At 42.3% G+C, this 963541-nt stretch overlaps 4 protein-coding genes and 2 non-coding genes across 10 annotated transcripts; 3 read left to right on the plus strand and 3 right to left on the minus strand.

Annotated features, from left to right (window-relative positions):
• Window positions 1-60142: 60142 nt before the first annotated feature.
• Window positions 60143-478506, plus strand: KCNH1 (potassium voltage-gated channel subfamily H member 1). 2 transcript variants are annotated; one of them, XM_036874642.1, is made up of 11 exons: window positions 60143-60410; window positions 90617-90740; window positions 94496-94602; window positions 109015-109143; window positions 117697-117815; window positions 154502-154975; window positions 240300-240729; window positions 355810-356009; window positions 361617-361869; window positions 385945-386141; window positions 472564-478506. In XM_036874642.1, exons 1-11 carry the CDS (start codon window positions 60332-60334, stop codon window positions 473416-473418), a joined length of 2967 nt encoding a protein of 988 aa, XP_036730537.1. In that variant the 5' UTR covers window positions 60143-60331; the 3' UTR covers window positions 473419-478506. The 2 variants fall into 2 exon arrangements, with proteins under 2 accessions (XP_036730537.1, XP_036730543.1); XM_036874648.1 differs by having other exon boundaries at window positions 154502-154894.
• On the minus strand, window positions 325431-325535 carry LOC118887729. Its single transcript, XR_005018134.1, has one exon. It is a non-coding gene; the product is annotated as a U6 spliceosomal RNA (small nuclear RNA).
• A 944-nt stretch (window positions 478507-479450) lies between the features above and the next one.
• Window positions 479451-837514, minus strand: HHAT (hedgehog acyltransferase). 4 transcript variants are annotated; one of them, XM_036874671.1, is made up of 13 exons: window positions 837187-837236; window positions 835063-835144; window positions 823956-824089; window positions 810108-810175; window positions 772728-772841; window positions 757596-757790; window positions 754524-754739; window positions 745578-745749; window positions 690685-690835; window positions 643412-643447; window positions 574016-574217; window positions 533842-533986; window positions 479451-482499 (listed from the first exon to the last, which is right to left on the minus strand). In XM_036874671.1, exons 3-13 carry the CDS (start codon window positions 824044-824046, stop codon window positions 482408-482410), a joined length of 1482 nt encoding a protein of 493 aa, XP_036730566.1. In that variant the 5' UTR covers window positions 824047-824089; window positions 835063-835144; window positions 837187-837236; the 3' UTR covers window positions 479451-482407. The 4 variants fall into 4 exon arrangements, with proteins under 4 accessions (XP_036730566.1, XP_036730584.1, XP_036730556.1 ...); XM_036874689.1 differs by lacking the exons at window positions 835063-835144; window positions 837187-837236 and adding an exon at window positions 837471-837514; XM_036874661.1 differs by lacking the exon at window positions 835063-835144 and having other exon boundaries at window positions 837187-837279.
• LOC118887529 lies at window positions 799597-799712 on the plus strand. Its single transcript, XR_005018020.1, has one exon. It is a non-coding gene; the product is annotated as a U5 spliceosomal RNA (small nuclear RNA).
• A 73949-nt stretch (window positions 837515-911463) lies between the features above and the next one.
• On the minus strand, window positions 911464-922374 carry SERTAD4 (SERTA domain containing 4). The gene is made up of 4 exons (XM_036834652.1): window positions 922275-922374; window positions 917135-917326; window positions 915783-915898; window positions 911464-913966 (listed from the first exon to the last, which is right to left on the minus strand). Exons 2-4 carry the CDS (start codon window positions 917307-917309, stop codon window positions 913196-913198), a joined length of 1062 nt encoding a protein of 353 aa, XP_036690547.1. The 5' UTR covers window positions 917310-917326; window positions 922275-922374; the 3' UTR covers window positions 911464-913195.
• Window positions 921299-922265, plus strand: LOC118880996 (translation initiation factor IF-2-like). Its single transcript, XM_036825290.1, has 2 exons — window positions 921299-921654; window positions 921830-922265. The coding sequence occupies exons 1-2, from the start codon at window positions 921299-921301 to the stop codon at window positions 922137-922139; spliced, it is 666 nt and encodes a 221-aa protein (XP_036681185.1). The 3' UTR covers window positions 922140-922265.
• Window positions 922375-963541: the final 41167 nt, after the last annotated feature.

Below are 963541 nucleotides of genomic sequence, written 5' to 3' on the forward strand. Positions count from 1 at the left end.
TGTATTAATTTTGTATCTGCAACTTTACTAAATTCGTTGATTAGCTCTAGTAGTTATCTGGTAGCATCTTTAGGATTTTCTATGTATAGTATCATGTCATCTACATACCATGACGACTTTACATCTTCTTTTCCAATTTGTATTCCTTTTATTTCTTTTTCTTCTCTGATTGCCATGGCTAGGACTTCCAAAACTATGTTGAATAATAGTGGTGAGAGTGGACACCCTTGTCTTGTTCCTGATCCTAGAGGAAATGCTTTCAGTTTTTCACCATTGAAAACAATGTTTGCTGTGGGTTTGTCATATATGGCCTTTATTATGTTGAGGTGAGTTCCCTCTATGCCTACTTTCTGGAGGGTTTTTAATCATAAATGGGTGTTGAATTTTGTCAAAAGCTTTTTCTGCATCTATTGAGATTATCATATGGTTTTTCTCCTTCAATGTGTTAATATGGTGTATCACATTGATTGATTTTTGTATATTGAAGAATCTTTCCATCCCTGGGATAAACCCCACTTGATCATGGTGTATGATCCTTTTAATGTGCTGTTGGATTCTGTTTCCTAGTATTTTGTTGAGGATTTTTTGCATTTATGTTCATTAGTGATTTTGGCCTGTAGTTTTCTTTTTTTATTATTATTTATTTATTTATTTATGGCTGTATTGGGTCTTCATTGTTGTACACGGGCTTTCTCTAGTTGTGACGAGTGGGGGCTACTCTTCGTTATGGTGCATGGCTTCTCATTGCAGTGGCTTCTCTTGTTGTGGAGCACAGGCTGTAGGCACGCAGGCTTCAGTAGTTGTAGCACATGGGCTCAGTAGTTGTGGCTCATGGACTTAGTTGCTCCGTGGCCTGTGGGATCTTCCCCGACCTGGGCTCAAACCCATGTCCCCTGCATTGGCAGGTGGATTCTTAACCACTGTGCCACCAGGGAAGCCCTGGGTTTTTTGTTGTTGTTCCTTCTTCTTTCTCTAATTGCATTAGTTGTAAGGTTAAGTTGTTTATTTGAGATTTTTCTTGTTTCTTGAGGCAGGATTTTATAGCTATAAACTTCCTTCTTAGAACTGCTTTTGCTGCCTCCCATAGGTTTTGGGTCATTGTGTTTTCATTGTCATTTGTTTCTAGGTATCTTTTGATTTCCTCAGTGATCTCTTGGTTATTTAGTAGCATATTGTTTAGCGTCCATGTGTTTGTATTTTTTACAGTTTTTTCCTGTAATTGATATCTAGTCTATAGTGTTGTGGTCAGAAAAGGTACTTGATACAATTTCAATTTTTTTTTTAATGTACCAAAGCTTGATTTGTGACCCAAGATATGATCTATCCTGGAAATGTTCCATGAGCATTCTGAGAAGAAAGTGTATTCTGTTGTTTTTGGATGGAATGTCCTATAAATATCAATTAAATCCATCTTGTTTAATGTGTCATTTAAAGCTTGTGTTTCCTTATTTATTTTTATTTTGGATGGTCTGTCTATTGGTGAAAGTGGGACGTTAAAGTCCCCTACTATTATTGTGTTACTGTTGATTTCCCCTTTTATGGTTGTTAGCATTTGCCTTATGTATTGAGGTGCTCCTATGTTGGGTGCATAAATATTTACAATTGTTATATCTTCTTCTTGAATTGATTCCTTGATCATTATGTAGTGTCCTTCTTTGTCTCTTGTAATAGTCTTTATTTTAAAGTCTATTTTGTCTGAGAGTTGCTACTGCAGCTTTCTTTTGATTTCCATTTGCATGGAATATTTTTTTCCATCCCCTCACTTTCAGTCTGTATGTGTCCCTAGGTCTGAAGTGGGTTGCTTGTAGACAGCATATATACTGGTCTTGTTTTTGTGTCCATACAGCCAGTCTATATCTTTTGGTTGGAGCATTTAATCCATTTACATTTAAGGTAATTATTGATATGTATGTTCCTATTACCATTTTCTTAACTGTTTTGGATTTGTTATTGTAGGTCTTTTCCTTCTCTTGTGTTTCCTGCTTAGAGAAGTCCCTTTAGCATTTGTTGTAAGGCTGGTTTGGTGGTGCTGAATTCTCTTAGCTTTTGCTTGTCTGTAAAGGTTTTAATTTCTCCATTGAATCTGAATGAGATCCTTGCTGGGTAGAGTAATCTTCTTTGTAGGTTTTCGCCTTTCATCACTTTAAATATTTCCTGCCACTCCCTTCTGGCTTGCAGAGTTTCTGCTGAAAGGTCAGCTGTTAACCTTATGGGGATTCCCTTGTATGTTATTTGTTGCTTTTCCCTTGCTGCTTTTAATATTTTTCCTTTGTATTTAATTTGTGATAGTTTGATTAATATGTGTCTTGGCATGTTTCTCCTTGGATTTATCTTGTATGGGACTCTCTGCACTTCGTGTACTTGGTTGACTATTTCCTTTCCCATATTAGGGAAGTTTTCAACTATAATCTCTTCAAATATTTTCTCAGAGCCTTTCATTTTCTCTTCCTCTTCTGGGACCCCTATAATTCGAATGTTGCTGTGTTTAATGTTGTCCCAGAGGTCTCTGAGACTGTCCTCAGTTCTTTTCATTCTTTTTTCTTCATTCTGCTTTGCAGTAGTTATTGCCACTATTTTATCTTCCAGGTCACTTATCCATTCTTCTGCCTCAGTTATTCTGCTATTGATTCCTTCTAGAGAATTTTTAATTTCATTTATTGTGTTGTTTGTCATTGTTTGCACTTTAGTTCTTCTAGGTCCTTGTTAAATGTTTCTTGTATTTTTTCCATTCTATTTCCAAGATTTTGGATCATCTTTACTATCATTACTCCGAATTCTTTTTCAGGTAGGCTGCCTATTTCCTCTTCATTTGTTTGGTCTGGTGGGTTTTTACTTTGCTCCTTCATCTGCTGCTTATTTCTCTGTCTTCTCATTTTGCTTAACTTACTGTGTTTGGGGTCTCCTTTTCTCAGGCTGCAGGTTCGTAGCTCCTGTGGTTTTTGGTGTCTACCCCCAGTGGGTGAAGTTGTTCAGTGGGTTGTGTAGGCTTCCTGGTGGAGGGGACTGACTGGTGCCTGTGTTCTGGTGGATGAGACTGGATCTTGTCTTTCTGGGTGGCAGGACCATGTCCGGTGGTGTGTTTTGGGGTGTCTGTGAACTTATTATGATTTTGTGCAGCCTCTCTGCTAATGCATGGGGTTGTGTTCATGTCTTGTTAGTTGTTTGGCATGGGGTGTCCAGCACTGGAGCTTGCTTGTCGTTGAGTGAAGCTGGGTCTTAGCATTGAGATGGAGATCTCTGGGAGAGCTCTCAACAATTGATATTACGTGGGGCCAGAAGGTCTTTGGTGGACCAATCTCTTGAACACGGCTCTCCCACCTCAGAGGCTCAGGTCTGACACCCGGCCGGAGCACCACAGCCACATGGTTCAGAAGAAAAGGGAGAAAAGAAAGAAAGAAAAATTAAATAAAATAAAGTTATTAAAATAAAAAAAATTATTAAAATAAAAAAATTTAAAAAGTAATAAAAAAAAAAAAGAGGAGAGCAACCAAACCAATAAACAAATCCACCAATGACAACAAGCGCTACAAACTAAACTAAGATAAACATATAACTCAGAAACCAGTCAGTTGCATACAGCAAACCCCAATTCTACAGTTGCTCCCAAAGTCTACCTCCTCAATTTTGGGATGATTCATTGTCTATTCAGGTATTCCACAGATGCAGTGTACATCAAGTTGATTGTGGAGATTTAATCCACTGCTCCTGGGGTTCAGCTTTGGATTTGGCCCCACCTCTGCGTGTAGGTCACCCTCTGGCATCTGTTCTTCGCCCAGAGAGGAGGGGGTTAATGGAGTGGCTGATTAGGGGGCTCTGGCTCACTCAGGCCAGGGGGAGGGAGGGTACAGAATGTGGGGCGAGCCTGTGGCGGCAGTGGCTGGCATGACATTGCAACAGCCTGAGGTGAACCGTGTGTTCTCCTGGGGGAGTTGTCCCTGCATCACGGGACCCTGGCAGTGGCAGGCTGCACAGGCTCCTGGGAGGGGTGGTGTGGAGAGTGACCTGTGCTTGCACACAGGCTTCTTGTTGGCTGCAGTAGCAGCCTTAGTGTTTCATGCCTGTCTCTGGTGTCCACACTCATAGCTGCAGCTCGTGCCCATCTCTGGAGCTCATTTAGGTGGTGTTCTGAATATCCTGTCATTGCACACCCCAAAACAATGGTCTCTTGCCTCTTTGGCATGTCCAGACTTTTTCCCAGACTCCGTCCTGGCTAGCTGTGGCGCACTAGCCCCCTTCAGGCTGTGTTCACGCAGCCAACTCCAGTCCTCTCCCTGGGATCCAACCTCTGAAGCCTGAACCTCAGCTCACAGCCTGCACCTGCCCCAGCGGGTGAGCAGACAAGCCTCTCAGGCTGGTGAGTGCTGGTCAGCACTGATCCTCTGTGTGGGAATCTCTCCACTTTGCCCTCTGCACCCCTGTTGCTGCACTCTCCTCCATGGCTCCTAAGCTTCCCCCCCATCCACTCCCCGACTCCACCAGTGAAGGGGCTTCCTAGTGTGTGGAAACTTTTCCTCCTTCACAGCTCCTTCCCAGAGGTGCTGGTCCCATCCCTATTCTTTTGTCTCTGTTTTTTCTTTTTTCTTTTGCCCTACCCAGGTACGTGGGGAGTTTCTTGCCTTTTGTGAAGTCTGAGGTCTTCTGCCAGCATTCAGTAGGTGTTCTGTAGGAGTTGTTCCACATGTAGATGTATTTTTGATGTATTTGTGGAGAGGAAGGTGATCTCCACGTCTTACTCCTCCACCATCTTGAAGGTCCTCTGAACACAATTTAATTCTTTATAAAATTTGCTTTGATATCTTTGATTTCTATATATAACATCTGGGCCCACTTGGGATCATTGCCTATTGACTTCTTTTTCTCCTGAGTGGGTCATGCTTTCCTGTTTTTTTGTACAGCTAGTAATGTTTGGTTGAAAACTGAATATTGTAGATAATACATTGTAGCAACACTGGATACTCTTATAGTTTTCTAAGGATTGTTGGGTTTTTATTTTAATAAGCAGTTAACTTGACTGAGCTAAAACAGTTTTTGTCCCATTGGTATCTCCCAGGCACTCATAAGTTAGTCGTTGGCCAGTAATATGGGCAGATTTATATTCATATTTTGACACTTTTGCACTTCTAGAATTGTGTTCCTAAACTTCTAGCTATTCTTTCATCCTTGAGCTCTGTCCTCTGTCACATTGAATGACTAAGGCTTCAGTTTTCTGCTTCTGGAAATATGGAGTTTAGGGGAATATTTTAAGACAAAACACCAGAAACTCATATTCTTACTCATTTCACTTGTGGATTTTCAAGCATAAATTCTCATCTGGTTTCTTCTGAAAGCCTTTAAATAATGGCTTTTAAAAAATATTTCATCCAGATTTCATAATTATGATATGTGGAAGGATTTGCTTGAACACGTCACCCCACAAATATGGGAAACCAGACTTTCTCTCTTATTTTTGAAAAGTATTTTTACTACATTTAGAATTCTCTTCTGCCAGCATTTTCTTGTTTTTTTTTCAGCACTTTTAGATCTGTTCACTGACTTCTGGCTTCCACCGTTTCTAGTGACAATTTAGCTGATTTGATGTTTCTTATCATTGTTCCCCTGTATGTAATGTATCTCTTTTTCTCCAGCTTCGGGTATGTGTCTGTGTGTGTGTGTGTCTGTGTTTGTGTTTTGAATTTGTCTAACTTGGGGTTCACTAAGCTTCTTAGATAAATATGTGTCTAAATACATCTTTTTTTCACAAAATTTGTGGACATTTTAGTCATTATTCCTTCAAATGTATTTTCTGCTTCATTCACTGTCTTCTTTCCTTCTGGGATTCCAATTACACACACTAGATTGCTTACTGTATTTTAAAAAGCATATTATTTAAAGCAAAAATAGTAACATTGCATACTGGGATTTATAATATATATAGAAATAAAATACATCACAAAATGGCACAAAATATGGAGGGATAGGAAAGGAATCATACTGTATACTCTTCTTACATTGTATAATATTAACCTTAACTAAGCCATAGTAAGTTAAAAGTGTACAGTGTAATTCCTAGAACAACCACTGAAAATAACTCAAAAACAAACAAAAACAAAGGAAGAATTGAAATGTATTATTAAAAATATTTGAGTAAGCCAAAAGGGAAAGGAGGAAGACATGAAATAATAGATGGGGCACACAGAAAACTAAAAGCAAGATGGTAAACTCAATTCCAACTATTATATCAATGATTAGACTCACTGTAATTGGATTAAATACTTCAATTAAAAGGAAAAGATTGTCACAATGGATTAAAAAAAAAAAAGACCCAACTGTCTACAAGAGAATGTACTTTGAATATAAATACACAGATAAGTTCAAAGTAAAAGGATGAGAAAAAATACACCATGAAATAATAAGCATAAGAAAAGAGTCATGATTATATTGATATCAAATTAGACTTAAAGAAATATCACCATAGATAAAGAGGAACATTTTTAAAAATTGAAGTATAGTTCATTTACAATGTTGTATTAGTTTTTGATGTACAACAAAGTGATTCAGTTTTATATATATATAACTTTTTCGGATTCTTTTCCATTATAGGTTATTATAATGCAAGATATTGAATATAGTTCCCTGTGCTGTACAATAAATCTGTCATTTATCTATTTTATATATAGAAGTGTGTATGTTAATCCCAAGCTCCTAATTTGTCTCTCCTCCCCCTTCTCCTTTGTTTTCTATGTCTGTGAGTCTATTTCTGTTTTATAAACAGAAATTTCATTTGTACCATTTTTTTAGATAACACATATAAGTGATATCATATGATATTTATCTTTTCTGTCTGACTCACTTCACTAAGTATGATAGTCTCTAGGTCCATCCATGTTTCTGCAAATGGCATTATTTCATTCTTTTTTATGGCTGAGTAATATTCCTTTGTATATATATACCACATCTTCTTTATCCACATCTGTCGATGGATGCTTAGGTTTCTTCTATGTCTTGGCTATTGTAAATAGTGCTGCTATGAACTTTGGGGTACATATATCTTTTTGAATTAGAGTTTTCTTCTTTTCCAGATATATGCCCAGGAGTGGGATTGCTGGATCATATGGTAAAGGAGGAACGTTTTATAATGATAAAAGCATTAATTCATTAGTAAGACATAACAATCCTAAGTATCTATAAACCTAATAACAGAACTTCAAAATATGAGAAACAAAACTGGCAGAACAAAAGGGAGAAATAAATGAATCCACATTTTTTTGGCCACACCACGTGGCACGTGGGATCTTAGTTCCCCAACTAGGAGTCGAACCCATGTCCCCTACATTGGAAGTGCGGAGTCTTAACCACTGGACCGCCAGGGAAGTCCCCACAATTTTTAACATCCCTCTCTTGGTAATAAGTAGATAAAACAAACAGACAAGAAACTATAAGGACGTAGAAGACAGATCAACCAACTTGACTTGTTTAAAATTTATAGACTATTTCACCCAACAACTGCAGAATATGAATTCTTTCAAAGTGAATATGGAATGGTTGCTAAGCTGGACCATATGCTGGGTCATAAAATAATTAGTATATTTCAAAAGGTTGAAATCTTACAGAGTATATTGTCAGAACATGATGGAATTAAATTAAAAATTAATTACAAATAAAATATCTAAAGAAACTCCAGATATTTGGAAGTTAACACATTTTTTCTCTAAACCATAAAAAGAATCATAGAGGGAACTAGAAAATATTTCCAACTGAGTGATAATAAAAAATAAAACATTAAAGTTTTGAAAAATGTTTAGAGGGTAATTTATTTTTTAAATGCTTTTGTTAGAAAATTGCAAAGTTCTCAAGTCAATGATCTCAGTTTCTACCTTAGGAAGCTAGAAAATCAGGAGCAAATTAAAACCAAATAAAGTACAAGAAAAAAAAATAATAAAGAATAGAAATCAATAAAATAGAAAAAGTACAAGCAATAGAGAATAATTAACAGCTGAAAGTTAGTTTGTTTTTTGTTTTTTGTTTTGTTTGTTTGTTTTTGTTTTTTAATTACAGTGTTCCGTAGATCTCCCTTGCTATATGTTCGGTCTTTTTGATACATGTATATAATATGTATTTGTATACGTTTAGTAACACTAATCTTCATTTATCAATTTCCCCCCTCCTTTCCTTTTAATTTATTTATTTATTTATTTTTGGGTGTGTTGGGTCTTCGTTTCTGTGCGAGGGCTTTCTCCAGTTCCAGCGAGCGGGGTCCACTCTTCATCGCGGTGCGCGGGCCTCTCACTGTCGCGGCCTCTCTTGTTGTGGAGCACGGGCTCCAGACGCGCAGGCTCAGTAGTCGTGGCTTACGGGCCTAGCCGCTCTGCGGCATGTGGGATCTTCCCAGACCAGGGCTCGAACCCGTGTCCCCTGCATTGGCAGGCAGACTCTCAACCACTGCGCCACGAGGGAAGCCCTGAAAGTTAGTTTTTTGAAAGAAGTAATAAAATTGACTGACAAAAAGAAAAGGAGAAAACACAAATTTCTAAAATCAGGAATGAAAGAGGGGATATCACTATATAGATTCTACAATGTTATCTAGGGTGATGGAAATATTATATATCATAATTGTTATTTTGTTACACGGTGTGTACATTTTTTAGAACTCATTGAATTGTACACGTAAGACCTATGCATTTCACTGTATGTTGTACCTTAAGTTAAAAAAATTAAATTGAGTATATCATGCTCTTAGTTGGCTTCTTTCTTTCCTTCTCTGTATACTTTTGTGCAAACCCAGGTTTAGGTAAGACTTGAATTTATTCAACCCATTCTCTAACTTGCAAATGCAATCTTTGACCTATTCATTTTGTAGTTACTATAATTGTATATTCTTATTTCCTTTCTTCCTAGATTATAAGGTCTTTAAGAAAAGGACTGCCTTTTCTGTATGCCATGTTCCGAGGACCTCATATGGTACCATGAATTTTGTGGGTGCTTGACAAATATCTGGATTATTTCTTGACTCTCAGCTTTTGATCATAATTAAAGCAAGCAGAGCTAAACCAAGATAGGGTCAAATATCAGGCATTTAAGAGAGCGAATTAGAGCATAGCTGCAAGTGGTTATATGAGTGTTTGTGCACATATAGCTCTTTGTTCCAAAACAGATGAACAACGATTTGGTTTCATTTCACATTAGCTATTTCTTTTCTCATCCATACCAGGCATGATTAACACTTCCCGTTTTCAATGAGTCTACAAAGTCATCTCAAGAATGTTACTTTGTTATAAAAACGTTTAACAAAGTTAAAGATTACTATGACTCACTTCCTTGTCAGAAACTTCATGAACAGAAATGAAATCACAAATAGAAATCACACAGGATGCAGAGGAAAAAATTCCCTAATGTCAGTGAAATAGTTTAATATGTATACAAGTATATACAACACGCTCATGGTAAATATTAATTAAAAGAACATCAAATAGGGGGAAAATATCAAATACGCATTGGAGTCAAACTTGAAGGTGGATAAGTTTAACTTCTAAGAATATGCCTTTGTGGGGGACAAGATGAATTAAGAGGGCAGATGAGAGAAAGAGAAAGAAGTGGAGGAAAAATTGGGGTGAGAAGGACTTATTTTTAAGGCATCAGAAAATTGATCTCATTATTTCAGGAGCTGTATGCTCCTTTCTTTCATCCTCAGCGATTCCTGTGTATTGATTTTGTACCAGGTGTTCCGCAAGGCTCCATGACTATTGCGACAGCCCCTGCCCTTGAGGTAGCCTGGGACTCATGGGGATACTGCAGGTGTAGAGGTACAAAGTGCGTCATCTTTCTGGACATTTGGGCAACTTCTGTCTTACCATGTTTGTTCACTTGTGGGTCCTAGTACTCTCCCCCTCCACAGTTAGATTTCACACTCTTATGAAGAAACATGCCATGTCTTATAATTTCATCTTTTATTTTACACAGCACTTAAGGCACTGTAGGCAGTATAGCATTACTGTCCTTAGACTCCAACAAAGGGGACTTTGTCTTGGACCATATGCCTCAGAGGGCTCCATTTATCGTACACACAAAATATAAATGTGTTAAGTAACCCATGGGCAGTATGTCACTTGTGATTTGTTGAGCTGTGGCAGAGCAGAACCTGTAATCCTAAACAGCCTCCCTCAAGACTAACCTGCTCAATGTCCTCAAAATAAAAGTGGACCATATCTGAGTGCAGTGAAGGTGACAGGTTGTGCCACTGCCAACATCAGAATCAAACAGCATTTCTGAGGGAAGGATTTGAGCAGTAAAATTTCCTAAGTAAGAGAAAAAAAACAAATTAACTCTCAGATTATAGGAATAATAATATAGCGATATTATACAATATTTGTTTTTCTCTTTCTGACTTACTTCACTCTGTATGACAGTCTCTAGGTCCATCCATGTCTCTGCAAATGGCACAATTTCCTTTTTGACTGTAAACTGATACAGCTTCTATGGAGAACAGTATGGAGGTTCCTTAAAAAACTAAAAATAGAACTACCATATGACCCAGCAATCCCACTACTGGGCATATACCCTGAGAAAACCATAATTCAAAAAGATACATGCACCCCAGTGTTCATTGCAGCACTGTTTACAATAGCCAGGTCATGGAAGCAACCTAAATGCCCATCAACAGAGGAATGGATAAAGAAGATGTGGTACATATATACAATGGAATATTACTCAGCATCCACTTTCTTGCTCACAACAATTGAACATGGCATCTGAGAAACATTTTGTAATATTAAATGATTCATGTTACTCTTAGATTGATATATATGTAGGTCTAGATATAACATGGGTGAAGTGTGATACTGATCCTTTACATAAAAACTTGGATATAAATATTGATTTAAGAGATGGTAAAATATTTTATATGATAATTTATGTGATGAAATTAAAGTACTTTGTAATATTTAACAATTACAATAATTTGTCATTATACATTTATTACAATAAGTTTATTTATATTTTATTTATATTTATGTTAACAAATTTATCATGTTTGAACATGATACATAAAGTTCATGATTTGTTTCTGAATCTAAGTAATGCTTTAGAGATTTTACTTCAGGTGCTGTTACCTCAGCAAAGTTTCTCTAAATTGAAATTGGTAAAAAACAAACAAAAAAAAAATCCAAAACTTATATAAGAACTTCTGTTGTTCAAGAAAGGTCATCTAATTTGGGATAACTTAGAGTAAAAGAAATTATGTGAAAATCTTGATTATGACCACGTAATCAGTGATTTTGCTAGAATGAAAACTAGAAAAGTAAATTTCATACAAAAAATGTAATTAATGAATTGTGTATGCCTTTGTTCTGTTTCGTTGGTAATCACTGGCTCATCAAAAGAACAACACCCAGACACATCCAGTAGTAATTAACTTCAGTTGCTTTTGATATTTAGCTGACTTTTGGTCATATGAAAACATAGTTTTAGATATTAAAATTTTTTTGTTGATATGAAAGGTAATTTGTCAAGGTAAGAGAATAGAACATATTTTAGTTGAAAGCTTATTCACGTGTTGTATAACTTTCAAGTATTTTCTCTATTGGTATGTGAGTCTCCATTAGTACTCTTGCCAGGGGCCGTGCAAATATTAGGGAAGGTTCTACAAAGTCATATATGATGAATACATTTTTGTTTATTGGTTGACATAAGATCTTCATGGGAAATAAACATTTTCTTCATGGTTATAACTGTTTTCATTAAAAAAAAAACACAAATCTTGCTTTGAATATCTTTTTCAAGCAGTTTTAAACCAACATCTCCAGTGATTTCCTTTTCTTCTGAACAACTTCCATGTATTTAAATAGCATTTGAAAATGTATCAATTTGTTTCCCTTCTGGTCTCTGAAGAGTTTGGATGTAAAGTCATGAGATGCAGAGCAAAGTGGGCCTGGCCTGGGGAGAGGGTGGGAGGGTAGAACCAAAGCCCACGCAGCAGTGAAGAGCATCCAACTGGACTTGATCCCATTCCCATCCAGTGTGAGGAGTGTAGAGCCCCAGTGGGAGGGAGCCCTTTATGTTTGGGGGCAGCGCAGTGTGGGATTTACAGCTGATCTGGGTGAGGAGGGCATTCACGTGGAGAGCATCCCAGAGGGGAGTGTTGGAGCCAAGCAGGGTGAGAAGGGCGCCAGCATAGGGCAGCCTGGCAAGAGGTTCCAGAGCCTGAACAGAACAAAGAGGGCGTTAGGCAGGGGAGACGTGGCAATGCTAATGGGAGATGGATTACAAACAGGGGGATTGATCAAAAAAGTAAAGATATCCAGAAAAAATAGGAGTCAGGATTTTCATTGTTTAATGGAAAGGGAGAAAACTAGAATGAACACTGTGGTTGTATATGTGTGGACTCATGGATTTCAATACATATAATAAATTAAATTAATTAAATAAATATAGAATTAAATATAGATGTGAAGGTGTGTGTGTGTGCCATCGCCTTGCAGTATCACCTGCTCCCTCCCTTCCCAATAGCATTGAACAACCTTTTCACCCAGGTTTCTAAGTATCCTTTTCTACTCAAAAGAATCAGAACTTCTTGGAGATGACTGATTTCAGGGCTCTGTCAAAACTTTTGGCACATCTTATTGAGCCAGAGAGTACAAGTATTCTGGGAATGACAGGACCATGTCCAAAGGACAAAGAAGCCAGCTTAAAGGAGATCCCACTGATTAATTTGAGCATCAGAAAGATAATGACAGCTGTTATCTAAGTGGTGGTAACCCCTTGAATATAAGACGAAGTCATGAGTCCATGCTAATGTAAATTCCTAAATGGAAAGTTGATGAAGAATGGGATATTTGCAAATGTCCATTGACAGATGAATGGTTAAAGAAGATGTGGTACATATATACAATGGAATATTACTCAGCCATTAAAAAGAACAAAATAATGCCATTTACAGCAACATGGATGGACCTGGAGATTATCATACTAAGTGAAGTAAGTCAGACAAAGACAAATATCATATGATATCGCTTATATGAGGAATCTAAAAGAATGATAAAAACAAACTTATTTGCAAAACAGAAACAGACTCACAGGCTTAGAGAATGAACTTACAGTTACCAGGGGGGAAGAGTGGGTGGGAGGGACAGATCGGGAGTTTGGAATTGACATGCACGCACTGCTATATTTAAATTTTAAAATAGATAACCAACAAGGACCTACTGTACAGCACAGGGAACTCTGCTCAATACTCTGCAATAACCTAAATGGGAAAAGAATTTGAAAAAGAATAGATGTATGTGTATAACTGAACCACTCTACTGTACACCTGAAACTAAAACAACATTGTTAACTATACTCCAATATAAAGTAAAAATATTTTTAAATACTAAATTATTTCATGTCTTTAAAACAATGTTTAAATGTGATCTATAGAACATTGTAAATGATTTTTTTTTAAGTAATGTGAAAATATTACAACCTAAATGAATTCTTAATGTCACAAGTGTTTTACTTTGATGATATACCTTTGATTTAATTTGGTGCACTTCTAAAAGGATACTTTATTTGTGTTTGTTATAATATTTGGAGAGCTTGGAAATAAAATTTCTGCTTAATTTTTTTAAAGTGGATTTACTTAAATAAAAACTTTTGATAAAGTTTGGAAAAAAAAGTGCCTCTACAGGAACTATTTATTTATTAGAAAGAGAAGAGTACATTTACAGTGGAGAAGTTGGCAGACATCACCTTAATCAAATGATTAAAGCTGACTTTCTCAGTAAAGGAATAAATCAAAATCTTGCACCCCTGATAGAATGCAATCAGAAGATCACATCATTGTTTCATAATATTGCTGCCAAGCATGCATCAGCTGAATTTCATCATGAGAAAACACCAGACATTGGGAGACATTCTGTAAAATAACTGGCCTGTAATCTTCAAATGTGTCAAGGCCGTGAAAGTCAAGGAAAGACTGAAGCATTGTTCTAGGCTGAAGAAGACTAGAGAAGGGACAACTAAATGCAGTACGTGACTGTGAACTATACCTATAAAGGACATTATTGGGACAGTTGGGGTCTGGAGATTAAATGGGAGTGTAGTGTCTGTTAACTTTCTGACTGTGATGGTTGTATTGTGGATCTGTAGGAGGCTGTTCTTGTTTGTAGGAAATACACACTGAAGTATTTGGGGGGTGATGTAGCATCAGGTTGGCAACTTATTCTCAAACGGTTCAGGAAGAAAAGGACTTTGAATTCTGCTTACAACTTTTCTGTAAGTTTGAGATTGTTCCAAGACAGAAAATTTATACTAAATATAAAAAATAAAAATAATCCTTCAAGTTGACTAATATAATTCAGAAAATGAACAGAATATAACAAATCAATTTTAGCCAACTAACCTAATGACATTTTCAGAGCACAGTTTAAGTAGGACTGCTCAGGTTGTTCTAATGAAATGGGAGATAAAAATGCAAGAAACTGTGTGCCTTCTAAGTGATAAATAATCACAAAGTACCACAGAGCAAGGAGAGATGCCTACATTCTGTAGGAACACTGAGTACTCAGTACCGGGGGCTAAAGTGGACAGCTGAGTGTAGAGCATATTTCTACATTATTAGAGTAGAAAATAGCATGTGCGTCTGTCTGCTAAGACAGAGCATCACAAGTGGCTTCACTGTTAATTAATTGATTGATTGATTCATCCTGGCTCTGCCATTTACTAGCGGAAGATCTGGACGAGTCACTTAAACTCTCTGTGCCTCAGTTTCCTCATAGGTAAAATAAGTATAATAGTGCCTATCTCGTAGGCACTCACAGAATGAACCTTAAACGAATTAGTATGTGTACAATGCTTAGAACACTGCCTGGTACAAAACAAGCGTGACATAAAAGTATTAGCTGTTGTTGTTGTTATTGTTATTAACTCATTCATCAAAAGTACAGTTTGCATTCTTCAATATTAATAACACTGACTCCATGGTGCATCTCCCTACGAGGAGTTGAGAGAAACTTTCCCTGCTGTGGAAATTGCTTATTCCATCCCCCAGCCTGTGTCCCTCTGGTCCCTCCTTAATGGCAGAGTGTCAGTACCCAACATGGCTTGACACCAGCTTTTCATCCTGATCCTAGAATCCCACTGGCTGAGCTCAGAGCCCTCAGCCAGCATATCCAGGACATATCTTTTATTTTCTGGCAAATGGTTCATTGTTTTCCTTCATTCGACTCTGTCTTTAAGATGTTGGGCTCTTCTTTACCTCCTTTTATTTATTTATTTTTTAATTAATTAATTTTTTAACATCTTTATTGGAGTATAATTGTTTTACAATGGTGTGTTAGTTTCTGCTTTATAACAAAGTGAATCAGCTATACATATACATATATCCCCATAGCTCCTCCTTCTTGCATCTCCCTCCAACCCTCCCTATCCCACCCCTCTAGGTACTCACAAAGCACCGAGCTGATCTCCCTGTGCTATGCAGCTACTTCCGACTAGCTATCTATTTTACATTTGCTAATATATATAAGTCCATGCCACTCTCTCACTTCGTCCCAGCTTACCCTTCCCACTCCCCATGTCCTCAAGTCCATTCTCTACATCTGTGTCTTTATTCCTGTCTGGCCCCTAGGTTCTTCATAACCTTACTTTTTTAGATTCCATATATATGTGTTAGCATATGGATTTATTTTTCTCTTTCTGACTTACTTCACTCTGTATGACAGTCTCTAGGTCCATCCACCTCACAAAAAATAACTCAATTTCATTTCTTTTTATGGCTGACTAATATTCCATTGTATATATGTGCCACATCTTCTTTATCCATTCATCTGTCGATGGACACTTAGGTTGCTTCCATGTCCTGGCTATTGTAAATAGAGCTGCAATGAACATTGTGGTACATGACACTTTTTGAATTATGGTTTTCGCAGGGTATATGCCCAGTAGTGGGATTGGTGGGTCATATGGTAGTTCTATTTTTAGTTTTTTAAGGAACCTCCATACTGTTCTCAATAGTGGCTGTATCAATTTACATTCTCACCAACAGTGCAAGAGGGTTCCCTTTTCTCCACACCCTCTCCAGCATTTATTGTTTGCAGACTTTTTGATGATGGCCATTCTGACCTGTGTGAGGTGATACCTCATTGTAGTTTTGATTTGCATTTCACTAATGATTAGTGATGTTGAGCATCCTTTCATGTGTTTGTTGGCAATCTGTATATCTTCTTTGGAGAAATGTCTGTTAAGGTCTTCTGCCCATTTTTGGATTGGGTTGTTTGTTTTTTTGATATTGAGCTGCATGAGCTGCTTGTACGTTTTGGAGATTAATCCCTTGTCATTGTTTCATTTACAAATATTTTCTCCCATTCTGAGGGTTGTCTTTTGGTCTTGTTTATGGTTTCCTTTGCTGTGCAAAAGCTTTTAAGTTTCATTAGGTCCCATTTGTTTATCTCTGTTTTTATTTCCGTTTCTCTAGGAGGTGGGTCAAAAAGGAACTTGCTTTGATGTATGTCAAAAAGTGTTCTGCCTATGTTTTCCTGTAAGAGTTTTATAGTTTCTGGACTTACATTTAGGTCTCTAATCCATTTTGAGTTTATTTTTGTGTATGGTGTTAAGGAGTGTTCTAATTTCATTCTTTTACATGTAGCTGTCCAGTTTTCCCTGCACCAATTATTCAAGAGGCTGTCTTTTCTCCATTGTATATTCTTGCCTCCTTTATCAAAAATAAGGTGACCATATGTGCATGGGTTTATCTCTGGGCTTTCTATCCTGTTCCATTGATCTATATTTCTGTTTTTGTGCCAGTACCATACTGTCTTGATTACTGTAGCTTTGTAGAATAGTCTGAAGTCAGGGAGCCTAATTCCTCCAACTCCATTTTTCTTTCTCAAGATTGCTTTGGCTATTGGGGTCTTTTGTGTTTCCATATAAATTGTAAAATTTTTTCTTCTAGTTCTGTGAAAAATGCCATTGGTAGTTTGATAGGGATTGCATTGAATCTGTAGATTGCTTTGGGTAGTATAGTCATTTTCACAATGTTGATTCTTCCAGTCCAAGAACATGGTATATCTCTCCATCTGTTTGTATCATCTTTAATTTCTTTCATCAGTGTCTTATAGTTTTCTGCATACAGGTCTTTTGTCTCCTTAGGTAGGTTTTTCCCAGGTATTTTATTCTTTTTGTTTCAATGGTAAATGGGAGTGTTTCCTTAATTTTTCTCTCAGATTTTTCATCATTAGTGTATAGGAATGCAAGAGATTTCTGTGCATTAATTTTGTATCCTGCAACTTTACCAAATTCATTGATTAGCTCTAGTAGTTTTCTGGTAGGGTCTTTAGGATTCTCTATGTATACTATCATGTCATCTGCAAACAGTGACAGCTTTACTTCTTCTTTTCCGATTTGGATTCCTTTTATTTCTTTTTCTTCTCTGATTGCTGTGGCTAAAACTTCCAAAACTATGTTGAATAATTGTGGTGAGAGTGGGCAACCTTGTCTTGTTCCTGATCTTAGTGGAAATGGTTTCAGTTTTTCACCATTGAGAATGATGTTGGCTGTGGGTTTGTCATATATGGTCTTTATTATGTTGAGGTAAGTTCCCTCTAGACCTATTTTCTGGAGGGATTTTTTCATAAATTGGTGTTGAATTTTGTCAAAAGTTTTTTCTGCATCTATTGAGATGATCATATGGTATTTCTCCTTCAATTTGTTAATATGGTGTATCACATCGATTGATTTGCGTATATTGAAGAATCCTTGCATACCTGGGATAAAACCAATTGATCATGGTGTATGATCCTTTTAATATGCTGTTGGATTCTGTTTGCTAGTATTTTGTTGAGGATTTTTGCATCTATGTTCATTGGTGATATTGGCCTGTAGTTTTCTTTCTTTGTGACATCTTTGTCCGGTTTTGGTATCAGGGTGATGGTGGTCTCGTAGAATGAGTTTGGGAGTGTTCCTCCCTCTGCTATATTTTGGAAGAGTTTGAGAAGGATAGTTGTTAGCTCTTCTCTAAATGTTTAATAGAATTCGCCTGTGAAGCCATCTGGTCCTGGGCATTTGTTTTTTGGAAGATTTTTAATCACAGTCTCAATTTCAGTACGTGTGATTGGTCTCTTTATATTTTCTATTTCTTCCTGATTCAGTCTTGAAAGGTTGTGCTTTTCAAAGAATTTGTCCAATTCTTCCAGGTTGTCCATTTTATTGGCATATAGTTGCTTGTAGTAATCTCTCATGATCCTTTGTATTTCTGCAGTGTCAATTGTTACTTCTCCTTTTTCATTTCTGATTCTGTTGATTTGAGTCTTCTCCCTTTTTTTCCTGATGAGTCTGGCTAATGGTTTATCAATTTTGTTTATCTTCTCAAAGAACCAGCTTTTAGTTTTCTTGATCTTTACTATTGTTTCCTTCATTTCTTTTTCATTTATTTCTGATCTGATCTTTATGATTTCTTTCCTTCTGCTAACTTTGGGTTTTCTTGTTCTCCTTTCTCTAATTGCTTTAGGTGTAAGGTTAGGTTGTTTATTTGAGACGTTTCTTGCTTCTTGAGGTAGGATTGTATTACTATAAGCTTCCCTCTTAGGACTGCTTTTGCTTCCTCCCATAGGTTTTGGGTCATCATGTTTTCATTGTCATTTGTTTCTAGGTATTTTTTAATTTCCTCTCTGATTTCTTCAGTGATCTCTTGGTTATTAAGTAGTGTACTGTTTAGCCTCCATGTGTTTGTATTTTTTACAGATTTTTTCCTGTAATTGATATCTAGTCTCATAGCGTTGTGGTCGGAAAAGACACCTGATACAATTTCAATTTTCTTAAATTTACTAAGGCTTGATTTGTGAACCAAGATATGATCTATCCTGGAGAATGTTCCATGAGCACTTGAGAAGAAAGTGTATTCTGTTGTTTTTGGATGCAGTGTCCTATAAATATCAATTAAGTCCATCTTGTTTAATGTATCATTTAAAGTTTGTGTTTCCTTATTTATTTTCATTTTGGATGATCTGTCTATTGGTGAAAGTGGGGTGTTAAAGTCCCCTACTATGATTGTATTACTGTCAATTTCCCCTTTTATGGCTGTTAGCGTTTGCCTTATGTATTGAGGTGGTCCTATGTTCGGTGCATAAATATTTACAATTGTTATAACTTCTTCTTGGATTGATCCCTTTATCATTATGTAGTGTCCTTCTTTGTCTCTTGTAATAGTCTTTATTTTAAAGTCTATTTTGTCTGATATGAGAATTGCTACTCTAGCTTTCTTTTGATTTCCATTTGCATAGAATATCTTTTTCCATCCCCTCACTTTCAGTCTGTATGTGTCCCTAGGTCTGAAGTGGGTCTCTTGTAGACAGCATATATATGGGTCTTGTTTTTGTATCCATTCAGCCAGTCTATGTCTTTTGGTTGGAGCATTTAATCCATTTACATTTAAGGTAATTATTGATATGTATGTTCCTATTACCTTTTTCATAATTGTTTTGGGGTTTGTTATTGTAGGTCTTTTCTTTCTCTTGTGTTTCCTGCCTAGAGAAGTTCCTTTAGCATTTGTTGTAAAGCTGGTTTGGTGGTGCTGAATTCTCTTAGCTTTTGCTTCTCTGAAAAGTTTTAAATTTCTCTGTTGAGTCTGAATGAGATCTTTGCTGGGTAATCTTCATTGTAGGTTTTTCTCTTTCATCACTTTAAATATTTCCTGCCACTCCCTTATGGCTTGCAGAGTTTCTGCTGAAAGATCAGCTGTTAACCTTATGGGGATTCCCTTGTATGTAATTTGTTGCTTTTCCCTTGCTGCTTTTAATATTTTTTCTTTGCATTTAACTTTTGATAGTTTGATTAATATGTGTCTTGGCACGTTTCTCCTTGGATTTATCCTGTATAGGACTCCCTGCGCTTCCTGGACTTGATTAACTATTTCCTTTTCCATGTTTGGGAAGTTTTCAAGTATAATCTCTTGAAATATTTCCAGAGCCTTTCTTTCTCTCTTCTGAGACCCCTATATTTAGAATGTTGGTGACTTTAATGTTGTCCTAGAGGTGTCTGAGACTGTCTTCCAGTCTTTTCATTCTTTTTTCTTTATTCTGCTCTTCAGTAGTTATTTCCTCTATTTTATCTTCCAGGTCACTTATCTGTTCTTCTGCCTCAGTTATTCTGCTATTGATTCCTCCTAGAGAATTTTTAATATCATTTATTGTGTTGTTCATCATTGTTTGTTTGCTCTTTAATTCTTCTAGGTCCTTGTTAAACATTTCTTGTATTTTCTCCATTCTATTTCCAATATTTTGGGTCATCTTTACTATCATTACTGTGAATTCTTTTTCAAGTATGCTGCGTATTTCCTCTTCACTTCTTTGGTCTGGTGGGTTTTTACCTTGTTCCTTCATCTGCTGTGTGTTTCTCTGTCTCTCATTTTGCTTAACTTACTGTGTTTGGGGTCTCCTTTTTGCAGGCTGCAGTTTTGTAGTTCCCGTTGTTTTTGGTGTCTGCCCCCAGTGGGTGAGGTTGGTTCAGTGGGTTATGTAGGCTTCCTGGCGGAGGGGACTAGTGCCTGTGTTCTGGTGGATGAGGCTGGATCTTGTCTTTCTGGTGGGCAGGTCCATGTCTGGTGGTGTGTTTTGGTGTGTCTGTGACCTTATTATGATTTTAGGTAACCTCTCTGCTAATGGGTAAGGTTGTGTTCCTGTCTTGCTAGTTGTTTGGCATAGGGTGTTTAGCACTGGAACTTGCTGGTCGTTGAGTGGAGCTGGGTCTTAGTGTTGAGATGGAGATCTCTGGGAGAGCTTTTGCCATTTGATATTACATGGAGCTGGGAGGTCTCTGGTGGATCAATGTCCTGAACCTGGCTCTCCCACCTCAGAGGCTCAGGCCTGACACCCAGCCAGAGCACCAAGACCCTGTCAGCCACATGGCTCCGAAAGCAGAAAAAATGAAAGAAAGAAAGAAAAAATAAAATAAAATAAAGTTATTAAAATAGAGAATAAAAAATAATTATTAAAAATTTAAAAATTAAAAAGAAAAAAAAAGAAAGAAAGAAAGAAGAGAGCAACCAAACCAAAAAACAAATCCACCAATGATAACAAGTGCTAAAAACTATACTAAAAAAAAAAAGGACAGACAATACCCTAGGACAAATGGTAAAAGCAAAGCTATACAGACAAAATCACACAAAGAAGCATACACATACACACTCACAAAAAGAGAAAAAGGAAAAAATATATATATATATCGTTGCTCCCAAAGTCCACTACCTCAATTTTGGGATGATTTGTTGTCTATTCAGGTATTCCAGTGATGCAGGGTACATCAAGTTGATTGTGGAGCTTTAATCCACTGCTCCTGAGGCTGCTGGGAGAGATTTCCCTTTCTCTTCTTTGTTCTCACAGCTCCTGGGGTTCAGCTTTGGATTTGGCCTTGCCTCTGTGTGTAGGTCACCCTCTGGCATCTGTTCTTCACTCAGACAGGATGGGGTTAAAGGAGCAGCTGATTCGGGGGCTCTGGCTCACTCAGGCCGGGGGAGGGAGGGGTATGGAGGCGGGGCGAGCCTGCGGCAGCAGAAGCCAGCATGACGTTGCACCAGCCTGAGGTGCGCCATGCGTTCTTCCGCGGAAGTTGTCCCTGGATCACAGGACCCTGGCAGTGGTGGGCTGCACAGGCTCTCGGAGGGGGCGGTGTGGATAGTGACCTGTGCTCGCACACAGGCTTCTTGGTGGCGGCAGCAGCAGCCTTAGCGTCTCATGCCCGTCTCTGGGGTCCGCGCTGATAGCCGCGGCTCGCACCCGTCTCTGGAGCTCCTTTAAGCAGCGCTCTTAATCCCCTCTCCTCGCGCACCAGGAAACAAAGAGGGAAGAAAAAGTCTCTTGCCTCTTCAGCAGCTCCAGACTTTTTTCCCGGACTCCCTCCCGGCTAGCCGTGGCGCACTAACCCCTTCAGACTGTGTTCACGCTGCCAACCCCAGTCCTCTCCCTGGGATCCGACCAAAGCCCGAGCCTCAGCTCCCAGCCCCGCCTGCCCCGGCGGCTGAGCAGACAAGCCTCTCGGGCTGGTGAGCGCCGCTCGGCCCCGATCCTCTGTGCGGGAATCTCTCCTCTTTGCCCTCCGCACCCCTGTGGCTGTGCTCTCCTCCGTGGCTCCGAAGCTTCCCCACCGCCACCCCCCATCTCTGACAGTGAAGGGCCTTCCTAGTGTGTGGAAACTTTTCCTCCTTCACAGCTCCCTCCCAGAGGTGCAGGTACCATTCCTATACTTTGTCTCTGTTTTTTCTTTTTTCTTTTTTCCCTACCCACGTACGTGGGGAGTTTCTTGCCTTTTGGGAGGTCTGAGGTCTTCTGCCAGCGTTCAGTAGGTGTTCTGTAGGAGTTGTTCCACATGTAGATGTATTTCTGGTGTATTTGTGGGGAGGAAGGTGATCTCCCCGTCTTACTCTTCCGCCATCTTGAAGGTCTCTTTACCTCCTTTTAGAGCTAATCAAACTGGGACTACTGCCCAAACTCCTTCTCCTCTGTCCCACAAAACTTGTTGGCTCACCATATTCCATTTTGAAGTCAACACAGTGTCTTCAATGCATTTGAAACTTAAATACTTTTGCATTTTTATTTGATGTTTTATATTTCCAATACCCATTCAAAAACTTAGGCCTCAAAAAGTCTAAGATTATGAACACATGGAACACTGAGAGAGGAGGGCTTATGTCATTTTCTTAGGATCGTGTACAAAATTCTGAGCTTTAATTATTGTTACCAATCAATAGTTAGGTTTCAGTTCTTGTTTGTTTGCTTCTGTTTATGGGACTCATTTAGGCAATTCTTTTAAGGTCTGTGAGTCACTTATTTATACATCTATTGCTGTGTCACCGTGAAGAGCAGATGGCAGTAAGTACATTTTGACTTGATTTAAGGACTTGAATTTCCCTTGCATTTATGGATTGCCAAATTTAATGCTGCCTTCTCTTTTGAAGTTGCTTGCTTGTAAACATCTGAGAATCTACAGTAAAAATCTGTGTGTCCTTTATCTCATCTAGCACTTATGGCTAAATGTACACATCTGTGGACAGAATATGAACTTCAGAGTCAGTCACAGCTGTGTTTACCACCTGGTTCTTCAAGAAAGTAGTTCATAATAGCTGCATGAATTTGAGCAAATGTCTTCATCAAAGAACAGTGATATTGACTGTGACTCCCCAAAAAATCACCAGAAAAAACAAACAACTATTGATCAAACAAATCTAAGTGTATTGGATTTACTGTGGTAAGGGTGAACATCACCTTGATAGACTTAGGAATATCTCAGAAGAGAGAGGTCCAGGGAGGATATTTATAGGATTTAGAGTTAGGCAGCAAATTTTTTAAGGTGGAGAACTAGTTGAGATTGGGCAGAAATGATGACATAATAGCTTTGAATTGGTGGGCCCAGTGGGACAAGCATGTTGTTAATCTTGGAATGAACCTATTTTAGTTGGCTCATACTCTTATTTTCCTGGAGCGAGTAGTTAGGTCGTTTTTGCTTCTTTTCAGCACTGACTAACATGGGGATAGGAAGGTATGTCCATTTCCAGGACTGTTTAACATAGGTTTAGGAAGTGTGTTAGTTTCTGTTCTCAGTGATCAAATTAGGTCATAAGATTGTTGTGTTAAATAGAATACAGTATGTAAATGAGACTGGCACTAAGTGCTCATTAAAATGTTAGTTTTTCTCTCTCCCACACCAACTGCTCCCCAACCCTTCCACCTTTGCTTATATGGGGATCTCATCTTCATATTAATAACATCTAAATCAGTGATATACCATAGTATTAGTACTCAAAAAAGTTTGTTGAATGAGTAAATGAAAATCAAAAGGTAAAATTTTAAAAAATCAAAAGCAACGTACTTTGTAGAGTTTTAATACTAGTTGAAGTCCATGAAACTTGATTTTTTCCAAACATAATTAATTTATTACCTTACCAAATGCAGTTTTCTCATTAACTTATTAAAGTTCTAGAAACTTGAAAACCTAAGGGAAAGCACTTAGATTTTGATCCCAAATATTCAGGTAAATTATTTATCTTTGTTAACTCTTGTGGGGAAAAAAATATCCAAATTAGTGGAGTCGTTATTTAAGATGTTCTAAAGATTCTATAGCATCAGAATAAAGTGGGAGGTCTGAAGATCAGGTTCCTTCTTTAGCATTTTTTTGTCTTTGAACTGATAGCCTTAGTTTTTAAATCACTCTTATTAGAAAACAGTTTCAGTAAATGCTCATTCTGTTTGCGTCTACTTTTATCGATAGGGGCTCATATCTCATAATGCTCTATTTTCCCACAGCACTCACCTGTTTTCTCCTCTACCCCCAGGCCCTCCCACACACAAAAGGAGGATCCTAGCCTCAGATGGAAATGACGTTAGTCAGCAGTTCCCTGATCATTAGAGGCTCTCAGATCTTTTAAAGGCACACATATCAGAATCCCATTCTCTCCTCGCCAACCCCTAGGAGATTCTGATGCAGTTAAGTCTGAACCAAGCATTTAGGAATCTGTTCTTTTTCAAAGCTCCTCAGGAGATCCTGGTGATCAACCAGGTTTGGGAACCACTTTCTGAAGATTAAGGTCTTAAGGGCACTCACAACCCAGGACGCCCTTGGTTTCAGAGGAGACCGGCATCCTCTGAGAGTCATTTACACACATCAGGTGCAAGTGCTTGGATGTTTTTCTTTTCTACCAGCATCCCAGTTTCAGTGGAAGCAAGCAGGGTACATCTGGTTACAGGCATGCTTCATTAGTTGCAAGGATAATACAATGTGACTTTTTCTTTTTTGCAGGGACAGCAGGAGGGTAAGATGAACAGGTAAAGGAAAATGAATACAGTAAAGTTCTATTCTTCTTTTAAGAATTGTAACCCCCTTTATTCATTCGTGTGCACTATATATAAGGATTTGAGGTGTCACTTGACAACTGATTATGAAAACCTCATCAAGAAATGTCTGAGTTTCTATAGAATTTAAAGCCCCAGACTGATCTATTTTCGTTTCAAAGCAGGTGCTAATTCTTATGGTTACTGCAGGCCTCTCTCACTCTCTCCTGTGGCATTGGACTAATAATAGTTACCATTTATTGGCAGCTGCTATGTTCTGAGAACAAGTTAAGCAGTTTCTCTACTCTGTCTCATTTAAGCTTCACGACAACACTGAGATCAGTTATCCTTATATTACATAAGAAGAAACTGAGGCTTGGAGAGATTAAATAACTTACCCAAGGTTAGACATCACGTAAATTGCATAACTAGAATTGAGACCCAGGGTTTTTTTAGCTCTAAGACCTGTATGCTGAAGGATTCACCGATTAGTAGTTAGGACTGTGGGCTTTGAGCCCACCTGCCTGGGCTCAGCCCCAGCTTTATAACCTTGGGCAATTTGTTGAACCCCTCTGTGCCTCAGTTCCCTATCTGAAAATGGGTTTGTTTTTTTTTTTTTAATGAAAGCTTCTTTCTTTCTTTCTTTCTTTTTATTTTTGGCTGTGTTGGGTCTTCGTTTCTGTGCTAGGGCTTTCTCCAGTTGTGGCAAGCGGGGGCCACTCTTCATCGCGGTGCGCGGGCCTCTCACTATCGCGGCCTCTCTTGTTGCGGAGCACAGGCTCCAGACGCGCAGGCTCAGTAGTTGTGGCTCACGGGCCCAGTTGCTCCGCGGCATGTGGGATCCTCCCAGACCAGGGCCCGAACCCATGTCCCCTGCACCGGCAGGCAGACTCCCAACCACTGTGCCACCAGGGAAGCCCTGAAAATGGGGTTCTTAACTCAGTTAATACATGGGCAAAATATTTGGACAGATAGCAAATAAGTGTGTAAAAAGATGCTCAAGGTCATATGTCATTAGGGAATTGCAAATCAAAACAACAATGAGCTACTACTACACACCTGTTAGAATGGCCAAAATCTGGGACACTGACCATACCAAACGCTGGGGAGGAGGCAAAGAAACAGGGACTCTCATCATTGCTGGGGAAGTGCCAACTGGTGCGGCCACTTTGGAAGACAGTTTGGCAATGTCTTACCTAGCTACACATACTCTTACCATCTGATCTAGCAGTCATACTTTTTGACATTTACTCAAATGAGTTGAAAACTTATACCTACACATAAACTTGCACATGAATGTTTATAGCTGTTTTATTCATAATTGACAAAACTTGGAAGCAACCAAGATGCCCTTCAGTAGCTAAATGGACAAACAAACTGGGACATCCATACAATGGAATATTATTCAGCATCAAGCCATGAAAGACATGGAAGAACCTTAAATGCATACTGTTGGATGAAAGAAAGAAGCCACTGTGAAAAGGCTACACATTGTACGGTATTGACCATATGACGTTCTGAAAAAGACAAACTATGAAGAAGGCAGAAATTGCAGTGATTGCCAGAGGGTCAGGGTTAGGAAGAGAGGGATGAATAGGTGGAGTACAGGGGAATTTTAAGGCAGTGAAACTCTTCTGTATGATACTGAAATGATGGATACATGTCATTACACATCTGTTAAAACCCACAGATTTTAACAACACAAAGAGTCAACCCTAATGTAAACTACGGACTTTAGTTAATAATAATGTATCAATATTGGCTCATCAATGTAATAAAAGTACTACACTAATGCAAGATGTTAGTAATAGAGAAGACTGTGTTTATGGTGGGGTGGAAGGGGGAGGAGGAAAAGGAGGGTATAAGGGAACTCTGTACTTTCTACACAGTTTTCCTGTGACCCTCAAACTGCTCTAAAAAAGAAAGTCTACTTAAAAAAAAAAGAGGGTTATTGGGAGGGTTTGATGAGTTATTATAAATAAAGCAGAACAAGTGCCTAGCACATAGCAAGTACTGAATAAAAGTTTATAAATAATAATAATAATATTGTTATTATTACTATTATCTCCACTGCTTTCTTAAAAATGACCCAAGCATTTTTCTGGAAGAAACCTGAACTTTTGGTGGGAAACTTAGTGTGACCTTGGGCAGATAACATAAACTCTGTGAACCTCTGTTTCCTTCTCTATAAAATGTGGATTTCTTAGGTTGTTGTGAAGATTTAATGAATTGATGCACATAAAAGGTTTACAACAGCGCCTGGCATGTAAGTGTACACTAAACATAGCTACTTTTTTTGGTCTTCTATACTATCTTCCAACTCTTAGTACTCTGTGGAACTCTGCTCAAGCATACTACCTAATTGTTTCTTTTTCCTTTGCTTGCTCCTATTTCAGCCCAAGAGCCCTTAAGCACCTTTTAACTCATTATCTCTGGCCTTGGTATAGGGCATAGCACACCGAGATGCTCAGTATCTGCTGAACAAACAAATGTTCAGAGCTACAGAACTGAAACCTGGACAGTTCACCTGCAAGGAGCTGTTTAGCATTCAATGTTGTGAGAGCACCTAAGTTATAGGTCTTATTTGCAGTATGAATGAGAAATAGTACACTTGCTTTCCTGGGGGGGGTCCCCCTCTTTTACTCTCTACTGTGGTTTGGGCTCTTCTTGACTTATTCTAACATTTGGGCACTTTTCCTATAATACCTATCTCCCACCTCTCTGTAGTCAGGTTTACTACTTGGACAATATTGCCATGAATTTCAGCTGTTTGATCATAGGTTCATGGTCCTATGGTTGACTTTGAATTTGAAAAGTATCCTTTCTGGTATGTTAACCTCTTTTCATCAGAGAGTTTATCAACAGCTAAACTTCACAGTCTGATACGGATGCTAGGTTTCAAATAAACTTTAATGTTTAAGGGGGCAGAATTACAAATATTCCACCATAGTTAATTACTTTTTCTAGAATGGTGTATGTATATGTGTGTGTGTGCATGTACACGTGTATGTATATGAAAGATTTGTATTGTTTTCTGTTTCTTTATGAATTTTACAGATATTTAATTAAAATATATAGACACTGAATGTTCTCAAAACAGAACCACTTCTTTATGAGTGCATAAAAGATTGAAGTGTTTACGTATAGCTCTTCTAGAGAAAGGTAGAACTAACAAAGACACAGTTTTAACAACAGCTAGACAATCTATTGCCTTACACTTTTAGATGTGTTAATTATGATTAAATTAATGCATGAAAATTGAGATCAAGTTATTCCAAACTAAAAATATCTAGGGAAAGTGTATATACAAGATGTGATATCATTAGTGGTTATTCTAATAATAGGTCGGAACACATATATACCTTTTATAAGTGAACTCTAAATTATAGTTGTTCACTGGTCCTCTTAAATCTTAATCTTTTGAGGTGGCCTGGAGAACGCATTTGGTTTATCAATGTTGATGATGTAGAAAACCCTCAAAGCAGAGAACCCCTTCTTTCTCTGGAAAGTTTATCAATATGTCAGTGAATGCTCAACCCTGTTACTAAGCCAATCAACTGTGCTTACTGATTATTCCAGCTTCACTGGGAACCCTTAGTCTGAGAAGACAAAGTTAGTAAAGTGCTTTTGGTTCCTTAGAAAAGAGGCATTTCACAAAAATGGAAGGGATATATCTTTAATAATTTAAATTCTTTTTGGAATGCTAGAAGTCTACTCTGTCCTGAGGACCTTGCACATAATAGGCTCTGTATCATTGTGATAAGGGAGGGAGGACTCTGCAAGACCAGGTATGATGCCATTCTCTAAGTTAAGAAAACTAAGCTCCCAGGTAGTCAAGTGACTTTTCAATGCCTACATGAAACTTGTCTTTCTGCCTGATTTACCTGCTCCCACTCCCCTTCCTGCAAAGGTGTAAACTTCCCATAACTTCCTTAATTTTTCATTACCATCAGATTACTGTCAACTGGTCTCACTGCCTCCAGGCCTAGCCCATATTAGCAATATAGTTTCTACATTGCAGCCGAAATGATCTTTGGAAAATGCAAATCTAATCCTATGACTCCTCTCTTCAAAATCCTTCAGTTGTTCTTTGAGAGAGCAAACCTCTAACAGGGCTAACAAGGTCTGACACAAGCACCCCATCAGCCTCCCTAAACACATCTCTACCCACGTGTCCTCTCATCCTCTTAGTTAAGCTGCACCACCTCTTGACCTTCTATTTCCTCAGCCTGTAATGCTTCCCCTACCAACTGATCCTTAGAATGGGTAATTCCTGCAGGTCTCAATTTATTTTCTTATTTTTACTTGTAAAATATTTTAATGTCTTTTCATTTACCACGTAATAAAATCATTATTATTCCTGAAGAACTCCTAATCCTGGTTAATGTTCTCATTTGAAATGTTAACTGATTCACACTCTGGCATGCTGTAAATCTATCATTTCCTTGTAAAGAGCACTTGATTTGAATGTTCAAGTTACTATCAACTACACTATCGTAAGCTACAATATTTGACCTATGCCATAAAAATCTTTGTTGTGTTAATACTACTGATTTTAAATTTCATTATAATTGGTTATATTTCAGTGTACATTTGTATTGTTACATGATTTTTTCAATTTCAATTGTTTTGGAAAAGTTTCCTCTGAACCGCCATAGTTCTGTAGTGCGTGAATGAACCCAGCATGAAATGTTGCTGGATGACAGACCCTAAGATAGAGTTTGAAACAGATATTATTTTACTCTCCATATACCTAGAACATGAGTCCACATATTATCACATGAATTAGCAATGTACATCATGCATAAATTAAAAAACATTTATTTTTCCATTATGCAGGTTCTCTAAAAAACAAGCTATAATACAATTCTAAACTCAAGTTTTAATACATATTTTAGACATGATAATTCAGATTTAATAGTGACAATAACAAAAGAGCTTCATGTTCCTGTACTATGCTGAAAGGATCATTCAATAGCATTTAGTAATTACTCATATCTTTCCTTATTTTTCTTTTCCTTAATCAAATTAAAAAGCTAGAGAAGTAAGTTTGGGAAATAGCAAGAAAGTTTGCCTTCCTGGAGGAGAAAATTATCATTAGTCCCCAAAAAGCAGGAGTATAAGTAGTTCCTGAGATAAACTGTAAACTCCTGAGACCATTTTTCTCTAGGAGATTCAGCCCACTGAGCTCAGACGAGAGCCACTCACATGTCACCTCAGCACCTTAGGGTGTGTGAAATGAACCGGCCTCCCACGTAGCTGCTCCCAAGCTCCTGTTGGATCCAATGTGCAGTGTTGTTTCATTGTTATATCACATAGAGTTTACACATTAATTTTCGGAGTAACAGCCAAAGGTTTACTTTGTTTTGGTTTTGTTTCAACTAGTTTTTCACTGTCATGAGTGCTCTATACGAAATGATTTTCACAGGAGAAATTTCTATTTTGTATCAATTCACTTACTATTTGGAATGTTCTCAAAAGAGACATAAGGTAGCCACTGTGGCACATGAATGCGGGTCACTGATCAACCTTTGTACTTCTCATCTTCTCCAACTTGGCATCTGGCAGTGAGGGAGACTCAGCACTTATCAGCCCTAAATCCTATAGGGCTGGCATTTAAGCAGCTTCTAGGACTGAGTTGGGTGCATGGGTATGGGAGTGGGTAGAGCAGAGCTAGGGGCTAGGAGGCAAACTGACATTTCTTCCTGATGCAAGGGAAGGTGATGGACTCATTTTGGGAGAGACCTAAAGAGAATGAACCAGGGCTCACTGGCTGGCTGGACATTGGTTCATCCCTTTGCTGAAGGTCATTGTTACCACCAGCCCAGTTCCCTTCTTCCTCCAGTCAGGTTCACTGTGGCTCCATTATTTTCTGTCAGGTTTTTACTCCACTTCTGTTTTTTTTCTTCAGGTCTCAGTTAGACCTCACTTTCTCTCCCCGTGCCCTACATATCTGTTCTTACTCTTCTTACCCATTTTCCTAATTTTACATCACCAAAGATCTGGGAACTTTGATGGTAAAGCACATCCACTCTTTTGATCTTTCTGGGGATGCAGGGAAGTGGAGAGGCTGGAAGGCACAGGGAAGGAAGAGTCCTGAATTGGTAAGTTTTGCCTCCATCACATAAATGACTAGGATCTCTGTTCCCATTAAAAACAAAGCTGTTTGCTTCTCTTTCGCAAGATCTTGTGTAGTTTCATGGTTCCTGCATTGGGTAAAAAACTGGATTATATGGCATGCAAGAATCTCTGGGTCTAAGAATCTAGCTTTTCTCCTGGGTGAGCTATCTTTCTGTACTTGGTTTCAGTTATCATGCTCTTCCCATGTTTCAAAATGTTTGATCCAAGGTAGCTATAAGAATTAATGAGAAATATCAATGTAATTGAAGAGGTAACTGAATTATTGCCCTCTGTAAATTTCTTATCATTCTTAAGGCAATACCATCAGACATGTACTGGTAAATGTGTAACAACCAGCCCTCTAAGGGAGAGGGGAAAGCCCATATTTGTCATATTTGCTTCTTTCTGTGGTGGACATATTCCCACCATGGCCTATTTCAAGGTCCCAACCTGCAGTAGCATACCACTATGTAGCATTTCCCCTGGACAGATAAAATAGATGTGAATAACTTCAAGGAGGCAGATAATAGTAAAGTAGCAAAATAGAATAGTAATAAAGTAATGAAATAATTAGGAACTGATGAGTTTTGAGTATTTGTTATCTTTATTTTTAATATAATTTATTTAATTATAATTTAATTGTATTCTAATTTAATTTAATGTTGAATAATGGCTGTATTTAACAACTGGCTTGCAAAATTTTTGAAAATCTGTCAATCAGTTCTCATAAACTGATGTGAGCCAGTTCAAGCACATCACTGAATACAATTTTCTCCCCTTAGCATGAAAGTTCTGTTCACATTGAGATTCAACAAACATGAAATTTCCCCCCTCAATTCCCTTTAGGAAGTTAAGTTGTATGTAAAGTTAGAGTTGTCAGTTAGGCACTAAGACTTTTGCAAGTAAGAAAGGTTAAGAGATGTTACAATGATCTTTTCTCACTCTCAGGCTATTTTTTTGTTTGTTTCAGTATGCTTTTTCCACATGAAAGGAACACACACCAATGTAACAACATATGGAAGCTTATATCTAATCGTTTACCATAAATGGTCACTTCAAAGGTAAATATATAAGATTTTAAATGATTTAAATCTTCTTAAAAGATAATTGACTCTTTAGACAAAAATAATAAGAATGCATTGTGGTGTTTATAACATGTATAGTAAAATATATGACAGTAGGAAGAATTCATCCAGAAAATTGCAGAGGAGGGAATATTCCCCAACTCATTTTATGAGGCCAGCATTACTCTGATACCAGAATCAGACAAACACATTACAAGAAAAGTACAGACCATTATCCCTTGTATACAGCAAAATTTCTAAAATCTCTCATGGGGCTCTTAATCCTATTCTACTGTCATATCTCTTGTCTACAGTAATGTTAGGGTTTCCTAGCTGGGTTTTCTGCCTCTCCTCTCCTCTTTCTTATTCATTTTATATACTTTCACTAGATCAATTTTCCTTGCATATGCTTTGATCATGCCATTGCTCTACGGAAACATCTCCAATAGCTCCTTACTGCATACTAAATAAATATAAAGTAGAGTTATTGCAGGAGGTGTTGAGGAAAATCTCTCTCCTATTAGACCATTAGGCAGAGTGTTCAAGGGTGATTGATAGATCATTGCTATGCACTTCTCTGACATAGAAAAGGTCATGAAGTGACCGCTGGCCCTAACTATCCAAATTGTACACTCTGACATCAAGCTCACCTGTAATAACATGAAAATGATGATAGCTAACATTAATTTATCAAGCACTATGTGCCAGTCATCGTGTAAGTACTTTACATGCATTATTTCATCTGTATAATGGGAATAATAATAAGGCCTGCCTCATAGAGTTTTATGGGGATCTAAAAGAGCATACAAGGTGCTTTACACAGTGTGGCAAATATTAAGTGCTAAGCTATTGTTGTTGTTGTTGTTTAATCTTTATACTCTTAAGAAAGTTACCATTATTAACCCTTACTTATAGATGAGAAAATAGGCACAGAGAGCTTACATAACTTGGCCAAGATCACATAGACAGTAAGAGGTAGAATCATGTCTCAAACTGGTTCTGTTTGACTCTAAAACTTGTATTTTCAACCATAATGCTGACCTGACTCCAATAGGAGATTATTTCTACTCTTTGCTCTTCAGTATTGAGCTAGCTCTAAATCAGCTGGATCTGTCAGAGTGTCTTAGTATGAGTTGATCCTCAAAAAATGTGGTTGATAAGAAAGACAGTCTTTCCATGAACCATTTCTGGAAAATGTCGATACTCCCTGGGAAACAATTCACACATCATTTCCCACTTCCCCCTGCCCTAATGCTAATATGGTTTCTTAAATGCTGACAATATGTGAGAAGCTAAATTTAGACTTTCTCTCTCTGTTAGGAACTAGAAATATGAAACAATGAATTGATGATTTGAGCAGCTATCTTATCTTTTCCAATTACTTTGACAATCAGAGCATTGCTCTCTGTCCTGGGTTTTATGAGTTTATTTTTAATGGCCCCATTCACAAACTAAGATGCTCTGTAATTTGCAACTCTTCTGTGTGCCTTCCCTACCCCAACTGAGCATTTGATCGTCTATTTTCATGTCATTTTCTAACCTCTAGGCATGACTACCTCTCCATGTCAGCAACCTCAGTGTCTCTCTATCATCTCCAAGATCAAATAGAAACTCTTTATCCTTGGTTTATGTAACCCACATGTCAATTGTAGATCTGTTACCCACTGATGCCTAAATAAGGTTATGTCAAACCGCAGGAAATCCAAGTTCCTCTTCAAGAGTCTCTGAGCCTTTTGCATGAACACTCCTACTTCTGGACTTGAGTTTTAGTGGGCAGTGCCTCTGCAGCAACTCAGATATTTAATTCTGCTTCTTTTCAAGTTCTACAAACAGTTAAGGAATCCCATAGAACTTGGCTATAAAATTAGCTGACACAAAGCTAATCTTGGAATGGTTTACACTGCATTAATGCAAATGACTTCAAATTGAATATTAAGCATGCTTCTTTTTGAAATGTCTTTTAGTTACTCAAACACAAAGAATTTTTACTGGCTCTTCACCCTTCCTGGTCTCCAACTGCACACCATATTCCTGATTCTCCTCTTCCCCTCCATTTTCAGGAGCTAAAACACATTTCTTTCTTTGCTTTAGGAAGATCACGCTAGCTACCTCCTAAAATGTTTACCTTGGTCTCTGCTGATATTCATGTGGTCTATCACCAAGCAGCAGTCCAAGTACTGGCTCAAAAAATTATAGTAACCTTCTTAAGAAGAATTCTGGTACCAGCTCTTAAGATAATACATTTTTCACTTTCACTATATCACAAAGCCCTTTTGACCTCATTTTGCTTACCCTTCCAAGCCTCATCTCCCCACTACTCCATGTACCTTTTCTGCTATCAACACACTACATTCTTCCCCCTTCCCATATTTTAAAAACATGTTGCTACTTCTTCTGGAAGTATATATGTTTATATTTATTTAAAATATATATTTTAAAGGAAAATCATGCCTTTTATACAAATATAAAATAAAAACACATCAAAGATTTTATTTAACTCAATTAATGAGGGAGCTAGTAAGATGCTACAACTGGTTCAAAGGAGAATCCAAAGAGTAGCAATGTACATAGGCCATCAGAAATATTTAAATGAATATTCTTCAAAAGTGCAAAACTGGCTTATTCCACATTGGGGGAGGAGAATCAACTGAACTTCCATCAGAAACTATTCATTTGTACATCTCTGGACAAGAATCATTTGCATTGTTATAAGTTGTCTACAAATTACAGAGTTGTAAATAGCTCAAAGATCATGAAATACACAAAGACCCCCTAAACCAGACACCTTGGAAAGATATGCTAGACACTGCCTGGTTTTCACTGAAGGCATCCCACAATCTTTTTGGTCCATTTCTAAGGCTTTAACATTTTTTTTTATACTCTCTTTCTACCATGTTCTGCTCCTCTTTTTCCCCATTTGGTTTACCCATACTGGTTCCCAGTGGTTAACTCTTTTCTTTCTAGACACTCCCAACCCATCTGTTTAATAACCTATCAGCAATTTGTTCAGAATCAATATCAAGCTAACCAGTGGTTTGCAAAATAATTAATTTCTTTCTGCTTTTGAACAAAATCAGGAAAATATTTTCTTGTGCTTAGGCTTCTGGTGCCTCTAATATTTCATTCAGCTGGGCTTGGAGACTTGAACTAACTTTAACTAGCTCTACAGTTTCTCAGTATATGTTCCCATATCTTAGACTTCAATTTCTTCTTTATGACTTTGGAAAGTTGAGTACAGTTTAAATAGCATTCTCTTTAACAAAGAAGGTAACAGCAAAAGGGACCTTTAGTAATCCCATTTTCTCTGTCATTTGTTATATTTATATGCATGCATATTCTCCAAATGGTGTTCCTCTGCCTTGTGTATTCATTTACTTGCTCTAAGAATAAGATTTTGGCAGCCTACAGCATTTTCCACAATTCTCAGAATATTGAAGGAGTCAGTCTCTGGCATTTGGTTCACAGGTTGATACAACTCTCTGTCATTTATCTTTTGTCATTTCTGTATTTATGTCCTTCTAAATTTGAACTACTTGGAGAGCCATAGATGCTCTGGTTTCTTTATGCTCTTTCTTCCTTATTGGGGTGATTTATAATAGTACTTTTAGAACTGTGTTGTAATAGTCAATAGTTGCTTTAAAGAGGTAAATTGAATTAAGCCTCCTGATAATTCATTCTATGTAGTTCTGAAACTGAGCAGGACCCTGTGGGGAGCCTGGGCATGAAAGCCTTTCTGTGTCCCCCGTTTCTTGTTTGTAGGGAACAGACGCCAGTCTGCATGACCTTCCCTGAGTTCCAAAGGGCAGATTCAAACAGCTGCTAATCAGGGAAGGGAGAGGATGCAGAGACAAGGGAGGAGACCACCTGAAGTCAGATTAAAGGAGTGCAAACCCTGCACACACCCTGATCCTTATTAGCAACTCCACCCTTGAACCACTGTTATAAATCTCCTCACCAAATCCTCCCTGGTTGGGACACCCAGATTTTGAGGCCCCAGCCCACTGTGTCCCCCTTTGTGTTCCCCCCTGGCAAAACAATAAAGCTGTTCTTTTCTACTTCACCCAAAACTCTGTCTCCGAGATTTGATTCAGCACCTGTGCATAGAGGCTGAGTTTTTGGCATCAGTTCTTACTAAAAGATACTTTACTAAGTGACTTACTAAGTAGCCACAGAGTGGGTCTGTTAATGCTGAGACAGTATTTTCAGAGAAGGAGGGCCACAGTGAGTAATCAAAGTGGCATTTGAAGAGCAGAGGTAAGTAGACCCCATGCTGGTGAGAGTGAAATCTTGTGAGAGCAAGAACTTGTATTATGTAAACAAACCAAAGCTATCTAAAGAGAATCACAATCATTCCGCAGTGACTTAAAAGCACAAACAGAAATTACTACTCAGTTGGATTTTTATTTCTGAATTGTGTCCTGTGTTAGGCACAGAGAGGGAGGTCTTATGCTGCTCTCCAGGATGCTCTGGGTGCTGTTAGACAATCATTTTTGTGATTCAGCCTATAAAAACTGCTGCTCACAAGGCTGAGGGGATTGAGGATCCCTGGCCTGGGGTGGGGGAGGAAGGCACTACCTGAGGCAGACACCAGAGTGGGTGGAAATCCAGGCTGAGGTGGGTAGCTCTCACCTTAAGCATGTTGTCATCAGTAGGCACCCTCAAGGCTTCTGCCCACTGCTTCTCTTAGGTGACCTCTGCTACAACTTCTGGAAAGATGCGGGGGGAGACTTTAGCTTCAAAGATAAACTCCTAGAATTCATGGTTTTCCTTCTTTCTCTTCTCATGCAGTGTCCCTCTTCCATTCCCTGAATTATAGGCAGTTTAGTTGCATAAACTATTTTTAGAAAACTAAAAGGGAAAGGCAGGGCATAAAGTGTATGACCAAAAACAAATCAACAAACAAGTGGACAATGGTGTGCCAGACATTGCTCTCAGTGTTTTACATTTATTAATGTGTTTAATCCTCATCACAACCAAGTGAAGCAGATAATACGTATGTCCATTTTGTAGATGTGCAGGGTATATAATATTACATGTATTATCCTATATTACTCAGCTATTTAGCCTTGCAATGTAGTGATCCATTTAAAAAGGGACTCTTCTTGTTTTACACGATTTACAGTCATGTGTAATCCCAAACCTTGGTGGGTTTAGGGGGAGTTAGTGGGGGCGTCCTTGTTTCTGAGTAACTGAGTTAATTTCTGCCCTCTAGTCCAAAGCAGCCCTCCCACCGCCCTTTCCTATTTTTAATTCCTGAAGGAATAAATTCCACATGTGAAGACTGGTCACATTTTTCTGCAGTTGGCCACACCCAGAAATGTTGATTTAGCATTTCATACCACTATTGAAATCACACTGAATCTTCCAGCTCCCTATAGATCATGTCAAACTTCTTGACCTGTTTCTTTATTTGTTGATCTATCCATGATCTTCACCAGCAATAGAGCCATAATAGCAGATCCTCAGATGGCTTTGTGCATATTATATTTGATGAAGATATTTCACTGATATAAGTTGATATTAGGACTCTTATTGTTAAAAACATTTTTTGCATTATTTGAAACTGCATACAGTAGGGTAATGAGCTCTAACTCTTTTTTTTTAAGGATAGCTAAGAAAGTTTACTATACCCCCAAAGACTGTCAGAAGCTACCATTGTTCCCTTAAGAATAATAATAGCTAACACTTCCACAGTGCTTGTACTGTGCCAGGCACTGTTCTAATTGCTCTCTATATATTATCAAATTTAATCCTCACAACAACCTACACAAGCAAAATGAGTTTGACTTGCTTTCCTGTCATTTTCTTCTAATTCCAAGTCTCATGTGAATGCAGTAAGTAGTGGGACTTATGTCACATGCTTACACTTGGTTGCAAGGGAGGCTGGTAAGGCAAGCCGCTGTCTTTGCTTTGGGAGTTAGGACTCATAATGAAGGAAATGAACACAATATAGAATGTGTTTGAAAGATGCTAGGAAACCCTAAATATGAATAATACCACTGCAGAGACACAGGAGGAAAATCAGTCATACGGCGTCACAGAAGCCAAGGAAAAAGTGCCACCAAGAGGCCTAGTACTATGAAGATTGAGAATTGTTCATTGGCTGTAGTGACATGGAAGTCACTAGTGACTTCAGTGAGGATCATTTCAGCAGAGTGATGGGAGGGAAGGGAGATGGATTGGATGGAGAAAAGAATAGGAGGAAATGGAAATAGTGAGTTTAGGCAATTCTTTACAGATCAGCAGTGAAGAAGAGGAGAGATGCACTTAGATTAGGTCACAAAAAGGCTGTGGCTTCCATCTTGGGCATCCACTTGTGCTCTCTCACTCAGCCATTCTGAGGGAAGCCAGCTGCCATGCTGTGAGCCACCTTACGGAGAGGCTCACATGTCAAAGACTGACTAAAGCTTCTGGCTAACACCTGTGAAGAATTAAATCTTGCCAGAAAGTCTTGACGGGGCTTGGAAAGAGATCCTCTGCCAGCTGAAACTTCAGATGAGACCACAGGCCTAGCCAACAGCACAACTGCAGTCTCATGAGAAACCTTGTACCAAGACACCCAGGCTAAGCTGCATCTGGATTCCTGACTCAAGTAAACAGTGAGATAATAAATATTGGTTGTTTTGATGCTTCTGCCTGAGATGGGAATCCACCAGTGCTGGTGGGGGCTGAGTGCTAAAGCGTGGGGTTAGGAGAACAGATCTGGGGAGAAGACCACTGTTGACTGTGCGGATACAACAGAGGGGATAGGAGTGAGGAACTCTGTGGCCAGGAATGCCCCTAGAGGAAGTGTGGTCTGCCTAGGAAATGAGGTGCCGTGGTCAAGTGGTGTGCAAGGGGCAGGGCCGCCAGTACCCCCACATGCCAACCTCTGCCTCCATGGGAACTGGGAGGGACTCCCACCAGAGCGAGTGTGCCCCAGTCTCTGGTCCCCTGTCCATCAGAGGGAAAAGACTCAGCTCTACCCACCAGAGTGTGCAGGCACCAGTCCCTCCCACCAGGAAGCCGACACAAGCCCCTGGACCAACTTCAACCACCAGGGGCCAGACAACAGAGCAAGAGGAACTACAACCCTGCAGCCTGTGTAAAGGGACCATAAACACAGTAAGTTAGACAAAATGAGACAACAGACAAATATGTTGCAGGTGAAGGAGTAAGGTAAAAACCCACAAGACCAAATAAATGAAGAGGAAATAGGCAATTTACCTGAAAAAGATTTCAGGGTAATGATAGTAAAGATGATCTAAGATCTTGGAAATAGAATGGAAGCATGGATCGCAAAGATACAAGAAATGTTTCACAAGGACCTATAAGAACTAAAGAACAATCAGCGAAGAACAACACAGTAACTGAAATGAAACATACACTAGAAGGAATCAATAGCAGAATAACTGAGGCAGAAAAAGGATAAGTGAGCTGGAAGATAAGATGGTGGAAATAACGGCCATGGAACAGAATAAAGAAAAAAGAATGAAAAGAAATGAGGAGAGTCTCAGAGACCTCCGGGACAACATTAACTGCACCAACATTCGAATTATAGGGGTCCCAGAAGAAGAAGAGAAAAAGAAAGTGTCTGAGAAAACATTAGAAGAGATGATAGTTGAAAACTTCCCTGACGTGGGAAAGGAAATAATCAAATCCAGGAAGCATAGAGAGTCCCATACAGGATAAACCCAAGGAGAAACATGCCAAGACACACATTAATCAAACTAACAAAAATTAAATACAAAGAAAAAAAAATAAAAGCAGTAAGGGAACAGCAACAAATAACACACGAGGGAATCCCTACAAGGTTATCAGATAATTTTTCAGCAGAAACTCTGCAGGCCAGAAGGGAGTGTCAGGACATGTTTAAAGTGATGAAAGGGAAAAAAACTACAACCAAGATTATTCTACCTAGCAAGGCTCTCATTCAGATTCGACAGAGAAATCAAAAGCTTAACAGACAAGCAAAAGCTAAGAAAATTCAGCACCACCAAACCAGCTCTACAATAAATGCTAAAGGAACTTCTCTAGGTGGGAAACACAAGAGATGAAAAAGACCCACAAAAACAAATCCAAAACAATTGAGAAAATGGTGATAGGAACATACATATCGATAATCACCTTAAATGTAAATGGATTAAGTGCTCCAACCAGAAGACACAGACTGGCTGAACAGATACAAAAACAAGACCCATATATATGCTGTCTACAAGAGACCCACTTCAGACCTAGGGACACATACAGACTGAAAGTGAGGGGATGGAAAAAGATATTCCATACAAATGGAAATCAAAAGAAAGCTGGAGTAGCAATTCTCATATAAGACAAAATAGACTTTAAAATAAAGACTATTACAAGAGACAGGAAGGAAGGTACATAATGATCAAGGGATCAATTCAAAAAGAAGATATAACAATTGTAAATATTTATGCACCCAACATAGGACCATCTCAATACATAAGGCAAATGCTAACAGCCATAAAAGGGGAAATCGACAGTAACACAGTAATAGTGGAGAAGTATAACACTCCACTTATACCAGTGGATAGATCATCCTGACAGAAAATTAATAAGGAAACACAAGCTTTAAATGACACAATAGACCAGATAGACTTGATATTTATAGGACATTCCATCCGAAATCAGCAGAATACTCCTTCTTCTCAAGTACACACAGAACATTCTCCAAGATAGATCACATCTTGGGTCACAAATCAAGCCTTGGTACTTTTAAGAAAATTGAAATCATATCAAGAATCTTTTCCAACCACAACACTATGAGATTAGAAATCAATTACAGGAAAAGAAAAACTGTAAAAAACAGAAACACATGGAGGCTAAACAATGTGCTACCAAATAAACAAGAGATCACTGCAGAAATCAAAGAAGAAATAAAAAATACCTAGAAACAGATGACAACAAAAACACAGTAACCCAAAACCTATGGGATGCAACAAAATCAGTTCTAAGAGGGAAGTTTATAGCAATACAATCCTACCCCTAGAAACAAGAAAAATCTCAAATAAACAACCTAACCTTACACCTAAAGCAACTAGAGAAAGAAGAATAAACAAAACCCAAAGTTAGTAGAAGGAAAGAAATCATAAAGATCAGAGCAGAAATAAATAAATAGAAATGAAGAAAAAAATAGTAAAGATCAATAAAACTAAAAGCTGGTTCTTTGAGAAGATAAAATTGATAAAACTTTACCCTTTCATCAAGAAAAAATGGGAGAGGACTCAAATCAATAAAATGAGAAATGAAAAAGAAGTTACAACCAACACCACGGAAATACAAAGGATCATGAGACAAGCACCTATATGCCAATAAAATGGACAACCTGGAAGAAGTGGAGAAATTCTTAGAAAAGTACAACCTTCCAAGACTGAACCAGGAATAAATAGAAAATATAAATAGACCAATCACAAGTAATGAAATTGAAACTGTGATTAAAAATCTTCCAACAAACAAAAGCCCAGGACCAGATGGCTTCACAGGCGAATTCTATCAAACATTTAGAGAAGAGCTAACACCTATCCTTCTCAAACTCTTCCAAAAATGCAGAGGGACAAACACTCCCAAGCTCATTCTACCTGGCCCCCATAACCCTGATACCAAAACCGACAAACATATCACAAAAAAAGAAAATTACAAGCTAATATCACTGATGAACATAGACACAAAAATCCTCAACAAAATACTGGCAAACAGAATCCAACAGCACATTAAAAGGATCATACACCATGATCAAGTGGGATTTAACCCAGGGATACAAGGATTCTTCAATATATGCAAATCAATCAATGTAATACATCATATTAACAAATTGAAGAATAAAAACCACATGACCATCTCAATAGATGCCAAAAAAGCATTCAACAAAGTTCAACACCAATTTATGATAAAAACTCTCCAGAAAGTGGGCATAGAGGGAACTTACCTCAACATAATAAAGGTTATATATGACAAACACACAGCAAACATTATTTTCAATGGTGAAAAACTGAAAGCATTTCCTCTAAGATCAGGAACAAGACAAGGGTGTCCAGTCTCGCTACTATTATTCAACATAGTCTTGGAAGGCCTAGCCATGGCAATCAGATAAGAAAAAGAAGTAAAAGGAATCCAAATTGGAAAAGAAGAAGTAAAGCCATCACTGTTTGCAGATGACATGATATTATTACATAGAAAATCCTAAAGATGCTACAAGATAACTACTAGAGCTAATCAATATATTTAATAAAGTTGCAGATACAAAATTAATGCACAGAAATCTCTTGCATTCCTAAAAGGGAACCCTCTTGCACTGTTGGTGGGAATGTAAATTGATATAGCCACTATGGAGAACAGTATGGAGGTTCCTTAAAAAACTAAAAATAAAACTAACATATGACCCAGCAATCCCATTACTGGGCACATACTCTGAGAAAAACATAATTCAAAAAGAGTTATGTATCACAATGTTCATTACAGCTCTATTTACAATAGCCAGGACATAGAAGTAACCTAAGTGTCCATCGACAGATGAATGGATAAAGAAGATGTGGCACATATATACAATGGAGTATTACTCAGCCATAAAAAGAAATGAAATCGAGTTATTTGTAGTGAGGTGGATGGACCTAGAGACCGTCATACAGAGTGAAGTAAGTCAGAAAGAGAAAATCAAATACCGTATGCTAACACATATATATGGAATCTAAAAAAAAAAAAAAAAGGTTCTGCAGAACCAAGAGCAGGACAGGAATAAAGATGCAGACATAGAGAATGGACTTGAGGACACAGGGAGAGGGAAGGGTAAGCTGGGAAGAAGTGAGAGGGTGGCATGGACATATAAACACTATCAAATGTAAAATAGATAGCTAGTGGGAAACAGCCACATAGCACAGGGAGATCAGCTCGGTGCTTTGTGACCACCTAGAGGGGTGGGATAGGGAGGGTGGGAGGGAGATGCAAGAGGGAGGGCATATGGGGATATATGTATACGTATAGCTGATACACTTTGCTATACAGCAGAAAGTAACACACCATTGTAAAGCAATTATACTCCAATAAAGATGTTAAAAAAAAAAGAAGTCTCTTGCATTCCTATACACTAACAATGAAAGAGCAGAAAGAGAAATTAAGGAAACAATCCCATTTACTATTGCAACAAGAAGAATAAAATACCTAGGAATAAACCTACCTAAGGAGACAAAAGATTTGTATGTAGAAAACTATAAGATACTGATGAAAGAAATCAAAGATTACAGAAACAGATGGAGAGATATACCATGTTCTTGGATTGGAAGAATCAATATTGTGAAAATAACTATACTACCCAAAGCAATCTACAGATTCAATGCAATCCCTATCAACTTACCAATGGCGTTTTTCAAAGAACTAGAACAGAAAATTTTACAATTTGTATGGAAACATAAAAGATCCCAAATAGCCAAAGCAATCTTGAGAAAGAAAAACAGAGCTGGAGGAATCAGGCTCCCTGACTTCAGACTATACTACAAAGCTACAATAATCAAGACAGTATGGTACTGGCACAAAAACAGAAATATAGATCAATGGAACAGGATAGAAAGCCCAGAGATAAACCCATGCACCTATGGTCAACTAATCTCTGACAAAGGAGGCAAGGATATACAATGGAGATAAGTGGTGCTGGGAAAACTGGACAGCTACATGTAAAAGAATGAAATTAGAACACTTCCCAACACCATACACAAAAATAAAATCAGAATGGATTAAAGACCTGAATGTAAGGCCAGACACTATAAAACCCTTAGAGGAAAACAGGCAGAACACTCTTTGACATAAATCGCAGCAAGATCTTTTTTGACCCACCTCCTAGAGTAATGAAAATAAAAACAAAAATAAACAAATAGGACCTAATTAAACTTAAAAGCTTTTGCACAGTAAAGGAAACCATGAACAAGATGAAAAGACAACCCTCAGAATGAGAGAAAATATTTACAAATAAAGCAACTGATAAAGGATTAATCTCCAAAATATACAAACAGCTCATACAGCTCAACATCAAAAAACAAACAACCCAATCAAAAAATGGCTGGAAGACCTAAACAGACATTTCTCCAGATAAGGCATACAGATGGCTAACAAACACATGAAAAGATGCTCAACATCACTAATTATTAGAGAAAAGCAAATCAAAACTACAATGAGGTCTCACCTAACATCAAAAAGTCTACAAACAGTAAATGCTGGAGAGGGTGCGGAGAAAAGGAGACCCTCTTACACTGTTGGTGAGAATGTAAATTAATACAGCCACTATGGAGAACAGTATGGAGGCTCCTTAAAAAACTAAAAATAGAACTACCCCATGACCCAGGAATCGCACTCCTATGCATATACCCAGAGAAAAGCATAATTCAAAAAGACACATGCACCTCAATGTTCATTGCAGTACTATTTACAATAGCCAGGACATGGAAGCAACCTAAATGTCCATCAACAGAGGAATGGATAAAGAAGATGTGGTACATATATACAATGGAATATTACTCAGCCATAAAAAGGAACACAATTGTGTCATTTGTAAAGATGTGGATGGACCTAGAGACTGTCATACAGAGTGAAGTAAGTCAGAAAGAGAAAACAAATATCGTATATTAACGCATATATGCGGAATCTAGAAAAATGGTATAGATGATCTTATTTGTAGAGCAGAGATAGAGACACAGATGTAGAGAATAAACTTGGATACCAAGGGGGAATGGGGGTGTGTGGGATGAATTGGGAGATTAGGATTGACATATATATATACACTACTATGCATAAAATAGGTAACTAATGAGAACCTCCTGTATAGCAGAGGGAACTCTACTCCATGCTCTGTGGTGACCTAAATGGGAAGGTAATCCAAAGAAAGAGGGCATATATGTATACATATGGCTGATTCTCTTTGTTGTACAACAGAAACTGACACAGCTGTGTAAAGCAACTATACTCCAATAAAAAAAATTTGTTGTTTTAGGCTACTAAATTGGGAGATAGTTTGTTATGCAGCAGTAAGTAACTAAGACAGCAGGGTAATCAAAGTACTAATTAGATACTACAGGGTTTTATTTAAAGACAAAATAAGGTCTTTTCACAAAAGTCATGTTAAAATTGAATTAGAGTAACATTTTATAGGTTCCAGTTCCACCAATGAACTGAGGAAGTCAATTGGGAACGAAGTGTCAAAGGATCTTTTGGGAAGGCTGAGAACAACTGAGATAGCCCCTTGACTTAGCGTAATAGTGCCCGTCTCCAAGGTCCCATGGGGTAAAATAATACTGATAGTTCATATTTTGTATAATATGAACCTACTCTAAATCATTCCATTTTAGCTCCAAAGTAAAATAATTAAAGCAATTGAAAATTATCTGTGTTTTAACATATAAAATAATGTATTTATTATTTTTGCCAGTCTCACCCAACTAATATTTAGCTCCTTAAGGGCAGAATATTTATTTTCTTCACTGTTGTATCCCCAGAACCTTGAGCTATTCATGCACCTGCTTAAACTTTTATTCCTCCAGATTGTTCCCAGAGTAAAGTGAACATTAAATTAAAGGGCTAAATGCTAAACTCAGTTTGACAACAAAACTATTCCTGACTTGGCCTTGGTCTGGTTTTCTATCCTTCCCTCCCCACCTTGTTTGGGCAGCAGTACTGTTGATCTTTGTGCTCATTGCTTTGGTTTTAGTTCTGGTTTTGTTTTTTGGTCCTTGGGGAACTCTTTTCATTTCATTTGACAGCTATTCAATTAAAAGCATATATATACATATATACATATCACTGAATCACTTTGCTGTACACCTGAAACTAACACATTGTTAATCAACTATGCTCCAACATAAAATAAAAAATTTAAAAAAGCATATATATATATATGTGTGTGTGTGTTTGTGTGTGTGTGTGTGTGTGTATTGGGTTGGCCAAAATGTTCATTTGGGTTTTCTGTAACATCTTATGGAAAAACCCAAATGAATTTTTGGCCAACCCAATATCTGTGTATATATAGTATAAGTTGCATACATATATAATATATACACAATTTATTTATTATTTATTAATTTTATCCAGAATTTTTTGATATTTCTGATAGGAGGGTTTTAATGTTTTCAAACTTGAAATGTTGCCCAAATCCAAAGTCCTACTATGTCCTTTTCCATCTCTCTCTATTTTAAACATTTCTGTGTAATTATGTTCCAAGTGAGATTTTTTTAAACTATCATAAAATTGATTCTGCTTTGTTTTTAATCTGATTTGTGTTTATTTTAATAAACAAATTTAATCCATGTATACTTACTGTGATTATTGATATATTTCAGTGTATTTCTATGACTTTTAATGTATTCTTTAATCTACCATATTAATTCTTTACATCTTTTTTCTCTTTTCATGGCATATTTTGGTTTGATTATATTTTCTTTATACCCATTCCCATTTCCCCTCACTGGTCTGGAAGTTACAAATTTTCTAACAGGGTCTAAAATTTAGCAGTCTTCTTGCTGTTACAAGGTAAGGACTTTACAACATTTCAGTTTCCACCATTCATTCTACTGTTGTCAAGTATTTTAGTGTCATCATATTTTTAAGACTCCTCCAATTTATCTGTTATTGTCCTGACTATTTCTAGGAGTCAATATTTATTTATGTCTAATACCATGTTTTTACAAGTTTCTCTGTTCACTATTGCATCATGTAATCCACTTCTTTAAGTTTACTTTTTTCCTACTCTAGTATATTCTTAATTACTTCTTTCAGCAAATGTCTGTAAGTTTTAGCCTTTCTGTCTCTGTTAATGCCTTTACTTCATCCTCCTTTTAAAATAATAGTTCAGATAGATATGAAAAAAATTCAAACATAGAGAAAATTGGAAAGACTTGTACAGTAAACACTTACATACCAACCACCCAGATTCTACAATCATTAACATTGTCATGTTTTTGTTTTATCATATGTCTATTTATCCACCTTATTTTTTGATGCATTTCATAATAAGTTGTAGACATCCATATACTTTACTCCTAAACAATTAGCCTGAATATAATTAGCTAAGGTTCAATATGTGGTTAGTGTTACTTTTTTGAAATAAAATATGTGCTATGCATAAAACTCAAATGTATCATTTTATGAGTTGTGACAAATTATACACTTGTGTAACCCACACTTTCATCAAGATATAGAATGTTGCTATCACTCCAGAAAGTTTCATCATGCCCCTTCCCAGGCAATCCCCAGTATCCCCCTTGAGAGACAAATACTGTTCTGATTTATTTTTCCCCATAACTTTGTGTGCTTGTTCTAGAACTCTGTATGAATGAAATAATACACCATATACTCTTTTGTCTAAAGCTTTTTCACTCAACATAGTGTTTTGAGATTCATCTGTGTTGCTTGCATTTATCTGTAGTTTGTTTCATTTTGTTACTGTGCAGTATTCTGTTGTATGAGTATAGCACAGTTTGTTTATTTATTCTCCTGGGGATGGACACACACTGCTTTTATTGATAGTTTTTGACTGTTATGAATGAAGCTGATATGAACAAATCTTTTTTTGGACACATGCAGAATTTCTGGGTGGGATGGGTGAATGTTTAGTTTTGTAACCTGCCAGGCTATTTTCCAAAATGGTTTTTATCATTTTACATTCTCACAGCAATGTTTGAGAGTTCTGATGGCTCCACATCCTTGTCAACATTTTGTCCTGTCAGCCTTTTGAATTTTAGCCATTGTGCTGGGAACTCACTGGCGTATTCCATTGTTTTTTGTTATTATGTTGAGATCTCTCATGTCTGTATCATCTTCACATTTTTGTAGCTAATCTATTTTCTTCCTGTGATAGCTTTTAGGATTTCATCTTTTCCTTTTATGCTCTGGTTTTCACTGCAATATGTCTAGGTTTGGATTTGTTTGTTTTCTTTTTGAATTTTTGAATTTTATTTTATTTATTTTTTACACAGCCGGTTCTTATTAGTAATCCGTTTTATACATATTAGTGTATATATGTCAATCCCAATCTCCCAATTCATCACACCACCATCCCACCCCACCACTTTCCCCCCTTGGTGTCCATAGGTTTGTTCTCTACATCTGTGTCTCAATTTCTGCCCTGGAAACTGGTTCATCTGTACCATTTTTCTAGGTTCCACACATATGCGTTAATATACAATATTTCTTTTTCTCTTTCTGACTTACTTCACTCTGTATGACAGTCTCTAGATCCATCCACATCTCTACAAATGACCCAATTTCATTCCTTTTTATGGCTGAGTAATATTCCATTGTATATATGTACCACATCTTCTTTATCCATTCCTCTGTTGATGGACATTTAGGTTGCTTCCATGTCCTGGCTATTGTAAATAGTGCTGCAATGAACACTGGGGTGCACGCGTCTTCTTGAATGATGCTTTTCTCTGGGTATATGCGTAGGAGTGGGATTCCTGGGTCATGGGGTAGTTCTATTTTTATTTTTTTAAGGAACCTCCATACTGTTCTCCATGGTGGCTGTATCAATTTACATTCCCACCAACAGTGCAAGAGGGTTCCCTTTTCTCCACACTCTCTCCAGCATTTGTTGTTTGTAGATTTTCTGATGATGCCCATTCTAACTGGTGTGAGGTGATACCTCACTGTAGTTTTTATTTGCATTTCCCTAATAATTAGTGATGTTGAGCAGCTTTTCATGTGCTTCTTGGCCATCTGTATGTCTTCTCTGGAGAAATGTCTATTTAGGTCTTCTGCTCATTTTTTGACTGGGTTCCTTGTTTTTTTAATATTGAGCTGCATGAACTGTTTATGTATTTTGGAGATTAATCCTTTGTCCATTGATTCATTTGCAAGTATTTTCTCCCATTCTGAGGATTGTCTTTTCATCTTGTTTGTAGTTTCCTTTGCTGTGCAAAAGCTTTTAAGTTTCATTAGCTCCCATTTGTTTATTTTTTTATTTCCATTACTATAGGAGGTGGATCAGAAAAGATCTTGCTATGGTTTATGTCAAAGAGTGTTCTTCCTATGTTTTCCTCTAAGAGTTTCACAGTGTCCGGTCTTACATTTAGGTCTGTAATCCATTTTGAGTTTATTTTTGTGTATGGTGTTAGGTAGTGTTCTAATTTCATTCTTTTCCATGTAGCTGTCCAATTTTCTCAGCACCACTTATTGAAGAGACTATCTTTTCTCTGTTGTATATCCTTGTCTCCTTTGTCACAGATTAGTTGACCATAGGTGCGTGGGTTTATCTCTGGGCTTTCTATCTTGTTCCATTGATTTATATTTCTGTTTTTGTGCCAGTACCATATTGTCTTGATTACTGTAGCTTTGTAGTATAGTCTGAAGTCAGGGAGTCTGATTCCTCCAGCTCTGTTTTTTTCCCTCAAGACTGCTTTGGCTATTCGGGGTCTTTTGTGTCTCCATACAAATTTTAAGATTTTTGTTCTAGTTCTTTTAAAAATGCCATTGGTAATTAGAGGGATTGCATTGAATCTGTAGATTGCTTTGGGTAGTATAGTCATTTTCACAATATTGATTCATCCAATCCAAGAACATGGTATATCTCTCCATATATTTGTATCATCTTTAATTTCTTTCATCAGTGTCTTATAGTTTTCTGCACACAGGTCTTTTGTCTCCTTAGGTAGGTTTATTCCTAGGTATGTTATTCTTTTTGTTGCAATGGTAAATGGGAGTGTTTCCTTGATTTCTCTTTCAGATTTTTCATCATTAGTGTATAGGAATGCAAGAGATTTCTGTGCATTAATTTTGTATCCTGCAACCTTACCAGATTCATTGGCTAGCTCTAGTAGTTTTCTGGTGGCATCTTTAGGATTCTCTATGTATAGTATCATGTCATCTGCAGTGACAGTTTTACTTCTTCTTTTCCAATTTGTATTCCTTTTATTTCTTTTTCTTCTCTGATTGCCGTGGCTAGGACTTCCAAAACTATGTTGAATAATAGTGGTGAGAGTGGACATCCTTGTCTTGTTCCTGATCTTAGAGGAAATGCTTTCAGTTTTTCACTGTTGAGAATGATGTTTACTGTGGGTTTGTCATATATGGCCTTTATTATGTTGAGGTAGGTTCCCACTATGCCCACTTTCTGGAGAGTTTTTATCAGGAATGGGTGTTGAATTTTGTCAAAAGCTTTTTCTGCATCCATTGAGATGATCATATGGTTTTTATTCTTCAATTTGTTAATATGGTGTATCACATTGATTGATTTGCATATATTGAAGAATCCTTGCATCCCTGGGATAAATCCCACTTGATCATGGTGTATGATCCTTTTGATCTGCTGTTGGATTCTGTTTGCTAGTATTTTGTTGAGGATTTTTACATCTATATTCATCAGTGATATTGGTCTGTAATTTTCTTTTTTTTGTAGTATCTTTGTCTGGTTTTGATATCAGTGTGATGGTGGCCTCGTAGAATGAGTTCGGGAGTGTTCCTTCCTCTGCAATTTTTTGGAAAAGTTTGAGAAGGATGGGTGTTAGCTCTTCTCTAAATGTTTGATAGAATTCACCTGTGAAGCCATCGGGTCCTGGACTTTTGTTTGTTGGAAGATTTTTAATCACAGTTTCAATTACATTACTTGTGATTGGTCTGTTCACATTTTCTATTTCTTCCTGGTTCAGTCTTGGAAGGTTATACCTTTCTAAGAATTTGCCCATTTCTTCCAGGTTGTCCATTTTATTGGCATAGAGTTGCTTGTAGTAGTCTTACGATGCTTTGTATTTCTGCAGTGTCTGTTGTAACTTCTCCTTTTTCATTTCTGATTTTATTGATTTGAGTCCTCTCCCTCTTTTTCTTGATGAGTCTGGCTAATGGTTTATCAATTTTGTTTATCTTCTCAAAGAACCAGCTTTTAGTTTTATTGATATTTACTATTGTTTTCTTTGCTTCTATTTCATTTATTTCTGCTCTGATCTTTATGATTTCTTTCCTTCTACTAACTTTGGGTTTTGTTTGTTCTTCTTTCTCTAGTTCTGTTAGGTGTAAGGTTAGATTGTTTACTTGAGTTTTTTTTTTTTTTTTTTTGAGGTAGACTTGTATAGCTATAATCTTCCCTCTTAGAACTGCTTTTGCTGCATCCCATAGGTTTTGGATAGTTGTGTTTTCATTGTCATTTGTCTCCAGGTGTCTTTTGATTTCCTCTTTGATTTCTTCAGTGATGTCTTGGTTATTTAGTAACGTATTGTTTAGCCTCCATGTGTTTGTGTTTTTTACGTTTTTTTCCCTGTAATTCATTTCTAATCTCATATTGTTGTGGTCAGAAAAGATACTTGATATGATTTCAATTTTCTTAAATTTACTGAGGCTTGATTTGTGCCCCGAGATGTGATCTATTGTGGAGAATGTTCCGTGTGCACTTGAGAAGAAAGTATAATCTGCTGTTTTTGGATGGAATGTCCTGTAAATATCAATTAAATCCATCTGGTCTATTGTGTCATTTAAAGCTTGTGTTTCCTTATTGATTTTCTGTTTGGATGATCTGTCCATTGGTGTAAGTGAGGTGTTAATGTCCCCTACTATTATTGTGTTACTGTCGATTTCCTCTTTTGTAGCTGTTAGCAGTTGCCTTATGTATTGAGGTACTCCTCTGTTGGATGCATATATATTTATAATTGTTATATCTTCTTCTTGAATTGATCCCTTGATCATTATGTAGTGTCCTTCCTTGTCTCTTGTAACATTCTTTATTTTGAAGTCTATTTTATCTGATATGAGTATTGCTACTCCAGCTTTCTTTTGATTTCCATTTGCATAGAATATCTTTTTCCATCCCCTCACTTTCAGTCTGTATGTGTCCCTAGATCTGAAGTGGGTCTCTTGTAGACAGCATATATATGGGTCTTGTTTTTGTCCATTCAACAAGCCTGTGTCTTTTGGTTGGAGCATTTAATCCATTCACGTTTATGGTAATTATCTATATGTATGTTCCTATTACCATTTTGTCAATTGTTTTGGGTTTGTTTTTATAGGTCCTTTTCTTCTCTTGTGTTTCTCACTTAGAGAAGTTCCTTTAGCGTTTGTTTTTTTTTTTTTTTTTTTTTTTTTAAAGATTTATTTATTGATTGATTGATTACTATGTTGGGTCTTTGTTTCTGTGCTAGGGCTTCCTGTAGTTGCGGCAAGCAGGGGCTACTCTTCATCGCGGTGCGCGGGCCTCTCACTATTGTGGCCTCTTTTGTTGTGGAGCACAGGCTCCAGATGCGCAGGCTCAGTCGTTGTGGCTCACGGGCCTAGTTGCTCCGTGGCATGTGGGATCTTCCCAGACCAGGGCGCGAACCCGTGTCCCCTACATTAGCAGGCAGATTCTCAACCACTGCGCCACCAGGGAAGCCCCTAGCGTTTGTTGTAGAGCTGGCTTGGTAGTGCTGAATTCTCTTAGCTTTTGCTTGTCTGTAAAGCTTTTGATTTCTCCATTGAATCTGAATGAGATCCTTGCCAGGTAGAGTAATCTTGGTTGTTGGTTCTTCCCTTTCATCACTTTAAATATATCATGCCACTCCTTTCTGGCTTGTAGGGTTTCTGCTGAGAGATCAGCTGTTAACATTATGGGAATTCCCTTGTATGTTATTTGTTGTTGTTCCCTTGCTGCTTCCAATAATTTTTCTTTGTCTTTAATTTTTGCCACTTTGATTACTATGTGTCTTCGTGTGTTTCTCCTTGGGTTTATCCTGTATGGGATCTCTGTGCTTCCTGGACTTAGGTGGCTATTTCCTTTCCCATGTTAGGGAAGTTGTTGACTATAATCTCTTCAAATATTTTCTCGGGTCCTTTCTCTCTCTCTTCTCCTTCTGGGACCCCTATAATGTGCATGTTGTTGCATTTAATGTTGTCCCAGAGGTCTCTTGGGCTGTCTTCATTTCTTTTCATTCTTTTTTCCTTATTCTCTTCCACAGCAGTGACTTCCACCATTCTGTCTTCCATGTCACTTATCTGTTCTTCTGCCTCAGTTATTCTGCCATTGATTCCTTCTGGTGTAGTTTTCATTTCAATTATTGCATTGTTCACCTCTGTTTGTTTGTTCTTTAATTCTTCTAGGTCTTTGTTAAACGTTTCTTGCATCTTCTCGATCTTTGCCTCCATTCTTTTTCCGAGGTCCTGGATCATCTTTACTATCATTATTCTGAATTCTTTTTCTGGAAGGTTGTGTATCTCCACTTCATTTAGTTGTTTTTCTGAGGTTTTATCTTGTTCCTTCATCTGGTACATAGCCCTCTGCCTTTTCATCTTGTCTATCTTTTTGTGAATGTGGTTTTTGTTCCACAGGCTGCAGGATTGTAGTTCTTCTTGCTTCTGCTGTCTGTTCTCTTGTGGATATCTTGAGGCTATCTAAGAGGCTTGTGCAAGTTTCCTGATGGGAGGGACTGGTGGTGGGTAGAGCTGGCTGTTGCTCTGGTGGGCAGAGCTCAGTAAAACTTTAATCTGCTTGACTGTTGATGGGTGGGGCTGGGTTCCCTCCCTTTAGGTTGTTTGGCCAGAGACGACCCAACACTGAAGCCTACCTGGGCTCTTTGGTGGGGCTAATGGCAGACTCTGTGAGGGTCACACCAAGGAGTACTTCCCAGAACTTCTGCTGTCAGTGTCCTTGTCCTCACGGTGAGACACAGCCACCCCCTGACTCTGCAAGAGAAGCTCCAACACTAGCAGGTAGGTCTGGTTCAGTCTCCTATGGGGTCACTGCTCCTTCCCCTGGGTCCCCATGTGCACACTACTTTGTGTGCCCTCCAAGAGTGGAGTCTTTGTTTCCCCCATTCCTGTCGAAGTCCTGCAATCAAATCCCGCTAGCCTTCAAAGTCTGATTCTCTAGGAATTCCTCCTGCCATTGCCAGACCCCCAGGTTGGGAAGCCTGACGTGGGGCTCAGAACCTTCACTCCAGTGGGTGGACTTCTGTGGTATAAGTGTTCTCCAGTTTGTGAGTCACACACCCAGCAGTTATGGGATTAGATTTTATCAAATTTGATTGCACCCCTCCTACCATCTCATTGTGGCTTCTCCTTTGTCTTTGGATGTGGGGTATATTTTTTGTTGAGTTCCAGTGTCTTCCTGTCGATGATTGTTCAGCAGTTAGTTGTGATTCTGGTGCTCTCGCAAGAGGGAGTGAGAGCACGTCCTTCTACTCTGCCATCTTGAACGAATCCAGTTCGTTGTTTGTTTTCATTTATCCTGCCTTTTCAATTTGAGAATTTCTTTAATTGTGAGATATTTGATTTCTTTAATTCTGGAAAATTTATTCTGATTATCCCTTTGAATATTGCTTCTTCCCTATCTATGTTTTTATTCCTTAGGGAGTTCTTTACAGACATATGTTTGAGCCTTTCACTCCATCCACTTATCATTTACATTTCCCATCTATTTATTCTCTAGGCTATGTTCTGTGTAATTTCCTTTCCAGTTAGTTGGGTCTAGACTACTGTTTAAAATACCCAGGGGATTTTTTATTTCTGTGAATATTTTAAATTTTCTTTATTTTTTTCAAAATCTGCCTGTTTTTTATTTTTTGTCATAGTGTCTTGTTTTCACCTTAAGGATTACATTTCTTTCTTATTCTCTGAATATTTAAAATATGCATCTTAAAGTCTCTTTCAACTTGCTCCAGTCTGCATTGTTCCTCAGTTGTCGTTTTCTCCAATTTTTAATTTGACTTCATTTATGGTGTAGAATTATTCTTGGTATAATTTGTAATTACGTCTGTATGCTTACTATTGGGGGTAATTTTTATCAGTTGCACCTTAAAGTGTACTGGTTGGTATAAGTTTTTCCTATCAGGGCAGTTTCTTACTGGTTTCTGACAGGGTCATGTGACATTTCTGTATAAATTTCTTGGCACAAAATTCCCACACTGTGAGGGTAGCTGGGACAATTCTATCCCACATATGTGGAAAACTTGGTCAAGGGGTTCTGATTTGTGAAGGTTAACTGTTTCCACCCATGTTCTGGACCAGCTGAGAGCTTGGGCTTGTAGGTTCTATTTTTCCAGGTTCCTGAGTCCATCAGGGATTCATTTCCAGTTTCCCCACCATGAATGGGGCCTGTGTCCTCAGCTGACATCATCGCACAAATACTAAAACTGCAGACGCTAAGGAGCATTTCTTTGGGGTTACACTCCCCTGCTCCACCCCCTGTATTCCCACCAACTGCTATGGATTCCTTCCTATTTTTGACCTCTAAAATTTCCCCCTATTTGCTTTTGATCTTGGCTATATATTAAAGATAAGCTTAAAAACAATTTATTTGGCATTTCTATATGTTTGGGGTAGAAAGGCAATACTTACTAGCTCAGTCCCTATCTGGATTGTAACTTTCTAATTATCCTTTAAACCCATTGTAATGTGGCCTTGTCCCCACTATTCCATTGAAAATGTTCCTACTAAGGTCTCAAATGACCAACTAACCATTCTATTTAGTGGACATTTTCCAGTTTTTATAGCACACAGCATATGATTCTGTTCTTTATGCTTCCCATTTAAAGATCCTCGCCCTCTGACCTTCTAGGAAATGGCTTCTCCTAATTCTTCCCACTTCCAGGTTGTTCCTTTTCACTCTCTTTTGAAGGCTATAAGCTGGTGATTTTCAATCTCTGGCTCCATCCAGATGTTTCTCTTGGGCTCTGCACCTGTGCATCCAACTGCCTACTTGATATTTCTCTGCCATGTCCCTCAGGCACCTCAACCTTTTCAAAATGGAATACAATTTTCCTTAAATCTATTTAAAGAAGTGAAGAGGAATAGAGTTATTTTTATTGATCATGAACTTCAAAGGAGAAATTTTATATGAATGTAGAAGAATAGTGGTTTGGATATGGTAGTGAGGAACTGGATGAATTCTCATCTCAACTTCTGGCTTCTAGGTACACGGGCTATGGCAGATGAATATCTTGCAAAGGAGTAGGGTCCGTGGGACTCGAAGGCCTTAGGGGAGAGCCAAGTCTCAGTGAAGAGAAGGCAGGAAAGTCTTTAGCGAAGAGATCAAGCTGAAATGTAGTTTGTGGACAAGGACAGCAAGATTTGGAGGACACATCTGAGAGAGGAAAGTAGCTGAAAGGAGAGAAATCATAAAGAAGCTAAGAGCTCACCAAGTGTTTACTGAGCTTTGTGAGGGCAGGTGCCACTCATAACCATCTTTTCTTCCTTAGAACCTAGTCCAGTGTCTGGTGTACGCTAGACTCCAAGCGGATGTTTGTTATAATAAAATGAGACTGTTGTAAATGGCTTTTCATTATTCTTCATGAGAAGGATGAAGTAAAAGATCGTGTTCTCTTTTGATAAGAGGAAATGAGAAAGAAGGATAATAGCTTTGGGCATTTAGAAGGATATAACCCAGTTTGACAAACATTTAAAAATGCCTATTGGGTTAGCCGCAGTTGAGTGTCACACACACATTAGTGCATCTTTTCCCTGCGGTCAATTACATTCAGGGACTATGATTCTTATTGAGGCAGATTCTCATCTTTTCCCCAGCACTTGGTGGGAACAGGGCGGCGAGGAGATATCTATAATACAGAATAGATCTTTCCAATGGATATGGCCTGCCCAACACTTCCTATATGTCTATTAGAAAATACATTTTGTGAACAGAAATTACATATAATAAATAATAAGTCAGCCATTGGGTTATAGAAGCTGAAATTTCCCATATTGCATAATCCTGCCCCTTTAGACATTTCACTCATGGTGGCTGGGTAGGCAAAATCATCTCTAGGTTCAGTTTCTCCTAATAATGCTACTAGTTTTCTGATGAGGAAGCACCGCTGCTTGCCCATTCTGGCTCCCAGGACTTCCAGGACTCATAGGCAACTCTCCTATGTCTGAGGGGTTCTTGGCTTTCTGAAATATGTCACCTATATCTCATGGTCTTAATAAAAGAAAAAGAAATGTAATTCCTGTCTTTGTATGGTGCCATCTGCCCCCTCTGGTGTGTGGCATTGCCTTCCTCTTCATTTGATAAATTTTGTTGTTGTGCTTTGAGATTTTTCTGTCCTCTCCTGGACTCTTTTCCCAGCCAGTCTGTAGAGCTCTATCTCCATGCTCTCTCTGTAGCGTTATGCCTTCATCATTATGAATTCATTTTGTGAAGTCACAAATTACACCATGGTTTAATTATATTTATGAGAACAAAGATTGATAAAGTTCATCTGTGTTTCAGGGAGCTTGCCATCTATTGTATGATACAGACATAACCATGTGTTATAATCCAGGGGTAACCACAATACTGAGGGTGTAGGAGAGGAGGACCACTGAGACACTGGCTACAGACATTGGTGTAAAATTTTAGAAGTTTTCATTTCATACTCTGTATTGTTCTTGGTAGAAGTTCTAGACAGATATAACCCAATTTCTGCAGGGAGGGACAGAGGCAGTTTAATTGGCACTCTGGTCCCAGGTATTTAAAGTTGTCCCTTTGAATGAAAAGTGGCTTTGCCTGTTATGTGAAAATACAGAAGCTCTTTGCCAAGGCAAAATGGTGTATTGTGAATCTATTACAAAGGTGTTACCAATTTTGACCAGTTTGTAAGATTAAAGTTTGTTCTAGCTGAGTTTCCTACATTATAGTGCTAGATCTCAGACAGAACTTTGGAATTGAATACAGAGTAGGGACCAGAAGGTGGGAAGTAAGAGGTAAGAAGCATAGTATATGGTACTGTCAAGCCAGCCCCAACAAAGATGGTATGTTTACCCAACAAGGAGCTACTGTATAGCACAGGGAACTCTGCTCAATGTTATGTGGCAGCCTGGATGGGAGGGGAGTCTGGGAGAAAATGGATATATGTATATGTATGGCTGAGTGGCTTTGCTGTGCACCTGAAACTATCACAACAATGTTAATTGGCTATACTCCAATATAAAATAAAAAGTTGAAAAAAAAAGATGTTGTGTTTACTGAACACGTGCAACCTAGGCCTACAAATATCAAAGAGAACCTGGACAGGGCAGAACACGGCTTTATTCCCACAGTCAGATAGTGTTGAGGGTAGGCCAAGGGAATGGGGGAACAGAGGATGTGCTTTTGTAGATGCTGTGAGGTATCCTCACACCGAATAGTGATGGTGGTTAAAGATTGCTGACTTTTTAAGTGTTAAGTCTTTTAATCTCTTTGAGTGTGCCACTAAAAATTATAGCATTCAAAACGGTGCCAATACACACACACACACACAGAGCATGCGGAGAGCCACTGGAGTAGCACATCTGAAATTAAAATGGAAGATATCTCCCTGTTTCTTTTTCTTATCAGGTAGCATACCAAGGCTTTAACATCTCTCACCTCAAATGAATATAATCTGTTTCCTTTATACTCGAGCCCTGAAACATGAGAGCTCATTAAAATCTGAGAAATTTTATTAACTATCTCTGATAGCTCCCCCCCCATTCTTTTCTTTATCTTCATTTCACAAGCAGGATTATGAAGTTGCTTGATAGGTTTTTAATATCGTCATGAAAAGTCTTCCCTTGGGCATGTTTGTGCAGTAGATAACATAATCTTAAGAACCTTATTCAAATGAATGTATTCAAATGAAGTGGGCAGACACCACTGAACCAACTCAGCATCAATACATTTCAAAGGTCTCATCAACACAGTTATCTCATTTGTAATAGAACAAAGAACCACTAGACGGAGCTAGGGTTTAAGAAATCACAGCTCTGAGTTGGTGACAGCTGTGCCGGGTAGAATGTTATCTTGTGGAAGAAGTGTATCATTACTGATTTCAAAGCCCATGCAAGCCTTCCTAACTCTGCAAACAGCCGTCATTTGTTTATTTTGTGTCTCCACAAGATGAGACACAGGGTGATGTCCCAATTTATTTAGTCACTCTAATGATGACGTCTGACCTTGGTGTAGTACTTCACAATTTAGAGTGTTGTCCCCTACATAATTATGTTTGATCTTCACAGCAACTCTGAGAGATTGCTGGGCAAGAATTAGTTCCTCTGTTTTGGAGATGAATAAACTGAGATGGTATCTGCAATACATTAGGATGCGTCAGGATGGTAAACCCAGACAAGTGAGGTTGCACAGTTTTTTTCCTCTTACATTCTTGTGTAGACTGTAGGTTGCCCCAGCCTGGAACTAACTAGAATACTATCAACTCATTCTTTTTGTGGGGCATTTCTTTAGTCTCTGATCGTACACCCTCTGGGGACACATAGTGAAAAGACAGATAAAGCCTATGTGCAGGTAGAAATCTCCCAAAACTGGTGAACAAACTTGTCTGAGCTCCTACCCAGAAACCTTGGGTTGATGTGATTCTTATAACAGGAGGCAGATGTGAAGACCAGCACATCATCCTCAGCAGGGTGGCCCATCCATCAAGCCAAGGCTGCACTTTTTAATTGATGTCAAATGTCCGGGGAAGCTGCCCCCCCCAATGCCCGCCCCCCCCCGCCCCAGCATTTGCCCTCAGAGAGAAGCCCCCCTGTTTATGTTTGTCAGACACATCGTTTTGTGTCCTAATGTCACACACTGATCATAACAGGTTGTGCTTCAGCTAAAAACAAAAACAAAAACAAAAAACTTTCTGTATATATGCATGTATTTTCTTGGTCTTTTAGTAAAATATTCTCTGGATAAGAGTGGAAATCAAGTCAGTCAGCAAGCAAACTTGTCAAACGTCTGGAGCCTGCATTTTTGCCTTTGGTTATCTTTAAAAACAAACCAAGACCGCTCTTCTGGAGCTCAGCCAGTCACTCTTTAGGTCTGACAGCTTACAGTGCTTCATTAATTAGTGGTCAAACACTGGCTTCAGAATCCAGGTGGGGCAACTTTCACAACTGAGGCTAGGAAATCCTAGGGGCCAGCAGGAAGGTGTTCTAGGAGCCTCAGAGGCCCCAAGGGCTCCGGCCTGAAACGGAGCAAAGGAGGAGAGGTACAGCACCATGCTCCCCCTCGACTCCGTGCGACCTCGTCGGGAATGAACCCACTAAGACAGCTGTTCCTCTATCCTCCTCTCCATCCAGCCCAAGACGCGTCCTGAACACGTTTCCCGGCTGTGCCCAGAGGGTGGCGCTGCCCGCCCAGCCTTGGCCCACCGCCGCGTTCGGCTTCCCAGCCGCTGCGGGAGCGCCCCGCTAGGTCTCCCGCAGGCCGGCGGGGGGGCACGCGCCCGGTAGGGGGCGCCGCGGGCCCGGGCGCGGTGGCTCCCTCCGCCCACCCGGAGGCGGCTGCGGCGAGGCGAGCCCCGCGCGAGTGCAGTGCGAGGCGGGCCGCGGGGAGGGAGGCGCGAAGAGGGCGCGAGGGCGGCAGCCGGTGGGAGCCGCCGCCCCTGCCCGGCCGGGTCCCCGTGGGGCGCATGGGGCGCTTCGAGCCGGGATCGCTCGCGGGCCCCGCGCCCAGCTTGCTGCTGTCCTGAGAAGCCGCGCCGGGACGCCCCCAGACCCCGAGCTGCCGGGAGGATGACCATGGCCGGTGGCAGGAAGGGACTGGTGGCCCCGCAAAACACGTTTCTGGAGAATATTGTCCGGCGGTCCAATGGTAAGAGATGCATTCGGATTTGTTACCCCTGCTTTTTATCTGTGCCTTTATTGCAGACGCCTCCCGCCGCTCGGCGCCAGCAGATGCAGCAGAACCCCGGGGCTCTGCTGGGAGCCGCGGCGCGGGCGCTGGGGGCTGCCTCCCGGAGGCTAGGAGAGGTGGGCAGGGCGGGGCGGGGTCTGATGGGCCCCCATCCCAAGAGGAGAGCTCTCCTGGGGTCGCTTTTTGGGCCTTTCTCGCGCCTTCTCGGTCTCATCTTCAGGGAGTGTGACAGTTGATGAGCAAAGTACTGGGAAAAGTGATGGGAAGCTGGTCTCAGCAGGAACGGCAGCGCGTTCCCCCATCGGTACTGCCCGCCCCTCCACTTAGGCTCTCTGGGTTCTCTGGTCGTTCCCCACGGCGCCGCCTCTACCGGGAGAGAGCCCCAGTAGAGACCCGCAACTCCGAGTCCCGGCCCCCGAGGGATGGGAGGATGCGGCTGCTTCCACCTTCCATCCAGGCAGCTGAAAAGTACGAATGTAGGGACCTAGGGACGGGCTGCAGGCTGCCCGATTCCACCTCCTCAGCCACCCAACCCTTCGAGGTTAAGTGAAGTCTCCTGAGGGGCAGAGTTTCCTGGATTCAGGTGGAAAGTGGAGGGGCACAAGTGCAGAGCTGGCCAAGAGGTCACAGGTACAAACCTGTCGTCGTTCCTCTCTTCCAAAGCACAGCAGTGTTTTATGTCTATAATTCTTGCTCCCCTATACATTCCCAAACTCACCAAACCTGTAAATGTATCTATTACTCAATAAAACAGAGCTCCCGGATCCTCTCTTTCCCAGCGGCATTAAGACGGCGTGAAGCGGTGGGAGGCGAGAGTCCTAGGAGCAGGGATGGAATGGAAACATTTCAAAAGCCTTTAGTACCCACAGCAAAGCTTCCCGGCTATAAAGCACTTACAGAGCAAACAGGAACCCAGCAGTTGGAAGGTGCAGTGCACACCCGTTCATCAAAGGGCTAAAATGAAAGAGGACAAGCCTAGAGACGCTCTTTCCAGGCTCCTGGACCACTCTTGTTCCAGAGACAGATGACATTCTATTAGGAGGAGGTGAGGCGCCAACTCAGGAAGTGGACTTTAAAAATGTGTAAATATCACCATTACGGAGCCTTAAGGAGCTTGTGTTAAAACTGTGCGCTTCTATTGGGATTTAGTGAGGGATTCAGGGGAAGGGCATGAAAGTGACTTATGCTACTAGGAAATACTCTTTAATTTAAAAAGTGATTTAAGTTTATCTTATAATAAAAAACTTTATCACTAGGATAGCAAATCGTCGTGTATTATTCAAGTACTTTAAAAAAAAAAGATCATTTATTGTGTGACTCTTGAAGAATTTTGGGTCAATCACCTTTCCTTTCAAGGACTTCCTCACTCAAACTAAGGTGGCTTTCAGAACAAGGTCACAGCCATTACCTGGGGAGGGAAGGGGATTATAATTACTACATGAACAGACACAATGAACCCTTCAGCCATGAAAAAGCTGGAGGTGTTTGTGGCTTTTTAAGTAAAATCACCATCCAAGAGTTAATTTGCTGTGATTGCTTTGTTGTTGGCCTGTTGAGGGGGGATGAAGAGAGTCTTGCTATTTGGGGATCCCACTGCCAGTGACATAAACTTTCTCAGAAATATCAATGACAATTCCATTTTTTGGTGAAGAGGCAGTGTTCTTTAAGTTAGAGGTGAAACTGCATCTAACATTTACCGTATTCTGTTTTTGAGTGGAGAGAGCAGAAAGAGAATCTTAAACGTAGCAATCACAGGGTTCCTTAGGCTTGTTGGAGGAATTTAAGAATCCTGGAGCTGATACCACAATAAAATAATAAAAACCATGAATTCTGGAGCTGACACAACTACAAAAAATCCTGGTGCTGAGAAGGCAGAATACCTTCTAGGACCACCCCCCCCTCCCCCCCACGGTAAGCAGGTGTAGAATGTCAATAGAATAAGTGCCTGGTAGCATTGTTAGCACTGGCCTTTTAATTTCAGCACCAGTTCCAACAGCTTGACTCTGATTAACCAACCAACCAAACAACATCAACAGCAAAACCAAAACATCTTGGGAGGAGAGGTGGATGAACATTTAAAATGATCTATTATTTCAGAAAGATTGTGATCTTGAAATGTGAGATTTAAGTTTTTAGTGACCCCCTTTCATTGGATTTCCTGAACCCAAAGAGAAAAAACAATTTGGACTCTTGGAAATATCACAGTATCTATAAGCATTATGTTATTTTACTGTGATGGAAAAAAATCTATTTAAAAATATTGTCTCCTAAAATCCACCAGCCCCTTTTTTAGGGGGGGTCATTAAAGTATTTAAATAGCATTTTACCTTAAAATAGCAATACTTTATTTATTTATTATCTTTATTGGAGTATAATTGCTTTACAGTGGTGTGTTAGTTTCTGCTTTATAACAAAGTGAATCAGCTATACATATACATTTATCCCCATATCTCCTCCCTCTTGTGTTACCCTCCCACCCTCCCTATCCCACCTCTCTAGGTGGTCACAAAGCACCGAGCTGATCTCCCTGTGCTATGCGGATGCTTCCCACTAGCTACCTATTTTACGTTTGGTAGTGTATATATGTCCATGCCACTCTCTCACTTCATCCCAGTTTACCCTTCCCCCTTCTCATGTCCTCAAACCCATTCTCTACGTCTGCGTCTTTATTCCTGTCCCGCCCCTAAGTTCTTCAGACCATTTTTTTTTTTTTTAGATTCCATATATATGTGTTAGCATACAGTATTTGTTTTTCTCTTTCTGACTTACTTCACTCTGTATGACAGACTCTAGGTCCATCCACCTCACTACAAATAACTCAATTTCGTTTCTTTTTATGGCTGAGTAATATTCCATTGTATGTATGTGCCACATCTTCTTTATCCATTCATCTGTCGATGGACATTTAGGTTGCTTCCATGTCCTGGCTATTGTAAATCGAGCAAAATAGCAATACTTTCTGATCATTTTATTAGGTATTTTCTCCTAGTGGCCCTATGCAGTATTATTGTTCCTCTTTTACAGATCAAAAAACTGAGTCCCAGGAATATTAAGTGACTTATTGAAAGTGGCAGGCAGACAGTGCCTGAGGCAGTTCTTTAGAGGGGATCATTCATCCTTCTTGTAGCATCATTGTTTCTCCAGCCACTATGACTTAGCCTGTGGAACTGTTTTTATCATCCTTAAAAAAATCTCTCATTATATGCTAATGGATAATAGAACTGGCTTTGTTCTGGGGCATTTGAATATCTGGTGTCTGGGAAATCATCAAACTGTCGGCTGAGACAGATCTTAGGTGCTCTGTCGTCTGCCTTTCCTTCCCTATCATTGTGTAAATGAAGAAATGAAAGCAAGTACACTTTCTCAAATACTTAAGGGCAGAACTGATGAGACCCTAAGCCCCTTGACCCCAGCGTCGTGTTCCTTATGGTACACCATGAAACGACCTTCCTTGTATTACCATTATTTTCTCTAGAGGAGCACAATTTCCCAGTGGAGATTAAATAAAATGTTGTAACAACAGGAACAGCATCCATTTTGGCTAACAGCCATGCCACCGCATCCAAACAGAATAATAGGGCAAAGGAGAAGCTAGTTCTGTTTCAAGGAAGGGCAGTATTTTCACCTTTGTCAATGGTTTAGTTGGAGCCATAGGGAGGATAACGGCACTTATCTGTGTGCCCGTTGTAAAGTATTAAGTTACTTTGCATGGAATATCCCTTTGATCCTCATAAGCCAGCAAAGGAGATGCAGTGTCTCCATTTTGGATTTCAGGAACTAAGAATCCTCAGGTTAAGTAATTTACCTGCAGCTGGCTAGTAAGAGGCAGAGTTAGAAAAAGGCAGTTAGAGGCAGCTCAGGGAGTAGTCAGCAGTTGTTATTGGTTTGTTCATTCAACAAAGATTTATTGAGCATATTTATTGGACACTGGGGATATAGTGGAAAACAAGAAATCCTCCTTACCCTTAGTGACTTACATTCTATTGAATCTTGGTCCAAGGATCCTTCCCCTATTCCACAATGTTTCCTGGCTGCAACTCTTATTTAAACCTGACATTGTATTTTAAAAAAAGTTTAAAAGATTACTGGTCTTGGTGGGACTAAAATCTAGTTTAACTTTCTTTGATATATTCTGAAACCATTTGAAGGTGAGATTTGATAATTATCTGTTTTTTTTGTTGTTGTTGTTGCATAGTTGTAAGTAATCGGCAGGAATAATTAGCACCCTAGATGGGGTTTGATTTTGCTTATGATCATTTCAGATCCTTCTATTGACTTCATGGCCACATAGGCAAAGCCAGCCTGTTTCTCTTTATATTCATGGTTGGAAAGTGTTATTCCAGAATATTTTTTGATAGTTGCTTAAATCTGTAGGCACTTACTGTCAGAATGCTCACTGAAGCAAATAGATCTGTCTTAGGAAGGCTGGCAGGCCTCAGTGCCAGGAAACTACAAAAATATTACCCTAAATGGTCCCATTCTAGGCAGAACATATGTTTTAGTGTTCGGAAACCTATATCAAACAATTGTAGGTGCCAGTTAAGAACCCATGCATGTTAGCAGGAGTGAAGCGCAACACATTTTGGCACAGATTTATGTACATGTATAATTTACAGATTGCTAAATCAGCTGTGTTTTTGTAACAGTTAAGTTGGTTCAGGTTGTTGATGTAAGTAGTTAGCAAACAGGGTGAGAGCCATGGGTAATGTTGTGTCTCAGAGAGGGGCTGAGCCGTGGGACTATTTATAAAACAGAACATTTGTTAAAATCCATTGTTACTCTGAATGGGCAGTGGGTGATAATCTGGATTACTACCAGTTCAACAGAACTTGTTTTTTTCTTGTAATGTGTTCTAAGATAACCTTCAACCCTGGCTCAGCTGTCTTTCTCCGAAAGAGTCACAAGTTTAATCTATTGACTGACATTGGCTGGGGGATTGAGAGGATGAAGCCTTGTGATATAACGTAAGGCAGCAAGGTTTCTAAACTCCATGATTTTTATAAAATCCATATATTTTAATAATCTATCATAAAAGAATAGATGCATTTGAGGCACACTGTGGTAAATGGAATCTTTGGCTTCGTTCTTTCCAACACCATCTCTTCATTTATGATTGGGCTTCCTTTGGCAGTGGTTTCTTCAGCATTACCTTGAAGCTCCTCAATTCGTCCCTTCCTCTTTATTTTTTGTTAGATAGTTAATGGCTTGCAAATGAACATTTAAAACATACTTTAGTTATTTATTCAAAGAAGCCCTTTTTGTAAAGTGAGTATCTGCTTAATACATTCAGGGTATTTGGACCATGGTTGTAGTTGTTTTTTTCTCTTTAAGTGGTTACAGCTGTAACTGGTGAGAACGAGAAATAGAATCACAGAAGCTCAGGTCTGAAGGGACACACTTTGCAATTCCTTCTCCAGTGTTTGAATCTTCTGCAGAGCATCCCTCCCAGTGGTTATCCAGCCCATGCTTGGAGAGCTTCAGTGATGGGACATTCACTTTTCTTTCTTAAGCAACTGTAATTGTGAACCGGTTTCTTCCCCTCCCTTCCCTCCTTCCCTTCCTCCTTCTTTCTTTTTATCGTCATTGTCTGGTCTCACCAAAATCTGCCCTCTTACAGAAACCGCTCATTCCAAGTCTGCCCTGTGGAACAAAACCTAGCCCACTCCTCTTTCCACCTGAAAACCATCTTTTCGGTAGTTTAATAACAGTTATCTTGTCTCCATTCCTCTCCCTTGTTTTTTCAAAACATTTTTTATTGTTTAATACCATAATAAAAAAGCACATAAAATAATTTTGTGCAGCTTAACACATTTGTATAAAGTAAATACTGTGCTGTCGCCACGTTAAGTGACATCTTGCCAGCTCTCCAGAATCCCCGGGACCCTTCCTGTTCCCAACTCCGTTACTCCCCAAAGGGAGACATCTCCTGAGTTTATGGTGATCATAACTTCCTCATAATTTTTCCCCATAATTTTACCACCTTGTGTTGCATTCCTGGACACTACAGTTTATTGTTGTCTGCTTTTGAGCTTCATATGTGTGGGGCCATACAGCATGGATCCTTTGTTAGTTGGAGATTCATCCCTTTCGTTGCATGTACTGTCGTCGGCTCATTTTCACTGTATAGTACTTTATGGTATGACCATACCACACATTGTATTTATCCATTCTGCTGTTGATGGTCACGTGTTGCTTTGTAAACTGGCCCCCTTACAGGGATGGCAAGGAGAGACGGAAGAAAGAGGCAGACCACTCCAGATTGGTAGGTGGCAGGTTTAATAAGCAAGGGAACTTACTTACCAGGCATGCCGTGGGCACTGCAAGACGAGTAGATCTCTGCACCCACCTGCCAAAACTTAAAGTTTAAATAGAGGCCTTAACTGGGTTAAGTCACGTATTCAGTCTAGATGGTCTCAACAACACCTTCCTCTCTCCTTGGAACCGCTCCTACTGTGGGAATGGGGGGCAGAGTGTACATTCCAAGGACAGGGGAGGGGGTGAGGAGTCTCTGATTGCCTGGGTCCGGTTCAAGGGTCAACTAGCGGTCACGTCCTCTCGCTGACCTCCTCCAACAACGTGTGAGTTGTTACCAGATTTTTGCTATTACTGATGCTACAAATATTCTTGCACGTGTCTTTTGGGCATATATTGGGTGTGTACTCCCACTAGCAGTGTACGAGAGTTTTCATCACTCCACAACATACCCTTGCCAACACTTGCTATTTTCTTCTTAATAATGGCATTGCCCAAACAATCTAGTAACCAGTAAAACAGGATCACTTAGGGTGATGTTAGTAGTGAGCACATGATCAAAATGAAATGGAAACAGAACTTGCCCTTGTCCTTTGGGAGGCTTCACTATCTACTGTGTGTTTAAATGTTCTTACAGTGTGAATTCCCTCACCGTAATGGTAAATGATATGAAAGACTCGCACAGTTAGAACTGTGTGCAAAGGACACATGCAAGTGTGTGTGTGTGTGTGCGTGCGTGTCTGGGAGACTCACTTTCTTAAATTGAGAAGCCTTGCGGACATATTATGTAAGAATTGTGAGCTGGAAGTGAGAAGGGACTAGGAGGTGAATGACATGTTTATTTTAGTGAAAGAAATAGAACAAAATGACTGAAGGAGGGGGTGCCGATTTCATGGAGGAATCAAAAAATCAAAGACAAATTAAAATGAAAAGCCAAGACTAGCTTACGGTTCAGTTTCATAGACATGGCAGACCTCCTTTGTGCCACATACTGTGCTAGAGACTGGGACTCGCAGAAGTGAGCGAGATGTTTGTGAAGCTGGGGCTCATTGAGGAGTGCATGATGAAGACCAACGTGTGTTGCAAACTTGCCAAAAATTTACGAGATGCTATGCCAATTCAATACTCACCACACATTTTTTTTCCGTTGTAAACATCTCACCCCAAATTATTCTGAGATTTTTTTTTTTTTTAAACTTTGGGTTTATTTATTTATTTATGGCTGTGTTGGGTCTTCGTTTCTGTGCGAGGGCTTTCTCTAGTTGCGGCAAGTGGGGGCCATTCTTCATCGCGGTGCGCAGGCCTCTCATTATCGCGGCCTTGTTGCGGAGTACAGGCTCCAGACGCGCAGGCTTAGCAATTGTGACTCACGGGCCTAGTTGCTCCTCGGCATGTGGGATCTTCCCAGACCAGGGCCCGAACCTGTATCCCCTGCATTGGCAGGCAGACTCTCAACCACTGCGCCACCAGGGAAGCCCGTTCTGAGATTTTATATCTATTTATTTTTTTGTGAGACTGAATGTGGGATAACCAGATCCCTTATGTTAACTTAAAGGGGGAGATTGCAGGATGTGTGAAGCTTTGTTCTGATGTGGTGGAAGTTTTCTTAACATCCTCTCACTCCTCTGGGATGTCCCATTGCCCTGTCTTCTTTGGCATGAGGTTTTGGGTTGCTTACCCATTGCTGTGCGTTTCCAGCCTATCTTAGATGCTGGAATTTGTTTGATGCTCCGGCTGTTCTCTGTGCAAGTGCAGTCTTGCTGAACAGATTGCAGTTTGGCCAACTTCCGCGTCTCCCTCAGTTCTCCTGGTCTCGGCTCTAACAGTCATGTGTGGCTGTTAAGGACAAAACTACTTAGCTCTTCTGATTGGATATTAGAGAATTATGCCAATTATCAGAATTGGTTTGCTTACTCATCCTAAGATTGTTCATTCTGTCAATTAAAATGACAACTCTTCTGATTAGTCCTATGTTGCATAAAACTGATGTTCTGAAATTAATGGAGTCAATCCTGTAATTATTAATGTTAACAATTAACCGTGAGTGCCTCAAGCCTCTCATTTCTCATAGCTTCTTAAAGGGTCTATGATGACATCAGGTGCTTCTATGAAGAAGAGGGATGGCCTCTTGTTACTTCCTTCTTCCCTTAAAGCAATGATGTAGGCACCCGCCACCAGCATTCTGAGAGTGCTGGAGTCAGCATTTGAAAGATGATACTATTTGGCAAATTTTACCATATTTATCTCCTGCTTAACTTAGGTTTCTATTAAGAGTGAATTTGGAAAGCATATTTTAGAGTAGAGCTTTATAACTATGGCAAAGAAAATGGAGTTGAGTGATAAAACTATATTTCATCTACATGGGTTTCTAAGTTTACATTTTCTTTAGTTTTGTTTCCTCCCAGCATTATTGGGACCGAATTGATTAGAGTTCCATGCTGAAATCTTTAAGGTTGTTCTTTGAGTGTCTACAAGGGCCAGTGCACTGCTTATCTTCTCTGTGCCTCCCTCGGGCCATTCTCTCCTCTTCTGTAACCTGTTCTGCATCCTGGGAGGCTGACCTACACGGCTTATGTCAATAGGCTCCCTTGCTTCCTGGCTGGCTTCACACCACCATGAGATGGGGAAGGAGGGGTGGGAGTTTGTAGTATTTATTCTCCTCGTTTCCCCTCTGCAAGGTCATCGTTGTAGCCTATCTGTTTTACCTTGATTAAAGGTTACATCTGCAGCTTGCTCTCTTTGGGTTTGGGTAAACCTCAAAATTTGCAACTGTTACTAACCCTGGGGGTCCTGTTGTCCCTGAAGTTTTCCTCCATGGTGTGCTGGGGCAGGTGCAGCCGGCTGGTCCTACCTCTCAAGATCTGGTTATGCCCATCTTTTCCCTATTCCTGGTTCAGGGACTTCATCTTGATAGATTGAACGCTGCCATGTGGGAGTATTTACACCTCAGAAATTGGCAAATGGTATAAATCAGGGCTTTTTCTCCCCCAGAGAGTTATACTAGTTGTAAGCACCAATTATAATTATTGGTTAAAACCATGACCTTGCACAGATTAAACAGCCTTTCTCACATGTGCGCCTGGCAGTGAGCCAAAGGTTTTACATGTGTCATCTCCTCTAATCTCACTATGACACTATGCTGTGGGCACTCTCACTATTCCCACTGCAGAAACTCAGGTTTAATAAAGAGATTAAGTAAATTGCCTTTGGTTAATTTCTAGTGGTAGAATCTCTAGGAACTTGTTAGGAATGCTAATTCTTGGGCCGTACCTTATATCTAGTGAATCAGAAACTTGGGGGATGGGGCCCAGTTACCTGGGTTTTACTCAGTCCTCCAGGCAATTCTGGTAGATGTCACAGTTGCAGGACCACTGCTTCCGAACCAACCCCATGCGTCTCTTTACTTGAGAGGTAACTACGTGGCTGCCAGGGTGTATGGATGGAGGAGGGCGTGTGTTCGAGGGTGAGTGCACTTTTTCTCTATAGACTTTCAGTTGGTTTCCCAGTTTTTGCTCAGATCCCATTCCTGCCTCAGGTAGTAGCTACTAGCATTTCAAGGTCCTGAGTCTCATTAGCCCCCTCCTCGTCCAGATCCCTTTGGAATTGTAAAATCGTGGCTTCTTCTGCTGCACATCACTACTTTTCATCTTCCAGAAACTGAGCTCGTGCCTGCTGGTGACTCTTCTCTTGTTGTTGTGTGTATATCTCTTGAATTTTTCAGCTATCACTCAAGAATGAGGGAGTAAATGCATGTGCTCAATCTGCCATTTTGAAACAATAATTGGTAGTGTTAAAAGACGAAGGAGGTCCTAAATTCTAGTCATTCTCGTTCTGTCAGGTAAAATTCCCCTTGATACTTTTCCCACCTGGCTAGACCATCCAGGGATTTTGCTCCTGCCCAACTTCATTCACTGCGCCACCTTTCTCTGTTATTCTTGTCAAATGATAAAACTAAAGCAATTTAGTAACGACTTCGATGTCCTTTATTTAAGGGAGAACAATCCATGGACTGGGGGAGTGCAGGGCCTTACCAGCCGTGGAACACCCTTCCCGAGGGATCTGGGGCAGGAGCGGGTTTTATAGAGCATTAGGAGAGGCATCTCAGACCCAGGGCACGTTCGCCTGGGCGGTTGGGGATTTCCTTAGAAGGCTAGCTGGTCCTGTTTTCTAGGGTAAGGTGAGCCAGCTCAAGCTGCGTTGGAGGACTGTGACCGGTGTTAGGTTTCCTTGACAGTGAGTTGTTTCCCGTTAGTGCAGGCTGACTTAGGTTGAGATCTGTGGTGTGGGCCACTGGGGTGGCCTCTGTTTCGTGGGTCCTGATACAGGAATTAACTTTGTCATTCTCTCCCCCAGCTTCACAGTCCCTGCCTCTCACTTGTCTCTAGCAGTGCCCTCTCTTGGAATGTTCTGGTTTTCGTCTCTCTCTGTATCTCCCTCTCGGTCTCCTGTACCGTCTCCGAGGGTCTTGAGCTCTCTCCTCACTCACTCTCTGGGTCTTGCTGTGGGTCTCTTGCTCTGCAGTGCCGTCTTCAGCTCTGCCTCATGCTCTGTTGCCCCCCTCCCCGCCTCCTGGCTCCATGCCCCTCCATCCCCTTTTCTCTCCTTTCCTCATCTCTGTGTCTTCCTGTTCGTCTCTGCCCATTGCTGCTTGCCCTGCTGCTGATTGCCTCTGTTGCTGCCATCTGTCTTTATCAGTCTTTGTCTGTCATCTCTCTCCATCTGTCTCTGTTGCTGTCTATCTTTGTCTGTAGTCTCTGCCTCCATCTCTCCATCTCTGCCCCTCTCTTGTCTGTCCAGTTTTCCTCTCACGTTGCCTCAGTCTCTGCTCTTTTGTGTATCTGTCCGAGGTTCCCATTTCTCTTCCAAGATGGCCTTTCTCCACCTACTCACCAGCATTGCGCCTGGTCAGCTCTGCCGACCTCTCAGGTTCAGGGTTTAGTGTTTGTTCTGGAGAGAGAATCTGATTGGCCCAGCACTGACTGTGGGTTGTTTGGCCAGTTTTCCACTCCTGGTCTACTCTGCTGTGTGTGGGTCCTGGATGGGGGAGCAAGAGGTGGAGTTATGTGATATACAGATAAAGCTAGGCAGGGAAGTTGGGTAGAGCTTTCCAGTGGACAGAAGTGTCCCCTGCACTCCTGTAATGCCTGGGACAAAGTAGATACTCAAATATTTGTTGCATTAAACTAAGCTGCTCTGAGATTCCTTCCATCCACCCTGATGCTATACCCTGTCCTCACTGAGCCATTTGCCATGAAAGTGTTAAAATAACACAGGAGGTAAATGTAAAACTAATTAAAAAAAATCTTTTTCTAGTACCATTCAATTTTTTTAAAATTTATTTATTTATTTATTTATTTGGCTGTGTTGGGTCTTCGTTTCTGTGCGAGGGCTTTCTCTAGTTGCGGCGAGCGGGGGCCACTCTTCATCGCGGTGCGCGGGCCTCTCACTGTTGCGGCCTCTCTTGTTGCGGAGCACAGGCTCCAGACGCGCAGGCTCAGTAGTTGTGGGTCACGGGCCTAGTTGCTCCGCGGCACGCGGGATCCTCCCAGACCAGGGCTCGAACCCGTGTCCCCTGCATTGGCAGGCAGATTCTCAACCACTGCGCCACCAGGGAAGCCCCATTCAATATTTTTATATTGCTTACTTTAAGCCACTTTTTTTTTAGTTCTGGAAATGAAATTTTTGTGTTATTCAGTGATGGTCTAGGAGTTTTGTCTAAAGTGCATATAATATGTACAGATGTGTGTTAAGAAATTATTATGACTATAAAAATGAGAATAAAACACCTGGTTGACTAATCTCTTGCACCACTTTTTAGCACTTGATCATACAAATAAATGTTTCTTAGCAGTAATTCAACATATCATTGACCTCTTACTTATTAAGTAAAATATCACTGAGTAATGAAAAAGTCTGTGTTTCTAACACTATTTCATGTATATTCTCATTCCCTTCCATTCTGCTTGTGAAATGAATTCATCTGTTTTTATTGTTTTAAAATCCTTTAATTTGATGCTGAATGAAGATGGAAGTCAGGCTTTTGAAACCAGGTACTTAGGGGTAACTACCCAGTCAATGAAGTGTTTGAATTTGCTTTTGAAATTGAAATGTCTCTCCCCATTGCAATTTACTGACTTAATCAAAATGTATTTCTGTAGGATATTAAAATCAGAGACAAAGCAAACAACTATTAAATCTCTTGGGAGTTCAGTTTGTCTAGTGCAAAGATTGGGCCCTTGACAATTTGGAAGAGTCATTTTCATGGAATTTTATTGTTGAAAAGCCACAGTAGAGCCACAAAATGACTTTTGCTGATATTAAGATTTTAGATATGCCATACTGACTTTGCTTCTTCTCATCCCATCCTCTCCATTCTCCCAAATATTACCAAATCTTTTGATCTGTCTTTTATGTTTTAAAATTTTATTGATTCATTCATTTAGCAACCACATTCCATGCGTGTGTGACTGAGGCCCTTGGCAGTGAAATATTAGTGCTTCTTAATTAGAGGCAGGGCCAGGACTTCTAACCCGCAATCCCATTCTCTTTTCACTGCATGCGTTTTACATGAAAGAATGAAAGCATTAATTGGAAAGCACTTTGGTGTCACTGGGGTCCATTGTCATCCTCTGCCCTCTCATACTTATGTTGTTTAGAAGGAGTGAGCCTGTAAGTGAAGGGTGAGGTGATCTAAGCCACTAATTACCACGGGCCAAAGTCCCCGCCATAATGTCACTTCAGGTGCGATGGAAAGACCCATCCCCATCTGCCCCCCTCACCCAACCATATGTCAACACCTTCAGCATTAGGGATTCTGGGCATCAGGTTAAGCATTATTATGTTCCTAGTGTCCTGTCTTAAAAGTCAAACCTTCTGAGAGAGATGATACTTTTAATCACTAACAGCTAACTCTGAATTTGTTTATAAGACAATGTTTTTCCATGATGGGAGAAATAAGTTGATCTAAGTGACAGAAAGCTCAGAAAAGAGAGAAAAGTACAGAAAAAGGAGATGAAATATCCCAAATTTAATCTGCTTCACAATCTTGCTTAAGCCAGATCTTCACTGTATTGTAAACATTGTTGACATATAACATACAAGTAGCAAAATCCTCTAGTAACTGTAGATAAAAGATAACTAGTGCCCAAAGAGAATCTAAAGACCAGTTGTCATTTCTAATTGAGTCCAGAATTTTTTTGGCTACTAATATTTCAGAAACAATCCAGGGGAGATTGCAATTCGTGTGAGTTAATAATAAAGATAATGATGATGATGATGTCAATGACAATGGTAACATCAGGTATGCCTGGTACTGTTCTAAGTGCATTCATTCATTCATTCATTCCACAAACACTCATTCAGTACTACTTCCTATGTGTAAGGCACTGTTCTAGATGTTGGGCATTCAGTGGTGAAAGGAAGAAAAAAAGGCACTCTCCCTCATGAAGCTTGCATTCTACTAGGGAGGCAGATAATAAGCAAACAAGTAGATGTATAACATGTCAGATGGTGTAAAGTGCTTGGAGAAAGTAAGGGGAAAGGAAACAGGTGTTGTCAGGTGGAGTTTTTTTTTTTTTAATTAGTTGATTCATTGGATAGCTATAGGAAAGGGACAAACAATTGGCAAATATGCTAAGAGTCCTACATTTGGTTAGGTGTTTTTTGGTTTTATAAAAATTAACTTCTGGTATGGATTTTATTTAGGTTCAGGTAAATAAAATTATTGTTTCCTAGTCTTTGTCTAGTGCTTATATACATACCTCTTGTCCTCATCATTTATCTCAATCAGTCTTCTATTGTTCTAAAAGAAGAAAATATATATTTTTACTCAAACCTGCTTTTTGTAAGAGCGCTGATATCCTTAGTAAATCTATAACATTGAAAGTGTCATGAAGACGTGTTCTCTTCTAAGAAAAATATCCCGAGTTATGAGAAGCATATTGTGAAATATTTACTGTAGCCCTTTAAATAATCGGTGTTGGCAGGGAACAATAAAGTTGTGTGAATGGCTCGCTGAATGTAGCTTTTATCTGTGTAATTGCCCAAACTGAGTCACTTTTCTAAGTCATTGCTTTAGTTAGTTTCTCCTTTGTTACTTGTGGTAATTATGATGAAAAGCAATGTTCTAATAATTTCTTTTTGGAATATCTCTGTGTTATGCTTTATGGGCAAATGGTAGGTTTGGGATGATTTTGACACATCTGACTACCGCAAGTGTGGTTTGGCTCATACCCCATCCTCCAAAGAAACTTTACGTGCTTGGGGGAGGGGAATCTTTCAAATGTTTAGAGAATGTTTGTTTTATTCTACCAACTGGAGGAAAACTGGTGTGTGGGCTGAGAACGGTTGAATTTAGGAAGCCTTACATTTAATTGCGTGCAGTCTGACAGCTAAAGACCCTCAGGGAGTAAAAAGGCATCAGAGGGAGACTGTAGAATCTGGTTAATTTGCATCAAAGACCTGGAGCCAACGGGAACTTTCAGATGAGAGCCAATGAATAAATTATGTCTCCTTCCTCAAGCAAGGGCAGCCAGGTTGAACCCCCATGTTTTACTGAACAATGTGGAAGAGACTTGATCAATTCAGAAAATACGAATTTGGAGGCAGGCTTAGTGCTTCAGATGGGCCACTGGCTGATTGGAAGTTACACATTCTACCTGAAAAACCTGTATATGTGTGTACACACACACACACACGATATGTATGTATATGTCAAGAGCATATATCTTACCTGAATTTTATTGATTCCAAAGACACATTTAGGCATTTTTTGTATACATAAATGGACACACCAATATGTGATTTATCGCTACTGTAGAATCCCTTGACAATACAGTACATTTTTACATTAATACTGTACATCACATCCTGTCTCCAAATCCAAACAATTCCACTGAGCAAAAGCCAGATACAACACGGTTCACCTGAAATGTGAGTATCACGTCCCACTGAGTCGAGTTTAGAAGGTGTTTCTGCTATTTTTAAAGTGACCCAGGCCCTACAGAGTCCAGCGTTTGGAGAAGTGATATTTCAAGGTGAGGGCTGGTTGATTACTCCACATGGGTGTGAAGCTTGCCAGGTTGCAGAGGTGTCTTCTTACTCGTTCTTTGTTATGAACCCAGTTACTTAGAGCATCAGATTTTATTACTGCCAGAAGCATGGAGATCTTCTAGTTTGCCCGCATCGAGACCCACAGAGCTGAAGTGACTAAGTTACACAGCTCACCAGGGACAACACTGCCACTAGAACCCAACTTGTCATTGTCCCCATTGTTACTCTTTCACATGGTGCTCTGGCAACCTAGGGAATAGCTGGGGAATGGTGGATTAATAAGGTGGCTCTTACCCCTCATTCTTCCACTGACTTTCTTTGTTGACTCGGTTCCTTGGTGCTTCTCCATGTCACCTCAGGGCCTTTTTCTCACTAGGTGGCCTCTGCCTGTAGAGTCTCCATATAGCCTCTCCACTAGCTGGACTTCTCACATGGCAGCTCAGGGCTCCCAAGAGTACAGAAGCAGAAGCTGCTGGACCTTAATGCTTATGGGATTGGAGTGACATCCATTCTACTGCAGTCTGTTGATTGGAGCATATTCACAGACCCACCTAGATTTAAGGGGACAAAAGAAAAGCATGAATGCAGGGAGGCACAGTTTATCGGGGGCTACCAGTATAATCTCAACTGTTTATAGTGATGCTTTCTTTTAAAAAAAAATTAATTTTATTTATTTATTTTTGGCTGCGTTGGGTCTTCCTTGCTGAACGCGGGCTCTCTCTAGTTGCGGCGAGCGGGGGCTACTCTTCGTTGCAGTGCGTGGGCTTCTCATTTTGGTGGCTTCTCTTGCTGCAGAGCATGGGCTCTAGGTGCGGGCTTCAGTAGTTGTGGCACACGGGCTCAGTAGTTGTGGCTTGCGGGGTCTAGAGAGCAGGCTCAGTAGTTGTGGCACACGGGTTTAGTTGCTCTGCAGCATGTGGGATCTTCCCAGACCAGGGCTCGAACCTGTGTCCCCTGCATTGGCAGGTGGATTCTTAACCACTGCGCCACCAGGGAAGTCCTATAGTGATGCTTTGACTGTACCAGCTACCATTGAGTCAAGGGCCTGAGACATGTAAGGGGCTGGTCTTTCTAAAAAATGTTTTTTAAAAAAAGAAGAGAGAAAGTGAAAAGGTCTGACAAAGCACCAGTAGTGTTCTAGAAGGGATTGTATTGTCTCTTTTTCTGTAGGTATTTTGTGAAGACTCTCACCAGTGTGATTCAGTAATGCCAGGAGGCAGGAGAGCAGATGCTCTCTCAGTACCCTTTGGGGTATTAGAGGTTTGCTCCTTGTTCGTGTGTTAGAGCCCATTTTATCCTCATTGGAGACTGGCTGAAGGAGCCAGATGCAGGTCAAAATACAGCATCAGCTTTTTTACTGTTAAACTAGATTAGAGAACATAGCAGTGCTATCTGTCTGTTTCCTCAAGCCTAGGCGTTGGTTTCTAGGCTGTGAGTTACTGACCTACTCCTAGGCCAAGAATCTGACAGCAGAGGGCTGGCAGGGCCTGTCACAAGGAGGTTCTGAGTGTCTTAAGGAGACAAGTAGCTCAAGCCCTCCCTCTCTTCTCCCACCACACTGGGGCTCAGGCTAGTTTGAGAGGCCAAGACACACAGAGTGGACACCTCTTGCTCTTGATATGCCTACTGATAGCTTGATGACTCTACTTAGGGAGGTATAAGTGAGGGGGAGGGAGAAAGGGGTCGAAAGTATTCATTACAACATTTCTTTCTAGTGAAATGCCCAGGTGTGGAAGGATAAGTGTTGCCTTCATAAAAGCCCTTTATTAAAGTAGAGCTTTATAGAGTTACTGTATTCTGCCTAACCTAGAGTCCCAGAGTACTACCAAGGACTCTGAAGGAGTCTCAGAATTTGTGAGCTCTGGTTCTGCTGATTCTGTTAAAGATTATTGCAGAACGTCATACAGTTAAGAACATTGGCTTTGGTGATTGTGATGGTTAATTTTATGCATCAGCTTAACTGGGCCACGGGATGCCCAGATATTTGGTTAAACGTTATTGTGGGTGTTTCTGTGAGGGTGTTTTTAGATGAGTTTAGCATTTAAATGAGTAGACTGAGGAAAGCAGATTGCTCTCCCTAATGTGGGTGGGCCTCATCCAATCAGTTGAAGGCCCGAATAGAACAGAAGTCTGACCCACTCCTGAATAAGAGGGAATTCCTCCTGCCTTACTGCTTTTGAGCTGGGACATTGATTTTTTTTTTCTTGCCTTTGGGTTTGAACTGAAACATTGGCTCTTCCTTGGTCTTGAGCCTGCCAGCTTTCAGACTGGAACATATACCATCAGTTCTCTGGGTTCTCAGGCCTTCGGACTCGAACTGGAACTATACCACTGGCTCTCTAGGGTCTCCAGCTTGAGACTTTGGGACTTGTCAGCCTCCACATGAACCAATTCCTTATAATAAATATCTATCTGCCTTTCTGTCTCTGTCTCTCTCTCTCTATATGTCTATATATATCTCCTATTGGTTCTGTTTCTCTGAGTAGCCTTGACTGATACAGTGTTAGATGTGAGACAGTATATGCTCCGTTAGATGTATGACGTAGGAAAAGTTCCTTTGATTTTCTAAGCCCTCTTACAAGATCTATAAAAATGTGTTAGTACTAGTGCCTGCCCACCTGATAGATGAGTATTAATACACGTGGTCTTGATGGTGATGATGCTGTCTTCATAGATGAAGAATGTTAGATATCCTAACATTTCTCAGTTTAAAATCTCCAAATCTCAGAGATCCAGATCTGGCCAATTCTTTTTGTTTGTTTTTGAGGTTTTTTTTTTTTTTTTGGCCACAGCCTGTGGCTTGTGGGATTTTAGTTCCCTGACCAGGGATTGAACCTGGGCCCTCAGCAGTGAAAGCATGGAGTCCTAACCACTGGACCGCCAGGGAATTCCCCAGATCTGGCCAATTCTGATGCAGTCTTAGGAGATTACATTTTTTTTTTTTGATATTTTGTCCATGCAGTGGGTTACTTTCCCAATTGTTTTGCTTGGCTTCAAAATAAGTTTTCATTTACTGAGTTTGGAAATAGTAAATAATCTGAGTCATTTATGGTTGGATGTGGAATGCACATCTCTCCATTTGGCTAGAAGATCTGTGTCACTTCACTAGAGCCCTCTTAGTTGGCATTCTTAACCAGCGAGAATATAGCCAGCTGCCTGGAGGAATTAAGGAGCCTTGGCTCAACAAAGTTGCTGTCGTGGAGTCCTTGCACCAGAATTTATGCACTTTTTTCAGGAGATTCCCATTTTCTGAGCCTGTCTATTCTTATGACAGATACACTTCTGGAGGAATGATGGCAAATTGACTCAGACCCACCTAGGTCCACTTCTTTATTTTATTTAACAGATCTTATCTCTCCCTCACAAGCTCCCACCCCACTGACCAGCAAGGGGAAATTAGTTAGTGGGGGGACTCTGAACCTCTCAGTTAGTATCTCAAGCTCTTCCAGTTTAGGTAGTCTCTTGGGGCAACTCGGTTTGTGTTCAGATGCCGATTCTACCCACCCCATATTCTTCTCTCTACATGGTATGTGTGGTGGAGGCAGGCACTTGCGTCACCTTGGGGACCTCAGATCCCCAGATGCAAGGCCTTATTTTCCCCCACTATTTCTTTGGGTCTCTGGCAATGGCCCCTGGTCTGCTGGTCGCTGGGTGACCAGTTGATCTGTGGGGCTCAAGTCTGCAGTTGGTGAACTTATGTTCTGTTCTTTGGATTGAACAGAACTTGGTGCTCTGCCCCAACTCAGCATATATTCTCTTTCTCTGTGTGTGTGTGTGTGTGTATGTGTGTATGTAACTTGATCTAATCGAGGCTCTCACTGGCCCTGATAGTTTCCTGAACCCTCAAGTTGATCTTAGGCTTGGGCAGTTTGACATGCAGCATTTGTCTACATGGTCACCCCACTCCACTGTGATAACCATCTGCTTAGGCAACTACAGCAGCAGTGGGACAGTTGGAACCTTCTGGATCCTTTCCAGACCCCATGGGAGCTGAGGGAGGCTCAGGAGTGCTGACAGGACCAGCACCTTTGAGTCACCAGTGTGGTGGTCTCTCCCACCCCTGAGTCTCAAATGGAGATCCAGACACAACATCTCCCCTCTCCTCCTCCTCTCCTGTCCTTCCTCCTCTTCTATCATTGTGTGGAAGGAGGACTGCTCTAGAAATAGGTTGGCACACTAAATTTTAAGAAGTAAGAGGTGATAGTTCACGAGAGAGAAGAGACGAAACATTGGAAAGATAGACAGGAGAACCCAAGCATTTAGAGGAGGAACAATTCATTCCACCCACGTCAGTATTTCCTGGGAGCATCATTGTATATTACAAGGAAGAATCATAATATATGATGACAATAATGGTAATGGTAACTCATCAATTAAAGGTCTCATTATACTTAGCATTTTTTAGGAAAGCACATAAATCTAATGTGTTGTAAAGATTTTCATAGAAATGGTCTGATCTTAGTACTTAGTGGAATAAGAAGGAGACTATGTAATATAATGATTAAAAGTATGGATTTTGAAGTCAGATAGACCAGGTTCAAGTCCCAACTGTACCCTGCTGTAACTATGTCCTTAGACAGTTTTTTCATGAGTAAAATGATGAAGTCCATGACACTTCATTCAATAAAGTAATACCACCTCACAAAGATTGTTGTAAAGGTTAAAAAAACCCCACTTTGGTATATGATAAAGTACAGAGCCTGGCACAGAGTAAATTTCAGTGAATGGTACCCATTCTCATCAATACCTGGAATATCACCTATGTAGAATCCCTTAGTTCTTGATGATATGTGATGTTATGGTATTTGTATGGGTAGCCCCCAATTTACAAATCCAGAGATTGTGCTCTGGAACGTAATTTATAGGTTACTTATTTATATCTTATAAATTGAAGAGAATCCAGAATATGCCCTTTTCCAGCCAACCAGAGCAGGGTACACATGCGTGTGCTAGGGATGGGGTGGGGAATGGGGAAGAATTTCTAAATGCTTGGGTTCTCTGGTATTAGAAGGAAATGGGTTTGTGACTGGAACTAGAATTCTTTCCTTCATTCACTCCAAGTCCTTGGATAAAGAGGGAATTCTTTTGTTTTCTCCCAAGGCATATTGTTTATTTGTTTGTTTGTTCAATTGAAGAATAGTTAATTTACAATATTGTGTTAGTTTCTGGTGTACAGCAAAGTGATTCAGTTATACATACATATATAAATATAATTTTTCATATTCTTTTCCATTATAGTTTATTACAGGATAATTGGAATACAGTTCCCTGTGCTATACAGTAGGACATTGTTTATGTACTTTATATATAGTAGTTTGTATCTGCTAATCCCAAACTCCTAATTTATCCCTCCCTCCCATCTTTTCCCTTTGGTTCCCATAAGTTCGTTTCCTATGTCTATGAGTCTGTTTCTGTTTTGTAAATAAGTTCATTTGTATCATATTTGAGATTCTACATATAAGTGATATCATATGATATTTGTCTTTTTCTGTCTGACTTATTTCACTTAGTATGATAATCTTTAGGTCCATCCATGTTGCTGCAATGGCATTATTTCATTCTTTTTTTTATAACTGAGTAGTATTCCTGTGTGTGTGTGTGTGTGTGTGTGTGTGTGTGTATATATATATATATACCACATCTTCTTTATCCATTCATCTGTCAGTGGACACTTAGGTTGCTTCCGTGTCTTGGCTATTGTAAATAGTGCTGCTGTGAACATTGAGGTGCATGTATATATCCAGAGAAAACTCTAATTCAAAAGAGGGAATTCTTAGCCCTCTATCACATAGTGAGAAAGGAGTCTTGCTATTTGGAAGCTATAATTTCTTGCTTGGGTTAGCAATGAAAGGAAACTCTTTTGGAATTTTATTCTATGATGAGAAATCCTCTAAGTGGATGATCAATAGGCTGATGATTCTATTTCTACTGCACTTCCTGTTCTTTGTTTCCTTTCTAAAGTCAAAGAAGATGCTAGTGGACTTGGTTTTTCCCAGATAAGGCTGTAATATGCACCCAGGAACAGTGGCAATGCTTGAGGAACAATCAATACCTTTAAAAGATGACCAGAATACTTTTATGAGAAATTACAGTGATATCTGGAGCTTGAAATATATCCTGTTCTAATATTTTTAGTAACTGAAAAATTTAATCAATAAGTTAATCTTTTCTGATTAAATTAATTAAAAATTAAGAATATACTTATTTTTATCAAAGTAGTATATGTTCATGGTTAAAAATATCAAACTGAAAAGCTCATAAAGAAAAACAGTCATCCTATGCCTTGTCATTTCACCCATCCTGCTCACCAGAGGCCACATTTTCTAATTTTAGCTGTTTCTTCTTATAGTTTCTGCCAGGTCTCTAAATAACATGCATTATAGCTATTTCCAGATTTATCAATTTTAGGTATTATCTGTTGACTTCTGTTAATTTATTTGAGCTTTTAGCTTACTTTATCTACTTCCTACCCCTCCTCCTAATATAGTTATATTACTCCCTTATTGGTTATCTTTGCGGCTTTAAGTGAAATATTTATACCTTTCTTTTTACTGTATCAGCTCTAAATACCATCTCATGATTGTTTTCTCTTCTCTCTCTAAGCTTATCATTTGTATTTTTGCAGTGTTAGAATTGATGTGGTTATTCAGATACTTATAGTTAAATATTCCATGCTTTGACATTTTTTTTGACATCTTTATTAGAGTATAATTGCTTTACAATGTTGTGTTAGTTTCTGCTGTATAACAAAGTGAATCAGCTATACGTATACATATATCACCATATCCCCTCCCTCTTGCATCTCCCTCCCACCCTCCCTATCCCACCCCCCCTATCCCACCCCTCTAAGTGGTCACAAAGCACCGAGCTGATCTCCCTGTGCTATGCAGCTGCTTCCCACTAGCTATCTGTTTTACATTTGGTAGTGTATATATGTCCATGCCACTCTCTCACTTCAACCCATCTTACCCCTCCCCCTCCCTGTGTCCTCAAGTCCATTCTCTACGTCTGCGTCTTTATTCCTGTCTTGCCCCAGGTTCTTCAGAACCATTTTTTTTTTTAGATTCCATATATATGTGTTAGCATACAGTATTTATTTTTCTCTTTCTGACTTACTTCACTCTGCATGACAGACTCTAGGTCCATCTACCTCACGACAAATAACTCCATTTCGTTTCTTTTTATGGCTGAGTAATATTCCATTGTATATATGTGCTTCAGCTTCTTTATCCATTCATCTGTCAATGGACACTTAGGTTGCGTCCATGTCCTGGCTATTGTAAATAGAGCTGCAATGAACATTGTAGTACATGACTCTTTTTTTTTTTTTACATCTTTATTGGAGTATAATTGCTTTACAATGGTGTGTTAGTTTCTGCTTTATAACAAAGTGAATCAGTTATACATATACATATGTTCCCATATCTTTTCCCTCTTGCATCTCCCTCCCTCCAACCCTCCCTATCCCACCCAACTAGGTGGTCACAAAGCACCGAGCTGATCTCCCTACGCTATGAGGTTGCTTCCCACTAGCTATCTATTTTACATTTGGTAGTGTATATATGTCCATGCCACTCTCTCACTTTGTCACAGCTTACCCTTCCCCCTCCCCATATCCTCAAGTCCATTCTCTAGTAGGTCTGTGTCTTTATTCCTGTCTTACCACTAGGTTCTTCATGACCTTTTTTTTTTTTTCCTTAGATTCCATATATATGTGTTAGCATACTGTATTTGTTTTTCTCTTTCTGACTTACTTCACTCTGTATGACAGACTAACTCCATCCACCTCACTACAAATAACTCAATTTCGTTTCTTTTTATGGCTGAGTAATATTCCATTGTATATATGTGCCACATCTTCTTTATCCATTCATCTGTCGATGGACACTTAGGTTGCTTCCATGTCCTGGCTATTATAAATAGAGCTGCAATGAACATTGTGATACATGACACTTTTTGAATTACGGTTTTCTCAGGGTATATGCCCAGTAGTGGGATTGCTGGGTCGTATGGTAGTTCTATTTTTAGTTTTTTAAGGAACCTCCATACTGTTCTCCATAGTGGCTGTATCAATTTACATTCCCACCAACAGTACAAGAGTGTTCCCTTTCCTCCACACCCTCTCCAGCATTTATTGTTTGTACATTTTTGATGATGGCCATTCTGACTGATGTGAGGTAATACCTCATTGCAGTTTTGATTTGCACTTCTCTAATGATTAGTGATGTTGAGCATTCTTTCATGTGTTTGTTGGCTATCTGTATATCTTCTTTGGAGAAATGTCCATTTAGGTCTTCTGCCCATTTTTGGATTGGGTTGTTTTTTGTTTTGATACTGAGCTGCATGAGCTGCTTGTAAATTTTGGAGATTAATCCTGTGTCAGTTGCTTCATTTGGAAATACTTCCTCCCATTCTGAGGGTTGTCTTTTCGTCTTGTTTATAGTTTCCTTTGCTATGCAAAAGCTTTTAAGTTTCATTAGGTCCCACTTGTTTTTTTTTTGTTTTTATTTCCATTTTCTAGGAGGTAGGTCAAAAAGGATCTTGCTGTGATTTATGTCATAGAGTGTTCTGCCTATGTTTTCCTCTGAGTTTCATAGTGTCTGACCTTACATTTAGGTCTTTAATCCATTTTGAGTTTATTTTTGTGTATGGTGTTAGGGAGTGTTCTACTTTCATTCTTTTACACGTAGCTGTCCAGTTTTCCCAGCACCACTTATTGAAGAGACTGTCTTTTCTCCATTGTATATTCGTGCCTCCTTTATCAAAAATAAGGTGACCATATGTGCGTGGGTTTAACTCTGGGCTTTCTATCCTGTTCCATTGATCTATGTTTCTGTTTTGTATCAGTACCATACTGTCTTGATTACTGTAGGTTTGTAGGTCTGAAGTTAGGGAGCCTGATTCCTCCAGCTCCGTTATTCTTTCTCAAGATTGCTTTGGTTATTCAGGGTCTTTTGTGTTTCCATACAAATTGTGAAATTTTTTGTTCTAGTTCTGTGAAAAATGCCATTGGTAATTTGATAGGGATTGCATTGAATCTGTAGATTGCTTTGGGTAGTATAGTCATTTTCACAATGTTGATTCTTCCAATCCAAGAACATGGTATATCTCTCCGGCAGTTTATATCATCTTTACTTTTTTTCATCAGTGTCTTACAGTTTTCTGCATACAGATGTTTTGCCTCCTTAGGTAGGTTTATTCCTAGGTATTTTAATCTTTTTATTGCAATGGTAAATGGGAGTGTTTCCTTAATTTTTCTCTCAGATTTTTCATCATTAGTGTATAGAAATGCAAGAGATTTCTGTGCATTAATTTTGTATCCTGCTACTTTACCATATTCATTGATTAGCTCTAGTAGTTTTCTGGTAGTGTCTTTAGGAGTCTCTATGTATAGTATCATATCATCTGCAAACAGTGACAGCTTTACTTCTTCTTTTAGGATTTGGGTTCCTTTTATTTCTTTTTCTTCTTTGATTGCTGTGGCTAAAACTTCCAAAACTATGTTGATTAATAGTGGTGAGAGTGAGCAACCTTGTCTTGTTCCGGATCTTAGTGGAAATGGTTTCAGTTTTTCACCATTGAGAATGATGTTGGCTGTGGGTTTGTCATATATGGCCTCTATTATGTTGAGGTAAGTTCCCTCTGTGCCTACTTTCTGCAGGGTTTTTATCATAAATGGGTGTTGAATTTTGTCGAAAGCTTTTTCTGCATCTATTGAGATGATCACATGGTTTTTCTCCTTCAGTTTATTAATATGGTGTATCACATTGATTGATTTGCATATATTGAAGAATCCTTTCATTCCTGGGATAAACCTCACTTGATCATGGTGTGTGACCCTTTTAATGTGCTGTTGGATTCTGTTTGCTAGTATTTTGTTGAGGATTTTTGCATCTACGTTCATTAGTGACATTGGCCTGTAGTTTTCTTTCTTTGTGACATCTTTGTCTGGTTTTGGTATCAGGGTGATGCTGGCCTCGTGGAATGAGTTTGGGAGTGTTCCTCCCTCTGCTATATTTTGGAAGAGTTTGAGAAGGATAGGTGTTAACTGTTCTCTAAATGTTTGATAGAATTTGCCTGTGAAGCCATCTGTTCCTGGCCTTTTGTTTGCTGGAAGATTTTTGATCACAGTCTCAATTTCAGTGCTTGTGATTGGTCTGTTTATATTTTCTATTTCTTCCTGGTTCAGCCTCGGAAGGTTGTGCTTTTCTAAGAATTTGTCCATTTCTTCCATGTTGTCCATTTTATTGGCATAGAGTTGCTTGTAGTAATCTCTCATGATCCTTTGCATTTCTGCAGTGTCAGTTGTTACTTCTCCTTTTTCATTTCTAATTCTATTGATTTGAGTGTTCTCCCTTTTTTCTTGATGAGTCTGGCTAATGGTTTATCAATTTTGTTTATCTTCTCCAAGAACCAGCTTTTAGTTTTCTTGATCTTTGCTATTGTTTCCTTCATTTCTTTTTCATTTATTCCTGATCTGATCTTTATGATTTCTTTTCTTCTGCTAACTTGGGGTTTGTTTGTTCTTCTTTCTCTAATTGCTTTAGGTGTGAGGTTAGGTTGTTTATTTGAGATGTTCTTGTTTCTGGAGGTAGGATTGTATTGCTATAAACTTCCCTTTTAGAACTGCTTTTGCTGCATCCCATAGGTTTTGGGTTGTCGTGTTTTCATTGTCATTTGTTTCTAGGTATTTTTTGATTTCTTCAGTGATCTCTTGGTTATTAAGTAGTGTCTTGGTTAACCTCCATGTATTTGTATTTTTTCCAGATCTTTTTCCTCTAATTGATATCTAGTCTCATAGCATTGTGGTCAGAAAAGATACTTGATACAATTTCAATTTTCTTAATTTTACCAAGGCTTGATTTGTGGTCCAAGGTATGATCTATCCTGGAGAATGTTCCTTGAACACTTGAGAAGAAAGTGTATTCTGTTGTTTTTGGATGCAGTGTCCTATAAATATCAATTAAGTCCATCTTGTTTAATGTATCATTTAAAGCTTGTGTTTTCTTATTTATTTTCATTTTGGATGATCTGTCCATTTTGACTTGGTTGTAGAAATTGAAATTTAATAACATGTTTACATGACAATGATGTGATATAGTATGATTTGGTTTCCCTTCCTGCACAGATTTTGTTTTCTTTGATGTTTCTAGTTTTCTTTCCTGCCCCCCAAATTATATACGTTTACTAAACTTTTTATGTTATTCCAGATTATCAAGAATATCATTAACTCCTGACCTCCTTTATCTCTAAATAAGTTCTCTTCTGGAACTTCTGTTCTCTGAAGCATTCCGTATTGAATGTTTTCTATTAGCTTCCTTCCCTGCTTTCTATACTTGGAGCCACTTTTTTTTCCTAGTTCCCATGTTGTCTTCTTTCTTGTATTACTCCCTCATTTTGCTGATACACATCCTCAAGTAACTTCCTAAGAAAGAATATATGGGAAATAAATTTCCCAGATCTTATCTGAAGATCACATCTGAAAATATTGTTATTCTACCCTCAGATTTGATTGTTTAATTTAAAAAAAATGTCTTCTGTCCTATTCTTGTGTTGTTCTTTCTGCTGTTCTTATTAGGATGCATGCTGTTTTTCTTGATTGATCTTCTGTGTCTTATTTTTTTATGTCTCTTTCTGTACTATACTCTGTGAGACTTTATTTTGCCTTCTAACATTTATGTTGAATTTTTAATTGTTACTCACCTTCAATTTACAGGAGCTCTTATTTACTTGTTCATTTGTTCTCCTATGGGTCTTCCCCACCCCCACCTCCACCCCCACCCAGCATCTTGTTTTTGTTTTATGGGTATATTATCACTTGAGTCTTTCTGAGGATACTAACTAGGTTTTTTGTTTTGTTTTCTTTTTGTTTTTTAAGTTCTTCTTAAGAACTTAAGAGAGAGAGTTAAACTGACTAGACTTCATATGAACTCAGGGATAATTCGTGAATTTTGTACTTCTTTTAAGGCTTAGTTACTCAGTTCAAGAAATGTGAGTTTTTTCAGGGAGAGAAGACCAGCATGAAGGGTTAGCCTGTCTGCAGAATAAAGTCAGAGCTCCCTGATATTCTAGACCTTTTGCAGTCTGGTCTGCAGGCTCACCTCCTGCTCATTCGTCTTCCTGGCTGCCCTGTGTGTACACCAGTCTGCTCTGTGTCCTGTGCTGCCCGACCTTTGCTCATGCTGGGTCCTCTACCTGAAATTTTCTGTTCTTCCCACAGCCTCTTACGTTTACCAGAGGCAGGTGTCGTATTTTCAGTTCTCTATCTATTTTTGTGTCATCTGTGGCAGGTACATTTTAGGCATTCAAAATGTTTAAGTGAATTTTACTCATCCTTCCAGACGAGAGCAACTTCCACTGTGACCACTCTGAGACACAGTCCTTTACCTCCCTCGAACAGAGTTAAGCATTTCATGCCCTGTTTAGTTAGTTGTATGCAGGCCTATTTGTTCTGGTAAGTTCCCGAAGGGCATGGACCATACCTTGTCAAGCTGGATATCCCAGGGTTTTGCATTGTGCTTGATATCCAATGGTAACTTGAAGTATTTGTGCATATATGGGGAGAGACAGAGGGAAGGACTGGTTGTGTATTTTTACTAAAGGCATATTTATAAGATTAGCAGGTTTGCAGTTTCACTTCATGACGGTGCTGTTTTCTGTTCCTTTTCAGTATATCAAAGCATTCCCAAGAGTACATTAAGAGTAACTTACTGTATTACTCATCACAATAGATATGTACACAGATGTGTATCTTCAGCAAAGAGAAAGAAATTGAACAAATAAGAAGTGATAGGCACTCTGTAAATTTAGCCAGGGGTTAGAACTTTGAAGCTGTGCGTATTCGTAAAATGAATCCCTCTAGTTGAAGTCCCTGCTCAGACTGACAGTAAGCGTAGCTTCCATTGTTAATAAATAAGTAAGTAAGCTCTTCTTTCATTTTAATTCTGCTACTTCCGACTGTGGAACCAATATTGTTGTTTTATCTGATGCTGAATCTCTGACCCTATGAGGCTCAGGTTGGCTGCAAGTGCCGTAGCCCATGGGGTCAGCAGTGCCCACATTACCACACCCAGGGGTTCTCAGTGAGGAGTCTTACTTCCACTACACAGCTAAGCTCTGACTACTTGGAGTAAAAGGGAATTCTGAGTAGGAAATGAAGGAGCCACAGCACCCACCTTAGATTGGGGAGCCAGGCGTAGGATCCCAGGTGGCCCTGAAGGCATCTGCAGGCTGGGTGAGGGATGCAGCCGTGCTCTCCCAGCAGGAAGGGGTGGATGAGCACCCCACCACCTGGTGACCATCTGCTAGTTCCCTCTCGTGTCCACTGTCAGAGGCTCAGGTGCGTGGGGTCCATCTGGCTGAGGTAAGGTCTCTCTTGGCGGGGTGGGGAGCCACTGCTACAGCCCCTTTAGCTGTGAGCTTTCCTGGTGGTAGAAACCACCAAGCAGAGACATCACTGTTCACCAAGATTGCTCACACTGGAAGGGGCTGCAGCAGATTGTGAGGGCACAGTGAGGTAGGGACCGTCCTTTTGGACCACCAGAAAGGAACAGGTATCCAGGTACGCTGTGTAGCTGGAGCACTGCAGAGAGTCTTCTTAAAGCTGGTGGCAGCTAAGCTGCCCACTCGAATCTAAAAGCTTTCGAATGTTTGCAAGTGTTAATAAACAAACCAAATGTCGGAAAAAAGAGTAGATTATGGTATTTAGCTATTCTTCCTGCCTCTCCTTCCTCTATTCCTTCCCACGTAGACAGGAGAGGATGGTTACCCATATTGTGCATAAACTGTAAATGCTGTACTAGAACAAAACTAACCTCCCAATTAAATGAGGACATTACACGTTACCATTATTCCACTCCACATAGTGTACATATATAAACAAGACCCCCTCCGGTTTACAACAAAAGAAGGGTCTGTATGTGCGTTTCTTCATTCCTTTTTTTGGTGGGGGGAAGGTGTGGAAGCAGTGATTATTCTGTGGAGAGGAGAGAGCCAAGCCAAAATAATGATTATATTTAAGTTCTGGATATTATTTGCTTAAGGTCTTGAAAAGAAAAGAGGGACACTTGATTTCCTGAGCACAAAAGGTATCGAAGACTTTTGATCTTTAAAAATGGGAAAGTGGTGAGAACACGCTAAGCAGCCCAACATATCTGGCTTACTTAATCCCTGCATCACAAGTGAATGGTGGGCTCGTGCTCCATGAAAGAGCTCTGAAATGTGCTTTCTGTGGCTCCATGATTTCAAAATTAGTAAGAAAGTTTTTGTCCTTGCCAGCATCTTGATCAGGTTCTATGGAGCCCTAGCATTAGGAGGGTCTAGTCACTTCTTTACGGAGAGGAAGGCTCTCTGGTGTGTGTATTCCAGGAGGCAACCTGCTGTCCCCTTGCCTTTCTAAGAAGGCCTTCTCCTCCAAGGATCAGCAAATATTAATCAGGGTGAATTAGGTCAGTTTGTAGCTTCTGTCCCAAAGACTTACAGGGCCAAGATGCTGTATGGAGTGCAGAAGAAATTACTTTTGGATTCTCTCTGGCTCCACATTACCAGCATAATCTCACAGAGATGAAAAATTAGGACTTGAGTATGTCTTATAGAAATCACTGGATTTCTGCCGAAAACGTTGGTTGGTTGGTTAAGCATGCTTCCTTTGGAGTACAGAAACCTCAGCATTTGCATTCCAGATATTCAGTTCTAAAGCTCTGTTCTTCTTTATTCCTCAGAGGGCCTTTTTGGAGGGAAACAAAAATACCTGGATTGGTTATTATTTATGTCCTCATTGAATCTCAACTAATGTCTTGCCTCATGCGCCCTTTTCTTTTCTCCTTCCCCTTCTTCTTCTTCTTTTTTTTTTTTTTTAACAGATACTAATTTTGTGTTGGGGAATGCCCAGATAGTGGACTGGCCCATCGTGTACAGCAATGATGGATTTTGCAAGCTGTCTGGCTATCACAGGGCGGAAGTGATGCAAAAAAGCAGTACCTGCAGGTATTTATGTTTGGGGTTCTGTTCAACACTCTTTCATGGTATCTTTTTGGAAAAAGAAAATGGCTTACTCAGCTTGGGAATTTCCTTTCATGCAGCGTTCATTCAGGAATATTTATTGCACTATCATCTCTAGTTCACGCACTGTACTGGGAAAATCAAAGAAGATCTAAAACATAGTCCCTACAACTAATGAATTTACAGTCAGTGAGATGGGAGAAAACCTAGAAAAACTCAGGAAAATCATTTTATCAATAAAATGTGAACTCAAAATTTTATGAGGTTTTAGATGGAAATTATGTGAAAGTTAGAAGATTAAATAAAATCAATGAAAATGAAATGGATGATTTTAGATGATTAAATTAATTTTAAAACATGTATGGCTGTTTTTTTAAGAATAAACACCATGTTGGAGACAAGGGCCTTGTTCATAGGCCTTTTCATCAGAAAACGAGAAGAGAACCATGTCTTGCTGCCTTGCTGCTGTCACATCTCTCTCTGATCACTGACTCAAAGGCAGAAGCAAAGGGTGCTGTGCAGCTTGTGCATTTGACAGGGTTACTAACCAAGCAGCGCCCTTGGGCCGTGGCACTAGAAAAGCTCTTTTAGAGCATCTTCAAGGTGTCGTGTGGAGCATGTGACCCAGACCCTGCGCTGCCCCAACAGGGTCTTGGCTCCACAGCCTTTGTCTCCTCTCACTCCTTGCCTTCCTCAGAGTCTTCTGTCTTCAGTGGTGTTCGCATGCAGTGGAATCATTTTCCTAAACCTGCTACACCCAAAAGTGAACTCATCTCCAAAGGGTGGAAAAACCCATCTGACCCAGTCATAGTCTTTGGTTCTCAGAAGTTGCATTTTCTTGGTATTAAATCAGCCAAGTAACTCATTTGGTGAAAAGTATTAAATGTTTTGAAAATATTATCATTTTTCTTAACTTTTAGGTTTTTGGGACTGGGAAATGGAAAATTTAAGATTCCCTCAAAGGAGAGGGGTGGGATAGGGAGGGTGGGAGGGAGACACAAGAGGGAGGAGATATGGGGATATATGTATATGTAGAGCTGATTCACTTTGTTATAAAGCAGAAACTAACACACCATTGTAAAGCAATTATACTCCAATAAAGATGTTAAAAAAAAAAGATTCCCTCAAAGGTTTAAAAATTATGACTCAAGTATTATGATAGAATTCTCTTATATTCTTGGTGTGCTGTTATCCTCTTAAGTATCTGTGTATCTGCATCTATGTCTCCATCTGTACGTGCACGTACACAATCAGCACACTGGGAGAGTGAGCTTTGCTTTTTCGTGTGACTTGAGCAGCCTTTCCTTACCTTTCTTGCTTCTTATTGGCTATAATCAGACACTTTAAGAAAATCAGATAAGAGAACTGGATAATTTAGCCAACTTTCTTTTACACACAACTCTAAGAAACTTATTTAATTCCCTGAAGGTGTCCCTTCTCCAGAAGGAAAGTAAACATGCCTTTGTGTTAGCCACATCCCTAATTGCTCAGGAGCCTTTTGGCTTATTTCTTGCATTGCAGGCATCTGAAATCTAATGTCCAGACAAAGGAAATTTACACCTACCACTAAAAACTACAACTTGAAAAAGTACATAAGAGTAAGGAAAGCTGGGCATAATTATGGCACTTCATTTATTTGAAGACTCCACTTTGCAGGGATTGGTTTTACCTTGTGAAGGAAATTGCCAGCCTATACACCATCACATAAATTGAGGTCACTTATCTAGCAAATCCATTCAGAAAGGGAAAGTGGGAGGAAGCTAAAAAGGCCTTAGAGCAAAACCGGCTAAGTAAAATGGTTATAGAGCTTAAGTTTTTACCTCCTAGGAGAAAGAAATCTTCTTGTTCTCAGGCACGGCTAATTTAGTCTTGATCTATCCTTCTTTTTAAAGGTAATTCACCAAGCTCGGTTATCTGTTTTCCTGGTTTATAGACGAAGAACACAGCCCCAAAGCAGAGTACTACATGAGATGGGCACACAGGGAACCACAGATAATAGCATCTCTCGGTGGGCTGGGAAGGGACGTGATAACAAAAGTGACACAGAATTCATAAAGTCAATAGCTAGGGCACTTTTCTTGCAGGGTGATGGAAATTGGAAGCTCACAGTAAGCCCACGCCTGTTCCAGTATCAAGCTGAGCATGGCGCTTGATTTGGTGGTTCAGGAATTGTGCTTGATAACTTCTGAGGTTCTTGTTAGTTCTGAAATTCTGTGATTCTATGATTCAAGTCATCAAGAAAAAGCTAAATTGCACAGTTAGGTATGAGCAGTTTTAGAAGATGGGTTGTGTATTGTTTGGGAACCCACGCCACTGCTTCTACACATTACATAAGCCTTGAGGGCTGAGCATGGCTGTCCTTCCTTGTTGGTGTCGTCTGAAGGCCTGGGGTGGGCAGGGGACATGCTTGGGGGGTCCATGGGCAGCCTTTGTTGGAGGACTGGCTTTTCCAGCCCCACTGAGGGATGGTTTCTCTCCTCTCACGCTTTGTTAGTGTCGCTCAGCCTAGTTGTTGGGAATGTTATCCCATTCCTAGAGGGAAAAACCTCGGTCTTCAGACCATATTCAGTGTGTGGACCCAAGAAAATGGACAGTCCTGGCAGTTTTCCTGCCTCTGCTGAGAACCGGTGTTAGTAGGCAGAAGCTTCTGCTATCCAGAGGTTTTCTCTAATTTTGTTTTCAGGCTGCTTATTTACCCTGTTAGTTTACTTTTCTCCAAATGTGAGGAGTGTGGAGATGTATTAGAAAGAATTTGTAGAATTTTGTCATCTTGATTTATTCAACCCAGAGCTCTTTTTTCTTTCTTAGTGGTGGGGTAGGAAAAAGAGCTGCACAGACAGTGGCTGAGTCTTCTGTTTGCTGAATCTTCTTTTCTTTCCTTAGCTACAGTATGTCTTGATGTTTAGAGCATCAAATTGCGCCCTTTTTCTTGTTTGGTTGGTGACCTTTTGTAGGTTTTTTTTTTCCTGTTCTTTTGTTTAATTTGTTAGGAATTAGTAGAGGAAAAATCTGTGGTCCAAATTTATTCTGCCATCCTTCTCAGGACGTCTCTCAGAGTTGTATTTCTAAAATGCAGATCTCATTATGTAACTCTTTTGCCTGAAACCCTCCAGTGGCCCTCCCTGCGTTGCTTTCGGGATAAAGTTTAAATGACTTCACCTGACCTGTAATGCCATGGTCTCCTCCATGATTTGGCCCCTGCTTACCTCTCCATATTACCTGTTGCTAATTTTCCCCTTACTGTCTACATTCCAGACATACTGAACTGAACCGTATTCAGGTTCCAGAATTAACCTTCCTCTCACCTCTGTGCCTTTGCACATGCTTATCTTTTACCTAGAATGTTCCTTTCCCTCCTTTTCTCAGCAGATTTCCACCTGCTCTTTAGATCTCTTTTGTACTTGCCTCTGGGAAGCCTTTTCTGACTACTCAGACAGTGCTCTGTGCCTATTCTTTGTGCTGTAATTCCTTATGTGTTGGTCATACTGTTCTCTAATCTACTGTTTTCTAGTGTGTCTCATTAGACTGTCAGTTTTGGGGGGACAGGGATGGAGTCTTGATTCCAGCTCAATCAATAAATTGTTTTTGATTGAACAAATGTTTTCATTGTGTGTGTGTGTGTGTGTGTGTGTGTTCCACAGTGCATAGCACAGTGCTGGGTATAGAGCAGGTATGTAACAGATGCTTGTAGAATAATAAATACTTGTTCATCTAACTTGGACTGTTTGGTTGCTTTGCAGTTTTATGTACGGGGAGCTGACTGATAAAGACACCATTGAAAAGGTGCGGCAAACATTTGAGAACTATGAGATGAATTCCTTTGAAATTTTGATGTACAAGAAGAACAGTGAGTATTCAGACCATTCTGAACCATACCTTGATGTGCTTGGAAGAGTGAAGTATCTCTTCTTTCTCTGTTGCTGTCTTAGGTTTTCTTTTCTCCCATCAGCTAAATGTTGTTCCTTGCAGCCAGTGTGTATGTTGGGGTAAATGGTATGGATTGATGAGTTACTGTTCTGCACAGGAGCATTTGTACTTGTCACTAACCAATTAAGACTTCTTGATCTCTTTTCTGCCCAGAGTTAGTGTTTTTCCTATTGATTTCCTTATGTTGAGTTGTTGGCCTAAGGCACTTGTAGACTTTAAGGCTTCTTAGGTGGGGAGGGAGGAGGTGGGTTAGAATCTCTGCCCAGTTCACCTTTGTATATATCTCCCTTTAGCACTTAACACAGCGGGTAACACCAGTAGATGCCCAGTTAAGAGTTTCTAAATAAAATTTTGTTTCCCTGGTGACCCCAGTTTTCTGTCAGAGACAGTATTAATCAAATTAATACTGTAATCACTGTTAGTCAAAATGTATTGTTAATTTGTATTTGTTTTGTGTATAATAACTTCTACAAGTATATTAATGAAGAATCTAGGTCAATAGTTATACACAAGTGTAGAACTTGCTTTCTCTTAGCAGTTTCCTGTTGAATGGAGATTAATTGTATTGGAAGTATGGAAAGTGGGCTGTATGGAAACACAGCCATAGCAGGGCTGCAGAGGTGTTGAAGAGTGCTTTGTTTTTTTAATTTAATTTAATTTTTATTTATTTATCTATTTCTGGCTGTGTTGGGTCTTCGTTGCTGTGCGCAGGCTTTCTCTAGTTGCATCGAGTGGGGGCTATTCTTTGTTGCGGTGAGCGGGCTTCTCATTGCAGTGGCTTCTCTTGTTGCAGAGCACGGGCTCTAGGCACACGGGCTTCAGTAGTTGTGGCTTGTGGGCTCTAGAGCGCAGGCTCAGTAGTTGTGGCGCACGGGCTTAATTGCTCCGCGGCATGTGGGATCTTCCCGAACCATGGATCGAACCCATGTCCCTTGCATTGGCAGGCAGATTCTTATCCACTGTGCCACCAGGGAAGCCCGAGTGCTTTGTTTTTAAAAACACTATTTGATTGTAAGGAATCCTGTTCTTTATATGTAGGATTGAACTAAGTAGGTCATTGGTTCACTAGAACATTTCCAGAGTGGCCCAGGTGGCGCGTTAGGATAAGTGTTTATTTTGGTGGTGTTCAGGATGATATGTTTTGCTCTGGAAAGCAGTGGGCACATGTGGCTTTTATCTGGAAGCAGCTGGGACTTTTTTTCAGTCTGGAGTGTTGGTGCAGGCAACTGAGAGGACTCTTTGCTTGGTGGCCAGTGCAGACGCTGAGCTGAGAGATTAGCTTTGGGCATCAGCAACTCTGAGAGGGTTGGTCCTGTGCTTTCACACTAGAGTTGCTGCCTTGCTCCATTTCACCTCCTCAGCTAGTAGGTCTAGTTCCTACCTTGAGACCTACCCTAGTTCCTACCCTGAGACATTTTGCCAAATAGGCCTGAGAGGAATGAGGTGAAAGACTGTGACTGGCTCTGTGCCAGCCCTTCCTCTGTGGGGGACACAACTCAAAGCAACAGCTGTTCCCAGGAGCACGCCAGCAGTGCCTTCTCATGGGAGGAGGGGCTCTGCCCGTGTGCCCAGAACTAAGGGAGTGAGTTAAATGTTTCCCACACTGGTAGCTTTGTGTCCTGAACAGTGTGGATTTCCCTACGTCACAGAATACTAATCAGGTAGGCGTATCGCAAAGATAATGCCTTGCGTTTATATTTTGCTTCAGAGTTTTCAAGCTTCATTAGACTATGCATTTAACTTGCTCAAAGTCAACTATACATGTTGAGCATAAAAGGGAGAGAGAGGGAAACATAATTAAAACTGAATTAGTGATTCTACTTGCTATTCTCTTCAGTGGGCATGTACCCCAGAGTGAGTATGAGATGGCAGGGGGGGATCTGCTGTTCCCTCAGCTGCCTCGGGGGCTGAAGGCCTCATATTGTGAGTATCTCATCGCACTGTGGGTGATTCTGGTATTTCCGGTTCTGTACATTAGGTAGATATGGCCTAGGCATGGAAGCCAGTCAGTTCAACTGATGTTTTTACCAAAGAATCAGCATCTCGTCCCTCCCTGGAGGTTGTAGTGGGCTTATTGAGAGAGATGCATGCAGTCTCCAGAGTGCCACGTCAGCCTGGGCATGGACTCTACTTCATGGGTGATGTGAAGGCATTCTCAAGAGCAATTGTGGTCATATGCAACTTCTACCTTACCCTCTGATTTTAGAAAATACACTCTGTGGAGGGTATGACGCCACTCTATTTAAAAATGTTGAGGGAGCCCTGTGAAGTAGTCATGGCTGACGTTACGTATCTCCATTGTATAACAAGGTAAATTCCTCACCCGAGGTCATGCAGAGCCAGGACCTGGTTTCCAGTGCTTGCTCCATGGCTGTTCTTTCCAGACCGGGTTGGTTTTAGTCGGGGCACAAGGCAGGGCCACCACATATGGTGGTGCAGGCTATACCCTGCATGGGGGCAACCAGAAACCAGTTTGCTTGCTAGGTCCTCAGTGCACCCTGGCCTAGAATTGCATCTGTGCTGAGGGAGGAACTTCTCTTTCTAATTTGCACAAGGATGTCCAGTGGGCTGGCAGGGGTTTCGTCCAAGGCTAAGCCTGTACATAAAACATGAAGCAGAAATAGATGCAGATAGTGTTGGTTTCTTCCTAGGAACCGGTTCACTGTCCCCAACTCCTCCAAATCCACCCTCACCTGAGGAATTTAGAAACTTTAAGTTATTTTTTAAGCCTGGGTATTTTACAGTTGCACCAAATTCTATGTTTTTGTTAATGGCTTTTTATTGACCAACCACAGGCATACCTCAGAGATATTGTAAGTTCGGTTCCACAAATTTTTTGGTTTTCCAGTGCATGTAAAAGTTGTTAGAGTGGTATACTGTAAACATAACTGTCTATTAAGTGTGCAGTAGCATTATGTCTATAAAAAACCAATGTGTATGCCTCAATTAAAATTAATTAATTAATTTTTTGCTAAAAAATGCTAATCATCATATGAGCCTTCAGTGAGTTGTAATCTTTTTGCTGTAGAGGGTTTGAAATATTGTGAGAATTACCAAAATGTGACGCAGAGACATGAAGTGAACAAATGCTGTTGGAAAAATGGCGCCAATAGACTTACTCAATGCAGGGTTGCTACAGACCTTCAACTTGTTAAAAAAAAAATGTGGTGTCTGTGAAGCGCAATAAAGCGAGGTCTGACTATACTCTGTCAGACACTAGGCTTGCTCCTAGGAATGTGGTTACAAAAAGACAGACCCAGCCTCTGCTCCCACAGCGTTTGCAGGGGTCGGGGGCGGCATCATAGTATAGAGCTGTAAGTGTTTTGATGGTGACACCACATGGGGGGTGTCCCTTCACCCTAACTTAGGAGGTCAGGGAAGGAAGTCTTCCTAGGAGGCAGGAAATTCATGCAGAAACTGGAGGATAGCGGGGAGTTAGGCAGAGAGAAGGGCAAAGAGTATCCCAGGCTGATGAAAGGCATGTGGAGAGGGCAATAGGGGAGAGCAGCACTGACATTTGAAGAGACCCAAAGCAGGACTCCTCAGACTTTGACAGGATATATAACATCACCTGCAAATCAAACAAAATATATATTTGTATTCAGTAGGTCTGCAGAAGGGCCCGAGATTCTGCTCCAGGTGATGCTAATGCCGCTGGTCCAAGAATCACACTCTGAGTAGCAAGGACAGAAAGCAGCTGCAGAGAAGGCTGACTTCCACGCCTACAGGGTGCATCTATAACCAGCTGGATCCCCTGCACCCAGCATAGTGCCTGACCCAGAAGGTGTTCCACCTGAACTCATGGAGTAATTAAATAAATCTGTAAATCAATGGGTCACCAGTGTAGCTGGAGAGGTTGAGAAGGGCCCATCACGCAGCCACGTTAAAGAGTTTAGAATTTGTCTTAAGAGCAGAGGTGGTGGGGACAGAGGGTGGGGTGAGAGGCGTTGAGCGGTTTTAAGCAGGGTTAAGTGTGTAATAATAAGATTTTCATTTCAGAAAGATGACTCCCTTAGAGAGTGGAGATGGAATGCATCACAGGAGACCAGAGGTGGGAGACCTGTTAGGAATCACCGCGGTGGCAAGATGATTGTGGCCTGCTGGGGGAGGGGTGGGGAAGAGGCAGCTGAGAAGGAGAGGTGTCCGGGGAAGTGGGAGGAGGCTGAGCCTAGGGATTTGCCAGTGGAGCCCACTGACTGGCAAGTGTCTAGCACACAGCCCAGCCCAGAGGAGGCGCTCGGCACATGTTTGCTGAGTGACTTTGAAAGGAACTTGACAATTACCAAGAAACAGACGAGTGACCCAGGGGTATGTGATTCAGAGTGAGGGCTTCGGAGCCAAGGAGCAAGCCTTGTGGGGCTGAACTGACCAGCTGGCCCGGGAGGAGCAGACTGAACAGAGATGGATGGGAGGAGAGAAAGGAGGAGGCAGGTTTGCTGCTACTTTCACAATTTGTAGTTCAATAGATTGAAACTTTCAGCATTTTAAAGCAGTATGGAGTCCCGTGGGGGAAATGCCACCCCATTTGAGATTTTAAAATGTGAAATGTCATCATTTAAAGGAATGTTTTTTTTCTTTTTTCTCTGATTTTTAAATTAATGCATTTTTACTATGGAGAACACATATGAAGGCTTAAAGAAGAAAATCAATCACCCTAAAGACTCAAAGACTTGGAGAAATACTACCAGCCTATTAACATTTTGGTGTTTTTGTCTTGCACGTGTTACATAGTTGAGACTTTGACATGTATGCAATTTGAAATTGTACATTTATTTAATTTTTTTATCATAAAAATATCCTTATCATTAAAATTCCCCATAAATATAATTTAGAAGGAATTTTATTAACAGTTCCTTTATTGTTGGATATTTATGAGGCTCTAAATTTTCTTGATTAAATATAATGTTGAGGTGAAGATCTTCGTGCAAAGATATTAGTCGACATTGTGAAATATTTCCTAGAAGTTGAAAATTACTGTGTTAAAGAATGTGAACCAAGGTTCCTGAGACATTTTGCCAAATTGTGTTCCAGAAGTGAACGCATTTCCAAGTTCATTTGCAGACTGTGAGTGTCTGACTCATTGAATTGCTCTAGCACCGAATAGTATTATTTTTAAATGATCAGACTGCCTATAATTACATTTTTTTGTTTAATGAGTATTTTTAATGCTAATGAGACTGAAGTATTTTTCCTATTTAGTATCCATTTAAAATTACTTTTTTATGTTAATTGTTCAGATTCTTTGCCCATATGTTCTATTTAATTCTTGTGATTTTCTTATTGATTTTTTTATAAACTCTTAATAAATTGTTTTGATTCCTCCCCCTCCCATTCTTTAGTATTTACACGGATAACTTTATAGAAAGGATCCGCTAGTGATAGGCATTCATGTTTATTTTACCTTTTGGGGAGTTGGAAGTAATTAGCAGAAGGCTTCATGGTGTGTTTTGGAATGAGTGTGTGTAATACTATTACCTATCTTGGAGACTGGCTTATTTGAAAGGTTTCTTTCTATCTATTGGCCAGTCTGACCAGTAAACCTGGGCATTTTAGAATTGCTGTATGTTTTGTATTGTGACTTAACTCATTCTCAGTATGCTGGATAATTTTCTTATATCAATGACAGTCATCATTCATGAACTCATTCAGCAAATATTTAGGTGGCCACTTTTGGGCTGGCCAATTAGCTTTTCCATTTTTTGAACAAGAAAGTTAAGAAGTATCAGCCCTGAGTGAAAGCAGTCCACCCTCTGGATAACACCCCCCAGCATTTGACTGATTCCACAATTCATGGTGTGGCTGGGGGCCCCGGTTTGGGAGCTGTGGATCAGAGAAGCCCAGGGAAAGGCAGCTTAGAGCAAGAGAAGCTGCCGGCTAAGTCCTCATTGATTACCTACTGCAGGCCTGTGGGTTTGAGCCAAAGAGATCCACATATAAGAAACCGACTCTGCCTTTGAGGAGGTGACAATCTGTTGTGAAGACAAATCTAATAGGAAACAGTCGTCTTTTGCCTATTTTACCAATAGATTGTCTTTTACTTATTCAGTACAAGAAGCTGCTTATATGTGAGGGATATTGATCCTAAATCACACACATATTGAAAACAATTTTGCCTATTAAAATTTTTTCTCTTTAATTAAAGACTTTTTAAATACCATATAGAAGTAAAAAATGTTTGTCAGTCTTTTCCTTTATGGTTCTGACCTTTATATAATACTTAGAAAGCTCTTCTCCTTACCTAAATAATAAAAATATTCTTCCATTTTTCCTTCTGTTACTTTTATAGCACTATTTATTATCATCCAGCTCTTTCTTTCCAATTTGAAATGCTCTTTTTAAATATGCTAAGTTCTGACAAAGATGTCACAAAGAAAGAAAACTACAGGCCAATATCACTGATGAACATAGATGCAAAAATCCTCAACAAAATACTAGCAAACAGAATCCAACAGCACATTAAAAGGATCATACACCATGATCAAGTGGGGTTTATCCCAGGAATGCAAGGATTCTTCAATATACGTAAATCAATCAATGTGATACACCATATTAACAAATTGAAGGAGAAAAACCATATGATCATCTCAATAGATGCAGAGAAAGCTTTCGACAAAATTCAACACCCATTTATGATAAAAGCCCTGCAGAAAGTAGGCATAGAGGGAACTTTCCTCAACATAATAAAGGCCATATATGACAAACCCACAGCCAACATTGTCCTCAATGGTGAAAAACTGAAACCATTTCCACTAAGATCAGGAACAAGACAAGGTTGCCCACTCTCACCACTATTATTCAACATAGTTTTGGAAGTGTTAGCCACAGCAATCAGAGAAGACAAAGAAATAAAAGGAATCCAAATCGGAAAAGAAGAAGTAAAGCTGTCACTGTTTGCAGACGACATGATACTATACATAGAGAATCCTAAAGATGCTACCAGAAAACTCCTAGAGCTAATCAATGAATTTGGTAAAGTAGCAGGATACAAAATTAATGCACAGAAATCTCTGGCATTTCTATACACTAATGACGAAAAATCTGAAAGTGAAATTAAGAAAACACTCCCGTTTACCATTGCAACAAAAAGAATAAAATATCTAGGAATAAACCTACCTAAGGAGACAAAAGACCTGTATGCAGAAAATTATAAGACACTGATGAAAGAAATTAAAGATGATACAAATAGATGGAAAGATATACCATGTTCCTGGATTGGAAGAATCAACATTGTGAAAATGACTCTACTACCCAAAGCAATCTACAGATTCAATGCAATCCCTATCAAACTACCACTGGCATTTTTCACAGAACTAGAACAAAAAATTTCACAATTTGTATGGAAACACAAAAGACCCCGAATAGCCAAAGCAATCTTGAGAACGAAAAATGGAGCTGGGGGAATCAGGCTCCCTGACTTCAGACTATATTACAAAGCTACAGTAATCAAGACAGTTTGGTACTGGCACAAAAACAGAAATATAGATCAATGGAACAGGATAGAAAGCCCAGAGATAAACCCACGCACATATGGTCACCTTATCTTTGATAAAGGAGGCAAGCATATACAGTGGAGAAAAGACAGCCTCTTCAATAAGTGGTGCTGGGAAAATTGGACAGATACATGTAAAAGTATGAAATTAGAACACTCCCTGACACCATGCACAAAAATAAACTCAAAATGGATTAAAGACCTAAGTGTAAGACCAGACACTATCAAACTCTTAGAGGAAAACATAGGCAGAACACTCTATGACATACATCACAGCAAGATTCTTTTTGACCCAGCTCCCAGAGAAATGGAAATAAGAACACAAATAAACAAATGGGACCTAATGAAACTTAAAAGCTTTTGCACAGCAAAGGAAACCATAAACAAGACCAAAAGACAACCATCAGAATGGGAGAAAATATTTGCAAATGAAGCAACTGACAAAGGATTAATCTCCAAGATTTACAAGCAGCTCATGCTGCTCAATAACAAAAAAACGAACAACCCAATCCAAAAATGGGCAGAAGACCTAAATAGACATTTCTCCAAAGAAGATATACAGATGGCCTACAGACACATGAAAGAATGCTCAACATCATTAATCATTAGAGAAATGCAAATCAAAACTACAATGAGATATCATCTCACACCGGTCAGAATGTCCATCATCAAAAAATCTAGAAACAATAAATGCTGGAGAGGGTGTGGAGGAAAGGGAACTCTCTTGCACTGTTGGTGGGAATGTAAATTGATACAGCCACTATGGAGAACAGTATGGAGGTTCCTTAAAAAACTACAAATAGAACTACCATACGATCCAGCAATCCCACTACTGGGCATATACCCTGAGAAAACCATAGTTCAAAAAGAGTCATGTACCAAAATGTTCATTGCAGCTCTATTTACAATAGCCAGGACATGGAAGCAACCTAAATGTCCATCAACAGATGAATGGATAAAGAAGATGTGGCACATATATACAATGGAATATTACTCAGCCATAAAAAGAAATGAAATGGAGGTATTTGTAATGAGGTGGATGGAGTTAGAGTCTGTCATACAGAGTGAAGTAAGTCAGAAAGAGAAAAACAAATACAGTATGCTAACACATATATACGGAATCTAAGGAAAAAAAAAAAAAGCCATGAAGAACCTAGTGGCAAGATGGGAATAAAGACACAGACCTACTAGAGAATGGACTTGAGGATATGGGGAGGGGGTGGGGTGAGATGTGACAGGGTGAGAGAGTGTCGTGGACGTATATACACTACCAAATGTAAAATAGATAGCTAGTGGGAAGCAGCCGCATAGCACAGGGAGATCAGCTCGGTGCTTTGTGACCACCTAGAGGGGTGGGATGGGGAGGGTGGGAGGGAGGGAGATGCAAGAGGGAAGAGATATGGGAACATATTGTATATGTATAACTGATTAACTTTGTTATAAAGCAGAAGCTAACACACCATTGTAAGGCAATTATACTGCAATAAAGATGTTAAAAAAAAAATGCTAAGTTCTCACACATTCATGGGTTTGTGTCTCTCCTCTTTTTCCTTGTGTAACTTATTAGCTACGTGAGTTTGGTTAAAATGCTTTCCCACTTGGGTTGTCCATATTTAAATTGGGGAAAATGTCACAGTAGCAATTCCACTTCACAGAGTTGTTGTGAAAGGTAAACCATGATGTGTCAGGGTTTGGCCCCATTGGAAGCACTCAGTAAATGATATTATCGTCTTCATTATTGCTTGTTTTAGGGTCATTGCCAATGGCTCCTAGTTACTATAGTAGGTAGTCCCTGTCATACGTTTTTTCTTCAAAGATTTCTTGGCTGTTCTTCTACCTTTAATTTTCTGTTTGAATTGAATGTCAATTCATCAAGCTCTGAGAAAAACAAATGAAAAAAGGAACAATTGAGATTCTGATTGAAATTGCATTAAATTTATATATTAAAAAGGGAGGTTTGACATCTTACAGAATTGATTCTTTTAATCTACAAACAGTGTAACTCTCTCCATTTATTGAGGTTTTGCTTTTTGCCCTTCAATCAAATTTAAATTACATGGAGGCTTAAGCATTGAATTTTCTAGCTTTTCCCTTGTTATGGTTGAGATTGGCCCTTTTCCTTCTGAACAGGTGCAGGCAGCTTTGGAGTTTCATTAAACACCTTAAGATACATTCTCTTTTAAAGTCATACGAACACCCCTGTGAGGTGAGATTGAACATTTTAACCTTATAGGTAAAGAATTTATAAGGAAGGAAGAAAGGAAAGTAATAGTTTTAAATATCTGTGTATCATCATACATTTTAACTTAGTCTAAAGTAGGTCTATTATTCCCATTTTACAAATAAGGAAACTGATTCTGAGAGAAGTTAAAGTAGTGTGGCCAAGACATAAAATACATGAAGAGATAGAGCTCAAACGCACGGCTTGGGATTCTGAATCAGATGTTCTAATGGCCAGTGGTCACTACTTCCCCCCTCATGCTCTCTCATCCTCTCTACACTTGTCATTTGTCTCAATAAAGTTGACTCAAATCCTATTGGTCTGTTTCCTGGGGCTAACTGCCATTCTCTAGTCTAGTTTCTGGACCCATCTGAATGGCCCAGCACATGCAACCCTTCTCAAGAGCCAATCACAGTGGCTTGGTCAGTTCTGTTGCTGTCAAATGTGGCCTGGATGCCTGGCTCTAGAGAGTACCTGGGAGGAGGTCCAGGGTAGGAGGCCAAAAATTCTCTCATACACCTGAGCCTTGCTGTTTTGTTATCTGACTGTTGTGGTTGAGAAACCCTATAGCCAGGTTAGGTTGTCAGGTTAATTACTGCATAACCCGAGGGAGCTACATAAGGGATGACCATCGCAGAGTGACCAGAAGGAGGAGCCTGACCTGGAACTCCCCTTCTACTGGGCATCCTCATCCAGGAGAGAGCTGCAGCCTTTGCCATCAGTAGGATGTGTTTCTCCTGGATTTGTGTATTGATCTGCCTTTAATAGAAAATTTATCATTGACCCTTTGTTCTTTTTTGCAGAAACAGGGCATTAAGTACTTGCTTTTCTTGTTTTTTCCCAGAATTTCAACCTCTTCCTGATTGTGTGTGTGTGTGTGTGTGTGTGTGTGTGTGAATATTTGTGCATTCATTGTCTCTCTTGTATCCTGATGGAATGGATGCTGCTGTAGAATCTGGGCTGTAGGAGAGGTCCCCGGAGGCCAACTGCTCAGGCGTCTGCCCCCAGGCAGGTCTTCATTTGAATGGAGCCAAAGGGTTCCTGAATATCCCTGGGTGCATCCAGAGGTGTGTAAGGGAAACTGGGTGGGTGGCGCTCTGGGCTCTGAATGGTTCGTGTTTGCTTGAAGGAACTGTTTCATGTACTGAGACTTTGAGTAATGTTTCATTAGTTAAAAACCCTTCGCTCTTAAAAAGTGAAAGGTTGAAATGACTGGTCTGTGCTATCTAAGAGGCACTCAGTCTTTTTTGGAAGAATTTCAGAAATGAAAATTTAAACCCATTCTTCATTCCTAGATTGTTTGGGTGTGACAATTTGGGAGAGAGGCAGGTCTGAGTAACTGTGAAGACACTGGAAGTAGGATTTATTTCTTTGAAACTCAGCAAGCATTCCTAGAGCTTGTTGAGTTTCACTGCTGCAGGCTGGTGCCTCCTGGGGTCGAGCATCGTAATGGCCTATGTGACGCCCCATGGGTAGCACTGCATTGGATGCCATTAGAATAAGGGTGCAGGACCATCAGACAGAGGAAGTAGATCAGTTCTCCTGCCCTTGGAGTGCATTATGAATTATTTACAGAAATAGTCTTCAACTGTTAAGCTTTGAGGGGGCCCAATACATAGCACTTTCTTTTCCTGCCTGCGGTCAGAAACAATTGGGAGAGATACAGGAATCAGGCAAATGGAGGTTAAAATACCACCTTTATGGCTAGTAAAGCAGATCCTAGAAAATGTAGTTTATATCTGTGGGCAGGTGAGTTTCTAAAAGTGAATCCTAGAATCAGACTTACCCACCCAACCCAGGTAACACCGGAGAACCACAGGCTTCTCCTCCTACCAGCCATCCCCCCTGCCCTTTGACTTCTCCCCTAACATTTATAGAATGGGGAAGTAGAGCAGAATGCACACTAATCTCTAAGCAGAGGAGGAGAAGTGGCCAGGCTACACATGTCCAATTCTTGTCCCCCAAACTGCCAACCCAGGGAAAAGGCCTGGAGTGTTACACTGAAAGATGTGCCTCCACGAGGAAACACCAGCAGGAGAAAAGAGGTTCCTACCCTCAACAAGCCCGAGTGATCAGCGGGCGAGGAACTCTTAAAGTAATACATACTGACTCTATGAATTTTTGGCACGAGAAACATATTTAGATATTGAAATGGGATGATCAGAGTAGCATGCATTTAGTCAGGGAACATTTCTGGAAGGAAGCAATGGGCACAGTGTGGTGGAGAGAGGCACGTAGCTTTAAACAGATTGACCTGTTGAAATGGAGGAAAGTTCATGGGGAGCTTGAGCTATGGTAAAATGAAAAAGACCTCCCAATATGACAAATACAGTAGCTCTTGTGATCTGGGAGATGTGGGTTAGTGTCATCAGTCCTAGTAGTCATAAAGATTAGATGGCACAGTCCCAAGTGGAACAAGTTCATAGATATCCGGCCCAGCTGGTATAGCACAGGGGATGGCCCATAGGCGGCAGCTGTGAAGGGGATGGTCCTGGGGATTGCAGCAAGACGAGGCTTCTGGTGTTAGACAACATGAGTGGGGGGCCTCTCTTCTGATTTATTACTAGTTTGGTAAATTTGGAGTGCTTTCTCGTTTACCCAGCTGAGAGAATATTGTTTAGTTTTCTTTAGAGCAAAAAGAAAAGATTTTTTTTTCCTCTTTTTGTCTTACCAGCTAGGATACAACTGAGAGCTGTGGGTTTGTGGGCTCGACTGGTGTGATGCTTTCTTTTGAGTTTTCTGTTGCTTAATTGAAAGTGGTTTAAAACCCACTGCAGGTTCTGAGGAGGATACTGGGAGGAATAGTAACACAGACCTTCCAAAAACAGTGGATAACTCAGAGACCATATTCTTTTTGATTTTGGAACACTATGTGTGATTTTTTTTTTTTTTTGGCCGCGCCAGTCAGCTTGTGGGATCTTAGTTCCCCGACCAGGGATCAAACCCAGGGCCTCGGCAGTGAAAGTGCAGAGTCCTAACCACTGGACCACCAGGGAATTCCCCTGATTTTTGTAAGGTGGATTTTCCTTTCAAAACACATTTTTCTTAGGGTGACACTATAATGTATTTGTCTTCTAAGAGTACCCAGAAACCAGCAGCTAAAAAGGGAAGGGGAAGTGGATAGAGATTTAAAGTTAACTGTGGATGAATATATAAATAATCAAGATTTAAGGAGAATGTATTCCTATCTGATCCATTTGCTGCCTGTTTGACTGTACATTGTGGGGTTATTCATACTTACATATGAATAAGTGGTATAGTCAGATATATAATCTTATAATTGTTAAGTAAAATTGGTTAATCCTAATGTTAATCAGAGATGTCTCTCTGTCCTTGTTGTATAGTATAGAGTTTGATGTGATTGCAGGCAGAGAGACCCAGGTGACCTTTTGGGGATCTATTTCCATCTCCAGTATTCAGTGAGTTGTTTGCTTGCTATCTCCTAAAATAAAATATGTAAAATGCTGAGCACAGCACCTGGTGCATAGGAAGCTTCTCTAATACTTAACAACATGGGGAAATATTTACTGTATTTTAATTTGAAAATGGTTATAAAATAGTATGTAAAGCATTATCCCGGTTATGCAAAATTCAACAAATAGTTATTAAGTTCTTATATGCCAGATGCTGTTTTAGGAACGGGGATACAAGAACAAGATGGGGTGAACATACCATTGCTTTGTGCCCCATTTAATTTTGTATCACAGAAGAGATTGATAGATCTTGCTGTGATGTCCTCAATAGATAGAAAACATCTGTTTCTTTTCTTTCTTTTTTTTTTTGTTTTTGGAAGCCAGAGACTGACTTTGTGCAGGTATTTCTCCACAGATACCTGAGTGAGTGACCTCTCTGAGAAGTCAGTCAGATGAGCCCTGCCCACCTTCTCCTTCTGTGGTTTAGGGCAGTGCTTTGGAAGAGCTCATTTATCCCCCAGTTTAGCTCAGGAGCAAGGATTGGAAGTTGAAACATTCATTGAGCTTCCTAAAGTACTAAGTAATCACAGCTGAAACCCACCTGGAAACTCCCTTTCTGGGGGAGCCTTTGCCAGGAGAATCATTGTGGTGATTCTTTTCCTTCCTCAGTGTGTCCTTATTTGCCATTGTATAGGACCTCTGGGATTTTTATTCTGGGGAGAGAGATTTAGAAACATAGTTTCTAGCCCATGGTCCATTGAGCCAAATTGATGGATTCCCAAGCTGAATTTTGGCACTGGGAGCTTTTAGCAATGGAAATTTGAGTTTCATGGTTGGCCGGCCATGGCTGGCAATACCCAAACTGGCCCCTGTTTACTTGTTCACTACATGGTCTAAGGTAAGTCTTAAGGTCTCTGTACCTTAGATCAGGAGGGATTTTCAACTCATTTTCTAATCATTTTACAAAGGTTAAGAAATCTGCACTTACAAAATTATTTGAACAGGAGAAAACTCCCCACTGAGTAGTTACTATGGAAGCTTTTATTCCAGCAAGAGGAAAAATTAATGGTGTAAAACCCAGTCCCTGAAGGAATGAAACGATTCTAAAAACGAACTAATATTTGTACCTATTCATTCCCAAGTCTTTACTTCCATAGCCCCTCAAGTGAGAATGCAAATTACTGACCAACCTTTTGGTATTTCTTTCAGGGACACCTGTGTGGTTCTTTGTGAAAATTGCTCCAATTCGAAATGAACAGGATAAAGTGGTTTTATTTCTTTGCACTTTCAGTGACATAACAGCTTTCAAACAGCCGATTGAGGATGATTCATGTAAAGGTCTGTAATTCTGATTTGTACAAATAATTTTATGCCTTTTTTTATTTTTTTGCCTATAGTGTGTCTCTCGTTACAGAGAATTGGAGGTTGCCAAGGCAATCTCTGCACGAGGATCAAGATTTAAACTTTAATTTGTGTTGGGTAAAGCATTGTATCGTTCTGGAATGTATTGAGGGAAAAGAAAGTGAGAAAAAAAAAGCTTTGGTTAGGAAGGCATTTGAATCAATTTCATACCTTTGTAGATTAACCCTTTCCAAGTAGACAGAAGAAGGTAACTGGGCACCTCTGGTATTGTCAGAATCTTTGCAGGTTTTCACATGACAGATGTCAGTCACCCAAATGTGGCAATTCATGGTCACATTCATCTTATTTCTATATAAACTTCTTTAGATTTGACTGAGTTCTAGCATTTTAAGAGTGTTAAAGTAGATTTTAGTACATCTCTGCCTCTGTGGTTGGTTAAGTCTGTGACTGGTTAATTCATTGGAAACATGGCATTAATGAGGCCAGTAACATTCCCATACGGGTCATTTAATCAGCTCTGGGACCACATATTTTAGCACTCACCTCAGCCATATCACATGCATGTATGGTTTAAATAACACTGGGGACCTAGGAGAGGAGATGGCTCGGGATTTCTAGAACAACTATACTCCCGAAGAGGTCCAGCTCATCAGGAAATACAGAAGATGTCATTCCCAGAGGCTTGGGATTAGGAGGTATCACAGCAGTCTTTTCCATCCCCCTGAAGATAACCAGGAGGCCAGGAGCTCTTTCATGTCGCAGTGTTTCCTGGCTCTGCGGCTGATTTTCCGGCTCTACCAGAGAACCTTACTCCTTGCAGTTTTCTGAGACGCAGCAGAGAGATAAGAGTTGAGTTCATGAGAGAGTCAAACTGGGGCATGTTATCCTCGATGTGACAAAATTGTGATTGTTAAATGGCAAGAAATAAAAAATATTCTGTGGCTGCTCCCTTGGGGGCTGTGTCCTCTGAGGATATTTAAAATCCTACCACATTTGGATGCTAATATTTATAGAGTTCAGAGCACAATGCTGTGTATACCAGTGCATCCTATTTTTTTTTTTTAACTATCTATAGCTCAGTAAATCAATCACAGCCTGCCTTTGGGGTTCAAGACCAGAGCAGATGTAAATAAAGTCTCTTAACTTGTCTCACCCTCCGGCAGTCTCCTTTTCTCCTGCAGATTTGTGATTCCCTGATTTCTAGTTTCTGACTTGAAGATTTCTCAGTGCGGTAGCTCTTACACAGCGATAGGCTCACTCATGATGAGTGTCATCTTGCTACCATCTAGAAAGGCCGTTTACTTTTTTAACTGAGTAAACTCATAAATAGTGTTTTAAAGGTAATCTGATATTTTCACAATTATTTTTGCAAGTTTTCTCTGAAAAAGGTGAACTAGGGGATGTAGTTGAGTCAGAATATTTCCTTATCATCCCCACTGGAACATTTTCAGGTGACGTGAGGGATTGTTTAGTAGGATAGGCAGAGTCAACCGAGAATGCTCCCTGCATGCCACCTAGGAGTCTGCCTGGCATTCTCATGAAACCTGAAAGAAGAGATAAATCAGATTGATGCAGTGGGACTCACTGAGGTTTATTTTCCAGGAGTAAAATGCTCTACTTCATTTTTCCTGCCTCGCTGATGTATTTCCCTTGCTGATAAGGGTTTTGGTGGGTGTGTGCGCACACACACACACACACACACACACACCCCCTATTCCCTGTTAGCCAAGGGAACCAGATATTAATTCTCTTTGTCAGTGAAATAAATTGGAGTAATACATGACTTGATTTCTAAAAATTAAAACACACATGCACACACACACACACACACGTACATACTCTTTAGCCCTCAATATAGGAATGCTGATAGTGGATCATGCTTAATATTTCTTCCAGGACATGACTTTATAAGCCTGTTCACTCCAAATGCTGTGGCAGATACGTTTCGACCCTCCCACTTGTCGTGTCACTGTGCCCCTGACCCACTTCTATTTGGTGGTCTGTTTAGGACAAGGTCAAATTTTATATTAGTCTGTTGTTAATGGAAGAGCATGATAATTCTCCAGGCCTTTATCGTTGTAAGTCTATAAACTGCAGTTCTGGCTGTAAGGGTCCAATCTAGATGGAAAATACACTGCCATGTGGCTGGATTATTCTCCTGACTTGACATTTCTTCTCGGAAGTTGTTCTCACATTGTGAGATTCCAGCAGGTCTAGCGGGGCTTTCAGTACAGTGCCTCGATTAGCATAAAGAGCCTTAAGAGTCTTGCTGGCCCAGGCTTGTGTAGAATTCACTTTTGAGATGGAATGGAAGGGTGGATAATGGAAAACCCCAGAAAATCCCCAGATAATTGCTTTTTGGCATAGCAATACAAGATGTTTTCCCACCATTAGATTAGACTTTTTAAAGTCAACTGTGCTCAGATTGTCTTTAAAATGACTTTGTTTTCTCTCATCATGTTGTGCCTAACTTTGGGGCTTGGGAGTCGGGTGAGTGCATCCTAATGGTGACTCAGGAAGCCAGTTGGTGCCTAACATGTTCCCATAAACGACACACAAAGGGGAGAACACATGGGATCATTGGCGATAGACTATTTTAGCATCTGATACAAAGTAACTCCCCTTTGGCCCTGAGCGCATGTGATGGGCCCTGGGGATGCTCCCTGAACCCCCTCTTTTATTTAGTGTATCATTTCTTGTGACCCTTTTCGTGAATTATCCAGACCCCTGACTTCCTCATCTCCTCTTTCCTGTTCATCTTTTGGCTACTTCCCTTTCTCTCTGATAAAAAGTGCCCACAGGTGGCATGGAGCAAGGGATGAAGGCAAGCTAGGTTTGCTGTTTGGTAACGGCTCTGGGGTGTGCGCGCGCGCGCACGTGTGTGTGTGTGTGTGTGTGTGTGTGTGTGTGTGTGTGTGTAAAGGCTGAATGAGAGAGTAGGTGGGAATTCTTGGTTGAAATGAGACTCAGTGAGGCTCCAGGGGTTTCACTTCTTCCTTATCTCTTGCTTTTCTGGTACTTTGGATAATTGGGAGTAGGTTGCAGGGGTGTTTTTCTCTGTCCCATCCGCCCTTCTAAGCCAGGAGCCTTGGGCAAGTGGGTAGAGAAGAATTAGAGTGTAGGGCTCAGAGTTTTCTCTCTACATTGTTCACCCAAGGATGAGTCACCCCTCTTCTTTTCTCTCTTACCTCACTGAATCATCTCACATTAAAGGAGCAGATTCATTTTCAAAGATCCACTAAAGTAAATTTAGTATTTACTTGTAAATACAGAGTTAAAATTGAGCCAAGAGTGGACAATAAACGGAATGTAAAACTCCAGAGAAGATTTTTAAAGGCCAAAGATTTAGAATATTCAGGGCTGAAGGCTCCGGCAAGCTGTTGTAACTGCCAACCCTTCTCCAGGCGTCTTCATGCGGGATATATGTGAGGTGCTCTTGGGGAAGAAAGAGTGTAATGGATACAAGCCACAGGCCCCCTCTCCACCACCAATATTAACATCTTCTCTCTCGGCCCTTAGGATGACTGAAAGGTGATGAGTTAGTGACTTCTGCTTGAGGAAGCCCTCCTAGGTTTTTGGTTATTTGCACATCAATAGGGAAAAGGTCTGGGGCGGAAGACTTGAGGACACCTAGTCATTGTCGACATTGACCTGGTGGTCTCCTGTGTCCATTGATTGTTCTCTGCTGGATGTTGGGTTATGGCACCAGCTCCTCTAAGAGAATCTGTGACTCTTCAGATTAGGACAAGCCCGGCCTCATCGCCTCCTCACCAGGGCGAGGATACTTTAAGGAGTCCTGTGCAACTTCTGTTCCAAGTGGCTCAGCGTGGTTTCCCAGGGAGGGGCCTGTAGGTCTGTCTTTCCTAGTATCTCTGGACTTACCCTGGGAGGAACTGGAATTCCAGCTCGTCCCAGAACCATCTCTTTTGGCCTAGGGAGGATACAGGGATGTGTGGGCTAAAGCAGCCTAGCGGGGGACTCACCCCAGTTGAAACCAGTAGCCAATGAGGGCTCAAGCAAGGGAGATAGTGGTTGTGCTTACTGAGAATGGGAACCCAGTAAATCCTTTTTAGCTGCTTGCTAGATTGCAAACTGCATTCCCATCCTTCTGTCCTTTTTTCCCTTTCATGCTTCCTCTTCCCCTCCTGCTCGCCCCCTCTCATTTTTCCTGATCATGTGATGCTTTTGATCTTCCCATGGCACCCCCAGCCCTGCCTCTGCCTGCCCTGTGGTGACGTTTATGACAGAGCTGGAAGAACCCTGAGCTAGGGGTTTCTTCATTTGAGCTCAGTTCACTGTTAAACTCCCAAATGGGATATAATTGGAAGGGTGGGTGCAGAAATACTTCCTAAAGCTTAACAGAGTTTGTAAAATGGGCTACTTATATTTTGGGACTTTATGTCTACTGGAAACCCAGGTAGAAGTAGGACAATGAGAGAACACAATTTGTTCTTCATGCACATTTATTCAGCACACGCACTTACTGGGTGTCTTTGGGGTGTTTAGCCTTATGCTGGGTGCTGACCTTAAGGAAATGTGTAAGAGCCCCTGCTCATTACAGTCTGTTTGGAAGATAGGCAGACAGGTGAGCAAATAAGAACAATAAAGCCTAATCAGTGATCTAATAGAAGTCTGCCTAAGGCAAATGGGGCTACACAGGTCGGAGCAGGCAATTCTGCTAGGGTAGGGTGGTACCAGGGAAAGGCTTCCTTGAAGGCAGCTGCCTTATTTTCCTTGTGGAAAATGACCATGTGGCTTCCCTTAAGCAAGATCATCTTGAGCCGGATTCTCATTGGCTTATTCTCACCCAGTTGACCCTTTGGACAATAGGAAATTGATTTTTCCAGGAGTGTTTTTCCTGATGGCTCTGCTATGAGGGACATTGTTGGTCCAAATTGTACGTTCATATTCCACCAAACCCATTTGCTTCTCTTCTGTGTTTTCTTAAAATTTTTATTAAAGTATAGTTGATTTATAGTTAGTTTCAGGTATACAGCATAGTAATTCAGATATATATATCAATATATATATATTCTTTTTCAGATTCTTTTCCATTATAGGTTCTTACAAGATATTGAATATAGTTCCCTGTGCTATGCAGTAGGTCCTTGTTGTTTATCTATTTTATATATAGTAGTATGTATCTGTTAATCCCATACTCCTAATTTATTCCTCTCCTCCTCTCCCCTTTGGTAACCATAAGTTTGTTTTCTATGTCTGTGAGTCTGTTTCTGTTTTGTAAATAAGTTCATCTGTATTATTTTTTTAGATTCCACATATAAGTGATATCATATACTTGTCTTTTTCAGTTTGACTGACTTTCTTCTGTGTTTTTAATCTCATTTCATGGCTGTCATTCCAGTCACCCAAACCAGGGACCCAGAGGCCACCTGGCTTGCCTCTTCTCTCCCTCTACAGCCATTGATTCTACCTCTGCAGCTGTTCTCAAGTCTCCCCTTGTCACCTGGCTCAGGCCATAGCACTGGTCCAGGCCCTCATGGTGTCTTGCCTGGGATTCTGACTGGTCTTCTATCTGTTAAACCCCCTCCGCCCTCTTTATAGTCCACTATCCACACTGCCATTTTGTCCTAAAATTCCCCTACTATATTTAAACTCTTTCATTGGATTCCCTTCGGGTTTCAGGTTGAAGTTCAAATTTCTTAACTTGCCATCTAGGTTGTTACCACCTAAGTTCTTCTCAGCCTGGCCCTTGACAACCTCTTTAGCATTACTTCAGGCCACTGCCTGCATCCTCCTCCCCTCTATGGGCCATGCCCCATTCATCTAGCTATTAAGAAGGTCTTACTCTTCACTGACATATTACGCTGTTTTAGGATTTTTCTGCCTTCATAGGTGCTGTTCCTTCTGTGTGGAATGTCTATCTTTTCCTTCCTGACTTCAACTAGCTCCTACTCATCTTTTAAAAGTTTGCTCTAGTGTCACCTCCTGTGGGAAGCCCTCCCTGACTGCCCAGCCTGGATTAGATATGCCTTCTCTGGACAGTCTTGGCCATAGCGTCCTCTACTCACCTGTTACAGAATTTAGCTTACTATATCATACTTTTTTATTTACTTATCAGTCTTCCCTACTAGAGTACAAGCTCTTTGAGGCCAGAGTCTGTGCCATTTTTCATTTTAGTATCCCCAGGATTTAGCACTGTGATGGTATTTACATAGTAGTTATGTTTAGAATTAATATGTGAATGAATGATGTTCTTTCATCTGGCTCAGCATGAGTCCTGTTATAAAGTGTCTATAGAGTCCAGAAAGGACAACATGGGGGTGGAGCTTGGGAAAGAACTTTCTTCCTTCCTTCAGAATAGGCAGAGTCTGCCCATCCTGGTAGATTTCACACTGCCTGTCCATTTCCCAATCCAACACCTACTCGCCTTCCTGTGCCCTTCACTCAGCCACCTGAGAGCCAACTCTTTTAAGAGCCACATTCTTGAAAATAGAATCAGGCCTAGAGTGAGGGGCTAGCCTGGGCCTGGGGAAGTGCCCTGAAGTCCAGGGATCTTTCTTTTCATTTTTTGTGCCATGTCATCTGATGGACCAGGGCCCTGAGCCCTGCCAAGCAGGGTCTGGGATATCTGCCCTGCTAGCTCCCTCTTATCATTGGTACCAGAGTGTAGGTTGTGGTGGTGGTGGATGCGTAGGATTGAATGGAGGGGGGGTGGTGTTTCAGAGCCCTTGCTGATGTTTGAGTGCACAACTGTTTTCTCGCCAGTTGAAAAATATACTTTCTGCTCCTCTTGAAAAACTTTGCAGAATTCAATTCCAGCTTTATTTTCAGCTGAAGGAGAGCCTGACTCTGAAAGAGACTTTAAAAAATTCTAGTCCACAGTTCACACAAGCAAATTCCAGTGAACACTTTCATGAATGGCCCATTTGGGGAAGACGTCAAATAGCCCTGGAGAGTCTGGGCTGTCCCCTCCTGTCAACATCAGTGGGAGTCCCCGCAGCCCGACCACCGTGAGCCTCTTTTCAAGGTGACCCATATCTCTGCTTAATGGCATCGGGATGGATGAAAATTCCACTATCTTTTATTAAAGCCTAGAACTTCTGGAATGAGATAAAAAGGAACTTGATTTGCTATTCTTTTACGTTGACAAAATTTATACAGATCTTGATTCTTAAAGGTTGGGCAGAAAAAGGGCCATCACTCTGCTTGACCTCATTGTCCTCTGGATTCTGAGTCTGTCTTATAAATGTGCTCCAGGGTAAAATTTGGTAAATGAGATTTCTGCTGCAAGGCGCTGGCTACTTCTAAACTCTAAAGGACAAAAATCAAATCGCCTCGTCTTGCTTTTAGCTGTCATGTAAAAATAGTTGCAGGCTCTGTTTATTTGCTGTACCCCACATCCAGGTCTTTGGAGCTCCCTCGCCCCAAGCTTGGTTTTGAGAACCCCTACAGACTTTCAGGGGTCTCATGAGGCAATTGCCATGGTCATAACCTTGATGCAGATGGCTTATTGGACATTGGAATGGACGGTTGTCTTTGGGCATCTTTAAACGATTCCTCAAACATATTTAAATCTTAGTAAAGATCACTGGTACATCTTAGATTTTGGAGTATAGAGTGGTCTGGATTAGAAAAAGACCAGTGTTTTACTTTTCTTGTAAAAGGAACTAGTCCAGAGGGCCAAGGAGGCCTCAAGACAGTCTTTGTTTTAGCCCACTAAACTTAGCCACTTTGTTTTACCAGGAAAATGCATCCTGCATTTAAGGCATGTAGATAGAGTATTTTAATTTCCACTTTACAGATGAGATCATTGAGGCCCAGATCATTTAAGCAGTTTGTTGGTGACCTCAAGCAGGCCAGAGGCAGAGATGGGATTTGTATCCAGACTTCTTTACTCTAAGTTCAGTACTCGGCTCTTTGCGTTTCTAGTTTTAAGGGGACCTACCTGCCATCAGCTGTCCTTCCCCTATCCTAGAGCAGACTAAAATCGACTAGTATTGTTTCCCCACCTGCCCACGGATTAAATTCATTTCTTATTCCCCTGGCTTTGGAGAAGGTAGTACATGGAACGACCATTTGACTAGCTTGTCTAGTCATTTAAAACCCGAACCAGCTTAGTCTCTGCTAGGATCAAACGACAGGGGGCTTGGGAACAGCCTGAGCCATAAAGTCAGGGAAACATCTTGATTGCCTGGTGTTATCTGGCAGAAAAGCCTTGGGCCAGAGTGGGGAGATCTGGGTTCTAGACTCTTAGCTGCCTAGGCACTCTGTGCCTCAATCTCCCTAGTTGTAAAGCAGTGCTAAGACCTGCTGTACCTGCTTCACCAAGCTATGATTAGGGTCAAGTGAAAGGACAAGGGAAAAGTGCATCACTGCACAGATTTGAGCATGTCGAGGTGCTTTTTTGATCAGCGAATCTTGATTGCGAGGATGGCCGAGTGACTTGCGGATGTGCAGGAGGACATGGAGGGTGGGCGTCTGCTTCTGACAGGGTAACTCGTGGTATGAATGTCCGAGCACCTTCAGGACCTGGTTGAACCTGTCTCTCCTGTCTTCCACATGCTCCAGGCTGGGGGAAGTTTGCTCGGCTGACCAGAGCACTGACAAGCAGCAGGGGTGTCCTGCAGCAGCTGGCTCCCAGCGTGCAAAAAGGCGAGAACGTCCACAAGCACTCCCGCCTGGCCGAGGTAAGGGCAAAGGTTTAGCTCAGCTTAACCCTCACTTCCATGGGGTCCCTGGGCTGAGAAAATGGTCCACAGTGAGTGTGATTGCTTGGAAGGGACCTTCAGAACCCCAGACTCTTGTCTTGGCTGGTCTATACACCACCATGTGTGACTTTGGGTAAGTGATCTAACTCCTGTTAGTTGTGTACTCTCAGATATGTAAAAGGAACTGCAAACAACTCCATTCAAAATTGGTTGAGATTACAGCTGTCAGCTGACTCTTTTGAAGGAGTAGGGAAGGAGCTAGAAGTGCTATATACATGAAGGGGTTTTTACTTATAAACCATAAACAATTTTGTTATTTGAGCAATACATACTATTATAGGAAAAGAAGATACAGGAAGCAAAGAGGAAGAAAATAAAGATCACCTAGAATCCCACTAACCAGATAACATTGTTATAATTTTTGTGGGCATGCCTTAACTCTTTTTTGCATTTAAGAAATATTCTATTCCTAAAGCCTAAGAAATACATTTTTTCACATTAATGAAGTTGAGATGTATCTAAGAATCAATGTGTATATTTAAGGTGGGTTGTACTGCCTTTTCTTCATTTTATAAAGTTATGAACATCTTTCCAGGTTAATAAATATACTTAAAATTATTGCTGTTTCCATAACCTTTGTAGTAAGGAAAACTCATGGTGGTGGTATTCTCCCTTTTGCTGGCACAAGTGAGAGGCTGGGAAGCCTGGACAAGATGTTTGATCAGGCTTAATGCACCCAAATTATTATTATCTGTCTTTGGTGGTCCTGCATCCAAATCACTGTTATCTCCCTTTGGTGGTGCCTGGCCTTTTTTTTTTTCCAACTAGACCAGGGTAGGACCAATTAAGAGCATTATACATTCCATGTAGCAAATTTCCATCTTACCCAAAGATGACAGCGTTAGCTGTCTCTCTGCCTGGTGGTGGCCAGTCAGTTCCTGATCTGTGCTGAGATGACAGGGCACTTTCTGACCTGCCTCTTGGCTTTCATATCCCTGAGGGAGAAACTCCCAGCACGGTGCAGCTGACAGTGGGTGCTCTGCATATGTGCACGGAATGTTGAGTGGGTTGAGTACAGAAGATGTCCTTCTAGCAGCCAAAAGCTTCTGCCAGCAGTGGGAATGGGGGCATTCATTTGTGTCGTGTTAGAGAAGGTGAGATACTTGGATGATGGCAGCATCGTTTTTGTCATGATGTGGGCTCACCTTGTGGTAGAAAGAATAATAAAGGAGGCCCTTCAGCTCACAGCCTGCACTTTCTCTGCTCCGCTGCTTCTTTTGGTTAATGATGTTCCCTCCTCTCCTACTGCTCTCCACCTTGCTCACTCTTATCCAGCCACATTCCTTGCTGTTCCTCTTATACACCAGGCTTGCTCTTCCCCCAGACTTTTGTGTTCTACTCCTTCACCAGCTGCAAGTCTTTGCTCAGATGTCATTTTCTCTATGTGGCTACCTCTGTCAGAGATACAAGAACCAGTAGGATATTTGTATGTTAAGAGATTGACTGTAAGGAGGTGGTCGTGGGGACTGGGGAAGTCCAGAATTCGTGGGGCAGCTTGGCCAACTGGAAACTCTTGGGAGGAGCTGGTGCTGAAGTCCCAGATGGAATTTCTTCTCAGGGAAACCTCAGTTTTGCTCTTAAAGCCTTTCAACTGATTAGATGAGGACCACCCAGATTATGGCGTATAATCTCCCTTCCTGCAAGTCAGCTGTTGTAGATGTTAATCACATCTACAGAATACCTTCACAGAAGCACTTAGTGTTTGATTGAACAACTGGGTACCATGGCCTAGCCAAGTTGACACATGAAACTAACCATTACAGTTTAATCCTTGTCAGTTCGGCACCTGTATACATTTCCTTAAACCATACTTAATCTCCAAATAAAGATAATAACAAAGTCATACTTCCACCTAACATGATCCAGTTATGTTGCATATTACCAAAACGTACCAACCCTTTCCCCAGAAGAGGATGCAAAGTCCTCGGGTGAGATCTCCACGACTTGATATCCTGTAACTTAAACAGTGTGATGTAAACTTAACTCTTAACATCTTATGTTAGATAATAAGGGGATAAAAGAGGAAAGAAAATAAAAGTATTTGCCTTATATATACACTATATACTATATATATACACACAATATATAGTGTATATATATATACAAACATTAATAACAAAATAAGAAATACTCATTAACTTTTTTTTTTAATTTTTATTTATTTATTTATTTTATTTTTGGCTGTGTTGGGTCTTCGTTTCTGTGCGAGGGCTTTCTCTAGTTGCGGCAAGAGGGGGCCACTCTTCATCGCGGTGCGTGGGCCTCTCACTGTCGTGGCCTCTCTTGTTGCGGAGCACAGGCTCCAGACGTGCAGGCTCAGTAATTGTGGCTCACGGGCCTAGTTGCTCTGCGGCATGTGGGATCTTCCCAGACCAGGGCTCGAGCCCGTGTCCCCTGCATTGGCAGGCAGATTCTCAACCACTGCGCCACCAGGGAAGCCCACTCATTAACTCGTAATCCTCTCCTTAACCTGCTCTACGTTATGCTCCACTTAACGGCTTCCAATATACTATACAGTTTACTTATTTATTGTGTTTATTGTTCACTGGTATATCCCAAGCCTTTAAAACAGTGTCCAGCACATAGTAGATGCTCATCAGTAGTAAGTGTTTTTTTTTTTCCTTAATTGATCGAATAGATGAAAGAATGGAAATGATGTTAGTGTTTTTGTCTAACTGTCTGGCATGAGTAGTTGCTCATTGATTGGCAATATGAGGCAAACATCTGGGTCCCATCCCAGGGGCTACTAAATTTTAATTAACCTGGCTAGAGGCTTATGGATTTTATTGATCTTTTCAAAGAACCAAACTTTTGGTTTGTGGATTTTCTCTAATGGTTTTCTGTTTCCAATTTCACTGATTTCTGCTCTAATTTTAAGTTTTTTCTTCTGTTTAGTTTGGAATGAATTTGCTCTTCTTTTTCTAGCTTCGTAAGGTGGAAGCTTAGTTTATTGATTTTTGATCGTTCTTTACTAATGTATGCGTTCAATCCTATAAATTTCCCTTTAAGCACTGCTTTCACTGCATCCCACAAGTTTTGATAGGTTGTGTTTTCATTTTCATTTTGTTCAAAATATTTAAAAATAGAAGTGTGTTGTTTAATCTCCAAGTATTTGGGGATTTTACAACTGTCTTTCTGTTATTGATTTCTGGTTTAATTCCGTTGTGATCTGAGAGCAGACATTGTATGATTTCTATACTTTTAAATTTGTTAAGGTGTGTTTTATGGCCCAGTATGTGGTCTATCTTGGTGAATGTTCCATGTGAGCTTGAGAAGAATGTATATTCTGCTACCGTTGGATGAAGTAGTTCATAGATGTCCATTATATCCAGTTGATTGATGGTGTTGTTGAGTTCCACAACATCCTTACTGACTTTTTGCCTGCTGGATCTGCACATTTCCATTAGGGGGTGTTAATGTCTCCAGCTATAATAGTGGATTCATCTATTCTCCTTGTAGTTCTATCACTTTTTGCCTCATGTATTTTAATGCTCTGTTGTTTGCTGCATACTCATTAAGGACTGTTATGTCTTCTTGAAAAATTGACTCCTTTATCATTACATAATGCCATTCTTTATCCCTGATAACTTTTCTTGCTGTGAAGTCTGGTCTGTCAGGAATGAATATTGCAACTTCCACTTTCTTTTGCTTAGCATGAGTATGTTAAATCTTTCTTCATCCTTTTATTTTAATCTACATGTGTGTTTATATTTAAAGTGGGTTTCTTATCGACAACGTATAATTGGATCTTGTTTCTTGATCCACTTTGACAATCTGTGTCTTAATTGGCCTATTTACACCACTGACATTTAAAGTGATTATTGATATAGTTGGATTAATATTTACCGTATTTGTTGCTGGTTTTTATTTGTTGCCCTTGTTCTGTGTTCCTATTTTGTCTTCCACTTTTTTTCTGCCTTTTGTGGTTTTAACTGAGCATTTTATATGATTCTATATTTTCCCCTTCCTTAGCATATTATACTTTTTTTTACATTTTTTTAGTGGTTGCCCTAGAGTTTGCAGTATACATTTACAAGTAATCCAAGTCCACTTTCAAATACAGTGGTCCCTAGGTATCCACAGGGGAATATGTTCCAGGACCCCCACAGGTACCAAAATCCATGGATGCCCAAGTCTTTTATATAAAATGGCATGGTGTTTGCATATAAATTATTCACATCCTCTCATATACTTTAAATTATCTCTAGATTGCTTATAATACCTAATACAATGTAAACGCTATGTGAATAGTCGTAAATATAATGTAAATGTTATGTAAATAGTTGCTGGTGTGCAACAAATTCAAGTTTTGCTTTTTGGCACTTTCTGGAATTCTTTTTCTGAATATTTTGATCTGCACTTGGTTGAATCCACAGATGCAGAACCCACGGATTTAGAGGGCTGACTGTAATACTGTACGTAGTGCTTCATGGGTAGTGCAAGTACCTTGTAATAAAATACTACTAATTCCTCTGTCCTGTCCATTGTGTCATTGCTGTGATTCATTTCACTTATTCATAAGCATACATAAGCGTATATATGTATACAGTATCAAATACATTGTTGCTGTTATTTTGAACAAACTGTTTGTTATCTGTTAGATCAATTAAGAATAAGAAAAACTGGGACTTCCCTGGTGGCGCAGTGATTAAGAATCTGCCTGCCAATGTAGGGGACACGGGTTCAAGCCCTTGTCCGGGAAGATCCCACATGCCACGGAGCAACTAAGCCCGTGCGCCACAACTACTGAGCCTGAGCTCTAGAGCCCGCGAGCCACAACTACTGAGCCCGTGTGCCACAACTACTGAAGCCTGTGCGCCTAGAGCTCATGCTCCACAACAAGAGAAGCCACCTCAATGAGAAGCCTATGCACCACAGTGAAGGGTGGCCCCCTTGCTCACCGCAACTAGAGAAAGCCCGCACGCAGCAACGAAGACCCAGTGCAGCCAAAAATAAACAAAATTAAAAAAAAATTTTTAAGAATAAGAAAAATAAAAGTTTTTCTTTTACCTTCCCTTATTCCTTCTCCAGTGTTCCTCTTTTTCATTAAGTAGATCCAGTTTCTGACCTATATTATTTTCTTTCTCTCTGAAGAACTTCTTTATAAATTTCTTGCAAGGCATTTCTGCTGGCGACAAATTCCCTCAATTTTTATCTGAGACATCTTTATTTATCCTTCACTTTTGGAAGATAATTTTGCAGGGTACAGAATTCTAGGTTGGTGTTTGTTTTCTCAACACTTTAAATATTTCACTCTACTCTCTTCTTGTTTGTGTGGTTTCTGAGGAGACTTAGGATGTAATTCTTATCTTTGTTCCTAATAGGTTAGGTTTTTGGGGTTTTTTTCCCCCTCCAGATTCTTTCAGGAATTTTTGTTTGATTTTCTGCAGTTTGAATATGCTGTGCCTAAGTGTTTTTTCTTTTCTTTTCACTTATACTGCTTGGTGTTTTCTGAGCTTCCTGTATCTGTGGTTTGGTGTTTGACATGAATTTGGGGAAGTTATCCGTCATTATTGCTTCAAATATTTCTTCCATTTCTTTCTTTCCTCTCCTTCTGGTATTCCTATTCCACATGTGTTATACCTTTTATAGTTGTCCCACAGCCCTTGGATATTCTGTTTTATTTTTTGGTCCTTTTCTCTTTGCTTTTCAGTTTTGGAGGTCTCTATTGACATGTCCTCAAGCTCAGAAATTCATTCCTCTGCCATGTCCTGTCCACTAAGGAGCCCATCAAAGGCATTCTTTGTTTCTGTTATAGTATTTTTGATCTCTGGCATTTCTTTTTGGTTCTTTCTTAGAATTTCCATCTCTGCTTACATTGTCTGTCTGTTCTTGCATGCTGTCTATTTTACCCATTAGAGCCCTTAGCATATGAATCATAGTTTTTAAAATTTCTGGTCTGATAATTCCAGCATCCCTGCCATATCTGGTCTGGCTCTGTCTCTTCAAACTGTGTTTTTTGCCTTTTACTATGCCTTGCAACTTTTTGTTGAAATCTGGACATGATGTACTGGGTAAAAGGAACTAGGGTAAATAGGCCGTTAGTGTGGTATAAGATGTCAGGGGAGAGGAATCATTCTGTAGTCCCATGATTAGCTCACAGTATTTTAGTGAGCCTATGCCCCTGGGCTATGGACTTCACAAGTGCTTCTCAGTTCTTTCCCCATTTAGACCAAACAAGATGAGGCAGCATGGCCTGCAGTGGTGTATTTCTCTTTCTCTATGCCAGAAGCTAGAGCAATTGGGTATTTTTCTATCCTCACATGAGTTAGGCTCTGATAAAACCCCCCAAATTAGGCTCTGGTTAACTAGTTTCTCCGGAGAGCAGGCCTTTTTAAGAGGAACAGAGTGCTGTGGTGTTTTTAAAAATGGTTACTTTTCTATTCCTCTTTCCAGGAGCATGGGGGTACTTTTCTCTGATTTTTACTGTGAGAATCTGGTGGAGCTCCTGGAAGTAAAACTCACAAATGTGCGAGGCCCCTGCCCATGACTGGGTCCCCCTAGAATTTTTAACTCTCAGATTTGTCCATGCTGAGCCTCTAGCAATTTGCTAGTTACAGTTTATGCTTTCCTGTCCGGTACTAGTTCTTGTGGAGGTTTCTGCTTCTGGGTTTTTCTGGCAAGTTGTGATTCTCTGTATTCACCTGTCTGTCTCTCCAATTTTTGGTGCAATAGTTTGCCCTCTGACCTCACCTCTTGTGTGGAACTAAGAAGAGTTGTTGATTTTTCAGTTTGTACAGCTTTTTACTTGTTAGGATGGAATGACAATTTCCAGGCTTCTTACAACCTGCACCAGAAATTGGAAGTTGGCTAGTAAGTTTTCAACAGAGAAAAATCTTTTCCCTGTCTAAAGCTTACAGCCAGTGTCCTGCTGAGTTTTCTCACTGGTAAATGCCATTGATCAAATGGAGATTGAGTAAGAGTATGGATACCTCATTGAAACCTCTCCCACCTCCAGGAAAAAAATTGACGCACTGCACAAGTGGCTGGGAATAGCAGTTTTGCCTTTCAGTGGGTTGCACATGTGATTTTCAAGGCCAACTTATATCCCTGTTTGAACTCAGGCAATCTGGCTTTCGTCCTCACATTAGTCCTCTTGTCTCCCTCCTGGACTGATTCTAGAAAAGAAGGAAGCACGTACTGTGTGCCAGGATCTGTGCTGCTCATCTTCTCATTTAATCCCCTAGACATCTTGGAGCAGTTTTATAGAGGGGGAAACTGGGGCACAGGGAAGTTCATTAACTTGTTTGTGGTTCACCTGGCAGTAAGTGGTGGACTCTGGATTGAGAACCAGGTTTATGTGACTCCAAACGCAACCTGTTTCCCATCTGGGGCACTTCCTTCTGAGCACTGTCTCTTCTTCCCAGCCCTCTGCTACTGCTTATACTAGGGTTACCATACCTTCCAGCTTTAGACCTGATAGGGGACCATGGTCTCCCTCATCTCAGGATGGGACACCAAGTCCACTTCATCTGGCTATTCTTCAGCACTCCATCCTCTTCCCTCAGGCTAGTGTGAGCACTTGTTCTTTTGGAGGGCCAGTTTATTTTCAGATCTTAAATATATCTTATGTCATACATGCACCCTAATGTTCATGGCAGCACCATTTGCAATAGCCAAGACATGGAAGCAAACTAAATGTCCATCAACAGATGAATGGATAAAGAAGATGTGGTATACATATTTATAATGGAATACTATTCAGCCATAAAAAGAATGAAATAATGCCATTTGCAACAACATGGATGGACCTAGAGATTATCGTGCTAAGTGAAGTAAGTCAGACAGAGAAAGACAAATATCATATGATATCACTTATATGTGGAATCTCAAATACACAAATGAACTTATTTACAAACAGAAATAGACTCACAGACATAGAAAACAAACTTAGGGTTACCGAAGGGGAAGGAGGGGGAGGGATAAATTAGGAGGTTGGGATTAGCAGATACAAACTACTATATGTAAAATAGATAAACAACAAGGTCCTACTGTATAGCACATGGAAGTATATTCAATATCCTGTAATAAACCATAATGGAAAATAACATGAAAGCATATATATATATATATATATATATATATATATATATATATATATATGTGAAATGAATCACTTTGCTATACACCAGAAACTAACACAACATTGTAAAGTAACTATACTTCAATTAAAAAAAAATCTTATGTCAGTACATAGATCAGGCTAGAGGACCCTTTTCACAGGTTGAGTTCTCTGGGATGCAGATACTGAGTAACATCTGTGAAAGAAAAGGGGGAGGAAACAGCATTGGGCAGGGGGAGCATCAGACACAGTGCAGATCCGACTGAGGCTCTGCCAGCCCGACAGGGAGCTCTGCAGCAGAGACGGCAGTAGAGCAGCCCCGCACAGAGCGGGAAGGGCTGGGCTCCTCAACCACCTTCTTGCTCAGTTATTGGCGGGTGCCTCCCTGGGAAGCTCAGGTTTCTGTCCCTTAGGAAGCCAACAGGAGGCTGTCACCTAACTGCACACTCCACAGCGGGGCAGGGAATCCTTTCTTGAAGCAGGATCCACAGTCTGCCACCAGCTTGCTTCTCTAACTCTTTCTGCCTTTATAGGAAGGAAAGTCATGGTTGGTGTATGAGAGAGCATCCCTCCTGCTCAGCAGGATTCACTCTGTGGTCTTCATGCGGGAGCGATCCTGCTGGGCTGTGGTCTGGCTGGGACAACTCTTTGCTGCCCGCTTCTCTCTTCATGGAAAGGCTCGGGGGAAGATATGGACGAGAAACCATCTTTTCCTGTCACATCTTCTCACTCTTTCCTATGAGGGACTCAGGTCCAGATAAAATCTGAGCTGTGCGTTTGTGACGGCTGGAGTGCAAGCACACGCGTTCAGCCACATCACAGCTCACAGCTCACGGCACTCAGCATCTCACTGTAAGGAGATCAGGCAAATGCCGTATGTGCTGCTGTTTTTCATGTAGGTGACAGGCGTAGGGGGCTGAAACAGCATCAAATGTTACAGCCCACTTGACAACTTGCCGTGTGATTTCAGGCAAGTCATTTCACCTCTAAGAACTTCCATTTCTTTCTCTTTCTTCTCTTCAAATGGAGGAATTGTGTTCAATTGAGAATAATATGTACTTATAGATTTGTGAAGACTAAGGGAGGCTCTGAATGTGAACAAACAGTTTGGTATATAGTAAATGCTCAATAATGTTAGTTTAATATTACATTTTAATTTTTGGTTCCTTATATTGCTTTTAAAATTTTTCTCAAGAGAAGGAAATCTTGCTACTTGCAGTGACATGGATGGACCTCGAGGGCATTACACTAAATGAAATATGTCAGACAGAGAAAGACAAATACTGTATGATCTTATTTTTATGTGGAACTAAAACAAAGCAAAACAAAATAAACTCCTGATCTCATGGATTAGAGAACAGTTTGGTGGATGCCAGAGGCAGGGGGTGAGGGCAAGTGAAATTGGTGAAGGGGGTCAAAGGGTACAAACTACCAGTTATAAAGTAAGTAAGTTCTGGTGAAGTAATGTAAAGAATGGTGCCTATAGTTAGTAATACTGTATTGTTTATTCAAAAGTTGCTAAGAGAGTAGTTAAAAGTTCTTATTACAGGAAAAAAAATTAGTAGCTACATGTGGTGATGGATGTTAAGTAGCCTTACGGTGGAGATCATTTTGCAATGTACACAAATAATGAGTCATTATGTTGTACACCTGAAACTAATAGGATGTTACCTGTCAATTATATCTCAGTAAGAAAAATTTCTCAGTTTTCAGAAATAAAACAGGTTCTTTATTGGATTTTAAAACATAGAGGTATATAAAATAAAAGGTGAAACGTCCACTGTTTCTTGGAAGTAACCATTTTTAAACAGTGTATGTGTTTAGTAAACTATATATGAACAAGTGTTCATATATATTTATGTTGATATTTTTTTAACAAAAATGTTGTCATACTATTATATATATTACTTTCCAATCTGCTTTTTTTCCCACTTACTAGTATATTTGGGATATTTTCCTAAAAGCATATATCCCCTTCATTTTTTTTTAATGGTTGCGATGTATTCATTTCATGACTATATCCGAAGCTATTTAGCTGTCCCCTTGTTGATACATAATTAGATTGTTACCAGTCTTTGGTTATTAAAGATAATGCTTCAGTGAACCTCCTTGTATGTGTATTTTTGGTTTTAATTTAGAAACCTTTCAAATATTCAGAGTAGTAGATAGTAATTTAACAAGCATTCATTTACTTATTCTGTTTATATAGTACATGCTGACAATTTCTCACTTCAAATTCTTTTTTAATTTATTTTTTGTTTATTTATTTTTGGCTGTGTTGGGTCTTCATTGCTGCGCATGGGCTTTCTCTAGTTGTGGTGAGCGGGGGCCACTCTTCGTTGCGGTGCACGGGCTTCTCATTGCAGTGGCCTCTCCTGTGCGGAGACGGGCTCTAAGTGCATGAGCTTCAGTAGTTGTGGCACGCAGGCTCAGTAGTTGTGGCACGCGGGTTCAGTAGTTGTGGCTTATGGGCTCCAGAGGGCAGGCTCAGTCGTTGTGGCTCATGGGCTTAGTTGCTCCGCAGCATGTGGGATCTTCCCAGACCAGGGCTCGAACCTGTGTCCCCTGCATTGGCAGGGGGATTCTTAACTACTGCACCACCAGAGAAGCCCCAAATTCTTTTTTAAAAATTAGAATATTACAGGGGAATCCCCTGGTGGTCCAGTGGACTTGGCGATTTCCCTGCCATGGGCCCGGGTTCAATCCCTGGTCGGAGAACTAAGACCCTGCAAGCCACGCAGTGTGGCCAAAAAAATAAAAATAAAGGGCTTCCCTGGTGGCACAGTGGTTGAGAATCTGCCTGCTAATGCAGGGGACACGGGTTCGAGCCCTGGTCTGGGAAGATTCCACATGTCGCGGAGCAACTAGGCCCATGAGCCACAACTACTGAGCCTGCGTGTCTGGAGCCTGTGCTCCGCAACAAGAGAGGCCGCGATAGTGAAGAGGCCCACGCACCGCGATGAAGAGTGGCCCCCGCTTGCCACAACTAGAGAAAGCCCTCACACAGAGACGAAGACCCAACACAGCCAAAAATAAATAAATAAATAAATAAAAGATTACTATTAATTAAAGAAAACCAGGCATCTCAAGTTAATGAATTTAGTACTTTTAAAAATAAATAAATAAATGAATAAATAAAATAAAATATTACACGTAAAGTTGAGGTCCTCTTAGAACTTATTCCCAGAGGTAATCACTGCCCTGCAGTTGTGTGTCTCCTTGCTATTGATGTTTTGATATTTTTATTACTTATATATTTATCCCTAAAACACATATACTATGATTGTGTGGTTTTAAAAATGTATTTGCACAAATGATATCATACTGTGATATTTTATGACTTGTGTTTTACACTCAACATTGATTTTTGAAAGCTTTTTATTTTGAAATTATTATAGACTCACGGGAAGTTGCAAAACTAGTACAGAGGGTGTTCTCTACCCTCCACTCAGCTTCCCTCAATGGTAACATCTTATATAACTACAGTATAATAGTATACAGTAAAACTAACTACAGGAAATCAACATGTGTAGAATATTGTTAAACTAAAGATCATATTCAGATTTCACCAGTCTTTACATGCACTCATTTGTGCGTGTGTGTGCCTTTGTATATACATGTAAGTGTATATTTAGTTTCATAAGAAGCTGCCAAACTATTTGCCAGTTGCAGTTGGTTGTATCATTTTGCATTCCCTCCAGTAATGTATGAAACAGCCAGTTTATCTATATCCTTGCCAGCATTTGGCATTACCACTCTCTTTTATTTTAACCATTTTTATAAGTATGTAGTGATAGCTCATTGTGGTCTTAATTTGCATTTTAGTAATGGCTAAAGATGTTGAACATCTTTTCATGAGCTTGTTTTATAACCACATTTCCAGCTGGTGAAATGCCAGTTCATGTCTCTTGCCCATTTTCTAATTGAGTTCTGTTAACACCTCTTCCTTTTTTATTGCTTTAGAAATGGCAGCTTACTTTAAATCCTCTCTTTTGGTGTTTACTTTCCTCTTGTAGTGAGCTTATGTACAATCTGAGTTTTTTGGTGGGAGTCCAATGGGTCCCCAATTGACGAGGCATCTGGATGTGGTGGTTGAGTTTGCCTGTGCCATATTCATAAATTTTCACCTGGTTCAGACCAACTTTCCTGTAAATGTTTTTAGCCCTGGGGCTCCCAACTATGTCAACAACGTGAGTTTGGCTCCACACTCGTATATGGCACATACCTGGGGATCTGATCTCTTACAGATAATCCTTTTTCTACCCAAAAGCCTGGACAGATGACCAGTTTCTTTTTTATGTCTCTGAGATACGGGTAGAGACTTCCTGTTCCATGTCTCTTTGTTAGGGCAGCCCTTTGTCACCCCAGCAAGAGTATGTGGGTTCCCTTCCTGTCCCCTCCAGTGCACACCCAGCTCTAACAACCCCTGCTTCTGAAAAACTCCTGGGCTGTTTGGTTTCAGTTCCTACTGGCTGCTTTGGTTTTGCATTCCTGTTACGGTTCTGGCACCTAAGATTTTGAACTTTATTATTTCATTTTAAATGTTTGTTTAAATTTTTAAACAGCATCTCAATGTGTTTAGTGTGAATGGACAGCTTACCATATTTACTTAGTCTACTCTATTGATTGTTAGTTCTCTAAATACTTGTGCTGGTATGAATATAATAGATTACTAGAAGTGGAATTAAGGAGACAGAGGGTACAAACGTTTCAAACTGGGTAGAAACTGCCAACGTTCACACAACAAGGTTGTACTAGTTTACACTGCCAGTTTCTTTCTTCTCTCACCATTACCAATATTAATTGCTATCAATTGTTTTACTTAATCTTAAGTTTTAACATTTCAATTAATTTTTAAGGGAAGATCATCTTTTTTTTTAATGAACTGTGCAAGGATTTGGTCTGATAAATATAGAGACTGCCTTCCTTACATGCATGAAAGTGCTGCCGCCCATCAGTAGGGGAGGCACGAGGAGCACGAGACGGCCCAGCACCAGCCACCTCCGCAGGCAGCTGGACAGAGATGCAGAGAGCTCAGGTTTACTTACCGAACATGTGTACAGCTGGGCTTACTGTCCACATTCCCAGGTGACAAGCAGGTGTGCTGTCCTCTGCTGAGGGAGAGCAGAAGGTGGGTATGTCCAGTCTGAACTAGTGTCAGGGTCCCTAGTCTTTTTTGTCCCACAGACCAGAATCACCAGTAGAAGCTGCCAGGATGTATGTGAGCAAAGGTGTTTTTTCTGAGAAACAGGCTCTCTGTGACTTGAGATTTCCTGCCCCGCTTTTTTTTTTTTTTTTTTTTTTTTTTGCTTTTTGGTTGTTGACTTCATTTGACTCTTCAGACTCAGGGAAAGGTAACAACACTCAGTGGCATCTCACCAGCAACATCGCATTCTATTGCTCTGCACAGGAAAGTAACTTGGCAACAGGAGCTTCTGCCACAAGTACCTGGGTTTGGAGCTCATTTTGCCTCTTGCAAAGAGTCTTTTTAAACACTCTCAACTATCTCAATATGCCATAGGCTGTGCCTGGTAGTAAGTGTCATTTCTGGAGGTGTTTTGGGAGACCACGTGATGGCACGTGGAAGGTGAGCTTTGAAGTGTGGCTGGACTAATGGCCTTCCCATTGGCGTCCAGCTTTGAAGGGCAGCCTGGGCTTGGTGGCTCTGTGTGCACTCAGGGCCATGAGGTTCCTTCTGGTCAGCGCTCTCTTGTCTAAGGGCTGAAGTCTTATGGGCGGATTCTTTGCTTTTTTCCTAGGAGGGCCATTTTGTTTATTCAAGCAGGCAGGGGAAAACTCAAATGTTCCGCGATGCCAGGGATCAACTCTACACTTGATTTTGGTTAAAAAAAAGTTGTAAATGAACAACTGAAATAACGTTTAAGGATTTTCTGCAGGGTTTATTTTTTTTCCCCCCCTTAGAGACAGGATGATGTAGTGGAAAGAGAAGGGGATTTGGAGTCAGACTGACCCGAGTCCTGTCCAAAACTCCATTACATTCCAGCTGTGTGACTTTATAAAAGTTACTTAACCTCACTCATCTTTCCTCATCCTCATTAAATAAAGATACTACCTACCCTGAAAGACTGTCGTGAGGATTTGTGATGCTTTAAAAGACAAGCCCCATCTTATTTCTCCCTGCTTAAAATTCCTTTAACATTGTCTTGTTATTTCTTTGGATAAATTTAAAATTTACATTGTGACTTACAAGACCTAACTCACCTCTCCAGACTGATCTGCTAGCTCTCCGCTCACTCTCTGTGTCAGTCAGGTGGCATTCACACTTGTCAAGCTCTCCCCTGGGCCTTGGAAATGCCCTTCCTCTGCCTGCAACTCTTGCTGTGTCTCTTGGCTGGCGTAGTTCCTACCCATCCTTCCTTCAAGTCCCAGTGTAGACATCAGACCTCCCCTGTGAGGCCTTCCCAACTGCCCCTGCCCCACCTCAGGCCAGGTAGACCTCCCTTTCGGAAGCCCTCCTTGGCCTGGGCAGTTTCCTCTTTGACCACTCAGGCCCCTGGGAAGGCTGTTGTTTAATATTTGCTTCCTCCAACAGATGAAAGGTCCATGAAGGCAGGGGCGGTATCTCTCTTGTTTATTCCACATGCCTACCACTGAACAGTACCAACACGTAGTAAGTGCTTGATAAATGTTCGTTAAATGAATGAAGGAAGAAGGATGCAAGCCCTTAGTTCAGTAAATATTGATTCCCTTCCACATTTAACCTCTTCCTCCCCTCCTGAAAGTTGACTGCCTTGATCATGGATAATGGACAACTATTTGTAGCTGATTTGATGATGAAAGCCACGTTTCCATGACTCCACCTCATCACCTCATCATAATTCTCAAAAACGTGAGTTTTAAAAATGTAGCTGAAGATTTCAAAATAAAAAGTTAAAAGAATACCACTGGAGTACTCCTCAGCAAAATAGGAAGAAAACAAAGATTGTTGTGCAATTGCATTTCACTATGGGCTGATATTTGTGGAGGTATCATGGGTTGGAATGCTACTGTGACATAAAGTATATGGGTTAATACTTTTAATTGCTTCCCACTGCCTTTATCTCTTCCATTAAAGAGCAAGTGCATCATGGAAAAAAGTTCTAAAAATAGAGCCTGCCTGGTTTATGGAGAAGGGTGTTTATGACAGGAATTATGCAGTTGTTTAGCTCAGATGTCTGAAGCCCCAAATCAGGTTTTATTCTGTGGCTAGGGCCTCGTTAACATCCAGCTCTCCCTTTTTATTTGAATATACTTTTTCTGGTGGGAACACACTCTGTCCTCACTCTGTGGTCATAAAAACCCATGTTGTTTCTAAACAGGGGAGGTTTTTGGAGCTGTACTTGGGGAAAGGGAAAGAGACACACATATAAGAGGGAGAGGTTATGCCTGGAGTGAGGGGTTTAGGGGAGCGAGGTTTCTCTTCACTCACAGGGCAGGATGTTTGAGGCAGTCGTGGGGGATGATGGTGATGGTGATGGTGCTGTTGGTGGAGGTGCTCTATCTGTGGCCTTAAGTGATGAATGAAGCCAGTTTGGTGGGCAAAGTGGTGAGTACCCCCTCCGGGCTTCCCTGAAAGAGGAAGTTCTCTGCGTTCGACTCTGGTTTCTTCTGCCATCATCCAGGGTGATGATGCTGATATTCCCGATGAGATGGTGGTCTTGAGATGGCTGGCTCCTCTGACTCTTGTTGGGGGCCCTCCTGGCCATGGGGGACTGGCCAGCTTTTCAGGCTCCCAGGGAGACCTTAGAGTTGGCACGTCAACTCTGTCCGGTGCTGCTCCCTGGTTCAAGTCCACATCCTCGCTTTCCTGGTGTTGTGCAGCATCACGTAGCCAGTCTCCCTGTGCTTCCAGGCTTGTCTCTTCTGGTCCTTCTTCCACACTGATGCTCAGGTACCCTCTCACAGAGCAATTTGATTATGCACCCCCCTTACTTACAATTCTTACCTTGGTGTAAAGGGCACATCAAGGCTTGCCCTTCCCTCCCTTATATTCAGCTTCGTTTCTCAATATTGGCCTCTCTAGATCCCGCCCCCCCCCACCCCTCCCAAGTGCAAACAACAGCCACAACAAAAGGCAAAAAATTCCGCTGCCTCAGCACACCAGGCTCCTTCCACACTGAGCTCTTATACCACCTCCTTCACCCATCCCAGCTTGTACATACTGCCTGCTGGAAACGCCCCGAGTTTTGTCTGTCTGCGGCCCATCCTTCAAGGGATACGGGACAGTCACCTCACACCCAAGCCTTTCCTGATGGCCTAAGTCAGTTTGCTGTCTCTTTTCCTCTGCTCTTTTTTTTTAAATTTATTTATTTATTTTTGGCTGTGTTGGGTCTTCGTTGCTGCGCAGGCTTTCTCTAGTTGCAGGGAGCAGGGCCTACTCTTCGCTGCAGTGCGTGGATTTCTCATTGCAGTGGCTTCCCTTGTTGCGGAGCACAGGCTCTAGACGCACAGCTTCAGTAGTTGTGGCACACGGACTCAGTAGTTGTGGCTCGCGGGCTCAGTAGTTGTGGCTCGTGGGCTCTAGAGCACAGGCTCAGCAGTTGTGGTGCACGGGCTTAGTTGCTCCGCAGCATGTGGGATCTTCCCGGACCAGGGCTGGAACCCACGTCCCCTGCATTGGCAGGCGGATTCTTAACCACTGCGCCACCAGGGAAGCCCTCCCTCTGCTCTTAAAGTACTTTTATCCACGGGTCTCTTACCACTTGTTGCATTATATTTTCATAGTTTGTTTGCACATCTCTCTTCTCTTCTAAACTGTGGGATCTTTGGATCCTTGTGGGTAACTTTTGGTGTCCAAGTGTCCATAGATCTTTTCATTAGGAGATCATAAGGGTCCATAGCATTGATGGGGTCTGTGAAGCCATTTTGTCCTTTTTTCCCCCAAACAAATCTATTTTATCAGTCTCCCTTTCTTCCCAGGCCATTTTAGTTCTGTCATTCTTGGTCCCTGATCCTTGAGAAAGCCAAAACATTCAGGTAAAAAGGATGTACTGCATGAGTTGGAGCCTTCCTGATTCTCACTGAGAATTTCCTGAACCAGTCTTTTTTTTTATTTGTACAAAAATCTTCATTTTTCAGGTGAGGAAACTGAGGCATGGAGGCCTTGCCTTGCTTAAGATTGATCAGCTGTATCACTTCTATGTGGAATCTAAAATATGACACAAATGAACTTATCTACGAAACAGAAACAGATTCACAGACACAGAGAACAGACTTTTGGTTGCCAGGGGGGATGCGGGGTGGGGGAGGGATGGACTGGGAGTTTGGAATTAGCAGATGCAAACTATTATATATAGAATGGACAAACAACAAGGTCCTCCTGTGTAGCACAGGGAACTATATTCAATATCCCGTGATAAACCATAATGGGAAAGAATATGAAAAAGAATGTATGTCTATGTATAACTGAATCACTTTGCTGTACAGCAGAAATTAACACAACATTGTAAATCAACTATACTTCAATAAAATAAATTTTTAAAAAAAGGTTGATCAGCTGTGAAATCAAGACTAGGGATTCCAGGCTTGGGCTTGGCCAGGTTCAGCCTGCAAGAGCTGTATCTTGATTGACTTGCTGTATTTGCCACCCTGTCTCTGATGCTCTCCCCAGCCACCTCTTTGTTATCTGATGTCTTCCCTTCTCACCACCCCCCCCACCCCAACTCGCACACAGTTAACGTGTACACATGTTTGTGAGTCACGTTTTTTAATCTATTTTTTTGGTTGTCTGGTGTGTGCTTAGTTTATCCATTCCAAATCTGCTTTTGAGAGCCATGCCTACATTTGTTTAAGTTAGTTCGGGACATTCTTACAGTGCAGTGTAATGTCATGGTTTAGACTTGTGTTGTCCAGTGTGGTGACCGTATGTGGCTATATGGAGCGGCTTGGGTGTGGTTCATCTGAATTGAGAGGGGTAGTAAGTTACACTATACTTACTGGATTTAAATCACTATGATAAAAGGAATGTAAAATATCTCACTAATAATTTCCTATATTGATTACGTGTTGAAGTGATAATATTTTGGATATATTGGGTTCAATTATTGGGTTGAATATTATAGTTCATTTGATCTGTTTTCTTTTACTTTTTTTAATGTGGTTATTAAAAAGTTTAAAATTACTTATGAGACCCACATCTGTGGTTTGCATTATATTTCCTTTGGTTAATGACTATGGGCTTTCAAATCAGATTTGGGTTTGAATCTCAGCTTCACCACTTAATTCGCTTTGTGGTTTGGGGCAACATAGCCTCCTTGGGATCATTTTTCTTACCTATAAAATAAAGACTAATATCTACCTCACGTGGTTATTGTAAGGATTAAATTGTATTTTGTACATAAAGTGCTCAGCCAAGAACCTGGCATGAGAGCATAGCAGTTAAAAGCATGGAACTTGGAGTTAAACTTGACAAAGTTTTCAACACTGGCTGCACTGTTTAAAACTTTTGTGGCCTTGGACAAGTTACTTTACTTCCCCAAGCTTCAGTTTCTTCATTGTAAAATAGGGATGATAATAATATGTACCTCATAGAATTGTGAGGATTAAATGCAAGACTATGTAAAGGGCTTACTAGCTCAGGGTAGAGCATACAGTAAGCACTCAATAAATGATAACCAATGCCATAATACTTCTGGGGAAGGGCACCTGTTGGAAACTTTCGTGATGTTAAATGGTATATGTGGACTCTGGTTTTTATTTTTATTTCTTCATGACAGTACATATAATAGGAATATGGCCCTAAGATATAACACATTCTCTCTTTTCTATATCACGGTTATTATTGTGTTTGTAGAACATTCTTGATACTACATTTTTGTCAAGAATTATACTTTTATTTGAGTCTTCTTTTCTAGCCTTTTCTTTGGCTTTACTTGTTCAGTCAGTCATTCATTTCTGCAGGTGGTTTTGTTAAGCACTTACTACGTGCCAGACACTGCGCTAAGGACAGAGTATGTGGTGGTAAGAAGACAGACAAGCTCGTGCCCTCATGGAGCCTACAATCTAGTGGGAGAGACATCTGTGAACAACTGAATAAACAGATACATGTATCACTGTAATTCCTGATGAGTGCTGTAAGAGGAACAAACCTGGTGATGTGATAGAAATCAACAGAGGAAGGGAGGTGGTAGAGAGTCTGTTTCAGAAGGTGGTCAGGGACGGCCTCTATGAAGAGATGACACTGAGACCCAAAGGTTGGGAAGAACCATCCATGTGGAGAGTAGAGGAGGGACATTTTGAGCTGCCCTCGGGTGGGTAAAGAGCTTTGGTATTTTTTTCAGAAAGCAATGGGGTCGAGTGGTTGGTGTGGGGATGAAGGGCTTAGATGGGGTTGGAAATTGCCAGGGGCAGGTAAATTACAGCAAGTCTGTTGATGTTGTTTGAAGTTCAATGTAAGGAGAGGGAGCGTTTTTTTTTTTAAAGGAATTCCTTTATTTTTATTATTTATTTATTTATTTATTTATGGCTGTGCTGGGTCTTCGTTTCTGTGTGAGGGCTTTCTCCAGTTGCGGCAAGCGGGGGCCACTCTTCATTGCGGTGCGCGGACCTCTCACTATCGCGGCCTCTCTTGTTGCAGAGCACAGGCTCTAGACGCGCAGGCTCAGTAGTTGTGGCTCACGGGCCCAGTTGCTCCGCAGCATGTGGGATCTTCCCAGACCAGGGCTCGAACCCATGTCCCCTGAATTGGCAGGCGGATTCTCAACCACTGCGCCACCAGGGAAGCCCGGAGCAAGAGGGTTTTGATCAGGGAAGTGATATGATCAAATCTGAGTTGCTGTATGGTGTATGAACGTGACGGGGGGCCAGAATGGAAGTGGGGAGAGGTTAGGAAGTTACTGCTGTGCTGCAGTGAGAGGGGTGGTGCACTGGATAGAGTTGTAGAAGTAAGTTGGAAAATGGTGACTGGATCCTGAGTCACATGTATTTGTTGGTAGAAGCAGCAGAACTCCCTGGTGGGTTAGTTCCGGAGGTTTTCTCAAAGGGAGATATCAGCTGCACACTTTGTGGTACCATAGCAGGAGAGAGTGGCATTAAGAAAGCCAAGCAAGGAGAGTGTTTCAAGAAGGAAGAAGTGTGAAAATCTGTAAACAGCTCCTGAGAGCATGAGTTAGATCAGGATGGAAACGTCCATTGGATTTAGCAACACTGAGATTGTTGGTGACCTTGACAATCGCTGTTTGATTAGAGAGTGGAGGCAGTAGTCAGGTTGGGGTGTGTTGAAGGTGATTGGAAGGGAGAATGTGGAGCCATCGTGTTTAGATTACTCTTTCAAAAAATCTGGCCATAAAGGGGGAAGAGCAAAAGGAACTGAGCAAGAAAGGGCAGTTGGTTGATGTCTAAAGATGCTGATGGAATGATCCTGTATCCAAGGAGAGGTTGATGGGAAGAAAAGAGGGGGAATCATGGGGGATGTAAAGCACTTGAGGAGGGGGAGGAGGATGAGATTCAAAACACATGAGAGGAATTGGCCTTTGATAGGAAGAAGGCACTTCCTCTGTAGAAACAGGAAGGAGGCAGGTGGATGAGGGTGGAGACTGATTTATAGATACGTGACCATTGGAAGACTGGTTCTATTTTTTCAGCAATTCATTAGGTAAAAACTTGAGCTAAGAGTGAGGTGTAGCAGAGGAGCACATAAGAGCTTCGAGTGAGATATTATGATCTCTAATCCACTTCAGCAAAAATCACTTTGCATGGTGACGTTCATTTGACACAGAAAGGTTTCAGGGTAAGTGTAGTTTGATCCTGCTTCTTTCTTAATCTAGCTCAGTGTGGCTTGGGGACTAAGGTAGTTACTCTTCAGGGAGACAGGCTCTGGCTAATGTGTCTGGTTCAGGACTTTAATTGGGAAGTCCTGGAGAAGGTCTGTAATGGGAGATGGTACCTTTGACAACAGGTGGCATGTTGCCATCATTCAGAAGTCCTATGGAGAATCAGTAGTTTATGAAGAGTCAGTATACAACAGAAGAAAAGCACTGAATCAGGAAACTGAACTTGAGCTTATAGTCCTGTTTTGTCATCTGCTATGTGACTATGAGCAAATCATTTACTCTCTGCGTTTATTTTCCCAGTCTATAAAATAAGAAAAATACCAGCCTTCCCATCTCATGAGGTTGCGTGAGATGTGATGACGTATGTCAGTGTTCTGTGAAAGGCATTTCAGGCTGTACAAATAGATTCATGAAAAGACTCGGGGGCTTGGAGCTGGCGGCCTGGCTTGTACTCACAGCTCTCTGCTTACTCACCCCTGGTATGACTCAGGATGAGTCACTTTGCCGCACTGAACCTACATTTTCCCATCTGTAGAACACCCTCACAGGGTGAACATAAGGATTCAGAAGTACAGTAGAGGACTTTGGAAGTAAAAGTGCTAGAGAAATGTGATAACCAGCCTGATTTCCCTGTTCTTCATTTAGGGAAAAGCCCTAACTCTATTTTCCTTCCAGAATCACTTTTCAAGATGAGCATTCTTTGACTCCATCAATAATGGCTTATAATGAGCCCTTTCTCTGGGCAGAGCCTGGGTGTTGTAGGGGGAGGGATGGGGAAAGTGTGAACTAACATTACACTAGGAGAAGTGGTACCTGCGTTTGGGGGAACTCCTGTCTGATTGGACGTGTAGGACAGACGCAAGCCCACTCTTAGGAAATGCGTTCTGGAAGGGCTGTGAGCTGTCTGCCTTGGGAAGATTCCATTGTACAAGACTTATCAGATGGAAGAATCTAGAAGCACATGCTCATGCTGATAAGCATAGAAAATTGGTGGGGGAGAGAACTGACCCTGCAGTGGTCACCAGGACCACTGCACCAGGTCGTTCTCCTGTCTCCACTTCTGCTGAAGCTGTTTCTCTGCAAAGTTTTGAAGCGTCACTGAGCATCTAACATTGAGCAAACTTGTTATGGCTGGACATAAGGTCGGTATCCCATCTCTTTTGACTCTGCACCCAGAGACTTCTCCCTTTGGAGGACACTAACCCTTTGCCAGATGAGAATATTCTGAATGATCCTGAGAAAGCTTTTCCTCCTGAGGGTGGCAGTCATGGAGCTCATCAGAGCCGTGCTGTTACCTGTTGTTCTGGTCTGAATCCATTCCTGTACACATTTCTGTGGAGGAAGGTGGGTGAGTCTCACAGGAATCAGGAACCTGATGTTTATCAGAAAGTCATTTGTCATTACACTCTGAAAAGACTATTGGTGTCAGATAGTTAACTGGATGCAAAATACTCTTTTGGTCTGGGAAGTTTTCTTAAGAATCTTGATTTTCTGTAATGAAGAACTCACTCCTTGGAATTTCCATCTCCTGTTTTCCATATAATTGCTAAAGAGTTCATATCAGAGTGAAATACATAGGATCTCAAGTCAGACTATAAAAGCTTGGCCTTAGGGGAAAAATTCATAGCTTTTAACATAAAGATTTGGAAAGAGAATGTGTCACATTTATCCTCATCAAATGTCCTAGCTTCCAAGCCTCCTTGCAGAATGTAGATATCCTGTGATTGCAGTGTGAAAGGCTGCATCTCAGAGATGGGAAGAGGAAACTGAATACAAGTCCTAACATCCCTCCCTGTCTATCCCTCCCTGTCTATCCTAGCACCTCTGTCTATACCCATCGAACACATGTTGTTGGAATAGCAACAGAGGGAGAGTCTCTGGGTCAGCCTGGCATTGTTGGGAGGTATGAAGACGCTATTGACTCAGGCCTTACTCAAGCGGGCCTAATAGTGTCCTGGAAAGCATCAGAATGGGAAATCCACCTGGGAATAATTATGGAAAGGACATTTCCTTCTTGGAGTTCCAAGTGACTCTGGTGTGCAGTCAGCAGGCGGCTGCTTACTTGTGGATTATTTTGACTTCTTGCTGAATGGTCTTATCACCCAGACTGTATTTTGCAAACATACAATAAACCCCTAAGTAACTCACCTCCCTTTCCCCTGCCTTTCCCTTAGCTCAATGCCCAGGACTCCTTTCTTACAATGCTTGTGATTCATCTATATTCAGTTGATTTTTAAAAAAATCAGATTTCTTATTTTGAGGTAACTGTAGGTTCACGTGCAGTTTTAAGAAATAATACAAAGAGATCCCATGTGCTCTTTACTCAGTTTCTACTGATGGTAACTTCATGCAAAACTGTAGTACGGTATCACAACCAGGATATTGACATGGGTGCAGTCAAGATACAGAACATTTCCATCACCATGAGAATACTTCATGTTGCCTTTTTATGGCTACATGCTTCCTACCTTTTAAGGAGTTAAACCCCTGGCAACCACTGATTTGTTCTCTATTTCTATAATTTTGTCATTTCAAGGATGTTATATAAATGGAATCACGTAGTGTGTTGTCTCTGGGGACTGGTTTTATAAACCTCTGGAGATTCATCCAGGTTGTTGGATGTATCAGTAGTTGGCACCTTTTTCTTGCTGAGTAGTAGTCTATGGCAGTGGTCCCCAACCTTTTTGGCACCAGGGACCGGTTTCATGGAAGACAATTTTTCCACAGACCTGGGGAGAGGGGATGGTTCACGCGGTAATGCGAGCGATGGGGAGCGGCATACGAAGTTTCCCTAACTCGCCCACCGCTCACCTCCTGCTGTGTGGCCTGGGGGTTGTGGACCCCTGGTCTGTGGTATGGATGTGCCACAGATTGTTTAACCATTCATCTGTTTAAGGACATCTGTGCCAATTCTGATTTTTAATATTACAAATAAACTTTCTGTGAGCATTCATGTACAAGTTTTTGCATGAATATAAATTTTCATTTTTCTGGGATAAATGCCCAGGAGTGTAATTGCTGTTGCGTATTTAGTTGTTTAATAAACTGCCAAACTCTTTTCTGGAGTGGCTGTAATTTTGCATTTGCATTAGCAATATATGAGAAGTCTAGTTTATGTGCAGTCTCATCAGCATTTGATGCTGTCACTATTTTTTATTTTAGCTATTCTGATAGGTGCATAGTGATATCTCATTGCATTTCCCTCATGGCTAATGATGTGAACATCTTTTCACGTACTTATTTGCCATCTGTGTATCCTCTTGGGTGAAATGTCCATTCATACCTTTTCCTCATTTCTGATTGTTTTTTATTGTTGAGTTTTGAGATTATATATTGTAAATTATATATCCTAGATCCTATTTCTTTGTTGGATATGTGGTTTGCAAATATTTCCTCCAAGTCATAGCTTGCCTTTCCATCCTTCTAATAGTCTTTTGCAGACTGAAAGTTTTAAAGTTTGATAATGTTCAGTTTATCAGTTTTTTTCTTTCATGGATTGTGCTTTGGTTTCAAGTCTGAGAACACTTTGCCTAGCCCTAGGTCCTGAAGATTTTCTTCTATGTTTTTTCTGAAAGTTTTATAGTTTTATGTTTTACATTTAAGCCTGCAATCCATTTTGAGATAATTTTTATATAAGGTATAAGCCTTATGTTGAGGTTCATTTTTTTTGCCTGTGAATGTCCTTTGATCCAGCATCATTTGTTGAAAAGGCTGTCTTTCCTCCACTGAATTGCTTTTTGCACCACTGTCAAAAATCAGTTGGGCATTTATGTGGGTCTATTTCTGGGTTCTCTATTCTGTTCCATTAATCTGTGAGTCTATTTTTCTATCAGTATCACACTGTCTTAATTACTGTACTGTATACCAAGTCTTGAAATTGGCTAGACTGATTCATCCCACTTTATTCTTCTTTTCCAAAATCGTTTTAGCTATTCCTGTTTCTTTGCCTTTACGTATAAATTTTAGAATCATCTCATATATATCTACAAAAACTCTTGCTGGCATTTAGGTAGGAATTATGCTAAACCTATATCAATTTGGAGAGAATGGAAATCTTTAGTACGTTGAGTCTTCTAATTTACGTGTCTCCATTTATTTATATCCTCTTTGATCTCTTTTATCAGCATTTTTTTTGTTTTTGGCATACAAGTTCTGTGCATGTTTTATTATACCTATACTTAAGTATTTTTTTTTAGTGATTATAAATGGTACTGTATAACTTTGGTCTTCATTTCTAGTATACAGAAATACAATGATTTTTGTATGTTTATCTTGTGTGACCTTGCTGAACTCACTTATTCTAGGAGTTAGTATGTAGATTCCTTGGAATAGTCTATGTACCCCATTATGTCATTTGCAAATAGGGATATTTTTATTTCTTCCTTCCTGATCTGAATGCCTTTTATTCCTTTTCTTTTTCTCTGTTCTCTCTTTCTCTCTCTCTTTTTTTCTTTTTGCCTATTACAGTGGCAGTACTATATTGAATAAGAGTAGTGAAAGGTGATATTTTGCCTTGTTCTTGATGTTAAGGGGAAAACTTTCAGTCTTTGACCATTAAATATGATGTTAGCTGTAGGTTTTTTATAGATGCTCTTTATCAAGTTGAAGAAGCTTCCCTCTATTTCCATTTATTTCTGAGTTTTTATCATGAATAGATGTTGAATTTTGTCAAATGCTTTTTCTATTACATTGATTCATTTTTCAATATTGAATTAGCTTTCCACCCTTGGAATATACCCCACTTGGTCATTCTTTGTATATATTGCTGAATTCTATTTGTTACTATTTGTTAAGGATTTTTGCACCTATATTTATGAGAGGTACTGTTCTGTAGTTGTCTTTTTTTTTTTTGTACTGTCTTTGTCTGGATTTGGAATCAGGGTAATACTAGCTTCACAAAATGAATTGAGAAGTGTTCCTTCTACTTTTATTTTTTGGAAGAAATTGTGTAGAATTGTTATAAATTCTTTGTTAAATTTTGATACCATTATCTATTAAAACCATCTGGGCCTGGAGATTTCTTTTGGGAGTTTTAAAATTATGAATTCACTTTTCTTACAGTTTATGGGGCTATGAATTGTGGTAGCTTGTGTTTTTCCAGGACCATTTCATCTAAGTAGTAAAATTTATATGTGTAGCATTGTTTGTAGCATTCCCTATTATCTTTTGGGTGTCTACAGTTTATAGTTGTATCTCCTGTTTCAATCCTGATATTAGTAATTTGTGGCTTTTCTGTCTTTTTTTTTTAAGATTTATTATTTATTTATTTATTTAATTTATTTATTTCTGGCTGCATCAGGTCCCGGTTGCTGGCACGCGGGATCTTTTGTTGCGGCACGTGGGATCTTTCGTTGCAGCACGCAGGCTCTTCGTTGTTGTGCGTGGGCTTCTCTCTAGTTGTGGCGTGCGGGTTTTCTCTTCTCTAGTTGTGGCGTGCAGGCTCCAGGGCGCATGGGCTGTGTAGCTGTGGTGCATGGGCTCCAGAGCGCAGGCTCTGTAGTTTGCAACAGGCAGGCTCTCTAGCTGAGGCACGTGAGCTCAGTAGTTGTGGCGCCTGAGCTTATTTGCCCTGCAGCATGTGGGATCTTAATTCCCTGACCAGGGATTGAACCCGCGTCCCCTGCATTGTAAGTTGGATTCTTTACCACTGGAGCACCAGGGAAGTCCCTTTCTGTCTTTTTTTTTCTTTTTCAGTCTTGCTATAGGATTTCAATTTTATTTTTATTTTATTTTATTGATTTTTTAAAACCACTGATTTTCTCTATTGTTTTCCTGTTTTCAACTTCACTGATTTCTGCTCTTATTATTTCCTTCCTTCTGCTTGCTAATTTAGTTTTATTTTGCTTTTTTATAGGTTCTTGATTTGAGACTGCACATTACTGATTTGAGACTTTCTTTTTCCTTATGCAAATATTTAGTGCTATAAATTTCTGTTTCAGTACTGCTTTAGCAGCATCTCACAAATTTTGATATGTTGTATTCTCACTTTCACTGAGTTCAATGTATTTTCAAATTTTCCTTGTGTCTTCTTCTTTAGCTCATGGATTATTTAGAATTATACTGTTTCTAAGTGTTTGGATATTTTGTTTCTAAGTGTTTGGATATTTTGTTTCAAAGTATTTGTATATTTTCCTGTTATCTTGCTGTTGTTGATTTCTAGTTTGATTCCATTATAGTCAGAGAATATACCTTGTGTGATTTAAATTCTGTTAAATTTGTCAAGGTTTGTTTTATGGACTAGTATATCGTCTAGCCTGGGTAATGTTCCAGTGCACTTGAAAAGAATGTGCATTCTGCTCTTGTTGGGTGGAGTATTTTATAAATGTCGATTAAATCCTGTTAGTTAATGTTGTCATTGAGTTCTTCTATATCCTTGCTTACTTTCTTTCTAGTTGTTCTATCAAAGGTTGAGAGAGGAGTGTTTAGGGTTTGTCTATTTCACCTTTCAATCAGTTTTTGCTTCATGTATACTTGGAGCTCTTTTGTTTGGTGCATATACATTAGGATTTCTATATCTTCTTGGAGAATTGACCTTTTTGTCATTATGCAATGTACCTTTCTGTGTCTGTTGTTTAGTTTGGGTAATTTCTATTGTTTTGTCTTTAAGTTCACTGATTCTTTCCTCTGAAAAATTGATTTTCTGTTCTTCAGGCAGTTTGATGTTTTCTTGGTTCTTGGTATAATGACTGATTTTTTGTTGAAATGGGCATTTTGGATATTATGTTATGAGCCTCTGGATCTTATTTAAATCTTTTGCTTTAAGTGGCTACTTTTGACACAGATGTGGCAGAGGAAGAAGTAGGTATCCCCTCATTTCTGCCAGGTTGGGGTAGAAGTCCAGGCTTCCAGCTCAGCCTCCATTGAAACTTGATGGGGGCTCCTAGTTACTGATGGGTAAGAACAAGAGTTATAGCTCCCCACTAAGGTTACATTGATACCTCTCTGCATTGTGGGGTGGGGAGCCTCATTACTGCTGGGGGGAGGTGAAAGGAAGTCCAGGCTCCCTACTGGGACTTCTCTGGTAATACTCCAGTAGGAAGGAGGTGGAGGCTGAGTGCATCATTACAGCTTCAAGAAGGGGGAAATCTAGGCTTTCTAGTAGGCTTTGCTGACCTGGATGGGAATGGGTTCACAGCTTTTTCTGTAGTGTTTGGACAGGGTAGAGTGGTTATTATCTAAAGTTTTCTATCTTTTGAGGCTGTCCCCTTCCCAGTTCTTCTGCTAGAGAGAGTGGGCTTTTGTTGGGACTCTTTTTGTCTGCACTCATTGGTGTTTCCAGGTTGCTCCAAGTCTAGGAATATATGAGGCAAAAAGAAAACCCAGAGAATTCACCACTGTATTATTCCTAGCCAGTTTGCTTTCCTTTCTTCACCTTTCAGAGTCTTCCTATGTTTATTTCATATATAATGTCCAGGGCTTTCAGAGGTACTTAGAGGGAGGAACAGGGAAAAGTATGTCTATTCCATCCTTCTGGAAGCAGAAGTCTCATTCAGTTTACTTTTATTTGTTTTATTCTTACAGGTCAATCACTTTTCCTACCTGAGATCTCAGGGCCCAAGTGTCCTTAATCATACTTGTATAAATTCCTTTTCATGGGGGGAGAAATTTAAATCCCAATTCTTGAAGAGCTCTGAGCATTGGTGGGAAGGGTGGAAACAGTTCCCATACCCAAACTGCACACTGGGCCCTCTGTGAATTTATAGCTTTCTTTTGCTCACCTTTAAGGCCTGGGGCCAACCATAGGGGGACCAGGGATATTCAGATTATTTCATATTCACTAAGGGGTCTTTACCTCTAGAGGAAAAAGAGAAGTTCCCATGACACTAGAGGAAGTTTCACCTAGGGGTTTATAAAAACCTATAAGTGCCACAGAGGAGCAGCTGGGGTGGGATTGGGTGGGGAGGGTCCCTTCCAGCTTGGCCTGGCCTCTAAAAGCAGGGCTTTTTGCCTTTGACTGTAGAGGGTGAAAACCATCCATGATACTTTCTTGGATCCAAGCTTCTCTGCACTTCATCGTTCGCTAAGTCTGCTTCCTTAAAAGTCTGTTATTTAGAGAAATATAACCTTGATGTGGAACAGCATGTGTTTTTAATTCAGCTAGACCTAGTTTGGGATCCTTGTTCCATCTTTTGCTAGCTGTGTGACCTTGAAGTTCAGTCATTCACTTAAACATCATCCTGTAGTGACTGCTCTGGGCCAGCCATCATGCTGTGTTTGGGGAATAAAGTAATGAGTACCGTTCACTGCTCCCTTTTCTTCACTTTCTAGCCAATAGCAAGTCCAGTTGGTTTTACTTCAAAAATCTATCCAAAATTGGACTACTTTTCTCCATCACCCTTTTTCCCAGGCTTTTATAATAAGTTCCCTGATGCTGTTCTTCCCCCTAATCCTTTCCCTCAATTCATTATCTACATAGCAGCCAGGGTGATCTTTCAAAAACATGCATCAGATTATTATTCTCATACTTAAGACCCTCCAGTTATACTGAGAATAAAATCTGACACCTCCCCGTGGCCCACTAGGGCCTGTGTGGTCTGGTTTCTGCTTCCCCTCTGAGTTCATCTAGCATCCTTTCCCCCCTCATGGCTTTAGTCACACCTGACTTTTTTCTCTTCCTGAAAATATCAAACTTGTCCTACCTTGGGGTCATTACACCAGTTATCCTCTCTACCTTGAATAATTTTTTCATCAAAGTTTGAATGGCTGGTGTCTTGCTTTCATTGAGGTTTTAGTTCAAACACTCTCCTTCTCTTACTTCTCAAGTCACATTCTGTCAAAACACTGTGTGCCCCTCCCCCAACATCTTATTTAGCTCTTCTTACAATTTGAAATTCTTTTGATTTGCCTACTAGACTGAGCTCCATGATTCCTGAGAGCAGGAATCATGCTGTTTCCTTCATTGCTGTTTGCCCAGTATCTAGAACATTCCTGGTACTGAGCAATCAATATTTGTTAAGTCAAGTTGCCTTTTTTTTTTTTAGTATAGTGAATTATTTTATTTTATTTTATTTTATTTTACTTTATTTTATTTTATTTTATTTTACTGGAGTAAAATTGCTTTCTAATGTTGTGTTAGTTTCTGCTATACAATGAAGTGAATCAGCTATATGTATATCCTATATTCCCTCTCTCTTGGACCTGCCTCCCACCAACCCCCATCCCACCCATCTAGGTCATCACAGAGCACCGAGCTGAGCTCCTTGTGCTATACAGCAGGTTCCCACGAGCTATCTATTTTACATATGGTAGTGTATTTATGTCGAACCTAATCTCCCAATTTGTCCCACCCTCCCCTTCCCCACACCCTGTCCACATGTTGGTTCTCTACATCTACATCTGTATTCCTGCCCTACAAATAGGTTCATCTGTATATGTACCATTTTTCGAAATTCCACATATATGCGTTAATATACGATCTTTGTTTTTCTCTTTCTGGCTTACTTCACTCTGTATGACAGACTGTAGGTCCATCCACATCTCTACAAATGACCCAATTTCATTCCTTTTTATGGCTGAGTAATATTCCTTTGTTTATATGTACCACATCTTCTTTATCCATTCATCTATCATTGGACATTTAGGTCATTTCCATGTCCTGGCTATTGTAAATAGTGCTGCAATGAACACTGGGGTACATGTGTCCTTTTGAATTATGGTTTCTCAGGGTATACACCCAGTAGTGGGATTGCTGGGTTATATGGTAGTTCTATTTTTAGTTCTTTTAAGGAACCTCCATACTTTTCTCCAAAGTGGCTGTATCAATTTACATTCCCACCAACAATGTAAGAGGGTCCCCTTTTCTCTGCACCCTCTCCAGCATTTATTGTTTGTAGGCTTTTTGATATGAGGTGATACCTCATCATAGCTTTGATTTGAATTTCTCTAATCATTAGTGATGTTGAGCATCTTTTCATGTGTTTGTTGGCCATCTGTATGTCTTCTTTGGAGAAATGTCTATTTAGGTCTTCCACCCATTTTTTGATTGGGTTGTTTCTTTTTTTGATGTTGAGCTGCATGAGCTGTATGTATATTTTGGAGATTAATCCTTTGTCAGTTGCTTCATTTGCAAATATTTTCTCTCATTATGAGGGTTGTCTTTTTGTCTTGTTTATGGTTTCCTTTGCTGTGCAAAAGCTTTTAAGTCTCATTAGGTCCCATTTTTTTATTTTTGTTTTTATTTTCATTACTGTAGGGAGTGGGTCAAAAAAGATCTTGCTGTGGTTTATGTCAAAGAGTGTTCTTCCTATGTTTTCCTCTAAGAGTTTTATAGTGTCCGGTCTTGCATTTAGGTCGTTAATCCATTTTGAGTTTATTTTTTTATATGGTGTTAGGTAGTGTTCTAATTTCATTCTTTTACATGTAGCTGTCCAGTTTTCCCAGCACCACTTATTGAAGAGGCTGTCCTTTTTCCATTGTATGTTCTTGCCTCCTTTGTCATAAATTAGGTGACCATATGTGCGTGGGTTTATCTCTGGGCTTTCTGTCCTGTTCCATTGACCTGTATTTCTGTTTTTGTGCCACTACCATACTGTCTTGGTTACTGTGGCTTTGTAGTATAGTTTGAAGATGGGGAGCCTGATTCCTCCAGCTCCATTTTTCTTTCTCAAGATTGCTTTGGCTATTCGGGATCTTTTGTGTTTCCATACAAATTGTACAATTTTTTGTTCTAATTCTGTGAAGAATGCCATTGGTAGTTTGATAGGAATTGCATTGAATCTGTAGATTGCTTTGGGTAGTATAGTCATTTTCACAATGTTGATTTTTCCAATCCAAGAACATGGTATATTTCTTCATCTGTTTATTTCATCTTTGATTTCTTTCATCAGTGTTTTATAGTTTTCTGAGTACAAGTCTTTTGCCTCCTTAGGTAGGTTTATTCCTAGGTATTTTATTCTTTTCATTGCAATGGTAAATGGGATTGTTTCCTTAATTTCTCTTTCTTAGTTTTTGTTGTTAGTGTATAGGAATGCCAGAGATTTCTGTGCATTAATTTTGTATCCTGCAACTTACCAAATTCATTGATTAGTTCTAGTAGTTTTCTGGTGGCATCTTTAGGATTTTCTATGTATAGTATCCTGTCATCTGCAAACAGTGACAGTTTTACTCCTTCTTTTCAAATTTGTATTCCTTTTATTTCTTTTTCTTCTCTGATTGCTATGGCTAGGACTTCCAAAACTATGTTGAATAAGAGTGGTGAGAGTGGACATTCTTGTCTTGTTCCTGATCTTAGTGGAAATGCTTTCAGTCTTTCACCATTGAGAATGATGTTTGCTGTGGGTTTGTCATATATGACTTTTATTATGTTGAGGTAGGATCCCTCTATGCCCACTTTCTGGAGAGTTTTTATCATAAATGCGTGTTGAATTTTGTCAAAAGCTTTTTCTGCATCTATTGAGATGATCATATGTTTTTTATTCCTTAATTTGTTAATATGGTGCATCACATTGATTGATTTGTGTATTTTGAAGAATCCTTGCCTCCCTAGGATAAATCCCACTTGATCATGGTGTATGATCCTTTTAATATGTTGTTGTATTCTATTTGCTAGTATTTTGTTGAGGATTTTTGCATCTATATTCATCAGTGATATTAGTCTGTAATTTTCTTTCTTTGTGATATCTGTGTTAGGTTTTGGTGTCAGGGTGATGGTGGCCTTGTAGAACGAATTTGGGAGTGTTCTTCCTTCTGCAATTGTTTTGGTAGAGTTTGAGAAGGATTGGTGTTAGCTCTTCTCCAAATGTTTGATAGAATTCGCCTGTGAAGCTGTCTGGTCCTGGACTATTGTTTGTTGGAAGATTTTAATTACAGTTTCAATTTCATTACTTGTGATAGGTCTGTTTATATTTTCTAATTCTTCCTGGTTCTGTCTTGGAAAATTGTACCTTTCCAAGAATTTGTCCAATTCTTTGTGGTTGTCCATTTTATTTGCATATAATTGTTTGTAGTAGTCTCTTATACTCCTTTGTATTTCTGTGGTGTCAGTTGTGATTTCTCCTTTTTCATTTCTAATTTTATTGATTTGTGTCCTCTCCCTTTTTTTCTTGATGAGTCTGGCTAAAGGTTTATCAATTTTGTTTATCTTCTCAAAGAACCAACTTTTAGTTTTATTGATCTTTGCTATTGTTTTCTTCATCTCTATTTCATTTATTTCTGCCCTGATCTTTATGATTTCGTTCCTTCTACTGACTTTGGGTTTTCTTTGTTCTTTCTCTAGTTGCTTTAGTTGTAAGGTTAGATTGTTTATTTGAGGTTTTTCTTGTTTCTTGAGGTGAGATTTCATTACTATAAACTTCCCTCTTAGAACTGCTTTTGCTGTGTCCATAGGTTTTGGGTCATTGTGTTTTCATTGTCATTTATTTCTGTGTATTTTTTTACTTCTTCTTTGATTTCTTCAGTGATCTCTTAGTTATTTAGTAGCGCACTGTTTAACTGTCAAGTATTTGCGTTTTTTACAGTTTTTTTTTCCTGTAATTGATTCCCAATCTCATAGCATTGTAGTCGGAAAAGCTGCTTGATATGATTTCAATTTTTAAAAATTTGCCGAAGCTTGATTTGTGACCCAAGATGTATCTGTCATGAAGAGTGTTCCGTGTGCTCTTGAGAAGAAAGTGTATTCTGCCACTTTAGGGTAGAATGTCCTATAAATATCAATTAAATCTATCTGGTCTGTTGTGTCATTTAAATCTTCTGTTTCCTTATTTATTTTCTGTTTGGATGATCTGTTCATTGGTGTAAGTGGGATGTTAAAGTCCTCTACTATTATTGTGTTACTGTTGATTTCCGCTTTTATGGTTGTTAGCATTTGCCTTATGTATTGAGGTGCTCCTATGTTGGGTGCAAAAATATTTATAATTGTTATGTCTTCTTCTTGGATTGATCCCTCTATCATTATGTAGTGTCCTTCCTTATCTCTTGTAACAGTCTTTATTTCAAAGTCTATTTTATCTGATATGAGTATTGCTACTCCAGCTTTCTTTTGATTTCCATTTGCATGGAATATCTTTTTCCATCCCTTCACTTTCAGTCTGTATGTCTCTAGGTCTGAAGTGGGTCGCTTGTAGACAGCATATATATGGGTCTTATTTTTTATCCATTCAGCCAGTCTATGTCTTTTTGTTGGGGCATTTAATCCATTTACATTTAAGGTTATTATGGATATGTATGTTCCTATTACCGTTTTCTTAATTGTTTTGGGTTTGTTTTGTGGGTCTTTTCTTCTCTTGTGTTTGTTGCCTAGAGAAGTTCCTTTAGCATTTGTTGTAAAGCTGGTTTGGTAGTGCTGAATTCTCTTTGCTTTTGCTTTGTCTATAAAGATTTTGATTTCTCCATTGAATCTGAATGAGACCCTTGCTGGGTAGAGTAATATTGGTTGTAGCTTTTTCTCTTTTGTCACTTTAAGTATATCCTGCGACTCCCTTCTGGCCTGCAGTTTCTGCTGAAAAGTCAGCTGATAACCTTATGGGGATTCCTTATATGTTATTTTTTGCTTTTCCCTTGTTGTTTTTAATATTTTTTCTTTGAATTTAATTTTTGTTATTTTGATTAATATGTGTCTTGGTGTGTTTCTCCTAGGGTTTATCCTGTATGGGACTCTCTGCACTTCCTGGAGTTGGGTGACTGTTTCCTTTCCCATGTTAGGGAAGTTTTCCACTATAGTCTCTTTTAATGTTTTCTCAGACCCTTTCTTTTCCTCTTCCTCTTCTGGGACCCCTATAATTTGAATGTTGGTGCGTTTAATGTTGTCCCAGAGGTCTCTGAGATTGTCTTCAATTCTTTTCATTCTTTTTTCTCTATTCTGCTCCTAGGCAGTTATTTCCACCATTCTGTCTTCCAGCTCACTTACTTGTTCTTTTGCCTCAGTTATTCTGCTATTGATTCCTTCTAGTGTATTTTTCATTTTAGTTATTGTGTTGTTCATCTCTGTTTGTTCTTTAGTTCTTCTAGATCTTTGGTAAACATTTCTTGTATTTTCTCAATCTGTGCCTCCATTCTATTTCTAAGATTCTGGATCATCTTTGCTATCATTACTCTGCATTCTTTTTCAAGTAGGTTGCCTATTTCCTCTTCATTTATTTGGTCTTTTAGGTTTTTATCTTGCTCCTTCATCTGTGACAGTTTTTTGTCATCTTATTTGTTTTTTGATGGGTGGGATTGTGTTCCTGTCATAGTGGTTGTTTGGCCTGAGGCTTCCAGCACTAGAGTTTGTAGGCTGCTGGGTAGAGCTGGGTCTTTGTGCGGAGATGAGGACGTCCAGGAGGCCTCCCTCCGATGAATATTCCCTGGGATCTGAGGTTCTCTGTTAGTCCAGTGGTTCGGACTCAGAGTTCCCACCACAGGAGCTCAGGCCTGACCTCCCGCTCGTGAAGCAAGATCCTGCAAGCTGCGCAGAGCAGCAAAAAAAGGAAAAAAAGAAAACAGGAGCAGAAGAATAACAAAGGGTCAAAAATAAAATAAGATTAGAAAACTAACAGATATGTTAGAAATAATAAAAAAGTAAAAATACAGGTGAAACAACAGCTGGAAGGTAAAACAGAAGTATAATAGTAAAAAAGAGGAGGGAAAAAAAAAGCTGGAAAAGTCCCTGGCTGTGGGGGGCGGTGCTTAGGCAGGGGCAGGGTTTAGGTGGTGGGTGGGGCCTATGCTTAGGACCCACAGGGCTGGAAAAGGCCCTGGCGGGGGGTGGGGGGGGCTGGGGGGTGGGGCTTAGGCTCAGTGCAGCAGGAGGGGCCCAGGAGTGCCTCTGGCCTTGAAAGGCAGAGGACCAGATCTAGGACCCCGGAAGGCTAGGCGCATTCCCCCCCATCCTCCGATCCTGGAGGGCCCCTCCCCATTGGCCTCTCTTCTTCTTCCCCTGCCTCCCTCCCTCCTATGCCCCTAGGACTCACGAGGCCAGAGGGGGCCCTGGAAGGCAGAGGACCAGACCTAAAAACCCAACAGGCTTCCTGGGCCGAGTCAGTGAGGGAAACACCCGTGGTACTTCCCCTGATTCCCTGGTCCTAGAGCGCCCCTCCCGCCCACCTCTCCTCTTCTTCCTCCCTACCACCCCCCTGCTACGCCCCTAGGATGAACGTGGCCCGGAGGGGGACTCGGAGGGCAGAGAACCTGGCCCAGGAGTCCAGCAGGTTTCCCGGGCCTGATTGGACAGGTGAAATGCTAGGTGTGCCCCACCCCTCATCCTCTGAGCCCCTGAGGGTCCCTCCAAGTGTGGGAATCCCTCCCCTTTCCCAGCCACCCCTCAGGGGCGCCTGTCCTGCCCAGCCTCCACTTCTCCCCTCTCGCTCCCTTCCACATCCTACTGTGTCACTTGGGGGTTCCTCCTATCCCCTTGGGCATTGAGGTCCCCCACCAGCGTCTGGCAGGCGCCCTAGCTGTGGGCAGACGTGAACTCCGCGTCCTCCCCCACCACCATCTTGACTTCAGGAACCAAGTTGCTTAATTCTCTTGTGCCTCAGTTTCTCACTTGTCACACAGAATAATAATTGGCTAATAAAACAAGGTTGTGTTTAGAACTAAGTGAAATAACACTTGTATGTGGAGTACTTAGTACAATGATTGGCTCACAATAAGCCAAATAACAGTGTTTTATTGTTTCATTATGATTGATTATATTACAATGTTCAATTCCATTCTGCCATAGCCCTTTGGTACCTGTTCTTGCATCTAATGATCTGTCTGGAGTGTTACGAGTATTCGTCTGTGACAGATACTGACTGGTTTGATGCTGACAGTGAAATCCTAACTTAGTTCTCTCTTGGCCATGTTTTTCTGTACAGGTTCTGCAGCTGGGCTCAGACATCCTTCCCCAATACAAGCAAGAGGCACCAAAGACTCCCCCTCACATCATCTTACATTATTGTGTTTTCAAGACCACGTGGGATTGGATCATCTTGATCTTAACCTTCTACACAGCCATCCTGGTCCCTTATAATGTCTCCTTTAAAACCAGGCAGAACAACGTGGCCTGGCTGGTTGTGGATAGCATCGTGGATGTTATCTTTTTGGTGGACATTGTGCTGAATTTTCATACCACTTTTGTTGGACCAGCTGGGGAGGTGATTTCTGACCCCAAACTCATCCGCATGAACTATCTGAAGACGTGGTTTGTGATTGACCTTCTGTCCTGTTTGCCATATGATGTCATCAACGCTTTTGAGAACGTGGATGAGGTTAGTGCCTTTATGGGTGATCCAGGGAAGATTGGTTTTGCTGATCAGATTCCACCACTCCTGGAGGGGAGAGAGAGTCAGGTACATCCCTCAAATCTCAGACCTTGTTGTCATGTCTTTAAATTAATTGTGGGTGGTCAACAGAAGAGTAATTAAATGGGTGGGAACTAGCATGACTGATGTCTGGAACATAGGGAGCATGATGCTTGATCAATATCCTCGCCTGGTGTTTTTGTCCTTTGGAGGTTTGGAGGCCCTGCATGTCAGTGGATGGATGTGGAGGAGACCAGAGGCTTCCTTCTTATTCCATGTGGAATGCAAGCCACTGGTGTGGGTGGTGGGGCTGCAGAAGTAGGCATGCATTGCCACTGCATTGGTGAATCTTTCACTTGGTATACAGTTGCTGAATGCCTACCTACTGATTACTCTCATTATGGGGACTTTTCTATTATCTGCTGCTGACCTTTGGCTGTTTGAAAGCTAATTAACTCTTGGCAACAGGGATGCTACTCTCCTCCAAGTTTGCTTGCGTTTGTTTTCTTTTTCTTTCTTTCTTTTTTTTTTTGGTAAATGTTGGGAAAGAATGAGTTGTTTCTTTGCTGAAATGAGTTTTGGAGGTGACCAATGGCATTCAATTGTCCATGCTCTCCATTGCCTAAATATGCTGAGGTAGTCAGTCTGTGGTTAAGCCTGGCTCTTGTGGCTAAGAGGAGTACTGCTACTGGATTACCCTGCTGTGGGTTGTTAGTCCTACAGGCCATGGAAGGAATTAAAAGAAGATAAATGCTCTGTAAATGTGCTGGAATCAAGACATGCTTAAACAGTCACTGAATGGGTGCTTAGGACATGTTGCAGCAGAAAGGGGCCACTGGGCTGGTTAAAGTGATTTTCTCCTTTGAAAAAGCAAGGATGTCACGTCATGGCAAAGGAAAATGTCAGGTTCTTAATCTAGTTTAAGTGTTCTATGGAAATTGTTCTTCCTTTTTCCTACTCTTCAGTTGACACTTTAGATGGCAGTACACCTGGTAAGTCTTCAGCCTCAGATAGCAGCGGCCCTCATTGCCTCAGATTACAGAGGGTCCCAGAGGTCTCCGTCCAGCTGGACTGCTAACTGGGTGGGTCATCAGGAAGCCATCGGGAGGCTGATACACTCTCAGGACTAAATGGCTAGTGGGACTCAGCCTTGAGATAGTTGGAGGGAACAGCCAGCTTCCTGCCAGGATAACAAGACCTGCCAGTGACTAGATGTCTTGCTGGTGGCATAATGATGCCTCTCTGCCTTCAGATCAGTACCAGCAGTGGGCAAGGACTCCAGCCCCTTCCTCTGTGAGGACCCAACTACCTACTACTTTTCTCTCCAGTGAAGAGGAGCTGATGTTCAGATGCTCCAGACTCAGAACAACCCCTGCTTTCATCTGTGTGGTGTGTTTTAATAGACTTTAAAATCCCAAGGAATAACTCTGAGTGGCTTGTGTGGATTTTTTAGGGGGATTAAATGAGTTGAGACTGATCATTTACAAGAGAAAAATCGTCCCTAAAGTGAATGTTGGGATTCTTAAATGTGAATTTTAGTACATGTTGGGAATGATATTTTTCACTGGGAGCACATTTCCAGAAAATTTTATGTTAGTTAGTGAGGAAAATATGATCATTTTGGCTTAGATAATTCAACTGATGATTTCAACCTAAAAGAGCTTCTTATACACATATGGGAAATGAAATTTAACTTTAAAAAAACTGATTGAGTTTTTAAAATAAGCCATTTGCTATTTATAGCAATGGCATTAAAATTTTGCAGATAAATAGAACAGTTCTTCGGCTTCCACAGTTTCTTATTAAACACTGGCAGAGCTGTAAACACATATGTGAATGTGTCAAGATTACCTTGTAGGTTAGCAGATCAGAGAGCTTCTTCCCAGGCTCTGTGTATGTTGGGCTGGAATTCCTTCGCCATTAACTGTGAATACCCCTGACATGGTTTCTGATTTCCAGATTCATGAAATAGGTTGTAGGTAGGAAAATCATAATTTCTCCATAGCTTTCTAGTTGGCAAAGGGTTTAGCATCAAAGCTCTTACTACCATTTCTTGATGATAAATAATAATATGAATATTAAGGGATTCTAGCTATGATTTGCTTCTGTAAAGTCTTGTTTTTATATTTAGTAGCTCCTTTTAAAGCTTTGGCTCACACCTGAAATAATGCCTTTCCATGACAACTGTGGTGGAGTTGGGGAAACACGAGGAAACTGAAGATTTGGCTTCTGGTCCTCTTGTTCTCACCTCTTAAGACAGCTGGGAACCTTGTGCATGTCATTTAGCCTTTCTGGGTTACAGTTTTCCTAGCTACATCTTAGGGTTGATACTACCTTACCTGCCTGAAGGCGTGGCATTTGGGTGGTGGATTTTGAGTTCCCTGCCAGCTGCAAAATCTGGTGAGTTCTAAAATCTCTTTTTTGTTAGTCTCACCTCCAGACTGACTATAAAAATGAGAGGCCCAGCACCCTGACCTCCTACCTTTTGTGGGAGTTGGGGGAAAGTGGGGACATTTAGCAGGTTATGATGAGTAGACCTATTGGAGATCAGAGCCCAGTTGAACTATCATGTAGTTTAACCCTCTTAACTCACAAATAGGGAAACAGACCCAGGGGATATGACTCACTCAAGATGGTGTAGCAAATCATATGGTGACAGTAATGAGTCCCCTTCTGACTCTTCTCTGTTCTAATAGTGACAGATTTGATAAAATAGGGACAAAACACTGAAGGATACTGTTGAGTCAAAACTGACCAAGAAGCTCCTGATGTCTGTGGCTCACCTATTAGCTTGGTTGTCATGATTGGGAGGTTGGGTATTAGGTACGGGGAAGTGGGCAGCTGCATTTTCCCCAAGGCAGCTGGGTTGGTGATGAGATGGGCAGGTTAAGATGCTCACCAAGGGACAGACCCAGCACCATTTTCCAGGTACAGGCCTTTTTGTTAAAAGGCACCATTAAATCAGTGGGCATGAAGGGCTGGTGGGGCTTAGAGGAGGTGGGGGGGCCTCTGAAGGGCACCTATCTGTTGTCCACATTCACCATATGCTGTCTTCTTATCCACACTCTGCTGTGAGGTTGCTCATCTAATATTGCAGCTCCCTCGGCTCTAGGCCCTTCCTCTAAGAGAGTATGGGGAGAAATAGGGAATTATTGACTCATTTCTCATAAAAAGTACATGGAGCTGCCCTCTCTCTGGTGTCTTCCTAATTATGCCCATGGAATTGTGTCGCAGTGGAGACCACCAGGGAAGAGGGGAATGAGCAGCGGGGGCTTTGCCATCTGTGTTTGGGGGGGTTTAGGGTGTGGGCATGGGTGTTGGGGTAGAGGCTCTTAGAGTGAAAGTATTGGACCCTCCCAAGCCTTGGGTCAAGAAATTAGGTTAGATTGCGAAAGCCAGCAATTGTGAATTCAGCCCTGTGGATGTAGCCCATCTCCATGATTTAAGCCACACAGATGATCCCTTTTGGCCAGCTTGGTTCACTTATGTAGATGGCCTACATTTTCATCATTCTCCAGTCTGTTGGTAATCATCTGTTTTGGAGGCAGTTTGTGAAAATGTTTGCGTATTAGTTAAGCTGGTGAGAGGACAAAAGGTCTGAAAATGGAGTGAACGAAAGCTAGGAAGGGGTATGCCAAAGCAAAATCAAATGAGTCTCCTTCAAGCACTTAGCGGATTATTGGCCTGGTATGCTTCATGCATTAAGTATGGAATTATTAGTCACAAAACATATTCCCTCCCCTAAGGAGACCTTATTGTTTATGGCCATTGGAGTATGGAAGTGCAAAGAGGAGAATGGAGCCAATTGTGCCGCCTCCCAGGTCACAATTCTGGTGCCTTGGGGCCAAGAGCTTCCTTCTTTTCCTGGCTCTGTAACCTCAGACAGCAACACCACTGGCTAGTGGTGGTCACAGCTGACACTTGCCAAGAGCACACAGAAGATGCTCAGCCAGAGCAGAACAGGACTAGATGTGCTGATGGAAAGATCAGCAGCTTCCCTTTATCTAGTGCATCTAACTTTCCAAAATACTTTCACACAGATTATCCTTTTTATTATTGAAATGTGGTTGATGTACAATATCATGTTAGTTTCAGGTGTATTCCATAGTGACTTGACATTTGCAAACATGACAGAACGTTCACCATGCTAAGTCTAGTAACCGTCTGTCCCCGTACAAAGGTATTAAAATATTATTGACCGTATTCTTTGTTGCACAGATTATCTCTGTTTTAGATCCGTGGTGGTAAAAAAACCACACTGAACTGGGAGGAAGGTGGTTTGTCAGCTAGGTGTGACCGCCACCCAGCTGTGCAAACTTACGGAAGTCATTTCATCTCCTTGGACTTTGCTTACCTCACCTATAAGATGGTCCATTTCAGCTGTAACCTTCAGTGGCTCTAGGGCAGGTATTATGCCTGCTTTGCAGATGAGGGGAAAGGGCCAGGTTGTCCAGGGAGTTGAAACTGGACTCTGGTCTCCTGACTGCTAGATCTGTGCTTTACCCTGCCAGTCATGCTGCCTTATCAGAAATCTGGAGACAGAGTGAGCCAAGCTGTGTGTTTCATTCCTCAAGTCCCTCTCTCTCAATCCTTCCCTGGCCTGGCCCCTTCTGCACAGCGCCTCCCCCCCACCGCCGACCTAAGCAGCTGAGGGGTGAGAGGTTTGGGTGGTCAGCCTGGGTGACCCTAAGCTGAGGTCGCTGGTGCATGTGTGTAGGGCCGGACAATGAGCATGGGGTCGGAAGTGACTCCACAGGCTGGTTGCCCGCCCTGCTTCTCTCTCCTTGGCAGATGAGCACCCCTCTGGGTTCTTCTAGGATCACTATTACCTATGATTTCCTTATTACTGATGCTGAAAGCAAATTGGACCCATGTACCTTGCTCATCCTATTGATTTGTAGTTTTCAGGCCTTACCTGTGGTTTCTATTTAGGTACATGGGTACCGTTTGAGTTCTCACACAGGTGACACCTCTGCTGTCCAGCCGAAAGTCATGAGATGACCAGGACTTTTCTTTCCTAGACTTTCAGCAATACAGGCAGTCCCCGTGGCTTGTCATAGCAGTTATTTTTATTAATAGACTATTTTTCAGAGCAGTTTTAGGTTTATAGAGAAATAGAGTAGAGTAGAAAGACCACCTTTGCCACCCGCAGTTTCCCTATTATCAACATCTTGCATGAGGGCGGTATGCTTATTATGGCCAATATTGATGCATTACTATCAGCTAAAGTCTGTAGTTTCCATTAGGGGTCACTCTTTGCAGTATACATTCTATGGGTTTTTGACAAATGGATAATGACATGTGTCTACCATTGTGTATCACACAGAGTAGTTTCACCGCCCTGAAGATCCTCTGTGCTCCGCCTATTCATCCCTCCCTCCCCGCTAACTCTTGGCAACTACTGATCTATTTACTGTCTCCACCATTTTGCCTTTTCCAGAATGTCATAATGTTGGACTCATATAGTATGTAGCCTTTTCAGATTGGCTTCTTTCACTTAGAAATAAGTACTTAAGATTCTTCTGTATATTTTGGGGGCTATCAGATAGCATATTTCTTTTTATTTTTGAATAATATTCCATTGTATGTATGTACCATAGTTTATTATTTCATAATAGAAATTTTAAAACCCCATTGCTGATAGCATTGGCTATTTAAGCTTGATCAGCACAGGCCTGGTCCTGGGATTTCCTCCTTCCGTGATCCCTTGGACATGAAGAGTGGGGAGGAGCTGAGACACTGGCATGCAGACCAGCCCATGTCAGCAGCCTGTGGTATCTCCTGGGTAAAAACCGAAAACGTTTAACTCAAGTTATTATGTCTAGTAATACAACAGACAGAAATGAAATTGTATTATAGTATCCTTACATTTCATACTGTTTTCCTTGGCATTTCTATCTTTTCTGTTTGTGCTGAGTATTTCTACCATACATTTATTTTGGCAAAAAGAAGACAAAACCAGACACCCTGTAATTTTCATCTAAGTGTCTCGTTCGTGGGAGGAAGTGTTGTTCTTGGGTGTGTTTCTCTTCTGATGATTGGGACTTGTCAGCAGTGCCCAGTGGCTGAGGTCTGACTTCAGTGATGTTATCAATGTCACTACTGTCCCCATGCTGGCAATACTGTCATCTCTCCCCTCTCACCTGTGAGGGCAAGTGGGCATAGAAATTTTCCTCTTAGTTTAATTAAAAAAAATCAGTCTTCTTCCTGACTTGAGCTTACAGGAGCTGTGCGTGAGCTCAACGATTGTGTCAAGGATTGTGGAGGTTCCATGCCTCTTGTTCAAGCAGAGGCTTCAAACAGAAGAGCAGGCTGTAGGCGCTGTACCCTACACAGTCACTTGAATCATGATCACCCTAGGTGCGTGTGTGGGGACCAGGGGAGTGGCTGGGGGGCATTTTTAATGGGAGGAAGTTGATCCTGGGTGGCTTCCTGGAAGCAGTGATTTACTATGAGACTGTGATTCCAGAGTTTAAAAAAAAATGTAAAAACTCAATGATGCTCCAAAAGCATTGCACTTTGGAGCAAAATAGACTCAGCTGATGTGCCTGATTCCCCTCTGCTCTCACATTGTCTGTTTTCTCCCAGGCTCCTTTTGGCTAACCCAAGTTCTACTCTTAATTCTCCACCAACTTTTCTTGGAATCTTGTTTAGGGTGTTCCTTCTTTAAAGAAAACTTATTGACTTAGGTGGTAGGGGATGGGGATACAACACTTCAATTTTCTCCCAGTCTAGTGGGAACCACTGATGATAAACACCAATAGAGGATGTGAGAGGGTCAGCTCAGGGTGTTATGTCTTACTATTGAGGAGCATTTAGCCTATCGAGAGAATCTAGGAAGTCTTCCTGGGAGGAGATGACTGGGGTTAGTCTGGTGAGGAGTAAGGAGGGCAGTCTTGTAAGAGGAGAGATCGTGTGCAGAGGGAAGCGCTCTTGGGGACTAGCAAGGCATTCATTATGTCCAAAGCAGAGAGTCAGCATTGGAGGACAGAAGAAAGTTGAGAGTAGGAGGCAAGATCCAGTGATATAGAATCCCAGGGTCTTGCCAAGGAGTTTACATTTTGTCATGTGGGCAAAAAGAAACCATTGAGGGTTTTCATTAGATGATCTTATGATTGATTTTGATTTTTGGAAGTGCACCCAGACAATGGTGGTGTGAATGAGAGGGAAATGACAAGTGTCTCCACTTCCCCTCCTCTTGTTCTGTTGATTCTCCTGCAATCAGGCTGTCACCTCCACCATGGCACTGAGTCTTGGTCCTAAATCAAGTGATTGTGCATGTTTAGGGTTATTTTTGGACCCTATGATGTTCCACTGGTTTGTCTGTTCTTAACATTGTTACTACACTGTGTTAATTGGCATAGCATAATAGTAAATATTAATCAGTTACTGCCTTTGTTCTTTTTCTTCAAGACTGCTATGTCTCTTCTAGGATCTTTGTACATACATTAAAACTTAGAGTTAATTTCCACCCAAACCAAAAAATAAAAATAAAAAAAAAAAAAAGGCCTGTAGGGATTTTGAGTGGGATTATATTGAATCTAAAAACCAATTTGGAGAGAATGAAAATCTTAATATTGAGTTTTCCAGTTCGTGACCATTGACCAGCCATATGTTTAGGTCTTCTTTAATTTCTCTTAGCAATATCTTATAGTTTTCAGTGTCAAGGTCTTACACACTTTTTTTATTGTTGTTGTTAAACTTATTCCTAGATACCTGATGTTCTTGGTGCTTTGTCAGTGGGATTTAAACATTTTTTGTTTTTAATTGTTTATTGTTAGTATAAACCATTTTATTTGCCGACTTTGCAGCAAAGTTGCCAAATTTGCTTATTAATGTGAATATTTTGTAGGTTCTTTTGGATTTTTATATACACAATTATGTCTTTGTGAATAAAAACTATTTTATTTATTTATTTTCCAAAATCTATACCTTTTATTTCTTTTTCTTGAATTAGTGCTGGCTAGGATATCCAATGAAATGAATGGAAGTGGAGATAATAGACATCCTTGTCTTCAGGAGAATATGTTCAGTATTTCACCATTAAGTATTTTGTTGACTAATTGTTTTTAGTTTGCAAATATTCCTTATTAGGTTAAGAAAGGTCTCTTATATTCCTAGTTTTATGAGAATTTTTATCATTAACAGGTTTTAAATTATACCAAATACCTTTTATGCATTTATTGAAATGGTATGTTTTTTTCTCCTTACTTTTGTTCATGTGGTGAGTTATGTTGATTGACTTTTGAATGTTGTATTAGCCATGCATTCCTGGAATAACTCCTACTTGGTCATGAGAGATTGTCTTCTTTTATATAATTGTATATGATTTTCTAATATTTACCAATTTTGTATCTATGTTCATGAGAGATATTGGCCTTTCATTTTTTTCTTTGTGATGTCCTTGTCAGGGATGATACACAGGGACATGTACCCTCTTCCACTGTCTCTGAAAGAATTTTTGTAACATTGGTAGTATTTATTCCTTAAATAATTCATCAGTGAAGCTGTGTGGCTCTGAAATTTTCTTTGTGAGAAGATTTTAAATTATGATTTCAATTTCTTTAGCAGATATAGGACTATTCAGATGTTCTTATTTTTTTTCTTTCTTGTGTCGGTTTTGCATTGTTGAAGATTTAACCATTTCATCTAGTGTGCCAAATTTTTTGGCAAGAAGGTATATATGATATACAATTATTCTTTTTTAAATGTTTGTTGGATCTACAGTGATTTTCTCCATTTATTCTTCATTGGTCATTTGAATCTTATCTCATTTGGTCAGTTCATTTTGGTCAGTTGTGGTAGTGTTTTGTCACTTTTATTAATCTTTTAAAAGAACCAACTTTTGACTTAGCTAATTGTCTGTTTTCTGTTTCATTGATTTTTGTTCTCATTCTTATTTTCCTTTTTTTACATTTTGTTTGGATTTAGTCTATTTTTCCTCCTAGCTTACTGGGATGAAATCTTTGATCATTCAAGCAAAGATTTAATATATGAATTTAAAGCTATTTTATCCTCTAAAGACTTTTTAAAGGCATCCCAGAAATTTTAATGTCATAACCCATAATTTAAGTTCAATATACTTTCTTATTTCCACTGTGATTTCTTTTATTTAAAAGTGTGTTGCCTAATTTCTAAATATTTGATAATTTTCTAGTTATCATTTTATTATTGACTTCTAGATTAATTCCTTAGTGGTAAGAAAATATATGATTTTAATTCTTTGAATTTTGTTAAGACTCGCTTTATGGCTCAGTATCTGGTCTATTTTGGTAAATATTTTATATGAATTTACAAACGTGTATTTTGCAGTTGTTGAGTGTTGTATTCTCTATATGCTAATTAGGTCAAGTAGATTAATAGTTTTAAAAATTGTCTATATTATTACTAAATTTTGTCTGCTTGTTCTATCACTTATGGAGAGGTTTGTAAAATCTTCAACTGTGATTGTGAAATTGTTTATTTCTCCTCTCAGTTCCATTGATTTTTGCTTCATATATTTTTAGAGCTATGCTGCTATATACATACACATGTAGGATTGTTGTGTCTTCCTGTGAATGGGTCCTCTTGTTATTATGAAATATTCCCATTTTTATTTAATAATGCATTATATGCATTATGCATTTTTATTATAATGCATTTTAAAATGCATTATAGTGCATTTACGTTTGTCTGATATTAATATAGACATCAACTGTTTTTTAGATAGTGTTTGCATTGCATGCCTTTTTCCATCCCTTTAAGTTTCTTGTGTCCTTATTTTAAAGGATTTTTTTTGTAAATAAATAGCAAAGGATTGGGTCTATTTATTTTTTGAAAATCTGGTCCATCAATATTTGCCTTATATTGATAGTTGGAATATTTAGTCTGCTTATTTTTTTATCATAAGTGTTGCTGTCATTGGGTTTCAGTTTACCATCTTGCTATTTGTTTTCTATTTCTCTTACCTGTTTTTAGGTTCCTTTATTCCTCCCTTTCTACCTTCTTTGGATTAACCAAGTATTTATTATTCCATTTGATTTTCTTTTAGTATTTTTTTTAAAGGTGCGTGTACCATTCTTTTATATATATATATTAATTAATTAATTAATTAATTATATTTTGGCTGTGTTGGGTCTTTGTTGCTGCGCGCAGGCTTTCTCTAGTTGCAGCGAGTGGGGGCTACTCTTCATTGCAGTGTGCAGGCTTCTCCTTGCGGTGGCCTCTCCTGTGGAGCATGAGCTCTAGGCACGTGGGCTTCAGTAGTTGTGGCTCGCGGGCCCTAGAGCACAGACTCAGCAGTTGTGGCACACGGGCCTAGTTGCCCCATGGCATGTGGGATCCTCCTGGACCAGGGATCGAACGCATGTCCCCTGCATTGGCAGGTGGATTCTTAACCACTGCACCACCAGGGAAGCCCTTAAAGACCTTTTAAAAATTTTTTTATTTATTTTTGGCTGCGTTGGTCTTTGTTGCTGCACTCGGGCTTTCTCTGGTTGCGGCGAGTGGGGGCTACTCTTCGTTGTGGTGCGTGGACTTCTCATTGCGGTTGGCTTCTCTAGTTGCAGAGCATGGGCTCTAGGCACGTGGGCTTCAGTAGTTGCAGCACGCGGGCTCAGTAGTTGCAGCATGCGGGCTCTAGAGTGCAGGCTCAGTAGTTGTGGTGCACGGGCTTAGTTGCTGCGCGGCATGTGGGATCTTCCCGGACCAGGGATCAAAGCCGTGTCCCCTGCATTAGCAGGCAGATTCTTAACCACTGTGCAACCAGGGAAGTCCCCTTTCAGTTTTTTAGTTGTATCTTTTTGTATTGTTCTTTTTGTGCTTACTGTAGAGATTACAGTTGCCTTCAACACATATTAAAAGCTATTTAAATTAGTACTTTTACCACTTTTCAGACAACATAAGATCTTTAAAACAGTTTAATTTTATTTCGCCTCCTTCTTGCCCTTTGTGTTATTTTTGCTATAAACCTACAAGTCTTTGTTATCATTATTGCTTTAAATAGTCAATATCTTTTGTATTTATATTCATGCATTTTTTTACTCTTCCCTTATTTCATGTTTACTTCTGGGATCATTTTTCTTTCAGCCTAAAGATCTCCCAGTTTTTTTCCATAGTGCACTTTTTTTGGTGATGAACTTTTTAATCATTTATTTGAAATATCTTTATTCTGCCTTATTTTTCCTGGGCATAAAATTATTAAACATAAAAGGTTTACTTTTTATTTTTAACTTTGAGCAGTTTAAATATGTTATTGCTTCTGATGAGAATTCAGATGCCATTCTATTATTATTCTCCTGAATGTAATTTTTTCCCCCCCCTGAGGCTTCTTTTAAAAATTTCTCTTTATTTTTTGTTTTCAACATTTTGAGTATTAAGTTCCTAGGTGGGCTGTTTTTTCTTTCTTTCTTTTTTTTTTTTTGTATTTATCTTGCTTCATATTTGCTGAGCTTCATGAATTTGTGGATTGATGACTGTGATAATTTTTGGATAAATCTTAGCTCTTCTATCTTCGTATAATACTTCTGCTCTATCCTCTCTCTTCTTTCCTTTTAGGACTCCAATTATATCAATTTTAGGATTATTTGACTATATTCTACATGTCTCTTATGTTCTGTTCTGTTCTTTATTCTTTTTTCTATCTGTTGATTCGATCTGACTAATTTCTGTTGACTTATTTTCTAATTCATGTATTCTATCTTCTGTTTTGACCAGTCTGCTGTTAAACCCATCCAAATAGTTCTTAATGTCAAATATAATTTTCAATTCTAGAATTCCTATTTGATTCCTTTCTTCCTTTTGTAACAGGTTGAGGTATAATTCATATACCATAGAATTCAACCTTTAATGTGTACAATTCAGTGGTTTTTAGTATATTCACGGAGTTGTGCAACCATGACCAAAATAATTAATTGTGGTAAAATATACACAACATAAAATTCACCATCTTAACCATTTTTAAGTGTACAGTTCAGTAGCATTAGTCCATTCACATTGTTGTGCTACCTTCACTACCATTCATCCACAGGACTCTTTGCACCTTGCAGCATTGAAACTCTGTACCTATTAAACAATAACTCCCTATTCCCACTCCCCGTAGCCTCTGGTAACCACCATTCTTCTTTCTGTCTCTATGAGTTTGACTACTCTAGGTGCCTCATATTGGAATCATGCAGTAGCTGTCTCTTTGTGATTGGCTTTTTTCACTTAATGTTTCCAAGGTTAATCCATGTCATAGCATGTGTCAGAATTTCCTTTTTAATTGCTGAATAATATTTCATTGTACAGATATACCACATTTTAATGCATTCATCTGTCAATGGAACTTGGGTTGCTTTCACTTTTTGGCTATTTTGAATAATGTTACTGTGAACATGGGGGTACAAATATCTACTCAATTCCCTGCTTTCAGTTCTTTTGCTATATACCCAGAAGTAGAATTGCTGGATCATATGGTACTTCTGTGTTTAATTTTTTGGGAAACTGCTATAGTTTTCCACAGAGGCTGCACCATTTTACATTCCCACCACCAATACATAGGGTTCCAATTTCTTCTCATCCTTGCCAACAGTTGTTATTTTCTGTATATAGCCATCTTAACAGATGTGAGTAGACATCCTAATGGGTGAGAGGTGGCAGTTGATTCCTTTTATAAAAAACAGATGTTCTTTACTAGTTTTTCTTCTTCCTCGTACATTTAAATACAGGCAGAGGAAAGTATTCAGAGAGGTAGGAAGTGAGAATATTGAAAGTTATAGAAGCCACTGGAAGATGAAGTTGTAGCACAGGAGGAATTACCTGCTGAAAGGCCCTACTGGACTCCTACGTGCTGAGAGAACTTCTGAGCAGATTTGGGTTACATGGATTGCAGAAGGCTTCCTAGGGTGTGGGGGGACTATTTGGGAAGCGATTGGAAGAGGGGTGGAACTCTGATGGTGGGGAAAGGAAAAGGACCACATGAGAGTGGGAAAAACTAAGCACGAGGCATTGCATGTGGGGCTGAAAGAAACAGGAGGTTTTTTTTTATTTTTTGGTTTGGTCTCTGTTCGTGAAGTAAGACAAATGTTAGTGAAAAATTAGCTGGACTAGTCACTTATTAGTAACTTTCTTAACTTAAGTGAAACTGTAAAAAGCAATAGGAAGTCCATGATCTGGCTCTAACTGATTAGAACACTGGTGGTCTGAGGTAGAGCTGTGCAGACAGCTTATGATTTCTTCCTATGTTATATTGTGATGTTTAACTCTGGAGTCCACATATGTTAGCTTATAAGAAAGAGTGCTTCAGGCTTCAGAGGAGAAATATTCTGTTTCAAGGATGTGCTTCCATGGGAAGCCAGACTATTAGCTAAATTTGAAAGCCTCTGGACAATTTTCAGAAAAAGAATTTTTTTATTTCAATTTTTTTACATGTTACCTGTAAAAATTTAGAAAATATAGATGAAGAAATAAAGATCACCTATAATTTTCTCTCATTGTTAACATTTTGGTATATATTGTTTCAAGTCTTTTTTTTCCCTTGGAATATATGCATATATATGTTTACATATATTTTATTAAAATGGAATTAAACTGTGTGTAGTGAGTTGTAACCCATTTTATTGTCTAAACAATAGGTTTTATCTTTCTATGACATTAAATATTCTTTTACAACATGAATTTAAATGATTAAATGATAGTCTGTTGTATGGACATATAATTTAATTAGTATTTGATATCTAGGTAATCCCTCCTCCTTTTTTTTTTTTTTTACTTTTTTAATCATAATAAACAAGCCACAGAGAATATCTTTGTAAATAAATCTGTATAACATTCCTGATTATTCACTTTCTTATTCTTTTTTTATTGTGCAGTACAACAAACATAGGAAAGTACTCAAAGTAGAAATATGCTTCTCGATGAATTCTTACAAAGTAGGCATCTATGTGGCCATCATCAAGGTCAAGAAATAGATCATTACCAACACCTCAGACATCCCTCATATACCCTAATCACTTCTTCCTCCCCACCACCCCAAAGTAGCCACTATTTTAACCCTAATTTACTCTTGCCTATTTCTGAACTTTACAGAAATGAAATAAGACAATAATGTATTCTTTTATGTTATCTTATGTATTTTGTTTAGTACCACTGTTGGGAGAGTCAGGCGCGTTTTGAGCGTATCAATAGTTAGTTCATTGTCATTGTTGCATGTAATGGATTGTATGACTATACTTCAGTTTATTAATATAATGTACTGTTGACATGCATTTAGGTTATTTATGTTTTCATTTGATGAATATTCTTATTCACACTCTAGTACGTGCATTTCTATTGGAAAGAGTGAAATTGTTGGGTCATAGGTATTATGTGTATTGTTAGTAAATACTGCCAAACAGTTGTTGTCCAAAGTGGTTGTACTAAGTGGTTATAATGTTTGAGAATTCCACTACTTTGCTTTCTTGCTTTTCAGTTTGTTTACTTCTAGTTAATCAAGTGAGCTTGTAGTGGTTTCTCATTGTAGTTTTGATATGTATTTTCCTAATGCCTGAAAAGGTTTAGCATCTTTTTATAAATTTTAGTTGGGTGTTTTCATTTTTGGTTATCCTCTTTTGTGAAGTGCCTGTGTGTCTCTTTCCATATGTAATAGATTTTCTTTCAACAGAAGTGATTTGTAGAAGTTCTTTATATAGTCTGGATATGTGCAGTTTATGTGCTGTAAATATTTTTCCCCACTGTATGGCTTTCCTGTTTCCTCTCTTACTGGTGTCTTTTCATGAGCAGAAGTTCTTAATTTTATTAGAAAAATTTATCAGTCTTTTTATGTGCCTTTGTGGCTTGTTTAAATGTCATACTCCCAAGTTCATGAAGATATTTTCTTATTATCTTCCAAAAGTTTTATTGTTTTCCATTCAAAATTAGAACTGCAATCCACTTGGAACTGATTATTATGGATGGTGTAAGATAGAGATCAAGTTCATTCTTAATCTCCCTATGGATATGGATATTTGGTTGACCTAGGACCATTCATTTGAAAATACTGTTCTTTCTTCATTTGTCTGTAGTCCAGTCTTTAGCATATCAAGCATCTATATAGGCATGGAACTTTTTCTGACCTCAGTTCTTTTCTCTTGATTTGTCTATATATTCCTGCACCAATACTGTGTAAATTAATGTAGTTTTGTAATGAATTTTAACATTGGTTTTATTTCTTCCTGAAATATTTAGTAGAATTTACCAATGAGGCAATCTGGGCCTGGATTTCTTTTTTAGAGCAGCTTTTCAATTATAGATTTAATAATCAAAGACTCATTCAAATTTTCTGTTACTTCTGGAGTCAGTTTTGTAAACTATATTTTTCTAGAAAATTTTCTAATAAGTTTCAATTTGCAAAAGTTATTAGCATACAGTTGTTCATAAATAATATCCTTTTATCTTTTAATGTCTATAGGACATGCAGTGATGTCTCTTTTTCATTCTTGATTCCTGCTTTTGGTTAATTGGATAATTGGTTAATTCCTGATATTGGATAATCAGTATTGCCAGGGGTTATTAGCTTTATTATTAAATATTTTCAAATAAACAACTTTGTTTTAAAAATTTGGAATTTTTAAAAATATTTCTGGTGCTTTGAGCCTTTTAACATTATGAAATGTGTATGTCTAATAATAATTTTCCTTTGAAGTCTACTTTGTGCAATATTAATAGAGCTATACCAGCTTTTTCAGTTGTTTTTAGTGTTTACATGGTATATTTTTTCCGTTGTTTAACAGAAACCCTGCTATATTTTTATTTTTAGACATATATCTTCTAAGCAGCTTACTTTTAATCCAGTCTGGTACATTTGCCTTTAATTTGAAGGATTTAATTAATTGCCTTTAATTAATGTGATATTTTGGTTTATATATTCTGTCTTATTTTGCTCTTTTTTGTCCCATCTTTCTTTGTTTCTTTTTTTATCTCATTTATTACCTTCGTTTGGGATTGATAATTTTGTGTTATTCCAACCCTCTATTAATCTTTTATTTTCTTTAACTATTCTTTTAGTGGGTACCCTGAAAAATACAAAATGATTTTTCTAATTATGATAAATTAATATTTATGCCTCTTCCCAGATGTTGCAAGGATTTTAAAACACTTTAGATTCTTTTACCATCTTTTTATCTTATGAGCCGTTGTTAAGTGTATATATATTCTATATGTATTTTCACTGTTGTTTTATGCAGCCAGTACTCATTTATATCTGTTATCCCTTTCATTGTTCCTTATCGCTTCCACCATCTCCTAGCTTCCATCTGGTAAATTTTTCCTTCTAGCCAGAGAATACCCTTTAGTATTTAATTTAGTCTGCTGGTGACGAATTTTCTTGAGCTTTGTTTGTCTGAAAATATCTTTATGTTGCTTTAATTCTTGAAAGATGTTTGCATTGGATATTGAATTCTAGATTGTAAATTACTTTCTTTTGGTTATTTGGATATGTTTTTCCATAATCATTTGACTTCTATTATTTTTTCAGAATTCAGCTCTTGGGCTAATTGTTGTTTCATTGTAGGAATTCTGTCTTTTTTCATGTGGTTGCTTTTAAGATACTTTCTTTTTGTTTCCTTTTTTTCTTCTTCTCCCTCTCCTTTTCCCTTTCCTTCTCCCCACCCCCTTTTCCTTCTTCTTCTAGCAGTTTTATTATGATATACCTAGGTATGGCCAGCATCTGTTGGGGACCTTGTGGGTAAGAGATAATTAATGAAGGGGCGATTGACAAAGGCATTGGACAGCATATAGCAAAACAGTGGGAGATAGCGTAGACCTGGAGCTAGTAATAGCAGGAGGCTGGATTAGGATTAGAGTTCGGAGTCTTTACCACCCCAAGTATGAAGGAGTAAGAGGAACTTTTACTAAAAGCTGGAAACAGAGAGACAATATGGAGAAAGCCACTTTACAGGAACTGTCACTTTTGGTCAAGGGATGCAAGCAACCTATGTGACCTAGGAGACAGCTGGGGGAATAAATACCCCAATCTCACTTTCCTTTCTTCTCCCTCCAGTCTCCTTCTCATGACAACCTGGGCTACTGAGCCTGAGAGTGGATTTGGAGGAGCATATGGGGTTCATAGGGATTCTTGAATCTGTGGTTCAGATGTCACAAACATTTTCCGTAAAGAAACAGATACACATTTTAGGCTGTGTGGGCCACATATGGTCTCTCCTCCTTCTCTTCTTCTTTTACGACCCTTTAAAAATGTAAAAACCATTCTTAACTCACAGGCCATATCAAAATAGGCAACTGGCCAAACTTGGCTTATCCCTATTATGGATTGAGCGTTTTTTTCTCTTTTTTTTGGATCAATTTTAAGGAATTTTCAGCCACTACCTCTTTATAACTTTATTTCTAGTTTCTCTTTCCTCCGCTCTGGAATTCCCAGGACACATATGTTAACCCTTCTCACTGAATCCCCATCTCTTCTACTTGCTTTTGTATTTTCTAACGTTTTGTCTTTCCATGTTTTATTCTGCATATTTTTTTTCTGATTTATTTCCCAGTTTCCTAATTCACTCTTTAGCCTTGCCTAATTACTTTTAAAACCTTCTATTGCATTCTTAATTTTGGTTATTGTATTTTTTAATGTTAGAATTGCCATTACCTTATTTTACAGTTTCTAGTTTTCTGCTGAAATTCTTGATCTTGCCTTTTATCTTGCTAAATACATTAAGGATAATTATCTTAATGTTTCTGTATTCAGTAACTCTATAATCTGGAGTCTGTGTGGGTTTTGTCCTGTTGTATTCTATTGTTTCTCTTAATTTTCTTACATATTGTTTCATCTCTTCCTGTGCCTGGTTATTTTTGACTGTGTAGTGGACATTCTATGTGAAAAATTGTAAAATATTGTGGGTCCTAGGATGGTGTTATTTTCCTCCAGAGAATATTAAAATTTGCTTCTTGCAGGTAACTGTAAGACCACTAGCATCCAGACTCGCCTGAATATAAATCCAAGTATTGAGGCGATTTGAAGCTGTATTTCAAAACTTTCTCTGGCTTACTTTGTTCTGAAGAATAGCCACTGTGGTTCCACCCCAAAGCAGGATTACCAGGGCCCCTTTCTTTGGTAGCCTCCAGACTTTTACTTTTGTTCTCTTAAATCCAAGAAGCTGTCAAAAGCAATGCTCAGATCTTTAGCCTCTTAGCTGACTCTACAGAACTGGCAAATACTCTAGGGGAAAACCGTTTCAAATGGTGGACTCACTCTTTGCATTTCCATAATCTTCTGGATTTGCCTCCATAATTCTTCACTGCCTTGCTAGCTTACTGATGCATTCAAGCTGATTTTTTTTAAAAAAGTTTGTCCAGGGTTTGTAGTTGTTTTCAGTGGGAGAGTTTGTCTAAATTTCTTATTCCACTATTACCAGAGCCCCTGATTATTTCTTTGGGAAAATTATTAAAAGTAGAATTATTAAGACAGTGGGAATGCACATTTTAAAGGCTTTTGATATATGCCACCAGCTTGCCTATCAGTAAGATTGTACAAGTTGACAAAGGTTAGTGCTAATTTTCTCACGCCTCACCAACACCAGATATTAATTGTTTAAATTGCTAAATAGATAGGTCAGAATTGGAATTCCACTGAGTTTTTATTATGACTATCATTCAGACTGTCTGGGTTTGAATCCAGCTTCTGCCTTTTACTAGTCATATGACCTGGAGCAGTTATATTTAACTTCTCTGTGCACAGTTTCTCATCTGAAGTATTGCAATAAAGATTATACCAACCTCATGGGATTGAGGTGAGGATTAAATGAGTTAATCCAAGTGAAGTGAGTAGAGCAGTGCCCGGTATACTAAAATCTCTGAGTGAATGTTAGTTTTACTGTTATTTTAGTTATTAATATTTATCTGTTCTTGATCAGTGGCCAGAGGACAATGCTATTGAGGTCTTTTTTAAAATTAATTTTTATTGGAGTATTGTTGCCTTACAATGTTGTGTTAGTTGTTGTACAGCAAAGTGAATCAGCTACACATATACATATATCCCCTCTCTTTTGGATTTCCTTCCCATTTAGGTCACCACAGAGCAATGAATGGAGTTCCCTGTGCTATACAGCATGTTCTCATTAGTTATCTATTTTATACAGAGTATCAATAGTATATATCTGTCAATCCCAGTCTCCCAATTCATCCTACACCCCCTCCCACCTTGGTCTCCATATGTTTGTTCTCTACATCTGTGTCTCTATTTCTGTTTTGCAAATAAGATCATCTATACCATTTTTCCAGATTCCACATATATGTGTTAAAATACAATATTGTTTTTCTCTTTCTGACTTACTTCACTCTGTATGACAGTCTCTAGGTCAATCAAGGTCCCTGCAAATGACCCAATTTCGTTCATTTTTATGGCTGAGTAATATTCCATTGCATATATATACCACATCTTCTTTATCCATTCCTCTGTTGATGGACATTTAAATTGCTTCCATGTCCTGGCTATTGTAAATAATGCTGCAGTGAACATTGGGGTGCATGTGTCTTTTTGAATTATGGTTTTCTCTGGGTATATGCCCACTAGTGGGATTGCTGGGTCATGTGGTAGTTCTGTTTTTAATTTTTTAAGGAACTTCCATACTGTTCTCCATAGTGACTGTACCAATTTACATTCCCACCAACAGTGCAAGAAGGTTCCCTTTTCTCCACACCCTCTCCAGCATTTATTGTTTGTAGATTTTTTGATGATGGCCATTCTGACTGGTGTGAGGTGATACCTCATTGTAGCTTTGATTTGCATTTCTCTAGTCATTAGTGATGTTGAGCATCTTTTCATGTGTTTGTTGGCCAACTGTATGTCTTCTTTGGAGAAATGTCTATTTAGGTCCTTCACCCATTTTTTGATTGGGTTGTTTGTTTTTTTGATGTTGAGCTGCATGAGCTGTTTGTATATTTTAGAGATTAATCCTTTGTCAGTTGCTTCATTTGCAAATATTTTCTCTCATTATAAGCGCTGTCTTTTCATCTTGTTCATGGTTTCCTTTGCTGTGCAAAAGCTTTTAAGTTTCATTAGGTCCCATTTGTTCATTTTTGTTTTTTATTATCATTACTGTAGGGAGTGGGTCAAAAAAGATTTTGCTGCGATTTATGTCAAAGAGTGTTCTGCCTATGTTTTCCTGTAAGAGTTTTATAGTTTCTGGACTTACATTTAGGTCTCTAATCCATTTTGAGTTTATTTTTGTGTATGGTGTTAGGGAGTATTCTAATTTCATTCTTTTACATGTAGCTGTCCAGTTTTCCCAGCACCACTTATTGAAGAGACTGTCTTTTCTCCATTGTATATTCTTGCCTCCTTTGTCATAGATTAGGTGACCATAAGTGCGTGGGTTTATCTCTGGGCTTTCTATCCTGTTCCATTGATCTATATTTCTGTTTTTGTGCCAGTACCATGCTCTCTTGATTACTGTAGCTTTGTAGTATAGCCTTAAGTCAGGGAGCCTGATTCCTCCATCTCCATTTTTCTTTCTCAAGATTCCTTTGGCTATTCTGGGTCTTTTGTGTCTCCATACAAATTGTACAATTTTTTTGTTCTAATTCTGTGAAAAATGCCATTGGTAATTTGATACAGATTGCACTGAATCTGTAGATTGCTTTGGGTAGTATAGTCATTTTCACAATGTTGATTCATCCAATCCAAGATCATGGTATATCTCTCCATCTGTTTGTGTTGTCTTTGATTTCTTTCATCAGTATCTTATAGTTTTCTGTATACAGGTGTTTTGCCTCCTTAGGTAGGTTTATTCCTAGGTATTTTATTCTTTTTGTTGCAATGGTAAATGGGACTGTTTCCTTAATTTCTCTTTCTGATCTTTTGTTGGTAATATATAAGAATGCAAGAGATTTCTGTGTATTAATTTCATGTCCTACAACTTTACTGAATTCATTGATTAGCTCTAGTAGTTTTCTGGTAGCATCTTTAGGATTTTCTATATATAGGTTCATGTCCTCTGCAAACAGTGACAGTTTTACTTCTTCTTTTCCAATATGGATTCCTTTGATTTCTTTTTTTCTCTGATTGCCATGGCTAGGACTTCCAAAACTATGTTGAATAATACTGGTGAGAGTGGACACTGTTGTCTTGATCTTAGAGGAAATGCTTTCAGTTTTTCACCATTGAGAATGATGTTTGCTGTCAGTTTGTCATATATGGCCTTTATTATGTTGAGGAAGGTTCCCTCTATGCCAACTTTCTGGAGAATTTTTATCATAAGTTGGTGTCGAATTTTGTCAAAAGCTTTTTCTGCAACTATTGAGATGATCATATGGTTTTTATTCTTCAGTTTGTTAATATGGTGTATCACATTGGTTGATTTGTGTATATTGAAGAATCCTTACATCCCTGGGATAAATTCAACTTGGTCATGGTATATGATCCTTTTAATGTGTTGTTGGATTTGGTTTGCTAGTATTTTTTTGAGGATTTTTGCATCTATGTATCAATGATATTGGCCTGTAATTTTCTTTTTTTGTAATATCTTTTGGTATCAGGGTGATGGTGGCCTTGTAGAATGAATTTGGGAGTATTCCTCCCTCTGTAATTTTTTGGAAGACTTTGAGAAGGATAGGTGTTAGCGCTTCTTTAAATGTTTGATAGAATTTGATTGTGAAGCTGTCTGGCCCTGGACTTCTTTTTGTTGGAAGATTTTAAATCACCATTTCAATTTCATTACTTGTGATTGGTCTGTTCATATTTTCTGTTTCTTCCTGGTTCAGTCTTGGAAGGTTGTACTTTTCTAAGAATTTGTCCATTTCTTCCAGGTTGTCCATTTTATTGGTACATATTTACTTGTAGTAGTCTCTTATGATCCCTTGTATTTCTGTGGTGTCAATTGTAACCTTAACCTCCTTTTTCATTTCTAATTTTATTAAGTCTTCTCCCTTTTTTTATTGATGAGTCTGGCTAATGGTTTATCAATTTTGTTTATCTTCTCAAAGAAACAGCTTCTAGTTTCATTGATCTTTGCTATTGTTTTCTTCACTTCTATTTCATTTATTTCTGCTCTGATATTTATGATTTTCCTTCGACTAACTTTGGGTTTTGTTTGTTATTCTTTCTCTAGTTGCTTTAGGTGTAAGGTTAAGTTGTTTATTTGAGATTTTTCTTATTTCTTGAGATAGTATTGTACTGCTATAAACTTCCCTCTTAGAACTACTTCTGCTGCATCCCATAGGTTTTGGGTCGTCGTGTTTTCATCGTCATTTGTTTGTAGATATTTTTTGATTTCTTCAGTGATCTCTTGGTTATTTAATAGCATATTGTTTTGCCTCCATGTGTTTCTGTTTCTTTACAGTTTTTTTCCTGTAATTGATTTCTAATTTCATAGTGTTGTGGTCAGAAAAGATGATTGATATGATTTCAATTTTCTTAAATTTACCAAGGCTTGATTTGTGAACCAAGATGTGATCTATCCTGAAGAATGTTCCATGTGCACTTGAGAAGAAGGTGTATTCTGTTGCTTTCAGATGGAATGTCCTATAAATATCAATTAAGGCTATCTGGTCTAACATGTCTTTTAAGGCTTGCGTTTCTTTAATAATTTTCTGTCTGGATGACCTGTCCATTGGTGTAAGTGAAGTGTTAAAGTACCCCACTATTGTGTTACTGTCGATTTCCCCTTTTACGTCTTTACCATTTGCCTTATGTATTGAGTTGCTCCTATGTTGGGTGGATAAATATTTACAACTGTTATATCTTCTTGGATTGATCCCTTGATCATTATATAGTGTCCTTCCTTGTCTCCTGTAACAGTCTTTATTTTAAAGTCTGTTTTGTCTGATATGAGCATTGCTACTCCAGCTTTCTTTTGATTTCCATTTGCAAAGAATATCTTTTTCCATCCCCTCACTTTCAGTTGTATGTGTCCCTAGGTCTGAAGTAGGTGTCTTGTAGACAGCATATATATAGGTCTTGTTTTTGTATCTATTTAGCCGGTCTGTGTTTTTTGGTTGGGGCATTTAATCCTTTTACATTTAAGATAGTTATTGATATGTATGTTCCTATTACCATTTTCTTAATTGTTTTGGGTTTGTTTTTGTAAGTCTTTTGCTTATCTTGTGTTTCCCGCCTAGAGAAGTTCCTTTAGCATTTGCTGTAAAGCTGGTTTGATGGTGCTGAGTTCTCTTAGCTTTTGCTTGTCTGTAAATCTTTTGATTTCTCTGTCAAATCTGAATGAGATCCTTGCTGGGTAGAGTAATCTTGGTTGTACTTTTTTCCCTTTCATCATTTAAAATATATCCTGCCACTCCCTTCTGACCTGTAGAGTTTCTGCTGAAAGATCAGCTGATAACCTTACAGGGATTCCTTTGTATGTTATTTGTTGCTTTTCCCTTGCTGCTTTTAATATTTTTTCTTTGTATTTAATTTTTGATAGTTTTATTAATATGTGTCTCAGCATGTTTCTCCTTGGGTTTATCCTGTATGGGACTCTCTGTGCTTTCTGCACTTGATTGACTATTTCCTTTTCCATGTCAGGGAATTTTTCCACTATAATCTCTTCAAATATTTTCTCAGACACTTTCTCTTTCTCTTCTTCTTCTGGGACCCCTATAATTCGAATATTGGTGCATTTAATGTTGTCCCAGAGGTCTCTGAGACCATCCTCATTTCTTTCCATTCTTTTCTTTATTCTGCTCCATGGAAGTTATTTCCACCATCCTATATTCCAGCTCACTTATCTGTTTTCTGCCTCAGTTATTCTGCTATTGGTTCCTTCTGGTGTGTTTTTCAGTTCAGTTATTGTGTTGTTCATCACTGATTGTTCTTTAGTTCTTGTAGGTCCTTGTTAAACATTTCTTGTATCTTCTTGACCTGTGCCTCCATTCTGTTTCTGAGATCTTGGATCATCTTTACTATCATTACTCTGAATTCTTTTTCAGGTAGATTGCCTATTTCCTCTTCCTTTGTTTGGTCTTGTGGGCTTTTACCTTACTCCTTCATCTGCAGCATATTTCTCTGTCTTTTAAGTTTGTCTAATTTACTGTGTTTATGGTCTCCTTTCCACAGGCTGTAGGGTAGTAGTTCCTTTTGCTTCTGTTGTCTGCCCCCTCATGGATGAGATTGGTTCAGGGGCTTGTGTAGGCTTCCTGGTGGGAGGGACTGATGCCTACACACTCTGGTGGGTGGAGCTGAGTCTTTTCCCTGTGATGAACAGGGCTGCATCAGATGGTGTTTGGGGGTGTCTTTGGGCTTCGTATGACTTTAGGCAGCCTGTCTGCTGATAGGTGGGGCTGTGTTCCTGTCTTGCTGGTTGTTTGATGTGAGGTGTCTAGCACTGGAGCCTGCAGGCAGTTGTGTGGGCCTGGGTCTTGGTGTTGATCTGGATACTTCTGGGAACGTGCACACCAATTAATATTCCCTGGGCCTGGGAATTCTCTGGTGGGCCAGTGTCCTGAACTCAGTACTCCCACCCCAGAGACTCAGGCCTGACCCCTGGCCAGGGAACAAAGAGCCCGCAAGCTGCGCAGCTTGGCTAGAGAAAAAAGAAAGAAAAAAGAAATGAAAGAAAAGAAAACAAACACACAAATGAAACCCAAGACAAATAGCAAAAACAAAAACAAACAAATAGCAACAACAACACAACACACACAGAAAAAAAAAAGAAGAAAGAAAACAAACAGATACACCAGATCCAAGACAAATGATAACAACAAAAGCAAAACCAAACTAAGAGAAACAAAGGAGCAGACAGAGAAGAAAAACAAAACAAAGCAAAACAAGAGAAGAAACAAACAAAAGAACTCAAAAATGAGAACAATCAATAAGCACTAAACTAACAAAAAGAAAAAATGAAAAATAAATCAAAACAGAAGGCAAACTAAAAAGAAAAGGCAAAGAAAACATAAAACAGCCTCATAAAAATGATCAAAAAATTAAAAACTTTAAAAAAATTAAAAAATTGAAGACAAAGAACAAAAACAAGAAAAAACCACAGAACAACAACAAAGTAAAGTAAAAATAGAAAAAATTTAAAAAGATGTATTTAAAAAATTTTTAAAAATAAATATAAAAATAACACATAATGAAAACAACACCAGCAACAACTGAACAAAATGAAACAAAGAAAAAAAGAATAACAGTGCTAAGAATCTTTTCCTGGTGCCTCCTCTCGCAGTGTTCTTGCTTCCACAGTGAGACACAGCCAACCCCCACCTCCCCAGCAGGCCCTCCTGTGCCTCCAGGTGGATCTTGGACCTGCTGTGGGCACTGTGGGAGCAGCTCAGACTCTGACCTGGCCCAACTCCCACGTGTGCTTGCCCCCAAAGTCCACTGCTGCTAATGTAGACTGTTTTCAGTTGTGGGAACACTCACCTCTTCAGATATTCAACAGATGTAGGATTTACCAAGCCGATCGTGGGGATTTAATCTGTGGTTTGTGCAGCTGCAAGGAAAGATATCCATTCCTCTTCCTTAGTCAACCGCCCCTGGGGCTCCACTTTGGTTTTGGCCCCCCCTCTTTGTGTGTGCCACCCTTAGGCGTCTGTTCCTCACCCAGGCAAGAGGGAGCGAAAGCAGCAGCTGATTGGTGCACACTTACTCTGGCTGGGGAGGGGTATGGCGGCCACAGCTGGGGTGTGTGCGAATTGCCTGTGGCGAGTAGACCAGCAGGCAGTTACAACAGACTGGGACACACTCACTCTGGTGGGAGTCCCTCCCAGTGCCCGCCGAGGCAGGGACTGGTGTGTGGGGGTACCAGTGGCCCTGCCTCTTGCGCGCCACTCAGCTATGGTGCCTCGTTTCCTCGGTAGACCACGCTTCCTCTGGGGCATTCCCAGCCGTGGAACCCCTCACTCTCATCCCCTCTTTTGTATCTGTGCAGCCAACAGCAGTCCTCTCCCTGGATCTGCTCTGTTAACCCCACACTTTGGGACTCAGCCCTTGCCAGCACTGTCAGATTCCTGTCTCAGGCAGAGGCACCCAGGGCTGATTCTCAAGGTGGCTTTGGGATGGGCAGTGCTCAGGGCCCTGGAGCCCACAGGGGTGGAGGAGGCCTTGGCTTGAGGGGCGGGCAGTCCTGCTCAGATGGGTACCCCTTCCAGTGCCCCTAGAGGCCGAAGAAGCTGGCGGGCGGGGAAAGGGGTTGCAGTGGCATCCCCACCCCTTGCACGCCACTCAACAATGGCGCCTTGTTTTTATGGTGTCCCTGGCTTTTTCCGCAGACTTTACCGGTTGTGGAGCTCCTAACTCCTGTCTCTTCAGGCTGTTTTTTCACAGCCAACAGCTGTCCCCTCCCTGGTTGCACACTCCAAACCCTACTGGGCTGGGTACTGTCTAGCACCCAGCCATCCTCTGCAACAGGAGACACACGACTCAGGCTGGGGTGTGCAGGGCTGTGGCACAGACCATGTGCGCAGTTCTTATTTTATCCTGCCTTCCACAGACGTCTGCTGTGTTATCCTTTGATCCCCTGAAGGTCCCTTTCTGCCCCAGCTGATTTCCCCACCATGAGGGGGTTTTTCTGAGTGCAGGGACCTCTGCTCACCTTCAGCTTCCTGCCAGGGTTGCTGATCCCTTTTCTGATTCCTCTTTTCTTTCTCTTGTCCTGCCTGGTTGTGAGGGGATTTTTTTTTTTTTGTCCTTTTAGGTGTCCAAGTCTTCCACTAATGTTCAGCGGGTGCTCCGTGAGAATTGTTCCATTTGTAGATGTATTTTTGATGTACTTGTGAGGAGAGACGAATTCTGCCATCTTCCTATTCCGCCATCTTCCTATTCCTCCCCCAGTGCTATTGAGGTCTTGCCCATGTATTTCTTTCTAATTCCCATGTCTGTCTCTCAAAATCTTAATCACTTTTCATGGCTTAGCTCAGATATTCTTCACTTTAGATACCTTTTCTGCTTTCTCTGAGCCAGGTGTGATATACTTTTATATTTTCAATGGATTGACTTTTTGTGTCCCCTTCCCCAAATTCATATGTTGATGTGATGGTATTTGGAGGTGGGACCTTTGGGAGGTAATTAGATCATGAGGGTGGAGCCCTCATGAGTGAGATTAGTATCTTTATATAAGAAGAGGCTCTAGAGAGCTAGCTAGTTCTCTTTGCATTATGCAAGGATGCAATGAGAAATCAGTTATCTGCAACCTGGAAGAGAGTCCTCACTAGAATTCCACCATGCTGGCCACCTGATCTTGGACTTCCATCCTCCAGAACTTTGGGAAATAAATTTCTGTTGTTGATAAGCCACCCAGTCTCTGGTACTTTGTTAGAGTAGTCCAAATTGTTACTATACAATCCTCATAGAATATTATTTAGACGTGGATTATAGCTAAATTCTGTCTTGTACTACAGATTCACTGTGCATTATCCATAATTCCAAAACCCAAAAGGCTGTGAAAATTGAGTTTTCATAACCTTATTCACTGCAGAATCTCCACTGACCTGAATGTACTTGGAGAAACCTGACCTGAACTGATAGGTACTACTTATGGTCTTCATGTATCCCACTTAGTCTAAATGCTCAGATGTCTCTCTGCAGAAATGTTAATGTGCTTGAGGATAGGGTGCTGCCCAACTCTACTCAGGGGTATTTGGTCATACACAGTATATGGACTCTATTACCTATCTGAATTCTGAAGCCATCTGGGTATAAGGGGTTTGGGTAAGGTATTTTGGACCTGTTTAGGTAGTTGTGTGTATTTTAAGTTCAGGAAACATGTCTTAATCCTGATAGAACTAAGTTCAGTTTCTTAGAAGGTGTGTGTGTGTGTGTGTGTGTGTGTGTATTTTTAAAATTTGGCTAACAGTGACAGAAAACCTAAACAACAGGCCTGGAGATAAGGGTTTACTTTTTCTCCCACCATTACAAATCTATTGGTAGACAATTGGTAATATTGATTCAGTGACCTAAGTTTGTCTGGGCTGAGATTTCTGTGATTCTCTTGCTCTTCCCATGTGGGCACAGGATGGCTGCTCTAGCTCTAGCCATCAAGGTCATGTTCCAAGTAGGAAAAAGGAATAATGGCAAAAGGCAAAAGAGCACGTGTGGCCTGAACCTGTTCTCCTTTTAAGGGGTTTTTTGGAAGTCTATCCAATGACTTCTGCTTATATCTCATTGGTCAGAATCATGTCATATTGTTATTCCTCTCTGTAAGGGAAGGAAGTATAATTTTTAGCTTGGTACATTGTGCCTCAACAATATACTTCCTAGTATAGTAGGAAGGGGAAATGTGTATTGGAGAGACAATTAGCAGTCTTGGCTACAATAATAAATATCTTTTGAGAACTTAATAAATGTTTAATAAATGACACACTTTATCTCTTGAACCCCTCACAAGAATCTTATGAACCTGACATGTCATCATCCCATTTTACATATGAGGAAAGTGAGGCTTGGAGAGGTTAGTCATTTGCTTAAGGTAGCACTACTAGTGGAATTTGAATACAGTCTTGTTTGAGTCTAGAGTACACTTTCAACCAGTCTGCTATACATCAGCTAGGGTAAAACATGGAAAAGTTAGGTAGAAGCCAGATTGTGAAGGGTCTTGATTGTAAAAAAATAAGAGTTTAGGCTATCCCCAGGCCTGCCTCATTGTTTCAAAGTGGTTTGGATTACCTATCTGGCTAGTCAGATCCGTGGCTTCATGCTATGGGTTTCTTCTCCCTTTTGTTGAACCTTGTGCTTTTCCTTAGCAAGACCTTGGAAAGGAGCCCATTCTTTAAGACCCTGCAGAGATGGCACCTTCTGCATGAAGACCTTTCCAGGCTGACATGGTCCCTTCCTTTTGTACATTCCCACACTATTCCATGCACACAGAAACCAAAATATCTTTATCTTATCGTCGTATCATTTTGTTACATGATTAATTATGGTCAGACACAATTTGACAGGAGAAAAAGGATTGTGTCTTGTTCTTTTGTGATTTGTAGCACTTAACACAGTTTCTGGCACATAACAGGCACTCAAATATTGACAGAACAAAGGAAACAATGAAAGAGTGAATCAAGATCGCACAGTTCAGGATAGTAAGGGAAAAAAGTCTGCAGAAAGTATGTTTTTTTTTTTTAAATGAAAGCTTATTTATTTATTTATTTTTGGCTGTGTTGGGTCTTCATTTCTGTGCGAGGGCTTTCTAGTTGCGGCGAGCGGGGGCCACTATTCATCGCGGTGCGCGGGCCTCTCACTGTCGCGGCCTCTCTTGTTGTGGAGCACAGGCTCCAGACGCGCAGGCTCAGTAGTTGTGGCTCACGGACCCAGTTGCTCCGCAGCATGTGGGATCTTCCCAGACCAGGGCTCGAACCCATGTCCGCTGCATTGGCAGGCAAATTCTCAACCACTGCACCACCAGGGAAGCCCAGAAAGTATGTTTTTATTTTAACTAGAATGCTTAACAATTGGTGGTATCATCATTTGAATGTGATTGATATCAGCTGCTCATGAACGGGTATACTATGTTTATAGGAGAATGTTGACAGTTCTGTGTTTTGAGTTAATTAAAATTTGCATTTAATTCTTTTATTGCCTTTTAAAGTTTAGAAGAGACTTTCCCCCCTAATACTCTATAGAAGAGACTTTCTTTCCTAACACTAATGTAGTTACTTAATATTTCTATAGTGTTCTGTATTGTTTATTTTTACATCTTTGCTTTGAATCTCACAAAACCTTTATAAGTACAGGTTTTGTATATGTATTACCTTCTGACTATTGATGGAGTCCAAGACACAGAGAGGTTGGTGCCATTGCTGGGAAGCACATAGCCAGTAAGGGACAGAACAAATCTTGTTTTCTCAGTTGAGGTTCCAGAATTACTACATGTTTGGATGATGACTTAACCTCAAGTTCACTGCAGACTAGGGACCCTATTTGGCTTAGATGATTGTGACTTCTATTGGATTATCCAGCCTGTACCAACAACAACATGCCATAGCCACAATATATAGAAAAAGGAGTCCAAAAAATGTGGAAACTCTACTAAAAGTTTATGAGAATGCAAACTTCTTGGGGAGTTAGTGTCAAACATATTCCTTCAAGCACAGGAAAGCTCTGTGGATAAGACATAAGGTTTGGGGATTAGCTGAGGTGTGTCTCAGGGTGCTGGTTAGGAGACAAGTGAGCATTGACTATTTGATAGCAGAGGCTTTTGTAAGAACTAAAGACTAAACTTTCCTTTAAGAAGCAGTAGTTTGTGTGTGTGTGTGTGTGTGTGTGTGTGTGTGTGTGTGTGCTGTTACCTTCTTAATGTGTTGAAAACTTTTGAAGGCAGACATGGTACTCAGTGCTTATTAATTGACTACATGAATGTCACCGTACGCATATTGGAAATTAGAGCGTATGAGAAGCACTCCTTCTAGGTTGAATAAGATACTCCCTAGTAGAGTGGTATGAGATGATCAAGAAAAGTCCCTTAAAAAATCATCTCTCTTATCATACTAAGTGGAGTAAGTCAGAAGGAGAAAGACAAATACCATATGCTATCACTTCTATGTGGAATTTAAAATATGACACAAATGAACTTATCTACAAAACAGAAACAGACTCACAGACATAGAAAATAGACTTGTGGTTGCCAAGGGGGAGGGGGGTGGGGGGGATGGAGTGGGAGTTTGGGGTTAGCAGCTGCAAACTATTATATATAGAATGGATAAATAACAAGGTTCTACTGTATAGCACAGGGAACTATAATCAATATCCTGTGATAAACCATAATGGACAAGAATATGAAAAAAAGTGTATGTATATAACTGAATCACTTTGCTGTACAGCAGAAATTAACACAACATTGTAAGTCAACTATAACTCAATTTAAAAAAAAAAAACTTAAAGAAAACATCTCTCCCACTAGGGTACTTAACAGTTCTTTGACTTTTTTTGTTGTTGTTGCTCCTTGTTACTTATATGTTTTGATATTAAGCCAAGTAACTTAAATCAAAATAGTGCATGAGTTTTCAATCATTATAATTGTGAGGGTAGAGATGGGGGCCTGATCTCTCATAAACTTCGGTGAGTAAGAGAGAAGAATGTGTACTCCATGGTCAGACCCCAGCCATGGGCGGCGAGGGCCCAGCCTAGAGTTTTTCAAAGCATAGCCTGCCTCAGAGACATGGATGGCGGTGCTGGAGATGGTCCCAATGGTCCAAAGATGGACCCATGAAAGCAGTGCCAATAGTGAGTGTAGATTTAGGTGTGTTATAAACAGATTGGCAGATCATTTGGGGCTATTTAGGAAAGAGAGATGAAACCACATTAAAGTGACGCATAATGAAAAAAATAGAAGATAAAGAGTGCTAGGCAATAGAGGAGAATTCCTTTTTTTAGTTACATTTTTGTATAACCAGACTTCTTTGAAACGGATGTATAAAAATGAAAAGATTCTATCTGAATAGAGACAGCGACAAACAGCATGGTAACACTTAGAGGAAAGAATGGGACCTTGTAAAAGATGTCATTTCAGATGTTTTACAGAACCCCTTATTTATGTCTCAATCCAATAAAAGTGTGTGTGTGTGTGTTTTTTTAAAGCAACCACTAGAACAGATGACGTAGTAAATATGAATGTGTTTTGTGCTCTTTGGCAAAAGGTATGACAGAAACGTACTACCTCACTTCTGTTTATTCACTGGTTATTGATTGAATAGCACCAGAAATGGAGCTCTGTGTTTAGTGCTTTGGGAATTTTAGAAAAAATATAATTTCTTCAGGTGGATGGTTTCAAGCCAGGTCTGCAAAAAAGGGGTAGCCTGAGATTGGCAGAGAGAATTGTCATTCGGTCAAACAGCAGCACCTTTTATCACGGACTAACAAAATGCCTGCTTGATTCTGTCTGTTACTAGCTATGTGGCCTTGGGCACATTAGGTATCCTCTTTGAACCTTGGTTTTCTTACCTTTAATGAGGGTATTGTCTATCTTGCAGGAGGTTGAGGAGGTTAAATTAGACAACATGTAGATTAGTGCAGTGCCTGGCACATTGCTGGCACTTGGTAACTAGTACTACTATTATTTTTGTTGTTGTTGTTAGCCTTGGAAATGATCTAAAACCAATTACTAACCCCACAAGGATGCTTGGCTTCAGGAAGTATTGCTATTATGAAGCTCATCTTTATTCTTGAGGTTACAGACTTGAACCACCTGATGATCATTCACACTCAGCCCCTTATGGAGCCTTGGCTAAAAACGAGAGGCTCCAATCGCAGGAGAGATTTTGCACAGAGCCAGCTCTAAAGGCCACACCAGAACGGCAGTGCTGAGGGCTCATTCTGCTTTTTGGTTCTGGGTATAACGTGACTGCACATTAAAATCACCTAGGTTGCTTGTTCTAAATGTCCATCCACAGATGAATGGATAAAGAACATGTGGTGTATATATATATATAACAGAATATTACTCAGCTGTAAAAAGAATGAAATAATGCCATTTGCAGCAACATGGATGGACCTAGAGATTATCATACTAAGTGAAGTGAGTCAGACAAAGACAAATATCATATGATACCACTTATATGTGGAATCTAAAAAAATGATACAAATGAACTTATTTCCAAAACAGAAAGAGAGTCACAGTCATAGAAAACAAATTTATGGTTACCAAAGGGGAAAGGGGGGGAGGGATAAATGAGGAGTTTGGGATTCACATATACACACTCCTATATATAAAATAGGTAACAAGAAGTCCTACTGTATAGCACAGGGAACTAGACTGAATATCTTGTAATAACCTATAATGGAAAAGAATCTAAAAAAGAATAGCTACACATAGCTGAATCACTTTGCTGTATACCCGAAACTAACACAGCATTGTAAATCAACTATATTCTAATAAAAAATTTTTAAAAATCACCTAGGTTGCCTGTTGAAATACATATTCTCAGGCTCTACCCCAGTCTATTGAATCTGAGTTCTGAAACTCATTTTAACACCCTCCGCAGCTGGTTTGTCTGTAGCCAGCCCAGCTCCTGACTAGCATTTGGAGTCGCCTCAGACCACTTGGAAACTTTCCTGTCAGGCTGGTAGTGGCCTCACTAATCTTCCAGGCCTTATCTGCTTCTTCCCTGTTTTCCTCCATCTTGGAATGTCTTTGAACATTGACCTACTGGCTACCTTGGCTCCCCTTCTCTCTCTCAGCCTTGCCTTCCCTGAGTTCTTCACCACCCCTCCAAATTTGAATCAAGGAACACTTACTGAGCTTCAGAGAGGTAAGGTGAGCAAACAAAGCAGAGTGAGTCCTTGCTGCCTTTGCTCTTTGTGCCTTGCTCCATTGCACACATCTCTTTGTCTTGTAGTGGTGATAAGAACAATTATACCATAAAATAGCTACTACTTCTTGGGCACTTACCATGTGCCAGGCACGTGCTGGGCTAACTGATTATGCTCGTCATCTGGTTCATTTTATCTTCACAACTCAATGAAGGAGTCTTACTCCCATTTTAGAGGAGAGGAGATTGATGCTTAGAGTGACAGTTTGTTCAAGAGTGGAGCTGACATTCTCACTGTTGGATTTCAAGTACCTGCTCTTCACCAATTTGTTGATCCAGTGGTTGGTATTTGCGTCAACCTCTGCTGATAGGTCAGGGGGGACTTGAATCTTTAGTTGCCCAAGAGCCCCTTACATAAGCTAAATGCACCCTCAGATGTTGGGAAAGTGAACAAATGGATGCAGAGGTCCTTGCAAAGTGCTCTGAGAGTGCAGAGGAAGGCATTGTTAGATGGACACTGGGGGGGATTTCATGGAGCAGGTGGCAGATGGCCTGTGCCTTAAGGGAGAAGTCTGGTTTTGACAGATGACACTGTAACCAAGTAGATTTTCCTCCACTGCTGCAGCGAGGATGATTCTGAATTGTGATGCCAACAATCCACTGAGGACTTGAATGTCATCACATATCGGGGTGGGGCTTAGCCTACCTTTGACATCTGTTGATATGATTTAGCTAATATTGATAATAGAGTTCCTTGAGCCATAGTTTACTAAGTAGAGTTTCAAATGTGGAAAGCATATAGAATATGTTTAGATTTTTAAGCTTTTCAGAGGAAGCAGAGGTGTCCCAGAATAAAAGATGGCCTGTGTTGGTTGAGGACCGTCTGAGGAAGCATGTCTTGAGGCTGGTCCCTCTTAGAGAGGGGTCAGGAATGCTGAAGATGAGGAAGTTTAACCAGGGGAAAAGTAGTATCAGGAGGTAGGAGTAAAGACAGACCCTCTAGGACAGCCACAGTCTGGAGATGAGCAACATGGTGTGTTCAGGGCCCGGGGAGCTGCCCTGTAGAGGACAAGAGCATAGTGTGTGAGGAAGGAATTGGGAGATGAGGTTTGAAAGGTGGGGTGGGGCTGGATCGTGGAGGGCTCTGAGTTTAGGGTACCCTTTTGGTGGCGGTACACACAACGTTCGTCCTAGACTTTAACTCCAGCAATGGGAATAGATTTTATATCATCTTGTCCAGTAGTGTTACTGAGTCAGGTCCTGCTGCTTGCCACTCAAAAATCGATACTCAAGAGAGGCAAATGTTGGTAGAAAGGAAAGTTGCTTTCTTTTTTTAATTGAAGTAGAGTTGATTTACAACATTGTGCCAATCTCTGCTGTACAGCAAACTGACTCAGTTATACACATACAGACATTCTTTTTTTATATTCTTTTCCATTATGGTTCATCACAGGACACTGAATGCAGTTCCCTGTGCTATGCACGAGGACCTTGTTGTTTATCCATTCTAAATATAGCAGTTTGCATCTACCAACCCCAAACTCTCAGTCCATCCCTCTCCTGCCCCCTCTTCCCCTTGACAACCACAAGTCTGTTCTCTGTCTATGAGTCTATTTCTGTTTTGTAGATAGGTTCATTTGTGCCATATTTTAGATTCCACATATAAGGGATATCATATGGTATTTCTCTTTCTCTTCCTGACTTACTTCACTTAGTATGATAATCTCTAGTTCATCCATGTTGCTGCAAATGGCATTATTTCGTTCTTTTTCATGGCTCAGTAGTACTCCATTGTATATATGTACCACATCTTCTTTATCCATTCATCTGTCGATGGACATTTAGGTTGTTTCCATGTTTTGGCTATTGTGAATAGTGCTGCTATGAACATAGGGGTACATGTATCTTTTTGAATTACAGTTTTGTCCAGGTATATTCCCAGGAGTGGAATTGCTGGATCATATGGTAAGTCTATTTTTAGTTTTCAGAGGAACCTCCATACTGTTTTCCATAGTGGCTGCACGGACTTACATTCCCACCAACAGTGTAGGAGAGTTGAAAGGAAAGTTGCTTTTAATCAGAACGCTGGCACTCTGGGGAGATGGTGGACTCAGTGTTCCCCAAAAACCACCTCCGAAGATTCTGCTTAGCCATGAAAATTTTTAAAGGGAAAAAGGGAATTAATCTCAGTTAATCATTGATATAGGGGGTCAGAGTCATCGCCATCCCCCACTGTGTGCAGGCTTGTCATGCAGGCTCGTAGATGCTGTCTTGTTCACACAGTTTGTTCACAAGATTACTGAACTGGAAGCTAGGGAAGAGATCTGGTCATCTGTTAATTACTTAGTCTTCATTTCTACTTCTATGATCTACAGAAAGAACCAACCAGTTAGGCAAGGTATTGTGTGATTGAAAGATCTGAATGGTGTGCTAGGACCAGAGATGAGTAGAGCATGGGGGTACCTGCTTTAAGGTTAGTGACAAGACAAAAGGGTGCCTCCTGCAGAGAGCTCTTTCCTACCCAAAGCTGCTTGCAGTAGGGGCCAAAGCAAGGGCTTTTGGGGGGCATCCCACATAGTTATCTTGCCTGTTTTCCTATAATCTATGTTGGTATAACAAAATATAGGTTGTCTAGGTTATTGTAGAATTCTAACTAAACTCCATATTATAATGCTTTAAGCACTTAAAGTTTTTACCATACCATAGCTTTTTTCCACATGAAATCTCATTTTTGTTTCTCATAATCAAAATGGATGGAATATGGATCTTGGAACCAATAATAGTTATCACTTATTGAGTTCCTAATATGTGTTGGGCACTGTGCCAATGCTTCATAAACATTGTCACTCTGAATCCTCCCAGTTGTGCAGGGTAGTTGTGATTATTTCTGTTTTGCTGATGAGGAGACCAAGGCTTAGAAAGGCTAAGTAGCTTACTCTCTCATAGAGCCCCCAGGGGTGGAGCCAGGTTTGGAAGCCACATTTGTCTGACTACTGAGTCAGTGTTCTTTCCACCAAACTTTGCTGCCACCCCATCTTCCAATGGGGTACCTAATGTCCAGAGAGGGTACCTTGCCCAGGATCACACTTGGAATGGTGAAACAGTAGCTTGTCCACGTCACTGTGAGTCTTTCTTGACGTGTGAGCAGCCTGCTGGCTGCCAGATTTCCCTCGCATAACACTTAGTATGACATGAGTAAATGGCCAGCTGGCCCCTCTGGAATGTTGCAATATTCATTCTTCTTCATTTACTCCAAGGATCCACAGTCCTCCTTCCCTTAATAGTTAGGGCTCAAAGCTCCTAGTGTTGGCTGCTTAGTCATTATACCCTCTTCTCATATTTACGATTGAATTCACCTGTGCTTGCTGTGTAAATCCCCAGAAACAGGCTGTTTATAAAGGACACTTTGACAAGGCTGTAACTCCAGGCTGCTTTGAGGATGCTGCTGTAATTAGTTATAGGCTGGCATTAGCTAAACTGAATATAATCCATCATGCTTATTAGATGTGGTGGGGGGGATTTGCACCCTGAAGGATCAGCAGGAAAGACACATTAAATATAGATGAGCTGAGTATTTTCCCAGGCAGCTGGATATACAGAGCAGGGCCATGTGTTCATAACACAGCAGCTTTTCCACAGTGGCACAGAAGAAATAGTAGGGACTGGGGAAGAGAAAGTACTTAGAAGCTTTAAAAATAAATTGGGCTAGTTACAGAGTGCCCCTTATAAAAGCCAAACAGCAAAACGTGAGAGTAGAAAACAGAGTAAGTGACTCTTCAGGTAATTACCAAAGATATTTCAGGTAGGATGAGTTATGTCCAGCCATAGGTATCTGACATCTACAGATTATCCTAGTAGCCCCATGGTTTTCACAGCATTTGAGAAGTTTGACTGTTTTCAGTCTCCTGAAGTGTGATATATAAGATGCTCTAGATCACAATTTCTTTACAGTTTTTTTTTTTTCATTTTTGTTCCTCAACATCAAATCAAACCTTTATTAATAGCCTGATTTTAGGAGGCACTGGGGCATATGAGGTATATGGCTCTGTTCACTCGATATTTTGGAGGACATGCCCCTGTTGTGGCTGGCTAGGTAGATGTCACAGTCAACCCAATATTTAAGTATCTAAATGGATAGACTATAATATTGGGTTTGTTGTATATATGCCAGCTGGGGAGCAAATCTCAGCTCATGGCTATAATAAAATTCACAGACTGGTTTTGGTGTCTGTATCTGTTTACAAAATTAGTATTTGGTGTAGTTTACCTTTGTTTTTGCTTCATAAACACATTGGAAGTTTGTCAAAGATTTCACTCACAGCACAAGTTCACATCTCTAGGAATCCTGAACTTAGAGTGTGGCCCTCATATGGGGAGGATGCATTGAAAAACCACAAAGCCTGGCCTCACTGTGTTTTCTTTTACCGCTGGTGAGCTGGCCCAGGATCCCAGGAGCACTTACAGAGGAAAATGCCACTGTTTGGCCCAGTTCATTCCTGGAAAAGCAATCTAAAATGCATGACAGTAGCACCTCTCTTGTGAAAAAAAAGGAAAAGGAAAAAGAAACGGAGCTCCCTAGTTTTCATTTCCTGTTGGACACCTTGCTACACTTATTCTGCATCTCCCCTGGTTGTTGCTAAAACCTAAGGAGATACGTTGACCATCTCTTATGTTCATCCTACTAGGCATGTCCGTCTCCAAGGCATGATAGAGACACACACAGCTAGTGGGAGAGCACTGCCATTTGGCAAATGAAATTTACTTGCTTTATTGAATGTTGTCAAGTCTAATTTCAAGCAGGCAGCACAACATAAAGCATAGCTCCTATTTTATTTTGTTTTTATCCTAGAGTAAGAATCTGATTTTTTCACTCTACTAGAACATGGGCATTGCTTCCTTGCTGAGCCTCATACATTAAACAGAAATATTTGTATAAAGTGCTTATAGGTCCTCTGTTCTCACAGAATCCAATTCTAAGTTCTCATTTCCCAAATTAATCATTATGACCATTTATTATGTCTTGGGGCAACACTTTCAAATGTGTTACTTCTAAATATTTATTCCACTATCAGGAGATGACTTTCCCAGGTGATGGCTTATTGCAATGGCGCTGGCTTGAGTTACTGTGCTTAGTTTATTTTAGGTTCATCTGAATTTTTAAACAGTTCTTGGCCTGTCTCGCAATAATAAAGCTTTTATTACTTTTCACATCCTTTTCCTATCTGTTATTTAATTTTATTTTCAACATCCCTGTGTGGATATTGAAAACTTTATGAAAAAGGAAGGCAGAGGTCAGGAGCAATTGACTTGTTCAAAGCCTTTGCGGGTGGGACTAAGGATCAGATTTCTTGACTTCTAGACCAATTTTCTAATTCTTGCCTGATTGGTTCCTGAGCTTTTCCTTGTAACTGATATGGTCTTTATTTTTGACATCTTCTTTCAGACTACAACTCCTCCCCAACCTACACACCAGACTTACACATGCATGTTCATACATGCATGTGTTCACACATATGGATTTCCCTTCCCCCTCGCTCCCCATCATACCTTGAAAATTTCAACTCCTTGCTCTGTCCCCAAACAGTTTTCCCTTCTAGAACAAAGTGGGAAATGAAGGCAGTTGGAACAAAGGAAACGACTCTGATGTGGAGGAAAAAATGTCTCAGGAAATTTTGCCTGAGTCACTGAAATTTTGGCCCCATTTCTGCTTCACTTTGACAGTGTAGATGGACTTTGGGCAATTTGAACATATTTGTAGAGAAGGAGAATCTGGTTTCAGATTACATCACTCCTAGTTGAGATAGTATTTATAGCTAGCCAGCCAAGAGATTTTTATATTGAAAAAGTTTCCCCCATATTAATGACCCAAGTCACTTGGAATAGCCACACAGTCACTCCTACTCAATCATTAAGAAAGCCAAACACTGGCTCTTCTTTTTCAGGCTGGTGATTTTCTTCGTACAGCTGTGGCGTGATAAGGGATGATTCATTTTTGTTTGTTTGTTTCTCTTATGACTCATTCACGGGCTAAGGAGTCCCTTGGACTAGACGTAGTTCCTACAGCAATCATATCTCTAACGCTCAGCTTTCTTTTTGGCAGTCAGTTCCCTGGCATGTAGTCCAACATGGTTGATGTGTAGAATAAGACCTGGGTTAGATTCCTTGCCTGTTTCCATCTGGCCTAAATATGCTATAAACACTATCTGCCTTGACTGGGAAAAATCTTACCTGAATGACTTTAGCACATGTTACCCCATTCATGAAAAATTTGTTCCTGAAAGCCAAAGGATTATTTAGAAAGAGGGATATAAAAGTTCCAGCAATGGGATGTTAATGAAATCTTCTTCACAGTTTTAAGACGCCTAATGAAGACTTAGAAAAATTGTCATAGTGGAAACACATAGGCCTTGGAGCTAGAGGACAAGAGTAACAGTTATAACTAAGCTTCCTTACCTTTATATGTAAAATACAGTTGGCAATATCTGCCATGTCATATATATATACGTATACGTATACATGCCTATACACACACACACACACATTGCCTAATATTGGGTTGGCCAAAAAGTTTGTTCGGATTTTTCTGTAAGATGTTACAAAAACCCGAACGAACTTTTTGGCCAACCCAATACATCGTGATGCCTGTTCTCATAGCTTCTTATGTTGTCGCTTCTCAATGTATATCAGGTGCCGTCTCCCTATGGAGAGCCTACGATTAGAGTAGAGAGCTGGATGGACTGTCTCTGCCTATTACTGCTAATACCTTTTTCATGACCAGATAATTCAGCTGCAACAGTCAGAATCTCTTTCAGCCAAGATTGTATCATAAAGCTGTACATTATTCCTTTCTTTTCTTTTCTTTTCTCTGGGGTTCCTGCTGACCCATCTGTTTCTTTGCACATGCCATTTCTGTATCATCTTTCTTCAATATGCATTTGTAATGTTATAGTTTCTTAGCTCACAAGACATTTATCCCAACAGCCTCCTAGGTGGATTGCTTCCTGGTAGTGCACTGGAGGATAGGAATATCAGGCTGTCAACAGCATGCTGCCTGGAAATCCAATGATAGGGTAAGTTAGCTATAGGATAGTTACCTCAGGCAGCAAGCCCTGTTATCAGCGTGAAGATCCTTGTGGGGCTCCACCTAGTCCTCTCCATTATGGCTGCCTTGACCTGCATCTGGGGATCAGGTTTCCATTTGAGCTCATATCCCCTGTCCTGCTACCAATTTCATGTGGTACTCATTCAGCAAGTGTTTCAGATGAAGCCTGGACTAAAGCTTGCCAACCATGAAGGAAGCCATTTCAAGGGAAAATGAGATGGAAGAGGTGGACAGAGCATATTTAATCCAAATTTCTGAAATAATTTAACATTTTGGGATATGTTAATTATATTGCCAAATTACAAATGTCTTCATTTATTATTCTGCTAGAACCTCCTGGTGTTACTTTGTCAAATGCGAAGGATAGTGCAATAAATATAATAAATAAGACTGCATTATATTCTTTAATTTGGATTTCACTAATTAATCTTGCCTTTTATTTCAATGTCCTATTACAAATAATTTAATTCATTAAACACTTAATGAATATCTTGTCTGTATAAAAAAAGTACTGTATAAAGTTGGCTGGAGGTGAGAGATTGGGGGATTAGTTGAGAAGCCACTAAAACTGGTTTTAGTAAAGTGTAACTAGGGAGCATTCTCAGGTTTAAAGCACCAGAAAACATGCTAAAGCTTGAAATAAAAAGCCTCTGAGGAAAAATTATAAAGATAATATAAGGACTTCCCTGGTGGTCCAGTGGTTAAGAATCCGCCTTCTAATGCAGGGGACACGGGTTCAATCCCTAGTTGGGGAGCATGCTGTGGGACAACTAAGCCTGTGCTCTAGAGCCCGCGCACCACAACTAGAGATCCTACACACTACGACTAGAGAGCCTGCGCACCACAACTAGACATGCCACATGCCACAACTACAGAGCCCATGTGCTGCAACTACTGAGCCCATGTGCCACAGCTAGAGAGAAGCCTGCATGACACAACTAACACCAAGGCAGCCAAATAAATAAATAAATAAATATTATTTTTAAAAAAGAAAGATGAGTGAAATAAACAAAGAATATTTAACAAGAAAAGATAATATAAGAAAAATAATTGATTAATACCTCAAATATATAGGCAAAGATTTAATATCTATAATAATAGTTCACAGAGATGAGAAAGATGAATAGGAGCAAAATTGGAGAGTAGAAAATTCACTCAATGGGAAACACAAATAAATAAAAAAGTTCAACCTTTATAGTAATTAAAAATGCTAAATGAAACAATAATGAGAAATTAAAAATATGGGCTACCTATGGCTGAATGAGGAGGTTGGCAAATTCTCTCCCTAAAAGGTAGCTCTAAAACTTGACAAAATCGGCAAAAATAACAATTTCAGTGCTCTAGAAATTGGCCCAAGTTATACAATAATCTGAGAAGCATTTATACTTAAAAACCTGCAGAACTTCAGGTAAGAATAGTGGCAGTTTGTGACCTTTTCACTTGGGGGTCTTCTAATATCCTCTCCTTCCCCCACAGCTCTGTTCGCATGGTGCTTTTGCCAGGGCAAGGCAGGCTCTTGAGGACCCACAGCTGTACTGCTACAGTCAAAGGGGATTCATTTGATTTGGATTAGCTGGTGATGCCCACACCTACCAGCATTGTCATACAAGTGACAATCTCAGTGGTAGGGTGAATGGGGAAGGTCACCATCTCTAGTAGCTTGAGGTTAGAGCTGTGATTAGTGCAAGCATATTTCTGACTGGGATATAGCAAAGACCAGAGAGGCCCCAAACTATCCACATACTCCTGGACAGTCGAGGTTGTTTGCACATGCAGAGGAGACGGTAAAGGCCTAACAGCAAGCAAAATACTATGCAGATTTAAACAACTTGAACTTTGAATGGACTCTCCTACCTACATATATATTCACTGGCAGAGGAAGGAAGCCTTGTTGGCTTGAGGTGTTTGATCACATCCTTTGTCCTATCATTGACTGACATCCAAGCTATGTAGACAGTAGACACAGGAGTGACTCCTAAGAATCCAGTCTTAAAAATAAAAATAAGAATAATAAAAGTTAAAAGAAATACAACTCAGCAGAGGCAACATGACCACACACAGTGAGGGAGACAGAATTCACAGATTTCCCTCAGGCAAGGTATAAACAAACAAACAACAATAACCTTCAAGGGTGGAAAATCAGTATCCAGAGTTACTATGATTCTATGATTCTATTTTCTATAATATCCAATTTTCAACAAAATATGTTGAAGCATACAAAGAAACAGTAAAGTGTGACCCACACTTAGGAAAAAAAAAGCAGTCAATGGAAACTGCCTCTCAGTGTCCTCAGATATTGGGTTTAGCAGACCAAGACTTCAAAGAAGCTATATGCATGTTCAAAGAACTGAATGAAACTATTTAAAAAATTAAAGGAGAGTATGAAAATAATGACTCAACAAATAAGGAGCCAGAAATTATAACACAGAATTAAACAAGAATTCTGGAACTGAAAAGTATAGTAACTGAAATATAAAAAATTCACTAGAGGGACTAAATAACAGATTTAAGATGGAAGAAGAAACATAAGTGAATCTGAAGATAGATCAATAGAAAGGATCTAATCTGAACAGAGAACAGAGAGAAGAGTGAAGAAACATTTATGTAGTAAAAGAGAAAGTGAAAATCGTGAAGTCTGAAAGAAAAAATTGCTAATAGGCTTATTGATACAATTAAAGGCCTACTTCTCATCTGAAACAATGGAGGCCAGAAAACAATGAAATGACATATTCAAAGTGATAAAAATAAAAGCAAAATTCTATTGAACCAAATTCAACCAAGAATCCTATATATATCAAAACTATCCTTCACAAATGAAAATAAAATAAAAACATTCCCAATAAACAAAGAATGGAAGAATTGGTTGCTAGCAGACATGCTTTATAAGATATATTAAATGAAGTCCTTCAGAATGAAAGGAAATGGCATTAGATTTAACTTGAATCCCCAGGAAGAAAAGAAGGACATAAGAATGGTAAATACATGTATTCAAAGACTATTAAATGTATCTCTTTATCATTTCTTCTCCTAACTTCCTTAAAAGACATAAGATTGAATGAAGGAAGAATTATAATCATGTATTGTTGAGTGTATAACGTATATAGATGTGATATGTATGACAATAATAGCACAAAACTCTTTAAAAATGGAAAAAGAGGGAACACATCAAACAGACAGAGAACACTCTATGAGACTAATAATACTTTAATAACAAAGACAATGTAAGATATAAGAAAACAACAGACCAATATGTCTTATGAACTTAAACACAAACCTCCTCAACAAAATATTAACAAGCCAAATCTGGCAACATATAAAAATAGTTATTCACCATGACCAAAAGGAATTTATCCCAGGAATGTATGGTTTTAACATCCAAAAACTAATTAATGTAATTAATGTAATATACCATGTTAATAGAATAATGTACAGAGGCCACATGATCATCTTAATAGATGCAGAGAAGGCATTAAAGAAATCCAACACCCACCCATGATAAAGAATCTCAGTACACCAGGAGTAGAAAGGTACTCCCTCAACCTGATAAAGAGCATCTATGAAATACCCACAGCTAACATCACAGTGGTGAAAAACTAGATGCTTTATCCCTAAGATTTGGAAGAAAGAAACAAAGGAAGGAAGGAAGGAGGGTAGGAAGGAATGAAGAAAGGAAGGAAGGAAGGAAGAAATAGAGGAAAGAAAAGGAAGGATAGATGGAAGGAAGGGAGGAAGTTAGAGGTATTCAGATTGGAGAGGAAGAAGTAAAGCTATCTATATCTGCAGATGAAATGATTCTGTGTGTAGAATAGCAAGGAATCTACAAATTACCAAAACTAATAAACAAATTTAACAAGGTAATAGGATGCAAGATCAATATACAAAAATCAATGCTATTCTTATATACTAGTAACAAAAAATCCAAAAAATGAAATTAAGAAACCAGTTTTATTTATAATAATATCAAAAAGAATAAAAGTTGGATGACTTACACTAATTGAATTCAAAACTTACTATAATGCCATAGACACCAAGAAAGTATGGCATTAGCACAAGGATAGACATATAGATCAATAGAATAGAATTTGGAATCTAGAAATAAACTTTACATTTATGATCACCTGTTTTTCAACAAAGGTGCTAAAAGAGTTCACTGGGAAAAGGGATAATCTTTCCCCAGATAGTGCTGAGGCAATCAGGTATCCTTATCCCTTCCTCAAACCATATACCAAAATTAACTCAAAATGAATCATAGCTCCAAATGCAAAAGCTAAAGCTATAAAAGTTCTAGAAGAAAACATAGGAGAAAATCTTTGCCACCTTGCGTTAGGCAAAGAATTCTTAGATACAATACCAAAAGTGCAATACATAGAAAAAATGGATAAATTTAACCTTATCAAAATTAAAAACATTTGTGTTTCAAAAGACACCATTAAAAAAGTGAAAATACAAGTTACATACTGGAAGAAATATTTGCAGATCATATAACCAATAAAGTACTTGTACCTAGGATATATAAAGAACTCTTACAATTCAATTAAACAATCCACTTAAAAACTGGCAAAAGATTTGAAAAGACTTTTCACCAAAGAAGGTATACAATGGCTAATAAGCATGACTAAAGATCCTTAAAATCATTAACCACTAGGGAAATACAAATTAAAACAAAAATAAGATATGTCTACTCATCCATCATAATAAAAAAGACAGTATCAAGTGTTGATGAAAATGTTATGAAACTGGAATTCTTATACACTGCTGGTAGGAATGTAAAATGATGTAGCCACTTTAAAAAGTATTTGGGCAATTTCTAAAACATTAAAAATAAATTCACCACACACCTGAGAAATTCCACTCCTAGTTGTCTACCTATGGTATGTAAAAGCATATGCTCACACAAAAACATGTATGTAAACGTTCATAACAGAATTTTTAATAGTAACTGAAAACCTGGAAACAACCCAAATGTTCAACTGGTGAATGAACCAAAATTTGGAGGATACTAGAAATGTAGTAAAGCTGCATTGTGGTGTTGGTTGCACAACCTTGTACATTTACTAGTCATCATGAACTTCACACTTAACCCAACATAGTGCTCATTCTTGAAAGGTTGTGGTGAAATGGACAAACTCATACTTTGAAAATGGTTATGAACCTTTGGGAAAATCATGTAGTAATAGATGGTTAGAAAAAATATATTAATATATTAATGTAAACTTTTGGACCTAACTCACTCTTTAAAATATTCATTGGAAGTAATTCAAAGGAAGAAAAAAATCCCATGTGTGTGAAATATTCCTGCAGCATTATCTCTAAACATGTAACACTGGAAACAACCTAAGAGTCTCATAATAGTAAAATGTTTAATACATCATTTGGATGAAATATGATATTTTCATTTAAAGATAGCTACAAAGACTGACATGGATAAATATGAATGTGATTCTTATAATCAAGACAGGCTTTAAAATTAAATGTTTGCTAAAGTTAAATTGTATAAAATTATGTATACTGGGCCTACACTGGAAGGGAATGTTAACTGTATAGTTGACTATCTTTTTTTTTTACCTTTAAAAATTTTCATTACTCTTGCTATAGAATAGTTAAAATAAAACAAACATGGCACTATGAGGAAAAAATAATGACTTGACAGTATTGGAGACATTTAAATTTGAATAGAGAAGAAGGGATAAATGAATGGATGGATGGATGGATAGGAGTTTTGCTTCATAGGTTCAATTGACATGATTTGGTGGTTGATTAGGATATGGGGTTGAGAGAGAGAAAAGAGTGTCTGTCTCAGAAGATGGTGACTCCATTAGTGGAAAAGGAATACAGATACAAGGAGAATAAGTCTAGGAGCCACAGGCAAAGAGAGTGATTCCATTTTTGGTTATGTTATTTAGCATGCACCTGAAATAAATGTATTCAATTAATGTTATTTCTCTTTTGGATATATTGAGTTTGAAGTGCCCCTGTGATTTCCTCATTGAGATGTCCAAAAGTCAGAATGAAATAGAAGTTTGGAGAGAAGTTGGACTGAAAGGATTGATATGGAAACCATATGCCTGTGGGTGCTAGAAAATGAGGAAGAGTCATTAAAGTTGATGATTAGGCATCGTTGTGACATGTAAGAGGGAAGATAAGGTAGGTGATGGATGTCAGATGTCAAAGGGTAGAGGACTAAGTAGATGGGAGGCAGGCAGCCTGTTTAAATGTTATTTTGAGAGAGATGAGACAAAAGTCAGTAGCAAGACAAGGTTTGCTATAGAGATTTTCCTTAAGATTTTAGGCTAAAATTTATTGTTGCTTGAAGAACACCTGCATTTATTACTGCTGTGAATGCACTCAGCCCTCTGACTTTAATGGACCCTTGCCGGGCAGATATAGACCTTTCCAGATGAAGCAAACACAATTTCATTGTGTTCTGTAGCTGAAATGATTGTTACCCTAATGATAATTTTCTACTGCAGTGAAGAAAGAATTTTAAAAATCAATTTCTCATTTTACTGCCTCTTACAATGACCGTCTTCAAAAAGCAAACTAGCTTGCCAATTTTGACAGCTTCTTTGTTAAAAGCAGGGTTTTATCTTTTCTTTTCTCCCACAGTATAAATAGGCCTTTTAAAAAGTAACTTTAGGGCAACCGAAAATCATTAAAGAGATGGAGAGGTTTCCAGATGAGGACCAACAAAAAGATTAAAACTCCTTAGTCTGAAATTACAGAGGTGGAGTGGGTTGGAATTGGAGTCTAAATTAACAAAAGCTATAAGGAAACAATCTGGTCTGCAAGTCTCAGACACAAAATGGGAGACAGTCTTCTAGCTGATAATACCTACCTCATGGGGTCTTTGCTAATATTGAGAGATACCGTGTATAAAAATGCTTTGTAATCCATCAAGCACTATTCAAATGTATGACGTTATTATTAGAACTTGGTGGGTGGTATTTTGGGAAAAATAGGAAAAAACTGCTTTATGATTGGGTAGGGAGCATGAGCCAATAGTGCATAAAGAGAACTTAGAGAACCTACATAAGATCATCTGCATTTGCACCTGAGTGGATTTTTAAGGTCTTGTCTGTACCTTCCCTTGACCTTGAATGTGAACTACCACATGCTTGTGATCACAACTATTTGTTGAACCCAATAATAGGTTGGATGGACACTAAACCTACCATTTCTCTTAGTATATAGCATTTTTAAAAAGTTTATTTCACACTTAAGGATCAGTTTTTATTAAGATTTTTTTACTGAGGTATAGTTTATTTATAATATTATATTAGTTTCAGGTGTACAACATAGTGATTCAAAATTTTAATAGATTATACTCCATTTAAAGTTATACAATATTGGCTATATTCCCTGTGCTGTATGCTATATCCTTGTAGCTTGTTTATTGTATACATAGTCATTTGTACCTCTAAATCGCCTATCCACATCCGTGCTCCTCCCCATTCCCCCTCCCCACTGGTAATCACTAGTTTGTTCTTTGTATCTGTGAGTCTGTTTCTGTTTTGTTATATTTGTTCATTTGTTTTATTTTTTAAATTCCACATATAAGTGATAACTTAGAGTATTTGTCTTTCTCTGGCTTATTTCACTAAGCGTAACACCCTCCATGTTGTTGCAAATGGCAACATTGCATTCTTTTTTATGGCTGAGTAATATTCCATTATATATATACGTATATATGTATATATATACATATATATATATGACATCTTTATCCTACTCATCTGTTGATGGACACTTAGGTTACTTTCATATCTTGTCTATTGTAAATAATGCTGCTATGAACATTGAGGTATATGTATCTTTTTGAATTAGTGTTTTCATTTTCTTTGGTTGTATACCCAGGGGTGGAATTGCTGGATCCATATGGTAGTTCTATTTTTAATTTTTTTTTTGCGGAAGCTCTGTACTGTTTTCCACAGTGGCTGCACCAATTTACATTCCCACCAACAGGGTATGTGGGTTCCCTTTTCTTCACATCCTTGCCAACATTTGTTATTTATGGTCTTTTTAATGATAGCCATTCTGACAGGTGTGAGGTTGGTATCTCATTGTGGTTTTGATTTACATTTATCTGATGATTAGGGATGTTGAGCACATTTTCATGTGCCTGTTGGCCATCTGTATGACTTCTTTGAAAAAGTGTCTATCCAAGTCTTCTGCCCATTTTTAAATTGGGTTGTTTGTTTTTGTTTTGTTGTTGTTATTGAGTTGTATCAGCTATTTATATACTTTGGATGTTAACTACTTATTGGTCATATCATTTGCAAATATTTTCTCCTATTCAGTAGGTTGCCTTTTCATTTTGTCAGTGGTGTCCTTTGCTGTGCAAAAACTTTTAAGTTTAATTAGGTCTCATTTATTTATTTTTGTTTTTGTTTCCTTGTCCTTAGGAGACAGATCCCCCAAAATACTGATATAATTTATATCAATCAGCCTATATCTATCTGCTTATATTCCCTTCTAGCAGTTTTATTATTTTAGGTCTTTAATCCATTTTGAGTTTATTTTTGCATAGGATGTGAGGAAATGTTCTAGTCTCATTCTTTTACATGTAGCTGTGCAGTTTCCCCAGAACCACTTATTGAAGAGACTGTCTTTTCTCCATTGTGTAATCTTGCCTCCTTTTTTGTGGATTAATTGACCATAGGTGTGTGGGTTTATTTCTGGACTCTATTCTGTTCCATTGATCTATGTGTCTGTTTTTGTGCCAGCACCATACTGTTTCGATTACTGTAGCTTTATAGTATAAAGCTTTATAGTATAAAAGTGTAGCTTTATAGTATAATAATAATAGTAGCTTTATAGTATAAAAGTGTAAAGTCAGGGAGCATGATACCTCCAGCTCTGTTAGTTTTTCAAAGTTGTTTTGGCTATTCATGGTCATTTGTGTTTGCACAGAAATTTTAAAATTATTAGTTCTAGTTCTGTGAAAAATGTCCTTGGTATTTTAATAGGGATTACATTGAATCTGTAGATTGCTTTGGGTAGTATAGTCATTTTCACAATAATGATTCTTCCAATCCAAGAACATGGTATATCTTTCCATCTGTTTGTGTCGTCTTCCATTTCTTTCATCAGTGTCTTATAGTTTCCTGAGCACAGGTCATTTGCCTCCTTAGGCAGGTTTATTCCTAGGTATTTAATTCTTTTTTCTGCAATGTTAAATGGGATTATTTGCTTAATTTCTCTTTCTGATAGTTCATTGTTAGTGTTTAGAAATGCAAAATATTTCTATATATTAATTTTGTATCCTGAAACTTTACCAGATTCATTGATGAGCTCTAGTAGTTTGTTGGTGACGTCTTTAGGCTTTTTTATATATAGTATCATGTCATCTGAAACAGCGACAGTTTTACTTCTTTCTTTTCAATTTGTATTCCTTTTATTTCTTTTTCTTGTCTGATTGCTGTGGCTAGCACTTCCAAGACTATGTTGAGTAAAACTGGTGGGCTTCCCTGGTGGCACAGTGGTTAAGAATCCACCTACCAATGCAGGGGGCATGGGTTTGAGCCCTGGTCCGGGAAGATCCCACATGCCGTGGAGCAACTAAGCCAGTGCACTACAACTACTGAGCCTGTGCTCTAGAGCCCACGTGCCACAACTGCTGAACCTGCACGCCACAACTACCAAGCCTGCATGCCCAGAGCCTGTGCTCTGCAACAAGAGAAAGCCACCACAATGAGAAGCCTGTGCACCGCAATGAAGAGTAGCCCCTGCTCGCCGCAACTAGAGAAAGCCTGCGCGCAGCAACAAAGACCCAATGCAGCCAAAAAAAAAAAAAAAAAAAAAAAGTGGTGAGAGAGGGCATCTTTGTCTTGCTCCTGATCTTAAAGGAAATGCTTTCAGCTTTTCACCATTGAGTATGATGTTAGCCATAGGTTTGTCATATGTGGCATTTATTATGTTGAGGTATGTTCCCTCTATATCCCCTTTGTGGAGGTTACATCCCTGGGATAAATTCTACTTGATTGTGGTGTTTGATCCTTTTAATGTATTGTTGGATCCAGTTTGCTAATATTTTGTTGAAGATTTTTGTATCTATGTTCATCATTGATATTGTCCTGTAATTTTCTTTTTTTGTGGTATCTTTGCCTGGTTTTGGTATCAGGGTGATGCTGGCCTCGTAGAATGAGTTCAGAAGCATTCGTTCCTCTGCAATTTTTTGGAATAGTTTGAAAAGGGTAAATGTTAACTCTTCTCTAAATGTTTTATAGAATTCACCTGTGAAGCCATCCAGCCCTGGACTTTTGTTTGTTGGGAGTTTTTAAATCACAGTTTCAAGTTCAGTACTAGTGATCAGTCTATTTATATTTTCTATTTCTTCCTGGTTCAGTCTTGGGAGATTGTACCTTCTAGGAATTTGTCCATTTCTTCTAGGTTGTCCATTTTATTGGCATATGGTTGTTTGTAGTAATCTCTTGTGATCCTTTGTATTTCTGTGGTATCAGTTGTAACTTCTCCTTTTTCACTTCTGATTTCATTGATTTATGCCCTCTCTCTTTTTTTCTTTATGAGTCTGGCTAAAAGTTTATCAATTTTTCTTTGTAAAAGAACGAGCTCTTAGTTTTGTTGATCTTTTCTATTTTTTTTTTAGTCTCTATATAATTTATTTCTGCTTTGATTTTTATGATTTCTTTCCTTCTTGTAAATTTGGATTTTGTTTGTTCTTCCTTTTCTAATTCCTTTAGGTGTAAGGTTAGGTTGTTTATTTGAGATTTTCCTTATTTCCTTAGGTAAGCTTGTATTGCTTTTGCTCTTAAAATTGCTTTTGCTACATCCCATAGATTTTTGGATCATCATGTTTTTGTTTTCATTTGTCTCCAGGAATTTTCTTGATTTCTTTTGTTTCTTCAGTGATCCATTGGTTGTTCTGTAGCATATTGTTTTGCCTCAATGTGGTTGTTTTTTGCAGTTTTTTTTTCTCTTAGTTGATTTCTAGTCTTATAATGTGGTTGGAAAAGATGCTTTATATGATTTCAGTTTTCTTAAATTTACCAAGGCTTATTTTGTGGCCTATCACATGATCTATCCTGGAGAATGTTCCATGTGCAGTTGAAAAGAATGTGTATTCTGCTGCTTTTGGATGGAATGTTATATATATACACATACACACACACATATATAGTCCATTTGGTCTAACGTGTCATTTAAGGCCAGTGCTTCCTTATTGATTTTCTGTCTGGAGGATCTGTCCGTTGATGTAAGTGGGATGTAAAAGTTCCCTACTATTATTGCATTACTGTCAACTTCTCCTTTTATGTTCATTAATATTTGCTTTATGCATTGAGGTGCTTCTATGTTGGGTACATATATATTTACAATTGTTATATCTTCTTGTTGGATTGATCTCTTGATCATTATGTAATGTTTTTCTTTGTCTCTTGTAACAGTCTTTGTTTTAAAGTCTATTTTGTCTGATATAAGTATTGCTACCCCGGCTTTCTTTTCATTTTCTTTTACATGGAATACCCTTTTCCATCCCTTCACTTTCAGTCTGTGTGTGTCTTTAGATCTGAAGTGAGTGCCTTGTAGATAGCATACATATGGGTCTTGCTTTTGTATCCATTCAGCTACTCTATGTCTTTTGATCAGAGCATTTATTCCATTTACATTTAAAATAATTATTGATAGATATTTACTTATTGCCATTTTGTTCATTGTTTTGGGGTTGTTTTTATATTTCTTTTTTGTTCCTTCTTTTGTTCTCTTCCCTTTTGATTTGATGACTATCTTTAGTGTTATGTTTGGATTTCTTTCTCTTTTTTGTGTGTTTGTCTATTTTAGAGTTTTGGTTTGTGGTTTTGAGGTTCATATATCTATATGTTTATATATGATTATTTTAAGTTTTGGATATCTTCATTTCAAATGCATTTTTTTTTAAATTACTTATTTATTTATGGCTGAGTTGGGTCTTCATTTCTGTGCGAGGGCTTTCTCCAGTTGCGGCAAGTGGGGGCCACTCTTCGTCACGGTGCGCGGGCCTCTCACTATCGCGGCCTCTCTTGTTGTGGAGCACAGGCTCCAGACGCGCAGGCTCAGCAATTGTGGCTCACGGAACTAGTCGCTCCGCGGCATGTGGGATCTTCCCAGACCAGGGCTCGAACCCGTGTCCCCTGCATTGGCAGGCAGATTCTCAACCACTGCGCCACTAGGGAAGCCCCTCAAATGCATTTTAATAAGCTAATTTTTACTCACCTCCCCTCATCATTATTGTTTTTGATATCATGTCATATTTTACATCTTTTTGTTTTGTGTATCCTTTAACTGCTTATTGTGGATAGAGATAATTTACTACTTTTTTCTTTTAAGCTTCCTACTAACTTTGTATATGGTTGATTTACTACCTTTACCATATATTTGTCTTTACTGATGAGCTTTTTCCTTCATAATGTTCACGTTTCTAGTTGTGGCTATCCTTTTATGCTTAGAGAAGTCCCTTTATCGTTTCTTATGAAGCTGGTTTGATGGTGCTGAACTCTTAGTTTTTGCTTGTCTGTAACACTTTTGATTTCTCCATCAAATCTGAATGAAAGCTTTGCCGGGTAGAGTATTCTTGGTTGTAGGTTTTTTCTCTTTCATCACTTTAAATGTATCAAGCCACTCCCTTCTGACCTGCAGAGTTTTTACTAAAAAGTCAGCTTATAGCCTTATGGAAGTCCTCTTATACATAATTTGTTGCTTTTCCCTTGCTCCGTATTATTCTCTCTTTATTTTTAATTTTCCCCATTTTAATTACAATGTGTCTTGGTGTGGTCCTTTTTTGGTTGGTCCTGTTTGGGAGTTTCTGTGCTTCCTGGTCCTGGATGTCTATTTCCTTTCTCAGGTTAGTGAAGTTTTTGGCTATTATTGTCTTCAAATATGCTATCTGCCCCTTTCTCTCTTTCTTGTCCTACTGGGACCCCAATAATGTGAATGTTAGTATGTTTGATGTTGTCCCAGAGGTCTCTTAAACTGTCCCCATTTCTTTTTATTCTCTTTTCTGTTTAGCTTAGTGATTTCCATTACTCCAGCAGTCCCCAACCTTTTTGGCACCAGGGACTGGTTTCGTGGAAGATAATTTTTCCACAGACAGGGGCTGGGGGGAGGGATGGTTCAGGCGGTAATGCAAGCAATGTGGGGGATGGTTCAGGCGGTAGTGCAAGCGTTGGTTCAGGCGGTAATGTGAGCAATGGTTCAGGCAGTAATACGAGTGATGGGGAGCGGCAGATGAAGCTTTGCTCACTCGCCTGCGGCTCACCTCCTACTGTGTGGCCCGGTTCCTAACAGGCCGCAGACTGGTTCTGATCCACAGCCCGGGGGTTGGGGACCCCTGCACTACTCTGTCTTCCAGCTTGCTGATCAATTCCTCTGTATCATTTAATTTACTGTTGATTCCTTCTTGTGTATTTTTCATTTCATTTATTGTATTCTTCAGCTCTGTTTGGTTCTTCCTTATCTTTTCTAACTCTTTGTTAAACTTCTCACTGTTTTCACCCATTCTTCTCCCAAGTTCTTTGATAATTTTTCGATTATTACCTTGAACTCTTTCTCAGGTAGATTGCCTATCTCCATTTCACTTATTTCTTCTTTTGGGGTTTTATCTTGTTCCTTCTTTTGGTACATGCTCCTCTGTCACCTCATTTTGCCTAATTTGCTGTTTTTATTTCTATGTACCTAACAGTTTTGTTAAGTTTCCCCACCTTGGAGGAGTGGCCTTTAGTAGGAGACAGTATGTAGCATATTTAAAGCTCCCTTAAACTATAAAATAATATATATTAGAAAACAAATATAAAAATGAATAATTATTTAATATCTCACTAGCCAAAGGAAAAAATATCCTGATTTGTTGAGTTTACTAATATCCATGGTATAAATATTTCCTCCATAGCTGATTTACAGCTACCAACACAAGAGCACTGAATGTCATTTGGGAAGAAATGCAGAGTAGTACATCATTATATAATATTTTCACTATCCTGACACAGTAAAAGTAAGAATTTTGAGAGCATGGACAATAGTAAAGTGGAGTAAAATCAAAAGCAATATCCTTTGAGTATTTATTACATTTGCTTTTAATATAATTTAATTTTATTTATATAATTTTATTTTTAATAGTGGCTGTGTTTTAACAACTAGCTCTCAGACTTCCTGAAAAATTAACAATTGCTCACTTGAGCATGTGTGAGCTCAAGTACACAATGTACACAATGCTCTGAATAACTTATTGGTTACAGACGAACTAATATGGAGATCAGAAAATATTTAGGCCTATAAAATGATAAAACTACTATGTATCCAAACTTGTAGGATGAAGCTAAGATATTACTTACATGGCAATTTAAAATATAAAATGCTTCTATTAGTAAAGAAGGAAGATTAAAAAATAATGAAATAAGCACTCAAGATAGTGAAAAACAAATGAATGAATCTTTAAAAAGTAGAAGAAAGATAATAAAGATGAAAACAGAAATACAAAGGTAAGATCACCAATGTGAAAAGTTGGTTTTTTGAAGAGACACAAAATTAACAAAACTTTGCTGAGATTAATCCAGAAAATAAGAGAAGACCCAAACAAAAAAGTAAAAATAAGTCATGTCTACAGATGTAACAGAAATGTAGAGAAGAGTAAGGGGAATTTGGGGACTTATAACAATATGTTTGAAAACTTGGATAAAATAATACAAGTCTGGGGGAGGGGATTTAAAATTGACTAAATAAAAAATATAGAAAACCTGAATTGTCTTATAACAATTAATACTTTGAGTGTTATTTAATCAACTTCTAATAGAGAAAACACCAATACCAGGTGATTTTATAGATTTTATAGATACCGGATTTTCAAGATACATATCATGGTAGTCTTATTATAAAGTTTTTCAGAGAATAGAGAAAGGATAATCCTCCTAATTTATTCTGTAAGGCCAGTTAAATCACAATAGTAAAACACACAAGGGTGGTGTGGGAAAGTAAAATTACAGGCCAAACTCATTCATGAATGTGAATGCAAAATGCATAACCAAAAAAGAGTAAATATAATGCTGTACTGTACAGAAAAGGTAGTATTTCACAAGTCAGTTTTGTTCCAAGAATGCATAGGTGGTTTAATACTAGAAAATTTATAAGTCTAATTCATTGCATTAATGGATAAATGGAGGTAAGCAATACAGTACATATTAAAGATGCAGAAAAGGCAGTTTATTAAAAGTCAACACCCATTCATGATCAAAACTCTTAGCGTATTAGAAATACGCTAAGAAGAGAACATTCTTAATCTGGTAGAGAATATGTACTAAAAACCTCTGAAAACACCATTCTAATAGGGACATTTACAAAGCATTTTTTTAAAAATCAGGGCAAAGCTGCTGACCAACACAGCTTCAAATCAACATTGTAGTGGAAATCCTTACTAGTACAGTAAGAGGAAAAGAAGAAATAGTGTAAGGGTTGGGAAGAAACAAAAGAAGAAAAATTTAGTGGGAGGATATTCTCTAACAGATATCCAGACTCTCTCATAACAACGGGACAATTGGGACAATGTAATATTGATGCAAGATAGACACATTGGCTGATGGAACTTAGGCCAACACAAAGGGAAATCTGATAATGAAACAAGGTGGCACTGCAAGTCACTGGGGAAATAAGTAGTTCTTGGACATTTGATTATTTGTGTGTACAAAATGATACTGGTTCTTTTTCTCATACCACACATAAAAATAAATGCTGGATAAATTGTTGACTTAAATGTAAAAGGCAAAACTTTACAACTTTTAGAACAAAATATGGAAACCCCTATCCCCTTTGGATAACAAAGAATTTCTTTAAAAAAGTTAACGATAAAAGTTTTATAAAAGAGGTAACCATAGAAGTTTGGTATGTTCAACCACATTAAAATTGAGAATTTCTATTCAGCAAAGGCAGCATGAGGAAAATAAAAGACAAGTTACCAGTTGAGAGATCCATGCAAAACTTATAATTCTTAAAGTACAAGTATTCAGAATATATATTTTTAAAAGTTCAACAAAGCAATAAGAAAAAGGCAAAATGCATGAATAGGTGTTAGAAGAGGAAACACAAATGGTCAACAGTATAGGAAGTGATGCTTTACCTCTTATGTAACTAGAAAAATAGAAATAAGTATGCAGTGAGATACTCTTACATACTCCATAGCTCACGAAATTTAAGAAGTTTTACAACATCAAGTGGCAAGAATGTGATGGCACCGTATAAAATTCAGCAGTACTACTATAGAATCCTAAAATCCCTAGAATCTCATGCAAAGGTGCATCAAGTGACATGTTCAAGGATGTTCTTAGCAGCTTTGCTTCGAAGAGTAAAATCCTGAAAACAACCCAAATCTCCATCAATGGGAAAGTAGACACATATATTGGATATTCACCCAATGGAAAGTTACTCAGTGGTAAAAATGAATAAATTTCAGTTATTTGCAATAACATGACTGAATGTTAAAACTATAATGTTTACTAAAATCAAAGCAAAACTCAGGAGAATGCGTACGGTCTAATTATGTTTATAAAGCTGAAGAACAAGCAAAGCTAAGTAACTTAGTATTTAGGGATCCCTATACTTGTTAGATGTATGTGTCTGTGGGAGAGAGAGAGAGATAGAGAGGGAGAGAGAGAGGGAGAGGGAAGGAAGGAAGGAAGGAAGGAAGGGGGAAAATAGAGAAAGAGAAAATATTAGCCACAGCGTAAGCACTGCTCTGGCCATGCCTAACAAATCTTAAAAAAGCAAGACCTGAAGAGACCAAAGTATATCCAAATAACTTAATGGTGTCCCAGAACAAAGCTCAGTAATATTTATAGGAATACAAAAATCCAGCATCAAATGAGGTAAATTTACAATGTCTGGCATCAAATAAAAAATTACCAGTCATGCAAAGAAATAGAAAAATATGATGTATGGTGAAGAGAAAATTCAGTTAATCAAAACCGACCCAGAAATGATACAGATGATAAAATTAGCAGATAAGGCATTAAAGCAATTATTATAATTGTATTCCATAAGTTTACAAAAGGAGAAAAGACCGAGCATGTTAAGTGGAGTCATGAAAAATATAAAAAGACCCACATTAAATTTCTAGAGATGACACAGACTTTGAGAATGAACTTACAGTTACGGGGGGGGAAGGGTGGTGGGGGAGGGATAGATTGGGAGTTTGGGATTGACCTATACACACTGCTGTATTTAAAATAGATAACCAACAAGGACGTACTGTAAAAAATAAAAATAAAATTTCTAGAGATGAAAACTACTATATCTGAAATAAAAAAATGTTGGATGGACTTAACAGTAGGATAGAAAATATAGAAGAAAAGATTAGTAATCTTAAGGATATTCTGGTAGAAACAATCCATAATAAAACACAGAGGGGAAAAAAGCATGTGAAAAAAAATTGCTTTTTGAAAGATGCTGTTAAGAGAATGAAAAGATGAGCCACATTCTGGGAAGAAACATTTGCAAGTCACATATCTAATAAAGGATTTGTATCAAAATATAGAGAGATCTCTTAAAACTCAATAATAATAAAACAAACACCAAATAAATACAGGCAAAGACTTTTAACATACATTTGATCAAAGTAGCTATAAAGATGGCAAATTAGCATTTGAAAAGTTGCTCAGCATCATTAGTTATCAGGAAATGAAACTAAAACTATAATATCATTACACACCTATAAAATAGCTAAAACTAAGGACTGATCATACCAAGTGTTGATGAGGATGTGGAGGACCTGGAATTCTCACACACTGCTGGTAGAAATTTATGTAAACTAGAACAATCATTTTGGAAAACAGTTTGGAAGTTTCTTAAAAAGTCAAATAATACACCTATTATATGACCCAGCTATTCAACTTTCATTTGCCAAAGAGAAAAGACAGCATATGACCATATAAAGTTTGTACACAAATCTTTTTGGTAGCTTTATTTGTGTTTTGTTTAATTGGACAGTCCAAAAGTCCATCAATAGGTAATGCATAAGCAAACTGTGGCACATTCATGCAATAGAATACTACTTAGCAACATAAAGGAATGAACTATTGATGTATGCAACAACACATATGAATTTCAAAATATTTTTGCTGAGTGAAAGAAGCCAGAATATATACTGTATGATTTCATTTATATAAAAATTCTAGAAAATGCGAGCTATTTTATATTGGGAGAAAGCAGATTAGGCTGTAGAGTGGGAGGTTACAAAAGGAAACTTTTGGGGTGATGAATATGTTCATTATCTTGACTGTGGTGATGGTTTGATGAACATGCAAAAATTAATTATGCCTCAGTAAATTTTTGCATAAAGCAAGAGAATAAATAATCTAAAATTTATGATAGTAGTTACTTCCAAAGAAGGTTGGGAAGAAGCACATAGGTAGTTGCAATGGAATTGGTAATGTTCTAGTTCTTAGAATGGGTAGTGGTTTGTTGTTTTTATGTAGCATGTATATTTAAATAATTCTTTTATCTATATAAAAATTAAATAATAAATTTAACACAGTGTTGCTGGTGGTGAAGAACATTTCTGGCAGAGAAAGCATTTTATGTTAAGTTATGAAGACAAGAGAAAGCATGGCCCATAAGGAAAACTGCAAGTAGTCCAATATATCTGGAGCTGGGAGCAGAAGAGGTCAATTATGAAGAGAGAAGATGTAGGAGGTTGACTGGTACCAGGTTAGAGAGGGCCTTGAATACCACACTGAGTTCCACCCTAACTTGAACTTTGCTTGTAGGTACTGGAAAGCCACTGAAGGATTTCATGCATGGAGGAGATAGAAGTAGGTTAGAATTTTAAAAGAATGGAAAATTTCTCCTTATGGAGGCCAGATTGAAGGGGGTTACACCAGAGCCAGGGGACCAGCTGAAATGCTGTTGGAGAAACCCATGCAAGAGAAGATGAGTGGTGTAGAAATGGAGAAAAAGGGACAGATGCAAGACATTTCCAGAAAAATATTGAGAAAAACTAAGAGAGAGTTGTCATAGAAGCCAGGGAAGTTAGAATTTTAAGAAAGACATGATTGTCAACAATGGTACACATTACAGGGAGATCAGATACACAGGACTAAAAAAGCTATAGTAGATCTGATAGAAGTCATACGGTGAGTCCAAGTGGGGTCCTGAAGGTGGATGCCAGCTTGCCCCAGATTCAACTTGAGTGGTGAGAAAGTGGAGACCTGGGGTGAGAACTTCTATTTCTGGAAACTAGTCTGTGCCTGGAGGGAAGGAAAGAATTTCTCTAAACCTCTAAAAAAGAGACAAAGGTGGCTACAGATATAGATATAATTATAGGTGTAGGAGACGGAATTTGAGGGAGTTGGTATTTGATAAATTTGATTATCTGGGTCAAATTAGAGCTGAGTTAACTTTTGAAATTGGGTATGGAAGTTCAGAATAGCTGTAATAACAGAGAAGGAGCTGACCAATGAACAAACAAACAAACAAAAAATCACGTAAAATTACTGCTATGATTAGGGCCAGCGCATATAGTTGTCTGGCTTACATACAGCACAAGACTAGAGACACCAATATTCTCATAATAGTCTATGTGAATGGTACCCTGGAGGGTTGTGAAGTATGCAACCTGAACAACTGTACCTGGTAGTCTTAGCTACAGGCTAGACTGAGATTAGAAACCTTAAGTTTGCAGTAAGAACAATCAGCATGTTTGTGTGATTTTTCTCTAAGAGTGAATTTTTGGATTGATCCCAAATATCCAAGGTTAGTGGACTTTTGGGAGCATGGAGTAGAAAGACAAAGGGCTGGATATTAAAGATGACTGTTTGAGGGCAATGGGAATGCTGAACTTTAATCTCTGTTCTAGTTTAGATGTCCCTATGGTCTCATCTCCTCCTTGTACTATGAGTCTGATTAGTCTCCTCCCCGAAGCTGTAAGCTCCAGAGAGAAGTGGCCAGTCCTTACTATGTGCATGTGTGACCCCATATTCCCATGGCCATGTCACACATAGTAAGGACCCCATAAATATCTGTTGGATGGACTGATGGATAAATAAGGTCAAGGTACATGGGGAAGGAAGTTACATCATTAAAGAGTTATGGACCGCAGTAAAAAGAAAGAGTTAGTGTGCATTTGATGTGTTTCAAGGACTGGTGAAGTAGGAATAAAGGTATGAAGCAGCTGGAAGGGGTTTGTGGCCAGAGGTGAGTATGGCAATGTTTGAGATTTTAGAAATTAGTATAACCTGGTGAAGTGGAAAAGCCTCAGATACGGCCCTGGGAGTGGGTGCTGGGGGAGAGGGGAGGTGATGAGAGGAGGAGGAAGACCGACCAAGGCCTATAGTGTGTGTGTGTGTGTGTGTGTCTGTATATATATATAGAGAGAGAGTGTGTGTGTATGTATAGTGTATATATATATATATAGTGTATATATAGCATATACAGTGTATGGCATATAGCTGATTTCATTCAAGAGAGTGCAGGGGAGGGCGCCTGAATCCGTTGGGGAGCTATTCTGCTTGTACCAAGGTAGCTATTGTTGCTTTTGCCCTTTCCCTGAACGACCTATATAATAGCTAGTCAATAGTTACAGTAATGCTTTGATATTTTAATAAAATAACACCATTACAGAAAAAGCATAATCTACTGGTCTTTTTATCCCATTTCTATGCCTGAGGAAAGCTTATCCCGTTAACCCCAAGGACCGTGACCAGCAGAATGCCTGGAAAGGAACTGCTTCTGCCAGACAGCTTAATCCAACAAGTTACGAGCAGATGTCACGGCATCTAGTAGCATCATCACAGCAGTCCTGCCCTGGTGCATAAATTACATGTACCAGGTTCGGATGGTACATTAAAGCATCAAGAACGTCCTCTTTGATGTATGTTAATGTAAGGGTTTCCATTTCACTTTTTCCACTGGATCCCGTGCTTTACAAACCCTATCTGTACTTTCCTTTGTATGTTTTTCCAGATTTTCTGGATTTACACAGGCATATGTTTCTCCCTCTTTTTACATTGCACAAGGGGTCTTCTCGTGGGGTTTCTGTAATAGTCCTGAGATCAGAGTGGCCTCGTTCCCAGCCCTCTGGAGTCTGGAGTGTGCTGTTTGAGTCTGCAGAGATTCTCACTTTGTGTTTAGGCTGAGGCTATCTGGGGAAACTCCCCTTTCCCTTTCATTAGAAATGGTCCTTTCCCCATGTAACCAACTTATGTCCTTTATAGAACTTTACATATTTAGATATTATTTTGTTAAACCTTTTTTTTTTTTTTTGCCTCTCCCACTAGAAGGTAAGCTCCATGAAGGCAGAGCTTGTCTGATTTGTCTGATTTGCTTAACGTTGGGTCCCCAGTGCACAGTTCCTGGTACGTTGGGGCCACTGAATAAGTAGACCTCTTAAACTAGTGTCAGCTGTTCCTGCATCTTTATTGAAATGAGGATAAATGTACCAATTTCATGGAGTTACTGTGAAGATAAAATGAGATGATGCATGTAAAGCATTTAGCACAGTATTTGGCACACTAGTTATTAGTCCCAGTATGTAGCAGCTAGTACAAGGAACTGGAGACATTTTGGGTACTTGTTTAGGGCCTGCCCTTGAGATATCTCAACTCCTGAGAAGTGAGAAATGGCAGCTGTCAGCTTCCCACTTACACTCCCCATGCTGACCAGTAGGTGGCGCTCTGTAGGGGTTCTATTACCTGGAGGTAGCGGTACCTACACAAGGGAAGAAACTCACCTCCTGCTTATACATCTGTTGACAAAAAAATTAATCAGTGATCAACATAAGAAAGAAATGAAACATTTTATTTGAGCCAACCTGAGGATTTTAACCTCTCTCAGAGAGCTCTGAGAACTGTTCCTAAGAGATAATGGGGGAGGCCAGTATATATGTGATTTTCACTAAGGGGTACATGCAGTCAAGCACACACCTTGGCAGAAGGTTCCTACTATTCATGAGGAACAGACATCTTGGTTAATGGTTTTAGTGCTTTTCTGAGTATGGGAAGATGCAAGAAACGGGGTTCATAAAATTTTCTCCTGCAGATGTCTAACTATCTGAGGACCAGTTTTGCCAGTTTTCCCATGCCTCATTCTGATCTTCACCCTTAATTCCTTTCAGGGTGTGTTGTAGGTCAGTGACTGTAGTGGCTAATGACTTGATTCTTGTAGAACTGGCTGGTGGGCAACATTCATTATTTTATAATCCCCTCCCTTTGGGCCTTAATTTGGACCAAGGTTTGGGAGGTATTTCATGACCAGTTTGCCCCTTGGCACTAGGAATGCTCTTTCCCAGGTCAGATGAGGATTTCATTGATAGCCATTCAATGCGCTGTTACTGGACGAGGCCCTTTTGGCTTTTTACTAGCCAAAAGCCTCTGGACTGTCTGTCTTACTAGTCTGTTATGGTCCAGGAAATGGTTCCCTCTTGTTACTTCCTCCCTTATCCAGAGTTAAACTATTACAATCCTTGATCTTATAGAACTATATATTTGGTTGATCATTTCAAGTCGCTTAGTCATCCTTACTTTTATTGAAGGCTCAGTTACACATCTGGTAATGCAGGAAACAATAATCTTGTAAAATAGGCAGAATAGAAGTAATGATATAGCTAGTAACATTAATAAGGTCATAAGTACGTATTTAAGCTAAGAACTTCTGTTAGATGCAGCCCTGTATCTCCCCAGTGTCTCACCCAGTATGTTCTGCACCAATCGCTATTTTTAAGGGAAATGATATATTGGCATTGTACATAAAGTTCACCAAAGATGTCTGCACATACAAGGTGAGTGGTGGGTCATCATGACCCCTTATAAGATTAAGAAAAGAATGTTATCTTCTAAAGAATTACACGGTTGGCACCAGAAGAAGAAAAATTGATCTTTATGGTTGAGCAGGTATTTCTGCTGTTGCATAGGTCTGTTCAATGCATAATGCAGATGCACAATGTACAGTAGCAGGAAAGGAGGAGGTCCAAAGGGGCAGAGAAAAATTTTATGTTTAAATTTTTCTCATCTTGCCTTAAAATACAAACTTTTATTTCATCACATCTGTTTTTGTTCTTGTTCTGTGTCTGTGTAGCTTGATAATCTTTTCCTCACTGACTTCTGATTTCAGAAGAATACTGTATTTGATTAAAGCAGGCTTCACAGGCTTCACCATTCTTTCTTTTAAAAATCCTCCCTATACCCAGCATCTTTATATAATGTTATCTCATAATGTTGATGCTAAGGCCTATAATTGAGATGAGTGGTTCTGTGAACAGAATATAATTACTTTTGCAGCAGCTTGGAATGTGCCAATATAATGACCAGATGAACAATTACAATGGGCGATATGGCTCGTTGTGGAAGATCTGCAGAGAGTGCTAATCATATCGTTACTAAAATCAACAGCAGAAACCTGGACCATTTGCTGATGCACCCCATTCATTGGCTGGGTTCTCTTCTCACCACTTATTCAACTAACATTTGTGAAGTCCTCTAGGAAGCGCTGTGGGAGGTGGAAAAGTGGCAGAAGGCATGGGTCCTGCCCTTGATCTTAGTATCTTGTTGGGAGAGAAAACACACTGGGATGTAACAATTGGGAACAGTGTAAAAAAAAAAATCTATAGTCAAATTACATAATAATGCAAAGGAGTGACCTATTTGGATTGTGGTGACTCAGGGAAGACTCCTTGGAGAAGGTGAGCCTAGAGTTTGGTCTTGAAGAAATTGGTCATGATGTTGAAAACTCGGCCTCTGTGCACCGGTGCTGAATCGAATCTCGGAGACAGAGTTTTGGGTGAAGTAGAAAAGAAGAGCTTTATTGCTTTGCCAGGCAAAGGGGGACACAGTGGGCTTGTGCCCTCAAAAACTGTATGTCCCAACCCAGGGGGATTTGGTGAGGAGTTTTATAGCAGTGGTTCAAGGGCAGGGTTGCTGATAAGGATCAGAGTATGTGCAGGGCCTGCGTTTCTTTAATCTGGCCTCAGGTGGTCTTCTCTGGAATGAAGAATGCTAACAACTTCCATTTGTTGGGGGTTTTAGTTCTGTAGAAGAGCTCAAAGATATTGTTATGTGTATCCCTTGAGGGAGAACCAGGACCCTGCCCCAAGGCTGCACTATTGTTTCTTGGCTTTTCCTCCCTTGTCTCTGCATCCCCTCCCTTCCCTGATTAGCAACTGTTCAAATCTGCCCTTTGGAACTCAGGGAAGGTCATGGATGCTGGAGTCTACCCCTACAAACAGGAAATGAGGGACACAGAAAGGCTTCTGTGCCCCACAGGGTCCTGCTTGGTTTCAGTCAGATTTGGGTTAAGACTTTAGACGGGAACTTGAAATGCCAAAGCTAAGGAATCAGCAAGTCTTGTATGAGAGTCTCCAAGGAGAGATGAGGCTAGACTTCTGGGGCTGTGATGGCTTGTTATGGGACATGGGTTCACAGAGGAAATGAGGTCCAGCTGACTCATGTTTGAATTTGAGGGTGGTCAGTTTTTAATGGCTCTGGAAGACCCCAGGGAATTCATGGTATCGGTTTTTTTTTCCCTTTAAATATAAAAATCATGTAACAATATTGAAGAAAATTATATTAAAAGAAAATAGTTCACTATATATCACCCTAACCTAGGGATCAGCAAATTGTCACCATCTGGCCAAGTCCTGCCCACCACCTGTTTTTGTATTGCCCGTGAGCTAAGAATAGTTTTTACATTTTTAAATGGCTGAAAAAAGCTAGTAGAGAAGAATGATATTTTGTGATATGGAAATGACATGAAATTCACATTTCAGTGTTGATAAATAAAGTTTTATTGGAACACAGGCATGCTCATTCGTTAATGTATTATTTTTGGCTGCTTTGGGCTAACATGGGCAGAGCTGAGTAGTTATGACAGACTGTATGGCTTCCAAAGCCTGAAATACTTACTGTGTGGCCCTTTACAGAAAATGTTTGCTGACTCCTGCCCTAATCCACTACTTTTTCATTTCTGCTCATTTCCTTCCAGTCTTTATCTAAATGTACATGTAATTTACATGGTTGTACACATGTTTGTACACAGCTTTTCTCACTTTGTGTCATAAATATTTTTCTGTAATAGTCATTGTAATTATAATTTGAACGAGCTTGTATTTGTATAGTGTTTTAAAAATGTAAAAATGCCCTTATATCCATTGTCTTGTTTTATTATCACAACAACCCATGTGTTAAGAGGGAGACTTGGTGATTAAGTGATAAACTCAAGGTCACACAGATAGCAAGCAAGTAAAGTCAGGACTTCTGACCCCAAATCCCTTATTTATTTTATTTTACAGTATGTTCTTCTGATAATTATATAATTTTTCCAAAGTTAATGTAAATTTATTTTTATTCTTTTATTTTTTCTATTGTTGGATATGTAGGTTGTCCCCGTTTCTTCACTTTGACCAGTAGTGTCTCAGTGAACATAACATATATGACTTATTTTGTCTTTCATTTATTTTAAGGAGCATTTAGATTTGTTTTAAATTTGCTTTTCAGCATTCCAGTGCTGTGAATGGGGGTAGGGATTGAGCTATGGATATGGGGGGTAACAGCTGGTCTTACCCTTGTTCAGAAGCTGCCTCCTCAGAGGCTGATCTAATTTCCAACGTCATTTCATAGTTATTTGTGGAGTTCCTGTTAGCACCAGGCACAGGGCCAAGTAAGTTCTGGGGATTTGGTGTTGAAATTGACAGGGCCCCTGCCGTCAAGAAGCTAAGTCATGTATGGGAGGCAAGGGGAGGGACAGGTAAGCTGGCTGTGATGGCACACGGTGTGAGTACACGGGGATGCCGTCTGGATGCTTGGCAGCAGCCTGCCTTGGCTGGGAGCTCAGGGAAGAGTCTTCAAATGAAGGATAAGTAGGGAGTTGACCGGGTGAAAAGGGAGAAGGGGACGGTGGGAGGAGACATCGTTTCAGGCGGGGGGACCAGTCTATGTGAAGGGAAGGCGGTAAGACAGAGCTGGTGTGTCTGAGGAATTCAGGCTGTTCAGTGTGGCTGGAGTGTAGGTGTGTGAGGAGGGGAGAGAGAAGGCAGGAGGGGCAGATAGGGGCCAGATCACCAGGGACTTGTGTGCCCCACTGGGGAGCACGGACTGTATATCATGAGGGCGTTAAAGAGACTGAGAAGGAGAGGAGTGTGACCAGAATTGCCTTTTAGAGAGAATAATGGGGCTGCAGCGTGGAGGATGAATTAGATAGGGGTGGGCTTGGAGGCAAGGGGCCAGTTAGGGCAGCTGGGGCAGCAATCCGGGTGACAGACGACCATGTCGATGAGGATGGAGAAAGTTGGACTGGTTCTGGAAATAGGTAGAGGCACAAGTAATAGAACTGCACGATTGCCTGTATGTGGGGAATGAGAGACAAGGAGGAACCAAGCCAAAGATAACATCCAGCGTTCTGGAATGGATGTTTTTTGTCTTTTAGATTTTTTTTCATCTATTAATGTCTAGTAAAAGGATTATTGGGAAATAACCTTTGAGGGTTCTTGATATGATTTGAGGGTAGTACATTCTCAAAGAAGCAATCAGTTTATAATACCAACAAATGGCTTTTTGTGCGGGAGAGTCATTTGATAAAACTAGTGTAAGATGGTAGAAACAGGTAGGTCAGATTCAGTCAGAGAGCCCTGGATGGATGCAGGCCTGAGGATGAGTGTAGGGTTTTAGCTATAACTTGTCATGTTTCTCCCAATAGCTGATCATGTGTTCATGATCATTCAGGAATCAATTACTGTACGCCCGCCATGTGCTGGGTCTGTGCTGGATGCCTTAGGGACATATCTAGGTGAAAGGAACATGTTCTGTTGCTAAGAAAGGGTTTATATATGTAATAGGAGGTCAAGATAGAAAAACCTTTGGTAAAAGGTAGGACATGATGAATGTTGTAATAATGGTACCAAATGCTGTGGGAATTCCGTGAGAAGAGATTGATTACAGAGAGGGGCGGAGGGGCAGGGGAAGGGGAGATTCAGACCAGGCTTCCTTGAAGAGGTATTGTTTGAGCTGGTTTTTATTGAAAAACGGTGGAAGTTTTAGACACATGGCTGAGAATAATCCAGGTGGAGAATAAAACACAAATCTGGAGACATGATACTCCCTTGTTTATTGTGAGATCTGTCTTTTGGGCTGATGTGGATGCCCCAGAGAAGGCAGTGCCGTGTACTCTGCATCTAAAGCTGGAGGAGTATTACGGGAGTTTCTAAAGCCAGGAGTGTCCCAGTGATTGTCCGCTTCACAAACTAGTGTCCTAGTTTTGGTCCTGAGTCAAGCAAATGGAAAAGGATTTACAATTCTAAAACATGGTTTTGCCTCCAGGCTTTCACCAGTGAGGGGCAGGGCATCTTGCCTCCCTCAGGAAGGCTGGTCTGCTCCCTGGCTTCCAGGACGGCCAGGTATGCTGGGGCTGCTTTCCGGCCCAGTGCTCCCTAATTCCCCCAGGAAAGTACAAGCCCTGCCTCAGGCCACTAGGACCTGCTCCAACACCAAGGGGAGATATTAAGTCTGACCTTCATGTTGTGATTCCTCTAAGACATTTTCAGTTATTTAATGAAAACCAAGGGATAATGTTCATGGTAATACTTTGTAAACTCTTAAGTGCTAGGTGGATGCAAGGTATCCATCATTCAACCGATCATTACTGAGAGCTTGTTGCAGTGTTCTAGGTGCTGAGGTTACAGCAGTGCTCCTCAGCATGGTGTTTACCTTCTAGTACGAGGGGCAGTCAATAAACAAGCGTAAAGCCTATAATATATAAAATGCAAAGCCTATACAGTAGTCCCTACCCCTTATCTGTGGTTTTGCTTTCCACGGTTTCAAATACCCTCGGTCAACTGTGGTCCAAAAATAGTAAATGGAAAATTCCAGAAAGAAACAATGGTTTTTAAGTTCTAAATTGTGCACTGTTCTGAGTGGTGTGATGAAATCTCCAGCCATCCTGCTCTGTCTCACCCTGGATCATCCCTTTGTCTGTTACTCACTTGGTAGCCACCTCAGTTACAAGATTGGCTGTCGTAGCATCATGGTATCCCAGTGCTTGTGTTTAAGTAACCCTTATTTTACTTAATAATGGCCCCCAAATACAAGAGTCATTATGCTGGCAATTTGGATATTCTTACTGTGCCTAATTTATAAATTAAACTTTATCACAGGCATGCATGTATAGGAAAAAATATAGTATATAGAGTTCACCCTTGATCAACACGGGTTTGAACTGTGTGGGTCTACTTATATGCAGATTTTAAAAAATAAATACTATGGTTCTACCCAATCCACAATTGGTTGAATCCACCAATGCGGAACAGTGGATATGGAAGGCTAACCATAAAGATATACACAGATTTTCCACTGCTCGGGGGATTGACACCCCTAACCCCTGCATTGTTCAAGGATCAACTGGATAGGGTTTGGTTCTATCTGCAGTTTCTGGCATTCACTAGGGGTCTTGGAATGTACCCCCGCAGGTAAGGAGGAACTACTATAAATGCTCTGGAGAAAAATGAAACAGGGAAGGGGATAGGTATATTAGAGAGAGAAGTAAATCTGAGATTTCTGGGGGCTGCGGAGGGGAGAATGGGGAATCCTTGTTTCATGGGTACAGTGAGCTCTCCCTGCACCTTTGTTTTTTTATCTGTAATATGGTGGATGTGGGCTCTGTGATCCCTGGGGTCCCCTCCTGATTCAAACTTCTGTCACCCCAGGACTCCTGAGTGAGGCTTATGTCCTGCATTTAGGTCTGGGCCATTTAGTGGTCCCACCCTTTGGCAGCTTCCTTTGGTCGTCTGCTTTCTGGGCTGGAGAACCGTGGCTCCGTTCGCTTGCCTGGAGGCCTTTGCAGCTGAGAGCTCTTTTCTGTATAAATATGGGACTGTGTCCTACTATCACCAGGAAGGGACTTAAATGACTGTCTATAAATGCATCATGACTTTAAAAACCATTTATAAATAATATCAACAGTGCCACCAGCACTCACTTGTAGAGCTTTAGATTTTAATTTTCCGAAAGATGTCCCTATGAATTTTTTTTGCTATACCCTCACTGTAGCTCTGTGAACCAGCTGAGAGTTGGAATACCTGCAAAATGGCCCCAGCTTGGCCACTGGCCTTTGGGTTAGTCTCTTCCCCTCTCTGGGCATCAGTGGCTTTGGTGAAGTGATTTGAATAATAAACAGCACTTAAAGAACTGGAGCCAGTTTCCTGTCACTGGGACTGTTATGTGTGGGGAACCCATATTTACTGGGTCTCCAAGGAACATGCATGAGGTGCTGCCCTGGGTAGTGCTGGGATGCCATCCTGCCTGTCTGCAGGTTGGTCACCTTTTAAGAGCCCAGAGTCCTCAGTCTGTACAAATACAGCACAGTTCAAATCTAAGCTTTTTTGTGTCATTGGTGGTTTTTTTTGTTTTTGTTTTTTTTTATGGCTGTGTAAAAATATTCTCTGTATCGTTCCAATTTTAGTATATGTGCTGCCGAAGCGAGCACGTGTCATTGATTTTTAGGTGACGGAAGGAGCATCATCTTTTCCTTCTACCACTGCTTTTGTTTTTTACTTTTTCATTCTGCTACTTGCTGTATATACACACAGCCTACTCGCCGCTAGAAGAGGAGGTGGCAATCATCAGTCTCTCCTACCATAGCCAGGTTGGCTTTGGGGGAGGACTTCCTGAATGAATGGAGGAAAAGAGCAGGCCCGTTGTGTCTTTGGAACAGCCGCGGAAGGGTTTGATTTTATTGCTTGTTTTTAAAATCGGATTGCAACTCATCATCCCCCATGGTTGCTTGTCCATCAGTTAATTCATAAAAAGTCCATACGTTTATAGAAAATGGAGAGAATTATACTATTTATCCTATAGGATAGTTATAAGAATCAAGTGAGTTAATGCATGTAAGAGTTAGGACTGCTTGGCATATTGCAAGTGCTTAATGAATTATTGTGGTTATCATTTGTTATGACTTAGCAGCATGGGGTTGACAGGTCAGGGTCTATACACTACTTTTCCATCACAATAAACTTCTAGGTGGCATGTTTGTTATTTTAATAATTTTTATTATTTATATTTATTTAATAATTTGTAATCATTGTAATCATTGTAATCAAATTGCTAGATCTTTAGATCTTTAGATCTAGCTAAACTTCCATTTAGAAGTACAAATACCTAGGTGTAAGTTGTGTTCTATTCGTTTTCCAGATATCCTCGGGCTTTCATATCCTTATCAGGTGTATGGCCAGGCCACCCAACATGGCTGATCTCTTGCTCTTTGTATGCCCTCTGAACCAGTCCCCGCTTCACCTGCACCCTACTCCCACGAGCGTGCTTGTCCCCACCCCAGCTAGCGATTGTTCTAATCCTTAGGCCAGAACAGGTCCACCTGCTAGCTTATTAAAGGAAGACATCTGCCCTTGTGTTGGTCGTTAACCTGAGGGGCTGTGAGGGGCGTGCCCCAGCCGCTGGTTTCCCTGGTAACTGATGAGCCAACCTGACCGTCACTTCCCCTATAAATGCTAGCCTGCGATGCTGCCATGTTCTGCCTGCTGCCTGCTGCGTATGATGTGGTGTTGCTCAGGACCTTCTGCCTCAGCCTGCGTAAGAGTCCCTTGTCCAGTAATCCATTGATGTCTCTGTTGCTGTCTCTGGGCTCTTTCTTTGGTCTTGAGGCTGGGCAGTTACAAAGCTTGCGGGTTGCAGCCCAGCATCAGGTGAGACTGACTTTCACTTACCCCTGGGGCTCTGCGTGTCCAGAAGCACAAGGCCAGGACCCCTGCCTGCTTTCCTAAGCGTACACCCTTGACTGTTGAATACCCTTGACTGCTTGTTTGCACCTTTTCAGAGAAGGGGTATTATTTTCCCTCTTTATTAATCACCACCTAGAGGTGACTTCTTTCTGACATTTCAGATCCTTTCTCTCCTTTTTGCTGAGGGCAAATAGTTTCTCCCCTTTGTGACTTTTTTTTTTTTTGGCTGAATTTTCACAGCTGAAGGAAAGCAAGCCTACCACTTCTTGAGTAACGACAACAACAGCTAATACTTCTGTGAGCATTAACCCTGTGTAAATGCATTTCCTCCGCTTTACAGGTGAAGAAATGAGGCTTAGAGAGGTTGAGTAACCTACTAGGGTCACAGAGTTAGTAAGAGCATGCCAGAGGCAGGGCCTGGTCCCAAGCCTGAGTCCTACATGTGGCTTTGTGTGTACATGGGACCTCCTCATGGTGGCCTTTTTTTTTTTTTCTAATGAGGAAATAATTTCTTTTCTCTGTGTCTTCTCTTATTCCCCAAAGTTGTAGTTGCTGATTAGTTTAACCACAAAGAAAGGTGATTATCTTTACTTACTTCCATCTGCTTCCAGAAAGTTTGGAACTCTACTTATCAGAAGCCTCTTAAAGGAGCCATAACTTTTCCTTACAATATTCCTACAGAGACTTACTCTCAGAGGGCCAGATGTTAGTAGAGTGAAGCTCTGTGTCTGTCAGTTGCTTCATGGAATGGAAGAGTCTAGAATGATCCCATCACCACTCACTGCTGAGGATGCATGGAGGACTAGCCCTTGAGGGCTTTCAATCTATTGTGAAGATGGGACAGAGTTAAAACCATGAACAATACTAAAGGCGAAGCACAGACCCTCCTCCTAGCCAAAAGGGAGTTCTTATTACCTTAAACCTAGGAATCCCTGAAGTTAGGACCATGCTGTCATCTGAGAGTCTTCTGTTTCTCCCCATCCCTTTCTCAGTGCCCTGTGTGTCAGTAACATCAAGAAGGGTCCTGGGTCTAAGCCGACCCCATAGCCTACTCCAGGGACCCTTCTTTGAGTTCCCTGTGGTCCCTCAGAAGTGTGCCCAGCAGCTTGTGTAGCTCTTGTCCTGGAATGCTCTGTCCCCCGGGGCTTTTGCTTGCCCAATGCAGGTGAGCTAGTTCCTGAGCTCTGGGAATACTTCACACCTGCCCCAGTTCTCACAGATACAACCTGGGTGTGTGGGCTACTGGCCTGCTGTTTGCTCTCCCAGGCTCCCCAAACCTCAGGAACATTTCCCACATCTAAACCAGCTGCATGAGTCATCCCTCCTCGCCACCCTGGTGGAGGCCTCAAGGCCATACCCCACGTTCCTAGTGCTTGTCATGAGGCTATACATTTGGGGGCTACTTTACAGCTTTTGGGGTCTTCTGGGGTCTTTTTGAAGCTTGGTTTTGGGTGAAGATGAGAATGAAGTGGATCATGTTTGGGGAAGGAGGGTGTCTTTTAAGCCAAATTAGGTTGCACAGGGAATGATCTGCACCTCTCCTCTCCATGAATTAGTGTTATCACCTGTGGTCTGGAGGCCCAACCGAGTCTTCACATGTTACTAGTTAAGATGATGCTTTCATAATATCAGTGTTGTTTCCTGTCAAGAGCTCTGGCCAGGCCATAATTTGTGAACCAATGCCCTACTTGGGCCCCAGTGCTGAAAACTCCTACAGACATGACCCACCTGGAAGTCACTGGGATTTTTCACCTGCGCCATTGATTTGACTTAAATTCTCTGATAATTTAAGTCAGCCTAAAACAGATTGAGGGCATGGCTGATTCTGCAGCAATATCAGACTTGCAGACACAACATAATTTTATTTCTTCCTTCATAGGAGAGAAAGTACAGTCTAGGCTACTTGGATTCATTTCACTTCCCTGGAAGAAGAAAACCTGAGATTACTATTCTGAGAAAGACAGAGACAGGGCTTGATAAAACCAGCTTCTGTATACTATATCCTTTGGATTTTATTTGGCCAGTGATAAAGATTTCCATTTTTGGAGCCTCTAGAAAGAAAAAGAGCCTGATGGTATAATATCACCACTAAATACACAGTTTATTTTATGGTTTGAATTGTAAACAGAAAGAAAGTGGATGGTTTTAAGCAAAATTTCTAAACTTCCTTCAATGATTGTTTTCTAAGAAGACTGCCGATGTGCCTTTTGGATACATTATTGGATTAAACCAATGGAAGGTTGCAAGCTATCCCATTTCTGGCTAAAAGCTCCCTTACACTTCCTAACCACATCCTTCCCCTGAATATGGTCCACAGACCTGTTAAGTGAACTAGAAACAAATTCCCTTTATGCACCGCCACCAGACTTGTGCTCTTTCAGTCTTTATAGTGGCAGCTAACTTGTGTTTGCTGCCACATTGCAGTCTGTGTTTTCAGGCTGTGTCATTTGCAGGCTGTATTCTTCTCTGTGGTCTGATCGTAGGCACTGTGAGGGCAGGGGATTGCGTCTGCCTTGGTTTTGTATCACTGGTAGCTCTGGGCTATGTCTTCCTGTACTAAGTTTTCAGGAAATGACTGAATCAAATTAAATGAGACTAAAGTAAAATGTTGAAGCAATGAATGGGAAGCAAGTTATATTTAAGCTTCAGGGAGTAACCTCCAATAACATCTGGTAAGCCAATTTATTCCATTATGCAGTTAAAATGGATCTGCAGTTCTCAGAGTGGTGGGATCGTCATGGAACATTTATTCTTGAAGTCATCTCTGTTTTTAAGATAACAAACAAACCAAGCTCTGTTAATAAACTAGTAAATCCTTATAACAGACCGCTAGACTTACTACTGTCACTTCTCCTTGGAGGAAGTCTCTGTGAGTTTCCATTCAACAAACGCTTATTGAACATCTGCAAGGAGCTAGAACTCAAAAGACGGGAAATTAAAGGTGGAGTGTTTAGAGCAGAGGGTTAAAAGCATACTCTTGGGAGTCAGTTGGTCAGCGTTCAGATTGCAACTCTGCTACTTTCTACCTGTGTGATTCTGGACAAACGATTCTATCGGTTTCTTCATCTGTAAATTGGGTATATAATATACCTACCTCACAAGATTAAGAGGATTAAATGAGATAATGCTTGTAAAGCCCTTACTGTGTCTGGCACTTAGTAAGTACTCAATAGATTGCTATTTTCATTAAATTAAAATAATTAAGTATTACTCTCATGGAAGGTGTGTTTCCTGATCTCAAGGGCCTGCCAGCCTAATATAAAGACCGTGTGACCTTCCTACCCTGGGACATTTGGTACTTGCTGCTCCCTCTGTCTGGAGCATGCTTCCCTTAGATGCTCTGGTGGCTCAAATTCTCATCTCCACTAACTGTTACTTAAATGCCAAGATCTCAGTGAAGTTTTCCTTCACAGCCCTATTTAACGCTGAGTGTCACCCCCTCTTCCTGGCACTCCTTATTTTCATTTCCTGCTAGTTTTTCATCTTATTGTCATAACAGATAACATACCATTTATTTTACTTATTTTGCTTATTGTCTGTCTTTCCCAATTGAATGAAAGTGCCAGAAGGGTGAGGATATTGGTCCAGTTCATCACTGATCTATTATCAGTGTTTGAAACCATGTTTGCTTCATATTATAGGTGCTCAGTAAGTATTTGTTGGAAGAATGAATCAAGGACCAGTCACAGGAGTCTAGCGCAGGGCATGTTGAGCTCTGCCTGTGGGTATCAGGAAAGGCATCATGGGAGAGATGCCTGCGTTATGTCTTAGACTAGCAGTTCTCAACCTTTCTCCCACTAAGACCCTGTATTAGTCAGGGACCTACAGAGAAACAGAACCAGTAGGATGTATATATATTATAAATATATAAAAATAAATATTATCACTATCTATGATCAGGATTATTGGATTATGGTGATTATGGAGGCTGAGAAGCCCCATAATCCACCATTTGCAAGCTGGAGACCCAGGAGAGGTGGTTAAGTTCTAGTCTTGACAGCAGTCAGAGAGCATGAATTCTCCCTTATTCGACTTTTAGTTCAATTCAGGCCTCCAGGGATTGGACGAGGCCTGCCCACACTAGGGAGAGTGATCTGCTTTACTCAGTCTGTTGATTCATCTCACTCCAGAATCACCCTCACAGACAAACCCAGAATAATGTTTAACCAAATATCTGGGCACCCTGTGTCCCAATCAAGTGGACACATAAAATTAACCATCACAGACACTCAGTGGATTATGTTCCTGAATATGATATCAGATCCACAGTTTCTAGGGTGCCACCGTGCCTATACTCCTTTCTCTACGGGTCAAGAAAGCAAATTAGAATTCAAACAAGAGAGTAATACTATTATTGGGATAAATTTGAGTTCACTCTAATATTTATTTTAAAAGGTGAACTACTTTTAAACTTGATACAGTCACAATTTTAGTAATAAATATGTGACTCATCCTACCACTGGGGTATTGAGAAATGTCCTTAAGGATGGGTAAGAGTTTGCCAGGCAGACAACCAGGGGAATAGTGCTTGAGTCTGAAGGAACAGCATGTGTGAAGGCATAAGGGCATAGTGTGATTGTGGAATCACAAATAATTTGATATGATTAAAGCAGAGGATGCCTGGGAGGGAAGCAGTGAATGATGAAGCTGTCCAAGACCAAATTACAGAGGCCTTTTTTTTTTTTGGCTAAACTAATGGAATTTTATTCAGAAGACAATGAAAGCCATTGAATGGTTGGGTCATATTTTAAAACTTGTATTTAATTATTTTTATAATTTAATTTTTAAAATTTTTGGATAAACAAAAATTCACATGGTATAACATTCAAAAGGATATTACAATGAAGAATCTCCCTTCCTGGGACCATCAGTGTTTCTAGTATCTTATGTATAGTTCCATAGATATTATGTGTATAGACAAGAAAATATTTTTCTATTTTTATCCAAATGGCAGCAAATTATGCATTGGAATACTGATATACCTTAACATCACCCTTGTAAAAAGAACATTCAATTAAAAATTTGCATAGCTAAGATGAAGACATCTAGTTTTTCACTTGGGAGACTGTATACCTTGGGCACATTCTCCAAGCTGGGGAATAGGAGCTGGGCTGAGGGTTAGACATGTCAGACTGAGGAAGCCATGGGGTATCCCAGTGACATGCCCATAGGGGTGTTAAGGTCAGGAGAAATGTCTGGTTTTAGAAGATGGATTACAGGTAATTAGTATATAGATGGTGGTTAAAACCACATTAATGGATGCAGCTGCCCAGGGAAAGGGGTATATTGCGAAGAGAAAAAGGCCAAGAGCAATTGCTTTGGGGAATTATTTTATAAAGCAGAAACTAACACACCATTGTAAAGAAATTATACTCCAATAAAGATGTTAAAAAAAAAAAGAGAGAGATGTGTTGTGGGAACTAAGGGAGGAGAGTCCATCCCACATTGTTGTAGTAGTCAGGGTTCAAGTCTGGCTAATGTAAGGAGGAAAAAGGTTATTAAGTTATGACACAGGATAACCACTTTTGGATTGGGCTTTTTTATTCCTTATGTTGTTTGTGAATATACCTATATGGTTGCCTGTTGTTGTGATCATGCATTGCCACTGTTGCATAGGATTCCATAGTGTAAACATTTAACTATTAATTTATTCCAATGTGTATTACAATATCAGTGATTTTCAGTTTGTGTCTATTGAGAATAGCACTGGTATATAAATTCTAGAACTTGAGAGAAAAAAAAAAGTATGTTAGGTACAGAAAACATTTGTTTTGGTGATAGAGATATGAGATAGAGATAGATGGTGATAGAGATATGAAAGAGAAGCCCAAGAGCAGGTTGGATGGGATAAAGGAGAAAGTGGGAGGAATGGAAGTGTGTAGTCATTGTGTTGAATGCTGGTGTGTAAGATTTCAGAGATGGAGCGGTTCCCAGTGATGACCAGGCCCAGGATGTGGAGGGGGGGTGAAGGTCAATGGGAGTAGAGAGACTGGAGTGTTGAATGATTTTTCCCCATGAACATTAAAGTTTCCCATGCTGATAGCAGGAGATGGGCTGGCAGCCAGGTGATGAAAGGGAGGGACAGAGAAGTTGATAAATAGGATAATTAATAAAAGATGAAGCCCAAGTTCTGGCATATTTGTAAGCATTCAATAGATGTTAACTATCAATAATCAGATGACAATAATGAGGAGGTGGTATTGCTGGATGGCATGAATCTTAAAGAAGGTGAATTTCTTTTCTTTTTTTTTTTTTTTTTTTTTGGAAGTGTGGAGTTTGAAACTCCCTACTCCTAACTCCAGGATGGGGAAAAGCAAGGTGCTTGGGAGAGCCAGTTTCAACTAAAGCAGGAAGGTGGTGGGAACAATCCATGAAAATCCTGAGGCTGGGAATTTCTCTATGCATGAGGATAGGTTCTAGAGGACTCTGAGGAAGCATATGAAGGAGACCTTTAGCTGGAGGAGGATGTGGGAGAAGAGTAATTTTGAGTAATGTGAGGTTGAAAGCAATAAAAAAAAAATAGAGTGTACCTGCAGAATTTGCTATGGTTGCTATGTGTCACCACACAGACTTGGAAGCCTCGGGAGACTTTTCAAGAACCCGAAAGATTGAGTTGTTCTTTTCAATAACACTTTGTCATCAGTCTGTGACAGTGTTGTTTTCATGTGTACGACAGGAAAAAAAAAAAGAGCAGAAGATTGGTGAATATGGCTAGTTGAGGCAAGGTATAGCCCAAGTTAACGAAATAATTTGGTCCGGGTAAGTAGGCAAAACTTGATAGTTCACACACAAATGAATCTGATAATTACCAAATGTCCATTTCAATCTGAATAACATCAAGATCACTACAGCTGAGGTTATTGAGATTTCAGAAGGCTTCCTTCCATTTGTACTTGTTGGCCTTCAATGATGAGGCTCACCAGCCCAGATTCTCACTGTCCTCCAGCCATGTGGACTCAACTTGAAATCCTTGGTTCTTCTTAACTTTAAGGTTTTGATAAAGAACTCTCTGGAACTATTTAAATGTGAGGCAGGACTTCTGATATAAGAAGTCCCTGGGGAAATGTGATTCTCTACCATATGGTGCTGTCATATTTTTAGCGTACTAAAATTTTTAAAAAGTTTGGAATATTCTATTTATCTAATCCACTGAACTTCAGGCAAATAAGAAACAAAACCAAATTAATAGCTTGAAATGCTTTTCAACAGCTAGAATTCCAACTGTTAGTGCAATAAGAGGGAACTGATGCAAAACCGTGTAATAGAGCATCTGTGTATACACAGATAACACAATGAGGAAGTACTTATTTTATATTGTTCCAGAAGCTCGTTAAAATGAGAAAGAATTCTCTCATAAGCCAAACTCTTCAATTTAGTTTAGAAAACATTTGAGACCTTCTCTGAGAAGGTGCTGGCTTTAATCCTTGTATAGATATATTAGTTTCCTAGGGCTGCTGTGACAAATTACCACGAACTGGGTGGCTTAATATAGCAGAAATTTATTTTCTCACCGTTCTGGAGGCTAGACATCTAAAATCAAGGTGTCAGCTGGGCCATCCTCTCTTTGAAGGCTCTAGAAGAGAATCTGTTCCATGCCTTTCTCTTAGCTTCTGGTGTTGCTGGTAATCCTTGGCATTCCTTGGCTTGAAGACATATCACTCCAACCTCTGCATTCATAGTCACACGTGTCTTTCTGTGTTTGTCTTATAAGGACACCTGTCACACTGGATTCTGGGTCCACCATATTCCAATATGACATCATCTTAACTAACTATACCTGCACTTGTGGCCCTATTTCCACATAAGGTTACATTCTGGGGTTCTGGGAAAGACTTGAATTTGGGGAGGAACACTATTCAACCCAGTATAAGAAGCTTCTAAAATGAATAACAAATGGCTTCTACCTTCAGGAAGATGTAGTTCTGATGTAGTTGGGGAACTGAGTATAGGAAACTTTAATGCAAAGTGATGGATACAGAATACCGTGGACACATGGAGGGGTGAGGGATCGGTTGTGACTCCGGGGTGGTCATGGAAGTCTGTAGGGTGGAGGTAGTGGCAGACCTGAAGGATAACTACTGTACCAGCTGGCAGAAATTGGGGACCTGGGCATTCTGGGCTGAGGGAGCAGGCACAGAGATGCCAGTATGCATCCACTGTCTGGGATGCTTGTGTTGTCTGGAGTATATGGCCAGAGGATAGCATAGCCTTTGGGTAGTAGTTGCAGAGGCATCCACTGTCTGGGATGCTTGTGTTGTCTGGAGTATATGGCCAGAGGATAGCATAGCCTTTGGGTAGTAGTTGCATGTGATATGGTGGCCACTCGGAAGGGATGGAGAAGGGAAGAAGGATGAAGTGCAGATGGAGCATAAGGGAGATGTGAAAGGTGATGGGACCCAGTTGTTCATCTCTGTGAATGCCTGCCACAGAATGGGATCTTCAAGAGGTACGGGAGAGTTCAAGGAGAGGCTGAATGACCATTCCTTAAGGGAGCTCTAGAAGGCTTTGCTGGGCTCAGAGGAGCTGGACTAGATGATTTTTATGCTCCCTCTCAGCTCTCAAGTTCTGTGACTATTATGTAGAAGTATCTCTTCACTAATCATATTAGTTATTAGGCTTCTGCTAATAACTAGTTATTTATTATCTCTCATTAGTTATTAGGCTTTTGCTTCCTCTCTCCTTTCTTTCTATCAAGCATCCTCCACATGCCAGGCACTGAAGATGCAATAGTGAGCAAGAAGACAAACACAGCACCATTTTAATATCTTCCCTGTAGCATTAGCACACGGAGTACATAGTCGGTTCTCCATAAATGTTGCTTTGGGTTGAATATGAGTGAGGAAAAAATGACGAGGCAGTCATTTTGCCCTGGGTGATAAGTTCTGCTTCAGAGTAGAACTGCTTTGAAAGATGATTTCAGGAACCTCCTTATGAGGAGGTGGCGAATAAGTGGCTGCTTATATGTGTTTGATTTCTGAGTCATCAAAAGGGCTCCTTTGCCTCCCAAAATATCTCCTTCATCCAGGCTGTGGGTGCTTTTAATTTCACTATTGGAAGCTGGTTTCCCTCTGATAAAATGCAAATACTCTGTGGAGAGGGGATACACATTTACCCTCATCAGTCTTTTACACCTTAATATGAGGATTTTCTCATGGCAGATTTTTGAGAAAAGCACATGGAGGGAAAAGGGGATCCAGGGGATGAATACTAGACATGCCAACGGTAAACTTCGTCATAGTTAGCAGTTTGGATGAACCGACCCTGGGGATGTAGTCCCTTGGCCTAGAAAAACCCATTATTATCTGTTTGCTGGTGTATGTTGGGCCAGAAATGATTATTTCTCTTATGAGTTTTATGGCTACAAAACTGTTGTGTTTTTTTAAAAATTTTTGTTTTATTTTTGGCTGAGTTAGGTCTTTGTTGCTGCGTGCGGGCTTTCTCTAGTTGTGGCGAGCGGGGGGCTACTCTTTGTTGCAGTGCGCGGGCTTCTCATTACGGTGGCTTCTCTTGTTGCAGAGCATGGGATCTAGGTGCGTGGGCTTCAGTAGTTGTGGCACGTGGACTCTAGGGTGCAGGCTCAGTAGTTGTGGCACGTGGCCCCAGCAGTTGCGGCTCGCATGCTCTAGAGCGCAGGCTCAGTAATTGTGGCGCATGGGCTTGGTTGCTCCACGGCATGTGGGATCTTTCCGGACCAGGGATCGAACCCATGTCCCCTGCATTGGCAGGCGGATTCTTAATCACTGCGCCACTAGGGAAGTCCTTGTTTTTTGTTTTTGTTTTTTAAAGGGCAATAAATCCCACCTCCTTCACCCCTACCTCAGTGAAATAATTTGTGGTAACCTGATCTGTGGTTTTTATTGCCAAGGCTATGCTCCATATGGTTTGTGTGTTCATTTGTCAGAGGCAGCTAATGATAGCTGCTGTAACAAATATTCCCAAAAGTTTCAGTGGCTTACTTCAGAGGTTCCTTTTTTTATTGACATCACAATAAGTTTCAAGATGATTTGGGGGGGAGGGGGTGCTCCACATAGTCTTCCAGGTACCCAGGCCCCTTCCATGCTGTACATCCACCATCGTCAGTACTTGGCCTCAAGGAACGCATGCCAGGGGAAAGAAAAAGCTTGTAGAGAAAGCACACTTACTTTTAGCTGTCTTGGCTTGGAAGTGACACTCATTTCACCTCACATTCCACTGGCCAGAACTAGTTCCAGAGACCCACCCAGATGGAAAGAGGCCGGGAAATGTGGTTAGCTATGTGCCCAGGAGAAGAAAGCAGCCTTGGTGAGCCTCTGACACAGACTCACTAGAAAGCATTTACATGTTTTCCTTCTGTCTGTGATGTATCCTAACCCTTGGGGGTTGTCATTAAGGGTATGGAGGACAAAAGAGAATAGCAGTGACCTGGAAACTGTCCAGTCCTTAGGATAGTGAAAAGTCATTCATTCTACCTGGTGAAGGGCATCATTCTGCTGCTGGATTTTTGCTACGTAAGGGAGACCGAAGTCTTAGTTCAAAGAAATGTCTTTATGCCGTTTGCTTGTTTGTTTGCTTTTTAATAGAAGTAGGAAAAGTTTAATGGAAATCTCCTTTCCTACACCTTGGAATCACTTTGGAATAGGAGTTTTGAGGTTTTGAATGTACAACTTCTTTAATATGTTTCAGTTCCCTTTGGAGATAAAAGGTCATGAGCATTTGGAGAAGATGCAGAGCTCCTCCAGTCCACCTCCCACATTGTCTAGACAAGGGAACTAAGAGGTAGCTGCATTGTCCACATTCACGTAGGAAGTTAGCGGCTTACCTGGGCGTCAGACCCCATTTGACAGATTTCTACACTGGTATTCCTGCCCCTACCACAGTGCTATTCCCTAGAGAACTACTATTCAGAGAATAGGCCTGTCCCGGTGGGACTGGAAGGAGGAGGCTTGACCAGGTGAAATCAGGCTTCTTCTGGCTCTGAGATTCCTTGATTGACTGTGATTAAGTAGATTGTGTCTGATTGTATCCCTGGCCTGAGGGAAGTGATGTAGCCTTCCAAGAATTTGTAACTTTCCTGAGAAAACAGAATCTCAATTCTTTATTCTTCTCAGCTGTTTCTTTATTTTTATCTTAAAAACTATTTTTTTGTAATTGTAAAGTAAATATATATAAGCGTAACAAAAATATATCCAAATATAAAAAAAATTGCCTGTAATTCCATAACTTGACAGTGCAGCAATAACCACTGCTAATGTTTTATATGTTTTTCCATGTGTGTTTCCTGGTTTTCAACACATAAATATTTGTATATGTATGCACAATATAATTAGAGTGAAATATACAATATGAAATAAATATGCAACTCTTAAAATATTTCATTACTTAATATGAAATTTTACACAACCCTTAATATTATTTTATTTATTTATTTATTTATTTTTAGCATCTTTATTGGAGTATAATTGCTCTACAATGTTGTGTTAGTTTCTGCTTTATAACAAAGTGAATCAGTTATACATATACATATGTCCCCATACCTCTTCCCTCTTGCATCTCCCTCCCTCCCACCCTCCCTATCCCACCCCTCTAGGTGGTCACAAAGCACCGAGCTGATCTCCCTGTGCTATGTGGCTGCTTCCCACTAGGTATCTATTTTATGTTTAGTAGTGTATATATGTCCATGCCACTCTCTCACTTTCTCCCAGCTTACCCTTCCCCCTCCCTGTATCCTCAAGTACATTCTCTAGTAGGTCTGCATCTTTATTCCCGTCTTGCCCCTAGGTTCTTCATGACCATTTTTTTTTTTTTTTAGATTCCATATATATGTGTTAGCATACTGTATTTGTTTTTCTCTTTCTGACTTACTTCACTCTGTATGACAGTCTCTAGGTCCTTCCACCTCACTACAAATACCTCAGTTTCGTTCCTTTTTATGGCTGAGTAATATTCCATTGTATATATGTGCCACATCTTCTTTATCCATTCATCTGTCGATGGACATTTAGGTTGCTTCCATGTCCTGGCTATTGTAAATAGAGCTGCAGTGAACATTTTGGTACATGACTCTTTTTGAATTATGGTTTTCTCAGGGTATATGCCCAGTAGTGGGATTGCTGGGTCATATGGTAGTTCTATTTTTAGTTTTTTAAGGAACGTCCATACTGTTCTCCATAGTGGCTGTGTCAATTTACATTCCCACCAACAGTGTAAGAGGGTTCCCTTTTCTCCACACCCTCTCCAGCATTTATTGTTTGTAGATTTTTTGATGATGGACATTCTGACCGGTGTGAGGGGATATCTCATTGTAGTTTTGATTTGCATTTCTCTAATGATTAATGATGTTGAGCATTCTTTCATGTGTCTGTTGGCAATCTGTATATCTTCTTTGGAGAAATGTCTATTTAGGTCTTCTGCCCATTTTTGGATTGGGTTGTTTGTTTTTCTGATATTGAGCTGCATGAGCTGCTTGTAAGTTTTGGAGATTAATCCTTTGTCAGTTGCTTCATTTGCAAATATTTTCTCCCATTCTGAGGGTTGTATTTTCATCTTGTTTATGGTTTCCTTTGCTGTGCAAAAGCTTTTAAGTTTCATTAGGTCCCATTTGTTTATTTTTGTTTTTATTTCCATTTCTCTAGGAGGTGGGTCAAAAAGGATCTTGCTGTGATTTATGTCATAGAGTGTTCTTCCTATGTTTTCCTCTAAGAGTTTGATAGTGTCTGGCCTTACATTTAGGTCTTTAATCCATTTTGAGTTTATTTTTGTGTATGGTGTTAGGGAGTATTCTAATTTCATTCTTTCACATGTAGCTGTCCAGTTTTCCCAGCACCACTTATTGAAGGGGCTGTCTTTTCTCCATTGTATAGTCTTGCCTCCTTTATCAAAGATAAGGTGACCATAGGTGTGTGGGTTTATCTCTGGACTTTCTATCCTGTTCCACTGATCTATATTTCTGTTTCTGTGCCAGTACCATACTGTCTTGATTATTGTAGATTTGTAGTATAGTCTGAAGTCAGGGAGTCTGATTCCTCCAGCTCCGTTTTTCTTTCTCAAGATTGCTTTGGCTATTTGGGGTCTTTTGTGTTTCCATACAGATTGTGAAATTTTTTGTTCTAGTTCTGTGAAAAATGCCAGTGGTAGTTTGATAGGGATTGCATTGAATCTGTAGATTGCTTTGGGTAGTAGAGTCATTTTCACAATGTTGATTCTTCCAATCCAAAAACATGGTATATCTCTCCATCTGTTTGTATCATCTTTAATTTCTTTCATCAGTGTCTTATAATTTTCTGCATACTGGTCTTTTGTCTCCTTAGGTAGGTTTATTCCTAGATATTTTATTCTTTTTGTTGCAATGGTAAATGGGAGTGTTTTCTTAATTTCTGTTTCAGATTTTTCATCATTAGTGTATAGGAATGCAAGAGATTTCTGTGCATTAATTTTGTATCCTGCTACTTTACCAAATTCATTGATTAGCTCTAGTAGTTTTCTGGTAGCATCTTTAGGATTCTCTATTTATAGTATCATGTCATCTGCAAACAGTGACAGCTTTACTTCTTCTTTTCCAGTTTGGATTCCTTTTATTTCTTTTTCTTCTCTGATTGCTGTGGCTAAAACTTCCAAAACTATGTTGAATAATAGTGGTGAGAGTGGACATCCTTGTCTTGTTCCTGATCTTAGTGGAAATGGTTTCAGTTTTTCACCATTGAGGACGATGTTGGCTGTGGGTTTGTCATATATGGCCTTTGTTATGTTGAGGAAAGTTCCCTCTATGCCTACTTTCTGGAGGGCTTAATATTATTTTAAAATGAGTAATGATATGGAAAAATGCTCATATGTATTTGTATACTTATACAGAATATAATTAGAATAAAATTCCAATTTTATTTGTCTTTTTTTTTTTTTTTTTTTTATATTTATTTTTGGCTGTGTTTGGTCTTTGTTTCTGTGCCAGGGCCCTCTCCAGTTGCGGCAAGTGGGGGCCACTCTTAATCGCGGTGCGCGGGCCTCTCACTGTTGCGGCCTCTCTTGTTGCGGAGCACAGGCTCCACTTGCGCAGGCTCAGTAGTTGTGGCTCACGGGCCTAGTTGCTCCACGGCATGTGGGATCTTCCCAGACCAGGGCCCGAACCCGTGTCCCCTGCACTGGTAGGCAGACTCCCAACCACTGTGCCACCAGGGAAGCCCCTGTCTTATTTTTTTATTTGCTTTTTAAAGGAAGTAAAAAACAAAAAAAGCTAATGGAAATCTCCTTTCCATATACCTTGGAAAAACTTCTAATTATATTGTGCATAAGTATACAAATATATACAATAAGTGTACAGTATATATGGAGCATTTCTCCATATTATGACTTACTTTGAAACAATGTTTTAAAGGTTACCTTATATTGCATCTCAGGGAATACACTGTGCTGAAGGACCAGCCCTGGTGAGTGGAGGGAAGGAGTTGTTAGTATCTTTGTTTCTTGGTCTTGACCCTGTGCTCCTCTTCTTCCAGGGCATCAGCAGCCTGTTCAGCTCTCTGAAGGTTGTCCGGCTGCTCCGTCTGGGGCGAGTGGCCCGGAAGCTGGACCACTACATTGAATATGGGGCAGCCGTGCTGGTCCTGCTGGTGTGTGTGTTCGGGCTGGCTGCTCACTGGATGGCCTGCATTTGGTACAGCATCGGGGACTATGAGATCTTTGACGAGGACACCAAGACCATCCGCAACAACAGCTGGCTCTACCAGCTGGCGATGGACATTGGCACCCCTTACCAGTTTAATGGGTCCGGCTCAGGGAAATGGGAAGGGGGTCCCAGCAAGAATTCCGTGTACATCTCCTCGTTGTATTTCACCATGACCAGCCTCACCAGTGTGGGCTTTGGGAACATCGCCCCATCCACAGACATCGAGAAGATCTTTGCAGTGGCCATCATGATGATTGGCTGTAAGTATGACAGTGGCTGGCGCAAGGGGCAGGGGGTGTTATGTTTGTCCATCCTTTCTGTTAGCTGGAAATAGGACAGTGGCTACAGTGCCAGCAGGATCAGGGTGGTATAGCTTAAAATAAGGGAGAGATTTTTTTTTCAAAGGCTAGCTTTATAGTTTTCCTGATAATTTAAGCAGTGCATGTTTACTGCAAAGAAATTTAGAAAGTACAAAAGAGCACAAAGTAGAAAATAATGACCAACCATACATAATTCTACTTCTTAGAGAAAACTGCTATCACCTTTTGGTGTTGCAGATTATTGTCTATCCATATCTGAACACACAGAAACAGATTTTTATAGTTAAAATGAGATCATGCTATACATCTTGGTAAACTCCTTGTTCATAGAGCAGTGAATTGTGGAAGTCTTTCCATGTCAATTTAAAGATAGCTCTAGATCTGCACAGTCCAATATGGTATTAGAAAAAGAAAGTATGAGAACAAAATCTGAAATATCTCATTAATAATCTTTTGTATTGATTATACAGTAATATTTTTGTTAGAGTGTGTTAAATAAAATATTCTAATACAATAGTTTCATATATCTTTTTGCTTTTTTTAATGTGGCTCCTAGGAAAATTTTAAATCTTATTTCTGTTGGACAGTGCTTATCTAGATCAGCATTTTTGATGTCTGCTTGATGATTGAGAAATTTTCTAAATCCGAAAGAAAAAAAAAAACCTATGGGAAAGAAAAATGTCTCTTGTTCAGTTGAGAAGTAATGGGTTTTTGGATTAACTTGACTGGACTGAAAAACAGAAACAACCCTAGTTCTTGAGGAAGGTACAGTTGGTCCTCTGTATGCATGGATTCTGCATCCTCAGATGTAACCAACCAGGGATTGAAAATATTAAAAAGAAAATTCCAGAAAGTTCCAAAAACTTGAATTTGTGGCATGCCAGCAAATGTTTGCATAGCATTTACATTGTATTTACAACTATTTACATAGCATTTACATTGCATTAGGTATTAAAAGTAATCTAGAGATCATTTAAAGTCTATGGGACGATGTGTATAGGTTATATGCAAATACTATGCCATTTTATATAAGGGACTTAACTATCCGTGGGTTTTGGTATCTGCAAACCTATTCGTCCTGGAACCAATTGCCTGTGGACAGAGGGATGGCTGTACTTAATTTTCAAACACTCAACCATTGACCATTGTGTCGCTGTTGCTATTGCCAAGTCTGGAAACAGCCTTGGGCTGGAAACAACAATGAACTTCCCTCACTAAAGGGAGACTTAGGGAGTACTGACTAGACCTAACTGGACTGGGGAAAGCACATGAACTTGAGTGGGTTGGACTCACTGTGAACCTGCCAGATGCACCCTGTCGGTGCTTCCATGACACGCTGTGATGTGGGAGAGGACAGTCCTGTGCAGCATCAGTTTGGACGGTAGTCAGCTCACACGCAGGCAGGAACCCCTCTGCTTGATGTACTCCTTCAGGGTGGGGTTGATGCCTTGTTACACCAACCACGGAATTCTAAGGCCAGGGAAACTGAGGCTTCAGTTGGTCTTGCTTTGTCCAACCCATCTGCGATCCAGTGTCCCCTTCTGCAAGTGGATTTTGTTACCACCGAGTGTCCCATTTGCTGCCTTGCCGCCTCCTTTTTTGCAATTACCTCGTCAGGTCTGATGCCATCTTTTCCTAAAAGCACCCTCTGCCAGGCCCAGAGCTTGCCTCAATGTGTCTAAGGCATAATTGATTTGTGGGAAGTGTGTGCCGTGGAGCTTTTGGATCTGCTCCTTTCTTTAAAATGGGTTTTAATAGAGATGATTGCCTGGCCATGGGAAGCAGCATTAAGTATCTGTGGGTGGCTAATTGCTTTAGCTTAATTAGAACTTGAGGTGCTTTCTCATGTCATGTAAAAGGATTTAAGACCTTTGCTTTTCTAGAACTATTTCAGCCTTAACATCTCCAGTTTTCTAGGCTGTGCTTGCAGCATTTTGTGAGCCTTGGGGCAGCAGTAAACAACCAGATGCACCGTGCTCGGGGCACAATTTCTGTCTCTTAGAGGGCAAGATGAGATGCTCTGTCAATCGAAATACTTCATTATATGCATTACAGAAAATTTACTGTGGGTGGTCAGTTAGGAAATGGGCTCCATTTCATGAGCTCCCCAAAGGCTTTCAAATATGAGGAGACTTCCTTGCAGCTTTTTACCTGGAAGAAAAGAAAAGAAAGAAAACAGCTCTGGTGGCATATGAGGATAAGCTGTTTTTCCAAAACCATTCTCCTCTGGAGAGCATAATTTCCTGGCTATAGTCTCTAAGGAAAACCCAAACAATTATTATCACCTCTTTTCTCTCCCCACCTTCTCAGAGCTTTGTGATGTTTCCATTTCTTTTTTTTAAAAAAGTGTAATACGCAGGCAGTCACCTCTGCATTATGCAGCAAACTATGATATTTAGGTAGGCAAGTCAGCTTAATAGTCGCCCCATTTCCTGATCACTTGCTATTTGCCAGGTGCTGTGATAAGTACTCTACATACAACTACTGTTGGCAACAACTCTATGCCTTAGAGATTATTAAGTCCATCTTACAAGGTAATGGAAGCTCAGAGAAGTTAACTGCTTTCCCCAGAATACAGGGCTGGTAAGCAGGGCAGACAGGATTCACGTCCAGAACTCCCTGAATTACAAGCCCGGCTCTCCCCACGGTGCCCACCTGTGGTGGCATGGGCTGAGAACACAGACTCCAGCAGCCTGCCTTCACTGGCACACTCACACTTTGAAAATTCTCTCCATAAATTTGAACAAACTGGCAGTTTCTGCAGTGGAAAGTGTTTGTACTCTTGCCTGTTGTTGTTGTTTTAAGAACAAGATTACGGTACAGACTCAGGGGACCAGGTGCTTCAGAAACCAACCATTTTTTCAGCAACCTGTCACTTACAGTTACAGCTCTTCCCCTTTCCGTGTGACATCTGACAAATTCTGGTGCTAACAACAGAGTTATTACACTCTGTGTAATGTGGTGGTAATTATCCTTGTAAACTCACATTCCGAACAACCTTTGTTCAGGACAGCTGCTGATGTCTTATTAGACTTACGGGGCTCTCTTTTATCTTGCTTTGCCTGTATGCACATGTGCACGCTTGCATCCTTACTGCATGGTTCACGGGATTGGATAACCCCAGAAGCAGGATCTCGGGCAACAGAGAGCACTGACCGCAGCCTGCATTTGTGCCAAGGGGTCAGTGCCTCTCCCTCCCCGTCCCCCCGGCAGTCAGGCCAGCATTCCTCAAGGAGAGTAGAGAGACACAAAGCCAATGGATTTTGAAGTACTGGAAACATTGTGATTTTCTCCTCTTTGCATTGAATTTTACATGCATTGGTAATAGTATTTCTTGACTATTCTGTTGCCCTGTATTAACCATATTATAGATTATCCAGAAGCCTCTGTTGCTTCTCCTCTCTGTGCTCTGTTACTGAATATCTTATTATAACTTGGCTAATTCCTCAGAGGATGCCAGGAAGCTGGAAAACTAAATATTTTCAAGCTTGCCCACCTTTCTCAGTTCTGATTTAAAAAAAAGAAAACTGCAATAGGAAGAGGTGAAGACTTGGCTAAAATGAGCATTTGTGATCATCTCTGGGTGTGGATGATCTATGGTGTCTCCAAATGCCTGGTTGTATGTCTGACTTCTACTCTGGGGTCTTGACCTGGGTCGGGGGCAAGCCAGCCCTGCCCTGATCCTCCTTCCGTCCTCGCGCAGGTCTTTGGTGATCTCCAGCAAGGGCTCACCCTGAGGTGTGATGGGTGGGTTCCCTCTTTTGCACAGCTGGTCCTCCTGTGTGTTGGTGATGCTGAGAGAAACACAGGGCCACTCTGGCCCTCAGTGTGTCACCTGGGAGAGGATGCCCCCACTCAGCAGGCACGTACTGAGTGCCTCCCTTGATGGGCTCTGAGGATCGGAGACTGTACCTGTGGGTGTCACTGCCGGGAGTCAGTGGTCTAGTGGTGGTAGGGGCTGTGAGTATGACAGAGATGGTGGGCCTGCTGCCCACCAGCCAGTGACTAAGGCCTGGAGGCGGATCCTCCCCTGTGGGCTGAGCCTTGCCGGGGCCTTTGAGGGACCCCCTCCAAGGGGGAGGGATTGCTGGGGGTGGGTGAGAGTCCCTTTAGCTAGGGGTATCCGTCTCAGGTTAGGGACATGACCCTGTCTGGGGGATACTCTCCAGGGAGAATTTGATGGTGAAGTGACAGTTCCCATTTTCTTAATATGGGCTTTGTGCTTTTCCTGTTCTCTCCTCATAATGTCATTGCTGTCATCCTGTCATTATAATTAAGCCACATTTGTTTCCTTTCTCTCTGATAATGGCAGGGGGTCTAGACATCGTACTCCTATTCCAGATACTCTCCACCCCCCAGCACTGCACGACACCTGTCTCTTTGAATTTTTTTTTTCCTCCCCCATCTCAGCTCCTTAAATCCAGAGCAGAATGTCAGTGCTGAAGGGACCCTTGTGAGTATCTATTTAGTCCACAGCAGCCCCTCCTAGTTCTTCTGCTGGGCCAGATCTCATCCTGATCTGCGCTTCAGTCAACTCCCCCTACTCCCTCCCCCGGGTGGGGGGCTGGGAGCTCTAAGCCCTAGGGTTTCCTTATATCACCTCCTTTCTTGGAGGGAAGGGACACTAGTAACCTGCACCCTGCACCTTTGACCCTACCACCTCACCCCCATGCAGTATGCTTTGTGGCCCCCTTTCAGCTTAGATTATTATTTGCAAGCTTTTCCCTGGCTCCTTCAGGATTTTGTTTAAACATTCTTATTTCTTTTCATTCACCTTTGCTGAATATGCCTTTTTGCATTCTATGCCAATATACTGGTTTTTCCAAAATGACTGGGCACATCTCCCTGGAGGCTGTAAAGATACTCTTAGGAGACTTCAAACACATCACAGACTCTTAATAACTATGTATGGTCTTGTTGAATCCAAACAATTGAGAAGGTTCTGGAGTTTTAGAAGTGGTATTCAGTGATACTGGCAAAACATCTTTATTAGTTAGGATGCAGGTTCTGTTACTGGACAGAGACACAGTAATCGTAGCATCAACAGAGTTTATGTTTCCTAAAAGCTTAGGGCTGGTCTGGCTGCTCTGCAGTCACCAGAGGCCAGGTTTCTCTGCTGTCTTAAATACATGACTTCCATATTGGGATCCCATATGGCCGTTCCAGCTTTGGCCGTATGTTCTTTTTCCAGAAAACAGAAAGAAGGGGAAGGGGAAGGCTGGCTGAACTCTCTCCTTTTGAGAGCAAGACTAGGAAGTTGTGCATATTGCCTTTGTTCATATCACATTGGCTGGCACTTGGTAACCTGGCCACACACCTAGCTGCAAAGGAGGCTGGGAAATGTAGTCTTCTTCTGGGTGGTCATGTATCCAGGTAGGAATACAGTAATATAGACAAGGAGAACAGTTAGTGAGGGATGACCAGCAGTGTGTGTCTACCCCAGCTTTTCTCCCTCTCCTCATCTCCCCTCAGTTGATACCAGCAAACATTAGGCCTCCATGACAGGCAGGCCCTGTTGGAGCTTCATCCCTGAATTGTTATTTGAGAGATTTGGGTTCAAGTCCTAGATCTGCTCTCTGCTTTAGGTTGTACCCTCTCATTTCATGTGGATTAGGGGTAAGAAGCTCTCCTGACCATCTCACCTAGTTGAAGTGAGAACTAAATGAGATAATGACGTAGCATAGCTCTTTGAAAAGTTGAAAATCTACATTCAGGTGTTGTGATTTTATTGTTGTTAATAGCGATTATTTCTTGCTCATCTCAGTTAATTTTTTTCTTTCCTGTTCTTAGAAAAAAAATAATGATTGCTTCTCCCTTCTCAGGAGCATGGGAATGCTGTTTAATTTCATTTTGGGTTTATGTTTATTTTGGGAAATGGGGCAGTGTCCAGAATACTATGGCAGAAATAACTATTCATTCCTCATTTATTCTTAGAGTTTTTTTCCTAGCCAGCAAATCAGCTTATTTTTCTTTAGAACATGATTTTTTAAAAAGTTCTGTTTGCCATTCTGCATTTCAGGTGGGTCTCCCCATCTTTAACACAACCTCAGGCTACTTTCTGTCCTCTGCATCCCTGCCACCTCTCCTCCAGAAGACCGTCTCTGGTTACTCCCTCCTGGTTCTTCATTTTCTCCATACTTTTAAGGCTGAAGGACCCTGCTTTGGGTTTACTTACTTGCACTTAGAGTCACACTGCTCTGTAAATATTCTTATGACTTCATAGTTATCTTTCTTGTCTCAAGTGTATTTCTGACTGGCTCCTGTGAAACTCTAGGCTCCCAGAGGGCAGGACCTGTGGGTCTCCCTGCCCTTCCACTTCTCCTTTGTGCCTGGACACATACTGTTGGAATGTGGGGAAGAGCACAGGCTTTAGAACTGGCCAGTTCTTTAGAACTCTACTTTGTAAAAAAAAAAATTTTTTTTTAATTGAAGTATAGTTGATTTACAATGTACCAGTCTCCGTTGTATAGCAAAGTGACTCAGTTTTACACATATATACATTCTTTTTCTGTTTTCTCTTCCATTATGGTTTAGTCACAGGATATTCAGTATAGTTCCCTGGGCTAAACATTAGGACCTTGTTGTTTATCCACTCTATATGTAATAGTTTGCATCTACCAACCCTAAACTTCCAGTCCATCCCTCTCCCTCCCCCTCTTCCCCCTTGGCAACCACAAGTCTGTTCTCTATGTCTGAATTTGTTTCTGTTTTGTAGATAGGTTCATTTGTGTCATATTTTAGATTCCACGCATAAGTGATAGCATATGATATTTGTCTTTCTCTTTCTGACTTACTTCACTTAGTATGATAATCTCTAGTTGCATAGAACTCTACTCTTGATTAATGCTTTGAACCTTGGCAGTTTCCTCCACTGAAAATGGAGATGCCAGCCCCTCCCTGATCACATTTTCAGGCTGAAAAAATGAAATGATGCCATGTACCTAGCACAGTGCTTCACACATGGGGTGTTCAAACAATGGTAGTTCTCTCCCTGGCCGCCCCCCCCCCCTTCCCTCTCTTGTACTACATTTCTAGGACTCATCAAAGTATGATGCTTCTCAGTCATTTGTTAGCCCTTTGGGTGTGCTCTACTTTACACAGATTTGAACTTGCATAAAATATCAGGTGCATTGCAGTGTTTAATGTACAGGCCATTAAAGTGTGTATATCTGGATGTGAGGTTCCCTAGATACAAAGCGTCTCTAAAAAAAAAAAAAAAAAAAAAAATTGGCCTGACCACAGAGCACATTAGGGGAAGCTCTTAAAGGAGGAGAAAGTCATTTGTGTGGTCGGGAAGCATCACTTCCCAGACCTGACTGGCAGGATTTTCACTGGGTGGGAAATGGTACCAAATGGAGTGATAGTGCTCTCCCTGGAGGAGAGAAGGGACTAGAAACACTCATGCGCTGAGCACCAAGATATGCCGATGTCATGCTGGGAACTCTACTCAACAACCTCATACGTGGGCTTTATCATTCCTGTTTTGCAGGTAAGAAAACTGAGGTTCAGAAACGCAAAGTAACTTATATGAGGTCACAGCGTAAGAGGTGGCTGAACTGGGTTTTGAACCCAGTTTTATCTGACATCAGAGTTTCACTTTATTGCTTCCCTTGCTGATTTATGTTGGAATGTTGGGTAGGGGAAAGTGTTCTCTTTAGTGTGTGTGTTGTTGGGGGCAGGGAAAAGAGTTAGAGAAGGGGGCTGTGGAAGGATTGCAGAGAGGGCATGCTTTCCCTGGAAGCCTTGTCTGTTATTTTAAATGATAATTATGATGACAAAAATATCTGACTGTGTGTTGTGGGAAGACACTGGATTACTTGTTCGTAGGCAGCTGGATTACTGCACTGGGCAGAAGCGTTTACAACAATAGTCTTAGATGTTAGGTAATTCTGACAGTGGGAAGCCAACTGGATGAGGGGTATTGTCTCTGACTTTGTGGATACCCATGTCACTTGCAAAATCCTCTTTCTCTTTTCAAATGTAATTTTCATCCAAGTGGGAGCTATCCTGTGGAGATGTTGCTGTAGTCAAGTCTTTTGTTTCTATGTCTGTTGTCTCCTTTGAAATTCTCAATACTCCATGGGACAGGTAGTATTCTCTGGTTTTTTTGGATAAGGAAATTGTGGAGTAACTTGCCAAAGGTCACACAGCTGGTTAGAAGCAAAGCTGGGCTCCAGCCCGTGTCATCACTCCCAGCTCAGTGCTTTCCCTGCACTTCCAGATCACCATGGTAGCAGTTGGTGCTGGTAGCCATGGATCACAGGTTATGCCAGTGGACTGTGGCACCTGGTTCCTTTGTGGGATGTCCTCAGAGCTTGATGAGAAGAGGTGAAGGTGGATGAAGGGTGGTTCACCTCCATTCTATTTTCAGCAAGGAACTTGACTAATCAAGTTGCACACCTCTTCAGCTGGATAAGCCTTTACTGTGGCTATCAAATGCAAGGCTGACAACTACAGACAGCTAGGGCGAAAACATACAGGAGAAAATCATGTTCCTTTCCTTCTTTAAAATTGGTGATGGGAGGAAAGCCCACCAGGGAAGTGTTTTCTAAAAAATACATGAATAAGTATGGTCCCTAAGAAGACAAACATTAGATTTACCTGCCAATTCCCCAGAACCTCAATCAATCAAGTCTGAGTACCTCTTTATTTGGTTAACAAACATTTTTTTGAGTGTCTGCCACGTGCCAGGCATCATGAGTACTGAGGATGGAGCACTGAATGAGAGAGATGTAAGCTCTGCCCTCATGGTGCTTATGGTCTCCTGCTGGGGACCAGATCAGTAAATAAGAAATGGCTGTGACGTGAGATGAGTCTCTACTAAGGAAAGGACAGGTTGTTATGGAAACATGTGCAGGGGCCCCTCACACAGTCAGGGGTCAAGGAGCGGGCTCAGGGAGTATAGACCCCATTTATTTGGGAAGAGCTCTGGGCCCGGCCCTTCCCAAGATCTTTCTCATTGCATCTTTTTTGCAGATGTCTCCCCAGTCAGACTTCAGCTGCCTGGGGTCGGGGGCCGTGTGGGCCATTAGCTGGTCCACAGTGGGCTCAGTAAATATTGAATGAATGCAGTAAAGGAGTTAAAATAAGACATCATCCCTTCCTCGATTTGCTTGCAATCTAGTTTGGGAAATACTAATGCGAACAGGAGAAACCATGTGAAGCTGGAAAGCAGTGAATGTTCGTTGAATAAGTGGAGCCAATTTGTGCTTTCAGACTTCTGGGAGACCGTGATCATTTCTATAAAGTGGAGGTAAGAGTGGCATTGAGGAGATTTTACTTAGCCAGTGAATAATGGGTAGGATCTGTGTGACGTACAGGTGGAGAGGCAAGCATAGCACTAATAATGACGTTAGTGAGCATATGCTATGTGTAGGACGCTTTATACCTATTCTTCATTAAGTCTCCTGACACTGCTATGTCACAGGTGTTATCATTCCAGTATTACAGGTGAGGGAACTGAGGCTCGAAGCGTTCAATTATCTTCCCCTGGGTCAACCTTATTATGACTGGTAGAGTCAGAATTGAAACCTATGTTTCCAATCCCAAGCTCGTTGTCTGTCCACCAGTCTGCACTGCCACCCATGACCATGGCCATGCAGCAGAAGGCTGCAGGGTAAGCAGCGCCATCCCTTCCTGCCAAGTAGGACAGTGGGAAGAGAGGAAGGTAGGAAGGAAGGAAAGAAGGAAGGACGTGCTGATCTGAGAGGGGCTGAGTGCCCGCCGTGTGCCTCCTGGCTTGTCAGCCTCTTAGAGTCCCTCCTGCAGGAAGCTAGTGCTTGGTGACCACCTCCGACAGCCCATCACATGCCAAGAGACAGGGATTGCAACAAGTAGCAGTAAGGCTAAGCTGCTGGAGTATTTGAACACCAGATCTCAATCTTTTAGTCTGTCATTTAGAAAAAAAATCACTGGCTTGCAGATTTTATTTTTTTACTTGGAGGATACCACCAGTGATTTCTGCATTCTATCACTCTGTTAGACTGAAGGTGCCGCAGCCACGGTATTGGTCAGCTTGTCTCCATCAAAGACCGCCCCCTTTTCCTGGACAGCTCCCTTTTGAATTGATGCTACCAGAGAGGAGACTAGATAAGGAGGATGGTTTCTGAAAACTAATCTTCCCTGCCATCAAAACCTGTCAAGCTGCACGTGCAAAAGACATTAGGTCAGGAGCATAATTTTAATTTCTGAAATCATTATGACAGAGGCAGTCCATGGGACCAAAAGAGATCAGCATGGGTACGAATCCTTGGTTTCACAACTTAATAGTCAAGTGAACAAGGTACTTAATTCCTGAGCCCATTTCTTCATTTGTAAAATGGGGATGATGCACGTTCACTGGCATAAATGAAAGTAAAGGGTCTTCCCTCTCAGAATGTTTCCGTCTGGTGCTCAGCCTGGAGGCGTAGATGGCAGGTTGGTTGATGGTGATGCCATTCTCCCAACACCTTTAGTCTGCATGTTTTGCTTAACAGTTCAGCCAGGGACATTGGCTGGGGTTTTAGAGGAGGAGGAGGAGTTGTGTTCAAAGGTGGTAATGGAATTAGGGTAGCACAATGCTTTGCATATGGAAGAGCTTGACAGTGGTTTGTTGGTGGAACTAGACGTCAAGACAGAAATCTTCTGGTGAGGATGCTGCAAAACGAGGGGCTGTCAGGGCCGACTCCATAAATCCTCACCTGAGAGTGACTTTGCAAACTTGAAAAATGTTTCCACTTTCACTTTTCCCCATTGTGGTCCTCTGTGCATATGTGAGAGAGAATAATTTTAGTTCTTGTCAGCTAGAGGTCTGGCTCTGAATCATAGCTACATGGTGATAAAAACCCACTGTCTCCGCAAGAAAGCTTGGCAAGGAGAGAGGTCTTGGTAGGAAGAGCAAAATCAGAGCAGGAGGCTGAGAAAGAAAATCAAGTCTGTGAAAAACTGCCAGTGAGTTCTGTAGAGCTGCAGTGCCCTACTTGTAGCACTAACCCCGTGCAGCAGGGTGACCCTTGTTCCTCCTTAGGGAGGGGAAGAAGGGCTGGGCTGGGCTGGAATGGGGGTGGCAAAGCCAGAGCAGGGGGGAGGTGGGGGGGTCCCTCTTCCTGATCATAACTGCAGAACTGAGGGCCAGGCCCCCTTCTCCGAGCTCCCCGGGTTAGGGATGAGGGAAACAGAATGCACCCATTGGAGAAACAACAAAAACTCTAAAGGGTCCCTGCAAAGCAAGGCACAAATGCACAGCTTAACTGAGAACAGCAGGCTGACTGCAGTTCTGCAGAGACAGCACAAAGCAAGGGGAGCTCTCGGGCCACGGGACTACCTGTCAGGCCTGGCCTTGCCACAAAGCAAGCGGAAAGGCAGGGAAGAAGCAGAAGCCACAGGTTCTCCTCTGGCAGTCTTTTTGATTCCATCCCTCCTGGGAAACTCAGGTGTTTAATTACACTGGCTGAGCTCACAGGCAGACACTGGAGGCCTTGGCTGGAACCCAGCATCTTAACACGTAGACAGGAGGCAGATTTCTGAGCACACAGTGGAATGTGTGATCTGGGCCTTTGGTCTTTGCTTCTCTCCCTCCCTCCCTCCCTCCCTCCCTCCCTCCCTCACTTCCACAGATATTTATTAACCCCCTACTGTGTGCCAACCACTTAGAAATGGTGAAGACATATGGATAATCAACCATCCTTTTTCTGTGATAATTAACCAGATCTCCAGTTATCTCGTGGGTACTTAAAGAATTTTGGAATTGAGAAGGACCTCAGGTGTCATCAAGGTCACCTACCGGTTAGATCCTTGAATCTCTTGCCTAAAGTTTGAATGCCCCCAGGATGGGGCCATTCCACTTCCAGATAAGCTCAAGGGTGAGAATTTCCCTCTTATATAAAGCTAAAATTCCCTCCCTGTGGATTTCACCCCTTGTTCTTGGCTCTTTACTCCTGGGACTTTGCGGGAGAAATCTAGCTTTTCTTTTACACAACAGTGCTTCAGACGTTGGAGAACTATTATGTCTGCCTTGAGGCTTCACCTCTTCAAGATGGATAAAACCAACTTCTTCTCTGTGGTTCTGAGAACTTTCTCCATCTAGATAATAATGATTTTTTGTGTCTCTCTTATGAGGACTAAACTCGGTTGTCTGCCTATAATGTGACTAGAGCAGAACTGAGCGGGACCATTGCTTTCCTCATGTGAAACCACATTTATAGATTGGAAGAGCATCAGAACTAGAAGGGGTCTTAGAGACCATCTGTTCTAACAGCGTCATCATGTAGCTGAAAAGGTGAGGCCCAGAGAGAGGAGGTGACTCAACTAGTTAGTGGCAGAGCGAGAAAAGGACTTAAGTCTCCAAAACCCCCAATCCTCCAAGGTTTGAGCATTTTCCATCACGCCTCACCGCATCTCAACATCTCTTTAGCCTGCTCTTATTTCAGATTTGTATTTTTGACTACTACATGATACTGTTAATTAAAATTCACTGGCACCAGCTAGAAGTCCTAAGTTATTCCATAGGTTCTACTGTGAACTATGTTTCTACCATCTTCTGCTTTTCTAGTTGGCTTTTTGGGGCCAAGTCCATGATCTGACATTTATGCAGATGTGTCTCCCCATTTTCCTTGGCTGCACAAATCTGGGGATATAGTCGTGGGACAACGTCACTGTAGTAGGAACAAAACAACGATTTCTTTTTCTATCCCTTTTCAGCAAGATCATTAGAACCTAGCTTATGGTTTAAGAGGTATGAATGATGTCTCATGATCACTCAGGAGTGACTGTAGATGCTTTCTGCTTCCACCTGGTACGTAGTATCCATTTTCCTTCCTTGGTCCCTCCTGTCACTTACGACATGGTTCCCCAGTTGCGACCTCCACCCCGCTGAGCTGTGGATCTTTTTCTCTGCCAAAGCACTGATGTTACTCATTCCATGTCACCAGCAATGACATGCAGGAGCTCTGGACTTTGCTCCAGTGCGAGTGAAATGCCCTCCTCCCACCTGTGCTAAACTCTGGCACCAAGACAGAACAGGATCACATTATGTTGCCAGTAGTAGAACCCTTTCATTTGTCTTGCTTTAAAAAATTTTTTTCTTTTAATTCTGGATTCTTTTCTTAAACCCTGACTTGGATGCTCTTAGTTTGGGATAGAAGACACCGTGTATGCTGTCCTCTCTCTCTCTCCTGTTTTCTCGCAGAATCTCACCTTATCCCAAGTTCCTAGACAAAGCTTGTGCTTGGCAAGCATCTCTATATGGAGAAACCACATTTCTACCATTCTTTGCTTTTACAATTGGCTTTTTGGACCCAACTCCATGACTACCAGTAGGGTGAACCCTTCCCCACTGGGGTACAACTTCTTTTTTTTTTTTTTTTTAAACTCTGTCTCCAAGATTTTTTTTTTTTAAATTACACTATACTAGGTGTGCTTTTATTTATTTTATTTATTTATTAATGGCTGTGTTGGATCTTCATTTCTGTATGAGGGCTTTCTCTAGTTGCGGCAAGCGGGGGCCTCTCACTATCGCGGCCTCTCTTGTTGCGGAGCACAGGCTCCAGACGCGCAGGCTCAGTAATTGTGGCTCACGGGCCCATTTGCTCCGTGGCATGTGGGATCCTCCCAGACCAGGGCTCGAACCCGCGTCTCCTGCACTGGCAGGCAGACCCTCAACCACTGCGCCACCAGGGAAGCCCTGGGGTACAACTTCTTGACACTATAGGAGGGCCTTTGTTCCCTGACTACTTGGAGGTCTTAACCCTGGAAAGCACCATTAGTTCCCACACCGCTCTCATCTGAGCGGCTCCTGGAGCCTTGCATGTAAATTCCAGCCTTTATGCCCCCGTGTGCTTGGATGCAGCTTTGACCAAATTACAGTTTTAGATTTATTTTTGATTATTTGATTGTCAGATATATGATTTGCAAATATTTTCTTTCATTCTGTGGGTTGCCTTTGCATCTTCTTGTTGGTGTCCTTTGCACAAAGTTTTTCATTTTATGAAGTCCAGTTTTTCTGATTTTTTTCTTTTGCTGCTTGTGCTTTTGCTATGTTTAAGGATGGTGATCTTTAATCTACCCATTATTGGTAGATTATGGTTACTATGGTTATTACCTCCTTTGCCTCAAGTCATCCATGAATTTGATCGACATGTCATCAATTTGAGGGTGTTCTGAGCCAATTAATTATTCCTTCACGTTCTATTGTGTAATAGCACTACATACTCTGGTAACACTCCCTCCTCCCACTACTTCTGAAACTTACAGGGAAGCTTCCTAAATCTATCAGAGAATCAGAGTGAATGTGCCAAAAGTGCTGAATTGATAGCAAGACGCAGCTCATAAATTCACAACTTTATTATGGATAGGATACTTGGAAACACTGCTTTGTGAATTTCACCCACTGAATGTCTCTTTTTCCCACTGGTAAAAGGAGACCTGGGAAATGGTTATGAAAATATCTTAATTTTTCTGGGATACTGCTGAAAGCTGGAACCGAGATGGTCACTGGGTGGAATGACAATCAGCATTGCTCTCCAGGGGAGGCTCCCGAGTGTTACCTGAGTCTGGGAGGGGGCACGTGGTGTTGAACAGGGCTATCTGACCCAGCAGCATCTTGTCATCGGGTCCCCTGGCACCAGGTCTGCCACGATGCTCTGGCAGCCAAAGCTGGCGGCTGCTCGCCCCGCCCCGTATTCAATCACAGACCCCCCTCCTCACCATCAGCTTGGCCCTGGAGACTTGGCTGTTTCTAATCCCCAGGCTTAGAAGCTGAGCACGGGGCCTGGGGCAGGGAGGGGACTAGCATGAGGTCACATGCTGACCTTTCCACAGCCGGCCCAGCTGAAAATAGCACCTGGGAAGGACTTCTGTCTCCAGGAGTTCAGACCTGACTGTGCCTCTCTCGCCCACATTGCCCCTTTAGCCAGCTGCACCCCTGGGACGCTGAAACCAGCTGAGACAGAGAAATTGAGAGGAGTGTGCAGGTGAGACTTGATTTGAGGGAAGTAAATGCTTACACTGGAGTTAGTGGATTTGATTCAGGGAGAATGAAAATAGGAATTCTAGTTCCCCACATTGATACACTGCTTTGCAGTAAACAGAGTGTATTGTATACATTATGCCACTTAATCCTCGTAGTAACACAGTTGAGAAAGTGAGGCTCGGAGTGGCTTACCGACTTTCTCCCATGACACAGCTACCGAGTGGAAGAACCAGAGCTTACATCGAAGTGTTCCAAGCTGTCCCCTGGGCACCCCACAGCTGCCCCTTTGGGAACCCCACTGAGACCAAGGAGCGGCTGGGCCAGTTCCACCTTGTTCTTTTTTCACTGAGATGAAAGACGTGAGCCTCACAAAGAGCTCTCTTGCTCGAAACTCTCAGTGTGAACTGTTTATTATTAGCAATAGTCTGAGTTCACTGGCCTCAGGGCCACATGTCAGGAACTGAAGGCCGATTGACCGTAGAGGAGGACCAGTGCTCTGCTTTGGGGAGGGGTCTGTGTTGGCTACTTGCACCGTGGTCAATATAAGGGAGGACAATTGACCACAAGCCTCCAGTGCTCTGTGTCTGGAAGCTCAGTACCGGGATGTCTTGCTTTTCTATGTTTGGATCAGTCAGGATAATGACATTGCTGACGATGATACTAAGAGCTGTTCAGCTTTACTGAACACTTACTGTAGACCAGGGTTTCTTAACTCCTAATGACTCATTTAAACCTCACAGTGCTATGAGATGGGACTATTATCATCATTCCCATTTTACAGATATGAAAATAGAGGCACAGAAAGGTGGTAAGTCGTTTGCCTCAAATCAGCTGGGAAGTGGAGGAGCTGGGATTCACAGACTCCAACTGCAGGTACTCAGACCTACCCTGTGCCAGATCCCGGCGGTACAGGCAGCTCTCAGGGTGTGGCTCTTTCTTCCCTCTGTGCTGACTCTTTGCCCCTGCTTCTGCCTCTCTAAGGGGCTGAAGGTGTGGGGAGTCATGAGGGAGGGCAAAGTGATGGAGGCCCTCTGATGAAAATAAGCAGTAGAGATGTTCTTCTCTTCTCCTTGCGTTCCCTTAGCTGCTCACTCTCCGTGTGGCTTTGGGAAGTTCCCAAAGCCAAGGGTTATCTTCTGAGCTTCAGTTTCCTCATCTGCAAAATGGAGATGATAATGTCTACTTGGCAGGGTGGTTGTGAGGTGTAGATGTAATGTCTGCGAAATCCCTGAGAGGGGGCTTGACACAGAGTCAGTACCAAATAAATAGGGCTGGAGTTATTAATCACTGTTATTATTCCTCTTCCTCCTCCTCTGTGTCCCCAACCCAGGTAGAGATGTGGGTATTGCCTAGTGAGCAAAAAGTTGTCTGACCCCAGGTCACTTTCAAAAAGGGTACAGAGGCCCATGAACTGAGAGAAGGTGTCCTGCCCCCATGCACCCTGGCTCCAGAGCCTTCTCCTCGTGTTGTGAAATGGCAGGCATTATTCACTTATTCATACCATTGGCCTTTGAGATAAATAACAGTGCCCCAAAGAGAATTTCTCCATATTTTCCACTGAGTTTATCAACCCTCCCTCCCCAGCTATGAGTCCGGTAAAGATGGAGCCCTTGCATGGTGGGGATGGGGAGAGGGGAGGCCTGGGGAGAGAGGGTCGTGGGACCAGCGGGGACAGAGCCTGAGAAGGATGCTGTCTTGCACTGCGTGGGGGCTTCTGCGAGGTCCCCACTTTGCGGGGCTTATGACTCAGCTGCTGCTTTCCCCCTTTAATCAGGCTTCTTGCAAAGCAGTTATCTCATTATTTAAATAACCTCCAGTTGAATGTTCTCACGTTCATAACTTAATGACCTTAATTATGCATATGAGTGAGAAAAGTACTTGACATGGCTTTGCCGTTGCCTGCTACATTCCCAGGTTCCTTAGAGGCAGCGAGTTGGGCTTATAGGTGCATGTTTCCAGGTACGTAAAGCGATCACAGAACAAGAAACCTACTGGAGGGCTCCAGGCCTTTCCATGCTGACAGCAGCTCACTATCCTCAGGCTGGGCATCTTGGCTGGCTGTCTCCCTCTTAGGGGTGGAGATGAGGAGAGACAAACGTTGGTGATGGGCCCACTTCAATGTCTGCCCCCAAGGAGCAGTTCTCCTTTTCCGTGCCTCTATGATTTACCACCTGGAGACAGGAAAGTAAGCCCCATCTCCCCTTCATGAGAGAGGCAGATACTTGGGGTAAATTTGAGATTTACTCTGTAATTTAGTTCAGAACTTTCCAGAGAGAACTTCAGTGGGAAAAACCTTAAGGGTTGACTTGCGTATGTTACTCTAAACAGGAGGTAAACAGGGCCTTAATCTCTTGGTTATGGCATTCCATTTTTTTCTAAACTACTATTGAATGCCTACTGTGTGCAGACACAAATACCTAGGTATTTCCAGGTAACCACATAGACCTTTCTTTACTCTCAGCCTGCATATCAATGACAATTTTTGCTATTTGCTGCTGTAATGACATATATACTGCAGCTACCGTCTGTGCTTAGAGTGGGTGGTGGGAATATTGCTGAGCTATTCAAGGAAAGACAAATCCTTTTGCCTAATTGTGCTCTGGAGGCTTGACATCGTCCTGGGGCGCTATCAGCCCTTCCTGAATCTTCCCAGAGAGATTGCCGATTTTACTGCCTGTGATTGACAAGGATATTTTATTCATTTGATTGCTCAATCAAAAGATTGAGCAGCTAGAGGCTGAGAATAAATAAAACAATAAATAAAGTTGCAAAGAGATGACAGTAGAAGGGGAACAATTTAAATGCAGGCGAGAAGTCCTATGATTAGAGTTCTAAGGGAAGACATGGGTAGAGATTACCTAAACCAGTCTTAGGGCCGAAGGAACAATGGATGTTTACTGTGGCCTGAAGGCCAACTAGACTCAGCTGGGTGAAAAAAAAAAAAAGAGAGATGGGAGGGCGTGGAGGCCATCCAAAGAAGAGAGAGCATTTGAAGAGAATGAAATGAGTTCACATAGCTGAAATGTAGTGGGAAGGAGAGCAGCTAGCAAGCATCAAGGCTCCAGCAGAAAGTAGGGGTTAATTTTAAAGGGCCTTAAGTGCTAAAGAACTTGCACTTTAGACTGAGGGCAGGAGGGACTATCCAAAGATGTTCACCGGGGAATTTTACCACCGGAGAATGGATTGGAGGGCAACAAGACCAGAGGCAGAAATGACAGGATGTTTTTGTATTATTTCAGTGGAGAAATGTGGGTGATGTGAGCTAAGGCAGTGGTAATGTGGAAGGAGGGAGATGGAGGGATTCTAAAACTATTAAGGAGCTGGGCAGTCCTTGGCCATGTCCCTGCCTGGGGCTGGGGACAGAGCGTGCCTCTGCACTGCTACTTGCTGTGGGCTTCCTTCCCAGCCAGGCAGGTAGATGCGACATTTTCACAATGCCCAAAAGCCACTTGCAGCCATATGGAGGGTCTGTGGGCGGCCAGGCAGGGACAGCGGGGAACAGCCGGCTGGCTGGCAGCGATGATGGCTGAGCACGGCTCCTGAAGCCAAAACTTCCCTCTCGGCATCCCTCCCCCCACCGCCACCGTGTGCAAAGGCCCGGGGGTCACCCGGGGGCGGAGAGACACCGTGGTCAACAGCACAGCAGCATCTTTATTTGTCCTTTTTCCGGCAGTGCCCTTTGCTTGAGCTCCTCTGGGGCAAAACTGAAGAAATGCTCTGTCTTTACGGGATTATTTTACTAAAGGAACAATCGGTCCGATCCTAAGACTCACTCCTCAGCCCCTCACCACGTGTGGATCTTGCCCCGCCTGGTGAGGCCCAAACTGGTTCCTGTGCTCGTGGTTGATGTTTCCAAAGGGTCTGTTCGTCACAGTCTCCCCGGGGCCCCCCACCCCTCTGGGCCACCCACGTGTGCACCTTGGAAGGTGCCCAGCACACTTGGGGAGGCCAGCCCTCAGCACTGGCTGAGAGGTGGCAGTGGTTGGAAAAGGGAAGGCTCGCCTCTGTCCTCCAGATGCCTGAGGTTGGGAGGTCTAAGTGCTTAGATCTACGCTCTTCTGAAATCACTACCCATTTGCTTTTCTTATTTGGGGCCCTAGGACTTTGCTGCAAGGTCGCAGGTCCTGGGGTCCAGGCTTATCCACACTTGTATTCCTCACCCACCGTGGCCCCCTCCTCCTCTGTGGGAACGACCACACGCATAACCTGTTGTGTCCCCAGGTGTTGCATTCCTTCCTTCTGGCTTTTTGCCTTTCTTTCTCACTGCTCTCTCGCATTCTCTTCCTAAATGAGTCTGGGCCTTGGGTGTTTCGCCGGCAGCTTCGCTGGGTTGTGAAGGAGAGATTCTCGCTCCCTCCTCAGCCAGGTTTTGGGCCTGTGCTTTGCTCAGAGCTGAAGGCGGTGCCGGGGTAGTTGGCTGCGAGCTCAAAGGCCCTCGGGGGTCGTAGCCTCTCACCTGGGGCCTGTCCCGGCGGCATCCAGATCCCAGCCTCTGAAACCAGGCAGGGCCCTGACCCTTTGTTAGTTGTGGAAGAAACTGCTTCGGGGAAGAAGACCCCTCCTTCCTGATCTCCTACTTCCAATGCAGGGCTGGCTTCTGCCCATGTGGATAGAAGCACGGGGGAAGCAGTCTTTCTAAAACTCCACATCTGCCCCTCCCACCCTACCCCACGCCAGCCCTGATTACCCAAACTGGCTTCCTTGAAGTTACCAGGAATAGAAGGGATTGTCTCTTCTAGGGTGAAGAGAAGGGGCGATGGAGTGGGGCCTGTGTGTCGCTACGCCTGTTAAGCTCAGCAGCTGTGGTGACAGGCCTTTGCAGCACTTCAAGGCCCAGGAACCCACAGTGAGACGGGCCAGTTAGAGCTGTTACTCTGGCTTCGGCTGTGTCCACGCTGCAGCAGGCGCCCTCTGGCCTGACCGTGAACTCCTAGACGGTGGAAACAGCAGCTCCGGAAGGCCTGGTGTGGCTCCCTGACCCTCCGGCTGCAAACAATCTACTCTCTGCCTTCCTCTGTGTTTCTTCTTTGCAGGACCTCGTTGGTGTTTGTCTTGGAGTTGGTTCTACCCCAATGCATAGGAAGTCACATGGCTCCCTTCTCTCCGTGGATCGGGCTGCGGGGAGAAGACCCTGGCCCCGGGGACTTTGTTGCCTTCTCTGTGTGTACACCGAGCCATTGGTGCCGTCAGTAGGGGCGACACAGGAACCTTGCGTAATCGCCCGGTGATGTGCTCCTCTGAGCTATAGTTGTATTGTAGTATCATTTTGTCTTTACCTGGCAACATTGTTTCCAAGCCTCTAAGCATCACTCCGGTTTTAAAAGCCGCACGGAGAGCTGTCTGTGTGGACGGTACTTTCCTTTATTCCTCACTGATCACATGAATGTGCGGAGTTCTGAGTTCCAGGGCTGGGCCAGGCTGTGGGGATCCCGGTGATGAGTCACTCTGAGGCCACCCTCAAGGAGCTTATCAGCTGGTGGTTATTATTGAGAGTTGTTTAACTCTCAGTCAAAGTGGGTGTGATAAATGCTGTAAAAAGGTCTCTGGAGAAAGGGCTACAAGAGTTTGGAGAATGAGAAATGACTTTCCGGAAGAAATAGCTCTTGTGGCTACGAGAGCAGGCCTGTGAGGACACCGCGTTAATGGCAGGGAGCTTCTCAGAGGTTTGGCATTATCGTTACCGGGGAAGCAGGGATTTAGTTGTGCACCATGCCGCGTTGGATGTGGGTGCTGAAGAAGGCTCTGTATAATTTGGGTGTGGGGACGTCTATCCATCTGGATGTACCCTGGGTCTTAAGCAGCCAGAAGGGCTAGAGTCAGGGGTCCTGCCTGCTTGGGAAGACCTCATTTAGCGGGCTTAGAAGACATTTAAACAAAACAACCAGCAAATATGGGTAGCTCACAGCCAAGGAATGCCAGTTTGTAGGACAAGTGGGTCCAGGAGGCCTGGGCTGCAGTGATACAATGTGTGAAGCTGGGTAGAAGAGGCAGGGAAAGGCCTCTTATTTTCTCATTTTGAGAAGAAGAAGTGACATTCAGAGGTCAGGGATTCCAAGTCATAGGAGATGGGGTCCTGGCCCCAAGTAGCTCATCATCCAAGTGACTGTTATCCCCTCACATAAGACACACGCATGGGGCAACAGGCACTGTATGAAACTGTTCCTCACCATCTCGGGGTCAGCAGGGTTGACCCGAACCTGCAAAGCCACTCTTCCTCCTGATTTTCTTAATTCTCTTAATAGCACCACCGTACCCCCAGATACCAAGCCCCTACCTCAGTCCCTGGCCTTCCCCCTCCCTTCCTGTGTCACTCCTCCCTGGAAAGCCTGTAGAGTCACCTCCACAAGAACTCAGCGTCCACCCACTCTGCTGGCTCTCATTACCACACCCCAATCCTGACCCCATCGTGGAAATACTGCAAGAGCCTCCTGATTTGATCCCCACTTCTTGCTTTCCCCTCTTCCACCCATCCTGCACGTGGTCACCCAACTCAACCACCCTCTGCCATGTGGAGGTTGAACCAGAGGATGTGGGTGGAATGAGGCAGAGTCCTGAAAGGAGGGTAGTGTAGTTGTCTGGGTGAGAGCCTGGTGGGCTCTGACGATGGCAGTGGAGACGGAGGGAAGTGAGAAGGGCCTGGATAGATTTTCAAGGTGGAACGAATAGGACTGGGTGATGGATTGTCTGAGAAAGGGTTGGGGCTCGGGTTTTGAGACTAGTGGTTGGCTGGTTTGATGGAGGTGGGCTGGGTGTGGAAGTCGGGGTGGGAGCCCTGCTAAGAGGTAGATCGTGAGTTTGGGTTAAATATGTTGAGTTTGAGCTCTCCAAGAGATGTGAGTAGAGAATTGACTTACGGGGCTGGGGCTAAGGAGAGAGGTTTGGCCCAGAGATAGAGATCTGGGAGCCGCTGGCACATAGGTTCCCAGTTAGATCAAGCCATTAATAGCGTACGTACTGTTATATGCAACTTCCCTACTAAAAGCCTTGAAGGCAGTGTGCATGTTTTATTTTTGCTCAGGTAGCATGAGCTGTGCATGACTGTAACAGGGTATGAAGCTGGCCTCTTTCTATCTGGCTAGGTTGAGGAGGAGGGTGGGAATAATGGAGAACAAAGAACCATCTGCAGTTAAAAAAAAAAAAAAAGAGCCCATCAGTGAGGGAATTCTGCTGTTCCTTTAATCAACGGCTATGACAATGACCATGGCCCTTCTATTAGCCCCATGGAGAGGTGACTTGTGTGAGCCATCCACACCATCTCCTCTCTCCATCGTGACCTTGGCCCAGTGTTTGCACACCACAGCGAGGAGTGTAGCTAATTGCATCAACCCACCTTGGTACCACCCACCGGCCTGGTTATGGTTCCTGCTTCCTCCCAGAGTCCTATTACAGAAACCCTCTATGCAGAGCAAACATGCCCAAGTGCTTCACACCTCCCACGGCCTTCCCTAGCCCACCAGGCCTCACAAAACATATTTGTCCTTTCAAACGAAACGGTAATCTTGGCTTCTGTAGAGTTAGTCCAGTGATGGCTCTGGCTGAAAAATAAAGAAACGAAGGAATTTTAAAGTGCGTTTCTGCTCAGACTAACTGTCTAAACAGCCCCAGCTAGGATCTGACAGGAGCCCAGGGAGGGCTTGTGCCACATGAGCTCTTGTCCTCCCATCATTGGTACATCAATGGGGACTGTTCTGAGCAAACTCGATTCCCATCCAGATGTCGCTGTATTTTTGAACTGCTTTATATTTGTGTAATTATCTGTTTAAGGTCTGTCCTTCCCTCTGTAAGCTCCTTAAAGGGAAGGAAAAAAGTCTGTCTTGTTTACTGCTGAATTCCCTGGGCACAGGGCAGTGCCTGGCAGGCAACAGGTGCTTAGGGTTAAAGAATTATACTTATTTACTACCCTTTTATCCTGAAGTTTCCTCCTTCATGGTGGATCTTATCTATTTCTACTATTATGGGTTTGTTTTTTTTTTAAAAATCGAACTTTAACATGTATGACTTTGCAGTATTGATTTTTTTAATAGCAGGATAGTGGTTAACAGCCTGGGCCTTAGCATTTGGCAGACCTGGGCTTGAATCCTGTTCCACTCACCTAATACCTGTGTGACTGTGGGCAAGTTCCTCAACCTCTCTGTACCTCATTTTCCTCATCTGCAAAATGGGGACAAGTTTCTTACCTTAAAGTCTTGTTGCAAAGATCAGATGAGATTACAAGTATAAACCACCTAGTACAGGACCTGGCCCACCAGTTAGTGGTAGTGGTATGTTACAAATCTGTTCTCTATGGTTATGAGTCTGTTTCTGTTTCGTAGATAAGTTCATTTGTGTCATATTTTAGATTCTACATATAAGTGATATGGTATTTGCCTTTCTCTTTCTGACTTACTTCATTTAGCATGGTAATCTCTAGGTCTGTCCATGTTGCTGCAAATGGCATTATTTCATTCTTTTTTTACAGCTGAGTAGTATTCCATTGTATATAGGTACCACGTCTTCTTTATTCATCTGTTGATGGACATTTAGGTTGTTTCCATGTCTTGGCTATTGTAACTAGTGCTGCAATGAACATATTTATTTATTTATTTTATTGGACTATAGTTGCTTTACACTGCTGTGTCAGTTTCTGCTGTACAGCAAAGTGAATCAGCTATATGTATACACATATCCCCTCTTTTTTGGATTTCCTTCCCATTTAGGTCACCACAGAGCACCAGGTAGAGTTCCCTGTGCTATACAGTAGGCTCTCATTAGTAATCTGTTTTATACATAGTAGTGTATATATGTCAATCCCCATCTCCCAGTTCATCCCGCCCCCCTTCCCCCTTGGTAACCATACGTTTGTTCTTTATGTCTGTGTCCCTATTTCTGCTTTGCAAATAAGATCATCCATACCATTTTTCTAGATTCAACATACATGCGTTAATATCCAATATTTGTTTTTCTCTTTCTGACTTACTTCACTCTGTATGACAGTCTCTAGGTCCATCCACATCTCTGCAAATGACACAGTTTTGTTCCTTTGTATGGCTGAGTGATATTCCATTGTATATTGTACCACATCTTCTTTATCCATTTTTCCATTGATAGACATTTAGGTTGCTTCCATGTCCTGTCTATTGTAAATAGTGCTGCAGTGAATATAGTGGTGCATGTATCTTTTTGAATTACAGTTTTATCCAGATAAATGTCCAGGAGTGGGATTGCTGGATCATATGGCAACTCTATTTTTAGGGTTTTGAGGAACCTTCATACTGTTTTTCATAGTGGCTGCACTAATTTACATTCCCACCAAGAGTGTAGGAGGGTTCCCTTTTCTCCACACCCTCTCCAGCATTTGTTATTTGTAGATTTTTAAATGATGGCCATTTTGCCTGGTCACATTTTGAGAATGGCTGTTCTAGGTATTGGGTTCCCCAAATTAGGATCATAGTCAGATATTTGGGGCTAATCTGGGCAAGGAAATCAATGAGACTGATTGAAAACCCTGTAAGTTGCTGCACACATCCCGAAGTCTGAGCATCTTCAACTCCATCTTTCTTCCTCCTCTTGCATCCAGTCAGGTAGACAGCTCTCTGCAGAGACTTCTGGCACCTTTATCTTCTCCATACTTTCTGCCTCCACCCGAGTCCAGGTTCTAATTACCTACCACCTGAATGTCCCCTCCAGGAGTCTCTCTGGGGTATGACACTGTGATGTAGGAGAAAGAGTGTGAATTCTGGAGTCATCTAGAACTGGCTACGCATTTCATTTTTCATGAGGCATTGGTTGCCCCAACTGTAAAAGGGGGTAGCCAGGACTCTCCTCAGGGGTCTTATAGTTCTAATGAGATCCAAGTCACACACCTGGCACATGGCCTGTTTCACAATAGGTACTGTACCCACTGAATCCTGCCAGCTCACTTCTGGGCATCACCAAATCCTCCTCCTCTGAACCCCCATGGTACCTAAAGTCAATTCTATTTGCATCTACTGCTCACCTGCAGGCTGTGTTGTTTCTTAACAAGTTTCTCAAGATGGTAAGACGGGAGGCAAAACCATGCCTCTTAATGTTTCTGTACCTTCCATGGGGCTGAGGTTTATAAATATGTATTGTTTTGTATAAAAGAAGTAGAGGGTGCATTTTCTGCCCTTGCCAGATGCACAGTTCAGTGGATGACACATTGCATTTGTGCAAAGAAATATTGTCCTCCTTAGAAAGTGGTATTATTAACAGGTGACAATCAGCAGGCACGTCAGATCCATGGACAAGAGATGGCTCCTACAAACATATCTGTTTAACAGAGGAGATTTCCAAGCCTTTGCCAATGGTGGACATATTTTGAGTATTTTCCAAAAAATAACATAGTCTGCAGGGAGGAAAAAAAGGGTAGTGGCTTAGAGTTATTTAGAAAGATGTTAGACTCATCCAGGTGTTACTGGAAGAGCCATCTGAGAGGTGGGCCTGACCAGTCACTAAGCAGCCACTCCCACCAGCCCCATCATCATGCCAGGTCCTGAGGAAACCCTCTCTTCTTAGAGCCTGCAGACTGGAGCAGGCTCTAAGAAGAGAGAGCTCTTCTGGTTTTGGAGCAGTGGCTCTCCCTCTCTGTTTTCTGCCTCTTGGCTCCCTCTGTGACCTGACCCCCTGAAAGTCCTCAGAATGGCAGGAAACAAAAGCCCAGGAAAAGGTATTTAAAGGCAGGATTTGCTTTTTGCTCTCCTAAATACACCGCCCCTCCCCCCTCATACCTGCCAAGGCAGGTGTGCACGCAAGGCCTGTACCTACTTGGAGCAAGGAAGAGAAAACCATAGCCAGAGCAATGTAAAATCCAAATGAATATCTCAGTAAATGCTCTTGTCTCATTAGAAGATCATAGAAGGGCTCTTGTCTGATTTCCTACTCCACTGGAGCCTGCAGGAGCCCCAGATGGAGGACTGGGGTGTCATCATCACATGTCTGGGAGAGAACAATTGATCTCCTTGGCTCCCCGTGCAGGGCACCACAGAGTGTTTGAGATGGAAGGCAGTCCCTAAAGCGGATCCCTAATCGCTAATGTCCTGATGAGATTATAACCAACCGAGATAGAATGGGTAATTATTTGTCTTGGGTTTCAAGATTTTTAAGCCAGACCTTCAACAGTCTCCTTGCCTGCCCAGTTTTGTGTTCAGTTCATGTAGCTTCATCTGCTCCCAGATAAGAGGATTTCCACTTCTCTTTTCTGCTGAAGGAAGCACGACTGGCTTCCTCTTATTGGCCCTTAGCTGGCTTAAGGACCAACCCCTGTCTGTGCTCTCCATCACTGTGGTCACGCTGCCTTTGAGTCATCTAGGTGTTAGTCACCATGGTGCTGGCTTAGCCAGAGCTCATTTCTGATCCGACTGTGATTGTACAAACCCCAGGGCCATGGAATACTCCTTCTTGAAGAAGATCATTGCATTGAAACATGTGGACTGGTTACGGGCAAGGGTTTGTTTGCCAACACCAAATAAGCTTGTTTAAAAATGTTGTGCGGACATGGTCTGAGGGGGGATCCTATTCTATTGCTTAGAAAAATAGGATCTTCTTTGCTAGAAGAACCCAGAAAAAGATGGGATTTTGTTATTGTACCATTATCCAAAACCATGGAGTTGTTATCCCCTCCATGGAGTAATAAGAATAGGAAAGCAAAGTCTGCCTTCTTCCTTTTTCTTATTTTCCCTTCTTTTCCTCTTTTGTTCCTGTTCTTTCCTCCTCCCTATTTCCCTGCTTCGTCATCCCCTTCTGTTCTTCCTTCTTATCTTCTTTCTTTGTGTATCAGATCAGCGTGAGTTCTCCTAGAGAAAGCTGAACTTGACCCTGGGATGGCAGATGCAGGAACCTGGACTGTCTCCATATCAGATTGCTTGGCAGGTTCAACTGAGCTTTCTGGAAGAGGCCTTCATTTTTAACCATAGATCTTTGGTTCATATGTAGAATAAACTACATTCTTCAGAGATTTAGCTGAGGTTCTAGGACCTAGGACCCTATTCTTTCCTTATTCTATCTGCTTGCTCGCCAAATTCTGCTCCTCAGCCAGTCTGTCCAAGGTGGAGACAGGAAAAATGAAAGAAGAAAAATCTCCAGTCTTTATGGGGGCAGTCTTTGAACTTATGTTTATCACAGCTTTACCCCTGAACTGCTTAGGAGTTTGAAGGCAACCGCCCACAGCTTGGTTACTGGTTAGGTTTTCTCTAGGGTTTCTGTTTTTGATGGCAGGGATTTGTCAGGTAACATTTCAGAAAGATCCTGTATATTGATGACACCAACTTCATCAGTTACCTCTCATCTGGGGTAGTTGAGACTAAGATCTTAGAATTAAGGACTGGGAAAACTAGTTCTAGACTTTGTCATTTAATCACTTTGGATTGTGGTTCCTGTATGTAAAATGAGGGAGCATGGTCCTGTCTTAACTAAGGTCCAGGGATGGGAAGGGTTTATGGAGATTGTTGGTATAAAAGCTCCTTGTCGTAGCTCACGTTAAGTTTCTTCTCACACACCCTAACTCATGATAAGCAGTACCAGTAACAGTTGTTGACAACCTACATTACCCAGGATCTCTGGTGGCTGTCTGCAGTATTTACAGCCACCAGAGATCCTGGGTAATATAGGTTGTCATTAGGATTGCTTGTCTGATGATCTGTCTATTTTAATCTCAGTTGCACGATGACGTTTAGGGGGTGTGTGTGCCCATGAGTGAGCCTGCGTGTGATTTAGCTCTCTTGGAGAAATGAAGGCAAAGAGATGGTCCTGCTAAGTTGGAACAATGTGAGAACCAAGGAGGAATATGAAGCCAGGAAATGAGGAGCCCCTGCCTTCTTCCTTTTCAACAGCCTCCTCCAAAGAGCCTTTTTCTTTGGTTTGGGCCATATCTCTTCTCTGATAACTATCTCTACCCTGTCTTCTGCTCTCAACTTTTATCCCTGCCCTACATTTGCTGGTCCTGATGTCTTTGACTCCAGATCTCTGTTGATAATAGGTGTGTGGGGAGATAATTATGAGCCAGAGGGGCCTTCTATTGCATCCTGCAAGCAGATGAGATATGGTACCTCATCTCTCATCTTCCTTCCCCACCTAACCAACATATCAGCTTCTGATGCCTTGTTAGGGATGTATTAGAGGACTTCCTGTTTCATAAAGGGATAAAACAGAGGACCTATGTAGTCTCTTTCAACCCTGAGATGCTATTAGTGTCCTATGGATCACCCATACCATTCCCCATTGTGTTCGAAACAATGGCAAAAGTCAGCATACCTCTGTGATACTGCATTAACCTTTGTCAATTACTGTGCCAGGCATGTGTTAAGATATGAAGATGAATAAAGCACAGACCCTATCTTTAAGGAGCTCAACGTCCAGTGGAATGGTAGACACATAAACTGAGTGTTAATATACAGTGTGATTGATTAGGTCAAGATTGAGTAAGAAGGTTGGATTTACCCTCTTTCCTGAAAAAAAATAAAACAAAACAAAAGACCAGACAAAACAGATGAAACAATGCTTTTATAAATTTATTTTATTTATTTATTTTTGGCTGCGTTAGGTCTTCATTGCCGCGCGCAGGCTTTCTCTAGTTGCGGCGAGCAGGGGCCACTCTTTGTTGTGGTGCGTGGGCTTCTCATTGCAGTGGCCTCTCTTGTTGTAGAGCACAGGCTCCGGGCACACAGGCTTCAGTAGTTGCGGCACACGGGCCCAGCAGTTGCAGCTCGCGTGCTCTAGAGTGCAGGCTCAGTAGTTGTGGCTCACGGGCTTAGTTGCTCCGCAGCATGTGGGATCTTCCCGGACCAGGGCTCAAACCCATATCCCTTGCATTGGCAGGCGGACTCCTAACCACTGTGCCACAAGAGAAGCCCTGAAACAGTACTTTTAAAGATACTGGGCATCAAGCAATGAAGGATGGTGATCCTTGAGACACAGGAAGTAAATGAGGTTAACCATGTGATTCCCCCAGCTTACTGCCTTCGGAGAATTTCCAGGCCATGGGTGCAGGAAGGGGAAACCCAGGTAGAGGCAGAGCCTGAGGAGATGGAGCTGAGAGTCTGGGGCAGACCAAGGTAGCGAGATTTCACAAAATAGAGTGTCAAACAGAAGATGGCTGCACAGAGGAGAACTCTGGAGATATGCCGAGTGTCTCCCTCAAGTCTTCAGGAGACCACTAATTAGTGCATGTCAAGGAAGAAACTACCCAAGACTAGGAAAAGGACTAGCCAAAAGGATAAAATAGTGCTTGGTGCTCACACAGGGCTGAGAAGAGTGACTATTCCCACCAGCCAGCCTGAATTCGTAGGCATTGGGTCGAGTTTTCAGGAGATTCTTTCCTCGGTAGTGGGGAATAATTAGCTTTAGACTAAACATTGCCTTTGTCCAACCTAGCAAATCTCAAAGGCAAGACCTGCAAGGATCAAACTGTTTCCAAGTGACTAAACTGTGTCCCAGAACAAGTCTCAAGAATATATTATAGGAATACAGAAATACCAGCACCCAGAAAGCTCAAATTCACAAAGTCTGGCATTCAGTAAAAAATTACCAGTTAGACAAAGAAGGAAGAAAATACAATGCATGATGAGAAGAAAAATCAGTTAATCAAAACTGACTCAGAACTGATGCAGATGTTAGCATTGGTAGACAAAGACACTAAATTAGTAATTCTAACTGTATTCCTTAAGTTACAAAAGTTGAGACATGGAAGATTTTTTTTTTTTTGGATCCAGATCAGGCTTCTAGAGTTGAAAAGTACAATGTCTGAGGTTAAAAAAAAATACACTGGATGGGATTAATGGCAGAAGTAGACACTAGACACTGCAGAAGAAAAGATTAATAAACTTTAAGACATAGCAATAAAAGCTATCCACAATGAAACTCAGAGAGAAAAGAACTTAAAAAAATGAACAGAGCATCAGTGAGCTATGGCAGAACTTCAAGGGGCTAATATACACATAATTGGAGTCCTTGAAAAGGATGAGAGGACAAAAGCAATATTTGAAGAAATAATGGCTGAAAAATTTCCAAACTCGGTGAAAACTATGAATTCACAGATCCAAGAACCCAGTAAATCCCATGCACCAGAAATATGGGGGGAAACAACCTACACCAAGGCACAGCATAATCAAATTGTTCAAGATTAGTGATAAAAAGAAACTCTTAAGAGCAACCAGAGAGAAAAACGTGTTGTATACTAAGGAACAAAGATATCAGATTTCTCACTGGAAACAATGCAAGTAGAAGACAATGGAGCACCATCTTTAAAGTAGTGAAAGGAAACGAGGAGGGAAGGAAGGAGGGAAGCCCTACCAGCCTAGAATTCTATATCCAGCAAAAATATCTTTCAAAAATAATGGTGAAATGAAGACATTTAAGACATACAAAATCTGAAAAAATTTATTACCAATAGACAAGCACTATAAAAAATGTAAACAGAAGTCCTTCAGACTAAAAAGAAAATGATACTGGATGGAAATACGGGTCCATATAAAAATGAAGAGCACCAGAAATGATTGCCTCTCTGCCTGAATAGGTATCTCCTCAAGCAGAAAGTGGAGAAAGGCTGTACCTGGCAGAGGGTACTGCATTTGCAAAAACAATGAGCCTGGTTTGCAGTTGAGTTCCAGGCATCAGGGAATGATAAGTATGACTGCGGGAAGGGGACAGGAGCTAATGGTGAGAGTTTATTCTTGACTTCAGTCTTGGTTTGTGCTCAGTAATGCTGCCTGAAGGCAAATTGGAAATGGTGTTGGCTTCAGATACTCAATTAAACTGAGAAATTGCCCTTCAGAGGTTTGAGTAACTGTCTGGGGCCAAGTAGGGGAACTTTCGTCCTGAGCTTGTCTTGGAAGAGTGAAGTACACTCACAGTAGGCCAGTGACAGACCTTTTCCCCTCTGCCTGGGGTCTCCTCTAGAAGGGATGAAAGACACTCATCCGAAGATGTCATTCAGCCTCATCTCAGGAATTGTGGTACAAACTGGCGTGAACACCTGGCAGAGAGCAGGACAGTTTGTGAACAGACATCTGCAGCTCTGCCCAGCACAGCCTTGCTCGGGAAGTGACTACCTCCCTGATGCAAACATGGCTCCAGGCCAGGCCTGAGGAGTGAGGGGAGGGATGGAGGGTGGCGAGCAGGCTTCCTGGCTGCTGCTACTCTTCCCCCACCAACAGTGGGAGTGACCCTGAGGTTGAGGAGAGATCAGTCCGGGGTCTGAATGCGGGCCTGGACTTGAGGGCCCACCTCCATGACTTACAAGTTGTGTGCCCTTGGGCAAAGACACTTAATCTCCCTGAACTTTAGGTTCTTCATCTATGTAATAGAGCTGGGAAGAACTTTTCTACCTGCCTCAGGATTCTTGAGGCTCATAAGGTGATAGGTGCAAGAGTGCTTTGTGAACCCTCAGGTGCTCTACAGGTACTGATGTTCTTGGGGGGAAGGGGAGCCCTGTCAAGTAGCTCTTGAGAAGGAGGCTGCCTTTGCTGTAGATACCATGTTGTTGGACTTGATACTGTTGAAGCTGAAGATGGCCAGGCATGGTCCTTGCCTGGCATTAGAGTGAGGCTTGTTGAAGGCTCTGTCCTTTTCAAAGAGTAATGGCCCTTTAAAGGGTAATGGCCTTGGCTCTATGCATGCACGTGCTTGTGGGTGCAACAATTTCTCTGTCTTCTCTTTGCTGCTCCCCACTTTCTTTTTCTGTCCGTAACTCTCCCTAGATCTGACGTAGGCATCCAAGGGCACGGCTTAGAGCTGTTAGTGGCTGCAGAACTGATAGAGGCTGATAGATCATTGTCCAGAGCCTGGGCTGGGATGAAGAGTTTTGCATCAGACCAGATCTAACTCAGGCCCTTGGTCTAACCATCTATATTTAATCCTTTGATGAACCTTGTCCAGTAGTCATTCATCAGTGCAATGAATATCGCTTGAATCTCTTTATTTCAGACTCTGTACTAGGTTTTGTTTCCTTTTCCTGAATAGTCCAAATTCAATCAAACTTGCTTGGAACTGATGAAACTGGGCTGGCCAAGACAGAATATCATAAGCCTATGAATTTGTATAGCTCTTTCTTTATACCCTACAACGCTGTTCTCATGGCTGCCTTGAATACTCTCAATGACACTATGAGGTATGCAATGTAATTTTTGTGCACTCGAAGACAGCCTGGCTGGAATGAAAATAGATTAAGCAGCTTGCTCAAGGTTGCACAGCTAGTAAGTGCTGGGCTCAGGATTCAATCCTAGCTTCTGATTCTAGAATCCCAGTGTCATTCATAACAGGACACAGTGTGCCACATCCGTGAGGAAGGCCTACAACTGCTAGGAGGTGTGCTTTGTGTTGTTCTAGGGCCAAGAGAGGGTTTGTAGAGAAACTCCTTCATCCCCAGATCCGGTCTGGTCTCTGGTGATCAAGCACCAATATGCAGGAGACAGGCTGACTTGGTTAGGCTCCCATGTATCAGCCAGGAAAGAAGAGCTTTTCTCTATTGGAAGCAAATCCCTGATGGCATCCTTTGTCTTCATTAGCACACATTCACTGCTCTAAGGCACTGAGCTTACCACCTATGACTGAATTCGTTTACATTCATTTCTCTGAAAAGGCCTAGACTCCAATTGAAAGTTTTGCTAAATGCTCCCTCCCCACCGCAACTTCATACCTAGCGCTTGTTTCTGGTCTATTGGATTTGTAATTTAGGGAGAAGATTAGGTGACTTTATTTTTTAGGGCAGGATTTATTCATTTTAACCCCCAGCACTTCTACCAGAATTTATTACTCATTCCTGCTAAATGTTGGTGGCTGCGTGCTTCACAGTCTTTTTCACAGTTTCTGTGTTTTACTGGGTATTAATGACTCCATTTTGCAGAGTGATAATGTGGTTATGCTTTTTCTTTTCAGGGCTGAAAAGCTTTAGAGATTCTGCCTGATGTGGCTTCTAATTAGGATGGAAATTAGATACAAGCATTGACTTCTTCCTTCTAAACAAAGAGAAACACCTCAGCAATTTTCCGGCAAGCACGTGCAGCCTGAAATGGGAATGATTTCCCCTCCTACTCCTCATCCTCCTTATGTTTGTGTTTTCTTCCCCATCTTGGCTGCTCACAATCATACCAAAAGCTTCTCTGACTCACAGCAAAGGAGTCAGCAAGTTCCCCTTCTAACCTTGAACCTTTCATGCTTTGGAGTAATGGAGGTGCCACTGGGTTTGCCATGTGAGCCTGCTCTGGTCTCTGCAAGCCCAGGTCTCAGCACTCAAGAATCTTGAGGGTGAATTTTGATCTTGAGGAATCAAAAATCTGAGGAATGAGGTCAGATGTGTTCTTGGGTGGTGGCATAAGATAATTCCTTCCAGAACTAACTCTCTGAATCTATCCTGAGGTCTTCCTCAATAGGAATTTAACTTCTTTCTCTTGTCTTCACATGGGGATGGGCTTTGCCCAATCACTGTTTTGTAAGCATATTGCTTACTTGCTTGATATGTGCATCCGTAAGTACACATGGCTAGGAAAACCACCCTTTGGGGCACTGCTTGTTTTAACAATATCTAAAGGAGTTCTTTCAGCTAGAGATTCCATAAAGCCCAAAGATGCCAGCATACAGAAATAACTAAGTACAATATTGAATTCATTTACCAGATTTATAATTCAGAAACAGAATTAAGTGACTTCATTATTTATGCATTTAATTTATTTCTGTGCATTTGTATGTTTGGCTTATATTGTCAATGACAGGAGGAAAGGGACTATTCATTCACTCATTCATTTGGTACCACCTATATTCCAGGCAGTCTCTTATTGGGAATACTGTGATGAGCAAGATAGACAAGGTCCCTGCCATCCTGATGGAGAAACAGAAAAATAATTAGTAACTAGAGGGAGGAGATCAAGATGGCAGAGTAGGAGGATGTGGAACTCACCTCCCTCCATAAACACATCAAAAATACATCTATATGTGGAAAAGTTCTCTCTGAAAATTAACTGGAAACTGACAAAAACACCCCTGTACAACTAAGGCTGTAAAAAAGATCCACACAGAATTGGATAGGAAGGGAAGAGAAGGGATCATGTTGGGACCTGTGCCCCATGGAGGAGACTCGGAGGAAAAGGAGGTTACATGGAGGGAGATCTTCCCTGGGGAGTGAGTGGTTTGAGCCACATATTGCATGCCCAGCCTGCCCTGCAGCACAGCTCCAAACCAGGACGATGGTGGCAGAGGCCAAGGAGAGAGCTCAGCTGTGAGGGACAAAGATGCAGACCTGAGTTACTCGGGCTTAAACCAGCAGTGTATCAGAAGCAGACCCAATATCTGTCTCTGGCCAGGCCACCACAGCCCATGCTCAGAGCCATGCCAAAAGCCCACACAGGCCCCTCTCACTCCAGCACTGCTCTGGGGTGAGGGTGCCAGTGCTGGAAGTGGGGAGAGCACACACTTAAAGGGAATGGAACCAGCTTGGACTCAACCCTCAGGGCTTCTGCTCCAGCATCTTGAGACCTGCCCCCACCTCTGGTAGGGCAGTGATGGCCACTAAGCAGAGAAGCCCCGCCTCACACCTGGCACTGTATCTAGCCCCTCCATTTCCAGGTCCACCTCCTACCAAGGTGATAGCTTCCAGCACTCCCTGAGGAAAGATGTGACCTGTGTTCACATCAAATCCAGCTGTCCCACCAAAACCACTGGGCATGTGCAGACTGTGTCAGAATGCTCTCACATAAGGACACTCCTTCAAAACCACAATATAGAACTGTTTCACCTAATTTCATAGAGACAGAGAAAGTTAAGCAAAATGAAAAGGCAGAAGAATTAGTTTCAATTGAGAGAGCAAGAGAAAATCCCTGAAAAAGAATGAAAAAGAAGTAAACAATTTACCAGATAAAAAATTCAAAGCGTTAGTAATAGGAATGCTAGCTGAATTAGGGAAGAGAATGGATGAACACAGTGAGAATTTTAACAAGGAACTAGAAAATATAAAAAAAAGACCCAATCAAAAATGAAGAATTCAATAACTGAAATGAAAAATACACTAGAGGGGATTAACAGCAGATTAGGTGTTACAGAAGAAGGCATAAGGTGGTCCAGAAGATAGAATAATGGAAATCACCCAATCAGAAGAGCAAAAAGAAAATTTTTTTAAAAGTTAAAGCAGTTTAAGGCATCTCTGGATACCATCAAGTGTACCAATATTCACATTATAGGGGTCTCAGAAGGAGAAAAGAGAAGAGAGTCAAATATATTTGATGAAATTATGGCTGAACAGTTCCCAATGCTGAAGAAGGAAACAGATATCCAGGTAGAGGAAGCACAGAGGATCCCAAACAAGATGAACCCAAACAGACCCACACCAAGACACATAACTAAAATGGCAAAAGTTAAAGAGAATTATAAAGGCAACAAGAGAAAAGCAAAGCGTCATATACAAGGGAACCCCCTTAAAGCTCTTAGCTGATTTCCCTGCAGAAACTTTACAGGCCAGAAGGGAATGGCATTATATATTCAAAGTGCTGGAAGAGAAAAACCAGCAACCTAGGATACTCTGCCCAGCAATATTATCATTTAAGATTGAAAGAGAGATAAAGAATTTCTCAGACAAACTAAAAGAGTTCATCAATACTAAACCTACCCTAAAAGAAATGTTAAAGAGTCTTCTCTAAGTGGAAAAGAAAAGGTATAACACGTAGTATGAATCTATAGGAAAGGAAAAATTCCACTAGTAAAGGCAAATATATAGTAAAGGCTGAGGATCAACCACTTAAATAATATAGTATGAAGATTAAAGGACAAAAAAAATAAAATCAATTATGACTACAGTAATCAGTAAAGGGATAAACATGAAGATATGAAATATGACATCACAAAATATGGGGAAGAGAGTAAAAAAATGTAGATCTTTTAGAACATGTTTGAACTTAAATGACTACCAGTTTAAAACAAGCAGATATGCTTATAGGTCAATGTATATGAACTGCATGGTAATCACAAATGAAAACCTACAATAGATACACAAAAACTAGAGAGAAAGGAACACAACCATACCACTGAAGAATATCACCAAATCATAAGGGAAGAAACAAAAATAAGAAAAAAAAAGAATAACTAAAAACAACTGGAAAACAAATAATATAATGGCAGTAAGTATATACTTATCAATAATTACTTTGAATATCAATGGACTGAATGCTCCAGTCAAAAGATGTAAGGTTGCTGAGTGGATAAAAAAACAAGACTCATCTATTTGCTGCTTATGAGAGACTCACCTCAGAGCTAAAGATACACAGACTGAAAGTGAGGGGATGGAAAGAGATGTTTCATGCAAACAGAAATGGTAATAAATCAGGGGTAGCAATACTCGTATAAGACAAAATAGACTTTAAAACAAAATCTATAACAAAACACAAAGAAGGGCATTATATAATGATAAAAGGATCAATAGAAGAGGATATTGTACTCGTTAACCTATGTACCCAATACTGGAGCAACTAAATATGTAAATAAAAGATTAACAGACATAAAGGGAGAAATTGACAATAATTCTATAACAGTAGGGGACTTTTAATATCCCACTTACATCAATGGACAGATCATCCAGATAGAAAATCAATTAAAAAAAACTGTGGTGTTAAATGACACAATAGACCAGTTAGACTTAACAGGTATCTATGGGACATTCCATCCAGAACAGCAGAATACACATTCTTTTCAAGTGCACATGGAATGTTCTCCAGGATAGATCACATGCTAGGCCACAAATCAAGTCACAACAAATTTAAGAGTATAGAAATTATATCAAGCATTTTTTTCTGGCCACAAAAGTATGAAACTAGAAATCAATTGCGATAAGACAAATGTGAAAAGCACGAGCACATTGTTATGGATAATAAACAACATGCTACTAAAAAACCAATGGGTCAATGAAGAAGTCAAAGAGGAAATCAGAAAATACTGATAAAAATGACAATGGAAACACAACTTTCCAAAAATCTATGGGATGCAGTAAAAGCAATTCTAAGAGCGAAGTTTATAGCGATACAAGCTTACCTCAAAAAAAACAAGAAAAATTTCAGACAACTTAACCTACCATCTAAAGGAATTAGAAAAAGAACAAACAAAGCCCAAAGTCAGCAGAATGAAGGAAATAATAAAGATCAAAGAGGAAATAAATAAAATAGAGGTCAAAAAAGAAAATATTAATAGAAAAGATTAATTAAACCAAGAGCTGGTTTTTTGAAAACGTCAAGAAAATTGATAAACCTTTAACTAGGTTCATGAAGAAAAGAGGGAGGACCCAAATAAACAAAATAAGAAATGAAAGAGGAGAAATAACAACCAATACCACAGAAATACAAACAATCATGAGTGAATACTACAAATAGTTATATGCCAACAAATAGGACTAGAAGAAATAGACAAATTTCTAGAAACATACAACCTTTCAAGACTGAATCAGGAAGAAATAGATAATCTGAACAGGTGGATCACTAGTAGTGAAATTGAATTTGTAATACAAAAACTCCCAGCAAACAAAAGTCGAAGACTGGATGGCATCACAGGTGAATTCCATCAAACATATGAAGAAGATATAATACCTGTCCTTCTCAAACTATTCCAAAAAAATTGAAGAGGCAGGAACACTCCCAAATTCATTCTGTGAGGCAACCATTATCCTGATACCAAAACCAGACAAAGACACTACAAAAAGAGAAAATTACAGGCCAATATCTCTGATAAATATAGATGCAAAAATCCTCATCAAAATATTAGCTAACTGAATTCAACAATACGTAAAAAGGACCATACACCAAGATCAAGTGGGATTTATTGTAGGGATGCAAGGATGCTTCAGTATTCACAAATCAATCAGTATGATATACCACTTAACAAAAGGAAGGATAAAAATCACATGATCATCTCAATAGACACAGAAAAAGCATTTGACAAAATTCAACATCCATTCAGGATAAAAACTCATCAAGTTGGTATAGAAGGAATAAATCTCAAAATAGTCAAGGCCATTTATGACAAACTGACAGCTAAAATCATATGCAATTGTGAGAAGCTAGAAGCCTTTCCTCTAAAATCAGGAACAGGTCAAGGATGCCCACTTTCACCACTTCTACTTAACATAGTATTGGATGTCCTAACCACAGCAGTGAGACAAGAAAAAGAAATAAAAGGCATCCAAATTTGAAAGGAAGAAGTAAAACTGTCACTATTTGCAGATGACATGATGCTATATATAGAAAACCCTAAAGTCTCCACCAAAAAACTATTAGAGCTGATAAATGAATTCAGAAAAGTTGCAGGATACAGGATTAATATACAGAAATCCATTGCTTTTCTATACATTAATAATGAACTATCAGAAAGAGAAAGCAAGATAACAGTCCCATTTAAAATCACATTAAATTAATAAAATACCCAGGAATAAACTTAACCAAGGAGGTGAAAGACCTATACTCTGAAAACCATAAAACACTGATGAAGGAATTTGAAAATAATACAAAGAAATGGAAAGATATCCTATGATCTTGGATTGGAGGAATTAATATTGTTAAAATGTCTATACTACTCAAAACAGTCTACTGATTTAGTGCAATCCCTATAAAATACCCATGACATTTTTTGCAGAGCTAGGACAAATAATCCTAAAATCTACGTGGAACCACAAATGACCTCAAATTGCCAAAGCAATCTTGAGAAAAAAGAACACAGCTGGAGGTATCATGCTCCCAGACTTCAGACTACACTACAAAGCTACAGTAATCAAAACAGCATGGTACCGGCACAAAAACAGACATATAGTTCAATGGGATAGAATAGAGAACCCAGAAATAAGCCCACATACCTATGGTCAATTAATCTACAACAAAGTAGGCAAGATTATACAATGGAGATAAAACAGTCTCTCCAATAAGTGGTGCTGGGCATAAAAAGGAACGAAATGGGTCATTTGTAGAGATGTGGATGGATCTAGAGACTGTCATACAGAGTGAAGTAAGTCAGGAAGAGAAAAACAAATATCATATATTAATGCATATATGTGGAACCTAGAAAAATGGTACAGATGAACCGGTTTGCAGGACAGAAATAGAGACACAGATGTAGAGAACAAACATATGGACACCAAGGGGGGAAAGCGTGGGGGGTGGGGTGGTGGGATGAGTTGGGAGATTGGGATTGACATGTATACACTAATATGTATAAAATACATAACTAATAAGAACCTGCTGTATAAAAAAATAAAATAAAATTCAAAAATTCAAAAAAAAATAAGTGGTGCTGGGAAAACTGGACAGCTACATGTAAAAGAATGAGATTAGAACATTCTCTAACACCACACACAAAAATAAACTCAAAGTGGATTAAACACCTAAATGTAAGACCAGAAATCATAAAACTCCTAGAAGAGAACATAGGCATAATGCTCTTTGACATAAATTGGAGCAAAAAATTTTTTGAATCTGTCTCCTAAGGCAAATCAAATAAAAGCAAAAAACAAATAAAACAAATTAGACCTAATTACTTAAAAGGTTTTGCACAGCAAAGGAAACCATCAACAAAATGAAAGATAACCTACTGAATGGGAGAAAATATTTGCAAATGATATGACCAATAAGGGGTTAATATCCAAAGTGTATAAGTAACTCATACAATTCAATACCAAAAAAAAAAAAAAAAAGCCTGATTAAAAAAGGGGGCAGAAGATCCAAATAGACATTTTTCCAAAGAAGACGTACAGATGGCCAACAGGCACGTGAAAAGATGCTCGGAATGGCTATCATCAAAAGACCACAAATAACAAATGTTGGCAAGGATGTGGAGAAGGGGAATCTTTGTACACTGTGGGAATGGAAATTGGTTCAGTCAGTATGGAAGTTCCTAAAAAACTAGAGAGAGAACTATCATATGATCTAGGAGTTCCACTTCTGGGTATATATCTGAAGAAAATGAAAACATTAATTTGAAAAGATATATGCACCCCAATGTTAATAGCAGCATTATTTATAGTTGCCAAGATATGGAAGCAGCCTAAGTATCTATCAACAGATGAATGGATAAAGAAGCAGCCTAAGTATCTATCAACAGATGAATGGATAAAGAAGCTGTAGTACATACAATGGGATATTACTCAGGCATAAAAAAGAATGAACTGTTGCCATTTGCAACAACATGGATGAACCTATAGAGTGTTATGCTAAGTGAAATAAGTCAGACAGAGAAAGACAAATACCATTTGTTATCACTCATATGTGGAATCTAAAAAATAAAACGAATGTATGTAAAACAAAACAGAAACAAATTTAACAGTTATAGAGAACAAAGTACTGGTTACCAGTGGGGAGAGGGAAGCGGGGAAGGGCAAGATAGGGGTATGGGATTGAGAGGTACAAACTACTATGTATAAGATAGATAAGCAACAAGGATATTTTGTATAGCATAGGGAAATAGTCACTGTTCATAATAACTTTATGTGGAGTATAATCTATAAAAATATTGAATCACTATGTTATACACCTGGAACTAAGTAATACTTAAATCATCTATGCTTCAGTGAAAATAAAGTAAGTAGTAACTATTCCCATTGGTGGGTGTGCTATGAGTACTTAGGCTATAGATATCTTGTATACGTTCCTCAGAAGGTTAATATAGCAATAAGCACGTAGAAGTTGTTCAGTTATTTGCAGAACACATGAATTGAATAATTTGTATGCAATAGTGCAGTGAGAAAATGGGCACAAATTTGGGGAGGAAGTTTTGGGTGGTAATGGGGTCCCCTCACGGTCAGTACTGTTGCCAGTGAAGCTGGTGTGTGTTGATGCAGGTGTGGAAATGGGGCATCTCGCGTCCTGCTAGCTAGAGACTTTGATGGCCTGTTCACTTCCTGAGGTTGCAGTTTCCTTCATGCCCCCATGGAATCTGGGCCTCAGAACCACTTTTCTATTTGATTTAGGTACTGATGAGACTCCCTGTGTCACTACAGTCAGTGTCCTGCTTCAGATTCTGCAGCCCATCTTCTGCCCTCCTGCTAAGCCCCTGCCCTTGCTCCCTTCTCTCTTCTTTTCCACACAAATGAGCAGATCAATTACACCTCTAATTAGGGATGGCATAGCTGAACATCTAGAAAGCATCCTTCTGCCTCCCGTGACAAATAGCACATCCTGAAAGCAAGTTATTTATCCTGACTGGTGAGCTGTGGAAGTCAGGCTTGGTGGTATTCACTTTTTTTTTTTTTTTTATAGTTCGGGGGAAAGCTGCACCCTAAATTGACTTAGAATTTCCTTTGGGAAAGAGGAATCACCAAATTATTTGGGAAGTGGTTAACTCAAGCTGAGAGCTAGGGTTAAGTGCTGGGGAAGGAGGGGTGGAGAGGGCAAGCTGGTATACTTAATCCATTTTGAGTTGATTTTTATAGTGACCCGCTGGAGGTAGAGCAAATTATGCCTATGTTTGGCCATGGACTTAGAGGGGTGTAATGGTGCTAAGTTACAATAAGGGCACTAAAGGATTCCATGAGAAAACTAGATGTCCTTTGCAGCCCACACAGAGCCCAGTAGTTTGTGTTCCTTGCTGCTTTAGTGCTCCTTGAAAGAATACAGATCCCATTGATTTCTTTTGTTTGTGGACATTAAATGCTGCTGCATTTTCATAGTTCTCAAGAGAAGCCCATAAAATCAAAGGGCCTACAGAGATGGGGCGGGGCTCAGGGGACCTCTGTAGTTGTAGGGAGAAAGAAGAGCAATGAAGAGATTTCAGTTTTCCTCATAGGTCCATTTACCCCTGGTTATTTTAGTATATTTCAGGGAATTTCAGGGAATAAGTCTTGCTCTGTCCCCATCTATGGAGGAGGGAAGAATTGAATCTTAGGGAAATGGGCAAAACCACTTTTCCTCCCGTGGTAAGCAATCAGATTCCAAAGAGTGTTTGTCAGTGGAAAAGGGGAAGATGGGGGAAGAATAGGTTTAGGATTGGGGGCAGGGAAGGATAGATGAGGGGTTCAGTTTTGTGCTTGTTAAATTTGAGATGCCAAAGAGAGTTGTTTCCAGGGTTCTTTAATCTGATCTACCAATCTATTTGTCTATCATGGCATAAACATCTACTTTAATGTAGATGTTGAATATGTTTTGACCAGTAGTTCAGTTTTCTTCTTTGCTGTTCTTTTTTTTTTTTTACTTATTTATTTTTGGCTGCATTGGGTCTTCGTTGCTGCACGCGGGCTTTCTCTAGTTGTGGCTTGCAGGGGCTACTCTTCTTTGGGGTGCGCGGGCTTCTCATTGCAGTGGCTTCTCTTGTTGCAGAGCACGGGCTCTAGGCACACAGGCTCTAGGCACACGGGCTCAGTAGTTGTGGTGCACAGGCTTAGTTGCTCTGCAGCATGTGGGATCTTCCTGGACCAGGGCTCGAACCCATGTCCCCTGCACTGGCAGGCAGATTCTTAACCACTGCACCACCAGAGAAGTCCCTTCTTTGCTGTTCTTTAAAAAATTATCTTAATTATTCATATACTGTTATTCTTGTATTGAAATTTTAAGATAAGTTAAAGTGCCCTAAAAACTCTTGGGAATTTGCTTAATGTTTTAATAATATTGAATCTTACCATAATGTATTATTTCCCCATTTATTCAAGAATTTAAACAGATTTCTTATGATATAGATTTGATAATTTTCTCCATAAATGTTCTACACATTTTTATTAGGTTTATTCCTAGATGTTTTACACTGTTTATTTCTATCGTGAATGTTCTCTCTTTTCTTATTAAATGTTCTAATTGATATTGCTTCTCAAAATAATGCTATTAATTTTTGCATGTATATTTTATATCCAGCATCCTCCTATTCTAATATTTTCTGATGATGTTCTTGTGTTTTCTATGTAGATAAATATATAATCTACATGTACAATTTTAACTCATGTTCTAATCATCATCGCTCTTTGTTTTTATTGAATTTTGGGGACATTCCATATAATATTCAACAGTAGTAGTCATATTAGGCTTTCTTCTTTTGTTCTTGACTTTAAAGGCAAAGCTTTTAAGGTTTTACGATCAAGAATAACGTTGATTCTAGGTTTTGGATAGATGCCCTTTTCAGGTTAAAGCAGTGCTTTCCTAACCTTGGCTTTTTAAGAGTAATTCTTGGTAAGTTTTATTGAATGCTGCTTCTGTATCTCTTGAGAAGAATCTATGTTTTATTTCGGTCTATTAATGTGAATTACATTGACAAGTGTTTGTTCCCCTTCCTTCCTTCATTCCCCTTCTTCCTCCCTCTTCCCTCTCCTCCTCTCTCCTTCCCCTTATCTCAGGTAGAGAAAATTGAGTTACTCATACTCCCCAGAATATGGGACACTCCCACCCTTGGTCTGTCAAGGTCCTCTTTTTTTTTTTTTTTTAATTTTATTTATTTATTTATTTTAACATCTTTATTGGAGTATAATTGCTTTACAATGGTGTGTTAGTTTCTGCTTTATAACAGAGTGAGTTGGCTATACATATACATACATCCCCATATCTCCTCCTTCTTGCGTCTCCTTCCCACCCCTCTAGGTCGTCACAAAGCACCGAGCTGATCTCCTTGTGCTATGCGGCTGCTTCCCACTAGCTATCAGTTTTACATTTGGTAGTATATATAAGTCCATGCCACTCTCTCACTTCGTCCCAGCTTACCCTTCCCCCTCCCCGTGTACTCAAGTCCATTCTCTATGTCTGTATCTTTATTCCTGTCCTGCCCCTAGGTTCTTCAGAACCATTTTTTTGTTGTTTTTAGATTCCATATATATGTGTTAGCATACGGTATTTGTTTTTCTCCTTCTGACTTACTTCACTCTGTATGACAGACTCTAGGTCCATCCACCTCACTACGAATAACTCAATTTCATTTCTTTTTATGGCTGAGTGATATCCCATTGTATATATGTGCCACATCTTCTTTATCCATTCATCTGTTGGTGGACACTTGGGTTGCTTCCCAAAGTCCTCTTTTTGATTATTATTACTCTTTTCACTTTAACTCCCATTTTACCTTTTATTTGTATATCTAGAGATATGCGCATCCTTGAGAAACATAGCAGATATTGTGTGTATGTTGGGGTGTGTGTATGTGTTTAATTTACATAAAAGTTATTGTGCTATGATGGGTTTTTTTTTGTTTCATTCAACACTGTGGTCTTTGGCATTATATCTATACTGCTACATATAAATATACATAATTTTTAAAAATTAATTGGAAAACGTTTAATGATATGATAGAAATCTATTACTTCTGATGTGATTCTGCAGAGAATGCAAATGTTATACAAAACTACATTTTACTTATCCAGTCCCCTAGTGATGGACTTAGGTTACTTCCCATGGTTTGCTACCACAGACAGTGCTGTGATGAATATCCTTGTTCGTGTTTCCATAGGACCTTTGGGAGAGTTGTTTTGGAGTATATATAGATGAAAGTGTATCATGTTTGCTAGGTTTTCTAATACTGACCAATTCTTACATTTCTATGATAAATCCTACTTGGTCATCAGTTAGGATGCTTTTAGCTATAGATAGAAATTTCTAACTCCAATTGACTTAAACATTGGGAAAATTTATTATCTCACATTATTAGATACCTTAACGTAGATCTCCTGCACACATGCTGGCTCAATGGCAGCATCAGGTTCCTTCCATCTTTCAGCTCTGGCATCTTCCACGTTGGCATTTCCCTCTGCCAGAGTTCCAGGGTTCACATGCAGGTACTACAGTGCCCAGCAGAAGTAGAAGACAACTTTTTTCTTTGACTCCTTTTAAAAGTGAGGAAACTTTTCCCAAAAGCTTCCACCTCCATGCTCAGCAGACTTTCTTTTGTGCCTCATTGGGCAGAATTAGATTACATGCTGAGGTGTAACCCACTCCCCAGCCAGGGAAATAAAACCCTCACAAGTGGTTTATATGAGTGACACTTAAACATGGCTGTACATTAGAATCTCCTGGAAGCTTAAAAAAATGAATCAGAGGCTATCAATTCTGCTTATCTGAACTGTATTTACTAATGTTTTATCTAAACTTTTTACTACTGTCTCAATGTCTTTTGTGGTTGTTGGTCTATCTGAATTTTTTAATTCTTTGATTTGAATCTTTTATGATCACCAGTCTTTTTATGATTATTTGCTGTCAGCTGTATCTGGAGTAATTTCTCCATAACCATTTCATATATTATTTTTGTCTTTTCTTTTTATGACTTTGAACCAATGGCATGTTCTTCTCATGGCAAAAGGCAGGGGCACAAGAGGGAAATCCCAATTATGCAAGTACATTTCAAGCCTTCGTTCATGGTAAACTGTCTAATACCTCATTTTTCAAATAAGTCACATGGTCAAGTCCAAATACAAGGAGTAGGCAATCTCATTACATCCACCATAAGACCATTGTAGGGGCGTAGATAATAAAATTGCTCAGGAGAATGAAGATGTAAGACCAATGATTCAACCTACCTCAGGTAGGAAGTGAAAAGGGCAATTCAGTGGTTCTGGTAGCCAAAGAAGAGAATGGGCAATTCTGTCAAAAGCTGTAGAAAGGCCACAGACTAGTAGGCCTTTTAAAAGGCTGCTTGATGTGGCTCAGAGGTTGCTGGTGATTTTTAGAAGAGATTAAAAGTGTTGGGGGATAAAAGCTGGATTAAAGGGAGTTAAGAATGAGGTGGCAGAAAACTGAGAGAATTGATAAGCCATGTTTATGAAGAGCTGGGAAGGGGAAGAAAAGAACATACTCCTTTTTTTTTGTAAAATAGGGGAAATCTGGGAATGTTTAGAAGCAGAAGTGAAGGGAGATTGAAGCCTCTTAACTGGTAGTTAAAGAATAATTGTAATAGGTCGGGCAGAGGGATGGTGTATAGAGTAGATGGAAAAGCTAACTTTAATCATCACCATCATAACTAACATTTATTAAGCATTTGCTGTGGCCCAGGCACAGTACTTTACGTGGATTTTCTTGCTTAACCCTTAAAATAACCATAAAAGGTACACAGAATGTATTATCCGTATACCAAAGTATGAACACAAGCTCAAAGGGAGTAAGTAAATTGCCTAGGGCTACCTAGCTAATAAGTGGCAGAGCTGGTACCAGAATCCAAAGGCAGTGTTACTCATTCTAAGGAAGGATGGTGTGGAGGAATGATGAGTTGAAGTGAAGATGGTTATGTACCCTCAAGCCTAAGGATCTCACAACTATGTAGCATGTTGGTGCTGAGTAGGGGGAGAAACAGGCAACTACCGTAGGAAGAATGTATAAATATCATTGAGGACCACGGTGATATTAGGGTCACTCTGTAATGGGCCAGTTCTCATCCCCCTGTCAGAGAGCTTCACCTTGACAATGGATACTAAGAAAGGAAAGGAACTAAGATTTGAGACACAGCATATCCACTAATGAGTTGTGACTAGTAAGATGCTGGGACCAGGATAAGAACATTGGGGAAAAGCTAGCTGACTAATAGAGGCTGCAACTGTTAGCAGAGATGTGAGTATATTTAAAATAGGGCTTTGAGGAGGGCTTTCGATGACATTGCTTACAATGGGAAAAGGGAGCTGAAAATCTTGCCTGGGAGAGTACCGTGTGCTTTTTCATCCCAACCCTGGTGCTGGGGAAGCCCACAGTGTTCTGGGTTCAGAGGAAACCATCAGACCTAAATCACATCTTGGATGTTGAATACCACAGAGACAGTTTTAGGGGTGGGGTGGGAAGGAGGGACAACACTAGGTCTTTTCTTTTCTTTTTAACATCTTTTTTGGAGTATAATTGCTTTACAATGTTGTGTTAGTTTCTGCTGTGTAACAACCTGAATCAGCTATACATATACATATATCCCCATATCCCCTCCCTCTTGCGTCTCCCTCCCACCCTCCCTATCCCACCCCTCTAGGTGGTCACAAAGCACCGAGCTGATCTCCTTGTGCTATGTAGCTGCTTCCCACTAGCTTTCTATTCATGGCATCAGTTACTTCTACTTCCATATGTGAGAGAGTAACTGGGACTGGATTTGTTCTCCTACTGAAAAAACTAGAAAAACCGGACAAAATCTATATAACGACTCTTTTCAGATACCAGACAATAGCAGTGCAGTTCTCTGACCCCTCAGAGAAGAGAAACAGATGAGGTGAGCCCTATGATAGTATTAGTTTTCTGTCTGGAGGCACTTTCTGGACCACAGTACCGACTCAAGCATAGCATGGTTGTATCACAGAGTTTAGGAGATAGAAATTAGATTTTGGAGAGGCTGAGGTGGCTGGAATGTGCTATATAGAAAATTGTCAGGATCTGCCTAGAGGTCCTCTTGTAGCTACCTCTGAGTACTAACTGTAGGGTGAAACTGCATGAGGCCAGCAAAGAATGACTGAGTACCTGTAAGTTGAATAATTCCTAGAGGTAATACAGGGTTAGTAGAAGTGTGAGTTCTAATCGGCCAGGGTGGAGGATCCTTGATGGACATTGAGGGCATTCCAAAAGAGACCCCGAAGAGTCACAGCTTACTAATAGGATTAAATGAGTCCTAAAGTAAACTCTGCTTAATAAAGTTTTAATAAAACTTAAAGGGTCAAGCTGATATGCGAGTAAATTAACTACCTACGAGAACATAGCCCAACACTCATTAAAGAAGACAATAAAATCCAACATTCAATAGCATAAAAGACACAATTTTCCGTATCCAATCCAAAATTATTAGACATGCATTATAGCAAAAAAAGTCCATAATTAAGAGAAAGATCATTTAATATCAATAGAAAGAGGGTCAAAATGGCAGAGAAGATAGAATTAGCAGGCAATTCCTTCACAAGAGCTATTATAAATATGCATGTAATTGGAGTCCCAGAAAGGGAGGAGAGTAAAAAAAAATCAGAGGAACAATGTCTAAAAATTTTCTAAATTTTTTGAAAATTATAAGCTCACATATCCAAGGAGCTCAACAATCCCCAATCAGCATAAACACAAAAGAAAATGACACCAAAGGAATTACTGACCAAATTACTGAAAACAGTTTATAAATACAAAATTTTAAGAACAGATAGAAAAATATTACATACAGACTTAAAAACGTTGCTTACAGAGGAACAAAGATAACAACGTCCATATACTTCTTGCCAGAAACTTTGTCAGCAGAAGAAAAAGAAATGTCATCTTTAAAGTGCTGAAACAAAAACAACCACCAAATAAGCTATTAACCTAGACCTCTATATACAGTAAAAATATCCTTCGGGAATAAACATGAAATGAAAACTTTTTCAGGAAAACAATGCAGACAAAATTCTTCACCAGCAGACCTGAAATGCAAGTTCTTAAGATGCAAGGTGACTAATATCAGTGAAACTTAGATCCCCACAAGTGGGGGAAGAGCATCGTATGTGGGTAAATACAAAAGAGTAAAAAGCCAACCTCAAAAGGTGATATACTTTATGATTCTGTTTATATAACATTCTTGAAACAACAGAATGATAGAAATGGAGAACAGATTAGTGGTTGCCAGAGGTTAAGGAAGGGAGAATGGGAGGAGAGTGGGAGGGAAGTGTGTGTGGTTATACAAGGGAAACATGAAGAATCCCTGTGGTTTTGAAAAGGTGCTAAGAAAGTATTTCAATTGGGGAAATAGTCTTTTCAAAAAATGGTGCTAAAACCTTGTTAATCATATTCAGAAATGCACCTCAACCCTCGATTCACACTAGACACAAAAATTAACTTGAAATAAATATAAACATTAAAACTATGAAACTTAAAGAAATCATAGGAAATCTTTGCAGCTGTGGGGTAGGCAAAGATTTCTTAGTGCACATAAAAGAAAAAAGTGAATGCATTGGACTTCATCAGAAACGCTATTAAGAAAGACACCATTAAGAAAATGAAATTTCTAGCCACAGAGTAAGATAACATAGCTGATAAAGGATTTGAATCCAGAATATATGAAGAACTCATACAACTCAGTAATAAAAAATCAATTCAATTTTTTAAATAGGCAAAAGACTTGGACAGACACTTCACAAGAGAAATATGAATGGCCAAAAAGCACATGAAAAGATGCTCCATTTAGTCATCAAGGAAATGCAATTTAAAATCAATGAGATACCCACTAGGATGACTAAAATTAAAAAGACTTCAACCCTCATTTATTGCTGGTGGGTGTGCAAAATGGTATGAACATTTTAGGCATCAGTTTGGCAGTTTCTTATGAAGTTAAACATATACTTACCATAATGCCCAGTGTTTCCACTTCTATGCATTTACCAAAGAGCATTGAAAACTATGTCCACACAAAACTTGTACATTAATGTTCATAAAAACCCAAATCAGAAAATCCCAAATGTTCATGAACAGGTGAATGGATAAACAAATTGTAGTATATTCATATGAGGTAATACTATCAGCAGTAAAAAAATCAATGAACTAGAGATACATATGTTGAATATCACATACATTAAGCTGAGTTTGTTTAAAAGCCAGATCCAAAGTAGTACACACTGTATGATTTAATTTATGTGAAATTATAGAAAAGGCAAAGCTATCTTACGATGACCTAAAGCAGATCAACAGTTGCCTGGGGCTGGGCATTAGGGCATAGATAAAGATGCACAAGGGAACTTTGGGGGGGTAATAAAAATGTTCTCTATCTTGATTGTGTTGGTGGTTACATTTGTCAAAACTCATCAAACTGTAAACTTCAAATGGGGACATTTTGTCACATATAAATTATACCTCAATAAAGTTGTTTTTTTAGAAAGCAGCATCTAGTTGCTTTTCAGTCTACCTCTGGCACACAGCCCCATATGCCAGGCTGAAGCAGAGCACCTGTAGGTGTTTCATTCCATTCTTGATATTGCCCAGGTTTTACATGACATGTTATGCATATAAAGGTATGTATATGTATTATGCATATATATATGCACATATGTACATATGCTTTATTGAAATAAAACTCACATACCATACAATTCACACATTTAAAGTGTACAACAGTTTGTTTTTGTTTTTGTTTTTGTTTTTATGGCTGTGTTGGGTCTTCGTTTCTGTGCGAGGGCTTTCTCTAGTTGCGGCAAGCGGGGGCCGCTCTTCATCGCGGTGCGCGGGCCTCTCACTATCGCGGCCTCTCTTGTTGCGGAGCACAGGCTCCAGACGCGCAGGCTCAGTAATTGTGGCTCACGGGCCCAGCTGCTCCGTGGCATGTGGGATCTTCCCAGACCAGGGCTCGAACCCGTGTCCCCTGCATTGGCAGGCAGATTCTCAACCACTGTGCCACCAGGGAAGCCCCTAAAGTGTACAACAGTTTTTACAATATTCACTGAGTGATGAAACCATCTGCACTATTAATTTTAAAACATTTTCATAACCTTCAAAAGAAACCCCATACCCATTTGCGGTCACTTCCTATTTCTCCCCATATCATCTAGCCCTAATTAGATTAATAGGGCCATTACTAATCTCCTCTCTCCCTTCTACCCCCATATATATGTGTGTATATGTGTATGTGTGTGTGTGTGTGTGTGTGTGTGTGTGTGTGTGTGTGTGTGTATATTATACATACACATATATATATATTTGCCTATTCTGGTCATTTTATATGAATTAAACCATACAATATGTGGCTTTTCTGACTGGCTTTTTTTCACTTAGAATAATGTTTTCAAAGTTCATTCATGTTGTAGCATGTATCAGGACTTCATTTCCTTTTGTTGCTGAATAATATTCTATTGTGTGGATATACCACATCTTATTTACCCTTTCATCAGTTGATGGACATACAAGCTGTTTACACTTTATTTGGCTGTTATGAGAAATGCTGCTATGCACATTCATGGACAAGTTTTGGAGTAGACATATGTTTCCAATTCTTTGGGGTATATACCTAGGAGTGGAATTGACGGGTCATATGGTATCTCTATGTGTAACATTTCGAGGACTGCCACACTGTTTCCCAAAGCATTTGCACCATTTTTCATTCCTACCAGCAGTTTCCTAGGGTCCACTGTCTCTGCATCATCACCACCACTTGCCTTTTTGAGTATCACCATTCCAGCGGTGTCAAGTGGTATCTCATTGTGATTTTGATTTGCATTTCCTTGATGATTAATGAAGTTGAGCAACTTTTCATGTGTTTATTGACCATTGGTATATCTTTTTTTGGAGAAAAATCTACTCAGTTCCTTTGCCTATTTTGCAATTAAGTTGCCTTTTAAATTATTGAGTTGTAAGAGTTCTATGTTCTGGATACAAATCCCTTATCAGATACATGATTCGCAGATATCTTCTTCTCTTCTGTGGGTTATGTTTTCACTTGCTTGATGGTATTTTCTGCAGCACAAAGGTTTTTAGTTTTCATATAATCCAATATATTTTTTCTTGTGCATTAGGTGTCATAATTAAGAAGGCTTTGCCTAACTGAAGGTCATAAATATATACACCTATATTTTTTTTCTAAGAGTTTAATAGTTTTAGCTCTTATTGTTTGGTCTATGATCCATTTTGAGTAATTTTTCTGTATGGTATGAGAAAGGGATCCAACTTCATTCTTTTGTATGTGAATATCCAATGGTCCCAGCACCATTTGTTCAAAAAACTGTTCTCTCCCCGTTGAATTTTATTGGTACATATGCATTTTAAAAAAACTAAATATGGCCTTTAACATGCTTTTTGGACTCATATTTAGCATGTGCATCTATCAGCTGCCTGAGAAGAAGGATAACAATAAGGATAAAATGGGAATTCCCCCATCTTATTTGACTGTGGTTTGCCCCACAGGCTAAATTTCAAAATAAAAAGTATCTGTTTTAAGGGGTTGGGGAAAAGCACGAGCGGGGCCTTGTTCCACTTTGAAGAACAGAGATTCTGAGCTGTGCCCTTCTCCTCCCCACTCTGGGAAACGTGACTAGGGGGGAGGAAGCTGGGGAGGGACCAGCAGGGCAACCCACACACCTAGCTTCCATCCCATCTGGAAGGAATGGGACTGCTTTCCAGAGTCTTTCTTTATTACATAAAATGCATTTATTAGCAAGAGAAATAGCATTTATGAGTTACAAGGCTTAACTGTGGCCTTGTGTGTACACTGTGAACCTTTAGGCATCAAATGAACAATTTCTGATGAATAAGAGGCTGCCTTTTTTTAAACCCTTGTTCCCACTACCCTAGAACCTAAGATCATTTTGTTTGCAGCACAATGTTCTGGAAAGATTATCAGATTTGAGTTTGAGTAAGTTGTTAACAGATTTAGATCTGGATTTGATACTGTTTCTGTGCTTAAAAACTACGTGACCTAGGGCAAGTTATCTAAACTCTTTGAGTTCCGTTTCAGGTACAAAATGGGTTAATGATAAACTACCTTGCAGTGTTATTGTGAGGACTAAATTAATGAGCTGTGATATGAAAACGTGGTCCAGACCTGGCACACACAGCTCTGCAGTGGGAGAGTATGTGCCCAGGACTCTGCTAGGTAAAGGGCGTGAGCTCGGTGGATGCACTGATAGGGTCACCAGGTAAATCAGATCAGGCCTCTCTATCCCTTGGCAGATCTGAGCTTAGAATTTCCTTTTTTTGGAAGCTCTCCATGGATTCAGGGAAGTTCTCTTGGCCATTCCTTACTTTTGTGGGAAATAGGTATTGCTGACTGCTCCCTTTGTGAACCTTCCAGCCTAAGTCACCACAACCTAACTCATCACGCATGCCCTGAAAGTTCCTTCTCCCACCTTCCAGGACAGGACAGATTCCATTAGTATTTGGTTTCTTGACAGCACATTGGCTCCAGGGAATATGAGTGGAGGAAGGGGACACTCCTATCATCTTATACATTTTATCAGCTCAGCCAATCAGCTGTGAGCTGAGGCTTCCCCAGGTTGGGATAAGGCCCTCTCCTCTGTGTTCCTGAGTGTTTCTTTAATGTTGCATTTCCCACAAGAGCAGGGACTGGGTCTTCTTTCTGTTTTTATGCCCAATGCCTAGCATAGTGTACCTATCACATAAGTGGATGCTCATGGGTGTTTTAGGTAAAGCATGAAGAAACACTTTCCAGTCCTGTCCCTAACTATTGAAAATATCCAGGCAAATCTTCTTGATCTTAGGCTCACACCCCTGGGTGATACGACTTGGTTTCATCCAAAGGTCTGGCCTCATGCGTAAACAAAATAAGCATCCGTTCTCATGGTATGATTTCTGGAGTGCTGGTAAGGACTTAGAACCCTCATTTATTCCTTTTCGAAAAACTGAAGTATAGTTGATTTACAATGTTATATTAGTTTCAGGTGTACATAATGATCTAATAGTTTTATAGATTATACTCCATTTAAAGTTATTATAAACTATTGGTTATATTCCCTGTGCTGTACATTACATCCTTGTATCTTATGTATTTTACACCTAGTAGTTTGTACCTCTTCATCCCCTTCCCCTATGTCTCTCCTCTCTGAACCCTTCTCCCTGCTGGTAACTACTAGTTTGTTCTCTGTAAATATGAGTCTGTTTCTCTGTTATATTCATTTGTCATTTTATTTTTTAGATTCCACATGTAATTGAAAACATACAGTATTTGCCTTTCTCTGTCTGACTTCACTAAACATAATACTCTCCAGGGTCATCCATGTTGTTGCAAATGGTGAAATTTCATTTTTTATGGCCGAGTAATATTCCAATATATATGTCTCACATCATCTTTTTCCATTCATCTGTTGATGAATACTTAGGTTGCTTCCATATTTTGTCTACTATAAATCTGCTGTGAACATTGGGGTGCATATATCTTTTCAAACTGATGTTTTAGTTTTCTTCAGGTGTATTCCTTTTTTCTGCTCCTACATGCTGGAAATTCTTTTACCAGAGTAAAACCTTTCATTATAAAAAATATTAAATGTAGTTATTGGTGTGCACAGTAACTTACTGACCCAATGTGCTCTAAGCCAGTGCTTCTTGGTCGTAAATGTATATACAGATCACCTGGCATGAAGTTCATAGCTCTGCCTTTCTCCAGTGCTCTCAGGTGACGTTGCTGCTCCTGGCCTGTGGACCATACTTCGAATGGAAGACTCTGTTATGGGCTGAGTTATGTCCCCACAAGATTCATATGTTGAATCCTAATCCCCAGTATCTTAGAGTGTGACTGTATTTGGAGATAGGATCTTTAAGGAGGTAATTAAATTAAAATAAGGTCATTAGGGTGGGCCCTAATCTAATATGACAGGTTCCTTATAAGAAGAGGAAATGAGGACACAGACTCACACAGAGGGATAACAGCACAGATTGATCCATCTACAAACCAAGGAAAGGTGCCTCAGAAGAACCAACTCTTCTGACACCTTGATGTCAGACTTCTTACCTCCAGAACTGTGAAGAAATAAATGTCTGTATTTAAGCCACTCAGTCTGTGGTGCTTTGTTGTGGCTGCCCTAGCAAACTAATGCAGGCTCGAAGCTGGGGCTTCTCAATTGAGAGTGTATCTATGATGCTGTTACAGAATTTAGATTTAAAACTTTCATTATTAGACCTACTAGGTGAGCATCCCCAGAGTAAACACCAGGCCTGAGTATAAACCACCCCAGAGAGCAATTTTTCTTGCTGGAAGTTCTAGCAGGGGGGTTTGGGTGAGGGGTGACTGTCTGGTGATCACTGCAAAAGCTTAAACAAAGAGAAATTAGAATTCTACAGTGAGAATGTGCCCGAGTGGGTGATTTGTCCACATGGCTGACAGAGCCAGAGAAGGAGGAAGAGGCCAGGCAAAGATCCTTGCATCCATCTGTGTTCAGGGGCTTCAGTGTTTCATCCTGCTCAGCTTTCTCACTGCCCCCCACCCCTACCCAGGTAGGCTGCCTCAGAGGTCAGTGGGGAAAACAGGTCTGGGTTGGAGGATGGGCAGCAGAAATCTTCCCTGAACACCCATTCAAAGAGCAAAGAAGCAGCAGACATTCAGTTCCTTCGAGGGGGTGTTTCTGGCTCTCCTGGAGGAATAGGAATGGGGATTACTATAGCCAGGATCTGGTTTGTGAAAGCTACACAAAACACCCCTCACAGCAAGTCTCTCTAAAGAGTAGTCGATACTCATGCTAAGAATGAGTTTAATGAAAAATTTTGACTCTAGCTAAATATGAAAAATAGGGTTTTTAGATGGCAGCTGCCCATAGAGTTTGGAACTCTTGCTCTATAACAAACTCAGTTGAGAACTCAAGATTCAGTAAGGAGGAACATTTGAAAGTGTCTTGATGTTGAGGGTGAAGTGACATATAGGGGAAGAGGCAAGGATGACTCCAGAATATCAGTACCATTGCCTGGGGCATGAGGTCACCTGCCAGCCAAGAGGCATATTAGATTAAGAGCAAGATAATTGCCTGATTTTTTTAAGCTCGTGAAATCATTTTTTGAAAATAAATGAGCTATCTAACTATAGTTCGAGTACTGGCAGGTAGATGACTCACTGAGGGAGAAAATACTAAGGGGAAAAGTAGATTACTGCAGAACTCAACCCAATAGACCATGTGTGAAAGCCTCATCAGCATTCCCAGCTGAGCCATGAGGCTCTGTCATAGAAAAACAGCAGGTAGGTGAGGAGGGCAGGGGACCCTGAACATCCCATGAGGTTTACTGAGGCTGGGCTTGCTCTCCGTGTTGCCAATGGAGCAGATTCCTTTTTTTTTTTTTTTTTTTTGGCTGTGCCGCACAGCATGTGGGATCTTAGTTCCCCAACCAGGGATCAAACCTGCACCCCTTGCATTGGAAATGTGGAGTCTTAACCACTGGACCTCCACAGAAGTCCCTAAACAATATTCTTGGTACCATCATCTGCTCTATGTCTCGTGTTTCGTTCCCAGCCTAAAAAGGGAGAACACAGTCAAGCTCACATCCTTAAAAATCAACAGACATCTAGAGCCTGGATCTCCCTCTTCTTCCCGGGTGCTGCCTGCAGCCTCAGCCACTGTGCTCACACCTTTGGTGGAGCCACTGGCCAGCACAGGGGAGGTATTATTTGGGGGGGTGGGGAGGAGAATCAACTCTGCTTAGAAGCTCACACAGATAAGGAGAGGTTTGAGGAAGTGTGGGTTCGCATCTCTTTTCTTTTAAAATCTTTGTTTAAAACATTGACTGAGAGACTCAAAGTCTTGGTCACCTTGCTGCAGTTTCTACCCCTCCTTATTGTGGTTCCTTCCTCTCGCTCTCAGTGGGTGCCTTTGCCCAGGGCTGATGATATCACTGGCCTGGGCTGTGGACCAGTATGGAGGTGGATAATTCTTTGGGTGATGCTCTTGAGAAGAGACTTCCCAAACTTCCCCACATTTGTTACCTTTGCTCTTTTTCTCCTTCATCACTAAACATTTGTATCCAGGTGTAGTTAGGTCAAAATGAGTAAGGAGGGCAGCCTTTTCAAGAGAAAGAAATTGCAAAGGGTAGGCTGGGGGTGGTCCCCAGGCATTTCTAGCATTAGCTAAAAATCTGTTGTTTGAGTTACTACTTCCTCTCCATGAGGTTGTCATAATACGAAAGCCAGGGCTATGGATAATTGCTCGATTCCCTGTACTCACACATGTATAGGCTGATATGAGGTGCAACTTGCACCTGAATGGGCTGGTGCCAGGTCGGTGATACACTCAGTTGTCACTGGTTGTGACTGGTGGACACCCACCAGTTGCCAGTCTGGTCTCCAGGCCTCCCAGACATAAGCTCTGCCGTCATCCCATTCATTCTGCAATGGTTGTGGATTGTCGAAGTCCCTTTCCTTTTCCTCGTTGTTGATCATACTGGAATCCAGCCCTGATTATTCTCCCCTCCTCCTAGACTAGGTGAATTAGCTGAGCCTCGATTTCCTCATTTGTAAATTAACGGGCTCCCCCCTCAATTTTTGTTATTCTGTGAAATGAAGTAAAAGCTTTCTCATTATGGCTTGATAATAAATAGTGGTTGGAAGGACACTCCATTATTGTGTTATATAAAATCAGGTTTGCGGATTTCAAGTTAATGCATGGATTCCAAATATAAAGGCTCCTTTTTTCTGATAATGGATCATTTGCTGAATTTTTCCTACTTAACATAGAGTCATATAAATGAGAGTAGCACATTTCTGGAATAATGTGATTTTCGATCCTTGGTTATTTTATCAAGAATATCAAATGCATTACACCACTAGATAAGACTTTGGTCTCATTTTTAACTGGATAAATCCCTTTATTGCTAGGGAAATTAAAATGTTATGGATTCAGACTCATCACTGTCCTAGAAGAAGAATTGAAATGCTAGACAAAGAATTCACAAGTGGCAAAGCAGAATTGGGCTGATTTTAACCAGGATGGTTTGAGTCTGTAGGCAGAATTTAACAAGGGTATTGATCAGAAAAACCGGAATAACAAACAATGGATCCATCTAGCAAAAAAGATGTGAGTGAGGGTGATGGCAAAAGCTGAGAAATCTCCCCCAAATTGTATTTCTCTGACTCAGGACTGGGGACAGTTGTAGCTTTGTGAGCTGTTGAAGGTGAATGCTTTTCTGGTTAGTTCTACCCAGTGAGGCTGAGTCTGGGCTCTGTGGGGTTCCCTGGTCTGTGGTGCCCTTGCCCACCCAGGAGCCCTTGGTCCTCTTGTTCTCCTGTAGGACAGAGTCCCTGGGGGATTTGAGGTCCATTGGAAGATTTCGGACACTGGTGAGCTCAGTGGAGTTGGTCTCTCATGGCGAGCTCTAGCTCTATTTGTCATCTGTGTTGGTGGCCAGGCCTTTGGGGAGCAGCCCTGGCAGGAAGGGCTTTGCTACATCCCAAACGTGGGCCACCTTCCAAACTTGGCCTTTTGTTATTTTGTGCCTATTGTGCTCCATACACAGGACTAGGGCATTTTCCATGTGATCTTTTTTAAAGCCACAAAGGCCCTGCCAGCTACGTGTTATCTCTATTTACCAGAAAAGGAAACTGAGACTCAGAAAGGAACAGAAGTTCACGTGGCAAGTGGCAGAGCTGTGGCTTGGATCTAGGTCCGTCTCACTGCAGATCCCTTGCTCTTTTCTATCAAAACTGACAAATGTTACCTTGGCAAAATGAATGTTTTAGTGGCTTTTTTTTCTCAGCAAATTGTGGACTAGAATCATTGAAATAGAAGGGTTCTTAGAAATCACTTAGATTATAAATTAAAATGTACTGTACCAGCCAAACAAAGCATTTATATGGAGCCCATGTTATTTTTTATTGAGGTAATAGTTAATTGACAATGTTGTGTTAAGTTTCAAGTGTACAACGAAGTGATTCAGTTATATAAATATATATTCAGTTATATGTTCAGTTATATATGATTCAGTTATATATGTCTGTGTGTATATATATATATATATACAACACATGAATATTCTTTTTCAGATTCTTTTCCATTATAGGTTATTAAAAGATATTGAGTATACTTCCCTATGCTATACAGTAGGTCCTTGTTGTTTACCTATTTTATGTATAGTAGTGTGTATATGTTAATCCCAAACTCCTAATTTATCTCCCTCCCCGTTACTATCCCCTCTGAAGTTTGTTTTCTAAGTCTGTTAGTCTATTTCTGTTTTATAAATAAGTTCATTTTTATCATTTTTTTAGATTCCATGAATAAGTGATATCATATGATACTTGTGTTTCTCTTTCTGACTTACTTCACTTAGTATGATAATTTCTAAGTCCATCCATGTTTCTGCAAGTGGCATTATTTCATTCTTTTTTATGTCTGAGTAATCTTCCATTGTGTATACGTACCACATCTTCTTTATCCATTCATCTGTCGATGGACATTTAGGTTGCTTCCATGTCTTGGCTATTGTAAATAGTGCTGTAGTGAACACTGTAGCCCATATTAATTGAGAGCCTACTCTGTGCTCAGTGCAACATTGGGTCTTCCAGGAGTTACCTCGCTCAGCCAGCCACCTCCCCAGCCTTCTGCCTCACAGTCTTTCCTTGTTCCCAAGCTCCCAGCTCCAAACACCTGAGCTTTTCTGAGCTCTTGAACATGCCAAGCCCTTCCTTCCCTCTGAGCCATTGCCAGTGACGTTCCTTTGGCCTGGAACTCCCCTTCTCCACTGTTGCTTAGCTGGCTTTTCCTCATCCCTCATCCCTCATCCCTCCCCTCAGAGATGCTTTTTTTCCCACTCTCTGGCTGGAAGAAAGTCCATCCCCTACCCCATCTTGCTTTCTAACACACTGTTTTTTTTAACCCTTCTGAACACATCTAATTGTAATTACATATTTGTTTGTTTACTGATTGTTTCTTTCTCCCCCACTAGACTTTAAGCTATGTGAGGGCAAAGGCCAAGGCTGATTTGTTCACCAGAACATCCTTAGCATTTAGCACAACTTCTGACACACAGTAGCGGGCACTCAGTAAATAGTTATTGATTTTGGAGTGGGTCTTGTAATCCCTGGTTGATGCCACTGAAGGTCAGAGAGGTAATGTGACTTCTCAAAGTCACCCACCTAGTAAATGGAAAAGCTAGGATGCTAATCTAGTTCCTGACTCTCAAAATCCAGTGCTCACTTCACTTTACAGTGCCGGTGACTTTTATTTAGAGAGCGTAGCTTTCTTGCCTCATTGATGGACTGATGGAAACAGATTCTTTTAGCTGTTGTAGTTATGTCTTAGCTCAGGATTAGAGAAAGTACCAAATGAGATACCTGGACACATCAGACTGTGAACACTTAGAAGGAAGAAACAACATAGCCTCTGGTAACAGGGAGCTCCTTGGGCTCAAGAGTCACAGATGCCCAAAGGCCGGCAGCGCCGTGACCGGAGAGAGGCCTGCGTTGACTCCCTTCTCTGTGTCCTAGAGCAGGCAGCACATGGCTTTGTCTTATGAGAATCCACGAACCAGGAAGACTGACTTTGAATAGCCCTGTAGGTGAGCAAGAAGGCCGACTTGGTAGGCATTAGAAGGCGGAGAGCTGCCTCTCACTCCCTGGATCTGAAATGACCTCTTTGGGCGTGAAAGGAGACACTGAACGTGGCTATTGGAGGCCAGTGGGCTCTCAAGAGATGGAAGGGGCATCTGGAACAAGCTTTAGAAAGTGGGCTTTTGCTCTGCTCCTGGATGCTGACAAGCAGAGCCCATTTTCCCTTTCCTCCCATGAAAGGCTGTTATTGTGGTTTTGACTCATTGCAAGTCACTGATATTAGAGTGGCCTTGTTCTGCCTCTTGGTTTGCTGTTGGGGCTGCTGCGTCAGACCTGAGCTGGTGCCCCGAAGTCCCTCCGGAGTCCCTGCTTTGCCCAGGCCGAGCCTGCAGAGCTGTACGAGGGGTGATATGCCTGCCCATCTTTGGAGCGCACTTTCAATTCAGCAGTTCATCTCTTTTCTGCATTCAATCCTGCTGCAAATGCTTTTAGGTAAAAAATACATGGCTTGCTTTACCCCTTTGCTGCTGATGTCTTCCTTGACTTTTTGTCTTCTTCCTTTTCTGAAAGCCCTTCTTCCTTGGATGGGCCCGTGCATGAATGCTTTGCTTTCCTCCTTCTCACGTGTGTTCAGCTTCCTTCCCCAGTACAGAGAATACTCCCAGGGAGGATTTATTATTATTATTATTGGAAACTGGAGGAAAGGCATTCCTTGTCATAAAATGGCAAAAACTTAACTGTGTTCTAGTGTTTTGTGGAAGATAGAAATTGCAGGCAATGAAACTGGATATTTGGCTGAGGAGATTTCCAAGCAAAATATTGAAGTGTTTTATTCTTCCTGACTGCTTATAGTAAAATGCAAAAGCAGAGAGATGAATTTAGGAAGGAATTGTTAAGAATAAAGGAGCCGTAAGTTGAAGATTTAGAAAATTCTCAGCCTATCCACATTGCAAAACACGAGAAAGAATTTGAAGAGAAAATAAAGAGTATGGCTGGACTGTTACTCAGTAAAGAGTTTTGGGGATTATACGAGCAGAAACACCACCAGTTTGAACCAAAGGGGACAGATATGGGGCAAAATGAAGGAAGGCTGTTGGATTTCTTGAATTTGAAGACAGGATGATAGAGCTGACAGGATGATAGAGCTATTTGGCTGTGAATGTGTGCTGTCCTTCAAGAAGAAGAAAAATGACCCTGAAGGCAATTCAGAGGTCACCAGGGCCACCACCTCAGTTTCACCAGGCCAGATGGCTTCTGCCTAAAGCATTGGGGGTGGGATATTCTGCAGAACCATGGGGGCAGGGCCTCCCAGAAACTTGGGGGCAGGACCTGGCTTAGCAGATCCTCAGGAGTCGAACCCCCATCTAGAGCTGCGAGGCTGATTCTGCCACCCCAGTGGGCCTGAAGGGCAGAGTATCAAACCAAAGACGATTATTTTTGGGCCTCAACAGCTCATGGAATTTGCCTTACTAGGTTTTGGACTTGCTTGGGACCCATCACCCCTTTCTTTTTTCTGATTTCTTCCTTTTGGAATGGGAATGTCTGTCCTATGCCCATCCCACAACTGTGTTTGGGAAGCACATACCTTGTCTGGTTGCATAGGTTCAGAGCTGGAGAGAAATTTTTCCTCAGGATGAATTGTATCTCAGCTCCCACTCATATCTGATTTAGATGATATTTTGATGAGACTTTGGACTTTTAGACTTTAGAGTTGATGCTGGAATGAGTTAAGACTTTTGGGGCTGTTGGGATGGAATTAATGTATTTTGCACGCAGGAAGAACATGAATTTTGCAGGACCAGAGGTGGAATGATATGGACTGAATTGTGTACCCCCAAAATTCATATGCTGAAACCTTATCCCCCAATGTGACCATATTTGTAGATAGGACTCTTAGGAGATAGAGTTATATGAGGTCATAAGGATGGGGTCCTAATCTGATAGAATTGGTGGTTTTATAAAAAGAGGACAAGAGATCATTATCTTTCTTCACATGTATGCACTGAGGAAACGCCACGTGAGCACACAGCAAGAAGGTGGCCATCTGCAAGCCAGAAAGAGAGCCCTCACCAGAAACTGAACTTCGCTGGACCTTGATCTTGGACTATCCAACCTCCAGAACTATGAGAAAATAAATTTCTGTTCTTTAAGCCACCCAGTCTTTGGCATTTGTTTTGGCGGCCAGAGCTGATTAATACATTGGGATGCTGAAGATCACTCTCAGCACTAACGATCACTCACTCTTGCACTAACGGGTGGTTAATATGGACTGTTGAATCTTGACAGAACCCAACTTAAATGCTTATCGTGTTGAATTGAATTCATTAAGACAAGGGTCAGGAGAAAGCAGGCGTGTGACCAACCAGCCAATGAGACTTGAGCCTTAGAAGATTTGTATTGTTCATGTCCCAAGTTCTTTATGTCATATCATCTTCTAGGTGTAAAATGATAGGCAGGAGAAATCATGTATTGAGTAATGAAATTCAACAAATATTTATGGAATGTCTACTATCTGTAAGGTACCTTGCTAAGCCTGATTAGAAGGTATTAAGAGTCATAAGATATGGCCTCTACCTTCCAAGAACCTATAACTGTGGCATTCCTGACTCAACAGTTCTTAACCACATAGGTGGACATTATCAACTTTTAACGTCCTTCAGGTTATTACCCAGAGATTAGAACTCTTGTTCATCTTCAAGGATAGTTGCCTTCCATGCCTTCAACCATGACCTGTAACCTAGAGTTTGGGGACTGGCTATGTTCTACCTACCTTTGTTCCTGGTCATCTTGACCACCGGGAAGATGGCAGAAATTTTCTAAAAAATGGAAAAAGGAGTGGTAGGTTCATGTATTACAAGAACTATTGCATGAACACTTGACCTAAGTTAGGTCCCTGTAGGAGATGTTAGAAGAAGAAATTTAAATTTAAGTATAGTATAATTTCCTAATAGGCACTAGTGATCATAATGAAACTTCTAACCAGTGATTATGATTTGCAGTGAGAGTAACTGAGTAACTTGACCCTAATGAATGGAGGCATTCATTGTGCTTCTTCACTGTTGCCCGAATTTTGCTCTTTAGCCATGACATTGAACAACAGGCCATTTTAACTTTTGGATTGGGTGTTACTCTGCACATAAATGATGAGTTTTTGTCACCTTGCTTTGAAATCTAGTACCTGTCTCATAGGCAGATTTCAAGGGGCCAGGGATGTCTTTTGATGTCCCACAAAAAATATGGAAAGAACTTGCCTTTCTTGTTGACACTGCCTTTGCCTTCCTGCAATTGTGGAAAAGGCTGTAATTTTTAAAATTGTGGGAATATTGGAGATTTGTGGGTTAACTGGCAATATTTGCATGCTACAATTAGTCTCATTATGCTTTGATTATATTAATTAAACTCTTGTCCCAGAGAGTAGGCATTCACTCATTTTTGTTCCCTTCATCTCTCCGAATGTGCATGTGGAAGTTGCCTTCCTGTGGTTTTGTCAGCACATGGGGCAGGGGCCATGCTTGTTCATCCTTATACCCCCAGCACAGTTCTGGCATGTATAAGTGCTTATAGATGTTTGCTGAATTGAATCAAACAGGTAGGGATGTAGTTTGGAAAAGCCATGATGGTAACTCCAATGACTGCTAAACTTGTTCTCCATGTAACAAATGCCTATATTTGCTAGCCCACACAAATGCTTTGGAAGTCTTCTCATTCCCATCCATTTTCCTGCATTAGCAAAATAAATAAAACAACAATCTACCTGCAAGGTGAGAGATGGAAGAAAGGAGGAAACATATATTTCAATGTCGATTTTACGCCAGACACAGTGTTAGGAACTTTCACATACAGTATCACTTAATTATCAAAGTGTTATTTTCCCTGGCCCCAGCAGGTTAATTTGAACAAAAGCCAGCTAAAGCCAAAAGGAAATTGCAACTTGGTTTGATAGAAATCCCTAAAGGCATCTGATGCTGCTGATGGGGATTGATAAAAACAGGTTTAGCAGAAGTCCTTCTTTGTGATCTCATCATTAAATCATCTCCTGTTGGGAAAACAATTATCTAGATGATATACTGACAGTAAGCCAAATGGATCATATTACTTCTTACTTACTCAGAGTCGGTTGCTATTCACCTGGACAAGGCAGCTGACGGTTTCTGAAGGAGAAATGTATGAGAGGTAGAGATGCGAAGCAAGTTACCTCCTTAGTATGTCTGCGCTTTCAAAGGGGATGAAATAGCTACACTGTGGTAGATATGCTTCTAGAACAAAATATGATTACAGACAGTAAACAGCTGCCTTTCATCCCTGACAATAAATGTGAATATTAATAGAGTAAATGTTAATATTAATATATATTAATTATATAATATAGTAATAATATATAACACTTTAACAATATATTATATATTAATATAATTATAAATAATTATTAATGGTATATGATATAATATATTAGTAATATTAATATATGTTAATGGATATTAATGTTTCATACACAAACATGCATTAAATGAACGTGATCTGTGACTCTCTGGTAAATACTGTCAGTCATTTGGTTATTTATTTCTTTGTTCCCTTTTTTTCTTTTTTTAACATCTTTATTGGAGTATAATTGCTTTACAATGTTGTATTTATTTCTGCTGTATAACAAAGTGAATCAGCTATACGTATACATATATCCCCATATCCCCTCCCTCTTGCATCTGCCTCCCACCCCTTCTAGATGGTCACAAAGCATGGAGCTGATCTCTCTGTGCTATGCAGCTGCTTACTACTACCTATCTGCTTTACATCTGGTAGTGTATATATGTCAATGCCACTCTCTCACTTCGTCCCAGCTTACCCTTCCCCCTCCCCATGTCCTCAAGTCCATTCTCTACATCTGCGTCTTTATTCCTGTCCTGCCCCTAGGTTCTTCAGAACCTTTTTTTATTTTTAGATTCCATATATATGTGTTAGCATATGGTATTTGTTTTTCTCTCTCTGACTTACTTCACTCTGTATGACAGACTCTAACTCCATCCACCTCACTACAAATAACTCAATTTCGTTTCTTTTTATGGCTGAGTAATATTCCATTGTGTATATGTGCCACATCTTCTTTATCCATTCATCCGATGATGGACACTTAGGTTGCTTCCATGTCCTGGCTATTGTAAATAGAGCTGCAATGAACATTTTGGTACATGACTCTTTTTGAATTATGGTTTTCTCAGGGTATATGCCCAGTAGTGGGATTGCTGGGTCATATGGTAGTTCTATTTTTAGTTTTTTAAGGAACGTCCATACTGTTCTCCATAGTGGCTGTGTCAATTTACATTCCCACCAACAGTGTAAGAGGGTTCCCTTTTCTCCACACCCTCTCCAGCATTTATTGTTTGTAGATTTTTTGATGATGGACATTCTGAGTGGTGTGAGGGGATATCTCATTGTAGTTTTGATTTGCATTTCTCTAATGATTAATGATGTTGAGCATTCTTTCATGTGTCTGTTGGCAATCTGTATATCTTCTTTGGAGAAATGTCTATTTAGGTCTTCTGCCCATTTTTGGATTGGGTTGTTTGTTTTTCTGATATTGAGGTGCATGAGCTGCTTGTAAATTTTGGAGATTAATCCTTTGTCAGTTGCATCATTTGCCAATATTTTCTCCCATTCTGATGGTTGTCTTTTCGTCTTGTTTATGGTTACCTTTGCTGTGCAAAAGCTTTGAAGTTTCATTAGGTCCCATTTGTTTATTTTTGTTTTTATTTTCATTACTCTAGGAGGTGGGTCAAAAAGGATCTTGCTGTAATTTATGTCACAGAGTGTTCTGCCTATGTTTTCCTCTAAGAGTTTGATAGTGTCTCGTCTTACATTTAGGTCTTTAATGCATTTTGAGTTTATTTTTGTGTATGTTGTTAGGGAGTGTTCTAATTTCGTTCTTTTACATGTAGCTGTCCAGTTTTCCCAGCACCACTTATTGAAGAGGCTGTCTTTTCTCCACTGTATATTCTTGCCTCCTTTATCAAAGATAAGGTGACCATATGTGCATGGGTTTATCTCTGGGTGCTCGATCCTGTTCCATTGATCTCTATTTCTGTTTTTGTGCCACTACCATACTGTCTTGATAATTGTAGCTTTGTAGTATAGTCTGAAGTCACAGAACCTGATTCCTCCAGCTCCATTTTTCTTTCTCAAGATTGCTTTGGCTATTCAGGGTCTTTTCTGTTTCCATACAAATTGTGCGATTTTTTGTTCTAGTTCTGTGAAAAATGCCATTGGTAGTTTGATAGGGATTGCATTGAATCTGTAGATTACTTTGGGTAGTAGAGTCATTTTCACAATGTTGATTCTTCCAATCCAAGAACATGGTATATCTCTCCATCTGTTTGTATCATCTTTAATTTCTTTCATCAGTGTCTTATAGTTTTCTGCACACGGGTTTTTTGTCTCCCTAGGTTTTTGCCTAGATATTTTATTCTTTTTCTTGCAGTGGTAAATGGAACTGTTTCCTTAATTTCTCTTTCAGATTTTTCATCATTAGTGTATAGGAATGCAAGAGATTTCTGTGCATTAATTTTGTATCCTGCTACTTTACGAAATTCATTGATTAGCTCTAGTAGTTTTTTGGTAGCCTCTTTAGGATTCTCTATGTTGAGTATCATGTCATCTGCAAACCGTGACAGTTTTACTTCTTCTTTTCTGATTTGGATTCCTTTTATTTCTTTTTCTTCTCTGATTGCTGTGGCTAAAACTTACAAAACTATGTTGAATAGTAGTGGTGAGAATGGGCAACCTTGTCTTATTCCTGATCTTAGTGGAAGTGGTTTCAGCTTTTCACCATTGAGAATGATGTTGGCTGTGGGTTTGTCATATATGGCCTTTATTATGTTGAGGTAAGTTCCCTCTAGGCCTACTTTCTGGAGGGTTTTTATCATAAATGGATGTTGAATTTTGTCAAAAGCTTTTTCTGCATCTATTGAGATTATCATATTTTTTATCCTTCTATTTGTTAATATGGTTTATCACATTGATTGATTTGCATATATTGAAGAATCCTTGCATTCCTGGGTTAAACCCTGCTTGATCATGGTGTGTGATCCTTTTAATGTGCTGTTGGATTCTGCTGCCTAGTATTTTGTTGAGGATTTTTGCATCTATGTTCATCAGTGATATTGGCCTGTAGTTTTCTTTTTTTGTGACATCTTTGTCTGGTTTTGTTATCAGGGTGATGGTGACCTCATAGAATGCGTTTGGAATTGTTCCTCCCTCTGCTATATTTTGGAAGAGTTTAAGAAGGATAGGTGTTAGATCTTCTCTAAGTGTTTCATAGAATTCACCTGTGAAGCCATCTGGTCCTGGACTTTTGTTTGTTGGAAGATTTTTAATCACAGTCTCAATTTCAATGCTTGTGATTGGTCTGTTTATATTTTCTATTTTTTCCTGGTTTAGTCTCGGAAGGTTGTACTTTTCTAAGAATTTGTCCATTTCTTCCAGCTTGTCCATTTTATTGGCATATAGTTGCTTGTAGTAATCTCCCATGATCCTTTGTATTTCTGCAGGGTCAGTTGTTACTTCTCCTTTTTCATTTCTAATTCTGTTGACTTGAGTCTTTTCCCTTTTTTTCATGATGAGTCTGGCTAATGGTTTATCAATTTTGTTTATCTTCTCAAAGAACCAGCTTTTAGTCTTATTGATCTTTGCTATCATTTCCTTCATTTCTTTTTCATTTATTTCTGATCTGATCTTTATGATTTCTTTTCTTCTGCTAACTTTGGGGTTTTTTGTTCTTCTTTCTCTAATTGCTTTAGGTGTATGGTTAGGTTGTTTATTTGAGATTTTTCTTGTTTCTTGAGGTAGGATTGTATTGGTATAAACTTCCCTCCTAGAACTGCTCTTGCTGCATCCCATAGGTTTTGGGCTGTCATGTTTTCATTGTCTTTTGTTTCTAGGTATTTTTTGATTTCCTCTTTGATTTCTTAAGTGATCTCTTGGTTTTTAAGTAGTGTATTGTTTAGCCTCCATGTATTTGTATTTTTTACAGTTTTTTCTGGTAATTGATATCTAGTCTCATAGCGTTGTGGTCAGAAAAGATACTTGATACTATTTCAGTTTTCTTAAATTTACCAAGACTTGATTTGTGAACCAAATATGATCTATCCTGGAGAATGTTCCATGAGCACTTGAGAAGAAAGTGTATTCTGTTGTTTTTGTATGCAATGTCCTATAAATATCAATTAAGTCCATCTTGTTGAATGTGTCATTTAAAGCTTGTGTTTCCTTATTTATTTATTTTTGGACGGTCTGTCCATTGGTGAAAGTGGGGCGTTAAAGTCCCCTATTATTGTGTTACTGTTGATTTCCCCTTTTATGGCTGTTAGCATTTGCCTTATGTATTGAGGTGGTCCTATGTTGGGTGCATAAATATTTACAATTGTTATATCTTCTTCTTGGATTGATCCCTTGATCATTATGTAGTGTCCTTCTTTGTCGCTTGTAATAGTCTTTATTTTAAAGTCTATTTTGTCTGATATGAGAATTGCTACTCCAGCTTTCTTTTGATATCCATTTTCATGGAATATCTTTTTCCAACCCCTCACTTTCAGTCTGTATGTGTGCCTAGGTCTGAAGTGGGTCTCTTGTAGACAGCATATATATGGGTCTTGTTTTTGTATCCATTCAGCCAGTCTGTGTCTTTTGGTTGGAGCATTTAATCCATTTACATTTAAGGTAGTTATCAATATGTATGTTCCTATTACCATTTTTTAAATTGATTTGGGTTTGTTATTGTAGGTCTTTTCCTTATCTTGTGTTTCCTGCCTAGAGAAGTTCCGTTAGTATTTGTTGTAAAGCTGGTTGGGTGGTGCTGAATCTCTTAGCTTTTGTTTGTCTGTAAAGGATTTAATTTCCCCGTCGAATCTGAATGAGATCCTTGCTGGGTAGAGTAATCTTGGTTGTAGATTTTTCCCTTTCATCACTTTAAATATGTCCTGCCACTCGCTTCTGGGTGGCAGAGTTTCTGCTGAAAGATCAGCTGTTAACCTTATGGGGATTCCCTTGTATGTTATTTGTTGCTCTTCCCTTGCTGCTTTTAATATTTTTTCTTTGTATTTAATTTTTGCTAGTTTGATTAATATGTGTCTTGGTGTGTTTCTCCTTGGATTTATGCTTTATGGGACTCTGTGCTTCCTGGACTTGATTGACTATTTCCTTTCCCATATTAGGGAAGTTTTCAACTATAATCTCTTCAAATATTTTCTCAGTCCCTTTCTTTTTTTCTTCTTCTTCTTGGACCCCTATAATTCGAATTTTGGTTTTGTCCCAGAGGTCTCTGAGACTGTCCTCAATTCTTTTCATTCTTTTTTGTTTATTCTGCTCTGTGGTAGTTATTTCCACTATTTTATTTTCCAGGTCACTTATCGGTTCTTCTTCCTCAGTTATTTTGCTATTGATTCCTTCTAGAGAATTTTTAATTTCATTTATTGCGTTGTTCATCATTGTTTGTTTACACTTTAATTCTTCTAGGTCCTTTTTAAATGTTTCTTGTATTTTCTCCATTCTATTTCCAAGATTTTGGATCATCTTTACTATCATTACTCTGAATTCTTTTTCAGGTAGACTGCCTATTTCCTCTTCATTTGTTTTGTCTGGTGGATTTTTACTTTGATCCTTCATCTGCTGCGTATTTCTCTGCCTTCTCATTTTGCTTAACTTGCTGCATTTGGGGTCTCCTTTTTGCAGGCTGCATGTTCATAGTTCCTGTTGTTTTTGGTGTCTGACCCCAGTGGCTAAGGTTGGTTCAGTGGGTTGTGTGGGCTTCCTTGTGGAGGGGACTGTTGCCTGTTTTCTGATGGATGAGGCTGGCTCTTGTCTTTCTGGTGGGTAGGACTGTGTCCACTGGTGTGTTTTGGGGTGTCTGTGAACTTATTATGATTTTAGGCAGCCTCTCTGCTCCTGGGTGGGGTTGTGTTCCTGTCTTGCTAGTTGTTTGGCATAGTGTGTCCAGCACTGGCGCTTACTGGTCGTTGAGTGGAGCTGGGTCTTAGCATTGAGACGGAGATCTCTGGGAGAGCTCTTGCCAATTGATATTACATGGGCCTAGGAGGTCTCTGCTGGTCCAATGTCCTGAACTCAGCTCTCCCACCTCAGAGGCTCAGGCCTGACACCCGGCTGGAGCACCAAGACCCTGTCAGCCACATGGCTCAGAAGAAAAGGGAGACGAAAAAAGAAATATATAAAATAAAATAAAATAATTAAAATAAAAAATGTTTAAAATATTATTAAAATAAAAAATAAGAAAGTAATTTAAAAAAAGGAGAGCAACCAAACCAATAAACAAATCCACCAATGATAACAAGCACTAAAAACTGTACTAAGATAAACATAAAAATCAGAAACTAATCAGTCACATACAGCAATCCCCAAGTCTACAGTTGCTCTCAAAGTCCACCGCCTCAATTTTGGCATGATTTGCTGTCTATTCAGGTATTCCACAGATGCAGGGTACATCAAGTGGATTGTGGGGATTTAATCCACTGCTCCTGAGGCTACACAGAGAAATTTCCCTTTCTCTTCTTTGTTCGCACAGCTCCCAGGGTTCAGCTTTGGATTTGGCCCCGCCGTTGCATGTAGGTCACCCTTTGGCATCTGTTCCCTGCCCAGACAGGACGGGGTCAAAGGAGCAGCTGATTATGGGGCTCTGGCTCACTCAGTCCAGGGGGAGGGAGGGGTACGGAATGCTGGGCGAGCCTGTGGCGGCAGAGGCTGGCGTGACGCTGCACCAGCCTGAGGCGCACCGTGCGTTCTCCCGGGGAAGTTGTCCCTGGATCACGGGACCCTGGCAGTGGTGGGCTGCACAGGCTCCCTGCAGGGGAGGTATGGAGAGTGACCTGTGCTTGCACACAGGCTTCTTGGTGCTGCAGCAGCAGCCTTAGTGTCTCACGCCCGTCTCTGGGGTCCGCGTTGATAGCCGCGGCTCGTGCCTGTCTCTGGAGCTCGTTTAGGCGGTGCTCTGAATCCCTTCTCCTCACGCACCCTGAAACAATGGTCTCTTGCCTCTGAGGCAGGTCCAGGCTTTTCCCCGGACTCCCTCCCGGCTAGCTGTGGCGCCCTAGCCCACTTCAGGCTGTGTTCACGCAGCCAAACCCAGTCCTCTCCCTGGGATCCGACCCCCAAAGCCTGAGCCTCAGCTCCCAGCCCCCACCCGCCCCGGCGGGTGAGCAGACAAGCCTCTCGGGCTGGTGAGTGCTGGTCGGCACTGATCCTCTGTGCGGGAATCTCTCCGCTTTGTCCTCTGCATCCCGTTGCTGTACTCTCCTCCGTGGCTCCGAAGCTTCCCCCCTGCCACCCCTCATCTCCGCCAGCGAAGGGGCTTCCTAGTGTGTGGAAACTTTTCCTCCTTCACAGCTCCCTTCCAGAGGTGCAGGTCCCATCCCTATTCTTTTGTCTCTGTTTTTTCTTTTTTCCTTTTCCCTATCCAGGTACATGGGGAGTTTCTTGTCTTTTGGGAAGTCTGAGGTCTTCTGCCAGCGTTCAGTAGGTGTTCTGTAGGAGTTGTTCCACACGTAGTTGTATTTTTGACGTATTTGTGGGGAGGAGGGTGATCTCCACGTCTTACTCTTCTGCCATCTTGAAGGTCCTCCATTTGGTTATTTTTAATTAGCCTTGGCCTCCCCAGGCCTATATTAGTGTGGACCAAGATATAAGAACACATAGGGGCCAAATAATGTTCATTTAAGGGCAGTTCATTCCCAGTATTTCAGGTGCTGGGAGATTTTATTGTGGAGACAAAAGAATTCTAACCCAAAAACCTGCTGAGAACAGATACCAGAGTAGAGTTACAAAATGGAAAGATCGGCATTCGGCAAGACTAGGGGGAGCGTAAACGTTTGTCACATGGTCTGCTTGATCCTTCCACCTTCTAAAGAGGTAAGCGTATTAGTGGTTGGTTTGCTAATGAATTATACAGCGGATTGCTCCAGGGGGTCCATTTGCTGAAGGTGGGTGCTCTGCCTCATGGAGCCCTGAGCACTGTTAACACCATTAATGGTCCATTGTAATTGTCCAGTGGTCTAGAAATGCCACTCCTGCATTTCTTGAAAGCTCATTAATTTAACCTGAGAAGGAGCAGAGCTATACAGCACACAGTCAATGTAATAACATCCCTTTTTCTCACTTCTTTGCAGAGTGCTCTCCCAACCTTCTGCAGGTCTGGTGATGGGTCCATGTTGGATGATTTTGAATATTTTGTAGGCACATTCTGTATTTGTTTCACTTAAGACGTTTCAGAGGAAAAACTACTTTCCCCTTAACTCTGGCTTGTTGGCTTGTTAATAGATGTATGAGGGAATGTGGGTGGCGGGGCACCCATCCCCAGGTGGAAAACAGCAACTCCTTAGAGTTCTTGCAGTCTATCAGGGTTGTCAACCCCATCATCACTGAGGCGTTTTTCAGCCTGCCTTACTTAAACTCCAGCTATTTTGTCACCTGAATATGAAAATAGTGACACCACACAAGGGTGATTATGACTAATAAATGTCATGATTAAAGGAAGTATAGCCACTCAGTAAATATTAGTTGAATTTGAATTCCCCCATCATCCCTGGAGCATCACCTCATTAAAGGTATCATACCGTTGGCTGGTATATAATAGGTATTTTTCATCCTGTCCATTTGTTAGCTCATTCCCTCGCCATCTGTGTTCCTTGTCCATCTGCCAACCTAGAAAAACCTTCTTCATGTTTATACATGAAGAGTTCAGTTTTTTTAGACAACACTTTTTATGTTTTGGGTTTTATTAAGATGGAGTTCTGTAGAATATTATTATTTGCAAGGAATAATTTAGTGTCTTAACAAGATAATTAAGACACTATGTGTTCTGTAGATGAGCCTGGTCGTGGTAGGGAGAAAACAAGGTACTCTTGTGCCCTCGTGCTGTTTTTGGCTAACAGAGCAAATGTGAAATCCAGAGCTGGTGCATCCAAAGTCAAGTTTGCGCGTATGTTAGATTTACTGTGTAGGTGCATGTTGGGTCAGTGTCCACAGCCAGCCTGCAGTCAGTGGGATTAGGGCACTCAAAGGGGTGTTTCTTTGCAGGAGTTTGTTAAAGAGGGAGCTCATGTTGTACCCAATTTAAAACCTGTTTTTCAGAAGTTTCCAGGATTTTCTCACGCCCTGTCATCCACATGTATTTCTTAATCCCCACCAGCGTGTACCTGGGGGTTTAAAGACATCAAGTCCCTGCCTCTGAACCCTCTGCCCCTCCCTGCTTGTGCTTACATTCCAGTAGTAGCTACAGTACCCAAGGGTCACTTGCTCCTGTTGATTCATTGGTTCTTAGGAAAAAAGACAGCCTCTTGATATATACAGGGGGAAAAGTCTATTAGTGGACAGTTTCCCCTGTATTAAAATAAGAGAAGAGATTGTGGAAGCCTTGAGGTGTAAAATATATTAGCTGCTATTATTCCAACAAAGATTCAAGAATCTGGATCCTTGTGGCCCAGTTACCTTTTCCTCCTGTCCCAGATGGTTGGTTAAGTTGTCACAGTGGGTGGTGGAGAGAAATGTAAACTTCTTAAGCGGTCTTAAGAGCATCTACATTTAATCCAGCTTTATAGGGTAGTAAAAGTCACCATCTCACAATTAATTATGATTTTCTCTAGCCCGACTCATGTTCTAAAATTCAGCCTTTACTGTCTTTACAATGCAGAGGATCCCAGAGGCTTAGGGCTGGAAGGAACTAGCTGTGAGCTTACAGTTTCTGGGTTTTACAGTGAGCCTTGGAGGCTGGTCTGTTGTAGTATTAATGATATCAAACCACCGTGGCTCCCTTTTAGAAGAAGACAGGTATAAATACATTTAACTAAAATGAGAGTAGTTAGGAGGAAGGTGAGGCATAAGCTAATGAATCTCTTAAATTCTTGAATGGTATTAAGCAGGAAACAGCCCCATTTGTGATCCCATTAATGACTGACCACTTGGGGGCTCAGGCTTTGAATCGTTTTTTAAGTAGAAGGGACAGATTTTTGCAGACGCTAAGGCTCTGTTTTGCTTGACCACCTTTCTGTTTACTGGCCCACATTGCAGGACAGCTGGCCTGGTGCCCATTTAAGGGGAGAAAGGTAACAGGCCAACATAAGATTCCAAACCTCAAGTCTGACCTCATTAGAAGTGTGCTTACTAGTGGTGTAAACCATGGCATCATTCCTCCTGATGGTTTGGGTGATCTTGTGACTTGTTTGAGTTTTGTTATTTCAACAGTAGCAGGGAGGCAGCTGTAGTTTAGGAGATATTCCGTTGTGTCCGAAATGATACCCCCTCAGAACACTTTGAATACTGACTCAGACCATCCCCTTGCCTTTAGACCATCCTTTGAAAACAGACTTTAACTTTCCTCATTGTCTCTGGAGAAGACTTAAGACTTGCTTTTGCAACCCCTGTTTGCAAAATGCTAGAAGCAGTTACTTCCAAAAGTCTCATCCAGGCCCACCTGGTGTGATGTTACCATTTCCATCTTATCTTTCCTAACTGGGTGCAGAGGAGCGCCTCAGCACAGCTAAGTACCTCTCTTGCCTTGCCCCAGGCACGTGTGCTGTAACCATAAGGAGTTGCTCCAGCCACTTCTGGTTTCCATGGGGTTTTTTTCCCTTGTTTTCTTCTCCATCTTTCTTTTTTCTCACAGTGTATTTTCTTTTCCTTGCCTTTCATTTAACCCTCTAGAAGCCTGGAAATGTTCAGGAGAATGGCTGCTATGTTTTTGTTTTTTCAGACCTAGGCTACTTTTTTGAGAGAAAAACCACTCCAGAGCCGTTGTCTAAGGTGTGTACTTTGCCTTTACTGGAAGAAAAGCACTGTAATTCAGCTAATGCTGTGGATGAGAGACATCTATTCTACGATCCATGCTGTCATAGACTGAGAAAAGTAAATATGTGATCAGACATTTCCTGGAGAAACCTTTAAGAAAACATTAGAGCATGCACGTGCGTGTGCACACACACACACACACACACACACTCTCCTCCGTCTCCCAGCACTAGTTAGCTTGCTCATGGGTCCCAGGGCCATTCCCTTTTTCTAGCCAGATCCCCCTGTAGACAGACAGTCAAGAAATCCTTCATTTGTTCTAGAGAAGATAGAATCCAGCCTGAGTGCTAGGTCAATTCCTTCTGCTATAAATACAGATTTTTTTCTTTAAAGTCTATCTACTGAGTTTTAAAAGATACACAGAATATTTCCAAATGAAATTGAGTAGAACATCACTTTAAAACTGAAGTCACATTTGATATACAGCTATGCTGTATTATAGCCCTCTGGGGACTTTCCTTACTGTAAACTTGGAAAGACTTCGTGAAAATGCTATTTTATGGTTAAGATGATAGGAATTTGTTTAGCTCTTTACAAAGTATTCTCACAAACATAACAATGACAGTAACAATATCTGGTGTTTATCAGTTGCTGAGTATGTGGCAGACACTGTTCAAAGTGCTTTCCAGGCTCATTTAATCTTCTCAATAACCCTATCACATACGGACTGTTATTATCCCCATTTTCAGATGTGGAAACTGAGGCATCAAGGGGCTATGTAACTTTACCCAAGTCACACAACCAGTAAGTGCTAAGGCAAAGGATTCAACTGAAGCTATGGTTGATTGTAACGTTTTTGTACTTCCCACTACCTCGTGTGCCCTCTTAATCATTAGTGTCAAGTGAGAATCCTGTTTCAGATCAGTTAAGTGACTTCATTCTGGTGCCCCAACCAGAAGTGACAAAAAAAGATTTAACGTTTTTCCTTTTCCTTTTACTGATTTTTTTCCCTTCTATGTCATGAGCCTCTAGGTCAATATTTTATTGAACTCAAAACATTCACTGAGTCTCTATTATGCACCAGGTGCTGCATGACCTTTGGTGGTACAAAGATAATGAACTTACTGTCCTTAAGGAATTCACAATCCGAGTTTGGGGAATTAAGCAGATAAAACACAGTGACAAATGCAAGCAGTGTGGAAAATGTTCTACTAGGGCTAAGTACGTGGTATTCTGGGAACACTGAGGATGGGGCACTGTCCTAGTCTAGGGACTGTCCAGAGAAGCTTTGTAGGGGAGTTGATTCTCCGAGAACAAATGGGAATTAGCCAGATTGAGATAAGGAAGATGTTGTGGACAAAAGAAATACCTTGTGCAAAGGCCCTGATATATTTGAGAGCACAGAGCCTTTGGGGACCTCCAAGAACTTTTATGTGACCTTGAGTTTAGAAGAAAAGAAGCCAGAGAGATGGGCAGGATTTTGATAATGAAGACCGCTGTAAGTCATTGTAAGCGGTGTTGGCTCTGCAGTTGGCTGTGTCATTGAAGAATTTTAAGCAGGTCAGGGAGAGAGTGGGATAGAGTAGATGAAGTAAGCTTAGAGGCAGGGAGACCCATTTAGGAGGTTATTACAACTGTCTAGATAAGAAATGATGAGGGTCCTGACCTAAGGCAGAGACAGTGAGTCAAGCTTTTTCTGCCTCCCCGGGATACACTTAATTGCTTCACTTGCTGCCTTCAGCAGCCAGCCGGTCTGCCTGGCTGTCCATTCAGCCCTTGAACCTTCATCCCTTTCTTTGTCTTCCCGTACTGCAATTCATGTACCTGTCTCTCCTATTAGACCTCAACTCCTCAAAGGCAGCCAGTGTATCTTTTTAATCTTTATTTTCACTGTACAAGTACTGTGTCTGGTACATGTTTTTCAAGTTCATGATGGGGATCAGTTCAGTATGGCCGTAGTCTAGGGTCCTTTTTGAGAAGGACTAAAGGGGCTCTTGGAAAGGAAGGATGAAGGGGTAGAACTCTTTTGCTCTACAGTAAATTGAATGGTGTTGACAGATGAGAATTGCATATGACTTTACTTGGACTCTGCCAAAATGCATCAGCATTCTTCTGGGATTTAAGGTAATTTCCTGGCAGGCTTAATGTTTACTCTTAGTAATGTTTACACAACTTCTGTGCCATCTCTTAAAAACAAATTAGACTTCAACACAAGTAATTAAAGATGGGAATAGCAAAAAAAAAAAAAAAAAAAAATAGATGGGAGGAGTATCGTTCGGTTCTATTACCTGTGTCCCTGAGTACGAACGTGCCCTCTACATTGTAAGTGAAACCCTGCTCTCCTCCCTGTAAGTTGTATGGGGGATGGACATTTAGCTAAGGGGCTTGCAAAATTTCTTTATCTTTTAAAATATGAAAGCCTCCATGGAAGCCAAATAGAGAAATCAGATTTTTACAAGGAGCTGTTCTTGCTGAAGTCAGGGCCAGTTTGGGGGGCCCAAAGCCTTGTCCTGCTGCCTTTTCCACCCCTTCCCCACCCCTAAATAAAGGGGCTGTGAAAAGCACTAATCAAGACCATCCACATTTTCCCTCCTAACTATTCACTTTGATCTAGTTCTCTTAAGTTTCAAACTATTATTACAGGGAGCTTTTCACAGGCACTCACTGGTTTTGTTTTTATGTTCCATCACTTTTGGACCCTGATGTCTTCCAACAAGAGGGGGATTTGACTTCTCTTCTGTCTTCCTCCCAGGTTCTCATATACCCTTCTCCAGAACTGACTGGAAGACATTCTTGCACCTTGCAGTAGATGCCTTCCAAGACCTTAACCCAGAGATAATCATCGTTTAGGTAAAAGACTTATCCTTTATTGAAAGGATAAGTGTTAAGAAAGTAACATTTCCCTTGAATTCACGCAGTTTATTGTTCTTGTTAAAATTTAATTATACCTCACGAGCTCTGGCGCACGTGGGTATATTTAATGGCCTTTGTGCTTTTACCGTATATGTTAAAATTAATACTTGGCCTTACAGAAAAAGGGGCTGAACTCTGTGCCTAAAGGCTTTTCAGGATTAATAAGAGGCTTAAGAGAGATCAAAGAGACCTCAGTTTGTTTGTGCCTACATGTGAAAGTGTAGTTATTTTTTTCTTGAGCCACAGAGAAAGGATTTGCATACATAAAATTTGGTAAAGGATTACTTATTGGAAGAAATGAAAGGCATTCTATGGGTAAGAGTTTTTAGGCACTTTGTTGAAGATGGTCAGCCCAGTTCTCTCTTCTTTCTTAGCCCCATTCTCCCCATCTGTTTTCAGAAAGCTTTACCGCTCATGTTCAGAAGCCCACCAAGGTTTGGGGTGAGGGGCTCCCTGTCAGCCCTGTTAGGTGGCTATGTAATGAATTCTTTCTGTCCAGTAAGGTAATGCTGAGGTTGTGCCCCACTTTAAAAATTTGATTCATAAACACAATAGATTCAGTAATTCTCAGCTCTATTAAGGGTGATTATTCACTTTGAGAAAGTTCTTTGCAAGTAAGTGTATTTACCCCAATTCCTGAAAATAGCCCTCTCTTTATGCTTCCCGGGGACTGTGTATGGATCATGTATACAATCTAGAGGAAGGAGAAGAGAAACACAAAGCTAAGATGTTTAGGGATCTGCTGGCTCTTTGCAGAACAACCCACAAAGGTGATAAAGAATCTCTGAAATGATTTGTTTCTCAAATTCAATTTAGACATATCTTTTTTTGTAGAAATGCAACACCCATTTAATGATTTGTCTAAAGAGTATCGCAATTGCAATTTGCTGATATTCGATGTGCTGTATAATATATAAGACATTTCAGTGAATAGAATGATGTCTGCAACCCCTTCTGAGTGCCCTCCAGGGCTCAGTGAGAAGCCAAGGGTAGATAATTTAACTTTCTCTCACTTTGAGTGTCACTTGTGATCTCTGAAGGGAGGTGCTTACCTAGAAATTTTATTCTCCCCCAGATAACAGTTATTTTCTTTCAAGAAGGCAAGTTACTGAGGGCTCATATACTCAGCCCTCAATAGTTATTGAGGGCTGAGTGAGTATATGCCAAAAATGTACTGGCTAGGTAAGGTTCAAGGAGAGGATTATCAGACATCTGAGCAGAATCAGATAAGAGGCCATGGTCTTTTGGGGCAGACCTCACCAGGAGTTCTCTGCTTTAGTACATTGTAGGAATTTGGCAAATCAGGTCATATCCAGAGAGGACTGACTACAGGGAGAAGGTTCTGGAAGGCATTTTGGTTGAGAAACTGTTGAAGAAACAAGGGCTATTTACCTGGAAAAGGGAAGATTTTTGGTAAAGAGATTCATGAAAAATGTCTCAGTCTTCACTGTTCAGTGTGATAGCTGCGAACCACACGTGACTATTTAAAGTAATTAAATAGAAATTTTAAAATTAGTTCTTCAGTTACACCTGCACATTTCAAGGGCTCAATAGCCACATGTGGCAAGTAGTTATCATATTGGACAACACACAGATTTCCATCCCTGCAGAAAGTTCTGTTAGACAGCGCTGCACTGCATACTTGAGGGATTTCATGTAAAAGAAAGAATAGATTCAAACTGCATATCCCCAGAAGGTACAGTTTTGCCCAGTGGAGAAGAACCAGGGGGGAAATTCTTCCAACACTTGAGGTAGTCAGGAACAGAAGAAGCAGAGTCGGAAGCTCTCTAAGAGGGGAAACATCGCCTCTTGGTGACCCTTGTCCAGGATACTATAGAGGAAGTATGAGCATCTCAGCTGTCAGACTTTGTCTGCTTGTGCATGTCAGGCCCTGAGCCGCGGCCCAGCCAGTACACTCAGGCATTGGTTCAGAGCTCTCTGCAGCTTCCTGCATTATGTGTGATAGAAAGTACCTGGTAGCCTGGCTGAGACCAAACTCAGCTCCCTCTCTCCGTTCTGCTTTAATCTGATTTAAACCCTCCTTGGGAGGTTGGTAATTTACAAAGTTCATGAAAAGCTTTCAAAGAAATTATGCCTAGAAAAAAATTTATTTCTGGAAACTCAAAAATGGGGATATATTTTCTGAAAATAAATTCAGGTGGATGATGGATGAGGATAATGAAAAGGCCTTGTTTTCTAACCCTATGTAGCCTTCAGTTATCCAAGACCCTATATATTCATACACTTGAACTTAAGCAGAATAAAATAATCAATTAGCAGTTGGCAGCAGTTTTTCCTTGGATAAGACACAAAGCAAATAGTTGGCCTGTGTTTGGAGAGATCTGTGTTTGCAGGGTATCTTAATGGCAAAGTCATGCTTTCTCAAATACTTGGTCAAATTTATATAGAATTGAGGGACCATAATGAGTAGGTATTTATAAAGCTCTTTAGTAGCTTTTGAAGAGACTAGGCCTGAAAACTCAAATAATTATTTCTGGAAATCTGAAACCAGGGTTGGTTACCTGAGCACATTCCTTAATTGAAGCTTAATGGTGTAGCCCTGCCTAAGAATCTCAGTTCTGGTCAAGCCTGGGCAGTTTTATTGGTCTTTTGGAGTTCTGAAACGACACTCTCAAGCTGCCTGAGAGTACCAGAGGAGGAAAATGACACTCATTAAATACTTTAGGATTGTCTGTCTAAGAGGTCAAGAGAAATTGCATTTCTGTAGAGTCACTGGAGACAGACTGTGGTCTGAACACCTCAGCTATCTTGGATTGACCTTGCCATTTTCCAAACTCTCCATGGGAAATCATTGTCTACTCTTTTTTTAACCTTAGTTGTTTATTTTTCAATGTCTTTTTTTTTTTTTTTTTATGTTTGCTGTGGGTTTGTCATATATGGCCTTTATTATGTTGAGGTAGGTTCCCTCTATGCCCACTTTCTGGAGAGTTTTTATCAGAAATGGGTGTTGAATTTTGTCAAAAGCTTTTTCTGCATCTATTGAGATGATCATATGGTTTTTATTCTTCAATTTGTTAATATGGTGTATCACATTGATTGATTTGCATATATTGAAGAATCCTTGCATCCCTGGGATAAATCCCACTTGATCGTGGTGTATGATCCTTTTAATGTGTTGTTGGATTCTGTTTGCTAGTATTTTGTTGAGGATTTTTGCATCTATATTCATCAGTGATATTCGTCTGTAATTTTCTTTTTTTGTAGTGTCTTTGTCTGGTTTTGGTATCAGGGTGATGGTGGCCTCATAGAATGAGTTTGGGAGTGTTCCTTCCTCTGCAATTTTTTGGAAGAGTTTGAGAAGGATGGGTGTTAGCTCTTCTCTAAATGTTTGATAGAATTCACCTGTGAAGCCATCTGGTCCTGGACTTTTGTTTGTTGGAAGATTTTTAATCACAGTTTCAATTTCATTACTTGTGATTGGTCTGTTCATATTTTCTGTTTCTTCCTGGTTCAGTCTTGGAAGGTTATACCTTTCTAAGAATTTGTCCATTTCTTCCAGGTTGTCCATTTTATTGGCATAAAGTTGCTTGTAGTGGTCTCTTAGGATGCTTTGTATTTCTGCGGTGTCTGTTGTAACTTCTCCTTTTTCATTTCTGATTTTATTGATTTGAGTCCTCTTCCTCTTTTTCTTGATGAGTCTGGCTAATGGCTTATCAATTTTGTTTATCTTCTCAAAGAACCAACTTTTAGTTTTATTGATCTTTGCTATTATTTTCTTTGTTTCTATTTCATTTATTTCTGCTCTGATCTTTATGATTTCTTTCCTTCTGCTAACTTTGGGTTTTGTTTGTTCTTCTTTCTCTAGTTTCTTTAGGTGTAAGGTTAGATTGTTTACTTGAGATTTTTCTTGTTTCTTTAGGTAGGCTTGTATAGCTATAAGCTTCCCTCTTATAACTGCTTTTGCTGCATCCCATAGGTTTTGGGTCGTCGTGTTTTCATTGTCATTTGTCTCTAGGTATTTTTTTATTTCCTCTTTGATTTCTTCAGTGATCTCTTGGTTATTTAGTAACGTATTGTTTAGCTTCCATGTGTTTGTCTTTTTTACGTTTTTTTTCCCTGTAATTCATTTCTAATCTCATAGCGTTGTGGTCAGAAAAGATGCTTGATATGATTTCAATTTTCTTAAATTTACTGAGGCTTGATTTGTGACCCAAGATGTGATCTATCCTGGAGAATGTTCCGTGCGCACTTGAGAAGAACGTGTAATCTGCTGTTTTTGGATGGAATGTCCTATATATATCAATTAAATCTATCTGGTCTATTGTGTCATTTAAAGCTTCTGTTTCCTTATTTATTTTCATTTTGGATGATCTGTCCATTGGTGTAAGTGAGGTGTTAAAGTCCCCCACTATTACTGTGTTACTGTCGATTTCCTCTTTTATAGCTGTTAGCAGTTGCCTTATGTATTGAGGTGCTCCTATGTTGGGTGCATATATATTTATAATTGTTATATCTTCTTCTTGGATTGATCCCTGGATCATTATGTAGTGTCCTTCCTTGTCTCTTGTAACATTCTTTATTTTAAAGTCTATTTTATCTGATATGAGTATAGCTACTCCAGCTTTCTTTTGATTTCCATTTGCATGGAATATCTTTTTCCATCCCCTCACTTTCAGTCTGTATGTGTCCCTAGGTCTAAAGTGGGTCTCTTGTAGACAGCATATATATGGGTCTTGTTTTTGTATCCATTCAGCCAGTCTATGTCTTTTGGTTGGGGCATTTAATCCATTCACGTTTAAGGTAATTATCGATATGTATGTTCCTATGACCATTTTCTTAATTGTTTTGGGTTTGTTTTTGTAGGTCCTTTTCTTCTCTTGTGTTTCCCACTTAGAGAAGTTCCTTTAGCATTTGTTGTAAAGCTGGTTTGGTGGTGCTGAATTCTCTTAGCTTTTGCTTGTCTGTAAAGCTTTTGATTTCTCCATCAAATCTAAATGAGATCCTTGCTGGGTAGAGTAATCTTGGTTGTAGGTTCTTCCCTTTCATCACTTTAAGTATATCATGACACTCCCTTCTGGCTTGCAGAGTTTCTGCTGAGAAATCAGCTGTTAACCTTATGGGAGTTCCCTTGTATGTTATTTGTCGTTTTTCCCTTGCTGCTTTCAATAATTTTTCTTTGTCTTTAATTTTTGCCACTTTGATTACTATGTGTCTCGGCGTGTTTCTCCTTGGGTTTATTCTGTATGGGACTCTCTGTGCTTCCTGGACTTGGGTGGCTATTTCCTTTCCCATGTTAGGGAAGTTTTAGACTATAATCTCTTCAAATATTTTCTCTGGCCCTTTCTCTCTCTCTTCTCCTTCTGGGACCCCTATAATGCGAATGTTGTTGCGTTTAATGTTGTCCCAGAGGTCTCTTAGGCTGTCTTCATTTCTTTTCATTCTTTTTTCTTTAGTCTGTTCCGCAGCAGTGAATTCCACCATTCTGTCTTCCAGGTCACTTATCCATTCTTCTGCCTCAGTTATTCTGCTATTGATTCCTTCTAGTGTAGTTTTCATTTCAGTTATTGTATTGGTCATCTCTGTTTGTTTGTTCTTTAATTCTTCTAGGTCTTTGTTAATCATTTTTTGCATCTTCTCAATCTTTGCCTCCATTCTTATTCCAAGGTCCTGGATCATCTTCACTATCATTATTCTGAATTCTTTTTCTGGAAGGTTGCCTATCTCCACTTCTTTTAGTTGTTTTTCTGGGGTTTTTTCTTGTTCCTTCATCTGGTACATAGCCCTCTGCCTTTTCATCTTCTCTATCTTTCTGTAACTGTGGTTTTTGGTCCACAGGCTGCAGGATTGTAGTTTTTCTTGCTTCTGCTGTCGGCCCTCTGGTGGTTGAGGCTATCTAAGAGGCTTGATCTCAATGTCTTTTAATTTGCTCTTTTGGATAATGGATGGTGTAAGCAGCTGGTCTCTCCCCTTCCTTCTCTCTCCTCTCCTATTCAATACAGAATCGGGTTTACTCCTATCCAATGGATGGGGATAAAATATACTCTACGCAAGTGTTTTATCATTGATGTTTTCCAACCCGCCCTGTGCTTGAAACTCAGGTATCAGCTCTGTGCCCTGACCCTCTGAGAAAATGTCTTGTCCAGGCAGACACAGATGATTTATTTGCCAGAACTAAGTTTCTTCGGGAAAGCATCCTTGGTTTGATCTGGCTACGCTGAGAAAGGAGCTCTTGACTATGTCTGTACACGGTCAAGAGAAAGTTCTCATGGGCAGTGATGAAGTTAAATGAAATTAAAGGATGGGTGGAGTTTGTGGCATAGGTGAGGGGGGCAAAGCATTCCAGGGAGCGGAAGTGGCACATGCAAGTGGAGAGAAACACCAGGGCTTGAGATGTTTAAAGGAAACTCAAGGATGGTTCTGTGAAAAGAAGTAGTGGGAGAATCATTCATTTATTAACAAATATTTATTAAGAACCCAAGATTTGCTAGGTACTGTTCTAAGCACCAGAAATACAGTAGTAAATTTTTTAAAATTCCTGCCCTTATGGAACTGATATGCTAGAGAAAGGAGTCAGAAAATAATCAATGCATATAATCAAAGTTTTAAATTAGTTCTTTCTAAAGGGCTATAATAATAATAAGGGCTAAATGAGTGTTTGATAAACTGAGTAATTTTGTGTGTTTGTTAGAAGGCAGTAAATCCTGTCAGGGCTTGGGGGGTGGGTATTATAGAGTTTGGTAAAGAAAATTGGAAGTGCCAAAGGGAGGGTTGGGAGTGGGTTGTAATGTTACAACCTCTTTGAGAAACCTTTTTTTTTTTTTTTTAGATGACTTTGGATTTATTGATGACTTTTTAAAAAATTTTTATTGGAGTACAGTTGCTTTACAATGTTGTTAATTTCCACTGTACAGCAAAGTGAATCAGTCACACGCGTACACGTATCCCCTCCTTTTTGGATTTCCTTCCATTTAAGTCACCACAGAGCACCGAGCAGAGTTCCCTGTGCTGTACAGTAGGCCCTCATTAGTTATCAGTTTTACACATAGTAGTGTATATACGTCAATCCCAATCTCCCAGTTCATCCCACCCCCCATCCCCCCGTGGTATCCACAAGTTCATTCTCTATGTCTGTGTCTCTACTTCAGCTTTGCAAGTAAGTTCATCTGTATCATTTTTCTAGATTCCACAATAAGCAATATTATACGATGTTTGTTTTTCTCTTTCTGACTTGTTTCACTCTGTATGACAGTCTCTAGGTAAAACTATGGAACGCTTCACGAATTTGAGTGTCATCCTTGCGCAGGGGCCATGTTAATCTTCTCTGTATCGTTCCAATTTTAGTATATGACAGCAGAAGCTAATCCTCATGCCGAAGCGAGCATGAGAAGCCTTTTTGAAAACGCACCATTGAGCAAAGACTTAAAAGGGGTATGGAGTTAACAATACGGTTATTTTGGTAAAGAGCCTTCTGTGGGGGTAACAGCCGGTGCAAAGACCATGAGGCAGAAGAGTGTCTTCAGGAAATAGCAAGGATGCCAGGGTGGGAGAATGAGGGTGGGGAGATGGGAGGGGGGCAGATAGAAGGTCACCATAAGGACTTCGGCTTTCATTCTGATAAAATGAAGAGTCGTAAAGACTGACTTAGATTTTAAGAGGTCAGTCTGGCTGCTCTATTGAGAATAGACTTTGGGGGGGGCGGTAAAACTAATAGCCACATGATAAGGCAGCCAGCTGGGCAACCACACAGGGTACTAACCTGTAAAGGGCACTGAAATAGCACTATTATAAGAAAAAGATTGTTCCTACCAGAACTCACCTCAGGGAAGGTACAGTACATATCAATGAAATTTAATCAAGGACATGAGTAGTTGGGTAACAAAGATAGCCACTGAATGCTCTCTGAGGTCTGTGGGTCTAGTGAACTGTAGGCTTTTTGTTTTGCTGAGTGGGGCACTACAGTATGGGGCCAGAGGTATGTTATCAGAACCGTAGAAGAGAGGCTTCCCTCCACTTTGAGCTCACACCTCCTTAGACTGGGGTTCTTATTGATCAGAGCATCCAGAGAGCCGAGTTTCAGTCCCACCGCCCTAAGGGGAAATGCAGGGCTGGATCCTCAATGACCTTGAATGCCCTTCAGAAAATACCTAGTTACATAACCCATACACACTTTCATGATGGCCTTCTTTTCCCATCTCCAGACCCCATAGGAGGAGAACCTATTCCTTTATCCTGGGAGCAGTTTTATTCCACTCTTCAGTAATAAAGATTCATTGCTACTCAGAAAGACATTGTAAATCATTTCTGAAAGCCTTCGCTCTTGAACAATGGGGTTTAGCTGAGGATGGTTCAGAGGATTAGCTGCTGCTGTCATAAAGATCTGGCCCCTACCTGGGAGTAGAGCCCTGGGGATCACTGACATGGATGAGTAGTTCCCAGAACCACAGTTCAGAAAGGACAGTCTAGTCACCAACAACCTGCTCTAATTCAGCACACTTTTGTTGAGTGCGTGAACCACGGCTTGTGTCCTTGATGGACTCACTTCTGGCTCTATCATCTGTCCCCTGAGAATAGCACTGTTGTCAATCCCACCTAGATTAGATCAATTAGCAAGCAAGAAGCAAGCTCATATATGCATGCTATTCATTCAAAGTGTGCATATAGGCATTTAGTATGAAGAACTGCTATTTCACTTGTAACTTTGTTCAATTATGATTATGGAGGGACAGAAGTACAAGTGTAATAGGAATTTTCTATATTAATCACCTCTGTGCACATGTCAAATTAAAAATGTGCACAGTGTCTGTAATTCTTTCCTTTTTCTTGGTGTTTGTTCTGAATACATTAACTGAAATATACATTTATGTCTGAATCAAATTTAAAAATTGGGGCTTGTATTTTATTCATCTTTTTAAAATTTAACTTTTCTAAATTTAACTTATTACATTTTGACACAAGTATTAATCTGAGATAGATTGGATATTTGAAAAAATTAGATATGAATTCTTTACCAGAGATAGCTTGAGAAGCACTGAACTAGAAAACTAAGAAGAGGGCATGTGGTACTATTTTTATTTCTTACCTGTGGAGACTCTCCAGACCCATCATCAGCTGTGCTCCGAGCTGTTTTCTACTTACAACAATGGGTTTATGGGACACCATCTACCTCCATTCTCCTGTCCTCACACCCACGACTGCACAAGGTGGTTCCCTATGGAGTTAGTAATGCTGCCCACAGAGAATGAAATGAAAATAATAAAGATAGAACTTCACATCAGCCCAACTCATTTGAGACAATAAAGCCAGCTATAAAAGAGTCAATCGAAAAGGTCAAACAATGTAGGGGGCACGGCATCTTACCCCTCATGGGAAGGAGAACTTTAAGGTTATTTTTCCTTTTCCTTCTTTCTAAAGGGAGCACAGCTATCAAAAGAAGAAAGCTGACAACCTCCAGTTCAGCTTTTAGGATTTCAGTTGAGAATATCTATGAAGTATTTTCCTTCTCACCATGAAATTATCTGCTAAAGCAATTCTGCAGTCACTCTGAATGCATACAAAGTAAAATGACTTACACTCTGAGAGTTACATTTCCAACTGACGACGTGCAAAAAGCAGCTTTGCAAAATGTACCTTTGTGTGTAGAGCCCAGTGAGCAATTAACTAGACCTCTTGAGCAAGCTGTGTAGGCACAGAGCCTGGGCAGCACCTTTGCCAAGTCTGCCCCGGGCCTGCCGAGGTGGCACGTGGCGACTCAAAGTCTGGTGGGAAACATATTCACCATCAAAGACCTAGTTTCTTAAACCAGGGTAGAATATGAATTTACTTTTTTCAACTACAAAATTCAATTCTAACCTTTTAAAAACAGCAGCTAGCAAAATCCTTCATGAATATGCATTCTCTCCTTAACTCGTAATTTTGTCATCCAACAAACATTAACAAATACTGCTATATTTCAAGGCTCTAGGTGGAGAACTGGGAAGATCAAAGATGCATGACAGTCTCTAAGCTAAAGGAGCATTTGCTATGTAGTAAACGAGTAATTATTGTAATACCTTATTTATACATTACAGCCTACATTTGAACATCACAACTGCCCTCATCCCAATGAAATAGGCAAGAATGAGTTATGCCATTTTGCCAAAGAGGAACTGGAGATAGGATGTATTAAATCATCTTCTTATGATCACACCGCAAAGGGCAGATCCAGAACATAGTGCTGGCTAAGAGCATGGCTTTGGGATCAGTTGAATCTGGGTTCACAAGCCAGTCATCACCTTAGCTGGTTATTTTGGATATATTAGCCCATTTGTGCTTCTGCCTTCTTGTCTTTTAAATTTTTATTATTTATTTATCTATTTTTTTTTGGCCGCATGGCATGTGGGATCTTAGCTCCCTGACCAGGGATCAAACCCACACCCCCTGCATTGGAAGTGCGGAGTTTTAACCACTGGACCGCCAGGGAAGTCTGCTTCTGACTTCTTATCTATGAAATGGAGATAACATCTGCCTCATAGGCTATTGTAGGATTAATTGAGAAAATGTTTGGGAAGATGGGAGGAACTCAGTAAGTGATGGTAGGTGTCATTATTTCATCAAGAATCCTTTATTAAGCTCCCACTTACATGCACTGCACTATGTGGAAGATAACCTAGACACAGGAACTCACGATATAATACAAGAGAAACAGACAAAGGATGTAACACAATAAAACAAAAGTGACAAATCAGGCACTGATAAGGACTGCCTCCTCAGTGTTCCTGTAGCAATATCTAGATCTCAGAGCATGTATGGAATATGCTGTCTTTGTCAGGGTCTCAGGCGCTCTACCCTCACCCCTCACCAGTAGATTATGAACTCCAGGTAAGTTTTAGTATTGTCCTAAAACCTTACTTATTTACTGTATAAATACTGATGGAGATCATAGAGTCAGGGAATGAGTGCACAGAGGACACAGCCATGGTCCTTGCCCCTGGGGACATGCCATGTAGCAGACACTCAACAAAAGCGTGCTGAATTAAGGTAGATTGTTGATGATTAGATTGTTCTTTCTGGCATTTTCCAGTTGTCTTTCTTTTATTGATTTCTAGTGTAATTCCATTGTGGTCTGAGCGCAGACACTGTATGATTTCTATTCTTTTAAGTTTGTGAAAGTGTGTTTTATGGCCGAGAATGTGGTCTGTCTTGGTGAAAATTCTGTGTGAGCTTGAGAAGAATGTGTATTGTGTTGTTGTTGGATAAAGTAGTCCATAGATGTCCATTATATCCAGTTGATTGATGGTGTTGAGTTCAACTAGGTCCTTACTGATTTCATCCCTGCTGTATCTGTTCATTTCTGATAGAGGGATACTAACATTCCCAATTATGATAGTGGATTCATCTGTTTCTCCTTGCAGCTCTATCAGTTTTTGCCTTGTGTAGTTTGACACTCTGTTATTAGGTGTATACACGTTAAGAACTGTTATGACTTCTTGGAGAATTGACTCCTTTATTTTATTGTTATTTTATTTTATTCATTTTCAGTTTTTATCTAAAACGAGGAAAGTAGTGCTGTGTTTTCAAAATTCACTTTTGAGTCTTCATCAGTAGCCAGTTCCAAAAATATTAGTTAACTTTAAATTATCTTTTGATGAAAAATGAATCCATAGAATTTTTTAGGCATAAATCTAGGAAAATAGATTCAAAACATTCTATCAAATTCAGAAAATATTTGGCTATAACTTTCGGCAGATGTGCTGTATCAATATCATCACCTCTTTCACTGATAATTGTTAAATTCTAGAACATGGGGTAAGTGTGGAAACTGTTCTTTTAAGTGTCGAGCTTTTGTTTTAGGTCTTTAATCTTATCTGCCATTGAAAAAAATTGTTTCTCCCTTACATGAAAGTATTAAGATCATTAAAATAGCAAAGACAGGCAAATAAACAAGTCTGGCTCTAATTCATATCTTTACAAAGTTGGGACCAAGCTGATTTCTTACCTTACTAAGAGTTTATTCTGCACTGCAGACATTGTTGAGAGAGCTTTTCCTCTCGATAACCATCAAACATCAACATGCAGTACTGTTGTTTATGATTAGCCGCCTTCTTGATTATTCATTCAGAGTCGCCGTGAATTTAACTTATTTACCTTTACGTAATTTACTATCTTTACTACGTCACTAAGTACAATGTTTAGTTTAGCTGACTTATTTTTGAAGCCAGTCTTTCTCAACGAAGGCAGAAGTGCATTAATGTACATTCTGGTGTAAGTTTATTAATATGGGTACTCACTCCAGAATGTTTTCCTATCATTGCAGCTGTGCTATCAGAACATACTTGTACACAAAACTTAAACTCCAGACCACACCTGTTGACAATATAATTCTTTTTAGCTTTATACATTTGAAAGCTAGTTGTGTCTTTTGACAATGAGCATGAAAAAATTTTTTAAAAAAAGATTCTTCCTTCATATCACTATCGTGTTCAAATCACATCTGTACTGAAAGATTGCCATATTAGCAGTATCATTGCACAAGTCAGGTTGCCATGAAAAATACTTCACTTGCTTTATTTGGTCTATGAGTTGGTCTTCCATATCATTAGCCTGGTATGTTAGTCTGTGGAGTCATTTGAAAGTGGTAGTGAAGCTATCTTCTTTGCCAAATATTCATGTTTCCAAACAAACACCTCTGTTGCAGATTGTCACTAATGTCTCATCAATTGCATAGGTTTTTTTGGTCTTAGCAACCTGAGGTGCTATTTTAGTAGACGTGCACAAAGCATTAATAAGTAAAATATTGAACATTTGCTTCTGTGGCTTTCTAATGCAATACTTTTTTATTTCAAAGAATTCTTTTAGTTTTGAGCTTTTTTTTTAGCCTTTTGTGAGTAAATTGCTGCCCAAGAAGTTTTGAAGGAATCACTAGTTAGAACATTTCTGCCAGTAACACACTTTTGGGTCTAGCATGCCATCCTCCAACATGGCTACAAACCCAACCCAAACTTAGTATACGAGGAATGATCCTTCAAAATAAAACTAGGGTGAAGTCTTTGGTCTCCATTTCTTCAGAGTCACTTCCATTGCCATTATTTGGTTTCTTTCTACTGATGCATTCAGATAAAGTATGTCTTTTCTTGAAACAAACAAAAAAGTCATGTGTAATTTCTTTTACTGTTTGTAAATTAGAAATAAAAATAAGTAATACAGTTTTTTCTTTCTCAATTTAGCAAGTAATGTTAAGCTATAAGTTAAGCATGGTTGATTAAAAATTGAAATCATGAGAATAATAAGTTAGAAAAGTAAATCAATGCCAACATTTTCTCTATCTTAGAAAAGTAAATCAATGCCAACATTTTCTCTGTCTTCCTTGTCTTTTTGTGGCCTCTCTCATCTGACTTCTTAATCGACACTTCTCATGTGAGCTGACGAGGAGGTGGGTAGGAAGACATTTCTCTAGTAATTGTTGTTTAAAATCCCTCTGTAGGCTAATTCATGGAAAAAACAGGGAGACCAGGGTTTCATGCCTTGTGTTTTACATTTCATGTTATTTCCTAATGAGTACAGTAGTATCTAATTGTGTCCTGGAGGAATGAGATGTCTTCATCACCCCATGTGTAAGATCCATGATTATACTGATTATATTTAACTGGATATGTGGCATCAAAAAAAGGTGCTAGCTTCAGGTCAACAAATATATTTTGAACATCTACAATATACAAGGCCCTGTGCTAGATGTAGTAGGGAATACTAGAGTAAGTCAATCATAGTTTCTGTCGTCTGTGAGCTGACAAATATAGGGTGTTGGTTATCTGTTGCTGCATAAAAAATTACTCAAAGCTTAGTGATTTAAAACAATAAATAATTTTTTATTTAGCTCATACATCAGCAGCTGAGCAGTGGTTCATCAGGGTGTCTCATTTCTGTTAGGTTGTCAGTAGGCTCAGCTCAAATAGGGACTGGATGATCCACTCTCAGGATGGCTCACTCACATGGGCAGCAAATTGGTCCCTGGATGTAGGCTGGGAACTCGGCTGGGGCTTTGAGCCAGCAACCCAGGTTGCTTTCCATGTAGACCTCTGCACAAGCTGCTTGAACTTCCTCACAGTATGATGGCTGGGTTCCAAGTGTTAGTGTCCCAAGAGGTCCGGACAGAAATGCATGGCGCTTTTAAGACCTAGCCTCCGAAGTCACATAGCATCTCTTCTACTAGCTTTATAGGTTGTACAAAGACCTGCCTTTACAGGCAGTCACAAAGACCCGCCAGGTTAAAAGAGAAGGGAGCAGACCTATTGATGGGTAAGTGGCAGGATTATAGAAGAGCGTGTGTGATGGGACATATTGTTGTAACCATCTTTAGAAAATACAATCTGCCATACAAGTTATTCATTCATTCATTCATTCATTTATTCAACAGATATTTATCAGGCACCTACTATGTGCCTGATACTGTTAAGAGCTGAGTATTCAAAGATAAATAAGACATGGTTTCTGCCCTAAAGGAGCTGACAATTGTAGGAGAGAAAGAAGATATAATTAACTATATGTAATAAATATAAGTATTATGCCAGAAGTTTATACAAATCACAGTGGTGACACAGAGAAGGAGAGGTGGTAAAATTTCTCAGGGAAGTTACATTTGTGATGGCTCTAGAAAGGTGTGTAGGGCAATAGTTCTCAAAGCGTGATCTGTGTATCCATGGGGATCCCCAAGAGCTTTTGGGAGGGAGTTTGTGAGGTCAAAACTATGTACATAATAACACTAAGGCATTGTTTGTCTGTGTTGATGTGTGCACTGATGGTACAAAAGCAATGTTGTGTGAAACACTAGCCCCTTAGCATGAATAAAGGCAGTGCCAAATTGTATTTGTAGTCACTGTATTTTTCACTGCTGTGCACTCATTAAACAAAAAGTTTGGTTTCACTCAAGAATGCCCTTGATGAAGCAAAAATGATTAAATTTATTAAATTTTGACCCTTGAGTACATATTTTAATATCCTGTGTAACAAAATGAGAATTATACATAAAGCACTTCTGCATACTGAAATACTATGGCTGTTTCAAGGAAAAGATTTTGTGCAATTGAATTTCTAACTGAAATAGCTGCTGTTTTCAGTACCGTTTTTACTTGAGAGAACAACCGACAAACTAGGGTTATTCAGACTTGGGTATTTGGCAGACATTTTCTTGAAAATCAATGAGGTAAGCCTGTCACTTCAAGGAAAACAACTGACAGTATTCGTTGCCAATGATAAAATTAAAGCTTTCAAGCAAAAATTAGAATTGTGAAAAACTGGTATCTGCCACCATGAATTTGACGGTTTCCAAAGAATGGTTTGATGGAATTGATGTGATTAACAAATAGGATTTTTTGGTCTTTTTAGTGAAATGTCTTGGTTTGGCACAAAGAAATGTGATTTTTGGAAGAGCTTTATAACTCAGTGAACCCATATTTTCCAAATGACCAATGCGTGATGTTCAGAATCATGCATGAGAAAAAGGTCCTTTCAAAGAGTAAGAAAGACCAATGGATTAATGTAACAGAGTACGATAATTTTATTGATGTAGTTTCAGACCCCACATTAAATTGTAAGAAACTACCACTTGTTGAATTTTAGGATAGTGTCAAAGAACAATGTTCTTTGACATTATCCGAAAAGGCTATTAAAATAGTCTTCCCTCTTCCATCTACATATCTGTGTGAAACTGGATTTTCTTTATGTACTTCAACCAGAACAACATATCACTTAAGACTGAGTGCAGAAGCACGTATAAAAAGTCTGTCATCTCTGAAGCCAGACATTAAAAAGATTTGGAAAAATGTAAAGCAATAATAGTCTTCTTACTAATTTTTTAATGTTTTGGACAATATTGCTATTTTCATCACGTATATTATCTATGTTAACATATGAGTTTATTATTTTTTTCAAGTGGATAAGCAAATATTTTTAATTTCCTCAGATTTAATTTCTAACCTGGTGAATAGTGATAGATGTAATCCACATAAATAAAAGCTCTTTGTTTTCCACAATCTTTTCAGAGTGGAAAGGAGGCCAGAGACCCAAATTTGAAGCCGAAGTATGACAGGGTCACATTCACCAGGATAATGTACATGCTGGGAACAAAGGCTTGGAAGCCCGAGTGAGAGAGCTAGGCAGCTCAGAGGACTGTACGTGCTCAGATGGGTGCCAGTGTGGGGCAGGAGACGAGCAGAGGTGTGAGACAGGGGGCTGGCTGGTGGGCAGGGGCCTGCGCAGTGATGAAGTGCTCAGGCACTTCGAAGATGAACTGCTTCGAATCTTGTTCCACCACTTGGTTCCTGTGTGATGTGGGGCAAATTACTTAACCTCTCTTTATCTTAGTTTTCAAATATTTCAAATAGGGATAATCATAGCACTGTTACCGACCAGGGTTCTTGGCCTCCTTAATCAATAGAGGCCAGACAAGAAATTCAGGCAAGGCTTTATTGGGGCCCCTGCTACAGCAGGGAGGGGCAAGAACAACTAACAGGTTCCCTTGCTCACTCGCACCCCAAGCGAGGGGTGAGCCAGTTCCTTATATGGAGTGAGGGTAGGGATGGGTCCAGGGGGTGAGCCAGAGGCGTGGCTTAGGTGTTTTGCCCACTGCTTTGGTAGTGTTGAGTGCAGGGGGCTCTTCAGAAGTGGCAGTTGGATTTTTGGTCTCTTTGTATCTTTTTGTCCATAATTTGCCCCAACTGCACATACACGCAGTTATTTTTAGTCCCTTATAGTTTCTTTGTATTTTGTTGCTCCAGGAGATGTTTGTGCAGGTGCAAGCATGGCAGCAAAGGGTTCCAGGTCCCAGGTCCCAGGTCCCAGCCTGTCTCAGCATCTATTATCTAAGTCTGTAAGAATTTATGAAACAATCTCTATAAAATACTTGATGTGGTGTTTGGCACAAAGAAAGCTCTCAATAAGTGTTGGCTATACTAAGGTGTTTGGACTCTATTCTCTAGTAAGGAGAGTATTGAGAGGGTTTTTAGCAAGAAAAAGACATGACTGGATTAAGATGTGCTGTAAGTGATATACGGGGAGGCTGCGTGTTGTAGTTTCAGCTTTTCTTGATGCAGTATGGTCCTCAGAGCAAAACACGTCTGAGTTCCACTGGCTATGTTTGGGGTGGAAGTCTTCAACCTCACGCAGCCCCCTGGGCATCCCAGTGCAACACTTACTTTAGGAGCAATTTTACATACAACTGGGAGTCAGTTCTCTTCTGTGGAAAATTTTGCTAGTCTAGTAACTTTCAAATTTGCATTGATTTTTTTTTTTCTCCTTTTCTCTCAAACAGCACTTCATGTGCTTTACTAGTTACAAAATCATTTCACTCTCCTCAAGTAATTGGCTGCCTAGTGCCTGTTCTTACATTACCATAGTTTCTGAGGTGGCCAGATGTTACCGTGAGCACACAGTCTGCAGAACTGGGCTGGGCCGGGAGCAGCCCATTGGGAGAAGAGGCACTAGGGGCCAAGAAATCACTGGGTTATTATGGAGAGTGAAATTCAGTTCATCAATAATGTATTGAGAGTTTACTCTGTGCCAGGTACTGAGAAGCAACAGAAGTGAAAGAATGTACCTCCCACCCCCATCTCAGAGAAGTTTGCCTGTCCTTGTGGTAAGGAGGATGAGGCATGTTTGCAAATAACTACATTGTGAGTTGTGTGTGACAAGTGCTAAAATAGAAGTAAAAGAAAAGTGTTTTGGGAGCCCAGTGGAGAGCCTGCTTCAGGCTCCGGGAGGCTGGCAAAGACCTCATGGCATTTGAGCTGGGCCTTGAAAGTGGGGTCAGGTTCTAGAAGGTAGGAAAGGTCTTTCCATGGAGAGAACAACATGACTAAAGGTAAGGATGTAAAGCAGGCAGCATTGGACTTCCCTGGTGATCCAGTGGTTAAGACTATGTGCTTCCAATGCAGGGGGCGCGGGTTCGATCCCTGGTCGGGGAACTAAGATCCCAAATGCAGCATGGCCCCCCCCCCAAAAAAAGAATAAAGCAGGCAGCATCAGCAACATGATTTGTGGGGCTCAGTGCAAAATGGAAATGCGAGGCTCCTTGTTCAATAATCATTAAGAATTTCAAATCAGTGACAGCAGAGCATTTAACCAAGTGGGGGACCTTCTAAGGGCAGAGTCCATGTGACTGCACAGGTTGTATGTCCATGGACTCAGTCCTCAATGCAGGCTGCACACGAGGAAGGGAAGGACTCAGGGTTGTCTGAAGCATAGCTGTGTGACTGTGAGTGGTGGAAGACAAGTGTGCAAAGGCAGGTCGTGTTACCGAATGCAAGTTTTGTGAGGCCAAACCAACTAAAAGGTCAGAGTTTGGAGCAGAGAAAGGTTTATTGCAGGGCCATGCAAGGAGATGGGTGGCTCGTGCCCAAAAAACCCCGAACTCACTGAAGGGTTTCAGCAAAGCATTTTTAAAGGCAATTCAAGGGAGGGGCGTGGTTAGTTGTTGCAAACTTATTGGTGTAGGAATCCTTTGTTCTTGCAGCTGTCTGGATAGGTCAGGTCATGATGTTCCCATAAACCTCCAACAAGACAAATGTTATTCTCTGTTCTGCAACTTTTAATCTCTACATGAATGGACTCAAAAGTCAGAGCCCTGAGAATAGGCTATCCTGTATATTTTAGGCTATAGGCAACATTGCTTTTTTTAAATTAAATCAAATGATTTGTGTTCGAATTTTATTTATTTATTTATTTATTTATTTATTTATTTATTTATTTATTGGCTGTGTTGGGTGTTTGTTGCGGTATGTGGGCGTCTCACTGTGGTGGCTTCTCTTTGTTGCAGAACACGGGCTCTAGGTGTGTGGGCTTCAGTAGTTGTGGCACATGGGCTCAGTAGTTGTGGCTTGTGCTCTCTAGAGCGCAGGCTCAGGAGTTGTGGCACACGGGCTTAGCTGCTCCGCGGCACATGGGATTTTCCTGGACCAGGGCTCGAACCCGTATCCTCTGCATTGGCAGGCGGATTCTTAACCACTGCGCCACTAGGGAAGTCCCTAGGCAACATTCTTAACTCAAAGCAAAAGCAATAGAATAAAGAGGTTAAAGTAAAAGAAACAGATCTAATGTGGAATCAGATTTGTTCTTCCCTATTACAGTTGCGCTACATGCTTGGACACTATGCTTAGGAGGATGGACTGGATGGGGAACCCCTGAGTTTGGAGCTGGGATTGATACGACCAAAAGAATGCTTTGGAAAGATGGCTACTGCAGTGCAGAGGCAGGATTTGAGGTGGTTTGGGAGGAACTGAAGAGAGGACCAGGGCTTGGGAAGCAGTTGAAATGTGGACCTTTTGAAAAGGAGTGGTTCTAGAAGAAGCAGCAGGAATGGAATGGAGAAAGTGGACACAAGAAAGTGGACACAAGACATTGAGAAGGGTGAGGAAAGGAGTATGCAGAAATGATACCAAAATGTTTAGCCTGTGTGATGGGACTGATAAGAAAAGTTGAAAGAGAGTTGGTGTGTGAGGAAGTCAGTCATTCAATCCATGTTCTTTGAACGATTGGCTAATTATCTGCAGTGGATTTAACCAAGCAATAAGAGTTAAATGGTGGAAATAACTGAGTGTGTGTACATTCTTCTGCAAAGGGCAGTCCCTGTACCCTCATTATATTTAATGAAGCTCTGAAAATGTCCATGGGTTCATAGCACACACTAGTGGTTTGGTGAGCAAGTCTTGATTAAATGCACATCCAAGTGTCGTGGCCGGGCATAAGTCTTAGGCATGGCCCCTGCCCACTGATCCAGCCTCTTCTCTCACCACTCTCCATCCATACCTGGTGCCCCAGGGCTGAACTAGTTGCCTTTGCTTGGGAGTCTTCCTTCCCCACTCCACTGCCATACCCCTTAGCTCCCATTTATCTTTCAAAACTCTTTCCTGGTCATGCTGCACACCCTGCCCGCTTCTGCCACCCCCAGTCTAGGTCTCACCCTGACCACACCACAGCTCATTTGTTTGTTCATATGCGACCAGGTCTTATCAGACATTGTATCTGAGCGCTAGCGCCAGGCCTACCAGAAAAGAGATACTTGGCAAATGTTTGTGGAATAAATGAATGAAGAGATCAAGTTTGTCCATTGGACTGAAGTGATTGTCTGAAAACCCATTCAATTTCAGTTAAGTAGTTGTACTGCTTTTAGTTCCAGAATGGGCACAAGATCTGAAATTTCTAAGCAGCAGAATAACCAAATGCCAAATGGGGTTCAGTTTGATCATTCTGACAGCCCAGCCCAGATGTTGTAACCAGAGACCAGGGAGGAGCAGGGCTGTCCCAAGTGGGAGATGGGGGTGGGAGTGGTCCACACTAGTGGTTTGTCTGTGAGAATTTAAAAATATTAAAATACAGGGACTTCCCTGGTGGTCCAGTGGGTAAGACTCCCCGCTCCCAATGCAGGGGGCCGGGGTTCGATCCCTGGTCGGGGAAGTAGATCCCGCATGTGTGCCGCAACCAAGAAGTCCGTATGCCACAATCTACTGCATCAAAGATCCCGCATGCTGCAACTAAGACCCGGCGCAGCCAAAATAAATAAATACTTTAAAAAAATAAAAAATAAAAATATTAAAGTACTAATTGAAAGTTGGAATATTTCTGTGATCACCATGAGCTGGCAGTTCTAAATGTGTCAGTGATAGAATACTCCTCCCCCTCAGAGACTACTCATACTTGTCCCTCAGAGCGATCCAATGAGCCCCACTGGGGAGCCGCACAAGGTTTTGATCATGCCTCTCAGGGCAGAATACAGACTATTTATCTGCTCTTTCTAAGCCCTGGGCCCCTTCAAACTTCACTTTTCCTCACATTGATGGCAATGTCATAGCGACCCTCCTAGGACAGTCCTGTCACTTCTCGGGTTCTTTGCATCCCTCCTTTCAGATTCAGGGGGGCATCCAGAGGGTCAGTTGGCTCAGAAGAGCTCCTCCGAGTAGAGTTGGGATCTAAGTTTTAGAAGAGAAGTGGAGGGCTGTCACAGAGCCAGGACCTCTGCTCTGTGTGTATGCCTGTGGGGGAGAGATGTCTAAGGGAAGGGAGGAGGGTCTACTGCTGATCTTCCAATTAACCTGCACACGTAGACCTCACTCAGTAGGTTTCTGAAACTCCTTGCCTTGTGCTGAATTAAGTTGAAAAATATTTCAAAAGTTACAGAAGCTATGGCAATTTGAAAACTTTTACTAGCCAACATTTTATATCAGAATTAGCAAATGGCAAGTTAGTTCTGTAACAGATATTGATACCCTGTCTTGGCAAACCAAATTACCAGTGGATCACTCATAAACATGGAAATGGTTAGTGTCTTCCTTGGCCTTACGCCAGCCGATGGGTGGGCTGCTCTGATCCCTCCCTTGAAACCCATGAGCGGAGAAGCATCTGCATCCTGGGATGCTGGTTCAGTTGGTCATGTCCGTGCTGAGCTCAGGGTGGGAGGTAGCAAGTATAGGTAAGGAGTTCCATTGCCTTCAGGATAAAAACCCGAGGATACCCTTCATGATGTGGGTCTTGTCATACCCCAAGCTCTTCCCTTAGGATTGCCCCACCACTACCCTTGAATTCTAGGCACCAGCCATGCTGAGAGACTTGCAGTTACTCAGACAAGATTTGTTCTCTCAAATCAAGCAATAGTATGCCTTGGACATACTATTCCCTTTGCCTAGAATTTTCCATGTATCCCCACTCCCTCATTTATTAGAATAATTCAAGATGGAGTTCTGGCGTCTTCTCGTGCAGAAGGCCTTTCTTTGCTCAGTTCCCCAAATGGGGTCAGCTAGATGCAGACTCTGTTTTCATGTATTATATTTATGTTGCAGCCAAATAACCTCGCCCGTTCTCTAGCCCATGTTGCCCTGTCCCTGCTTTCAGCTCCTTTGCAGACGTTATTTCTGTCATCTGGAACACCTTCCCACATGCTTCCTTCTAACCTTGGCCTTGCCCCTCCAGCAAAATTCTCTGAGGGTTATTTCTTCTACTTTCTCAAGGCTGATTGTGTTTTTCTAAGCACTGTTCTTACATTCTCTGATAGCTTCTGCCAAGTCAACTGTTCAGTGGTGATGCCGTGGTGAAACTGAATCAGAAATCTAGAGGAATTCACCACTTGGGGCTTTTCTATTAACAACAGCACTATCAACAGAACAGTAGAATTCAGTAATTTCTGATTGCTGTTTTGGGGACAAATTTATCAAGGTATGGAAATACATTACTAAATAAGCTAAATACAAGTTGAATGTTGTTTGTTTTCCTCCCTAAGCTCAACACATCCACCACTGCTAAGCTTACTTTTTATTTTCCCTACCCTCAGGGTAAACTTGACTGTTTTGCAGCCCCAGTGATTCAGGGCAGAAAGCCCAGGACCCTTGGCCTGTCCTAAGTGTCACAGCAGACACACTAAAGCTTGGCTGTTCCAAGCCCTGGTGAAGGCTCTGTTTTCTCCCCCTGACACTTGATGAGTCTCCTTAGCCATCTCTCTTCATGAAACATAATGACCTTGCTAATTTCAAGGCCTAAGAGTACCTTTTTTCTCTACACGTTATTTCTTAAACTTTCCTCTTTAAAGTGAGAAAAGAGAAAAAAATAAAGACTGTGATATTTTCCTAGTCTCTGTAAAATCTCAAGCTAGCCTATGATTATTTCTCCTCAACTAAGAAAAAAGTTCATTTATCAACTTAGTACTAATTTCTTCAATTAACTACTCCCCCTGTTTTTTTTTTTAATCATCAGTACCCAGTTAGCACTAAGTACTTCTTGACTAAGCCTGTGTTTTATAATCTGTTTCAGAAAGACATCACACTCTTTTCCTTAAACATTTTTAAAACAGTTGAACATAACCAGACTTTCTCAAAACAAGGCATCTAGTGGTTACTCACAGACAAATTTAGAGGTTCACAGATGGGGATGAGATAATGGTGCCTATAAGAATCAGGGGATGTTTTAAAACCCCTACTTACTCACCTCTTCTTACCCCACTTTACCCCTGAGTATAACTAAATTTTAGGAAACTATAATTTTTAAAGGGCTTTTTTTGGTGATTTTAATATAGCCCCTGGTTGAGAATCATGCTCATGGTGGTTCCGGGTGGGTAGGACCCATCTGAGTATTGTTGATTTCACATATTAGTTACAGTGGGGAGCACAGTGGGGAAGTCAGATGTGATAGATCTGGGCTGCTTCTAGAAGACTTACATTTTGAGTTGGATCTTGAGTGATAATAACATAGCAATAACTGACTTGTATTGGGCATGTACTGCGTAGAGCACTTCACATACATCATCACATTTAATCCTCACCAAAATCCTACTGTAAGGCAAATGGTGTTATCCCCTTTTTACAGATGAGGAAGACAGAGATCAGAGAGATCAAGTGCTTTGCCCAAAATTACACAGCAAGTAAGTAGCAGAGCTGGCATTTAACCCTCAGTCGTGTGACTCTAAAGCTCTACTGCTATGACATGTCAGACTTAGTGGGAAGGAAGTAACAGAGACTCAAGGTGTGTGTATTGGCAAGAGAATTATTTAGTATCTGATCAAAATCTTTGTGGAAGACAGATATCTGGGCTTATAAGAAGTCCTCAGAGTCAATTATGGACATCACCATTAGACTGGAAATTCTCTTTATGTCTCTAAGAAGATGAGAAAGGCCAAGTTTTTATCATCAGGAGTAGCCTAGTGTGTTATCATCCACTTCAAGTTTTCTTTCTAATTCCATAATCAGAATTCATAATCATGGTCATTTTTTGGAGATCAGAGAGGGACTTTAGATCCCATGCATCCTGTTTCTTGTCTGACTTCCTCATTTGGCAGATTTATTTATTCAAGGAAAGGCAGCAGAGTGTAGAGCAATGGTTTTCAACTGGAGGTGAATTTGCCCACCAAGGGACATATGGAGACATTTTTCATTGCCACAACTGGGAGGTGCTACTGGCATCAGTGAGTAGACGCCAGAGATTCTGCTAAATATCCTGTAACACAAAAGACAGCTTCCCACAGCAAAGAATTAGCTGGCCCAACATATCAATAGGGCTGAGACTGAAAAACTCTGGTGTAAAGGTTCAGGGCATGGACTTTGTATTTAGACTGCATGGGTTTGAATTCAGCTTCATACTTGCTAGCTGTGTGACCTTGGCTAAGTTACTTAACCTCTCTGTGGCCCATCTGCAATTAAGGCTGATGCAGTCCTACCTCATAGGACTGTTAAGAGATTTAAATATTCAATATCAGTGAAGCATTGGAACAGTATCTGGCACAGCAGACATGTGTTTAGAGAGACATCTGGGACAGGGGTGGAGTCAGTTCCCGAACCAGCCTGCCTGGGTGTGAACCTCCATCTGCCTCTTACCAGCTTTGCGACTGTGGGCACGTCACTTAAACATTCTTGACTCAGGTTCCTTATGAGTAAAATGAAGATAATAATAGTATCTATCATTAAAATAAGTCATTTATGCAAAGTGATTAGAACAATAACTCTTACATCATAAAAACCATATAAGTACCAGCTGTCATTATCACTGTTACTATTATTCACTTATTCATTCATTAAACAAGTATTTGGGCCTCCTGTGTCCAAAGGGATGGAGTCACTTGCTTTACAGCTAGTATTAGACAGCAGAGTCGGGATTAGGACCACTGACTCAGGAAACGACAGTTCTGTCCAGTATGATCGTTTACGACTCTCTACTTCTTGGCAGTAGGCGCAAGAGGGATCTATCATTCTGGGTAATTATTACTTTGGAGGCAATGTGGAGAGAGGTACCATGACCTACCATGTCACTTAGCAACTAAATACCTCCAATTCTGCTTTTGAAAAACTAGGAGACTGATGGTGGTTCAGTGAGGAAAACCAGCAGATGCTGGAGGTATTGAGATCAGAGTAGTCAACAATGAAAAAGTGATTTTAATTTCTTTTATTATTATTGAAGGAGGTATTTCGTTAAAAGGCCCTGTCTGTGGTCATTGTGCTGGTCCAGTTTAGTTCACCATGGTGATAGTAGTAACTTCTGAAAAGTTTTTTTTTTCATTTTGAGATGTAAAAGATAAGTTTGATATATGTATACATATAGCTGATTCACTTTGTTGTACAACAGAAACTAACACAATATTGTAAAGCAATTACACACCGATAAAGATATAAAAAAAATAAAGGCCATTGAAATGACACCAGCATTTAAAAAAAAAAGTTTGAGCTTTGTGTGAGCTTATAACTTTAGGAGTAGACATAACCTTAACTGGGGTCATTTTCCAATGGTAGTTAACATGCTTGCTTAAATGGCTTTAAAAACGATGTCATTTTAGATGGCTTTGTTAATTAGATTCTTTTTGATGACTCATATTGGAGAAATAGGGCTCTCATTGTGAAGTAAAGCAAGACCTGGGTTTGCAAACCTGCAAGCCAGCCTACCGTTAGCCAGGTATGACTGTGCCTAAGTGGTCGTCTCTTTGCGATCAAGAACTCAGCAAGCACAAAATAAGTGAAAGTAGCAAATTATTTGGAGACCTTTCCAACCTGCATCTGACCTTCTTGATTCATGTGCAGAAGTAATTCCCTGTGGAAATTGCTGGGCCTTTATATGTGTTGTTATTAAAACACTGGTTGTAATGAGGTGGCACAGGCTGCATTGTTAATGGGTTACCGTGGGTGGGAGCTGTTGTTTTATTCGACAGATGAGAAATAGCTGAAAATAACCTTCTGTCTCCCCTGTAAGAATTTTGCTTGTTAAGTGACAGTCACCAGCACGGCAGAGTTTTAACATGGTATAGGAATTTGTGCTATTCTTAGCAAGATATTAAATGAGAGTTTGCAGGCTTTTCTTGTTATAAAATAGGGAATGTAAGAGTGTTTTATATTCTCTGATTTGGGGGGGCACTTTCTGTGTCCAGGGCAATAGCTGTCCAACTTGAGGAGGAATGAGGGCATAGTTCTAGCAGGAAATTCAGAGCTGAGTGTAGTCTTTCCATCAGTGTCCCATGCATCATGGTATTACTGACCTGTAGGCTTGCTCTTTGATTCTCTCCTGGCTTTATTTCCATTGTTCTGTCCTGTGGAGTAAGGTTAGCTTTCTTCATAGCTCCTTTGTGCTTCCTCAGTTTGGCCCACTATCTTTTTTTTTTTGCCTCTGACCATCCTCCTCCCTTCGGGTAGGGCCTTAAACTTAAAACTTATAGGGAAATTCTGAGGATGAGTATGATTTAAAGCAGTGCTTCTCAAACTTCAAGGTGCATCAACATCACCTGAAGAGTTTGAAAAAATACAAATGCCTGGGCATCATTCCCAGAGATTCTAATCCAGTAGGTCTGGGGTGGGCCTGAGAATTTCCATTTCTACCAGATGCCCATGTCCAAGACCAAACTTTGAGAAGCTCTTGTGTGATATTATGATTTATAATAAGAAATATAAATATATTTAGTCTTTGTCCCTATTTCTGGCACAGAGCTAAAACCCTTGGAATTTCCTGTGATGAAACCGTTAAAGGTGTCTCTTGTTGTGTTAATGGGTGACTTGTGGATCCCATCAAAGGATGGGGCCTGGTTGCCAGTGGAGCCAACCATGTGATTAGAGGCTTAGAGCTTTTAGTCCCACCCCTGCCCTCCTGGAAGGGGAGAAAGTCTGAAGAGTGAGTGCAGTCACCAATGATTTAATCAATCATGCCTCTGTAATGAAGCCTCCATAAAAGCTCAAAAGGATGGGTTTTGAGAGCATTCAGGTTGGTGAACCAGAATGTTTCCACATGTCACCATGCTAGACCCCAAACTCCAGAGCGGCAGGAGTCCCTTTGTTTGGAGCCTCACCCTATGTGTCTCTTCATCTGGCTGTTGATTCTTGTCTCTTAATATCTTTTGTGATAAACCAGTAATCTAGTGAGTAAAAGGGTTTCCTAAGTTCTCTGAGCCACTCTAGCAAATTAATCAGACCCAAAGAGGGGGTTGTGGGAAGCTCTGATCTATAGCCAGACAATCAGAAGCACAGGTGACAACCTAGACTGGCAGTTGGCATCTGAAGTGGAGGGCTGTCTCGGGACTGAGCCCTCAGCTTGCTGGAATCTGTTGCTCTCAGAATTGAGCCGAGTTGTAAGACACCCAGCAGGTGATGGAGAATTGGTGATACTGTGTGGGAAAAGCCCACCCACGTTGTATTTGGATCTAGAACTCTTCTTACCTTGTGTAATTGAACCTGGGCAAACTCACCTCTTTGGAACATTCTCTTCAATTGTTAGTCAATTGCATTTACTGAGCACCTGCCAAGGAATATGCCCCTGAAATGACTCCACCAAAGTTCCTGCACTCTGGAAAGTCTTCTGTTTCAGGAAAAGCACAAGCTATATATTTCAGGAAGAGGTACCCACTCAAAGCCAAGGACTGAGGAGACTAGAGTCCAGGGGTGGTTGTTGGAGGGATGTTAACATTTGGTGGTTCAAGAAAGAAAACTAAGATTTATTTCGGATCTACCCCATGCCAGCGTTGTGGTTGGCATTTGTCATGTTAATTCATTGAATCTTCACAGAAACCCTGAGAGGTGGAGATTACCCTCTCCCTTTCATAAATGAGGAAACTGAGGCTCTTATGACTTGAATTAGTGGCTGGGCCAATAATTCAAACTCAGGGTTCCTTCTCTTCAGAGCCCAAGCTATTTTCATTGTACCCTGTTGCTTCCCAGCATAGCACATGACTCACCTGAGTACTGGGTTAATGTTTGTTGAATTAAAACATCTGATGATTAAGTTAGTGAGGGAACGTTTCCAGGAAATGATAACCTAGGAATGATTCTTAACCATCCTGCAATTAATTCTTGTTATTACTTATTGAGCATTTATTATATACCAGGTACTGTGATAAGCATTTTATGTACCTTATACCACTTATTTAAAAATAAACTAAAAGGTAATTAATTAACTCCATTATATATGATGAAATTTAGAGAGGGTGAACGATCATCCTGAGGTTGGGAGTGGAACCAGGATTCCAAATTGCAGCTTTTCGTCTACAAAGCAGGACTTTTTGAGTTCTCGTATGCTGGCTTGATCTGCTAGCATGGCAGTGAGCAGTTACTTCTTTTCCTTCCCATTGTTACTACCCATTTCTTCCCAGACAATGAGATTCATTAGCTATGGATTTCAAGTCATAGGAAATAAGATTGTAAAAGTTAGTCACCAGTTACCATGCCAATATAAACATCCTCACACCCACTCCATCATTATCACATTAGAATAAGCAAAAGCAATAACAGCAAAGACCAAAAATACGACATTAACAGAAATAGATGTGTTGCTGTCATGTGGGCCAGATGACATGGAATAAGGACTAGATCTAGTTCCCAAGCCTTATTCCCTTCCCCCTCCCTGCTTACACTTATTCTTCCGTCCTTCCTCATGCACAAATGGCTTCATTCAAAATCACTAAGTCGGGAGTATTTCAGCTGGTATGTCAAAATTCTTAGCATTTATGGATTTTAGAGATTCCTTTGAAAGCCTCTCTTTGTACATGATGAACTGGTTTCAGACATCTCTTTTCTGGACTCCAGTATTTTCCTGTAATGATAAATTTTGAGTCCACCTATGCAATTGAAAGACAAGAGTCCCATTCAGGCTAGTGTTCCAGGTTATTGTCTTGAGGAAATGCTCTTGGATGTGCGTATTCTTGACAGTTGACTGCAGGACAGTGAGCTGTAGGGAAAGATATATTTAGGGTCTGTATGTTCCAGCTCCATACTCCAGGCACTTTCACACAGTATCCCATTTCCCCAACAACCCAGGGAGGTGAGCAGGTGTTTCTCCTTTTGTCAGACTAACAGAAACGGAGGGAAAAAGTAATTAGCCTCTGGCCACACAGCTCTAAGTGATTGAGCTGGAATTTGAACCCAGGAGGGTATAACTCTGAAGCCCGCATCTTTATTTCCTTATCAGATAACATTATGGGTGCACAAGTCACTGCGTTCACCAATCAGGATTTGCTGGGCTACACCTAATATAGGAAGCAAAAGATTCAACTTCTGAGCTCCTTCTCTGCCTTTTTAGACTCTACTTGCTGTATCCCATTAATGTCTTGGAAGTGAGAGGGTGTCTCTGGACTGCTTTGAGCTCTCAGTGCCAATGTTGGGTGTGTTAATAACCTTCCCCCCTAAACCCACCAGTGTAGCTACCTGACTTAGTGAGCATTTCGTTCTCATCAGATGGCTTCCAAATGGGGAATCAAGATCATTAGACTTGTGATTTTGTTTTAAGGGAAATTCATATAGCGTCTTTTTTTTTTCTTCAAAAGAAAAAAACAGGAAGAAATTAAGCCTCATTAAAATAAGCAGCAGTGAGGCATAATCTTAATGGATATTGAATTTCAGGCACTATCTGGTTTAAAAACAGGGATTGGAAGGGGCTTCTACTTCCTCAGTTTTTCTTGTGGGTACCTATGAAATCTGGGGTGCAGGGTAGCCAGGGAGGGAGTAGAGTTAAAGAAGGGGTGAGGGGAGAGAGGGAGAGAGAATGTTATAGTCTATATTCAGAAAGTGGGCTTTTTACAGATAAGAAACTCTTTTTTTTTTTTGGCCTGCTGTGCGGCATGCGGGATCTTAGTTCCCCAACCAGGGATCGAACCCGTGTCCCCTGTAGTGGAGGCACGGAGTCTTAACCACTGGACTGCCAGGGAGGTCCCTATAAGCAACTCTTTTGATCTGTCCCTGCTCTTAAAAAAAAAATCAGTGAATAATCTAACCAGCTTACCTAAAGAAGAAATCAAAACCAATGTTTATGTCCATAGAGTTTGACAACATATGGTAAATTTAAACACAAACTGCATTAAAAGAAAGTCTTAGTAGCATGCTTCTCAAAGTTCTCAGCTGTAGCAGTATCACCTGGGAACTTGTTAGAAATAAAAATTCTCTAGGGCCCACTCAAGACCTACTGAATCAGAAACTAGCGGTAAGGCCCCCAAACTGTTTTAAAAGCCCTGCTGAACTTTTGCTGGGAATTAAGAGTACAGAAACAAACATAGGTTTGAAGGTAGAGTCTTCTTTAAATTCCAGTTTATTATCTGGAATTCTGCATTGAACGAAGTCAGTTTGGATAGACCCATAAGCTACCAACAGAGGGCAATGATTTTTAAATGATTACAAAAAGGGAAAAGATTCATATTCTTTCTTTATCTCTAAGCTTTGATACAGCTGCAGAAGTGGCAACTTATTTATTTTTCTTCTTGAGTTTAGGAGTCCATTATCCTGTGCAAGTTGTTTATTAGAAGGTGGGGTGCATTTTCTAACAGAAATAATTTTATGAATAATGACCAACTTCCTAGAGAAGCCCACAAGTCTGTTTAACCCACCAATTTTTTTTTATAACATCTTTATTGGAGTATAATTGCTTTACAATGGTGTGTTAGTTTCTGCTTTATAACAAAGTGAATCAGTTATACATATACATATGTCCCCATATCTCTTCCCTCTTGCATCTCCACCCCTCCCGCGCTCCCTATCCCACACCTCTAGGTGGTCACAAAGCACAGAGCTGATCTCCCTGTGCTATGCGGTTGCTTCCCACTAGCTATCTATTTTACGTTTGGTAGTGTATATATGTCCATGCCACTCTCTCTCTTTGTCACATCTTACCCTTCCCCCTCCCCATATCCTCAAGTCCATTCTCTAGTAGGTCTGTGTCTTTATTCCTGTCTTGCCACTAGGTTCTTCATGACCTTTTTTTTTTTTTTCCTTAGATTCCATATATATGTGTTAGCATACTGTATTTGTTTTTCTCTTTCTGACTTACTTCACTCTGTATGACAGACTCTAACTCCATCCACCTCACTACAAATACCTCCATTTTGTTTCTTTTTATGGCTGAGTAATATTCCATTGTATATATGTGCCACATCTTCTTTATCCATTCATCCGATGACGGACACTTAGGTTGCTTCCATGTCCTGGCTATTGTAAATAGAGCTGCAATGAACATTTTGGTACATGACTCTTTTTGAATTATGGTTTTCTCAGGGTATATGCCCAGTAGTGGGATTGCTGGGTCGTATGGTAGTTCTATTTGTAGTTTTTTAAGGAACCTCCATACTGTTCTCCATAGTGGCTGTATCAATTTACATTCCCACCAACAATGCAAGAGTAACCCACCAATTATTAAAAGTATGGTGGTGAGGGTCTAACAGCTCTGCAGAAGCTGGTCACCTGGAATTCCAGAGATGCCCTTCTAACCAAAGGACAGGTTCTTCCCGTCTTCACTTCCTTTTGGTAGCAGAAAGATTAGGTGCACCTGGAGTAGATGTCCCAAAGAGAGGTGGGAGAGGGGAGGTGAGTGTGACAGGTGGCTCTCAAAACCAGGATGCTGTGAGGAGGATGGGGAGCTAGAGAGCCAGTTACATGCCGCAGAGAATAGCCAGGAGCTTAGGACCTGTGGCTTCCTGCTCAACACACTTCTTAGTTCCAGACTCACTCCTTGACCATCTCCTTTCTGTCCCACCAAAGATCCTAGGGGTTGCGATGCCTACTTCCTTTGCCATTGCTCTTAATGTGTTGCTTCTGACTAGGGCTTCCTTCTATCTAGGGTTCATAGAATAGAACAGTCTCTCAATTTCCCTTCTCTCTTGCCTTTTGAGAAACTGTGAATTTTATCCCAAATACTGAAAGACAACTGACTAGAAATAAAAAGTATCCTTATTAATGCTTATCCTTCCCTCACTCCATCCCGTGATTACTATCACCACCCTGATCATCTACTCTTTCTCACCTCTCCTCTCCTCTCCTCTCTTTTCCTTTTCTTGTCACTTTGATCTGCTGGAGGAAAGTTAAGAAAAGAAGAAAGGGAGAAAAGAATAAGAAATAAACCCAGAAAGATGTTCTTGAAATGAAGGGCATAAATTCTTGGGTCGAAAGGGCTTATTGAAAGCCTAGCACAATGGATGAAAACTGAACCACAGCAAAAGGTACATCCTTATGAATTTGCAGAACATTGTGAAAAAAGAGCTTCTAGAGAGAAAAAAAACAGGTTCACTGTGAAAGATGAAGGATTTGAATGCTTTTGACCTCTCAACAGCAAGACAATGGGGAATGCTTCCAAAATTCTGCGAGAAATGATTTCTAATCTAGAATTCTACATCCAGACAAGCTATTAACTGAGTACGCGTCAACATATCAGGTCTCAAAGGTTTTGCTCCCTTATAGCCTTGCTCAGAAAGCTATTAGAGGATGTCTTCAACCAACAAAAACAAGTAAACCAAGACATCAGAAGACACAGGGTGCAGAAATTGGGGGCTCTAACCGGAATAAGTGGAGTGACTTCCCAGGATACTGGAGTGGAGACAGCCACACAGCTGGCAGTGGACCAGTTCAGAAGCCTCCAGGGAGGGCTTCTTTATGGAAATGGAGTGGATAGACCAACTAATGTGTTTTAATACATTAAGAAGAGACTTATTTATCTGTGGGAGAGTTTAGAGTCAAATTAGCGACAGGTAAGCTAAGCAAATGAAAAGGCAAAGTCTGTTATTAGAAAACATTGCAGGAAAGGAAAAGTAACCGCAGTCATCACATGAAAAGTAATTACATGACTTAGCTGTGACTAGCATTCATCTAGTTGTAATAATATAAGCACAGATAATTGTCTCACCAAAATGGTGATATAAATATCCTGGGAGGATGGGGCAATGGGAAAAGGAGAGGAGTTTGAGTATGAGATTGGAAGTAAGGGATGGGGTAGTAGGAGGAAGCTAAATTCAGTGGATGATGCTTGAAACTGAAGCATCAGGACACAGTGATTTGAGCATGATGTTCAGATGTGGAGATCAATAGCAGAGCAATCAGCTAATTGAAAGTGGCTGCTTCTGCAGAACAGGAAATTGAAAAGGAAGAAGGCTGAGAGGACTAAGGATTTTAAAAAATGTCTTGGCCATTTAAATGATGTGTATGTATAATGTATACAAAAAGAAACACTAAATTTTCTAAAGAGAAATGAAAACTTTTGCTGCCCTTCCCCCCAAATTCCATACAGCAATTTCTAATTAAGGGTCAGAGAATACTGTCTTATTTTTCTCTGGGTAGGACCCAGAGCTCTTGGTGTGATACAGTATTAACTCTTAACCACTCAAATAAAGAAACCTGCTCTTATCCAAATCAGCATTTTGCCTTGGCATTGGGAAAGGTCTTCTTACTTCTTTCCCAACTTGGAAGGACCTAACTAATCCACACTGAGAGTCACCCAGGTCATCCTCTTCACTGTGGGGTTCAGTTATGGCAGTGACACAGCGACGTTACAATCTCCCTCTCTCCCTCACCATACCACACTCAAATATCTGTTGAAGTCGTAGGTGGACTTCAGGTCTTCCCTTCCAGTTAGGTTTTGAGTATTTAAAGGCATAATGCCTCATGTATAGATATCAATCAATAAAATATACACATTCAGAATGTATAACCCCACTTCACATAAAATTAGAGAAGGGACACTGAAAGCAAAATTATCCATTTTTAATAATAATAACATTTCATTAATAGTAATAATAATTGAATAAGGCCCTCCTGAGGAACCTCAACCTTCTGAATGCCTCAGAAACAAAGTAGGGTGGGAGCAGCCCTGGGCTGTACATGATGGACATGGCATCACTGCCTTAACTGTCTGACCAGCACACCAGTGTCTCAGACCTGCACCTGGTTCTCAGATCATCAACAAGAGAGCTATTCTTACTGTATTGATTTGGTGTAACTATTTTTTTAAGCTTAAGATTCAATTAATTTTCGGCAGTCATTCTAAAAAAGGCACCTCTACTCTGCATTCTTGACTTCTGGTTCACTGTGGACTGGAAAACAGAGCTGAGGCAGGACTGCCATGCAGGCTTGTTGAGTTACGGTCAGACTCTCTGGGAACAAGGCTGGTCCTGACCGCATTCGGTGGCATTACTGGGCTGGAGGAGCAGCTTCGATCCCATCTTGTGTGAGGTTATTTATGAGCTTAGAAGAGCTGTGTCTGCGTTATTCAGGCTTGACGACTTCTGCTTTTCATCTGGCTCCTTTTGTTCAGATTGGCACTACTCCTGGCACCTTTCCAGAGCTGGCAGTCCTCTTTGCCATCCTCATTTGCAATTCTTGTTGGGTGGATTCGTGTCCTCAGTTTTCCAGGCAGCCGTGTCCAGTGCTACTGGGCAGATTTAACCGAAGATTTCCTTCCCTTCCTTCTAGACCTATGCCTTTATTATTTTTCCCTCCCTTAGTCTGTCAGCCAAGCCTGAGTAAGATTATTTGAAAGAAATGATTGGGGTGTATCCATACAATGGGTTATATTCATCAGTAAGAAGGAATGAACTATGGATACATGCAACAGCATGAATGGATCTTGGACATTCTGCTAAGTGGAAAAAGCCAGTCTCAAAAGGTCACATACTGTATGATCCTATTTATATAATGTTCTTGAAATGACATAATTATAAAAAAAGGAGAAAAGATTAGTGGTTGCTGGGGGGAGTGATTATAAAGGGGTAGTATAAGGGAGATGGCTGTGGTGATGGAACAGTTCTGTATTTTGAATGTGGTACGCAGTACATGAATCTACGCATGTGACACTGTGACACAGAATTATACATACACTTCACGGCAATGTGAATCTTCTGGTTTTTATATTATGCTCTAGTTTTATAAGCTGTAACCAGTGAGGAAACTGGCTAAAGGGTACACACGTGGAATCTCTCTGTACTATCTTTACAGCTTTCTGTGAATTTGTAATTATTTTAAAATAAAACTTTTTAAAAAAAATAACAAACTATTGCTATATGCAACAGCATGGATAAATCTCAAAATAATTATGCTGAATGAATAAACCAGTCAAAAAAGAAAACAAAAAAAATACAGATAATTAGACTACATCAAATCTAAAAACTTTAATGCTGCAAACCATACCATCAAGAAAGTGAAAAGACAACCCACATGATGTGAGAAAATATTTGCAAATCATGTATCTGATAAAGGATTTACATCCAGAATATATAAAGAACTCTTATAACTCAATAATAAAAAGACAAACCCAACTAAAAAATGAGCACAAGATTTGAGTGGACATTCTCCAAGAAGACATGCCAATGGTCATTAAGCACATGAAAAGATGTTTAACATCATCAGTCATGTGAGAAATGCAAAGCAAAGCTACAGAGAGATAGCAGTTCACAATCACTAGGATGGCAATAATCAAAAAGACAGATAATAACAAGTGTTGATAAGGATATAGAGACGTTTGGGACCCTCATACACCACTGGTGGGAATGTAAAATGGTGCAGCTACTTTGGAAAATACTATGGCAGTTCTTCAAAATGTTAAACATAGTTACCATATATAACACAGTAATTTTACTCCAAGAGAATTGAAAACATGTTCATACAAAAACTTGCACAGCAGTGTTCATAGCAGCATTATTCATCAGTCGAAAGGCCCCAATGCCCATGAACTGATGAATGAATAAATGAAATATGGAATATCCATACTATCCCTAATATTGTGAACATTAGTCAACGATAAAAAGGAATGAAGTACTGATGCATGCTACAACATGGATGAACCTTGAAAACATTATGCTGAATGAAAGAAGCTAGTCACAGGAAGCCACATATATTATTTAATTCATAAGAAATATCCAGAATAGGGAAGTCGGAAGGGACAGAAAGTGGATTTGCAGTTGCCTAGGATTAGGGGACTAGGGAGGAAATGGGGAATGACTGATAAATGGGTATAGGAATTTCTTTTGGGGGGGGCATGAAAATATTCTAAACTTAGACTGTGCTAATGGTTGCATAACTCTATAAATATACTAAAAGCCACTGAACTGTACATTTTAAATGAATGTATTTTATGATGTTTAAAAAGAATATATACTGTATGATCGCATTTATATAAAATCTTGAAGATGCAAGCTAATCTATGGTGACAGAAAACATCAGTTGCTTGGAGATGGGAGGCGGAGGGGGAGGGATTGTAAATGGACATGACAAAACTTTTAGCGGTGATGGATATGTTACTACCTGGATTGTGGTGATTGTTTTATGGGTGTATACATATGTCAAAGCTTATCAAATTGTATACGTCAACATGTACAGTTCATTGTATGTCAATAGTAACTCATTTTTAAAGTAAGGCATAGCAAAAGCATGTGAAATTCACTAATATGACAAATATTTACTGGGTACTGGTATAGCGTTAGCTCCCCCGGCTGCGATGGCAAGGAAAAGCTGAGTCCAGCCTTCAAGCCTATTGTAAGGGCACAGGCAAAGAAAGAAGAATATGATTGCAAAATGGTGTCTATAACACGAGCTCAATGGAAATACAGATAGTCCCTGACTTAGGATTTTTCGACTTTATAATGGTGTGAAACCGATATGCCTTCAGTAGAAACTGTACTTCCAGTTTTGAATTTTGATCTTTTCCTGGGCTAGTGACATGCAGTATGATATGCTCTTGTGATGCTGGGCAGCGGCAGTGAGCGGCAACACCTAGTCAGCCATGCGATCACAAGGATCAACCATTCTGTTTTTCACTTTTAGTACAAGATTCAATAAATTACATAAGATTTAACACTTTATTATAAAATAGGCTTTGTTTTCCACGACTTTGCCCAACTGTAGGCTAATGTACGTGTTCTGAGCGTGTTTAAGGTAACTAGGCTAAGCTGTGATGTTTGGTAAGTTAGGTGTATTAAATGCATTTTCGACTTATGATATTTCCAATTTATGGTGGGTTTATCGGGATGTAACCCTATCGTAAATCGAGGAAGATCTGTATGCCTGGAGAGTTGCGGTCACTCTCACGGGGACAGATGGAGGGGAGGAGTGTTGGGGAGGCTTCCTGGAAGAGGTAGCACTTGAGCTTAGTATTCAAGGGCAAATGGGGGTTACGTATAGAATGTGGGGTTTTATGATGACATAATGGTCCTTCTTCATGACACTAATGTAGGCGGAGCAGCAGTAGCATGTAGTAGGTGCTTGTTACATCTCCAGGGGACCTGATTTTATTCTGTTCATATCAAAGCCATGCTTTTTTCCCCAGGAGCCACATCACAGTGAAGTGGACTGTTGTGTTGACGTGCACCTGAACAATAAATACAAAGCAAAGATATAACATCCCTCAATGCTGTTGGCGGACTTGCTATTATTTAATTATTTGTGATTACATTTTTAAAGTCTGTTTGCTATGTTGTTTGCTGTGTGAGAGCCAGGACTGAGTGGCACATTCCCCATCCTGTCTCTGGCAGGTAGTGGAGTTGGCACATAGCAGGGCTTTAAAAAGATGACTTGCTGATAGGTTTGGATTTGCGCTGGTCCAGAGCGCATAAGAACACATTTGACTGATGGCTTCAGGCATGGCTCAAGCTTTCTGTGATAAAACGTATACAGTGAAGCAGTCCAGCTGTCCCGTCCCCAGCCCCCGCTGCTGTCTGTCTCCTAGTTCTGGCCCCAGTCATGCCAGCTACCCCACCCTAGCCCTGCCTTCCACAAGTTTGTCCTAGTGGCCTGGTGTTTGGAGACTCCTTCTTTGGGTCCACTCCCAGAGGCTCATGGGGTGAGGCTCTTCTAAGAAGGTCAGAAGCATCTGCCATTGGGTGAGCAGCTCTGACCATTGGCTTGCTCTGAGCAAGTGGGGCATTCTTGGACCCTAGTTCAGGGACCACTGATGTGTATTTTTCCTCCTCCTCTTTTCTCTAGCACTTCTGTATGCCACCATCTTTGGGAATGTGACCACCATTTTCCAACAGATGTACGCCAACACCAACAGGTATCATGAGATGCTCAACAGCGTCCGGGACTTCCTGAAGCTCTACCAGGTTCCCAAGGGACTGAGCGAGCGAGTCATGGATTACATCGTGTCTACCTGGTCCATGTCCAGAGGCATCGACACAGAGAAGGTAAGGAGGCGACGGGCTCAGGTAAACCACTTGTCTCTCGGCTTTCCCAGGGAGACCTGAGGCTCACCTAGGGCAGTGCTTCTCACACCTGACTGTGCATCTGAATTCTCCTGGGTATAGTTTTGGAATCCCAGGTCCTACCTCCAAAGATTTTGATTGCTTCCAGATCAGCCTTTCTCAAGAACCGGCAATTAAGAGATATTATTTTAGAAATTGGAAAGGCAGGGGTGTCTCCTGGAGAAGAGACGGACTTGCAGTCTAACTGTCTAGGACAGGATTTCCCAGGCTGGTATGCTGATAAGAATCAGGGCCACCCAGGGTGAGATGACCAGCGTTACTGATTTTCCTTTCACCTCAGACTCCAAGATGGCACAGCATTGCTGCCGATCCGCTCTTTATTCAAACTTTTGCTATTTTGTTCATCATGGATTTTTTTGCATGAATTTTGATTTTTCAGAGTATTGCCCTAAACTCTGATTTATCTTGATGACTGAGTTTTTAGCATCTCCTTAAGTTTTGTGTCCAAGGCTATTGCCTTACTCTAGTCTTGGCCCTGCTGAGAATCCCATGATATGGTCATTAAAAACAGATCCCCAGCCACAATCCCAGATCTTTGGAATCAGAATTTTGTGGGGAGGAATGGGGTGGAATGGGGATTGGAAATCTGCATTTTTAAAAATTTATTTATTTATTTATGGCTGTGTTGGGTCTTCGTTTCTGTGCGAGGGCTTTCTCTAGTTGCAGCAAGTGGGGGCCACTCTTCATCGCGGTGCGCGGGCCTCTCATTATCGCGGCCTCTCTTGTTGCGGAGCACAGGCTCCAGATGCGCAGGCTCAGTAATTGTGGCTCACGGGCCCAGCTGCTCCGCGGCATGTGGGATCTTCCCAGATCAGGGCTCGAACCCGTGTCCCCTGCATTGGCAGGCAGATTCTCAACCACTGCGCCACCAGGGAAGCCCTGGAAATCTGCATTTTTAACAAGTGTCCTATTTGTTAGACAAGCCTGGGAGATACCGACCAGGGGCTTGTGCCTTAATAAGCAGTTGACTTAACCAGAGCATCCCTTAGGCTCCTTTTTAGGCATCAGTTTTCCCACCTGTAAAATGGAAATGGCAGTAAATATCTATCATTCTCCAAGAGTTGCATTATTCTAGATGCATTTCAATAAAGTGATGAAAACTTGGTGGTACTGGAAAGAATAGAGAAAAGATACAGTGGACTTTCGATTAATCATTTATGAATGATCTCATTTGTAATATTTTCTATGAGCAAAGATGTAATCCTAGGTTAGTTTTTCTCTGCTTCTCAAGTCTTTTTAATGGCACTTCTCCCTTTAATCACCATTCCTTAAGTACTCAGGGAATACTGATACCTTTCATTGTTAGAATGAGGCAAACAAAACGATATCACGATTGCAAAAATACCTTATGACACCTTCAAAGCCAAATTCAGCTGCCTTGGGGATCAGCTCTCCATGCTCCTGGCCTTTCTCCATTGGAAGAGTCAGTTGAGAGTTGACAGTTTAATTGGGGAAATTTAACTAAATTTAACTGATCCCAACTTAAAAGGAACAATACCTTAACTTTATTGAATATCTGCCATAATAACAACAATAACCAGCTACCCTGTCTTGAAGGTGCATTAAGAACAGATGTTTACTGCACAACTGCACATGCCTGGCCCGGCATTCGTGCTTCACTTAGGCTTCATGACAACCCTGGGAGGCATCCACTCTTATTTCTATTGAAGGGATGAGGACACAGAAACCCAATTAATTTTATTAATTGCCCCTGGTCACAGAGTTAAGAATGGCAGAGTCAGGGTTTGAACCCAGTTTTGTCTGACTTCAAAGCTTGTGCTTTTCCTACTATTACTTTTTTGTTGTTGTTTTTAATTTAACACATGTACTGGAGGGAAGAAGGACGAGTCCAGGTGAAGTTGTCCTCATTTCTCAGACAGGCAGGTCATTGGTTGGGTGGGACTTCATCCCTGGCTTTGCTAACCGCTGGCGCCACTGTGCCTGTTGTTTCTGCTCTGCTGTCTCAACCAGGCCCCTGTAGCTTCTGTGGGTGCCTGGCAGCTGATGGAGCAGAAAGGAACTTTGATCTCTCAGCCCTGGGGCTCCCTTTCCCAGGGGCCAGGATGCCTTTGTAAATCTGGTTGTTGGGAAAGAAACCCTTTCCTGCCCTCACTGCAGGGCTGGGCTGGGTGGCTGCATGGGAGACAGCACCCATCAGCACTGGCCCTCCGTTCCCCTCCCTGCTGTCTCCCTGGAGGGCTCTGGGACTTGCCCCACGTCCTGATCCAGATGGAAGAGGGACTATTGTGACACTCAGTGCAGAGCCCAGCCCGGCCTGGGGTGGCCGCTCTTCCTTGGCAGGCAGCTCCTGGGGAGAAAGCCAGTCCCAAGGTTCTGAGCCCTTCCCTGGTTTCGCTCCCCTCCAATCCAGGTCAGAATGGTCGGTGATGACCAGGCGATGTGTGTGCGGTGGAAGGGTGGGAGTGCTGGGCAACTCCGGTGTTACCGGTAATTATCTGATGACCTTGAGCACATTATTGGTCCCTCTGAGCCTCAGTTTCCTTGTCTGTGACACTTTTAAGAATAAGGCTGACCTCTAAGGCCCTTTTGGCTCTGACCTCCTGGACTTCAAAGCCTCCCTCGGGCTGACCTGCTGCTCTGCTGTGATAACAATGTCAGACATGACAGCTCCCATGCACTGAGCCCTGTCACGTGCCGGGCATCGTACCAGGACTTTCACACAGCAGCTCATGGAATCCTCTGAAGAATTCTATACTCAAGTTAGAAGAAGAAGACTTGGGGAAAGAAGCATAGCTTCAGGTCCACACGACTAGTACATGTGGAAGCCAGGACTTGAATCCAGATCTGCTTGATCCTAAAGCCTGTTCTCGCATCCATGCTCCCCCCTGCCCCCACCACTCCCCCAGGGAGACTCCATGAACCTCTGTGGTGACATCTCCTTGGGGCCTTCGCAGCCTCAGAGATCAGCAAGAGTGGTGTCTCCTCAAACCAAGTAGAAGGGCAGGTGGCCCAGGAAGGCTGCGGGGTCTTGAGCTGACACCCCCCCTCAGAGAGAGGCGTTCAGGAGCGCCACCAGTGTGAAGCCAACAGAAGAATGATGGAGATGCTGATGGCCATGAGAGTGTAATTTCTCCACTCCAAGTGCCCTCTCCTCTCCACACGTGCTTTCCCGTGGCTCTGGAACAGTGCCCATGAATAAAGCATTATCTCCACACTCTGCCAGCAAAGCCCAGCCCAAGGGAAAGGAAATATTTAAAGGTGAAATCACCTAGAGAACAAATCTTTGTTTCAAACCACTGGGCACAGTTTTGACATGACAAGCAAGTGTTCCCCACTCCCTGGTGTTCTGCTTGGAGAGAAGAGGATCCAAATTAAACCTACATTTCTACAGGAGTCTTGTTTTACTGAACCTGAAGGAGAAGTACTTAGTGAGCGCTCTGCCCAAGCATTGGCTGTCTGAGTTTTCCTCTGCCTCAGTCAGTCCTCCATCCCCGCTCCCAGAGAACATGCTCACTTCCTTGGCATCCTACAGCCCCAGAGCAGGAATGCAGAGGCACGTAGAGGACGGGGACCTGCGTTTATTGAGTCCCTTACTGGGGCCAGGTGCTGTCCTGAGGATGTGTACTGGTAGATATAATTTCATTTAATCCTCATAAGGCAACATTAGCAGCATGCTTTTTTACAGAAGAAACTGAAGTGTAGAGCAGTTAAGTCACTTGGAGAGGAAGGAACTGGGATTTCAACTGTTTGACCTCCTCTTTCCAGTGCAGAGCATGGGGGCATGCAGAGGGGCGGGATTGGAGCAGCGCTGTCCTGGGCAAGGTGAGATTTGAGCTGGGTTTTGAAGGAGGCTGAGGGACTTCCAAATTCGGAGGTGAGCACCGGATGCAGAGGCAAACGGCCTGTGCTGGGGCGGAGAAGCAGGGGTGGGGAAGTAACCAGCACCCCAAGGAAATGTCTTCACTTAACACGTTTGATTTTATGCCCCCAGCTTTGTTCACAGGCTAGGACAGGAGAAAGGATTATTTTAGGAACACTCCTGATTTCTCTGGAAAAGTACACTTGAAGGTGTCCTCTTGTGTTACTTCGTGCTTGCTACGTAAGGAGCTATGAATGGTTTCTTGCAAAAATTTTGTCCAGAGAAATATTTCTCTCCATAGGAAAGGCTGAGAAATTTTTATTTCTTTGGAATATGAGACCCACATGGCCTCTTACAGTTCCCATTTTGCCTTGAGTTCCTAGACGCTGAGAGTCAAATTACAAGCCCTTTTGTTTTGGGCAGCTTTATCATATAGGAAGTGATTTGTATCTAAACTGGGCTCTGGAGTCAGACTACCTAGTTGGAGAGCCCAGCTCTGCAGTTTCCTGGCTGTGCAACTTTGAGCAAGTTATTGATCTTTCCTGTACTTCACTTTCCTCATCTGTAAAATGGTGCCATAATAGCACTTACATCATAGGGTGTATGTGAGGATTTCAATTCGCTTGAAAATGTAAAATCACAACTCTCCTGACTTTCCCTCTGCTTTCTTTCTTCATTGTTCTCCTTAGCACTTACTGCTAAATGTTCCTTATTTTGCTTTTCATTTGCAAATAGCCCTAACCACTAAATTTTACTTATTTTGCTTTCTATTTGTCCCCTCCCACTAGAGAGTAAGTCACACAAAGGCAGGGGGTTTTGTTCGCGCTACATCCTCAGAGCCTAGAATGATTCCCGGCATACAATAATGTATTCAGTAGATGTGTGTGAAATGAATGAATGACTCCAAAGTGCCTAGCAATGCCTGGCACGTAGGAAGTGCTCAGTAAATATTACTTAATATCTTTCTTCAAATCACATCCACCTTCAATCCATCAACAGACCACGTCAGCTGTATCTTCAGAAAACATTCGGAATTTGATTACTTCTCACTGGCTTCCCTGCCAGCATGCCAGTCCAAGTCCCCTCACTGCTCACCTGGACACCTGCAGGCGTGAGCTAACTCGATTCCTGGCTCCACTCCTGCCAGCCTACAGTTGGCCCTCTAACTCCACTCTGCAGCTGCAATGATCGTCTTAAAATATAGAGGATGCCCTGCCACTCCCCTGCTCAAAGTCCTCCAACGTGTCCCCATTACACTCAGTATCATAATCAAGATCTTTTCATAGTTTAAAAGTCTCCACATGCTCCCGTGCTTGACGTTCTCCTGAAACCTCGTCTCCCATGCCCACCTTTCCCCTCATTCACACTGGCTATTGCTCAGGTCTCCTCACAGCCTTGGCTATTCTGCTGGAATGTTCTTCTTTCATAGGGCTCCCTCTGACACGTTATGTAGATGTCAGCTTAATTGTCACCTCCTCAGAGAGGACTTCCTGGATTTCCTGTCTAAAGGGTCCCACATACTCCCAGCCCCTGACTCAGGCCCCTGTCCTGAGCATTTAGCACAGATTTTGGGGTCACTGCGGCTGTCTTGTCCATTGGTGCCTTGAAAAGTACGGTCTAGTCTAGTGGGTGTTGTTTCCGTCCTGCGAAGCAGTGAGCTGGAGGCCACACCTAGGATCCTGACACTTTTTCTCCCCATGCTTGGCCAGGTCCTGCAGATCTGCCCCAAGGACATGAGAGCTGACATCTGCGTGCACCTGAACCGCAAGGTGTTCAAGGAGCACCCGGCCTTCCGGCTGGCCAGCGACGGCTGCCTGCGGGCACTGGCCATGGAGTTCCAGACGGTGCACTGCGCCCCCGGGGACCTCATCTACCACGCGGGAGAGAGTGTCGACAGCCTCTGCTTTGTGGTCTCCGGCTCCCTGGAGGTGATCCAGGATGACGAGGTGGTAGCCATTCTAGGTAGGTGTTGCCTTTGCTGGATGGAAACCTGCTGGTACCTGGGGTTAGTTTAGCTGCTGCCTTCAACCAGAAATGGCTCCACAGGGCAGGACCAATGGTTGGCATCCATACATCTATCCAGCAAATATCTGAGTGCCTATCTTGTGCCAGGCAGTGTTTGAAGCACTTGGGATGTTTCAATGAAAGAAATGTATTTTGTCCTACAGGGGCTCTACTGGGGGGAGGTGAACAAATTAGCAGACATTTGTATACAGTGGAAGGGACATCTAACCCGGGATTCAGGTATTGGGGATGGCTTCCTGGAAGAAATGACATCTAAGTTGAAACCTAAAAAATGAATATGTGTTAACATGGTGAAGGGAAGGGACAAAAGAGTATTCTAAGCAGAGGGGAAAGCATGCGTGAAATCACTCCAGAGAGAGAGAGAGAGAAGGAAGTCATGATTCATTTGTACAAGTGTACGTACTCAGTGTGGCTGGAACACGCAGAGCAAGGAGGGGTGTGGTGAGAGATGAGTCTGGGAAGGGAGCTCTGAGCGCTAGGCAGATCATGGCAGGCTCTGGAAGCCATGTTGAGGGACTTGGATTTTATTTTGGGGAGCCAATGAAGGGTTTAAAGCAAGGGAGAGGCACGATCAGATTTGTACTTTAGAAAGATAATTGTAGTTGCAGAGTTAATTGAAGGGGGAAGGCTGGGGCAGGGAGATGAGCCTGGAGACCTGTTATCTAGGGGCAAGTTGGTGGAGCCCCGAGCTAATATTTGTGGTGGGCAGAGGGAGAGAAGCAAATGGAGTTGACATATTTAAGAAGTAGAATCAACAGCACCTGATGATGGTTTGGCTGTGGGAGGAGAGGGAAGTCAATGAGGACTGCAAGGTCTCTCACTTGGAAACTTGGGAGGCAGCGTGCCATGCACTGTAATAGAACGTGTGGGGGGAGGAGGAATGACATGGGGGAACATGTGGGAATTTGGTATTTGAGCATCAGTGGCCTTTGAGAGATTCACCTGGTTGCCTGAGGCAGCTGCAAAACAGCTCTTTAGTGGGGGCATGTTTACCTCTCTGAGGGGGCAAGCCCTCATAATAATACCCATCATTTATGGTCATCTATTCTGTATCAGGCATTTTACATACAGGTTCTCAGTTCATCTTTACAGTAACCCTATGAAGTAGTTTTATTTTCCCCATTTTGTAGATGAGACACTGGCAGCTCAGAGAGGTGGGGGAATTTTCCCAAGTCTTCATAGCTGATGAGGTCCATGGAGCCAGCATCCTGGGGTCCCTCTGACTCCAGAACCTCTGCTCTGATCTATTTAGCAATACTTCATTCCCAGTGTTAGTATGTAGTTTGCTGGCCCATTCAATTGCCAGACACTGCTAGACATTGTGGACTTTTTTTTTTTATCTTTGGGTGTGCTTTCTTAGGAAACTGAGGCAGGGAGACATTGTTACACTGAAGTTAGACTTGAGATTCAAACCAAGTATCAAGACATAGGTAGCATTTTTTTTCTAAAGCCTAAACTCTGTTTCTGCTTGATTTGAGAGTATATGATATGCAGCCTCTTTTCTCCCCTGACCCTGAGCCAACTTGCCCTCTTGATTATATTCTACTCAGGTTAACCCAAGGATGCTTTGTATTCCTTCAGTGTGTGCCGGCAGATGGTGGGAGGGAGACTGGGATAGAGATTCAGTGGGGGATGGAGGCTGAAACTGTTTGTCGAAATAAGTTTTGGATTCCTAGTGTCCACTGAACTCTGCAGACAGGATTATTATTCTGTTCCTTGCCTTTCTCATCCATAGAGACATGAGATTTGACTGTGTGTAAGGAACAGCACACATTAAGGGTAAAGCCATTGCTTTAGTATCACTGCAGGGAAAGGATACTTATCTCTACCTTTAATACTAATCAGTGTCCCCAATAAAGAGGACTTTCCTTTAGTGATAGCTCTCTCAGGACATTTGCCTGGCTGGGAAGAAGAGTCACTAGTGACTAGTGGGCTTTCCTTTGAATTTGATCCTTTGGTGTAGGGTATCTTTCACCCATTCCCTTCACTGATAGCTCACCATATGCCTTTCCAAGGAGTCTAGCCTCAGACCAGTGCCATCTCCCTTACATATTCACGCTCAAGGCTTCCTTTTTTTTTTTATTTTTATTAATTTATTTCATTTTTGGCTGTGTTGGGTCTTTGTTGCCATGCGCAGGCTTTCTCTAGTTGTGGCCAGTGGGGGCTACTCTTCGTTGCGGTGCCCAGGCTTTACTGCGGTGGCTTCTCTTGTTGCGGAGCATGGGCTCTAGGCATGCGGGCTTCAGTAGTTGTGGCTCGCGGGCTCTAGAGCGCAAGCTCAGTAGTTGTGGTGCACGGGCTTAGTTGCTCTGCGGCATGTGGGATCTTCCCAGACCAGGGCTCGAACCCATGACCCTTGCATTGGCAGGCAGATTCTTAACCACTGCGCCACCAGGGAAGCCCTCAGGGCTTCCTTATCGACACCTCACCATGCCCCACCCCCGCCCCAAGCTAAACAGCTGCACTATTAGGGGTTAGGTTTGGACACCTAGGCATGGAGGTAGGAAGAGCTGCAGAGGGTGAGGAAGGCAAATGATTACTTCCCAGCCCCGTCTCATTTCTCCTCAGCCTGAGCTTCTTGTGGGGAAGCAACCAGGGCTTGGTTCAATTTTGATTTATTTGGTCAATTGACTACTTCTCCAAGTCCAGCCCTCCGCCTCGGGCCCTCCTGGGCATCCTGCCAGCTCTAGCCAGCAGCGTGGATGGGACCTCTGAAATAGCTCAGCAGCTTCAGATTCAAAGTGGTTGCTGCCCTCAAGCTGTCCAGACTTGAAAAAGCAGGTATCCTCAGGAGCCAGATTGGGTCCCGAAAGTAGGTCCAAGCTTGACGTCCTAAAGAATCTTTGACATTTCAAGAGGCTCTTATTCTTTAAAAGGATAACACACGTCCTTTGAATGAACTTGACCTCTGGGCCAAGAGGTGTAAGAGAGTCCAAGCTCTTTTTCCCTTGGAAACTTCAGAGTTTTGTTGTTGTTGTTTTCCTCTAATTAGAGTACCTTCTGCTCAATGAACTGAAATCAGTTTGTTCTTGTAGAGAGAGTTTAAGCATCCAATAGCTATTAGAACTAGATCTTTACTGTCCTTGGATGCCTTTCAGTTCAATCCAGCTGAAATTTATTGAGGCAACTGTCACAGAGGTGGGAATGCATCAGTGGATCAAACACGAGCCTAGCCTTCAAGGAGCTGCTGCAAGGAGCTCCTCCAGGAGGAGACGGACATTATTTAAAAGGCACCAGTCACACTGCTTGGCAACTATTACCATAGAGAGAATGCAGGTGCTTCTAGAAGGTTATAGGACATGTAACTATTGAGCAGCTACTGTGTACCCAGGGCTCCAATGAGCATAGCCAGGGAATCCTTAGTTACCATAAAACAAGAGGCTTTTGGAAAAAGCCCAGAACTCATCCATCTCATTCCTTTGGTCTCTAGTCTCTTGTTATCAGTTCACTCATTTACACTCTGCTCATTTGTTTCCTCCTTCCAGTTCGAACATTCCACCCCCATTCTCTGTTTAATTTTAGCACAGACTCCAAAAACGAGGAAAAGGGTCAGGACTCATAACTGAATGTGCTTAGTATGTGTTTAAAATAAAACCCTTTCTAATAAAAGTTTTCTAGAAAAGTGTTTTTCAAACTTTCTTGACTCAATGTATATTGTATTATGAACTAATAAACACATGTGCACACACACAATTATACATAAAACTCAGCACTTAACTCTTGCTGCATGAAATGCAACCTCGTGTTTTCTACTAGAGTCTATTCACTTTCATTTAAAAAGAAATTGACTGTCATGACCCACTGAATTACTTACTTGACCTGCCCTCAGCCCGCAGTTTAAAAACATGGTCCCACAAACACAGACGATCTCTCTCCTGGATTGAAAGCCATGCTGTCCCCTGAGGATGGAGAATATACTAGATGATCTCTTGTGTTCTCCTTTCCCTCTGAGGTTCTCTGCCTGATTTTTGAGGTGATACCCTCCTAATCTCCTTTTGGAATTCTCTTAGAAATCCCTTCGTGGCTTCTCTAATTTCGTTTCTTGGCTCTTTGAAATAAATTCAAGACTTTAGCCTGTGCATTTTATTCATTAGATTTTTTAAAAGTAATCTTCTTCTAGTTTTTCATAGATATCAGAATAAAAAGTCACAGGTACTCATTCTGTCCCTGCCCCAGTGGTACTCTCAGCATCTGCAAGTAAGTTGTTATCTCAGTTCTGTGTTAGTTGACCAATGTAAATGAGGGATGAGCTTTCATCAGGGCTCAGCTTGAGTGTGATCCATTTCTCTGTGTTTCCATCTTATAAGTGCAGTGTTTAAATGCTCCTGTTTCACTGTGATTTAGAATCCCTGGAGTAACTTTTATGGGTTTTGCATTTTAATACGTAATTTATATTTTAATCTCAGATCATCTTGTATCTTTTTGTTTTGTTTTGGTTCATCGTCTTGGGCAAGACAGACGTTTTTGTTGCCAGGCTACACTGAGTAGTGGAAAGAGCCCTGGACCTGGGACTGGAGATTTAACTGTAACCCCAGTTCTGCACTAACTCCCTGCAGGAGTTGCCACTAACTGGTTAAGTCTCCAAGGCCTCCTGTGGTTCTGCTAAGACCATCACACTGCATCAACTGCATGTTTACTCATCTGTCGCCTATGAGCTGAGGTCCTTTGGTTTCATATCTCTGGCATGGCCCAGCACATGGAAGGTACTGGGGGCTGTTTGCTGAATTGAGATGAATTGAATTGAAAGGCAGAGGCTGGGCTGTGAAGGGCCCCATGGTCCAGAATAAGGGGCTGGACTTTATCTTGGGGGGATGAGGGGCCCAGAGAGGGTTTTAAACATTGGAGTGACATGAAGATTTGGGTTCCACAAATATAGAGGCATGGAGGTTCCACAAATATAGAGGCATGGAGGTTCCACAGATATAGAGGCATGGAGGCAGGGAGGCTTAAATTCCCATGGCCGCGTGGGGTGAGCGGCTAGTTCAAGTCTACAATTGGCCTCACTAGCATGCCAGCGCCCTGGGCGGTTGTCTCGATCGGCTTTGTTTTCTGCTATTCTCAGCGCCTGGCACACGGAGGCTCCAAAAGAATGGATGAGGAGGGACGAGGCGGCTGTCCCTGTCCCTCTGCTCTCGGGTGAGAAATCCTGAGGGCCTGAGTGAGGTGGTGGGAGGGAGATGGGGAGGAAGAGCCAGAGAGAGCAGGAGAGGGGGAACCTCCAGGATGTGGAGCTGGAGCTGAGAACCCTGAAGGGCAGCAGTGGGACGTGGGCTGGAGAGGCAGATCTGGGCTAGCCTGTTGACGTTTCTAAACGTGAGCCTGAGGAACTAGGTAGTGGGAAACCACCAAGGGTGGTGAGTAAAGTGTGACACTGTTAGAGCTATGATTTGCAAAAAATTAATGAATTTGACATAGAGACAAGGAGACCATTAGGTGACTGCGGCTTATAGTAAGGAAGAAAGGTGTTATGGTGTGGGCAGGAGAAACCGAGACAGGAGTCAGGCTGCCAAACAAAACACAGATATCCAGTTAAATTTGAATTTCATATACACAAAGAATAATTTTTACCTGAAGTATTTCCTAAATATTGATGGGGCATGTGTATGCTAAAATGTACCCATTTATCTGAAATTCAGATTTAACTGGGTGACCTGTATTTGCTGAATCTGGCATGGAAGGGTCAGGTGGCTGAGACATTCTGGGAGGAGAGTCTGAAAGGTTGTAAATAATAGGATGTGGGGAGCAGATACAGGGAGGTGAAAGGGGACTGACCTCCAGTGGGTGGAGACATGGAGGCACCGGCAACAGAAGAAGCCAGTCAGGAGGAAGAGGTGGTGAGAGGGAAAGGTGATGAGCTCGGTTTGACTTGTTGCGTTTAAAGGCCAGTGGGGTATCCAAGTGGAGTGTTTAACAGCTACTCAGAAAGGCAGGTCTGGAACTGGGAAAAGAAGCCAGGGCTCAAGACAGAGATTTAGGATTCAGAGGAAGGAATAGGAACTTGGGGAGAAAAAATAGGTGCAGAGTGAATAGAGCTTTCTAAAGGAAATTCTCATAACTTTAGAGCCCAGAGAGAGGGGACTGGTTAAATCAAAAAATATGGTAAATCAAGGCAGTTGTTATGATGATGGTATAAGAAGTTTGATTGGAATGCAAAATGTTTCAAATATAATGTTAAGTGGGGAAAAAAGCAGAATATATAACTATATATGCAGTAACTGTAACTACATAAAAATGCATATGAGTGGAAGAAAGAAGGAAAGTGTACCAACACATTAACTGAAGCTTTCTGCATGGTGGTCTTAAGAGCCAATATTTTCTACTTTTCAATATATTTCATTTATTTTCTACAATGCACACATATCCTTTTATAAACAAAAAGGGAAAAATCAAGTCAATTTTGAATTCTTATCTGTAGCCATCCTGGAAAATTATCACCTGCTTTCAGTGGAAGATTTGTGATCTGTTCACTTAGGGGAGAGACATTTGGCTTATTTAATTTTATCTAACTGCAGTTGTGAAGAACAGAAGGAGAATTGTCATGATGTTTCCAAGCCACTGCTTTAATGTAACCATTTATGTGTGGGGCCCCCCTTCAGATAGCTATGTCAACATTGTTTCATCAGACGCAGTATAGTCTCCAGGAGGAAGGCTGGTGACCCATAATGGGGTGAAATTTTAATTCCTTTAAGGAGAGAATTTGTATCATAGGGTAATTTCTAACATCCATCATTTTTATTTCTTCTTTTTAAATAGGTCCATAAATTTTCAGCTCAGCATTAAGCTAGATCAGAGTGAATTACAGGAGTTTTTCTGAGCAGGTCAGCAAATTCCTTCTGGAGTCAGGCTGACAATGTAGCCACCTGAGGAAACCAAGGTTCTTGCACTTGGATTGGGGGCCAGTCCTGTCCTCAAAGTCATCCATCCTAAGTCATTCATAGTCTTTCAAATCCTGTCCCACCTTACATTATTCCACTCAGACCCATCTTTTCATTGATCTATTGATTAGTTCATTCCATAAAAATGCCAGGTATAGTGCTGGGTCTTGGAGATACAACAGTGAACCAAACATACACTCCTGGCATAGAACTAACAGTCTCACCAGGGAAACAGACAAGTGAATATGCAGTTTCACGTATATAATAGAGTGCCAAGAGTTGTAATAAGAGTATGAACAGGATGCTATGGGAGCTTATAAGACAGGCATCCAATTCAGCCCAGCCAGAAGAAATCAAGGAAGGCTTCCTGACAGAGGTGGCATCTGAGCTGAGACTTCCATGATGAACTGAATTCTACCAGGTGCATGGGAGCAGGGTGTGCTGAGGATAGGGGATTAAAGAGAGAGTGTTCCCTGGCAGAGGGGCAGCATCTGCAAAGACTTTAAAAGAGAAGAGTCACGAAATCGCATTTGTGTTTAGAAAGATCATCCTGGCTGCTGTGAAGAGGATGGATAGCAGGCAGGGAGACCAGTGAGGAGGGTGCTGAGAGATGAGACAGGCCTGAACGGACTTAACAGCAGTGGGAATGGAGAAAAGTAGACAGATCCAAGAGATATCTGATAAATAAAATTATCAGAGCTTGGTCATTTATTGAATATGGAGACAAGCAAGAGGGTGGAGTCTGCAATGACTTGGACAACTTTCACAGGGAGGAGAAACACTGGAGGATGGGCAGGTTTCCCTGGGAGCAGGACCAATTCCAGTTTTGAATCTGTGGATTTGAGCTAAGTTCAAGTATCCAGTGGGAGATTCTATGGACTCGGAAGAGAGATCGAAGCTCGAGGTATAAACCTGGGGATCATTGTGATCCAGGTGACAATTGAAGCTAAGGGAGAGGCTGAGAAAACTCAAGGCGAGAGAGGAGGGTAAGAAGCAACAAGGTCTAGAGCAGAGCCCCAAGGAATACCAGTTAATGTGGGACACATGTAGGAGTCCGAGATGGACCGCCATCAGAGGGGGAGAGACCAGGAGACTGGGATGTCACAGAAGCCAAGGAGGGGCAGAAAAGGGCATTTCCAAATGCTACAGAACCACATTTCAGTGACTAGAAGATGCCACAGATGATAAGACACACCAGTATTCTATGGCCCACTGAGAAACAATGCTACCATTAAACTGTGACATATCATTGATTGTAAGGCATCTTCTGATTTCAGAGATAAAAAATGCTAAACAACTTAAGTATATCTTAGAATCAAAGAGCTTTAATATGTTGAGGACTAAAAACTATCTTTTAGGCTGTTATCAGGAAAAGAGTTATTGACCACGGTGAGAGTAATGCTGAGTATAGGGTCAGAAGCAAGATTAGAGGAGCTTGAGAAATGAAGAGGGTGGGAGTTGGGTTCAGGGGTGCTTCATAATTTGCATACATCTCTCCCAGAGTTCTGAACCAAGAGAGAGATAATATGTAAGATGGGTACCAGTCAAAATATCACCTTTTATTTTTGTGATAAAGCTAATATCGGAGAATATGCATTATATTTACATCCAAGAAGGCTTCCCAATACTAAGCCCCAGGATTAGACCCACCCTTGTGTTGCTGACCAGCACAAGCCTACCCCTGTGAGGGTCTGCCCTGTATCTCTGGTGGCAGGAGGGACAGAGAGAACAAGCTCCTGGCAGGCAGATCCCAAGGAGAGCGAAGGGGCTGGCCTGCACACGTGCAGGGTCTCCTCCCAAACTCATTAATCAGATGAGGGCACGAGAGAGGCCAGGAGTGTGGTGCACCTGAAGCTGCCTTCTGGGCAGGAAACATCAGGAATAGGAACAAATCATTCCCCCCTTGATAGTCAGAGCACGGAGGCAGTGTAAATAACACCACCAAGAAATTGAGCCCTGAAAGAAAGGAGAACATAGCCCAAACCAGCTCTCTTCATTCCTGACCATCCAGCTTTCCCCCTGCTGTTTGAAGGGATTATCCATCTCTTTCATGTATCTGAATTCTCTTGCCTCACCGTAGAAGGTGAGCTCCGTTCCCTTTTCCTCTATGAAATCTCTCTAGTTCTGCCTAGACTAGGCTCCCACATATCTTGGTATTACATTTTTGTTTGTTTTAACTTCACTGTTACATTCATGTAAGTTTTGTCTCATATTGTAAGCCCCTTGAACGTAGAGATGATGTCCTATCTTTTTGTTCTATCTCCCTTAATTGCTGCAACACTGCCTGATCCGTAATAGGTCAGGCCAAGTTGCTGAACTGGTTTGAATTGTGTGCAGAAGGGTGGTGAGACGTAACCCCACCTTTGGGAACTCCCAGTCTCATAGCTGCCTGGGAGAATCAGAGGCAGTTCACACCGCACCTGGTGTATGACGTTACAGATTCTCGTGTGGGTTTCATTAACCAGATATGTGGCTGAACCACACCATGGTCCCATCCCTGATACAGAGATGGTTTGCAGAAGAGCAGAACAATTGTTCTCCTTTGTACCAACTTCAAAAGAAAACAAATGTTTCCTGAACATCTCTGAACTCTCCTACAAAGCCTAGCATGAGACCAAACCTTTCTAGAAGGAGACGCCCCTCTGAGAAGTGGGGTGAACTGCACACCTGTCCCTGGAGCCACGCCTCCTGAGCACCTCCAGTCCTTGCTTTCTCTGTCAACAAAAAAAATCCAGTAAAACATGTTGGCTCAGCACCTGACATCACAACACAATCCGATACGATCTGGCACTTAAAGCTAAGGCTTTATTCCTGCTAGTAGATCTTCATGGCTTGGATGGGAAGGCAAATGGATGAGATTTCCACCATGTCTGTCTGTCTTTGATGTACATTCTCACATCTCTAAACTGCAGCAGATGAAGCAGAGGTCACAGACTGCCAGCAGCATTTTTTTTTTCCCAGTAAGAACAAGAAGGGCTTGGTGGTTTCACTACAGATAAGAGGAGGCAAAATTTACGAGGTGTCAGAATTCTGCTTAGCTGCTGTCCCCCATGGTCTCAGATAATGCAAGGGAAATGTCCATAAGTGCATGCGGGAGAGTTAACTATTCCAAAATTAGCTTGAAAGCCTGGACTTTAGCACCTTTGAGGTGAGGTACATGGTGGATGCCTGAAGCGGGGTCCCTGGCCAGTGCCTGGCCTCATGCACAGGGATCCCTCAGCAGATCCTGGCCCCCTGTCCATAGTCAGGGCTGGTGTGGGAGGTGGGTGGGTACCACCGAGGTGTTTAGCTCAAGTCGTTGGAGCTTTTGCTCTGAATGTGCTGCCAGAGCCTGCATCGTCATGCCCATCCGATCCTTCAGAGGTGCGGAAGCCCATGCTTTTTCCTGGAGCAGGTGAAGAAAGCAGATGTGTGTATACCTGCCCCCGCAGAACCCAACACACTGTACTGCCCCAGTGGACTGTGGGCTCCTGAATTGGCTAGGATGTGGATTCAGCTGCTCCAGCAAAAACCCGAAATAATAGAAGCTTACACAAGACAGAAACGTGTTTTTCTCTCGTGGAGCCGGCTGTCCAGGTAGAGAGGGCTGGTGTGGCGACTTCATGGTGTCAGGCACCCAACCTCCTTCTAGCCTGTTGCTTCATCCTAACGAGGTTGTCACCTTGGCCTCCTGGTCCAAGAGAGCTCACATCTTGTTCCAGCCAGGAGGAAGCGGGGAGAGGGTAAGGGCAGGACATGACCCTAGAGGTGGCACACATCCCTCTGTGCCCCTCCCCTTTACCAGAGCTCAGACAAATGGCCACATTTAGCTGTAGTGCAGTCTTTCTTCTGGTCATCTTTGTGCCCAGCTATAAGGCATGGGTTTTATTTCCATAAAAGGAGAGAACTGGTTCTGGGGAACATGTGGATTCCTAGGCCATGGCTCCTTAAGGTCAAGGCTGTCTCTCATTTATCCTCTTTCCCATCACCTAGCATGGTGCCCGCCCCAGGTAGAGCTCCCTAAATGTTGACTGAAGAGGAGGCCGCTTGAGAGAGGGGATGCAGAAGACAGCCAACTGGGAGCATTTCGTGGCCTCTCCCAGTGCGGAGGCTGCATGGCCGCGGGGGGAAAGCCCATGGGTCACGGACAATCATTTAAAACTCTCTGGAGCTCTCTCTTCTCTTTAAAATGGGGCTGATGATCCCTGTGGAATTTGCTTCACAGGGCTGTTATAGAGGACTCTTCTTTTATTGTGGCTACTATTTTTTGAGCACCTACTCTGTTCCAAGCACAGTGCTAAGTGCTTTGTTCACATTATTTCATGTAAGCCTTACGACAGCCCTGTGAGGCTGGTGTTGTTACCCACATTTTCTAGCTGAGTCAATTGAGACTGGGAGAGGTTAGTAAGATGCCTAGTGCCTTTGCTTTATTTATGCATCGAACAACCATTGAACGCCAGCTGTGTGCCCAAGACCCTGCTGGGGACCCGGCAATGACAGGGATGAGGAGTGTTTGCAGATTGCAGGGGCACACGTAATGGGGAGCTGCTCTGGTCAAGGGTCAGGGAGGTGTGGGTGTAGTTCGAGGCATGAGAAGGAGTTATCCAGACCAAGGAGCAGGGCGGAATGTCTGAGGCTGTGCTGAGACCGCCCAGAGGTGAGCCGGGAGCCGGTCTTGGAGGGGGTCTGAGAACCCACTGTGATTAGAGGCAGAGAGTGAGGGGGAGGGGCTGGCAGGGGCTCCTCCAGTGCCCAGCAAGGCGGACCTGAGCTTGAAGCCAGCTTGTCTGGCCCTGAAGCCTGTGCTGACAGAGTGGATGATAAAGTACTTGGAAAATGTGCTGGGGGAAGTACCAGGGAGGAGGAGATTTGGGCAAGTTCTCTTTATGTCTTAGCCATGATTCTGAGGACCCAGGAGAGGACCTGGATTTCACATGCCTGGTGTCTATCCTGAGTCCAGGAGGTCTGAGAACTCTCCCTGTCCTCATCTCATCCTCCTGAGCTACCCAGTTCAGTGGGTGTGCACAGTCTGCTCAGGACTTGCCTGGAGGGATTAATCCAGCTTCTTTGTTATGTCCCATAAGCAGAATTATCCCAAGGGCCAGGAGAGAGAATGGCTCTCCCTCAGAGCCTCTCTCGACTATGCCAGGATCTCTGCAGCCACATTTCACCGTCCTGATGCAGTGAGTGACAAGGCCCCTCTAGTCTCGAGATGGCTTGAGGACAGAGGACTTCCTGATGCCCCAGAGAGAAGGAATAAAGGCACTAGGGCTGGCCCTCACTGCAGTCTATATTCCTGGCACCTCAGCACCTTGGATGGAGCTCCTAGCAGTGTTGGTATCACATGCTCACTGTAGAGTCTGGAAGGTGCTTAGATGAGTTTGCAGCTGAATGAGGAGACCAGGCGTTTTCCTCAAAGGATTACAAAATATACTGTCCACACTCATCCCTGCAGGCAAGTGAAGGAGCAGATAATCCAAAACCTGGAGAACCCAGAGGCTTCCAAATGGCTTTCAGTCCTGCTAAAGAGACATATCCTGTGCCTCAGGGCCTTTGCACGTGCTGTTCCCACTCCCTGGAATCATCTCTGTGCTATGTTTTTACGCTGGTTCACTGGAACTCATCCTTTAGGTCTCAGCTCAGACGCCACATCTTCCTGGAAGCCTGAGCTTGAGCCAGATACCCCTCCTGTACTCTCCGCATCATAGCCCCTAACATGTTAGAATCACCTGAGTCTCTCTCAACTCCACTGCATCTGTCATCCCACTGCTATACCTCAGCACCCAGGCCAGTGCCTGCCAAGAATTGCATGAATAACTGAATCAGTTCTTTCTCAGTGGTGTGGACCTAGAAATGGCTGATGATTTTAGCAGCATATGATGACTTTAACTGCAGAATTATGTTTTGCTTAGTACAGGATACCACTGTGAGTGGTCTTTATAAGAGGACATGATAGGGAATAGTGAAGAGAAGCAGCTGGAATTTCATTTTTGCTCTGACCCCTCTGGTCTGCCAAGCTCACTCACAGCCAGTCTTTTAAAAATGGGGCTTTTTCTGGAGTGTTCTAAACTCAGTTGTCCATTTCTGTAACTCTTTAATATTCAGTAGGCTGTGGATCTTCTCAGGTCCCCAAGTCCCAGCACCTCTTGAATTGTCCCCAATCACCCCTCTTAACCGTCCCAACCCCCCTCTCCCATCTTCCTTCCCGCTTCAGCCTCTGCAAGTGGCTGTTCCAGCCTCTGTCCTTCATGACACCAAATTGTCTACAGGGTGTTGGTTTCCTCCTGTGCTGGACTCCTTGCAGAGATCTCCCCTCCCTCTCTCCTGGTGCCACCTTAGCCCTGTGTCCCAACTCCCACCTCTGTTTTGTGAATGTTCCTCAGCCCCACGTTTGTACCCCAGAGGGCTGTTTATGTCCATGGCAAAAGTGGAGGCTCAGTAAAGAAAGCTGCATATAATTGGGGGTGGGAGGGGAGGAGGATTAATTATTACAGGGATGTTTGCTCGGAATTTTAATGAGACTGCCTTTCCTTTATTCCCCCTCCCTTTTTTTCCTTTTTCTTTTCCCCCCAGCTCAGAATATCCACTTAGAATGTCTTTTAGAATCTTAGAACCTTAGGTTTTAACATTCTGCACCCAGCGCCTCAGTGTAATAAACAAATCAATAGGCTGAGGGTCTCAAGAAGTTTGATTGCCGAGTGCATTGGGGTACCTTTTGTTCTTCGGCGAATGATCATTTCACACTAGGGAACAAGAGATGAATGTGGTTATAGAGTTTGTCCTGGCCTCCGATTCGTAACCCTGACCTGGGAAGTCATTATTCCAGCGATGTGTGTAACTTACAAGCAGCCTGCCAAATGCTCTACGTCCTTCCCTTTGACAGTTTTCCCAAGTTATATGTGTCATAACTTTATTTCTCATTTGCCAGAATAGTCTTGGGTTTGTTTTGAATCTGACAGGTCCTCTGACACCACATTCTTCAATCTCACTAACAGGTCACTTATACCAAAAAGACTGCCTTGACAGGAAGAAAGATTGTATGATTTTCAATTTGGGTTGAAAATCAAATGCAAGTTATGACAACACTGAGACTTCCTAGACCCTACAAGTTAATCATGATTATCTTACCTTGAAATACCTTTTGTAGTAGGAACTAGTCTCCATTTATTGTTTCTGTCAAAACCTTTGATTGGAATACTCTTCACAATGGGAATATTGTCATTTCTAAAGATGCACTGATTTATTTCCTGGAGTGTTTCAAACACAATATGTTTGCCCTTTGTTGTATGCAGTAGATATGCTCCTGAAGAGTTGTTTATAAACTGAATTTTTACAGATAAACTCATATGTTAAATGCACATGAGGGGCTATTATTTTACGTTATGGGTTCTTTTATAATTAGAAAGACTACTCCTAATTCATTTGAGAATGTTCACATATTGGGTTTTGTTTAAATGAAGTAATATTTTTTATGATTACATAATATTACACTTTGAATAAAAGCATAAACAAGGAAAATCACAATTTTAAATCCACCTCCCCATCCCCAGGTAACACAGTTAATATTTTTATGTATTTCCATTAAGTCTTCTTTTATGTCCATTCTTATCACATGGGAACATAATGACTACATTGCTAACTGACCCACGTTTCCCCACTTCATGTCTTCAACAATTTTCCCTCATATTTTTTTTCTGTAGCTTTTTTTTTTTGAACTTTATTTATTTTTTTATACAGCAGGTTCTTATTAGTTATCCATTTTATACATATTAGTGTATATATGTCAATCCCAATCTCCCAATTCATCACACTACCATCCCCCCCCGCCACTTTCCCCCCTTGGTGTCCATACGTTTGTTCTCTACATCTGTGTCTCAATTTCTGCCCTGCAAACTGGTTCATCTATACCATTTTTCTAGGTTCCACATATATGCGTTAATATACAATATTTGTTTTTCTCTTTCTGACTTACTTCACTCTATATGACAGTCTCTAGATTCATCCAAGTCTCTACAAATGACCCAGTTTTGTTCCTTTTTATGGCTGAGTAATATTCCATTGTATATATGTACCACATCTTCTTTATCCATTTGTCTGTTGATGGGCATTTAGGTTGCTTCCATGACCTGGCTATTGTAAATAGTGCTGCAATGAACATTGGGGTGCATGTGTCTTTTTGAATTATGGTATTCTCTGGGTATATGCCCAGTAGTGGGATTGCTGGGTCATATGGTAATTATATTTTTAGTTTTTTAAGGAACCTCCAAACTGTTCTCCATAGTGGCTGTATCAATTTACATTCCCACCAAGAATGCAAGAGGGTTCCCTTTTCTCCACACCCTCTCCAGCATTTGTTGTTTGTAGATTTTCTGATGATGCCCATTCTAACTGGAATGAGGTGATGCCTCATTGTAGTTTTGCTTTGCATTTCTCTAATAATTAGTGATGTTGAGCAGCTTTTCATGTGCTTTGTGGCCATCTGTATGTCTTCTTTGGAGAAATATCTATTTAGGTCTTCTGCCCATTTTTGGATTGGGTTGTTTGTTTTTCTAATATTGAGCTGCGTGAGCTATTTATATATTTTGAAGACTAATCCTTTGTCCGTTGATTCGTTTGCAAATATTTTCTCCCATTCTGAGGGTTGTCTTTTCATCTTGTTTATAGTTTCCTTTGCTGTGCAAAAGCTTTTAAGTTTCATTAGGTCCCATTTGTTTATTTTTGTTTTTATTTCCATTACTCTAGGAGGTGGATCAAAAAAGATCTTCCTGTGATTTATATCAAAGAGTGTTCTTCCTATGTTTTCCTCTAAGAGTTTTATAGTGTCCGGTCTTAAATTTAGGTCTCTAATCCATTTTGAGTTTATTTTTGTGTATGGAGTTAAGGAGTGTTCTAATTTCATTCTTTTCCATGTAGCTGTCCAGTTTTCCCAGCACCACTTATTGAAGAGAGAGTCTTTTCTCTATTGTATATCCTTGTCTCCTTTGTCATAGATTAGTTGACCATAGGTGCGTGGGTTTATCTCTGGGCTTTCTATCCTGTTCCATTGATTTATATTTCTGTTTTTGTGCCAATACCATATTGTCTTGATTACTGTAGCTTTGCAGTATAGTCTGAAGTCAGGGACTCTGATTCCTCCAGCTCCATTTTCTTCCCTCAAGACTGCTTTGGCTATTTGGGGTCTTTTGTGTCTCCATACAAATTTTAAGATTTCTGTTCTAGTTCTTTTAAAAATGCCATTGGTAATTAGAGGGATTGCATTGAATCGGTAGATTGCTTTGGGTAGTATAGTCATTTTCACAATATTGATTCATCCAGTCCAAGAACATGGTATATCTCTCCATCTGTTTGTATCATCTTTAATTTCTTTCATCAGTATCTTATAGTTTTCTGCATACAGATCTTTTGTCTCCTTAGGTAGGTTTATTCCTAGGTATTTTATTCTTTTTGTTGCAGTGGTAAATGGGAGTGTTTCCTTAATTTCTCTCTCAGATTTTTCATCATTAGTGTATAGGAATGCAAGAGATTTCTGTGCATTAATTTTGTATCCTGCAACCTTACCAGATTCATTGATTAGCTCTAGTAGTTTTCTGGTGGTGTCTTTAGGATTCTCTATGTATAGTATCATGTCATCTGCAGTGACAGTTTTACTTCTTCTTTTCCAATTTGTATTCCTTTTATTTCTTTTTCTTCTCTGATTGCCGTGGCTAGGACTTCCAAAACTATGTTGAATAATAGTGGTGAGAGTGGACATCCTTGTCTTGTTCCTGATCTTAGAGGAAATGCTTTCAGTTTTTCACCATTGAGAATGATGTTTGCTGTGGGTTTGTCATATATGGCCTTTATTATGTTGAGGTAGGTTCCAACTATGCCCACCTTCTGGAGAGTTTTTATCAAAAATCAGTGTTGAATTTTGTCAAAAGCTTTTTCTGCATCTATTGAGATGATCATATGGTTTTTATTCTTCAATTTGTTAATATGGTGTATCACATTGATTGATTTGTGTATATTGAAGAATCCTTGCATACCTGGGAAAAAACTAGTTGCTCATGGTGTATGATCCTTTTAATGTGTTATTGGATTCTGTTTGCTAGTATTTTGTTGAGGATTTTTGCATCTATATTCATGAGTGATATTGGTCTGTAATTTTCTTTCTTTTTTTTTTAGAGCTACTTTATTTATTTATTTATTTATTTATTTATTTATATTTTTGGCTGTGTTGGGTCTTCGTTTCGTGCAAGGGCTTTCTCTAGTTGCGGCAAGCAGGGGCCACTCTTCATCACAGTGCAGGGGCCACTCTTCATCGCGGTGCGAGGGCCTTTCACTATCGCGGCCCCTCCTGTTGTGGGGCAGAGGCTCCAGACGCGCAGGCTCAGTAGTTGTGGCTCACGGGCCCAGTTGCTCCACAGCATGTGGGATCTTCCCAGACCAGGGCTCAAACCCATGTTCCCTGCATTAGCAGGCAGATTCTCAACCACTGCGCCACCAGGGAAGCCCTGTAATTTTCTTTTTTTTGTAGTATCTTTGTCTGGTTTGGGTATCAGGGTGATGGTGGCCTCATAGAATGAGTTTGGGAGTGTTCCTTGCTCTGCAATTTTTTGGAAGAGTTTGAGAAGGATGGGTGTTAGCTCTTCTCTAAATGTTTGATAGGATTCACCTGTGAAGCCATCTGGTCCTGGACTTTTGTTTGCTGGAAGATTTTTAATCAGAGTTTCAATTTCATTCCTTGAGATTGGTCTGTTCATATTTTCTATTTCTTCCTGGTTCAGTCTTGGAAGGTTATACCTTTCTAAGAATTTGCCCATTTCTTCTGGGTTGTCCATTTTATTGGCATAGAGTTGGTTGTAATAGTCTCTTAGGATGCTTTGTATTTCTTCGGTGTCTGTTGTAACTTCTCCTTTTTCATTTCTAATTCTGTTGATTTGAGTCTTTTCCCTTTTTTTCTTTATGAGTCTAGCTAAAGGTTTATCAGTTTTGTTTATCTTCTCAAAGAACCAGCTTTTAGTTTTATTGATCTTTACTCTTGTTTTCTTTGCTTCTATTTCATTTATTTCTGCTCTGATCTTTATGATTTCTTTCCTTCTGCTAACTTTGGGTTTTGTTTGTTCTTCTTTCTCTAGTTCCTTTAAGTGTAAGATTAGATTGTTTATTTGAGATGTTTGTTGTTTCTTGAGGTAGGCTTGTACTGCTATAAACTTCCCTCTTAGAACTGCTTTTGCTGCATCCCATAGGTTTTGTATCGTTGTATTTTCATTGTATTTTTTGATTTCCTCTTTGATTTCTTCAGTGATCTCTTGGTTATTTAGTAACGTATTGTTTAGCCTCCATGTGTTTGTGTTTTTTTTCCCTGTAATTGATTTCTAATCTCATAGCATTGTGGTCAGAAAAGATGCTTGATATAATTTCAATTTTCTTAAATTTACTGAGGCTTGAATTGTGACCCAAGATGTGATCTGTCTTGGAGAATGTTCCCTGCACACTTGAGAAGAAAGTGTAATCTGCTGCTTTTGGATGGAATGTCCTATAAATATCAATTAAATCTATCTGGTCTATTGTGCCCTTTAAAGCTTGTGTTTCCTTATTAATTTTCTCTTTGGATGATCTGTCCATTGATGTAAGTGAGGTGTTAAAGTCCCGCACTATTATTGTGTTACTGTTGATTTCCTCTTTTGTAGCTGTTAGCAGTTGCCTTATGTATTGAGGTGCTCCTATGTTGGGTGCATATATATTTGTAATTGTTATATCTTCTTGGATTGATCCCTTGATCATTATGTAGTGTCCTTCCTTGTCTCTTGTAACATTCTTTATTTTGAAGTCTGTTTTATCTGATAAGAGTATTGCTACTCCAGTTTTCTTTTGATTTCCATTTGCATGGAATATCTTTTTCCATTCCCTCCCTTTCAGTCTGTATGTGTCCCTAGGTCTGAAGTGGGTCTCTTGTAGACAGCATATATATGTATCTTGTTTTTGTATACATTCAGCGAGCTTGTGTCTTTTCGTTGGAGCAATTAATCCATTCACGTTTAAGGTAATTATCGATATGTATGTTCCCATGACCATTTTCTTAATTGTTTTGGGTTTGTTTTTGTAGGTCCTTTTCTTCTCTTGTGTTTCCCACTTAGAGAAGTTCCTTTAGCATTTGTTGTAGAGCTGGTTTGGTGGTGCTGAATTCTCTTAGCTTTTGCTTGTCTGTAAAGCTTTTGATTTCTCCATCGAATCTGAATGAGGTCCTTGTTGGGTAGAGTAATCTTGTTTGTAGATTCTTCCCTTTCATCACTTTAAATATGTCATGCCACTCCCTTCTGGCTTATACAGTTTCTGCTGAGAAATCAGCTGTTAACCTTATGGGAGTTCCCTTGTATGTTATTTGTCATTTTCCCTTGCTGCTTTCCATAATTTTTCTTTGTCTTTAAGTTTTGCCAGCTTGACTACTATGTGTCCCAGCATGTTTCTGTTTGGGTTTATCCTGTATGGGACTCTCTGCACTTCATGGACTTGGGTGGCTATTTCCTTTCCCATGTTAGGGAAGTCTTCAACTCTAATCTCTTCAAATATTTTCTCGGGTCCTTTCTCTCTCTCTTCTCCTTCTGGGACCCCTATAATGCGAATGTTGTTGCGTTTAATGTTGTCCCAGAGGTCTCTTAGGCCATCTTCATTTCTTTTCATTCTTTTTTCTTTATTCTGTTCCACAGCAGTGAATTCCACCATGCTGTCTTCCAGGTCACTTATCCGTTCTTCTGCCTCAGTTATTCTGGTATTGATTCCTTCTAGTGTAGTTTTCATTTCAGTTATGTTATTGTTCATCTCTGTTTGTTTGTTCTTTAATTCTTCTAGGTGTTTGTTCTTTAATTCTTCTAAGTATTTGTTAAACATTTCTTGCATCTTCTCGATCTTTGCCTCAATTCTTTTTCTGAGGTCCTGGATCACCTTCACTATCATTATTCAGAATTCTTTTTCTGGAAGATTTCCTATCTCCACTTCATTTAGTTGTTTTTCTGGGGTTTTATCTTGTTCCTTCATCTGGTACATAGCCCTCTGCCTTTTCATTTTGTCTGTCTTTCTGTGAATATGGTTTTTGTTCCACAGGCTGCAGGATTGTAGTTCTTCTTGCTTCTGCTTTCTGCCCTCTGGTGGATGCGGCTATCTAAGAGGCTTGTGCAAGTTTCCTGATGGGAGGGACTGGCGGTGAGTAGAGCTGGCTGTTGCTCTGGTGGGCAGAGCTCAGTAAAACTTTAATCTGCTTGTCTGCTGATGGGTGGGGCTGGGTTCCCTCCCTGTTGGTTGTTTGGCCTGAGGCGACCCAACACTGGAGCCTACCCGGGCTCTTTGGTGGGGCTAACGCAGATCCTGGGAGGGCTCACGCCAAGGAGTACTTCCCAGAATATCTGCTGCCAGTGTCCTTGTCCTCACGGTGAGACAGAGCCACCCCCCGCCTCTGCAGGAGACCCTCCAACACTAGCAGGTAGGTCTGGCTGAGTGTCCTATGGGGTCACTGCTCCTTCCCCTGGGTCCTGGTGCACACACTACTTTGTGTGTGCCCTCCAAGAGTGGAGTCTCTGTTTCCCCCAGTCCTATCAGAGTCCTGCAATCAAATCCCACTGGCCTTCAAAGTCTGATCCTCTGGGATTTCCACCACCCATTGCCGGAACCCCAGGTTGGGAAGCCTCACTTGTAGCTCAGAACCTTCACTCCAGTGGTTGGACTTCTGTGGTATAATTGTTCTCCAGTTTGTGAGTCACCCACCCAGCATTTATGGGATTTGATTTTATTGTGATTGCCCCCCTCATACCATCTCATTGCGGCTTCTCCTTTGTCTTTGAATGTGGGGTATCTTTTTTGTTGAGTTCCAGTGTCTTCCTGTTGATGATTGTTCAGCAGTTAGTTGTGATTCCAGTGCTCTCACACGAGGGAGTGAGAGCACATCCTTCTACTCCACCACCTTGAACCAATCCTCTATAGCTTTTTAAATTGAAGTATATTTGACATACGATATTATATGTTATGGGTATACAGAATAGTGATTCACAATTTTTAAAGGTTATATTCCATTTATAGTTATTAGAAAATGTTGGCTATATTCCCCATGTTGTACAGTATGTCCTTGTAGCTTATCTTATACCTAATAGTTTGTACCTCTTACTCCCTTACCCCTATATTCCCCCTCCCCCCTTCCCTCTCCCCACACTGGTAACCACTTGTTTGTTCTCTGTATCTGTGAGTCTGCTTCTTTTTTGTTTTATTCACTAATTTGTTGTATTGTTTTCAGATTCCACATGTAAGTAATATCATACAGTATTCGTTTTTCTTTGACTTATTTCACTTAGCATAATACCCTCCAAGTCCATCCCTGTTGCTTCAAATGGCAACATTTCATTCTTTTTTATGGCTGAGTCATATTCCATTGTGTGTTTGTGACATGTATACACACATACACCACATCTTCTTTATTCAGTCATCTGTTGATGGAAGCTTAAGTTGCTTAAAGGAAGTAATCTTAATAAGAATTAGGCAAGATTACCAATGGTCTACTCTCAATAGTTCTGGCTTAGTTATACAACATTTGATCACAGTAGGAGACTGCAGAGCTTGTAAATTCTGCATTTTCTCACTGATGGGCAAAATTCTTACTTAGGAGAACCTGCCCATTAGAGCCACCTCTAGCTCTTTCTCATCTTGTTATTTCAGGGAAGGAAGTGGGGTGCCAGTTCAGAGCTGGGATGATTTTCAGTGTTCCACTGGAATATTAGGAATATTAGGTAAACGATTAAGTAATTTCTCATGGGCCTCTCATCCTAGAAGTCCATGATTCTGTGTGTTCTGGTTATCTATTTCTGCTTAACAAACAGCTCCTAAATTTAGTGGCCTAAGAAATTAATTGTTTCTCATAATTTTGTGGGTTGTTTGGCTCAGCTGGCTCGTTCTCCCTTGAACTTCCCACGTGTGGTTGCTGTCCAGCATTGGCTGGGGCTACAGTCATCTGAAGGCTCGACTGGGCTGGATGGCCAAGATGGCTTGCTTACATGACTGACAGAGCCTGGCTGTCCCCAGATCACTTCTATGTGACCTCTTGTGTGGTTTGTTCTTCTCAAAACGTGGTGGTTGGGTCCAAGAGGGAGCATCCTGAGAGTAAGTGTTCCGAGAGACACACGCAGAAGCTACAAGGCTTCTTATGACCCTGCCTGAAAATCCTGGAACATCATTTCTGCCACATTCTATTGGTGAAGGCAAGAGACTAAAGTGAGTTCAGATTCGAGGAAAGAGAATTAGGCTTTGCCTCTTGAAGTAAGTTGCAGTATATGTGTAGGGTCCATTTTTTTTTTTTTTTACTATTTACCATACTGCATGTCAGAAAAAGAGTATTCTCTAGGAGAATAGGATTACATAATTATGAAAGGCATGAGAGGCATTGCAGAGCAGTAAAGAGGGGTTATAGAATGCTCCATATGTATGAATGAATTGGCCAGCCTTTTTGGTGAGGACTCCGTGCTAGGGAGCACACACTGAATGAACCTCTCTCTGTGGAAGCCAGGTGGTATCCCACTGAGAGAAACATTACCATCTGCTGGCCCCTGCCCTACGTTAGCCCACTCATATAACAGATGGCTGAAAAACACCTGGTAAGGGAATTTAAATAGCACAGTTTTAAAGGCATATTTACCTAAATGCTACCCCAAGCATGTATCCTACTCATATTGAGTTGGTGAAACCATCTTCATAAATTAGAACTACACATTATTTCACAAACACATAGAGTAATGTGTCCAGTACACTTGCTTTTCAGCTCACGTCATGGAGGTGCTTAGAGAGGGCTGTACCCGTGGAGTACCTTATGTACTTAGAGTGGACACATTTTGGTGTTTGAGAAAAAGTCAAGTTCTGTCCAGATGCTTAAAACTCTAATTGCCTCCTTAGCTTGAATTAGGAAAACAGTTGCCCTGTAAATCACACTGAGTCGCGGGTACCTGGGTTCTAGCTGCAGAGTGTGGCTGATCTGGATGCATGGGCTGACAACTCCCTTGAGAGTTGTTAGATTGGGTTTCACCCTTGTTGCATTGTTTCCTTCCCCCCACCACACCACACCCCCCAAATACTCCTCTCTGGCTCCCTGGGGATTCAAATTTGTGTTTATCTGTGCTGAAAATTTAAAAGCAAGAGAAACAACATTTCAAGCTATTTATAACCAGAGGCTGTGCCAGGAATGAATTAAGCTTTGCATTGGACATATGTTAAAACATTGGTCTCTGGGAAAGGTAGGAAGAATATCCCTAGGTGTGAAAAACAGATATTTAGAGGAGATTGATAGAAGTTTGACCCAGAATATGGCTATGTGGGATGAGTACTCTATTGACTTATTAAATATATTGTTAAATATAGTCTTGTGGAATACTAGGTATAGAGGATCCTGGAGATGCCACTTATATAGGGCCCATCTTTTTATACCACCAGGAGGGCATTTGGCAAGGGGAGGAACATGGAAGGAGGTATGCGAGAGAGGGTGAGGAATGAGGCACCACACAAACATAAACCTCAGGGCAATGGACAGAGTGTGAGAGAAGAGGAACTCCACTCTTGCCTGACTCCTTCCATGTAGGTCGTCCTAAACGGGGGAGACACCCCCTGTTCTTCAGCTTCTGACGAAGAGTCCACACCCTCCCCATCACAGCCTAGTGTGCACCTCTCAGTCCCACTAATGTAGACCCACAATTTGCCTTCCTTCCTCACTGCTTTTTTGCTGGCAGATATTGCGAGAACTCCTACTGTGTGCCAGACACTGTGTGTTAGTGGACAGTTGAGACACAGGAATGCTCATGTTGGGAGACAGACAAAAAACAAGTAAATAATATAATTGCAGACTATGATTGATGCTTCGGAAAACCATGGGTGATAAAGTATAACACGGGGTTCCCATTTTGGATAGGGTGTTCAGGAGGTCACAAATGAACCAAAAGTTATTGGTTGAACTTTGACATATATCCTATGGTATTTTAAAGTTTCTTAAATTGCATGTTGCTAAGGTCCAAATTAAAACCATTTTTGCCTTTTCTGAGCCCAAGCCATGGAATGCCAAATGGACAGCAACTCTGGGAGACAGTGGGAAGCCAGCCCCGATGGCCAGACACCTCCTACTGATACTTTCCTCATCACCATTTTCTCTCCTCAGGGAAGGGAGATGTGTTTGGAGATGTGTTCTGGAAGGAAGCCACCCTTGCCCAGTCCTGTGCCAACGTCAGGGCCTTGACCTACTGTGACCTGCATGTGATCAAGCGGGACGCCCTGCAGAAAGTGCTGGAATTCTACACAGCCTTCTCCCACTCCTTCTCCCGGAACCTCATTCTCACCTACAACTTGAGGAAGAGGGTGAGCTGGCAGTTTCAGTTTCTTTTCTACCAAGAGCAGTCTCTGTACACTTAGGATAACCACGTGGGCCAGGAAAGTCCTTTTGCTGTTTATTTAAATGGAGCAATTGGTTCTGTAGAGGTTCTGTTTGTTGCTTGCTCTTCGGAGCTTTTGCTATGAAATGAGAGAGAAAAGGATGTCGCTAGATTAAAAGATGGACTGATTTGGGTGCAGAAGGGATTTGTTCATGAGTGTGTCTGAGGGCTTTTCCTCAGTAAAATCCTGACCTTCTAGCATTTTGAAAAGATGAGTAAAAAATGAGGTTGTTAGTCAATAAAATGGCTGAGTAGGACCACTTGATTAATATAAACTGAATTCTCCCTGGCGACTAGGACCCACCAAATGGTGTGAGGCTATTAGCCAGCTGGTAATAATAATTTTTTTTAAAGATATGAAAATGATTCAGTTGAGTCCAGAAAATAAGAAAGAGGTGGAATCTGATTGCCTAGAGAATATTTTGTATACAACTGTCAATTTAACGGACTGAGAAATGATTTGTAGTTTTAAGAACCAGAAGATTTCTCATCTGAGCTTGTTTCTTTCACCCTCAGATCATCAGAATTGCTCCGTCTGTCTCTGCGAGGATTAAAATATGTCTAGTACTCTTGAGGTTTTCATGACTGATTTTCTTGCATTTCATTTATGTCCTTTAGTTAAGAAGTAGCTCTCAACCTATAGACATCATCTGGGAGGATTGTCATAGGAATCTTTCCAGAAATGACCTCACGATCTGCCCCCCCACCAAACTGTTCCTCTTCTCGTGGTCCCTGTCTCTATTAACATTGTCTGTCTCGCCCCGGGGTTCCAGGTTAGAAACACTGCCGTCAACACTGATGTTTCTTCCCTGTCTCCCACGCCTCAGTTTACTCATCAGATCCTGCTGGTTCCACCGATGCTCTCAAGCCTGAGTCCACACTTTGCATCCCCCCTCAGGGCTCTTCCTGAGCTCTTGGACCACGGCGCCCCTGATACAGAGTCTCCCCCTGTCCTGGAGCAAGCAATAGGCTCCAAACACACCCTCCTTCCCTGTGTCTCTCCTCAATGCGGTGCTTCCTCCTTGGCCACTTATGTGACCTTAAAGACTAATGGGATGACGTTACTCCCCACCATAAAGACTTTTTGCCCCCACCCTAACTACAGGATAATGTCTGCAAACTTCAGCACGGCTTATGTGGTTTTTCACATCTGGCCCAAACTTAACCCCCGAGCTCCAACCCCAGCACTCTTCCCACGCCCACCACGCCCACCAGGAGAATGACCCACACAGCTCTGCAGACATGCCACACCCTTTCAGAGCACTGTGTCTCTACATGGGCTTCCTGACCTGGAATTCTCTTCCTCTTCTTCCGTGTGTGACAAATTCCTGTTAACCGTTAAGAGTCTGCTGAAATGTTTATTTGTTCATCAAATCCTGTGCATGCCAACTGAACCAGACTAGACGTGTAAAACTGAGTAAAACTCAGTTCCCTAGCTTCAGGAAGCTCAAGTCTAATGGAGACAATCCACACGGGAAGGCTAAGTGTGGTACACGATGCTAAGTGCAATGAGTGTGATTTGTACAAGGTGTTTGTTACGGGATCATAAAGGAGAAGGGCAGATAAAGGGGGGAGTCAGGGAGGAAGTATTGGTGGGGGTGGTGATACCTGAGCTGAGTCTTAAAGGATCAGTTTGGCAGACAAAGAGGAGGGTTGCACTTGGAGGAGCAGCTTGAGTAAAGGCACAGAGAAAGGAAACAGCCTTTTGCCTTCCAAGTTTTTTGTACAAAGTTCCAAACGCCTGTCATTGGGTTACCCCAACAATGTGCTTCTACCTATTTTACATTCCTTGAATTGCACTGCCTTGTGAGTCCCTGCTCAGAGACCTGGGAGGGCAAGGGTGTGGTATCCCCAGTGCCTAACCCAGCACGGGGAATTATAAAAACATCCGGGGATGGCATGGAGAAAGAGATGGGATCTCTGGGCCTCAGTATCCACATGATAAGATGTGAGGTTGTGACCAGATGATTGATGATTTTTATGGTTCTGTGATTGGAGAGCTTGTTGTTTAAATTCCAGTGGGGAATGGGTAGTGGGGGAGAAATGTGCATTCATAGTTCTCCCTTGTTTATCTGAGAACATGGAACGCTTGCTGGTGATAGTTTTAGCCAAGTGGATTCTCTTAAAGTCTATTTTTTGATGGATTCCTTCTTTTTATGAAAGCAAGTTGATTATGATCAGCTTTCAGTGTTGCTGATAATATAGGTTGGAAAAAATGCACAGTTTGGGTTATTTGGAGGACTAATCATCTTGGAAAAATTGTGGATCAAGTAAATCTGTCTTAGAAAAACAAGGACGACAACAAAAACAACAGTGTGTCAGCGGTCAGATTGTTTTTGTAAGTGCAGAATGATTGACAGCTCTGCAGAAGAGAAGACTCGGGGACCACGTTTCTGAAGGGCTGTGTGGAGGAGCATTTGGCATAGTCTGTGTGGCCACAAGGTGCAGAGGTGGAACCAAAGCTGTAGACAGTATAAGAAAGACCTCGGAAAAGATCGGAGCTGCCCATTGAATTCAATAGGTATCTGGTTTCTTGTCCTGAAGGTATTTAGGCATCCCCTGGAGACCCCTCAGAGACACTGTGGAGGGGACTTAGCCATCCAATGGAGAGTCAGATCAGTTGATCTTCATATGTCCTTCCAATCTCAAGTGCCTATGAGTCTGATATGGATCCGAGAGAATTTTAGTGAGATCCTTTATATAAAGAGAGAAAAAAAAAGAGGCATTTTGGTATATTCATTGTAGTCTCTCATTTTGTCCTTCTGCGAATTAATGCCTAGTTACATAGGGCATAGAAGATGAGAACATTACATGCATGAATCATTCTTGTAGCTATTTTTTTCTGGCCAAATGAAGTGTATTCTTGCGGCTGTTTCTATCTTGGCAAAATCGAGTGTGTTATTTGCAAAGATTCCTGAGAACGCAGTGCCTTTGACATCTGTTTGGGGAGTCGTTCGGTCCTGTAGATGTCCTCCAGTGCACAGCGAGAACTCTGTGCTGGAAGGGGCCTCAATGTACATCCACTCTCTCCTCCATTTCACCACCACCCTCATTTCACAAATATGACATTTTATAGAAAGGTCATAGTGAAGAAAGAACCGGAGCCAGAAATGACTCATTGACCAGGCCTCCTCCTGCTTCTCACAGCTTCATGGCTGACCCTGGCCTCTGTATTCTAAGTCGCACCCCCTTATCCCTGAACCCATGTGTATGAGCACCACCCAGCCCTTGGCACTGCTCTTGGGACCCAACTCACGGAGGACCTGTTACCTTCCTCCAAAGACACCTGAGGTCACAGGCAAGGATGGAGGAGGCAGAACCTGAAGGCCAATCCAGCATTTTGACCTTTGGTTTTCCTTGTCTGTGGGCTCTGAGCCAGATGAGACTTCAGTCTGCATCCTGCTCTGCCACTTAGTGCTTCTGCAAGCTCTAAAGGCTTCCCCATCTGTAAAATGGGGCTGATGGAAAGGTCTACTTGTAAGATCATTATGAGGATTAAATAAGATAATATTTGCAAAGCTCCTACACACAGGTTCTAGAACATAGTATGTGCTCAATTAAACTGTGAGTTGTTATTATTTTGTTTCATCCACTTGACACTCCCTTCTTTCTTATCTTAGGCTTCTGCCTTTGTGTATACAGGGTGCTCGCTCTGAAGAATGGCAGGGCACTTGCTCTGCAGAATGTTCTGTGGGGTGGATGTTATCCCAGGGTTCTCTGCACCTCTTGCAGCAAAGGAGGGGCCAGCTGCTCTGGCCTCACTGTCCCTTTAGCTCCTGCCAGTGACGAGGTTGGCGCACACCCACTCTTTTGGCTAGTTCCATTCAAGGAGGGAAAAATGAGGTTGTTCTGACCTGTTAGGTCAGGCACCAGGGCATCAGTATTTTGCCAAGAGGAAAGCACGGCATCCTCCTCTCTTCTGAGGAGGTGGCATGTAGTTCATGAAAAAAAGGGGAAGTGGGACCTTCCTCATCTCAGACCCTCGGCTTCCTAGGATATCAGGCTCTCCGGGCATTTTCCTACAGGCAATCGGAGCTTTGTGCACTATTAATAGTAACATTATTACCAACTCCAGATATGTCACAATGTCAGTGTATGTTTTATGTCAGCTTATTAAATCCTCAGAACAACCTCATGACATTACAGTACCAACCCCACTTCTCAGAAGGATAAACTAGGACCCCATGGAGAAGGGAATCACTTTTCCAAGGCCACCCAGCTCCTAAGGGGTAGATCCCAAACCGGCACCTGCCCCCACCTTCCTGATAAGCAGCATTGCATCCTGTGGTGGGCCTTGGTTAAGTGTGGCTCTCAGCTTTTCCCATGTTGGCATTCTTCAGCTTCTGCTTTCTCCCAGTCTGTTGACTTTTCAGGGGTGGCACAGATTGTCTCCACAATATCTCCAATGGCCTTTGCTATCCTTCAGGACACTTGGAGGATACTTTATTGTACAGTAAATCCCAGTCGTATCCCAGGTTGCAAGACATGAGAGGTTTTTCCGTCAAAGTGACAGCCACACCATTGGTGGGTGTGCTGGGGAGGCATGGCCCAGCAGGTCAGCTTGGCCGTGATGTTAGTGACTTACTAAAAAGAGCACCAGCTTTGGAGTTAAGGACCTGGTTTTGAACCCTGGTGTGACTCCTGACTAGCTGTGTGCCCTTGTGAAAGTTACTGAACTATTCTAAGCCTCAGTTTCCTCATCTGTGAAAAGGGTCTAATAAAAGTCCCTCCTAACTAGGTTTATTGAGAAGATCATATGCATTAAAACAAAAAAAGTTGGCACAGTGCCTATAGGAACCACTCGCTACATATTTATTCCCTCTCTTCCCCGCCACCCATCCTCACCTTCCATCTTCAGTCCAGGAGGTTCTGAGTTCATGCTTTGCCCCTCTTTGTTTATAACCAGACCCTTTCTTGAATCAGTGTTTCGCCTGGGCTCTACTCTCCTTATGACCGGGGAAGAGGTCTCACTTCCCAGGTGCTGGCTAGGAGATTGGTTCTCCGGCTCATTGTTAAGACAGTAGAGGAAGCGCACCTCAATTAAATGATGTATTGCAGACAAGCAGTTAGGTAATTAGCAGCAGTCAGTGCATGGGATAATTGGCATGTAGGTAATTAGTAGGGTGGAGCTCATTCTCTGTGTAGGGCGCTTTATTTTTAAAGCCAGTATTTTTATGTTTTTAAGTATGTTTTGCATCATGTTTGCATATAGTAATTTGTTCCAGGATGGATTTTTCTTATCTTGATAAGGCCCCAATGTAGTGAGTTTGGGAGGGAGTTGGGACTGTAGTTACTGGTGGTTTCAAAGCACCAGTTTTCTAAAACTGAGGTTGCCATAGTGAATTGTCTTGAATACTATATGTACATTTCTAGCCCACTTTAACAAAAGGGCATTTTATTCTGGCGAAGAGGAGGTCAAAGCATTGGAGGCTTGGAGAGAGCTCTGTGTATAAGTGGCATTGGAATGCCTTTCAGTTTTCTCCCTGAACAAATTCTTCTGAAAGGTTGGTAAGATGGAAAGAAAGCACCACAGAGCCAGGTGCTTAGAAATACATCCCCTTCCTCACTGAAGAACTAAGTTTTCAAAATGATCTCTACACAGCCCATATTTTCCTTGTCATTCTTCCACAGTGAGGGCTTCTGTAGAATTAAAATCATCTATTAAACTGTCAAGCTATAAAGATTATTTTAAAATCAGGGTGTTGGAATTAAGGGTGGGAAGGGGACAGATGATGTGAGTGATAAGACCATAATTCTTTCAGGACAACAAAATATAAACCAAAGCCAAGTCATTTTTTCATCAAGAGGATCAGAAGTGATGTTAGGGACCTGGGAGGCCTCCCATGGATTTTCGGGGATCCTCCCTAGTACCCCAAAAAGCATATAGCAGAACCCCATCATGATCCCGGGGGTGGGAGATAATGAAAGGGCTCCATGCTTCATTATGTATAACTCTGCTTAAACTGCAGGTGGTCAGGCTATATCCAGCCATTTCCAAGGTAGCAGTAAAGTTCTGCAATAAGAATAGGCTTTAAAGGAAGATCTTCACATCTGGGCTCAGCCACTTGTTAGCTGGGGAGGTGTGGGCAGCAGTGGGGGTGGTAATTTGAACAAGTACAACTATTTCTCTTCTGTGGATTCATCCTGTCTACCCCACTGGGTAGCTGTGGAAGGGTGAACAAGTGCCAGGCACAGTGCCTTACAGGTAGTAGGTACACAGCTGGGTTAGTTCTCTTCCATTATCGGTAGGAATGGAGGCAGCAGAGCAAGGAAGGAGAGCAGGGGCTGTAATAGTTTGGCTCATAGAATAATCATATGGAGGCAAGTCAAGAATACTTGAAATACTTCAAATCCTGGCTCTCCTTTTAGTGACCTTGGGCCAGTTACCTAACCTCTCTGGGCCCCAATTCACTCATTGATAATATAGGAGTGGTAATAGTACCTTAGAAAGGTGCTTTGACGAAACAAGTTCTCAATGTACGTGTTGCTATCGTTATTGTTATTGATGAGCTTAGCTTTTCTGGGAATTCAGAGACCCTGTCAGGTGCTACAAGTTTTAAAAGGGGAGTAGGGGCTAAACTGTAACACCTGGAAATCTCCCAGACAGATGATTCCAAGATCTGTGCCTGGACCCCATAAGTAGCACCAGAGGACCAGGTGATTCATCAGGGAGGTTTGGTAAAGAATGGTGCTGTTGGACTCATTGTCACAGATCTGATTTCCTTCTGGGACAGAATAGATGGAGGGACTGGAAGAGCCCAACATGGAGGCAGTGGTGGGGGAGGGACGCTGTAATTTATCTGAACTCTTATCATCCTTGATGTCCTGGGACACAGTGTGTTTACCATAAGTTAGAAAGGATCCGGCCTACCTTAGAGGACCGCCACGCCAATGCAGTCCTTTGGAGAGTGATGTACCTTCCTAATATTTTCTTAGAAGTGTGTGGTTGACTCATAATAAATAGGGTGGTGCTAATGAGTCTCAGACCATGGGCTCAGTCCCCAGGTGAGCAGGTTGGCGTCCCGAAGTCTCAGATGTTTAGCCCAACATTTCTCACATTTATTTGGCCCCTGAACACGTTTTTGAATTATACCAATAAGTATCTATTATCTATTTTAATATACTTCATAGCATCCATCAGAGCTAGTGTTTTGCAGAACATCTTTGGGAAACAGGAACTAGATGATCTTTAATGTCTCTTCTGGCTCAAATGGTCAGTGACCTGTAGAATGGACAGGTGTTGTCCGTGAAACATCAAGAAGCCAATGATACTCAGCAGTGGGAGTGTCCCTCACTGGGTCCTCGGTAAATCCCCAGCGGAGGTTGCTGGCCGAGTCTCCCTGCTTTCTGAACAGCCTCCTGAACTCAGCTTTCCCTCACCTCCCCACAAGCGCTCAGTAGCCCATCGTTTTCTAGAGGGCAGCCAGCCTTATGTTATCCAAGAGCATCTGGCTGCACATGTGCTAATAGAAGGCTTCTGAGACATGTTTTCTCCCTGGCCTCAAAGGCCCTCCTTGCAAGTTACTTTCTGGTTATTTTATTGGCTCAGTCAGATTTCATGTTCCTACCTCATCTGCCATGTGTCTGAGCTTCCTTGTTCCCATTTAAATGCTCTTCCTACTCTTAAAAGTTTTCTCTTTGGCTATGAGCTCATTCTTATGAATTTTACCAGTGAGTCATGGAGGTTTTTATTCCAGCCCCTGCTCTTAGTAAGTGGAAAGTCAGGATTTGAACCTAGGCTGCCTGTCATAATGATAACTACCTTCTAAGATGTTAGAATAAAGGAATCAAATGTTAGTTCAACCCCTCCAAGGGAGCTTGGGATGCCGGCATCAGGAGCTCACACGCAAATCTATCCCAGCCCAGATGCCCATGTAGGTGGTTTCTAGTATAATGTGTGTCACGGAGCTACCCAGTTTTGGTGCTTCTCACTGCAAACTTTGTTGGATGTAATTTACTTGTTACCAGTGTCGCTTAATGGTCTTGTCCTGCCCTTACTTAACTTAAACTTCTAGAGTAAATCCACAGTCAGGCCAAGACTCCATATAGCTTCTCTTCAGTCTCTCTGGTATAGGTGAGGCCCTGTGTCCTTTTGATCCAATAAGCACTGGTAGCTCTCGCTATACTTCCAGTTAACTCTGTGTGTCTTTCTTGCTATATAGAAGCTCCTTGAGGGCTGAGCCGTGTCTGCCTGACTCGCCTCTGTCCTGATCAATTCTTTTAGAGCTTAGTACAAAGTAAGCATTCAATAGTTGAATGAATGAATGAGTGAATGAATGAATGGACTCGCCGACCAACCAACCAAGCAACAAATGAACATACAAGTCCATCAATTTATTGGCCATGTGCCTTTCTCTTGTTATTGCTATAGATTTTTGAAGCCTTGACTGTAAGATGGTATCTGTAGACACACCTCTCCTATCTCCCTCCTAATCTTTGCCCATATATCCCACACCATCCCTTTCCCATTTTTTCTTCCCCAGGCCCTGGGTATAGAGATCTCTCAGCCTCTGTAGGTACCACTGATGCCAGCATAAAATAATAACAATCACCCTCATATACTGAGTGTTTCCCAGCCAAGTACACGCTAAAACCTTTATATGCATTATTATCTCATTTCTGTGCAGAGCAACCTGAGGCCCAATTAGGTTAAATAATTTGCCCCAGATCCAGTAAGCTAATTGGAGCTAGAATTTGAGCCCAGATCTAGCAATCACCAAGACTGTACTCTTGCTTTTGTGCCCCTCCTCTAATGTGGACCCCACGTCCCAGATCCAGGGATAGCAGCCCTGGTCCCTGTGCCCTCAGTTCCCCTGAGGAGCCCGTCAGCCACACAGGGCTTTGGAGGCTGCAGCACGCCCTGCCTGTCTCCTGTGTAATTCTATTAGAGAGCTGTGGTCTAAGGGCATCTGGGCCTCCTGGAAGGCACCCCAGGGCTAGATGACTGATGGCATTTGAATGTTTGCTGTTTGTTCAGAGGACGGGGAGGGGGATCCAGGTGAGTCACATAATCTAACGATGGAGTAGAAACCAGAAAATCGGAGGCAGAGTGATCCTCCTGACAAGTTCTCTTTGGCACTCAGCTCTGGCACCATGGAGGTAGCATAAAATCCTTGTGATGGTCTGTGGCAGGAATATCCAGAGCTGCAGTTTGTCCCAGACCATTATGAAAGGCCAGAGGAATGACCTTCAGCTCTCAATTGGGTGGCCAGCTGGGCTGGAGATTTGCAGCTGGGCAGGCTGAAGAGTCACGCTGGGGCCCGGAACACAGCCAGGGCTGGGGAAAGGCCTTAACGTCAGAGTGGGCATAGGAGAACCATGAGTCTAAGCCCTTTCTAGCCCAGGAGTAGTTAGCAAAGGCTTTGAGGGGATAACTTTGAGCTGGGTCTTGATGGAGGGGAGGTGGGAATTTACCTGACTGGGAGAGAAATCCAGTCCTATGGGGGTACACTTGTGTTTTATGGAAGGCAACTCTATGCCCCATGGAGGGTACCCCCCATGCCTGATGCCAAAAACTCAGCCTCTGTGCACTGGTGCTGAATTGAATCTCGGAGACAAGAGTTTTGGGTGAAGTAGAAAAGAAGAGCTTTATAGCTTTTCCAGGCAAAGGGGGCACAGCGGGCTTGTGCCCTGAAAAATTGTTTGTCCCAACCCAGGAGGATCTGGTGAGGAGTTTTATAGCGATGGTTCAAGGGTGGGGTTGCGGATAAGCTCAGAGTATGTGTAGGACCTGCACTCCTTTAATCTGGCCTCAGGTAATCTCTTGATGAGCTTCTCTGATCCTTTTAATCCGGCCTCAGGTGGTCTTCTCTGGAATGACTGAATGCTGACATCTTCCATTTGTTGGGGGTTTTAGTTCTGTAGAAGAGCCCGAAGATATTGTTATGTGTATCCCTTGAGGTGGAACCAGGACCCTGCCCCAAGGCTGCACTATTGTTTCTTGGCTCCTCCCCCCTTGTCTCTGCATCCCCTCCCTTCCCTGATGAGCAACTGTTCGAATCTGCCCTTTGGGTCTCAGGGAAGGTCATGGAGGCTGGAGTCTATTCCCTGCAAACAAGAAACGGGGGACACAGAAGGGCTTCCTTGCCCAGGAGCCCCACAGGGTCCTGCTTGGTTTCATGCCTCATGGTGGACAGCACATAGAGATGGCTGGTTAAATGGCTGATACTTCATCAGGAACGTGTCTTTGCATGGATGACGGGAAAATAGTGAATCTAATCAGTAAGAATCCGAGAAGAGAGGGCCTGCTGAGGGAACCACTAGCCAGTCTCCTCACCCCTCAACTTTATTTCTTTTTTCTTTTTTTCTAAAACCCCACCTGGTTTTACCTATGAAGAGGTTGCTTGAAGACTTCAAAAGGGCATTTGTCCCAGACTTACAGGCTAGGGCAGCTTCAGGATTCTCCTTTCCTAGAGGTGTCTAGAGACCCCAAGGAGAAGTGGGCTAGGATATGATGCTCTCCGGGGGCCAGAGTGAGCTTGCTATCTCTTCTGTACCCAGCAGTGTTGTAGGGACCCAGCAGCTCCTCAAACCTTTTTACTTTCCAGGCTTTTACATCCACCTGACTGTCCCTGGGCTGCCTGTAATAGCAAGAGCCTGCGTATTTTCCAGAACAGATTTAATTTTTAAGAAGCCCCTTGCTACAGGCAGCATGCGAGGATGGTGCCTTTTTCCTCGGAGATCAATTTGCAGACAGCTCCTGCGTTCTGCTGCATTTCCCAGCACACTCCTCGCAAGTGCTTAAACCAGACATGAAATAGCTTCTGGTTCACAGAGTACGAATTTTTAAAAGAGGGTACTTGTTTGTATTATCGCAGGGAAAATCCTGCACTCCTCCAGCTGGAGCACGTCATACATTTGGTGCCTCCTGTTGGTGAGGTGTGATAATGCATCTAACCGTGTTGGACCTCTGTAACCAACTGGATGCATGGAGAAGAGAAGCTGGTCCCAGTAACTGAAACAGGGAGAGGACTTCCCCAGGCCTGGGACAAATCCTATGGCAGATGGCAGCGGGTGGGAGAATGACATGGAAAACGAAGAGGACACCTGCAGAGTTAGGAATTGGCATAGATCACTTAAAATCCTTGGTGACCGATGTTAATTGGACTTGTGATGATCATTTCACAATATATACAAATATTGAATCATTATGCTGTACACCTGAAACTAATAGAATGGTACTTGTCAATTGTATCTCAATTAAAACAATACTGAAAATCCTGACAAAGTACACTACTCAGGGCTCTAGCTAGCAGCAGGCCATGCAGTAAACTGGTGACATTTCCTTCCCTGAAGTCCCATTCTCAAGCACTTGGAGGAATTTCGCCATAGGAATTTGAACTCGATTTCATAAAAGAGATGATGAAGTGATTATGTAAGGCTCGGGGTGGGGGTGGGGTGTGAAGGGTGCTGCTTTCTCTGACATCCTCTCTGGTTTTCACTTGGCTCTGGGGAGGACTCAGAAAACTTGCTCTGAGTGGAAGCCGCTTTCTTTTACTCTAGGACAGTGAAGGTGTGGGGAAAGAATTGGGCTAAGGTAAAGAAAGGGGAGAGAAAAATAAAGGCAAAGGATACCTGTGACTGGAGAGTTGCAGGGGATGAGCGGATTTGGCAGGCATTATTTATTGAAGAGGGGAACCTGGGCCTTGCTGTGCACAGCTGAAATTTCGCACAGGGAGGCAGATGCCTTTGCTAACCCTGAACTGTGAGCTGGGCTGGAAGAAAAACCCAGGGCAGAGCCGGCGTTCCAAATTCAATTTTCTCAACCCTTCTGCCTCAAGGCCAGATGAATCCAGCAGCAGAGCGGCTTTGTTTCACTGTTTGTGTCACTGCATGTCAAGGCAGCTGAGAGGCTGCCAGGCTTTTCATCCTGGGCTTTGCGTTTCAGCACCTCCTAATTCCACTCTGACGTTCCTCTCAGGTTAGAACCTGAACAGGGATGCTTTGGGCGCAAGGCTTGTTGGCTGGTGCTCCTAATTACGGTCCCAGTGACAAAACTGCTTGGAGTCTATAATCAGTCACTTCAAGCAGTGTTTCTCCACGTCCCCCAGCCCAACTCACCTGACAGCGCAGCTGCGTCCCGTGCCACGTGCAGGGGCAGCACCCGCGGTGCTCTGTGCTTCTTCTCCCCCTCCGCACTGCTGGTGACCGCTCATGTGCTCAGGGCGCACAGAGGCGGCCAGAGCATAGCAGCTGCCCCTCTGTCACCGTGTGGGCTTTGGCTGCTGTCTCCTTCTGCAGAGCCAGGCACCGTTTGCACGTGGGCATGTGAACCCTTCTCACATCCACGGCTAGAGGTTTGCAGGCTTCCCCATGGACCCGGCTGTCTGCCAGCAGTGTTGCTGTTGCCGTGTGTGTGTGTGTGTGTGTGTGTGTGTGTGTGTGTGTGTGTGTGTGTGTGTGTGTGTGTGCTCACGTACACACACGCAGCATTTCCTCCTGTCAAATACTAGTCCTAAAGGAAGCAGCCAGGGAGAAGAGAGCTGGATAATCCACCAACCATTCCCTGGATCCAATCACCCCAAGCATCTTGTTCCTTCACCAGCTGGTGTTGTCGGGTCCGCTTTGCTTGGCTAGGGAAGTATTTTCTTCTTCCTTTGCATTAGAGGTAAAGATTCACCTGACATCTGTAAGCTCAGAAACCCTGTCATGTGCCATGTGGTGATCCGTTGTTATTCATCTACATGTGTACTTTCTGGAGGGTAAATGTCCCCATTTGGGGCTACTTGCTTGAGCCCCAAATCCTTCTAAGTACAATAGGCTGATTATAGGGCTGGGGAAGGGCCTGGGGAGAATAGGAACCGTGCATGTAATGCACTCTGGGTGCAGGACCTTCTAGAGGCCTTTCATGGCGTTTACAAATAATTCATGCCTACAACCCCCCAGTGGGTTTACTATGGGTTATTTATGATCCTGAGGCTTTGGTTCAGGAAACAAAAGCTGCTCCTCCATAGAAACAGTGGGAAGCGTGCGTCCGAGGCCCTGGCCTGAGCCTGACAACAAATGTCCAGGGCACGTGTTGCCGCTTCCTGTCACTGAGGCCAAGGACAGCCCCGCGGAGGAGCCAGGCCTCAGGCTTTCTTAGGCTGTCAGTGGCATTTGGACTCCAAGTTTCAATTGTAGTTGACTTTGTTTCCACGTTATCTGCATGTCTCTACTATTATTTACGACTATGTCCTGTATGGCCTAGCAGTCTCAGATTTCCTTCATCAGTTGGAGCTTCCCAGGGTAAAGAAAGCCATCAGACCAGAAGCTTCTCTAGGTTAGTACACTGGTATCTCTCCACCGTCTCCCAACACGCACTCACACAGGGGATCCCCAAGTGCATTAGTTTCCTGCAGCAGCTGCTGTAACAGATGACCACACACTGTGTGGCTTAAAACAACAAGAATTTATTCTCTCACAACTTCTGGAGCCCAGAGGTCAGAAATGGTGTCAGCAGGGCTGAGTGCCCTCTGAAGGCTCTGGGGGACAATCCCTCCTTGCTTCTTCCAGCTTCTGGTGGCTCCTGGCGTCCCTTGGCTTGTGGAGGCATAACGTCCATCTCTGCCTCTGTATGGCCTTTGCCCTTTGCCTCTGTGCATCAAACCTCCCTCTCCTTTCACTTATAAATACACCAGTCATTGGATTCGGGGCCCACCCTAAATCCAGGATGATCACATCTCGAGATCCTTAAGTTAATTACATCTGCTGAGACCCTCTTTCCAAATAAAGTCACATTCACTGGTACTGGGATCTAGGACTTGGATATCTTTGGTGGGGAAGGGTGTAGTTTAACTCAGTATGCCTCCCTTTCCTCTTCCTCATCTGCCTTCTCTTCTTCCTCTTTCTACTCTTTTGCCTCCTCATCCTTCCCTTCTTCCTTCCTTCTCCTCTCCGCCCCTTTCCTCGTCTCCCTTCTTCTCTCCCTTGAGTACATTTCCGGCACAGGAATTTTTTTTTCTCATAAGGAATCGTCTTGTGTAAGTTGTGTTTCTTCTCCTGGATGGTTCTTGGAATAAAGTCCCAGTATTTGGTTAAACCTTCAAGTCCCAGAGTAAAATATCATTTTCCCTTGCGTTCTCTTGAGTAGTGTCTCCTTTGAACCCTGTGGAACTCTCGGTTTGACATAGAGATTCACAAAGCACAGGAAGCATCAGAGTCACAGAAAAGAGCTTTGTGTTAGACATTAGAGAGAACTTCCCGCCGGTAAAGGTTATGAGATGCAGTAAGTAATACCTAAGCGGGTTACGGACTCCCCTTCCCTGCAAATGGTTAAGAACAACCCTTTGTTGATTGTCTAGCTCGGATCTCTGTCGTTTTCTTGTTCTGAAAATCTTTGATGGATTTCTCCAGTCTCAAAATAAAGTCCAGGCCCAGGGATCTCATATAAGCTCATATGCCAGCTGCCATGCACATTGCATCTTCATGCTGTTGTCCGATGCCCAGCCCCACAAGTTACAGAACATGCTGTGTACTTAACTTCTGCATGTGTCCTCTCCCTCAGGATGTCCTTCACCCTTCCTCACCACCTCCCTTCAAACCAATCCAGTCTTCAAACCCCAGCTCAGATTCTTCTTCCCACTTCTTCCCTCAGTCTGCATCCGGCTAGCATCTCTCTCTCCTCTGCTATTTTGTTTGTCCTTTAGAGGAGCTATCACTCACGGTTTCATGTAGGATTAAGCGCATATTTAATTTTTCCTCTGGATTTGGGGGCCTTGTATTTTTTTTTTATTATTATTTATTTATTTTTGGCTGTGTTGGGTCTTCGTTTCTGTGCGAGGGCTTTCTCCAGCTGTGGCAAGTGGGGGCCACTCTTCATCGCGGTGCGCAGGCCTCTCACTGTCACGGCCTCTCTTGTTGCGGAGCACAGGCTCCAGACGCGCAGGCTCAGTAATTGTGGCTCACGGGCTTAGTTGCTCCGCGGCATGTGGGATCTTCCCAGACCAGGGCTCGAACCCGTGTCCCCTGCATCAGCAGGCAGACTCTCAACCACTGCGCCACCAGGGAAGCCCGGGGACCTTGTATTTTTATCCCTTGCATTTCTTCCTCCAGGGCCTGGCACTCATTAGACAATAGTTTAGGCTACTAGAGTCACAACTAAATTGCCACTCACCCTGCCTTTGTGGTTCAAGTTTAAAGTTCGCAGGTGGGGCCCCATGTTCTCAGCCAGCTTTCTTGTCCACCTGTCTCCAGCAGGCGCCCTGAGGCCAGGCCGGCTGCTCCCCCCAGGGTGACAAGTCATCTCAATTTGCCTGGGGCTATCCTGGTTTCAGCATTTAAAGCTCCACATCCTCAGAAACTCCTCAGTCCCAGGCAAACTGATCACCCTACTCCACGCTCACCTTCTCCTGACTCTTGCTGAAAATCTCTGTGAATTGAATTGTAAGTCAGCCTCCATCTCTCTAGACATTTGTCATATAGCCGCTAAAACCGCTTTCCTTACCGGCAGGTGGGAGTCTTTCTGGCCCTGGTCCTGCACAGCCTCCCCAAGGCGTCCCCCAGTGTGGTCTCATACATGTGACCGTGAACTTCCCCCCAGCCCAGCGGCCTCCTCATAGGCCTGCCGTCTTTTCTGTTCCACCTCAACCCAGACTCACCTGATCCAAGTAGCTGCCCCTCCCAGGCGACCGCTCCCTTCTCCTCCCCCTCCCAGTTCCTTGCCTTTATCACATCAAAGAGGTCCTGGGAGGACTGGATCCCAGTCAGAACCCTCCCCTCTCTGGAGCCGCAACTCAAAGATGCCTCCTCCATGAAGGTCTCCCCAGGAAACTCCTTCCTGCCAGCTTATCACCCACCCCCACCCCCCATCATTCGTCCTCTGGGGGCTCCTAAATGATTGAATGGAGCAGGACCTCTTGGGGAAAGTACCTGGTGGCCTGGCCTAGCTGTCGGGACCTGGGTTCTACCACAAGTTTACCATTTGGGCAAGCTCTGAACCTCAGTTTTGTTCATTGTAAAATGAGAAAGTTGAGCGAACTCTAATGTTTTTATCAGCCTTACCAAACTCGGATCCTAAGGCTACCTGCCCACCCTGTCTGCTCTGGAGAGCCTAGATACTAATGTCCTAAGCAAGGCAGCATTGGCAGGAGGCCTCTGAGATCACATCCCCTATCACCTGTCTCTGCTTGACTGGTAATTCCTATCTTTATCCTTTGATTCCCCATAATCCCATCCTGGCCTGGCTGTGAATAGGACAAAAAAAGCTGCCACCTACAGCTTAAGAGATTTTAAAGTACAATTCGAAGACCATGATTCCTTTCCCATGACGTGGCTTCCAAAACTGAAGATTTAGGAGGAGAGGTTCAATTCCTGAGCCCTGTCCCTGGCTCAGTTTCCACCAGACCCAAAGCTATGTCTCATTTTTACCTCTGTGCCCCAGATGAACTTGTCAGGACCTACTTGTTGCTGCCCTTGGATGTCTTCCATGTAGCTGAATCTGTTGAAGCAATGGGCTGGGTGACCTTCTGCTTCCAAATCTATCACGTGTGCATGTCTCTGCGTGCGGTGCACACACCATGTTAACGTCTGCACCCACTTTACTTTCACATATTTTATCTCGTCTGATCCTTGCAATAACTTGGTGAGGTTGATGCTCTTATTTCTCCATGCAAAACCTGAGGCTCAAACAAGTGAAATGTGGGAGTACGTGGCAAAACAGAGCTTGAACTCAGATCCTCCAACTCCAAATCCCACGTCCTCTCCACTGGGCCACCCGCCCGCGTGTGCCTGCACGGGGATGGTGGGCAACCTTGGATTCCCCCCACCTCCAACAAGGGCCCTGAGAACTCTGCACTGACAGAGGTGGCCGAGGGGAGCTGCTTCCTCCCCAGGTTAGTGCTGTAAACTGGCGCCTCTCGATCTTTAATGCGCACACAAGTCGGCTTCAGTCTTGCTAAGATGCAGATTCTAATTCAGCAGGTCTGGGGAGGGGTCAGAACTGCGTTTCTGACGAGTGCCGGCTGACGTTGGCGCTGCTCCTTGTGGACACTCCGAGGAGCACACTTGAGTGGCAGGGCTGTGGGCAGCTCTGGTTGACACATGCAGAGCGGAGAGGATGAGGCATCCATATCTTCCCAGGCCTGTACCCTGGAGTCCACTGTTCTTCCCCAAGTGGCCGAGGACGTTGAGAGGCCCCAGAACGCTGATCCCTGGGTGGAGAGGGAGTGCTTCTGTGTGGAAACAGTTGTCATCGGTTGCCATCACCCAGGGCTCAGATGGTGAAAACAGGCGGTCTCCCTGCGGCCACAGTCAGGGTGGGAGGTGAGGGCCTGCCGGAGAGATGGCGGTGAAGGCCCCTTCTCCCCCTGACGCTGAGGTTCTGAGCATAGTACTGAGCTGTTTCTCGCTGGGGCTCTCTGAGTACTGCCCATGCTGTCCTTTCTCTGCTGTTCAATCCCCCTCTACTAGGTATCCTCTCTCGCCCTAGCGAAAACCTGCCCATCCAGTATCATCCCTTCTTATTTAAAAGCCCAGTTGAAAACACTCCCAAAAGCCTTCCCTGGTGCCCTACAGCCCGTCTGTCTGTCTGCGTACGGGCGGCGTGCCTGCCTGGGCTCTGAGGTTGCCGTGGGTAACTTTCTTGCCCAGCCAGGTGTACTGGAGGCCTGTCCTATTTGGGTTCTTCTTGAGGGGCGAAGTGAACCTGGTGGGAGCCCTGACCACATCTGAGTGGGACGGGAGACTGGAATTCAGTCTCGGGCAGAGCAAGGAGGCCAAAGCAGAGCAAATGTAGGGGGAGGAGAGGCTGTCAACAGGAAATGATAGAAGGCTGAAGCCAGGGACAGTAGGAACAGGCAGAACAGGGTAAGGGTTTCAGGCCTGAGACTTTAAAGAAAGCTGAGGAGGGGCAGGCCTGGCTCAAGGGGTCTAGTGCAGGGAGGCCTCTGGGTGCCGGGAGCCATGGGGGGTCAGACAGCCCAGTCAGGGAAGGGGACAGGTCTCCACAAAGCCAGATCCAGCCTTCCAGTTAGAAAAGCACCTCAGAGTGGATGCCCGCTTGGAGTGGGCCAGGAGGGTCTTTGGTACAAGGGTTTGGGTCTCCCCTGGAAGGGCCTGTGTTTGTTGATCTTGGCCTGGGAAGATCCCCTCCTACGGGAGCAACGTATTTTGGCAGAGTTATGATTATGGTTATATAATTTACACAATACCATAACATTTTTGTTGTTGTTGGTTGTTTTTATTACCATTCTCCAGTACTGAGTTTCTTCCTAATGTGCTGCCCTGTGCTAGGCACCGCGCCATCTCTAAAACAAATCTAAGGATTTCAAGGGTGAGGATTACGTTTGGGGGATTATATGTACTTCTATACATAATAGTTGCTCAATAACTCCTCTGTTAACCGAGGATTTCTTTCTCCTTCTGATCTTTTAAAAGTGGCTGTCTGTGAGACACATTGAATGTGGTGTGTGTATGTGTGTTTTTGTTTTGTTTCTGATGGTCAAGGTTGGGCATTAAGGAGTGGAAATCATGCGATAAGAGAACCCAAATTCCCACCCTTCCCCTCCATCCCCACAGAGTCCAGCTGGACTCAGGAACATGGCTTGTTGGGTCCTATTAGCCTCCTGTATCTTACACACGATGCATTGTCCCAGGACCTGGTGCCCTTGCAGCTGTGGCCCCTTGACAGAGTGAAACCAGCTCTGCCCGGGAGCAAAGCCAAGGCATGCTCTAGCATGAATTCCGCCTCGCATCACATTATCCCGGATAGATGGCGTTTAAGTCTGGTGACCGTAGTTTCTCAACTGGCCTACATAGCAAAGGTCTTTTCAGCTGCTTTCAGGAGCAAATGGATATCTGGAAATAAAGTTCGGATATGCCAATACCAGAATTTCCATATTTTAAAAAAATGGAGAATATTTAAATCCTGGTTTCCCCAGAAAATGGAGGGGATACAACGCACCCATAAAGCATCTCCTCCCAGAGACCTCCCCTGACCCTCGTGCTCCCAATGCAAGTTAGTCCTCCTGTTGGCTTTTACTCACAGCACCCTTTTTCTCCTTTGTAGCCTTAAACAATTTATAATTTTAAACATACAATCTTTGTTTGATATTTGCTTCTCAGAGTTTTTTCCCCTGCTGTATCCCCAGTAATTAATGGTACCTGTGTGTTGCAGGCTGGGTCTCTCTGATCTTTACCTCTCAGGCATTAGGCAGTGGTTCCCAAGGTGTGGTCCCTGGTTGGAAAGGCAAATTCTTGGCCCTACCCTAGATCTATTGACTTAGGATCTCTGGAGCTGGATCCAGAAACCTGTATTTTGTCCATTCCTGTAGTGATCCTAATGACTCTAAATCTTGAGAACCATTGCATTAGGGTTTGGGACCAATTCTACAGTGTCACACGGCATGGGTTAAGGAACAGCCTTACTTGGGCTGAAGGTCAGTAAGCGAAGAGAGACATCTCAGAGAGAGGTGCCGGGGCCCATTCCGGGTCTGCATTCCAGCGGAGGGACCCCACCGCTTGCGCATCTTCCCTCTCAGACAGTAAGGGAAAGAGCAGGCCGGCATGAAGGGCCTAGAAGGGCCTTGGCACAGGCAGGCTGGAGCTGGGGAGCCAGCGGATTACAGGAGTAGTCTGTACTCCTGTACAGACTAGCTAGGAAGCTAGCTGCCTGGCATCCGGAGAGCTCTGGGGCCCAGGAGAAGCTGTAGACCCCACTCCAACAGAATGGAAATCCCCCACCCCTGGGAAGCGCCGCTTGGGTGCCACCCTGCCCACAGGGAGAAGGGGAAGCTCCCAGTCCCAGCTGGCTCACGGCCCAAACAATGCAGGGTGAGATCCCAGGGTCGTCCTGGGGCAGCTCTGCTCACAGCCCTGGCACATAGCAGGCATTCGAGCTTTTAGGGGTGAATAAGTAGGGCCACTTCCAACTCTGAGCCTGATTCTGCTTTTCTGAGGTTTGGGTTGGTCACCAGCAGACTCACAACTGCTCTCGATTATTTAAGCTCAATTGTTTAATGATCTCTCTTGATGGGCAGGCCAGAGGCTATATTAGCCCCAGTCCTCATACCTAAAAACAGGTGCTTGTGCTGGACTTCCCGATTCCTCACTCCCGTGCCGGCAGCCTGGCTTCCTGGGAGGCCTTGAGGGTTCTCAGTTCCACTACTCTGGTTGTAACCAGCACCCCCAGGCTGTCAGGCCTACTCAAGCCAGTGAACAGTCCCAGTCTCTCTCCCCCAGGACCACCCAGGTAGAGACGGTGCCTGGGAGTATTTCTTTCTACCCCAGTGGGAGAGCTATCTAAAGATCTGACCCCAAAGCCTTTCCATGAGGCGGCCTGGCCCTCCTTGGAAAGCTGATCTTGCCTGTATTCCCACCATTTCTCCCAAGAGCCTCTCCCAGGGCACTCTGATTGACTTTTATTGCTTAATTAGCAGCCTCCGAACAACTGGTGGGAAACCAATTACACAGCGCCTTCCCTGCCACCTACGGGAAATGGCAGGGGCTGTCTGGTGGGCAGGCCTCCAACCCCAGGCTCTCATCTCTTTCCTCTACCCTCCATGCCTCTTGCTTTGGTCAGAAGTTCACATTTCTCCCCCAGCTTTTGTGAAGTAACCTCTTTATCACATGAAACATTTACAAATGGCTCCCTTCCTTGACTCTTAATTTCTTCTCAGTGCTTTAATCTCTATCTTCTTTCTTATTTCCTTCCTGCTGCAATACATTTTCTGGACCTATAAATAATGCCATTGACAATGCTTTGAAGTATTTTTGTAGTATCCTCCACCCCTGAAAACACAGACAATCAGATACACACAGACACAGACACACACAGACACAGACACACCATGAACTGAGCTGCACTGATCTGTTTCTATAACTTGAATCTCTCAGGTACATTATTCCTCCTCTTCCTCTGCATTAGGCTCCCGCAACTCATTAAACCTGCTCCAGGTATGATTACCCTCCAGGCAGCTTCTCTGGGACCTCATCCACAGGTGAGAGCTGGGAGGGTGGGACATTAGGGACCTAGCCAGGGCCTTTATTTACTGTCCTTTATTGGGAAAGTGCCTGAGGCAGCAGAAGCAGACTAAGACCTGAACCACAGTGCTCCCTCTGTAATTCAGCCCAATCCCACAAGCATTGCTGTGTGCCCAGGAAAAATACAAGTGATGCAGGGGTCTGGGTGTTGAGCCCACAGGAAATGGAGGGTATGGGACTCTCAAATCAGGAATCCCACTTTACCTCTGTTGGACTCCAGCTGGTTCAGGTGGGGACTTAGAGAGAAAAGCCATAGGTACTAGCATAAGGACTTCTGGTTGAGTGAAGGGAATCCTTTTATGACAACTCTCTTTGGCCAAAGGTCTCCTTGAACCAATGGTCCCCTTTTGCTAAGACTTACTCCAGCCAAATTCTCAGAATAAAATAAGATTTGTTCCAGCTAAATTCCCAGAAATAGAATAATTCCTTCAGAATTCATGGTGACTAGATTTGATCCATTGTCATTTTCTTCGTTGTTTTTGTTCTCTCGGCCTTTCTGTGCCCTAACTTGGTGCTTCTGAGAAGGCCTGCGTCTGTGCAGCGTCATGCCCTCTTGCCCTGGGCTCCAGCAGGTGACTTCCTGACTCAGCCCTGGCAGCTCACCCAGTTGTCTTCCTTCCAGGAGTTATGAGAGAGCTATCAGTAATCAATTTACCTCAGGCAAATTAAGCCAAATCTTGCCTGCCAGGACTACTACTTTTAATCCAGCTATGCTCTTTTGCCCACCTCCAACAGGTTTTTTTAATGCAGTTCTTTAGAACACTTCCACATTGATGTCAAGTGAATTAATGCAGACCATCACTGCAGGGGTCCCCAAGTGCCCGGGCTGGCTGTCCTTTCAGATTGGCGGGATGTTGACTCTTGCCACTTGGTACCTAAGGCTGGTCTCTGGCACACAGAATATTGGCTGTACACTCAATTAGTTGCCTGAAAGCTGGGCTTGAAACCACACACCTCAGGTTGGGACTCAAACCCCGCCGAAACCCAGATTGGGACTTGAGCCCATGGTCTTCTAATTAGAATCATTCACCTGGTGTCAGGACTTACTAAGGCTCAGGTTCTTTACGTCTCAGCACAGAAGGAATTCAGTGGGAGGCAAAGTGATAGGCAAGAAGTAGATTTATTAGAGAGAGACACATTCCATAGAAAGAATGCAGTCTGTCTCAAAAGGCGAGAGCAGCCCCAGGGCATGGGGTCGTCTTGGAAAGTGAGAGCAGCCCCGAAATATGGGGTGGTTACTTTTTATGGGCTGGGTAATTTCATAGGCTAATGAGTAGAAGGATTATTCCAACTATTTGGGGTAAAGGGTGGGGATTTCCAGGAACTGGGCCCCGCCCACTTTTGGGCCTTTTATCGTTGACCTCGGAACTGTCATGGTGCCTGAGGGTGTGTCATTTAGCATGCTAACGTATTTCAGTGAGCATATAATGAGGCTCAAGTTTTACTGGAAGTCGAGTCTTCTGCCATCTTGGACCTAGTTGGTTCTAACCAGTTTGTGTCATATCCCCAATGGCTGTCATTCTTTTAAAGGTTGTGCCCTGCCCCCTTCCCTACTGTTTCAGGTTCACCTCTTGGGTGTCGAGCCAAAAGACACAACCAAGCCAAAGATAGGAGAAGGAAGGATTTATTATTATTTGCAGCAAGTAAGGAGAGCACTGAGGATCATTCCCAAAGCAGTGTCTTCCCAAACAGCAAAATTGGGGAAGTTTTAGGCTACGGGTACATGCATATTCATGAAGGGGCTTAAGCAGAGGAGAACTCAGCATAGAATTGGGGCCAAGGTCCACAGAGTCCAAGCTTTAGTTGATTGAAGTCAGGCGGGTCAACATCATCATTCCATCTTCCACCTGGGTGGGAGCCTTACTTCCTGTAGAACTCAAAGATATATTATTATATACATCCCTTGAGGAGGGATTAGGACTCTGCTTTATCACTGCACTATTGTTTGACTGCCTTTCCTCTGTTCCTGCATTTCTTTGTTCTATTTACTTATTTATTTATTTATTTTATTTATTTATATTTGGCTGCATTGGGTCTTTGTTGCTGCGTGCGGGCTTTCTCTAGTTGCGGCGAGCGGGGGCTACTCTTCGTTGTGGTGGCAGGCTTCTCATTGCGGTGGCTTCTCTTGTTGCGGAGCATGGACTCTAGGCACACAGGCTTCAGTAGTTGTGGCACGTGGGCTCAGCAGTTGTGGCTCGCGGGCTCTAGAGCGCAGGCTCAATAGTAGAGCACACGGGTTTAGTTGCTCCGTGGCATGGGGGATCTTCCCGGACCAGGGCTCAAACCCATGTCCCCTGCATTGGCAGGTGGATTCTTAACCACTGCTCCTTTGTTCTTTTAGGATCATTAATTACTGAGACCTGTTCAAGAGCAAGCATTGTGGCCAAGCTTAGATCACAAAATGGCTTAGGCCAAAATGGGTTCTCTTATGTAAAGAAAATGATTCCTGGTTCTCTTTCTCTGGGGACCCCCAACCTATCTGCTTACAAGTTTGGGATGCACACTCTGTAGGCTAGGGCTCTCTGTGAGGGCCTTGCATTCGGCACTTGTACCTCCATCCTCCTCATGCCTGCTTCCCAGCAGCAGGGCTTGGGTAGAACAATTGCTCAGGTGCAGCTTAGTGTCAAGGCCCAGGGCTTGAAGCCCCAGGAAGGAAGATGGCCTGAGTCTTCACTTCTGCCTGGTCTCATCTTTTACAGCTGCTGTGTTTTCCCTGTCCTTCCTCCTTCCTCCTCCCACGTCTGTACAAGAAGTCCTGAGGAACAAGACTGCTAAGGAGGAATCTGGCCTGGTCCCTCTGCACTCTTTTTGCCTTTGGGGATTTTCTTGCATCATTTATTCGGAGCATTTTTATTTACCAGTGTGTTTTGGTTTAGTAATATGAATTCATCCATCCCATTGTTGGTAGGCTCTATGTTTACAGAAGCCAAAGTGAAGAGGAAGTTTGGCAAGATTCTATTATTTTCTACGTCTTCATGATCGTGAGTCATGTGGTGATGATTCAGAAAGCCCTCCTGCTCACGCTGAACAGCACACCCCCCAGCCATTTGAAGGGCCCCAGTGACAGGTGATCAAAGCCCACAGTGGGCCAATTTAAATGAGCACATGTCCCTTTAGGTGGAAGTTATTTAGTCTCTTTAGAGACTTGATTTTATGGGGAGAAAGCAGACACCTTGATCACTCTGATTAGGAGTGATTGAAGGCATTGCTTCAATTCTGGTTTTGAGACAGCTTACCTTTCCCAGTCTTGGCCTCTGGAACTGGCTCTGCCTGATGATCTAGGATTCCTCCCTCTTGTCCATTGTTGAGAAATGCTCTTCATCCCTCTCTCCCTTCCTCCTCACCCCCTGTCATTACCATATGAAAGAGACTTGCTAAGTGTGTTTTGGCTCTCACTAGCCTGAGTTTGGTTCCTCAAAAGGCTCTTGAATAAAGAAAAATATTTTTTAATCATAAAATTTAATCAGAGACTTTTTCTCAAAGTAGGGAGAAAGGGAGATGGCTATTTCTAATTCGCCTAATTAAATCCCAACAGGTAAATAACAAAGGGCAAAGGAAATAAGACATTGGCAGCCTGTAAGTAAAATTCTAAAAGGCTTCCAGAAGAGAACAGTTCTGGCAGAGTGTAGGACTGAGGATCTAGGAGTAAAGGAAGGAAAAATGCACCCAGAAACAATAGAGCTGAGTAAACAGGAGAGGAACAGCAGCACTAAAAGTGAGAGGTCTCATAGCATGGCTAATATTTCATCAGGTCTAAATATAGTCACCATTGTTAGAAGGTAAAAGTCCATTTTTAGAAAAAGATAGGAGGGAATGAAAAGAGCTTTATCAGAGAGTTGATTTTGAGACTATTTGAAGAATATATCTGAATATAATTTGAAGAAAACAGGGTTGGGCATTCTCTTCAGAGATGGTATTTCCTGGTGTGATGGGGCAACACTTCAAATGTATTGACGGAAATCAGTGTGTCGGACTTGATTGTCTGGTTCGTCTTTATCTGTCTGTGCCCTCCTGCCTTGTGTACCCTTCCCTCTATCACACCAAGCTCCTCCCTTCCTTCAAAGCCCTGGGTAGGCCTCTCTTTTCCAGAAAGCTTTACTATCTTTATTTAGCTCTTATCCCTCCAGCAGCCTGATATTTACTCTACGGAGTTGCTGCAGATTTTTTGTTTGTTTGTGTTCATGTGTTTGTTTTTCCTCCTGGTATTCTGGGGTGATCTTGAGGACAGGCACTAAGATGGAACAGCTGGGCTCTTCCACCTGCAGAGTGTAGGACCTGGCCTCCTGGAGCTGGTTGCAGGGGTCCATCCTCTTTGGGCTCATGGAGGACACTGTCCAGGGTGCTGATCAACTGTTTGTCATTCAATTAAGATGACTTCTGAACTTCCAGAAATCTTAGACCGAAAATTCATTTTGGCTAAGGCCCTATGGCTGATTTCAGTTAGAGTTGAGAATTACTATCAGTGGGCACTCATGCTAGACTGTTAAAGAGCTTTTACCAGCATGTCTTTCTCTCTGACCCCTGCCGCTCTCCTTCCAATGAAAACAAGCCTGGTGATGTCAGAGAAATTGTGCAGGATCAGCCCAACAGACAAAGCTCATGGTGGTTTGGGTCCTGCCAGGTGGGCATCATCTCTGAGGATTTTCCATGGCCAGACATGGCCTTGCAAAGGCAAGAAAGCAAACCATACAGTCTAGTGGGGGCCTCAAGCTATTGCTTGCGGGGGCTGTCGTATTCCAGCAACTATGCTCTAGGGGAAAGGGATCAGTCCTAGACACTGTGCAGGAAGATGACTGACTCTACTGTTCTAGCACTTGCCAGGACTGAGAATGAGCATTTTTGAGCACACAGTTGGCCACTCTCCCTCTCAATTCTGTGTTCTTTCTTTAGCAACCAAGCTCTAAACTCTGGACTCTTTTCACACAATCTGCCACTTCAGTTCTTGGGCTTCCATTTTCTTTTCAGTTAAATGAGGAGTTAACCTACATTTTAGAGCTATAGATGAATATGTGAGCCTGTCAGTATTATTTTTAGTACAATAGTGACATTTTAGGGGAGAGGAGTTCTTAGAATGTCAATAGCAAGACAACTAAACTAGTCTGACTTGAACTCTCATGGAATGTGTAACACTTCTGCTGAGTGGCTGGGGAACCCAGAAGAGGAGAGAACAAGAATCAGGAAATGAGATGGCCCGTCAATTAAAGTTGTTAAGTTTTCACACAACAGAAAATGACACTGGCTAATTTGAAAAAGAAAGAGAATTTATTGGAAAGAGGTAGAGTGGCTCACAGAATTGAAGGTATAGATGAAGAATCAGGCTGAGAAAAAGTGGATCCAGGACAGGCCAGGTATCCAGGCCAAGACAGTTAGGGCACCACTGCTGGGATGGATACACTACAGTTGGTGTTTCCTTCCTCCCATTCCTCAGGATTCACAGACCCAGGAGAGAAAGCTCAAATGTCCCAACTTGGATCATATGACCAACTTAGCTAGATTTGCTCATCCTTCAAAAGCATGTAATGAGTGTCTTTAATATGTCAGGTTGTGTTATGTATCAGGGATATATCAGTGAACAAAACTGGTGCCTTCATGAATCACTTGATATAGGGTGGTCAGAGAAGCCTTCACACAGATTAGGAAACATTTGAGGAAAGACTCAAATTATATGAGGGAGCAGGCTGTGTAGATATCTGGGGAAGAGGGTCCACACAGAAGAAACAGCAAGTGCATAGGCCCTGGGGTGTCCAAGAGGAAGCAAAGAGACCAATATTGTTGGATGGAATAGGTGGGAGAAGAGTGTTTGGAGATGAAATCAGAGAGGTGGAGGTGGGAGACTCACCCCTGTAGGACGATATGTGGACATTGACTCTCACTCTAGGGCAGATGGAACTGTTGGAGGATTTTGAGTAGGAGAGTCATATGCTTTGACTTAGATTTTGAAAACATCAATCTGGTAGCTATTTTGAGAACAGAGTAGGACAAGGGTGGAAGCAGGGAGATCAGTTAGGAAAACACTGTAATAATTCAGACAAGAAATAATGGTGACTTGGTGCAGCATGGTAGCAGCAGAGGTGTGAGGAAAAGTGGTTGGATGCTACAACAGACTTTCCTGTGGGAGTATGAGAGAGAGCGGTAGACAATTGCAAGGCCTTTGGCCTGATTAAATGGAAGGATGGAGTTGTGACTAAGTTGATGAAAACTTTTAGAGGATGGAGTGTGAGGGATGGAGGTGTGGAATCAGGAATTCAGAATTAGAGATCAAAGGGACTGGCTATATAAATTTGAGAGCTATCTATCTACCTACCTACCTACCTATCTACCTATCTACCTATCTAATATAAAGCCACAGTACTGGATGAGATATGAGTATGAGATGACCTGGAGAGAAAATACCTATAGAAGAGGGAAGAGGTCAGAGGTCTCCACCCTGAGTAGAGGAGTATAAATATTAACTGACCTAATACTACTTGAGTGAAGGACTAATGTCCGTAATTCTAAATGTCAAGAGGTAAGATAGCAGAGAAGCATGTAGTCTTTTGTTACTGAAGAAAAACAATCAAAACATTCATTAAGCATACCTTAATGCATAATGAGAAGCCCACCTTCTCATTACGCAACAGATGACTTTCTTTCTTTCCCTTGGTCTCTTCCCTTTGGCTGTCTCCCCTCATCGTTGCTCTCTCTGTGACTGAACCACTTAGCTGAGACCACTTTCCACCAACATCTTGAGCACAGATGCTTGTTGCTGTGCCTGCTGGCTGCCCAGTGACCACCCTTCCTCTTTCCCTCCTTCCCACCTTAAATTCTCTGGTAGAAACCCAGATGTTAGGGCATGGGGAGGCTGGAAAGAAAAGATCTGATCACCTCTTGGCTATGCCTACTCCTTTCTTTCCTTGCTTTGGTCCTGTATCAGAAAGTGGCTGCAGCTTCCTTTAGGAAGTGCTGAATCATGTAATTCAGCATAAATGGTGATGCCTGGGGGGAGGGTAGGGAAGGCTCTTGGGTGAGCAAGCAGCCCAGCCTCATAATCTTGCCTAGTGATTGTCCATGCTGTGTGGAAAACCCAGGAAGGACGTGCGAGTACTTTGAGAATTATAGCCTAGACAATCTGAGAGGTGGTCATGACCATTTGAGAAACTACTTCCCTGACTCTGCCCTGCCTGTCTAACCTCCTCCTTCACTCATCCCCCTGCAACCTGGGTATTGAGGTGCTTGAGACTATGTGGGCCCCGTTTTTCTGTGCCTTTTAAGAATTGGTATGTCTTCTTTTTCAGGGTTTGTTTCCTGTCTTTACCATTAATTTGGGAATTCCCAAAGGCACAGACTGTATGCAACCTCTGTGCCCCGGTCCTGAACAATCTTAGAGCTGCTCCCTTTCCTCAGGAGAATCCCATTTTTTTAAAATCTAAAGGCTAAAAAAAAAAAAATAGGTAAAATAATGCAAAACAATCATAACTTAAAATGCAGCCTGCAGAAAGCGAAATGGATAAGATAATGAAAATGACTCTAATGAAACATATAAACCTTTGAACAAAACACCTGTGCAGGAGTAAAGAAACGGTTTTGGCAAAACTGAAGTGACAGGAAACAGCTAGTGTCAGGAAAGGCGTGTGTGTGTGTGTGTGTGTGTGTGTGTGTGTCTCCCCTGGACCTGTGCACTCAGCTGGTGGGGAGAAGATGGTATTGTTAGACTCATAGGCAAGCAAAAACCCTGTATCCACTGCAGTCGAAATATAGAAACTTTTTGGCGGCCTTCTTATCCCACAGCACTGGGTTGAGGACTGACCAGTCCACTTGTGTAGATGGAATCCCTACTCTCTGGGTGTGACAGTTCATGTTTACAGGCTGTAGTGCTGGGCAAGTATATCCTTCATCTTCTATGGCACCCACCACCCCATCCCAGCATTATACATGCTCCCATCCACATGCCCACATACACACATTTATTCATCAAACATTTGTTGAGTGTCTTCTATGTGCAGAAAATACATAGAGAGCTGAAGTCTTACTCCGCAATGAGCAGGACATCTGAAAGATGAGATGAACAAATAACAAATAACGGAGATAGAACATGATGGGTGCTGCCTCAGGGACACACACTAGGTCCGTGGAAGCTTGAGGGGCTGAGAAGTCTCACAGACAGGGTGCTGCCTCTTCTGGGTCTCATCAGGTGAGGGGGGTCACAGGTGGATTGGGAGGCTGTGTGGTAGGCATTCCAGGGAGAGCACTCAGAACATACAAGACCCTGAGGTGTGAAAGAACAGGGAAGTATGGGGACTGTAAATCATCCCAGACTAAATGGTGGAGTCCAAGCATGAGTGACTGGGGGAAAGAAGCAGAAAATGAGGCCAGAGAGCTTGGTGGAGGCCCATTGTGGAGGGCCTTGTAGCCTGAGGGGCCTCCAAAGGGCTGTAAATAGGGAAAGGATATGGTCTTTTCTTTTTTTAACTAGATACAAGGGGGAGAGAAATATTAATATTAATAGCTAACATTTCTTGAGTGCCTGGCATGGAGCATTTCATATGTATTACTTCCTTTAATCCTTCAAACAGCCTTATAGGGTCGGTACTATTAAGACTTTGTGTTTAAGTGGGCACCCTCTCCAGGTCCTAAGAGGTCCCAAGAGCAGGCGGGCCATTACAGAGTCAGGGCCTGCAGCTCTCTGGCTCAGGGCTTAGCATCTGCCCACATGTGGCTCAGATGGCAAAAAAGAAGGCTGAGCCACCCAGAGAGGTCCCTGCCTCTGCTCCAAAAAAACTGCTTCCTGGAGCATCCACTGTACCCAGGAATTTCAGAGTCGGGGGAGAATTATGTAAGAATAAAAGCAGATGCTTTATGGAGTAGGATGCAGACTTTGTCTAACTATAAGATAAATGTAAGATAAAAGAAATGTTGCATTTTTGATGGGGCTTGAGCTGGGCCTCTCTTTTCCCTCTTGCTTCCTGCCCTTTCTGGAGCATCTTGGTGGGAAGGTTTAAGAAGCTCAGGAAACCATTGTTCTGACCCCCAAAGAAGAAACAACGTCTAGCGAAGTCTCTGTAGGTGGGGGCTGCCTGAGAGTAGTTGGGACCAGCTGAGGAGTGGGACACCTGCCACGACTTCCCCCGTTCATCAGCTTTGTAAGTTCATCATTCTTTGGAACTGAGTGCAGTATAAATAATAACAGTCATGTACATTTGAAGGTTTTTGTTTGTTTGTTCTTTTAAGTCTATGATTCCTTGTTGCAAGATTTCAGAACCTTGTCTAGTAGCACCATGGACAGCGCTACATGAGCCAGGACTGATTTGTTATTGACTCTAGGGGAGCTGAGTGTGATTTCTGAAATGTGAGAAATAGAAAGATTAGTTGAAGGTGCTCCAGGCACTGACTTTTTGGAGATAAAAGGTGTTTATGACCAGACCCTGCACAGGGCAGAACAATGAAGCAGCTGACTTGTCCTCCTACCCTCTCCTCCCATGATCTTCCCCTCTTTGTTATGCACCTCAGATGAATTTGTATCCCCCAGCCCTGTCTCTCCCTTCACAGGCCTGCCCAAATCTGCTATCTTCAGAAGCATCTGTGTCCTGTTCCCTGACTGTGAGTCATATGAGGGCTTCCTCTTAGGCAACAAAGTTCAAAATCCCAGGAGAGCCCTGGTACATGCTCATGGCCGGTATGGCTTCCTTATCACAGGAGGCAATGCCATTTTACTAACTATAGTGATATCTTGAATTTGCTCCAATTAAAACATAAATTTTAATGCAGAACCTTATCAATTATTTGTTAATAGTGTGATTTTTTTAGGCTTTGTGACAGGCTGGTATGGAAAGTAATTGAGGGTGAAGGGGGCCTCTTGGCAGCTGCCAGATCCCCTACTTCATCTGCACATAACTGGACAAGCATTGTGCTGCTTTATAGCTGCCCATCAGTCTGGATTAACCTTCAGGTAAATTCCAACCCTGAGCCAAATTCCCATGAGCTTTGCTTCTTCTTTCTCAAGTCAGAACGTTTTCAAAACTTAAGCTCATTTGACTTGAGTTCTACTCAGAAAGTCCATACACAATTTGCACAGCTTTCTGGGGAGGGAAAGAAGTACATTCTCTCAAAAACTTAAGGCAAGAAAGAAAGGAAAAATTAGGCCCTGTCAAATGAGACTTTGTTTTCCATTAGGCTTGCTTCATTTAATTGATAATTTGATCTCCTAGTTCTTCTGTCACCAAAAGCAAGTAGGAAGGAGCTTGTCTGTTCAACTCTGACAGATTGAGGGGCCCTGGGCATCTGAAGGATTCAGCTCAGGGAGCTGCTGCACCCTGGGCTCTGAATGACTCATCACCTAATCCAGAAAGTGTTGGGGCCTCCTGTGTGCTGAAGACTGAAGGAGGTTCTGTCCTAGAAGACAGCTAGAGGGAAGAACTCTGCCCTTGAGCCATGAACACGCAATAGATGAGATGGCCAGGCTTGTGGCCAAGTATAAGGCAAGGCTGCCCTGTTGTAGGAGCTCTATAAGGGAAGAGGTCAGGGTAGACTCCAGTGGTTGTGCACAAATTGTGCCCCTTTCTTGTCTGACCCGCTGTCTCCCCAGGTACCTCTCCTGCCATGTTGATGGTCTGTCCGTGGACTGCTTGGTTTCTGAATGTGAGGCTACTGGGTTGATACTGGAGCTGGTGGTGAATCCCAGAGGAGCCCACACAGGGTTACCTCATTCTGCCTATTGGGAGCGGGGCTTAGAACACAGTTCCTGGAGGGGAATTTATCCTCAGCTAGCTAGCCCCTCTCAGGGCCCTGGCCTCATGGTAGGAGGAGCATCTGCCACTATTTTCAGTGTTCTTATGGCCACAGCTGGCCTGAGCGCCCTCTGATCTGATGAGCTCCTAAATGATTCTGAGATGCCAACGGGCTGCCTCCCTCTTTGGTACTCCGGGCCTCGGGCTACAGGAGAGTACTCATTTGCTTCATTTACTCCAAGCTGACACAAGTCAGCTCTGCACAGAAAATCAGAAGTGGCTGAGAATAAAAGGTGTGATCTCGCCTCCTCGGCATGGGTGGTGAGGCACCTGCTGAAATGGGAGCAAGAATCAGGCAGGGCTGACTTTCATATATTGGTTCTCTCACTTGCCCGGTGTTTGTTCAGGTAATGATTTGTGGGTTTAATAAATGTACCTAGAGCTCTGTTACTTTACCTGAGAACTCCATCAGAGCCTCCCTAAGACAGCTGTGTATTTGAACAGCAACATATGTGTTTTAGAAAAGGTAATTTAATGTGAATTTATGCCATTCATAGTTTTTCAAAGGGCTTGTGACATTTCTTGAAATCCTACCTCTTTCATAAAATTTCTCCAGTAACTGGAAATAAGACCTTGAGTTCCTCTCCTTCCCGTAACTCACTTTTTAAGACTCTGTAAATAAATTGTCTATGGAGAGAGAAGGTCTTGTGATAGAGTAAAAAGAGAAGTGGGCCCACCATCGTGAGGGGCTGTACAGTGACGGTGAAGTATGCAGGCCCTGAAGCCACACCACCTCGGTCCCGATGCTGGCTCTGTCTCTCCTACCCGGTAATGTGATAATGTGGTAATATGTACATTGTTTTGGGTAGTATTGACATGGGAAAGTCTCTTAATGTCTCTGGGGTAAGTGGCAGAAAAGAGTTGGACCCCAAGAGTAAGAGCATTTTATAAAATGCGAAGAGCTATGTACACGTTATTACTGTAACTACAAATGACATTTCATAGGAAGTTAGGGAAGGTGATGGAAGAGCTAGAAATATTTCAGCAACATTTCTGCTCTTTAAAAGCTTGCAGTATAGCTGGAAAGATAAAACACAAGGAAATAACAGGGCAGAGACAACTCTCAAATCTTCTCTCCCTATTCTCTAATCAGTTGGCCCCTTCTCTGTCATAGATTCAGCTGTCTTGTAAACAACAGAATCCTCATCTTTAATAAGGAAGAGGAGAATTAAAAAGACAGGACAAGTATGGTAAATGTCCGGGTACTTGCCTGGGTGGTGTCCAGAGGAGAGGGTCATAATGGTCATTGAATATATGGCAGATCACAGTTGAAAACAGAAAAGCCACTTGGTTTGATTACGATTGAGCATGAGTAGGCAACATGAGCATTCCAAATTGTTTTAAGTGTCATTGGAAAAGTATGAAACACAAGGGTGTGCTGGGCTCGTGCCTGGGTAAGAAGCTTGCTGCAGGGCCAGGCAGCCTTTGAGGCCAGGCCAGGAACCCAGACTGTTTGAATTCACTTTTGCTGGCTGCCATGTCAGACTTCCTGCCTTCTTAGAAAGTCATCCTGCCCCTACCCACCCCTGACTCTCCTTCAAAGTCATAAGACACCAAAAGAACTGCAGTGGGACAGGTTAGAAAAGCATGGGAAATATTGGCAAGTTTCATCACTGATTACTAGATACACTCAAAATTGGTGGGTGTCAGAGGTAGGGAATGAGACAGGGTTATCACTCAACTGCTTCTCAGCTCAAAGCCATTTGCTATCCTTAAAAAGATGACTTGCGGGGAAGCCACTAGGTACCCAAGGTCACCTGGTGAATGGCTTAGGCCATTTCACTCTTTTTTTATACTTTCCAGTCAAGAGCTCTTTCTGAGTTAGATGAGCCATGCTTTGACACCCAGGGGTTTAGCTCTGACCATGTCCCTTTGGAAACTGGTACCACCTGCCTTTTAGAAAGAAAATAATTTGGACATTAAGTCTAATTTTCCTGCCTAGCCTCAGGCAGTGATGGTTCTCAGCTGTAGCTTTGAGATGTCGTCACCATCATAATAGCAAACACTTATACAGCACTTACTATGGGCCAGGTACAATGCTTAGCACTTTGCAGATGTAACTATTTTAATCTTACCCTTGTGTCATAATTGCTCTGGAAAAGAAGACGACTGACCCTTATTTTAGAGTAAGATTTTGGGCTTTACTGAGAGCTGCCTGCAGGAATGAATAGGGAGGGCCCAGCCAGAGGCTGGGGGACTCTCCAATCTCCATTCCTTCACTGGGTGGTTTATAAAAGAGGGTGGAGTGGGCAAAAAGACAATGGATATTCTTCAGCTATTCTTTAGCTAATGGATAAGTCTCAAGCAAGGTGATATGTCAACCTCCAGCATTACAATGCTCTGGTGTTGACTTAACTCTTCATTTGCAAACTTTGAGAGCTATTTATAGAGCACTGATAATATGCTTTTGAAAGGATATTGATCCAGGGGGAAGGGTCTTCTCAGTTTGCTCGGAATTTTCATTTTTTTCCACACCCTGAGGAACAAGTACTCCATCTATTACTGAGTAAGATAGATTGATTTCTTTTTCCCAATAAGTTATGAGGTGTTTTGCAAGTAATTTGTTACTAATGACAATCAACTACAAATGTTTTCAGATGATTTACTTTAAAAGAGTTATACTGCATTCAAGATTATACTTATAGTAATGCCATTTCACTCACTTGTATTTCAACTTGCTTTCTTGAGTGGAGAGAAAGGGGGAATTATAGCTCACAAGCTGGGAGGGCCACATGGCAATGTACAGTGTGTTTGAACATCCCTTGCCACGTGTCAGGGTGACACTATTGCCCAAAGTATTTAATGCTAGATTTGGAGTATTTCCACCTGAAGTTTCCCTTTGTTTTTGAAGCATGGGGGAAAGATAGGTGAATTTTTTCTTGATACTCTCTTAACCAAAGTTCAGGCCAGCAGCAGGAAGAATAAGGAAATACAAAATGAAAGGAAACCTAAAGAAGAAGCCATTTATTATGATTGATTTGATCCCTTGATTTATAAATGTACCTTGTGCTCTAAATTCCATTCCCCTCTCTGTCTGCATGCTGGGGAATTTTAAAATACAGGATGGATTTTTTAATTTCCATTTCCAGCAAGACATTTTCTGGCTCTGTTTATGCCCCTGAGGTTAAGTAGCAAAGCAATCAAGAAAGGCTGCACCTTCTACCTAAGGGTCTTTCTAATCCAAGGCTGAAGTTTTCCATTGTAAATACATTTGAAGCTGGCTCTTCCTGCTGAGCTGATCAATATTGAATGCGGCAGCTAGATCCCTAGGGGTGTGTGTGTGTGTGTGTGTGTGTGTGTGTATATACATGCATATAGCACATGCCTGTGTACATACTTCAAACCAATGATCCACACTATTTCTTTCCCTATTTCAAGTAAGTGCCTGACATGGAATGACCAGAGAGAAATTTATTTGTGATTTCTATGTCATCAAGGTAAAAAACTCACCCTAAGTTCATGTTTGGTAATTGCTGTATTGAAATCTATTATTTCTCCAATAGTTTCCATCATTCATTGTTTCATTTATGCAATCACCTGTCCTTCTATGTGATCTCTCTGTATAGTCTATTCACCTATTCCACCCTCCACCATTCACTGAGAATTCATTATGTGCCAAGCACTGGAAAGGACAGACACAGTCTCTTTCACATGGGCTGAGGCTCTGACATTATCAAAAAAGAAGGCACAAACTCAGTCTGGAAATACAGAGCTCATCAGAACTAGGACAAAGGTGCCAAGAGTCTTCAGACCCTTAGGCCTCAGTTCATTATGGTTTAGAGAAGTTGTCTGCCAACTTCAGTTCCTGAAGAGCTTATTTTAAAATGTAAGCGCTGGGCTTCCCTGGTGGCGCAGTGGTTGAGAATCTGCCTGCCAATGCAGGGGACACGGGTTCGAGCCCTGGTCTGGGAAGATCCCACATGCCGCGGAGCAACTAGGCCCGTGAGCCACAACTACTGAGCCTGCACGTCTGGAGCCTGTGCTCCGCAACAAGAGAGGCCGCGATAGTGAGAGGCCCGCGCACCGCGATGAAGAGTGGCCCCCGCTTGCCACAACTAGAGAAAGCCCTCGCACAGAAACGAAGACCCAACACAGCCAAACAAATAATAAATAAATATATTAATTAATTAAAAAAAAAATGTAAGCGCTTGTGCCAACCCCCAGAGTAGATTAATTAAGATTCAGTAGATATTGGGTGTTCCCCATGAGTGTGCATTTTTAACAAGGTGATTGTGATGCAGGTGGTCTCTGACCATAAAGAATATAGGTTTAGAACCTCCAAGCCTCCTTTGTTGTCCTTTAGTGGTCCAGCCACTGTTGCTTCACTTTGCTTTGTGGTTCAGATCAATCTCTTGTTTGGAGGATCATCAAGATCCCTGTGGGATTAGCTGTGAAAATCCCTAGGGACAGGAGATAGGCTTCAAAAGGGTTTTGTTTTTATTTTTTATTGATTAATTTTTTTAAAGTTATTTGTTTATTTATTTGGCTGTGCCAGGTCTTTAGTTGCAGCACACAGGATCTTCATTGCTGCATGGGGGATCTTCATTGTGGCATGCGGGATCTTTAGTTGCAGCATGCGGGACCTAGTTCCCTGACCAGGGATTGAACCCAGGTCCCCTGTACTGGGAGTGCGGAGTCTTAACCACTAGACCACCAGGGAAGTTCCCAGAAGGGTTTTGTTTTTAAATGTTCTGCTGCTTTCTATCCCATGACAGTCTTCTGTACTCTTTTGAATATTGGAGGGAGGATGAAAATGTGCCTGGCTCTTACATGTCAGCAGAAGCTAGATTCCAGAGAAGGCTTGTCAAGTCATTTCCAAAGAACCAGACCTTCTCATGCTTTGATTGAAAAGGAGCTTGTTTTGTTTGAAGTCAGGATAATTTCTTGTATATCTGGTGGCAGAACATCTAGACATATTTTTTAAAGATTATCAATATCTCAGTTTGCTCCCATGCCTATAGTTGCACACACCTCTTGCACCATTTTGTCCTCGACAATGAAAAGTTAACCAGGGGCTGTGCTCCTGTGTCCTATGGGCTTCTTTTTTTAAGGAATTCCTTTATTTTTATTTTTTATTTATTTATTTTTGGCTGTGTTGGGTCGTCGTTTCTGTACAAGGGCTTTCTCTAGTTGCTGCAAGCGGGGGCCACTCTTCATCGCGGTGCACGGGCCTCTCACTATCGCGGCCTCTCTTGCTGCAGAGCACAGGCTCCAGACGGGCAGGCTCAGTAGTTGTGGCTCACGGGCTTAGTTGCTCTGCGGCATGTGGGATCTTCCCAGACCAGGGCTCGAACCCATGTCCCCTGCATTGGCAGGCAGATTCTCAACCACTGTGCCACCAGGGAAGCCCCTATGGGCTTCTTGAATAAGGGAAGCCTCTGTGTGCACGTTGGAACTATCACATACTTACCATGAAGGAGACCCTGTAGGAATCTGCCTTGGTTTTGCTGATCAAAAATAGGGCTTCAGTATTGAAATATGTACTTCTTTTCCCCTTTGAAATACATATCTCTCTGTGTTCTGTTGGCCAGAATAGTTTCTTTTGCAGTACAAGGAACTTACAAGAGAGCATGAAAAGACTTTGTGGTCTTCCTAACCACACATAGCATGTGAATTTTTGATGTGTTGCTTTGTTCCTTCATTCCTTCGTCAAAAAGAAAACATTGATGTGTCTCCTGTCTACCAAACACTGGACATGTGAGAATGATTAAGAGGCAGTTCCTGTCTTCTAGAAGCATATAGCCTAGAGAGGCAAACAGATAACTATAATATAATGTCACAAGTGCTGTGATTGCCCAGAGGTGGGGAAATCTTCACAGAGAAGGTAACATTTGTACTGGACCTTGTTGGATTCATAGGAGCTTAGTGGACCAAGAGGGGTAATGAGCGTTCCTGACAAAGAATACAGGCCCAGCAAGAACAGAAATATATGGATGTATTAATATATGGCCTGGTTGGGGAACGGTGTGGTATGGGATTCAGCACAGGGGACTGGGAAACAGAAGGGGCTGGAAAGCCATTTTGTGAAGGGCCTTCAGGGTGACTTAAAACATTTAAATGAGGCAAATGCAGTCCCGGCTGCCCTGCAGAAGTGAGCTTCTACAGCTGGTCATTAAGCTCCTGATCATCTTTGATGTCTCTGTAAAGATTTCCTCCATTCAGATTTCCTTTTGTTCAGGAGGCCTTCCCCTGTCACCCTTCATCCCCTCCTCCCCGGCTGAGTTAAGTGATCTGTGGGCAGGTCCACCATTGAGCCACCACGTTGGGTTATAATTTGCCTTTTATGTATCAGGCTTCCCCGCTGGACCGGAAGCTTGCTTCCTCTCCGCTCCAGAGACTGGACCTTACTTGGTGTTTTTCACCCAGAATCTTGGGTCGTGTCTAGCACGGGTAGGATGCTCAGTAAATGTACCTTGGATGAATGTATGGAAACTGAATGAGTGCCCTACACTCCCCTGTGAGATGGAACCTAACATGTCACACTGAGGGGCTTAAAAATACTTTCATAAGTAATTCAGACACCAAAACATGTCTGCGTTGTGCGGCTATGAGCAGTGAGAATGGACTCATTACCCAAGCCTTTATTATACAACCCAAACTAGCTGTCTCAGCTAAAGTGGCCATGGTGGCTCTCATCCTCCGAAAAACAGACGCTTTAATATGGAAAATTATTTTCCATCATTTCCTCATGACAGGAAAAGTCAGGGAGATTGGATGTTCTGTTCCACATGGCAGTCGGTGGAGGATGTTTAAATTCTGATGATTTTGCCCTAGAAGATGAGAGCTATTAACTGAAGCATTCGTTGGAATTGGCAGGCAGGACCTGTCTGTCTGAACAGATGAGGTATCAGCATGGGGTGGGCCGTGGATGCCTTCGTGAGTTGAAACACTCACTGTGGGCCCCAAAAGGTAGCATGAGACCCTGAAGTCAATCTCCAGCTCAGCCTTCCAGAAGCACATGGTGGAACTGGCTGGTAAAATAAAAACATTTTGAATGTCTGAAAATCCTGTTCACAAAGCCCATGCACTCTGTTGTATGGGAAAGACTCTTAGCCCTCAGCCTGTTTTTTGAATCCTATTTATAAGGAAAGTAAACATGATGTCAAATGGGATTTCCTTTTTCTGAAACCCACGTCTCCCAGTATGTCCAGTAGGAAAGCCATTTGATGAATTTTTTTAAATCTCTAGATTATTCCTTCAGGATTGGCAGTATTGCAGAGAAAAGTAAGCAGAGGCCTGGAATCAGATTCAGATCCTACTATTGACTAGATTTGTGGTTATCCAGCCTTGGCTGCACGTTGGAATCATCCAGGGCGCTTTAAAAATACTCTACCCCAGAGATTCTGATTTAATTGGCTGACCATGCAGTCTGGGCACTGTGATTTGGTGTTCTAAGGGTCAGCCATGGTTGAGAACTACTGTATTAAAAGAATCACCTTGGAAAAGTTACCCAACCTCTGTGGGTCTTATTTTTTTCTTGCCCGTAAACTGGGGATTATAATATGAAACTCACAGAATCGTGAGGATGAAATCAGATAAGGTCTGTTCAGTGAGTGATGATTACTGACAGCTATTACCACATTGCTGAAGATGGGATTGTGGGTGGCCCATAGAAGCTGGTGACCTTGGGCTTCCCATGTGAACAACCCAGGCCACACTGTTTCCCAGCCGTGGTGGGGACCACATGAGAGGCTGTGGATACCCATGTCTGGTGTGTGGCAGGGAGTGTTCAGCATGCAGTGTTCACTGCATGGACAGAATACAGGCTTTCTTTCCACATGAGGACATCCAATGCTGTCCGACCGGCTGTGCCTTGACTCACAAGTGCCCCTTGGTTAACCTTCTGAGGGCTGGACTTCTCCACTCCCATGGCTAACTTCCATGGTTTGTCTTCTTTGTTCTAGAATTATTGATTTCTTGTTTGTTTTTTTTCTTTTTAATCTTCAAGAAGTCAGGACCTGAAGTCAGAAGAGCCATGGGAACAAAAACACCTCGCTTTTATTTTTCTCTTTGTTGCTTAGCACATGGGCTGTCAGTCCCCAGACTGTCATGAGAAGGCCTTTCTGTTTTGGTGAGGTCATCAGGTTACCAATTAGCTTTACTTTAAAGGAAAGATACATTAGGAAAGAGTTTTTTCTGTGTTTCCCTGGGGAAGGCTTCCTGGGGGACAGAGTGAACCCTTCCTCCCTTCCTCTCCTCCACCTCTGACGAGTAGCTGGACCCACAAAGGAGGGCTTCTCTCCCCGAGGGCCGCAGTCACTCCTATCGCAGAGATGTTAGCATTGACTGCCATGATTGACCATGACCACCATGACCTTCCTCACAAAAGAACATTTTTCTGGTGGCTAAAGGATGAGAGATGTGATATTTTTACTCTATATAACATAGTTGTTTTCTGTTTGTTTGTTTGTTTTACAGAGAAGTGCAAGGCTTTTTATTTTTATTATTTTTTAAAAATTTTTATTGGAGTATAGTTGACTTACAATTGTTGTGTTAGTTTCTGCTATACGGCAAAGTGAATCAGTTATACATATACATATATCCACTCTTTCTTAGATTCTTTTCCCATATAGGTTATTACAGAGTATTGAGTAGAGTTCCCTGTGCTATACAGTAGTTCCTTATTATATATAACATAGTTTTTAAATTTTAAGTTTAAAAATGTAAGTTATCTTTTTTCAGGGAAGAAAGGGATTTGAGAGTTTTTCAGAGATACCCGATGTGGGTGAGGCCAAATGGGTTTCCTGTCTGATCTGCCCTGCTTACTTAAGTACTTCGGTCAAACATCTTTACTGATTAATTTTACCCTTACAATTGAATGCCCTTCACAAGTCTATTTACATTTCCATAAATTGGTGTTGGTTTTATCAGGATAAGTTATCTCCTTGGAGGCCTGACAGGAACAGGATGTACATTAACCCCAGCAAGGCTAGTATGAGATATTTCCAGGAATGCCTTTGTTCCTCTACACATATGGGGTTAAAACAAACAGTCCAGTTTCTGGGAAGCTGTCCTCTGTTCATCATGTAAACTGAATCTCTCTTCTTCCATCCCTCAGGCTTTAGATTATTATAGTTTACTAGACCCAATTATAGGGAATTTCAGAAATTCATAGAGAAGGATAATCATACATTCCATCAACTTGTATTGAGTCATACACTGTGCCAAGCCAAGAGATGGAAGATGAATCAGACCCCAGGGAACAGGTGGCTACGAGGAATACTATTCCTCTATTATCATTCCGAAGAATAAAGGCGATAAACATGGGGCAGGTGCACAAAGAGGGGTGGTGGAGTGCAGAATTCATCTGCGCTATCAACCCAACCAGACACTTCTCTGCTACCCGCTGCCTGGGCACAGGAAAACTGATCCCTTCTCTTAGGGAGCTCCGGCTTTCCTTCATTCCCTGGCTAATCAGTGGGCTCCTGCTATGTGCCAGGCATTGCCCTCAGCCTTAAGGATAGAGCAATTAACAAGACAGCCGCAGTCTATCTGTGATGGCCAGAATAATGGGGGGAGGTGGGTGCCTCCCTGCAAAATGGGAGAGTAAAATATGAATATGGTGACTATGTATAAGCACACATAACAGCAAACACTAAAGCCAGAACAGCCCTTGGAGCCCCAGGAACCCCTCTGGGGATGAATCAATAGTCCTTTCTCTCTGTAGAGCTTCATCTTTTGCAAGTGTCTTTCCATCCTCACCTTTTTCACTCCACCCCAAGAAGCAGCACAGCCTAGATTGTTATCCCTGTTCACAAGTGGGGTATGGGGAGACTGCTTGGGTTTAAAGTGCAATCTCTTGGCCGCAGAGCAGATTTTCCATTTTATGTTTTTGTGAAGCTCGTGGTCTCTTGTGAGGCTCCAGCTCAGGGCATTAGTCTCCTTATAGAGTCTAGGGCTGGAACCCACTGGAGCTTTCTCAGTGCTTGGTCATGGACTGATGGGCATGGAGGGAAGGGTGAGGGTATATGAGGGAGAGACAATCTTCAGCAGATCATGAGTCAGCTTAGAAACCTAAGGACAAAAAGGTGGGCCAGGTTTGTGGTCTCTCCTGGAGCCATAGGGAAAAGGACAGCTCAGATGTAGCAACTGGCTTCTGACAGCTTCTATCTGCAGCTTCTGACATGTCTCAAAAAGCAAGGAGTAGCTGAGACAGTCTACTCTGTGCCTTGTTGCCTGGGGGCAATTGTGTTCATCCACGGAGGGAGTCTAAATTTTATTCCAGCCATCCACTTCTACGCACTTAAGTCTCAGAGTCATATCAGGGATCTCATTATTCTAAAAACAAAAAAACAGAAACAAAAACACCTCAAGAGAAAAGGCATTTTATAAGAGCTGAACATTTTATTAACCCAAACCACCAAGTGCTTATACAGCTGGTCGCAGCCTTTGTGAGCCTGAGCTCTTGCAGTCAAGAATTTTCATCAGAATTAAAAATCACTCTGATGACCAGGCTGGCGGTGGTTAAGAGCCAGGGCAGCAGGACGTGGGTCATGCTGGTTAAATTTAGGTGCTTTTAGTCACCAGAGCATCAGGTATGTATTGTGTGTGCAAATCCAGTGGCAGGTGGAAAAGCCACAAGATCCAGTGGAGAGAGCTCTTGAGCTGAGCCAGGAGGCTTGGCCTGGCTTCCCCACCTTAGCTCAAGGCTCCTGTGTACAGCCAACGCTTCCCTCCTGCTCTCTGGGCCACTGAGTCCTAGCTATAAAAAAGCAGGTTGAACTTGGGTCCCTTAGGGTCCTCCTAGCTCTAAAGCACCAGGGGCAGTAGTATGGCTTGCAAGAATGATAAAGGAAGCAGCTGCAGAAGGGCAAGATGACACCAGTGTCAGGGCTTATCCTTGTTCTATGACACCCAGTTTTTGTTGACTCTGTTCTCCTCCCACTAGCCCCCCGAGGAGGCCCAACTTTCTGGACAAACAGTGAGGAGCAGAGATAACATCTCAGCTGCTATAGTTGCTCCTCTCCTTGGCCAGGAGTGAGATCTGCCACCTTTTCCCAGCCAGGGTCCCTCTAGGCAGGGATTCAGCCAAGGAGAACAGGTGAGACAGTGTGGCGATGCCACTACATGGCCATTTTTGGCCAGAGTTGGTGAGAAAAACAATAGATCTATATTGTTCCCGGCTCTTTTGAGCAATCAGGTTCAAGTGAACCCATTTAGATATAATTAAAATTATAACCCTTATGACTTTTCCCTTTTCTTTAGCACAGATTGTTCTGTGTTCTTCCCCAGACTGTCCCCCAGCTAACCTGACCTTGAGTGACTCTACCTTCTTTACTGTTTAATTGCAGCTGCTTAGTCTCACTTTGATATCATTGCCTATAAGATGGGAGTTTCATGGTCTAGACAAGCCAGTGCAGTGTCAGCCTTCATGAAATTCTATTTGGTTAAACCCTGCTGTCTTCTTGGTTCACCTCATTTTTTAGTCAAAAGAATGCCAAGAATTCCTCAATTCTCTCCCCTCCCCAATTCTTCCTTCCCACACATCTTTATTTTCTTGTACTCTCTCCAGAAGTTCTGGCTCACTATACTAATTTTACTGCTTGTACAAATCGTTGATGCTCTTTCTACCTTCTATAAAGTGGTTTTCTCCTGTTAATTCTACCTACTTGGCAGTTTGCAAATTGCCTTCTCACAAGTCCTGTTTGGCCATAGCATGGCCCTCCTGCTATGGGGGCTTCAGGGTAGGGCAGTGGTGTGGCCCTCGCTTTCAGAGAGCTGAAAATCTGCCCACTCCCCCATTCAAGAGGAGTGGAGGAAAGGAGATGGAGAAGCGCACACACACACACACACACACACACACACACAGCCCTAGGAGATGGAGGGAGGGAAGGGAGTCCAACGTGCCAGGCCTTGGGTTGGGGATTTAACCTTTTTTGTCTCATTTGATCCTCATAACATCTTGTGAGGCAGTATTGGGCTGCTTTCCAAATTTACAAATGAAGCAACATGCTCCAAGGGTTAAAAAGTGTGTCTATTAAAAGTTAAAAGAATTATGCATCTCATTCCACAAATTCAGTTAGGCAAGAAAAATGACCTTATTTTTCTGTAAATCAATTTAGGTTTTATTTCAAGCCCCCATAACTACAAGTGGCAGCACGTTCAACTCAGGAGATTTGGGGCCACTCCCCACATTTCTCAGGGAGTGATCCAAGTTCTGGCCAGCACTGTTCATTAGAACTTTCTGTGATGATGGAAACATATTTGCACTGCTCCATGCACCTAGCTCCTAGCCATAGGTGACTGTTGAGCATTTGAAATGTGGTTAATGTAACTGAGCTAATGACTTTTCAGTTTTATTTAAATTAATTTAAATGATCTGCTTGGTGCTTTGTGACCACCTACAGGGGTGGGATAGGGAGGATGGGAGGGAGACGTAAGAAGGAGGAGATATGGGGATATATGTATACATATAGCTGATTTACTTTGTTATAAAGCAGAAACTAACACACCATTGTAAAGCAATTATACTCCAATAAAGATGTTAAAAAAAAAAGAAATGATCATATTTTAGACATATAAGGCTAAATTGCATATTATTAAAATTAGTGGGGTTTTTTTATTTAGTTTCCATTGTTTTATTCTTCCTTATTCTTTTTTTAAATTTGTTTAAAATTTTTTTTTTTATTTTTATATAATCTCTAAAGGTTACTTTCCATTTACAGTTATTACAAAATATTGGCTATATTCCCCGAGTTGTACAATACATCCTGGAACCTATCTTATAGCCAATAGTTTATACCTCCCACTCCCCCATCCCTATATATTTTATACATATAATATATAAAATTAGTTTTATCTCTATCTTTTTACTTTTTTAATGTAGTTCTAGAAGATTCACATGTGTGACATCTGTGGCTTGGCTTGCACTTCTGTTGGAGAGCACTGATCAAGGGAATCACCGTGCTACTCCGAGTCTCCTGAGGGAGATGCAAATCCACTTCCTGAGAGTCTGGCCTCCAGGATGGGGAAGGGTCAAGGCAGAACTGGAAATACACATTTCACAATGTTACTCCCCCTACCCCAGCACCTGGGCTCTCCAGTGAATTCTAAAAGAGAAGAGGGTTCCCAGCCTGCAGCTGGACCTCCCCACAGGCTGAGGGTCTGTCCCGGAGTGAAGTGAGGCCCAGGAGGGAGGGAGAAAGTACTGTCAGCCTCAGCCTAGGGCAGGGCCCGCCTCACCTTGTCAAAAGCTGAATCCCTGAGGGGAGGGAGCAGTAGGGACCTGCTGAGGGCAGTCTGGGGACTGAAGTGCATTCATAATGCTGACCCATCGGGGCTTGACTGATGAATCCCATCACATCCCCAACACGTCCCACCTCTGGGTGTGACCACCAGTCAAGGCATTCAGTCCCTAGGTCTGCAATTGGATCCTCCCTCTCTCACCCCAGACCCTAGCTGAGGGCCTGGCCCTTCAAAGTCCTTTGGGGAATGCTTGTTGAACACACTGTGCCAATGAAGACAGTGACTCACCTAATCCCAGAGGCTCCCTGGGAGGCAAAGAGGAGCCGCTTATAAAGCAATTCAGAAATGAATTCGTGTGTGGTCAAATAGAAGACAAAACTCAAACCAAAGAGGTGAACTCCTCTTTTTTGTTGTTCTCGGTCCGTCAATCGACTTGTGTGCCCAGCACCTACTCTTTGCAGAGCCCTAATGATCTCCATGGCTGGAATGGGGAGAATAGGAGCCCTCAGGGAGCTTGGTTGTAGAGGACGTGGGTCACTGTGCCCATGGAGCACATAAACACCTGGAGGTGAGGAAAGGAGGCCTCAGTGAATGTAGTAGACATGTTGGGGAAGGTAAACTCCCAGGCAAGTTGGAGTTCAGAAATCAAATTCCATTTTAAATGCCTGTAAGGGAGACCCCACTGTTGGAAGAACCCTGCAGCAAATCATTCCACAATGTAAATCCTTCAATAGTAGCATACAGTTGTTGGGGGGGTTTCAGAAAAATCTGGATTTTTTTGTGGGTCACACACTTTCTTAAATCAAGACCCACCTGAGCGTTGCAAACAGAACATCTTTGAGCAGGGATGGGGGTGCTTAGAAAACAGACGCCAGGAAACGTGGTGCGTCAACTTGCTGGTGGCCTTCTCTGAGGGACTATTCCCATTGTCCCAGGATTTGCTTCCCTTTGGATCCCTGACACCAGGGCAGCAGGGCTCCTGCAGCATCTCCTGAAGTTCTGCCTGGAGAACTGTCCTGCTACCCTGGTCTCAGAGCCTGTGCTGAGTCTAGAAAGACCCCACCGAGGGCTCCTCCTGTCCCAGGGCCCCCAAAAGCTGTGTTGTGTTGCTATACACCTCAGAGAGCATGTCTCCTCCAGTCCCCACAGAGAGTCACACGTGGGCTGGTGTTTATGATTATTGTTGCTGACGTTGGGTTAGAACCTCAAGCCCTTTCTTCTCAGCCCTGAAAAATTACAGTGACTCATGATTGTGTATAACAATTAACTCTTGATAGGAAAATTATGCCCTAGTGATTATGGTGCAAAATCCTGGGGAGGTTGTTATGAGAGATTAGTGATGCAAACTTGAACCAATTCAGACTAATCCCATTAAGATTTTTATTGTGAGTTGTGTAACTCTGGCTGTTGACAGTCGAGGCTCAGCAAAAGAAAACTGGGCTCCGCATCCCTCCTGGTCCACAGGCAGGGAGTGGCCAGAGGCGTGCTCAGTGCCTGGGCGTGAGTCATCTGGTGCAGGCAGCACATCTGTTCTTCCAGAAATGGTCCTGAGCCTATCGGAGTGGGTGGAGGCCTGTCCTGGCCCCTGATAGAGGAGAGCTGGGAGTTTCTATTCTAGAACTTTCACTGAGTCATTACTGGTCTTTACCGCTGTTGGGCCTTCCCATGGAGGCAGATCTTTTCCGTGGACTTGATCTGAAGTCTTCCTGCTCCGAGGTCTGGCTGCCCCATGCCCTCCTTCCAGGACTGACACAGTCCTCCGACAGAGAGTCTGTGCTGGTCAGACATCACCATGGAGCATCCCTTTGGGGACCAGTCCTCTGTCTGAGGAGACAGCGTGCACCCCAGAACATTCCAAGGGACTCCTGTTAGACCAATGCCACTGGCAAGTGGGATCATGCATCAGCCTCATACGGGTACTGCCTGAATTAAGTACCCACATTCATTTCTTACCTTCTGGGTTGTTCCCCCCAAAGGAGAGACACCTAGACAGACAGATGGCGTAGAGAGGAGCTGGAGTGCATAACAGATGAAGACAAAAAGGATACAGACCACATCCTCTCTGAGGACAGGAATGGTGTGGTGATCCTCATTGTGTCTCCAGAATATAGCCTAGAACACTGGAGCCACGGGGCTACATATTTGAGTGAATGGATGAATTAAGACCATGATTCATGAATTAGGGTGTGCATGTATATTGACCCCTGTAATAAACATGTAATACTGACCCCTTGTGTAATGCAACAAACTCATTGCATGTATCGTCACATTGAGTCCTCAATGGCCCATTTCGCTGATGAGTACACTGAGTTTTGGGTTGAGAAATTTGCCTAAAGTCATATGGTAAGTAAGAAACGGAGGGCCCCAACCCCAGGTAAAGGCGGGGGGGGGGGGGGGGGAAAGGACAGAAGAAAATGTTTAACAAGCACCTATCCCGAACCAGGTTTCATTTAAAACCCTTTCATCTACCTTATAACGTTTGTCGTAAAGTTCCACGAGATAGATTTTACTCTTCGTATTGACAGATGAGAAACTGAGAGTCAGAGAGGTTAAGTGATGTGCGCTAAGCACACGCAGCCATCAGCCATTGCACAGAGACGCTGCATCACAGCTCACATGCAATTCCACAGCCCAGAGCTCCTTCTGTGAACTCCGTGCCTCCCCACTGCACCCGACACAAGACAAAGGCCCCTTCACTTCTCACATCAGGAGCAGTGCAGGCAGCACATAGATCTGTAGGTTGGAGAAAGTTATCAATATTCACACCCTTTTGTTTAGGACAATCATGAGAAGCCACCCCCCTGAGTGGTGGGAGAATGGTTGAGCCCTTCTAGGTCACTGAGGCTCCCAGCACACAGGTCTGCTTTGTTGGTGCTGAATTCTTGCTAGTTCCACCCAGAGCCACCTTGGTCCTGAATGAAGTTAACTTCTGTGTATTTGATGTCTGAACTTTCCACTTCGTGAAAATAGATTATCTTTAAGGCAATGCAAGCAGGTGTCTATTGATTACTGCTTATGGGCCTGGCCCTGGGCCATGTCCTGAAAATGCAGACAAGAATAGGACAGGCCAGAGGGAAAGGCAGAAAAGTCTATGTCAGAAGGAAAAATGAATAAGTGCTAAATTGAAGCAATTGCCATGAACTGTGGGAACAATTACTTTAGCCTGGAAATATATAAGAAGGCTTCCTGGAGGAGGTGGCATTCGAGTTGGACTTGAAAGAGGAGAAGTTCTCTGGGCATAGAATGAAGGGCCAGACATTGCAGGCTGAGAAGAGAGTAAAGCTGAGACAGCAGGTCTGTTCTTCCCCCCAGCCACTTCCCTAACTCCCACACCTCTGGGCAAAAACTCACCACCCAAAGCCAAGGATAATTGGGCAGGCAAATCTATTTCTTTAAGAAGATCAGGGAAAGGGATCACATCTTGTTATATATTTTACCCCCAGAGCCTACAGACCTGGCAATTAGCAGATGCTCATTTAACGTTTATGGAAGAAAGAGAGAATGGACTGCATTCCCCAAAGCCAGAACAGAACTGCATCTTTAGTGCTGAAAGTGTGATTTGGGACTTTGATGATGTCTTTGTGAGTTAAGGGCTGGAAACTTCCAATCTTGTGCCTGGTCCTATTGCCATCTTTGCTTTGGCCTCTAGGAGACACAGAACTAGATTGATGGCATCTGTTAGAATTTTGTGTTTGGTTTTCGGCTATATCTCATTTGCTACCTTTGTTTTCTTTCTCTCCTCATTTTCTTGCTAATGTTATCATTTATCTTGTGTTTTATGCATTTGAAAAAGCACCTCTGATTCTGTTGGTTTTTGAATTGAGTTGGAGAAAAGGTTTTTTAAAGGTGAGTGAAACCAACTGGCAAACACAGGAGCAAACCAAAGTAAAGGATTATTGCCTGCATAAGAGCAACCCTCCCGGTGAAGAAGCTGGAGCGAAAAGGATGCGCGGAGCTCTCTGAATAAGTGCCAGGTGAGCCAGGCAGAAGGGAGGCCACCAGCTCTGCGGCTGGGACGCGGAGGGAGGAGACTGTCCACAGCTTCTCCAAGGCCTTGGCACTGGGCGGGGGCTCACAGGCTAGCACTCTGGGGCTCGCAGATTCCCGTTCGTGTGGATGTGCAACTCTCAGACCCTTTAGTGAACTTAAGACAGAAGCATGAGGGCCCCAGGCATTGAGAGAAAGCGAAAATGAGTCTTCTGAAAAGTTGGAAGCCAGATTATTTATGGCGGCAGCAACACAGTTGGGCACCTCCTCCTGCTTCCTTCAGCATTGTTTTTAGGTGAATGGACAGCCAAGCTAGTTGAGGAAAAAGTCAAAACGAAGCAGGTCTAGCATCGAATCTTCACTCGCCGTACTGCCAAGGACAGATTCTGGGCCGAACAGATCTGGAAAGAGCAGGAAGACGCTCTGTCTCTCTCTCTTTATCTCCTTCTCTCCCTCTCTCCTTCTTCCTCCTCCTGTGAGAGGCCTGGGAATGGGAGTGCAGTTTGGGGAGACGATGGGGAGCCAGGCCTGGGCCCTGAAGAGGGTACCTCCACCAGTCCCCCCAGCTCCTCAAGACTTTAAGATTTACTCACATCTTAGCAGAGTCCCAGGTAGCAACCCCGGTGTGATGGCCCAGCAAGATTTCTAACTGCAAGTATGATGGCATTTGCATCAACCATAGTGTCTTGCTTCTTCCTCTCCCTTCCCCAGGGATAGGGGCCAGGGCTAGCCAGGCTTGGCTAGGAGTGGACCAGGGGTGAGTTCCACAGGTAAAAGGAAACTCTGGGACCAGAGAGGAGGACTGAGCTGGAACCTCTGCAGAAGAGCAGAATCCAGGAGGGGCCAGATGGGCAGCGTGTTTAGAGCTGGCACTTTGAAGGGAAGCAGGTTGGAATTTTGGAGCAGAGGGCAGGGGCCTCATCGTGACCCCTGATCATCCTCTGTTGCTGCAGAAGTGAGGGTGGGCTGGCCTGGATTATAGAGAGTAAAGACATAGCCTTCCCTTTTTTTAAAAAAATATGTATTTATTTATTTATTTATTTTTGGCTGCATTGGGTCTTCATTGCTGCATGCGGGCTTTCTCTAGTTGTGGTGAGAGGGGACTACTCTTCATTACAGTGCGCGGGCTTCTCATTGTGGTGGCTTCTCTTGTTGCAGAGCATGGGCTCTAGGCACACGGGCTTCAGTAGTTGTGGCACGTGGGCTCAGTAGTTGTGGCTCACGGGCTTAGTTGCCCCACGGCATGTGGGATCTTCCCGGACCAGGGCTCGAACCCATGTCCCCTGCATCGGCAGGCAGATTCTTAACCACTGCACCACCAGAGAAGTCCCTAACCTTCCCTTTCTAGGTCACTCTGGATCCCTGGCTGAGTCTGCTGAGCTCCCTTATTTTAACATGGGATCCATGAGGGCAGGGTTTGTGCAAAGCAGCAGGTGTGACAAAAGAACCTGTGTTTGAGGCCAGGCAGACTTGAGAATGAGTCCCAGCCCTGCCACCTACTAGCCCTGTGGTGTTAGGCAAAAGACTTAACCTCTTTGAGCTTCATCTTTCTATTCTATAAAATGGGGATAAGAATATCTATACCACAGTGTGTTCAGGAGGACTAATTGACATAGTGATTGTGCAGCGTAGAGCCCATTGTCTCCCTGTGTGATGCATCCCCAAGCAGGGGGACAGTCTCTCCCAGCCCCATGTGGGAGAGCTGCTGAGCTGGGGAGGGCCCAGGCACAGTGCCTGTATAGCTGTTGGATCCATTTATCTATCTATCTATCTATCTACCTATCCATCCATCCATCTCTAGCTTCTGAATGTATGTGTGTATATATCTCTATCTCTATATCTATCTCTGTATCTATATTTTAAACTAATAGGATTGTGGCTCAGACCCTTAGTTAACTTAGCTTCATGATGGCACCATCAGCATAAATGGTCTGTCTTAAGACTCTATGTTAATTTGCTAAAGCTACCATAACAAAGTACCACAGCCAGGATGGCTTAAACAGCAGGCATTTATTGTCTCACAGTCCCACAGGCTTGAAGTCTGAGATTAAGGTGTCAGCAGGATTGGTTCCTTTTGAGCTCTGTGAAGAAGAGTCTGCTCCAGGCCTGTCCCCTAGCTTGTGGTGGCTTGTGGAATCCTTTGGTGTTCCTCGGCTTCCGCTGCATCACCCTGATCTCTGCCTTCATCTTCCCATGGCATTCTCCCTGTGTGTATGTCTGTCCAAAGTTTCCCTTTTTATAAGGACACCTGTCATATTGGATTAGAGGCCCATCCTACTCCAGTAGGACCTCATCTTAACTAATTACATCTTCAATGACCCTATTTCCAAATAAGGCCACATTCTGAGGTTCTAGGGGTTAGGATTTCAACAGATGAATTTTGGAAGACAAAGTTCAACCCATAATGGTCTCCCACTCTTTTATCCAACTGCCCGTGCATTTATGACATGGCTGTGTAGGGTCATGGCCACAAAATGAAGTGGGGTTTGGGGGATTTGAGTCAAATGAGAAGCTAGAACTTGAATCCACAACCTTGATTTGCTAGGACCTAAAAAGTGGGTGGTTAATGTTATCTCTTGGACCTCATCATCTTGAGTTATTTATGCCTGTCTGCCCCACGTGTAAAAGAAAGAGAAGTACCAGGGTACCCTTAGTCCGCACACCCCTCCCAGGTGCTACAGCCCCTGATCTTAGGCCTCAAACACAGATACCACCCCCAGCTTGTCCTTCCTCCCAGGGAAATAAGACTTGTGCTGGTGGGAGGAGTTTGGAGACTGTAAGTAACCAAACCGAGACTTTTCACTTTGGAATTGGGAATCTGAATGTTGCAATAAGACCAAATGTTCTAGCCTTGCAGGAAGCCTTCTCACAGATTATCCTGATCCCGTTCAAATCCCTTCTTATTTCAGCCTGTAGCGTCAGCACTTGTGCCTGAGTGGGTGAGTGCACTTGAGAATGAGTGAGGGGACCCTTCCCCTTTGTGAACTCCAGTAATCCTGCAAGAGTAAAGGAGCTCTGTCTAATCTGGGAGTGATCAGCAAGTTTAAAGGGTTAATTTGTGGAGCCAGTATATATGAAACTGTCTATCACCTGTAACTGTGTCCATGGAAGATCTAAGGATGTGTACTGTTTCATTAAACATCCAGGCACAGAAAGGATACATCCTACTTTAGAGGCTCAGGTTTCCTAGACGGTGAAAGTTTCCGTGAATGGAGGAAACCTCACGGGTCCTCACGTGTGATGTGTGCTCTGGGTGCTATAAGGTGTGGAGGCCTCTGCATTGTGCCTCACTGCAGGAAGGGGCACAGCTCTGCAGCCCCTGTCGGCTCCAGGGTAACGCGGTCTTAGTGTCAGACTCTTAGGAGCTCACAGGAGGTCCAACGCCTTCCTACCTCTCTCTCCAACACTGTGCATGTGGAGGCCGCCTCTGGAGAGCTCCGGTGGTTGGGGAGTCCCTTCTCTCAGCCACCAGTCCCCCGGCCTCTTCCAACCCCACCATCCTCTCAAGAGTCCTGGCTCTTTCCTCAAAGAATCACAGCGGACCTTTTAGTCCCTCGGAGGGGGCAGATGGCTGACTTTTCAAGCCTTGAGAAGGCAGCATCTGCCGGACTCCCAGACAACAACCTTCCTTTTGCTAATGCCAGCTACCACTCACTGCACAAATTTGAAACGAAATTCAGTGATTCATTGGAGAAAACAAAAACAGAAACAAAATTCTTCTACCAGGGGTGAACAGGAAAAGGAGTGAAATAGGTGAGGGTAACTGAAAAAGCTTCCTGCTCTCCTTGTGTGCTCTTCATGTGTACTGTGTAAGAAGGTTGTGTTCATTCATTCAAGAGACAGTTCCTGAGCTCCTGCCATGTGCCAAGCACTATGCTGAGCTCTGTGAGGCATGCTGAGGTGAATCAGCCACGAACCCTGCCCTGAGGGGCTGATGAGTTAGTGGGGGAATTTGGACATTTACACAAAAGGCTAATTCAGGGTAGAAAGTGTTGCTTATAATTAGAGCAGAACGGAGATGGAGCTATGTTGAGAAAAGAGTTGAGCACTTCTGGCTGGGAGGCTCAATCAAGGAAGGCTTCCTGGAAGAAGTGGCATTCCTCAGGCCTTTGCTGCAGAGATAGCATTTGAACCAGTGGAAATGGGCATGGGGGAAGGAGAGAGCAGTCCAGTCTGAAGGCAGCATGAACAGCTTCTGGAGTAGGGTGGATGGTGGGCACGTGGCACTGGCGTCCTTTGCCTGGAGAGTAAGGGCTTTAGCAAACACATGTGATGCAGCTCCATGCATTGCATTGTGTTTACGCATCTGTGCTACATGCACAGGTGTGTCCATGTTTGCATTGTGTCCAGTCTCATCATGTGCCCCAATTACATGCCTGTAAGGTAGCCGGAGCACACTTCAGACTGGGTGGCAGGCCGCAAGGAAGGCCTCGTTGGCAGTTCTGTGAAAATTGTGTCTGCTTGAATAGATTCATCTGACATTTCCAGGGAGCACAGGGAAGGCCCCTTTTATTTGTTCTGTCCCCAGGACCAGATGCATTGATTCCCTTTTATAGGCTCTGAAGGGGAAAGAATGGCCAGGCTGTAGGAGTTTTCATCTTCGTTAGCACGGAGGGGCTTTTTAGAAAATGCTCCTGCAGACAGGCCACATCTGGATCCCATGGCCCGCCCCACCCCCGGGCTCGGGCATGAACCCAGCTGCCTGGGGAAGATGGTCAGTTTTCCCCCGTGCAGCCAGCATCTTCCTGGCTGATCCACTCACACCTAAGGTCTTTGCCAAGAACCCGGCTCGGGTGGCCACTTCACTGACCATATAAAACACGCACAGGGGAGTGGAGCAGAGCTGGGCTTGGGTTTTACTGCCAGTAATTGCTCGTGCTGTCCCTGTCCTTGAACAGTTCTTGATGTAAATAGCTCTCTCTGGGAGCAAAGCCTGGGTCAAGCCAGGGTGGATGCCCGCCACCTCATTACGGGAAGATTCTGTGCATGCCCTGCGGGGGCTAAGGCCTTGTGCTTCTCGGTCCTGGGAGCACAAGGATGGACACTTCACTTCTGGCATGGGGGACCCTGCTTGGCCACTGATTACCTGGCACTCCCTCCTGCCCCTTCTAGGCATGGCTGCCCTTGCCCACACCTACCAGACTCCTCTGAGATATTGGTCCAACAACAGTGTAAATGGAAAGCGGACCTCAGTGCCCTCTTGTACCCATCCCTGCACGTATTCCCTCCCTACTCCCCCAACACCTGCTGTTCTCCGGGACCTTGAATTTCCAGAGAGGAGGGACTATGCTTTCTGCCTCACACCCAACCTTCTGTGTGGTCCTGACATCATTCGGGTTTAGTACTGTTTGTCAAATGGGAGGTAAGAGAGGGAAAACAGGAAGCGCCCATCAGGGACCCCCCCCCCACAACCATGCTCAGGTTCTTCCATTAGTGCTGATGTGTCCTTGAGCCTCAGTCTTTTCATCTGTGAAATGAAAACAATCGCATCTACCTGGGCATTGCGGTAAGAATTAGCCACCGTGCTTTAGCACATGTTACCAGTAATCGCTCTTATTGCCTTCCACCCACCTGATAAGAGGGACAGTCTGAGAGTTAGGACAGCTGGCCAGTCCCCAGTTCAGGCTGCTGTTTCCTGGCTGTGGGGCCTGTAGGACATGCCTACCCCTCTCTGGGCCTCAGTTTCCTCATTTGTGACACAGAGAAGTTGAACAAAGTGATAACTGAGGTCCTTTCCAGCCTTGACAGTTTGTGGTTCTAATTAGATCATTCGGCAGCAACCACCCACGTTCTGAGTCATCAGCCATGGCTCACACAATCCCAAGTAGTGACTAAAGCAAAGGTCATTTTTGTTTGACTTTCAAATATTTTGTTTATTTTATGGTAGATTTTACTTTGCACGTTGCATTTTGCTCAGGCAAATACTAAAGGTTGTTTGCTTTGTTTGCATCCCCTGAGTACATCCGTGACTTTGGGTAAGGAAGGGGCGTCATCATGCCCTCTGGGGAATATTCTCGGCCTGACACAGTCCTGGCTGTGAGTGGTGGTGTCTGAATTTTGTGAAGCCGATGGCGGCAAAGGCTGAGTGAGTCTGGAAGAGGCTTTGCCTCTTCCTGTTTCTACAGAAGACTTCATCGAAAAGGGGAGATTTTCAGGGTGAATGAAAATAGTGACAATGAGGAGTAGAATTAATTGGCAAAAAGACAGGATCTGGGGCCCAGTTCTCTGGATATGAATCTCAATTATACCACTTAACCTCTCCAAGTCTCAGTTTCTTCATCTGTAAAATGGGGCTAGTGATAGTACCTACCTTAGGGTTATTGTAAGGATTAAATAAAATATAACATGCAAAGAGTAGATGGCACATCTCCTGGCTCTCAGTAAGCATTCAGTAATGCTGCTGCTGATTATGATTATTGTGGGGGGAGCATTGTTTAGGGGTGGCATGGCATAGGAACAGGCTGGAATTGGAATAAGGAGGCTCCAGCATAGGGGAGAGATGCAGTATAGCCTGGGAGGGAGGATGTAAGGAGGGGTGATTTTAAGGGGGTGAGTGTGGGCAGGGAAAAGGACCCTGACTCAGAACTACAGGGCAAGGGGATCCCCAGGGGGAGGACGACCAAGGAGAGGCAATGAAGCCTCAGAGTTGGGAGCCCTGAGATTTGTCTTCTGATCATTTTCCTTCTCTTATATTGAATATCTTCAGAGCAATCAAATCAGGGTGTTTTAGCTTTTTTTTTTTTTTGGTTATGGAAATTGCAGTCAAATGGACTCTGTCTGGGCCTCAGTTCCCCAGGTACACCTCTGGCTCAAGTGCGACTAGAATTTAACTTTCCAGCTCCCAAAAGCTAGCCCCAAGACTCCGTCACTGTCCCTCTGATGGGTGCTGCTTGGTTAACCAAAAATCCACACCCCAAGAAGTTCAGTTTCTCTGTCTGGCCTGTGACCTCCATGCATTTCTTGAGGTGAAGGTTAAACCCCCAGAGAAGAGAGACTTGAGAGGCCTGTAATTCTTCTCTGCCAGCTTTGTTAGCTCCTCAGGTGGAGAAGAGTCTGCCAGCTGCAGGAGACTTCAGATTGGAAGCTTAGAAGAAAGGGTTTTTTCACCAAAGGCCTGAGCTGACAATTCCTTTCCCCAGAGAGTCTGGCAGGTCTTGCTTATTTCGGGTCCTTCTCAGCAGGTGCCCTCTATTTTTCCCTCCACCTTGGGCTGGCAGGGAGGCAGAGGGGAGGGATGTTGATGTCTGTGGCTTTCTCCAAAATTGTCAATGCCGATGAGATAAATTCCCATCTCCAGACCAGGCGCCACCCCACCTCCCTGCTTTCCCCCTCCTCTCGCTTCCACCTGGGAAAACCCAGACCAAGCCCCTCCCCGACCTACATTCAGCCCCACAGACCTCTGCTCACTGGGGAGGGAAAGAGAGCTTGAGTTTGCAGCCTAGCAAGGAGAAGGCTTCTGAATGAATCATTTGCTGTCCTTGACTTTGCAATGTATGTATAGGAAGAAAGGGCCCTGACAAGGTGCTCTCCATGTCTGAGAAGGAATGAGCAAGTGGAATTGGATTTGAATAAAAGCAGACAAACCTGTCTGTGTAAATGAAATTGACCAGTGGATGATTAAATACAGAATTGACTCTATGGCCCTTTAAGAACAAAAGAAGCATTTAGGGTTGGAAGAGCCAGGGACCTTGCTTCTCCCAGCCACTGTCCTCATCTATAGAAAGTAAGAATACTTGCCCCGCATACACTTCGGGGCCACTGTGATCCCAAAGGAGACATTGTGTGTGCCAGCTTTCTGTCAACCATAAACAGGGAGCAAATGTCAGTTGTCATATTGTTAATAATGCCAGGCATGATGCCCGTTGCATTGAATGGTTGAGAAGGTCACTGGCCTGAAGACGAAGGACTGGACCAGGTGACCTCCTGAGGTCCCTCTGACTCTAGCACTGCACTCCAGGCTCCTCTGCCTTTGTTATCAGAGGAGCCCCGGCTACTGGGAAACAAAAGAGGAGGAATGGGAGTGAGTCTGGCGGAAAGGCTGTGTGTGTGTGTTTGGGGGGTCTGAGGTCTCTAATCTTTGCGGTTTAGCGATTGTTATTAGACAAGAGGATGATAATCTAAACATTGAAATGGCCAGGAAGTCAAGAATCCTCCTATTGTACTGCTCCTCGCCCCTCCCTTCCCTTAGGCTTCCCAGCACGGGGCAGGAAGGGCCCCTGCCATTGAGACTTGTTCTCAGGTGGCACCAGAAGCTTCCCTCATCCTTGACCCAGGGAGATTGCATTGTGGTGTCTGTCCTGGCCCAGGGCACCTCTCCCTGCCCTGGCGTTGCCTCCTTAAGCTGAAAGCTGGGCATCAGTGATTGGCAGTCTTGGCAGTGGCAGAGTGATGGGCCTCATCTCTCACAGGGCTGTCTGCTGATGGGGGTGCACTCTGCACTGCAGCCCTGGAGCTCCATCTCTGAACACGACCCTCCTGCCGGGCTCCTGGATTCCTGTTGTTCATCTTAGCTGCCGGCCTATGCCCTCCTGCTTTGGAGGTGGACCATTTCACAGCAAAATGAGAAACTGAGAGCACAAGCCCAAGATTACAGGTTTAGCCGGAGAATGGACTGTTATACGTCAAAAGCAGATGCTGTGTGCCCTGCATTATGCCTGGAACTGAGAGGGGCACAGAAATATGAGACGTGGTCTCTGTCCTCAGAGATCTCATTAGAGAATTAGGAAGGCAGCATTTAATCTTATCTTTTGTAGAAGCATCAGTGAAGAAAAACAAAAGGACATGATCAAGTATATGTTAATAATACTAATAGGTAATATTCATTAAGTGTGTGTTATATATGTGCTATGCACTTTACATACATTATTTCTTTTAATCCTTATAATAATTCTATAAAGTAGATAGGCACTATTATTAGTTCCATTTTATAGATGGGGAAACTAATATTCAAAGACATTAAAAACTTTGCCAGCAATATATGAGAATGCTGGCTTCCCCACACCCTTATCAACAAAATAGATTGCCAAACTTCTGAATTTTTACCTCTCTGATAATTTAAAAAAAAAACAAAAAGTATCTCAGGATAGTTTAAATTTACACTTCTCTTATTATGAGTGAGATTTGGCTTTTTTTCATATGCTTAGAGTCATTTAAATTTCCGTTTTCTGTGACCTCTCTTCATATCCTTGTCCATTCTGAAAACTGGAATTTTTTAAATCAATTTTTAGAAGCTAGTTTTTGTAATAATATAAATTACAGATATTCTCCCATTTTGTTATTTGTCTTTAAAAATTTTGCATAAGTTGTCTTCTGTCATGCAGAGGGTTTTTTATGTAACCAAATCTACTATTTTAATTTATAGCTTCTGGTTTCCAAGTTAGTTAGAAAGGGTTTCCAGTGGTCTCTTTAAAAATTAAAATAGTAAAATTATGTTAAACAGGGGACATTGGACATAGGCATCTATTTTTTCTTCTTTCTCCTGAAAACCCAATGAAATTATACTAAAGAAATTAAAAAAAAAAAAAAAAAGAAACCCATAAGGGCAAAAAAAATTGAGATAAGAGAAAGTAGCCAATGAATTCTTTCAATAAATTCTTAGCAGATAGATAGTGGATGGAGGAATGGTAACTGATTTAGTAAAGCGGAGGAAGCTGCAGCCCAGATGCAAAAGGGGCTGAAGATGAGAAAGGAGTCATTTTTTTTTTTTTCCTCTTATGAAACCCTAGAAAAGCTCTCGTCTTAGAAGTTCAAATCACCATGGGGGTGGGGAGAGATAAACTGCAGCACTAAAACCAGGCGGTTGGTTTAAAGTCTTTATCTGGTCACAGTAAGCTCTCTAGCTCTATATCTCAACCTCGTGCCACCGGGTAGCTGTAGAGTAAGTGCAGGGATCAAAAAGAAAATGCTATAAAAAAGCAGTAATCAAAAGGTAAACAAGAACTTTTGAGTCTTAAAATATAGGGTAGCAGAAAATTTTAAACATAATAAGTCTGGAAGGTAAAGTAAAGGAAATCTTTCAGAAGGTAAAATAAGAAAACAGAGTAAGAAAAAAGGGGGTGGGGGGAAGGTGATAAAATTGAACCATCAATCCCACATTTCAACTCATAGGAGTTCCATAAAGAAAGAAGATTAAAAAATGGAGGAGAGAAAAACTATCGAAGAAAATAATATAATAATACTTTTCAGAACTGAAGAAGAAGAACCCTCAGGTTTCAAGGTCATCAGGTGTCCAGCTCTTTGAGGAAGGAAGCTCTTTGTCCACATCAAAGCATATTGTTGTGAAATTGTAGAACTTCAAGGGATTAAAAAATAAATCCTAAAAACCTACAGAGGGATGTAACAGGTTACTTTCAGAAGACTGTTAATCAGAGTGGATATCTCAATAACAACGCTGACATACAAAAGCTACTGGAGCAATACTTTCAAAATTCTGATGGAAAATATCTTATCCCAGAATTCTGTACCCAAACTGTTAGTCAAGGGTGAAGATAAAGACATTTTTAGGAATGCAGGGATTCAAATGACTTTCAGGACATTTTTCCCATGTGGAGCCACTCGTGGCTCCTACAAAATGAAGAGGAAAGTAAAAAAAGAGAAAATCCAGCCATAGGACAGCAGTGGAGGGAGATCCTAGGACTGGAAACATCAGCCAGACCAAATTGGAGCAAAGGGACTGAGGGTTCCAGAGATCGTGTCTCCAAGGGTAAAAAATGGAACTAATGTACTTAAATACATGGGATATGTCATTAATGGGCATAAAATGGAGGTATTAGAACATAGGAAATAAATTAGTGATGGGTTCATGGGCAACGAGGCCAATTAAAAAGTCTGAGATAATAATTAACTCCAGGAAGAAGGAAGGGTTGTATTCAAAAACAAAAACAAAAGAAACCTTGTCTAAGTGGCAAAATTCGAAGCTAAGACTGTTTGATCCCAAAGTTGGTGCCTTAGGATCTTTTTTTTTCTTAAGATTTTTTTTTTTTTTAATATGGACCATTTTTAAAGTCTTTATTGAATTTGTTACAATATTGCTTCTGTTTTATGTTTTTTGTTTTTTTTGGCCGCGAGGCATGTGGGATCTCAGCTCCGGACCAGGGATTGAACCCGCACCCCCTGCACTGGAAGGCAAAGTCTTAACCACTGGACTGCCAGGGAAGTCCCTGGTGCCTTTGGATCTTACAGGAGAAGAAAGCCCTCCCTGCTGCAGGGTGACTATGTGACCTTAGTAAGCCAGCTCTCCCTCTCTGGGCCTTAAGTTTCCTTACCTATACAGTGAATGGATTACACAAAAAGGACAAAGTGTACATGAAAAAAATGGAAAATTTTGATCACGTCAAAGTGAAAAATATTGGTATGACAAGAAACCATAGAAAACGATTAAAAGACAAAGTTATGGACCAGGACAGCAGTTAGCAAACCAGACTCAAATCCGGCCCACCACTTGCTTTTGTAAATAAGGTTTTATTGGAATACATCCACTCCCATTCATTTACGTTTTGTCTGGCTGCTTTTGCACTACAATAGCAGAGTTGCACAGTTGCAACAGAGACAGTATAGCCCGAAAAACAGAACATATTTACTGTCTGGTCTTTTACAGAAAAAAGTTTGCCAACCAGTAAACAAGGAGGTTTTTATAACATATGTAAACAGCAACAAATTAAGACCTGCCTATGTCATATGATAGATGTGTCTTGTGAGCAGTATCTTCAGTGGCTTGTCACCCCCAACTTGCCTTCATTGGCTCACATGTTGGCTGGCTGATTTTCAAGGGGCAGCAGCAGGGAGGGGGTTCCTCCTAGGTACCCCCCAGGAGGGGTACCTGGGACCATCAGCTCCCTGCTCATGCCGTTCTAGTCAATTTAACTGAATCCTGGGAGTCACCACTGAGGAGTGGCTGTGTCCTTGGCAGCTGGGCAGGAGGGAAGCGAAGTAAGCCTGGCTTTGTGGGCTCGCACCTAGGTTTGAATCCCAGCTCCACTAATTATCAACCAAATAACCTCTCAGCCTCGGTGTCCACACTTATGAAATAAATGATGAGCGTTGTAACCCAACTGCCGACTCTACTCATCTGGTAAGGTTGACTTTTCTTTTTTTATCCAGAAAAAAAAATGTGTAGAATGTGGTATACTGATGAAATACTTTTGAAATATCCCTGGAAATTGGGGATGGGTGAGAGACGCAGAGGAAGGCACGTAGGAGTTTGTGGATCCTGCCGGTGGTGGGCAGTAAAACTCTTTGGCCACCTCCCATCCTAACCTCTCTGGTTCCCACGTTTCTCCTTTGGTCATGCGGAGTGACTTCCCCTGCTGCCTGCGGATTGGCCGACCCCGGGGGTGAGGGGGGGTGAGTGCTGCAGGAAGGGAGACAAAAGCCCCGAGAGTGGGCTCTTGTCTAATTCTTGGAAATGAATTGTCCAAGGAGCAAAAGACTTTATTGGGAAGGGGCGTCTGGGAAGAGAGCAGCAGGGTGATGGAACCCAGGAGAACTGCTCAGCCGCGTGGTTCGCAGTCTCAGGTTTTATGGTCATGGGGTTAGTTTCCGGGTTGTCTCTGGCCAGTTATCTTGTTTGTGCCCGTATTTGGTCTGACTCAGCATCCTTCCTGGTGGCGCACGCATCTCTCAGCCAAGACGGATTCCAGTGCAACAGATTCTGGAATGTTGGCAGGACAGTATTATGGGCTGGCGTCTCCTCCCTCCTTTTGGCCCCTCCTGAGATCTCCCGGTTAGTTTTTGGTGGCAGCACCCTGTTCCTTATTGGGACCTCCTGTTGTGAGACAACTCAGGCAAGCGGTTTTCATCATGCCTGGCCAAGGCGGGCTGTTTCAGTCATCAGTTCCCTAACAGGAGGGTGGGGGGATTCTACTCCTGCCCCAAAGACGGCTTGTGGAAGCTTCTTCTCCACCAAGTGGGGCTCTCTCTTGGCCATTCCCACAGTCACATTACAAAGGTATTCCTCTGCCAGTCTTGGTCTGAGCAGCTCTGTGAGCACACAGTGCCCAGGTCTGACCACACACAGCTCCTTTGGCCCCGGTGGCAGGACTGCCCTTCCCACGGAATCAGTGACACAGGAGGACCACATTCGCAGAATGAGGAAGGTGAGACCTTCAATCCAGGGGGGGCTCCGGGCAGGAACTGCACTTATTACTGGGCGTCAGGAGTGCCATGCCGCGTGCTGTGTTAGATCTCCCTTAATCCCTTAATCCACATGTCCACCCCAAGGGGCACACTCTTCTCCTTATACTGGCTATAAATATGGCAGAGAGACCTGCTTTGTGGGGGAGAAGGTCCAAAATACAGAGGCAGAGAGCGCAGGTAGAGATCTGGCCTGGAGACTGTCGACTGAAAAATATGCACAACCTAAAAGGTGAGAGTAATGTTTTATTTGGCGGACAAAACTGAGGACTTAAGCCTGGGATGCAGCTCAGATAGCTCTAAGGGGCTGCTCAGAAGAGGCAAAGGAGGAGCCAGGATATATAGGAGTTTTTGCAACAAAGACCAGGTATCAAAAGATTACTGTTAATTAAAGAAAACCAGACATCTCAAATTAATGAATTTAGCGCTTTACTAGGTAAGGGAAGATGCAAAAGTCTGGGCTCATTGAAATCGTTCCTTTGATATGCACCTCAGCTATCTGGGGCCAGTATCCTGTGCTTTCTCATCCGAGTGTCCTCAGGGTATACCACTGGCGGGCATCCTGCTTCTATCCTGAGTTCCCTCAGGGCTCACCGTGGGAGCAGCTATAGTGGCTGATGGCTCATGGCTGTAACATCCTTTGTTTACTGATATGGCAGGCAACATTTTTTCATTGACAAGACATAAGCTTACCCACGTGGGTCTGTTACACAGTAGGCTAGGGGAAAGACTGGCGAGAAGGAAAGTGAGTCCCATTTTCAAATAAAGGTGTTTTCTACTCCCGGTGAGAACCATGGAGGAAGGAGCAGCTGTATGTGCCTCCTGGAGGAGGCTTAAGCTGGAAGGCACGTAGATGTTACAGCCCACAGCGTCGGGTGTCAGACAAGCCTGAGCTTGGCACCTCACTCACTGTGTACCCTCTCTTGGCCTCAGCTTTCTCATCTGTATAATGGGATGACAACAGCAGCTACCTCCTACCTTGTCTGGATTCGTTGAAATCACGTGCGCACAGCGTTAGAACAAGGCCTGATGCACAGGGAGCACACAGCACCTGGCAGCCGCTGTCATCAAATGATTCTGGGTCCCCTCTGGGGGTGCAGCCCCTGCTTCTCCCCTTCCATGGTTTGGGTTTAATGTCTCTGTGCCCTCTCTTCTCTGCTGTTTCTCTTGCTGTTTCTTATTTTATCCTCTCTGTGAGGCTCTTCTGCAAAGGCTTCTTCTCTTTCTCTTCTTCTCTCCCTCTTGCTATGTTCTGTTCTGTTCTGTTATGTTCTGCCCTCTCTTAGGGCCTCTGTCCCTCTAGGATGCCTCGTTCCCCCTGAGCGGGAGGAGGCATCCTCCAGGCCCACTTCTCCTGCTTCCTCCGGACCCTGTGGCCCCTTTCTTGCTCACGGAGGATTTCCCACAGGCTAAGCTGGGGGAGGCACCAGCCCTCGGTGGTCAGAACAGACACCTGGGGCCAGTTTGCAGCACTTGAGCTCCCATCGCCTCCTCTCCCTGAGGAAAGTCAAGAATACTGCAGGCATCCCTGCTTCAAGTTTGTGGGCTGATATAGACATGGGATGGGAATGACAAATTGTCCAGACATTCAGATTCTGGGTCAGCTCAAACGCCAAAAATTGTTCCTACAGTGAAGGCTTCATCAGAGAAATGTTGAAAAACTGAAGGCCAGATTCTGCAACCCAACAAACCAGCCTTCCTATCCTGTGTGGGATTCAGGACCAACTTCTGCCATCTGGATATCAAAAGGAGGAGAGAAATACAATCTGTATGCTGCCTATCCATGCACCATGTGCTTATAATGATATCGTGTGAAATACATGCAGAGGAAAAGGAGGTGGAAGTGATGTCGCCACTTGATATGCACCACAAGCCCCCTAATGTTGCATTAGCTGCTTCCTGAAAATTAAAACATCACTTTCCCAGATGCATTGATGTGCGTTACTCTACTGGAAACAGGCTTGCCTGGTGCAGGGGTGTGTCTGATGGAAGCAAGGTGAAGGTCCTTGGAAGAGATGGCCTTTGGCAGATTGCATGGCCAGGCCCCTGTAGCAAGGAGCTGGTCCCTGAGCTCAACACAGATCCATGGGCCAGAAGGAGGGCAAACCCCCTCCCTCTGTGTCAGTGAGTGGCCGCAGAACCAGCGTACAGTCTGTAATTTTGTGTGAATGTGCAGTTTGGGAGACAAATTATTGCATTTGCTCCCTAGGAATGAGGAGTCATCTGGGATTGAAATAAACACATCCTATGTCTGCATTTGGCTAAAGGGTCTTAGGGGGCTGCAAGAGAAGCAGAGGAAGACTCCTGAGGGCTGAACTGACTTCTCAGCCCCCAGGCCTGGAGCCTGATCCCAGTGTAGGAGGCAGCACTGGGTCTGGGTAATTGACATTGCTCCTACTTTATCATTATCTCATTAATCCTCAGGGGTGTTCAGTGCTTAGCCCAGGACATGCTCCAAGCCCAGTGCAAGTAGGTATCCTGCCATGTTTCTTGTGTTCAGTCTACCAGGAAAAGTCCTACTAGCCCCCAGATGCTCAGCTCTCTCCAGAGCCCTGGTGACCTGCCCAGCACATCCTCTAGAGCAGAGAAGCATGAACCTCTGCCCTACCCAAGGTCCCTTCACCCTGGAATCTGCAGGGATCTCGGCTCTGATGACAGAGCTTGGATATCAGCCCACTTGGGCTCTGGTCATGGTTCTGCAGACTAATTGAGCGAACTGTCAGCAGAGCACTTACCCTCTCTGAGCCTGAGTCCCTCACCTTTCAAAGAGGGGTGATAATAGTTCCAACTTCATGGGCTTGTGGTTGAGAGTTAAGATAAGGCTTGTAAAGGCTTAGCATTGGGCTGGGCTCAGTAGACTGCTGTGAATTACACTGCTTCACCCAGGGTCACAGCTGGCCAGTGGATGATTCCTCTAAAGACGGAGTGTCTCTAAGACAGACTTGGGTAAAAATCTGCCTCTGCCTTCCCTGCACAGGCCTCTGTGCACACTGTTCTCTGGAAGCTTTGTAAACAACAGGTCCTTTAAATGATGAGAATAGACTGAGCATAGAGGAGGGAGGGAGGGGACCCTCAGTTCTTGTAGCCAAGAGAACCAGGAGAAAGTCAAGGCCTTGACTGTAGCCCTCACAGGCTCCAGAGAGAGAGACTAAAGTGCTAATGACACCAGCAAAGGTGACATTTGCCAGGGCCCCTGCCCCAGCCCCCAGTGGCAGCCTGTGGTGAATAAAACAGGGGCTGTGGGTCACCATGTGGCAGTTCAAGTTCCTCTCCTTCTCATATGTGGTGAGGTTTCCACTGGAAGCTTCTTCCTTCAAGGCTCCCCCCTCAGTGATGGTCCAATCAGGAAAATGAAAATTGGAGCTACACTAATTTTTTTCTTTTCTTTTTTGCTGAAGATATAATATTTATGTTTAATACTGCTGCTTGCTTTAACATCTTTTTGTCTGATATTAGTATTGCCACATCAGCTTTCTTTATTGTTTACACAGTATATCTCTTTCCATCCTTTTCCTTTCATCTTTATGTAACATGATTGTACTTAAAATATGTCTCTTGAAAGCAACATATAGTTAAGCGTTGTTTGCTTGTTTTTGAAACTACACTAATTTTTTAAAAATTTTTATTGGGGTGTAATTGACTTACAATGTTGTGTTGGTTTCAGGTGTACAGCAAAGTGAATCTGTTATACAAATACATATATTCACTCTTTTTTAGATTCTTTTCCCATATAGGCCATTACAGAGTGTTGAGTAGAGTTCCCTGTGGTATACAGTAGGTCCTTATTAGTTATCTATTTTATATATAGTAGTGTGCATGTGTCAATGCCAATCTTCCAATTTATCCCTCCCTCACCCCTTCCCCCCCAGTAACCATAAGTTTATTTTCTACATCTCTAACTGTTTTGGTTTTTGTAGATAAGTTCATTTGTAGCCTTTTTTTTAGATTCCACATACAAGCAATATAATATGATATTTGTCTTCCTCTGTCTGACTTACTTCACTCAGTATGAGAATCTCTAGGTCCATTCATGTTGCTGCAAATGGCATTATTTTGTTCTTTTTTTATGGCTGAGTAGTATTCCATTGTATATATGTACCACATCTTCTTTATCCATTCCTCTGTTGATAAGGTTGCTTCCATGTCCTGCTACTGTGAATAGAAACTAATTTTTTTTTTTATATTTATTTTTGGCCGTGTTGGGTCTTCGTTTCTGTGCGAGGGCTCTCTCTAGTTGCGGCGAGCGGGGGCCACTCTTCATCGCGGTGCGCGGGCCTCTCACCGTCGCGGCCTCTCCTGCTGCAGAGCACAGGCTCCAGACGCTCAGGCTCAGTAGTTGTGGCTCACGGGCTTAGTCGCTCCGCGGCATGTGGGATCTTCCCAGACCAGGGCTCGAACCCATGTCCCCTGCATTGGCAGGCAGATTCTTAACCACTGCACCACCAGGGAAGCCCTACACTAATTTTTTAAGAGAGGATTTAAATAAGGGAATTGGTGAAAGAGCAAAAAGGAAATGTTGAGGATGCCCAGAGATTAATAATTAGAAGAAGCAGCACCCCCTCCCAGGGATGGGGGCAGAAAAAAGTGGCATTATTAAATCCTGGAAGGCCAGAAGAGGGCCCCAGTTTCTGGAAGGGGAGCTCCATGCAGCTGGTGTCAGACCTCTGAGGAAGAGTGCTGCACGTTTGGTGCTGGGACACCTGAGGAAGAGATACCCCAGGGCTTGTCCCCAGAGCTCGGCGGGCAGAGCTTGGCTTGGGGATGCTCAGTTCACGAGGAAAGCCATGGAACTGTACTCTGACTGCAATGTGCACACAGCTGGGCTGCTGCCAGGGCCTTGGAGGAAGCATGGCAAAGCTTGTGCAGGGAGCACCACGGATGCTGCTGGAGGGTGGTGCTGAAGCTAACCACTGCTGCTGGTGCCATAAATATAGGAGCAGAAAGCAAGGAGGAAGTCTCTTCTCCTCCTGCCTTTCACTCCTGCCGGGGCCTGCCATTGGTAGAACCTAACTGGAAGCCAGCTGGCAGGGAGTCTGGCAAACATGGTTGGCTGGCTCTCAGTGCAAACATTTCCAAGCAGAGTATGGAGGGTGGATTTGGTGCTGATCAGCAATAAGTAGATAACTAATACACACACGCACACACACACACACACCCTGGGGTGCACTGTCTAATTTCACCCTCCTGGTGTTCCTATATAGATTGTAGTAAAGAGTTTTACTCCCAAGTTAGAAAGACAAAACCAAAGACCAGAGAAGTTCAGTGATTTGCCCAAATCAGTCAGTCAGTCACCAAATAGTCCTTGAATGCCTACTGTGTGCCAGGCATTGTTCTAGCTTTAGGACCACAACAGTGAACAAAACAGAGCTTGTCTCAGTAAGGACACTTGTATTATAACTGGGGGAGTGGAGACAATGGAATGAGGAGATAATCAAAGCACACATATAGACAGGTAAATACATCAATACTCTCACGTACCAAAAGCAAATAGGTGTAATGGGAGGTTAGAAGAGGTCCAGGCTTCAGGGGACAGATATGTCCTAAATACCAAGAACCCAGGTGAATGGCCAGTGGCCATTCTGAAGTCACCCTCCCCATCTGTGAACTGAGAGCCTTGCTCTCAGGTGTGGAAAGGTTCTTCATCAAAGCACATTCTGCAGAGCAGCAGCTCAGGGGGCATCTCATCTTGATGAAGCCGGATGAGGTAAGCAAAGGCCTTGAGCCCTCAGTGGCAAGGCCAGAGCTGCTCTCAGGAACTGTCAGTTGCCCCCTCTCGTTAGGAGAGTGGCCCAATCCACGGCTCAGGAACAGAGCAGCGCCGACCTGTAAAGAGTGTCAACATCATGAAAAGGTGGGCTGCTCTGGGTGGTGCGAGTAGGATAAAGGCACACAGGGTCTAAACCATCTCCAGGATTCTAAGGAGAAGCCCCTGGCCTTGCCTCCCTCCCACTCTTTCTCATGCTCCGTGGGCCCTTCTGTAGAATGCAGCTGCTTCAGATCAGCTCAGGCCAGGAAAGCCATTGGACCATCAGCTCCCGAGGGGAAGGCTCTCTTTGCTTTCCTTAAATGTGGACCTACCACCTCGCCCGTCTCATATCAGTGGGCACTGCATGAAGCCTTTTTGAATGGCTGATCAGAGCTGTGTCCTTGTGGAATGAGGTTTTGGGAGGGTGTCATTTCTCCGTAAGACAGAACATGAGGTTTAAAACCAGGGCGAGGGATTCACGATAGGTCTAAGAAAGGAAGTACTGAGCACAGAGGGCCCCGGCTGCTCTCCTGACAGGGTCTGGGGCGGGGGTAGGGGCCAGATGGGGTGGTCCAACTCCACGGGTGATTCACTGGGGCCTCTCTGGTGTCAGAGGAATGGGCTATAGGATCCAGGCCCCATTCCATCCCTAGGATGGAATGCATTCTAGGGTGCTTACAGCTGCAGACCCCTGAGAGTTCCTCCCTACCTGGGGGACAGGGCGTGGCTCTTCTCCCCACCCGCACATGCCCTGCAGGCAGAGGGCTCGGACAGTACAGACATAAATCACCCTGGCAGAGTTATTTTTGTCTTCAGATTCAACATCTCAGGGGCTCTGTCCAAGATGGAACTTGGGACTGGGAAGTGGGGATAGGGATGCCTGGTGTCCAGGAGGGAAGCACAGAGGGAGAGAGGGCTGGTGTAGTTAGGAGGGTCAGGGGCTATGTGTGTGCAGCTGGTACACAGGCACTGAGCAGAGACATCTTGTCTTCTGAGTGTGTGTGTGTGTGTGTGTCTGTGTGTACATGTGCATGACCTCTAAACAAGAGTGAAATATATGCCTACGTGGCAGTCTTGCTGTATTTCCCAATATATGTCTATTTCTAGGGCACTGGTTCTCAAATAGAGGTGAAGTTTGGGGCAGGGGTGGGATGCATAGACATTTTAATTTCATTTTTTAAGTATATAATTCAGTGCCATTAATTACATGTACAAGATTGTGTGACCATCACCGTCATCCATTTCCAAAACTTTTTCATGATTACAAACAGAAACTCAGTAACCATTAAGCAATAACTCCCATTCCCCATTCCCCAAAACTCTCATAGCATCTAATGTACTTTTTGTCTGTATAAATTTGCTTATACTAGATAAGTGGATCTTATAAGTGGAATCATATAATATCTTTCTTTTTGTACCTGGCTAATTTCACTTAGCATAATGTCTTCACGATTCAGCCCATGTTTTAGGAGTCAGAACTTCATTCCTTTTAATGATTGAATAATATTCCATTTTATGTATATACCACATTTTGTTTATCCATTAATCTGTTGATTGACATTTGGTTTGTTTCCACCCTTTGGCTATGGTGAATAATACTGCTTTTGAGCACTGGTGTGCAAGTATCTGTTCAAGTGCCTGCTTTCAATCCCTCTAGGTATATATCTAGGAGTGGAATTGCTGAAATACATAGTAATTCTGTGTTAGCTTTTTGAGGAACTGCCAAATGGTTTTTCATAGAGGCTGCAGCATTTTATATTGCCACCAGCAATGTATGAGAGTTCCAATTTCTCCACACCCTGTCAAAATTAGTTATTTTCTATTTTTGTTTTTTTATTAAAAACCATCCTAAAGGGTGTGAAGTAGTATCTCATTATGGTTTTGATTTGCATTTCCTATGACATGTATCATTGAGTATCTTTTCATGTGCTTTTTGGCCATTTGTATGTTTTCTTTGAGAAATGCCTGTTCAAGTTATTTGCCTATTTTTTAGTTGGATGGCTTGTATTTTGTTGTTGAGTTGTAGGAGTTCTTTATATATTCTGGTTATGAAATCCTTATCAGATATTTTCTCCCATTCTGTGTGTTGTCTTTTCACTCTCTTGATTGTATCCTTTGATGCACAAAAGTATTTAATTTTGATGAAGTCTAATCTACCTATTTTTCTTCTATTCCATATGCTTTCAGTTTCATAGCTAAGAAATCATTGCCAAATCAATATTACAAACATTTCTCCATATGTTTTCTTCCAACATAAAATTCAGTTTTATGGTTTTACCTCTTACATTTAGATCTTTGATCCTCTGTGAATTAATTTTTGTATGCAGTGTAAGGAAAGGGTCCAACTTTGTTCTTTTGCATATGGATATCCAGGTCTCCCAGCATCATATGATGAAAAGACTGTCCTTCCTTGGAACCTTTGTCAAAAATAATTAACTGTATAGGTGAGGGTTTATTTCTGGATTCTCTATTCCATTCACTGCTCTATAAGTCTGTCCTATGCCAGTACCACTATATTTTGATTACTGTAGCACTGTAGTAAGATTTTATATCAGGAAGTATGAGACATCCAACTTTGTTCTCCTTTTTCAAGATAGTTTTGTCTATTCAAAATTCCTTGAGAATATATATGAATTTTAGGATGTATTATTTTATGTGTGTAACAATGCCGTTGGGATTGTACTGAATCTATAGATTGCATTGACAAGAATTGTCATATTTTTAAAATTAAAGTATAATTGACATACAACACTCCATTAGTTTTAGCTGTACAACATAATGATTTGACATTTGTATACATTGTACAGTGATCACCACAATAAGTCTAGTTTCCATCTGTCACCATAGAAAGTTACAGAATTTTTTTGGTGTGTGTGATGAGAGCAACTTTAATATTTGCAATACAGTATTATTGATTGTAGTCACCACGCTGCACATTATGTCCCCATGACTGATTTATTTTATAACTAAAAATTTGTATCTCTTGATCCCCCTAACCTGTTTCACCCACTCCCCGATACCCTCCCCTTGGCAACTACCAATCTGTTCTCCGTATCTATGAGTTTTATTTTGTTTGTTCATTTGTTTTGTTTTTTAGATTCCACATATAAGTGAATTCACAAAGTATTTGTTTTCCTCTGTCTGATTTATTTCATTTAGCATAATACCCTCAAGGTCCATCCATGTTGTCAAAAATGGCAATATTTCATTCTTTTTTATGGCTGAGTAGTATTCCATTGTGTGTGTGTGTGTGTGTGTGTGTGTGTGTGTGTGTGTGTGTGTATCTCCTGCACCTCCTTATCCATTCATCCATCAATGGGCACTTAGTCTGCTTCCATGTCTTGGCTATTGTAAATAATGCTGCTACAAACATTGGAAGTGCATATATCTTTTCAAACAAGTTTTTTCATTTTCTTTGGCTAAATATCCAGAAGTGGAATTCCTAGGTCATATGGTAGTTCTATTTTTAAATTTTTGAGGAACCTCCATATTGTTTCCATAGTGACTGCACTAATTTACATTCCCACCAACAGAGCACAAGGGTTCCCTTTTCTCCACATCATTGCTAACACTTGTTATTTCTTGTCCTTTTGATAATAGCCATTCTGACAGGTGTGAGATGATAGCTCATTGTGGTTTTGATTTGCATTTCTCCGATGATTAGTGATGTTGAAGATCTTTTCATGTGCCTGATGGCCATCTGTATGTCTTCTTTGGAAAAATGTCTATTCAGGTCCTCTGCCTACTTTTTAATTGGATTGTTTGCTTTGTTGTTATTGAGCTGTATGAGTTCTTTATATGTTTTGGGTGTTAACTCCTTTTTGGATATATGATTTGCAAATATGTTCTCCAATGCAGTAGGTTTCCTTTTTATTTTGTTGATCTTTTCCTTTGCTGTGCGTAACCTTTTTAGTTTGATGTAGTCCCATTTGTTTATTTTTGCTTTTGTGGCCATTGCCTTTGGAGTCAGATTCAAAAAAATATCACCAAGTGTGATGTCAAGGAGCTTACCACCTATGTTTTCTTCTAGGAATTTTACATTTCTGGTCTTACATTCAAGTCTTTAATTCATTTTGAGTTAATTTTTGTGTATGGTGTAAGATAGTGGTCCAGTTTCATTCTTTTGCATGTAGCTGTCCAATTTTCCCAACACCAGTTATTGAAGAGGATATCCTTCTCCATTTTTGCCTCCTTTGTCATAAATTAGTTAGCCATATGTGTGTGAGTTTATTTCTGGGCTTTCTATTCTGTTCCATTGATCTATGTGTCTCTTTTTATGCTAATACCATACTGTTTTGATTACTGTAGCTTTGTAATATAGTTTGAAGTCTAGAAACGTGATGCTTCCAGATTATAGTTCTTTCTCAATATTGCTTTGGTTATTTGGGATCTTCAGTAGTTCCATATAAATTTTAAGACTTTTTGTTCTATTTCTGTGAAAAATGCCATTGGAATTTTGGTTGGGATTACACTGATTCTGTAGATTGCATTGGGTGATATGGGCATTTTTACAATATTATTTCTTCCAATGCATGAGCATGGTATATCTTTCCATTTTTTTGTCTTCTTCAATTTCTTTCATTAATATCTTATAGTTTTCAGTGTACAGATCTTTCACCTTCTTAAATTTATTCCTAGGTATTTTATTTTTTTTTACAGTTGTAAATGAGATTGTTTTCTTAATTTTAGTTTATGATGGTTCATTATTAGTGTATAAAAATGCAACAGATTTTTATATGTTGATTTTGTACCCTGAAACTTAACTGAATTCATTTATTTGTTCTAACAGTTTTTTTGGTGGATTCTTTAGGGTTTTCTATATATAAAATCATGTTATCCACAAACAAATAGTGACAGTTTTGCCTCTTCCTTTCCAATTTGGATGCCTTTTATTTCATTTTCCTGCCTAATTGCTCTGGCTAGGACCTCCAATTCCATGTTGAATAAAAATGGCAAAAATGGGCATCCTTGTCTTCTTTCCAATCTTAAGGGAAAAGCTTCCAGCTTTTCACATTTGAGTAGGATGTTAGTTGTGGGTTTGTCATATGTGGACTTTATTATGTTGAGGTACATTCCATGTATAACCACTTTGTTCAGAGTTTTATCATAAATGGATATTGAATTTTTCCAAATTCTTTTTCTGCATCTATTGAGACGAGCCTATGATTTTTATTCTTCATTTTGTTAATGTGGTGTATCACATTGATTGTTGTGAATATTGAACCATCCTTGCATCCCTAGAATAAATCCTACTTGATCATGGTGTCTGATCCTTTTAATGTGTTGTTGAATTCAGTTTGCTAATATTTTGTTGAGCATTTTTGCACCTATGTTCATCAGGGATTTTGGCCTGTAATTTCCCTTTTGTGTGGTGTCCTTCTCTGGTTTTGGTATCAGTGTAATGCTGGCCTAGTAAAACTTTTCAGGAAAGTTTGAGAAGGATAGGTATTTAATCTTCTTTGAGTGTTTGTAGAATTCACCTGTAAAGCCACCTGATCCTGGACTTTTGTTTGTTGGCAGTTTTATTTTTTTTAAATTACTGATTCAATCTCCTTACTAATAATTGGTCTATTCAGATTATATTTCTTCATGATTCAGTCTTGGAAGATTGTATGTGTCTAAGAATTTATCCATTTCTCATAGACATCTATTTTTTAAAAGATTCTCAGGTGATTCTGGCCCTCTTCCCGGATGATAACCACTGCTGGGACAGGGGAGGTGGGTGACTCTAGGCTTCCTCCCACAAGGTATTGCCAAAGTGAAGGAGCTCTGAGTTACACAGTTGGGCCATGTGCTTCAAGGATGGAGCTTTTGATGAGAAGTGGGGAGAGGTTAAAAGCTCTTCAGTCTCTAAGAGGTGCCATTTGGGACTGGTCTCCCCAAGTTTTCTTCTACTCTAATGATTTCTTCTGAGAATGGGACCACTGTGACCCTCCCCCCTGAAAGGCCAGTGGGGTGAGTGGGGGCCCCTGCGAGTGGAAGCATGGACAGGCAGGCTACTAAAACTGCCTCTGGTTGGACTAAAGGTAGCCTCATGGCTTACAGATGGTTTCATCCGGCTTCCTAGGGTGGGAGACAACAGAGGAATTGGTAGCGTGTGTTTCTTGGAGATGTCCACAGTGCTGCAAATGCCCCTTGGGAACCTGGTGTAGGTGAGGCCCCAGGTTGAGATTCAGAGTTTTCAGATCATGTCCATTTCTCTTATACCATGAGCTGGCATGCCTGTCTAGAAGCAAGCCATGTTTCATTTCATCTCTCCTTTCCTCTGCTTCCCTGGGTCACTCCCTCCATACCTGTCGTTAGCTAGAGTCACAGCTTTCTTCCTGGTCTCCCTCCCTTCAATTGTCCAAACAGCCCACCCCCGCCCCCCTTACCCAGTCATTTCTTAAACCTTGCTGCCCTTTGTGCTTTGCACAAAGAGAAAGGTTCTTGTGGCCCCTGGGGCAAAGCTCGGAGATGCCTCCCCTGCTGGGAGGTTACAGGGGAATAATTGAGATGTAGCTCTGTTGTAGCTCGTGTGTACAGCAGTCTACCTTGCACCAGTGCTGCCTGAGAGCCAAAGCAAGCATTAGCGTCTTCAGCTTGCAAATGAGGAAAATAAGGCTCAGAGAGGAATGTTTCTCAGCTAGTTGTGGCTGGGGTATGACTCAGACATAGTTAGCTGGCTCTATATACAGTGCTGGAAGAGGATTCTGTGAGAAAACAGAACGCAGACTCAAGCTCTGGCCTCCTCTACTTCTGATGGTGTTTGCAGAGAAGGCTGCTTGAGCCCTTGGGCGGGCTCACCTTGCTACGTGGCCCAGGCTGCTGCCTCCTGTGCACCCCTCCTGAGTGCAGTCCCGACTCTCAGTGGTCATTGTGGGACCAGACATGACTCTAGAGCTGGAGTATGGTGCCCACACTTTAGCAGGGACAGGGAGACCTCCGTCCTGGCCTAGGAAGGCAGTGGAGCTACTGGGGCAGAGACCCTCCCTGTAACGCAGTGCTGCATGGGCAGAGAATGCAAGTGTGAGAATGGAGGAGACCCCCTCTAGTCACCCCTCTTACACATGCACCCCATATTCCACAGGGAAGGGGACTAGGCCTCAAAAGGAAAAGCTCAGGGAGCCAATAACCCTCTCCCTTATCATTAAGAGTCCTTCACCTCCGGCGAGCCCGTCTCCAGACCACTCTTCCTACTCCCCACACCCACCCAGGCGCTCTTGCTTCTGCACGGCCCTGTGGGGAACGCAAGATTCCTCCCAACTGGGCTCCCAGTTCCTCCCCACCCCATCCCCATCACTGAAACACCCCCCAGGGACAGGGGCAAACAGGACTAGCTCTCCAGACGAGTCCCATCGCTTTGTTCAGGGCTGCTCTGCTGAGAGCTCGCAAGAAGGCACATGTACACGAGTGCACGTCAGGGAGAGAACTGGTCCTCACTCTGGGATTCTCCCACACCACCTCTCACCTCTCCCCGTGAGGGGGTTGGGAGACTTCACCGTATAGCCCAGGTGTGATGAATGTCTGGAGTTCAGATGTGAGTGGGACGGTAGTGGATACTTTCTCAAGGAGGGCAGAACCGGCAAGTTTCCTTGGCAGCTGAGCGGCTGCGCCCTGATGGAGAAGTGGGAAGGCACCCTACTTGGGGTCATGCATTTGATGGCTCTGAAAGTCAGCATCCTAATATGAGAAATGGGAATTTTAACAGTGCAACAGAAAATTATTTATTGGGAGAGTCAAACCCTAGAATAATCCAGTGAAATTGTTATAACCATCATGTTTCAAAACTAGAAAATTGCTTGAATCGAATTATTTGCTCTAGTGCTTTGTGCGTGGGACGGTACGATCTGCTGGATGGAATGATGAGTGTCACAGCAGCCCACTCACATGCCACAGGGTGGCACAGATCACAAGGGACAGGACAGTGATGTCAGAGCCAACTCTTCAGTAACATACAAGTTCTCAGAATTCTCAGTTGTTTGTCCATTTTGGTAGAAAGCAACAATTTTTAAGAGTGGAATTACAACTATGCAAATGTATGCTTTGTATCCGATTCTTTAATCCAGAAAAAATTAAGAGAATGCAGCCAACCAGAAGATGTTGGGGGTGAGAGGTGGGTGGATCTTTCCTTAATTATTGTCCTCTTTTGGCGGTGAGAAGTACAAACTGCAGAGGTAATCCAGAGTACATCAGGTGCAGACTTGCCTGGGTGAATGACTTCTGTATCCACTTCACCAGGTGGCTGTGAGGAGTGAGTCACAGATGTGTACCAAGTGCTTAGCCCAATATCTGGTCCTTTGTTGAATGCCTGGTTGGTGTTAGCTACTACTGTGTTGAAGGCTCAGCTGAGGAAGGGAGGAGAAGCACTGGATAGGGACTCCGATGGAAGGTGGTGATGAAACGTCAACTTTCAGCGCTCGCCTGCCTCTCCCGACGCTGGGCTCCCCTTGCTGCTGTTCTCAGGACAGACCCTTTCCCCTATTTTCCAGGCCGGAAGGCAAAAGGAATATTCAGAAGACTATGCCTAGGGTGGAGATAAACCTGGTCCCAATTTTCCAAAGCCATGATAAGCAGGATTGTGCAGGATTATAAGCTTGAAGGGGGTGGAGGGCAATGAGCTGAACCCTCAGACAGGCAAGTATTTGGTGGGTTCTGTTAATGCAAGTCGCAGGTCATCTTCCACTTTTTAAAAATTATTATAGTTGATTTACAATATTGTGTTAGTTTCAGGTGCACAGCAAAGTGATTCAGACATATATATATGTAAAATTTTCCATTATAGGTTACTACAAGATATTGAATATAGTTCCCTGTGCTACACAGTAAATCCTTGTTGCTTATCTATTTTATGTATAATAGTTTGTATCTGTTAATCCCATACTCCTAATTTCTCCCTCCCACTCTCTTTCCCCTTTAGTAACCAACCATAAGTTTGTTTTCTGTGAGTCTGTTTCTATTTTGTATATAGATTCATTTGTATTATTTTTTAGATTCCACATGTAAGTGATATCATATAATATTTGTCTTTCTCTATCTGACTTACTTCACTTAGTATGATATTCTCTAGATCCATCCATGTTACTGCAAGTGGGAATATTTCATTCTTTTTAATGGAGTAATATTCCATTGTGCGTGTGTGTGTGTGTGTGTGTGCCACGTCTTCTTAAACCAGTCATCTGTTGATGGGCACTTGGGTTGTTTCCATGTCTGGCTAGTATAAATAGTGCTGCTGTGAACACTGGGGTGCATGTATCTTTTTGAATTATGGTTTTCTCAGGGTATGTGCCCAGGAGTGGGATTGCTGGATCATATGGTAGCTCTATTTTTAGTTTTTTAAGGAACCTCCATACTGTTCTCCATAGTGGCTGCACCAATTTACATTCCCACCAAAAGTGTAGGAGGGTTCCCTTTTCTGCACACCCTCTCCAGCATTTATAACTTGGAGACTTTTTGATGAAGTTATTCTGACAGGTGTGAGGTGATACCTCATTGTGTTTTTGATTTGCATTTCTCTGATAATTAATGATGTTGAGCATCTTTTCATGTGCCTGTTGGCCATCTGTCCTCTTTGGAGAAATGTCTGTTTCGGTCTTCTGCCTGTTTTTTGATTGGGTGGAGGGGTTTTTTCTTTTATTATTATAATGAGTTGTATGAGCTGTTTGTAGTCTTTGGATATTAAGCCCTTGTCGGTCACCTCGTTTGCAAATATTTTCTCCTATTCTGTAGGTTGTCTTTTCGTTTCGTTGATGGTCTCCTTTAATGGGAAAAGGTTTTAAGTTTGATTAGGTCCCATTTGTTTATTTTTGCTCTTATTTCTTTTGCCTTGGGAGACTTATCTAAGAAAATATTGCTACAATGTCTGCCCCAAGAATGTTTTGCCTATGTTCTCACTAGGAGTTTTATGATGTCATGTCTTATATTTAGGTCTTTAAACCATTTTGAGTTTATTTTTATATATGGTGTTAGAGAACATTCTAATTTTATTGATTTACATGTAGCTGTCCAGCTTTCCCAACACCACTTGCTGAAGAGCCTGTCTTTTCTCCATTGTATAGTCTTGCCTCCTCTGTTGTAGATTAATTGACTGTAGGTGTGTGGGTTTGTTTCTGGGCTCTCTATTCTGTTCCATTGATCTATATGTCTGTTTTTGTGCCCACACCACGATTACTGTAGCTTTGTAGCATTCTCTCAAGTCTGGAAGGGCTATGCCTCCAGCTTTGTTCTTTTTCCTCAGGATTGCTTTGACAATTCTGGGTCTTTTGTGGTTCCATATGAATTTTAGGATTATTTGTCCTAGTTCTGTGCATCTTCCACTTTCTTAACTTCTCCTGTGGAATCATGAAACAGCATAGTGTTAACTTGATTTCAAAGGTCATGATTAGCGCTTCCCTAGACACGGGGGGAGGTGTTGTTGAGGGAGTGTTGGAGGCTGAACGCTGGTCTACCTGTCTTAGCACTGGAGCACCTCTGATGGGGGAGGCGTGTCACCAGCTCCACATTTGGCCCCATTTCTTCCTGCCTGATTGGTGACTTGGCTCACACTGAGGAAAGACATGGTGGGAAGAGAGACTGCTCTGGCTGGGGGAGGTTGAAAGGTCTACGAGACGTCGATATAGCCGTGCTGTGTGTGGGAAAATTCAGGTTTTGAGCTGGGTCTGGAGTGAAAAGCAACATTGCTTTGTGAATGTGAAGGGAGGGAGAGGTTTCTCACAAGTGTCACTTCACTGAATCACTGCAGCAAGGTTGGAAGTAGGATTTTTTGTTGAGCAGACAACTGAGGCTTAGAAAGATCAAGAAATTTCTTCAGGGTCACAGCAGGGTGGGCATCTGTACCAGTCTTGTCAGCACCTCTGTTGGCTCTTAGCTGAATGAAGGTGAGGTGAGCATTGAAGCAGAAAGACCTCATGGAGCGCAGAGAGCAAAGGGCAGGGCCTTGGGGGAGAACCACATTTAGGGGATGGGAGGAAGAAGAAGCCGTAAAGGAACTGAGTCCTAGAGCTGCCATTACCAATTATCTCCACCTGGGTGGCTTAAAAAAACAGAAATTTATTCTCTCACAGTTGTGGAGGACAGAAGTCTGAAACCAAGTTGTCTGTAGGGTTGGCTCCTTCTGGAGGCTCTGAGAAAGAATCGTTCCATGCCTCTCTCCTAGCTTTTGGTTGCTGTCAGCAATCCTTGGCATTTCTTGGCTTGCAGCTCCAAAACTCCAGTATCTACCTCCGTCTTCACATGACCTTTTGCTCTGTGTTTCGTGTCTTCTCTTTTCTGTCTCTTAGAAGGACACTTATCTTTGGATTTAGGGCCCACCCTGATGCAGAATGATCTCACCTTAAGATTCTTACCTTGTTACATCTGCAAAGACCCTTATGCCAAGTAACATCCCATTTTGAGGTTCGGGTGGACGTATCTTTTGGTGTCTGTAATTCAGTCTCCTACATTGAGGGAGCACAAAGCAAGGAAGAGAGTGGCAAATACGGCCCTAGTGAAAGGCCAGAGGCCAGTGACTCCCACACAGCAGTGCCATCTCTTCTCTGAGCAGCAAACAAGGGATGTATCTCCTTCACTTGGTGGCGTTGAGAAGGAGAGATCCTCATTCCTCTTGGGTTTGAATCTTCCTGAAGACAGGAACAGGTGCATCTGTAGGAGTCTTTCAGACACAGGCCAGTCTGTCAACAGAAGACCTTGCTGATCCTCTCGTTCTCAGTGGGGGCCCTTACAAGAGTGAATGAGATGATGCCAGTCCTCATGGGATGTCACTAAGGGATCATGGTCATGGTCCCTAAGGGACAAGGTCATTCTTGATTAATGCCAGAAGAAAGTGCAGATGTTGCACAGTGGTGGGAGGGACTGGCCTGTGAGCCGCACTCCGAGAGCCACTGGACCAGGCTACTTGAGAGCAGAGGACATCTAACCTCTAGATTCTTCCTGGATAAAGTCCACTGGGACCTCTGCATTCCTGTTCCTCCTTCCCGGTGCCGTGCCCTGAGGGTAACTGGTGACCTCACCACTGTGCAAGGAGGCAAGATCTTCCCAGTAACCAAAACACTCAGCTCATGTGTCTTACAGCTCCTCTTTCTTGCCTTGACCAATCAAAGCCTGACTCTCACGCTAAGTCACACCCCCATCCTGATAAATTAAAGGACCACACTAACAGGTCCTAATGTACCTAGTGAGTCCTCTCCTTAAAAGCTCTGAGAGCCTCGGCTTCAGGGCCTCTCCCCTCACCTTGGCCCGATCTCTCTGCTTCACAGTTCTGTCCCTGGATTCTTTAGAGAACTTGCTGATGGACTGGGAGTAAGAGAAACAAGTGGAGAGAGGTGGTGGGGCAGGGATGGAGGTTATCAACGTATACGAGAGAAGATCACCCTTTTCCCTAAAACCAAGGCATTTTCCTAGCACGATGGCTTAGAACATGGGCATGGATGGGGGCTCAGATGGCTGAGGTTTGAATCTTAGCTCCACTAATCTGAGTATCCTTAGGTGGTCACCTACCCTTTCTAAGCTTGGTTTCTTCATTTAAAAAATGAGGGTAATGACTTTCCCCACCTGCTGGGGCTGCTATGAGGATTTCATGAGATAGCACACATTTAACAAAGTCAAAAATTTAACAAAGTCAGCCCCTCCCACTGGGACTACTACCACAAAGACATTTTTCTCTGTTGGGTGGCCTTTCTGCCTTTGTGTCATTACATGTGCTTTTCCCTGTGTGAGCACCTTTGCCCAAATCTTTCACCTTTTATTCACAATTCTAGCTCATCCTTCTAGAATCATCTCAAGGGTCGTCCCCACAAAGAATGGTACATAATACATTTACTCAGCAACTATTAAATGTCAGGTACTCTTCTTAAGAGTTTACTTATATTATCCAACCTTATCCTCATGATAGCCTTATGAAATCAGTAGCTTTATCTGCTTTTACAGAGGAAGAAACTGAGGCTTGGGGACCATGATCCCAAGTCTGTCTGGGATCCAAAGCTTGTGCTCACGTTCCACGTGACTCCACTGACTCCGCCCTCCCCCTCCCCACTCCGGGCACATTTAGCAGTGATCTCACCAGTCATCAGCCCTGGGATTCTGAGTCCCTGGTCAGCAGATCTGGCCTGAGCTGCCTGGGTCAGAATCACCTGGGAGTTTGTTGCAAATGCCCGTTTCCGACCCTGCCACGGGAAATTCTCCCTCAGTAGATAACAACACCTCCTCCAGGTGAAGGAGGTGAAGTGCAGCTAGATTTGAGAACTGTTGTTCTGGTCCAGCCAAGCAAGGACGTGACTTGCCCAAGGTCATATAGCAGCCAGTCAGCAGCAGAGTTGGGACCACTCTAAGCCTGTGTTCTTTCTACTGTTCTCTGTGTGTTTCAGATTTGGGCCATGTGTCTGAATTCAATTAAAACCAAAATAAATCCCTTTTGGTTTATCTATGGTTTTCTGTGATTCATACGTCAGTCTCTATTTATGCAAACCACTGAGAATTGACATTATGTCAATCTTTTTACTCCCCAATCTAAGCTCTTTTAAGCAACTGGACTCCCGTTCTCTGTGCTGTCAGAACTCTAGGTGGTCAATTTCCCTCCCAGGGCTGTCTTTCCCCTACATATGCTGCAGGGACCCTGTTGCTCAGTGACCCTGAGGGGACTCCTCCCCTTGGTCTGGTCTTAAGGGGGCTTAAGAGGGACTGGGCCCTCCTTAAATGCAACCCAGAAGAGGCAATCAATGGTCCTGACTCACCTCAGCTTCCGTAGGATTACTTTTTCAAACAAACTTGAAAATAACTGCTCAGGAAGCCCTGCAGTTTGAAGAGCCGGGTGTCAATTCAGTTCAGCTCAACAACTGTTTGTTAAGGGGCTCCCAGGCTCTAAGCCACTGCTTGCTGAGCCTTCAGAGGAATGTGGAGATAGATGAGTGAGGCACAGCAGCCACCTCTGCCCTGGGGCATTCTCTGTCTCCCCATATACAGTCAGTCATGAGCTGCTCAGCATTCAGCATGGGCCTCCCATGCCCAACACATCAGGCACCCCTGTGGGCTGGAAGGACTCTGTCTGGCTAGGGAGGATCCAGACCTATCCCATCAGTGGTGCCTGGACCAGTGTTAGCCTGTCTCTAGGGCTGGGCCTCCCCAGTGGGTGATTAGTGGGGGTCCCTGGTGATAACCTCTCCAGACAGACCCTGGCACCTCTCTGTTGATGTGGCCCCTGTCTACGGACTGCTGATGTGAAGAAAGGTGACATCAAGACAAGAGCACTGGCCAATACCCTGCAGTTCTCTTTCTGCTTAGCTGTGTGACCTTGAGCAGGCCACCCTACCAACTAAACCCCAGTCTCCTCAACTGTCAGATTGTGGAGGAAGTCCTTGCACACCTCCCAGGAACTTTAGCTTAAATGAGATTATGCACTTGAGTATGTGGAATAAGCTATAAAACACAACACAAAGTACTGTATTATTAAAATAATTAATTGTTCATTCTCAAAGGGACTTTAGAGATGATCTCATCCAGTGGTTTTCATAATGATATTTCAGGCCACGGAATCCTTTCCTGGGATGAAATCTTACATTGAAGCCCAATGCATAACAGGAAAATGGGAAGAAAGAAAACCTGGCACAACTCTGCTGGGAGCTGAGGGAGGAGGTTGTCCCACTGGTGAGGGTGTGTGCGAAGGGGCGGCTTGCTCAGGGCCCAGCAGGGCTGAAATGAGCACTCCAGTCTTCCAATTCGTAGTCCAGGCTCTTCCCATTGACATCGGATTGTCTTCCACAGGAAGATCCATGTTTACATAAAAGAAAAATTCAAGAGCAGTTGTCCTTAGATCTAAAATACTTGGTCAAATGCCTGGTCACATCTGCCTCTGGAGATGAAGACTCCATGACTAACTTCTCCAAAAAATCAGCTGAAGCTAGTAAGCAGAGGCCTAGACCTCCGACTAGAAAAGCTGTTAGACCACATCAGCTCTGGTCCCGTTGGGGGAATGCTAATTTTACTTGCTGATTCTCAAAGGCAGGCTCAGGCATTTCTGCAGGGCAGAAAGATCTTCCCTAGTTTACTTGCCCATTGGATGAGCCAGTGATGTTGAGGTGGGGCTACCCCAGGCACACAAGATGACCCTTTAGGAAAAGCCAAGAAGCTTCAGAAGAGTCAGCACAGACCCAGACACCCACATCCCCTCCCCAGGAGAGCCCCAGCCCGTGAGTGCTGAACTGACCCCACTGATGATGTGGCCACAACATCTGAATATGCTGCCCAGGCCAGGCCCCTGGCCCCTGGTCCAGGATTCTGACCCCCATGAGGCATTTGGTTGAAGAGCCCAGTATTTCCATGCCCTCAAGGAGGAGCTACCATTTCCCATCACAAATATCCACCATGGATGCATATAAAGCATTTGTAAGCCTACTGGTATACTTCATACTTCACCGTACAACCTCTTGGTATAAGTTTTGGGTTGACTCCTCAATATCTGAAGAAGTACTTCTTTTTCTTTAGTCTTAAAACATCTCATTTCCAGTCTCAAGGGCCGCCTGACCTTTGATGTTGAGAGAGCTGTTAAGAGGACCCTGTGTGTTCTGAGCCAATCCCTTCCTTTTATAACATTATGACCTCTGTGATTTCATCTTTCCAGGTTAAGACATTCTAACATTGATTCGTTAGCTCATATTTATCTGTTTTTCATCCATTCATTTATTCATCCATTCTACAAATATTTATCAAGGACCCCCTAGGTGTCAGGTACTTTCTAAGTGCTGGAAATAGTGAACAAAGTAGACAATCCCTGCTCTCTTAGGGTAGGTAATAAATTTTTAAAAAGTAAAAGACACAATGTGACATGCAAAGTACAGTGCTAGACCTGCAGGGAGCCTTCAGAGGGGATAAGGTATGGATGTAAGTAACTGGTATCTTGTTTGGGAATTGTTGCTTGCAAGGAATAGAACCCCACCCAAATGAGCTCAAGTAAAAAGGGGGATATTGATAAGAAGCAGATGTCCTTCAGAATAAAGGCAGGACCAGCGCAATCGGCTCTAAATGCCATCATCTCTTTGGGGTATATTCACATTGTCGTATGTTCTCCCTTCCTCCCTCTTTTTCTCATTCCTCCTCTCTGTCCCACCTTCCTTTCTTATCCCCTTTGCCCCTCCTCCCTTCTCTAAGAAGGGATGTGAGTAGGGGAGGCAACAGATGGCATCACTACTACAAGTGGACGCAAGATAGTAATTAGGGCAGAAGAGTGGTGTGAGCACAGCAAGGGCCGTTAGGGTTGGGAGGTGGGAGGATGACTTAGAGCTCCATGGAATCAAAGAAGGCTTTGTGGAGGAGGTGCTGTTTGAGTTGGGCCTTGGTGTGAGGAGGATTTGGACTCCTCTTGGAGATCAGGGTCCATTGCCAGAACAGAGAACGGAGGTGGAAGACTGCCAACTCAGAGCACTGGGAGGACAGACAGAAAAGGTCCTGATCTCTCCACTAATCGTCATCCCTCCATCCCTGTGATGCCTTCAGTTAGGTTCCTCTTCAGAGTGGATGGGGTTCTCCTGAGTGCCATGGCTTGGATCTGTAGGATCCAGACTACAGGAGCAGATGGGGTATGGCTGACAAGGGCCTAGGGAGACAGGGTTATGAAATTACATAACCATGGGCAGGGCAGAGGATGGATAAGGGCAGGGCTGGGAGAAATGCTGTCCAGTGGAGGTCAGAAAGCCACTCACTGGGACCCAAGTAATGTGGCTTGAAGATTTAGCCAGGTGGCAAGAGGGGCGGCTGCTCCGTCCTACCCACCTGTTAGTGTCAAGTCATCCAGTGACAGAAGCTTTGACGGAGAAGTCACATGACAGGTGAGCCTCCAGTCTGCCGACGATTTGCTGACTGATCACTGGCATCAAGCACGCAATTCAGTGTTTGTTGGGTTCCTCTGTATTTATTGGCACTTTATATAAAATGACCATGTTGTCGGTCATATCTGAGAACCTAACGAGTGGTGCCATCCGAGAGCCCTGGGTGGGGTGGGGCGGGGCCTTCCTGGAGGAGGTAGAATTAGTCACATATTATATGTGTCTACAAGTTAAAAAACAAAAAGCAGAGGCTTTGAAATGGGGGGGACAGGAGGATTCATTTTGAGCGTTCACAGTTAGCCAGTGCTTTCACATAAGTACTCTTCTGTTGGCTTTACATCAAGTCGGAAAAGGAGGGATTTTTCCCACTTTTGAAGGAGGAGACAGAGACTCAGAAGTTAAGATACCTGTTGAGATCACACAGCTAATTGGCAGAGCTGGGACTTAATTCTGTCTGACCCCAAAGCCCAGGCTCTGGGCATGCCAACACATGTGCCTCCCCAAGAGCTGGGGGTCCTGCAGCAAGTCTTTGGGGCAGGTTCTGGGCTGGTCAGAGGCTGCCCGCACAGGGCTGTCCAGATTGTGATGATGGAAAAGCTGCCCCTCTCCCTCCCACAGACCTCTCCCCTACTTCTCAAGGATCTCAATCCCTCTGGTCCCCAAACCAGCATTTACAGTTTAAAAAATGACCTATTGCAGGTTGCTTCTTTCTTACAAGTTCAGGTATGGGATGAGTCAGACATGCCCCTGAGTGTACCTGCTACATGCAACATAAGTCAGAAAGTACAGGGCTTTCCCATAATCGGATGTCGGCCCAAGGGAAATCCTGTGATATGTGGCTTACGCTGCACTCAGATCCAGAGTCTTGAGACAGCATTGTTGGCGGGCTGTCCATCCACTGCATGAAGTATTGTCATCGTCAGGAAGAACCTGTTGGACACTGAATGGGTCTGGGGCTTAACTGCTTGAGTACAAGTGTCTTAGAGGAGACCTATCTGTTACGTGACATTTAGCTGCTCTGAGCCTTGATCTCCTCTTCTCTAAAATGGGGATAACAATATGTGTCATCGTAAGAAATATACGAAGTAACATTAAGGTCACGGGCCTTTCTTCTCCCGTAAGCTCCCTAACGACAGGGAGGGCTCCTATGTGAGACCAGCGTGTACTTTTCACAGCCAACTGCATTCACTTAGGGTCCAGATCTGCAGATGACAAGGGCAGTCTTAGCCGTCACCCTGCCTGGGAACTCGGCTGAACTTTCTTGCCCTGGACTGTGGTGTAGAACTTCAGTGCATCAGAATCACTGGGGGAGCCTTTTAAGTTACAGATTCAAGGGCTTCCCATCTGGTGATTTTTAGTGCAGTGGGTCTGAGGTGGGGTCAGAGAAATGATTTTTGAAAAGCTTACCAGGTGATACTGGAATTGCAGGCCAGAACGGGTTAAAGGGGACCCAGGCTCAGAGGCCAGGACAGTCTCCTGGGAGGAGGCCGCTTGGCATCTCCAACCTCCAGGCCTGTAGAGATGGAGAGGTTGGGGGCTTGTTTCTGTGGAAGAGGATGACAGCAGGAGTCAATTCCTTGCTGTTGGAGAGCTGGGAACGAGGGTCAGAAAAGGAAAGTGATGGCAGTCACTGAGCAAGGACCTGGAGGCCTTGCAGGGATGTGACTGCACCGTGAGCCCCCTCCCTCAGGGCTGGGGCTGGACACCAGGCCCGTGATGGGCAGAGGGGCCGAGCTGCGCTGATGCCACAGCTGGGTTAACGGGCCGTGTCATTCTGTCTCCCTCCAGATCGTGTTCCGGAAGATCAGCGATGTGAAACGGGAGGAGGAAGAGCGCATGAAGCGGAAGAATGAGGCCCCCCTGATCTTGCCCCCGGACCACCCTGTCCGGAGGCTCTTCCAGAGGTTCCGACAGCAGAAGGAGGCCAGGCTGGCCGCGGAGAGGGGCGGCCGGGACCCAGACGACCTGGATGTGGAGAAGGGCAGCATCCTCACCGAGCACACCCACCACGGCCTGGTGAAGGCCAGCGTCGTCACCGTCCGCGAGAGCCCTGCCACGCCCGTGGCCTTCCCCGCGGCCGCCGCATCCACGGGGCTGGACCACGCCAGGCTGCAGGCGCCGCCGGGGGCCGAGTGCCTGGGCCCCAAGGCCGGCGGGGGTGACTGGGCCAAGCGCAAGGGCTGGGCCCGCTTCAAGGACTCCTCCGGGAAGGCTGAGGACTGGAGCAAGGTGTCCAAAGCTGAGTCCATGGAGACGCTCCCCGAGAGGACAAAGGCGAGCGGCGAGGCCACGCTCAAGAAGACAGACTCGTGTGACAGCGGCATCACCAAGAGCGACCTGCGTCTGGACAGCGTGGGCGAGGCCAGGAGCCCCCAGGACCGGAGCCCCATCTTGGCCGAGGTCAAGCATTCGTTCTACCCCATCCCTGAGCAGACACTGCAGGCCACCGTCCTGGAGGTGAAACACGAGCTGAAGGAGGACATCAAGGCCTTGAACACCAAAATGACGAACATTGAGAACCAGCTCTCTGAGATACTCAGGATATTAACTTCCAGAAGATCCTCTCAGTCTCCTCAGGAGCTGTTTGAAATATCGAGGCCCCAGTCCCCAGAATCAGAGAGAGACATTTTTGGAGCGAGCTGAGAGGTCTGCTGAAGAAAACACGTCGAAGACAAAACACCCTACCCTCCTGCCCTATAGACACCACCTCCACCACACACACCTACATGACCAACAACTTTCAAAGTAGGCTCTTCCCGACAGAAAATCCAAGTGGGACCAGTCGCTTAGGCACGCTCTCTCCTTTTCTCTACCTGGGGGAAGATCCAGGAAGAGAAGCGTGCCACCACCCTGCAAGATGGCAGCTGCATCTGAACTGTCTTTGCACAATTTTGGAAGAGGAGGTGTGCCGTCTAAAGGGTATTTTCCTTCATTTTTAATTTTTTACTGCCATGATATTTGTAAAAGATGAAAACTACCAGGAAAGAACAGCAGCCATTGGGGATTGGTGGGAGAGCACCGAGAACCCCTCGTGTATATTACCATGCTGGGCTCCTTCGCCAGGACCCCCAGAGACTGTGGTGGGCACAGGGAGTTCCCAGCATTCCCTGCCCTTGGACAGCCTGTGTCTGAGGTCACCATCTATTTCCCTACTGTAGTCATTTGTAACAAGCTCGGGACAAGGGGAGCTTGAGGGACAGGGAGGGGAGGGTAGAGCCTTTCGACTTTCTGTCTCTAATGGTTAAGGCCGAAAAGCAGCTGAGGTGCTTTGGGTGCCTCCTGTAGACACTTAGAGCTGGGAATCTTCAGGTCTCCTTTCCCAAAAGAAATGAGCCAAGTGTAAGAGCTGGAGAGGGGCGGTGGTGATCCAGGGATTCTCTGGGCTATGGTCTGCACCCTGCTCCTATGGGATAGTGGAAGGGGAGGGCCCTGGAGGCCCCGGATGAATCTCTGGCCCGGCTCCATGCCACTGGCCTCATCACACAGGCCCTTTGCTTCTTTTCCTTCTTGACCTCTTCCCAAGTGTTCCTGTGGCATCCCTCAGGGCATGGGGCATCGGCAGGAAGGGTGATGAGCCCAGATTTGCTTTATTAGCAAAGCAGACACACACACATGACCTCAGAAAAATGATTGTAGCGAGTGCTATGTTTCTATTATGACTCTTGCTGGGATTTCCCTAGAGAAGTTTGTATTTTGTCCACTGCATGGGTTCATCCTAGGACACTCGGGAGCCATGCTTGGCCTTACTTTTAAGCTAATCTCTTTATCTCATACTAAAGTCAGTAGGACTGCAAGAGAAACCATGAGATTGCAGGGCTGTGATTGTAGTGGCTTCAGGAGCTGGAAAAAGAGAAAGAGGCGGGAGTTTCCAGACTGTCTCTGTAAAGTGATGGAGAGAGGTGGCTGTGGAGCAGTGGTCCACGAGGAAGGTCTGAGCTTAGAGTGATGATCATGGAGCCACCTATGGGCCATCCAAGTCCCTATGCCATGATGCTCGGGACGCTCCACTGCCTCATAGTCCCCTGGGTTCACGTTATTCGTGTACTTGGGCTCCTTTCAATGGTGTCTGAGAAAGGAAAGATCTCTCCCAGACAAAGTGGAGGGGTCAGGACCCTAAAAATTGATAAGTAAGATTGGAAGTTCAGCTCTAAAAACTCAGCTTCTTTGAGAGAGTGAAATTAGGAGTGCAGGTGATCTGGATGATTAGTGACAGCATGGAATCATCTAGGGCACTGATCTGCACATGTTATGCTGTGGCAATCCCGTCCTTAGCACCTCTGCCTGGCATTGCTTTGCAGCAGAGATTCTGGATCCCAATGTTGAGGTCCCTCAGTACTCAGAAGGGAACCTGACAGGTCAGGGCCTGCCCTACTAAAGATATCTAGTGCTTCCGAAAGCCTCCTGTCTGAGCCTACCCACTCTCTTTAGTCCTGCTCAGTGGCCATGGCATGACCCAGGACTTGGACCTCAGTTGCCTGTGCAGAGTGGGGCTGTCCTCTCCTGGCTGCCAGGGTTGGCACAGACAGCCTTGGGGAGCAGAGTCTGAAAGGTCAACGTTAGGGTCCTTCCCCAGAGGCCCCACACACTCATGCAGCTTCTTCTGCGAGGCTTACAGGGGTGCCCCGATGCTTCCCGAGGCTGAGACATTATTGGATTCAGCCTCAGATGGCAGCATACAAAGAAGAAGTGAAATTTCCCAGGGCCGAGAGTCATGACTGTTAATGACTCTGGGTAAGCCGTGGGGCTTTCAGCCTCTTTAACTTGAGAAGCTGCCAACTAGTCTTTGGGGCTGAGGCTGTAAAATATCTGGAATCCCATCTGCCAGCTGCCCCTGAATCGTTCCAGTTTGCCATTCCCTAAACATGCTCGTCAACCTGCTTCCAGAGTTTAGGACTCACTACTTGTAAGGCAGGGCGAGGGCCCTGATAACTGCAACATCCAACTTCAGAAGCACCTGCCCAGCATCCTGCAGGCCCTTCCCTCCAGCTCTGCCTGAGGGGTACAGGTGTCTATTAAGAAATGACTCCCCAGCTGGTTCTGAGGGGCAAAGATGCTAATGTGTGAGGCTTTGAAGTCCAGACCCGTTTTTGGGGGAAAATAATGCTTCGTGAATGTACTGCTTGATCAACTCCTAGGATTCAAACTGGGCTAGTGATGAGAAGCCTGGATCCGCTCATCTTGGGGTCACAGGGCCTGCAACCCATGCTCCTGGGGGTGACTGACAGTGCACCACAGGTATGGCTGTATATGCTTTTATTCTTCTCCCCTTAAGGATTTAAGGATTTTAGGGATTTTTGCTATAATGGTTTTCTCTGGAAAAAAAACAAAAACATTTTTAAATGAGCCAAACCTTCTTTCCTTGCATTTTTATGACATGCACTTGGCCGTGGGCTGCTCTGTACTACTACCTACACCCTTGCCCAGATGCTGCTCTGGCTTCCCAAGCAAGAACCACGAGCTTCAGCTACCATTGACTCAGCCTTCCGCTTATAAACCGTTATCTGGTGGCTGAAGAGAGATTAGGGAAACAAAAGGTATTTGGGTATTGGACCCAACCTTTAGACTTTAGAAAAGTTACGCTGAGAGATGTAGATTTACCTGAGCTATTTTTTTCTTTTCGAGGGAAGGGGACATGGTTACTCTAACCAGCAGAGTAATTGCTGGTTACTTGAACTCTTACATCAATTCCTTACTTTGAATGTCATTCATAGGGCGGCTCCATTTCCCAGAGTACCCTGACAGGCTGTTTGTTTAGAGTAGGAGGTCCTGCCCCTACCACTTGGTTGGTTGCTGAACACGGCCACTCCCACCCCCCCCCCACACCCCCACACCCCCCGCCTCGCCTGGAGGTGTGGGAGTGAAGGGTGAGTCTGTGAAATAAGACGGTCAGCAAGATGGAGTGCTTGTTCTTGGTGGAGGCGCCATCTCCAGCAATGAGTGCTGCCGTTCCATAGACCTACAAAGGCTCCCCCACTGGGTATGACGAGATTCCCATAGGAAGGAACGGGAGGCAGCCGTCTGGTTGAGAAGCCTTGGTCCAGTGCACAGTCTTGGTATCTCCACCTTCATCCATCCCCTTCCCTCGCACTCACACCCCCTGGCTTGATTCCTTCTAAGACTTTTCTTTATATTCTGGACCTCAGATTAAATCTGTGGGCAAAGGGTTTGTAGCTAGTGGTAGGCAACCAATGGCTTCTAAAAACTCTGATGCTACAGCAATATGGGCCCTAGCGTTTCAAAGCTGTTCCCGTTTCTGGTTGTCCAATTCCTGGGCTTGTTTTACCCTCAGCTTTCTAGATCATCCTCTGCGCTGCTGCTGGCCAACCAGCAGGCCCTTTCCTGGAATCCTCTTTCAGAAGTGGAGTTAGCACAGCTCAGAGTAAAAATGCACCCCATCACACCACCCCATCCAGCGACCTTCCTCTCCTGAATCCTTAGGCGGAAGGGGAAAAAGCATTAAGCCAGCTGTTAAGCTTTGTGCCCAAGCCTGTGGGGAGTGAATGAATGCCTTAGAAATACCAGGTAGGTGTAGGAAGAGCCTCATCTCCCCTTGCTGCCTTGACCACCAGTTAGCACATGCACCCTCTGGGAACTTTTAGGAATCCTGGTGGACATACAAGTGGATGTGCGCTTGATGCATAGATTGTACAATGTTTTGCAATAAAGATGTTTAGCCTTAAGACCCTTGAATGGCACTCCAACTGTAATGGAGCTGCCAACACTCTTTCCCCTCTCCTCCCTCCTCATGTAGTGTTGCTTAAAGAGGAGGCCCACTGAGGGCACACTCAGGTCCCCAGACAGCCTCTCTTCTGTCACTCCATCATTGTACTGCCTTCTTGCTCGCTTCGATAAAAATTACCTTCACCAGCTCTCGTGCCCTCCAACTGGACGAGATTTCACTGTTCTCCCAGCACTAGCCGCAGCCATCAGAGACAGCACCATTTTCTCACCCATCATGTTCATGTTGAGATGTTTTCATTTCCACCCCTCACAGTTCAAAAGAATCAATGTGAACTTGCCTCCTGCTTAAATTAGTTTCAAATGAAACTTCATTCTCATGTGAGCATATCAGACTTATTCTGGAACCTTTAGAACTGGACTTGAATACCCTGCAGGTGCCGGACCGGTGGGTGCCCTCCCCGCCCACCATTAAACTTTTCTTAGAGCCACTGTCTCTTTGTCTGTGACTTCTGAGTCAGCCAACAGATCCATTAGTTGTTCAATGAGACGTTCACGGATCTTGTATCAGGATATAAACTGCTTTTATGCAAAGAAAGATGCAAACTCGGCCCCCCCCACCGCCCCCACGATGAATGTATTCTCAATATTCAGACGCCGTATTTGTGCATCTGTTGGAGACTGCCCACATCTGACATCTCACTGATACTGCGAGGACATTTCTACTCACGAGCAGTTCGTCATTCTGGGGCTCCTCCTTGTATTAACACTCTTGCCGTTGAGTCCTGCCAAATCCTTCACTGGATTTTTCTTCTTCCTTTGCATCTGTCACTTTGTCCAAAGGAGCATGAATCAACAGAAGTGCAAATGAGCTGAGACTACTTGTGTGGTCAGCTGAGTACGCTGACAGAACTCCACTGTATGACTGCAGCCTGGGGATGTTAAGAGGGACAGGTGGGCCCCTCCATTGATATTCCCTTCTCAATATTTTTAAACAAGCACAAATGATATTTGTTTAAAAAAAAAGTTTAATTTTATTTATTATGGTAATTAATAAACTATTTTATACATGATCATACATGATTGCTTTTGCCTTGCCTTATAGAATTTCCAGGCATTGAATTGGGTGTTCGCACCTAAGATGACTGACAGAACAAGGTGGTACTTTCTAGTCCTTTTCAAGAGCCTGGGGAGCTCTCATTTGGATAGCACCTGTAACTGTGGTTTTCGGAGAACTTAAAATTCTAGAGACACCAAGACTGTGTGTCAGTCAAAGTACTGCATAGCAAGAGAATAGTTGTGAAGGAGCTTCACCATATGATCTTGAAAACAGAGCTGCATCTGCTATACAAATGTACAGAGATGCCCTCCAAACCTGGCATCACTGGAAAATTGTGGTACAACACACTGATTGAACACAGAACTGAAGTTGACCTCCCACCTAGAAGTGAACTTCTTTTTAATCTTTCTTGAACAATTTGGATTAAAATTTGTGTGCTCATGCTTTGCTGCCTTTTAAAACATACTGTCAAAAACTTAACTGAGTCTTTTTGGAATGACTCAGTGTCAACCATATGAGTGAGTTCTGATCTGTGCTTTAATTCACTAATCGTCACAGAAGCCATTTAGGTAGAGGACCGCTTGTCCCTAAGCTAGTCCTGTACACCAGCACTGTTTCAGTTCTGCTGTGGTTTTAACAGGTATTGCTTCCTTCTCATGGCAAGATTCACCACAATACTGCCAACATGAGTTCTTATTTCATACCAATGGACTACATTTCAAAAAATGGCACTTTTCTTTTTATAGACAGTACAACTTAGGGAGGAGGAATCTGTGATCTGCAAGCCATATTCAGGCCTCTGCTTGATTTCATAGGGCCACAGTATAAATCCAGTATTTTTAATGACTTTCTCCCCACACCCTATTATTTATTTTTTTACATTGCAGAAAAGCATAATAAAACTAATTTAAGGGTGATATTTTTTAAAATTCCAAATGATTGATGTTCATGTCAAAAGTCTCACCTAATAAAGCACTAAACATATTGTACCCTTTAGATATCCTCAATGATGAAAAAAAATCTTTCTTTGTGACTATGATTTTTATAATTAGTCAAAAGGACTAAGTAACACAGAGCCACGTAATAGATATTACATTTTGGATGACAAATGGGTTTCAACAATAAAAAAGAGGGATTTTGTTGGTTGGTTTTAAAATAAAACAATTACCCTGAAGAAGGGCCTCAGAGAGGCATCTCAACATGCACTGAGAAAGGCCAGGACCGTCAAGATAATCTGGTTTCTCCACAGTTGGTCTTTTTGTATGGATGTGTTCTGGTACATTTGCTAGAAAAGAAACTCATTATATTATGGTTAATTTGTTATACTTAATCAGTAATTATATTATTACCTTAAATAAGCAATGAGCAGTCTCAATTTCTCTAAGGGGAAACCCCCTCCCACTAAATTACTGTTCTCCCAATATGCAGATCATTATACAATTATATATATGATTGATATATTTTCTTTCTAAGTCTGCAGGCTTTAGTAGAACAAAAGGCTTCTGCTGTCACTTTTCAAATAAATTAATCTGAGGAAATAACGAAATAAATACTTTTCAGTCTTCTTGCATGCTCCCAAGAATTAGTCAAAATGACCAATATTTTGCTGTCCTTCAGATGTTTTACTTGCCTCCCTGGGGCTCGTCATGACGATCATGCTTGGAGCTCTCCGGTTTGCTCACAGAGCTAGGTTGGAGTCGGAGGATCCTGGGGCTAGAAATGACCTTGGGATCTGTCTAGCTGTTTCCCTTCCCTGTGCTTGAAGTGGCCCAGGGCTGATAACTATGGAAAGTGACGCATCGGATCCTCCTCAGCTGGAACTGCTCTGTCTACTCAGACACCTCAGGAGTCTTTCATTTAAAGGAACTGCAAGATTTGAGCTCATATGCATGAAAAGAGACATCATTTTCATATTACAGTTGGAGAAAAGCAAGAGGTTAAAGAAAACACTGGTCCTGGATAATCCACATATTCTTTAACCAGGCCTCAAATATACAGCTAAAGCCAGTAATCATTTACTCATTCCTGAGAACCACTCTAAATCATAGAATAGCTTGAAAGAAATTCAGGATTATTACTTTCAAATATATTCACTGACTCTTCCAATATAGTTTAATGAGTAAATAAGCCTATTTATTTTTATATAAATGGCGTCTCTGAAGAGTTGAAAATATTTTGCACTGTTTATATATGCACATGCATTAGACATTTCCCTGCAATTATCTTCACACTACTTTTCCCCCTGTAAACTTCAGCCAAGAGGGCTCTGGCTGACCACAAATCTTGAATGTGTTAAGAGTCCATGAAGTTTTACTGTATTCATCTGACTGCTCAATCTTCCTCAACTTCATCCCCTCCTTAAAACTTCGCAGCACCTTGGACTCACCTGCCTGTCTCCCCCCTGTCCTTTACCAAGCCAGCTGCCAAGGCGACTGCTGCCCTGGTCTGCCTGCCTCCCTCCAGCCTCTGCCCTTTGCTGCAGCTAACACGGTGTGTGCCCCTCCCTGGCATCCATGGCTGGTCCCCTCCCCACTCTCTTCCAAGCAGAGTGGCCAGGAAGAAAGGACGTCAGCAAAATGGTCCTGCACTAGGAGTTTAAACCTCATTGAGCTAATAACCGCAGCCAGGACACAAGGACAATAGCAAATGACTAACAGGAGACAGCGGGGCACAGACCAGGTCCAGGTGCACCTCACTCAATGACAATTAATTCATGTGCTTGAGATGTTCTATTCTCCCATAATTAGGTACACTCTGGATTCAAATTTTGAAACTGCTTCACTTACCCTCTGCCCCCTCAGAAGAAAAAATCCAAAGCCAAACAGAAGTATTCTGAATTATCTACCACTTGGGGCCATTAGTGGCCTGTCAGCATCTTTCCAGAAGAGTGAATAATTCAGAATTAGCTAAGTGTGTTTTGATTTTAAACATTTTCCTCAAAAAATATTCAAAACAATTTTACAAAAATATGAATTATCTATGTGATAGAAAAGGCTCCATTTTATTTGAAACAAAACAAACAAGGTAAACCATGGAGTGTAAATCGCTCAGTGGGAAGATGACTGCTGGGACTTGTGTGAAGAGAGGAGAGACCACAGGAAGTCATCTTTACCCTCTATGACTTGCCTGATAGCACCTGTCTGTGATACACTATTCCCTGTTTTTTTAATTCTGCTTCTTTATTGGGAAACAGTTAACTGTCAGGTAGAGGAACTGCCACGTTTATACTTCTCTGCAAATCTAGGGAAGAAGCAGCCAAACGTAGATCACCCTGATGAAGCTCAAGTAACAGCTCTCCTTGGGTACTGACTCCTTGTAATGCCACAGAACATATTCAGTCTTCTCTGACCCAATAATTAGAAACACAGCTGTGGCTTTGTCACCTCCCTGCTGAGGAGCTAAAGTGTGAAGCTAAACCCAGTGCTGGTTCTACAGACTACACTGCAGGACATGGGGAAGGGGACACTCAAATGCCACTGACCCAACATGTTTCAGAAATACTGCCCAGTGGAGGACAGGCCTATCACTAATCAGAATTTCTATGCCTCAGTCAAGAAATGTCTATTACATTTCATTCTTGGTAAAGGAGAAAGAACCCAAAGGGCCCTTGGGACTGGATTCTGGATCACAATGTCACCATGTGCAGCTAGGCAAGACATTTTACTGCTTTGGACCCCAGCTTACTCAACAGGAAAATGATTGGGCTGGGAAGATGATCTCTAAGTTCCCAAAGTTATGAGAGCTCAAACTTCCAGTCTTGGAGTGAGGTAACTTCAACAAAAGATGAGCAGATCAGGCACTGGTCCCCTGGAAGTTACCTTGAGGTGCAAGGTCAGGGTGAAGCACTATTTGTCTTGGAAGCCAGCAAAAAGGGCTGACCAGGGCCCAGCGCCATTAGTTCGCGGAGTATGTCTGGGCCCAGGCAATGCCCACATGGGAGTAGCAGTACAGGAATCCCAGGACAGAGAGGGTCACACACGGCCAGCCTGCAGGGGGAGGACAGAGATGGAGGATGGTTAGGAATGTCTGGGGCAGGACCTCCCACCGGTCCAAACTGTCCCCTTTGGAGAAGGCAACTCAGGAAACAAGGTGGGCCTCCGTTTATGCATTAAGACACATGCCTCCTAGAAAGTCTGCACTAACTGGAACACCAGCAAGTTGATCCCTATGTCCCCAGTGGGAATGGGTCAGCAAAAAATGAGGGGGTGCACTATCACACATGCAAATTACATTTAGAAATAGGACAAGCTTTTAAAGAATACATATTTAGAAGACTAACGTAGTTAATAGTCAAAAAAGATGAAACATCCATGAGACCCATAGTGAATCTCAAAACTGTACATTGACCATTATATTGAATTGAGTGCCATCTGCCAGCACACAGAAGAGAGAGCCTACATTAAACATTCAGTTTCAAAAGTCAAAGGTTTTAGTGGTTCCTTCTACAAGTACTTGTCTTAGAATATCTGATGTTGTATTCTTCTTTTTAAAAAAAGTAACAGCCCTTTCTGCTACTTGTTACTTAATGATCTCCATGTCTTCTACATGTTTCACTTCTTCAAACATTGGGGGCTTGGGGAGCCAGAGGTGCTGTGGAAGGTACCAGATGCGAAAATAGAAAGATTCAGTCCTATGTCAAAGGTGCTCCCACTTCAGCGTGGAAAAGACAAACACGCTCCAGTGGGATTTACGAGCCATGTAATGTGTGCTAGGTAATGATGTGTACAGAGCACATTTAAACTGCGCCATGTGGGATGAGCAAGAGCATGTCAGATGGAAAGGAACCAGGGACAAGCTACCAGAGAGACCGCTTGACGTGTGACCATAATGGGGTCATCCAAGGAATGGGGATCATGTGATGTGACTACTGCACAGGGAGGGGCGGGCAGGGTAGGGACAGAAGTAGGAGGAGGGAAGCCACTGAGGGTTATTATAACTCTGGCAGGCTCTCTCCTTGCTATGTCAACCATTAGTTGCTATTATTAATATGACATAGGTTCAATCAATATGGCATAGTGGTTAAGTGTGCAGTTGCTTAAGTGGAATTGGACACAAGTTCAAATCCTGGCTCTGCCACTTGCCAGCTGTGTGACCTTGAGCAACTTAACGAATCTCAAATGTAAAACTAGGAGGGATAGAGCAACTTACTGAATAGTGTCTTTATAAGGTGCCACAGACGGAATTGTGTACTCACTCCTCAATTCATATGTTGAAGCCCTAACCTTCAGTGTGATGGTACTTGGAGGTGGGACCTTTGGGAGGTAAATAGGTTGAGATGAGGTCATGAGGGTGGGGCTTTCATGATGGGATTAGTGCCCTTATAAGAAGAGACACCAGAGACCTGGCTTCCTCTCTCTCTGTGCCATATAAGGACACAGTGAGAAGGCATCCATCTGCAAGTCAGGAAGAGAGTCCTCACCAAGAACAAAACCATCAACCAACAAAACTTTGATCTTGGATTTTCCAGCTTCCAGAGAAATAAATGTCTGTTGTTTAAGCTACCCAGTCTATGGTATTTTGTGATGGCAGCCTGAGCTAATATATAACAATTGTGTGAAATGATGTAAAGACCTGCATGGTGCCTGGCCCATGGTGGAGCACTAAAGAAAGGTAGTAATGTAATAGAGGTATTGAGAGGGTACAGAAGTCTTTCTGCACCAAGATTAGAGTGACAACAGGGAGAGCAAGCCCTGGTCTTCCTCCTAACTCCTGTCTTCGACTTGCTTCTGGGACTGGTTTGGCACAGTGTTTTCCCAGGCCCTGAAGGCAAGAGAAGAAAGGGCAGTAGAGGAGGCCCAACAGCCTGGCTCTAGGACCAGCCCTGCAGTCCCACCTGCCGTCTGCTAGTCAGGCAGGCTAAGAGTTTCCTATACCTGCTGGAACAAATTACCACAGACTTAGTGGCTTCAAAGAAGAGAAGTTAATTCTCTCACACTTCTGGAGGCCAGAAGTCTGAAATCAAGGTGTTGGCAGAGCTCCCCTCTCTCTGAAGGCTCTGAGGGAGGATCCTTCCTTGCCTCTTCCAGTTTCTGGTGACCCCAGGCCTTCCTTGGCTTATGGCAGCCTTCTTCCCTGTGTCCTCTTCTCTAATAAGGACACCACCAGTCATTGGATATAGGGTCCACCCTAAATCCAGGATAATTTTTTTCTCAAGATCCTTAACTAATTATACCTGCAAAGACCCTATTTCCAAATGAAGTCACATTCTGAGGTTCTAGGTACATATGCATTTTGTGGGTGCTATTCAGCCCAGTACAGCCAGGTACTTTTTCAAGCTTCAAGATAGACCCATCCTGCCTGGAGGCGCCCTCAGATCCCTCACCCCTGTGGCTCAGACACAGATGCCAGGGGACCTTTCAACACCTGGTCCTCAGTAGCCTCAGGGAGCAGGAAGAGGGGAGGGGGCTTCAGGTGCAGGAGGCAAACCCAGACTTCAGCTGTGTTTAGGGTAAGGTATCAGCACATGTTTGGTAAACACAGAAACCAGAGGCTGGCTGCAGAAGTGGGAGAATGGGGATGTTTCATTTACACAAAGCTGGGCCTGGGGCTTTGCACAGCTGTGCTTGGCCCCGAGGCTGTCAAGGGACATCCCTGTGAAAGCTTCTGCCCAGCACACAGAACTGCAAGGAGCCCTGCCCAGAGGTAAGGCATATACATGTTCAGTCTGGACCACAGCTGGGCCCTGAAAATTCTCCCTAGTGTTACTGCATGCCATGCACAGAGGCAGCTAGACGGCAGTAATCCTGACTCTACTAGGAGACCCTAGCAGGATCTCAGTTTCTCTATCTACACAATGGGGGGTCAAAAATAAATGAAATAAAATAAGATCACAGGTTTGGTAGCGCTTTTAAAAAGTATTTCAGAAAGGCAAAGGATTACCTGAGAATTCTCTTATGTACACACAGCTCATTGGTCTTTTTAATGCATGAGTGTTCCTCCAGACAGTAACCCCAGTGTGTACCAGATGGCATTCAAGAACCCGTTCTCCTTTCCTGACCTCAGGATTAAGGTATGTGATGACAACAAAAAGACAGATTCCACAAGTCACCCTTCGACAGCATTCAACCAACACTTGACGAGCGTTTGCTATGTGCCTGGCCCTGTTCTTCAACTGCGGTTGCTGCTAGCCAAGCAGATGTGGCCCAAGTGTGACGGGGTGCTTGGGGCAGAGGCCCCTCTTCATCAGGGCTCAGATAAGCACAGGATCATAAAACTGGAAATAAGTGGACTGTCATTCTGGCAACATGCCAAGGGTTGCTGTGATACACGGTCATCCAGGCTTGTCAACCATTAACAAAAAAGATGGCATCAGAAAGGGTTCTGGGGCTTCCCTGGTGGTGCAGTGGTTGAGAATCTGCCTGCTAATGCAGGGGACACGGGTTCGAGCCCTGGTCTGGGAAGATCCCACGTGCCACAGAGCAACTAAGCCCGTGTGTCACAACTACTGAGCCTGCGCGTCTGGAGCTTGTGCTCCGCAACAAGAGAGGCCGCGATAGTGAGAGGCCCGCGCACCGCGATGAAGAGTGGCCCCCGCTTGCCACAACTAGAGAAAGCCCTTGCACAGAAACGAAGACCCAACACTGCCCAAAATAAATAAATAAATAAATAATAAAAATAAAGGAATTCCTTAAAAAAAAAAAGCGTATGTCACTTTATTAAAAAAAAAACAAAAAAAAAAGAAAGGGTTCTGTCCTGCCAAAGGAACACGGATCTCATCCTTCGGCCCTCTCTCCCCTTGGCCTTTCCCCACTAAGTTTTCTTCTTCCATGTTGTCCCTTCTCACCAGGCTTTCCAAATCTATGTGTCCAGAAAACTCCCTTATCCCCACATCCTCAAACCCATGCATGCATACACACACACACATCATTAGTGTGGCTTATAAAGACTGGTGGGCTGTACTGTACTGGTCAAAGGAAAAGATCCTACTTTAGGGCTGAAGCCCCCTGCACACTCTGTACGTTTACGGCTAGGCCCCCAGAGTCAATGATATGTGCAGCTTCCTGGTGGGCTTTTGATACCTGGACCTAACAAGATGCAAACTGGTGAACAGTTTGAACAGGTGAACAGCGAGGCAGCATTGAAGATATTAAGAACAGTGTGCTAGCGAGTTAGACAACTGTTGCAAAGGATTGGGGTATACAGTTAATAGGACAGATTATTTAACAGATATAGCGAAATGCATATAAGTAGGATGTTTAGCACAATAAAGTCAATTAAGAGGACCAAGGTAGGTGTATAATATATGGAGTTAATAGGTGGTTGTATCATGATATTGTTAATAGGATATTGGTGCATTGTATAATAACTACAGCTAATGAGAGACAGGCAGGACACAGAGGGGAATGGCTGTAGCTAATAGAAAGTGAGCCATGTAATTTTACTTGAGGTTAATAAGGCTGAGCCACTCTCTGAGCAATTACATCAGTAGGAAAGGACTAGAAAGGCAGAGGTTCAGGACACTGAAGGAAAAGACCATTATCATGCAGGGCCATGAGAAGTCAAAGGATATGTCCAGCTGGTTTTCTGGAAAGTGAAGGGATAATCAGAACAAGAAGCAGGTCTAATGAAAAATATTGTTTAAAAAGTAATGTTGTAAAATGGTGCAGCCACAGTGGAAAAGAGTATGGAGGTTCCTCAAAAAAATCAAACATAGAATTACCACATATATACCCGAAAGAATTAAAAGCAAGAACTAGAAGAGGTATTTGTACACCCAAGTTCACAGCAGCACTGCTTACAACAGTCCCAAAGTAGAAGCAACAAGCATCCACCGACAGATGGATACACAAAACGTGGTCTACATGTATAATAGAATATCAATCAGCCTTAAAAAAGGAAATTCTGACACCTGCTACAACATGGGTGAACTTTGAAGACATCATGCTAAATGAGATAAGCCAGTCACAAAAGGACAAATACTGCAAGATTTTCACTTATATAAGGTACCTAGAGTAGTCAAATTCACAGAGACAGATAATACAATGGTGGTTGCCAGGGTCTGGGAGGAGTGGGGAGTTAATGTTTAATGGGTACAGAGTTTCAGTTTTGCAAGGGGAAAAAAGATCTAGACATGGATGGTGGTGATGCTTGCATAGCAATGTGAATGTACTTAACACCACTGAACTGTAGCCTTAAAATGGTAAATTTTATGTTATATATATAATTTACCACAATAAAAAAAATTATGCTGAGTGAAAGAAGCCATCAACAAAATAATACATGCTGTATTATTCTACTTATGTAAAATGCAAACTGATTTATAGTAACAAAAAGCATGTCAGTGGTCACCTGGGGCTGGAGCAGAGGGAGAAATAGATTACAAAGGGGCACTAGGAGTCTTTGGGGATGAGGAAGATATTTTGCATCTTGATCACGGGACAGTTTTTCAGGGTATATACAACTGGAAAATACATTAAATGGATATATTTTATTGTGCGTAAATTTTTTCTCAATAAAGTTGTCATAAAAAAAACAATTTTTAAAGGTGTTCTTGGAACATTAGCAAATCACAGGCTTGCAGTACTCTACTGCAATGTCCTAGACTATATATGCCCCAAGGTATTCAAACAAAAGATGCAAGAAGATGCAATTCATTTTTTTTTAACATCTTTATTGGAGTATAATTGCTTTACAATGGTGTTAGTTTCTGCAGTATAACAAAGTGAATCAGCTATACATATACACATATCCCCATATCTCCTCCCTCTTGCTTCTCCCTCGCACCCTCCCTATCCCACCCCTCTAGGTGGTCACAAAGCACCGAGCTGATCTCCCTGTGCTATGTGGCTGCTTCCCACTAGCTATCTATTTTACGTTTGGTAGTGTATATATGTCCATGCCACTCTCTCACTTCGTCCCAGCTTCCTCTTCCCCCTCCCCGTGTCCTCAAGTCCATTCTCTACAAATGCATCTTTATTCCTGTCCTGCCCCTAGGTTCTTCAGAACCATTCTTCTTTTTTTTTTAGATTCCATATATATGTGTTAGCATACGGTATTTGTTTTTCTCTTTCTGACTTACTTCACTCTGTATGACAGTCTCTAGGTCCATCCACCTCACTACAAATACCTCCATTTCGTTCCTTTTTACGGCTGAGTAACATTCCATTGTATATATGTGCCACATCTTCTTTATCCATTCATCTGTTGATGGACACTTAGGTTGCTTCCATGTCCTGGCTATTGTAAACAGAGAACATTGTGGTACATGACTCTTTTTGAATTACGGTTTTCTCAGAGTACATGCCCCGTAGTGGGCTGCGATTCATTTTTCTATATGACGCTGTGTCTTCAGTCCCTCACCTCCCTAGGGGCGGGAGGACTTGCCATGTGTGGGACTGAACACTGGGCTCCTCTCATCACGCTTCCTTCCGCTGGGGCCTCTGAGGAGGACAGCCAGAGGAACTCTCTTAGCCATGCTGATGTATTCAGCAGCTGAATCAGCACAAATCCCTATCCTGGGGAAGAAATCAATCCTTCCTAATGGGAGAGGGGTTAACTGAGTTGCTGAATTGTGTATGAGCTATGAATTACCCCATCAAAGGCTTGCTCAGGATGTGCAATGCTACTGAGCCTGTGACCGCCCTCTTGGCTCTAACAAGGCTTTTTTCAAGGCCGCATCCCACTGTTAACCATTTTTAGAAGAAAACGGCTGGTGACCAGCATGTGAACAAACTTTGCAGTGAAGCCTTCTTCCCATCCTTCCTTCCAGTCAACCGGAAACATAGTCCCTATCCATATGTGAGTAGTTTACAAAGAATACGCAATCCACTGTACAGTTTACAAAGAATACACAATCTTTGTTTTTTTTAGTTTATTTATTTATTTGTTTATTTATTTATCTATCTTTGGCTGCGTTGGGTCTTCGTTGCTGTGCGCAGGCTTTCTCTAGTTGCGGCGAGCGGGGGCTACTCTTGGTTGCGGTGCGCAGGCTTCTCATTGCGGTGGCTTCTCTTGTTGCGGAGCAGGGGCTCTAGGCACGCGGGCTTCAGTAGTTGTGGCTCACGGGCTTAGTTGCTCCGCGGCATGTGGGATCTTCCCAGGCCAGGGCTCAAACCCATGTCCCCTGCATTGGCAGGCGGATTCTTAACAACTGCGCCACCAGGGAAGCCCAAGAATACACAATCTTAGTGAATCCTCACAACACCTTGAGATAGAAATTACTAACCTGTACTAATATTCTTTCTTGAAGCTATATTGCCTCAAAGGGGCCCAGAGTCCACATCCCAAGGCCAGGGTGTCAGACTGAATCCTACTTGGAGAATAGTCCGAAGGACTTGAGTCTGTCCTTTAGTTTTATCTACAATTATCTATCATTTATCTACCATTAACAATGCCCTAGCTTCCTCCCTCCATCCACTCAGGCAAGATTTCTAGCCAGAGGCTCTGACGCCCTGTTGCCCGTTGTCCCTCCCACTCATCCACTGCTCAGTCGTCCCCTTGCTGAGTCACAGTTCTCCTGAGGGTTGAAGAACATCTTGACCCTCTCAGCTTGGCTCTTGGGTCCCTACAGCTGGACGGAGAGACTCTCACCTTCTGGCTCCATGAAGCAGCAATGTCACCCAGCGACTCACAGCCATTCTAAGAAAGGGAAAAGAGGAGCTTCCCATCCTAAGAGCCATCAGGCTACAAAGGAAGCAAGTCTCACCTCTCCAGACAAACTCGCCTTGGCTGGAGCCTAGAACACAAATGTGAAGGATGTATCATGATCACCAAGGGCCACCAACATATCCATCCACATCCCTGGGGATGCAGGTGCATATATAACAGCCCACATCACCATCTGGGTGAAGACAAATGTGAGACTGATGAATTTTAACCTCTACAGAAGGCCTTTGTGAATGGGCAGGCTCGGAGGATATCCAATAGGGAAATGGAATGAAGAGGTGATTCTCGGAGATGCTGCAGAAGACAGAGACATAGGATGTGGTGACTGATGGAGCTGGGGGCCAAAGAACACATTCCCTCTCACTGACCCTGAGCACAGCCTCAGACAGTACCCTCAGGGCTGACAACAGCTGGTGCACATCAGAGAGACCATACCTTACGTTAATAGACTGATGCGCTACCCTACTAGTTAGTAAAAGCCATGGTCCCGGCCTCTCCTCAGGACCTGTCCTCTGATATATATAACATCCGAAGGAGTAACACCTGTCTCTGTAGGGGCCTCTAGGACCTGGTCCAGCACTTAGCCACCATCTCTTTGAGTTGACTGGTCTGTGCCCGTGCCTTTCCATTTGTTAGATATTTTGAATACCATCCCCACATCCTACATATATATTGCTCTGCCTTGGTGGCATTTTCTACTCTGAGGCCAGTGAAGGCTGAGTGTTTCTTTGCTTGGAGAACGAGCTCGTGCATCAGACTCTAGTCCCAGAGGGGCTGGCTCAGGATCTGAGAAACACCAGGGCACTCTCCGCACCGCCCCACCGGCTTCACTACTGTCATTTCATTAATTATTCAGAAGGACTTTATACGCTGTCTTCATTAAAACAGCTTGCTCCTGACAGCACTTTATTTTTAACAATACTCAGATCTGATGCGGGGAAATGATAAAGGGCCTTGGTAGCTTTATTTCAGTCTTATTTTCCCGAGTCGCGCCAGCCCGGAAATATTGTGGAACCGTTCATCAAATGGTCCTGAGCCTGCAGACCTTCCTTCACAGCTCAATTTAGAGCTTTCATCCTAATAAAGCTATAGGACAGGAGCCTTTTCCTGTCCAAGGGCTCCATTATTGAAGGATACACAGCAAGAGCACAGGTGCCCAGGTTTCCAAGCCTGTACACTGCTGGGTCTATTTTCAAACCCACGGGCATATGGACAGAAGGTCTAAAGAACAGGGTCTTGCTATACTAGGGTTAGAATAACCATTTCTTACCTTCATGTCATTTATAAACCAGGGCCTCAAACCCAGGTTTTGAGGCCTCGGTGTTCTTTCAAAAAACGCTCACCTGCCTCTTTCACGCCCTCTCATGAGAAAGAAGAACTAGGTGGTTCTCATTTGTCCAAAATTGAAGCATGGAATTCTAGGGCACTGGTTCTCAAACACGAGCCCACATCAGAATCACCGGGAGGGCATGTTAGAATGCAAGGTCCCATCCCCCAGAGTTCCTGATCCAGGATGTCTGGGTGGGCCTAAGATTTGCATTTCTACCACGATCACCAGTGATGTGGATTCTGCTGGTCCAAGAGTCACCCTTTGGGACCCCTGTTCCAGGGCACTCTGCCCAGGGCTGAGGGAAGAGCTTATACCGGTGGTCCGCACACTGACTGGGCTCTCTCTCGAGCAGAGGGGATGGACGAGCCCTGAGCATCACAGGTCGCCAGGTGCTTTGCTGGGTGCACTCCGCATCCTCACAAACACCTTCCCAGGGAGGTATTATTCGCTCCACTTCACAGAAAAGGATACTAAGGATCAGAGAAGGAGAGTAACTTTCTTGAGGTCTGACAGCCAACTGGTCATCAGGTCACACTTGGAACTCAGGATCATGTGGCTCCAAGTGTGCTCGGCCACCTAAGCTCCAAAGCTGTGACTGGCCTCGGAGCACATCGGGGAAAGGCTCACATCAGAGCCCCACCTCCTAGCCTGGTGCCTTTCCTTTAAATCCTCTGCCTCCAAATCTCGTTTCATCCCTCTACTCATGGTGCTAAGGCAACAGGAAGTGGGAAGCATCAGGTTCATATTTTTAGGCGTCATCATCACTAACATGCTCGGTCACCCCATCTCTGGGGTCCTCAGTGTCCCCATCTTTGTAATAATTGGGAAAAGAAAGCCTGGATGAATATTTTACACCCCTCGTGGTGGCAGCTGCCTAATTTAGACTGGGGCCACTATGGAGCATGTTCCCAGTGCCTGGATGGTCTTTTATTAAATTGTAAGAGTCACAGTTATTTGATGCTGGCCATGGGCTGAGCCTGCACAGGGCATCCAGCAGGGAGACAGAGAGGAAGGGGTGACTGACGGCCCTCAGAGGGCTCCCTGCCATCCTGAGCAAGGGTCACTTGCTGGGCGCTGTGTGCACATTTTAACAGGCACAAATAGCATGCCTTTAATAACTCGCGTTGTTCACAGTCAATTTCACATTCTGAGGACGCCAACCTGTGCTGTAGTTTTCATCCTTCCCCACCTCCCAGCACAAGCCCCGCAGACTGGTGCTTACTGAAGCACTCGCTGCCATAAAGCAAAATCATTTCACATGAAACTGAGGAAGTGGGGAGAACAAACCAGAGCCACTTTTTCTTATCCTGACAGCGTGAGTAGAAGGTGGAGCTGAGAAAACACGTATTTTCTCTCTCCAGGGCAGGTGGGGGACCTGCTTCCGAGAAAACTGTCCCTGCCGTTGCTGCCACGCCCCCAACTCCGGCCCCTGGGGCCAGAAGCTGCGCAGTCGGATCATGCTTCCCAGCTGTTTCTCTTCCTTAACGTGTTTTTTTAAAAACAGCCTGATTAGGGCTATTGTTCATCGTTAATTCATGACCACACAACATAACACGGCGGAGACTGCCTAGCAAATGAGCTCAGGGAAGCGGCTTCCCGCAAACAAAGGGATGGGGCTCAGCGTGGGGCAGGCTCCCTGTCACACAGCCCTGACAACCACTCACCCACCTGGGCATTTATGAAGCACCTACTATGTGCCCAGCGTGTAGACAGGCAGCCTTGACACATGTCACACAAGCGGTCTGAGCCTTCATCTGAGGCCTGTGAGAACGTGCCCCCAAAGGCTAAGAGCACGCTCGGGGCCCCCAACTCTCCACCTAATCTTGAGATTTGGCTCTACAGCTCCACCTCCAAACGTGCACGTAACGGAAGGCTTGGGGAAACACAGACGACAGAGACAAATTCTCAAACACCTGGGCCAGCCGGGATGATGGGCTGACACTAGTAAGTTGACATTGCACTAGGATAAAAATGGCTGAGCTTAACGGTTTTTGTTTTGTTTTCTAATCCAACTATACACATACGGGATGGCGGCGGCCTGGGAACCATGTCACGGGAGGAGGGGTTGACAGACCTGGCAATGTTTATCTGGAATCACGGAGGCTCTAGAGAAGAGAAAAGAAGTACCTGCAAATATAGAACAGTCTACCCTTTGGAAGCGGGATGAGGAGACATGTGCACACCCCAGAGCGGGTGCTGGTTGGGGGAGGGACACTCTGGAGGCAGCGAAACACTCTGGCAGCTGGAGGCCTCCAGCACTGGAACCAGCTCAGGACACTCTGAGCACCCCCGCCCAGGGGAAGGCAGCAGAGGCAGGACAGGCGGCAAGGAGACTCCTCTTCTGGACTGGGGGTGGAATAGGTCTGAGAGTCTGTGAATCGGCTCCTTTCTTCCCAGGTCACTGGGACCAGGGCATCCATGGTAAAATGGTCAATGAATAAACAGACATGGGTGCATGAGTACTTGTGAGTACTCAGTCACAAGACTCCCAAATCCCTACTACAGGTAATCAAAAATAACAGTTGTTGCAAAATCCCTGATCAAGAAACCCTATGTATGTACATCTGGCCTCTATCTTCCCAGCCCATGGGACATGCAGCCAATGGGCAGAAGTGCCCACAGTTGAACAGCTGAAGCATCATCTACACTTGTGCGCGTGCCTGGGAGAAGAGGCGCCTGGCAGGTACTGGCTGAGAACACCTAGACTTTAGCAAAGGATGGCGGAGCAGGAAGGCCACTCCAGTCATCCCGCTTCCTGTCACCACTAAAGGAATACACCAGGGAGAGCTGGAAAGGAAGAGAAAGAGAGCGACGCCTAAACCACGCGAACCTCTGAAAAGGTGATGTCAGCAGATCCATCTGACACGTTCTTTTCCTAAAGCAGTTATTAGATACATGACTCCAAATTACTTGACTTAAATTTCTCAGCAAAGAACGCAATGATAAAACCAAGCTCCCGGCGGTGGCGGAAGCAGCATCTCTCCCCCGGAGCTCTTGGAGGCGACAGCGAGCTAGGCACTCCAGCCGCCCCTCGGGAAGGAGAAGGAAATGTTCCTGCCTGTCAGAGCCACCTTTGTTCTCACCTCGCCGCTCCCACTTACTGTGTCTGCAAAAGTGTATTTTGCTCATCTCCACGCTGAGGAACAGGACCAGATGGAGCGCAGGAGGTACTGCGGAGCAAACAGCTTGTCTGTGCACCATCCTCAGGGGCTGCTGCTCTTCCCAGGGGCCGTGCCCTCTCTCTCCCTGCTCCCCCTGCCTGGTCAAAGGCGGGCTGGCTGTGCCTGGGGCGCGGTCAGTGGCCAGGATGTAGTTTCTCTCTAAGGGTACTGAGCCCAGAGGTTTGGTCTCATTAGTGCTGACTTTAACCACCTTCTTCAAAAGGCACTTGCCAGAAGCACGAAACAGCTCTGAGATGAGTTCAGAAAAAATGTGGCTCCAACATTTATAAATGGTATTCGGAAAAGGCATCTTCACTTCCTAGGTGCTGGCGTAAGGAGGGCTGTGGGAAACAGAGGTAAGAAGAGTGTCTAAGCTCAGGGGATGTGCCGCTGGCAGCAGCGCCCACATGTCCCCCTCCAGCCAGCTTGAGGCGGGGGTAGCAGCCTGCTTATCCCACAGTAGCACAGAGCACCTAGGTGGTCCTGGGCACCGGGTGAAGGCAGCACAGGGAACGGCCAACCACAGTCTCAAGGAGCCCAGGGCCCTTCTCTGCTAAAGAAGAATCAGCGCTTCCATGGGATGGGGCAAGGGCTCTTAGGTCACTGTTCCGGGGAGGGAAAAGAAACACAGAAGACTCCATAGGGCCCTCCCATCAAACCCACACACACTGGAGACCCAGGGCTCTGCTGAGGGTGAACAGAGAGGCACAGAGCAGCCCCACATCATAGCTGCTTTTCCTCTGCAGGAGGGTAAGGCTATGGGGCCATGTGCAAGCATGGGGCAAGCATGGCTCTGGACAGTAGCCATGGTCACTGCTGCTGTCACCTCAGGCCACAGGGCACACAGGGGCTGGTGGGAGGGATGTGTGTTCAGCCTGAGAGTAAGAGAAAGCACACACGTGTGAGTGTGGACTCGAGCAAGGCTGACCAATTCCAGGCACCATGTTTTACAAGTGACACAATCACACAGAAGCCACTTCAAGGAGGGTCTAGATGGGCTCCTCAGGGTAGGCATGCTGATAAGTTAAAGTTTAGCCTGGAAAAAGGCCATGAGACCACGTGGAAAGAGAATTAATTAGACTTGTTCTACGTCACTCTGGAAGACAGAACTGGGGCCAAAGAGATGGAAGTTAGAGGCAGATTTTGGCTACCACCAAAAGGAGCCTGTAACATTTACAGCCTCCGCATCCTGGATTCCCATCCCTGTCAGCATTCATATTAAGGATGGCTGCCTCTGATGGGAGATGGGACCAGATGACCCCTTCCAACTCTTAAAGAGATTACAGCCCTGTAAAATTCAAGTCCTCAAATCATCTTCCCCTCCCCCTGCCCCAGGAAAGGTACAGACAGAGACTGAAGTTAGACTAAAACACCACTGCGGTCAGGAGCAGGGAGAGAAGGGGCATCCTGTCTGGACTGGGAACAGAAAGCAGCGTTCTAGCAAACTGTGGAAATGTCACAAGATTCGACACATTCTTAGCGAGGTGCTTATGAAGATATTTACCTGACATATAAAGTGACTCAGACACTTTTTTTTAAAAATTTATTTATTATTTATTTTTGGCTGTGTTGGGTCTTCGTTTCTGTGCGAGGGCTTTCTCTAGTTGCGGCAAGTGGGGGCCACTCTTCATCGCGATGCGCGGGCCTCTCACTATCGCGGCCTCTCTTGTTGCGGAGCACAGGCTCCAGACGCGCAGGCTCAGTAGTTGTGGCTCACGGGCCTAGTCGCTCCGCGGCATGTGGGATCTTCCCAGACCAGGGCTCGAACCCGTGTTCCCTGCATTGGCAGGCAGATTCTCAACCACTGCGCCACCAGGGAAGCCCTCAGACACTTTTCTGATTACAGAGAAAGATGTCTTTGTGCCTTAAAGATCACATTCCAAAGGAACACTGTGTTCCTCTCAGGCTACTGACTCCAGCCCATGATCCTGAGGGTGGGTCTGCCTGGGACAACGGGCCAGTACTGCCAGAAGCCGAGATTTGTCCCCCGCTTCCAAGGGTCCCTTCTGGCACCCCTGCTCACTTGGACATCCTGGATGTACCTGATCCCACGCAAACCTTTGCGGCGAGCAAACATTCAGCAGTCTCACGGGGGATGCTCACGGGGAAGCGCTCTTCCTCCCGTGCCCGTCTGCTCAGAATCAAACACCTCGAACCAGTTTTCTACGGGGCGGAGAAGACAGGACAGGGCTCTGTTGAAGTGGAGCCGGGGAGGAGCAAGGCAAAGGCAGCCTGGATCTCTCCAGGGACGTTAGGAATTAACTAATGGTAATTAGCTGTAGTCACTAATAAGGAATGACTTCCCCGCCGCCTCCTCTGGGCTTCCTGCTCAGCCAGCAGGAGTGGCGGGAGGCTGGGACCCTTCAAGGAAACTTATCCCACTGTTTACTCTCTTCCCGGTAGTCTTTACATGGGATTAATTGTCGGCCTCCAGGGAAGGGACAGCCTCCAGGGAAGGGATCTCAGTTGCCGCAGTTGCTGGCGTGGTTCTGCTTGTGACCTCAGAGCACACATTACACTCTGGACTCCTTGCAGAGTTCCCAGATGCTGCCTCGGTGTGGGTCAACTCAGGGCGTGGAACCAGCCCGTAATGCGCTTTCTCGGATTCCTCTAAAGAGACAAGGCAGTGTCTCCGCGAGTCAGCTCTATGGCGTGGATCTGGACTGACCCGCCATCTGACCCGTCACATATATCCAGTTCTTCCTAACTTGTGTCCCAGCAACGGAGCTTGAAGTGGTGATGGAACTGTGACAGTCCCCTCTCCCATGACACTCCTGGATGGAGGACTGACCTTGGCTGTTGGCATCTTTCATTGCAGAGCCTCCACCTCCCTCCCCTAGGGGGCTGCCCTGTGTTCCATTTGGGAAGACTTGGCTCCGTTCTTGCTGTAAGGGCTGGGAAGGATCTGATCTTAAACTAATCATCTTCGTGACTCATCATTCAACATCACTGAGCTCCTACTACGGACAGGGCACCGGGTTAAGTGCTAGGGATACTGGAGAGATGAAAAGGCTGACTTGCAGTTACAGATACAGGAATTCCACGTAAAAAAGATAAGTCATGACCTCAGGGTGTTTCCCAATGTGGAGGATTTTTCCGTGCACTGGACGTAATGTCAGAGGCTGGTAAAACTGGATAGGAAGAACTGGCTTCTGTGTTCAAAGAGCTCCATTCTGGAGAAGGAGGACCCAGAGCACTGAAAGCATGGCCGTGGAGGACACAGGAGCAGAGAGAGCTAAGGAAATGTGGACTGCCTTGATTTTGACCATCACCAGCGCGTAAGCCAGAAGGGCCAGCCATGGCTAGCTATTCCACTCTCTTAAGCACATACCTTCCAGTAATTTCCATCCTCTGGATAAACCCTCCCTCAGTGGAAGAAGGCCTGCCCTCCAGTAAGACTGTCCATCCAACAAGACTTAGAATGGATTTTTCCCCCAGATTTTAATCTGTTTATTTTTTGACCAGGTAACGCACAATATAAAATTCAAATGTACCAAAGAGTAATGCACAATATAAAATTCAAATGTATCGAAGAGTAAGCAAGGAAAAGTAAATCTCCATCTCCCAACCCCCATGCCCAGTCCACCCAATTCCTCTCCCTAGAAGGTCTGTTTCCAGTTCCTTGTTTCTACTCCCAGAGATATTCTATGCACACAGAAGCATAAACAGATATATCCATATATACACATGCACACATACAAATACAGACATACACATACATATTTAAAATGGTTTTTAACTCTTCATTCTGAAAGATGTATTATTTTGAACACAAACACTACACACACTGTTCATTTCCTTATTTTATTAAGGTTTTATATATTGGGGATTGTTCCATGTAAGTACATGTAATGCTGCTTCATCCTTTTTAATGGCTGTGGAAATTTCTGAATTTATATACCATAATTTATTTACCTGACTCCTTCTGATGCGTATTATGTCCATTCTAATTTTTGCTAATACAAACAATGTCACAATAAATATTTTTGTATAACATTTCATTTCACATGTATGAAAGTATATGTGAATGACAAATTCCTAGAAGTGGAATTGCTGCTGGGTCAGTTTTGGTAGATATTTCCAAACCATTCCCTACAAAGGAGTTACCACTTTATACCCCAAGACGAATGTATGAGGTTAAACTTTTTGATCTGTGCAATCTGGTGCTTGTAATTTGCATTTCTCTTATTGAGGCTGATATACAAATACTGACTCCTTATGTTGTACACCTGAAACTAGTATTATTTTATATGTCAATGACACCTCAATTAAAGAAAAGAGTGAGGTTGGGCATCTTTTCATTTGTTTCAGAGCCATTTGTGTTTCACCTTTCTGTGACCTGTCTATTCAAGTCCCTTTTCCACTCTTCTACTAAGTTGGTGCTTTTTTTCTCACAAATTTTAGGGGTGACAGTGGTTATTACTATGCCCAGCCTGAAGGGTATTCTGCAACCATCAACAGGAGTGTGAGGTCAAGGGCGCTGAGTCAGTGGGTAGCTGGCCACAGTCAGGGACAGGCCTGGGTACAAGCTGCTGAGATGGGAGCAGTTGCCCTGAGCAATCAAGGGGTCCCCATGCGGGGATCCCTGCCCAAAGAACACGGCTGGCACTAGGTTCTGCCTTCTATAGCAGCTCAGTGTTCCACTGTTTCTGAATCTTTATTAAGTGAAGAAATCAAGACAAAGTTCTTTACTATTGGCATCATAATCTCTGCAGAGAGTTCTTGGTGAGCCAGGCAGGAAAGGCTGTACACTTCTATTCTCCCTCTATACGGCCCTTCAGCTGGGAGCTGGGGCAAGGCTTTATTTGCCTGCCTGTTGCCTGTCTTCCCTCCCTCCCTCCTTTCTTTCCTTCCTTCCTTCCTGCCCTGCTCTCTCCCTTTCATTCATCTCCTTCCCCTCCCCTCCCCTCTCCTCTCTTCCTTCTATCCACCCCATCCACTGCTCACTTAATACTGAATTGTGGGGCAGGCAAGGCTTTGCTCCCTAAGCCTTCTCTCATGCATCTCCCAGTATAGCTGGGTGACATGTGTACCGTATCTAGCATCTATTCCAATTGCTTACCCTCTACCTCCTTGACAATTAGGTCTTCCTTCAGTTCTGAGCCAATCACAGTGGATGGAAGCAAGGATTATATAAATTAGCCTCAGCCACACCATGCAATGGGCCTCGAGTCCAGGGTTCTGGGCTGTTGTGAGCCTCCCATCTACTGCTCCACTAGCCCCTTCTCTGGGCTTTCCTTACTGCCAACCAAGTCCTGGCCTAGAGGCTACCAGTGGCAAGTCCAGATGTCTGCTTATTACTGTGAAACCCAGGTTTTCTATGTTCCTCTCCTGGATGGTCCAGGGCTGATCATTAAGCTTGTTTTGCTCCTCAATTCTGAGCAATTTCTACTAGAATGGAGGAGGAAGAGGAGGGGAAGAATGGACTTCTTTCTGTTTCCAGTTCTTGTCAGTATTCCTCCAGCACCAGAAGGCAGCAGTGGCTTCAAACTCCAGCTCCTACTCACACTCTCAAACTCAGCAGCACTCGACTCCCTTAAGGTCTAAGAACCAGCCACAGCACCCCTGGTCTGAGGTTCAAGCATAAGCCAGAGGGCACCCCTCCGAGATCTGAACACCAGCTACTAGGGGCCTCTTTTCTGAGCTCCCACAGTCCAGTGATCCTACCCCTTCCTTTTTTATTTCCCCAGTCCTAGGCTTAGTAACTGCTTTCTACAGTTGCTAATATCTGGGTTACTTCCGGGTCCCTTTTTGCTCTTTCAGCCTTCTGATACTTATGTAATTCCCTGTATTAAATCCCTCTGTTTGAAATACCTTGCATCATCTCTATTTTCCTGACTAGACCTTGACTTTGTGCATCACCTAACTCCCAATTTTAGCCCAGAGCCTGATGAGTGCCCCCTGTGGTAGCAGGAGGACTAGGGAAGGAGAAACAACAATCATGTTGAGTCTGGAGAGGTGAATGGGGGAGACTGCCATGCACAGAGAAGGGACCCAAGATTCTGAGGGTTCACCATTTAAAGAGAATCACCTGGAGGGTTCTCATCCAAGTATTATTTCTCCCATAGTCAGAGTCATGACCTGTTGATGTTTTTTTAATTGCTCCAGGCTCCATTCTGAGCTGGTTCTTCTCTCCACACCAGAGATGAGACTGTATAACTCCCAGGAGACAGTTATCCAGGGCTTCTCAACACAACATTTAATCATTAAAATTTCTTATAGAAAATTATCTTCTCTTTCTCCTTCTTAATGTATAATGTGAAAATATGTTTTTTAAAAAAAACACAGGGTTTCCCTGGTGGCGCAGTGGTTGAGAATCTGTCTGCCAATGCAGGGGACACGGGTTCGAGCCCTGGTCTGGGAAGATCCCACATGCCGCGGAGCAACTAGGCCCGTGAGCCACAATTACTGAGCCTGCGCGTCTGGAGCCTGTGCTCCACAACAAGAGAGGCTGCAATAGTGAGAGGCCCGCGCACCGTGATGAAGAGTGGTCCCCGCTTGCTGCAACTGGAGAAAGCCCTCGCACAGAAACGAAGACCCAACACAGCCAAAAATAAATAAATAAATAAATAAATTAATTAATTAATTAATTTTTTAAAAACCCTATATTTGGCCCTCCTGGACAAACTAGAGAAGGGGTGTGCCATGAAGCAAATAAGTTAATAAAGGGTAGGCTTGCCCAGTGCCCACATACCTCCAGCTCATTCCCTACCTTCTCCATCACCTTATAAGGAGAGAAGGGTTCAACAGCTTATCTTGTCTAATTAATAGCTATACAGGGATATCCAGTTGCTCTAGAATGAAATAAAAAATTCATTTTGTCCAGAAATAAAAGCAAAAATAAACAAGTGGGACCTAATCAAACTTAAAAGCTTTTCACAGCAAAGGAAATCATCAACAAAATGAAAAGACAACCTATGGAATGGGAGAAAATACTTGCAAATGATGCGACCGACAAGGGGTTAATAATGTCCAAGATATACATACAGTTCATACAACTCAATATAAAAAAATAAACAACCCAAATCTAAAAATGGGCAGAAGACCTAAATAGACATTTCTTCAAAGAAGACATACAGATGGCCAATAGGTACATGAAAAGATGCTCAAAATCACTAATTATTAGAGAAATGCAAATCAAAACTGCAATGAGGTATCACCTCACACCCATCAGAATGGCCACCATTAAAAAGTCTACACATAATAAATGCTGGAGAAGGTGTGGAGAAAAGGAAACCCTCCTACACTGTTGGTGGGAATGTAAATTGGTGCAGCCACTATGGAGAACAGTATGGAGGTTCCTTAAAAAACTAAAAATAGAGCTACCATACAACCCAGAAATCCCACTCCTAGGCATATATCTAGACAAAACCCTAATTCGAAAAGATACATGCACCCCAGTGTTCATTGCAGCACTATTTACAACAGCCAAGACATGGAAGCAACCTGAATGTTCATCGACAGATAAATGGATAAAAAAAGATGTGGTGTGTATATATATATACAATGGAATACTACTCAGCCATAAAAAAGAATGAAATAATGCCATTTGCAGCAACATGGATAGACCTAGAGATTATCATACGAACTGAAGTAAGTCAGAAAGAGAACAACAAATATCATATGATATCACTTATATGTGGAACCTAAAATATGATACAAATGAACTTATTTACAAAACAGAAACAGACTCACAGACATAGAAAACAAACTTATGGTTACCAAAGGGGAAAGGGGGCAGGGGAGGGATAAATTAGGAGTTTGGGATTAGCAGATACAAACCACTATATATAAAATAGATAAAAAACAAGGTCCTACTGTATAGCACAGGGAACCATGTTCAATATCCTGTAATAAACCATAATGAAAAAGAATAACTGAATCACTTTGCTGTATATCAGAAACTAACACAACATTGAAATCAACTATACTTCAATAAAAATGTTCTTTAAAAACCACAGTGAGGTATCATCTCACACCTGTCAGAATGGCCATCATCAAAATGCCTACAAATAACAAATGCTGGAGAGGGTGTAGAGAAAAATGAACCCTCCCACACTGTTGGTGGGAATGTAAATTGGTGCAGCCACTATGGAAAATACAGAGGTTCCTTAAAAAACTGAAATAGAGCTACCATATAATCCAGCAATCCCACTCCTGGGTATATTTCCAGAAAAGATGAAAACTCTAATTCGAAAAGATACATGCACCCCAATGTTCACAGCAGCACTATTTACATTAGCCAAGACATGGAAACAACCCAAGTGCCCAACGACAAATGATTGTTTTAAGATGTGATATACTTATGTCCCATTTTTTAAATAAATATATATACATATATATAAATGGGATATTATTCAGCCATATATATATAATGGGATATTATTCATATATACATATATATATATATAATGGGATATTATTCAGGCGTAAAAAAGAATGAAATATTGCCATTTTCAGCAACGTGGATGGACCTAGAGATGATTATACTAAGTGAAGTAAGTCAGACAAAGACAAATATTGTATGATATCACTTATATGTGGAATCCAAAAAATAATACAAATGAATCTATATACAAAACAGAAACAGACTCACAGACATAGAAAACAAACTTATGGTTACCAAAGGAGAAGGGGAGGTGGGGGGATAAATTAGGAGTATGGGATAAACTACTATACATAAAATAGATAAGCAACAAGGATTTACTGTATAACACAGGGAATTACATTAAATAACTTATAATCACCTATATTGGAAAATAATCTGTAAAAAATATGTATATATATAGCTGAATCACTTTTCTGTATACCTGAAACTAATACAATATTATAAATCAACTATTCTTCAATTAAAAAATTGCCTTTTGTCCAAGAGCTTCCAATCATTCTGATAAGAATTTGAGTTGTAGTTGGATCCCCTTAAATGTGTTTACAGTTGCTAAATTCCAAAACTGCAAATAAAAGGCTTTTGTATTATGTTTGCCCTTTTAATAAAAAGAAAAAATAATCAGACTATGTTCTCCCCTTTGTTACACCCAAGAATGCACCTATACTCCAACCTGTTTAATGGAATCTTTAAAAATAAGTTTTAAAAAATCCTCTCTTACTTCCGTCCTCTCTCTAGGATGAGGAACCACAAAGCAGAAAGGAGTAATATTACCTACCTCCATGGTTGGGCCAGTTTCAGGAGCCAGAACTCTCAGCCCCAGAAAAGAGCCCTGCCCTTGGACTCAGGAGTCTGAGTTTCACCTCACGTTAGCTATATATACTACTTCGTGTTAGCTATATATACTAACTTCTCTGAACCTCTTGTTTTCTTTTCTTTAAAACCAGATTGAGAAATCTCCACTCACAAAATTATTATGATTCTCCATTCATTCAGTAGGATGCCTGAAGAGAGCAAAATATCTCAAAACTCTAAGTCCAAAAAGGTTTCCTTATGCCTAAAACCTGCTGTTGAACAAGCCCATTTCTGGCTTGTAGAGGTATGGAGACACAAACCCTGAATATACTCTGCCTGCATAAACATTTTGCTATTTTGTTGTTTCTAACCCCAAACTTGCTGCTGTTATTTAAACCTATCATCCCATCAGCATCACTGTTTGTCAACAGCATGATTTCTATAACACCAACTTGGATCCCCATGCTCAACATTTCAACATTCTGCTTTCCCACTTCCCATAAGCCAGACAAGCTGGTTGACACCTACATATGACATGTCAAGGTCATTCATGACTCTGACCCCCACGTGGTCACTGCCAGAGATAACATGGAACCTGAGGCAGCCACCTTTCAGACACAGTGTGGGCAGCGTGGATGGCTCCAAGCAGCCCACCCTCATAACTGGAAAAATACTGTGCTACCTGCATGCCACTATCTGAGGGTCATCCTTGTACAGAAAGGTCTACCATGGCCATGGCAATGTTTGCCTCCAGTACCACCAATCATTGCTGTATTCAGTGTGGCCAGCACTATGCGGGAGCTACCTCGGTCTGACCCACTCAGACCTATCTAGGTTATTCTTTGGAGCTGATATGAATCCACGGCTTGTTTTGTGAATTCCTTTGTAATTGTGCTATGCTTAGACTCCCAGAAATGAGCCTACATACCTAAGCCCACTGAGACATGGGGGAAAAGGGACTTCTGTGTATGCTGGGTGGTCAGAGGGCACCCAGAATGGGATTCCAAATGCCATCTGAAGGCTGCCATGTATCTGAGGATAATCCCCATGTACTAGAGTTGAATATATAGCCAAATATATGCTAAATATCCCTTGTACCCTCCTCAAGTATTTAAATGGCTGAGGCCAAGATTATACAGTTGGGCTTATTCCAAGGATTTAAATTAGTGTAAGCTGTTTCATATACCCCAGGTGGGTTATTTAACACAAAATTCAACAGTGGTAGATGTATGAGTCTGAATAAATTATAGAATCATTATGCTGGGAATGGTCTGTTTTTAAAAAGCTCAATTCTGGTGTCACTTTAACTGAACCACAAATTCCCTGAATATTTTTGTATGCAGACATGTTAATTCAAATGTTCATAATACAACCAGTTTTTGCATTTTGCATAATGCACTTTCAGAACTCCGTGCAATTTTACAATTAATCCTGCATTTTGTATGAACACACATGCAATACACACAGCCACTAATTTCTCTACAGAACAAATAAATCCTCTCTTAGAGGAAAAAAAAAAACTGCTGGAGAATGCATATGGTGGTATGCATAATCAATCAGCTTGTGGGGCTTTACACCAAGTGCATATGGATTTAGGGTCTTGGGATAATAACCAAACAGCACTGAATAAGCAAATTGGATACTGAGGGCAAGACTGAAGACCTTTATTGATGAGTAATGAACCCAGAGCAGTGAAATGACAGAGAAAAAAACAGATGCTGCCAAGATGGGGGGAACCTTTTCTCTACTACCAGCCCCACCAAGTACACAGCCAGGGGAGGAAGGGCCTGAGTTATAAATGCATGGCTTATTATTCAACATAGTTTTGGAAGTTTTAGCCACAGCAATCAGAGAAGAAAAAGAAATTAAAGGAATCCAAATTGGAAAAGAAGAAGTAAAGCTGCCACTGTTTGCAGATGACATGATACTATACATAGAGAATCCTAAAGATGCTACCAGAAAACTACTAGATTACCAGAGCTAATCAATGAATCTGGTAAAGTAGCAGGATACAAAATTAATGCACAGAAATCTCTTGCATTATTATACACTAATGATGAAAGATCTGAAAGTGAAACTAAGAAAACACTCCCATTTACCATTGCAACAAAAAGAATAAAATATCTAGGAATAAACCTACCTCAGGAGACAAAAGACCTGTATGCAGAAAATTATAAGACACTGATGAAAGAAATTAAAGATGATACAAATAGATGGAGAGATATACCATGTTCTTGGATTGGAAGACTCAACATTGTGAAAATGACTCTACTACCCAAAGCAATCTACAGATTCAATGCAATCCCTATCAAACTACCACTGGCATTTTTCACAGAACTAGAACAAAAAATTTCACAATGTGTATGGAAACACAAAAGACCCCGAATAGCCAAAGCAATCTTGAGAAAGAAAAACGGAGCTGGAGGAATCAGGCTCCCTGACTTCAGACTATACTACAAAGCTACAGTAATCAAGACAGTATGGTACTGGCACAAAAACAGAAATATAGATCAATGGAACAGGATAGAAAGCCCAGAGATAAACCCACGCACCTATGGTCACCTTATCTTTGATAAAGGAGGCAAGCATATACAGTGGAGAAAAGACAGCCTCTTCAATAAGTGGTGCTGGGAAAACTGGACAGCTACACATAAAAGAATGAAATTAGAACACTCCCTAATACCACACACAAAAATAAACTCAAAATGGACTAAAGACCAAAATGTAAGGCCAGACACTATTAAACTCTTAGAGGAAAACATAGGCAGAACACTCCATGACATAAATCACAGTAAGATCCTTTTTGACCCACCTCCTAGAGAAATGGAAATAAAAACAAAAATAAATAAATGGGACCTAATGAAACTTCAAAGCTTTTGCACAGCAAAGGAAACCATAAACAAGACGAAAAGACAACCCTCAGAATGGGAGAAAATATTTGCAAATGAAGCAATGGACAAAGGATTAATCTCCAAAATTTACAAGCAGCTCATGCAGCTCAATATCGAAAAAACAAACAACCCAATCCAAAAATGGGCAGAAGACCTAAACAGACATTTCTCCAAAGAAGATATACAGATTGCCAGCAAACACATGAAAGAATGCTCAACATCATTAATCATTAGAGAAATGCAAATCAAAACTACAATGACATAGCATCTCACACCAGTCAGAATGGCCATCATCAAAAAATCTACAAACAATAAATGCTGGAGAGGATGTGGAGAAAAGGGAACTCTCTTGTACTGTTGGTGGGAATGTAAATTGATACAGCCACTATGGAGAACAGCATGGAGGTTCCTTAAAAAACTAAAAATAGAACTACCATACAACCCAGCAATCCCACTACTGGGCATATACCCTGAGAAAATCATAATTCAAAAAGAGTCATGTACCACAATGTTCACTGCAGCTCTATTTACAACAGCCAGGACATGGAAGCAACCTAAGTGTCCATCGACAGATGAATGGATAAAGAAGATGTGGCACATATATACAATGGAATATTACTCAGCCATAAAAAGAAACGAAATGGAGTTATTTGTAGTGAGGTGGATGGACCTAGAGTCTGTCATACAGAGTGAAATAAGTCAGAAAGAGAAAAACAAATACCATATGCTAACACATATATATGGAATCTAAAAAAAAAAAAATGGTCATGAAGAACCTAGGGGCAAGACGGGAATAAAGACGCAGACCTACTAGAGAATGGACTTGAGGATATGGGGAGGGGGAAGGGGAAGCTGGGACAAAGTGAGAGGGGAGTGGCATGGACATATATACACTACCAAATGTAAAATAGATAGCTAGTGGGAAGCAGCCGCATAGCACAGGGAGATCAGCTTGGTGCTTTGTGACCACCTAGACGGGTGGGATAGGGAGGGTGGGAGGGAGGGAGACGCAAGAGGGAAGAGATATAGGGATAAATGTATATGTATAACTGATTCACTTTGTTATAAAGCAGAAACTAACACACCATTGTAAAGCAATTATACTCCAATAAAGATGTTCAAAAAATAATAATAATAAAAATAAATAAATAAATAAATGCATGGCTTCAAGTCTCCTCAGCGAAACATACACTGACTATATGTTCATAGCAGTCCTCTGAGGATTAGCACAACAGCACTCAATTTGCTTGAATATTTTTATCTGTGGTTGCCCTGCAGAACGTCACCACCTTCTGCAGAAGTGCTTCAGGTGTTGAGAAATGATGATGCCACACGTGTACCAAGAGGGTATAAAAAGTTGTATTACTCACATAATGAGGATTTCTGGGGAAAGCAGGCACCCAAGCCATCCTGAAAGGGAGGGGCAAATGGCTTTGGTTTCTGTCGTGGTTGGGGGCGGAGCCAGGGTGAGCAGTGGCTGGGTTTGCATGGTTTGAGTTTGCCACCAGCACCCAGGGAAGCAGAGAGTCTGTTTTCCTGTTGGCTTACCCAGAGATGGGACACAAGGGGATGAAGGAGGGTGGGGCTTGGGTGCTGCCAGCAGTCGAACATCCAAAATGGGGCCAGAATATTTATTATCATCTTCCTATCTTCCAGGTGTCATTTAGGGATTTAAAACCCTACTCTGAAATTTACCTACTGTGTGACTCAACCTACTTAAACTCTCTCCTCATCAGTAAAAATTGCATAACATTTAAAATAAAGGATGTCACACATATCAGAGGAAACTGGCTCAGTGGCTGCATAAAAGAGACACTCAGTAATTGTTTCTGAATCTCAATCTGGAAATTTAAGAAAAAAAAAACAAACCTGTTTCCTTCCCATAGTTCTATATCTACCCTTAGTTTGTATTCTTATAAAAACTGGAGAGAGGCCACCAGTTCTAGTAAAGACTCTTGAAACTGTTTAGCAGAGATGTTGGGATGAGGTTAAGAAAAGGGGAGTAGAGAGGTAATAAGGCTAGTGGTGGTGGGAGGAGCAGGGAAGGTGGTGGTCAGGGCACTGCAGAGGGTGACTCCCCCAAGATGTGTCACAGAACATGCCTGTCTGAGGCATCTCTGCTGGTCACACTGAAAGGTAGGTGTCCTGGCAAGTACACCCACCCCTGGTGGAGTGGGTAAGGACAGGAAATGGTGTTATAGGTTGAATTGTATCACCCCCAAAGCATGTGTCCTTATGTGGAAATTCAGTCTTTGCAGATGTAACCAAGTATGAGGTCATAGTCAATTGGAGTGGGTCCTAAATCCAATATGTTTGATGTCCTTATGAAAAGAAGAAAGAGAGACACAGAGACAGACAGTCAGAGAGCCTGCCATGTGATGACAGAGGCAGAGATCACAGTGATGCAGCTGCAAGCCAGGGGACACCAAGGATTGCCGGCCACCACCAGAAACAGAGAGACGAGGAAGGATTCTCCCCAGGGTCCCAGAAGAGCATGGCCTAGCTGACACCTTGATTTCAGACTTCTAGCTTCCAGAACTGTGAGAGAATAAATTCTGTTGTTTAAGCCACCGTGTTTATGGTATTCTGTTATATCAGTTCTAGGGACCTAATATGATAGAGAAAAAATCATCCATTCCTTCTTTGAAGATCTGAGTGTGTAATTTTATTCAAAATTGGAATAACTGGGGATGCTGAAATTTTTTGTTTTAGAATGATGACCAAATTGCAGACCTTTATGTATCGCCAATTACCCTTTAATTCCTCAGAATTATTTTAAATATAAATGAGAACATGTTTTATATAAAATATCTAGGATTTTGGCTTAAAATAATTTTTAAACTCCATGGTTAATAGTATAACAAATTCACAAACAGAAGATAAAAGATGCATTTCTGCAAGATCTGTGAGCAAAGACAAAATGTTAACAATGATTATTTCTGGGCTATGGGATTATGGGTAATTTTTCTTTTTTTGGTAACTTTTAAAATTTCCTCATTGTATAAAAAATATTTTCAAAATAAACACACTTTTACTTTCCATAGACATTATTATTTTCATAAATGTAAAAAATAGGATTCAATGCCTTGTCTTATGGGCTTTTGTCTTGACTTCTAATCCTGGGGCTTGGGGATGTGTTCATAGCCTGCTGATTAGGCCTAAAAGGATTAGAATAGGGCATGCAGTAGTAGGATGCATTTGTTCCTTGCGAAATTGGAAAAAAATGAACTTATTCTGCCCGCACAAGAGGCTCAAGCCAGGGAGTGTGAGGGTAATTTTCTTCTGATATAGTATAATAACATGGATAGTCCTCTTATTCTCAGGAGTTTTCACAAATGAGCCTTAAAGTCCTGCTGCTCGTAAGTGTCTTTGCAACAAAAATCAAATATATTTAGTAAAAATAAATGGAGAGTTCATGTTCTGCAATGACCACATAAACTTAATACAGCCTCTGTCTCCTGCTACTTACTAAAATTACATTACCAGGGCTTTCCTGGTGGCGCAGTGGTTAAGAATCTGCCTGCCAATGCAAGAGGCATGGGTTCAAATCCTGGTCTGGGAAGATCCCACATGCTGCGGAGCACCTAAGCCCGTGAGCCACAACTACTGAGCCTGCGCTCTACAGCCTGTGACCCACAACTACTGAAGCCTGTGCGTCTAGAGCCCATGCTCTGCAACAAGAGAAGCCACTGCAATGAGAGGCCCGTGCACCGCAATGAAGAGTAGCCCCTGCTCTCTGCACCTGGAGAAAGCCTGCATGCAGCAATGAAGACCCAATGAAGCCAAAAATGAAAATAAATAAATAAATAAATAAATTTAAAAAATTACATTATCAGCAACAAGAATTATAAAACTTCACTAATTAAGACATTACAGTATTGGCCCAAGAAACAAATAAACCACTGGACATCTGATTTATGACAAAGATTGCACTGCACATCATTAGGGAAATGGTGATCTTTTCAATCAGTGTTGCTGGGTCAATTAGATATTCACACAGAAAAAAAAAATCTTCATCCCTATATCATATCATACACAAAAATTAGTTTTAAATGGAGTGGAGATGTAAATGGGAAAAGTAAAAAAGTAAAAGGTCTAGAAGATAATATAGAGTGATACCTTCGTGACCTTGGCGTAAACAAACACTTCTTAACGAGGACACAGAAACCACTAACAATGAAGGAAAAGATTGATAAACAGGACTTAATGAAAATTAAAAACGTCTGTTCATCAGAAAACATCATTAAAAGAGTAAAATATGGAAGCCACAGAGGAGGAGAACATATTTGCAATATATAAAACCAACAAAAGACTCTTAACCTGGAATATATAAAGAATGCTTACAAATAAAGGGAAAAAAAGGCAATTGACTCAAGTTTTTTAAATGGCCAAAAGACTTCTAAAGGCATTTCACAAAAGAGAATATACAAGTGGTCAATAAACATATGCAAAGATAATTACACTTTAGTCATCAGGGAAATGTAAGTAAATTCATGATGAAATCACACACACACACACACACACACACACACACACACAGCAGAAGATCAAGAAGATGGACAACTCCAAGTTTTGGAGAGGATATAGAGTCACTGGAATCCTCGTGCACACTGTTTAGAGAATAAATTGGTGCAACAACATTAGAAAACTGGTGACTTCTACGGAAACTGATCATATACATATTCTAAGACCCAGCAATTCCACTCCTGGGCTCACATCCAATAGAAATGTGTATATATGTCCAGTAAAAGACCTGCACAAGATTTTTCACAGTAACACTATTTGTAATAGCCTCAATCTAAAAACAACCTAAAAAGTCCAGTGGAACAGATACATGAATTGTGGTATATTCATACAATGAAATCTTATACATCAATGAAAGTGAAAAAACTAAAGTTATATGTAATGATATTGATGAATCTCTCAAACATAATGTTAGAAGAAGCAAGACACAAAAGAGAAATACAGTAAGATCTGCTAAAACATGATGTATGTGTTCCTAAAAATCACCACACTATGCAAAATCATGCAGTTAAAACCATAGGGCCTAAGGGGAAAAAAAAACAGAGTTAGGGGCATAATACTCAAAAACCTTGCCAGTGACACACAAAAGAAAAAAAAAAGATAGAAATCTAATCAAAGTGGTAACATGGTTTTACACATGTAAAATGATTAAGAAATGAGTAAATACTAAAATAAACAGTACTTTAGGTTTACAAAGAGCTGAAGTTTGCTTATGAAGTGGGTGTCAGAAGGGCTGCAGCTTGCAAGTTACTATATACAAAGTGATGGAAGGAGGGTTGACTGACATTGGATGGAGTGTTGTAATAGTAGACATGGCTGGGTGTGGCTCACAACATGCGAGCTGAACTGAGGTGGCTGGTAGACCTTTGAGGTGTGTGCGTGTGTGCGTGTTGTGTATTCCTATGGGCTCAGTTCAGCGGGGTGCAGTTTTCTGCATTCACCTAGAGTTTCCTGAGGACAACACTGTGCATAAGCAACACTAAACTGCATGATGCTCAAATTGTTCCCTAATGTATCAATCATGATGGAAATTTGCATTTCCAAAACAAGCATTACAGCAGAACTGATAGTACCTTATTATTCTATTTAAATAAGGTTCAAACACAGGCAAAATTAATCCGTGACATGAGACATCAGGATGTTGTTTACCCTAGAGTGGGTTGTGACTAGGAGGGATCACAAGGAGAAACTTCTGGAGCGCTAGGTACTAGCTAAACAGGTATGTTCAGTTTATGAAAATTCATCCTGCTGTACACTTAAGATTCGTGCACTTTGATTTATGTATATTTTTAAATAAAAGTTTCAAAAAAACTTTTAAAATTGAAAAACAAAATCTGCCCCTTTTCAGGAAGGCTTCCTGGGCTTTTAGGATAAGTATTGAGATTTTCCTGCACCACTGTATGGACATCCAGTTCCTCGCAAAACACAGGGTACACTAATCGCTGACACTCATGTCACATTTATACAGCTCTTTTCATGCAGTGTTCAGTAGTTCATCATTCATACCCCAAAGAATTACAAACGAGGATTCCTAAATTATCAACTCCAGACAGTTTAGCAGAAACTGCAGCATTTTCTTAGCCATGTGAAAATAGCATTGAAGAAGAAACTACATGACATGGATTCAAGTCTCAGCTGTGCCATTTTCTAGCTAATTGGGTTTGGCAAGTCACTTCACCTAAGTTCTAGTTTCCTCACCCACTAAATAAGTAAAATAATTCTGTTCAATCTGTAAAATAGGACTGTAACGCAAATGAAAGTGCTTTGCAAAATGTAAAGAGATATACATGCATAAGATGTTGATACAGTATTTTCTCCCTCATGTTTAACTAAAATTTAGTTCAAGCCTCCTCTTTCCCTGTTGGTGTACATCAACAAGGTTGTGGACATCAAAATCCCAAATAACAAGGATGGCTGGCATTAGCCTCAATTTTTTTATACAGCCTCATGTGTAATTAGGGGTTCCACAAAGGCATTTTGATGGTGATGTCGTGAGGGATTTGGTGCTCTGATGCATTAATGTCTTCATCAGGAAAACATGTGTCCACTCAGCATTTGGAAGTATGTGCAGATCTAGAGACACTGTAAAGCTTCCTGCCCACCATGTTGGAGTCAACACTCAGTTATCTGTGTTCAGAGAAGAGTTTTTGCTACAGCTAACACTGCCCCCTTTCCACTCCCCCTGACCCTGGTTCATTCTCTTCCTAAGGCCCCTCCATCCTGTCTCCTAAATTTTGAGTTTGTTTTTTCTATCAAGTAAATTGAAGAGGGCACAAAAATCTGTTATCTAAAAATATGCCTCTAAACACAGATGCTGGACTTCCCTGGCGGTCCAGTGGTTAAGACTCCGTGTTTACACTGCAGGGGTTCGATCCCTGGTTGGTGAACTAAGATCCCACATGCCATGCCGTGCAGCGTGGCCAAAACAAACCAAAGAAACTAACTAAATCAATAAATCTTATAAAAAATAAAAGTAGATGCTGATTATTTGAATAAGTTTGTTTGGATTATCCACATCATTGGATATATGGATGCTTCCTAGAAGTGCTGGGTTGTAGGGTTCTTATCTCCTTCCAGAACCTCAAAGCTCATTATAAATTCTACCCACTAAACTCAGTGGGAGAGGTTCACACACAGAATAATGCTTGCTCCTTCTTAGCCATAAAGCAACTCTTCCACGCTTGAAGAGAAGGACACCAGAAGGGAAACTAGAAATTTCCCATATTGTTAACTAATGCTTGCATTAACAGACCAAATTATGCGACCAAAGGTCTCAAGGGTGACACAGAGAGCATTTCAATTAAGAGTGTTCATTAAAATACAGAGTTGGGGTGCTATCCTAGACCTACCGAATCAGAATCTCTTAGAGAATCTCAGGGTTACGCATTTTAAATAAGCTTGTCAGGTGCTTCTGATGGGCAATAAAGTTATGAAACAGCTGTCCTGGAGGTTGGTCAAGAGAACGGCTGACAACATACTGATTAGTGATGACACAAAGGGGAGCAATCTCGTTAAGGAAGCTGTGTTAGACCAGGTCAACCTTGAAATCACTCAACACTGTGTTCATAATGAGAAATGCAGCAACCAGGCATCAAACCTGCACTGAGCCACAGGCAGGAGGCAGGAGAGAATGTCATACATATTTAACACTGAGTTGTCACAGCAAATAAACAAAACCAGAAAATTTCCTACACACCATTCTGAGGACTCATCAGAAGTGAGACGTGACCAGAAGTGAGACGTTCCTGCCATTTCAGCATGCCCCTGACTACGTATCAATCTCCCCACTTGTATGCATCCATCTGTTTACCAGATGGATTGATAAAGAGCATTTCCTCTGGAGAGCTTGGAAAAGTCACCTTATGCTAGGCAGTTGCAAAGCATAAGGACACCAGAAATGTCAAACTAACATGATGAAAGTCAGGGACTAGAATCGTTCCTAGACTTTAGCAGATAACCAATAAATCTTTTTTTTTTTTTTTTTTGGATTTATAGAGTGAGCAAGGAAGGAGAAAATGAGATAGGATGGGATAAGAGGATGGAAGACAAGGTAAATGGATAAACGCATGGACTGATAAAGAAAGGGTGGATGGATGGATGGGTAGATGATAGATAGATGGGTGGATGGAAAGAGGGATGGACAGATGGCTGTAAGAAAATATAAGAGAACCATGTCAGATCAATTATCTTTTATCCCTAAACTATTTTTAACAGATTTATTGAGATGTAATTAAAATACCATACAATTCACCCATGTAAAGTGTATATAATTCAATGGCTTTTCACATACTCACAGAGGAGTGCAGCCATCACCACAATCAATTATAGAACATTTTATCACCCCAGAAAAGGAACCCCTGCACATTAGCCATCACCCTCCAAACCCCCATCCCTCCCAGCCCTAGGCAACCTAACAGACTTTTTGTCTCCATAGATTTGCTTATTCTGGACATTTCATATAAATGGAATCATACAATATGTGGCCCTTAATGACTGGCTTCTTTCACTTACAGTAAAGTTTTCAAGATTCATCTATGTTGTAGCATGAATCAGTACTTCATTCCTTTTAATTGCTGGATAATATTCCATTGTATGGATATACCACTTCTTATTTATCTATTCTTCAACTGATAGACATATGGGCTGTTTTCACTTTTTTGTCTATTATCAATAATGTTGCTATGAACATTCATGTACGAAGTTTTTGTGTGGGTATATACCTAGGAGTAAAATTGCTGAGTCATATGGTAACGCTATGCTTAACTTTTTTTTTAAGTCCTGTTTATTTTACGTTACTTATTTATTTATTTTTTATTTTTTGGCCGCACTGCGCGGCATGCAGAATCTTAGTTCCCCGGCCAGAGATCAAACCTGCGCCCCCTGCAGTGGAAGCGTGGAGTCTTAACCACTGGACCGCCAGGGAAGTCCCTATATTTATGTTTAACTTTTTGAAGAACTGCCAGACTATATTCCAAAGTGTCTGTTTTCTACTTTACATTCCCACAGGCAGTGTATGAGGGTTCAAATATTTCTATATCCTCTCCAACACTTATTTTCCATTTTTTGTTTGTTTATTTGTTATTATAGCCATCTTAGGGGTATCTCACTGTGGTTTTAATTTGCATTTTCCTAGTGGTTAATGATGTTGAATATCTTGTCGTGTGTTTGTTGGGTATTTGTATATCTTCTTCGGATAAATGTCTATTCACCTTTGTCAATTTTAAATTGAGTTATGTGTTATTCTATAATTGAGTTGTAATAATTCCTTATATAGATACAAATTCTTTATCAGATATATGGGTTGCAAATTTTTCCTGTACTCTGGTTGCATTTTCACTTTCTTGATGTCCTTTCCATCACAAAAATGTTTACTTTTGATGATGTCCAATTGATCCATTTTTTCTTCTGTTGCTTGTGTTTTTGGTGTCATATATAAGAAACTATTGGCTAATCTAAGGTCACAAGGATTTACCCCTCTACTTTCTTCCAAGAGCTTTATAGTTTTAGTTCTTACACTTAGGTCTTTGATGCATTCTGAGTTAACTTTTGTATATGGTATGAGGTAAAGGTCTAACTTCATTCTTTTGTATGTGGATATCCACCAAACTATTTTTGATAGAAGAAAAAGAGGCCATGAGAGTAGAATATAATAATATAATATAATAATATTACCAATATTATTTCAGGAGCAAAGGTAAGGAAACCGAGGAGAAATCTGTACTGGCCATTCTTTCTCCAAAATTCAGAAATTAATCTATGTGAGCTACAAAAACAGTGGATAAACCTCAAGTATTTTTGTCCCTGTCTCAGGTGCCAAAACCATTAAACTGTACAAATACGAAGACTTAAGCAATTCCCTAAAATCTTCTGTGGGAGAATTCTGAAGATTCCTTCTTCCATCTTTCCTGTCTTTGACACCCAGAAGCCCTTGTCATTCCTCACATAGCCTTCCTGACTGGCCTTCCTGTTCCTAGTACTGCTTTCCTCCAAATCAGCCTCCACATTACCTCTACGTGGATCTTTCAAAAATGAGATTTGTGCCACTCCCTCGCAAAAGTCTTCCTGTGACCCACCCCTATTTCAGCCTATTAAGGTTGAAGTCCATGCTCCATGGCATGGCATGTATGGCCTTCGTTATCTTGTCTTCAAGTTACCTTTTTGGTGTCCCCTGGTGCAACCAGCCTACTCCCTGACATCATACTTCACATCTTCTCCTGCTCTGATCCGAAGATGCTTGCAGTTTCCTGAATGTACAATTTTATGCCTCCACGCCTTTGTGCAAGCTGTGCCCATCCCCTAGGTCTGCTACTTAAACATCCTTTAAGCCCAGCTCTGAGGTCACCTCCTCCATGGTGAATTTCTCACCCAGAAGATAAAGTCAACCATTCACCTCTCTGTCCCCAAAACACTATGTCCCGAAGCACTGTGGCACACTTTGCCGTATTTGATTATCACTGTCTCCCAAGCACCTAGCACAATGACCAGGAGGAATATGGGACGGCCCTCTCCTTTAAGCAATTTTCTCTGTAAAGAAAGATCTTAGCCTCAGCCAGACTCATCTGAGCACTGTACCTCTTTTTCCTGAATCAAATAGGCAGAGACACTTCCCACATTTCTTATTTTCTTACTGTGTACTTTTGCTTCGTTTAGTAAAATCCTCCCTATGGTAGCAATTCTTTACAGCAAGGCAAAAAGTATGACCCAACCTTCCAGCAATCTTGCTGAGGCAGCCATAGTGAGAAAAGTAATCCAAGAGGCAAGCTTCAAAAATGAGAAAAGTAAGTGACAGGTAACTGTGGACACAAATAGAATGATAAAACAGGAGCAGAAACAATTTTATTATAAGTTATCTGTTTTCTTTTAGTTTTGTTAAAAAAACAATGACTTTCCGAGGAAAGGCATGGCTCCCACGACAGGTCTGTGTGACCATCATTTGTCTATCTGTCATCTGAAAGTCAGCCAAATAACAGCACTCATTATGTTATCTGACATCTTCGTGATTGACAGCCCTCAGAATGCAAATGGTCCCTTCTTGTCCCTTATTACAAATGTTGTCAAAAACCTTCTCACATAGGAAACTCAACTTGGAACCAAGACAAATGAGAGTGGACCCACTCTCAATTGGACCCACTCGCATTGTTACCCAATGTGCAGACAAACAATTGGGGAAAGGGAAATCAGGTTTATCAAGCAAAATCCCATGTTCCCGTGTCATAAACTGGGTGGCCTGGCCTCCTCCAAACAGCCCAGAGACATCTTCCTGGGCAGAGTGTTATATCCCCTGGCTCAACCCTCAGGTACCTGTTTTCTTCTCCCCCTAAAAGCCAGAGGTTATAGGTAACTCCCTTTGGTACATATCCCTGGCCCCTGGAAGTCTTCTAACAGCAAAGGAATACAATCACCATTTAAAACAAGATATCAGATTTCCCCTTTTATTTTCCTGACAGCAGGTGAATCTTCTCAGTTTTTTCCCCCCAAGGTCACATGAAAATGTCACCAGAAAAATAAAGAAAAGTCCGGAGATGTGCTGCCTAGAGACCTAAATAGGGCTAAAATTAGCAGCTGCCTCCTTCTCCGGGCAAGAGCTGGCAGCAGCTGGAGTGTGACAATACCCAGAGGAGAACAGAGGGGAGCAGAGAGGCGCCACGGGCATGCTGCCGCGGGCATGCTCTGTCCCCCACCAGGGGACAGAGGCTTCAAGCCTCGGGCTGGCTGGATGCTGGGCAGCTCCTGAATGGAGCATCGGCCCTGCCTGCCCGCCTTGGAAGCCTGACGTAGGGTGACGTATACCTCCAGACCAGCTATTTCTATCTGCTGCTTCCTGTATAATCAATGTCATGGTTAGAGAAGGTCACACGAGCAAGAGACAAACGTTAAGGCAGGTGGTAGTTGGAAGTTTGGCTTTGTTTGAAAATCAGCTGATTTGGGATTTCCCTGGCAGTCCAGTGGTCAAGGCTCCATGCTTCCAATGCAGGGGATGCGGGTTCGATTCCTGGTTGGGGAACTAAGATCCCACATGGCGCGGCCAAAATAAATAAATAAAATAAATAAAACCAGCTAGTTAGAGCATCCCTGGATGGTCACTGTGGGTCCCCGCCTCTGCCTGCCCATCTTCACCAACCATCACCACTCTTTAACCTGACAGGGATCACCCATGAAAGACGAGATTTCTCCAGGAACTAGGAGGTCAGCTTTCCTTGCTTCTCACCTTCACTGGGCTGTCACCACTGGGCTTCTGGCCCAGAATACCCTACTCTGAGTGACTACATTTGCCATGTGACATTGTTGTTGCTGGCGTGTGACTGCTCCCACCCTCATTTCACACCTTTGGGATGCCTGTCCTGAGGCCCACGCCCAGAGAGCAAAGTCTAAGGTGTGGATCTCAACACTTGAAGAGTGTATTTCTGACCGTCCAGCTCTGGACTCATGCTCTGTACTGCATTTCTTATAGTGGGGAAGGAGTCGCTCCCCGCCCAACTCAGTACTGCATCAGACCCCTCCACCCACCTTCCCACACCACACAACCTGTACGAGCTTCCTAGGGCTCCTGAAACAAAGTACCACAAACGGAATGACTTAAAACAACAGAAATTTATGGTCTCACAGTTCTGGAGGCTAGAAGTCTGAAGTTAAGCAGTCGGCAGAGCCATGGTCCCTCTGAGCCTCTAGGGGAGGTTCCTTCCTTGCCTCTTGCAGCTGCTGGTGGTCCCAGGCCTTCCGTGGCATGTGGCAGCTCAAGTCCAATCTCTCCCTCTGTCTTCACATGGTCATCTTTTCCTTGTGACTTCACATTATCCTACTTCTGTGTACGTCTGTCTGTCCAAATTTCCCCTTTTGATAAGGACACGAGTCATATGGATTAGGGCTCACCCTAATGGTCTCATCTTGACTTGAGTCCCTCTGTAAAGACCCTATAAGGTTACATTTTGAGATACTGGGATGAGGACTTCCACATATCTTTTTGGCGACACAATTCAATCCATAGCACCTCCTTTGCCATGCCCTCCTCTCTGAGTAGAGCATTTTCTGAGTAAAGAAAACTCCACAACAGCAGGTAATATGACCGGGGGCAGCTGGCAGGCTACAAGAATCAATCGCAGGGTCAGTGCAGAGTAAAATGGTCCAGATGAGGCTCAAATGCCTGTCAGCATGAAGCTCTAACCTCCCAAACAATCCTGTGTGGAACCAAACAGGTGCTCCCAAAACAGGATTCTTCTTTTTCTCTATCTTTATTTCAAGACAATGAAAGGTTTTTCTCCATAGTTTTCATTCTCATTTACTGAATATTCACAGAAATACTTGACTGCCTTAATTACACTCCAGAGAGGTGACCACAGTGCCCGACAGAATTCCTGAGGCAAGGGAACATTCCCCTGGATTCCAGCTCCTGATCTTTACTGCAAAGAAAAGAACCCCAAGCAGCCCATGCTGCTGCCTTCTGCTGCATTTCCAGCACTGCACAACATAACATATCACAATCACAGGCCTTCGGCGCTTACAATAGCCATTCCTGAGATCGTTTCGTTTCTTTGGTAATTCAGATAGCATACCCATACAAAACCATTTTCTCCTTACGCTGCTTTCTTGGTCTGAGCAAGGGTGATGAGAAACAAGAGAGCAAGCTAATGCAATGCCCGAGTAAGCCTACAAGAGGCAAAACCAACACCCTGAGGCCTGGTTCGTCGGGTGAGCCAGTCCTCCACCAACTGAGCAAGATTAGGATAAAACTACAGCAGTCCCTCCTTGTCTGCGGGAGATATGTTCCAAGACCCTGGTGGATGCGTGAAACTGCGGATAGTACTGAACCCTATATATACTGTTTTTTTTCCTATACATACACACCTATGATAAAGTTTAATTTACAAAGTAGGCACAGTAAGAGATGAACAACAATAACTGATAATAAAATAGAACAATTATAACAATATACTGTAATAAAAGTTACATAATAACTTTATGTAATAAAGTTACATAATAACAATAAAAGTGAATATGGTCTCTCTCTCTCTCTCTCTCTCTCAAAATATCTTACCATACAAATTTAATGCTTTTCCCATCTTAACTAAGTATCTGTAATGCACCATGGCCATAACTTTTGCAATTTGAGGTATAACAGCAAAACTAGCATGAACTTCTTTTTCCTTCTTCATAATTTCATGTATAGAAGATTCATTCTTACTGTAGATCTGAGTACCTCAGCATACGATTTTTTTTTCTTTCCCTATTAAGTCAAGAACTTTCACCTTTTCACTTCAAGGACGCACTTCATGGTTTCTCCTTGGCATATCTATATTACCGGCACCACTACTCCTGTGCTTTGGGGCCAGTATTAAGTAAAATAAGGGTTACTTGAACACAAGCACCGGGATACCGTGACAGCTAACCTGATGACCAAGACGCATACTAAGTGATTAATAGGCAGGACAACTGCACAAAGGGATGATTCATGTCCCAGGCGGGTTGGAGCAGGACAGCACGAGATTTCACCACACTACTCAGAATAGCATGCAATTTAAAACTTAAGGATTGTTTATTTCTGGAATTTTCCAGTTAATATTTTCAGACTGCAGTTGACAAAGGGTAATTGAAACTGAGGAAAGTGAAACCGAGGATAAGTGGGTACTGCTATAGTTGTAGAGAGACGAAGACCAGCGAGCAGCCAATCCAGCTAGTGGCCACGGTCTGGCCTATCAGCTCCAGAAACTCTAGGTCTGATCTCTGTCACCTAGCCCCAACCCCCTACTGATAACTACCAGAAACAGAACAACAAACCAGGCACCCTAGACTTTGTCTCCAACAATGACACTCAGGCATGTTCTGTGATGAAAACTGTGGTCACCTGCATGGTTTAGTTCTCACAGAGCAGAGAGGTCAGTGTAGTATAATACAAAGCTATGGGATTTGGCGTCAAAGGGCTTCTAACTCACCTGGTTCCTCTGCTTCCTAGCTGTGTAACAATAACCAAGTTTCCTGACCTCTCTGAGCCTCAGTGTTATTAGTAATACTGTGATGATGTCTGCCTAACTGTCTCACAGGGGGTTGTTGAGAAGATCAACTGAACTAGTGACCTGGAAATTACTTAACCAACAATGAAGAGTTAAAATAGTAACAATGGATGCTACTAAGTGGCATTAAATTATATTGAGTCAGAGGACTCAGGAAAATCTGAATGCCAGGTAGCCTAGAAATCTGTGCAAAGGAAAGGAATACTTGGGCTCTGGTCCCACACCCTATGCGGACTCCACGTGGCCAGGCTGGACCACAGAGAAGCTCCTTTAAGTGAGATCAGCCTGAATGTCTCAATGTCCCAGATTTTAACAATATGGATCTCTCTCTCTCACACACACACACACACACACACACACACACAGAGTGTTAGTGATTATTTCACAGAAAGATGCAGAGCTGGCCAAGGCCTTAGCCCCCAGGCTTGCTCCTGGCTTTCCCCAACCAAAACAAAGGGTCTGAGTTACCACACGGGAGGCAGAGAAACTCTCTGCAGGGAGAAGAGGGAGGGAATCTGGGAAGAAGAGGTCAAGGGAGAGACGGCAAACTGGGACCAAATTCATGGGATCGTCTAAACGACCACACTCTTGTGTCAAGTGAGGTAGACTGCAAAAAATGGTCAGTCACACTCCTTCACTCCTACTCGTATCAGCACCCTTTGCAATATGATTTCGTAGCTCTTCCTATCAGGAGATGGAATCTATTTCCCCTCTCTTTGAATTTGGGCTAGTATATCACATGCTTTGGCCAAAAGGATGCAACAAGACTGATTATGTGCCAGTTCTGAGCCTGAAAAGCCTTGCATACTTTCTGCCCTCTCTCTTGAACCACTATGACTGCCATATGAACAAGCCTGGACAGGTCTGCTGAAGGATAAGAAATCAACATGGAGCAGACCTGACTCAGCCAATTCATCCTAGTCAAGGCCCTAGAAATGTGACAGCCCAGCTAAGATCAGCAAATCCAACCCAACCACAGCTGACCCATAGATGGATGCATGCAGCCGTCCTAGACCAGCCAGACCCCAGTTGACAGAGAGACCCATGAGTTATATAAATGCTTATTCTTTTAAGCCATTAAGTTTTGGGGTGGTTTGTTATGTAGCAGTGGCTAACTGATACATGCTAACCTCAACCACTGTCCAGTCCAAATTAACACTTCTTTTCCTTTGGGCTAGAATAAAGATGGTGAGGTGGGACTCAAAGGACAGAGTGACCTTCTCTCCCCAGTAGAGCAGTAGTCTTCAAACTGGGTTATGCATACCACGAGGTGTATTCAGCAGGACTTTCCAAAGTATAAACAACATGGAAAACTTTAGAAGAATGGATTTCCAGATCCTAAAAATTAACCTAAGGCTAAGTTTCTCCTTTCCCCTTCTCTTCTCATAAAATATCCTTCATCTCACTTTAAAAACAAAAAAAGCAAACTTCCTCCCCATCCTTCTTATCTCAGATTATTGCTCCAGTATGTAAAAACCTCAAGGGAATCAGTACAACACTTTGAGAAACTATTTGACAGTGGCTATGAAAGCTGAATATATGTACACCCAGTGACACAGCAATCCCTTCCCAGGTATAAACCCAACAAAAATGCATACAGAGCTTCACCATGGGTCATATACATGACAGCCCATAGGAGCTCACAGCTATTATGTTCATCAACGTTAGAATGGATAAACTGTGGCATGTTCACACAATGAAATACTTTATAGTAGTGATAAGCAGGAAAAATCTATAACAACACTCAAAAATATGAATGAATCTCCCAATACGATATTGAGCAAAATAAGCCAGACACAAAAGAATACATATTATGTGATTCTCTCTCTCTTTATAGAATCACATAATATGTATGTGTGTGTGTGTGTGTTTGTGTGTGCATTAAACAAACAAGCTCCTCACAGAAAGCTATGCATTTAGATGTCAGAATAGGGCAGGTAGTAACTGGTAGGGGTCATGAGAAGGAGCCTCTAGGTGCTGGTTATACATGTGTGTTTGTCTAGAGAAAATTCTTATGATACGTGCACTTTACTAGGCTATGTTATATTTCAATAAAAAGCTTTACAACAGAGGAACAACATAAAGGGACAATTAGATAATTCCTTTAACCAAATAACCATAAATTCCTACTCCATCCATTTCAGGAGAAATTTTACTTTTTATGTTTAATAATTATGTATCAAACGGTATCATCTTTAAGAGGAGTTATGCACTAATAAGAACTGTAATGATAACCCAACCCAGGAGAAAAATGATTACACTTCTAGCCTTACAGTGGTAGAAAAACAAAACAAAAAAACCCAATGCTACAGAGAAGTATGATAGTAGATAAAGGACATAACTTTGAGACAAGACAAAATTCTGCGGGAGCAATGAAACAGAAATATGAAATCAAGGAAATGTTACTGTGAAAGAAGATCTTGCTCATTTATATTTTTAAAGGATGATGGTGGATATCAAACCACTAAGTTATTTATAATTTATATTATTTAGAGGTGTTGGTTTATCTTTTAAATGTCAATATTTATAATATGGCAAAAATTAGGTCTTTCATAATTATTTAAATTTATAATACAAGAAATTAGATGCCTACTTTAAAACACAGAACCGGGTACATAATTTCTCAAAGTTACTCTATTAGGAGGCACATAAGCCAAAAAAAATTATACCAAAAAAATGATTCAGTATAAAAGAATCTCCCCAAATATCCTTCCCTTAAGGACCTGTAACAGTGGTGTATTCCACCTACATTATCTCATTAATCTACATTAATCATATGCTTTTGGTTACAAGTTACAGAAACCTAACCAAACTGGATTGTCAATAAGTGAAGGATCTGAGATTTAACTCTACTTGCAAGCAACAAATTAGCCTGACACAGTTTCATGGATGCTGGCAGAAGACATGAGACTCTTAGGTCAGAGACGAAGGACTTTCTCGCTCATAGCAATAAAAGTAGCCAGAGCATTTGTGCCGTCTCCCTGAGCCCCAGATCCCACAATGCGATGTGAAGAGGGCCAGGTGACGCCTGCACATGCAGTGGTTATGTTATAGGAGATAAGCCCCAGACACAGGAATCTAAATATTTTATAACGGGCGGTAAGCCTGCCTGACCTTTGCCCCAGAGAGAGAGATTATTTTTATTATACTGGACAGTAATCAAATACCCTCTACTTTGGAGAAAGACACTATCTCCATCTTCCAAAGATGTTTGCTATACAAATATTCTTGGAAAGACAGCCTGGAACAAAAGCAGTCAGTATATGTGCTCAAAAGACATGCAGAAACACAAGAGAGCCCTGGAGAATTATGTGAACTGAGTAAAGAACAGAGGCTCCTATTATTGAAAAGTACACGTATATGTTGGCTTCAAGATCTCCTGGAAATCAGGAGCTTGGGATTAACATACACATGCTACTATATATAAAACAGATAACCAACAAGGACCTACTGTATAGCACAGGGAACTCTACTGAATATTCTGCAATAACCTATGTGGGAAAAAAAATCTGAAAAAATATGTATAACTGAATCACTTTGCTGTACACCTGAAACTAACACAACATTGTAAATCAAATATACTCCAATAAAATTTTTTCAAAAAAGAATATGTTGCAGTGGGTTGTCTCAAAATACTACCTCCAAAATACAGTTTCCAACATGCAGTTCTGCTTTCCTCAGAGTCGGCTTCCCTGTCTACTTGGCTCTCCACTGGTGACAGCAAGAGGGCTGCCAGCAGCTCCAGCCCAATATTCTGACACCTCTGCAACAAAAGAGAGCTTCTCCTCCCTGACAGTTCCAACAAAAACTCTGGAATTGCACCACGTGGGGAGACGGACCATACTGACGGGCCAGTCCTGCTCACATGTTGACCCCTAGATCTCAGTATGACATAGACTGAGAGTTGGGTAACAGAGATTTGTTACCAAAGAATGCGGAGCAAGTGTTGAACAAGCAAAACTGCAGCTTTTCCCTAGACTGCTCTCTAAATACCCTCAAGACAACAAATCTCACATGTGTACTTCTGTGAAATTAAGCATCATTTCTTTTCACAGACAGATTCTTATTTTAATAAGACTAGCAGTATGTCCAAATTGCTATTTTATAATCAAATTTCTTGAGAAAGAAGCTATTGCAGTGGCACAGTGGTGCCACATCCAGTGGTGGATGTTCTGTGTAATAGCAAGTGTTACTCAATCGTGCCGTGGCGGGCTAAATAATGGCTCCTCCAAGGATGGCCGTGTCCTAATCCCTGGAACTCATGCAAGTTAGCTTACCTGGCTTTGCAGTGACTTTGCAGGTGTGATCAAGTTAAAGATCTTGAAATGGGAAGATTATCCTGGATTATCCAGGTGAGCTCAATAATCATAAGGGTCCTTATAGGAGAGACACAGGAGGAGTTAGAAAGTGGGCAATGCGATGATGGGAGCAGAAAAACAGGACAGAGAGGAGGAGATTTTACAATAGCCGGGACATGGAAACAACCTAAATGCCCATCAGCAGACGAATGGATAAAGAAGACGTGGTACATATATACAATGGAATATTACTCAGCCATAAAAAGAAACGAAATTGGGTCATTTGTAGATATGTGGATGGACCTAGAGACTGTCATACAGAGTGAAGTAAGTCAGAAAGAGAAAAACAAATATTGTATATTAACGCACATATGTGGAATCTAGAAAAATGGTACAGATGAACCTATTTCCAGGGCAGGAATAGAGACACAGACGTAGAGAATGAACACGTGGACACTGGGGCGGGAAGGGGAGAGTGGGACGAATTGGGAGATTATGTGTCAGTACATATATACACTACCATGTGTAAAATAGATAGCTAGTGGGAACGTGCTGTATAGCACAGGGAGCTCAGCTTGGTGCTTTGTGATGACCTAGATGGGTGCGATGGGGCGGGGGGAGGGAGGTCCCAGAGGGAGGGGATATATGTATATGTATAGCTGATTCACTTCGTTGTACAGCAGAAACTAACACAACATTGTAAAGCAATTATACTCAAATAAAAAATAAAATTAAAAAAGAAAGATGCTACACTGCTGGCTTTGAAGAGGAAGAAGTTAAGCCATGAGCCAAGGGATGTAGCTGGCCTCCAGAAGCTGGAAAAGGCAAAGAAACAAATTCTCCCCTAGAGTTTCCAGAAGGAACCAGTCTTGCCAACATCTTGAGTTTAGCCCAGCGAGACTGATTGCAGACTTCTGACCTCCAGAACAGTAAGAGATAAAATTGTGCCCTTTGAAGTCATTAAGTTCATAATAATTTGTTACAGTGGCCACAGGAAACTAATGCGAGTGGCAGCATAAAGAAAGTGGTCACTGCCCGGTGCGCTGGTAAACAGAAACAAACTCAAGGATGGGGTCTACTGCACAAAAGAATCTGCTCGCAAAGCTGAGACACCTGAGAATGATGACTCTTGCTAGATTTTCCCTTCTGTTACAAAAATGTTACTGAATTCCAAATTAAATATTGTTAACTTTTAACACTTTAAAAAAATGTTCAGTAATGACCTGAGGAGAACGTTTGGTGAAAAGGGTCTCCAGCGCGTGTGATAAACATTTCAGACAGCCAGGGCACTCCCCTTTCACTGTCAGCTGGCATTCACTGGCATGGCTGGTGCTGAGCTATTTCTGCACCCACTGGTAATATAATAACAACTGTGATAAGCAGTCAAATAAATTAATAGTATAAATTCCAGGATGTGTGTTCATTTCAGAAATCCCACGTGATTTCCTGGTTTGAACCTTAGAGTACAGACTTGGGAATCCTGCTACAGATAGCCTCTTATATATTGAACACATATCAGGTTTAATTAGAGGATAAAGGGAACTTATTTAAATTTTTTAAATTATTTTGGTTTGATTTTAATTTGTAACATGCTTTTTTTTCCTATTGAGAAATAACTAACATATAATTATGGAGCTATAATTGACATGTAATATTGTATTAGTTTAAGGTGTACAATATAATGATTTGATTGTAATATGCTTTTGAATATCACACTGCATATATATGATTGGGGGCCAATGAGAGGTAGAGACTTCGAATCAGTAAAAATCAAAATTATTTTCTTTTTATTCGATGAACTGTGTCTAACCATACTATTCTTTACTTGATATTCTATTTAAAGACACTTTAAAATGTTCCCAAATTCCATAAAACTCTTTTCAAATGAATTTGCAAAAACTCCTAGTTAACAGCAAAAAGTTTCACACAACCTCACAGAAAGCAGGACTTAAATGCACGATGATTCAAACTCCTTTCTAGATATTTTAGAAATTCTCTCAGCTTTAACATAACCCCAGGCACACTTCTGGAGAAGAACTCCCACTCTCTGTTTCTCACGTCCTATGCCTAGTGACTTGTGCTGAAATACTTTTAGGAAAACTGATGCCCACGACATCTGGGTGACCATGTGGCACAGACTAAAGAAGAAACCAAGGCATCTGAAAGTCTTGAAATTCAGATTCCAAGAATGGTCTGTAATGGTGTGTAATGTGGACCAATGTGCAACCATAGATAAATTACTTCACCTATATCTACGTATCAACTTCACCACCAATACAATGGGTGGGAAGCTCCTGCTCCTCAAATTCTTCTAGAACTTGCAGAGGATCCAGTGGGGCAGAAGCAGAATCAATCAGAGCAATGAAAACTCCATTGCAAGGTAAGGGCTAGTGAAGAGGGTGAAATAAGTAATCACAAAGAAGGTGCCTGAGACACTGACATCTGCCTTCTGTCTTCCCTCATCAAAGATGAAATTTTAGTCCCAAGAATGTAATGAGATGTGAGGGGAATGAGTTTCTATTTAACCACAGCCTTTAGGAATTTCCAGTGCAACACCCCAATTCAGCTTTAAATAAAATGCCTGTCCAGAGCCATCTGAGTCAGGAGATGACTGAACCGCCTGGTTAAGCTAGTAATCAGGGAGAAAATATACTGTCTCCTTTCTCAGCTAGAGATAGCAAGCAAATACGGGGAGTGTAAAGGTTCTGACCTGCATAAGAAAATTGCTAGCTCCTCTCTCATTGCAATCTGGTGGGAAAACAACCCAATTCTCCTCGCCTTGACACAGGGTCAGGAGCTCAGTGTTGAGATGGAGTTTGCCAACCTAGATCAGGCAACAAGAAGAAGGGAAAACAAACACGTGTGTGTGTGTGTGTGTGTGTGTGTGTGTGTGTGTGTGTGTGTGTAAGAGAGATGAGGAGTCAGGCAGGAGAATGGTTGATGGATACCATGTCTCTACCACCTCCGACAGATGCAGGATCTGGGGCTCTACCACTTAGGAAATGATTAGGTTCCTTTTTGACAAAATCCATGCTTTCTGTTGACCAGATGGATTTTTCAGAAGGAACACGACCCTGCACCCAAACAACACTACAAAGCTCTCAGCCCCCTCAAGGCCAGATATATTCCCAGTGCATACCCATCCCCACTGACTGCCTTTTCTCCCCACTGTCCCAGGACGACAGAGCACTGCAAGGATGCTTGAGACACAGATTTGGAGATTTGGAGTTATAATGCATTGATATTTTTGAGTTACAGAGCAGTCATCAACTGCTTGTTCAAGAAATTAACTTATACTTCAATGTCGAGATTTTAAGGCAGACATGAGAAAGCTCCTTCCAACAACAAATCCTTTTCAGAGCCACAGAGTTATGTAAGAAGCAACCTGTGTTTGCCTCTGCAAAGCATGACACAGCAGGGTCCCTCTTAGAGCAGGCTTAGGGACCAAATCCCCAGCCACAGCCTTCTCAGATCCCTAGACCCAGCTAAGTTCCTTTAAATTCATATATAATAGGCTTAAACAGTCACACTCCTCAAGCTGCTTGAAGTAAATTTCAATAGTAAAAGTTGGGGGATTTTTTTTAAAGGCAAAGATTCTTTATTCTCCCCTGAATTAACTGAACATTACTTTTCCAATCTCTGCAGCAGAGATAACACTGTGTGACATGTACCAGACCCCCAGAAAGCCACTCAGCATTTCCATCCTGTGGCTGGCATTGTCCACTTTTCTGGACAGCTAGGCAGAGTGCACAGCAGAAAGGGAAGGATCTGGTTTTACAGCCTCACATCACCAACCCCTTTGAGACCAGGATAGAGATATTTACATAAGGTAAATATTGAGATATTTACTAAAACAAGCTTTGTAGCTTAAAGCAAACAAATCCATGTCTAAAGCAGTGAACTGGAGTCAGGGAGACAAGGCAACTCCTCCAGGCTAATCATGAGACACTTCTAGAGACACCAGTGATACCGGGAAAAGGCTCCCTAAGGATTAATGAGGCTGTCCTTTAAGGCCTGTGTGTATCCACATCCCATTCTCTGTGGGGCACTGGTAATCTCCTCCATAATCCCTGTCCTCCTTGGACACCTTGGAAGTCTGTGGTGCTACCAGCTCCTCTCTGTCACTGCAAGTCCCAGCCCATCAAGGCACAAAGGGACAAGGGTGGTTACCCTTGGAGGAAGAGTTACCTTCCCATGAAACCTGGAAATCTAGAGACTGAGCTTAACCGCTCTCCGTTCCCCCCAGTCAGACCTCCTGGCTCACTCCATCGCATTTTCCTCCATGGGTAGAGATGGGTCTTGGAAAAACAGGTCCTGATCACGTGGCCGAAGGAAGAGGCCAGAGACAAGCAGGATGTCTAAGTCCTGGCTCATCCATCAGCAGCTAGAGGTACAGCACAACAGTCCCTTATCTGAAACCTTTGGAGCCAGACGATTTTCAGAATTCAGATTTTTTTTATTTTAGAAAGCTAATTAATATGACACCCCCAGCCGCGTCTGAGGAAGCATCCTATAAACTCAATAATACTTTTTTGTACCAAAACATGAATATTCATATTAATCTTCTATCAGGTCAATCAAATTCGTTATGAAAAGAAATCTAGAGTTCTCAAGGATGGTGGATTTGGCACCATCTGGTTCACTTTCCTCCAAGAGATATCTAAATTCAATCACTCAGGGATAAAAGACCTGCAGTGGGGAACAAACGAGGTAACCACCAAAACCCCAGGAAACCTTCCCTGACTGAGGGCACCCATGGGACAGACCAGCTGAGATGGGACCAGGCTGATGTGAATAATCTCTGACATAGAAAATGCCTTCTAAGCTGAGCTTCCCTGGCCTCAGAACCCAGAGAGAAACGATTCCAGAGCCCTCCATGTTCAGAGAATCATTCGCTCGGGACTCCAGCACCTGGCTCCAAGGAGGACACAGGTGTATCCAGTTGTAGATCATAATAGGACCCACACAGCAGAAGCAGACCAGATATTTCAGAGCCCCAATCCCCACTCCCCCGTGTGCCTGATGTTAGCTCCACCGGGTACAGGGCAAATCACACTTTGACCTTCATGTCTTTGAGAAGCAGAAAGAACATCTTACAGCTGCTATCTTTCCTCTGCCCCTTTAAATGCCAGCATCGCCAGGTTTTACCTCCCACCTGTCTCTTCCCACTCTGTGCATGCTGCTCGGCGAACTGTATCCACTCCCACGGCCTCACCCACCACCTCCATGCCCTGTCTCGCAGTCATTCTGTCCCATCCTCCTCCCCAACGCCAGGTCACATTTTTAACTGCCTCTTGGGTGCCTCCAGCCGGTTGCCTCATGTGCCCTGTCCTGCCGTGCCATAGCCTACGGTACCTGTGTGCTTCCCCACATCTCTCTGAACTGCATTTAGGGTTCTGACATGACTGGTTCTGGCCAAGGGAATGTGGGCAGAAACATCGAGTGTCACTTCTGGCGGGGGTGTTTAGTACCTGGTGAACCTGTCCCTGTGTTCTCTTCTCCTCCGTAATGCCGGGACAAGGTGAAGAATCAAAACAGAAACAGTCTAGGTCCTGGAATCACTGCTTAGAAAAAAAACACTGGACCTTCACTGAACTGTGAGAGGAATACACTTCTACGGGGAAAAACTGCTGAGAGTTTGGGATGGTCTGACGTAGCCACTAGTGTTCAATACCCCCATGCACCTGCCTTCTTCATCTAGCAAGTTCCTCCTTCTTGCTCAAAGCTCCAATTCAGATGTCGCCTCCTCTGTGAAATTCAACTTCCACGGGAAGGCCAGCCCTCCACGCTGTGACGTCCAGCAATCCCGTATGCCTTTGGCACAGCAATTATCTGACTCTATTGACACGTTTGCATGTCTGGCTCCCACATTTGTGCTTCTTTCTCCACCCTTGTCTTCTCAGCGCCTTACAAGTAGCAAACACCCGCTGTGGTTATTTACTGAAGCAAAGATTAGAGTCTTCTTGCTCATGTGACCAGCAAAGCCCAAGTCAGCATTTTCCAGAGTCATCATGTTCTTTGCACTGTGCTAGGCATGGTGGGAGGAGGCAAGAAAGGTTGACATTGTGTTGCCCACTTCAAGGAGGATTCTTTTATCTTTAGGTCCTCTGCACCCCATTACCTCCCATCTTTTTTTTTTTTTTTTTGGCTGTGCGTGGGCTTTCTCTACTTGCAGCGAGCGGGGGCTACTCTTCGTTGCGGTGTGCGGGCTTCTCATTGCGGTGGCTTCTCTTGTTGCGGAGCAGGGGCTCTAGGTGCATGGGCTTCAGTAGTTGTGGTGCATGGGCTCAGTAGTTGCGGCGCACAGGCTTAGTTGCTCTGCGGCATGTGGGATTTTCCCGGACCAGGGCTCGAACCCGTGTGCCCTGCCCTGGCAGGTGGATTTTTTTTTTTTAATTAACTAATTTATTTATTTATTTTTGGCTGCGTTGGGTCTTCGTTGCTGTGTGCGGGCTTTCTCTAGTTGTGTTGACAGGCTTCTCATTGTGGTGGTTTCTCTTGTTGCGGAGCAGGGGCTCTAGGCGCATGGGCTTAAGTAGTTGTGGTGCGTGGGCTCAGTAGCTGTGGCTCACGGGCCCTAGAGCGCAGGCTCAGTAGTTGTGGCACCCGGGCTTAGTTGCTCCGCGGCATGTGGGATCTTCCTGGACCAGGGCTCGAACCCGTGTCTCCTGCATTGGCAGGCAGATTCTTAAACACTGCGCCACCAAGACAGTCCACCTCCCATCTTTATTAAAGGGCAGCTTCCACTTAAAAAAGTACCTGGTCTTTTCAGGAACTGTCAGCTAAAACATTTCTCAGAAAGCAAGATCAAAGGGGTACTGTAGTGACAAGATGAAAGCAGAACAGAGCTCTCTCATGGTCCCTTTGAGCCTGGCTCGCCTAAGCCTGCCACAGTTTAGATTCATGACCTGGCACCCTGGGATCATGCAGCTGTGTTGGGGTTATTTCTGTTGTTAAAAGGGCTGCAGCCAAAGCATCGCTGGCTTGTCGGGGACCCAGCTGTAGAGGTAACAGCTTAGCCATGACCATTACCACTTGGCAAAACTTCCGAAACCAAAAACACAAAACCAGGTCACTGGTCAGGGAAACGGAACAGGGGACCTTGGCTCTGAACACACAGTGAACTGGCTGAATAATGTGCTCTGTGAGTAGCTCCCATTCTCCCAATACTCTTAGGACGTGATGTAACTCTCAGTTCTAGCCCAAAGGAAATGATGCCCATAAATAAATGATGACCAATTATTAATGCAGTGCAATTACTAATGCAATTTTACCTGCTGCAGGTGTGACTTTGCTGTGGACATGGAGACATACATGACATTAAACACATGTACATTAAACATCAGGTTGGTTGCTGATGCTGGCAAGCCAGTGTTCAGAAAAAACCATCCACAACAAAGAGGTGTGGCAAACCAGGCACCATGCCCATAGCAGCAGCACAATGGGGCTTCTAGAACATTCTCCTGGTAGGACATTCAGAGTAGTAAGTGGAACAAGGTAAGACTCTACAGTATAGTGAAGGCTGATCTAAAGATAGCAGGGAAGATTAGGAAAAATCCAAAAATTGGAGAGGTAACTTAGTAGAAGGGAATGAGAGAGTTCGGGAGATTTGGGATAGTACACTTTGATGATGGGTATCACACACGGCAGATAAAATGTACATCAAAATAGGGAACAGTTAAAACCACAGCTAAACACAGGACTTTGCTCCTGGCTGGTATTTTTATAGGTCACACACCATGCATAGAGCAAGGAATGCCTCCCCGCCGTCACATACGTGATACCAGCTGCACAAATGCGGAAAACAAGAAATTGTCTGAAAACAGCAACTTACCTTGTATGAAGATCCTATTCCAGTAGATTTTCCCGACTTGATTGCCCCCAAGAAACACCAGGTTGGACAGGATCAGCATGGAGGTGGAACAAGATGCAAGGGCAGCATGGAATCGACGGCGAGCTTGTGGGGAGAGGAACTGGGCCTATGGGGAAAAGGTAGAAGGCATCTCATCACAAGGGTGGAAAAAATCGGGCTGAGACTTCACGCAGCCTCTCTCTGTTACCAGCTCAGGATGCCTCCCTGCAGAGCCTGAGGTAGGTTGATATTTAAACAGCTCTCAAAACTTCTATTCCTGCAAGATGCTCATTCTGGTCTAAGGAACGAAGTGACACGCTCCCAAGTTGCTATTTCCTACTGCCAAAATGGGCTTCCCTCTGACATGTGTAACACAAGCACCGAACCTAGTTAGGATCTAGCTGAAAAGTCTCCACACGCTTTCTGCACATAAATCTACACGTCCAAGAACTGTTTAGATGCCTCTCCTTGATAACAAGCACAACTCTATGTAATGAGGTCAAGCTCAGGGCAATCTTCTGGGCCAGTTATCTTGACCCTGGGAAGCACCCCCATAAATCTGACCCACTATTAGAAGGAATCCCATTAAAAGGGTTCAGGAGAATCAGTACAAGCCAACCCCCTTCCTGGAATCAGAGCTCAGGGTACATGCCCCACCGAGAGTGAACTTGTAGCAGCATCAGAGAAGGTCAGCTTATCACAGCGCCTGAAATATGCAGGAACTGGAGAGATGTTTTCCAGTAATGATGATAAAAAATTCTGCTCGTCCATCCAAGGTCTTCACTGCACTTTTCCTCCCCTTTTAATATTTTCTCAGGGATTTCATAAATTAAACAAAGTGTTTATTTCTCAGCATTGATCATTCTGGTGCCCTACTGAGTGAGATCACAATGCTGTGTCTGGAGTGTGTGTGCCCCATCAGTACGTGCACAGGGAATGTCCTTCGGGACTGCAGATTCAGAATGAGAACAAGCTATGGCTCAACCCAGGGTTTCTGACAAATACCTCAGCCTAATCCAAAGACACAGAAAAGAGGGATTTCCCTGGTGGTCCAGTGGTTAAGAATCCGCCTTCCAATGCAGAGGACACGGGTTCGATTCCTGGTCGGGGAACTAAGATCTCAGATGCTGCGGGGCAACTAAGCCCGTGCGCTGCAACTAGAGAGCCCGCGGGCTGCAATGAAAAGATCCCGCGTGCCGCAGAAAGACCCGACGCAGCCAAATAAATAAATAAATAAATAAATAAATAAATAATTTTAAAGATTTAAACAAAAAAACAAAGACATAGAAGAGAGAGAGAGCAGAGGTTCTAGAGATCATTCCTGAATATCTTCCTAAAGCCTGCACATCTCTTGGGGTCACTTGAATCTTGATTTCAGCTGTGCTCCAGTTACAAACAGAATTCTGAATTAACAGGCAAAAAGGACTAAGCTAGAGGGTGAGTCTCAAATAGGAGATTTACTTATTCCTGGTGACCCTACTCTGGATCATCTGTGGCCACTCTGTAAGCCTTGGTCAGTGTCCTCTGAAAGCCTAGAGAAATGAATTCCTGATCCCCTCCCCGTTTCTCCCCTGCCAGTCTCAGGTCTGGTCTGTAGGCTCAGATATACCTGCTACCCTATAGCTTCCCATCCATGGCTGTCTCCTCCAGCATCATTTTGGAGCATGGGTTTTACTGCCACCATATGTGAGAGTGTGGCTTTCTCATGGATAAGCTGTGTGTAGCAGGCAGTGACTAAGTTGTCTGCCTGCACACGGTTGTTCTGGAAAGCTCTCAAGTGATGCTGACATGCCCCTGGTTAGAGGCCACTAGACAAGGTGACCTCTAGTCTCTCCCCCTCCTCTGAGAGGCCACAAGCATGCACAGGGGATGCTGCCAAACAAGACCAGATAAGAGATAACTACACAGCATAAAAACTGGTAATGAAAGAGAAATAGGGATGAAGCAGGATTGAAATTCAGCACTCTTCACCTCTGAGAATAAGGAGACATTAATCTGCCAGTTTCTGCATTTTCCAGCAGAGGAAGATACTTTCTGAGTGTTACTGACTCAATTAGCAGTGACTCAGGAGGTGGGGTGAGAGGAAGCAGGGGGATAGGGGGAAAAATCCACAATGATAAATCAAGAAAATATGAACTGTTGTAATTGACATAAATGTGCCCAAATAATTCTCTCCAGGTACAGGGGTCACTGATAACACATTTGATTTCTAAGGAATGTGAGGAACTTCTGTTCAAACCCTATCAGTCTTCCCTAACCTTATATCCTGTTAGGGGAGTTCAAAGACCCCATTGATCTTTTCCTTTTTAATGTCAATTACAGAGAGCGCACATTGCTTGGTTAAAGCTCAAAGTGGTTCTCCTTTTGTGGGAAATGATTACAATTATTAAATAATCAACACAGAGATAAGGAGAGAGGAAAACACTGCTTGCCTTGGGTTGCTAAGCGGGGCTGTGGTGCCGGGTTACCTGGTACAGGGTGAGGGCCGGGCTACAGGGGGAGGCAAAGCTGGGGGGAAAGAGACAGAGCAAGGGAAGAGATGCAGGGGAGAGTGAGGGCTGGAAGCATGGGGATCCTCTCTCCAGAACCTGAGGCCCTGGTTCCTACTGCTCTTCCTTTGATTCTCTGATTACCCCAGTATCTCTCTCAGCTACATGACTCAATAAATTCCTATTTCTGCTCAGGAAAAACAGAAGTCAGAATAAGAGCAAATACAAAGGAGCCTCTGATCTCAGAGACAGGAGGGAAGATCTAAAATTTGAAATGACCGACTACAAGTCAATCTTTAGAAATAGTTAATTCATTTTTTAAAAATATTAGCAAGAATGTTAAAGGCACAGGCTGTTGGAATCAATAGGCTAGAAAGACTTAAGGAGAAATCAAGATGCTCATAGGCAATTCTTGATTATCTGCCCCCGACCCCGGGGTGAGTGGGTGGAAGACAAAATAGATGATGATAAAGAAAATCCAAAAACCTAATTTTAACTAATAGCCCCATCCTCTGAACTGACAAAATTAGCCTTGCCAACACGCAGCAAACTTGACAGAACATTGTGTCTCTTCATTGTGAATCAGTGGGAAGGCAGAATGATGGGCCAGAAGGAAGGAAAAAGAGGACCTGTCTGGATAATCCACAGGAGGGTAATAATTAATAGCAAAGGGGATGGAAGTCTTGGCTGCAACTCGTCTTTCCTCTTTGGGTTCCCTCGCCTCATTGTAGAAGGTGACAGATTTGACATCAGGGATTTCTTTCTATCTTGGGAACCATCTGGCCTTAGTCACTGGTTTACAGGAACTCTAGAGGTAAGCACCAAATTCAGGGTTCCCAGGAGAAAAAAAATGCCATTTGGGCAAGGCTGGAAGATCCCTTGGCCCAGCCAACTCTGTCAATAAATATGACCTTCTGAGCCCCTAGGGCCACAGGGCCAAAATTCCCACTTTAAATACTTTGTATCTTTTGCACTGTCTCTTCTGAAGTCCTATTGCAATTACTGTCATCACTCCTGTGGTCCTTCACATCTAGGATGCAGGTTGTTCATGTGCAGGATTAAGCCCCACATGTTAGTCACCCATCCTCATGGCTCAGGTGCTTGAAAGGTTGAGGAATTGTAAACCAAATAGGGAGAAAAAAAAAAAAATCATTGTGCAATGAAGAGCCATCAGGTATTTTCATACCGCCAACTTGATCAGATAAGGCACTGATTAGTAAACAGATTTTCATTCTCATTAACATGACTACATGAGGATAAAAAGGAGCCCTGGTCTGGTCATGGTCTCTTCCCAGAGGATAGATGAGTCTGTGGCCATCCAATATTCTGGCAGCAAAAAAAAAACTGGGAGTGGCACTGTACCCCAGGGGATGTTTGGAAATTTGCTGGACATTTTTCGTTGTCCCAAGGACAACACAATTGCCAGGAGGTAACTGTGGCATTTGATGGGCCAGGGATTATAAACATACTGCAATGTGTGGGATAGAACCGTCCTGCCCAAAATGTCAACAGCGCCCTCTTGAGAAAGGATCAAAGGTTTTCTTCTACTTTCATTATAGAGCTAACTTCTCTCTCGGCCCGTGGGGCACAGAACCTCCCTTCCTCTCTCATTAGGAGCAATGGCAAAAACATGCTCCTTTCCCCCTGGGGCCCAGAAAAATGCATCCCAGGGCAGGGAAAGTGTTCTTTTATAGTGTCCCAGTGCTAGGCCCCCTCGCCTCCCCCCCACTACCACCTGGTATCACATTTGAGAGAGGAGGAGCCACTTGTGTCCCCAGTTATGTTCAGGCAAGACGCAGCAACCGCCTCACCCTCACAGCCCTGAAACCTGGAGGAGAAAGGAAGAATGGGAGGCCGAGCACGCTGGAAAGCACCACTTTGTTCCCCTGCAGGGGTGACCAGTGCTCCCGCACAGACTCTTAACTCATGCGACAGGTTGGGGCAGTTTCTCTCCATGTTATTGTCGATATAACCCACTCTTCAGGCCCAAGGGCAGGTACCCTCTAATTCCTCTGGGTGAGCTCGCTGTCTCTGAAAGAAGAAGCAAGAGCTGGTGTGTGGAAATGCTATAACTAACAGTTTAGCAATGGCTCTAAACTTCCCTCTAAGACACCAACTCCAAAGGTGAGGCATGTAACCCAAACAAAGGAAACCTGGGGCTGAACTAAACGTCTGTCAGAAGAGTTTGCAGTTCCTGCTGCGAGGTGTCTGCAAGTGTGTTTATTCACATCTCCATGGCAACCCCTCTATCTTTTCCAGTCAACATCCTGTCCTTGGAAATCACAGGACTGGCCAGGCAAACAAGCCAGGGTCTGGGGGGTGCGGTCCACGGAATCTGGGTCAGAAGTGATGCTCAGAGTGGCCATGGGGGGTGAGAGGCAGATGGTGTGGTGGGGCTGCAGGTGGCTGTGCTCCGGGGACCCCGCACTTGTCCACGGAGGGCCTGCACGTGGGGCCGAGACAGGAGGAGGGGACAGGCTGAGCATCTGGGGGAGCATATGGGCCGGAGGAACGGCTGCTGGAGACAGTGACAAAGGCTTGGCAAGTGGGACCTGATGCTGTTTATTTTTAAGTGGGGGAAAAGCTAAAAAAAGAAACTGGGTGGGTTTGAGCAGCTGGACACAGTTCTTCCATATAATCACTGAAGTTTTTCATTTTCTAATAAAAACACTAACCAGAGGGAAAGAGAGGATAAACAAGGACATGGCAACGGGAGAGACTAGTGCAGACCAGGGAGAGCAAACGAGGGGTGGACACCCCACAGGCCACAAAGATGAGACCAAAGACAACAAAAGAAACAATTATAGCTCTTGTGAAAGAGAAGGGTGGTCAGAGTGAAACGCTCGGGGTCAGGAGGACTCAAACCCCAAAGTCATTCCAGTGTCCCTGTCCCATCTCTGTACCAACCTGCCAGGACACTGCTCCCCTTGCTTCCTTTCTCAAGGCACTTGGGTCATTTCCACTTAGAAGTCTGTGTTTTACCAGTTACCCATCTCTCTCATGTTCCCACCAGCATGGTAAGTTCCTGAAGGACAGCGTGGCCTAATCTTCAATCTGTATCACCCAAGGCCCACGCATACTCTGTGTGAGCTCAATAATTATCTTACACCTGTTCCTCCCTTTTCCCTACGTAAGTTACGGAATCTCCTGATTTCCTTACTATTCCATCCCCATGCTATAGCCAAGCCAAATGAATACATGAAGGCACTCAGAAAGCAACACTTCCTTCCCCCTTGTACATGTATGGAGCATCAAAAAATCTCTGGGCAATGAAGTTAAATTTTTCAATCTCTGTTTGCTACTGTGATCTAAGCAATGCATGCTCCTAAGAGAGAGTCAGATACCTGCAGTGATGAAGGCAAAGCCGGTTTTGCTTAAACGGAACAGTTACCTGCTCCATAGTTTAGAAGTACAGTTCAGTTAAAAACAGCAGAGGCTAGAACTTAGGATCCAAATCCATGCAGCATATGAAGAAATTTCAGACCACTTTCAAATAACTAAGCAAACAGCTGTCTCCTGTTACATTTAGAAAGCTTAAGCCATATATTAAGTGCCTGGGGTCCTGCTAAAAATTCTGGAATGGCCGACAGAACCGTGTCACCCTGTGTTTTTACTTTTCCACTACCATGGACCCACCTCCAGTCTGTACGTCTCTGCTCTGGATTTCGCAGAAGCCTCTTTCTTAACTGGCATGCTCTACTCTGGCCTTTATCCCTCTAGTTCATCAAGCACACTGACTATGACTCTCCATTATGCAAAGTATTTTAGCGGTTTTTCGTTGCTTACAGACGAAAATCGAAACTGGGAAGGCACTTTACAATCAGAGCCCATTTCACTTTCCAACCTTAACTCCTACCACTCTTTATCAATGGTATAGCTCTATTCACTGCTCTCCAAACATAACATGCACTTTTACATCTCTGTGCCTTTGTACAAGCTGTTTTCTCTACTTAGAATGTGCCCTCCTTATTCCTTCTTAAAGCTCCAGCCCAATGTCAGCTCAGGAGAGCAATGGCTTTGGACCAGCCAAAATTGGGTTCAGGTTCTGGCTTTCCACCTTTTAACTGTGCTGCCCAGAGCAAGCTCAAGCTCCCCATCTACCTAGTTCACAGTTGGTATTCGATAACTGTAGGCCACCCTAAACCTGGGAGTGTTGGTCACCTATTTTCTGTTTCTATAAGCTATGGGATAGATAGCATCAATCTATAGGTCTTAGAGAGCTACAATTTTTACAATTTTTAACGTAAAAAAATTCACTATGTGAGGAGCTTTACTTACTTATAGTGCAAAGTAGGTTAAATTATTCCCATTTTACAAAGGAAGAACTAGAGGAGCAGACATTAAGTAACTGGCCCCAGGTTACATACACTGGTAGTACAGAGCAGGATTCACACAGGTTTCTCTAACTCAATGTCTTCCTACCCCCCACTACATTATACAACTTCACTCCTGTGTAACAGTGATTATCCCCTCCTCTAGACTGGAATCTTCAAGAAGTTGATCTCTTCAGTGCCAGATACAAAGTAGATTTTCAAGAAATGTTTGTTCCACAGATACTTCATGCATGTGTTCCTTTAGCAATGGTTGATAGATACCCACCAAGTGTCAATTTCAGGACCTCAACATCTTCAAGAATAATATGGCTTAGAATGACATTGGACTTTTAAAAAGTAATTGGAATTCACAATTACAGAAGGAGGTTTAGGATATCTCCCTAGAAAATGACACCTAACAGACCAAAAGTAAGAAAGAATACAGAGTTGCTGAATAGAAATTAATAGGCCTAGCATCCAAATTGAAAAGGATGAAAAATTACCTCTGTTCACAAATGACATGATCTTATATGTAGAAAGCACTAAAGATTCTATTTAAAAAGTTATAACTAATAAATTCAGCAAAGGTTGCAGTATATGAAATTAACATGCAAAAATCAGTTGCACGTCTATACATTAATAATGAACAATCTGAAAAGGAAATTAATAATTCCATTGACGATAGCATCAAAAAGAATAAAATACTTAGGAATACACTTAACAAAGGAGGCAAAATATTGTACATTGAAAACTACAAAACACTGTAGGTATGACATCCATATTCATGGGCTGGAATACTTAATATTGTTAAGATGATATTACCACCCAAAGCTGTCTTTAGCTTCAATGAAATCCCTATCAAAATCCCAAAGATTTTTGTTTGCTGAAACAGAAAAATTCATACTAAAATTAACATGAAATCTCAAGGAACCCCTGAATGGTCAAAACAATCTTGAAAAAGAACAGAAGGGTCAATCAAGATGGTGACATAAGGGGGTCCTGAACTCCACTCCTCCCGTGGAGGCACTGAATGGACAGCTATATATGGAGCAATTCCCTGTGAAAGAAATCGATAAAATATAAGAAAGTATCAAACAGAAATCATAGAGCTGAAGAATATAATAACTGAACTGAAAAATTCAATAGAAGGGTTCAACAGTTCAACAACAAACTAGATCAAGCAGAAGAACAGATCAGCAAACTCAAAGACAGGGCAGTGGACTTCATCTAATCAGAGGAACCAAAAAAAAAAAAAAAAAAGAATGAAAATGAGTGAAGATAGCTTAAGGGACTTATAGATGCCATCAAGCAGACCAATGTATTATGGGGGTCCCAGAAGGAAAAGAGAGAAAGAGGCAGAGCACTTATTCACAGAAATAATGGCTAAAAACTTCCCTAACCTGGGGAAATAAACAAACATCTATATCTAGGAAGCCCAAACAGTACCAAATAAGATAAATCTAAAGAGACCCACACAAAGACACAGTATAATTAAACTGTGAAAAGTTAAAGACAGAGAGGACCTTAAAAGCAGCAAGAGAAAGCAACTTGTTATGTGCAAGTGAACTCCCATAAGACTATCAGCATATTTTTCAACAAAAATTTTGTAGGCCAGAAGGAGCAGCATAATATATTCAGATTGCTGAAAGAAAAACACTGCCAACCAAGAATACTCTACCTGGCAAAGTTGTCCTTCTGAATTGAAGGAGAGACAAAGAGTTTTCCAGAACAAAAACAAAAAAAAGCTGAAGGAATTCATCACCACTAGACCAGCCTTACAAGAAATGTTAAAGGGATTTTTTTCAAGTTGAAACAAAAGGATGCTAATTAGTAACAGGAAAACATGTGAAAGTATAAATCCTAATGGTAATGGTGAATATATAGTTAAATTCAGAGTACTCTAATGTTGTAATTGTGGTGGGTAAATCACTTATAACTCTAGTATAAAGGTTAAAAGCAAAAAGTTTTAAAGATAACTACAAGTACAATAATTTGTTAATGAATACACAATGTAAAAAATGTAAATTGTGACATCAAAAACATAAAATGTGTGGAGTGGAAGTGTGAAAACCTAGAGCTTTTGTATGCATTTGAAGTTAACTTGTTATCAGCATAAAATAGACTGTTACAAGTATAAGATGTTTTATGAAAGCATAATGGCAACCACAAAGCAAAAACCTACAGTAGATATACAAAGATAAGGGAATCAAAGCATACCACTACAGAAAATCATCATATCACAAAGGAATAGAGCAAAAGAGGAACCAAAACACAAAGGAATTACAAAACAAACAGAAAACAATTAACAAAATGGCACTAGTAAGTTCATATCTATCAATAATTACTTTAAATGTAAATGAACTAAATTATCCAATCAAAAGGCACATAGTGACTAAACGGATTAAAAAACAAGATCCAACTATACGATGCCTACAAGAGACTCAATTTAGCTTTGAGGACACACATAGTGAAGGGATGGAAAAAGATATTTCATGAAAATGTAAACCAAAGAAGGCTGGGGTAGTTAAACTCTTCAACAAATGGTGCTAAGAAGACAGGATATCCACATGCAAAGCAGTGCATTTGAACCCTCACTTTATACCAGATACAAAAATTAAGTTGATGAATCAAAAATCGAAACATCAGGGCTTCCCTGGTGGTGCAGTGGTTGAGAATCTGCCTGCCAATGCAGGGGACACAGGTTTGAGCCCTGGTCTGGGAAGATCCCATATGCCACGGAGCAACTGGGCCTGTGAGCCACAACTACTGAGCCTGAGCGTCTGGAGCCTCTGCTCCGCAACAAGAGAGGCCGCGATAGTGAGAGGCCTGCGCACCGCGATGAAGAGTGGCCCCCACTCGCCGCAACTGGAGAAAGCCCTTACACAGAAACAAAGACCCAACACAGCCAAAAATAAAAATAATAAATAAATAATAAATTAAAAATTTAAAAAAAAAAATCTAAACATCAGGGACTTCCCTGGTGGTCCAGTGGTTAAGACTCCACACTTCAAATGCAGGGGGCGCAGGTTCGATCCCTGGTCTGGGAACTAAGATCCCACATGCTGCGTGGTGCAGCCAAAAAAAAAAAAATCTAAACATCAGAATTGAAACTATAAAACTCTTAGAAGAAAACATAGGAAAAAAATTTCATGATATTGGATTTATCAATGACTTCCTGGATAGGACACCAAAAGCACAGGCAACAAAAGTAAAAATAGATAAATTGCACTTCACCAAAATTAAAAACTCTCGTGCATCAAAGGACACTATCAACAGAGTGAAAAGGCAACCCAAAGAATGAGAGAAAATATTTAGAATCACATATCAATAAGGGATTAATATCCAGAATATATAAAGGATTCTGACAACAGAAAAACAACCCAATTCAAAAATGGGTAAAGGGCTTGAATAGATATTTATCCAGAGAAGATATACAAACGGTCAATAAGTACATGAAAAGATGCTCAATATCACTATTCATTATGGAAATGCAAATCAAAACCACAATGAGCCACATGAACCACACCTTTACACCTACTAAAATGGCTAAAATCAAAAATAGAAAATAAGTGTTGATGAGGATGTGGAAAAATTGAATCCTTGTGCATTGCCAGTGAGAATGCAAAATGGTGTAGCCATTGTGGAAAACAGTATGGCAGTTCCTCAAAAATTAAAAACAGAATTATCATATAATGCAGCAACCCACTTCTAGGTATATATTCAAAAGAAATGAAAGCAGGGACAGAACAGATATTTGTATACCAATGTTCATAGCAGTATTATTCACAATAGACAAAAGATAGAAACAACCCTAATGTCCATTGATGGATAAATGTGTAAGCAAACTATGGTACATATGTAGAATGGAAATACTGCTCAGCCTTAGAAAGAAAGGAAATTCTGACAGACACTGCAACATGGATGAATCATGAAGACGTTAGGCTCAGTTATAATCATAACACAGAAGGGCAAATATTGCACAATTCCACTTATATACAGTACCTAGAATAGTCAAACTCATAGAAAAAGAAAGTAAAATAGTGGTTTCCAGGGATTAGGGGGAAGAGGTAATAGGAGTCATTGTTTAGTAGGCACAGAGTTTCAATCTGGGATGATAAAAACATTCTGGAGACTGATGGTGGTGACAGTTGCACAACAATGTGAATGTATTTAATGACTCTGAATTTTACATGTAAAAGTGGTTAAACTGGTAAATTTTCTGTTATGTATGTTTTATCACAAGAATTATTAGGCCTTGTCTAATAGACAGATCTGCTGAATAGTGAATACATGCAATTTTCATACACATGTGGGCCATAATCAAACTGAACATGTACTAAGCCAGGAAAGGAATATAAGTACATTTTAAAAATTTATCATGAAGTTTATGCTCACCAACAACAAAAATTAGCAAAAATTAACACACCAGTAAATTACTTTAAATTTCATTCATTTTAGCTAAAAGTTTTTATTGCAGGAACAATAAAATGGATAAACTTTGGCAAGTGTGATCAATTAAGAAAATAAGGTGAAATAACAGGAGGAAATAATATATAGGACATTTAAAAATCTTTGGAGAGTATACAGCAATATATTTGGAAACCTAAATAAAAGATAATTTACCTAGAAAATTTAAACTACCTAAAACTCTCATAGAAAAAGTAGGAAGACTAAAAAAAAAAAGCATAAACATAGAAGAATTGAAACAGTGGTCAAAGCTCTATGCTCAAAGAAAAACTGCCCAGATGTTCTTAATGAGCAAGTTCTACCAGATGGTCAAGAAACAGATAATTTCCATCTCATAGGAACTGTTTCAGAGGGTAGAAAACCATGGGAAGCTTCCACTCATTTGATGATGCCAGCATAACTCTGATACCAAAGTCATAAAAAGCCAAAACAAGAAAAGAAAACCAGAAGTCAATCTTTGTTCCAGAAATTACCTTAAAAATTCTAAATTAAATAGCTGCAAATCAAATACAGGAATGGTTCAAAGAATACTCTAGATCAAGTAAGATTTATCCCAGGAACGGAAGGATGATTCAACATTAAAAACATTAGATGTAACTCATGGAATTAAATAATTAAAGCAGAATAATCATATGATCACTCAATAGATGCCAAAAAAGTAAGCTTTTTTAAGTTGATAAAGAGGGTATGTCAAAAACCCAGAGAAAATATTCCCACTAGCTTCAAGAAAAAGACATTTTTTTTCTCTATCATTCAAAACTGTACCAAAGGACCAAGTATAGTGAAACAATTAAATGCAGCAGGAGTTAAAATTGTTGGCAAAAACAAAACTGTCATTATTTGTAGATGATATGACCATCAATCTAGAAAATTCAAAAGAAACAACCAACAAATCACTAGAGCTAAAAAAAGATTTAAAGTAGATGCAAAATGATCAACTCAAAACAAAAATCAATACCTTTCCTACACAATAGCAATAATTCAAAAAGAAATGCAAGAGGGAAGAGATATGGGAACATATGTATATGTATAACTGATTCACTGTGTTATAAAGCAGAAACTAACACACCATTGTAAAGCAATTATACTCCAATAAAGATGTTAAAAAAAATATTGTTGCGAAGCGTTAAGAAAGTGAAAGCAATATGCATATTGAAGCAACAGAATCATGGAACTTACTTGTGTATGGAAACTCACTGTTCTTAGAATAATAATAAAAGAAAAATCTAAAACCTTAAAAAAAAAAAGAAAAAGAAATGCACAAGACTTCTAATAAATGATAAAACTTTATGTAAGAACTTAAAGGAAGACTTGAATAAATAACTATTCAAGGCTGGGAAGACTCAGCATTACAGACATGTCAGCTCTACTCAAAGATACAATTCAAAGCAAATCTAATAAATTCCAATATACATACCAAAGGGAGTTTTGAGAAACTTCACTTTTGAGGAATTCTAAGATTCATATAGAAGAAGCAATGTGCAAAAATAGCCAATGTAACCCCGAAAAAGAACAAAAAGGAGCACAGGACTTTCCTTACTGGGAATCAAGACATTCAAAACTCTAATATTTTAAACAGGACTAATTAAATAGATCAATGCAACAGAAAAGAGAGCCCAAAAATGAACCGGTGTGTATTTGGATATTTACAATATATTAAATGTGATCCTTCAGTGAGGGAAAGATCACTGAATAAAACAATTTTAAAATGTAGAAAGCATTCTTGCTGCAGGCCATACAAAAACAGGCAGCAGACCAGATTTGGTCCCTGGGCCATCCTTTGCCAACTCCTGCTCTATTCTATTCTCGGTATTGCCCTAAAGAAACACTTTATGAACAAGGAGGCATGAACAGGCAATGTACTGCAGCTGCATTTGCAAAAGAAAAAAAAAAAATGAGAGGCAACCTAAATTTTCAATAGAATAATTTTCAACAATAGAATAAATCAATTATCACATATCCATATTATGTCCAGTTATGCAGATCTACATACTCTAATACAGAAACATCTTCAAAACATAATATGAGGAGGGAAAAAAGTGAAAAGTTAAAAATATTTATACATTTCTAAACCACACACACACATATATGTACATACAAAGTATGAAAGGTATGCAAGGCTACACTGCAATCTGATAACAATGGCTACCTTTCATGGGAGGAAAGTGAACAAGGTGTGTCTGTTTGGGTGATGAGTGTCTTAGAGGAACTTCAGCCTTATCTGCATTTTTTTCAAGATCACATGGTCATAAATGACTTCATAAATTATAAAGAATAAAAGAATAAAAAAAGGAAATCTAGGAATCTTTCCACTAAATGACCCTAGAGCCTGGCCACCTCCCCTGAGTATAGAGAGTCAAGGCACATGGGTGGAAAGATGGAATCCAGACGACCATCACACCCAAGTCGTGGCTGCTCATGGCACTGGGGTCCTCCCTCTCTAAGCAGCACTGAGGTCCATTGGGACTATTAAATAAGCCTAGGATGTCACAGCTATGGCCTCAGCTATATCCTGTTCAAACACTGAAACAACAGCTTAGGGCAAGGCCTGCTTTTAAAGCAAACTTGACATTTAAAAATCTAAAACTGACAAACAGGTAAAGCATTCCAAAATAATTCACCAAATGATGGCACAGAAAACTCTTCTAGTGACATTCAGTTAAACATAGTAGATGAGACATCTCTGCTCCCTTCACAAGCCCCATTAAAATGAAAAGTAAACATTTGGAAAGGTATAAATCCACAGACAAGGAATGGAAGAGAAGTGAACAGCAAGTGAGCAAAGTCAAACCATCTTTATAAGATAGAAAGCAGATGAATCAATTAGCAGAGCTGAGATACCTGAATACTACTAGATGCCAAAGAGAAGAAAAGTCACTCATATACCAGGTCCCCAGAAGTCCCAGGCATTAGAGATACCATATACTACAGATGACAACAGTAAACCATGGAGGAAAAAAACAGAGATTGGTTAAAAACCTGGGTAATGAGCATATGGACCACAAGGATAAAGATCCTTCTTTCTCCCCATCCCCACCCCCGCCCATGATGAAGTTATTTTTTCCATAAATAAACTGCGTCAAAGAGATTCTAAAGTCAGGGACAATCAGCACAATGACATTTCAGAATTACCAAAGGTATCTGCATTAAGCTTCCAGAGAGAAAAACAGATTACATACAAGGAATCAAGAATTAAATGGCATTTCTCAACAGTAAAGCTAAAAACTAGAAGACAAATAATATCTTGAAAATTTTCAGGAGAAATTACTATTCAACCTAAAATTCAGTGCTCAGATAATCAATTAAATGTGAGGGTAGAATAAAGAGAGTTCTAGAAATACTAGGTCTCAAAAAAAAAAAAAAAGTATCACCCATGATCCCTTTCTAAGGAAGCTACTAAAGGATGTGCTCGAGCAAATCAAAGGGAGGGGGAAAAACAAGGAGATCTGGGGCCCAAGACACAGAGATTCAGCCTAGGAGAGAAGAAAGGGCACATGTCAGGACAACAGCCATAGAGCAGATCTGAAGAGAAATAATCCAGATGGGAAGGGAGGATGGAAGGTCATCAAGAAATATTCTCCAGATAAAGAGAACTGACAGATTACCAGAGACATCTGACCACATGGAAAATAAAACACTATTCTGAGGGATTTTCCAATTTTATTAGGGAGTTTGGAAAGAAGTGATGACAGTAAACCAATTAATCAAACAAAATAGGCAAGGCAATTCTTAAGCTGAGTTGGGGAAATGGTTGACTAAGAAAGAAAATGCAATTATAGTACATTAACTGGTTTGACAGGGAGCCACACTTAACATAGTGATGATAATGTAAACTGAGTTCTGATTTAACAAAAGGGAGAGATATTATTAAATTAGGAGGAGAAGTGGGGAGTATGTCTAAGAGGCTAAAACCTCATGTAGAAATTACTTAACATTTATAATCCATAAGTGAAGAATAATAGAATACACTTTAAAAAGACGGAGGTAAATATCAGAAACAACTAAGAGAATTGAAAGTTGTGGTGGGATGAATTGGGAGATTTTGATTGACATATATACACTAATATGTATAAAATAGATAACTAATAATCTGCTGTATAAAAAATAAATTAAATAAAATTCAAAAAAAAAAGTTGTTGCTAATGGAGATAAGAACATAAGAGCGGGAGGAATGGAGACAGCTCTTCTATTTATTTATCTAAATTAAGCCTTGTGTAATATTTGACTTTTGAACCATGAACATATATTTTTTAAACTTTCTGGGTTTTGGTATTTTGCACTGTAAAATAGGGATAATGATGATACTTACCTATCAAGCTACTATGAAAATCACACGAGATAATGCAGTAAAAGTGCTTTGGGGAACATTCTCACTTCTCTTGGACCAATTTTTCAGAAGAGTTATTCCACAGACAAGTTGTGTGGAGCCACACTTAAAACACAAGTTGTCTAAGAACTGAAGGCTGTTTTGTCGATTCATCGAATGCCAAATGTGCACAAGCAGCAAGGAGATGGGACGTGGATGAGTAATCTAAGTGGCTTGGGTTTATTACGGAAGACTCCTAGTCTGCAATCAAGGAGGCTTGAATAGACCATGAGTAACTGGATTTGACTTCTTTCTATCAAACTAACCACCTGTTCTTAGAAAGATTATACATTCCTCATCTCTAGGTTCCTCATCTGTAAAACTGGAGGTAGTAACACTTGCCCTGAAGGGTTGTTGTGATGGGTAAATAATATAACGAACATGAAAGACCTTTGTGCAGTGTCTGGCGCAGTTCCTTCTACAGTACAGGATGGCAGTTACAATAGCCGCACATCCATCTGCTCCTGAGAATGACAACTTTAACTTTCAATTTCTAACATAACCTAAGCATCCAGGGTCAGCTAAGCAAAACCAGAGGGTAAGTCCACCCTCTTCCCTTTTCTCTCAATAACCTTTGATTAGACAACAATACTTATTCACTGTAGACAAGGATGAAAATATAAATGAGCAAAAACAAGAAAACATGCAACATAAATAATCCCACCAATGACGTTTTGGTGTATAACCTTCCATACGCTTTTCTATGTTTAAATTTCTAAATAAAATGAATTTTTATTTTACCTGTTATTTCTCATTCTTCATTTTCATCTTCTCACAGTGAAATTATTTCAACATCATCACTTTCAATAGCTGCATAGTTGGCTTGACAGATGTCCTGCACCGTTTATATTATACTCTTTCCTGTCACCCTTCAGTGGCTACACAGTGGCCGTTCCAACACTCATTCTGGCCTATTGAGTGGATTACACGGTTGACACCAGAGGAGAAAGCAAGAGCCACCTTAAATTGTGTGTTTCAATACATGTTGGTGATCAACAGTACATTGATTCCAACCCAGCTCATCTCAAATAAGGCCAGCAGCTGCTTCATATGCTTTTTAAAGCAACATTTATTTCTAGGCTTTGGAAGGAAAGTGAGATATTTTGGAAGTTCTGCACATTTCTGACTTCTCAGAGATTTAAAAATGAATAGATAGACAAAGTTTTACTGAGCTCTGCCCACCAGAGCAACAGCCAGCTCTACTCACCGCCAGTCCCTCCCATCAGGAAACTTGCACAAGCCTCTTAGATAACCTCATCCACCAGAGGGCAGACAGCAGAAGCAAGAAGAACTACAATCCTGCAGCCTGTGGAACAAAAACCACATTCACAGAAAGACAGACAAGATGAAAAGGCAGAGGGCTATGTACCAGAAGAAGGAACAAGATAAAACCCCAGAAAAACAACTAAATGAAGTGGAGATAGGAAATCTTCCAGAAAAAGAATTCTGAATAATGATAGTGAAGATGATCCAGGACCTCGGAAAAATAATGAAGGCAAAGATCGAGAAGATGCAAGAAATGTTTAACAAAGACCTAGAAGAATTAAAGAACAAACACCTATAAGAATTAAAGAACAAACAAACAGAGATGAACATTACAATAACTGAAATGAGAAATACACTAGAAGGAATCAATGGCAGAAAAACTGAGGCACAAGAATGGATACGTGACCAGGAAGACAGAATGGTGGAATTCAGTGCTGCGAAACAGAATAAAGAAAAAAGAATGAAACGAAATGAAGACAGCCTAAGAGACCTCTGGAACAACATTAAACACAACAACATTTGCATTATAGGGGTCCCAGAAGGAGAAGAGAGAGAGAAAGGACCAAAGGAGAAAATATTTGAAGAGATTATAGTTGAAAACTTCCCTAACATGGGAAAGGAAATAGCCACCCAAGTCCAGGAAGTGCAGAAAGTCCCAAGTGGGATACACCCAAGGAGAAACACACCAAGACACATAGTAATAAAATTGACAAAAATTAAAGACAAAGAAAAATTACTGAAAGCAACAAGGGAAAACAACAAATAACATAAAAGGGAACTCCCATAAGGTTAACAGTTGATTTCTCAGCAGAAACTCTACAAGGCAGAAGGGAGTGGCATGACATATTTAAAGTGATGAAGGGGAAGAATCTACAACCAAGATTACTCTACCCGCAAGGATCTCATTCAGATTCAACGGAGAAATCAAAAGCTTTACAGACAAGCAAAAGCTAAGAGAATTCAGCACCACCAAACCAGCTCTACAACACATGCTAAAGGAACTTCTCTAAGTGGGAAACACAGCAGAAGAAAAGGACCTGCAAAAACAATCCCATAACAATTAAGAAAATGGTAATAGGAACATGCATATTGATAATTACCTTAAACGTGAATGGATTAAATGCTCCAACCAAAAGACACAGGCTCACTGAATGGCTACAAAACCAAGACCCATTGATATGCTATCTACAAAAGACCCACTTCAGACCTAGGAACACATACAGACTGAAAGTGAGGGGATGGAAAAAGATATTCCATGCAAATGGAAATCAAAAGAAAGCTGGAGTAGCAATACTCATATCAGATAAAACAGACTTTAAAATAAAGAATGTTACAAGAGACAAGGAAGGACACTACATAATGACCAAGGGATCAATCCAAGAAGAAGATATAATAATTATAAATATATATGCACCCAACATAGAAGCACCTCAATACATAAGGCAACTGCTAACAGCTCTAAAAGAGGAAATTGACAGTAACACAATAATAGTGGGGGACATTAACACCTCACTTACACGAATGGACAAATTATCCAAACAGAAAATTAATAAAGAAGCGCAAGCTTTAAAGGACACAATAGACCAGATAGATTTAATTGATATTTATAGGACATTCCATCCAAAAACAGCAGATTACACTTTCTTCTCAACTGTGCATGGAACATTCTCCAGGATAGCTCACATCTTGGGTCACAAATCAAGCCTCAGTAAATTTAAGAAAATGGAAATCATATCAAGCATCGTTTCTGACCACGACGATATGAGATCAGAAATCAATTACAGGGAAAAAAACGTTAAAACACAAACACATGGAGGCTAAACAATACATTACTAAATAACCAAGAGATCACTGAAGAAATCAAAGAGAAAATCAAAAAATACCTAGAGACAAATGACAATGAAAACACGACAATCCAAAACCTATGGAATACAGCAAAAGCAGTTCTAAGAGGGAAGTTTACAGCAATACAAGCCTACCTCAAGAAACAAGAAACATCTCAAATACACAATCTAACCTTATACCTAAAGGAACTAGAGAAAGAAGAACAAACAAAACCCAAAGTTAGTAGAAGGAAAGAAATCATAAAGATCAGAGCAGAAATAAATGAAGTAGAAACAAAGAAAACAATAGCAAAGATCAATAAAACTAAAAGCTGGTTCTTTGAGAAGATAAACAAAATTGATAAACCATTAGCCAGACTCATCAAGAAAAAGAGGGAGAGGACTCAAATCAATAAAATTAGAAATGAAAAAGGAGAAGTTACAACAGACACCACAGAAATACAAAGCATCCAGAGAGGCTACTATAAGCAACTCTATGCCAATAAAATGGACAACCTGGAAGAAATGGACAAATTCTTAGAAAGGTATAACCTTCCAAGACTGAACCAGGAAGAAATAGAAAATATGAACAGACCAATCACAAGTAATGAAATTGAAACTGTGATTAAAAATCTTCCAACAAACAAAAGTCCAGGACCAGATGGCTTCACGGGAAGTCTATCAAACATTTAGAGAAGAGCGAACACCCACTCTTCTCAAACTCTTCAAAAAAACTGAAGAGGAAGGAACACTCCCAAACTCATTCTATGAGGCCACTATCGCCCTGATACCAAAACCAGACAAAGATACTACAAAAAAAGAAAATTACAGACCAATATCACTGACAAATATCGATGCAAAAATCCTCAACAAAATACTAGCAAACAGAATCCAACAGCACATTAAAAGGAACAGACACCATGATCAAGTGGGATTTATCCCAGGGATGCAAGGGTTCTTTAATATATGCAAATCAATCAAGTGATACACCATATTAACAAATTGAAGAATAAAAACCATATGATCATCTCAGTAGATGCAGAAAAAGCTTTTGACAAAATTCAACACCCATTTATGATAAAAAAACTCTCCAGAAAGTGGGCATAGAGGGAACCTACCTCAACATAATAAAGGCCATATACGACAAACCCACAGCAAACATCATTCTCAATGGTGAAAAACTGAAAGCATTTCCTCTAAGATCAGGAACAAGACAAGGATGTCCACTCTGGTCACTAATATTCAACATAGTTTTGGAAGTCCTAGCCACAGCAATCAGAGAAGAAAAAGAAATAAAAGGAATCCAAATTGGAAAAGAAGTAAACTGTCACTGTTTGCAGATGACATGATATTCTACATAGAGAATCCTAAAGATGCCACCAGAAAACTACTAAAGCTAATCAATGAATTTGGTAAAGTTGCAGGATACAAAATTAATGCACAGAAATCTCTTGCATTCCTATACACTAATGATGAAAAATCTAAAAGTGAAATTAAGGAAACACTCCCATTTCCCACTGCAACAAAAAGAATCAAATACCTAGGAATAAACCTGCCTAGGGAGACAAAAGGCCTGTATGCAGAAAACTATAAGACACTGATGAAAGAAATTAAAGATGATACAAACAGATGGAGAGATATACCATGTTCTTGGATTGGATGAATCAACATTGTGAAAATGACTATACTACCCAAAGCAATCTACAGATTCAATGCAATCCCTATCAAATTACCAATGGCACTTTTTACGGAACTAGAACAAAAAATCTTAAAATCTGTATGGAGACACAAAACCCCAAATACCCAAAGCAGTCTTGAGGGGAAAAAACGGAGCGGGAGGAATCAGACTCCCTGACTTCAGACTATACTACAAAGCTACAGTAATCAAGATAATATGGTACTGGCACAAAAACAGAAACATAGACCAATGGAACAAGATAGAAAGCTCAGAGATAAATACACGCACCTATGGTCAACTAATCTCTGACAAAGGAGGCAAGGATATACAATGGAGAAAAGACAGTCTCTTCAATAAGTGATGCTGGGAAAACTGGACAGCTACATGTAAAAGAATGAAATTAGGACACTCCCTAACACCATACACAAAAATAAACTCAAAATGGATTAAACACCTAAATGTAAGGCCAGACACTATAGAACTCTTAGAGGAAAACATAGGAAGAACACTCTTTGACATAAATCACAGCAAGCTCTTTTTTGATCCACCTCCTAGAGTAATGGAAATAAAAACAAAAATAAACAAATGGGACCTAATGAAACTTAAAAGCTTTTGCACAGCAAAGGAAACTACAAACAAGACGAAAAGACAACCCTCAGAATGGGAGAAAATATTTGCAAATGAATCAACGGACAAAAGATTAATCTCCAAAATATATAAACAGCTCATGCAGCTCAATATTAAAAAAATAAACAACCCAATCCAAAAATGGACAGGAAACCTAAATAGACATTTCTCCAAAGAAGACATACAGATGGCCTAGAAGTACATGAAAAGCTGCTCAACATCACTCATTATTAGAGAAATGCAAATCAAAAGTACAATGAGGTATCACCTCACACCAGTTAGAATGGGCATCATCAGAAAATCTACAAACAACAAATGCTGGAGAGAGTGTGGAGAAAAGGGAACCCTCTTGCACTGTTGGTGGGAATGTAAATTGATACAGCCACCATGGAGAACAGTATGGAGGTTCCTTAAAAAACTAAAAATAGAATTACCATACAAGCCAGCAATCCCACTACTGGGCATATACCCAGAGAAAACCATAATTCAAAAGGACACATGCACCCCAATATTCATTGCAGCACTATTTACAATAGCCAGGTCATGGAAGCAACCTAAATGCCCATCGACAGACAAATGCATAAAGAAGATGTGGTCCATATATACAATGGAATATTACTCAGCCATAAAAAGGAATGAAATTGGGTCATTTGTAGAGACGTGGATGGATCTAGAGACTGTCATACAGAGTGAAGTAAGTCAGAAAGAGAAAAACAAATATTGTATATTAATGCATACATGTGGAACCTAGAAAAATGGTACAGATGAACTGGTTTGTAGGGCAGAAATAGAGACACAGATGTAGAGAATAAACGTATGGACACCAAGAGTGGAATGTGGCAGGGCGGGGTGGTGGTGTGATGAATTGGGAGATTGGGATTGACATATGTACACTAATATGTATAAAATGGATAACTAATAAGAACCTGCTGTATAAAAAAATAAGTAAAATATAATTCCAAATAATATGAATATATACACATATACATACATATACACATATATAAATGCACTATATATATGCTACACACAGTCACAGCATATATACACAATACACATCATACATAATACATGAATATACACTGTAAATAAATACATACTGTAAAAATATATTGCACTAAGTATGTGCATATTATTTTGGAAAGAAGTGACTATTTTACCCTTCCACTGATAATAGGAACACTGAAAACTCAAGCTCTGCTACCTCCAGTGGGTAATTTGGATTTTCTGGGAGGAAAAAGAGACCCAGATTTGGGAACACACATCCAAAGCTTCAGCATATACGTAATAAGATTGTGCTTCTTCCTAAGCTCATGTATAGAAAACTGCTAGGCACTAGACTGATTAGAGTAACCACCACTTATCTGTGCTGTAGAAGCAGAAATCGGGGTCTCTCACGTAAAGAATCTCATACCATGAGCCACGTAGAAAAGCCTGTTTCAACCATTTACATTCAAGCCATGGAATCTCATCTTTGGCTCAGTATTCTTTCCCGAGGCTAGAGTTTGCCAGGATGAGGGTCTGTGCTGTGCACTCAGAGGGGAGAATGGACAACAGTGCCCTGGCAGCAGCAATGATGAGAGAGCAGCCCCTGCCTTGCTCAAGCCTAAACTGAGAGGGACGGGAAAGGCAGCAGAAGCTCCAGAGTTGACCAGACCAGGGGGGCTGAATATCTGAAAATTGCCTCCATTTCAAAGCCTTCTCTCTGTTAGATAGCAGACTCAGTAATGGAAAGTTAAAAAAGAACCTTTGAAAATGCTTTTGCCTTTCTAAACATATTTGAACTAAAAGGTGGAATTATTTGCAGCATTCTACCACTCAGACCAAGAGGGGTGAAGGCACGGGTTCAGATTTCCCACAGAGAAGAAAATGTATAACCAGTGAATTGCACGATGTTTCCTGCATTGTTAATGATCCTTTGGAGTGGGAGACAATGAGGGGGGCGCAAACAGGTCGTCATCCACCAAGGAACACACTGTTCATAACAATGGGCATTGCTTTTTTGAGACCGAGGGGTGCAGGTGAGGGCTAGCAAGCTACTACAACAGGCTAATTTAACGTGTGGGATTAATATGTTAATTTGATGCTCTCCTGTTTGTTTAAGTGTTGCATTTCTATATTTCTAAGTCTGGCATTCAAATCTATGGGGGGACCATTTGGCCTCTCTAACCTCTTTTCCTCCATTCTCCCCAGTGACAGCCCCTTGACTGTCAAAGCAGCCTCCTCACCTGAACATGGCATGCCCACTCCTGACTTCAGGCTGTGTGTGCTATTCCCCTGGCCTTGAGCCTGTCTTCTCTCTACTTACCTATCCAAATCCAAGATCTTAATTCCTCAGAATCCTACTCAAGCCCCAGATCTTTAAATAAACCATTCCTAAAAGCTTAGCTCACTCTGACCACCACCCCTTATGAACATCACCTGCCTCTATGACTCAATCTGGTCTCTCTGCACATAATGCCTCATACTGGTCCTCAACTGGTTTGCACACATCTTGCCTCTCCAACCAAATCATAAACTCGTGGGGATGGGGATGATGACTCACCGCTCTTCTCTTCCACTGTTGGCACTCTGACATGGAGCCATAACCTCACCTGACTTGACACCCCAATAGCATCAACACCATTGACCACTCCCTCCATGAAGTACCTTCTTTTTCTTGGTCTCTGTGAAATTATCCTCTAGATTTCCCTCCCACCTCTTGGCCCCTCCTTCTCTACCTAACTTCTAAATATTGGTGTCCTCAGGTTCATTCCTGGGCAGTCTCCTTTACCTCTCTTTCTGTACTCCCTCTCTTTAGAAAGTCTCAGACAATTCCACAGCTCCAAAATATCATCTACATGCTCCCAAACATCTGTCTCTAGCCCAGACCTTTCTTCTGAGCAATGCCTGGGAAGAATTGGCCAATTAGTATTTTATGATATTTATGAAGACAAGTCCGTTTTTTAAATATAAATCACTTAGCTCCTCATAGAGAAAAGCTCTCATTCCATGGTTTTATTGTCTCTTTAATCCAAAGGAGCCACTGCAAAGATGATCATCCTGATAGGAGGCCAGGTGAGGTACCTTATTCATGGAGGAAATTGACTAATAATAGACTGTACCATTATACACTGATAGACTAGTACACTGTATTCACTGAAGCACCAAAAGAATATGCAAAAAAAGGAATGAGGAGGGAGGGATCAAGTTTTTCACTCAGAGTTCCCCAACTGCAATGTGTCTCCCACACAGGGCGCTGAAATTTTTTTTTCCTAGATGAGCAAACTCAGAAACAAAGGACCAGGTTGAATCTGCCTAAATGGGCTCAGTCTAAGAAGGGCTCTGGTCTGAAGAAAAGGGCCATTGACAGGAAGCACTTGATCTCTGTTTGTCGAAATGAATCCAAGTGGTGGAGGAATAGAAGATCATGAGCCATTGTCCAACAGAATAACTCTTCTCAGACAGGTTTGCTTTGTATTCCTTCAGTGAGTTAGCTGGGGCTATGATCACTGACCTCCAGTGAAAAGGTTTTCTGATCAGGCCAACTGCCATGTACATCTTGCCAACTGGTGAGTTAGGGTTCCACAGAACTAGGAAACCATTGGGTGGATCATGCCAATAGTTTTACAATCAATTATCCTTTCAAGTTGACTGATCTCTCAAACTCCTCTTCAAAATCAAACTGATCAATATAACTGATAAACTGACTGGACATCACCACAGAGCTTTGGGTTCTTTCTGACACACCAGAGCATCAGGTCCTCCAAGAACCATTAGACTGACCGTCCATGATTTTCACTGGAGGCATGTTTTCTCAATTAAGTCTATACATAGAAATTTTACTGCTTCAGAAAGGACATAAATCAGCTCAGCAGGACACTCTTGGGGCAAAGAAGAAGGGACAAGGGCTGGGGGGAGGAGGACGTATTTAAATTATTCAATGAAATGGAAATCAGGGGTGGGGTGGGTGAGCAGCTTGAGATGTACATTCTCCTTTGTGTAGGAATAACTAACAAGCAGCCTGAAGGTGTCTTCCTTCAAAGGAGAGATCAAAAGCTTTAAATGATACATTAAACAAGATGGACTTAATTGATATTTATAGGACATTCCATTCAAAAACAACAGAAAACACATTCTTCTCAAGTGCTCATGGAACATTCTCCAGGAGAGATCATATCTTGAGTCACAAACCAAGCCTTGGTAAATTTAAGAAAATTGAAATCGTATCAAGTACCTTTTCCGACCACAATGCTATGAGACTAGATATCAATTACAGGAAAAAATCTGTAAAAAATACAAACACATGGAGGCTAAACAACACACTACTTAATAACCAAGAGATCAATGAAGAAATCAAGGAAAAATCAAAAAATACCTAGAAACAAATGACAATGAAAACACAACAACCCAAAACCTATGGGATGCAGCAAAAGCAGTTCTAACAGGGAAGTTTATAGCAATACAATCCTACCTTAAGAAACAAGAAACATCTCAAACAAACAACCTAACCTTACACCTAAAGCAATTAGAGAAAGAAGAACAAAAAACCCCCAAAGTTAGCAAAAGGAAAGAAATCATAAAGATCAGATCAGAAATAAATGAAAAAGAAATGAAGGAAACGATAGCAAAGATCAATAAAACTAAAAGCTGGTTCTTTGAGAAGATAAACAAAATTGATAAACCATTAGCCAGAATCATCATGAAAAAAAGGGGAAAGACTCAAATCAACAGAATTAGAAATGAAAAAGGAGAAGTAACAACTGACACTGCAGAAATACAAAGGATCATGAGAGATTACTACAAGCAACTCTATGCCAATAAAATGGACAACCTGGAAGAAATGGACAAATTCTTAGAAATGCACAACCTTCCAAGACTGAACCAGGAAGAAATAGAAAATATGAACAGACCAATCACAAGCACTGAAATTGAAACTGTGATTAAAAATCTTCCAACAAACAAAAGCCCAGGATCAGATGGCTTCACAGGCGAATTCTATCAAACATTTAGAGAAGAGCTAACACCTATCCTTCTCAAACTCCTCCAAAATGTAGCAGAGGGAGGAACACTCCCAAACTCATTCTACAAGGCCACCATCACCCTGATACCAAAACCGGACAAAGATGTCACAAAGAAAGAAAACTACAGGCCAATATCACTGATGAACATAGATGCAAAAATCCTCAACAAAATACTCGCAAACAGAATCCAACAGCACATTAAAAGGATCATACACCATGATCAAGTGGGGTTTATCCCAGGAATGCAAGGATTCTTCAGTATACGCAAATCAATGTGATACACCATATTAAGAAACTGAAGGAGAAAAACCATATGATCATCCCAATAGATGCAGAGAAAGCTTTCGACCTGAAGAGCCAAAGCACTCTTGAGAAAGAAAAACAGCTGGAGGAATCAGGCTCCCTGACTTCAGACTATACTACAAAGCTGCAGTAATCAAGACAGTATGGTACTAGCACAAAAACAGAAATACAGATCAATGGAGCAGGATAGAAAGCCCAGAGATAAACCCATGCATCTATGGTCACCTTATCTTTGATAAAGGAGGCAAGCATATACAGTGGAGAAAAGACAGCCTCTTCAATAAGTGGTGCTGGGAAAACTGGACAGCTACACGTAAAAGAATGAAATTAGAACACTCCCTAACACCATACACAAAAATAAACTCAAAATGGATTAAAGACCTAAATGTAAGGCCAGACACTATTAAACTCTTAGAGGAAAATATAGACAGAACACTCTATGACATAAATCACAGCAAGATCCTTTTTGACCGACCTCCTAGAGAAATGGAAATAAAAACACAAATAAACAAATGGGACCTAATGAAACTTAAAAGCTTTTGCACAGCAAAGGAAACCATGAACAAGACGAAAAGACAACCCTCAGAATGGGAGAAAATATTTGCAAATGAAGCAACTGACAAAGGATTAATCTCCAAAATTTATAAGCAGCTCATGCAGCTCAATATCGAAAAAACAAACAACCCAATCCAAAAATGGGCAGAAGATCTAAATAGACATTTCTCCAAAGAAGATATACAGATTGCCAACAAACACATGAAAGAATGCTCAACATCATTAATCATTAGAGAAATGCAAATCAAAACTACAATGAGATATCATCTCACACCGGTCAGAATGGCCAGCATCAAAAAATCTACAAACAATAAATGCTGGAGAGGGTGTGGAGAAAAGGGAACCCTCTTGCACTGTTGGTGGGAATGTAAATTGATACAGCCACTATGGAGAACAGTATGGAGGTTCCTTAAAAAACTACAAATAGAACTACCATACAACCCAGCAATCCCACTACTGGGCATATACCCAGAGAAAACCATAATTCAAAAAGAGTCGTGTACCAAAATGTTCATTGCAACTCTATTTACAATAGCCAGGACGTGGAAGCAACCGAAGTGTCCATCAACAGATGAATGGATAAAGAAGGTGTGGCACATATATACAATGGAATATTACTCAGCCATAAAAAGAAACGAAATTGAGTTTTATGTAGTGAGGCGGATGGACCTAGAGTCTGTCATACAGAGTGAAGTAAGTCAGAAAGAGAAAAACAAATATCGTACACTAACACATATATATGGAATCTAAAAAAATGGTCGTGGAGAACCTAGGGGCAAGACAAGAATAAAGACGCAGACCTACTAGAGAATGGACTTGAGGATATGGGGAGGGGGAGGGGTAAGATGTGACAGGGTGAGAGAGTGGCATGGACATATATACACTACTAAATGTAAAATAGATAGCTAGTGGGAAGCAGCCGCATAGCACAGGGAGATCAGCTCGATGCTTTGTGACCACCTAGAGGGGTGGGATAGGGAGGGTGGGAGGGAGATGCAAGAGGGAAGAGATATGGGGACATATGTATATGTATAACTGATTCACTTTGTTATAAAGCGGGAAATCACACACCATTGTAAAGCAATTATACTCCAATAAAGATGTTTAAAAAAAAAAAAAGGAGAGATCAAATCGAGAATTGGCAAGAAGTAGTGTCTCTCTACTGATGCTTCAAAATGTTTCCACTTATTAAAAGATTTCAATGCTGAACACAAATTCTAGCTCCCCGGGAGAGTACTTGTACAGAGAAAAAGCATGCTGCTTTAGCAGTTACTCCTCTTCATCCACCCTGCTTGGTGCTTTGTGAAAATGCCTTTTGTCAGCTTCCTACAGCTCTGGGCCTCAGTGAGTCACAGCCAATAATCCCCCCTCTCATAAAGCAGCAGGGTACCAGGAAGGCTAACTCCTCCCTACCCTTTTCTTTCCTCTCTATATATTTTGTGCATCACTAGACCAATTAGCATTTTGCCATCACTAGACCAATTAGTGTCTACCCTGCTACAAAACAATCTCCCTATATAATGTTCAATAAGCCTCAGCCTTAGTGAGTTCTTCCAGTATTCAATCTATATTCTTCATGCTGCTGTGTAAGTTTATTTCCTCTTATATGCCCCTCAGTAAAGTCAGAAAATATATTCACTCATTCATTCAGCAAGTATGTACTGCATGCTTACTCTGTGCCAGGCATCATGATATGTGCCAAGGATACAGATCTCTGATTTCATGAGGCTTACAGTCTGGTGAGGGAGATAAGGATTAAACAAGTTATTGTATAAAAATACTTCATTGTAACTGTGATAAGTACAACAGAAGAGACCACGTACAAGGTGCCCCAAATGAGTTACTAATTGGGACCTGATTGACTTAGGAGGGTCAGTAAAGGGTACCCAAACAAGCTGTCATTGAAGGTGAAATCTGAAGGATGAAATAGGAGGGAAAGGAGCAAGAGCATTCTAGAGATGGAAGAGCCTGTGCGGGGGAGCTGGGGCTGGAGGGCCCAGGTATGTAAACGAACAGAAGGAAGGACAGAGTGCGAGGGGAGAGAGGCAGAGAGGATGGAGAGAGTAGCAAGATCAAGATCAGCCAAGGCCTTATAGGTCATCTTAAATATTGTGGACTGAGCCCCAAGAAAATGGGATGCCACTAAGGATTTTAAGGCCAACAACATGGTTAGGTTTTTATTGAGAAGCATCACTTAGTACTGAGAATAATGAACTGAAGAAGGCAAAAGTGGAAGCAGGGAGACCAGTTCAAAGCTACTTGGTAGACTGGGCAAGAAATGATAACAGTGGGGTTAGGATGATTCAGTGGAAATGGAAACAATTTTTAAAAATTAAGATCTACCTAGGAGGTAGAACATACAGTACATACAGGTAGAACTGGGAGAGAGGGAGGTATAAAGGATAACTTGATGGTTTTGGCCTTGAGTGACTAGAAAGATGATGGTGGCTTTTGTAGAAATAGAGAATGCTAGAGGCAAAGGAGGTAATTGGAATTATTGGGGGACGGGGGTCCACGTGTTCAGTATTACGCATGTTAAGTCTGAGATATCTGTGAGATGTTCAAGTAAAGAGGTTCAGTAGCCAGCTGGATATACAAGGCACCACATCTGTAATAAAAATCATTCTATATTATAGCAGAGTCAAACACTATATTCTTTTACTTTTTTTTTTTTTTCTAGAAAAGGGGTATGTTCCAGAACTGTATTGTTCAAAATGGAAGCCACTAGCCACAAGGGGGCTGCTTAGATTCAAATTAATTAAAGTTAAGTAAATTTAAAAACTAGTTTCTCAGTGCGCCTCAGCTAGGCGCATTTCAAGTACTCAGTGTGGCTCGTGATTACTTGCATTGGACAACACAATGGACATTTCCATTACTGCATAAAGTTCGATGGGAAAGCCCTGGCTAGAACGTCAGAGGGCTTCCTATTTACAACACTCAGCTCCGACTGGTCTTTCAGTGAGTGTTCAACTGTCACCAAGAAATAGAATCCTACTGTATTTTGTGTCCCAGACAAAGCTTTGAGGTTGAAGATGAAGAAGATATGGGAAAGGAAGTAATGATAATCCTTGTTATTCAGATATCTTTCAATCCATCATAAAAAAACAAAAAACAAAAAAAAACAGATGAAGGATGAAAGGCATGGGGAGAGTGTATAAGAGGCATGGGGAAAAAAAAAAAAAAAAAGAGGCATGGGGAGAGAGCCCACATTTTAAAAATACTATCAGATCAACTGGGGAGACTAAAATCAGATGAAATTAAGTACCAAGGAGGCATTAAGTGCTTATTTGGATTTTGACAAAAGAATGGTAAATTTATAGTCAAATTTTACAATAACTATAAATGGAGTATAACCTTTAAAACTGTGAATCACTATTTTGTACATCTGTAACTTATATAATATTGTACAATAATATTGTATCTCAATTTTAAAAATGAATGGGAATGGGCTTCCCTGGTGGCGCAGTGGTTGAGAATCTGCCTGCCAGTGCAGGGGACACGGGTTCGAGCCCTGGTCTGGGAAGATCCCACATGCCGCGGAGCAACTAGGCCCGTGAGCCACAACTACTGAGCCTGCGCGTCTGGAGCCTGTGCTCCACAATGGGAGAGGCCGCGATAGTGAGAGGCCCGCGCACCGCGATGAAGAGTGGCCCCCGCTTGCCGCAACTAGAGAAAGCCCTAGCACAGAAATGAAGACCCAACATAGCAATCAATCAATCAATCAATAAATAAATCTTTAAAAAAAAATGAATGGGAAATGGATACATGAAAGAGAGGGAAGGATGTAACCCAAGTGGGGAAACAATTTATTCAAAAGGCTGTGTACATCTGGAATGCCAGCCATGTTTTTCTGAAAGAAAACAGAATTTGTGCTGAACTGTATAAGAAGCAGAGTAGTGGAGAAAAAGTCCATAACTGGACAAGTGGAAGAAGAACTAAAGAACCCAATTTGGAAGCATTAATTGTGTACTGACTTACTGAGGCTAACTCAGACATGCAGCTAACCATTGGGAATATAAGTAATAATGGGGTCCTGACCTTGTGCTCAAGGAGCTCCTAGTTCAAACAGCCATAACCAACCACCAGGCTGTCAGGATGCAAGACAGGTGATAAAAATAGGTTTTACAAAATGTGTTCTTGCTCAGTAAATATGTAAACTAAACACCACATTTGCAATATACAAGACATATATCTCACCGAAAAAATGCACGTTCAGAAATTACTATACACCTGGGAGGTTGAATTGCGGATGGAAGCTCAAATGAGGTGAACACGTGAAGGTCCTGGAATGAGCTGTGATGGGGCAGAGCAGACATTCAAGTGCTTCATCCTGTGAGCATGTCTTTTCACTGTCTTCCTTCATTTTTAACCAAAATTAACACGCCATACACTACATTGCACAGTGTGGGTTACTCCTTTAATATTTTAGATTCTTTAGATTTCGTAGTAATGTAAGCCATGGCTCAAAGTCTACGGAGCTCTGCTTAAGATTAAGTTCAAGGTTAATGTCAGACCCTTCATGAGGGAACATGGAAATGTGTTATAGGGCTTCAGCCAGGGCTGAAAAGAATTTTCTGGCTCTCACGGCTGATGACTGGGTTTCCCACTTTGGGGAAGACTACTTAGATTTGAGGGTGAAGTTTGTAACCTTTATGATACCACCTTTTATGGTTTTTCTTTGTGTTACAAAGCCATGACTTTCATTGAAATTCCACTTTCTACTGGAATTCACTGACATTTCTTTCCTGCTGATTGCTGAGTACTAGTACTGAATAAAATACTTATCTGTAAACATACATAAACATATTTAAATTCCTTCAGGAGTGTTATTTTTGCTATGTGCTTTGTATCAGTTTTTATTGAAACGACTGTCCACTTGTACTATGGCTATCTTTATAGAAAAACACTCAGAAATGGAGAGGAGAAGATGGCGGAAGAGTAAGATGCGGAGATCACCTTCCTTCCCACAGATACAGTAGAAATACATCTACACGTGGAACTGCTCCTACAGAACACCCACTGAACGCTGGCAGAAGACGTCAGACCTCCCAAAAGGCAAGAAACTCCCCCGGTACTTGGGTAGGGCAAAAGAAAAAAGAAATAACAGAGACAAAAGAATAGGGACGGCACCTGCACCAGTGGGAGGGAGCTGTGAAGGAGGAAAGATTTCCACGCACTAGGAGCCCCTTCGCGGGCAGAGACTGCGGGTGGCAGAGGGGGGAAGCTTCGGAGCCACGGAGGAGAGCGCAGCCACAGGGGTGCGGAGGGCAAAGCGGAGAGATTCCCGCACTTCCCGCACGGAGGCTCGGCGCTGACCAGCGCTCACCAGCCTGAGAGGCTTGTCTGCTCAGCCGCCGGGGCGGGCGGGGCTGGGAGCTGAGGCTCGGGCTTCGGTCGCAGGGAGAGGACTGGGGTTGGCGGCGTGAACACAGCCTGAAGGGGTTGGCGCACCACAGCTGGCTGGGAGGGAGACCGGGAAAAAGTCTGCAGCTGCCGAAGAGGCAAGAGACTTTTTCTTGCCTCTTTGTTTCGCGGCGGGCAGGGAGAGGGGATTCAGAGCGCCGCCGAAACGAACTCCAGAGACTGGCGCGAGCCGCGGCGGTCAGCGCGGACCCCAGAGACGGGCGTGAGACGCTGGGGCTGCTGCTGCCGCCTCCAGAAAGCCTGTGTGCGAGCACAGGTCACTCTCCGCGCCGCCCCTCCCGGGAGCCCGTGCAGCCCGCCACTGCCAGCGTCCCGTGATCCCGGGACAACTTCCCCGGGAGAACGCACTGCGCGCCTCAGGCTGCTGCAACGTCACGCCGGCCTCTGACGCCGCAGGCTCGCCCCGCCTCCTCTGTACCCCTCCCTCCCCGCGGCCTGGGTGAGCCAGAGTCCCTGAAGCAGCTGCTCCTTTAACCCCGTCCTGTCTGGGCGGGGAACAGCCGTCCTCAGGCGACCTACACGCACGAGGCGGGTCCAAATCCAAAGCTGATCCCCAGGAGCTGTGCGAACAGAGAAGAGGGGGAAGGAAATCTCTCCCAGAAGCCTCAGAAGAAGCGGATTAAACTCCACAAACAACTTGATGTGCCTGCATCTGTTGAATACCTGATAGACAACGAATCATCCCAATTCAGAGGTGGACTTTGGAGCAGGATATATTAATTTTTCCCCTTTCCTTTTTTTTTTTTGTGAGTGTATATGCATATGCTTCTGGGGAGATTTTGTCTGTATAGCTTTGCTTTATAATAGCTTTATTTTACTTCACTATATTATAGCTTCTTTCTTCTTCTTTCTTCTTTCTTCTTTCTTTCTTTCTTTCTTTCTTTCTTTCTCTTTCTTTCTTCTCCCTTCCTTCCTTCCTTCCGTCCTTCCTTCCTTCCTTTCCTTCGCTTCCTTCCTTCCTTCCTTCCTTCCTTCCTTCCTTCCTTCCTTCCTTCCTTCATTCCTCCTTCCTTCCTTCCTTCCTTCCTTCCTTCCTTTCTTTCTTTCTATTTTTTCTCCCTTTTACTCTGAGCCGTGTGGACGAAAGGCTCTTGGTGCTTCAGCCAGGCATCAGGGCCGTACCTCGGAGGTGGGAGAGCCAACTTCAGGACACTGGTCCACAAGAGACCTCCCAGCTCCACGTAATACCAAACGGCAAAAATCTCTCAGAGATCTCCATCTCAACATCAAGACCCAGCATCACTCAATGACCAGCAAGCTATAGTGCTGAACACCCTATGCCAAACAACTAGCAAGACAGGAACACAGCCCCATCCATTAGCAGAGAGGCTGCCTAAAATCATAATAAGGCCACAGACACCCCAAAATACACCACCAGACGTGGACGTGCCCACCAGAAAGACAAGATCCAGCCTCATCCACCACAGCTCAGGCACTAGTTCCCTCCACCAGGAAGCCTACACAACCCACTGAACCAACCTTAGCCACTGGGGACAGATACCAAAAACAACGGGAACTACAAACCTGCAACCTGTGATAAGGAGACCCCAAACACAGTAAGATAAGCAAAATGAGACGACAGAAAAACACACAGCAGATGAAGGAGCAGGGTCAAAACACACTAGACTTAACAAATGAAGAGGAAATAGGTAGTCTACCTGAAAAAGAATTCAGAATAATGATAGTAAGGATGATCCAAAATCTTGGAAATAGAATAGACAAAATGCAAGAAACATTTAACAAGGACATAGAAGAACTAAAGAGGAATCAAGCAATGATGAAAAACACAATAAATGAAATTAAAAATACTCTAGATGGGATCAATAGCAGAATAACTGAGGCAGAAGAAAGGATAAGTGACCTGGAAGATAAAATGGTGGAAATAACTACTGCAGAGCAGGATAAAGAAAAAAGAATGAAAAGAACTGAGGACAGTCTCAGAGACCTCTGGGACAACATTAAACGCACCAACATTTGAATTATAGGGGTCCCAGAAGAAGAAGAGAAAAAGAAAGGGACTGAGAAAATATTTGAAGAGATTATAGTTGAAAACTTCCCTAATATGGGAAAGGAAATAGTTAATCAAGTCCTGGAAGCACAGAGAGTCCCATACAGGATAAACCCAAGGAGAAACACGCCAAGACACATATTAATCAAACTGTCAAAAATTAAATATAAGGAAAACATATTAAAGGCAGCAAGGGAAAAAAAACAAATAACACACAAGGGAATCCCCATAAGGTTAACATCTGATCTTTCAGCAGAAACTCTGCAAGCCAGAAGGGAGTGGCAGGATATACTTAAAGTGATGAAGGAGAAGAACCTACAACCAAGATTACTCTACCCAGCAAGGATCTCATTCAAATGTGATGGAGAAATTAAAACCTTTACAGACAAGCAAAAGCTGAGAGAGTTCAGCACTACCAAACCAGCTTTACAACAAATGCTAAAGGAACTTCTCTAGGCAAGAAACACAAGAGAAGGAAAACACCTACAATAACAAACCCAAAACATTTAAGAAAATGGGAATAGGAACATACATATCGATAATTACCTTGAATGTAAATGGATTAAATGCTCCCACCAAAAGACACAGGCTGGCTGAATGGATACAAAAACAAGACCCATATATATGCTGTCTACAAGAGACCCACTTCAGACCTAGAGACACATACAGACTGAAAGTGAGGGGATGGAAAAAGATATTCCATGCAAATGGAAATCAAAAGAAAGCTGGAGTAGCAATTCTCATATCAGACAAAATAGACTTTAAAATAAAGACTATTACAAGAGACAAAGAAGGACACTATATAATGATCAAGGGATCGATCCAAGAGGAAGGTATAACAATTGTAAATATTTATGCACCCAACATAGGAGCACCTCAATACATAAGGCAAGTACTAACAGCCATAAAAGGGGAAATCGACAGCAACACAATCATAGTAGGGGACTTTAACACCCCACTTTCACCAATGGACAGATCATCCAAAATGAAAATAAATAAGGAAACGCAAGCTTTAAATGATACATTAAACAAGATGGACTTAATTGATATTTATAGGACATTCCACCCAAAAACAACAGAATACACATTTTTCTCAAGTGCTCATGGAACATTCTCCAGGATGGATCATATCTTGGGTCACAAATCAAGCCTTGGTAAATTTAAGAAAATTGAAATCGTATCAAGTATCTTTTCCGACCACAACGCTATGAGACTAGATATCAATTACAGGAAAAGATCTGTAAAAAATACAAACACATGGAGGCTACACAATACATTACTTAATAATGAAGTGATTACTGAAGAAATCAAAGGGGAAATCAAAAACTACCTAGAAATAAATGACAATGGAGATACGACGACCCAAAACCTATGGGACGCAGCAAAAGCAGTGCTAAGAGGGAAGTTTATAGCAATACAAGCCTACCTCAAGAAACAGGAAACATCTCGAATAAACAACCTAACCTTGCACCTAAAGCAATTAGAGAAAGAAGAACAAAAAAACCCCAAAGCCAGCAGAAGGAAAGAAATTATAAAGATCAGGTCAGAAATAAATGAAAAAGAAATGAAGGAAACAATAGCAAAAATCAATGAAACTAAAAGCTGGTTCTTTGAGAAGATAAACAAAATTGATAAACCATTAGCCAGACTCATCAAGAGAAAAAGGGAGAAGACTCAGATCAATAGAATTAGAAATGAAAAAGGAGAAATAACCACTGACACTGCAGAAATACAAAAGATCATGAGAGATTACTACAAGCAACTCTATGCCAATAAAATGGACAACCTGGAAGAAATGGACAGATTCTTAGAAATGCACAAACTGCCGAGACTGAACCAGGAAGAAATAGAAAATATGAACAGACCAATCACAAGCACTGAAATTGAAACTGTGATTAAAAACCTTCCAACAAACAAAAGCCCAGGACCAGATGGCTTCACAGGTGAATTCTATCAAACATTTAGAGAAGAGCTAACACCTATCCTTCTCAAACTCTTCCAAAATATAGCAGAGGGAGGAACACTCCCAAACTCATTCTACGAGGCCACCATCACCCTGATACCAAAACCAGACAAAGATGTCACAAAGAAAGAAAACTACAGGCCAATATCACTGATGAACATAGATGCAAAAATCCTCAACAAAATACTCGCAAACAGAATCCAACAGCACATTAAAAGGATCATACACCATGATCAAGTGGGGTTTATCCCAGGAATGCAAGGATTCTTCAATATACGCAAATCAATCAATGTGATACACCATATTAACAAATTGAAGGAGAAAAACCATATGATCATCTCAATAGATGCAGAGAAAGCTTTCGACAAAATTCAACACCCATTTATGATAAAAGCCCTGCAGAAAGTAGGCATAGAGGGAACTTTCCTCAACATAATAAAGGCCATATATGACAAACCCACAGCCAACATTGTCCTCAGTGGTGAAAAACTGAAACCATTTCCACTAAGATCAGGAACAAGACAAGGTTGCCCACTCTCACCACTATTATTCAACATAGTTTTGGAAGTGTTAGCCACAGCAATCAGAGAAGACAAAGAAATAAAAGGAATCCAAATCGGAAAAGAAGAAGTAAAGCTGTCACTATTTGCAGATGACATGATACTATACATAGAGAATCCTAAAGATGCTACCAGAAAACTCCTAGAGCTAATCAATGAATTTGGTAAAGTAGCAGGATACAAAATTAATGCACAGAAATCGCTTGCATTTCTATACACTAATGACGAAAAATCTGAAAGTGAAATTAAGAAAACACTCCCGTTTACCATTGCAACAAAAAGAATAAGATATCTAGGAATAAACCTACCTAAGGAGACAAAAGACTTGTATGCAGAAAATTATAAGACACTGATGAAAGAAATTAAAGATGATACAAATAGATGGAGAGATATACCATGTTCCTGGATTGGAAGAATCAACATTGTGAAAATGACTCTACTACCCAAAGCAATCTACAGATTCAATGCAATCCCTATCAAACTACCACTGGCATTTTTCACAGAACTAGAACAAAAAATTTCACAATTTGTATGGAAACACAAAAGACCCCGAATAGCCAAAGCAATCTTGAGAACGAAAATGGAGCTGGGGGAATCAGGCTCCCTGACTTCAGACTATACTACAAAGCTTCAGTAATCAAGACAGTTTGGTACTGGCACAAAAACAGAAATATAGATCAATGGAACAGGATAGAAAGCCCAGAGATAAACCCACACACATATGGTCACCTTATCTTTGATAAAGGAGGCAAGCATATACAGTGGAGAAAAGACAGCCTCTTCAATAAGTGGTGCTGGGAAAATTGGACAGGTACATGTAAAAGTATGAAATTAGAACACTCCCTGACACCATGCACAAAAATAAACTCCAAATGGATTAAAGACCTAAGTGTAAGGCCAGACACTATCAAACTCTTAGAGGAAAACATAGGCAGAACACTCTATGACATACATCACAGCAAGATTCTTTTTGACCCAGCTCCCAGAGAAATGGAAATAAGAACACAAATAAACAAATGGGACCTAATGAAACTTAAAAGCTTTTGCACAGCAAAGGAAACCATAAACAAGACCAAAAGACAACCATCAGAATGGGAGAAAATATTTGCAAATGAAGCAACTGACAAAGGATTAATCTCCAAGATTTACAAGCAGCTCATGCAGCTCAATAACAAAAAAACGAACAACCCAATCCAAAAATGGGCAGAAGACCTAAATAGACATTTCTCCAAAGAAGATATACAGATGGCCTACAGACACATGAAAGAATGCTCAACATCATTAATCATTAGAGAAATGCAAATCAAAACTACAATGAGATATCATCTCACACCGGTCAGAATGGCCATCATCAAAAAATCTAGAAACAATAAATGCTGGAGAGGGTGTGGAGGAAAGGGAACACTCTTGCACTGCTGGTGGGAATGTAAATTGATACAGCCACTATGGAGAACAGTATGGAGGTTCCTTAAAAAACTACAAATAGAACTACCATACGACCCAGCAATCCCACTACTGGGCATATACCCTGAGAAAACCATAGGTCAAAAAGTGTCATGTACCACAATGTTCATTGCAGCTCTATTTACAATAGCCAGGACCTGGAAGCAACCTAAATGTCCATTGACAGATGAATGGATAAAGAAGATGTGGCACATATATACAATGGAATATTACTCAGCCATAAAAAGAAATGAAATGGAGGTATTTGTAATGAGGTGGATGGAGTTAGAGTCTGTCATACAGAGTGAAGTAAGTCAGAAAGAGAAAAACAAATACAGTATGCTAACACATATATACGGAATCTAAGGAAAAAAAAAAAAGGCCATGAAGAACCTAGTGGCAAGACGGGAATAAAGACACAGACCTACTAGAGAATGGACTTGAGGATATGGGGAGGGGGTGGGGTGAGATGTGACAGGGTAAGAGAGTGTCATGGACATATATACACTACCAAATGTAAAATAGATAGCTAGTGGGAAGCAGCCGCATAGCACAGGGAGATCAGCTCGGTGCTTTGTGACCACCTAGAGGGGTGGGATGGGGAGGGTGGGAGGGAGGGAGATGCAAGAGGGAAGAGAAATGGGAACATATTGTATATGTGTAGCTGATTCACTTTGTTATAGAGCAGAAGCTAACACACTATTGTGGGGCAGTTGTACTTCAGTGAAGATGTTTAAAAAAAAGAAAAACACTCATATGTATCATATTTTGGTGATGTTGGCTTTTTGAAATATATTTGTTTTAGTTGCAAATACGGGGGGAATTTACCCACATTAATCATTTCCCAGTAAATTTCTTGTGTTTTACTGCCTGCCATGAACACGGATGCTAGCATATTTCTTTTTAGATACTTTTTTCAGGGTTATCGGAATATTGCTGCATATTCAGAATTGATGATTTCCTGTAAGAGTCTAATACATACCATGCCACATTTAGATGATAAAACACTTGCTCACAGTTTAAAATCACTTAAAATATGTGTGTAAAGAAAAATGCTTAATTTTCCAAATCATTTGCCTATAGAGTGCGAATGTGTCTTAAATCCTTACCTGATTTTTTTGCTACTAAAACCTATCAAAATAGCAACAATTAAAAATACCAGTACTACTCAGTATTGGCAAGGGCATTCTCAGGCACTGTTGGGTAGGAATGTAAATTGGCAAACTCTGTCTACAGGGCAGTTAAGAAACAGGTAAGCAGTATGTATGGCAAAACGTAAAAGTGAGAAAAACCTTTAACTTAGCCATGTTACACTGAAGAATGCATCCTGGTTAGGACAGTCATCTCAATGCAACTGGTAACTGCAAACAAACTGGAACAATATGTTAATAATAGGAGACTAATTAAATAAGTTATGACATATCCACATAATGGAATTCTATGAAGCCATTAAAAAGGGTTGTTAGAAATGCATTTGATGACAAAAAAAGGGGTCTGATACAACTATATCTCTAGTATAACAGCATGTTTTAAATGTGTGTGTGTGTGTATAGAGAGAGAGAAAAAATTTAGAAGAATGGGTATTAACAGTGGTTTCTCTTGAGGATACTTTTTTCTTTCCTTATACTTGTCTGAATTTTCTAATTCTCATATAATAAATATGTATTACTTTTATAGTTAAAACATTTATTTTTAAAAGATAGCTACAGAAGCCTCTTTTTCAGCTGTCCTACCTCTGGGCACACGAGTTTTGAACCCATCTAGCAGGAATGGCCCACAGTGGGGTAAACGTGATGACCGCCTTCCCTCCCAAACCCGGTCCACCGAGCTTGGCTGCCCGCTAGTGCACAAGAAAGGACCCAGCTCACCAAGCTGTCCTGGACGCGCGGCGCCTGCACAAGCCTCTGGACTCCGTTCTCCACGGTGACTCCCAGCCAGTTGAGTGTTGCCCAGCACCAGAGGTAGTCATTCCCACCATGCCAGAAGCTCACAAACGCAAATGTCATTGCAGTGGAAAACAGTGTCCCTAGCAGGCCGTGCTGGGACCCGCCCGCTGGAATGTACACATACCTAGAGACAGAAGAGGCTGTTAGGAACCATGTGGAGGGCTGTCCCGGCAATACCACTCGCTCCCGGGCGTGATTCTCCCGTCACACGTCGCTATTCACCGTGTGCAGACCCTTCCTGACTTCCAGGAAGCCACAGAGCACTCCCTGAATTCTCCATCACACACGGAGGTGGCAATACATAAACCTCAGCTCTGAGGGGCTTTAGCTTAAATGAACACACAGGCTAAAGAGCTCTCATTACTAGAGCAAAATAGCACTTATAGGAGGCACGGTGAGGAGTATTGAATTTAGAGTTTCTAAAAGGGATGCACCCAACCCTAGAAGCTCACTCACAGAATGGCAATTAAGTTTCTGGTTACATGGGGACACCAGACTTCAAGGCAGGTATGTATTTTACAGCTCAAACTATTAAGTTTCTGGTAAACCCAGTATTTAAGCACAATTGCTGAATTCAGGCCCCTAAATGGCAGGACAGCTCCTGCAGAAGAGGGGTGCCAAGGCCAGATCCTCCAGCTTTCCCGGCAAGTTGCCCAGAAGCATTAAGGAACTTGCTAGTGAAGAGAAGAGCTCTGTGCTCACAGGGCAGCCAACTTATCACCCGAAAGGCACAGCCATCCCTCAGGTATGTTCTCTACTGCTGAGACAGCTGTCTGATTACATACCCACAGAGCCATGTTCTTCAATCAGTATGTTCCTGCTAGAGTTGGGCAAAACTCACATCTTGGGTTGTCAGGATCTGGACAACTAGGAACACACCCTCCTTATAGCAGCCTTTTTTAAAAAGCCCATAGGCTTTTGTTTACTGCTGGTCAGTGCTTCTTTGTCCAACCTTCTTCCACGAAGGAGAAGGAAATCATCATTTCCTGAACACACAGTGTGTCCCAGGCACGGCACTAGACACTTTCCATGGATCACTCGGCTTGATTCTTTGAAACACCATATGCTGTTCTAGCATGCCAACCCATGGACAAGTTGTCTTGTTTATATATTATTTTAATATTTTCTCAGAAATGTTATTTTGAAAATCATTTTCGAATAGAACAGTTTTATAGGCAAGCCAAAAAATACAAAATAAAAACCATTCCCCAGTCAATAAATACTTCTAAAGACTATGTGACTACAAGTATTTTTAAATGTCCTCCCTCACTTTCAAAGGTGCTCCAGGTTAGATGGTAGCTTATGTGATCAGCTTAGCTAGCCCCACTATCTGGGTGAGAAAAAAGGGCTGACAAAGGGAAGAGCCTAGATGCAAATCTGCATCTATGGCACCAGAGTTAATGTTTTCCATTACACCTCTGGGTTTATTTTGAAAGCCCTCCTATCTTACATCCCAATCTGAAACAAACCGGAAAGCATGTGAGAGTGTAGGTATTTCAGAAACAAGCGAAGCAAAGAAAATACTTTCTCTTGTGCACAAACAAGACCATCTTGACAATCAAGTTAGCAAATACGCATCAAGCACTCACTACAGATTAAGGAATCCTCCGTCTGTTGTCAAGCATTTATTTAGGCCTCCAGTGCAGTCCTGGCATTATGAGCAACACAGAGACATAAGACGTTGTTCCTGTCCAAAGGACAGGTATAGCTGGCTGTGAAACAATAGCAAACAAGTCCCATCATTAAGCTGATATGGTACTTGTTTGCTATACGATATGGTACAAAGTAGACCAGGAGGGCTTAAGAATGTGGAGGAGAACAGGGTCAGTGGAGGCGAGTGGGTTATGGGAGGCTTAATGGTAAAGGTCCCCACCCTGGCAAGGCCTAGAGGATGAATTTTGCCAGGCAAAGGGGAGAAGGGTGGGTGCTGCATCATGGACCAAGAAGGGGTGGGCAATGAGCCAGAAAAGCCTGACAGCCCCAGGAACAGGCGTTTTATTTGGCATTCTGCTGCCCCCTACAGGCTGCTTGGTTATTGGTGTAGAAGACTCAGCAGAGGCAAAAAATGGACCACAAACCTCTGCAGCCTCCTACCTGCATGAAGGTAACCACTGACCCATCATGGAGCTCCATGAGGCTATGCGCCACTTCATACAATCAGTTCTGTGTGTAAAAAGGTTGCATATTTAAAAAAAAAAAATGGGGTGGTCAAACCAAGTTCAAAAGGATAAGGAATAACTGTTTACAGAAACTTTGCAGATAATCATTTTATAAAACAAGTTAATTCTGATCCTAATACTCTTCTCATCCAACACTGGTGTGTTTTATGTTGAGATTTTTGTTGTATCTCACTACATTAAAGTGAGCCGCACTATATATATCAGAAAACCCCAGTATAGAATAAAAACCTCGCATCGTCCACATCAATGGTCCTTAATATTAGATTCAACTCCAAAAAGAACATGTTTTCAAGCTTGTGACAAGGAAGCATCTAGCCCCATAGTTACATGCACAGCTATTTCAGGCATCTCTTGGCCTCATGGCTTTGTTACTTTGCCTTCAAAAGTGACAGCCGACAAAAATCTCTGAAAATTCCTTTTACTCCAGAAACTCACATATGGCTGGTCTCCAAGGACATGAGGTTGCTTGCTTGTTTTAAACCAGAAGAGGGTATGGTTTCCAGACTGGAAGACAAAAGTCCCTTCTTCTCTCTTAATTTCTAGAAGGCAGTAGATACAGCAAGAAGGAGAGCGAGCATGTTTCCTTTTATAAATTCTACCAGGCTTGGGTCAGTTCCATGATTAATAAAAACAGAAATATGTGTCTCTTTTAGAAAAGCAGTAGTACGATCTCACTTACTTAGACCCACTGCACAGTGAAATTGATTTCCCAGTGGAAGAAAGCATTCAGTACCACCTTCTCAGCAAAGCAAAAATGAAAAGATTTTTTTCCTGTCAGTGACTGTGCGAGCTTGAGTGTGCACAAGGCCTGCCCCTGCCAGGCTGGCTTCGTGGGGTCACTGCTTGCAGAGAATGTTGCCTGAGGTAGTTACCATCCATCTGTGCTACCTTATTAATTTAAAACCATCTAACAGAATTAATGCAACAAAGCAAACCCCCAACTCGGGAGGAGGAACCTATGTAAAATGTAGATGTTATTTATAACGTCTACCCTCTACTGAATATCCATGTACCAGGTACTTTATATAAACTGTTTCTAATCACTTACACAACTTTGCAAGGACCAGCCCTATTTTACATGGGAGAGGTGGAATCCGAACCTAGAATGTTCTACTTTCAGAACCCCTAGGCCTGTGTTCTATGAAGCCATTTACCGTAATGGGAGCATCTCTTGGTGATATGTTCCTCTGATTCAACCAAATCTTCAAAGCGGTCTCCACAGAAACATCCACCAGTATTTTATTAACTGAAGAAATATCCTCTGTAGGAAAGGAGTCTTACTAGGAAGAAAGATGCTCATTATTTACAAAGGAGTTTAGGCCAAGGAGCTCTGTGCCAGAAAGCCAGAGTTACAAGTTCCATTTTTAAACAGACTAAATAAATTCCTTCTGTCCCACCTGCCGTCTTGTCCAGGCAGGCATCCTGCAGATGTCTATGTTAGAAGTTAGGTGTAAGAGGTTGATGGTTGGGGCTTGTTGCTGAGTAGTAGGCATACGTGAAGGGAGAAGAAAGTATCTATTTCCCTCATACCCACTCTGAAAAACAACTCAAGAATGTCTGACAGTTGGGACAGGGGTGGTGAGAATCCACATGGTAACAATAAATGCTGGAGAGGGTGTGGAGAAAAGGGAACCCTCTTGCACTGTTGGTGGGAATGTAAATTGATACAGCCACTATGGAGAACAGTATGGAGGTTCCTTAAAAAACGAAAAATAGAACTACCACACGACCCAGCAATCCCACTACTGGGCATATACCCAGAGAAAACCATAATTCAAAAAGAGACATGTACCACAATGTTCACTGCAGCACTATTTACAATAGCCAGGACATGGAAGCAACCTAAATGTCCACTGACAGATGAATGGATAAAGAAGATGTGGTACATATACACAATGGAATATAAATATAATACTGTATATAATATATACTATATTATATATAAATATAAAATATAATGTAAGTCTCAGTCATAAAAAGAAACAAAATTGAGTTATTTGTAGTGAGGTGGATGGACCTAGAGACTGTCATACAGAGTGAAGTAAGTCAGAAAGAGAAAAACAAATACTATATGCTAACACATATATATATTAAAAAAAAATGGTTCCTAAGAACCTAGGGGAAGGACAGGAATAAAGATGCAGACGTAGAGAATGGACTTGAGGACACGGGGAGGGGGAAGGGTAAGCTGGGATGAAGTGAGAGAGGGGCATGGGCACATATACACTACCAAATGTAAAATAGATAGCTAGTGGGAAACAGCCGCATAGCACAGGGAGATCAGCTTGGTGCTCTGTGACCACCTAGAGGGGTGGGATAGGGAGGGTGGGAGGGAGACACAAGAGGGAGGAGATATGGGGATATATGTATACATATAGCTGATTCACTTTGTTATACAGCAGAAACTAACACAGCATTGTAAAGCAATGATACTCTAATAAAGATGTAAAACAAATTTTAAAAATTTTAAAAAGACATTACTCTTAAAATCACAATGCTCTCTTTTTGTCCAGGACCTACCCGATAGCTTCCTGGCTTGCCATGTTAGTTTCAAACCCTTTGCCATGAACCCCAGACCCTAGCGAGGTAAGAGGATGAGGCAGCTAAGATACTGAAAGACTTGGTTTTTACTGTCCCATGGATTGAGTTGAAGTTGCTGACTTCCCATCTTCAATTACCTATTACTTGGCTGGGCTGGGGCAGGCAGTGGCTGACATCCTGTTCCAGCTCTGCCTTATCTTTCTACCCTATTTCCCACTAGTTCTCTTGAAAAATCCTGAAATCCTGAATAAATGGGGCTTTCACACTTCTGGGCCTTTGGTCATACCATTTTCACATCCTCCATCCTCTCTGGTTTCCCAACTCCTCCAGGAAGTCTCTTTTAAATATTCCCACTCTCTATTTAACCCAGAGAACCTACTGTTTGTACCACTGAATTGAACAGTTATTCAGCAAAAGATGTCTTTTCTATTATGATGGTCATTTCAGCTAAACTGTAAAATTCTTTAAGGCAGTTCTACATATGTATGTGTGTATGTGTGTGTGTGTGTGTGTGTGTGTGTGTGTGTGTGTGTGTGTGTGTGTGTGTGTGTGTGTGTGTGTGTATGCATGCACGCGTTATTATATAGTTACTAGTCAACAGTATTTAAATACCTAACAATATAATTTTCATTTACTTTTCATAATCTCCAATAGCTTTTACATTTGTGATAAACTGTCACACTGTCACAGACGCATTATGAAAGATTAGGAAACAAGGAAGGATTACACGGACCTGCTCTCATTATTGGGGAGACTTCGGAAGACACCCATTCCCAAAGAATACAGACACCTGAAGGCTCTGAAGTCTCCCCACACTTTGTAACTCTACTTCCCCTATTAAAGTAAAAATCATGCAGCCCCAAAGCTCCAGACATATCCCAACCTCGAGAGATTTCAAAAATGACAAGTACCAGCCTTTTAAACACTAGAGTCTTTAGTGGCTGGGAAGGGAGGACTTCTGGCTGTGTCTCATTGGTGGTAAGGTGACCCCACCTTCCTTGGCTTCACCTGGGCTCTGAGATGAGTTCCTGCTTAGAGTTCTCTGCAGAGGTGGCCATGCTCTCCTAAACCCAGCTCTCACGGGCAGTGGCTCCCGCACCCCGACCCTGGCTCTGGCTTTGGCCTTGGCCCACATCTGAGTTCTCTTTCTCACAGCCCAGTGATGACCCACCAGTCAAATCCCCATCCTCTAGGTAGTGGACAAAGGCCTGGTGTTTAGTTCTCACAAAGGAACTAAACTATATATTTACTTATTATAAGTTTTCAAAGGAAGATGCACGCAGAAAGTATAATTTACTTTTAATATCTTTCTGCCCAGTACGGATCATAATGGGATTTTAATAAGTAAGAACCAGCAGTTGGTTAATGAGCAACTGCAGACCTTATCATCTCCAGAGGCTAAGAGAGGTCCACTTTCAAAGCAGAGGGCACATCTGAGCTGGGCTAATTCTCAGCTCCTTTACTGAAAGATGCTGGCTAAAAGTTTTGTATGCAACTCTGAAAAATTGCCTATTAAAAATGTTATGTTCTATTTGGCAACAAAATACTGTGGAATTTATAAAACAGAGATTAAACTCTGGCTATATTTAGTCTACATTTAAACTTCTAGGTTCATGTAATTAGATGCCAACATTTTTTTTTTAATTAATCTTTTCTTTCCACGAAGCCAGTAGCTCAGTGGGCTGAAGTACTGTGCTGATGAACCTAAGCCTATGACTTCCATCCTAGAGAAAGATTCAACTCTACCCTTATAAACCAAAACCCAAACTCTAGCTCCCCAAAAGCTCCATCTTCCTCCCTGCGGAAGAGGCTAAAAGAGCATGAATGGCTCAGCCCAGCTGCCCTTACCACTAGAACACGCCCAAGCAGCAACAGCAGCAAGGCATGGAATAAGAAGGAGGGCAGCACCTGGATGCTGGAGATGGGGCCTTGGTCCTGCTCTGCCACTTACCAATCTCTGTAACCTTGACCTTGACAATTAAGGCTGCTCAGCTTAAGTCTGTACACTGAGCACATACTGGGAATGTTAAAATCTTCTTTGGTATGAGTTGTTGTAAAGATCAGATGATACAGTACATGTTTAAGGAGTTTGGAGATTTTAACACTCCATATAAACAGAAGGATGCATACTTACTAACAATGGGCCAGCAGCAGCATGCTTGCATTCAGGAAAAACAAGATGCCGTTATCATAATGATTAGCATGCCTATATTTTTCACAAGCATTTCAAGGCACCAAGACCTCCGGCCTGCTTGCTCAGGGATGTTCTTCACTTAAAACCATTAGCCTTAAATATGCCACCATTGGCACCAGGTCACTTAGTGCTAAGGGGTCAAAGCTATAGCGGAGGAAAGTTTTTTTCTCCTACTCTTCTAGGTTCTTTGGGTGGGCTAACAACATAAGAGACATAGGCAGATTAATAGGAGAAAAACAAATTTAATTACATATGTAGGGGAGTCCACAAAGACAGAGAGACTCAAGGGCAAGTGAGGCAGTTGAGGCTCATATGCTGTCCTGAGCTACGGAACGGGATAGGGATCTGGGGCTTCAACGTGTAGGAAGGGAATTCACAGGGTGATTAAGAAGAGCAGATGTTTGGCCATTAGGCGTTTGCCCTGCCCTGCAGATAGGTCTTTCAGATAAATATGTTATCTCTGGTAATAGCTCTTTTTCTGGTACAGGCCCCCTATCTAAATTCCTTGAGATAGTTAAGTTAGAGGGAAAAGTTTTTCCTGAGTCTGCTGGATCTTGATTGCCTTCAGCTCAAAATAATCCACATGCCGAAGTGGCATCTTTGGGGGGTGGCACATTCTGCTCCCCTTCAAAGTTATGGGTTCAACACTCACATGGACTTGTTGATTATGCTTAACCCAGACATCTGATACAGGCTACAGAAGATCCTGTAGGGGCCATGTGGGCGGATCAGGGCAAAGCAGCCTCTACCACAACTCGGTCTGTTACCAACATCTCACCTTCAAATCACCGTAGCCCTTCCACTCAGGTCCCCTCTTATCTACAGAGTACAAGTCTCCTCACCAAGTCCTTTCCTTATAATGGGGGACTGCTGGGCGGGCAGGACCAGAAAGTGCTTGTACTGGTTTAGTCATTCAACCCGTTTAAAGCAGCGCCTACTAATGTTCCAGAGGTTAGAGTCTTGGTGATGCATAAGTCTTTGCAGTATTACAATCTTCATGCTTACAGACTGAAAAAACAAACAAGTCTTTAAGATGTCATTCTTCAAAATGAGCTTCCAGTCACAAATGAGAGATGGGAAGGCCCAGGGGGGAGTGAGCACAAAAAGGGGCATGTGCTTTTTCCCTCCACGGGGCTGCTAACCCTCTTTTGCTTAAGAGCACGCTGAAGCCTCAGCAATCCCCAGGGTTCCCGGACCCACATCTATTTTGGGTTATACATAAACACCATATAAAACAGATGCTTTGGAGGTCTGAGCAACGGAGAGTGAGCAGTTTGTACTCTTTAGTGCTGTGGAGTTGAGTCTCATCGCTAATAAAAAGGTCCTCAAAGCCTCAGTTTAATAACCACCAAGATTTCCTGGCTGCCTGCCTGTCTTCCCACCTTCCTCCTGAGAGGATGCTGAAAGCATCTATAAGCTGCCCTAGGCCAGACCAAGAGGGGGAGGGTACAAAAAGCCGGCTGTTTTTCAGGCAAACCCGCATGTTTGTAGGATGGAGGTGTGTGTGATTCCGTGTCTCACAGTCAGAGGGAAAGGGTTGAGGGGAGAGGCCCCATCGTCCCCTGATCCTAACACACCTCTCAACCTTTGCTCCATCAGCAGATCCCAAACCCAGGGTCCAAATTACCACCATCCGGGGCATATGCCTCCTCTTATCAGCGGCTGTACTGTGTCTCCTCTGTGCTCCCTTTTCATCTCTGCCTCTCACCCACATCCTATTCAGTGCCACTCCTGCTGGTCCTAATCTTCTCACTCATTTATCACAGCTGTTAGGAAAATGTTCACTATAAAACGAACATGTACAACTCAAAAATGACTGTGCTGGTACAATGCCTTGGGGGGCCTCTAGAAGAACGTGCTCTGAAGACAAGCGCGCTAAAGAAATGCCTGACTGAATGCTGAAGCGTTTCATTCTCCATCTGGGTTTGTGGTGTGATGATTTTGAGACAGCCGTGCTGGACAGGGCCCCACAGAGGCAGGCCCACAGCCTTGACAGGTGTATACTCTACATTCCTATGGTGACTCAGTATCTCAAGTGATAAAGCCCGGTAGGTTGGTCACTCTGGCAAAAACAAAAATGAACTGCTGAGGCAAAGAAGAGGCCAATTCTTTGTCCTCGGGAAGCATCCAGTCTTACAATGGTAGTCCCTAGCCTCAGGGGTCCTGCTTACGGTGCATTCCCATCACATTACGTCCTAAACTAAAACCCATCAGCCTGGCTTTTTTAAAATCATTCTCCAGCTGGCTCCCTCCTATGCCATCAACTCCATCTTATGAGTCTCCAAAACAGATTCTCCACTCCAATTAATGAACTTCATTCTTGCACAAGTGTGGGCCCTACAATCATGCCAGTCCACCCCCCAATCATGTAAGACCTCTGGCTGTTCTTTCCACCATCTGATCTTTCAAAATGGGTTCGTTATTCACTTCAGGGACTATTTCCCCAGCTGATCCCACTGAATGTGGGTGGCCCGATGATTCTTCATCTCTGCAGAATTCATGTGTTCGTCTTGGGCTAAGTTATTTCTTCAGACTTGTGGATGTGCTGCTCCTTAGCAATTCTGAGCTACTTCATCAGGTCTGAGGGTACGTGGGACTCCCCACCTCACAGACAAGACATGGATCAGAGAACTATAACATTTCTCTTTTTATATCCCCCAGAATCTAACTTAAACTCTGAACTCAGGGGGTGCTCAACGAACCCTGATCAACTGCCTTCTTTTCCTGTTCTTTTCCTCATCCTCCTCATTTCTCTGACTCATTCATTCATTCCCTTCCTCTTTTCCTTGTCACTCTATATAAACAAATGAGAATTCTCCAGCTGGAAAGCTTGGCCTCCTGAGTAAATGTCCTTGTTCACGTCTGCCTCCACCACTTTCTTCTCTAAAGTGCATTGGGGTTTGGAGGGTGATATTTACAAAGTCAGACTAAATCACAGATGCCAACCAGAGGTGCCCCTAAGTGAGGGGACAGCTGGCAGGGACCGAGAGGTGGGACAATTACCAACTCCAACTTCCCCAGGAAGCTGCCAGAACTACCCAAACGGGAGATTTAACCAAAAAGCAAAATTTCAGCGTTAAATGGTTTTAATATTAGAGCACCCAAATTGGGAGGTTTAAGATTTGTGATATTAACTTTAAAAGCCTCAAATAAAATCCTGGACACGCTCCTCGGTACCAGATGCGTGCGGGGGTGGGTGTTCACGAGGCCAGCGGGAGTGTGGCTTTGGCCCTTCGCTGGATCGCTTGGCTTAACTTTGCTAACAAAATCTCTTCCTCTGCCACAAATGTCACTTCCAAGTCCAATGCACACTTTGGCCACAAGAAAAGTAGTGAGGGGTCAGGACCACTGTTGGACATGAACGAATGCACACACACACACACACACGCACACACACAGAGTGCCTCAGAGCACAAAGGAGAGTGGAGTGTGGATGGGGAAGCCAGGGTCACAGATTTCAGTGATGGTCTCTTTTCCAGGCCTTGGTTTACAACTGGTAAAAGTTTCAGGGCTAGGGGACAACTAGGGGTGAGGTCTATATAGTTTGGAACATTTGGGACATAAGCACGAATGGTCTTGAAGAGTTATGATCAATTACAACAGTGTGCTGCTTTGCTACTGGTCTCTGCTAAAACAGAACGATCTGTCTTCTCTAATGGATTTTCAGGACACGGAGCCCTAAAACCATAACTTATGCTCCTGAGTTCCCCATTCCCCCCACCTCTCTGCTGCCATGAAGCTAACTTATGCACTAACGCAAAATGCACAAGGAGAGGGTTATCTGAAGGAAGCCTGAAGTGAATCTTGACTCAAGGTGACAAATCCTTTCCTAAGAGCAAATTTCCACCCCTCCACCCCACCCCCAGTTTACCTGCTTCGTCAGTTCAGACATATGTATTCTGGACTTCCTTAAAAAGTAACAGTCATTGGTAATAAAAATGTTCAGCTGAGTGGGCCATAGATGGGTTTCAATGCCCAGAAAGGGAGAAAAACGGGAGAAAATGCCAGCAGATATACAGGCACCCCTTTCAAAACACTGCCATTGAAGACTGTTTTCAGGAGGAAGAAAAATAAAGGTCCCAGGCAACGAAGTGCTGTTTAAAAAATAATCAAAGACGCAGACCTACTAGAGAATGGACTTGAGGACACAGGGAGGGGGAAGGGTAAGCTGGGACGAAGTGAGAGAGTGGCATGGACATATATCCACTACCAAATGTAAAATAGATAGCTAGTGGGAAGCAGCCGCATAGCACAGGGAGATCAGCTCGGTGCTTTGTGACCATCTAGAGGGGTGGGATAGGGAGGGTGGGAAGGAGGGAGATGCAAGAGGGCGGAGATATGGGGATATATGTGTATGTATAGCTGATTCACTTTGTTATAAAGCAGAAACTAACACACCATTGTAAAGCAATTATACTCCAATAAAGATGTTAAAAAAAAAAAAAGAAAGAAATTATCCTAAAAAAATATATATCAAAGAGAAATGGTTGCTGGTGGTAATAAAGAGGCTGCTCCCTCGCTGGACTGAAATCAGTACTCTGACAGATCAGCTTTGACAGAACTGTTTCAACTGCCTCTCATTTATCATAATTACGATCCACAATCCCTACCAGACATGATACCTTTTAAGGCTGGGCACTGGAAGGGAAAACTGATAATGCTTGGGTTTGGGCATGAATGACGATAAATCTGCAGCAGCGTCCAACAAAACCATGCCAGTGCAACACTTAATGGAAACAAAGCAAGATCATCATCCCATGCCCGGGAAACAATGCCCCATAAGCATTTTCCCCTTAATGCAGTGAGAGCCACCCAGATGACGCTGCTTATTCAAAAGATGCTATGGTATAATTGAATGAACTCTTGAGTGCACATTTAGAGATTAATATTTTAAGAGCTAGCATTTTACAGAGACAGTCTAAGGATGACATTCAACATGTGTCACAAAAGGGAGTCTTCTGTAGATTAAAAATGCCACTGTTTATACAATAAAACCATACGAAATCCAAAGATGCCAGTCATAGAACTGGATATTAACATGGTCATCCATGTTGGGGAACAGTCACTTCCCAAGGGTTGGAGAAAGACGTAGACCATCAGAAAGGGATTTTGCTCGCCAGGCTCCCTCTCAAGTGGGGTCGAGATGAAGAAAGAAGCTTTATGGGTTGGAGAGTACTATGCTTGACTTTTACCTTATCCCTGAGAAAGGCGGGCAGAGAGGATGACGGGAAATCAGGTTCTCTCAAGCAACCTGTGGCTAATGTAGCTGCAGAGAAAAGCCAGATCTTGAGTCTGAGCCTGCAGAGAGGCAGCTGGGGTCCAAATGAAAGAAGTGCTGTTGCCAGCTCTCCCCTCCCACACCACCATCTTGCCTCCCGGTAAAACTGCAGACAAAGAGCAGCTCCCAAGCAGAGTCATTCCGTGGAGGTCAAAGGGCAAGGATGTCCCCTCGGAGCTCCTGCCTGCCTGTGGAGTCTCACTGACTCAGGCTACAGCCACTAACACACATCTAAGGCCCAGTAACTGGTCCAGCAGGTCTGGGCCTCCAACATCATCAGCTTCCCTAAGGAAGGAGGAAAGGACGTGGAGGAGATGCAGTCTATTTGGGTCATGTGCCCAAAGACAAGGTGAAGGGCAGGAGGTAGCTGACTCTCGGTTTACTGTTGGCGCCTTAGGTAGCCAGATGAGGAAGTCTGTTTTGAGAACTCAATAAACAGACCCTTTTCAATTCCATGGCCAAGTCTAGGAGACAGGGAGCCCCCTTCAAGAATATTCCCTCTTCTAGAATGAGTCTCTGGAACCTCCCGAGAGAGAGGGTCGCCGCCCATGCTGCAAAGCACAGCACACACGGGCTGTGTGGCCATGGGCTTTAAACAGCAACTCCTCTTCAGGAGTCAGGAGCCGAGAACCATCCAGGGGGCTGCTAGAGTGGACCAGATGGAGGGGACAACCAATCTGTTCTGCAGAGTTCAACTCTGGGGCCAACAGCCCCACCCATCTGGTTGTCATCACGTCTGCGACAACTTACTGCTATGTCACGGTCATGACTCGACCCCTGAGGCCTCAGGCTGGACTTGAGGGCACTGCCTTAAGTGACCTCTTCTGGGAGTTTCAGGACTGCAATTCTCAGTCACTTCAGTCCTCAGTGTTCTAGCTCCTCAGTGAGAAGTCTGCTGGTAGAATGGAAATCTCTCCACCACACTGGATGTCAAGGGTGACTCCCAACTCACACTGGCAACAACTCACTCAACAGACAGCCTTGGGGCGGGTCTGGGGCTTATGCTCTTCCTCGGCAGCACCAGCCCCTGCACGTGTGCTGCCTCTGATGCAGCTGCGGAATCCAGCACCTCCTGTCCTCTCAAGGAACCCCTCGTTCTCAGGGGCTGCCCTGTGCAGTGACAGGTGCCCAACACCAATCTTGAAGGGAGCTCGCATCAGGGTCTCTGCTGAGCCCCTCAGGGCTGCACAGCTCTTTGGAGGACCCGAGCCCAAAGTCCCCTTGGGAGTAAGACACCCCATGGCATCACACTCTGAGCAGGGCACAGGACTCTGCCAAGGAAATGCCATCCTTTAAGGGTACAAAGCATATGAAACTCTAACGGAGACTCTGAGTTGCACCTGTATAACCTGGTATCCCGTAACTGTACAGTGACTGTCCACTAGACTCAAACCAAGGGACTCCTTGCTCCCAAATCATGCATGTGCGTATTTGCTTTTGTGAAAGGAATGTGCCTATAAAAAAATATGCCCACTACCTACTACAGTCTAGGCACTGTGAGAGACACTGAGATAATAAAAAAATGAATAGAAACGTCCTGCTGCCTAGAGTGGATGGTCTAGTGGTAGAATCAGACATCTAGAGGTACAGTTAAAAACTGCACATCAAAGCAGAAGGAAATACATGCAGCCTAGAGATGTAAACAGCATGCACGTACTGGGGGTGTGCAGAGGAGGGGAGAGGGGGAGGGGGAGGGTCTGTAGAATGGTCCCCAGGGGAGGGTTTATAGAGAAGGCCACACCTGAGATAGAGAAGGAAGGTACTACAGAGAGAAGGGGGGGCTCTATTTTGCCTTTACTGACTAGTTGACATCAATTTCAAGTTAACCCTAATAAGGCTGGCAAACTCCCCCCAAAGCCAATGTCAGAGGAAAAAGTTTATCATTCCCTTCTTAAATCTCTCAAGGAAAAAAAAACCTTAAAAGTTGACAAATCTTTAGCAAATGTAATCTTACATTTCCCTTTGGAAAATCTAAATGGCAGGCTACAGAGAGATATTTGGGCATATGACACACGAAATAAAATGAGGCTTTCTTAACGAGTTACCTGGGAACCAAGGTCACCTAGATGCCACACCTGGATGTTAATGAAGCTCCCTGGGGGGGTGAGCCTGCCTTGGCAGGCAGCACCCTGAGTACATGCCAGGATCTGTCTCCACCTCCATAACCCTGAACTGCTGTGACCCAGGCAGGACCACAGTGTCCATCTAGGAGATACATTGTTTATAATCCACGTCCAGTTCACCTCATAGGATTGTACATGATCATCAGATAAGGCAAAAGGGATGAAAAGAACTGAAAATTAATGTAAAACAAATGATTATTATACTAACAGTATATAGATAATAGTATATTAGGGTTATCATTATCCACAATAATCAAGGAAGGAATTTCCAATGAATTAAATATTTTTCTTAATAAGGAAGAGAGAGAGAAAACGCTGACTGCTCACCATGAGCCGGGCACTGTGCTGAACATTTTACATGTTATTCAGTGTTCAAAACTACCCAGGGAATCTGCCCCCTCCCCCGATTTACAGATGAGGAAAATAAAGCTCTGAGAAGGTTATTTACAGCCCCAGTCAAAGAACTGGCAGACTAGATCTATGTTGCATCAGAGAACAGGACCCAGACCAACTGGTAAGAATCAGAGGGAAGCACGTTCTCTTCACTCTGAGCTGTCTAAAAGGAGAAAAGGAACACAGCTAATCGTGGAGAGGGGAAGGAGATTCAGGTCTGCCTCCAAAAGCACATGCTTTTTTCACTACATCAAGTGGTTTCCCCACGATAACTATAGACTTGAGGCATAAATAACCTGTATGCCTAATATTAAAAAGATAGTTAAGAAATATTAGATTAAATACTATCTATCTTTTGAGTCCCAAATAGGTGTCAATCACCATATTCAGTGCTTTCTACAGTATTTCATTTGATTTAGATGGCACTTTAGCATTTTTTGGTGCCTCAGAGTCATTTCTGTGAACCTAAATTATCTTTGTAGCAGCAAAGCATGACAGTTCTAGATAAGTGTTCAGATCACTATGAGATGACAAAAATCCAGTGAACTTCCACTCAAATAAATCTGGTAGAAATGTATTATAACACCTCAAAGTCTAGAGGTCAAGAACAATCCCCTCTTATTGGCACAAAGGACCCTGGAGACAGTAAGGATCTGAGAGGTCATCTTGTGTATGGATCCCCCTGTACTATACCTACAACCAGAAACCATCCAGCCTACACCTCAACACTCTCAGTGACCAAGAAGTCTTGGATTTTTGAAACAGTCTTTTCTACCCTTTTAGGACAGCTTAGATTGGAAAGAGCGTGCTTCTCTGTACTTTTCACTGTTGACCCTGGTTCTCCTCTCTGAAGCAACATTTTGAACATGGGTACCGGGTCTTCAACCGGCAGCCTGTCAAACATCTGATGAAGGTTCTCATCTCTCTCCAAAGGTTTGATTTTGGACACAACGTATCCTCAGTTTCTTTATCCATTTTTTACACCCAGTTCCAAATCTCCTGTTATAATTTCCCTTTTTCTAGATATTTCCTCATTTGTCTGTGTTCCCCTGGGATTGTGATACCTGAAATAGGTTGCACATTTATGGAATGACATGAATAGTGAAGAACAGACTCAGAATACCATATTCTTTTTCTAACCATATATTCATATCATCAACAAACATTTTCTACGTATTTACTATATTCCAGGTACAACAATTAGCAGTGGAGACATTCAGGAACGTGCCATGGAAGACTGCCCTCAGAGAGCTTACATCTAACCTATTATAATGATGAAGCCCATTGTGACATTTATTTCAAGGCAGCCTTATCTCATACCAAAGTCTGCACCTATTATGTTTCTGAGAAAGTCAAGACCATCGCATATGAGTGCTCTCACTTTCTTTCCTAACCACATACATTTTTATCTCTATCGGTACCTATCCACTCATTCATTTATGTTCCCACAGTGGAAGAGATGTCCTTTCCATGACTAAGGCTGCCTCTGCTCTTTTGTTCTATCCCCTTCTGACTCCTGAGGGACCATGCTCCATCAATTACCCTGTATCCTTACCCAGCTTAACTGAACTGGTTTCCTCCTTAGCACAAAGACATATTTTCCAGTCCTTCCTATTTTATAAACACCTTTCTTTTACCCCGCAACTTCTACTTCTTCAACTTTGATCCTAACTATTTTTCATCACAGTCAAGTATTTCAAGATCCTCGAAAGAGCAGTCTACACCCAGTCTCTAAGCTTCCCCACTCCCAATCGATCCTTAACCTGGTGCAATCTGACTTCTGTCCCTCCCCATTCCATTCAAACAACATTTGTCAAGATCATTAATGGCCTCCAGATTGCCAAAGCCAATGAATACATTTATATCTTCCTCTTACTTGTCTACTACATTTGGCATTGCCTGTGTCTTGTATTTTCCTCTTTTGATAAATTTCTGCTTTGTCTTACCGTTACAGCACTACTTACGTTCATTATAGAAAATTTAGAAATAGATACATAAAAAATCCAGAAATAACCACCAATGACCTTTTTGTCTACGTTCTCTCTGACATCTTTCTATAAATACACATTACGTACCACTTTAGGAAACTGCTCTGTTCACCTAATCTATCATGAGCATCCTTCCGTGTCTCCACCTTCCTTATTCACATTCTTTCCTCCCTTGGCTCCAGTGAAACCACTGTCTTTGTTTTCCTTTTACCTCCAGAGCCACCGCTTCTCAGTCTCCATCGCAGGCTTCTCACTCTCTGCCTCGTTCTAAAAGTGTCAGCAGCTTCTCAGGGCTCTCTCCCTAGACCTCTATGCGCTCACACTGGGGGGCTGCACTGGCACACTGACAAAGCTGTCACTGAGTGTGGGTTCACCTATCACAGCCAGCTAGTCGGCCACACATAGAATAGGTAAACAGAGATTCTAATATACAGAAGATGCTCAAGGAATATCTGCTACACTCATCAGAAGGCAAGAGGAAGGGGGAGAAGGGCTCTGGTGAGCGGTACTGCTGGGGACATGACTTTCCCCAGCAGTAGACCCATCTGAGGGCAAGGAAAAGAAGAAAGAAGGGGTGAAGGGAAAATGACAGAGAAGCACCAAAACCAATCTCTCTCCTTCACGCCTTTGCTGAGAGCTGGATCTGTCACGCAGTGGCTGAGATGCACTACTGAATGGGCAAGAAGAAGCTCCCAACTGGCCCCTCGGGTGATCAGTCCCCATCAATCCCTGGGCACAGGTACCCTTGGGAGGTGACCCTGAAGAAATGCTCCCTGTATTTCACTCTAGAACCCTGCCCACCACGCCTCCCACCTTCCCACCCACTCGCTCATGAACTACCTTCCACTCCCCCACCCACCCCAGCTTCACCTCCCAGCTCCTTCCCAGATTAACGTCATTCAGCTGCCAAACCCAAAGGACAACCCCTGACCTCCAACACAATTTTTTTTTTTTTTTGCTGTTCTTAAATTTTTATAACTATACAAGTTTTCAGTTGCTTCATTTTCTTGACTACAGTTGAATGCTCTAGGGTTCAGACCTAGTCTGTTACTTGAATCTACAGCCCCAAATGCCCAGTATACCTCCTTATTCCCTCTAGGTGCTCGCCACGGGCAGAATCACCTGACCCAGGGGCATTAACATAAGGAGCTTAAAGTACAGTGGTTGAGAGCATGACTCCTCCCCTGGGTTCTAATTCCACCTTCACTTAGTAGTGTGAGGCTCTGAGTCTCAGGGTCCTGACTGGTCGAGTGGAGGTAATAAAACCCACCTCATAGGCATGTCATAAAGATGACCTGGGATATTGAATGTAAAGAGCTCAGAACAGTGCCGGGCATACAGCAAGCACCCAATAGCTGTCAGATGTCAGCTGTGACAAGGAAAACACACCTGAGAAGAAGACAAGTGAAGAGAAAGCAAGAGAGCCTACTCCTCTCTCCAAAGCATTAATGTCCTCACATCCACAGCAACTTCAGAATTCTTCACCCACGCCCACCCTCTTCACCCTTAGTGATCGGATTGAAAAGAACTTCTACAAAGCACTCTTTTCTTTATGAGCATTACATGCCTTAATAAGCTGGATAAGTGGGAGTCCCAAATGTCAACAATTCAGATTAGAAAAATACACATTATGCCCAAGTACCCTCTCTAATCAGTGTTTACATGATTTGTATGGCTAGTATACTTTACACTAAACGGTGTTCTAGAAATAGCAGTGAATACCCAATGTCCTAAGAGTTCAATAGCTACCTAAAATTGAACTGGCTTATTGCATGATATTTGTGAGTAGTAATCCTGTAATTAAGGCTTCATTAGTCCCCGCAATGCCAGGGCTCTGTAGTGGTTGATTTAATATGATGAAGTTTGTCATATTCAGTTAACCTCTGTCATATTCATTCATTTGCTCATTCATTCATTCATTCCCTACTTTGGGCACCCACTATGCACCAGGCACTGGGCTAAGTGTTGGGGATATACACACCTCAATGATGTCTCCCTGAAAATGTCATGGCACCGGATATCTCTTGTTTCACCATCTCTAGGTGAATCTTCATTAAGGATTTATTAAGTGGCTTTTAGGTATCAGACATTGTGCTGGGCACGATGAGAAATATAAAAATGCTAGAGACATACTCCTTACCTCCATGGAATTGATGATCTGATTGATAGACTAAACAATCACTGCTTGAAAGAGACAGCAGTGTGAGTGCCTCTGAAAGAGGAATAACAATTAACGTTCATCCAGTACCTTCTATATGCCAGCCACCTGGCTGGGCACTTGCCACATTTAAACCTATCAGGTAAGCTAAAAACTTCCCATTTTCCAGAAGAGGAAAACTACTCAGTGAGTTTAGACTTGGACTCAGATCTGTCTCTGAAACTGGCATTTTGTCGCCATACCATGCTAACCCTTAGCTCAACCTCTTCAGCTAAAACTTATTTATATAAAATTTATGCAAAATGAGGTATAGAATGGTTAAGGGCCCTGCTCATATTTTAAAATTACAAACAGATTTATTTTTAAGAGTTCTTAGTCTTTTAATCCTATAAACTCTTTATGACTAAACCAATAGCTCCTCTCTCTGCCCAAAAAAGTAGCCCATGATCACCCAGAAGCCATAACAAAAGTCAAGAGCATAGGCCAGGAAAGAAATTACCTGGTTCCACAGGGCTTGTCCCAAACTCAGCTGGGGACTGGAGTATGGCAAATGATTCTGTATTTAAACTAGGAAAGAGGGTGGCCACTGTCACCATATCTCTCAATTCTTTCTTTGAGAAAAGGTTTATGAAAGAACCTTGTAGAGAATCTGGCCCTCAGTAATGATTAACTTCTGCTATGGACTGATTTGTGTCCTCCCTAAATTCATATGTTGAATCCTAACCCCCAGTGTGATGGTATCAGGAGGTGGGGCCTTTGGGAGGTAATTAGTTCATGAGGGTGGAGCCCTCATGAATGGGATTTGTGCCCTTATAAAAGGAACCCCAGAGAGCTCTCTTGCCCCTTCCACCATGTGAGGACACAATGAGAAACCAGCGGTCTCCAGTTGGAAGAGCACGCTCACCAGAACCTGACCATGCTGGCACCCGAATCTTAGACTTCCAGCCTCCAGAACTGTGAGTAATACGTTTCTAGTCCGCCCAGTCTATGGTACGCTGTTGTAGGAGCCCGAGTGGACTAAGATAGCTTCCTTCTGTCTCCATGGTCAGTGTAGCTCAGGGTTTGGCATTTCTCAATCTGCAAAGCTTTCAAAGTGAAAAAAGGAAAAGGAAAAAAGGAATCCACCATGCTGTCCTCTGCTCATGCTATCTGACAATGTCACTGCTGTCCTTTTTCTACTGGCTCTTTCTAACCTGTAGTTAAGCGCTCTGCACCACAAACATTTCTCAGAATAATCCCATCTGGGGAAAAGCAACCAAGTATGAGAGAGGCAAGATGTCAGATACGTTCTCATCCTTTCTTTCTCTGTTCACATTTCTAAAAGAGAATAAGCAAGAACTAAATTTAATCTGCAAGATTTGAAGGTAGGGCCTACTCCTTAGAATGGTCCCAGAGAGAACCTAGAGGCCTGAACACCTCAGTACTGAGTATTTTCACATGATTCTAAAGGTTCGTGAGAAAGGAAAGCACAGGAAAACTTTACAGAGTGGCAGAGCTACGAGGTGGTCAAACCAAAAGAAACAAACATTGGATCCTACTAAATGGCCTTTTAGGGCCTTCTAATGTCATAGTGGACCAAAGCTCTCACGCCCCTGACCACCACCCAAATTATTTCAGACTCATCAGGTTCTCAGCCTTATTAGAAACACTGCTGGGTGGAAATGCTATAATTTCTTAGATAATAAGTTATGGAGCCTGGAACACATGGTTTCACTTATAACACACACACACACACACACACACACACACACACACAAAATACCTTCATTTTCCTGGTAGCAAAATGACTAGACAGCTGAAAGAAGGAACAACATCTACATAACTCATGGCAGAGCTGCCAGCACAGCATCATAATCAAATTAAATCCTGGTTGGTCGAGCACAGGTAGACCAGATCTGAATTTCTGTCTCTGACCTGTGGCCCCCAGGACCTTTGGGGGGAAGACCTGGCCATTTTTGTAGATGGCAGCATCCTGCAGCGGGAAGATGTGGCTTTAGGAGCCAGACAGGCCTGGGTCCAAACCCCAGCTCCACTACTCCAGACATCAGCTTGACTCTGCAGAGTGAGCTAAACTCTACGTACAACGGGTGCTGAATTACATATGCTGAATGGAATTAAAAATTAGGCCTATTACTAAATCCTGCTTCACATTGACCTTTTCTGACAAATCTCTCCTCTAGCACTTAGGATCCACTCCACTGATTCAACAGATACTTACTGAGCACCTAATATGGGCCAAGCAGACAGAGATTAAATTGTTTTTTTAAAATTGTGAACAAAACAAAGTCTCTGCTCTCACGAAGGATTCTAGTGGAGGAGACTTAAATAGGTAAACGAATGAATAGGTGAAATACTTTGATCCATAATAATTTTGATTATACTTTTGTTAACAATAATTAATTAATAATACTTTCTGTGAAAAAATAAAGCAAGATAAGGGCTAGAGTCTGATGACGTAATTTGGAATCTCACTATAGATGACACCGTGTTATTCACTACTCTTTCCTGTATCTTAATCCATATCCTGAACCAGGAGATAAACTTCTTGGGCACACAAATCATGCCTATAAATTCTTTATTCTCTATGACATCTATTAGAGTGTGAAGTACACAGCAAATGTTCAGCAAATTCCTATCAACTGACTAAAAATGAACTGGCTAAAGAGGACTCTTTCAAGTTATATGTTATCTAATTCCATGAGTTACTACTTGACATCATTATGAAATAAATAGGAACTTTACAAATGCAGTCTCCTCACTATTTCCAGACTAGGAGGTATCTTATATACTCCTCATCCTTGCAACTGATCTGATGCCAAGACAGAGCCTAGCCTTCCATTTCAATTTCTTTGGGCACCTTTCCCAAGGATGCTCCATCAAACCACATACCAACCATCTGACCCCAATCTACGGATGCCTAATCCTGAGAGAAACCTCTTTCCTCTGGAGCTGCTCTGGAGCTATGAAGAAAAGAGCAGACATTGTTTAACCACATGGAAAGGAAAGTATTTTCCTTTCTCATTTTGCCAAAACGTGTGGGCCCTTTCAGTGAGGAATACCTCAAAACTGACCAGAAAGCAGCAAGAAAAAAAAGTTACTAAATCCATTTCCTAATGCTAGACAGCTTTTTTCCCTTCCCTATTCCTTTTCCCTAGCAATTCTCCCACCAGAATCACGAAACACTACAAACCACTCAAGCCAACAAAAACAGACCCAAAGGCAAGTCCTGGCAGGTGGCAAGTGTCTGACCTTTGGGACAAATGCATCCTTTGTCTCTGAATAAAGTAGCAAAAGAAAGAAACACAGGGTCAGCCTAGTAGGAGAACTCTGCTGCAGCACTCTGCAAAACAAAGTCACCAGCCTTCAGCTAAAGCTCCCACTATCCTGATTCCTTCTGTAATATTAGGAACCACCTAATATTTGTGCTTTGTGAAGCACATTTCATATTTTTTTTTAGCTTTCATCCAACTACCATTTGTTGAATACCTTCTAGTAGAAGGTCCAGTGTTAGGTGTTATAGGATATTCAAACCTGAGTAAGAAGAAAGTCTCTGCCACTGGCAATATGGTATTTCCCCCAAATACAAAGTGGAGTCAACCACTGTTATTACCTAAGCTGAAGAAAAAATCCTTGGGGATCCAGGCCCATGTGAAGTGTAGCCACTTGCCCAAGACACAGTTGAAGGTCAAGCAGGAAGACTGCCCCTCTGGCCCTCCTAGAAGATGTGTCTGAATGCTCACGTAGACAGTGTCATCTGGCCTGCTCTACCTGCATACTCCTGTTCACCCAAATGATCAGCTAACACCTTTCCCACTTCTTCCCTGACAGTAGCCAACAAATAACTGGCCCTGGGTACCTACTACCCAAGCAGGAGGCATTCATTCAGAAATGTGACTTGGGTTATGATCTCAACACTGGGAAGATTACAAAACTGCTCAACTCTCTGAACCAGGGATTGTGGAGCTGGAAAGGTAGGGAGGGGAGGTTGGCTCATCTGGGGCTCATCTGTCATCTAAGGAAACTCTGACATCTGCGGGGGTATTTACTATAAGGAACCAGTCCTTGACTCATAAGAAAGTCCTTCTTTCTGTATCGTTTATCCAGCAGTTTGCCAAGTGTCAGTTAATAACGTAATGCATTTTACTCTTTAAATGAACTATATACTCAAAGTTGGCCCCAGCAAATACAGCCTCTCTTCCTGAGGTCTCTTTCTCATGTATGAGTCTTTAGTGTCACTGGGCTTTGTCCACACTCCTTCAACACACTCAGGGGTAAGGACTGAGTGTGGGCGACAACCAGCACAGTCTATAGGAAACCTCACATGAATTTGGCTCCCATGCCCCTCCAGCCATAATGCTGCACCCTCCCTCATGTAAAAGGATGAAATGCCTATCTGGCCCTGCAGGTCACTGACTTTGAGCTGTTTTCCTGGTGATATTAAATTATGGTGAGTCTGATATACTTACTCTCCCAGAACAAATCATACCCATTTGTGAGCGACTGGCCAGTTTAGGGGTAACATCTGTGGTCAACAAGTTGCTATTTTGGGGCAAATTACATGAAGTTAAATTTCACAGTCTTGGTCTCATCAGTGCCAGTCTCCAACTCAAAGAGCTAATCGACAGCATCTGCCAAACTGCAATCAATCTAACGCGGGCACGAAAGCAGAGCTGTCGTGTCGGACTTCGGATTGCTTCTGAGCCTGCAGGATGGTCTAAGTGTGTATCAGTGGAAGGAAAGGACATGCAGGGGTAGGAAGGTGATGACAGGAAGGCAGCACCATGTGTTGGTAAGATGGCAGGGAGGGCAGCCCCCAGAGTCCTGGTGAAGCAGCGGGGAGAAGTGGGAAACAGGATGGGTGAGGATGCTTTTCCATATTCATGCACTTAACAGTGTGTGGGGTTGACCACAGATAAGGCATGTAGTGATAAGCAAAAGGGACACAGTGCTGCTCTAGTAGAACTGCCATTTTAGCAAAGATGGAGTCAAATTGTAGAAGGTTTAGGGGTTTCGCTTGTTTTAAGAAAACTAGGTGAAAGATACCACCTAAGAGGAAACTCTCTGAAGGCTGGGTGACGTGAGGAGGTGGTTGGCGGCACTGTGACTTGCAGCTGCTGCCCTCCCCGCCCCGACCCCGCCTATCCCCACCCCTCCTGAGAGCTGGGGACTAGCTGAGAAAAGACAGGGGTGAGGGAGCCTGGGCATATATCCAGAGAGAACTCTAATTTGAAAAGATACCCAATGTTCATTTTAGCACTATTTATAATAGCCAAGACATGGAAAGAACCTAACTGTCCATTGACAGATGAATGGATAAAGATGATGTGATACATATATCCAATGGAATATTACTCAGCCATAAAAAAGAATGAAAGAATGCCATTTGCAGCAACATGGACAGACCTAGAGATTATCATACTAAGTGAAGTAAGTGAGACAGAGAAAGACAAATACCATATGATATCACTTATATGTGGAATCTAAGATATGACACAAATGAACTTATCTACGAAACAGAAACAGGCTCACAGACATAGAGAACAGACTTGTTGTTGCCAGGGGGGAGGGGGAGTGAGGGAGAAATGCACTGGGAGTTTGGGATTAGCAGATGTAAACTATTATATATAGAATAGATAAACAACAAGGTCCTACTGTAAAGCACAGGGAACTATATTCAATATTCTGTGATAAACCATAACAGAAAATAATATGAAAAAGAATGTATATATATGTATAACTGAATCCCTTTGCTGTCCAGTAGAAATTAACACAACATTGTAAATCAACTATACTTCAGTAAAATAAACTAAGAAAAAAAGACAGGGGTGGGGGAGAAGGAAGAGGAGCAAGAGTGTGGAGCAGACCAAACCCTCTGCAGATTACAGGGCTGAGCCTTCACAAACTACGTTTTCAAATGAAAACTGTCACTGCAAAAAAAAAAAAAAAAATCAGGTGGAAGGAAGGGTGAAAGAGAAAAGAACAAAGGTGGCTGCTCTTATGAAAACAAGGACTCCAAACATCAACATTAATAAGCAGATTTACTGGTGGGAAGAAATTCCAATCAATACTAATAAGGCTCAGCTGGCCCACTTTTCCTTGCTGGGTTTAATAACACTTCCTGGCCCTTATCTGATTGGAGTCCACACACATGCATACTAATGAGGCCACCAGCACCGAATTTACTGCTAGGCTTCCACGGGGCCCAACAGGCATCATTTCTGTCCCTGAGTGTCTGTCAACCATACATGAGTCTCGGGCCATTAGTTCAGTTGGTTTGTTGGTTAGCCTCTAAAGGTTTCAACCCAGGTGTCTGATCACGGCCACACTGCTAGGTCCTGTTATCTGATGGTTATTAGGGATGGCATGTGAAAGATTGGCTGGTGTGAAATAGCACAAACTCCCCTACGAAAACAGAAAACCAGAGAACTTCTTCTGACGGTGATTGACTGATGGCCTCTTCTGGTATTTCCCTAATGGCTCCCAGCTATTCTAAGTCATCCCCACCCTCCCAGGAACTCCCACTGATGGGTGCCACTTCCTGAACAGGATCTCAGCCCAATTCCAGGACTTCTCAGGCCATGTGACCTACAACTCCAATCTCATACATGAATTAAAACTAATCTGTTTCCTGTCGCCCCAGCACAGGCAGGAATTGTTGTATGTTCTACCAGCTCAGAGAGAAGGGGAAGCGGATTCTGTAAACACACGTTTCTCCTCCCCCGGTGCGTGCTTCACTTCTGGTGTCAGGGTGGGATCATGGGAGGAACAGATAGAGAAAGCTCTTCTCAGGTGAGGGTTTATGGCAATGAGATAGTCCCCTTTCTGTGGCCTGTCCCTGTTTCTTCAAACTGGCTCGTGGTTAGTTTTTCCTTGTGGCAATGTGTCCAAATGCCAGTCTTTTGTGGCAAACTTTTATTGGTTCTTAGGAGAGACCCCCTCCTCCAGGGTCTGGGTGTGAGGTGTCCACCCAAAAGTTCACCACGGAGCTCCCATCCATCCATCCTCTGGTCTCTCTCAGAGGAGGCCCAACCCACACCTTCTTGCTTCTGGGACCCCTTACCTGGTAGACAGCTTTCTCGGCAGAAGAAGGGGGAGAAGCGCAGAAGAGAAGATGCCAGCAAGACGGCTCAAGCCCTGGCACCTTCCAAGAGGCCCATCCAACAGACATGAACCTCAGGTATTCTAGCCTTGCCAGATGGCCACAGAGCAGACTGCTGGATGCCAACCCCTTTCCAGACTCTCCATTTCTCCCCTGACCCCATCTCCAAACCACAGCAGCTTTGGGATTTTGCAAACCTGGTGGCTCGACAACTTTCAGAGGTGAGGTAATCACTAGTCCTGATTTAACTGAGGGGGAAGAGTTTTGGGCATCCCCAAATTTTATGAGTTATTTTCTTGGGATCTTCCTCTCTCAGCATCAGAGAGGGGAAATACTCCTTCTCCTTCCCTCAGGGATAGGAAATGGAGGAAATGAGAGCATCTATTTACAAACATCTCACTCCCCCTAAACCCCTTTCCTCTCTTCTGGTCCCTTACTATTGGCAGGTAGGTGGCGGGAGGGGGCGCGTAGGGCTGCTTCTCTGACTCAGGACTTTCAATAAGCCCTGGCAGCACTCTGAACTTAGAATGTGGGGTTAATTGCCTCTTGTCCCAGCTTTGGATCTTCACCAGCTTCCCAGAATAAAAAGAAAAATCTCTCTTGGCATCACGTTCTAACAGTTACCCACCCTTAGCTCAGAGCTCCACTGATCACATGGGGCACCTTGAGGAAGACTAGATGGTTCCATATAAATCCATTCCTAAGGACAGGAAATCCCGGAAAACCCACCCTCCTGGCCATGGTTTAGGGATGGCATCTCCCCGCTTAAAGGGCCACAGCACCTTTACAGGCTTAAGCTGAAAGCTACCCCCTTCTTCCCCAGCATCTCCCCTACACACACCAGCAATGCACTGACACACATGCTCACGGCGCCTCCACAGACCCACACACACAGACCCGTGACTCTCTCTGCGTAGAGAATGGTGCCTTCATCCCCAAATCCAAATCTCAACGTTCAAGGCCTAGACCCTACACTGAGCTCTAACCGGGACTTCACCGAACAGCGAAATCACCCCCTCGGCCCTCAGAGTTACAGCGTCATCAGAGCACAATACCCAACCAAAGCCTGTCCGCCAAGCCAGGAGGACAAAGCAGCAAAATGAGGCTATGCCCTTAGCTGAATGAGAGTAGAGAGTTATGATTTTCCTGGAAGTCATTCATTCATTCATTCAACAGTACTTTGGAACCCCTACATTATCATAAACACTCTAGACGGTACTGAGGATACAGCAGTGAACAAAACTCTAATTACACAATTATAACAGTGGGTTGTCCTCGTCCTAAAATTATTAACCTATGTGTTTTTACTACTACTGCTGCTGCTGCTGCTACTACTATTACATTCTCTGAAAATTCCTGCTAGAAAAATCACAGGCACTCACCGTCCCCATCCCTGCCCCTCCACACACACTGCTCGTAAACCCGGTCAGCCCTCGGTTTCGCTCGCTCACTCACTGCAAGGCTTTACGTGCCCGTGAAATATGACAGCATAAACGGAGCCTTCTCCTCTTGAAACTCTCCATAAAAATACACATCTAAGTGATGAATATCTTATCCAGGGGAGAAAACAATCTCAGGGCCATTTCTAACAACACATCAACCCCAGACAGGAGTAGGAGGGAGCTGGAGACTAATGAGGTGGGTAAGTACCAGCACCAGGGGACGCCAGGGCCGGGGGCGACCAGAGGGGGAGAGAGAGAGGAAAGGAGGCAGAGCGTGGCCGCAACAGCCCCGTCTGCAGAGGAAGCAACCGAGGCCCACGGAGAGGTGATGTGGGAAGCTCACACCACAGGGGACTAGGCCAGTCCTGAAGGCCAGGATGTTTAACCCTGGCCTCCGAGAAGAGCACTGTAGGATGCTCTGCGAGCAGGTAGCAGGTGTAGGGACGGAACCCGGAGGGGCCTGTGACACCCCATAGGTAAGCGAGCTGCCACTCCAAAATGCAGATGGGTTTCAGCCTGTGTGCCCTGCGCACGCTCTTGTGTCTAAAGTCTCTCTCTTTTGCCTTCGTGGGTGTGTGTCTATCTTCTCCATGATCCTGGAAGCAGCTCGATGGAAGGAATAATGTCCCTCCCCTCCACCTGGAAGGTTCCTGAGAAAAGGGAAGCTGTGTAGCCTCTCTCCACCCCAACCTCTCTGGAAGCCTCTGAAGTCAGAGTGCAGAGAGGGACCCCAGCTGAGAGCTGAGGAAGAACAGGCAGCAGGGGCTGCCAGGCTCTGAAAATTCACCGGACTTGGCCCTTCTTGCTGTGGACCGAGAAGCCAGCCGCGGTCCCCTCCTTGTGGGCAGCTCTGGAGCCCCTGGGGGCAGGAAACCTCCACAGCTGCCTCTGGAAACCTGTCTTCCTCTCCTCTCCTCAGCCCCTCAGTCTACTGGAGCAGTAAAAGATGCTGCAGACAAGCAAAGATGGTTCACAGTCGCTGGAACGAGAGAGAAACTGCATTTAGTCATTCATTCAACCTGCGCTTACTGAGCCCAGGAGCTGCAGTAAATGCAGGGACGAGAAATGGAGGAGGTAGAGGAGACCTGTCCCTGCCCTCAGGGAGCTCCTACAGTCCTACAGAGGGGCGGCCAGGGGACAGGATGGGGGGACGGGACAGCTACGGTCGCACAGAAGCCAAGCACAAAGGAGGGCAAGAATCACCCTGCGGGGGGGAGAAAGTCACAGAACACTTCTCAAAGGAGTGCTGAGGGTGACAGGACACAACCACCATGACCACCACGTCCACCACGTGCATTTGTTTTCCTGGTGAATAGCTGAGTCTCTCTCCAGGAACTGCCCTCAGTCAGAGCTGCCAAGGGCCCAGCCGCTTCCTAGAGGCAGCTGCAGTCAATAACTGGTCAAGAGGGGGAGGGTTGTAAAGGTCTAGCCTCTCTGTCTCAACTGTGAAGAGCATCCCAGCTCCAGAGCTACCCGTGGGGCTCACTAAGGGAGGCCTCTTTGTGAATGACAGCAGTTCAATCTTCCCTTTGCTTAAACCCGCTTCCCGCGCTCCCTCAAAGGTGTTTGTCCAAAGAGCACTCCCCAGAAGAGAATCTGCACTCAGGATATTGAATATAGTTCCCTGTGCTATACAGTAGGACCTTGTTTATCCATCCTGTGACAAACCATAATGGAAAAGAATATGAAAAAGAATATATATACACACATATGGAGAGAGAGAGAGAGCTGAGGTACTCTGCCGTCCAGAAGAAATTAACACAACATTGTAAATCAACTATACTTCGATATAATTTTTTGAAAACCCAAAGGGGAAAAACAAAGAATCTGCACTCAAATCTCCACCTTGGAGTCTCTTTCCCAGATAACCCACTACCTCAGCCAGGTACAGGGCACAGGCAGAGGTTTTTGGGGAAGACATCTCTGAAGGAGATAAGTCTGATGCATAAATAACTTACATTTTAAACAAGTAAAGCACTAATTATTTGTCAAAAGATGAAACTTTCTCCCAAAGCACTCAAAGTTATGAGACGTCTGGAGGAATCTATACGGAAAATCCTAATGCCTGGAGGAGTTCTCTCGAAACTTAATTCCCACCACCTGCTTCCCTGTGGACCCTCTTCATTCTTCACAACCCTGTTTATCCACAGAAACAAAATGTTACCGCTGTCATGAGGAATACAAATGGGGGGAAAGCTGCTCTCAAGGCAATCAATAACGCTGAGGGAACAATGTCACTGCAAACCTTTTATTTTTTTTTAACTGCTGGTCATGGATTTTGAAGCAGAAAGAAAGGAAACTGAACTCTTCACATTGTAGTCGACTGTCAATAAGGACAGCCTGTTTCCCTATCAGAGTCTAGTTTCGCCACTTTGCAGAAAATCAGAGCTCAGGCATAACTGAAATGGCCTTGAGAGTGAATTAAAAAACTAGCTTCCCTTTCCAAAACTTCAACATTACAAAACCTTCAGGAGCTCAGCCATTCTGCAAAGCTTGCACGCCTATTTACAAAGGTAAAAGCTTCTCCAAAGTACCTTGGTTACCAGAGCAGCCTGGGAGACAATAAACCAATTTGTTTTCCCCTCCATAAATCGTTCATAATGTTGCTATGACATTTAAAGTTTAAAATGGTTTTATGACTTGAGATTAAAAAAGAATCATTCCAATAAATTTCTTATAACCGAGAGGATTCCTGGCATTTTGATTAAGTCATTCCTTGTGATAATGAAGGGGAAAGCACTCATCACTTTGAAGTCACTGGTGGCTGGTCCTGGAAGCCAACAGCCCAGCTGCCTCTCCTCGGGGATTACTCAGAAACACAATTAGAAAAACAAACTACCAATCTTGGAGCAGGGTTAGAATTTTCAGAAGAATTACTAAATCTGAGCTGTCTCTAAAATGGTGCAGGATCATCAGAATGGGGGCAAGGAGGGCTGGGTGCCCTCCTTCCAGCTGGTCGTGGGATAGGGTTGGGGGAGGGCAAGGGTTCTGGATCTTGTCCCATGGATGGCACTTCCACTGGGGGTTGTGGTAATGCAGCACTAAGAACCTCTGCAGGCACCTAAATTTGTGCAGTGGAGTATGTGTCACACCAGACAAGGAACCCAAGACTTGTGAAGAGTCAGGACATCGCTGCTGAAACCCACACTCTGGCTAATGTCAGAATTCTTTTTTTTTTTTTTTTTTTTTCACGGTACAAAGAACCTTATATTCCCTGAAGCATTTGAGAATAAATTGTGGGCACGATGTCCCATCACCACGACCCCCAAATACTTTAGTGTGTCTTTCTTAGGAACAATGTCATTCTCCTACAAAACCACAATACAGCCCTCCAAATGAGAAAATTAATGTTGTCTCACAACTGTGATCTAATCCTCAGACTCCATTCAAATTTTGCCAATTGCCCCAATAATGTCCTTTCTAGCAAAATGACCCAGTCCCGAATCATATGTTGCATTTAGTTGTGCTGTCTCTTTAGACTCCTGTAATTTGGAACAGTTCTCAGTCTTGCCTTGTAATGTCAAGATTCTTGGCACCACAAGATGTGTGCATCCGGGCGGTGTCAGTCTTCAGAAGATGTCCTCATTCCTGTTGAGAAATCATCACTTCTGAAGATGAGACAAGCCACTGAGAAGTAAATGTTGGGTTTCAGTGGGGTTAAAAATATCTTTTTCACCTCTCCTCCCCTACCCCACTAAGCCGTTCCCGGCAGGGGAGAAGGGAACTGAAGCAGCATTTACTGAACGCCCACCACGTGCTCGTCACTGTGCTCAGAGCTTTCCATCATTTAAGCTGCAGAGAAATCCTGAAGTAGAAATTAATATCACCATTTCACAGTTGAGAAAACTGAGGTGCAGAGAGCTGAAGTAACTCACCCAAGGACACAGACTGTGGAAGGCGGATTCCAATCTCAAGACTGAGAGCACTTTTTCTGCTGTACAGACAGATCTATTTCTCCAACGTACTTCTGGATGTACACATGATAACCGTGGCTCGTATAGGCAAGTCGCCTACAAAGAGGTTAGAAACCCAAGCTAGCTGAAGCATAAGTCAATGCTGAGTTTTGGATTTTAGAAAAGAGAGAACGCCTTGTGGCTGGAAGAGTCAAACAGCTTTGGAGAAGAGTGTGAAACATAAGCTGGGCACGAAGGCAGAGTCACGTTTAGATAACGAGAAATAGGAAAGAAAACACTTCAGGAACCAGCACAAAGGCCTGTGCTGGGAATTGGGAGGTGGGGACTGACAGTAAATTTCCTCCTCGTTGGCTGTAATGAGGCTGTGGTACATGTGTCCCAGGATAGATGATGACTCATTATGCTGTTCTAAAAGGCAGAATGTGAGGAGTGGGATCCAATTTAATAATAATAAAAAAGTGCATTTATGGATATCTTAATCTTTTCAAACCTTTCCCTTCTTCATTTTTATGCTGTCATAATGCCATAGGGCTAACAGGGCACGTAGTATACTGCTCAATTTAAAGAGAGGAAAAATGAGGTGTAACTGACCCACAACTGCCCCAGGTTAATGGTGAACCTAAGACTCAGGACTCCTAACTGCCAGACCCTGCAGGGGGATGGATGATTTCCCACGAAATGTTCACAGGGAACTGACCAGAGCTCTGGGTTCTCCTCCTCAACACTCTTCTTCATACAGTTTCACAAGTTCAGGATGCCAGCTTACCATGGACTTCCTAGAGGACCAGGGACTCTGAATGTCAAAGCCCACACAAGACCACACTCTGCTAGACCATCCTTCGTATATAAACAACAAAACGCATTCCCTCACTGCCAGTGGCTCAGTACTGACCCTTCATTCTAAGAACCTAAGCCTTGGTTGAAAAAAAAAAAGAGATGACATCTGATCCTGCCTCCTTCACCCTACTTTCAATAATAAAAATAACAATGAAAACAAAAACAACGATAATACCTAACTTAGCACTTTGAATGTATTATGCCATTTGACCCTCACAATGACACTGTGAGGTAGGTACTATTATTAATCCTATTTTACAGATGAGCAAACTAAAGCACTAGATGCCCAGGGCAGTAAGTGGCAGAGCCAAGACTGAAACCTGGGAGTCGGGCTCCAGAGTCCATGTTCTTAACCACTGTACTGCCATCTACCACCTGGGAGGCCCCGCCCAATGAGAGGCTGGTGGTAAAGCACAGAATACCTTCCCCCTGGTGAGCGGGGTCTAGAACAGTCTGTTGCCTGCTCCCCAGTGCACCAAGGAGAACCAGAGCCCTGGATGTGGCATGGGCACCAAGCCTGGCTCCTGTCTCCAGCTGCTTCTACCCACCTTCTCACTGGAGTTCCCTGCCTCCTACTCTGGGTCCTTGGCTTGGACCCTGATTCATCCTTTCATCCATTTGTTCTTCATTCATTCATTCATTTGTTCATTCATTCATTCAACTTACAAATAACTATTAAAGATTTACTATTTTCAGGACTTCCCTGGTGGTGCCGTGGTTAAGAATCCGCCTGCCAATGCAGGGGACACGGGTTCGATCCCTGGTCCGGGAAGATCCCACATGCCGCGGAGCAACGAAGCCCGTGCGCCACAACTACTGAGCCTGCGCTCTAAAGCCTGTGTGCCACAACTACTGAGCCCACGAGCCACAACTACTGAAGCCCACGTGCCTAGAGCCCGTGCTCTGCAACAAGAGAAGCCACCGCAATGAGAAGCCCGTGCACTGCAATGAAGAGTAGCCCCCGCTCGCTGCAACTAGAGAAAGCCCGCGTGCAGCAACAAAGACCCAACACAGCCAAAAACAAATAAAATAAAATAAATTAATTAAAAAAAAAAGATTTACTATTTTCTAAGCCTTGTTGTAGGCTCGGGGGATACAGGCTTTCAAAGCAGCTACTGTTTCTGTTAACCCTGGCATCACGTCCCCTTAAACAGAGCCCCAGAAGCTCTGTATCTCCTCCCATCTGCCCCAGCACCCATCTCGAGAACACCAACTCAGGCCACGATCAGGCCTGAGTTCACAGTGGCTCGCTTGGCTTTAGTAACTGGTCAGGACCTTTTCCCGGGTGTCTGTGGGAGCTTTCCCCAAGTTCCATGAGTGGGCACCAAGCAGATGGAAATGTTCAAATAAGACAACAGCGACTCCCGAGGACGGCCCATCACTTCTGGTGACAGTAAGTACGGTGGGATATGGAATGAGAGAGCAAATGCAGCTCTCTTATCAGTCTCCCCCGAAACCTTCTTGGACTCTGTTTCATGCAAACACCATCTTGCCGCTAGGTTGTTTTATACCCCTTTTATGTGAATAGTTTCATATTGTGACTTTTCAAGCCACTGCACTTCAAAGCCAATCTGCTGAGCTCTCCACACACACTTGGGAACCAGCACCTGCGCGGCGTGACACACCTGCTCAAGTAGCCCAGGTTCAGTACAGGCCATGGGAAGTGGGTCCCTGAGGGAGGCTCTGGAGTCCCTGGGGCACTTGGGCAGATTTACAAAATAAAGCTATCTGGGGGGAAACTTGGGAGTCTGAGTCACCAGAGGCTTTAGAAGAACTGAGGTTTTCACAACTCACTCAATCGTATTCCTCACAGCTCCCAACTCAATGTTGTATACACAATGGGGGTCCGATAAGTCTAGAAAATAAAAACAGTAACTAGATTATTGGAGTATTGCCAAATAGAGGCCCTTCGGGACCTGCCTTAATAAGCAGACAAAACCAATGTGCCCTCGTCACAGCTAGCAAGAGCACTGCTTAGGGGCCGGGATCCAGATTCTGAATGGGCTCACACATGCCCCTGTCATTTTCTGTTAATACTATTAACAAGTCAGGTAGCTTGCTTTTTTTTTTTTTTTAATTTATTTATTTTTAGCTGTGTTGGGTCTTCATTTCTGTGCGAGGGCTTTCTCTAGTTGCGGCGAGTGGGGGCCACTCTTCATCGCGGTGTGCGGGCCTCTCACTATCGCGGCCTCTCCCATTGTGGAGCACAGGCTCCAGACGCGCAGGCTCAGTAGCTGTGGCTCACGGGCCCAGTTGCTCCACGGCATGTGGGATCTTCCCAGACCAGGGCTCGAACCCATGTCCCCTGCATTGGCAGGCAGATTCTCAACCACTGCGCCACCAGGGAAGCCCCTGGCTTGCTTTTTCATAGAAAACCAGTTCAAATTTCTGCTCAGGCTGTACTCAGATTATGAATCAAATATTTTTTTCTTGCACTGTATTAAATTTAATTCTCTGTATTACATTTCAACCCACCCTGCTATCTGCAGACCAATAAGGCCAGCTGGGACCATCTGAAAGGGTCCAGAGAAGTCTTGACCAGCTCAATTCAAAGCATCATTATCTATCACTTCCCTCTAACTAAAAGCCCCAAGCCATCTTTGACTCCACTCTCTCCTCATTCTTACCCATCAAGACTCATTCATTATCAAGTCCTGTTTCTTCCACTTTCGTGATGTTTCTCAAATCATCCCATCATACCCCCTCCCACTTCCATGGCGAAGATTCAACCCCTTCTCATTGAGGGCGCAGATCACTGTAACAACATTCTTACCTATCACTATGCCTCCATCCTTGCCACCACCAGCCGCCGCATACTCTCCATACTAAGACTGGGTTATCGCTTTAAAAACATAAATATGATCCTGTTAATCCTGTGTTTAAAGCCATGCAGAGGCTCCACAGTGCCTGGGTAGGGTTAAGCCCCAGCTCCCTGGCCTGTCCCTCAAGCCTCCCCTCTCAGCATGAGACAGGCTGTGACCTGGGACCCTTTGCTGCAGTGTTTGCACCTGGACAAACATCTCCTCAAGCAACAGAATACAAAGGAACTATAAGGGACTAAAAATAACTGTGTGCATGCACAGCTGGGGAAAATTATGGACAACAAGATACAAAGAGACCAAAACCCCAACTACCACTTCTGAAGAGCTGCGGGAGGGAAAGCACCGTGTCGGAGTAAAAGCAGGGTACTGCGCATGTCCCCGGCACATACCACCACCAAAGGGGTGGGCAAACCTAAGCCACCCCTCTGGCCCAACCCGTGGACACACGCTTACCTCACCCCATATAAAGAACCAGCTCGCCCCCCCTCGGCAAGCAAGCGAGCAAGGGAACCTGTTGCTTATTTTCGCTTCCTTGTGCTGCAGCAGGGGCCCCCAATAAAGCTTTGCCTGAATTTCCTGTCTGGCCTCTCATCAATTTCTATTGATTAAGGAGGCCAATAACCCTGGTCTGTAACAACCACAGCCCTCCACATGGGCCTGACACCTCTGCTCCAGCCACACTGAACCTCGTTCTCTCCAAACACACATTCATCTTCCCACCTCTGCTCCCACGGCTTCCTCTCCAACAATGCCCTCTTCCCCCGCCCAGCAGGCTTAGCAAAATCACACTCAAGTCTTCACGTCCAGCCCCTGTGTCACAGTCTCTGAAGCGTTCCCCTGGCTTCCCCAGGCCGAGCTGATGCTTCCTCTTCTGTATTTCACTGTCACTTTATGTTATCACTGAGCACAGCACTCAGTCACACCACATTCTGGTAAGCTATAGGTCACCCTGTCAGGGACCATGTCTCTTCCATCTGTATATCCCCAAGGAGTAGTGCCTTGCCAGGCACAGCAGACACTGAGAGAATGTCAGCTGAACTGATCAGTTGAATTACAGAGTAATTCAGGCTGCTGAGGACCAGGATAGTATAATCTAGGATCAGGCATCTAGACTGAACCTTAAGTAAGAGGAGGAAAAAGAGGAGCGACAGTGAGAAAACAACATGAACTTAAGTGTACCGTAAACATAATTGAAGTGTACCTTCAACAAATATTTAAAGGAACCTATTAAGTACCAGGTATTGAGCTAAGTATTGGTGATCTAATAATGAGCAAAACCAGACATGATCCCTGCCTTAATGGAGCTTACAGCCCAACAGGGAAATAAAGCAACTGCATCATTTAACAAATAAATAAAAAACGGTAATGAGGCCCCAAAGAGGTAGAACATACTATTTAGAGAGAAGTAATAGGAGAATTTGACTTGAAGATCAGAAAAGGTTCTCCTGAAGAAGTAATGACTAAATTGAGTTCTAAAGGGAAAGTTTATGAAGCAAGTGAGAGAGGGATAGTATCCTAAGCAGATGGAATGACTTGTGCAAGTGCCTGTGGCAGGAAGGGAAAGAGTGCATGCAAGGAATGAAAGAGAACTCATGAGGCTGAAGTGCAGAGAGCGAGGGACGCACACTAGAAGTTGAGGCTGGAGGGGTAAGAAAGGTGAGAGGCCAGAGCAACCGCTTTGCTCTTTCCAGGTCAGTTCAAGAATTTTGTCTTCATCTTCAAAGCAAGGAAACCACTGAGTGTTTAAGCAAAGGGTGCCATGATCAGAACTGTGTTTCAAAAAAGTCATTCTCATTACAATATGGAGAATGGACTGGGGGTAGGACTGGGGGAATGAATGGAGGTTGACCACAGAAGAAATTATTTCAGATGTCCAGACAAGAGGTGAGAGTAGCAATGGAGATTTGGAGGCAATGAGCAAATCTGGGAGACATTAGGGACTTACAATCAACAGACTTGGTAATGGATTGATCTGGAGGTGAGGACAAGATATCAGACATGACTCCTGCAGTCTGGTACATGTAGCAGGAGAAGTAATAGCACCGCTTACTAAGATAACAACTCTTGAAGAGATCAGATCTTGGGGAAAGGTCATGAGTTCTAGTTAACAAATATGTTTTGGATGAACCAGGAGGGGGCCACATGTAATAGAACTGAACCCTGGAACCGCATCAGACCCTTCTGACTTTCCCTAGATGAAGATATTTGACAAGTCACTTGACAGGAACCCACCCAGTCAAAAGTCACAAAAACTGTGTGCACTGGTGGCTACACCCTTCTCCAGGGAGATGCCTAGAGCTTGAGAGGATCCTGCCTCAGGACCAGTGCTGGGAGAATAGAGGGGATGGCAGTGCATACCACTTCCTTCTCTGTCCTTTTATCAGGGACTGGTGTTTGAGAGGGCCAAGGACCACGGAACAGACAGATCTTGCATCTTACAGGCAGTTCACAGGCTATGTGAAACCCAAAGGCACAGAGGGGAGAACTGTCAACAGTGTGTTCTGGACTAACAACCATTTCCACTCCAAGGTTAAGTGCAAGGTAGGGAAAGCAGGTGTAGAGAAGTAAGGTTGGAAAGGTGACCTGGGGTCCAATATGAAAGCCTCTGATTGGCAGGCCTCTGACCCTCACCCTGTGGGCAGAGGGAGGGGAGCTTTCAAAGGAGACTCTGATCCATGTTCTGAGAAGGCAGTGGAAAGGCTGGGCTGAAAGGGCAAAAGAACACAGGCGATAATATGAAACACAGCGAGAAGACTATTGGAAGGGTCCTATGAAGAAATGATGAGAGCCTAACAACAAATTAAAAGGAAAAACATGCAATTATAAAAATTCATAAAACTTGAGTTTAGAAGTGTCAAGAGAGATTATTTGAGCAACCCCTTCAGTTTTTCAGATAAAGCATGGAGAACCATCCCACTCATGAGGTTAACCCTTCCTGTCACCTTCTCCCCCTATCCTTCTAGTTAGCCTACCTTTATGAAATGTGCTGAATTTCTTTTCCTTCAAAACCCATCTGCTGTTTTTAAAAAGTTCCTTTGTCGTTTCCTGATCATGGACTCACTAAATGTGCCTTCCCCCTCTCAGTCGGACTGAGGTTCTATAGAGGCTTTGGAACAGGAAAGTTAAAACCTTTGCTTAACTCTGGTCATTAAAGTGAAGTAAATGTAATTTTCTCCATGATGCTTGCCTGTGAGCAACAGTGTCACATTAACCCACCTCTACTGGCAACCAGCTCTGAGGACAGCCCCGAAACCTTTTGCAAATGTAGAACAAAACAATTGAAAATACATAATCACGCACATATATGCAATATCTATACAACACATATATGACTGATAATACTGATTCTTTTACACAAAACACTGAAGCAGTAAAAACAGTTTCAGAATTGTATTAATTTCCTAGACCTAACACTGAAACGGCAGAAACAGGAAAAGAAGCTAATGCTTTTGCTGGATTGGAGAGGAATCAAGATGTGTTTTTCAAACACAATGACCCCAGTGGGATAACCATGACAGTGGTAATCCAGGGGTAACAGTTCAGTGACAGCAAGAGACATCTAGGCAGTTGGAAGCCAGTCTCCCCCATCTGTTTATTTCCCACCTCCAGGTTGGAGAGGTTGGCAGATGGGAAAGCGGAATAGTCAAGGTCTATAAGGATGCAAAGGCATCATTTCTGTCAACAGTGACAGTTTCTCGTCTTGTCCATCTTGCAACAGTTTGAATTTCACCTTCCTTTGCCACCCAAAAAGTAGGGCTGGAGGCAAAGAAAACAGCCAGGAAGACATCCAGGAGGAGCGGGAAGAGAAAGCAAGGGGAGGAGAGAGACGAATCCACCAACTGGTCAGTTGCCCTGTTTAGACACTTGGGCACTACAGGCAACCACTGAAAAAAACCCTGACAGACTCCCCTAGCCAACTCAGAAGATGATCGCCAAGGAGTCGCATGGCTGGCCTGGAATGCTGAGTGGACCCCGGGCTGACTCATTCAGACTAGGATGCAGATGATTCCATCGAAGCTCTCTAAAATTCCCCGTGGAAGTGGATATTCTTTTTGAGGACAGTCAACCTTTATGGGTAATGTACATTTTCTCAGAGGGTGGGTTCACAGGTACTGCATAAATACCAATTTTAAGGGATTACCCTAAGCCATCTTCAGAGGCACAGACCTACCCCTGCAGCTCTTCACCCCCAGCCACATATGCACTGCTATTCAGGGGCCCTTCCACCACCCCCGTGTGGCCTTGATATTACCAAAGTGCCCAAGAACTCAGGTCCTGGAGTTGAACTACTTGAGTAAATGTTCAGCTGTTCAACCTTTTACAGTTACTGACATTCTCTGAGCTTTCTAACTTTAAGTGGAGTAATAATAGTACTCTCTAACGTCAAAAGGATGTCCTGAGATTTAACTGAAATAACACATACAAAACACTCAGAAAGTACCTGAAACTTAATGAGTACTCAGTAAATGCTGGCTCTTACTGTCATATTTTCTGTGTACTTTATCAGTCAAGCAGAGTCAAGAACTCTTTAAAAAGTGAGGAAAAAGTAGTTTGTAGGCTACAGCAAGTGTTGGAATGGGCATAGTTCAACTCATTTTATAGATGAGAAAATTGAAGCCCGATAGGTAGAGTAACTTGGCCAGTTTTATATATATAGGTAGGGGCAATCTCCTGGCTCCTAAGCCATTGCTCTCTTTAATACACACGTGGACCATGATGTATTCAGGTACAAAAACAGAAAGAAATTAAGATAATAACTTATGGTTAGGTCAATTGAGTCATTATAGTGTGAGTATGTCTGTAACTAGTGTCATTTAAGGAAAGTACTGGAACATGTGTTATGATTTCTGGTTAGAATGAAAAAATTAGAATTTTCCATAAAAAACGTACAACTCAGATGAAAAAGTAATTACATGTTTCCAAATCATTGTTCAGCCCATATTATGTATTGCATAATAATTACTGCTTTCTGGGACTTTAACCATAAAACTCTCTAGCTGAACTCTACTGTACTTTACCACCTTGCCCATGTTTTTTGTTCCCATCTCAAATCCCCGCTAAAGCAAAAACAAAAAGCAAGCAACAACAAAGAAACGAGCCCAATTCTGTTTGGCGTGCTTGTTTAGATAAGCCCAAGAACATAAGAGTGGCAAGATGCCAAGGGACTGGGTGACCCAAGTCCTTAGTTTCACAAAGAAACTGAAGCTTGAAAGGGAGAAGAGTGGATGACTTGTTTCATATCATATACCTGGTGGTTTCTCTAAATAACCTTCCTTCAAAAACCTGGATTCTCCCCAACATCTATTCCTCCTCATAGTGATTAATCCCAGTGCAGTGACACAAGTTTACAAGTCCCATCTCAATCCCTGGCTTATTCAGAAGATGCAGTGCAGTGGGGTAGAGAGAGGACTCGGGAGTGGAAGGGATCTGGATTCAAATTCCCAGACCTGCCAATTACTGCCTGTGAGACCTTGTCAAGTCTTTAACCTCAAAGAGCATGAGTTTCCTACTCTAGAAAATGGCAATAACCCACCCTCTCTTTGTTGGATTCACAACATTTGGGGAGACAATGCTTATAAACAGCCTGAACATGGTACCCACAAATAGCAGGCTCTTAGTAAGTCATTACTACGGTTTTATTTGGAAATGTTGCTCAGTATTTTTTCAAATGTTTTAATATAAAGTTTACCTTTTCATTTAAAAATCAATATTTACTCACTGAAGCAAACATACACACACAAACATGTGTGTGGATATGTGGTGTATGAGAGAGAGAGAGAGAGAAAAGAAAAAAAAAATCACTTCTCGTCCCACCATCAAAAAAAATCATGTCAATATTTTGGTATTTTTTTCCCAGTTTTCTTCCCAGGCTACGTTGTAGATGTTTGCTACATTGTTGTAGTTATATTTAAATGCAATTAAAATCCTGATGATAAAACCATAATGGAAAAGAATATGAAAGAGAATATATATATATATATATATATATATATATATGTACAACTGAATCACTTTGCTGTACACCGGAAACTAACACAACATTGTAAATCAACTATACTTCAATTTTTTAAATTAATTTTTTACAAAGATAATGCCCTATGATAAACATATAAGATCATTATTTCTCTTATAACCAAGCATTCTAATCAACAGATAACCTTTAGCTAACAAAGTAGCCTACACACTGTTAATTCTTAATAAATATTTGCTGAAAATCCTGATGATAAATGCTACCTCAGAGAGAAGCTGCTCTGAAAGATCCTTTATGTCAGATTACAGGATTATTGCCTAAATTAGGAATAATGATCCCTAACAACATTCTTTACTTTTAAGTTTCATCCTGGTGCCACTGTGAAAAGAAGCACCAAACCCTCTGCCATCTTCTGTCATGAGAGTGGCTAAGACATCAGGGTGGCTCACTAGGCGACGAGTGTCCTCAAGAATTTAGTGATAAATTGAGTATTATGCCTGATGAGAGGCCCACAGAGCAATCCAAACTTTTCATACTTCATTATTATTTGATTTATAATTTTTATTCTACTTCAAGCAACTTTTTCAATTCCAGGTTGCAAGGTGGTATACTTCATAAGTCCTTGATTATCTGAAAATGTCCTTGTAGTAAGAACTTTTCTTGACTGGAAGGAAGAGACACTTGCTCATGTCCAAGAGGATTTACTGTAAGGACACAGGATAAAACTCGAAAGATGAAAGGGCTTCATGGGAACAAAAAAGGAACTGAGGTAGCAACTCTGTCTCCTTTCACGGCCTCTCTGCTTCCCTCTGACCCCGGTCTCTTCTCCTGTCTCTCCCCCGATCAGCTTCTCTTCGTCCTCCTAGTTTCTGCTTCTCCCTGAAGGTTAGTTTGCACATGGTTTGACTTGCCACGGTGCTAGCAATACTCTCATCCCTGTGACTTCCCAGCTCCAGTCTTCAAACCAACCACAACATTTTCTCTGCTCCAAAATCCCTGAAGAAGAATCTAATTGGCTCGCTCATCTCCATTAGCCAACTCTTTTTTTTTTTAACATCTTTATTGGAGTATAATTGCTTTACAATGGTGTGTTAGTTTCTGCTTTATAACAAAGTGAATCAGCTATACATATACATATGTTCCCATATCTCTTCCCTCTTGCGTCTCCCTCCCTCCCACCTTCCCTATCCCACCCCTCTAGGCGGTCACAAAGCACAGAGCTGATCTTCCTGTGCTATGCGGTTGCTTCCCACTGGCTATCTATTTTACATTTGGTAGTGTATATATGTCCATGCCACTCTCTCACTCACAGGTTACTTCTGAGAGATGCCCACTCCTAGTCGAACCAGGTTAGCTGGAGATGGCAAGTCACATGGCCCAAGGGCCCACCTACTCCTCAGGGTCCTTAGGGTTGAAGGTGATTCTACGAGAAGAGGGCTTGACCACAGCAGGCACCTCAAAGCATCTTTAGAGCAGTCCTTCTGTTGACTTCACACATTAAAACAATTCTACTGGATATAAACTTCTCAAATTACCGTCTTCTCCTCTCAGTACTCAGTTACATCATTTCACTGTATCTGGCATGAAGTGTTACCAAGCAGACGTCTGACATCTTTTTCCTCCTTATAAGCAACCCTGTTTTCTGCTTGGATCCTTATACACTTTCTTCCTTGGTTCAGGAATTTTAAAATTATGGCAGACTGTGCCTCCATATGGCTCCCTTTCTGTGTATTTTGTCTGTAATACAGTTAGTCCTTTTAAGCCCAGAAAAGTTTTCTTTTCTCTTTTTAAAATGATTTCTGCTCTCATTGTTCCGGTTTCATCGTCAGGAACCTCAATAATTCTATTTTATATTTACTACTTTCTCTCATGATATTCATCTGTTTTTTTCTACATTGTGGAAGAACATCTCAAGACGGCCTTCCACATATGAGTCAATATTCTAAAAGTGTCAATTCTGATCTTTACATCCTTCAAGTGAATTTTAATTATGTGTTTGCATCCTTATTGTTCCTATAATCCTTTCTTATTTCCCCTAACTCCATTTTCTCCCCTTCTTCTCCTCTATGTATTGCTTACCACTCCTATTTCTTATATACCACCATCTTCTTGTTTCATCCTGAGTAAAGAATTTTTAAAATATTTCTCCTGTTTCTTACAATAAATCACCTTACAGGTCTGCTCTTGTGCTGAGATGTAGGGTGATGTGGCCTTTATTTTATAATGGAATTGTTTTTCAATGGCTAAATATTATTTTTATATATATATAAATCCCTAGATGAAGTAAATTTATTCAGACTGCACATCTATCAACAACTTGATATCTATCAACAAAAACTATATTGCCTTTTACTTTTTTATATATTACATTCAGCATTATATTTCACAGATGGAAATAACTCATTTTCATGATGTAGGATAATAGCAGATTATAGCACACAATGAATCCATTCTAAGTCTATATGGAGAAGAGCAAAGAATACAAAATACATACAACTGTTGAAAGGAAAAATGCCATGTAACATAAAAGATACTCTAATCACTATTTCTAACTATGAAGAAAAGAAAACCACTAAAAATTCTTACAGCATTTAATTACTCAAAAAACGACCCACAAAATTACTTTCTATAAAATTAACAGATCATGAGAGATTATCACAAGCAACTGTATGCCAATAAAATGGACAACCTGGAAGAAATGGACAAATTCTTAGAAAAGCACAACCTTCCGAGACTGAACCAGGAAAAAATAGAAAATATAAACAGACCAATCACAAGCCCTGAAATTGAAACTGTGATTAAAAATCTTCCAACAAACAAAAGTCTAGGACCAGATGGCTTCACGGGCGAATTCTATCAAACATTTAGAGAAGAGCTAACACCTATCCTTCTCAAACTCTTCCAAAATATAGCAGGGGGAGGAACACTCCCAAACTCATTCTACAAGGCCGCCGTCACCCTGATACCAAAACCAGACAAGGATGCCACAAAAAAAAGAAAACTACAGGCCAATATCACTGATGAACATAGATACAAAACTCCTCAACAAAATACTAGCAAACAGAATCCAACAGCACATTAAAAGGATCATACAACAGGATCAAGTGGGGTTTATCCCAGGAATGCAAGGATTCTTCAATACACGCAAATCAATCAATGTGACACACTATATTAACAAACTGAAGGAGAAAAACCATGCGATCATCTCAATACATGCAGAAAAAGCTTTTGACAAAATTCAACATTCATTTGTGATAAAAACCTTCCAGAAAATAGGCACAGAGGGAAATTACCTCAACATAATAAAGGCCATATATGACAAACCCACAGCCAACATCGTCCTCAATGATGAAAAGCTGAAACCATTTCACTAAGATCAGGAACAAGACAAGGTTGCCCACTCTCACCACTATTATTCAACATAGTTTTGGAAGTTTTAGCCACAGTAATCAGAGAAGAAAAAGAAATAAAAGGAATCCAAATCAGAAAAGAAGAAGTAAAGCTGTCCCTGTTTGCAGATGACATGATACTATATGTAGAGAATCCTAAAGATGCCACCAGAAAACTACTAGAGCTAATCAATGAATTTCATCAAGTAGCAGGATACAAAATTAATGCACAGAAATCTCTTGCACTCCTATACACTAATGATGAAAAATCTGAAAGAGAAATTAAGGAAACACTCCCATTTACCACTGCAACAAAAAGAATAAAACACCTAGGAATAAACCAACCTAAGAAGACAAAAGACCTGTATGCAGAAAACTATAAGACACTGATGAAAGAAGTTAAAGATGATACAAACAGATGGAGGGATATACTATGTTCTTGGATTGGAAGAATCAACATTGTGAAAATGACTATACTACCCAAAGCAATCTACAGATTCAATGCAATCCCTATCAAACTACCACTGGCATTTTTCACAGACTAGAACAAAAAATTTCACAATTTGTATGGAAACACGAAAGACCAAGAATAGTCAAAGCAATCTTGAGAAAGAAAAACGGAGCTGGAGGAATCAGGCTCCCAGACTTCAGGCTATACTACAAAGCTACTGTAATCAAGACAGTATGGTACTGGCACAAACACAGAAATATAGATCAATGGAACAGGATAGAAAGCCCAGAGATAAACCCATGCACATATAGTCACCTTACTTTTGATAAAGGAGGCAAGAATATACAATGGAGAAATGACAGCCTCTTCAATAAGCAGTGCTGGGGAAACTGGGTAGCTATAGGTACAAGAATGAAATTAGAACTCTCCCTAACACCATACACAAAAATAAACTCAAAATGGATTAAAGACTTAAATGTAAGGCCAGATAACTATAAAACTCTTAGAGGAAAACATAGGCAGAACACTCTATGACATAAATCACAGCAAGATCCTTTTTGACCGACCTCCTAGAGAAATGGAAATAAAAACAAAAATAAACAAATGGGACCTAATGAAACTTAAAAGCTTTTGCACAGCAAAGGAAACCATGAACAAGACGAAAAGACAACCCTCAGAATGGGAGAAAATATTTGCAAATGAAGCAACTGACAAAGGATTAATCTTCAAAATATACAAGCAGCTCATGCAGCTCAATATCAAAAAAACAAACAACCCAATCCAAAAATGGGCAGAAGACCTAAATAGACATTTCTCCAAAGAAGATATACAGATTGCCAACAAACACATGAAAGGATGCTCAACATCACTAATCATTAGAGAAATGCAAATCAAAACTACAATGAGGTATCACCTCACACCGGTCAGAATGGCCAACATCAAAAAGTCTACAAACAATAAATGCTGGAGAGGGTGTGGAGAAAAGGGAACCCTCTTGCACTGTTGCTGGGAATGTAAATTGATACAGCCACTATGGAGAACAGTATGGAGGTTCCTTAAAAAACTAAAAATAGAACTACCATATGACCCAGCCATCCCACTACCAGGCATATACCCTGAGAAAACCATAATTCAAAAAGAGTCATGTACCACAATGTTCATTGCAGCTCTGTTTACAATAGCCAGGACATGGAAGCAACCTAAGTGTCCATCGACAGATGAATGGATAAAGAAGATGTGGCACATATATTTAAAAAAAAAAAATTTAATAATGGAGTAGGACTTCAAATGACTGTAGTTTCTCAAAATTTTTCTTCAACTGAAAAAGATAAAGGGAACAATCCTTTGCCTTTCACTTTGTTCTCTTTCTTTTAATATCTTTATTGGAGTATAACTGCTTTACAATGTTGTGTTAGTTTCTGTTGTACAACAAAGTGAATCAGCTGTAAGTATACATATATCCCCATATCCCCTCCCTCTTGAGCCTCCCTCCCATCCTCCCTATCCCACCCCTCTAGGTCGTCACAAAGCATCAAGCTGATGCCCCTGTGCTATGCAGCTGCTTCCTACTAGCCATCCATTTTACATTTGGTAGTGCATATATGTCAATGCCACTCTCTCACTTAGTCCCAGCTTCCCCTTCCCTCACTGTGTCCTCAAGTCTATTCTCTACATCTGCATCTCTATTCCTGTGTTGCCACTAGGTTCATCAGTACCGGTTTTTTTTAGATTCCATATATGTACGTTAACATACGGTATTTGTTGTTCTCTTTCTGACTGGCTTCACTCTGCATGGCAGACTCTAGGTCCATCCACCTCATTACAAATAACTCAATTTTGTTCCTTTTTATGGCTGAGTAATATTCCATTGTGTATATATGCCACATCTTCTTTATCCATTCATCTGTCAATGGACACTTAGGTTGCTTCCATGTCCTGGCTATTGTAAATAGTGCTGCAGTGAACATTGGGGTACATGACTCTTTTTGAATTATGGTTTTCTCAGGGTATATGCCGAATAGTGGGATTGCTGGGTCATATGGTAGTTCTATTTTTAGTTTTTTAAGGAACCTCCATACTGTTCTCCATAGTGGCTGTATCAATTTACATTCCCAGCAACAGTGCAAGAGGGTTCCCTTTTCTCCACACCCTCTGCAGCATTTATTGTTTGCAGATTTTTTGATGATGGCCATTCTGACCGCGTGAGGTGATACCTCGTGGTTTTGATTTGCATTTCTCTTATGATTAGTGATGCTGAGCATCTTTTCATGTGTTTGTTGGCAATCTGTATGTCTTCTTTGGTGAAATGTCTATTCAGGTCTTCCGCCCATTTTTGGATTGGGTTGTTTGCTCTTTTGATATTGAGCTGCATGAGCTGCTTGTATATTTGGGAGATTAATCCTTTGTCAATTGCTTTGTTTGCAAATATTTTCTCCCATTCTGAGGGCAAATTACCAATGACATTTTTCACAGAACTAGAACCAAAAAATTTACAATTTGTATGGAAACACAGAAGACCCTGATGAGCCAAAGCAATTTTTTTTAATATATTTTTCTTAACCATATTTGCTTACTTATTTATTTATTTATTTTTATTTTATGGCTGTGTTGGGTCTTCGTTTCTGTGCAAGGGCTTTCTCTAGTTGCGGCAAGTGGGGGCCACTCTTCATCGCAGTGCGCAGGCCTCTCACTATCGCGGTCTCTCTTGTTGCGGAGCACAGGCTCCAGACGCGCAGGCTCAGTAATTGTGGCTCATGGGCCTAGTTGCTCCGCGGCATGTGGGATCTTCCCAGACCAGGGCTCAAACCCGTGTCCCCTGCATTGGCAGGCAGATTCTCAACCACTGCGCCACCAGGGAAGCCCCAAAGCAATCTTGAGAAAGAAAAACAGAGCTGGAGGAATCTGGCTCCCAGGCTTCAGACTATGCTACAAAGCTACAGTAATCAAGACACTATGGTACTGGCACAAAAACAGATCAACGGAACAGGACAGAAAGCCCAGAGATAAACCCATGCACATATGGCCATCTTGTCTTTGACAAAGGAGGCAAGAATATACAACGGAGAAAAGACAGCCTCTTCAATAAGTGGAGCTGGAAAAACTGGACAGCTACGTGTAAAAGGATGAAATTAGAACACTTCCTAACACCGTACACAAAAATAAACTCAAAATGGATTAAAGACCTAAATATAAGGCCAGACACTATAAAACTCCTAGAGGAAAACATAGGCAGAACACTCTTTGACATAAATCACAGCAAGATCTTTTTTGACCCACCTCCTAGAGTAATGGAAATAAAATGAAAAATAAACAAATGGGACCTACTGAAACTTAATAGCTTTTACACAGCAAAGGAAACCATAAAGAAGACTAAAAGACGACCCTCAGAATGTTCTCTGTCTTCTTAAACAAACAAGAGTCCAAGATCCTTCTCAGGCAATGCACATGAAGAACATAACGAGGTGTCAGCACCCAGTCCATTTCCAATTTCTAATGGGTATTCTCTGATATGGCTCATCTTTCCTCAATCCATTTCCTTGCTCATCCAATCAACCAACCAATATGGACACATTAAAATGACGACCTCCGATGTGTTGGCAGGGCCCCTCCGTCTCCACTCTCACCTCCAGCAGAAATGCACCACTGCCAGTCCAATCCCACATGGCCCACTTCCTGCCTACCTAATTTATTACCATCAGAGTCTCCATATTGATGCAGAAAGAGAGGTGCTTACGAAGGGAGGAGGAACACAACAACTGTACTGGGACAAAATACAACGGCTATGGACTGGCGGAGGGCAGTTCACTTTTCTGGTGGGGACGGACCACGTGTTTCTAAACTGGTGGAACAGATACCAGGAGAGGGGCGAGGGCACTGCACAGCACAGCATGCAGGAGCCACCGAGTTCCTTCTTCCGACCAGCTCCGTGTGCCACGTTAAAGGAAATTTCTCACTGATTCTGCCAACAAGCTGAATTCCAGCCCTACTTTCCAGTATTTATTTTCATCTCTTCCAGTGTTTTCTAGACATCGTCATGGGTAAATGAGTGAGGCTGTATCAGAAGCCACAGGCAGGGCTTCCCTGGTGGCGCAGTGGTTGAGAGTCTGCCTGCTAATGCAGGGGACGCGGGTTCGAGCCCTGGTCTGGGAGGATCCCACATGCCGCGGAGCAACTGGGCCCGTGAGCCACAATTACTGAGCCTGCGCGTCTGGAGCCTGTGCCCCGCAACGGGAGGGGCCGCGATAGTGAAAGGCCGGCGCACCGCGATGAAGAGCGGTCCCCGCACCGCGATGAAGAGTGGCCCCCACTTGCCTCAACTAGAGAAAGCCCTCGCATGAACCGAAGACCCAACACAGCCAAAAATAAAATAAAATAAATAAATAAAGTAGCTATAAAAAAAAAGAAGCCACAGGCAGACATCATTTTAAACTTGAAGCCCTTATAGCCACCTTTTCCACATCCTCTTTAGGTACAGTTCAAAACCAGGCATGGTATTTTATTTTATAGAAGTTTCTCAACCAAGAGCAATTCTTGCCTCCCCACCCCACCCTCAGGGACATTTTGCACTGTCTGGAGACATTTTTGGTTGTCACAACTGAGGCTACTACTGGTATTTAGTGACTAGAGGCCAGAGATGTTGCTAAACATCTGTGGTAGAAGGGCATCCTTCCACAACAAAGATGTTTCTGATCCAAAATGTCACTAGTATCAAGGTTGAGAAATCCTGCTTTATATTTTAGCAAGGGTCCAATTTAGACAGTAGCTCTTGCGGGAACTATTTGACAGAGGCCTTTGCTACTCTCCCGATCACCTGTATTAGCACCACATCCCTTATCTGAATGCCCCAGCTACGTTAATTTTCTGTTCATTAGAATACACAAATCTTTCTCTAGCTGAAATGGGAAAGGACAGCTTTTGCCCTCTTCGGTCTTCCCATCAGATGATGCAGTGCAGGAGAGACACACAATCACTAAAAGCCCCCAGGCCACCAGCAGTAAGGTGGTGCTGAACCCAGCATGACTGGGGTAGACACACACAAAAACAGCAGACAGCTGGGTTCCCCAGTGGGAAACTGGGGCGAACTGGACACATTTTGTCTAATTAGACAAACGGTGTTGAAGGAGCACCGGAAAGACGCTCCGAAACTCATCCTCAGAATACCAGCAGCAGCTGTGAACCAACAGGAGTTGGAGCCTCTGGGCTGCATGGGTGGCGGATGGTGTGGGTCTGTGTGTGGGAATGGGCTACATTTATACAGCTGTCTCAGCGCCTTCAGATAGGTATCTGTATACTGAACAGCAGTGGCTTCAGTGATTACCTGACGAAAGCTCTAAAAATATTTTCCCCAGTTAAAGGGAAGAAAACATTTTTAAAAAACTCTGCCACTTTAAGACAACCAGACCAGTTACCCACCAGCACTCCGATGGCCAGGGTGAGGCACGGCTGGACGTAACACGCCAGTACTCCAGGCCTCTCTGCAGCAGCTCTCTCTGAGTCAAGGAGCTGGCTGCTGGCTGAGTAATTGCTGGAATTAGCCTCGAGACCTCAACGCCCACTGCCAAGATGCTCTTCCGGGCTCTGTAATTCAGAACCGCGGGGGGTAATGCTACTGGTTGCAACGCTCTTAGCATATTTACATGTTTTCTGTGGTTGTCACTTCCGTTTGATCTGGAACATCGTTTATTTTGTGTCTTTGTTTTTGGCTCTTGGAAATACACTGGTGGGTATGCTAGACACAGGGATTCTCCCCACCTCCAAAAAAAAAAAAAAAAAATCAACCAAAACCTTTGCTGTATTTCCCATGCAGATGCAGCATAAGGAGATACAGACACTCACACACATCAGCAAGAGCATCCCTCAAAGTAGCTTCTGTTATAAAAGGCCAGTCCAGGTCTGTCGTCTGATGTGTGGACAGAGCTTTCTGTACACGAAGCTGACTGGCTTCCCTCTCCTGCTCTTCTCCCTTCCCCAACCACAGGGATTCCAGCCAATGTCCAGAGAATCATCAGCTACGAAACATCGATTATTTTCATATATCTGTTTCTCTTAGATCCTTGAAAGCAGGGCACATTTTTTCCACCTCAGAAAACAGCAAGAGGCAACTGACTGCCATGTTACCCAGTCCGCTGTCCCCACAAGATTACAACGCAGTGGGTTAGAACAACGGGCTGGTAATTAACCTTAACGATATTTTACAAGAGTACCAAGTTCTTCTGCATAGATCATCTAACCCAGTCCTCCCCAGGGTGAGGATGGGCGGGGGGGCCGTTCCACCATTCAAGACATTTATATTAAACAAAGTGCTGTACTAGATGCCATGGGTTTTTCAAACACTCAAGAAAAAGCGGAAGGGAGGAAGACCCACCCAACTATATTTTAAAAAACGATAGAAAGAAAATAAAGAGTCTAGGATAAACAACAAGTTCCTAACGTATAGCACAGGGAACTATATTCAATATCCTGTGATAAACCATAATGGAAAAGAATATAAAAGAAGAATGTATATATGTGTGTAACTGAGTCACTTTCCTGTACAGTAGAAATTAACACAACATTGTAAATCAACTATACTCCAAAATTTTAAAAAATAGAAAAAAAAAAAGAAAGAAAATAAATAGATTTGGCTCAGCAAAGAGAGTAGAAAACCAAGTCCCATCATTCAGTTATAAATATTGTCCTTAGGAATTTGTCCAATTCCCCAGATTTCCCACTAGGACGCTCTTCCTTCCATATTCCACAACAACTGGGAAAGCTTGAGCACTGGCATTTCTAACCGTCTTAATCTTCCTGACTATGTCATAAATTTGCTTTCCTTCTGCAACTAGACCACAGGAAATGTAAGCAGTTGCTTACTCTTCTGTCCCCTCACTGGCCTTAATGTACTCTGCATTACAGTAGGAGCTCTGTGCATGGTGCTGAATAAAACAGAAAATCTAGTATCTTTAACTCCAGTCTGGGGCCTCAAGGAGACCAGAGTTCTTGGATGGCTCAAGTGCTCACAGGAATTTGTCCACTTTCACCAAGGCACAGAATCCTACAATTACATATGGTCAGAGCTAGAAGAGACCTTTTAAATCACAAGGTATTTTACAGATGAGTAACTGATGTCCAGAAATGTAAAGTGACTTTCCCAAGACCATGAAATGAATGGAAAAGCCAGGACTAGAATCGCGGGCCTCTAAAGCATCAGATGTGAGTAAAAAATGTCACAGAACCTAGAGATAAAATGAGGAACCTCTCCCCTCTGCCTACCCTGATAGAACAGAAGGAGACAGTATATATTTGCATCCCATCCCAACTGAATAATTTGCTTGTGTAATCAGATGCACTTCCTCGGCTAAATGCTTTCCAGTTCACTATTTGGCTTAAAAAATGATTAAAAGGTTCAAAAATAATTATCTATTTCCATTTCCAAAATGGATTTTACTGCAATAGACTCTGTATTAATAAACACATACAAATGTCACTCTATGAAAAACATATTGTCTGCAAATAACCTTTCAATTAGAAACAGACGCTGTGGCTTCCAGCATCTAAAGTGTTTTTAATTGAAATGGCCTGGTTGCAACTGAAATCAGGCTGGAGGCAAATTCTTTCTACTCAGGCTCTGTTCTGAAGGTCTGACCTTCCCTTGGGATTTTATGTTACTACTCTCAAGCACCCAGGATGCACACACAGCCCGCCAGTCCAGAACGTGCTCCTGAATCTGTCCTTTCAAAACAGATCATCCCGTCCTTGCCAGTAAGCAGTGTCCACACTGACTTAGGAGGAGGAAAGGAAACTGTGCTGGTTGCAGTCTATGTGGATAGTTCTCACTGGATCCAAATTCAACAAATGTGGACCGAATGCCTATTACGTGTTAGACCCTGTGAGAAGTACTTCACGCGAACTTTCTCTCCTTACCCTTGAAGCAGATCAGATCATAGACAGAAGGATGAGAAGTCAACAACAGTAGCCATCATTTAGGGAACTGCCCCGAGTATTTCACATGCATTAACACATTTAAGGCAGTATCCTTATTATCTCCATTTTACAAATGATCAAACCAGGGCTCAGACCTAGCACATGGGAGAGGAGGGATTCATATCCAGGTGGTCTGTCCACAGCCTGTGTCTCTAACTTCTATGCCAGGCCATATCTCTTGCCTTCAGCAATAAGACAGTCTACTCTTCTCCTGGGGTTCCTCCTCTTAAATAATGCTGGGGATCCTTTATCCCACAGTCCCTTTATCTACAGGCCAAGGGTCTTCCATATTTTCAGGTTTACGGAACACTTTCAAATACACTCTCGTCTACTATAGCACATGTTTCCCTAAATACCATAGTACATATGTCATTGGTAAATAGGAGAACAACGTCCATACAAAACACAAATTATGTCGGTTTATATGTATTTTTTTCTTAGCTTGTTAATACTCAGCCCCAAGTAAAAGCATCTGAACACAAAGCTCACAAACAGAGCTGATTACATTACTGTACCAGGTACCCATTCATCCCGCCCCTTTTTCCTATTAGCCTAGTAGAGCCACAGACTCTGCTCTGTCACAGACAGACATAATGCATAGTTCTCAAAGATGCAGTGTAAAAGAACATCACAAAACAAGGATCCAGAGCCATCCATCTCAGTCATCACTCAAATCTGTGTAAAGCCTACAAGTACTTTTCCCCACCTCCCTCTAACCTTGCCTTCAGAACTCAGCAGTCTCTATCCCCCTTCCGTCAAGGTGCCGTCACATTTTAAGGTAAAGGCTGATACTGCCTAGAATATTTATTTCCTAGTAATTCAGTGTGACTTTCCAGTTGAGCTGATATCCTTACTAGGATTGTTATTGTTTTTCTTAGTGTTCTGGATGGAGTTTCACAGATTTGGGGTGATCTATCCAACTCTATTTTTCCGTAAGTCCTGTTATCTTTTTGTGTGCCATTTTATATAACCTGAGATTTTTCAAGTTTGTATGCCTCGCATTACAGCAGAAACACCTTGAATTGGCAGCACAACCAAAAGGATGAAACTGTGTCCAGTTTCCTCAAGATTCCCATGGTCTCTGGTTAGCACCGAGTTGCTGTGAGAACAGAGCTGCCTTGGCCATGTCCATTTATATAGTCTCCCATACCATTCAGAGTTTTTAGCTGTAAACAACAGAATGCACTCTAGATAACTGAAGCAGAATAGAAATTTCTTAAGGACATGAGGTCACAGAACATCTGGGCGGACCAGTGAATCAGGCTGGGAGATGACTGATTCACCAGACAGGCCCTGCAGGCCCTACTGCAGATGCTACTACCACCCTCTGCAGAAACACTTCGGTGGGATGCCTCTCCTGACTGCCTCCTGAATCAAAGTTACCCCTTTGGTGCATCTGACTGGCAGAGCCTGTAATATATTCTGGCACTAGCTGCCAGGGAGACGCAGAAAGTGACTTTTTGACTTGTACTTTGAGGAGGTAGAGTTCAGAAGGCCAGACATCTCCCAAAGCCAGAAGGATGTTCAAAAGGTACTTACTGAGTAGCCAGAGTATGGAGCAAATGTCCACTCTACTTAGGAAGCAAATTTTACCCAACTCTTGGCAAACATTGATCTCCTGGTACTAGGCTGGTGCCCTACCAAGCCCCTCCCCCATAGCAAGTCGACCCCTTTCCTCACAGGTATACTTGCTTCAATGTTCTGTCTGATGTCCACAAACTCAACAGCACATATCAACCTCATTACAACAGACCTTGATCTTGTATGTTGACTAACATTTGGAAACATCCCCAAGGTTCCAAGGCTGCACTTATTAACAGGTCATGTTCAAAGGAGTAACATATTCCCACGAGCACACCAGGATTTTGACAATCCCCCAAAACGAATGATGGAGAAGAAAATCGCTACACTGACTCACAGCATCATACCTCCTCCCTGGTACATCAGCAACTCCTCATTCCCACAGACTGCAGGGTATGCCCAACTCCCAGCTCGCTGATTGTTCCGTCACACATTCTTCTCATTTGGGTAGAGGTTTTCTGAATGCAAATGAATCTTCTCTAATTAATACAAAAGTTTTCATCATTTTAAATGTTGGTATTATTAGTATTATTGACATATTAGTGATAAAGATCTTCCCACTCTAGTACATTAATTAATAGGCTACACTATGCCTTTTCTACTGAAGGATTTTCCCCTTCCGTACATCAATTCCATTGTCTAAGTGAGGACTTCAGATATGTTAGGATACATGTGCGTAAGTAATTTCTAACTACAGCTACACTTTCCCGGCAAACTCCTTAGTCACCCATTTCCAAGTTACTGCTTAGAATCTGAGCCTGACTTTATTTTTTTTTAATTTTTTATTGAAGTATAGTTGTGTTAATGGTGTGTTAAGTTCTGCTGTACAGCAAAGTGACTCAGTTATACACACATGTACATTCTTTTTTATATTCTTTTCCATTATGGTTTATCACAGGATACTGAATATAGTTCCCTGTGCTATACAGTAGGACCTTGTTGTTTCTCCATCCTATATATAATAGTTTGCCTCTGCTAATCCCAAACTCCCAGTCCATCCGTCCCTCACTCCCCCTCCCCCTTGGCAACCACAAGTCTGTACTCTATGTGTGTCTGTTTCTGTTTCATAGATAGGTTCATTTGTGCCATATTTCAGATTCCACATATAAGTGATATCATATGGTATTTGTCTTTCTCTTTCTGACTTACTTCACTTAGTATGATAATCTCTAGTTGCATCCCTGTTGCTACAAATGGCATTATTTCATTCTTTTTTATGGCTGAGTAATATTCCATTGTATAAATGTACCACATCTTCTTTATCCATTCCTCTGTTGATGGACAGTTAGGTTGTTTCCCTGCCTGACTTTGATCTTTCAAACAGCATTCAATGGAGCTTATTTTAACAAACACATATCAACACTTCCCCCCCCAGTTAACGGTCCTGTCTCAGGAGATGTTGATAGACAAAAATGACATCACAAATGGTCCTCATGGAGCTCACTGCCACTCTGGGGAAACAGGAAGTGCGCCATGATGACGTGGTGGGGTAAGAGCTGTGAGGAAAAAGAAATCACAAGAGGCTGTGGGTACATGTTGGAGAGCAAGGAGGCAACTCTGAAGAGGTGATGGATGGCCTGTGACTGAAGGGTTGAGTAGGAAACAGCCTGGAAGCAAGAGGGAAGGGGAAGAACATTCGGGAGAGGACATGAAAGCCAAAGAGAGCATAGCCGGTTAGGGCGACACTGTTCGGCGTGACTATGGCTGGTGCCAGGGCAGAAGGAGGGAAAGTGGCGGGAGCTGAGGCAGGGTCAGACCTTCACAGGGCTTGTATGGCCTGATGAGGAGAAAGCTTCAGGCGGATTTCAACAGATGACAGGACCCAACCTACTTTTTGAGGCATCTGTGGCAGCAGAGGGTGGATTTGAGGAGGGTGAGGTGAGAGGTATGGATGCACACAGAGGCTAAGGTAGTCATTCTCACCATCCAAGGACTTGAATCAATGCAGAGGAGAGCGAGGAGGAGGGCATACAGTTCAAAAGTAAAAACAACAACAACAAACAGCACTCAAGACCTTTCATGGCCTGATCCAGGACAACCTCCCAGCCTCCGTGTGCCCCCGTCACTCTGTGCTTCAACCACTAGGACCTTTCTGTCCTTCCTCCTGGAATGCACCCTGCTCTTTGAGGATACTTTTCCCTCCACCTCAGCATTGCCTCCTGGGGAGCCTTCCCCCCGGGAAGCTCCTGTTCCACTCCTGGGTCAAGTGCCCTATGCACTTGTAGGACCATGTGTCTCCTTCTTGGCATTACTGGCTACTATACTTGTCCACATATGTGTATGATCTCCCACAGACAGCTCTCTGCTCCCAAACCCTAAGCTCCATGAGAGTAGGAGCCATGTCTCTATTTGCTTACTACTGTGTTCTAGCCCACAGTAGATACTAAAATGATCTGATGATAAATGAGTGGATCCCTGCATTTAGAATGATTGATCTCACCCATGTGGTATTGATTTGCTTGATTTAACTCATGTTTTTGAAGTGCCTGACTTTCCTCCTAAAAGCAGCATTCCACAAATGGGAAAACAGCAGCCGTGATATGAAAAAACTTGCTAGTCAAGTTACGTTGCTAGTAAGTGCCAGAGCTGGCTTGGGTTTGGGCTACAGCCAACTCCACCTGTTCACGTCCATCCTGTGGGCACACCACCTGTTGCCAGGTGCTCAAAGGAAAATGGAGGAGAAGGCAAGCTCACAGAGCTTACATGTCAATCATCAAACCGAAGAGAAAGCACCATCTTAGATTTCTCTTTAAAAAAAAAAATTGGTGTTGCCATTCAGTCTGCTATCACCCCCAGCAGATGAACAAGGAGTCAAGTGAAGTATAATGATGGTGACAACAATGAACAATTATTAAGTGCTTACTCCATGCTGAGTGCTATTTTAAGCACTTTAAATATATCAATGTCACCTAATCCTCAAAAAACGCCCATGAATTAGGTATTATTACTAATACTCATTGTATAGATGAGGAAAGTCAAGCACAGAGCTGTCAAGTTGGTCACAGAATCAACAGTGATGCAACCGGCATTCAAACCCAGGCAGCCCAACACCGGAGCCTGAACCCCAAACCACCAACCGTGACCTTCAAGACGACAGAGCGCCCCAGGGGGAGCACCTAACTCCTCCAGGGGATCCAGCAAGGGCTCTGCAAGAGAGGTGACCTCTGGCCCCAGTGCTGAGAAGGCCTATAGGGGAAGAGGGAAGCAAACACGCACAAAAACAAAGAAGAAAATGAAGGAGCGAGTCTTGTTCAGGGAACAGAAAGAAGTTACTGCGGCTGCTCATGGGGCTAAGAGTTAAGTCTGAAAAAGGCAGTCGAATGCATGGCTGTGGGGGGAGGAAAATGGCTGATTAAAACTGCCTGTTGTTGGTTTGCCTGTAAACTGTGTTTCGATTCAATGGCTGGACGGAGGGGACAGGCGGAATGAGGAAGAAAGTCAAGGTGAGGTTCACAGCAGAAGGGAAGCGGAAGATGAGGGGCCTCGGTTACGGGGCCCACAGTACAAATGAGGAAAACAGGGCACGTTCGGTTAATACTTAACAGGAGGAACTGACAGAACTCAGGGACCAAAATGGGGGATGTGAAGGGTGGCGACGAAGGGCATTTCCAGACCGACCCCAAGGTTTCTGCGTTGGTTAATATGGGTGGGGAGCCATCCCTAAGATGGGGGGAGAGTAGGGATGGGACAAAGGGGAGGTTGGGAGCGGGGAAGAGTAGATAAGGAGTTCCTTTTGGGGCAAGCTGAACGGCTAATAAGATGGATGTTGATCTTTCACCTAAGCAGGCAGAAATACAATTGCACACCCAACATCTCTACAAAGGAAGTAGACACGTGGCATTATCATGTAGACCAGTGTTAGCCAAGAGAACGTTTGTGATGATGGAAATGTTCTTTATCTGCCTTGTCCAAGATGACAGCCAGCAGCTACACGTGGCTACTGGGCACTTAAAATGTGGCTAGTGCAACTAAGGAACAACAAAATTTGTAATTTTGTCAGACTTTAAACCATTTAAACTTAAATAGCCACAGGTGGCTAGTAGCTGCTGTATTAAAGAGCACAGATCTGGACAACAGAAGCGGCTCTCTAATAATAAAAACACCAAAGCTGCTCGTCAGAGGCTGCCAAGATTGGAAGGGACCTTAGGGTTTATCGGGTATAATTTTCTCATTTTACAAATAAGAAAACTAAGGCCCCAACAGGAGAAGTGACTTGCACAAAATCATCGCAGCGAGAGAGCGGCAAGGCAGGCTAGAGCCATGGCCTTCTGTATCTGATCCAATGCCCTTTCCATTTCACAGGCTGCTTCTGTTACCGATGCAAAAATAACTGCAATTTTATTTAAATCTGGCGTGTGGAATCGATGGTGCTCATGGGCAAAGCCAAGTAAAGATCATGTACTCCCCCTGCTGAGCGAGACATCCCAAACATCACTGGGTAAGTAGCTACATCAGATATTTTACTTGCAAATAACAGAACCCACTCTGGTTAGTTTTAATATGAAAGGAATTGATTAAGGAAGAATCAGCAGTTTGCACCATCTCTGAGAGAGGGTCTCAAAGCCAGGCTTGGAGGCTATGCAGTCAGGTACTGTTGTCAAATCACACCACCACTGCTCTGATGGGGACCCTACTGTGCCTGCCACAGGGCTCAGGGGAGCGACCACCCAGATATCTGCCTCTCCACGCTGGACGGCACTGCTGCCAGGATCACCAGAATGCATTCTACGGCCCCCACCCTCCACATGTCATTCTCAGTAGAAGCTAGATAGAGGGGAGGAGACTCTTACGACAAAGGAAAGCAAGTTTCTGGCTTCTACCTGGTGCAGAAGCCCCACAGGTCAGAACAATCCCCAGGAATTAGGAAAAGAATTTTTTAAAAAGGCACCGGGCTTCCCTGGTGGTGCAGCGGTTAAGAATCCACCTGCCAGTGCAGGGGACACGGGTTCGAGCCCTGGTCCGGGAAGATCCCACATGCCACGGAGCAACTAAGCCCGTGTGCCACAACTACTGAGCCTGTGCTCTAGAGTCCGTGAGCCACAACTACTGAGCCCGCGTGCCACAACTACTGAAGCCCGCGTGCCTAGAGCCCGTGTGCCTGTGCTCCGTAGCAAGAGAAGGCCCGGCTCCACTCGCCACAACTAGAGAAAGCCCGCGGGCAGCAATGAAGACCTAAAGCAGCCAAAAATAAAATAAATTAAAAAAAAAAAAAAAAGGCGACACCACCACCACGTAACAAATGCCCTGTTGAATAAATACCCCATCTGTACTGGTTTGGACCATGGATTTTACAGCCCATCCCACTCAGCAGCATCCCTCCCTGACCCAGAGCTTTGTGCACTTAAAATTATGTCTCTATGTTGCAAATTATCTCAATTAATTCACCAGGGGCTCTCTTCAATTTTTTAAAGGATACATTTATTCACCAGAACATCTATATTGATAGAAGCTATGTATGGTGGGAAGTGAATTATGCATTTCGACTCTTGGAGCGTGAAGGGTTTCTTTTCTTTTCTTTTTTAATCTGGATTTTCTAATTAACAAACTCGATATAGCACAGCCATGAAGATGAACAATTCTGGAAAGTTTTTCCTCAGAAGTGGTAGCAGTAGGAAGGAAGCAAGAGTGGATCTGAGAAATCTTCTAAGAACTGAAAAGTATTGTAAGGTGAGGCTTAATCATCAAGGCTCTTCCATCCTAAGATTCTACAAAGGAAAGGAGAAGACTACAAATCACTCCAGGTGTTGGAGTCTGGGGGAAGAGAAATGCTGTCTTGGATAGTCATTGTGACGGGGGAAGCCAGGAAGGGGTTCAGTCTGTGACAAAAACTGAGAATGTACCAACCGAGAACATGAGGGGAGAATATACCAACTCATTATGCAGCAGCTCTCATGAGCGAACCAGATGGAGCTCTCCTCCAGGCAGCCCCCAGGTGGGGGACCAGATGGAGCTCTCCTCCAGGCAGCCCCCAGGTGGGGGGCCAGTGCTGTACTTAGATCGAGGAGGCCTCCTGTCCTGAGGGTGGCCGACATCCGAGGGGAGCAGCACAGAGACAGGAGCACGGAGGGCTCAGAACTGGACCTTCAGAGACCCCACAGTGAAGGGGCGAGAGCTCACGAGACAAGATGGTTACCTGTCCCCACGAGAAAGCTACAAACACCACCCCAGGTGGACTTCCCAGAGCCAAGCCACGCTCTCCAAATGCCTATTGCCAGGTTCCAGCATCGTTTAACTGCCTCCAGGTTCATGTCCACATGTATAATCACACCTTTTACAACACACCAAGCAAACATAAACAGAAGGAAGTTAAAGGATAGTTAGGGCTACTGTTACTCAACACAGAGTAGCTTTCACAGCAGCTGGCTGTCCAAGAAACTTCCCTGAGCAGCAAGGACAGGCCTGGGTCACCAAGCTCCAGCTCACGGCAGAGCAGCATGGTAACGGCTGAGGTTCAAAGATCACAATTTCACTAAGTTCCTAGCTAAGCCTGACACAGACCCTGTTACACCCCTACTGAAAACCCTCCAATGGCTCCTACCGCATCTAAAAGAGACCCTGCTCTTCTTCACAGTCTGGCCATCGCCTCGTCCTCCAGAATCATTTTGGACTCTTGGCTCCTGGCTCCACACCCTACAGCCCCATGGGCTTCCCTCTTTCCATTCCTCAAGGGGCTCCTTCCCATCTCAGGGCCTTGGCGCTTGCCCTTCCCTCTGCCTGAAACAGCGCAGCCCCAGATCTCCCCCGGACACCTCCTCCCGCTCACCCATCTCTTACCCAGGGTCACCTACCGCCTCCAAGAGGCCCCTCCTGCCCATGTTATCGAAGGGAGCTAGCTCTCCCACCTTGCTCCTCCATCACATCAGGGGCATTACAGGGCTTGCTTACTTGTTTTCTCCGTCTTCACCCACACAAGGCAAGCCAAGGGAGGGCAGGGGTATTTTCTATCTCGTCATTGCTTTTATCCCAGCTCCTGGAACAGTGCTTAGACAACTTAATTGGTTGCATAAATAAGTGGATTAAAAGAAAAAAGGAGATGGTTACTAAGTCGTGTTACATTTTTGAGAAATAAAACGTATTCATTAAACATTTTTTTTAAATTAATGGTGCCAAATGCTCAGGCGGCCACTTCCCAACGCTCTATGTCCTTGGGTTAGTCAGACTAGAGATACTGGTTTCAGCTCTGTCACCAAGGAAAGGAACTTTCTCAGTCCACTGCTCTACTCTTTTTTTTTTTAATGGAATAAATATTACATTATTTAAAAATGGAGATATAATTGACATATAGCCTGTTAAAAACAAGACAATGGGCCCAATATGGAGACACTTCTGCTGAGCATGGAGAAGGCCGCATCTGAGATGGACCTGAGAGAAGCAGGACTTGGATATGGGGGGCAGAGTGGGCACTTCATGCACAGGGAACACATGAGCCAAGAAAGGAAGCCAGGGAATGGGGGAAAGACAGAAAGCAGCATTTAGACCCATTTGGCGGTGACCCAAAGGAGAATAACGGTGAGATGAGATGGAAAGGGAGCCTGAGACCTACTGTGGTGGACCCAGGACATGGGGGTGGGGGGGTGGGGATTAGTCTGGTTTTGACAGAGGAAAGAGAATCACTGACTGTTTCTGAGTAGGGAGAGACAGCATCAGGTAAGTCATCAAGGGCTCAGAAAGGGATAGTGAGCTGCCTAAAGTCACACAGGTAGGAGAGGGGCCAGGACTCAAACCCTGTTACCCTGATTCCAGAGGTGAAGTGGGGAAGGGGGGAAGGACAAAACTAACCCCTACTACGTCCCCACTGTTTCCAGGCACGGAGCTAAGTGTTTGGCATATAGTATTAAACCTCACTACAGCCCTATGAGGTAAGAAGCCCAAATTGCTGACAAAGGTGCGTATCTTTTCTCCAGAAACAAAGGAAAGGGTGATGTGAGAGATGGTGAGGAGACAGACTCAACGGGATCTGGAAGCTGACGGGGCCCGGGAGCGACGGTGGTTTCAGTCACCTTCTCTTCAGCATCCTGCCTGCATCCCATGATCTGCCTCCGTGGGGTCGCTTTGGGATCTGGCTTTCTTCACACACATGTTCCTCGCTTTTTATTGAAAACACTTTGTTACTTACCGGAACACCACACAGCTCATTAGCTGCTGGTTTCATATTCCGCAAGTGGAATGAAAGGAAGCTTTAAAAAGAAGGCTGGGAGGCTGCAGTTCCTGCAAAGGAGAGGAATCTGCAGTAGCCAGGGACCAAGGGGACTTGGTGGCTCCAACCCAAGTGCCACATCTCTCCTCCCATTGCCACTAAGAGGGGATCAGCAGTGCCTAATCAGGGGCAGAAATGCAGAGTTCAGGCTCCCTGAGGCGGGGGCAGCTTTTTAACCGGCTCATATACTTTTTATACCACTGTTAAAAAATTACCTACTCAGACAAACAAAAGTTGACTTCCGTGTTATAATTACACAATAACAAATTCAAAATCCTATGTAACAAATCAGGTATTTGGCCTCTGGGTTATCACCTGTGTGTGTGCTGAAAAATAGATACATATTGGTTTTATCTTCCCTCCTTTTATATTTGTCTATAAAAATATACATAATGGTTTCAAGTATGTATTTAAGTTGTTTCTAAGCTACTAGACTGAATACAGATGCTAATTATCTTCCTGGTTCTTACTCCCAGGACCAAATGCCCACATTCTTCCTTAACGTCTCCGCTTCCAGAGCAGCTCAGAGCCTAAACAGGTCTCAGCTGTCCTGAGGAGACACAGGAAAGAGAGAGGCTTAACCCCAGCGCTCTTCCTTCTCCTTCTCAGGAGGACGCCTTTAGCCCGAAATGAGTCTCGCTTTTGACTACTAGGCTTCTTAAAGATGCAAGGCGGACTCTTTTGAACATTTTGGACATCACACAATCCAAGACATATTTCAAATGACTTCTTTATCAGCACCGTTAACTATAGCAAATGTGGTGATAAACTTCAGGATGCTCAGAATAAAGGTGGAGAAAAACTACCCTGTGATTCATGAAGTTTCTGTTCTGCTGTGGGGCTGGTTTTCTGAATGGGTCAGGTAGGTATAGGTTGTCACTAAGGGAAAGCCAAAAACCGTTTTGCTTATTTCAGAATTCAGTGAACCATTAATTCACACATCACTGAAATGTGCTGCCCTCTGACAATTCAAAGACCCTCCAGACCATGGTGGGATCCCAGGATCAACCTCCAGAAGAACAAAAGACACTACAGAAGTGAGCAGCTGGCCCATTCTACCTTCTCTCTCACCAGAACAAAATCACGCTTCAAAAGGGCACAGCTGTGCTGTTTCATGGACACATTAGCGTTTGTACAGGATTGAATCTGCACTATACTGAACATTCTCTAAGCAGAATCTGTTTGCTTATGCAAAGGAATTTATCTTCTGATGAGTGTATTAACTCCAGAGAGCTTCTCAAATAGCTTTAGGGCCATGCCTGAGGCTCACTGCCTTTTTCTATTTGCCTAAGAAGTACCCATGGCATCCACACTGCACTTTTGCTTGTCCTGACAGGATATCAAAACAGTCTCCTAAGGACAAAAGTAATGGCTCTGATGCACTCACACATGGACTTTAGAATAAAAAGGGAAAGTGATGGTAAAGAAAATTTATTTTGCTTTTTTTTGGCTGTGCCATGAGGCTTGTGGGACCTTAGTTCCCCAACCACGGACTGAACCCAGGCCCACGGCAGTGAAAGCACCGAGACTTAACCACTGGACCACCAAGGAATTCCTGCTATTTTTTTTTAAGTTAGATTCTTATTTGAAATATGTATTTGAAATGGATTAAATAGCTAAATATAAACAATATATAAAAGAAGACGAAAACACAGGTGAATATTTTCCTGTTTTTTACATGCATAAGCATAGGAGCAATTGTTTAAAAAAAAAAAAAAACACTGACAAATTTTATCTTTCAGACAATATGTAAGAGGAAGGTCTCCAGGTTTTCTTTTAAAAGTCACAAGAGCATCTTGTATTACTTAAACCGATTCCCCGATCTGAGGAACTTAGAAGGGGGCAGGGGCGGTAGGTACAAAGCAATTATAGTATACCTTTCATAAAAGGGGTAGGGCTGGCTACAATTCTGGGTAAAATGAAATATGCCTCGGTCAGCAAGAATCAAACCGAACATCACTAGTCAATTCTACTTTCTTGCCAAAACTTAACTAAGCTAAATTTAAACAAGCCATCCTGTTATCTAAAATCAAAGAGCTGGTTTCTTCTGTAATCTCTTTTCCTAGATTGGTCACTCTTTTCCTTTTTCTTTTGTAGCATCACATTAAGAATTCCAGCCAATACTCTTCTTCTGAGCCTATTTCTTAAGTGAGTTGTGATTACTGTTTCCTGAAAGTCTTCCCTTTGGTTTCTATAAGATGCAGAAGGATTGAGCACACTGAGTTTTCCCACAGTCATCATAAAACGCCAATACCAAAAATGCTCACATTTCATTAAACGTGACAGCTCCTTCCTGCCCCATAGCTCAGTGAAGCACTCCAACAACTTAAAAGGAAACATGTCCCTCCCTGCAGTTGCCCAGGCTGAGATCACAGATAGGGCTCTTGCCTTTGTGGAAACTGATGTCATTCCAGAGAAGTCGACATTGCTTCCATCAACGTAAAAGATGCAGCTGATTAATTTCAGGCATGCTGCAGCTTCTTTCCTTCCAAACGCTAAGCATTCAATACAGCGTGAGAACCCAGAGTACACGTTAAGAGTTTACTGGAGCCAATAAATGCAGTTAATTTAAAAAAAAAAAAAAAAAACTATGCCAATTTCTCCAACATCTCCTCTTTTACAAAGGGAAATATATTTTCTTCTCCTGGCCATCACAGAACGAGAAGGGTCCCACAAGTACGACCCCACATTCTTCCAACCTCTAAGGTGCTCTCCAGCGGTATACTTCCAGGAAAGCGCCATTGCCCACTGGAGCCACTAAGTCACCATTCACTGCTTTGCGTCTTCATTCCCCTGGCAATCGTGTGCTGCTTCTCTCCACCCAACTGAAAACACTTTCTCTAAGTCTAAAGGGCACTTAAGACCTTCTGGTGGCTAAATACGAGGGCTCCTCCAATTAAAAAGAAAAAAAAAAAAAAAATTCCCACTCAAGCCACCTTCTCCACCAGCTGCCATGTCTTTCTTTCCTCCCTATCACAGCTTAACTTCTTAAAGGAGTTGTGGCTGCCATTCCCTCACCTCCCACTTTCACTGTGCCCACACCCTCTTCAACCCCGCTGGCTTCTGGGGTCGACGTGCAGATGAAACAGTTCTCACTAAGGTGCCCAAAGATCAACAGGGCTCAGTCCCCACAAGGGGACTAGGGACCCCCAAACTGGGAGCAGAAAGGACCCATTTTCTAAAGACAGCTGCAAACAAAGGGGTTTGCACCCCATCCTGGGATTCCTAAGAGATGGAGAACTGAGTGCTCCCCCAACCACCCCCCTACCCCACGCCCTGCCCCACCCTATCCCCAAGCTGGTAGGAGGACCAAGGAAGAGACGCCTTAGAGTCCCTAGGTTCCTGGCTTAATGGGGAGTGCTGCTGTATGTTGGGGGAGGGGATGAAGAGACTTCATCCAGAGACTGGGCATGCCTGCAAGGAGGGGAGACTTTTACTCCCACAGTGGATAACAGTGGGCACGTTGATTTGTCCTGCCCCTACCAGAGTAAAAGAAAGGAAAACTGCAGGAAGATAGCAGGGCAGAAAGAAGCCCCAGTTCTGCTTGGTTCACAGAACAACCGATTAAGGTGACTAGCTGAGCATCTTACTAGCACGCACCCATAAGGGCCTCCTGCCAGGGCCAGGGCGTCCCAGCATCTGTTCCAGTTACATTAGAGGCACTTAACCCTTCCCTCTGCCTCCTCCCCACCCAACATAGGAAACATGGTTGGAGCCCAGAAGAAGGACAGGGAGGAGGGGGTCCCAGAGGCAGACCACCCCTCCTCCTCACTTCAAGTTGCTCAAACCACAAGGCTGGCAAGAGATGAGCTCAGGGAAAGCTTTAAATCAAACGTCTATTTTTCTCACCTTGGTATTCCCAGATGTAACCAAGGAAGTGGCACATGGTAGGCTTAATAATTATCTGTTGAATAAATGAACAGCTTCTTCTTAATCCTCACCCTCTGTGTCCTTTCTGCCTCATTTCATTCATTTACTCATTCAGTCACTTCTACACAAATGTTTGTTTTTTTGTTTGGTTGGGGTTTTTTTGGTTTTTTTTAACCTCTTTATTGGAGTATAATTGCTTTACAATGGTGTGTTAGTTTCTGCTTTATAACAAAGTGAATCAGCTATACATATACATATATCCCCATATCTCCTCCTTCTTGTCTCTCCCTCCCACCCTCCCTATCCCACCCCTCTAGGTGGTCACAAAGCACCTAGCTGATCTCCCTGTGCTGTGCGGCTGCTTCCCACTAGCTATCTATTTTACATTTGGTAGTGTATATATGTCCATGCCACTCTCTCACTTTGTCCCAGCTTACCCTTCCCCCTCCCCGTGTCCTCAAGTCCATTCTCTAGTAGGTCGGTGTCTTTATTCCCATCCTGCCCCTAGGTTCTTCATGACCATTTTTTTTTTTTTTTTTTTTTTTTTTTTTTTTTAAACTTTTATTTATTATTTATTTATTATGTTTATTTTTTGGCTGTGTTGGGTCTTCGTTTCTGTGTGAGGGCTTTCTCCAGTTGCGGCGAGTGGGGGTCACTCTTCATCGCGGTGTGCGGGCCTGTCACTATCGCGGCCTCTCTTGTTGCGGAGCAGAGGCTCCAGACGCTCAGGCTCAGTAGTTGTGGCTCACGGGCCCAGTTGCTCCGCGGCATGTGGGATCTTCCCAGACCAGGGCTCGAACCCGTGTCCCCTGCATTGGCAGGCAGATTCTCAACCACTGCGCCACCAGGGAAGCCCCATTTTTTTTTTTTTTTAGATTCCATATATATGTGTTAGCATACAGTATTTGTTTTTCTCTTTCTGACTTACTCCACTCTGTATGACAGACTCTAGGTCCATCCACCTCACGACAAATAACTCAATTTCATTTCTTTTTATGGCTGAGTAATATTCCATTGTATATATGTGCCACATCTTCTTTATCCATTCATCTGTCAATGGACACTTAGGTTGCTTCCATGTCCTGGCTATTGTAAACAGAGCTGCAATGAACATTGTGGTACATGACTCTTTTTGAATTATGGTTTTCTCTGGGTATATGCCCAGTAGTGGGATTGCTGGGTCATATGGTAGTTCTATTTTTTGTTTTTTATGGAACCTGCATACTGTTTTCCATAGTGGCTGTATCAATTTACATTCCTATACACAAATGTTTGTTGAAGGTTGATTCCATACAGTTTAATTATGGAAAGGTGATTGAGGCGTGTTCCCTGCCCTCAAGAAAATTACTAGAGAAAGTAAGAAAAGTACAAACTTGCAGCTACCACAGCAATTATGTGAACAGTAGCACAGGAGTAATACAAAGCACCAAAGACATTAACTCAAAAAATCCAAACAACTCCCTGAAGTACACCCAGACAGTTTTTCTGATCGGTTTAGATATAGAATTCTCATGCCTGCCTTTCCCATGACCACTGGTCCTTTAACGCTCCTACTAAAATATATTTACCCTTGATGTGTCAGGGGTAACTGTTTACACACTGCCTTCTGTGTGTGATATCCTGGAGAAAGCCAGGATAATCCAGATTCCTTGGGTCTGGGGTAGGCCAAGATTTCCATGCACAGCCTTGCATAAAGACCTACAGGAAGGACAAGGTATGTATGGCCTTGCTTGGAACACCACCATATGCAATCTGGCACAGAGGAAATGCTGCAGGTTTAGGATCAAGGTGATGCCAAAGATGTACATGTCTCCTCAGACAGCATCTTAACCACAGGGAGATGGCCATGCATTGTGGAGAACTGAACTACTATAACATCTACCCAGAAATCACATGTGATTTACAATACTCTTTGTTAGTGGACTCAGAATTAATTAGCATTTAGAGCTACATATTTGCAGAAAGTAAATCACTCTACATGATTTCTGGTTTCCTTGTGATCTTAGCTTATAGTCCCTCAGCAACCATTACTGCTCCCCACATATATATTTGATAGGTATTTTTAATGACCATTTTCCACCATTATTAGAATAACAAATACATGTTCAGTATAATAAAAAATCTAAAAAGTACAGCAAAGTTTATAGCAGGAAAAATATCGTGCATATTATTATCAACACTGTTAATCTTCTGGTATATTTCCATTAAACTTCTGTTTGATTTAATAGCTATTTGGAATTAATATGCCCCATAAGCCAACTCTGGTAAAAATCACCAATATACTAGGATATAAACTGCCATCTGTGATCTCTTTCAATTATGAACAAGACTGTATCTTCATGATTGTGAGACAACTAGTAGATTCAGTTTAAAAAGCTTAAATTCAACGGAGGGAAAATTGTTCAAGAGGGTTGTTTAATGTATGAATGCAAGTTGGCTCTCTTCACTTTTCTTTTTTTTATAAATTTATTTATTTATTTTATTATTTACTTTTGGCAGCATTGGGTCTTCGTTGCTGCGCATGAGCTTTCTCTAGTTGCGGCGAGCAGGGGCTACCCACGGCGTGTGGGATCTTCCCGGACCAGGGATCGAACCCGTGTCCCCTGCATTGGCAGGTGGATTCTTAACCACTGCGCCACCAGGAAAGTCCTCTCTTCACTCTTCCATTTGTCTTTCCAGTAGCCCAATAGTTGGGTAACTATCATTTCAGATACAAACCCCTTTAAAAATAAATTCCTTTGATTGTTTAAAAAGGATATTCTTGTGTGATTCTGGGAGGCACAAAAAACAGTGCTAGTGGTGTTTTCTTGTCAAATATATGGTTGCCATTATTTATCAAGATATTTCACAAGGATTTTATTTTCATCTCAGTATTCCATAATAGACATGCTATTCCAATGATATCTAAAATAAAAACTATTGGCTTACCTAACTAAGAAATCATGCAGTCCAACGTCAAAATACCTGTTGAAGGGAGACAAAGACAAGCATATCAATAGAAGATATTCACAGCAGTGGTGGACTTGACCAAAAATACATCATTTACATTTGGAACATGGTGAATACATGGATTACTCCATGACAGTGGTTCTCGAAGTATGACCCCTGGAGCAGCCACAGCAGCATTCCCTGGGCAAATTCTCAGTCCCCACCCTCACACACTGATGCAGAAATTCTGGGGACGAGGCCCAGCAATTAGATTTAACAAGCCCGCCAGATGATTCTGATGCAGAACCACTGCTTCATGAGAGCAAAAGTATCTCGGCAAGCCCAAACTCTCTCTCTCTAGAAACAGAAGCCAGAAAAGTGAACTTCACCACCTTTCCAAAAGGGGAGTCATTTTATAACACTAGTTGTCTCTGATGTTCACTTACTCAAAAATAAATGAAATTATGATTTAAAAGCATGAATCCACACTGGCCAGAGGGAAGAACAGGGGTGGGGAAAGGTCAACTCTGTCCTTCCATCTCCTCCCGCCCACAGTCGCTGGAGCTTTTCGCAGGAGAGAACAACCCACCCATATCCGGGTCCGCTCTAGCAGGGAAGGGAGAAGGCAGTTCCACGCACTCGCTGGTGAGCCTGCATTGTGCTTGGGTGTCACACCAGCATCCAGAAGGCCCTGGGCGGTAGTGGACCCCTTCAGTCACAGCCTCCCTCTGACACCACCAGACTGGCTCAGTCCGTATGAGTGGGACTGCCTTGGTTGCCCTAATGAGCACGCTTGTTCTCCCTAAACCTCTGCCCGCTTAGCCGGTGTCCTTCTCTCACCTTTGGGTCTGGCCGTGAGTAAAAAGACTGGGTGGCCCGAGTCATGATGGTGCTGCCCACCAGGTATAATCACTACTCCTAACACCTGGATGGTGGTGGTTATGTGCCACCCACTGGACTGGCCTCCCCAGTTAGCAAGCAGCCTGGGGAAAGCCGGAGGGACTTCTGTCCCTGCAGACAGTGAGCAGTGGACTCAGAAATTCCCCCTAGAGTGGGGTCCAACTGCCCAGGCCCTGACTGTCCCTAGCATCCGGGTCCACCCTAGCCCTTTCCCTGGAACACCTCAGCCTACTTGGCACCCCACCATCCCTGACATACAGCAGGTGATTATTGATCTTAAGTAGGATTCCTTGTGGGATACCTTTAGATGACAAGATTCTTTCATGCGCTCAAGCATCTGTTTATAGATTATAGACACAGGGTAGGTGAGAATAAAGAAACAAAGCCAAAATACGAGGTACCTCATTTATTATATCACTTACCTGAAATAGTTATATAATTCAGGGAAACTCAGAGTCAAGGTATTGTGCATAAATTCCATTTACTCATAAGCCTCTGAACAGAGCTCTAGAGGGAGATATACCTGCAGGGATAGCTGATTTGTTTCAGCTGATTTTACATTGACTTGGATAAGGTCAATTCCTATAATCATATTTAACACAGATTAAAAAAAAAAGAAACCGAAACAGAAATGATCCCTCCACTCAACCAAAACCAAGGCTACGTTGCAAAGCCACATAAGTAAAACCTTCATATGACAGATAGCAATTGTATGTTTGCCGGAACAGCAATATGGGCGGTAGAAGTATGTGTGGATTAAAACAAAGATTTCGGTCTTTTCAATTATACCAGCAACAGACTCTGTTACAGGAATCAGAGGATGAAACAGACATGAAAGGAATCACAGAGACCCTCAGTGTAGAGGTGCAGTAGGGGAAGAAGACCCTGAAGCAATAATGAAAAACCTAATAATATTCATAGAAATTGTTACTCATTTAGCATCTAGAAGGTGGCAACTACTTTGTTCAGTACTCACACACGTACATGGTCGCCGGCGAGGTGGGTATTGGCGTCCTCATTTATCGGTGACGGAACTAGAGTGCCGAGGCTAAGTAACCGGCACAGAGCTCACAGCTAGGAGAGGACAGAGCTGGGAATCAAACTGAGCCCTGACAGCCAAGAATTACGTGCTCCTCCCACTAAAAGCACAGGCTCTCACTGCCCCTCATTATTACTAATTGAAAACGGCTGTTGATTTTAAATCAGCGCTCCCTTTCCACCTCCACCTGCCCTCTGCTTCCCCCAAAGTGGCTGCCCTGCTCCGGTCAAGCCCCCCAGCTTCGCTCCCTCTAGCACACAGGCTCTGCAGGCGCCACCTACCTCCTCGGGTCCTAGAGTCACCCAGGCTCTGGAAAGTTGTGTCGATTCTCTGGGCTCCAGGTTCCCCAATGGGAAAAATGGAGATCCCTTACTCGTAGGCAGGTTATGAGAATTAAGCAGGAAAATAGAGATGTGGGGCTTAGCACAGTGCTTGGTCCACCACGAGTACTCAATAAACAGTAGTCTCCTTTCCTCCAGTTTTTAAGAGTTGTTTTAATGGCAGCCCCATTCCCAATAACTCAGCGGGAGAAGCAAGCCACATTAAAAAGAAGGACGTAAGTTGTCTTACGATGCAGCCCAGGAAGGGAGGCCACTTAACCCAGGGCACGGGCGGGGCCTGAGCCCTGGAGAAGGCGGCAGTAGGGCTGGAACTCTGAGGGCCGAGCACCAAGCTTAGGGCATAGGCAGGCAAGCAGGAGGAGCAGTGTCCCACAACGAGCCCTGAAGCTGAGTGCGGGGCTGAGGGCTGGGGGCACCGGAGCCTCGCCCTGCCTGCCCCGCTCCTGACCAGCATCTCATACTGGCACACCAATACACACCAGTGTACACCCAGCTTCACCTGTAGCTATGGCGGCCCTAAAAGCATGGCACGTAACCCCCCGCTTCAAGGAGAGCAGAGCCTAGTAAAGATGTGGCAAAGTCAATAATAATTCAATACAGTGTGATCGATATCACACACTGTCTCCCTTGGTGAACTGCAAACTCCTTAAGGGCAAGAACCAAAGGCAGCCACCAAGCAGATTCTCAGTAAGTATCAGTTGGGTGAATCTGAGACAGGTTGGGACCTGGGACCCGGGACTCTTTGCCGCAGTGCTTGTACCTGGACAAACGTCTCCCTGAGCAACAGAATACAAAGAAACTATAAGGGACTAAAAATAAATGCATGCATGCACAGCTGGGGCAAATTATGAACAAGATACAAAAAGGCCAAAACCCAACTGACACTTCTGAGGTGCCTGGAGCAAAAGCAGGGTACTGCGCACGATCCCCTCCTCACACACACTCACAGAGCACCACAAGGGGATGGACAGATCACCCAAGCCACTCCTCCCCCCAACCCACCCATCCGCCCCAACCCTAACCCCATTTAAGGGACCAGCTGGCCCCTCCTCGGGAGCGAGCAAGGGAACTTGTTACTTGTTTTCGCCCCCTCCCGCTGCAGCAGGAGTCCCAATAAAGGCTTGCCTGAATTTCTCGTCTGGCCTCTTATCAATTTCTATTGATTAAAGAGTCCAAGAACCCAGATGGGTAACAAATCAACGTGTGACTGATGTGCTGTAATAAGGCACCAACGCCTCTGCCTGCTCTGGCACTTAGCATAGTACACTGCAGATAGCAGATGCTCAAAAGTAATTATTTAACACGTCCATTACTATATGTAAATACATAAAATAAATACCCACAGATAGAAATGGGGCTTCTCTCCTGAAATAAGATACCTACCAAACTAGAGCACCATTATTCTGATCACCTTTTAAGAAAGTAATCTCTCACGGCTACCAGCTCACAATAAACCAAGATATCCTTATGAGGAGACATAAGAAGCAGTGGTCCTGTGCATATTATTCCTGGTTCCTTAAGGAAAATAAAAATGGGAAATCTCCTGTGTGCATATGTGACATGGACATTTTTGTTGTCTGAACATCACCTGATAGCAGCAAAAGCTTGATAGAGGAGAGGGAAATTTGGAACAAGCTGCAATATCCTAACAAGGCAGTGAATTTCCATCACAAGACAAGTTCAAGCATGGGTTAAAAGGGTGTTTAGAGGAGACTGAACCATCAGATAGAAAACCAGAATGGATGAACTTAAAGCTGCCACCTAGCCTCAGGCTTCCAACTCCTTGTTTCAGTCACTTTCTGGAAGCATCTCTAAGTATGAAGCCTTACTTCCATAGCAGTAGCTCGTGTCTGATAACCATCAGCAAATTAGTAGACTGTGCCTGGGTTAATGCTTCCATTGCAACCCTGACGGTTTATTTATTACGATTCTGACTGCTGTTCCTGTTGGGGCCTCACAGTGCATCAAAATTAGGTTCGTACCACCTGCCAGAGTGGTGTGCACTTACATTTACTCACAGAGTACAGAGAACCCCCTCTGAGAAAAGGAAGGGTCAGGCCAACACAGCATGTCCGTGGCAGAACTCAGACCAGTGCCCACAGTTAGATCCAGGATCTGGTCTGCTCTGCCAGGCTGCCTGCCTTTTGGGGTTCTGGTCCTCTCTCCCAGGCTGATCTTGGCTGGTTGGGGGCTAGAGCTTTAAAAAAAAAAAAAGCAATGAACTGTGGCCAGAAGCTGCAAATGTCATATAATCAGTGAGGTATGGTTTAGAACAGCAGTGCCCAACCTTCTTTGGCACCAGGGACCGGTTTCGTGGAAGACAATTTTTCCACGGACCGGGGATGGGGTGGGGGGATGGTTTCGGGATGATTCAAGCTCATTACATTTACTGTGCACTTTATTTCTATTATTACTACATTGTAATATATAATGAAATAATTATACAACTCACCATAATGCAGAATCAGTGGGAGCCCTGAGCTTGTTTTCACTTGCCACTCACTGATGGGGTTTTGATACGAGTCTGCAAGCAATTGATTTATTACGGTCTCTGTGCAGTCAAACCTCTCTGCTAATGATAATCTGTATTTGCAGCCACTCCCCAGCGCTAGCACCACCGCCTCAGCTCCACCTCAGATCATCAGGCGTTAGATTCTCATAAGGAGCGTGCAACCCAGATCCCTCGCATGCGCAGTTCACAGTAGGGTTCACGCTCCTGTGAGAATCTAATGCCACCGCTGATCTGACAGGAGGCGGAGCTCAGGCAGTAATGCAAGTGATTGGGAGCGGCTGTAAATACAGATGAAGCTTCACTCGCTCGCCGGCCGCTCACCTCCTGCTGTGTAGCCTGGTTCCTAACAGGCCACAGACCGGTAGCGGTCCATGGCCCAGGGGTTGGGGACCCCTGGTTTAGAACCACTGTTGTTATGGCCACTTAGCATGACATATGCGGGGCAGTATTTGGTGAGGTACCATATTCAGATCTCAATCCTTGCCTCGCCTTCTTCAGTGTACAATCCTCACAGTTTTTCATCTCCAGACCTGTTTATCCCATGAGTGGGCTGACAAAGTTTAGCTCTCACATTCCTACCTGGGAAGTTTGAAGACTGACTTAGAGGGCTGGAGGTAAAAAAGAAATCAAATCACTAGGAGAATAAAGTTTACACCCAGACTCAAGAAGCCCTGGTTAGTTCTGGTTGGGCTACCTAACTTAATTTCAAAGAGTGAAAAAGACCTTAAAGTTTATCGGCTCTAACCGCCTCACTTGACAGATGAGGAAAGAAAGGATAAGGAAGATGAAATAATTTGAAACACAACTACACAACGAGCAGCAGAGCTGAGGCTTAACAGTCCAGGTCCCCTAGACCCCAGTTCTAATTTATTCAAAGTGTCACAATACCGCCCTCCTCTCGGCCTCAATCAGTGTCTTTATTTTCTGAGAATGCTCAGGACATAATATTGTTACTTAGAACAGGCTTCCTGTTGACATCATATAATAACTGGCATCAGGTCACACCATCTCCATCGCCACCTGTAAAAGTCACGTGTATAGCGTCTGCAGCATGCCATTCCCTCACTTTCTTATGCTTTTCCACAGTCTGGCCCAGTCTGGATCTAACCTGCCTATCAATTTGAGATTAGAGCCTGCACAGTCACGAACAGAAAGTGATGTGGGGAAAACAGGGAAAAGTGAGAGTGAACTTAGGCCAGTCAGATCCCAGTTGGCAGCCAAAACATGTTTGGTGAAATACAGTTTGACGGGAAGGTAGAAAATGAGAATTGTAGTCCTGGGAGGACAAATTCTCAAAAACAAACATAGTGAAAGCTAGTGCCAGGTTTTCACATGACAGCTCTTCACTGCATCAGACAAGTGTGTCTGCCATCATATTATCAGGGAGCAAATTCTGAGAAAATAACCCCAAAGCCTAGAGATCCAGACATCTCATACTGTTGGAGAAAGACAAGGAGAGAAGGCACAGTGCCAGGCATAAGTGGCTCGGGAGTGAAGAGCTTTCCTAAACTACGGTGGAAACCGCGTCCCGTGTTTCCTTATGTGGAATTAGAAATTCAGGGTCTGCTCTCTGGCTCTCCCACTTAATACTATTTGATCTCAGGCAAAAAAATAAATCATCCCTGCATGTCTCAGTTTCCTTCACTGTGGCATGGAGATGATGATACCTACAGTGCCAAAAAGGAATAAATGCAGTGGGTACAAGTGCATTCTACAAGTGTTCGAGATTATTTTCTCTCGTCCTCAGTCTTTATTATGTTCCTAAAAACTCTTCTCCAAACTGCATTAGTGCTATTTATATTCCTTCATTTATACCACAAATATCTATGGAGCCCCTTCCAAATGCCATGCACTGCAATAGATGCTTCGAATACAACAGTGAACAAGAAAGCTAAGTTCCTACGCTTGTGTACATTCTAGAAACAGGTCCTTTATCCAATGTGTGACTTGAAAATATATTCTCGCAGTCTGTAGCTTCTCTTTTTGTTTTCTTAAAATTGTCTTTTGAAGTGCAAAAATCTTGAATTTCTAAAAGTCCAACTTATCAACTTTTCTTTTATGGATCATGCTTTCAGTGTCATGGCTAAGACATCTTTGCCTCACCCACAGTCTTGAAGATATTCCTCCTATGTTTTCTTCTAAAAGTTTTAAGTTTTGCTCTTATATTTAAGTCGCTAAGCTATTTGAAGTTAACTTTTGTGCACAGTGATCTAAGTTCATCTTGCTTTTCATTTCTTCATGTAAAAATATCCACGAGACATACCGGCCAACACGAAAGGTCATTGGCAGCTTGGACCAGTGCAGTCTCACTGAGTGGCTGAAATGGAAGCCAGGCCAGAGTGAAGAGTGAATGGGAAGGAGAGGAAGCAGGGACACCGGGTATAAATAACTCCCATGTTCGGTAGACAGTGTGGTCCTAAAGGAGAGAAGGGAGGGTCGTAGCTTCAGAAGGATGAGACAAACGAGGTGCTTTTTTTGTTTATCTGGGGGGAAAGTTTCCACTGTGCCAAGGGATGGTTGCAGAAGCCAGCATAATTAGTAGAGGGAAGCCTTTTAACAGAGTATGAGACAAAGTCATCCGCTGAGAGAGAAATGGATAAGAGTTACGTGGCAGACATTTGCTGCTTCTGTTTGCTTGCCTGTTTATTTTGGAGGAGGCCTGACGTCCTTCTGGGGACCTCCCTCTCACCCACTGTGTCCAGTTCTAGTGAGATAGTCGGTTCCTGTTTCTGCCTTCCTGAGGAGGATAGGAAAGCCACCGAGGCTAAGCCAAGGGGCTGCTTGTTCTCAGGATTATATTTCAAAGGTAGAGATAGCGGGACTTCCCTGGTGGCGCGGCGGTTAAGAATCCGCCTGCCAATGCAGGGCACACGGGTTCGAGCCCTGGTCTAGGAAGATCCCACATGCCGTGGAGCAACTGAGTCCATGTGCTGCTACTACTGAGCCTGTGCTCTGGAGCCCGTGAGCCACAACTACTGAGCCTGCGCGCCCAGAGCCCGTGCTTCTCAATAAGAGAAGCCACCGCAACGAGGAAGCCCGCGCACCGCAACGAAGACTGAACCCAGCCTAAAATAAATAAACAAATAATTAATTATATTAAATACTAAAAAAAAAAAAAAAAAAAATGTAGAGATAGCAAGGAAGAAAAAACAAAAAAAAAGAATTAAGGCAGATCCACCCCAGATGTTGCACTTTGATATGTCCATAACGCTTTTCTGATGTGGCTACAACAAATTCTACTAAAGAAGCAATTCTCTGCTTCTTTGTTCTATTCTTCCTAATGCACAAGTCCTTGTCCATTAAAATAATAATAAATAATGTCTCAATAGAGCTTTACATTTACAAAGCACTGTCACAAACAGTTCTTAACAAACTGTAAGGAAAATTAGGGCTCGTATATTATGCCCATTTGCTAGCTAAGGAAGCCAATGCAGGGTGCCTAACAGGGCCTGGCCCACAGGCTCAATAAATACGTGAATGAAAGAATAAATGCATGAATGAAGGTTAAATGATTTGCCTCCAATCATATAGTTAATAAGGAACCCAACTTCAACTTGAACTCAGATCTCCTCATTAAAAATTCAGGGCTTTAGGACATGGAAGCAACGTAAGTGTCCATCAACAGATGAATGGATAAAAAAGATGTGGCACATATATACAATGGAATATTACTCAGCCATAAAAAGGAACGAAACTGAGTTATTTGTAGTGAGGTGGATGGACCTAGAGACTGTCATACAGAGTGAAGTAAGTCAGGAAGAGAAAAACAAATACCGTATGCTAACACATATATATGGAATCTAAAAAAAAAAAGAAAATGGTCAGAAAAACCTAGGGGCAAGACAGGAAAAAAAAAATTTCAGGGCTTTTAAAGTGACATATATTATAAATCAAATGAGATATGCTTATCAAAAGATTGTGTTTGTAATTTCTGGACTAGGACAGATTTTTTTTTATTCTTAAGAAGAATACACTGGGTTTGGGGATCTGAAACATAGTAATAAGGGATATTAATTGCTGAGGTAGGCTATGGAAGAGGGGGTCCCCTCACATTAATAAAATTAAAGCACCTACTGATGGGTTGGCCAGGGTCTTGAAAAAAATCAAACAAACCAAAAAACCCCCCAAAAAGCAAACACAGTGTCCAGCCACTCACGAAACAGGTATTTACATTATAATAGCAGGGGAGGCATGCAGTAAGGGCTTCCCAGAGGAGGTAATGTTCTCGCTGGGGTTTGTAGGATAAATAGAAGTTGGCCCATCTGGGGTGGGAAGTGCCTTCTAGGCAGCATGTCAATTCCATGGTACTTAGGCTCCTCCCCCTGGAAGCCAGTTAGTAGGACCCCCGCAGAACACCACTATGGGCTGGAATCTAAAATACTTCTGAGTAGGAGGAGAGCTGGCTCCAGAGCCATAGGAGACGGTGATAGATGTACTCTTCTCTCTCCCAGGCAGCACTTGCAGTGATGATGGCCAGAAGGCAACCAGAAGCAACAAGATAAAAGGAGAGAAAACATACCCCCATGGAATTGCTGATACAACCCTGCTGATCTTTCTGCCCAGGTTGCCCTTGACAACCTGACTACCGAATTATCTCCAAATAGAGAATGAGAACATCTGATCTTTGCCTTTTATTCCCCCATCAGGGAAGATATATAGAGACATGGGCCTCAGCTTCTGTTTATAAAGTAAACTGGACCCAAGATACTCAGTGTTTCAGGAACCTCGACAAAGTAGGTCAGGCCTCAGAAGGTTGGGATTGGGAACTAGACAATTAAACAAGTCAATACTTATCCCCAAAATGCCACCAAAACACAGGGATTTAGCACAGAGCAAATCTTAACACAGTCTTAAAAGTTGAAAAGTCTTCCCTGTACATGTATATTTACAATCAGTCATCTGATTAAAATCTTGTTCCACCATACAGCATTTCTCTTGTGGATACAACATTACAATGAGTGATCACTCATGCCATGTGCCTGATGAAGCTGTTCATTATGGTCTGAAAAACTGCATCACATGATCATCAGTGATCTAGTTTCACTCCTTGGGACAGTCAAACATTTGGTTCTGCCACTATTAATAATCTAAGGCCAATAGGTTTGAAAAGACAGAAATAAGACTCAAGTATGTTTAACTGGGGTGAGGGACACAGGTTCTTCCTCTTTTTTATACTGAAACAAAAGATTCATTGTCATAATTGGAATTTCAAAAAAATGAAATATATATTATATATCATTATATATAAAAATGATACTTGATAATAAATTTTATAAATAATTTTGATGTTAGTGTCAATTCTCACTAATTAGTACCCTTTCCCTCTTCAGTTTTATTTTCATACTAATTATATATGGGAGCCTTGATAAGAATGCCCCTTTGCTATTTACTCCCTACTTGACCATCCAAGATGTAAGCAGAGTTCCAGGGTTTTAAAACAATGGGTCTCCAATTCTTTGCGGCCTCTCCTATTGCTAATTACTAGCAAAATTTCTTAGTCTCTCTTTAGGCATCTCTTTTACCTAGATGGCTCCAGCTAATCAAAGTGAATATGACTATCTTTCCTTCTGTAACTTTCTATCAAATTCTCTTTATTGAAATTCAGAAGAAAAAAATAGAAGAGGTTACACAGCAACCTTTGTCAAAGGGAAAATAACTCACATCGCAATCCAGCAGATACAGGTATAGGGAACGGGGAGCAGGGAGCAGAGAGGCACAGATGAGGATGGAACTTCGCAGGGCTGTATCACGGTGCAAGGCCTGAGGCTTAAAGCAGCACGACACAGATGGTCTTACGCAAACCAGACAGGACGCACTACATGGGACTGATCAGCTCAGCACAGCCAGCAAGGAAAAATCAAGAGACAGCCAGGCAGAGAGCTAATACACACAAAAGCTCTTGACTTTTCACAAACCATCATGCAGACATTCGCTTTTGTTTTTCATAGTTATAATGCCAAAGCCAGGTCAGTGGGCCAAGCCTACGTCAACCTCACTAGTGGTCCTTTGTTCCGTGTTCTGGATGTAACCAAGCAGGATCCTATGGCGCCTTCCAGGGACAGCCCTTCCCTCATATCCTCTGCTTTCGCTCCTCTCTGAAGTACCTAGATAACAGTATCTGATGCACATTTCCTGAGTTGTTTTACAGATGCAGAAAAACCCCACCAAATGGAAGGTAACTACTTGATGACCATGAGCACGTAGTCTCCAGGCCTACTAGAGCCTAAAGATGGATAATGTTAACCCCTGTGACACCGCCCTGTTACCTGACCATCAACCAGTCAGAGAATTGGACACGAGTTGATCACATGACCTAGAAATACCCTCCCTCACCTTGCCTTTAAAAATGCTTTGCTGAAACCCATCGCGGAGTTTGGGCTTTTCGAGCATTAGCTTTCCAGGACTCCTTGTCTGGCGCTTTACAATAAACGCTGCACTTTCCTTCACCACAACCCAATGTCAGTAGATTGGCTTTACTGTGCATGGCGGGAGAGTACCCAAGTTTGGTTCAGTAACGTGGATAGAGAGGAAGGCATCTCATACAGCTGACAGATGATGCTGCTTGGTCTACAAGGACTCTGGCCTTCAGGGATGTACACAGCTTTGAACCTCAAGAGACCTTCAGTCCTTTAGCTCAGCAGTCCCTGACCTGCTCACTCACACTGTCAGTGGGCCACGTCTGCATTATGAAAATTAAGCCCTTCTCCCATTGAGTGTTACCGAAAATGAGATAGGCTTCAAAGGAAAATAAAGATCTTACTTCAAGAAAGAAAAATGATATTGTAAATAGTTGTCAACATTTTAAAGTTCACATATTTCAAGGAAAATTAAATTTTACTACACTTAATAGAAACCCTGAGAAAAAGTAGCATCACATGCACATTGTACCACAAACCTTGTTCTTCTAAACATAAACCCATTCAACAGAATAAAGAATTTTCTTCCTCCCTTCAACAAATAGGTGTCTAGTCCCTGCCTTGAGCCAGTTACTGGCAGGTGCTGAGGACAGTGTCTGCTTCTAAGAGTTTACTGGTTAGGGAGGCAACTAATACACAAATAAAAAATACAGTAAGCCCGGATTGCTAGGAGAGCTCCTCTTTGAGAACCAAATGGGCCTCTGTCCCTGGGAGCCTGCTGAGAATAACAGTCTTCCTCTGATCCTCCCCTGCAACTTGTGATGGAGAAAAGCCCTCAGTCACAAGATCTCAACAAGTCAAAAAAATCTATGGTTGCAGGGCTAAGAAGCAGTATGAGCATTCTGAAGCACAAACAGTAAACAGCAAACCACAAGGCTTCTTGTAAAACAGCTGCTTTCCAATTAATTGGTAGCACTCCCTTTACCCCTAAGAAACTACTCCATTGTGAAGCTCCCACAGTTTTAAGTTAAAAGCCAATGGCCATATGTTTTTACTTAGTGTTGTGCCTTCCACTGGTCTCTTAACTGTTTAACTAGAGACTTCCTAGCCTGCTTAGAGTCTATTAGTGCTTCAAAGATCATTTGTTCTTTTTCAGTCACTTAGCGTTAATGTTTTTAAAACTCGGCTAGGAAAGCTAAAACAGGTTTGTTTTTCACAGCAGGGTATATTAAGCTATATTAAAAGTCACAGCTATAAATATTCTATAAGAGTCCTTTAAATAGGGTACATTGTTATGTATGTAATAAGCCTTCTTCACAAAACATAAAAGTTTAATTATAAACCTACATCTTTATCTACAGGTAAACCCCTTTATCTACAGGTAAAATTTCCCACAAGCTCATTACTCAGACCACACCCACAGGCCAATAAGCAAACAGAAAAAAAAAAAAAAGGCAGAAAGTGTAATTACTATGACAAACCCAGATATCATATTCCACAAGATACATGAAACAAGTCACACAGTTGGCATAAAATGTGGCCACAGATTTGAAGTGAGAACCCACAAACAGCAGATGTGTTGGCAGATGACCAGACGGGTAAATGATGCAGCACTACAGAAATCAGATGGGGGACTAGGAAAGGACACAAGCACAGGCTCATTTTATTTAAGGATAAACAGACCCGCACAGCCCATTTAGACTTCAGTTGTATTGTTTCATTGTAAAAATCACTGGTGTTCATATTCATGATCTGAAAGTCACTGGTAATTAACCATGGGTATAAAAGAGCGGAGCTTCTTAAATGGACTTCTGCCAGCTAATGTACACCTCTGTCCAATGGCACACAGTATGAGACATCGTAGAGCAGTGTTTCTTAAACATTTTTTTCACATGACCCACATGAAGAAATGTAGTTTATATCTCAACCCAGTATTCACAAATATCTAGAGAGGTGTGGTAGCCAGGCTCCAATGTGGTCCTCAACGGCCCTTGCCTCCTGGCGTCACACCCTTGTGTAGTCCCCACTGTGCCAGGATTGGTCTGTGTGACTAACGGAACAGAAGAGAATCATGGCAGAAGTGATGAGAGGAGGTTATAAACAAGACTGTGGCTTCTGTCTTGAAGATGCTCTCTTGCTCTCTCTCTCAGATCATGTGACCTGGGGGAAGCCAGCTACGATGTCATGAGTAGCCCTAAGGAAAGACCCACATGACCAGGAGCTGAGCCTCCAGCCAATGGGCACAAGAGTCGTTGCAAGTGGTTCCTCCAGCCCAGTCAAGTCTCCCGATGACTATAGCCCTGGAGGACAGCTTGTCTTCAACCTGAGTCAAACCATCCAGCTGGGCAGCCACTGACCCTCAGAAATAATAAATGTTTGTTGTTTTAAACTGCTAAGTTTTGGGGTGATTTGTTACATAGGAAGAGATAACTACTACAGGTATATAACTGAAACAGAGAGCTTCAAGAAATCTGACTTACCTTTACTCTGAGCAATTCATAGTGATGCTTTCTATTCTATTTTTCAAAACGCTGTCTGCAACCCACCGAAATGATTATGACCCACCAATAGGTCATAAACCTGAGTGATTCATGAGACAGTAATAATATACCAAATATCTGGAATCCCATAAAGGCATATATACACATATAAGTATACATGCATATATACATGTGTGTATATGGATAGAGACAGAGAATATAGATATGAGAGAGGGAGTACGTGCTAACAAACCATATCTGTATCAATTATTTCAACTGATTCTCACGACAACTCTGATAGTGAGACCAGGATTAAAATCCCCACTTTCCCCATGAGTAAAAAAATGTTGCTCAAAGTAGCTATTTAAATTGTCTAGAGTCAAAACACTAAGAACAGGAGAACTGAGCCCAACACCCAGGTGTTCTGATTCCTGGTTATTCCCCCAGATGTAATCCATTACGTATACTTTCTAATCTATTTGTATTTATATAAAGATATATTTATATGAAGTATTTATTACATATTCATCTTAACTGTTACATATGAAGTATATTGATATTGTTTGTAATCTAGCATATAAATATCTCCTCTGACCTTCATTTAGTCATCCGGACACCACACTCTCCTGGTTTTCCTCACAACTCACTTGGCTGCTCCTTCTCAGATGCCTTTGCCGACCTCCAACCCGTCAGGTCAGAGAGCGTGGGCTCACTGGTCCTCGGTCCCCTTCTTGTCCCCATATATTCATTATTTTGGCAGTCCCGCCATCCTATATCCAAATTTTAAATGCTATCTGTATGCCAAAAACTCCCAAATCAGTATTTCCGACCCAGACCTCTCTCTTATCCTCCAGACCCACACATCTCCCTGTGTTTTTTAAACATCTCTAGTTGGATGTCTAAAAGAAGTTTCAAACTTAGCATATCCAACAGCTGGTGTTTGTCAAGTGGAGTAAAATTAGAGCTTTGTTTTCCCTGGACACTCCAAGGACAAAGTTAATGGGAGGAGCTGAGCTCTGCTGGAGTAAGGAGATAAGATGCCCACTCCTGAGGTTAAGGAGACCTCCCCAACTACAAATGTGCAGAAAAGTTCCTTGGGGGTCAAAAAGGGAGGGGGCGCCACCCTATTATAGGTGGTGTCAACCTCCCCATAGGCCTCTGCGCTGGACTCCATCTTGGCAAAAAGATGTGCACACATATGGGGGAGGGCCCTAGGACAGGTCAGGTGTGGGAAAAGAAGTAAGATAACTGGCCAAAAGTAAACAAAGACCCGGAAAAACTGCCCTATATAAATGATTTAACTACCCCTTTACTGCGCTACTCCTCATTAGGGAAGATGCACACATCCTTTCTCTCCCAGTGTATATTTCTGCCTTGCTTCTGTCTTAACTAAACAAACTGTTTCTCTGTGTGCTCTCCCACATGTTGTGCTGTGTCTCTAATAATAAACTTTGTACCTGTTTTTACAGTTTTTTGCCTCCTCGAGAAATTCATTTTTCAAATGGGGCAAGAGCCGGGGCAAGATCCAGGGTAACTTTGCCTCTAGCCCCTAGCCCCTGGTGGATTAGCAGTTAGCATTCCTGATTTTTCACCCAGGATACCCAGGTTCAATTGCTGGCCAGGGAACTAAGATCTTGCTTCAAGCCACCACTCTCTGCTGTCTCTCCAAGATCACAAGCACACATAGATAGTGAGCATACAGAAATGACCAAGATATAATCCCTCTTTCACAAGGATAAAAGCAGTGAGGAAAGACCTACAGGTGAATAGACCGTCATTCTACCGTGTGATAAGTGGTAGGATTAAAGCAAGAACTGGAGAAGTGGGAGCCTAGAAGATGCAGACAATGACATGTGGGTAGGCCAATCAGAGTAAAGGAGACTTGACTGAGCTGAGCTTTGGAGGTTGAAGAGTTAGCCAGAGGATGTAGTAGGCGAATGGAGAGGATGTGCATAGATGTGTAAGAGTGCGTGTGTGCATGCGTGTCTCTGTGTGTGTGTGTGTGTGTGTGTGTGTGTGTGTGTGGTGACATTCCAATCAAAGGAAGCGGCTTATAGAAATAGAGACCAGAGGAAATATGTCCCATTAGGTGAATGGAGGTGGGGAAGGTATTGCAAACAGTTGATACGACTGAGGGGCAGAAGCAAAATGAGAGCAAAATATAAATAATCATGTAACCAAGCAGGACCCTATGGGGCCTTCCAGGGACAGCACCCTCCCCTCATATCCTCTGCTTTCGCTCCTCTCTGAAGTACCTAGATAACAGTATCTGATGCATATTTCCTGAGTTGTTGTACAGATGTGAAAACCCCACCAAATGTAAGATGTTAACTACCTGATGACCATAAGCACACAGCCCTCAGGCCTCCTGGAGCCTCAGGATTGAAAATGTTAACCCCTGTGACATGGCCCTGTTACCTCACCATCAACCAATCAGAGAATTGTGCACAAGCTGATCACATACCCTGCGACCCACCCCCGTCCACCTGGCCTTTAAAAATGCTTTGCTGAACCCCTTAGGGGAGCTGGGGTTTTTTTTGGGCATGAGCCACCTGTATCCTTGCATGGCCTTGCAATAAACCTTTCTCTGCTCCAAACTCTACCGTTTCGGTTTGTTTGGCCCTCACTGTGCTTTGGGCACATGAAGTTGCCTTAGGTAGCAATCATCATAATAGTGAATGTTTGTTGGGTGTTTGGCATGTGTTAGAACTCATTTAATCCTCACAACAACCCTAAAGGATTCTATTATTACTATCATCTGTTTTACAGTTGAGGCAGCAGAAGCCCAGAAAGGTAAATAGTTTGCCTAAGGGTTCTCAGCTGGGAAGCGGCACAGGCAAATCCTAACCCGGGAGGTGTGGCTCCACGTCCACAGCCGCACACGGCCTCTCTCAACAAGCTCGCACCTCAGAGTTTGCAGTTTATCCTAAGGGCACTAGGCAGCCATTAAACATATTCAAGCAAAGGAATGACTGGCCAGAGATTCGCCTTCTACAAAGACCCCACCCTGGCCCCAGTGAGGGAACGGAGGAGGTGGGGAGGCCAGTTCTGAGAGATGGTGGTGGTCCTGCTGACCAGGCTTGCACCAGCATGGACTAGGGTCACAGAGGATTTAGCAGCACATAAAGAAATCACTGACCCTCTCCCATCTCTTCCCACTTTCAATCAAGGGCTTTATTTAACGTCATAAATAATTTAACAAGTCTCTTTGCCTCCCCTTCTTCTAAAACATTGGTTGGCCCATCACTTCGTTGAGGCCCAATGTAACTTGAAGGTCTGGCAGCCTATGAGCCCGGAGTCCAGCTCCCTTATCCGACATCAGGGAGCCAAGCTCAGATGCCAAACCTGGGCTGATTCAGGGGCCTCTTGGCTGGTTACCAGGTCTCAAAATGGTGTGCTTCAGATGCATTGTGGACTTTTGTCAAGTTACTGTTCTTTCTAAAATGGGCTCATAAGGAACAGACTTGTGGTTGCCAAGGGGGAAAGAGGGGTGGGGGAGGGAAGGGTGAGTCTTCTGTTGTTCACCTTTTGTTATGGAAATTCCCTTTTCCTCTTACACCAAACTTGATAATGGGATTCCTCCAGGACCCTATTTGGCTTCTGGGCTATCTGTGAAGGTTTTCTATCTTAGTCATTTCATTCAACCATTGAACAAATAATAACGGAACACCTACTAGGTGCCAGGCATCGTTCTGTCTCTTGGAATACATCAGTGAACAACACAAACATGGAGCTCTGTTCCAACAGGGAGAGAGAAACAATAATCAACACGCATTACAGGTAAGTAGATCGTATAGTGTGTCAGGGGATGGTGAGCGCTGGAGCAAGCAGAAAGAGTAGAGGGGGGAAAGGGAGATGGGTGGAGATGGTCAGGGTGAGTCTCATGTTGAAGGTGACCTCTGAGTCAAGACCTGAAGGAGATAAGGGAATGTGTGATACAAAAGTTTGGGGGAAGGCCAGAAGAAAGAAAGGAAGAGCCAGGTGACTTTTATAGGTGTCCCTCTGTACTATGAACTACTGCCCTGAACTGTCAAGTTCTCTAGCAACTCTGGACCTCTTTTCCAAGGTGTCACTATTCAACTCTCATGTCTCATCACAATGAAATATACCCATCTTTCCCGGTCGTCAAAACAAATGTGCAGGAGGACGGTGCTCTGCGGCGACCACCGTGAACCTTCCTTCAGAACACTCTTGATCTTCATCTTTCAGCTGGATGCCCCGAAGATCATTCTCTTTGAAGTCCAGGAAGAAACTCAAATAGCTGTTGTGTGGCTCTGCAGGAAACCGTGTTTATCCTCTTCCATTGCTAAAAAGCCTTCTTGGTAGCTTTCCCTTATTTTTAAGTCTTAACTAATCCTAGGCATTCCTAGCCATTACCATACCCTCCCAGTTCTGCAACGCCCCCGTGCTCTCACCCGTGGTCCTGAGCCCCTCCCTCCGTCCACACCTGCTGCGTTGCCATCTGGCTGACTCTCAAGCTCTTCCACAGTCAAACAGATGCATGGCAGCCCCCATTCTCTTCTGTCTTCTCCCACCCTCTGCCCCAAGATCTCGATTTCTCAGGAGTGAAACCTGAAAAATCACATCATAGGTAGGAAGCGTAGACAATGAAAATGATTTAAAATAATTACATGGCTTTAGGTTGAGAAGGACTAGGGACTTTATTATCCCTCCTTTTTACCTTCCTCAGAGGCAGATTTTTCCCTCCTTTTTAAAAGGAGCTGATGAGGCTTTCAAAGCCACAGTATAAACAGCAGATCAAGTTTTCCTTTAGGCCAGCAGCCTGCGCAGGATTTAATGACATGGAGGAGGGGACACTTGCCTGCCTGTCACCGAAGCCAATAAGAAGAGAACCAAGAGGCTTGCTCTTAGATGACACTGACTCCTGAGCTGGATGCTCCTGACTCTTGAGTTTGCAGAACCCCCTAACTTTCGAAGTACAAAAACTACAGAAAAAGTACTGGGACAAAGCCGCTGTAATTAACCACCTCAGAAGCTGGTGTGACGTATGGGAACCACTGTTCCTTCCCCGCCCTGAAGGTCTGCGTGAGGACTCTGACTGTCCCCTTAAAATGTTCACACCCTCAGCCAGTTCTACCATCATCTAGCAGATGCGGACACAGAGCTGCAGACGGTCAGAGTACCTAGAAGAGCACCCAATCTCTAGACAAAAGCTCTAGTTATTAACAACGTGAATAGCACTTTCAGCATCTCCAGAATAATCCTTCAGAATGAGCGAAGAAGAAATGAGAAGCTGACTGGAGTGGCTTCATCATAGGTAAGCGTTAACTTAAAATGTAGTCTCAGGAGGAATTCAGAAATGTGCCCTTTCACAGACTGTTACAGAAATTCACCTCCCTTCCTTCGAGAATACTTTGTGTCTATGCATCACTACGTTATAGCTAGCAAAAGTATTAATTAACATCCTGATTATACTTCTATCACTAGAGATAACTTGGAGGGTAAGAAATTATTAAAGAAGGTAACCTATGCAAAGTGCCTGTTTTGCTTGACCCAAGAGCACAATCTGTAGGGTTGATGGGTACGGACAAATATGTGAGAGTATCAATTCAAGCACATAAAATCCCTACCTCAACTTTCAGAATTAGAGAATTTTAAAGCTGAGAAGGATTTTAAAGACCCTAATTCTAGTCCCTCTTTTAGCATTAAAGGAAACTGAGGCCCAATATGACAGCTTATTAGATGCCCTCTGGAAACACAAGACAACATAGGGCACGCAGTCTTTGATCCCATGGTCCAAGTGGTCCTGGGACATGAAGAGTTGCTGGTGAAAGAGGTCCACATGTCAGTTCTGCTGGGAGCCCCCAAGAAGGCAATTAAATAGCCCCTGTTCTTAAGCATCTGTGAACACAGGGATGAGGCCATAGCTATGAGCGGATATGCCTGGTGAACAAGTCTACAGAGCCTGACCTGAACCCACAGAGAAGGACCATCCTCCGAGTGATCATATTCTGGAACTCTAACTGTGCCACATGTACTAGAGGGAGGAGTTCCTGTGTTAAAAGTCAAGCACACAGGTGTGTTCCTTATTCTCATTCCCATCTACATCCTGGGCCCCCTCTTACACTGGGGGAGGTCTGGCCTCTTTGTTCTTTCTCCTTCCTCACTCACATTCTCACATACCCTCTTCTCTCTCTTGTTCTTCTTGAGTCACTTGACATGAGGCAAGACACTGAAGTTCAAGTTTGGGTCCAATAATGAGCAAAGAGACTCCAAAAACCACATCTTACTAGTACTCTGCACATAGCCATGACCCTGGACTTATTTGTAGACACTTCTGGGACCAGAGGAGAGAAAGGTTATTGGCAGGGCAGAGGTTTGCACATATGAGTATCCTTCCCAAATACCATTTGAGCATGTCCAAGGCAGGTTGATGGGGGCCCCACTGGCTAAGACTGGGACAATGTGAGCACTAAAAAATGAAGTACAGTAATAAATTATAAACCTCTGGAAAATAGTAAGTGGTGCAACTACACAGATAATAGTGAGTTAAACAAATGGGGGAGAGGCTGCTGTTTACAATAGAACACCAAGTGGCAACTGGTAAGCGCCAAAGTTGGAAAATCATCATTTTGCAATCACCACAGTGGAGACTGGCTCAGGCAACGATCACCCATAATGCTAAACCTGGGGGGAACGTCTTGAAGAAGAGCAGAATATTTGTATCATACTAAAGTGTCTCCTACAGAATGCTTATGAGTTACAAGGCCAAAAAAGTAGTATTAACTATACAGTAGATAAATCCTTATCTACTGCAGTGTTCAGTATTCGCTTCCAGGATGGTGAAAACTAACATCACCAATGAGATTGTTGCTCATGATCTGCCTCCAGATGTGATGCCCTAAATAGGACACAATCAGGACTTCCCTGGTATTGCAGTGGTTGGGAATCCGCCTGCCAATGCAGGAGACACGGGTTCGAGCCCTGGTCCGGGAAGATCCCACATGCCGCGGAGCAACTAAGCCCATGCGCCACAACTACTGAGCCTGCGCTCTAGAACCCACGAGCCACAACTACTGAGCCCACGTGCCACAACTACTGAAGCCCGTGCGCCTAGAGCCCATGCTCCGCAACAAGAGAAGCCACCACAATGAGAAGCCCGCACACTGCAACGAAGAGTAGCCCCCGCTGGCTGCAACTAGAGAAAGCCCACGTGCAGCAACGAACACGCAACACAGCCAAAAATAAATAAATAAATGAATGAATGAATGAATAAATAAATTTTTTAAAAAGGACACAATCTAAATCTACTCACAAGAAAACAGCAGACAAACCCAAAATGGGGAATGTTCTATTAAATAAGGGGGAACTGGGCTTCCCTGGTGGCGCAGTGGTTGAGAATCTGCCTGCCAATGCAGGGGACACGGGTTCAAGCCCTGGTCTGGGAAGATCCCACATGCCGCGGAGCAACTAGGCCCGTGAGCCACAATTACTGAGCCTGCGCGTCTGGAGCCTGTGCTCCGCAACAAGAGAGGCCGCGATAATGAGAGGCCCGCGCACCGCGATGAAGAGTGGCCCCCACTTGCCGCAACTAGAGAAAGCCCTTGCACAGAAACGAAGACCCAACACAGCCAAAAATAAATAAATAAATAAATAAAATTTAAAAAAAAAGAACCTCTACATTAAATGACTTACTGTTCCTCAGCGCCAGCTAAATTCACTAAATTCATCCATAGACTCTACAGAATAAATAAATAAATTAATTAATTAATTAATTAATAAACCCAAAGTTTAAAAAAAAAATAGATGTAACACTCAAGATTTCAGCTTTAGAAAAATAAATAAATAAATAAGGGGGAACTATACTCTTCAATGTCATAAAAGACAGAAGGGCTGTGGAAATCTTCCAGGTGTGAGGAAACCCTACAATCACAGCTCCATGGCAGCCCAAAACTTTCCACTCTCTCCTCTGAAAGACATCAGGCATGGAATTTATAATAGGGTTTATCATTCCTATATGAATAATGAACGGGTGGAAAATCAGAAGTTGCTGGGGTTTTTTAAATTCACAGACCTCTTACATAACCTAGCCCACACTGAATCTTGCAAAAATAAATAAAGTTAGCCCTCTCTTCGAAGATGAGCCTTCCAGTCAGCCACAATCCCATTTTGCCTCTGGGCTTTGCTTCTTAACTCATTTTTTTTTTTTTCTGAATTGTGAATTCACAGCATTCTGAACCCAGCTTTTGCTTTGTGGTAAAAAATGGATTTATCTTTATACTATAGAAATAGATTTATACTATAGAAAAAGGTGGATTTATACTTCTTTTATCTTACTTTGGTTGCTATGTCTTAATCCCCTTTCCAACTGAACTTTCAAAATGCAATACATTTGCAGATATACAGTACATGTAATACAAACAACTTTCTTCTGGGAGCTGAGGTCCTAGTTCATTTAGAAATCTAAAATACATCACTCCTTCAACTTTGTACTATAGAATTATTTATCTAGATCATGGTTATTGAACACAATCGGAAGCTTATCTGTTTTTCACACCACTTCTCCTTGCCCCCCCACCCCACACACACACAACCTAAAGCTGGAAGGAACCATTAGAAATCAAGCAGACCTCTCCCTGCCTTAGGATGAGAAGATATCAGGAGCCCCACATCACAGATGAGGCAATTACAGCTGACTTAAGTTCATGCAAGCAGGCAACACCAACGATGGGGTTAGGATCCACCAGAGGCTCCAAGAAGCATTCACTGTACTCTTCTAAACAAATTTATACAATCAGTATAAATTACTGCATTTCACAATCTAGCTCTCCAGCTCATCTTGAGAATCACTAATATGGTTTGATTCATTACTTTTAATTTCCCATCATTTGAACAGTCTCAGTGCTCTCCTCATAGCACTAGAAGTAAAGGTCTGTGGACTCGGTGCCAAAGTAACAGTAGAAAGATTCACAGTGACAAAGGGCCATGGAAACAGAAAACAGTGCTATTATTTGTGCATTAGTTAAATTTACTGGCGGTAAATCTACAAGAGGTGCATTCACATCAGACAATGTGGGTCAAAAACAGCCCACGCCACGGCCCCAGTGTCTAGAAGCACAAAAGTGGCTACACAATACAACACGGTATCTTTGGAAAATAACCCCTGGCTTTGAATCCAAGACGGGAAGCCGAGATCTGCTTGAGAGCGTGAGGAAATGAGGAGAGAGTGATGAAAAGCTACCGTTGTGAGCACATTACACCTTCTAAGCAGTGAGAAATTCATTTAATAAACCGACTGAAGCCTGAAATCGAATTAAATCTAAAAGAGGCATCAACCTGAAATGCTAATAAGTTCACACTTAAATTGTATACAAGGCAGCTCTGCCATGCGTGCCTTTAATAATGCATTACCCAAAGTCTTTTCTGTATTCATTTGAGCCGTGCAGCAACGTGACGTGAATTATTTCTACACTCTACTCTGGGTACAAATATCTTCACGCAGGCAATCTGTCTGGCCACGTTCCCCTTCCCTGTCAAGGTGAATGAGATGTGGTTCTCAAGGGATGTGATTGTGGTTGTGAAAAGGAAAGTCAAAACAGTAAGGATACATTCGTACCATTCATTAAGAAAAACAATGGAGTATTTTTCTATCTAATTACTTGGCGTCCTGTATTTAATTTGAATGTGCAAGACTATGAATGCAGATTGCCAAATTGCTTTATAGAAACTAAAGCTTCAATTAGTTCAATTTCAAGCTGGAGCACATCTTCAGACAGGCACCAGTAGCACTGGGTACAGCAATCCTGTGGTTCAGCTCTCTTTTAGTTCCTCCTGAGGCTGTGCTCCCTTTTTTAACCTGAGAGTGGTTTAGGGGCAGAGGAGGGGCTGGAAAGTTCTCGTAAGCTGTGAGCATCACAACGTCAAGGCCTGGCTCTGGGTTACTACAACACCCTCTTAACTGCTCACCGCTCTTGCCCTTACCCCTAAGGCCTGGTCTCATAACACAGTACAGTGTCACTTCCAGCTCAAATCCTTTCCATGTCTGCCCATCTGTGATCGTTCATTTTATGTGTTGACTTGACTGGGCTAAGGGACGCCCAGATAGTTGGTAAAACATTATTTCTGGGTGTGCTCGTGAGGGTGTTTCCAGAATAGATTAGCAATTGGAATCAGTAAACTGAGTAAAGAAGATCCACCCTCACCAGCATGGGTGGGCATCGCCCAATCCATGGAGGTCCTGAATAGAACAAAACGGCAGAGGAAGGGGGAATGCGCTCTCTGCTAGAGCTGGGACATCCATCTTTTCCTGCCCTTGGCCATAGCTACTACTGATTCCCAGACCCTCTTACTCAGACCAGGATGTATACCATCAGCCCCGGATCCTCGAGCCTTTGGACTGGGACTTACACCATCGGCTCCCCTGGACTCAGGGCCTTTGGACCCAGACTAAATTATACCACCAGCTTTCCTGGGTCTCCAGCTTGCAGATGGCAGATAGTGGGACTTCTCAGCTTCCATAGTTACATGAGTCAATTCCTATAAAAAATCTCCTCATATATACAGTTGACCCTTGAACACTGTTGGGGTTAGGGGCTCCATCAACCCTCTGTGCAGTCGAAAATCCATGTATCACTTAAGAGTCAGCCCTCCGTATCCACAGATTCAACTGACTATGGATCGTGTAGTACTTTAGTATTTGCTGTAGAAAACCATCCATGTATAAACAGACCTGCACAGTTCAAACCTATGTTGTTCAAGGGTCAACTGCATATATTATTGGTTCTGTTTCTCTGGAGAACCCTAAATAGTAAACTATCTAACTCGGATAAAATGCACAATAGTTTACAAAGCCCTACCTGACACATATACATACATACACACATATATTTTATTTATATGTGTATGTGCATAATTATATATATATACACATTTACACACACGTATACATATATACGTGCACATATACATGCATATATATACACATATGTATACATACATATGTATATATACACACATATGTATAGATACACAGGCAACCCTTGAACAACATGGGGGTTAGGGGCACCAACTCACCACACAGTCAAAAATCCAGGTATAACTTACAGTTGTCCCTCTGTATATACGGCCCCTCTGTACCCACTAACTCAGCCAACTGCAGATCGTGTAGTACTGTAGTATTTACTACTGAAGAAAATCCACCTATTTAAGTGTACCTGCGCAATACAAACCCACGTTGTTCGAGGGTCAACTGCATTGATTACTGGTTCTGTTTCTCTGGAGAACTCTATCTAGTAAATCTTCTAACTGCGATAAAATGCACAACGGCTTACAAAGCCCTACGTGACCTGCCATCCCCCCCACTCCCATCTCCTCTGATCACTCCGCACTCCATTGCAGCTGCCCTGGCCTCCTTGCTCCTCCTTGAGCACTTCGGGCATGTTTGCAGCCCGGGGCCTCTGCGCTGGCTGCACTCTCTTCCTGGAACCCTTCTCCGCATATCCATGTGATTCACATCGTCTCCTCCAAGTCTTCACCAAGTGTCATCTTCTCAGTGAGGCCTACCCTGATCACCCCATTTACAGTCAGTCCTCATTATTCTCTGATTCTGTATTTGCGAATTTGCCTACTCACTAAAATTTATTTGTAACCCCAAATCAATACTTGAGGTACTTTTGCAGTCATTCACAGACAAGCTCAGAGCAGAAAAAAATGTGAACCGCCCAACAGCCATGTGCCTGGCCAAGACGGAATGAGGCAGCACTCTGCCTTCTTGTTTCAGCTCTCAGACTGTAAACAAGTGTCCTTTTCATAGTCTGTCTGGTACCATGTGTTTTGTACTTTTGTGCTTTTTTTTTTTTTTTTTTTTGGTGATTTCACTGTTTAAAATGGCCCCCAAGAATACTGCTGAAGTTCTGTCTACTGTTCCTAAGCACAAGAAAGCTGTGATGTGCCTTATGGAGAAAACATGTATGTTAGACAACCTCACTCAGGCATGAGTTATAGTGCTGTTGGCCACGAGTTCAAGGCTAATGAATCAACAATATATATTAAATAAGTGCCCTTAAACAGAAACATACATTAAAACAAGGTTACATATTGACTAGCTGACAAAAATGTTGCAACCAGAGACTCACAGGAACCTAATCCTGTATCTCCCCAGGAGCGATGGCTCAGTATTCGCTGATTCAGTGTTCGCAGAACCTTTATTGACTGAATATTGCAATGCTTCCCTTGGAACTCCAGATCTCCCTTACCTGGCTCGAGTTATGCCACAGCATTTATTATGTCCTAACATGCCATATTACTTATTTATTATGTTGATTATTATCTGTCTCACCAGCTGGAAAGTAAACTCTGTGAGAGGGCATGCTTTCACTTGTTTTGTTCACTACTCTGTCCCTAGCACCTAGTACAGTTTTTGGTATAATAGGCACTCAGAAAATACTTGTTGGATCAATAAACGAACACACAAATCAACGGAGAGTCAGAACCTCCCCTGAAGCAGGGGTCTGGACAAGTAGGTTCCTGAAGGGTAAGTCACACACGAGGGCATCCAGGGAAACAAGGAATATGGTGGGCTGGATAGGGTTTATCAGAGGAAGGTGAGAGAAAACAGCTCAGGGTCAGCTGGGACTAACGGTGGTGGAGGCCAGATGGGACAGAAAAAGTTTGCCCGCAGGCTCTGAAGCTGAACCAGGTGGACAGTTAGGAGGTTTCTAAAGGTGGTGTACGCTGGGAAGGTGCAGATCACCCGGGACACAGAATCCAATGAGCTCCAAATGGAGGGGAACGGGGGCGCCAGGAGCACCCATAATGTTTCCTAGGTCTCTATATGGTCAATGCAGAACCGCTAAAAGAAATTATTAATAATCCTTGATAAATAAATTGCTGACGTTGGTTCCCCTGGAATAAGCTCCAGAGGTGCCCAGGTAAGAAGGACTGTCTCACCAATCAACAGCTGCAGGTCAGAGTGTCTGCCCGGGCAACTTTTGACTTGGGGCTCGACTCTGACAACTCAGCTTGTGTTCTGCCCGTGGAGTCTGAACCACACAGGCTACGCCTCTCCCAATCCTCATTCACTCGCTGTCAGCACACCTGTAGGGTGACCGCAACCCATCCTGCCCCAAGTGAATTCTGATACGCTGTGCAGCTTATATTTTAAGTCAGCTCACCCCAACCACGTACATCTTTAATGCCTGCATGATTCAGTAACAACCAGAACATGAACCTTATTTAACTTATAAAGAAAGATTAAACCCTCATTTCCACCCCAGCACGTACGCAGCATTAGCCCATTAACAGGTGGAGAAACTAAAACTTAGAGAGGTTAAAGAAACTTAATCAAGGTCACAGACCTACTAAGGAAAGAATGTGATGTCGGGTCTGTCAGACTCCAAAGCTCCACCCTATTCTCTGTACTATGTAATTCTTTAAATGCTTTTTAAATAAATTGATATAAAAATTGCTGTACTTTCTCAACAACTTTATGTCAATGGTCACATACTATTATCCAAATGAAATAACTTATTTTATATATTTTCAGGGAATTAGTGTAAATCAATTTATTTTTCATGGTGTCCATTAACTCTATGATATTTGCACCTTAAAGACATAACAGTTTAAACCTAATTATTGCTAAAATATTTTTTTTAAAAAGCTAACATTAAGTAAATGAAGACATGTTATTGAGAAAGGACATGGTGTGGTCCCAGCTCTACTACTTACCTCTTTGGGCAAATCATTTAACCTCTATGGCTTTTATTTTCCTTGTCAATAAAATGGGAATAATAAAAATAAGACCTTCTCTGACTAACCCACTGAACCCACAAATGAGACAACAGATGTGGAAGTATTTTTAAATGCTGACGTACTTTACAGGCTCAAGGATGGTCATGCCTGTCTTGGGATACATTACTTGTTGGCATTTAATTCCCTGAGGGCAGAGACTCCCCTACTCAGCTCTGTATGCATAAATTGGTGGCTGGCACATAGTAGGTGCTCAATAAATACTTACTGAACAAAGAGAATTTGGACTTTTGGTTATAATCCATTAAGAGGGCATTTACAATTTATTAAAATAGTCTGTAAGTGGAAGATAATAATAAAATCAATCATTTTAATATTTGAGAATCAAATATGAAGTTGCAGAATAATTTGGAAATAAGCCCATGCAACAGGGACACTCTGCTCAGTGAGATGCTGAAGAAACTTGCCTTGGAAAAGCAGACAGATTTTTTGCTGCCCTTGCTGCTGGGCACCTCCACCAGTGGTCCGAGCACTGAGCCATCAGTCATGAATTTAACCCCACACGGTCCAAGTGGCTTTGCAGACAGACCACCCCATCCTGCTAATCCTCTCACAAATACCCTTCTCTCATTATGGAGGGAGGGGCTTCGGACAACTATTCTCGATACCAGAAAAACATCAAGGCACATTCCCTGCTGCCAGCAGTTCAGGTATCCATCTGTGTTTGGAGGAGCAGCATGTTTGAGAAACTCACAAGAACAGCCTGTGTGGAGTTCGGGAGGGCAGCTCCTGTACCTCTCTACATTGTGCTGACATAGCACTAAATCCCTGTAGCCCAGGCTCCATCAGGGAAGAGCTTTTATAGAGAGGGAGACAATCGCTTTCCCCACCTCACCTCATACCCTCCCCTCTCCTCTGACTCCTCAGCCAGGAGACCTGGACCTCAGGTTACTAAGGATTTTCCCAGATTACAAGAGGTAGCCCTAACCCTCCCCTTTTGCCATGCCAAGGACTCAAGGACCACAGTCAAATCCCTCAGGTCATTCAAGCCGAGGTCTCCCACTCAAACCCACAAGAGGTGATGGCACAGTTTCTTGGCTTTATTGATAGGACTTGAGGGACCAATGACCTTCAGAAAGTAAAGTGCACAGACCACATGGTAGTTGCTCATGGTTCTGAGTCAAACACAAAATTCTGGCAGACGATCTTGCTAGCAACCTTTAGGAAATTAAATCTGCTGTCAAATTAGAAATGAAACACAGAAAACCTAACATACAAAACCAGTCCCTCGGATTTCTTTATGGACCAACCTCATGAAACTGAGTGACCATACAACTATTAGGAGAAAACACACTCTGTCTCAAATATACCACATCTCACCCTGTTGTAGAAACTCACTTGAGAAATCCTAGGGAATCTAAAATTTTGGCGCTCAGTTTTTGCAGTAAAACCACAGACTGCAAGAAGGGTACCTAATCCCAGCTGTAACAAAAATATAAGTAGTCTGGGAAATATATTGCTTTGACAATTACTGCTACCAATTAAGTCAGTTGCCAACTAGGCAAGTAATATCTTTGTATGCAGATTTATGTTATTGTAAGCAGCTCTTTACAGGAAACCGCCCTCAGCAGGAAGCCCGTTCTCTTGCCACTTTAGCAAAGCTATATTGTAACTAACTTTCAAACCAGGCACCTGCACGCTCTACTCATTTCCAGCCCAAGCACAGCTGTCAAATATTTTAATCACACAATACCTTGCCTAACTTGTCGGTTCTTTCCATAGATCAAAGAAGTAGAAACGAAGAATAAGTAATTAACAGATGACCAGATCTCCTCCCTAGCTTCCCCTTCAGTAATCTCCGGAACAAGCCGTGAACAAACCGTGTGAACGAGAGAGCATCTAGAGGAAGATCACGAGGAGTCGACAAGCCTGCACACATTGGCGGGTGGCGTCGACTCTGACCCCCATCTCAGTGCTTAACTGAAATTACTTCCCTGTTTCTCTTTAAATGCTTTCATGGCTGAGCAGAATCTTCAGAGGTTGTTTCTGGGGGACACTGAGTCTACCATCTCCCCAGATTGCTGGCATTCTGATTAAAGGCAACTTGCCTTTCTACCATTTGTGAGTCATGATTTTGCAAGCAGCGATCAGCAGGACCCCCATTCGATAACATTAGGATGACAGTGTATCATAATGGGATTTGGGCTACGTCACCACCAAGCCTCTGTGAGTCCATTTTCCTGTCCCCCTGATAACAACACTGCTTCCCACCCACAGTGGAAGGACCTCAACTGTAATAATGAAGCCAGCAACCTCTTCTGACTACTGCTAACTCACTCACTGTTCACAACCCAGTTGGCACCTGTTGGCACCTGTAGGATACCCACGATGTATATTTTAATTAACTTCTTAGCAAATCTTCTATACACTGCTGCTAGCAACATTTCCCAGAAACATAATGACTACTTGTATCTATCATCTCGACTTTAACAGTAAGGTCATGTCCGCAGGCATTGCTTTCCAGAAGTCTGGTGGGCCAGATCTCCTGTGTAAATAGTCTCATAGGGAAAGCCATGCCCCTCCCTGCAATGGGGAGCAGGAAGGAAGCCCTCCAAAAATCCAAAGAAGGGAGCTACACAGTCAGCTCCCAGGAGAGAGAGGTCAGACTTTCCTTCCTGGATGGCACATTCCCTCACCCGTGGGCTTCTTACACAAGAGGAACAATTCTAGGAGAACTGAGGGAAGAGGGCAGAGAAAGGGAGAAGTCCACGTGAAGGAAAAACACGTTGGAGGACAAACGCATCCTGGACAACAAATAGGGGCGGCTCACTGGTCCTAAGTTTTTGTGACTGTAGGTCAGTGGCCTCCATCTTGCTTGGGTGGCTCGACTGATTCCTTATCTCCCCATCAAGAGCTACCCCCCAGGCCCCTCCTTACCTTGGGGCTGATTGAGTTCACCCTCCCCCCCCCATCTCTTTAGTCCCTCTGTGGTCCCCTCCCCTGAGAACACCAGCAAAAGCTCCTGCTGGAGTTCTTCCAGGGCCCAGTCCCTGTGACCCATGTGAATGTAAGATACTGAACATTCACAGATACTTAGGAGTCACCCAAGGCCATCCTCCAGGTAGTCTACGGTCATGGCATGTCAGCGACGAGGAGTCCTTAGGAGCCCTCTAGCCCAGCCCAGTGCCTCTTAAGTTTTAATGTGCACACAATGTTCCTAGGAGATCTTGTTAAAAAGCAGATTCTGACTCAGTAGGTCTTGGGTGGGACCCAATATTCTGCATTTCTAACAAGCTCCCAGAAGAGGCTATTCCCCAGACAGTACTTGGGATAGCATGGCTCTTGCTAAATACAGACATTGGCTGTATTAAATACCAAAAAGACAAAATAAGTAAGGTATGGTAGTCCCTGGCCTCCAAAAGCTCAGTGAGCTAGACACAACGACTGCAAGAGCACGTATACATATTAAATAAAATACATGAACGTACACGGTACCATGGAGTAAAGAGGAGAGAGCAATCCCTCTGCTGGAGGGTTGAGCACAGCTTGACAGACACTGAAGCTGGGACTGACTTGAAGACTAAGCGGTATCTTGCCTGATAGAAGGAGAAGCATGACAGCGAGCCCTGCAGTACTAGCACATCAGCACCAAGGTCATGAAGGTTTGTGAGAGAACTGGATGGGCTCGACTGAGGAACAGTGACCAGTTCTGCCCCGTTGTCTTATAAGGTGAGTGAGAAGCATTTGAAATGGTAGGTTGGATCCAGGTTTGTATGTCATGCTTAACAATGAAATATTATTAGAGAATTAGTCTTAACTTTACCCTGCAGGTTATCTATAGCTTACAGTACTCAGGAGGAGACAGTATTCATCTTGTTCATTAGGTAAGTAGTTGGACAGTATCAGAGAATTTTATTAGCACACCAAGAGAAAAATCTTTGAATGCCTACTATAGTCAGGTGGATCGAATAAAGATGGCAGGTAACATGTCTGGAGCTAAAGTAGTCTGAAATCTCAGGACTCACAAGGTGGATGACATCAAATATTTTTGCACTTCTTCTTGGTATAACGGGAAAAGGAAACCTATTTACCTGTGGTGCTAGTGAAGGTATGAATTTTCACATACTCATCTACAAGCAAATGCATTACGCATCTAAACCTTTCTTATTAAGAGGATTAGGATTTAGATTTTAATGCAATTAGAATGTACTACCTATGTGACTCTGGAAACATTACTTACATCTCTAGTTCTTACATGGTGATGATGACATTTAAATCCTTATCCAACAATACTACTACAAGAAAAAATAAGTTAATTCTAACAGGGGACTTTTTAAAACTAAAACAATGTATTTTGTTCTCAACAATCCCTACTTCCGGGTTGTGCAACTGCTCACAAATTTAGCACCAAGTCTAACTGAATTGGATCTTATTTTTCTCCATATTAATAAAGAGTACCCCCTTCTACCTATAATACCTGGGCCACAAGGCTCTCTGCCCTAGAGGAGAAGAATATGTCAGAAGAGAAGATAGAAAACCTGCCCCTTGTGACTCAGTGGACTCTGGGAAGGGGAGGAAGGGATGAAAGAGGAGGGAAGAATTCAGAAACCTGTCCCAGCTCCTCTTCCCATCAGCCCACCCCATGACACGCTAAAAGGGAAGTCCATTATACAGATGGAGATAAAAACCCAAGCAGAGAGACTCCGGCTTTCCTTTCTGGTTGGAACTCTGATAGACCACCTTGCAGGATGCTCTCTACAACAAAGAGTGGGCATATTGGAAGATATATAGTTAGGCAGAGTGAAGGAGAGAGCGTAGCTGCATTGCTGAGCCTCCTTTAGCAACCTTATGGCAAAAGAGATTCAGAAGATCCACATAGAAGGTAGTAAGATGAGAGCCAATAAACCTGGTTTAGGGACACCTGTGATGAATGGCAAGGTGAGTACACTGCAAAGTGTAGTGCACAGCCTTGCCAGGGCCTGGCCAAGACTCAAAGGGGTCTGCCTAGTCAAAAGAACTGGGATGAGGCCGAGTCAGGAAGAGAGGAAGTCTGGGCCAGCTTCACCAGCTTCTTCGCATTAGACTCTGCACAGGTTCCTGGGGCTCAGATAAGATCTGCATTCTCCTTTGAGTCCACCTTAATGGGGCTTTTGCCCCTACCACTTCACTAAAACTGCTTCTGTCAAGGTCACCAGTGACCTCCATAGGGGCAACTCCAGTGTCAATCTTTACCTTCCTTTACTACTTTAGGTAGGGATATGAAGAAGCAGACTGGACACAACAGAAGAAAGGAGCAAGGAACTTAAAGATAAGCCAATAGAAAGTATCCAAATCAAAACACAGAAAGGAAAAAAAAAGAATTGGGAGGCAAAAAGACAAACCAAGCATCAAAGAATTATGGGATAATACCAGACAGTCTAATTGGAATGCCAGCAGGAAAAGAGAAAATGGTAGGAAAGAAATATTTGAAGAGATAATGCCAAGAATTTTTCAAAATTAATGAAAGAAAATAAACCATAGATCCAAGCTCAGAGAACTCCAGGCAGAAAACAAAGAAAACTATACGTAAGCACATCACAGTCAAACTGCTGAAACCAAAGATAAAGGGAAAATCTTGAAGTCAGCCAGAGGGAAAAAAAAGAAACATAACATACAGAGGAATTATATGAGACTTCTTGTCAGAAACTATGCAAGCCAGCAGATAATGGAAAGACATCTTTAAGACACTGAAAGAAAAAAATAACTGTCAACATAAAATTCCATATCCAGTAAAAATATCTTTCAAAAATGAAGACAAAATAAGAACATTTTCCCCCAAAAAAGAAATAAAAGTTTATATAATTCATTGCCAGCAGACCAGAAGGCTAAGGAAGTTCTTTAGGCAGAAAGAAATATAATACCAAATGGAATATTTGGATTTATACAAAGAAATTAATAGTACCAGAAATGGGCTGGGGGAGGAGAGTTATCGTTTAGTGGGTCTGGAGTTTGTGTTTGGGAAGATGAAAAAGTTGCACAGATGGATGGTGGTGATGATCACGGAATAATATGAATGTACTTAATGCCACTGAACTGTACACTGTAAAATGGTTAAGGGACTTCCCTGGCGGTCCAGTAGTTAAGACTCTGCACTTCCAATGCAGGGGGGCATGGGTTTGATCCCTGGTCAGGGAATTAAGATCCCACATGCTGCACGGCGCAGCCAAAATAAAATAAAATAAAATGATTAAAATGGTAAATTTTCCCATCTCGTTAAGGGAAAAAATGTAGATACTTCAGTAACTGAAGGGCATCATAATATCACAGAAAAGGAAAGTACTGATAAGAGCTCAGATGATGCTATTGCCCTGATCTGCATTCAAGTTCACATTAGTATAGTGACCTTAGGTGATAAACTTTATAAACTCCAAATTACTTACTTGTTCATTAGGGAAATAAACTCTTCTTCAGAGATATATTGTGGGCATTGATATAACCTTTGAACAATACATAGCTCTATATAGTGACATGGAGTAAACCTTCAATAAATGTGAGCTCCTCATACTACAAAAAAAGTAAATTTTATATTAAATTGTGTATGTTACCATGATAGATAGATAGACAGACAGACAGACAGATGGGTAGATACGAAGGCATAAAAAAAGAACAAATAACAAATGGGATAAACAGAAAACAATTATCAAGATGGTAGATTTAAATGCAGCCACACCAATAATTACATTAATTCTAAATGATCTAAATGCCCCAGTGGCAGAGACTGTCAGTTTGGATAAAAAAGTAAAACTCAACTCTATGCTGTCTACAAAAAAACTTATTTTAATTTTAAAAACACACAAGGTTAAAAGTAAAAGGATGGAATAAGATATGCCGTGAAAACACATCAAAAAAAAAAAGCTGGATTCACTATATTAATATTAGACAAAATAAACCTCAGAACAAGAAATATTAACAATAAAGAGGATCATTATAAAATGATAAAATGGTTCCTTCATCAAGAAAGTATAATACTCCCAAATGATTGCGCACGCAGTAGCAGAGCTTAAGATTCATAAAGCAAATGTAAAATCCAAAGCCCTTAAAATGGCCCCCTGTTCTCTTGGCCACCCATTTGCCTCTACATTTACTCTTGCTCATTCTGCCCCACCGCACTGGCAGCCCTGCCACGCCTTCCACACTGAGGCTCACGCTCTGTCCTCCATGTACGTTCTGCTGGGAACGCTCTGTTCAGCCACCAATGTGGCCGCTCCCTCATTTCGTCCAAGGCTCTGCTCAGATGGCGCCTCCTCAGTGAAGCTTCCTCGTCCACCACATTTCACACTGCAACCCCTGCCACTCCCCATCCCCTTCACCTGGCTTATCTTTCTCTGTAGTTATGAATTTCTAACACACTACCTAGTTTACTTATTTTGCTTATTATCTTCCTCCTATTATTATTATGGAAGTTCCATAAGGGGCAGGATGTTCTGCTTTTTTTCTCACTACTTTACGTCATGAGCCTAAAACAGCATCTCCCACATAGGCACTCAACATTTACTGACTGGCTTTTAAAACTGAAATGCCCCTTTCCAAACCCATTCCCAGATATCGTAATGAGGAAGAGAGTGGATAAACTGTCTGAAATAGAGAGATTACATTTATTTGGTATATTAGGGTAATAACACATGAACTACACTCCATGACGTGAAGAATATGAAAATGACAAGCCCAGTACCTGGCACATGTGATCACTTGCTCAGCCCTCTTGCTCCACTCCTTTCCCAACCCTCCAAGAGTTTTGGGACTTTATCACATACACTTTTGTACAGCTGAAACCTAACAGAGACTGGTTCATGGGAGACATGATGATAAATGAAGAAATGAGCTCTCCTCTTTATTTTTTTTAAAACATCTTTATTGGAGTATAATTGCTTTACAATGTGTTAGTTTCTGCTGTATAACAAAGTGAATCAGCTATACGTATACATATATCCCCATATCCCCTCCCTCTTGCGTCTCCCTCCCTCCCACCCTCCCTATCCCACCCCTCTAGGTGGTCACAAAGCACCGAGCTGATCTCCCTGTGCTATGCGGCTGCTTCCCACTAGCTATCTATTTTACATTTGGTAGTGTATATATGTCCATGCCACTCTCTCACTTCGTCCCAGCTTCCCCTTCCCCCTCCCCGTGTCCTCAAGTCCATTCTCTAAGTCTGAGTCTTTATTCCTGTCCTGCCCCTAGGTTCCTCAGAACCTTTTTTTTTAGATTCCGTATATATGTTTTAGCATACGGTATTTGTTTTTCTCTTTCGGACTTCACTCTGTATAACAGACTCTAGGTGGATGGACCTGAGCCCTCCTCTTAATGCCAACTCATTCAGAACATCTTGCTTGATAAGCCCAGCTGCAAGTAATCTCCATTGCCCCTGTACTCCACATACACTCACTGCCTAAATTAGTCTTTAAGCCTTGTCATATTCTGCCATGTATTTGATATTTAAGCACATGTCCTCAGAGGGCAAACAAAATTCACATTTCTTTATTTCCCTCTGTTCTTCTTAGCACATGGGATATACTCAATAGTCACGTGTTAAGTGAATGGAAGTAGTATTAGGAAAGACGGGAACCACGGTACGTTTCACTTCTACAAAGAAGAGTCCTGAATGGCTAAGAGCACGCGTATTACCAGCTATATAACAATGGTATATTGTCATATAGTCAGTAACAATATGTTATATATGATAGGGGTATACATGATAATGATCCTACCACAGACATCACTCTAGCCATAACTGAATTATACGCTCATTCATTCATTCACTGTTCATTCCACAAACATTTACTGAATGCCTCCTAACTGCTCAGCGATGCAAAAGGCGTATGTGATATGATAGGAGCACAGTGCTGGCCCTGCCTTGAGGAGCTCACAGCCCAACAGAAAGAGACAGGCAAGTTGACAAGTGATTATAATGCCCATGTGTACAAACCATGGTCATAGTGAAAGTACAGTGAGTACCATGGAAGCACGGCAAAAGGGTATCTAATTCAACCTTAGAGAACCAGGTATCCCAGAAAAGATGCAGTGTGAGGTAAGAGCAGAAGATGCAGAAGTAGGAGGGAACAGAGAATGGGTGGAGGAGGAGCCGAATGGGCAAAGGCTCTCAGTGAAGAGACAGCTGATGGCCTTGGAGGACAACAAACAGTCCGATAGAGCCAGAACATCGAATTGAGGGAGGGACTGTAAGGAGATAAGGGCTCCCTCCCCTCTCACACTGCAACCCCTCACATCCAGCCCCCAGCCCCTTTACTCCACTGAAGCAAGCTCTCTTGATAAGGTTAGTAATAACCTCCAGTTGACAAACCCCAAAAGGCTTCATCACCCTCAACCTCTCAGAAGCACTGGGCTCTGGTAACCGCTTCCTCCTTTCTCAAAACACTCTTTGTTCTTCTTGGTAAGATATGCTCCCTAGTTGTTCTTTTTTACTTACCAAGAGAAGTTGGCCTTCTCTAGCCAATCCTTTTTTTATCTGCTTTACAGGCTCAAACCTGTCCACCCAGGCTGAAAGTGCTGAAGTCCTAAAATCTCAGTCCTTGTTTGAAGACTAAATTCCTCCCTGGGTCTACAAGGTCATCTTTGGTCAGAGACCCCACCTGTATGCAATCTCATCTCAAATGACCCCCAAACATGTGCTCTCTGCACACCACACAATGGCCTTCTTCGGGCCAGAGAACTGCCACATTCTCCTATCAGAGGGCCTTTGGACATGCCATTTCCTCCTCCTGGAAAACTCTTTCCCCTCCTACTCAACTTTCAGACCTCAGGTCAATCCATATCTCAGCAGAGGAGCTTTCTATGACGAGAACAAATCCCTCTACACAGGTTCTAAGAGCACCGTGGATCTCCCCTTCACAGCATCTGTCTCAGTGCAATTCTATTAGTCTTTGAATTCGTATCTCTCTTCCCCATTAGACTATCACGTGGCAAGTGCTCAGAATAAAGAGAATGAAAGACAGTAGCTGGGGCCAGATCAGGAAAGGCTCTGCAGGAACCTGTTCTCCTTCCTAAGGCTAAGGGTGATGGTAGCAAATGTTTCTTAAAGTGTGGTCCGTGGACCACAGATCACTTTAGTTGCTTGACAAAATTCAGATTACTGGGCCCTACTCCAAACTACTCAAACAGAATCTAGACATGGACTCCTATTCTGCCATTTAACAAGCCTTGCAGATGATTCTAATACATACTATCATCTGAGGCCTACTCCTCAGTCCACTAGTAATAGTAATGTGGAGTCTGACCATGGTTTAGACCAATTTTCCAAGGGAACATGCACTCAGGGGGGCAACCTGGGATGCCAGGAGCAATCTTCACTCAAAGCAAAGAAGCAAGGGCCTGCCTGCCTTCCCCTCGACTGATAAGTAATCAAGCTGGTCCTACTCCTCCCAAGCCCAGGCCCAGGCAGGAGACGTTATATCATGTAAAACAGGGAGAGAGGACAGAGAGGAGAAGCAATGGATGGAAAGCTCCAGGGGGTCCAAGGAGGAGAATCTGAGGTTCAGGTACTCAGAAACCCCGGGGGGCATAATTTTCCCATCCCAGGTGACACCTTCTCAGCCCCTTTCTTTCCCTCAGGAGGCTCCAAATTTGACCCTTATCCTTTGCTTCTGCACAAACACCACTGATTGTCCACGATGAGGGTTTCACTCCTTCCCACCCACTGCGGAAAAGAGGACAGCCTCTCCCTAGTCTGTTGTCCCTGAAATAATGAAAGTCCTTTCAATTTTTCTTTTTTTGTTGTTGTGGTGGTGATGGTGATGGTGATGGTGGCTGGCTGGTTTGCTGGTTTGGGGCCTTTAATGAGGAGGAATAAAAGAGTTGTTTTCTTTACTCACTCCCTGCTCTTTTTTGCACCAGACCCAACAAAGAAACACAAATTCCCTCTTGGATTCTAATGGCAAGTCGTTCAATACAGAAAAGATAGAAACATTCACATTTGAAAGAAACACAGAATCTAGAATGCACGCTGTAGGAGGGGGCGCCCAGAAAGAGCCTCAGGTACAACATAGGAAACAGATCATACAGAAGCAGGTGGCATTGTATAAATGCACCATAAATGCGGTCAGGATGGCAGGTTAGCCACTGGGAATAATTAAGTTCAACCCATACTTCACATGTAAGCCAATTTCCCTTTTATCTCTTAAAGGAGTGGGAGGCATGGGGGATCATCTTTCTTTACTTGGGAAATATCTGTTTGTTGAGGGCCTACTATGTGCCAGGCCCAGTGCTAGGTGATGCAGAGACTATGGAGAGCGGGTTTCTGAGAATCTACAGAAAAACTCTTTCAGTAGCCTACGGATCCCCAAATGAAGGATTCTTGCCTTATATAAAAGTTAGTAAATGTCAAATGGACTTCCTCAGATTACCACCAAAGGCAGAAACTACACAGGAAAATCAGAAGAGACCTGACCGCATACGAACGTAAAACTGATACATCAAAGTACCTATAAACATTTCAGAGAAACAGCAGGTTGCACTTTGAATTTAATCCTCAGAACGGAGGTGGGGCAAAAAGCAACACGGGTTTGCTAAAGGGAGGGCGTGAATTAGAAACAAGATAGTGCCAAGTGCCCATAAGGTTACCGGCTGGCAGATGTGGGACAATTCTCCATCCTTGTTGACAAAGAGGGTCTGACCCAGCCTGATGTAAGACAAAGAAACAGAGCAGGAGGAGGAGGACAGCCATCAAGGTGGCCACGTGCCCGGGGACACAGGAGGAGGAGACATTGGCAGGAGAAACACAGTCCAGTTTTTATGTGGGCACCAGGTGAAGCCCCCTTCCCCCCTCCACTGAGGCAGCCGTTTCCGGATTGCCATTTGTAACATAAGGGATGTAACGTAAGAACAGAAACCCCGTGGACCCCACACCATTCCCTTGGTCAGCTACTCAGGGTTAAATGGCAACTCCCTGTCTCCTCATCCCTTTGGTACATAGAGGCCGACCCACTGCCCAACCGCCCCCTCCCCTCACCCCCTGAACCATCTCCCTTTCTAGGGAGTCAGTACAAAAGCCATCGTCATTCTCAAGTACCCCTAAGTTCCAGAGCCTGTCACACAAGCCTTACATTCCAGACCCTGGAGGAGGAATCCACTTCAGCTCCATTTCACTGGAGACAGTGAAAGGCAGTGATTATGAGCACAGATGCTACAGCCATGTGCTTGGGTTCAAATCCCAGCTCCACCACTAACTAGCAGTGTGATTTAAGGATTTAAGGTGTGTGATTCCATCAGTTTCATCATTTGTAAAGTGGGGATAATAGAACCTACACCGTAGGAGTTTTGTGAGGATTAAATAAATTAAATCTATAAAAGCGTTTAGAAATGTGCCTGGCATGATGTATGCACTGTTTGCTGCCACTGCCTCTATTATTATTATTACTCCTGCCATAACTGTTGACCCTTGAACAACACGGGTTTGAACTGTGTGGGTCCACTTATACTCGGATTTCTTTCAATAGTAAATACTACAGTACTATTTGGTCCGAGGCTGATTGCATCCAAGGATGTGGAACCACGGAACCATGGATACAGAGGACCGACCATAAATTATACGTGGATTTCCAACTGTCAGGAGGGTCGGCGCCCCAACCCCTGAGCTGCTCAGGGATCAACTGTATTTGTTGTGAGGACGTGTTTTCAAAGCACTTCCCTCCAAGTCCTGTTCCGTGTTCTCCATCTTCCATCGTAGCCCCTCCCTTGGAAAAATCCTATCTCCAAAGAGAAACAGTTGTCAAACTCCTCTCTCACATCAAAGTCTGAACGGAATCTCTTTTCTTCCTGTAAGTTTGCAACGTTCTCCCTCACCTGGTATCAAGGACGTGGCACAATGTCAGATAAAATAATGATAGTAATTAAGTGAGAAAGGCGTACATCCCTCATTCCTCACAAGGCAGATTCACTCTCAGGAAAACTGCAAGCAGACACAATATTTTGACAAGCCATGTACACACATTTAACGAGAAAAACAGGGAGACAGAGAGGGTGGGGTGTTGACAGTGGTCACGGTGTGTGTACCTGAGCAAGGACATGTCAGTGCCAGCAACACAGAGCAACTGCTCAGCCGCCAGATCAGACTCTTTGAAAAATCTGGCTCTTCAGACCTAGTGTCCAAAATTACAGAGAAGAGTGACTATTCACCCATTCAGCACATATTTCCTGGGTGCCCACTACATGCTGGGCACCAGGGAGGGTGCTGGGGACACAGCACTGAACAAAACAAGATCTGATCGTTGCCCTCAAAGAGCTTACAGTCTGCTGGGATATGAACAAGTACAGAGACAACTACAGTGGAGCACCGCTGCTGCATGACAAGTACAGGGTCTTAGCTCCCAGAGGTGAGTATTATAATATCCCCATTTTCCAGAGGAGGAAACTAAGGCACAGAGGGGGTCACTGGGTAATAAGGAACAGAGCCAGGATCCAAATGCAGGCAGTCCGTCTCTGGTGACCGGTGACCAACGAAAGCCTTCTGTTTGAAGATGCCCTGGTGCTTCCTGCATCAAAGCGCTTCGTACTCTAAAAAGTTTGAGGGTTCGCTCAGTGATATGTGAACTGAAAACACTCTCCACACAGGGAGAAATGGAGAGAGGAGCAGAGCAACTGTCTTTGAAGTAAACATAAATCCGGGAAGCAAAACATAATGATGGCTCACAAAACCTGCCTCAGCTTGACATCCCATTTCTGCTTTGATTTACAGAAGTCTGTGTTTGGAGGAAAAGGTAAGAGGATTTTTGAAATATGAATGGAAGAAGAAAGAAAACAGGTTTTCTGAGTCTGTTGGGATGGGAATCAGAAAAGAGAAGGGTAGACTAAGAGAGGTATCCAAAATGTGAGGTAATACGAATGGCCAGCGGCTGGAAACGATTTGCAAAAAGAATTCCTGCAGGGGTGAGGGGGAGGTTGCGATGGTCTAGATTTCGGGGACCCCCGTGCTTCCATTTTGAAATCCACGCCTCCTACATATCGCCCTCCATCCCCACTTTCCACCTCCTCAACCAGCCACCCGATCAGGCTTTTCTTTTCTGAGAAATTAAAAAACAAACAGTGCAGCCTTTACTCTCCTGTCTGCAATTCTGATTATTAGCTAATGTGTTGATGTCTACAGTGTGCCTGCCTGTGTTCACTGCTTCAGTACATGGTCTCACTTAACCCTCGCACCTCCCCAGTGAGGCAAACACTATGATTCGCCCCATTTTGATACCTCAGAAGACACAGGCATAAGGAGGTTAAATCGCCTGCCCAATTACACAGGTGGGGGAGGGGTGGGAGTATTTTAGCACCAGGATACTGGTGGTCATCTCCATCCAATGGGGCTGGGGCTAATATAATGGTAGAACTGCAAGGGACCATAGACATCATCTAGTGACAAGAGTCTGTCTTTCATTTAACAGATGAGGAAACTGAGGTAAAAGTAACCTGATCAAGCTCCCTCCTGAGGGCAGAGCCCGTCTCTTTTCCACCACAGTCTGAATCTCTGAATTGTCACATCTCAGGCTCAGAGCTGGACCAGAGCCTCTCCTCAGCCAGTCTCAACACTGCCCACTGCTTCCCCAACCTGGCCCATCTCTCAGTCACCTCTGGCTTTGTTAGATTTTCAAGTGCAAAAAAGTAAGAAGCTACCACTTTCTGAGGAACGACTATACCCCAGGCTCAATCAACCCTCATGTCACCACTAGGAGGCAAGGGCTATTATTATCTCCATTTTAGAAACAAAAAGGTTGACCCAGAGACTTTTAATTATTTGCCCAAATCACACAGCTAGTATGTGGCGTAGCAAACTCTTAGTTACTACGTTGCCTCCAAAACACAAGTGAACTCTTATTAACAGCACCTGTTAATAAGCATCTTTTCTCCTTTATGTTCATAATTTCCCTGCTTTCCCCCCAACAATGCTGGTAGATGCGGTTGTATTTCACAAACTCCATGCTTGCCATCCTGCCCTGCAACTTGAGGTTAAACATGATTCAAAGGCAGGATTCACACAAAGCTAGGACTCATACAAAGCCGGCAGTTTGTGTAGCTGGTTTTTATCATCTACTGCAGGCCTGGACCAACTCTCCATCTGGGGACCTAAATTCTTCTATTGACCTAACAGTTCATGCAATCAATGCCCCACTGAAAAAGGGGGCTTGGATTCCTCCCATCCCCAGCCCAAAGATGTCTCCATATATTAAGGTCTAGTAGCCACCAACAGCACCCAGATCCCCCTGGGATAAGCAGTGATGCATGAATTTGCCTGTGAAGACCTGAGAGCATCATAATTCAAGAAATGCAGAGGGCAAGCTGTGCGAGATTCCTGAGATAATTGAAATTGACCCATAACTCACCAGCCACCATGGGAAATTCTATCACTTTGCTTCCATAGCTAGAAATCAAATCAGAAGAACATGATCAGATTTCTAATTTGGAACCTCGGACACGCAATGTCATCTTTAATGACTCCTGGAAAAATATGCTCATTACAGATCTCAGCCTACCTAAATTAAAACCTGAAACCCCCCAAATTAAGCAGAAAATTCTCAATTTCTCATCTCTGTACAGCCACAGAAAAATCACACAAGCGGGAATACACACACCCCTTAGGGGTTTGTTCTGCCTGCAAATATCTGAGCAAGAATTACACGAAACAGAAGAGCTAGTAGGAAAAAAAAATAATAAACACATCAGGTCCTAACTTTTACGTTTGGGCCATCTGGGCGAATAGCAATTTTTCATGATCAATTTGAACTATCCTGTCAGGGAACATTATCTCTCTGCTGATGGCCAGTTTCATCTCTTCTGTGATGTACAGCTCAGATTCCTCTGATACGGTAAGCTGCCGGCTTCAAGTCTTCTCTCACTGCTAAGTGGACTGAAAGATGGTGCAATCAGTCATCACAGCGTTCAGGTGTATAAGGCTCCTTTCAAATAGGAGGCTAAAAATCCATCTCTCACCCTCAGCTGTAAACCTCATTCAGTGTGGATTTTCTAGAAGCTCAGGCAGCCATTAAACAATCTCCGGAGATTGTTTTTAAATCTCTTCCCTCCACTTCCCATCCACCTTGCCCTTTGTGTCACTGTATGAGTGGCTGCCACAGCCCAGCAGAACGATCTGCATCACCAGCTTTCACATCTGCTCATGACTCAATTCTTCTCGAACCTTAACCCAAGAAGAGGGAGCAATGCCCTGTCTACAGCAATGCCTCAATGAGGGCCCAGAAATATTAGATATAAATAGAAACTACAGATTGACAATTTTATTTTCCTTTGGCATGCCTTCTTACGGAGAAAAGTTACAGAATGGGGACCAGGACCACTGCAGGGTTATGCGACCAGATCCTGACTATGAGCATGGTAAACTAAGGGTGGAGGAACATCATAAATAGTGCAAAGGAGGGGGCTTCCCTGGTGGCGCAGTGGTTGAGAATCTGCCTGCCAATGCAGGGGACACGGGTTCGAGCCCTGGTCCAGTAAGATCCCACGTGCCGCGGAGCAACTAGGCCCATGAGCCACAGCTACTGAGCCTGCGCGTCTGGAGCTTGCGCTCCGCAACAAGAGAGGCCGCAATAGTGAGAGGCCCGCGCACCGCGATGAAGAGTGGCCCCAGCTCGCCGCAACTAGAGAAAGCCCTCGCACAGAAACGAAGACCCAACACAGCCAAAAATAAATAAATAAATAAATAAATAATTAAAAAATAAAGGAATTCCTTTAAAAAAAAATAGTGCAAAGGAGAATCTACAATTTTTATTTTTATTTTTTTCACTTAAAAAACTACCTCTTCTGAACCTTAAATTGGGCACCGAATTGCTCAGAAAGAGTTCATCTCCCTTCCTAAATTCATCTACTTAATGTGGAACAGTTATTGTACAAAGAATGAAGGCCCAAGTGTTTCTACATATAACTGGCAAACCAGAAAACCCTTCGAGAAACTGAAACAAACATGAAGGGGCAGATCTACACCCATGCCTGCTAAAGGAAGCCAGGATACAAGTTTAGGTCACCCCCAGGAAAGACCATGTCTGCTGCTTCATCCCACGCCCTTGTGAGCACCGTGCTTTAGAATCACATCACTCCAAGCAGTCACCCCAGAGCCCCCCCTCAGAGTAACTTTTCATTATTACTCTCTTGCCCGCACAGTAACTGAGAGGGAGGAGGGAGGGTTTCAACAAGCTGGGGTCTACACTATTTGAGTCTGGTTCCAAACAAGAATGACAAAGGTCTTGGCAGACATACTCTCTCCACCTCAGTGGTTTGTCTACAACAGAGGATCCTGGACAAAAAGTAAAATAATTAATTCACTCGCCTGGAGCCAGCATGCCTGCCAAGAGTCAAGGTTTTTTTAAATTATCCCAGCCAACAGTGGAGAAGCCCTTTAGGAGAATGTGCTTCCCAAGAAATGCATGAGAGCAAGCATTCACACCAAGGAGGCAGAGGAACCGTGCTGGGTGCCCACAAGGCATTCATCACATGTCCCCCCAAGCCATGCTAGGTCCCAACCCGTCTATTCAGTAAATTACTTTTATGAGCAGGTCAAAAGTGAACAGGGCCTTCCAACCAGGCTCACCTTTCAAACAGAACCACTTCCTGGCCCCCTAGCTAGAGAGGGAGCCCCTTTCCTAAACTTGCCATTAAAGCCGGGCAACCTATGATATTTGATGAAATAATTAAAGACAAATCAAAGCAATTACTTGACACTCCTTACAATAATCACATGACATTTCTAATCCCAAGAAGCAAACTGGACCAAAAATAAAATGTGTACAAGAGGCTTAGATCAATTCAGCCTCCATAATAAATTACTATGGAAAACCAGGATGTTTGTTGCATGCTGTCTACCCCCTTTCCAAGAGCAGCATTAGATATAACAATATTCACTGAGCTCAGAGACGAAATATAAGACTGGATGAGCCAGGATGGATTTTCTGAGCAGGGCCAGGACTCAGGTGAGGCAAATGGAGGCTTCTAAAGAGCACAGTTTAAGTAGACATTGCCTCCCACAGACGTGCAAGTCCCCAGCCTGAGGTTCTTACATTAGCTTTCCAATTTCAAAAGCCAGCCTGCCACTTGTTCCACACTGGAAGCGATAATAAAACACAGTGGCAAGCAAGCCCATCTGGAGAACAACAATCAGAAATGGCAGGAGGAGCTGAGGGATCTTTTAGAACAAAGACTCTAGGGCAAATATATGTTTATGGGGCAAAATCAAGAAGACTAAGAAAACTCAGAAGAAGCACCTGTGTAGCCAAGTGCATGAGTGTAGGAATAATATAAGGATAGGGACTTCCCTGGTGGCGCAGTGGTTAAGAATCTGCCTGCCAATGCAGGGGACACAGGTTCAATCCCGGGTCCGGGAAGATCCCACATGCTGCGGAGCAACTAAGCCCATGCGCCACAACTACTAAACCTGCGCTCTAGAGCCCGCAAGTCACAGCTACTGAAACCCGTGCGACCTAGAGCCCATGCTCCACAACCACTGAGCCCACATGCTGCAACTACTGAAGCCCGCACACTTAGAGCCCGTGCTCCGCGACAAGAGAAACCACCGCAATGAGAAGCCCACGCACCGCAATGAAGAGTAGCCCCCGCTCACCGCAACTAGAGAAAGCCCGCAGCAACGAAGACCCAACACAGCCAATAAATAAATAAATAAATAAATAAATAAATAAATAAGGATGAAAGCTAAACACCTACTATGTGCCAGATGCTTTCAATGTACATATTAGCTTATTTAATCTTCAAAACAGCTTTTAGAAATGAGTACTATTATTATCATTATCATTATTATTACCATGTAAGAGATAAGAAAACTGAAACTTAGATTTAGTAAGTTGCCCTGGATCTGAGAGCTAGTAAATGCCCTGGCCTGTGCTATTAACCTAAGTCTATTTTTTTAATCTACAGTCCCACATACAAAGATGTTATTTTCAAGAAAAACAGACAGCGATAAAATCATCAAAATATACAGGGCTTCCCTGGTGGCGCAGTGGTTGAGAATCTGCCTGCTAATGCAGGGGACACGGGTTCGCGCCCTGGTCTGGGAGGATCCCACGTGCCGCGGAGCAACTGGGCCCGTGAGCCACAACTGCTGAGCCTGCGCGTCTGGAGCCTGTGCTCCGCAACAAGAGAGGCCGCGATGGTGAGAGGCCCGCGCACCGCGATGAAGAGTGGCCCCCGCTTGCCGCAACTGGAGAAAGCCCTAGCACAGAAACGAAGACCCAACATAGCAATCAATCAATCAATCAATCAATCAATAAAAAAATAAATCTTTAAAAAAATATATATATACATCATGGGGGCTTCCCTGGTGGCGCAGTGGTTATGAGTCTGCCTGCCAGTGCAGAGGACACGAGTTTGAGCCCTGGTCTGGGAAGATCCCACGTGCCGCGGAGCAACTAGGCCCGTGCACCACGACTGCTGGGCCTGCGCTCTGGAGCCCGCGAGGCACAGCTACTGAGGCCCGCGAGCCTGGAGCCCCTGCTCCGCAGCGGGAGAGGCCACTGCAGTGAGAGGCCCGTGCACGGCAACAAAGAGTAGCCCCCACTCACTGCAACTAGAGAAAGCCCGAGCGCAGCAACAAAGACCCAACGCAGCCAAAAATAAATTAATTAATTATTAAAAAAAAATATATATATATATATATATACGTCATGTCCCAAGTTAGTAAAAAACCACTTTAGACATAAGCCTTCGTGTATCTGTACACAAACTTGGTGAGAAACTTTCTTATTCACAATTTTCGTACCCTGACAATATTTTTGACGTTCAGAAAACATGGATTGTCATCCTGTTAGATTAAAAAAACCGAAGTGCCAAACACGGCTCGAGTGAAGGGCAGAGAAAGGATGGTGGCCCAGGCGCTCTGAAGCTGGCCAAGCCATGGGTCCTCCCACGGGATGTCCCTGAAGGGCCTTAATAAACCAAGCCACTGACCTCCACATCCCCGTGAAACTGAACATGGTGCTCACACAGCGAGGGAGGGGCGGTGGCGTGAGTCCATCCAGGCGCATGAGCAGAGCTGGGACCCCAAAGAGCACCAAGTACTTCACATAGAAGAAGAGCACTTGGGCCAACGCCAGTCCTCCTGAAAGACAGAGGGACCCGTTAGACACAGCGACGAGAAGTGGAGCAGTCTCCTGGGAAAGATGCAAGGCTCCAGAAACACACTACCTGCTCCCGCTTCTCCGACCACTCCCCACCCCTCCCCGCAACTCACACATTTAACAAGTCTCCCGTGTCGGTTCTGGGCAATGATATTTGGGGATTAACAAATATTGAAATCTCCTTTATTATTGTGACAGGCAACAGGACCTCTTAGCAGCCATGCTTTTACAAATGCTAGAAAAGGGCACACTTTAAAAACATATAGATGTGTAAATATATATGGCATTAAAAACTATTAGAAAGGAAAAATCCTTCCCAAATCCTTTCAAAACCTCACATGAGTTCACACCCACTAGGATGGTTAGAAGCATAAAGTCAGATCAACAAGGGGGCAAAGATGTGGAGAAACTGGAACCATCATACACTGTTGGTAGGAATGTAAAATGATGTGGCCACTTTTTTTTTTGGCCATGCCACACAGCATGGGGGATCTTAGTTCCCCGACCAGGGATCAAACCCATGCACCCTGCAGTGGAAGCGTAGAGTCTTAACCACTGGACCGCCAGGGAAGTCCTGATGCGGCCACTTTAGAAAACATTTGGCAGTTCCTAAATGATTAAACATACAGTTACCATATGACCCAGCAATTCCACCCTTGGGTATATACCCAAGAGAAGTGAAAACAGGTGTCCACATAGAAACCTGTACCCGAATGTTCATAGCAGCATTACTCACAAGAGCCAAAAGTTGGAAATAACCCAAATGCCCATTGACAGATGAATGGATAAATAAAACATAGTATAGCCATATGGTAGAAAATTATTCAGCCATAAAAAGAAATGAAGGGCTTCCCTGGTGGCGCAGTGGTTAATAATCCACCTGCCAATGCAGAGGACATGGGTTCGAGCCCTAGTCCAGGAAGATCCCACATGCCCTGGAGCAACTAAGCCCGTGCGCCACAACAACTGAGCCTGAGCTCTAGAGCCCGTGAGCCATACCTACTGAGCCCGCGTGCTGCAACTACCGAAGCCCATGCACCTAGAGCCCGTGCTCCGTGACAAGAGAAGCCACTGCAATGAGAAGCCCGTGCACAGCAACAAAGAGTAGCCCCCGCTCGCTGCAAATAGAGAAAGGCCGTGCGCAGCAATGAAGACCCAATGCAGTCAAAAATAAATTAATTAATTAAAAAAAAAAGAAAGAAATGAAGTACTGATACATGCTGCAACATGAATCTTGAAAACAACATGCTAAGTGAAGTGAGCCACAAAAGGCCACATATTATATGATTCCATTCAAATGGAAGTCCAGAAGAGGGAAACAAAAACGGAAATAGAGACAGAAAGTTGATTACTAGTTCCTTAGCACTGAGGGGCTGGAGAGCAAGATTATGGGGGGTGGTGGCTAAATGGTAGGGGTTTTTTCTGAGGTGATGAAAATGTTCTAAAATTGGTGGTGGTGATATTTGCACATATCTGTGATATACTAAAAGCCATTGAATTGTACACTTTAAATGGATGGATTGCATAATATGTGAACTCTATCACAATAAATCTATTAAAAAAAAAAAAAATAAGGTCCCCAAGCTGTAAGAATCAGCAGCTTCTTGGCCACAATTGTGTCTTTCTGGAGCAAAAGGAATGCAGGGTGTGGGCGCAGGGTGAGTTCTGAGGCCGAGACACATACTCTGGCGTCACAGGCCTCCGCCTCTGAGGGTGACGCATGTCTCCAGCTGGAGCTCAGGATGCTCTACTGATTGACACACCCCTGTGGGCTTCTGGGCCAGTTGCTTCCAACCTCTTCACCCTGAGAGGAGGATGGGGCATCTGGGCTATAGGTCTACAGGGCACCACAAACCTGGGCAAACTGCTGGCCTCAGCAGCGGGGTGAGGAGGTGAAGCGAGTCTGCCAGAGCAGTCAGTGCCCATAAGGAGAAGGCCACGGGCAAAGTGCACGAGGAAACCCTGGAGTAGATGACCAGTGGCCACGTGCTGTCCAACCTCCAAACTCACCTTCCCCAGCGTGCAGGGAAATAATGCAGGGCAGGCTGATGCCACTGATCAGCTTATCTGTGGGACAGTTTGAAGGAAATAACTAAGCCTTAAAGAAGTACTAGCAGAAGATATTACTATCTGGTCCTCTTGATGTTACACGAGAATCTTTGAAAGAATATCACTACCATGGAATGTGTGTCTATACATAGTAACTCTGTGCCAGAAGAAACACATAAGCCATTTTCTGAATACACAATTTGGGCAAAGGCAAACAGTGGTTCCAATTCAACAGCCATATGTCCTACAAGGAGAAAACCCCAGGAATCACCATGTCTCAGTCCCACTCAGGAGTGGTCAAACAGGTTCTTTTTGGAAACCAGACTACAGTCATATCTGTTGGAAGGGCTGGTATATAATGGTAGCCTTCTTGGATGTATCTCATAAGAGACAAGAAAAAAGCTGATGTGTGTGCATGTGTGTGTGTGAATACATATATATGTGCGTGTGGGTGTGTATGTACAAATTCATCAAGAAGAGGGATATATATGCTAACAATACCATCTTAAAAGCATTTGCTGGGGGGCACAGGACTACCCTGAATGGTGGAGAAATCAGTTCCATTGGCTGAGATGGCAGTGAGGGAGACTATAAAATATTTCAAAATGAACCACCAGGCTCTAGTCAGAAAAGTCTCAGAGCTACCAAAAGGCAGGACATAAGTAAGAATGACTAATTAAAAGGCACAAAGCTTCCAGAGCTGACAATGATCAGCCTGAAGAACTGAAGGTATCAAAGGACCTATGGAGGACTGTATATGGATGGTCAAGGCCGCCCAGAGCTCTTTTACAGATGAAGCATCAGAGATTTCTTTTCCTTGGTAACGGGTACCGGATCAAGGAGAACAGGCTGCTCCTTGTCTCCAATGCTGCCTTCAATTTGACATTATTTTTGTACAGCTGTTATATACGAGGCATATGAATTAAAATCCATAACTGAATCTGCATTTTTATGAATCACCATTTGCATACAACCGTCACCATTTGTTAGTACTTTCATATGGAACTAGGCTAAGGAAAGGGTTGATTTTGTACAGGTATTTAATAGAACTCTGTGGCTAGATCTAATTGAAGATAACATAACTGGGGATTTTTTCCCCCAATATGGATGGAAAGCACAAGAAGCCACATATTTATCAATATGCAACAAGTGCCCCCATTTACCTGATATTGAGTATTCTTTTATGGATTAAGATACAAAAGGCTTAACTTTTTCCTTGACATTTTAGTAACTGGTTCATAAGCTTATAGAATAAGAAATGATGCATAGTGGTTGTTGAAACATTATAATTGTGATTTCTGTATTGTTTAGTCTTTCTGAAAAAAAAGTGTGTTTATACCCATGAATTTAACAATTCTGCTCTCTTGCTGTTGATTTCCATCATCCCTATGAAAGACGCATGGCTCATTCTTCTTTCCCCTTGACCTGAAGATTAGTCTTTCCCTTTTAAGATTTGGCCCAAAGTTTCAGGGTTAACCCTAAGGATTAACAATCTCCCACTAGGAATATGATATGCTGGAAGGCAACATAAGAAAGGCAAATATCATATGATATCACTTATATGTGGAATCTAAAAAATGGTACAAATGTACTTATTTACAAAACAGAAATAGAGTCACAGATGTAAAAAAAACAAACTTATGGTTACCAGGGGGGAAAGGGAGGAGGAGGAATAAATTGGGAGATTGGGATTGACATATATAAAATAGATAACTAAGACGGACCTACTGTATAGCACAGGGAACTCTACTCAATAATCTGTAACGACCCGTATGGGAAAAGAATCTAAAAAAGAGTGGATGTATGTATATGTATAACTGATTCACTTTGCTGTACAGCAGAGACTAATACAACACTGTAAATCAACTATATTCCAATAAAAATTCAAAAAAAAGAATACAAGTGACTCTACTCTGATTGAAAGTTATTTGACATACATAAATTGAACTCACTTTCATTATATTTAAAAATACAAAATTTAGCTATTTTTTTAATACTTTAAAACATTTTTGCCAGGATTATATTTAAAAGATCTTCTTACTAGCAGGAGTTATGATTGGTTTTTACCTAACCCAACACTTTCCTCCCAAAAAAGTTATAGATGAGTTCATACATTACACTCATTCATTCAACAAGCATGCCCCAAGCACCTGACCACTGAATCACTAGTTAGTTGCTATGGGAAGTAGACTAGTGGTCAGACCAGGTGGGGACCCAGGCTTCAGGGAGCTCACAGGTCAGTTTCATTACAGTTCCATTTATCTCTCCCCTTGGCACTTGGTGTTTTCTTCTGCCTTTATGCCCTATCCCACCGTTTCCTGGCAAAATCCCATTTATCCTTCAGGCCCCAATTCCAATATGGTCTCTTCTTAACTTCCCTATGCTTCAAGCGGAATCAATAACTTATTCTGCATTAATTCAGTATATAAATATTGAGCACCGACTGCTTACCAGATACTGAGCCATACAGTGTTGAATAAAGACATGAGATCCCTGCTTTATAGAGTATACAGTGTGTTAAAAGTGACAGAAACTTAAAACTATTAAACTTAAAACTATTAAACTATTAAACTATTCGTTGTAATTATTATGTGCCTAGTATGGTGTAGATGCTTGGTATACATCAGTGGACATTCCTGCCTTCATGGGGCTTACATCCTAACAGGACTCAACAAAAAACAGACATAAAAATAAATAAATTCTATAGGGATACTAAGGAAGTATGGCAGAACATATTCCCCAACAGTGGCTGCAATGATATCTTCCATCCCACATGCCCTTCTGTAATGTAATCTTGCCACTCCCCCCATCAAAAGTAAATCTGGGCAGATCCTAGGACCAAGAGATTCAGAAAAAGTGATGCTGTTCCAATTCCAAGTGTAGCCTGTCATTGGCCTGGCATCTTCTGCTTCCTGCCCTTTGGAACGCTCACTCTTGGATCCAGCTGCCAGGCTGCGAGATGCCTGAGCCACGTAGAGAGGCCACATGAAGATGCGCTAGAGGACAGCGCCCACTGAGCTCCCAGCCAAGTCAGCCTCAATTGCCAACTGTGTGAGAAGCCACCTTCGATGTCCTACCCAGTAGAACCTTCAGATGCCTGCAGCACGAGCTGATATCTGGCAGCAACCACAGGAGAGACCCCAAGCAAGAACTACCCAACCAAGTCCTGTCAACCAACGGAACAGTGAGAGAGAGGAAATCACTGTTTTCAACTAAGTTTGGGGATGGGTTGTTTTTCAGCAACAGCCAACTGGGACAGAGGGTGATAAATGCAATGGAAAAAGAAATAAAAATTGTTGAGCAGGGTAAGGGAACTCAGAATGCAGAGGTGGCAGGTGCTGCTATTTTTTAAAAGGGGAGTCAGGGTGGTCCTCATTGAAAAGGATATTTGAGCAAACACTTGAAGGTAAGGGGTGAGCTATGCAGCCCCCCGGCTCTCTCCAGGCTGTCACCATACTTTGTTCTACGGTTTGTGCTGTGATTATCACACCAGACCATAGTTGTACCCATCCTGCGAGACCACAAGCTTTTCAAGATCAGGAATTCTATCTTATGCCTCTTGTATTCCCAGCACCTAATATCTGACCTATAATTAAAGCTTAATAAATGTTTCCTTGAAAAGTAAATTGATAATTCACCCTGTAGTATGAAAACTATTTGTATCAGGGTTTTTCTGGGAAGTATACTGATATTCTAAAATCTTAATCTTCTATTCTGAGGACTAAGTCACTACTGAAGTTCAGACCTGCCACCAGATAAAAGAATCCTCTGCGGGTCTGGGACCTCCCAGCATCAAGAACAAAGCCGGGAAAGGGAGACAGAAACAGAAGACCTAGGTCTATGCTTGCTATTGCCTCCAAGTGACTGAATGTGCAGTGAATTCTACCACCTGTGGGCCACCTCCAACTGGAAGGGCCTCAAACTCAACTTGTCCAAAGAGAATGAGGCTTTCTCTCCCTCAAAACCAGAAACAGAGCAGACTTTCGAGACAGGAGGAGATTAATTCTACAAAGAGTTCTAGGAGAATGGGGACTGAGAAAAAACCCCAAATGTTGGGGTTCCCTTGAGTTCAGCCCTTCTTCCATTGACATCCCTACCTACCCAGCCCTCCATACTCTCTCTGCATTTGACATGACCTCACCATAATTTGAACTGATCTAAAGCAGCTGGTGATGGGCTCCCATTTGGCTTTCCCCCTCCTCTCAACTCTGGTCCTCAAACAAGTAGCTGAAGAATTTCATATTGGCTGCGGGGGTGGGGGGGTGGGTAGGTGTGAAGGGGAAAGTGAGTCAGGCCCAACTCACTTTTCCTCCCTGAAACTACTCATTTTACCGAATCGCACCGTTCACTCTCTCTTTGCTCACTCATTCCTCTGCCTAAAGGTCTTCCCCTCTCCATTTTGTCTGCTGAAACTGTATCCTTCTTTAAGGCCCCACCTAAGGCCATTATTTCACAAAGTCTTCCCAAAAGCTCCAGCCAAAACAGTCACATGCTTCCTTGCAAGTACATAACGTGGGACAGCTTTCTGTGAAGTCCAGTCACTGTGAGCTCTATGGGGCAGGGGCCACAGCTGTCCTCTCTACCTCCATCCCCTTAGCCCCAAGCAGTGTCTGACACAGCATGGATATGACCAATGGGTATTTGCTGAATGAAGAAATGCACTGAAAAAAATAAATGTACTTTCATGTATATTAACCCACTGCTATTTTTTATTCAACCCTGGGTCGTAAGTATTACTCCCATTGTCAGATTTTAAAAAACAAACATTTGTAAGAATTATGACCTCCTCGAGTCTCAGGGGTCATCAACACTGGATCTTAAAACCCAGGTCTCTTGTTTCCAAAATCAATGACCTCTCCCTCTAGTGAAAAGCCTTCACTAACCAGAGAATGGGTCAAGTCACGTCTTATGCCACAGTTTGCCGAGGATTGAAGAGAGACGTCCCTCGGCTCTGCTGGCCTGCTGCAGAGCTGCCATCTTTGCATGCCTGAGCCCTGTTCTTGTGATGCCAACAGTCAGTGAAAGGCACTGGCTCCAGCTTCACTCCGCTTCAGGAGGCATGCTGTCTCTGCACTATCATACTGTCGTATCTGTCCTCACCAGCTTGTGCCACCCTGACCCACCACTATACTCCCATCTCCAGCCTGTCCTAGGCTCCTGCCTCAGTCCATACCCTGACCTCAACCCTGGACCTTTTCTGCTCCAAGGCAAATGACTCCAGTCACTTTCATCTTGCCTACATCTAACCTATTGTAGATTTTGTGAACCATTCTGTGATTGTCTGTTCGGATTAGGAAGCCTAGATATTTTATAAAAGTTTCCTCACACATAAAGTTCTTTATAAGAATTTTCATGCCTACAGTGAACAATACCGTATTTTACACTTAAAAATGTGATAAGAGCATAGATCTCATGTTAAGTATTCTTACCACAATAATAAAAAAAAAAGAACCTTTCCTATATAAGATCAGGGTAAGTACTAGAAGTATAAAGATTAGTCATTAAGAATACAGATCAGGAACCACAACCTAAATAGAAGTAGTGCCATGATAAAATTGGCAATTCTTCCCTTCTCGCTGCGGGTATCAGGAGGAAGCGGAGCTCACGTCTTGGGAAGGTCAACACCAGTGGTCAGAATTACCATGATTTCACAGGTTCCCACTGAGACACTAAAGAAGAGATAGCTATTGCCTTGCAGTGGTTATATAACACTCTTTGTCAGGAGGAGAAGATGGATTGGTGCCGAGAAAACCAAGTCAGTAAACATGATTGATGGGGGAAGGGCATGAGATAATAAAACTGAGGAATTGCTACCAGGGGCTTCAGAAGAGCAAGTACTGAAGTCAGGAAGGAAAGAACGGCGTGCTGGTGAGAGATGCCGCCGACAGAGCTCATGAACCTTGTCCAGCCTGCCGAGGCCAAGGAGATAAAAGAAATTCAATAAGTAACTACAGCAAATTCTGTAGTTTCAACCTAAACCTAAGGATTTAGAAGTTGAACCTGCAATTCCACCAGGTAGGAGACAGTGTCTCACCTTCTGGGCTCAACAGGATAACTGACCCACTGAAGGAGAAACCAGCTGGAACCCAGTAATGAGTTCAGACTCATCCACTACATCATCCTGAGCTGAATATCTAACTAACGTGAATACCTGTCATTTATCTACCAGGGCATGGTTTGTATCACAAGATTCCCTGCTCATACTATAGTAATAATACGCTCTAAACAACTGGCTGTACATGTAGATGACAAGGTCACCCATGCCCAGCAGTTGACCCTCCAGGGCTCAAAAAGAAGGGACGGTGGTCCCAGCACCCAGGTTGCGTCTCCCCCATGAGGAGTTCAGAGAAGGCTGCTTCTTAGAAATGCAAATACTGAGTATTCAGTGCAAGTAACGCCAAACCAAGGAGCTGGGAGGAGTCAAAAAAAAAAAAAAAAGGCAATGAGTTGGAGAGGCTAGAGGAATGGTAATCAAAGTGCCCAAACCCCCAAACTAGAGGTGAGCCAAGAGGGTGGATGACAAATGAAACAAGAACACACTCAAGTTGTTCAAGAGTGATCCTGGAGATGTAACTTTCTGGCCACACAATTTCTTTCTAAGTGACGTACAGCAGAGGACAGAGAGGCCAGGCTGTAGTCCTCAGGTGGGTCCCCATTCCAGCAGGGGGCGGGGCAGCAGCCAAGCAAGGGGACCAAGGCCTGGGCTCTCCTGACAGGGCGTAAGTCAGAGCTCTGCCCTTTCTTCTCTCCCTACGACTGTGAGGGTGGGACCCACCACATCCTTTACATGAGGCTCCTCAAACAACTCTAGTTCATTTTCCACGTGCCCTATTAGTTACCAACAGCCATTTAAAACAATAGTCACATACGTAGTGAAAGTGTAAAGAAACACATGAGAGCAAAAATCACCGAACTCGGGATAGTGGTTACCATTTAGAAGGAGGAAGGGAAGGGCAATCAGGAGGGGTCTCCATGGGGGCTTCAACTATGTTGGTAATACTTTACTTTTTAAACTAAGTGATGGATAAACACACATTCACTATATTTTTAATAACTTTTTAAATATCTCAAGAGTGTGTGTGTGTGTGTGTGTGTATGTGTGTGTGTGTGTGTGTGTATAAAATATAGTCTCACTGCCAGGACAAGTTTACCAACAAACTAGTTTCTGAGAATACATTCTGGCATAATAGCAGCAGCTACTGATTATTAAGCACTTGCTCTCTATATATACTGAGCAGTATGCATCATCATTTTTAATTCTCACAACATACCCCTCTGTGGGCATGGGTATTATTACAACCCACATTTTATAGACAGGAACCTGGGCACAAAAAAATGTTACAAAACTTGCTTAAGATGACACACTAAAGTAGCAGAGTCAGGACTTGAATCTGGATCTGCTGCTTCCAAGTCACCACATTTACTAGATTCACATACAACTCTGGGACCAGACTCGGAACAGAGCCTATGTGAGGTAGACCAGATGACAGGACAACAAGGGAGCTGCTAAAGGGAGTTGAAGGAGGTATTCCAGCAGAAAAAAACAGGCAGGGACCGAGCTCTAAAGATCCTCAGGAAGCCAGTCTCAATGAGCACACAGTAAGTAAAGATGTGCAAAAAACAAATGTGCTGTGGTGAGCAACTCTGGATCCACAGATTTGAGAATTCTGATCCTCATAGCATCAAAATAAGTAGTTATTAACTCAGAAACTCAGAGAGTTTGCCTTCCAAAATGCTTAATCTTTGGGCATACTAGTTAATGCAAAATCTAGTTTTCAAAACTTTCTTCTTGTTAGAGTTTAAAGCACCAAAATGCTTCTCTTCAAAGAAAAGGTATGTTGCTAAGGGGAAAAAAAGTTATCTGGATAGAATATTAAATCCTATTTTCTCATCCTCTTCAATTATAAATTGTTAACATCTTTAGGGAAAAGGCTATAAGCCACAATAAATCACACTTAACATCAAATTATAATTGTCCAATAAAAATGTTAAATACATCACAAAATATATCTTAAAGTAAAATCAAAGTGTTCCAGAAGCATTTTTAAATGGTAAAATAAATTTTAAATCTTTTTAAAAAATGACTATTGTCATGTAACAGAATAGACATGCTGAATTATGAGTTTATATAAGTCTGCAAAGGCCCTTCCCCATCCAAAAACTGTGAGGGAAGAAGAACCCACACAGCAGAAGCAAAGTAATACTACACACACAGCCTCGTAAGACTTAATGAAATTATGTGGGAAAAGGAGGGAGATTTACACGGGGTTGAGTGACCCGAAAACTCTAAAAAGCAAATCTGCAGGTAGAGACCAGGTGTTGATTATTGTTTGAATTTTGATGCTTCAGTGTAACTCATTTTGCCCAGAAGAAGTGGTCTGTAAAATCTATGTGCAAAAAGAATTGGAAATTAACTGCTAATTAAAGTATTCTATTGCAAATCCTCAAGAAACCACAAAATCCCTTTAGGAAGCAAATAATTGCCTCCCCAAAGTATCCAACAAATTTAGATTTCCATATATCAACTTTGCTTAAAAGAAAAATACGCCTATTTTATGTTATCTAAAAAGTTAGCTGTACACTAAGCTACCTGAGCACAATAATGGGTTAGGTAGGGATCAACAAAGATCACAGTATTCTGAGGGATACTGGGGAGGGAAAGGGAGGGCAAGGGATAGTTAGTATTTTAAATAACTGTGGTGCAACTTGCTACCCTTTATGACCCCGCATGGAGCAGACATCTCTCCTATTCTGCAAGCATGCACCATGAAATTATCCTCACACCACACAGAGCACCTGTAATTGAACAGTCAAGTCCCACAGTAGTAAATCCCAATGTAGCTACGGGTTCACACTGTATTAATTTAAAATAACCTCAGGATTCTAATCCAAGGAGAGAATTTATAAAAATTAATATTTTTCTGTTGTATCTTAACAAACCTTGGCATATTTAATGCCTCCAAAGGGTGAAAAAACAAAGAGACTCTTACGCTATCTGACATATGTTTGTGTCCCTAGTTTTCAAGACAGACATCAGATGTCAAACGTCTGATCCCTCTTCCCTCCCTGTGATGTGTAGAAGGAGAAAAAGCCAATGGATGGCTTCGTTAGCATTTCATTAGCATTTAGGTAGGTGCGCAGGCATTATTTCAACAACAGCTAGTGCTTAAACAATGAGTTACAAAACTACATGTATTTAGGAGATGGGGCTCTAAAGTCCAACCAGTGAACAGTTAAGATTTCAAAAGACTCTAATGCACATTCCGCAGAGCTTCATTATATCTTTACCTATGAGGTAAGAACAACTCATTTGCAATTATTTTCACCACCCCACCCCTTCAATCACTCTCAAATCCCTTGCCAACGCTCTCTTTTATCCCCATAACCTCATATACCTGGATTTACCATGGTGAAACACTATTCAATAATGAACTCAAGAAATGTGATCTTTTTGAGGTCTTTTAAAGAAAAGCCATAAGTTACTGTATTTGCCCTCCTTAATCCTAAACTCCTAAACTCAAATTCAGGTATAGTTTCAGGATGCCATATTTTGTCTTCTTATAAGATTCTGATGTTCAAAAGAAAATGAGGATACATGTCATCGTACATTTGTCCAAAGCCCTAGAATGTACAACACCAAGAGTGAACCCCTATTGTAAACTATGGACTTTGGGTGATAATGATGTATCAATGTAGGTTCATCAATTTTAGCTGATGTACCCTCTCTGATAGGGGATATTTACAGTGGGCAGGCAGGGGGAACAGGAGGTATATAGGAAATCTCTGTACCTTCCTCTCAATTTTGCTGTGAACCTGAAACTGGTATAAAAAAAATAAAGTCTTTTTTAAAAAGAATGAAAGAAAAGAAAATGAGAGTTATTATCTTTTAGAGATACTACTGAAATGTTTGTGTATAGTGATAAGACACCTGGGATTTGCTTCCAAACAGTAGTATCGGAGAGAGTACAGATGAAAGAAAAAATGGCCAGGAGTTGGCAATCGTTGAACCTGGGTGATGAATATATGGGGGTTAATTATATGCTTACGCTTTTATTTTTCCAAAGTATGAACTTTTAAAATGGGAGGCATTAAGAGCCCCCACCAGAACGCTGAATTTTAGCCAGAAATATTCAACTTCCTCTTTATCCACCAACCAAACAAATCTGCAGGGGATAGTGAGCAAAATGGACTAATACCAGCACAATTCCACCTCCTTCTCACACTGTGAGCACAGAAAGTCTGAAAACGGTAAAATGGAGAGGCCAATTACAGGAAGGAGAAGGGAGAGAATGCCATGAGGCGGAATAATGAACCTGCTTATCAGTCCCTGAATCACTGGGAACTGGCAGCCCAGGAAGAAGCATGTCTCCATATAGGAAGATGCCCCACTGCGATCTTCATCAATAACCACGTTTCTCAAGTTTATTTGGTCCTAAGAATCACCTAGGATAACAGGTAATCACAGAGATTACCAGGCCTCTCCTTGATAGATTCTGGTTCAGTAGATTTGGGTCAGAGCCCTGAAATCTGAATGCAGAACAAGTCCTGGGAAGTTATGTTCAGTCAAGTTTGAGAAATTCTGAGTTAGAAGATCCACACCCTATTCCCTTTCCCCATGTTTAAAAACATCCATCAAGGTGTAAACAGCAATTTTCCCGGGGAAAGTAAGGTTACCTTTCTGATGCTGTTCATTCATATTTTCTGATTTTCATATACAGAAAAGAGACACCTCTCTTGCTCACTCTGTTGGTTCTATGACAGAATTTGAAAGGTAATGTTTCAGACTCATTCTGACACTCATGGCCGAGTTACCAAAAAAGGGAACATGCAGGGAATTTCAAAGGAAAAGCTGAGCCACAGGACTGACCTTTAATCTTCGTAGCTAAAGATTGCTATAATTTTGATAACAGCAACTTACTTGTGAAGAAACAATATTCTGCTACCTTGAGAGGGAAGATCAGTGGTCTCCTGGGCCCAATCTGATACCCTCCATTAGAGAAAGGAAGCCACAAATTTCTCTGCAAAGAGTTCTGCTAAAACAAATACATCCACAAAAAGTCGTGCTACTCTATTTACAACACCCAAGCAACCTAAGCATCCATCAACAGACGAACAGATAAAGAAGATGTGGTGTATATATACAATGGAATATTACTCAACCATAAAAAAGAATGAAATAATGTCATTTGCAGCAACATGGATGGACCTAGAGATTGTCATATTAAGTGAAGTAAGTCAGACAGAGGAAGACAAATATCATATAATATCACTTATATGTAGAATCTTAAAAAATGATACAAATGAATCTATATACAAAAGAGAAATAGAGGATTTGGTTCAAGGTAGCGGAGTAGAAGGAGGTGCTCTTACTCCCTCTTGTGAGAGCACCGGAATCACAACTAACTGCTGAACAATCATCAAAAGGAAGACACAGGAACTCACCAAAACAGATACCCCACATCCAAGGACAAAGGAGAAGCCACAATGAGATGGTAGGAAGGGCGCAATCACAATAAAATCAAATCCCATAACTGCTGGGTGGGTGACTCACAAACTGGAGAATACTTGTATCACAGAAGTCCACCCACTGGAGTGAAGGTTCTGAGCCCCACATCAGTCTTCTCAACCTGCAGGTCTGGCAACAGCAGGAGGAATTCCTAGAGAATCAGACTTTGAAGGCTAGCGGGATTTGATTGCAGGACTTCGACAGGACTAGGGAAACACAGACTCCACTCTTGGAGGGCACACACAAAGTAGTGTGCTCATCAGGACACAGAGGAAGGAGCAGTGACCCCATAGAACTGAACCAGACCTACCTGCTAGTGCTGGAGGGTCTCCTGCAGAGGCAGGGGGTGGCTGTGTCTCACCATGAGGACAAGAACACTGACCGCAGAAGTTCTGGGAAGTACACCTTGGTGTGAGCCCTCCCACAGTCCGCCATCAGCCCCACCAAAGAGCCAGGTAGGCTCCAGTGTTGGGTCGCCTCAGGCCAAACAACCAACAGGGAGGGAACTCAGCACCACCCATCAGCAGACAAGCAGATTAAAGTCTAACTGAGCTCTGCTCACCAGAGGAACAGCCAGCTCTACCCACCACCAGTCCCTCCCATCAGGAAACTTGAACAAGCCTCTTAGATAGCCTCATCCACCAGAGGGCAGACAGCACAAGCAAGAAGAACTACAATCCTGCAGCCTGTGGAACAAAAACCACATTCACAGAAAGTGAGACAAGATGAAAAGGCAGAGGGCTATGTACCAGATGAAGGAACAAGATAAAACCCCAGAAAAACAACTAAATGAAGTGGAGATAGACAACCTTCCAGAAAAAGAATTCAGAATAATGATAGTGAAGATGATCCAGGACCCCGGAAAAAGAATGGAGGCAAAGATCGAGAAGATGCAAGAAATGTTTAACGAAGACCTAGAAGAATTAAAGAACAAACAAACAGAGATGAACAATACAATAACTGAAATGAAAACTACACTCGAAGGAATCAATAGCAAAATAACTGAGGCAGAAGAACGGATAAGTGACCTGGAAGACAGAATAGTGGAATTCACTGCTGTGGAACAGAATAAAGAAAAAAGAATGAAAAGAAATGAAGACAGCCTAAGAGACCTCTGGGACAACATTAAACGCAACAACATTCACATTATAGGGGTCTCAGAAGGAGAAGAGAGAGAGAAAGGACCCGAGAAAATATTTGAAGAGATTATACTCGAAAACTTCCCTAACGTGGGAAAGGAAATAGCCACCAAGTCCAGGAAGCGCAGAGAGCCCCATACAGGATAAACCCAAGGAGAAACATGCCGAGACACATAGTAATCAAATTGGCAAAAATTAAAGACAAAGAAAAATTATTGAAAGCAACAAGGGAAAACGACAAATAACAAAAATGGGAACTGCCATAAGGTTAACAGCTGATTTCTCAGCAGAAACTCTACAAGCCAGAAGGGAGTGGCATGACATATTTAAAGTGATGAAAGGGAAGAACCTACAACCAAGATTACTCTACCCGGCAAGGATCTCATTCAGATTTGATGGAGAAATCAAAAACTTTACAGACAAGCAAAAGCTAAGAGAAATCAGCACAACCAAGCCAGCTCTACAACAAATGCTAAAGAAACTTCTCTAAGTGGGAAACGCAAGAGAAGAAAAGGACCTACAAAAACAAACCCAAAACGATAAAGAAAATGGTCATAGGAATATACATATCGATAATTACCTTAAACGTGAATGGATTAAATGCTCCAACCAAAAGACACAGGCTTGCTGAATGGATACAAAAACAAGACCCATATATATGCTGTGTACAAGAGACCCACGTCAGACCTAAGGACACATACAGACTGAAACTGAGGGGATGCAAAAAGATATTCCATGCAAATGGAAATCAAAAGAAAGCTGGAGTAGCAATACTCATATCAGATAAACTAGATTTTAAAATAAAGAATGTTACAAGAGACAAGGAAGGACACTACAAAATGATCAAGAGATCAAACCAAGAAGAAGATATAACAATTATAAATATATATGCACCCAACATAGGAGCACCTCAATACATAAAGCAACTGCTAACAGCTACAAGAGAGGAAACCGACAAATAACACAATAATAGTGGGGGATTTTAACACCTCACTTACACCAATGGACAGATCATCCAAAATGAAAATAAATAAGGAAACAGAAGCTTTAAATGACACAATAGACCAGATAGATTTAATTGATATTTATAGGACTTTCCATCCAGAAACAGCAGATTACACTTTCTTCTCAAGTGTGCACAGAACATTCTCCAGGATAGATCACATCGTGGGTTGCAAATCAAGACACAGTAAATTTAAGAAAATTGAAATCATGTCAAGCATCTTTTCTGACCACAACGCTATGAGATTAGAAGTCAATTACAGGGAAAAAAACGTAAAAAACACAAACACATGGAGGCTAAACAATACGTTACTAAATAACCAAGAGATCACTGAAGAAATCAAAGAGGAAATCAAAAAATACCTAGTGACAAATGACAATGAAAACACGACGAACCAAAACCTATGGGATACAGCAAAAGCAGTTCTAAGAGGGACGTTTATAGCTATACAATCCTACCTCAAGAAACAACAAACATCTCAAATAAACAATTTAACCTTACACCTAAAGGACCTAGAGAAAGAAGAACAAACAAAGCCCAAACTTAGTAGAAGGAAAGAAATCATAAAGATCAGAGCAGAAATAAATGAAATAGAAACAAAGAAAACAATAGCAAAGATCAATAAAACTAAAAGTTGGTTCTTTGAGAAGATAAACAAAATTGATAAACCATTAGCCAGACTCATCAAGAAAAAGACGGATAGGACTCAAATCAATAAAATTAGAAATGGAAAAGGAGAAGTTACAACAGACACCGCAGAAATACAAAGCATCCTAAGAGACTACTATAAGCAACTCTATGCCAAAAAAATGGACAACCTAGAAGAAATGGACAAATTCTTAGAAAGGTATAACCTTCCAAGACTGAACCAGGAAGAAATAGAAAATATGAACAGACCAATCACAAGTAATGAAATTGAAACTGTGATTAAAAAATCTTCCAACAAACAAAAGTCCAGGACCAGATGGCTTCACAGGTGAATTCTATCAAACATTTAGAGAAGAGCTAACACCCATACTTCTCAAACTCTTCCAAAAAATTGCAGAGGAAGGAACACTCCCAAAATCATTCTATGAGGCCACCATCACCCTGATACCAAAACTAGACAAAGATACTACAAAAAAAGAAAATTACACACCAATATAACTCATGGATATAGATGCAAAAATCCTCAACAAAATACTAGCAAAGAGAATCCAACAACACATTAAAAGGATCATACACCATGATCAAGTGGGATTTATCCCAGGGATGCAAGGATTCTTCAATATATGCAAATCAATCAATGTGATACACCATATTAACAAATTGAAGAAGAAAAACCGTATGATGATCTCAGTAGATGCAGAAAAAGCTTTTGACAAAATTCAACACCCGTTTATGATAAAAACTCTCCAGGAAGTGGGCATAGAGGGAACTTACCTCAACATAATAAAGGCCATATACGACAAACCCACAGCAAACATCATTCTCAATGGTGAAAAACTGAAAGCATTTCCTCTAAGATCAGGAACAAGACAAGGATGTCCACTCTCACCACTATTATTCAACACAGTTGTGGAAGTCCTAGCCATGGCAATCAGAGAAGAAAAAGAAATAAAACGAATACAAATTGGAAAAGAAGAAGTAAAACTGTCACTGCTTGCAGATGACATGATACTATACATAGAAAAACCTAAAGATGCCACCAGAAAACTACTAAAGCTAATCAATGAATTTGGTAAAGTTGCAGGATACAAAATTAATGCACAGAAATCTCTTGCATTCCTATACACTAATGATGGAAAATCTGAAAGAGAAATTAAGGAAACACTCCCACTTACCATTGCAACATAAAGAATAAAATACCCAGGAATAAACTTACCTAGGGAGACAAAAGACCTTTATGCAGAAAACTATAAGACACTTATGAAAGAAATTAAAGATGATACAAGTAGATGGAGAGATATACCACGTTCTTGGATTGGAAGAATCAATATTGTGAAAATGACTATACAACCCAAAGCAATCTACAGATTCAATGCAATCCTTATCAAATTACCAATGGCATTTTTTGCAGAACTAGAACAAAAAATCTTAAAATTTGTATGGAGACACAAAAGACCCCAAATAGCCAAAGTGGTCTTGAGGGAAAAAAATGGAGCTGGAGGAATCAGATTCCCTGACTTCAGACTATACTACAAAGCTACAGTAATCAAGACAATATGGTACTGGCACAAAAACAGAAATATAGCTCAATGGAACAGGATAGAAAGAACAGAGATAAACCCACACACCTATGGTCAACTAATCTATGACAAAAGAGGCAAGGATATACAATGGAGAAAAGACAGTCTCTTCAATAAGTGGTGCTGGGAAAACTGGACAGCTACATGTATAAGAATGAAATTAGAACACTCCCTAACACCATACACAGAAATAAACTCAAGATGGATTAGAGACCTAAATTTAAGACCAGGGCACTCTAAAACTCTTAGAGGAAAACATAGGAAGAACACTCTTTGACATAAATCAGAGCAAGATCTTTTTTGATCCACCTCCTAGAGTAATGGAAATAAAAACAAAAATAAACAAATGGGACCTAATGAAACCTAAAAGCTTTTGCACAGCAAAGGAAACTAAAAACAAGACGAAAGGACAACCCTCAGAATGGGAGAAAATATTTGCAAACAAATCAACGGACAAAGGATTAATCTTCAAAATATAGAAACAGCTCATGCAGCTCAATATCAAAAAAACAAACAACCCAATCCAAAACTGGGCAGAAGACCTAAATAGACATTTCTCCAAAGAAGACATACAGATGGCCAAGAAGCACATGAAAAGCTGCTCAACATCACTCATTATTAGAGAAATGCAAATCAAAACTACAATGAGGTATCACCTCACACCAGTTAGAATGGGCTTCATCAGAAAATCTACAAACAACAAATGCTGGAGTGGGTGTGGAGAAAAGGGAACCCTCTTGCACTGTTGGCGGGAATGTAAATTGGTACAGCCACTATGGAGAACAGTATGGAGGTTCCTTAAAAAACTAAAAATAGAATTACCATATGACCCAGCAATCCCACTACTGGGCATATACCCAGAGAAAACCATAATCAAAAAGACACATGCACCCCAGTGTTCATTGCAGCACTGTTTACAATAGCCAGGTCATGGAAGCAACCTAAATGCCCATCGACAGACAAATGGGTAAAGAAGATGTGGTACATATATACAATGGAATATTACTCAGCCATAAAAAGGAACGAAATTGGGTCATTTGTTGAGACGTGGATGGACCTAGAGACTGTCATACAGAGTGAAGTAAGTCAGAAAGAGAAAAACAGATATCGTATATTAACGCATATATGTGGAACCTAGAAAAATGGTACAGATGAACCGGTTTGCAGGGCAGAAATAGAGATCCAGATATAGAGAACAAACGTATGGACACCAAGGGGGGAAAGTGGCGGGGGGGTGGGGGTGGTGGTGTGCTGAATTGGGAGATTGGGATTGACATGTATACACTGATGTGTATAAAACTGATGACTAATAAGAACCTGCTGTATAAAAAAATAAAAATAAAATTAAAAAAACTTAACACCATTCTATTCCATAGTGTAAGGAGTCACTGCAGGTATCAAAGCTCCCCTCAAAGGGTAAATCATCAGGTAATTGGTAAGTCTGCTAGAATTTCAGGAAAAAAAAGTTTATAGATTTTATCTATGTGTTTGTTTTACCTATAGTTTCATCACAGTACGTTCCCTCTGCTATTGTGATAGTCCTTAAGGTACATGAAAATGATTTAAAATGTACCAGTGATAAAAGATATACAATGATTTCTTTTAATCTTTCAGAAAACGGAAGTTACACTCTGGGCACCTTTCCTTTCACAGGAAGAGAAACGTCTGAAAAGCAAGCTGTGCCCAACACCCCAGCGATCTATGTGGACTGCATTTTCCCCACCTGGTATCATCTGCTCCCACAGCTTTAATGGCCACCCATTCGCTATGAAACCCAAACACATATCGCTAACACTGATATTTCTCTTGAATTCCAAAACTGTAGATGCAATCACCCCTGGACACCTCCACTTCATCTCCGTACCTCTGGTCCCCACACAGTATTTGGCATCCAACATGCGCCTAATGAAGGTCTGGAGAATGAGTGAGCAGATAGTGACTCCCTTCTGGAGGCTTAATGAAACCTTGTTGAATTGATTTGAATGAAACGACCATCAATTTTTCATTGACCACAACTAGATCTGAGGAAGCTTAGCACTTAAATAACACTTCACAATCATTGAGCCCATCTCAACTCCCTTAATATGCCCAGTATTGCAAAGTTGGTGACAATTCAGGACGAGGACACTCAACTTTTCTCTCCTAACCAAAAGTAATTCATCACAGTCGTTGGGGGTGAAGGGAGGCATCACCGGAACCTGAGCAATGGGGGAAGTAGCCCAGAAGTGAGATGTTTTGAGGGAGGAGTTAGACAAAGGAAACCTCAAGCAATGACGTGTACAAAGCATGAGGATATGAAACGGTCCAACAAACGAACCTATCTACAAAATAGAAACAGACTCACAGACATAGAGACCAGACTCGTGGTTGCTAAGGGTGGGGGAGGGAAGGATTGGGAGTTTGGGGTTAGCAGATGCAAGCTGTTATATATAGGATGGATAAACAACAAGGTCCTACTGTATAGCCCAGGGAACTATATTCAATATCCTGTGATAAACAATATGGAAAAGAATATTAAAAAGAATGTATCTATGTAAAATCAAATCACTTTGCTGTATAGCAGAGATAAACACAACATTGCAAATCAACTATACTTAAATAAAATAATTTTTTTTAAAAACCGGTTCAATATGCCAAAAGGAAAAGCATTTGCGGGAATGGTACTGCAGCTTCAGTGACACGAGAGGCATGATCAGAAAGGGTCATCTGTCAGTTAAGAAGCACAACTTTACAGTAAAAGGCCTGAGAAACCAATAAGGAAAGTAAGATGATCTGTTTTGTTTTATTTTATTTTATTTTAGGCTGTGTTGTGTCTTCGTTGCCGCGCAGGCTTTCTCTAGTCGCGGCGAGCGGAGGCTACTCTTCGTTGCGGTGCTCAGGCTTCTCATTGCAGTGGCTTCTCTTGTTGCAGAGCTTGAGCTCTAGGCACACGGGTTTCAGTAGTTGTGGCATGCAGGCTCAGTAGTTGTGGCGCACAGGCTTAGTTTCTCCACAGCATGTGGGATCTTCCCGGACCAGGTCTCGGACCCATGTCCCCTGCGTTGGCAGGCGGATTCTTAACCACTGCGCCATCAGGGAAGCCCTGTTTTATTTTAGAAAGCTCTGTCTATAAGAAAACGGGGGATGGTTTTGTTCCCGAGAGGAGAAGGGCAGAAAGAGGAGGAGGACAGAGAAAAGAAGGGAGCAGCATAGCCGGGACCCGAGCCTGAGTTCCGACGTGGCGGAGGAGCCAGGGAGCTCCAGTTGTCTATTGCAAGTCGTTAGTGTGGCTATCTGCCAAACCTTTACTAAAGTCCTCTAACTCACACAAAGGCTTTACCCGAACAGATTTCAGTTAGTGTGTGTGTGTGTGTACGTAGTAGTCAAGAAAAAGAACCAAGTACCATGTGATAATGAGGGCAATGCCCAGTGGGGACAGCACAAGATCCCTAAACAGAACAAACTCCACAAAAGCAAGAGATGAGAGACAGAGGAGGCCACGAACTGAGTCTCAGAAAAGCACTGGGCTCTGCTCAGTCCAATGACAGTCAGTTCAACGACTTGAACAAGAAGTCAAGTTCACGTTATCTAGAAATTAAGGGGCTGGGAGACGCTCACAGCTAAAATCCAGTGAAATCTGATTGACAGCCTGTATATAAAAACACGTTCCACAAAAAATCTGAAAATTAGAGTATATTAAGATTTTTTATTATTATTTTACAGAATTTCATATAAAGAACCTAGAGTGGTAAGACTCAGGGATATTGTGATAACTGGGATGAGAATGGCCACTATGGTAGACCACCTCTCTCTGGTCCAGCAGCAGTACCACCACCTTACCCCCACTTCAGAACTTTGAAAACTGCCCAGGAGAGGCTGAAATGAGATTAATAAAATGTTGTCTAATTGGAATTGCTCAGATGACTGCCTAGCTTTTACTGCCACCTCCTGGCCCTTTCTGGTATGTCTCCCCTGAGTCAGTGGTGCTGAAAACCACACACACACAAAATCCATTACCACATTCATGCATCTCCAGCTAGATAGAGCATCAAATTAAACCATGATCACACTGCAACTGTAAAGCTGTGATATCGAGTGGGAGCCCCTGAATAAGGCCGCTGTACACTGATAAGGTCACCCCAGCCAGGTTGACTACCCCCTGGTCCCCGATCTGTCAGCACGCTGAGGGCAGATCTGTGTCTAGGGGCAGATGCATATTCACCAAGCTCACGGAGACAGATCTCTAATACATAAACACCAATGTACCAATTTAGAGTGAGAATCGTCACCTCCAAGGTAACCCAGGCCTCATATTTTCCTACAAGAACCACTTTTCTCTCTAGGTCAGGCACACTGGAAATCAAATCATGCACTCACGAGAATTGCTTAGCGAGGAGGAAATCAGGGCCAGGGCACTGGCCAGAGAACGTGAACTTTTAAAGGCATCCGGCTCTGAGAGATGGGGTCGTCTGCCCCACAACTGGAATATTCTGCCACTGGACACAACAACGCAAATCTCTGGAACAGCGTATCTATCCTTCTCCCGTCAATGCTTGAATGGGAATTATCAGGCCTTGCCTTTGAGATGTTTCCCTGTCCAGTTCTGGCCAATCCACCTCCCTTTCTGGTTGGCAGGATGTTTTCATGGGGACGATGAAGCCTCCAGTGAAGCTTCCATCAGTCAAGTGCTGACCGAGATCCGTGTCTCTGCTCCACTGTGCGCCGACACCATAGTCGGCTGTCTGTAACGGGCTCTACTGTCCCTATTTCCAAGCTTTTGGAGGCACCACGGTAGTTCCATGGACTTCCAATAAACAGGTAATGATAATTTCCATTTGTTGAATGATTAGAAGTTTACACAGAGTTTGTACATCCCTTATTGCAGCTAGTCCTCTCAAGCACCCTTTGGGGTTCTTTGGGTAAATATTATGATTCTTATTTTACAGATAAAGACACTGAGATTCAGAGATGGTAAGTGGTTTTTCCAAGGCTGCAGAATTAGTGAATATAGGGTTAAGACTACAACTTACATCGCTGAATCCCAGGTGAGTCTACTGAGGAAGCCAGCTCTTAACAGTAAACATAAAGGAACTCTGCCTGACCGACTGACCTACTCCTATATAACAACTAGTTATGGACTTTCAGTTGTCAGCTACCTATTGTTCTAGGCACTTTGGAACACCAGGATGATGAATTTTTTTTTTTTTCATGCTACAACGTGGATGGATCCTTTTTGGGTTTTTTGATCTGAGATTTCTACTTTGCTTTTCTTAAAACTTTTATTGGAGAACAGTTGATTTACAATGTTATGTTAGTTTCAGGTGTATGGCAAAGTAATTCAGTTATACACATACATATTTTCATTCTTTTTCAGATTCTTTTCTCATATAGGTAAAGGATGATGAATTTAAATAAGGTTCCTATTCCATGGAACATATATTCAGTGGTGAGAGACAAACAAGGAAAGATTCAGATGGTGATAAGCCCTGTGCAGAGAATAAAAGTCGGGGATGTCAAATGCTGATTGGCTATTTCCGTTTGGGTCACCAGGGAAAGCTTCTCTGGGAAAGGACATTTAAGCTGAGGTGGAAATTCCAAGAAGACATACAATGATGAAGGGGAAGAGCATTCTAACCGGAAGGGACAGCTAAGACCACAGCGTGGTCCCCTGAGATGGGCCCATACTGGCTACGTCTGAAAAAGAACAAGAAGTCCAGTGCGCTGGGGAACAGAGGGCAAACGGGGTGGTAAAAGGCTAGTCAGGAGGTGGGTGGGAGCCAAACCACATGGCCTTTTGTTAAGGAGGATCAGTCAGATGTTATTCAAAGCACAATGGAAAGCCATCACGCTACTACGGAAATGTGCCACTTTTCAAAGAAGTCACAGCATTCTAGAATAGGTTTTACACCTCAATTCCAAAGTCTCAATCAGCTCACTATTCCTACGGCACAACGATTCAAGTCTTTGATGAACTTACAATGCTTTCCATAAACAAGTAAGAGGTATTTGAAAAACTCAGAACACAAGTTATCTGGGGAGAAGGAGAAAGGTGTGTCCTGATAAAAGAAATTTTCATAGACTGAGGTCTGGGGAAGCCATTCTGGCTTATACTTGAATTTTATGCTAAGTAAAATAGCCTGTTCGTGGCTTATCAAACACACATTGCACATCTGCTTTAATTATTAAAGAAATGGGCACACTGATCAGAAGTGAAGAATGTCATGTTAAAGATAAAGATGAAATGCCTCCCTTCCCGGGATGCCCGTGCTGGTACTCCTTCAATGATAAGACTCCCTTTCCAGGTACCAAAGCCATGCTGACTCACTGTGTATGTGTTGATCTGTTGGTTTTTGGTTTGGGGTTTTTTTTGAAACCTTGAAGAAATGTATCCCTGACTTATTTGACGTTCTTTGTTCTGACAAGATATAAAACTGTGTTGAAAACCATGCTTCTCTGGAGCAGTTCCTCAGAGTAATCTGGGAAGCTGTCTTCTGGGCTATGGTCCTCAGTGTGGCTCAAATAAAACTCTTTTCTGTTCCTATTATAGGTTGTTTGTTGATTATTTTCATTGGGAATCCTATCCATGAAAACCCGTACTTAGAAGTGGTGGATTCATGGCCTCTGTGCTCCAGAAAGCCCAGCGAGGCTCCCAGGAGGCCCAGCGAGGCTCCCAGGAGGCACTGACTGCCTTCTAGAAGAGCTCAGTTCAGAAACACGGGTGTGGGGGGGGGGCGGGGGGGGGAACCTGCCTGACTCCTCCTCTCACCCACCCGGAAAGCAGTGTCTCCCTCAGGCCCAAGGCCATCCTGCTTTGCCACAGCTCACTGCTCAGATGGCAGCCTGACAACTGCTTTCTCCGCAACTCTAAGATAAAACCTATAGCTGTCCCATAGCAAAGAGGTGTTCAAAAACACCCCAAGAGGCGAGCAGGGAAGGAGTGTCAAGAAAAGAGAATGGCGGGGAGAGAAAGAGAGAGAGAATGGGGGGGAGGAGCGGTGAGGGGTAGGGAAGAGGGTAAGGTAGGGAGGATACATGCCTTCTACATAGAAGTTCATTGCATAAAAACTCACTGCCCTCCACACCCACTCTTAAACACTGTTGACACGGGGAAAGAAAAACGGCCCTATCTTTCTTTCCAAAGACTGGTTTGGCAACAAACAGTAGCCTTTGACCTAGGAAATCACCCTCAGGACGTCATGAGGGATGAGCTCAAAAAGGCTTACACAAATATGCTCGCTGAAGGTTTATTTACAACAGGGCAAAATTTTAAACAGTGGTCAACAACAGAGAATCCGTCAACTCAGTTACAGCCAAGTCATAGGAAGGAACGTGATAAAGCTAGTAAAAATCATACTCTAAGGGAATTAGAATCTAAAAGACTCTTTCAACACATAAGGAAAAATTCAGAATATATTCAGTTAAAAAGTTGGAAGGTAAACAGGGGAACACACAAATCTTTGTAAATAATCTGGACAAGAAACAAAAGGCCAATGGGGAAAGTAGAGGGCGGCTGGGAAGACTTTCGCAGTTTTAACTCCCTGAACTGCTAGTACACTCGCCGGAGAGCATGTGACTGTTAGAAACTCATTTGGGTTAAGAGTTTGGCATCAGGAGGGTGCAGAGAAAGATCAACCAGAGAAGGGCGCAAGGTCTCTTTTCGAAAGACCTTTGGGCCTGCAGCTCTGTGAAAACTACCACCGAGCTCCCTGCCTGCGGAGGGCCCAGCAGGCTTGAGATTGCCTAGTAACCCCCAGGAGGCCTCAGTGGCAACTCTTAGATTCTCAGGCCATGCAACAACAAGCTGCTGTGGTCTGAAATCGACACTACACTTGGCAAAACTTGACTACAGTCCCCTTCCTCGTCCTCATTCCTTACCATCCATCCGCATCACACAGGCAGAGACATCAATGGTTTGCATTCTTACCCCTTTCACAGGAAGACGCCCACATCAGCCCTGACTGGCAACACTCACGCACCCGGTGATGCAACGGGACCAGATGAGAGGGAGTGAAGGCCACAGAAAGAAAGAACAGGGGCCTGGAAATGGACACACTTGGCTCCCACCTATGCTTGGCCACCAACCAACCGTGACCCTGGAAAGGCCACTGAGTTTCTCTGAGCCTCCATTCCTAATCTGCAGAATAAATGTTAGACAATCTGTGAGGTCTAATTTGGCTCTAAAATTTCAGAGTTCAAAATCTCCCAAATATTTCACTTCCAAAGAAATCCCTGGACCATGGGAAACAGATGGCCCAATGTACCTGGAGGCCAGGGGATCTTCTCAAACAATTCCATTTTACAGTAACTGTCACTGCACAAATCTGGACTCTGCAAAACCAGTTTGGGTGCCTCCTCTATGGGCCTCTTGGGGAAGCCATTCTTTACAGCACTTCTTTTTTAAACATGCATTTACTTGATCATGCAAAAGCACCCCTTCATCTGCTCTGTATTTGGCTCTGAGTTCTCATATAGGGGAACCAAGCATCCCAGTTTGCCCAGGACTGGGGAATTTCCCAGGATAAAACTCTCAGTGCCAAATCCAGGACAGTCTCTGGCAAACCATGTCAGTCGGGTCACTCTATCTCTCAACATGCTCTCTGTTTGGTTTGCTTCCCCCCAGACACCCTCTACACTCTGCGTCAGAACAAAATATAACACTTTTTTGACTTGTACTCACACTGCTGCTCAAATCAACACCATCTGCAGATCACCGGTAATGGATGCCTTGGGTTGCCTCAAGGACACTTACGTCCTTAATTAAAAGTGCCTTTATTCACCTTGTCCCATTAGGTGCTCTTAGTTTGGCAGGATTTTTTTATAATCAATAAAACACATAACACACACAGAGGAATTTTTGTAAGTATTCAACAAAAGTCATATGAATAAGAAAAATTCCTTATTTTAGCATTGAACCATCACCGTACATTATTTCACTGCATCATTAATGTCTTAAAGAAAATCAACTAAAAAACAAAGAAAACATATGGCTGACAACAGAAGAGTCAACAAAGGAATCCATTTGTTCACTTGCTGATCCTCTTGACAAATATGTACGGAGCACTTATTCTACACCAGGCAAACAATGACGAAAGAGAGACACAGTCACATGGAGGTCACGATCTATGTCTGCTGATCATTAATGGATATTAACCAAAACATTTAACAAACACATTTCTCAAATGGACTCCAGTCTGGTTACCTATAATAAAAGTTAAAACATTAACTATTTTACCCTTAAGATTACAGAAAAACAGGAGTATTACCAGAATATCCACCTGTTTGTCTCTTCCAAAACATTGTATATTCATAGATGACAGACATTGTGTCTTTTTGTAACCCTTCAGAGCACCTAACAAAATTTATGAAATTGACCTGAAATTTTCAAAAAGAGTCAAAGAACAAAGGATAAGAATGTCTGAAGCCAAAAGACAGAAAGGAAGCTGTTCTACTGCCTGTGATTAACCAACTGTACCCAGTCACCCCTTAGACTCAGCCAGAATTCAGAAGCACCGGAGTAACTGAGAGCTCACAACCAACCTTAAATGCAGAGAAATCTTAGAACCAGAACAAAAGAAAAATAAGTGTCCTGCACTCAGTTTTCAGAAATTCTCTACATACTCAGGCAATGGCTAGTTTAATCTCAGGCATGTCTTTAAAAAACCAACACGTGCATTCATGCAGTGTGCCACCTCCAGAGAGGTTGATAGTGGTTGCTTGCAATCATCAACCTGTCACAGGAGAGTTGGGAAGACATGTTTAGTTGCAAGAGTGTCTGGGTAGAGTCTCAGAACGTGTGGGTTAAAAGGCTGACGGCACCTCACCTGCCAGGTTTCCAAGGCAGAATCCCAGCCTTCATCCCTGACTCCGCCCTCTCTCCCTCACTCCCACCACCAGCTGTTTAGTAATGCCAGTCAATTCCACCTCATGAATGTCCCCAATTTGCCTTTATGTTCATTATCATAGATCTTGAAACTTTCCATCACCTCTTGTCTGCCTGCCTTCACTTCAATCTTGGTTTCCACCAAAACACACACACGTACATATCACAGGAGCTTCTAACCATGCTGAACTTCTCTCTTTTCCCCAAACATGCCCTTAGATGTTTCCTCTTTGGACTTTTGGATGTGTTGGTGCCTCTGCCTAGAGCATCCTTCCCCCAATCTTCATTCCTTCATCTACCTATTATCTGCTTAATTCTTAATCATCCTTCAGGTTTCCTCTTAGACATCACTTCCTCTGAGAAACCTTTCCAGGCTCTCCTCGACCGAGCTACTTATTTCTTGACACTTGCACAGCACCTTGGACTCCCACGATCACAGGACTTATTGTCCTGCATTGTTATTGCTTTTTCTGTTTTTCCTTTATTTTGTTTTTTTTTTAAACAACTCTTTAAACCACGCATTATGCCAGGACAGAGGCTGAACTTGCCTGTTCACCTTTACATCCTTGTTACCTAACCAAAAAAGGTGTGAATCAATTAGTTCATTTGTGAATGAGTACAGCACAGTTCTTTACCTGTCAGTGTCTTTGCCACAAGGCTCCACCTCCTGGCCAGACTCTCTGACCCAAGGTGGGTTGTGACCTGCTTTCTGTCTGTCTCCTAAGCTAGACCTATGCAAAAGACCAATGCACTGATAGGTAGCACCTTGAGAGGAGACAGTGTTACATAAATGAGCCAAAATTGGCTTCTGTGTACTGGCTCCTAAACTGTTTATTCTTCACATCAGGCTGAGACCCATTAGTTCAAAACCCTACTAGTGCCAAACTCAAATTTTTATACATCCAGTTTTTTAAAACACAGACCAAATAAGCAGACTTTTTTGCCACCTAGAACCTGCCTGCTTTGCATACCCTGTGAAACTGTGCCCAACATCTACTAGCCATGGACAAGACAAACCTCAGGGCTACAAAGACCCACACCACTACTGCTCTTTGGCGCTCTCTGACTCAAAGACTCCAAGCCATGGTGCTGAGCGACGTCACCTAGACACCCTCTCCTCTCTGATTCCACTCTCCCCAGGGAGTTCCCTTGCCCTCCTCCCCTTCTGAGTGGGGACCCACACCATATAGCCTCTGGAGGGACTCATACTGTGAGGGACTTCCCCTGAACGCAACCTGTCAAAGCATCACCCAAATAAAGCTTGCGTGTGCTACTGCCACTTTGTGCTCATGTCTTCTTCCCTGATCAGCCATGGAACCCCCTGAACCCCCTACAGGTAGATATCTGAGGAATTCTGCATATTTATAATTTCTATGTAGTCCCAGTTTGATAACTTTTAACCTGCCTTGTAACCCTAGCTTTAAATTCATCATCTGGTTTAGTCAGGATTGCTTCTAAAACCAAATCTTCACCTGCAGAGTTCCATTCCAGCAATTCAGGACAGCCTCCTAGCTCTCATGACCCTGGTCACCCATCTCAAATCTTACTGGACTTTCTATCTCTAGCTTCTATTCTCCTGCCTTGGACAGTAATCTGCGACTGGCTTTATTAGTCCAATCCATCTTTCTAGCCTGCACTCCTGGCAAACAGCCCTGGAATTATACCTTTTATCCATGGATGCTATAAGAAGGTCTTGAACTGAAGCTCTATAAAATTTCTAGTTTCCATCCCTAAGATTCCAATGTCCATACTTTTGCAACAGAACTTACAGTAAGGTGGCTGGAGATAAACTCGAGGGTAATAAGCACAGGAGCAAATGGCATTTATGTTCTTGTTCACAGGTCTACAGACAAGGAAAGAGATTTGTTAGCATGATAGGATCTTGTGTCTTGATTTTTTTTTTTAGTATAAATTTATTTATTTATTTATTTTTATTTTTGGCTGCATTGGGTCTTTGTTGCTGCACGCGGGCTTTCTCTAGTTGTGGTGAGCGGGGGCTACTCTTTGTTGCGGTGTGCGGGGTTCTCATTGTGGTGGCTTCTCTTGTTGAGGAGCACGGGCTCTAGGCACACGGGCTTCAGTAGTTGTGGCGCGTGGGCTCAGTAGTTGTGGCTCGTGGGTTCTAGAGCACAGGCTCAGTAGTTGTGGCGCACGGGCTTAGTTGCTCTACGGCATGTGGGATCTTCCCGGACCAGGGCTCGAACCTGTGTCCCCTGAACTGGCAGGTGAATTTTTAAACACTGCGCCACCAGGGAAGTCCCATGTCTTGATTTTTTTTTAAGTTATTTGTTAGGACACTGAGTGAGCCTGAGATCCTACTAAGAAATGCTGGAAGGAAATAATTCATCATCCACGCTTCTGAAGGCCAAGTACATTTTCTTACTGAATTTTAACTATCCAAAAATATCCAGAAGTAAGGTCTCACTTCCCACAAATCAAACAGTGCAGTGGATAAGAAATGTTAACACACCTAATCTAATCATTTTTCCCTTAGGGATATCAGCCCAAGTTCAGGCTTTAACCACATAGAACTCTTGGTTAGGAAGAATGACCAAGAATCTAAAGAGAATGCCACAGGAGATGGGATAATTAGAGAGGCAATATAACTACAAAGGTTAGAAGTGATAGTAGTCTCAGATGACTTGTTCTAGGGGCCTGTTGATTTGAGTGGTTCGATCTGCCTATCCTCCAGGCTGCATAACAAATTTCTGCAGAGCAAGGTACTCTAATCTTTGCATCTCTTGCTCTGGCTTCAGAGTTATCAACATCTGAAAAATACGTGCACAGAAGCATTTGCTGCTGGGGAAGAATTCTCAGGTGGTGTCTATGGTATCTATCAGATAAGTCCCCCTGCCTCGCAAAAAAAAAACTTAACAATGAACATCTGGCCTCCATTTTTCAGTAGGCACTCAAAAGTCTTTTTCTTCCCTTTTTCTCAAAAGTCTGGGGCCTAAAAGAAAGTGCAGCCTCGAGCAAAGGGAGATGCCACAAAGAAATAGCCTCAGAGCGTGAGAGGAGATCTTTTCCTAACACCAGGATCTTTACTGTCATCTCTCTTGTCCCCAACAGAAAGCCTCAGGTAGACACCCAGTTCACATGGCACCACATTCAGGACATACAGAAGATGTTCTTAGCTTCTCACAGGTCTGCTCAAAATATTTAGATGCACTAGAACCAGCATACAGGTATGAAATACTCAAAATAGCACATATGTGTACACATTCATACAAATACAACACAGATGCACACACACACACACAAACACAAACACACACACACACACACACACACACACACACACTCCAACTTATGAGAAAGCAATAAGCCATATCATCATGGAGAAGTTAGGTCTGAGAGTGGAGCCTGGGCAAGAAAGAACATAATTGGGAAATGAGGATTTGGAAAAATGAGAACGAGAAAGTCATAGAAAGACAGGCTCTTAGTTCAGAGAAAACCAACGGTTCTCCCATTTTAGTTCCTGGGACAGAACTGTGCATCCTAGCAATGCCAGATTACTTGACTTCTGATCTAAGGGACAAAACTGGCCCTATTTTTCTACAGTTATGGCATTTTCCAAGAGAATCCACTCATTTTTATTTATAGTTGCAAAAACACAAAGAATTCTTAATTATCTCACAATTAACCCCACATGTCTACTTTTTTTTTTTTTTTTTTTGGCTGTGTTGGGTCTTCGTTTCTGTGTGAGGGCTTTCTCTAGTTGCGGCAAGCAGGGTCCACTCTTCATCATGGTGCACGGGTCTCTCACTGTCGCGGCCTCTCTTGTTGCGGAGCACAGGCTCCAGACGCGCAGGCTCAGTAATTGTGGCTCACGGGCCCATTTGCTCCGCGGCATGTGGTATCTTCCCAGACCAGGGCTTGAACCCGTGTCCCCTGCATTAGCAGGCAGATTCTCAACCACTGTGCCACCAGGGAAGCCCCACGTGTCTACTTTTAAATGTCCCGGTTTCTTGGCACATACGTGTCTGTGCTCTGTAGATTTGTCTCATTCTTCATTTGTCCATTCAATAGATATTGATGTGCCAGATATTGTGCTTGGTGTGGAAGACACTGCCACTCGCCTATCCAATATCCATTTTCCCTTTCTTCCTAATAGAATCTTGACTTTGCTCAAGTAGCAATGTGTCTTCTTAAAAATAATCACCTTCCCAGGATGCTTAGCACCTAGGAGTGGCCATGACCCATATCTGTCCCATGAGAATATAATAAGCAATTTTCTATTCCATTGGGCTTTTGGGAAAATGACTTTTTCCAACAAGAGGTAGAGCATGATTTGAAACTCATCTTTAACCTTTCTGTCTTCCTACATTTTCCTTCTTATAATGCCTAAGTGAGGCCACCTTGAGACCACAAGCTACAGAGAGCTGGAAGGAGCCCAGGTCACTTGTAACTCCCTAGAGCAGCTACACCAGCACTGACCTGCTCATCCTTCCATTGCTTGTTCTGTGAGAAAAATAAATGCCTATGTGATTGTGCTACTACAGTCAGGCTTCCGTTATGTGCAACCTAACTGGGGATACAACAGTCAGCAAAAAAGAAACTCTGCTCCTACCTTTAAGAGCCTCACTCTCAAAAGTAAAGGGCCAAGCGTCACCAGTCATTTATTAACATGAAAGACAGACCAACAAAACAAAGGAGAAAATAGGAACCTGGAAAAAGGAGCAATGCGAAGAGAAGAACCCCCCACCCAAAGACATAAGTAACATCACCAGTGAAATAAGAAAAGATACCATGAGTCATGAAAACAGAAGGCTAGGGAATACCAACATTTGAAGAACAAAAGGAACTCATGAAAATTAAAACTGTGAAAGCCAAAATTTTTTTAAAATATATTAAATAGACAGATTAGAAACAGTTGAAAAAAATATCCCAGAAAACAGAGAAAAAAAAAAAAAAAGGTGAAAAAAATAAAGGAAAAAGTATTAGAAAATAAGAGGCCCTGTCCAGGAGGTCCAACAACTGAATGAAAGGCATCAAAGAGAGAGAACTAAAAAATTAAAATTAAAATATGGAGGTAAGGAAAGCATTAGCAAAATAATTCAAGAATATTAGCCAGAATTAAAGAAAATCAGCTCCTTTTTTTGAAAGGGCCTCTGACTATCCAGTTCAATGGATGAAAATAGTCCCAAACCAGGACATATCGTTATGAAATTTTAGAACATTCTGGACAAAAAGAAGACCTTAAAAGCTCCCAGAAAGGAGGCTCAAAAAAGTCGAATTTCATACACAAGATCCAGAAAATGAATGACGTCAGACTCAACTGTAGCACCACAAGCCAGAAAATAATGGGGCAATGTTCTCAAAACTCTGGTGAGGAAAAATGATTTCCAACTCTGAATTCTATACCTTGCCACCTTATAGAGCATGAAGAGGGCAGAATAAAAACATTTTAGATATGTAGACTATCAAAAATTGACCTTCCCTACCTCCTTTCTCAGAAAGATACTGGAGGATATACTTTGTCTAAATGAGGGAGAAACTCAAAGAACAAGTGTATTCCAGGAAACAGGGCTCCCACGCACAAAAGCAGCAAAAGGAATCCCCAGGAAAATGGAGAAAGGAATTTCCCTGGACAACAGTTATGCAGCAGGCCTGGAAATCAACAAACCCAGATGGCGACAGGACAGAAGACTCCAGAAAAGGCTTAAAGATAAAATTCATATATACCCAATCTCTGTGAATACCTTCAAAGGACATGTATGTAGCTGGGGGAGAATGTGGGAATAGATTAATGATGAATATATAGAAAAGCAAACAAACAAACAAAAATTATTAACTTCAGGGAAGCTGAAAAACTATTCACTAAAAGAAAAATAATGATGGTAAATACCTAATTCAGATTGTCATGTAATGAAAGCATTACCTGATCTAACCAGAATTGAAAATAACTATATGGGAAGGATGGGAGGGTGGGAAGTATGCATTTGTATAGTGGTGGTGGGGTATAAAAAATTAAATTATCATCTTCTAGAGTGCAAATGTAAGCAATAGCTTATTGCTGCTGTGCTGGGGGAAAAAGAGACAGAATGGTGACTATGTAAGGAATTAGTGGTCAAGTTTGTTTGTTTCAAATGATACAGTGAACATTTATAATGACTTTTGGCTGCCTAGCATCTACCCTCTTGTGTTCAGGGAATTCCCCATCTTACAAGTCTTTGTAGTTGGTGCAGTCTTCCTCCTACTATAAAAGTAGACCATGTCAGACACGTGCTTCCCCAGAATCCCTTGCACTTTACTTAGGCTCTGCCAATCAGACAGGGACACTCTAAGGGCAGTGACATTAATGGTGGCACCCAGCGTCCAGTGGTGGTGTTGACAGTATGGGCTACAGAGATGGGTGCCAGCAGTGGCTGTGATGAGGGCAATGGTACCCTCACAGATCAGTTCTGTGGCATAGTTTGGGGTTTGATTCCTGGCTGCATGCCCTGAATTCAGCTCTCCAGCCCTTCCTGTGATTCTATGAACTACCCATTTTCCTTTTAATGCATTTGATTTTCTGCATGAATCACCCAGAGCTGGTTTTTGCTTGTCCAAGGAAGAAACTGACCGATTAAGAAACTGATACCAGAGTAGCTATAGACATCACACCCTTGGTGAAAGCCAGGAAATATGGTGTGGGCTGCTTGCTTCCAACAGCCATGGAGAGCTTTAACAGGAGAGTAAGAAGAGGATGACAGGCTCACATTCCTAAATTCTCAGCTCAAGCAACGGATTAAAATCCAGGGACCTTTTATTACTCTGCTTTAAAAAAAAAATCTCATTTCCTGCAGTCATAGGTCTGAGAGTGCCAAAAGCAACCCAAAAGTTTGATCCTTAGGTTTATCAAATTACAACATTAACTGAATTCTCACCCGTGCCTTTAATGCAAACATCAGGCACCAATCTTTAAAGGGTGGGACCCCTAAGAACTACAGTGGAGACTACCCAGAATACCCTGAACCCCCAAGCCTTATTGAGCATCCCTTGCCAGTAGAAGCAGTCCTTCTTCCCCTGTGAGATAAGGCTGATCTGGCCTTGACTGAAGACTCCTTTAGTGAAGTCACTTGAGGGAATTCCTATGCCAGTGAAGCCCATTTTCCTCGTTCCTTCTGCCTACCACTCTTTGCCAGCTAGGATGGACCCCAGCATGACCCAGGGGGCCTACTTCAAGGCTTTCACTCCAAAAGAACGTCAAGAGTTTGTCATCTTATATTGACAAAAATTGTGGAAATGGATTCTGAGGATTCTAGATGGAGGAGAAAAGAACAAACGCTACATTGGGTGGAATTATCAGTATGAGTGCACTTACCAGCAACTCGGGATTCCATATGTCAGCTGTAGCAGCTGGGAATGGTGCTAATCGTTTGAGAGTTTAGAAACCCAGCCACCACAATTGCCCATACTTATGGGACTGACATGCCAGAAATTCTTTAGGAAATCATAAAGGAAGTAATAGAATCATTTCAGGAGATAAGAGTGTTCGGGTAGATTTATCACGTGTGACCTGCTAACCCACCCCTAACTATGTCCCCAAGAGAGCCCAGAAGATACTCCCTTCACTAAGACTTTGAGATTATACAGTAGTGAGGAGAGCAGGAACATCTCTGAAATGCGTTGCCAAGGCCGTTCTCTGTGGGCTGGGGAGGCTGTTTAGGGAAAATGAGATCCCACCTTTCAATGCAGAGACCATGTTAAGTGATAAAGACTCAATAGCAGTGCCTTACCCTCAAGGCAAAGTGAGCATAATTATGACAGTAAGGCATGTGGCCAGCTTGGTAGTCACAATGCTCTGACCCACAGGCATCTCTGGTGAAGGGTAACTGACCATGAGGTCCCTGGACCTTAAATCAATGGGGATTCTCATCACTTACTTTGGACAAACTTCTTCACTTACTAAATTTCTCTGTGTCTGTTTCCCCACCTGTAATATAGGTATAGACCTACTACCTACTCATAGGACTGCTGTGAAGATTACATATGTTGATATATGTAAAGGTTTTAAGGAAATGTCTGGCACAGAGTAAGTGCTCAATAAATGTTAGATATCATTATTACCACTACCGTTATTATTATATGAATAGCCAGGGGAAAAAATCAAGTCTTAATGAACAGAGACCAGACCTAAGCCACCATGACAGTTATAGCTCTTCAACCTAATCCAAGACCTGAGTCAATTCATAGACCAAGAGTCCCTTGAATGAAGGGGAGACCAAGTTACTATGAGGGAAAAAATTCTACAACAATATCACAAGTACACAGTATGACTCATCTCTTCTTCCTAGCACTCCCTAAAGAGACGAGGTCATTTCCTGGGATGACTGTGCTTGCAGAGAAAGTAAAATATCCAGAATTTGGGGGTCTTTGAACACTGTCCCTAAGCTAACACTAATATGTAGGAACCCCAAATGCTATTCTGGTCCATGAATCAGAGTAGGAACAAATGGGGGCAAGTGGCAAATGGACTTTGGACCTGACTTTGTTTCACAGTAGCCCCAGTGGGACCCGAAATCTATCTGTAGTTATCTTCTGAGTTCTTGAGGAAAGAACTAGAAGAATCCCTACCCTTGCTCCCAGGTCTACGAATTGAAGTCTATTATTAGGAAGTAAAGATACAGGCACACTCTCCCTATCAAAACAGTAACTCAAGAGCAACATCGCGTCTCTGGTGAAATTACGGAGATAAAAGACCAACATCCAAAGACCCAAAAGATGTAGGTAAAATGATTCTAATCACATTGTCATTTTAACTTGCCAATCTCTCAAGTATAGAAGATAGATGAGCCTTAGAGAATGACTATGCATTACTGTATATTTAATACAGTTAGGGACCCCAATTACAGATTTAGAAGGTGCTCTTCTAGCTGTAATATGTTGGGGCAAATTCACACAGCCCCCGGCACCTGATTTTCAGCTCTTAACCTGGAATTTTTTTCTCTTTCCTAATAAGAAAAAGTGTCAAAAGTAGAATACTTTAACTTGGTTAGGACAAAAGGACACCTCTACAGTGTTGTCTGAGGGGTAACATTACCTCTCCAGTTCTGTGTCCCTAATTCATCTGTAGGAAACAAGTTTGTCTCTTCCCTCACGGAAGACCTGAAGTTGATTTGGTACTTTAATAGGATCATGCTAATAAGACCTATAAACCTAGAAGTTCCAAGTATACCAGATGTAAGATACAAGCAAACCAGAAATGAAAGAGAATATAGGGTTGAGTTACCGTAGAGAAATTTCTGTGGGGGACCTTGAGGTCCAAGTAAAGGACAAGTAGATTCACCTTGTGCTACTTAGTCCTAATAAAGAGGTAAAACTATTGTTAAGCCTCTTGGGACTTTGGAAGCAATATATACACAGTTGGGCATGCTGCTTTGACTCATCATTTACTAGATGAACTACGCCTAACCACAGGATACCAGAAGACCATGCTACCTGAGTTGTCTTTTATCCACTGGGAGTTATCTGATCCACCTAGCCATAAAATCAGGTATGCCTGGTAGCACTCCATCATCAATGGATACACACACATGGATACACACACATATATACACATACATATTCATACACGTGCGCACACACACACACACACACTCACACACAAAGAAAGAGGATCTTGAACTCACAAATATGTTGCAGGAAAAGGGACCTCACCTTCCCAGTATGTTGACTCCTGCTAATTGCCATCTTTCTCTCACGCCACACCTAAGGCCCCATGAGGATTTGATAAAGGAGGGAAAAAATGAGCTCTGTTCACTGATGGCTGTCTATGGTAAGCCTGAAGTGTTGATAAGGAGATTTTGAAGAAGAGATGTGTAAGTGAACACCTTAGAATGAAGCCAATGAGAAGATTGTAACCCATGTAAATACTCAACCAAAGGGCCCTACTGCTCTCAACAACAAGGTGATGTGCCCTGTACATACCAGCCAGCCTCTTTCCACAGCCATTTCAATGATTTTCAAGGGTTCCACGACCAAAGTGGCCACAGTGGCAGCAATGAAGGCTTTGCATGGGATCAACAATACGGACTGCCCCTCACCAAAATTAACCTATCACTGCTGCTGAGCATCTAACTTTCCAGCCTCCATACTCTGGTGTCAGGTTGATTACACTGAACCTCTTCCACCCTGGAGGGGCCAGAGAACTATTCTTATTCTGGATGTGAAATTGCTTTCCACAATGCTCATTCCAGTACTGCCATCCATGGACTTATTGACTGTCTTATTCACTGCCATGTTATCAGACCTAACACAGCTTCTGACTGGTGACCTGACTGCGTCAAATGGAGTGAGACAATGAGCTACATCCATGGGATTCACTGGTCTTATGCCATCACCCAGAAGCAGCTGACCTTATAGAACAGTCTATCAATAGTTCCAGCATGGCACCAGAGGAAAGACACTGTCTGATGACGCTGAGATGCTGTCCTTGCCTATGATGTTGAGGTGCCGTCTCACGGGATGTAGAAAGTGTTCTGAACCAGCAAACTACATATGCTTTTACTCATAGCTTAAATAAGTAGAGTCGGTATCCAAGAAGTAGAAGTGGATTAATTATACCTATTAATCCACTATTATGCCTATTATACCTATTAATCCACTCCTAAAATAGCTGCTTCCCATCCCTGCAACTCTGATCTACTTATCTGGAGGCTTAACCACCCAGCAAGGAAACGCTTCCATCTGGGAATACACAATGATTCCATCGAATCAAAAGCTACTATTAATGTAGCCATTTGGGGCTCCTCATGGATCTAGGTGAACAAGCAAAGAGGGGTAATGGTGTTAGCTGCATAAATTAATCCTCCCTATCAAGGGGAAACAGAGTTACCCCTACACATTGGAGGCAGGAAGGAATACAGAGGGAACTTGTGGGGTGCTTCTCAGTATTGCGGTTTCTACTGGTTAGTTAATGGAAGACTACAGCAGCCAAACATACATAGAAGCATCTAGGGCTTAGAGCCCTCAGGAATGGAGATTTCGATCACATCACTGGGCAAAGAACCCCAAACAACAAAGGTACTGATTGAAGGCAAAGAGAACATGGAATGGAAAGTAGAGAACAAAAGTCATAAGTCCTCTGATTAGAATTAGCTCTAAAATGTTTACCATTTTTCTTATTTGCTGTGTACTGTATTCACATATAAATTTTAACTAATATTCCTCTTCACTCCTAGCCCATTCCCCTACTATTTAAAATAAAGTGTGTTGTTGGTGGTGAACTCTACAACTGAGCCCACAGTTATAGAATGTTATCATTACGACAGAACTCAAGGAGACACGGACACCCCCCTGAGAGCCTGGACTTGGACTTGGAGGCAGTTGCTGATGGGTTATCCCTCTCCAGCGAAGGATGTGAATGTTTCCCGCCCTGTGAGGGATAGCTGTGTACCTTCTTGAAGAAGGTCAGTCTGTGGCAAAGCACTTGAGGACCATATCTAACAAGGTCTCCTCGCTTTAACTTAAATCTTGTTTGAACTCAACAGACATGAAGAGGAGCTGGTCAGCATCCTCTTCCTATAAATTCCTGCGTTTTGACAGAATTCATCCTCCTGTTGGCCTTCAGAAAGGTACAATTACTATCACTGTTCCCACTTGTGTCTGCCCTTCTGATGGCTTTTAGTTGGTCTCAACAGACACATTAAAAGTTACCCTCAAACTGCTTCTATGTTCTCACTGCCGCCTTATTCTACAACCCTGGTTTATACTCCTCCAAAATGACCAAAGAGAACAATGACCTCTTAACTGCCAAATGAAACAGAATCCCTTCACGTGCCCTCTTACTTGACCTCTCTTCAAATTCTGATCAATGTAGCACTGCTTTCTTCTTGAAACCTCCACAAAACCATTTGCTTTCTTCTTCATTTATTAACATTCCTTCTCATGTCACTGGATCCTCCTTTTCTACCTGTCTCTTAAATGTTGATATTTTCTAAAGTTCTATCCTTCCAGTAAGATATGTCTAATGGAGGTGCTGGAACAGCCCCACAGCTCCACAGGGGGCAGAGGTAGCCCCATGAGGGCATGCACAACCCTGACATGGGCACCACCCATAGCCCCTAAAGCTCTGTCTACTCTTTGCTCATGTAGCAAATCTTCCTAGAGTCTGGTCTCCACCTGAGAATCTGATTATAGCAGCTCTAAGCCTCACTGGAAATTGAAGTAGAAGGGAAAAGAAACCAACATCTCGCTAAGAAGAGATAAAATACATGGGAAGAAAATTTTATTTTGACATCTCTAGGAGAGTATGAAAGGGTATGAAAGAAAAGCAAATGTCACCTGTTGCCATGGAGTTCCTAAAGTCCTCTTAATTAGTGAGGCGCACTTGAGCTCTGATGGCCAAGCCAGCCACCAGTGCTTTTTCCATCTCCACCAGGAGAGGATTTAATACCTTCCACAGAGTTTGTGAATATCTTCATTGTTGGATTAACCAAACCAAATGAATCCCATAGTAAACAAGCTCTATTTACACCCCTATTCCTGTTAACTTTGCAGTCATCACTTTTTTTTAATTGAAGTATAGCTGATTTACAATATTATATTACTTTCAGGTATACAACATGGTGATCCAATAATTTCATAGATTATACTCCATTTAAGGTTATTATAAAGTAATGGTTATATTTCCCTGTGCTTGTAAAATATATCTTTGTTGCTTACTTATTTTATACATAGTAGTTTGTGTCTCTTAATTCCCTACCACTATCTTGCCCTCCCCCCTTCCCTCTCCAAACTGATAACCACTAGTTTGTTCTCTGTAACTGTGCATCTGTTTTTATGTGCTTACATCCATTCATTTTATTTTTCAGATTCCACAAATAAGTGATAACATTATTTCTCTTTCTCTGCCTAACTTACTTCACTAAAGCATAATACCCTCTAGGTCCAACCATGTTGTTGCAAATGACAAAATTTCATTCTTTTATGGTTAATATTCCATTTTATGTATATATATATATCACATCTTCTTTATTCATTCATCAGCTGATGGAATTTAGATTGTTTCCATATCTTGGCTACTGTGAATAGTGCTGCTATGAACACTGGGGTGCATGTATCTTTTCGAATTAGTGTTTTCATTTTCTTCAGATATATGCCCAGGAGTGGAATTGTTGGATCATATGGTAGTTCTAGCTCTAGTTTTTTAGGAACCTCCATACTGTTTTCATAGTGACTGCACCAATTTACATTCCCACCAACAGTGTACGGGGTTCCCTTTTCTCCACACCCTCTCCAGCATTTATTTGTAGACTTTTTAATGATAGCCATTCTGACTGGTGTGAGGTAATGTCTCATTGTGATTTTGATTTGCATTTTTCTGATGATTAACAATTTTGAGCATCTTTTCATGTGCTGTTGGCCATCTGTCTATTCAGGCCTTCTGCTCACTTTTTAAACAAGTTTTTTATGTACTGAGTTGTACAAACTGTTTATAAATTTTGGACATTAACCCCTTATCAGTCATATCATTTGCAAATATTTTATTCCATTCAATAGACTGTCTATTTGTTTTGTTGATAGCTTCCTTTGCTGTGCAAAAGCTTTTAAGTTTAATTAGGTCCCAATTGTTTATTTTTGCTTTTGTTTCTTTTGCCTTACCCTTAAGATCCAAAAAAATATTGCTACAATTTACATCAAAGATTGTTCCACCCATGTTCTCTTCTAGGAGTTCTATGATTTCTGGTCTTACAGTTAGGTCTTTAATCCACTTTGAGTTTATTTTTGTATATGGTATGTATAAAAAGCTATAATAGACTTCTGTATTTAATCTGTATCCTGCAACTTCACTGAATTCATTTATTAATTCTAATAGTTTTGTGGTGGGTTTTCTACATGTAGCATCACGTCATCTGCAAATAGTGACAGTTTTACTTCTTCCCTTCCAATTTGGATGCCTCTTGTTTCTTTTTCTTGCCTGATTGTTGGGGCTAGGACTTCCAACACTATGTTAAATAGACGTGGCGAGAGTGTGCATCCTTGCTTTCTTCCTGATTTTAGAGGAAAAGCTTTTAACTTTTCACTATTCAGTATGATGTTAGCAGCAGGTTAGTCATAAATGGCCTTTATTATGTTGAGATATTTATGTTGCCTCTATAACACTTTGATGAGAGTTTTCATCATGAATGGGTGTTGAATTTTGTCAAATGCTTTTTCCGCATCTTTTGAGATGATCATGTAATCTTTATCCTTCCTTTTGTTAATGTGGTGTATCACATTGATTGATTTGCATATGTTGAACCATCCTTCCATTCCTGGAATAAATTTCACTTGATCATGGTGTATGATCCTTTTTATATATTGTTGGATTCAGTTTACTAATATGTTGTTGAGGATTTTTGCATCTATGTTCATCAAAGATATTAGCCTGTAATTTTCCTGTTTTGTATTGTCCTTGTCTGGTTTTTGTACCAGGGTAATGGTGGGATCACCAAATGTATTTGGGAGTGTTCCTCGCCCCTTCAATTTTTTGGAATAGTTTGAGAAAGATTGATACTAAGCTCTTCTTTATATGTTTGGTAGAATTCCACTGTGAAGCTGTCTGGTCCTGGACTTTAGTTTGCTGGGAGTTTTTTTATTACAGATTCAGTTTAATTACTAGTTGTCAGTCTGCTCAGATTGTCTATTTCTTCCTGATTCAGATGTAGAAGGTGTATGTGTCTAGAAAGTCGTCCATCTCTTCTAGGTTGTCCAATTTGTTGCCAAATAATGGTTCATAGTATTCTCTTATAATTTTTTGTGGTACAGTTATTTCTCCTTTCATTTTTGTTTTTAAATTTTGGTCTTCTCTCTTTTCTTCTTGATAAGCCTGACAAAAGGTTTATCAATTTTGTTTATCTTTTAAAAAAACTAGCTCTTGGTTTCATTGATCTTTTCTAACAGTTTTTGGTTTCTATTTTTTTTATTTATTTATTTCCTTTCTGTCTTTAATTTTTCCTCTTTCCTGCTGACTTCGGGCTTTTTTCATTGTTCTTTTTCTAATTTGTTAGACAGTAGGTTAGGGTATTTGAGATTTTTCTTACTTCTTGAGGTAGGCCTGTATCTCTGTACACATCCTTCTTAAAATTATTTTTGCTGCATTCCATAGGTTTTGGAAAGTTGTGTTTCCATTTTCATTTGTCTTGAGGTATTTTCTGATTTCCTCTTTGATTTCTTCACTGACCCATTAGTTTTTTAGTTTCATGTGTTTGTGTTTTTCCCATTTTTCTCCCTATAATTGATTTCAATTATAGTTTCATACCATTGTGGTCAGAAAAAAATGCTTGATATAATTTCTATCCTCTTAAATTTGTTGAGACATGTTTTGTGACCTAGAATGTGGTCTACCTTAGAGAATGTTCCATGTACACTTGAAAAGAATGTGTTTCTTCTGTTTTGGGATGGAATGTCCTGTAGATATCTATTAAGTCCAACTGATCTAATATGTCATTTAAGGCCAATGTTTCCTTACTGATTTTCTTTCTGGGTGATCTGTCCATAGATGTCAGTGGGGTGTTAAAGTCCCCTGCTATCAATGATTATTGTAAATTTCTCTCTTTATGTCTGTTAATATTTGCTTTATATATTTAGATGCTCCTTATTGAGTACATATATGATAAGGAGTGTTATATACTCTTCTTATACTGATACCTTTATCATTATAGAATGTCCTTCTTTGTCTTTTGTTATAAACTTTGTTTTAAATCTATTTTGTCTGATATGAGCATAGCTACCCCCACTTTCTTGTCATTTCTTTTTGCATGAAATATCTTTTTCCATCCCCTCACTTTAATCTGTGTGTGTCTTTAGATCTGAAGTGCGTCTCTTGTAAGTAGCATATAAATGGGTCTTGTTTTTTTATCCAATCAGCCACCATATATCTTTTGATTAGAAACTGACATTTAAAGTGATTACTGATAGGTATGTACTTATTGCCATTTTGTTACCTGTTTTCTGGTTGTTTTTGTAGTCCTTCTCTGTTCTTCTTTTAGTTTCTTTCCTTGTGATTTGATGATTTTCTTTCATGGTATGCTTGTGTTCCTTTCTCTAGTTTTTGTTATCTATTGTAGGTTTTTGATTTGTGGTTACCATGGTGTTCATAAATGTTGACCTATAACTGTATCTACTTGTTTTAAACTGGTAGTCATTTAAGTTCAAATACATTCTAAAAGATCTACATTTTTTACTTCCCTCCCCCACATTTTGTGTTTTTGATGTCATGTTTTACATCTTCATGTTTATCCCTTTACTATTTATTGTGGTTATAGTTGATTTTAAAATTTTTTGTCTTTTAATCTTTGTACTAGCTTATTTAAGTAGTTGATCCTCAGCCCTTAACATATATTTGCCTTTACTATATAGTGGGATTTTCCCCCTATCTACTGATCCTTGCTATAGCCTTTTCTTTTCCATTTAGATAAGATGCTTTAACATTTCTTTTAGGGTAGGTTTAGTATTGATGAACTTTTAGTTTTTGCTTTATCTGAGAAGTTCTTTATCTCTCCTTCCATTCTAAATGATAATCTTGCTGGGTAGATTACCCTATGTTGCAGGTTTTGTCCTTTCAGCATTTTAAATATATCATGTCACTCCCTTCCAGCCTGCAAAGTTTCTGCAGAAAACTCAGCTGACAACATTATGGGGGTTCCCCTGTATATGACTCATTGTTCTTCTCTTGCTGCCTTTAGAATCCTCTCTTTAACTTTTGCCATTGGTGCACTTGATGTTGTTCAAGAGGTCCCTTAAACTGTTCTCATTTTTTTTAATTTGTTTTTCTTTTTGCTGTTCTGATTGGGTGATTTCCATTATTTTATCTTCCAGATCACTTGTGTGTTCTTCTGTATCACCTGGTCTGCTATTAATTCCTTCTAATGTGTTTCTCATTTCAGTTATTGTAGTCTTCAGTTCTGACTGGTTCTTTTTTATATTTTCTAGTTCCTTGTTAAAATTCTCATTGCATTCATCTATTCTTTTCCCTATATCAGTTAACATTCTTTTTATTAATGCTTTGAATTCTTTATCGGGTAAATTATTTATTTTTGTTTCATTAGTTGTTTTTTCAGGGGTTTTCTCTTGTTTTTACAATTGAAACAAATTCTTCTGTCTTCTCATTTTGCTTAACTTTCTCTGTCTGTATGAAATTAGGTGAAATAGTTACCTATCCCAGTCTTGAAGGTGTGCTCTTGTGTGGGAGTCTCCCTATACAGTCTGCGTGTGCCCAGTGCCTGGATCTGACAGTGGGAGAGCTGGATCTGATGTGAGCAGGAGTCATGTCTTTCCCCAGGGTGTGCTGGCAGCTATCACCTTGGTGGGAGGTGGGGCTGGAGATGGAGCAGATAGGGACAGAGCCAGGTGTGAGCTGGGGCTTCTCCTCTGCTCAGTGGCCACCACCACCCTACGAGGGGCAGGGGTGGGCCCCAAGCTGCTGGAGCAGAAGCTTTGAGGGTTGGGTCCAAGATGGTTCCATTCCCTTTAAGTGTGTGCTCTCCCCACTCCTAGCACTGGCACCCTTGCCCCAGAGCAGAGCAGTGCTGGAGCAAGAGGGCCTGGAGCAGGGGCTGCAGCAGGCGCTCAGCATGGGTCAGGGCTCAGGCTGTGGCAGCCCTGGCCCTAGAGTCCAAGACCACTTCTGATGCGCTGCCTCCATAAGGACCAGTACGGCTGTCCCCACACTGTCCAGATGTCATTCCAGGTCCAAACAGGCTCTATCCTTCACAACTGAGCACTCCGCTCAGCTGCAACAGCCCTCACCCTAGTGTGGAGCTGCATCACGAAGCAAGTGGGGCCAGAGTGGACACTCAGTGCAGGCTGGGGTGCATGCGAGGGTGGTCACAGAAAACCAGCCAGAGTCCCATGCAGTTTCAATCTACTTTCTCCACCTTGTTCCCAGGAGTAAGCAAGTGTGTGCATGCTCTTCCTGAGTGGAGTCTAGGTTTCTTACAGTCCTCTTGGTAGTCCCACTGGCTTTCTAACCAGCTAAGGAGACTCGTCTTCCTGGTGTTGGACCCCAGGCCTGGGACACCCAACATGTGGCTCAAACCTCTCACTTCCAAGGGAGGACCTCCACCTCTGTAACCCCCCACCTCTTCTGAGTCCCCTCCCAGGGGCACAGGTCCCAAACCTAATCGCTTCCATTCCCTTCCTACCCAACTCCATGTGGATCTTTCTTACAGCCTTGGTTTTGCAAGAGTCTTTCTGCCAGTCTCCAGTTAGTTTTCAGTGGGAACTGCTCTGCATGTAGATGTATTTTTGATGTTTTCATGGAGGGAGGTGAGCTCTGTGCCCTCCTACTCCACCATCATCATTTGAATCTGCACTCATCACTTTTTGGATGATTTCCCTTTGGCACCTTATGCAGAATCTTGAATTGATCACTGGTTTGAATGCCTGATCACTCACATTCACTAGGCAGAATTCCTGTAAGATTTATTTTATTCACCTGAACGTGTACATGAGTATTCATTAAGCACCTGTGCAGTGCACTGTTCTTTAGTGAGCGCTGAGGGGGAAAGACACCAAAGGTAGTGGCATAGTTCCTTCTCTAAAGCAGCTTTCACCCTACTTAGTGGTGCTCAGAGGGAGTCATCTCTGGGCAGAGTAGAACATTACTCAGTCCTGAGATCCTTGGAGATGAAAACCCAGTTGTATATCTTCTTGCACGTGAGACAAAGAGGCACCTTTTATTCTGCCTGCACTGCTGCCTCACACTCAACTGCAACTTTAGGGTGGGGAAAAAAGGCCATCACAGAAGAAGAGAGAACCCTTTCATCGAGAGAATAAAAGCCTAACAGAATAAAAAAATAAAAGTATTTCTTTACTATAGCAGAAGGAAATCAGAAATTGCAGACCAGGGCCCAAGGGCCTTTGTAAGCCTTATACTCCCTGATGCTTATTTTCTTTATCTCTCTGAACGTCCCAAGAGGGATTAGCCCCCAAACCCCGAGGCTGGGGAAATCCTGTGCACTATAAAGAAAGGGGATGCTTGTCAGGCTCTACTCCAATCCCATGGCAGCCAGGAGGAAGGGAAACCCCGAGGAGAGACACAGGGGTGGCAGGTCTGCCACAAGAAAGTGAGAAGCCGGCCAGGCCATCTGAGCTTCCTTGACAGGGAGACAGAACCCAACAGGCATTATCATTTAACACCATTAAAGCAGCATGTTAGCTACTGCCTCTATTTTCTCACTTCTGATTATTCTACTACCCTGGTTTATACTGCTTAAAAATGACCAAGTCAACAACAAAAAAAGTCAAACGTGGCCAAAGTCAACAATGACTTCCAGAATGAAACACTCTCTTCAGTCCCCTCTTCCTTGGCCTCTCTTCAACTTCTGATAAATTGAGCCTCCCTTTCTTATCAAAACCTTCACAAAACCATCTGCTTCCTCCTTCATTTATTAATATTCCTTCTCACTTGTTGCTGGCTCTTCCTTTTCTGTCTGCCTCTGAAATGTTGGCATTCCTTCAAGTTCTACAGTTGGCCCTCCTTTATTCTCACTCCACACATTTTTCTAGGAAATCCCTTCACTCCCATGGACTCAACTATCACATATATGTGATGGCTTTCAAATGTCTGTCTGCATTCCCAATCCCTCTCCTGAGCTCCAGTGCCATCTAACTGTAGCAGAGATGTCTCCACCTGGATGTTCAGTTTTCGGCATAACTTGTCAAAAACTGGACTCTTTATTCTTCCCTAAAACCTGCCCCCAGTCCTCCTATGTTCCCTGCTCTTGGTGAATGGAAATGTCAATCATCACCTAAACTCTAAACCAGAAGATTCCCTAGATCTTCCCTCTCTCATCTTCCCTGTCTCATTGGTGAGCAGAACCTATTGACTGTGCCTCCATCCTTCTCATCACTCCCTTCTTCTCCAACCTCCCTGCTTCACTCAAGTCATCATCACCTTGCTCCTGACTTAGTCTAATGTTCCATCATGTAAAGCACGGTCTGGCTCTTTAATATTTGTTGAATAAAGATATGGACCTTTTTCTATCAGATTTTCCTATTTCTAGTTTTACTCCACTCTGATTCATATTCTACACTGCAAGCAGGATATTTCTAAACCCCAAATCTAATCCTGTTTCCTCTCCCCTTAAATACTTTCTGGTTTTCACTCTTTGGGTATTTAAATTACTTAAAGTATATAAATACGTCCATGGGTCCCATCACCTAAAAGGTAGAACAAATCCTCCTTAGCATGATCCAGAAGCTCTTCCTAATAAAAACCCTTCATGTCTTTCTGGAAGAATCTCTCACTATACCTTAGACTCTGCGTCCAGCTCTTCTTACAACTCTCAGTTCTCTGAGTACAGCAGAGTAACCCATACCAAGCAGGACCTTTATTTATGCTGCAGTCCAACCCCTCCCCCTCAGCCCTGTCCATATGTTCTTCTTAACAAGGACTGCCCTCCTTGTTAAGACAAACTATTTTACCAGAGCCTAACCTACTGGGATTTTATCAGAGCTTTACCAACTTGGGGGAAGGAAAATTCCCAACTCTAGTCTGCTATAGCCTTCCACATGAATGGAAAAAATACCCAACTCCAGTACCCCCTAGTCATCCTATACTACCAAAGAGGATAGGGGGAAAAAAAACCTGAGACTCATTTGTGAAGTTTACATCACAGGGACATAGACTCACTGAAAGTCTGAGACCTAATCACAGAACTAAAGAACACTTCCCCTCTCCCAACACCTTATATACTAAAGTTCTTTTTACTCAGCACATCACGTCCACCTTTCCAAAATACATTACAAAGCATACTAAAAGGCAAAAAACAAATAAACAAACAAACCAAAACACAGACAAAGCAGCAGGAATTATCGAATTGGGAATTTAAAACAACTATTATTAATATATGAAGAGTTTTAACAGAAAAGGTAGACAACATGCAAGAATAATGTAAGCAGAGAGATGGAAATGCTAAGAATCAAAGAAATGCTAGAACTCAAAAACACTGAACAGAAATGAAGAAAGCCTTTGAAGAGCTTATCAGTAGACTGCATACAGCTGAGGAAAAAACCTCTGAGCTTGAGGATTTGTCAGTAAAAACTTCTAAACATGAAAAGCAAATAGAAAAAAGACTGAAGGAAATAAAACACAGAATGGAGTACCCAAGAACTGTGGGACAATTAAAAAAGGTGTAACATAAATGTAATGGGAATACCAGAAGGAGAAGAACAGAAGCAATATTTGAAGCAATAATGACTAAGAATTTCCCCAAATTAACATGAGACACCAAACCAAAGATCCAGGAGCTCAGGGAACACCAAGCAGGATAAATGCCCCCAAAACTGCACCTATGCGTATCATATTCAAACTTCAGAAAACCAAAGATGAAGAAAAAACACTGAAAGAAGCAAGGTGGTGGAGGTGGGAAACATCTAACCTGTAGAGGAACAAAGATAAGAATTACCTCCCGCTTCTCCTAGAAATGTGCAAGCAAAGAGAGTAGAAGAAAACATTTAAAGTACTGACAGGAGAAAAAACAACCACCTAGAACACTGTGGTCCTGTGAAAGTATCCTTCAAAAGTGAATGACAAATAAAGCCTTCCTCAGACAAACAAAAATGGTGGAATTTGTTTTCAGTAGACTTGACTTGCAGGAAATGTTAAAAGAAATTCTTCAGAGAGAAGGAAAATGATATAGGTTAGAAACTTGGATCTATATAAAGAAGGGAAGAGCTAATAAATGAAGGTAAAATAAAACCTTTGCTAATTCTTTTCTATTCTTGATCTAACAAATAACAGTTTGTTCAAAATAATAAAAGCAACAATGTATTTACCACTACAGTTTACATATAAGTAAAATGAACGACAGTAATGACATGAACGACAGGAGGGAGGAATTAGGAATATTTTATTATAAGGAACAATCAGGAATATTTTAAGGTACTTGCAGTACCTGTTAAGTGATATTGTGTTATCTGAAAATAGATTCGGAGTAGTTGTAAACGTATACTGCAAATTTTACGGCAACTACTAAGAAAGTTAAGAAAGAAGTATACTTGATATGCTAAGAAAATAAAGAAAATGGAATGATATAAAATGTTTAATTAAAAACAAAAAAGGCAAAGAATGAAACATAAAAATAGGAACAAAAATCAAGGGCGATGAATAGAAAAGAGTAACAAACATGACAGATAATAAGCCAATCATATCAATAATCACTTTAAACATCAATGGTCTAAATACATCCATTAAAAGACAGAGATTATCAGAGTGGATCAAAAAATAGGACCCAACCATATATTGTCTAAAAGAAACCCACTTTAAATATAAAGATACAGTTAAGTTAAAAGTAAAGGCATAGAGAAAGATATACCATACTAAGACTAATCAAAGCTGGAGTAGATATATTTCAGACACATCAGACCTCCAAGCAAGGAAAATTATCAGAGATAAAAAGAGGCATTACATAATGATAAAGGGGTCACTTCTCTAAAAAGACATATTAATATAATATATAATATGTATGTGCATAACAACAGAGGGTCAAAATATGTGAGGCGAAAACTGATAGAAAAGCAAGGGGAAACAGATGAATCCAACTATTGTAATTAGAGATTTCACCACCCCTCTAACAGAAATGGACAGATCTATCAGGCAGAAAATCAGTAAGGACATGGTTGAACTCAACAGCACCATCAGTCAAGTGGATATAATTGACATCTATAGGCTATTTTATCCAACAACAGAACACACAGTCTTCTCAAGCTCACATGGAACATTCTCCAAGACAGACCACATTCTGGACCATATAACACACCAAAATAAATTTAAGAGAACAGAAATCATACAATGTCTGCTCTCAGATAATAATGGATAATAATGGAATTAAATTGGAAATCAACAATAGATAGCTAGGAAATCTCAAAATACTTGGAGATTAAACAGGAAAAAAGGTAAGGATGTCCCCTCTCACCACTCCTTTTCAATATCACACTGGAAGTCTTAGCTAATTCAATGAAAGAAGAAAATGAAACAAAAAACATACTTTGGGAAGGAAAAAATTACTTTTCCTTGCAGATGACATGACTGTCTATGTAGAAAATCCCAAAGAAACAACAATAACAAAAAAACCTCCTGGAATAAGAGATTGTAGCAAGGTTGTACAAAATAAGGTTAATATAGTAAAGTCAATCACTTTTCTATTTACCAGCAATAAACAAGTGGAATTTGAAACTAAAAACACAGTATCATTTACATTAGTACCCCCTCAAAAAAATTCAGGTATAAATATAAATATAACAAAATATGTGCAAGTTGTATATGAGGAAAACTAAAAAAGTCTGATGAAAGAAATAAGAACTAAATAAATGGAGAGCCAGCCATATTCATGGATAGAAAGACTCAAGATAACAAGATATCAATTCTTCCATACTCCGTCTATAGACTCAATGCAATCCAAATCAAAATCCTAGCAAGTTATTTAGTGGATATCGACAAACTGATTCTAAAGTTTACATGGAGAGGCAAAAGACCCAGAATAACCAGCACAACATTGGAAAAGAAGAAGAAAGTCAGAGGCCTGTCACTATCTGACTTCAAGACTTACTTTAAAGCTACATTAATCAAGACAGTGTGACACTGGTGAAAGAATAAACAAAAAGAGCAATGGCACAAAACAGAGAGCCAAGAAATAGACTCATAAATATAAATAAAGTCGGCCAATCTTTGACAAAGGAGCAAAGGCAACATAATGGAGCAAAGACAGTCTTTTTAACAAATGCTGCTGGAAGAAATTCATGTCTAATTTCTTATACCTTTCACAAAAATTAACTCGAAGTAGATCACAGACCTAAACATAAAACACACAACTCTAAAACTCTTAGAAGATGACACAGGAGAAAACCTAGGTGACATTGGGGATGGTGGAGTTTTTAGATACAACACCAAATGCACGATCCATGAAAGAAATAATTGATAAGCTGGATTTCATTAAAATTAAAAACTTTTGCTCTGTTAAAGACACTGTCAAGAGAAAGAGAAGATAAGCCACAGACTGGGAGAAAATATTTGCGAAAGACACACCTGATAAAGTACTGTTATAGTGGCAAGTATGTGGAATAGCAGGCACTCATAACTTGCAGGTGAGAAAAAAAAACAAAAAAAGCCAGCTTGAAAAATGTCAGTTTGGCAGTTTCTTACGAAAATAAACATGTTCTTACCATATAATCACTCCCTGGTATTTATTCAAAGGAGCTGAAAACTTATGGCCACATAAAACTCTGCACATGGATATCTATAGCAAATTTATTCATAATTGCAAAACTTAGAATCAACTGAGATGTACTTCAGTAGGCAAACAGATAAATGAACTGTGGAACATCCAGACAATGTAATATTATTCGGCACTAAAAACAAATGATCTATAAAACCATAAAAAGACATGGAGGAACCTTAGATGCGCATATCACTAAATGAAAGATGTCAATCTGAAAAAGCTACATACCGTATGATTCCAACTATACGACAACATTCTGGAAAATGTAAAACTATGGAGATGGTAAAAAGATCAGTGGTTGCCAGGGATTAAAGGGGAGAGAGGGATGAATAGAGCACAGAGAATTTTTAGGGCTGTGAAACTACTCTGTCTCATATTATAGGAGTGGATACACGTCATTACACATCTGTCAAAACCCACAGACTGCACAACACTGAGTAAATGCTAATATAAAGATGGACTTTGGGTGATAATGACGTGTCATTGTAGGTTTATCAATTGTAACAAATGTTCCACACTGGTGGGAACGTTGATACTGGCGGAGGCTGTGTACGTGTGGGGCAGGGGATATATGGGAAATCTCTGTACTTTGCTCTCAGTTTTGCTATAAATCCAAAATCGCTCTAAAAATAAAGTCTATTTTTTTTTAAAAGATTTTATAAAAAGGGAATGATAAACCCAAAAGTCAGGTTATCTTTGTGGAGGGGGTGAAAGGAGGTGATGGGGTTATGGGTGCAAACAAAGGGCTTGTAGGATTCTGGTTAGTTCTTAAGCTGAGTGGTTGGTACCCAAATGGACCCCTAATGACTTTTCTTTGTCACTGGATTTACCACCCTTAGTGCTGACCTTAGGAGTAATAGCTGTCTGAGATAACTTTTCCTTTTTGTTTAAGCCCCATTTTCAGTTTTACTTTCCAGTTTTCATAGTTAAAATCACCCAAACGGATACAATCTCTTAATTTGGATGTAGTACAACTGGGATCTGATTTAGCATAAGCCATCACTTAATCCTATTTTGTTTGCCTAAGTGTGTCATTAAAGCCTTAGATTATTAGTTACCTCCAACTACGAAAAAAGATTTTGTCTGGGAAGAAGAGACTGTCATTAAAACAACTCAGCATTTTTCCAATCCTAAAAGGCATCTTCCTTGAAAACATTCTGATTAAGCATGTGTGATAACAAGGGCAATCAAGATTTTTTTTAAAAAAAAATCTATAAATCACCAAACAGATAAGGAGTCAGGCTATTACTCTTGCCCTCGGCAGGGAGCAGCTTAATCTGGCCGGAAGATCACACATTTCCCATTGGAGCCACAGGCTGGAGGTCAGACCACGGGGCTGAATTTCAGTTCTTGAAAGGAGTGAAAAGAAATGAGAAGATTTCGTTCAGAAAGGAGCATGTTCTCTGCTGTTTCGGCCAGAGGAATAAAGAACGATGGCATCTCCACAGAAAAGTCTTATACTGGAGACTGTCCTGCTAAGGAAATAAGACCTGCAGCCCACCTACTTGCAGACAGAAAGAAATGGGTAGACAAGAAAAAGGGGCCAACAGAGGGGCCTACATAAGAACACACCATTAATTCTATCTATCAGACATTTTACGAGGTAAGCCCTTCACCTTCATGGTTTCACTTAATCCTCCAAACAACCCTGCAAATGTGAGTCTGCTCATTTGACAGGTGAACATGCAGACAGTTGTAGCAAGCTGCCAAAGATTGCCCACTAGCGACTGGTGGAGCCGAGGTTCAAGCCTATATCTGGCTGTGAATGGATAAAGAAGATGTGGTACATATATACAACGGAATATTACTCAGCCATAAAAAAGAATGAAATAATGCCATTCGCACCAACACAGATGGACCTAGATTTTATCATACTACATGAAGTAAGCCAAACAGAGAAAGACAAATATCATATGCTACCACTTATATGTGGAATCTAAAAAAATGATATGAATGAACTTATTTACATGACAGAAGTAGACCCACAGACATAGAAAACAAACTTATGGTTACCAAAGGGGAAAGCGGGTGGGGTGGGGGAGGGATAAATTAGGAGTTTGGGATTAAGAGATACACACTACTATATATAAAATAGATAACCAACAAGGACCTACTGTATAGCACAGGGAACTATACTCAATATTTTGTAATAACCTATAAGGGAAAAGAATCTGAAAAAGAAAATATATATATATATATATATATATATATATATATATATATACACATATATGTATGTATAACTGAATCATTTGCTGTACACCTGAAACTAACACAACATTGTAAATCAACTACACTTCAATAAAAAAAAAAAAAAAATACCTGTATCTGTCTGACTCTAAAGCTCATACTCTTTGCTTTATATCATACAGGAAAACAACAAGGATTACTGCAGAACTCGGTCATAAAGCCTTACCTCTTAGCAGGGACTAAGAGGCTGCACCCAGCATCTCTTGCCTTCTCCTGTCAAGTGCAATGCTGGCCACACCAGGAAGACGCGGACCCAGCTGAACTTCGCAGGATTCCATTAGGAAGAGGGATTGCTACCATCCTTGGTTCCAAGACCACCAAGCCTGACCCTCCCCTCTGTCAACCACCTCACACATGCGTCATCTCGGCCACAAGAGGAACAAGGTGAAAAAAAGGAGGGTTTGCTCAAGGCGACTACACCCCTGTCTGCCCCCGGTCCAGCTTCGCCGTGAAGCTACCTGTCTCGATGCTTGTTCTACCGCCAGTGATTTCCAACATTACCTAAGGTCCAACATGAGACGGCCCTCAGCAGGGAGGTGCTGCTGTAGATGGCGTGCATGTACATCAGATGAATCATCAGCTCCGCCAGCCACCAACAGGAGAGGAGGCGGCCCAGCCCCAGGGCAAGGATGGAAAGGCTGGCCTTCGGCGAGCCCTGCTCCTGCTGCTGCATCTAAAGTAGAAACAGAAGAAGTCATTAGATGGCACCTCCATTTTTAAAAGCTTTCAGAGTCCCCTAGACAACGTTTTTATAAATTTTCATCTTCGCTGTATCTTCTAAGGGAGGGCTGGTTTAGTTTGCCTTGGGAACACTCGGCGTTCTCGGGTAAAAAAACCATGCCCGACAAATACCATATGATATCACATATATGTGGAATCTAAAAATTATGAGACAAATGAACTTATTTACAAAACAGAAATAGACCCACAGACATAGAAAGCAAACTTATGGTGACCAAAGGGAAAAGGGGGTAGGGATAAATTGGGAGTTTGGGATTAACAGATACAAACTACTGTATATAAGACAGATAACCAACAAGGACCTACTGTAGAGCACAGTAATATATTACAAGATGTTCAATATCTTGTAATAACCTATAACGGAAAAGAATCTAAAAAAAGGATAGATAGATAGGTAACTGAATCACTTTGCTGTACAACTGAAACTAACAGAACATTGTAAATCAACTATATTTCAATTAAAAAAATTTTTTTGAGTCATGTCCAGACTAGAAAACTCTGTCCAAGAGCAAGAATAGGGTGGAGGCCACAGCTAGCCCAGTGCCGAGAGCCAAGGAGGGGTTCTGCATCCCTTCACCCCAGCAGCAGCCCTGCCAAAACCCAGGATGGAGGGCAGTTCCTGATGTATCCTACCTAGACAAACACAGAAAAACAAGAGAGCGCATATAAGTTTTCCAGATCTTACACTGACACGATTTTATTACACTGAAGGCTGCCTGGAAATGCAGAGGTGAATTGACCGCCTTAATTATGAAGTTGTATCTGCACACATTAGCTGGCAGAGGATATGGACTTTGTTCAGCAAGGGCTTGACAATTAGGGCTCCAGACACTACATGAACAAGAGAGGCCCATCCTTAGGGGAAGGTGATCCTGACACGCTTCTTTAATTTCTCCTCTCCTCTAACCATCAAGGTGCAGTGGGTCCCACGGCAGCGAGGAGGGGCAGCAGGCACTGCCCTTAGAGGTGATGGGCTATCTACACTCCAAGGAATTAATTTCTATTCCATTCTTGAGCATCTATTCTACCACGGTCTCAAATGGTCCTCTTACAGCAAGAAACCAGACCGAGAAATTCTGGCTGGCGCAGTGAAATTGCAATAAGCTGCATAAATGGTTTTCCCCCTTTTGCCATCTGCTTGGTTAGCTACGCCCAGGAAAGCTGTTGGTTTAAATTTTTTTAATGTAAGCTGATCACATTAACAGGAATTTCCTTTCATTTTCTTCAGGTCACCTCAGAAAGATATTTATTAGGAAACAGAAGTAACTGCTTTGAAGGATCCACCCAGCCAAGTTTGACAGGGGAAGCGCTAGCTGGGAAGGTTATCCAGGAAGGAAGGTGGGGCACAGGGGGATTTGCAGTCCTGCAGGGACCGCAGCTCACTGCAATTATAGCCGCAGCACAGCAACCCAATGCAGACCCCTTTCCCTCTCTAGGCATAACTGAGGGTGGTTTTCATATGAATCCTTACGTCAAGCGTGCATGCTACATGCTACAAAGTCTGGAGCAGAGCATCGACAAGCCAGTGGATGGCGAAATCCTCAGTGAGAGACGCCCTACCTGTCCGATCCCTCGTGTCTGCATTATATAATTGAGAAGAAAAAGGAAATAACCCAAACTTCCAACAGTAGGGGCTTGGGGCTTGGTTAAATGCATGAGTGCGCCTCAATCTTACGTAGCCATGAAAACTATTTTTTGATATAAATGTGCATAAATAAAGACAGACTGGAGAGACAGACACCAAAATGGCAGCAGTGATGGTAATCTTTGGATGGTAAGATTCTTAAGTTATTTTTTAACAATTATTATTTTTGCAATCAGGGCAAAAAGTAATGTAACTTTACCATATTGTGAAGACTTTGGTCCTCTCTGTTAGAGAGGCAAGCCCTCTGTTTCTGCAGCCTTCTTGTAAAAAATGCCAAGTCTCAGGACCTCCCCAGGGGAGCCCACCATCCTCTCTATGAGCAAGCAAGCCTCTCTCTCTTTTGTGCTACCCATCTTTATTTCTCCTTACCTTCCCACCTCACTCGGAGACTTTCTTAGTTACACGCTGAGTTGCCCTTTGTTCATCCTCAACCCTTTTCCAGCTCTCTAAAGCAAACTCATTTTGACCAAATGACCATCAGCAAATGAAGAAACAATTACGAATACAGTGTCCATCAGACTATGGAGGCTAAAACAGTTCACACCAAGGCAACAGGGGAAGCTAAGACATGAAGAGGCACCTAAAACCATTCCAGACCAACAGAAGGGGCCTTTCTTGGTGCCAGACTCTTGGAGGAAAGCAGATTCCCTGACTGAATGTGATAACGACCTCAAAAGCAGTGTTGACAAAAGACAATCTTTGCACAACTGTCTCCAGTGTTCCCAAATAAGCAACTAGGCACATGGCCTGCAGGACCCTGAGCAGTTGCCTAACCCCAAGCTCAGGTCCCCTGAAGACCAGACCTGCACCCGAGGCCTTGGAGCATCACTGGGTGTGCAGCCCCGTCCCAGGGAGAGAAGCATCTAGATGGGAGGGAAGCCACTGTGAGATCAGAATAAACAGCCACGCCAGGCAATCAGGAAAATAAGTCTGTCCAATCACCTCCAGCTCCAGGCCACCACATTTCAAGGTCAGTCCAGAGGCCCTCCTTTCCTTCCCCAAACAATGCACAGTCTAAAATGACACGAGTATCTGTAATTAAGAAGAAACATGAGGTGCATTTTGTGACTGACTGGCTTCCCAATAATGACTTTCTTACTTTCCCCAGGGCCAAACTTGCTCTCCAGGTTTAACAAGGCATACTTATGTGTCACCACTGGACCAGAAGGGCTGGGCTTTTCTCTGCAATCCTCCCTTTTTGATGCTGGATGCCTCCCCATTCAGAGTAAGAGAAACGTCTATTCCTTAACTGCACAAGTAAACACAGCAGAAGGAAAACAATCCGATTTTTCATTCTCTTTGCTTTTACTTAAAAACATGGTTATTAGTCTTTCTGCAGAGTTGTACTGTTATTACAGCCCATTTATATTTGCCCCTTGTCAATTCAGCAGGAGGAAAAGACACACCATACACAGCTCACCTAATGAGCAGAGTTGCTCACTATTCAACCTCTGCATGCAAAGCGTTTCACTTGAGATATTTCAAACTGAGGGGAGTGCCAATCTTAAGACCACTGGCAACTGCCGTCAATGGGAATTTTTAGTTAAGACTCCCCTAAAAAATACACACTAACTCATCTGCGAAGTGCATTTTAAAACACGTTATATTTTAAAACCTCATTTCATGCAAATTGCATAAAAAGGAATATCGAAGCCCTTCAAAGATATTCTAATGATTAAAGATGACAGTTCTCAAAGATGAAAGGTTCTTTTCTTTCACATACGAATAATACCCATGTTGGAGAGCACCAAACAGAAGCCTTCCCCAGAGGCAACTGTTCAACTGAGTTACCTCTGCTCCAACCTCCACGCTTGGGTCAAGGGCACCGTAGCCCGAGTCTTGTTCCTTTGTAACGCGGGAGCTTCTCTCCAGCCCAGGGTCATAGACCGAACCCCTACTCCCAGGAAATCGTTCCCTAATCAGACCCTCACTGCCCCTCCCCAGCATCCAGACCAAGGCCGGTAGTACCGGGTGGTCTCTGGCAGAACAGCAAGTGGGGCCTGCAGTCGGTGTAGCTGCCACAGGACTGGGACCTGGTCTGGCCAGCTTGAGCCTCCAGACCCGCACGTCCACGAGGCCACACTGCTTCCTCCCTCCAACTCCTGTGAGGCTCACCGAGCTGGTGACAAGGCTCTGTCTGGTCTTTGTCCCTCCCTCCCCAAAGCGCATTGCGTTAGCCGGTCCTTGCCTCTGCGTTACCATCTGTGAAGTGGGAGTAACGACAGGGCCTCTCCCCTGGGGTTGTTGCCAGGATGAAAGGCATCAGAACATGGAAAGCCTGGTTAGGAGTAAGTGCTCGGTTAGGGTTACTTCTCACAGTTGGCATCGTTCCAGATGCGCCCTAGAACCAGAGCCCACCCCATACCCCGAGTGGTTTGTCTGGGACACTGACTGCCAGCCCTGGTCCGTCAGGGGCGCCCTGGTCCGTCAGGGGCTGGGCCCGCCCCTGCACCTGCAGCCACTGCCTGCATCTGTCTTCCGCTGGCCTCCTCTAAGATCAAGGATGGTCCCTGCCCAGAATCCGGCCCAGAATGGCCCCTGCTGCTGCCCTCACCTATCAGCCTGGACACCCAGGGCCTCGGTTCTGGCATAAACTTATGTTAGTTCTCACCCTCGGGAGCTTCCCTGGGTGAAATCTGAAACTGGCCCCTTGTACACAGGGGGCAAGGAGAGACCAAAGAAACAGCCAGACCATTCCAGATTGGCAGGTGGCAGGTTTAATAAGCAAGGGAGCTTACAGATGAGCCTTGTCTTGGGCGCTGAAAGGCAAGTAGATCTCTGCATCCACCAGCCAGAATTTTAAAGTTTAAATAGAGGCCTTACCTGGGTTTAGTCACATAGTCAGTCCAGACGGTCTCAACAACACCTTCCTCTTTCAAGGTCAAGGCTATGTCCCTGAAATGGCTCCTAGTGTGGGAATGGCAGGCAGAAGGTATATTCCAAGGGCAGGGGAGGGGTGAGGAGCCTCCAACTGCCCAGGTCCAGACTGCGGGTCAACCGGTGGTCACATCCTTTCAATGCCCTCCTCCAACAACTTACCCCAGAAATGCCCCCGCTTTTGGATAACAATAACAACAATAATAGTAATAGTTAACACCTCATAGTGTTACATGTCAAGATCCACTATCTATACAAAATCATTTAATCCTTATAACAACCCTATGAGGGCGGTATTATTACTTTTCCCATTTCATTGATAAGGAAACTGAGTCACAAGTAAGGTGAGTCACCAAAAGCTCTCGCCAAAGCAGAGCAGCAATTCAAAACCTGTAACAACAGGATTGGGCGCCAGAGTCTTTGCTCTTAACCACCAACCTAGCTCCCTATTTGAGCGCTGGCTCTTCCCCTCGGGGCAGGAGCACAGCCCTCAGCCAGGAAAAGCCCCCTGGTCCTCCCACACCCAGGCTCACCGTCCTCCCCCATATCAGCTCCTCCCTCACTGCATGATTCAACCTGCTCAGAGTTAAGATGTGGTGGCCCCAGGCTCCAAGCTCAGCAAATAAACAGCATTTCCTGCCTTTCCCTAGACCTCCCCGACCCTGTCCCCCGACCTCGCCCCCAGCTCCGTATCTGAGTTCCATAGAACCCTGGGAGAAAAATAAACGGGGCCCATATTCCTGAAACTCCAAATGCCATCAGAGATGGCCTTCAAGTTAAGGCACTGAGGCCCGTTGACAGGCACATTTTCCCCTGTTCATGATTGATGTGTACAAGTTTCACATGCCATATGTTACAGAGGCACCTCTTCTATACTTGCCTCATCTTGGATATGCAAATTTACACACTAAAAAAAAAAACAAACTGGGTGAAAGAGAACATTCTCCCAGGGTGGACCCAGTACTGTAAATTTATGGACTGTGGTTTGCCCAGCTGGGTTCGTCTCCACGGTGAGGCTCTGCCGCCCCCTGGTGGCAAGTCTCTGCCTGCTCTTTAGAGTTTGTGAGCGTTGACCTGAGAAGCTAAGAGCCAAAATTTCAATACTACCATTTCCTATTACATTTATTCATTCACACAAGCACTCGTTCAGAGCAAACCTTACTTACAAGCTCTTCCAGTTGGCTTTCTTCTGCCCCCTCCCGGCTTCTCTGAAGGAGCCCTTTCACTACTAGATTAGCTCCCTAGTTTAACTGCTCTCCTTTTAGACCCATTTTTCTCATAGGAGGTTAACTGCCCCATAGACACCCCCAGCAACTGCAGAAACCACCTGGCTTGTTTTTATTGCCCTGTAGCTTATTAAACATTTTGCCTTTTCTAGACTGACTTTTCTATGAATCTTCTCAGACCACAGAGAAAGGTTTCAACTTGCCTATTTGAGTTCCCTGCTTTCGGCAATTGCTACCATTTTGAAAGGGGTAAAAGAAACAGAGAGAGGGGACATAGATGCTACCTGCAGTCTCCAGACCTGACTCCCTACAGGGAGAAACCCCTTCATTTCCCCAGGCTGAAACTCGAGAGCAAGAGCCTTTGGCTAAGGATTTAGGTGAGCGACAGTCTCAAAGCTCGCCTCTGTGTAACATATTCAGGACCCTGAGACACGCCTCTCATATTCCCTCAAGACCCTACAGGGTACAATCAGAAAGGAGACGACAGACGAGAACTAAGAAGAATGATGATTTGCCTAACAACAAAGTACAGATCCCATAGGGCTAAGCTCCTTAATGGATAAGAGGCAGTTAGGAAAATAATGTGTTTCCTCTTTTTTTATATATACAAATTTATTTATTTATTTTTGGCTGCATTGGGTCTTCGTTGCTGCGCGCTGGCTTCCTCTAGTTGCAGCGAGCGGGGGCTACTCTTCGTTGCGGTGCCAGGCTTCTCATTGAGGAGGCTTCTCTTGTTGCGGAGCACGAGCTCTAGAGCGCAGGCTCAGTAGTCGTGGCACGCGGGCTCAGTAGTTGTGGCTCGCAGGCTCTACAGCGCAGGCTCAGTAGTTGTGGCGCACGGGCTTAGTTGCTCCACGGCATGTGGGATCTTCCCGGATCAGGGCTCGAACCCGTGTCCCCTGCACTGGCAGGCGGATTCTTAACCACTGCACCACCAGGGAAGTCCCAATTTGTTTCCTCTTAATGGGTTTAGTCTATGTTTCTCTGAGAATTATCTGCCTTCAAGAGAGGGGTGGGGGTGTGCTTGTGGATGTTTAGTCCAAAAGTTATTGACTGCAATGTTAGAATTAAAAACTTACAGTGGCAAGGAGGTTGTAAAGGAGACAAAATTCGGAGGACCTGAACCCACCCTACCTTGGATCTACCCCACCCTCACCCCACCCCCTGCTCTTCTAAGAACTTCGGATAGTGGTTCTCTACCTCTAACAGCATCAGGACCACGCTGCTGGGCCCTGCCCCCCGGTTCCTGATTCATTAGGTCTGGGGTGGGGCCTGAGAATGTGCATTTCTGACAACTTCCCAGGTGATACTGTAACTGCTGGTCCAGGGACCACACTTGGAGAATATCTGAGTTAGAAGATCAGCTGTCATCACTAAACCACCTCTTTCTTTTACACAACAATTTTAACCATGATTTTCAAACACAGATTTTAAATTCCTTCATGGCAAAAGAACGATCTTAGGTAACCCAAACTGAGGTATGAGAAACCACATACTAAACATACATCTGCCCAGAATATCAATTTCACTTAAAGATTTGCAGAGGGGAAAACATTCAATGATTTAACTGGTAATTTTTAAACATTAAGTTATTATTATAATGCAGAAATATACTTCTGAGTACAATGTGTAACTCAGTGAAATTTTTAAGACAAAATAAGGGATTTCTAAGAACCCTCCTATTTGTGCAGGGGGCACCTTTCGGGTTGCCCTCCAGAAATGTCAAACACTGCTGCTGGCCCTGCTCTTCGAACTATGTGTCCAGGCCCCAAGTGTGTGTGCACATGTGTACATGTGTGTGCTTACTCATGTGTGCACTGTGTGTGCATATGTGTTATTTTTCTCACCTCCATGGGGACTGTTTTGTTGGGGGGAGGGAAGCAGGAATGTCCTTTGAGAAACACTGTTTTTGTTTTTTTTTTTTAATTAATTTATGTATTTTTGGCTGTGTTGGGTCTTCGTTTCTGTGCGAGGGCTTTCTCTAGTTACGGCAAGCGGGGTCCACTCTTCCTCGCGGTGCACAGGCCTCTCACTATCGCGGCCTCTCTTGTTGCGGAGCACAGGCTCCAGACGCACAGGCTCAGTAGTTGTGGCTCACGGGCCTAGTTGCTCCGCGGCACGTGGGATCCTCCCAGACCAGGGCTCGAACCCGTGTCCCCTGCATTGGCAGGCAGATTCTCAACCACTGTGCCACCAGGGAAGCCCAGAAACACTGTTTTTAGGGATCATCAATTGATTACTCACACTTTAGGTGAATTAACTTAGTACACGTGTTCCACGAGGCTAGCTGTGGAATGAGGAAAAAAATCCGAACTAGGAGGAAAAGTGAGGTGGCAATGACGAAGGTGGCTTCCCATGAGCTTCAGACAAGGCCGCTGTCCAGACAAGGCTGCTGTCCAGAAGTAGGCAGGCGAGATCCTGGGCAGAAACAGGCACCCAGACCCGAAAACACACCATTGCTTTCAAACCCTCTTCAACTCCACTCTGTTATCCTATCCAGATCGCCCTGAACAATTCCCAGGCCACGGCAGAGCTATTTCAGAAGCAGTTTGTGAAAATAAAAAGGCACCTATTATTTGCCAGCTAAGAGCTCAGCCAGTTTCTCCTTCCACTTTGCAAGTAATACCATGAGAAGCCAGTTTTCTTTCTCTGGGACTGCCCTGCAGGGCATGCCTACCCCCAAGTTCCTGGCTGTGCCCAGTTATTACTTCTGGCTGCCACAGTCCACAGAGAATCCGGGTGGGAGCTCCTACAACCAACATGCACAAGAGATATGCTGACCTTTATTTTGAAGGCTTATTTCCCCGAAGTATTTCATTTGTGATCAGAAATCATGACAATAATGTGTGTTCTAAACTTGTGGGCGCCCCTGTATGAAAAGACTCACGGATGACCACAGCAGCAAAGACAGAAGCATCATCTGCAGAAACACCCATCCAATCCCCGAAAGGCTCTCACCTGTGCGATGAACTCCGGGAAGCTGAGGATGGGCCCGTTGTGGAAGACTGGGTAGTAGAAGACATAGGCCACCATCCAGGGAAAGGAGCAGAATGTGCGCTCAGCCGGCGGCTGCTGCCAGCAGAGCTCCAGGCTGAAGCTGGTGTAGTACAGGCAGCGAACGGTCAGTGTGAACTGCAGCAAGTAGTACTCATTTTCCGTCTGGTACCACCCTCTCTGCAAAGTCACAAGGAGACAACAACCTTGAGTGTCAAGGAGGGACGTCATCCAGTCTCCCAGGAAGGAGATCTCTTCCACGGGCAGAGCAGCTGTCCCATCCAGGGAGTCGAGAAGCACTGAACAGCAGGTAAACATCATCGATCATCAAAACAAGCAATTAATGAGCAACGGGCAGGAGAGTGTCCCTAACATCAGCCATAAGCTTCGCATTAAGCCTGATGCAACACAGAGTGAAGGTTTTCCCAGATATGCATCTGTCAGATACACCAGCGGACAGCATGGAGATCACCTACATCCAATGGGTACTCTAACAGCTCCTTCAACAACTCTGAAGACAAAGAGAGACTTATACAGGCAGACCTCAGGGTACTGCCGGTTCGGTTCCAGACCACCGCATTAAAGCGAACACCGCAATAAAATGAGTCACAATTTTTTTGCTTTCCCAGTGCACATAAAAGTTATGTTTACACTATACTGTAGTCTATTAAACTGTGCAACAGCATTATGTCTAAAAAGACAAAGAACATACCTTAATTTAAAAATACTTTATCGCTGAAAAAAAGAAACAATGCTGTTGATCATCTGACAACGCAGGGTTGCCACAAACCTTCAATTTGTTAAAAAAAAAATGCAATATCTGCAAAGTGCAATAAAATGGGGTGTATCTGGAAATGTCACGTGGGATTTATGTGTTCAGCATATCTTTCCTTCTGTTCTTCTATCATTAATTTGGCTCCACATGTAGTTGAAGACTATTTTCCAAATAAGTTTTAGAGAAACATCGTCAAAAGAAATAGTCCCTGCCCTCAATGTACCTAAATTCTCATACCGGAGATAGGTATGTAAAAGTATAATTACAACACAGCATGAAATAATAACAAGCACGTACAAAATTAGGTACGGAACAAAAGACTAAGAGCAAATGTGGTAAAATCTTAATATTGGGGGAATAAAATTATGGATCATTTTATAATCCTTATATTTTTCTATATTTTCCATATTTTCTATAATGCATATGTATTGTTTTTTTAATGAGAAAACAGGTTATGGAAATAGATACAAGAAATAAAATTGGGACAAAGGAAAGAGTTGTTCACTTGATCCATGAGGGTCTTTTAAGGCTTTACACTGAAAAACTAAGTACCGAACAGAGTTTCTATTCCACGTCCAGGACTTCAGCAGCCACCAAGAAAAACCAAGAAAACTGCATGTGTGAAAGTATGGAAACCCAGGGCAACTAGTTTCTGGTCATTTGCTCTCTCCCCTTCAGCAATATTTTTCACACCACCAGCTTACATAACAAATGGAATACTTATTTACCACCAACACCCATAACTGATGCTAACAGTCACCAATTAAAGGATAATTACAACTGGAGACCGTCTTTGAACATTTGCCAGGTCCCCCAAAAGTTAGGTGTGAATTTGTTTTTATTTTTATCGCAAATCTATTTTTAAGCACACTTATTTAAGTGATCACCTAGTTTAATCATTCTGGGAAGTTACGTATCTTTGTTAGGAGAGAGACGCTATGCTACCCTACTTTTTCTCTTAAGTCCACGTTTTGAGACAAGTGCTTGAAGTATTCGCTCCAGTCCATTGGTAAGAGTGAAGAAAAATTAAGGTAGCCTAACAACAGCAAGAATTCTTGAATTTTCAAAATGCTACCATTTTTACAAAATTGCTTAACATGTATTATCTTGTTGGATCCTTAGAACAACTCCATGAGGAAGGCAGAGCAGCTATTACCTCCATTTTCCAAATGACGAAATTAAGACTCAGAGGTTAAACACCACCTCCAGTTTCAAGAGCAGGAAAGACAGTGAATAGAAGAGACTAGAAAACCACTGGCTCATCCTTCCCGTCGCATTCTTTCCCATGACTGTGAAGATCCAGGGCTCACCAATTCTAAGTGCCATCACTTAAATCAATGAAAAGGTGAACGAATGAGTGAACAAATGAACAAGAATAAAGACACCACGGGAAGTCCAGTTCCACATGACTAAAGAAAGAATATCAAAAGCTTCCCAAGATGTTCTGTGCAAGGAAAATACCTGCCTTATCTGTTCAGGGACTATCGTGGGCTTCTGATGAGATAAGGAATGTGAGAGTTCCCTATAAACCGTGCAGCACTCTACAGATGACTGTTTTATTAAATGCATAGGGGATTATTGCTTTTTTTCCCCCTTTGTTCCTGTGACATCTGGCACCATCCATGCCTGCCCAAACTGGGAGAAAAGGTACAAGGTCAGCGCTGGGCAACCTCCAAGGACTAAGACATAGTCAGATACAAAACACTGCAGAGGGCTTCCCTGGTGGCGCAGTGGTTGAGAATCTGCCTGCCAATGCAGGGGACACGGGTTCGAGCCGTGGCCTGGGAAGATCCCACATGCCGCGGAGCAACTAGGCCCGTGAGCCACAACTACTGAGCCTGTGCGTCTGGAGCCTGTGCTCCGCAACAAGAGAAGCCGCGATAGTGAGAGGCCCGCGCATCACGATGAAGAGTGGCCCCCGCTTGCCACAACTAGAGAAAGCCCTCGCACAGAAACGAAGACCCAACACAGCCAAAAATAAAAATAAATTAATTAATTAAAAGTAACATTTAAAAAAAAAAAAAAAGCTGAGGGCCTCTTTGGTGGCACTTAGAGACAGTCCTCTTCAAAAAAAAAAAAAAAAAAACACTGCATGCAGAATGCAACACCAGGGTTCACATGCATCAACCCCCTCTGGCCACTAGAGGGAGCGCCACCACAGTTCTTCAATTGACTCTTGTCTGAAAACAAAGGCATCTACCTGGATAAAGGCATTGCCAAAGGGGCCTTCTCCTTCCCAATGGTAAAACGGAGACTCTTACCTTAACTTCCTCCACATCTTGAAGCCTCAGTGTAGAGAGCAGGAAGAGAGAACAGAGCCATGACAGGAACAGCGACCGGAACTGGGCAACACAGAAGGAGATGGTGGTGTGAATAAGAACCATGGCTGTGCCTTGGGTCCCCAGCACACACCAGCAGGCCCACATCCCATAGGCTGTGAGGATCCAGGGTTTGTGCTGCAGACAGGGAGGGACCCAGTGAGAAAGACATGGGTGGGGGGCGGGGGAGGAAGGAAGAAAAAAGAGAAGGGTAAGTTAACAGGCATTGCTATTGAAGGTTCTACATAAAAGAGGGTAATGTCTTGTGACCCGTTAACCAAACTGTTCTCACTGGCCTGGGGATTTAGTGTAACACAGACAAAGAGGATTCAGAGGGACTTTCCACATTAACCCCAGAGTGATGGCTGCCTACCTCCAGGTCCCCAGAACTCCACCAGATCCACCCAGAGAAAGGAGCCACTTTCCTGCCTTCAGCCAAAACCACCCAGACCACTGGATCCCACAACAATAAGATTTATGGCTGACTTTCAGCAGACATTATGGGAGCCTGAAGACAGTTGGAAAAGCTGCCAACCTGGCACACTAGCCCCTGCGTACACTATTCTGCCAAACGAAGGCAAGATAAAATATTGGTGCACCTTTCTCGGGAGTCTTACTGAGAAAACTGGACCATCCAAACCACAAAAGGCTTTCTAAAGTTTAAACCAGAGACTTACAAGTAAATCTCTAATTACATTTTTATTTCATTAGCATATTATTTACAGTCAAGTTTGTGTCACAGAAAAAGTATAGCTTACCTGCTTTCAGTGATATTGAGGCCTTTGCATAGTCAATCCAATTAATACATTTATTCCCATTTTAGGAGAGAATTTTTCTATTTCATTATCAAGTTTTATAGTTATTGACACTGAATAACTAAACAGATAAATTAACATGTCTTTGCTTTTACAATATACTCTTGGTCATATCTGGCTGGTAAATCCTTACTTAAAAAACCACAATAATGTTTTAACATTGTTTGAGAGGCAACATATCTTAGTGGTGTAATTACTCAAGCTTTGAAGTCCAACTGCCTAAATAAATCCTGGTATCCCCATTAACTAGCTGTGTGACCCTCGGCAACTTACTTAATCTCTCTGTGCCTCGGTTTTCTCAGATACAAAATTAGGATAATAACAGTATCTACTTAATGAGGTTGTCGTGAGGATTAAGTAAGTTAATGCATGTAAAATGCTTACAACGGTGTCTGCATACACAGGAAGGACAAGGCAAATACTAGTTATTATTCCTATAGGAAAATATGATGTGGCTTTTTGGTGAGCATTCAAAAATAGGATTTCCAGGAACACACTGAGTTGAAAAGTAGGGGCTGCTTGAAATTAGGTCTTCCTGTGAAAACAAGACTTCTTTAAGGGAAAGACAGATGTGGACTGCACACTGTAAATCCCATCCTTCAGTGCTAACTCTCCCAAAATACTGCCTTAGTACAATTCCTTACCAAACTTATACTCCAGCCTAAGAGAGAACATTTTAAATGAGGGACTAGGTCAGCCACTTTGAAGTTCCAAGAAAATCAGAGAAATCTGCAGTTCATTTTTACTATTTTTCCATCCTACTACCCACATTTAACAGCCACATAAATTTGCTTCAAACCTTCCCCCAAGCACTCACCTCTGGACAGAGTTCAATTATAAGGAACAAGGTCACCAGAGACTATTTTAAGAAGTAGTTCTAATGAACGAAAAAAGGGAAGGGGTGTATTTTCCAACTTGATCTACAGCATTTACCACTTGGAATCTTTTTCCATGTGTGCATGGTTACATACATATACACATAACACAGCTACATTTTTATTGAGTGCTATTTGATCCACTTGGAAAAAGCCTGTTTGTTGGGATTCATTTGGGAACTTAACCACAGACTTAAGCTGCTTCAACTTGAAAAAGTTGGAGGAACCTTCAGGAACTACTTAATAGTGCTGTGCAAACCCCATCTGCTCCAGAGATTCTCTGATGAATTTACCTGTGCTCACAAATGATACCATGGGGGCACACAAGGTTGTCCTATACTCTCATCCCTCACCATCTTCCTCCTGCCGAAGAGTACAGGCAGACAACGTCTAATTTCCTCTAAGACATCATAGAAAATGCACCCACGTGAACCTCATATTCTCTGCTATCTCTTCTATTACCCACTAATCCTCCCCAATGGGCAAAGACAACTCCGCTATACACATTCACAGCAAGCAGGTGATAAAAAGGGAAAGATGTGAACAATGCAAAAAATAATCACCTATTTTAAAACATAAATTAGAACCCGACTAACATACTGATTTTTTTCATTCTATAAAGTGAATGCAATTGGAATCCCATCCTTGAAAACACCACTAAGATGCTGATACAGCATGATTAGTCTTCCATGCCTTGTTCTCTGACTGGCATCAGAGGAACAGTCCCCCACTATCAATGCAGCCCTTAGGGCACACCTCCTCCAACCGCTATCCCCCCCTACCACACACACACACACACACACACACACACACACACACACACGCCTAGACCAGCAAGAAGCAGGGCAGAGAGGGCGAGAAGTAGAAATGTGACACTGCCTAGCAGTGCAGGCAGCAGCATAGAAGGTCTGCTGCTCTGAGGAGGAGGAGGGCTTTGCCCAAGTGTTTCAAAGACCATTTTCATATGCAAAGGCCTAAAGACAGCCCTGTCCCACCTATTTCTACTCCAAAAGTGCTTATGTATTTAATTTATCAAACTTGTGTCCACCTCTTTAGCAAAAATGCTTAAATATCAGATATTGAGCCTCTGACATCAAATATGCCAGGAATCTTTTAACTTTTCAAAACTAAAAAAGAAAGTGTGTTATGTTTTATTCCAAAACAATACTTCTGATTCATCACTAGAAGGGCTTTAAAAACTTTTTCTGCAAGTTCTCAGGGCAATCTGGGCAGATACGCACAGTTTTGGTCACAGACAGTCTATGTCAAGTTCAAGATTTAAAAATCTGCCTAGGGAATTCCCTGGCAGTCCAGTGGTTAGGACTCCGTGCTTTCACTGCTGAGAGCCTGGGTTCAATCCCTGGTCGGGGAACTAAGATCCCACAAGCCGGGCAGCGCAGCCAATATAATTAATTAATTAAAATCAATTAGTTAATTTTAATTAATTAATTTTAATTAATTGATTAAAGATCTGCCTAAAAGTCAGAATAGACCAATTCATTTAAGTTAAGAGGTTCAAATGACGATTATGATTGGAAACTGCTGTTCACTTGAAATGAGGCACAAAGAATCATGTTGATCAAGTAACATGTACACATAAAACAATCTTAATTTAATGTTGGGCTGTGATGTTTCTAATTTAGAGATTCAAATTCTAATCAAGTATTACTTTTATATGATGCTTTTTTTTTAATTGAGATTTTTATTGAGACAGTTGTAGATTCACCTGCAGTTATAAGAAATAACACAGAGAGATCCCATGGACACTTTACCCAATTTCCCCCTATGGTAACATTTTGCAAAACCAGAATATATCACAACCAGGATGGTGACATTGCAACAATCCACAGACATTCAGGTTTCCCCAGTTTTACCTGTACTCGTGTGTGTGCATGTGTGTTTTAGTTCTATACGGTTTTATCACATAAAAGGCTTTATCACATATAGGTTCAGTGTCCACCACAGTAAAGATACTGAACAGCTCCATCACCCCAAGCATCTCTTGCATTGCCCTTTTATAACCACACCCACCTTTTTCCTGCTTCCTTTACCCCACATCCTTAATCCCTGGAAACCACTAATATCCTCTCCGTTTCTAAAATTTTGTCATTTCAAAAAGTCATACAGTATGTAACCTTTAGGACTGGCTTTTTTTTTTTTTTTTAATAAATTTCCTTGTTTTTTATTTTTTGGCTGTGTTGGGTTTTCGTTGCTGGGTGCAGGCTTTCTCTAGTTGTGGCGAGCGGGGGATACTCTTCATTGCAGTGCGTGGGCTTCTCATTGCGGTGGCTTCTTTTGTTGCGGAGCATGGGCTCTAGGCACACGGGCTCAGTAGTTGTGGCTCACGGGCTCTAGAGCTCAAGCTCAGTAGCTGTGGTGCACGGGCTTAGTTGCTCCGCGGCATGTGGGATCTTCCCGGACCAGGGCTCGAACCCGTGTCCCCTGCACTGGCAGGTGGATTCTTAACCACTGCGCCACCAGGGAAGTCCCAGGACTGGCTTTTTTTCACTCAGCATAATTCCCTGAAATCCACCCAAGTTGTGACAGGTATCAAAGGACTGCCCCCTTTTTATTGCTGCGTAGTTTTATATGCTGTGGATGGACCACAGTTTCTTTAACCATTCACCTGTTGAAGGACATGTGGGCTGTTTTCCAGCTTGGGGCTATTATGAATAAAACTGAAATGAACATACGTGTACAGGTTTTTATGTAAATATGTTTTCATTTCTCTAGGATAAATGCCCAAGAGTGAGCTTGCTGGGCTGCATGGTAGTTGCATGTTTAGAGCTCTATAAAAACTGCCCAACAGTTTCCCAGAGGGGCCATTTTACATTTCCACCAGCAACATACAAGGGATCCAAATGCTGCATCCTCACCAGCATTTGGTGTTGTTACTATTTTTTACCTGATCAACTCTGGTAGTTGGACAGGGGTATCCCACTGTGGCTTTAACTTGCATTTACCATGCTCTTTTAAAGGGTATCAAAGTGTGAGCAACCTGAACCTTGCATCAATAAGATGGGCTGAGTGAACTTCGCTGGGGCACAAGATGCCAGCCCATCAGAACTATCCTGACCCCCTTAACTCTCTTTATTCCAGGTTCTTCAGTTCCTGATAGGAGACAAAAAGGAAGGCAGGGGAAGAGGAGAAACTTTTAAAAGTTTAACAAACAATAAGAAAGAAACTGTACTCTGTTTTCGTGGCAGTTGAGATAAAGCCAGACTAAATACTATGGCCTTTCTGATGGAATTAGGCCAGACTGAACTGGGTAGGCAAACTTGCCCTCTCCTCCCATTGTTCCTTGTGTTTATACTGAACCACTTCTCAAAACAGGGCATAACTGTCTCTCTTTCTGATAGGCTCCCTTAACAAATTAATATCCTGTCTTGTTCATGATATAATAATGTAAGTATCTTACATGGTACCTAGCATATAGCAAGTGTTTCATAAACACTGGATAAATGAATGGTTAGAACAGTTGGATGGATAGATGGGGGGATGGATGGGTGGATGGATAGATGGATATGCTTCCCCAGGTATTGGGATTTAACCTGGCCGTTATGACTAAGAACAAGAAATTAGCACCAAAATTTTGGGCTTTTTAGTCACTAATGTGAAAACCTGCTGATTTCCAAAGTCTCTGCTTGTACACCTAACCCCTTATGAACAGACTGCTTTGCCAATGCAGATAGGATAAAAAGGTGTTATTTCACATCTCACTGCCTACTGCCTGTTTTCACTCACAGGGATCTCTTACAATCTTGTGTTGGGGGAAGCCTCAAATAGTGCACAACTGATAGGGTACAGGCACCAACCTTTGAAAGCAGACTCTCTGATAGAACCTGATTCCTGTCACCCCAGGGAAGGCTTCCGAGAGATCAACAAATTCAGCTGGCGTGTCTCAAAGGCTGAAATCAGCACCCCTGAGAAATGACCATGGACTTGTGGCCTTTTCTTTTGCAAATCTATATGCTTCAAATCTTCCTCATAGGGAGCCAGGACCCAGCCACAGGAAGAGCTGGCTGGCCATGCCCCCCTCACACCATCTCTTCTTCCCTTCTGCTTTAGCTTGTTCTGTGCTGTGGACGCTGAGTGATAACATGATGTGCCTGAGTGGTTCCCCTCATTAGCTCACCTCTGTAGGGAGGAACCAAAGTGCAAAGGCTTGGTGAAGACTCCTGCTGGCAACTGGACCAGACTTTGCTATGTATTAATTCTTTTTGTACATCTGCCCAGAAACCACTCAGTGGGGGGCATAATTTATTACATACTACATAATCAACTGCAGCTGCTACTGAAAAACAAAATATATATATGTGTGTGTGTGTGTGTGTGTGTGTGTATCGCCACACAAACAAAAAGGGAAAATAACCAAAGCCATCCCAGAGTCCACACAACGGCATTCTAAAGGCCAGTGGGCCCAAATAAAGCCAATTTCATCCCTCCTTAGAGATGCAGTGATGGAGGTGGAAGAGTCTGATTCCAGGAAAACCATTAATGCATGAGATTCCTATCAGGTGTGTGGTTTCAATAATACGCTGGAAGGGAGCGCCTGTTCACCACGGCCTTCCAGAGGTTAGTTTACTTGTCTCAGCCAGCGCCATGGGACCACGCTTTTCAGCCTGCGGCCAATGAGCTCAGCCAGCCGGGGCCCAGCGCTAGTAACGCAGGTGCTGCCAGTCAGAGGTCAGGTGAGAACGCACCCTGCGGTCAGCAGCAGCACCCAGCCTCGGCCCCCCGCGCGGTCAGCCTTCTCAGAAAGTTTGCACAGGGGTATTTTTGGTTCTAAGGGCAGGGGACGCAACGTCTCAGGTGGTGACGGTGTTCAAGAAAGGAGGCCACTGTCTGACCCACCCCACATATGTTCCAATCGTAACAAACCCGGAGCCAAATCTCAGAGCCGTTACTCAGCCTCCACTCCCTCCCAGGGCACTGCCTGCGATGTAGTCTTGCCAAATCCCAGAGAGAGCCCTACCCAGAGAAAAGGTGTTTAACCTTGGCCGAGGAGCTCAGTGGAAAGTTTTATTACTTGTCATGGCAAAAAAAAAAAAAAAAAAAAAAAAAGGAAGAAAAAGAAAATCCCACTTTTGAAAATAAACTCTTCTTTGCCTCTCTCTGGGAGGAGGTAGGGCCACAAAGGCAGAGACGGGATCAGATAGTAGATGAAGGCGGGAAGCATCCTTCAGGGTCCAAGGGTTGTAACCGCAAGAAGTGATAACGCCTAACCCTCTGCACAGCATCGTCCACAGTTCATGATGCCCCCAAGCATGGGGAAACAACAGACAACTGCAACCCAAATCTTCCACCCTGAATAAGTATCAAAAACATCCACCCAAATTAAGGCCATCTGGAACACTCAGTCCAGGTGGTAAAAGCATGGAACTAATGGGGCCAAAGTTGTGGTTCATGCTTACATAAGGACCAAGCGGACTCAAAGAGCACACTGTGCCCCAGCCCGACCAGAACCCTGCCCACCAGCTGTTGCACAAATCAAACCTGTGGTCACAAAGAGATGGGAGACCACACACACACACACACACACACACACACACACACACACACACGGCTCAGTGCGAACTCTGCCACATTCCAAGAAAAATGCAAACAAAACCTCCTACTGAGTTTGGATAAGATGTGCTCTGCAGATAAAAAGACAAGTCCACCTATCCACCCATGCCTGGTAATGAGATGCAGGAAGCTGAAATAAGCAGATGATTCCACTCCCTTCAAGGCACAGCTCGCAAGCCACCTCCTCGGGGGCCTTCCCTGACACCCCCAGGCAGATGTGGCCCACTCCTCCCAGGATTTGGTTTCCTCTGTCACTTCTCACTCAGCTCCTGGGGGAGGGACTGTGTCTCCCCATCCTTTCTCCCACAGCCCAGCTCAAGCTTGAAACAGGGTCAGAGAAAGACATGCAGGAGAGGAAGGTAGGTATGGCTGGACAGACAGCCTCTGCCCTCTGGGGTTTCAGCATTTCTGACAGTCGCCTCCTGTTTGAACACCACAGAGGGAACTGCTCCCAGGAGCACACACAGACCGCGGTCACGGCGCACAGCAAAGGCCAGCGGACCCCAGCAGCAGCCGCCTCTTACTTGGCTGTCATCGTATGCCAGCACAACCTTGAAAACCATCGGACTCTCACCACTACCCCAGGAAGCAAGCGGTACCATCCCTGTTGTGCAAATGAGGAGAAAGGCTTCAAGATATTAATTAACTGGCTTAAGACTGCATCACTAAAAAGCGACAAAGCCGGGTTTCAGCCAGGAGCTCTTAGCCACCCTGAATGTGGACTCCTAACAGGAAGAGACTTAACTCAAAGTTACAAGCAAATTAACCCAAGGAACGTCTATATCCTAACCTAGGTAGATTTCTGATGGTGGTAGGTGCAAAATAGGAGCTGAAAATGGAGGAAATTTGGAAAGAGGGAGGAATATCCGTTCATGAGCAGAGGGTGAATCTACATCTTGCACTGTCTACTGGAGCTATATCTACTCCAGGGGAAGGGGGGGAATTGGTTCTTGCAGACAAGAAAACCTTCCTCTATGCATAAAGCACAGGCAGGTACACAGTACATAAACAGACAGTACATCTGTGGTATTAAAATGTCATAAAGAGGAAGTGACAATTGGGGAAAAACAGCTAAAAATGCTCCTGGGGGAGAAATAATGAAAAAAAAAAAAAGAAAGCTAGAGAAACACTGATCTACAGGAAGCAAACAAGAGGTAGCAAGACAAATAGTGGGAAGCAAAGGAGACCAGTCAGATGGGGCCATGTTGGGCCTGATGCACATGGCAGAACGGTGAGGAAGGGAGGGGACGAAAACTCAGTGTGCCCAGGGCAGCGTCATCTTTCCTTCTCCCTGCCACACCATTCTTCCACATGTTCAGTTAAAAATACATCACATATCAAACACAGGGAAAGGAATATTTATAAAGTTTATAAGGTATAAAGAATAATGAAATAACACCTGCATACCCAGCACCAGCTTAAGAAAGATAAAGCTATCAGTGCTTTAAAGGGCCCCTGAGCATATGTCAAATACATCTCAATTTTAAAAATGTCAATTATACCTCAATAAAAATAAATAAATACATAATCAAAGCAAAAACAAACAAACCAAAAAAGGGCCTTGGTTATCTCTCCTCTGATTCTTTTTTCAGCTTTTTTTTGGCTGCGTTGGGTCTTCGTTGTTGCACGTGGGCTTTCTCTAGTTGTGGCGAGCGGGGGCTACTCTTTGTTGCAGTGCACGGGCTTCTCATTGCGGTGGCGTCTCTTACTGCGAAGCATGGGCTCTAGGTACACAGGCTTCAGTAGCTGCAGCACGTGGGCTCAGTAGTTGCGGCACACAGGCCCTAAAGCATGCGGGCTTCAGTAGTTGTGGCGCACAGGCTTAGTTGCTCCATGGCATGTGGGATCTTCCTGGACCAGGGATTGAACCCATGTTCCCTGAATTGGCAGGAGGATTCTTAACCTCTGTGCCACCAGGGGAGTCCCTCTCCCCCCTGATTCTATCTCCCCAACCAGATGTGACCACTATCCTGAATTTATTTTCATGGCTATCTCATCTTTGTGATCATACACGTGAATGTATCATTTAGTCTGTACAGCTCTACGTGCATAGGATCATATCTGATAGATTCCTCTGCAACTTGCCTTATTAGCTCAATGTCGTGATGCAGAAATTCAGCCACGTTGACAATTACAATTATAACTCATTCCTTTCCATGGAATAAATTCACTACAATTCATCCATTTCCCCATAATGAATATTTGGATTGCTTCTGGCTCTTTGTTACTACAATCCCATTGCTGCAATGAACGTCCTGGCTCATGTCCCCTGATTGGCAGAGAAGAGCTTCTGCAGGGACCATGTCCGAGCTAGCACTAGTAGCTGTGGAATTTGCACCTCTTTGACTTCACTAGGTAATGTAATACAAAGAAGCCATACCAACACATACTCACAACCTCTCTGTATGAGTTCAGGTGGCCAGTACTTGATATCATCAGGGGATTTTTGTTTTGTTTATCTTTGCCAAACTGAAAGTATGAAATGGTATCTTGTAGTTTTAAGGTACACTTTCTTGACTACTAATAAAGTTGAACACATTTTCATAAGTTTATTGGTCATTTGTGTTTCCTCTTCTGCAAATTCCTTTTCCCATATTGAGCCCTTTTTCTATCAGGTGACTTTTTTCCTTTTGAAATTTCTTTATATATTCCAAATACCAAACCTCTGTCAGGTTGCAAATAACTTCTCAATTAGTGACTTGCCTTTTCACTTTCTTCAGTGTGTTTCTGGATACATACAAAGATGTACACTGATTATTATACATTGATAAGTTCTTGGTTTTAATGTGGTTAAACTTATCAATTTTTTCCTCTACAAGTTATGCTTTTTGTGTCTTAATTAAGAAATCTTTCTCTACCCTACCGTCAAGAAGTATTCTCCTCCTACATCATGCTTTTGAAAAATTTCATACTCGTTTTTTTTTTTTTAGTCCTTTTTTTTTTTTCTGGCTGCGTTGGGTCTTCGTTGCTGCGCACGGGCTTTCTCTAGTTGTGGCAAGTGGGGGAAACTCTTCGCTGCGGTGCGTGGGCTTCTCTTGTTACGAAGCGTGGGCTCTAGGCACACGGGCTTCAGTAGTTGTGGCACAAAAGCTCAGTAGTTGTGACTCTCGGGCTTCGCTGCTCTGCTTCATGTGGGATCTTCTTGGACCAGGGATCGAACCTGTGTCCCCTGCACTGGCAGGCGGATTCTTAACCACTGCGCCACCATGGAAGTCCTATTTTAAGGACTTAATTCACCTTGAAAATGATTATGAATGGTATGAGGTAAGTATTCGTTTCTTTTTAATATGACTAAACAATTGTGTCAGCACTGTTTATTGAAGTTTATCTTTTCCATGCAGATCTGAAATGCCACATCTGTCAAAATCAAGTTTCCATCTATGTACAAGTATTTTCTAAACCCTATTCTGTTACATTGGTCTATTTATCTATCCTGGTGCCAATACAACAATGTCCTAATTATTATATCTTTATTAAGTCATAGTATCTGGTAGGGCACATAGTCTGATTTTGGTATTAATTTTATGCTCTCTTCTTCATAAAATGAATGTTTCCTCTTTTTCTATTTTCTGAAAAAGCCTGGAAAAGATTTAAATAATTTGTGCTTTGAATGTTTGGAAGAAGTGGTGTGTTAGACTATTGTTTTCTTTACAAATAGATTTTTAACTACTTATTCAACTTCTTTTCATGGTTATAGTACTATTCAGTCTTTCTATTTCTTCTTGAGTCAGTTTTGGTAAGTTATATTTTCTAGAAATGTGTCTGCTTTGCCAAAGTTTTCAAAATTATTGTCATAAAGTTGTGCAAAATATCTTCTTACTATATTTTTTCATCCTCTTGTCCACAGCTAATATTGGTTATTTGTGCAGTTTTTTCTTGACCAATCATTCCGCTGATTGTTTCATTAATGTCTACTCTTATTTTTGTTCTTTCCTTCCTTTTTCTTTTTTGTGGCTATTTTCTGTTCTTTCCTAATTTCTTAAGTTGTATGCTTAGCTCATTAACTTTCAGCTTTTCTTTTGTTTTAATAGGAGCATGTAACGTTATGCACTTACATAAACTTAAAATTATCCAAGTAGCACCCTACAAGTATTGATATGTAATATATTTTTCATTTCTAACTATTTTCTAATTTCCAGTATGATCTCTTTTTTTACCTATTGTTATTTTAAAGTTTGCTTTCTTTTTTAATTTCTAAATGAATTAGAGTTTTCAGGTCATTGTGTTACTGGTTTCCAACTTAATTACACTGGGATTAGAGAAGGTAACCTATTTAAAACACAGCCTTTGAAATTCATTGAAAATTATTTTATGGTTAAGATGTGGTCAGTTTTTATAAATATTCTATGTGTTCTTTAAGAGGATGTGAATTCTCCAGTTGTTAGATGTAATCATTTACGTTTCTTTTTTTTTTTTTTTTAAAGTTCAGTGGATTCCTGCTTCCCAAACTATAGTACTTAAGATCCTTTATAGCCCGCTTATAAACTACCTTTTAATTAATTAATTAATTAATTTGGCTGTGCCAGGTCTTAGTTGCGGCATGTGGGATCTAGTTCCCCGACCAGGGATCGAACCCAGGCCCCCCACATTGGGAGCGCGGAGTCCCAGCCACTGGACCGCCAGGGAAGTCCCCATTTATGTTTCGTATATCAAGCTTACTAATTGTATTATTTGTTTTCTTCTATCTGATATACCAATTAGTGATAAAATTATGTTAAAATCTCTCCCTAAAATCACAGATATATCTATTTATCTTTATGGTATTGATCAACTTTTGCTTTCTATATTTGGAAGCAAAATAAACAAACTTAGAATTATAATATCTTCCTAATGAAATGAACTTTTTATCATTAAACAAGAACCCTCTTTGTCACAAATAATGTTCTTTGCCAGCTGTTAATGAAACTGCACTAGTATCTAGGTGGACGGGACAAAGATGAGTCTTATATTAGCTGGAACACCTTTTTCCATCCTTTCGCTTTCAAACACTCTGTGTCCTTGCGTCCTTCCATTTTAAGTATATCTTGCTAGGAAGCACCCCTGTGGATGCTGTTTTACTTCTTTATTTTCCTTTTTTTCTGTTTTACTTTTATCCAGTCTGACAATCCTTTTCTGGGGTTGGGGGGTGGACTGGGTCCATTCACACTGATTGTGACTACTGATATATTTGCATTTATTTCTGCCCTTTCTTTGGTGCTTTCTCTTTGTCCTACCTTTTCCATGTTTCATCCTTACTTTTTAATGAAATTTCGAACAAATGAAGCCCACCATTTTTTTAAAATTTATTTTACTGAAGTACAGTTGATTTATAATGTTGTGTTAATTCCTGCTGTACAGTAAATTGATTCAGTTATACATATATATACATTATTTTTCATATTCTTTTCCATTATGGTTTATCACAGGATACTGAATATAGTTAGGACATTGTTGTTTATCCATTCTACATATAATAGTTTGCATCTGCTAATCCCAAATTCCCAATCCATCCCTCCCCCACCCCTCTCCCCCTTGGCAACCACAAGTCTGTTCTCTATGTCTGTGAGTCTGTTTCTGTTTCATAGATAAGTTCATTTGGGTCATATTTTAGATTCCACATATAAGTGATAGCATATGGTATTTGTCTTTCTGACCTACTTCACTTAGTATGATAATTTCTAGGTCCACCCATGTTGCTGCAAATGACATTATTTCATTTTTTTTTATGGCTGAGTAGTATTCCACAGTATATATGTCCCACATCTTCTTTATCCATTCATCTGTCGATGGACATTTAGGTTGCTTCCATGTTTTGGCTATTGTGAATAGTGACAAGCCCACCATGTTTTAAAAGGAGGAAAAGAAAAAGAATAATACTATCTCATCAATCCTACTTTACAGAAAATGATAAATTAAGATTCAGTGGTGAAAAGCCTTTCTAAGGTCAGAAAGCTAACAAGTGAGAAAGCCCAGGACCTAATCCATCACCCAGCACTCTTCCACTCCACGACAGCTGACCCTTTCCCACAGCAGCAGTAGTGAGACTGGCTGAATTTCACAGATACTCCTCAAAATAGTTCATCTTCCCCCCCATAGAGATAGAAAACACAAGTATTAAGCTATTTATTTTACAGATGGGAAAACTAAGACCTAGGGGCAGTAAGTCATTTACCTAGGGGCAGAGAAGCTTTGTGTTAGAAACAAAAATGTTAAATTTCTAGAAACACTGATGTCTTAGCACATACCAAACAAATTTGTGGAAGAAAAGAAACACATTAATGAAGGCTGAGGTGGATATATTCATAACTAGTTTAGGAATACAAAAAAAAATGAATTACTTATTATTAGGTTTGCTCAGAAGGTTATATAAAATTGAATGAAGGTGATCAAAAGGTACAAACTTCCAGTTATAAGAAAAATAAGTACTAAGAATATAATGTACAACATGATGACTATGGTTAACACTGCTGTATGGTATATTTGAAAGCTGCTAAGAGAATAGAATAGATCCTAAAAGTTCTCATGACAAGGAAAACACATTCTTTTCTTTTTTCTCATTTTTTCTTTGTATCTATATTAGACAGTGGATATTAACTAAGTTTACTGTGGTAATCATTTCACAGTATGTGTATGCTAAGTCATTATGCTGTATACCTTACTTATACAGTGCCATATGTCAATTACATCTCAATAAAACTGAAAAAAAGAAAGTTGTATGAAATTTTAAAATATATTCAGATCTGACATCATCTAAAATTTTTAATCTTTTGCTACTTTAGAAGATGGAAACCACTTGACTACAAAAAAGTAATCATTATCATATTTAAAACAAAGAAAGTTAGTGTGCTACTGGGATTTTCTGTATTCCAGGATGAGAAGCAGGCCCAGAAAGTACCGATTTTCAGGAAAGAGCTGAAAAATAGCCCAAGTCCAGTGACATCTCTAAGCACATGGCACTGTTTTCTCAGTTCACGTCCAGGTCTCTCGAGCCCAGAGGCTCCTGCTTCTTCTGTCCCTTCAGTTTCTTCACCTCCGTGAACCTCTAAGAATCAAACATTTCTCCTGGGTTGACTTCCAAGTCCATTTTTGGCTGTGCTTTGTTTTTACTGGGTAGATTTCCAAGCACAGACTCATTTTTTTTCAGACTAGGAAACCACAGAGGCAAGATGCATATATGAGAGGATGCTGGACAAAGCCTGGCCCCTACACTAGAGAAAGATCCTCCTGGCACTATCTCAGGCCCTGTATTAGCTACAATATAAAGAGGTTCTCAATCCCACCTCTTGCAAAAGCACTTTTCAAACATCTGCTTGGAAGAATCTCTTGTTTTCGAAACCAGGCCAAGGAAAGAGCAAAATACTAGAATTCTGATCTACAACAGCTACTGTAGCATAAATTACTTGACGTGAAAATCATTCCCACTTCTTAATGAAATCATTCTCTTTCTTCTGAACTGAAATCACATAGATTCTCAACAGGTGGTTTTTATAAGATCATGTGATTAAGAATGGTCTTAAAGAATACCATCTGAAGTTAGTTTTACTCTAAAACCTTCATATTCATTGGTTTGAAAAACGACTTGGAGGAAGTAAGCACAGGATAAGCATGTATGAAATTTTTATCTTATCAACATCATTAACAATTTATCTTATCTTTATCTTTTATTTTTATCTTTTTATCTGATAATCTATCTTATTGACCAGTAACAATTCTTTCTCATCTTTTCCAGTCTTCCAAGGCTTAATATCCATGTCTCCTGATTTCCTAGCTCAGGTCTCTTTCTTCACAAAAAGCAAAGGAGAAAGAAGCTTAAACGGAAGTGATGCACATAACCGTACCTTCCTTGCAAGCAGGTTGGCTACTTGAGACACACCCACGTGGCCAAGGAGAAGCCACACCAGCCGCTGCTTGCCCCACTCCATCCAGAAGCTCCACTCAAAGTCAGTTGGGTCCTAAATCGGCCAAAACAGCAGTTTATCAGAGGGATCTTGGTACGTGTTTGAGGCAGAACACAAACTCCAGTTAATAAAACAATTGCAAGAAGAAGGCCAATGTGAGTCCAAATGCTATAAAATGGCATTTACACAACATTTCCAGCATCTACCCCACCACACACCACACCTACTTATACCCTCCCCTCCAGCTTAGCTGGTTTCATTGCCATTCCCCCATTGAGTGTCTTTGTTAAAGCTGATCCCCCAACCTCTGGACCCTCTATGGGATAGAAACTATTATTGACCCCACATTATAAAATATGAAACAGAGACTTAAAGAATTCAGTTCATTTACCCAGCATCACATAGATGGTACAAATAACAACTTAGCATATCTCAGTTTCATCACCTAGATGCTTTCACCAGCAAGAGAAATGTACACTGGACACTAATAAAATCGTGTAAGGTCAGTCATGTTAAATCTTGCTGTCACTTACAGGCAGGAGGAAAATTTGATAGAGAAATTAACTAATTCCCTGTAAGATTACAAGGAAAGAATGAAAGATATACTTCCCTTCACCTTGGGAAGCTATGTCCATCAGTGCCCTTTGTCTGCATCTGTACCAGGCTCTGTGTCTGTATGGCTCCCTGACAAGGGCAGGTGATAACCTCTGGCAAGATTGGACCCGTGGACACCTGGGGGCTCACACCTAAAAGCCTCGGCCTCTGGAGCTCCGGGGAGATCATGGCAGCCACGCTGAGCATGGAGGGAATAAGCACAGTGATTGGCCACTCTCAAACGGATAATGCGGGCTTGGCCCATGAGCATCTCGGCACCACCAGGATGGAGTGCAGATTTGAGGCCCTCAGAATTTTCTAGCCAATCGTGTGGGTGATGAAGGAATCCCCCGCTGACTATTGATCTACCGATACTGAACATCTCATCCGTCTCTACAAGTGAAACTTTGAGTCAAATTTTTAATTGGGTTTAAAGGAAAATAGGATTTTTTTTCTATCTTTTTCTATTTTTTTCTTTTTTTTTTTTTGCACCTGAGGATTGAGGGGCAATTTCACACAAGTTACACATATTACAAAACTCTTTCTTTCAGAAGGTAAAATATAGATTGAAGTGATCTTGATTCATATCAGACTATGGATGTAGAGGTAGCAAATGTAGCAGCTTAGGCTGCCGATTCATCTTGGGTTTGGATCCCAGATCTACCTACATACTGGCTGTGATGACCTTGAGTGAGACACTTCACCTTTCTGCTGTCTGCTCATATGATAACAGGACTGATTTTCTAGGAATTTGTGAAGTTTAACTGAAAATACACGCATATCAAAATTTTAAAACAGTACCCGGCACACAGTACTCACTAAAAATTGTTACTTGCCACTAACTGCTAGTCCCATGTGCTTTCCATCCTGTGTTAACCAGCTAAGATTGTATCATGCTTTACATGTTGCCTCTTGTTAAAAAAAAAAAAAAAAGTTTTTCTATTTTCCAGATGAAGAAAGACAGCAGTACTGTGCTTCTCAAACAACACGTTTTCCCCACAACCAAGATCCTGATACACACACAACCTGCTCATAGAGCCCCCATCCCATGAAAATCACAGATCTGGTCCAATTCCTTCCATTCAAAGACTGACTACATCAGAGCCCAGGACGTGCCCACGCTGCACACCCAGGCAGCAGCAGAGCAGAGAACTCAAGTCATTAACCTGGCTTCATCCCTGTTCCAGAGCTCACTTCCCCATCTTAAAAATGTCAAATTAGTGGAGAGTCACTCAGCTGATTAAAGGCGCAAAGGTGATGTGATGAGGCCATGCTAGTAAAATGCCACTTTGTAACATGGATGCAGACACTAAAAACCAAGATTGAATTTTTTTACCCCCCTCAAAATAAAAATCCCAACATTTTAGCTTTTTAAATATAAATAATGTTATTGAACATTCAGAATTACATTACAATTCATCACCTCAGACTTATACCTATGTTTCAAAACTTTTCCAAGTTTAATTTCTAGGGGGGAAAAATGAAATAATATCTCATAACATTCAAGAAACCAAAAAAATCTTTATGCTTCATCCTAAGGCCCAGAACTACTGAAAACCCTGTGCTGATAAAATCCCATCAACAGGGCTTCCCTCGTGGCGCAGTGGTTGAGAATCCGCCTGCCAATGCAGGGGACACAGGTTCGAGCCCTGGTCCAGGAAGATCCCACATGCCGCGGAGCAACTAAGCCCATGCGCCACAACTACTGAGCCTGCGCTCTAGACCCCGTGAGCGACAACTACTGAGCCCCCACTCCACAATTACTGAAGCCCATGCGCCTAGAGACTGTGCTCTGCAACAAGAGAAGCCACCGCAATGAGAAGCCCGAGCACCTCAACGAAGCGGAGTCCCCGCTCGCCACAACTAGAGAAAGCCCGCGCGCAGCAATGAAGACCCAATGCAGCCAGATATAAACAAATTAAATAAAATTTTTTTAAAAATCCCATCAACAAAACTACACAGTCTCTCATCACTAATTATTTCAGAAAAGAGCCATTTAAAGGAAATAAAAATATTTTTCTTATGTCTATTCTTCTCCATTTAAAATATTTACCTAAAGGAAATAACCAGACAGAAAAGCTGAATTAATGAATAGAAGATGGCCAATAAGTAGCAGTTACTGATTTGGGGAAGAAAAATGTTGACTTGCCTGATTCCAAAAGCAAAAGCCTTATAGACCCTGAGCTCACTCATTTCAAGGTAAATCTTAAAGTCTCAAATCAAGAACAACCTTTTCATGTTTTGTTCCCTCCCCATTTCCTTTCTCGATCCTGTAATTCTTAGTCAATTAGAAGCCTCTTCTTTGGTTCTGTAAGGAAGTCAAATATAAACCGGGGAAAAATTCTAGCTGGACAAAACCAGGAAGGCTCCCCCGTGGAGAAAGGGGAGCCTGAACTCCAAGATTCACATCCAGTCTTCTACATCAGCACTTCTCAAACCTCAGTGGACACACAAATCACCTACAGATTTTGCTAAAATGCAGATTCTGATCCAAGAAGTCTGGGATAGGGCCTGGGATTCTGTCTTTCATCAAAGCTCTCAGGGGATGCCATGCTGCTGGCCTGGGGACCACATTGCAAGTAGTAGAGATTGACATCATCCATCATGATTCCCTACATTGTTCATAAGCCCAGAGAACCCTTAACAGCTCACACCACCCCATGCCATTCCCGGGCAGGGACACACTAAAGCTAACCATGTAATATTCACAAACAGAGCGACCATCATCCTGCTCACCATGGAAAGCTCTGAGCGCCTAGATGTGAGAATTTAATAAACTGAGTGAGTTAAGCATGGTTATTCATTCTGAGGCTTTCAGTGTGCAATGAGGCAAGAACAGAGAACTCTAAGGACATGATGATTCTGGGTATCTTAAATAGTGACTCTAACTTCCTGGTGAAACATTATTTCTCCTACTCTTAACAAGGAAAAGGATCTGGGCCTCTTGTCCCATAGAGAGCAGAGTTCTACACTAGGTACGGGGCCGGGGTGGGGGGAAATGTAGAATTCCTCACCATGGAGGAGGTCAGGGTACCAACACTAACACCCCGGACTCTGAAAACCACTGTAAAGCAAGACAGGTAACAGTGGTGTCATTCATCTACATATACCAGAGATACAACTGAGACCTTTCCCTTTTGTTAATCCATGTTACAGATGAGTTAACTGGAGGTCAGAGCAGGCAAAACTAGAGGCGGCAGAGCTGGGTTTCAAACCCAGTCCTGTCTGATACCAAAGAGGAAGCCCTTTTCCAAGATGTTTCTACTTGTGCTGACGCTCTACCTGGATTCCCCCACCACTCCCAGACACATACACACACCCCACTATCCGACCAAACTGTTTCCAACCCCGGGGATGCCTCCTTAATGCCCCGTATCCACAGACATGTCAGCTCCGGTGTGAAGACTTCTCCACCCTTCCAGGTGCACCTCACTGCATCCCTTTCTCTGTCAATTCACAACTCAATTCTAGCACTTTTACGATAGCACATCTTACTATAGCATATTTATTATAGCACTTTTCATTCTAGCTATTTCATGTATTTTCTCTCTAGAGGGAAAAAATAGTAAGTTCCTGAGAGCAAAAACCTTGACTTAACCACAAATTTCTATCATGATTACCCAACAATCAGTAGGCCTTTAAAATGGTGGGGAAGTGAAATCAGGTGACCTAAGTTCTCATCACATTTCTCCCCCTGCGTAAACTTGGATGAGTCACTTAACTATCTGGCCCTGAGCCTTCCTGTATGTAAGATGAAGGGCAGATTGCTTTCAAAGGGTGGAAAAAAAGTTATTTTTTTCCAAAAGGAAAAAATACTAAAGGAAAGAAGTACTAAGAGAATAGCTAGTCACCCGCCTACAAACAGCGTCCTGACTGAGTGCCCATGATTCGGGGGGTAGGGGGGAGAGATCCCCCCTCACACTCCCATGGCACCAACCCAGGCCTCCAAGTTCCACATCCACACTGTCAGCCTGCTCTGTTCCAGAAAGTTCCCCAGTCATCCAGCCTCTTCCCCAGATTGGGAAGAAACTATAGCATACAGACTAACTATGTGCTATGATTCTGCCTATAGCAAGATAAGAAAAAGAAAACTATCCTCAGAAAGGTTAAATATCACATCCAAGGTCCCACAGCTAATATATGCCAGAGCTTGACTTTAAAACCCCAGGTCCTCAGGCTGCAAAGTCTGTGCCTCATGTAGTAAAATATATGTAACATACAATTTACCATCTTAACCATTTTTAAGTGTGCAGCTTAGTGGCATTAAGTACATTCACGCTGTGATACAACCATCACCACCATCCACCTCCAGAACTCTTTGTTTTGTAAAACTGAAATTCTGTACCCATTAGACGGTAACTCCCCGTTCATACCTCACCCTCACCCCTGACAACCACCATTCTACTTCTTTCTCTATGGATTTGACTACTCTGGGTACCTCATGTAAGTGGAATCATACAGCATTTGTCCTTTTGTGTCTGGCTTGTTCCACTTGACACAATGTCCTCAAGGTTCATCCATGCTGCAGCATACTGCAGAATTCCCCTCCTTTCTGAAGCTGAATAATATTCCACCACTGTATGGACACCCCACATTTTATTTATCCATTCATCTGTCAATGGACATTTGGGTTGCTTCCACTTCTTGGCTGTTGTGAATAATGCTGTTATGAACATGGGTGTGCTAAAGGTTTACTTTTTAGTATTTTGAATTTTAAATGATTTCCTAATGTTGCCAAATGACCTTTTTTTTTTTTTTAAACATGTGTACTCATATCTGGTGGTTCAAATCTCTTTCAAAATCATCTAGTACTTCAAGCGCAGAAAGTTAAAAGAAAAAACTCCTGGCAAATGAAGATCTTATGTTGCCAACTCACCACTGAGTAAATTTTTCCTTATTCTAGCCATGAATTCCCATCAGCCCTGAAGCTCACCAGATGACAGCACCCTCACTCCTGGCCCCTTAGCTGGAGTCCTGCAGTGTTATCACAGGGGGATGGCCAAAACTCTCCTTCTCTGCTTTTTTCCTGCATTCCTCAGACCATGTTGAATTAACACTGGCTGAAGATAACAATCCCATGGCTAATATGGCCAGGCCACTGGACTCAAATGTTGTTAAAGCACCCGGTACCAAGTACAACCCCAAACCACCTACCAAGACACCCCAAGGGAGGCTGAGAAAGTCATCCCACAGATAAAATCAGTTACACCAAGTCCACCACCAGTTTTTTAACCCAGACTCTCCCAAGACCTTGCCTACTTTCCAGTAAATCACTGCTCTTACCAGTAGCTGAAACTTTAACTCAAATATTATTAGAAGATTATTTGCCAGGATTTAACAGAACTGAAACTCCACAACTTAGGGATTCTGAAAAAGCTTGAGTTGGGGGGATTTGTTGTTTTGCTGCTGTTGGTTTAAGGTAAAGTCACATAGCATAGAATTAATCACATTAAATTCAACTCAGTGGCATCTACACTTCCAGTGTTGTGTAACCACCACCTCTATCTAGTTCCAAACATTTCCGTCACCCCAAAAGGAAGCTCTGTACCCATTAATTGGTCACTCCCCATTCCACCCTCCTCCCCCAGGCTCTGACAATCATGAACCTGCTTTCTACCTCTATGGATTTAGCTACGCTGGGTATTTCATATAAATGGAGTCCTGCAATGTGTGACTTGGCTTCTTTTACTCAGCATAATGTTGCTAAGGTTGATCCACATTGTAACACGTACGAGTACGCCATTCTTTGTTATGGCTGAATCACATCCCATTATAGGGATATACCACATTTTGTTTATCTCTTCATCCATTAATGGATATTTCAGCTGTTTCCCCCTTTTGTCTACTGTGACTAAAGCTATAAATATCTGTGTACAAGTGTTTGTTAAAATACCCATTTTCAATTCTTTTAGGTCTATACCTAGGAGTAGTACTGTTGGGTCATATCATGATTCTATGTGTAATGTTTTGAGCAACCTGCAAACTGTTTTCCACAGTGGCTACACCATTTTACATTCCAAGTTTGAGTTTTTAAGGCCAAAAAAACTAACCCTCTGCCCACAGGGAGTTTTACTAGCATCACAGAGAACTCAGCTCTTTCAACAAGGCCCCTTCCTGCTCTGAGCCTGCTTACCTCCTCGGGCAGACACTTGAGAAATCTGCTGTTTTAACATTCCAATTTCATCCTGGGGGCAAACGTCAGCAGTTGCTGGAAATAACGGGGTAAAAATTGGCTTTGGGATATATCTTATTACATAAAGTGCTCCCTGAAAAGTTAATCCTGTCAGTCAGCAGGATTTTGCATCTGAATTTTTTAAATTCAATAATTCTTTCGGTTTGTATGAAAGAATTATTTTTTTGTTAAGATCGATACAAAGGCTAAAATGGCTATTTACTTAATGATGAAATCTGCTCTGACCAGCAAATTTATTACCAACCATAAACGCGATCAGGAACTGAAAGAACGTGATAGAAATCTCCCGGGTGCAGACAGTCTTGGCTCAGTACCCACCAGAAGGAGGGTTCAGGACCTTAGAATTGTAAAATTCAATTCCTCAGGGTTCAGGAAGAGCTGCAGCCTAACTGGAATGTTCAGCTACTTCCATTGACTCAATAGAGTTAAATCTGACCTTCATTTCTACACTCTTCTGGGGCCTTGAAGGGAGCACGGGTGGAGATTCCCACAGAGTTAACAGAGGGAATTAACATCACTAATGAGGAGATCCTGGGCTTTAACATCCCTCCTAGTAAAGGACACCAAGAACACAGAGGAAAGTGATTGTAATGGATGGCCTCAGAGGAAGGCCTGCCTGTTTCCCGGAGATACTATTCTCACCTCGAATTTGCGTCTATCACAATGCAGGGAAAGTGACCTTATTCTCGAAGTGGCTGATGGAGCCAGTGGTGTGCTGTGTGTGGCAGAGACTGGACTTGTGCTCACGTTCAGGAGACCCAGGCTTGAGTCTCAGTTCTGTCACCTACCCTTACGTGACCTCAGGCTGGTCAGTCCTCCTTTATATAAATAGAATTTTTTAAAATTTATTTTATTGAAGTATAGTTGATTTACAATGTTAATTTCTGCCGCATAGCAAAGTGACTCAGTTATACATATATGCATGTATATATATATATATATATATATTCTTTTTCATATTCTTTCCCATTATGGTTTACCACAGGATATTGAATATAGTTCCTGTGCTATACAGGAGGGCCTTGTTGTTTATCCATTCTATATGTAATAGTTTGCATCTGCTAACCCCAAACTCCCAGTCCATCCAACCCTCCCACCTCTCTGGCAACCACAAGTCTGTTCTTTATGTCTGTGAGTCTGTTTTTGTTTTGTAGATAAGTTCATTTGTGTCATATTTAAGATTCCACATATAAGTGATATCATATGATATTTGTCTTTGTCTGACTTACTTTACTTAGTATGATAACCTCTAGGTCCATCCATGTTGCTGCAAATGGCGTTTATATAATTAGAGGTTAAAGGGATCATAAAAGCTAAAGGGATTGATTGGTGAAGTGCAAAGTCTAAAGTTAGAAAATGTTAATGCCTCTAAAATTGAACTCGTCCCTCCAAATCCATCCTGCTTATTGCTATCAAAATAATCACACTGAAACAAGGGCTAGCAAACTTTAATAAAGGGCTGGATGGTAAATATTTTCAGCTTTGTGAGCTATAGAGTCTCTGTGGCAACTACTCAACTCTGATGGTGTAGCCCAAAGGCAGTCATAGTAAGACATAAACAAATGGGAGCAGCTGTGCTCCAAAAAAACTGTACTCACAAAAACAGGTGGAGGGCCAAATTTGGTCCAAAGGCCCTGGTTTGCAGGCCCCTCTTCTAAGGGATTACCATTTCTCCTAGACCCACCACTTATCTCCTAGTAAGAGTAGGTCAGGAACATTGTTTTATAACACATATGGATGGCATTTTTAGGTAATTTACTATTAGCTCTGAAGTCTACATCTACAGATGAAGCAGATTCTATGAAGGCCACAGAAGTCTCAGCCGCAGCACACCCATTACCCTTGGTTATCCAGGAAAAACTCAGAGCTACTGCACATCTTTTTCCTCCTGGTACTCTGCGCTGGACATACTTCAAAGGTGGGGACTATTCTCTGCATAATTGGTCTTGTTCCCCCCATTCTGTTCCCTCTTCACAGCACCAAAATAACATTTTTTTTTAATGTTTCCTCTTTAATTTATTTTATTTATTTATTTATTTTTGGCTGTGTTGGGTCTTCGTTTCTGTGCAAGGGCTTTCTCTAGTTGTGGCAAACGGGGGCCACTCTTCATCGCGGTGCGCGGGCCTCTCACTATCGCGGCCTCTCTTGTGGAGCACAGGCTCCAGACACGCAGGCTCAGTAGTTGTGCCTCACGGGCCTAGTTGCTCCGCGGCATGTGGGACCTTCCCAGACCAGGGCTTGAACCCGTGTCCCCTGCATTGGTAGGCAGACTCTCAACCACTGTGCCACCAGGGAAGGCCCCCCAAAGTAACATTTTTAAGATCACACCTGATCAGGTCACTCTCCCACGTAATATTCTTCAGGTTTCCCCCTTAGCATACCAGAGAAACATTCTCAGCAAGATGCATACAGCTCTTCCTATCTGGCCCTGTCCAGCCTTCATCATCCTACCCAACTTTTCTCCCCAGTTCTGCAACATGGCCGTGCTGACCACCCAAATGTGCTGTGTTCATATGGCCGAAACTTCCCACCCTTTGCTCCCTTTACTTGGAGAAACCTGCCCCTCAAATATCAGGATGATGACCTATCTTTCAGGCCTCAGGTCAGGCAAGCCCTCTCCCAGGAAGCTTTACCTAATCCATCCATTTAGAGTTCAGACAGATTGTTCCTTGTCTATGCTCCCTCAATGTATGATGGTTACCCATATCATGGCAATTTACCACATTGTACTTTAACTGTAGGTTACTGAGCTGCCTCTCCACTAAACTGTGACCTCTCCCCCCGCCCCAAAAGGGACTACATGTACATTTAGCACTGTATCCTCCAAGAAACCAACACATACTAGACACTCAATAAACGCTTGTTGAATAAACTGAATGACATATGGGTCAAATCATTTTTTTTTTTTTAAAGAAATTCACGTTCTTTTATTTATTTATTTATGACTGTGTTGAGTCTTCGTTTGTGTGCGAGGGCTTTCTCCAGTTGCGGCAAGCGGGGACCACCCTTCATCGCGGTGCGCGGGCCTCTCACCACCGCGGCCTCCCTTGTTGCGGAGCACAGGCTCCAGACGCGCAGGCTCAGTAATTGTGGCTCACGGACCCAGTTGCTCCGTGGCATGTGGGATCTTCCCAGACCAGGGCTCGAACCCGTGTCCCCTGCATTGGCAGGCAGACCCTCAACCACTGCGCCACCAGGGAAGCCCCAAATCATTTTTAAATTTATTTATTTTATTTATTTTTATGGCTGTGTTGGGTCTTCGTTTCTGTGTGAAGGCTTTCTCTAGTTGTGGCAAGTGGGGGCCACTCTTCATCGCGGTGCGCGGGCCTCTCACTGTCGCAGCCTCTCCTGTTGCGGAGCATAGGCTCCAGACGTGCAGGCTCAGTAATTGTGGCTCACGGGCCTAGTTGCTCCGCGGCATGTGGGATCTTCCCAGACCAGGGCTCAAACCCATGTCCCCTGCATTGGCAGGCAGATTCTCCACCACTGCGCCACCAGGGAAGCCCCCCCAATCATTTTTAAGAGCTAGTGTAAGCACAGTCTACCGGGAAAAGGGAATAAGAGACACAAAAAGTGGAGAACCTGGCATCTATCCTTGAATGTCTTTATAATCACAGTTAGAGAACAGAAACTCATGGAATATTTCTAGTGCATGATGTGCTCTGCAGATTATCTTCACCAACTCAAGGCCCACCCTCTGGTTATATCAATTACTTGCTCTAAAGAGATGGACAAAATAGAGTACTGTCATAATAGAGGGTCTATTTCATGATTTAATTATAAGACTTAAATTAAAATATGGAAAACACTTGGAATAGTGCCTAGTACTTATTAAGTACTATGTGTGTGTTTAAGTAAATATACAAACAAAAAAACAAACAACACACTCTATTTTATTCTGATAGCCCCAGAAACATAAATCTGAGAGTTTTCAAGCTGTATATCCTGAAACAGATAGAGATACTCATAGATATGGAGACAGATAGAGGTAGAGAGGGGACCTGCTCAAGATTCCCTCAAACCCAGTCAAAAGAAAGGAAAGCAGACAGGTTCTAGAAACTGGACTGGAAAGGAGTGAATCCATGATTAACAAAAGGGGAACATCTGCATTCAGAAAAGCTGAAACATCTAAAATGCCTTGGGAAAGCAACCATCTTAACCTTCTTCTCAAAATAAAATATCTGCTCTGCGTGGCTGATACTGCCAATTGCCTCAATCAACACTCCTCCGACCACTTCTAGCTTGACTTCCTATACATTAGAGGTTAGAAGGCAAAAAACTACATTTCCCAGAATTCCCTGTAGCTAGCATGTTCCCTTTGGACCTAGCGTCTGATGAAAAAACACACACACGCAGACTTGAAGGTGAAAGAACGAACATAAAAATGTATGGGCTTTGAGACTTCTGAAAGGATGGTGGCAGAGGCTCTTGTTATTCTGCAGCAGCCACGGTGGAGGCTCCAGGGTCCAGTCAGTCCAGAGGTGCTGTAGCTTCCTGGTGTGGCAGCTTTTGCTAGTGCACCATAGCACTGCGTTCTCCAGCCAGGGGCTGGGCAGCAGCCACGGTTTTACAGGGTGGCTCTGGGAATTGCTCCAGGAACCTTACTTAGTGCCCATCCCTATAGTCCTTTCGACTATTCTGAAATCTCCTTAAATCCCTGCAATAAAGTCCTTTCTGCTTAAACTGACTGGGGTGGATTCTGTTGTCTGTAATGGAGCCTTGATCAACATACTTTGGAAAGGATTTTTCTTCTGACTGCAGTACAGCTCTAGCTGTATTATAGAAGCATTATGAAAATAATTCACTTTGAAGAACATTATTCGGTGGAGAAAAATAAATGGAGAAAAAAACACCAGGTAGATCACTCCAAGGAGTGTTCTAGAACTGGATAATGAAGGCAGTGAGTGTTTCACATTCATAAGTGCACCAATTTATGGATTTCAAAACCAAATAGAAAATTATCTACCTTACCCACTGGTCTATATTTTTCATTACCATAGCTATTTTCTCCTTGAATAGGGAAAAGAAGGAGAGCTGTATATATTTACTGTTTTCCTTACCTCATATCCAACATTTTGCAAAAAAAAAGCAATACAACAGAAACACTAAACACTTTTGCATATCTATTTCCTAAACAGCACTTGTGCATATTATTTACTTTGAGACCATACCTAATTCCCAAACACACTGAGCAAAACTTATCTATGAATAGAGAAAACCTTTATAAGATACTTGAATCCAGAAATGTTTCCCTACACATTCAAAGGCAGCAAGCTCACCTTAATGGTCTATAATTCTCCAAAGGGGAAAGAAAAAAAAGATGACTAATTTGTAGGGATTTTGCACAGAAGCAGCACTGCTCTCTGGATGAACTCAGGCTAATGATTCATTTAGCAATTATTGGAAGAGTTTTCTTTATCTTTCAACAGATGCTTTGCTATTTCTAAAATAATTTGAACTAAATTATTTTACTGCTCACAATTTCCAGAGACAACACTCTTTCCCCAACATTTCCTCAAAGATAAAATATTTTCACTAACAAAACTTTTTTTTTTCTGTAAATAACAAGTCTCTGCTTAAACGTCTTTACCATCCTGCCCAGGTAAAGAAGATGCTCACAAGGGTGGGGACACCATCGACAGGACTAGCACAAACAGTGCAAAAGGGAAGAGCCAATTCTGACTCCATGTTGGATCTGCTTCTTTTATTTTAACCTTTGCTTTTCACTGCTTTTGTTATTATAATCACTGTCTATGGCTGTAAGCGTACATAATGGCCTGCCACAAGGAACCCTGCCCCTCTGCCTGTTAAACTAAAAGGTTTTTGTTCAGCTCACAGAGAAACATTCTGACCCTGCCCACCTGTGAATGGCTGCAGAACATCCCATCCTATTTTACAAGATAAATGGCCTTTTTACTGTACTTCCTCACCTCCTCCCCCTCTGTTCTATAAAAGAAACTGTCATCCAGACCCTGTAAGATGGTTTTTGGGGGACCCTAGTCCGCCATCTTCTCAGTCTGCTGACTTTCCGAATAAAGTCGCTATTCGTTGCCTCAACGCCACGTCTCCCGATTTATTGGCCTGTCGTGCGGCAAGCAGAGCAAGCTTGGACTCGGTAACAACAGTGCTGTTTAACATGTACCATCCAGTCTCTTAACTGGCCCTCAGGATCTAAGCCTTGCAAATAGGTCCAGGGTATAATGGGGGTGGGAGGTGTTCTGCACAAGAAGGAAAGAGAAAACCTCTCAAAATGACTGAATTCACCAAGGGGACCTAATTAATGTGGGTGGATTCTTTGAATCTCTTCAACCCAATTGCCAACCCAAACTCAGTAACATCCTCGGGCTATACCTCTACCTCCCTGCTTTCTAGAAGTTGCTCCGGATTATTCAAGATATGTGCAATATATGTGATCAAACATATATAGATTCTCTCTCCATACTTTGTCAGTTCCATATTTCTCCCTTTCTTTCTTCCTAAAGCTAACAAAGAATCAATCTTTTTAAAGAAATATTAAATTCTGGTATGAAATCAAAGGCACAAAAACTATATTATAGTCTCTATATCTCTCAAACTAGAAAAACACTAACTATATTTTCTATAAGGTATGTGGAGAAATGAGCTATAAACAATTAATAAAACTGCTAAATAAGTTAGGGGTCATGACCAAAAAAAAAAAAAAAGTAATAGAATGGGATGGCTAGACAGCAAGTTATACAAGCTCATAAGATTTCCCAGCTACAAACTATGCTAATGAATCATGCATCTCATTAGTGTCACTCATCCAGAACACCAAAAAGACTAAGTCACAGTAACATGGAGAAAAAAAATGATCCCCAGTCCTTTGGAAGCCATGGCCCCTAAAATGGCCCTCACGCTCAGAGAATTTGCTTTCTTCTTAGGAAGTCTTCACACATTCAAGAAAACTCATTAACATGTAACGTCTCTGTGGTGGGCAAATACTAGCAAACTGCAACTCCAGATGGAATCCCAAAATGTTGAAGGTCTCCAGGGCAGAAGGCCAATTAAGAAAGATAAGAATAATACAAGAGAGAGAAAGGAAAAACGGACATTTTTGCCATCCATCCAGGGGGGAGGAGGGGAGCTTTTCATAATCCCACATACCATTTCTCTCCTTGAATTTTACACACTGCATGAAAGACCAGGAAAGTGAGCAATCAGAGTATGTGGAAGGATTCTCCCATGTATCTTTTCAATCTGTCCCCTTTGCCCATTAGCTGGCTGCCCAAGCTCTCAAAGAGAGACCTCCCTGTGAAATAATAGAAAATGTATATTGTTGACTGCCCATGGTGCCTAGCACAGAACTTCTGAAACCTTGTAATTTCCTGTGATAAGAGCACTAGGAACACCTTTTGTTTGAATATTTGGTCTTTGACCCTGGTTCCTGACACAAAGCTTCTAAATCCCCTGGAATTTCCTGAGTAACAGCAGTGTCTTTTGTTCTAATAAGGTGACTTTCAGTGGGCTACTGGATGCGGGTTGGTCACCAGAAAGACCAGGCCGGGATTAGAAGCTTGGAATTTTCAGCCCCACTCCCCGTTGTCCAGAGAAGGGAGAAGGCCTAGAAATGAAGTTAATAATCGATTCTGCCTACATGAGGAAGCCTCCATAAAAATCCCAAAAGGACAGGGTTCAGAGAGCTTCCGGATTGGTGAACACATAGAGGTACTGGGAGAGTGATGCTCTTGGAGAGGGCATGAAAACTCCATGCCCCTTCCCACATACCCTGCCCTATGCATTTCTTCCATTTGGATGATCATCTGTATGCTTTATTATATCCTTTTATAATAAACCAGTAAACAGTAAGTTAACTATTTTCCTGAGTTCTGTGAGCTGCTCTAGCAAATTAATTGAACCCGAGGAAGGGGTGGTGGGAAGCTCCAATTTAAAACCAGTTGGTCAGAAACACAGGTAACAAACTGGACTTGCAGTTGGCATCTTAAGGGAGGTAGGGGGAGCAGTCTTGTGGGGTTGAGCCCTTAACCTGTGGGATCTGATGCTATCTCCAGGTAGTGTCAGAATTGAGTTAAACTGTAGGACACCCAGCTGTTTTGCAGAACTGCTTGGTGTGGGGAAACCGCACACACAGCTGGTGTCAGAAGTACTGTAAGTGTGGTAGTAGTATGAGAGTAAAGGAGAAACACACAGGAGAAGGGAGGTGTTCTATACCTTTCCCTCCCAAAGCATCCCTTAGACTTGTCAGCCATCACAGTAGCTGAGATACCTCCAAGGCCAGGAATGGAGACAAACAAGAACAAGATCCAAGGCTCACCACATCTTCCGGGCACATCTCCACCAACCATTCCCCCACAGTGCATTGCCTCAACGATCTCTCTGCAGAAACTTATTTGTTATTAAAATGACTTATCTTTTTTTATCATGTCTGAACTTATTTTAAGTACTTCAACACAGAGACTTCTAGTTCCAGTCAAGATACAATGAACACATTTCTCCCTAACCCTCCCACTAAGGACAGCTAAAAGCCCTGGATGTAATTATAAAACAAACATAAGAAGATTCTGAAAGATGGAAAGAAGAAGGCAGACTGGCTAGGGACCTCAGGACTTGAGGAATAAATAAAATAAAATAACTCATTGGATGGACTTAATAGCAGAGTTAGATGACAGAGGAAAGAATCACTAAGCCTAAAGATATGTCAACAGATATTACACAGTCTGAATAACAGAGAAAAAAAATAGGCTGAAAAAAATAAACAGAGCCTCAGGGACCTGTAACACGGTTATAAAAGGTCTAACATTTGTGTCATTGGAATCCTAGAAAGAAAGGAGAAAAATGTGGGGATGAAAAAATATTCAAAGAAATAAAAACTAAAAATTTCCCAAATTTGCAAAAGGAATAAACCTAAAGATTCAAAAATCTGAACCCAATCAAATTAAATACACCAATTAAAAGACAGAGATTGGTAGAATGGACTTTTAAGAAGCAACCCAACTCTATGCCATCTACAAGAAATTCACTTCAAAATAATGATATAGGTAGGTTGAAAATAAAAGGTTAGAAAAGGATAGGCCCTACAAATCTTAATCAAAAGAAAGCAGTAGTGACTATATTAATATCAGATAAAGTAGATTTCAGTGAAAGAAAATCGCCAGCGTCAGAAACGATCATAAAGTTATGATAAAACAGTCAATTCATCAAGAAGACATAACAATCCTAAATGTATATGCACCAAACAACAGAGCTGTAAAACATATGAAGCAAAAACTGATAGAACAGATAAAAATAGACAAATCCACAACTATAGTTGGAGGCTTTAACACCTCTCTCAGCAACTGATAAAACTACCAGACAGAAAATCATTAAGGATACAAAAAAACTTACCACTACCAACCAGCAGGATCTAATCAACATTTGTAGAACATGCCATTCAACAACATCAGAATACACATTCTTTTCAAGTACCCATGGAACATTCATTAAGACAGACTATATCCTGGGCCATAAAACAAATCCCAACAAATTTAAAAGAATTTCATGATACAGAGTGTATTCTCGGACAACAATGGAATCAAACTAGAAATCAGTATCAGAAAGATAATAGGAAAATCTCCAAACACTTTTCTAAATAACACGAGTCAAAGAGGAAGTCTTGAGGGAAATAAAAAATAAATATAACTGAATAAAAATGAAAAGACAGGGACTTCCCAGATGGCGCAGTTGTTAAGAATCCACCTGCCAATGCAGGGGACACAGGTTCGAGCCTTAGTCTGGGAAGATCCCACATGCCGTGGAGCAACTACTGAGCCTGCATGCCACAACTACTGAAGACCTCACACCTAGAGCCCGTGCTCTGCAACAAAGAGAAGCCACCACAATGAGAAGCCCGCGCACCACAACAAAAAGTAGACCCCGCTCGCCACAACTAGAGAAAGCCCCACGCAGCAATGAAGACCCAATGCAGCCAAAAATTAATTAATTTTTTAAAAAATGAAAAGACAATTTATCAAAATGTATAGCTAAAGCAATGCTGAAGAAAATACAAAACACTTAACAGTTACATTAGAGTAAAAATCTCAAAACTCTAAGCTACCACAACAAGAAACTAGAAAATAAGAGCTAAACAAACACAGAGCAAGCAAGAAGAAGGACATAAAGAGCAGAAATCAATGAAATCAAAAACAGAAAAATAGAGAAAACTCAGGAAACAAAAAGCTGGTTCTCTGTAAAAATCAATACGCTCACAAATTTCCAAAAAACAAGCAAAAAATAAAGAACAAGATGACCCAAATTACCAAAATCAGGAATAAAAAGGGGGATATCACTACAAAGTCCACAGACATTATGAGGATAATAAGGCATACTAAGAAAAACTCTATATACATAAATTTGACAACTTAGATTCAATGGCATAATTCCTCAAAAAGCAAAACCTACCAAAATTCACCCAGTAAAAATATATCATTTTGGCCTCCCCTAAGCTTCTCAGCCCCTCTCAGACAAATCACAGGGCAGGCCCTGAACCAAGATGCTGGAGTAGAAGGACGTGCTCTCACTCCCTCTTGTGAGAGCACGAGAATCACAACTAGCTGCTGGACAATCATCGATAGGAAAACACTGGAACTCACCAAAAAAGATACCCCACATCCAAAGACAAAGGAGAAGCCACAATGAGACGGTAGGAGGGATGCAATCACAGTAAAATCAAATCCCATAACTGCTGGGTGGGTGACTCACAGACTGCAGAACACTTATACCACAGAAGTCCACCCACTGGAATGAAGGATCTGAGCCCCAAGTCACGCTTCCCAACCTGGGGGTCCAGCAACGGGAGGAGGAATTCCTAGAGAATCGGACTTTAAAGGCTAGTGGTATTTGATTGCAGGACTTCGACAAGACTGGAGGAAACAGAGACTCCACTCTTGGAGGGCACACACAAAGTAGTGTGCACATCAGGATGCAGGGGAAGGAGCAGTGACCCCAGTGGAGACTGAACTACACCTGCCTGCTAGTGTTGGAGGGTCTCCTGCAGAAGCGCGGGAAGGCTGTGGCTCACCGTGGGGACAAGGACACTGGCACCAGAAGTTCTGGGAAGTACTCCTTGGCATGAGACCTCCCAGAGTCCGCCATTAGCCCCACCAAAGAGCCCAGGTAAGCTCCAGTGTTGGGTTGCCTCAGGCCAAACAACCAACAGGAAGGGAACCCAGCCCCACCCATCAGCAGACAAGCGGATTAAAGTTTTATTGAGCTCTGCCCACCAGAGCAACAGCCAGCTCTACGCACCACCAGTCCCTCCCATCAGGAAACTTGCACAAGCCTCTTAGATAGCCTCATCCACCAGAAGGCAGACAGCAGAAGTAAGAAGAACTACAATCCTGCAGCCTGTGGAACAAAAACCACATTCACAGAAAGACAGACAAGATGAAAAGGCAGAGGGCTATGTACCACATGAAGGAACAAGAAAAAACCCCAGAAAAACAACTAAATGAAGTGGAGATAGGCAACCTTCCAGAAAAAGAATTCAGAATAATGATAGTGAAGATGATCCAGGACCTCAGAAAAAGAATGGAGGCGAAGATCAAGAAGATGCAAGAAATGTTTAACAAAGACCTAGAAGAATTAAAGAACAAACAAACAGAGATGAACAATACAATAACTGAAATGAAAACTACACTCGAAGGAATCAATAGCAGAATAACTGAGGCAGAAAAACGGATATGTGACCTGGAAGACAGAATGGTGGAATTCACTGCTGCGGAACAGACTAAAGAAAAAAGAATGAAAAGAAATGAAGACAGCCTAAGAGACCTCTGGGACAACATTAAACGCAACAACATTCGCATTATAGGGGTCCCAGAAGGAGAAGAGAGAGAGAAAGGACCTGAGAAAATATTTGAAGAGATTATAGTCGAAAACTTCCCTAACATGGGTAAGGAAATAGCCACCCAAGTGCAGGAGGCGCAGAGAGTCCCATACAGGATAAACCCAAGGAGAAACACACCGAGACACATAGTAATCAAATTGGCAAAAATTAAAGACCAAGAAAAATTATTGAAAGCAGCAAGGGAAAAACAATAAATAACATACAAGGGAACATCCATAAGGTTAACAGCTGATTTCTCAGCAGAAACTCTACAAGCCAGAAGGGAGTGGCATGATATACTTAAAGTGATGAAAGGGAAGAAGCTACAACCAAGATTACTCTATCTGGCAAGGATCTCATTCAGATTCGATGGAGAAATCAAAAGCTTTACAGACAAGCAAAAGCTAAGAGAATTCAGCACCACCAAATCAGCTCTACAACAAATGCTAAAGAAACTTCTCTAAGTGGGAAACACAAAAGAAGAAAAGGACCTACAGCAACAAACCCAAAACAATAAAGAAAATGGTCATAGGAACATACATATTGATAATTACCTTAAATGTGAATGGATTAAATGCTCCAACCAAAAGACACAGGCTTGCCGAATAGATACAAAAACAAGACCCATATATATGTTGTCTACAAGAGACCCACGTCAGACCTAAGGACACATACAGATGGAAAGTGAGGGGATGGAAAAAGATATTCCATGCAAATGGAAATCAAAAGAAAGCAATCAAAAGGTGTAGCAATATTCATATCAGATAAAATAGACTTTAAAATAAAGAATGTTACAAGAGACAAGGAAGGACACTATATAATGATCAAGGGATCAATCCAAGAAGAAGATATAACAGTTATAAATATATATGCACCCAACGTAGTAGGACATCAATACATAAGGCAACTGCTAATAGCTCTAAAAGAGGAAACCGCCAGTAACACAATAATAGTGGGGGACTTTAACACCTCACTTACACCAATGGACAGATCGTCCAAAATGAAAATAAATAAGGAAACAGAAGCTTTAAATAACACAATAGACCAGAGAGATTTAATTGATATTTATAGGACTTTCCATCCAGAAACAGCAGATTACACTTTCTCCTCAAGTGCGCACAGAACATCCTCCAGGATAGATCACATCTTGGGTCACAAATCAAGCCTCAGTAAATTTAAGAAAACTGAAATCATATCAAGCATCTTTTCTGACCACAATGCTATGAGATTAGAAACGAATTACAGGGAAATAAACGTAAAAAACACAAACACATGGAGGCTAAACGATACATTACTAACCAAGAGATCAGTGAAGAAATCAAAGAGGAAATCAAAAAATACCTAGAGACAAATGACAATGAAAATATGACGATCCAAAACCTATGGGATGCAGCAAAAGCAGTTCTAAGAGGGAAGTTAACAGCTATACAAGCCTACCTCAGGAAACAATAAACAATCTAACCTTACACCTAAAGCAACTAGAGAAAGAAGAACAAACAAAACCCAAAGTAACCAGAAGGAAAGAAATCATAAAGATCAGAGCAGAAATAAATGAAATAGAAACAAAGAAAACAAGAACAAAGATCAATAAAACTAAAAGCTGGTTTTTCGAGAAGGTAAACAAAATTGATAAACCATTAGCCAGACTCATCAAGAAAAAGTGGGATAGGACTCAAATCAATATAATTAGAAATGAAACAGGAGAAGTTACAACAGACACCACAGAAATACAAAACATCCTAAGAGACTACTATAAGCAACTCTATGCCAATAAAATGGACAACCTGGAAGAAATGGACAAATTCTTAGAAAGGTATAACCTTCCAAGGCTGAACCAGGAAGAAAGAGAAAATATGAACAGACCAATCACAAGTAATGAAATTGAAACTGTGATTAAAAATCTCCCAACAAACAAAAGTGAATTCTATCAAACATTTAGAGAAGAGCTAACACCCATCCTTCTAAAACTCTTCCCAAAAATTGCAGAGGAAGGAACACTCCCAAAATCATTCTATGAGGCCACCATCACCCTGATACCAAAACCAGACAAAGATACTACAAAAAAAGAAAATTACAGACCAATATCACTCATGAATATAGATGCAAAAATCCTCAACAAAATACTAGCACACAGAATCCAACAACACATTAAAAGGATCATACACCATGATCAAGAGGGATTTATCCCGGGGATGCAAGGATTCTTCAGTATACGCAAATCAATCAATGTGATACACCATATTAACAAATTGAAGAATAAAAACCACATGATCATGTCAATAGATGCAGAGAAAGCTTTTGACAAAATTCAACACCCATTTATGATAAAAACTCTCCAGAAAGTGGGCATAGAGGGAACCTACCTCAACATAATAAAGGCCATATACAACAAACCCACAGCAAACATCATTCTCAATGGTGAAAAACTGAAAGCATTTCCTCTAAATTCAGGAACAAGACAAGGATGTCCACTCTCACCACTATTATTCAACATGGTTTTGGAAGTCCTAGCCACAGCAATCAGAGAAGAAAAAGAAATTAAAGGAATCCAAATTGGAAAAGAAGAAGTAAAACTGTCACTGTTTGCAGATGACATGACACTATACATAGAGAAACCTAAAGATGCCACCAGAAAACTACTAAAGCTAATCAATGAATTTGGTAAAGTTGCAGGATACAAAATTAATGCACAGTAATCTCTTGCATTCCTATACACTAATGATGAAAAATCTGAAAGAGAAATTATGGAAACACTCCCATTTGCCATTGCAACGAAAAGAATAAAATACCTAGGAATAAACCTACCTAGGGAGACAAAAGACCTGTATGCAGAGAACTACAAGACACTGATGAAAGAAATTAAAGATGATACCAACAGATGGAGAGATATGCCATGTTGTTGGATTGGAAGAATCAATATTGTGAAAATGACCATACTACCCAAAGCAATCTACAGATTCAATGCAATCCCTATCAAATTACCAATGGCATTTTTTACGGAACTAGAACAAAAAATCTTAAAATTTGTATGGAGACACAAAAGACCCCGAATAGCCAAAGCAGTCTTGAGGGAAAAAAACAGAGCTGGAGGAATCAGACTCCCTGACTTCAGACTATACTACAAAGCTATAGTAATCAAGACAATATGGTACTGGCACAAAAACAGAAACATAGATCAATGGAACAAGATAGAAAGCCCAGAGGTAAACCCACTCACCTATGGTCAACTAATCTATGAGAAATGAGGCAAGGATATACAATGGAGAAAAGACAGTCTCTTCAATAAGTGGTGCTGGGAAAACTGGACAGCTACATGTAAAAGAATGAAATTAGAACACTCTCTAACACCATACACAAAAATAAACTCAAAATGGATTCAAGACCTAAATGTAAGACTGGACACTATAAAACTCTTAGAGGAAAACATAGGAAGAACACTCTTTGACATAAATCACAGCAAGATCTTTTTTGACCCACCTCCTAGAGTAATGGAAATAAAAACAGAAATAAACAAATGGGACCTAATGAAACTTAAAAGCTTTTGCACAGCCAAGGAAACCATAAACAAGACGAAAAGACAACCCTCAGAATGGGAGAAAATATTTGCAAACAAATCAACGGACAAAGGATTAATCTCCAAAATATAGAAACAGCTCATGCAGCTCAATATTAAAAAAACGAACAACCCAATCCAAAAGTGGACAGAAGACTTAAATAGACATTTCTCCAAAGAAGACATACAGATGGCCAAGAAGCACATGAAAAGCTGCTCAACATCACTAATTATTAGAGAAATGCAAATCAAAACTACAATGAGGTATCACCTCACACCAGTTAGAATGGGCATCATCAGAAAATCTACAAACAACAAATGCTGGAAAGGGTGTAGAGAAAAGGGAACCCTCTTGCACTGTTGGTGGGAATGTAAATTGATACAGCCACTATGGAGAACAGTATGGAGGCTCCTTAAAAAACTAAAAATAGAATTACCATATGATCCAGCAATCCCACTACTGGGCATATACCCAGAGAAAACCATAATTCAAATAGACACATGCACCACAGTGTTCATTGCAGCACTATTTGCAATAGCCAGGTCATGGAAGCAACCTAAATGCCCATCGACAGACGAATGGATAAAGAAGATGTGGTACGTATATACAATGGAATATTACTCAGCCATAAAAAGGAACGAAATTGAGTCATTTGTTGAGATGTGGATGGATCTAGAGACTGTCATACAGAGTGAAGTAAGTCAGAAAGAGAAAAGCAAATATCGTATATTAACGCATATATGTGGTACCTAGAAAAATGGTACAGATGAACCGGTTTGCAGGGCAGAAATTGAGACACAGATGTAGAGAACAAACGTATGGACACCAAGGGGGAAAAGCGGCAGGGGGCGTGGGGGTGGGGGTGTGATGAATTGGGCGATTGGGGTTGACATGTATACACTGATGTGTATAAAATTGATGACTAACAAGAACCTGCAGTATAAAAAAATAAATAAAATTAAATTAAAAATATATATATATATCATTTTAACCATCAAATAAATTGAATTCATAGTTTTAAAATCCCTAAAAAGAAATCTCCAGTCCCACATGGTTTCACTAAAGAATTCTACCTGACACCTAAAGCACCTCTCTTTAAGTGGGGAGATACTCCCCAACTCATTTTCTAAGTCTAGTAATAAACACATGAAATCTGAAATTAAAAATACAAGACCATATATAATCAGTCAAAAGTCAGACATAGGGGCTTCCCTGGTGGCGCAGTGGTTGAGAATCTGCCTGCCAATGCAGGGGACACGGGTTCGAGCCCTGGTCTGGGAAGATCGCACATGACGCGGAGCAACTGGGTCCGTGAACCACAACTACTGAGCCTGCGCGTCTGGAGCCTGTCCTCCACAACAAGAGAGGCCGCGACAGTGAGAAGCCCGTGCACCGCAATGAAGAGTGGCCCCCACTTGCCGCAACTAGAGAAAGCCCTCGCACAGAAATGAAGACCCAACACAGCCATAAATAAATAAATAAATAAATAAATAAATAAATAAATAAATAAATAATCAGACATAGACAGTACTCAGAGAGAAAGAGAGAACTACAGTCTAATATCCCTCATGAACACAGACAAGAAAAATCTCAGCAGAATATCAGCAAGTGTAGTCCAGCTACATATATAAAAAAATTATACACCATGACCAAGTGGAGTTTATCCCAGGGATGCAAGGCTGGTTCAATACTCAAAAATTAATCAAAGTAATCCAACATATTAACATTTTCTTAATTAAAGAAGAAAAATCGTATCATCATATCAATTGATGCCGAAAAAACATCTAACAAAATTCAATACTAATTCATAAAAATTCTCAGAAAACTAGGAATAGAGGGAAACTTCCTCTCATTTGATAAAGAACATCTACAGAAAGACCTACAGAAACATCATACTTAATGGTGAAAGACTGATCTTAATGGTTAAGACTGGGAAAAAGACAAGGATGTACACTCTCATAACTCTTATTCAACATAATACTAGAAATCCTAGCCAGCACAATAAGAAAAGAAAATAAGAGACGTATAGATTGAAAAGGAAGACATGAAAATGTCCCGATTTGCAGGTGACATGATTGTTTACACAGAAAAACTCAACAAGTCTGTCCAAAAAGAAAGGAAAAAAAACCCTCCAATAAGGAATAAATGAGCTCAGAAAAGCCATAGGATATAAGATCAACATATAAAAGCCAACTGTACTTCTATATACTAGCAATGAACATGTGGAAATTGAAATTTAAAATGTAAAACCATTTATAATCACTCAAAAAATAAAATACTTAGGCATAAATGTAACAAAACATGTATAGAATTTGTCTCCTAAAAACTACAAAATACTAATGAAATAAATCCAAAAAGATGTACATAAATCTAAAGACACACTGTGTTCATGGATTGGAAAATTCAACATAGTGAAGATATCAATTTTCCAAATTGATCTATAAATTTAACAGAATTCTATCAAAATCCCAGCAAAAAGTCTTGTAGATATAGAAAAGCTTATTCTAAAGCATATTTGGAAAGGCAAAGGAACTAAATGAGCTAAAACAATTTTGAAAAAAAAGAATAAAGTTAGATTACATTACTTGATTTTAAGACTCACCAGTAATCAAGAAAATGTGGCATTAGTGTAAAGACAGATACATATATCAATGGAACAGAAATGAAAACCCAGAAATAGAGCCACACAAGTTTGGCCAATTGATTTATGACAAAGGTGCGAAACAATTCAATAGAGGAAGACAGCCTTTTCAACAAAAGGTGCTGTAGCAATTGGACATCCATAAGCAAAAAAATAATAATAATAAATCTCTACCTAAATTAACCCAAAAATTAACCCAAAAGGGATCATAGACTTAAAGGTAAAATGCAAAACTAGGAAACTTTGGGGGAAAAAAAAAAAAAGAGAAAATCTTTGGGTCATAAAACTAGGCCAAGAGTACTTAGACATGACACCAAAAGCACAGTTCTTGGGGCTTCCCTGGTGGCGCAGTGGTTAAGAATCTGCCTGCCAATACAGGGGACACGGGTTCGAGCCCTGGTCTGGGAAGATCCCACATGCCGCGGAGCAACTAGGCCCATGAGCCACAACTACTGAGCCTGCGCGTCTGGAGCCTGTGCTCCGCAACGGGAGAGGCCGTGACAGTGAGAGGCCCACGCACCGCGATGAAGAGTGGCCCCCACTCGCCACAACTGGAGAAAGCCCTCGCACAGAAACGAAGACCCAACACAGCCAAAAATAAAATAAAAACAAATTAAAAAAAAAAAAGTACACTTCTTAAGAGAAAAAAAAAATTAATAAACTGGATTTCTGTGAAAGACCCTACCAAGAAGATGAAAAGTCAAGCTACTGCCTGAGAAATAATATTTGCAAACCACCTACCTGACAAAGAACTAGTATCTAGACTATACAGAGAACTCTCTGAACTCAACAGTAAAAATAAACCAAACAATCCAAGTAAAAATGGGCAAAAGATATGAACAGAATTTCACCAAAGAGTATATAGAGATGAGAAATAAGCGCATGAAAATATGTTCAACATCTTTAACTATTAGGGAAATGCAAATTAAAACCGTGATGAGATATCACTACCCACCTATCAGAATAGCTGAAATTTAAAATGTTAATAAGGCCAGATGCTAGCAAGTATGCAGAGAAACTGAGTATCTCATACATTTTTTTGGTGGGAATGTAAAATGGTAGAGCCATTTTGGAAAACAATTTATACAGTTTTTCATAAAACCAAACATGTACTTATCATACAATCCAGCAATCAAACACCTGGGTATTTATCCCTGAGAAAATAAAACAAGTTCACACGAAAACCTGTACACAAATATTCACATCAGATTTAGTTATAATAGCCAAAAACTGGAAACAACCGAAATGTCCTTCACGGGCCAAGTGGTTAAACAAACTGCGGTCCATCCATATCATTAACTAATACCCTGCAAAGAAAAGGAATAAATTACTGATACACACAACTTGTATGAATCTCAAGGGCATTAAGCTGGGGGCGGGGGAGGGAGCCAGTCTCAAAAGGTTATAATACTGTATGACTCCATTTATATAACATTCTCAAATGACAAAATCATGAGATGGAATAACAAAACTGTGGCTTCCATGGGTTAGGGATGGCGAGAGCAGGATGGGTGTGACTAGAAAGAGGCAGCAAGGGAGTTCTTTCGGGTTCTGTATTTTAACTGTGCTGGTGGTTAGGGAAAGGAAAGGAATAAAACCACACTCAAAGTCCCAATATACCACATACAAAAACTGCAGTTTCCGTGGTTGAACCAGGACGGGGTTTAAAGCCCAGCCACGTAGACATCTGCTTCGCCCCCTAATGGTGGTTCCTGAGGCATGCTAGGAATACTACGGTATTGGCAGAATCTCAAAGTTGATGAGTCAGACTTCTCATTTGCATACCCACAGTACCCTGCATAGAGTACGATCCTTTCAAGTTTAAAAGAATATTCCTTTCAACTCAACATTTCTAACTATGAGAAGTTTGCTTACAAAATTCCTTGTACAAACTTTAAGCAGGAAGTGCCCTTGGGGACAAAGAGCCACCATCAGTCCAGTAGGAGCTGCGGTTACTGGAGAAATGAGCTTAGTAAGCCAGTCTTACACTCTGGTTTCTCTTCAAATAGACTAAATCTTTTGCCTTTTACTAAAGATTTCCATGAAGAGAACTAAGTCTGAGTGTTCAACAAATTTTTTGAGGCCTTGCTTTGGCAGAGCTGATGTCTGATGTTGTAATAAAAGACGATTTCTCTGAAATAACCCATCTTCCTGCCATTTTTAACATGCCGTTATTCCTCTTAACCTATGAAGTTTAGTATTATAAGTAAGAAGCTTATAGGCTAAGGTTTTATTTGTTTTTCTACCTGAACTGTTCTGGTTAACCTACACAGTTTAGTATTATAAATAAGAAACTTATAGACAGGTTTTATTGGTTTTCTACCTGAACTGTTCCAGTAAAATGTCATAAATTTATGTGAAATGAATTTCCACTGATGAAGTCTTGACTTGCCAGAAACATTGGCTAAAACAACTGAACTGTTCCCCTTCCCTCTCTTACATAATGAAGAATCTAAAATGTTGAAAACATATATCCTAAGTGATGACCCTGAAGCCCCACTCAAAGGTCCTGTATTCAGCTACAAGTTGGAAAGTATCTGGTGGCCTGACGCCAGGTTGTCCAGAATCCCCAGTGCATGATGTCATAGCCATGAAAGCAACCTTCAATGCATGGTAGTGGTACCAGCTCCTAAAGGACAAAGAGCCTCCTGAAACTTCATCCAGCCCAGCAAACAGGCTGGTATGAACTGGTTTCTACTGCTTGCCTAATAAATGTCTACAAGTATGATCAAATTTAGCTGGAGAACTGCCTTCATAGAACCCAGAAGCAAAATTATAATGGACGAACCCTCACCAATTTGAACTTTTCAGCAGATACTGTGATCCTGAAAGCAGCTCCAGTCAGTTCCCCACACAAAGACACCGCCCTTCACATCTCCCAAGGGCCCATGATCTTACTCTTATCCTGCAGCTGCTTCTAATTTCTTTTTAACAGAGACTTATCAACTGTCATGTCATGATTTTAAAAGGTAATAACCTTTTAAAGAATGGTGACAGGCACCACTTTCAGGGAATGTACTGGGAAAAGGAAGTGTTTCCCCTCCTCCCCACTCCCCCATGTCTCTCCCCAAATTTCAGCTCTAAGCCACTGCTGAACTCTACTCCTTCTACTCTCAGAATCCTATCTGTTGGAGCACTTACATAGGATGTGTTGTGTAAACAACCCCCTCTACCCCGAGGGACTGTTCTTGACAATAAAAGTGCCCAAATGCAGAGTCCACATTCCAGAAGGAATGAGTTAGCATCTGAAGGGTCCCAGTCAGAAATCCAGTTCCAGACATGGCTACAATTCAAATGATTTCAATATTGGTATTGAAAGCTGCACCTGAGAATTTATTAGCATTAAGACTGTTAGAAATAAGTAATTTACAAATGAAGGAAGTGGTGTTCAAAATAGGCAGTGGGTTAGAAATCTTCTCAGCCTCCAATAACCTCATAAGGGTGAGGCATTAGAATCCCTGGACCAGGCACCCAGAGCTTCAGAGAAAACAGCCCTCCTTCTAGCACCCCTGTGCTTTTATGTCCCTTTACTTCATAAGGTTCCGTTCCCCCGTCAGACTAGCAGGGTGTCTGCTCCAGCCCACAGAGTAGAACTGCCTCAGCCTCAGGTGAATCCTTCCTGCAGGGTGCTTGTTGGAGAACCTAAAGACAGAGAACAGGTTCAGTGGCAGATTTTGTACCTGCCACTGAAGAAATAAATAATAAGTGTTTGCACACGTGGCAGAATTCAGATCTGAACTCTTTCCCTATGACGTACCACTTGGTAGTGAGGTTACAGGAAAGGAAGATATTTAACTCCTACCCACCTCCAACTACCAGAAGCTAATAAGAGTAAAACCAAAGAATGTGATTTTTGTTCAACAATCAGACAGACTCGGGTCAGTTCAAAACACTATCCCTCTGTTCAAGGCTCAGCTCAGATCCACCTCCTCTGGGGAGCCTTCCCTGGTCATTCCAAGGTTGGAAACTCACCTGGCAATTTTTGGCTATACCAACCAGGGACACTCATAAAAATGGAAACACTCTGTTAAATGTAATGCCGATTTTCAGGCAGGACACACAAACAGGGTCAGTTGCCCTGGCTGTGTACACCTGCTACCTCTTCAGCTTGACTGACGCTGCTGCCCTTCGTTAAATAATTAGAGCATCATCCCTATTAAAGCCACATGGCAGCCTGGCATTCTCAGGCGGAGTATTAGCTTGTTGAGGAGAGAAACTATGCTCTTACTTCCCTTAACCCACAGCACCTATAGAAAAGCACTTGATGAGCAAAGAATTACTTGTAAACTGACTGGCTTGTGGCTGAGAAATGTCTCACCACTCCAAACCTATATCATCACCTCAAAGTTTTACTAAGTATTCACGGGGAATCTCTCTCTCTCTCAATCTGTTTCTTTTTCTCTCTTCTCTCCCTCCATACGTGTGCACGTACACATACACACACCTGATTTTTCAGTCCTGCAGGGCTAAACCCTTGGTTCTAACTTCACCTTATCTTCTCCTGGCTCCTTCAAGAAACTTTATAACAAAATAAACAATATTTGGGGGCACTTCCCTGGTGGTGCAGTGGTTAAGAATCCGCCTGCCAATGCAGGGCACACAGGTTCGATCCTTGGTCCAGGAAGGTCCCACATGCCGCAGAGCAACTAAGCCCGTGCACCACAACTACTGAATCCTGCGCAACTAGAGCCCGTACTCTGCAACAACAGAAGCCACCGCAATGTGCACCGTGCACGGCAACAAAGAGTAAAGCCCGGGCTTCCCTGGTGGTGCAGTGGTTGAGAATCCGCCTGCCAATGCAGGGGACACAGGCTCGAGCCCTGGTCTGGGAAGATCCCACATGCCGCAGAGCAACTAAGCCCGTGCACCACAACTACTGAATCCTGCGCAACTAGAGCCCGTACTCTGCAACAACAGAAGCCACCGCAATGTGCACCGTGCACGGCAACAAAGAGTAAAGCCCGGGCTTCCCTGGTGGTGCAGTGGTTGAGAATCCGCCTGCCAATGCAGGGGACACAGGTTCGAGCCCTGGTCTGGGAAGATCCCACATGCCGCAGAGCAACTGGGCCCGTGAGCCACAACTACTGAGCCTGCGCGTCTGGAGCCTGTGCTCCGCAACAAGAACGGCCACGATAGTGAGAGGCCCGCGCACAGCGATGAAGAGTGGCCCCCGCTCGCCGCAACTAGAGAAAGCCCTCACACAGAAACGAAGACCCAGCACAGCCAAAAATAAATATAAATAAATAAATAAATTTTTAAAAGAGTAAAGCCCACTCGCCGCAACTAGAGAAAGCCCGCGTGCAGCAATGAAGACCCAACGCAGACAAAAATGAATCAATCATTCATTAATTAATTTTTTTTAAAAAAACAATATTTTGCATGAGTTAGTAGATATAAAAGAGAGAGGAGGGCCAAGCAGGGGCCTTACTGGCTGAGCTAATAAGCAAATTTGATGCTTATCCATCTGCATTACAGACCCTATTTTCACATAAGGCAGAGAGCTTCCCTTTCCTGTGCTCCCCAGGAAATCACTACCGCCTCACTTTTCCCCCCGCCTAGTTGCACATCTCCTACGTATCAGGACGGACATCCAGCAGGGACGAGACTAGACAAGAGACAGCGTACTGGCGGGCTAAGGGCAGGAGTTCTTCGTGTTAACGAGAGGGAATCAAGCCCAACGCGTGCTCAGGAGCCTTCCCTCCGTTACCAGTCTGTGGGCTTCTTGCCCCGACCATCTGGAGACTCCTCAGCCCACACCCTCTCTGCCTGGAGGGGCTGGCCCAGGACACAAGAACCTACGTCTGCTGAGCAGCCCCTCTGTGAAGGGGCAAAGCTGCATCAAATCCAATCCTCTGTTAATAAGGACGGGCTGAAAAGTCACACAGACAGCCAAACCACACATTCACCTGTTCCCGTCAGATGGGGGAAGGCAGACACGACCGGAACACCGGAATCATCTTCGAGGAGCTACGGCTTAATGAAAATGAGGTAAGGCCTACACTCTCTAAACCTGCCAGAGTTTAGACACGTGAAACAAAGCAAACCTTGCCAAGGGGCCAGTGATCCTTCACTATAAGTGCCCAACCAGACAGCCATGTCTACCTTAATCCAACTGCCACTACTGAATGCCTGCTCCAGTGAGGCAGGGATGAAAGATCCTCTTACATCCAGAACAGGTTAACTGCTCTATAACACAGGCTTGGGGAGGAGTCCTGGGAATGGAGCTCATAGGAGGGAGAAATCAATGCCAACAGGGGGAGGAGCCGGGGGAGAGGCATCAGGAAAGGTTCCACGTGGGCTGTTCCCTGAGCCGCAGGGAAGTGTGCCCAGTCTGCATGAGGATCACGGGGAGGAAACCTCAAGGCATCCTTGGGGAATGGCAGACGATCCTGTTATGTAGTAGCACATGGTTACTACAGGGAGCTGAGGCTGCTAAAACAAGGTAGGGCCAGTGGACAAATGGGGCTGAATGTCAGCCTCCGAGTCTGGACTTTACACTGTAAGAGATGGGGAGCCATGCATGGGTTTTGAGGGACACTATGAGATATACATTCCAGGATGTTAACTCCAGGGATGCACAAACCTTGAGTGGGGGAGATCGGGAAAGGCGGGCAAGGCAGGGAAATCCCAAGGCTCCTCAAAGAGTCCTCAGAAGAAATGGCAACGGCCTCAACCCCTTCAGTAACCGTCCCTTGCCTTCTGAATAAAGTCCAGACTCCACCTATGGTACCCAATGGCCTTTATGATCCAGCCCCTGTCTATCTCGTATCATCCCTTCCTCTCACTCAACCTCCCAGCCAAACTGAATGACTCTCTCAAATCCAGTCCTTAGGCCTGCTACTCCCTTCACCCATCGTTCCCCAATACCTCAGCCCTAATTTCTGTGCGTCTGGGTTACAGGCACCTTCTGTTTCTGCATGCCCCGTGAGCAGCTGCATCACTTACCTCACCGTCTCGGCATCAGTGTCCCCCGAATTCAGGGCCCAGCGAAGACAGAGCCTGGAAGGTCACAGCCTCCCAGCACCCAGCCTAGAAGCCTCTCACACAGCAGCCACTCAACGAATATTTGTTAAATGGTTCAACATAGGGCTTGCTGAGGTGTTTTTTTTTAAGTATCAAAATACAGAGGAATTTATAAATAAGTTGAATATCAAAATCTTTATAGGTAAAATCTGAGTAGCTAAAAATTGTATCTTTACTTTAGAAACGACCTCTTCTCTCTTAACATTCAAAGACATAAGTGATCAAGCTTCCCTTCTCTGATCTGATCTTCTCTTTCTGACTTTCTTGGCAGGCAATGAAAATTCCTCTCTGATTCTACTTCTGAAAGAACGTCTCATTTACAAGTGGGCCCCAATTTCAGAACTGTCACAGGAAGAGGTGTCCTCAGGAAAGAAATGAGTAATTGATTACATGTAAAATTCTTCATAATGCATTAGGCTTTTGAGAGCTCCTTTCAGCAGCAATCCATCTCCTTCTAGATTTAAATGTTTCTCTGTAGAACATTATCTCCTTGCCAGACAGGGGGAATCAACAAATCTTAGCTCTAAAGCAAAGACGTCTTCATCCATGGAAGGACAAAATAATGGCCACAGCAGCATGGACTAAGGATCCATTCTGTACCAACCACATACATGCTGGGTGTTTTATCATCATCTCTTTATCCACAATGAGACCTCCCGTTCCCATATTCCAAAAAATAAAACTAAGGCTCAAATGAGATGAATGATTTTCCAAAATGGAGCAAACTGCATTTTGAACCCAAGTCCATCCAACTCCACACCTGTGCTCTTTCCATTATAACAACTATCTTGAATCAGAAATAAAAGGAAAACAAATTCATGATAATACAACCCAACATGGAGCTTCATTCATGTCAGTTTGATTCAGAACTTACTATCTAGAAATATCAAGCAAGGAACATGGCCACTAAAAAGTTTCCTTCATATTCTTGGGACATCTAGCAAGAACACTAGGCAAGAGAAAAGGGAACCACCAAACACCGAGACAGATGGCCAGAACTGCAAAGGCATCGGGCTCGACCCGTCCCTGGCCACACACAGGTTCCCAGCGCAGGACTGCTCCAAGAGGCCACTGGAGCCCACGGGGGGAGGCACTTTCAAGCCTGGAAAAAGAGACATCACAAAACAGGATGCAAACGTCACAGCATATGTAACCTGAACACTCCTTGAGAGCTACACCTATGCAATCTCCCCCACCACAACTGGCGTCTCGGCAGAAACAAGCAGCTTTACACCAAAGGAATGATAAGACCCAAAGGTATTTCTGATTTGGGCTCTAATTCTCCCTACCATCATCAGCAACCGGAGGACCGTGGTCAGGCCCAGCACCCTTTCACTGTCCTAAGGGAAGCTTCCCCTTGAGTCACCGTCACCCTGATACGTTCGTCCCCTTTCCAACCACACTGAGCCCCTCTGGAAGAGCATCTTCTCTACCGATGACCTTGCCAAATCCCACCCATTCTGTGGAGCTCAGCTGAAGGTCTGCCCCCAGAAGCAGTGTGGGATTGCTTGTGCCCACGGTGGTCTCTCCCTGCTCTGACTGTCAACACTGTCCCACTTGGCATTCACGTACATGCCAATCCAGGTGAACTTAGGACTGATGCATTTTACGCCAATGTTGCCACCTGGCACGGTGTTACTCACTCTTTCCTGCAGTTAAATTCAGCAAAATACTCACCTACTCTGTCCCAGGCATTGAAGATACAGGACTTATTAAATCCCAGCCCTGCCCCTGTGAGATTCACAGTCCGGTGGAGGATGGATACTATAACACTGTACAAATATATTTATCATAATAGGGTATAAGATTCAATCCAAAGCATGACTGCACATCACCCTGTTCATCTCCTTCATATCATTTAGCTCAATCTGTGGCTGTTACGTTTATCCATTTACTTACTGTTGGTCTGTCCCCACTAGGAGACACTGGGACAGGAAGTTTGTCTGTCTGGTTCACTACTACGTCCCTAGCACTCCACATGGACTTGGGCTCAGAAACACATTCGTTAAAAGCTGTATTTGTGGAAGGAGATAAAAAGAGAAGCAGAGAAGTGTCAGGAACTACGAGCATTAAGCCCAAATTAAAGGTCCAGGCAATGCTTCCGTGACAGGAGATAGCTGGGCTCAGATGTGAAGTGTGAGTGAGGACCAGATAGGGAAGAGGTGAAGCATAATCCAGAGGAGGAAACAGGAGGAGCAAAGGTAAGAAATGGCCAAGTCAGTATGACAAAGCCCTTAAATATTACTGCAGGCCGGCTGTTCTCAAAGAGAGGCGGTTTTGTCCTTAGGGGGCATGTGGCGATGCCTGGAGACATTTGTGACTGTCATGACTTGGAGCAGCAGGTGCTACTGGCATCTACGAGGTGGGGTCCAGGGATGCTGCTAAACACCCTACAATGTACAGAACAGGCCCCCAAACAAAGGAGGTCAGCAGTGCTGAGGTTTAGCGACATGTAAAGGATGGACTGGTCAGAGAACATAAAAGCTTCCTTCTAAAGTTCACGATTTCTACTCATGCCTAATTTCACCTTTTGATTAGAATTTAGACCAGAATAGCATTTGCTTGCCACCTCCCATAACCTCCAAAGGAAATACTCAGAACCTATTAGGCTTTTGTTTTAGCTGAAATAAGACTTGCAGCAGACATCAATAAACCTCCTGTCACTACATACGGCCCCGGGTCTATTTCATGATCTTCACCAAGGACACAGAATCAATTTCCTTCAGCTGTTGGCTATCCACCCTGGCTCATCATTTTCCCTCTAAATTCTAGGACTCCAAACTACTCATCCCCTATGCAGGGTAATGAGATACAGAAAGATGAGGACAAGAGGTTCTCAATAGCATCAGATGAATGGATGGAAGGATGGTCAGCAGGACAGAGGAACAGAGATTTTTCAGAATAGAAAAAGTCCTTGGAGCTTTTATCTGAGCCTTGTGCACTGTTCCACAAAGGCAGGGTCGACCTAAACGTTGACACCCACTGCCTGTGCCCGTCACTACGGGGGGCTGTCACGGAGAATGCACAGAAGAGGTCACGTCCCCAGGATTCTGGAGCCTTGGCAGGGAGTCAAGCAGCTGAACGTGACGGAGTGGTGGGAGCTGGGAAGTCAGCGAAGACAAAGCCCCTTTGTCTAGAAGTAGCAACACCCAGCAGGGCTGAGCCTGCAGCAATGAAATCCACGGGAGCTCCACACCTGGCGGGGCCTGATCCTCGTTCAGCTTCTCAAACTGCCTCACAGTTGCTTCCCTTCAGCAAAAAGTCTCTTAGTCTAAAATGAGTTTGCTTATTTTTGCCCCTGGCAAACAATTCAGTATTACCTGAAATGCCTGAATTATGACTCTAAAGATTTTTTTAAATCACCATTTTTTTCTGTTGTAAGAGATCCAATAGCAGTATATTTCTGAAGAGTAGATCCCAGATATTCACAAGGGCTATCTGCTGTTGTAACCAGAGCAGGATCCAATGGGGCCTTCCCAGGACAAACATCCCCCCCCGCCCACTGTCCTCCACCTGTCTCGTCTGCAGAAAAACTGTACTCAAAGAGTAAGTTTAATCAGAGAAGTGAGAAAATGCAAAAACAAAGGAAAAAGTCAAACAAGGCAAAATAATAATAGTTTAGCCACTAAACAAAGTCAAGGACCTTTAGTTTCTCCTCAGGGGCTATAGATATATTCTGAGCCATGTCCTTTGAGCTGTTTTGCAGATACTGAAACCCCCACCAGGCGGAAGAAGTTAACTATATGCTGCCCACAAGCACGTAGACCCCAGACCAATCAGAACCAGAAGGTTGATGATGTTGACTCCTGGTTGCCTCACCACCAACCAAGAATGTCCATGAGCTGATCATGCACCTCACAACCCTCTCCTCAGCACATAGCCCCTTCCTCTTTTCCCTATATAATTTCTGGGCAAAACTTGGGGAGTTGGTTCTTTGGGACATGAGTCCACCTTCTCGCCAGGATTGACAGCTACCTCAATAAAGCTACCTTTCCTTTTACCCAACACTTATCTCTCAGTATTGGATTCCTGAGCGATGAGCAGCTCAACCTGAGTTCTGTAACACTGTTACAACTCAAATTCCACTGTGACATAAAGCTTCCCAGATTTCCTCATCTCTGAAGTGGGCACAATACCACCCACATTACACGTCTTACTAATAATCCTAAAAAGGGCTTATTTAAATCAGAAACATTTACAAGTGGATTCGATGAACGAAAATTAAATTTATATCCAACTTTTCACGGAAATGTCTGGTGAGTAGAACAACTGGGAAGAGCATCACACAGGGCAGGACATTCTTCCCAGCCCCAGACAAACATGGGCCATGTATTTAATACAGTGCCTCTGTACAGAGCCAGAGCTGGAAGAAAAGGGACAGGTTACCCTAGAAAATCAAATGGAAACTGAAGCCAATTTTCTTCAATTCTAAGTAAGATCTGCAACTCTCAAAGTAGGAAGATATCAATACAGGCAGTACCCACTTTGGAAACGAATTGTCTTCCAAAGTTCATTTGTAAGTCAGGTGCTCAGAACCTGGAGTGCAAGCATCATTCCATGTCCCAGGCCAACCAACAAAAGCTGATTAAACTTACAATATACCTGGCACACTACACACTTAGAGCAAAAATAGTAAAAAGCAATGTTGGGATATCATGTTTTAAATATATCCAAATGCCCAGAAACACAAATACACAGCTCCTCACTAGGGTTGACCTGAACCCCAAACTATGAGCTGAAGCTGGACGTCGTGTGATCCAAGTCATTACTGAAATGGGGTCCTGGAAAACTGAAAGGGGAAGAATGAGAAAAACTCTAGACTCAAGAGGAAAGGGGTTCTGGTGGGACACAGAAAGTAGTCTAACATCTTGCAATCAAAAGAGGAGGGTCTGGTACGTACCCATGACATACTCTGAAGAACAGAAGTGCTAACCGTCACCACTAGGAGAGCAACAGCGGCCACCCTGCCCGCCATCTAAGCAGGCACAATGAACTGCAGTGGAGGATAAATGGCCCACTGCCACCCGGAACCAGGGAGCAGAGGGGCGGGGGATTCCCAGCATGCTCTGCAGGGTGTGGACGGCCAGGGGCACTAGAGGCAGGAAGGAAACAGTTCCACAGTTGCCATGAGTTGGTATAGGGAGTGTCCAGGAGCCACATTTGATTCCAATAGCTATGGCTAGGTCAGGAAGGAACTTCCTAAACTGTACAGAAGTGAAATTTGCATGAACCGATAAGGTTACCGATCCACATCTCTAGTATCTTGAGAGGAGAACATGGGACGAGATAAAGACAAAGCATGGGGAATGCCTTTCTCCACACGGCACACTCGCACCTTTTACAGCAGGAAAGGTACTTAATGTCCAGTCGTTGCTGAGTACTATGGCTGGGTCAACGCCAAATACAAAAGTGATACAAAACACTGAAACCAGGTTTGAAAATTGAAAAGGTTTATCACTGATCCACTCTGTACCTTCTTTAATCCTCCAAATAAAGTGCCAGTCTCCAGGTCAAATTCTTGGTCCAGTTCCTCTTCATGTTCTGACAAGAAAAACAGTGTGCATTAGTCACGAATCCAAATGAAACCAGGCTTGGCTTAACAGGAGAGGTACCAAAGGAAACTGGAATACGTCCTGGAAAAGCTGCCCGTGGATTGAGCTACAGGCATGGAAACATGTCACGCTCCTTCATTTCTGTGACCTCAGTTCCTGGAAATACATGGTGGGGCTGATGGAAATGTCCCTTTAATTTGTCATAAGGGTCACAAAAAGAGAGGGATTAAGCGCAAAAGCTTCCAGCACAAGGAAACACAGGAGGGATGAGGGCAAATGCCCCACTTGTACAGATGGTGAAAAAAATTTTTAAACAGACCATGCCACAAAATGATGGTGATCATAGCCCTGTGATATAAAGCTAACAAGATTATTGATGGAATTGTATAATGGTAATACATATGCTTATAAGTAAACAGTACAATTGGTTTAAAACAAAAAATATTAAAAAATCTTATTCAAATACTTCCTAAGCGTGAACAATAACCAGGCACAGTGTGAAATAGCAGGAGTGACGCAGAACACGACTGGCAAGGCTTTTGCTCTCCTGGGACTTACTGTACACTGGATGAGAGAGACAAACAAATAATAAGAAATTTCAATGGTGCTGAAGAATGCCATGATATGGGTGGTAAGGAGTGCTATGGGGGCTGAGTCTGGGGGTGTCTATGTGATGTCAATAGGCATCTGGATGGGCATGGATGGAGCTCAAAACAGCGCCTCAGTTGGAGGTAAAGACTTAGGAGTCCCCAGTATAAGGGTAGTAATGAAGCCTCCAGAATGGCTGAGATCACCCAAAAGAGCACAGACTGCATAGACAAGAAAAGAAAAATCCAGTGCTCATCGGACCAACAAACATACAAAAAACACAGAGGACCACAAAGGAGCTACCCAGAAAAATCAAAGGAAAAGCGGGAGAGAGCGCGTCACTAAAACATAATCATGAAACGATGCTGGTTTCAGAGTAGGATCAAAGGGCAGATTTACACACACTAGATGCAAACATCAGCCCCAGCCTCAAAACCCAGGCAACATTGCCCCCAGGAAAAGCAGAAAAGGGAGGCTCATCGAGTACTGGGGCCCAGTGTGCCACAGGGCGCAACTCCAGGACACATTCACACTGAATTCCATAGGGTCCAGGAGGTGCTGCAGCGGTGTGTGATTGCCCTGGTCCTTTCTGTTACAGCTGCACACAGGTCACATTGTGTGTGTGTGTGTGTGTGTGTGTGTGTCTGTGTGTCTGTGTGTGTGCGCTGTACTGTACACAGACTCAAGTTCCAAGGGAACAACCCACAAACAAGCAGCAAGCTACCACAATCCAACAAAGTAACAGGTCTCCCTGAACGCTAACAAAAACAAGGGGGAAAACCTCTCTGCTTTCTTGCCTCTTCTGTTTTGGCTTCACTTTCCTGCAAAGGGCAACCTCCAGAAACAACAGAATTATGCAGAATTGAAACAAAGCAAAACCTTGAGTGCTTCTTTTTTAAAAGGGTACATTCCAAAGCAGTGAAGTTTACAAGCTAAGCAGCTGACTCCTCCAAATGAGGACACATCTCCCTCTAGTGGGAAAAAGGAATCATATGCAGACATGACAATTAAGATGAAATCCTGTCTGGCGCTGTCCAGTTGAAATACTACCTGAGACACATTTATAATTTTAAAGTTTCTAGTAGCCACACTTTAAAAAAATAATTTTTCAAAGTGAAATTAATTTTAGAATATTTTATTTATCCTAATATGTCCCAACATTATTTCAACATGGAATCAATATTAAACAATTATTAATGAATTATTTTACATTCCTTTTTCTTACTAATTCTTCAAAATTCCATGGACACATTATCCTTACAGAACATCTCAATTTGAAATGGCCACATTCCAAGAGCTCATTAGCCCCATGCGGCTATAGCAATGGACAGTATCGTTCTACACCAAAACCCTCCCTCAGCTTTTGGAGAATTCCTACCAATCACCCTTGTGTGATTTCTTGACACAAACAAATGCTGTATGACATACATTTAAATTACAACTTAAATCCATTCATGATACTTTGGTGATCACTGTCTTCAGACCATCTTGAGTTAGCTGAAATGCATTGCTATAGAATTTGGTAGAGTTCTACCAAAGTTTGGTTGAATTCTACCAAATTTGGTAGAATTTGGTAGAACGGAAGCTGAGAAACTGTAGCAGGAGATCTTTCCGTGAAGGGGGACGACCCTCAGAACTTCTCTGATTATCCTTCTTAGGTGAGGACCCCCCACCCTCACCCTTTGGACAAGAACGAGATTTCATCATAACTCACATTCCCTCAAGCAAGAGGACGCTGCAAATAGAGAGAAGCCTTCTCTACCTGAGCACTTTTCTCCACACCACACGGGCCTGACTGTGGGCAGAACCAGCCCTCTCTTCTAGGTGCCCTGGTTCCATTTCCCCAAATTCAGCGCTCCACAAAACTGCCTGAGAGCAGAGAAATTAAGCAGTTTCTGCTGATGAGCCCTCAGTACTACGTCAGCTGTTGATTCTTCCCCTGCCCTCCGCCACCAACCACCACCCAACAACGGGACACATCAAAGCCCCATTCCACCTGCTGAGTGAGAGGGTTCGCATTTCAATCGTCGCCAATGAGCTGTGGTGGTAAATCGTTCACTTAAAGCCTCTAACCTACCTACCCTTTCACCCTCAACAGTTTGATGGGAAATCAATTCCGGAGTGGGGCAGGGGTAATTAGAGGGAAGGGGAGGGAAACACACACACACACACCCTCGTCTGATACAAGCCGCTGTGGGGGACATGCACACCCAACCGTGGCCTAACTGTCCTGCTGTTTCTATGCATTTGAAAAATTCCAATCAGCTCCTATGGATTCTTTATTTCTCTAGGAAGCCGGAGGATATAGCAGACCGTGGTAGTAAATGAGAGGAGGGGAAGGGAGCCGAAAAGATGGGCTTCTAAAGACAAGAGAATTTAATAGTAAGCAACTCTCAAATATGCACAAGTACATGATCATATACAAGAGGGATGAAAAGGTGCTGATTTTTCCATGAGATTCTTGAAGTACATGGGCTCCTTCTCTCTTCTCTTCCAGTTCCCACTCAGTGGTTTAGAAATAGCCCAAGCAAAAACAAATCATATATGTAAATAGGATGCAAAGCGATATACACATAAATGACCTTCAAATCTCCCTGAAAGAGCTGTTCATCTGTGACTCCTTAGGAATTCTGGGGTCTATCAAGGCAGGCCACCAAGCACACAGTTTGCATGGGAATCCTTAGGGCTCCCTGGAGAGCCAGAAGCCCCAGACTAAGATGGAAACGCTCCAGTAAAGAAAAAGCTGTAAGCTTTGATGCAACACAGAGCAAAGGCTGGGGGAGCAGGGGGCCTGAGGAGTGAGGCGCTGTAGAGTCTAACACTGAGGGTTGCCTTCAAATGCCCTCCAGCCCGGGGCCCGGTCCCGAGTCATTGTGACAGGTTAATCACAGGCTTTAAGAAAGCAGACTCTCTGGAAGCCAACAAGCCCCTCCCTTGAGGATCAGTGTCAATCTAGGAAGAAAACACCAGTGCAAGCCTGAGAGGAAGGGGTGGGCCAGGAGACTTGCAATTCCAGTAGGAAGGCAGCGACTTGATGGTTTCCTATGACCCTGGCCATAGGTAACATGGAAAAAAAAAGATCAAGTATAACACGAAGCCCTGCCAAATAGAACACTCAGAGTCTTAGCTGCACCACAGCACTCACTATTAATGCTGGCTATCTAGACAGGCTGTCCAGACCTTGCCTCCTGCACTTGGGTCCTTCCACAAGGCTGTATTAACTGAAGGGCCCCTAGTGGTTCTGTCCATGGGCAGCCAGCTCACCTGGTTCCAAGGGCATAGGCCACCTGTACAAACACAGGACTGGTAGCCTTTGTTTCCCTACCCTGAACTGGGGCCCCCAGATAAGTACCCAGCCATCTTGCAACCAAACTCCTCTAATTACAGAAGCAAGTGGGAAAAATTACCTCCGGATTGACAAAGCCTGTCCCCCATGACAGGTTAGTATTGCATGAACGACATAAAAGAATTAATCTATAGATGAGCTGCTATATCCTTTTCTCATAAGCTGGGATTAGTGACAAGTGATAAGAACAGGCATGTAAAGGAACAAACAAAAGCCAAAAGATGCATATTCTCAACTATATTTGCATCCCACTTTAAGAACACCTATTATAAAAAAAGAAAAAAAGAAAAAAGAAACTGGAGGCAGCAATTCAAATGATTTGCTCCATATTTGCTTAAATATCAGGGCTCTCTGGTGTCACAGAGTTTATTTAGAGAAACATTAACTGCTTGTCACTGAAGATTAAAGAAATGAAAATAAAATACCTGTGAAATAAAAACTCAAATCAATGGAAAGCACAGTTCCTTTTATAGAAATGTCTCTAACTGCAAATTTTCAGGAAGATAGCTACTCCATGAAAGGTGAGCCTGGGCTCTGTAAAGGCAAAAAGATCTAGGGTGGCTGCTGTTCATCAGGAAGTAATCACAGAGAACAGAAAAAGGGTGGAATTTATAAATAAATCCAAGAGCTTGTTGTTCGAAAAAGAGAATCAACCTACCAAATAGACAAAACCTTTTTAAATTTCCTAAAACAAGGGACACACGTAGAATTCAAAACATTTTAAGAATATGATATACATCTGAAAATTTCAATGAAATCGAAAAATATAAATTACTCACACTGACTTAAGAAGAAAAGCTAAGTATACCAAGAATCCTGAAAGATACTGAAAAGTTTTCGATAAGTCTACTTCCAAAGAGACTCTGTGGCTAGACAAACTTACAAGCGAATGATATCAAACTTTGATGCTGACACTTCGTATACTACTTAAACAGTTCCATAATATTGGCGGAGACAGTGGGGGAGCTTCCCCATTCATTTCGAAAACTTAACAGAATGCTGATACTGAAATCTGAGGATGAAACAATAAAACTACAGGCCAGTTAATCTCACTTAGAAATTATTAATATTTTTTTAAACACAGAAACAAGCAGTGTATTTAAAAATAGCATAGTCACAGTAGGTTTGTTGTAGGAAACCATATAAACTATATTGGAAATATGATTACAATATCAATAGGTTGAGAAAGGAAAACTATGTAATCATCTGAATAGCTACTTTAAAAAATGGATAAAATTCAACATGTATCGCTGATTTTAAAATTTTAGTAAAAGGGAGCTAGACATATTCCTTAACATGTTTTTTTTTCCAAAGAAAAGCTTATTCAGCGTTTCACTAATGGTAAAACAATACAGGGATTTCCATTAAAGTTAGGGATAACAAAATAAGGATAGCATTCTTTTCCAACTAGTATATTGTTCTAGAAGTCCTGGCTAAGTAATAATAGATGAAGCAAAACCATTATCATTATGTGTGGATATTATCTAAATACAAAAACCAGGAGAATCAAATGATAAAAGCCAATGGAACCCTAAGAGAATTCAATAATTTTTGGAACATAAAATAGAGATACCAAAATAAACAACTTTACTATAGACCAGAAATAATCAGCTAGAAATTATAGAAAATATAATTGGAAAGTATCCCAATTATAAAACGAAGAAAAAGACTTATAAATAATCTTAGGAATTTTAACAGGGCCTATTATGAAGACAACCATGAACCTCTTTTAAGGGAAGTAACAGAAACCTTGAGAAAAAAATACCATACTCCTGGATGCAATATTATAAGATTGTCAATTATTTACAAATTAATTTCTAGGCTTACTGTAATTCTGATTAAAACCCTAATGAGATTTTTTTGGAACCTGCCAATTTCAAACATATCTCGAAGAATAAACCAGTAAGAATAGCTAAGAAAAGAATGGAAATAAAGAACAAGGAGTGGTAACTTACTCCACCACATATTCAGACATTTAAAAAGCAAAAATAATTAAAACAGCACAGTACTGATGAAAGAATTGATTGAGAAATCAATGAAACAGAAAAGACAGCCCCCATACTGTGTGTGTATGCATGTGTGCATATCCATAAAAGAATTTAGTAGATATAATAATTTAGTACATGATCAAGATTGCATTATAATTCAATAAAGACAGACTTATTAAATAGTGTTTGGTTACCTATTTGGGAAAAAAGTAATTTAACTCTTCACACTTCTTATCAATATACCAAATACATGTGAGGTGGACTGAAGAATAAAGGCTAAACTTACTGAGACTACAGTAAGATGGACATTCTCCAGTAGAAAACGTGTTAATTGGCACAGCCTTCCTGGAGAACAGTCTGGGTATATCTATCAAGAACCTTAAAAACATTCATGTAGTTTGACTCTATACTTCCTCTTCTGGAAATCCTTCTGAGAAGAACAATCAGGTACAATAAAACAGTACAAATAGATTCCTCACAAAATAAATGAGCTAAGCATTCAACTCACGAAGTTGGAATGAAGGAACAGAGCAAACCCAGAGAAACAATAAGGAAGGGAATAATCAGATAAGGGCAGAAATCAATGAATTGGAGAACAAAAAGAAACAATTGAGAAATCTAACAAAGCCAAAGCTGAAAAGATTAATAAGATCTCTAGCACAATTGATCAAAGGAAAAAAAAGTAGGAAGGAGGGAGTGAAGGAGAAGATGTAAATAACAAAATACACAATGAGAGAAAAGCCAACTAGAGAAACAACAAATTTTTTCTAAGATAAGTATTATGATCCACAATATACTAATGAAGTTGAAAACCTTCATAAAATGCATAGATCAAAATGTCGAAATAGGTACAAGAAGAAATAGAAATTTTGAATACAAATCAATAGTTAGTAAGCTGAAACAGTAGGCCATGACTTCCCTTTCCAGATGCTTTTCCAGGTGACCTCCTATCACCAATGGTTTTCACTGATGAGAATTCAACTGTTTTCATTCCAAGAACTGCATTAAGCTGATATGAACAACAAAAATACATGGCCCTCTTTTAGGCAGAGGCATTAATTCTTTCAAGGTTACTGCATGACACATTGTATCTTTCCTCAAATTAAGTGCAATCAGAGAGACATACAAGTATTTCTACATGTTCTAAACCATAAGACACAAACTTAATGTAGCAGGTTTGGATTAGCCACAATACTGCAGAATGCCAGGGGAGAGGTCACCAAGCATAGAAGATCACCACTACCACCACCCCCCACCCCCAAGCATTTCCATATGACTTTGACACACTCTGTGTAGACTCTTGGAAGAGCTGAGTGGAAGAAGGGCTGTTCTGTTCAGTCCCTGCTGTGGATTTACCAAGAGATCCCTTGTGACTAGGGCTGTTATAATCAGTCTGCTGTCCCTAATGGTCAGACCACCCTGCTACTGCTGATGGGGAAGAGAGCAGTGAATGAGACGCCTGCTCTGTGCCCAGAGAAAGCAGCCGTGTAAGTGCCCACCCGCGGCATTCCACTTAACAAATAAGTTCTGAGCCTCTAGTATGTTCTAGGCCCCATATTTGCTCCAGAAACAAACATTCCAAAAAAGTTCACAGAAGAGACAGTTTTCCCAGTGGATCCACTTCCATAATATGGGTTAAGTGGCACTTTTCCCTGAATTAGATAGTAAGACGTGGAGCCAAGAAGACTCAACATGGCGTTAAACACGCTTTGGCAAGGCAGGGGGATCTGGCTTCCATGAGCTGAATGGAAAAAGGAATAGAGAAATAAGACATTTCTTGGGAGTGGCCACTTTGGCACAGATATTAAGAGAAAAAGCCTGAAGGATAAAAGAAGCTCCAGGCTAGGGTGAGGTCAGTAATAAATCAAACAGGATGACAGCCGCTGGATCAACTGAGGTGCCGAAAAGTTTTGTATTCTCCGCAGAAGGATCCCCTCCCACCTCCATCCCAGTAGCTTTCACCACATAGGAAGGAAAAATTTTATTCCAGTGGGATAAAATTTTAAGGTTTGAAGTTTTACAGTACAATGGATAAAAGGGCTTCTCCTGTAAAGCAAGCTGCTTTAGGAAATTAAATTACCAATAAATACAAGTGGCAGAATAGAATAAAATATTGGGTCTAGAGTTGGACAAACCTGTTCCATTATTTATTAGATGTGTGGCCTTGGACAAGTTATATTTTTCAACCTCAGTATCCCCATCTGGGTAAAGAAGTATAACACCCATTGTGGTAGAGGGACTCCAAAGATGGCCACCATCAATTCCTTGTCTCCGTGTCTATGTGCGCTGCTCCAGCCGTAAAAAGCCATAGTCTTTCCTCCCCTTGAATCTGGACTGGCCCTATGATTTGCTTTGACCAATAAATGAGGCAGAAGTGACCTACTCAACTTCCCAGGTTGGGCTTTAAGAGATCTGCAGCTTCTGGTTTTGCACACATGCGATACTCCTTCTTCAAAGCCATGTGGAGAACCATGTACAGAGAACCACAGCATTCCAGTTGACAGCCTCCAGCTGAGCTCTTGGCTGAAAGCGAGTCATGTGAGTCAGCCATCTTGGACGTTTCAGCCTAGCTGAGCCACCAGATAATTGCAGCCCAGCAACAACACACAATGCAGAAGAACTGCCCAGCTAAGTCCAATCCAGATTTATTAAAAACAAAGTCTCACAGAACATGAAACTCGATCAGTGTAATCCATCAAAACAACAGGCTAAAGAAAAATTACATGATCATATCAGTAGATGCACAAAAAGCGTTCAAAAAAATCCAACACCCATTTATGATTCAAAACTCCCAGTAAACTAGAAATAGAGAGGACCCTGAGGACCCTCCTCAACTGGATAAAGAACACCCACAAAAACCTACAGCTAACATCATCCTTAATGGTGAGTAACTAGAAGCTTTCCTGCTCAGATCAGGAAAAAGGTAAGGATGTTCCCTCTTATCACTCCTTCTCAACACTGTACTGGAAATCCTAGCTAATGCAGTAAGAGGAGAAAATGAAATATAAGGTATACAGAATGGGAAGGCGGAAATAAAACTGTCTTTGTATGCAGATAACATGATTGTCTGTCTAGAAAAACCAAATAATCTACAAAAAACTCCTGGAATTAATAAGCAATTATAGCAAGGTTGCAGGAAACAAGGTTAATATATAAAGGTCAGTCGCTTTACTATATATCAGCAATGGGGCTTCCCTGATGGCACAGTAGTTAAGAATCCGCCTGCCAATGCAGGGGATACGGGTTCGAGCCCTGGTCCAGGAAGATCCCACATACCACGGAGCAGCTAAGCCCGTGCGCCACAACTACTGAGCCTGTGCTCTAGAGCCCACGAGCCACAACTACTGAGCCCATGTGCTACAACTACTGAAGCCCGCGCGCCTAGAGCCTGTGCTCTGCAACAAGAAAAGCCACAACAATGAGAAGCCCGCACACCACAACGAAGAGTAGCCCCCGCTGGCTGCAACTAGAGAAAGCCTGCGTGCAGCAGTGAAGACCCAACACAGCCAAAAAATAAATAAACAAATAAATATATATCAGCAATGAACAAGTAGAATTTGAAATTAAAAACAACAGCACCCCCCAAAATGAAATATTTAGGTATAAATCTAACAAAATATGCATGTTATATATGAGGAAAACAACAAAACTCTGATTAAAGAAATCAAAGAAGAACTAAATAAACGGAGGTATATTCCATGCTCATGGAAAGACTCAATATTGTCAAGATATAAGTTCTTCCATACTTGATCTATATATTCAATGCAACCCAAATCAAAATACTAGCAAGTTATTTTGTATATATCAACAACCTGATTCTAGAGTTTATATGGAGAGGCAAAAGACCCAGAATAGACAACACAATATTGAAGGAGAAAAACAAAGTCGGACAACCAGTACTATCCAACTTCAAGACTTACTAAAAAGCTATGGTATGCAAGACAGTGTGGTATGGGTAAAAGAACAGACAAAGAGATCCATGCAACAGAACAGACAGCCCAGAAATAGACCCACATAAATATACACAACCAATCTCTGACAAACAAGCAAAGGTAATACAGTGGAGCAAAGAGAGCCTCGTCAACAAAAGGTGCTGGAACAGGGCTTCCCTGGTGGCGCAGTGGATGAGAATCTGCCTGCCAATGCAGGAGACACGGGTTCGAGCCCTGGTCTGAGAAGATCCCACATGCCGCGGAGCAACTAGGCCCGTGAGCCACAATTGCTGAGCCTGCGCGTCTGGAGCCTGTGCTCCGCAACAAGAGAGGCCGCGATAGTGAGAGGCCCGCGCACCGCGATGAAGAGTGGCCCCAATTGCCGCAACTAGAGAAAGCCCTCGCACAGAAACGAAGCCCCAACACAGCCATAAATAAATAAATAAATAAAAATTTTTTTTAAAAAAAGTTTAAAAAAAAAAAGGTGCTGGAACAAATGGACATCCACATGCAAAAAAAATGAATCCAGACACAGACTTTACACCCTTCACAATGGACATCATAGATCTCAATGTAAAATGCTAAACTATAAAACTCCTGGAAGATAACATCAGAGAAAATCTAGATGACCTTGGATGTGGCAATGACTTTTTAGATACAACACCAAAGGCATAATCCATGAAAGAAAAAATTGATAAGCTGGCTGTATTAAAATGTAAAAATTTTGCTCCATGAAAGACACTGTCAAGGGAATGAGAAGACTAGCCACAGATTGGGAGAAAATATTTGCAAAAACATATCTTATAAAGGATTATTATCTAAAAGATACCAAAAACTGTTGAAAATCAAGTGAGAAAATGAACAATCTGATTTTAAAATGGGCAAAAGTCTTCACCTGACAGCTCATCAAAGCATGTAGATGGCAAATAAACATATGAAAATATGCTCCACAATATACATCAGGGAAATGCAAGTTAAAACAATAACAAGATACCACTACACACCTATTGGAATGGCCAAAATCTAAAACACTGACAACACCAAATGCTTACAAGGGTGTGAAGCAACAGGAACCCATTGCTGGCGGGAATGCAAAATGATATAGCCTCTTTGGAAGAAAACTGGCAACTCTTTGGAAGAAAGCTGTTTATAAAAATAAACACACTCTTAACATACAATTCAGCCATTGCTCCTTGGTATTTACCCAAAAGAGCTGAGAACTTACGTCCGTACAAAAACCTTCACATGGATGTTTATAACAGCTTTATTCATAATTGCCAAAACCTGGAGGCAACCAAGATGCCTTTAAGTAAGTGAATGAATAAACTGTGGTACATTCAGACAATGGAATACTGTTCATCACTAAAAAGAAATAAGCTACCAAGCCATGAAAAGTCATGGAGGAACCTTAAATGCATATCAAGTGAAAGAAACGAATGTGAAAATGCTACATACTGTATGATTCCAACTATATGATACTTTGAAATAGATAAAACTGGGAATTCCCTGGTGGTCCAGTGGTTAGGACTCTGCACTTCCACTGCAGGGGGCCCAGATTCGATCCTTGGTCAGGGAACTGGGATCCCACAAGCTGTGCAGTGCGGCCAAAAAAAAAAAAATTTTTTTTTTTAAACTGAAATAGGTCAAACTATGAAGATGGTAAAAAGATAAGTGGTTGCCAGTGGTTAAAGGAGAGGGAGGGATAAATAGAGCACAGAGGATTTTTAGGGCAGTGAAACTACTCTGTATGATACTATGATGGATACATGTAATTTATACTTCTCAAAACTCACAGAATGAACACCACCAAGAATGCACCCTACTATAAACTGTGGACTTTGGATGATAATGATATATCAATACAGGTTTGTCAATTGTAACAAACTGTATCAACTCTGGCACAGGATGCTGATAGTCAGGGAGGCTGTGCTTGCCAGGGGGCCCTGAGTGCATAGAAGCTCTTTGTATTTCCTGCTCAATACTGCTGTGAACCTAAAACCAAAAACAGTCTATTTAAAAGGAAAAGAACCTCACAGAACAGTGAGAGATAATAAATGGCGGTAGTTGTTTTAAATCACAAAGCTTCAGGATGGTTTGTTAGGTAACAATGGACAACGGTCACACCCATTTTATGGAAAAGACTGATGATTAACCGCTAACACCCATTCTTTCTTTCTTCCTCTATAATAAAACCCTTCGGTTTAGCTGGAAAAAAAATGGCCTCCCAACAAAAGATTACCTCCCAATATCAACCTCACAGTTGATATGGCCACAGGACTAGGTTCTAACGAACAGTACATGAAAGAATATGACATAAGCAGCTTTCAAGGTTATGCTCTAAAAAAACAGAGGGTCTGTCCTCCCCCTTCCCTTCCACGCTTCCTGCTGGGAAAAAAGCAAACATGGCAGCTGGAGGTGGAGTAACCACCTCACATCATGAGGTGGAACCATATGTCAAGGATGGCAGAGGAACACAGTAGAAGGAGCCAGGGTCATGGATGCTATCCAGACACCATACCAGCCCTGACCACAGTTATTGTGGAGGCTATATTTCTGCAGCCAAGCCTATCTTCTAAGTAACACACCATCTCACAGGGCTGCTCTAAAGATAGAATGAGACAGGGTACATAAAGTACCTAACATGCTGCCTGGCATAGACCAGGTGAGTTCCTTGCACATGGGCCCTGAGAGCTCAGAGGCTCCAGCCAGGGAATGCGACTACTTGGACAGCCTTGACCAAACAGTCTTCATCTACTTTAGATGGTCAGTCTCTCCCATGGCTTTGAGTGGGACACATGTAGAATGCGGGCAAAGCTGACCCCAGTGATTTAAATCAATCCCAGTGATCCACAGGGAGGCAGCTGCTGGGGGCACAGCACTGTCAACTGTGCTTCCCAAAACCTACCTTTGCCATTTTAAGTGACCACGATTACTTTCAGCAAACTCCCCTGCCTTCAAGATAAAGTCCAGACTCCTCAGCCGAATGAATACACAATGTCATTCACAATCTATCTCGCTCTTTGACCTAAGCTCAACTCTTACCACTCTCCCTCCACGCACTACACTCCAGCCCTACTGAGTGGTTTGGAGTTCCCAGGTCATGCTGTGTTTTCTCACACCCCAGTGGCATTGCACATGCTTGTCCATTTGCCTGCAAACACACCTCTGTCCACAGAGCCTCTGCCCCTTTCTCTACTTGGCTGACTTCTGTTCTTCCTTAAAACAAGGCTCACCATCACCTCTAGGAAACTGTCCCTGACTACGGAAGAGATCACTCATGGACCCTCCAAAATTCTTTCTTCCATTCTTCCCCAGTATGGGAAGTTTTATGTAGCACACGGCCACCAAGCTAACGACAATATTTCCCAGCCTTCCAGCTGTGGCCAGGGAACTCAGTGCTGGCCAGCTGGTGTGAGCAGAAGTGACAGGGCAATGTTTATTCCAAGCTGCCCTTAAAGGAAAGGTGGGTTCCCATGCCCCTTCCCATGGGCTGGCATGAGGACTTGGTAATGAGTCCTCTTCAACATGTGCACAAAAGCACTGTGGACAGCAGAACAGGAAGAGTAAAGCAGTCCGGGCCTCCATGTGTCTGAGAGGAGTAATGGCGAGAGAGAGAAGTTAAAGAGGCTACTGCTAATTATGAATGCAAATCACCTCCATGGCCTTCGGTAGCCATTGAATCAAACCTTCTGATTACAGAAGACCAGCCACAGGATCACCTAAAAGATCCAGGATTAGGGTGGAACACTCCACCGACTCAGGTCATTGATTCAAACTGCCCAAGACAGGAGGAAAGCAAAGCAGGGCTCAAGTCATCCTGAGCCCATGAGGCTATCTTCCTGAATCTTCCACCTCTGAGCGCTCCCTCCTCCATCTTTCTTTCCTGATACAAGTTTAGAAACGTCGGGGCCTTACCTCTGGAGACTTTGTAAACTTCATAGAAAGAATAGAAGTGGAAGCCTAGGGAAGCAAACAGGTAAAAAGACAGTTCCCATCGGGACAGCATTGCTCCTTGTGACAAAGGGCCCCGTGGCCCACGCTGAGAGTTTCTAGGAAGAGAAACAGAAATCAAAACATTAAACCATAAACATGACACTAGAGGACAGAATCTTACTTGTTCTCCCAGGGACCCATCACTATTCAAGGGGATACAGACAGAACCCTCCTCCTATCACACCTTCTCCTGCCATGACCTTATCCCACCTGCATCACATCACACACACACACCCTGCCTGCCCAGGGTGGGCAGGTCCTTCCCTATGAGCTCCCACAGCCCCCCATCTGTCTCCCATCACAGTGTACACCAGACACTTCTGTTCTCATTGCCTGCCACACCTGTCTCCCCCTGTGGAGTGGACCTTTAGAGAGTAGGGATCATGATCTCTGAGTCCCAGCACCTAGCACAGGACGTGGAATGTAGCAGGAAAGGACTACTAAATGCTCCACGAATAAATAATAAATTACTATTCAAAAGCCTGAATAAAAGAAAAGCACAAATCATCTCCAAACCTCTTCTAAGCTAACAGCATTAACCTCTTTGTTCTCCCCTTCAAATGTCATCCCATAGTTGTTTATAAGAATGGATTAATAAAACTACTCTGTCTTCCATCTTCTGGGCACTTCTTAAAAGGAAGTTAATAGCCTGCTAGTTGCCCACCCTGTATATGCAATCTCCCGTCTTACACAGTAACTGAATTTCTATCTGAACACATGGATGCTGAGCTCAACTCTACAGTGTATCCAAGTGTGGACGTTTGAACAGTTCTGGCTCTGAGGCTGTGGTCATCCCCTTCCTGCTGGGCGGAGTTGGAACAGCCACCTTTGGACCAAGAGGTAAAAGCCACATAGAAAAACAAGACAGAGACGCCTCGGTCCCTGACTGCATGTACCTCCCCACCCCACCCCCACCCCCAAAATGCCCTGAACCTCTTATATCTGGACCATTACATGAAAGAGAAATGCATTCCCAGGATATTTAAGCCTGTGCTGTTCTCGATCTCTCTGTTATGGCTGCCATGTCTATATTCTAAGTAATAAAGCAGGTAACAGAAAGTCCTAAAATGCTGCGAATTAAATGATCAGTTCCCAAATAACAAAGAGTTAACTAAATGTAAACCCTTTTACGGCCCTCATTGCTTTACTTAAACCTCTCAAATATGTCTCATTGTGGATGTCAAATTAAAACAAGAGCAAAACTTTAAGCCCCAAGCAAGCATTTCTAATATGTGACAGTAACACCAAAAATCAGAATTCACACATGAGCTCGTTTTACCTTCACAACAGCCCGGTGAAGTAGGTGGAGCAAGGGAGGTAGGCATTTACAGATGAGGAATGTGAAGCACGGTGAGGTCACACAATCAGAAATAACCGAGCCAGGGCTCAAATCCAGGTCTTGGGACCACTGGGCCCCCACCCCACTGCTCAGGTACAGACACCAGCCCCATCAGTGCCAGTTCACAGGGTTACTTGTCCTTAGAGCCTGGCTCAGAATCTGCCACACACAAACTCCTTTCTTCAGGCTACAGGGAGACGCAGCAGGAAGGGATAGAAACTTTAGCTTTTGTAATAGGGAAGAACAAATCTGACTCCATGTTGGATCTGTTTTGTTTAACTTTTAACCTTTGTATTCTATTGCTTTTGCTACAAGTTAAAAATATTGCCTATAGCCTGAAACATACAGGAGAGCCCATTCTCAAGGCTCTTACCTTTAATGGTATAACACTTTTTCATTCATATAGAGATAAAAAGTTGCAGGACAGAGAATAACATTTGTCTTGTTGGAGGTTCGCAGGAACATCATAACCATCTGACCTAGGAGGACAGCTGCAAGAACAAAGGATCCTGACACCAAGATGTTTCCAACAACCAGCCACACCCTCTCTCCTTTCACTATAAAAGAAACCTGAATTCAAATTCAGGTAAGATGGTTCTTTGGGACACTAGTCCACCATCTTCTCAGTCTGCTGGCTTTCCGGATAAAGTCGCTATTCCCTGCCCCAACACCTTGTCTCTCAATTTATTGGCCTGTTGTGTGGTGAGCAGTACAAGCTTGGGCTCAGTAACACTTTCATAAAATATGAGGTCAGAAATCAGTGGTCCTCCAACCAGAGGACCCCCCGGTCATTACCTAAAAGTTGCCAAGCCAGTCTAGTCTGAGTTTCTCCTGCAGATCTCCTAAAAAATCCAGAAGCAGCCACTCATGCTCTCAATCCCAAGCTCTCTAAGCCCTAGTACTTCAACAACGCCTTCTCAGGTTCCCCTACTACTTTTCAGAACTACTTCTAGCTTCATACATTTCTAGTCACACTTTATTTTTAAATACCTGGCATCTCCTAGAATATGTTAAGATTTCTTTCTGGAACTTTGTAGGAATATAGTAATTTTCAATTTAGTGGGAAGTGAATTTCAACCTCTGGGTTTCGTATTGTCTCTCCTTTCCAAGGATGTTGGTATTACTATATTGGATGACTTCCTCAATTAGCAAAGAGCTGAACCCCTCTTCAAATGCTACTAAATTTGAACATAAATAATCTTGGAGATTAAATCAAAGTTCCTGAAGCCCTGCTCTTTTGAACCTTTTCATGGACATTGTCCTTCTAGGACAGTTCCCCTGAATTAGTGATTTAACTGTCAGGAAACTAGAAAACTCAGCGTTATAACATTTTCCTTTTTGATGCTGCTCTTAGCTACAGTGTATATGTTTTGCAGACATATACACAAAGATACACAGTAATAAGCAACAAAGCAGCAGGGCTGTGTCCTCATATTTAAAATTTGGGGACTGGACCAAATAGCCTCCTGCTGACAGCATATCAGGGAGAGATGCATCAGGGAGAGATGCAGACCTAGGGGAGACCGGGTTCTGCCACTGACTGGCTGAGGAATTTAAGTAGATCACAACTTTCCAGATACGTTTCCTCATAGAGTTATTGAATGGATTAAATGTAAAATGTTTACCCAGGGCCTGGCACAGAGTAAGCACTCAATAAACATTAGCTAAGATCTGTCCAGCAGGACCAGTTAGTGAATTTAACTCGTCAGGACCTTACCTAGCCAGAGCCCTGGTTTTCTTTCAGAACTGATGACATCTAACTGACCCTCCATGGCGAGAGGGGGTGAGCATCCTACCTGCTGCTGGGTCCTCTTCAGCTGATCGGCAACCCCAGAGTTCTCTCCAATTTCTCATCCCCATTCTCTCCCCACATTCGCCCCAAGGCCACCCCAGACAGCAAACAAACTGTCCTTGGGAGCCACCTGGAGAGCTTTCTGACCAGTGTCTCTTCTCACCACCTCTTTTCTTAGCCCCAGAGGAATTATATACAGTCCTCACTTTTCTTGCCTCATCATTCACAATCCCAGGAATGTGACCTCAAAACACCACCACCACACAGACACCCACCTGTCCTTCTTAACAGATCTTTCTTCCTTAATACTTCTTTTCAACTCTTGTCCACTTATCTCAAGAAAATTCCTCTCACCAGTGTCTTCCCCGCTCCCTGTTCATTTCAGCTGTGCACTCAGAGAGCCAATCAGAGTAGATATGTTTTAAAGGATTCAATGACACAACACAAAGCTGTACCTTTGGGAAGGTAACTAGAATTTTTTTTTTTTTAATGTCCAAACCCATAAACATTCCTAAAAGCTCTCTCAGAGAATTCTCAAGCTTCTATGTCTCATTTTCTAAACATGCTTATGTTCTTCTTTAGGCATAAGCTACCACAATGAAGTCAAAGAAGCCCTTACTCAAATGTGTAAGTAATGCCTCTTCTCTGTTTTTCATGCATAATATTCAGTCCCGCAGCAACATTATCAGCTAAGTGGGCATCCATTCGATAGCCTAGAAACTCGTCACCATTTATAACATGATTTCTATAGGAAACAGCCAATCTACAGCAACACAGCCTGTTTTTAAGTAGGAGACTACCTGATCGATCTATATAAAGGAGGTTACAGTACTGATATGTGAGAGCTAAGGCGGGTTGCTGGGATGTCTGATGGTGAAGATGTGTCTGAGAACACTTCCACTTTGGTGGGAATACTGGTCAGGACTGCGAGGAAGAAAAAATGGGGATAGTTTAGGAGCCAAGTGGCAGAGGGTCTTAAACATACATGATGACAGGTTCGGATCTGATTACCTGAAGAAACCTCAGGCTTGTGAGCCAGCACATTTAATTTTTTCATGAAGCTTCAGGAAGAAGCCCCTTGACATAGCAGTAGAGACTAAAGGCAGGGAGGTCAGCGATTCAGGCTCTCGGTGGGAAGTGGAGAGAAAGTGCTAGAACCAAGCAACAGAGAGGAGGGAAAATTAAGTTGCACCTGGCACCAAATTAGTCCAGGAGGCATGGGGGTGGGGGGGAGAGGAAAATAAAGGACATAAAATAGCATCTCCAAAGCTGTCAAGACTACAGTGTCTCAAAGCTGAATATTATTGATGAAGGTGAGAAACAGGCACAAAGTGAAGACAGAGAGAAAATGCGTTTAAGATTAGGTCTTGGAAGAAAATCATAGCAGAGGTTTCCCTGGGATTAGGGGAAAGAAGTCAAACTGGAGGAACAAGATTTCTCTACCCCCATACTGGGTATAAGAGCCCCAAGCTGGGTATTTCCAAAAAGTATTATATTTATCTGGGAACTGTAGAACTCAAGCGGCCCACATAATAAAATCTTAGCTGGAAAATGGCAAGAATTCCTCAGCTAAGAGGGATTTTTCTATACTGAAGCAATGTACATTTGCATTCACATTGTAATTTAACACTCCACCTGCTTTCAAAGATGCCATCCACTCTCATTCTCACCAGGAGGGCTAACTGTTAGCTCTTTTTTCAGGAATCAGAATCTTGCTCAGAGAAAAGACGTGATCTGCCCAAGGATCCAGAGAAGCCAGCAATGGAGCAAAAAATAGAACCCAAGTTCTCAACTCCCACTCTCTTAGGCAGAAATCCTGTTCTTTACTCTTGGCAGTAAAGTATAGCTCACTATGCCAGAGCCTGAAGTGTGCATACACATAACTTCTGTAAGATGCTTTTCCCCAGTAACTTCCAATATCTTTTCAAAAGCCTTTTATCTTTATCGTTGACAAGTACAACAAATAGATTCCAACACTTCCACTTTAAATTCTTTTCTGTTCCTCACCCTTGACATTTAGCACTAAATGGGCTAGCACCATTCCCATGCACCAGAGGACTTTAAAACGGCACCCTCAGCATGAAGCTAACAATCTCCAGTGCCATCACCATCATCACTCCCAACTAACTAAACTGAAATTTTTCTCTACTGAGTTTACCCAGAGTTTAGCAACAGCTGTACTACAATAAGTAGTATTTACAGATTACCTATGCTGAGAAAGCACTTTACAAGTATTCTTTCATTTAATCTCCATAACAACTCTTTGAGGTTGGTACTTCTGGTATCCTCATTTAACACAAAAGATAACCAAAGCCCAGAAGGATCAAGAAACCTGCCCCAAATCACACAGCTAGTAAGCAGCAGAGCTTAGATTCATACTCATCAAGTCTAATTCCAGAGCCTTCTCTCACCCACCTCCCTATTCTTATAGAGTTCAGAGGATTCATTTTTTCAACATCTATGACAAAATCAATTCATTGGGAAAGCCAGAAGATAATATAAGCTATATACATGCAAAAGAATTTAAAGTTATGTATAACGTAGATACACCCCAGGAAGAAGATCAACTAGATGCAATCAAAATACACATGAAACATCTAACTCGTACATTCCTTAGAAGATTTACTGAAGAAGAGAAACTAAACCAAACCAATTTACCTCAGAAATAAGAGTGGAAAGTCAGCAGTCATATAGAGGTAAGGGCTGAATAAAATTGAAATAGTTCTAAATTTAGGAACAAATGAGCACTCTGGAAACCACAAAGTAATAAAGTAAAAGGAACTCATGCCCACTGAAATGACAATGGCTTTGAAGAAAAGAAAATGAAATAGTAGAGCAATATTCTAGCACATTTGGAAAAGATATTAGGAGACTTTTACTCTTTTCCAGGTGGAATTTGATGAAACCTATTTTGCAGAATATACATTACATGACTTTCACCAGGAAAACCAGGCCCAGATTCATCGTGTCCTCTCACAGTACAGTGTTCTCCAAACCCTGCTTAAGAGTCTTACAAAGAGTCTTATTCTTCTACCCACATGATACTACGGAGAAACGCTTTTTCAAACCCAGAAAGCCTTCACCAATGCACTGGAATGATAAGCTAGACTGGAGAGGTCCATTGGGCTGGGCAAAAGTCTAATTACAGAATATTTAAAAATACATATCACTACTTCTAAATATGCACCAAATGTTATGTATCACTGTGCAATAAACCATCCCGAAACACAGTGGCTTAAAATAACAAGATCTATTCTCTCTCATGATTCTATGGGATGGCAATCTGGGCAGTTCTTCTGCTGATCTCACCTGGCATCACTCATATGACTAAGTCACTGCACGGCTCAAGGAAACTGGAGAGGACAACATGATCTCACCCACATGTCTGGCATTTTGTGCCAGCTGTCAGCTAGGTGCCTTACCTCTCCTCCATGTGGGCACTCATCCTCCAGTAGGCTGGACCCTTCATAGCATGGTGGCTTCAGGGTCTTAAAAGAACAAAGGCAAGAGGTGCAAGGTCTCTTAAGGACCAGGCTCCAGAATTCAAAGAACATTTTATTGCTCAAGGGCCCAGCCCAGATTCAAGGGGGAAGAGAGAACTGCTTCCATCTCTTTACTGGAGGAACAGCAATGGCACCTTAAAAAGGGGTGGGGACGTGGCTTACCATACCAGTATGTTAGAATTCCTAATAAATAAAATCTGGAAAGTTAGTGGAAAAACTACATCTCACAGTAGGTCTTTATTACATAAAATGTCACAAAGGTTGAGAGAGATGTATATTTTAAAGAATTATGTTCTCAAATCAAAATTTCAAAATCAGTATTGTCATCTGGTCTAATCTCCAGCCAGTTTGGGAATTCCTTTTACAATAACCTACCTGACCACTTCCAGCAACACTGCAAGGAAGGGAAACTCTGTTTCTAAGAAGTTCTTATTGTTATCATCTTTTTTTTTCTTAAACTGAGTCAAAATCTGCCCCTCTATTTCTAAAAAACGTTCTGCTACTGGCCCTATTGTACCTGCAGGAACTAAAAGCACGGAGGCCGGATAGTATGATAGTTTAGAGGATGGCTCTGGAGTCAGAATGCCAAAGGCTGAATCCCAGCTTTGCTACTTTCTAGCTGTGTGACCCAGCACAAGTTGCATGACCTCACTGTGCCTCAATGTCCTTACTTATGAAATAGAGATAATAATAACCCTCAGAGAGTTGCTGTGAGGATTAAATGGGTTTACAAAGAGATAGAATATTACCTTGGCCATAGTAAGCTCTAAAATCCTCATTCTTGCTGTGTTTAATATTACTGCTACTATTAAGTATACTGAAAGGCTTAATTATTCTTGCCAATCATACTCCTTCAAATATTTAGAGATAGTTAATGCTACCCGCTCCACCCCAAGCCCTCTTCCAGGACAAACCCCCATGCTTCCTTCAATCATTTCAGTAGCTTAGTTCCCAGACCCTTTCCCATTCTGTCAGTTGTCTCTTTATAGTATAGGTACCTAAAGCTGAAACCAAAATTCCAGCTGTGGCAGAGCAAGAGTAGGACAAGACCATCGTTTCTCTTCTTCTGAAACTATACTTCAAATAGTGAAATCTTAGACTCATTCCTGCATTCGACAAATATCAGTGAGCTCCTACTGAAGATCAGGAACTGCACTATTTGTGAAGACAAAATATAAAGATTCCATCTGTAGGATTCCCCAAATATAGCTACCCCAGAAACATCCATGCCCTAATCCCTGAACATGTAAATATGTTACCTTACATGGCAAAGGGACTCTGCAGATGTGATTAAGTTAAAGATCTTGAGATGAGGACATTATCCCTGATTATCTATGTGGGCCCATGTAATCACAAGGGTCCTTCTAAGAGGGAAGAAGGAGGGTCAGAGACAGAGAGGAGATATGATGATGGAAGCAGAGGTTAGAGTGATAACGCTTTGAGGATAGAGGAAGGGGCCAAAACAAAGGAATGGTAGAGGCAGAGAACAGCAGCAAAGAAGAAAGACACCACTCCTCTGCCTCGCCCCCCACCACTCCAAGCCTCCAGAAGGAATGCAGCCCTGCCACCCCACTGTGGACTTCTGATCCCCAGAACTGTAAGGTAATCAATTTCTGTTGTTTGAAGACACTAAGTTTGTGGTCATTTGTTACAGAAACTAATATGCTACCCCTGCCCTCAATTAGTTCATGGCCTAGTGGAAGGAAAGTACCTAATTAAAAGGATGTATATAAAACATCAGAATATTTTAATCTAATTGTTATAAACTTTAAAAACTTAAATTGCAAGAAAATGAAACCTGAAAACAAAATTTTGCATTCAGTTCTCAACTTAGCATTTTTTTGGCTTCTGTCTCACACTGATATCAATCTTAATATGAAACATAACTCCTAAGTCCTTTTATATGAACTGCCCTTAAGCCAGATCTCTGCTGTTAAAGATTGGCAGAAAAGGAGTCAGATTTATAAGCCCCTAGTTCAGAAAAGCTATTGATCTGATATTGTACCCTTTCCCCGGAAAATTCTCAACCTATTTTAAGCCTGTTTAATCACCAAGAATCATGCCCAGCACATCTTACACTCCCCATATTAGGGGCATCTGAATGAATCAAATTTTTTTATAATATATTTTAAGTAAACTTTGTATTAAAGTATGCTTAGATAAAGAAAAAAACAATGTAAGGCTTTCAAAAAGCAGACTCACACCAGGAATTACTGCTCAGATAAAAAACTGAATGCCCCTTCTGTTCTTTCCTTATAACTCCACTAAAGGTGACCACTAGCCTGACTCCTAACACCCTAGTTTATTTAGTTTTGCCCATTTTCGGACTTCAAAAAAAAAAAAAAAAAGGAATCACATAGCACTTCCCCTTGTTGTGTTTACCTTCTTTTTGCTCCACTTTATATTTGTGAGGCTCATCCATGTTGTGTATAAAGCAATAATTTGTTCATTCTTATTACTGTGGAGTATTCCATTGTATAAGCAATTTACTTAGGCTTTTGTCCATTCTACTATTGATGAACCCATGGGTTGTTTCCAACTTGGGTCTATTAGGAATAATACTGCTCTGCATATTCTTTTACATGTCTTTCGGTACAAATACACCTGTCTTACTGCTTAGTGTTTCTCAAAGAATGACAGACACTAAACAGTAAGCTAGGTCATAGGGGATGTGTATGCCCATCTTTAGTAAATGATACTGCAAAACAATTTCCAAAACAGTTACACTAACTTTCATAACAATCAGCAATGTATGAGAAGTTCAGTTTTCCATATCCTAACCAATACTCAGCATTGACAGGTTTTTTGGTTTGTTTTTTGTTTTTAGCCACTCTGTTGAGTATAGAGTGATATCCCATTGTAGTTTGAATTTGCATTTCCCTAATTACTAATGAGGTTAACCACTTTTTCATATGTTTATTGGGAATCTGGAAATCTTTTGGGGAAGTGACTTGCCCGTTTTTCTACTGGGCTTTTTCTCAATGATTTGTAAAAAATTATTGCTACATTCTGGGTATGAGTCCTTTATTGGATATAACTATCACAAATACCTTCACCCATTCTGTAGCTTGCCTTTTCACTCTCTTTATGGAATCTTTAGATGAACAGTAGTTCTTACCAATATATTCCTTTATAACTACTGCTTTTTGTGTCCTAGTCAATAAACCTTTGTCATAAAGGTGTTTTACTTTGCTTTCTTCCAGAAGCTTTCTTGTTTCAGATTTCACATTTAGATGTATAATGTATCTTGATTAATTTTTGTGTATGGGGTGAAGTAGATGATCAAAATTCATCTTGTCCATTTGCAATATCCAATTGGCCCAGCAACATTTACTGAAAAGGCTGTCCTTTCTCCAGAGCACTGCAGTGCCACTTCTGTCATAAATCAAGAGACCTCATACATGTGAGCCTGTTTATGGATTCTCTACTCAGTTCCGTGGTCTGTCTAGCACTGTGCCAACACCATGCTGACAAACTATGTACAGTACTATCTATCAGCTTAAGTTTTCCAGTTTTGTTCTTTTACTTAGATTGTCTAGAATTTCCAAATATATTTTAAAATTGGCTTACTATTTTTGGAAAAAATCTGCTGGGATTTTGATTGGGATTATACTGGATCCACACATTTATTAGTAGAGCAATGACTTACCCTTCATTATTTTAAAACTATAAGTTCTCTCAATAATGTTTTAGTTTGCAAAGAATTTTTATCACAAATGGGTGTTGAAGTTTATCAAGTAGTTTTTCTCCTTTATTCTGTGACTGTGGTTAAATTATTGATTGATTTTCTAATGTTAGACAAAGTTTACATTCCTGGAATAAATCCAACTTGGTCATGGTTTAGTATCCTACAAATATAGGTATAGGTCGCTAGATGTGATTTACCAATACCCATTTTAGGGCTTTTGCGTCTTTTCTGTGAGAGTTTGGCCTATAGTTTCTTGTAACCTCCTTATCAAGCTTTAGTAACAAGGTTATGCTGGCCTTATATAAGCAGTCAGGGAGTATTCCTTCTTTTTCACATTTTTAAATGTTTGTAATATTGCACTAGTGACACCATCTGGGCCTGGAAATTCTGCAATGAAAAGATTTTTAATTACATACTTAATTTCTTTATAGATATGGAACTATACAGATTTTCTAGTTCTTATGTCTTATGAGGTATTTTATTGAAAAAACTTGTCCATTTCATCTGAATTTTCAAATGTATTACCATAAAATTGTTCATAATAACATCTGAAGATTTTTTAAATGTCTGTAGGATATGTAGTGATAACTCCTTTTTTCTTCCCTGACACTGGTACTACCATACACTATTGGAGGGAAGATGGTCATGCATTATATGACACAAATAAGTCCACTATCACTGGAATATTCTCCAGCAGAATTACGCACAGAAGGAGGAAGACAGGTAGAGCATGTAAACAATCCAGCAATTCTCTCTCAACAGCTTTTATCACCAGAAACAACTGTGCACCTGCGGAAAAGGAGACACGAACAGGAGGAGAAAGAAACAGCCATTAGTAACGCTGTAGGGTGGCCAGCAAGAATGTGGAGAAAGAAAAACCACCACTAGCTGGGTTTGTAACCTAGATACCCAGCCCTCCACCCACAAGATGTCCCTAGGCAGAATTCAGGAGGCCATGAACTTAAATTTCTTTTCTCATATGTTTGTATTTTCACCAACCTCTAACTGAAATTCAGGATTTCATTTGATTGTAAGTGTGAAGAGCAAATCACACTGGTAAGAGCATTTCTGGTGACTGTCACCAATAAGTGTCACAAATTCTGTCATACTACAGTGCAGCTGTTGCAAATACTACAAAACATCATTTACATGGGCATCACTACTTTGAAATTCTGAGACTTACCTGATACAGCCCTGAATTTTGTCACTTAACGCACTAATCAAGAATAAAAATACTATTATAAATGTTGGGGTTTTTACACTATTTTGATCACTGTTTCAATATAATTTGTAACTCTATGTATTTTTAAATGCCTTTTAAAAATTGGCTTCCCCAGACTCCAAAGAAGTCCATGGCACAAAAAAAGGGTAAGGAACCCCTGCAAAGAATCAAGGATCTCACCCAAGCCATGGAACTCCCAGGCAACAGTTAAGGAGCACTCCCCTTTGGCCAGGCCCTGGCCTGGAAGAAGACACACAGATGAGTAAGGCTCACCCTGGCTAGTTCCTGACATTACCTTCAGACTTCCCACCAACATCTAGCCACCCACAAAAATGACTGCTCTCTCTAAAGACTTGGCCTTCACTCTAAGTTAGTCTATATAACTTACTTCCCAAGGAGGGGGCAAAGTAAACAGCCGATAAAGCATAGGCTTTGACCCAGAAAGAGGAGTGCAAAACCCGATCCCAACACTTACTCTTTGTGGCTCTGGCATCTCTTCTAAGTATTCCTTTCTTCTGCTGTGAAAAGGGCTAACACTAGGTATCCTTCCCAGTTATTGCAAGGTTCAAAAATAATGGATTTAAAGCACCTGACAAGCACATCGTGCCCATCACTATTAGTTGAATCTTTCAAGTCAGAACTGACTGTTCCTATCCAACACTTAATCACAGTTAGGGGCTGCCACTGAGAAAGGAGGGAGAAAAATTATAGGAAAGGCGGAACATGAAGAATGAAAGGGAAAAAAAAAATCATACTTATTCTTCAAATTCCAGTATAAAAACCACCCCCTCCTCAGGAAAGCCTTCCCTCTCCTCTCCTTGTGTTCCCATAGCACTTATCACATGGAAGTAAACGCCTAGCTGTGCACATGAATGAAGGAGGAATGCAAATCAGAAAGGGACAGAAACAGTGAGTCGCACCCCCATATAATGTAAACCACCGACGATACCAACTGGCTAGCCTGACTGCCCTGATCCAAGAGCCACGAAGCAACGAAGCAGCACATTTCTTAACACCAGTGCTATCCATCCTGGTACCTCTCCCGCCCACTTTGTAGGGACTGAGAGGAGGAGGGCCTTTCCACATCAAGACTGATGCCACCTAAAGGCCACACGTAGAAGAAAAGAGGGAAACTGAGTCCGGAGAGTAGAAAGCAAAATAAGTCTCTAACTTTGGGGGTCACTGGAGCCGCAGCAGTCAGGCAGGCGCACTTCTAAGATCGCCAAGAGGACCAGCGTCCACACTTAGAGCAACAGTGCCAGAAGCTGGGGACGAAGCCAAGGAGGGGGGACGCTGGCAGGGGCGTGAGCGGACTCGGTCGGCCGCGGGGAACGCAGCCTTGACCCGGGCGCACGCACCCCCCACCCCCCCGCCTTTGTCTCCGCTCCTCTGCCCCGCCCTCGGGCGCGCACGCAGGAACGGGAATTGGAAACAGAAAGCGTATCGGGCGTTTCTTTTCCTCAACCGAGTCAATCGAAGCAGAAAGTCAACACCTAACTTCCCGAGGACCCGCTACGGTCACCAGCTACCAACCTCCGGGCTGTCCCGGGGGGCGGCGGCGTTGGTGACGCTCACGCGCGCCCCGAGTTCCCAACAACCCTCTCCGCACCTCCGAGTTGGCGGCGGCGGCGGCGGCGGCGGGCTTCCCGGGAAGCCGCCCTCTTCCCCGGGAGCGGCGGTTGGAGGACCAGCCCCGCGCGCGTCCTCGGAGCACGTCCCCGCCGCCGCCGTGCCCGCGCGCGCTGCTCCAGGCCGCCGGGCTCACAAGCAGGCGGCGCCCCGGGAGCGGTGGCGAGCAGGCCGCGCGGCTGGAGGGGACCCGCGGGAGGACTGCCCGCCACTCCGCACCCGGAGCGCCTGGCGCCGGCCCGCGGAGCCCCAGCCCCCGCTCACCCGTGGGCCCCGGTGCCTGCGCCCAGCAGCGCACGAACCTCTCCACCCCCCCGTTTGTTAATTGCAGGCCTGGGGCTGCAGGTTTGGGAGCGGAAGTCACCTGAAGTCCTGCCCCAGTGGTCCCCACGTACCTTTTGTCCGCGAAAGGAGGTAGCTCGGTGGGGTGGAAAGAGGGCGGGCCTTGCCGCTCGGGCGGCTTCTGGAGCTTGCTGTGTGAATTTAGCCCCTGTGAGCCTCCTTGTCCTTCTCTGTAAAGCGGAAATAAGCTTGCCGGCTTTCCTGGAGAATTAGAGTGAGGACCAAATGGGATGAACTTCATGAACTGTAAAGCAGCTTACAAAGATGAAAAGCACTGCAAAATGTATATCAGTGATTTTGAATAGGTCGTAAAAGAGTGGAAGATCTGAAGCTGCCTTGGACCGTGACTTTATGCCAGGTGTTACTCAGAGGCCTCCAACGCCAAGGCTGCCAGAGTTGCACAGACTTATCTGAACCGGGGAATCACCTGGGCTCTTGTTAAAACCGCTGGCACCTGGATCCCTCTTCAAACCAAAAGAATCAGGCTCCCCAGGGGAGGGGTGTTTCAGGTGGTTCTGTGGTCAGGTAAACGTGGACAACTCTGCGTTAGGCAGCAGGAAAACACAGAGGCTGTGCTCCAAGTTTATTCTAGCGGTCATTGAAATAGTCCAGGAGATTATTTTTCTGATTGCAAAATTCTCTGGGAAACCAGACTATAAACTCTCTGAGGACAGGAGCTATCTCCTCGTTCAGCTCCCACCATCCGCAGCCCCAACACATAGTACAGCATGGTGTTAAGTAAGCAGGTGTAAATAAACTAGTCCCAAGTAGGAGTGCCAGATGTAGCAAATAAAAATACAGGATGCCCAGCTAAAATTGAATCTAGTCTCAGATGAACAATGAATACTATTTTTTAGTATCCGTATGGCCCATGCAATATTTGGGACATATTGATGCTTTTTTAAAAAAAGTATTTGTTGTTTATCTGAAATTCAAATTTAACTGGGCATCCTGTATTTGATCTGGCAACCCTCACCTGAAGGGTTTGGCAGAGGGAGGGACAGAGTAAGAACTCTCACTATTCAGGTAGTGTCAGACTCAGGGACAGGAATGAGATAACTCCTGTGTTATTTCTAAATGACACTATTGGACAATAATGTAGGTTCACTGTCATTTACATTTAACCCCTTTCTGCACACACAACATATTCACTGGAAAACACAAATGAAAATAAGGGCAGATTCCATCATAGGTAAATTAGAAACATCAATTAAAAATAGTCAAAATTGAAATGTAAGCAATAGACTGGGGAAAGTATTTGCAGGAACTATGATACAAAGTGTTATTGTTTATTATATATAAATTAAATACAATTAATAAGAAAACATTAGAATACAATTGTAGATGAGCAAGACACATGAATAAACAATCCACTAAAAAAAAAAAACTAGGATATACAATAAGGAAACAAACATTGAAAGAAGCTCAAAGAAGTGCAAAGTAAAATAAGAACACAATTTTTCACAAAAATAGTTGACAAAAATTAATAAATGACATTAAAGGCTGGCGAGGGTGCTCTGTGACAGCACTTATACACTTTTTAGGTAGGTAAGCAATTTGGCAATATCAAAACCCTTACAATTATGAAAACCCTTAATGTTTAAACCTTTTGATTTTGAATTTTGTCTATGGGGGTAATCCAAAGGAGATAATCCATAATGTAGAAAATGCTCTTTACAAACCAAGATTTCAATTTTAATTTATATCATTTTAATTTATACCATAATAAGGAAAATATAGTATAATGCACCAAAATATACTATACTGGGGGGGGGGGAAATATCCTGAAAATTCCCTAATTTTCCAAAAATAAAAAATTGGAAATTAAACTAAAACTTATATACTCTGTCATCTATTATACTTGCAACCTCTTAAAATAATGGTTACTATTCATATGTAATATGATCATAACTAAATATTTTTTTAAACTTGTGCATGGAAAAATGACTGGAAAGGAAATAAGGTTAAATTTGGGTGGTGGGACTCTATTCTTAATTTTTCCATATTTTTATTAAGCACAAATTAATTTTATAACAGAAAAATCTTAAGGTGATACCCCCTAAAAAACAAAGTACTTTTCTTATAATGTCAGTTCTACAAACTCTAGAATCTCACCTTTGCACAATCATGTATTAAATGCTAAAACTATCTAAACAGTAAAAGCTCCTTAAAACATTTTCCCTAAATATAAACACCTTAGCCAACTCTGCATGCTGTCTGTTAACCTAGGGTCTATCTTAGCAAATTGTTCTATGTTGAATTTATCAACTTAGTCATTCACATAACCATACCATAATTAAAGTGCCTTAAATATTTTTTTTAATTCAGCAAATTATATACAGCCTTGGGTTTTACATTCTAAAAGGGGACAAGCTTAATAGCATAGAGTTTTTAAAACTTTTGTAGTAAAATACACATAACACAACATTTACCATCATAACCATTGTTAGGTGTACAGTTCAGCAGTGTTAAGTACATTCACGTTGTTGTGCCACTCCAGGCTCTTTACATCTTGCAGCACTGAAACTCTGTACCCATTAAAAAGTAACTCCTCACTATGCTAGTCCCTGGCAACCACCATTCTACTTTCTGTCTCTATGAATTTGACTACACTAGGCCACTTATATAAGTGGAATCATACATCATTTGTGCTTTTGTGAGTGGCTTATTTCACTTAGCATAATGACCTCAAGGCTTAGCCTGTTGTAGCATGTGCCAGAATTTCCTTCCTTTTTTTAAAGCTGAATAACATTCCGTTGTATGTATATACAATCTTTATCCATTCACCTGTCAGTAGACACTTGAGTAGCTTCTACCTTTTGGCTATGCTGAATAATGCTGCTGTGAACATGGGTATTTAAATACCTCTTCCAGACTCTGTTTCCAGTTCTTCTGGGTATATACCCAGAAATGGAATTGTTGGATCATACAGTAATTCTATTTTTTAATTTTTGGAGGAACAGCCATACTGTTTTCCATAGCCGCTGCACCATTTTACATTCCCAGCAACACGCACAAGGATTCCAATTTCTCTACATCCTCACTTTATTTTGAAATTCATTTGTTTTTTGTTGTTTTGTGTTGTGTTTATTTGTTTGTTTTGATAACAGCCATCCTAATAGGTATGAGGTGATAAATCATTGTGATTTTGATTTGCATTTCTCTAATGATCAGTGGTGCTGACCATTTTTCATGTGCTTATTGACCATCTACAAGTTTTCTTTAGAGAAATGTCTATTCAAGGCCTTGGCCCATTTTTTAATCAGGTTGTCTTTTTGGTGTTGAGTTGCTGTAGGAGTTCTTTATATATTCTGGATATTAACCACTTATCAGACATATGATTTCCAAGTATTTTCTCCCCTTCTGTGGGTTGCCCTTTCACTCTGTTGATTGTGTCCTTTGATGCACAAAAATTTTTAATTTTGATGAAGTCCAGTATATCTATTTTTTTCACTGCCAGCACTTTGGGTGTTATAGCCAGGAAATCATTGCCAAATCCAGTGTTATGAAACTTTTCCCCTAATGTTCCCCTGGTTTTTTTTTCATAGTTTTATAGTTTTAGTTCTTTATAGTAGATATTTGATCCATTTTGAGTTAATTGGTTAAGGCAAGGGTCCAAATTCATTCTTTTGCATGTGGATATCCAGTTTTCCCAACACCATTTGTTGAAAAGCATGGACATCTTGCAAAGGCCAGGGTTTAGAGTGGAAGGAGCGGATGGTTGGATATTCAGCCCCTTTTGGAAGTGAGAGGGAAGATAACTGCAGTAAATGTCAGAATCTAGACACCAGGAGAAAAGTTGTGGGTGTTGAAGAGGAGAGGATTTTCCCTTCTCTCTTCAGTGCTTTACACATAGGCGGAAGTATCTGGCCTTCAGTGATCTGTGCCTGTCTTAGCGCAGAAGTATCAGGGTTCTGGAGCTCCCTGACTTGCAGCTGAAGTGGCCAGTCCAGGGCCCAGACATAGCCAGAGCTGCCTTGCCTTGGAAGGCTTCTGTTCTGACCATTCAAGTAAAGCCAGAGAAATTCCTCCCTGGAGTTGAGAAGCGAACCATGCCTAGAGTAAACTTGATGACCAAAATTGATGATAACTGAGGTTTAAAAGAGGAAACTAATTTGTGCCTTGGTATTATGTTTCTTTAAAAGCAAAAATATCAAAATTAGTATGTAAATGTGGGCAATTAATGGTCAGTCACTCTTTATACCATTATTTTGATCCTAAAGTCATTAATCAGGTGCCTTCACTGGGCATGTTTTCTCTCCAGCCCTCTCAGTTAGTGGGGCCTGAGTAGTCTAGTGGGGCCTCCTGTCTAGACAGGCAGCCCTGAGCACCTGGGAGCCAATCTCCAGATGGCAGGACTGGTGCTTAGGAAGGATTAACCAGCCAACTCTTCTTTGTGAATTCAACTATGACTCAGAGATATTATACTGATTCAACAGAGGCACGAATGATTGTTGAGACTTAATTGATAAAGGCTTAAAGATAAAGGAGTGAATTTCTAATTATGAAATTTCAGGCACAAGCAATAATGGGGAGCTATTCGGAAGGATTCAAGTGCCTTCCCAACCCTCACCACCTGGCACAGGCTCTCATCTGCTCCACCTATGAGGATGTTGGCTCTACTTTATGGTGATTTGCAATAGTCAACATTGACCTAGCATTTGTCCAGCATCTACTTTACACACAGCACAAATTGAGTGCTGGGGGAGATTTTTTTAAGTGAAAAAAAGACTTGTCCCACAGGAAGTTGCAGTCTAGCTGAGGATTCATCAAATATACACAAAACAGCTAAAAAATAATAAGTATATTTAAAATAATATAATTCAAACTACCCATAAATGCTGAAGAACGGGTTCATATCAGTAGCGTAAACTCTACAGAGCACAATTCAATGCCACCTCCTCCAAGAAGCCTTCCCTGACCACCCTGGCAAAATTAGTCGCTGCCCAGTCATTCTCTGTTTATTACACTATTCTTTTATATTTTACTGTAGCACTGACACTCTCTGAACTTCTCTTGGTTTTTTAACATGTGTTTATTATCTATGCCAGTATTATTCAGGCTATTTGCAAGGCATAATACTTTAGTAGATTGTAAAATAAAGCTAATGGATCATAACCAGACTTAATTTTTTTAAACAAAGTAGAATAGAATAGAGTAGAATAGAATAGAATGAGAACACATCAGTGGATTTTTATTAAGAATTGTGAACTTGGAAATACTGCATCTGGTTGCTATGAACAGAATTAAGAGAAATAATGGAAGGCTATGATGAATTTCAGTTGACTAATACAAGTTATTCTGCCTTCTGCTAAAAAACATCTCATTTGATTTTTTGGTATATGATGTGAATATGACCATCACCATTACAGGACAATTAACCAGAATTTATATTTTATATTGAAATTTTTCAGACTTCATTGTAAAACATTTTTCTGAAAGAACATTATCAAACGTGATATGTTTCAGGTTTGCGTCAAATGTACATTTAATTAAATTAGCATGAATTTCCCTTTAATGGGATTTCTCCTTACCATTACAAGAGCAAAGAATGATGAAGGGAAAATTGGAGGAACGCCCCAGTTCAAACTCTAGGTATCTAGAACTGTAGACAATGTTGAGAAATATATTGGCTCTAATAGTAAGCTTCAACTTCACTGGAGGAGCATTCTAAAAAGAAAAAAAGAATGGAAGATCTTATGAGGCAGATTATTTACAGTATTTTTTTCAGTTAGTAAAATCCAACAAAAGCAACAAATCCCAATATATTATTTGTAATGACGCCTTCAAAACTAGTAGGACATTTAGAAACACAGCATACTGGACTTGTCAACAAACCACTCAAACACTTTTAAATGAAAACAAAAGACGAAAAATTATTGGCACAATTTCTTAGTTGTTCTACAGAATGTTAATGAGATTTTGTTGCATATGGTTTGGCAAAGAGAAAATGGCTCATACAGATGTTAAAACATTACTCTTCTAACAGAAATAGAAATGATGCGTATGATTTTTAATGCTAAATCAGCTGATAAATTAAAATTTACAACTCTTTGAGATAATACTATTTCTAGTTGAATCTGCACTATTGCAGAAACTTCCAAAGCCATGCTCCTCATGTAGTTAAAATCCAGTATCGAGTTTGAGATCCATCTCCAAAAGAGCATGGATTCTGTAAGTTATTCAACTCTTCTAGTTTATGCAAGATGACAGGAATGTGTGTGTGTGTGTGCGTGTGCGTGTGCGTGTGTTTAAATTTAACCTGGCATACACTGGGTCAGATATATTTACAAAACTGGAAAAAAATGCCTCGTCGGTCAATATCTATCAAACCGGAAAAATAATAAAGGAAGTGTGAGTGGTGGAGCCAGCAGATGTGGCTAGAAAACATAACAACAATTATTTAAATATTGTTAAAAGCTACTAATAACACTTGTGCTTAGAATCAATAGGAATTCTACTTGACATCTCTAGAAATGATTCTGCTGTATCTCATGGAAGTGTTAAAAAAAAAAAAGAAAAACATGGTGAAGGTGTTAAATTTATTAAAGAGAGCTCATGGAACAGCCAAAATATTGACGTGTTTTGTTCAGACTGGAGCTAGCCAGACCCTCGTGCTGAAGCTCTCACTGAATGAAGCTCACTGACTGTCCTAAGGGAACCCAAGGGAAAGTATTAAGCATGGTGAGTAAACTCAGAAATGAGTCACATTTTTCTAGATGAAAAGCAATCTCATTTGGCAAGCAATCTCAGTTTTGAAGACGATGTTTGGGATTTAGAATTAGTATATTTAGCTGATGATATTGATATTTTTAATGAACTGAAATTTATAACTTCAGGGAGAAAGCAACATGATAATTCAGCAAGCTAAACATATCCAGGATTCCAAACGACATTTTGTTATGGCAAGTAAGATGTAAAAGCCATCGCCCTAGCTCCTATTTGTTCCCAGTATTATCACAACATATTGAAAGGACGTTATCAGTAAAGACAGGGACGGAAATCAAATTAGGGAAATTGTTACATTCCATTTCTCAGTTTCAAATGTGTAATCGTTACTTTCCAGAAGAGAAATGATAAATACTACGAAAATTCTTTCAGATGAAAAAACCATTTTCTTTTTTAAAATTCTGAATCAATAATTGACCTAAACTTGGTGCCTCAGAGAGGCAAATGAATTATTGCACCTTAGTTCTTCATTTGCACTAAAGGATGATCACAAGGCATTAAATTCGTCACCATTTTAGGGTGAGATTAAAGAAGAATCTCCATTGCCAGGTAAAAAGAATGCATCACTATTATTACCATTATTGTATGAACCAGGATTTTCAAACTTTAAAACTGATTAAAACAAAGGAGAGAAACAGGCTCGTGCATTGACGCACGAAGTATCGTCCTGTGTATTCTGGACTGGAAAGAACTGAGAAGCGTACGAGCACCTAGTGCACTAAATAAAATCTTGCCTAATTTTTGTTTATGTTTTGCTTATTTGGGAATTTTTTCTATGCTGCATTCAAGTATTAATAAGATAATATTAATTTTTTGGGTTTTTAAAATATGTAATAGGAGTGTTACTCTACAAAACGTTTTACTCTGTTGGGTGAGGAGAAGAGAAAAGGAATGAACTTCTCTGCTGTGCAAAAAGTATTCTTACTGGGAGGTGTGATTTGCAAGAAGGTTGAAAAGCACCCGACCTGTCAATGTCTACCCTCCCCTGAAAACAGCCCCTATAGAATATAAACTCCAGAAGGGCAAGAGTTTGAACTGCCTTGTTCACCACCAAATCTCCTGTAGTACATAGCATAGTACCTAGTACATAGTCAATAAATATGTGTGGAATACACGAAGTAACCAAATTGGAAGGGAAAAAAATTCATAGTTTGTGATTTATCTCTTGTTTGCATTATCCAGGCATCTTTCTCCCTTCTAAAGATGTGGGTTTTAGAAAAGATAAAGAGAAGTTACTGGAGTCATTTCCTCTGAGGGCCTGCAGGTTGCTAAGAACCAGGAAGGACTCCAATCCCTTCTAGTTTGGGAGAAGATTGTAGATGACCTTGAGTTCTAGGCCATAGGAAGAAGCCCTGGATGGGAAGTGACTAAGAGCAGTGGGAGGGATCATGTGCAGGTCAAACTACAGGCTTACAACAGACCGTTACTTTTCAAACTTCACAGAAAGCAGCTGTGCCTTGTGTAAGGTTGCTGAGCTCTTTTTTAGCTGAAAGAGATAGTCTAGTCCCCATCCCTCATCTTATGGAGGTGGAATAAGCACAAAGTAGGAAGTAGAAATGAGAAATGGTCTTTAGATGTTGAGGGAGGGCACAGAGTCAAATTTAGGTTAGCCTTCATTTCCTCTTTATAAAATGGGGATAATATTTGTACCATATCACTGAGATGTTATGGGGATTAACTGAAATAATAAATGTGAAAAGCCAAGTACAGTGCCTGACCCATAATATGCACTCAGTCATCATTAACTATTATTATTACTATGAGCAATAGAACATAAGATGTTTGGAAATACTGAGGTTTGATTTCTTTCTGTGTCTTTCCGCTACTCTTTCCTCTACCATTCTGTCATATTCTATACACATTGTTCTCAGAGAGTAGAGAAAGCAGAAAATAAAAAGTCTGTTGAATGTCTGAATGGATAACTCGTAGTAGAGATAACATCTTGAAAGGCACAACTTTCTTTTATTCCAAAAGCTGTGCATTTTGAGAAAGAAACACCCAAGTGTGGAACTGTTTCCTGATTTTTGATTTGGGGCCCAGTGCCCACCCCATGAACCAAATCCCAGGACTAGTGATGGATAGAAACCCACTATTACGGGGCAGTGTTTTTCAAACTGGGTTGAGACCTACTCTTGGATAATAAGATTGATTTATTGGGTTAAAACTGGTATTAAAGGAAACAGAATGAAATAGAAAATATAAGAGTACATTGCAGTACAATGGAGTACATTGGAGTAATGGTAAATATTGTTTCATGAAGCTGTTGTTTCATTTATGTTGTGTACATGTACTCAGCCATGATGTAAAATATATTTCCTACTGTAGTCACAGTCAATGAAATTTGCATATACCAGAAATGCCATAGCAGAGGGCACACGTGTCTCTCCTATCAGAATGTCCCAGGAAGAACAACAGCTCCTGGGAGAATTTCTGCATCCAGAATGGTGCTGGGAGAACATGAAAGCTGTAGCCTAGAGTGGCTGCACAGAGTTCTAGGCATCTTGGCAAGGTGGGAAAAGATTTGAAAACTTTCTGTGGCCACCAAGAGGAAGGCATAAGAGGCCCTGAGCCAGCCAAACAGACTCAAAGGAACTAGAGTCTAGACTATGATGATATAAGCAAGGAGAAGTAATGGTGGAAACTTGGACTTCAGGAACTGACACTGGCTCAGGACAATGGGACCATGTGGGAAGAGTTGCTAGCAGTGGCAGAGCCTCATGGTGGGCTGTACACTGCTTTCCCTTCCAAATCAGGGTATGCATAAGCTCCACTCCCCAGATGGATGTCCTCTGCAGCTACAAAGACTGAAAGAAGTAGAAGGAATAAAGAGAAGAAAACTCTTGAATAGCTACCCAAAAGAGACCATGTTTTAATCCTGTTTTAAAACCAGAATTATAAAACAGTATGGAGGTACCTCAAAAAATTAAAAATAGAACTACCATATGATCCAGCAATTCCACTTCTGGGTATTTATCTGAAGAAAATGAAAAGTCTAACTCAAAAAGATATATGCACCCCCATGTTCATTGCAGCATCATTTATAACAGCCAAGATATGGAAACAACCTAAGTGTCCATCAATGGATGAATGGATAAAGAAGAGGTGATATATATATATATATATATGATATAATATTACATATAATATATAATTGTATATATTTTAATAATTATATATATAAAATTCAGCCATAAAAGAATGAAATCTATGCAAAAATCCTCAAGAAAATATTAGCAAACTGAATTCAACAATATATAAAAAGGATCATATACCAAATTCCACATCTCTGGAAGTGGGATTTATTCCAGAGATGCAAAGACGGTTCAATATCTGCAAACCAATCAATGTGATATACCACATTAACAAAATGAAAGATAAAAATCACTTGGTCATCTCAATAGATGCAGAAAAAGCATTTGACAAAATTCAACAGCCATTCATGATGAAAAAAAAAAACTCTCAACAAAGTTGGTATAGAGGGAACATATCTCAACATAATAAAAGCCATTTATACAAACCCACAGCTAATATCATACTCAATAGTAAAAAACTGAAAGATTTTCCTCTAAAATCAGGAACAAGGATGTTCACTCTTGCCATTTCTATTTAACGTAGTATTGGAATCCCTAGTCACAACAATCAAATGATAAAAAGTAATAAAAACATCCAACTTGGAAAGGAAGAAGTAAAACTGTCACTATTTGCAGATGACATGATATAGAAACCCCTAAAGTCTCCACCACAAAACTATTAGTACTAATAAATGAATTCAGTAAAATTTCAGGATCTAGGTTAATATACAGAAATCTGTTGCTTTTCTATACACTAATAATGAACTATCATAAAGAGAAAGCAAGAAAACAATCCCATTTAAAATTGTATCAAAAAGAATATAAAATATCTAAGAATAAGCTTAACCAAGAAAAAGACCTATACTCTGCAAGCTATAAGACACTGATGAAGGAAATTGAAGACAATACAAATAAATGGAAAGATACCCTGTGTTCATGGATTGGAAGAATTACTATTATTAAAATGTCCATATTACCCAAAGCAATCTACAGATTTAATGCAATCTCTATCAAAATACCCATGACATTTTTCACAGAGTTAGAACAAATAATCCTAAAATTTGTTTGGAACCACAAAGACACCAAATAGCCAAAGCAATCTTGAGAAAAAAGAACAAAGCTGGAGGTATCACACTCCCTGACTTCAGACTATACTACAAAGCTGCAGTAATCAAAACAAGCTGGTATGGCACAAAAACAGACACACATCAACAGAACAGAATAGAGCCCAGAAATAAACCCATGCATATATGGTCAATTAATCTACAACAAAGGAGGCAAAGATACACAGTGAAGAAAAGAGAGTCTCTTCAATACGTGGTGTTAGGAAAACTGGATAGCTACATGTAAAAGAATGATATTAGAACATTTTCTCACACCATATACAAAAAGAAACTCAAAATTGATTAAAGACCTAAATGTAAGACCAGAAACCATAAAACTCCCAGAAGAAAACATGGCAGGACACTCTTTGACGTAAGTCTTAGCGATATATTTTTTGGATCTGTCTCCTCAGGCAAGGGAAACAAAAGCAGAAATAAACAAAGGGGACCTAATTAAATGTAAAAGCTTTTGCACAGCAAAGGAAACCATCAATGAAATGAAAGGACAACCTACTGAGTGAGAGAAGATATTTGTAGATGATATGTCTGATAGGGGGTTAACATTCAAAATATATAAAGAGCTCATACAACTCAATATAGAAAGAACAAAAAACCTAATTACAAAATAGGCAGAAGACTTGAATAGACATTTTTCCAAAGAAGACACACAGATGGCAAACAGGCACATGAAAAGATGCTCAACATCACTAATCATCAGGGAAATGCAAATCAAAACCACAATGAGATATCACCTCACACCTGTCAGAATGGTTATCATCAAAAAGACAACAGATAATAAATGGTGAGGATGTGGAGAAAAGGGAATTCTAGTAAACTGCTGGTGGGAATGTAAATTGGTGTAGCCACTATGAAAAACATTATGGAGGTTCCTCAAAAAACTAAAAATAGAACTACCATATGATCCAGCAATTCCACTCCTGGGTATATAGCCAAAGAACACAAAAACACTAATTCGGAAAGATACATGCACCCCAGATGTTCACGCAACATTATTTACAATAGCCAAGATATGAAAGCAATCTATGTATCCATCAACCAATGACGGATAAAGAAGATGTGGCATATGTACACAATGGAATATTACTCAGCCATAAAAAAGAATGAAATGTTTCCATTTGCAACAACATGGATGGGCCTGGATGGTATTATGCTAAGTGAAGTAAGTCAGACAGAGAAAGACAAATACTGTATGTTTTCACTTATATGTGGAATCTAAAAAATACAACAAACAAATGAATATAACAAAACAGAAACAGACTCACAGATATAGAAAATAAGGGGGTGGTTACTAGTGGGAAGAGGGTAGTCAGGAGAGGGAAGACAGGGGAAGGGAATTAAGAAGTACAAACCACTAGGTATAAAACAAGTAGGATACAAATATGTAATGTACAACACAGGGAGTATAACCAATATTTTCTAGTAATTTTAAATGGAGTATAATTGATAAAAATACCGAATCACTATGTTGTACACCTGAAACTAATATAATATTTTAAATCAACTATACACCAATTTTTAAAAAAGAATGAAATCTTGCCATTGCAACAACATGGACGGACCTTGAAGCCATTATGCTAAGTGAAATAAGTCAGACAGAGAAAGACAAATACTGTAAGGTCTCGCTTATATGTGGAATCTAAAAAACAAAACAAAACCAAAAACCAAGCTCATAGATACACACAGATAACAGATTGTGGTTGCCAGAAGCAGGGGCAGGGGGGAGGGGATGGGTGAACTGGGTGAAGGGGGTCAAAAGGTACAAACTTCCAGTTATAAGATAAATAAGTCCTGGGGATGTAACGTACAGCATGGTGACTAGAGTTAATAACACTGTATTGCATATTTGAAAGTTGCTAAGAGAGTAGATCTTAAAAGTTTCCATCACAATAAAAAAATTATAACTATGTTTGATGATGTATGTTAACTAGACTCATTGTGGTGATCATTTCACAACATATACAAATACTGAATCTTTATGTCGTACACCTGAAACTAATATAATGTTATATGTCGATTACATCTCAATAAAAAACACATACTTTTATTATGTTATGTTTTCCTTACCATAATATAAAGGACAAAGTGATATATAACACAACCATGTAGAAAACAGAACTGCCCGGAGTACCAGAAAACAAAGCTAATTTTTGAATCATAATCCCCCAAGTTATTGTCTGTAAATGGATCAAAAAATAAAACAGAATTGGCTGAGTTTATGTTGAATTAGGAAAGGCTATCTTTTCTGCTGCCAAGCAGACATTGGAGGCTGAGTTGCTGGTCTGAGGTCAGTTCTAGGAAAATAAAGTTATATCCTTGAACACCAGGGGCTGTGACTGTAAGAAATATGAAACCTGACATGTTATTAGTAATGAGGCCTTTGGATTGGACACCGAGAAAGTCCTGAGCTGTCTCTAAAAGGGCAATTTACAGGGAATGGTTAAGACAAAAACCAGACGGGAATAGGACAGAGGGGTCAGAATAAACTGCTCTTTGGTACAGATGAACCTAGGGGCAGGACAGGAATAAAGACGCAGGCATAGAGACCCCAGACTTGAAGACACAGGGGTGGGGAAGGGGAAGCTGGGATGAAGTGAGAGAGTGGCATGGACATATATACACTACCAAATGTGAAATAGATAGCTAGTGGGAGCTGCTGCATCGCACAGGGAGATCAGCTCGAAGCTTTGTGACCACCTAGAGGGGTGGGATAGGGAAGGTGGGAGGGAGATGCACGAGGGAGGAGATATGGGGACACGTGTATGCATATAGCTGATTCACTTTGTTGTACAGCAGAAGCTAACACAACGTTGTAAAGCAATTATACTCCAATAAAGATGTGGAAAAGAAAAAAAAAGAATAAACTGCTCTTTGGACACTGGTACGGAGAGGAGAGTGGATGTGGAGGAGCACGACAGCAGGCCTGAGGACAAGTTCTTCTTATTCCAAATGGAGAAACCTAAGGATTGATAGGGAGAACTTGTAGGCGCACAGGAAGGGCTTACACAGAGCTATCTGGGTAAAGGTAGGAGCCAGGGCTAGAGGTGATTTCCAATGTGGTGCACATTCAAGGAAAGGTGACGTCTCCCAATAGTCCCATTCACTGTGGCACCTGCAGGATGAGTGTGAAATTGGGGGACGCTCTTGGTAATGGTGTGTGTCTCAGCAGCGCTGATCTTGTAGTTCCGTCTCCCAGCGCCACCCCCTTCTTGGGGCCCAGGACTCAGGGATCTACGCAGATTGAGGGCCCCGTGGGAAGGTTCTAGAGTGTCTCCTCCTAGGAGCCTCTTTCTATGCCACAGCCCAAACTCCTCATTTAAACTCCATTTCCCAGCGGCTGCTGAGTTTTGCTGGCTCTGTTCTCTGATCACCATTTTGCTCCTCCTTTTCTGTGTCCTCCACAATCGCTACAGTTTCTCAGTCCCAAAGAACAATTCTCTAAAGGAACTCGAATGGAGAGTTCAAAATTGAGGCGAGAGATCTTTGCTAAAAAGTCTCTCAAAGCCTGACCTTTCCCAGGAAACAAGGACTTTCTGTCTCACCCGGGCACTCATTCCACTCTCCCCACACCGCCCCCTCCGTTTCAAAGGCATCTCTGAGTAGGAGGCCGTGACATCACTTCCTCCGGCTGGGTCAGGGTCGCCCAGCCTCAGGCGCGGCAGGCTTTGGCCACCCATCCCTGCGGAAGTGGGGCAGCGACCCGAGCCGGTCACGCCTTCAAGTTCACCCGCCTTTCTCCTCTGGCTTACATTCCAGGGCGGGTCTCCAGCGTCCTGAGGAAGTGGGGAATCTTCAGAGTACCTCGTGCCTGCAGTTTCCCCCAGCTCCTTCAAAAGCTACGAGGAACTGCAGGGATGAAGAGGCTCCACTAGGTGGCCGCACAGACCACCTGTTTGTTCCTGTTGGAGACAAGCTGGTGGCAGAGACCAGACCCTCCCCAGCTACTCCTGTGTGTGGTGTGTGTGTGTCTGTGTGTGTGCGTTTAGGAGCGTGCCCAGTGGAGAGGATGAGGAGGCAAAGACGGAAGTTTAAGAAAAATAATCAACATCAAAATACCTAAATTTATAAAACAGGTAAGTAGAGGGTTATTTTTCTTAATACCTATTAATGGAAGGACCTCAGAGCTAATAAGGAGCAGAATTCCCTCAATACCTTTAATCATTTTGAGATCATCAGTTATTTAGTAGAGAAGTGTTAGCCTATTAACATTTCTGCCTACTGAAAATGAACCAGAAATGAGGGCATTGCATGAGATCTGTACTCCTCTAAGAATCTGATTCATACATTCATTTTCAGTCATAATCAGAAATTAAAAGGATGTCTACTATGTGCCACACCCTGAGCTAGGCGCTGAGGATACAGGTGTGAAGAACAGGACCGTAAGACCCCTGTCCTCTCACAGAACTTATATTTTCTAAACATTCATACACATAGGAACGACTGCAAACGATTTCTCCAGCTCTTTCATCCTGTGTTCCATGACTACACTCCTCCTTTGCCCAGCCCTCACATGTAAACTATGGGATAATAAGATACAGTTTATCTACCACAATTAGAGGCACACATGTTTTCTGGAGTAGGGTTGTGATGTAAATTCCAGTACTTGGTCATTATACCATCAGGAGTTCCATGAAGAAACAAAGCCCTGGAATTTCCAAGCCTCTCTTCTTTATCCATCACCCTCTTTTTGAATGATCTGCCAGAGCCAGGACAAACCATCTGAGACATAACCACTCCTGGGGCAGAAAGAACGGTGGACCCGCTGAAGACCAGAGACTGAAATACTCAAATGGAAAAGAAGAAAAGAAGTGTTCTGAAACCCAGGACAAGAAGATTGTGGAAAAACTCAGGATATAAAGGTGCGGCATTTTTAAGCACTGCCAAATAGATTTCTCCAGCCAAGTCAAACACGACACAATGGAAGCAAGATTCCAGACTCCCCACATGAAACAGTATAAATTCAGTACTCAGCTGGGTGTCTGAGAGGTGTCCGGCTTGATCTGCAGTAGGGAGGGGTGTGCTTTGCATGCATGCATGTGTGTGTGTGTGTGCACGTGCACACATGAACACATGTGAGATCTAATTAGAAGAAAGACTATCAAATGGAACCATAGAACAGTGGAGCTGGAAGAGCTCATTTAATCCATTTCTCATTTTCGAGATGCAGCAACTGAGCCTACGAAAGGGAGGATATTGCCCAAGATTGCAGAATCACTATTACTGACGGAACTAAGACTATAACCCAATATCTTCACTCCCAGTTCACAACTCCAGTCTATTTTATCTGTTCTACAATTGTTATAGAGATGTTGGTTACCTTTCTTATTTGGATTTACTTGATTTTCCTTTACATGTTGTATTGGTTAAATGTATGTCCCCAAAAGATATGTCTACCTAGAACTTGTGAATGTGACCTTATTTGGAAAAACAGTCTTTGCAGATGTAATTTAATTGAGGATCTTAATTAGGATGCACCCTGAGTCCAATAGCAAGTGTCTTTATGTAGGAGAGAAGACACTCAGTGAAGAAGGTGCTGTGAAGACAGAGGCAGAGGCCATAGTGATGTATCTGCAGGCCAAGGAATGCCAAGAGTTGCAGCAGCCACCAGAAGCTAGGAGAGAGGCATGGAGCAGATTTTCCCTCAGAGCTACCAGAAAGAACCAACTTTGTTAACACCTTGACCTTGGACTTCTGACCTCCAGACCTGTGAGAGAATACATTTCTATTGTTTTAAGCTACCAGGTCTGGGGTAATTTGTTGCAGCAGCTGTAGCAAACTAATACATGTGTATCTCACAATTCCCTTCACTGCCTTTTTTTCCATCCCTCCTTCGCCTTGAAAAGGAGTTCTTTTACCACAATAACATGTCACAGTTATTAGAGGCCATCACTACTGACAGAAGAAAGACTGCTTCAGAATGGTGTTTTTGGATGATTCTGAAAATGTTGGGCTCTGAGGAGCCACTAACTGAAACCAGCTCAGAGAAGTCCTCAAGAAGGACTGTCTCCAGTATGACCCAAAAGGAGAGCCAATGGGGAAGGAGACAGTAGGTTTTCCCCATCCTAGATGCTGAATATGGTCATGACTGGCTTTTGTTAGAATCGTTTTCTCTCTGGTGATGTCCTGTATGAGTGTCTCTTTCCAGCTGTGGTGCATCTTGGCTTATGGACCAGTGTTATGGACTGAACCTTTGTGCGCCGTGCCCCTAATATTCATATGTTGAAACCCTACCTCCCAATGTCATGGTATTAGGAATTGGAGCCTCTGGGAGGTTATTAGGTATAGATGAGGTCATGAGGGTAGAGCCCCACGATCAGAAACTTAAACATCAGTCTTAGCAGCGAGGTGGCTGGAGGAACAGCAGAATAGCCTATCCAGTCTGGTGGGCAGAATAAAGACAGAAGGAACTTTGATCCTTTGAGAAAATGCCTCAGGTCAAGCATGAGCGTGAAAATACTAGGGAGAGACAACAGCCAGTGGTGATGACCCTGAGGGCTTAGGGAAGAGGGGACATGATCAGCCCAGGAGCCTTAGGCAAGCAGCCTCACTCTCTTCACAGACACTGACAGATGCACAGCAAAGTCCTTGGTGTCTCTCCCCATTCTGTCCCTGATTTTCTCCCTTGGGACCAGGAACAGTTTTATTTCTTCCCCAACTCTCTGAGGTCTGCTCTCAAGGCAGATGCGGTCACTTAAAACCAGAAGTCATAGAGCTGAAGAGAACTTTCAGGGTCCTTCCAACTTTTCTCCCACCCTAGGAAACTGACACGTAAGTTCTTTCAGGCCAGTGGGGCTTGCTGCCTTCAAGCTCCAATGCTCTTTCGCTGCTCTCTTTAGCAAGTCCTTTCATCCCAAGGAGATCTCCCAAGCTCTGGGATCAGCCAGTGCACCTTCAATGGGAGCAGATCTCCTTCTGGGGAAACATGTGGGCTAAGTGGTTTCTGTTACCATCCGGGCTATGGTCAATCCCCTGGAAATCCCAGGGGCCACCCACCAGGAAAAACAGTGTAGGAACCTGCAACTGGGTGGCACAGGAAAAGCTCAAAGACCTGTGGTATTGATAGCCCAGGTTTGTTGCTTCTTACCCACTCACACAATCCAGCCTCTAGACCTCAGGAGCAGGGACTAAGTAGGAGACCCACAGTGACTGAGACAAGTCTATGTATCTGGCCTGGGTATTGGAGCGTGAAGACCAGGACTAGGCTAGACCAGGCAAGGAGGCCACGGCCAGGGTATCTGTCCCTGACAATCTAGTGTGTGTGATAATATCTCAGTTCGATCTGTATCACGCCTAATCTCAGAGACATGGGGGAGACCATGACATTGTTAGAGTACAAACTGTCATAAAAAGCCCCTAAGGTTTGGATTGACTCACGCAGACACTAAGGGAAAAATACATTTATGCCCCACTTTGAGGAACCTGAGAATGAGAACTTCTACATAACAGATATACTAGGTATATAGTGAGCATTCACTTTATTACCTATGTCTTTCTCAGGGGAGCGTGACTTTTGTGGGGGGTTGAGGATGGTCATACCTCGAGTGAATTTAAAACAGAAATGGAATTATAAGTCATATAAAAGGGCAAACCTATTACATAATGCAACGCCTTCAAGTTTATTTTTCCTTTTCATGTGGTTGTTGGCAAATCTCTGGAATGGGAAACGGGATCATCCTTTTGGGAGGCTTTCTCTTTGTGTTTCTCAGTGTTGCAGAAATAAACACACAACTTTAATTTGTTCCCCAAAGGAAGGGATAATAAAAAACAACCACTCAAAACTAGTCAGAGTTGCTGGGAGAGCCAGGAAATAGTTTTTGTGGTTGGTTGGTTGGTTGGTTTTTCCTCGTAGCTTTCTGGGAAATATAATCAAGACAGTAGCTGCCCTTTGGGTAGCACATTCATTCCAAGGGCCAAAAGGATTGATGTGTTTGCTGAAACTGTCTCATATCCTGAGCACATCTCTGTGTTTAAGCTCATGGCACCTCAGGAGCTGGGCTCAGAGCCTTGGCTTGGACAAGTCAATGGTGTCATTCTAAGAAAAGCAGGACAGCTGATATCAAACTTGGCTCAAAGTAACATAGTCTGATGAATTCCACCTTGAGCCCAAACCAAGGTCCACACATGTCAGAGAATGTACCTAAACTGCTGAGTAGATGAGAGTAGTCAGTTTGTAGTTTTGTTGTATGGTGCTGAAAGAGAAGGGAGGAAGTTTAGTGACGACTGGTGGGGTGAAAATGAAAGGCCAGCATGGGATTTGTTCCCTCCTGGCGCTTTAGTTTGGTGTTTGAGCCCTGTAGAAGAGGGCCTGAGCCAAAGCTGTAGGGTTGGTCTTCAGGAAGGACTCTGCGAGTAGCATTCTTATATCCCCAGGAGAGCATGACACAGGCTGCTGGACAGATGGGCCAGAACATAGCGCTATTCTGACCCTAATGGATTGGCAGCTCTGGACCCTATATTTGGTTGCTTTGGCTTGAAAGTTGAAATTCTGACTGTGGTGGCCAGAAGCAGGGGTCACAGGGAGGCACCCTCAAGAGGCTTTGTGGACAGAGGACCTTGGATAGGGCCAGGGCCAGGGAAAAGGGGATGCACCTGAGAGAATCTGCATGTTGCCTGTAACAACATGGTCACCATTCATAAGGACATGTGAGACATCTCTGTGGAGTCTGGGTGGGACGTTATTGAAATAGGTTGAAGGTCCTCATTGAATACACGGCAAGAAGACTCAGTAAAATTTGGATTGATGCTGTTAAGGTGACCCCCCTCTGTACCCAAAAAGAACTAGGGTTGAAATCACATTTCGCCTATCAGGTTGTAGCTTTCTAACTGTGCTTCACAGTAGCCTGAGTGCTTGGAGGTGACCCTTGAGAGAGACCTTGAGATTGGGGGAGTAGCTCCTGGCAGGTTCTGGGCCTTTCACCACCAATTCAACCATGACCGTCACTATTTCATCTGTTTTCCCTATAGTAGGAAAGTTTTCGTAAATTAACAAAAAGGTCTCCATAGCTTAGTAGAAAGGTCCTGAAAACAGCCCTGTTTTAGGTGACTTGTATGTAGTAGATTTTCAATGGATTCTATATTTATTTGTATTCGCAATCTAGCCAAAAGAGAATTTGAAGTCATAATAACTTTTTATTAATGGATAAGACCAGAGTAAGTGATTTATTTCTAAAATACACTGAAAAGAACAAAGCAATTAAAATATTAACTGTTGGGAATACTGTTTTATTTCTTTTGCACACACCAGAAAGGAACAAACACAAATCTTAACTCAAGACATTTATATTGATTCTTATCACTGAGAACAAGCAAGATGATAGTGAAAAATCATGAATACGTTTGTTATTAACTATATTTCAAAGTTATTGCTGGTTGTGTGGGTCTGTTGAACAGCTGTTGGCTAATTTTCTATAGCAAGAAAGAATAATGACCAACTCATAAATTGTGTTTCTGTATGCATTTTGATTAACAGAGATTATTATTGATTTTAAAAAGCCAGTTTGAAAAGATGAAAAGTCCATTAATAAATAAAAACTGTCTGAGTGTTAACAGTTTTGAATGTCACTAGCCTAACACTTCATAACACACAGATTTAACAAGTGTTTTCCTCCAGGCAGAAGGTCTCAATGAAAATAGCTTTGAAAATAGCAGTACTTTGAGACACAACTAAAGGCTTGGCTGGTTGTTTTGCTCTCTGTAAGTTGATTGACCATTTGCAAGAACCTACCCATTTGTGTAACTATGTCTGACCAGATGGGCCTGCTTCAGGGCAGAGCATTCTTTTGAGGGCAGGTCAAAGCTAGCCAGATCACCAGATCGTCGCATTTGAAAAAGGCCTGGTCATAAATCTATCAAATCCCCTCTGACTTGAGCTAAGCCGCTGAGCAAATAAAACCATGTTATCTTCTAGAATGTTCTTGGGAACTTTCCGTGGAAGACTTTGAAAAATAGATAAAGTTCTCTGAAAGTCTCCTCACTCGATAAGGTTTCTTTATTTTGTTTGGCATAGGTTATATCTCTAAGGAACTATTCTGAAAGGAGGCTAGCATTACCTAGAATTCCAGATCAGAGCCTGTTGCACCACAAGCTGGGGAGACAGGGGGTAACTTGAATCAGAATATATGGAGAGACGTGGTACAGCTACCATCTGTTTCCAAGCAGGCAAAGTGATCCGGCAGGGTCTGATCAGAAGGGGCCAAATGGGAATCCAGTTTCATGAGTTCTTGGCAGCAGCTATGCTCCCTGTTAGGGGTAGACTGAAATGCTAACAGGAACCAGCCAGTTCCATGTGAGGTGTGAGACTGGGATTACACCCAAGTCCTGGGAAACTGAACCGGCAGCAACCAGCCGGGCGGCTGGAACACAGGCTAGGCCTACCTCCATGCCAAAGACCAGGGCAGAAGGGACCAGGCAGACAGCCTGGCTACTCGTGTACTTCTATTTTTTCTATTTTACAGTCAGTTTCAAGGCTGTGTCCACAGTGCTCCAGCTACCAGCAAAAGGCAGCAGCAGAGGGTCTTCCCATCCCAGTCCTGATGGGAATGAAATGCAGCCTCTAGGCTGGGCTTCCATGGGCTGTAGGCAGGACAGGGTGGTGGGATGGGGCTGGGAATCACTGCAAAAGCTAGGACCCAAGCAGCAGGCCTGCAAAGTCCTGATTTTATGGTGGCCAAACTTGAACAGCGCGATTCACAGATTAGGTGTACTTGGTAGACCACCACCAAATTCTGCATCTCCATCTTGAAAATGTGCTTTGACCAGGAAATCAAGATCAACTTTTCTCTAGCCAAATGCATGCAGGTGAATTCTACCTTCAACCTAGCTCAACAACAAATTCTCTGAAGAATTTCTGAATCATTTGGAGAAGCTTGAGGAGGTAGTGTTAGCTTTCCCATTTTCCTCCATAAGTGGACCACATCTTTGCTTTTGTGCATTTTCCCAGAGCCTGGGAACCAGGGCGAAAAAATGTTGAAAAGTAGGGGTTTTTGAACATAAAGCAAATTCAGGTTCACGTTTAGACGATACTAAATGTAAATGTGCAATCTCATGTCACAGCCTCGCTCTTAATTTTCGTCAGTCCAAAAAGCAAGTATCCAGAAGCTGTTCTGAGTCTTACGTCTAAAAGCAAGTACCTTCTGCTGTCTGGAACCAGTTTCCACCATGCCACACAGCCCCCTGAAAGATTAACCAGAATTTCTTTCAACTGACTCCTTGCAGCTGTTTGGAATTCCACAATGATGCTCTGCTGAGTCGCAGAGCCTAGCTGGGCGAGCTGTACAGTAAACACATGAATCTCTGCCAGCACTGGCATCTAACAGCACCATGATTTGCAAACATGTTGAATTGCTATTTTATTCAATAAACGGGACTTACAATAGAAAATAGATTTGGAAGTTACATCAAACTTGTTTATCCTGTTACAGTGGGCTGGGTGAAGCTATTGTGCTTTGGTTATGAAGGAATCTCCGTCGGGAAGGAGCAGGCGGAGTTTCTGCCATTCTTTCCTAGCCTAATATTAAGCACTCAGAGTATACCCCGGCCACACTCTCTCCCTTTAAAGACCTCTTCCCTCGGCACTAACTCCAGAGTTTAGGTCAGCTGATACTAATTATGTGCTTGTTTTCAAGTCTCAGCATTAATTCATCAATGCCACTTTTCTAGAAGCATTCTAAGAAAAACAATTTATATATTAATAAATATAATAATGTTTAGTGGAAATATATAATGTATATGGTTGTGCACATATGTATGAATGTGTGTATGTGGATATATATGAATATGTGTGTATATGTATATACGTAAGTTTCCTCAATGTCAGGGCTGTGCTCCATCAACTAGGAGCTCTCCAACCACAGATGGCTGTGTCTCCTCACCCAGTCTCAGGGTTTCCTCCCCCATCAGTCAAGAGGCATCCTCTGTCCTAGGACTGGGAGTTCCCTGACCCTTGTCAAAGGAGGGCTCAGGAGAAAGGAGGCAGTACTTTCTGTACGTGACCAAATGAACAGGGGGCAGTGAGCACACAGCAGAGCACACAGAAGGGGGAAGACACGCAAAGATTTGCCCATGTAATAGCTACACTTACTTCACCAGCTTTTTCTGTCTGAGCGAATGGGTGTGGTCATTATAAGAAGGTGACTATTCCCCTAAGTAAATAGGGTATGCTATTTGGAGGAAAAGGAAATTGTAAGAGAAAGTGTCTCATTTCTGCCGTTTGAAAGCTGGTAATCTCCGTAGTCTGGGTGTCTATTTACACGGCTTTTCAGCAATAAAGGGTAACATTACCTTAATAACCCGCTCATCTGAGGCAGGGAGGATACTTAAGGCATCAGAGAAAGAAGCATTTACTCTGATGAGCCACTTTCCCCAAACAGCACAAGATAGACACCATTTGCCCAGGAGATTTTTTTTTTTTAATTTCTAAAAATATTTCCTGGTTACGACATGTGATCTAACGCAGAGGCACCCTTGGCTCACTTTCTGGGATGGCTAATGACACCTTGATTCCCACCCCTGTCAGAGGGGGGGAAGGGAAAATAAATGTAGCACTAGACTTTGAAAGAAGAAAGTTTTACAAGTTAAAAACCCAACCAAGTAATTGTGAGGCAGAAAATGGCTTAGTAATTTGATCTCTGTGCTTCCAGAGACACCTCTGGGAGAAAGTGTTCAGTCAATGGGAAAATACCAGCTCTGCTCCCCTCCAGACACGAAGGAGCAGAAAAGTTGTTTTTTTTCGTTCAAAGAGACCTCTGGACATTTCTGACCTAGGCACTGCTCTCTTTGAGGCAACAGGAGCATTTATTTCAAATTGGCCTTTTTTTGACACCTGTTCAAAAGCTGCCGGATGACAAGCTGCACCCACTCCCACACCCACGCCCACAGGGCATTGTTCTCCGTTCCAGCCAGCTTGGAAACCTCGTCTCAACTTGCACTTCTAAAAGGATCTGAGGACAGACTCGGGAAGATTTTTTTCTTTTCATAGCTATGGCCTAAGGCATACAATGTTGTGTGTGAGTTTTGTTTTGTTTTTTAATCAACAACTAGTATTTACAATGCAAGCAAATGCCTTTACTTTGACTGAAAAAGCTTCACTGGGCATTGTGGCAGTGATGGGCACTGGAGGTGTGAACTCCAGTGAACTCACCGATTCAAACACAGCTAAATCAAAATCCGATCATTTTGACCTTCGAAGAAAGGGTTGGGTCTTTTTGCTTTCTCTTAAAAACCTGTTTCTGCCCCAGTGGGGCCCGGCCGGCCCGAGGCGGGCACGCCCAGAGCCGCCCGGCGGACTGGAGACGCCATTGGATGTCTTGTCAAGGGCAGCATCCCTGGTACATGCTGATGATGAACTCTCAGGGGGGAGTCCCGGCTGCAGACCCTGCCCGTGGCCTCGGCCTTCACTAGTCACCGCACGGGGCCCCCGCCCATCAGTCCCAGCAAGAGGAAGTTCACCGTGGAGCCCGGCGACGACGAGCTGGACTGTGAAAGTGACCACGCTTCCAAGATGAGTCGCATCTTCGCCCCCCACCTTTCACTTAGGGACTTCCCTGGTGGCGCAGTGGTTGAGTCCGCCTGCCAATGCAGGGGACACGGGTTCGATTCCTGGTCCGGGAAGATCCAACATGCCGCGGAGCAGCTAAGCCCACACGCCACAACTACTGAAGCCCGTGTGCCACAACTACTGAAGCTTGCACTCTGGAGCCCGTGCTCCACAACAAGTGAAGCCACCGCAGTGAGGGGCCCGCACACCGCAACTAGAGAAAACCCGTGCACAGCGACGAAGACCCAATGCAGCCATAAATAAACTAAATAAATAAATTAAAAAAAAAACAGTTTCTAAAGGTAAATTGAAAGGGTAGGAAAGATCAGAGAAGGTATGCTCAATCTATTTGGCATGCTTCTAAGTATTGTAGGATATTACCAGCATCTCAATGGATGCTGCTCGGTACAAAATAGTCTTACCTGTTCATTAACCAGGCTCCAGAGGACCATAAAACCACCTCTGGGAAACGCTATGAACAGTTGACTCAAATATGATCATGAAACTGAAATAACTGAAATGGACTCAACCGTCTTTAAATTGATTTTGTTAAGGCAGGTTGTGTTGAGGTGGGAAAGTATAGGTTGTGACTTCGGCATTTCTGGGTTTAAATCCTGGCTTACTCACTCTCTGTCTAAGAGACATTAGGTAATTCACATAACCTCTCAGAGCCTGAGCTCCCTCATCCTTTGTAAGAAGTTTCTCATTCCCAAAGAGTAAATGGAATATTGATTGTCAAGGTGCTTTGTCAACTGTGCTAGACAGGTATACATTGTTGGAAGGACACTGTTATTAGATGACAAGATCTTTGAATCTGAATTTCTTCAAGTGGAGCCCAGGAATCGGTATTTTTTTTAATTTATTTATTTATTTTTGGGTGTGTTGGGTCTTCGTTTCTGTGCGAGGGCTTTCTCTAGTTGTGGCAAGCGGGGGCCACTCTTCATCGCGGTGCGCGGGCCTCTCACTGTTGCGGCCTCTCCCATTGCGGAGCACAGGCTCCAGACGCGCAGGCTCAATAGTCGTGGCTCACGAGCCTAGCCGCTCTGCGGCATGTGGGATCTCCCCAGGCCAGGGCTCGAACCCGTGTCCCCTGCATTGGCAGGCAGAGTCTTAACGAATGCGCCACCAGGGAAGCCCAGGAATCGGTATTTTTAAGTATGATTCCTTAAGCGCGTCCCGTTAGGCTTGGGAATCAGCTTGATGTGGTCCCTGGACCAGCAGCAACTGCACCACCTGGAGATGTATCCGAAATGCAAATTCTTAGCCACTCCAACCTACTGAATCAGAATCTCTGGGTCCTGCATCCCGACTTTTAATGAGCCCTCCAGGTGACCTGAGCCAAGTAAAAAATTGAGAACCGCTGGTCTAGGGCATTACTTCTCAAGCTTTAGTATTCATACAGATCACCTGGAGGTCTTGTTAAAATGCCTGGGATGGGGGGGTGGAAGGGGTGAGGTGATTTTGTGTTTTGAAGGGGTTTCCAAGTGATGCGAATGCTTCTGATCACATTTTAAGTAGCAAGGACCTGGAAAACACCAGCCCTCTTCAGCAGAAGGAGTTCCCACCTGCAGGGCCAACACCCGACAAGATTGCAGAATTTCTCCTCTGGCACACAACCCCAGCGACTGGGGAGTCGAGTAGGAGTTGGAGGGGGGGGCGCTTCTAAGTTGCCCTAAGGCCACTGTGCCTGGTGGAGGATGAGGAGGTATGGATTGGGAGGACTCTAGGGTGCCCAATCTGGGCCATCTCTTTGTATGGTTGGAAAAGGGGGTAACAAGAGCCCCCTCAGATCCTGATATCAATGACTGTGTGGGCGTCACCCCAGCCCTGGAAGAATATGATTCAGTGTCTTCTCTGGAATCTTTTCACCAGGATGGGTTTTTGACCTTTTTTTTTTTTATTATTTTTAATTTATTTATTTTATTTTTGGCTGCGTTGGGTCTTCATGGCCGCACGCTGGTTTTTCTCTAGTTGCGGCCAGCGGGGGCTACTCTTCTCTGCGGTGTGCAGGGTTCTCATTGCGGTGACTTCTCTTGTGGAGCACGGGCTCTAGGCGCACAGGCTTCAGTAGTTGTGGCACACAGGCTCAGTAGTTGTGGCTCGTGGGCTCTAGAGCGCAGGCTCAGTAGTTGTGGCACACGGGCTTAGTTGCTCCGCGGCACATGGGATCTTCCCGGACCAGGGCTCGAACCCGTGTCCCCTGCGTTGGCAGGCAGATTCTTAACCACTGCGCCACCAGGGAAGCCCAGGATGGGTTTTTGATAGGGGAGGAAGAAAGAAGAAGAGCTGATTCAGATAACTTTTTTTTCTTTCTTCTTCATCTTTCTTTCTTTCTTTCTTTCTTTCTTTCTTTCTGTTGGTTCAGATGATTTTTTAAACCTTACAGTCCAACACCCACCCCTGATTACTGTCTCCGCCACAAGATCCTGCCTCTGGGGAAAATGTGACCGGAGAAGACTTTGATTTCAGACTCATGAGGATATTTCCAGTGATGGAAAAATTAGATATTGTATTCAGACAAGGAAAAACATTTGGCAGAGCCCTGCCCCTCCCATCCCTGGGACCCAGCGCCCGCCTCACTGACATGGCTCTCTCTCTCGTCAGAGATCAGGGCGTTGAGGGGAGGTTCTTCTCGACGGGGAGAAGCATCTTTCTGGGTTTTAATGAGATCATTTATTGTCTCTTTGCTCTGACGAAGATTGTAAATGTGACGGGTGAAATATAAAGAATAATTAGTCCCAGAGGTGAATCCATCCCCTACAATATGTCTTTTCTTTCTCTCAGCCTGTTGAAAAGTTTACTGCTTCCAGATGCGCCTGATTTCAACAGTTAAGAGGGGCCGGCTTCTTTTGAGCTGCAGACTTGTCAGGGAAAAGCTTGTTTCTGAAAAAAGGCTTAAGCTGAAGAGATGATTCCCGAAGAAACAGCTGACATTGGGAGGAAATATGGCCATAGTAAAGCACTGCTGGCCTCCCCAGGGGCCTTGACCCCTAGGAGGAGGTGGAGGAAGGCCCAGGTCAGCCCCCATCACAGTAGCGACTTCTCACTAATTAGCTGTTAAAGGAATCCAGCAGCCTCTGAAGGAGACATTGGTGAGGAATGCTTTCCTCAGATCCTGCCAGTTCTCCAGCAAAGCCAGCAAGCCCCAGCCTAGCCGGGAACTTCCTGCTTCCACAGCGCTCGGGACAGGCCTCAGCCATCGTCTGGAGGGGCCACTGGAGCCCATCAGTCTTTGATAAACACCAGCCACTCCCACTTTAGAAACATAAGTTCTTTAGTTCCCGCCAGTTGCCTGGTAGCTTGAAGAGAATCATAAGGGCTTTGAGGCCCCAGGGGCAGCAGGATCCAACCTTGTGACTTCAGACAGGCAAGAAGCTCATATCATGCAAAAGCGGCTTTTTTTCTCCTGTCCACTCTCCTCCTGAGGCTCTCGGAAGCTGAAGAGGGGGCCTGCTCCAGGAAGGGAAGAGGGTGGGGAAGGCACAGCCAGATATGCCAGATGTGGGCCTCAGGAGGCGCGCATGAGGGAGGCCAGCTGAGAGCCCCAGGACCCGGATGTCCCCTGGCAGGAGGGGCAGAATAGATGCCCGTCCCTGAAAAGGGACCCAGGAGATGGAGCTAGAGGGGTGGGTGGGCCTCACTCTACTTGCCTGGGTATGAGCAGAGGGAGTGGAAGTGAAGGCGTGGAGGTGCAGAGGGCACATGTAAAGGAAGCATGGCCTGACCCATCCTGCAGGGAAGTCTGGCACCACAACCCGCATGGGGTGGAGACTGGATGGGAGGGGGCAGTGGGTGATGAGTTTGTGAAGTTGTTCCTTTCCGTCCCCCAGCCCCCAGTCAACACACTCCCATCTCAGTAGCTTCTCTGCTGGAGTTCCTCTAACGCAGTATGTCTTAGTTTGGGCTGCCCCCAAAGCAGACTCTGAGCTGACGGCCTAGAGTCTCACTGGGTGAGGGCCGGCCCACTTACCATTACGATTATCCATGCAGAGGGCCCACAGTACTTTTGGGGGCCCATGAAAATCTTTTCTTTGTAGAAACAGAAGAAAAAATAAAATTTTAGATTAAAAAATGTTTTAATACATGAGTATATGCATCTTTATACCCATGCAATCATAAAATACATTTTTATTAAAATAGAAAACTTTGTTTGAGGAGCGGGCCCACCGCCACAAAGGTAAAAGTGGCTACGATCCATGGGAGTCACAATATGGCCCTGGGTACAGTCCTCTCGTTACCCATGTAATCAGTAAAGAAACTGAGGCTCAGAGAGGTTAAGTCACTGGCTCAAGGCCCCAGCCAATGGGCTGTGGAGTTAGGATTCCAGTGCATGGCTGTCTGACTCCCATGGCTCTTGCTATTCCCCCACCGTCTGCAGAAACTTTTGGGGCTTGGGTGGGCGGCAGGAGGAAGAGCGTGGTAGGGAAGATGTGCCTCCTCTCTTGGCTGGTCTCACTTCTCAGGAACCGTCCTGGGAGGGCACCCGAGCCTCTGGCAGCTCGACATCTGCAAACAGCCGTCACAGTGCACTCTGCAGACTCGGAGCTGCTCCGTCTGCCGCGGCCAGATGCGTATTTGTGGCTTTCCTCCTTGGCTTCTTTCCCCAGGTTTTCATTCCTTTTATTCTGAGATGGAGCTGAAATTTTTCCAGCAAGGCCCATGGTGGACACCCAGAAGTCAGTAGGGACTCCAAAAGGAAGTTAAGGCCGGGGAAGGGGGCCAAGAAGAGGGGGACCAGTCTAAAGTATACAACACTCAATCCTTTATTACTCACATGTGGCCTGACCGCCAGTGGACTGGCTCCAGGAAAATCTGAACCCTGGACTAAGCCTCACTCCTGGCTGCCCAAGTCAGGCCTGGATGTCTCCCCCATCTCCCGCAGAGCCAAGGTTTTTTCTTTTTTCTTTTTCCTATCGTAGCTGCAGAAAGCACTGCGCCGGGCTCAACAGACTTGGTTCCTCCCAGCCCAACCACAAACTTCACCTGTGTGACCTTGAGCAAAACGCAAAACCTCTCTGGTTTCCAGTTCCCTCATCTGGGAAAGGAGAAGGCTGTTGGACTTGATGATCTTTGAGATTCTAATATTAAACAAACAGAAAAACTGTGTTTCGAAGCTGACGAGTCTAGCAAGGAAATCTCTTGCCTTAAAAACAGTGCCCAAAGTCCCAAAGGCCACTAACGCCCCGTTTTCTGAGTGTTCTATTGAGGACAATCCGGGCGCTGCCACCCAGTTCTGGCGGGGTAACTGAGGACCGCTGGCTTAAGCGGACATTCGTAGCACACAGCATCCGCGACCTTGACGCCCCGGCAGAAGCAGAGGCATTTCTGGGGAGACGATGGGAGGGAGGGTCAGGGGGCCCGTACGCGTCCGGTCAAGGGCGGCCCGCCTCGGACACCTGTGCGGGACCCATCCTCCCGCCGGGCCCGGGGCAGACACAGGCCGAGCCCGGAGCCCCTCGGCCTCCCCTCCCACCCGGGCCGCGTTTCCCTCGGGCCCCAGCGGCTCCGGCTCGCGGAAGTCGCGCGTTCTTTCTTTCTTTTCTCCTCCTTAGACGAGCTGAAATCTGATCGTGGAAAGTCTGGGGCGGGTCTCAGACCTGGCCGGCTCGGGATCCCAGCGCCTGGGGCGATTCCTGCTGGAGGAACCCGGGCTGGGCCCGCCGAGGGGGCGGGAGGTCAGACACCTCGGGAACAGACCGCTTTGTCTACGGGCAAAGTAGGAGAGGGAATTAATTGCGGGGGCGGGGAGGGGGAGGGGGCCCGGGAAAGCCGAGTGACACCTGACAGCTCTGAGCGAGTCCCCCCAGCCCGCCAGGGGGGGTGGTCCTGCTAATCCCCTTCGCGAGAGGAAGCTAATTGCTGCAGCCAGAGAAGGCAGGATAAAAGCGAGCGTGGACCCACACCCACCAGCCCCGGAGTCATGCTATTTGCTGCTAAATTAATATAATTATATTACCTAATGCAAAAACCACGTTAAGAACTCCGTCTTTTGGCTCCGACTAGGAGCTTCTGATGGGTTAAAAGCAACATCTTGGTTTAATTCCCCCTTTTTTCCCATCCTCCCCCCGCCCTTCCCCACCAACTACAAATGTCAGAAATAAATTATCGAAACCAGATGTAAGGTTTTGGGTGCACATTTTCGGGCAGTTCTGTGCTAACAGATGCCTTGTATTAATAATGTACAGTTGTGACAGGAAATATGGTTTAGAGTCCTGGAAAAACATGAAAGCTAATTCCATTACCCCTTTTCATGGTACCTACTTCTTCTCAAATGCTCAACTGGTTTGGATTACAGCGAAACTTTAGAGGAAAAATGATTTGGTCTGAAATGGTAACTTAGCTCTGCTTTCCAGCCTCTCCCCTCGAGCAGCACCCACCTTCCCAGGCACCTGCAAACCTACATTCTAAGTGCAAATAATCAGAGATGAGAACATCTGGGCCAGGTCACTCCTCAGGGGAGACGCCTCCAAATGTTCCCTACTTTCCTGTTCATGAGGATTTAGTAGACAGGAAAGCAGGGCCAATCATCCCCGCTTCACACTCTTGCCTGGGACAGTCCCTTTAAACCTGGCCTAGCCCCTCACACTTCACTTGGAGCAAAAGCAAAAACAATAAAACACTTTTATGATCGAGGAACCAGATAAATCCCGGTAATTGATCTCGCGAGAGGGATTATTAAGGGGCTAAGTGCAATGCTTTCCAGAACCGGGGTGTAATAAGCATGAAGCCAAACAAATGCACAATTTGTTATCTGTATTTCATCACTTGATGCATTGCAAGCAACTGGCTTGAAAATGGCTTTTCTCCTGGAGAGGAGAAGGCACTAAAATAGCTGTAACACATCCATTGACAGTTATGCTTTGTTGCTGAAAAATGTCTGCACTCGCTGTGTCTCACACAGGCAGGCACACTCAGGAAGGTCAGAATGTTCCTGCTTTCCTTTTTTTTTTTTCAATATATATATATATATATATATATATATATATATATATTTATTTATTTATTTATTTATTTATTTATTTATTTATTTATTTATTTATTTATTTATTTATGGCTGCAGTGGGTCTTCGTTGCTGTGGGGTTTTCTCTAGTTGCATTGAGCGCGGGCTACCCTTGCAGTGCGCAGACTTCTCATTGCAGTGGCTTCTCTTGTTGCGGAGCACGGGCTCTAGGTGCGCAGGCTTCAGTAGTTGTGGCACACGGGCTCAGTAGTTGTGGCTCGCGGGCTTACTTGCTCCATGGCAGGTGGGATCTTCCGGGACCAGGGCTCGAACCCGTGTCCCCTGCGTTGGCAGGCGGATTCTTAACCACTGCGCCACCAGGGAAGTCCTGCTTTCTTTTTAAGAGACAGATTCCCCTCCACTTAAGGCACTGTGCAATGCAAAAAGGGAAAACTCTTTCCAGGTCTTTCTCTCTCTTACCTTCTGCCTATGAAGAAACAACAGGGCAACCAGCAAGGACATCCTAACTGACCTGGACCTGCCATGAGAAAGGCTTTTCCAATCCCAGATAAAAGACAGTTAGGAAGGATAGGTATCTACCAGTCAGTTGGGTGGAGCCAAACATCCAAAATAATAGCTAATATTTATGGAGAGCTTACTAAGGCCAGGCACTGTTCTATCTGCTCACGCATCTTGTGTTATCTAATCCTAACAATGTCTGATAAGGTAGGTGCAGTACAATCCTATCCCTAGTTTACACATGAGGAAACTGGGTTTTTGGGATACTGAGTCATCTGCTGAAAGTCACAGAGTTAGCAGCGAAGCCAGCACGCAAAATTAAATCTGTCTGATTCCAAAGACTGTTTTTTACAACCCCAACCATGATTTCAACCTGATGGGTAAGGAACGTGTGTCCTGAATTGTGGGCAAATCCGAACTGCGGCATTCTTTTAGCAAAACTTTTCTGCAGGCAGAGTGCATTAAGTCCAGAATAAATTAACAAAGGCTGCCCTGTAGATGGTTTGTGTTAATGACATCAATAAAACTAGGAGTGGAAGAAGCTACTGGGAATCAGGAATCAAAAGTCCTGGCTTTAAGCCCTGGCTTTCGCCCTCACTGGCCATGAAATCAAATCAGTTAGTCTCTTTGGCTTCAGTTTCTGTACCTTTAAGGATGACTTGATAATACGTGCCCTGCTTGTGAAGATTCTGTGAAATAATGGCTATTCAAATTTTTGTCAAATACTAAAGGACTGTGTGATCTTGGACACATGGCTTTCCCTTTCTGATCTTCATTGCCTCAATTGTAAAACTATGGGACTGAATGAAAGAACAAGTAACTTCACCTCCGGCTCGGAAACTAACTGTACATTTCAAGGATGGGTGTTGTGTCATAGTTCAAAGGAGCAAAAGCCAGGAAACAGAGAGAGAATGCCTTCCAAGAGGGAATAGCTAAATAAATTACTATACATCCACACCATGAAATAGTACGTAACCAACGAACATGAAAAATCAGAGCTATGCCAGATAACATAGAGGAATTTCTATGAAATGTCATTGAGGGAGAAAAGTACGGCGTGGGGATAAAAGGTGTATAAATGATCCACATTTGTGAACCAATGAACAGCTTCCCCTCAGTATGTGTATATGTATATATTCTATGTAGAATATGTGAGCCTAGAGAAAATATCGAAAAATATACTCTATATTGAAGGCATTAAGCTAGGGCTGACCATAAAAAAAGGAAATGAAAAGAAAGACTGCATTAAAAAAAATAATAAAAGAGCATGTATACACTGGACACATGCATTTGTATAAAGATATGTATTATGGATATGCGCTATTTTTTAGAAGATTAATCAGTCATAAGTTATTTAAAATAAATAAATAATTTTTTTCATTTAAACCTGTGTTGAGATGCAAGAAATTGCTCACATCCATATAAGTACCAACCTAACGGTGCTCCCATCACAAGTTGGCCGTGTGGCAACAGGTATTTAGAATAGAAAGTTCCCTAAGGTAGTTTGAATATTACCACTGCCCTTAAATCATGTTTACACTACACATTTGCATATGAAACCCTGTTCTCATATAAAGAAAACCTTCCCAGCTTCTACACAAGTGCTTCACTGTGTTCACCAAAGACCTGTGAAAGGTCTGTTTGCAGGCACTGGCCAAGAGGCAAATCCAAGCCCCTGCCCTCATGGAGCTTACCTTCTAGTGGGGGAAGACAGATGATAAAAGTAAGGAAATAAACTATAGAACAGAAACTACAGAACAGGGAGTGATACAGAATGTGAATAAAAATGAAGCATGGAGGGAATTCCCTGGCGGTCCAGGGGTTGGGACTCTGTGCTTTCACTGTCAAGGGCCCGGGTTCCATCCCTGGTCGGGGAACTAAGATCCCACGAGCCTCTCGGCCTAGCCCACACCCCTCCCCCACCCCTGCCAAAAAAAATGAAGCAGGGAAAGGGAGTGAAAGAGAAGAGGGTATCTGGCACCAAATGCAAGAAGGTATTGAGGTATAGATGTATAAACAACAAGGTCCTACCGTAAAGCACAAGGACCTATATTCAATATCCTGTGATAAACCATAATGAAAAAGAGTATATATATGTATAACTGAATCACTTTGCTGTACAATAGAAATTAACATGACATTGTAAATCAACTATATTTCAAAAAATAAATTAAACAAAAAAAGGGATTGAGACTTCCAAGGAGGTGGCGTTTGGGCAGAGACCTGAGTGAAGTGAGTTGGAGAGTGAAGCACAGTCCAGACCCAGAGGAGCGAGTGAGCTTGGTGTGCTTGAGAAGGAGCAAGTTTTCATCACAGGGGAGACACAATCTGGTTTGTCTCATCCGCACCACAGCTACCAACCTGGTCAGCCCCCACTGTCTCCCACCTGATTCACTACTATAGCCTCTAGCCAGTCTCCCGATTTCTGTTTCTTGTTTTCTATGGTTGATTTTCCACACTTGCAGCCCGAGTGATCCTTTTAAAATGCAAATCAGATCATGTTACAACAAGGTGCAAAACCCTCCAAGACCTTCCCATCACTTAGAACAACACTCAAAAGGGTCTCGCTTGGCTGACAAGCTCTCTGGGATCTGGTTCCAGCCACCTCTGTGACTGGCCTCCTTGAACCGGCTGAGCACACACCTGCCTAGGCCTGCAGTTCCCATAAATGGACCCATGATTCATGCAATTGCTCCGGCCATGGAGTTGAGTAATCCTTGACTCCTTTTTTCCCCCCAGACTCCATAGCCAATCCATTAGCAAGTCCTGACAGGTTTACATTCTAAAGAGATCCCAAATCAGACTACTTATTATCATCTCCATCAACAGTCCTAATCCAAGCCACCACCATCCCACACCTGGATTACCATAGCAGCCCACTAAACGGCCACCTTACTTCGCATCTTACCCCTGACAGCCTATCCTTCACCCAGTAGCCAGAAGGATATTTTTAAAACATTTATTCCACATTCAAAAAATATTTATTGAGCTCAGCTATGTCTATTTTAGTTGCTAGGGATTCAGCACTGAACAAAATAGATAAGGTCCCTGCCCTGCGAGAGGGAAAGGTTTGGGGAAGAAAACGAAGAAGGGTTTTGTTTTGTACGTGTTAAAATAAGCAGTCAGTTTAATCAATCAATATTACCAAAAAGCTTTGGGTACAGAGATGAAGCATCAGCCACTGGCCCTTTATTGTTGTCCTTTTAAAACTTTAGTTTTACAAATACAGCACTCAGGCTGCTCTATTTTTCCCAGAATTGGAACGCTCTGCACCCAGCTGGTGGTAGATGCTTTGCTATCACCTTCCAAACTACATTACGTGTGTTGTGCCTAAGATCTAGCTTGGAATGATAAAATTTTCAGATACTTTAAAAACGAAAATTACAATTCTTTGCTAAAACATATGAACCATTTGGATAAGATGCTCAGGAAGCAAGCTTTTCAATAAAACACATAAGCAAGGATATCTATCTACTGACTCATGTCAGTTCCAAAAAGGATTTCAGGGAAACAGCTACACAGAGTCTGTTAATTTTAACTGTCATCAATCACAATTTAAGCTTGGTCTTATTCCCAAACTTTGATTAAAATTTTTCTTCCAAGTTACCTCTTTTTTTTTTTTTTCTTAAACTTTGGATGCTTGCCCCAGGTACTTGGAGGGCAAAAATCATGGTTTATTCTTCATTTGACCCCAGTGCCTGGTCTAGTCTCTGGTACAAAATAAATGTTTGTTGAGTGAATGAATTAAACTTTCCTAGGGCAAGCTTGAAATCTAAGTCCTCATTCCAAATTGGAATAAATATTGCCATAAAGAAATACCTTTCTAGCTTTTTATGGGCATTTCAGCAAGAAGAGTAATATGACTTCCTCTTTCCATAGGCAAATACTAAAACTTTTTTTCCATAGTTCTCAACTCTCTTTTCTTCCAAATCTTCCTATTTCAAAAGAGTTAATTTGTAGGAAACAGAAACCATTATACTTATGTGAAACAGAAACCATTATACTTATATTAAACAGAAATATTATTTACTACTGGGAGTTAGGTGCCTGAAAAATTGTTGGAAGGGCTGAAGCAGGAGGCTCTAGATGGTGCCTCTGGAATAACTCCCAGAGCACCCCGGAACTGCCCCAACAGGGGAGCTGACACCTAGGTGGGTGAATCTGAAGCTGATGAATTAAAAAACCCACATGGCCATGGCTATAGCTGGATTCAGGGATCAGGAATCTGTCACCACCACCACCACAGCCACTGTTTCTTGACACCTACAAGACTGGTGACCGAACACTGGAAGTCTGCTGCAGAAACACGTAGTGTCTACACAGCCACACTCGCTGCAGGTTCCAGGATTACTCTGGGCAAGACCATGAGGACTGACAAGCTGAAATCCCTGGTTCTCAGGTAGATGCTCAACAGCCAAAGCTGCAGGAAGAGGGCCTTTGCCTACTTGCCTCAAGTGCATCGAGTTGGCAGAGCCCAAATCCTCATCCAAAATCCTAGCTGCAAGGGAGTCTGAGAAACAGAGAGTTTAGTTTACCAGCCTGTGTAATCCAGGAAGTCATACTTGGGGAGGTGGAACAAATACTGAGTGACCATCGACCATCATCACTGCAGTCCTTTCAGCCATTTTGGCAGAATAACAATAATACAGCTGACACGTTGCATTTATTCTATGGTAGTGTAAAGAACAAAGAACTGTCTGTGGCACCCCTAGTAGGAGAGCATGAAACTCCCCCATGGACAAACACTTTAATGGGAGGAGGAATTACACTCTATTAACTTGAGGATACACACCATCCTTGTTGCAACTGCAAGTGGGGTGCAAGAAACAGAGGGATGTTCTGGGTGGTAAGAGGAAGGATGAGAGAGGGAGAAGAATTTTCCATTTTGAATAGGCATCTTTTACTTCAGATTGGTTTCTTTGTGGCTGTACTGGGTGTCTTTCAGCTGGCCAGTGTCTGGGGTGGGGAAAGGACACAGCTGTCCTCAGGCTGAGGGGAGAGGCCCAGTTCCTCCTCCTAGGGCCCTCTGGGGGTCTGGCTTGGTGACTTACTCTCTGCTAGAATGTGGTTCTAATTAAACACGAAGCTTGACAAAGAAAAAATAATTAGATAAAATGGAGAGGGCCAGAGGGTAAGGATTGGAGGATTCTGCAGGGCCCTGGGGGAGAACACCATTGAAAACCACTGTGGAACTATGTGTGTGGGGAGCAAGGAGGGAGAGGAAGAGCAGGGCAGTGTGTAAATGACAACAGAACCCTGAGAGCAGCTGAGTAGCTTCTTGAGAACCAGACGTGCAGGAGGAGACCCCAAAGTTTCTTAGCTTATCTCTACACCCCTAGTAGGGTTCTGCACAGAACCATCCCTGGTACCAGAACAAGCTAGGCTCTGAATGCCCACCTCATGTTAGTTCTGGTGAATCGATGACAGGACTGTTCCCCTGCTAAGGTAAGACCCGCTCAAGGACACTGGCCAAAGACCCAGTGGTCCATGGCGAGGAAGACAATGTTTGTCAATGACAAAACAAGGTCTAGCAAGAGGAGCTAGGGAGATGGTGATGGGGGAGGAGGAGAATATATGAAATTACACGTTTAGGAAAGTCTGCCTAGGGAATCCCTTCAGCTTGTCCTATAAAGCTCAACAACCTGGAATACAAGAAGTGCCAGCTCCTCCAGGCTCTGCTCCGTTACCTGCTGCTGGTCGCCTGGAGTGACTTGTGCAAGAAGAGGCTGCCCTCAGCAGGTGGGTTTCAGGGCCATCAGAGAAGGGCCCACAGCTGCCCCTGGGACCTCCTTGGTCGTATATAGCCTGGCTCTCACACTCTTCAGTGACCTCGAGGACTTTATCCTTGTGTGTCTCTGTTTAGGATTTCTAGAGTCAGGATCCCTGTATGATTAATGGTAAGAGCATCCCCTCATTATTTTGTGCCTCAGATTCCTCATCTCCAAAATAGAGGGAATAAAACTTTTTACCTCAAAGTGTTGTTGAAAGGTTAAGATGAAATGTAATTAGTTTAGATATTACTTTAATGAGTAATTAGTTTAGAACAGAAAGTGGCACATGATAAGCACTGAATAAATATTGTCAGTATTTGTTCTTTTATTTCGATGGATTCTTTTCAGAAGCTGGAGATCACAGATTGTCTAGAGACGGGCCATGGTGGAGAATTGAGGATGGGATTGGATGGGGAAGTGATATAAGCTGCAGTAAGTAAGGGAGAGTGACTGAGGAAACTGGCAATGGATCATGGTGGCAAAATGTCAGAGGTTGACCAGCCGGATGAAATGGAGTCTAGACGAGGATAAAAGTGACTAGGAGCAGGAAGAAATGTGGCTGGGACCAAGATGGGGTAGAACACAGATTTGGCTACTATGTTAAAGGCCAAAATTAAGCTGTCTCTAACAACGTATATTTCTCTTACATAAAGATCAGGGTAGATGGTTTAAGGCTAGGGGTGTGGTTCTGTGTTGTCGGAGATACAGGCTTCTTCTATCTTCTTGGAGAGCCAGGTTTCTTCTATATTGCTGCTTGCAATTCTACCTCCTGGTCTAAGACGGCTGCTTCAGCTCCTGCCATAACTTCTACCTTCCAGCCAGTGGGAAGGGGAGAAGGGGTAATGATGGGCACATCTTCTTCCTAAAGGAATGATATGGAAGGTGCACGTATCACTTCTGCTTACATCTCACTGGCCAAGACTCAGTCATACATCCACACTGAGCTGCAAAAGAGCTGGAAATGTGGTCTTTAGCTACGTAATAATGTGCCCAGATAAATCTTGGTGATTCTATACTAAAGAAGGGAAGGGAAAATGGATATTGGGGGCAAACTAATATGCTATAGGGTTAATGCATATTTTAGGAACTAAGTGGAATTTTTATTCCTGATGATTTCTGAAAATACCTGGCAAAGTTGTACCATGTTGTTTGTGACTAATATTCAAAAGGCCAAACTGTACACAGAGTTGGAAGCTGGAAACTTCCTACAGTGACCCCACAACTACCTAAGTACCAAAGCCACTTCTCACTGTTACTGACAGAAGAAGTCTTGAATTGTCCGATTCCTCTCCAGGAAAATATTTTGAAGACTAATTAAGTCAAATGACTGTTAAATAAACTTTCTTCCTCTTGACTGATTCCATCCATTACCACTGAGATTTATTAAGTAGCTTACCTTTTCTGAGAAGGGATTATTAAAGGACAGAACATACCAAGCTTTTTAAGTTTGACAAAAATACTCACGTAGATTATTATTAGATTCTGAGATATGCTGTAAAGGTGAAGAAGGAGCTTTTTGGAATAGAGTCAAATGCTAATGCTGATTTCAACCACTGAGCAAGGTCTCTGCCAGCATTCCAGGATCACTCCTGTGTTCTCTATCCTGCTGCCTGATACCTAAGACATAGGTTTGCATATGTTGAAATATTTTTATTTGCCGCAAGCCCTTTCTGGAGGGAGCTGGGATACAAATAAACCACTGGATGGATACCTTCCCCACTAGAAAGTGAGAGTGGGGTCAGCGCCTTTGTTTTTCCCCATTCTCTCCTGATAGGGATGTTTCATTTTTAAACAAACATATCAGAAGTATGTTATGAGGACTTCCCTGGTGGTCCAGTGGTTAAGACTCTGCACTTCCACTGCAGGGGGCACAGGTTCCATCCCTGGTTGGGGAAGTTCCGCATGCCACGCAGTGTGGCCAAAAAATAAAAATGAAAAAAAGTCTTATTAAATAAAAAAAAGTGTGCTATGAGAAGGGATCAGTATTAACATCAGAAGGCATTTTTTTGTCTTGCAGTTGCACTGCTAGGAAAACTGAGAAAGGAGATAGAGAGGAGAGAAAAGGAAAGAAAGGAGACAGGAGAGAGAGGCCCTGGGTTCTTAACCTCTTGATCTTTTTTTGTACCATAGACCACTTTGACAAACTAGTGAAGCCTCCAGACCTCTTCTCCAAACAGTGTTTCCAAATATATAAAATAAATACATGGGATTACCTGGGAAACCAATTGTATTGAGATAAAGCTCTACTCATGGACTCCTTTGGAGGTCTCCAGACCCCAGATGAAAAACTCTCTTGGTTGCTTCCTATGTTTAGATTATCAACTCCCTTAAAATCACACCCAGGTTCCAACTATTCAGGCTGCTTTAGCTGAGAATTGGACAAACACAGTCCCTCATGTGAAGTTGCTACAAAATATGCCCAAACTCTTTCTCAGGTGCATAGTCACTTGTGTTCTGAAGACAGGTACCTAGCATTTGAAGGCCGTTGCTATAAAGTTCAAATGCACAGGCATATGACTTTCTGATTCTTGCCATCCTAGTAGGTGATTTTGATTTTGTACTTCCCTAATGACTAATGATGTCAAGCAACATTCCATGTGCTTATTGACCATTTGTTTATCTTCCTTGGATAAATGTCTGTTCAGATCCTTTCCCCATTTTATTTTTAAATGAATTAATTTATTTTAGTTATTTATTTTTGGCTGCGTTGGGTCTTCGTTGCTTCATCTGGGCTTTCTCTAGTTGCGGCGAGCAGGGGCTACTCTTCGATGCCGTGCGCGGGCTTCTCATTGCGGTAACTTCTCTTGTTGCAGAGCACAGGTTCTAGGCGCATGGGCTTCAGTAGTTGCAGCACACGAGCTCTAGAGCACAGGATCAGTAGTTGTGGCGCACGGACTTAGTTGCTCCGCAGCATGTGGAATCTTCCTGGACCAGGGCTCGAACCCGTGTCCCCTGCATTGGCAGGCGGATTCTCAACCACTGTACCACCAGGGAAGCCCTCCCTTTCCGCATTTTTAACTTGGGTTACTTGTTGTGTTATTATTGAGCTGTAAGAATTCTTTATATACTCTGGATACAGTCCCTTTATATATATGTGATTTGCAAATATTTTTTCCCATTCTGTGGGTTGTCTTTTCACTTTCTTGATGGTGTCATTTGAAGCAGACAAGTTTTTCATTTTGATGAAGTCCAAATTATCTAATTTTTCTTTTGTTGCTGGCGCTTTTGGTGTCATATCTAAGAATCCTTTGCCAAATCCAAGGTTATAAATATTTACCCCTATGTTTTTTTTTAAGAGTTTTATAGTTTTAGGTCTTACATAACATATCTTTGGTCCACTTTAAGTTAATTTTTGTATATGGTGTGAAGTAAGGATCCAGCCTCATTCTTTTGCATGTGGCTATTCACATTTCAACTACTTGAAATGTGATTATATGTCTTTCCTGTGCCAGTACCACAATGTTTGTTTACTGTTGCTTTATAGTAAGTTTTTTAATTGGTATGTATGAGTCCTACTTTATTTTCTTTTTTCTTCAAGATTTTTTTGTTTATTCTGAGTCCCTTGCAAATCCATAAGAATTTTAGAATCATCCTGCCAAAGAAACTTTCTACAAAGAAGTAATGTTTTGAATACCACAGACTATCACTTTTCTCACCAAATACTTGTCCATTTTTCTTTAGTAGAAATTTCTTTATTTGCTATATGCCATTGTGGTCATTTCCAGAGCCTTTAAATGTTGTTGTTGTTTTTAAAGAATTGTTACCAATTTCACTGGGGAGTGGTCCTGCAGAGCTCCCCACTCTGTCATGCCAGAAGTCAACCTCCTGAACAAAACTCCTACAACCCAGTAACAAAGAGAAAATACAACCGAACATTGATGAGGATATCAAACAACCAGAATTCTCATCCATTGCTGGTGGGAGTGTAAAATAGTACAAACACTTTGGAAAATAGTTTGGCAATTTCTTATAAAGTTAAACATTCCACCTACCCTATTACCTAGCAATTCCACTCCTACATATTTAGTGAAGAGAAATTAGAGCTAATGTCCACAAAAAGACTTGTGTAAGAAGGCTCAGAGTGGCTTTATTCATAGCAGCCTGGAAACAACACAAATGTCCATCAATGAAAAACATGAATAAGAAAACAGTGATATATGCATTCAGTGGAATAGAAAGGAATAAACTGCTGATACAAGCAGCAACATGGATAAATCCCCAAAACATTGTGCTGAGCCAAAGAAACCAGACAAACATGAATATATACTCTATATTCCTTTAATATGAAGTTCTAGAACAGGAAAAACTAATCAATAGTGAAAGAACAATTGAGATAGTGGTCAGGGTATCTGAGGATTGAATAGGCTATAGAGAACTCCAAAGAATCTTCTGGAAAAAGTACTAGGCATCGAGGAGTTGTGAGTGATTCTTTCTCATCCAAGAAATATGTTTAGCCCTATCAACTCCTGGTTTACTTACCTCAGTGACTACAACTGCCCTGAATTTGCCCTGTGGCCACTGCAGACTTACCACCTGGTGGTCACTTGGGCTTCATAGGGCAGGGTACTTCCCCGTAGGGCTATGGTTAAGTGGTCCTAGGAAGGTCCTCTTCTGTCTCAGGGCTATTTCTCTTGGGACCTGGTGCCTTTTCTTGGGCCCTTAGGATGAAATCTCTACCCCTGGGAAGATGCTTTATTGGGAAGAAGGACAAGGAGGGGATGAGAGAGAGAGAGGAAGAGGAGGAAAACAGTGGTGGTGTGCAATGGGCTCCAGGACAATTCCTAATATGGAGGTGTTGGTGCGGGAGGATAGCTTCTTTCTCTTGAAAGTGACCATATTTCTAGTATTGGAAATGGCCACGTTGGTGTTGGATTATTACTTTAAGAGTTCTCCATAGAGAAACCTTCAGTCATAAAGCTCTATGAAACTACTATCTCTGATTTTCAAAATGCTGTGATTTTCCCATGATGAAAAAGCTACCTTCAAGAGATTAAGAACATGGGCTTTGGAGTAAGGTATTCAAACTGTTGTGTGACCTTGGGCAGATTACTGGCCCCTCAGAGTCTCTGTTATCTTTCTGTAGCTGGGGATTGTTGTGGGCTGAGTCGTAACCCCTGCCCCTGAAATTCATGTGTTGGAGTCCTGACCCTAGTATATCAGAATGTGAGTATTTGGAGATAGGACCTTTAAAGAGGTAATCAAGGTAAAATGAGGTCATGTGGGTGAGCCCTAATCCAATATAACCAGTGTCCTTATAAGAAGAGGAGACTAGGACAGGGACAGGCACAAAGAGACAACTATGTGAAGACACAGGGAGAAAGCGACCATCTACAAGCCAAGGAGAGAGGCCTTACAAGAAACCAACCCTGCCAACACCTTGGTCTTGGACTTCTAGCCTCCAGAACTGTGAGAAAAATAAATAAATTTCTATTGTTTAAGCCACCCAGTCTGTGGTACTTGGTTATGGTAGCCCTAGCAAACTAACACAGGGACCCTAACTTCTATTGATGGAATTGTTAGGAGGACGAATTTAGATAATATATGAAAAGCACCAAACATGGTGCCTGGCACACAGTGAATGCCCAGTAAAAGTCCGCTTAATACTACAGTTGACCCTTGAACAACTCAGGAGTTAGGGGCACCCACCCTCCGAGCAGTGGAAAATCCACATACAACTTTACAGTCGACCCTCCATATCCACAGTTCCGCATCCTCGGTTTCAACCAGCCATGGATCGTGTAGGACTGTAGTATGTATTTAGTGGAAAAAATCCATGTATAAGTGGACTCAGGCAGTTCACAGCCATGTTGTTCAAGGGTCAACTGTACCCCATCTGGAAATATAAACTGCCAAACAATATGTAAAAGGGAGCTTAGCTAGTGTAAATGGACATAAGGCCGGGGAACACTGTGTGTGTGTGTGTGTGTGTGTGTGCGTGTGTGTGTGTCCACAGATGCATGTAGTGTGCGTGTGTGTGTGTCCACAGATGCATGTAGTTTGCATGTTAACAAATGGAATCTGTCAGTCACCGCATGCATCCCATGATGAAGCCTGGAGCAGAGTGTAAGCTTTCTGAGGGCAGGGCCCCTGCGTGGGTAATCAGATTTCTTATAGAGCAACCTGGCCAAAGGGCCAAATCCAGCCCTCTTCTTACTTGGTTAAATTTTGTTGAATCACAGCTGTGTTCATTGACTCACACATTGTCTGTGGCTGCTTTCACACTATGAAAAGTAGAGTTGAGTAGTTGTGACAACAGAGGACAAAGACTGCACAGACCTCAAGGTCTAAAATATTTATTGTCTGGCCCTTTACACAAGTGTTTACCAACTCTGTAACAGAACCGCCTGTAGTAAGGACTTAATTCTTCTTTCTCCTTCCTTTTCCTCCTTCTTGTTGTTAAAAGAGACCAACAAAAAGAAAAAAAAAAAATTGGTATTGAAAGGTACCTTAGCTTTATCTCATCTAACCTCTCTTTATAGTTATGAGGAAACTGCAGTTCAAAACAAGGATGTGTCGACGTCCTGAAGGTCATACAGGTCTGCCTGTTACCTCATGTGTAAAATAGGGATATTTTGAGAACTAAGTGTGCCAATGTATATAAAGCAATTAAACTAGTGCCTGGAACACAGTTTTGCTATTATTACTATCGTTAATTTCTGTTCTCCTGTGAACATCTGAAAAGCCATATCTTTCTTAGTTCGAATATACTTAATCCACATCCTTCCCTGCAGAGAGCTTGAGAGATGGGGGCAGAGGGGGAATGGAACCTGGAGAAACAGAGACAAGCAACTGAAGGCCCTACTTGGCACCAAAGGCTGCTGGACGCCCCCCTCCCCTTTATACTGCTACCCGCCCCCATCCCCGCCCCAGCCAGCCTGTGCTAATAGAATTCAGAAGGTAATACAATCCCCAGGCTCTGAATTCCTCAAGACTCCTGGCTGGGGGCGACTGGGAGCTGGCAGGAGGCCGGGAGGCAGAGAGGGCTCTGATATAGATCAAGTACCCACAGCCCTCCCATTTCACCGGGGGCTGCCTCCTGAAGCCTGGCCTCAGCGCAGGTTTACAGATTTTCTCCAATTGGCTGCCTGGAGAGAAAGTGTTCAAGCCCAGAATCTCAGGAATGGGAGTCTAATGAGACCCAGGTGTAGAGAAAGCCTCTCTTCCCTTCCCCTTGTTCTTGCTGCTTCCACCCGACCTGGGAGGAGACAAGAGTGGCCCGATCTGGGAAGGCCTTCCTCTGGGGGAAAGCTGGTGGCCAGGGTCCCTCCCGCCCTCTCCACCGGTCCTGCCCCAGGGCTGGAGCTTAGAGATGACCTCACCCGGCCAGGAAACCTGGACACCCACAAGGCTTTTGTTCCTTTGTTTCTTCCCTCCAGGAAGAACAATCAAAGTGGAAGCAACACACAGAAGATAGTTGGGACTGAGAGGGAAGGAGGGCAGAAAACACACGCAGGGAAAGAGTCACGGCCCCCTTCACATCCCCAGGCTGTGAGGAGACTTAGCACGTGCCTAGAGCTCCTTGTCTGGGGACAGAAGTGTGAGGCATCCAACGGCTAGAAGAGGAATAAGAGAGCAACGTCTTTACAAGAACATAATTTGTAGCAGCGGGATGGAGCTATAAGGGGTGGTTACACCCCATTGTTGTATTACTGGTTCTGCCAGGAGAGAATGGTGTGGGGACGTGCAAAAAGAATTTTTTTGACTCTTTTAGGAACCAAGTTCCTGGCAAAGCATGAACAATTATGGCAATAAACTGGCTGGAGGGCTTCCTGCCTTCTTCTCACTGAGATTCGGAGTCAACGCTTCCAAACGCTTATCTACACCAGGTGCTGTGTAGGTGCTTCCACATCGTCCGTTCTCATTATTCATGGCGGTTTTATTTGTAAAGTCGCTGTGAACCCTGAATTAGCAAACCATTACTGAACCATTGCTTTTGGGGAAAATATGGGGTTTGGCTCCTGTGAGTCTCTGGGTCACAACGTTTTCATCAACCAGTCAACACACAACCTTGTTTTATGTGTTTATTTAATATATATTTTTGATTCATTAACATTGAACTCACAGCCAACAGCACTATAACTCACACCTGAATGAAGTACATCTAACCCATGCATTTTCTCCATGAGGCACATCACTGCCTTCTTGTGCTTGGGAACAATAGATAGCACATCAGCACTGTGCTGGGGTGGGGGGCATTTTAAACAGCGACATTGTCAACAAAAAGCACAAAAATGCCAAAAACGTGGCACTAAATAAACCATAAAGTGGACACTTGTTTATAGTATGAGAGCAGAAACAAGAAGGCAGAGCGTGTCTTATTTGACCTCAGCTGGAAACGTGCATACCAGGTGACTCAAACTTTCTGCATTCTTCGTGCATGTCCAGGAATGATCCTGAATGCACAGCAAATATTGATTTCAGATTTACAAATACATTTGAGTTAGTAGGTGAATTTGCAAAGATAGAACCCCACAAATAATGAGGGCTGACTGTGCATTATCTCACTCACTTTTTCTAGCAACCTCATGTGGTGGGAATTGTTATTCCCATTTTAAAGATTGGAAAACTGAGGCTCAGAGAGGTTATGCAATTTGCACAATGTGATACAGCTAGCAAGTGATGCTTTGTATTTCTCCCACATCAAATTTAAGACATTTCACTTGGAAAAAAATACTACCAGAGAGGACCACTCTGTCTCAGTCAATTCTTTATCCTGTATTTATTCACTGTACCTAAATGGACTTGCTCAGCTGTTGCTGTGAGTTCATGTATTCTGCCTACCTGATTTGGGAATGCTTCTGGGGATGGGGAACCATAGCCTCTTTCCCCTGTCCCCATATGGAAGTTTCCTGAGTATAGAAAGGGTCTCTTCTGCTGTTTATTCCCCAGGGAGCAAGCAGGTTCTTGAAAAATCATGCCCATCCCTCTCCTGGATTCAGCTATTGCTACAAGCTCAAAGGACATGTAGTCTGGGCAGGTGTGGGAGGCCACAGGTAGACTCTATGCTGATTCATTCAATGGATGCAACAAATATTGGTCTCCTGCTGTTTGCTTAGCTCAATGCTGAACTCTGCTCAGGATAACTGTGAAGATATAGGAAACATTTTAATCCTGCTCCTCTTTCAAGGAGGTTGCATGGGGTCTGGGGAGACTAAATAGGACGTACAGGTCATGGGCTGGTCAGAACCACACCAGGTGCAGGATCAAGCTTGGGGCAGTGGGTAAGGGGATCCATGAAGGCTGGAGTGGGTGTTTCTTCACAGAGAAGGAGTCTTGAACTGGGCCTCAAGTGGTGAGTGGAATGGAAGAAAGGAAGGGAGGGAGGGAGGGAGGGAGGAAGGAAGGAAGGGAGGAGTGAGTCCAGGCATCAACAGGGTAGGACCAGGTGTAGCCTGTGAGGAAACCAATGTGGCTGGAGTCTGGGCTGCAGGTTCAGGATGGAGCTGGGCAGTAACCAAAAGCCATTCAGGGAAAAATCCATGACAGGAAGGGAGACAACAGAGCTGTTGGCTAAGGTTTGGAGGAGGGGCTGCAGAAGGCAGCACATTCTCTCAGTTCCCTCCCGAACAACACCGTGTGGAGCCCGGGAAAAATTCATCCAGGTTCCTTTCCAGTTTCAATGGGGCTTCAACTCCTCCCAACTTCTGAATCCCTGGGCTTGAAGAGCCAACACAGATGTCCAGACTGTCAACAGGACATGCTATAGAGGGGATGCAATGCCCAGGCGGGGGTTCTATGGTGGCCATCTTTATCGCCAGAAAGCCAGAGCTATCTTCACCTCCCCAATCAATTTATTACATTTGTTCCTCAACCAGCCCCAATCTGGCTTCCAAATAAAGCCGTTTTTATAAGAGTCACCACTGACCTTCATGTCACTACATCCAGGCACATTCTTTTTTGGTCCTCACCTAACTAGATATTTTCCTCCTAGAATATAGCCATCATGAAGTCAGGGAATTTTGCATTTACTACTATAGTCCCAGTACCTAGAACAGGCTGGCATAGACGATCCTTGATAAATTTTGGTGAATGAATGAATGAACTGTCTTCCAATGGCTTCTGTGATGCCATACTCTCCAGTTTTCTCCTCTCTCCTTGCCTGCTCCTTCTCTGTCTCCCTTGTAGACTCATCTCCTTCATCCTGCCATGTGGGATGACTCCAAGCCTCCATTCTAGGCTCTTTTCTCATCTAGATTCTCTTTCCTCGGGAGATCTTATCCATTACCTTCAATTACCATCTGTGACAGATTGTATTGCCCAAGGATAGCCACATCTATATATTTATTCCATCCCACGTATTCTTCTTACAATGTAACTGACACTTCCACCAAAAAAGTGGGGTCTGAGTTCCCTCTCCTTGACTCTGGGTTGCAGCTTATGCCTTCCTTGGCCAATAAATTATGGTGGAAGTGGCACTATATGACTTCTGAGGTTAGGTCATGTAAAGGATACAGTTTCCACCTGGCTCTCTCTCTTGGGATTTTTCCTTTGGGGACCAATCCATCCAATTTTGAAGAAGCCCAGGCCACATGGAGACGCCACATGTGGGTGTTGCAGCCAACAACTAAGCAGTTAAGCTAAGGTCTCAGCCAACGGCCAACATCAACATCAGATAATTCCAGCTCCCAGCCATTGAGTCTTCCAGCTGAGACCTCAGACATTGTAGAGCGGAGTTAAGTCATCCCCTCTGTACCCTGTCCAAAGTCCCAACAGACCCAAACCATAAGAGATAATAAATGATTGTTGTTGTTCTAAGTCACTAAGCGTTGAGGTAATTTGTTACTCGGCAGTAGACAACCACTACACTATCTGTACGCTGATATCTCCTACATTTATATTTCCACGCCAGTCTTCTCCTTTGATCTCTAGAGCCATATTCCAAATGCCTACTCATCGTCGTCTCCACTTGGAGGTCTCAAAAGAACTGCCATCTCACCGTGTCCAAAGCTAAACTCTAATTTTCCCACAAGTCTACTCCTTTTCCAGTGTTTTCTTTCTCAGAAATGGCTCCACCTTCCTCCCATTTTCACAATCCAAGAAACTTAGAACTCAGGCTAACTCGTCCGTAACCCTTTCTTCTTTCCCCTGATCCACAGCAAATTCTGTCAGTTTTCTCTCTTAAATATCTCTCTAATCTAAGAGCCTCTCTTCATTCTCACTACCAGCCTGAGTCAAACCACCATCGCTCCTCACAGGCCTCTAGCCCTGGCATTCCCCATCTTCCCAAATCTCACCTGATTCTCTCCAATTTGTTCTTCACACTGCCAACAACGTGATCTGTGTAGAACACTTGAATGATTTTTCCATGCTCTTAAGATCAAGATTAGAATCCTTAGCATGTGCTACAAGGCCATAGGAGATCTAGCCCTTGTCTAACTTCTCAAAATCTGGGCCGTCCTCCTCTGGATCTCTGCTCTGCACTCCACTGCCATTTGCCAATTCCTGGATTGAGCTGTGCTCCTCCCTTCAGAGGGATGTGCACAAGTGCCCATCCTCCCAGGAAAATCTCCTCTGTTCCCCATCTTTTACCTAATTAATTTTTATTCATTCTTCAGATCTGACTCTCCTCCATCCTCCCTGTAAGATTCTGTCATATGCTGTCACAGCTCCAGGTACTTTTAAGCCACAGCATATCTCTGTCTATAATTGCATATCATCCATGAGATTGTTTGAATAATATCTCCCCTACAAGAGCAAAAGCTTCAGGCCGGCAGCAGCCATGTCTCTTTCACCACTAGCACAGGGAGAAGGCTTTCTGTAATAGCTGTTGCTCATGAACTGAATGACTTAAGGAGGGCTGGATCCAAAGTGGATAGGTGAGTGGCAAGCTCCAGTCTTGAGGGCCAGGAGCACATCTCTCAGTTTTATGAGCCCAGTAAGCCAGAGAGATTTTGTCATGAACTACACAGTGCACTTTCTCCTCTCTGGAAGGCACATATTTTCCTAACAAAATATAAATTGCCTTCAGGTTTCAGACCCCAGGGGAGTGGGGGAGGTGAGGAATCACAATTTAAAACCAGTCATGGGACTCCCCTTGCCCAGGACTGATTTAGGAGTCGGCACAGGATACAAGGCTTGTGAGACAGGAAGGGAAGTTGAGCTTTACAAAGGGACAGGAGGAGGCTCTCGGGTTAAGATGTAGTGTTGGAGTCATTGTAGTCTCCTGTGGCCCTGAGAGAACACAGGGCCCATAAAGGGCAGAGGCAAAGCCTACGGATGGAGAGAACCTAGCTCTTCAATTAGCAAACAGAATAACCAACCATAGAACTGTTTGTGGTACGGGACAATAAATTGATCCTTACTGGTTTAAGCCAGAGTTTGTCAACAACATCACTACTGACATCTTGGACTATATAATCCTTCATTGTGGGCTACATAACCTTTTATCGTGGGTAGCCATCCTATACATTGTAGGATATTGAGCAGCGTCCCTGGCCTCTACCCTCTAGATAATAATAGTAGAGATCCCCCATCCCAGTTGTGAAAACCAAAAATGTCTCCAAATATTGCCAAATGTCCCCTAGGGGGATCAGATCATCCCCCATTGAGAACCACTGGTGCAAGCCAACCGAACTAAACTATTTGCTACTTGTTGTCAAAAGCATCTTAAAAAAAAAAAAAAAAAAAACATCTTAAGCATCCACTGAACTTTGTTTACTCAAAACAGACTAATCTGTTTTTACCTTTGCCCACCCACATCTTCCTCCAGCCCCAGACCTGCTCACAGATCCCTTAACATGATTACACTGTCCCACCAATCACCTTCCATCCCAGCCTTCCTTACCTCTGCTTCACCGGAGCTCTCGAAGCTAACTCTCTCCTGCAGCCACATCCCCAGCCATCTCTCCTTTGCCGTCTCCTGCCCCGTGCTGAGGGGGATGCTCTCAGTTACACACTCTTGCTCTGCCGCTCTTGCTCTGCCGCAGACCTCTGCTCCTTCTCCCCACATCAGGTGAGGTCACTGAAAGCTTCCTTCCCACCTCCCCCTACCAAGACTCTTTCCGCATGCCCCCATTCCTACCTCATTCATCTTATGAACCTATCCTTCCCTCCACTATTCAACACATATTTTGCCCACTTAGTAGGAGCTACAATAGGCACTGGTTAGCAAATGGATAAGATGCGGAATTTGTCCTTAAAGAGCATACAGCCTGGCTAAGAAGACAGTTTGCTAAGTCAATGAGAAGTGCTACTAATGTTGAAGGTATCTGACCTATTATGAAATAATGTATTTTCACACGCTGAGGAGCCCTCACATTTAACTAGGTATTCGAGAGGTTGCTAATAACACACTTCATCTATACATGAAGCAGACCAGGCAGGACCACATCTGCCAGTGTGGTTAGTCCATTTCCAGTAACTCGATGAACTTGGGGGGAATAAGAAGGCCTACATTTCAACGTATTCTGTTAAGTCAGATTTTTTCTTCCCCTCCGGACTGTTCTCCAACTGGTCTGAATTAGTGAGGTCCAACTGTTTCTATTTAAAGAAAAAGGCAACAAAATCTTCAGGGTGTGCCTCCAAAAATCATGCCAGAAGACACACACACACACACACACACACACACACACCCCGCCACCGCAGCCACCAACTCCATCATTCACACACTCTGCCCTAGGGACTGGGATGAACACTGACATACACTGTCAGGCAGTTGAGGAAAAAACAGAAGTTGGGCATCAGCTCAAACAGCTTGAAGCTAAAGAGATGGAAGGACGGCAGCGGGAGGGGCAGAGCAAGAGGGGGTTTGGTGAAGAAACGGTTCCAAGCACAACAGAAAAGGTCTCGCCTGAAGATTCTGGATTTCCTCTTTGGTTCTTTCAAAGAATAAGTCTCTGGTTCTATTTGGCTGGGGGACCAGCCCTCGCGGGGTGTGGCCTTGGGCTCTCTTCCCCTTCACAGTAACTCTATTGTTCAGAAACTGCGGCCAATTTATGGAAAGAGGTGGAATGTTTATGTAACTGACTCTGCTTTAGACAAGACGTTTGAAAGGGGAAAAAAATGACAGATGGAAGGAGGCCAGTCCAAACAGGGTTTTTCTTCCTTTCTGGACACAGATGTTGGAAAATGGAGGAGAGGGAAGGAGGGAGGGAGAGAAGAAAGTCAGGGGCTGAGAAGGAATGCCAAAGTCCAAGCTGGCCGGAGATGGCCAGAGTCTGTCTCTGTGGACAGGGGCACAGCCTTGGGAGCAGAACCTCCAGTTTTGGAAGCTGCTGTTTTAATTAAATAGGTCAAGCCAGTCAGAGCAGCTCTGGTGTGGGGCTCTGGATCTCATTAGCGTAAAATGGGTGGGGCAGGGCTGGCCGTGAGGGAGTGGATCCCCTGGTGTGTACTTGAGGGGCGGGGGCCAGGGATGAGGGAACTTCTTTACTGCTTTCCCCAAAGCTAGGCCCCCCGGCAGCTGGGGCTGCCAGGAGGCCCAGGCCACAGATGGAGAATGCGCTTCATTAAGCAAGGAGTCCACTCTGCAGCCTGGAGGCCCAGGCAGACTGGAAAAATCAGAACTGCTCTGAGGGGGGGGCCACAGGGACAAATCTCACCCCTTCTCTCAGCCCAAGTGGGTGAGGAGTTAGGAGAATGCGCCTCACGCCTATAACTTCCCTTGAACCTTGGGGGCTAACTTCGGACACAGAAGGCAAAGACAGTACCAGGATGAGTTGAAATATTTGTCTTTCAGATTACAGGATTCCCGTCTTTGGGAGCCCCCATCTGATAGAAGAGACAGTTCTCTGCCCTTAGAGAACCCCAGTTTCATGGGGGAAATCCAATCCCTGCATTTAGGGATCCCCGATAGACATCTCCTGACCCTGGGGTCTCCAGTCTGATAGGGAAGGCAGGACTGTAGTAAATGAAACAGACACGAAACTCATACCAAATTAGCATGAAAAGAGGCTCCGCTGAATTTCATGCAAAGTGAGGACACAAAGGAATTATATTTACAGTGGGATGGGGTTAAAGATGTTTCCAATAAAAGGGCAGTTTTGAGCAGCTGGACGGCCATGGCTTGGCAAGGACAATAGGACAACAGGCTGAGTATGAGAGTCTATGAGCTGCACATTCTTAGCTCTTAGGGAGCAGGAGTTAGAAGCCCACGTCCCCAGAGGTCTCAGTTTGACTAATCCAGGGTGGTGAGGCAGGGCCTGGATCTCCAACATCTGATAGTAGGAGAATAAAGACAAATCGACAGACTGCTAAGTTTTCCCCAAGGGATTCAAACCCAGCCACTGGGATTGCTGGGTCAGGCTGCAATGACATCTCTGCCAGCACATCCAAGAGGCCAAGGACCTGTCAGGTGTCCCTCAAGAATAAAATGACCATACCATTTCTCATCGAAATGGGGACATTTGGGAGAGAGAAGGGATGTTATTAATAATTATGCCGGCCCACAAGCATAAACCAGGACTGTTCCAGATACACCAGGACATTTTACTATCCTCCCTTCCTAAAATCTTTCAGGGCCTAGGTGTGTGTGCAGCTGAGGTTTTAGGCAACCAGAAAATTAGCTTCAAATATCGCCCTCAGCACCTCAATTCTATTTGAAGATTTTAGGAGAAATATGATTACTATGCTAAATAAAACATATATATGTACACATATATACATACATATATATATACATATAGAGTATGTGTGTGTACTTATGAGTAGTATATGTGGGTGCTGTGGTAGACATATATACATACCTATGTCTATATAGGTAGATAGATTGAGATATATACACATATAATACAGAATTTCCATGAATTTCCAAAAAATATTTAAATTAAAATGAGAGACCTCAAAAACCTTAATTCTTGTAACAAACCTCTTGGGACTATGTCCCCAGCATCCCAAGGGGCACTATCGTAGATATATGTTATTTGTGGTTGCCCAGATCTTTTAGACACCCTCTCGATATTTTAATAGTTCTTCAGAGCATACATCCTACTTTCCCAAGAAAAGTAAAACAAAATGAACCTGCCCAGGTTTTCCAGTTTCCCTTACTGTGAGGGGGCACATAAGGGCTTTAAGTTCTACCAGTCAGATGCACTTTTGACTGAGAACAGAGTTACCTAAAGACAGGGATGTAGCAGGGGTCATCCTTTTTTGCTGGCACCAGATTGCAACAGGCATAGTATGGGTGGGAGCTAGCAGCTTCTTGCTCCTGACAGAGGCAGCAGCTCCCGTGGCAGCCAGATCTGCAGTGTGGCTCTGGGAGTTGTCCTAGAAACTCAGCTGGAGTCTATTTTTTCAGTCCTCCCAATATCCTTAAAAAATCTCATTATACTTAAACCAGCTGGAGAAGATTCCCGCTTTTTTGTTTTGTTTTGTTTTACAAAGAAGGACTCCGATAATACAGATGATTCAGGGGCAAAGTTTGAGGAGAATTTTGCTACACAGTGCAAAAGAAGGGGCTCATCCCAGGGGAAATTTAGTCCCAGGGAATGAAGTGGGACTCTAAAACAAACCTATCTCATTTATCGAGTGCCCAGCCCTGGCCTCTTCAACTGGGGTCCACATCCACTTGCTTCCCTCTGTTCTTCCCTCCACTGTCCTGCATCTCTGGAGTTCCATAGCCTTTCCTGCCTTTGTATCCTCACACTGATCCTCAGAAGTAAGGAGTCAGGGGCTACTTCTCTCTATGGTTCAGGAAGGGAAAGTGAGGTCCACAGAGGGCAGAGTTGTGGCCATGGTTGTGCAGTGGCAAAGCGTAGAGCTGAGACGGCACATCCATTCTTAGTCTCTGTCTTGCTTCTGAAGCTGTGATTCTCTGGATCCATGAGCAGCTAGCTCAGGCCCCTGCAGACCTCATTAGCTTGGTGAACAGTGAAAGGAGCATCCTGACTCAGATGTCCCACCTCTGCCCTGAGGCCGAGTAATTCTGGGTACATCACTAGCCCTCTTTGAGCTTCAGTTTCCTTATCTGTTCAGTGAAGGCGTTGGAACAGCTCTCTAATTCTTAACCTTTTGGATGTCATAGACTCTGTTAAAAGTCTGATCCTCTTTCTCCTTGTCTCTACTCCCCACCCCCAAAAAATGGACACATAATACGTTCTGTAAAATTTCAAGGGGGTTGTAGACCATTTGAAGTCCAGGTTTTCAGTGAGGGGATTCAAAGTTTTAACCAGACTCCCCCAAAAAACTAAAACCCCCAAATTTTAAGAACTTTGCTCTCAGGTCTCAGTGGGTGATGATTTTGGCGAATTCGATGCTGGAAAGGCCTGTCTGCCTGCTTATCTTGGTGCTGCCCTTTGAAGGAGTCTTTTGCTTCATTGAGCCACACAGTTTTCTCATCTGTAAAATAAAGATAATAATACCTGCCCTGGCAACGTTATAGGATTGTTAGGAGAATTATACCACAATCAAGGTAAAAGGTTTTATAAGCCAAAAAGTATTTTATAATATGAGAGCTCAATTAGCCAGCTTACTTTTTCCTTTTCCAACATCTGGGGGCTGGTGGTGACATGCAGCTAGAGCTCACCGAATTCCTGGTATGAGAACTGTGCCCCACTTGTGTTCTCTTACTGACAGGTGGTCCTCTCCCCACTCCCAGGGCCTCACTGAGGCTGCGCCACGTTCCACAGTCCAGGCCTGTGAACATCATTTCCATCAAAGCTCTCTGCTCCTTGTAACCCCCGTCTCCCTCTACTCAACATACTGATGGTGGGGACAGTCACGTGGTCACCCACCCACTTCTATTCCACAAGGTGGCAACGAGCAGTCCGGGAGGAAGGACGGACTTGATGAGTACAGTGCCATCTGTCCCAGTCCTGTGGTCCTCTCCATCACACTCCCATTTCTCATGTCTAAATTTGGGGGTCAATACATGAACCCAGGACTCATTCCCCCGGGATACTCTCAGACTGGAGGGATGCAGAGACAGGCAGGTGCAGCCTGATTAGAGGCTGGGACACACACTCACACACCCAGTCACACTCACACACCCAGTCACACTCACACACCCAGTCACACTTACCCGGGGTGGGCTGTGTCTGTCACAGGCTTGACCTGGCCTGCATGGCACCAAGGCACGACATCAAAGGAGGGGCGTGGTGGAGTTGGCAGTTACCCGGGCATGTGGCTCACCTTCCTGCCAGTATTTTCCCGGACAAGACTTCACTTGCCGCCTCTCTGGTAGCACAGAGGATTAAAGACTGCTCTGCTTCTAACAGAGGCCTTTGCCACCCTGGGAACATGGCTGTCTTCAGCCCCTTCCCACCCCCTGGCTGCCCACTCCTGGCTCTACTCGTGCTAGAATGGCCCCCACACGTCCCCTCCTGGGGAGTGGGGATGATGTGAGGAGAGAACGGACCAGAGCCAGGCCAGCCCAAGATGTTAACCCCCTGGTGCTGGGAGTTTTCATTGGAAATCGCTGGGAGCGGCAGAGCTTTTGATGCCTTTCTCTGGTCCCATGGCCTTGAACTAGAGGGCTGGGCCTGAGGGTCCCCAAGAAGCATGAACATGGTGCCCGGACAGCAGGGAGGAGAAGGGATGTGATTGTGAGCCAGGTGGGAGCTTCATGTCTCCCTGTACAAGGGATCATGGGGATCCAGGCTTAGACCCATAGCCAGGCCTTGGCCCAAAGGGTCCAGAACTACACTGTCCGGTATGGGAGCCACTAGACACATGTGGCTATTGAGCACTTGAAATGTATCTTGTCCTAAGTGGTATGTGTTGTGTAAAATACACACCAGACTTCAAAGACTTAATATACAACAAAAAAGAATATGAAATATCTCATTCATTATTTTTCTATGGATTACACGTTGGAGTGATAATGTTTTGTACATATTGGGTTCAATAAACTATATTATTAAAATTAATGTCGCTCATTTCTTTGAAATTAAAAAATGTGGCTAATAGAAAATTTAAAATCACATACCTGGTTTGCACTATATTTCTACTGAACAGTGCTGGTCCTGCAAAAGTGAAGCAAAGAGCCCATCCAGGGTGGTCAGCTTTGGAGAGAGGACCAGCAAGGAAGGGCCTGCTATGCCCTCCTCACAGGCCTCACTATGAAGTTCATCTGGGGTTAGGAGCCTCCGCAGAGCTTATCTGAGAATGGGCCAGACCTGGAACTAAAACCAGAGCTCCTGACGCCCATTCCTATGCTGGATTCCCTCAAGACAAGCCCCCATCATTCCCTTACTCTCAGGGCTGGGTTGATGAACTTGTGGCTTGCGGTGGAGGGGATGGAGGAGATGCCCCCGGGATGGTGTGGCCTCTGTCTAGGGGAACATACCTGCTGGACCCACTGAGGTTTCAGGGACCAGGGGAGGGAGTAGTGGTGGGGATGGTACCCATTTCTTCCTGCTGGGAGGGCTTGTCACAGCCTCTGAGCTCAGAGAAGAGAGAGACCCCTTCCAACACAGGGCATGTTCTATTATTTATTAACCCCGAGGAGGGCTGCCCGCGCTGGCCTTCCAGCTGGTTAATTGGATTTCATGACAACTTTTTTAAAGGGAATTTTCTGAGGAGCAGTGTTGTGTCCTGCCCCAGGGGTCCTGTGAGGTTTCCTCCATCTCCTTGAAAACACAGCTGCTGCTGTATAACACAGAGCTTTAATCATATATGTCAGGCTAGTCCCAGCCCCATCGGAAGCTGTGGTGAGGCTCACACAGCCGCTGATGTTCAGGGATGGGAAATGAGTCCCTTTCTTGGCTGAGATGAAGAAAATGTACACTGTGTCTGATATGCGGGGGACTGCGGGTTAATTTGTGTGCCACTTCTGTTTTGATTACAGACCCTGGTAGGTGAAAGTATGCTGCTTATCAGAATCAGAATGTCATAGGTTTGCATTTCCTTCTGATGAGGAGACTCTAATAAACATAAGGTCTTGTGATAATAGTTATTATCAAGGCAGAGGCCCTATTTAAACAATTACTTGGAGAATAGGCAGCTAAACACTAGTGCATTGTGATCTGTTCATTGTCCTTCCTCTGTGGTCAGTTCTGCCATGGTTAAGACTTCATCCAAAAGATGCTCAGGGGTGAACAGCAGGGAAGGCTCCTGCTCATTCACGGCCACTCACTGTCTCGTGGCCTAAGCAACAGATAAGGAGAGGTGCAAGGTCTGCAGTGCAAAAATATTAGATGTCCCAAGCTATGTTTTCAAGTGCAGTCAAGAATGCTTGGTGTTATGGTAGGATTTACTGGAGAGCTCTTTTTAACTGTTAGATCCCTGCCAGAATGTGTTCATTTACAGGAAGGGTTGCTGAGGATGGAGGCTGAGAAACTTAAAGCAAGAAGGCAAGGAGTTGACACCCACTGTCCAGTGTCTTTCTTCTGCTGAGTTCTGACAGTAGTAAGTATGTGCCCATAAACCACTGCCCTGTGGTTCCCAGAGAAGAGTCCTATCCCAGGGTTTGGGAGGAACCCTGGAGAGAAGGGATGAAAGAGAGGCACTGAGGCACTAAAACCCCTAGAGGTGTGGCTAGCAGGAGTTCAGGTAGCCAGGGAATCCCTTTGACTGTGGGCTCTCTCTTCCTGGTGTACTTGTTCATACCCCCTGAATGGTGCCCCACATCAACAATGACAATGAGCACAGAGCTATTAGTATCATATGCCTGCACTCTGTAAAATGACTTACATGCATTATCTATTTACACATCCTAATAACTTAGTGATGTAGGTATTATCATTAGCCTCACTTACTCATGAGGAAACCAGAGCTTAGGGAAGTCAAGCCATTTGCTAGACATGAGATATTTATAGCAAGGATGTGCCCATAAATCACTTCACAAATTTATGGAAAGCCAGGATTGTAACTAAGTTCTCTGATGCTAAAACCCATGTTTAATTCTGACTTTATAATTATATATATATATAAAAAGATTCTAGTTGAAAAGCATTATAGATGGGGGGGGCGGATATTACATTTTATAAGTCATGGACCAGTCTATAATAGCCTGGGAAGGGTTCATACAAAATGTGGACCTTGGCTGCAAGCTAGGAAGGGTGCTCTCGCTAGAGACCAATCAGCCGGCATCTTGATCTTGGACTTCCCAGACTTCAGAACTTCCCAACTGGCCCAGAAAGCTGTTTTCTTGGTTTTCTGCCAGCTCATCAGCCACAGGATCCAATCCATTGCCAGCACAGTCTGTTACAACTCCAACCTGGGTCCAGAGATGGGCTTTGGACTCTGCAGGCATAAAGGATAAGAGTTTAAAAAAACAAATATACCAGAGGGCAGACAGCAGAAGCAAGAAGAACTATAATCCTGCAGCCTGTGGAACAAAAACCACATTCACAGAAACAGAGACAAGATGAAAAGGCAGAGGGCTATGTACCAGATGAAGGAACAAGATAAAACTCCAGAAAAACAACTAAATGAAGTGGAGATAGGCAACCTTCCAGAAAAAGAATTCAGAATAACGATAGTGAAGATGATCCAGGACCTCGGAAAAAGAATGGAGGCAAACATCAAGAAGATGCAAGAAATGTTTAACAAAGACCTAGAAGAATTAAAGAACAAACAAACAGAGAGGAACAATACAGTAACTGAAATGAAAACTACACTGGAAGGAATCAATAGCAGAATAACTGAGACAGAAGAATCGATAAGTGACCTGGAAGACAGAATGGTGGAATTCACAGCTGCAGAACAGACTAAAGAAAAAAGAATGAGAGACCTCTGGGACAACATTAAACGCAACAACATTCGCATTATAGGGGTCCCAGAAGGAGAAGAGAGAGAGAAAGGACCTGAGAAAATATTTGAAGAGATTATAGTCGAAAACTTCCCTAACATGGGAAAGGAAATAGCCACCCAAGTCCAGGAAGCACAGAGAGTCCCATACAGGATAAACCCAAGGAGAAACATGCCGAGACACATAGTAATCAAAGTGGCAAAAATTAAAGACAAAGAAAAATTATTGAAAGCAGCAAGGGAAAAACGACAAATAACATACAAGGGAACTCCCATAAGGTTAACAGCTGATTTCTCAGCAGAAACTCTACAAGCCAGAAGGGAGTGTCATGATATACTTAAAGTGATGAAAGGGAAGAACCTACAACCAAGATTACTCTATCTGGCAAGGATCTCATTCAGATTCGATGGAGAAATCAAAAGCTTTACAGACAAGCAAAAGCTAAGCGAATTCAGCACCACCAAACCAGCTCTACAACACATGCTAAGGGAACTTCTCTAAGTGGTAAACACAAGAGAAGAAAAGGACCTATAAAAACAAACCCAAAACAATTAAGAAAATGGTCATAGGAACATACATATCGATAATTACCTTAAATGTGAATGGATTAAAAGCTCCAACCAAAAGACACAGGCTTGCTGAATGGATACAAAAACAAGACCCATATATATGCTGTCTACAAGACACCCACTTCAGACCTAGGGACACGTACAGACTGAAAGTGAGGGGGATGGAAAAAGATATTCTATGAAATGGAAATCAAAAGAAAGCTGGAGTAGCAATACTCATATCAGATAAAATAGACTTTCAAATAAAGAATGTTACAAGAGACAAGGAAGGACACTATGTAATGATCAAGGGATCAATCCAAGAAGAAGATATAACAATTATAAATATATATGCACCCCCAACATAGGAGCACCTCAATACATAAGGCAACTACTAACAGCTATAAAAGAGGAAACCGACAGCAACACAATAATAGTGGGGGATTTTAACACCTCACTTACACCAATGGACAGATCATCCAAAATGAAAATAAATAAGGAAACAGAAGCTTTAAATGACACAATAGACCAGATAGATTTAATTGATATTTATAGGACTTTTCATCCAGAAACAGCAGATTACACTTTCTTCTCAAGTGTGCATGGAACATCCTCCAGGATAGATCACATCTTGGGTCACAAATCAAGCCACAGTAAACTTAAGAAACTTGAAACCATATCAAGCATATTTTCTGACCACAACACTATGAGACTAGAAATGAATTACAGGGAAAAAAACATAAAAAAGACAAACACATGGAGGCTAAACAATACGTTACTAAATAACCAAGAGATCACTGAAGAAATCAAAGAGGAAATCAAAAAATACCTAGAGACAAATGACAATGAAAACACGACGATCCAAAACCTATGGAATGCAGCAAAAGCAGTTCTAAGAGGAAGGTTTATAGCTATACAAGCCTACCTCAAGAAACAAGAAAAATCTCAAATAAACAATCTAACCTTACACCTAAGGGAACTAGAGAAAGAAGAACAAACAAAACCTAAAGTTAGCAGGAGGAAAAAAATCATAAAGATCAGAGCAGAAATAAATGAAATAGAAAGAAAGAAAACAATAGCAAAGATCAATACAACTAAAAGCTGGTTCTTTGAGAAGATAAACAAAATTGATAAGCCATTAGCCAGACTCATCAAGAAAAAGAGGGAGAGGACTCAAATCAATAAAACTAGAAATGAAAAAGGAGAAGTTACAACAGACACCGCAGAAATACAAAGCATTCTAAGAGACTACTACAAGCAACTCTATGTCAATAAAATGGACAACCTGGGAGAAATGGACAAATTCTTAGAAAGGTATAACCTTCCAAGACTGAACCAGGAAGAAATAGAAAATATGAACAGACCAATCACAAGTAATGAAATTGAAACTGTGATTAAAAATCTTCCAACAAACAAAAGTCCAGGACCAGATGGCTTCACAGGAGAATTCTATCAAACATTTAGAGAGGAGCTAACACCCATCCTCCTAAAACTCGTCCAAAAAATTGCAGAGGAAGGAACACTCCCAAACTCATTCTATGAGGCCACCATCACTCTGATACCAAAACCAGACAAAGATACTACAAAAAAAGAAAATTACAGACTAACATCACTGATGAATGTAGATGCAAAATCCTCAACAAAATACTAGCAAAGAGAATCCAATCAATCCAATCCAAAGAGATCCATTAAAAGGATCATACACCATGATCAAGTGGGATTTATCTCAGGGATGCAAGGATTCTTCAATATACGTAAATCAATCGATGTGATAAACCATATTAACATATTGAAGAATAAAAACCATATGATCATCTCAATAGATGCAGAAAAAAGTTTTGACAAAATTCAACACCCATTTATGATAAAAAAAAAACCTCCAGAAAGTAAGCATAGAGGGAACTTATCTCAACATAATAAAGGCCATATACAACAAACCCACAGCAAACATCATTCTCAATGGTGAAAAACTGAAAGCATTTCCTCTAAGATCAGGAACGAGACAAGGATGTCCACTCTCACCACTATTATTCAACATAGTTTTGGAAGTCATAGCCACGGCAATCAGAGAAGAAAAAGAAATAAAAGGAGTACAAATTGGAAAAGAAGAAGTAAAACTGTCACTGTTTGCAGATGACATGATACTATACATACAGAATCCTAAAGATGCCACCAGAAAACTACTAGAGCTAATCAATGAATCTGGTAAAGTTGCAGGATACAAAATTAATGCACAGAAATCTCTTGAATTCCTATACACTAATGATGAAAAATCTGAAAGAAATTATGGAAACACTCCCATTTGCCATTGCAACAAAAAGAATAAAATACCTAGGAATAAACCTACCTAGGGAGAAAAAAGACCTGTATGCAGAAAACTACAAGACACTGATGAAAGAAATTAAAGATGATACAAACAGATGGAGAGATATACCATGTTCTTGGATTGGAAGAATCAACATTGTGAAAATGACTATACTACCCAAAGCAATCTACAGATTCAATGCAATCCTTATCAAATTACCAATGGCATTTTTTATGGAAGTAGAACAAAAAATCTTAAAATTTGTATGGAGACACAAAAGACCCCGAATAGCCAAAGCAGTCTTGAGGGAAAAAAACGGAGCTGGAGGAATCAGACTCCCTGACTTCAGACTATACTACAAAGCTATAGTAATCAAGACAGTATGGTACTGGCACAAAAACAGAAACATAGACCAATGGAACAAGATAGAAAGCCCAGAGATAAACCCACTCACCTATGGTCAACTAATCTATGACAAAGGAGGCAAGGATATACAATGGAGAAAAGACAGTCTCTTCAATAAGTGGTGCTGGGAAAACTGGACAGCTACACACAATAGAATGAAACTAGAACACTCCCTAACACCATACACAAAAATAAACTCAAAATGGATTAGAGACCTAAATGTAAGACCAGACACTATAAAACTCTTAGAGGAAAACATAGGAAGAACACTCTTTGATATAAATCACAGCAAAATCTTTTTTGATCCACCTCCTAGAGTAATGGAAATAAAAACAGAAATAAACAAATGGGACCTAATGAAACTTAAAAGCTTTTGCACAGCAAAGGAAACCATAAACAAGATGAAAAGACAACCCTCAGAATGGGAGAAAATATTTGCAAACAAATCAACGGACAAAGGATTAATCTCCAAAATATAGAAACAGCTCATGCAGCTCAATATTAAAAAAACAAACAACTCAATCCAAAAGTGGACAGAAGACCTAAATAGACATTTCTCCAAAGAAGACATACAGATGGCCAAGAAGCACATGACAAGCTGCTCAACATCACTAATTATTAGAGAAATGCAAATCAAAACTACAATGACGTATCACCTCACACCAGTTAGAATGGGCATCATCAGAAAATCTACAAATAACAAATGCTGGAGAGGGTGTGGAGAAAAGGGAACCCTCTTGCACTGTTGGTGGGAATATAAATTGATACAGCCACTATGGAGAACAGTATGGAGGTTCCTTAAAAAACTAAAAATAGAATTACCATATGATCCAGCAATCCCACTACTGGGCATATACCCAGAGAAAACCATAATTCAAATAGACACATGCACCACAGTGTTCATTGCAGCACTATTTACAATAGGCAGGTCATGGAAGCAACCTAAATGCCCATCAACAGACGAATGGATAAAGAAGATGTAGTACATGTATACAATGGAATATTACTCAGCCATTAAAAGGAACAAAATTGGGTCATTTGTTGAGATGTGGATGGATCTAGAGACTGTCATACAGAGTGAAGTAAGTCAGAAAGAGAAAAACAAATATCGTTTATTAACACATATATGTGGAACCTAGAAAAATGGTACAGATGAACCAGTTTGCAGGGCAGAAATTGAGACACAGATGTAGAGAACAAACGTATGGACACCAAGAGGGGAAAGCGGTGGGGGGGGGGTGGAGGTGGTGGTGTGCTGAACTGGGCGATTGGGATTGACATATATACACTGATGTGTATAAAATTGATGATTAATAAGAACCTGCTGTATAAAAATAAAATAAAATTAAATTAAAAGATTAAAAAAAAAATGTGTACCTTGAATTGGCCTTGAGGGGAAGTTACTCTTTGCATAAGGGAGGACAGGGCAAGGTTATCCCAGGCTAAGGGAGAACTAGGGGTGAGGGCTGGGAGATGGGAAGGAGTGGATCAGCAGGAGAGGATACTGAGAAGACAAAAGTGGCTGGAGCAGATGCTTCCCTACAGGGAGCAGGAGGTGGGGTTGGGCAAATAGCCTGGGCTGAAGTCTGGAGGGCACTGAGAGGCCTGAGAGGTGAGGAAAACTGCTAGCCTGGTGATTTTGGACAATCAGCCATAGAACGGATGGGGAAGGAAGGAATGCCTGGAGGCAGATGGGGAAGGAAGGAATGCCTGGAGGCAGATGGGGAGCTTGTGAGAAGAGGTGAGGTCTGGGGTAAATCAGGGCTGTCATGGTAGTTCATTTCCAATTTAAAGATAACTAGAGGGAGAAAACTGGCCAATTATGGGACAGAGGGAGAAGTTCAGGGGACTCTGAGACTCCAGCTGGAGAATGTGGACAGAGGATCCCTCCCCACAGCTGTCCCCCAGCACAATATGAGGCCACCCAAATCTGGGGTCTCCTGTGCATCCCCCCAACACTCCTGTTCTGCAGGCCTGGCTTGGAGCTAGCATCTCCCTTCCCAGCTCCTCCCTGCCCCCTTCTGCAGAAAGGCTCAGACAGTCCCCATTTCTCCAGCCTCTTGTTTCTCTAATTTTATGATTGTATGAAAATAAGGTTCCCAAATTGCCTTTAATTAGCTTTAATAAGACAGCTTTTTTTCTAATTAAAATGATTATTAAGAAACCATTTACTGAGAATGAACGCAGTTGTCAGAACGTAGGAGAATTCTGAACTCTTAATAACAGCAGCCACCACCATCCCCTTTAGACCACCGGTTCACCTGCCGCACTCCTTAACTCCGGTGGGGTGGCACTCAGGCTAGGGGCCCAGGGTTTCAACCCTCTTCGTCTCCAGGACACCTCCAAGAGCAGCTGCTGCCTGCATTCCTAGTGCGGCTCCTTTCTTCGGCACTGGGGTTCTTACTAAAGACTATGGCCCTGGTAAGTAAGCACCGGGGTTTGCCTATCAAAGAGTCTGTGCAGCTGAGCAAAGCTGGGCAGGCAGACAGAGGACGGTGAAACTTGGAGATTTACTTCATCTCCCAGGGGCCTTGGTCTCCCAGACGGTGAGAAGGGTGAGTGGGCCCCGGTGGCCTGAGTGGGAGGCCTCTTCGGCTCTAGAGCTTGGCGATGCTAAGGCGCCTGATACAGGCTGCGCGTGTGGAAATGCAGACCTCCGGGTAGTGGGGAAGCTTGGGACTGGCAGAGCCCCGCAGCTCGTTCAGTTCTCCTCCCCTCCCTCTCCGGGAGGGCTGTGCAGGCAGCCGAGGCCAGGGACTCCTGTCACGGAACGCGTGAGGAGCCTCAAAGGCGCCCGGGGCCCGCAAGGAAGAAGCGGGCGCGGTGCAGCGAGGCGAGACCCAGGCGCTGGGCCCGAGGGGCGGAGGTGTAGCTCCCTGGTCCCCCGGTCCCCGGGTCCCCGGCTGCAGCGCTCTCTCCCTCCAGCCCCCACCCCGCCCCTGGCTGCGCAGTTGCCGACAGCTCCCGGATGGCGGCGAATGGCTTGTGCCGTCATTTTCCCTTCCTGTAGGGAGGGGGCTGGGGGCCGCAGTCTGCGGAGGGCTGTACCGAGAGCCGGGTAGATCGGGAAAGGGGCGATCAGGTCGAAGGTGGCGCAGAAATCGGGGCTGGAGGAGAGGCCCTGGGCATTTTCTAGGGACGTCGTCTGGTCTGTGTCTGCCTTCTCGGGCCGTGGGTCCTTCCAGGGACCTGGTCAGCTTGAGGTCTGCTGCGCATTAAACAGCGGTGCTCGTTTTTGTTGTTGTTTAATGTCACAGTGGAAAGAACGTGGGCTTCTAGTCCCACAGCCCTGGGCTCCAATTCGGTCGGCCGAATTACTGCTTTGTGACCTTTTGTGATACTTAACGGAGCCTTAGTTTCCCGACAGCTTTCTTCCCACGGGCAGCTCTAAGGATTATACGCAAACACTGAGATGAAGTTGCCCAGTCGGAAGCTTGAGACCCACGCGCTAGTGTGGGAGGAATGTGCACTTGACCTCAGCCAGTGAAGGCGAAGGCAAAGCTTCGAGGCCCTAAACGCAGGGCTCGGAGGTCCTTGCCTCCGCGGTCGCTGGCTGGCGGCCGGGTCGGCCAGTTCTCACCTGTTCTCACCCCAGGGGCGGGTCGGAATCCGCGAGGGCGGATTAGGAGACACCGCGCTGGAGACCCCCGCAGGGGCCTGTTATTAGCTAGTCGGGGGCCGGGGGCTTTGTAAAAGCTCCCCAGGGGGTTCCACGGGGCCGCCAGAGTTAAGAACCGGTGATTCCTTTCCTCTCCAGGGAAGGAATAAACAAAGAGGCCTAGGTGGGGAGGGAGTGAAGGGAGCTAGTGGGTCCCCTCCAGTCTGCAGGTGGCCTCTTCACATGCCCACGGCCACAGTCACATGCACGCCCATGCACACACTCACGCGCACTCGGACCCACAGCATCCCTACACAGGCGCGCGCGCGCGCACACACACACACGCCCACTCACGTTGTCACGGGCACTCACACCCACACGCACTATTTTCTCCGGGCGAGCCCGGCGGCCGGGACTCTGGCCGACCTCGCGCTGGCGCGGACGTCTGCAATGGGGTCCCGCCCTGCAGCTCCGAGGGTCGCCGGTCCCGCGGCCCGGGGTGCGCTGCTGATGACAGCGCGGCTTCTCCGAGCCCGGGGCTCTCGGCAGAGCCCCAGCCGGGCCGCGCGGCGCTCGCTCCGGCTCTTTGTTATGCTAATTCCCCTTCCCAGCTGGTGCCAGCTGCCTGCACAATGAGCGCCCCGAGCCCTCGCCAGTCCTCGCCAGCCAGGGAGTGGGGGCGGGGTGTGGGGTTGCTCTGCGACCTGCGCTCTGGATCCCAGCTTGGCCCAGCCTGGCGGGGTGGTGGGCTGCTCCCCTCGAACGCAGCTTCCCCTCCCCCACGCTAGCAGGGCCGCGCCCCTCGGGGCCTGCAGGGCATCCGCTGATTCATTCCAGTCACCCCGGCTGCCTGCCTTCCAGGTGCCAGGGCTTGATGAAAAGTAAAAGGCTCCTCGGCGGCTCGAGAGCAGTGCGGATGAAAGAGAAGCAGCCGCCTCCCAGACCACACAGCTAATCCTCCCGTAAACCTCGAGCAAATAAGGGGAGAGGAAGGACAGGCCGGCTACAGATGTGGAGTGCAGCCTCCGGGGATCCCCAAATTAAAACTCGTGCAGGGGAAGCACTTGGACCACCACCAAATGACACTAATTGGGTTACGGGACCATAATCTTGGCTCATATGAAAAAAAAGAATAAGTTACAGTCGCAGCTGCAAGGACTGTCTTCACAAAAAGAAGGGGGAAAGTCCGCTATTTCATTACTCATAAACATGAGAGAGAAGAGGGTTCTCGGATCTCCTGCCTGCGTAGGACAGGCAGGCTGGTTGCTTGAAGGGGAGGACAATCTTGTGTCAGGAGGAGCGGCGCTGCGCCTGGCTGGCTCCGAATGTGTGGAGCTAATGGGCTAGTGGATGGGGGAAGCCCTCTCCGGGGAGGGGGAGGGTAACGGTACTGAGACACCGCGGGGGAGCGTGGTTTATCTGGAGGAATGCATTTCAGGCAATTGGTTAGCAGCCATGTGCAGAATACAATCATCTGGACGAAAACTCAGAGATTTATTCTTTAAGAAACATCCAGAAGCAGTATCTCGGTTTCACTGGGGGGAAAATAATAAAGGCATACTGGGGAAGTAAAGGAAGGAGTGACACGTGTAGAAAATTCAAGTGAAAATCTTCAGAAAGATTTCCGGTTGTTTGAATCACAAATGTCAGGGCCAGAAGAGACCAAGGCCCTTTGAGTGGAACCTCATCATTTGACAGATGGGAAATTAAGACTCAGAGAAGTTAAGGGCTTGTTGATGGTTAGACGGCTAGTGAGTGGTAGAGCCAGGCAAGAACCTGTCTCCTAACTCCTAATCTAGAGCTCTCAGCATACTTGGTTATATTTCTATGGTTAAGAAACAGAAGTCATTTGATCAGAAACCAATGCAATAGACTATAGGTAAAAAGTTAGAAAATTTTAGAATGAGTTAAACCGTGTCTGCTCCATAATGAGCATAAGGATTGGAAATCAATCAATTCTTGCAAACTCCACCCCAGGGTTCTTCCTAACATTTATCTATTCATTCATCCATTGCAACACCCAGATAGACAGATGGTCCCAGGATTTCTTTATGGGTCCTTTCTGTGCAGACTAATACCTTTTCCAGAGAGATCCCCCCCACACACACACCCGCCAATGCCTCATGTCCCTTGCACATTAAGTCATCTTGGCTAATACCAGCTAGGTTAAGGCTAGACTGGTTAAGAATTCTAACTGAGAATGCTTACTGGTTGGAATACTACCCGCTGGAAAATAAAAAATCTACTCCAGGGGACTTCCGTGGTGCGCAGTGGTTAACAATCCGCCTGGACTTTCCTGGTGGCGCAGTGGTTAAGAATCCGCCTGCCGATGCAGGGTACACGGGTTCGGAGCCCCGGTCTGGGACGATCCCACATGACGCGGAGCAACTGAGCCCGTGCGCCACAGCTACAGAGCATGCGCTCTAGAGCCCACAAACCACAACTACTGAGCCTGCATGCCACACCTACGGAAGCCCACGCGCCTAGAGCTGGTGCTCCACAACAAAGAGAAGCCACCGCAATGAGAAGACAGCACATCGCAACGAGGAGTAGCCCCCGCTCTCCGCAGCTAGAGAAAGCACGCGCGCAGCAAGGAAGACCCAACGCAGCCAAATAAATAAATTTATTTTTTAAAAAATCTGCTCCAGCTGCTGAGTTTCCAAGTAAGGGGAGAACAAGAGTCTGGAGATGGCCAGCCTGGATCTCCCGGGGCAGGTTGAGGTGTCCTCCCCCACCCCCATGCCCCTCTCAGCTGTTCTGCTAGCTCAAATGGCAACTACTGTGTCACTTATGAGATCCTAGAGCTCGGTTGGGAAGGAGGAGAACCTGTCCCAGAGAAGTTCTGGAACCATCACGGCACAACACTGCATTTTCTCTCACTCTGGCACCAATTTCTCATTCTCAAACTATATGGTTCAGTTTTGTCCTCATTTCAGTCCTAACAATCAGCAAGCATCACTACAGGTGATGTACCTCAGCTTATTGAAAAATATATACTCTTGGAACATCGAGAGAGACAGAAATGTAATTTTAAAAATGAAATCCTATTTTGAAGTCATCAATTGGGCTCTGAGTTTAAAGGCAACATAGAAAGAAATGAGCTCTTGAAGTAGGGACAACCACTCCCTAGTTGAGCTGCTTTTAAACTTAGATCTTCTAAGTGGAAACTGTATCGAAGTTATTTTATAACTACTTTGAGGCCATGTCCTCGAAGTTATAATTATACAGAAAATCCTGCTTTGGCCTCCATTATCAGATATAGGAACATAAGGAATAATGCTTGGTCTGTATTTATTTACTCCATATTGTATTTTTTTCTGAGGAAAAACTAGGTCTAAGAGAATCATTCAATATAGTAATTGGATAAACTTGAACTTTGGCAAATCCTAGGGATGAATCAGAGGTCAGTGGTTTTTAATCTTTTCATTTGTAAAGGACACCTCTTACACCTTTCAGGTAGCCAATGTTCTGAAAGATACTATCCTCAAAATAAATTTATTTATTAGGAAAAATGCCTTCATTTTCCCAGAATTTCTTCTCAGTTTGTGCTGTGTTAACCCAGAGCTGATTTAATTCCAGCCAACGGTAAAGAAATCTGACAATGTAAAGAAATCTGACAATTTCCTGCACAACTGCTTTCAGGAAATTTTATGATTTCCAATAAGCTTTTGAAATATTAAACATATCTCAGGAACACCAGTGACTACTTTCATAGCTGTCTAAGGGTCCTGGGTCCCCAGGTTTGACACCATCCCTCTATTTAATTTCAAACTTGCTGTACAAAACCCAGGAGGCTGAATACTTTCCCCGAAAAGGATCTGGTACTGTCAGCTCCAGCTTTCAGGGGGTCCAGGGGCATTAGCGGAAAAGTCATGGAGGCTCACTGCTATTTCACACCCATAGTGCGTGCCCAGGCAAGGTCAAGCCACTTCCCCAATATTAAAGTCTTTAATCCTGACAAACTGACAAGGTGGGTATGGCATGCCACCCCATTTTACAGACAAGGAAACTGAGGTGCTAGGAAGTAAAGTAGCTTGCTGGCCAAGGCCAAGTTTGCACAGCTACACTGGCAGAGCTGGAATTTGCATCCAGGCAGTTTGACTCCAAGTCCCGCACTCTTAACCCTCTGCTATATTCCAATTTCACGAGAAACCCACAACCACTGTGCCTGAACTGAATAGGAGAGATGAGCTAATGCCTATACTTAGTCACAAAGACAGTTTGGTTGGTTTATTGAAAAGCACAGCATCTAAAGACTTGAAGAACAACAATGAGAACCCCTCCCAGCTCCCAGAAAGGACGGACAAGCCATTTCTCTCTTTTAGTACCTGAAATGGTTTTTCTTGTCTTCATAAAGAGGTTTGACCAAAAAATTGCCTTCTTTCCTTTTTAATCTTTAGACTTCTCCGTAAAGAAAATGAATACACTCCTCTGTGCACGTGGAGTGCTGTATTTCCCAGACTTCTTCCCCTCCACTCCATCAGAAATCAACTCCCCAACCTTTTGCTGAAATCCCTTGCCTTGAAGGCTGTCATTCTCCATCTTTTCCTTATTATGCACACAGGGGTTGTGTGAGTTTGAGGATGGTATAGATGCCTGAGCACTGTGCCAGATGCGTTTCAGAGAGATCTGCTCACTTCTTAATTGACAGAATACAAGGGATACGTCACATCTGAGCTTAGCTCATTGCAGTTGCCTCAGAAGACATCTGCAGAAAAGTACCGTGTCTAGAAGTATCCGGGTTGGCTTCATGTGTGAGCTGACCAATCAGATGGGGTGGTGGAGGATCACACACCTGATGCCTGGACTCAGCGGCTCCCATGGAATGACCTGATTGGAGGCAACTCCTGCTGAAACCCATCCCCCCCTCCCCGAAGTTCTGCTATTTACCCACTGTCTTGGGATCTCAGCAGGAAGCAAGATCACAACTTACATCTCTGCAGTTCTTTTCTGTGTGTGTTCTCCCCCCAAGATATGGCATTTTATAAGATTTCATAATGTTAAATGAAGGGAACAGTTCCATTGAATGGGGTTGAGAAATACGGGAAATTTCATGAGAAACGACTAATTCATCTCCATACGTTCCATCAATTTCATTGTGGTCAAAAGCAGGTGTTTCCAGGCTGTGAATAAGTAGTTTGCATTTTAAAAATTAACAAATTGGACCAACACCAAGGAAAAAAAAACAGCAATAGACAGCCCACCAGAGAATTGTTTACCAAAGAAGATGAAGCTCATGGTGATGGTTTGCAAACACCACCAGACTAGCTTGTGTAAATTCTCTTCGTTTAGTCCTCGTTCTTCAGCCTGTCACAGATACTGAAGGGAAATGCAGAAACAGGAAATTACAGACTATTTTAAACAGCATGTTTTATTAAACTCACTTGCTGATGCACTTTATGGCAGGATGTGAGATTCAAGTGTTCATAACTTACATCTTTGCAAATGCATTTCCTAAGTGAATTCTCCCAGCTAAAATATGGCAAGTACACAGGGCTGGAAATAATCTCTAAACTAGTAACTGATTTACTCCAGGTCATGTAGCTACGTCACATAAAATGGAGACGTTTTAGCCAAGTGAAGAGAATATACCTTGCTTATTCACTATACTATAACTAAGAAAGTACTGGAGGCATCGTGCAGTTAACTTAAAAGATCCTTAATGCATTTATTTTAAACCACAGAATCAGAGCAAAACAATCTTAAAATGAATTCCTAGAAAACATACATTGTCTCTTTTATAATTTAAATATTGATTTCATTCTTCTCTTCACAGGACATTTCTGTGTCTAGTTTAAACCATCATTATTGATGCCATGTTGAATCCTTGTTTTTGAAAAGGCCTAGTAAAACTGGCAGGAATGTGATTTCACTACAAATACAATGACTACAAATTTCAGGGACTGTCATAAAAGTGGATTTGAACAACTAATTATCTTCAAAAACGTTTTCTGCTCATAATTTGTTTGAGGGATATAAAAGCTTAGCTGCGTTGCAAACAAATCCTCATATCCCTGTCTGATATTTATTGTGAGGCTGGCACCTCTTAACACCCATGTCTTCTGCAAGTTGTTCTTGGCTCTCTTCTTGATACACAGAAAGGAAGTACTCAAGGGAAGCTGTAGTGCAAGTTCACGTTTGGAGGGATGGGTAGCCATGCTTTGATGGAGTTATAATCTATGAGCTCTAAAAGCAAATACCTTACATTCACTCGCTTCAGCATCTATTTAACAAAGTAGCAGGTAAAATGTTCAACATTTCCATTGTCTTAAAAGATCAGGCCGAAGATGCTTTACCCTAATTATTGATTGTTGTCAAATAGTCACTGCCACTAGGTTTAAGTTTTTCCTAGCTACCTTCCTCCCAGGTCCCTGTCCCTAGGACACCTTCAAGGTGAACTATAGAATAATAGGATTTTAAGAGTGGAAGCATATAATGATACCTTTGCCCTTTTAAAGGGCCTTTGCCAGGCTATCCTCTACAAATCACATACTTTAAGAGAGGAACGACCAGAGGCAGAGGTTAATGATTTGGTTACAGACATGCACCTAGATGCCTAGGGGAGTAGCAATTAAAGGCACACTTGGGGAGCTGGGCCATTTTCTTAAGTGAAGATTTCCCCTCATTCGACTTTTAAAAGTCTGGATTCGGCCATATGAGGTTTTCCTTAAAGCAAAGAAAGCAGAGCAATAAGAAAAGGTGTTACTTCCAGCTGGAGAGACAGCAGCGTGCTGTGGAGGGCGGTCTTAGCTTTTCCCATCTCTGAGGATATAACTATAGAACCCAATTCATAGACTTAACTATGAAGGGGAGCCTTGACAACTCTGCAAAATCTAACTTAATATCTCTTGAGTAGAAATCACAAGGTAGGCACAGAGGAGGCTCTAACGCTTTCATACCAACACCGGAAACATTTTTGTTACTTGGATGGGTGTTTAGGGATTATTTTTTAGTAAAGAAAAAGTATGCTGGAAATGTCCTAGAAACAAAAACCTGATTACTAAATATTACACATTTTAATGCTGCTGGATTCAAAGACACCCGTCATCCTGCAAAGAAGCGCTAGTGGGTTCTGTGGAAAATCACCAACTCCATCATTTTACAGCTTTGGCCACCATTATCGAGTAATGCTGGGGGCTTTTAAAAAGCAAAAATGTTAAGTCCTTTCTTTCATATTTAAATGTTCATGATGTATTACACTCACAATAAGAATGCTACTTTTGGCAAATTAACTAGCTTCCAACTAGCTTGCCCCTTTTATCAAATGAAATATTAGCCTCTAAGAATAACAATAATACAGAATTGCACGGACTACTACCGGCAATAACCTCTGTAGCTATTTTAACCGTTTACATATGGGCCATCTTCTTGACAATTTGACATTTCATAAAGGAATCAGCTAGGATTCAGTATTTCTAGCTTCATGTTATGCTATTTTTTTCAGAAACTTTATAAAAATGAAAACCTTTGGATCCTTTCAGATAAAACCTTATCGATCACAAAGCACATCATTTACTAACACTGTGCTCTTAATCAACAGAAATCTAAACCTACAAACTAGGAGCATTCTGAAACACCTGTTAGATGGGCCTCTCAAAGTACACTTTAACTTTGAAAACGCCTGTGTGGCCACTGCCCATGACAGTTTCTAGACGTTTTGAGTTTTTTAAAGGAGAAAGAGCAACGGAAAAGAGAAACATAGCCAACAGTCATTAAAGTAAGAAAATCTGAATGAATTTTGATCATTTTAATAAATATATATCAAGAAAACTTCACTTTATTACAACAACACATTCATATACAAGCATCTATCATCTAAGTTTTCAACATCAAATGTTTATCAAATATTGAAAATAAAGGACAAAACATCACTAGACTATTCAGCCATAACACAAGAACAGGTTTTAAAAATTGGTCCTTGTGGACATTGTCCAAATGATGATCCTACTCATACACTGTATGAATGAGACCTATATTTAATATTAATAGCAATAATAAAAAAGCTTTATCTTGGAGAAACTGGGAGGACTTACTTACTTCCTCCGTTTGGCATTTGGTTCCTGTGAAGTATTGTGTAAGGAGGCCCAAGTCAGCCAGTAACCTTGGAAATGGGAATACAGTTTAGCAGGAGGAGTTGGCTGGTGTGGAAGGAAGGATGGTCAGAGGGGTACTCTGGTACCTTGCCAATACACAAATGAAAGAAATGATTGAGAAAAACGACCAAATACATAGGAGCTTTTGCCGACTGAGTCCCATTTCTCCAAAATAACTTTCCCCAAACTAAAATCTTTACATTCTTTAAGATAAAACCTTATTGATCACCACATCATTTATCAACATTGTGCTTCGTAATCAACAGCAAAAGTCATATATAAAAAACCACATGCTTTTATAATCTAAACGAGTGAAATGATGCAAAACAGATTAAAGTATGATGCATGCCACTGGTTCATGAACTTCATTGGACAAGAAAACAAAACAAAACAACCCAAAACCCAGAAAACCCAAACCCCAGCAACAGACCGTTGCCATAGAAAAGCTCGAGCAGCCAGTGCTGGTTTCTAACAGCTCTGTCTATTGTTTCCTCCATCCCTTTCTAAAAATGCCAAATCCGAAAGCAATTGGGCATCAAAAACAAAGGAAGAATAGAGATGTTGAATCAAAAGTTGAACGCAATAGTTCGACATTAACGGTTTCCAAACAATATTGATCCACCCTGTGTTTTTTTGTTTTCCTGTTTGTTAAATCCCTGCTGTACTCTGATTTATCCTTAATTTTCACACTGGCAAAAATTAAGATAAAGTAAGGCACCAAAAATCGCCCTGTATAATATATCTCTAAAAGCCTCATCACCCATCACAGGCAAGCTGGGAACTTGCAGGGATTAGCCTCTACTCATATTGTTGATTGCTGCCCCTAGACAGGTGTGCTTCATTACGTTCTATCCTATTTTCATCTGTCACACAAGACTGTTGAATTCAAATACTTAACAGCACCAGGAAGCCATTTCACCTAGCTCCCTGTCTTCAGTCTTTTAGTCAGAAAAAAATACTGTATCATAAAGAAGAAGCAGACATTCCTTGCTGGTTATATTGATTTGCTTACCAAATAACTACCTAATTAAGTGGCAAACAGGTGGAAGGTTCTTTGCTAGTGACAGGCTCCTGGAGGTCACGGAAATATCACAAGGGCACATTGCCCCCCGTTCTAATCTACTGATCTTTTCTGTAAGAAAACTAAGATATACTTTTAAGCGTCAACTGTTTTCTCGGTAACGTCACCACATTTATAAGTAGCTCGCCGATGCCTACTATACAGATGTTATATGCAATCTGCTCTCCAGGCATTAAAATGACATGGCATGTTCATGGCATAATTGTATCAGTTGTACAAAACTATAAAATCCATTCAAAATAAAATTCATGAGAGCTAATTGATCATGCTGTGCATGCTTCAAAGTTTCGGTGAGAAGGTGGCTCATATTTTACTTCCTTTGCTGCAGCACAGTTTGTTACTTGGTGAAGGCTCCTTTTTCCTTAAGGACTTTTTCCACGACTCACTTACATTGCTTTTTTCATTATATCCAGTCTCAAAATAATCATAAAATTGGCCTTTGCACTCAAAAGCAAGGTCATTTCCCACAGGTTCATGGCTTAGGGGGCCACCATCCCTGTTGGTGTCATCATTTGCTTTCTCATTCAATTTGGCCTTTTCCTGAACACCAAGTGACCTCACATTAGTAACAAAGATTTCATTGGCAGGTATCTGGCCATCACCCTTGTAAATGGGTGCACTGCCTACATCAAAATCCACCTGGTGGGAACAACTCGGTAAAGGCAGAGGGGGAGAGGAAGAGGAAGATGAGGAGGAGGAGGAGGAGGAGGAAGAGGCAGTGGTGGAGGCATTTCCGACATTAGCATTGACAGAAAGGGGTAAATTTAGGTAGTGACCACCACATTCTTGGTACAAGCAGCAGGCATGAAACTTTTCACACTCCTCTTTGGCCATCCGAGGTCGCTTCCGGTAAGGACAGTCTTGAGCCATAAACCACTCCTGGGCAGAGGTGCCATTGAAAGAACAGGCAGGAAAGCACCAGTTATTCTGCATGATAATTTCTCCATGGATCCTTTTCATCAAATTGTTTATAAGGACAGATCTTCGGAGGTACACTTCAGGATCATCGATAAACTTTAGCTTTTCTAAGGACATATAAAGGATGTGGGCTCGTTCCTCAAAGATTGAGATGGTCTAAAAATCAAAAAAAGGAAGAGAAAGCTTAGGAAATGGTTTATATTAAAATATCATCACAGCACATTTCTCTCTCGGCAGTTTCTGAGTCTGGGAATGTTGTGATCTTGTTTCCCCAGGTTCATTTAGAGATGCTGTCCCAGGGGCTGCTAATGTCTCCCCTTCCCAGCAGACTCACTGGTGATGTTGAGCATCGGGGAATCCAGCCACAGTGCAGACCTCGGCAGGGACAGGTCAGGATGTCTGCTCTTTTACGGCTCAGTGAGGGGGATGCCGAAATGCACAAAACGAATCTATGCTGTTAGAAGTCAGGAGAGGGGGTTCTTTGGAGGGCAGAGAGGTAGTGACTAGAAGGGGACACAGGAGAGGTTCTGGGTTGCTGGTTATGTTGTTTCTTTATCTGGATGTTAGTTATATGGCTATTTCACACTTTGTGAAATTCATCAAGCTGGACTCTTATGACACTTGGGCCTTTATGTGACACATATATATGTCAATATATGCTTTTTAAGATGCCAACATGCAGGTCATCATAAGTATACTTCAAACCCTGGCCTAGCCATCAAGGAGCATGAGATCTGGCTGTCAGATAAGTAGAAATCTTTGCTTCATAGGGGGGCAAAAATAATGAATGAGGCTCAAACCCTAAAAGGAACTGTTGGTTGAAGGGCCAAAGTAGGCTTTTTCTGGTGTTGGGCAGGAGGAAAGATGCAGAGAGGGAGTCAGAGGACTCACTCCTGAGCTGTGTGATACCATCACTGTGTGATCATTGCTACAAACCCAGTGGCAATTTGGAAAACTGCTATAAGCCACAACACAGAAACCAAAAAGGACTTAAAATGCTTGTCACCTGGGGATCAGCTCTTCCAGGTCATAAAAAAAAAAAGCGCCAACCTGAGGAGCTGTGAATTAAACCAGCCCAAGCTGACCTAACGGAGGAACTACAAATGCAGGGGAAAGCCCAACACCTGCCAATGCATGCTGATGACTTTTTATGAGCAGAGTCAAAGCAACATCTAAAGGGGTGGGGTGGGGGAGAGGGAGTAAGAAGTGAGGAAGATGATTAAAAAATTAAAAATCTTCTCTGCGTTTCAAAAAACTCTGGTCTGGGTTATCCTCTCCTCGGTTAAATTAGCAGATTGTTTTTGAAAGAAGGTAGCCATAACTGGAACTGGTATTTCAAAAGCTTAGATAACCAGTTTCATACTTCTGTGCACTTTCCCAATCCTGTTATTTTCTTCTTATACATGCAAAAAAGTTAGCTTTGCTCTTTTCCTGGGAATGAATTATATATTTTAACAAATGAAACATGTGTAATGAATGCACCATGAAGGACGTTTCTACTTTCATGCACACATTCAAAGGATGGTGAGTCCCCCGCTGAGAGGTCAGGAAAAGCCCTGGGTGACCACCCCCGTGTAGGCACATACATGTGGTACTGGCCATGGTAGCTGGAGCTCAGATACGGGGAACAGGTCAGGAAAGAACAGGTGCATTTCTGCACATGGGAAAGCACCAGTCGCCATGACCCTTAATGCAACTTGAGGAAAATGAAATCATTAGTAAAAAAGACATTCTTCAGATTATATAATTTTGTTATTTCTGGGCAGAGGAGCTCTTGCTGGCTCTTTCTTCAAATACTTGTGAAAAATAACACAGGACCCAAAAAAGTGACAACGATTAACATGGCTCTTCTGAGAAGTGGCTCATTTTCATTGCTTGGGTGGAACACTTTAATTTCTGGAAATGGATCAAGCAACTGTTGCTAAGTATCTTAAACTCTTAATAAAAATAATGACTATTTAAAAAAACATACTTTATGGCTACAGCTGCTGAGTGGTGGGTGAAAATCCTCTTCTTCCACATACTTCCTCTTAAAGTATGTGATCTTGGATGTTGTTATAGGATTTGAAATTCCCCTGTAATGTGATCCTGTGGTAATAAATCAGATACGACAAATGACATGCGGTTTGCCAGAGGTTCTCCAAACAAAATACTTTCCTTGCCTTGCCTTTTAGAAGATAACTTGGCTACGTATTTGTCTGTACATGTGGTGATTAAAAATAAACATTAGTCTTAATAGTTGCTATCATACAGAATCCTGTGACCCAGGCTAGGCAAGGATTTCTAGACAATTATAGAGGAAAATGACATATTTCAGCATTTACTAAATACTCAGAATCTTAACTCTATGCACAGGCAAACAGCAACATTCATAAAGGGGAGTAGTGTAATAATTCCGAAATAATATTAGTATTTATTCCAATTATTTAATTAAACCCATCATAATATAACACCACTGTTCAGATGTATATATCTTTAACTGTAAACACTAATAACCAAATAACATTTAAATATTACGGGCTCTCAGTAAGTAAGCAAATTATTATCTGCACACTGGAGTCATAATATTCCTTCTTTTAAAATATAAAATTTAAATTTTTTAAATTTAAAATTAAAATTCAGGGCAACAAAAGTCCTTTTTGCTCTCAAAAATGTAACATATCAACCATGAATAAAAATAGGGTCTAATTTTTAAAGACCAAGCTTTTAATCCTTTTTAGCAAATCTGACTTCAACAAGTACTCATTTTACATTTTAGGTTTTTGTTTTTTTTCCAATCACTGGTACTACACAAAAATCCAAAGGAACTCACCTTAAAGTATAAGAATAAAGAATCAGGGAGAACATACTTTTTTCTGGTCTTAAAAAATTTTTTTTCCTATAATACCAAAGCCTATTGCGCGCTTAATAAAGAGAAGAGCCACATAGCTGCCGGCCCAAAGTGCAGATTCCCTTATGTCTCATGGGATAAAGATTTCATTGTCAAGCCCACCAGGGCTTGTGTAGCTCTGAGAGAACCATATAGTTCCAGAAGGTAGAAAACTGAAACTCAAACTGAAGTTTCAAGATCTGGTTTGGTTCTCTTAAAAATACAGATGCCTGACTTTTACCCGAAGCAGCAGCACATGGAAACTCAGGTTGGAATGCAATTAACATCACTCCTGGTCCTTTCCCTGGAGCCTTGGGCTCACTTATGAGCGGTACACAGGCAGCCTGGGACGTCCCTGGAGCACGAGCTCTCTCCGCTCAGAAGGGCACCCCAGACACCACCATTGCCCATCAGTCTGGCCGCAGAAGGCAGCAGGGGAAGGTCAAGGGCAGTACCTGCCAGCGGGGGACCAGCTCCCCGGTCTCCCTGCAGAGGAGCCTGTGCTGGCCCTGGGGGGCTTGGGCCTCCGTAGCTGTCAGCCTCCCATAGCGTCTGGTACCCGGCAATTTCAGAAGCTCCTTCCGAGACAATGGGCTCGCAGAATCTATTCATGGACAGAACCAGAGTCATCTCTGACAGCCTCAGATCTGGAAAAAAAAGAAAACAGCCCTAATCAAGAGCAAGCCAGGGGATGGCCTTGGCTCCTCCTTCCTTTGCTTTGGGAAACTTTTACGTCTCAGTCCTCCCCTTTGCCCTGAAACATTTTATTATTTTTTCAAAGAAAACCTCAGCAAACTCTCTTGCTGCTATTAGCTCAGCCTCTGTGTTCAGCAATCTGCATTTCATGGGCGGATCTTTAAAAACCCCATTTCTTATTGTTCTCAGATTCCCCTCAGCCCTCTCCCAGACAGCTGCTTTGCCTCCTAAACACATTTTCCTCCTGACCTTCCCGCAGAAAATGTACCGCTAAGAGGCAAGGCCAAAACCCTTGCCGCTTCCTTTCTATTAATAAGGCAAAATCAATTTTCTAGTCAATCCCCTGAGAGTCTCCTTTGATGAAATCCGCTAATCAATCAAAAGAAAAGGAAGGAGGAGACAGGAGTCTTCCCCGGAATCCCTACTGATGCTCTCAGGTTCGGTCTGTTCCACTGCCCGCTGCCCCCTCTTCCTCTGTTTCTGCAGGGCCAGTTCCTCTACAACATTCTGGGGCTCTCTCCACTTTCTTCTCCCAAAGCGAAGCAGACAGAGACACACTTGGTAGTTGTTTCCACCAGCCCTGATTGGCCTGAACTGGATCTGCCTCCAGTCAAAACACTGAGAGATGAAGACAGAAAATTGGCTCCAGTTTCCAGCCGTGAGCTGCAGTCCCACAGGAGCCAAGCACAACATCAACGGAGCAGGCGGAATATTAAACAGGAGCCAGGGCTTCAGGGCCAGAGGCAGCGGACAACTCTACACCGCAAAGCCCAGAGGCGAGGCAGAAACTTTCCAAGAGGCAAAACACCACTGCCCTTCTGTGCAGTTCACGCCCTTCCCTAGGGTCTGCGGGGAAACTGGAAGCCTCTCTACTCTTGGGATGCGCCCTGGGCTCCTCGGCACCTTGGGTGGTGGGGGCCTTTCCCTGGGGGCTCAGTGTCTTCACCTGGTCCTAAGTAGGGCTCAAAGTGGGGTCCAGAGTGAGTGCAAGGGAGAAGAGGATCTAAAGCCAAAAGACCTGGGGGCCATAGATCAGTGGTGACTGCAGATTAGCCTCAGTGCCTATATTATCCACCAATTCCTTTACGAGACCCAAACCTCCACTATCTCACTTTGCCATTTAAAGAACTGTCACAAAGAGCGATGACAGGCCTGCTTTCTTGAAGATTGATTGTCTTTCAAATAGATGCTAAGGGTCTAGTTCTTGCTTTCTTCTCCAAATTATACAGCTTGTAATGTTTGGGGGAAAGAGTGAATCTACTATTGTCTCGTGGGAGACTATTATTACCTACATGTTATAACAAGGGTCCACTTCCAGGTAAAAGGAGGAAGGGCACAAGGGGAAGGGGAAATAGCTTCATTAAGTGACAATGTCCTTCTGGCTAACAGAGCAACTCTTGGCAGCAATGACTCCGTCACCCAGACTTCTCTCTGAGACCTGAAATTCTGTCCCAACCTCACTGAAGACGTAAGCCAGGCCTTCTGACATACAGGGGAGGTGTCCAGGTCAGTGGCTGGAATTAGGACCCAGCTGATTTGGGCTGCTAAACTACCTACCCCCTTTCTTTTAAAATGCCCTCCAAAGAGGCAGCAGCAAGGACTTATTTGAAAACCTTATTTCAAGAGAATAAAAAAGGTTCAATTAATTCTCTAAAAAGAAATGGTCGGACATGCCATTTATTCTGTCCTTTGAGTCATCAATCAAGAAATTTAGACCACACTGATTTCACAAACTAAGCCATTCTATCACCCCTCAAACTCGACATCCAAACAAGGTATTTATTTCCTGGAAGACTCTCATGAAATGGTCCAATTTCTTAACTTATCTAAGAGACAACTATATCGGGAAGTGCTATTGCCAGGAGCACATGAATTATATAGCTTTTTCTCAGAGTCTGTAGCCCTGTCTCATTGACTGCAACAGTATTTTCTCGCTTGAAATTTACACTCACTTTGTGCTGGATTCTGGGAATAAGATCCAAGCTTTTTGCCTACATGGAAATTTTATTACATATAAACCAAGGCACGTTGACAAATCCATATCCCATAAGACAGAGAAGCATTTGCAGGCCCCTAGCAGCAATTACTTTTGTTTAAAAGGACATTATATGGGCCCTGTGCTATTTTATGTTAGTAAGAGTTTGTTTATATTTTAATGACTTATCCTTGTAGCTTTTTGGTTGTTAAGGATTTCAGCGTTTCTATTTGTTAGTATTGTTTCCGGCACAAAATTCTACTCATGCATTTGAACTTGAAACATGGCACAATAGTTTTTATCTTGGCTGTTTCTTTCCTTTTATGATATCTAGTTTCAGTAAGTTTTTCTTTTTTTGAATGGGAAACTTTTACACACAAATTCCTAAACTGGAGAGGTGAGTTCCAAGAGTGATTTATGTAAGTCCGAATAAAAAATAAATGAGTTGGGATTATTTGGGAGCGGGGAGGAGATTTTGCAATTGAGTCTTCCTAGTCTATCCAGAACTTACACTGGGATGTTAGGAAATTAAGAAGGCAAGTTTAACATTCATGAAATATTGGAGTATGGGGCACGAAGCCATGATTCTTTTTATTTGTATTATATGTACAGATCCAAAGTGTCATTTTTTCTCAGTACAATGAGATTTACGTTATAATTCTGCTACTGAGTTCAGAAGTTGAAATTCACAAATTTATGTGCTGTTAATACTAGAGTCACAAAGATGTACATGTATAGTAAATTTTGTTTTTTTTTAACATCAGCGGTGAGTGAATTCAAAAGAAGGGTGTTAAAGTGTGTTTTGTCTACACAAGTGTTTAAAAAAATAAAAACTAGAAAGGTCCTAACCTTTTATCCTCAGGCTCCCGCATGTCTGTTTCGTCAGCCAAGGGAATGTAGTAGAATGACACCTCAAGCATTCCCAGAAGGCCAAGGGCTAAAATGTCAAGTTTTTCCAGCAAATGTTCACAGTAAAGTTACCAGGCATTTCTATACAATTTGTTTTTTCCAGATGAGTTGGGCTTCTTCTTTCCTTGGAGCCATGATGATGCTAATAGAAGTGGCACACATAACTGGGTAGCTGCAGATTCAGTGATGCCTTCCATCCAACAGGCGATACTGGTCACTCTTTGCCCACCCCTCCCCCTCATCCATCATTAGAAAACATTTTATTAAGAGCATTATAGAAGTTAGAGGTCTGATTCCAATACTGAAAAGCAAGGAAGTAAAGGGCTGGTATTTTCGATACACCTTTGACACTGCCGGTCTTAGCTGTCCTGCCCAGGTGGAATCAAGCCCTTGACCTGACACTGTTCCTAACAAGACCTCAACAGCTTGTCCAGCTCGTGGTAGTGGTGGTGGTGGAAGGGGCTGGGTGGGTGGAATGAAATCCTTCAACCCTTCTAAATAGACAGATACTACTTTTCTACCAGTCCCTGCAGCACACCTGTCTGCCCTGGGAAATGCATTTCCTCAGCTGCAGCTCTGAAAGGCCAAGATCTTTAGGTCGGGTCCTGGGGCTGGAATGCGGGTGCTGAGCAGGAGGGAGACGAGGGGGTGCCCGGGTGTCCGAGCCCGGGCGCCAGGTCTCCCCATCCCAGGCCTAAGGCTGGGGTCCGAGGTTTAGAGACCCACTCCCTGCAGGCGGGCAGCAGACACCACGTCCGAGTTCCCACACTGACACACCCTCGGGTGTCGGTGCCGCAACCCAAGCCCCTCTCCGGGGAAGCGGGCAGAGCCCTGCAGGCCGCCGACCGAAGGAGAAAGTAAACAACACCCCAAGTGTCTGGGAACAAAGGCAAGTTGTCTTTCCACGGTGCTGGAGCCGTGCGCCTCTCCTGAAGAATAAGAGCTATGATTATTCTTCCTTTTCTTCTTCTTCTTTTTTTTTTTTTAAACCAAGTTTCCTTCTAAGGGCAATAAACACCAAAGGTAGGATTCCAAGGAAATGACTCACGGCGGTTGGCAGGGCTCTAGAGAGGCTGGCCCCGGCCCGCGCTCCAGCCCGCAGCAGATGCCTGCCCGGCCCTCCCCCCTTCGCCGGCCAAACCCACTCGGAGCCCGCGCCTGCGGGATCGCCCTGCGCATCCGTTGGACCCGGGCGGCCAGGACTCTGCCCGTGCCTCCCGCAGGCGCCCGCCGTGTCCGCGACACCCTCGGCCGCGGGGCCGCCTCTCCCCCCGCCTCTGTGGTCCCGGCCGGGCACTCCGGAAAGTTGCTAGGGCAGTGGAGGCGGGAGGGGAGGCAGGGAGGAGAGAGGCGGAGGCGTGGACCAGGCGGGCAGCAGCCGAGCCCGCCGGGGAGGTGAGCTGAGGACAGAGGAGCCGCCGCCGCCCGCAGCGCGGCTCGGCTGCCTGGGAGGAGAGTGCGGGGGCGGAGGTGGCGGGGGGGACAGAAGGTGTCAGCTCCTGCAGCTATTCCTTTTTCTTGCAAACGCGCGCTCCTGACATCCCCCATCCCTCCCTCCCCACCTGCCAAGCGCCGCGGCGTCCAGACCTGGTGGCATCCCTCCTACTGACCCCCGTCCCCCAGGACAAGGGAAGAAGCGGCCACCGAGGACCCTGGGGTCTCACCAGAGCCGCGGTCCCCACCCGCCCCTAGACTCGCCTCGGTGCGCGCGGGCTGCAGCGCGAGCAGCCCTACAGGCGGCGGCGGTTCCCGCCCGGGTGAAGGCTCCGCGGCGCTCGCCCTCCCCGGGAAAAAAGCCCGCGCCGCCTCCGCGCCCAGCAGCGCCCCGGCCCCCCAGCCGCCCCGGGTCCCGCTCCGGCCGGTGCGCGTCCACTCGGTGACCCCGGAGCAGCCCCGGGGCCGGAAGGGCGCGCGGGAGCCAGTCAGCCCCAGCAGACGCCCGAGGGGACCGGCTGTCGCGCTCCACCCGGCCCGGCCTCTCCGCCCCCGCCGCCCGCCCCCAGCCCGGCTCTTACCGCGGGGTCAGCCGGGAGGCGGCGGCCGCGGCGCTCGAGCTGCTGCTGGCCCTCTCCGGGCTCGGCGCCAGCCCGGCCGCCGGTGCACACTCGCGCGGGTCCCGGCCCGGCGGCCCGGTCGGCGGTGGCCGCTGGAGCGCGGCGGGCGAGGGTCCCGGCAGGTCCCGCCGCCGCGACTGGGGCGCTGCGCCGCCGTCGCTGCAGACGGTTATGGTAATGAGCGGCTCTGTCTAGCGAGGAGCGTGTGAAACCCGTCAATCCTGTTTGCCATTTCCCCGTGGATTTCCGAGGAGAGGTTCTGCAGGATGCCCCCAGGGTGAGAAAAGGAACATGACAAGCGCGCCCGCTCTCCCTCCCTCCCTCCCTCTGCTCCCTCCGCTCCCGCCGCCGCCGCCGCCGCCGCCGCTCCTCAGGCAGCACACGGGGCGCCTTCCCCTCACCCCAGCCCGCCCCCTGCCTTCTTCCCTCCTTCCCGCCCTCCCTCCTTCTCTCCTCCCCTCCACTCCCCTCCCCTCCCGGTGCCCGGGGACACGCGGGCCCAGCTCCAGCCCGCAGCCCAGACCCCACGCGCTCCCGGGCTCCCGCCCCAGCCCTGGGGGCTCGGCTCCAGCCGAATAATGTATTCACTCTGCAACCTTCTGAGATGTCTTCTCTTTTTTTATTTGGTTTACTTTTTTGTTGTGCGTGCGTGTGATTTAAAAGAGAAAGAAAGAAAGAAATCTGTGCCTTTCCCACCCTTTGCAAAAGACTTTCTTCTCCTTTGCCACAGCAAACGGAGATGAGAAACAGATGCCTTTGCAGGACCAAGCAGTTATTCTCCCCTCGCCGCCCGCCCCCGCCCCCGCCCCTCTGGAGCTGTATATGTATAAAAAAGCAACCTTGGTCAGACTGCAACTTGAATTGGCAACTCCTTCTGGGTGGGGAGCCTCAAGGGAAAACCTCCAGGAAATAAAAAAGTAATAAAGGAGGCTGTCCTTGGTCAAAAGAATGTAATTTAAGCCCCGGAATCACATTATTTTGCAAATAGTAATTTTTCCCTGTATTGGGCTCAACTGGAGTTTGTGTTTTGAAACATTAATTCATAACTTATGTCTAGGGACCCCTCCATAGTCGAGATGGGTCATTTCAGGTGTAATGAACACAGAGGCTTGGAAGGCATAGACCTAATAAAATGGGGGGAAGGCACCTGCACGAAAGTGTTACAAAGACTGTAATGTTTGTTTACTGCTACTATGCCAGATGTGCTAAATATAACACTTCTTTAAAACAGAGATCCTCCGACTGTGAAAAACCAAACCTCTTGCTGCCTGGCTCCCTAGGAATCAAGAGGAGGCACAGACTGAAAATCAGGGAGAAAAGGAACAAGATCAAGGATGAGGATTAGCATCTGCAAATTGAGCCCTATCTAATTTGCATGTTTATTTCTTAGAATTGTAATTAAATTTCTGTAATAAATGTTTTCCATTTCATTTGTACGCTTAAAATTTGGGTGACTGACATGCAGTTAAGTGAATTTCTTTTTTTTTTTTAAAGCAAATGTAGTTTATCCAATAAGGCAGCAAACAAATATTAAACATAATTAGAACTAATCTGCTTTGAAGGTATTTTTGCTGAACTTTGTACATTGAAGACTCTCAGAGGTTTTAAGGGTATTAGGAAGCTGAGAGAAGGCAATTATGCTGAAAACAGACCAACTCAACAGACTTCCAGGAGCACTATTTCATTTTTTCCTAAAGGCATTTCAGGGTTGCATGCCTAGGATTGGGAATTGGGCATCCATCTTGGCTTTATTCTGAACCAGATTAAATTGCATTGGCTCATGCACGATATATAGGCCATTATGATGATAATTTAAGAATTGTAAAGATTCTACCCAGGTTATGGATAGAATGTAATTTTCATTTAGGTGGGGTAAGGAAAGGCACAAGAGCATTTGAAGCAGTGCAAGTACTTGAAAATCTAAGTGTCTAAAACTGGTTAGTGTCTAACTCAAATAAAGAGCTAAATGTGAGGGCTTGGAGGCATGGCTTATTATTGTTTTTATCTCCCTGTATTAAAGTTTTATAGCGTTTAAAGGACTGTGGGGAAATCCCCACATACCCTTAGCTGTGTCAAAATACATAAAACCAAAAGGAGCAAATTAAGCATAAAATTGAGAAAAACATGAGACTTAAGTATCAGCATGGGTTGCATTGGCATCTTTGGAGCCTTGGCTCTGAGAAATGAGCCTTCTGGGAAACTGGCATTGCCCTTGGGTGGGGAGGACTCTTGGCTTTAATGTTACGAGAAAATGACATCATAACAGAAGTATGAAATCATTCTACTTCACAGCACCCTTGTGGTTCTGAGTAAGAACTTGACCCTGTCCTGTTCAGATATGTTAGGTTAGCATGTTTTACCGAAAGCTTTCCCTGGCCTACTTTTAATCTCAAGCTTAATGTTTGCAGAAATTCAGGGCCCAACTGTTGACAACACGAGCTAATGTCTACAGGCAGAGGAGGCAGTCAAATGTCCGTGGAATGAGAAACATCATTTAAAAATTTAAAGTGAGTAAGTGGTGGTTATGGCACAAGGAAAGGACTCACTATACATCAATAATGAAATATTTGGAATGAATGAATGTAATTTATGAGTTGCAATATTCAACCTGAGGGCTCTGATGTCATCATTCTTGGATGTGTGTGCGTGTGTGTTTGAAGTTCCAAGACAAAAGTTTGATTATGAAACTTAAAATATCTTGAGCTGCAAATTCACCGAAGACCGTGATTGTTTTTCTTCAGTGAACAAAGAGAGTGCCAGACTTAAAACTGCTGAAACCCATTTCTCAAAAACTTGTTATCGTTTGAAAGGGGGATTTCTCAAGTAAAATTTGACGTATTCAGATTACTGTGGACACAGTGCCCATTTGGGTTATAAAAAGTTGGAATTACTGGCATTTTTTAAAAAGTGCAACCTTTTTTAACAACAAAAAGAGATATCTAATATTAAATCTCTCCAATTCCTCTTCTCTTATTCTCAAACCTTCTCTAATCAGGCTTTCTTATCCCATCACTCCATTGAAACTGTTACTGTCAATGACACCAGTGACCTCTGGGTTGCTAAATCCAAAGGGCTTTTCTTGGTTCTCATCTTTCTTGACCTGTAAGCAGCATTTGACCAGGTTGATCACTCTCTCTTCCTTGAAAACTTATATCCTGTTTCCAGGACAACATACACACCTGGTTTGCCTCCCACCCTACTGGTTCTTCCTTCTCAGTCTCCATTACTGATTCTCTGTGACCTCTGAAAGCTATAGGGCCTCAAGCACAGTCATTGAACCTTGTCTCTTCCTTTTAACCACTCTCTCGTGGAAATCACTCAGTCTCATAGCTTCAAATACTGTGTATATTCTGATAACTCCCAAATTTAGATCTCCAGTCGAGATTTTTCTCTTGATCTCCAGACTCCACTTAGATGCTTAATAGACATCAGAGGATTTACAGATCCAAAACCAAATTCCCGATTGTCTCTGTTCCCCCTTCCTTAATATTCTCCACTCCAGTTAATAAACCACACTATAGCTTTGGAGTCATCCTTGACTCTTTTTTTCCTTTACACCTTACATCTAATACATCCAAAAATCCTTAAGGCTCTACCTTTAACGTTTTTCTAGACTCTGATCACTTCTCATTATCTCTGCTGCCACCACTCTGGTCCAAGTCACCATCATCAGTCTTGCCTGGGATATTGCAGTAGCTTCCTCCTTGCTTCAGTCTCTGGTCCTTTCTACATTCAGTCTCAACCCAATAGCCAATGCTGTCAATTTTTGCTCAGACTCTTCCTAATGCTCTCCATTTCACTCAGTGTAAAAACCACATCCTTACAATGGCTTACACAGGCTGCAAGTCTCCCTTTACTTCTCTGACCTCATTCTGTCTCCAGCTACTTTGGCTCCAGTGTGTCAGGCCTGTGCTTACCTCCAATTCTTTCTGTTCCTCCAGTATGTTGGGCCTGTGCTTACTTCAGGACATTTGCACTGGCTATTCCCTCTGTCTGAATGCTCTTTACCCAGGTAGATGCACAGATCAGCGCTCCACCTCTTCCAAGTCTTTGCTCACATATCACCTTCCTAACAAACCCTGACCACTCTGCTCAAAATTCTAACACTTAATCTCCATATCTTATTTTATTTTTATCCAGAGAATTTATCACCTTCTAATAAGTTCTATATTTTATATATTTATTCTATTTATCACTTATCTCTTCTCACTAAAAAGGTCCTTGAGGGCAGGGATTTTTGTCTTTTTTATTCACCCCTATATCTCCAGCACCTAGCACAGTGCTTGGCATACTGAAAGCACTCAATAATTATGTACTGATTAACTGAGCAATTAACTGACAGTTTCACATGTGTACAGAAACCCAAACAAGGCTAAAATAGAGCTACTTTAGTCTAGTGTATGTAGAGTGGTAAAACAGGCAGTTCATTTTATCACCTACTCATTTGCCTATTCTAGAATTCTCTGACCCAGTGCTCCTATCTGCCCTGCAGCATTCCAGGACCTGAAGACACTCCCAAGATCCCCAAGCACCCAAATTGTTTCATGCTGTCCTGCCTTCATTGAAAGTCCCCAGTACCATGTTTTCATCCAGGTGGGTGCTGGTGCTCTGCACCAGCCCTCCTTTCCACCAAAGCAGATTTCCATCCATTGCCAAGATGCTTGTCCTACGCTGTAGTCTTCAGGTTACAAAGTATGTAAAGTTGCTCTCCAGAACCCTGTAAAGTCACTTCTTGGCAAAGCCACCCTTTCAGAAGCCAGGAACTCCTCTACTGTCTTTTTCATCCTCCATCAAAACCTGCTAAGAAACCTTCAATAATTATGTGCATTTTATATGCGAGCATTGAGCTAAGAACTGCAGGTGAGGTAGAGATGAATAAGACACTGTTCCTAGGCTTAGGGAGTTGTCAGTGTAGTGAATAGCATAAGTCAGGCATAAAAATAATGATACTATTTAGTAATTCAGGGCATAGTAGCTGCCATGGGAGTTCAATGGTGGGACAGATCACATCCAGCAGTGGGGAACTCCAGAAAGACTTATTGAAGAAAGCAAAATTTGAAGTTGACCTTGAAGGATAGGCTCTTAATGGGTGGAAATGGAAAATGGATGAAAGTATTTCGAGTGGAGGAAACCATTTGAGGCACATAGGTTGGAAAGCTAAAGGCATTTTCAGACAACAGTGAGTATTCCAGTTTTACTAGAGGGGTAAAAAAAAGCATGTGAAAGTGGAAGGTAGATGAGGCCATAGGTTAATAAACATTGAAAACCAAGATGAGTATGATTTTAATTTAATGGGCAATGGGGAGCAATAAAGGGTTTTGAATTGGAGAATGACACAATCAAAGCCCAGCTTTAGGAAGAGTAGTGTACAGTGCAGAGTGGTGTTTCAGCAGCCCAGGTGAAGGGAAATGGGAGTCCTTGTTACAGTAGGGGTCCCTGGAGAGGAGGAAGGAGACAGGTACGAGATGTTGCAGTGTTGGAATCTTTAGGATATTATCATTGATTGATTGTGGGGAAGGGAGGAGTGAAAGATGACTCTGAGGTTTCTGCTTGAGTTACCGTGTGGTTAAGTGAACTCACAACAAATGAGAAGAGGCAAGTTTGAAGGGAATAGAATGTGTTGCTTCTGCTTACGTTGCGTATGAGATGTTCAGGGAACAGACAGATGGAGATGTCCAACAGACAGACATCTGAATATTCTGGTCTAGCTGAGGATAGAATTTGAGAGCAAATTATAAAAATTTAGGATGATTTCAATAACTATGGAGGTGGCAGTCTTAGGACATGATGAGGTAATTGAAGACATTACAGAGAATTTAAGAGTGAAAAGCTTGGGTCAGCACCTTGAAGAATCTGATAAATGCGTTTATTCAGAGGTTAAAATAATGTTTTGGACTAATGTGTGACCTCTTTCAGGGATATTTGTATTTAATGGTGTACTAAGACCCTTTTGGCTTAAATTTAAAAGAAGAAATTTGGGATGGGTTGGTGGATGGGGGGTAGCAGGCAATCTTTCCTGACTATCCTGACATCACAATACAGAAGTGGTTATATGCTGTGCTTCCTCGTGTGACTGAGTCTACTGATTTGCCATCACAGGTGGAAAGGGATTTGATATTTCATCAAAGAATCTTGAGAAAATCCCTGAAAAGATGTAAATCATTGATAACAAGCTTGGAGTGTTATGTCTCTCAGGGATATTTGTATTTTAATAGGAGTCTCCTAAATACCACACAAATTTTAATCAAAGTAATTAATAATTAATGACATGATTTCAGGTATAACACAAGCCAATAAGTATTATTTCTGAATGGAAATCACACAACATATATGATCCCTTGTTCAGGGTACTCTTTGGGGGCACCTATATTAGTGAATAGGTAGGAATGGCTTACAGTAAACATACCAATTATTTGTAAAGAGATGTTCTTCCAACCTACTTGGTAATTTTTGCCATTTAAAAATTTCTATTAAAACACTTTTAATGCTGTTAATCTTGTATTAGCTACAAGAGTGTGGTGCTTGGGTGTACATCAAAATTACTATTCAACCCAAGTCTTCAGGGAAAAGATGGATCGATGTGAGGCATGAAAGTTGGGTGGGACCTGGATAACCAGAGATGGGAAGGGAGGAACCCCCCATGAGGATTAAGGGCAAGTGCTTACATGGTGTGATCCAGGGATGAGAGACTGGATGGATAGAAGCCAACTCTAAGGTTTAGATCTTCATATTTGGAAAGATGGCTGTGCTATTGTCAGAAGGAAGAATTATGTGAGCAAGAAATGGTCAAAGTGTGTGTGTGTGTGTGTGTGTGTGTGTGTGTGTATTGGGGGTGGGGTGGGTTTAAAGTTTTCACAATATGAACTTTTTACAATATTCATTTAGGAAATAAATAAATGAAAAATGTGATACGAATACTTTCTGGGTATATCACCTTTTTCTGTTAAACTATTTTCCTTTTCTTCTTCCAAGGAGATTTCCCCACCCATATTCCTTTCCTTCCTTTGGGATCAAGGGCCCGTACAGTTTTTTTCTTGACCAAAAACTTAAACACATGTGTTCACCTGTGCCAGAGCACTAGTTCAGAAGTCTTGAGTTACTGAATAAAGAGGTGCAGTGTTTCATCTAAATCCTGAAGACAGATTTTGGCGAGGCCAGGGAGAGGCTAGGCAGAGTTGCAGGAGGGGATGCAGAGCTGGCCAGCAGAGTGGACCCCAGTTAATCTTAAGCCTGAATAGAAATCTCACCACATAAACAAGGGTAGGATCCAAAACTCACAATTTTGTCATCCTTTTAAAAAAAGACGTAAGCCAAGGGGAATGAGACCCCAAAAGGGGGCAGTCTGTGGAGAAACTGTAGCTACTTGCAATTTGATTTCAAAATCCCTTTCCTACTTTATTTACAGATAAGTACATTGTTGTAAAACAGATAAGCTAAACATTTTATGAGGCTTAACATCAGAACAGCAGGATATATTTATGATACTATGTCATCATATCAAGAAGCATTTATTAAGTCACTAATAATTGCATTGGCACATAGAGAATTAATACAACATGGTTCTTTCAGGAGCTTGAGGAGTTGGCAGTATTTTCTTGGGCTCGCCTTTTGTCTTATATATGTGTAATTTCTAGACGTCTTTTCATCTTGGTGCCTAGCTATTCAATTTTTTTTTTTTTTTCTGCAGTTTTTAAAAGATTAAAGCCTCAGAGAAGAGTTTTGGTAGCTGACGAAGGCAAGGATGTAATCTGATTAAGTAAAATTTTAAGCTATATAAAATTATAGAGATTTAAGTGTGACCATAATTACATTTATTAAATATTACCCAATTTGTTTTAAGTGGTATGTTCTCTCTTTACTGAACGAATCAATACTGGGTTTAAGTGAAATATGTGTGCTTTTCACAAGCATGTTTGATTTCCGCAGGTCAAACATTCTATAACAGAGACTAGGAGAAGGAAATCGGTATCGTGAAGCCATAAAGCTCTAATTAGGATGAAAATGTAAGGGAAATATGTGGTTATCATTCTGCCCATCTGTAGGCATTAGCTTGATTTCGATCTACTTCATATAATGTCCATGTACACAATGCCAATAGAGTAAACCAACTGTATCAATAACTAGTGACAGGAAACGGGAATAAGGAATCATATTTCACCGGGGGATAGTTGAAGACAAATTTGTCTTTGAGCATTTCGTTTTGTATTCCTAGTTTCTGAGTGATATAAAATACATAGGCATATCAAAGTTCATAACAAAAACTGCTTATGCCACCAGGAAGATGTATTTATTTTCAATAATGTAAAGGGAAAAGCATACAATTGAGGTGGAGAGAGAGAGAGACAGAGAGACAGAGAGACCTGCAGCAGACATCACCTGAGTGGGAAATTACACATCCTGCACGCACACGCCCGCTCTGCACACACATGCACAGAATTCATCTCTGACAATTTAATTGTTTAATGGTAGGACTAACAAGGAATCCTTTCTAAAGTAATGGCATATAAAGGCTTCCTAGTGAAGTTAATATTCCTGCTGCATTTGATGGGTGTTTCCCATTTGTGCAGTTCTGCCCTAACAGACTCCTGGCGTTTGATGGGGGGGAAGCAGGAAGGGTGGCGTGTCTGTGCTCAATTGCAGAATCTGGAGAATGCCTTAGCCTGTGACCTTAGCCTCGAAAGCAATAAATCCGAGGCCATGATTGGCACCAGAGCAATCGCTCCCATCGGTTGTAATGCCTTGACTTGCAGGCTGAGGATCTGGTCTTCGTGGACGGTAGGCTGGGTGTTTTGAGCACAGGGCCCTTGCTTCTTATATAGTTATCTGTTTTCTCTTAGTTCACTAGAACCAGGATTTGGCAGCCATTTGTGCTGAGTTTCAGGACGCCGGTTTGACCAGTCTTCCAGATAATGAAATGCATGATGTCTCAGATGCTAGGGTTTGAATCCTCATCCTGAGCCGCAGTCTCTTCTCCTCATATTTCCTTATGGTTCAGCCTGGCTCATTTCGGCGCTTTAATTGGATCCCTGGGTGGCCTTCCTGTTACAGCAGTGTACACAACCACAGATGCTCTGCGAGAAGAATAACTGTGTCTCAAGAAGCATAAAGTTCTCAAAGCAGACCCTCAAATGTTCTCATTCTGTAGTTTCCATTCTTAAATCAATACATTTTACATTTATTACTCTGGTTATTTAACTTTGAAAAAAAAGTTTCATTGCCTGCATCAGAGAAACCCAGTGGTGGTGGTGGAGATAGAGCTTGACCACAGTAGAGAAGCTGGTTTGTTGTGGAGCGGCGGTTGCCCTTTGGTTGTGGACTGGGTCCCAGGCTGCCTGCTTCTCTCGCCGAAGGTCTGTGTCTTTCAGTCTAGGAAAAAGCTTAGTAGGCAGAGTTGAAAATGACAGACTATTTTAAACACACGCTTTATATCCCACAGTTCTGGTTCTTACTTCTATTATCATTACTTATTCATAGACTTTTATTCCCAAATATCATTACCCTTTACAGTAATAGGATCAGCAAAGCGACCACTTAAAACAAAATAAACACACACAGGAATCCGAGGCACAGAAACATTTCCCCCCTTCTCTCCAGCTTTCTGCCTCTCTCTGGCTACCTGGGGGAGAAGCAGTTCTTACCAGGCACTAAGAAGCTCTGCTGCTTCAGAAATACCAGTGTAATGGGGGCTTGGCAGTGGGAAATGATATGGGGCCTCCAGCAGTCTAAGGCAGCAGCAGAGAGGTAATGAAATCTGAAAAAAAAAAAAAAAAGGGAGAAAGAAAGGAGTGGAGCAAGGTGGAAATCAAGAAGAAAACTAAGAAGAATATACAGTGCGCATCCCTTAAACTCAATTTCAGCAGAAGAAAATCCCCCTAAAACAGATCCCATTTAATTTAGAGCGACTCTGAAGTGGGATCACTTACTTATTCCTTGTATAATAAGAATAGCCACAGTATACTGAGGGCCTACTACATGCCCAATGCTTTCTGTATGTTAATAGCGGGTGTGATTATCTCCATCTTACAGTTAAGGAAACTGAGGTTTAGAAAGGCCAAGTGACTTGTCTAAAGTTGTATGCCTCAATCTGGTGGGCCCAGAGCGTAAATTTAGATTTTATGAGTCTAAAACTGCTCACTAGAGTTTTTTCATCCTGACTCCCACTATGTTATATTGCATTCTGTTTTATTCAGTCATTTGTCTCTCCACTCATATATTTATTTACATATATACCAACTTGTTCCAGGAGAGATTTAAGATGGTGTAAAGGCCTTGGAGCTACACACATATCTAGGCAGCTTGCACATGGTGAGGACATTCTACTTATTTGTTGATTGAGCTGTAGAACATCAACTGTCAAGAGTTCAGAATTCTTTCACTGTGGAGTTCCCTTCCTTTTTTATCTTTAAAAGTAGGCCAGCCAGAAACCCATCTGTGCAGGATGGCTTGGGCCCAGAAACTGAGCTAACTAATCTCCCCAAATCTCCTCTATGTCTATGCTTCTATAAAGGACTAGATTAACATGCTGTATGGGAATTATTTTTTTTTTCTTTAGTAATTAATTACAGAAATGTAAAAATTGAGTTGTTAGGAGGAAAAAGGAGTAACTTTACCATGATGTAAACCTGACAAAAACTACTTCAGCCAGGTGATCAAGGTCAACATCAAAAGTGATAAATCACGCTGATAGTATGTACCCTTGAGATGATGTGATAAAAATGGCACTTTATCTCTGTAGTCTTCCGCCCCCAAACTCATCACTACCGTCCAATCATGAAAAAATATCAGACAAATCCCAACTGAGGGATTCTAAAACTGCCTCACCAGTATTCCTTGAAACTGTCAAGGTCATCAAAAACAAGGAAAGTCTAAAAAACTATCACAGTCAAGAGGAACCTGAGGAGCCAGGATGACTAAATGTACTGTGCTGTCCTGGATCAGGAAAGGACATTAAGTGGACACTAAGGAAATCTGATTAAATGATGGACTTTAGTTAATTGTAATGTATCAGTGTGAGTTCATTAATTGTAATAATGTACCACACTAACGTAAGTGTCAATAATAGGGGAGACTAAGTGCAGGAACTCTTAGTACTATCTTCTCATTTTTTGGTAAATCTATAACTTCTAAAAAACAAAATCTATAAAAATATTTTCACACACACACGCACACGCACGTGAATTGACCAAGATTTTTGGGAGAAGAAATGGTGTGAGTAGAAGTAGAATATATGTCCCTGTCCTGAAAGCCTAACCCAATAATCAGGATGCGTGTTTCCTGGATTTTTATGACTGGATTTTTTTTTTTAATGTATTTATTTTATTTTTGGCTGCGTTGGGTCTTCATTGCTGCATGTGGGCTTTCTCTAGTTGTGGCGAGCGGGGGCTATTCTTTGTTGCGGTGAGCGGGCTTCTCATTGTGGTGGCTTCTCTTGTTGCGGAGCACGGACTCTAGGCACGCAGGCTTCAGTAGTTGTGGCACATGGGCTCTAGGGTACAGGATCAGTAGTTGTGGCGCACAGGCTTAGTTGCTCCACAGCATGTGGGATCTTCCCGGACCAGGGATCGAACCTGTGTCCCCTGCATTGGCAGGAGGATTCTTAACCCCTGCACCACCAGGGAAGCCCTATGACTGGCTTTTGAATAACTGAAGATAGGATCAAGCTGCTGAGGAAGGTCCACTCAGTTCCTGGTTCCCAGCAGATAATCCTTGTTGAATGAATAAATGCCACTGCCACATACACTGAAGGAGCTTTTCTGGCTCTAGGATGCATATAACTTAGCTTGGGTTCCAGACCTTCCAATGATGGTACCCTGCACCCCAGTCCAACATGTAGCTACTCCAAGGTCTCTGTCTCATTCTTCACAACCCAGCAAGAGTTGTTGAACCACTCCAGAAACCGATCAAATAACTATTTCCGTTCAAAACTCTAATACCACATCCTGTTTGGCTTACTATTTATTGGGGACATCCAAGGTCTCATATGTAGCAGTGCCAGTTACGTTGTCACCAGTAGGAATCACAACCTTTTGCATATCACAGTACAGTTGTTGCAGATATATCAATTTCAATATCTTTGAAATTGTGGTAGTTATTAGGTTTGCTACTGTATATTGATATTTAATGCATTAATAAAAAGCCCATGTATCACTGTATCAAACATTTAAAAATATTTTGATAATTGATAATTGTATTTTAATATAATTGGTTTCCTTTGTAATCATATGGTGCTTCTAAAATGCAATTAAAAACATTTTTCTGTGAAGGGGTCCAAAGGCTTCTGCAAATTCCCTAAGAGGCTCATGGCACAAAAAGATTAACACTTGATGTAATGGAATAAACACTCATGAGTCCTAAACTGCGTAGTCTCCATCAAATCCTTTGACCTCTAGGTTCCTCATTTTTCTGACCGGTTCCCACCTTGGGGGAAAAATTGAGCAGATCAAATTTTTTTAACAAATAGGGAGATGCTTGTAAATTGCAAACCCATGTACATATAAGGAATCATTGTTATTATTGTTATGTTATGTTTGGCCATTAGATAAAAATGACTTTTTATTGAGGTTTTAAATGCAGTTCATTGCTAGGAATACTTCTAACCCAATGATTTAGGCCATGCTTAACATGAGTAAAGTGAAATGGAAAATTGATTCAACTCTCTGGATAATAATTCATGCTAATAGTTTCCTACATTTGCCTGCAACATCCAGATAATCAAAGAAAATGTGATTTTAACTTGAATTATCAGCATAGCTATATCACAATTCTCAACTCTTCTTTGAATGTATAGACTCAAGTGCCAGAATTGAAGTTCTTAATACTAAGAGGAATAGAATCTTTTCAGGCCTTTATTCTAGAGATACTCCAGTTGTGCACATTGAGATAGACCATGTGTTCTAAAGACATAAGTGGTTGACTGTGCACTGAAACACGTATATATCATTAATTAGAAATTTCTTCTGTGTTAGGCAACATTTTCAATTCCATTTGTTTTCACAGATCCCTAAGCCACTTGAACTTCTGTGTAATGCATATGTCTCAGGACAGTGTAGTCCAGTTAGACCCACAGTATTTTGCCATCAGAGAATATTTTAAATGGAAAGGCAGGCTTACTCTTGCCTTACAGTGTATAGATATTAAGCATTCTACACACAACTACGTGCATTCATCTTTTAAGAAAACTTACAAATGAAATGTAAACTGACAGGAATTGGATTAGGTAGAAAATCAAATAAAGAATGCAACTGGAGGGGGCTTCCCCGGTGGCGCAGTGGTTGAGAATCTGCCTGCCAATGCAGGGGACACAGGTTCGAGCCCTGGCCTGGGAAGATCCCACATGCCGCGGAGCAACTGGGCCCGTGAGCCACAATTACTGAGCCTGCGCGTCTGGAGCCTGTGCTCCGCAACAAGAGAGGCCGCGATAATGAGAGGCCCGCGTACCGCAATGAAGAGTGGCCCCCACTTGCCGCAACTGGAGGAAGCCCTCGCACAGAAACGAAAACCCAACACAGCCATAAATAAAATAAATAAATAAACCCAAAGTTAAAAAAAAAAAAAAAAAAAGAACACAACTGGAAAGTCTTAATGAATCTGATACCTTCCACCCCTGATGTAAAAATAAATGCATTTGTTCAGTTTAAAGAAATTAGTAATTACATTTTCTTTCTCTGCTATCTCACGCCCCCCCAGCTTCTCATACACAACTATACAAATGTAACTCTAAAAAGGAATCTAATTCAGTTGATGATGCATTTATGTTGAGAAGATACATTATACCTATATTGACTCTTTGGAAAAGATTTGCAACAAAAAGAAAATCATCTGGGAATTAGACCTTCACTTAATAGAGAAAGCATATTACATACCGTGTTAGTTTGCCAGGGTGGCCATAATGAAGTAACACCAATTGTGTGGCTTAAGCAATTGAAATTTAATTTCTTACAGTTCTAGAGGCTAGAAGTCTAGATCAAGGTGTTGGCAGGGTTCGTTCCTTCTGAGGACTGTGAGGGAGAATCTGTTCCATACCAAGCCCTCAGCTTCTGGTGGTTGGCTGGCAATCGTTAGCATTCCTTGGCTTGTAGAAGCATCACCAAGATCTCTGCCTTCATCCTGACAAGGCATTCTCACTATGTGTGTGTCTCTATGTCCAAATTTCCTCTTTTAATAAGGACACCAGTTATGTTGGACTAGGGCCCACTCTAATGACCTCACCTTAACTAATTATATCTGGAATGACGATATTTTCAAATAAGGCCACATTCTGAGATACTGGGGGTTAGGACTTCAACCTATGAATGCTGGCGGTGGGGACACAATTCAACCCATAACATACAATGGAGTGTTCAATATATATCTGACACACTGAACTGAAACGTAATATACTTGTGAAGAGCTAGAGGGGCATGTACTTGGGAGGAGACACTTCTCAAAACCTCTGATGATAGTGTAACCATGTATATATCTTAGCAGCCGAAGTAATCCAAATCTCTATCCTTCCTTAAAGTAACTTCTAATGGCTGTTCTTAATTTTAATTCTGAAGTATCTGTAACACCAAAGAATGAACACATGGAAATTTTTCCAGAAATGTATTTGAATGTTCCACCATCCTCCATAACATACGTATGTTTTCTAATACATACAAAGAAGATTTCCATGAGTTCCACCTGGGTAATCTTGACTCTCTACTGCAAAGATGGGTCATGCTTACACTGTAGTTTCTCATTCTCTCAGGAACATATTGGTTTTGACTATCACACAATTTGAGGAGGGTATCCTTACTGCCTAAGGACTTTATGCTCCTGAGAATATGTCCAAAGCAGTGAGATAGACCCTGGATAAGTCTTTGGTTGAAATCATTTGAAGGAATGTGTTTAACCCGGACTTAAGTTCCAAATCAAACTTAAGGAAGAACTTTCCCTTTACTACTTATTTTTCCCCCAATTTCTATTGAGGATACTTATATACATAGTTTAAAATGTCAAAATTCTGTAAGTCTTATAACTAAAATTGACAATCCCTACCCCACCTCTCCCCATCCCAAATTATTGCTACCCAGAAACAACCCCTGGTAACACTTTTAGGTCTTTCTTTTGGTATTTACCTTCATATTTCTGAATAGCATTTTTATAATGTTTCTTCCTTGTGTTTTTCATTTTGATTATCATGTATCATTGATTTCTGTGTAAGAAGGGGCTCTAATACTCTCATATCTCTTTTTATTCTTTCCTCTTCTCACTTCATCTTCCTAATACATGAGTTGGCCCAAAAGTTCGTTTGGGTTTTTCCGTAAGATGTTACAGAAAAACCCAAACTTTTTGGCCAGCCCAATAGTTATATCGTGATTTTTGGTTAGTTGAATATTTGTTTAGATTCTTATGACTATGTAAATACTTTGCACAACTAGCCATGTAGTGAACCTTTTTTGTAAAATAGGGTTTTTTTTCCCCTCTTGTATTAATAATTGTCAGGGTTGGGTTTCTTTCTTTCTTTCTTCCTTCATTTCTTCCTTCCTTCCTTTCTTTCTTTCTCTCTCTTTCGCTTAGTTTTTGATATATCTATCATTAATTCACCTCCAAACTCACTGCCAGAGCATAAATTTCCTTTCAATATAGTTCATCAGTAGTTCAAACCTTTTTCTTTTCTTTTCTTTTCTTTCCTTCCTTCCTCCTCTTCACTGCCCCCTCCCTCAAGCGCTCCCCCGACTCTTCTCTCTCTCTCTCTCTCTCACACACACACACACACACACACACACACACATGCACACACACACGCACACGCACACGCACACACACACACTTTCTGTCTTTTGATGCATCCCTCCTGGAGCCCTGTATCTTCCTGCTCCAATCAGAGATCCTGTTTGCTCCCTAGGCTGCTGCCTTTAGCTATCATTCTGGGTCTTCCCTTATCATCATTCTGGGATTCCCTTTACCTCATTCCTGTGATCAATCCCCTATCTCTCGTTTCTTGGATTTCCTATATTCTTCTTTCCTAATTTACTTTCTTTTGGGGGATCACATTTTTAGTAGCTTCCTGAGAAAAGGCACTTGGGAGGTAAATATTCTGAGACTTTGTGTGTCAGTTATCAATTACTGCCTCTCGGCTCCATTGTCCTTCTTTATGGAAGTAGAGGTGGACCTTGTGAACATGTCTCCTTTTCCAGCAGTGTTAGGTTGGGTCAATAACTGGGTTCTGGAAGGACATTGCAAGGCATGGCAGAGGAAATAGCTTCTCCTTCTAGGTCCCACATGCAGCTTCCAACAGGTGTGCAGGGAACTCAGTGGCTCTTGCCCTCCAACAAGTTTCTCCACTCACCTCCAGTGAGTTCCTCCAGTTCTCCAACAAGTGACTTCTAGTGAGCCACCTCCCGTTCGCTCCAGTGGGTGGTCTGCACACTGGCTGCAGTTCACCACACCCCAGTGGGCAGCTTCCTGTGGACCAGCTGTGGCCCACGGTACCCTAGTGAACATCTCCACCAACTAATGGGTCTCAGCAGCGCCCTCTATGATGAGGTCTGAATCTCAGCCTTAGGGAGAGGAGGCTCTTCTGAGTTTATTCCTTCCTTGGTTTGGGGTACTCTGCCTCAGCCCTAGAAGAAGTAACTGCTGCCTACACCTGGTACTCCTGTATGCTTTAGGGTTCTTTTTCAAGTGATCTATTTTTCTTTTTTTTAAAATTGAAGTATAGTCGATTTACAATGTTGTTAGTTTCAGGTGTACAGCACAGTGTTTCCGTTATATATATATAGATACATATATATATATATTCTTTTCCCAATTCTTTTCCCGTATAGGTTATTACAAAATATTGAGTGTAGTTCCCTGTGCTATACAGTAGGTCCTTGTTGGTTATTTATTTTACATATAGCAATGTATATATGTTAATCCCAAACTCCTAATTTATCCCTTCTCCCCTAGGGTTCTTTTCTTTTCTTTTTTGTGTTTTTGTTTGTTTGTTTGTTTTTTACCACATTTATTAGTTAAGCATCTTCTGCTAATTAATATTCTTCATAATAAATTTTCCTTGTTCCAGTCAGAATACCCACTTGACACATCTAAAAATGTCCTTATCCTCTTATTTGATTACTTGGTTAGGTAGAGAATTCTGGATTGAAAATAATTTTCCTTAGAATTTTGAATACTGTTACATTTTTTCTACCTTCCATTGTTATTATGGAGAAGTTTGATGCTCTTCAGGTTCCTGATCTGTTGTATATGATATTTTGAAAAATCTGTGGAAGCTTTTAGGATCTTATCTTTATTACCAGGGTTCTGAAATTTTATGACATATCATGGCGTGGTAAGGTGTTGGGCATAATCCGAAACCTCATGTCATTGAGTTCTAGGACATTCTCTTGGATTATTTCTATAATAACACCCTCCTGTTCATTTTCTCTACTCATTCTTTCCACAATATCTATTACATGGATTATTGGTTAGTCCACACTGGTCCTCTAATTTTCTCTCTCTTATTCCACCTCTGCCTTTTTTTCCTTCTGTGAGAGTGGTTCAGCTCTATCTCACAATCTTTCTCTGCTATTGTGTGTTTTACTTGAGGAGTGAGGCACTAAGAAACTGTATTCAAGCCCTTGTGTGAGTGGTGGTGATGCTTCTGGAATGGTGATCTTCATCACAGGGTGACTGGGGTGGACAGTGTCATAAGTATCCTCTGCAGTCAGTATCTGTTAGTCTCTCGGGTTGGTCAATTTTCCCAGAGAAGAATCTTCCCATTTTCTGCTTGGGGGTATCAGCCTGGATGCCAGCATTCTTGGGCATCAGATTAAAGAAAGGCAATGAGATTCTCACCTTTCATATGCAGACTTTCATTACCAGCAGTGTATCCCTGTCTTTGGCTTCCTGATGTCCTATGTCCTAAGCCACCTGGTGCAGCTCCTTCAGAGATTAAACCAGTCTTCTACTGGGATGTTGAAAAGGTAGTCACTATGTGAGGTCGAAGAAGGGATATGAGAGCTTTATTTCCTACACAGATTTACCCTGTCCTGTTTTTAGCCCCACCTGACCAGCACTTTGAGGTATACGGTACCCATAATTTCTGAGCCTTTTTGAGGTTCTGTGGAGTTCATTGTTTTGATTCTGGATAACCCTACTTTGCCTCGCTGCTGGCTTAAATTTCAGCATTCTTTTATCTAATAAGTCATTTACCACTCATCTATTTACTTTCAAAATTCTAACATGTTATGCTGTCATCTCCTTTCTCTTTCTCATGGCCTTTCTTGGTTTATGTCTTTTAGGAAATCTATTTCATGTCGTGAGGTTCTGGAAGGAAGTGGAGGTAAACATATGTGCTTAATCTGTCATGTTTGATCAGAAGTCTCTTTTGCTTCTTAAAGCTTCATTCTAAGACTTCCCTGGTGGCACAGTGGTTAAAAATCCACCTGCCAATGCAGGGGACACGGGTTCGAGCCCTGGTCTGAGAAGATCCTACATGCCACGGAGCAACTAAGCCCATGCACCGCAACTACTGAGCCTGCACTCTAGAGCCCGTGAGCCACAACTACTGAAGCCCACATGCCTAGAGCCCGTGCTCCACAACAAGAGAAGCCATCGCAATGAGAAGTCCATGCCTTAACTAAAGCCCACACATAGCAACGAAGACCCAACGCAGCCAAACATAAATAAATAAAATAAATAAATTTATTTTTAAAAAAGCTTCATTCTAAGAGATATGGAATAGGAAAAAAGTTCTCCCATTAGGCCTGTAGGGTTGACCTAGATGAAAAGGCCACATTTTCTAAATGCAAAACTTACTACTGGGAGAACAGAAAATTTGAATCAGGATATCCTACATGAATATAGACCTTTCAGACCGCAAGCATCAACATTTCCAGCATATTAGGAATTTACTAAATTAATAGATTAAAAAATACAATTAAGATTAACAGATTAAAAATATAATCAAGATGGCCAAAATTAAAAGCAGTCTATACATTCCACGATAACATGCTTCTTGATATGAATGGACTGGATAATCTATCCCAAATCTCGAAAGATAATTGGAAACAGAAAGTTATGCCCTTCATGTATCTAAATTGGTTTGCAACCTAAATTATTTATAAAAGAGAAAATTAACTAATTAATTTCTTTCTTTCTTAATATTCTCCATGTTTAGAGATTTTCTATGTATTGTCACTTCTCTAAAATTTCAGAGAAAGAGAGAAAGGGGTTTGGTAGAGATGAGCAGAGGGGAACACGTTACAAGCTGTAGTAGGTGACCACTTGGACCTTTAGATTCATTCATCAGCAAATTTATACTCATCAGCCACCAGAAATGTGAGAAAAAAATGTATGAAAATGTCTGCTTCTCCTCACTTTCACCGATAATCTAAAATAATTTAAAATTCCTTGATTCTTTGTATTTAAAATGGTTTTTTTCTCTGTACGTTTGTAATAGATATAATAATTTTGAAGAATTTAAACCAATGTAGTCTTAAATTTCATTTAAAAATGTGAAGCTCACTGGATGATGTCTTTACTCACTGAATCAGTATTTCATTGTTTTAGAGAGAGGGCAGATACCAGCTAGAAAAACAAAGTTATTGTTCAGTTCTGACTGCCATTTTTTTTTTGCATCTGAATAAGAGAAAAGTCTTAAAAGCCAGGCTTGGTTGAGAGAGAAAATGTCAAGCCTTCCCTTTACTTACCAAAACCAAAGCTCAAAGATCTGAACATAAAGTTCTGCATAAGAGAACCTGGAATATGAAATAAAGCAACATCTCCTTGCCTGGAGAGGAAGTGGATGGCATTTCCAGCTGAAGGATGGAGTGGGTGGAAGGAGGAAGATTCAGAAGGCGCAAGATTAGGGTGGAGAAACCAGGAGATTCCTGAGAAAGGATCCAGCAATCATACTCCTGTGCTTAAGGGTGAGGGTGTGCATGTGAGATCAGAGAAGCTTCAGATGGATAGAGGGAGACTCTGGTAATATCCAAGCTTGCAGTTTGGGCTATGAAGGATAAGGCTTAATCTATTCCCACTTGAGAATAAATAAGGAACACCATCTGCAAATAAATGACACCTTGCAACTTGGTCTTCTATTCACAAACTGCTATTTTAATAATAATAATAATAGGTAATTATAAAAGCTCTTTTTATGGGTTGGACACTATGCTAAGTATGCTACATGGATTATCTCATTGTTTTTTCACAGTAGTCCTAAAAGAGACACTATTTCACTGAGGGGCAGTGGAGTTTAAAGATAAGTACCTTACCCACGATGACTTGTTAGTAAGTGGTGGAAACAGGATAGGGACCAAGCTCTAGCTCGCCAAGCTCTGAATCCCTCTGCAGTGCTGCCTCTCTCCTGTGCCCCTCCTCTTCCCTTCCACCCTCCCCAAAAAGCCTTTCTGCTCTCCTCATCCTCTCCCCAAACAAAAGAGGCTAAGCTCTATAACTAACCACCCATATTAGTTCAGAGTTTGACTAACTTCAGTGTACTTGAGACTCATTCACACTAAACTGTTACCTCAAACAGGCACTCAGTTACTTTTTAACTTTATTGAGGTATCTTCTACATATTGTAAAACTCACTCATTGTAAGTGTCCAATTCAGCAATTTTTAGTAAGCTTACTGAGCTGTGCAACCATACCTATAATCCAGTTTTAGAATATTTTCTTCACCCCCTCAAATTCTCTTATGTCCATTTACAGTATATCCCTGTAGCCACCCTCAACCCCAGACAACCACTGATCTACTTTCTGTCTCTATAGATTTGCCTTTTCAAGACATTTCATATAAACGAAAGCATACAGTATGTGGTCTTCTGTGTTTAGCTTCTTTTACTTAGCATAGCATTTTTGAGATGCTGTAGTAGGCATCAACTCATTCTTTTTTATTACGGAATAGTATTCCATTCTGTGGATATACTACATTTTGCTTATGTGTTCGCTAGACCTTCACTGGACATTTGGGTTGTTTCCAATTTTTGGCTATTATGAAGAATGCTGTTGTGAACATTTGCATGCTGGTCTTTGTGCAGACATATGTTTCCATGTCCCTTGAATAGGTATCTAGGAGTAGAATTGCTGGGTCATATGCTAAGTTTATGGTTAACTTTTTAAGAAACAGCTAGTTGCATTTTAAGCCTCATCTCTGAATGTGAATTTCAAGTATTTTCCCTCAATTAAAGGAATTTCAACCCTCAGTAAGCAATGGGAACTCTGACTTCATTCTCTCTCTTTTTTTTACAATTTAAAAAACACATTTATTTATTTATTTTTGGCTGCGTTAGGTCTTCGTTGCTGTGTGCGGGCTCCCTCCAGCTGTGGTGAGCGGGGGCCACTCTTCGTCGTGATGCGTGGGCTTCTCATCTCGGTGGCTTCTCTTGTTGCGGAGCACGGGCTCTAGGCATGCAGGTCTCAGTAGTCGTATGTGGGCTCAGCAGCTGTGGCTCAGGGGCTCTAGAGCGCAGGCTCAGTAGTTCTGGTGCACGGGCCCAATTGCCCTGCAGCATCCAGGATCTTACCGGACCGGAGCTCGAACCCGTGTCCCCTGCATTGGCAGGCGGATTCTTAACCACTGCGCCACCAGGGAAGTCTCTGACTTCATTCTTTAAGGATGCTTTGCAGAGTGCCCCGGGCCCTCACTGAAGACAGCCGTGGCTCCCTGTGCCACACAGCTCCTCCCTCCTTGGGGTCAGCTGTTGAAGGCTCCTGAGGTCAAGCCTCGTTGTCATGGGGACTGCAGAGGACTCCTGAAAGGGCTGGTGCTCTACAAGAGACCCACCAGGAAGTCTTTTCCTTCTAGACAAACTGGCAGTCTACAGATTGAATTCAGCCTACAGATGCGTATTGTTGGCCTACACAAGTTTTTAAAAACCGGAGTGTTCATAGATTGGTCATGCATTCTCCACTTTACCTGCATTTCTTATCACTCCCCATTGACTTACACAAGAACAAAGCTGGAGGACTCACACTATCTGATTTCAAGACCTACCATCAAGCTATAGTAGTCAAGACTCTGGTGTTTGGTGAAAGAATGGACATATGGATAAATGGAACAGAATAGAGAGTCCAGAAATAGACCCGCTTTGTGCAGTCAATTGATATTTGACAGAGATGCCAAGGCAACTTAATACAGAAAAGACAGTCTTTTTAAGAAACAGTGCTAGAAATTCGACACCCATATGCAAAAAAACCCCACAAAAACTAAACAAAACAAAACTAAATACCTCTGCTCTTCAAAAACACTGTTAAGAAAATGAAAAGAAAGTCACAGACTGGGAGAAAATATTTGCAAAACACTTACCTCCTAAAGGACTGGTAACCACATTACATACATAAAGAACTTTAAAAAACAATAATGAAAAAACAAACAACCCAATGTGAAAATGGGCAAAGTGTTTAAACATATACCACACCAAAGAAGATATACAGATGGCAAATAAGTACATGAAAAGATGCTCAACGCTACCGGTCATTAGGGAAATGCAAATTCACATCACAGTGTGTTACCATTACACATCTAATAGGTGTGTAACATAGGTAATGGCTAACATTAAAAACCAAAATAAAAACTTCTTTTGGGGCTTCCCTGGTGGCGCAGTGGTTGAGAATCTGCCTGCTAATGCAGGGGACATGGGTTCGATCCCTGGTCTGGGAGGATCCCACATGCCGCGGAGCAACTAGGCCCGTGAGCCACGATTACTGAGCCTGCGTGTCTGGAGCCTGTGCTCCGCAACATGAGAGGCCGCGATAGTGAGAGGCCCGCGCACCGCGATGAACAGTGGCCCCCGCTCGCCACAGCTGGAGAAAGCCCTCGCACAGAAATGAAGACCCAACACAGTCAAAAATAAATAAATTAATTAAAAAAAAAAAACTTCTTTTGATAACAAATGCTGACAAGGATGCAAAGTACCTTGACCTTTCATACATTGCTAGTGGGAATGAGAAATGTTACAAGCTTTGTGGAAAACAGTTTGGCAATTAATAAACTGTTAATAAAGTTAAACATATACTTCCTATAAGATCCAGAAGTCCCACTCCAAGGTATTTATCCAAGAGACATAAAAACTTATGTTCACACACACAAAATTGTATATGAATGCTTATAGCTGTTTTATTTATAATCGTCCCAAACTGGGAACAAACCAAATGCTCGTCCACTGGTACAAGGGTACAGAAACTGGTACACCCACACTGTGGAAGAGTATTCAGCCATTAAAAGGAACCGACTGCAGACAAACATGACAACATGAGTGAATCTCAAATGCATTATGCTAAGTGAAAGAAACCAGCCTCAAAAGGTCTAACACTGTACGAGTCCATTTATGTGATGTTCTTAAAAAGGCAAAACACAGAAAAAAGATTAGTGCAGTGGTGGGTTGAACTTGGGGGAAGAGGTTGAATAGAAAGAAGCATGAGGAAACTTCTGGGGAGAGGGAGATGCTCTGTATCTTGGATGTGGTGGTGGTGATGAGCTGTGAACGTTTGTCAAAACTCACAGGACTGTACACTGTACACTAAACATGACGAATTCTACTGCATGTAAATTATTCCCCAGTGAACCTGAACGCAATATAGGACTACTTTCAACTTTAGCATTTATAAGATAGTAACCTAATGGTTCCAGGTAACCTTACCATATGGAGAAAGTCTCTCCCTTTTTTTGGATTAATTATTAAGTTTTCAATATGAGAAAAGGAAGGTTACCAAAGTTAGCTTGTATAAAAGATGCTTACAATTGTAGAGTATCTCTCTAGCATGAATCTAAATAACGCTTTTCCGTTCATATTTATGGGCATGCTCACATTTTTACCTCTCTAATATAGCTGTTAAGAATGTGAAATCTTCCCAGTTTCCACTTCAGCTATGAGCATTTTTCATTTGCATTTTCTGGTGTGCAAGCAGTATAAATTTTGTTGCGTCACTTTACACCTTTTGTTATTTCTGACTGCACAATTTGCAAATCACGTTTAATTTTGTTTGCCCAGAAGAACAACGAAATGCTATACATATATAATTTTTTTTTCCTATTCACCCTTCACACTCTTATAGTAACATAAGAGCCTTAATGCACTTCTGTCCTCTGAGGAAGCTTGTGGTAAAACAGGAGAAACATTATGAATAATTAAAAATATGATATTTACTCCAGGAGGAAGATGAATCTTTGAAAAAAGTCTCTGCCAGCAGAAAGCCTCACAATCAGGTACCATATCCTGATAAATAAATTGCTAGTCTTTTCAGGTGTCAAGAGATTTCACAGTCAGATATTAATGAGATAAAGATGCTCAGCTTGATCATTAGGGGGAGAAGAATAAGGATTGAGTTGCTTCTTGTTAATTCTTATCATTCTTCATTATTAGCTAACAGGTAGGTACCAGATGCTTACCTATGTGCCCAAACTAGAGTTATAAAAACATAAGGAGGATTCTAGGCTGAAGAATTAATTCTGAGAGATTCCATTTCAAAATATTCAGACCTTGGGATATTAACTTAATTTTTCTTCATTATAGAGATCTGATGTCTTTTGTGTGGTTGGCCAATGGCCCCATTATTCTTTTGTATATTATTACAGAAAAATCTCACTTTTCTCTAGATAAGGAATATGATCAATTGAAGAAAAAAGTATTCTGTTAGTCAACCTGGCCAGTAAATGGATACAGTAATTGGCTCGAACTCAGTAGATTTGGAATCCAGCTGCATTGTGACATTAACCAGCTGTGTGGCTTTGGACAAGTGACTTCACCTATCTGGGTCCTTAGTTTTCTTACCTGTTCAATGATGCAGCTGAATTTGATAATCTCTAAAATCAACTATTGTTCTAAAATTATTGCTGATTCTGCATACAATGGCAATTTTCAAATTATTTGAATATGATGTATAAGCCTGTATTAAATATAATTAAGTCCTTGATAATTCAGAATGCATTTCAAAACAATGCAAACTTTAGAGTTGTCATTTTGAATGCCTAGCAAAATTCTGGTTAAATAGAAGTTTCAGACTAATGAAAATACTTATTAGATTGGCTTTTACAAGCATTTTACACAAATATAAAATTCTAATTGTAATGAGAAATTTACCCTCATTTCAATAAAGCAAAGCCAACTTTTGAAATTAACCAGGAAAGAAAGGGATATAAATCCTCTATACATGGGTTGAGGAAGTTCACATATAACATTCTGACAATTATCAGCCAGTCCAAACTCTCACTAGTGTGAAAGGCAGATTATCAGCCAGTGTTTATGAAAATATTCAGACAAGAGAGAACTTTCTTTTTTTTAAAAAAAGTATTTATTTATTTATTTATTATTTGGCTGCGTCGGGTCTTAGTTGTGGTGTGCGGGCTTAGTTGCCCCGCAGAATGTGGGATCTTAGTTCCCTGAACCGGCGCCCCCTGCATTGCAAGATGGATTCTTAACCACTGGACCACCAGGGAAGTCCCAGAGAGAACTTCCTGATGGGCTCTAGGTAGGCATCTGCAATGCATTCTATGTGGATTTTATTATAATTGACTGATTTAGAAGTCAATATATTAATTTAAAAAAGGATACAGTTAAACTCTTTTAATATGATTATGTGAACTGAAATCTGTGATTCTGTGGACAAAGACCAGGTTGAAATTCACATCTCTTTCCCTCATTTCTTCCTTCATTCCAGCCTTCCTTCACCAAACCTGTATTGAATGGTTATCATACCAGACTCTGTAGTGAGATAACTCAAAAACATATAAAACAAAAATCCCTGACCTTAAGGAAGGTCACAATTTATCAGGCAAAACATACTTTGATAATTATAAAGTGATGTGACAATTTAGTGATAGAAATATGTATATAGGCTGTGAGGGGAGAATTTACTTACCTTGGCACTGTCTCACACACACACACACACACACACACACACACACACACACATATTTGTGTGACATGACCATTCCACATCAAATTTTAAAGAAAAATTTTGAACCACTCTGAAGCATGTTCAGAGCACCAGGTTTACATACAAATAACACCATTCTCATTGGGTTTTATTTTGGTTTTTAAAAATTTATTTATTTATGGTTGTATTGGGTCTTCGTTGCTGTGCGCCATCTTTCTCTAGTGGCAGTGAGTGGGAGCTACTTTTTATTGGAATGTGCGGGCTTCTTACTGCGGTGGCTTCTCTTGTTGCGGGGCTCTAGGTGCGCGGGCTTCAGTAGTTGTGGCATGTGGGCTCAGTAGTTGTGGCTTGTGGGCTCCAGAGCGCAGGCTCAGTAGTTGTGGCGCACGGGCTTAGTTGCCCCGCGGCATGTGGGATCTTCCCGGACCAGGGATCGAACCCGTGTCCCCTGCATTGGCAGGCAGATTCTAAACAACTGCACCACCAAGGAAGTACCCATTCTCATTGCTTTTGAAAGCAGATACAAGAGTCCATACTTAAAAAAAAATTCCTGTCCTTTGGAGTCGCTATCAGTAGGAGAAATCAGAAGTAATAAAACCACATTTAAAAACAGTCTTAGATGGAATGGCCATCTTGTTTTGGTGAAAATGAAGAGAGGCAGGCATTTTTCATATATTTCTGGCTAGGAGTAAAAACTGGTGCAACCTTTCTGGAGGGCAATACGGCACGATTTATCAGAAGGTTTAAAAATGTACATACCTACTTCCAGCAAATTTATCCTAAGAAAATAACTGAGTATGAATGCAAAGATTCAGCTCTAAGTGCATACACATTTAGGATTATGTCATTTTGTTGAATTGACGCTTTTATCAGTATGTAATGTCCAGCTTTATTTCTAAAGACTGTGGGAGAAGTAAGATTCTCAGCTGAGGGATACAAATAAATCAATTCCTGTTGTAAGAAGTGGAAACCTGGAAAAATATGTTCTTTAACTTACAGTTAAAAACAGTTGCGTGGATTCTGCTTGAGCCAGAGCAGGTACCTGTTAGTGATAACATATATTTGTAGAAATAGCTGCCTATTATCAAAAGTCTGAGAGGCATGACTTCTAATTAGTCACAAAACAAAAGTAAACTTTACACATTGTTCACAATCATATTAAGGGTTTATTGTTTCTGTAAAATTCACATGACTTATTATCCCATTGGATAAATTTTATTGCCTTCCTATGGCTTTGTGCTTTTTCTTAATATCATTTTAGAGCACCCCTTTGAGTTTATATTATAGCATTTAAAAATGATTAGTACTAAATAACTAAGCAGAATGCCAAACACAAAATAGAGAAACTAAGCTACATTGCCTTCTTTAGACCAACTCTTCCCTACCCAATTATCCAGGTATTTTGATGAGAATTAATTGAATTCAAGCTTGTGCTGACACCTTGTGTCTAAATATATTTGAGCGAAGTTTTGCCAAGTTAAAAGAATACAAATATGAAGACTAATGTATAGCTATATCTGCTTCACCATTTCAATGGTCTGAATTTTTCTTAATTATAGTCAATCACCCATTTCTCTTTCCACTTGCTATTTTTTTGGGGGGGGGGGCGCTGTGTTGGGTCTTTGTTGCTGTGCGCGGGCTTTCTCTAGTTGCGGTGAGCGGGGGCTACTCTTTGTTGCGGTGCGCGGGCTTCTCACTGCGGTGGCTTCTCTTGTTGCAGAGCACCGGCTGTAGGCGCACGGGCTTCAGTAGTTGTGGCTCGAGGGCTCAGTAGTTGTGGCTCGTAGGCTCTAGAGTGCAGGCTCAGTAGTTGTGGCGCACAGCATGCTTAGTTGCTCTGCGTCATGTGGGATCTGCCCCGACCAGGGATCGAACTGTGTCCCCTGTATTGGCAGGCAGATTCTTAACCACTGCACCACCAGGGAAGTCCCCATTTGCTATTATTTGACATTGCAATATATACAAATGTTCATATTCCAAGTAATGAAATCATGTTATAAAAGTAGATCTCTTTCAAACAAAGATGGCTGCAAATTCTCTGCTATTCTTCCCATTAACAGGTGGAATCTAATTTCACTCCCCTTAAATCTGGGCTGGCCGTAGTGATTTGGTTGACAGATACAATGTGGCAAAAGTGACATTCAAGGACCTTTGAGGCCATGTCATGAGAAGCCTTGCAGCTTCCTCCTGGGCCACAGTACACTCATTCTTGGAGCTCTGAGCTACCACTTTTAAAAGTCTGACTACCTTGATGCTGCAACGCTGTAAGGACACCCAAGCCAGCTCCTACTCTGTTATACTTTCCAGCCATTCAAGTCCTACCTGCTGAGGCCTCAGACATCCAGAGTAGAGATTAACCCTCCCCACTGTTCAGTGTCTGAATTCCAAGCCACGGATCCATGAGCAAAACAAATGATTGTTATATTAAGTAGCTGCACAGTTGTTGATAACTGAAACAGAATTTGGTGCCAAGAATGGGGTGCTGGTAACATTGGTTTGGGACTGGGTGGTATGCGGAAACTGGAAGGGCCTCAGGAAACTCTTCATAAGGCCTTGAAGGATGATGAGGAAAATGTTATCAGAGGCGGGAGGAAAGGGCACACGTGTTCTGTCCTGGTAGAACAGTTAGCCAAACTGTTGCCTGTGGTAATGTGGGAAAGAGAGATCTTGAGCATCTGGCTGTATAGATCTCCAGGCAGAATCCTCAAAGTGCTACTTGGCTTTTCCTAGTTACTTACTATACAATACGAGAAGTGAAGGAAAAAATTAAAGATGGAACTGTTCAATTTTTGAGAATCTAGAAGACCTATTAAGGAGTCAGGACATTTTTGTTTGTTTGTTTGTTTGTTTGTTTTTAGTATGAACTCAATACGTATTTATTGAATATTTGAATAACAGTATGATTTTCAACTCACTTGGAAAATGTCTTTTTTTTTTTTAACATCTTTATTGGAGAATAATTGCTTTACAATGGTGTGTTAGTTTGTGTTTTGTAACAAAGTGAATCAGCCATATGTATACATATATCCCCATAACCCCTCCCTCTTGCTTATCCCTCCCACCCTCCCTATCCCACCCCTCTAGGTGGTCACAAAGCACCGAGCTGATCTCCCTGTGCTATGTGGCTGCTTCCCACTAGCTATCTATTTTACATTTGGTAGTGTATATATGTCCATGCCACTCTCTCACTTCGTCCCAGCTTACCCTTCCCCCTCCCCGTGTCCTCAAGTCCATTCTCTACGTCTATGTCTTTATTCCTGTCCTGCCCCTAGGTTTTTCAGAACCACTTTTTTTTTTTTTTTTAGATTCCATTTATATGTGTTAGCATACGGTATTTGTTTTTCTCTTTCTGACTTACATCACTCTGTATAACAGACTCTAGGTCCATCCACCTCACTACAAATAACTCAATTTCATTTCTTTTTATGGCTGAGTAATATTTCATTGTATATATGTGTGACATCCTCTTTATCCATTCATCTGTCAATGGACACTTAGGTTGCTTCCATGTTCTGGCTATGGTAAATAGAGCTGCAATGAACATTGTGGTGTATGACTCTTTTTGAATTATGGTTTTCTCAGGATATACGCCCAGTAGTGGGATTGCTGGGTCGTATGGTAGTTCTATTTTTAGTTTTTTAAGGAACCTCCATACTGTTCTCCATAGTGGCTGTATCAATTTACATTCCCACCAACAATGCAAGAGGGTTCCCTTTTCTCCACACCCTCTCCAGCATTTACTGTTTGTAGATTTTTTGATGATGGCCATTCTGATTGGTGTGAGATGATACCTCCTGGTAGTTTTGATTTACATTTCTCTAATGATTAGTGATGTTGAGCATCTTTTCATGTGTTTGTTGGCCATCTGTATATCTTCTTTGGAGAAATGTCTATTTAGGTCTTCTGCTCATTTTTGGATTGGGTTGCTTGTTTTTTTAATATTGAGCTGCATGAGCTGCTTGTAAATTTTGGAGATTAATCCTTTGTCAGTTGCTTCATTTGCAAATATTTTCTCCCATTCTGAGTGTTGTCTTTTGGTCTTGTTTATGGTTTCCTTTGCTGTGCAAAAGCTTTGAAGTTTCATTAGGTCCCATTTGTTTATTTTTGTTTTTATTTCCATTTCTCTAGGAAGTGGGTCAAAAAGGATCTTGCTGTGATTTATGTCATAGAGTGTTCTGCCTATGTTTTCCTCTAGGAGTTTGATAGTGTCTGGCCTTATATTTAGGTCTTTAATCCATTTTGAGTTTATTTTTGTGTATGGTGTTAGGGAGTGTGCTAATTTCATTCTTTTACATGTAGCTGTCCAGTTTCCCCAGCACCACTTATTGAAGAGGCTGTCTTATCTCCTTTGTATATTCTTGCCTCCTTTATCAGAAATAAGGTGACCATATGTGCGTGGGTTTATCTCTGGGCTTTCTATCCTGTTCCGTTGATCTATATTTCTGTTTTTGTGCCAGTACCATATTGTCTTGATTACTGTAGCTTTGTAGTATAGTCTGAAGTCAGGGAGTCTGATTCCTCCAGCTCCGTTTTTTTCCCTCAAGACTGCTTTGGCTATTCGGGGTCTTTTGTGTCTCCATACAAATTTTAAGATTTTTGTTCTAGTTCTTTTAAAAATGCCATTGGTAATTAGAGGGATTGCATTGAATCTCTAGATTGCTTTGGGTGTATAGTCATTTTCACAATATTGATTCTTCCAATCCAAGAACATGGTATACCTCTGCATCTGTTTGTATCATCTTTAATTTCTTTCATCAGTGTCTTATAGTTTTATGCATACAGCTCTTTTGTCTCCTTAGGTAAGTTTATTCCTAGGTATTTTATTCTTTTTGTTGCAGTGGTAAATGGGAGTGTTTCCTTAATTTCTCTTTCAGATTTTTTCATCATTAGTGTATAGGAATGCAAGAGATTTCTGTGCATTAATTTTGTATCCTGCTACTTTACGAAATTCATTGATTAGCTCTAGTAATAATTTTCTGGTAGCATCTTTAGGATTCTCTATGTATAGTATCATGTCATCTGCAAACAGTGACAGTTTTACTTCTTTTCTGATTTGGATTCCTTTTATTTCTTTTTCTTCTCTGATTGTTGTGGCTAAAACTTCCAAAACTATGTTGAATAATAGTGGTGAGAGTGGACAACCTTGTCTTGTTCCTGATCTTAAAGGAAATGGTTTCAGTTTTTCACCATTGAGAACGATGTTGGCTGTGGGTTTGTCATATATGGCCTTTATTATGTTGAGGTAAGTTCCCTCTATGCCTACTTTCTGGAGGGTTTTTTATTTTTTTTATCATAAATGGCTGTTGAATTTTGTCAAAAGCTTTTTCTGCATCTATTGAGATGATCATATAGTTTTTCTCCTTTAATTTGTTAATATGGTTTATCTCATTGATTGATTTGCATATATTGGAGAATCCTTGCATTCTTGGGATAAACCTCACTTGATCATGGTATATGATCCTTTTAAGGTGCTGTTGGATGCTGTTTTGTAGTATTCTGTTGAGGATTTTTGAATCTATGTTCATCAGTGTTATTTGCCTGTAGTTTTCTTTCTTTGTGACATCTTTGTCTGGTTTTGGTATCAGGGTGATGGTGACCTCGTAGAATGAGTTTGGGAGTGTTTCTCCGCCTGCTATATTTTGGGAGAGTTTGAGAAGGATAGGTGTTAGATCTTCTCTAAATGTTTGATAGAATTCACCTGTGAAGCCATCTGGTCCTGGGCTTTTGTTTGTTGGAAGATTTTTAATCACAGTCTCAATTTCAGTGCCTGTGATTGATCTGTTTATATTTTCTATTTCTTCCTGGTTCAGCCTCAGAAGGTTGTGCTTTTCTAAGAATTTGTCCATTTCTTCCAGGTTGTCCATTTTATTGGCATATAGATGCTTGTAGTAATCTCTCATGATCCTTTGTATTTCTGCAGTGTCAATTGTTACTTCTTTTTCATTTCTAATTCTATTGATTTGAGTCTTCTCCCTTTTTTTCTTGATGAGTCTGGGTAATGGTTTATCAATTTTGTTTATCTTCTCAAAGAACCAGCTTTTAGTTTTCTTGATCTTTGCTATTGTTTCCTTCATTTCTTTTTCATTTATTTCTGATCTGATCTTTATGATTTCTTTCCTTCTGCTAACTTTGGGAGTTTTTTGTTCTTCTTTCTCTAATTGCTTTAGGTGTAAGGTTAGGTTGTTTATTTGAGATGTTTCTTGTTTCTTGAGGTAGGATTGTATTGCTATAAACTTCCCTCTTAGAACTGCTTTTGCTGCATCCCATAGGTTTTGTTTATTTAGTAGTGTATTGTTTAGCCTCCATGTGTTTGTATTTTTTACAGATTTTTTTCCTGTAATTGATATCTAGTCTCATAGCATTGTGGTCAGAAAAGATACTTGATATGATTTCAATTTTCTTAAATTTACCAAGGCTTGATTTGTGACCCAAGATATGATCTATCCTGGAAAACGTTCCATGAGCACTTGAGAAGCAAGTGTATTCTGTTGTTTTTGGATGGAATGTCCTATAAATATCAATTAAGTCCATCTTGTTTAATGTATCATTTAAAGCTTGTTTTTCCTTATTTATTTTCATTTTGGATGATCTGGCCATTGGTGAAAGTGGGGTGTTAAAGTCCCCTACTATGATTGTATTACTGTCAATTTCCCCTTTTATGGCTGTTAACATTTGCTTAATTGAGGTGCTCCTATGTTGGGTGCATAAATATTTACAATTGTTATATCTTCTTCTTGGATTGATCCCTTGATCATTATGTAATGTTCTTGTTTGTCTCTTGTAATAGGCTTTATTTTAAAGTCTATTTTGTGTGATATGAGAATTGCTACTCCAGCTTTCTTTTGATTTCCATTTGTATGGAATATCTTGTTCCATCCCCTCACTTTCAGTCTGTATGTGTCCCTAGGTCTGAAGTGTGTCTCTTGTAGACAGCATATATATGGGTCTTGTTTTTGTATCCATTCAGCCAGTCTATGTCTTTTGGTTGGAGCATTTAATCCATTTACATTTAAGGTAGTTATCGATTGTATGTTCCTATTACCATTTTCTTAATTGATTTGGGTTTGTTATTGTAGGTCTTTTCATTCTCTTTTATTTCCTGCCTAGAGAAGTTCCTTTAGCATTTGTTGTAAAGCTGGTTTGGTGGTGCTGAATTCTCTTAGGTTTTGCTTGTCTGTAAAGGTTTTAATTTCTTCGTCGAATCTGAATGAGAGCCTTGCTGGGTAGAGTAATCTTGGTTGTAGGTTTTTCCCTTTCATCACTTTAAATATGTCCTGTCACTCCCTTCTGGCTTGCAGAGTTTCTGCTGAAAGATCAGCTGTTAACCTTATGGGGATTCCCTTGTATGTTATTTGTTGTTTTTCCCTTGCTGCTTTTAATATTTTTTCTTTGTATTTAATTTTTGATAGTTTGATTAATATGTGTCTTGGCGTGTTTCTCTTTGGATTTATCCTGTATGGGACTCTCTGTGCTTCCTGGAGTTGATTATTTCTTTTCCCACGCTAGGGAAGTTTTCGACTATAATCTCTTCAAATATTTTCGCAGTCCCTTTCTTTTTCTCTTCTTCTTTTGGGACCACTGTAATTCGAATATTGGTACATTTAATGTTGTCCCAGAGGTCTCTGAGACTGTCCTCAATTCTTTTCATTCTTTTTTCTTTATTCTGCTCTGCAGTAGCTTTTCTTCCACTATTTTATCTTCCAGGTCACTTATCCATTTTTCTGCCTCAGTTATTCTGCTATTGATTCCTTCTAGAGAATTTTTAATTTCATTTATTGTGTTGTTCATCACTGTTTGTTTGCTGTTTATTTCTTCTAGGTCCTTGTTAAACATTTCTTGTATTTTCTCCATTCTATTTCCAAGATTTTGGATCATCTTTACTATCATTACTCTGAATTCTTTTTCAGGTAGACTGCCTATTTCCTCTTCATTTGTTTGGTCTGGTGGGTTTTTACCTTGCTCCTTCATCTGCTATGTGTTTCTCTGTCTTCTCATTTTGCTTACCTTACTGTGTTTGGGGCCTCCTTACCACAGGTTGCAGGTTTGTAGTTCCCATTGTTTTTGGTGTCTGCCCCCAGCGGCTAAGGTTGGTTCAGTGGGTTGTGTAGGCTTCCTGGTGAAGGGGACTGGTGCCTGTGTTCTGGTGGATGAGACTGGATCTTGTCTTTCTGGTGGGCAGGACCACATCCGGTGGTATGTTTTGGTGTGTCTGTGACCTTATTATGATTTTAGGCAGCCTCTCTGCTAATGGGTGGGGTTGTGTTGCTGTCTTGCTAGTTGTTTGGCATAAGGTGTCCAGTACTGTATCTTGCTGGTCGTTGAGTGGAGCTGGGTCTTAGCCTTGAGAAGGAGATCTCTGGGAGAGCTTTCGCTGTTTGATATTACATGTAGCCAGGAGGTCTCTGGTGGACCAATGTCCTGAACTCGGCTCTCCCACCTCAGAGGCACAGGCCTGACACCTGGCCAGAGCACCAAGACCCTGTCAGCCACATGGCTCAGAAGAAAAGGGAGAAAAAAGAAAGAAAGAAAGAAAAAAATAATAAAATAAAATAAAGTTATTAAAATAAAGAATATTATTAAAAATAAAAAATTTAAAAGTCATTAAAAAAAAAAGAAAGAACAACCAAACCAATAAACAAATCCAACAATGATAACAAGCACTAAAAACTATACAAAAAAACCCACAAAAAACAAAACACGGACAGACAGAACCCTAGGACAAATGGTAAAAGGAAAACTATACAGACAAAAACACACAAGGAAGCATACACATACACACCCACAAAAAGAGAAAAAGGAAAAAAATATATGTCTTTTGGGAAGTCTGAGGTCTTCTGCCAGCATTCAGTTGGTGTTCTGTAGGAGTTGTTCCACATGTAGATGTATTTCTGATGTATTTGTGGGGAGGAAGCTGATCTCCACGTCCTCCTCCTCTGCCACCTTGAAGGTCTCCCATTTTTGGGTTTGAAAATAAAACTGTGTTATCCCCAGATTCTTTCAGCAAAAGTTCTCAGTGTAAGAAATGGCTTCAGAGCAAATGAACTCTTGATATGGATCTGGATGGATTTCACACTTATTGTGAACCAGTGACTATTAGAAGCCTTTTATTCCAAACTTCTCTGTTTTGAATGGCAGTGTTTATTGCAGTTACCTTACAGCAGATAACTTGTATCTTTATTTCCCAAGTCTTCAGATTCATACGAACTGTATTTAAGGAATGGCACCCAGGTGCTTCATCCTGATTTACACAATGAGATGCTGGACTTTGGGTTAGTGCTGAAATGGGATGAGACTTTTGGGAGACTTGGGAGGGGGTAATTGTATTTTGCATGTACAATGAATGTAAATAATGTGGCCAGACGACAAACTATGGAAGATTGAAAATGGCTATGAATTCCTTGCTACTGCTTCCACTGAGAGGTGGAGTCTATTTCCTTCTTCTTGAATCTAGCCTGGTCCTAGAGACTCACTTGACTGATAGAAAGTGGTGAAAGTGATGTTCTGGGACCTTCTGAGGCTAGGTCATAAGAAGACTTGCAGCTTCCTCCCAGGCCTCTTAACGACACTTGTCTTGGAGCCCTGACTGCCACGTAAGAAGTCTGAAAACGCAGAGGCTGTCATGCTTTGAGGATGCTCAAGCTAGCTATGTGGACAGGCTGTGTGCAGAGAGAGAGACAAGGGGTGGGGGAGGTCGTGGGAGCTCCCAACTTTGGGGTCATCCCAGCTAAGACCTTCAGACATCATGGAGCACAGATGAGCCATTCCCTCTGTGCCTTGTCCCAATTCCTGACCCACAGACTTATGAGCAAGATAAATGATTTTTTTGTTATAAGGCATTAAATTCGGGAGTTGTTTTTTATTTAACAATAATTAAGACATCCCCATTTGCTCTTAGGCATCCCACAGCCATTTCCTGTGATCCAGACTTGGTTTGGTCCTACCTCAGTTCATCAGAAATGTTGTTTTATTCTTAAGCCTCATTGGATGGCAGTTACATTCTTGCTGCTTCCCCTCTCAAGGGGACGCCTCAGTCCATGCATAAATCAATGGATGCAAAGCACTTCAGTGGAAGTTAAGCTGACTGAATCTACACTTTAGTACCTATGAAGCTGGCTCAGTTCCAAAAAGATTCCAGTAGTGACGAGGGTTAAAGAGAAATTCCTGCCCAAATAAAACGTCCTGCTGGAAACAGACATATTTAATGAACACATAACTGGACTGAAACATTTTGAAAACAATATTCAATGTATAACAAATATAGTTTAGTTCTACAATAAACATTAAAGCCAGGTAACATGTTTTAGACCTCCAGAGAACACACATTCATTCAAAGCCTGAAGATGCTTGAGAGTAAACTCTGCACCTGAAATTTTTCCAGATGACATCAGGATTTGGCCCCGTGTTCAGGCTACTTCAGAAGAAACATTTAAAGTGTTTTCAGAGGAAGGAACCAGAAAGGGTAATTCTCCCAAGTTGAGAGGAATTGATGCATAGATCCAGGCAAGGGTTACTCTGTTGGCCCTAGAGGTAAATCTAATTGATCTTTGGGGTTGTCTCGGGATGCATCTATGAGGCCTGAAAATCTGTATTTTTAACACTTCTCCTTCCCCAGGTGATTCTCAAGCACATGGAAGTCTGAGATCCACTGATTTAAGAACTGTGATGCCTGAGGTTTTTTCCTGTGCCCCCCATCTACCACCTGACCTCCCAAATGCCCTTCGAGACATTTCACTGTGTTGCTGTCAAAGAGAGACCCATTTAGAACAAAATCAAATGCAAGGAGAGAATCAGAAATACCTTTATTGGGAACAAAGTGATTAGATTTGTAGTGATAATGAGTAGGTAGATGACCATCCACTAACGGGTTTCAAGAAATAAAGACTAAAACGCCTTGGATGATCCAAACAATTTTTCTTTCTTTTCTATGCCTCAAGCGCTAGGCACGTGTCTCTAGTTTCTAGTGCATTTGGCATTATTTCAGTGAGCATTTCATTTTCATGCCATGAACCCCAATTTGACATCTTGAAATATAGCCCTGTAACTCACATATTATTTCACCCAAAGGTTTTTATGGAAGATAACTTCTTCACTTAATATTAATATTGCTGCATTCAGAGCCCCAATCAATCCAATTTGGCAGGTATTTTATTTCAAAACTATCATATAGAGCAATTTCCCCTTCAAGAAATTTTACTCCGTTGCTGTCAAAGAGAGATCCATTTAGAACAAAATCAAAATCAAAATGAAGGAGAGAATCAGAAATAACTTTATTGGGAGCAAAATGATTGTGTTTGTAGTGGCAATGAGAAGGCAATGACAAATCTCCACTAATAGTTTTCAAGAAATACAGACTCAAAAACCTTGAATATACCTTGAATAATATGAATAACCAAATTCATTTTCACCTTTTAAGATTTCCTATAGCCTACCAGTACAGTGTTAAAGAAGGTTTATTATCTATCACCTATCATCTATCTATCTATCATCTATCTATCTATCTATCTATCTATCTATCTTCAATAATGATTCAAAAGAACAAACTTTTATTTTAATTTTTTTAAAAAAAGAACATAAGTGGGACTTCCCTGGTGGTCCAGTGGCTAAGACTTCATGCTCCCAATGCAGGGGGCCCAGGTTCAATCCCTGGTCAGGGAACTAGATCCCACATGCTGCAACTAAGAGTTTGCATGCAGCAACTAAAGATCCCATGTGCTGCAACTAAAAAAAGATCCCTCATGCAGCAAGGAGGATCCCGCATGCCGCAACAAAGATCCTGCGTGACGCACTGCCGAATAAATAAATAAATATTTAAATATATTTTTTTAAATAATAAAAAAGAACATAAGCAAGGAAGTTTCCTTTGTATTCAAAGGCTGACATTAAGATTTATGTAGTAAAATCAGTTTTTATGTATTACTAATTAGTATGACTAATGTTTAAGTTTACTTTTGGCTTATAGAACAATTCAATTAGTTAATCAAGATACTACAATGATTCAAAATAAAATTGATCCAAATTATACTTTTAAACATCTTATTATCCTTTAAGAAGTATTTCAAGTCCCACCATCTCCATAAGGCTCTCTCTCCTTGTTCTCAATGACAAAGTAGAGTCAGTTGAAGAATCAAGATCATATGACTTGGAAAAATTAGGTTGATGCTTAAATCTAGGAGAGAAAGCTGAGGAGCCGCAGCAACCCTCCTCAAGATGGCTCACATAATGTAAATAGAAGAAAAATCTGTCAGTTTCTCTAAAGTCATACTTAAACTATTTTCTAAAACAGTATTACCCCCTGAATCTATGACTATATTTGCAAATCTGATACTCTAAAGGTTGGGTGTTTCCTTCCTTCTGCAATTAGAATAGAGCAACAGTAAATGGTGGTGAGGTCTTGGTAAGAGTTACATGGTCCCAGGTGAAGGCTGTCATTCCAAGCATGCTTATTTGACATGTAAAGATGCAAATTTTTCTTTTAAAATCTGTTTTTGAAGAAATTTTATTGGAGTATAGTTGATTTACAATGTTGTGCTAGTTTCAGTTGTTTTAAAAGTTGAACTTGTAACTATTACTAACAAACATGATTTAAACTGTTATACCTACACAGCAAGTATGTAGAGGAAGACACCCAAGTAAAACCTGCCAATTTTCACTAAAACATAACTTATTAATCACTTTGGAGTAAGAAACTTTTTTTTATTACTCATTCTGCTTCTCTTACTTTTAAGTCAAAAGTCCTATTCAGGGTGACTGCAATGATCCAGAATATCTGTAGCCACTGCAAGCATCTCTCTTCCTGTGCTTATTTTTCTTCTGTAGCCCTATGCCTATAGAGTATTCTCCATGTGTTGAGTGTCTCAAATATAGCAGAAAGGATTATATATTAAATACTTCTCAGGGATTCCCTAAAAGTCTGCATCAGTTATGTCTTCCTTTGGGTACAGAATTTAGCAAGAGATCCTACAACCAACTTTTAAAAAGTTACCTCTTGGAAGAATTAAGCATACAATTAGATTGTTACATACTCTCGGGCTATATTCACAGAAAGTATATATTAGTTGATTTTCTTCATGGAAATGTGCTAGTGGGAAAGAAAAATTAAGCATGTTAATAATTAACCATATCAAAGATCTCATAAAATTATTCGCAGGTTTTGGGGAACTTGGGAAATTAACTAGTCTGCCCCTTGCCAGCAAAATTTAATTCTCTTCTTGATAGTGATAATCTAACCATTGTAATTGATAATAGAAGTAGACAATGCATTCAATTACACATATAAACAATCTATTTTAAAGGGTTGAGTTAGAATTAAATATAGGTTCAAACAGTCTTTCCAATATCTTTGTTCAAAATATTTAAAAAACTCTTTTGGTATTTGAAAGCCTCCACTGTATTCATCCCAATACCTCAGTTATAGTTCCTTGAAAATGGGTTTGATCTTCAGAAATATAAAAATATCATTTGGGACCTAGACTTGTGAATGAGATACAAGTTAAAACTGTAAGTTAAAGCTAGGTAATATCCCTCAACAGTAGTGTGGCAGATTTTATTTCCCAAAGATGGCTGCCACCTCATATTATATCTCCCATATTTCCTCCATTCTCACCTGGATAGACCTGTGTAACTGTGTCAACTCATACAGAATGGAAGAAGTGACACTATGTGACTTCCGAGGCGAGGTCATACAAATGCCACACACTTCTGCCAGTTCTCTTGGGACACTAGTTCTTGGAACCCAGACACTATGGTGCTAGGAAACAAGAAGAATTCATGCCTAAGTGTCCTAGCTGACAGCTCATTATTGACTGAAAAGAAATTGAAGAAAATGCCATTGGGAATTGGGGGAAAAGACCTTTTTTTTATAGTGGTGGAGAGTTGTCCCCAAAGTCACCTGCAGTAATATGGAAAATAGGAAATGCACCCAATGCAGTCAATAATCTAGTTAAGGAGATTTGCAGGTCGAGTGTGAAAGTGCCACTTGACCTCTCACTGGCTCTGTGTTAGAAGAGAGATAAGAGAAAGAACAGTTAAACTTAGAAGAACCCAGGAATTGCTGGGTACAAAAATTAAACTTACTCATTTTCAGCCTCTCCAGATGGTAAATGACACTCAAATTAAGAAATGGCTTCTAGGAAAATCAGTGGTGCTGCAGAAAAATGTGGTCTAAATATGAAGCCAAGGACATGACTGGAAATTTCTTTGTTAAGATCTCAGAAAGACAAGATGGTGTTTTATGGACCTTTTCAAATGGACAAAAAATCCTTCTAAAGATCTTGAGGGTGTTGTCAAGTAGCAGCCCCACAGAGATTCCTAGGTAGAGAAGGGCTTTTCTTGAAAGCCCTTCTAGATTTAATGGCAAAGACATGACTACTCAGAGGGCAGAACTCTTTTTGAACAGCAGGGTTTGGAGTGGTTATCCTCTGCCTGAACCATCATTGTATGGAGAGTCTATGTTGAGTATAAAACTTATTTCTTTAGTTCATAGTTCTTCAGAACTCTACTCAAGGAGCTGAATTCAAGGAACTGCTCTCAAGGAGCCTCAACCACACTTAGACCTGAATGACATGACATGATGAAATCTTGGACCGTCAGTGAATACCATAATGGTTAGAGGCTTAGGGCTCTTGGGAGAGGGGCTGAATGTACTTTGTATGTGGGAGGGATGTGAACTCTCGTGGCCAGAAGGGAGACTGTAGCAGATAGCATTATCCGAAGATGGCTATCATAATATGTTCTATCTCACACATCTTACAGTGTGACATTGACACTTATGAGTCATGAAGTCTATGTGCTATTCCATTGAACCTAGATAGAACTTTATGACTGTGATGGCTAATAGAGTATGAAGAAAGCTAAGCTCTGTGATTTCTGAGACTAGGTCATAAAAATGCCACACTTCTGCCTTGTTCTCTTGGGATGCATGTTCTTGGAGCCCAGCTTCCAGGCTGTGAGGAAGCCAAGGCCCCAGCTGAGTTCCCAGCTGACAGCCAGCATCAACCATCAGGCATGTGAGTGAGTCTTCAGATGATTCCAGCCTCTAGCCCTCAAGTGACCTCCAGCCTTTGAGTCACCCCAGTAGACGCCATGTAGAACAGGGAGAAGCTGTCCCTTCCATGTCACAGACCAAGTGCAGATTCATGAGTGAAATAAATGGCTGTCAGTTTTTTAAGCTACTTAGTTTGGAGTGGTTTGTTAGGTGGCCATAGGAAACTGGGACAGGGAGGATGGATAAACAGATTGTGGGCTATCCATACAATGGAATAGTATCCAACCATAAAAAGGAATGAAGTGCTCATACATGCAACAACACAGGTGAATCTCAAAGCTCTTATGCTGGGCAAAAGAAGCTGGACATGAAGAGTACATACTGCATGATTCCATTTATTTGAAATTCTAGGACAGGC

Source organism: Balaenoptera musculus, chromosome 1 (genome assembly GCF_009873245.2).
Source record: "Balaenoptera musculus isolate JJ_BM4_2016_0621 chromosome 1, mBalMus1.pri.v3, whole genome shotgun sequence".
NCBI classification, from domain to species: domain Eukaryota; kingdom Metazoa; phylum Chordata; class Mammalia; order Artiodactyla; family Balaenopteridae; genus Balaenoptera; species Balaenoptera musculus.

Coding starts and splice junctions, on each gene's coding strand:
- KCNH1 (XM_036874642.1), top strand. CDS start 60,332: ATGACCATGGCCGGTGGCAGGAAGGGACTGGTGGCCCCGCAAAACACG. Junction 154,976..240,299: donor TGGAGGGGAGAGAGAGTCAG/GTACATCCCTCA, acceptor CTCTTCTTCCAG/GGCATCAGCAGCCTGTTCAG. Junction 356,010..361,616: donor GAGGCATCGACACAGAGAAG/GTAAGGAGGCGA, acceptor ATGCTTGGCCAG/GTCCTGCAGATCTGCCCCAA.
- HHAT (XM_036874689.1), bottom strand. CDS start 824,046: ATGCTGTCCCGATGGGAACTGTCTTTTTACCTGTTTGCTTCCCTAGGC. Junction 690,836..745,577: donor CGTCTCATGTTGGACCTTAG/GTAATGTTGGAA, acceptor TCTGTCTTTCAG/GAGGACTGGCGTTGGCCCAA. Junction 482,500..533,841: donor GAATAGGATCTTCATACAAG/GTAAGTTGCTGT, acceptor CTCCCCCTGCAG/GCTGGCCGTGTGTGACCCTC.
- SERTAD4 (XM_036834652.1), bottom strand. CDS start 917,309: ATGACTCTGGTTCTGTCCATGAATAGATTCTGCGAGCCCATTGTCTCG. Junction 915,899..917,134: donor AGCTGGTCCCCCGCTGGCAG/GTACTGCCCTTG, acceptor TTATTACCACAG/GATCACATTACAGGGGAATT. Junction 913,967..915,782: donor TCAGCAGCTGTAGCCATAAA/GTATGTTTTTTT, acceptor TTTGATTTTTAG/ACCATCTCAATCTTTGAGGA.
- LOC118880996 (XM_036825290.1), top strand. CDS start 921,299: ATGACTCACGGCGGTTGGCAGGGCTCTAGAGAGGCTGGCCCCGGCCCG. Junction 921,655..921,829: donor CAGCCGAGCCCGCCGGGGAG/GTGAGCTGAGGA, acceptor CCACCTGCCAAG/CGCCGCGGCGTCCAGACCTG.